Genomic DNA, 1,153,433 nt, shown 5'->3' with positions numbered 1-1,153,433 from the left:
AAATCCCTGACCCCGCCGGGAATCGAGCCCGGGCGCGTGTGGAGGGTAAAAATCGTAGGGGGAGACCAAGAGATGAATACACTAAGTAGATTCAGAAGGATGTAGGGTGCAGTAGGTACTGGGAGATGAAGAAGCTCGCACAAGATAGAGTAGCATCAAACCAGTCTCAGGACTGAAGACCACAGCAACAACGACCAGTGCTTACATATGCCTCTGAAACCTCGATATTAACAACTAAAGGTATTAAAATACTGGATGCATTTGAAAGAAAGGTACTTAGACGGATTATCGGTCCAATCTGTGAAAGAGGAAAATGGAGGCGGAGATACAGCCACGAGTTGTATATCATATACAAAGACCAACCCATCAGAAGGCTAGTGACATCATCCAGACTGAGGTGGGCGGGACATGTGGCTCGCATGAGTGATACAGAAGTACCAAAAGGAATATTACAAGGAAAGCCAGGGGGCAGAGAGCACGTGGTAGAGAGCCAGATGGGAAGGTGGAGTAATCGAAGATCTTAGGAAGATGGGCTATAGAAACTGGAGAGTATTGGCAAACGACCGAAAGAAATGGAAGGAAATTGTAGAAGAGGCCAAGGCTCATCATGAGCTGTAGAGCCAAGAAAGAAGAAGAAGATGGGTAGTACCCAAGTATACTGACACTATCGGACCTAGGTAAGTTGTTGAGCAGTCTGTAACAGCCTTCATCTTCTGCCGTTCTTCACCCTCAATTTGCTGCAGCATGGCCACGAGTCTCTTACGTGTCTTTAGCGTGATCGGAACATTATCAACAAATAAACTTCTTTCAAATAATGACACGTCATGCGTCGGCGGAACAGGGAACTTATCATCATAGTTCCTTTCGTAAGGAAGTAGCTGTGTTTCAATCTCACGATTTTTCTCTATTGCGTCAATAACTTCTCTTCCTAAAGCATACAGTTTATCGATAACTGGGTGGTTACAGAGTGAATCTTCCACTCTTTGAACTGATCTTTTTTGCTCGTAAACAAGATTTTGATCGTACTTTGGAAAAAATCTTCAAATGTGTGTGAAATCTTATGGGACTTAACTGCTAAGGACATCAGTCCCTAAGCTTACACACTTATTGTTGTTGTGGTCTTCAGTCCATAGACTGGTTTGATGCAGCTCTCCATGCTACTCTATCCTGTGCAAGCTTCTTCATTTCCCAGTACCTACTGCAACCTACATCCTTCTGAATCTGCTTAGAGTATTCATCTCTTGGTCTCCCTCTACGATTTTTACCCTCAAAGCTGCCCTCAAATACTAAATTGGTGATCCCTTGATGCCTCAGAACATGTCCTACCAACCGATCGCTTATTCTAGTCAAGTTGTGCCACAAACTTCTCTTCTCCCCAATCCTATTCAATACCTCCTGATTAGTTATGTGATCTACCCATCTAATCTTCAGCATTCTTCTGTAGCACCACATTTCGAAAGCTTCTGTTCTCTTCTTGTCTAAACTATTTATCGTCCATGTTTCACTTCCATACATGGCTACACTCCATACAAATACTTTCAGAAGCGACTTCCTGACACTTAAATCTATACTCGATGTTAACAAATTTCTCTTCTTCAGAAACGCCTTCCTTGCCATTGATAGTCTACATTTTATATCCTCTCTACTTCGACCATCATCAGTTATTTTGCTCCCCAAATAGCAAAACTCCCTTACTACTTTAAGTGTCTCATTTCCTAATCTAATACCCTCAACGTCACCCGACTTAATTCGACTACATCCCATTATCCTCGTTTTGCTTTTGTTGATGTTCATCTTATATCCTCCCTTCAAGATACCATCCATTCCGTTCAACTGCTCTTCCAAGTCCTTTGCTGTCTCTGACAGAATTACAATGTCATCGGCGAACCTCAAAGTTTTTATTTCTTCTCCATGGATTTTAATTCCTACTCCGAATTTTTCTTTTGTTTCCTTTACTGTTTGCTCATGTGTTCCAATATTTCTAGGAAATCCAAACTGATCTTCGCCGGGGTCGGCTTCTACCAGTTTTTCCGTTTGTCTGTAAAGAATTCGCGTTAGTATTTTCCAGCTGTGACTTATTAAACTGATAGTTCGGTAATTTTCACATCTGTCAACGCCTGCTTTCTTTGGGATTGGGATTATTATATTCTTCTTGAAGTCTGAGGGTATTTCGCCTGTCTCATACATCTTGCTCAATAGATGGTTGAGTTTTGTTAGGCCTGGCTCTCCCAAGGCTGTCAGTAGTTCTAATGGAATGTTGTCTTCTCCTGGGGCCTTGTTTCGACTCAGGTCTTTCAGTACTCTGTCAAACTCTTCACGCAGTATCATATCTCCTATTTCATCTTCACCTACATTCTCTTCCATTTCTATAACATTGTCCTCAAGAACATCGCCCTTGTATAGACCCTCTACATACTCCTTCCACCTTTCTGCTTTCCCTTCTTTGCTTAGAACTGGGTTTCCATCTGAGCTCTTGATATTCATGCAAGTGGTTCTCTTTTCTCCAAAGGTCTCTTTAATTTTCCTGTAGGCAGTATCTATCTTACCCCTAGTGATATGCGCCTCTACCTATCCCTGCTTAGCCATTTTGCACTTCTTGTCGATCTCATTTTTGAGACGTTTGTATTCCTTTTTGCCTGCTTCATTTACTGCATTTTTATATTTTCTCCTTTCATCAATTAAATTCAATATTTCTTCTGTTACCCAAGGATTTCTACTAGCCCTCGTCTTTTTACCTACTTGATCCTCTGCTGCCTTCACTACTTCATCCGTCAAAGCAACCCATTCTTCTTCTACTGTATTTCTTTCCCCCATTCTTGTCAATCGTTCCCTAATGCTCTCCCTGAAGCTCTCTACAACCTCTGGTTCTTTCAGTTTATACAGGTCCCATCTCCTCAAATTCCCACCTTTTTGCAGTTTCTTCAATTTTAATCTCCAGCTCATAACCAATAGATTGTGGTCAGGGTCCACACCTGCCCCTGGAAATGTCTTACAATTTAAAACCTGGTTTCTGAATCTCTGTATTACCATTATATAATCTATCTGAGACATTCCAGTATCTCCAGGCTTCTTCCATGTATACAACCTTTTTTTTTGATTCTTGAACCAAGTGTTAGGTGTGATTAAGTTAAACTCTGTGCAAAATTATACCAGTCGACTTCCTCTTTCGTTCCTTAGCCCCATTCCATATTCACCGACTACGTTTCCTTCTCTTCCTTTTCCTAGTGTCGAATTCCAGTCACCCATGACTATTAAATTTTCTTTCAAATGGTTCAAATGGCTCTGAGCACTATGGGACTTAACGTCTGTGGTCATCAGTCCCCTAGAACTTAGAACTACTTAAACCTAGCTAACCTAAGGACATCACACACATCCATGCCCGAGGCAGGATTCGAACCTGCGACCGTAGCAGTCGCGCGGTTCCGGACTGAGCGCCTAGAACCGCGAGATCACCGCGGCCGGCTAAATTTTCGTCCCCCTTCACTATCTGAATAATTTCTTTTATCTCGTCATACACACTACCTAACCTAAATCATCCTAAGGACAAATACACAGACCCATGCCCAAGGGAGGACTCGAACCTCCACCGGGACCAGCCGCACAGTCCAGGACTGCAGCGCTGTAGACCGCTTGGCTAACCCCGCGCGGCCTACTTTGGAAACATCTGTTTATTAACAGGAGAGAAAATTATTTGTTGGGTGCTTACGCTGGTCGTTGACATTTAGACGTTTGACGTTGGTTTGTCCTCCGTTGCCTGTGCTGGGGAGAAGAAAGACATGATAGTCATGTCATTTCCTAAATTGCACCACGCACTGTGTTTATAAATAAGCTGACGCATGGGCAGTGTCAGGAAGTTGATATCGCGCGTTGCCCAAGATCCGGCACAGCTGGCGCTATGACGTGGCTGGCTGGTTGGACGCTGACCATATCACGCGTAACGTTCGACCGGTTGACGGTGAAAAATTGCAACGCGTAAGTGAAAAAAAAAAAAAAGATCTTGTGTACATACAAAATGGCAACGAAACAAAATAATAAAATGAAACTTCCTGGCAGATTAAAACTGTGTGCCTGACCGCGACTCGAACTCGGGACCTTTGCCATTCGCGGGCAAGTGCTCTACCATCTTTTTTTTTTTTTAATGTCATTTTGTTCGTTATAGTTCGTTGCAATTGTTCGTGGCGGACGTTCCCTGACGCCCATTGAAGTTCGTTATTGGTCAATTCACTCAGTTTTTTTTGTTACAGAGGGCAGCTAACCCTCTGACCGAACACGCTGAGCTACCGTTCCGGCAAATATACCAATCTTGTAATTTTGTTGTATTTATAATTTGAATGGTATGGTTTGTTTTGGGGAAGGAGACCAGACAGCGAGGTCATCGGTCTCATCGGAATACGGAAGGATGGGGAAGGAAGTCGGCCGTGCCCTTTCAGAGGAACCATCCCGGCATTTGCCTGGAGTGATTTAGGGAAATCACGGAAAACCTAAATGAGGATGGCCGGACGCGGGATTGAACCGTCGTCCTCCCGAATGCGAGTCCAGTGTGCTAACCACTGCGCCACCTCGCTCGGTTGCCATCTGAGCTACCGCAGCACGACTCACGCTCAGCTTTACTTCTGCCAGTATCTCGTCTCCTACCTTCCAAACAGATTCAGAAGGATGTAGGTTGCAGTGGGTACTGGGAGATGAAGAACTTTGCACAGGATAGAGTAGCATGGAGAGCTGCATCAAACCAGTCTCAGGACCGAAGACAACAACAACAACCTTCCAAACTACAAGCTGTGAGGACCGGGCGTGAGTCGTGCTTCGGTAGCTCAGATGGTAGAGCACTTGCCCGCGAAAGGCAAAGGTCCCGAGTTCGAGTCTCGGTCGGGCACACAGTTTTAATCTGCCAGGAAGTTTCATATCAGCGCACACTCCGCTGCAGAGTGAAAATCTCATTCTGGAAATAATAAAATGGTTGTTACTACTGGACTTAAGAGTGCATGCAAAAGCGCTCAGGGTTAAAGGCCTGTACAAAATGAAGAGAACTGAGCTGGTTGAAGCTATAGAGAAAGCTCAGCCTGCAGCAAAAACTAGCGGGTTCTTCCACTATGGCGTCTTACATGGAAAAGTTGTGCGTGAATTGGACAGCAAGAGAAAATAGGGCAAGAGGGTTCTATTTAGTACACGAAGAAAGGCTTGATGGATCTGATAAATTCATAGAAAGAATTTTAGAGAGAATCAATCACATTCAAGATACACCACAGTTATTAAACGGTGAGCACATAATCAGGAAAGCAGAAAACCAAGTGAAAAGAAAAAGATGTAATGCCACTTCCTCGGACGAAAAATGAAAAAAGAAAAAATACCCCAAAAATTTCCCCAAAATAAGTTGCAAATTCCATGAAAAGTGACAAGTAACCAAAGTTCCATTTAACACTATTATTTGGATAATAACCAGTAACTGAAACAAGAACCTTATACTTAGTCAAATGGTTCAAATGACTCTGAGCACTATGGGACTTAACAGCTGTGGTCATCAGTCCCCTAGAACTTAGAACTACTTAAACCTAACTAACCTAAAGACATCACACACATCCATGCCCGAGGCAGGATTCGAACCTGCGACCGTAGCAGTCGCGCGGTTCCGGACTGCGCGCCTAGAACCGCGAGACCACCGCGGCCGGCTATACTTAGTCATTTATCAACTTACAAAAGAAAGATAGAATCTCAGTAAACTCAAACTCAAAATCACAGTAAATCGCAAAATCAACGATCTCAAGGAATACTTCGTGTGAGTACTCTTTGAGAATCGTGAGTAATGGCTAAGGAAAATTTGATCCATTGCCACTACGTTACGAGAGTGAGCCGAAGCTGGTCAGACTTGTCTGAATACTCGTATATGTAGGCGTGGTTGGATTGTATTTCGAGGATTGATAATTGCGATCTACTATGACGCAGTGAAGCGAAACACTGACTTCAGCTATAACATTATTTAGAATTCAGATAGAGGACTACCTTATATCAGACGGAAGTGAACTTTTTAATTAGATAACTCGAACTCTAGTTAGGCATTGAACAGTGATAGACAATTAACTTCATTCGTAATTGCAAATGGACTCTGGAACTTGGCAATAGTTTTAAAGCAGATAATTTATAAATCCCCACCACCACCACCTGGGAAAGCTTCTTCCTCAGGGCCTTGTTAGGAAGTGATTGTTATTGTGAAATGAACCACCCTTTCGTGCCAATTTACGCATTTGTGATTCCAAATTACAAAATTGTTTTGAGACATAACTGTGATCTTTAGCGTGCTGCAAAAATATTTGACTGAAGGGCTCGCCGCGTATATAGAAACTCTTTGACGTTAGGAAGCAATCGCAGTGTTAAGACTTATTAAGAGATTTGAAATTAAAACCAAACTATGGGGAGATTGGTGTCGGTGGAACGAAATTGAACTTATCATTAATATTTTTATAGCAACTGTTAAACCATCGAATATAAACGAGTTAATTACGACGAGTAGCGTAATATTGGTCACAATTGGTGAAGTAAATATCACGCACACGCCGAGAGTTCAGTTCAGCACCGTTTTTTGTATCGTCGTCTTTACCTAATAACAGTATCATCGCTCTACCAACTTCGCCGAGTTTTAGCGAGGGCCGATCAGCACTAATCGATCAACTATCAACTAGAAAAACCGGTGACGTTACAAAGAGAAGAAAGAAAAAAAGAGAAAAAAAAATTCACGAATGTCGGACCCATCATCCTTCTTTGAAAATCATCTACACAGGGCATCACCTGAATTTGCACTTCCAACAAACTTGGTTGTTTAGTCACCTTTCCATATGATTTCCAACATGAAATTTATTAATTTATGCAGAATTTATTGTTTCAGATTTTAGGAATTTCCAGCTTCAATTACGTCCCTTTACGCAAAGTGTCTGTATTCTGTTGTTACTATTTCTTTTTGTGGATCTTATTTATTATTGGTTAACTTTACCCATTACTTTTCTATCATTGGTGCTCATAAGTTACCCATTGTTATTTTAACAATTAAAATTTACTATTGCATCTACCTCTGCATTTCTTATAAGCCATCAATCAGGTATAGTCATTTTTGGGACTCATTCTTACTTACTAGAGAGATACTACAAACGAATGGCATGTGTACAACATGGAGGCCTATAGGCCTATTCCTTACTGACTATATATAGAACAGAATGAAACTTGAAAGGGAAATAAAATTTAACCCAACTGGGCCCACACAGTACGCCAAACTGTGTATCCACCCAAGAATGGCACACACCCTGAAGAAACTAATTACTGTCAATTTTGAGAGACTTCTACAATGGTTCATAGAGCTAGTTCTATCTTCTATGTTGCATGAGGCTTACCTATTATCCTGAATTGTCGTTGATAAAATTAATTGTTTCAGCTGAAATTTTCTTAGATTTTTCTGTTGTTTTGACTAAAATTAATTCACCAATGTTAAAACTAGTGGAGGACGATTTTGCGTCATGCCGCGTTTTTCTGTCCAAGGCCGTTTTACGTATGATTTGCCTAGCCTGTGCTTTCTTTTCTTCTATAGAGCTCTGATACAGGACTGGACCTACTTTGACAGTTCTACTCGTTATGACGCTATCGCTTGGAATTGTGAAACTGCTGTCACATCGTAATTAACATTTTATTTTCATCACCTTCACTTCATTTATCATATTATTAAAACAGTGATAATCATAAAACAGTCCACTAACCACGTAACATGGAGGTCACATCAGTCTAGACGTACTTGAAAGTGGCGATAAAGCCGAAACAGTCTGCCATAAATAAAGATTACTTATTATAAGCAGCTATTTAGTGTAATCATGTCGTTATCAGACACATATTATACTGTTGGCCGTAAGAAGAAAAATTGACTCTACTTCTTCGACCGAAACTTTAGCCTTCAGGTTGCCACTACTGTCGAAGACGCAAGCCTTTACTTCATCTTCGTCCTCATCTGATTTAAACCAGCTAATTTGTTCTTCCCTATTATCTTTAGCATTTTCTTGTCCCCTTTTTGTAATGTGTCCAGAATGCTGTCAATTAGGTAATAAGAGTGGTTTATCACATTATTGTTACTGTCTGTTCGTATTCCATAATCCCGGTTATCGGTTTGCGTATGCTAACTGGTTGTGGTCTGTGTTTTTGTTACTGGCTGTGTCACTGTTTCTGCCTGGTGCGCGCCAGTTTCCTTATAGACGGGACCTAACTTGTAAGCCTAGTTTACACGACGACACTAGGTTGCAGGCAACTGCATTACCGGCCACTACGCATGCGCGCCGCCGCGCCTTCGCGCAACTCGTCGGTAACTAAACACTAGAGGTGGGCAAACTGAAACACTGTTTCGAAACAAATGAAACAGTACAATGTAATGTTTCGATACGCTGTTTCGAAACAGTGAAACAGTTTGTGTTTTGTGATCTAATAAACCTACACATTTTATCATATTGAATGTCTACTGTATAAATATGTCCATATAAACACAAATGAGGTGCGAGAGTGCTAATCATATCGCAGAAAGTATGAAACTATCACTTGGGCGTCTTGGCAGTTTCGTATTTCCTGCAGCAAATGCGCTGCTTTCGTGTCGCGTGACTTTCATACTTTTCATTTGGCTGAGGACAGCCATAGCTGAAGACAGAAGAACCACCACGAACGGAACTGGAGGTGGGAGCAAACTGCAGAAACTACGGATATGCTACTGAGATTCCCACATTCCGTTAGTATGGCTAATATACCCATCCTGCTACATTCCATGCACACAAAGGGAATCATTGTGGATAATTGGCACATTGACTACAGACTCACAAATAACGCCAAATAATTCGAATAAATAACAAAATATAACAGAAAAAAATTTTATCTTTCAAGGTGTTTCCAACCGTTACTATAAATTCATATACTTCCCAGCCCTTCCCGTTCACCATTACACTATCTGTGATATGTCAAACAGATTGCTTGCAATGATACCTACATCAAATTTATGTATATGTCTAATAACTGTCACTCTACGCCTTTTTTTATTCAAAATGTTCTAGGCCTACTTGCATTTCTTAATATGATTACTGTACATGAACAGAGAAGCGTATGTTATAAAAAAAGTGTAATTTAACTGAATGATTTTCACATATTTATTATTTTGAATGTGAATCGTATGCGTTGTTTTATTGTTTGGTTAGTGTTTATAAAGCAGATGTTACGCCATTTCGAAATAGGACAGTCAGCTAGAAATGAAGCTTTATTTTCGGATATCTTAAGCTTCATGCTATTGCCTGTCAAAAAGATTTCGACACTCTTGAAAGTGTTTCAGGAAGTGGTATGTTGTGTTTTTTCGGCGTGTTCCAACTTGGGCGACACTAGTTGCATGAATTTTGAGGTTATGTGTGTTCGTAGAGTGTAGACAAACTGAAATATGAAGTGGGGAATGGAGAATAATGTTCGCTTTTTGGATATCTATGCACTGCATAGGTGTTTATGGGATTTCAGTGATGCTGATTACAAAAATAATCGACGTATTGCTGCTCCTGAGACCGTCTTGTGTGATCATAACAAAGATGGTTTGACGGTATCTGAGCTGCAGGGCAAAATTTGATTGAGTTAGGAGCATATATACAACAGAATAAAGAAAAATACAAGCAAGTGTAATTCTAGCTGTGGAAATGCTCTGGCTCTGAGCACTATGGGACTTAACTTCTGAGGTCACCAGTCCCCTAGAACTTAGAACTACTTAAACCTAACTAACCTAAGGACATCACACACATCCATGCCCGAGGCAGGATTCGAACCTGCGACCGTAGCGGTCGCGCGGTTCCAGACTGCAGCGCCTAGAACCGCTCGGCCACACCGGCCGGCGGAAATGCTCTAGTCCGCAAGACTGAAATCCCATCGTTCGTGTTGGAATATTGTTGACAGGAGGGAAGGGTACACAAATTCAGGAAGCTGCATTGTTTATTTCATATTCATCTGTTTAAAATGTCGCCGCACTGCTCCCTACTCACATACGACAGATATCGAAATATTGCCACTGTACAGACCTATCTTCAAGAGAGTAGTTTGCAAACCATTCTCTTCTTAAGGCAGCCTGTTTTGAATAATTATTGCTGTTAATGTTAATAATTATTACTGTTAATGTTAATAATTAACGGTGTTAATGAAAAAGCGTCATCACCAACTAAAACCGCGCCGACCATAGTTTAGTTAGGTTTAAGTAGTTCTAAGTTCTAGAAAAATTCGGAGTAGGTATTAAAATCCATGGAGAAGAAATAAAAACTTTGAGGTTCGCCGATGGCATTGTAATTCTGTCAGAGACAGCAAAGGACTTGGAAGAGCAGTTGAACGGAATGGACAGTGTCTTGAAGGGAGGATATAAGATGAACATCAACAAAAGCAAAACGAGTATAATGGAATGTAGTCGAATTAAGTCGGGTGATGTTGAGAATATTAGATTAGGAAATGAGACGCTTGAAATAGTTAATGAGTTTCGCTATTTGGGGAGCAAAATAACAGATGATGGTCGAAGTAGAGAGGATATAAAATGTAGACTGGCAATGGCAAGGAAAGCGTTTCTGAAGAAGAGAAATTTGTTAACTTCGAGTATAGATTTAAGTGTCAGGAAGTCATTTCTGAAAGTATTTGTATGGAGTGTAGCCATATATGGAAGTGAAACATGGACGGTAAATAGTTTGGACAAGAAGAGAATAGAAGCTTTCGAAATGTGGTGCTACAGAAGAATGCTGAAGATTAGATGGGTAGATCACATAACTAATGAGGAGGTATTGAATAGGATTGGGGAGAAGAGAAGTTTGTGGCACAACTTGACCAGTAGAAGGGATCGGTTGGTAGGACATGTTCTGAGGCATCAAGGGATCGCCAATTTAGTATTGGAGGGCAGTGTGGAGGGTAAAAATCGTAGGGGGAGACCAAGAGATGAATACACTAAGCAGATTCAGAAGGATGTAGGTTGCAGTAGGTACTGGGAGATGAAGAAGCTTGCACAGGATAGAGTAGCATGGAGAGCTGCATCAAACCAGTCTCAGGACTGAAGACCACAACAACAACAACAAGTTCTAGGGGACTGATGACCTCAGATGTTAAGTTCCATAGTACTCAGAGCAATTTTTTGTTGTTGTGAACTTTAATTTGAATGTAAACCTATGTCTAAAGTAGCAAAACCATTCGAAAGAGATGAGACATCTCGTAAACTTCTAAGTGCTACGCTCGATGTTGCAGGTTGATTGGTGCTGGGAGTCAGTGTCCGAGACGACTGCTGGGTGGCCAAAAGTACCTCCGCGTTTGTAGCTCTTTCTGATAATGAGGCCTCAGCAATCATTACGTCTTCACTGTCTCCATTCGTCACGTTATGACTGGCGGGTTCGACAGTTGAAGATGCGTCTTTAAATGTACCAGCTTGTGAACATCATTTTTTCCAATATTCCAAGCCCTTAGATTTATTTGTACTCTCAGCTTTTCTGCATCTACATCAATACTCCGCAAGCCACCTGACAGTGTGTGGCTGAGGGTACCTTGAGTACGTCTATCTTCTATTCCATTCTCGTATTGTTCGTGGAAAGAAAGATTGTCGGTATGCCTCCGTGTGGGCTCTAATCTCTCTGATTTTATCCTCATTGTCTCTTTGCGAGATGTACGTAGGAGGGAGCAATATACTGCTTGACTCTTCGGTGAAGGTATGTTCTCGAAACTTCAACAAAAGCCCGTACCGAGCTACTGAGTGTCTCTCTTGCAGAGTCTTCCACTGGAGTTCATCTATCATCTCCGTAACGCTTTCGCGATTACTAAAGGATCCTGTAACGAAGCGAGCTGCTCTCTGTTGGATCTTCTCTATATCTTCTATCAACCCTATCTGGTACGGATCCCACGCTGCTGAGCAGTATTCGAGCAGTGGGCGAACAAGCTATTGTAACCTACTTCCTTTGTTTTCGGATTGCATTTCCTTAGGATTCTTACAATGAATCTCAGCCTGGTATCTGCTTTACCGACGATCAACTTCATATGATCATTCCATTTTAAATCACTCCTAATGCATACTCCCAGATAATTTATGGAATTAACTGTTTCCAGTTGCTGACCTGCTATATTGTAGCTAAATGATAAAGGATATTTCTTTCTGTGTATTTGCAGTACATTACACTTGTCTATATTGAGATTGAATTACCATTCCCTGCACCATGCGTCAATTCGTTGCAGATACTCCTGCGTTTCAGTACAATTTTCCATTGTTACAACCTCTCGATATACCACAGCATCATCCGCAAAAAGCCTCAGTGAAATTCCGATGTCATCCACAAGGTCATTTATGTATATTGTGAATAGCAACGGTCCTACAACACTCCCCTGCAGCACACCTGAAATCACTCTTACTTCGGAAGACTTCTCTCCACTGAGAATCACATGCTGCGTTCTGTTATCTAGGAACTCTTCAATCCAGTCACACAATTGTTCTGATAGTCCATATGCTCTTACTTTGTTCATTAAACGACTGTGGGGAACTGTGTCTATGGCCCTCTGAGTCTCGTGGACGAATAGCGCGAGCTGGGTTTCACACAATCGTCTTTTTCGAAACCCAATGACGGGCAGCAGCAACTAGGACAAGAAAATTAGCGTTCTGCCATCCAAAAATCTGTGGAGTTCTGAAAACTGAATCACTCAAATAAGCCTCAGATATACATAATCCGAGCTTTGCCCGATTTCGGAGTGGAGCTTCAGTCTTGATGAAAAGAAAACCAGCGAAGTTTCAGACATTTCTCTGGTTCTTCTCAAATTCTTTCGAACTTAAGCATTTAATCGAAAACGTCAAGGTTTCCAAATCTGTCGTGTATTAAGTTCTGTATCGACTGGCAAAGAATACTTTACAATTTGATTACATTTTGCTGTGCAGAAAAGCTACATTATAAAACACTAGTTTCTCACCTTTAGATAAACACTCGTTTCGTCGCCATAATACGTGCAATACCTGTGACTGGCCAATTTTACGAAAAAATGTCGAGGAGAAAAGTTGTGGAGCATCTAAATATATTGCCAAAATGTCAAAGGAAGTGTCGAAAAACCTAGCTCGTTAGTAAATATCGCCAGTTACCAATTATATGAGAAACGCTTGTGAGTGACAGTAATTTTTTTCCAGAATGAGATTTTCACTCTGCAGCGGAGTGTGCGCTGATATGAAACTTCCTGGCAGATTAAAACTGTGTGCCCGACCGAGACTCGAACTCGGGACCTTTCTTTCAGGAGTGCTAGTTCTGCAAGGTTCGCAGGAGAGCTTCTGTAAAGTTTGGAAGGTAGGAGACGAGGTACTGGCAGAAGTAAAGCTGTGAGGACCGGGCGTGAGTCGTGCTTCGGTAGCTCAGATGGTAGAGCGCTTGCCCGCGAAAGGCAAAGGTCCCGAGTTCGAGTCTCGGTCGGGCACACAGTTTAGCTGCCAGGAAGTTTCAGTAATTTTTTTACTTTTCTTTCATTGGATTTTTGTAGTATTCATTCTTGTTGTTTCATTTATTTATCAGTACACTCATTCTCTGGATTTTGTTGCTCCGCTGCCGAAAGCGTGTTCTTTCTACCGGATCTTTATACTGCCTTGGGCGCTCTATCCACGCGGAAAGCCACTGGTTCTATTCAACCGATGCCACAATGACAGAAGAATGGAAATAAGACACGATATGAACTCCGACATGTAGTAACAAGATACGCAACACATGGTTTCCACACAAGCCCTGCCAAAACAAGAAATTTTACCAGCCGAATGAATGCAGCGTTTGTGAACTGTGCAATCAACATTGTGAAAGATATCACGCAGAAAACCGCAGGAAAATATGAATGTTAACAATAAAACTAGGATTACAGCAATGAGACTCAGTTTTGTACTTGCACACTGTGAGTATTTTCATGAATAATAAATCTTGCAGTGGAGGAGGCGACAGTTTCAGCTGAGCATTGTCAGAGGGAGTCAGCACGACGTCTGAAAGGTTTATTTGTAGTGAAAGTGTTATGAACGAAGCAAATTTGACACGACGAAAGAAAAAGACATACAAACGTTTTATTGACAGGACTACGACGAGAATGTATAGTAAACATGTTGGTTTTGGTTAACTGTACCGCTGTTGTTTGTGATAAATGCCGGAAATCTTACCAAAAGGATCATTATGCAAAAGCGGGTACAGACAATGGGAAATACGTCCTACATTTATCGATCGTCAGTTTGTTTTGTGCGGAAAACGTATCACAGTATTGGATGAAAAGAAATACAGATTCTGATTAAAAAGAAATGACATTACAAAGACATTTCAAAATCGATAATGGAATTGGTACAAAACGGAATAATGACCGGAGAACTCGAGTAAAATTTGAGGTAGGTAACATTGGAAATGATCTTGTTTTTGCGTAAAAAAGTTTTAACGTCAGAAACGAACAGTTGAACAAACAGTAAGATCGCCGAATCTACATCTACATCTACATCTATACTCCGCGAGCCACCTTACGGTGTGTGGCGGAGGGTACTTATTGTACCACTATCTGATCTCCCCTTCCCTGTTCCATTCACGAATATGAACAAAGAACTTCTGACAAGGGAACCTCCCCATCGCAGCCCCCTTAGTTGGCACAGTGGATAGGCCTTGAAAAACTGAACACAGGTCAATCGAGAAAACAGGAAGAAGTTGTGTGGAACTGTGAAAAAATAAGCAAAATATACAAACTGAGTAGTCCATGCGCAAGATAGGCAACATCGAGGATAGTGTGAGCTCAGGAGCGCCGTGGTCCCGTGGTTAGCGTGAGCAGCTGCGGGACGAGAGGTGCTTGGTTCAAATCTTCCCTCGAGTGAAAAGTTTACTTTCTCCATTTTCGCAAAGTTATTATCTGCCCGTTCGTTCATTGACGTCTCTGTTGACTGTAATAAGTTTAGTGTCTTTGTTTTGCGACCGCACCACAAAATCGTGCGATCAGTAAAGGAAAGGACGTGCCTCTCCAATGGGAACTTGTTATTGAAGTCGTGAGCTATATTTGCTGGATTCATACTGCCCACGGAATACATCTCACGTATTTAATGCTCTCTCGTCCAAAGTAGCGAACAGTCAACTGCCAGCCAGGAGCCTCGTTAGCAGGAATACTCTCTCTTCCGTGCGCTGTAGTCGACTGACGTCGTGTGTTTCGATGTTTGTTTAGGTGTAGCGTCCCCATACTACGGCGCAGTTACCTCGCATCGGACGGACGAACGGACAGATAATAATTTCACTCGAGGGAAGATTTGAACCAAGGACCTCTCGTTCCGCAGATGTTCACGCTAACCACGGGACCACGGCGCTCCTGAGCTCACCCTATCCTCGATGTTGCCTATCTTCCGCATGGACTACTCAGTTTGTATATTTTTTTCATAGTTCCACACAACTTCTTCCTGTTTTCTCGATTGATCTGTGCTCAGTTTTTCAAGACCTATTCACTGTGCCAACTTATAACTAAATCTGAGAGGGGTGCAATGGGGAGGTTCCCTTGTGAGTACAAATAACGGAAGGATATCTGAGAGTGCAACGTATATACATGTTCAGAGGATCATTGTAATAACGATTAGCGAAGTCGGGCCAACTACTGAGGCATAAAAGCAGTCTTTTTTTTTTCGCGTAATGTCCTTGAATGGAACCGACGGGGAGGAGGTGATGGGGTACTTTAGTATCAGTGTTTCCTTACCACGTCGTACCTTGCGGACCACAATTATACAAACGTAAATGTAGACAGAAAACACTAAAAAAGCAGATTATGATATTACACACACTAGTCGTTTCTCTTATACATGTTGATGTTGTTGTGGTCTTCAATGCTGAGACTGGTTTGATGCAGCTCTCCATGCTACTCTATCCTGTGCAAGCTTCTTCATCTCCCAGTACCTACTGCAACCTACATCCTTCTGAATCTGCTTAGTGTATTCATCTCTTGGTCTCCATCTACGATTTTTACCCTCCACGCTGCCCTCCAATACTAAATTGGTGATCCCTTGATGCCTCAGAACATGTCCTGATATAAAGGACAGTGTGTAAAATGATGACAAATCTTCTTGTGGAAAAGGGGAGAACACAGACAGTGAGAGGCTACTGGAGTTAGGTGAGAAAAGGGTTGAGGAAATATTGAAGGCAATTAATGACAATTTATGTGCAGCAACGGGAGAAGTGCAGGCAGATGATGACCATAATGGGGGTCAGTCAGATGATGAGAATTTAGGGGAAAATGAAGATGATAGTGAATATGATGAGTTAGTGAAAAAATTAACTATGGTAAAAAGAGAAGAGGTGCATGTGGAAAAGTCTTTTGAACTGTCAGTCGTGGGCAGATTGACAAATGTTGCGGGGGTGGATAGTGAACGCAATCCTACAGATATGTGTGTAATCTCCAGATACAGAGAAAATTCTGATAGATAGGAAATTGTACAAGATTTACTGGCAGAAGACGAAATCAGTAATATTGGGGAAAAGACATGACAACTTATAATTAGTTTGAGGGCACAAGGCAAAAAGTGCAGAGTTTAGCTAACAGTAGCAGTGATCTTTGTGCTGTTAGTCAGAAATGGTTAGATGCCTTACCTAATGAGGCAGAATTGGTAACGATGCCTGTCATTGGTATCCAAATAATTATAGCCAGTGGAAAAAGTAAATAATCCTGTTAAATATTAAGTAATGACACCCACTAACATAAACAGTATTCAGCTGAATCACAACTTCCCAAAAATTTCTGGTTTGAACATTGACTTGCTAATTAGTGTAGATTCCCTTAATATATACAAAAGGAAGTTGGATTTTGATGAAATATTTTGGAAATAAATGGGAGAAAGTTACTGTACCATCTTATACAAAAAAATGACATCTAAACAAAGGGACAGTATTCCTATGAGACATTATTAAGACAGAGGAAGAATTGGAAGGGTAAAGACCTCAGAGGGTTTTGCTCTCTTTGGAATACCAGGTGACTGACCATCACCAGGTACTCGAATTATTAGCAGTATCATTCCATTTTCCTTTCATATTGTCATTCTTACTCCTCTGTCATTTTGAACTTAGTCTATAATCTTTTGTCTTTTTCACTATCAAGAGGAAAGTAGAGGTATTAGGGGGTGTTGTGCTGCAGTTAATTATTCAAACTGTAAAGAAATCCAGTGCAAAGAAAAGTATTAAGAAATATGATAATGATGATGATGACTGTGATTAGTGCAGAAATTAAGTAATGAAGAAATAAAGTAATCTGTTGTGGAGAAGGGTGTTGTAAAACAGGTAATGGATTTTTAAGTAGTGGTGTGAAGATCACTACAGGTGATATGTGAATGAAAGAATGAGTACAAGTAAATTAATGCTCAAACAATTTGACTTGTGGTAGAAGAGGGTATTATTGTGTTGGAAAACAGACAGGATGTTGTGGAACAATGAAGTAAATGATACCTGACATGGTTTATCAGAAAAATAAAGTAGCTATGGAATAATGTGCACATTGTAGAAGAGAATGTTATGATGGAAAGTGATTAACAGATTTTGGAATAGTGATGAAATACCAGATGTGGCTAATTAAAGTAAACTGAATAGTATGATAGAGGAGAGTTTTAGTGGGAATACTGAATAGTTATCTTAATAAGACTAACCCCAAGAGTGAGAGATAAAGACTGAAAGAAAGTGATATGAAGAATTTTGAAGATAATTCCATGATTTTGGATGTAATCTCTTTCTGTATTTTGTCAAATATTTAATTGCGATGATTTTGAGAGGGATCCTGGCTTAACTAAAGTACCATATTATGATGTAAAACACTGTAAAAGAATGATTTGTGCTAGTTTTAAGATTTTACAAAACCTAATTATGTAAAATTTGCTGAGTTAATTAAGTAAATCTAAAAAATGTTTTCACTAGCAATGTGTTTTACTGAAGCTGTTGGTGTTTCTCACTTTGGAAAGTAATATTTTCAAGTAGTTTCATTGTGGCATTTGTGACCACCAATTAAAAAAAATTCTCTGTTAATTTACTTTAAATGAGAAGACTCAGTTAAACAATTCACAATTATAACTCAAAAATATAAAAAAAGTAAATAATTTTAAGGAAAATATACATTAATATTTATCTTTCAACAAGATACTTTGTAAAAAAGTATTCTTAGATGAAACTATGCTTTCAGATAAATCACCATGTAACTAGAGCCAGGACTAATGGAACTATAATTATACACAGATGGATTACTAAGAGAAATGTGTAGAACTCAGAGGTGAATTGGAAAACAGATTGCAGAGAGTATAAATAAACAAGGATTTTGAAATTACAAGAAAACATAAATCACGTGTTTCACTAAAATGCTGTAAATAATCTGTATGACACAGCTCAAATAGCCACACCATTTCAGCCTAAAAATCAAAAGTGAAATATCACTGGAATTAATAAGACTAATTGTGATTAAAAGGTGCACAACTGTTATCCATGCTTCAAAAAAAGTTTTGCACCACCTCAGCTCTGAGAGTTCTGGAACCTGTACAGGAAATTGGAATAGAGATAAAAATAAACATCATTTCTGCCCTTTATATTGCTCAAGAAAACCACACGTTGCATGTTGTACCACCATATAGCGAGATCTTCAGAAGTAGTGGTCCACATTGCTGTTCACACCGTTACCTCTGATACCCAGTAGCATGTCTTCTTGCATTGATGCATTCCTATATCTGTTGTGGCATACTATCCACAAGCTCATCAAGGCACTGTCGGTCCAGATTGTCCCACTCCTCAACGGCGATTCAGCGTAGATCTATCAGAGGGGTTGGTGAGTCAAGCTGACCATAAACATCTCTTTTCAATCTATCCCAGGCATGTTCAATATGGTTCATGTCTGGAGAACATGCTGACCACTCTAGTCGAGCGATGTCGTTGTCCTGAAGGGAGCCATTCACAAGATGTGCATGATGGCGTGCAAACTGTCATCCATGAAGACGAATGCCTCACCAATATGCTGCCAACATGGTTGCACTATCGGTCGGAGGATGGCATTCACGTATCGTACAGCCGTTACGGCGCCTTCCATGACCACCAGTGGCATACATTGGCTCCACATAATGCCACATCAAAACAGCAGGGAACCTCCACCTTGATGCACTCACTGGACAATGTGTCTAAGGCATTTGGCCTGACCAATTTGCCTCCAAACACGTCCCTGATGATTGTCTGGTTGAAGGCATATGCGACACTCATCAGTGAAGAGAATGTGGTGCCAATCCTGAGTGGTCCATTCGCCATGCTGTTGGGTCCATCTCTAACACACTGTGTTGTGTCGTGGCTGCGTAGATGGACCTCACCGTGGATGACAGGAGTGAAGTTGCACATCACGCAGCCTATTGCGCAAAGTTTGAGTCATAACATGATGTCCTGTGGCTGCAAAAAAAGCATTATTCAACATGGTGTCAAGGTTCCTCTGAGCCATAATCCATAGGTAGGGGTCATCCACTGCAGTAGTAGCTCTTGGGCAGCCTGAGCTAGTCATGTCATCGACAGTTTCTGTCTCTCTGTATCTCCTCAATGTCTGAACAACATCGCTTTGGTTCACTCCGAGATGCCTGGACACTTCCATTGTTGAGAGTCCTTCCTGGCACGAAGTAACAATGTGGACGTGATCAAAATGCGGTATTGATTGTCTAGGCATGGTTGAACTATGGACAACACAAGCTGTGTACTTCCTTCCTGGTGGAATGACTGGAATTGTTCGGCTGTCAGATCCCCTCCGTCTAATGGGCGCTGCTCATGCATGATTGTTTACATCTTTGGGTGAGTTTAGTAACATCTTTGAACAGTCAAAGGGACTGTGTGTGTGATACAATGTCCATAGTCAACATCTATCTTCAGGAGTTCTGGGAACCGGGGTGATGCAAAACTGTTTTTGATGTGTGTAGAAACAATGAAGTAGTATGTAATAGTAAAGAAGGAGGTATATAACATTTTAATCTTGAAATTATGTTTATATTTGAATTAGAAAGGATTCATTGCCCTTGCAAAAAAGTCCTTGGTACCACAAGACAAAACTATAGCCTCCAGTAGCTCGTCAACACCACCTCCACTATTCATTGAACTGGTAGTTATTTTCAGTTCCTTCCTATAATTCATCTGCAGTGTGCTTAATTTCATAACTAATTGAAGCTTTTCTGTTTTACCAATATATCTCCCTCTATTTCAACAACTGATGGTACTTCCCCTTTTCTTCTTATGGTTATTAGATTCGCATGATTTTACACACAGTACAACTTGCAGTTCTAAAATTCAATGTATGTTCCACTGATTTCAAAGCTATTTGCACAATTTGTTTGATACAACACAAAAGCTCATGCAAAATAAATGTTTTGGTACTTGGGACAAAGCTGAAAGCTATAAATAATATTAGTCACAGACTATACAGTCCAACCAGACTGTGCAACAAAAGTCTAGTTTTAATAGATTTTAATTTTAATATATCATTGAGAATATATTGCACAATCTTCATCTTATCCACAGAAGATCAATAACATTGCACAATAGTACTGAAACATACTTAAAACATTAATTCACTGAAAAGTAAACTTGACACATAACATTTCATCGTGTTGTTGGTCAACATTAATCATGAGAATAAAGGCAAACAAATAATTATTTTATGCTACTTGATTGCATTATACAACACTCTTTGGCCTTTGATAAATTATTTTATACAAATCTGACTTCGAGCTACTTTTTTCTTACATCCAAGTTGATTGTCAGTACAGAAAGTTACTCTCGTTTTATTCTTAGGGAAAGTATGAACAGAAGACGATGTGGTAGTTCTGCATTTAAAAACCTATTTCCTGAGGAACACTTCCTCAAGCCAATATCTCTCTTGTAATGTGTTATGGTACAAGAATCATTTTGTAGTTACCTCTACATGGAAAACATAGTGTGAATGAACACTGCAATTTGTATGACATTATGCGAACATTAAATATGTGCTGGAGTTTCAGTGGTGCGGCAGAACATATGCTGATGATATGATTGGCAGTCACTTACTGATACATGTATAATCTTTTTTTTTTTTTTTTTTTTTTTTTTTTTTTTTTTTTTTTTTTTTTTTTTTTTTTTTTTTTTTTTTTTTAGTAACTGCTTTAGCTGTGTCTTCCCTGATTGAGGAAGAAATGCCATACAGTTCTATTTCATAGAAGTTGTAACCTTACCAACTGATAATAGCACTACCATAAGTTAAATACTTCTTTTAGAAAATGAATGTACCTACTAAAAATAAAACAAAAGTGCAAACAGGAAGTAAGGTTTATTAATGACTGTTGGCATGATATTATGTGCTTTCAGCAATTTAAGTTTTAAAATCCAGCTAGGTTGCAACTATGTAGAAGGAAATAAGATACGTGTAATTACGGCAATATGCACAAATAAATAAAATATACCTTCTTAATAAAACAACATAATCTACAGTCCAATTAAAATTACTTGATAGATGACATCTGTCAGTTGCTGCTACAGTGTTGCCATATTGGCTGCTGGTTACCACTTGGTTATAGGTCACCCATGGCAGGTCGCTTGACAAGTGCTGTTAATATGTAAAGCAGGGCAATGTTGGACGTGACCACCATGAGGTATGTTGGAAATGTGAGATGCTCTATCGACAGCAATAATCCAAAGGGGTTAGAAAATGACTGGATTACTGCACTGTTCACCTGTTGTTGCACTCTTGAATTGCCACTTAACCAATTTCTATACTTGATGTAACATTGCATTTCCTTGACACTTAGCTGATGGGTATATAAATTCGTTGTTTGACTTTAGGCAGTCAAATATTCTGACCAGGTTTTAGGTATCGTGGCATTTAGACACATGCACACAGTTCCCAACTCACTAAGGTCATTAGACAGAATATGATGACACTGGATGATGTACTTAAGATCCTGATAGTCATCTTATACATTACTACACCTGGCCTTAATGCAACCTTGAGAATGGTTTGACATTGGTATAGGTGGTACCCCTGGTCATTGGAAAGGTGTACCTTTCATTTTGAGGTCTATGTTTGGACTTATAGGTGGCCTCCTATATTTTTATTTTTCTTCTTTTCCTTTTCATTAATTCGATTCCACTTGGTATTATCCTATGTAATTGTATAGGATTTATATTTAGGGAGGTAGACATTTTTTGATATGCAGAGATCGAGAATCTTCTTTGTGACTATGGCTATATGAGGCAACTACTGTTGTTGCATTAACCCACTCAGCACAGTGTGAGGTGGTCTTACATACGGGTTCTAATGTAGTGCCTATGGGACCAGGTGTTTGATGATTTTTATTGTACGATTGCACTAGTTTAATTTGTGAATGCAACTGGGTTTTACAACAAACTTTTTTATGTGTCTTATCATTAATATTGCAGCAGCTATTTATCGTACCACACATAACACGACCTAGGCTACACGTTCGTAACTTATGTATTCTGACATGGTTATATCTCATTTTATTGTATTTTAATTTATTTTATTATATATTTATATTAGTTAATTAATTTAAAAAAATATAAAAAATATTCTTACGCTGGACATATGATTGTATGCAGTACATTTGACTGTAGCATTTCATGGCCTATTACAACTGTGTGGTACGGATTTATGAATAATAGCATTTACATATGTTAATCTATTATGCTATATTCAAGTAAAACAGTGATAACTATTAACAACAGCATGAAATAGGCAGAAGCATATTTTCCCTAATGTTACATATAGTTTTAATGATATACAATATGTCCTTTTGAGCCACTTACATAGTTAACATGATACCTGTCAATTGTCAACGTATGTTCTATATTTTTATAATAGTACATCTGTTCTATTCATCATACAGGGGCCTGAAGATGGCATCAATATAATGCCGAAACTGGTAGCACATAAGAAGTTCACAAAATAAAGTTCTACAATACATACGACTGTTGGTAAATTTTTTCATCAAGAAATACAGGGTGTTACAAAAAGGTACAGCCAAACTTTCAGGAAACATTCCTCACACACAAAGAAAGGACAGATGTTATGTGGACATGTGTCCTGAAACGCTTAATTTCCATGTTAGAGCTCATTTTAGTTTCGTCAGTATGTTCTTCCACCTACGCTCAATGGAGCACGTTATCATGATTTCATACGGGATACTCGACCTGTGCTGCTAGAACATGTCGGTGACCGATTGATTGGTAGAGGCGGACCAATTCCATGGCCTCCACGCTCTCCTGACCTCATCCCTCTTGACTTTCATTTATGGGGGCATTTGAAAGCTCTTGTCTATGCAACCCTGGTACCAAATGTAGAGACTCTTCGTGCTCGTATTGTGGATGGCTGTGATACAATATGCCATTCTCCAGGACTGCATCAGTGCATCAGGGATTCCATGCGACGGAGGGTGGATGCATGTATGCTCGCTAACGGAGGATATTTTGAACATTTCCTGTAACAAAGTGTTGAGCACTAACATGGAAAGTAAGCATTTCCAGACACATGTCCACATAACATATTTTCTTTCTTTGTGTGTGAGGAATGTTTCCTGAAAGTTTGGCCATACCTTTTTGTAACACCCTGTATATGCCAGCCATTGTCCCATAGTCTATAATGGATCAACAAAGAAAAGAAAAATTAGGTTTGTATATTAATAAGTCTAAGCACGCTGAAAGGTAATAAATTTTGCCTTAGGTCCTACATGTTGATGAGCTACAAGAATTTAATTCTTGCTGCAATTTTCAACATTTATACTGAGTCATCTTTAATGATACAAGACACAGTGCTTATACGAGACACAAAGTTTGGAAGACAACAAATTCAGGAATCAATTTTCTATCTCTTTTTTACATGTTCGGGCTGAATCCTATTATCTGTCCCTATCAAATATCAGTGTTCTGAGAGTAATTTTGACACAGATGGTCTCTGAAAAACTGGGTATGATTTCCTTATTGATATCAGTGTAATCATAAGGAGGAAGTGGAGGCTGCACTATATTTGGTGTAGAAAAGTCATATCCACACAAATCAATTCTTGAAGGTGTTTTATTAATCCAGCCTAATTTCGTGGATTGTCAAAAACGGTATGAAGTGATCTGTGTAGAAAATCATTCTGTCGCAAGGGTTTGGAATCTAGGTATTGCTGGAAGACTTCTGACTGAGTAAAGACATATTTATGTTCCTGTATACAGAGTTAGCGACTCTTTTTCCCAACCCCCTGGTCATGTGCGGGAGCCTTGGCCACTAAATGATAAGGTGGGTGTGGTTATAGGAATTTACAAATTAGCCAGCTATTTTTCTAATGGCCCAGGGACACAATCATTTATGTACCCCTTTCTATTTAATAAACATGAAATCTCTTGCTTTTCAATTAAATAGGATACAAAAATGATAACTTTTCTGTTTTTTGATGTCGACGAGATGATTATGGGGCTGTTTTAACATTTAGCTGGAATATGTAAGAGACCATATACATTGTGAACATTAATAAAACCGACAAAATGCAGGGATGGATTCCTGACTGGAAATTGGGGGGGGGAAAGGTCCGATGAACATGTGACTGGAAATGCACCATTGTCACATTAGGAGGCACTGACAAATGACAGTTGCTCTGACCACATGCCGTGTGCTCCTTGTGTGTTGCAGACTGTGTGACTGACGCAGCATACTGTGAGCAGCAAAATGGTCTGATGTTCATTATGTTGGGAACAAGTCAATATGGTGTTTGTGTATGGTCAAGCAGGTGAAATGGTTGAGAGACAGCACAGCTATACCAAAACAGGTATCTTCACAAACACAAGCCACATCAACCAACATTTCAGGCCCTTTTTGGGTGTTTGTGTGATCATGGGTCATCCCAGACAGACGAATGTGCTGGCAGATAGCAAACTGTGTGTTCACCAGATCTGGAGGTCCAGATTCTGTAGGATATTGAGACGAACCCTAACACAACCTCCAGGCACGGTGCCTGCCAACCTGATGTAAGTCAAAGTATAATTATGTGTATCCTGCATGGCATTGCATCTCGATGATTCATTGTCACTGCATGCATCTCGCCCATTTCCGGACATGTGTTCATAGGACCTTTTTTCCTCATTTAGGTATCTGTCACTGCAGTTTGTCAATTTCATTAATGATCACCTTCTATAAGAGACCATAGCTCGATTTTCTGAAGCAAAATGCAAAAACATGAATATGTTGCCAACAGAGGTAAAGCAATCTACTAGTCGAGGCACAAATACAGAAATTTAAAATTATATGTGTGGCATTTGTAACCCAAGAGTTGAGGGTGATCAAAAATATGTTCACTGCTTACATGTTTTAAAAGGGTACTAAAGCTATATTACAAGAATAAGGAGGACGTTGAAATTCCATAACTTCATTTCTTCAAAGAAGGACGAAACTTTCAGATGAGTAAATGTAATATTATAGTGAGGAAAATGTAAAGCATGATTTCAGTTTCCTAATTACAAAACTTGTTATGCCTTTAAGAAAGGAATTACAACAGTTGAAGCAGTTTTTATTCAACATGCAAAAGTTTGACTGTGGATACGTGTCCAATAAACTGTTATATTCAAGACTGTCAGCCTCAGCAAAAGGGTATTTTATAAATACCAGATTTCAAGAAATCTCTCATAAAGAGATAGCAAATACTAGATTTGATAATAGGTATTTACACATGGTGATGTAATTTAAATTAAAAAACTGGTCATGTCTTTAATAAAGGATTTAGAACAGCTGCAATGGTTTTTATTCAACAAGAAAACGTTTCCTTATACAATGAACCAATTGTACCTAGGCATGTACCGATAGTCTTCTTATTTTGTTCAGGGTGTATATGCAGACAAGGAAAAAAAATTCCCGGATTTTTCCCGGATAGAAATACACTTTCTCCCAGGTGAAAACAAGCTTTTTCCATGTTAAGTGACAGTATGTTTTCCCTTATCAATCCTTTGAATGGTTATCGTTTTATACAGGGGCGCAGAATTTCCTGGCACTTAAGAAAACGAAACTCAGGGAAAAGGACACGTTTTGGAAAAATCTTTGATGTGCAGCAACATGTATGCTGTGAATTTTCGTATTACGAAAGTATAAATTGATATTCCACCAAACACTGCATGTTACTTTCCGAATCATTGAAATCAAGATTGCGATGCGCTTTTGTAAGCCAGTCATAGCTCATGTCACATGATCTCGCCAGCAGATGACAGCTGATATTCAGAGCATTGGACACGTGATGTAGTACAGCAACATCACTGTTAAGTAGCACGAATACACAAACGGAAAGTTAATAGTTTAAATTAATTTACATAGCGTTGCTACAAGAAAAGCAAAGTTTTCACATATAATATTGGTCTCTAAGGTTAATAAGCTGCAAGAGAAGCTAAGCTTTCGCATATAATGATGATCTATTTTGAGCGTGTTGCACACTAAGATAATCACACAAATGTGCCAGTAAAATTTTTAATAATGACATAAATGTCTTATCTCCAGGTTTCGAAATTCTTCTAAATGGCTCTTCATCAAAGAGTTGATTTTTAAACGAGACTGAAACGGTCCGTGATTTAATAAATTCATGGTACATTCTTGCACATAGTTCAACTTTTCATCTTCTAGCACACATCTTTCTGAAAAGTCTAAAACATAAAACGTGTGTTCGAGGAAATGTAAGGCATATTATTTGGTCTTAAGTATGCCAAAGTGCAGTGCCACGCCTCTTCACAAAGCATTCAAACTCGGAATTAATAGCAGATGGGATTGTTTGTAATTGTGAGAACAAGTACTCTTCATAAAATTTGAACTCTTTATTGCCTATTAGCTAATAACATGCTGTTTTGTGTGACATGAAATTAAATGAGGATACATAAAACCAATAAAGACAAGAGATAAGCAAGAAATTACACATTTCTTCGATCCTTAGCTCCTAGCATTTTTTTCTCCCTAATCTTGCTACAGCTCTACATGGCATCCTTTCCTTTCTGCGAAAGAATCTATTACCGCATCAAAGTTCATCAAATGTTTTGCTACATGAAAAATCGGAATGTCGTTATCTAATATTGAAAAAGCTGTTAACACAAACAATACCCAATATTGATGTGGTTTCTCAATCTGATTATGTCTATTTTGTCACTGTCTGCTAGATAAAACAAAATAGGCCTTTCTAATATGGCAGCAATTTTGTAACACACACCAAATAAACAAGGCTGTTTTGGCACAAAGGGCCATTTTTATAACACGATAGAATATGATTCATGAAGTACCAATAGCAAATGCCTATTAGGCCTACTACAAGCAAAAAAAAAAGCTTTATGTTAGGAAATAGTTTCACATTTCATTCATACGCACCAGTTTCTCAAGCATGAGATCGAAAAGCAGTATTATGAAATTTTTATTTAAATTTGTAATCGTCTTATTCTTCCATAATGTGTGTGATGTCCCCATTTCTCTCCTTCCTCATTCTAACAATCAATCTTGTTATCACCAATTCTGTAGCTATTCCTGCCATTGTCAAAATTTGTTCGCCGATTAACTTCACTAACCCTGCCAGAATCACAGGTTTAGTTATCGCGCAATTATTTTCCGGTTAGGTGTTATTACGTATTCGTACAACACGTTTTCCGCGTTACTTCCAGAATAGAACTTAAGCGGCTGCTAGCTGAGGACTGTACTACTGGGCCTTACTAGTGTAGCAATATGGCCAAAAATTTTCTGTCAAAATTTCATTTTCTTGGATACACCGAGATGATAATACGTAATCTTTCTCACCTGTTATTCCTGTCAGTCGTTTATATCCATTCTGGTAGTCTGAACCTTTGGATGTCGCTAGTAATTACAACAACGCTGATCATTCGCAAACCCAAGTAACCACATACACTATGCATGCATTCAAAAATCAACTTATGATTCATTCAGAAATCAACTTAAAATGTGTTCAAAAACCAGCAAGGAAGCGTTTCAAATCATATGAATAATCGATAAACAAACATGCGCTGTATGGTAGGAGCTTTGTGAAACAAGTTTTTTTCCTCAAGAATATGAATTTGGCGTCCCCTTTTCCTGGTAGCATCTAGCTGCTTGCTGCGACTGCTTGCACAGCCATCAGTCACATTCCTGTAGCCACAAGTGGGAGAATCTACTACTCAAATGCGACTCAACTGCACATGCGCATGAGCCCGTTCGTTACCTCCTAAAACGAATCTAATGTTAACAGTTGTGACTTCACGCTCATCGGAGGCAATTTGTTAGTATGAAGCATTGCTTAGTCTTCCCAAAGCGTTTGACACATTTTCCAGTGGGCAGATGCTTGCATGAGCACTGTGTGTCGTTGTTGTATGTGGCGCATTTCCTTTGCAATTTAAGTTATTTTCGTTTTTGTCTCTCGTTTATGTTTTATTGTTGAAGTATTATTCTGCAGTAGTGGGGTACAGTAATATCCTTTGTTAGAGTATCGGTTCTTACCAGTCAAAATTACAAAAATTTAACTGAAAACTAAAACTAAAACAATTAAAAATTCCCGGTATTCTAAAAAAATCCCGGGTTTTTCCCGGTTTTCTCCCAGATGAAAAAAATTCCCGGGTTTTTCCCGGACCTCCCGGTTGTCCCGGGTCGTATACACCCTGTTGTTACTGCAGTGACATTGTTTTCATCCTCAGTGTAGGCAGAGTATTTCCCAACTTTCATTATCATCAAATTGAAATATTAAGTAACAAATACTGATAGGAGACATAATTTTAATCAGGGTATCATTTTCACTTTTAATAACTAACTACATGAAAAAGCAAGTATTCACAATGAATTAAAATTTGCATTAAAATACGGAATACTGTATATCAAAAATAAAATAAAATCGTTTTTGTACTTCTAGTGATTACGAAAACAAAAGCTTTCTTTTGTGTGTACGTAAGATGTTGAATTAATTATGTAAAATTTTAAAGATACTGAAAAGTTTTCATAAAAGAACCTTATCAAACTGCAGTAAAGAACCACTGTCACAAATGAGGAGCCTGTCACCAATTCCCTGTGTACCACACCACCAGCACATCATAAACATGGCTGTGATGCACATGGCTCACATCCATTCCAAAAACACTCAGGGACATCGCCTCCTTGTACTGCACAGTTTATTCACATTAGTTGTTCACCGTTTGTTCATGGACAAATACAACCTAAGATTGCTTGCTGAGACTACATTCAGTTTACTGCAGCAAAATGATTACAGGAGATCCTGAATAAAACAGCATATTATGCTAATGGTGGGCTCATTTATGCTTCACTTGTGGACCCAGTAGCAACAATCAGCAATAGAAAACGCTGTTTTGCCTTATAAAACGGGAAAAAGCGTCTAATGTCTAGGTCAACAAACTCTTCCCGTCGTACAGTGCCATCTTCTCAAACTCTACAGAATGTAATGCAGTGAAAATGCATTTGGGATCTACTCACAATAAAGTGTCAAACTGGGGAGATGAGAAAGACGTTGGTTAATTCCTTGACTGTTCAAATACAGTTATATCAGTGACTTACAGAGTGGATTTGGGTTCTGAATGACCACATAGCTGTAAATTGCATGGGATGCATTTCACACAAACAACCCAAAAATGTAGCGACCAAAATATGTTTGGTTAAACTTCAACTATGTCAGTTAATATTAAAAAAATAGAAGGCATGACAATAATGCAATAACTTTAACGTAAGCAGATGTACAGTTTTGTGATGAAAGTGTTGCAGATCGCACAAAGTTGAACAAATATTTTTTGAAGTTTACTTCCTGTTAAACCAGTTTGAGATGTTTTAACTAATGATTTTTCCCGATTTTTTTGTTGAATTCATCTTGATTTTTCTTAGTCATTCTGCTATTTTTGTTTCAGATTTTTAATTTTCAGCCTCAAGCTAACGCTATGGATGTACAAATAAAAAATCTGTAAATGAATGATAGCCTTTTACTTTTATTGTCTAGTTTTATCTTTGAACTCGTTCTAGGATTTGGTTTTAATCAAATAATGAGGTAATTTAAAATTATAATTCCAAAAGGTAGCATCAATACTCATATTAACAGTGTAAAAAATATTATATATCGTGAATTCTAATAAAATATACTAATGTTTTAAGAAACAAAGGACCCCAGCTACAGAAAATATTGAAAGTATAAACATCATTCTTCCTAGATGCAATAAGCATTGTGTAACTTCTGCAAAATTTAGATATTGTCTTCAAAATCACCTAATCAGTCATATAAAAGATGGTAATCATATCCTTTCTTGGAAAATTTTCTGTACATGCCCATGAAAGCCATAGTTAATTATTCTTGCCTTCTACAAATTATCTGCTTGCCTAGACATGACTGAAGACAAGTATTCATGGTTATTTCATCAGGCCTCTGATACAAATGCAGACAACTTTTGTTCTGTAATAAATGTCACCGTAGTCATGCAGATGTTACTTTGCAGGATGAGTCATGTAACATAACTGAGCAAGCAGATGCATTTTCCAAACTAGCAGTATTCTGTTACTTTCTCTGTCTCCCAACCAGTTGATGGCAGTTCTACGGTATCTAATTATTAGTACAGTTATGATACTCACTACCTACTGCTAATGAATAACTTGGCATATCCCACTTCCTGTAGCATTCTCATGCGTTATATGATCATGATGACTGTATGGATTCATGCATCAGTAGAGGTCTCCCTACATAGCTAAGAGCTAAGTTACAAATTAGTTAATATTTGAGTTTTGATTGTGAATTACATTAGTTTGCGAAACTTTGGTCTTGTGATACTTTAAATACACAGGAAGACAGTGTGATGGAATGTCATTAATTACTTCTTCACTCACACCACACTTGTAAACTGCTATCACTTGATGTTTTGATTATCATACAGAGTGGTTGGTGAAGGTACTTAGTGTTTAGTTTTAGGTATTGACTGTTTGGTCTCATGTATTTAAGTGTTTCAAGTAACTTATTTACTTTTTGGTGTTATACATTTTGTACAATGGTGTGCAAAACTTATGGACAATAGTACATTTTGCACAGAAGGTCACTCCTAAGAAATGATACTTATTCAAAGACAATAGTTACACTGAAGTCACCATAATTTATGATGGTACTCTGGGTATTACAAATGGGACACTGTTCTTAATAGAGAGTGCAACATTATGTCCCCCCTGATTATAACAAATGAACCAGCAAAACAATCATGTTCAATTAAATTCCTAGGTGCATTATGTAGTGATAAGTGGGAACATGTAATGCTCTTGAGTCAGAATTTAAGCTGCACCATAAAGAGTACTATTGTAACTCCATGAATAAAGCATGTTGTGCAATAGTTATTAACACAATAAATCACTGCCACGGGAGACCCATTCTTAGTTGAGTGAGAATTATTGCATTTATTGTTTCAGTAAGTTTACTGAGGAACCAACATATGTACCCATTATTACATAAGTATGTCATCCACAGACAGAATAGCATGAACATAAACTGATTGAACAAATAATTTGCATGCAATAATGTAACCAAATAAACAAATAAAAATTCCAAAATTTAAAATTAATGCATTTTCACTACCAGGCAAACCAACAATTGTACAAGAACATTAAGAAAAATGAGAGAGCATAAATAACATATATGTGAACACTACATAAAAATTTTGAAGCGAATGTAATACTTCAGATGGCATGTTACAAGAGACAACAGGTTAAAATGATGGTCACATACCAGAAGAGCCACATAACTGAAAAATGTCCATCACATGACAATTGCCTTGCGATCTTGCAGGTATGACAACACACATCAAACCAGCACATTCAGTAGAAAATTGAAAATATGTTCATCATAAGGAAAGTTGGAAGAAACTTTGAAAACTGCTTGACCAAAAAAAATCTTAAAATAAAATACAAAAGACAAGTAGGTATTTTTGGAAACCTCATGTTTATTCAAAATACAGTATCAAATCATATTCCAAATATAAGAAAGCAATTAAAATTCTCACTAATCTCTATGAGCCTTGAATCATGAGCAGAGCTTAAAAAAAAAAAAAAAAGCATTTTACATGAAATACAGCTCCCTAAAAGACAGTAGTGTATGGGTATAAACAGCAGCTGACTTCCATCCTTCTCTGAAGATGCATATCATTATCACCCATTTTATAATATATGATAACCACAAACAGTACACACATACATATATTTTACTTACATACACAGCACTACTTCTGTGGTCTTCACCAGTGTTAAGATGACTAGCCAAAGTGAATGATACACAACAAATATTATATTTTTGCATAGTATATACAGCATCAAGATTCTTAAGATGCACGCTTTTGTTGAATTCTAAGTGACAAAACAGCTTATAATTTCCTTGCCTATCAAGCGTACCGAATACTGAGTGGTACCTATGATTCCCAAAGTAGATAAAGGATTTCTTACAAAACAACCATGTTCTGGTCTCAACTTCAGTAGGTACATTGAAGTATTAATTATAGTCATGTTTGTATGACCCCTATGTAGCAGTTAGAACTGCAACTTCTGGAAATGTCAAACTGTATTAAGGGATTTGCAACGCTGTCACAGTTTCTTTGATCTCCCTCTATCACAATTCAACACACGTGTCTTCAAAATGTTAGCACCAATAAATGATTTCCTACATATTACAAATGTGTGATCCTCCTCCAATGTGCATTGTTGTAAGAACCTTGCAGACACCAGTTAACGAAGTTTATTTGCCTCAAGTGGCACATTTGTGTGTATTCCTACATGCCTCCTCAGACTGCTCAAATGGGAAAAAGTTTTGCCACAAATATCACATTTGTGAGGCCTCTCTCCAGTGTGTATTACTACGTGGACCTTGAGATGTCCCAAGTCAGTAAATGATTTTCCACAAATTTGACACTGATGTGGTTTGTGTCCAGTATGTACTGCAAGATGCCTTTTCAGACTGCCCAACAGAGCAAAATCTTTTCCACAAATGTCACAAATGTATGGGTTCTTTCCGGCGTGTTTCAATTCGTGCCTGTTGAGAGAATATAGCTCATCAAAAGATTTGCCACAGATTTCGCATTTATGTGGTTTCTTTCCTGTGTGTATCAATGCGTGGGCCTTGAAAGTATCAAACTCAGCAAAAGATTTGCCACAGATATCACATTTGTGGGGTTCTTTTTGAGTGTGTACCAATGAATGACTCTTTAGGGTACTCAACTGAGTAAAAAATTTGCCACATACATCACATCTGTGGGGAGTCATTCCACTGTGTATTAATGCATGCATTTTGAGATAACCCAACTGAGTAAAAGATTTGCCACAAATTTCGCATTTGTGTATTTTATCATCAGAGTGTACAGCTCGATGTCTTTCGATATCACTAACCTGAGCAAAGGCTAGTCCACAAACATTACATTTGTGTGGTCTTTCATCACTGTGGACTGCTGTATGCCTCTTACAAGCACTAGCCCGTGCAAATGTTTTGCCACAAACACCACAACCGTATCCACTATTTAAAGTGCAGATAAAGGCATCGCCCTTGACATTACCACCTGCAGATAAATTGCTGTCATCATCACTTCTGTCTGCTTTCTCTCCAGCACGTGTCATGGTATTTGCATTACAGATGGCATTAAAGGAGTCCTTCAAAGTATTCTCTATTTTCTGGGAGGACGAATACTGTTTCTCAGTTTGTTCCACAACAGAAACTTCTTGCTTGATTTGTTGCTCATTTTCACAGTCATGTTTCCCATGATTGCCAGCAGCTGAGACTTGATGATTCCTATTCATTCTCAAAGGTTTGTTCAAGATTACATAACTGGGAAATATCTCACCATCCAATTTTCTAACATAGATAGGGGGCTGCACACCATTGATGTAGGTAAATACGCTTTATGAGTTATTTTTCTCTGATGTCAGTCCATGTGTGTAAGTGCACATGGGAACATGTCAATTTTCTGTGTTTATCTCCTTCAGCTCACCATGGACCACTCCTTGAAAAGTTTCTTCAAATGAAATGCTACAGCTCTACCAGTACTTTGAATCAACCTGAAGAATGAGAAGAAAGGCATTAAATACTGATTTATAAAACACACAGAAATAAAAGTTCAGTGTTCACCAAAACTAGAGTTATAAATCAGAAGTCAGGCAAGTATGTATATATATATATATATATATATATATGTGGGTATATAATCAGCCAATGTTAGATATTTCAAATTATCACAATATTCTGTCAGGAAGACAGAATTTTGCTAAGGTTAGGCCATTTTATAAGGAAAATTACCAGAGAAATTTCAATAATGACCAACCTCATTACTGCTGACTCAGTTTGCTGAACTTTTAGTAGATATTTTAATTCAGAAATGTCTTAATTTTTTAAAAATATGCTGTTTCAAGATAGTGGTTCATATCAGTTTATTAAAAAATCAATGCAGAAGATCTCTGTTAAGTTTTCCCAAAATAGTAGACTTAATATGTTTCAGTTTTAGCTAAGACAACAGATATGTACAATATTAGATCCTTACTTCTTTGATGTTCATCTCATATGTGAATATCCTCCAGCTGATTATACCAGAGTTCTTATATATGACTAGTAGTAATCCATAAAGGGAAACCGAAGAGTGGAATAAGTAATGATTTTAAAATAGTAAAATTACACTACGCACATGCCTTTTCCCTTGTTTTTAAGGATACTTTTAGGTTTGGGTACACTGCTACAACAGCCACTTAAGTGTATTTGATTGAACTGGAATCAACAACTAGAGCAAGCAGAAACTTTTTTATTGGCTACCTAGTGAACCAAGGGGATACTGACTGCATATAAGAAGAAACAACATCATTTCAATAAATGAAAAAATTACACAAATTTGGAGAGGGATTAATGAATGCAAAAGACACACTCATAGACTGTTTCGTTGGCACTGCAGCAAATATGAACCCCATGTTAATTGAAATAATATATGAGAGGATGGCAATAATTGTAAACTCACCAGTACATCTTGTCAGATATCCTGAAATATTTTCACAAGTCCCCAATATCTGGTTACCTGGGATTCAAGAAGACCCTTAATTGATTCAGATATAGGTCACATCTCGAGAATGCACACAGTGGAGGCTACCATACTGTATTGAGAGTCAGCAAGGCAGCTGATGATTGGGCTGCCCCTCAAATATCTGGAACTCATCATTCCAGCTACAGATAAAACATTCCCGCAGAATGGAACTAAGACAACTTTCAGGTTCCTGGTGGGTGCAATGTGTGGTATGGGCATTAAAGGTTTGTGTGTGTTCCTTATACTGGCATTTGCAGCTTTGTTCTTGTACAAGTAAGTGACAGACTGCTGTTTTCCTTTATTTTTTTGTATTGCCAAGTTTTCAGAGGTGTAACGTGTGTTCTGCAATTGGTGTAGAAAGCATTCTTTTCATTATGCCCCCAGGAACCATGGAGATGGGGTGGTTTCTCTGGCTTAGTGATAAAGGTAATCATACTATGGTTATAGTAATAATGGAGAAGTTTTTACAGAGTAGCCAGGCTAACCTGTGGTTGCTGACAAGCCTTTTCAGTAATTAGATGGGCAACAGTCTGGAGATTGACTCATCTGACCTTGTAGCATATACTCAAGATGACATGGCAAGAGTACTGCGAACAGCTGAAAGCAAGAGAAAATTAAAGCTGTTATTTTTCCCTAGGGTGTGCAGCTCTAGTGTATGAGTAAATGAAGATGAAAATGGCATCCTATTGGATAAAACATTCTGGAAGTAAATTTGTCCTCCACTCAGATCATATGGTGAGTATTACTCAGACATAAGTCATTACAAGGAAAAACAAATTTGGCACATTCCACAGGTCAATGTGTGGAATTACAGATCCCTTAATTTGTTACTTAGGTTAGAGAATTTAAAGAGACATGGATAGGTTGAAGTTTAAATGTATTGGGAATTACTGAAGTATGGCAGCAGAGAGAACAGACTTCTAGCAGGGGAATACAGGGTTATCAACAAAATCAAATAGGGGTAATTCAGGAGTAATCTAATAATGAATAAGAAAACAATAATGCAGTAAGTTACTATTAACATCATAGCAAATGTATTAGGTAATCAAGATTGACACAAAGCCAACTCCCACCACAACAGCACACATTTATATGGCTCCAGTTCTACATATGAGGAGACTGAAATAATATAGAATGAGATAAGAAAACGATTCCGACTGTAAAGAGAGACAAAAATTTCACTGAGATGGGCATATGGAATTCAATAGCAAGAAAAGGAAGAGAAGGGAAAATAGTTGGAGAAGATGGACTGCAGAAAGGAATGAAAGGGGTAGCTGACTGGTAGTATTTTGCATAGAGCATAGCTTAATCCTTGCATAAAAACAACTAAGAAACATGAAATGGTTGCATACATGGAAGAGACCTGATGACAAAGGGAGTTTTGGAATCAGATTTTAAACTGCAAGTGTTTGTAGCCATAGATGAAACTCTTAATCTACTGCTTATGAACTACACATTAAAACTGTGGAAATATGGAAAAGACAGTAAATTAAGGAGATATGCTCTGTATATATTCAATGAAGCACAGATTGGAGATAGTTTCAGAACAAGTATTAAGCAGTGATTTATTGAAATGGGGAAAAAGGATTCTCATAATAATTTCTAATGTTGAAACTACTTAAACTTATGATCCCATATTTTGCCACAATGAACTGAGGACCCAACAGCAACTAAATACCATAAAAGTATATTAGGTTGGACAGGGGAACAACACATTTGGCTAATTTCAAAACTGTATCACGTATAAATAAATGAAGATGTATAACATTCAAATTCAACTAAAAGACTTTTTTGAAAAGTAATACTTACTCAGCATATGCTGGAGGAAAAAGATCATGTTTTACACATACAACTATAACTGAAACCATGAGCTAAATTAATATAACCAAATACAAATAATTATATTAAATTAGTCATCACTTTGGAAATGTTAATAGATACATAAAACCTAAGACCAATTTTGGAATCAGAACGAAAATTCCTGTAAGGTGAGACAATTTACATACAAATTCTCAGTCGTTTTAAATTTCATGAAAATTTCACTATTTTATTTTGCTATGATGGTAGATAGGTTTGTGGAAACATCAGTTCAGTCCAGTCTAGTTGCTACAGCATTAGATGTGTTATTACTTATTATAAACATGTTTACACTTCATTTTGTGGCACCACAACCCTTAAACTGGTGGTGAAAAGGAGAAACATCATGTGCCACTTCACAGTTGTTTGGGATTAAGAGACTAAACAGCGATCAGTCCTTCACTCAAGAGATGATATGTGATAGTGTCCATAATACTTTGTAGTGTCGATGTGGAGGTGTCTCATTATACAAAATAAAAATTACTTATCAATCTGGTACGCTCAATGTGGAAGGAACATAGGACGGCAGGTTCCTTCCGGGAAAAATGGAAGGACTGGCATGCAGCATTAGCTTCCTTGATAGTGCACAATTTTTCTGAGGGCCAGTAGCCTAACAGATGTTCCATTTCAATATGAGAAAAAGTCTCATTTGTACCCGAAAATCCATACCTGAAATTGTCAAACTGATTGCTGAATGAATAATTTCTTCTCTAGCCAAACAGTCAGCCACTTCATTCCCTGGATCATGCACATGACTTGGGAATCTGAGAAAGATAGCTGAGTAGGCAGTACAACTAAGCTCAGAGAAAACATCACAAAGAGCAGATATTGGAGGGTGATCAGAGTAACACCGACGAATGTCCTGGAAACTGCTCATTGTGTCACTAAAAATTAAAATGTGGTTGAAAGAGGTTTGTTCAGTAAAATGCAATGCTCTGTTAATGGCTATCAGCTCCATCATAAAAACGCTAAACATTCCTGGAAACAAATGTTGAACCTGACTGGTGGAAGATGTAAAAGTACATCCCATCCTATCCATGGTTTTAGACCCATCAGTGTACATTACTGTAGCATCCTGAATCTTCTGAAGAACAAAATGGAATAGTTGCTGAAAGGTCATGGCTGTGACATATGTTAGCTCCTTGAAATAGATCAGCTCTAATTCATGGCCTGGGCACTAACCAAGGGGTAGGTGGGGAGGAGGGGAACACTCAGAGAGCATTTTTCTAGGTGTAGGCACCGGTAGAAGGCCTAGCGAAACACTACAAGCAGTAACTGCTCCCAGCGGAGTTTGCAAGTGATGGTACCATCAGAACTTCGGAGGGAACATTCCTGTTTCAGAAAGGAGACTGTCTATGGAAGTAGTCCAGAAGGCACCTGTCTTCCTCCACAATGATGACAGGGACCAACAATGTTAAAGTGAAGGTGCCCCAGAGCAAAAAAAAACCTGGCAAACACAGTCCAATTAAGAGGAGGCAATGGCTTGGTAAATACAGAAAGAAGCACTAACTACACCCCAAGACGCGTGGTCAAGGAAAAAGAGAGTGTTAGGGTCTCATATGCAGCTAGTCTTCAGCTGACAAACATGGGGCAACTGCGTCAGCTTTTTATTACAGAGGAGTTCCAAAAATTGGGACTATGCAACAATATTCAGACACTGGTTACCCAAGGAGAGTTCTATGCCAGGATAGACTGTAGTACAATCACAGATATCCTGACTTTTGTCTTCACTGGGGATAACTGAAGCCATGGGAAATGGTCTAAGTGAAGGCCCTTTGGATGACACTGTGGTTGGTGCATTGAGATATGGTGCAGGGTTGATCAACAGAGGTCACTATCCCATTGATGCCGATAAGAAAGAGTGAAACACTTAGCACAAAGCCCTGCAGGGCACCGGTCTCCTCGACCCTTATAAAGCTGAGCAATATGCCAGCTCTAACACAAAACAACTAGTGGGATAAAAACTGATTAATAATGAGTAGGCACCATGCAATGTTGTATGTCTTATGTCTGGAAAAAGATTGTAATAAAGTATTGGAGCTTAGAAAGTCTGTCAGACTGCTGTTTCCGACCCAATCAGATGGTTGCCTGTGCATCAACTCTCCCAAAAACCACACTGATGGGGACAAAATGCCTTTTGATTCAAAAACCCAGCTTAATGATTGGGCTACTATGCTTTCAAGCAGTTTTCACAGCACATTCATGTGGCTAATCCGTTGTTTCTGGACACAGGTTTTGCCTGTTTTAAGAATTGGGCTGATGATACTATCTCACCATTGTGAAGGGGAAACATATTTTGGTCAAATTTGGTTGAAGACACTGAATAGCTGGAGTCTTTGAATAACATTCACATGCTGGATCATCTGATTATGAATCGAATTCGAATCAGGGACTGGGCCCATAGCATTTGATGAGTAGTCTGAAGCAATTCCCAGTAAGGGAAAGGAACATTATACAACTCAACATGATGAGGTTAGAGGATAGGGACATATCTTCAACTCATCTTTTAAGCATTCAAAAGGTAGCTGGATTTGAGGAGGCCGCTGACACATCACAATGTGAGTCACAAGGTATTCACAGCAAGAACCAATGCATTGGAAGAAATCCAGCCATGAAGGATGTGAGTTTGGCAGCGCAGTAGATTATGAAGTTTGGCCTACACCAGGGATGAAAATGAACATGTTCTCAATTAGGAGTACCACTTACGAGCATTCTTCTTCCTGCACTTAATGTGATAGTAAACGTTAACATAAAGCCATTTAAAAGTAATGAGGGTGCTCTATGAAGGATGTCATTTCAGACACTGCATTGTCCTTTGATGGACCTGGATAGCTGTTTCAATGTGTTTGGTCTACCATGGTACTGGCTGGAACTGGAGGGGACATGTACAAATAGCAGCTCCAGCAGCACAAGTGACCACACTGGAGATGTTCCCCACAACTTAATTGATGAAATCTGACAAATATAAAGTGAAGGTGACAGCAGAGGTATATAACTGCCAGATGGCTCTCTGAAGTGCCTAATTTAGAAATTGATCTGTTGGATGGTGACAAGGAAGTGACAGGATTACTGGAAAATGATTACTGTCACAAAGATTGTCAAGTAGTGACCTCTGTAGTGAAGAGATTGGGAGAAGAGATCATAAAGTTGACAGCTGGAAAGGTGCCACTGGTGGTACTAAAGGGGGTATGGGTACGTTACCGAGCGAACACAAATCAAGATAGGAGAGAATTGTTCAATCAAAATCTCTACCACACAAAATGGTACTTCCCTACAGGGAGTGGTGCACATTAAAACTGCCAAATAGAATGAAAGGGGGGGGGGGGGGCAGATGGATTACAGTAGTCATAAAAGTAAGCAGCCTGTCTGGAGGTGAATAAATGTTACAAATGGTGGCTGTTGGGTTCATTTGCACTAGCACTGCTACTGCTTCTAATACGGTATGGAGGGAGATCCACTCACTGACGAGGTTTCTATGAACCACTGTACAGATGCATCCAGATGGCATCTTATATGTATTATTCTGACAGAATGCAAAGTAACTTTGAAAATTGTGGAATGGTCATCAGTGAAGCGTGTTTCTTGGAGAACAACACATATCACAGAACAAGATGAAACTGCTAGTTGTAGTTCCAGCAAGTAGCCATAATATCCATGCAGTTCCATTGGATCATCATATTGAGGGTGTCCTGGTTAGCTGTGAAAAGGTCAGGAGAATAAGCCACGCCCCAGGACCACTGCCTGTCACCAGTAGGATGGGTTGGTTGGGTTGTTTGGGGGAAGAGACCGAACTGCAAGGTCATCGGTCTCATCGGATTAGGGAAGGTCGGGGAAGGAAGCTGGCCGTGCCCTTGCAAAGGAACCATCCCAGTATTTTTCTGGAGCGATTTAGGGAAATCATGGAAAACCTAAATCAGGACGGCCGGATGCGGGATTGAACCGTCGTCCTCCCAAATGCAAGTCCAGTGTGCTAACCATTGCGCCCCCTCGCTCGGTACCAGTAGGATGGAACAACAGCAATGAACATTGGTTCACAATCTAATGGCATGGAGGGATCCAGCACCTGCACAGTCACCAGAGGAGCCTTCTTCTGAGAATTCTTCTTCTTCTCTTTCACAACTTTTGGCAGTACAAGGATGGAAGAAGAGCTAGCAGTCCTGCGACCCAGAGGCTGTGGTTCCTTCCATCACTGGCTGGTGTTGTGTGTGATCTGTGGATTTCCAAGGAGAGGGGGTACTGAGAGCAAGCCCTATCATCAGTAGATATAGGAGGAGGAAGGAGGAAGTTGTTTCTTCAGCTGGGGGCAAGGAGTGATTCACAAAGATAGTGGTGCAGGAACCACAGGTGAGGAGAGTGATGGTAGAGTTGATTTTGAAAAAGTTGAAGCGTACTCTGATTAAAATTACTTTGTGATTGACGTTTCAGCAAGTCAATAGTAGGTGCCCACTGCCAACAATATTAGTTCTCTCTCGAGCACCATGTGCTCTCTTTAATGCCTGTTTTGTAGGTATGTGTACATGCCAGCAACACTGCTCCCCCCTCCCCAACCACTACAATGTGACAATCACGAAGTATCTTTAATCGGAGTGTAGGTGCGGAGATATCCATGACTTCTGAATAATTTGTCATCATGTTAGTTGTACGTATAGGTTTATATCTTTGGCTTGCCTCAGTGTATGACAGATAGTCAATTGATTTATATTCTTTTATTTTATTTTCTATTTTCAATACTGGACAAACTGGTTAACTTAGAGGATGGTATTCTCTACAATTTGTACACAAAGGTGGTTGTCTGCAAGGACAACCTTCATGAAGTGATCTTCCACTGTTTCAACATTTTGGATCTGGCATGCAGTGGGGTGTCATGTGTCAAAAGCATAAGCACTGGAAACAACTAGTGGGTGGTGAGACATAAGGTTTCACATCATGTCTACACATCACAACTTTAACTTTTTGTGGAAGAACATTTCCATCAAAAGCGGGGATGAAAATGCTGCATCTATTTCGTTATCTTTAGGATCTTTCAGTACCTGTCAGACAAAATGTACACCTCACGATTCTATATTAGCTTGCAGCTCTTCATCTGTCTGGAGTGTCAGGTCTCTGTGAAAAATAACTTTTCGTCCCATATTCAGAGTTTTATGTGGAATAACAGTCACTGGTATATCATTGAATCTTTCATGTCTGAACTGTTTGAGATTATGCAGCAGAGGCAACTTTAAATAACAGTGATGCATATAACATTTCTCCCAATGAGTCTACCTATGTGTTCCAAAAAAAAATAATGGTTCACATAACAGTAAAAGTATTTCCACCTATTCTAGTGCACTCTGGGTACCAAGTAAATTGTTTCGTTTCCAGTCTTTTGGTTCGTCTCTATTCTCATAAAGCAGCCACAGCAGGGAAAGTATTTGGATTAAAGCTTATGACCATTACATTGGTTCAGTCTGATGTGTTTCACATACAAAATGTCACCCAGTTAAAGGAAAGGTCATGTAGGATGATGCCCACTGCTGCAGTCCTCGTGCCTCATGAAAATGGGCATCTACTCCTCAGCATGAATGGGGAGCTAGCAGCTCAGGCATCCGCAGTATGATCCATCTGTTTTCAAAGGGATCTACTGATAGGATACATAATGACCCCATCATGTTGGGCTGGCTACTGCATTGGCTTCTAAGTGTGTATTTGAATCTACATGGTTATTGTGGACAGAGGCTGAAGTCCGTTGGCGCTTTTTAAGGTGTTCTTCACAAGTCATTCACACTACAGGAAAAAAATTCAGCTGAAAAATTGCTGTATACAGTATATAGATCTAAATGTAAACAAAAGGAAGTTAAACCTAGATAAATAGCCAGGTCAACATCACAAATTTTCACCTTGGGATAGAGATTAAGAGAAATAAGGATAATCAGCAATAAGAGATAGCAGCACAAGAAAGGATGTGAGTGCTGCAATATCTAGGTGCCCCATGTTTGCTACACAGTACTCACGAAAGAGTCATGATCACCCTGAGGGGAAGTAGCACTTGAGATTTGTCATGGGTCACATAGACCTGCAGTACTTTTTTTAATTTCTGCGACTGTCAACCAACTATGTACATAGAAAATAGTGCATAAAAGCCTGATGTATCTGTGAGCATTATTTGTGAGTTATTTATGAAATAAATACTGTGCTTTGATTCATCAATACTTATATTACATATATATATAAAAACAAAGATGAGGTGACTTACCGAGCAAAAGCGCTGGCAGGTCGATAGACACACAAACAAACACAAACATACACACAAAATTCAAGCTTTCGCAACAAACTGTTGCCTCATCAGGAAAGAGGGAAGGAGAGGGGAAGATGAAAGGAAGTGGGTTTTAAGGGAGAGGGTAAGGAGTCATTCCAATCCCGGGAGCGGAAAGACTTACCTTAGGGGGAAAAAAGGACAGGTATACACTCGCACACACGCACATAGTATAGTTTAAAAAAATGACAGTTCAAGTAAACTTCAGGACCAGAGACCTGGAATCTATTGTAGCCATTAAATTCATCACATAATACTGGTGAAGTCAACAAATTGAATTTGTGGTGTGTTACACTGCATGGAGACTCCAACTTTATTTTTATCAACCCCAAGTAAGTGAAGCACCACAAGCAGAAGATCAAATAGGTAAGAAGATAAGGCTCAGTAGAAATCCTTGAATAATGCAAGATACACTGAATTTAACTGACAAAATGAGAAATCTTTAAAATGCAGCAAATGAAGAAGACAGAAGGTTCTACAGACATCTAAAAACTGAAACTGATAAAAGTGCAAAATGACTAAGCAGAAATTATTAGAGGACATACTTTGGAAGGCTTTAAAAGCAAGGGAAAAAAATAGATGCATCCTACAGGGCAATTAAAGAGGCCTTTGGTGGAAAGAGAAGCAGCTTTATGAATATCAAGAGCTCAGGTGACAAGTGTGTGTGAAGGAAAGTAGATAAATCTGAAATATGGAAGGACTATACAAGGAGGACTATACAAAAAAGAACATGAAAGATGAGGTAACTGCAGATGAGATCAGAGATATAATACTGCATGAAGAAGTTTACAGAGCACTGAAAGACCTATGTCAAAACAAAGCCTCTGAATTATATGGCATTCCATCATAAGCTACTGAGATCCTTGGGAGGCCAGCAATGACAAAATTATTTCATCTGGTGTACAAGATGTATAATACAGGCTAAATACCCTCAGACTTCAAGAAGAAATGTAGTACTGGGTTTGATAGAGCAGCAATCAGTCATGGAATTAAGTTGCTTTAATATGACATAGTCACAACGCAGATCAGATTTCGACCTGTGTCAGGTCATTATCAATGCAGTGCGGAATTGTAGCAGTTGTTTGTGCTAAAGTGAATGCTTACACAGTTCAACGATATTGAGTAATGGTTGAACTGTGTAAGCATTCACTTGAGCACGAACAACTGCTACAATTCCGCACTGCATTGATAATGACCTGACACAGGTCGAAATCTGATCTGCGTTGTGACTATGTCATATTAAAGCAACTTAATTCCACGACTGATTGCTGCTCTATCTAACCCAATATAACCACAGTCGTTATGTGCACCCACCCCATGGAGGGCAACCTGATGAAGAAATGTAGTAATTAAAATTCCACACTAGATTCCACACTAGGTAGGTGATGGTAGGCATGAATATTACTGAAATATCAGTATGTCATGACTGCAACATATTTACTTGAATTGTCTATAGAAGAATGGAGAAAGTGGTAGAAACTGATCTCAAAGAAGATCTGTTCAGGTACTCGAGAAATGTAGGACCATACGAGGCAATACGCTTCTTACAACTTATCCTAGAGGTGAGGCTGAAGAAAGGAAAATTGACAATTATAGCATTTGTAGTTTTACAGAAACTTTTGATGATGTTGGCTACAATACTCTCTCTAAAAGTCTGAAGGCAGCAGAGATAAAATACAAGAAACAAGGAATGAATTGTCGTCTAAACTAGTACAGAAAGCAGACAGTAGCTGTGGGAGCTGAATGACATAAAGGAAACTGTAATTAGGTGGGTGCAAATGTTATAGGGGTGTACCCCATCCCAGATGCAATTCAATCTGTACACTGAGCAAGAAGTAAAGGAAATCAAGGAAAAATTTGGAAATGTAATCAAAGGTAAGGGAAAAGAAATAAAAACTGTGGGGTCTGCTGATGTCACTGTATTTCTGTTGGAGATGGCAAAGGACTTGGAAGACCTGTTGAAAGAAATGGATAGTGTCTTGAAAGAAGTTAGAAGATGAATATAAACAAAAATAAAACAATGATAATGGAATGTAGTTTAACTAAATGAGGTGATGTCAACAGAATTTGATTAGGAAATATGACACTAATGTTTGCAATCTGGGCAGAAAAACAACTGACTCTAGCTCATATAGCTAATATGAGGGGATATTCATAAACAAAAGGCTTCCAAAGCACTGGGGACACAGAGAAACTGTTTGTGCAGCTGCTGGGTACACTCTTGTGATTGGCGGTACCTTAACTCCCAAATAAGTTCATTTGTGCTTCACTGAGATGCTGTCTCGGCTTGTAGCCATTGAAAATGGAGCTCCTGTTGAATGCTACCACCACAAGTGAAGTTTGCGCAGTTATTCAATTTTTGAACACAGAAAGTGTTAAATCGGTTGAAATTCATCACCAACTGATGGAAGTGTATGGACAGCCATGCATGGGTGTCTTAAAACATTTGCAAGTGGTGTACAAAGTTTACAGAAGTTGTACTGAGATTCACAATGAAGAAAGGAGTGGTAGGCATTCAGTTTCTGATGAGATAGCCACAACAGTTGAGGAAATCGTGGGGCATCCTGAAGTACCATTCATAGGATTTTAATGCCAAAGTTGCAATATCATGACATTTACCAAGGTGGGTACCATGTATGCTGACAACAGACCACAAACAGCAGTGAGTTGTTTTTTCTGGTGGATTTCTTTGCCACCAAGCAAGATGAAAGGACAAGTTCTTGGACCTGACTGCCACAGGTGATGAAACCTGAGCATTACAGTTTAAACCTCAGGCAAAGCAACTGTTACACAACAAGTAGCCTCCCTCTTTGCCCAAAAGGCAAAAATTCAACCAAAGACACATCACTGGTAGTCATGGTGACTGTGCTTTGCAACCAGAAGAGGATATTGTCAGCACAACAATAAATGCTGACAGGAACATTGAAACACTGAAAAAATTGAGAAGGGCAATTCATAACTGAAGAAGAGGCACATTGAGCAAGGGCATAAGCATTACCCAACACATAGCTACCAACACATTGTTCACCAAGCCATCAATCTACTACAAGACTTTGGTTGAAACGATATCACCCATCCATCATGTGGAGAACCCTGGCAACAAGGTAAAAGATATAGGAGACGCTACATTTGGGATTGCCCTCATAAAATGCATACTAGCAACAGCTAGAAAGCCATTTCTTAAAAAGAGAGATTTATTAACACTGAATATCAATACAAATGTTAGGAAGTGCTTCCTGAAGGTATTAATTTTGAGTGTAGCCTTGTATAAAAGTGAAACGTGAGCAATAAACAGTTCAGACAAGAAGATACTAGAAGCTTTTCAAATGTGGTGTTACGGAAAAATCCTGAAGGTTAGACAGATAGCTCGGATAACTAATGAAGAGAGAGACAGAATCAAACTGGCAAGAGAAGAAATTTACGGCACAACTTAATTAAAAGAAGGGATTGGTTGATAGATCGCATCATGAGGCATCAATGACACAGGGAGTTCAGGAGGGAGGTGAAAACTGTAGCCGAAGATCAGGGCTACACTACAGTAAGCACGTCCCAGTGGATGTAGATTGCAACAGTGATGCACAGCTTGAAAGGCTTGCACAGGATAGACTAGTACAGAGAGCTGGATGTAACCAGTCTTCAGAATGAAGATCACAACATGTTACTCAGCCTATGCTGACTCATGTGCATAAGAATGTAATATCTATCTTTTGTTGTCTCTATCATCATGGGTGATTATGACTCTTGTAGTAAGTATTTTTATGTTATTTTGGTGTGGAAGGCTACTATGTCATCTGGCATTACATATTTTAATGTGGGATTGCTGCCCAAGTTGAAAGTTGAGTTATTATTTACTTTCTGAATGGTGATACATAGCACACTGAACATGGTATAAATGTGTAGTTCCCCCTCTTTCCTTCTTCTTCCTCCTGGCCATCCCTCCCCATATCCTCTTTTGTGTCCTCTTGATGGAATTTTCCCTTTTCCCGGTGTTTTATTTAGGTGTTTTATTTAGGACAGTGAACAAGATACGTATAAATATACTCATGCATCAATTTGGACCTATTTAATCTAATTGTTTGGTCAAATATATTTTTTGTACATTTAATGAAAATGTTGACACTTCATCATCACATTGGACAATAGCATTCATTACTTAGGACAGTTAAATATTCTGTACGAAGATGGTATCTGTTCTTTCGAACATGTCCAAAAGAACAGATACCATCTTCTTCAATGCGGACAACTCAAACTCTTACGGGCATTGGTAGACTGACTGCCGTGAGTAATGAGTATAGTGGGCAGGGGCACATCAAATGTAGTGCATGGACAGTAAGCTGGAAATGTGTGTCTCACAGGGAATGTGCCAGAGGTAAGTCCCTGCCGTCGCACTAACCTCTGTGTCCTTTGCCCTTGATGGCTCAGTCCAATAGAGCATCTACCGTGTAATCAGGAGACTCCGGTTTCGAGTCCTGGTCGGGACACACATTTTCGACTGTCCCTGCTGATATTTATGAACGCCTGTAAGCAGCTAGAGGTCTGGATTTCATTGTAATTTCATAGTTATATATTCTGTCATTGACTGTGTATGCATGGCCTGCCGGAGAACCATGTGTGTTGGCATGCTGCTTCCAGGATACAGCAAGGTGTGCCAGCCCTGGATCAAACCTGTATGATGGATTAATAACGAGGACCACAGTACCAACCAGCCTGGAAGTATTTTTAGGTGGTTTCCCAATTCCAACTAGGTGAATAGAAGGTTGGTATCCATGTCCTGCCTCAGATACACAGTTCACACACACATTCTGAACATGTTCGAACACTTTCACGTGGATAACACTAGACGGAGACAGTTAGGCTACACAAATTCCATTCTGGAGGGAAAAGGGGTGGCGACTGGAGGAATATGCAGCCATCCTCTTAACATTAACACTGCCACGTCTGATCATTAACATGTTTGCCTAATGTAAGTACAAGACAAAGGCAAAGAAAAAGAAAAAGACTATTTACATAACAAACTGATTTTTAAAATATAACAATAAATTGGGCTGTTTGAAACAAAGCAGGCTGAGGATTGTATGGCACATGGTAATGAGTATTGAATGGAACCTCAGGGATATTTGGTGACCTCACTAAGTAGTTAGTCTTGCAGCAGCATGGGGTGCCACTGGTTTCTCCATAATACATCGTCAATTCTTGTGTGACCAAAATGGAGAACAAGTTGATGTACTTTATGATAACCCAAATACTGGGGTTGGAACAGATGGAAGCCATTTCTGCTACTGGATCAGGTGACAGACCAGTTCAAGAAGTGAAAAATGTTACTGGGAAGTTGGGCAAAACCAATATCAAATCCTTGCTGGGACACAGGGGAGGCAACTTTTTGGAAAACAATAAGAAAAGGAAGGGAAAGAATGGCTCCCTAAATATAAATATACAAAACTAAAAAGCCCTAACTCTAAGACCTCCCCTCAGCCCCCCCCCCCCCCCCAAAAAAAAGACTGTCTCAGAGTGAAGGGAGTAAATAGACCCCTTCCACAACCAAGACAGGACACAAGAGAATGAGGGGCAAGTCTATTACTCCGATTTCTCAGCATAATTGGATCCAGGAAATGCTTACTCAAGAAATAGAGAAATGAACCTACAGGGTGTATACGCAGACAAGGAAAACAAAATCCCCGATTTTTCTCACATTTCCCGGTTAAAAATACGCTTTCTCCCGGGTGAAAATACACTTTTTCCGTGTTAAGTGACAGTATATTTTCCCTCAGAACTGCAAAACTTATCAATCCTTTGAATGGTTATGGTTTTATACATGGGCATAGAATTTCCCGCCACTTTAGAAAACAAAACTCTCAGGGAAAAAGACACATTTTGGAAATATCTTTGATCTGCAGCAACATGTGCGTAGCGTATTTTGGTATTACGAAAGTATACATTGGAATTCCACCAAAAACCGTGTGTTACTTTCTGAACCATTGAAGTCGAGATTGCGATGTGTTTTTGTAAGCCAGTCATAGCTCATGTCACATGATCTCACCAGCCGATGACAGCGTATATTCAGAGCATAGGACATGTGATGTAGTCAGCCAACAGCAACATCACTGTTAAGTAGCATGAACACACAAACAAGGAAAGTTAATAGTTTACATCAATATACAAGGTGTTGCTACAAGAAAAGAAAAGCTTTCTCATTTAATGTTGGTCTCTAAGGTTATTAAGCTGCAAGAGAAACTAAGCCTTCGCATGTAATGTCGAACTCTCTCGCGCGTGATACACTTTAAGATATATCACACAAATGTGCTTGTAAAATTTTTAATAATGAGATAAATGTCTGATCTTCAGGGTTCGAAATTCTTCTAAATGGCTTGTCATTAAAGAGTTGATTTTTAAATGAGAGTCAAACACTCTGTGATTTAAGAAATTCATGATACAGTCTTGCACATAGTTCAACTTACATAAAAGCATATTTACTTTGAAAGTAATGCATTCCAAACCAACATTCGCAATATTTTTCTGTGACCTATTAGAAATAGATTTGTTTCGGCAGTTGCCAGAGAGCGGGGATAACAGGCCACACCGCGCTTGTACAGCTACCATGACGTAGGAAGCCCTTATGTATGTACGTGTAAAACATTGAAAGATCATACATTATGCCATAAAAGAAACAAGACATCATCAGAGGATACCCCAAGAAAATCAGAACTTCATAAACTATACTAAAATGTGCACATTTAAAATGCATATTTAAAGTGCACATTTGTATGTCCAGATTTACAATGCAGACCTTGACCAGACATTAAGCTTTTCAGTGTGGTTTTTGGGATGTAAATTTTCTTGGAGCACTAGTACTGTTTATATCATGTTTGGTTCTTTATTATGGCATAATGTCATACGTGCTAGAAGATGAAAACGTGCACTTGAAATGCAGCAAACAGTTGAAACTAGCCAGTACTGTGGAATAAAACATTTCGTTTCAAATACATTGACTGCCTCTGCTGATAAGGTTAATAAAAGTCAAATTTCTTTAGCAAACAGACAAATATAACTTCATTGTTCTGCAAGGCAATTAATGCATGACTGTCACAAAGGTGGAAATAAAATAAAATCTGAAACTAATTGCATATTTTAGCCTTCTGTAATTATGTGAATGTATTTTAATTCACTTGACAGCTCTGGTCACAGATATCCATTTTGTTTTCATTTGAGTGAGAGTAAATGAAGGGGAAACAGCAAAATCACTAAATGTAAACACGGGTCACGTGGAGACTACCCACTGTAACTCAGACTGCTCTGTGCATTAGCCCCGGATCTACGATATTTGCTAAACAGGTCGATACTAAAAAAAATCGAATTTTCATAAATATGTTCATCTTGTAGTGCATATCTTTCTGAAAAGTCTGAAACATTAAACATATGCGTTCAAGGAAATGTAAGGCATGTTATTTGGTCTTAAGTGTGCCAAAGTGCAGAGCCACGCCTCTTCATACAGCGTTCTTCTATCGTACATCACTGTATTTCGCTCTGTGGAGTTGAAATGTGTATTTTGTAATGGATTCCATCAAACTATATTCAGGACAGTGGAAATTGAAATGTCCTGTGGTGCCTCTCCTGCTCCTAATTGGCCGGTTTGACAGCCTGCCTCTCTTTAAAAAAATCTCACAATTAATAGCAGATGGGATTATTTCTAATCGGGAGAAAAAGAACTCTTCAGAAAATTTCCACTCTTTATTGCCTACTAGCTAATAACTTGCTGTTTTGTGTGACAGAATTAAATATAGAATACATAAAACCAATAAAGACAAGAGACAAGCAAGAAAGTACACATTTCTTCAATCCTTGGATCCTAGCATTTTTTTTCTCTCTAATCTTGCTACAACTTTACATGGTGTGCTTTCCTTTCTGTGAAAGAATCTTTTACCTCGTCAAAGTTCGTCAAATGTTTTGCTAAATGAAAAATCGAAATGTCGTTATCTAATACTGAAAAAGCTATTAATACAAATAACACCCAAGACTGGTGTGGTTTCTCGATTTGATTGCGTGTATTTTGTCACTATCTGTTAGAAAAAACAAAATAGGCCTTTCTAATATTGCAGCAATTTTGTAACACACACCAAATAAATGAGACTGTTTTGGCACAAATGGTCATTTTTATAACATGACAGAATATAATTCACGAAGTACCAATATCAAATGTCTATTAGGCCTATTACTATGTTAGGAAACAGTTTCACATCTCATTCATATGCACTAGTTTCTCAGGTATGGGATCGAAAAGTAGTATTACGAAATTTTTATTTAAATTTGGAATTGTCTTATTCTTCCATAATTTTTGTGATGCCGTGTTTCTTCTCCTTCCTCATTCTAACAAGCAGTCACCACCAATTCTGTAGCTGTTCCTACCACTGTCAAAATTTCTTTGCCGATTAACATGTTTTCCATGTAACTTCCGGAATAGAACTTAAGCAGCTGCTAGCTGGAGACTGTTCAACTGGTCCTTCCTAGTGTAGCGATCTGGCCAATAATTTTTTCAAATTTGCTTGGGTACAGCGAGAAGATAATATGTAATCTTTCTCACCTGTTATTCCTGTTAGTCGTTTATTTCCATTCTGGTAGTCTGAATCTATGGATTTCGCTAGTAATTATAAGAATGCTGATTATTCGCAAACGCAATCAAACACATAATCAGACAGCGATTGGCATTCACCCATTTGGTTTTACTCCACTCAGCTTGTATAGCCCCGTCCCCTTCTGTCTGCGGAAAGTTTATTTCTAGATGCGACGACTATTCTCCTGACAGAGACATCACATACACTACGCACGCATTCAAAAATCAACTTACGATTCATTATTCATTCAAAAATCAACTTAAAAAGTGTTCAAAAACCAACAGGGATGCATTCATATGAACAATCAATAGACCAACGTGCGCTGGATGCTAGGAGCTTTGTGAAACAAGTTTTTTTTCCTCAAGAATATGAATTTGGCGCCCCCTTTTCCTGGTGGCATCTAGCTACTTCCTGCGACTGCTTGCACAGCTAACTGCCACATTCCTGTAGCCAGAAGTGGGAGAATCTACTACACAAACGCGACTCAACTGTGTATGCGCATGAGGCCGCTTGTAACTACTAAAATGAATCTAATGTTAACAGATGTGACTTCACGCTCATCGGAGGCAATTTGTTTTTATGAAGCTGAGCCGTAGTAAAAATTTCTGTTTTGAAGAGCGTGCCGCAGCACATTGTGTGAAGCAGTCGCCCTCCGTTTCTGGCGGTGGCGCCGCTGTGGCAATCGCAGCCTTGGTGTCTCCCTCTGGTGGGAAAGGGGAAAGGTTGCCTGTTCACGTGCATTTAAGGGGCGCTATGAGCTCGCCAGTCGGTCAGTCTGGGTCAGTCTGGAATCAGTCTGGGGTCAGTCTCTCATCCCCAGCTTGCTAGTCTGTCTCTCGTCCGAATTTGTGGGTCGGTCAGTGTCAGTCTGTCGTCCGGAGTGTTAGTATGCCTTTTGTTTGGATCCACCTTTAAAGCCGGATAAATGAGAGTCCTTCCACTGCGCCAGTAAGAGAACTCAGTGAGTGGTCACCCGGTCGGGGCTTAGTTCCTGCATCTGAGTCTGAGCGTTAGGCCGCCAGTCTGTTCTAGTTGCTCAGGCAACGGTCACTGGCGGTTGGATCGATCGGTCGGTCGGTCGCGCCCTGAGACACAAGATGACTTGTCCGCCTCGAGCGTTGGCGCATGTGAGGTCGCCACCTGAGGCCAGTGGGCCGCACTGTATAGCGAGGGGTAGTGGCTACGCGGCCGACACGAGAGCAACAGGAGTCAACCCACGACGTCGGTCGGGCCGGCGCGAGCTGTGACGCCGTGAGACGGGAGATCGGCGCGCCTTCCTTCGTCCGTTGAAGCGGCTGGCAGTGGACGGTTTGGGAGAGCAATTTGGGGGTGCTGCGCCAGGTCTTCTCCACAAATCACAGTTTATTAGAAGTTAAGTGACTGGTGATATGTTGTTTCATTTACTTGTTAAATTCTACTTGTTTTCTTGGTGAGGTCACCAGTCGCTTTGTTTTGGGAGTCATCCCACCATTCTTCTCTGTTTGCCCACCCATGGGAAGGTGGTTATTTATGAATTGGGTGGTCCGTTTTTCCCTTGTGGAGTAGGGGAAGGTTAGAGCAACCTGCAGTTCGGGTTGTTCGGTAATCTCCGTATTAATCTGCCATACGTTAGTAGCTGCCTCTGTCATGTTTGTCGGATTCAGTGTGTTAAGGAATTCATTGCTTGGAGTGTAACGGCCTAATTCCTGAAATATGTTTTTATCTTGCCTATCGTCTTGAGAGGTGGTACATGTGTACTGTAGAGCATGTTAACTAGTTTGGCTAACCTTGTGTAGTTTTATATAAGATTGCATTTCGTGGGCTTTTATTTAAATGGTTGCCACCCTTCCACCGTAAGACTTTTCTTAGAACTTAAAATCAAGTTGTACCTTCGGTGGCAAGTTAATCTTTTAATTTTAGTGTTTGGTACCATTTGCATCCCTCCTATGGGGTGCATAGTTTGTGCGCTTGTGTGAATTGTTAAAACTTTTAGTTTAAAGTAATCTGGTGTGTTGCAGATCTGCACCAGTGTAGTCTTTCAGAAGTTGTTGTGAGCAGTTGTGACTACATCCGTGTCAAAAGGGAACAGCAAGGTTCTCAGCCCGAAAGCTCATACACTCAAAAATTTGTTTCTTTCTGCCCCTGAATAAATTGTAACTTGGTATTTAGAGGGTGCTTTCTGCTTATAATTTTAAATCTGTTTCTTAAAAAAAAATAGCTTTTAGGAATAAAATTTCCATTTTTTAAAAGCAATTTGATTATGATTTCATCAGTTACTCCCTGGCAACTACTTCCACGCTCACATAGTGTGATTAAATGTGTTAGTGTTGTTGATGAATCGCTAGTAAATAAAATAAAATTTTAAGAATACTCTTTGAAATTAAATCTATAGTTCAGAAGCATTGCATAGTCTTCCCAAAACCTTTGACACATTTTGCTGTTTGCAGATGCTTGCATGAGCACTGTGTGTCATTGCTGTATATGGCACATTTCCCTTGCAATTTAAGTTATTTTCGTTTTTTCTCTCGTCTATGTTTTACTGTTGAATATTATTCTGCAGGAGCGGGGGTACAGTAATATTGTATGTTAGAGTATCGGTTCTTACCAGTCAAAATTACAAAAATTTCTTAAAAAACTTAAACAATGAAAAATTCCCTGAAGTCTAAAAAATTCCCAGGTTTCTCCCAGATCTCCTGGTTGTCCCAGGTCGTATACACCCTGACCTATAGTACTGAGGTCCCTGTTTTTAGGGTGGTGGTTATCCAACAGAGATGTCCACTGCTCAACATCACCTCACAGCTAGAGGAGCTAGTTCAGATTTCTGTCTCCGAGAAGACTGGAGGGGGGGGGGGGGGGGGGGGAGGTACACAATGGTTGGTTGGTCCCATGTACAGGAGGGTCTATCTGGATAAAGTTGCTCTAATCTTTGCATGAAAGGAGCTAGGAACAGAGGATTGGAGGATTGGCTTAAGGACATGCACAAGGTATATACATAGCGGGAGTCAAAGCTGGGTGTTGAGACTTCTGAAAGATGTTCCTCCAAAGGCTCTCTCTGAGAAATTATGTGTGCATAACAAGAAGGTCTCAACAGAAGATTGGTGGTAACCAACTGTAAAGTTATATCTGATGGCCAAAGCCTAGTGGTGGAAATAGATGAGGAGTCCCTTGGGGCGATGCGAGAATACGACCTGAAAGTGTATTGATCATTCTCGCAGGATATCATCAGGCTAATTAAGAACAAAGAAAGTGACCGTGGCTGTGAGTTCGCAGCTGGAAGTGTTGCAGTAAACCTGGTACACAATTACGGGACAAATGCCACTCTAAGTCACCTTCTGGAAAGACAGGAGATAGATGTGGTCCTGATTCAGAACATTTGGTAAAAAATGTAGCAGGCCTCTGAGGAACTGGATGCAAGTTGATTTTTACTAGAAATGTAAAAATCCCAAAGCATGCCTTTATTTCAAGAACAGAATTTCATTCACGCCGATGGTGGTCTTTTTTCCACAGACGGTGATCATCATGATGAAACAGTGTGACACTGTGAAGAAGGAAGCTCGAGGGAATTTATATTAGCCTTAGCTTAGCTTCCTTACGAACACAGTGCTCCTCCTTCCCAGACAGTGAGGAAACTGGTTGACAGCTGCTTGCAGCTAAATGAGCAACTGCTCGTTGGTTGGGACGCCAATGCCTACAACCTGGTGTGGGGAACCAGCAACACCAACAGCAGAGGCTAGAGGCACCACGGGCGTCTGCGCTTGTCTCTCTCGCACACTGCTACGTGAAGTCACATTTACACGACTGTGGCTCTGAGCTGTGCGTGGGCAATCGAGCTGCACAGAGCTACTGAGAGCCCAATATCACAGTGGCTGCCAAAGTGAACAGCACTGAGCCAAGTTGATTTTTTTTTTCTTAAAACTAAATCTTTATTAATAATGATAGTACAACATAACATCTCCAATTAATCTAAATTTTTTCATGGTACCATGTTCCTTCATCCAGAAGGAAACAGATTCAGGTGGACAGTACTAGTAGCAAACTCAGAAATCTACGATAATGACCGAAGCAGATGAAACGAATTAAAATTTGTGCTGCGGCCAGGACTCAAACCCGGGTCTTCTTGCTTGTTAGGCAGAAATAGTAACCATTACACCACCACAGAACGATGGTCAACATTGCTGCATGAACTACCTAAGCTGAGTGCCCTCCCCAACACAAACTTCAATTCATTTTTCCCTTGCATATTGTCACTACTGCCAGGGCTCTCCAATATTGGCAAGCACCCCAGCATTGGACTTTAAATGCTAGCCATTACACCACCACAGCACAATGGTCAACATTGCTGCATGAACTACCTAAGCTGAGTGCCCTCCCCAACACAAACTTCAATTCATTTTTCCCTTACATATTGTCACCCCAATGCTGGGGTGCTTGCCAATATCGGAGAGCCCTGGCAGTAGTGACAATATGTAAGGGAAAAATGAATTGAAGTTTGTGTTGGGGACGGCACTAAGCTTAGGTAGTTCATGCAGCGATATTTACCATTGTACTGTGGTGGTGTAATGGTTAGCATTTCTGCCTAGCAAGCAAGAAGACCCGGGTTCAAGTACCGGCTGCACCACAAATTTTAATTTATTTCATCTGCTTCAATCATTATCATAGATATTAAAAAAGAGACTTAAATGTCTCAGGGAAACATTTAATTATAAAAAAAATAAAAAATAAAATAAAAAAAAGACCCTCAGAAACGTAGAGACGCAATCAATACCTTCACTGCATGACAACAATGGTGGTGTAACTGATATTAGCACCAGTAAAGCAAAGTTACTATGCACCATTTTCCAAAATTCCATCACAAAAGATGACAAAGTAAATACTCCAGAATTCAAATCAAGAACAACTGCTGACATGAATAACTTAGAAGCAGATATCCCCAGCTTAGTGAAGTAGCTTAAGTCACTTAAGGCAAGGCAAGGCAAGGATTCCAGTCCAGCTATGGAGCTATTGTATACCTTAGCAATCACAGACAACTGCTCACTAGTAGAAAGATTTGTACCCATAGACTGGAAAGTTGCACAAGTCACACCAATACCCATGAAAGGAAACAGGAGTAGAAAATATTGTCCTTGTGAGAAACAACTATCTCTTTATTCTCACAAAGTAATGAGTGCTATCAAAAGGCAATATCACACTGATTCCATACTTTCAGATTTCCAGAAGACTTTTGACACCATTCCACAAAAACACTTTCTAATCAAACTGTGCATCTATGGACTATTGTCTCAGTTGTGTGACTGGATTCACGATTTCACGTCAGAATGATACAGTTCATAGTAACTGACAGAAAGTAATCAAGTAAAACAGAATTAATATATGGCATTCCCCGAGGAAGTGTTATAGGCCCTCTGATGTTCCTGGTCTGCATAAATGATTTAGGAGACAATCTGACCAGCCCTCGTAGACTGTTCCCAGATGATACTATAATTTACTGCCATTTAAAGTTATCAGATGATCAAAATGAATTGCAAAATGATTTAGACAAGATATCTTTATAATGCAAAAAGTGGCAATGAACTCTATATCAAAAGAAGTATGAAGGCACCCATGACTGTTAAAAAGAATCTGCTAAATTTCAGTTACATGATAAATCACAGAAATCTAAAGGCAGTAAATTCAACTACATACTTACAGATTACTATTATGAATACCTTAAATCGGAATGATCACATAAATAATATTGTGGGGAAAGCAAACCAAAGACTGTGATTTATTGGCAGAACACTTAGAAAATGGAGCAGGTCTACTAAAAAGACTGCTTACACTGTGCCTGTCTGCCCTCTTCTGAAGTATTGCTGTACGGTGTGGGATCCGCATCAGATGGAGGACATCAAAGAAGTTCAAAGACGGGCAGCTCGTTTTGTATTATTGTAAAATAGGGGAGAGAGTGCCATGGATGTGATAAGTGGATTGGGGTGCCAGTCATTAAAACAAAGGCATATTTTGATGAGGCAGGACCTTATCATGTAGTTTCAATCACGAACTTTCTCAACAGAGTGGGAAAATATTTTGTTGGCACCCATCTACATAGGAAGAAATGATGATTGTAATAAAATAAGACAAATCAGAGCTCACACAGAAAGACTGAAGCATTCAACTTTCCCGCACGCTGCTCGAAGGTGGAATGGTACAGAAGTAGCTTAAAGGTGGTTCAATGAACCCTCTGCCAGGCACTTTCCAGTCCAGCAATGATGCAGTAATATAGCATCACACAGTAGCAACAGCAAGACAACCATTATCAGTCTAACCACATCTGTATTAAATAGACTAAAAGAAAACTTGCAACCTACAAACACACAAAAACCAGAAAGGATAGGAGTTTGTGCAATTGCTTTCACTGCTTCATTGTTTATTTTCATTGAGAATGAAACTCTACATGAAAACCAACCTGTGCATCAACCACGTAAATCTTGCAGAACAGCACTTCATGAACCTGTTGGGAAGGTGTACAAAGTTCTACACTTCCAGCAAATTGCTCTCTGCATCTTTCTAGACATTAATGGGACTTTAGCAATACAACTTCCACATCCCACATCCCCCCAATTACAGCTGCAGAAGAATGTGGCATTAAGAATGCTATATGCAGCTGGATTAAGACCACACTGAGTAGATGAAAAGTAGAAGCCACAGGATCAATGAGAAAATGCTTATCAATACCACCAGAGGGTGCCCACAAGGGGGGTTTTGTCCCCACTACTGTGAAACCTAGTGGTAAATAATCTCATCAAAGAGTTAAATGCTAAAGGTTACTTTTGCAAATGATACACAGATGATTTAACTGCAGGAGTGCTTGATAAATTCACAAGTACTATTAGAACAATTGCACAATGCAGTCTGAAGATCGTGCAAAACTGGTGTGGGAAAGCAGGATCTAAGAGTCACTTCCATAGCAAAACTGTTGTAGTAGTGTTCATAAGGGAGCATATACAGGATACTTTCTGGAATCTTAAGTTCTTCAATGAAATTCTACCAGTAGAGTGGGCAGTGTAGTATCTATGAGTAACCCTGGATGCAAAACAATCATAGGCTCCTCAAATGAAGGATAAAAGCTCCATGGCAAAGAGTGTCCTCATGTGCACTACACCAGCCTATAGTAAAAACTGGGGTCTAAACCCCAGAAGCACTAGATATACACCTCTGTAATACGACCTATGGTAAGTTATGGGGCTTCAGTATCCATACATATTGCGAAAGTGTATGTATGTGTGTAGGTATGCATGTTCCAAATCTCCTAAACCATTGGATCAGTTTCAACCAAATATCATACAAAATCACTTACTGTCTGGAAAGAACCACTGTGGGGGTAACAACCACCTATCTCTTAAACAGATGGAGTGGAAACAAAGCACAGTTCATGATGCACATATAGCCAGATTATATTCATAAAGTATTTGAGAATGAGAGCACTTAGTGATTTGCAACCAACATTACAAATAGTTTTAAGCCTTTAACAAGAAATTCTCTCACTGGCCTCCCCCCGCCCTACACACGCACGCACGCACGCACGCACACACACACACACACACACACACACACACACACACACACACACACACACACACACAAAATGACGACACACGACACGAAAAAAGTTTATCACTTACTAGATTTTCACTGTTCATGCAGTAAAACTGTTGGATCTGGGATAAACTTTTAATTTATTAGTTCTTTATGACTAACTCTATTTGCAACAAATTTGGCAAAGAGTATTCACATATATCACTGAATGTACACTACTGACCATTAAAATTGCAACACCACGAAGATGACGTGCTACAGACGTGAAATTTAACCGACAGGAATAAGATGCTGTGATATGCAAATGATTAGCTTTTCAGTGCATTCACACAAGGTTGGCGCCGGTGGCAACACCTACAACATGCTGACATGAGGAAAGTTTCCAACCGAATTCTCATACACAAACAGCAATTGACTGGCGTTGCCTGGTGAAACGTTGTTGTGATGCCTCGTGTAAGGAGGAGAAATGCGTACCATCACGTTTCCGACTTTGATAAAGGTCGGATTGTAGCCTATCGCGATTGCGGTTTATCGTATCGCGACATTGCTGCTCGCATTGGTCGAGATCCAATGACTGTTAGCAGAATATGGAATCGGTGGGTTCAGGGGGGTAATATGGAATGCCGTGCTGGATCCCAACGGCCTCGTATCACTACCAGTCGAGATGACGGGCATCTTATCTGCACGGCTGTAACGGATCGTGCAGCCACGTCTCGATCCCTGAGTCAACAGATGGGGACGTTTGCAGGACAACAACCATCTGCACTAACAGTTCGACAACGTTTGCAGCAGCATGGACCATCAGCTTGGAGACCGTGGCTGCGGTTACCCTTGATGCTGCAGGACATACAGGAGTGCCTGCGATGGTGTACTCAACGAGAAACCTGGGTGCACGAATGGCAAAACGTCATTTTTTTGGAAGAATCCAGGTTCTGTTTACAGCATCACGATGGTCACGTCCATGTTTGGCGACATCACAGTGAACGCACATTGGAAGTGTGTATTCGCCGTCGCCATACTGGCGTATCACCCGGCATGATGGTATGGGGTGCCATCGGTTACACGCCTCGGTCACCTCTTGCTCGCATTGACGACACTTTCAACAGTGGACGTTACATTTCAGATGTGTTATGACCCGTGGCTCTACCCTTCATTCGATCCCTGCGAAACCCTACATTCCAGCAGGATAATGCACGACCACATGTTGCAGGTCCTGTACGGGCCTTTCTGGATACAGAAAATGTTCGACTGCTGCCCTGGCCAGCACATTCTCCAGATCTCTCACCAATTGAAAACGTCTGGTCTATGGTGGCCGAGCAACTGGCTCATCACAATATGCGAGTCACTACTCTTGATGAACTGTGGTATCGTGTTGAAGCTGCATGGGCAGCCGTACCTGTACACGCCATCGAAGCTCTGTTTGACTCAATGCCCAGGCGTATGAAGGCCGTTATTACGGCCAGAGGTGGTTGTTCTGGGTACTGATTTCTCAGGATCTATGCACCCAAACTGCATGAAAATGTAATCACATGTCAGTTCTAGTATAATATATTTGTCCAATGAATACCCGTTTATCATCTGCATTACTTCTTGGTGTAGCAATTTTAATGGCCAGTAGTGTACTTGCAAAAATACATAGGTAAGGAGATACGACGTCATAAACATTGAGATGCATGGAAGCAAAACAGTAGGGCAAAATTCACTAGACAGACAGGTGAAATAAGTGTACAAACATTTATGAAATATGTTTGATGTGCATATGTGGGCAAAGCTGTTGGTAATAAGCTCCTCATAACGCTGGACTCATTTCAACCAAACTTGGAGCTCATAAAGCTGGAAGTAAATACCGTGGAAGTAAGAAGCAGGAACCTCCAATTTGGGGTGGTAGTAATAACACAGAGAGAGATGGGAGAGGAGGACTTGGACAGACAGAGGGGGAGGATGGACACAGATTTTGGGGGATGGGGGAGGAGCAGATGGACAGAGAAAGGAAAGAGGGGGACAGACAGAGATGGAGACACGAGGAGATGGACAGAGATGGGGAGAGGAAGAAACGGACAGAGGAAGGAAAGAGGACGAAATGGACAGAGGAAGGAAAGAGAAGCAAATGGACAGAAATTGGAGAGACGAGGAGATGGTCAGATAAAGGGAGGAAGAAGAAGAAATGGACAGAGGAAAGGGAGAGAAGGAAATGGACAGAGAAAGGAGGGAAATGGAGATGGATAGAGATAGAGAGATAGAGAGATAGAGAGAGAGAGAGAGAGAGAGAGAGAGAGAGAGAGAGAGAAGGGAGGAGGAGATGAACTAATATGATTTTTACCCTCCACGCTGCCCTCCAGTACCAAACTGGTGATCCCTTGATCTCTCAGAACATGTCCTACCAAGTTATCCCTCCTTCTAGTCAAGTTGTGCCACAGACTCCTCTTCTCCCCAATTCTATTCAGTACCTCCTCATTAGTTATGTGATCTACCCATCTAATCTTCAGCATTCTTCTGTAGCGCCACATTTCAAAAGCTTCTATTCTCTTCTTGTCTAAATTATTTATCATCCATGTTTCACTCCCATACATGGTTACATTCCATACAAATACTTTCAGAAACGACTTCCTGACAGTTAAATCTATACTCGATGTTAACAAATTTCTCTTCTTCAGAAATGCTTTTCCTTGCCATTGCCAGTCTACATTTTATATCCTCTCTACTTTGACCATCATCAGCTATTTTGCTCCCAAAATAGAAAAACTCCTTTACTACTTTAAGTATCTCATTTCCTAATCTAATTCCCTCAGCATCACACGATTTAATTTGACTACATTCCATTTTCCTCATTTTGCTTTTGTCAATGTTCATCTTATACCCTCCAGTCAAGACACTGTCCATTCCGTTCAACTGCTCTTCCAAGTCCTTTGCTATCTCTGACAGAATTACAATGTCATCAGCAAACCTCAAAGTTTTTATTTCTTCTCCATGGATTTTAATACCTACTCCGAATTTTTCTTTTGTTTCCTTTACTGCTTGCTCAATATACAGATTGAATAGCATTGGAGAGAGGCTACAACCCTGTCTCACTCCCATGCCAACCACTGCTTCCTTTTCATGTCCCTCGACTATTATAACTGCCATCTGGTTTCTGTACAAATTGTAAATAGCCTTTCGCTCTCTGTATTTTACCCCTGCCACCTTCAGAATTTGAAAGAGAGTGTTCCAGTCAACATTGTCAAAAGCTTTCTCTAAGTCTACAAATGCTAGAAACGTAGGTTTGCCTTTCCTTAATCTTTCTTCTAAGATAAGTCATAGGGTCAGTATTGTCTCACGTGTTCCAACATTTCTACGGAATCCTAACAGATATTCCCCGAGGTCAGCTTCTACAAGTTTTTCCATTCGTCTGTAAAGAATTCGTGTTAGTACTTTGCAGCTGTGACTTATTAAACTGATAGTTCGGTAATTTTCACATCTGTCAACACCTGCTTTCTTTGGGATTAGAATTACTATATTCTTCTTGAAGTCTGAGGGAATTTCGCCTGTCTCATACATCTTGCTCACCAGATGGTAGATTTTTGTCAGGACTGGCTCTCCCAAGGCTGTCAGTAGTTCTAATGGAATGTTGTCTACTCCCGGGGCCTTGTTTCGACTTAGGTCTTTCAGTGATCTGTCAAACTCTTCACGCAGTATCATATCTCCCATTTCATATTCATCTACATCCTCTTCCATTTCCATAATACTGTCCTCAAGAACATCGCCCCTGTATAGATCTTCTATATACTCCTTCCACCTTTCTGCTTTCCCTTCTTTGCTTAGAACTGGGTTTCCATCTGAGCTCTTGATATTCATGCAAGTGGTTCTCTTTTCTCCAAAGGTCTCTTTAATTTTCCTGTAGGCAGTATCTATCTTACCCAGCGTGAGATAAGCCTCTACATCCTTACATTTGTCCTCTAGCCATCCCTGCTTAGCCATTTTGCACTTCCTGTCGATCTCATTTTTGAAACGTTTGTATTCCTTTTTGCCTGCTTCACTTACTGCATTTTTGTATCTTCTTTCATCAATTAAATTCAGTATCTCTTCTGTTACCAAAGGATTTCTACTAGCCCTCGTCTTTTTACCTACTTGATCCTCTGCTGCCTTCACTATTTCATTCCTCAAAGCTACTCATTCTTCTTCTACTGTATTTTTTCCCCCATTCCTGTCAATTGTTCCCTTATGCTCTCCCTAAAACTCTGTACAACCTCTGTTTCTTTCAGTTGATCCAGGTCCCATCTCCTTAAATTCCCACCTTTTTGCAATTTCTTCAGTTTTAATCTACAGTTCATAACCAATAGATTGTGGTCAGAGTCCACAGCTGCCCCTGGAAATGTCTTACAATTTAAAATCTGGTTCCTAAATCTCTGTCTTACCATTATATAATCTATCTGAAACCTTTCAGTATCTCCAGGGTTCTTCCATGTATACAACCTTCTTCCATGATTCTTGAACCAAGTGTTAGCTATGATTAAGTTATGCTTTGTACAAAATTCTACCAGGCGGCTTCCTCTTTCATTTCTTCCCCCCAATCCACATTCACCTACTACGTTTCCTTCTCTTCCTTTTCCTACTATCGAGTTCCAGTCACCCATGACTATTAAATTTTGGTCTCCCTTCACTACCTGAATAATTTCTTTTATCTCATCATACATTTCATCAATTTCTTCATCATCTGCAGAGCTACTGGGCATATAAACTTGTACTACTGTAGTATCGTATCTATCTTGGCCACAATAATGCATTCACTATGCAGTCTGTAGTAGCTTACGCACACTCCTATTTTTTTATTCATTATTAAACCTACCCCTGCATCACCCCTATTTGATTTTGTATTTATAACCCTGTATTCACCTGGCCAAAAGTCTTGTTCCTCCTGCCGCCGAACTTCACTAATTCCCACTATATCCAACTTTAACCTATCCATTTCCCTTTTTTAATTTTCTAATCTACCTGCCCGATTAAGGGATCTGACATTCCACGCTCCGATCCATAGAATGCCAGTTTTCTTTCTCCTGATAACGGCGTCCTCTTGAGTAGTCCCCGCCCGGAGATCCGAATGGGGGACTATTTTACCTCCGGAATATTTTACCCAAGAGGACGCCATCATCATTTAATCATACAGTAAAGCTGCATGCCCTCGGGAAAAATTACGGCTGTAGTTTCCCCTTGCTTTCAGCCGTTCGCAGTACCACAACAGCAAGGCCGCTTTGGTTAGTGTTACAAGGCCAGATCAGTCAATCATCCAGACTGTTGCCCCTGCAACTACTGAAAAGGCTGCTGCCCCTCTTCAGGAACCACAAGTTTGTCTAGAGGAAAGAAACAGGGTAAACATGCTGGGAATTCTGGTCACTCGGGAATCAGAAACAATGAACACGCTGATACACTAATGAGGATGAGAGCAATGCTCATTTGTTGGATCGGAACCTGTCCTAACCATCACTAAGGCAATGGCAAAATAAAACTTACGTAGTTTGATCAGTAGGTAGCACAAAGAATACTGAACTAAGATCCAAAAACAGAAACATGGCAAATTAATAATACTAAAGCTACATTTTAAGTGAACTTCTGTAGTCCTGAGCTTGATGGTTAAACTCATGGTAGGACTTATGAGTAATGACTATGCGTGGGAACTTCAAGAAACACCTGTACATGATGGGTACAGAGACAGAAGTCTCTATTGTGTAGACTACGTGGCTAGGGGAACAGTAATAATTTCATGTGGCTCATTGGCCTGGTGCAAGTCTTTCTATTCGACATCATTTCGGTGACTTGCATGTCCATTACCCACCCTAGTGACACAGCTGGGGAAAGAGAGCCTACAGTTTAATGCAGAATCTGAAACACGTGATGTTTCTTGTGACTTCCCACATCACTGAAAGGTGAAGTCCATGTTAAAACAGACTGAAAAATCTGTGGTATGACCAGGATTCGATCCTGCAGACAGCTTTATCGCTAGACCGTAAGGCCCGACGGCAAGGGGGACAGAACCGTACACTTCATCTTGCAATATGAAGCACTGGAGCCCAAAAGACACAGAATATTTGGGCAATTAATTTCTAAAGATTGGTCCATTAGCTGAGAGTTAAGAGACTGAACAGTGAGGTCATCAGTCCCTCAAGGTAGTTCATCTGAAGTTTGTGAAATCTGCCAAGAATGTGTCCTGATGGTATGTAACTAGCAATATCCCATTAGACTTTTGGAAAATCATCATCCACGCAATTCCAAAGATAGCAAGAGCCAAACAATGTGAGAATTATAGCACAATCGGCTTAAGAGCTCATGCTCATGCTGACAAGAACAGTGTACAAAAAAATGGAAATGTAAAGACACCAGAGAGGCAGTTCTGATGTTGCAGTTGATAACTGAAGCAAGATCAAGACACATTAATAGGGGTTATCTACCTGGGAAAAACATTCGACAAAGTAAAATGGTGCAAGATATTAGGGATCCCAGGAAAAATTGGGGTAAGCTATAGGGAAAGATGGGTAATATACGACATGCCCACGAACCAAGAGAGAATAACACAACTGGAAGACAAAGAACATTGAAAAGGTTTTAAGACAGGGATATATCCATAGGAGAAGCAGTGACAGAAACAAAAGAAAGCTTCTTCCCAAGTGGGATCAAAATCCAAGGTGGAAGGATATCAATTACAAGATTTTTTGACTACATTGCTATGCTTAGTGAAAAATAATTACAGAATGTGTTGACAGAAATGAACACTCTAATGAGTACAGAATAGGCAATAAGAGTAAACTGAAGACAGAAGGACTGAGAAGCAACAGAAATGAGAACAGCGAGATACTTAACATCAGAATTGAGGATCATGACCTAGATGAAATTAAGGAATTCTGATATCAGGCAGCAAAATAACCCATGATGGATGGAGCAAGGATGACATAAAAAGCAGAATAGCACAGGCAAAAAGAACATTCCTGGTGTAGACAAGTCTACTAGTATCAATCACAGGTCTTAATTTGAGGAAGAAATTTTTGAAAATGTACATTTGGAATACAGCATTGTAGAGTAGTGAAACATGGACTGTGGGAAAACCAGAACAGAAGAGAAATGAAGTATTTGAGATGTGGCATTGCAGAAGAATGTTGAAAATTAGATGGACTGATAAGATCAGAAATGAGCAGGTTCTCTGCAGAATCAGTGAGGAAAGGAATATGTGGAAAACACTGATAAAAAGAAGGAACAAGATGATACGACACCTGTTAAGTCATCAGAGAATAACCTCCATGCTACTAGAGAGAACTGTAGAGGGTAAAAACTGTAGAGAAAGGCAGATTGGAAATACATCCAGCAAATAGTTGAGGGTATAGGCCGCAACTGCTACTCTGAGATGAAAATGTTAAGACAGGAAAGGAATTCATGGTGGGCTACATCAAACCAGTCAGAAAACAGATGCCTAAAAAAACTGTGGAGGGGTGTCCAGTCAAATTTCAAGTCAACACTGGAGTGAATGTCAGCCTCATAATTTAGATATGTGCAAACTCTTGAGGTGCTCGGAGTCACAACAGCTAGTACATCAGGCTGTGTCATAGCAAACAGTGGATACCTTTCCAGGGGCAATTCTCCATTTCCTTGCATCATAATAACATAGAATAGCAATCTAAATTGTTGGTGGTCAATTCATCATTGGCATAAAATATTTTTGGGCTAACACCTTTTCTGTTTTTGCCTTCCAGATTGGTGAAGAAGTCCATTTACTGTCTCAAACTGTTCCTTTTAATGATTTGGACTCCTTGCTGTGGTCATTTGAGAATACTTTGGGCCGGGCAGAAAATTTTGAGGCACATGTTCGTCTTAAGATGTCGGCAGTAAATTTTGTCACCACCGCACCATGCCCTTCACCATGTGTGGCAAGGTTGGGTTCAAGTTGCACCAGTGGCAGGATCGAGGCCTCATTTCTTCTATTCCATCAAGTCAATGGGCCACCCCTTTGGTGGCGATTCAAAATCCTGACAGCTCTATATGTCTTTGCAAAAATTTTGAACAGACAGTCAATGCACAATGTGTCACAGATTCGTATCAAATTTCACGGACATGGAGTTGTTGGCAAAGCTGCTGAGAGGCCAGTATTTTTCACATATCAATTTGTGTGAAGCCTCCTGCAGTTTACATTTAATGCGGTCTTTCAGACTTCCTTGGTCCACAACATTCCTTTTGGGCTTTATCAGTTTAATTGCTTGCCTTTCAGAATCTCATCTGTGTCAGGAATTTATCAATGGTATTTGGAGCAGTTGATTTAGCGTCAGTTACCTTGGTACATCTGGGCAATGGGCCGTATCAGAGAGGAACACTTCAGAAATCTTCAATCAGTTTTTCAAAGTCTCCTGGAGAATGGCCTTAATTGCAAACTGGAAAAAGAGTAGTTTTTTCTCCCCAAAGCTGCATTTTTTGGGACTTGTGCTTAGCAGAGGTGGCCTCCCCCTGCCAGATAATCACGTTAAAGCCACTGTCAACCTACCAGCACCCAAGAACCTGAAGGAGCCCCAGCCTTTATCTGAATATGATTTCGTATTTCACTCAGTTCATTCCCCAGGCCATGCCCTTCTGCCATCCTCTTAAATGGGTTCACCTGCAGTGGGGTAACCTCTCATTGTCACCTACCCCCATTCTCCGCTGTCCTCCCATCGTCTGCAGTCTAGGGGCCTAGTAACACTCTCACTGATCGGAAGCCCAAGGATTTTGATCCTGTTCTTCCTCCACCTCCTTCCCCACTGACTAAAAGACATGGCCTCACCTCCACTGCTGTCAGTGGATCCCTGATGCCTCAGCCTTTGCGCCCTTCCAACCCTCCAGCAGAGGCACTGGCATTGGCATTGCCTCCTTTGGTGATACATCCATCTGGTGCGGAGTTCTGCAATGGCATCTGCCATTCTGCACTGGAGTTTGCAGCCCTAACCTGACCATTTTCAACCATACATGGCCTTTTCACCGAATGAGGTAGTTAGTATTCCCACCAGCGGACATCACAATGGAGGCATAAATGATGACTAACTGACAACCTCAGCTGCCGACAGGTGTTGTTGATGTACCTCGATGTGGACAGCTGAAAATGTGTGCCCTGACTGGGACTCGAACCCGGGATCTCCTGCTTACATGGCAGATGCTCTAGCCATCTGAGCCACCGAGGACACAGATGGATAGTGCGACTGCAGGGACTTATCCCTTGCACGCTTCCCGTGAGAGTTACATTCCCAACTGTCCACAATTCTACATATGTATTATACCTTATAGACACCTGTTGGCAGCTGAGGTTGTCAGTTAGTCATCATTTATTCCAGGGAAAAGCTGCACGGTCATCAACAGTAACTGTTCTTTCGAGAACAAGTTACTGTCTTCACATATATATAGTTAAAGGCTACCCAGCCATTGACCTTCGTCTGTGCGAATGCGCACAGGTTGCCCAAACTCTTAGGGGAATCGCCAAAGCGTGTGCGAGTAATGAGTGGGTGGGCAAATGTCTATAAGGTACAATACATATGTAGAATTGTGGACAGTTGGGAATGTGAGTCTCACGGGAAGCGTGCAAGGGATAAGTCCCTGCAGTCGCACTATTCATCTGGGTCCTCGGTGGCTCAGATGGCTAGAGCGTCTGCCATGTAAGCAGGAGATCCCGGGTTCGAGTCCCAGTCGGGGCACACATTTTCAGCTGTTCACATCGAGGTACATCAACAACACCTGTCGGCAGCTGAGGTTGTCAGTTAGTCATCATTTATTACAGGGAAAAGCTGCACGGTCATCAACAGTAACTGTTCTTTCGAGAACAAGTTACTGTCTTCACAATGGAGGCAGATGAGCTGGCACGGGTAGCACTGCGGAATAGTGTGGAAACCTGCCGTACAAGAAATGCATTGTATGGGCAGATGTGGTGACAGAGGTGTTCACCCGAGGGCAGCAGTAAGCAAGGTGGGCCAGTGCTTACATGGAGTTCAACTACTGTGCTACCATGAACCTTGCATTGTGCATCGTGCTGATGCTATTACCAAGTGCTCAATTGACAGCCACCAACACTAGTTTCTCACGGAGTTATCTCCGTGCATGTCTCTATGAGGTTTCGGAATTTCTGTTTCCCATATATTGAGTTTCACAAGTTTTAATTTCCTCTCACAGGTTTCTGTTCGCCGGTTATTATCAAGCAACTGTCAGCGCGTGAAGTACCTCAGCCTACAGTGTAGTGTAGTGGTGTTGTCACACCAGTGCTGATACTAAAGTTCCAAGTAAGGATCAATGTGACATTCAGTAATGAATGTGGTATTCAGACACTTTATTAGTCTGAGAAAGACCGATAACATACTGCTCCATTCAATTTTTCACATTATTCTTTACATATACAGGAGAATATATTCTTCCTTAGTTCTGTGGACCTCTTTAACAAATGTTACACAAGATATAAAGAGATGGGATGGGTACCAAATTCCAGTTATATATTGTTTTTATACTGAGTACAGGAGTCAATAATGTCATCTATCATTTATAGTCTCTGGGGAAAGATTTTGGTAAAAATGATCACGTAATGATAATTGGGGGAGAGGAGTGGGGTCAGTTTGGACCATTGCATCAATTACACAAATGCGGGTGACGTAGGGAACATCTCTGAGGATGCTCCTCACATTAATGTGAAAATTGTCAGCTTTTAGTAATACAGGGTGATTCAAAAAGAATACCACAACTTTAGGAATTTAAAACTCTGCAACGACAAAAGGCAGAGCTAAGCACTATCTGTCGGCGAATTAAGGGAGCTATAAAGTTTCACTTAGTTGTACATCTGTTCGCCATTTCAGCCAATAAAGTTTTTGGTCCCTTTTTCTTCGAAGGTGCTACTGTAACTGGACTACAGTATCTGGAGATGTTAGAGAATTGGCTGTTCCCTCAGCTCGAACAAGAAGCACAACAATTCATATTTCAGCAGGATGGAGCGCCACCACATTGGCACTTATCTGTCCGTAACTACCTGAACGACAACTACCCGAGGCGATGGATCGGCCGCCAGGCAGCCCGTGACAGAGCACTTCATCACTGGCCTCCAAGAAGCCCTGATCTTACCCCCTGCGATTTTTTCTTATGGGGGTATGTTAAGGATATGGTGTTTCAGCCACCTCTCCCAGCCACCATTGATGATCTGAAACGAGAAATAACAGCAGCTATCCAAACTGTTACGCCTGATATGCTACAGAGAGTGTGGAACGAGTTGGAGTATTGGGTTGATATTGCTCGAGTGTCTGGAGGGGGGCATATTGAACATCTCTGAACTTGTTTTTGAGTGAAAAAAAACCTTTTTAAATACTCTTTGTAATGACGTATAACAGAAGGTTATGTTATGTTTCTTTCATTAAATACACATTTTTAAAGTTGTGGTATTCTTTTTGAATCACCCTGTACAATGAATCCTGAATGAGGCATTTTGTTGAATGTGTAAGACTTTTTAAGGCTTTTCACAGCATTGGAATGAATGAATGAATTTTCAGAAGCAATCGGCGTAGCTAGAGCATCGTCTATCCAATATTCATGAGTTCCCATATTCTCTCATAGGTGTTGAATAACTGTAGACACACTAGTAGTAGTTAGTGGGGATAACAAAAAACAAACAGCAGCTTCAGCAGAAAAAATAGTAGTGTCCAAATTCATTTAACTTGAATTAAAAACAATCTTGGTTGTGACTTATTCTTTTATTAACAACGTGTTTCATCTTCAAAGGACATCTTCAGATTAACTACAGGGATGACAAATAAGAAAATATTATGGTATGGTTCTAACTTGCAAAATTCTGAATGTGCATCAGGATTTGCTTTGACCTTAAAATTTTATTTTTATAACATATTAAAAACAATAAAATGGCTCTTTGCTAGACTTAAGTATGCATCAAATCAGAAGGACCTGCAGAGAGTTTTTCCAACATCTTAAAAACAATAAAACAGCTCTCTGCTAAACTGTAGCACATGCTGAATCACATGAACCTGCAGAGACCTAGTCAGAAACAACATAATGTCATGTAACTGTGGGACAGAACACTAAATAAATGATAAAAAGGATGAAGACATACCTTAGTGAAGTTGTACCAGCAGGCCAGAATGGTGCAACTGTAGAACTACACTCACACAGAAACATAATACACAGTGCTGCTGCTGTAACTTCATGGCAGGAACGTCAAGCATCAAGTGGGTACATAGGCGAGCAATGGAGTGAGGCATGAATACAATGTCTGCAAAGGAAGTACATAGGCATTCAATCAAGCAGTTACAATTAATCAGAACACAGTCACAAATAAAACAACCAATAAATTTCACTAAGTAGATAAAATAGTAACATCTGCTGTAACTACTAAATAAAACTGTAAGGTAATAATCAAAGATGGGCATCATCCCAGTAACTGGCGATAAAATAAATTCTTGAAACAGCAAGTCCCAACTCGACTTTAAAAGTACAATGTCTAGGAATGAAACATTTGGGTGGTGGTGGTGGTGGTGGTGGTGGTGGTGGTAGGGGAGGGGGGGGGGGGGGGGATTAACATAGCCCAAAACAAAACCCATTAGAAGATCATAACCAAAATTTATGTAAAAATTTTATTAAACACTGACATCATTGAATTATAATAGTTGTGGTTCCTACTAGTGAGCTGATCATTCATCAACTGTCTGCCAACCATACATGTCTGCTTAAGTATTTCCAGCTCTCCCAATAAGTCAAGCTTTTCACCTTTTCAAGCACAAAGTTGAATGGCATTCCCGTTCGAGCTGTAAGAGATTTGCATTAGGTGTGCTTGCTTGTGTTACTATATGTGTGTGTGTGTGTGTGTGTGTGTGTGTGTGTGTGCATTTTTCCTTTTCTGAAGAAGGCTTTGGCTGAAAACAACTGTGCAAGTTCCCTTTAGTTGTGCCTGACTGGACCTGACAGTATTATCTTTACAGTGAGTAGCAGCCTACCTTTTCCTTACATTATCAAGAGAAAGTTTGTGAAAGAACTTTCGCATTTGGTGCATCAGAACTTCAAGAAAATATATGGTAGAAATTCTTATCAATTATTTAACAATAAATTCACAACATTGCAGTCAAAGAGTTTATGATTTAAGAACAAACAACTTCATACACATCAGAGACAACTGCAAAAGTGTAGCACATATTTTGAAGACAGCTAAACTGTGAGGAACCAACAAGTTGGTTGTTCGATCTGTTGATTTTGGGGAGGGGGGGGGGGGGTGAGAGGGGGGTAAGGAACCAAATAAGTCCATCGATCCAAGAGTGGTGCATCCAGAAGTAGAGACGTCCACAAAGAACATTTTCTGATCTTGTCAGGAGATTCATAACAGTAAAAGCCAGAAGACAAAAACCATAATAGACATATTATGAATTGTCAATAATAAAAGTAAGATGAAGGAGATAGGGAAGTTGAAACTCTCCCAACCAATATGACATTGATTCTTGTTAACCAAAACAACAGCCTAACTTTAATTTTGATGTGACTGCAACCTAATAGATAAGTGCTAATCAGATTTCACTAATTTGGATGTCATTTATAATCAGAGTGCAGCTGCTCAACAATGTTCACACAACGATAATAGGTTTTACTAATGCCAAATGTTTTGCACTGTTGGACTTATATATTCTCTTTAGATACATTTCTAATTATGGTTAATCTCATCACAGGTCCATGTTTTTTTATATTAAACCACATGCTATAACAATGGTTAACACACACAATCCCCACATAAATCCAATCAGTGACCAGTGCGATTGACACAAGCATGAATATTCAGCACACTGTAAGCATTTAAAACACTTGTCAAAAATATAATTTTGTCACAAATCAGTAACGTCTCTGTTGAGGGTCAATCCGTGGCACTGTGGACTCACTCAGCTGCTACAACACAACATGTAGCTGACAGCTCCACCCAGACTCAAGAGATTCCCAGCCTCAATTGACACTTCATTCCCTTAGCGCTAGTGGCACTTGACAATCGATTTTGCCTACCGTCGACCTGTGTGAGGCAAAAATGTGTTACTCATTGGTGAATCTCTTTCATCGAGAACATCCACTACTGAAGAAAGTACGACACCCAGAATAGATAACTAAGTGCGGCAGAATGGAGGCAAACCAAATATAAAAGTCATCAAAACAGAGTAAAAGGGGCACGAAGGCACAGCCTGGTCAAGAACATAGTACTGGGAACCACCCATACCTAGCATACAGTGCGAGACACCACATCTCAAAAAACACCATTCCCCAGGTCCGACAGTAGATTAAAACCTTATAACTGAGAATAAAAACCACTTTTGCAGAGAAAACAGAGAACTGGTTCAACAATCTGTGAATTGTTCGGCAAGATCACAATATTAGAGGCAATGAGGTTTGGACAGCCATAGTTTGCACGGAGGGCCAAAAGAAGGGGGCATTCCACCAAGATATGAGTGACTGACTGTAATGCTACAGAACAACAATGTTAGGATGGCTTGTTACACAAAAGAAAATTACAGGTTAACCTGGTATAACTGATGCAGAGATGGCACAGGACTGCGGATTCCTTCTGGGAGAAGCAGAAAGAAGAGCACCATTCTTCAGTAGCCTCCTTGACTGTGCAGTGTTTATCAGATGGGAGCGTAGCCCACCAGATGTCATGCCATTTCTGAGTGAGCAAAGATCTCACATGCACCTGCAAATCCGTACCTGGTGTCAGCAAAGCGAATGGGGAGCAAGTAAGTATTCCTCTAGCCAAACAGTCAGCTTGTTCATTCCCCAGGATAGCTACACGACTTGACACACAGAGAAAGGCAACTGAGCAGGCTGCACGACAGAGGTCGGCAAGAAGGTCACAAATAGCAGAAACAAAAGGGTGGCAAGAATAACTTTGGTCAATAGTCTAGAGACTGATCACTGAGTCAGTACAATTAAACATAGTCAACGGATGCCCACTGAATAAAATGGAGGGCTCTGCTCACGGCTGTCAGCTATGCTGCGAGCACTTCTCTTTCTGCCAACGGCCTTATCGAAGAGAGCGGAGGAGCGGACAGAGGTTCAGAGCACTCTCTTGTCCTCGAGGTGAGAAACTGCCCCTAAAGGCGGAAGAGTCTGTTAAATCTTCAAATTTAACACATATATTTCGGACAACACAACAACACATTTAAGTCACTGAGTAAGTGGACCTGTGAACAAGTAGGCATTCGATTAAACACCGAGTCTCAGTCTAGCGGCCGCTGCTCGGCTGGCCGCTTAGGTGGCGCAGCTGCTGCACGGCTGGCAGACAGCGCCGCATGTAGAGGACGTGCGTAATTGCACGGCGGCACTTTGAATAATCGGCGAGTCACAACGGAATCAGCACTGATCAACAGCATGAGGATGCAGAAGGTAACGGAAACAAATGCATTAAAGACGCATAATGTGTATCCACAGGACATGTGGCCTGTAACTGAAGAAGTGTCATGATCTCTCCAGTGGAAAAAGATTCCGGAATAGTCCCCCATTCGGATCTCTGGGAAGGAAGTGCCAAGGGGGAGGTGACCATGAGAAAAAGACTGGATAATCAATGAAAGGATAATGTTCTGTGAATCGGGGCGTGGAATGTCGGAAGCTTGAATGTCGTAGCGAAGCCAGAAAATCTGAAAAGGGAAATGCAAAGGCTCAATCTAGATATACTAGGGGTCAGTGAAATTAAATGGAAAGAAGACAAGAATTTGTGGTCAGATGAGTATAGGGTAATACCAACAGCAGCAGAAAATGGTGTAACAAGCATAGTATTAACTATGAACAGGAAGGTAGGGCCGAGAGTGTGTTACAGTGAACACTTCAGTGATAGGGTTTTTCTTAGCAGAATCGACAGCAAACCAACACCGACAACAATAGTTTAGGCACACATGCTGACATCACAAGCTGAAGATGAAGAGACAGAGAAGTATAAAAGGATATTGAGATGCTAATACAGTAGGTAAAGGGAGATGAAAATCTACCAGTCATGGGCGACTGGAATGCAGTTGTAGGCGAAGGAGTAGAAGAAAAGGTAACACGAGAATATGGGCTTGGGACAAGGAATGAGAGAGGAGAAAAATTAATTGTGATCTGTTCAAGAATCACAAGAGGAGGAGGTATACTTGGAAAAGACCAGGTGATACTGGAAGATTTCAGTTATATTACATCATGGTCAGACAGAGATTCCGAAATTGGATACTGGACAGTAAGGTATACCCAGGAACAGATAGGGTCTCAGATAACGATGTAATAGTGATGAAAAGTAGGCTGGAGTTCAAGAGATTAGTCAGGACAGACCAATACACAAAGAAGTAACTGTGGGACAGAACACTAAATAAATGATAAAAAGGATGAAGACATACCTTAATGAAGTTGTACCAGTAGGCCAGAATGGTGCAATTGTAGAACTACACTCACACAGAAACATAATACACAGTGCTGCTGCTGTAACTTCATGGCAGGAACGTCAAGCATCAAGTGGGCACATAGGCGAGCAATGGAATGAGGCATGAATACAATGTCTGCAAAGGAAGTAGATAGGCATGCAATCAAGCAGTTACAATTAATCAGAACACAGTCACAATTAAAACAACCAATAAATTTCACTAAGTAGATAAAATAGTAACATCTGCTGTAACTACTAAATAAAACTGTAAGGTAATAATCAAAGATGGGCATCATCCCAGTAACTGGGGATAAAAGAAATTCTTGAAACAGCAAGTCCCAACTCGACATTAAAAGTACAATGTCTAGGAATGAAACATTTGGGTGGTGGTGGTGGGGGGGGGGGGGGGAGGGGGGGTTAACATAACCAAAACAAAACCCATTAGAAGATCATAACCAAAATTTATGTAAAAATTTTAAACACTGACATCATTGAATTATAATACGTGTGGTTCCTACTAGTGAGCTGATCATTCAGCAATTGTCTGCCAACCATACATGTCTGCTTAAGTATTTCCAGCTCTCCCAATAAGTCAAGCTTTTCACCTTTTCAAGCACAAAGTTGAATGGCATTCCCGTTCGAGCTGTAAGAGATGATGGTCATGTTTGCATTAGGTGAGTAGCAGCCTACCTTTTCCTTACATTATCAAGAGAAAGTTTGTGAAAGAACTTCCGCATTTGATGCATCAGAACTTCAAGAAAATATATGGTAGAAATTCTTCTCAATTATTTAACAATAAATTCACAACATTGCAGTCAAAGAGTTTATGATTTAAGAACAAACAACTTCATACACATCAGAGACAACTGCAAAAGTGTAGCACATATTTTGAAGACAGCTAAACTGTGAGGAACCAACAAGTTGGTTGTTCGATCTGTTGATTTTGGGGAGGGGGGGGGGTGAGAGGGGGGTAAGGAACCAAATAAGTCCGTCGATCCAAGAGTGGCGCATCCAGAAGTAGAGACGTCCACAAAGAACATTTTCTGATCTTGTCAGGAGATTCATAACAGTAAAAGCCAGAAGACAAAAACCATAATAGACATATTATGAATTGTCAATAATAAAAGTAAGATGAAGGAGATAGGGAAGTTGAAACTCTCCCAACCAATATGACATTGATTCTTGTTAACCAAAACAACAGCCTAACTTTAATTTTGATGTGACTGCAACCTAATAGATAAGTGCTAATCAGATTTCACTACTTTGGATGTCATTTATAATCAGAGTGCAGCTGCTCAACAATGTTCACACAACGATAATAGGTTTTACTAATGCCAAATGTTTTGCACTGTTGGACTTATATATTCTCTTTAGATACATTTCTAATTATGGTTAATCTCATCACAGGTCCATGTTTTTTATATTAAACCACATGCTATAACAATGGTTAACACACACAATCCCCACTGAAATCCAATCAGTGACCAGTGCGATTGACACAAGCATGAATATTCAGCACACTGTAAGCATTTAAAACACTTGTCAAAAATATAATTTTGTCACAAATCAGTAACGTTTCTGTTGAGGGTCAATCCGTGGCACTGTGGACTCACTCAGCTGCTACAACACAACATGTAGCTGACAGCTCCGCCCAGACTCAAGAGATTCCCAGCCTCAATTGACACTTCATTCCCTTAGCGCTAGTGGCACTTGACAATCGATTTTGCCTACCGTCGACCTGTGTGAGGCAAAAATGTGTTACTCATTGGTGAATCTCTTTCATCGAGAACATCCACTACTGAAGAAAGTACGACACCCAGAATAGATAACTAAGTGCGGCAGAATGGAGGCAAACCAAATATAAAAGTCATCAAAACAGAGTAAAAGGGGCACGAAGGCACAGCCTGGTCAAGAACATAGTACTGGGAACCACCCATACCTAGCATACAGTGCGAGACACCACATCTCAAAAAACACCATTCCCCAGGTCCGACAGTAGATTAAAACCTTATAACTGAGAATAAAAACCACTTTTGCAGAGAAAACAGAGAACTGGTTCAACAATCTGTGAATTGTTCGGCAAGATCACAATATTAGAGGCAATGAGGTTTGGACGGCCATAGTTTGCACGGAGGGCCAAAAGAAGGGGGCATTCCACCAAGATATGAGTGACTGACTGTAATGCTACAGAACAACAATGTTAGGATGGCTTGTTACACAAAAGAAAATTACAGGTTAACCTGGTATAACTGATGCAGAGATGGCACAGGACTGCGGATTCCTTCTGGGAGAAGCAGAAAGAAGAGCACCATTCTTCAGTAGCCTCCTTGACTGTGCAGTGTTTATCAGATGGGAGCGTAGCCCACCAGATGTCATGCCATTTCTGAGTGAGCAAAGATCTCACATGCACCTGCAAATCCGTACCTGGTGTCAGCAAAGCGAATGGGGAGCAAGTAAGTATTCCTCTAGCCAAACAGTCAGCTTGTTCATTCCCCAGGATAGCTACACGACTTGACACACAGAGAAAGGCAACTGAGCAGGCTGCACGACAGAGGTCGGCAAGAAGGTCACAAATAGCAGAAACAAAAGGGTGGCAAGAATAACTTTGGTCAATAGTCTAGAGACTGATCACTGAGTCAGTACAATTAAACATAGTCAACGGATGCCCACTGAATAAAATGGAGGGCTCTGCTCACGGCTGTCAGCTATGCTGCGAGCACTTCTCTTTCTGCCAACGGCCTTATCGAAGAGAGCGGAGGAGCGGACAGAGGTTCAGAGCACTCTCTTGTCCTCGAGGTGAGAAACTGCCCCTAAAGGCGGAAGAGTCTGTTAAATCTTCAAATTTAACACATATATTTCGGACAACACAACAACACATTTAAGTCACTGAGTAAGTGGACCTGTGAACAAGTAGGCATTCGATTAAACACCGAGTCTCAGTCTAGCGGCCGCTGCTCGGCTGGCCGCTTAGGTGGCGCAGCTGCTGCACGGCTGGCAGACAGCGCCGCATGCAGAGGACGTGCGTAATTGCACGGCGGCACTTTGAATAATCGGCGAGTCACAACGGAATCAGCACTGATCAACAGCATGAGGATGCAGAAGGTAACGGAAACAAATGCATTAAAGACGCATAATGTGTATCCACAGGACATGTGGCCTGTAACTGAAGAAGTGTCATGATCTCTCCAGTGGAAAAAGATTCCGGAATAGTCCCCCATTCGGATCTCTGGGAAGGAAGTGCCAAGGGGGAGGTGACCATGAGAAAAAGACTGGATAATCAATGAAAGGATAATGTTCTGTGAATCGGGGCGTGGAATGTCGGAAGCTTGAATGTCGTAGCGAAGCCAGAAAATCTGAAAAGGGAAATGCAAAGGCTCAATCTAGATATACTAGGGGTCAGTGAAATTAAATGGAAAGAAGACAAGAATTTGTGGTCAGATGAGTATAGGGTAATACCAACAGCAGCAGAAAATGGTGTAACAAGCATAGTATTAACTATGAACAGGAAGGTAGGGCCGAGAGTGTGTTACAGTGAACACTTCAGTGATAGGGTTTTTCTTAGCAGAATCGACAGCAAACCAACACCGACAACAATAGTTTAGGCACACATGCTGACATCACAAGCTGAAGATGAAGAGACAGAGAAGTATAAAAGGATATTGAGATGCTAATACAGTAGGTAAAGGGAGATGAAAATCTACCAGTCATGGGCGACTGGAATGCAGTTGTAGGCGAAGGAGTAGAAGAAAAGGTAACACGAGAATATGGGCTTGGGACAAGGAATGAGAGAGGAGAAAAATTAATTGTGATCTGTTCAAGAATCACAAGAGGAGGAGGTATACTTGGAAAAGACCAGGTGATACTGGAAGATTTCAGTTATATTACATCATGGTCAGACAGAGATTCCGAAATTGGATACTGGACAGTAAGGTATACCCAGGAACAGATAGGGTCTCAGATAACGATGTAATAGTGATGAAAAGTAGGCTGGAGTTCAAGAGATTAGTCAGGAATGACCAATACACAAAGAAGTGGGATTCAGAAAAGGGCAATCACAGAAGCTGGAAAGAAAAACATAGGTACCAAAAAGGTAATTACAAACAAAGGATTTGTCAATCTGGAAAAAAAATTAGACACTGTAAAATGGCGCAAGTTGTTCAAAATTCTGAGAAAAATAGGTTGTGGTTGTTTGGGGAAGGAGACCAGACAGCGAGCTCATCGGTAACAGAAAAATACTTCAGACGATCAATGAAAGAAGGAAGTACAAAAACGTTCAGGGAAATTCAGGAATACAGAAATTCAAGTCACTGAGGAAGGAAAGAAATACGAAGTGCAGGGAAGCTAAGATGAAATGGCTGCATCAAACATATGAAGAAATTGAAAAAGAAATAATTGTCGGAACGACTGACTCAGCATACAGGAAAGTCAAAACAACCTTCGGTGACGCAAAAAACACAGGTGAAAACATTAAGAGTGCAATGGGAATTTCACTGTTAAATACAGAGGAGAGAGTAGATGGGTGGAAAGAGTATATTGAAGGCCTCTATGAGGTGAAGATTTGTCAGATGTGATAGAAGACAACACACAAGTCAATTTAGAAGAGACAGGTGATCCATTATTGGAATCAGAATTTATGGGAGCTTTGGTAGACTTAAGATCAAATAACGCAGAAGGGATTAATAACATTCCATCAGAACTTCTAAAATCATTGGAAGAATTTGCAACAAAATGACTATTCATGTTGGTGACATATCACCTTACTTTCGGAAAAATATATTCCCCACAATTTCCAAGACTGCAAGAGCTGACAAGTACAAGAATTATCACACAATCAGCTTAACAGCTCCTGCATCCAAGTTGATAACAAGAATAATATACAGAAGAATGGAAAAGAAAATTGAGGATGTGTTAGATGACAGTCAGTTTGGCTTTAGAAAAGGTAAAGGTACCAGGGAGGCAATTCTGACATTGCGGTTGAAATTGGAAGGAAGACTAAAGAAACATCAAGACACATTCATAGGATTTGTCAACCTGGAAAAAGCATTAGACACTGTAAAACGGTGCAAGATGTTCAAAATTCTGAGAAAAATAAGAGTGAGCTATAGGGAGAGACGGATAATATACAATATGTACAAGAGCCAAGAAGGAATAATAACAGTGGATGATCAACAACGAAGTGCTCAGATTAAAAAGGGTGTAAGACAAGGCTGTAGCCTTTCACCCCTACTCTTCAATCTGTACATCGAGGAAGCAATGACGGAAATAAAAGAAAGGTTCAGGAGTGGAATTAAAATACAAGGTGAAAGGATATCAATGATATGATTCACTGATGACATTGCTATCCTTGTGAAAGTGAAGAAGAATTACATGATATGCTCAATGGAATGAGCAATCTAATGAGAACAGAATATGGATTGAGAGTAAATCAAAGAAAGATGAAAGTACTGAGAAGTAGTGGAAATGAGAACAGTGAGAAACTTAGGATCAGGATTGATGGTCACGAATTACATGAAGTTAAGGAATTCTGCTGCCTGAGCAGCAAAATAACCAATGATGGACAGAGCAAGGAGGACATCAAAAGCATACTAGCCCTCGAAAAAAGGGCATTTCTGGCCAAGGGAAGTATACTAGTATCAAACGTAGGCCTTAATTTGAGGAGGAAATTTCTGATAATGTACATCTGGATAACAGCATTGTATGGTAGTGAAACATGGACTGTTGGGAAACCAGAACAGAAGAGAATCGAAGCATTTGAGATGTGGTGCTACACGCGAATGTTGAAAATTAGGTGGACTGATAAGGTAAGGAATGAGTAGGTTCTACACAGAATCGGAGAGGAAAGGAATATGTGGATAGCAATGACAAGGAGATGGGGCAGGATGGTAGGACATCTGTTACGACATCATGGAGTGACTTCCGTGGTAGTAGAGGGAGGTGTAAAGTGCAAAAACTGTAGAGGAAGACAGAGATTGGAATACGTACAGCAAATAATTGAGGATGTAGGTTGCAAGTGCTACTCTGAGATGAAGAGGTTGACACAAGAGAGGAATTCATGGTGGGCCACATCAAACCAGTCGGAATACTGATGCTCCCCCCCCCCCCCCCCCCCAACCCCCACCCCAAAAAATAAATAAATAAACAGCAGCAGAAGATGTATAAGTGTACCTGTCTGATCTGATTCATAGTTTTAGAGCCATCTGTGTAAAAAATGGTAGCATTCTGAACTTTTGAAGAAATTGACGTAATAGATGCTATGAGGTCATGGGAGTAACCAAGAGCAGTAGAAGAGATCAATCATAATTCATGGTCTAGGCACCATCCAAGGGTGAGTGCATGAGAAAACACAAGGAGCGTAGTCCTGGGAGGGGAGATGGAGATCTTGGGAGAGGAAAGGAACACACATTCCAATTGGCAATCCCACCCAAGGGCAGGAATTAGAATGATAACACCCCTTGTACATAAAGAGGTGGGATATGTGGGATGGTCAAGGAATTGTCAAATGGTGATTGAATGGGAGACCAAGAGCTGGTACCATCAAATCTGAAGAGGGAAGGTCCCACTTCAGTAAGGAGACTGCATAAGGGCTAGTCCGAAAGGGACCAGTGCCAGATGCATGCCACAATGGTGGACTGGGTGCAACATTTTCAAAGCTGAACGAGCCACTGAGCCATAAACCTGGCAACAATGTCCATTTGGGATGAAACCAGCGCCTGGTAAATATGGAAAAGATGGGTAAGAGAAGCACGATCTGCACCCCAAGATGTGTGAGCAAGAAAGCAGAGAGTGTTAAGCTTCCACCTGCAGCTAGTCCTCAGGGCAGGCAAGTCAGATTTTTATCAAAAAGAAGACCCAAGAAATTGGACTGTGCTACAACACTCAGGTGCTAGGTAACTAAGTAGAGTTCCCAGTCAGAACGGATCACGGTACATCAAAAATGTATGACCCATGATTTTGTAGGAGAGTTGGAAACCATGGGAAACAGCCCACGTAGAGGCCTGCCAGACGGCACCTTAGAGCTGGCACTCAGCACAGGCTATTGTGTGGGAGATGCACTAAACGCAAAAATCAACAACATACAATGCAGGATGACTAGCGGCCCAACAAAGGTTGCTAGTCCCATTGATGGCAGTGAGGATGGGAGCGACAATCAACAAAGAGCCATGGGATGCCATTCTCTTGGCTCTGTGAGAAGTTGAGTGAAGTGGCAGCTCTAACTTGGAACAACCGGCGGGATGAAAACTAACATATAAAAATCAGTAGGGGGCCTCGAAAGCCCCAGTCGTGGAGGGTGAGTAAAACGTGGTAACCCTAAGTGGTGTCATATGTCTTATGTAGGTCAAAAAAGACTGCAACAAGGTGTTGGCATTTACAAATGCCTGTCATATTGCTTTTTTCAACCTAAGCAGATGATCGATTGTGGCTCATCCCTCCAGAAAACCACACTGATAGGGGGACAAAAGGTCCTGAATTCGAGAAACCATCATAAACTGCAGGTAATCATCCTTTCAAGCAGCTTACAGAGCACATCAGTCATGCTAACTGGCCTGTAACTGTCGCGAGACATTGGGTTCTGGCCTGACTTGAGGATCGGGCAACTATGCTATCTCGCCATCGTGAGGGGAAGGCACCCTGGAGCCGAAGCCAGCCTTTGTGGAACTTTCAGGTGCTGGAACATCTAACTGTAAATAAAATCGGGGCCTGGATCTGTGTTGTAGGATGAGGAACAAACGTGAAGTTGTTCTCAGTCAGTGAAGGGTTCATTATAGGATTCAGATTGGCAGGGAGTTCAAATTGGTGGGGAGTGAAACGTAAGGGGCGGTCTTGAACTTGTCACCTCTGCTGCAGGGATAGACTGAGGAAGCCAATAATGGTGTTAAGTGGGTCACAAGGTGTTCTGCAAGAATCAATGAACCAGTACAAAGACGATTCTGAAAGACAAAATCCAGAATAGTTGATTGTTGGTGGCCCGTAAGACTACAGAGTTAGCCCACACCCAAAATGAAGAGGCATATGTCCCCAAAGAGGAGACCTAGAATTCCCAGCATTCCTTCTTACTGCATTTGATTAAATAGTGAACCTTAGCACGAAGTTGCTTAAGAGTGATAAGGTCAGTCTATGAAGGATGATGATTCAATCATTGGAGGCTCACTGGTGATTCTGAATACCTACTGCAATGTCTCTGGTCCAACACAGCACCAGCCGACAGGGGGGACGGGACCCACAGAGAGGGGAACAGCAAATGGTTCAAGTGGCTCTGAGCACTATGGGACTTAACAGCTGAGGTCATCAGTCCCCTAGAACTTACAACTACTTAAACCTAACTAACCTAAGGACATCACACACATCCATGCCCGAGGCAGGAATCGAACTTGCGACCGTAGCGGTCGCGCGGTTCCAGACTGAAACGACTAGAACCGCTCAGCCACACTGGCCGGCGGGGAATAGTATTTCCAGCAGTAGGACTGGTCAAATCTGAGACACCTTGCACAACTTCATCAATACAATCTGATAGCGAGGTGGCGAATGTGACAGCAGAGGTGTACAAAGGCCAGCTAGTTCTGTGAGGTGTCCAACATGGTAGTCAGTCTGTCTGGCGGTGGTAAGGAGACGACAGGATCACCGAAAAGTCATCACCGTCACAAATATTATTGTGTAGTGATCAATGTAGAGGAGAGATCATTAGATCGATAGCTGAAAAGCTGTAATGGGTGGCACTGAAATGAGCGGGAGAAAAACCACTGAGGAGGCACAGATTATTGTCTGAGAGAAGCTGGTCAATTAGATGATCCCCACCAGATGAAGTGGTACTCCCACACAGTGGATAGTGGGTGCTGAACAGCAGGAGAAAAAGAGGTGAAAGTTATTGGGTTAATGTGGCCAATTCGACATACGCAAGTGATCCACCTGGAGGTAGGTAAACAATGGAAATGATAATCGTAATAGCTGAGGTCATTTGCAGCTGCACTGCTACTGCCTCCATTAAGGTACAAAGGGGAACCCATTAACTGATGACATCTGTATGAATCAAAGTACAGACCGCTCTAGATGCCCTCTCAGGACCAGCACTGTTCCGATAGAATGTATGATAACCACGGAGCATTGGAGACTGGTCATCGGTGAAGGGCATTTCTTGGAGAGCTATGGATACAGCACAAGAAGGGGAAGTAAGGAACCAAAAGAAAGGTTGGAATTCAGAAAATATAAAGCCATCCAATAAACCAAACACACTAATGAAGAAGAAATAAGCAATATTCTGAATTCCCTGATGGATATTGAAGCACCACAAGAAGATAATATAACAGAATAAATTCAAAAACACAGTAGAAGAGAAACACGACTGGCTCTAGTTACAAACACAATACAAAAAATATATATGTCAACTATTAGAAGGGTATATCCATGCTGCTTGTAGTTAACTACATTTTTTTTGCAGCACTTCTCAGAAGAATTGAAGAATGGGTGGATGCAGGATTAGGAGAATATCAAGCTAAGAGAGGTAGGTCTGTGCAGAGATCAGTTTGTAGTAAAGTTCCTAAATCAGAAAATATGGTAGCATGTTGTAGGAAAGTTCTTGTAGAACATAAGTATTTCTGGATAAAAGGAGACCACTCTCCAAAAAGCACAAGCGTTGCATTGTCAATATGCACACAGAAAAGAAAGACAACTTGCTAGGTTTCAGAGCTATCCTTTGATGAGATAGAGTAGAATACACATACATGCACGTGCACACATACACAAGCCTACGCCCCTACACAGTGTGGCCCGACTAACAGCGCCAATGCCATATTTCTGTACCTAGAGACTGGAAAGTTGCACAGGCCGCATCAATACCTAAGAAAGGAAGTAGGAGTAATCCACTGAATTACAGACCCATATCACTAACGTTGATTTGCAGTAGGATTATGGAGCATACACTGTGTTTGATCATTATGTTATCTGAAAGAAATCAATTTACTGACAAATGCCATACACAGGTTCAGAAAAATCATTTTTGTGAAACAGAACTAGCTCTTTATTTTCACAAAGTAATGTCAAATTAATTGCATATTTTTAGATTCCAGAAAGCCTTTGACACCATTCCTCGCAAGCCGTTTCTAAATAAATTGTGTGCCTGTGAAGGATCATCTCAGTTGTGTGATTGGATTCATGATTTCCTGTCAGAAAAGCCACAGTTCGTAATAACTGACAGAAAGTCATCGAGTAAAACAGAAGTAACATCTGGCCATCTCCAAGGAAGTGTTAAAGGACCTCTGTTGTTCTTGATCCACAAAACAATTTTGGAGACAATCTGAGCAGTCCTCTTAGATTGTTTGCAGATGATGCTGTTATTTACCAGCATGCAATGTCATCAGATGATCAAAATGAATTGCAAAATGATTTAGACATGATATCTGATCTGTATGGCATAAAATGTGGCAACTGACTGTAAATCATGGAAATTGTGAAGTCATCCACATGATCACTAAAAAGAATCTGCTAAATTTCAGTTACACAATAAATCACACAAATCTAAAGGCCGTAAACTCAACCAGATACTTAGGGATTATAATGATGAATAACTTAATTTGGAATGCTCACATAGATAATCCTGTGGGAGAAGCATACCAAAGACTGCAATATACTGGCAGAACACTTAGAAAGTACAAGAGGTCTACTAAAGAGACTCCTAACCTACGCTTGTCTGTCACGAAATAGGGGAGACAGTGCCACCGATACAATACGTGAATTGGGGTGGCAATCATTAAAACAAAGGCATTTTTTTGTTGTGGTATGACCGTCTCATGAAATTTCAATAACCAACTTTCTCCTCAGAGTGTGAAAATATTGACTGGCACCCACCTATATAAGCAGCAATGATCATCATAATAGAATAAGAAATGGCAGAGCTAACACAGAAAGATTTAAGTCTTTGTTTTTTCCTTGCGTTGTTCAAGAGTGGAAAGATAGAGAAATAGCTTAAAAGTAGTTTGATGAACACTCTGCCAGGCATTTAATTGTGAATCATAGAGTAATCGTGTAGATGTCGATGTAGGTGTTTGTTGCACAACAATGCCCCAGCACACAAAAGCAATATCATATGTGATTTCCTGTCTCAAACATGTATTGTGGTACTTGAACACCCTCCTTACTTGCCCGATTTATCTCTGCGTGAATTCCACTAATTTCCAAATGGGATATGGCAACAAAAGGAAAGCATTTTGACATAAGTTCAGATATCTAAGAGACTATGACCACAGTACTGCTGGAAATTTCAAGCACTGATCATCAGAACTATTTTGAACAATTTTTCCAACACCTCCAGCTGTGTATTGACTGACAAGGCTATTTTGAATAAAAAGTCATGTTTGCTAAAAATAAACATGATCTTGCATTTTATTTCATATCAGTCATCTTTCCTGTGGGATAGTTTCTGTGCACATTCCACAAAATTTGACGTTAATAAGGATCACTGCAAACACAATTATACGAGGGTTATTCCAAAAGTAAGGTCCGATTCGCCGTAACTATTGAAATTTGGCGCCAATGACAAAACACGCATGCGTGCCGACTCCCGGCAAGCCTTGCGCGTCAAACGCCGCCATTCGCTTTGTTACTGTTGCTGAGTGTAGTTCACAGTGTCACTTTACAATGTTTAAGACAATTGATCAGCCCGCCGATTGTGAAGTAAGGGCAGTGATACGGTTTTTGTCTGCAAGAAACAATTCAGCGGCGGAAATCCATCGGCAGATTACTGAAGTGTACGGTCCTAACATAATGAGCGACAGTAAAGTGCGCAAGTGGGTGCGAGCTTTTAATGAAGGACGGGATAATGTGCACGATGAACCACGGTGTGGCCGACCATCAGTGATTTCAGACGATTTGGTCAATGCGGTTGACAAAAAAATTCGTGAAGATCGCCGATTCACTATTACAGACGTAGACATGCATTTTCCGAATGTGAGTAGAACAACTTTGTACAGAATTGTGTCTGAACATTTGAAGTTTCACAAATTGTGTGCCCGTTGGGTTCCCAGGCTGCTTACTGAGCCCCAACGAATGAAAAGAATGGCTTTTGCTCTTGATTTTTTGGAGCGATATCATAAGGAAGGTGACAGTCTTTTAGACAATGTTGTCACAGGGGATGAGACATGGGTTTCTCACATCACTCCAGAGTCTAAACGTCAGTCAATGCAATGGCGTCACACGTCATCGCCAGTCAAGGTCAAGGCAAAGCAGACAATCTCAACACGTAAGGTTATGGCGACTGTGTTCTGGGATAGACGTGGAGTATTGTTAGTCGACTTTATGGAGAGGAACAACGATTAATAAAGCCGCCTACTGCGCTACCCTGACTAAACTTCGACGTGCAATCCAGAATAAGCGACGTGGTCTTTTGTCGTTTGGAATCTTGTTGTTGCATGACAATGCCAGACCCCACACTGCAAATGAAACGCAAGCTCTGATCAAGAAATTTGGATGGGAACAGATGGACCATCCTCCTTACAGTCCGGACCTGGCGCCAAGTGATTTCCACCTGTTCCGTTACTTAAAGGAGTTTCTCGGCGGCAAGCGCTTCGACACAGATGATGAAGTGAAAGAAGCAGTTAAGGACTGGTTATCGTCACAGGCGGCCGATTTCTATAACATGGGCATTCAAAAGCTTGTTGAACGATGTGACAAATGTTTAAATAAGTATGGAAGTTATGTAGAAAAATAGATAAAGATGTAAGTAATGTAAATAAAACAATTGTTTTGAAAAAACATTTTAGTTTTGATTTTTTTTTTTATAACCGGACCTTACTTTTGGAATAACCCTCGTACATACTGTACAAGCCGTGTTCAAACTCTACTGACACCAGTCAGAAAATAATAGATGATAATCCAAGCCAAGTGTAATAGTATAAGAATAACAAGAAATTACTAATAACTCTCAGCTGTAGAAAACTCACAATCTATGTTTATTTCAATGCAAATTCTTAACATTCAGCCATCAGCTAATGACTTTTTTTTAATTCCATACTCAATATATCAATGACGAAATAAATCTCGGGTGAACAGCCTGGTGTGAGTGTACAAAGAACACAATATTTCAGCAACTGATCTTGTTTCCATCATCAGGTGTGCTGATGTACTGCCAAGGGATGGCAGGCGTCAGGTATATATCAGATTCCCCCTCCTCCTCCGTCGGGCGCTCCCTCTGCCGTCCGTGATGGGGATTGACACCCGGCTCGTGGCCCCGTATCTCGGTGTTCCCTCGTAGGTCTGCGCCCGAGGATGTTTGCCGGCGGTGTTTCGGAGATTCGTCCCCCTCCCCTCAAAGTCAGTACATTCTGGGATATTTCTATCTTCTCCTTAATCCAGGTAATGGCTGGTTCCCAAGCTTGGTTAAGGGAATAGCCACTGTCACGATTCAGTTCATGTTTTCTTACTCCCATCTCTATAGCTCCTTTGATGACACAGTCCCAATATTTCGAAGTCTGTGTTAGTACCTTGGTCTTGTCATAGTCCGTGCTGTGAAGTTCTGACAGGCAATGCTCAGCAATTGCAGACTTATTAGGCTGTTGCAATCTCGTGTGCCATTGGTGATCACGGCACTGGTATTCAATGATGCGAATTGTCTGACCTATGTATTCCTTACCGCATTGGCAAGGTATTTTGTAAACCCCTGATTTACGTAAACCGAGGTCATCCTTAACACTGCCAAGAAGTGCTCCGATTTTAGTTGGAGGGCAGAAGATGGTTTTTATTTGATATTTTCATAAAACGCATCAAAATTTTCCCGATAAGGCCCCACAAAACGGAATGAATGCCATGGCTGTGTTTTCCTCAGGTTCTTCATTAGTCTCTGCCAGTTGTGTTGTGAGTGTCAGATGTAGAGCATCCTGGATTTGCCTTTTCTTACAACCGTTACTCAGAAAGACAGACTTCAGATGGGCCAATTCTTGTCGGAGATTGTCCTCATCAGACATGGTGTGAGCTCTGTGTACAAGAGTGTTTAGCACACCGTTCTTCTGAGCAGAGTGGTGGCAGCTATCTGCTTGTAGGTATAAGTTGATGTGAGTTTTCTTTCTATACACGCTGTGCCCCAACCTGCTGTCATCTCGACTTTTGACGAGAACATCCAAGAAGGGGAGCATCCCATCTGATTCTACCTCCACGGTGAACTTGATATTCTCATGTCTTGAATTGAGATGTGTGAGAAATTCCATCAGCTTGTCTATTCCATGTGGCCAAATGAAAATCGTGTCGTCCACATATCTGAAGAAACAAGTATGTTTTATATTAAAATGGTATATGTTCTTTCAAACATGTCCGAAAGAACAGACACCATCTTCATATAGTTAAGGCTAACGGGCCATTGACCTCCTTCTGTGCGGATGCACACGCATCGCCCCAACTCTTACGGGACTGGATCAGATTTTCTGCCGTGAGTAACGAGCGTAATGGGCAGGGGCACTATGAATGTAGTGTGTGGACATTAAGTTGGGAATGCGGGTCTCACGGAGAGTGCGAAAGGGATAAGTCCCTGCAGTCACACTATCCTATGTGCCCTCAGTGGCTCAGATTGATAGAGCGTCTGCCATGTAAGTAGGAGATCCTGGCCGGGGACACATTTTCAGCTGTCCCCGTTGATGTATATCGATGCCTGTCGGCAGCTTGGGGTCTTGATTTAATTATTATTTCAAGTAGGTTTTAGCTGCGCTGACTCCAAGGCTTCTCCCTTGGAATGTTCCATGTACACGTTAGCGACGATGGGAGAGAGAAGACTCCCCATAGCAACGCCTTCGGTCTGCTCATAGTAGTCACCGTGAAATAGAAAATATGTTGATGTTAGAAAATGTCTGAGCAGATCGGTGGTTTTCTCATAAAATTTCCAGCCGATGAGTTCCAGGAATTCGGGTAATGGAACCCCAGTAAAGAGGGAAACCATGTCGGAGCTCACAAGTATGTCAGATTCCTTAATTGTGAGGTGGTTGATGCCATCCCAAGAAATCCAAAGCGTTACAGATTTACAGATATGGTGTGGGCATGTCCCCACGTGAGGACTGAGCAGCTCCTCGAGGTACTTGGCGAGAGGATACATCGGGGCACCAATATTACTGACAGTAGGACATAACGGGACATGTTTCTTGTGGACTTTCGGTAAGCCGTACAGCCTCGGAGGAACAGGGGTCCTGGGTCGTAACTTCTTTGTGACCTGTTGGTCTGACAATTTTTCTGACATATCACCAGCTCGAGTGTCTGCCACTGTCGAAGCTTCATCCTACATTGCTGATGGTGGACTGGAATCAAGCTTGTGGCCAGAGATTCTGTGTAACTGGCACACCAATGCCCGAGGGCTACACACAACTGTTGTTCTCTGCAACACTGGAAGCCAGGATAGGTTCACTTTGAGGCTTTCTTCTTTCTTGTTGAAGCTATTGCCATGTGTGTGTATTTCTGTAGCTTCATTGAACAAGTGGGAGTAGTAGCTGTTCTCTACATCAAGAACTTCCCTGTCGGCAAATTTCAGTATGTGGTCGGTCTCACACAGCACACGCCCTGTCACAGCCGGTTTCTTTACCTGCTCCAAAATGCAATGCCGCTTATGTTTGGTAATCCTGGTGCTGACTGGTAATTCAGTCATTCCATCATAAACTTTTCCACATGTATATGGTATATGGTATTTTCTCTTTTCCCATTTGCCAGGGACACAGTGTGTATCAAAAACCGACACACACACACAGACCGATACCTGCGCAAACTATCAAATCGCCACCTGAGCCAGAAAAGAGGAGCAATTAACACACTCGTAATGCAAGCATGAGGAATATGTGAACCAAACACCTCAGATGTGAGATGCAAACCTGAAAAGCATTCTGAGGAGCAGACGGTACTCCACCAGTTATGTAAGAAGCATCACTCAGTGAAGTGACACATTGAAAAAAGAAATGTTGGGTATGGCCCTTCTGCCTAGATTTCCAGAGTGACAGACAGAATCAGCTGCATACTGCGCAATAATGGCACAAAGACTATTTATAAACTAACAAAAAGAATGAAAGAGTGTTTCAGATTGGCAAAGGAGAAAAGGGACCTACTTGAAATGTCGGGAACACACTATATATCATGTATATGTGCAAAAGTCTATGCTGGATGAACGGATGATCAATCACCAGCAGGATCACTGAATATAGGCTGCATTTCAGGTTGAAGCAAGTAGAGAAATTGACCACGGGAGAGGATGTGCTGTGTTAGACTGACCACATAGCGAAATTTGCTTATTTCATGCTGTAGAGAAGAGCTATTACATCTGCTTGTTCAGGGAAACTATAGAAATCCACTCAACAAGAAAGAAGAAAGCCTCAAGGTGAACGGTGCCTGGATTCCCGTGCTGCAGAGAACAACCACTGCAGGTGGTGTGGGGAGAACTGCAGCAAGATGACCGTGGAAAACCGCTGGGTTCCTCGCCACTTAACAAAAGACTCTGAAGAATAATTAAAGACCATCTGTGTGGAATTGCTTGTGTGTTACAAGGCTGACCATGTCAGTTCTTTGTCAAGCATTGTCACACGCGATGAAATGTGTGTTCTTCACTTTGAACTGGAAACAAAATGGCAATCCATCATGTGGTACCACACCACTTCTCCTCTGAAAAAAAGTTCATAAGCCAGACCCCCAGCCAATAAAGCTGGTCTTCTGAGACTCCAAAGGACTTATTCTGTCCAACGTCCTCCCACAAGGTGCAATGATCGACTTGGAAGTATATTGCGCTACCCTAAGGAAATTGAAGAAACAACTTGTAAGGTGTCTCTTATGTGAGGAAGACATTTTTACCAGTTTTAATAAATTATTGTGTCTTATTGACGTATTCACGATAGTTAGGAAGTGCTGTAGTCCGTAGCCGGCCATGAGTCAGAGAGCATTTCCCACGGTGGCTGGCTAGGTGACGAAGCGATCATATGTCGCGCGTAGTGGGGTGGGGTTCAGCACTGGACCGTAGCAACAAGCGCCAGCCTGGGAAATATACGTGACGGGAAGTACCGCCATATTGGCGTCAAAGTCACTGATTTTCTTTATTTATATTTAATAATTAAAGTCATTTATGACAACATGAATACTAGGAGGAGCCTCTGGATGTTTAAAACTATTTATCATAATTTTGCCTCGTTACAATTCACAACCGTTCATTAACAAATGCATATCTTAGTAAGTACAAACTCGATCGGAAATCCACGAACTGTGACGAAACTAGTAAGAGATACTGACTGCATGCCAAAGTCGGCAGTCGGCGTTAAGAGCTCTTCCTGTCTTGTTCGATGGTAGCTGTGCTCTCGGTTACGAGTAGTTTGTGACACGAGTGTTTCATTATTGATCTAATAAGAATAAAAGTGATATTATGGCATTCTGAATGTTAATTTCGAGTAAATAGATACCCCAAAGTAGATCAACAGCAATTTCAGATAATTAGCTTGTACCAACAGAGACATCCAACGCGCCAATGAAGAATCTGCACGGGACGACATTTACGAGAGCTGCACCGCGCACAGGTAGGAGGAAATCCGACGACACGACCCACCAAAGCGGATCAAGGAAGGTCCAACTTACACTCACAAATTCCGGGTGGAAATGCTGACCAGTTATACTGTATGTCACATATACCACCCTCTATGGACGCGCGGCTAAGCTGAGTAATAACAGCATCAGTTTAGAAGTGAGGGATCTTGAAAACTTCAGCATATTGGCTTCTGTCTCGGATTCTTCAGCCGACATTAATCTAATGATTTTACTGATGTTTCGCCAGCACGAGTGGCTGGCACAGTCAACACTCGGCGAAGTAAAGAATCAGAAAAAGAAATGTCGGGTACGGCCTTTCTACCATACATTCCCAGAGTGACAGACAGAATCGGCCGTATATTGCGCAAACATGGTGTAAAGACGATTTTCAAACCGACAAGGAAGATCAAAGAGTATCTTAGATCGGGAAAGGAGAAAAGGGACCCACTTGCAATGTCAGGAATATACCGTATACCATGCACATGCGGAAAAGTTTATGTCGGAATGACTGGACACCAGGATCAAAGAACATAAGCAACACTGCAGGCTGGGGCAGAGCACGCACTGAGTGAGACCGACCACGTAATAAAATTCGCCGACATGGAAGTCCTGGCTGTAGAGAAGCACTATCACACGTGCTTGTTTAGAGAAGGTGTAGAAATACAAAAATAAGCGAACAGCTTCAACAAGAAAGAGGAAAGTCTCAAGGTAAACGGATCGTGGCTTCCCGTACTGCAGTGAACGACCGTCTCAGGTAGCAAGAGGAGAACCGCGCCGGAAATGACCGCGGAGAAGCCCTCGGACGTCGGCGCGCCAGGTACATATAGTCTGCGGCCACAAGCTCGGCTCCAGTTCACCTCTGGCAATGGAGGCTGGAGCTTTGACAATGACAGCCACTCGTGCTGGCGAAGCGTCAGTAAAATCATTAGATGAACGTAGGCCAAAGAACCCGAGACAGAAGCCAATAGGCAGTTTGTCAACAAGTGGCCACGAAAGCCTTAACAATTTTGAACTTCAGCATGTTCGTTGGCACTTTGAAAATGCAAATGAACTTCTCCCTCCCATAATAACGTAAGGCCTCACACAAATCTGCACACCCGAGAGGAGCTCACAAAACTTCGCTCGAATGTTCTTTTTCACCCATCATACAGTCCTACGTTCCGACTTCCACCTGTTTGGCCAAATGAAGGATGCACTCTCCAGGAAGCAGAACCCGGACGATGAGGAGGTTACCGATGCAGCAAGACGTCGGCTCCAACATCGACCAGTAAAGCAGGAGGACCAGATTAGTGTTTAATGTCCCATCGACAACGAGGTCTTTAGAGATGGAGCACGAGCTCTGATTAAGGAAGGATGGAGAAGGATAGCAGCAGCGCCCTTTTGGAAGAACCGTCCGGGCATTTGCCTTATGCGATTTATGGAAATCACAGACAACATAAATCAGGATGGCCTGATGTGAGTTTGAACTGTCGTCCACCCAAATGAGAGTCTAGTGTGTTACCATTGCACTACCCTGCTCGGTGTCAACCAGTAGAATGGTACCGTGCGGGCATACGGGCCCTTCCATTAAGTCGGCATAAGATCTTCACACTGAAGGGAGATTACATCGAAAAACAGGATTCTGTAGACAAAAGAGTGGAGAATAATATGGTGTATCGGAATCTGAAATTAAAAAAAAACTTTTCACACAAAAATAAGTGTTGCATTACTTATTGAGCACCTCTCATATTTTACCCATCATTACTATTCTTTCTTTTTGACACAGAACAATGTCAAAAAACAAGTACATCAAACATTATTCAGTGAAAAAGTTCCAGTCTCCTGTCTTAGCCAGAGGATTGCCATACAGTGCCACTTGAGGGAAACTGTTTATTTGTTACGCTCAAACACCATAACCAATTTTTCTTGATAATTGTTCAAACCATTAAGTTGTTATTGGCAAGGTGGTCATCGAGGCAAAGTGAATGGAGGAATCAATCTGCACAATGATTTATCTTCGAAAATAGATTGGAGAAAGGCAAACCTACATTTGTAGCATTTTTAAATTTACATAAAGCTTTTGACAGTGAAATTTTGAAGGTAGCAGGGATAAATTGCAGAGAGTGAAAAGTTGTTTACAACTTGTACAGACACCATACTGCAGGTGTAACCGTTGAAGAGCACAAAAGGCAAGAATTGTACCTATCTCCCATACTAATCAATCTGTACACTGAGCAAACATTTTCTGTACAATGAACAACATTTTAAAACCCTGTCTTTCACCTTTAAGCTATCGGGTTTCCAAGTCTCATCCGGTGCAGTCTCCAACAATTAGACTTTCCTTCTCATCCCGTCCGGCAAGTCTCCCCTGATCCTGGGTTCTGGCTGACTTTTCTAAACTGTTCCCCTTTCCCTAAACCTCTCCAGTCCTTTTCCTTCAGCCCTCTTCCTTCCCTTCAACTCTTCCACCAGAAGGAGCCACTGGTCCGAAAGCTTGTGAAAGTTAAACTCTTTTGTGTGTATGTGTTCCCTTGCCGCTGCTTGGTGAGTAGATTTATTTGTCTTTTCATTTATATACACTACTGGCCATTAAAATTGCTACATCAAGAAGAAATACAGATGATAAACGGGTATCCATACTAGAACTGACATGTGATTAAAATTTCACGCAATTTGGGTGCATAGATCCTGAGAAATCAGTACCCAGAACAACCACCTCTGGCCGTAATAATGGCCTTGATACGCCTGGGCACTGAGTCAAACAGAGCTCGGATAGCGTGTACAGGTACAGCTGCCCATGCACCTTCAACACGATACCACAGTTCATCAAGGGTAGTCACTGGCATATTGTGACGAGCCAGTTGCTCGGCCACCATTGACCAGACATTTCAATTAGTGAGAGATCTGGAGAATGAGCTGGCCAGGGCATCAGTCAAACATTTTCTGCATCCAGAAAGGCCCGTACAGGACCTGCAACATGTGGTCGTGCATTATCCTGCTGAAATGTAGGGTTTCGCAGGGATCTAATGAAGGGTAGAGCCATGAGTCCTAACACATCTGAAATGTAACGTCCACTGTTCAAAGTGCCGTCAATGCGAACAAGAGGTGACCAAGATGTGTAACCAATGGCACCCCATACCCTCACGCCGGGTGATACGCCAGTACGGCGATGACGAATACACGCTTCCAATGTGCGTTCACTGCAATGTCACCAAACATGGATGCAATCATCGTGATGCTGTAAACAGAACCTGGATTCATCCGAAAAAATGACGTTTTGCCATTCATGCATCCAGGTTCATCATCGAGTACATCATTGCAAGCGCTTCTGTCTGTCATGCAGCATCAAGGGTAGCCACAGCCATCGTCTCCGAGCTGATAGTCCATGCTGCTGCAAACGTCGTCAAACTGTTCGTGCAGATGGTTGTTGTCTCGCAAACGTCCCCACCTGTTGACTTAGGGATTGAGATGTGGGCACACGACCTGTTACAGCCATGCGGATACGATGCCCGTCATCTCGACTGCTAGTGATACGAGGCCATTGGGATCCAGCACGGCGTTCCGTATTACGCTCCTAAACCCACCGATTCCATATTCTGCTAACAGTCATTGGGTCTTGACCAACACAAGCAGCAATGTCGCGATACGATAAACCGCAATTGCGATAGGCTACAATCCGACCTTTATAAAAGCCGTAAACGTGATGGTACGCATTTCTCCTCGTTACACGAGGCATCACAACGACGTTTCACCATGCAATGCCGGTCAACCGCTGTTTGTGTATGAGAAATCGGTTGGAAACTTTCCTGATGTCAGCACGTTGTAGGTGTCGTCACCGGCACCAACCTTGTGTGAATGCTCTGAAAAGCTTTGCATATCACAGCATCTTCTTCCTGTCGTTTAAATTTCACATCTGTAGCACGTCATCTTTGGGGTGTAGCAATTTTAACGATCAGTAGTGTATATGTACATTGAGCAAGCTACATAGTAAATCAAAGAGAATACTGGGGAGGTAATTAAAGTTTAGGTAGAAGAAATAAAATCTTTGTGATTTGCCAATGACATTATAATTCTGTCAGAAACAGCAAAGTGTGCTGGCGCAAGCTGGCGCCAGCACACCGGTCAGCAAAGATTGATAGTGGGTGCAGGATCAAGTATGCCTATCACGAGAGATGCCAAAGACACACCCACAAGCAACATGCAGCCAACGCCTTCTCGAGACCTGCCGCTGACCGGAGGGCCTCAGTGGCTCACTGACTCACTGATTCTAGATAGAAGTCTGTCATTTATTCTCAGTTCGTCACAAGCTACAACAGTGCATAGTGACCAGATTAGTGACACAGCAGGACTAGCAGTGAGGTTAAAGTTTGTAACAACAAGATTACCCATATTGTCTGCAAGAGAACTATTACTGATGAACTTGTATCACACCACATGGACTCTATTCAACATATGTAAATGTTCATATCAATAAAGAACTGTATTAATCCAAGTGAGTATTTGTGTTCTAGAAAGAGGATTGTGACCACCCATAACAACATCTTACGTTACTTCCTACGTTACAAGACTACAGCGGCGACGAGAATAATTCAGTGGCAATCGAAGTTAATCAACTTGGCCAAAGACTTTTCTTATAGGGGTGAGTGTGTTTAAGTGTTTCTAATTGCTAATTTGTTGTTGTGTTCTTGCATGTATTCCAGGAGGGGAGCTGTATAATTAATCAAATTTCTTTTTTCAGAGGCTTTGCTTGCTTTTTGCTTTAACGTATTTGTGCAAACCATGAATTCCCTGTCCCCTCCACCCACTGCCCCTGCACCACAGCTGCAGACGGCCATTGTAATGGACCTTTCGGATTCAGAACTAAAAAATTGCTACCTTACTGACAACGATACAACTACTACTGGCTGCACAAGCTGCGTCAACAGCACAACAGACCAACCGTCCACACCAACAACTGCCACAGACCACTATACAAATGTTCCAGCAAATTTAAGGACACAGAAATGGAATGGATGGCTCGAATACCTCACTCAGTTCCAAGCACATTGTCAAGTACATCGTGCAGTGTCCCCAGTGTTCAGGTTAGTACAACAACTATCCCCAACCACGCCTCCCGACAAACTCAGCTATGACAAAGTATCGCTTCATTAACTCAACCCTATGACCAGCAAGTCCAAGTAGCTGCAGCTAGATATCAGTTCTTTCGCTTGCAGAAAAAGCCAGAACAGACGTACCACCAGTGGTAAACAGAATTAATCGGCTTGACCAGGAAGTGTAAATTTAAGTGTAGTTATGGCAACTTTTACAGTGATTTAATGATCCATGATGCAATAATATTAATGTCTAAGATAGTAGTATATGGGAACAGATCTTAAAGTACTCTGATCCATCACTTCCCCAAATATTGCATATCTTACAGCAATATGATTTGGGTGCTATAGCGGCCCCGATTTGCTGGGTTGAGTCGCCACTTGTTCGTGACTGCCCCAGCAGCCACAACAACGAGCACGTACACAGCCACGTAGACATGTAAACAAGCATATGAATTTAGTGAAGCCTTGCCCAAGATGTTTTGATCACCATAAAACACAGAACTGCCCATCACATAACACAATGTGTTACATGCATAAAAAAGAAGGCCATGTCCAAAAAGTTTGTTTGCAGTGGCACAAAAATGCCAATTTTGCCCACTGTCAGAGAAAACAGGCTCATGCACATGCAGTGAATGCTGTGTTTTTAATACAGGGTGTATACGTGGACATGGAAAAAAATTCCGGGATTTTTCCCGGATAAGAATACACCTTCTCCCAGGTGAAAATACACTTTTTCCATGTTAAGTGACAGTATACACTTCCTCGGCACTGAAAAGCTCATCCATCCTTTGAATATTTATGGTTTTATGTACCGGCGTAGAATTTCCTGGCACTTTAGAAAATGAAACTAAGGGGGGAAGAACACGTTTTGAAAGACCTTTGATGTGCAGCAACATGTACGCTGCATATTTTCGTATTACGAAGATATAAATTTGAATTCCACCAAACACCGCATGTCACATTCCGTAGCATTGAAATCGAGATTGTGATGTGCGTTTGTAAGCCAGTCATAGCTCATGTCACGTGATCTCGCCAGCCGATGACAGCGGATGTTCAGAGCATAGGACACGTGATGTAGTCAGCTAACAGCAACATCACTGTTAAGTAGCACGAACACACAAATAAGAAAAGTTAATGGTTTAAATTAATATACATATCATTCACATATAATATTGGTCTCTAAGATTAATAAGCTGGAAGACAAGCTAAGCTTCCACATATAATGTTGATCTTTTTTGGGGGTGTTACACTTTAAGATACATCACACAAACGTGCCAGTAAAATTTTTAATAAAGACGTAAATTTCTGATCTTCTGTGCTCGAAATTCTTCTAAATGGTCGTCCTCAAAGAGTTGATTTTTAAATGAGAGTCAAACGCTTTGGGATTTAAGAAATTCATCATACATCTCGCACATAGTTCATCTTGCATAAAAGGAAATCTGCTTTGAATGTAATGCTTTTCAAACCACCGTTCGCAATATTTTCCTGTGACCTGTTAGAAATAGGTTCATTTCAGCAGTTGCAAGAGAGCGCTAGATAACAGGTGTCTCAGCGCTTGCACAGCTACGATGATGCAGGAAGCCCATATGTTCGTATGCATAAAACATTAACAGACCTTACATTATGTCATATAGGAAACAAGACAAAAGAGGATACCTCAAGAGCGTCGGAATTCCGTAAACCATACTAAAACGCGTAATTCGGCTTAAATTGCACATTCATATGTAAATTTTCTTGGAGTACCAGTGCTGTATTATCTCATGTTTGGTTCTTTATTATGGCATAATGCCATACGTGCACATGAAATGCAGCGAACATTTGAAACTAGCCAATAGGGTAAAATTAAACACTTTGTTTCAAATAAATTGACTGCCTCATCAGAAAAGATTAATAAAAGCCTAATCTCTTCAGCAAACCGGCAAAAATAACTTCATTGTTCTGTAAGGCGATTAATGCTCAACTGTTAGAAAGGTGGAAATAAAATCTGAAACTAATAACATTAGGTAATTATGCTAACGTATTTTAAGTCATTTGATAGCTCCCAGCAACAAATATCCGTTTTGTTATCATTTAACATAAGAGCAATAGACGAAGAGGAAACACAAAAACCGCTGAAAGTAAACACAGGTCACGTGGAGACGACCCACTTCCCCACCACAACTCAGACTGTTCTGTGGATCAGCTTCAGATTTACTATATTTCCGAACCGGGGCAATATTAAGTAGTTGCGCCCAGCCACACTTCTGTAACCAGAAGCGGGAGAAGGTATTACTCATACACGACTCAACTGCGCATGCACTAGAGCCCGCCCACAACTGCTCAAACAAATCTAATTTAAACAGTTGTCACGTCACGCTCACCAGAGGCAATCTATTGTTATAAAGCATTACATAGTCTTCCTAAAGCCTTTGACACACTTTACTGTTGGCAGACGCTTGTATGAGCACTGTTTTGTTGTTGTATATGGCGCATTTCCTTTGCGACACAGGTTTTATTTTCATTTTCTGTTTTCTCGTTCATGTTTTGTTGATTATTCTACACTAGCAGGATACAGCAGTATCCTTTGTTAGAGTATTGGTTCTTACCAGTCAAAATCACAAAAATTTAACTGAAAACTAAAACAACGAAAAGTTCCTGGAATTCTAAACAGTTCCCGGGTTTTTCCCGGTTTTCTCCCGAACGAAAAATTTCCCGGGTTTTTCCCGTATCTCCTGGTTGTCCCGGGTCATATACACTCTGTAATATCTATGACAGATTCTGATAAAAGTAAGATTAAGGTTATGCCTCCTCCTCCTCACCCTAGTGCTGTGCAACAACATTCTAACAAACTATTTGTCTCATTAAGAATTGCTGGCCATCGTGTGAACTTGCAGCCAGACACAGGTGCCACAGTAACTTTGCTTACTCATGCCATGTATGAACAGTTAGGCTCATGTAGCCTTTCTAAATCTAGCAAGCACCGCACTGCTTACAATGGACAGGCAATTCCAGTGCTTGGACAGTGTAGTTTGCATGCCACTTACAAATCTCGCACTAGGACAGTGAACTTTACGGTATTGAAATCAAGAGCCAGTGAGAATATGTTCGGTTTAGATAGATTTATTTGGACTTAGCATCAAAGACAATGTACTTTCAGTGACTGCTTTTACTCCAAAAGAACTATTTTCAGAAGGAATCGAAAGAGCTAATAACTTTGTAGTGTGTGTTACATTGATGACAATGCACAGCCTAAGCTTTTCCAGTCCAATCCCGTTTCAATTGCTTTAAGAGGCAAAGTAGCCAGTGAATTGAAAGAATTGCAAGATAATGGTGTAATTGCTCCCATTCAAGCAAGTCAGTGGGCAAGTCCTCTCATTTCGTTGCCTAAGCCTTCTGGTCGCATACGCATTTGTGTTGGACTGCAGGTCTACAGTCAACCCACAGACAGTAGCTGACATTTATCTGTTACCTCGCCCTGAGGAACTAATGGACAAGCTTGGTGCAGGATATTACTATTCTAAGAGAGATTTGTGTGATGCCTACTCGCATATTCAATTGGATGATAGATTACATAAAGTGTTTGTTCTAAATACACACTTAGGACTGTTCAAGTATTTGCATTTGCCCTTCGGCAGTGCTTCCGCACCCACCATTTTTCAACGTTATTTGAAACAGCTGACTGCAAAAGTGCCATTTTATTCGAAAAATGGTTCAAATGGCTCGGAGCACTATGGGACTTAACTTCTGAGGTCATCAGTCACCTAGAACTTAGAACTACTTAAACCTCACTAACCTAAGGACATCACACACATCCATTCCCGAGGCAGGATTCGAACCTGCGACCGTAGCGGTCGCGCAGCTCCGGACTGCAGCCCCTAGAACCGCTCGGCCACTCCAGCCAGCCATTTTGTTCAACTACCTAGACAATATTGTCATCTCAGGTTGTAAACTTTGACGTGTGCCCTGGCAGCAGCTTTCCAGAGGACGTTCCTGTTGCCTTGCAAGCCACATGGTGGCGTACGGAAGGGAGTGTGGCATCCTCCACAATCACAGCTCCCAGCTCATTCCTAAGTCCAAAGTCCTGCCTCCCCCTCCCCCCCATTGTCATTCGCATCCTCTTGGTGTGGCATTTCGAAGCAGAGGAAAGTGCTGGTGTAAGCTGTCGTCAACACAGCAGCCGGCAAAGATGAAGCAAAGATGGATAGTAGGCACACGATCAAGCACGCCTATCATGAGAGGGGCCAGAGACACACCCAAAAACAACACGCCGCCAACACCCTCTTGACAGCATGTATTTAGGTTGTGGCTGTTGACTGGAGGACCTCAGTGGCTCACTAACTCACTCATTCTAGATAGGCATCTTTCAGCTATTTTTAGTTCACATCACAGGCTACGACAGTGTACAGTGACCAAATTGGTGATATAGTGGGACTAGCAATGAGGCTAAAGCTTGTAATAACAAGATTACCGATACTGTCTGCAAGAGGACTATTACTGTTGAGCTTGTACCACAACACATGGACTCTGTTCAAGGTAAGTAAATGATCATGTCAATAAAGAACGGTATTACTCCATGTGTGCACTTGTGTTGTAGAAGAGGACTCTAGCCACCTGTAACAACATCCTCTCCCTTGCTTCCTATGGTACAAAGGACTTGGAAGAACAGATGAATGGATTGGATAGTGTCTTGATAAACAAGATATAAGATGAAGATCAAGAAAAGTAAAACAATAGTAATAAAAAAAGGTGACGCTCAGAGAATTAGACTAGGAAATGAAACACTAATTCTATTAGATGAGTTTTGTTTGAAGTGAGGAACACAGAAAATACTAAAATGTAGACTTTCACAGGCGGAAATGTCATGTCCATGCTGTTATGTCGTGGTCGGTTGTTGAATTCTGTGACAATTCCCAACGTTTTGTGCCCGTCTGCGAGAGACATCTTCAAGAGAGTCTGTCTCCCGCAGACAGGGACGAAACGTTGAGAATTGACACAGAATTCAACAACCGACCACGACATAACAGCATGGACATGACATTTCCGCCCGTGAAAGTCTACATTTTAGTATCAGCCGCCTCTACGGGGAGGAGATGTCAAGAGAAGTGCGACGCCTGGAAGGACTCCAGAAGAAGAGAGTGCAGCTTTAATGTTCTCTCATGTTCCTGTCTCGTTGCAGAGCCGTCGGCGTTATATCGAAGTTTCTAAAAATAAAGCGACTGTTCTATTCGGGAAAGGCACAACGCATTTTCAAACGGACTGAGGAGGCCTTACTACGAGAGCGCATTCAGCAGACCCAACGGGACTTGGCAAGCACAAACTGTAAGTTAATGTCTCTCCATATTACGATCAGTAATAAACTGTGCAGCGGTGACTGGGATAAAATTGATAGACTACTGCATGATACCATGGGGAGGCGTATGTTGACAACGTCTAGTAGAAAGAAGAAGTAGTTTGATAATTTGCTACCTAATCAGACTGTTCGGCATTTAGACGTTTCCCGGACCATTTTGCTGTTAGTCCGCGTTTTGCGCCCACGGAAGAAATTATAGCCAGTCTAGAAGCAGGAATTCACAGTGTGGATTGTGTAACAGCTGAAGAAATCCATATAGAAACAATGAGAATACTACCCAATGTAAAACCGCCGAAGAGTAATATAACTGTGGGCGAGAGAAGAGCTTTAAAACTGCTGAATGACGACGATAGTATTTTGATTCTCCCAGCTGACAAGGGAAGCGCAACAGTGGTTATGGATGTGGCCGACTGTCAGAGTAAAATTACTGATCTACTGGATCCGTAAGCATAAAGGAAGCTGAATAAGGACCCCACTAACAACGTTCTTAGAACTGTGTCGCAGTTAATAAAAAAGTCCTCCATTGAAGAGAGTGTACAGAAAGGTCTCTGCAATTCGGTTGCGCTACCACCGAGGCTTTATGGATTGCCCAAAATTGATAAAGAAAATGTACCGTTGAGATCGATACTAAGTACCACTGGTTTGCCCACCTACTCGTTAGCCAAGTTTTTGACTACGCTGTTAAAACCACCTGTGGGCCGTTCGGGCTCTTATATAAAGAATTCGACACATTTCATCAGCAGATTGAATGGCATAGTGGTCCAGCTGGAGGACATATTGGTCAGCTTCGATGTGGTATCGCTGTTTACCATGGTTCCAATTAATGATGTATTGGAACAGCTGGGTCGAATTTTTCCTGTCAATATTTCAGAACTGTTTAAGTGTTCTTTCACAACCACATACTTCAAGTGGAATGAACAGTTTTATGAGCAAATGGATGGCGTGGCTATGGGAAGCCCCCTAAGACCCATAATTGCAAACTTCTTTATGGAGAAATCTGAAGAACAGGCCACGTTTGTGCTGTGGAGACATGGCAGGGAGGAACTAAGCCGGTTCCACGAACATCTGAATGGTATAAACTCGAGAATTCAGTTTACAATGGAGGAGGAGGTATACGGCAAATTACATTTCCTCGATGTGCTTGTTTTTAGAAATGAAAGTGGTAGTTTGGGCCACTCAGTATACCACAAACCCACGCACACGGACCATTATTTGCACCGGGATTCGAACCACCACCCACAACAGAAGCGGGGTGTTATCAAGACGTTAGCGGACAGAGATAGAAATATTTGTGAACCTGAGTTGCTCAATGTTGAGATGGAACATCTCCACAATGCACTAATGAAGAAAGGATATTCGTCTGACGAAATAAAACGTGTGTTGAGGCAGCCACGCAGAAATCATAGTGACATACAGGCTACTGCAAAGTCTAAGGTTTTCCTGCCGTTTGTTAAAAACGTAACGGAAAGAATAGGGCGGACATTGACAAAGCGGAATATTACCATAATTTACAAGCCCACCAGGAAGATACAGGAATACCTTAAGCCTGCCAAGTACACTCACAAACCATTGGAAAAAGCTGAAGTGTATAGGATCCCATGCAGCTGTGGAGATGTTTATGTGGGTACCACTAAAAGAACTGTTTGGAAGAGGACAAGGGCAATTGTAGAAGAGGAGAAACGGAACAATCAGCTGTTGTGGAGCATGCTTTCCAGCCAGGGAACCACCATATTCGTTTCGAGGAGACGCAAGTACTAGCGGCCACAAATGGATATTACGAAAGGCTCTACAGGGAGGCAATCGAAATTGCTAAACATCCTAATAATTTCAATTGAAAGGAGGAGGGCGTGAAATTAAACAGTATATGGATGCCGGCGTTAAAAAAGGTGTACCACCCGTCCACTACTGGGTGATGGCAACGGCGATCGACGGTGAGGGACAGCGGCCAATTGCACTGATGTTTTCAAAACACGTGACATCACACCGCGGCGCGGGAGCGCGCGGACACGGAATTTAGCGGCAGTCAGTAGCAAGCCAGTGGGTGTGTAGGACCTTCCATCGAGCTACAGATCCCCTTGAAGATGTCTCCCGCAGACGGGGACGAAATGTAGGGAACTGTCACAGAATTCATCAACCGACCACGGCATAACAGCCCAGATAATTATAATGGACAGAACACAGAAAATGTAGGAAGGCAAAGCATGAAAAATATATATGTATGTATAGTGTCTTGAGCATGAAAAATATTTCTGAGAAAGGTGAGTTCGTTGACATATAATGTAAAGCGAAGTGTTAGGAAGTTTTTGCTGAAGGTATTTATCTTGAGTGTAGCCTTGTGTGGAAGCAAAATGTGGACAGTAGGCAATTCAGATAAGAAGAAAATAGAGAAGATTTTTAATGTGTTCTTGCACATAATGCTGAAGATCAGATAGGTGTGTCACATAACTAGTGGGGAGGTACTGAATCAAAGTGAGGGTAAAAATAAATTTATGACACAACCGGGCTACAAAGTGTAGAGGGAGACCAAGGCTTGCCTGCTGTATGGAGATTCAGGTGGATGTACACTGCAGTAGTTATGCAGAGATGAAGAGGCTTGCACAGGATAGATCAGTGTGGTGAACTGCAGCAAACCAGTCGTTGGACTGAAGACCAAAACAAGAGTACAATGCCTTAAAATACTGTATTTTGCATGCTTTCCCTCATTTCCCATTTGGTGTCATATTAATTATGCATCCCTTTAGATTCACCATGACTGTGCCATAACGTAACACTTCTTAATTTCTAGAATTACATAACTTTTAGAATTACCTTTTATTTCACACCATCAGAATATTCCATGTCTTTCACACTCGGTGAGTAAAGCTGGACCTGTAGCAACAGAAAACAATCTGTAATGAGGGCATGCTCTCCACATATCACATAAAAGTTTCACATATTAAAGTCAAATAATAATATTATAGAGTGGAGATGCTGAGTCGCAGATACGCACAACAAAAAGACTCTCACAATTAAAGCTTTCGGCCATTAACGTCTTCATCAACAATGGACACACAACACACACACACACACACACACACACACACACACACACACATTGTTATTTTCCATCCTAGATTTTGATTTAAGACAAATAATGGTACGCCTACTTCTTGAGAATAAATTACTAGTTGTAGGCAAGGTTTTTCTTCCTGAGAGAGAAATTCTGGGTGACAGAAGCTCATACAGATGTATTTTAACAATAGTGAACAAAACTGTACATGAATGATTAGCAGCAACATACACGAAAATTTCTTGCATTTCACCCTTCTGCCTACGCTTATATTTTCAATCAACTTTTCTAGTTTGATAATTTTTTTATTCACCATTAATTATTTTACACAAAGTAGGTTTTGTCATGTGTAAATAACAGCAGTGTAATCAAGTCAAAGGGTACAACTACACTGACCTCTTGAGGAGTTTTTTACAAACTTACTTGATATGTGTTTCTCAATTCAGTTTAGCATCAATGAAATCCTGAAGTTTGACACATTTATTACCCATATTCTTACAGAAACCAGACGGAAACTTGAGTTTTGTCTGTCACTATAGAACCATTTTAGAAACAGCTTCTCACAAAATACTGGAACAACCATTGTAACATTACACTACCCTAAGATAATGAAAAAGAGACACATTCACACAACAGGTGCAGCACACAAGATAAAGATGTAAAATAATACTCACTTCTGTTGTTAACGCAAACTAGAATTATAAGTGAAGATAGACACATGAAAGGAATGTATGATGATTCAAAAACTACTTGCCTTTTCCAGCTGCTCACTTTTTGAGATCTACGGCAGATATACAATACCATTCAAAAAATGAATGCCTTGAATATGCAATAGGACAGTTCTCGAACAGAGTTCATAAAAATAGTGACACATGAGATCTGTGATTGAAAGTTGAGGGATACTCATTGCTATCTTGTTTTTCGTGGTTGGGTTACACTGGACGTTAAGCCACACTTGGTCATATGCAGATTCCAGCAGCTAGATAGTTGATATCCCCCCCCCCACCCCCACCCCACCCCACACACACACACACACACACACACACACACACACACACACACACACACACACACCTGGCATTTTCGAAAATTGATGAGCGATATAGGTACGTAATATGCACGGAACTAGTTGCTGAGGATTCGAAAACTCACAAGATTAATGGAAATAGCGCGGGTATTTTGTTGTGACTTGCATAACCTCAAATAATTACATACGAAATTCACATGCTATTACAAACCATAACCAAATATGATGCAATTACGTTCAAGTGCACCCAGTAGTAAACTAATACAACAGTTTCCAGAATAAAACTTTCCCTCTGCAGCGGAGAGTGGGCTGATATGAAACTTCCTGGCAGCCACCGAGGCTCGAACTTGGGACCTTTGCCTTTTGAGAGTAAGTGTTTTACCAACTGAACTACCCAAGCACGACTCACGACCCGTCCTCACAGCCACAATACAATATTTACAAACAGCAACCACACCATCATCAGAAGATAATCGCAAGCTGCTTCCGTCGTTCGAATCACTGTAATAATGGTGAAAATGGGATGTTATGTTCCAAAATAAATTTTCAGCTTTCCTTCGTTCATGTTTACATCTCATCGTTGTCTGTTACCTGGATAACGTGATCTATGATTCTCCGTAAAAACAAACAAGCCAGCGATGCGTTTAATGTACACAATAACAGCACGGAGCAGACAGCAGAGCACTTTGCTCTAAGATTGTCGATATGGAAGAAGTAACAAACCAATGCCGCGGTTCTGTCAGAAGGAAAGACGAAACGTGTATGGCATAGTGAAATAATTCAATAATATTGTCAAACCGGCCGTAAATTGGCCGTCTGGGGGCGTCTATTGGTGTAGTGTCAATTGTAGCAATATTGATGAAAAGCATTGATAGTCCCCAAAATAGTCTCACTGTTGGCAATATATACCACAGTCTAGCGTATGTGGTCGTCTTTCGGATATTAGCACCTGGCAGAACTTCATGAACCAGCCACACGGCACTGCAGTGCCCTGTTTGTATTTTCATTCATTTTAAAGTTGCAGTTTTTTCGTTATTGTTTCTTTGGTATTTCATTGCTGTTGAAATTTTACCTCTTCAAAATGACCAAAGCCGTGGTAATGGAATCCACTGAATGCTACCAGAGAAATGAATCACTATGAAATCAGTTAGCAAAGGAAGATATGAACGGAAGCAAAACGCACCCCGCTTATGAAGAGCTGCTAAAAACATAGCCGATGCGAAGCTGGACGACATGAAGAAAAAAAATCGCTTCGTTGAGAACGTACTTCGGGAATGAGTGCGAAACAGTAAGATAGTAAGTGTTCCGTAACTGACTCAACGTATGTGTGTGTATCAAAATGCTGGATCTTCCAAGGCGCATCAACACGTAAAAAAAAGTGCTTTAAAATTTTGGGATTACAGAAGTGTCCGATTCCACCCGTCTGCTTTGAACATGACGTCACCAATATGGCGGAAACGACCATTCTCAACGTCTCCAATACGGCACCTATTACATAAACACAACACACTCGAAAATACATATAAAACCAACATAAAATCTCCCCACAAAACTATAATCAAAATAACGGGACCAGCACGGGACGTTGGGGGTTTTTGGGTGGGAGCAAACTAAATATAAACAGCTACACACACACACACACACACACACACACACACACACACACACACACACACACACACACACACGCACACGCACCACGATCCCAAGCCACACAAAACGACAGTATAAAAACTCCCAACTTCCGCTACACTCACAATATCGACAGGAATCGGTCACTTCCCTTCACCGACATCACTCAACCGGAATTGTCGATACCACAAAACAAAAACCAACTACTCCAAAAATTATAATCAAGCTGCCACTATCGATTCCACAAAACCAACACGGAAAACAACAAAAATTGGAATCAGACACTTCAAATGACTCTAAGTGCCGTGGGACTTAACATCTGAGGTCATCAGTCCCCTAGATTTAGAACTACTTAACCCTAACTAACCTAAGGACATCATACACATCCATGCCTGATGCAGAATTTGAACCTGCAACTGTAACAGACGCACGGTTCCGGACTGAAACGCCTAGAACTGCTCAGCCACAGCGGCCTGCTCGGACACTTCCCTTGACCTACTCAGGTCAACTGCAGCTCACGATACCAAAACACACAGCTATGACGACACATTGGAATCAGACACTTCCCTTGACAGCAGCTCGCGATACCAAAACAGCTACAACACATTGGAATCGCTCACTTCCCATGACCTATATAGCTCAAATACAGCTGAAGATGGCAAAAAAATTGAAATCGAGTACTTCCCCTAACAAATAAATTAACCACAAATGCCGATACCAAAACATCAACCACCAACACATGCAGTAAATAGCACCGACCCAACACATAAAAACCCCACTGAACATCATAACACACGAATAATAGACCCTAAAAAACGACTACTTAACACAAAAAGTTCCGGTGCCACACACTAGATCAGCCACCCCAATCACACACACACACACACACAAAAAAAAAAACCAAACAAACCCCCAACTAGCATATTCTGCTTGCATATGCCGCATTTCACTATCTCCACCACAAGCCCAAAAAGTTGCAGAATCTTAATGATGGACAACATGTCGTCCCCCATTTCAGGCCGCAGACGCGCACTATTAAACTTAGAAGTCATATCCATCCCTAACAAAAGAAGCCACAAACTGAATTAAAAGACTTACCGCATGACAAACAGCAAACCAATAACATCAAGCGACACTGCAAAAACATGAACTCAACGGAAAATTAATTCTTAACTCACTGAAACTAATTTCCGTTCTTCTATAACAGTCATGACCGATAAATGCACACTTAAAAGAGCGGACACCCAAATGAACCCAGTACACCAAATAACACACGGACCATACACACACACCAACTGCAACAAGACATCTAGAAACACAACACACTCAGAAACTAAACTCCATGCCCTCATGACGTCACACACCACACCGACGGGTGGGATCAGACGCCTCCATTGACTCAAAATTTTTTATTTTGAATTGTTACTTCACAATATTTGAGTAAGACATAGGTTGCTTAATTATTTTATAATAAAACATTATCTTGCCAGTGAACGTCCTCCATTTTAGCCAAATATCTACTAAATTTTTCAGTAATACCCACTGCTGCAATACTCATATCGAGAAACCGCCCCCTCTGCAATTGCAAAAAATCTGTGACCCCTTGATACATACCTTTTATGAAATTGCCATTTTAGTGTCTACCAATCCATGCAGATAGCTTGCCGGAATTAGCTGGATAATTTAGTTCTGCGGAAGACAACAGGACATTCTAATGATATTTCAGGCTCTCAGTTAATGTCTGTGTGGTATATCTACCACAAATATTTGGATACCATTACATGGTATAGCAACATTTATTAATGAATTTTATTTCTTTCTTTCTACAGGGATGCAACTCAGTGAACTTTCAGACCAACAATAAATGAGGAGCGCATTTCCCGTGTCAAAAATATGGAGACACGGAGTGATAGTAGTGCCCCAGGTGATGTGGAGACGAACTAAAGAAACAGTAAACTTCTGGGTTGTGCCTGGTGTAGATTATATAGTATTTTTTTGTGCTTTTAATTTTACTAATGCAGATCTTCCAAACTTTCGAAGCTATGTTTTTGGCTAACATAAGAATAAAACCATTTAAACGTAGCTAATGTACTCTGCGAGACAGCAGTGATTTTAACTCAACTTTACCACAGTACTAAAGTGAGTGGAAGTATATTTCATCATCAGTAGTAGCAGGCTAATTCGAATAATTCATTAAAGTACAAAAAGGAAATCTTGATTTGTTTACTTTATTTTAATATTTTGCTTGCCTTAATGCAACTTCAGTTGACTGGAAGTAAAACACCAATCTCCGTACATTGTACAGATAATACAGTGTTGCATTTTCCTTGAGACATGTAGGTGAATTTATAAACAATTAAGTTTCTGTACTCGACACATTGTCTCTCCCACATGCTTATTTTTAACAGTTTGTGAAACTATCCTGTTGGACATTTGTCACCACGTGTAAAAAATGCCCTCTGCCCTAGCTTTACAACAGTAACTGGTATAAAGAGCTGATTTTTACATGTGACAAACTGGTGCTGCACGATTTTTCCATGTGCTCATCACAGTAGTAATAAGGAAAAAAATCATAATATACTTACAGCAGTATTACCCTTCAAAATAATTTTCATTTCGATGATTAGAAATACTACATTACTGCACGAAAAGGTACTGCTTAGCTACTATGTCTTCAGTAGAAGTGGCTAAAGCATGCAGGCTTACTTGTTATCTAATATTTGTCACAACTGTAGGTCTCTTTCAGGAAACTTGTATCATTAACAACAGACTTACTGTAAAATGTTTCTACATCTTAAATTATGTGTAAATGTTTCAACATGAAAGCAGGCACAATATCAAGGTTGACAGAAAAGTGTCACAGATAGGAAATGGAGATAAAGGCAATTAACCGAAAACAAAAATTAAATACGACATTTTTATTTTTGAAGCATGCAATAAGATTTATCCCTGAACTGTCAAACAGCTTTAAGCTTTTTATTCAATTTCTCCTTAACCACATTTATTTTATAACAAATGGTGTTTTACCAATCTCTGGCATACTTGTAATCCAACATTTTCTTAATATATACTATTCAGGTAAGTGGGCTTTACAAAATGTTGCCTCTTCTGAGAATGTAAAGAGTGAATATAATTTATCTTCCAATTTTTCCAGTTTCCCATATTTATCTAAAAATACTTACAACTGACTGTCAACATTTGTTAAAAGGTCATTAGGCTGTTACCTGAATACAGTAATTGTGTTTAATATATCAAATTCCCTAAAACTTGTAAATATATGATCTTCTATGCATGTAGGTGAAATCAGAGTTTTTTTCAATCATCACAGTTGGTTTCAGGTGTTCCACCCATGTTTTGGAGAATATAACCGGCTATGTATGCCAAGTCTGTCATTCCTTACATCAGCCTCTTAAACACTACTGTCATAACCACAAGCTGCATTGTCAGTACAGACACTGCATAAAACACTTTCATCTGTTATTAGGGCTGCTTCAAACTGAAATCCTGTGTGCAACAACATAATGTTGTTCAGAAAAGTCTCACAGGCCTGAACACATCTGAGTCAAAACTGTGAATGTGAGGACATCACAACTTAATAAATCCAGGCAGTGATAGACAGGTGAGGCCTGATGACAAGTTGCAGTGTGAGTGGAAGGAAGAGGTTGTAATCTCTCACCTCCTTTCTTCTTCCACCCATTGTCCACAGTAAACAACCTCCAGTCCAAGTAATCAATAAGCAAAGTCTTTTATGAAGATTTGAGAGGAGCAAAGATTACAATAAACTTTCAAGTTTACTTAGCTTGCCATGCTGAGGTGGCTCCAGTTCTTCTTGTCTATGGATTTGATTCTTGAAGCTGAAAATCTAACATCAAGTCCTCACGGTTGGTTTGAACTGAATAAATCTGAAGACTGTTGCAGAATTTTGTACATAAATATATTTTCCACTGATTTTCTCACATTTTAGTATATCATACAGTATTTTGATTTTTCACATTAACAAAGCCAAAATTACATAGGGTTTATAATTTATATAAAAAAAAACAGCTACCAGCCACATGTTTGGTTTAAAAAGGCTTATTATCTTCTGAAGATAAATACCCTTTTTAAACCATACATGTGGCTGGTAGCTGTTTTTTTATAGAAATTATAAACCTTAAGTACAACAGCCACATTTCTCAACATGTCGACTTTCGACAAAATAGCGTCAAAATTACATAGTTCACAACTATTATACAAAAATACATCCGATCACATCAGAAGCAAGCTTATGACTTCTGACTCCCACACACTATGGAAATAACAATATTCCAAAGGGTTTACAATTTTTCTTGACAACTGAATTCCTGGTAGTTTTTGTTACCATTATTAATTTTGATTATTATTTCATAAATTACTCCAGAAATAAAAATAGTAAACAGTACAGGAGTGTGTAATTAATAACAAAATTTTTAGTGTGAAAATAGTTTGTAATTGCAAATCTTTCTAAAAAAAATTATTGTAACTGTACCTTCAGAACAAGTACTTACTACTACTTATAACATTGAAACTAAAATATTTTATAATGTAATCCCTTTTCATAAATTTTAGCTTTAAATGTAACGTACTGTGTATAAAATTATATATTAAAGTTTTCCGAAAAGCATCTTCATCTACATCTATGTGATTACTCTGCTATTCACAATAAAGTGCCTGGCAGAGGGTTCGATGAACCACCTTCTTGCTGTCTCTCTACCGTTCCACTCTTGAACAGCACACGGGAAAAATGAGCACCTAAATTTTTCTGTGCGAGCCCTGATTTCTCTTATTTTATCATGATGATCATTTCTCCCCATGTAGGTGGGTGGCAACAGAATGTTTTCGCAATTGGAGGAGATAATACTGACCTGTTCAAAATTCGAAAAATAATACTGTTGAAGAAAAGTGGAAATGGAAATGAGTGTGTCAGTAGCCAGGAGTTCCCAGTCGGGACGTTTGGCCACCAAGTGCAAGTCTTGTTGAAGGCGACGCCACATTGGGCGACTTGCACGTTGACGATGGGGATAAAATGATGACGACGACTGCACAACACTCGGTCCTTGATGGGAGAAAATCTCTCTCTCCAGCCGGGAATTGAACCCAGGCCTCCTGCATGGCATTCCAATGCGCTGACCATTCAGCTAATGGGGCAGACTATATAAAAGGAATGCTAGAGGATGTCTCATTACAATGTACAACAACACTGTAACTGGGAACAAATTGTGAGGCCAGCACATAAGGTGAAGGTTGGTGAATCCCATGACACGTGTCTTGTAGGAGAAAAAAAAAAAAAGTCTGATTCTGTGCAAAGAGCGTAGCGTAATGTAGCACAGGGTGGGATTGTGGGAATATGTGTTAGCAGGAAAGCTACTCTGCAAATTATTTTTTAATCCTTTCCACTCCAATTGGTTTGCCAGTCGTAGTCTCCCTATGTTTGATATTTTAGCTGGAAAATAGGTTAATGTATTACTGGAAATAAGATGGTATTTTAAAATGAAAAAGACCTGAATATGAGCTCTCTTGATGATTTTATTTTCTACCATATTTTACTTGGTATTATGTATGTGTTTTTGTTTATAATTACTTTCTGTATGATACTTTTTTGGAGTGTTCTCCAGGATAGAGTCCTGGCTTCCACATGCACATCTCACAATAAAAAAATGGTTTCATTCCTCCCATTTTTTTCATTTCTTCTGCTGCAGATAGTTGTGTGATTGACCCATATAATCTTAAGAATTCTTCTGTAACACAACATTTCAAAAGGTTCTATACTCTTTTTATCAAAACTGTTTATCATCCACATTTCACATCCATATGTGGCTACACTAAAGACAAATGCCTTCAGAAGAGATTTCCTGACACTTTAATATACATTATATTATATTATATCCAGTGTTAACACATTTCTGTTCAGAAATGCTTGTCTTGCCATTGTCAGTCTACATTTTATCTCCTCTCTATTGCAGAAATAATCAGTTATTTTGCTGCTCATACAGCTACTTTAAGTGTCTTATTTTCTAATCTGTTTCCCTTAGCATCACATGATTTAATTTGACTACATTGAATTATCCTTTTACTGGTTTTGTTGATGTACATTTTATATCCTCCTTTGAAGACATTGTCTATTCCATTCAACTGCTCTATCAAGTTCTTTGCTGTCTCTGACAGAATTACAGTGTCATCAGCAAACCTCAAAGTTTCATTTCTTCTCCCTGAACTTCAATTTCTATTCCAAATTTTTCCTCAGTTTCCTTCACTGCTTGTTCAATGTAAATATTGAACAATATCAGGGATAGGCGACAGCCCTGTCTCACTCCCATTTCAAGCACTGCCTCCCTTTCATGCCCTTTGTCTCTTATAATTGCTGTCTGGTTTTTTTGCAGAAGCTCTAAATAGCTCTTTGCTTCCTATATGTTACCCCTGCTGCCTTCAGAATTCTGAAGAGCATATCCAAGTCAACACTGTCAAAAGCTTTCTTGAGTGTTTATGGGAAAAGTTAAAGGCAATCGTAAAATGCGTTTTAGACAGGTACGTGCCGAGTAAAACTGTGAGGGATGGGAAAAACCCACCGTGGTTCAACAACAAAGTTAGGAAACTACTGCAAAAGCAAAGAGAGCTTCACTGCAAGTTTAAATGCAGCCAAAACCTCTCACACAAACAGAAGCTAAACAATGTCAAAGTTAGCGTAAGGAGGGCTACGCGTGAAGCGTTCAGTGAATTCGAAAGTAAAATTCTATGTACTGACTTGACAGAAAATCCTAGGAAGTTCTGGTCTTACATTAAATCAGTAAGTGGATTGAAACAGCATATCCAGACACTCCGGGATGATGATGGCATTGAAACAGAGGATGACACGCGTAAAGCTGAAATAGTAAACACCTTTTACCAAAGCTGTTTCACAGAGGAAGACCGCACTGCAGTTCCTTCTCTAAATCCTCACACAAACGAAAAAATGGCTGACATCGAAATAAGTGTCCAAGGAATAGAAAAGTAACTGGAATCACTCAACAAAGGAAAGTCCACTGGACCTGATGGGATACCAATTCGATTCTAATTAGAGTATGTGAAAGAACTTGCCCCCCTTCTAACAGCCGTGTTCCGCAAGTCTCTAGAGGAACAGAAGGTTCCAAATGATTGGAAAAGAACACAGGTAGTCCCAGTCTTCAAGAAGGGTCGTTGAGCAGATGCACAAAACTATAGACCTATATATCTGACGTCAACCTGTTTTAGAATTTTAGAACATGTTTTCTGCTCACGTATCATGTCGTTTCTGGAAACCCAGAATCTAATCTGTAGGAATCAACATGGATTCCGGAAACAGTGATCGTGTGAGACCCAACTCGCCTTATTTGTTCATCAGACCCAGAAAATATTAGATATAGGCTACCAGGTAGATGCTATTTTCCTTGACTTCCGGAAGGCGTTCAATACAGTTCCACACTGTTGCCTGATAAACAAAGTAAGAGCCTACGGAATATCAGACCAGCTGTGTGGCTGGATTGAAGAGTTTTTAGCAAACAGAACACAGCATGTTGTTCTCAATGGAGAGACGTCTACAGACGTTAAAGTAACCTCTGGCGTGCCACAGGGGAGTGTTATGGGACCATTGCTTTTCACAATATATACAAATGACCTAGTAGATAGTGTTGGAAGTTCGATGCGGCTTTTAGCAGATGATACTGTAGTATACAGAGAAGTTGCAGCATTAGAAAATTGTAGCGAAATGCAGGAAGATCTGACCCTTGACATAGACAAATGTAATGTATTGCGAATACATAGAAAGAAGGATCCTTTATTGTATGATTATATGATATTGGCACAAACACTGGTAGCAGTTACTTCTGTAAACTATCTGGGAGTATGCGGGCGGAACAATTTGAAGTGGAATGATCATACAAAATTAATTGTTGGTAAGGCGGGTACCAGGTTGAGATTCATTGGGAGAATCCTTAGAAAATGTAGTCCTTCAACAAAGAAGGTGGCTTACAAAACACTCGTTTGACCTATACTTGAGTATTGCTCATCAGTGTGGGATCCATACCAGGTCAGGTTGACTGAGGAGATAGAGAAGATCCAAAGAAGAGTGGCGTGTTTCGTCACAGGGTTATTTGGTAACCGTGATAGCGTTACGGAGATGTTTAGCAAACTCAAGTGGCAGACTCTGCAAGAGAGATGCTCTGCATCGTGGTGTAGCTTGCTGTCCAGGTTTCTAGAGAGTACGTCTCTGGATGAGGTATCGAATATATTGTTTACCCCTACTTATACCTCCCAAGGAGATCACGAATATAAAATTAGAGAGATTCGAGCGCGCACGGAGGCTTTCAGACAGTCGTTCTCCCCGCGAACCATACGCGAATGGAACAGGAAAGGGAGGTAATGACAGTGACACATAAACTGCCCTCTGCCACACACCGTTGGGTGGCTTGTGGAGTATAAATGTAGATGTAGATGTAGATGTGATACCTTCTTTTATGAATTCAAAAGAGAAAGATAACCATTGGAGCTGGACAAGCTAGAACACGATGGTTCTGGTGTAGTAAGCAGCTGAGTACAGTAGCTGAACATTTATTGGTTTACCTAGTTTGTACAAAGGCGTACAAAGGTATACACAAAATTCATACTTTTTCTTAAAACATTAAAAGCAACAAGTTTAAAAATTTAAAATTATCCAAGGTATTCTTTCTAAACAAATAAGCTTAAGTTTAGAAACTTTTTCATGTTAATGCACCATAATGGCCATAGGGACACTGACATTTGAATGACTTAACACTAGTTCAACCAATCCAGTAGTGAGAAAATGAACATTACGGTAGTTACAGAAGAACCAATAACAAAATTTAATTACAATTCACTGAAGCATAACATACACTGAGGAGGCCACACACAAATCAACTTTCCATCAGAATGAAAAATGCCCAAGACTGGCAAAGGTTTGCAGACGTTCAAAATATAGCACGTACTTCAGTGCAAGATGCTTTCAATAATTTCCACAACAAAATTCTGTCCCAAAATCTGGCAGAAAGCCCAAAGAGATTCTGGTCATACATAAAGTACACCAATGGGAAGACACAATCAATACCTTCATTGCATGATAAATATGGTGAAGTCACTGATGACAGTGCCACTAAAGCAGCATTATTAAACACGGTTTTTTGAAACTCCTTCAGCAAAGAAGACGAAGTAAGTATTCCTGAATTCCAATCAAGAACAACTGCCAAGGTGAGAAACATAGAAATAAATATCCCCGGTGTCGCAAAGCAGCTTAAATCATTTAATAAAGGCAAGGCTTCCAGTCCAGATTGTATACCAGAGTATGCTGATACAATAGCTTTATACGCTGTAACAGCCGAGATGTTATTGCTTATCATACATTTCAGATATGTGAAGTGTATAACAGAGATTGTGGTTCATCTTACTATATGTCTACAATGCCGTTCGATCTTAGGACAAGGAATCGTCGTAAAGTAAATGAATCAGAGTCTGTGTCCATATGGATTAAAGGTGCACTGAATTGTGCCAAGATTAAAGTTGATGGTGATGTGACATATTACTATAGAAACTGATACAATAGCTCCATATTTAGCAATTATATACAACCACTCACCCACAGAAAGATCCGTACCTAAAGACTGGAAAATTGCTCAAGTCACACCAATACCCAAAAAGGGAAGTAGGAGTAATCCATTTAATTACAGGCCCATATCACTAATGTTGATCTGCAGTAGAGTTTTGGAACATATACTGTATTTGAACATTATGAAGTACCTTCAAGAAAATGATTTATTGACACATAGTCAGCATGGATTCAGAAAATATCGTTATTGTGAAACATGAGTATCTCTTTATACTCATGAAGTAATGACGGCTATCGACAGGGGATGTCAAATTCATTCCACAGTTTTAGACTTCCAGAAGGCTTTCGACAATGTTCCTCAAAAGTGTTTCCTAACCAAACTGCGTGCCTATGGAATATTGCCTCAGCTGTCTGACTGGATTCATGATTTCCTGTCAGAAAGATTACAGTTCATAGTAATAGATGGAAAGTCACCAAGTAAAACAGAAGTAATATCCAGCATTCCTGAAGGAAGTGTTATAGGCCCTCATTGTACCTCATCCATATTAATGACATAGGAGAAGATCTCAGTAGCTGTCTTAGATTGTTTGCAGATGATGCTGTCATTTACCATCTTGTAAAGTCATCAGATGACCATAATGAATTGCAAAATGATTTAGATAAGATATCTGTATGGTGCAAAAAGTGGCAATTGACCCTGAATAAAAAAAGTGTGAAGTTATTCACATGAGTAGTAAAAGAAATCCGCTAAATTTCGATTATGCAATAAGTCACACAAAAATGAAGGCTATAAATTCAACTAAATAATAGGGATTAAAATTACAAATACCCTAAATTGGAATTATCATGTAAATAATGTAGTGGGTAGAGCAAACCAAAGACTGAGGTTCATTGGCAGAACACTAATAGATGCAACAGGTCTACTAAAGAGATTGCTTACACCTTATTCTGGAGTATTGCTGTGTGATATGGCATCCACATCAGATGGGACTGATGGATGACATCAAAAAAAATACAAAGTCTGAAGTAGCGGAGATAGTTCCACAGACATGATACATGAATTGGAGTGGAAATCACCAAAACAAAGACTTTTTCATTGCGACGGGATCTTCTCATGGAATTTGATTCACCAGTTTTCTCCTCTGATTGCAAAAACATTCTGTTGGCACCCACCTACATAGGGAGAAAAGATCGTCATGATAAAACAAGAGAAATCTGGGTTCCACAGAAAAATTGAAGCGCTCGTTTCTCCTACGCGATGTTTGACAGTGGTACAGAAGATAGACAGCTTGAAGGTGGTTCATTGAACCCTCTGCCACGCTCTTTATTGTGAATAGCTGAGTAATCATGTAGATGCAGATGTAGTATCAGATACATCAGTACATGGCTCTCTTTACTACAGTCCCAGCTGAAGGACAAACTGTGTAAAGAACAAATTATCACTGTCAGTCTTAACCAACTTTACATCCAGTCTGCCTCTTGAATAAGAGGCAATTTGAAACAATATAGTTAAACATTGATGGAATTGATTGACAGGAATTAATAAACTCCCTTATACGCAAATTTTAGCCTCTGGAAGCTGAGATCATGTACCCACAATCACGAAGTGCCCTGAAGCTGACATCACTTCTCTAGAATATCATGCACACAGTTCTACATGATTTACACACCCCAGAAAGTCTGCATCAGAAAGGCATCTGATCAGCCACACAAACATGTAAATTTTCAGAACACTACAGTCAATGATAAGGCCAATGCACTCAGCACAACATCCAATTTGACGTATCCCAGAGGAAATAGGAAAAATTTTCCCGAGGCTTGCCACCTGAAAACAGTTTAATTTACAGGATGAACCTGCATGTGGCTGGAGTGGAACACAGGTAGATGAACTACTGTTCCAGCCAAGCAAATGACCCAGTTCAAATTCCAAACTGAATGCTGATGCCTATCAAAAATCAGTAGGAGTGTGAGGCACTAGTTCTTATGTGCTGTGGTTCCTGCCATCTGCCGGCTAAACAGCAACCTCTGGGCAACTGCCCCATCACTCGTACGATGCCTTAGCAATTCCTGCACTTCCTGTGCACAATAGCATGTGACCAGCTCTCACAACATGGCTTACTCTGCCCTCTATCATCCAGACCACAGTCTCCACAGGTCACCCGGTGCACACTTAAATCCGCTATCCACACCTGGTACCTCTGACCACAGAACAGTTTATTCTTGCATAAAGACGGGCTGAGAGCAGAAATTGATATGGTTCGATGTATGCACCTCTGAAGTATGAACTAAAAAATCTTATGACCGTACCAACCTCCCTGCCTTAAAGCAGAGTGTGGTAGTGTGGGCGATGAAGAAGATGGCCACAGAATGGAATTTACATAAGCTTTTACCCTGCCAATGCCCTTTATGTCACCCTGCCTAATCTGGCTCAAATGCTCCCTGCACCAGTGTTTAAGAAGGGTAGTAGGAGTAATCCATCGAACTACAGACCTATTTCACTGACGTCAGTTTGCAGTAGGGTTTTGGAGCATATACTGTATTCAAACATTATGAATCACCTCGAAGGGAACGATCTATTGATACGTAATCAGCACGGTTTCAGAAAACATCGTTCTTGTGCAACGCAGCTAGCTCTTTATTCGCACGAAGTAATGGCCGCTATCGACAGGGGATCTCGATTCCGTATTTCTAGATTTCCGGAAAGCTTTTGACACCGTTCCTCACAAGCGACTTCTAATCGAGCTGCGGGCCGATGGGGTATCGTCTCAGTTGTGCGACTGGATTGGTGATTTCCTGTCAGGAAGGTCGCAGTTCATAGTAATAGACGACAAATCATTGAGCAAAACTAAAGTGATATCAGGTGTTCCCCAGGGAAGCGTCCTGGGACCTCTGCTGTTCCCGATCTATATAAATGATCTGGGTGACAATCTGAGCAGTTCTCTTAGGTTCTTCGCAGATGATGCTGTAATTTACCATCTAGTAAGGTCATCTGAAGACCAGTATCAGTTGCAAAGCGATTTACAAAAGATTGCTGTATGGTGTGGCAGGTGGCAGTTGACGCTACATAACGAAATGTGTGAGGTGACCCACACGAGTTCCAAAAGAAATCCGTTGGAATTCGATTACTCGATAAATAGTACATTTCTCAAGGCTGTCAATTCAACTAAGTACCTGGGTGTAAAAATTATGAACAACTTCAGTTGGAAAGACCACATAGATAATATTGTGGGGCAGGCAAGCCAAAGGTTGTGCTTCATTGGCAGGACACTTAGAAGACGCAACAAGTCCACTAAAGAGACAGCTTACACTACACTCGTTCGTCCTCTGTTAGAATATTGCTGCACGGTGTGAGATCCTTACCAGGTGGGATTGACGGAGGACATCGAAAGGGTGCAAAAAAGGGCAGATCGTTTTGTATTATTACGTAATAGGGGAGAGAGTGTGGCAGATATGATACACGAGTTGGGATGGAAGTCATTAAAGCAAAGACATTTTTCGTCACGGCGAGATCTATTTACGAAATTTCAGTCACCAACTTTCTCTTCCAAATGCGAAAATATTTTGTTGAGCCCAACCTACATAGGTAGGAATGATCATCAAAATAAAATCAGAGAAATCGGAGCTCGAACAGGAAGGTTTAGGTGTTTGTTTTTCCCGCGCGCTGTTCGGGAGTGGAATGTTAGGGAGATAGTATGATTGTGTGAATTTTAAAATTTTCCCGGCGAATTCACTGTTCAAACAAATTTCGGGCTTGCAGCCGGTCGTCGTTCAATACTTCGCACGATATTTCAACTGGAGACCTGACAGTCATCTTCAGGTGACCCGTCGCGGACTGGCGAAAATGTATCTTTTTTTTTTTTTTTTTTTTTTTTATTTTTTTTTTTTCAAAGGGGGCGGGCTGGCAGCAGCTTAGGACGCCGCTCTGCAGCCTACAGATTTTCTGACAAAGATCAGGAGAATAAATAATAATAAAAAACAGGCGATAAAATCGGGGACTTAGTGAGTAACAAGGTGAAAAGAAAATGGGGAAATTAAAACAAGCAACAGAGGGATGATGAAGCGAATAAAAATACATACGGAGCAGACAGGGAAAACAATAGACAGTTAAAAAAACACGGCGACAGTCTGGATTCTGTTCGCAAAGTATATAAAATTCACACCCAGCGACAGCATGGTTTCTGTTTGCAACACAACACTGAATACGCACTAGAACACAGCACGAAAAAGTCGGCAAAGGTGACACCACAGTCGAGAGCAGGTGGGGGGAAACTGGACAGGAGATGGGAAAACAAAAGGGGGGAAAGGAGAGTAAAAGCGAAGGGGGGGGGGGGGGGGAACCGGGAAAGGAGCTGATGGAGGATGAGGACCCATAAGAGGGGTAGGGGGCAGACGCGACAGGGAGGGGGCTAGGTAGAGGAGGGGAATACAAAAGGACTGGGGGGGAGAAGGGAGGTAGGGAGAGCCGTAGTGGGGAGGAAACAGGACGGAAGGGGGGGGGGGGAAGAGGGAGCCCAGGGAAAGGACAGAGGAAAGGAGGGGGAGGGAGGATCAGAGTTGATAGGAAGGATAAATGGAGGGAGAGAGGGCATCATCCGGGAGGGGGAGCTGACGGAAGCCACCTTGGGAAAGGAGATGGAGGGTGTAGAGATGGAGGGTAGGGGGGACACAACGGTGAAGACGTGGCAGGGGGCAAGGATGGGAGAGGAGAGGAGCAACCAGGGGGTGAGGGGGTTCAAGACGGCGGGAGGTGTAGAGGATGCGGATATGTTCGAGGAAGAGGAGCAGATGGGGGAAAGGAATGAGATCATAGAGGATCCGCGTGGGGGACGGGAGGCGGATACGGAAGGCGAGGCGGAGTGCATGACGCTCAAGGGTCTGGAGGGACTGATAGAATTTGGGGGGGGGGGCAGATATCCAGGCAGGACTGGCATAACAGAGGATGGGACGGATTAAGGATTTGTAGGTGTGGAGGATGGTGGAGGGGTGCAACCCCCATGTCCGGCCAGAGAGGAGTTTGAGGAGGCGGAGGCGGTTGTGGGCTTTGGATTGGATGGATCGGAGATGAGGGATCCAGGTGAGGTGACGGTCAATGGTGAGGCCAAGGTAGGTGAGGGTGGGGGTGAGACGGACAGGACGTGCGCAGACAGTAAGGGAGAAATCCAGGAGCCGGAAGGAGCGAGTGGTACGACCTACGATGATTGCCTGGGTCTTGGAAGGATTTAGTTTCAGGAGCCATTGGTTACACCATGTAGAAAAAAGGTCAAGGTGATTCTGGAGAAGGCGTTGGGACCGTTGGAGGGTAGGAGCGAGGGCGAGGAATGCGGTGTCATCAGCATATTGCAAGAGGTGCACTGGAGGGGGGGGTTGGGGCATATCGGCCGTGTACAGGAGGTAGAGGAGAGGGGAGAGGACAGAGCCCTGGGGCACACCGGCAGAGGGGTAGAAGGTGCGGGAATTGGCACGATGGATGGTAACGTAGGAGGGGCGGCGGGAGAGGAAGGAGGCCACCAGACGGATGTAGTTGATAGGAAGGGCGTAGGTTTGGAGTTTAAACAGGAGACCGGGATGCCAGACACGGTCGTAGGCCTTGTCAAGGTCAAGTGAGACAAAAATGGCGGAGCGACGGGAGTTAAGCTGGAGGGAGAGGAGATGAGTGAGGCGGAGGAGTTGGTCATCAGCAGAGAAGGAAGGTCGAAAGCCACATTGGGTGTCTGGGAGGAGGTGGTTTTGGTGGAGGTGGAGATGGATGCGCCGGGAAAGGATGGATTCCAAGAGCTTGCTGAACACCGACGTGAGACAGATAGGACGATAGGAAGAGGCATCAGATGGAGGCTTATTGGGTTTGGAGAACATCAGGATACGGGAGGTTTTCCACAGGTCGGGATAGAAGCCAGTGGCAAGGATGACATTGTAGAGGGCGGCAAGGAGGGAAAGGAAGGAGGGAGGGCAGTGTTTGAGGTGGCGGTAGGTAACGCAGTCGTGGCCGGGAGCAGTGTTGCGTTTAGTGCGGAGTGTGAGGCTGATGTCCTGTGTAGTGATGGGAGTGTTAAGTGCAGATGGTGGGGTGTGGCCCAAGTACTGGAATAAAGACACTGCTCACTTTCATCGTTGACCTGTTCACTCAGTGGCTTTATTACTGAGAGCAGGCAATCCTTTGACCGAACACGCTGAGCTACTGTGCACGCACCTTTTATTTCAAGGCAACAGCGCATGGCGGCCTGGATGGTCACCCATCCAAGTGCCGACTACGCCCGACAGCGCTTAACTTCGGTGATCTCACGGGAACCGGTTACGCGAAAATGTCCTCCGTTCCGCAATATATAGCGTACTGTAACTATTCTGCGCATGCGTCGGAAACTTCATAGTTGAACCACATTGTCCGCCGGCAGCGCCCTTGCTGGTGGAATAGCGGAACTCAGTCGCCCTCTGTGTTGCTGTTTGCCGCGTCCATCGACGCACACTGTCGTCTTTGATTTGAGCACATCGTGGAGATGGGATTCCATGCACTGTCCAGCTGTTAGCCGCTGTCACGGTTTAACAGATTTTCCGCCAGTCGTATTTCTACGAATTCTTTAATAATGGAGTCCCAGAAAGACGTTGCTGTGGACAAAATCATTGTTTTCTCATACTCCATTGAATGTCCAGTAGAAATACAATGTTCAGCAATAGCGGACTTGCTTGGCTGTAAAAGGCGGGTGTAACGTTGATGTTCAGTGCAGCGTTCTTTCACAGTGCGTGTGGTTTGACCTATGTAAGCCATACCACATTGGCACGGTATCTTGTAAATTCCGGCCTTTCGTAGTAACAGATTGTCCTTAACTGATGTGTAGTGTAGTAAGCCTACAGTGTGTAAACAACATTAAGATCTGTAGTCGACATATTAATGAACAGTTACTGTACACTAATTGCGTGAAAATGTAACTTAAAGTGGCAACTGAAATAAGAAGTCAAAATGAAGTGGAACGAAATGTTATAATATGACATACCAGGTAAGTACTGGACATTTCTGTTTTTACTTACGAGAACAAATGCAGTAAACAGCCTTGAGTTCCATACTTCTGAAAAATGTGAAATTCTGGTAATAGGTAAGTATGCACGGTAAGCTGTTCTCGAGGCAATAACGACGAGCACAATCGTTTACTAGAAGGCAAGAGTAACACTCATCACACCACCTGTTGTTGTTGTTGTTGTTGTGGTCTTCAGTCCTGAGACTGGTTTGATGCAGCTCTCCATGCTACTCTATCCTGTGCAAGCTTTTTCATCTCCCAGTACCTACTGCAACCTACAGCCATGCATTCTCACATTCATATAACCTATATATTCTGTCAATAACCTAGATCTATCATGTATGATCTAGGTATCTAAAAATTAACTTCTAATTTGTTATTGATTCACGAAAATAGCACGTTCCATCCTATATGTAGTTTATACGGTCATTAGAGCAAGTAAGTTTGAAAACAATTATGTTCGCAACTTAAGAAGTACATACATTTTATTAGATAATTTTCTCAACTAAATTTATGATTACAAATGAAAATTATTTCGTATGTTTTCTTCGGCCGTCACAAATATCGAAATGACAATTTGTTCTGCTTCTGCAACCAACAGCGCATAGAGCGCCTGTATGTATACACGTTCTCGAACAGCGCACAGCCTACAGCGCCACGAAGTGGCAGCCGACTCAACTAGCTGTGGTAGCATCGTCACGCCAACAGCTGGTGTGACGTAACGTTTCGTTGTGGAGAACCAGGCAGTCAGGAACTTGCAGGAGGTTTCCAAAACCTCTCGTCTGCCATCTGCTGGTAGCAGTGCGTACTGCTAGCCACCACCGGCTGCTCCTGTTCTCTCGCGTCAATCCTGTGTACTGCGTGGAGCCGGAAGAATGGGAAATCGTCGCCACCCTCTGCAGCTTTCTGACTACCTGGTCCTTCACAACAAAACCCGACGTAACACAGAGCCCGGAGAAGTAGTGCACAAAAAAGATGCAATGGTGCTTCTTTTTCCTCGCCTCTTTTTTTCGGATACGCTTTTTCCCCTGTTATTCACAACCGTCAGCCGTGCGTTTCAAGGCAGAAACCTGCAGAAACGCATGGAACCCTTTTCAAGGCTAACGTTCATTTTCTTGGTGCCGATCCCAATTTGCGTAATAACAACGGAAATTTCATACGAGTAAGTCAGTCCTTTCATTCCGAGTAAATAGCACTTAAAAATACTGGTACTCTTGTTGTGATATTCGAATCGAAGAAGTTCTCTAAGCTGCTCTTGCTTTCTTCATCACCTAATAATAAACTACTGCAACTTATATTCTTCTGAACCTGATTACTGTATTCATCTTGTAACTCTACCACCCTCTCTTTAATGGAAAATATCCAAAAGTCAAACTGATAAGGTCTACGGGGTATTTCTACTGTAACAAACACAGATTTTAACACTCTGAGTGGTATGGAGATGAGTGGAACTCACGCTAAAACGACACATAACCTTTTGTTTTTGTTGCTGCCTCCACTTTGTCGAATTCTTCTTCTGTAATTTCCCTGATTCTGTATTTGCATGCGGAAACTATGTAAATAAAAGATTAGGTGTATATTGAATTTTATCGTCAATTATTTGTTTTCCAGATGATATAGGCAGCATTAACAAAAGACCAACTGTCCAAAGCACATCCAGTCAAAACACTGAGATACAGCGCTGAGACTGCGACAAAAAAACTGGGACAAGGCAGTGTTGCTGCGTTTCTTTACATAGAATTTTAAAAATGAATTTCAAAATAACCCATTATTAATTTGGTACGATTTCGATGCTATAATTAAAATTTACAAATCGTAAAGAAGCTGATAACACAGTCGAATATGGAATAAAATACTAAATCGAATGACATAATTTTTATAGTGTCATCTGTGATTTTAAATATGAAAATCACTCTTAACTTCAATTGCAGTAATGCCTTTCATATTATTTTAATTTAGTAATTAGTTACAGTCTCGATTTTGTTGCTAACATTTATTGACAGTGCAGAACTCATGCTTTATCTGACTACATACGTAAAACTCACAAATATAGCTTCAAACTATAGAAATAGGAAAGTTGGGTGGTGTATGCAATGGGGTGTTAATTAGAAATGTAATTACAAAGAATATTAATTACGAAACAGCACGTAAAAATAAATAACGAATGAAAATACATCGCTCAGTAATAACTTTTTAAGCTGTTTCACAAAAGTCATGATGTCTGTTACCGGTATTGGGTTATTCTATTACCATTTTGTTAATAAGAAGTATTGATTTTTCATGCTAATGTTTCTGCAGTCTCTAATTATATACTGTTGAAGAATGATAACTACAATTTTGCGAAATGACGAGTAATTTGGCATAGGCACAGGTTCTGATTAATGGTGTCAGTCATTAACAATTAGGAATGTACTTGGTGACAAAACTGGAATGTTTACCATTTACTTACGTAGACTTTAGGATATATAGAACTATCCGATACCCACTTAACTATACAGATAGTATATGAGATTGAACTGGTATCGTAATGTTAACTTGAAAGTTTGACTGCACCAATATAATCTCACATTCCCCCTCTACGATTTGTACCCCCACACTTCCCAACTACACTACATTGTTGATCCTGTGATGTTTCAGAATGTGTCGCTACCAACCTATTCCTTCTTTTACTCAAGCTGTGTCACAAATTTCTTTTCTCCCCATTTCTGTTCAGTTCCTGCTCATTATTTATGTGATCTACCCGTCCAATCTTCAGCATTCTCCTATAGCACCACATTGTCCATATTTCAGTTCCATACTAGGCCACACTCCAGACGAATACCTCCAGAAAATACTTCCTAAAATTTATATCCGATTTTAATAAATTTCTCTTGTTCAGAAATGTTTTCTTGCCATTGCCAGTGTACTTTTCATATTCTTTCTGCTTCAGACATCATCAATTATTTTACTGCCCAAATAGCAAACCTTATCTACTACTTTATGTTTCCTTTACTGCTTGGTCGATGTTCTGATTGAATAACACCAGGAATACGCTACAACCCTGCCGCACTTCCCCTGTTATAAATGCCGTCTGGTTTCTGCACAAGTTTTATAGAAGCTTTCCCTCTCTGTATATTACCCTTGCTACCTTCATTATTTCAAAGACTGTGTTCCAGTCAACAAAGTAAAAAGTTTTCTATAAGTCTACAAAAGGTGTAAAATTAGGTTTTTGTAGGATAAGTCATACGGTCAGTATTGCCTCCGATGTCCCTACATTTCTCTGGAACCCAAACCGATCTTCCTCGAGGTCAGCTTCTACCAGTTTTTCCAGTCTCCTGTAAATGATTGTAGCAAGTTACAAGAAAGGAAAGTGTGAAATTTGTCACTCGGTTATAGTTTCCTTGGTAGAGAGATTCCGACATTTCAGGAAATGATGAACTTATGTGCAATTATCAGATGTGTTCCATCAGCCAGATCTTGTGGCCTTGACATCTGTGTTGACTGTAACTCTCCCCAGACCGCCATATGATTCTGATTCTGGCTTGTGACACAATTTTACAGCTGTAAGATGGCTACACCATCGGGGAAGACATACATCAATGACTGATGCAGGTGGTCGAAAATAATGTTAAGTGCTCCATCACTGTACTGGTGCCTTTGATACCCACCACAGATACCATAGGAGCTAACAGGAATTTCCGCCACTGTACAATGCTGTCCCCACTGGCCTGCGTCTATGAAACAGTGCATTTTTACGAGGATGGTTTGGTAAGTCCGGTAAATTTTCATGAAAGAGTGGAACATTTGTCTTGCACATTCCTGGTTGGTAAGCTTGTTTATTCCAAAGATCTTATGAACAATTTCGACAATGTACAGCAGACACTTGGTTGTTGACATCTGTGCGTCACTATAATTGAACGTGGAGAAAACCGACTTTCGCGCTGTTATTAAACATTTTTATTTGAAGGGTTGGACTGCCGCATGAATCAAAACGGAACTGGATGAAATTCTCGTGTGATTCTGCACCTGCAATGAAGACCATTTGCTTTTGAATTAATGAATTTAAACATGGCTGAACATGTATTGAAGACGAAGCATGCTGCAGCCATCCAATTATCACCACAAAGGAAACCAATGACAAAATCGATGATATACGACTGCCAAATAAAAATTCGTGAGATTGCAGGCATCCCAACTGCGCAAGTGCATAATATCCTGCATGGAGAATTGCCTACGAAGAAGGTTTGTACGAGGCGGGTGCTACGATTATTCATCGTGGAACAAAAGAGTATCCCACACAATATTTCGACACAATGTGTGGCGATGTTTGATTGTTATCCGCAAGATTTTTTGCGCCGATTTCTGACTGTTGATGAAACCTGGCTCCACCATTAGACACCAGAATCGAAATGACAGTCCAATCAGTGGACAACAGCCTCTAAAAGTTGCACCGAAGAAGCCAAAGGCCATTTCGTCAGCCAGATGGCTATTGTTTTTTGGGATTCCCAAGGAATAATCTTCATATATTACTTAGAAAAATGCAGAAACGTAACTGGATTGTACGAGGGCCATTCAGAAAGTAACCTCCGGTTGATTTAAAAAAATATACCAAGTTAAATAAAAATATTTTAATATATACATCTTACAACTACATCTTTGCACTATTTTTCTACATAGTCTCCATAGCGATTGAGGCACTTATCGTATCTCTTCACAAGCTTTGAAATTCCTTCTGCATAAAAATCACCCGCTTGTGCCTGGAGCCAGCCTGTGACCGCATCTTTGAGCTCTTCGTCGTCATCAAACCGCTGTGACCCGAGCCATTTCTTCAAATGCATGAAGAGGTGATAATCACTTGGCGCCAGGTCTGGGCTGTAAGGTGGATGGTTGATAACGTCCCACTTGAAGGACTCAAGAAGGGCCGTTGTTCTGCGAGCAGAGTGAGGACGGGCGTTATCGTGCAAAAAAACGATACCGGAAGTCAGCATACCACGGCATTTGTTCTGTATAGCCCGTTGTAACATTTTTATTGTTTCACAGTACACGTCTTGATTAATGGTCATACCACGTTCCATGAATTCAGCCAACAACACCCCTTAGGCATCCCAAAAAACCGTTGCCATCAGTTTTCTGGCAGAAAAATCTTGCGAGGCTTTTCTTGGTTTGGTAGGCGAATTTGAATGTGCCCACATCTTTGATTGTTCTTTTGTCTCAGGGTTCACGTACTTAATCCAGGTTTCGTCACCGGTCATGATTCTGTTTAACAATGGTTCTCCTTTGTCCTCATAACGTGACAGAAAGTCTAATGCAGAGGCCATTCTTTGAGTTTTGTGGTGGTCGGTAAGAATTTTGGGCACCCATCGTGCACAGAACTTACGGTAACCCAATCTTGCTGTCACTTTCTCGTACAAGAGAGTCTTAGAAATCTGTGGAAAACCAGTAGACAACTCCGACATTGAGAAACGTCGATTTTCACGAACTTTTGCATCAACTGTCTGAACGAGTTCGTCAGTCACCAATGATGGTCTACCACTCCTCTCTTCATCATGAACGTTTTCTCGTCCACTTTTAAATAAACGTACCCATTCACGGACAACTCCTTCACTCATAACTCTTGGTCCGTACACGGCACAAAGCTCACGATGAATAGCTGCTGCAGAATATCCTTTGGCTGTAAAAAACCTTATGACAGCACGCACTTCACATTTGGCGGGGTTTTCTATTGCAGCACACATTTCAAACTGCCACAAAAACTAAACTAGCGCAGGTACGACGTTCACTCGACCACGGCTTGATGCCGACTGACCTGTTGAGTGCGTGAACGCACAGATGGCGTCGCTACTCCCCCCACAACCCGCACTGTGACCAACCGGAGGTTACTTTCTGAACCGCCCTCGTATTATGCTTCATTGTTGAATCATCTGAAACTTGCATTGGCTGAAAGAAGACAAAGGTCGGCATCCAAAATGTGCTCAGTCGTCAGGATAACACATATCAGCGATAACAATGGCGAAAGTGCAGGAATTGGGCTTTGAATTGGTTCCTCATCCATCCTACCGGACAGGCCCAAGTGATTTATTCTTGTTTCCTAACTCAAAACGTTATGTTGCAGAGAAGAAACTTTCATCAATTCAGGAAGAGATAGCTACAGTCAATGAGTATCTTGCAGAGTTCGACATGCTCTGTTTTTCAGATGATTTGTGAACGCTAAAGGATTGCTCGACAATTTGTATATCCCTCAGAGGAGACACTGTCGAGAAATAAGGTGAGTTATTTGCGAAACACACATTTTTTCCTCGTTTTTTTTATTAGAGTTATTAAACCACCCTCATAGAGCAACAGTTCATTTAGGAGACGGAGTATCCTGTCGTGACTATCGACATGATCTAACAAGAAATGTGGTTCATCTGACCAGGCAAAACGTTTCCTTCGATTCACGGTCCAATTTCGACAATCCAATGGGCACTGAAATTGTAACTGACAATGTTGTCAGATCAGCATAGGAACATCTACATCTACATTTACACTCCGCAAGCCACCCAACGGTGTGTGGCGGAGGGCACTCTACGTGCCACTGTCATTACCTCCCCTTCCTGTTCCAGTCGCGTATGGTTCGCGGGAAGAACGACCGTCTGAAAGCCTCCGTGCACGCTCTAATCTCTCTAATTTTACATTCGTGATCTCCTCGGGAGGTATAAGTAGGGGGAAGCAATATATTCGATACCTCATCCAGAAACGCACCCTCTCGAAACCTGACGAGCAAGCTACACCGCGATGCAGAGTGCCTCTCTTGCAGAGTCTGCCACTTGAGTTTGCTAAACATCTCCGTAACGCTATCACGGTTACCAAATAACCCTGTGACGAAACGCGCCGCTCTTCTTTGGATCTTCTCTATCTCCTCCGTCAGACCGATCTGGTACGGATCCCACACTGATGAGCAATACTCAAGTATAGGTCGAACGAGTGTTTTGTAAGCCACCTCCTTTGTTGATGGACTACATTTTCTAAGCACTCTCCGAATGAATCTCAACCTGGTACCCGCCTTACCAACAATTAATTTTATATGATCATTCGACTTCAAATCGTTCCGCACGCATACTCCCAGATATTTTACAGAAGTAACTGCTACCAGTGTTTGTTCCGCTATCATATAATCATACAATAAAGGATCCTTCATTCTATGTATTCGCAATACATTACATTTGTCTATGTTAAGGGTCAGTTGCCACTCCCTGCACCAAGTGCCTATCCGCTGCAGATCTTCCTGCATTTCGCTACAATTTTCTAATGCTGCAACTTCTCTGTATACTACAGCATCATCCGCGAAAAGCCGCATGGAACTTCTGACACTATCTACTAGGTCATTTATATATATTGTGAAAAGCAATGGTCCCATAACACTCCCCTGTGGCACGCCAGAGGTTACTTTAACGTCTGTAGACGTCTCTCCATTGATAACAACATGCTGTGTTCTGTTTGCTAAAAACTCTTCAATCCAGCCACACAGCTGGTCTGATATTCCGTAGGCTCTTACTTTGTTTATCAGGCGACAGTGCGGAACTGTATCGAACGCCTTCCAGAAGTCAAGAAAAATAGCATCTACCTGGGAGCCTATATCTAATATTTTCTGGGTCTCATGAACAAATAAAGCGAGTTGGGTCTCACACGATCGCTGTTTCTGGAATCCATGTTGATTCCTACATAGTAGATTCTGGGTTTCCAAAAACGACATGATACTCGAGCAAAAAACATGTTCTAAAATTCTACAACAGATCGACGTCAGAGACATAGGTCTATAGTTTTGCGCATCTGCTTGACGACCCTTTCGACATGTAAGGGTCATCTGCTCCAGATCCGCACAATCGACACTATGCTCTGAATAATGTGCTCCGAAACCACTGGCCTTGCGCTCTTTCATCAGATACGCCACATATCGCCGCCTATCCTTCTGTACATCGAAAGCAAGGAACATGTGGCGGGTGTATACCTAGACCTGGAAAAAGCCTTTGTTTGTGTGAATGTTGACATCCTATTAGACAAGCTATGGAACATGAGCATTAGAGGCGCTGCTTATGACCTAATAAAGTGTGATATGAGCAATAGAAAACAGTTTGTACTGCTTAAAACGAAAAGTGGTGTCTACAAATCAGAGATCGCTTACATAAAATATGGCGTGCCCTAGGGCTCGGTGTTGGGCCCTCTTCTGTTCTTGATCTATGTAAATGATATTAAATACTGTACTACAAATTCCAAAAGTGTTCTGTATGCCGATGACACGTCCATTGTGTGTAAAAAGGAACCATGTAATGAACTAGAGGCCGAGTGTAATAATGTGACAAAAGAAATTGTTCAGTTTTGTAATGAAAGCCACTTAAATGTAAGCACCAGTAAAACATGTTTGATGGGGTTTAACAAAAGTAGTTTGAATAATGAAATTAAATTATACATTTGCAACGAATTGGTAAAGAAAGAGTCTAATGTAAAATTCCTTGGCATAACAATCCAAAGCAACCTGAAATGGGACACACATATTGACTCCCTAGCAACTAAGTTGCCAAAAAATATATTTGCAATCAGTACTATTAGCAAGTTCTGTAAAGACACTGTAGTTCTAAAGACCGCATACCGTGCCCTTTTCTCCTCTCACTTGAACTACAGTATTGACATTTGGGGGGGGGGGGCAACAACCAAATGTTATCTAGATAAGCTACTCACTCTTAAAAAAAAGGGGTGTGAGAATAATCTGTGGAGCAAAATATAGGGAATCTTGTCGCAACTTGTTTCCAAAAACAGGGGTGTTAACTGTTATAAACACATACATTCTAAAAGCCGTATTGCTTGTGAAAAGACTGCACCCAAACACTTATTCAGATTTCCACCAGTACAATACTAGAAATAAAGAAAGATTTTACATTGGCAGCCACAGAACAGCACTTTACGAAAAGGGGCCTCAGTATGTGGGTATAAAATTAGCTAATGCACTGCCTAGTGCAGTCATGGCTCTTCCTACAATTAAACTAAAACATCAGCTTAAGAAATTTTTAGTAAAACACCCTTTCTAGACATTAGAAGACTACCATACTTATATGAAGAACAATAAATGCTCTGTGAAATTATGTCAATAGAAATCAGTAAACATCTTATTTTAATTTTGTTGTAAATTAATGACATCTTCAGAAGAATGTGTCTTGTGTATTGTTAAAATATCTTTAATCATTACTGTTTCTTTGTACATGTGCAGTGTACCATTCGATGTTGAATAAAGCTATTATTATTATTATTATTATTACAGAGCGGACAAGCCTCTGGCCTCCACATTCTGTGATGAGGCACGGACGCCCGACATCTTGTCGCCTACTCATGTCACCTAACCACTTTCCTCGAATGCTCACGAAAACAGCCGACCAGGTTTGCCATTTCTGAGATACTCGCTCCCAGGCTCTGGGTCACAACAACCCGCCTTCTGTTAAAGTCACTTAGGTCAGACCATTTGCAGCCCGTTTGTCGCTAGAATGATTCCCCACACATCTCTGCTCTGTTTATACAGTGTGTTTCGAAGGTGTTCATTGAGATTGGTACAGGAGGTAAAGAACACCAAAAGAAATATATTTTGATAAGGAAAACAACAGTCTCTGAAGTCAACTTGTAATATGAGTGCACTGAAGCATCAAAGAATCTGGTATAGGCATGCGTATTCAAATACAGAGATATGTAAACGTGCAGAATAGGGCGCTGCAGTTGGAAAAGCCTATATAGGACAAGTGTCTGGCGTAGTTGTTAGATTGGTTACTGCTGCTAAAATGGCAGGTTATCAAGATTTATTGAGTTTGAACGTGATATTACAGTCGACACTCGAGCGATGGGACGCAGCATCTCCGAGGTAGTAATGAAGTGGGGATTTTCCCGTATGACCGTTTCACAAGTCTACTGTGAATATCAGGAATACGTAAAACATCAAATCCCAGACACTGCTGCAGCCGGGAAAAGCTCCTGCAAGAATGGGACCAATTACAACTGAAGAGAATCGTTGAATGTGACAGAAGTCCAACTGTTCCGCAGATTGCTGCAGATTTCAATGCGGACGATTCAATGAAACATCATCGATATGGGCTTTCGGAGCCGAAGGCCCTACCATGTATCCTTGATACCTGCACAACACAAAGCTTTGTGCCTTGCCTGGGCTCTTCAACACTGACACTCAACTGTTGATGACTGGGAACATGTAGACTGGTCCGACAAGTCTCATTTCAAATTGTATCAAGCAGATGCATGTGAATGGGTATGGAGAAAACCTCATGAATCCATGGACCCTGCATGTCAGCAGGGGCTGTTCAAACTGTTGGAGACTCTGTAATGGTGTGGGGCGTGTGCAGTTGGATATGGGATGCCTGATATGGCTAGATACAAGTCGGAGAGGTGACACATACATAAGCATCCTGTTTGATCATCTGCATCCATTCGTGTCTATTGTGCATTCCGACAGACTTGTGCAATTCCAGTAGGACAGTGTGACACCTGATACGTTCAGAATTGCTTCAGAGTGGCTCCAGGAACACTCTTCCGAATTTAAACACCTCCGCTGGCAACCATACTCCCCAGGCATATCTGGGATGCATTGCAACACGCTGTTCGGAAGAGGTTTCCACTTCTTCGTACTCTTATGGATTAGGCTCAAAAGTAGCGTTAAAGTGGCAAAAGAAAGCCTAAGGTGCTTAGCAGAACTTAGCCCATATGAATCATGTCGATGTTATTTTAAGGAAATAAATATAATGACAGTGCCTGGTCTGTATATTTAAAACTACCTTGTATTCATTAAAGAGAATTTGAGTAAATTTGACTTAAGGAGAACAGTTCATGACCGTAACATAAGAAGTGGACATACAATTAATATGCCATATCCTAGGCTTGCAAAGACACAAAACAGCTACAAATTTCTTGGTCCTGTCTACTTTAACAAATTACCTGAAAATGCCTACACAGTGCCAGTAAACAAATTTAAAACTAGTCTTTCAAGGTGGATAAAAAGTAAAGTAATTTACTCTGCTCAAGAGTTCCTTGAGTATGTGACAAATGACCCAATTTCCTTATGAGAATGAATTATAAATTAACTGCAGACTATACATATGCCACATTGTGCTACCCTTTTATTACTGTTTCATGTACTTATCGTTAGTTATCTTTTTGATTATTTGTCTGCCATTCACTCAACTATGTAGTTCATTTTTCTTGTAATTGATCTGTTAGGAAACTTCTTGTTGTTACTGACATTTGCACAAATATGTATTGTATCCATCTTGGATTATTATATTGTAGCTAATAACATTTGTCATGTTGAAGTTTATATTATTATTATTGTTATTATTATTGTGTTAACACTGACAATACCAATTGCATGTAAATATCCTCAATGGTGGAATAAAAGATTTGTATTTGTATGGACAGCCGTGCAGGATTCGAGGTTTCAGTTCCCTCCAGCACTACTTCAGACATTAGTCGAGTGTGTGCCACATCACGTTGTAGCACTTCTGAATGCTCTCAGGAGCCCTACATGATATTAAGCAGGTGTACCAGTTTCTTCGGTTCTTCAGTGTATTATGGAGCATTTTGCTACTGGTGACGATGTAAGCCGTTGTGTTGTTGTTGCTTACTGGGAATCTCTACTGACATTCAAAACTGCTCTGTATACAGATGGTGGACTCTGAGGTCTGCTCAGATTCACGTCGATTCATTTGGTAGCAGCACTGCTTCGTGACAACAACGACTATAGGTGACTGGACTGTACAGTCTTCCACTCGGCATAAACAGACAGAATTACCACAGCTTCCTGGAATATGTATCCCCAGAGCTGCTGGAGGATTAACTTTTGAATGTCAGGTACAGGATGGGTCACCAGCCCTTTTCAGAACTGCTTTCAGAGTCGAGGGATCGCCCGAGGTGGCCCCGTGGCCTGGCCATCCAGATCACCTGACCTCATGTGTCTGGACTGTTTTCTCTGGTGACATACGAAGCCACAGGTGTAGGTAGCACCTGTGGAAACAGTAATAGACCTCGAAACTTCCTGGCAGATTAAAACTGTGTGCCGGACTGAGACACGAACTCTGGACCTTTGCCTTTTGCGGGCAAGTGCTCTACCATCTGAGCTACCCAAGCACAACTCACGCCCTGCCCTCACAGCCTTACTTCTGCCAGTATCTTGTCTCCTACCTTTCGAACTTTACAGAAGCCCTCCTGTGAACCTTGCAGAAGTAGCATTCCTGAAAGAAAGGATATTGCGGAGACACGGCTTAGACACATCCAGGGGGTCGTTACCAGAATGAGATTTTCACTCTGCAGCGGAGTGTGCGCTGATATGAAACTTCCTGGCAGATTAAAACTGTGTGCCCGACCGAGACTCGAACTCGGGACCTTTCGCAGGCAAGTGCTCTACCATCTGAGCTACCCAAGCACAACTCACGCCCTGCCCTCACAGCCTTACTTCTGCCAGTATCTTGTCTCCTACCTTTCGAACTTTACAGAAGCCCTCCTGTGAACCTTGCAGAAGTAGTATTCCTGAAAGAAAGGATATTGCGGAGACATGGCTTAGACACATCCAGGGGGTCGTTACCAGAATGAGATTTTCACTCTGCAGCAGAGTGTGCGCTGATATGAAACTTCCTGGCAGATTAAAACTGTCTGCCATACCGAGACTCGAACTCGGGACCTCTGCCTTTCGCAGGCAAGCCGCTGCAGAGCGAAAATCTCATTCTGGAAACATCCCCCAGGCTGTGGCTAAGCCATGTCTCTGCAGTATCCTTTCCTTCAGGAGTGCTAGTTCTGCAAGTTTCGCAGGAGAGCTTCTGTAAAGTTTGGAAAGTAGGAGACGAGGTACTGGCAGAAGTGAAGCTGTGAGGACGGGGCGTGAGTCGTGCTTCGGTAGCTCAGATGGTAGAGCACTTGCCCGCGAAAGTCAAAGGTCCCGAGTTCGAGCCTCAGTCCGGCACGCAGTTTTAATCTGCCACGAAGTTTCATATCAGTGCACACTCCACTGCAGAGTGAAAATCTCATTCAGTAATAGACCTAGTCGCTAGAATTGCCAGAGTTTCTGGTACCACTGCATATGTGCCAGGAATCTTCAAATGAGCATACAGACAATGGTCTGATGATGTACTATGTGCTTACGTGCCTATGGTCCTGCATTCCAGCAGTTTCTGTGAATCCCACTGCCATAGTTATTATGCTAAACTACCTTGTGTTTAAATTGTCCCATCATAAATTGTTAAATATATTTGTTCTGATGTTCTTTGCTTGTCGTATTAATTTGCATGAATAGTTTCAGTATGCCCTGTGTAGTTTCCTTACCACATCACGTGCCCACAAGACCATCGAGTGGTGTGCAGCCTTATCGGTACATATGCGTGATAAATGTTAATAAAACCGACAAATTACTGGGGTGGGTTCCTGACTGGAAATGGAGGAAAAATGTCCTATGAATATTTGTTTGTTTGGAAAGGGAAGGTGTGTGATCCAGAACACAGTGCAAAGATTCATTGCATCCACTTCATACCAGATGTTCAAAGCGGTGTCTGTGGGATTGCAGATGATAGGGATACTAGTAATTGTTCATCTTAATATCCTGTAGAAGTCGGTCCTTCAAATCTGGTGTACTCACAATCCATCACCTCCTTGCACATTTTTCTACCTGAAAGGATCCATGATCTCACAAATTCCCAGAATGGCTTGATATGAGTGACGTGGTCGGCATCTGTGAGGGCACTTATTTTGGTTTAGCCATGCTGCCTCTCAACTGTTTCCAATTGCATGGCCGTATACAAACATCATCTCAGCTTTTTCCTGATATGAATACTGGACCATTCTGCTGCTTACCGTATGATGTGTCAATCACACAGCCTGTAACATGCAAGGAGTATATGACATGGGGTCAAAGAAACTTTCATTCATCAGCGCTCTGTACCGTGGCATAAATTTTGGCCTGACTCATTTTGTAAATTATAAATTCCACCTCTGAAAATATTTTTGTATATATTTGATCACTAAAACACTATTTTTCTGAGAATTATTATTTTTCATACATTTCACAACATTGATTTTGAACCATGAAAATTAGTAATCACAATTGCCAAATCAAATGATCCAGAAAATATTTTACGGTAAATATAATATTATTATGCTTCAGTTTTCATACAAACAAAAATTTTGTTTTGATTCATAATTTTTCTAATTTTAGTGTTGGCAATGAGGGTGATATTTTAAAAAGGTGGGAAGCTGTTAGTTTTCAGATTGTCAAAATTTGCAAACTTTGTTATTAACTTTAGACGTTTCCAGAATGAAACATTCCCCAGGCTGTGGCTAAGCCATGTCTCCGCAATATCCTTTCTTTCAGGGGTGCTAGTTCTGCAAGGTTCGCAGGAGAGCTTCTGTAAAGTTTGGAAGGTAGGAGACAAGGTACTGGCAGAAGTGAAGCTGTGAGGACGGGGCGTGAGTCGTGCTTGGGTAGCTCAGTTGGTAGAGCACTTGCCCGCGAAAGTCAAAGGTCCCGAGTTCGAGTCTCGGTCCAGCACACAGTTTTAATCTGCCGGGAAGTTTCAACTTTAGAAAAATAAATCTTCACGTAAATAATTATTTCAAGAAAACATTACGCAAGTTAAATCTGAAAAGGAAATTCAAATGAAAATCAGAATAGTACTAAATGGAATACATTCTGTTTTAGAAGGTACTAAAAGCTATGTACGTAGTGTATTCATAAAAATTTTGCCACAAACTGCATCAGACAGCTCCAGACAGCCTTAGGTACGTACACATATTTCCCAAGCAACAAAATCTTTCCGAGCAAAGATTCTCACTGTTGAACTCAGCCAGAGGGGCACGGCATTCAATCCCAAAAGACTCTGCGTCAATATCTCTGATCAAAAGTATGCCGATAGGCGTCAGGAAGGCATTCACGATTCTTACACAAATGTCATGACATTTCACTTTCCTGTTGGCCAAAGCATCGTAATCTACATTGTAATCACAGTCTAACACAGACTTTGGATGAGGTCACAATGGCACCAATGTCAGTCAGTGGACTCTGCTAACGAGCAACATTGGCCAAAGAGGCTGATCTTTTCAAATCGGTACGCTGGAATATAGAGATCGCTGGTACGAATGACCCATGTCTTGTGCCTTGATCTCTAAAGACCTTTTAGCCTCTAAGTTTCCTTTGTTTTTATGAGACTAGGTGGAACTAACACCAATATCAGAAGTGAGAATTTTGTTAATTCTGCAGGAAAGAGTATATAATTACACGGCTGTTCCTTGTTATGCATCCGATGTCAGAGATCAAAGGACACCAGGCTAGATAGCATGGCAAGTAAACTGAGAGTAAAATAGTAGTTGAGAGTCAAAACCCAAGAAGCTGCAAGTATGAGGCACCTGTCTCCTCCTATTCCCACCTTATTTGCCACTTGCAGTTCATGCAAAAAGTGTTTTGTAGCTTCTTACAGCAACACACCACAATTCTCACTGAACATAATTACCCCACCAGCCTAGTTCAAAAGCAGGTTTCCCATGTCATCACATTCAGTCCTGGTACTGCTCATCCCCCCAAAAACAACTTGTATTATCCTGACCTTGAGTGTATTGATCAGCTACTTTGACAAGGCTATGCCTTCCTAAAATCATTCCTTGAAATAAGGTCCATTCTGTCTCAGATTTTTCCCACCACACTTGGTACAGCTTTTCGTCACCCTCCCAATCTCCACAATATCCTTATCAGACCCCACACTCCTGCACCCATCTTCTTACCCCAGTGGCGCCTACACCTGTGGCAGTCACTGATGTAAGACTTGCCCTAAGCTCTCTCCTACCACCACATATACCAGCCTGTAACTGGCAAAACACATTTTACCAAAGGGAGAGTTGCCTGTGAAATGACATTTGTCATATACCAGCTGTTACGTAAGCACTGTTCAGCCTTTTACTTTGGTGTGACTACTGTGAAGTTTTCAATTTGAATGAATGAGCATAAGCAGAGGGAGTATACTGGCAACACACAACATACTGCTGCAGAGCAGTTTCTCAGAACTCTCCAGGTGGGAACTAATGCTACATGTCCTTGGCCATCATCACCCACCAGGACTTAATTTATGTTACTTTCTTCAGTCTCAGCATTTATTCACAGTAAATATCCCTTTCTTCACTCCCTTTTAGTTTTCTATATTTTTCATTTTCTGGGCTGTCTATTTTCCACCGCCCTCCCCCACCTCTATCACATACAATGCACTTAGCTTTCCATTCTCATTAACTCCTGCACAATGTTTTGGCAGTAATCTCTGTTCATGTATTATCCAATATTCCACCTTTAAACTCTCAGATTTTCAAATTCTTTACAGTGCAGCCCTCAACAATCAGTCTTTCCTTCTCAATCTGTCCCACAAATCTCCTCGTCTCTCAGTTCTGGGTGACTTTTCCAAATTCTACTCCTTCCTAAACCTCAACAGCCCTTTTTCTTCACACTGTTCCTTCCCCTTCAACCCTTCTGCTGGAAGAAGTACCCACTGGCTCCAAATGTCTCCAAACTTTAATGCCTTTATATGTATTTCATGCATTTGCTGCTACACATTTCATGCCCAAAACACCCAAAAAATAGCTTGACATGAGACAAAGGATACGACAACATTGTCAGCAACCTCTCTGATGTTGATTCAGTGATTTTCCACAACAATTTTCCTTACTACTTCCACACTGTTATAAGTAATTGATGTGCTAGGGCATATTCAACACCTTCTTGACCCTCTTTGAAATGTTTATAGCACTCATAAACCCTTGTCTTACTCATAGTAAATTCACTAAAAGCTGCAGTCAACTTTTTTAATGTGGTGCAGCACTTTATTCCATTTTTCAAGCAAAATTTAATGCAAATTCTTTAATTCATTTTCTTTGGAACTTAAAATTGAAACTTAAAAACGCATGTGACCTCTTCAACTGTCAATAATAAACTAAACATTCACAGAAGATCAATGGTTAGCCACCAAATAAATAAGCTCATTCTCACTAATTTTCTGAAGATAATTTGTGATAAATACAGAAGGAACTTGAATTACACTCTTCCTTTTTAGTGTATGAGTTATCTTGTTCATCAAGATCACAAGTTATGCATAATTTTTGATGGCTGGTGGTGCACAAAACATGGACAGTGGTCCTTTTGGGAGGGAGCACATCCCTCCTCTGATGTTGAAATACATGTTCATGAGTTGCAGGGGGCAGAGGCTTCTGTAAGTTTGAGTATGGAGGTAGACCAAACATCAAGACTGGCATCAAAGCATATGCTGGACTGAAATGAAGACCTGAAGGAGACGAGAGTGGTGACCCCAGCTTATCTTCATCAACAAACAAACAAGGGATTGAACCAGACATTACTCAAACCTGGTATGACTGATACTTATTCCTTGAACAAGCAGACAAGCTCCATTTTCTGATCATAGATGACAGGTCCACTATTGGAGACTGATTCAGTCAGAGTAAAAGTATTGAGAGTAGTGCAAAGCACTCAGAGACATAGTCCAATTCCTCAAAATGTGTCTACTATCTTTGATCAAAATAAAACCAACAGATATCAGGCTGATGCTGTGGGTTGTTTTTATGAGTGAATTGGGAAGTATCATTCCATGGCTTTGGGAAAATTTTCAATCACTTCAGAAGCCATATTTAAAAATACCGTTGTGGATCTCTAGGCTGTTGGGAAGAATATAGTCTGTGCTGATTTTGCTGCATGAGAAGCTGCCAATAAATTTGTAGAAGACAACCCTCTATGACACAATAAAAATTGCATATGCAATTCTACGATCAATCCCTAATAAGCTTGGAGATGTTATTGCATTATTCTTATTTGTATACCAAATCACAGAACTCACTACCACAGAGTTGTAATAAATGTAGACCCTGATTTGTCAGAGCTGGACCTGAAGGAAGCTATTCAGTCTTCAGTCCCTATGACTCACGTATCCAGAATGTTCAAAAGAATAAATCACTCAGATACAGTAAGTAACATCCCTCGACAAACGTGTGTTATCATGTTCTCTTCACAGTTACCAGAATATATTACAATCTGTGGTATGCAATGTTCAGTTAGGCTTTACATTCCTCTAATTAGACAGTGCTTCCATTGTCTAAGATATGGCGATTTAAGTAATCAGTGCCAGTCAGAGATACCGTGTAATAGATGTGCAGGTAACCATGAGGAGTCAACATACTAAAGCCAAACTGCATGCTGTGTACATTGCAAATGCAATCACATGTTAAGAGACAAATATGTGAAATAAAATCATCATAACTTGTGAACGGTTTTTGTTAGGACATTCAAACTGCACGGTTGGCCGATGGGCATGATGTGCAGTATGGTTTGGTTTAGTGATGAAACCCACTTTCATTTGGATGGGTTCAGCAATGAGCAAAACTGGTGCATTTGGGGGACTGAGAATCTGCATTTCACAATCGAGACGTCTCTTCACCCTCAATGGCTGACTGTGTGGTGTACAATGTCCCATCATGGAATAATTGGTGCAATATTCCTTGATGGCACAATGACTACAGAATGGTATGTGAAGGTTTTGGAAGATGATTTCATCCCCATTATCCAACGTGACCCTGACTTCGACAAGCAGTGGTTCTTGCCAGATGCCAGCTCGACCCCATAGAAACAGAAGGGTGTTTGATGTCATGAAGGAGCACTTTGGGGACCGCATTCTGGCTCAGGGGTACCAAGAGGCTACTGGCATGGGCCTGGATTGGCCGCCATATTCTATGGATCTGAACACGTGCAACTCCTTCTTGTAGGACTATATTAAAGACAATGTGTACAGCAATAACCCCAATATCATTGCTGAGCTGAAAACAGGAGGTCATCAACAGAAACGATGTTCCAACACTCCGGCGGGTCATGCAGAATTTTGCAATTCATCCGTACCACGTCATCACCAATGACGTTAGGTGCATCAAATATGTCATAACCTAAATCTGAATATCTGCAGTGATGTTTACATTTGAACAAAGTGTGTGCACACTGTAGTTTATAACTAATTTATGTTTTTTCAAATACACTCCTGGAAATGAAAAAAAGAACACATTGACACCGGTGTGTCAGACCCACCATACTTGCTCCGGACACTGCGAGAGGGCTGTACAAGCAATGATCACACGCACGGCGCAGCGGACACACCAGGAACCGTGGTGTTGGCCGTCGAATGGCTCTAGCTGCGCAGCATTTGTGCACCGCCGCCGTCAGTGTCAGCCAGTTTGCCGTGGCATACGGAGCTCCATCGCAGTCTTTAACACTGGTAGCATGCCGCGACAGCGTGGACGTGAACCGTATGTGCAGTTGACGGACTTTGAGCGAGGGCGTATAGTGGGCATGCGGGAGGCCGGGTGGACGTACTGCCGAATTGCTCAACACGTGGGGCGTGAGGTCTCCACAGTACATCGATGTTGTCGCCAGTGGTCGGCGGAAGGTGCCCGTGCCCGTCGACCTGGGACCGGACCGCAGCGACGCACGGATGCACGCCAAGACCGTAGGATCCTACGCAGTGCCGTAGGGGACCGCACCGCCACTTCCCAGCAAATTAGGGACACTGTTGCTCCTGGGGTATCGGCGAGGACCATTCGCAACCGTCTCCATGAAGCTGGGCTACGGTCCCGCACACCGTTAGGCCGTCTTCCGCTCACGCCCCAACATCGTGCAGCCCGCCTCCAGTGGTGTCGCGACAGGCGTGAATGGAGGGACGAATGGAGACGTGTCGTCTTCAGCGATGAGAGTCGCTTCTGCCTTGGTGCCAATGATGGTCGTATGCGTGTTTGGCGCCGTGCAGGTGAGCGCCACAATCAGGACTGCATACGACCGAGGCACACAGGGCCAACACCCGGCATCATGGTGTGGGGAGCGATCCCCTACACTGGCCGTACACCACTGGTGATCGTCGAGGGGACACTGAATAGTGCACGGTACATCCAAACCGTCATCGAACCCATCGTTCTACCATTCCTAGACCGGCAAGGGAACTTGCTGTTCCAACAGGACAATGCACGTCCGCATGTATCCCGTGCCACCCAACGTGCTCTAGAAGGTGTAAGTCAACTACCCTGGCCAGCAAGATCTCCGGATCTGTCCCCCATTGAGCATGTTTGGGACTGGATGAAGCGTCGTCTCACGCGGTCTGCACGTCCAGCACAAACGCTGGTCCAACTGAGGCGCCAGGTGGAAATGGCATGGCAAGCCGTTCCACAGGACTACATCCAGCATCTCTACGATCATCTCCATGGGAGAATAGCAGCCTGCATTGCTGCGAAAGGTGGATATACACTGTACTAGTGCCGACATTGTGCATGCTCTGTTGCCTGTGTCTATGTGCCTGTGGTTCTGTCAGTGTGATCATGTGATGTATCTGACCTCAGGAATGTGTCAATAAAGTTTCCCCTTCCTGGGACAATGAATTCACGGTGTTCTTATTTCAATTTCCAGGAGTGTAGTTCAATAATTCATTAATTAAAAGTTCCGGGCTGAATTGCCGTGGTCCATATATAAAACTGCTTCTCCTCTCTGACGTTTCGCTGCCTGCTGTGGGCAACATCTTCTGAGTTGGCGACTGGCTGCTAGGCGCTGGAGGTTCCACTTATATAGAGCGCTTAGATGGTACCACCACTCAGCAAGTGCGTTCGACTTTAAAACTATCTCTGGCTAGTGCCATCTCTCTCGATTATAGGTAATCGATAGTCACTTCGTTGGTACAGAGTCGACCGCCATATCTTGTCTAGTTTTAATCCTTCTTCTTTTTTGTTAAAATTATTTTCGTGCTTGTACATCTCTATAGCTTCTCTATATATGCGGGTATAATAATGTGAGGCCCTAGCTATCACGTTTGTCTCACTAAATTTTATTTTTGATCACCGTCTTTAAAAACGTGTTCCACTACAACTGATTTGTCAATTTGTCCCAATCTACAGTTCCTTTTGTGTTCTGTTAGGTGTGTATTAACACTCCTTTTAGTTGTTCCAATATAAACCGTGCCACAGCTACACGGAATTTTATACACACCTGGGGTAGCTAAAGGGTGTCATGTGTCTTTCACTGATCTTAAACTTTCACTAATTTTCTTGGTAAATCGAAAGATTGTCTCCACTTGAAACCTGGCCAAAACTTTCCCAATTCGGTCCATGATGTTATGAATAAAAGGAAGAAAAACTTTTCCAGTCGACGGTTGTTGTTGTCGTGTATTTTTGGACAAGTTTCAAGTTTGGACAAATTGACAAATCAGCTGTAGCAGAACACGTTTTCAAAGACGGTGATCACAAAATAAAATTTAGTGAGACAAACATGATAGCTAGGACCTCACATTATTATACCCGCATGCATAGAGAAGCTATAGAAATCTACAAGCACGAAAATAATTTTAATAAAAAAGAAGAAGGATTAAAACTAGACAAGATATGGCGGTCGACTCTGTACCAACGAAGTGACTATCGATTACCTATAATCGAGAGAGATGGCACTAGCCAGAGATAGTTTTAAAGTCGAACGCACGTGCTGAGTGGTGGCACCATCTAAGCGCTCTATGTAAGCGGGACCTCCAGCGCCTAGCAGCCAGTCGCCGACTCAGAAGATGTTGCCCACAGCAGGCAGCGAAACGTCAGAGAGGAAAAGCAGTTTTATATATGGACCACGGCAATTCAGCCCGGAACTTTTAATTAATGAAGACGCTGGCCGTGAAAGCTTACATGTTATGATTAGTTCAATAATTGTTACCCTGTATCTAAAACAGCAAGATATTGACAAAGCTTCAGCTGTCCTCGACATTTATTTCAAGGAAGCTGAAGAATATATTAACCACAGACCGCATGCCCCAGTGGCAGGAAACCAAGGTAAAGGTACCCTGGATTTGGAGTAGGAATTTCCTTTCCCACAAAATCACAGCACAGATTGATGACAATAATCCAATGTAGCAGACCTAGGCTTACAAAACCTATGCCAGCTCCTGCCCTCCTCTTTGCAAATATAAATTTACCTGCATCCTTCATTATAGAGAATCCTTACACTCCGTGTCATCGTGTTGGTGCTCCCCAGCTGCCAGACACATGAGGACAACTTCTAGGAGGGGAGGACAAGAACTCTGCATTGATTGAGAAGCTAGTATCAGGAATATTAAATTTAATAATGCAGTTAACCTACTCCAATACAGACAACTTAGAGCAAGCAGAAATTTACAACACAGTTTTCTCAATCTTATCCAAGAAATAAAATATGGTTCAGAACCAGGAAGAAGTATCTTCTCATTTCAGGACAGCCCTTGATATATTACAGTGGAATATTAGGTCAGTAGTTTTGAACAGGCTATACAGGAGAAAGAACTAAATAAACAAAATATCTCCACTGTGGCTCTACATGAAATGCGTTTCAAACCACAAATGCTGGTTCATTTCTAGGCATACAATTTAGTAAGATCAGATAGACCAGATGGTAAAGGAGTAGCAACATTATTAATTAAGAGCACCATTAGTTACAATGTGATACATTTCAGCTTTATCAAGTTAACATTTCAAGTATCAACTGCATAAACAGAAGCACTGTATGGTAACTTCTGTATTGTGTCCATATATAAAGCTCCCAGGACTGTAACCAGTAGCAATGTCCAGCAACAATTGGTTATTCAGCTTCATAGAACCTTCCTTAACTGTGGGGATTCTAACTCTCGTCACAGTGTGTCGGGCAATGCTGTCAATGATCAAGAAGCCTGTCGCCTCTTTAGTACAGTTGGCAATCTAGATTTGGTCATTTTGAATCATGGATCCCTGTCAATATTACCTTCTCTTTATAGATGACCATCTGCAGTGGATTGGGGTCTTGTGTCACCAATTTTTCACAAAATTTTTAAGTTGGAGACCTTAAAGTATTCTGTGGGATCAGACCATTACCCCATTAAAATAGTACTGGGCCTTGATATAAATGTGAGAAGGAGATGTTACTCAAATAGCACATGGAAAATAAAGGATGTTTGCTGGAAAATATATCAACAAACTACACAGGAAATAATTGGGAAACTGCATCCAGCACGGACATCACAGGAAGCCGACACAGCTCTTACAGCAGCCATTGACCTAGCGGGTTGCAATACAGTTCCCCAGCTGTAAACAGAATTATTCTCTGGTAAACCATGTGTTTTTTGGTGGGATACTGAATGTTCCAAAGCTGTGGCTAAATGAAGATTAGCACCAACTAAATATTGTAGGGAACAGACACTGCATAGATTCCTGGAGTTCAAAAGAATAGACACAAACATCAGAAGATACTTGAAGAAAAAGAGAAAGGTGGCTTGTATCAGCTACTGTAATGGACTGAATAAAGACTCTTAACATATCACAAGTCTGGAGGACAACTTGCTCCCTAAAACATCTTCATGCAGTTGGATCTCCGGTTTCGGACACTGTATGGTTGGAAGGCTTTGTGTCAAAATTAGCTCCTCCATCTTGTCAGTCTGAAACCTCCATAGCTATTCCACAGGAAACAGATCTCAGTCATCCTCTATTAGGTCCATTCTCCAGACATAAGCTGGAACTGGCATTGAAAAATTCTAGAAATACTGCTCCAGGAATTGACTACATTCATTATGGGATGATATAAAAATCTTCTAATGGAGGCTTTCAATCTTGTTCTTTGGAAATTCAATCAATTATGGGGAAGACGGGAGCTTATGGAAGAATGGACTACACAGATGATTATGCCTATATTTGAAACATGGGAAAGATCCCAAAAATCACACCTCATACAGATCAATTGCCTTGTCTTCTTATGTGGGGAAAACTCTTGAAAGAACCATCTTGAGGCTTGACTGGAAACTGATGAATTATTACCTCAATCCAAATGGCTTCATCAAGGGCAGAGGAACACTGGACAACTTAACAATGTACAGCACAGACATTCTATCTGTGTTTCATAAAAAAAGTTTTTTAATATAATTATTCTTAGATGTGACATCAGCTAATGGCAGTGTTCAGGTCTCCATTCTCTTGGAAAAGTTGATGCTAATTGGTCTTCCTATCAGTTCAATATCTGGCATTAATACTTTCCTTGAGAAGAGATCAGTCTATGTGAAATATCAAACCACTTTTTGAGACCTATGATTCTTTCCAGAGGCTTACCCCAGTGTGCTATCCTTAGCCACTTATTATACATTTGTGGCGTAGAGCGCCATAAAAATCGATATTTGTTCTGTGCGTAAGTGTGCTATCTTTGAGGAGAGGGCTTTGGAGAGCATGTTGGATGCTAACGGCAGTTAGCCTCCGGACTTGTATCTGTGTAGACGCTAAGTGTGGATAAATCTGTATATGACAGAATTCTAGTTGTTTACCTACAACTATACCATATTCCCTCACTGGTGACCCCGTTTTTGTGTAATACACGTCCGAGTTACCGCCTGAAGGTTATTTACGCGCCTACCGCATCGGGTTTCTCCGCGATCGCGAGGGCCTTTGTTCAGCTCCAGACAATGGCCTTTCAGCATTCACCGCCGCCCAGATTCCAGCAACATCTCTCCAGCACTCCTGCCGTCATAGTGGACATGCCGCAAGAATCTTCGGAATCCTTCAGCCAGAACATGCAGTGGAATTCATCGAGTGCCGCCAGTTTCTTCCAACCACCAACGGTCGTGAACTCAGGCTTTGTTAGCCTGGACCTTCCCACGTGTTCTCCACAGAGTGTTGGTCGGAACATTTCTACTCCTGTGTCGAACACACAATTCAATACAGTTCGTGGCGTCGAGCGAGGTTTTGCTACTTTGGAAAATCCAGTAGTAAATTCAAACTCAAATCAGTTCCCACCACGTGTGTATCCTTCCGCGCCGGCTAGTCAACAGGTGTTCAATGCTTGCCAAACAGCAAATATCACACAGAGTGTGCATCCTAGTGGACGTGTGTGGGATCCTTGTGTTGCTTCTAATCAGGTCAACAATTCTGTGCTGGATAGTAATTACTCCGACATCTACAACCAGCCCCACCACTCACGGTCGAGTGAATACTGTGTGCATAACGGACATTCACCGGCGTACTTAAGCACTTGTGGCTTCTCTCCGAGCTACCACGTCAATGAGAATGCACATTTTGACTACGATCCTCACACCGTTCGAGCGTCCGTCGCTTCTCAGCCGCCCCCCCCCCCCGCCCCCCCCCCCCCCCGGCGTCAAGTGAATTTCGCGATTCCCGCATTACGGGACGCCAATAATCCGGACTCGCAATCTTCTGCATGCTCTACTTCCGTCCGAAGTAATAGGCGCACCTCCGCAGTGATTGTAGTGCCGAATCTGCCGAAATTACCAGACTTCAAACCCGCTCACCCGGAGTTCTGGTTTAACCTGGTTGAGCAAACGTTCAATGTCTGTGCTTTGGACAACGACGCACGCTTCGCCTGCCTCATGAACCATCTTCACGACCGCGTCGATTTAATTTATGATCTGGTCAAAGCACCCCCCCTAGCAGGGAAGTATGCTGTGGCGAAACAAACGATACTGGAGCGCGTCTCTAAAACCAGGAGAGAAAATGTGCGACAGCTCATCTACGAAGAGTGTCTTGGCGACAGGTCTCCGTCCCAGCTGTGGCGTTGCATCCGTCTTCTCGTCGATGAGCAAGTTATGTCTGATGACACGCTCGCAGAAATCTGGACTGAAAAGCTGCCTTTGCCTGTCCAGACTGCAATCTCTGCGTATGAAGATAGGCCAGTAAACGAATGTTAATGCGCCGCCGACAGAGCATACTCTGCCAGGCAACGTGAGCTCCGTGCACTGCATTCTGGACGTGACCGCACCAAGACGCTTTCTGACGCCACGCCCTTGTCTGGTGCTGCTGATAATAAGTTTTTTAAACTAGCCGCCCTGCCTGCACCTTCAACTCCTCGCAACGACAGTGCATCGTCCTCTGTGGAAGACTCTGGGGCACATACTCCGTCACCTAGCAACTACCCACAAGGGCACAGGCCCGCCCAAGCTTACTGTTTCTTCCACGCGAGATTCGGGGAGCAAGCTCGCAAATGCCACTCACCGTGTTCTTACCCAAACTCCAACCACAGGTAGGCTACGGTGCCACCTCCTGCGATGTAAACAATGGGCACCATCCCACATTGCACTCCGTTTCGGACAACAACAGTAAGTGTGGTCGAGTCTATGTTCGCGATTTACGATCAGGTGTATGTTTTCTGGTAGATACTGGTGCAGACGTCTCTTTGCTGCCGGTTCGCCTAGCAACCAATAAAGTGCAACCACACAAAACAGTACTTCCTGCAGTGAACTTGTCTACCCTACAGTGTTCGGGTTCCACTTTGTATGCAGTGAAACTTTCGCCCGAGTGCAAGCTGGAGTGGACGTTTCTAGTGTCAACAATTGAAGAACCTATTCTCGGAATTGATTTCCTCAAGCACTATCAGTTGTCACTAGCTTTTGTGCAAAATACCGTGTTTTACCCCTCCCTTAACAAACATATTCCTTTCACTTCGCCGAGTGACAGTTCGGCTAACACCAAACGTGTGTGCTGTGCTAAGAAGTGTGTAAACCTATCCTTGGAGCTGCAATCTTGGACAAACAAGTGGCTAGTGGAGTGCGCCAAGTCTTCTAAGTTGCGGATGGAACGTACGGAAATGCTGCTGCATCTCCGTGACATACACCACGAGTTGGCCTCCACACGACAACGCCTCACGGCACTACAAGCAGACGACTCGCCGGCTACAGACGAGGTCAGTCCGTGCCAATCTGGTGTTCCCGTGCCCGCGCACGTTAACGACAATGTTGTGAACTCTGTAAACTGTGTCAGCACCCCCTTTTGTAATGATAGGGTATGCCCGAGTGCTCATGCTCCTTGCGTTCCGAATGGACAATTAACTTGCCAAGCTCGTGGCAATGAACTACGGCCATCTGCTGTTTGGCCACGCCCACTCGTGCCTACAGCGCTCATAGAGGCACGGCCCGCTACCAAGAACCAGTGTACCAACCTCGCCCACGTTAACACGTGTGCGGCCTTTACACAGCCTACGAGCGGGTGGCACACCTGTACTTCCGTGCCCTCAGCGCCACAGCTTGGCCTGTCCGCCACTGCCTGCTCTGCTTCACGGACATCTGACTATCGTGCCGTGCCACGTATTGCAGTAGTCACTAACGGCACAGTTCATCGGTTACGTCTAACCGATGGGCCACCCATATCGCAACGCCCATGCCGCCTCAAGCCGGAATTTATGAAAATTGCAGAAGAACAATTGGATGATCTGTTACAAAAGGGAATAATTGAACCTTCTTCCGGTTGCTGGGCTGGTCCTATCCTGTTTGACCAAAAGAAAGACGGTACTTGGCGTATGGTCGGAGACTATAGGCATTTAAATGCCCGCACCATCATTGATAAATGTCCGGTCCCACACATTGCAAACTTCAATCATGCGCTCGCAGGTGCAAAGTACTTCTCTGTTTTGGACTGTAAGCACACATTTCATCAGATTCCTATGGCTCCAGAGGATTCTGAAGACTGCCATAACCACTCCCTTCGGGCTGTTCCAATACAAATTTATGCCGTTTGGGTTGAAAAACGCACCCCAAACGTGGCAGCGTTTCATCAATCAAACTTTATCCCATCTAGACTTTTGTTTCGTATACATGGACGACATATTGGTTTTTGCTTCTACTTTAGAACAGAGTGAGGAGCGTGTTCAAGTCGTGACAGATATTTTAGCAGCCGCTGGTATTGAACTGAACAATAAAAAGACTCAATTGCACCAGTCATCCGTCACATTCCTAAGTTATGTTGTGTCATCGGACGGTCTGACACCACCACAGGACAAGATCAAGCCTGTTCTCGAGATGCTACGCCCTCAGACCTACAGGGAATTATGCAGGTTCATCGGAACAGTTAATTATTACCGGAAACATTTGCCAGCCGCTTCTGCGGTGCAGGCTCTCGCTGGCCCACAACAGTTAATTATTACCGGAAACATTTGCCAGCCGCTTCTGCGGTGCAGGCTCTCGCTGGCCCACAAACTTCTGGCACCCGCCAGGTACCGTGGACACCAGACATGGACAAGGCATTTAATGAACTCAAACAGCTGTTGGCCTCCGCTGTCACTATTGCTCACCCACGGGCGGACGCCACAATGTTTATGACTACTGACGCTAGTGACAATGCTATCGGCGCAGTACTGAGTCAGACATACAACGATGTTACGACCCCCCTGCAGTTTTTCTCAAAAAAGCTAAACAACGCGCAGAAGAAATACTCAGCATTCGACAGAGAACTACTTGCAGTTTACGAGGCCATAAGACACTTCAGAACTGATGTTGAGGGACGAGATTTCTATGTGCTCACTGATCACAAGCCGTTGGTTCCTGCCATAAAAAATCCTGCGGCTGATCCTCCCCCACGACGCTTTCGTCACATCGATTACATCTTGCAATTTACAAATGACATTCGCTACATCCGAGGAGCGGACAATGTGGTCGCTGATTTTCTCTCGCGTGTTGGTGCTGTCACAACCTTAATTGACTTAACGGACCTACCTCGGTTGCAATCGGCAGACCCCGATACCATGCAGTTAATTTCAGACCACAGCTCCTCTCTCCAACCGGTACGCTCTACTTTCCCTGGCATATCTGACTTAGTGTGGTGTGATGAATCGACTGGTACGTTGCGGCCATTCATTCCTAAGCCCCTTCAACGCCAGGTCTTTGACAAACTACACACATTAGCACACCCCAGTGTCAAAGCCTCCACCCGTCTGGTAGCTGAACGGTTTGTCTGGAGAAACATGCGCCGTGACTGTCAGTCTTGGGCAAGGGCATGCATGGTGTGTCAACAGAACAAAGTTTCCAGGCACACTTCTCCACCCCTTGGCTGTTTTGCCCAACCGCCAGGCCGGTTTCACCACGTTCATGTCGACCTCGTAGGCCCTTTGCCCCCCTCCGAGGGTTTCCGTTACTTGTTTACAGCTATTGACAGGATGACTCGGTGGGCTGAGGCTGTGCCTATTCCGAACATTACCTCCGAGACAGTAAGTCGAGCATTCTTAGATTCGTGGATCTCTAGATTTGGCTCACCTGTTTACCTCACCACTGACCAGGGGCGACAATTCGAGTCTTCAGTTTTCTCTGACTTATGTAAAATGTGTGGTATTGTCAAAATTCATACTTCTGCATACCATACCTAAAGCAATGGGCTTGTCGAGCGATGGCATCGCACCCTGAAGTCTGCCCTGCGTTGCCATGACTCACTATGGACAGAGGCACTGCCCTTCGTGCTTCTTGGCCTTCGTGCGACTTTCAAGGAAGACCTCAAGGGTTCCGTAGCCGAGTTTGTGTATGGCCAACCTCTGGTTTTGCCTGGAGAATTAGTCACTCCGACCCCACTTCCACGGCCCTCTGAGCTCCCTTCACTTCTCGAGCGGGTGCGCTTGCACTGCAGCAAAATTCAGCCGCCACCTTCGGCTGCTCATACACCTCCGCGCGTGTACGTACCACGCACGCTAGACTCTTGCGAGTACGTGTTTCTCAGAGACGACTCAGTCAAAGCCCCGCTTCAGTCGCCCTACACAGGTTCTTACAAGGTCGTCAAACGCTCTGAGAATAACATGGATCTCCTCATAAAAGACTCTGTAACCACGGTCTCACTCAACCGAGTGAAACCAGCTTTCATTGAGCCTCAGGTGAACCTCCCTGATTCTGCCCCTATTTCTCCCACTCCTGCTTCGAGCGGCCATCCATCTTCCCACACCATGCATTTGGGTATTGATTTTCCACAGCGTGTTTCTCTGGCGAGCACTGCTCCTTCTCCGCGTTCATCTAATTCGAGTGGCCAATCTTTTCGGGGCTTCACTCCTCACAGCCCTCGCAGTCAAACTGCCAACCACTCGGATTCTACCATTGTGTTACCATCTTCGTGTGACAGCTCTTTGTCACGCCGTTCAACCCACGCTGGCTCCTCGTTGCCTTCGGTCACGCTCCCTCATCTGTCAGCTGATCGCCCGAGGGTTGTCTCCTGCACAGTCTAGTGCACCTGCTACCCCCCTCTTAGCAGATGCTTCCCCCTGCCATGGCTTTCCCACACCTCCCTGCCTCCCTACCATTGCTCATACAGGTGCCATCCAAGAATTCACAACACATGTGCACCCTGATGACATACATAAATTATCTGTCGTCGTAGATGGTGATACAGTGTGTGTGGTACTCGTGTGTGACAATATTGAGGGAGGAAGTGCAGAATCTCGTGTGGTGCGCCACTTTAAATTGAGCAGAAGTGCTGCGTGTGGCAATTTGCCAATTTGCGTGCCTTTGTTAGGCCTTCTGGCAAGGTGATTCTCCACCTGCTGGCTGACGAAGTGCTACACCTTCACTCCAGGATGGGATGTCGTCTTCAGCTGCCGGCGTCGCTTGCTGACTTCACCGTCGACGTACCGGGCTTCACCCCCCGGTCTCCTACCAGTCGACCGCTTCCGCCTGACGCAGAAGAACTGTGCGTTACCTTCCTAACTTCTCACCACCCCCCTCCCATTCACAGGGATGTACTCCATACTGCACGGGGGGGGGGGGGGGGGGGGGCTATGTGGCGTAGAGCACCATAAAAATCGATATTTGTTCTGTGCATAAGTGTGCTATCTTTGAGGAGAGAGCTTTGGAGAGCATGTTGGACGCTAACGGCAGTTAGCCTCCGGATTTGTATCTGTGTAGACGCTAAGTGTGAATAAATCTGTATTTGAGAGAATTCTAGTTGTTTACCTACAACTATACCATATTCCCTCACATTATTTACTCTGGGAACCTAGAAAACATTATTCCTCTTAACATTTATATTCTGCAGTATGCAGTTGATATATGTCTATTCGCATCTGGATCCATGGAGGATTCTGCAGTCAGCAATCTGAATGAGGCAGTTTTAGAACTGGATGATTGGTTACACCCTAATGACCTTGAAATCTCTTCTTAAAAGTCCTCAGTTATTATATTTTCAAGACGCCAAGTGTACTATAGTAAAATGTATACAAAGAGCTATACATTTCCTGTTAAACCCTAAGCCAGATCTTTTGGGAATGTGATTTGATTCCAGACTCTGTTGGATTTCTCACATTAAGTCCATTATTGATACTTGCCTTCCAGTCATGAACATCATTAGGTCTCTAACAAGAGTATGGTGGGATGCAAGCCCCAATGTTTTGTTAACATTGTCTCAAGCTTCAATTAGGTTTAGGATTTAGTATGGTTGCCCAGTATATGGGAATGCCAGTATCAAGTATCTCCGTATGTTAGAGACATTTCAGTATGGCTGCATCTGGACTTGTTTAGGAGCAATGAGATCAACTGCTACCAAGACATGCTTAGTAGAAGCACTGGAAATGCATTTACACCTTAGGTGCCAATGGTCTGCTAACAAGTATACAGGGTGGTCCATTGATAGTGACCGGGTCAAATATCTCACAAAATAAGCATCAAACGAAAAAACTACAAAGAACGAAACTCATCTAGCTTGAAGGGGGGAACCAGATGGCACTATCATTGGCCCGCTAGATGGCACTACCATAGGTCAAACGGATATCAACTGCGTTTTTTTAAATAGGAACCTCCATTTTTTATTACATATTCGTGTAGTACGTAAAGAAATATGAATGTTTTAGTTGGATCACTTTTTTCACTTTGTGATAGATGGCATTGTGATAGTCACAAACGTATAAGTATATGGTATCACATAACATTCCGCCAGTGCAGACGGTATTTGCTTCGTGATACATTACCTGTGTTAAAATGGACCACTTACCAATTGCAGAAAAGGTCGATATTGTGTTGATGTATGGCTATTGTGATAAAAATGCCCAACGGGTGTGTCCTATGTATGCTGCTCAGTATCCTTGATGACACCATCCAATTTTCTGGACCGTTCACTGGATAGTTATGTTATTTAAGGAAAGAGGATGTGTTCAGCCACATGTGAAACATCAACCACGACCTGCAACAAATGATGATGCCCGAGTAGGTGTTTTAGCTGCTGTCGCGGCTAATCCGCACATCAGTAGCAGACAAATTGCATGAGAATCGGGAATCTCAAAAACGTCGGTGTTGAGAATGTTACATCAACATTGATTGCACCCGTACCATGTTTCTATGCACCAGGAATTGCATGGCAATGACTTTGAATGTCGTGTACAGTTCTGCCACTGGGCATGAGAGAAATTACGGGACAATGACAGATTTTTTGCACTCGTTCTATTTGGCGGCGAAACGTCATTCACCAACAGCGGTAACACACACCGGCATAATATACACTATTGGGCAACGGAAAACCCCACCATGGCTGCGACAAGTGGAACATCAGCAACCTTGGCCGGTTAATGTATGGTGCGGCATTATGGGAGGAAGGATAATTGGCCCATATTTTATCGATGGCAATCCAAATGGTGGAATGCATGCTGATTTTCTACGTAATGTTCTACCGATGTTACTCAAGATGTTTCACTGCATGACAGAATGGCGATGTACTTCCAACATGATTGATGTCTGACATACAGCATGTGTGCTGTTGAAGCGGTATTGAATAGCATATTTCATGACAGGTGGATTGGTCATCGAAGCACCATACCGTGGCCTGCACGTTCACCGAATCTGACGTCCCCAGATTTCTTTCTGTGGAGAAAGTTGAAGGATATTTGCTACTGTGATCCACCGACAATGCCTGACAACATGCGTCAGTGCATTGTCAATGCATGTGCGAACATTACGGAAAGCGAGCTACTCGTCGTTGAGAGGAATGTTGTTACACGTATTGCCAAATGCATTGAGGTTGACAGACATCATTTTGAGCATTTATTGCATTAATGTGGTATTTACAGGTAATCATGATGTAACAGCATGCATTCTCAGAAGTGATAAGTTCACAAAGGTACATGTATCATATTGGAACAACCGAACGTTCAAACATCCCTATGTTCTGTATTTTAATTTAAAATCCTACCTGTTACCAACTGTTCATCTAAAATTGTGAGCAATACGTTTGTGACTATTACAGCACCATCTATCACAAAGTGAAAAAAGTGGTCCAACTAAAACATTCATAATTCTTTACGTACTACACGAATATGTAATAAAAAATGGGGGTTCCTATTTAAAAAAAACGCAGTTGATATCCATTTGACCTATAGCAGTGCCATGTAGTGGGCTAACCATAGCGCCATCTGGTTTCCCCCTTCTAGCTAGACAAATTTTGTTCTTTGTAGTTTTTTCGTTTGGCACTTATTTTGTGAGATATTTGGCCTGGTCACTATCAATGGACCACCCGGTATAATGGAAAGGTTGCCACTCACATCTCACTCATCAATCAATAAATGTGATAGGCTACATACTATTTTGAATAACTGATTCTATCAGACTGTTTTAGAAGTTGAAAAACCACTCCACAAGAATTACGAAATCAAGAAGACTTCCTAAGTATCAGTGGTCTTTTAGAGTGTGCTCATGCCCTGCTCCATTGCTTTATTTGCAATTTGGTAACTGCTATGGCAGAAACTAAAATGTGATAGCAAGAGTGTCCCTCCACGAAACATGGAGCAGTGCTCTCCAGATTTACAGTTACGGATCACAAATTGCAGTAGAAGGTAAGGTTGGGTGTGCTATCTTATGTCCACAAATGGGTCACTGTGAACATTACAAGCTTCCCTCATCAGCTACTACCTATATGGAAGAAACATTAGCAATCATGAAGGCCATCAAGTTCTGAGTAGCTTAAAATTACAAAATGATCCTAATTATCTTGGACTCAAAAGAGTTCTTAGTGTCATAGAGAAAGGAAATTGGGACAAGCAGAGTAGTAAACTGATCATAGACATAAGCCACAAAATATCAGTATGCTGTCAACTTAAAAAGTATACTTTGCCGCTTTGGATTAGAAGTCATAGTGGTATTTCATGCAATAAATTTGTGAACCAGCTGGAAAAGGAAGCGATCTCTGGAACCTTCTCAAATATTCAGATACATTCTTCAGACATAGAAATGGAAACCAGATCCCAGTGCAAAGAGGAATGATATGGCAAATAGTGTAAATGGATACAACCCAATAAGATTACCTTGGTTTTGAAATATGTCTATACACAGAAGAGTTATCTCCACAATTACAAGAATGAGTTTCAATCAGAGAAGCTTTTCTGCTCATCTTTTTCACCTTCCTCTCAGGACTTAGGACACCTGTGATTGCAATGACCGAGATAAGGGGGATGTTAATCATCTAATCTTTGCTTGCCGAAAGTATGATCGACATAGAGATAAATCCCTCTCTGAACTAGGACATCATGGGATTCCAGTCCCCTTACATATTATTAGCCAACTAATAAGCAAAGATTGTGTGGTGTTTCAAGGTTTCACAAGATTTGTTTTAAGGAGTGATATGAAAAATTGACCAAACATGTACAAAAGTGAGTAATGACCATTTTTCCTATATGGTCAATTACAAATGAAGTGTATTTTCTAAAGTGTCTATGTTGACTAAAATGTTGTCTAGAAGACAGATTTGTATCATAGTTATTGCACCTGTCTGTGGCTAAATAGTGTTATATTGCTGAAGACCAAATAAAATAACTAAAAAACTTGATAATCACAACAGCTGAAAATGCAAACATACATCAGGAATATGTGTACCAACAAGATAAAAAAGTTTTTGATTGCTTTTTGGTCACATCACATATACGAGTACTCCCTAACGGTTTTTGTAATTTGTAATTTGTAACAAAAGTGAATTTAGGATGAACTAAGTTGTTTACAGCTGCAATAGTTTTCATACGACTTCTCTACAGTTCAGAATGGCATTTCGTATCCTAGTGCAATCATCTCAGGAAAGTGGAAATAGTAGCAATGGCTGTACTAGTTACGTTCAAATGAGAAATGAGATCCATCCTTCATGAAATCCTCCCCACTCCACCAAGAGTGTCTTTCCGCCGTCCACCTGACCTTCGTAACCTGTTAGTTCATCCCTATGAAATCCCCAAACCACCTTCCCTACCCTCTGGCTCCTATCCTTGTAACCGTCCGCGGTGTAAAACCTGTCCCATGCACCCTACCACCACCAGCTACTCCAGTCCTGTAACCCGGAAGGTGTACACGATCAAAGGCAGAGCCACATGTGAAAGCACCCATGTGATTTACCAACTGACCTGCCTACACTGTGACGTATTCTATGTGGGAATGACCAGCAACAAACTGTCCATTCGCATGAATGGACACAGGCAGACAGTGTTTGTTGGTAATGAGGATCACCCTGTGGCTAAACATGCCTCGGTGCACAGCCAGCACATCTTGGCACAGTGTTACGCCATCCGGGTTATCTGGATACTTCCCACCAACACCAACCTATCCGAACTCCGGAGATGGCAACTTGCTCTTCAATATATCCTCTCTTCCCGTTACCCACCAGGCCTTAATCTCCGCTAATTTCAAGTTGCCGCCACTCATACCTCACCTGTCATTTAACAACATCTTTGCTTCTGCACTTCCACCTCAACTGACATCTCTGCCCAAACTCTTTGTCTTTAAATATGTCTGCTTGTGTCTGTATATGTGTGGATGGACATGTGTGTGTATGCGAGTGTATACCCATCCTTTTTTCCCCCTAAGGTAAGTCTTTCCGCTCCCGGGATTGGAATGACTCCTTACCCTCTCCCTTAAAACCCACATCCTTTCGTCTTTCCCTCTCCTTCCCTCTTTCCTGATGAGGCAACAGTTTGTTGTGAAAGCTTGAATTTTGTGTGTATGTTTGTGTTTGTTTGTGTGTCTATCGACCTGCCAGCGCTTTCGTTTGGTAAGTCACATCATCTTTGTTTTTAGATATATTTTTCCCATGTGGAATAGAGAGAGAGAGAGAGAGAGAGAGAGAGAGAGAGAGAGAGAGACACTCTTCATTCTCTGAGGATGTTGCTAACAACTCCCTTTGATTTCTTCTGTATAATTTACAATCTTCATCTGAACCTTCATCAAGAATTTGTTCTTCTAATAAGCCATGTTCACTAGAACAATCAAGCTCTGTCTGGATTGGTCCCTTCTCACATTCTTTACTAGTACCTGGCACTGGTTTAGAAGCATTTTGTGATATTTCAAACACATGTTCCATTTCTTATGGATTGCTGGCATTCTTTCTGATTTTCAGTATTGTAATCTGCATACTGGTGAGTTCCTAACATCCATTCACACTCATACCATACTATAACAACATTACTCTCTTAGTAGCACTCATTTTCAGCACAATAAGATGCATACCAAACTTAATTAGATCCAAAACAAAGTAACAGAAATATTTTGAGCCACTTTGTCAGAGGTGCAAAGTTGCCCCAGTTTTCTCAGAAAATAACCATCAGAACTGCTTTTGATCATACAGTGAAAAACAATGTGTCAATTGCAATTTTGTGAAAACATTTTAGAGAATAACTCATTTGTACACATAAACAAATGGCATTTGCCTTCTGTTAAAGCAACTTTCTCGTAGCAAAAACACACTTTTGCTTGAGAAAAACGACCTCAAAAATTTAGCAGTACATATCTATTTAGCAGAAAATATCCAAGGTAGCAAGTAACAGAATAACTCAAACATATGAGCTAGTGTAAGATGTCAATTATTGGGCAGAAGCAAAACTATTCCGAAATGTTTATTAGAATAGGTCCTAGGCAGGACTGAATCTTATTTCAAAGCTGGAGCAAAGTTACCCCCCCCCCCCCCCCCCCCCCCACTGCCGGTGCAAAGTAGTCCCAATTTACAGAAGCTTAATATTTATTTAATTACAACTGCCTTTTTCAAAGAAAATATTTTTCTTTCATCTATAAATATTGAGTCCTCTTCATTAAATTCTGTATCTGAAAAATCAGCAATGTATTTCAAGTAGCTTTAATATGTTACACAGAACTTAAATGTGTAGCACTAGAAGTATTTACAAACACTGCACAAAACACAATTCTGTGTCCAGAAACAACAAAAAGTGTAGAAAATTGCATAAACTGCTCTCGGGAATCTCTAGAGCGCATTTGTTCGTGTGATTCCGATATCAACCACTAGACTGAAGTATCAACCAAAAACACTTTGTGTTCCTAGGTTCATTACTCTCCAGGTGTATCATTCTTCCCCCCCCCCCCCCCCCCCCCCGCAAAAAAAAAAAAAACATTATTATTTGTTATATAGATTTATAACAAGCACTGCTACTTGCCACATAGCTTACATAACTTTTCCACCCCTGGTTCTAGATAAACAATTTGTAGAAAGAATGGCTAATGAGACATGTTTTTCAATTTTCTTTTGAACTGATAGGGATTCCAAACTTCTTGCTTTATGTTAGGCAGGAGCTTGTCGACTATGTTACCGCTACAGTATATAACTCATTCTGAATCCTGATTGAGGAGGCAAAGTCTACATGAAAATTATTTTAATGTCTTGTACTGTGACTGCATACATCACATTTCATTTCCAATTAATTTTAATTATCAGCAACAGAAATCATTAAGGAAAAAATGTGCTGGGAAGTGAGTATAAGAATTTCAAGATCCTTAAAAAGACTTTAACAAGGTGTACAATTATCTACTTTACACGACATTCTTATTGTCACTTCAGCTGAATGAACTCTTTGTTTACTTTAGGTGCACTGACTCAATAATACTGTATTACAACAGCAAATAAAAATAAGCAGAACAAACCAACACCCTTGTCTTTAAATCAACACAATGACAGATGCTTTTAAGGGGATAAAACACTGAACTGAGTTTCTCAATTAGTTTACCTGTGCATTTATTCCATTTTAGCTCATTATGCAAGAATTTCATGTACTGTGTTTCATTTAATGTATGACCATTAATGTTTACTTCTGGTGCTGAAAAGTCATTACTGCTTGTTAGCAACTGCATAATATGAGTCTTTGTGGGGTTAAGACTTAAACCATATACTGTGAACTGCTTGTAGGCCTATTCAGCTGTAATCTTGAACTCTGTTTGTTTCAAACTTTGGATAATTCATTTGCTACAATCCATTCACGATAGTAATAAATGACAGCACGTTGGGCTCTGTGTATTCACTCGGAACAGGAAGAGGGACCCATCCAGGTAGTCGCACGCATTAACGTGCGTCCTCTGGGATTTGGAGAGCCTGGTGGATTAACTAAGGGGACCGGTGTGTGGGCCAGCTCGGATGTAGTCTTTGGGAGGTTTCCCACATCTGACTAATAGTGAGTGAATACTTGGCTGGTACCCACGTCCAGCCTCGGTTACACAATTTGTAAACACTTTTCGAAAAAGTTCAGACACTTTCCACACGGGATTACACTAGCTACAGACAGGTGGGCACACAAATTCCATCCCGGTGCGTACAAGTGATTTTGGAAGGGGAGGGGGGGGGGGGGGGTAGGAAGTGGGGGGAGAGGGACATGTGGTGACAGGATGGGCATCTGGCCAGGCTCTACCACTAACATTGCAAAATCCAGATTAACGAGCTAACCCTGTGCAGCCAGGAAAAAGAAGAGATTGTGACTGTGGAGAAGGAAGATAAATTCTTTTCACTTACAGTGTTCAGTGATCAGCCTACATTAGACTTAAGTTGAAAATTAAACCTGCAAAAAAAATATGGGTAACACAGTAGCTGTGTACCATAGGCAAGCAAGAGACAGGCTCTTGTGGCGAACCAAGCACTGTATCATTTGAGAGATACAGAGGCGAGCGAGTGCGCTGGGATTTACCCCAGTTCACTGCTAGTAGCACCACGTCAACATAACGCATCTGTGCATAGCACGCATGCATTGCACCATAATTAAGAGTGAAATTAAAAGTTAAAGTTGCTTTTTCAGACTTTGTCAACATATGCTTCAGTGTAATAATGTTTAAACTGTCAAGTCTCAGACTGATTAGGTCAATATTTTTACCTAAATACATCGTTTTAAGATACAAAATAAGTGGAACTAAATAATAAAGCCAGGAAGCCAGAAATTGGTCATAATGTGCAGATGTATGTCAAAATTAACTGGTACAAGTCTCAATGTGTTTAAAGCAATATTTTGGTCAGAATCCACAGTTTTAAGAAAAATTGAAGGCGCTAAATATTACAGTTAGAAATGTGAAAATTTGTATGACACTTCAGTTCATCATAAAAATAATAACTATGTGACTCCATTAAGCTACCTCTAATAGTTTTTGAGTAATTTACTGAAAACTAAATTTGGAAAAAAAACGTCCTTATTTGTAGTAGATTAAGTATCTGTTACATTAATGCTAGAAAGATTTGGTTATAGCACATGATGAGACCTATTAAATCATATAGCTATAACAAGTTTTAGGGCTTTGATGTTAATAACCACCAATAAAAGGTCTCTTAAAGTTGTAGTTCAGAGGTCACATTCTACTGTAAGTTCCATTCTAAAAATTCCAGAAGGCAAGCTACAACTTTTTCTGTGATTTTAACCATCTTATCTACATGCATTCAAAAATTATGAAGATTCTAAATTGATTCATAACATTGTTATTAAATATTGTGTGTCTGAGAAAGCACCCATTTAATGACTGCTACCGTGGGCAGAGGGTGGATGACAGCAGGTGTTCCCTTGGCCATCCGCTGCACCACATATATGCATACAGCCCAAGAGGCAATATGAGGCTTCCCTTTACACCCAGCCACCATAAGATCTGCATCAGTCAAATGCCAGAGTGCACGCTGCCTCAGATGATGTCCAAGACAGGCTGCTACAAAACACTTATTTTCAGTAATAATATATAGTGATCTTGTGAGGACTGTACACCATCCTGGATCACTTAGATTTCAGAAAAGTAACTGTTAGTGTGATGCCCATAATGTTAACAAATCCACGTGCCAAGTGGTGACAATTATTTTTCACTTTTTTGGCGACCATGTATTTTGATTGTCAGTAGTCAGGGCGAAAGACAATTTAGTGGGAACTTACCATAGAGGTTGCCTCTGAACTGCTCATAGTGCTGTTTAAGATAGAGAGATTTACTGTCAGTATGGACATAATGAATATTACAATGTTGTGCATGGGAAACTTTACCAAATATATGTATCAATTAGAACTCAAAATCTTCATTTATGATCATAGTCCTGCTCCCGCTGAGCAAATAGAGAATATAAATATTTCTTTGAGTGGTCTGGACAAGAATGTGGACTTGCAGACTGGGAACTGTAGTCAGTAGGTTCTTCATTGCTTTCTGGCTGACCACAGAAATAGTTACTAGTCTCTTGTAAAAGACGGCCAACAATATTTACAAGAATTCCAATTTCCTCCTATGACTAATGATTATTAGTATGATGAACAACTTGCAGCCCCACACTTTCCAAAGCTTCCTATGTTTCACACAGTCTACCAGTAAAAAAATTTAAGGCCTTTTTGCAATAGACGATCACAGGAATAGTGTACCTGGACATGTCAGAAATCTGGTATTTTCCACTATAGCGAAAACATGGTGACACTTCCTTTTACAGAGCACTACCTGCATGTAAGACCATTTATTAACCTCCTCAGGCTTGAGCTTAAATTATGTGAATGAAAAATTTTTATTGGTGGTCAATGAGTTGTTTTGGTACAAGATAAAGGCTAAACTATTAAACTTAAAAACCTTTCGTAATTCACCAGAATGCTAGGGTATGTACATTCACACTACATCAGGACTCAAATATGTTTTTTTATCCTTGTAATAGCATATCTTCAGGAGCTCCTTTGATGGATTTCATTTATAATGTGACAACCAAAATACATAAATATATTTATGTAAGCACCACAACATTTATGTTATTACATCTGAAAATACAATCATAATTTGTTTATAATTTTGCTACTTTATATGTAACTGCAGAAAACAGATCCTTTGTCTCTGAAACAGAGATGTACAAGAGTTGGACAAAAATACGGAAACACTACGAGAATGCATGCTTGAACATAAATGCAGATGCTAGCAGCTTGCAGTGCTGTAACCGACAAAAAAAGACACCTTTGCAATGTCCTCAACATGTTTAAAGTGTCAGTTGTGGGCAAAACAGTGTTCTGTGTAGTCACGAGTGCATTATCTTGGAGTTAAGTGAATTCGAATATGGACACACTGTTGATGGTCGTATAGTTGCTGCTACTGTAACCGAGAGTACCAAAGCATTTGGTGTTTCCGGTGCTCCCATATTATTGATTCATGCCACATACATGGAAAGGAGAAAAGCATTATCCACTAAGCCACAACACTGACAAAAATTTATTTTCTTTGATTGTGAAAGACAGCCATTGAAGATGATTGTGACGAAATAAATGCATCAAAAAAAGTTTTGCATCACCTCAGTCCCGAGAGTTCCAGAACCTGTACAGAAAATTGGAAGAGAGCTTAACATAAACATCATTTCTGCCCTTTTTATTGCTCATGAAAACTACACATTGCACGTTGTAGCACTGCACAACGAGACCTTCAGACGTGGTCCAGATTTCTGTACACACCGATACCTTTAATACCCAGTAGCACATCTTCTCGCTTCGATGCATGTCAGTATTCGTCGTGGCCTACTGTTCACAAGTTCGTCGAGGCACTGTCGGTCTATTCTGGCCCACTCCTCGACAGCGATTCGGCATAGATCCCTCACAGTGGTCGGTGGGTCACGTCATCCATAAACAGCCCTTTTCAATCTATTCCACGTATTTCGATAGCGTTCGTGTCTGGAGAGCGTGCTGGCCACTCTAGTCGAGCGATGTAGTTATCCTGAAGGAAGTCATTTACAAGATGTGCACGGTGGGGGTGCGAATTATCGTCCACGAAGACGAATGCATCGCCAATATGCTGCCAATACAGTTGCACTATCGGTTGCAGGATGGCATTCGTGTATCATTACGGCACCTTCTGTCACCACCAGTGGTGTACGTCAGCCCCACATAATGCCACTCCAAAACAGCAGGGAACCTCCACCTGGCTACACTCGCTGGATAGTGTGTCTAAGGCGTTCAGCCTGACGAGGTTGCCCCAAATGCGTCTCCGACGATTGTCTGATTGAAGGCATATGAGACACTCGTCGGTGAAGAGAATGCAGTGCCAATCCTGAGCGGTCCATTCGGCATTTTGTTGGGCCCACCTGTACCACGCTGCACGGTGTCACGGTTGTGAAGATGGACCTCGCCAAGGTCGTCGACAGTGAAGTTGCGCATCACGCAGCCTATTACGCACAGTTTGAGTCGTAACACGACGTCCTGTGGCTGCACGAAAAGCATTATTCAACATGGTGGCATTTCTGTCTTGTTCTTCCAAGCCATAATCCATAGGTAGTGGTCACTCACTGCAGTAGTAGCCCTTGGGCGGCCTGAGTGTTGCATGTCATGTCATCGACAGTTCCTGTCTCTCTGTATCTCCTTCACGTCCGAACAACATCACTTTGGTTCACTCCGAGATGCCTGGACTCTTCCCTTGTTGAGAGCCCTTCCCGGTGCAAAGTATCAATGCGGACATGATCGAACTGTGGTGTTGACCGTCTAGGCACGGTTGAACTACAGACAACACGAGCCGTGTGCCTCCTTCCTGGTGGAACGACTGGAGCTGATCAGCTGTCGGACCCTCTCCATCTAATAGGCGCTACTCGTACATGTTTGTTTATATGTTTGGGTGGATTTACTGACATACCTGAACAGTCAAAGGGACTGTGCTTGTGATACAATATCCACAGTAAACGTCTGTGTTTGGGAGTTCTGGGAATCAGGCCGATACAAAACTTTTTTTGATGTGTGTATAAGAAGACGACAGCTGGAAAAATCACTGCAGAACTGAACGTCATACTCACAAACTCTGTCAGCACCAAAACAACATGGAGGGTCATTCAGGAGCAGGGAATTACACGATGAGCAGGAATTCTTAAAAACGCTTATCAGGGATACAAATGCCCATAACTAGAAAAAATTTTGCTGAAGCACGAGACCTAGACTGCGGAGCAGTGGAAGAATGTCATTTTGTCAAATGAGTCTTGTCGCACACTATTTCCAACTTCTGGCTGAGTTTACATCCCGACAGTGAAATACTGCAGAGGTTCGGTCATTATTTGGGCACCTGTAACACAGTATTCCGTGGGCCACACAGCTAAGGAGAAGTCACACTAGCTGTCGTGCCACATCATGTCCTGCCCCATCAAAACATTCTGCAATGGATGTCAAATGGTGGAATCCACAATGGCCACCTCATCCCGCCCCATACTGTCACATCGTGGCACAATTAAGGTCTCTCAGGTAGAAAGTTCCGACGGCTGATGACATCTGTCCGTTGTCGGTCACGTGAACCCCGAGCTCATTTGTGCCTCATGCTCGGTGTGGTGTCTATGGAAACTGCCTACTGGGTTCGCCAGACAAACATTCAGACAAACCGTAATAGTGAGTTTTATTATGAATAGAAATTTACAAGAAGTTTTATTACGAAAAGAAACGTACAATGCTTAACTTTTGCAATTACACAGATGTGTCACAAGGAACGGCCGACATATGAAATAATGAATTTTCTTGACACTGCTAAACAAAAAAAGTGCCTAATGTTCAACCTGTTATTCGACTGGCACCGCCAGTCAGTCGCATCACTTATGTCCTCCTCACACAGGGGCCACTGCTGTTACATTGTTGTCCTGTAGGGAGGTTCAGTCAGCGTGCGATTGGCTGGCTTCTCACAGCCGTCTCTCCTCTGTCGTTACTGACTGGTATGCCAGCACTTGACTTTACGCTATAACATTCCTCCCCACCAAAGTGACGGACCGTCTTCAGATAGGGAGCATGACAATGGGAGGGGAGGCAGGAGCATCAGCGCTCAGACAGACCGGAAGCTACGGCTGCAGAGGACGTCAGACTTACGGCCTTCACACTGATGGAAACGTCCCCCAGAAAATGCCCAGAAGGGCACGTGCCCATCTCCAGAGGCCCATACGAAGATGTAGAAGATGGCACCTGCTGCAATGTGGGTGGGTCCAGCTCCATCGGCAGGACCAGAGGAGGCAAAGGCTCCGTCTCCGTGGTGTCGTCGTGCAGTGTCGTGACGACACCCTCTGGCGGCTGCTGCGGTCGCGCTGTCCTCGGGATCTGTGACTCTGGGGGAAGAGGTGCAAAAGGATCACCGTGCACATCACAGTGGCGACTTTGTTTGTGATGTCAGCGCTGCAATCCATTTGGGCCTGAAACGGGATATATGCACGCACCACGTCGATGAAGGATCTCACCTTGCGCTCACCGTCTGCTGCCGCTAAAAACCCTGAAAAACACAATATCGTGCAGCACGGAGTGATAGTTGCAGCCTTCCTTTGGTGCCATATGCTAAGGAGGGTGGAGCAGGTGGAGCAGTGTCCGACAGTGGCAGCCGTGAAGCAGTTCTGCCGGTGACGGTCCATCTCGTGGATGCGAACGATAGGAGGTGAAAAACATTTGCAATGCTTGATCCCTGGTGTGTGTGGTGCAAAGTTTGGCCATCTGCTACTTGAAGGTTTGGACAAAACGTTCCACTTCACCATTTGACTGTGGACGGAACGGTGCACTAGTTAAACGCATTATGCCATTGCATTCACAGAATGTTCCAAATTTGTTTGATGTGAACTGAGGGCCGTTGTCTGACCCTATGGGTTCGTGCAAACCTTTGAGGTAAGAAATAGAGGACAATACTCGAATTGTTCTACATGACATTTCTGAGTTTATTGGCACAGAAAAAAGAAACTTGCTACAAGAGTCGACCACAATCGACAGATAGGTGTTCCGAAAAGGTTCCGCATAGTCTATGTGCACACACTGCCGTGGTGACTGCAACTTAGGCCAAGCAGAGAATTTTTGTGGCACGACGGACTGATTTTCTGCACATGACACTGTGATGTCATCTGTTCAATTTGGGTATCCGTACTCTTCCAAGTACAGTGTCATTGCGATACGTGTTTTGTATGAACAACCCTCCCCAGTGTCCTTGGTGAAGAAATGGCAATGCTTCTTTTTGCAAAGCTTTGGGGATCAACATGCATGCCTGTCCACTATCATTTTGAACAAGAATCACACATTGCTGTATGGCAAGGTTACTCTGGTGTGCAAAATATCAGCAAACTGCAGGTTTCTTTATGCTATGCAGTGAGCGAGAGCAATACGTGTGAATGTATTTTAGCAAAACTTTCAAATCTGAATCAGCTTCTGTGACCCATGCAATTTTCCTATAGTTCAGAGGAAAGGACTGAAGCAATTCTGAATCCTGAGCATCGATGTGACAACAAGATGCAACAAGAAGCATCGAAGTCTGTACCAGATCCAATCGGAAGACATGAAAGTGCATTCGCATTACCACATTGAGCTGTCAGATGGTACACAATCTTGTACTGGCATTGAGACAATAAAAAAGCCCATCTTTGCAATTTTTGGGCAGTTCATACAGGAACTGGCTTCATCGGATGAAACAAGGACTGCAATGACTTGTGATTTGTTATCAAGCAGAATTTTCTGCCATACAAATAGTGGTGGAATTTGGTGACACCATACACAATAGCCAATGCCTCCTTTTCTATTTGTGAATAGTTACACTGAGCTTTGGACAATACTTACGATGTGAAAACAACAGGCCTGTCTTTATCACCAATTCTGTGTGAAAGCACAGCACGATTCTGTAAGAAGAAGTGTCAACTTGCAACACAACAGGTTTGTCAGATTCAAAGTGAACCGAGCATCGATCACTGGGAAATGCATCTTTAAGTTTTTGAAAAGCTTCTTGGCACTCATCTGTCCAAACAAAGGGGACATTCTTGTGACTCGAGTGATGCAATGGATCTGTGATTTGTGCAGCATTCGGTATGAACTGAATATAACAGTTCATTTTCCCTAAGATTGACTGCAATTCTGTGACATTGCAAGGAACTGGCAGGTATCGTATGGCAAACAAATGTGACTGGTGAGGATGTACACCTTGACTGTTCATGACATGACCAAAATGCTGTAACTCAGGTTTTAAAAAATCACACTTGTCCAGTCTACACTTTAGTCCTGCATCAGATAACACATGAAACAAAGCATGCAAATTTGTAACGTGTTCTTCAGGTGTACGGCCTGCTATGACAATATCGTCCAAATAGTTTGATACTTGAGCAGTCAATTGTTCCAAATACCATTGGAAAATGGTGGGTGCAAAAGCACTGCCAAAATGCAAATGCAAATATTTGAACAAGCCCAAATGAGTGTTCAAAACACACATGGTTTGAGATTCTTCATATAGTGGTATTTGAAGATATGTGCCATGCAAATCAGTTTTTGAAAAGTAGCCTAATCTTTTCACGAGATCTTTTGGGCATGGAAATGGATAAGTACCAATCACAGTTTGTAAGTTGACTGTTGATTTAAAGTTAACACAGAGGTGAATGCAACCAGAATGTTTGAGGAGTAAAACCAGTGGACTTGCCCATTGACTAGCTTTTATGGCACAATAGATCTAATATCATGCAGTTCTTTAAGTTTGGCAGTGACTTTGTCGCATAATGCGATGGGAACAATTCTGACCCGGCAAAACTTCAGTTGAGCATTGTCTTTCCCAGTAATATGTGCAACAAAATTATTAGCCTTGTCTAAATCTCCAGAAAAGAGTTCAGGGAATTCTTTCAGCAAGCTAGCTACACTGTCTTTGGTACTGAATGCAGTCACTGACAACACATCATCCTGAATTTTAATGCCAAACAAATCAAACGAATCAAAGCAAAATATGTTCTCACAATTGCATGATTGTAGCACAGCAAACGTCACAGTTCACATATGCGAGCAATACATGGCAGGCAAAGTACATTTTCTGAGAATGGGAATGTTTTGTCCATTATAAGCCATCAGGTGCAGGCTAGTTTTAGACAGGCATGGGAAGCCTAACAGTTCATATGTTTTACGATTCAGCAATGCAATAGAGGCACCCATGTCCAACTGAAATTTCACACATTTTCCACTAAGATGCAAATGAACGAAAAGTTTGTTGGACTGGTGTAGCACTGAATAAACTGTTCACTTGCGAGTTTTGTTAATGCTTGCAACAGGCTTTGAATACACTGCATTGATTACATGGGCCTTGTGACTAGATTTTTGTGAGTGGGCAGAATTTGTATGTTTGTTCCATTGCTAACATATGGATTGTAGGTGACCTGTCTTTCAACAAGCATAACACTGTGCTTGTCTGGACGGGCAATCTCAGCATTTGTGTCGTGAATAGCACCACGGGTGTGACTGAATTATGTTCAACTGTTTGGAGAACTGTTTACATGGTTCGATGCGTGCATGCTGTTTCTGCCTGCTGGGCCAGTTGTAAGCAAGGGACGACTCAATCTGACAAACTGGAGACTGCTCAAATTTATCAGCCACTACGGCACCTGAATCATAATGATCTAGAATTTGCACTACATGCTGGAATGATGGATCAAACTGTTTCAAAATATGTTCTCCAAGTTTGACATCAGTTACACAGTACACGATTGCATCATGCAACATCACATCTGAATATAAAGCACCACAAGCACATCTGAATTTGCATTTCCTCATCATACCCTGCAAATCTGTTACCCACTCACGATAAGTTTGTCCTGACCTTTCCTTCCAATGAAAGAACTGGTACCCAGCTGCCACCAGATTCACTTGTTGGTCGTAATAGTTAGTTAGAGAATCTACAACCTGACCATAAGAAAGTTCACTTGGAGTGGCGTTAGGGAACAATTTCTGAATGAGGCGAAAGACGACACTTCCTACCGTCGACCAAAGGTAATGTAGTTACACAGTACCTGGTACATTGTGAGCAATGATGTGGGCTTCATACTGTGCAACCACTCAAGCCATTCCTCTTCTTTTTCATCAAACTGGTGAAAAGGTGGTATGGCACTCGGAGCTACAGTTGTCTGTGGCAATGCATTTGTGGCTTGAGTGGCGAGTAGCTGCTGAACTGTGTTTAGTAGATTAGCATAATGGTTCACCCTCCTCTAACATTATCTTTTTTTTTATATAGAAATAACCAATACCGTACATACTATCTATTCTTGTACATGTGAACATTATATCAGCTGTCTAACTGAATGAACTTCATATGATTTTGTACACGATGTGTCATGTTTCAAGCTAAAATACGTAAAAAGAAATCAATTTATTAGTACTCTGTACATACAGCTAAAATTACTCTTCTTTTAAAAATATTTGAAATTGCAAAATTTCTGGTATACATACAATTCATATTATTAATTACACAATCCAACACAAATTATTAAATTTATTTCTGGATTCGCCTACAAAATAATGATATATTTTAGTGAAGATTCTTCATTCATAGCAACAGGCAAAGCTTTATCAGTTAATCAGTTATCAGCAACCTGTTAAATCAAAATCTCAGCCACAAGAATTTATCCCTAGACACAGCAAGCACTTGGAGCCAACAACAACAAGATACTGAAGATAAGTAAAAAGTTTTTCTTTTGTATATCTTACACCTCTTGAAGCTTCTGAAAGTTTTATAGACAGAGAAATATAATGGTAATGTGTGAGAGGGTAAGATTACAAATGTGGGCGTTAGCCATGATCTTGATAACGAAGTTTTGTCTGTTGCAGAAGAAGAAAGGACAATTATTTATGTATTTCTACATAAAAATGTAAATAAACTTCAATCACTCAATGAAAGAAGACCCTAGAACTGCCCAACATAGTCATATCAACAGTTGTTGTTGTGGTCTTCAGTCCTGAGACTGGTTTGATGCAGCTCTCCATGCTACTCTATCCTGTGCAAGCTTCTTCATCTCCCAGTACCTACTGCAACCTACATCCTTCTGAATCTGCTTAGTGTATTCATCTCTTGGTCTCCCTCTACGATTTTTACCCTCCACTCTGCCCTCCAATTCTAAATTGGTGATCCCTTGACGCCTCAGAACATGTCCTACCAACCGATCCCTTCTTCTGGTCAAGTTGTGCCACAAACTTCTCTTCTCCCCAATCCTATTCAATACCTCCTCATTAGTTATGTGATCTACCCATCTAATCTTCAGCATTCTTCTGTAGCACCACATTTCGAAAGCTTCTGTTCTCTTCTTGTCCAAACTATTTATTGTCCATGTTTCACTTCCATACATGGCTACACGCCATAACAAATACTTTCAGAAATGAGTTCCTGACACTTAAATCTATACTCGATGTTAACAAATTTCTCTTCTTCAGAAACGCTTTCCTTGCCATTGCCAGTCTACATTTTATATCCTCTCTACTTCGACCATCATCAGTTATTTTGCTCCCCAAATAGCAAAATTCCTGTACTACTTTAAGTGTCTCATTTCCTAATCTAATTCCCTCAGCATCACCCGACTTAATTCGACTACATTCCATTATCCTCGTTTTGCTTTTGTTGATGTTCATCTTATCCTCCTTTCAAGACACTGTCCATTCCATTCAACTGCTCTTCCAAGTCCTTTGCTGTCTCTGACAGAATTACAATGTCATCAGCGAACCTCAAAGTTTTTACTTCTTCTCCATGAATTTTAATACCTACTCCGAATTTTTCTTTTGTTTCCTTTACTGCTTGCTCAATATACAGATTGAATAACATCGGGGAGAGGCTACAACCCTGTCTCACTCCCTTCCCAACCACTGCTTCCCTTTCATGCCCCTCGACTCTTATAACTGCCATCTGGTTTCTGTACAAATTGTAAATAGCCTTTCGCTCCCTGTATTTTACCCCTGCCACCTTCAGAATTTGAAAGAGAGTATTCCAGTTAACATTGTCAAAAGCTTTCTCTAAGTCTACAAATGCTAGAAATGTAGGTTTGCCTTTTCTTAATCTTTCTTCTAAGATAAGTCGTAAGGTCAGTATTGCCTCACGTGTTCCAACATTTCTACGGAATCCAAACTGATCTTCCCCAAGGTCGGCTTCTACCAGTTTTTCCATTCGTCTGTAAAGAATTCGCGTTAGTATTTTGCAGCTGTGACTTATTAAACTGATAGTTCGGTAATTTTCACATCTGTCAACACCTGCTTTCTTTGGGATTGGAATTATTATATTCTTCTTGTAGTCTGAGGGTATTTCGCCTGTCTCATACATCGAGCTCACCAGATGGTAGAGTCTTGTCATGACTGGCTCTCCCGAGGCCATCAGTAGTTCTAATGGAATTTTGTCTACTCCTGGGGCCTTGTTTCGACTCAGGTCTTTCAGTGCTCTGTCAGACTCTTCACGCAGTATCTTATCTCCCATTTCGTCTTCATCTACATCCTCTTCCATTTCCATAATATTGTCCTCAAGTACATCGCCCTTGTATAAACCCTCTATATACTCCTTCCACCTTTCTGCCTTCCCTTCTTTGCTTACAACTGGGTTGCTATCTGAGCTCTTGATATTCATACAAGTGGTTCTCTTCTCTCCAAAGGTCTCTTTAATTTTCCTGTAGGCAGTATCTATCTTTCCCCTAGTGAGACAAGCCTCTACATCCTTACATTTGTCCTCTAGCCATCCCTGCTTAGCCATTTTGCACTTCCTGTCGATGTCATTTTTGAGACGTTTGTATTCCTTTTTGCCTGGTTCATTTACTGCATTTTTATATTTTCTCCTTTCATCAATTAAATTCAATATTTCTTCTGTTACCCAAGGATTTCTATTAGCCCTCTTCTTTTTACCTACTTGATCGTCTGCTGCCTTCACTACTTCATCCCTCAGAGCTACCCATTCTTCTTCTACTGTATTTCTTTCCCCCATTCCTTTCAATAGTTCCCTTATGCTCTCCCTGAAACTCTCTATCAACAGTGACGAGATAATATCAACAATGACAGACTGGATCAACTGAAAGAGGACTTTACAGCTACAACAAAGGACATCAGAAAAGATAAGTACAAACCATTTGTAAAATTATTTTCTTTTTTAGTGGACTCGTGTGACTGCTAGGAAAATGAATAGAGACGAGCATAGTGGTGATGAAGTGAAAGCTGGAGGACGTAGCCTAGACATGTTTGAACCAAGTGAAAGTGTAGTCAGCAAAGAAACAGTGAAAAATGAGATTTTGCAGTTGATTTTAGTAAAATTAGAGGAAATGGAGATGGTCAAAATAGAAAAGTTAGTGCAGTTAATGAGCAGTTAACCAAAAACTTTACTTCACTACAAGGACAATTGTTCTTCAATATAGCTTTAAAAAGAGATGTGAGAATACTCCAACTGGTACCTGCTGGGGTTCTCCAAGAAAGCAAAATTAACGTGCTGGCGTATGTAGATGACATAGTGCTCATTGGAAACAGTGAAATAGAGATTAGGCAATTATTCGTGGAGCTTGCAACAGAAGCATCAAGACTTGACCTGAAAGTAAATGATGAGAAAATGAAAGACATGATAGTTCAAAGATGTGGAGATCAATGGTATAACCAATCACATCTAATAATTGGTGAACACAAATTTGAGCGTGTTGAACAATTCAAATTTCTGGGAGCAGTGATAAATGAACAAAATCAGAAACAGGTAGAAATAAAAGCGAGAGTGTAAAATGCTAACCGAGTCTATTATGCAATACAAAATCTCTTAAGGTCGAAACTGCTGACTAGGAAAACTAAAATAAAGTTCTATAATACAATCATCAGACCAGTTCTAATCTATGGAGTAGAAACATGGAGCCTAACGAAAACAGAACATCACCATTTACAAGTGTTTGAGAATAAAGTTTATAGAAAAATCTTTGGTCCATACTATGACAATGAATCACAATGCTAGAAGAGAAGACACAACATGGAAATCCAAGAGCTATCACAACAACCAAGAATAGTAAACATAATAAATGGCAGAAGACTGCAATGGGCTGGACATCTTATGAGAATGAAAGAAGATCAAATTGTGTTAAGAATATTCAGGGAGGAGCCATATGGCAAAAGACTGAGGGGGAGACCCAGGAGTACTTGGTGAAATGAAATTGATTGCATATGCGAAAGATTGGGAATAAATAACTGGCAAGAGGCAGCACAAGACAGGAACATTTGGAGGAATCGTGTGAGATCAGCACAGGAGCTTTGAGTCCCTTAGAAGCCTATTACTACTACTACTACTACTACTACTACTACAAGGACAATTAAATGACGTAAAAAGTGAAAACAATGATCAAATGGACAGGGTACAATACCAAATAGACCAACTAAGTAATCAGGTTTTGGAGCTAAAACATGGGTTGTCAGATGGATTAAAAAGTGTGTATGAAAAAGTTGATGTAATAGAAAATAAATTTATTGTTTTCGAAAATGAGTTAGATGCACAGTCTGCAAATCAGGAGAAGACTGTTAATGAGGTCAGAGTTTAACAGGAGGCCATAGAGGAAAGAAATGTAACAGAACTTCGGTAGTTTAAATAAAAAGCGTTTAAATGTTGAAAACAGTATGCTAACTAACGTAAATGTTTTACATCAAAAAATTCAGTTTTCAGGAAAATTGCATTCACAACAATCTGTATGCAAATAATAGTATTGCATGGTCCAACAGTCCAATCAACAAAAGTTTTCCATCAGACAATTTACATCCAGCAGCTTTTCTGCACCATTGTAGAGATAGTTTTGTGTCAGGTAGAGTGACAACCAAAAGATCAAATTTTTTAAAAGATGTCTTGAAGGTGAAGCTCTGTCTCGGGTAAATCTAAATTTACGTTAGTGGGAAACATACTTAAGTTTCAAAAAAAGTTTTTAAAATAAAGTTTGGTTGGGAGTTGGACAAGGGAGAATTAAAAGTGAATTTCTGAATTGTACAAATTATGGGAATTGGGATGGTACACTGAAAGAATTTTGTAAGAATCAACTTAAGAGATTAGCGCACCTTGACAGGCCATTTGATGAAACAACATTGATCGATGCACTAAAAAGGAGATTATGAGAGAGGTTGCAGTGGAATTTAGTACACAGACCTAACGAGTGACTTGAGCCATTTTTACGATATTTTGATAGGATGGATAGGTCAGTAGAAATAACCATGTCCCATAACAATCAAAATGATAGAGATCATAATGGTAACAACTACAGAAACAGAGATTGTGGTAATTCCTATCAGGGTCAAAATGGTAACAGAGACAGAAATGTTGAACATCAGCAGAATAGGAACAATAACTATGGGCAGTTTAACAGGAGAAACAATCATAGAGATACCTATTCAGAAAACGGCAGTCTGCCTCAACGGAGGTCCACAGTTTTTGGGCAAGGACACATAACACGTACAGGACCCCCAATTTACACTTACGTTTAGACAATAATAACAGCATTAATAATGTAGCACAGGTATCTGAAGATGGACAGAAGGAAAATCGGAATTCTCATTTATATTTTGATCAAAAGTTTTGGAATACTATGCTTAATTGCATTGATGTTGGCACTAATCACAAACCAGAATGTGAGAGTAATGAGAATTTTAATGTAGTGTGTACTAACGATTTCTTCTCTTGGTCAGAAAACAGTATTATTGATGTACGTAAAACAGGTAATGACTGTATTGGATCTGACTTAGGTGTTATTTTTGATGTAGATGTTAATGAGAGCTGTGAAATGACTGAGGTTGGCAAGTCTGAGACTGGTAGCTTATCACAAATGAATGCAGGTGAGGAGCGTGACTTTGACGGGAATGAAACTTGTATTGATAATGATGTTATTGATGAAGTATTTTTGGAAGAATATGATGTTAATGATGATGATGATGAGTATCAGGTTTTTGTGGAGTTTAAGAATAATGAAGTTTCAGAATTATTTGTGAATACAGATAAGGTAAGTGATGTTTGTCATGATGTAAGTGAGTCACGGAAAACCAGTCCAGTCAAAGCAGTTTTTCATTAATGTCATGCAGAGTAATGATCCCAACAGTAAAGGTGGATTACCTGTATGCCTAGAGAATAAAAGTGAAATTTTTTTGAAATTTGTTTGGGACCAAATTGATGATAACATAGATAAATGTGCATTCTGGAGTAAGTTGGCTGTGGTTAGTCAATATTTTTATCTGAATTGATGGAATGAAGTGAAAGATCTAAATAGGAAATGTAATTTTGACAGTAATATAATTTAGGTTCCTTCTGTAGTACGTGATGTTGGTTATGCTATGGAACCTATTCAGTGTATTCACTCTTTACCTGACAACATGTGTAACAAAAGTAACGCTATGATACCAGTAAGGATGATAAACCCCTGCCAGAACAATGTGGATGTAGCATTTCATGGAGCTGAAAGTGATCTCTAACATGAAGTGCCTAATAGCAGAGATGATGATTCACATTTTCGATGACCTCACATTAAGATTAAGATTGATCGGTGGGAAGGAAACTGTTTGATTGATATAGGTAGCCCGATTTGTGGTATATCTGAACAATTTAGAGTCAAGATCCAGTATAGTAAGAATTTTGTGGAAATGCCCATTGTACCTGTAAAGATAAGAGGAGCTACTGGTAACCAAAGCCAGTATGTAAAACGCCAAGTACTGTTAACATTTAGTATAGAGGACAAGATATATGAACATGCGTGCATAATGATACCTAGTCTAGAACAAAATATTCACTATGTCTGTAGATTTATAATACTATGTAATTGTGTTTTGTTTGCCATGAATGTAGTATGTAAGATCATGTAATTTCTAGAGATCTATCTTATGGCTGAGTTTAAATCTATCTGTATGTGCATAAGACTAGACATCTGTGTTTTGTTTGTCTGGAAGGAATATTATCTGAGCATATCTGTGTGTATTACCTTATTAGTCCATTCCTTTCATTGCATTTAACTCTGTTTATTAATGTTTCATATGTGAACATTTTTTAATTGCACCTGACATAAATCCCATATAATTGGACTGTGATAAATGACTAAGGAGAACATATCTCGTGTGATGTGAAGAAGGTGTTGAACAGCATATTTAGTACACAAAACAATGTTTCAGAATTTGATGTGAATGCTAGACAGGAAGTTACGTATCGGTTGGAGCATGTGATGAGAACTCTAAGGAGGAAGTTGAAAGATGTGGGCAGATCCACTCCCCACACTGCTGTATGGCTGTGCCCTGCTGGACCAGTCAGCTTGTAAGAGATCGTGGGTGCTGCGTAATGTACTCAAGCATATGTCAACTAGATCTGTGTTGTGACTGAATTTGTGAATTATTAGCCAAGACTGCTAAAGACAGTGTTATTCAGCATAAGTGCATGTCGAGGGCTTGACTTTCCAATACATTATTTAACTTTAAATCAGTATGTATTTTTCTTTAATTTATCAATTGCAAATGAATCCTCTAGATCTTTATGTACATAGGTTAGAATGTATGGACTATTAGCAAATAGTGTGGAAGACATTTACTAGTACGAACAATACAACAAGATGTATACATGTCTGCTTTCACACACTGATTTTGGTTCTCAAGCTACTGGATTGTGTCATCATTCAAAGCTATTTATGACAATGTTGACCTGTACTTATTCTGAATATTGCAATATTGTATCTGATTGGATCTTGAGATGTAGAAATACTCATGCTTAGCTCTGTTTTGGGTACCCCTAGTCATCGCTGCGGTGAGAAGAGCCTACATCCATTGACTGAGGCTAGATGCTTCTTACAGTTACTCTTTGCATATAATCGGACTTATTGATATGATTATGAGCGTTATTCATTTTGTTGTGTCAAAACATTTTTTGCTGGTTTGTACCCAGCGTGGCTTGGGTTCGTGGGTCAGCCACACATCGTAAACTCGGGCCCTAATAATTTTCCGTTAGTTTTATCTTTCACGAGTCAACGTATCCGTAAATACTATGGTTTATATGGCTGATAGATTCCTACTCATGATTGTACCGGTCGTTGTGAGTTTTTCGAGTCGGCTCACTCGTCGTACACTTAGGCTCTGAAATTTTCTTTTTTGAAGATTTTGAAGGTTTGATTGTATAGATCTTAACTTAAAGTTTTTAAATTCTGGTAATTTACATTGTCTCTGTAAGTATTTCTATAGTTTAGTACTGTATTGTTGTAGTTTTGGCCTTGTATTATTTGTCTTGTGACATTATTTTCCACAGATCTGAATGCTATATCCTTATATATGTACAGATTATGATTTATATAGAAGATGTTTCTCTTATGCCTACTGTAAAATGTTATGTATTGGATACTTCTATACATCTATCTGCTATCCTGGGCATCATTTTGTACACCGTTTGGCAAACCTTATAGTCTGTCACAAAATATTGTAAACATTCTGTTTCCAAATTTTGTGAGGGGGATGTTGTAATGGGCCACCCTCCCTAACATTATCTTTTGGTATATAACCAATACCATGTATACTACGATACTTGTATAGGTGAACATTACATCATATATAAAAACAAAGATGAGGTGACTTACCGAACAAAAGCGCTGGCAGGTCGATAGACACACAAACAAACACAAACACACACACAAAATTCAAGCTTTCGCAACAAACTGTTGCCTCATCAGGAAAGAGGGAAGGAGAGGGGAAGACGAAAGGAAGTGGGTTTTAAGGAAGAGGGTAAGGAATCATTCCAATCCCGGGAGCGGAAAGACTTACCTTAGGGGGAAAAAAGGACAGGTATACACTCGCACACACGCACATATCCATCCACACATACAGACACAAGCAGACATATTTAAAGACAAAGAGTTTGGGCAGAGATGTCAGTCGAGGCAGAAGTGTAGAGGCAAAGAAGTTGTTGAAAGACAGGTGAGGTATGAGTGGCGGCAACTTGAAATTAGCGGAGATTGAGGCCTGGCGGATGACGAGAAGAGAGGATATACTGAAGGGCAAGTTCCCATCTCCGGAGTTCGGATAGGTTGGTGTTGGTGGGAAGTATCCAGATAACCCGGACGGTGTAACACTGTGCCAAGATGTGCTGGCTGTGCACCAAGGCATGTTTAGCCACAGGGTGATCCTCATTACCAACAAACACTGTCTGCCTGTGTCCATTCATGCGAATGGACAGTTTGTTGCTGGTCATTCCCACATAGAATGCATCACAGTGTAGGCAGGTCAGTTGGTAAATCACGTGGGTGCTTTCACACGTGGATCTGCCTCTGATCGTGTACACCTTCCGGGTTACAGGACTGGAGTAGGTGGTGGTGGGAGGGTGCATGGGACAGGTTTTGCATCGGGGGCGGTTACAAGGATAGGAGCCAGAGGGTAGGGAAGGTGGTTTGGGGATTTCATAGGGATGAACTAACAGGTTACGAAGGTTAGGATAGGAGTTGACGGGTGTGTTCATTGGCTGAGTTGATGTGTAGGTGAAGCCAATGAACACACCCGTCAACTCCTATCCTTAATAAAAGTCCTTAATCTTTCCTCTCCCACATCCACACCGGCTGTTCAGAGCATCCTCCTACAGGCCAACCGTAAATTAGAACAGCATGCCACCCTCCACCTCAAAAAACTATCCAATCTCCTGGTTTCCCACCTCCGGAAAGGCAACTCACTCACCCTTCACAACCTTTCCAGCAAACCTCAACCTCCTCTCATTGCACACAAACCCAGTCTCTCCCATCTACTCAATCTCCCACTTCCAGCTCCACTCCCTCCAAAACCTCAAAATTCCGATCAACATAATCTGGAACCACAACACCCTAATTCAGTAGTTAACCTTTCCTCCAAACCTCTCTCCCAATCCGAAACCTCTGTCCTATCCAAAGGCCTCACCTTCAGCCCCACTCCCAGATTCAACCAAACAGCCCTCGTCAAAGATTTACTGTCCTACACTCGTACTCTCTGCTGGAAGTATCACTTTGCCACGAAGAAAAATGATCCTAATCCTACTCCTAATGATCCGACTCCTCAAGACACCATCCAAATTGAACCCTGCCTGGAACAGTCCCGTCCTCCGTCACAGCGGGACCCACCTCCTCTTCCTCAAAATCACCCTCTCCAAACCTTCCAGGAATTTCTGACTTCCAGCCTTGCATCTCAATCCTTCTTAAAAAACCTTAATCCTACACCCAACATCACCACTGCTGAAGCCCAGGCTATCCGTGATCTGAAGGCTGACCGATCCATCGTCATTCTTCCGGCGGACAAGGGTTCCACGACCGTGGTACTTGATCGTCGGGAGTATGTGGCTGAGGGACTGCATCAGCTTTCAGACAACACCACATACAAAGTTTGCCAAGGTAACCCCATTCCCGATGTCCAGGCGGAGCTTCAAGGAATCCTCAGAACCTTAGGCCCCCTGCAAAACCTTTCACCTGACTCCATCAACCTCCTGACCCCACCGACACCCCGCACCCCTACCTTCTACCTTCTTCCTAAAATCCACAAACCCAATCATCCCGGCCGCCCCATTGTAGCTGGTTACCAAGCCCCCCACAGAACATATCTCTGCCTACGTAGATCAACACCTTCAACCCATTACATGCAGTCTCCCAACCTTCATCAAGGACACCAACCACTTCCTTGAACGCCTGGAATCCTTACCCAATCTGTTACCCCCGGAAACCATCCTTGTAACCATTGATGCCACGTCCTTATACACAAATATTCCGCACGTCCAGGGCCTCGCTGCGATGGAGCATTTCCTTTCACGCCGATCACCTGCCACCCTACCTAAAACCTCTTTCCTCATCACCTTAACCAGCTTCATCCTGACCCACAACTTCTTCACTTTTGAGGGCCAGACATACCAACAATTAAAGGGAACAGCCATGGGCACCAGGATGGCCCCCTCGTACGCCAACCTATTCATGGGTCGCTTAGAGGAAGCCTTCTTGGTTACCCAAGTCTGCCAACCCAAAGTTTGGTACAGATTTATTGATGACATCTTCATGATCTGGACTCACAGTGAAGAAGAACTCCAGAATTTCCTCTCCAACCTCAACTCCTTTGGTTCCATCAGTTTCACCTGGTCCTACTCCAAATCCCATGCCACTTTCCTTGACGTTGACCTCCACCTGTCCAATGGCCAACTTCACACGTCCGTCCACATCAAACCCACCAACAAGCAACAGTACCTCCATTATGACAGCCGCCACCCATTCCACATCAAACGGTCCCTTCCCTACAGCCTAGGTCTTCGTGGCAAACGAATCTGCTCCAGTCCGGAATCCCTGAATCATTACACCAACAACCTGAAAACAGCTTTCGCATCCCGCAACTACCCTCCCGACCTTGTACAGAAGCAAATAACCAGAGCCACTTCCTCATCCCCTCAAACCCAGAATCCCCCACAGAAGAACCACAAAAGTGCTCCACTTGTGACAGGATACTTTCCGGGACTGGACCAGACTCTGAATGTGGCTCTCCAGCAGGGATACGACTTCCTCAAATCCTGCCCTGAAATGAGATCCATCCTTCATGAAATCCTCCCCACTCCACCAAGAGTGTCTTTCCGCCGTCCACCTAACCTTCGTAACCTGTTAGTTCATCCCTATGAAATCCCCAAACCACCTTCCCTACCCTCTGGCTCCTATCCTTGTAACCGCCCCTGATGCAAAACCTGTCCCATGCACCCTCCCACCACCACCTACTCCAGTCCTGTAACCCGGAAGGTGTACACGATCAGAGGCAGAGCCACGTGTGAAAGCACCCACGTGATTTACCAACTGACCTGCCTACACTGTGATGCATTCTATGTGGGAATGACCAGCAACAAACTGTCCATTCGCATGAATGGACACAGGCAGACAGTGTTTGTTGGTAATGAGGATCACCCTGTGGCTAAACATGCCTTGGTGCACAGCCAGCACATCTTGGCACAGTGTTACACCGTCCGGGTTATCTGGATACTTCCCACCAACACCAACCTATCCGAACTCCGGAGATGGGAACTTGCCCTTCAGTATATCCTCTCTTCTCGTCATCCGCCAGGCCTCAATCTCCGCTAATTTCAAGTTGCCGCCACTCATACCTCACCTGCCTTTCAACAACTTCTTTGCCTCTACACTTCTGCCTCGACTGACATCTCTGCCCAAACTCTTTGTCTTCAAATATGTCTGCTTGTGTCTGTATGTGTGGATGGATATGTGCGTGTGTGCGAGTGTATACCTGTCCTTTTTTCCCCCTAAGGTAAGTCTTTCCGCTCCCGGGATTGGAATGATTCCTTACCCTCTCCCTTAAAACCCACTTCCTTTCGTCTTCCCCTCTCCTTCCCTCTTTCCTGATGAGGCAACAGTTTGTTGCGAAAGCTTGAATTTTGTGTGTATGTTTGTGTGTCTATCGACCTGCCAGCGCTTTTGTTCGGTAAGTCACCTCATCTTTGTTTTTATATATAATTTTTCCCACGTGGAATGTTTCCTTCCATTATATTGAACATTACATCAGCTGTCTAACTGAATGAACTTCATATGATTTTGTATACGATGTGTTATGTTTCAAGCTAAAATATGTAAAAAGAAATCAATTTATTAGTATCCTCTACATACAGTTAATATTACTCTTCTTTTAAAAATATTTGAAATTACAGAATTTCTGGTATACTTAAAATTCATATTATTGATTGCACAATTTAACGCAAATTATTAAATTTATTTCTGGATTCATCTACAAAACAATGATGTATTTTAGCGAAGATTTTTCATTAGTCAAGAAAGTTTGTAAACTCTTTTGTTTTGTAAAATCTTTGGAATACTGTGAGTGGCGCAGAATGTAAGTAGTGGTGGTCGTGCCTCTGATGGAATCAGGCATGTTTTTGAGTGTGTCACTAATAATGTAATTTATGGTGTGATAGAAGTGAAAATTGTAAAGTTGGTGTGATTTGGAAGAATGGGATAAAATAAAAAGATATTCATAGCAACAGGCAAATCTTCGTCACTTATTCAGTTATCAGGAAACTGTTAAATCAAAATCTCAGCCACAAGAATGCACCCCTAGACACAAGATTTGGAGCCAACAACAATGAGATAATGAAGATAAGTAAAAAGTTTTTCTTTTGTATATCTTATGCCTCTTGAAGCTTTTGAAAGTTTTATAGACAGAGAAATACAATGGTGATGTGTGGGAGGGTAAGATTACAGTAGCTATCTGCTGCGTCTCAAACTGAAACATCTGTGTTCGCTGTGTTGCATCTATCGCTTGCATCTGTGGCTCCCGAGCAAGGGGTGGGAGAGATAGGTTGCTCATTGTGGAATAGGCAAATGCAATAAACAGACATAGCAAAAACACTATAAGAGACACTATTAGAAACATGTAAACACACCCTGCAAAGAAAACACAAGATGGAATTAAGGCACCAGCAAAATACAAAAGCCGGAGACAAAAGAAAACTGTGGCAACTAGGTTCTGGGTTGTCTCTGTGGTATTTGTCCACCTTCTCGTCACCAAACATGTGGTGTCTAGGAAACCTGCTTACTCGGTTCACTAGACAAACACTCAAACAAATTATATTAATGAGCTTTACTACAAAAAGAAATTTACAATACTTAACTTTTGCAATTACACAGATGTATTGCAAGCAAAGGGCAACCAATGAAATAATGAATCTTTTTCAGTTCAGACAATTCCAAGTCTGTGCTACATAGGGAGAGCAAGCAAAGTGAATTGAGTTGTTGCTGCTATACAAGTGCCTAATCTTCGAGCTGTTATTCAACCAGTGTCACCAGTTGGTCATGGCACTTGTCCTCTTCACGTAGGAACCGCTGCTGTCATCCTGGAGGGCGCTCCGGTCAGCATGCAATTGGCTTACTTCTTCTCACAGCCATCTCTTCTCTATCATTTCCGACTGGCACGCCAGCGCGCGACTTTGCGCCACAACACTCAGTCGTGCATAGATCTCCATATTTCTTTTCATCGTGGTTTTTGTGGTTAGTATCAGTTGTTTTTTGTTTGTTGTTTGTAATAAATTGTTTCGTTTTGTTATTTCTTTTGTTGAAATTCATAATAAATTATGAAAGATTAATGGAAGCAATGAGGTAGCAGTCTGATTTGCGCGACAGGAGCTTACTAAATTGCTTGCCCTCTATTGCACTTACAAAGCGGATTTTCATACATATAAGTACTGTATTTAATATTTTACAGTGAAATGCATTGCAGTATGGCTGCAACTTGATGTGAGAAAAGTACTGTGTGTAGAATGAGAGTGATTAGTAGGTGGACTTTATTTGTATATTGCCATACTTTTGAGGTGAGTGTTTTACAAAGGAATGAACTGAAATCTTAAGACACTAAAAGTGGTTTGTTTAAATGCGTGTTTTGGCAGGCTTATTTATTGTCAAACAGCTCTCTGTATCTGTGTGAAATAATGTGTGAACAGGCATTAGTAGTCAATATTTATGTGATTTCACTAGCTAAACCAGTACAAATAAGGCACTTGAACTATTAAAAGCGAAATACTAGCTGCAAAGAAAACCTATAAATCTTGAAGAAATAGATATTGAGGGAGATATGACTATTGCACAAAAATTTGCACTGGACTGGCAACTAAACTTAATCGCAAACAAAACAATTTTTTACAGGATGTGATGCCAGCTCGTCACACTGTGTTCCATTTAGTAATTCTGGTTGTCCTTTAGCTCCCTGTATAGTGAGTAAATTCCCCTTCTGTATGCTTCATGACAGTTTTTGGATCCACACTTTTGTGTTGTTTTGTAGTTCTGTTTTTTCTCTAACAGACAAGCTATCCCTGCAAGATTCAAACCATTTGAGTCAAGTAAATTACATTTCTGTACAAATGTGGGCTCCAGCATCCACATATATATATATAAACAAAGACAGAAAATGTAAAATAATACAGAAACAAGACTATGTTTAATTTTGCTGTTTTAAGGATATCCTTAGATTGACACAAATAATAGTTCTGTTTTATGGGGTGGAAGTTGTGGCACACACCTAGTTCTAAGAAAGCTCACCAAGATTACTGTGGAAAGGTAAATTGCGTAATTTCAATATTTTGTTTACACGTTCACTGCGACTGACACTTACAGGCACTAAGCTAGTGACTTTTGTCGATGCTTATAAGTGTCAGCAGTAGTGAACATTTAACTAATCCATTGTTCTAGGACAGTTATACATTTTCGGAAACAGAAAAATCACATCTGCAAAATTGTAACATGAATTCTGAAAGGATTTCATTAGTAGGATAATCCCACCATACTGTTAAATCGTCATGTAGTTATTGCTGATTGTGGTGGAACCACCAAATGTACAAAGTTCATGGTCTCTGCCATCAATGTGTTTTCATTCCTCAGCGACATTGGTGGCCTCACGAGACTAGGGATAACCAGAATTCTTTGCAAGAGAGGAGGAAGAAAACCACACATGAATCACCATGTAAGTTGACTGCTGTGTGGTCAACGCCAGCCACAACAAAACTGGCATCTACAGTAGATCCTTGACCCTAATATCATGTGCTGGGGTAGCATGGCAGTGTCTTAATACAGGCACCAAATTGAGGATTTTTCATTGAATTTTGGGTGTGTCCAGATTCTGTAACTAACTTGTTAAGGCATACCATGAATGCAGACACAGATGTAAAAGAACTCCCCATTTCTAGTCAGAGGTATGAACTATTTTTCAGCTTTTTAGTACAAATTATCATTGAAAACTCAACAGACACTGTATTCACAAGTATGGATACAAATTTTATTTGGAATCTTAACTAATAATTGTGTTGTCATTTTTCCATGACATTTTGCTTCAGCGTAATGGCTTGACCCTGTAAAAAATATTTCCATCAACAGTGAGGTACTAGTATGTGTTGCAGGAATATGGTGTGGTAGCTATCTATTATTTGTATAAAAACATCACCTGCAAAAATTTAAAGAGTGAAACCTTGCGGATTTATAAGCTTGGGAAATATTGCAAACATCACGTGAGCTGGTGTACGTGCTAATACATAGGCTACAAGAAACTGTATTGTGAATTCTGTCAGAAATGTTATATAAACCAATTATTGCAGTTGTTCGTGCTTACTTTCATTCACACATCACGTTTTGTAAATCCTGTAGTGAAGGGGAACAAGCCAATGCGCTTCACAGATGGAAAAGCCACTACAGGCTACTTGTCTAATGTACAGTCTGCTTCAAAAAGAGTTACCAAATTTCACAGGACTAAGTCTTCTACACAGATGAATTTATAGCACGTGCACAAGAGACAACAAAGATTTCATTTTGAAAGAGTTGTCTTATTTCACAGGCATATATCTATGAATGCACATACTTTGATAGTTTTTGGAGTTATGTTGTGGATCAAAGTTCTCATTTACCCTCCACCGGAAGCATGACAAACACTGTGACAGACAAACTCGTCCTGTACTTTTGTGAGCACGTGTGGAGTTACTACATTCATTTCTGCTGCTACGCAGTGTTGCTGTTCGTCTGAGGTGGTTGGAAGAGTAGGCTCAGAGAGACTTTCACAAATGCTGAAAACAGCAGTAAAAACCACATACCTGTGAGCCCCATACCACAGATGCGTAGTAGAGGAAGCTTGTCAACTTCATGTGTCCTTGGGTAGCAAATGTGCTGCATCCAACTTCCACTCTTCCTTTTTTTTCCCCTTCTAGCCCAGGCAATTAACTAAACGTGTGGCACCTGATGGTGGCATGTACTTACCACTTGCTACTCTTTCCACATGCTCACAGGATTTTTCTGCACGTGATTGAAGAAAGCTCTTTGTTGTTTGTGCTTACTTCATTCACACATCATGTTTTGTAAATCCTGTAGTGAAGGGGAACAAGCCGATTTGCTTCACAGATGGAAAAGCCACTGCAGGATACTTGTCTAATGTACAGTCTGCTTAAACAAAAAAAAAAAAAGAGTTACCAAATTTCACAAGACTAAGTCTTCTACACAGATGAAGCAAAGCTTCTTGAAATAAAGATAACTACTACTTTTTAGTAATATTGCACTAGAATGAGTTTAGAATGTGCTAATAAAAGTGTGTGAATAATGTCATTGACATTCAAAACAGCTTCCAGTCACCTTGGAATGGTTAAATACATGTGCTGTATCGTTTTCAAAGGAATCTTATACCTTTCTTCCCATAAAATAGTGACAAATTTAGGTAACAGTGATGGACATGGATAGCAGTCACAAACCCTTCTCTCCAAAGTAGACTACAAAGAATCAATAATATTGCGATCTGGTGCCCTCAGTTCCAGGCGCTGCAATCCTGGACGATGTGACCTGTGGCACCTAGGGCCCTGTCATCCTGGAACACAGCATGATGACTGGGAAACTAATGTACCATGAGCTGGACCCTACAACCAAAATGGTCACATAATCCCTGGAATTAATGTGACATTGCAGACTAAAGGCCAGCTCACACTGGCCATCACGTCACAGAACTGTCATGTCGAGGTGTATTCACACAGTCTGTCGTGTCACAGCACATCCAAGTCAATTCAAGTCAACTGATCTCAACTCCCATGGCTCTCCTCAAGTTTCTTCTCATGGGAACTGCAATCTTCACGAGATAATTTTCTATGATTTTTACGAGTGACATAGCTCAACTCCGAAGCGGATCCAGATGCACCGGCACATACACGAGGGATTAGTGCTGCATTCGTATATTTCTGACTGTGTACAGTAAATACGGAAACTTGAACCACGATAAAGTTATTACTAAATTCATCCAAACAGGGTAAACTCAGTTATTCTTTTCTTGGCTACCAAAGGACAAACACCTGTAGACATCCATCATCAAATGAATGCGAATGTGCTTGGGGCAGCACATCTGTCGAAAACCACTGTTGTGGAATAGTGCTCAAAGGGATGTTGGTGTTTCATAACAATGCATATACCCATATCGCAAATGTTGTACTGTGCATTATCTCAAGTCGGAAACACTCGATCACATGTCCTACTGTCCCGATCTCTTCCCGCGCATTTACCACGCATTCGGTCCCTCAAAAAAGGCCTCAACGTGTAGATTCCTGTCGGACGAGGATGTGCAGCAGGCAGTTACGCACTTTTTCACACAGCAGGACACTGTTTTGCCGAATGGGTACCTTCACCCTAGAGCGTTGGTGGGACGATTGCCCCAGTGCTTGTGGCAGTTTAGTCCAGTGAGTATGCCAACTCTGGACTGCACAGTCTTCAAGCAGAAGCTTTTTGATTGCCCTTTATATTTATGTCTGATGGCCAGCAAATACTGTAACAGTTGAACTGTTTGTTTGTTTGTTTATTGCCACATGTTATAACACTTCCATCCACTTGGACAACACAATACCAATTTGTGGCAACACAGTGAACTGCCTTTCGGTGCAACAAATAGTGCGTAACTAATGTCCGGTCTGAGAGAAATTCTTTGGATTGCTCCTTTGAGATTCATAGATTATTAATTAGGAAGACGACAGTTCAAAAAAAGTTTTTTATAGAAAACTTCACTTCTGTACATAAAGTCGAGGAACACTCAATGATTTATTGTACAAGAACCAAACTCTGCACAGATATCATACATGTCATTTTGAAGAGAGACCCTGAAAGTATTTTTTTCATGTATACTGCCACAGTGTAGTTTGGTTAGTTTGGTAATTTGCCAATAGTCAGCGCTAGGTGCAAACATGGCGACTTCAGGTGCGGAGTGAGCACTGTGTGTGTGTTTGAGTTCGACAAAAACAAGTGTGCTACAGCTGTTCAATGGATGTTTGGAACTAAGTACAGTAAGAAGCCACCAACAAAGGACATTTACTTCTGATACAACAAATTCATTACTACGGGTTGCTTGTGCCCAGCAAAGAGAAGCAGGCGTCCCAGTGTGAGTGAAGTGAAGGCGGAGCGTGTACGAAAGACATTAGTATGGAGACCAAAGAGATCGGTGTCTCGTGCTGCTCGTGAACTCTAAATGGCTCCAATGACAGTGTGGAAAGTCCTGTGATAGAAGCTGTCTATGAAACCAGTCAAATTGGAGCTAGTGGGGGAAGCTCAATGACGACGGCAAAGACAAGCATTTCGAGTTTTGTTCACAGTTGCAACGACTGAATGAGGATGGTGATGGCATTTTGATCGCTTAATTATTAGTGACGAAGCCACTTTTCACACTAATGGGAAAGTGAACAGGCATAATTGTCGAATCTGGGGTAAAAAGCATCGACAACAATACATTGAATATGAGAGTGATTCCCCAGAGGCAAATGTTTTTTGTGCCATGCATGTCGAAAACTGTATGGACCATTCTTCTTCACAGAGAGCACTGTCACTGGATATTCCTACCTAGACATGTTGCAGCAATGGCTGATGCCTCAAATGTAATCGGACTCTCCATTGATCTTTCAGCAGGCCACCCCATTTACATCGTGAAGTTTTACCTGAACACGGAGCTGCTGCATCGATGGATCAGCCATGCTACAGAAGTGGACAACTGTTGCACGAAATGGCCTCCCTGATCACCAGATCTCATTCCGTGTGACTTTTTTCTGTGGGGACACATTAAACATCTGGTGTATGTACTGCCTCTACCCTGTGATGTAGCAGAGCTCCGGGAGAGAATACAGGAAGTGACTGCCACAGTCGACGATGCCATGCTGAGACAGGTACGGCAAGAATTCGATTACCGTATTGACGTCTGCCGGGTCACTCACGGCTCTCATATCGAATGTTTGTAAAAAAACTTTCAGTTTCTCTTAAAAATGCAGTATCTATGACATCTGTACAATATTTAGTTCTTGTACAATAAATAATTGAAAGTGTTCCTGAGCTTTATGTACACAATGTATTTGTCACTATAGGTCTTGTGTAAAATCTGCTTTCAGTCGACCAATCAGTAGATAAAACCTCTGAAATTTGTTGTGATCACGATTAACTGCAACGAGCTACAGTTAATGTATCTGCAGCAAGTTCCACAGTTCCGTGGTGTACCCTGTACTGATGATAAAGGAAATAAATATCCTGAATGTGTCTGGCATCATTGTAGATATTTTGTGAATAATGCAGCCTGCAACACTTAATATTTATGGCAGTTTGGCTACTGTCATCATAAGCTCTACAACAGAAATCAAACATAAGAATGAGGTGTTTATCATAAGTTATCAGGCTACAAAATATAAATGCAAATTTTTTTTTTTAAATGTTCAATCATATTTTGGAAATTTTACAACAATGTTGGTTTCAGTATCAATGAAGCGTATGCTCAAGTTGGGTATGAATTGTCAACTCAGCTCAAAAAAATGTTTTGAAGATTAAGCACTTGCCTAGAGATGGCACTAGTGTGAGAGCAATGCCTTTACCTTTAGCCCCTTTGCACATCACAATTCAAAAATGACTGTTTTTAAAACTATAAACATTCAAAGCTAACTAACCATAAACTACAAATCAAATGAATAATTATGCATGTGTGTAAAAAAAAAAAAAAAAAAAGAGAGAAGAAGAAGAACATGCAGCATCAATGTCATGCAGAGTTCATCAGAATTGAAAGATACCAATTAAATTTGTTTTACAGTCATATATATACAACAGCCACCTAAACTCTGGTATTAAATATTTTGCCTCAACATGTAAACAGCTCCATCTCAACTAGCACTTACATATTTTTGAAAAAAATTTTAGGTAATTCGATCATGAATGGCCCACTTGCTCTGCTGAATGAACTTATTAAAACATTTTTTGTCTTTTAATTTCTCACCTCTTCTAGTCTGAGAATGTGTAACAAATACCTCTCACCTTTAGATTCTTTTAATTCCTGAAATAGGTCTTATGGTGACAGTAGCCAAATACATAATACAATAAGTTAAGTGATTTAGGTGACTTTATCCATGAAGTCTTCTGCAATAGCCCCTTCACTAATTTGAAAGAGATGTTAATGATGACAAATGTGGCACTATTTCATGAGGCCTGACAATTTCTGCGATTACGACCGAGTTCCTCAGATGAATCATTTGGAGTGAGTTGTTGATACCCCTCCTTAATAATACTAAAAATGAACTGCCCAAACATTGGGCTGAATCAAGCTGTGCAGCTTGTTTATGGTGACAATGAAAAAAGTTCTGAGCTTACTCTCACCATCACAGAAGCTTATAACACCACCATAATTAATGATGATCATTTCCTGAACTGAAATTTCTAAGACTGGTTCAATTAGCCACTGCTTTTTTCACTGTGTACGATTGACGGCATTTTTCCACTCTTCTGACATGACCGTCGTAACAGCTTTGTTGGATAAGTGCTTTAACTGTGAGGCAAGTAATTTATTACAATTACTATTGAAAAAGTAATCCTCTATTTAGCCCCATATCAATTCAACCAGGTTGAAATGGCAGTGGCAATGAGCCAGTGCGTTTTGCCAGCTATTTCATAACTGGGAAACGGTGGTTTATGGTGAGACATTAATTCCATAAGCTCAAACATTTTAGGATCACCACTTTCTTCTACATTACAGCACACTGTCACAGTTGGCATCTGTCAGTAACAACAGAATGATTGGGAATGGAACAACTGTCAATAGTGTAGGCATGTAACAAGGAAACTCATTTCTCTTTACTGACCTCATACAGCAATCCCTTAGCAGAGAGAGGTCTGTGGAACTTTTCAAGCAAAAATTACATTCAACAAAGTTGCTTTTAACATTATTCAGTATCGGACAACAAACAACCGTAATAACAAATGAATTATTAACTAACAGAAACAACCAAACAAAATCTTAGCATGCAATGAACGATTTCTTAGACGACAAGCTGCCTAAGGCACTGTGCCAGTGACACGTCTGGCAGCCCTGTTGTTGCCACAGCCACATCTTGTGGGATCAGCCAAATGCATCGAATGCTTCACACGTGCCTCACCACACCACGCCCATCATAACTGTTGACCTCAAATTAATTTTGAACAGATTATAACTTTTCTTACCATCCATTTGCCAAATAAGATGTTCTGCTTGCTGGAGAGTAAGAAACAGCTACAGACCATTTAGTGAAACACAATTTGACACGATTTTTTAAAGCTAACAGCGAGCTCAATATTTGGTTTGTCCGTACATATAATTCCATTTAATATTGCCTTCCAGCCTCTGTAAAAATGAATAGAATGCATGTGTTACCACCTACAAATGTTGACAGACAGGCAGCAGCACAATTTCTTCAGTGTCAGGAAAACTGGCAGATGGGAAACGGAAGGAGGTACTGGGAAGAAAGTGGGCAGTTGTTAACAATCAAAACATTTGCAAGTTAACTAGAATAATTTAATATTTCTCTTTATGGTAGAAAAAGGAAAAAATGCAGGCGTGTTCAATGGACCACTTGTTTACAATTTTAATACAATATCTATTCAAACTGATTTTAAGATATTTTACTTTTTTAAAATTCCTTTTACAAACTCTCAATCAAACAATCATTCCAGACAAAAGTGTACAGCACCTTTTGTTATAAAAATGTAGCAGGCAGGCAAGAGACTTCCAACACTGTGAAAATTCACACGGGGCGACAGCCGCGAGTTGCCTGTACGAGAGAGCTTCCAGACGAATATGGATAGTCTACGAAGGCTATGGTACATTTCTTGTTGAACCTGATTGTTTAATTGGATGTTACGACACTTTACACTGAAGTATTATAAGATCGGTAAAGAAACCCAGGAGCACGTCTACACAATTTACTGTCAAACATAAAACGTATGTGTACGGTGACATCCAGGTAAGAAAGCTTGGAGGGAACAACATGATATTTAGATACAGATAAAACATTTCCAGATTTGCATTTGAGCAGCAGTACAGAAACAATGTAGATATATCTCAAGATATGGGCCTCGACAGATCTCCAATTAATTTTCACACAAATTTCGAATACAATTTTCCAGGTCGCTACACTCTTGCTGCCAGTGTACTCGCTACACGAATCTAATTAAAAATAACTGAGGCACATGCGAGTCCTGCCCTACACGTGCGCAGTCAGGTTTCAAACTTTGTTCTTTACTCGTTCAGCTAACAACCACTTTAAGGAAAAGTTGATAAAAATGACATCACAGCCAAGTTCTTACAGCCTCTTACAACATACTTGCAGGGTCTTACAGCCATTACACAAAATTTTACAAAATTCGTACTTAAATCCCACTGTCATTCCTCTCACACACTCAGATCATGACACACCTTTTTACCTACGACAGGTCGAGAGAGCACCCAACCAGTACGCCAAATCAAAATTGTGCAGCAATGGTTTCTCGGTATACAGAATTGAGGAACAAGGTTCCAAGTACGTATAAACAAACTGAACACAGAAAGGATTCTAAGCATTTCCGCACACAATTATTTTCGAATATCGGACCCAAACCCTGAGATAACTGTTTCTTTACAAACTGGCTGTCTGGTAGACCAGACAAACATTCGAGCAATTTATGAGCAGGTAAGCCAGCAAACTGGGGCACGGCAGCAGCTCGCAGACTCCCTGAAGTGTAATGAGGTAGACAGGCAACCTTCCACAAACTGCGGCTCGTGCAAACTAAAGAAAATAAGAGTGCATATGGAGTGCAAAATCTGGAAAATGTGGCACGCAAACTGTGCCCAAATTTCCGTGGAGCATACAGTTCCACACCTTAAATGAACTGTGCCCAAAACCTTTTGTCATCTGCCGTACAATCCGAGCACGTGTCCTCGACAGAACTGTCGTGCCGGACGTCAGGCACAAAGCGGACCTCACGTCGGAGAGAAACTGTACACAAACGCATTAGAATATCAGCTGCCCATAAAGCGCCAGAAGATACACGTTTCAGCTCTCAGACCCCACAGCCAGAAAGCATCTCACAGACCGACGACTATCACAGTCAGCGAGCTCCCACGTCCCGGTCAACCGGGAATGTGTCCGGAGTCAGCTCGCAAGTATCACATTGAATGGGGCTTCCAAAAAGGCACAACTCGCTTTCCGGCGCGGGTCCGCTCGACCCGAAGAGCAATGTCAGATTCCCCCCCCTTCCCAAATGGCCGGTGCGGAATAATCAACGAGAAACAAGAGACCGCAACGGTGGTAAGAGACATGGCGAATTCTGAACTCGCCCTAGTGGCAGCGTCAACACCTCAAAAAATATTTACAGTAAATGCGCCACTCGGGTGAGGCAGAGGGGGCGGGAGGGGAAACTGCAATAGGAAGCCGGGCTTCGAGAAAAATACTGGCACACTTTCGGGCAGCTCCTCGGTTTCGATGACAGACAGTAAACCCACGTTCAGAATTCACGGGATAAGAGTGAATTTTTTTTTTTTTGCTCAGCCAAAATGGTGAGCTCAGTGACACGTGCATTTCATCTTGTACAGTATTGATGAAATGGGTTCAAACTAGTATTTGCACCCTCCAAGACTTTACTTTTTATGATCCTGAATATAGGGGAAAAAAAGGGGGGGAAATGAAGCACACAGTTGCACTGTTAATACGGAGCTTACAATTGTGAGAATTTTTATCACAGGAATCGATAATCGTTACTGTTAGGGTACAAGAATTGTGAGTACTCTGAAGGGAGTGCTCGACACACACAACTGGCAACACCGACTTTTACAATCGAGCCAGCTGCGGGGTGTGAGAGGGCGAACGGGAGCCCCGAGCACTTTAAATGTGTAACCGCACACATCCCCACCTCACAAATACGATCGTAATGATAGGATTATGTAACACATTAACAGCGCGTAACTGCATGTGTGCAATCGCTGCACACAATACTCTACGGAGGCTTCACGTTAATTTGGGAAACTCGACACAGGGAAAAATTTACTGAAGAAATACATTTTAAGGTTATCGGTAAACTGAAATGCCTTAATTCTGAACTGTAATTACCTGCATATCAAATCCCTGATCTACATAGAATACTAACAGAATTGAGAAAAAGAAATGGCTCATTCTATGGATAATAGCAGTAAATACAAGCATACAAACAGTATTCTGAGTATGGTACATTATGAATACAGCTTTTAAACTTTTGTTGTTTGCGTTACCAATGTGAAAGCATTTTTGTTTTTCTCCGAGTCTACAATTACAAATTTGATTCACCAAACACTACACTCCCAAACACACTAATATCGTATAATTTTGGAAAATTTTCTATTGCGCTCATAAAACTTGCTCATTTTGATTTGTAGTTCTGGAAGCAACATTAAACAGACAAGATTTCAGAAACAAAATTACATCGATACATTTAAAAATGCCAACAACATAAGAAAAATTTAGTACAGAGGATCAACATCCTTTATTCGTACCAAATAAATTCCAAAGTTTAAAAAAAAAATTCTAAATGAGGTAATAGAGGAGAGCTTAGTTCTAAAAAGAACCTGATTTACATTCCTGAGTTAGTTTGTACGAACAGCACCTTACAATATTTCTTTTCGTACATCCTTTCCAATTCTTAACATATTTCAGTATGGCACCTCCAAAATTGCTTGAAAAAGAATGAAAAATACACTGGTGGGTGCGAAAAATTCTAAATAACAAAAACTAAAGCAGATGAATTTTTGTTTCCGAAAATTAATTGTTGCCATAATTGCCCTGGCAGTGGAATGACAGACCAGCACAATCACTAACAAGCATAGCAACTACTAGAGTATTACATTTGCATCTGGAGCTATAAATATATTATTTTCCTTCCAACAATGCCCGAGTCAAAAGCCAGTTCGTTATGCCACTGCCAAATTTTCGACCCTAAGTTACATCAGAAAGAGGAGCATATGAAAATTTTCCTTTACAGCAAACAACAAAACACATTTCTCTATTAACTCTTTTATATCTTAAGGAATAAAATCAATCATAAAAAAACGTGCGGGGTACATTGTTTAGTTGAGTGCAAGCAAACAGTTTTGACATTACATTTTCAAAAGGTAAAGAATTCATTTCAACAAAGTCAAAACTGCATGCTTCTTATGTGGACTTTGCTTTACAATTACAATTAACACATATGTAACGTACCAGTTACAGAATATTTGGAAACAAAAACACTAACTGTACCTCGAGAAAGGCTCTTGTCAACCAAAGCATGGTCAAATTCGACAAAGCAGCAACTGAACCAGAATTGCTTTCAGTTACATAATCACTTACATTTCTGTTTGAAAAACTGGATACTGCTTTATTTCACTTTTACTATCAAGTCATCAAATCAATTTGTACCGAATGTACAGCTCGAGGTAGTGTCAATAGTCGCACCCTACACACTAACTAGTAAGGTACACTGTCTCGAAATATTTTCAGAAAAAAGTGGATAACTGAAATAAGTTCACTGAAAACTACACAAAAATACAAAGTGTGCCACAGCAAATTCTGTTCGGGAACATTTTTCATCTATGGTATTCTTTACTCCAGCTATTGATTACAAAATTATTCCAGCAGAATCTGCCTGCTGTGGAGGCAAAAATATTCTTATTTAAATCTGTACTTATTACCTATGCAAATACCCCACTGACAAAACAACAAAAAGTATATATATATATATTTTTAAAGCGCCCCGTTTGTCACCATCAAAAGCGTGGAAGCTTTCTGAGACGTCTCCGTCATTGTCAATGTAAAACAAGTAATACTTTAGCGAAACTGAAAACGTCGCTCGAAGTAAGTCCTACAAATGAAAAGGCTCGCACACAAAGTGGTTTCGCTTCTGCTCGCACCGAGCTGCGGACGGTCAGAAAAGCGTAGCTACTGGCAGGCACCGAGAACATCTCGCATGAGGTACTGAGAGGCATTTTCCAACGGAAAAGCTCACCTGAGTGGTCGTTACACAAGAAAACCGTCAACAAACAAAATATTGTTCTGCTACATATATTCAACAACAGTTATAAGCTAAATATATAATCTTAATATATATATTATGTGTATGTGTGTGTATATAGATATATATTATATTCATCCTCATTATATAAGTATACAGAAAAAATAATCTGTCGATTATTGTACACAAATCTGACCGTCCGATTCTACGTACGAGGTGCTGCCCCCAAAACCACTTTACATCTGCGTCCACGGCAGACAAACGGGATGCTTGTTTCGGAGCATTTAACTATTGTATTATTTTATAACCATTAAAGTGATAACTGCTTAAAAGTTCTTTTGCTTTTCCTTTAACAGCTACGGAATATAAATTGAGGTATAAACCACTGAACCCGTCGCCACTAACAGGTGGCACATGGTCTTTGTTAAACATTTTCCACCAGGGGCAAAACAAAGAGGACAGGAACTGAAATGTCAGATGTCGGGAAAAACCTGTCTCGTGTTAACAAATAAAAGAAAAACAGTTGGTGGAAGTAACCGAAAATCTATCTGAAATGTAGGCAGAAAATGGTTCTCTTTCATACCCTAACAATATTGTTTGGTTCTGTAATGAGCCATGGGTATATAAATGGATAAGGTATAAATGGTTTTTCTTTTAAACTAAGGTACATTCTTCCCCACTGTATTAATATCCTGCAAACAAAGAAAAAGCTTCTATCTCCCTTTTCTCCCCTCCTGTGAAATTCACTTTTAACTATTTATCTATATTAATAATTACTACTATTTTACTTAACCACTGCAGTTTACACATCGGCAATCGATTATAAAGTTCTCATCTCAAAAAAACTTGCAACGGATCAAGAAAAACAAAGAACAACACTATAATTATTTGAGTTAATGGTTTTTATTCTCTTAACTGTGGCAGGGCAAATATGAAAAACTTAATTCCCAGTCTTTTACTGTTTCATATCGCATTGTCGCCTATGAAGTTAGCATTCCCTTTAACTTTTACATTTTTCTTCGGGGGGGCTGGCTATCATTTCATCTTTTTTTGTTTATTTTTTCTTTTTTCCTCAAATATATTTCTGCTTGTGTTTGTGTGTGTGAATGTATTTATGCACAAATGTGTATACATATACTTGTTCCATCTTGTGTTACTATTTTGCAAAGAGTGCAAGGGTACTGTTTTGTTGATGTAGTTTCATTTCAAACATTGTAAATAGTGCCCACCTGCATTAAAACATATGCCCATGCAAAATGCTATTGCAAAATATTTTCAGTAGTCCTAATCTGGGTCAACTTACAGACATGCTGATGCTCAGTGAAAAAGAAAACAAACTCCCCAGCTTCTTACACTGTTCATGAAGCATCATCGGTCAATAACTGCTTTTTCTTTGTTCTAATTGGCTGTCACTTCCAACTGTGGAGGCTCTTAACTTTTGTACAAACTGGAGACTGGCGTAATTTGAAATGCTATATGGGTAGCTGGAGAGGTGCAACTTTTTTGCTACCAGTTACAAATTTTGAGTGCTGCTCCACAAAGGAAACCGAAGTCCATTTATCTCTGCCATCGCGACAATAGTGAAAAGTGGAACTGTCAACTCGCGTTCGTCGCAGACATTTTCCTTCGCGAATTTTGTAATACCGTCACTTTTCTGCAACTGGAGAAGGTTTGTATTTCACTGCGTGAAAGTCCACTGCCATATCTAATCAGGGGAGGGATCGAATTTTCCCAGGAAAGTATTAGTCGGATGCCAGAAGCCAGTTTTGTCTTTCGTGAACTGTTGAGGCAGTAGTGAATACGAGACAAATGAAGTATTAATGACAGAGCACTAATTTGACACTGCTACGCTGCACAAATGATTTAGTAAAGACGAGTCATTTGCTAATAAACAGCTTTTGCTTTTCCATTCACTCTCCATTTTCCCTTCCGCACACAGTCCAAAAAATTCGGACAATGCCGGCAATTTTTTTATTTAATAATTATTATATTAAAAAATCTAACAAAATTTTTATCCAACAATGTATCAAAAATAAAGACTTTGTTTTAAATAACTTTCAGTTTTTTTATAAATGAAAAAGAAATTAAGATCACAATATATTATCACAAATTGTGACCATTATTCTGTCTAAAATGTCATTACTTTTTCATTTTTGTACTAATGAAAGGTGACACAGGTCACATTCCCACCTCCACTTTGAAGTCTGACCTTCCTCGTTTAATTCTCTCTACACCTGTCATTATCCACGTCTCCGTCCGTCGAAAGCATTTCTCCTCCCCAACAACACGCCTCACATTCGGAAGGAGAAACGTGCGTGTCGCCAATAGTGGGTCAAAAGTGTGTGCGCACAGAGCCACCCCTTTTTTTTTAAAGTCCTGTTCGTATAAAAAGTTGAACATGTAAAAAAGAATCTAAGGAAACTAAAAGATTTAAAGTCTCGTCGGGACCGACGGATTACGTTTGCCGCGACCGGAATGACTCTGAGGTATACTTTTCCTCCGCGTCTGACAGTCCTCGGTCCCAGAGGTACAAAATGCCACAGAGCAAAAATGTCCAAGGCTCCAACGTAGTGAGAAAAACTCTCGTTTCCCTCTAATGCCACAATGGAAATATAACACGGTACCATATACAAAGTAAGGCAGACAGTGGAATTTTAAATCTTCCTAATTTATTTTCCAAATATTCAAAAGGAAGATCGACGGACCAAAGGCAACTAAACCCTGGCGAAGCTTCACCTCCAGATGAAGAAATAGGTCTGTACATCAATTCCAGACTGTCACGGGACACAGAAACACACATCCCGAACACAACAGGAGCGGTTGGCAAAGCACGATTGTGTGACTGGGATAAATTGGTAAAGCCGTAGAGGATGGTTCGAGAGGTGGCACGCCACTGTATATTACCTTTGAGCCCCAAGTCCCATCCTTCCCGTTTCCACTCTCCATTTACCTCGAAGAACAACAGGTAACAGGTAAGCAACATTACCTAACTAAGTCTGCACTCCGGGGCAGGTAGCCATCCGAGACCAGTGGCGCCACGAAATACAAATATTTAACAGTGAACGTAGCACGCGTCCGCCGGCACGGAAGGGCAACCGGGCCCGGAGTGCAACCGAGCCGAAACATCACGATTCGGTCTGGCAGGGAGAACCCCGCCACAAAAAGGAGTAAAAGAAAACTGCATCAGACGGCCACACCACCCACTCGACGCGAGGTAAACTGGCAGACGGCAGAGTGGACACCCGGGTCGGACCGGATGGGAAACGGACAGACAGAACGCACTCTCCTGCGGACGGCACCACCCGCACTCCCACTGTAATGTTAACAGGTGCTGACGTCACACTCCTTAAATCACTAATTCAGTTTCAGGAACTCGGGTCGCCGCCACGCCCCCGTGGCGACTCAAAGTCCGTACCCCTCGCACGTCCTCTCCCTCTCCACAGTCGTCGTCTCGTCTTTCTTTGGTATATCACAACACACGTACACAGTCACACGCTGCCTGTCGGCGCGTCCGCGTACATCCCGTCGCTGAGGTATATACGTTGTATCCCCGCCGCCGGCCGACCCCCCCTGGCGACAGCCCGACCCCCCGCCCACGTGGCCCCCGAGGCCGGGGCCGCCACTACTGCTGCTGCTGCTGTTGTTGCTGCTGCTGCGGGGGAGGCTGCTGCTGCTGTTGCTGTGGCGGGGGAGGCGGCCCGTCGCGGCGCTGCCCGCCCGGACCCCCGCCCCTCGGGGGCATGCCGCCGCCTCGGGGCTTGCCGCCGGGTACCAGTGGTTGGGCCTGCATCACCATCGCCCGGATGCGGCGCTGAGCCGACTGAAAGAAAAGTGCACATTAGAGGTGTGGAGGAGGGTAGCACTGCTACACACCTTTTGTTCTTTAATTTTTAATGAATTGTCATCTTGTCAAATGAAAACTGTGACCTTATAAATGTTTATATAAAAATTTACACCAATATCACCGCATTACTACAGTACTCACACCTTCAGGTGTGACGAATAATCCTTAAACAATTCAATCGGGATACGTAAATTCGAGCTATAACATCACAATATGATATAAAATACGAAATATACCTCAAGTCATTAAGCAGTGTGAGAAACCGTTTCTCAATGTTCGATGAACGTATAACTCAATTTCACGTATCATGATGCATCTATTTGTGTATTAATCATGACAACTGAAGATGGGAAACTGCGAGAAACAGTAATGTGAATACCACAGCAATTAAACAACCTCAACGTAATAAATAATTATACACTTTTCCGTACTGGACAGTGGCAATGTCCACTGCCGTGAAGTTCACAGAGCAAAATAAATGACTTATTCCTTTTTATGTATTTACCCACTAAGCTGTACATACTATTTTTAAGTTGAATTTCTATTGATCCCGAGGCCTTCTAGTCTCACACAAGAACCTTCGTGCCTAACAGTGCAGGAATTGACGAGTCTGCAACACACATGGCTGCTTAGAAAGATGGAACCACTTTAATAAATAATTATTCCACGAAATATAGCTTGTACGTGAAAAACCAGCAACAGTTTTATAGTTTATGAACACTGGTTATAAATGCTGAACGTGATCCCTGAACAACAAATAAATATAAGGTAGTCAAACTTGTCCCGTATAATCGATACCACCAGTTGTGCAGTTCTGCAGGTCGGCCAGCGGTGTCTGTGGAAGCGGGCCAACTTCACGAGAAAAAGTCAGATTGTGCGATATTGTAATATCTCGGCAGCTGGGATGTAAGGGCCTAGCTTCTCTTCAAAAATGCACAGTTGTTGAGGTGCTGATTGGGCAAAGCTCTGTGTTGTCAAAAGATGAAATCTTCAGAGTCTTTGGTACGTTGAGCAAATAGGTGCTTTCTTCAGTTCATCTCACACGCTCTTCTGACACACTATTGGCCCCCACGCTTTGTCCTTTGCAGACACCTCGTTCACTCAAATTGCTCGAACCAACGGTCACTTAGGTTAGGGCATCAGGGAACCACAGAAAGAGCGTCTGTCTAAAAGCGGGCAGGTGAAACACAGTAAGTTGGTAGTAGAAACTATCAGTATTGTAGTTGTAAGTTGTCGTAGCTGTGTTGGAAAAGAACCAGAGCTCCAAGCCCTAATAGAAAGCACAGAGGCTCAAATACTTATAGGTACAGAAAGCTGGCTGAAGCCAGAAATAAGTTCAGCAGAAATTTTTTCAAACAATCTGTGTTCAGGAAGGATAGACTAAATACAATTGGTGGTGGAGTATTTATTGCTGTCAGAAGTAGCTTGCCTTGTAGTGAAATTGGAGTAGGTAGTTCCTGCAAAATAGTACAGATGGGAGTAAACTATTAATTGGATTGCTCTACCGACCCCCGACTCTGAAGATATAGTTGCTGAATAGTTCAAAGAAAACGCGAGCCTCATTTCAAATAGGTACCCCACTAACAATTATAGTCGGTGGTGACTATCTACCCTTGATATGCTGGAAAAATTATATGTTTGAAGCTGGCAGCAGACATAAAATGTCGTCTGAACTTGTACTGAATGCTTTCTCAGAAAATTATTTTGAACAATTAGTATATGAGCTCACTCTAAGCATAAATGGTTGCGAACGCATACTTTACCTCTTAGCAACAAATAATCCTGGGAAAATAGTGAGTATCTTGACGAATACAGGGATTAGGGACCACAAGGCAGTAGCTGGTAGACAAAATCCATCAAAAAGGAACGCAAAGTATATCTATTTTAAAAAGCTGATAAAATGCTCTTAACACCATTTTAAGAGACAGTCTGCACTTCTCCTGATATCATGTAAGCGTAAAAAAGTTGTGTAATGATTTCAAAGAGATAGTATCGACAGCACTTGAGAGATGTATACTACGAATTAATGAGCGATGGTACTGATCCCTCATTTTACATAAAAGGGGCAGATCGCTGTTGCAGAAGCAGCAAAAAAAGCATGCCAAATTTAAAAGAACGCAAAATCCTCAAGATTGGCAAAGTTATGCAGAAGTTCGAAATATAGCGCGTACTTCAATGCGAGATGCTTATAATAATTTCCACAACAAAATTCTGTCTCAAAATTTGGCAGAAAACCCAAAGAGACTCTGGTCATACATAGCACACCAGTGGCAAGACGCAATCAATACCTTCACTGCGCGATAATGGTGAAGTCACTGGTGACAGTGCCACTAAAGTAGAGTTATTAAACACGATTTCCCGGAACTCCTTCAGCAAAGACGATGAAGTAAATATTCCTGAATTCCAATCAGGAACAACTGCCAAGATGAGAAATATAGAAATAGATATCATCAATGTTGCAAAGCGGCTTAAATCACTTAATAAAAGCAAGGCCTCCGGTCCATACTGTATACCAGTCACGTACCTCTCCCCGAGTATGCTGATACAATAGCTCCATATTCAACAATTATATACAACTGCTCGCTCACACAAAGATCCGTATCTGAAGACCGGAAAATTGCTCAAGTCACACCAATACTCAAAAAGGGAAGTAGGAGTAATCCGTTGAATTACAGGCCCGTATCACTAACGTCGATTTGTTTGCAGTAGGGTTTTGGAACATGTACCTCTAAGAGAACAATTTATTGACACAGTCAGCATGGATTCAGAAAATATCGTTTCTGTGAAACAGAACTAGCTCTTTATACTCACTAAATAACGAGTGCTATCGACACAGGATGCCAAACTGATTCCATATTTTTAGATTTCCAGAAGGATTTCTACACCGTTCCTCACATTTGTCTTCTAACCAAACTGCATGCCTATGGAATATCACCTCAGTTGTGCGACTAGATTCGTGATATCCCGTCAGAAAAATCACAGTTTGTAGTAATAAATGGAAAGTCATCGAGTAAAACAGAAATACTATCCGGTGTTCCCCAAGGAAGTGTTACAGGCGCTCTGTTGTTCCTGATCTATATTAATGACATAGGATACAATCTCAGCAACCGTCTTAGATTGTTTGGAGATGATGCTGTCACTTACCGTCTTGTAAAGTCATCAGATAACCAAAACAAACTCCAAAATGATTTAGGTATCTATATGGTGCAAAAAGGGACAACTGACCCTGAATAAAGGAACATGTGAAGTTATTCACATCACTACTAAAAGAAATTCGCTAAAATTCCATTACGCAACAAGTCACAAATCTGAAGGGTGTAAATTCAACTAAATACTTAGAGATTAAAATGTAGAAAAAACACATAGATAATGTTGTAGGTAGAGCCAAGCAAAGACTGCAATTTATTGGCAGAACACTTAGAAGGTGCAACAGATCTACTAAAGAGACTGCTTACACCACGCTTGTCTGTCCTATTTTGGAGTATCGCTGTGCGGTGTGAGATCCAAATTGTATGGGACCGACAGGGGACATCGGCGAAGTACAAAGAAAGGCAGCTCGTTTCATTTTATCGTGAAGTAGGAGAAAGAGTGTCACAGACACGATACACAAATTGGAGTGGCAACCATTGAAACAAAAGCGTTTTTCATTGCGACTGGATCTTCACTAAATTACAATCACCAGTTTTCTCCTCCGATTGCAAAAACATTCTTTTGGCACCCACCTACATAGGGAGAAATGCGTATCACGATAAAATAAGAGACATCAGGGCTCGCACAGAAAAACTTAAGTGCTCATTTTTCCCGTGTGCCATTCGAGAGTTGAACAGTAGAGAGACAGCTCGAAAATGGTTCACTGAACACTCTGTCAGGCACTTTATTGTGAATGGCAGAGTAATCACGTAGACGTAGATGTGAGAAACAGAATTATAAAAAGAATGGCCTCCGGATAAAAGTTGGCGTCTCACTACTTCTGAACTCTAGAATGGAATGCGGCAAAACTTTTAGTGCACGGTAGCTCCCTTACTGTCACAAACTGGCTGTATGTTGAGGTGAGCCCTCTAGTGGGGGTTTACACAACTGTCAGTGCTCTAGTGGAGGTAACAAACATTAGCTCTTCTTCTATTCCACTATGTGCAGCTTAGAGTGTGTTCCAGAGCTTTAGCAAAGGTTAGGAAGTACATTAGGCAACACACTACTGTACTTCTTATGAGTTTCATAAAAATAAGTGACCTGTGTGCAGTTCGTAAACTAAATACTATTATTTTCAATCTGTCCAGTAACTTTTACTCAAATTAACACCACACAACTAAATCATTAAGAATTCTAACGTACAGTTCCAGTGTCAACTTTCACGTGCAGCAGAATTACCGCAGACTCGACAATAATAAAGCCTATCGTCCGTGAGTTAACTACCATTAAAACTAAAAGACAACATGACAGATTAATTTGTGAGCGAAAGCACGGACCTTGAAACAAGACTGAATCAGTTTGCTGTCTTATTTTTCACGGATTATATTAATGCCATTCTTTCCATTTCTGTATCTACTTTTGGACTACAGCTGCACAGTAAATACCATAATTACTTCACAACAGTATTAGGCAAAGGACAGACTGATACTCACCGTGAAGACGACACAGTAAGTTTCAGACACACACAACTGAAAGACGTGTCGCACATTGAGCTTTCGGCAAACGGCTTCTTTGGGAAAGAAAGAAAGAACGAGCGTGCATTACACGAACGAACACACCTAAGACGTACACGCTCACCAGTCGGAGCTAGCAGTCGTGTGCACGAGGTGTGCTCGCTTGTGTGAATGCGTGTTTACTGAAGAAGGCTTCGTCTGGAAGCTCAATATCTAACAGTCTTTTCGTTGTGCCTGTCATCACAATGAAAGCAATCTGTCTTTTCATAATACTATCGACATTTGAACCTGGACTTTCCATTGTTAGAATTACTTCACAGAAGGTTTTCCCAACTTTTATCATTCAGATAGAGATTCAGAGGTTCTGCCGATTCCTACGATGTAGTTTGTTTCGTTATGAAATTTTTATTTTACAGAACTTTTTTCCTTCTTCTTCAGAGTACTACACTCACTAAAAACAACCCCACTAAGAAACTTTTGTTGGAACATTTCCCTGTATCAAGTTAAAGATATCTATATCAGTTTTTTCTTAATATGCAATAATTTGGAAGTTATTTTAATTTTAAATTATAACTTCATATACAGGCTGTTAAAGAAAAAATTATTCAAGTGCATCAAAACAAGAAAAAAGAGTCTTATAACCATGGGTCCAACAAAGCACACAGTCTGAAATATGACCACTTGTTCACACGAACTGCTCAACACGATGTCTATTTCTCTCAATGTACGCCTCTTCCCTTTGGCGTAAGGTCTCTCACGCTCTTTGAAATTGCCCTGGTCAGTTCTTAGTGTGCAGAGATGCACAGAAGACACAATTGTGTAGTGTCTGGATACCATTTATTAGAGTGGCACTGACCAAGTGCTTCATGTGTCCTAATGAGAAGTCTAGTGGATTAAGGTCCGGGGAAAAAGCAGGCCGAGGTATGGGACCTCCATAGCCAATCGACCAGTTTTCAAATTTCCCCGTCAGGTGCCAAAGTACAACGCAGAGAAAATGTGCTGGTGTGCCATCACGCATGAACCACATCTGTAGTCTGTCCTGACATGGCACATCCTCCAGCAAGATTGGCAGTGCATTCTTCAGAAGTGCTGATAATGAGCCCTTGTTGATCTCTGTGGTAGCAGAGATGACCCTAGTAATCTATCACCGAGAATGCCGATCCGTACACTGATTGAGAACTGATCCTGATGCCTTGTTTCGTGAACTGTTTGGGGATTGTCATTGGCCCACACATGTTATTACAGAAATTTATAATGCCACCTTGTGTTAATTGTGCCTCATCAGTAAATAAAATCTTGGAGGCAAATTGTGGATCTGCACCACAGTGACACAAGAACCATTAGCAAAACTGCACTCTGGCAGGGCGGTCTTGTGTCCTAAAGGCCTGGACATGCTGAACACAGTACAGATATAATAACTACTCACGAAATACTTCCCCAACCTAGAAGATGACGAAAACCTTCAGCTGCTGCTATTCGTCGCACACTGGTTCCAAGATTGTTGCCCACTGCACCTAGAACACGCTCCTCCATTTCGGGCATGCGAACTGAACAGGGCCTCCCGCTACTTTGTTGGGTGCTATGGAACCTGTTTCCCCAAGATGCTGGAACACTCAGCTAATTAGCTTAACAGACTGTATTTTGCATGCTGGATATCGTTCAGTGTACAGGTTATGGGCTCTCAAACTCCATCTGCTAAACTGCACCACTAAACCGTGTATGCCATTTCCCTAGTGGAATACAAAGCCTCCATTACTAGGTCGTCTCAAGAGTATCTGCAAGAGAGAAAACATGTTGTAACGTTCCACAAAAATCGCAACAACATGCACTTTAAATGTGACCTGTAAGTAGGCTGAACATCACGGTACACAGCCGGAGTTAGTAGAAATCTACGAGAACAAACATATGTAACTATACTTTAGCACAATGGCACAACATAAACGGAACAACTCACTGAAGGCCACAGAGCAAACTAATGTTTACATCAAAACTGCGCAGCAGGATCCCAACACGCTAAACCTCGGTATGACAAGGAGCTCCAATGCACCAAAAGCATTCGGCATCTGCAACCACATGTTCGTGATGCCTTCCTACCTCACAATATTCCATGCCAGGGGTTGTAATTAACATTAATTATCAGGGAGACATCTGCAGTAGGACAAGCAATGCATTGACATGGATGACATCACACGAGCACTTCCTATCGACATGTGTTCATACGGCATATGTCATAGCGCATGCTTTGTAGGGTCCTAAGACATTTCTATCTTGTTTTGATGAGTATTATCATCCCCAGAAATACTGGATGATTTTTTAACACCCTGTATAATGCAATAATGACGACTGATACATTCCACTCCGAAAGAATAGGTCCTAAATAATATTTAACAAGGCATACGAATTATCATGACGTAGAACAACACATCTCAATCACACCGTCGTGTTATACACTATGAGATACTGATTCCAATATGAACAGGCTCCAATTTGAGACACTTTATAGAACTCTAAAACACAGTGAGGTGAGTTTTTATTGTTAGTAGCAGCAAGTAACATTCGGTACTTGGCACTTTCCACAATTTGTTAAGATTAGGTCAAAGCTTTCTGTTAAGAGTTCTGCGTAACAATCTCGTGATACCTCATTAATGTTATTGTTTTCAGCATGTTACGGTTAGGACAAACAAACTATGCATTTGTTACTGAATAAATGATTTTTCTGAACCACACCATTATCACGAACAATGAAATTTATTGACACAATGAAATTCCAACAGTAACTGAAATATTTGGCCAGAACATTAGAAACTGCCACTGGTGAGTTTCGACGGGCATTCCTAACTTGAGTGATTCAAATAGCTAAGTAACAGAATGTTACATAACTGAGGGCAGGGTCATGTGTGGGTGGTCGTTACATCACTGTGTGGACGGTGGACAGTTTTCATGCTTGGCAGCAGAGAATGGTCAACAGTTTTATTGATGCCAACCGGCTGACAGCCCGTGATGTCTTGCAGTGTTGTTTTAGGCCAATTTTAATGCTCCCACTACCTATTCTATGGCACTATTTCCTGATAGAAATACAGCAGTCTCTGTTCACTTCTGGAAGTCTTGTTGGTTCATTTTATGTAACGTAACGTCAATAAAAGAATTATTTTAGATGTTTAATGTGTGGAGTGTCACATTAGATTTTCACAACAATTTTTGTATACTAAATTTTGACTAACAGGGGATTTAATGAATGCAACTAATATGGATTATGTAATTTTTAGGGACAATATATAGTAATTCCACACTGCTACACTATAGAATGAAAAACTGTAATTACAGAGTCTTCACAACTATTTGCAATGAAGTCACTAACTGTGGGGAGCCAAAGTTTACAAAGAATATTCAAATTGTAAAGACAGTTTGTAGAAACTGAAATTATTCCCTTCTGTGTGATTTAAGCATTTTGTGCTGTGAAATGCCATCAGTAATGTTTAATGAATTACATAGTGTTTTATCTACTATTGTTCTGAGTCAATGGGTGCTACAGTACACAACTCATCACTAGCATGAGAATGAATAGGAAAGCCACTTTTTTCCACCGAACAGCTGTCATATAGTGATTGTAGCAGCTGGTCTACAAACATTACTAAACTTATTCATTCAGAGCCAACACACTGGGTCTCTAAGTTTCTAATGATGAATTTTTAGTATGTGCTTTGGTGGCTAATTGGTATAGTGTCTAACAAAACTCTGGTTCAGTCTTCCATCAGTTCACTTTTCGTACTTCACTGTTACACGTTACTACTACCTTGTCACTAGAAAATATAGATGTTTCGTTTTCAAACATCAGCAACAGTGAAATTGTTTTTCTGATTATGTTTTAGCTTTCCTAACTATCAGTGCAGAAATATGTTTCCTTTTTTTTTCTTTTTCTTTTATTTTTTTTTTTATTTATTTTTTGTTTTTTTTTAGCACAATGCGTTATACAAAATACATTGATGTTCAAAATTAAAGCAACAAATGGAAATTTTGTAAGGCTGCATTCATTTTGCCACAAAACAGTGTAAACACATGATAGTAAAGTACAAACAATGTAAAGAATACATAATACAATCAACTGCAACATGAATGGTGGTGATAGCTTTTTCCCCAACAAACGAATTTGCACAAGCATTCTGACAACTGGTTAATGTGCTCAATATAGGATGTGACTGCCTTTGGTACTAATACAGACCTAACAAGAGGACTTGCTGTGAATGATGTCATCAATCTCGTATTGAGGCAATAGCGCGCTTTCTTCCAGCATTATATTCCATCAACACAAAGTCTGGGCCCACAGCACCGGTTACAAACGCGCACGAGGTCCCAAGATTTCTTCGCGGTACACGACAGCAGTGCAAGCTTGCCGATTCACCTGTACAATTTCACGAAGAGGTGTGAGTGATCAGCATAATCCCTGTCCACACCATTGGGAAACTTCCTCAATATCAGTCTTTCCACGATGTTCGGGTCCCAAAATCGTGTTCCACGTGCTCTCCAGATGCAAATAAATCGAGAATCATTTTCCAGATCAAACTGGGACTCTTCTGTGAAAAGAACACTGGCCCAATGTTTGATCATCTGTGTGGCATATCGACAGCTCCGCTCTAGACATTCCCATCTGTGAAGATGCCAGAGGTAGACAGACAGCAGATCCTCAACAATAAAGGCCACTCTGCTGAAGGTACAACATTTGCCTTGAGACAACATGTCCAGGGGATGCTTCAAGGTCAGATGTAAGTTGCAGGAAGGCAGTACCTTCCATGCCCTTAAAGCCAAATAATGATCCACTCTTTCGGGTGTCACATATGGTGGGTCCTGTCCTCGTTTCCTGGATACAGTTTCAGTCTCTATAAACTGTCACCTCAGAAGGATTCACATTAAGCCATCGGGTCAAATCAGTTTGTGACTCCTGCTTCAATTCTTCCTATGGCCCTCCATAGCAGAGAGCCCGGTAGACGTCTTCTCTGTGCCATACTGCATTGTCTGAGACTGTATACACCACGATTGTTGATGACGTACTGCTCTGCAAACACTACCCCCTCGATAGGTAACCTGACATCACTGCTGACACGGTTGTCCATTGATCGGAATGACATCATCTGTGCAGAACACAATCTTAACAAAATCTGACAGTTTGTATGATTATATCATGAATTAGACACAGGATGGAAATAGGAGTTTGCTGCTATAATTTTGGAAACCAGTAAACATTATGTTGTTGTTGTTGTGGTCTTCAGTCCTGAGACTGGTTTGATGCAGCTCTCCATGCTACTCTATCCTGTGCAAGCTTCTTCATCTCCCAGTACCTACTGTAACCCACATCCTTCTGAATCTGCTTAGTGTATTCATCTCTTGGTCTCCCTCTACAATTTTTACCCTCCACGCTGCCCTCCAATACCAAATTGGTGATCCCTTGATGCCTCAGAACATGTCCTACCAACCGATCCCTTCTTCTGGTCAAGTTGTGCCACAAACTTCTCTTCTCCCCAATCCTATTCAATACCTCCTCATTAGTTATGTGATCTACCCATCTAATCTTCAGCATTCTTCTGTAGCACCACATTTCGAAAGCTTCTATTCTCTTCTTGTCCAAACTATTTATCGTCCATGTTTCACTTCCATACATGGCTACACTCCATACAAATACTTTCAGAAATGACTTCTTGACACTTAAATCTATACTCGATGTTAACAAATTTCTCTTCTTCAGAAATGCTTTCGTTGCCATTGCCAGTCTACATTTTATATCCCCTCTACTTCGACCATCATCATCACTTATTTTGCTCCCCAAATAACGAAACTCCTTTACTACTTTAAGTGTCTCATTTCCTAATCTAATTCCCTCAGCATCACCCAACTTAATCCGACTACATTCCATTATCCTCGTTTTGCTTTTGTTGACGTTCATCTTATATCCTCCTTTCAAGACACTGTCCATTCCATTCAACTGCTCTTCCAAGTCCTTTGCTGTGTCTGACAGAATTACAATGTCATTGGCAAACCTCAAAGTTTTTATTTCTTCTCCATGGATTTTAATACCTACTCCGAATTTTTCTTTTGTTTCCTTTACTGCTTGCTCCAATACACAGATTGAATAACATCGGGGACAGGCTACAACCCTGTCTCACTCCCTTCCCAAACACTGCTTCCCTTTCATGTCCCTCGACTCTTGTAGTAACTGCCATCTGGTTTCTGTACAAATTGTAAATAGCCTTTCGCTCCCTGTATTTTACCCCTGCCACCTTTAGAATTTGAAAGAGAGTATTCCAGTCAACATTGTCAAAAGCTTTCTCTAAGTCTACAAATGCTAGAAACATAGGTTTGCCTTTCCTTAATCTTTCTTCTAAGATAAGTCGTAAGGTCAGTATTGCCTTACGTGTTCCATTATTTCTACAGAACCCAAACTGATCTTCCCCGAGGTCAGCTTCTACTAGTTTTTCCATTCGTCTGTAAAGAATTCGTGTTAGTACTTTGCAGCTGTGGCTTATTAAACTGATTGTTCGGTAATTTTCACATCTGTCAACATCTGCTTTCTTTGGGATTGCAATTATTATATTCTTCTTGAAGTCTTAGGGTATTTTGCCTGTTTCATACATCTTGCTCTCCAGATGGTAGAGTTTTGTCAGGACTGGCTCTCCCAAAGCCGTCAGTAGTTCTAATGGAATGTTGTCTACTCCAGGGGCCTTGTTTCGACTCGGGTCTTTCAGTGCTCTATCAAACTCTTCACGCAGTATTGTATCTCCCATTTCATCTTCATCTACATCGTCTTCCATTTCCACAATATTGTCCTCAAGTACATCCCTTTGTATAGACCCTCTATATACTCCTTCCACCTCTGCTTTCCCTTCTTTGCTTAGAACTGGGTTTCCATCTGAGCCCTTGATATTCATACAAGTGGTTTTCTTTTCTCCAAAGGTCTCTTTAATTTTCCTGTAGGCAGTATCTATCTTACCCGTCGTGAGATAAGCCTCTACATCCTTACATTTGTCCTCTAGCCATCCCTGCATAGCCATTTTGCACTTCCTGTCTATCTCATTTTTGAGACATTTGTATTCCTTTTTGCCTGCTTCATTTACTGCATTTTTATATTTTCTCCTTTCATCAATTAAATTCAATATTTCTTCTGTTGCCCAAGGATTTCTACTAGCCCTCATCTTTTTACCTACTTGATCCACTGCTGCCTTCACTACTTCATCCCTCAAAGCTACCCATTCTTCTTCTACTGTATTTCTTTGCCCCCATTCCTGTCAATTGTTCCCTTATGCTCTCCCTGAAACTCTGTACAACCTCTGGTTTAGTCAGTTTATCCAGGTCTCATCTCCTTAAATTCCCACCTTTATGCAGTTTCTTCAGTTTTAATCTACAGTATGTGGAGACAAAAACTATATTCAGAGATTTGATTAAACTAACTTCTAAGATGAATTGCTTAAATAAAACAAATCAAACTGTTAAAAGAAAAGAAAAAATTCCTTGACGTCTATATTTATGTGCTGCTCCATGACTCTGCTGTCAATATCTTTATTCTTGGCTTGTGTGTAACTTCTCTGTATTTTCTTACAGTAAATGTGTTTTTTTTTTCGTATCCAGGGTGTAATTACAAAGCTAATAAAATGTTTTCTTGCCTTTAAACAATATTTTTCATCAGGTTATGGGCCCAGTACAGGTGTAAAGGCAAACAACACAGTTTAATTAAAACAATATTTGAAATGAGCGTATGTCTGTAGAGAAACATGACTGCTAGCAGCGATTATAAGGTCAGCATTGATAAGCTTGAAGGACCTGACGACTGGGCCAAATGGAAATGGCATATTTCTATGGTGTTACGTTCATATGAACTAGAAGATATTATTAACGGTACACATGAACGTGTAGAGTTGCCGCAAGATGCGACAAGTGAACAAAAAGAAGCGTATGTGGAGTGGCTCAAGGACGACGCAAAGGCAGCAAGTCTTATAGCAAGTGCGCTAAGTAAACCTGTTGCAGAACTCGTCTTAACGTGCAAGAATGCTAAAGAAATCTGGGAAAAATTACGCGCCCGATTTGAACGTAGCAGTACTCAGCGTTTGAATATGTTGATTGAAACATTTCTCCGTGTTAAACGTGATGAATCTGAAGATATTAGTGCACATGTGGCCAAACTGCAAAAATTATTTGTGGACCTGAACGATGAATTATCAAAACATGAAGAAAATACGCTATCTGAAAGAATCTTAAATGGTCGAATTTTGTCTACACTGGGAAAAGACTACGACAATTTTAAGGATCTCTGGGATACGATACCGACAGAAAAGCAAAGCTTGAATTTATTGATTGAAAAACTCTGTACTATTGAACTGCGTGAACAAGACGTTAATGGAAGTGCAGCTTTTGTCGTTTCTAAAACAAGAAAACGGCAAACAAGTAATCAGCAAGTAAATATGACGAAGTCACAATTAAAACAGAAGTTTCCGTGTAATAAACAATTAGGTCACGGGGCAGCAGAGTGTCCACAGAACACTCGTGACAGCAGTAAAAGAAAAGAGAAGAAGCGAGACAGTGAACACGCTGCATTTACTTCATACGCTATGGGTGTGTGTACCAGTAATCACAGTGACCTAAATAAATGGTATTGCGACAGTGGCGCTACAAATCATATCACTCCTAACAAACAGTATTTTGTTTCGTATAGTGAATTTGATGTTCCTCAAGTAATTTCATTGGGAAAACAAGATGTGAAAATGTGTGCGTACGGTCAAGGAACAGTTTACATCCAAATCCGACTAAACAATAAATGGTACAATGCTAGAATGGACAATGTTTTATACGTCCCTGATGCAAGTGCTAATCTGTTCTCTGTGAGAGCCATTACCTGCAGAGGCTACAGTACTAATTTTAGTTATAATAATGTCTTTGTTCGAAAACAAGTCAGTGGCAATATTGTTATGACAGGTTATGTGAAAAATAGACTTTATGTGTTGAACATGCGTGTTGTTAGAAATGCAAAAATGAATCGTATGAGCTTGATCACTTCATCCGAAACATTGCAAGTGTACCATGAAAGGTTTGGTCATCAGAATAAACAACATGTGAAGAATATTTTAAAAAGAATGAACATTAATGTGGAAGATGCCAAGAGTGAATTTTGTGACAGCTGTGCGGTTGGAAAGATGCATAGGCTGCCATTCAAAACACGAACAATACGCGCTACCAGTACTGGTGAATTAATCCACGCGGATGTAAATGGACCAATGAGCACGAAATCTTTTGGAGGCAAGCATTATTATGTATGTTTCAAAGACGATTTTAGTAAATTTCGTCGAATTTTCTTTTTGAGACACAAAAGTGAAGTGTGTACCGTGCTTAAGCAGTTTTTAAATGAAGCACGAACTAATGGACATGTTGCCAAACAATTTAGATGTGATGGTGGCAAAGAATTTAACAATAAGAATGTCAGTGAACTGCTTGCAGATAGGGGAATAGAGCTACTGATTCCTCCTCCTTACACTCCTGAACAAAATTGTGCGGCTGAACGGGAAAATAGGACCATTGTTGAAGCTGCCCGGTCAATGCTAAATCCGAGTAAATTACCTAAAGGGTTGTGGGCAGAGGCATGTAACACAGCAGTCTACCTAATAAATCGTACTGGAAAATCTTCAGTTGAAAATAAAACCCCTTATGAACTATGGTTTAATCGACCAGTAGGACGACTTGATCATCTCAGAATTTTTGGTACAGGCTGCTATGTTCACATTAACAAACAATTCCGTTCCAAGTTTGATGATAAGGCAGTTTTTGGACGACTTGTTGGATATGTTAATGACAAAGATGGGTTCAGAGTTTGGATTCCATCTAAAAGAAAAGTGGTGTTGAGTCACGATGTAAAATTTAAGCCAGAAATTGTTTGTGATTTACATAGTGATCATGTTGAATTTGAAGTCCCTCGGGAAGAATTTAATGATCCGAATTCATCTAAAGATGACCAATGTAAATCTCCTAGGCTGTACACTTCTGGAGGAAGCCAAACTCAAGAAAAAATTGGCACTCTCGATTCTAGAGAAAGTCAAGAGTCGAGTGAATCTGAAGAAAATAAAGAATTAACAGAATTTCTAAAAGCAGAAGCTGCTGAATCTTCTAATGAAGAGAAACAGAAGAATAAAAGACAACGAAGAAAACCAACCTGGATGGAAAGTGGTGAATTTTGTATGGCAACAAAAGTTGATGCACTTCGATACAAAGATCCAAACTGTTTTTCAGAAATATTGCAGTCAAACGAGAAGGAAGAATGGATGCAAGCTATTAGTGAAGAACTTCAATCACTTAAGGAAAACAATACCTGGGTGCTGGTTGACCGTCCGAAGAATGCCAAAGTATTGCAAAACCGCTGGGTTCTACGGCGAAAGGTCACAGTCAATGGAGGTACTCGCTTTAAAGCCAGATTGGTTGCAAAAGGCTGTATTCAGAAAGCAGGAATTGATTATGACGACGCCTTTAGCCCTGTGGCACGTTATGACACCATACGAACTCTGTTGGCTGTAGCTGCTTCAAAGAAAATGCTGCTAGAACAATTCGATGTAAAGACAGCTTTTTTGAATGGAATAGTTGAAGATGAAGTATATATGGAACAACCAGAATGTCGAGAAAGCTGTAAGAATTGGTGTACGTCTGACATGTACACTACTTCACATGTCAATCTTCACTATACTTCGCATTAAATGTATAGCCACACAAGAATGGTGTTCGCTTTAGCTACATACCAAATAACACTAAGTACTACTTTGGTGCCGCTTATCAGATCAGTGTCTCGTTATAGCCACTAGGTCACTATTTCAAATTTGTACACCCCACACGCAGCCTGGAAAAATCTCGGTGGCCACCCGATGACTGCCCACCCTCTCTCTATACAGGCTCTGTAACGACGACAAACCACAGGGTAAGTGGATTCATTTGTCAGTGTTACAGCTTGCCGCAAAAGCACAGCAGCATAGACAAACATTTTTTCCTCCCACTTTACTGAGAAATTTGTTACCCTGCGACAAGATGTGAAAATGTGTGCGTACGGTCAAGGAACAGTTTACATCCAAATCCGACTAAACAATAAATGGTACAATGCTAGAATGGACAATGTTTTATACGTCCCTGATGCAAGTGCTAATCTGTTCTCTGTGAGAGCCATTACCTGCAGAGGCTACAGTACTAATTTTAGTTATAATAATGTCTTTGTTCGAAAACAAGTCAGTGGCAATATTGTTATGACAGGTTATGTGAAAAATAGACTTTATGTGTTGAACATGCGTGTTGTTAGAAATGCAAAAATGAATCGTATGAGCTTGATCACTTCATCCGAAACATTGCAAGTGTACCATGAAAGGTTTGGTCATCAGAATAAACAACATGTGAAGAATATTTTAAAAAGAATGAACATTAATGTGGAAGATGCCAAGAGTGAATTTTGTGACAGCTGTGCGGTTGGAAAGATGCATAGGCTGCCATTCAAAACACGAACAATACGCGCTACCAGTACTGGTGAATTAATCCACGCGGATGTAAATGGACCAATGAGCACGAAATCTTTTGGAGGCAAGCATTATTATGTATGTTTCAAAGACGATTTTAGTAAATTTCGTCGAATTTTCTTTTTGAGACACAAAAGTGAAGTGTGTACCGTGCTTAAGCAGTTTTTAAATGAAGCACGAACTAATGGACATGTTGTCAAACAATTTAGATGTGATGGTGGCAAAGAATTTAACAATAAGAATGTCAGTGAACTGCTTGCAGATAGGGGAATAGAGCTACTGATTCCTCCTCCTTACACTCCTGAACAAAATTGTGCGGCTGAAGTCCTCTAGCTGCTGCCGCCAAGTTCGTTTGTTGTCCTTGATCACTAACCTGGTGCTGAGAGTTCTAGATGTACTTGCTACTGCGATGTACCAACACGGAACTACACAATTAGAACAAATGGTGTGTACCTTTGTGTGTTACATTTGCAACACCTGCCTGCCTGTCTGGCAAGATCAGTGCCCTATACGCCTAGTTAGGTGGTTGCAGCCAGACAAGGTAGCCACCACACAGTATGTTTACTTAATCGGCTCCTCAGTGTGCAAGCTCCCAATACCTCACATAAGAGTAACCCCGCAATACTGGGGGAAAGGGTTATTTTATGCCCACGTTTTGAAAATATTGCAATCGAGTCATGCACTTTATATCATAAAATTTTGAAAAATATTTATTTTTAATGAAGTCTTCTACCAAATTCCTTACATGTTTGAAATTTTTCAGTTAAACTTAACCTAAATTTTTTTGTCTTATTAGTAGATGTGACTTTTTACAATGAAATCGTATTCAACAGGTTCTGGTTTAGGACCCTACTTCAGGTCCGGCTCTCTTTGAAATGTATGCTGTGAGTAAAAAAAATAATTAACAATGGCTAATGTAACTACTGTTTTTTAAATTTTTTTCTGCAGTGGTCTCAAAGGCACCCTCGGTACTACATGTTACTGAAAGTGCGTTAGTACTGCTAAGAGAGTGCTAAAAATTATTTTCACATTCTGTATTCTATTTGTACACCAGACGTCAACAGTATGTTGTTAACCCTTTCACTGCTGTGGGTGTACATAAACAACCCTTCAGGTGCAGTGGACACACATACATGCACTGCTTGTATTTTCCTATGTGTTACGGATGTCTGTACACATCCTGGGCTGCCGACTCGTGGTGAACGAAAAGTTTTGAGTGTTTATAATACAATAGGTGTACTCACTGTATGCTACCATTTGCAAAAGAACCTCATTTACGAGCTGCAATTGTTACAACCACACAATACGCGATGTGCAAGGACGTGAACAGGTGCATCGTATACAACCGTCCTTCGGATATAAAACTCTACAACTATAAATGGAATAAGATATCCTTCTGCTCTCAATTCTAAATAAAATTTCGACATCTTACCTACATTTCATTCACTACAATGTGCAAGCTAAAATCGGCCACCCGCTAAGTTCACGCAATGCTTTTTACCTCTGAAACACATTTAAAATTTTGGGCAGCCTTTTATTTAATTTGGTGCAGCGCAGTAACTACAGCATGTAATGGAAAGAAATTCAGTCCTTTATTGAGTGAAAGTATGTGACTGTAAGATCAAAATTTTTCCCCTGATCTTTTCAAAAAATCAGGTAAGTATTTCATATCAGACACAAAGCTGCCTCTCAACAAAGGCATCAGCATCTGGCAACAAGTACAGCCATAACACAGACGACCACCACCAGTACAGACTGCAGTGAAGATGTCCATAGCAGCAAAAGGGTTAATATCAGTTAATAACAATCAACGACTATTCGTTTTACATTTTTTTGGAGTAGGCAGAAAGTAAAAATGCTTTGGTATTGCTAGGGATAAGTACTAGTCGTATCGTCGTAATCTAAACAGGTCTCACTTCACTAGCTATGCCCATTCATTAAAAAAACACACACCTCAGAAATTTCTTTACTGTTGCTGCCCTGCACTCTGCTCAAAGTTCAATGCCTTCGAACTTTCAAGAGGCTGAAGCATTTTCCTCTTACTCTCGCAACGTTTTCTCAGTTTTTACTCCAATTCCCTCCCCCCCCCCCCCTTTCCCTCACCGCCCCTTCCCTCACCTCACAACATGATCTCCCAATTACACTTCATGCCACTTTCTTTTCCCTAATCTTCGTTAAATGTGATTATCTTATCTCCCCCCCACCAAATACCATTGCTCCTCACCTGTCCACTGCTGCTAGCACTCACAATTCGTATTCACTTGCCTGAAATTTGTATTTATTGTTGTATCTGTCACAAATGACTATCTGCATTATTTATGTTACAGTAATTTCCAAAATGCTGGATTTTTATACAAAATTTTAACACGTGATGTAATGAATGTAATATAAAACATAGATTTAAGAGAGTGCCAGACTGATCCAATCTTCTAAGGATAAATAAAATCACAATGTTTTCCTCAACCTCCTCCTCTACACATTCCTCATATATTACCTCCTAAAGACTAATTTCTCATCCATCTCACTTCCAAGAACTTCATTTCTCTTGTTCACACCTATCTGTTTTCACATTTTCTGTATTCCAAATATCTGCAGCATACAAAAAGGAAAGTGTGTACAGTTCATCGGTGAGGTGTAGTGGAAACTACATCACCATATGACAATATGAGATGATGATTATTATTATTATTATTATTATTTACATTGTATGGCCTTCATTGGACCACTCTAGCCAACTTTGTATAAAGTATTTTTGCCAGTCCAGTACTGCTTCATTCTCTTGGCTTAACTACCTTCAAAAGTCAACCACAGAAAGGTCTTTTAGGAAAAAATTTCCACCGTCCTGTCCAAGAACGCAGGAGGAGGATACATCGGATTCGGTGGGTAGCCACCTAGAAGGCGTCAATGAGTCGGAGCATTGGCAATCGCCCATTCTTATGAGAAAGGGCGATTTCCAACGAAGAAAGAAGGACGAGAGCTGAGAGAATATTACAAATGACTGAAGTGATTTCATAAATTCACAGTAGCTACACTGACATGTCACAAAACACTCGTATAGCAAAAAACGCAAAATTTTGTTCTGTTGCAGCCACACTACGTATTTCTGCCACAAGAGCACAGCGGTGAGGAGATGGCGGGACAGCAACAGGCAACGACGAATCTTATACTGTGCTCAAAATGTATTCACATAATTCTGCCATTACAGAGCGATGACATTTCAGAAAGAACATCTGGAGATTGTACGCACAGTTTAAAACTTCGTAATGCCTATGAGGGGAAGTCGACAGGTAAGCTTGCAGTGAGTGAAGAAATGGGTACAGCTTTCTGTACTTGTATCGATAACAGACGTAATCTGGTTCATTAACGGATCGTATTTACACTGCACATACTGGCTATTTAGTCAAATGTGACACGAAAGTTGAGGCACGTGACTATTTCTCGAAAATGACAGTGAAAATTAGCTAATAGCACACACGATAAATATGTTACAGCCCATAATGACATTTTATCCCTCAAAATGTACCGAGGCCAAATTCAGAGCGACCAGTACCTGGACCGAGAAGAAGGGCCCGATGATGTGGACGGAGATCTCGTCGTCCGGGCCGGGTGGCGCGCCGCCGCCGCCCTGCTGCTCGGGCAGCTTCACCACCGAGCCGGTGACGCGCTGCAGCTCGCGCACGTTCTGCCCGCCCTTGCCGATGATGCGCCCCACGTGACCCGCCGGCACCAGCAGCTCCACCGTCAGCCGCACGTCGTCCGTGCCCGCCACGAAGCCCTCCTCGCGCATCTTCTCGAAGATGAGGTACTGCGCCTGAGGGACGGGAGTGGGAAAAGTGGTCAGACGTCCGGACAGACTCGGGACTAATATTCTGTCCGGTAACCCCGAGAGGTAAACCGACAGAGTTAAGTCCGGCAATTTACAGTGTTACAAATGTGCTAACGATGAATGCTACACTCTCGTATCGACTGCAGAACACGATCCACTACATCGATAAGTAAATCGATCCAATAAAACTTAGTACAGTAAGTTATATTATTATATAATATTATTTACACCACATTTACATATCGAATAATAGATAAATGTGTGTGAAAATTGTGTTTGCAAGTCATGTTCATTCACAATTTGCTACGCATATTTTCAGTTTGTGCAACTGATTATATCAGCAAATAATTGTTGTTACCGATTATCGAAATATTCGTAAATGCTAAATTAAAACTGACGCCAGGAACTCAGGGCCCTTCCACTTCTGTCGGTGTAATTTCTGCATTACAACATTTGCGATATAGGGACTTGCGTTATTACGAAGAGAGCAGCACCCTTTGTCACACCAGCTTTTGTTGCCTGCAACAGTGTGTTTAAGGAGGATCAGGTGCTTTACGTGAACAGCCAAAGACGAGGCCGGCCTCCCAGATCGACCGTCGTCTCTTGTCGAATCGCGACCGTCACGGAACTTGACGCACCAAATTACTACATCGGTTTTCAATAGAGGTACTGCCCCGAACACACTACATTCTCCAACGGATGTCTACCGGTGTTTGTCATTTGGCAGCCGAGAAAAGAATACCAGCACACCAGACCCATTTGAAAGCTTTTGGTAATAATGTCAACACAGTTCACATTTACCGCACACGAATGCTATGCCAATTGCCACTCTACATGTCACTACTTACATGCCTGCACACAGTCTCACTACATTGCATATACGCTGCAGCAACAAGCTCAAACAGAAACATTTTCATTGCCCCGTATACTGCCGGATAGATCTGAATCTCGACATTTTAAATAGCCAGGAAGTCTGACGTCGATGAATTAATAAACGCTAAATACAGTGCCGATATCAGTTTCGATAGGAAGACTGTCAACTTAACAGAAGCAGCACTCAGGAAGTGCTGCTTCTGGATGCCCCATCTGATGCTGCTGTCAATTTCTACCTTTCAGGAAGTGTAAAGGAAGCATTTACAGATAGGGCCGGAAGCATGTGTGGCGAAGCAGTACGAGAAAGTCTCAACCCACAGTGGACGACGCTGGCAATGCCTCGGCAGCTGACTGCAATGGCCCGCTCTGTTGGCTGACGCCGTCTCGCAGCCAAATGGCAGCTGGGTGTACAGTGACACTGTGCACGCCACAGATTGCCATAAAATAGGGCACCGTAAATGCACTGGTATTGATAGGTGTCTCAAGTAGCAGTTGTTTCCCTATAGTGCTACTCGGACAAAAGGACACTGTAGAAATGTCACAGACAACAGCACCCATTTACAGTAAGTTCTTGACGGTAGCCCAGCTCTGTACGGCCTGGAATCTGTCTTGCAGGTGCAATCTTCTGATGTCAGACAAAGTCCATTTTCATTTAGGCCATTACAGAAATGACCATAAATGGGCTCGAGTACATCCAGTTAACTGCAACAGTGTCTATTACACAGAACCAAAGTTATTTTAACATTGCAACCACTGTGTCATAGGGTAAAGGGCCCTCAATCTTAAGATTTAACGAGACTTCCCGTGCCGAAATCGTTACGTTGACTGGTCAGACATTTCTAACTCTGTGGCTTGGTCTACTTCTCAACAGGATGGAGCCACCTCACACATGGCCAGACAGCCTACAGAAAAGTAAACTGTTCCCAGAATTAATTTTTTGATTTCCAGCAAAGTGCACACCAATATGAAACTTTCTGGTATATTAAAACTGTGCACTGGGCTGAGATTCAAATTTGAAACCTCTGCTTTTCACCCACAAGTGCTCTGACAGCTATCTGAGCACAACTAAAGACATGTCCTTACAGCTTTACTTAGGCCAGTACCTTGTCTACTAAACCTCAAAACTTGCAGGAAAAATATTCCTCTAAAGCATTTGTCTGCAGACTGCACAATTTTGGGGAAGGCTAATATCTGTCGGCAGTCTTAATCTATAGATCTTTCAACATGTGTCTCCTTTGTATGGGATCATATGAAGAGATATCATTTATCACACAGGGGCTAGAACCCTAGCTCAGTTCGATACACTGGGAAATAGTCAGCATCCCACATGATACGGTGCCACACTACGCAAAACTCAGTGACGAGTTGCTCAAAACATGCGGCAAAATTGACAACATTTAACTTATGACTTTCAACCTTCATTTTTTCCTGATTATTTAAAATTTTCCCAATTCTCTGTACAACATGAGAAATATCTTTTAACCTTATCCAACAGAGCAAATACCACAGAAGTAAAACTAAAATTAGAATTCAGAATGTAAAAAAGATACATTTTGCACCGTCAAATATTTTAAAGACAAGAAAATGATCTAAGAAAACCAAAATATGTATCTATGAAAGTCGCAATCATTTCTAAAATACACATGTGAAACCTTGACTCACAGCATGCCTAGGAAACCCTCAGGATATGTAACAGGAAAATAACTATGTAACTTATTCATAGATTCAGATGTGTCTAAGATGGAAGCTGCAACAATTAAGTGATTTGGTTACATAATGAGATAATTAGAACACAGTTGTGTGAAGACTGCAGTAGAACAGAAGAAGGAAACAAGATTACAGTTACATTCCCATCATCAGTGCAACTGTTACAAACAGAGCACGAGCTCAGATTGTTTTGGGAATGGAGAAGGAAACTGGCCACACCCCTTGAACAGGAAACATCCAGGCATTTTCATTTTCATGGAGCAATTTAGAGAAATCATGTAAAATCTGAAACTTGAAGACCAGACGGGGATATCGACCATCATCCTCCTGAATGCAAGAACAGTGTGCACCACCCCACTTTGTCCCCAAAAGATTACCAGGTTTTTCCAAAAAAGAGATCTCTAGATCGTGTGGGAATGGACCTATAACCTTCCAAAATTTCTTCTTGGAGACAACATGCAATATCAAGCTAGTTTGGCAAAATATTGTCAAATTGGTGGCAAAGAACTTCCGTAGCTTTTAACAACAACTTAACAACAAGCTTTAGCAAAAGCTCTTACACACAAAAAACTGATAGATGGGAAATGCATCCAGAATAACTTTTCCCCCACAAGCAATAAAGCACAATGATAATCTATAAACTTCCACTGCTATAACAAAATGCTTTGCAAGCTTACTAACCTTCCACTGAGACTCCGGCGAACCGATGATCGTTACCCTGCGTTCCGTCAGCTGGTCAACCGGTTTGTCATGTTCGAGTGGGGCAATCTTCACAGAGGCACCAGAAAAGCGGATGATGTTGCGGATGTGTGTACCTTTTGTTCCAATGATGGCACCAACAGCATTATTTGGGATGTAAAGGTAAGTTGTTTCCTGCAGAGCAGTAAAAAACATGTCAACTAACTTCTGCACTAAATAATAAGCACCGTCCTTTGACACACACACACACACACACACACACACACACACACAAACAAAACCAACGAAAGTGTATAATACATTGACATACAGGTTCATTATATCCATTCCACAGAAGGATTGGTTTTCAAATAAAATATTAAATGAAGGCTTTCACAATGGTTGTCTTAATCGGTGGTGAATCATCTGGGTCATACTGTCATGGTCATTATACCTAGCAATAAATTTTAGATGACCAACTTGCAAAGTGGGATAGCTCAACAAATTGTTATTTTTGACAGGGCAGCAGCAGCATCAAAAATGCAGTAGGCATGTTAATGATAAGCTAGTGAAGATATAAATACATACTGTATTTACGCGACTATAAGACCACGGTTTTTCCCAAACTAGTCATTTGAAAAATACGGGGTCGTCTTATATTCATAGATTTAACTATTACTGCCGAGATAAATGTTTTCACAGTGTTTAATACATCAATACAGGGGTCATCTTACATTTACAGATAAAACTGGCTACAGACGTTTCACACAAATTTATTTTGAAGAGTTCCGAAAGGTAGAGATCAGCAAACGATCCTTTCATTTGAACAGGCTTGAAATTTCCCAATACACAGAATCACTCATAGTGTCTATCTTCTATCAGTCATGTGACATTTGAATAACAGCATTAGTGCAATGGGTGGGTATGTGAGAAACTATGAACTAGGCACTACAACAATCTAATGCTCTTCTTAAAACATTAACAATCTGGTGAAACAGAAGAAAACCAACTCTCAAACATTTGATGTCTGAATAGGTTTGCTATTTAAAGTTCTCATACAGGTATGGGTACCATATACATTTATGTTGCTTTGCAAGTAAAGGTAACACTCAAAGTTGAAAATCTTGTCCTTCAAAACCCATTACACCACTCGGAACCCAAGTTAGTATCTGCATCACAGGTGAAAATTTGGTAGCTGTTCACATATTAGTATATTGGGGGTAAACATTACCAGCATTTAATGAGCTTTAGAACCAGGTGGTAACAGTCAAGCGAAATGAGAAAGAAAATTAATCTAGAATTAACTGTCTAACAAATGAAACAAATTCATCAAAGTGACTCCAACTGATATTGCAAGAATAAATAATAGCAGAAAGACATGATGTGAAGATAATACCAACAGACAGCACTAAATCACAGAGTGAGCGAAAGATCGAGAATTGGACTAATTTGTGATTGCGGTCCTTTATTTATATATTTGTTATTGTTGTTACATATGTCCTGCACCCTACAAGATATGGACATCCATGTTTGACTGTTGCTCAAGCACGACACTACAGAAGGCGGGCAGTGACACGAACTTAGCTGAGAACTACGAGTGTGGGGATGCGAATGGTGAGTGGGCAGCAAATTTTGTCTGGCTGTCACCCGTGGGAATCTATGAAAATACACCACGTTTCAACTGCTGTTTGCCGGAATCCATTTGTATTCAGAATTGTATCAACTTTAAAACTGGCCGGATACTCAACAATAGCATACGTTTCTACTCAAGATGTTCAAAGTCTAGACCATGGCCAGTGGCATTTTTTCATGTTTCGTGCAGTAATGTTGTCGGCACTCACTGTGAAGTACGTTGCAAAGGTTTAGTGTGTGCCAGCTGCTGGTTCTACACAGCCAATGAGAGAGGCAAGCAGACGATGATATGTTGTAAGAGAAGACATTTTTAACATTCTCATATCAGTGTAGGAGTGAAATCCACAGTCCCCACCACAACCAAAAATTTAAAAAACAATTAAAACTAAAAAATATCAACATACTCTGAAGAAACAACCAAATTTTTTAACAAAGTTAAGTTTCACAGCTCCCCTGTTGGGATTAGGGTAATGATTAAAAAGTGTACTACAGATGACAGGCTAAACAAAGCTGGCAGTGAAGATAAAAATTAATGTAAACAATTCCTTTTTGTTTATTTTATTTCTCGTTGTATTATCAAAACAGTCAACCAATACATGGTGTAAGTTTAGAATTGGTTTTATGGTAACATTTAGGCAGATCCTTTAGTCAGTAAAAGCATATAATTTTCTTTTGTCAGAATATGTCAGGAAATAAATATTTCTGAAGGAGCTTCTTTAGAAAAAGGGGGTTTGTCTCATACTCAGGGCCATTTTATACTTAGTAAATACAATATTACACTAACTTAAATGAAATTATCATAGGGCATTACCGGTCAGAAGACTCCGTATGGGGTGCTCCGCCACTTATTGCAAGATTTTCTGTTTGATGCCAAATCGGCAATTTGTACACTGATGAAACCGAGAGGAAATAAAATGATTAGGGCAACACTAACACCCACCCAGGAATCAAATCCGACATCCTGCAATCTGGAGGAAGCTGTCAAATGAGAGAGAGAAATAGAATTAAAGTAAGTAAACTGTTTATTGTTTCAAAAGTAACTGCCATAACTGTTAATAAATTTATCCTGGTGAGAGAGAAGACAGTCCACACATAAGCAGAAAAATGTTTGCGGTTGTCTCGGAACCATTAGCGGGCTCACACGTCGCCGAAGTTGTTTCGACTACACTGCAAAAGCTTTGTCAGCGAGCACTCCTGATTCTTGGAGCCCTGAAGAAAGCCATTCATGGACACCGATTTGTTTCGGACGAAGTGGTGCATACTTGGGTAATGTCATCAGTCTGTAGGCAACCGGAAATATTTTTCTGTAAAAGCACTGACAGTTCTGTTCCACAGTGCAATAAATGTTTTACAGTTACAGTGATTGCTTTTGATATAATAAACAGTAACTTCCTGTCTTACATTTGTCTCTCTCATTTGACTACTACTAATAAATTGACATTCCTAATGTAATATGTAAATAACCTGATCAGATATCATGAATATCTCACAACTGGACTCAGAAGTTCCATTCGTGTTTTGTACACAAATAAAAAATAAACACACTTATTACAATGCACTACATTTTAGTTGCCTTGGCAGCATTACTCCCAAATATTAAATCCTTTGGTACAGTTTTTCATACTTCCGAAACAAAATTGTTAAAGTAATATCATACATAGCCACAAAGCTTGACAACTTGTAAGATGGATAAACTGATGCAAGTGGCAACTAGGTGGTGTAAAGGGAATACAGGAATAGTATATCTAATAACAAAGATGATGTGACTTACCAAACAAAAGCGCTGGCAGGTCGATACACACACAAACAAACATACACACAAAATTCAAGCTTTCGCAACCAATGGTTGCTTCATCAGGAAAGAGGGAAGAAGAGGGAAACACGAAAGGATGTGGGTACAAATGTCTGCTTGTGTCAGTGTATGTGCGGTTGGATATGGGCGTGTGTGCAAGTGTATACCTGTCCTTTTTTCCCCCCTAAGGTAAGTCTTTCCGCTCCCAGGATTGGAATGACTCCTTACCCTCCCCCTTAAAACCCTCATCCTTTCATCTTTCCCTCTTTCCTGATGAAGCAACCGTTGGTTGCGAATGCTTGAATTTTGTGTGTATGTTTGTGTGTCTATCGACCTGCCAGTGCTTTCGTTTGGTAAGTCACATCATCTTTGTTTTTAGATATATTTTTCCCCACGTGGAATGTTTCCCTCTATTATATCCATATAATACAGGAATAGTTGGATTCAAATTAATGATATCAATATAATGGAAGGAAACATTCCACGTGGGAAAAATTATATATAAAAACAAAGATGAGGTGACTTACCGAACAAAAGCGCTGGCAGGTCGATAGACACACAAACAAACACAAACATACACACAAAATTCAAGCTTTCGCAACAAACTGTTGCCTCATCAGGAAAGAGGGAAGGAGAGGGGAAGACGAAAGGAAGTGGGTTTTAAGGAAGAGGGTAAGGAATCATTCCAATCCCGGGAGCGGAAAGACTTACCTTAGGGGGAAAAAAGGACAGGTATACACTCGCACACACGCACATATCCATCCACACATACAGACACAAGCAGACATATTACTACTGGCAAAAACAGAAAGGATGTGGGTACTTGTGTCTGTATGTGTGGATGGATATGTGCGTGTGTGCGAGTGTATACCTGTCCTTTTTTCCCCCTAAGGTAAGTCTTTCCGCTCCCGGGATTGGAATGACTCCTTACCCTCTCCCTTAAAACCCACTTCCTTTCGTCTTCCCCTCTCCTTCCCTCTTTCCTGATGAGGCAACAGTTTGTTGCGAAAGCTTGAATTTTGTGTGTATGTTTGTGTTTGTTTGTGTGTCTATCGACCTGCCAGCGCTTTTGTTCGGTAAGTCACCTCATCTTTGTTTTTATATATAATACAGGAATAGCTTTGATAATGAATAAAAAAAATAGGAATGTGGATAAGCTACTACATACAGCATAGTGGATGCATTATTGTAGCCAAGACAGACAAAAAAACCCAAGTCTACCACAGTAGTACAAGTTTACATGCCCACTAGTTCCGCAGATGAAGAGACTGAGGAAATGTATGATGTGATAAAAGAAATTATTCAGACAGTTTAGGGAGCTGAAAATTTAATAGTCATGGGGGACTGGAAATTGATAGTACGAAAAGGAAGAGAAGAAAAGGTATGATAGTACGAAAAGGAAGAGAAGAAAAGGTAGCAAGTGAATATGGACTGAGGTTAACGAACGAAAGAGGAAGCCGCCTGGTAGAATTTTGCACAGAGCACAACTTAGTCATAGCTAACACCTGGTTCAAGAATCATGGAAGAAGGTTGTATACATGGAAGAGGCCTGGAGATACTGGAAGGTTTTAGATAGATTATGTAATGGTAAGACATAGATTTGGGAACCAGGTTTTAAATTTTAAGACATTTCCAGGGGCAGATGTGGATGCTGACCACAATCTATTGGTTATGAACTGTAGACTAAAACTGAAGAAACTGCAGAACAGTGGGTATTTAAGAAGGTGGGATCTGGATAAACCGAAAGAAACATAGGTTGTAGAGTGTTTCGGAGAGAGCATTTGGGTACAATTGACAAGAACAGGGGAAAGAAATACAACAGAAGAAGAATGGGTAGCTTTGGGACATGAAATAGTTAAGGCAGCAGAGGATCAAGTAGGTGAAAAGACAAGGGCTAGTAGGAATCCTTGGGTAATGGAAGTGAGATTGAGTTTAACTGATGAAAGGAGAAAATATATAAATATGGTAATGAAGTAGGCAAAAAGGAATACAAACACCTCAAAAATAATATCAACAATCTGCAAAATTGCTAAGCAGAGATGGCTAGAGGACAAGTGTAAGGCTGTAGAATCATGTATCACTTGAGGTAAGATAGCTACTGCCTACAGGAAAATCAGACACTGACATCAAGAAGAATGTAATAAATGGAAAAACTGATAGAAGCCAACCTCGGGGAAGATCAGTTTGGATTCTGCACGAATGGTGGAACATGCGAGGCAATACCGTGAAGCAAAGGAAAACCTATGTTTCTAGCACTTGTAGACTTAGAGAAAGCTTTAGACAATGTTGACTGGAATACTCCCTTTCAAATTTTGAAGAAGGTAGGTGTAAAATACTGGGAGTAAAAGGCTATTCACAATTTGTACAGAAACCTACTGGCAGTTGTAAAAGTTGAGGAGCACAAACAAGAAGCAGTGATTGTGGAGTGAGAGAAAGGGTTGCAGCCTACTCCTATGTTATTCAATCTGTATATTGAGCAAGCACTAAAGGAAACCAAACAAAAATTTGGAGTAGGAATTAAAATCCATTGAGACAAACTAGAAACTTTAAGGTTTGCCATCAAACATGGTAATTGTATCAGAGACGGTAAAGGATCTGGAAGAGCAGTTGAACGGAATGGACAGTGTCTTGAATGAGGATATAAGATGAACACCTACAAAAGCAGGACGACGATAATGGGATGTAGTCTAATTACATCAGGTAATGCTGAGGGAATTAGATTAGGAAATGAGACAAAGTAGTATATGAGTTTTGCTGTTCGGGGAGCAAAATATCTGATGATGGTCAAAGTAGGGAGGATGTAAAATGTAGACTGGTGATGGTGAGGACAGCATTTCTGAAGAAGAAAAATGTGTTAACAACGAGTGTAGATTTAAGCGTCAGGAAGTCTTTCTTGAAAAGTATGTGTATGGAGTGTAGCCATGTACGGAAGTGAAACATGGACAGTAAATAGTTTAGACAAGAAGAGAATAGAAGCTTTTGAAATGTGCTACAGAAGAATGCTAAAGATTAGATGGATAGATCACATAAATAATGAGGAGGTATTGAATAGAATTGGGGATAAGAGGAGTTTGTGGCACAACTTGAATAGGAGAAGGGACCAGTTGGTAGGACATGTTCTGAGGCATCAAGGGATCACCAGTTTAGCATTGGAGGGCAGTGTGGAGGTTAAAAATCGTAGATGGAGACCAAGAGATGAATACACTAAACAGATTCAGAAGGATGTAGGTTGCAGTAGGTACTGGGAGATGAAGAAGCTTGCACAGAATGGAGTAGCACAGAGAGCTGCATCAAACCAGTCTCTGGACTGAAGATCACAGCAACTAGCAGCAGCTAGGTCGCTTAAGGTTAAGGAGGAGGGACGGATCTCTCATACCCGAGGCTTACTCACCGTGCCGTCACCGGCCGCTCCGGGCTGGCCCCCTGGCTGGGCAGGCACACCTCCCGGGTACATGGAGGGGTACGGCGCCGGGCCCGAGCCGTACAGTCCCCCTGGGAAGCCGGCACCCCGGGCGCCGTACCCGATGCCACTCGTCGCCATCATCGCCATCGGGTGCAGTCCGGGGAACATCACGCTCTGAGGCTGGAAGTAGGAGTGCGAGTTAAATGCTGGCTCTGACTGGATATGTTTAGGACACTTTTGAGATAATACTGTACCATCTGTAAACCTTCAAGCTTTCTATTAATACTGACCACAAAGTCATTCGTTTGACTCATTCCGTAGATCCCTCCAACGAAAACCTTCGGAAATGTGCCACGACTCTAGATATACATTGACGCGAGACGAGGAAATTGTAGAAACTTAATGTGTACACAATAAACCGTCACTGTACCACTTTATGTTAGTCACAATTATACTACCTAAATTTAGTCGAGTAAACCAGTGTTGCCAAATGCCTAAAAGAAAATACTGCAGGAAGCACCACCACCTAGTGGTTCCGACACCACTCTTTGAAAATTCTCTGCCGATATTGTCAAGACATTTTAAATTAACATGCGAGTACTTTCTGCTCATGTATACGTACCTCAAACAAAACCAAGTAAATTAACATGTGAGACGGTATGTCTTCTTACTAATTCTAGTCAAAATTAGTGCCTCTATCGGAAACTCCCATACTCTAGCTGTCTATAAATGAACGAGTGTGACGGATTTCACATACGGGGGAAGTCTGTCAGAAGTTAGGTAAGATCATCTTCTCAAGAATTAAGGTTATCGTTATTTTCTATCAATGCTACTTGAAATCACATTCCATTTTTCTCTCAGATATTCATTTAGGCCTTCGTGTGGCAACGAGAGCAGAAGAGCCACGCCCGACATCACGAGCACAGCAGAAAGACCGCCGGGCCGTAAATTAGGGAATATTGACGACCCAAATGTACGACAGACAATAAATTTAACTAAATAGATATTATTTTTAATTGCATTTGTTTTATCAGTTAAATGTCAGACTGTCAAAATCAGAATTGTCGTATGTTAAGAGAAGACTAAATTGTCCATTCAATTCATTTTCAACTTGTTGGACCGCTCCCTTAGTAGAGTCAAAAATTAACTAATATCAAAGGAGTATCTGTCAGGAGTTGACATCATATTGCAAATACAGAAGCGTGCGAGTCACAAGCTCTCGCACAGTGAGTGACCACTGAATGTCTAATCGCTACTGAGTGAGAAACTTGCTGCTGGGACACTACACTACGGACCCATAGTGAGTCAACGTGCAGAATACCCTGTTATGTAATACAGCTTTTTGTCATGTCAGTCTGCACCTGGACATCATCATCTTATTGTGTCAGGTGTTTTCACACCTTTACCACTTCCAACTGACAATCTTTTATGCCTTCACACATTTCTAAAGTATTGAACTTTCTTTTAGAAAAGAGCTTCAAATGTTAATGTAGAGTTCTCATTCTCTAATACTGGATGCATATAGAGTGAATATTTTGCCCACCACGAGTTATGCTGCCTCGACACACACACACACACACACACACACACACACACACACACACACACACAATTTGAAATTTTCAAATACCGTTAACAATAATACAAAATAGAGAAAATCAAATTTTTATTACCCTAAGAGGCATTAGACAGCCAACGAGCAACTGCACCGGGTTCTGCAGTCACTTAGTAACAGACTAATTTTAAAGAAAGTGCTACACTGTGATAAAGGCTGGTGTCTCCTGTTTTACTTCATAGTTGATTTAAGATTTACTTGATTATACTGGCAGTTTTCATGGAATGTTTGCAGGACATTACTACTTCTCATTCAGCTTTATAACACTACCAGTTTCCAAATAGGTAAAACTGTTCTAGCCCTAAATCTCTGTACTGAGGTAATTCGTACAAAGGCCAGTTAATGGGTAATGGTTTTAATTTTCTCTTAAATTGCTATGGCTACCCAATTACTTCATATTAGAAGCCACTTGCAAAACTTCCTGCCAGAATGCATAATTTTACTACAAAACCTAGACAAGGAGGCAAACTAAATTCAAAAATTTTCTCATGTTTCATACCATGTCTATGTAACTTTCTGATGAATTCCAACAGATTTTTAATGCTGGCAACAAATGTAATGGAAAGTGAGTAAGACTTCCAAGATCCTAAAACAGCTTTCTGCAACTTGTATGGTTATCCGCCAGAGTGGCTATGCGGGGGAGGAGAACGGCAAACCAGATTTCCCAATTAAAAGTTCATTTTTTTCCCACCTGAAAGTACATTTTTACTGTGTTAAATGATAACATACTTTCCCTCATAGTTGAACACTGAAGGTTTCATCCAACAGACAGCACTTCCCAGCACTTTAGCAAATGAGACCCAGCAAAAATATACATTATGTACAGATATTTGATGTGTGACAACATTTGCACTGCATATTTGTGTATTACGAAACTATAAACACAAATTCCACCAAATACTGCACAGCAGCTTCTGAAGCATCGAAATCAATATTGTGACACGCTTTCGTCAGTAAATTACAGCTAATGTCAGGTCATCTCGCCAACCAACGACGGCAGATATTCAGGGCACAGGATATGTGATGTATTCAGCCAGCAGCAACATCACTGTTAAGAAGTGTTTACACACAAATAAGAAAACTTAATGGTTTAAATCAATATGCATACAGTATAGCTCCAAGAAAAGTTAAGGTTTCACATATAATATATTTCTGACAAGCACGAATTCAGATTTCACTGCTGTACACTGAAAATTTCGTGGATTACCTGACTTCAATACATGTTCCATCAAGCACTTACTTTTCCACAGAAAAGCCCATTATATGTGAAACTGATGATGAACTCACTTCACACCTTTTTTTAAAGGATAATTATGCATATTGCTATAATTATTGCACAATTTGTAAACTATGAAAGAATTAAAACAACCATGAAGAACTAATATGAAAGAATTAAAACAAGCATGAAGAACTAACCCCTTTTTTAGCTTGTATTACCCTTTATATCACAAACAAAGATACTACTAAGATTAAGTAATGACAAAATTTTTTAATGAGAGTCTAAAGCTCCATAAGAAATTCATCACACATTCTAACACTTAATATAATTCATCTTGTATAATGGAATTTATTTTTAAAGTAATGCTTCCAAAACCACCATTCACAATATTTTCCCGCAACCTGTTAACAGCCCTGCACACGAGCAATGGATCACAGTGAACTGTCGCACGCAATATCGCTCGCCACAACATCCCACAAATGGGCAATCTGCCAAGCAATTGCAATCGATATCATTAGCATCACTGAGTTGAGAAATTCTAGTATGGAAAATGAACTATGTTTCCAGCAGTTGCAGTTGATTTCTGTACCCCTACGAACACTTGCAAAACAAATTTAAAACAGACTATAAATCTTGGATCTATACGTTACTTTACAGTATATATTACGTTCTCCACAGAACGTTTCAGCTGTAACTAGTCCTCAATTCCTTTTCTTTTTCGTCAGTCTTATTGTTTAATTGTAATCTAAAGACATATACAATTTACTCTATGTTTCTCTAGAGATAATGTCAACAGCAGCACTAGTGATAACTACATCTCTCGTTATAAATTGTATGAAGGAGAACTGGGTTACACAAAATGACACAGGAACTGATTACAACTGTATAATAGACGTACACTAAACATTTAAATTAAAATGTTCTTAACATTACAGTAGATACATATGTCATTTCATTTACAAGTTAAAAGCTTTAATAATGCATGTAATTACTTCATAAATAACACAAACAAGCAGGTTATCATGCCATCTTCTTGGAGTCCCCTTACATACACTATGTGATCAAAAGTATCTGGACCCCCCCCCCCCCCCAAAAAAAAGTTTCATATTAGGTGTATTGTGCTACCACCTACTGCCAGGTACTCCATATCAGCGACCTCAGTAATCATTAGACATCATGAGAGAGCACAATGGGGTGCTCTGCAGAACTCATGGACTTCAAATGCGGTCATGTGATTGGGTGTCACTTGTGTCCTATGACTGTTCGCAAGATTTCCACACTCCATTAACATCCTTATGTCCACTGTTTCCTATGTGATAGTGAAGTGGAATAGTGAAGGGACACGTACACCACAAAAGCGTGCAGGCTGACCTCGTCTGTTGACAGACGGAGACCGCCGACATTTGAAGACGGCCGTAATGCGTAATAGGCAGACATCTATCCAGACTATCACACAGGAGATTCAAATTGCATCGGGATACACTGCAAGTACTATGACAGTTAGGCGGGAGGTGAGAAAACTGATTTCATGGTCGAGCGGCTGCTCATAAGCCACACATCATGCTGGTAAAAGCCAAACGACGGTTCGCTTGGTGTAAGGAGCGTGAACAGTGGAAAAATAATGTGTGGCGTGACGAATCACGGTACAGAATGTGGCGATGCAATGTCAGGGTGTGGGTATGGCGAATGCCCGCAGAACGTCATCCGTCAGTCAATGCAATCCAAATATATGGCCATATATGTAACTACTTTTTTTATACTCTCATGCTAACTCGAAACCTATCCAAGTAGTTTCATACATGACAAGCCTGGTGGTTTACTGGCAAATCGCACAGAGATTGTGGGAACTAATCTCAGCCGGGCCACAGATTTTTCAGTCTTTGTTTTAACTTAGTCTTCACCTCTCAACAATGAGGAATCACCAGAAACAATATGTGATTTGGATTCCTCATTAAACTGTAGGTTTAACAGTTGGAAACTGGGGTAGCTCAGGGAAACGCAAGTCGCCGAAGTGGGGTCCAATGAACACACTCGCACAGGGCCACTGAGCCACACAAAATTATTATTCTTGCCATGTCATGGGCAGTGTCATTTCAGTTGCCTGAGACTGCACAGTCAGTGAGTGAGTGTGTGTGTGTGTGTGTGTGTGTGTGTGTGTGTGTGTGTGTGTGTGTGTGTGTGTGTGCGCGCGCGCGTTATGAAGGCCCTGTTGAGCAGAAGTTCAATTTCTAACAGTCTTTTTGTTTTGCCTATATGCGACGCAGCATCTCCGCTATATGGTGACTACTACTGGTGACTTCCAATTCCCACATCAGTTCTCAGCTACTTATACTTGAGAACATGAAAATTTCGCATTTGCATTGAATGCAAATACAGATGTGAACTCACCACAAAATTCAAAAACATGAAATTATCTAATAAATGCTATTTTTAGTAAAATTTTATGCAGATAAACTATTTTATCAAAACGTAAGCAATTTTCAGGTACCAGTATTGCACGACATCTGATCAAGTGCAGTTTGGAAAAATGTGCATCAGAAGTTGTTGGCAAAAATAAAGAACACACCAGTGCATCAACGCGCAGACACAGTGCACTCTAAGCTCCAGTGCCACATCAGCTGTGGGCGACTGGACCGTGTCTATAATATATAGACCACACACAGCAAGGTAAGACACTACCACGGAACATAGGATTTAGAATAGAGAAATGTGTACTTTTGTCTAGCAGTTACACATCAAAATTTGGTATAATGTGAACACATTAATGTGGCAATCTTAACTGCTGCAGGAATTGGGCCTGAACTATCTCTTTTACAACACTGCCAATGTCGGCACGCTAATACACAGTAGTTGTTAGCGAATACTTTGTATACTCTGCATTGCTTTTCACTCTCTTCTTTCGAAGCTAGAGAAGAGACTACTGCTGGTCCGTAGGAGTCTCATTACAAACTTTGTAACAGCACAATTGATTGCAGTCCCTGTGACCGTACTGCTTTTTCAAGTGCTCAGAACATGAGTGTAGGTTGGCAACGCTGATAAGTATGTGTTGAACAGCTATGAATTTCCACAAAAGATGAAGATCTCACAGAAGCAAACATTCCAGTCCAAAATTCATATTAGATAGAGTAAAATCTACTTATCTCTTCTTGTTATATTCCCAATCATAACTTTTTACTCAATTTGAATAAAAGGAGGGCAATTTCAATAACAGTAGGTGTCACTGTCACTTTCAATAAAAATAAACGTTATTTTGCTTCATGCCCCTAAGTTTAATGTTTTTAATAACTGGAGAGAATCTGATTTGCATTCTACATTGATCTGTGTTGTGAATATTGTCATTGTCAATTTCTAGGTGGTTGATGTCATACCTAACTGCAGTTGGAGACACACACAATGACAGTCGAGTCTGGACTCTTTCGGGCACCAACGTCATGCATTCTCCAACGCCACTGAGCATTCAGTAGTGTTCTGAGAGCTCCGCTGTGAATGTCACACCCAATGCAAACACTAAATGCAACCGTAGCTAGTTATATAGTGGATTTTTATTCCATTTGTTTTGTGTTGTCTCGGGTGATGATGGTGGTAAACGAAAAATTCTACACAAGCAAGTGAGACAATTCGCACTATGCATGATTACGCCAAGCACAAAGCACATATACGCATGCACCACAACTTTTGCAACAATGCAAGCCCTCAATGTTTCTTGACCTGCACAAACCACCATCATTTGTGGATTGGATTACAGCTGTGTCTACTTGGTGTTAAGACGTTAGATGCTCTCCCCCTAGACACGGCTGAAAATCCTTCATGTGAGTTTACAGCTGAAGTACACTAATAATATTTATCAGTTTTAGGAGACTATTAATGACCTGGTTTTCAGTCCAAAGGCTCATTTAATGCATCTCTCCACACTAGCATATCCTCTGCAAGTCTCTTCATCTCTGCTTAACTATTGCTCTCTGTATCAACTCAAACAGGCCTACCATGTTCAAATCATAGTTTTTGTCAGTCCCTCTTCGATGTCTCAAATTAACTGAATGTTTCAGGATGTGTCCTACCAACTGATACCTTCTTTTAGTCAAGTCCTGCAACATGTAATAATATTCCGCTCTCCCTGACCCAATTCAGTAAATCTCTATTAGCTATCCGTTTACCCCCCTACATTTCCATGTCTAACTTTTAATCTCTTCTGTTCCACCACATTTCACAAGCTTCAATTATCCATACAATTTATTGTGCGTAGATTAAATCAGTCATTTATTTGTTAGTCTACTTTACAGAAACACCAAGCAGTGGCCACTTCTGCCTGTTAACATACACTGACTCATTTCATGACTATTTCCACACGCCCGAAGATTTCCTCCACTACGGCATTCAAGCAACACTTGTGTGAGTGAACAAAAGACTCTTAGGTATCTACATTAGGTTCAATTAAATCAGGGCCTTACAGCCATCGCCTGCAGGTCGTTCTCGTAGCTCTGCCGCAGTTTGGCACTGATCATCGCCTCCGCCTTCGACATGTTCTCGATCGTACCCTTCACAGTTATTATCCTCTCCAAGTTGAAGCTGTTTATGTCATTTATGCTGGAAAACAGAAGAAACATGATACATCAGTAAATACAAATTGGAGAAATACTAAAGCAGATCACAGTAAGAAGCCAGCCTAAACATAATATGGAGCTATACTGAACATTTTCATGAAACTGGCCTAGTGGGAATACTAACAGTACAATGTGGAAATGGTGTGACACTAACAGTTACAATTTAGCAAAATAGGCTCTTCCTTCCTGAAAAGTTAGCATCAAAGTGAACATATATTTTTCCTTCTCGCAATTTATTTTTGTACAACAATCCAATAAACCTACACAAATGCCCTGCAAAACACTGACATGCACGACAGATGGACTGTTTCTTGTTCTGTTCACATGCAGAGTGTGAACAGAACTGCTTAAACTCCTCTGTGCATGCTGCAGTTAGTCTAATCTTGTCTTCATAAGCCCTACAGGACTATTACGTAGGAGGTCACAGTACATTCCTCTATTCGCCATTTTAAAGATATTCCTTGAAACTTATAAGTATGTTTTGCTTGATATTCAAGTGTCTGCCAGTCCAGTTCCTTCAGCATCTCTGTGACACACTGCCACTGGTCATACAAACCTGTGACCACTTGTGCTGCTCTTCTCTGCCTATGTTCCATATTCCTATTTCATGTGGATCCTACACAGTTAAGCAGTATTCTAGAATGAGTCACATGAGTGTTTTATGCACAATCCATTTTCTAGACTGGTTGCATTTCTCTAGTATTCTATCAATGAACCAAAGTCTGCAACCTGCTTTACCTACAACTGAGCCTATGTGATAATTCCATTTAATATCCCCACAAACTGTTATACACAAGTATTTGTATGAGCTGACCGATTCCAGCTGTGACTGACTGAAATTGTAGTCATAGGATACTACATTCTTTTTTGTTTTGTGAAGTGCAGAACCTTATATTTCTGAACATACAAAGCAAGTTGCCAGTCTTCCTACCACTCTGAAATCTTATGATGTGACTACATTTGCACAGCTTTTTTTCAGAGTAATGCACTGTAAGTAACCGCGTCATCTGCAGCAAGCTCAGGGTTACGCCCATGAATAGCAAGGGTCTCAGCACACTTTCCTGGGGAATGCCTGACATTAACTTTCATACCTGTCAGCAACACTACAATAATGTGTGTCCATTGTACCAAGAAATTCTCAACCCAGTCACAAATTTCGCTTAATACCCTTACAATTTTACTTCTACATCTACATCTAAACTCCACAAGTCACCATGAGGTGCATGGTAAAGAGTATGTCCCAGTGTTCCAATTTTTTAGGTTGTCTTCCTGTTCCACTGAATGCCTTTGCGCCTGTAGTAACTATTCTAATCTTATCCTCACAATCTCCTTTGTAGACTGATTGTACTTCCCAGTATTTTACCAATAAATTAAAGTCTACTATCTGCTTATCCACGACTGAACCTATGTGATCATTCCATTTCATATCCCTACAAAGTGCTATACACAACTATTTGTACAAGTTGGCCAATCCAACAGTGACTCACTGATAAAAGTCACAGGATACGTTTTTTCATTCAGTGACGTGCAAAATTTTACATTTCTGAACATTTACAGCAAGTTGCCAATCTCTACACCATGTTGAAATCTTACCAAGATCTGACTGAATATCTATGTAGCTTTTCTCAGATAGTACTTCATTATAGATAACTGAATCTGCAAAAAGCCTGATTTTACTATTAAGATCATTAATATAGAATGTCTATACAAGGGTGATGTACTTCAGGGCAATATTATGGAAATGGAAGAAGATGTAGATGAAGATGAAATGGGAGATATGATATTGCGTGAAGAGTTTGACAGAGCACTGAAAAACCAAAGTCGAAACAAGACCCCCGGAGTAGACAACATTCCATCAGAACTACTGACAACCTTGGGACAGCCAGTCCTGACAAAACTCTACCATCTGGTGAGCAAGATGTATGAGACAAGCGAAATACCCTCAGACTTCAAGAAGAATATAATAATCCCAATCCCAAAGAAAGCAGGTGTTGACAGATGTGAAAATTACCGAACTATCAGTTTAATAAGTCACAGCTGCAAAATGCTAACGCGAATTCTTTACAGACGAATGGAAAAACTGATAGAAGCCGACCTGGTGGAAGATCAGTTTGGATTCCGTAGAAATGTTGGATCACGTGAGGCAATACTGACCCTACAACTTATCTTAGAAGAAAGATTAAGGAAAGGCAAACCTACGTTTCTAGCATTTGTAGACTTAGAGAAAGCTTTTGACAACGTTGATTGGAATACTCTCTTTCAAATTCTGAAGGTGGCAGGGGTAAAATACAGGGAGCGAAAGGCTATTTACAATTTGTACAGAGAGCAGATGGCAGTTATAAGAGTAGAGGGGTATGAAAGGGAAGCAGTGGTTGGGAAGGGAGTGAGACAGGGTTGTAGCCTGTCCCCGATGTTATTCAATCTTTATATTGAGCAAGCAATAAAGGAAACAAAAGAAAAGTTCGGAGTAGGTATTAAAATCCACAGAGAAGAAATAAAAACTTTGAGGTTCGCCGATGACATTGTAATTCTGTCAGAGACAGCAAAGGACTTGGAAGAGCAATTGAATGGAATGGACAGCGTCTTGAAAGGAGGGTATAAGATGAACATCATCAAAAGCAAAACGAGGATAATGGAATGTAGTCGGATTAAGTCAGGTGATGCTGAGGGAATTAGATTAGGAAATGAGACACTTAAAGTAGTAAAGGAGTTTTGCTATTTGGGGAGCAAAATAACTGATGATGGTCGAAGCAGAGAGGATATAAAATGTAGAGTGGCAATGGCAAGGAAAGCGTTTCTTAAGAAGAAAAATTTGCTAACATCGAGTATAGATTTAAGCGTCAGGAAGTCGTTTCTCAAAGTATTTGTATGGAGTGTAGCCATGTATGGAAGTGAAACGTGGACGATAAATAGCTTAGACAAGAAGAGAATAGAAGCTTTCGAAATGTGGTGCTACAGAAGAATGCTGAAGATCAGATGGGTTGATCACATAACTAATGAGGAGGTATTGAATAGAATTGAGGAGAGGAGGAGCTTGTGGCACAACTTGACTAGAAGAAGGGATCGGTTGGTAGGACATGTTCTGAGACATCGAGGAATCACCAATTTAGTATTGGAGGGCAGCGTGGAGGGTAAAAATCGTAGAGGGAGACCAAGAGATGAATACACTAAGCAGATTCAGAAGGATGTAGGTTGCAGTAGGTACTGGGAGATGAAGAAGCTTTCTCAGGATAGAGTAGCATGGAGAGCTGCATTAAACCAGTCTCAGGACTGAAGACCACAACAACAAAAACATCATTAATATTCAACATGAACAGCAATGGTCCCAACACAATTTCTCAGGGCACACCCGAAGTTACTTATACATCTGACGACGGTTCTCCATAAAAGATAACATGCTGTATCTTCCCTACCAAAAAGTCCTCAATCCAGTTACAAATTACACTTGATACCCCATATGATCCTGTTCTTGACGATAAGGACAGGTGTGGTACTGAGTCAAAAGCTTTTTGGTGTTTTTAGTCAAAAGGCATAAACATTTTCAGATTAAAAAATTTTGGGAAATCCATCTTTGAGGCACATCTGAAAGGGCATGCCCATTCAATTACACATTAAAGACAACCTTCAGATCGTACACATTGTCAACAAAGGAAAAAATGAATTTGCTTTGATGAACTTTGAATTTACATCCAGAACAACAACTCCCCATATATCATCATCAATGATCAACCAAACCTAGCAAGTAACTCTTCTCACAACCACCAATCATGAAACTTTTGTTATTAAACTTTGGGGAAGGGCCAGAAACTTAAGATTTGATAATTCTTTATTTAAATTTGCTACAGTTCTGTGTAATTTATGCTGAGCCATTCATTTTCATACCAGACCTGTGCTAAAAGTGCTTATCGAAGCAAAATTCCTGCGACGCAACTGCGCAGTGTCCACAATGCTCACACAAAACAGTCTTACTAGGTCTGTTCAAAAAATTCCGGAAGTTTGTCCACAAAGTTCTTCTACGCTTACCTTTTAGTTAATGTGCACGGTCTTCCTCAAAATACTCTCCTTCACAATTGATACATTGCCCCTAACACCATTCCCACTTCTGAAAGGAGTCTTGGTACACCTCTTTCTGGACAGCATGAAGGACCGTCTGCAAATTTTCTTTGGTCTCTTCTATCGTTGAAATCATCATCCTTTCAACGGGGTTTTCAACTTTGGAAACAAGTAGTAGTCTGCAGGGGCCAGGTATGGAGAGGACGGCGGATGAGGCAGCAAACGGATTTCATTCTGTGTGTAATAGTCACGCACCAACAGATATGAATGTGCCGGTGAATTATTGTGATGCAAGAGCCACGAATTGTCTCACCACATTTCAGGCCTCTTTTCTCACAGGCATAGCAACACCTCCCGACAGTAGTATTGATTAACAGTCTGTCCCTGTGGCACAAATTCATGATGAACTAATACTTAAAAGTCAAAGGAAACTATCAGCATGGATTCAACATTTATCCTGACCTGAGTTTTTGTCTTCCTGGCCCACTGTCAACTTTGAACCTTTGTCTCAACATCACAACTATAGACCCAAGTCTCATCATCAATTATGATTCTCGTAAGGAACATGATGCTCTCATTTGTGCATATCGAAAACCTCTTCACAAATTGCAAGGCAAAGGTATTTCTGGTCTCAACTCATGAGCCGTGGGACGAACTAGACAGCAACACTGTGCATTACAACATGCTGTCAGGATTTCATGAGGTGATCAAACTGAAATTTTACATTCTTCTGCAATTTTACATTCTTCTGCAATTTTACATTCTTCTGCAATTTTACATTCTTCTGCAATTTTACATTCTTCTGCAATTTTACATTCTTCTGCAATTTTACATTCTTCTGCAATTTTACATTCTTCTGCAATTTTACATTCTTCTGCAATTTTACATTCTTCTGCAATTTTACATTCTTCTGCAATTTTACATTCTTCTCAGACAGGCAGTCTTCGATTGGCATGCACAATTTCACCAATTCTCCTGACACAATCGACATCGGTGAAGGTCAACGTGTGTCCCGAACGAGGGTCATCTGTAACTTCCGTCCGGCCATCCGTGTGAACCATTCGTAGCATCGAGTACAGATTGATCACTCATCACCATAGACTTCCTCCATCATTCAGTTTGTCCCTGTAAAAGTTTTCTTGATTTTATTGCAAAATTTAATGCAGACGCTTTGCTCTTCTAACTCTCACAATTCATAAACTGTGCACCACTACATTGTACTCAATACAGCACTGAACAATAACAGACATACAACAATGAAACTTCTAGCAGTTAAACACCGAACACAGGTGTGTGCAAGGATGCCAATTGCATTTTGCTCCAACACACCATTGGAGCAAAATTACAAATATTCCAGATACACAGTGATCTTATTACATGTTTGATACATTCAACAGAGGAAACCATAAAATGTATCAAGCATGTAATAAGATTCTTCCATATCTGTGTAGATGTTGAACAAGTGTTCAGACTGGACTTTCCCTTTGACAAGCACTTTTAGGGCATGTCTTGTTTGAAAATGAACAGGTATGTTAGAAACCAGTAGCCCATATAAATTACACACTACAGTGGCGAATTTAAATAAAGAATCCTCTGAAAATTCAATTTCTTAATATACATTACTTTATATTACCAGCCCCATTTATGACCATATTTTGAATTTGCTTATATAGCAGATAATGAACTGAATATTGTTTGCTTTGAAACAAAACAAAAACTGCAACTGCCTTTTCCTAACTACCAATAACAGAATATATAACACAGCAAAATACACTGACAGTGAATATATTTGCTGATTTTTTTCCAAATTGACCTTTATTTTCTTCGTCTGGCTGTATTTAAGTTTTCAATAAATGGCCAGTCTGTTGAAAAGCAGTCTATGAACTGAACACATCTCTGAATTGAGGTCTGCATCTTTTCCCACCGAATTTGATGATCACATAAAATCATCAGAGTATTAATTTCGACCTCTAGTGGCCATTTTCATGACTGCCACCCGCACTCAAGAACACTACAGTTAGAAATAAGCCACTTGGCTACGCTGTGAGTCACGTATAATTTGTTTCTTTTCCTTCACTTTCATCTCCAAAGTGATACTGACTATTATATTATAAATCATAATAAGAACAACACGTGTCCACGAATCTTAAATTGATCGTTTTTAAAATGCCTTACTCTCATTACACGCGAGCCATAATGCGAAAATAACTGAATCTGAAAATTCTTTAATCAGCAATTGACGTTCCTGTCATTTTATTACAAATTATACCAATAATGATTTGTTCTCAATACTTTCGGCATGCTGGTCCTTAGAAACAGCATGTATTCTTAGAGTGTAACATATAACATAAAACCCATTGAATATGAGCTTCTGCTGAACACGACAGATACAATACCTACTCACACTGTTACTTGTTATTGAATTTTTTGGCCAGAAACAATACTGTAAAGATGCTCTCACTTCCAATTTGCACGTACGGCACATGTTTCTGTTCCCAAACGTAAGGAAAATCCTAAATGGCTGTCATTTTACAAGCACATACGAGTTTAAAAAACACATAGCTGTAAGAGCTATCCACAAAACCAAGTTCCTAAAGTGTTTTAATGACTGGAAAAATTGCTGACATATGTGTAGTATCTAATGCGAAGTATTTGACAGAGAATAATATTGGCACAGACAAACTGTAAAAAAACTATATTCTTAGTACTTTTCTAACAACTTTAATAACGTAGAACAACAAAATTTGGAACTGAATACTCTACTACCTCCGTGGGGGAAAGGCAAGTATCATGACTAATGTTCTGAAGCGTCAAAGTGAACTGAGATTATATATATCTTCAATCCAATGAAAATAATTACTATTAGTAGCAGTAATTGTCAAGAAATTGAATTACTGACAAACATCAGAAGGTATAAAGCTCCACAACTCACCTGGAGACGGTAATCTTCGTGTCGGTGTCTTGCATTATTCTCTTAATTGTGTTGCCACCCTTCCCAATGATTCTGCCGATAAGGTTGTTGTGAGCAAGGATTTTCAAAGAAATTTCCCTGCAAATCCAATTCAAACACACAAAAATTAAAACACAACTAGACTTATTAAGACCCAACAGAGTACAGTAAGATCTCAATCTGACATGCTCTGAGATCTGTCCATGCTGGATATCAAGGTCAGTTTTAAAAACAGGGATATAAGCAGAACCTACAGTTTTAACGTAAAAAAAATAACTTATTCATTTAAAACTACAGGAAAGAGTACAGTATAAAAAATTGAAAGTATGTATTACTGCTCTGTAAAGACAAAACTGCATCTAAAATCTAAAACCTAATACTGTACTGCTCTATTAAATCAGTATAACACCCAAAGTTTCAGAAAAGTTCAATATGCATAAATAAGTTTTTGTATGCCAGTTACAAAATGAAGTAAGCAAACCTGATTTGAAAAGATCTAACGCCTTGTGAAAGTACCATATAACCTGTTAATAGCTCTCCCTCGGCTCTCTTAGCACTGATCCACTTACACAAAACTTCGTCTACAGTTTCTAACTTGAGTGTTTTAGCATTTGTCAAACATCCAGATTTTTAACTGAAGCAGATTGTGATATAAACTTCCTGTGGTTTTTGTTTTTTAATATTGTATGTAGCTGAAGATGGAATATTAAATTCCTCATAATATTGATTCAGTTCTCATCTGCTTCAAATCTTATGATGTCCAGTTTTTGACACACTTTCAATGTCATATTTGTGTTATGCCTTCTTAGGCGCATTTTTGCTCCGTTTGGGAAACATACTCCCTACACACACGAACTTTTTAATGTGTGTTAATTTGACAATCTTACAAGTAGCTGAATAATGATACAATAAAATGAATTTATTAAATAACTACTAAATAAAACCACGCAGCACTAATGTAAATGTAATTACTGTAAATTTAGGCCTAGTGAACAAAGAATCATTAATACTATCACAAAGTTAACAATGCAACTGGCTTATCTTGGCAAGAATACAATCACAAAGGCAGATAATATTGTTACTGACGGCATGCCATGCCAAAAAATTCTGATGTTTCTCAAAGGCACCAGACTGTACCGTCAACCACACTGAACAAAAAAGACGGGAAAATTTCTGACGCATGTTGGACTATTGTGCCTGCCAGATTATCCAGTGCTGTACTATCATAGTTTTACTGTACCACACTGCATGGCACACAAAAATTTTGCAAAATATAGCCCAGAAATTTATTTAGAAGTGATTGTAGGTATTTTATTATATGCCTAAAATATTGTAATCATTAATGAAAGTTAGCATGAACTGCAGTGTTTCACATGTGACCTCACTCCGTTCTGTGAAGAAAAGAGACTGTGGCATACTGGGGAAAAGAAGGAAGAGAGAATAGAGGTTAATGACCTGTCGAAAATGGGTCATTACAAGTTCAGATTGATGAAGGACAGGGAAAAGAATCGGCAATGTGCTTTTTGAAGATACTGTAACAGTAGTTACCTTAAGCGATTCAAGGAAATCGACAAACATAAAAATTATTTTGGGTGTGAAGTTAAAAATGGGAGAGACAGGGACACTGAGAAAGAAACGTGTGAACTGTCAAACAATATGTGATATTGTACACCACACTTGAAAAATAAAGTGTAACTGGAAACAAGATTAATTTTAACAAAAACAAAGGAGACAATGACAAGAGTGCAGATCTGTGGAATGAGCTTACTCAAGAATGCGTAAATGGGGACAGCTTCCAGCAATGGAAGTGCAAGCATCTGATGCAAGAATGTGAGAAAGATGCAAACAGGGGGAAATGTGTAAAGAGGGTGGAAGTAGGGAGTTCCCAACAGCAGAGTGTTGATATATCGCTAGATAAAGAAAACGGTGTGGAGATCCACAAAGATGAAGGAAAAGTCAAAACACAACATGCTGCAGGCTAAACCTTTGAATGATGTAGGAAGAAATGTACACCTCTAGGCTCTCACCCATGTCTGATGTATCTTTACAGAAAATGTAGCTGGTGAGAATGTACTGTGGTTGGAGGCAGGAAAAAATCTTTTCATTTTAAGGGAAAAATCAGTGTGTTTGGTCAGATCAGTGTTATTTCTTGCCAGATTCTGTTTTTCTTAGACAAGTTTGGTGTTTGTTTACAATTTTGGTGCTAATTTTTTCAAATTTCAGTGCTACTTTTGAAGTCATCACATTCAGTTACACAGAAAATGAAATAAAATTTAAGAGCAGGCATATACACGAACCTCAACTTTGAGGAAACAAGAAGTCACGAGAATCAATACCATCAGATACAAATATTGGTACACTGTCACCATCAGATATATAACTCGGTTTGTGCAATTTTTTGTGAAAATTTCTTGTCCCTAACTACAACAAAAGACTGCTACAATTCAAATTACAATTCTATTGTTTAATAAAACCAATGTATTAAAAGAAACATTTCTATCTATAGAAAACTACAACTTCGCAACCAACACTTCAATGCGATACCAAAGTATTTACTCATTACTCTGAAGTAAAATGCAGTATAGAGCAATTCAAACAAAATGTCACACAGATACAGCCGATACAATGCAACCGAAACAAATACAAGGGGCATCCAGAAAGTAAGTCTTCCGACCGTTTCCTTTAAACTAGACTTATTTTGCCAGGAAAACTGCGTATCGTAACAGATCTGTGACTGATAAACGGTGTGTCTTATTCGTTCTCCCAACACCTGTTAGGTTCGGTCAGTGAGAAGGTTCCCTAATGTGCAAAACATACCATCCACGAAAATTCATCATCGGCTCTGTCAGGTCTAGAGGCCGAACATCACGAGCAAAGTGTGTTGGCAGTGTAGATATTTTTCTGAAGGTCATTAAATTGTCCACAGTTAAGAGCACAGTGGGCAACCATCCCTCACCAATCAGCACCCGGTTGCGCTGGTGCGGCAGTGCATCCTCTTCACGATTACGCAAGCTCAGTAGCCATTTTCTGGAGATATCGCAATGCTTGTTGCATGAAATCGTCCCTAAGCACCTGCTGTTCAAGAAATTGTGTGCCAGGTGGGTGCCACACTCTAGCACGAAATGAAATGCTTCAGTGCATCACTGACATTTCTGCAGCGGTACTGTTCCGACGGCGAGTACCCAGCGATTTCCATCTTTTCTTGCACCACAAGAAATTCCTATTGTCCAGACAGTGTTTCGACAATGACAAAGAGCAGAAGACAACTGTCACACACTAGTTCCATTCACAGGAATACAAAAGTTGATTCCACAATATGACAAGGGTCTCACTTCCTCTGCTGACTATGATAAAAAAATAGCTCAAACATTGCTGTACCTGTTGCTAATAAAGTCTTCCAAGTAACAATGTTGTCTTTAAATACAGGGATACTTACTTTTTGGATGTATCTCACACTCTCTTGAAGTGTTAAGCAAAGGTAAGTCCAAAACTGATTTTCTTTCTTTCTTTCTACTTCTGACACTGACGAACTTTTGTATTCTCTCCATAATACCGTGTTGGCTTTTCTCATCTCAGTGTTCTTTTATAAGAGCAACACTATTTATAGTCCAGACAATAAATTGGTCTCCAACATTTACTTTTTCTTTGTAGACTTCACGTTTCAATCACCAACTCCGATGAAAATGCCCGGATAGTTCGGTGGCTGAGAAACCTCAACATTTCTGCGAATCCACCCACTGAGGAATGTTAGGGTTTACATGACGTGTCACTATGACTAGAATGTGTGAAGGCCTAATCACGCTAGTACATTCCCGTACTTGCAGCCAAAGAAATCTCTTGTATTTACACTGGAAGAGAGTCTAGACAATACACCCAAAAACTGTCAACACCAGCTATGAGCAAAAAGCAGTCTTCAAAATGCGTCCCCATAAGCCACATGGGTCTGTACCGCCAATGAGAGTTAACAGCACTATTGATACCGTCAAGAGTGAAAATGGCTTCAACAATCAACAGTATTAACATCCATTATTCAGCCATTTGCAAGTAGCCAATGACAAAATTTCAACTGTCTGCCCTCATCTCCTTCTCGAAGATCTCTGACTTCTGTAAACGCTCAGGGTAGAGCCCACGAATACAAAAGGCTCGCGATACTTGTGTGTGTCGAACACAGATAGGTGTCTACTTCCTGTGTGTCCTTATTGAAGAACTGCATTCTACCTCCTGAATGTCTTATACTTCACCTCATCCTGTTCATCTGCACATTCGGATGACATACAACTGGTGGGGACTGCACCAGTTACACAGTTTAACAAAAATGAAAGTAAACAGCTCTGAATCTGGTACTCCAATTACAAATAGTCTATTGTATTCTTTACAAACAGCAGCAATGTGGCCATAACAAAGTTTGTACACAAATACATCATTCTCGAGGCACATTTAAATGATGCAGAACAATTGGAAAACGAACCACACTCACAATTGAAAATTTCAATTATGTCAACTTAAGTACATTTTCACAACTTCAAAACAAAAATGACAAATAAATAAATCTCTAGAACTAGAGGAGCAACATACAAACTAAACTTATCTCTGCAATTCCGTGTATTAATTTAACCAATGGAAACTGAACATATGAAATGTTTCATTCTAATTATTCTATGCTACCATGTCCTAAAATATTTACAATTCCTTTGAAATAAACTGTACATTGTTGAGATCTGCTGCACCTTTCCCACATTTTCTGTTTCTCTTGTGTATAAGAAGAACTAGGAACAGTCTTACGAATCTTTATATTTTTTTGACCTAACATATTTCACTTAATTATTTAGCTATTTTCAGCAGTAATATAGTGAAACATATTTCTCAAAGGCAAAATAAAAATTCAATTGCCAAGGCCAAGTAATATGTAGCTATTCTTTTTAATCAGCATATAGAGTTACTTGAGACACACATCAGTTCATATCAAAGTGCACAGTATAGGCCAAACATGAGCTGTATGCCCAAATATCAATCTGGCAAATAATCACATTTGAAATGCAGAGCACAGTGCATGTCAAGATGTCTGTTACGACTACAGTGAAATGGAGGCTAAAAGCTGATTACATAAGCTGCCAGCTAAGAATTTGTGAAGCATAAATGGCTACTATAGTTATGAGGGGGAGATAGGTCAAATCAGGTTAAGACATGGCAGCTGAAGCAAAACAGAAAATTTCTCTCTCTCTCTCTCTCTCTCTCTCTCACACACACACACACACACACACACACACACACACACACACACACACACACACACCAGTGAGGAGAATAGAGGCATGTGTTAAAAACAGACCCTTTGTTGGTGTTGTTGGCTTCCTGCTGCATTACTTCCAAGATCCTCCTGCAGGCGTTTGTGCAGTTCTCCGGGTTGCCGTAGATAGTTATCGCCTTTTCCAGAGAACCAACATTGTCCTTACGGTGAACATCCACGCTACACAACAAACAATAAAAAACAGTTATAGCAACATATTATGCACCAACAATTACAAAAAGAAAAAAGAACTGTAATTGGAGGGAGAGAGGGAGACCAATCTTCCCACGCAGTAAACAAATCATTATTTCTATTTCTGATAACACTAACATATCCAACTGCATATGCAAAGCAGTGGAACTGCTTTCAAGAAGTAATAGATACTACAAGAGACAGCACCACAACCTGTCACTCAATCCATGAAATTTTAACGTTGCCACAGGATAACATTGGTTTCCAGTAGCCACTGTACAGACTGTGCAACATTATTATTTAATTGGTACCCATTTTACAGGCACTGACACCCAAAAGATTTCAATCAGTAGTGTTGCTCTGTCATCCACTGTCTACACACAGTTGATAATGTATGTCATTAGTTTTGTATTTTGCTAACAGATGCCATGTGACAGAAGCCATTCACACAGGTTTTGTCAGCTCCCTTTTACGAAATATCATCATACACAAAAATTCTTCACAGATTAAAACTCTTTGCTAATCTGGGACTCAAACCCACAACCCTTCATAGAGCAGACAATTGCTCTACCGAGTGAGCCCTCCTGGCACTTTCCACGACCTGCGCACACAGCTTTACCCTGAATCCTCATTTGATTCCAGCTGCACCAAAGGGCAAAAAGTGTTTTTACTACTGCCGAATGGACTGTACTGTACATCATCATTCCCTGATGTTAAGCAATGGCATACCCGCCTCAGTACATGAATGGATACAAAGGCACCTGTCACCAGCTCCACAGTGCATCACACCCGCGGTTTATAAGCACACTTACAAGCAAACTGTCGCCAGCACTTGTTTAATACCCTGTCGCTACTGCTTTGGAGTGCAGTGGAGACTGTGCATGGCACGGATTTGCCAAATTCTCACTAGGTTTCCAGAGGTTTGTGGTACCAGCTGTCTATGCACCATGTGGAAATGGCACCAGACAGCGCGACACATGTGTACTGTGTTTCGTGCCCCACAACATGGACAGATATCCTGCCAAACGATGCTACTGTTCTCTCAGAAGAAATACTAATAGCAGTAACAGTAACAGCGAAGATGGTCAAAACACTACCACAAGGGACAACATTCTGTTATTCAAAGTTGTCAGACAGAACTTCACCAACTACTATTCAAAACAACGTGGGACAGGAAAAAGTGGATAAAGACAAGAAGATGTCCATGTCAGGCCAGTTCACGGAGCTGCCTGCCCCTGAAAACAATACGCCTCTGAATGGTATAGTAGGCACCCTCTGAAGGGGCAAGGGAGGGGGGGGGGGGGGTAGGGGGGTAATCCTTGCCACACAATTAAGTATTGCAAATCTGAATTTGAAACTCCTATCACACGAATATTTACGCTATCATACATTATATTAATTTAATCGTCTAGTGGTCTTGGATTCACACTCGTTTCCAATCTTCGTTTGCTTCAATCTGCAAAAACTTCATTCCTCGAGGTAATGAAGTGAAATCACACTTCAATACCTTATGCAGCTAACTTTATTTCAATCTAGAAGCAAACCATAATTGTAAATGAAAATCATACAATGAAATAGCTGTGCATATTTTTATTACGCGATAATAGTAGTTTGAAGTAGTGTACATAACTAACGGGTGATGCGTGTATATGGAAAGCTTATTATACAGTTGCTTACAGGACAGGAAGATTTTTGAAGGTGGAGTTCCCTATAGGCATGCTCAACAATGGTTCAAACAAAAAAGTTTCAGTAACAGCAAGTAAAGGAGATTATAAAATCAGCCAGCTGCATATTCAGGTAATTTATACAGAATTAAGACTGGTGCATTAAGAAATTCCAACACCGTACTGTAGTTTACAGGGCATTTTATAAATACCCCAATCCACTACTGTTATTCATAACCGCTAGACGACTGTGATAAAAAAAAAAATTGTTCAATAGTGTATACGAAAGGAGCAGATACAGTGCACCCCTGCCTGCGTCCGTGCAGAGTGTGAACTGGAGCAAGGGCAGCAGCCAGTGTTCACTTGTTGTCCGAGACTATACATATGCTTTGGCATTCCTAGTTGGCAGTGTCATCGATGGCTCCGAGTAAGAGGGGCGCCGACAATTTCAATGGGGACCCAAAAATAAATTAATCACTTTTAAGTTAAACAGAACTTTGATGTATGGCCTAAGGATAAGACAGTGTATCAGTAGGTGTTAATGTTTGATGTTTGGTTAAACTACTTTGTGTTTTAATTATTGCGATCTGTCATTGTGAGACTTGAAGACTTTAAATATAGAGAAGTGCAAATAATAGTGAAATTTATTCAGTGGCTCGAAGTAGCAGTCATGATCTGACATTTCAATATAACCCAAAAAGGATCGAAATCCAGACGAAAAGCAAGTTCATACAAGGCAGTGGGATGGAGTAGCTCATGCAACAGAATTTCTGAAGGCAGTCATTCATCAGCAGACTTATAACAGGTAATCCAAAACTGTAAAAATGTAACAAGTGCAGACAGTAACTTAAGTATGTCAGTAAGGAAAAACCTACATTTTCATTGACACACACAATGAAGCAGTGGATCCTTCATTGGGCCAATTCTGAAGGAGTGAGATCCGGGCTGTAGAGTGGATCAGGAAGAACAATGCAATGAAGTTTCACGAGCTCCTCTCGAGTGCACAGACTTCGAGACCGTACACTGTCACGGAGATGTAGAAGTTAGTTTGCATTTTTGTGACAATGAACACGCTGAAGTTCGTTTCCTGAGCATAGCACAATACACTTCAGAGTTGATGCTGCACCACAACAGAGCACACCGAACACGGTTTAGCTGTTTAGTAACAGATATTTTGGGCCAACTCATCATTGTAGTAGAAAGCATATAATTAGGGGAATATGTGGGGTCCACTGCAGCACAGCTCTCAGATTGCTATTTAAATAGTTTTACATACTGACAAAAGCGTCACAGTTCATTTTCACTCTTATGAAATTTGTTGTAAACAGTCACAATTTTGAAATTAGAGTAACATAATACTACAAGGAGAAATGACTTACACTATCTACCACTCACCTTCAGTGCACAACAAAAATGACTGGAGTGTTCAGGCATCTACTCAGTGAAGCTTGTAATTTAATGGATAACAAAATTACAGTATCTCATTTCCACACTCACCGCGCACGTGTCTGCTGCGTGATCTGGCGGATGGTCGATCCCTGGCGGCCGATGATGGCACCCACCATGTCGCTCTGCACCAGCATACGCAACGGGAAGTCCGCCTGGCGACCGCCGCCCCCGGGCCCACCGGGGCCGCCCCTGCCGCCGCCGCCACCCCCCCCTGCCCCCGCGACCGCCGCCACGGCCCCCTCCCCGCTCCATCGCCAGGTCTGCCCTCAGGGTACAGCCCTGGATCTCGTAACCATTCAGTTGCTGCACAGCTCTGGAACGTAACAACAACGGTACAGTCAGTATCCCAGCCGAAAAGTGTCGAGACTGCAATTCTGACACTACAATAAAAATGACCACGTTACTGTAATCTACACACGTTGAGGAGGAGATTGTTTACAATTTTTGAAAATTTTTGAAACTGTGGAAACTCCAGAATTGAATATCAATGGTGTAGGAAATGACAGATTGCTACTTACCATAAAGATCAAATGTTAATTTGCAAACAGGCTTAATTAAAAGACCCTTACACATAAGTTTTGGGGCACAAACTGCCAGAAAAAACGAAGACACACACACAGCTCATTCACACAAGCAAGTACACCTCTAACAAACTCCAAGCTGCCAAGGTTAGTGGTTGTACGCGCATAAGATGGGCTTGCTTGTGTGAATGAGTGGTGTGTTTCTCTCTTCCTGATGAAGACTGTGCCCGAAAGCTTGTGTTTAAGTGTCTTAATTATGCCTGTTTGCAAACAGTAAGCTCCAATCTATCTTTTCTTACAGTTTTAATGATCTTTATAAATCAATAGCTCCACTTCACTTCTGGGACAGCACATATCTGATTTGAAATTTAGACCTCTTAGTGTCAGATGTTTATTATGTCTCATTGCTTGTATGTACCCACACATTAAATGAAGTACAAACACTATCACACTCTTTCAATGCAGGGGTCATTTGTTTTTCAGATTTCAAGCTAGCAGTATTATGAAACTGAGCTGTCTGTAACAAACTTTGATGCTAGAAAGTTAAGCTGACATCACTGTAACGGCTTTAACCGGATATACAACAATGCTGTAACACATTTTTAAACATGCACACACACTTCTCACTTTTTCTGGCAGAATTGTGTTTTTGTTCGTGTGTTTACAAACAGTGGTTTAAATTACAATATGGAGATATAATGGATTCTCGAGATACAAAATAAAGAACATTATATTACATAAAAGAACAAAGCTTTTAATGAAGAACTGTGAAATCAGTACTTACTTTCATGACCAGAGCCTAGGTATTTAACTAAGACTTGAGTTACATATTATTAATCTTATGGCATAAACCTTGGAAGGGTCCTATAGTCCCCTGTCATCATCATTTTATTTGCTTCCCAGAGCACATTGCATCCTACAGACTGAGCTATGATTCAATCCAGCCATAGCCTATTTCTTTCTACAATTTACAAACATCATATGGCTGTTATGTTGGTTCTTTTCAGACTTACAAATGTGTCTATAACCCCATTATAAGTCTTCCATGTTTTTATATGTAACCCAACTCATGACTATGATTCCATAATATGTTTATCCCTTGTTCCCCTATTCCAAAACTCTATGGCATACGTGAGTGAAGGAATGTTCGTGTGTTTCATTTTGCTGTACAGTGGTTTAGTCTGTTGCAGAGAATCAGCAGTAACCTTACAGAATGGCCAACCCTCTCCTTGTGTGAAAGTTACCGGTATTATCTTGGTGGTGGAAGCCTCATCTCTGGGTTTTCCTGGCTGCGGGGTTGTGCGGGAGAAGTTTTAGTGTGAGATGGGCAATCTGCTTCCAGCTCTCCAATGGTCTGCAGCCAAGGTCTCTTCGAAGAAAGGCGAGTCGATTTAACTGCACGGCACTGTCTCTGCGAGAGGGGAGCTTTTAGCTTTTGGCCTCGCATTTTCTCTTATAAAGATTGTTTTGCTGGGTCACGGCAAGGAATGAAAGGCTTTTGCAGACTTTCAGTTTGATTCCTAATGCAGTCTTTGGTCCATAAGAAGAATGTAGCACAACGGTGATGCACATATTGAAGTGATCTCACACAGGAAGTGTGCCCTCGGTTCAGTGTCAATGTTTGTGTGCCTGCTAATGCGTGTGTATACCTTCTAATCTTTTCTGAAATTTGACAATTTTTGCCTCTTTGTGAATTTTCTTTGTTTCATTACTATACGTCCGTTAGAAACCATCAATGTGGGTTAATATTAGAATTTGTTGGCCCTCTGCCATTACCCTTTGTCTATTCAAATGTGTCCTCTGTAAAATGTTAATTGTTCGCAGCTGCATGGTTTAATGTTGCTAAAATTTGGCCACGGTACTTAGAAACTGTGTTCCCACAAACCACGTGGCCATACGAGTTAACTGTGAGCCTAATTTCCTGTGGCCCCCCGTCTCTGTCCTAGAGTTTACTTATTGCTCTGAGTTTGGAATATTAAATATATCCTGTCCGGATTATTCAATTGTATTTGTGGTTTGTGATTTCATGTTACGTGTGTAAGCGCGCGCGCGCGCGGTGTGTGTGTGTGTGTGTGTGTGTGTGTGTGTGTGTGTGTGTCCTCGTTGATACCGTTTCTCCAAACCGAGGTTCAACTTTACATGCAACCACGATATTCAGATTTACCCTTTTATTTAACCATTTCTCGACACAGCGGAACACATCTCCTACCTTTGTTGCATGTTGGTGTTGGGACCGTCCTTGCCGTTCTTTGAGTGAATGTGGGACTGAATGTGAATATTAACCCTTTTAGTGCCAAATACGATCTGATCGTGATCCAGATTTTCGGCGAAAAATGCCAGTAACGATCTGATCGTGATGCCTTTCTCATTCGCTAGGAAATACTAACAACTTTGCCTTCAAGCGCGGAAAAAATGAATGAGAAAGGCATCACGATCAGATCGTTACTGGCATTTTTCGCCGAAAATCTGGATCACGATCAGATCGTGTTTGGCACTAAAAGGGTTAAACCTTTCCCGTCGCCCTCTAATAACAATAGCGATTCTAAATTAAGAGATTCTGTTGTGAATCGTATAGCGTTTCACAAGCAATCGTACGTAGTTACCAGGTAACAGCAATTATATATGGTGTTAAGAAATAAATAATTTTGTTTCAAGTCTTATCCAGTGTACCGATGTTGTGTCTCCTTTACATATGCCATTCACCTTTTAGTTTCCTAGTTAGCCCATCCATAGTGTTTCATGCACACAAGTCCAATAATCAGTGTTCTCTTTTTATGTAAAACAAGTTCTTGCTGCAAGCTGCTCTTATTCACAGTTTTCATACCCTTTTAACTTTATTTTAATATTTGAGTCATGTGAACAATCCCTGAATCATACTGATAACTGCAGCCCATTTTTTGTGAGCAACATTACAACGAATGTTCTTTTAGGAGTTTCTTTCTTATGGCTAAATTAATTAATTTTCCAACTCAGTCGAACCTCTTGTTTGTAGTGTGGCTATAGTTGGTGGCAACCCAATTTTTTACTTTGATTTTAATGTCAGATAGATTTCCACCTGCATCTGGTTCTTTTAGCCATCTGGATATAGCTCAGGGCTCCACTCATTTCATCAACACCACTTAAGTGCACATCACTTACAGCCGAATAAGGTATTTAAGTAATATCAGTTACCTGAAATAGATGACTGCATAGAACTGTGTCAAGCACTCTTTCTTCTGACAAAGATGATAAAAGTAAGTAAAATAAAAGCAGGACATTCCAGCCACTTTAACAATGGTTTGTGGAGTTTCACCATTACACCGAGTGGTTAAAATTTCAATCCAGCTACTTACAGAGGTCCAGTGTGGGCTGTAATTATTGTACAGCAGCAAACTTACAAAATATTCAACCACATTAGTGCAAAACTGATTTACACTGGAGAAAGTAAGTTCAAATCTTGGGACCAAGTGAAAATCTGTAGAGCGCCCACCATATTTTCACCTGGCGGGCAAAATCTGAACTAGCCTAAATCAATTCCGCATTAACGCGCCAGCATTTCTACCAAGTTTTGCTGCCGTATGATAATGACAGCCCATACTGGACTTCCGTGAGTAGTTGCAATTTAATTATAACCATCCAGTATCTTTCATTTAATTATTCCTAGTAAAAAAAGGGAAAAACAGATTAATAGGCTCCCATCCTAAAGTCAATGCATAAATGCCACCAGTAAATATCCCAAGCTTAAAGCTTAACCTACTTTACAACAGTATAAGCTACCATATCTAAGATTTCAGGGTTTCGTTGAGGTTTTAAAAATGGAAAACCTTGTTCCTTGGGACAAAGAATCTCAACTTCAAATTTCATAGGTTGATTGTCCTTTACTAGCAAATAGCACAAGCTTCTTGAACAATTTTTTAAATACTGAACCGGGACAGCAACCTTATTCAATTTTGCTATTACAGTATTCCTTCATTGCATATCATAAGAATTGGGTGCCACAAATTGTTTCTTAGGAAGAAGCTTAAGAGTTGTTCAAGTGTTGTGATTTCATTTTGAAACTGCCTTTGTAAACGTGCTTTGGTTCAGTAGGTGGTCTTCACAGTGCCCCACATCCATAGCCAGCACTTTTACCCTGGGTGGTAAAATCATGCCACTGCACATCAATATTAAAATCAGTCTCGAGACAGCACACATCAAGATTTTTTTCTTTTTTCTGTTAGAATGTGCAGCAGGCACTGCAATCTGGAAATCTTGTTTTTAAATTAAGTAATTTTTCTTTGAAAGTGAGAACAGCTTTTACCAGACAACATTAAACACAATACTGTACTGTTCTAAGCAGTCGAAAATGCTGATGTACCGGGACTGTCTCATCTTGTACTGCAAATGAATAATGTTCAGCAAAAGTTTGGGGAAGTTCTGTGTCTTAAGGTATCTTGTATAACCTGAAAACTATTTCTATACCAAACATGAACAAACAACAAACAGATATCAATCATCTATTTTCAAAAGCAGCTTCAGTGATGAGTGATGTTATCAGAAAGCACGTAAACAACTTCACACATGCTCAGCAGGTTGAGAGTATCTTTCATACATTGTACATGCATTAATATCTGTACATATTACAATGGATTAACTATCATCAAATGGAAGAACAAAACTTACAAGTGTGTCTGAAAGAACAGACACTTGACCATCCACAGTTGTACGAAATACTTTTAAATCAATTTGCTGTCTTAGATATAAAATTGCTACCAAATAGTGAGACAAAAAATATGTGCCAAGCGGGAACTCTAACCCCAATTAGTAGTCTCTGATATAAGGACGTAGACTGAGTGACAAGGAATTCTGTCAGTCTGGAGACTGTGCACAGATAGCAAAGCAGTTAAGGTAACTGCTCACGATATGTGGGATATCCGGGTTCGGGTCCCGGTTCGGAAGAAATTTTCATGTGCAATATTGGATAGCAGATCTACACCTAGTACCACTGACGTCTAGGAATTCGTAGTCAGCAAAAATTATTTCGAGGTAGAATAAAAACAACAAAAATTCCATACTTGTTAATTGCTGATCATTCCCTGCAGCTGAGCTGCTACAAAAACTCAGAATGGTGCAAGTAATATGAGATTTCAAATCAATTTTCCTTTCTTTCAAATTTTACCAAAGACAAACGAATTTCTTTTGAGACTAAATAAAAGGTGTTTATATCAAAACAAAATATTTGGATTTTTCCCCAGATTTATCTTCTAGTAATTTTTTTCAACTGGACACAAAATTAAAGCACAACTGGTAGAGCTACAATATGACATCAGAATCACTTCTGTGGCTTCAATAGTTTCGGATTTGCACCACAATCCACTCCCTCAAATACGTGGAAAATTAGTTTATTATAGACTGACCCTCCTTTATTAAAATTGCAAGTTTCAGTCAAACAACAGACCATGGCAGGAAGTTGATCATTAATTACAGGCCACACATACAAACACAATCTTTTATCCAGGCAGGCAGCACAAGTCCTACTGATGGGGTGGCGAGATAAGCCCACACCGTCAGTGCAAGTATAGAGGTAGCAGAAAACTCCAGCTCTACACCACCGCCTTCGTGGGCTATGTGGTAACGACCGATGGCTGTATAGTCGTCCACCAAATGCACCACTCAGATGCAGCTAGGACAGGGTTACTGTGCTACACTCTCGGCAGTTATCAGCTTCGAAATCCCCGGCTAGTTCTCATTCGATTACCTCCTCAATTGCAAGTGGACACCATTCCAGTCCTCTCACTGAGGCAAAATCCGTGACAATACTGGCAATCTGTCGGTAGCAATCTAACCCAGGTCCTATCTGCAACAATCAGTAGGGACCATAAAAATTCTCACTTTGCACATAATGAAAATATAGAAGCAAATTTTGCCTCAAACTGCAAAATTCCTCAATACACCTTATTTCATAGTGAATTGTTTCAAGATTGACTATATCCAACAAAATAGTTTGAAACCGCTTTAATTTATGCAAATAAATATCAGAAATATACACAATTTTCCATTATTGGTATCATCCATCATTTGGTGAAGTCCAATTTGGAAAGAATGTGCACGAACACTGTGACATATCGGTGCACTTGATGCTGTGGTGCCGTACTAACTACGAATGGTTGAATGGTCTGGATAAGATGATACTACAGGCTAATGTATGAGTGATTGTGAAAGGAGGTACAAATTAGCCATCAAGCGCATAATAAATCATGCTGATCAGTATAAATGATAGTGTACCTTATCTACTGCTTGAGTCACTTAATGTTGCAGTTCTGTGGGAGTTTCACACACATTTGTTTGTTAGCTAAGTTCAAAAACTGGTAAGCTTGGGACACTTCTAATGTGGCAATCTTAGGTGATGGGTGTTTTGAACTGTGTTCATGTCAAATATCACCCGAGGTCAGGCCTGCACTACCCCATGTACAATACTCTACTAACCTCATCAAGCAACTGTGCTGTAGCCAGTACCAAGTGCTGTGTCATTTTGATTCTGACCCTTACAACACCAGAAGGCACCAACCAACTCCTTTGACAATGCATCAGTCCTAATTCACAAAACCCAAGTGCAGGCTGCTGTACAGGGGAGGAAGGCGGGGCTAGTTTTTCCGCACCATTCGTCTCTCCTCTGGCTGTCACAGTTCTAGTTTGTTTGCAATGACAGCCATTTGCCAGTATATAGTATCTGCAGTGTGCACTAAAGCGAATGGGAAACAAATCCTGTCAAGTATTCTGACCACACCAAAATTTTTCCCCCAAGTGCCTCATCAGTTCTATCCGTACTGTCAATTACGGGTTATACAGTTTAAAAAACCACAAAATGTCGAAATTAATATTCTGCAGATTTTGTAATCATCAGATTGGGCGGTAAAAGAAAAATAAAGCCAGGAAACACACTAAATCACAGATGCATTCACTTCACCAGTGGGAAAGTTCTGCTTTCTGTCCACAGAAAAATAACTTTTTGGTAGTTCAAATACAGCCAAAAGCAGAAAAAGGCCATCTCAGTAAAAAATCTTGCAAAAGCAAACATTCCAGCCAAAGTTTCCCATTCAGCACTTTTTAAACAGTCATGTAGCATGGCAAATGTTCAATTTTGTGAATCTAATCATTTCGGGCATGGGGGAAAACGCATATATTGATAAAAATATATGCGAATTTTGCCAAAAACAGATGTTACGTTTTCCAGACCCTAGCAATCAGACACTTACCACTTAGCTACTGGGGCAAACTAACTGGAAAGAAGAGACTAAGAAATGTGGTTCGAAAATTAACTGGGAGAGGTGCTCCTGTTATCCTACCATTCATTTTCCATCTTATGCACGTAAGAGGACCGCTTTCCCTCAGCTCGCAACTATGAATCTGTACAGTCATCACAGTGTCATTTCGTCTAACTAGCATCACAGTAGAGATGTGGAATCCGCTCCTGAACTGATTCATAGAGTTGAATCTTTCAAAGGAGTGAACAATCAGTGATTCAGAAAAAAAGAACGGTAGCTCCAAACGTTTCCCACAGCAGAGAGAGAGAGAGAGAGAGAGAGAGAGAAAGAGAGAGAGAGAGACTTTTTTTTTTTGGGGGGGGGGGGGGGGGGGGGGGTTAAGGGCGCTCAACTACTGAGGTCATTAGCGCCCAGTCACAATTGTTAGAGCACATAGAATCTAGTAAAACTCAAAGAGGGGGGGGGGGGGAGACACCAGAAAGTTCTTACAAAGATGCAGATAAAATAAGTGAAGGAGTTAGATGTCTTTGGACAAGCAAGTCAAAGTAATGAAACGAAGAACACGAGCAGCTGCTCGAGCGTCATCAGCTAAAATATCCTGTTAAGTAGATGGCAGAGACAGGACAACACGAGATTGACTAAAACGGGGACACGACAATAAAACATGGCACACTGTTAATGCAGGACCACAAGGGCACTGCGGGGCTCGGTCACCGGAGAGCAGGTAGCGGTGGCTAAACCGGCAATGTCCAATCCGCAACCTGGTTAGAAGGACCTCTTCTCGCCGAGATGGTCGGGAGAAGGTTGTCCAAGCAGTTGGGAACGGTTTCACTGCCCGGAGCTTGTTTCCTTGAAGTGATGACCAAGTATCCTACCACAAAGACACAAGCCTCTTACAAACAACCCCACTAATGTCAGATGACGGGACACAATGGGAGGCTGGCCGAGGCAGGAGGACTGCAGCCTTGGCTGCAGCATCAGCAGCCTCATTCCCAGACACTCCTGCATGGCCGGGAACCCACAGAAAGCTGACAGGAGAGCCATTAGCAGCAGAAGAATGGAGGGACTGCTGGATCCGTTGCACCAAGGGATGGACCGGATATGGAGCTCCAAGGCTCTGAAGAGCACTGAGCGAATCAGAGCAGAGTACATACGATGAATGGCAGTGGCGGCGGGGATACTGAACGGCCTGATGGAGAGCAAAAAGCTCAGCTGTAAAGCTGGAACACTGGTCGAGGAGCCGGTATTTAAAGGTGCCAGCCCCGACGACAAAGGCACACCCGACACCATCGTCAGTTTTGGAGCCATCAGTGTAAATAAAGGTGCGACTGGCAAGTCGCGCACGAAGTTCGACAAACTGTGAGCAATACACTGCAGCCGGAGTACCCTCCTTCGGGAGCGGGCTGAGGTCGAGATAGATATGAACCGGAGCCTGGAGCCACGGTGGTGTCGAGCTCTCACCCTCTCTGAAGGTGGTAGAGAGGGCAAAATCCAATTGTCGAAGCAGGCGACGAATGCGACGGGCATTGACAACAGCCGGCACGCATACCGACAAAGCAGTACGTCGCGCCGGTAGGTCAATGGTAATTCGGCAGCTTCAGCATAAAGACTCTCGACGGGACTGGTGTAGAATGCTCTGGTCGCAAGACATAACCCCCAACGGTGGATGGAGTTGAAACGGCGTAAGAGGGATGGCCGAGTAGACGAGGCTCCCATAATCCAGCTTTGATCGGACTATGGACCGATACAAGTGAAGCAGGACAGTGTGATCCGCTCCACAAGATGAACCACTAAGAACTCTGAGGACATTAAGGGAACGTGTACAACGGGCAGCGAAATAAGAGACGTGCAGAGACCAACAAAGTTTCCTGTCCAGTGTGAGTCCTAGAAACTTAGTTGTTTCCACGAATGGGAGAACAACGGGACCAAGATGTAAGGATGGCGGAAGGAACGCTTTATTTCGCCAAAAGTTGATGCAAACCGTCTTCTCTTCAGAGGACCGGAAGCCATTTGCCACGCTCCGTGAGTATAGGCTGTCTAGACAACGCTGAAGCCAGCGCTCCAGGAGGCATGTTCTCTGGGCACTGCAGTAGATCGCGAAGTCATCGACAAAAAGAGAGCCTGAGACATTAGGTGGAATGCAATCCATAATTGGATGGATCGCTATGGCAAAAAGGGCTACGCTCAAGACGGAGCCCTGAGGCACTCCGTTCTCCTGGAGGAAGACGTCGGACAATACGGAACCCACACGTACCCTAAACTTGCGATCTGTTAAAAAGGAATCAATAAAAAGGGGCAGGCGACCGCGTAGACCCCACCTGTGCATAGTGCGGAGGATACCTCCTCTACAACAGGTATCATAAGCCTCCTCCAAATCGAAGAACACGGTGACCGTTTGGCACTTTCGCAAAAAGTTGTTCATGATGAATGTCGACAAGGTCACAAGGTGGTCAACAGCGGAGCGGCGTCGACGAAAGCCGCATTGAACATTGGTAAGTAGCCGTCGAGATCCAAGAATCCAAACTAACCGAGCGTTAACCGTGCGCTCCATCACCTTACAGACACAGCTTGTAAGAGAAATGGGGCGGTAACTAGAAGGAAGGTGTCTATCCCTCCCGGATTTGGGTATAGGAACAACGACGGCGTCACGCCAACACATGGGGACGTGACCTTCGGTCCAGACGCGATTGTAGGTACAAAGAAGGAAGCTTTTGCCTGCTGGAGAAAGGTGGGCCAGCATCTGAACGTGAATGGCATCTGGCCCCGGAGCAGAGGACCGGGACAGTGCAAGTGCACGTTCGAGTTCCCGCATAGTAAAGGGGGCATTATAATTTTCCAGATTCTGCGAGTGGAAGGAAGGTCGCCGAACCTCGTCTGCCTCTTTCCTGGTAAGGAAGGCAGGGTGGTAATAGGCAGAGCTTGAAACCTCCGCGAAAAAGCGGCCGAAGGCGTTTGAGACATCCATAGGATCAACAAGGACCTCATTACCTAAAATCAGGCCAGGTACCGAGGAGTGGGCCTTAATGCCCGACAGCCGGCACAGGCCACCCCAGACGACAGAAGAGGGAGTAAAACTGTTAAAGGAGCTAGTGAAAGAGGCCCAACAAGCTTTTTTGCTGTCTTTGATGACTCTACGGCATTGCACTCGGAGTCGTTTGTATCCAATACAATTCGCCAACGTAGGATGGCGGTGAAAGGTGCGTAAAGCACGTCGTCGAGCACGGATAGCGTCTCTACAAGCCTCATTCCACCAGGGGACGGAAACACGACGGGAAGAAGAGGTAGTACGAGGAATGGAACGTTCGGCAGCATTGATGATAACAGCCGTGAGGTATTCGACCTGACTGTCACAACCGAGAAAATCGTGGTCCGGAAAGGTCACCAGGGAGGAGCTTTCGGTATGTTCCAGTTCGAAGGACATGGGGATGGGGTGTGGTGCAGGAGACGAACGACACAGGGGAAGCGGTCACTCGAATAGGTGTCTGAAAGGACATACCACTCGAACCGACGGGCAAGAGTGGTAGTACAGATCGAGAGGTCCAAGTGGGAGTAGGTATAAGTAGAGTCCGAGAGGAAAGTCGGGGCGCCAGTATTGAGGCAGACAAGATTGAGATGGTTGAAGACATCCGCCAAGAGGGAGCCTCTCTGACAGGATGCAGGAGAGCCCCCAAAGGGGATGATGGGCATTGAAGTCGCCAAACAATAAAAACGGCGGAGGAAGCTGAACAATCAGGTGCATCATGTCAGCCCGACTAACTGCGGATGACGATGGAGTGTAGACGGTACAAACGGAAAAAGTAAAGGCAGAAAGAGTAATACGGACAGCTATTGCTTGGAGTGGGGTGGTCAATGGGATGGGATGGTAATAGACATCGTCCCAAACGAGCAACATGACCCCACCATGAGCTGGAATACCGTCCACAGGGGTGAGATCAGATCGCTCTGAGGTATAGTGGGTAAAAGCAATACGGTCAGTTGGGCGCAACTTGGTTTCCTGGAGACCAAGGACGAGCGGACAGTGCAGGCGGAGAAGCAGTTGTAATTCCTCCCGATTAGATCGAATACCTCTGATGTTCCGATGTAACAAAGCCATCGCTAGTCAGAAAAAAGGGGGAACGAAACGGGTGAAGAGCTGGTCGCCTTGACGACCGCGGAGGGCCAGGTTTCGAGGGAACAACGCTACAACCGGCGGGAGGCGGATCCTGTTCCATCAAGTCGTCGCCAGCTGCGACCGCTTTCCCTGGTTGTGTAGGAGGGGCAGCATCATTCGCCGACGAGAGGCCAGCTGAGCGCCTCCCCGGAACGTTTCCCCGATGGACGCCTGAGAAGAGGATCGCTTCGCAGGCGGCGGAGGGGGAGGAGGAGAAAGGGTGCCCCCTGGGGCAGAGGGGGCAGGGACCACGAGGGAGGAGGATTTGGAAGGGAGGGAGGCGGAGGCATAGACCCCGGATGGGGTGAGGAGGTGGAGGAGGGACAGGATAGGGGGGAGGATACTGTGGAAGGAGTGGACACGACTGAGGCAAACAAAGTTGTCAACGTCACGGGATGGAGGTGGTCATACTTCTTCCTGGCCTCAGAGTAAGAGAGGTGATCCAAAGTTTTTAATTCTTGAACCTTCTTCTCCATCTGAAACGCGGGGCAGTCCAAAGATCTAGGCGAGTGGATGACAGGATAATTGACGCACAGAGGTGGTGGGGTGCATGTACATTCCTCACGAAGAGGACGTCCACAATCGCCACAAAGGGGCTCAGCCTCACACCGTGACGACATGTGCCCAAAGCGCAAACACCGAAAACAGCACATAGGAGGCGGGATGTAAGGTCGCACGTCGCACCGGTAGCACATCACCTTTACCTTCTCCGGGAGAACGTCCCCCTCAAGGGCAAGGATGAAGGCCCCGGTGTCGATGCGATGACCTTTGGGGCCGCGCTGGAATCGCCGGACGAAATGCACGCCTCGGCGCTCCAGGTTGGCCCTGAGCTCCTCATCAGATTGCAGCAGGAGGTCCCGATGAAAAATAACCCCCTGAGTCCTATTCAGTGCCAGATGCGGGACAATGGACACTGGGATGTCCCCTAGTCGGTCGCACGCCTGGAGCGCTGCCGACTGAGTGGCGGAGGTGGTCTTTATAAGAACAGCCCCCAAACGCGTTTTACTGAGAGCCTTGATTTCCCCGAAGATGTCCTCGATGTGCTGGACAAATAACATGGGCTTGGAGGTGGCGAACGTCACCCCATCGGTCCGAGAACAGACTAAATAACGGGGGAAGTACTTCGCCCCTAGCTGGTGGGCCTGTCCTTCCTCCCAGGGAATGGCCAAGGGGGAAAGGGCAGGAGAACCAGAACCAGAGACAGTACCTTTCTTTTTAAAGGACTCGGCCGCAGAGCGACCCGATACATGTTGATGTTTCATCTGCGAAACGTCTGCCCCGATACCACCCACTCCGACCAGGGGCTCTCCCCACGGGCACCACCCAGCCTCAGCAAGGGCCACCTGGCAGGATGACCGTTGGCGGGAGTCCTACTCCTTGGCCGACGTGGGGAGGGTGCAGCTCAGGTATCGGCAGTACGATCCCTGTATTGTCAGGGGGCTACAACCTAGAGGGTACATGACGACCCCACCACAACGGGCTGGCTACCGTGCTGGATTTCGGGTGGCATGGAAAGTCCATCATGATCGTAGGTGCAGATGGGGACGCACTATGGGCGTAACTTGTGCAACCCATCAGGCGTTTAGGTCCAATTTGAGGATAGTGGGTGTGGTTACAACGCCGTTACAATGCTGAGTGCCAAGGTCTTAGTGCACTGAGGACCTGTGAGACACCACCTAAGGCGTCCTTCCTCAAAAGGCTCGTACTTCTGTAGAATTTTGAAAAATTGAGGTCAAACCCCAAGGGGGACCATCACATGAAAGGCCGAAACGGTTGAAACTCCTTTTAGTCGCCTCTTACAAAAGGCAGGAATACCTCAGGCCTATTCTTACGCCGGACCAGCAGGGGGGGGGGGAGAGAGAGAGAGAGAGAGAGAGAGAGAGAGAGAGAGAGAGAGAGAGAGAGAGAGAGAGAGAGAGAGAGAGACGGAGCATATCAGCGGGGCCTCTGCTGGTCAGAGCACACTGCACGCCACACAACACAGCCAGCGCCGGCCTCTGCCCTGCTTCTACCTTGGCTGCCTGCATTGAGCAGTGCCCCATTGGATTTTGTGTTTCACACATGCCGTGCCATCTCTGTGCTTCCTCTGCCGCGTGCAGTGTCTGGCGCAGCTTAACTTAGCATCGCACTCCGTCGGTGATCGTTTCAGTCGCACGTCCTGCCCTCTGGGCAGTTGATGCGAGCAACAGTACAGAGAGCCTCCTAGCAGAGAACATAAGAACTACTTGCAACAACCTGCTCGCAAGAGAACGGACGATTTGTCTCTGAGCGAGTGACTGGTGGCCGTTCACCGCTCCCCCCACCCTCGGAACTCGCCTGCTCAACGCTCACCCCTCGGGTTCTCGACTCTAGCCAGAGTGTTGAGCAAAGCAACTCAGGTGTCACTCTGGTCTCTGCGGTCTTAGCTCACGCAGTAATACAGCTCGCGGCTCGACCTGCTTGACTCAGCGCCTCTGCATCAGAGTTCGTCTCTACTGGATATTGTTCTTCGTAGTAATACCGCTGTGTATATTACAATATTGTTTTTATTTTATTTTTATTTGTTTAAACTGATCAGATTAGGTTCCTGATGACTCCTCTTACTATAGGATTTTTATTATGGACACTCGAGTTTACGTTTTAATTACGAGCGAACCGATAAATGTATCGCAAAATGAGATACACCAATATTTTCCTTGTTTTATTCTGCGTAAGGCTATATGCAGCACTTTAGTCTTACAGTCAAATTTATATTTTTTTTCTTATTCTGGTACGGATTTTGCGATTTTAGGCATCTTCGGAAGGAAACGTTCACTTTAAAAATATATGGCTTGCGATGTATTTGTACGAGGTTAATGAATACATTATAGCCAAATATATTGTTAATGTAAATCTCAAGTTACAACATTTTCCAATCACCCAAAAAGCCACGATAGTGCAAAATAAATCAATAATCAAAAACTTTGTAATATCGTGGAAATTTCAATAAACAATACAAAATTCTTACTCATTATCTGTGTTACTTCAAAATAGGATCAAATAAGATCAAAATACAGGTATAGTACTGGAATAAACCAAGTTTAAAGGGCAATGTGCCTTCCATTTATTTTCTATTGTGAATGAGTGGTGAGTCATGAAAAAGAGCTAGTTCATTTCAGGGAGTGAACAGTCTTGATCCAATCGCTGAAAAGAACAGTTTTGCCCATCTCTACATCACAGAGCAACTGCTACCGAACAGATGTCTATTGCCGACATGTTTTATGTGGTAAGAGTGCACTTGGGTCACACAGCTGGGACTTACACATATCACTCACATACAACAAGTGTGTTCTCACCAATAGTTTGGATAGTTTGCTACGCTACTGTATGATCTCTAAAGTCATCAAGAGGCTGTCGTATGACTGAGGGGTTCCGATTTCTGGCAATTTCTGTCCACTGAACCCTGGAGAGATGTTACAGTGGAGAAAGAGAGCAAAGATGGTGGAGAGGGATGTTTTGTTTTGTTTTAGGGGACAAAAACAACTGGGGTCACAAGTGCCCAAGTCAAAACTATAGAACATGAGGACAGCAAGGAGTTAAAAAATGACGACACATCAATCCCAAGTGATTTAAGATAAGACAGCTAAAAACAGGGATTTGGAGAAAGGGCTGAAATACTACATACAGAAACAGAGGTTGAGAACTAAAAATTAAATGACATTCGCCATATTGCTACGGCAGATAAAAAGTAAAATGCGGCCTACATCCCCATGGGTCGTATGTTAAAACTGCCAATAACTCCGACAGCAAACCCAAGCAGGAACGTAAATTATTAAGAAATGGGCATTCTGTCTGGAAATGGCAGGCAGTTAAAACTTGGGAGGGGGAGTGCCACTTAAATGATGATGGTTAAAAAGGCAGTTCCCAATAAGCAACCTACTTAAAATTACCTCCTCCCAGTAAGAGGGCGTAGAAGAGGTCGCCCAAGTTGCTATGAGAGGTTTAATAATCTGGAGCTTATTCCCATGAAAGGAGGACCAATGGCGATACCAAAGTAACACCACCTGCTGACAGACGGCAGAACAGAGATCATCGGAGGGAATAAATGATTTAGTGGGCTGAGGTACAAGGACTGCAGCCTCGGCAGCAGCCTCGTTTCCTGGCAGACCGACCTCACAAGGAACCCACATAAACATCACAGTGGCTCCATAAAGAGTGAGGAAGTGACAGTTTTCCTGGACCCATTGCACTAAGGGATATGCGGTGGACAGCGCACAGGGACTTTGAAGGATGCTGAGAGTGTCGGAGCAGAGGACACGCCTGAAAAGCCTGTGCCCATGCACTACATGGCCTGATACAGGGCAAAGAGCTCGGCTGTAAATACTGAGCAATGTGCCAGAAGCAGATATCTAAAAACGTCGGCACAAATGACGAAGGCACGCCCGACACCACAGACAATTTGAAAGCCGTCAGTGTACAAAAAGGTACTATCGCAAAGTTCCATACGAAGGTCGTGAAATTGAAGGCGATAGAGCGAGGCTAGAGTGATGTCTTTAGGATGTGAATGGAGGCCAAGGAGAACACGGGTCACTGCACGAAGCCAAGTTTGTGAAGGGTTCACACCAACTGTGAAAGTTGCAGGTAGTGTGACATTGAGCCACCAGAACAAGTGCTGAAAGCAGACTCCAGGAGGTAACAGAGAAGAGGGATGCGCCCTATGGAGAGGTATGTGATTTATTTATCCCACAGACAGTACTTTTGCTGTTTCCATTGGCACAACATGCTGTTCAAATAAGTAAGAGTTCAAGAATAAGCCTCCTGCGCCTTATGGGAAAAACAATGCTTCCTTTTTATTAAACCTACATACAAAGTTATTGGATTCCTTAATCTGCATTGAAAAAACTTACATAAAGGCAGTTTTTAGTCGTTCTGGCAAGAGTGCAGTATCACTTCATTGCTTCCATGTGTGTCCTACTGGATTTTTTGACACTGAGCATGCTGTGCATGTCTCCTCTTCAGATAGTCATGCCTGTACACAGTACACTTATGCAAGGCTCTTATCAGGGAGGTCACATGTTGCTTCTTCCCACAACGAATTTTTTTATGGAAATAATTATTGAAATAAAGACTGCTTCATACAAAATACTTTCAAAGTTAACTAAAAAGTATACAGTAATTTCTCCTAGCCACATAGATAGTCCTGCATCTTGTGCTTATGAATTTTTCATAGGTATGACAATACCTGCAAAATTTAAAATAAAAATATGGAGTTCATGCGACACATTTGACGCACACATAGTTCACCTAAGTCACTAAAAATTTTTCTGCATCGCACGTGATATGAACTGTTGAGATCTTTCTCAATGACAGCTTCTCATGACCAGGCGCAGTTCTAACTCTAGGTAACATGGTCTTCTACATGTGAAATTTTTCAGTCAGTTTCAAGCATTTTGATGAGATTACAATAGAGACATGGTAAAAAGAGCTTACAGACAAGAAAGCGACCTAACACAAACACGTCAATATGTGAAGAGACATTCCTTTTGACAACAAAGAAAAAACTTCCACACTGGTTTGCTATGGTGATGGTACTTTTACTATACCACCTCATGGAGAAAAATGGTGTCAAATTCTAAATTTTACGAGTGACATTTATTCCAAAGTTTACTATGGAAAATGAAAAAGGTCAAATCTCGCACATCAGAACTATAAAAAGAAGCAGTAACATCCTACTTACTGTACACAAGAGCAGGTACCTGGGAAAAACAAATCGGCAGTAACAGATTATACACAGGGAGAGAAAATTCGTTTCCCCAATACTATGTTTTTTACCGTGTTTCTATAATTACTGTGAGTGCAGAAAACACATGGAAATTCAAAAGCACAAAAACAACTTAACAGCAATGAAGAATCAAAATTAGAAAAGTCAGTGGTAAGTCAAGCAAAGAGCACCAAATCTTCACCACTACAACAAGCTTGGTAGCAAACGTCAGTGCATTTTGGCCCTAAGTAGTCTGATGACTTTGTGAATTGACTTTTAAACAGATCAGCTTGCTGGTATAAAGTCAAAGCTGTTACCAAAGTCTTTATGGCCCCTGATCATATCTCCAGCTGCTGTTGCTGCATCTGGAGGGCACTCAACATGTGATGATCAGCACCCGTACACTGAAACTGAAGCGAATTGAGCTGCAGCACAAGAAATGAGGATAGTTTGAAACAACATAAGACTACATATGCCCCTTGTATTCCTTTTTACATTAACACACCCAATTCCTCTGAACGGTACAGAAGACAAAACACAAAATTGTGAAACACGTCACATTCAGCTCATTATCACCCAAAATTGAGGCCAGATATGTTTTTTAACCACACTGAACCCTCTTATTATATAAAATGCAGTCAGCTAAAATGTAGTGAGCCATAATCAGCACACCACATGCATCACGAACATGCAGTTCTTCATGACTGAGAAGGAAACTACGGGTCAGGGAGGGTTGTGACATTTGAAGTCGCATTACACAGCATCACCTCTAACTTGTCAGAAAGAGGTACACTGTAGCCTCAGTCCCCTTTACTGAATGTCTCCAGCAGAAAAACATGCTACATCCTAATGCAAAACAAAAACAACGACCACCTTGCGAAAGCCCGCATTGTACGATAATGTGATAACACTCGGGAAAAGACTCCCTTCCAAAGGAATCACCGAACAGAAATCCGTAAATTGTGGACCTGCGAACAACAAAAAAGTAGAAATATACACATATTCTGCAAAGAAATGTTGCAAGCGGTACACATCCTCACCCCTGGGCTTGCTCGTGGGTGTCGTAGGTGACGTGCACGGAGAATGTCGTACCATCCCTCGAAGTGCCCACCTTCTCCAGCTGCTGGACGTTTCCAAAAGGCACGAGCAGAGGCTCCACGTCCTCGAGGCACAGGTGGCCGGGCAGGTTGCTCACCACTACCTTACCAACACTGCAACACACACAAGTAACCAATTAGCAATATCCCGAAAGGTCCTATGAGAAATTTGATGTGTGCTGCAAAATGGATGTAGCTCCCTTTATACAGCTTTTATTAAACAAATACTGCCTTTCTCACTTCCACTGAACTCAACTGATACTAATGGAGCCTCACACAGGGTGACTAACTATATGAAAAACATGTAAATTGGTTACAAACATTTAGATGTCACTACAGATATTAATACTTATGTTACGACACACTCAATATGCCAGTCATCATTGGCAACGATGTGGCACAGACGAATAGTGACATTCTGCATGACCTGCTGAAGTGTCTCAATATTGATGCACTCTACGACCTCAAGAGTGGTTGTTTTCAACTTGCCAATGGTTATTGCTGTACACCTTGTCTTTAACGTAGCCCCACAAAAAGGAGTCTTGTTTACATAGCCGGAGAATATGGTTGCCAATCGAGGCCCTTGCCAGTGGCCTCTGGGTACCCCAGAGTCAGAATGCAGTTTCCAAAGTTCTCCTCCAGGAAATCAAACACTCTCCTGCTTTGATGGGGTTGAGCTCTGTCGTTCATGAACCGCATCTTGTAGAAATTAGGGTCAATTTGGATAATCATCTTCCAAAACCTTCATGTGCCGTTTGGTAGTGTCCGTGTTATCAAGGACTATATCACACCGATTATTCCGCGGCTGGACATTGCACACCACATAGTCACCCGTTTAGGGCGAAGAGACTTCATAATCACGAAATACAGATTCTCAGTCCCCCTAATGCACCAATTTTGCTTACTGACAAACCTGTCCAGGTGAAAGTGGGCTTCAGCATTAAACCAAAAAATACTCATTTCCATCATGCCCCACAGCCAGCAGCGCAGTTTCAACATCCTAACACAAACTGTTCCCAATTTTATTAAAAGAATTTTGTATGCACAGTTTTCCGCAATCCTGCATATAAAGGTTTTTACTTGTGAATACAACCACAAATTTCATTTATCTCCAATTATGCTGTTGTAAATTCTGTCTTAACTATTCATCAATTCCTCATGATTCGTCTACAGCCATGAGGTTTAAAAATTTTCTGCATCCTCTCAACAGGAATGCAGTTGGTGTTTGCACCATTTTTGATACAAAATAATATCTTCCACACTAACAGGAATCCTTGTGTAGCCAGAACCAGAATTAGAGTGTCTTTCTCGATCAATATTCTTTCAACAATTATAGTATTATTTTTCTTAGAACAGAAACAGTAGACATTAAAAACATTCCATCTACATAATATTTTTTGGTACAAGCTACGTTAGTAGTCAGATACGACAAAGAGGTAACTCCGCAAGTTCTTGTGGGATGGAGAAATCATTTTCATAACAATTGTTTTGTTGATTAATGGATACTCCATCCCTCCCCCCTCTCACTGTCTGTTTTTCCTACACTGATAAAGGAGTTTGATAACTTAATAATACGCAAAAGTCAACTTACAGATGTGCCAGTCTGTCATTCAATGCCCCTCTATTTGGTGAACAACAATCTATATTACAAAATGGCTAAAATGATGCAAATTCCCAGTTTCAAGCTTTCTCTCAAACAGTTATCAAGAACAAATAAAATTTTTTCAATACATCATATAATAGCTGATGAAATTTCGTAAAGTACTGTCAATTTACTAATTAAGCGCGCGCGCACACACACACTACTTACCCATAATACATTCATCCAATAACTGACAATAAGGATACTGAGTGGCATCAAACGAACATTTACATATAAATTTCAAACCTTTCTGAAACAATTTCTGACTAACACCCCCACAAATCATGGAAAGAGAAAAGTTTACCAACTACTACATCTTGCTATTGGTGCAGTAAAACTTCAGCATCAAGCATTACATCAGTTAGTACCAATCCTATTTGCAATGCAGTTTACCAGTGCCCACATATATCACTTAATGCATCTGCTATTACTCTATCCTGGAGTTTCCATTGCCTGATATGTTTACAACTAATACTGTGGTTGTTAATTTTAGAGTTCATCTGAGTTAACCCTTCTCACTGACCAAGATGGCGCATACTTAATGGCACAAGATTGTAAGAATACCTATCTACCTTAAGAGGGTTCTCCAAGATGTTCACTCAATTTTTTACAATATTCATAATGCACACTAAAGAATATTCAGATGTACTGCAGGCAAACACAATGAAAACAATCTAGTGACTGCCCATTAATCTGTAAATTACTTTTGCACATTTGGAATTGCATATATTTGGCTTTAAACGATTAAGAGAAATATGAGAATATGCTCGCGGGCCAAACTGACAAGAAAGGGGAGTACATAGATTTTGGGGCAGAAAACTCAAGAATATAGATGGGGCTAAACTGTAATACATTGCTGAAAACAAATTGCATACCAAACCGTCTACCTTCAACTGACTCTCTGAACAAATTAAGTACATAAAATACAACAACTACCCTATCCCAGAATTGGGCTCATTCTTTACCAAGCTGCACAAATGTCCCAAAGAATTCGACACTCTCGACTGATCTGGGCTTTGCTATATCTCAGTTATGTTTTGACCAATGACACCACTGCTGGCACGAATTTTTGAAACGGAGGTTGTGGTGACTGATGTAGCATGTCATCTCAATAAGGCTTGAAGATAAAGAGTTTGGTTTAGAGCCAGAGAAGCCAATAAATGTGTCAATATTTTTTTTTTAATTTTGTGTATTTTGTGATACAAGACCAAAGTGCGCTGCTTTTGTCTCATTTGCCAATATTGGAAATCCATTGATGTCAATTGTTGCCAATTAGATGGTAGTATACATCAGCTAATGAGAACCACAAATCTAAGATACAAATTAATTTCACTTCTTTTCGACACAAGTGGGAAAAGAAACTAAGTGTGCCGACACACTGATCTGTAGCATACCCGAGGACTAGCTTAGGGCGGAATGTGATAATTTTGCCGAGACTTGGTGAAGCCAACTAATCTTAACACGAAAATTCAATTGCCATGATACATTTGTGTCCAGCTTAGCCCAAGATATATGTTCATCATAGCAATAACATACTTATATGTATCATGCCCGTGGCTCACAATTCAGTGATTAGGCTCACTGCCTTGTTCATGGGGTCCTGGGTTAAATTCACAGCTGGCTTGGGGATTTCTTCACTTGTGATTAGGCGTCTGTTTTGATCTAAACATTTCATCTCATCTTCATCAAAGCACGTCTCCCAAATGGCATCAAATAGGAAGACTTGCACTAGGCACATGAACAATCCCAGGCAGGGTCATCCAGCCAACAAACTCATTTTTGGTATGTCTTACCAATTTTGCTGAAAATTAAAACAACATGGTAAAATTTTGAACCAACAGAACTTTATTTACAAAACTGCATTCTGGGTGACTGCCAACACCTGACTCGCAGTTTGTCGTAATCAGTTCCTGTCATTTTATCGTAAGGGTTGTTCACAACATTGGCACGTGATCCAATGGTCACGAGACACCAATTAAATGCACTTTGACTGTTGACACACCTGTTTCTATAATATTGGTATTTCATTTTAAAGTAATTTCAATACATTAGAAGCTGTAAATAACACGAACATCCTCACAAAAAAAACCTTTATTCCTCCGTGAGCCTCGATACTAGATGATTAAAATATGTGTGGCTGGACAATATTATACATACTTTAGTCTTTTAGTGCCACTAATGGATTCGATGGAAGTGTCATCGGACTAACCCGAAGGGCTACAAAGCATTCTCACAATTTCCATTAGGCCTAAATTACAATAACCATTTCGATGTGCATATTTGCGCACAATGGTTCTCCTCTATACTACAGCTTCTTCAAGACAAAGGGTGACGAATTGAGAAGGCTCTTTTTTTTTTTTAATCGAAATTTTCACTAGCAACACAAATACTAATTCTCAGTTTTATAATTAATTCTTTTTAGCATTAAAGACTTACAATTCTTAATACTTGTTTCTATAGTTGTGTCCCTTCATAACAGCTACATGAAGTCCGAACTTTTAAAAATGAGAGTGTTTCTTAAAGTGAATTTCACAGTGACCTAGGAAAATTATTGATTACGTTAAAATTTGATTTCGGTACCACATTAGCTAACCAAACATATCATAATTGACTTTAATTGTTAAAGGTCCTCAAGTGCTTATTTCCTTAGAAATCCACAACAAATGACACACAAAATGAAAGTTATCACACATAAATCTACTGTCCCAAGATGTAAACAATGTCAGTACTGTAAACGTAATAAATCTTTGCCCTAGGGATAAACAGAGTATGGACATCCGAGTTGGTATATCTTAACCTATACAAATTATAAAAGCTACTTCCTTCCTGCACTTGTGAACTTTCATAGTTCTGTTATACCTTCAAGGGCAGATTCCACACAGTGTGAGAGGCAAATGCAAAACTTGGCAAAATATTCGCAAGAACAGAATTGAAAGAACAATGTTTAAAAAATTTATAAAGCACCTTGAAAAAACAAGACAGAGCAAAAATTGTGCCAAGGAATAACTGAGGCTATGTAGCAACCTTAACATGGGTGCAAGCACCACCATTTTTGGGAGCATTACAGGAAACATGTGGGTAAAAGTATATTACAAAAGAATTAAGGGCAGGAGCCAATTTTAATACAGTGGTCAATAATGTTATAATCTATGTAGAAACCAAAATAACTACAAAGACAATGTACAGAGGCTTCACAAAGAGACTGGCTTGTATCTAGTTATTAGCTTACACAAGAAACAGAACCACACGTTGCTGGAAAGTGCCAACCTCACAACACTTTAGTGCACACAATGTTCTGGGTTGATCTTTTGGGCAGAGTGGGTAAACATGAGTAAAGGCATACAGACAATTTTAAAGCTAAGGCAACCACAGCTGAAGTAATTATACATGATCGATCAACCATTCATGCAGAGTAATGCAGGTGTTTACATGCAGGTGATAAAACTTAAATATAAAACTGAATGAGAAGTCCAATATTCCACAATAGGTGTATTTATTTAAGTCAATTAGAGACACTCACACCTGGTTTCGCAACTTTTAACTTACATCTTCTGGTGTATATGTCTGTACAGAAATTTTATAAATTAATACCTTAATAATGGGGAAAGAAAGTTATCCACAATATTTTCAAAGTGCTGATTGAATAGATGTAAATAAGGAAGAAATTATTATGCATCTGTGGATCACATATGCACAACCAAGAACAGACCTATTCATTTATAATAAATAAGGTTCATAATTTCATACCGAAAGATGGTTACTTACAATGCTGTCATAAGGTATAGGGAGCAATCACAGAATGCTACAGAGTAACAACTAGCATGGCTGCAAAGTTCTCAGCCTTCAACTGGTAAAAACCATCATCAATTATATCCAGTCTATAAACACAAAAGAATGGAATTAGGAATCTGAAAGTGACTAAAATAGAAGAGAGATTGGGGCTGTCCCATTTAACATGAAACAAATGACACAAACAGGACTGGTGTGTGTTAATATGTTGATGAACTGTCATCACTTGACTGATTAAAATATGTTCCAATGGGCCCATGTCAATTAACAGACAATGTCCCTGGTAAGTGTTATCCGGGAAAATATTGGGTCCAGGAGTGACTGGAGAATAAAAATAAACTCAGTTAATGATGAAAACTAATAAAATTGATGTGTAAAAACACACTGAATAAAATTATTGTTAATGTTTTGCACCCACCACTTATTGAAAGGAAGAAGATTATGCTGTCGGTTGAACTTGCCAGAAGCTGACATGCTTACATTTGTTACACCAGCCTAATTCAAGAATCTTTTCTTAAGTTACTGCACAGAAATTAACACACACTTAAAAATAATTATGACTTTAGTCGAGCAATGTGTACAACTACTTTCAAAATATTAATTTATAAAAATTTCTGTATACCCACCAGAAGATGCAAGTTAAAAGCTGTGGAACTGGTTGTGAGAGTTTTTAATCCAATAAATACAGCTATTGCAGACAACTGGTCTTTTCCATTCAGTTTTATATATTAATATAATTATAACCTTTGTGTAAACCTCTGCATGTTATAGCGTATGAATGATGTGCCAGTTTGTAAACGGCATACATCAGCTATACCTCAATACCGCAGGCGTGAGGCTATCTAGGCTGTGTGAGAGGTAGAGATCAGAGAAAACATTCACCAAAGACTTGTTTGTTACAAAATTTAGGTTTATGTTTACCCTGGAATTTTAACTTTTGTAACAAAAAATGCATTTAATATGGTGAGAACGCTACGCTACAAATCAATCTGTTACCACGATCTTTACCCCATGTTCACATTTATTGGTTGCTTCAACTCACAACCAAGCAATCGCCTTGCAAATCTATCTGAGACTTCCACCTACGGTGTAAGTCAGATCAGTACATGGTGGGCTGGGGAGTCCAGTATTACACTGTAGCCTACCTGCTGTGCAGAGCTACTCAACATACAAGTCGCACATATTTGGCAATTTGTGGTTGATGGCCTCAAAGTCAGCTCTGAAGTTACTGTACAGAACTCAAAATAATTATGATGTAAGTCAAGTGATAAGCAAAACTGCAACCAACAGACCATACAAGCATATTTTATTGATCATTCTTTATCCCTACAAACAACACTAGATTTTGTAATCTCCAATAAATCACTCCACCTTAGAATCCAATCAAAATGACTTAACAAGGTAGTGCACAGTTAAGCATTCACAGACATAAGAAATCAAAGACTCCATGTTCAAAAGACTTTGCAGTAATTTTTTGATACTGCAGCACTGCAAGATTTTGGCAACAGCTCAATATGAAATGGATAACTTACTGAAACTGGTTGTCTAGCATTGTACACAGCAACAAAAATTGCCCAACAGAATTTTAGTGAAACACTACATACTAACTACAGCAGTACACAGAAGCAAGTATTTTTATGGCACCTACATCTTTTTATTGTCATGCCTCATGTAAACGGAGACTGACTGTCTCCCACAACACAGCGTAAAATTTGCCTTTTTTCCCCAAAAAATACTAGAAGTGTGTCTCATCTCACCACCATAATAGCACATACAAAGCAAGAGAACACTTCCATAAATCAACCTACCACATTTAAAACACACACACACACACACACACACACACACACACACACACACACACCCTGGTTGAATGCTATTAGGAGTGTACTGTGATACAAATTTAGCAGCATTCAAGAAAGTCATTTTCTACCCATCTCTTTCATCAGAAAAATAAGATTTTAATTTCTACCAATGCTAGAGGCTAGTTTGAAGTTTTGCAGATAGTATTAATTTAGAATAATTCGTACCACTCACAAATCATAAGAAATAAAACTATGGAGGTGGACATGAAGTGTCATTGTCATTATTCATCAAAGCAGAAGGAAGTAAAACTTCTTAACCACAGCGAGGTTCTGGGAACATTTTAAAGTACCCATATCAAGAATGCCAGTGATAATTAAGTAACAGATTTATTCGTGATAATGGAGCCACAATTACCCACAGGCAATAAAAGAATTATCAAAATCCATACAACTGAAAAGGCAGTCGACGTATACCTCTTAAATGTATACTACCAGGAAAGGGCTATTTAAAAAGCGAAATAAAGGGCTGGTAAAAAAAAAAGTGCCGCTAACTAAAAATATATGTCATCCCGTTATAATAAGTGAGACTCGCCGCTGTTTTCAAAAACTTAGGGCTGACAATCGCTTCCCTGCAGTCAATGTCTTCTCTTGCTAAATGTTTTCTATAGGAAAACTGTACGCCTGAGATGGAAAACGAGAACATTTCAGACATTACTGAGTGTCACCACACACGGTTGTACGCTGATGTCATTCTTTCAGACTAATGAGAGCCAGCAAAGTTTAATGGAGAGCTGACAGTTTTGGAATTCTCTAGACATAAGTATAAGCATGCACGGTCCATAACTTATTGATGTATTTAACTGATAGTGTAACATCACTTAAATTAATGTGGATGAATTGAATGAACTGGACAGCCCCCCCCCCGGTACAACCCATGCACGATGCCAGTATGAAAAGCAATTAAGGGACACTATGGCAAAGTGAGGACTGATCAACCGGCATACCAACTTCCTGTTGCGTAACGGCGACGAGTTCCTTGACCTCTAGTTGAATTCCACAAGATGCCGAATCCATTCAAAGCCCCGCCCATACCCTGACTACTGGCACATTGTATACCTTGCACCACCCGAGGCATTGCATCTTGCTTCGACTACCATGGTGCATATAAATATATATAAACGACGGTTCATAAACCGTGTCGGCTGTACTTTTACATCGTGTAACTCTATTGCAGGCTGCAAGAGAAAAATCATGAAATGTAATGAGGTCTGCAGATAAGTTACTTCATTGATGAATTCGCAGGGTTACGTTACGTGGCAATGAAAGCGATGCATTATCAACTCATTAATGCTGCAAAATTCGTCAATGACAATTATTAAAAACGACAACGTGCTGCAGGAAATGCATTTTTCGAACGTGACAAAAGACACAGGTCCTTCTGAATCAGCGTTTTATGTTCTAAAGCAACAGCATCAAGGTCACGCCCTTTACGTAACGGAATTCTTTACAGATTCCAGATCTTCAGGCACTGAAGTTTGTGTAAAGTAAAGTGTTTCCATTCAGTTGGCGGAGGCAATGTCCAAGAGATATAATACGGGATCATTTGCAAAACGAGGCAAAGCTTTCAACATTTCCTGAAACACGCCAGTGGTCTGCTGAAAGCTAGGGTGGCCACGTGACAATCTTACACCAACATGCAACTACACAAATGCCTGTAAAAAATCTTGGCAGTTACCACACGATAACATATATAAACAACTTAGTCCTCTTAGTTACCGTGAGAACGAATTCCACATCCCGTTTCGTCATCGCCGTCCAAAGAGGTCCGAAGAGAAAAACATAAAAAAGCAGCAGGCACCACGGCGAGATAAAGAAAGAGCCTGGCACCCATACGCACAGTGACGTACAAAAACTAACACAGCACCCAACGAGTGAACACTTTACTGGAAATGTACATCCCCTAGGAATGCTCGTACAAAAACTAATTGGTGCTGTCGACGTGTAGAAACGGCGAAAAATATAACCTATAGCCGGCAGCAACACAGGACGGAAGGCACTTAGCGAATGGCGTGGCGCCGGCAACGCCGGAAACAAAGAGCATAGAAGGCGCAGGCCGACCGCACAACCGAGAAACTCGCGCTGCGCTGGCTTGTGTGCTTTGGAGTGCCGCGGCACTGGGCCAACGCAGTGCTCTAGTAGGAAAGGTGGCCCAAAACGCACCTGGACCGTTTCGGTGGCGATGACTATTCCTTGGAGCGTCGGCCCTGCGTTCCGTTCTCTCTTCTGAGCACGTTGCACGCATGCACTCACACACAATCACACACGCACACACACTTGCACGCCCAGGGTCCTTGCACAACTCCCGCCGCAAAGTCTGAATAGCAGCGCTGCAGGCGGGACAGCCAGACGAGGGGAAGGGGTGTCGGTGGTGGGGGGTGGGGGCAAGGTGCCAGAGTACAACCCCGCCGCGCAGCACACGTCACAAAAGCAGCGTCAGCCGTCTGTCATTGGTGCACCATCCGACCAATCGAAAACGCGCGCGGGAATACAAGTAGCTTTTTTTTCGCATTAATGGTATTCCGTATATCGCATTAAAAGTTTCATTAGTACTTGCTAAATTAAGAGCGTGTATCCACTAGCAAGTAAACTTCTGCTAATCGCATGCCTAAGCTACTTCTGTACGTTCTTTCATGTGAAGCACTCCCAGTTAAGTAGACCGCTAAGGAAATATAACTGTCGACCGCCGACAAGATTGTGTGAAACATATTTACCGATTACTTTGTACTAACAGAAAGTAAAGTTGAATGACAGTACAGATGTCTTTAAATTCTACCGATATTTTCATATTTGCAGAAACATAAATACATTACATTTATAATAAAACTAACAAATGCTGTTTGCAAAAATCGAAGAGTAATTAAAAGATCGGTGATACAGTTTGCCGCATTTTTGTATCCTATTTTCGAATATTTGGCTGTACAACAGAAAAGAGATGTTCGAAACTTACATATGCCGCTGTCGGAAAGTTTTTAATCCGAGCAAAGTTCTCTGATTTTACTTCGTTCAATAGTGTCTTTTGATAACTTAAATGTGTACGCCTCTAACCACATTGCACCCAAACATTTCTTCTTTTCTTAACTGTGATTTTCGTAACTCACCTATCGCACGAAGCATGTAGTATCCAGTAGCAGTTAACTTTTACGAGTACTTGTTAAGGTGTTTATATTAGAACAAATTCCTACGCAAATTTACTTCTGCAAGTCGCTTGGGAAGCCTGTGTCTTTTTTCACGTTCGAAAAATGCATTTCCTGCAGCACGTTGTCGTTTTTAATAATCGTCATTCACGAATTTTGCAGCATTAATGAGTTGATAATGTATCGCTTTCATTGCCACGTAACGTAACCCTGCGAATTCACCAATGAAGTAACTTATCTGCAGACCTCATTACATTTCATAAAGGAAGTGCTTACAGAAGCGTTCTCACTATAGAGCTCCATCGTGAGATAGACAGGTGGATGTTTCCAATATCGCGCCTAGAAACCAGATTATCTGTCACTGTTGTCGCATTATTATTATTATTATTATTATTATTATCAATGAAACACTATTACGCAAAACCAAATTTGATAGAAATTTTAAAAAACTAATAAATTTAATAATATTTAATTGAAATAAGTGTTTGGATGAAGAAGTGGGTATAGAGGCATACATCTTGAAAGTTTCAAGAAAAGAGAGCTCAGTTCGGGATTTTTTTTTTCCTTTTTTGCGTATTTCGGGATTTGTTGCCTCAGAATCTGGTGCAGCATTTTCCAGCGTGTCTTGCTTGACAGCCCCATTCTTAAAATCGACTCGCTTCGTGTCCCACAACACTGGAAAGCACTCTACTTTCTGAATTAAGAATTGCATTCTTTCACTGGTTCGGTATTGAACGCACAAAACTTCTGCAAGTTCGAGAGAAACTTCAGTAACTGCCGAGTTCGGAAAGTAAACACAGCAAGTTGTAACAAACTGTTTTCATTAACTTGTGGAAGATACTTCTGGAAGTTGCCAAAACTAGGGGAAGTCAAATTGCTAGGGGCGTTTCCATGTCAAAGGGCTTACAGACTTGCAGAAGTAGCTTCTACAAGTGGCTCGTAGCAGCTTACTAGCTAACGGACACACACCTTTACGATTAAACGTGAGCACTTGTAAAGAGCGCTTCTTATCCTATAGCTTGCGCAGACACCAGGCAAAAGTAATAGGAATCGAATAAAATGACAGGGTTCTTGCGTATCGCCACCCCTCCACCTCACATCATTCTAGTTTTACAGTGAGCAAATAGTAATGAGAACTAAGAACAAATATGGAAAGGAAATAAAAGTTCAGGGGGTAGAAACAGAAAAAATTCGGTATAATGATGGCGTAATTCGGCAATAGACTTGCAAGATCAGTTGAACGGAACAAACAGTGTTTTGAAAACAGGTTACGAAACGGTCATCAATAGGTAAAATAAATGTAACGGCGCGTCGTAGAAGTAAATCAGGTGAAGCCGAGGCAATTAGATTGGGAAATGCAGCACTAGAAATAGAGTTTTGCCATTTTAGGAGCAAAATCAATGGCAGTGGGAGATGTAAAGAAGGCATGAAATTTCCGTTGCCAACAACAAAAGCAAAAGAGACATTTGTAAGGTCCAAAAAAATATAGGATTTAGTATGTCTTTTCTGAACGTATTGGTATGTAGTAGACCAATCTATACTGAAGCGTCAAAGAAACTGATACAGGCATGCGTATTCAAATACAGAGATATGCAACGGGGAGAATACGACGCTGCGCTCGGCAACGCCTACGCAAGACAAGTGTTTGGCGTAGTTGTTAGATCGGTTACTGCTGCTACAACGGCAAGTTATCAAGACTTAGGTGAGTTTGAACGTGGTGTTACAGCCGGCGCACGAGCGGTGGGACACAGCATCTCCGAGGTAGCGATGAAGTACGCTCGTTTCACGAGTGTACCGTGAATATCAGGAATCCGGTAAAACATCAAATCTTCGACATCGCTGAGGCTGGAAAAAGATCCTGCAAGAACGGGATCGACGACGACTAAAGACAAACGTTCAACGTGACAGAAGTGCAACCTTTCCGCAAATTGCTGCAGATTTCAATGCTGGGCCATGGCCAGAGTGGCCGTGCGGTTCTAGGCGCTACAGTCTGGAACCGAGCGACCGCTACGGTCGCAGGTTCGAATCCTGCCTCGGGCATGGATGTGTGTGATGTCTTTACGTTAGTTAGGTTTAATTAGTTCTAAGTTCTAGGCGACTGATGACCTCAGAAGTTAGAGCCATTTGAGCCAATGCTGGGCCATCAACAAAAGTCAGCGTGCGAACCATTCAACGAAACATCACGGACACGGGCTTTCGGAGTCGAAGATTCACTCGTGTACCCTTGATGACTGCACGACACAAAGCTTTATACCTCGCCTGGGCCCGTCAACACCCATACTCAAAATGTTCAAACGTGTGTGAAATCTTATGGGACTTAACTGCTAAGGTCATTAGTCCGTAAGCTTACACACTACTTAACCTAAATTATCCTAAGGACAAACACACACACCCATGCCCGAGGGAGGACTCGAACCTCCGCCGGGACCAGCCGCACAGTCCATGACTGCAGCGCCTCAGACCGCTCGGCTTATCCCGCGCGGCCAACACCCATACTGGACTCGTTTCAAATTGTATCGAGCGGATGAACGTGTACGGGTAAGGAGACAACCTCATGACTCCATGGAGCCTGCATGTCAACAGTGGACAGTTCAAGCTGGTGGAGGCTCTGTAATGGTGTGGGGCGTGTGCATTCGGAGTGATATGAGACCCCTGCCCTGATATGTGTAGATACGACTCTGACAGGTGACACGTACGTAAGGATCCTGTCTGATCACCTGCATCCATTCGTGTGCATTGTGCATTCCGACGGAGTTGGGCAATTCCAGAAGGGCAATATGACACCGCACACGTCCACAGTTGCTACAGAATGGCTCCAGGAACACTCTTCTGAGTTTAAACGTTTTCGATGGCCACCAAACTTCGGAGACATGAACATTATTGAGCATATCTGGGATGCCTTGCAACGTACTGTTCAGAAGAGATCTCCACTCCCTCACAATCTTACGTATTTATGGACAGCCGTGCAGGATTTATGATGTCAATTGCCCCAGCTCGACTAACGAGTCCATGCCACGTCGTGTTGCGGCACTTCCGCGTGTCGCGGAGGCCTTACATGATATTAGCCAGGTGTACCAGTTTCTTTAGCTCTTCAGTGTACATTTACAGCCAGTCTTCATTAACCACCACAAGGTGCGTGGAGGCGGGTACCTTGTACCACTACTAGTCGTTTCCTTCCTGTTCCAATCGCAAATGGAGCGAGAGAAAAACAACTATCTATAAGTCTCCGTACCAGACCTAATTTCTCATGTCTACATCTACATCTACATTTATACTCCGTAAGCCACCCAACGGTGTGTGGCGCAGGGCACTTTACGTGCCACTGTCATTACCTCCCTTTCCTTTTCCAGTCGCGTATGGTTCGCGGGAAGAACGACTGTCTGAAAGCCTCCGTGCGCGCTCTAATCTCTCTAATTTTACATTCGTGATCTCCTCGGGAGGTATAAGCAGGGGGAAGCAATATATTCGATACCTCATCCAGAAACGCACCCTCTCGAAACCTGGCGAGCAAGCTACACCGCGATGCAGAGCGCCTCTCTTGCAGAGTCTGCCACTTGAGTTTGCTGAACATCTCCGTAACGCTATCACGGTTACCAAATAACCCTGTGACGAAACGCGCCGCTCTTCTTTGGATCTTCTCTATCTCCTCCGTCAACCCGATCTGGTACGGATCCCACACTGATGAGCAATACTCAAGTATAGGTCGAACGAGTGTTTTGTAATCCACCTCCTTTGTTGATGGACTACATTTTCTAAGGACTCTCCCAATGAAAAACGCGCCTTACCAACAATTAATTTTATATGATCATTCCACTTCAAATCGTTCCGCACGCATACTCCCAGATATTTTACAGAAGTAACTGCTACCATTGTTTGTTCCGCTATCATATAATCATGGTGCTTCCATGGAATGTTCGTTGACGGCAGTGGATTCGTTCTGCAGTCGGCTGCAAATGTCAGTTCACTGTTTCTCAACAGTGTTTCGCGAAACTTAACGTCGTCTTCCTTCCTGGGATTCCTATTCGAGCTCGCGGAACATTTCCGTAATACTCACGTGCTGACCGAACCTAGCGGTAACCAAATTAGCAGCACGCCTCTAAATTGCTTCGTTGTTTTCCTTTAACCCGAGCTGGAGGGGAATCAAAACACTCAAAACACTCGAGCAGTATTCAAGAATCGGTCGCACCCGGGTTTTATACGCGATTTCCTTTATATATGAGCTACACTTTTTCTCCCAATGTACTGAAGCCTACCACTCGCCTTCCCTACTACCGACCTTACGTGTTCGTTCTAGAATTGCTGAGGAAGACCAAAGCACAGAGTCAGCGCCGGAATTAAAGGGGGGGGGGGAGGGAGCGGTAAAATGTACTGCAGGAGATGAACAATGTTGGGTCTAAAATTAACCACAATACTTCACTGTTTGTTGTACTTAAACAGTATCCTAAAAACATTCATTTTGTAAAACTTTTGGATTTTGAAGGTACCTAAAATGTCATCGAAGAAAGCTCTGAATTAGTAGATGCTTGTAGCGCGATGACATTCATGGCACTTATTAGATTCTGGCCACAAACAAAATCAATAAAAATAATCAGAGGCGGTCTGTTATGAAAGAAATGGGTATTGAGAATGAATGAATGAAATAATTCTCCATCTTGTAACCCAGGGCGGTCATACGATAGTTTGTAGGAGGGAGGTGAGAGGGAGGGGGTGGTACGTAGCATCTGTCTCTCTCTCCCTCTCTCTCTCTCTCTGTGTTTGTGTTTATGCGAATATAAATGATGTGAAGTCCAACAAACCGTGAAAACGATGCCATCGCCATCTGGTGGAACTCCATGGAAGTACAGTTCTACACAGTGCGACGTACCCCTGTCTAACTGCGGAATGATTTGTGGAGAAGTCCCCCACGAAAACCCTCGCCCTTTCCGCGAAACACTTAACCAGCGTTTAATGGCTGTGGACCCAGTTATGAAGAAAACTATTATAAAACACTGTTGCAATATAAGAGACTATTTCAGGACAAAATAGTTTCGAAAACGGAAATCAATAAACGACAGTTAGCATATAAACATCATTCCATTATTACACACCGGTTCCAGACGAATGTTTCTAAATTACTTCAAAACAAAAATGTCCAAGAATCTAGGCAAATAAAAGTACGTCTTTTTCTCTTCTTGAATTTGGCGATATTTGTGGTAGATGGCGGCCGCATGACCTCCCAGTAGTCACCCCCCCCCCCCCCCAACCCCCACCCCCGCCGGTGGGGAGGAATTTCTGCGCCACACCTGTCTGTGTCTGCTGCTGTCCATGTAAAAGTGCGAAAACTTTTCCGAAATCTGTTGTGTGAGTACGCCAGCATCGCAAGAAACATATCGAGCCCTTTGCAATCTATCACGAAAACGAAGCGAAGAATACAGTAAAGAGTAAGAGGACACAAAAGCACTATTGTACAATAACATTGCAACTCGGCGACAGTTTGCTATAACTTATGACACTGCCGCAGTAGCTCCAGTAGATTCACTTGCCGTGAGAATCTGCATCTACATCCACGATGTGCAAAATAACTGTGAACTGCATGGCAGAGGGCACTTCTCATTGTAACAGTTATTTGGGCTTCTTCCCCTTCCAGTCGCGTATAAAATGCGGAAAGAATGGCTGTTTGAACGCCTCAGTGCGAGCCGTAATTAATTTAATCTTGTCCTCGTCTACGGGAGTGGTTCGCAGGACGCTGCGCAACTTTCATAGGTACATCACTTAAATATGCATCTTGAAACTTCGTTAACTTAGCTGTCTCGGGATAGTTTCCGTCCGTCGTCGTGGATCTACCACTCCAATTTCTTCGCCATCTACATCCACATCCACATCCATACTCCGCAAGCCACCTTGCGGTGTGTGGCGGAGGGTACTTTGTGTATCACTATCCTGTCCCAGTCACGACTAACGATTACCGGTAAACCTTAGTGTGGGCTCTAATTTTGTCTTCACAGTGTTTTCGCGAGGTGTACGTAGGAGGAAGCAGTATATTGTTCCACTCTTCTAGGAACGCGCGCTCTGGGAATTTTAACAACAAACCGCGCCGCGATGCAGGATGCGTCTCTTGCAGCGTCTTCCACTGGAGTCTGTTGATCATCTATGTGACACTTTCGTGCTTACTGAAAGAAACCTGTAGCGAAACGCGCCGCTCTTCTTTGGATCTTCTCTATTTCCTTTGCAAGTCGAATCTGGTACAGATCCCATACTGACGAGCATTATTCAAGTGTTGTTCGAACGAGTGTTTTGTAAGCTCCTTTCTTTATTGACGGACTACATTTCCTAAGGATTCTTCCAATGAATCTCTGTCTGTTACCTGCGAATAATTTTATGTAATTGTTCCACTAAAAATCGCGCTGTTCTGTAATTGTGTAATCGTACAATGAAGAGTCTTTCTGGCCATGTATTCGTAAAACGTTTCATTTGCTTATGTTGAGGGTCAATTGCCTCTCCATTCGCATGTTTTCAGCATTTCGCTACGACATTCTAGCGTCGCGACTGCTCTGGGTACAAAGCATCACCTGCGAAAAACCTCATGGATTGGTTGTTTTGGGGAAGGAGACCAGACAGCAAGGTCATCGGTCTCATCGGATTAGGGAAAGACGGGGAAGGAAGTCGGCCGTGCCCTTTGAAAGGAACCATCCCGGCATTTGCCTGGAGCGATTTAGGAAAATCACGGAAAACCTAAATCAGGATGGACGGACGCGGGATTGAACCGTCGTCCTCCCGAACGCGAGTCTAGTGACTAACCACTGCGCCACCTCGCTCGGTGAACCTCATGGAACTTCATACGTTATGTACTAGGTCATTTGCATATATTACGATACGAGAAGTAATGGTCGTATAGCCGCCCCCCCCCCCCCCCCGCCCTATGGGCCCGCCCGAAGTTACTTCTACGTCAGAGGACTTTTCCGTTCAGAATGATATGTTGTGTCGTGTTTGCTAGAAACTCTTCAGTAAGATCATACAGTTGGTCTGATATTTGGTACGCTCGTATTTCGTTCATTAGGCGGCAGTATGGAACTGTACCTAACGCCTTTCGGGAGTCAAGGAACACGGCACTAAACCGGGCGCCTCCATCTACTTTTTTTCTGGGTCTCGTGGTCGAACAGAACGAGCTACGTTTCAAACGACCGTTGTGTGTTTCCGTCCCACGGGTCAAAAACTCTTTGTACTACTCGTGCTGCCCTGCTCTGACAACGTTCAATATGACCTGTCAGTCCCGTTTGGAGTGGGTTCCACACTCTTGTTGACCTACACGACATAAAAACCTAAACGTATTGCGTGTTAGTGAAAGTGCTGTGTACAAAAATCTAGAACGTATGTGCAGCAGAACGTTTGAAGTAAAAAACAAAAAAATATCTGACCACTGAAGATGGTTTAAAATGAAGTGAAAGGCGTACGATCGACATAAGTCTTTTATTAGAGACGCAAAAGACGATGTTAACCTGTATAACTTGTATAACGGCGAAGAAGAGGCCGAAAAACAACGAAGGCATGTAAAGTTAGGTACATATATTCTTGCTATGTTGGATGGCGGGACTGTAGCCAATTTGTATGAAATAAATATAAAAAAAAGCAGTCAAGCTGTAAGCTCATCTCCAGTTTATTTTGTAGGCTACCGGTTCGTCGAGCCTTAAACAACAAATTTACAACATTATTAATAACAAGGATACTATCCGTAGCTAAATGAAATCATATTTGCCACCAATAAATAAGATAGTGGTAGGTTTGCAATATAAGCCTACCATGTACGAATGTTCCACAGGCTGTATTTATTATTTAGATACAAAATTAGAAGCCTCCAACAGCGGCCAAACTGTTGTTAAAGTGTATGTTCTAATTACGACTCCAAAAAGTTAGAATGACAATAAAATGAGTAAACCAAAAGCACGTCTGAGGGTTGTTGTATTAATTTGGGTTGTGTGTTGTACGGTTTGGTTATTGCATATTACAGGCTTCTTCACCGCTGTGAAGGTATTTATACAGAAACAAGTGTGACTGCGATAAGAAATCGAATAAATCATAATTTCATTATTATTCCCAAACGAACCGATGGAGGGTATCCCTGAACAGCTACTGAGAGTTTGTCGGTGGACTTCTGCTTCGTCCTATAAAGTGTGTTGAAGGCAGTATAGCGTGATCCCAGGGAAATATTTTTTGTTTGCCGTTGTAAATCTCTACCATGACAGTGATACATCATGCATGAAATAATAATAAGCAACGAGAATGATCAGTTGTTTCGCGCATGTTAACTGTAATCTGCGTATTACATCCATATGCGTACTTGATTACTTTCAAGAAAATTTATTGTCTTTTTCCTTTTAAATAAAAAGAATTACAAATATAGTGATTGTTCATTTCATTCCCGCCTGATCCATGCATCTCGTGTCCCCAATATGACATTCCAGTGCTTTGGCCATTCTCTAAAATAATACTATTTCCTTTCCTTCGATATTTGTGCTGTCGATCTCTCGAATCCCAGAAAACTGACATCTGTATTCTTTCATCAGCAACATTACATTATTTTCAGATCATTCAGTCGCTAACGCAACACATCAACAACAGAAGAAAGCTTTCTATACTGCTAGCACTGAAGCGGAGAGGAAGCGAATTTACTTTGATGGTGCGCTAAGAGACAGTCAAGCAGCGGAACACGCGTCAAAACAAGCAACCGCTCGCCCGCCGAAAGACCGTATCTCAAAACTGAAAAGTTGCACAGGTCACACCAGTATCCAAGAAAGGAAATGAGACTAATCCGATGAATTAGATACCTATGTCAGTAAAGTTGATTTGCAGTAGGATTTTGGAACATCATGAATTACGTGGAATAAAACGATTTATTAAGACAGCCAGCACGGATTCTTGTGAAACACGAGAAAGGTGATACCGACAGGGAATCTCTGACTGATTCCATATTTCTTGGTTTCCAGATGGCTTTTGACACCGTCCTAACAAGAGACCTCATTGCGTAGCTATGGAGTATCAGCAGTGATTCGTGATTTTCTGTCAGAAAAGTCGCAGTTCGTGGTAATGGCCGGAAAGGGATTGAGTAAAACAGAAGTAATATCTGGCGTTCGCCAAATAGGTGTTATAGGCTCTTTGCTGTTCCTAATCAATATAAGCGATTTAGGAGGCAATCTGAGCACCTATCTTATATTGTTTTCAGATGAGCTGTAATTTCCGTAAAGTCACTAGAGGATGAAAATCAACTGCGAAATGATTTAGATACAACATCTGCATGGTGCGAAATATGGCGATTGTCTATAAATATTGAAAAGTGTTAAGTCATCCACGAGAGTACTAAAAGTAATCAGCTAAATTTCGGTTGCACGATAAATCACCTATATCTAAAGGCAATTGGTAAACGGTCCATTTTAACACGGGTAATGTATCACGAAGAAAATACCGTCCGCACTGTCGGAATGTTTTTTTTTTTTTTTTTTTTTTTTTTTTTTTTTTAAATTGTGATTTCATTCCCCATATGGGCAGGGGAGGGCTGTCAGCAGCACAATCCGCCGCTCTTCAGCCGAGTGACATGACAACTAAAACAAGAATAAAATAATACATACATAAGGAGGGAAAAAAGGGGAACATAAAACAGAGTAAGGGGAGAAAATGGAGGTAAAAATACACTGACATGTAGACGTTCATTGGGGACAGTTAAAAAAGTCACCAGAAAGTTAAAAAAACGCAGTTGGCGATTCTTGAAACACAGAGAAGACACTGGATGCGGATGCACAGGTTAAAAGTTGGCCACAGTATTAAAAACACTTCGAAACAACACACTTAAAACCCACTTGTAGCACACACGACGAAGAATAAAACTACCAGGTGGGACCTGTCGAGGGAAAGGGCAGAGAGGATGGAAAAGGAGGGGAGAGCATGGGGCAGCTGGAGAAGCGGCGGGATGAAGAGAGGAGGGGTCGGAATGTTACGTGATACCACGTACTTATACTTTTCTGACTATTACGGCGCCATCTAACACAAAGCGAAAGAAGTGGTCCAACTAAAACTTTCATATTTCTCTACTTACAACACGAATATGTATTAAAAATGGGGGTTCCTATTTGAAGAAAAAAAAAAACGCAGTCGATATCCGTTTGACCTACGGCAGCGCCACTAGCGGACCAACCATAGCGCTATCTGGTTTCCCCCTTCAAGCTAGACAAGTTTAGTTCTTTGTAGTTTTTTCATTTGTTGCTTATTTCGTGAGATATTTGACCCGGTCACGATCAATGTACCATCCTGTATACAGAACCTGGATGGAGATCCCCCTGTTTACTTTGCACTATAACGCTGGAATGTAAATGATGCGCGTACCTGCACATGCAGTGCACGCTTCGTGCCAATTTGACGTTTGTGGAATGTGAATGACCAGCAGTAAAAAAATGAACAGGAAATGAGAAAATGGTGCCGAGTTGGTACGGCCGTGGTGGGCACGGTGGCTTGAGCAGTGTTTACAGCCGCGCGAGGCGTTTCTCGATAAGATAAGCGCCGGGCGGCCAGGTGCTCCTGTCTGTGTGGCTTCTGATGCTCCGATACTGCGCCACTCACCCAGCTGCTTGCAAAGCGCTTTTCTTCTCATTACTGTTGCACAATCATAGAACATACACCGGGGTGACAATAGTCACGTGATGGTCAAACTGAAATGACACTGGTATCGCGTACACGGGGTATAAAATAACCGCTCGCATCTCGCGGTCGTGCGGTAGCGTTCTCGCTTCCCACGCCCGGGTTCCCGGGTTCGATTCCCGGCGGGGTCAGGGATTTTCTCTGCCTCGTGATGGCTAGGTGTTGCGTGCTGTCCTTAGGTTAGTTAGGTTTAAGTAGATTAAAACTGTGTGCCCGACCGAGACTCGAACTCGGGACCAATGCCTTTCGCGGGCAAGTGCTCTACCAACTGAGCTACCGAAGCACGACTCACGCCCGGTACTCACAGCTTTACTTCTGCCAGTACCTCGTCTCCTACCTTCCAAATTTTACAGAAGCTCTCCTGCGGAACTTGCAGAACTAGCACTTGCCCGCGAAAGACATTGGTCCCGAGTTCGAGTCTCGGTCGGGCGCACAGTTTTAATCTGCCAAGAAGTTTCATATCAGCGCACACTTCGCTGCAGAGTGAAAATCTCATTCAGGTTTAAGTAGTTCTAAGTTCTAGGGGACTGATGACCATAGCTGTTAAGTCCCATAGTGCTCAGAGCCATTTTTGTATAAAATAACCGTGCATTGGCGGTGCTGTCATTTGTAATCAGATTACTCCTGTGAAAAGGTTTCCGACGTGATTGTGGCCACACTACGTTAATTAACAGACTTTGATGTTACTTGGAGCTACACCAAATCGGAAATCGTTAGGGAACTCAGTATTCCGAAATACGCAGTGTCAACTCTGCGTTGTCCGTGGTGAGAGGTAATGGCATTCTGGCACAGAGGCTGACATCCTTCACTTAACGACCGAGAGCAGCAGAGTTTGCGTAGAGCTGTCAGCGATAAAAGACTTGAAAGTGCAACAGAGTGTAATGGAAAGATTATAACATGAACACCAACGAAAGTAAAACAAGATTAATGGAATGTAGTCGAACTGAATCAGGGTGTTCTGAGGGAATTAGTTTATGAAATGAGACACTAAAAGCAGAAGGTAAGTTACTCGGTAAATTTTTTTTTTGACACAACTTAACTAAACGAAAGCGCTATAGACAGTTTGCTTCCCTCAGGTAGTACTCGGACGATAGTTATCGTCTGACAGTTACTTGCGAGTACTTTCTGCAGCTGTCTCGGAGAACTGCGAGAAATGACGTCGAAGCACTTTTTGGATAAGTGAGTGGATTAGGTGGCGGGATCATTTTCAAACATGCAAGAATCTCTCTGCAGAGGCTATGATACATTAAGACGACATTAAATACGTTGCTGTAGCTCGACATAACTCTGGCTAAGACTTGTACATCGGACGTTTTTTTTTTATGTTTAGCTGTAATCAACATTTGCGTTGCTGGAAACAGAAAAGTTTGAAAAACTTAAGTTCTCCATTTTTAAAATCTTCATCGGCGGTGGCTAGATACGAAAAAAGTCCGTACTGTGCTAGAAGTTAGCTGTATTTAAATAGTATGCCATCTTCAGTCACAGTTGTGATTTCAACCAAGGTCCAGTGCTTTTCACATTCAGAGCCGCCGGCAGCGCACTGCAGGTGAGTTGCGTTCGCACGTGCAGGTGTTCCAGCTGGTTCACAGGTGTCTCGCAGGTCTATGCGTGCTCGCTCGCACACACACACACACACACACACACACACACACACACACACACACACACACCGTACAACGGAACTGGTATACACCCTGCATTTTGGTATATGTGAACACTTACACAACTACATTTACGCTATCAAAATTGATGGACTATTCATATAGAAACTTAAGCATATTTACTGATGCAAACACATTTTCGGTGCCTATTGAAAATGCTGCCGAATTCACTTTCTTTTCCGTATAGGAACATGCAGCGATTTTCTTTTGTCGCACTCTTTCAGTTCAAAAATGGTTCAAATGGCTCTGAGCACTATGGGATTTAACATCTGAGGTCATCAGTCCCCTAGAACTTAGAACTGCTTAAACCTAACTAACCTAAGGACATCACACACACCCATGCCCGAGGCAGGATTCGAACCTGCGACCGTGCAGTCTCGCGGTTCCGGACTGAAGCGCCTAGAACCGCACGGCCACCGCGGCCGCCTCTTTCAGTTCAGTAGGACCTAAAACCAAACAAAATTATGTCGCAGAGACGAGATTGCTTGTGTAAAATGATCACCTTTAATTCGTCTGAAGATACGTTAAGATTTTCTGAAAAGGAGCCGCATCGATTTTTGTTTTTTTACCATTAAGCTAAATTTCATACAGTCAGCGTTGTAACTGATCACACTATTTCGTAGCAAAATTAAGAATACAGTGCATTAAATTAATAAATTTGTTTGGAAGCAATATTATTAAAAAAAGAAGAAAAGTAATTCTTGGTAATTTTGTACGCTATCAATGTTGCTGACGTTATTTCGCAATCGAAATTGTCATCACTTTCCTTTTTTTTCCCCTACACTTCGCTGATATTTACTGTATCGTGGGCATTCATCGCGAAAGTAATCACAACGTGCAAATATGAAGTGCAGGAGAAGGAAAGGGTGTGGGGAAAATCGTGACAGCTAGCCGCACGAAAGTTGCAAATTTGTATTAGCACGTCCTCATTCCCGCAGCAGTCCGAACGCTATTTGTGCATTCTCGCCGAAGAAAACGTCGGGAAGCCTTACCCTCTTTTTCGGAAATATATACTCACAACCCTCACAACGCCAGTAGACGTTTATCGAGCATTTAGTCGCGGCGTCTATTTTGCGCAATGAATAACGCGCTTGTCTGCACCCCAATTAACGTAGTTACAGTGTCCTATTTGATACATTTTTTTTCTCTTTTATTACTTCTATATAACACGTGAGCGAATCAAAAAGTAAGTTAAACTTCCAAGTTATGGCCATTTATTAAACCACACACGAAGGCAACACGGCTATGACAACATACAATGTAAGGTCACTTTTTCTCATAGTCCCCAAGGGACATTTCTCTTCCGGATGCCGGTCGGGGTGTCCGAGCGGTTCTAGGCGCTATAGTCTGGAACCGCGGGACCGCTACGGTCCCAGGTTCGAATCCTGCCTCGGGCATGGATATGTGTGATGTCCTTATCTTAGTTAGGTTTAAGTAGTTCTAAGTTCTAGGGACTGATGACCTCAGAAGTTGAGTCCCATAGTGCTCAGAGCCATTTGAACCATTTTCTTCGGATGCGTGGAAATCACCTCCTGCGTTATGAAACCACCTGGATACAGCTGCTTTCACCTCCTCCTGGTTTAGGTTCAAATGGTATCTATCTTACCCCTAGTGAGATAAGCCTCTACATCCTTACATTTGTCCTCTAGCCATCCCTGCTTAGCCATTTTGCACTTCCTGTCGATCTCATTTTTGAGACGTTTGTATTCCTTTTTGCCTGCTTCGTTTACTGCATTTTTATATTTTCTCCTTTCATCAATTAAAGAATATTTCTTCTGTTACCCAAGGATTTCTACTAGCCCTCGTCTTTTTACCTACTTGATCCTCTGCTGCCTTCACTACTTCATCCCTTAGAGCTACCCATTCTTCTTCTACTGTATTTCTTTCCCCCATTCCTGTCAATTGTTCCCTTATGCTCTCCCTGAAACTCTCTACAACCTCTGGTTCTTTCAGTTTATCCAAGTCCCATCTCCTTAAATTCCCGCCGTTTTGCAGTTTCTTCAGTTTCAATCTGCAGTTCATAACCAATAGATTGTGGTCAGAATCCACATCTGCCCCTGGAAATGTCTTACAATTTAAAACCTGGTTCCTAAATCTCTGTCTTACCATTATGTAATCTATCTGATACCTTTTAGTATCTCCAGGATTCTTCCAAGTATACAAACTTCTTTCATGATTCTTGAACCAAGTGTTAGCTATGATTAAGTTATGCTCTATGCAAAATTCTACAAGGCGGCTTCCTCTTTCATTTCTTCCCCCCAATCCATATTCACCTACTATGTTTCATTCTCTCCCTTTTCCTACTGACGAATTCCAGTCACCCATGACTATTAAATTTTCGTCTCCCTTCACTACCTGAATAATTTCTTTTATCTCGTCATACATTTCATCAATTTCTTCATCATCTGCAGAGCTAGTTGGCATATAAACTTGTACTACTGTAGTAGGCATGGGCTTTGTGTCTATCTTGGCCACAATAATGCGTTCACTATGCTGTTTGTAGTAGCTCACCCGCACTCCTATTTTTGTATTCATTATTAAACCTACTCCTGCATTACCCATATTTGATTTTGTATTTATAACCCTGTAAGCACCTGACCAAAAGTCTTGTTCCTCCTGCCACCGAACTTCACTAATTCCCACTATATCTAACTTTAACCTATCCATTTCCCTTTTTAAATTTTATAACCTACCTGCCCGATTAAGGGATCTGACATTCCACGCTCCGATCCGTAGAATGCCAGTTTTCTTTCTCCTGATAACGACGTCCTCTTGAGTAGTCCCTGCCCGGAGATCCGAATGGGGGACTATTTTACCTCCGGAATATTTTACCCAAGAGGACGCCATCATCATTTAATCATACAGTAAAGCTGCACGTCCTCGGGAAAAATTACGGCTGTAGTTTCCCTTTGCTTTCAGCCGTTCGCAGTACCAGCACAGGAAGGCCGTTTTGGTTAATGTTACAAGGCCAGATCAGTCAATCATCCAGACTGTTGCCCCTGCAACTACTGAAAAGGCTGCTGCCCCTCTTCAGGAACCACATGTTTGTCTGGCCTCTCAACAGATACCCCTCCGTTGTGGTTGCACCTACGGTACGGCCATCTGTATCGCTGAGGCACGCAAGCCTCCCCACCAACGGCAAGGTCCATGGTTCATGGGGGGAACTTAGTAATAAGATATCCAAAATATATCTAGGACCTACTTCCAAGAGCGCAACAACACCAGTGTACGTGAGTTACGGCTTCTGACCAATCATTGCGTTTGTGTTTCTTTACATCAGGTTTATTCTCATGCTGAATGAATTATAGTGTAACTTTTTGATTCGTCTCCGTATGTCCATGATGATCTCGTATTAATACGTTCTTTGCTGAGTTGCATTGTTTTAGTCAAGAACTTTCGAAACAGGCTAACTGCTCGCCTTGTTCGTGTCAAGGGGCGATTTCTTCTCTCAGAAACATGTCACGACCACGAATTAACCCTCAAAATTAGCAGTTTCGTGAGTGATTTCATTTTATGTATGCATGACTACAGCAAAATATGTTATCAAACTGTGGTAGCATAAAAATTGTGAACCACGGCATAAATTCTGGAGAAATATGATCGTTCAGTACTGACAGACTACTCCCAGCTCTCCCGACAATGCCGGTTTCGAGCGAAGGAGGCTACCGTCTTCACGATAGGCCTACACTCGCAGAGCGTTACTGTAAAGCCCCTATTACGCGTTATGCCTAAACCATACATCTATGCACCAGCGCTCCAAGCGTGCATATCTGTAACTACAGCCTGGTTCACGTCGGCCTATTATACCATCCACGCGGGATACACCTGGCGCACAAGCGCATTAGACGTAACAAAGCGCGAAACGCAAACAGAACTGTCTGATCTCTTGAAAAAAGTCGTTCTTTCGAACGCGCGAAACGCAAGGGCGAACGTGTGATATATTTGAACGTCATTCGCTCACATTAATCCTGTGATTTATAGGTTCCTATTTCATAAGAAATTGTTTTTTATCATTATTTATTAAGTAATTGTTATTCTCACATGTTGGTTATTACTGTTCTGAATTACAGACTAAACAGTTAGTTTTATACTACTACACAAGAATATGTATATCTAAATTTACATTTATACAACATTTTGCACATGGAGTACCCAGTTGTTTTTGGAGCAACTGCTCTGCCAGTGACACGGAACTTCGTGAGTATGGACATGGCCTGCTTCGAGAAGCTGCTGCCTGTCATAGAAGATGGAATTAGCAAGTGTGACGCAGCTATGAGGGAAGCTGTCTCACCTTCTCTAATGTAGGAATTAAATCATATATTTATACGTTTTGTGATCATACCAGCCAAGTCACATAAAATACCGGTAGATGCCCTGTTATATTGCAGGGTTGTTGGTTTTCTGGCGACTGTGGAATCTTTTAAGTCTGGCTTTTAGCCAGAATCGCACAGCCCCCCATTTCAAAAGTTGGTGTGGATGTACGCACTGCAATTTACACCTCTCTTTAAAGGACCAGCACTTCACCCCGAAGGTGCGCCTGGGTTATTTTTCAGTGTTTGGAATATATATGTGGCAGTCAGAGTTTTGCAGTCCTCGTGTGTCGGACTGGGCGAAACTGCACGAACTCTCTTGCCTCCACTGCCAGTTTCTCGTACCTTGCATGACGAAATACAGCAAGAGATGCAAACAAATCAAACACGAACTTTCGTAAGCTAAGGCATTACGATAGAAATAGAAAATCACCCTGTAACGTTATATGCATATTATTCAGACGTGAACGATTGCCGACGGACCTTATTATGATACAGCGTTCGTGTGGCTCATACATACACCTTTCCTCTCTGTATGCCTGAATTAAGACGCTCGACGCCTCTTTGCGCCATTTCTTTTACGAAGCAATCAATACCAACATTTTTTTCGCAAACAACTAGTATAAAAGAAAGTCTACCGGACACAAAAAAAATCCTCAGTTATGTAAAACCTTACTGAAAAAATGCGAAAATCTCCAACCCGATAATCTGAAATAACCAGCCACCTAACAATAATCAAATAAAAAGAAGAACGCTCTGCGGTACCCCCTTCTACGCATGCGCGCATTATCGCCACCTAGTGCACATGCATTAAATAGTCGTACCGAAAGTACCCTCCGCTACACACTATTAGGTGGCTTGCGGGGTATGATGTAGATGTAAAACTGAGTGTAATGATGACTAGGACCCGGATTTTAATGACAAGTCATTTTTTTCTGAAGTATAGGGTGAATTTTAGAACATTCTATACAGAAATCTAGGCATTTTAGTGTCGAAAAATGTATTTTGATTGTGCATGTAAAGTCATATTTCAACAAATTTTAGTAATAGGTCATAGTGCGGCTAACTTTTAATATAATAGGTCATATTTCCGTCAACTTTTGCCAAAAATGCATAACCGTTTTTCTCGCATCTTACGGGACACACGAATAAGAAAATGAATATGTTGCTCACGAGACAATATTTAACGTGCTATTATGAAAGACCGTTTTTCTCGCATCTTACGGGACACACGAATAAGAAAATGAATATGTTGCTCACGAGACAATATTTAATGTGCTATTATGAAAGATAAACAGATAAATTAGTACACAGCTTTATTTCTCAGGACTGTAGCACAAAATAGGTGTACCACAACAGTCGTTTCGCGAACATAAAGCATTGTTGCGCAGAGTCGACAATACGCTCTCAGAGCCAACAAAGGCGGCTTCTGCCGTAATAATCATCGCAGTCGCATAGGTGTTCCCAGTAATCAGTTTGAATGCAGCCTTTGCCTTGTTCAACATGCCCAGAGCAAAGTGCTCCGACAGCGTGAAGTTGCGAGGATATGTTCGAGAATTTGGAGAGAAGTTCTGTAGTACTGTTGGGAAAATATTATTTTGTAAACTGTGTGAAGTTATAGCGCAGAAAAGCGCTTTAATGTGCAACAACACTGTAATACCGCTAAACACAGCAGCTGTGTGAAACGAGGTGATGAAAATAACAGCAGGCAAACGCTATGATGGTGCCTGCAACATCCCATTGGAAAAGCTGAAGAATCCACGCCTCAGACGGTTTTTGGAGAAGTACACAACACATCCAGTTCCAGATGAATCTACACTGAGAAAGAACTATTTATCCGTATACTACAATGATGTGCTCAACAAAATAGAAGTTTTATTTGTAAGTAGTAAACCATGATTTTATCGATAAAGTATGTTCTTTTTTTATGATGGACTTGTCTTTTGACTCAAAAACGCTGCAACGTAATAATCAGAGAAATTTCGGGGTTTGAGCGTATTCAGTAAAATAACTGGCGACTAGATTCGAGGAACTAAAATGAAGAGAGGGGTTAATTGCACGTGGTTGTCCGCTTAGCTTAGCAGGGCTACAGCAGACAGAACGCAACGCGCGCCAACACAGTGCAGCAGGGACGCTTTACTGCGTTCATAAACATATTATTGCTCGACCCGCTACGAAGCGCATCTGGGACAATGCGTCGTTATCACACCTGCCGATATCAGTTTCGCACCACGTGGCGAACTAAGCATTTCTAGATACTGGAGTGTATCGAATGGCCTTGTTCAATTACAACGTGCTTTAGGGACACGCGCAATGGCTCTTGTAACTGCACGATTGTAAGGAAATGCAGAACGACTTACGAGAGTATTTCCACTCGGTGTACCGAATACAAACTGTTCTTGACTGTACATGAAAACGAAATAATGACGGTAAGAAAGACAAAGACCCCGATAGCATCCAAGCATCAGGATCTACTGCCTGAGATATCGTTTAAATTCCCCTGGAGTAATAACTTACGACGGAATACGAAATAGATGGAGCCAACAGGGCCGGCCGAAGTGGCCGTGCGGTTCTGGGCGCTACAGTCTGGAGCCGGGCGACCGTTACGGTCGCAGGTTCGAATCCTGCCTCGGCCATGGATGTGTGTGATGTCTTTAGGTTAGTTAGGTTTAATTAGTTCTAAGTTCTAGGCGACTGATGACCTCAGAAGTTAAATCGCATAGTGCTCAGAGCCATTTGAGCCAACTGGAGAAACAAGCGGTTGATAAGCGGCGGTGGAAGACTTACCGTAAAATACTATTGGAGGATTCTGATTAAGCGCGGTAATCTATAAACGAAACCAATCTATACTATACAAAAATGAAAAATTGTACACTTCACAAAACGATAAGACGTAGAATCTTAGGACTATAATATCAAAGAGTCACTGCTGAAATTGGGCCAGCTCACACAAATACTTGGATCTAGTACTTTGCAGGGTTTAAAATGGAGTGATCACATAGGCTCAGTTGTGGTAAAGCCCGTGGTAGATTTCCGTTCATTAGAGGAATACTGGGGAAGTACAATCAGTCTAGAATGAGGAATGCTTACAAATCACTCGTGCGAGTCATTCTAGAATATTGCCTAAGTGCGTTGGACCAGTACCAAATAGGACTAACGGGGGATATTGAACATGTACAGGGAAGGGCAGCACGAACGGTAACAGGTCTGTTTGATGTTTGGGAAAGTGTCACAGAGATACTGAAGGAACTGAAGTGGCAGACTCCTGAAGACATACACGTAAACTACCGGAGAAAGTCTGCTAATACAGTTTAAAGGACCAGCTTTAATGATGACTTTAGGAATACACTACAATCCTTCACGTATCTCATTCTGTTGAAGACACCCTTAGTAGACGTCGAAAATATGCAACCGGTTGGTTGTCTAATGGTTCAAATGGCTCTGAGCACTATGGGACTCAACTGCTGAGGTCATTAGTCCCCTAGAACTTAGAACTAGTTAAACCTAACTAACCTAAGGACATCACAAACATCCATGCCCGAGGCAGGATTCGAACCTGCGACCGTAGCGGTCTTGCGGTTCCAGACTGCAGCGCCTTTAACCGCACGGCCACTTCGGCCGGCCGGTTGTCTAATCCTATGGTGAAACTAGTATAAGGCTGCCCAATAACAGCCATGTTCAAAGAGAGAAACGTTTTATTACATACACGGAAATATTCGCGGGGACACTGAAAAGCTATATTAGAAACACTCTGCGCAACTTCAAATAAATTCAGCAGACATGGGTCAGTTAACCTTCAATGACTGCAATTCGGCATATGTGAGAAAGACAAACATATATTTTCGAGCAACATGCTCTGAACAAGACATACACTACATTTCCAAATCACCTCAAACAACAAAACTGCATAACAACGCCAATAATCAGTAATAATAACTGATGCCTACCTACCACCCCCAAAAATGATCTTCAAGCATAAGATATGCCACCTTTCTCACTGGAACAAATAATTTCCTCTTCACGACTAAAAGTTCCGATAATCTTCAAGCATAAGATTCGCCACCTTCCTCTTGGGGACAAATTATTTTCTCTTCATGACTAATATTTCCGATAAAGAATTGGCCCACTTGTAGTGTTCAACAAAACTGCGACTTCAGTTCGTAGATTCCGAGCTTATAAATTGTTTTTCGTCCTCGGGATGCCACAGATTCCTTTCTTGGGTTAAACTCGCCAGTTTCTCACAGTCCGTATGTGAGACATCGGCCGATTCGAAGGAAACAAACTGATTTGGATTTCGCCGATTGTACTGGCGTACTGATTTGAAAAGATCTACCCCCTTCGGACGATGTCGGCCGATTCGAAGGAAACAAACTGGTTTGAATTTCGCCGATTGTACTGGCGTACTGATTTGAAAAGATCTACCCCCTTCGGACGATGTCGGTCGTCGGCGGAATCCCCCGACGTCGGCCGCACTCTGACCGCTGCCTAAAACTGTGACAACGCAGGTTGCATATCAAGTAACAACAAAAATTCCTTTTCATTATTTCATCTAATTAACAACTGCATTTAAAAATTTAAAATTCTCTCAAAACCTGTTCATTAAGAGGTAAAATCTTACTTTAATGGTCTGTAATACGACAGGTCAAATATTAAAGTTAGAAGCGATGTACACCAGTATGTCTTGAGGTAGTGAACTCACAGCGCGCAAATTACCCAGACTAGAATCATTCAGTGTTTAAGAATGAGAGCACTTAGCGACTCCTAACGAACCTTACACACCATCTGAAATCTTTTTGAAACTTTAGTCTCGCTGACAACCCTCACAAAATAATGAGAGGAAAATGTTTATCACTGTTCACACAGTAAAACTGCAGCACCATCCATGGCGGTCTTTTATTGCTTCTTTACTACTAATTTTATTCACAACACAGTATCCACATATACCACTAAATATACCCGCAAATATATATTATTGTACGACACGTAGTTCAGAAGCTATGACGTCATGAACACTGAGATGTGTGGAAAACCTTTTACATGCTTAACGTCAAATGTTGTTCAAATGTGTGTGAATTCCTAAGGGACCAAACTGCTGAGGACATCGGTCCCTGGACTTACACACTACTTAAGCTACACTACTGGCCATTAACATTGCTGCACCACGAAGATGACGTGCTACAGACGCGAAATTTAACAGACAGGAAGAAGATGCTGTGATATGCAAATGATTAGCTTTTCAGAGCATTCACGCACGGTTGGCGCCGATGGCGACACCTACAACGTTCTGACACAGGGAAAGTTTCCAACCGATTTCTCATACACAAACAGCAGTTGACCGGCGTTGCCTGGTGAAACGTTGTTGTGATGCCTCGTGTAAGGAGGAGAAATGCGTACCATCACGTTTCCGACTTTGATAAAGGTAGGATTGTAGCCTATCGCAATTGTGGTTTATCGTATCGCGACACTGCTGCTCGCGTCGGTCGAGATCCAATGACTGTTAGCAGAATATGGAATCGGTGGGTTCAGGAGGGTAATACGGAACGCCGTACTGGATCCTAACGGCCTCGTATCACTAGCAGTCGAGATGACAGGCATCTTATCCGCATAGCTGTAACGGATCGTGCAGCCAAGTCTCAATCCCCGAGTCAGCAGATATGGACGTTTCCAAGACGACAACCATCTGCACGAACAGTTCGATGTCGTTTGCAGCAGCACGGACTATCAGCTCGGAGACCGTGGCTGCGGTTACCCTTGAAGCTGCATTGCAGACAGGAGCGCCTGCGATGGTGTACTCGACGACGAACCTGGGTGCGCGAATGGCAAAACGTATTTTTTTCGGATGAATCCAAGTTCCGTTCACAGCATCATGATGGTCCCATCCGTGTTTGGCGATATCGCGGTGAACGCACATTGGAAACGTGTATTCGTCATCGCCGTACTGGTGTATCACCCAGCGTGATGGTATGGGGTGCCATCGGTTACACATCTCGGTCACCTCCTTTCCCATTGACGGCACTTTGAAGAGTGAATGTTACATTTCAGGTGTGTTACGACCCGTGGCTCTACCCTTCATTCGATCCCTGCGAAATCCTACATTTCAGCAGGATAATGCACGACCGCATGTTGCAGGTCCTGTACGGGCCTTTCTGGATACAGAAGAAGTTCGACTGTCGCTCTGGCCAGCACATTCTCCAGATCTCTCACCAATTGAAAACGTCTGGTCCATGGTGGGCGAGCAACTGGCTAGTCACAATACGCCAGTCACTACTCTTGATGAACAGTGGTATCGTGTTGAAGCTGCATGGGCAGCTGTACCTGTACACGCCATCCGAGCTCTGTTTGACTCAATGCCCAGGCGTATCAATGCCGTTATTACGACCAGAGGTGGTTGTTCTGGGTACTGATTTCTCAGGATCTATGCAACTAAATTGCGTGAAAATGTAATCACATGTCAGTTCTAGTATAATATATTTGTCCAATGAATACCCGTTTATCATCTGCATTTCTTCTTGGTGTAGCAATTTTAATGGCCAGTAGTGTAACGTAAACACACCCACCCATGCCCGAGGGAGGACTCGAACCTCCGTCGGGAGAGGTAACGTCAAATATTTAACACATTAAAGTAATGAGACGCAGTAACTCTTTTATACATTAGAGTTCCACTGTTTATCAGGAAATCGAGGTTAGGGATGTTCTTGATACTACAAGAAGTTCGAAAGAGCGGTGCAACAGCTGGTGATGGGGAGGGGAAGGGGTGCCGTAGCGACGGGTCACTATCACACCCCCCCCCCTCCCCCACCAACACCAAGCGTGATCTGGAGTACAGAATTTTTGTTCATCGCATAATGTTTAAGCATCGAAGTATCTACTTATAACAAATGCTGAGTGGATAACCATAGCTTCTCTGGGGTATCATCTTTTTGTGTCACCTACAAAATTTAGCTTTTCTGGCTTGATACGTCTCGAAACTGACCAACAATTTCTTTCAAACATAGCAATTTTAGAGTCTTGCTCACTGCTAACTCGTTGGTTTCCATATTTTCGGAGGAGGCAGTATGGTCTAAAACAAGAAAAAAGTCCGGTGAATGTGGGCTCCAAAATGCATATCTCAAGAACTACAGTCACTTGTTCCGTGGAAGAGATGTTTCACAGCATCGAAGATGGAAGTGCTCACAACTCTTAAAGTAAACATTTTTATATACCCAGTTTACTAGCCATTTTTTCTTGTTGTGTTCCAAACGACCTTCTCCGAAAATATGGAAAGCAAAGAGCTTGAAGTATAAGAGACGTGTTTCAGAGACTGAAGTGCTCGTAGCTGTTAAGGTAAACATTTTACAGCCCTAGTTTAGTAGCCTTTTCTTTCTTGTTCTGGTCCGTACTACCACCACTGAAAGTTGCCTACACAGCAGTCTTAGCAACAACGGTCCAGTCCAGTACGTGTGTTCCACTGTCAGAGGTATCGAACCGATTTGTCACTTATAATTTCCGACTCTGTCGGACCAGGGTCTCTTACCTCATATTCATACGCTTATCATTGCTGAAAGTTTGTAACATCGCCCTATATAAGGTACGAATATTGAGTGGCTTTCTCACTCAGAAATATTTGACTGTTGTTTGTTTGTGGGAAGTACGTGTTATCCCTCGTTCTCTGCGAGAACCGACGGACTTTCAACGGCACATTCGACGCCACACAGAATCTCGAAGGTTCCATACGAGCAGCGCTTGTGAGGACTGAAAATTCTTTGGTCGGCCGTGCAGGATGGTTCAGCCACGTCCCGTACTGTGAATCAGGAAATGCGAGACGAGTATCTTCACGGCCACTGGACTCGTATTCGGGAGAACGACGGTTCAGACCCGTGTCCGGCCATCCAGATTTACACTGAAGGGCTAAAGAAACTGGTATAGGCATGCGTATTCAAATACAGAGATATGTAACCGAGCAAAACACGGCGCTGTGGTCGGCAACGCCTCTATAAGACTACGAGTGTCTGGCACAGTTGTCAGATCGGTTACTGCTCCAGCAATGGCAGATTATCAAGATTTAAGTGAGTTTGAACGTGGTGTTATAGTCGGCGTACGAGCTATGGGGCACAGCATCTCCGAGTAAGGGATGAAGTGGTGATTTTCCCTCGCGTACAGTGAATATCAGGAATCCGGTAAAACATCAAATCTGCGACATCGCTGCTGCCAGGAAAAAGACCCTGTAAGAACGGGACCAAGTCTACCGTATCTTCCTTCGCCGTCGGCGTTGTCGTGGTTACCGTGAGACACCGTTATACCAAGAGGAAAGGCGCGTCGATCTTAGAGCATGAGATATGATGACCTTAAGCCATAGACAACACACAACGGTCACGGTAGCACCTGATTCCAGAATAGCTGCAGTAGTTAAGATCTACGAACTATCCCCTGTTGATCAGGTCCCCAAAACTTAACTCGTAACGAGATCCCTTCAAAGCAAATTGTCATAACGATCGTCTACAAAGGCTTCGTACAACGAGAATAAATGTTACGGTTTATGGAATAATAACAGATACGACCAAACTGTCTTGTCTCTTCTGCTTTATTTAACATAACTTCGTTTACAGTTTCATTTCGCATTCACCACTCATTCACCGAAACCCTTTGATGAACAGTTTTGGTTGCTTAACACCAACAGTCAGTGATAATGATACAGCTTTTCTCCTTTTTATAAATTGAAGCCCGCTCTCCGCGATATAATTTAAAATAAAAAACGGTCTCAATACCACGTCCCTCGTGAGATGCGAATAGACTTATCCCGGAATTGACCGCCCTGTAGGTGTACTCAATTTAACGACCACACTTCACTGTCGGCTATTTCGCGTAACTGAATGTCCATTTGTTAATCTGATTATACACTGTAGCTATTTAAAATTCTCCCCTATATTTTTCACAACGCACAATTAGCACTTCGTTACTTGTTTTCTTTTTTTTTCTTCTTCTAAGAGTAAACGGAAAAAGAAGACGCCGTATCATCGGCTTAGTCGATATAAAGCAAAACACCTTAATATGCCCAATTTTACCTCTTCTTATAGGATCGGCTACCTTACTCATTAATTTATTACATATTATTTCCAATAACGCTAAACAGGTATCGCCGTTATATTTTAATTGTATTCAAAAGCATGTTACTACTATTATGACCGACCAAATGATAACAAATCGCGCGGCGTGCGTTTTTAACGATAACTTTACGCTATTCAAGTTCCGTTACAGCTGTCTTGACTCGTAATGTTACACAAGGACGACTGAAGAGAATCGTTCAACGTGTCAGAAGTGCAACCCTCCCGGAAATTGCTCCAGATTTCAATGCTGGGCCATCACTAAATGTCGGGGCGCGAACCGTTCAGCGAAACGTCATCGACGTGGGCTTTCGGAGCCGAAGGGCCACTCATGTACCCTTGATGACTGCACGACACAAAGCCTTACGCCTCGTCTGGGCCCGTCAACACCGACAGTGGACTGTTAACGGCTGGAAACTCGTTGCCTGGTCGGACGGATCTCGTTTCAAACTGTATCGGGCGGATGGGCGTGTACGGTTATGGAGACAACCTCACGAATGCATGCACCCTGCATGTCAGCAGGGGACTGTTCGAGCTGCTGGAGGCTCTGTAATGGTGTGGGGCGTGTGCAGTTGGAGACGTATGGACCCCTGATACGTCTAGATACGACTCTGACAGGTGACACGTACGTAAGAATCCTGCATCCATTCATGACCATTGTGCATTTCGACAATTCCAGCAGGACAAAGTGGCACATCACATGTCCAGAATTGCTACAGAGAGGCTCCAGGAACACTCTTCTGAGTTTAAACACTTCCTCTGGCCACCGAACTCCGCAGACATGAACATTATTTATCTGAGATGCCTTGCAACGGGCTGTTCAGATGGGATCTCCGCCCCCTCGTACCCTTATGGATTTATGGGCACGCCTGCAGGATTCATGGAGTCAATTCCCTCCAGCACTACTTCAGACATTAGTCGAGTCCATGCCACGTCGTGTTGCGGCACTTATATGTGCTCGCGGGCAGGAGTATACTAGGCAGGAGTACCAGTTTCTTTGGCTCTTCAGTGTAGGTTTTCTGTGCTATCCCTAAATCCCTTTGCCGGGATGGTTCCCTACCAACGGCACGGCCGATTCTTTCAACTTCCTTGACACAATCCGAGGTGGGCTCCGACTGTACTGATATCAGTGTCGATGGAACGTTACATCCAATCTTCATTCCATCCTTCTCCACGGACAGCGCGACCACGTTTGGGACAGCATGGCGACCTCAGTTGCGGCTTGCCAGCGACGACTTGTAGCACCACGTCGCCAGACGTGTCCTGTGTCTGCGTACAGCATCGCAATAGAAGTAACCGTGTGTGGCGACTGAAATGAGGACAGGAATTACCTGAATGTATTCATCATCGCCGTAGGGGCACAGCACTTGGTGTGACGGGAACGGAAACCACTTGAGTACACAATACAATCACCTGTGGCTCGCACAGCCCGTGGTACGAACTGCAGGCGTCACATATCTAAAGCCGTCGGCACACGGGCCGTGCTGTCCAAGTCCACGTTGAGCGTGCTAAGTTCAGCGTGCTGCTGAAAGCTCAGAAATGATGCGACTTGTGCATACGGTACGTGGGCCCCACGTGGTATACGCCATCACAGCGCACTCCAGCGGCAGTTACGGCATGTTCCTAGTTCGCAAATCACACTGTTTACGAAACGGGCGCGCGTAAAATTCCCACTTTAGCTCCATTAAAACGCACATTTCCTCCATCGTCCACGAAAAAGTACCACGTCCAGTCAATAAGGACACAGGCTTATAAAAGTTCCATTACAAACAGTGCGATAAAAATTTACAATACTTCTACACATAAGATAAACATAATTTCATCATTCTCACATTTTAGTAAAACCCCAAGGTCAGCCTTACTTGATCACTGTTCCTACCCAATAACAGAAGCTTTGCAACGTGTGAATTACGAAGCGTAAAAGAAAAAGGAACAAAATATCTTTAAACAAGTACCGCAAGCTGTCCTATAGATTAAGCCAATCGAACAAAGTCACCCCTCAAAAAAAGGTGAACTTATATTTACATTACATCAAATATTATAGTATATACTTACATTAAACTAATAATAAAGTATCAGAACCTAATAAAAATGCAAAAGTTAGGAAAAAATTTGGTTGTATCGAGTCGCGAACCACTGCCTGAACATGCTACATTATACGATTCCATGACGCTACTCACTTTTTTTTTTTTTTTTTTTTTTTTTTTTTTACTATACTTCGCTAAACCAACAACGCGCTATTGACACTCAATCATAGCTTGTTACCACTTGCTGAAAACCTTAATCGTAGATAGGATACTAATTGAAATTTAATTATAACAAACTGTACCAAGAACAATGAGTTTTGGGTGGATCTTCAGTGTGTCGCTGCCTTAAAATAGCCTACTCTCATAATACGCAAGTTACAATAATTCTTTTGCCACGAATAAGATGTTTCTCATTATTTTATTGGAACGAATCCCACAGTTAACAAGTGGTTTTCCTGTGATTCTCAATTTGCTGGTGCCCAGAAACGGCCTATATACGCATAGGCTTGAAATGAATGCCAATATGGCGCCTCACAACTCTGTACTGAAGGGAGATGGCGTGCGTGTGACGTAGGTGGCGTTGTGCCGTCTCATTGGTCAAGGCTCAGACGCACGCTCAGAATATCTGGCTGGCATGCTAGATATTGCTCTGCACGTTCGGAAAGACACCCCCGAACGTGCTATTCCACCCTATGACGTCGGAAACTCGGCACGCTCAACGCTCAACGTTCGGCTGCATGGTCCGTGTGCCGACGGCTTTAGGCTGCGGGCACAGTAGTTCCGATATCGGTCGATTCCGCCGACGACCGACATCGGATGGAGACAGCCGATCTTTTCAAATTAGTAGGCCCTACCGTGCGGTGTCACACAATGTTATCACCCGAACGTACAGTCTTTGGGCGGCGATCGGTGAAATTCAGATCAGTTTGCTTTCTTCGGTCAAATCGACCGACGTCCTCGCACACGAAATACGGAGCGTGAGAAATTGGTAAGATCAGTCCAAGTGACAATGAGTTTGCAGCATCTTGAGGATGAAAATATCATAATCGGGTTATGCTTCGGAACTATGGACAGAAATCGCAGGTTTGTTGGAAACCTAAAATAGGCTAAATCTTTATTGAAAATTTTAGGCACAGATTATAGATGCTGGTAAACCTTTCGGGATGTGAAACCGTGGTCCAAGAAACTCTTCTGTTCCTAAACACTACCTCACATCCCGAAAGGTTTACCAGCAACTTTGTCATCTGGTCGTGAAAGCCTTCATTCTATGAATAGATTATAACCTCAAAAAATAATTTGTGCAAGTGTAAAGGATGGCATATCTTATATGATTATAGCTACTGTACTGGATCTTTTTTTGCGGTAGGCTGTCATTAGTTGACGACAAATTAATATTACTGCTTACTCGCGTTTTATGCCAGTACGGCTTGATTCCATTGTGGTGTACGGTATGTATTCCCACTTTTTAGAGCTTTAGGGTTTTTTGAGTACCTCATTCTACACTTTATGCTTGTCTTTTACTCGTGTGCTAAATGACAGCCACTGAAGGTTAACTGGCGTGCGTCGGCACAACTTTAAATAAACACGGCGAGACAAAGTGTTTGTAACTTTTTTCGAAGTCACCACGTATTATCTGGAGTATGTAACACAACATTTCTCCAGCCTTCTCATTCAATCGTAAAACTTGTCTCGTTATTCCGATAACTGAGGACAGAGTGTAGTACCAGTCACGTTCTTTACGAGAAAGGCCAGCTCACTCATATGCATTCGGCATCCCTTTAATAGCAGAAGCCTCTATGCAACACTCGTATCCAAGCACAGAGGCGTCGTGGTATCCACCCTACCCTAAGATGTTAAAATCTGACCTACTTGATAAATAGAACTGATTTAACCTACCCTAACCCAACCTCCTTGACTCTACTTACCAAAGACTGGCGAAGGAGATTGGACGCGCTAAGACCACGCTGTCGGCCGATGTTATCGGGTGACCTATGGCGACGGTGTCCGACGACCGTTGTCGGTGCCACTGTGGACGCAGCTTTACCTACCTGTGCCACATCTTCGAAGTATTCGTGGTGTTATTTTTCGACAGGATAACGCAAGACCTCGTGTAGCCCGTGTTGTCCTAACCGACATCGATAGAGAGAGAGTTGGACTACTACCCTTGCCGACGTGTTCTCCAGGTCTATCAGCCACTGGAAATGCCTGGTCATGGGTTGCCAAGGGACTGTCATATGCCACCACTCGCCACACACGAGGGTGCTCCAAGCGGTCAAAAGGCAGTCGTCAGTCCCATGCGTCATAAGGAGAATATTTGTTTTTAAATGTATTCTGCTTCATTAACAAATTGGTTGTTATATTTCTGCGTTCCATGCGTTAGTAAACCACCAAGAGACGTGAAACGCAAAAACCACCGTTTCACACTGATTTAATGAGATAAGCCACAACCTAATTTAATGAGATACGCCACAATCTATTCATGAAGAAATATTTTCGAATATGTGTATATTTGTGGCTTATTCCGCTAAAAGCAAGGGAATATAAACACATACGTCATGCATGACGCGCACATATTTCTGTTGTTACTATCATAGACACTTTCTTTGACACTAAAAATTGTTTGTGGAATCTAATGATTGGCCCATTCGTGCACTTCATTCGATTCTGTAATACACGCGAATGTGTTAATTATGTTTGCCGTTTATGGCTCATATTTAATAAAAATTGTGGAACTGGTTTCTTCTGTGTTCGAAAATAGTTTTAGGGCGTTTGACGATTTATTATCACGTTTATGTGGTTTTCCCTTACGATGAATTTGTGGTGGGTTATTCCGTGCGTTAAACAACGTAGGTATTACATTATATGTACACGTATATCTTACGTTCCATTCTGACTTGGCTTAAAGCGCAGCGAACAATACTCTGCTTTCTTGGTTAGATATACGACGTCATTCTGCAAAAGGTCGTATCTTCTAGTGTTTACCAGCAATTTTTTGTTTTAAAGGAGAACAACAATATCCAGTAATTTTCTGTATGTTACAAGAGAATCATAAACAATCTGCTTTGTCATTTACTGTTCCGCATCTCTCAGCGTCCTTAGGGGACTAAATAATGACAAACGTGGTGTCATTTTTTAGTTATTGTCGATTTTTGTGGCATTACTTACACTCCCTATTGTAAAAAGCTATGTTGAAGACCAATATGAAGGTTAATATTCGCAATCATCCGATATCGTATTCAGTAGAGTTGCTTGCTGGCCGCTTGGGGCGCTGCTACCACTGTGGGTAACAAAAACGAGGCAGAGTATCGCGACAGTTAACGTTTTTGACTGTGACTATACTGTCGATGTTCCGATTGTTGCAGTACGTGTTGTATACATAGTTGGACGCTGAAACATCGTAGGTGCACTGGCGGAGTACGCTGAAACAATTAATACTTCTATTTTCTGCCGCCAGGTGAACATACCTCGCTGTAAGCAGTCAGAATGTGGTGCGGGTGCAGGAAAATGGGAGGAACGATGGAACACATCGATGGCTCCGGTACACTGGATATAGTTACAACATGTGTTCAGTATAGTTTCCCGTCTCAGCAAAGTGCTGCATCTGGATACATCGCTGATAGACGCGATCTTTCAGATATCTCCACAACCAAAAGTTAGTTGGATTTAGGCCGGGGATCTTGAAGGCCACACCTCGAAATTGCCCAGAGATGATGCGGTCATTACCGAAGGTTGTTCGAAGCACATCTCTCACCTGGCAAGCGACATGTAGACTCGCCCATCTTGCATGAAAATAGTGGTGTGGACACAGCTGCGTTATTGCAAAGCTGGAATCACGTGGTACACTAGGAGGTGTCACTGCACACCTGTCTAGCGGTTCTAGGCGCTGTCCGGAACCGCGAGACTGCTACGGTCACAGGTTCGAATCCTGCCTCGGGCATGGATGTGTGTGATGTCCTTAGGTTAGTTAGGTTTGAGTAGTTCTAAGTTCTAGGGGACTGATGACCACAGATGTTAAGTCTTATAGTGCTCAGAGCCATTTGAACCATTTTGAACTGCACACCACATGGTGTCACTACCTCGAAGAAAAACGGCTCGAGAATGAAGGAGCTTGTGAAACCACACTACACGGTCACATAAGTGGGTGTTCCTGCACAAAATGTGCTAGGGTAGAACCCCATATGCGACAGTTCTATGCATTTACGGTACCGTACAGAATAAAATGTGCCTCGTCCGTCCAAAGATTATTCCGCAGCCACATGTCATCCATTTCCACGAGTGCCAAGAACGAAGGGCCCGAAGTCACGGCGCTGTAGCTTGTCTTGTCGCTTCATTTGGTGCAATTCCCGTGACGAAGCTCGAGCACTGGCTGTATAACTTGAGACATGTGCAGCGCTATCGGCTATAGCTACAACTACTTCATCATCAACTGCCATGGAAATGGGACTCCTTCCTCTCCCTGCTGCACCACCTAATTCACCTGTTTCTTCGAATTGCTCGATCGTATTTACTGACATGGGGCCTCTTCCCAGCTGTTTCTTCGGCGATATTCCCGCAATGCAGAGCAGCTAGTGCTGCCTTCTCCGAACACGGTCTTTCTTCTCAATCGCCACTGCGTTTCGTACGGAACATTTCAACCTTCTTAACCATGTACACCAACAGCCACTTCACAAAAGAAATCAACATGTGTTGCCAAGCGACAAACAGCATAGTGACGTCCAAACAGGAACATTTTACTGGTATGTATCCACCATCAGTCCACTAGTTAGACTTCATCAGGCATTATTTCAAAAAGAATGCATCCACAAGGTCTGATTTCTCTTCTAACTTTTTCTTGTGTGATATAAAAGCAGTCGCACTCACTTCCAGTAGCTCGCGTTCTCCACTCTGTGGCAATAGTAAACACTTCTGGTTCAAAAGGCTCTGAGCACTATGGGACTTAACATCTGAAGTCATCAGTCCCCTAGACTTAGAACTACTTAAATCTAACTAACCTAAGGACATCACACACATACATCCCCGAGGCAGGATTCGAACCTGCGACCGTAGCAGCCACGTGGTTCCGGAATGAAGCGCCTAGAACCGCTCGGTCACACCGGCCGGCAACCACTTCTGGCCCGGAATGTATTGCCGCCAACGTTGCCGGGCAATAGTGGCCGGTGATGTAGACCATGTGGCTGCAACATTTAGTGGCCGCATGTTGCTGGACAATATTATCGGTATATGTCTCGGTAATACGCGATTTATTTGGCCCATGTAAACGTATATTTAGGATTTTCTGTCAAGTAGCTAAAAAGATTTGTATAAGCTCTCTAGCAGTTTAGTGTCACGCTCCTCGCGAATTATCGAGCTGTAAACCCGAGAATTTGATGCCGTGTATGCGTGCCTGTGTTTGGGGACGACGGCGCCGGCGTGCGTCGAGTGTGCCGACGCGGCCCATTTGACTGGCTGAAACACTTGCTTCCCACGAGGCCGGCCCGCGACCCCTGCGCTCGTGGCGCGGCGTGTTGCGTAACTTCCGGTCGTCTCGGAGCTGACTCACGCGCCGCCTGTAGCCGACATCGGCGCGTCCTGCCAAGGACGACTGGCTCCGTTTTGCAGGAAAGGCGTGGGCGATTCTGTGTACGGGCTGCGGTGACATATTCGCACCCAGCGAGAGTGTGTCTATATGTGAACAAAAATTTGCGAGGCAGTATTAAAACCTCAGAAGCCACAGGACATCGAGGCACCTGCAAGTATCTGTGCCAGGTGTCTGGCATTTTACGGCCGCGTCAGGCCAGATATATACAAGTTCGACATGTCCCTCTTCTGTTAACCTTTGCAGCGATTAGGTAGATATCGCACAACTGCAGGCCCTGTAAACGATCAAACAATTTGTCAAATTTTCCTATGTAAGCTAAATATTTGGCCGTGTACGGTGCTGTTTGAAGTGTTTGTCAAACATAGCGCGTGTTTGCCAGTTGTTACTGTTGATGTATCGTCGCACATGTGGAGTGAAAAGTGGTTTTCTCGCAATTTACCTCAATATATCGGGAGTTTGCCCAACTATGAAAATTGCGATCGATGATAAAAACAAAACAGCACCGTCAGTTACAAAACGGTAAAGACGTCACAGCAATCCTACCCATATATTACGCAGGAAGAGGCGAAGAAGAAAATCAATATTCTGCACACAAAGTACAATCGTGAGCGCAGTAAAATAAAAAAAAAAATCTACGTTCTCCACTTCTTCGCGGACGATGTAGGTTATATATTACCACATTATCTTACTTTAATGAAACGTCATTAGAAGACCAAGTAGAAGAAAATAAATTTTTGTATACATGTGTCTTGTTTTCCAATGTGATGGCGAAGTAACTCTAAACAGGGTACTGTCCATCCGCAGAAAGTAGATGTAATCGTCAGGTTCCGAGTGTAATTCTTTCTTTAACAAGTTTTCGTGTGCATATTTCTCATTTTAAACAATTCCCAGGATGACTGTCTTGTTTTCTTCTTCTTCTTAAAGCACAGCGCCGGAGTCAATGTTAGAAATGCTTTTATCTTCATTTGTAACCATTCCCACTAGTGTCTCAGCAAACACGAACAGCGTCTGTTTCAAAAGTGAGGCTAAATTGACAAGATTTGTTGGTACGTGCAAGGGATTGTTTGACAAATCCATGGCAAAATAAGAGCAAATTCGACAAACAACTCTGATAGTTTGCGAGGGTCTTAAAACCTGCTCCAAGCTAACGACGTAAGTGCATAGAATAAGTTTAAGCAGGAAAGAGAACATATATCATAATGGTTTATAGACATAGCAACCATTGTTATTCTAGGAAAAACTTAAGTAGCAAAATGTCACGAACTTTAAGGAATAAAAAAAAAAAGGAGGAGGAAAAGAAAGACGACACTGTCTTTAAATGCTTTTGGCTAATGAAAACTGGACATTTTATTTCAGGTCACGTAATAATATACGATTTTATTCGAGATTACTAACGTTGGCAGAATGTTACTTTGCAGTTCCTACCCATGATGCCAACATCGCAAGGGTGTGCTCATTCATAACGCCAATGGACAAAGGAACGGAATAAGTTGCAAATCACGCTATCTCAAAAACGATGTTATTGTGATATTTAGAATCACCCTTTCAAGAGTTGCACAAAATACCTTTCAAGAAGAATAACGTTCTTGATGAAGTTGGTGAAAATGAAAAATATTATTAACTACGGATTATTGTACTTTCCCATGCTCTTCCAAGTCCTTTGCCGTTCCTGACAGAATTGAAATGTCGTTGGCAAACCTCAAAGTTTTAGTCCTTTGACTGGACGTCACTAAGTAGAATCATTATAGTACATCAGAAAATACTGCGAAAAAGGCTTTGTTCGTTTAACAAATGTAGTTTTTTAATTAGTAAAAATGTCAAGCTCTTCAAAGGCGTGCAAATGGCGCTTTGCAAGTCCTTTGTTGTCTCTGACAGAATTACAATGTCATCCACAAACCACAAAAGTTTTCTCTCTTCTCTCTCAATTTTAATATCCTTTCTAAATTTCTCCTCGGACTCCTTTACCGCTTGCACAAAGTACAGATTTAGTAATATCGGATAGAGGCTGCACCCCGGTCTCATCCCCTTTCTAAACTGTCCTTTCCTGTCCTTCGACTCGTACAACTGCAGTCTAGGTTTCTGTACGAGTCGTAAATAACTTTTCGCTCCCTGTATTTTAACAGTACTACCTTCAGAATTTCAAAGACAGTATTACAGTCCACACTCTAGAGTGTAGTAGAGAGAATATATGATTACTACTGAGTGGATACAATTAAACAGAGTGCTGCTGTCTGTATACATCACAGGACGCTGAAACATCGTAGGTATGTCCCCTTGGTTATGTCTATTAATTGGTGCGCTCGCGGAGTATGCTACAAAAAATAATAGTTCCACTTTCTGCAACCAGGAGAAAATATGGCGCTGTAAGCACAAAGCACTCATCAATAATATCAGTATAGCATCAATAATATCATATAATGTATTACATAAAACCTGCCTTTTGTACATCCACTGAGCAGTAGTGTGATCTATGCAAATAAGTGTTGTAAACCGATTCTTTTCTCTCTGATGATGCATGGCTACAATAACTTGAGAATTAACATTGCACCTCTCCGTTTTCTGACATGTTTGTTGCGATTTAAATGAAAAATATTTAACATTTTTCTCAATTTGCACACCCGTGGAAACTATTTCATTTGTGATCTGTGGAAGGTACTTTAGCATACATTTTTTCTTTGAAAATATGTATATATGTATTCCTGTTTTCTGCAAAACAGGAAGTGCACTTTGATTCATACAGAAAAGTTGATCTATCTATATACAAAAAAAAGAGAAGTATCGCCATGCGTAATTACGACATACATCCAAATACGACATACATCCAAATACATGCATATCCCGCATGAGACTACAATACGAAGTGTACCAACACTAACCACTTCCTGTGCAACTCCATTAGCAAATAGAGCGATGGTAAATGGTTTTCTTACTTTACATTTTCTAAACATACTCCCTTAAATAGGTTGCATTGGTCAACATGTTGCACTGACATTATATTGTTAAAGGATGCTTTTGGATACCCATGAAAATATTTACTGATTTAAAAAAAAAATTTCAGCAACAGCTATTAAATGAACAAAGTGTTTCCCATAACAAACCATTTTTTAAAGTATGTTTTGATCTGTTATGATGTTATGAAAGGAGGATATAAGATGAACATCAACAAAAGCAAAACGAGGATAATGGAATGTAGTCAAATTAAATCGGGTGAAGCTGAGGGAATTAGATTAGGAAATGAGGCATTTAAAGTACTAAATGAGGTTTGTTATTTGGGGAGCAAAGTAACTGATGATGGTCGAAGTAGAGAGGATATAAAATGTAGACTGGCAATGGCAAGGAAAGCGTTTCTGAAGAAGAGAAATTTGTTAACATCAAGTATTGATTTAAGAGTCAGGAAGTCGTTTCTGAAAGTATTTGTATGGAGTGTAGCCACGCATGGAAGTGAAACATGGACGATAAATAGTTTAGACAAGAGTAGAATAGAAGCTTTCGAAATGTGGTGCTACGGAAGAATGCTGAAGATTAGATGGGTAGATCACATAACTAATGAGGAGGTATAGAATAGAACTGGGGAGAAGAGAAGTTTGTGGCACAACTTGACTAGAAGAAGGGATCGGTTGGTAGGACATGTTCTGAGACATCGAGGGATCACCAATTTAGTACTGGAGGGCAGCGTGGAGGGTAAAAATCGTAGAGGGAGACCAAGAGATGAATACGCTAAACAGATTCAGAAGGATGTAGGTTGCAGCAAGTACTGGGAGATGAAGAAGCTTTCACAGGATAGAGTAGCGTGGAGAGCTGTATCAAACCATGATGTTGTTGCATTATATCACATGTCGGAGACAAAATACAGAGAGGGAAAGGCTATCTTAAACTTACACGTTAAACAGACTCCCATTATGAGAGAAGATGATGATGAAAGGGAAGCAGTAGTAACGAAGGGAATGAGACAGGGCGTTAGTTACTCTCCAAGTATAAGTTTGGAAAGGAAAGGAAAGTTCACAGAGAAAAATAATTGCTTTGATGTTGGTTGATGAAAGCATAATTCTGTTAGTAACGGCAAAGGGCTTGTAAGTGCAGATGAACGGAATGAATGCTCTCCTGAAAACAGGTTATAAGTCGAATGTCAACATCATTAAAACGAACCCCAGAGCTTTACAGAACACCACTCCCATGTACGTCACATAAAACGTCATATCTCTTCCACTCTGTATCGTACAATGACATAATTTTGCAGATACACATTATACTGCGTGCAAAACGTGTTTCGAATAGACCTAACAGTAAAGAAGTAACAAATTAAAACGTAATGCTTGATGCTGGAGTTTTACTGCTTCAACAGAGAACATATACACACATCAAAAAAGGGTTTGCATCAGCTCGGTTCCGAGAGTTCCGGAATCTGTACAGAAAGTTGGAGTGGAGATTAACATAAACATCATTTCCTTTTTGTTTCTCATGAAAACTACATATTGCATGTTGTACCACCATACAGCGAGACCTCCAGAGGTGGTGGTCCAGACTGCTGTGCACACCGGAACCTCTAATACCCAGTAGCACGTCCTCTTGCATCGATACATGCCTGTATTCGTCGTGGCTTACTATCCACAAGTTCATCAAGGCACTGTTGGTACAGATTGTTCCACTCCTCAACAGCAATTCCGAGTAGGTCCCTCAAGAGTGGTTGGTGGGTCACGTCGTGCATAAACAGCCCCTTTCAATCTATCCCAGGCGTGTTCCAAAAAATGGTTCAAATGGCTCTGAGCACTATGGGACTTAAAATCTATGGTCATCAGTCCACGAGAACTTAGAACTACTTAAACCTAACTAACCTAAGGACAGCACACAACACCCAGTCATCACGAGGCAGAGAAAATCCCTGACCCCGCCGGGAATCGAACCCGGGAACCCGGGCGCGGGAAGCGAGAACGCTACCGCACGACCACGAGCTGCGGACGGGCGCGTGTTCGATGGGGTTCATGTCGGGAGAACATGCTGGGCATTCTAGCCGAGCGATGTTATCCTGAAGGGAGTAATTCACAAGATGTGCACGATGGGGGCGCGAATTGTCGTCCATGAAGACGAATGCCTCGCCAATATGCTCCCGATATGGCTGCAGTATCGGTCGGAGGACGGCATTCACGTATCGTACAGCCGTTACGGCTCCTTCCGTGACCACCAGCGGCGTACGTCGGCCCCACATAATGCCACCTCAAAACATTAGGGAACATCCACCTTGCTGCACTCGCTGGGCAGTGTGTCTAAGGCGTTCAGTCTCCGACGATTGTCTGGTTGAAGGCATATGCAACACTCATCGGTGAAGAGAACGTGATGCCAATCCTGAGCGGTCCATTCAGCATGTTGATGGACCCATCTGTACCGCGCTGCATGGTGTCGTGGTTGCGAAGATGGACCTCGCCAAGGGCGTCGGGAGTGAAGTTGCGCATCATGCAACCTATTGTGCACAGTTTGAGTCGTAACACGACGTCCTGCGACTGCACTAAAAGCATTATTCACATCATGGTGGCGTTGCTGGCAGGGTTCCTCCGAGCCATAATCCGTAAGTAGCCGTCATCCACTGCAGTAGTAGCTCTTGGACGGCCTCAGCGAGCCATATCATCGGGAGTTCCTGTCTCTCTATCTCTTCCATGTCCGAAAAACATCGCTTTGGCTCACTCCGAGACGCATGGACGCTTCCCTTGTTGAGAGCCCTTCCTGGCACAAAGTAACAAAGCGGATGCTTTCGAACCGCGGTATCGACCGTCTAGGCACGGTTGAACTACAGACAACACAAGCCGTGTATCTCCTTCCTGGTGGAATGACTGGAACTGATCGGCTGACGGATACCCTGCGTCTAATAGGCGCTGCTCATGCATTGTTTACATCTTTGGGCGGGTTTAGTGATATCGCTGAACAGTCACAGGGACTGTGTCTGTGGTACAATACCCACAGTCAACGTCTAACTGCAGGAGTTCTGGGAACCGGGGTGATCCAAAACTTTTTTTGATGTGTGTAGTAAGCGGCAAACTTTTCTCCATACATCAATTTGTGAGGGGTTGCCTGCGAGAAAAAGATTTGTAAATCTTTGAAACTATGCGGTAAGTTTGTTGGAAGTCGCTAAATGCCCTGATTCGCAATTACTGGATGAATATAGTCTGGGAAATTGGCGCGCTGAGAGTTAACGGTGCCAAATACATACACACTGCTACTAACTTTAATACTTGAATTTTTGTCTGAAGCCTTTTACGCAAGATTATACCTCTTAATGAGTATGTTATGACAGAAATTTAAATTTTTAAATTTGGCCAATGAAATGAAATGTCACGTGGCTAGGGCCTCTTGTCGGGTAGACCGGTCGCCTAGTGAAATCTTTTTAGATGCGTCACTTTGGCGACTTGTGTGTCCGTGAGGATGATACGATGATGAAGACAACACAACATCCCGTCCCCGAGTGGAGGAAATCTCCCGCCCAGTCGGGAATCGCACCAGGGTCCCTCACATGGCATTCTGCCGCGCTGACCACACAGCTATGGACGTGGACTAATTTGGTCAATAATTATATGAAATACTGAAAGTCAAATTTTTGTTGCCTTTGGAAGCCGTTAGATAAGGAAACTGCAAATTGCGACGGAACACCGGGTTTTCCCTTTAATAATGTAGTTATACCCTCCCCAAACTCGCTCAGTATCTGAGGTTACGCTCTTCCTTTCACCTTTAATACACGTTTCTCGCTTTCTGCGCCTGCTCTTGAAACCCACTGCAGTGGCCGTGCATCTTCCTGCAGAATGACGCGCCTCAGGGCAGAGCGCGAGATGAGGATTTTTTTATGCGCCCTTTGGCAACCTCCGAGGTCGTCGACCTTGCGGGTTGCGGAGAGCTGTGACGTCGGCGCGGGGAACCCCCCCACCCCGCAACACTCGCGGCGGTCCAGCGCAGCCTCGCCCGCTATCGATTCTCGCCGCGTCGACACCGCGGCGCCACGAAGAGGGGGTGGCGGGGTAGGGTAAAGGACGCTGGGTAGGGGAAGGGAGGGGAAGGCGCATTGATAACGGCGCGCCCGTCTTGCACGTGGCGGGCTGCCGACTGGCGAGTACGCGGTCCGCGCCGGTGCAATATTTACTGCACCGCCCAACTTCAGCTATAGTCACCCAGTTACATACACCGTCCGATCAAAACTGCTCGAACACCCCTATATAATGCGGAATTGTCAAGAGAACCGGAAATGGGAGCGTGGAGCATTGTGTTGTCCGTAAAGAAGCAGTAACCGCAGAATGGGTTGGTGAGTAGAGCTCAGTGACTCCGAATGTGGACTAGTCATTGGATATCACCTGAGTAGCAGATTCATTATGGACATTTCAACCCTTCTAAATGTGCCCAAATTTACTGTTGATCATGTCACTGCGAAATGAAAACACGAAGCGACGACCATTGCTCAGCCAACACGAGGATGAATTGAGAGACACATAGGGACCACTGAGCACTCAAGAGAATGGTCGTAAAAAATCGCATTAACTCTTGTGAAAGAATCACATGTCTCAAACTGCACACGCCCCACACCATTACACCAGCTTGAAAAGTTCCCTGCTGACATGGAGGGTCCATGGATTCGTGGGATTGTCTCCATCCCCGTACACGTCCATCTGCTCGATACAAATTGAAACGAGACTCTTCCGACGAGGCAATGTATTTCCGGTCATCATCAGTCCAATGTCGGTGTTAACGGGCCCAGACGACGCGTAAAGGTTTGTGTCGTGCAGTCATCAAGGTACACGAGTTGGCTCCGAAAGCCCACATCTTTGATGTTTCGTTGAATGGTTCGCACGGTGACACTTGGTACAAATGGCTCTGAGCTCTATGGGACTGAACTTCCGAGGTAATCAGTCTCCCAGAACTTAGAACTACTTAAACCTAACTAACTTAAAGACATCACACACATCCATGCCCGAGGCAGGATTCGAACCTGTGACCGTAGCGGGCCGCGCGGTTCCAGACTGTAGCGCCTAGAACCGCTCGGGCGCTTAGGCCGGCACGGTGACACTTCTTGATGGCCTAGCATTGAAGTCTACAGCAATTTACGGAAGGGTTGCACTTCCATCACGTTGAATGATTCTATTTAGTCGTCGTTGGTCCAGTTCTTGCAGGACCTTTTTGCGGACGTAGCCATGTCGGAGATTTGATGTTTTACCGAATTCCCCATATTCACGGTACACTCGTGAAATGGTCGCACTAGAAACTACCCACTTCATTGCTAGCTCGGAGATCCTGTGTCCCATCGCTCGTGCGCCGACTAAAACACCACGTTCAGACTCACTTAAATCTTGATAACCTGCCACTGTAGCAGCAGTAACCGATCTAACAACTGCGCCAGACACTTGTTGTCTTATATAGGAGTTGCCGACCGCAGAGCCGTATTCTGCTTGTTTACATATCTCTGTATTTGAATACGCATGGCTATACCAATTTCTTTCGCGCTCCAGTGTATGTACCATCTGAAGATGAGCTGCCAGGCAACTCGAAACCGGTGACGGTTTATCGAAATCCTAACGCCAGTTGTCACATTTTCGCCTAATTTTGCGATTTTCCAGGTAATCGTGTATTTGGCACTGCGGTTTTTGACGTGATTTCACTTTGGCTTGCAGCATTGCAAATTTCCCGACGTAAAACAACAAAACACTGTATAATACATTCTCGGTCTTCCTGCAGCTTCAATTCAGAATAAAAGCTTGAGCTTTCGACGGTTACCTCTATTGCGTCCGTCAGGGGCAGCTGCCTGTCCAAACTGCTGCTGTGGTGGCCTTTTATAGCCCATACACGGCTTCTGACTGGCAAATACAGGGTGTTTCAAAAATGACCGGTATATTTGAAACGGCAATAAAAACTAAACGAGCAGCGATAGAAATACACCGTTTGTTGCAATATGCTTGGGACAACAGTACATTTTCAGGCGGACAAACTTTCGAAATTACAGTAGTTACAATTTTCAACAACAGATGGCGCTGCAAGTGATGTGAAAGATATAGAAGACAACGCAGTCTGTGGGTGCGCCATTCTGTACGTCGTCTTTCTGCTGTAAGCGTGTGCTGTTCACAACGTGCAAGTGTGCTGTGGACAACATGGTTTATTCCTTAGAACAGAGGATTTTTCTGGTGTTGGAATTCCACTGCCTAGAACACAGTGTTGTTGCAACAAGACGCAGTTTTCAACGGAGGTTTAATGTAACCAAAGGACCGAAAAGCGATACAATAAAGGATCTGTTTGAAAAATTTCAACAGACTGGGAACGTGACGGATGAACGTGCTGGAAAGGTAGGGCGACCGCGTATGGCAACCACAGAGGGCAACGCGCAGCTAGTGCAGCAGGTGATCCGACAGCGGCCTCGGGTTTCCGTTCGCCGTGTTGCAGCTGCGGTCCAAATGACGCCAACGTCCACGTATCGTCTCATGCGCCAGAGTTTACACCTCTATCCATACAAAATTCAAACGCGGCAACCCCTCAGCGCCGCTACCATTGCTACACGAGAGACATTCGCTAACAATAAAGTGCACAGGATTGATGACGGCGATATGCATGTGGGCAGCATTTGGTTTACTGACGAAGCTTATTTTTACCTGGACGGCTTCGTCAATAAACAGAACTGGCGCATATGGGGAACCGAAAAGCCCCATGTTGCAGTCCCATCGTCCCTGCATCCTCACAAAGTACTGGTCTGGGCCGCCATTTCTTCCAAAGGAATCATTGGCCCATTTTTCAGATCCGAAACGATTACTGCATCACGCTATCTGGACACTCTTCGTGAATTTGTGGCGGTACAAACTGCCTTAGACGACACTGCGAACACCTCGTGGTTTATGCAAGATGGTGCCCGGCCACATCGCACGGCCGACGTCTTTAATTTCCTGAATGAATATTTCGATGATCGTGTGATTGCTTTGGGCTATCCGAAACATACAGGAGGCGGCGTGGATTGGCCTCCTTATTCGCCAGACATGAACCCCTGTGACTTCTTTCTGTGGGGACACTTGAAAGACCAGGTGTACCGCCAGAATCCAGAAACAATTGAACAGCTGAAGCAGTACATCTCATCTGCTTGTGAAGCCATTCCGCCAGACACGTTGTCAAAGGTTTCGGGTAATTTCATTCAGAGACTACGCCATATTATTGCTACGCGTGGTGGATATGTGGAAAATATCGTACTATAGAGTTTCCCAGACCGCAGCGCCATCTGTTGTTGACAATTGTAACTACTGTAATTTAGAAAGTTTATCTGCCTGAAAATGTACTGTTGTCCCAAGCATATTGCAACAAACGGTGTATTTCCATCGCTGCTCGTTTAGTTTTTATTACCGTTTCAAATATACAGGTCATTTTTGAAACACCCTGTAATTACGTAATACCGTCCCAGATGGTCTCAACGTCTGCGCTGGTGGTGCTACACCTGCCGCCGTAGGGTAAACATTGCGACGAAGAACCCTGTCTCTTCCCTACATCGAGAGCACGCTTTCATGCACCGCTAAGATTATATCCGCTGCCACTGTTGACGAATTGGATTCTGTAATTAAAGAGGCTGTAGAGATAAGAATGTGTGGGAAGGTGTTCAACTGTGAAGGTGGATATAATCTTAGTGGTGCGTGGAAGCGTGATCTCGAGAAGAGCCAGAGATGTTTGTCGCAATTTTTCGCTACGGCGCCACCAGCGCAGACGATGTCTGCGATCGGCTTACGTAATTAGCTACCAATCAGAAGCCGTCCATCTTAGGGCACCACAGTGCAGTTTTGACCGTCAGTTGCTCCTGACAAAGAGGATACAGGTAATCGTCGAAAGCAAGACTTTTACCCCGAATTGACGTGGCAGAAGTCCGAGAATGTTTTATAGCGTCGCCGCGAAACACTTTTTTCATTGCAATACCACTGTTTATTTCCGCAAATATGTAGGTGACTTGGGGGGTACATACGGTGTGAAATTTTATTCTCGCAATCCGAGCTGAAACTCGGCGCTGTGGCTGATGGGAACGACGATAGCTCCCAAAGCCACGGCGCCGAGTGTTATTCTGGTTGTCGCGAATAGTACACCACCTGGCAACGAACAATGGTTCCAACCTGTACGGCGTATAGTCGAACTGCTGCTTCAGTTAATCAATCGTAGTGGCTGGCGAGTGGCACACTCTGGGCATATGATGACGCGACGATTTCATTGTGTGAAGGCTGAGTAAAATAAACAAGAGTGGTGAAGTATTTCGTCGTGTAGTGCCGAAGGTAACGCTAAATTAGGCTAAAAATATCAACTAAATATATAAGAATTATAATTACGAACAACTTAAATTGGAAAAGGACACAGAGAAAATTCGGGAAATTCAGACCAAAGACTGCGTTTCATTGGCAGAACACTTAGAAAATGTAACAGATCTACTAAGCCGGCCGAAGTGGCCGTGCGGTTAAAGGCGCTGCAGTCTGGAACCGCAACACCGCTACGGTCGCAGGTTCGAATCCTGCCTCGGGCATGGATGTTTGTGATGTCCTTAGGTTAGTTAGGTTTAACTAGTTCTAAGTTCTAGGGGACTAATGACCTCAGCAGTTGAGTCCCATAGTGCTCAGAGCCATTTTTTGAGATCTACTAAGGAGATTGTCTACACTACGCTTCTACGTCCTCTTCGGGAGTACTGCTGGGCGGTGTGGGATCCTTACCAAGTAGGATTAACGGATTACATCGAGAAAGTTCAAAGAAGAGCAGCACGTTTTGTATTATCGCGAAATACGGGAGAGACTGTCGCTGACGTTATACAGTATTTGGGGTGAACACCACTAACACGAAGGCGTCTTCCGTTGCCGCGGAATCTTCTCACGAAATTTCAATCAGCAACTATCCTCCGAACGCGAAAATATTTTGTTGACGCCGACCTCCGAGCGCTGTTCGAGATTGGAATAATAGAGAATTATTTTGTAGGTGGTTCGATGAAAATTCTGGAGGCACTTAAGTGTGATTCGCAGAGTACCCGTGCAGATGTGGATGACGTATAGGAATGCCAAACACAGCAATATCTGGGAAAAGTGCACGCTAACGACAACTACACGTGTTAGCGGAAATCAGTCGAAAAAGCGACCACTAATTATGTTTTCAATACAAGTGAATAAAACGAAACGCGTATGGTTAAATAGATACGCACTATTTTTTAGTATTTGCAAGAATTGACTTGAAATAATCCAAGCAATCATCTACATCTATATGCACACAAGCCACCTGGAACTTTCTGGATCACGGGATCCCAGGTTCGATTCTCGGCCGGGTTGGGAATTTTCTCTGCCCGGGGACTGGGTGTTTGTATTGTCCTTATCATTTCATCATCACCATAATTCGTGATAGTGATTAGATTGGACAGTGTGAAAAACTGGACCGTCTAAAAATTGTTACTTTGTACGGGCGCTCATGACCACGCAGTTGGGCGCCCCACAAACTAAACATCATCATCATCATCAACATCTTTCCGTGGCGTTGTCACTTCCCCCTTCTCCCGTTCCACTTGCGAATGGTCCCCGGGGAGAACGATTTTTGGTCAACTTACCTCTGTAACTGTACTTCATGGATTTCTCTCAAGATATACAGCGTGAACTATATGAAATAAAATCGTCATAACTTCTGAACGGTTTGCATTAGGACAGGGTTGTACGAGATCTGTTAAGACATCACGGAATAACTGCCATGGTACTATAGTGAGCTGCAGAGGACTAAAACTGCAGAGGAAAACAAAGATTTGAATTCATCCAGCAAATAACTGAGAACCTAGGCTGCTACTCTTAGATGAAGAGGTTGGCACGAGACAGGAATTCGTGGTGGGCCTCATCACACCAGTCAGAAGACTGATGTGCGTAGTGAATATGGGCTCTAAAGTGCACACCTTAAGAGCTTCAATTACTGTGAAACAGCTCTGCAACTGAACAAGTGCTCATATCTTTTAATGTAAACATTTCAAAGTTCATTATTACTAGACATTTTGTCTTGTTTTGGTCCATACTACCACCTCTGAAAATTTGTCGGTCAAGTGATGTATCTCTTCTGTGAGCTGTCAGGCGCATTTTCTGTGGTGCTTCGCAAATACTTCCAGTTTTGTTTTTGCATGGTGTAGTTGGATAATCTTTAAAGCGGAATTCGATAGAGCGGTGTCCCACATTAGTCGTGTGCGATGTCCCAGCGCCGCTCAAACACAAACCTCCGTTGAGTCAGACGCTCACATCTGTACCAGACGTGGTATGCCGACAGCACATCAATCCAAAACTCCGACTTCATTCGTACCATGTCCTGTCGTCCACCAGAACGGTAGTAAAAGTTAATTACAAGTAACATCAGAACTACGCACCATGAAAGCGTAACTAGAAATCATTAACAGTAATGGATTCCGTGCGTGAGTTCATAGAGCCTGTGATCGTCGTGTCTAGGATACTGGGTTCAACTCCCACTAACGATAGTTGTTTTTAACTGTTTGCACGTGAAATTGTTATATTGGAGAGTGTTTTCCTGACATGTAAAAAGACTTTTCGGATTTCTTAGAAATGCTCTTTTGGCAGTCTATTTTCGCTTCGTCAGTTGAACGTAGCAAACCTATGGAGTACACTTGTAAACAGGGTGGTCCATTGATCGTGACCGGGCCAAATATCTTACGAAATAAGCGTCAAACGAAAAAAGTACAAAGAACGAAACTCGTCTAGCTTGAAGGGGGAAACCAGATGGCCGCTATGGTTGGCCCGCTAGATGGCGCTGCCACAGGTCAAACGGATATCAACTGCGTTTTTTTAAATACGAACCCCCATTTTTATTACATATTCGCGTAGTACGTAAAGAAATATGAATGTTTAGTTGGACCACTTTTTTCGCTTTGTCATAGATGGCGCTGTAATAGTCACAAACATATAAGTACGTGGTATCACGTAACATTCCGCCAGTCCGGACGGTATTTGCTTCGTGATACATTACCCGTGTTAAAATGGACCGTTTACCAATTGTGAAAAAGGTCGATATCGTGTTGATGTATGGCTATTGTGATCAAAATGCCCAACGGGCGTGTGCTATGTATGCTGCTCCGTATCCTGGACGACATCATCCAAGTGTCCGGACCGTTCGCCGGATAGTTACGTTATTTAAGGAAACAGGAAGTGTTCAGCGACATGTGAAATGTCAACCACGACTTGCAACAAATGATGATGCCCAAGTAGGTGTTTTAGCTGCTGTCCAGTGTAGGGAGACTGTGTAAAACACCTGAGCCGTTAAAACTACCATCTAGATGTTTCTCTATTTTTTATTGATCCAGTCTCGAAATGTTACGCACTGTAATCTGTAACATATCCTGTATCGAAAACTGACAGAATAGATCATACCGAAGGTACCAATCCGTATACAATATATGATCAAAAGTATCCGGACACCTGGCTGAAAATGACTTACAAGTTCATGGCGCTTTCCTTCGGCAATGCTGGAATTCAATATGTTGTTGGCCCACCCTTAGCCTTGATGACAACTTCCACTCTTGCAGGCATACGTTCAGTCAGGTGCTGGAAGATTTCTTGGGGAATGCCAGCCCATTCTTCACGGAGTGCTGTGCTGAGGAGAGGTATCGATGTCGCTCGGTGAGGCCTGGCGCGAAGTCGGCGTTCCAAAACATCCCGAAGGTGTTCAATAGGATTCAGGTCAGGGCTCTATGCAGGCCAGTCCATTACAGGGATGTTACTGTCGTGTAACCACTCCGCCACTGGCCGTGCATTATGAACAGGTGCTCGCGTTGAAAGATGCAATCGCCATCCCCTAATTGCTCTTCAACAGTGGGAAGCCAGAAGGTGCTTAAACTTCAGTGTAGGCCTGTGATGTGATAGTGCAACGCAAAACAAGGTGTGCAAGATCCCTCCATGAAAAACACGACCACACCATAACACCACCGCCTCCGAATTTTACTGTTGGCACTACACACGCTGGCAGATGACGTTCACCGGGCATTCGCCATATCCACACCCTCCCATCGGATCGCCACATTGTGTACCGTGATTCGCCACTCCACACAACGTTTTTGCACTGTTCAGTCGTCCAATGTTTACGCTCTTTACGCCAAGCGACGCGTTACCGGCGTGATGTGTGGCTTGTGAGAAGCCGCTCGACCATGAAATCCCAGTTTTTCTCACCTTCCGCCTAACTGTCATAGTACTTGCAGTGGATCCTGATGTAGTTTGTAATTCCCGTGTGATGGTGTCTGCGTCTTACACATTACGACCCTCTTCAACTGTCGGCGGACTCTGTCAATCAACAGACGAGGTCGGCCTGTACGCTTTTGCGCTGTACGTGTCCCTTCACGTTTCCACTTCAGTATCACGTTGGAAACAGTAGATCTAGGGAAGGTTAGTAGTGTGGAAATCTCGCGTACAGACGTATGACGCGAGTGACAACCAATCACCTGACCACGTTCGAAGCGCCCCATTCTGCTCTCTCGCGATGTCTAATGACTATTGAGGTCGCTGATATGGAGTACCTGGCAGTAGGTGGCAGCACAATGCATTTAATTTTAAAAACGCCTGTCTTTGGGGGTGTGCGGCTACTTTTGATCACATAGTATGAAAGATCATTACTTGAGAAAGGTTGGACCGATATGGCTGCTTTTTATGGCCAGTTGTTCGTAACTGTCAGGACACGGTTATATGAAGGAAAATTTTTGAAAAACTACCGGAAAAGTCGGAAACTTGAATGGTATTTTGTATGAAATTCTCAATGAAAGAAATGTGACGATCAGTTTGACAGTTCTGCTGTTGCATGTTTTCATAACAACAAATTCCGCACTGAATACTGATACTTTGCCTTCTGGTATTTCCGTGGTAATTTGGTGTGTTGCAAACATTAATTCGATTTTAGTTCGTGGTTTATTTCTTTGGAAAGAGATGCCACTAGTGAGGCGTCCAACATGGATCGGCGTGCGCGCGGAGCAGGACAACTACTTCACCGCTGAGTCAATGAGACTGACGGAGAGCGTACGCTGAGTTTATAGACAGATCGATTAAGAATTTCTCAAGTCCGATCCATTATGAGTCCGTAACAATGAATTCCGATCTTAAATATCACAGACATGTTATACAATAAAAATTACTTTGTGTTAAATCGATCGGGAGAAAGAACATGCTAAGCTGTGCTGCATAAATGTGCGGTTTTATTTACCTTTCTCAGTAATTTTAACTGGATAGCAGTGTTTATGTCTAATTTTATAATGTCACCTATTTGAAGATTAAAACCATGCGAAATACTGTCATTACAAGCAACTATCCTCACAGATCTAGCGGCTGGAAAGGTCACTCTTATAACGCATGTAATAATTATTCCAACCGATTTACCCTTTCATTTCCCAATGAAGGTTCCGCATGGATGACAGTAATGTCACAGAGAGGAGAGACGCGGTGACGGATAGAGAAATGGATGTAAATAAAAGGAAGGAGTATATGAACAGAGAGATGAGGGAGGAGGAGCTGGATAGCGAGTGCGTGGGATAAGAAATTTACAGGGAGCGGGGGGAATGTGACGGACAGAGATACGGTGGGAGAGTAGGATACGGACAAAAGAAGGAGGGAGGAGGATAGAGAAGGGGGGGGGGGAGAAGGAGATTAGAAAATATATCAATTTCTCATACATATTGTGTGGTGTCACCGCCAGACACAACACTTGCTAGGTGGTAGCCTTTAAATCGGCCGCGGTCCGTTAGTATACGTCGGACCCGCGTGTCGCCACTAATAGTGATTGCAGACCGAGCGCCGCCACACGGCGGGTCTAGAGAGACTTCCTAGCACTCGCCCCAGTTGTACAGCCGACTTTGCTAGCGATGGTTCACTGACAAAATACGCTCTCATTTGCCGAGACGATAGTTAGCATAGCCTTCAGCTACGTCATTTGCTACGACCTGGCAAGGCGCCAGTACCAGTTACTATTGATACTGTAATAATGTACCGTCAAGACCGACGTTCACCATTTATGGATTAAAGTTAAGTATTCCACCAGCTACGTCCGTTTTTTTCTAAATTCTAATTTCCTTGTCCTGTTCCAGACCTCACGCCAGCCCGCGTGAGCTAAAACGCGTGCCTTTCGGCTTCCTCTTGTAACCCGGTGTTGGCTCTCCTGCCAACCCACAACATATTGAACAACTGCGAAACATTGCCGGGATGGCTGGTAAAAAAATGCAAAACTGGTCGCGATGGGTCCATTACGAAAAACTGGACACATCCAATCGCCAGTGTCGTATTTTTGAAGATAACAATTTCTCTTTTCGTAACAGCGTTAGCACGCTGGCCGCAACCCTCGGCGGCTTCTGGCGGGGTGCCCGCCCTTCACCTGTTGCCGGGGGCTGGACGCTCATGGCCACGCCCCTAGGGGTCCGCGATCGAGCCCCGGTCGCAGCACGCGGCTGCTCGCAATGGCCGCCGATGTCCACTGTCTGACATTCCCGTGCGTACTTCGATGGCAAAGCGGAGTTCGCAAGACCTGCCCGCATATCCGAGTGTTCCGGCGAGCAAATATGGACTCACCTTTCTACGCACTCTACGTCTACGTGGAATCTTCAAAAATTACGTTACACGTTATTATGGCAGGCCAAGTAACTTTTGTTGAATACTGGACTCCACTTCAAAGAGAAACAGATACATCACACTACTTTTCAACATGGCCACCAAGTCTCTGCCAACGGTTTTGAGAACAGCTTATGTGAATGTCCTCATCTTTTTAAAATCTCTCCCCCTCGCATGAACCACCTTTGTGACCTTCGTTGACCTTCGAAGACCTTACTGGTACACATCAATGGATACGTCTCGATAGCCGCTATCAGAAAATAAGTACCAAACTATAGCATCCCATATATATATAAAGTAGTAGACTTCCATATCTCTGACGCGGCCCCACCTAGCAACAAAAAGCCAACGTCATATTGTGGCCCCCGTAGTCCCATGTAAAATTTGTCCCACAAACTTTTCAGCTACTATCATACTGTTTTGGAACTACTTATTAGTGCTACATCATCTGCATAAGCAAGTCCTGTAATGTTCACATTCTGTAGCTCGATCCCTTGTGGACTGGTTTTAGAAAATTCTCTGTCGATATTCTTTAGGACAAGATTAAATAAAATAGGCATCCCCTTGCCTCAGTGTACACTGGACTGAAAAAGGGATTTGGATTTGCAAGCCGGCCGGGGTGGCCGGGCGGTTCTAGGAGCTACAGTCTAGAACCGCGCGACCGCTACGGTCGCAGGTTCGAATCCTGCCTCGGGCATGGGTGTGTGTGATGTCCTTAGGTTTAAGTAGTTCTAAGTTCTAGGGGACTAATGACCTCAGAAAAGACCCATTTGAACCATTTTTTGGAATTTCAAGGGACGCGGTCGAGGAAGGAGGAGACGGGGGGGGGGGGGGGGGGGGGGGGAAATTGGTACCAGAAATATCTTCCGCCACACTCCATACGGTGATATACGGAGTACAGAAACGTAGACACTGGCGAAAAAACAAAAAAAAAACATTATGACAACATACTGTTACCATGTCTGTTCCTTCACACATGCGTGCGTGTCTGAGGAACAGATATTGTAATAATAAGTATTACAGCCTGGCCGGAGAAACGACGATAATACTACCGTTGAAACACCTTTGTCTCATTAACGCTGTTGCGAGAATACAGGTAAAGAAAAATTTTGGAAATCTGTGGTAAGTTCCTATGGGACTGCTAAAGTCATCGGTCCCTTGGCTTACACACTACTTAATCTAACTTATGCTAAGGACAACACACACACCCATGCCCGAGGGAGGACTCGAACCTCCGACGTGGAGAGTCGCGCGAACCATGGCAAGGCGCCTCAAACCACGCAGCTATCCCGCGCAGCAATCCAGGTAAGCTGCGAGCGATGGGCCTCAATACACTGTAGCATATGGAAGTGTGGATCGACCCTGGAAGCGTGCACGGGTAGCCCAGATTGTTAACGCAACCGCCCGCGATAAGCGGGAAATCCGGGTTTGAGTCGCGGCCCGGCACAAATTTTCATGTTTCACAAACAGCTATGATTTCCATGCGTAATACAGCTGATGTAAAAAATATTCGTAACTGCGACAAAAATCTTATTCTGTTACTCGCTCCTGTGAACGGGAACGCGTTATGCAGATCTTGGTGTCACTCGCGTCCATCTAGAAAAGTTTTTACCGAGTTTAACGAAGGCGATGTTGGCCTGATATATTCGACGATGCCCTTTGGCTACACTGACTAAAGGATCCTTCTAAGAAATACCAAATTAAGATAACCTGAAGATGCCTAAATAAGGCGAAACGCGTAGTTGAAAACCAAAAAACTAAAATTGCAACCAAGACTGTTTTTAAACAATCTTTTTAACCAATACAAAATTTCTTATTATGATCACTGCTCAAATGGTTCAAATGGCTCTAAGCACAATGGGACTTAACATCCGAGGTCATCAGTTCCCTAGACTTAAAATTACTTAAACCTAACTAACCTAAGGACATGAAACTCATCAATGCCGGAGGCAGGATTCGAATGTGGACCGCAGCAGCAGCGCAGTTCCGGACTGAAGAGCTTAGAACCGCTCGGCCACAGCGGCCGGCGATCACTTTCACCTAGAGATTAATTGCTACCTCGTTGCGTAAAGAAAGCATACAGGGTGTTCGGAAATTCGTGTTACAAGTGAGTGAGTACATGATATTACGAATAGGAACCCGTCATGCAACGGTGTTACAGAGCGTCACAGTTATAGGCCTGTAAAATTGTGTATACTGGGTTATTCCGTGATGATGTTATAAACTTTCAAGGATGATGGAAAAAGTGCTTATAGCTCCTCAGGTATGCACCTTAGAGCCCATGTTTACTACACACGTTTTCCTTGTTTTGTTCCCTACCCTACAATCTTAGCAAAAACAGTACCGGTACATGTAGTCCACTGCCAGAGTTATCAGAATGATTTTCGCTTGTAACTTTCGATTCGTTCGCCCTCCGAACCAGGGACCCTTACCTCAAATTGATACATTTGTTCTTGTCCGTCATCTTTGAAAGTTTGTAACATCACGAAATCACCCTGCCTGCAGGATGAACATTAATAAAACGGACAATCTGCAGGGGCGGATTCCAGACTGGAAATTGAGGAAAAAATATCCTATGAAGACGTGCTCGTAAGTGGACGGTGTGCGTGTAACGACAGAAAATCGTCCTGGAACACAGTACAGAATTGCATCCACGTCACAACAGGTGTTCAAAGTGGCCTCCAAGGGATTCAATGCACGCGTTGTCTGTCTAAATGGACCCAAGATCATACAAAAGCCCAAAAAGGGCTTGAAGGCTGTGTAATGTGGATGGAGTCTGTGAGGATACTCGATTTGGTATAGCCGAGGTGCCTTTGGACCGTTTCCATTAGAGATGGGCACACTCGTTCACCCTTGGGAACTAGTTCACTGGTGATCGCTCTTTTTTGGGAACCGTTCATTTTACTCGTTCGCCGTTAATTTGTGCTTGGTATGCGGTTCTTATGAAAAACCGAAAATTACTATCATAGGTGACTAAAGCTGGAAGGCGCCAAGAGGAGCCACTTGCCTCCGACCTGGATTACAGAGTTTTTATTCATAACAGAATTCTCACAGACTTCTAATTTTCGTGATTCTTCAAAACCTCTCGTGTAGCCAACAGTAGCGTTATGTGGCTGATTGCAGTGAAATAATATAAGGTGGCGCACGAAAAACCGGCCCCGAGTATAGAATGCCCGCCAATCACGCAGAATTTGTTGACTGCTACGAGCAGAGTAGATAAACATGTAATAATTAGGCAATGAAGAAATAACAAATAAGCTAATGCAAACAAGAACTTCGAAACCATAGATGACGATTGGTGGGCGACAATGAGCAGTCTAGTACTCGGGGCCGATTTTTCGTGCGCACCCTGTACCACTGAAATAGTATTATAGAAGTTACCATATTTTTTTTTACAAAATGTGACACCAGAGACTCGATTATGGAACGCGGACTTCATTCGGTTGTAAGTCGGTCTGCCTTCCAAAGGCAAAGGTCCCGAGTTCGAGTCTCGGTCGGGCACACAGTTTTAATCTGCCAGGAAGTTTCATATCAGCGCACACTCCGCTGCAGAGTGAAAATCTCATTCTGGAAACATCCCCCAGGCTGTGGCTAAGCCATGTCTCCGCTATATCCTTTCTTTCAGGAGTGCTAGTTCTGCAAGTTTCGCAGGAGAGCTTCTGTAAAGTTTGGAAGGTAGGAGACGAGATACTGGCAGAAGTGAAGCTGTGAGGACCGGGCGTGAGTCGTGCTTCGGTAGCTCAGATGGTAGAGCACTTGCCTGCGAAAGGCAAAGGTCCCGAGTTCGAGTCTCCGTCGGGCACACAGTTTTAATCTGCCAGGAAGTTTCAATGAACATGCTCTTTTACCTTGGATCAAAAAAAGACGGAAAGTGGCCACTCGTGTGTGCCGTGCCGACTTCCTTTGCATGTATAATAACAAAAAATCTTGCCTTTTTACAAGTATTTCTCCTGCTGCTTATAGAAATAGTGAAGTAAGCTGATACGCGGTTTTGTTACCTGATAAGATGTATGTATTACATACCACGTAATTTTATGTAATTTACGTAATTACCGGTCATGGACGCTGACTAGAATACGAAAAGAACCAGAAGTAAAGAGTTCAAAAAAGTTATGAAACACATCTAGAATGGGTGTGCGCAGCGAATGAAACGAACAATTCTATACTGAACTAGGAGCAGTCGGCAGTGGAAATGCGACGAGTGGCCACGCGAAGGACGCGTCCGGCCGAGCGAGACCGAGACAGACGCGAACGGGACCGAGGCTGGAGCGAGACCGGCCGACGTGCCGTTGCGGGAACGACACCGACCGTGATCATTTTGACTGACCTCAGCAGTTTGGTCCCATAGGAACTTACCACTACCATCACTAGCCACGTTCTAATGAATCATGCTCCCTTTTTTCTATAAAGTTAACCGATACCATGTAAACCATCGATTCTTGCATAGGTTAAAATTATCTCAAGTGTTTCATTAAAAGAATTCATATTATTAATTGCACAATCTAACACTAATCATTAAATTTATTTCCGGACTCAGCTATAAAATAATGTTATATCTTAAAGTTCCGTGGTGAGGTATCCAGACCATTCAAAATCAGAACAGGATTAAGACAAGGAGATGGGTTGTCACCTACCCTATTCAACTGTGTGTTAGAAAAAGTTATTAGAGAGTGGAGGAAGAAAACGACTGAAGAAGGAATACAAAAAATCAGATTAGGAAGAATAAAGGATGGATTAGAAGTAGATTGCCTCGCTTTTGCTGATGACTTAGCGATTCTGGCAGGAAGTTTGGAAGAAGCAGTCGAACAGATCAATATTCTGAATGAAACAGCAGAAAAAGCAGGACTGAAAATCTCCTTTTTCAGACAGAGTACCTAACCAATGTAAAAGAGGCACCGAACAATATGATTACAAAGTATGGCCAGATAAAGAAGGTTTCTAATTTCAAATATTTAGGGGAAATCATCCAGCCCAATGCTTCAGATAAAGAAGGAAATAAAACAAGAACAAGAAAAATGGAAATGGCATTCCAGCTAACAAAGAATGTGTACAACAAGAAGTCAGTATCAATTAACGCAAAAATAAGGCACTACAACACTGTGATTAAGCCAGAGTGTCTGTATGCATCTGAATGTTTAGCAATGAACACTAACAAGGAAATGGAAGCTATAGCAAAAAAGGAGCGAAAAATCATTAGAAGAGTACTTGGGCCGAGGTTTGAGAATGGGACTTGGAAGCTTAGAAGTATTAGAGAAGTGTATGACAAAATTGAGAAAGTGGGAGATACTATGAGGAAGAGAAGAGAAGCTTTTACGCCCATTTGAAAAGAATGAATGATGAAAGACTGACAAAGAAAATATTCATGTTTTTGACAAGAACCCCAGAACCCAAATTACCTGGTTCAAAGAAGTCAAAGCAGACTTAGAGGAGATGGGTATAGGAGAAGATGATATAACCAACAGAGACTTAATGAGAGACAAAATTCAACATTTTGAAGGATTTGAAGTGAAGAAGAGAAGAACTGGAGGAACAGTGTGGAGAGAAGACCGAAGGGAGCAGCACAGAGAGAGGATGAAGACATATTGGCAGAAGAGAAAAGAGGAGGAGCGCAATAGGAGAAATGTACATTGAAAAATAGTTGTTTAACGCGGTCCCTAGACGGCCAAAATCGGAAAAAAAATGTTATAACTTGGTGATGATTCTCCTGCTGTAAAGAAAGTTTGTAAACTCTTTGGAATACGGTTAGTGCCGCGGAATGTAAGAAGTGTTGGGCATGCCTCATATGGAAACGCACGTATTTTGCTAAACTTGTCAATAACAATGTAATTATTGGTTTTTTGAATGTGAAAATTATAAAGTTGATAAAGTTGATGTGATTTAGAAGAATAAGATAAAATAAAAAGATACTTTCAACAACAGGCAAATCTTCAACAGTTCTTTAGTGCAACAAGAACCCGTCAAGTTAAATCAAAATTTTCAGTAGTAAGAATGTATCCCTGGACAAGACTTTAAGACATCGACAACAACAACGAGATAATCAAGATAAGTAAAAAAGTTATTATTTTGTAATCTTACTCCTCTCGAAGCTTTTGAAACTAGTGAGGATACTAAGATAGTGAATTTAATAGTGATGTGTGGGAGGGTAAGATGGTACAATGTTTGTTTCCCATTGATGATGCTGTGTTCACACAGAGCCCCAATTTACATAGTTCGCACCGTCCAGGACTGGTTTTGTGAGCACGCGAATCAATTTTCGCATCTCCCCTGGCCCCTTCGGTCACCGATCTCAATATTATTGAGCCTTTGTGGTCTACTTCGGAGAGAAGGGCGTGCGATTTCTGTCCACCTCCATCATCGTTCCCTGAACTTGCCACTATTTCGCAGGAACAATGGTATAAGATTTCCTCGAATACCATGCAGGACCTGTATTTATCCATTCCCATACGAATGGGAGCTGTTTCCTACACCGTACAGACCATGATAATGTGCTGAGTCTGGTGTTTCCATATTATTGTCCACTCCACGTATATTCCAAAGGTGGGCCGAGACGCTGTTAAGCAGGCGGTCGCAGTCATCTGCGCACGCCGCTGTGGTGGATGCCATTCAGCAGAATTCCCGTTTGGAAGTCTGAGAAGCTTCACAGGCCCAGCGGTACACGGTGCAACTCGGTGGAGCTATCAGGTAGCGGCGTATTATTGTAGCTGGGAGCGCCCGTTACGATTTTGGCAAGAGCCGGTTCCCGAATTTCAGACACCCCTCCGCAAGGCGAGCACAATGGAAGACGTTACGGCCGGGCTGCACACTTCAGCCAAATCAAAATTCCCCCACGAGGGGCAGGTTCGTGTTGAGTCAGGCCAGCGAATATGCAGGGTAGCGAATTAGTGGCTAAATAACACTGCGTTCTACATCTACGGCCATTCTCTGCAGACCACTGAGAAGCCCACGACAGAGGGTATTTCCCATTCTACCAGTTACTACGACTTCCTTCCAGTCCATTCATGAAGGGAGTACGCCGCTTAAACGCCCATATACACTAAAGAGCTAAACAAACTGCCACACCTGCCTAATATCGTGTAGGGCCCCCGCGAGCATGCAGAAGTGCCGCAAAACGACGTGACATGGACTCGACTAACGTCCCAAACAGTGCTGGAGGGAACTGACACCATGAATCATGCTGGACGGCCCATAAACCCGTAGCAGTACGAAGGAGAAGAGATCTAAACAGCACGTCGCAAGGCATCGCAGATTTGCTCAATGATGTTCCTGCCTGGAGAGTTTGGTGGCCAGCAGCAGTGTTTAAACTTAGAAGAGTGTTCCTGGAACCACTACGCAGCAATTCTGGACTGTGGGGTGTCGCGTTGTCCTGCTGGAATTGCACAAGTCCGTCGGAATGCACAATGGACATGAATGGATGGAGGTGATCAGACAGGATACTTACGTACTTGTCACCTGTCACAGTCGTATCTAGACTATCAGGGCCACCCAGTACCTAGAAAATATACATATATGGCATCGAATGCTTTCCGAATTTCTCAAGGGTACTAACGCAACAGCTGTTACCAAGGACATTTGTCATGTTTATCCAAATGCACTAACGTTGGTAAGTGCCAAAGGCGAACAACTTTAGGCAATGACATTTTAAGGGCAGAAACGGAAGCAAATTCATATTAGACAACCGAGGAGCTGTCAAATACTCTTAACCAACTTTGGTCAGCGATCCAAGAAGATTTGTAGCGGACTGGTAAGGAGAAACAAGCTAACTGACCCACCATATGCAACTCATTGGTTCAGCGGTACGATACAGAAACGTATTTTGATCGCTTGTTGACAGGTGAAAAAATACAGCCAAAAATGCAAAAGGCTGTGGCTCTTTCCGAACGAATCGTCACGAGGTACAGTTAAGTCATGTTTAGAACCCAAAAAGGCGTTTGAGTGTTTGGTGGAGTATTTGCGGGGACGTTCATTCCGAAGTCCAGAAACCTGGACATAATGCGAATGCGGGCCTCCACTGAACGACTGGATCAAGTACATAGATCTTCAATTGAAAGTCGCCCAGCGACTGTCGACAGAAAAGGCGTTAATCTGCAACAGGATTACGCAAGACCGCACTGCGTAAGACGAACCCTAGAAAAAAAATTAATGAATTGGAATGAAAGGTATTGCCTCACATAGCATACTCATCCGATATTGCGCCGTCGCATTTCCGTTTATTCCGATTGCTCTAAGTGGGAAAAACTGACAATGTGGAAAATGTCCAAAATGCCATCTCTAGAGATTTTTCTCAAAAATCATTTGATTTCCATCGATCCGGCATTGAATATTTGCAAACTAGACGGCGAAAGGTTGTTGATAACGAGGGTGATTAAATCACTGATTAAAAATAAATATTTGTTAATACTCACCTGTTTGAATGTAATGTAATGTAGAAAAAAGATGTTGCTTTCTGGTTCTGCTAATACACTATTGGCCATTAAAACTGCTACATCAAGAAGAAATGCAGATGATAAACGGGTATACATTGGACAAATATATTATACTAGAACTCACATGTGATTACATTTTCACGCAATTTGGGTGCATAGATCCTGACAAATCAGTACCCAAAACAACCACCTCTGGCCGTAATAATGGCCTCGATATTCCTGAGCATTGAGTCAAACAGAGCTTAGATGGTGTGTACAGGTGCAGCTGCCCATGCAGCTTCAACAAGATGCCACAGTTCATCAAGAGTAGTGACTGGCGTATTGTGACGAGCCAGTCGCTCGGCCAAATTGACCAGACGTTTTCAGCTGGTGAGAGATCTGGAGAATGTGCCGGCCAGGGCAGCAGTCGACATTTTCTGTATCCAGAAAGGCCCGTACAGGACCTGCAACATGCGGTCGTGCATTATTCTGCTGAAATGTAGGGTTTCGCATGGATCGAATGAACGGTAGAGCCACGGGTCGTAACACATCTTAAATGTAACGTCCACTGTTCAAAGTGCCGTCAGTACGAACAAGGGGTGACCGAGACGTGTAACCAGTGGCACCCCATAGCATCACGCCGGGTGATACGCCAGTATGGCGACGACGAATACACGCTTCCAATGTGCGTTCACCACGATGTTGCCAAACACGGATGCGAACATCTTGATGCTGTAAACAGGACCTGCATTCATCCGAAAAAATTCGTGCACCGAGGTTCGCCGTCGAGTACACCATCGCAGGCGCTCTGTGATGCAGCGTCAAGGGTAACCGCAGCCACGGTGTCGGACCTGATAGTCCATGCTGCTGCAAACGTCGTCGAACTGTTCGTGCAGATGGCTGTTGTCTTGCAAACGTCCCCATCTGGTTGACTCAGGGATCGAAACGTGGCTGCACCATCCGTTACAGCCATGCGGATAAGATGCCTGTCATCTCGACTGCTAGTGATACGAGGCCGTTGGGATGCAGCACGGCGTTCCGTATTACCCTCCTGAACCCACCGATTCCATATTCTGCTAACAGTCATTGGATCTCGACGAACGCGAGCAGCAATGTCGCGATACGAAAAACCGCAATCGCGTTAGGCTACAATCCGACCTTTATCAAAGTCGGAAACGTGATGGTACGCATTTCTCCTCCTTACACGAGGCATCACAACAACTTTCGCCAGGCAACGCCGATCAACTGCTGTTTGTGTATATGAAATCGGTTGGAAACTTTCCTCGTGTGAGCACGTTGTAGGTGTCGCCACCGGCGCCAACCTTGTGTGAATGCTCTGAAAAGCTAATCATTTGCATATCACAGCATCTTCTTCCTGTCGGTTAACTTTCGGATCTGTAGCTCGTCATCTTCGTAGTGTAGCAATTTTAATGGCCAGTAGTGTTATTGTGGCACATATACACATTTTGCGCATATTAGGATATTTCCCCACTATGCATATTTTCGGTAATTCGGCTACGTCTGGTACCACCTATTCCGGATAAACGAGGTTCTTGTGTAGTAGCAACTGCGATACGGCAGCAAACATCATGAAGTCACGAGCGCGCCCATATTTTTGTTCCAAACTTAGTAAAGAGTGAGTTTTGAAGGGTGGCCTACGCCATTTAAAAGGAAAACAAGTTAGTGTGTGTGCGCTAAGCCAGGGTGCGGGGCGCGGGGTCTGAGCCGGCCCCACAAAGCGCCCTTTGTGAGCCATTTCGGCAGACCCCCCTCGCCTAACGGAATTCTGGCATCTGCAGCTCCCGAAGCCCGACAATTGTCTGCTCCGCGCATATGGGCCGGCTTCGCTACATCCGCATCCGCTCGCCGAACCCAGCGCGAAGTATTTCAACACGACCGGAGCAATGGAAACTCTAGACGGTTACAACTTACCACAAATGCTCGTTTGCGTTACAAGTCCAACATTCGTCGTTATGACTGTGTCAATGCTTCCACACGTTAAAGTGCTTATTATAAATATTTAAGCACGTTGTTGTTGTTGTGGTCTTCAGTCCTGAGACTGGTTTGATGCAGCTCTCCATGCGACTCAATCCTGTGCAAGCTTCTTCATCTCCCAGTAACTACTGCAACCTACATCCTTTTAAATTTGTTTAGTGTATTCATCTCTTGGACTCCCTCTTCGATTTTTACCCACCGTACTGCCCTCCAATACTTAAATTGCCTCAGGACACGTCCTACCAACTGATCTCTTCTTGTAGTCAAGTTGTGCCACAAATTTCTCTTCTCCTCAATTCTATTCAATACCTTCTCATTAGTTATGTGATCTACCCATCTAATCTTTAGCATTCTTCTGTAGCACCACATTTCGAAAGCTTCTATTCTCTTTTTGTCTAAACTATTTATCGTCCACGTTTCACTTCCATACATGGCTACACTCCATAAAAATACTTTCAGAAAAGACTTCCTGACACTTAAATCTGTACTCGATGTTAACAAATTTCTCTTCTTCAGAAAAGCTTTCCTTGCCATTGCCAGTCTACATTTTATATCCTCTCTACTTCGACCATCATCAATTATTTTGCTCCCCAAATAGCAAAACTCCTTTACTACTTTAAGTGTCTCATTTCCTAATCTAATTCCCGCAGCATCACGCGATTTAATTCGACTACATTCCATTATCCTCGTTTTGCTTTTGTTGATGTTCATCTTATATCCTCCTTTCAACACACTGTCCATTCCGTTCAACTGCGCTTCCAAGTCCTTTGCTGCCTCTGACAGAATTACAATGTCATTGGCGAACCTCAAAGTTTTTATTTCTTCGCCATGGATTTTAATACCTACTACGAATTTTTCTTTTGCTTCCTTTACTGCTCGCTCAATATACAGATTGAATAACATCGGGGACAGGCTACAACCCTGTCTCACTCCCTTCCCAACCACTGCTTCCCTTTCATGCCCCTCGACTCTTATACCTGCCATCTGGTTTCTGTACAAATTGTAAACAGCCTTTCGCTCCCTGTGTTTTACCCCTGCCACCTTCAGAATTTGAAAGAGAGTGTTCCAGTCAACATTGTCAAAAGCTTTCTCTAAGTCTACAAATTCTAGAAACGTAGGTTTGCCTTTCCTTACTCTATTTAAGATAACTCATAGGGTCAGTATTGCCTCACGTGTTCCAACATTACTACAGAATCCAAACTGATCTTTCCCGAGGTCGGCTTCTACCAATTTTTCCATTCGTCTGTAAAGAATTTGTGTTAGTATTTTGCAGCCGTGGCTTATTAAACTGATAGTTCGGTAATATTCACACCTGTCAACACCTGCTTTCTTTGGGATTAGAATTATTATATTCTTCTTGAAGTCTGAGGGTATTTCGCTTGTCTCATAGATCTTGCTCACCAGATGGTACAGTTTTGTCATGGCTGACTCTCCCAAGGCTATCAATAGTTCTAATGGAATGTTGTCTACTCCCGGGGCCTTGTTTCGACTTAGGTCTTTCAGTGCTCTGTCAAACTCTTCACGCAGTATCATATCTCCCATTTCATCTTCATCTACGTCCTCTTCCATTTCCATAATATTGTCCTCAAGAACATCGCCCTTGTATAGACCTTCTATATACTCCTTCCACCTTTCTGCTTTCCCCTTAAGCATACAACCACTACTATTAGGAACACCATCTTCAGCAACGCGTTTCGGGGTTTTCGCTGCCTAAGTTAACCCTACACAGGCCCGCACACAGGACTGTTTCGAGGAGGCAACTCGGAAACCTAATTTTACCTAGCTTGTCTTTCCATATTATAATATAATTTTATATTCGCGTTTCTCGTAATTGTTCCAGTGACTGGAGATGCTATGGTGACCCTGTTTCTATCTACGGCACAGTTACGTAAAGATGCAAATTATTGAATACGGCCGCGCGGGATTAGCCGAGCGGTCTTAGGCGCTGCAGTCACGGACTGTGCGGCTAGTCCCGGAGGAGGTTCGAGTCCTCCCTCGGGCATGGGTGTGTGTGTTTGTCCTTAGGATAATTTAGGTTAAGTAGTGTGTAAGCTTAGGGACTGATGACCTCAGTTGCCGGCACGGTAGCTCGGCGTGTTCGGCCAGAGAGCTGTTTAGCCTATGTAATAAAAAAAAACTGAGTGTAAGGATCAACAAAACTAACTTGAACGGATGTCATGTGACGTCCGCAACGACAAAACACAACGATCAACAACGAACAAAATAAAAAAAAGCTATCTAAGGCGCCGCAGTCGTGGACTGTGCGGCTAGTCCTGGCAGAGGCTCGAGTCCCACAGTGCTCAAAGCCATTTGAACCAAGCTTTTACACATCGCGTCTTTATAAATTTGCGGGTGGAAGAGTGGGTGGGAATCACTGTTGCGGCTCGCTTTCTGAAAATCTTGATAGCACGCCTCATTACCTCAACGTCCTAGAACGAAACACGACTATCATATTTTTTCATGGAATCGTGGAGAGGGCTGTTTACCGCTTTTTGGAAGGAACGCTTTGGTGAATAATTGGCAACACGGAGCAGAGAATCTGGTGTTGACATTTTTAAAGTAAGACGAGTATTTCGTGCCCAGATAATTTTATTTCTTTTAATATTTTGATCCTGTGTGCAATTGAAGTGCATCTCTATCTATAACTTAAGACAGCCAGCTGACAGGAGTCTGACTCTCGAAAAGCATAGCCGAGGATTACGTTCCTAATATTAGTTGTTGAATGCTAAAATATTTATAGCCTCCGGTCCTTAAGATGGAAAATATTAGATGTACAGTTAGGGTGATTGCAGCCACACAAGTTACGCTGTATCTACTTCATCAGCAATGACACATGAGAAATGCACGCTGTCAAGTTTGCTGGAAATTACACGATCACTAAGTCACGGCCTACCTTCACTCCCACAGACTTCTCGTGCTGCCTTTTTCTGCTTTGTTCATCACTTCTATTAGCTCTTCAGAAATATCTACCTTTAAGTTTCTTCTTATGGTGCTACTGTATGTATTGTCTTCCAATAGCGAAGCCGTCAGAAAAGCTCGGGCGTATATTCGAAAGAATGGAGTTAAAATTGGTTCTAGAACAACACATACACTCCTCAGCCAGAAGATTGTGACCATCTACTATCGATATAAACCCGTCCAGGTTATAGCAGCGTCATCCGCCGTGGAATGACTGCTAGTCAGACACACGCAAAGTGCATGTACACTCCTGGAAATGGAAAAAAGAACACATTGACACCGGTGTGTCAGACCCACCATACTTGCTCCTGACACTGCGAGAGGGCTGTACAAGCAATGATCACACGCACGGCACAGCGGACACACCAGGAACCGCGGTGTTGGCCGTCGAATGGCGCTAGCTGCGCAGCATTTGTGCACCGCCGCCGTCAGTGTCAGCCAGTTTGCCGTGGCATACGGAGCTCCATCGCAGTCTTTAACACTGGTAGCATGCCGCGACAGCGTGGACGTGAACCGTATGTGCAGTTGACGGACTTTGAGCGAGGGCGTATAGTGGGCATGCGGGAGGCCGGGTGGACGTACCGCCGAATTGCTCAAAACGTGGGGCGTGAGGTCTCCACAGTACATCGATGTTGTCGCCAGTGGTCGGCGGAAGGTGCACGTGCCCGTCGACCTGGGACCGGACCGCAGCGACGCACGGATGCACGCCAAGACCGTGGGATCCTACGCAGTGCCGTAGGGGACCGCACCGCCACTTCCCAGCAAATTAGGGACACTGTTGCTCCTGGGGTATCGGCGAGGACCATTCGCAACCGTCTCCATGAAGCTGGGCTACGGTCCCGCACACCGTTAGGCCGTCTTCCGCTCACGCCCCAACATCGTGCAGCCCGCCTCCAGTGGTGTCGCGACAGGCGTGAATGGAGGGACCAATGGAGACGTGTCGTCTTCAGCGATGAGAGTCGCTTCTGCCTTGGTGCCAATGATGGTCGTATGCGTGTTTGGCGCCGTGCAGGTGAACCCACAATCAGGACTGCATACGACCGAGGCACACAGGGCCAACACCCGGCATCATGGTGTGGGGAGCGATCTCCTACACTGGCCGTACACCACTGGTGATCGTCGAGGGGACACTGAGTAGTGCACGGTACATCCAAACCGTCATCGAACCCATCGTTCTACCCTTCCTAGACCGGCAAGGGAACTTGCTGCTCCAACAGGACACTGCACGTCCGCATGTATCCCGTGCCACCCAACGTGCTCTATAAGGTGTAAGTCAACTACCCTGGCCAGCAAGATCTCCGGATCTGTCCCCCATTGAGCATGTTTGGGACTGGATGAAGCGTCGTCTCACGCGGTCTGCACGTCCAGCACGAACGCCGGTCCAACTGAGGCGCCAGGTGGAAATGGCATGGCAAGTCGTTCCACAAGACTACATCCAGCATCTCTACGATCGTCTCCATGGGAGAATAGCAGCCTGCATTGCTGCGAAAGATGGATATACACTGTACTAGTGCCGACATTGTGCATGCTCTGTTGCCTGTGTCTATGTGCCTGTGGTTCTGTCAGTGTGATCATTTGATGTATCTGACCCCAGGAATGTGTCAATAAAGTTTCCCCTTCCTGGGACAATGAATTCACGGTGTTCTTATTTCAATTTCCAGGAGTGTATTATCAGTGGGCGCGCTGGCCGTGTGTAGAATAGGGAAGGCGCGCGCTCTATCTAAGTTTGAGCGGGGGCAGTTGTGATGGGCCGGAGGTGTTCGAGGAGTACTGTGGCGAGTGTCTTCAACACGTCCAGACGTTTTGGGGTTGGGCTGCCACCACTCATGTCGGACGTCGTAGGCTGGGCAGACTTGTAAAAGAGGACAGGCGGCGAAGCGTGGCGGAACTAACATCAGACTTTATTCCTGGGCAGAGTACAAGTGTGTCTGAACACACAGTGCACCGAACATTCCTAACGATGGGCCTCCGCAGTCTACGACCCGTACATGTGCGAACGTTAAAACCACGACGTCGGCAACTGGGACTGAAATAGGCACGTGACCATCGTACTGGATGTTGCCGCAGTGGCAGACCCCTGTACCATCTGATGAATACCGATGCCTTATTAATTATACCGATGGAAGGACAAGACAGCTCATTGACACCTGTACTTGTACTACGGGACGGAGAAAAGTTGCAGGCGGCTCCATCGTGCTCTGGGAAACATTCACGTGGGTGTCTGAGAGTCCAGTGGAGCTCGTGCGAAGCACGACGACCCCAAGGAGTATCGTACATTGGTTGCAGACCACGCACAGTCCTTCACGGTGAACATGTTTCCCGACGGCGGTGGCATTTTTCAACTAGGTAATACGCCATGCCACTAGGCCAGCAGTGTCACGGAATCCAGTGGCGAGTCCCAATTGATGCGCTGGCCTTCCAACTTGCCAGTCGTGAACCCGATCGGACACATATGGGTGTCAGAGCTCATCACCCCCTTCCAGGAATTTATGGGCACTGGGTGACTTGGGTGTGCAGAAGTGGTGCCAACTCCCTTCAACGACCTATCAAGGCATCACCATTGTTATTCGCGCCAAAGGTGGACTACCGGCTATTTGGTGGGCGGTCAGAATTTTCTGGCTGATTTTCGTAATTTTTGTAAGTAGGCTGTTTAGGTTTTTATATTGGTAACGCCACGTAGCGATCTATATGAAAATCACTGACTGTGCTGTGTGCAGTCTGTGGCTGGCTTGCATTGTTGGAATTTGCTATTGTAGTGTTGGGCAGTTGGATGTGAACACCGCGTAGCGTTACGCAGTTGGAGGTGAGCCGCCAGCAGTGGTGGATGTGGAGAGTGAGGTGGCGCAGTTTTGAGAGCGGACGATCTGGACGTGTGTCCATCAGAGACAGTAAATTTGTAAGACTGGATGTCATGAACTGATATATATATTATGACTTTTGAACACTATTAAGGTAAATACATTGTTTGTTCTCTATTAAAATCTTTCGTTTGCTAACTATGCCTATCAGTAGTTAGTGCCTTCCGTAGTTTGCATCTTTTATTTAGCTGGCAGTATTGGCGCTCGCTGTATTGCAGTAGTTCGAGTAACGAAGATTTTTGTGAGGTAAGTGATTCATGAAAGTTATAGGTTATTGTTAGTCAGGGACATTCTTTTGTAAGGATTCTTGAAAGTCAGATTGCGTTGCGCTAAAAATATTGTGTGTCAGCTTAGTGTTGATCAGAATAAGTAAAGAGCGAAATGTCTGAGTACGTTCAGTTTTGCTCAGCTGTTTGAAAATCAAATAATGTAAGAGGTTTATCAGCACAGTCACTAAGGGGACGTTTTATTTTAAATAGCGAATCTGTCGCAATTTACAACAAAAGAAGATAAATATCAGGTTCTGGGGATTACAAAATATCCTGTCGTGATTGTGACATGAGCTAAACTGGTCAAACAGGAAGAACCTTCAACCAATGATTTAAGGAAAATGCTTATAGTATCAACAACACTGCATTAGGTTAGCATCCTGTTAAGAAAAAACTTGGCATAGTAGACAGTGAAGAGCGAATAAGAAAGAAGCACAGAAAAGAAAAAGGCAGACGACTCGACGTTTTAGAATGACTGGAGATCTACGTTGCAAAAAGAAAGGAGCGATTCCCCGTATAAAGACATGCGCGCATCCTGAAAAGACAATGATATCAATCTGGTGTAGCAGCGACGGTGTGGCGTACTAATAATTGCTTCCCCTAGGTGTAACCCTCAATGCTGACATTTATTGTCAACAAATGAGACGTCTTCCAGACGCAATCGGAGAATAACGATCAGGGAGACTGCGTGTAGTGATGTATTCAACGATAAAGCCTGCCTGGCATTCTGCTAGACAGTCGGCGCACGAGAGATGGGACACAGCATCTCTGAGATAACGATGAAGTCCGAATTTTGGCGTACGACCTTTTTAGGAGCGTACCGTGAATATCAGGAATATGGCAAGACATCAAATCTCCGACATCGCTGCGGCCGGAATACGATCCTGCAAGAACGGGACCAACGACGATGGAAGAGAATCGTTCAACGTGACAGGACAGAAGTGCAACCGTTCGCAAATTGCTCCCGATTTGAATGCTGGGCCATCAACAAGTGTCAGCGTGCGAATCATTTAACTCAACAACATCGATATGGGCTGTCTGAGTCGAAGGCCCACTCGTGTACCCTTGATGATTGCACGGCACAAAGCTTTACGCCTCGCCTGAGCCGGTCAACACCGACATTGGACTGTTGATGACTGGAAACATGCTGCCTGGTCAGACGAGTCTCGTTTAAAATTGTATCGAGCGGATGGGCGTGTACGGGTATGGAGACAAACTCATGAATCCATGGACTTTACATGTCAGCAGGGGACTGTTCAAGCTGGTCGAGGCTCTGTAATGATATGGGGCTTTTGCACTTTGAGTGGTATGTGTCCCCTGATACGTCTATATACGACTCTGACAGGTCACATGTACGTAAGCATTGTGTTTGATCACGTGCATCCATTCGTGTCCATTGTGCATTCCGACCAACTTGGGCAATTCCAGCATGACAATGTGACACTCTGCAAGTCTAAAATTGCTACAGAATGGGTCCAGGAACACTCTTCTGAGGCTAGACACTTCCGCTGGCCACCAGACTCCCCAGACATTATTGAGCATATCTGGGATGCCTTGCAAGTTCCTGTTCAGAAGAGACCCCCTAGTAATCTTACGGATTTATGGACAGCCCTGCAGGATTCATGGTCTCAGTTCCCTCCAGCACTATATACTGTATACTATACTGTAGGAATTCTTTCTGTGTACGGTACGTGTATTACACTGTAGGAGTTCCTTCTGTGTACGGTACAAGTTCCATCGGGGCACTCGTATTTTACTTGGCAGTTATTTCGTCCGTATGTTTTGTACACCAGTATATGTAGAATCCCGAAGGCATAATGAACCTACGATTGCCAGGTGAAATAAATAAATTCCTAGTATTGAAACGCTACATTGTTAATTACGAGTAACAGGCGCCTGAAACCTATTAACTATTTAAAATGTTTCACGTTAAGTGACTGTATGTTTCTGTCAGAACTATCGTATTTTTCTAAGTGTAGTAGTCTACCTTAGCTGTGAATTATAGCATACGTGTCGTAATATACGTAATGTAAAATACATAGAACGACTGGTTAGATTTAAGAACGGAACTGATACCCCTAATCTTGCCGAATTAACCAAATATATTCTTCGTAGGGACAAGCTAAATTATTAATTACGGGTACCTGTTTAAAAGGTACTATTTAAGTGCGATGTAAGCTGTGAAACATGAAAGCAGATCGCGGAATGTGTGCGAATGTAAACTTATTTTACCCGAAAGCGTCTACTTAGTATTTCATACGTAGACGTCTGAACATAAAGTTAACAAGGTCTCTGGGGTAGACGCCATCCCCTCAGAATTATTGACATTCTTGTTTGAGCCCGTCAAAACAAAAATACTCCTGTGTGCAAGCTATATCAGACGGGCGCGATGCGCCCAGACTTCAGGAGGAAAAGAATAATTCCTGTTCCAAGGAAAGAAGGTGCTGACAGGTATGAATATTACCAAACGATCAGTTTAATGTATCGTGTATGTGAAATAGCGAAACGATGTACTTACAGAATACTGGAAAAATAGGTGGAAGTCAACCTCGAGGAAGATCGGTAGGGGGGTTCCGGAGAAATGTGGGAACGGGAATGCACCCAACGACTTTCATTAGATAATAGATTAAAGAAAGACAAACCTACGTTTATACCATTCGTAGATTTAGAGAAAGCTTTTGATGCTGTTGACTGAGCTACACTCTTTGATTTGATGTTTACTGGGCTACACTCTTTGAAATTATGAACATAGCAGGGTGCAAATGGTTATCTACGAGGTGCATTCAAGTTCTAAGGCCTCCGATTTTTTTCTGCAGACTGGAAAGAGATAGAAACATGCGCATTGTTTTAAAATGAGGCCGCGTTCATTGTCAATACGTCACAGAGATGGCAGCACCGTACGGCAGATGGAATATTACCGCGAGCGACGAGAATGAGAAATGTTTTAAATACTTAAAATGGCGACGTTTTCCTTACTCAAACAGCGTGAAATCATTCGTTTTCTGAATTTGCGTGGTGTGAAACCAATTGAATTTCATCGACAGTTGAAGGAGACATGTGGTGACGGAGTTACAGATGTGTCGAAAGTGCGTTCGTGGGTGCGACAGTTTAATGAAGGCAGAACATCGTGTGACAATAAACCGAAACAACCTCAGGCTCGCACAAGCCGGTCTGATGACACGATCGAGAAAGTGGAGAGAATTGTTTTGGGGGATCGCCGAATGAATGTTGAACAGATCGCCTCCAGAGTTGGCATTTCTGTGGGTTCTGTGCACACAATCCTGCATGAAGACCTGAAAATGTGAAAAGTGTCATCCAGGTGGGTGCCACGAATGCTGACGGACGACCACACGGCTGCCCGTGTGGCACGTTGTCGAGCAATGTTGACGCACAACGACAGCACGAATGGGACTTTCTTTTCGTCGGTTGTGACAATGGATGAGACGTAGATGCCATTTTTCAATCCCGAAACAAAGCGCCAGTCAGCTCAATGGAAGCACACAGATTCACCGCCACCAAAAAAATCTCAGGTAACCGCCAGTGCAGGACAGCGAGGGCGTAATCCTTACCCATTGCGTTCCAAAGGGCACTACGGTAACAGGTGCATCCTACGAAAATTCTTTCCTGGAATGCAACAACAACGTCCGGGAAGGGCTGCGCGTGTGCTGTTTCACGGAGACAACGCACCCGCACATCGAGCTAACGTTACGCAACAGTTTCTTCATGATAACAACTTTGAAGTGATTCCTCATGCTCCCTACTCACCTGACATGGCTCCTAGTGACTTGGCTTTTTCCAACAATGAAAGACAACTCTCCATGGTCGCACATTCACCAGCCGTGCTGCTATTGCCTCAGCGATTTTCCAGTGGTCAAAACAGACTCCTAAAGAAGCCTTCGCCGCTGCCATGGAATCGTGGCGTCAGCGTTGTGAATCGTGGCGTCAGCGTTGTGAAAAATGTGTACGTCTACAGGGCGATTACGTCGAGAAGTAACGCCAGTTTCATCGATTTCGGGTGAGTAGTTAATTAGAAAAAGAATTGGAGGCCTTAGAACTTGAATGCACCTCGTACATCTCGCAGGGAAACCAGACTGCAATTGCAAGAGCCGAAGGACGTCAGAGGGAAGCACTAGTTGGGAAAGCAGTGAGGCAGACTTCAGCCTATCCACGATTGTCAACAATATGGACATGGAAGAAACAGCGTACGAAGTCAAGGAGGTGTTTGCAGGAGAGAGATCGAGGAGGAGAAGTAAAACGTTTGAGGTTTGCGGATGACGTGGTAATTCTGTCAGAGACGACAAAGGACACGGCATCGGTTGAACGGATTGGATAGAGATTACTAGATGAACATCAATAAAAGTAAAATTAGTGTAATGAATGTAGTCGACTTGAGTCGGGCGATGCTAAGGGAATTAGATGAGGAAATGACGCTAAAAGTAGTCGATGTGTTTTGCAATTTGGACAGAAAACCAGCTAACGATAACTGAGGCAGAGAGAATATAAAATGCAGATTGACAAATTAAGAAAAGAATTACTGAAAAAGAGAAATTCGTTAACGTAGAATATAAATTTGAATGTTATGATGTCTTTTCTGAAGGTATTTGCGTGGAATGTAGTCTCGCACACAAGTGAAATGTGGACATTAAGACATTCAGACGCGAACACAATAAAAACTGTCGAAATGTGATGTTGCAGAAGAATGTTATAAACTAGACGCACAAAACGCAGAACTAACGAGGAGGTACTGAATCGAAAAGGGGAAAAAAGATATTTATGTGAATTTTTTATTTATTGACTTTTAGGGTGATCCCATACAGCTATCTACCTACCTACAATTTTTAATTTTTAGTACTTCTTAGCATGTTTTAGCTGGTTTGCATATGTCAGATAGAACACTATAAGACGAGATATAACTAACTGGAAACGAAGGTTCTAAATTACAGTAATGTGGTACTCTGTTAGGTCAGTTAATACAAAACAGGGAGTATAATGTGGGACGACTCGGCTCAACGGAGGAGTCAGTTGATAGGACCCATTCTGAGGCACCATGGAATTGTCAGTTTGGTAATGGAGGGAAGCAAGAAGCGTAAAAATTGTAGAGGGAGACCAACGGATTAATAGTGTAGATGGTTCAAGTGGATGTGTATTACAATAGTTATCAAGAAATTTGCACAGGATCGACTAGCATGCATCGAACCAGTTTTCGGACTGAAGACCACAACAGCAATGGGTTCCCGAAGCCTGCTAATTGTTTTATAGATTCTACGTAGGCCGTGAACTGCCCTGAAAACAGTGAAACACAAAAACAGAACACAAGATGTGTATGACAGCTGCATAGTTGTAGCGCGTCCTTAACTCCAGATAGGGTACATAGACGTCTGAATATGATGAATGTCATGAGCCCGAAGCGGCACTTTCACAGCAAGTTCCTCACATTCGGTTCTGTAGTATGCTGTTTGCTCAGAAAGATAACACTGTGCATCTTGCTGCTTTAGTCGATTATTGAAAAATACCCTGACAACTAACTACGAGGGTCATTCGACAAGTAATGCCCCATATTTTTTTCTCAGAACGTATTTATTGTTAAGAGTCAGAATTTGGTGACAATATACATCAACATGTCCTGTCCATGTCCTGTTTTCCTACGTAGTCTCCATCACGTTCTATGCCCGTACGTCAACATTGTGGAAGAGCATGTATTCCCTGCTGGTAAAAGCTCTTGTCCTGTGTGCGTAGCCATGTTTTCACTGCATGACTGACACTCTCGTTATCTTCAAGCTGTAGCGCCAAATGTTGAGTTGTGATGCGCCGGTCGTTACGTTAATGATATCCGCACAATTCAGCATGTCTGGAGCAGTGGCTGTTACAGGAGGTCCCGAGCGTGGCTGATCATGGAGATCTGTTTCTGCATTTCCTGAGGCTGTAACTTTCTTTACCCATCGTCCAGCTGTACCCCTATCAACTGCAGCATCACCATACACCGCACACAAACGTTTATGGATGTTCACCACGGATTCTTTTTCTGCACACAAGAATTCTATAACAGTCCGCTTGCAACGTGAGTCGTATGTAGGCCCCATTTTGACGCTGTACTACGACCCTGCCATCTGCCAGAACTGTTCGCAACTTCATAGGCGCACAGAACAAACATGAAATGTGAAGCGCCAACAAGGACGTTTGTCTATGTATAGTAATAGTTTTTAAAAAAATGTGGAGCATTACTTATTGAACGACCCTCGTAAATTTCTAAAGGTTTTCAGGAATTGCTGCAAACCAGTAACCTTTCGTAATGGTAGAATTATTATTTTCCCATTACCGGTTTAAAGTCGCCCAGCGACTCATGGTGAGATGGTAGTTCATAGCATGGTATTGATAGTTGTTTAGCTGCGGCAAGCCAGAAAATAGACGGAAACAATTTAAGTACTAAAAAAAAAATGGTTCAAATGGCTCTGAGCACTATGGGACTTAACATCTATGGTCATCAGTCCCCTAGAACTTAGAACTGCTTAAACCTAACTAACCTAAGGACATCACACACATCCATGCCCGAGGCAGGATTCGAACCTGCGACCGTAGCAGTCGCGCAGCTCCGGACTGAGCGCCTAGAACCGCTAGACCACCGCGGCCGGCATTTAAGTACTGAATGTGGTGATATCGTGAAATTATGTTTCCGCCATTTCGTGCCATAACAAAGCAATGTCGAGAAAAAACAGTGTCTCACCCTGTGCGGGCATCACGGAAATATAGTGCGAGCACAAGGGAGAGTAGACACCAGGACAAATGTAGATTTAGGCCTCTCTTGCAAGCGTTCGCGGGTAGCCGAAGTGGTTAAGGAATATTCAGGTTCGAGTGCCAGTCCAGCACAAGTTTTCATTTGTTCTAAAATACACCTGTTGCGTAACCATAATCGAAATTTGCGAGATCATTCATACTTTGTTTCTTTGCATGGCTATACGAGGGGATTTCAGAAAATAAGTTATATATGTTGTCCCTGCTAAGACCACTGCCCGACAAGAGTGGCGCAATGTCAGAAGAGGATACATGTTCATGTTTTTCCTGTAGACAGAGTTCTGCAGTAGTAACAACTGGAAACGTACTCCAAAGTGGAAGTACGTGGGGCAGTACGATTATTGTGGGTAAAACATCTAAACTGTACAAAAAGTCACCGTGACCTTCTGGCGGTGTACTAACCAGATACAACGTCGTGTCCATCCGTAGTGAAATTGTGCCAATAATTTTACTAAGGCCACACAGATGTGGATGGTGCCCATTGGAAAGGAACCCATCGATTTCGACCACAAACGACAAATTTCAGCGAGTAAGAACATCTGGCTGAAAAGGGATTTTCCAAGGATGAGGATCACATAGTAGTTCTCGAATGGCACAATGTTCTGACTGTCGTTAACAGAGACTTGAGACTGTGTTGTGTCGTGTATTTGTATCATTTTCAAGACTTGAAATAATGGTTACTTGTCCAAACAAATAAACGTGTAACTTACTTTTTGAAGTCCCCTTGTATATCAGTTTTATTTCTTTCCATCTTAATCTTAAGCTTAATAATAACTGATACAAAAAACAAATCAGAATTGATGTCTTTATCTGTGGAATAACATAACTGTTAAATTAGGTAATCAAGTCGATCACATACCTCCCCAAATTCAGTGCTCATTTGTTTCTGTCTTCTTTCTGTCTCACCACAGTTGCACAACGAGCTCCACACTGCTATGAAATACTATTAAAAATGCACCATTTCATAACGAGTGCTAGGTGACTTGAAACGGTAATGGGAAAATCAAAATTCTACCATTACGAAAGGCGACTGGTTGCAGTCATATCTGAAAACCCCTTATTTATCAACCACTTATTTATCACAGTGGACGTGTTCCACGATCATAACACTTTTCTACAGGACATTACATCTGGGTATTACAAGAGTACAGGAGTACTCACAAAAAAATCAAACACAATTGGAGCCTCGAACGCGTCACGGTTTCTGTGAGAGAAAGGTGGCTCTGTTTGTGCAGTCGAACGCCTCGACAAGCCCCATTTGACTGCTACCCGAGAAACGAATACGTTACGACTCGACAAGCTCCATTTGACTGCTACCCGAGAAACGAATACGTTACGACTCGACAAGCCCCATTTGACTGCTACCCGAGAAAGGTGCGCGAATAACATCCGGACAGCACGCAGCTACACTAATTAGCCGTGCACCTTGGCGGGAATTACAACTTCAATGAGGATGCACACTACGTCCGAACACTTGCGGGACTCAGGTAAAGCTGCGAGCAATCAGTGTAATGGACACTGGATGCTACAAGTGTAGTGTGCGACAATTTGAGAATTTGGTTGGACGCGAAGCGCGCGCGGATAGCCGAGGCCCTAACGCCGACCGTTCGCGTAAAGCGGGAAACCCGAATTCTAATGCCGGTCCAACACAAATTTTCACTTGCCGGCAAAGAATATAATTTAATGCGCAATTGCGCCTGAGGTCTGTCCTGCCCTTAAATAAAAAAAAAAATTAAAATGAAAAGGCTAAAAGCCAGAGATAAAAGAAAAATTAAATACGTAAATAATACATGTTGAAAGGACAGCGGAGCGTATTAAAAAGGAGCACTGCACATTCGCTAAAAACCTGAAGGACCTGCACTGCGGAAAGTTATCTTGAGAAGAGGAAAACCTGTGGGTTTTTTGTAGGGAGAAGGGGATGGGTGTAAAGATGGAAATCACGGTATGTGTTCTGATGGATAATGTGAACACAGAAAGAGAAAAAGAGTTTAGTGGTGGGCAGGGCCGTAGAGTCGAGAGGGGAAGGGACTGTGGGAGATGGAGAAGGGAGATGGACGGGGGAACCCTGATGTGAAGTGGGATAGGTGGGGAATTGAAGTTGGTAGTACCTTTAATTAAAAAGCAGCAAAAATGTTTGCAGATAGTATCTATACATGTATGAGAACAGCTGTTCAAATACAAGAGCTTGTAAAATAACAGGATTCAATGCCTTTGCCCCTTGCGTTTCACAAAATTGCAAAATTTTAAGCAGATGTATAGCTTCTTGTCAACATCTACATCTTCATGATTACTCTGCAATTCACACTAAATGCCTGCCACAGGATTCTTCGCACCTTCTTCATGTCATTTCTCTACCGTTACACTCTCTAACAGTGCGTTGGAGAAAATAACACTTACATCTTTCTGTACGAGCTCTGATTTCTCTTATTTTATTATAATGATCACTTCACTTCACCCTTTGTAGATTGGCGACAGTAAAATATTTTCACATTCAGAGGAGAGAGCTGGTGACTGAAATTTCGTGAAAAGATTTCGCCGCAACGAAAGCCGCCTTTGTTTTAATGACTGCCACTTCGAGTCGCGTACCATATCCGCGACATTCTCTCCGCTATTTCGCGATAATACAAAACGAGCTGCCATTATTTGAACTTTTTCGATGTCTTCCGTCAATCCTTCATGCTACGTAACAAACGTAGACAGACATGCGTAGTGTAGGCACTATCTTTAGGAGACCTGTTGCCTCTTGTAAGTGTTTTGCCAATAAAACGCAGTCTTCGTTTCGCTTTCCCCACAACATTTTATTTGCGTTGGTTCCAATTTAAGTTGCTCGTAATTGGAGTACCTAGGTATTTAACCTTTACACTTGCATGAGTCATCGTGTAACTGAAATTTAGGATTCCTTTTAGTACGCACGTGGATTACTTTAAACTTTTCATTATTTAAGAGTCAGCGCCTCTTTTCTCAGCACATAAGTGTCTTGTCTAAGTGATTTTGCAATTCGTTTTGATCTTCTGATGACTGAGGGTTGCTCATATTGTCTCCTAAATCGTTTACGTAGATCAGGAGCAGCAGAGGGCCTATAACACTTCCTTTGGGAATGTGAGATATCGCTTCCGTTTCATTCGATGATTTTCTGTAGATTACTACATACCTCTCTGACAGGAACAGTATCCAGCCGCACACATGAAGCGATACACCATAGATACGCAACTTGATTAGAAGTGTCTTGTGAGGAAATCTATAAATATGGAATCAATTTGAGATCCCCTTTCGTTAACAAATATTACTTCGTGCGAATAAGCGAGTCGTAATTCACAAGAACGACATTTTCCGGAACCGTGCTGACCGTGCGTCAACAGATAATTCATGATGTTCCTATACAGTGGTTCCATAGACCCACTGCAGATCGACGTCAGTGATAAGGGTCTGTAACTCATCGGATTGGCGCTACTTTCCCTCAGGAGTATTGGTGTGATCTGTGCAACTTCCAGTCTTTTGGTATGGATCTTTCGTCGAGCGAGCAGCTGTATATAATTGTTAAGTATGGGGCTATTGTATCAGCATACTTTGAAAGCAACCTAATTGGTATATTATCTGGACCGGAAAACTTGCCTTTAAGTGATTTAAGCTGCTTCGCTACACCGACGATATCTATTTCTAAATAATTCATGTTGGTTAGTCGTAGGTTGTGTTCCAAAAATGAACAGCATAGAGACAGAAGTGATGACACTTTCTACAGGACCTGACCATCGTTTTGCAGGACAATGCTCAAGCACGTACAGTGCAAGCTGTTACTGGTTTGTCTGACTGATGGGACTGCTAAGTGCTGTACCACCTACTGCACTCCCCAGACTTAAGCCCTCGTGAGTTCAACTCGATTTCTAAACTGAAGGAAACAATTCACGGCATTCGCTTCAGAACTGCTACAAATTCGTCGCACAACAGACCGCGCCGCTCGAAGTGTCAATACAACTGGCACTGCTAACAATATCTTACGACTTCCACATCGCTAGCAGCGGGTTATACACAATACTGGTGACTACTTAGTAAAACTTTGAAACACGTATCTATTTTGTACGAGCTGTAAATAAATAGTTGCCAACATCGTATATGTGAAAGCGACTCCATTTCGTCAAAATCTCAACACCGTTGCGACAGAAGCATAATGTCATCGAGGGTTTCGTGAAAACTAGTCCGAAAAGTCGTTCATAAAATGCCTTTTTGATGAAATGCGAGAATTTTCAAAGTCTTGAGGGCGGTAGTGAAAAGAGATAAGGAGTGACTTTTGGACGCGCGGGGAGCAACAAGTCTATGAGTCAACACGGATGACGCCTCCAGTTTGCTAAGGCCCAACTGAAAGTGGATAACCAGTGCGGGAGTTCATGTAGACATTGTGGGGAAAACCACACCGTGGGCCCAAAGTGCTCTAGATCGAAGTCCATAGTAGCAACGCCAACTGCGATTAACCCTTTACATTGTGTGTGCTTCGTGGAAAAAGAGTAGGGCCTCTCATTGACGACAAGGGAATGCTACAAAGTGATCAGCTTACGATTAAGAAATTTTTGTATTTACAGATTTGGAAATACGACGTTCCAAATGCGCGTTGCCAACTTTGCATACTGTTTTGCTAGCCGATCATTACGAGTAATCAATAGACTCGTGATCTCGCGGTAGCGTTCTCGCTTCCCGAGCACGGAGTCCCGGGTTCGGTTCCCGGCGGGGTCACGGATTTTCACCTGCCTCGAGATGACTGGGTGTGTTGTGTCGTTTTCATCATCATCATTCATCCTCATTACGATCGGCAGAAGGCAACGGCAAACCACCGCCATAAGGACCTTGCCTCGTACGGCGGTGCGGGTCTCCCGCATCGGTTCCCTACGCTCTGTCAAGAAGCATGGGACTTCATAATCAATCAATAGACGCTATTCCGGTACCGCTCACTCTTGTTACTCTGTCATGCGAGAATCAATAAATATTATATGAGAGGGTGTTTCAGGGGAAATACTTAATATTTTAGGAACCGGTAGATTATCCTACAATACCCTCACAGACCTTTTATTAAACATTTTAACCTCCGCAGACAGTTATAAGCTGGCATATGATATTTCTCCACCAACACAATTTTGTTGAAATAATCGGCTGTACTGCTAGCAGCCACATGTTGCTGTTCTATGCTAACCTCAGCGGACGGAAGTTTACTAATAGTCATAAAATGGTAGGTAATGGAAATCTGGAACTCTTTATGTCTCCAAAAATCTGGTGACTCCAGTAATCAGTACCTCCATTATAAAAGAGAAATTTGAAAGTGCATTGATTTCTCTAATCCGTCAATAATTAGATTCCTGAAACTTCCTGGCAGATTAAAACTGTGTGCCCGACCGAGACTCGAACTCGGGACCTTTGCCTTTCGCGGGCAAGTGCTCTACCATCTGAGCTACCGAAGCACGACTCACGCCCGGTACTCACAGCTTTACTTCTGCCAGTATCTCGTCTCCTACCTTCCAAACTTTACAGAAACTCTCCTGCGAACCTTGCAGAACTATCACTCCTGAAAGAAAGGATATAGCGGAGACATGGCTTAGCCACAGCCCTGATGGAATTAGGTTCCTACCACACAATAGTAACACATGTAGCAAAATTACCTGTATCATTTTATACCATGTGTAGAAGTATGAAACCGGAATTTGTTTGCAATACTTACACGTCCGTTGTTTGAAACTGATAAACAATATTTTATTCAAAATAATCTCCATTGCTACTTTTACATTTCTCCCACCTCTGCGGCAGGTTATGAATGCAACGCAAAAAAATTCTTCTTTAGAAGCGAACCAGTCAGCGACCCATTTTAGTAAATTTTCATACGAACTGAATTGTTGTTCAGCGAGATTGTGTTCCAGTGATGCAAACAGACGATAATCGGACGGAGCCAAGTCTAGAGAATAAGCCGCATGCCCCAGTATTTCCCATCTGAACGCCTCGATTGTTTCCCTGACCCGTTTTGCTGTATGTAATGGGGCGCTATCATGGAGCAACATCGTGTTGCGTTTTTTTCCCCATATTCCGGTCGTTTTTCACGTAATGCTCGATTTCACTAGATCATCTGCTGTTGGTAGCGATCGGTGTTAACGGTTTCACCAGGTTTTAGCAGCTCGACACTCTTCTGATCCCACCAAACATAGAGCATTGTCTTCTTTCCAAAGCGATTTGGTCTTACAGTGTATATTGGTGGTTGGCCTGGATTCACCCACGATTTACGACGCTTAGGATTCTCAAAATATGTCCATTTCTCGTCAGCTGCCACTATTCGATGGAGAAATTTTTTTTGTATCTGGCGAGCAGCATTCCACAAATGGCCTTTCGATTTCCTTGCTGTCTTTCATTCAGTTCATGCGGAACCCATTTTCCCACTTTCTGCACCTTTCCCATAGCTTTCAACCGAAGAGAAACGGCTTTCTACGTCACATTCAATTGTTCCGCAAGTGCCTGTTGAGTTTGAGTATCATCTTCATCCAACAAGACCTGCAATCCGTTGTCTTGGGACTTTTTCGGTGATTTCCATCTTGTCGTTTCTCACGTTAAAATCACCACTTTTGCAATTTTTGAGCCCTCGAAACACTGTGTTTTCCCAAGAGCATGTTTGCCGAAAGCTCCGACAAGCATTCGATGCGATTTTGCAGCAGTTTTCTTCAAATGATAACAGAAAACCAACGCTGTCCGCAAATCGCAGCTCATAGGCACACAGCTCAACAAGTTTACGAGTTTGAAACAGATACCGATGTTAGGAACTTGAGTCACTGTGTGTTGACATTCGTCGCCAGTTGTTATAGGAAGCAGATGGCGCTTCAGACGCTGTCTCACGGGCCCTACACTGACGGCTAGCACCATCTATGGGGAAATTCCGGTTTCATACTTCTACAACTGGTATATTGTATACGAAACCGTTTCTGCTTCTCCTGTAAAATACAACAAAATGAAGTTACGAGGTTTTCATTACCTACCAACGAGATGCTGCTGTCTGTTTGGCAAGCGCACCAGACTTCTCTAAAAAGAGCAGGTGATCACTGTAGGTAAGGCAAACTCTCGACTGCAGGCGGTCGTGGCTGAGAACTGGAGTGTAATAGACTGTCCGTTGTAATCAACGAGGAGGATGGGTCGACGTGACAGAATGGTAGAAAAGAGACAGCGTGTTTCGAAGTACCCATGACCATACCGTGAATGAAATGTCATGGTTCACGGTGTATCAGCGCATCATACCCAATGTATCTACAAAGAATGGAGTAGGGTAACATCTACATCTACATGATACTCTGCTATTCACAATAAAGTGCCTGGCAAAGTGTTCAATGAACCACCTTCAAGCTGTCTTTCTGCCGTTCCACTTTCGAATGGAGCGCGTGAAAAACGAGAACTTAAATTTTTCTGTGCGAGCCCTGATTTCTCTTACTTTATCGTGATGCTCACTTCTCCCTACGTAGGTGGGTGCCAACAGAATGTTTTCGCAATCTGAGGAGAAAACTGGTGACTGAAATTTCGTGAGAAGATCCCGCCACAACTGAAAACGCCTTTGTTTTAATGGTTGCCACTCCAATTCGTGTATTATGTCTGTGGCATTATCTCCCCTGTTTCGCGATAATACAAAACGAGGTACCCTTCTTTGAACTTTTTCGATGTCATCCGTTAGTCCACCTGATATGGATCCCACACAGCACAGCAATACTCCAGAATAGGGCGGACAAACGTGGTGTAGGCAGTCTCTTTAGTAAATCTGTTGCTCCTTTTAAGTGTTCTGCCAATAAATCGCAGTCTTTAGTTTGCTCTGCTCACAACATTATCTATGTGGTCGTTCCAATTTAGTTTATTTATATTTGTAATCCCTAAGTATTTAGTTGAATTTACAGCCGAGTGTAATATGTTTGTAAAATATGGTTCACATATATAGTTACTTCATAAAATTAATCGCAAAATTTTTTGTTATTTTGCTCTAATAAAACGTTTATGTGAAAATACTGACAAATTATCTTACCTTAACCTAACACCCGCAGCCATGTAACACGGCGTAAGAACAATAGTCGTGAAAAGATCTACATCTACATCGATACCCCACAATCCACCTTAAACGAGGGAAAAATGATGACTACGTATGAGCCCTAATTTATCGAATCAACAGAATCGTTCTGCAGTCAGCTTCAAACGCCAGTTCTCTAAATTTTCTCAACAGTCTTCCTCGAAAAGAATGTCGTCTTTTCCCCAGGGATTCCCATTTGAGATCCCGAAGCATCTCCATAACACTTTCATGTTCCCAGAACCTACCTTTTATCCGTCCCGGCATGGATCCCAAGCACTCGAGCAGTAGTCAAGAATAGGTCACACTAGTACTTCACAAGTGAACCACACTTCCGAATTCTCCCGATAAAAAGTCGACCATCCTCCATTCTTAACACAATTCTCACTAGCACGTTCCATTCCCTATCGCTTTGCAACGTTACGCCCAGACTTTTAAACGACGTGACGACATTACTAATGCTGTATCCGAATATTACGGGTTTGTTTTTCCTACTCATTTGCATTAATTTACATTTTTCTACATTTAGGACTAGCTGCCATCCATCACAACAAATAGAAATTTTGTCTAAGTCATCTTGTATCCTCCTACAGTCACTCAACTTCGACACCTTACCGTACACCGAGACTTCATCAGCCAACAACTGCACACTGCTGCTCACCCTGCCCGCCAAATCATTTACGTATATAGAGAACAACAACGGTCCTATAACACGTCCCTGGGGTACTCCTGACTATAACCTTGTCTCTGACGAACACTCGCCGGCGATGAGAACATACTCGGCTCTATTACTTAAGAAGTCTTCGAGCGACTCACATGTCTGTGAACCTATTCCCTATGCTCCTACCTACAAGGACAGCCTGAAATGGGACACCGTGTCAGTCGCTTTCCGGAGATCTAGAAATACGGAATTTGGCTGTTGCCGTTCATCCACAGTTCGCAATATATCATGTGAGAAAAGGGCAAGCTGAGTTTCGCACGAGCGATGCTTTTTAAACCATGCCGATTCGTGGACACAGGCTTCTCGCTCTAATGCAAATTTATAATATTGGAACTGAGAATATGTTCAAAGGTTCTGTACCATACCGATTTGGGGGTATTAGCTTATAATTTTTTGGTTCCGTTCTTTTGCCCTTCTTATTCACAAGTGACCTGCAGTTTTTTCCAATCGCTTGGAACTTTGCGCTGGACGAGAGACAAGTGATAAATGAACGCTAGGTAAGGGGCCAATGCCGTAGGGTTCCAATGGCTCTGAGCACTATGGGACTTAACATCTGAGGTCATCAGTCCCCTACACTTAGAACTACTTAAACCTAACTAACCAAAGGGCATCACACACATCCATGCCCGAGGCAGGATTCGAACCTGCGACCGTAGCGGTCGCGCGGTTCCGTACTGCAGCGCCTAGAACCGCTCGGCCACCACGGCCGGCATGCCGTAGGGTACTCATTGTAAAACCGAACTGAGCTTCCATCCGGACCTGGTGACTTATTTGCTTTCAAATCTTTCAGTTGTTTCTCTACGCCAGGGACGCTTATTACTATGTTGTCCATACGGTAGTCTGTCCGATAGTCAAATGACGGTATGTCTATAACAGTCTCTTGCGTAAACGATTTCTAGAGTGTGAAATTTAAAACTTCGTCTTTATTTCTGCTATCTTCAACTACCATACCAGACTGGCCAATAAGTGACTGGATGGAAGCCTTAAAATGGCGGCATAAGAACAGTGATCGTAAAAAGGTACCTACAGCGATCGGAGTGTCGCGCCTTGTCAATGACCAGCAGTTCCTAAACAGGTACCTATTGCAGCTGTTAGTGAATGCAGGCCCATCTCGACCGTTACACTGCAGAGTTAACTGCACGGAAACCTCGCAAAAGGCCTCTGCTCACAGCGGCGCATAGCTGCGCATCTTCTGTGCCCCAAACAAGACAGCAACTGGACAGTAGCTACGTGCAGGCTATAGCGTCGGCTGGCGAGTCGCCATTTTGACCCTCTTCAAACCACGTGAGGTCCAGTGAGGCGTTTGTCAACGTGGATTACTGCCACGTCGAACCCGTACACTGGTTCGATTCCCAATACTGCCACCGAGTTTTCCTTGGTGAGAGGACTAGTACGGGGCGCACTGAGACTCGTAAGACCACGGAATCGACCGATTGGTAGCGGTTTCACGTCGAGAAACCAGTCAACGCCCAGGAGAGCGGTGCGCTGGCCGCACGACCCTCCCTACAGCATGCGACGATGTCAAGATGATCGGTGGTCTGGTCCCTCTATGACCAGAACGTCGAACTGCCACTCTTCTGTCCAGTGAGGGATTTAACCCGCAGTGTTTGGGGTGTAGGTCAGTGCCGGAGTTGCTTCTGTTGCGTTTTCCTGGATGTTAAGGACGTTTTGGCATGATCCGAGATGTTTGGAAAATTCAACATAAAAGTCGGATACTAACATTATTTGCCGCATCTATGAAATATCTTCAGTCAAGAACGATTCGACAGATTGATTTTTGTCTTGGTTGTTTTCGTAATTGTCAGGACAAGGTTCCCATGAATGAAAAGTTTCGGAAAATCCACCGGAAAAGTCGGAAATTAAAACATGTTATGAAAGATCATCACTCTAGAATAGCTCGACCTTTTGGTTGATTTTTTTGGTTGTGTCCGTAATTATGTATGGGAATGGTATATTAGGTATGAAAAAGAAAATAATTGCGTTCAATCTGACAATTTATACTATATATACACTGAAGAGCGAAAGAAACTGGTAAATCTACCTAATATCGTGTAGGCTCCCGCGAGCAAATAGAAGTGCCGCAACACGACGTGGGATGATCTCGACTAATGTCTGAAGTAGTGCTGGAGGGAGTTGATACCATGAATACTGCAGGGCTGTCCATAAATCCGTAAGAGTACGAGGGGGTGGAGATCTCTTCTCAACAGCGCGTTCCAAGCCACCCAGATATGCTCAAAAATGTTCATATCTGCGGAGCTTGGGGCCAGCGAAAGTGTTTAAACTCAGAAGAGTGGTCCTGGAGCCATTCTGTAGCATTTCTGCACAAGTGGGGTGTCGCGTTGTTGTGCTGGAATTGCCCAAGTCCGTCGGAATGCACAATGTATGCAGATGATCAGACAGGATGCGTACGTACGTGTTACCTATCAGAGTCGTATCTAGGGGTAGGGGTCCAATATCACTCCACCCGCACACGCGCCACACCTTTACAGGCCTCCACCAGCTTGGAACAGTCCCCTGCTGGCGCGCAGCATCCATGGATTCATGAGGTTGTCTCCATACCCGTACACGTCCATCCACTCGATACAATCTGAAACGAGACTCGTCCGACCAGGTAACATGTTTCCAGTCCAATGTCGGTGTTGACGGGTCCAGGCGAGGCGTAAGGCTTTGTGTCGTGCAGTCGTCAAAGGTAAACGAGTGGGCTTTCGGCTCCGAAAGCCCGTATCAACGATATTTCGTTGAATGGTTCGCACACTGACACTTGTTGATGGCCCATTGAAATATGCAGCAATTTGCGGAAGGATTGCTGTCCTGTCACGCTGAACCATTCTCTTCAGTCGTCGTTGGTCCCGTTTTTGCAGGATCTTTTTCTGCCCGCGGCGATGTCGGAGATTTGATGTTTTACCGGATTCCTGATATTCCCGGTACATTCGTGAAATGGACGTAAGAAAAAATCTCCACTTCATCGCTACCTCGGAGATGCCATGTCACATCGCTTGTGAGCTGACTACAACACTACGTCCAGACTCACTTAAATCTTGATAAACTGGAATTGTAGCAGCAATATCCTCCGATCTAACAACTTCGCCAAACACTTGTTGTCTTATATAGGCGTTTTTTTCTGTTTACCATCTCTGTATTTGAATATGCAAGCCTATTCTAATTTCTTCGACGCTTCAGTGTAAATAAATACGTAATATATAAAGGGGAAGCCGGCCGAGGTGGCCGAGCGGTTCTAAGCGCTACAGTCTGGAACCGTGCGACCGCTACGGTCGCAGGTTCGAATCCTGCCTCGGGCATGGATGTGTGTGATGTCCTTAGTTAGGTTTAAGTATTTCTAAGTTCCAGGGGACAGATGAACTCAGAAGTCCCATAATGCTCCAAGCCATTTGAACCCTTTTTATAAAGGGGAAATGTTGTTACCGAAAAATCTCGAAAAGTTTTTGATCGATTTATTTCAATTTTTATACTATAACATACCGACGGACATAGGCCACGTTTTTGTCTTATGTACTACATATGTTACATCGTCCGCTATGGATGACTAATTTCTTGTTCTGTGTCCTACCGGTAAATTAATATGGCCCAACGTATGTTACATGAGTTAATGTACGGTGGTCTAGGGCAGATAGTGTATTTTGAGATGAGATTTAAAGAGAAGCAAGCTGCAATGGACTTTGTACGAGCTACATTTATCAACTCACCGTGGCGCCAAACAGCGTTTAAGACCAGCATTTGGACTCACCTGCAACAAATAAAAGCAGAAAGTTAGTTAAGCTGGAGCACGTCAGAATACGAAATGTTATAACAACTCGCATATATTTAGTGCTAATTCCTAATACCGAGAGCACATTAATTCAGCGCGATGCAAAAATATTGTTCACTTTACGTTTATCTGCAGGTAGAGAACGGGATCGATTGGTGGGCGTCGCAAGCAGTCTCTACCCTACAGTGGTCACACGGAATTAGAAAAATGGCAACTCCAGCCTTATATCATGCTACAAGAGCCATTCAATGGTTACTGGCCACTGCCTCATGCTACTGGGATTCAATGGTCAAGGAAGTACTGGAAACACAATTAGCAGACAACCTTCTCAACCGAGACAAGGGTTTCCAGCGTTCTATTTCTCCACTACCTGTCACTCCAACATATGCCTTCCATAGTAATCAATAATTATCAGGAGAACCAAAATGGATCGGAGCGTGGAATATTAGATCCCGTAATCGGGCAGGTAGATTACAATATTTAAAAAGGGGAATGGAAAGGTTGAAGGTACATTTAATGGGAATTAGTGAAGTTCGGTGGCAAGAGGGACAGAACTGTTGGTCAGGCGAATACAGGGTTAAAAGTACAAAATTAAATAGGGGCAATGAAGAAGTGGGCTTACTAATCAGTAAGAAAATAGGGATGCGGGTAATATACTGTGAATAGCATAGCATTTTCGCAGCCAATATAGACACCCGCTACAGGAGTACAAGTTTATATGCCAACTATTTCTGCAAATGATGAAGAGACTGAAGAATGTATGATAAAATAAAAGAAATTATTCGGAGAGTTAAGAGAGAAAAAAATTTAATTGTGATGGGGTACTGGAATTCGATAGTAGGAAAACGAAGAGGAGAAAAAATAGTAGGTGAATATTGTGCTGGGGAACATTAATGACACAGGAAGCCGCCTGGTAGAATTTTGCACAGAGCATAATTTAATCATCGCAAACACTTGGTTTCAGAATCATGAAAGAAGGTTGTGTACGTAGAAGAGGCTTGGAGACACTAGAAGATTTCAGATTGATTATATAATGGTAAAACAGAGGATTCGGAACCAGATTTTAACTGCAAGACACTTCCAGGAGCAAATGTGGACTCTGACTACAATTTGTTGTTGTTGTTGCGGTCTTCAGTCCTGAGACTGGTTTGATGCAGCTCTCCATGCTACTCTATCCTGTGCAAGCTTCTTCATCTCCTCCCAGTACTTGCTGCAACCTACGTCCTTCTGAATTTGCTTAGTGTATTCATCACTTGGTCGCCCTCTATGATTTTTACCCTCCACATTGCCCTCCAATGCTTAATTTGTGATCCCTTGATGCCTCAGAACATGTCCTACCAACCGGCCCCTTCTTCTTGTCAAGTTGTGCCACAAACTCCTCTTCTCCCCAATTCTATTCAATACCTCCTCATTAGTTATGTGATCTACCCATCTGATCTTCAGCATTCTTCTGTAGCACCACATTTCGAAAGCTTCTATTCTCTTCTTGTCTAAACTATTTATCGTCCATGTTTCACTTCCATACATGGCTACACTCCATAAAAATACTTTCAGAAACGACTTCCTGACACTTAAATCTATACTCGATGTTAACAAATTTCTCTTCTTCAGAAACGTTTTCCTTGCCATTGCCAGTCTACATTTTATATCCTCTCTACTTCGACCATCATCACTTATTTTGCTCCCCAAATAGCAAAACTCCTTTACTACTTTAAGTGTCTCATTTCCTAATCTAATTCCCTCAGCATCACCTGACTTAATCCGACTACATTCCATTATCCTCGTTTTGCTTTTGTTGATGTTCATCTTATATCCTCCTTTCAAGACACTGTCCTTTCCGTTCAACTGCTCTTCCAAGTCCTTTGCTGTCTCTGACAGAATTACAATGTCATCGGCGAACCTCAAAGTTTTTATTTCTTCTCCATGGATTTTAATACCTACTCCGAATTTTTCTTTTGTTTCCTTTACTGCTTGCTCAATATACAGATTGAATAACATCGGGGAGAGGCTACAACCCTGTCTTACTCCCTTCCCAACCACTGCTTCCCTTTCATGTCCCTCGACTCTTATAACTGCCATCTGGTTTCTGTACAAATTGTAAATAGCCTTTCGCTCCCCGTATTTTACCCCTGCCACCTTTAGAATTTGAAAGAGAGTATTCCAGTCAACATTGTCAAAAGCTTTCTCTAAGTCTACAAATGCTAGAAACGTAGGTTTGCCTTTCCTTATTCTTTCTTCTAAGATACGTCGTAAGGTCAGTATTGCCTCACGTGTTCCAATATTTCTACGGAATCCAAACTGATCTTCCCCAAGGTTGGCTTCTACCAGCTTTTCCATTCCTCTGTAAAGAATTCGTGTTATTATTTTGCAGCTGTGACTTTTTAAACTGATTGTTCGGTAATTTTCACATCTGTCAACACCTGCTTTCTTTGGGATTGCAATTATTATATTCTTCTTGAAGTCTGAGGGTATTTCGCCTGTCTCGTACATCTTGCTCACCAGATAGTAGAGTTTTGTCATGACTGGCTCTCCCGTCAGTAGTTCTAATGGAATGTTGTCTACTCCCGGGGCCTTGTTTCGACTCAGGTCTTTCAGTGCTCTGTCAAACTCTTCACGCAGTATTGTATCTCCCATTTTGTCTTCATCTACAGTTTCCTCCATTTCCAGAATATTGTCCTCAAGTACGTCGCCCTTGTATAGACCCTCTATATACTCCTTCCACCTTTCTGCTTTCCCTTCTTTGCTTAGAACTGGGTTTCCATCTGAGCTCTTGATATTCATACAAGTGGTTATCTTTTCTCCAAAGGTCTTTTTAATTTTCCTGTAGGCAGTATCTATCTTACCCCTAATGAGATAAGCCTCTACATCCTTACATTTGTCCTCTAGCCATCCTTGCTTAGCCATTTTGCACTTCCTGTCGATCTCATTTTTGAGACGTTTGTATTCCTTTTTGCCTGCTTCATTTACTGCATTTTTATATTTTCTCCTTTCATCAATTAAATTCAATATTTCTTCTGTTACCCAAGGGTTTCTACTAGCCCTCGTCTTTTTACCTACTTGATCCTCTGCTGCCTTCACTACATCATCCCTTAGAGCTACCCATTCTTCTTCTACTGTATTTCTTTCCCCCATTTGTGACAATTGTTCCCTTATGCTCTCCCTGAAACTCTCTACAACCTCTGGTTCTTTCAGTTTATCCAGGTCCCATCTCCTTAAACTCCCACCTTTTTGCAGTTTCTTCAGTTTTAATTTACAGCTCATAACCAATAGATTGTGGTCAGAGTCCACATCTGCCCCTGGAAATGTCTTACAATTTAATACCTGGTTCCTAAATCTCTGTCTTACCATTATATAATCTATCTAATACCTTCTAGTATTTCCAGGATTCTTCCATGTGTACAACCTTCTTTTATGATTCTTGAACGAAGTGTTAGCTATGATTAAGTTGTGCTCTGTGCAAAATTTTACCAGACGGCTTCCTCTTTCATTTCTTTCCCCCAATCCATATTCACCTACTATGTTTCCTTCTCTCCCTTTTCCTACTCTCGCATTCCAGTCACCCATGACTATTAAATTTTCGTCTCCCTTCACTACCTGAATAATTTCTTTTATCTCATCATACATTTCATCAATTTGTTCATCATCTGCAGAGCTAGTTGCCATATAAACTTGTACTATTGTAGTAGGTGTGGGCTTCGTGTCTATCTTGGCCACAATAATGCGTTCACTATGCTGTTTGTAGTAGCTTACCCGCACTCCTATTTTCCTATTCATTTTTAAAGCTACTCCTGCATTACCCCTATTTGATTTTGTATTTATAACCCTGTATTCACCTGACCAAAAGTCTTGTTCCTCCTGCCACCGAACTTCACTAATTCCCACTATATCTAACTTTAACCTATCCATTTCCCTTTTTAAATTTTCTAACCTACCTGCCCGATTAAGGGATCTGACATTCCCCGCTCCGATCCGTAGAATGCCAGTTTTCTTTCTCCTGATAACGACGTCCTCTTGAGTAGTCCCTGCCCGGAGATCCGAATGGGGAACTATTTTACCTCCGGAATATTTTACCCAAGAGGACGCCATCATCATTTAATCATACAGTAAAGCTGTATGCCCTCGGGAAAAATTACGGCTGTAGTTTCCCCTTGCATTCAGCCGTTCGCAGTACCAAAACAGCAAGGCCGTTTTGGTTAGTGTTACAGGGCCAGATCAGTCAATCATCCAGACTGTTGCCCCTGCAACTACTGAAAAGGCTGCTGCCCCTCTTCAGGAACCACACTTTAGTCTGGCCTCTCAACCGATACCCCTCCGTTGTGGTTGCACCTACGGTACGGCCATCTGTATCGCTGAGGCACGCAAGCCTCCCCACCAACGGCAAGGTCCATGGTTCATGGGGGGGGGACTACTACTATTTATTGGTTATCAACTGCAGATTAAAATCAAAGAAGTTGCAAAAAGGTGTGAAACTAAGACAATGGGACCTGGATAAGTTGCGAGCACTAGAGGTGATTGGAAATTTCAGAGAGAGCATTAGGCAACGGTTGGCTACAAGAGGGGGAAGAAAAACAGTAGAAGACGAATGCGTAGCTTTAAAAGCTGAAATAGTGAAGGCAGCACAGGATCAAATAGGTAAAAAAAAACGAGGCCTTATAGAAATCCTTGGATAACATAGGAGGCACTGGATTTAACTGATGAAAGAAGAAAATAGAAAAATGCAGCAAATGAAGCGGCGAAAGGGAATACAAACGTCTAAAAAATAAAACTGACAGGAAGTGCAAAATGGCTACGCAGAAGTGCGTAGAGTCCAACTGTAGGGATGGAGAAGCATATTTTATTACGGGAAACACAGATACTGCCTACATGAGAGTTAATGAGGCCTATGGAGAAAATAAGAGCTACTCTATGAATATCGAGGGCTCAGATGGGAAAAAACTACTCTATGAATATCGAGGGCTCAAATGGGAAAACCAATCCTTAAGCAAAGAAGGGAAAGCAGAAGGATGGAAGGAGTATATAGAACGCCTGTAAAAGGGAGATATATTTGAGGGCAAGTATTACAGAAATGGAAGATGACCTATATGAAGACAAGATGGGAGATACGATAGTGCGAGAAGAATTTGACGGAGCACTGGCAGACCTAAACAGAGCCCTGTGGGGAGACGACCTTCCGTCAGAACTACTGAGCTTTGGGAGACCCAGCCATGACAAAACTCTTCCATCTGATGTGCAAGATGTATGAGACCAGTTTAATACCCTCAGACTTCACGAAGAATATAATTCCAATTCCAAAGAAAGCAGATGCTGACAGATGTGAATATTACCGACCTATTGGTTTAATAATTCATTGTTGCAAAATACTACACGAATTAATTACAGGAAAATGGAAAAACTGGTCGAAGCTGGCCTCGGGTAAGATCAGTTTGGATTCCAGAAAAATGTAGGAACATACGAGGCAGTGCTGACTGTACGACTTCTCTTAGAAGATCTGTTAAGGAACGGCTAATCTAAGTTTATAGTGTCTGCAGGCTTCCAGAAAGCTTTTGACAATGTAGAGTGAAATACTTTCTTTGAAACTCTGGATGAGACGGGGGTAAAATACAGAGAGCGAAAGGCTACTTACAGCTTGTACAGAAACCAGACGGTAGTTATAAGAGTCTAGGGGTATGAAAGGGAAGCAGTGCTTGGGAAGGGAGTGAGATTGAGTTGTAGCTTGTCCCCGATGTTACGCAATCTGTACGCAGAGCAAGCAGTAAATGAAACCAAAGAAAAATTTGGAGAAGCAAATTTCGCGGAGAAGAAATAAAAGCTTCGAGGTTTGCCAATGATATTGTAATTCTATCAGAGACAGCAAAGGACTTGGAAGAGCAGTTGAACGGAACTGATAGTGTCTTGAAGATAGAAGATGAACATCAACAAAAGAAAAACAAGGATAATGGAATGTAATCGAATTAAATCAGGTGATGCTGAGGGAATCACATTAGGAAGAGACTCTTAAAGTAATAAATGAGTTTTGATATTTGGGCAGTAAGACAACTGAAGATGAGCGAAGCAGAGCGGATATAAAATACAGACCGGTAATGGCAAGAAAAGCGTTTCTGAAGAAGCGGAATTTATTGACATCGACTACAGACTTACGTGTTAGGAAGTCTTTTCTGAAGGTATTTCTCTGGAGTGTAGACATGTATGGAATTGAAACATGGACAATAAACACATTATACAAGAAGAGAAAAGGAGCTTTTGTAACGTGGCACTACATAATGATGTTGAAGACTAGATGAGTAGATAAGTAACTAATGAGGAGGTACTGAACAGAACTTGGAAACAAGAAATTTATGGCGCAACTTCACTAAAAGAAGGAATCTATTGATAAAAGACATCAAAGTGTGGGGAGTCAAAATCGTAGAGGGAGACCAAGAGATGAATGAAGTTCAAATGGTTCAAATGGCTCTGAGCACTTGCCGCGCGAACCGTTGCAAGGTGTCCTGACCGCGTGGCTATCCCGTGCGGTCTTGAGAGTGGCTGAATGTTTGGCAGCCTATATATTGTAAGAAGATTTAAAAATATCCCAGATGCGCAGCCGAAAAGGTATAGAATATCCGAAAGGACGTTTCCCTACATACGTTATAGGCAGGATCCTCGTATAAAGTACCAATATATACTTTTAATAACGAACGATCTTCCTTAAGGGGAATAAGACGTGAAACGGGCCGACTTGGAGTAGGAGAGGCACCACAGGGCATTTTAATTTCCACTGTATATACCTTTACAAATAAATTCTTAAAACTTTGTCAGCATGACAAGGAAGGATTCAGGATTCACACTCATAGCAGTGGAACTTCAAAAACAAAACAAAATAGCGTTTTTAACATGTGAAATTTCATCATTTTTTCACTTACCATTGACTGCATTCGTTGCTAAAGGTACACTTCTCTTCATAAGTAAGAGAGATTCTCGAGTTTTGCACAGCATGCAAACCATACTTACAGGTGTATGAACCTCTACAATTTATTTAATTTATGAAAAAATGAATGAGATGTCCCATTTTAAACTTCATGTTTAGAAAAAACTCAAATTTTATAGTTAATTATCTCATTTTTTACAACAGTTTTTAATAGATTTGGAAAATTCTAGAGTTTTGCCTTAAGGAGTTTGTGTTTAATAAACAGTGCAAAATTCATCGAAGAATCTCTCTTACTAATGAAGAAAAGTGTACCTATAGCAACAAATGCAGCCAATAGAAAGTGAAAAAAATGATGAAATTTCGCATGTTAAAAACTTTATTTTCTTATGTTTTTAAACTTGCACTGCTACGAGTGTGAATCCTGAATTCTTCCTGGTCATGTTGACAAATTTTTAAGAATTTATTTGTAAAAGTATAGACAGTGAAAATTAAAATGTCCTGTGGTGCCTCTCCTGCTCCAAGTCGGCCCATTTGATGTCCTATCCCCCTTATAAGATGTGTAGAACTATACTTCCATTATTTGATTATTTTGGTATCATTGAAGCTTTACAGAGCATCCTTGCGTGTATTGCTATGGGTGAGAACGGGCAGGGGCGGGGGAGCAGCGGCAGCTGATCCCCAATACTCAAAAGCCCCCACCCCCTACACCCACGGACAAGATTTCTTCAACAGACTGTCGGCCGTACCACCCGCGTTGGACATTGTATGTGGGAGGAAGTGACATCATGTCCGACTCTTGCCGGAAAGTACTCTCTCGGGATTTCAACAGTAAACCTCTCCGCGACGAACAACTCGTCTCTATTAGCGTCTGCGGCTGAAGTTATTTGAGCATCTCCGTAACGCTCTCGTGCCGATTAATCGATCCCGCGATGAAATGCATCGCTCTTCTTTCGCCATCATGACGGTCTGAATCTGGGATAGTTTCAATAAGATGTGGAGGACTGACAGGCAATTCTTCCTCAACAGCCGAAACTAGAAGTGTTGGATGCTGCGGTCTGGAGCGATGTTGACGTTCTAAAACATCCCAGTGATGTTCCATTGGGTTTAGTTCGGAACTGTGGGCATTCCAGCCCGTTCCGGGAATATTACTGTCCACAGACCATTGGCCCACAGATGATATTTTTGACAGGATGCCCCGTCACGCTGCCGGCCGCAGTGGCCGTGCGGTTAAAGGCGCTGCAGTCTGGAACCGCAAGACCGCTACGGTCGCAGGTTCGAATCCTGCCTCGGGCATGGATGTTTGTGATGTCCTTAGGTTAGTTAGGTTTAACTAGTTCTAAGTTCTAGGGGACTAATGACCTCAGCAGTTGAGTCCCATAGTGCTCAGAGCCCCCGTCACGCTCACACAGTCATCTCCGAACTGTTCGCCTACTGTGTGCAATACACAATGCTGTCGCAATTTTTCATATCCTTCCACATTTAGCTTTTCCTTAAGGGCAATAAGAGGGTGACATTCTAAGCACGAAAACCACCAACATACCGTAAAAAAGACCACCTCGTTCGTACTACCCGTGATGACAGGTAACATTCTCAAGGCATTCGCCAGTCCCGCACCCAAATCCTTCCGTAGGATTGCCACAGGGTAAGGAGTGATTCATCACTCAAAATTACTCGTTTCCAGTCATCCACTGAGCAATGGTTCAAATGGCTCTGATCACTATGGGGCTTAACTTCTGAGGTCATCAGTCCCCTAGAACTTACAACTACTTAAACCTAACTAACCTAAGAACATCACACACATCCATGCCCGAGGCAGGATTCGAACCTGCGACCGTAGCGGTCGCGGTTCCAGACTGTAGCGCCTAGAACCGCTCGGCCACTCTGGCCGGCCACTGTGCAATGGCGTCCCACTTTACACCACGTACGTAATGGTGTCCGGATACCTTTGATCAAGTAGCGTATTACTGAGGGACAATTTTGGAGGTGATGGCACTGAGGTAGACAAATAAAAATCTTGCAAACAAATGTGTTATTTTTTGACATACTTCCTATACTGTGTGGACGCCACAAGAATATTAATTTTTCCTCCAAAGGAAAAATATCCTTTACTTTTGAGCACACGTCCTGCATTGTGTAGACACTATAAGAATTAAGAGGGGAGATGTTAAGACGCGTGCAGAGGCATATACTATAGCGGCCATTTTTCAAACGCCCGGTACGCGAGCGGGCCCAGACAAAAAACAGTATCAGTCCGCTTCGCAGAGTGCTGCTCCGCGTGGCGGACGCGTGTTGGTAGTTGGAACGGCCCAACGTACGACACGTCGCGTCCCACCGTATTGATTTTTTCGCGAGACAGTCTCCCCCCTCCCTTTCCGCACTCGACCTGGACGCGCGCGAAAAGCGTGCCCCCACCTCGCCACTACCCCCACCACTGCTCCCAGACGTCACGGCGCGCTCGTATTCTCACACACCAACAGCTGGCAAAATTCCCGGGCGAGGAATGCGGCGTGGTGTATTTTACGTCTATCGGCGTACACTGACCAACGCTTCAGCAAATCACGATGCCCTTCTGTGAACCTGGGACGGACACAGACACCCACAAGGTGAATGCGTGCGAGTTCATCTCTTTGCTCGGCGTTCCTGAGGCTGTATGCGCGCACTAGGTCAAGTCCGACAAACACAGGGTGGGCACGAAGTTCCGTCACGGCTCTGAAAGACGGACATAATACGACATAGCAAACATGCAATGCGTTTCCCTTATATTGTTGCAGATTATGTAATATCCGCGAATACACCTCTGAAAAGACGTCTCCTATTCGCGGTAGGATTTCTGGATAAGGTTAGACGCAGGCGGGTCACCATAGCGGAGTTCAATTGAGAGTCTTCAACCAGGCCGTTGACCCATTCAAAATTCATGATTTAAATAATTAAAACTGCATCAGATACTTATTTTCTGCTGCTTAGCACAAAGCATTTCGAGAATTTAAAGCTTATGTTCAAGTGCATTTGTTTACATGAATATGCTTCATGTCTGCATGTATGATTTTCTGCTCGTTTGCGTCTTTTTGAAGTCAGACTGCAATCGGAAAATCGGACAAAATGACTCATTGAGTGTTTTCAAACGGTTATGTTAGAAATGGTATTTTTGTTTGATTACTTACAAATAGTGTGCCTCCTCCATTATACAGAATATCACACACACGCAAATCGTCACATACACTCTTCGTTCACAAAACATGCTATAAAGACATTGTGACACTGTGGCGTCACAAAGAATTTGTACACTTTCAGAGTTGTTACAACGTTACTGGATTACATTAAGTAAGGTTGTAAATTATAAAATATATTTTTACCACTATTGACTACTAAATTACGGATTACTTCTTTTTTCTAATGACGAAATGTACATGATTATGAAAGTTGTTAGTTATCACATGCAGGAGAAACATTTGAATGACACAGTTGCAGTCTTTCCTGAATCATCTAATATGATGAACGAAATTAACAAACCAAATTATTATTTAATAATTGTAATTATTACTATACGAGGGCGTACTGAAAAGTAACGCCTCCGAATTTCTTATGCGAAAACTCTTAATGCTTTTTAAATACAACAAACTTTATTAACATTCTGCATCTTTGTTCTTCATGTCTACATTCTGTATTGATTTCTCAACAAAAGACACCCTGGCGACGAACACATTTCACCCAACGAGAGACCAGTTTCAGATACCGTCACTGTAGAATGTTTCACTTTGTGGACGGAACCACGATCTCGCCGCTGCTTGCACTGCTTAATCATTACCAAAGCGATGTCGTCGAAGCTCGAAGGTACTCTCCACGTTTTGGAAACAGACAAAAATCGGATGGGGCCAAGTCCGGTCTGTAAGGAAGACGATCGATGATAGTCAACGCAAGCTACCGAATTGTTTAGATGCTGCAGCACTCGTGTGCGTTCTGGCATTGTCGTGCTGAAGGACGAACTCGTCTGCGGTTATAAACTCGATTACAAGACACTGTTTCTGACTCACCGACATAGTTCACGCTCCAATTCGGAGCCCTCTAGAGCGGCAGAGGATTCCAACTTGCGTCAGCGATGCAGGAAAGTTGACGGAGTAACATGCACGACATGTAATACGTCAAACGATATTGAGAACAGAATAAAAAATTCGTAGGTATTACTTTACAGCACGCCCTCGTATTTGTCACGTATTGGTCAAATCCGGGCATTCGACTGCATACAGTCTAGTTTCATTACTGTAACACAGTGCCGTAACTTTTATATTCGAGAAGAGATATATGTCTTACTGTACACATCTTAAGTCAATTAGAAGGCCATTTCTATCTTCCTTGCTCTAAGATTATTTGTCTGCCCCTTACGCCCGGTCTTCTGTATTACCTCACCGAAATAGAGACTATTGACTTTTTTTTCATAAACACCATTCATGAAATTGTGAGCATCTTTTATATTTGTCATGCGTTCTCTATCTGCGTGAGATACCTGATGGCCCATGATTTTCATATTTCTTTTCAATACGCTGATTTTTCTCGTTACCATTACTACGTCTCAGGGCAATAATGCACCCACTGAATTCTAAGATTATTGTTTTCATAGCCCAGACGCACACGGTCATTCACTCCATTCTCGGAATTCTTCTTTCCATTCTCGGATTACATTTTGCGGCAACACAACTGAACAAAATGGAGAATAGGTCAATCTCGTTGTCTTAAGACCTCTTAACATCGAAAACTTGACATACTTCTCATAAAAATTTTACTTTACGTGTTGTGTCTATTGCTATTGGCCGAATTGTGGTTCTTGTTTTATCATACGTGCCAAACTCCGTCCACAGGTCATGGCGGGTCATGAATACCGACCGACCGCCGTGTCAGTACATTGTCCTCGACGGCGAGTGTTCACCGGAGACGAGAGTGTGATGGTCTGCTCTTGTTCTCCGTAGATATAAACGATTTGATGGATGGGGTGGGTCGCAGTCTGCAACTGCTTGCTGCTGAGGCTGTAGTGTACGGGAAGAGTCGCCGTTGAGTAACAGAATTTCTGTTTGGTGTGATGAATGGCGGATTGCTCTAAATGTGGAAACTGAAAGTTAACGCAGATAGGAGGAAAAATTGTCCTTTAAGTTTCGAATACAATATTAGTGGACATCTGTGAGACCTCTGGCGGTAATCGAAGACCCAATGGCAGCTGTTAAATTATAGCGGACCACCTGCATCCCTTCCCGCCTTACGCATTATGTGATGGCATTTTCCAGCAGGACAACTCTCCATCTCACAAGGCCAGAATCGTGCTACAGTTGTACGACAGTCAACTCGCGTTGACATCTCGCCTGATCTGCACCAGATGAAACACATCTTCGACACGATCGAGCACCAGTCGTACCACGACAAACCTCTGCCAATTCGGCGGCATTGCGTGACCGATGTGTGGACACCGGTTGTCGCAAACCTTCCAAAAAGCAGTGCACCCTCAGCTGTAAAGAGGGAGATTCATTCTGGAACAGTTAGGGAAGTTGCAGTTCGATTAGGAGTCGGAAACTGGGGCATTAGAGATGTCGCGCAATTGATGAAGCAAAATATGGCGAATGTTATGCGCCGTAGTGTTGGCATGTTTTGGAAGGCTCTCTCCTCTTTCACTTGTTTTAACAGACTGAGCTGGGACGCGCCACAAAGGCGCGCCGGCTGCCAAGGCTTCTGAGAACAGCCGCCTCGCATCCCTGCAAGCTCTGCCGCACGCCAAGCACCTCCCTTCTAGTTATGGAGAACAAAGGCCATTCTCTTACTGCTTTTTCTAGTTGCTAACCGTAAGTGTCGTACAGATAGCACAAGAGAGGACGTTGGCGTTAACAGCATATACACTGTCTGACAAAAAATGCAGAGCATCCAGACGAAACAGGTGGCTGTCAATGTAAGTTCGTACATGTACGCGCCATCGGCGGGTGTGGAAGTGATTAGGTTGAACGGCCACCAGAGAGCGTGTTAGCGGGACTGGTAGCGGCTTGAACAACGTCAGATGTTGAGTGATAACTGTGAAAGACTCGGAAACGCCGCGTACTCGCATGAGACAGCTTTATCAGCGTCATTGAAAAGAGCCTCGTTTGTGTGTATCCATTTGGCCATGTGGTCGAATCGAGCGGTATCCGGATCTGTGGTGCAGTTGACCACGGCTGACGGCCAAAAGGCAGGATCGCCATATTGTGCGCCAAGCACATAACAGCCCCACCACATTTGCACTGCCATCCGAGAACACGCAATGTACACATGGCGACAAGCGAAGGTTAGTAATGATTCGTGCGTCTCTGAAAAGAGACATGTGCAAAGCATGTAACAACTAGCATCGTAATACGTTAGCAAAAAATCTGGCAAAGAACCCGAGAAAAACCTAATCTTATGAAAATTGCTAAGCGGGTCTAAGGGTTCCATCCAGTCCCTTGCTGACCAGTCTGAAGACAGCAAAACGAAAACTCAGGTTTTAAATTTCGCGTTCAAGAAATTGTTCACGCATAAGAATCGTACAAACATGGCGTCATTTCACCATTTCATCGACACCTGTACGGACGACATAGTAATAAGCAACCCTAGCATAGAGAAACGACTGAAAGATTTGAAAACAAATAGGTCTCCACGCCCTTACAGAATCTCAATTCGTTTTACAAAGAGTACTCTACGGTACTGGCCTCTTACCTAGCTTGCATTCATCACGAATCTCTCGCCGAGCGCGAAGTACCAACGGACTGGAAAAAAAGCGCAGGTGATTCGAAGGATAAAGGAACGGACTCGCAAAATTACAGACTAATATTCCTAACTTCGGTTTGCTCCAGAATTCTAGAACATATTCTCACTTCGAATACAATAAATTTACTTGAGACTGAGAAGATTGAGAAGCTTATGTCCACGAATCAGCATGATTTTAGAAAGCATCGCTCGTGCGAAACACAGCTTGCCCATTTCTCACATGATATACAGGGTGTTTCAAAATGAATATACGAGTTTTAAGACTTTGTTGCATTTGTTACATTCAACTTACAATTACAAAAAATGGTTCAAATGGCTCTGAGCACTATGGGACTTAACATCTGAGGTCATCAGTCCCCTAGAACTTAGAACTACTTAAACCTAACTAACCTAAGGACATCACACACATCCGTGTCCGAGGCAGGATTCGAACCTGCGACCGTAGCGGTCGAGCTGTTCCAAACTGAAGCGCCTAGAACCGCTCGGCCACTACGGCCGGCTACAATTACAAATAATACATCAAATTAAAGAGCAACTCAAACAGTTTTCCTACAAGTGTTCAACGTGAGCAACAATCGCCACACGTCGAATCGATGGGCGAGTTCTTCCCAAACTTCGATCAGCGTGTCTGGAGTAATTTTTGCGGCAACGCTGTTTCTAAAGTGGGGTAGTTCAGTTGGTAGCGGAGACACATACACGTGATTCTTTATAAACACCCAAAGGTAAAAGTCGCATGGCGACAGAGAGTGTGTGAACGTGGAGGTCATGAAGCTCTTGACATCCGGCCCCTTGCGCCATCCAGCGGTCGGGTACAACGTCGTTTAACCAATCGCTTACCGAGTTACGTCAGGGAGGCGGTGCACCATCTGGCTGACAAATGGAGTTCTGTGGTTCAGTTTCTTCCAGCTGAGAAAGACCTATAGTTTTAGTGCAGCAAGATAAGAAACACCACTTACAGTTGCTTCACCGAAAAAGAAACGTCGGTAAACTTTCCGCCGGTATATGACACAAAAAAATATACATTTTACGGGTCTCTCTTGCGAATGTACCATCTAGTTGGGATTTACTGACCCCCAGATGTGCACATTATGTGTGTTCACATTTCCAATTAGGTGAAATGTCGATTCATCACTGAAGACGCCGTTACCCAGAAAATCTTCGTCGTCATACAGCAACATTTCGTTTGCAAAATTGGCGTGTAAACCGGAGTCTGTAGGTTTTAGAACTTGTAGCAGCTGTAAACAATAAGGATGTAGTTGTAAGCGTCTCCTTGAAAGTCTCCACAAAGAAGAACTGGAACTGCTAATTCACGACTAGCCTTCCCAACTGATTTCTTGAGGCCACGCGCGAAAGACTCACTCACTCAATATGTTCTTCAGTCACTCTTGGTCGTTCCATAGTCTTCCCTTCGCGCAGAGGTATACAAACAAAACTGTTTGGGTTGCTCTTTCATTTGATGTATTGTTTATAATTGTAAGTTGAATGTAATAAATGCTACAGAGCCTTAAAACATTTTGAAACGCCCTGTACTGCGAACTATGGATGATGGGCAACAAGCAGATTCCATACTTCTAGATTTCCGGAACGCGTTTGATACAGTGCTCCATAAGGAACAGGTTCACAGATATGTCAGTGACTCGAAGACTTCGTAAGTAAAAGAACGGGCATTGTGATGAAACAACGGCACATCACGGCCATCCTTAGACCTACAAGGCAGTACGAAATACGATCTATGACCGAGGGACACGTGATCAGCATGTGGCCAATTCCTCCAGCCGTTACTGTCTGTACATAGCTCAGCCTCTCATTTGGCGTCACGAGCCTAGTTGAACATCTTTCCAGACATCCTTTCCTCAGAAAAATCCGTGGAGGTACGTAGAATAGAACCCTGGTCCTTCCGCACCGAAGGCGATGACGTTGGCAATTGAGCTACAGAGGCGATATACTTGCTGTAACATACGCAAGGCGAAATACTGGGTGTACATAAAGTCCGGGAACACTTTCAATTATTTATTGCACAAGAACTAAACAATGTACGGGGATGTCATACATATTGCATTTTGAAGAGATACTCTGAAAGTTTTTTTTTTTTTACAAACATTCGATATGCGAACCACGAATGACCCAGCAGACGTCAATACGGTAACCGAATTTTTGCCATACCCGTCCCAGCATGGCATCATCGACTGTGGCAGTCGCTTCCGTATTCTCTGCCGGAGCTCTGCCACATCACGTGATAGAGGCGATACAAACACCAGATCTTTAATGTGTCCCCACAGGAAAAAGTCACACGGAGGCAGTTCTGGTGATCGGGGAGGCCATTTCATGAAGCAACTGTCCTCTTCTGTAGCACGGCCGATCCACGCTTCTGCACTAGCTCCAATTTGAATGATTTCACAGACAACTTCTGTCGCACGACTTTCCACACTGTCTTTGGAGCCGTTTCGAGTTCACGGGATGCACGCACGACGCACAGATTTGTTTGGACTCCTTATGTATGTCTCTCGTACGCACTCCACATTCACTTCACTCACAATGGGACGTCCGCTTCTCTTTGCCGGGCACAAGCAACCCGTCGTAACGAATTTGTTGTGCCAGTGATAAATGGCCTTCCTTTTAGGATTCCGCAACAATACGGTCTCCAGGCTCGCATTTTATAACTAGACCACCAATCCCGACATAGACGTTGTAGCGACAAGATTCTACGTATACGCGTTTCGTTAAGTAGAAAATCTTAGATCACTGAGCTGCATGACACAAAACTCGTCATTAAATACGCCGTGCAAATTATTGCAATCGGCAGGAAGTTCAGTACGAAAACAAAATTTTCACAGTGCGTACCGGTGTGAGAATATTCAGCTTCGTCCAGAAAAACGTTTTCCCATCTTAAAAGGAACGAATGCGTGTCTTTTCAAACTTGCGTGATAGAAAAGAGCGCATGTCACCCCCGTTTACAAAACATAAAAGTATCAGACGCACAGAATTCCAGCATATTCTAAGCTCCAACTTTATGACGTACCCGAAAGAAAACAATCTTCTCTCAGTTCTTGACCACGAGTTGTGGAAAAAACCGATCGTGTGCAACATAGCTTGCTGTAGCGGCACACGACATCTTGCAAACAACAGATGCAGGCTGCGCGCACTGCCCCGTTTGACCATGTACACGCACAGTAGGCTGTCACTGCCCCGTTTGACCGTGGAGACGCAGAGTAGTAGCATATCTCAACCTGTTGCAGCAGCGAGTGATGACTGAAACTAATTCAGTTACAGAGGTATCACCTCAAGTAAGCTGTATTGCTAAACGGTACACGACTCCAGCTGCAATTTGCAGGGACAAAAATTTTACTTTCAGCATTTCAAATAATTATTGACTGAATTTAAGTTTTAAAATGGTGGTGGTGGTTGTTGGGATGTTTAAGGGGGACTAAACAGCTAAGGTCATCAGTCCCTTTTAAAATGCTATCGTAGTCTACTCATTAATATTTATAATCTTATGTCAAAAGCTTGACACAATAAAGCAAGTACTACGTTTAGAAAGCGTGCAGTATAACTTACGCCGCGCAAAAATACCCCGACTATATTCATCAAACATTCAGACTCACAGAACTTAGCAACTTGCGACAAACTTTAGACATAATTTCAGACCTTTGACAAACTTTTTCTTGCTGACGCCTCCCCCCCGCCCCCCCCCCCCCCACCACCCACCCCAAGTACACATAAAATGAAACAAAAAGTTCGATGTCCGCGCAGAACAGCGACAACATCAGACATGATGGCGTAGCGTATCTTCTTTACTTCTAACTCAATTTGCAACAAATTTTGCGTAGAGTATCCACAAAGGTCTTCTACATCAAGAACAAAATGTAACTCTGGCCATAATAGTTGTTAAAAAGAAATTTATCTTGTCTTTCGAGTCACAGATACCGTATCTATGATAAATTCAGAATTTTTACTTGATTTCTTAAAAGCAGATATAGACATTTAACTTCATGCTTGAATACTGATTCATTTGAAAAAGGAGACGCCTTTTTTCGCATTTTTAGATAGTACACGCAATGAGACACACAACTTTGGAAAGTTGTGTTGCAAAGCGAAGTATTTTGATAATCGGCGGAAAAAATATAAGTTCAATAATTTACAGCTATGACGTGGTACGTTTGAAGCTGTTTCCGCGATTAGAAATTTCCACCCGTTTCAAAAACAGTAACAGTATCCCAGCGCTAATAAATATTAAGAACTGATTTTTTATGCTTAAAGACTCTATATAGGTCTGTTACATACGTGAATTTCAGTTTTTACAGGATCTTTAAAAGTTTAAAAGTATTTTTCTATCGCCGAGAGAGCATAGTGTTGTGGAAGATGCCTGGAAGACAATACTTCTCGCAACAAGTCGCAACCTTGAAACGCCAGGTGCTAATTAATTTACGCTTACTGTCTAAGGTAAAATAGTTTGGGATTGGTTTGAGTATTTATAGGCATGCAGCACGAAGAATATTACCTCCGATGAACCGTCGTCGACAGACGGAGAAGTAATTTCGCGTGTGCCCCAGGGAAGTTTGTTGGACTGTTGGCTGTTCGTATTGTATGTTAATGACTTTGTGCACAATATTAACAGTAATTTCACTATTTTCTCACATGAGGCACTTATCAATAATGAAGTACAGTGTACACACATATTCAGAGGGATCCTGATAAGTTTTCCAAGTGTGGCAGAGATTGGCAACTTGACTAAAATGTTCAGAAAAGTTAATTTCGCACACAAAACGAAAAAAAAACAAACATTGCATCCTTTGACAACTATATAATTGCCTCACTTTTGATGTGGGTCAACTCATTCATACACCCGTTCTTAGTGCAACTATTTGCAGGGATATTAAACGGAACCCGCACGTTGGCTAGTTGTAGGTAATTTTAAGTAATCGTTCTTCCTGCGCTGCACGCGGGAACTGAACGAGAAAAAGTTGTAATTACGGGAACTGTGGGAAGTACCTTCTGTCGTGCACTAAACTGAGGCCTGCGAAGTACGGATGTAGATATATATCGAAGCAAATACATTGTGACGTTAATCACGTCTTAGTATGCGAAGCAATGTTCAGTAACTTTAAAGATATGGCACAGCTGAGGATGACAAGACACTATTCCTTTTTGCAAAATTACAAAAAAATAATTAAAAGTGACTCACAAAGGGCGCCTGGAGCTGACGTCACGAGGAAGCGCGACAGCCACGGTTCCGCCACTGTGGCGAATAAAACGAGTCGCCGCGGTCAATAACACGGCGGCGGCCGGAGCGCCGCGACCGGGACTCGAAGCCGCTCCTTCGCAGAACGAGAAACGAGTCGGCGCGCTTCCAAGGCGCAGGGCAGTCTCCGCGATTCCCGGTATGCACCCCTCCCCCCATCCCACAAACAAGCCACTTCCGCCACGCACGTCGCACGTGCTGGCACGAAGTAGGACGCCGGCGGCGACGCGCGCGCCATCTGCCCGCAGGCACGCCCACCAGCGGTAGTGCCGTTTCGGAATGCCTGCCGCCAGATGGCAGCATTGTTGCCTGCCACCAGCATGGCCGCCCCTTCAGCGTGTTTGTGCATTTGTACGAACTCGTCTGCGACAGTATTGATTGCCACTTTCTTTTTTTATTATTATTACGATTTTTTATTACATCGCCTCTCCCAGCCTTATGGATTCATCCGGTGATAAACGAAAAAAGCTGTCTACACCTACACGGCATCAAACATATCGCGACATCCGCTCCAAACACACAATCTGACGAATCGAATGCGCCGTCATGTTCGCACAGGGGACACTTCCTCTGGACTACGTATGTTGTCACGGCGCGTGGATATTGACTCCGAGCGCGCATCCCCACCGAAACGCTATACTCGGCGCGTTTCCGGTGTCGATAAGGCAGTGTCAACACTTCCTCATTAGTGACGGCCGAGCTTCTGTGTTACCTGAACAATACAGAGAGATAAGTAAAGCAAAACATTCTGGACAGCCGATACAAAAAAGAAAAGTCGCAGATACTTTATCTTCTGTCTCTTCACTGCTAGATGTGGCGTTGCTCATCGCTAGCACGTGTTTGCGAGTATTCACGTGTCGAACGCGATTCTACCCCTGCCACAACAATAATTCCATAAAGTGTTTGTGTAATACGTGAGTTTAGTTTGTGGATGAATAGATAGTGGACAGTTGTCAGAATGAAGTACAGCTGGGACGCGGACGGATTGTTTATTGTAATCTTCTTTTTACTGATTAATAAAGAATACACAAGCATAGCTAAACATTCTAAATTAAAGATAGGCAATTTAGGATAAAAAAAGTATTCGTCCTCCATACTGAAATGAAACTCTGAACATAGAATGTTATGATTAGTACTTATTAGGCCTTTCTTTTCTCTTCATGATCTCTTGCATTCTCCTTGGCATGAATTTCACCAGAATTAAATTATTTGCACTTAAATGTGATTTGCTGAGTATCCATGTAGGTGTAGAATTTTATGCCATCTCTCTAGTAGAGCGTTCATTAGATTTCTATTGGATATCTGGTGATTCATCATATTTCTGCCTAGTATATACCACAAGATTTCTATTGGATTAATGTTGGTGTCGACATACAGCGGGAAGTGTGATGCCACTGCCGCAGCCGTGCATCTGGAGCTGAATGTTTTGGGTCATTACCTTGTGGGAAAATGTTCTCCCCAGAAAGACCCAACTTGTTCACACTTCCGCATGTATGTGTTTTAGGATGTTTATATAATCGACGTGGTTCATAATTCCATCAATAAAACACATATCCTCCAGACCGTTTGCACATATGCAGCCCCAGAAAGATATTAATATTCTTCCATGTTTAACTGAGGCTGTTATATTTCTCTCTGCGAATTCGCAAGTATTTTTTTCTCCATACTATTACTCGCCCACTTTACTCAAACAGCTCAAATCGATTCTCGTCAGTAAATACAACGTTCTTCCAGAAATCAAACCCATCGGATTCATGTTCTCCTCCAAATCCAACCCTCCTCCTCCTGTTGATTTTACTAATGGATGCTTCGGTACGGGCTGTTTGACTTAAGAACCATCGTCATAAAGATCGTTTCTTGCAGTATGTGCTAAACAGTCGCCCCCTGTGTGCATCTTAACTGCTGTAGCAAGCTTTCGAGAGCTTAGTTTTGGGTTTTTCTTCATTTCGCTGAGTAGCTGGTGTTTTTCCTACTCGGAACGGGGGGTAGACTGCTTCGCAATTGGTCTTCGTACGTTCTGTTCTGATTAAACCTGTGTATTATAGTCTTCACCGTCCTGGTAGGTCTACAAATAGTTTTTCCGATTTTTTGAAAAGATTTTCAATTTCTAAACAACCTGGTGCTGATTCCTCTCTCTCCTCTTTTCCAGTTTCGAGACGTTTTCGATCCATAAACGAAACATAAGTATGAAACATTAGTCAATGGCTTTGAAAACAGAGAGGGCACTATCGACTACAGTGGACGTAACACAAACGCACAACGAGAGAAAGAGGGTTTGATTTCTGGAAGAAGGTTGTATTTATCGAGAGTCGATTTGAGCTGCTTGAGCCAAATGGGTGAGTAATAGTGCGGAGAAAAAAGGCTTCTGAACTTGAAGAGAGAAATATAACATGGAGGAGTATCAGTATCTGTCTGGGGCTGCATGTGTGCAAACGGTCTGGAGGATAAGTGTGTTACTTATGGGATTATGAACCACGTGGTTTACAGACCTGGTATGTTGTTTACCATGCGAGTATTGGGGGATGATTTTAAACGACGTGGATTTGTTTACAAATTAAGCAACATATGAACCCAAGCAGCGTTTTATTTCTAAAAGTAGGTATAAACCCATTTAAGGAATTAGTAATTGTTCTTTTATTAGCTATATTTTACGATTGTGCTTGTTACATTCTACACGCTATTGTCGGACGAGTACTTACCTGAGTCACTGTGTGTGCATCATGAAGTGCACATTAGGACCTACACCTACCGTGGCAAAGTGAACTTCTCATTATACACGGTGCTCCAAAATTCATGTAACACTCTTCCATAGGTTGTAGAGGGAACTTAGTAGATCAATTTTTGCATAGGACCCATCTTCATAAATCTCATCCAACGATGCAACAGAGCGTCAAAGTTATAGGCGCTAATGATGCTCTAAACTTTTAACGATGATGGAGAAGGACAAATACATGAATTGGAGGTAAGAGTTCCTGTACCGGAAACGAACAAGTCTAAAGTATTACGCAAGTTCTGATACCGCTGACGGTGGAATACATGTACTGGTAGTATTGAGCCATCTTCGTTTCTGTGAAACACATCTCTTCTAGTGAAAAAGTGCTCACAGTTCTTAAGGTTCGCATTTTAGAGCCTCGTTGGATTACATTTCCGGACACGTGTTCCTACCTGAGACTTCATCTCTTAAGACCCAGCCGGCCGGTGTGCCCGAGCGGTTCTAGGCGCTTCAGTCTGGAACCGCGCGACCACTACATTCGCAGGTTCGAATCCTGCCTCGGGCATGGATGTGTGCGATGTCCTTAGGTTAGTTAGGTTTAAGTAGTTCGAAGTCTAGGGGACTGATGACCTCAGATGTTAAGTCCCATAGTGCTCAGAGCCATTTGAACCATTCCTTAAGACCCATCTACAACCTCTATAAGTCTGTAATATGAATTGTGAAACACACTGTATCAGTTATTAGGCCTTCTTCTCGTTCACGTATGGAGCACGGAAAAAACGATCGTAAACACCTCAATGGGCGCTGTAAGTTGATTAATCTTTTCTTCGCGATCCCTATGGGACAGATACGTAAGTGGTACTTGTATGTCCCCAGATTCTTCACTTAATACCGGTTCTTCAAACTCTGTTAAATAACACTCAACGGCATTTTTGGCGACTATTTTCAAGGGCGACACACTCTTCCAGGACCAAACAAACGTGCGAACACCTGTTTTACCTTTCTTTGTATCACGTTAAATATCGCTTCTTAGCCTTGTATCGGTACCTCCCCCCCCCCCCCCCCTCCACCTTGCTCCGGCGAAATCAAACACTGGATTAGAAAATTCTGGGTTGTTTGCACTCCGTTTCAAGAAAAAAATGCATTTTTCACGCATCTCAGTGTTTATCACTTGGTATCTCCTGACGTACGTGTCGCCCAGTGACATAATTTTGCAGGTATATTCATTGTTATATGTGGACACCAGCTGCAAAATGTGCTGCGAACAGATTTAAGTAGTAAGGAAGTAATAAATTAAAAGGTCATGCCCGATGGTGAAGATTCATAGAGTGAATAGGAATATTTAGTAAGTGGTAACCTTTTTCTCCTTTCATTATTTTGCGGAGAGGTCGAGGGAAAAAAATTCGAAAAAAGTTGGAAATTATGTAGAAACTTTGTCGGAAGTTGCACAGTGCCGTCACTCTCAAACGCTGAATGAATATACTCTGGGTAATTTGCGCGCCGTGCGTTACGCGCCTCAAGCGTTTCTATCTTCAATACCCGTCTCACTGTGTCAGACCATTAACAAAATAAGGTTACACATCTCAGTGAGTAGATTATGACAGCCTTTAAAATTTTTGAATTCGGTCAGTAATTATGTGAAGTAATGAGAATCGAATTCTTTCCTCTGGAATCTGTTAGATAGGCTACGTGCCGTGTGTATTTAGGTGACCGTTTTAGCCGTTTTGTGATACAGATGGTACAGATCCCACGTGGGGCTTGTAAGCAGTCTTCTTTACAGACTGAGCGTACTTCCTTGCAACTGACGACTGCCATCCAATGTCCTTACGATTCAGCCTACGTGATTTGTCTGAGGCTTAAAAATCGTTACATCCACGTACGCCGGCCGTTGGGGGCCGATCGGTTCTAGGCGCTTCTGTCTGGAACCGCGCGACCCTACAGTCGCAGGTTCGAATCCTGCCGCGGGCATGGATGTGTGTGATGTCCTTACGTTAGTTAAGTTTAAGTAGCTGTAAGTTCTAGGGGACTGATGACCGGAGATGTTAAGTCCCATAGTGCTCAGAGCCATTTGAACATCCACGTATTTGTATCGGCCGGCCAGTGTGGCCGTGCGGTTCTAAGCGCTTCAGTTTGGAACCGCGTGACCGCTACGGTCGCAGGTTCGAATCCTGCCTCGGGCATGGACGTGTGTAATGTCCTTAGGTTAGTTAAGTTTAAGTAGTTCTAAGATCTAGGGGAATGATGACCTGAGTAGTTAAGTCCCATAGTGCTCAGAGCCATTTGTATCAGCTGACCGGTTACAACTTATTGATACTGAAGTCGCAGGATACGCTGTTTTGTTTCAAGAAGCACACAGTTTTACAATCACTCGCAGTGCAGCTTTTTTCGAAGTATTTCATTTTAGATAACGGTATCATCTGCGAAAAGTCGGTTACTGTTAATATGGTCTGCCTGGTCATTGACACACAACGTGAACAGTGAGAGTTCCGACATACTTCCCTGGGGCACTCCTCATCCAAGATAACAAGCTGCATCCTCCCTGCCAAGAAATTTCCAGCCGTGTCACAAATTTTGGCTGGTACCCTATACGATCGTACATTCTGTAATAAGCTTACGTTTTCGAAAATCGATAAACATTACATCTTACGGTATACTGAAAATTTTTACTTTTGGACCGTATATTTACAAGTGAATTAAACACAATATTCGTGCCATAAGCGTTTCGTCTTTATTCTTGGTTAGGCCTCCTCAGTGGCCTGGAATATGTACATTCTCTTGTTTATACTATTTAGTGTTCATTACGGCATAATGATAATTTTTACTTTCTGGACAGTTTGACTACAACTGATAGACGGTCCAAAAAGTAAAAATTACCAATATATAGCGTAATATTACACGTAACTGAGGAAGACAGGATTACAAAAGTTGTTATTTAGTTTTCACTGTAGGACAATGTAATTAGACGTTTCAAAAGTAAAAATTATCAACATACCGTAATATTGCACGCCAACTGAGGACGAAAGGACTACAAAAGTTGAAAATGTTAAATATTACATGTATCTGACTGCCCTGAGCCGACCATTGTGACCGAGCGGTTCTAGGCGCTGCTGCTACGGTCGCAGATTCGAATCCTGCCTCGGGCGTGGACGTATGTGTGATGTCCTTAGGTTACTTAGGTTTAAGTAGTTCTAGGTCTAGGGGGCTGATGACGTCAGATGTTAAGTCCTATAGTGCTTAGGGCCATTTGTACCATTTGACTGCCTTGATCCTCGGTTTTCGAATATCATTTGATGAAAGCGCGAGTTGAGTTTCACGTGATTGATGTTTTTCGGAATCCATGCTAGTTGCGATGTCATTATTGTGCTATAAAAAAGTTTTGTTTTTCGTTGCGTCCTCTGGAACCCGGGGTAGCCCACTGTGGTCGGGAAGGCGAAGGCGGATGTTCGGCTTCGGTTTATTGGATGAATTCTGGGAAACAGTGTTTCATCTCTAAAGGAGACAGCATATAGGACGCTGGTGCAACGTAGTCTTGAGTACTGCTCGAGCGTTTTGCATCCGCGCCAGGTCGGATTAAAGAAAGATATCGAAGAATTTCAAAGGCGGGTTGCTATATTTGTTACCGGTAGGTTCGAACGATCACGATAGTACTACGGAAATGCTTCGGGAGCTCAAATGGGTATCTCTGGACGGAGGCACCGTTCTTTTCCAGGAACAATACTGTGAAAATTTAGAGAAACGATATTTGAAGGTGACTACAGAACGATTCTACTGCCGCCAACTTACAGATCGCGTAAGGACCACGAAGATAAGATACGAGAAATCAAAGCTCATACGGAGGCATACAAACAGTCGTTTTCAAAATGGTTCAAATGGCTCTGAGCACTGTGGGACTTAACAGCTATGGTCATCAGTCCCCTAGAACTTAGAACTACTTAAACCTAACTAACCTAAGGACACCACACAACACCCAGTCATCACGAGGCAGAGAAAATCCCTGACCCCGCCGGGAATTGAACCCGGGAACCCGGGCGCGGGAAGCGAGAACGCTACCGCACGACCACGAGCTGCGAACGAGTAGTTTTCCTTCGCTCTATTTGCGTGTGGAACAGGAAAGGAAATGGCTAGTAAGGGTACCCTCCCGCAAGCACCGCCCGATTTCTTGCGGAGTATGTATGTAGACGTAGATTCAAAGACTGCGCTTTCTTCTTTTACTCCCCTAACATCTTAATTACACCTCTTCTCCCGAGATCTGAAGAACTCTTTCCTGCTTCACTGCTGACTATATTTTTTTCCTGTATCCTTCTCTGTCGTCGCTCTCTGTCATGTATTTGCTTCTCTATTTTCCTTCTCTTCCACCTTGCTCCCCAATTCCGACCAGAATTCAACAACCCACTTCGCTCCTGTCATTCGTCCAGTCCTGTCGTTTCCCGAAACTTTTTCGTCATTCTGTCCGCCCCCGTTAGGTGAGTGGTCAGCGGGGCGGCATGCCACGGCAAGGGGTCCGGGTTCGATTCCCGGCTGGGGCAGGAGATTTTCTCCACTCAGGGACTTGGGTGTTATGTTGTCCTCATCATCATTTCATCCCCATCTTCGACGCGCAAGTCGCCCGATGTGGTGTCGAATGCAATTACTTGTCTTCGGCGGCCGAACTTCCCCGAATGGAGTACTTCCGGTCCACAATGCCGTACGCTCATTTCCATTTTCTTCGTCATTCTGTCCATATTCTTCCTGATGCCTAATTTCCGGAAAGCGATCGACACAGTTCTTGACTGCAGACAACTAACGACGGTCGGAGCATGCGGGATAGGTTCACAGGTAGGTAAGTAGCTCGAAGATTTCTTAAGTAAAAGAACCCAGCACGTTGTCCTGGAGGGCAAGTGTTCATCAGAGAGTGCACCAGGGAAGTGTGACAGGGCCCGCACTGTCCTTTATATCCGGATTGGGTGAGCAACAATCTGAGACTGCTGCTGAAACTTTAGTGTACGCAAAATGTGTAGTCGCTGAGTGACTGTAGGTAGATACAGGAAGAGAATTATTATTTGCCGTGTAGAACTGCCATTCATTGTTTCTTGCTCTAAATGTAGAAAAATGTAAGGTATTGCGCATGAGTAGGAAAAACAAAAAAATGGCTCTGAGCACTATGGGACTCAACTTCTGAGGTCATTAGTCCCCTAGAACTTAGAACTAGTTAAACCTAACTAACCTAAGGACATCACACACATCCATGCCCGAGGCAGGATTCGAACCTGCGACCGTAGTGGTCTCGCGGTTCCAGACTGCAGCGCCTAGCACCGTACGGCCACTTCGGCCGGCAGGAAAAACAATCATGGAATGTTAGAATACAGTATTGGTGGCTTGCTGCTTGACACAGTCACGCCGATTAAATATCTAGGAGTACTCTGGAAAGCGATATGAAATGGAACAAGCATCTAACATCGGTAGGACGGAAGGTGATGGGTCGACTTCGGTTTATTGGGACAATACTAGGAAAACGCAGTTCATCTGCAACTGAGACCGCATATAGAACACTTGTGCGATGCATTCTTGAGTACTGCTCCAGTGTTTGGGATCCGCACCGGATCGGATTAAATGAAGATAACGAAGTAATTCGGATACATGCTGCTAAATTTGTTACCGGTAAGTTGGATCAACAAGCGAGTATTACGGAGATGTGCCGTGACCTGAAATGAGAATCTCTGTTTGGATTTTAGCGAATCACTATTGAGAAAGTTTAGAGTACCGGCATTTGCGATAATTTCAGAATCATCTTACTGCTAACGATGTATATCTCGCAAATGGCAGGCAAGAAATGCGGGCTCGTACGGAAGCATATTCACAGTTGTTTTGCGTTTCGAATGGGAAACGGAATGGCCAGTGGAGGCATTCTTTTATCTAATTGATGAGCAATGAGCCAGTTTACAGGTTCTGTGTACATGATTAGTTTTAACTTTAACACACATTACTTCCTATATCTACTCATCGGGGGTTTAAAGTCACAGTGACGTATCTACAAAATTGGTCATTTTAACACGTCTGCTTCACTACTGTCTTTTATGTTAAAGCTAGGATTTTATGTTAAATCTAGGATTCTAAACACACTCCAAGAACCATGAGGTGCACAATTATGAGCAATATGAGTTTGGTGATAGGACTGGTAGTGTTTCCGCTGATGCAAAATTTCTTTTGCCTTCATCTCAAAACAACCATTTTATACACTCCTGGAAATTGAAATAAGAACACCGTGAATTCATTGTCCCAGGAAGGGGAAACTTTATTGACACATTCCTGGGGTCAGATACATCACATGATCACACTGACAGAACCACAGGCACATAGACACAGGCAACAGAGCATGCACAATGTCGGCACTAGTACAGTGTATATCCACCTTTCGCAGCAATGCAGGCTGCTATTCTCCCATGGAGACGATCGTAGAGATGCTGAATGTAGTCCTGTGGAACGGCTTGCCATGCCATTTCCACCTGGCGCCTCAGTTGGACCAGCGTTCGTGCTGGACGTGCAGACCGCGTGAGACGACGCTTCATCCAGTCCCAAACATGCTCAATGGGGGACAGATCCGGAGATCTTTTGGCCAGGGTAGTTGACTTACACCTTCTACAGCACGTTGGGTGGCACGGGATACATGCGGACGTGCATTGTCCTGTTGGAACAGCAAGTTCCCTTGCCGGTCTAGGAATGGTAGAACGATGGGTTCGATGACGGTTTGGATGTACCGTGCACTATTCAGTGTCCCTCGATGATCACCAGTGGTGTACGGCCAGTGTAGGAGATCGCTCCCCACACCATGATGCCGGGTGTTGGCCCTGTGTGCCTCGGTCGTATGCAGTCCTGATTGTGGCGCTCACCTGCACGGCGCCAAACACGCATACGACCATCATTGGCACCAAGGCAGAAGCGTCTCTCATCGCTGAAGACGACACGTCTCCATTCGTCCCTCCATTCACGCCTGTCGCGACACCACTGGAGGCGGGCTGCACGATGTTGGGGCGTGAGCGGAAGACGGCCTAACGGTGTGCGGGACCGTAGCCCAGCTTCATGGAGACGGTTGCGAATGGTCCTCGCCGATACCCCAGGAACAACAGTGTCCCTAATTTGCTGGGAAGTGGCGGTGCGGTCCCCTACGGCACTGCGTAGGATCCTACGGTCTTGGCGTGCATCCGTGCGTCGCTGCGGTCCGTCCCAGGTCGACGGGCACGTGCACCTTCCGCCGACCACTGGGGACGACATCGATGTACTGTGGAGACCTCACGCCCCACGTGTTGAGCAATTCGGCGGTACGTCCACCCGGCCTCCCGCATGCCCACTATACGCCCTCGCTCAAAGTCCGTCAACTGCACATACGGTTCACGTCCACGCTGTCGCGGCATGCTACCAGTGTTAAAGACTGCGATGGAGCTCCGTATGCCACGGCAAACTGGCTGACACTGACGGCGGCGGTGCACAAATACTGCGCAGCTAGCGCCATTCGACGGCCAACACCGCGGTTCCTGGTGTGTCCGCTGTGCCGTGCGTGTGATCATTGCTTGTACAGCCCTCTCGCAGTGTCCGGAGTATGGTGGGTCTGACACACCGGTGTCAATGTGTTCTTTTTTCCATTTCCAGGAGTGTAGATACGACTCTAAACCCACGGCATGCAAATAAAATTAACTACAATCATTTTTTGTACAGGTTACCGCTTTTCAACTAAAATTTGACCTGTCCATTTTCAGACAACCACCTAATAATTCTCCGAAAAATGTAAGTTTCCTGTTTCCGGTCCTCCTCTGATAGTGCATGCACCGTAATGTGGCTTGTCCAGTACGTACGTCCCGCAAATTTCATCCTTTTCTCCTCATACTTTTCTCATGCTCCGGTACAGGTCTCCCTCTTCCTTTTCTAGTTCTTCATCACCATGTCTTTCAACTGTTACCGTCTGGGCCGCACATGGTACCGCATTACGCTCCACCGCCTTGTCATATCTGGCACTTGCATCTGTAGATATAGGGTGTTTCAAGAAAGATAGTAAATATTTTAGAAGGTGGCCGGTGGCAGCACAGACTAACTCAAATAAATCGTCGCACATAACATTAGTCCAACAACGGTGATAATGCTAATTGCAGCCGGCTGGTGGGCCGAGCGGTTCTAGGCGCTTCAGTCTGGAACCGCGCGACCGCTACGGTCGCAGGTTCGAATCCTGCCTCGGGCATGGATGTGTGTGATGTCCTTAGGTTAGTTAGGTTTAAGTAGTTCTAAGTTCTAGGGGACTGATGACCACAGATGTTAAGTCCCATAGTGCTCAGAGCCATTTGAACCATTTTTTTTTGCTAATTACAGAGATAATTTGTCATTTCACATGCTGCTACCGTAACTGATGTATGTTTATTTATCGATTGTCATTTTTATTATGAAGTTCGAGTTGCGACTTTATTACTGACTTTACGTAACTGAATTTTAGTATGTGGTTGTGATCGTAATTTGTTGATAAATTCTACTGTAACAAATGTTACAGTAGAATTTAAGTGTCGTCTTACAGTATTGCGGTATCTAGACTTATTTGAAAACCAGCTCTCAGCATTACTTGAAGAGGTTTCTTGGTCTACAAGGATTGTAAGTACTTCCAACATGATTCCCCCCTCCCGACACTTGCATATTCTAGTCGTCAGGTGACGATTATCTGAACCTAAAATTCCCCGGAAGGTGGAGTGGCAGAAATGAATACGTTTCTTGGCCAATAAAATTTAAATGTCGTGTGAATAGGGCCTCCCGTCGGGTGGACCGTTCGCCGGATGCAAGTCTTTTGATTTGACGCCACTTCGGCGACTTGCACGTCGATGGGGATGAAATAATGATGATTAGGACAACACAACACCCAGTCACTGAGCGGAGAAAATCTCCGACCCAGCCGGGAATCGAACCCGAGCCCTTAGGATTGAGATCCTGTCGCACTGACCACTTTTTTTTCATTTTGTTCGTTGTGTTTGGTCGTTGCGGACGTCACATGACATCCGTTCAAGTTCGTTTGTTCATCCTTCCACTCATTTTATTTTACTATTCAGATTAAGAACAGTAAAACGTAACCTCCGCCCACAAGCCTTGGCGGGGACCGACCGACCGCCGTGTCGTTCTCACTGCATACGGAGTGGGCACACCGCTCTCTCGGCCGTTGTCAGTTTTCGTGACCTGGAGCAGCTGCCTCTCACTCAAATACTGCCTCAGCTCACATCACTACGCCGAGTGTACGATTCGATAGAGTGCTACCGTGTTAGTCTAGTGCGATATTCGATTCACCGATATGTATTACTAGGAACAGTTTTGTTTTATTTATATATTCTTATGGTTCCATGCAGTCTAAAAATACAGGTATACACCATTACTATACGTATATAACGAGAATATAGAAAGACAAATCTACATATAAAACTAACTAAATGTCAATATCTAAGTTCCTAATCCATATAAGAACTGTATTATCAGCTTTTATTTGGTAGCTCCAACTCCTCTGATGGGGAAGCAAGAGACATCTGGCTGTTCACATTGCCGTAACGGGGTAACTTCAGGTTCTCCTGTAGCTTGCGGTATTCCCTAAACAAGGCGACGAGTTGCGGGAGGATGGATGTTGCTCATCAGAAGACGCCAATAAATGGGTGTTGGTCGGATTGTCCAAGTTATTAACAGCATATTGTGGTTCAATTGGACATCGATCAAGTTGGTGTGGTGGCTGTTTAGCCACACCTGGGCACAATACTCGGCTGCTGAGACGACCAGCGCAATGGACGATGTGCGCAAGGTGTCTGCTCAAGCTCCCTATGACATTCCACGCAATTTTTGAATAATATTGTTACAAGTTATTATCTTAGCATCGATATTTTCAAGATGTGTTTTATAGTGCACCTGGGTAACGCTAAATGAGCTAGAACGAATCGGCAGCCAGAAGAAATATTGGATTTCTTGGCTACAAACATACAGACAAATCAAAATCAAAACCAGGAACAGTGAAACACGAAGAACAATTAGTACTCCAGTACCGAGTGTGGCAGCAGCAGTCAGCTCGGGGTGCTGTCGCCGCTGAAGTACTCGTTATTCCCGGTCTTTTACTGTCCCTGTTAATGCACATCGGTGAAACGATTGTCGTACTAGAGTAACTCGGGTCCACTCTATCAAACGGGCACGTAAAATTCCACTTTAAAAATCGTTTTATTCGTAACGGGAAACAAACCGAAGATTTTCATCGACGCTGGGCGTCGCGTGAAAAGCGCGATGAGCAGCATTAGTCTATGCTGATTCCAGCTACTAGTTGCAAAAACGGAATTGCAAATATCTGCCGAAAAAGCAGATACAATGCACCTGGCGACTCTTACGAGAGACGCTATAAACTCCCAAATAAAGAAATTTGTCCACCTTTTGCACGATGCCTTCTGGTGTTGGCTCTGAGCACGATGGGACTTAACATCTATGGTCATCAGTCCCCTAGAACTTAGAACTACTTAAACCTAACTAACCTAGGGACAGCACACAACACCCAGCCATCACGAGGCAGGGAAAATCCCTGACCCCGCCGGGAATCGAACCCGGGAACCCGGGCGTGGGAAGCGAGAACGCTACCGCACGACCACGAGATGCGGGCTTCTGGTGTTCCCCAAGCTCCAGTGGTAGTGTCTTTTTCGTATTGTAGGCGATCCTGAAGCCCCGTCTTTCTGGATACCTTGCGCAGGTTGTGAATTTGTATCTATGCGTCTCCCTTACTATCGACACGTCGTCCGCAAACGCCAGGCAATACAATTGGGCACTATTGTCGTTTTTGTACCCCGTGTAAGTCTCTGGTGTTCCAATTTTTTCGTTTGTTTCTCTCCACTGTTGCATCATCTCGCCCAGCTCTATGTTCAGCAAAGATGGTGATATAAGGTTGCTAGTTAGTTAGTTAGTTATATGATCAATCTACAATTTGAATGATTTTTTTTTTATCCAAACGACGTGGAATGAGTCAGTTGACAAGATTTGTATACATTATTAGTTGTTAATTTACTTATCACTCTTACTCGTGCAACCACACTTAGAAACTAGTTCCATTGTTTTTGGACAGATTACCTTATTTAAACAAAAATTCTCCCATAGAACGGAAGACATTCATCGGAAGAAATGTCCGCCCCCGGTAGCTGAGTGGTCGCCGGCACGGTAGCTCAGCGTGTTCGGTCAGAGAGCTGCGTGCTCTCTTAATTAAAAAAACATGAATCAAGGAATCAACGATCAACTTGAACGGATGCCTTGTGACGTCCGCCCAGACCAAACGCAACGAACTATATCGAATTAAATGAAAAGAAAAGAAAAAAAAGTGGTCAGCGCGACAGAGTGTCAATCCTAAGGGCCCAGGTTCGATTCCCGACTGGGTCGGAGATTTTCTCCGCTGTGGGACTGGGTGTTGTGTTGTCCTAATCATCAACATTTTATCCCCATCGGCGCTCAAGTCGCCGAAGTGGCGTCAAATTGAAGGACTTGCATTCGAGGAACGGTCTACCCGACAGGAGGCCCTATTCACACGACATCTAAATTTTAGTGGCCAAGAAACGTATTCATTTCTGCCACTCCACCTTCCGGGGAATTTTAGGTTCGCATAATCGTCACCTGACGACTAGAATATGCAAGTGGCCGAGCGGCTCTAGGCGCTTCAGTCTGGAACCGCGTGACCGCTACGGTCGCAGGTTCGAATCCTGCCTCGGGCATGGATGTGTGTGATGTCCTTCGGTTAGTTAGGTTTAAGTAGTTCTAAGTTTTAGGGGACTGCTGACCTCAGAAGTTAGGTCCCATAGTGCTCAGAGCCATTTCAACCGGCGAACGGTCTACCCGACGGGAGACTCTAGTCACATAACATTTACATTTATCGGAAGAAATGATTTTAGATTAAAAACTTGCTTCACTTTATGTTATTGGCCAAATGGTGAAGGAACTCTTTTCTCAGTTACTGACAGCTTTAGTAATGAGCAATGTGCGTAATAGTCAGGTGTTATAGGTCTGGACATTACTCTTTTTCTCAAATTGTGGCACCCTGCAATCACCTCTTACCAACTGAAACGGAGATTGAGCTGTCCAGCCCACAGTTTCCGGTCGTCTAGGGCCCAACCGATGTTGTCACGAGCCCAGGAGAGGCGCTGCAGGCGATGTCGCGCTGTTAGCAAAGGCACTCGCACCTGCCATAGCCCATTAACGCCAAATTTGGCCGCACTGTCCTAGCGGATACGTTCGCCGCACAGCCCACGTTGAAGTCTGCGTTTATTTTCACGCAGTATTGCTAGTCTGTTAGCACTGACAACTTCATGCAAACACCGCTGCTCTCGGTCGTTCAGTGGAGGCCGTCGGCCACTGCGTTGTCCGTGGTGAGATGTATTTCCTGTAATGTGATAATGTTGTTATCTCGGCACACTCTTGACAATGTGGATCTCGTAATATCCAGTTCCCAAATCATTTTCGAAGTGGAATGTCCCATGCATCTAGCTCCAGCTAACAGTTAGTTAATTCCTTTCGTGCGGCCACAATTACGTCAGGAACTTTTCGAATGGATCACCTGAGTACGAATGACAGATCCGCCAATACGAGGTGCATTCAAGTTCTAAGGCCTCCGATTTTTTTTCTCCGGACTGGAAAGAGATAGAAGCATGCCCATTGTTTTATAATGAGGCCGCGTTCATTGTCAATACGTCCCAGGGATGGCAGCACCGTACGGCAGATGGAATTTTACCGCCAGCGGCGAGAATGAGAACTGTTTTAAATACTTAAAATGGTGACGTTTTCCTTACTCGAACAGCGTGCAATCATTCGTTTTCTGAATTTGCGTGGTGTGAAACCAATTGAAATTCATCGACAGTTGAAGGAGACATGTGGTGATGGAGTTATGGATGTGTCGAAAGTGCGTTCCTGGGTGCGACAGTTTAATGAAGGCTGAACATCGTGTGACAACAAACCGAAACAACCTCGGGCTCGCACAAGCCTTCTGACGACATGATCGAGAAAGTGGAGAGAATTGTTTTGGGGGATCGCCGAATGACTGTTGAACAGATCGCCTCCAGAGTTGGCATTTCTGTGGGTTCTGTGCACACAATCCTGCATGACGACCTGAAAATGCGAAAAGTGTCATCCAGGTGGGTGCCACGAATGCTGACGGACGACCACACGGCTGCCCGTGTGGCATGTTGCCGACCAATGTTGACGCGCAACGACAGCAGGAATGGGACTTTCTTTTCGTCGGTTGTGACAATGGATGAGACGTGGATGCCATTTTTCAATCCAGAAACAAAGAGCCAGTCAGCTCAATGGAAGCACACAGATTCACCGCCACCAAAAAAATTTCGGGTAACCGCCAGTGCTGAAAAAATGATGGTTTCCATGTTCTGGGACAGCGAGGGCGTAATCCTTACTCATTGCGTTCCAAAGGGCACTACGGTAACAGGTGCATCCTACGAAAATGTTTTGAAGAATAAATTCCTTCCTGCACTGCAACAAAAACGTCCGGGAAGGGCTGCACGTGTGCTGTTTCACGGAGACAACGCACCCGCACATCGAGCTAACGTTACGCAACAGTTTCTTCGTGATAACAACTTTGAAGTGATTCCTCGTGCTCCCTACTCACCTGACCTGGCTCCTAGTAACTTTTGGCTTATTCCAACAATGAAAGACACTCTCCGTGGCCGCACATTCACCAGCCGTGCTGCTACTGTCTCAGCGATTTTCCAGTGGTCAAAACAGACTCCTAAAGAAGCCTTCGCCGCTGCCATGGAATCATGGCGTCAGCGTTGTGAAAAATGTGTACGTCTGCAGGGCGATTACGTCGAGAAGTAACGCCAGTTTCATCGATTTCGGGTGAGTAGTTAATTAGAAAAAAAATCGGAGGCCTTAGAACTTGAATGCACCTCGTACACTGCCCTCTTATAACTTGCTCACAAGATGCTACTGCCCTCTGTATATCTGCATATCACCATCCCGTGACTTTTGTCACCTTTGTGTAATTTAATTTTCAGTACTGGTCATAATTACTGACCGAATTAAAAATTTAAAATGCTCTCAAAATGTACTCACTATGAGCTACAACCAAATGTTAAGGGTTTAACACAATAAATCAAGTATTAAAACCGGCCGGTGTGGCCGAGCGGATCTAGGCCCTTCAGTCTGGAACCGCGTGACAGCTACGGTCGCAGGTTGGAATCCTGCCTGGGGCATGGATGTGTGTGATATCCTTAGGTTAGGTAGGTTTAAGTAGTTCTATGTTCTAGGGGACTGATGACCTCAGCTGTTAAGTCCCATAGTGCTCAGAGCCAAGTATTAAAGTGAGGCAGCAGAACTCACGGTGCACAAATTACCCAGACTATGTTCATCGGGTATTTGAGAGTGAGATCACTCAGCGATTTCCAACAAACTGTGCACGTAATTTCAAATATTTACGGGATTTTTCTCTGCGACAAACCCCAGGAAATAATGAAAGGAAAGAGTTATGTCGCTTATTACATTTTTGTTGTTCATGCAGTTACACGTCAAATCACATATGCCGTTTAAATTCATTATTTACTTACTACCAACTACAATCGCAACAGATTTTGCAGACTATACTCGCGCTTACCACTGAATGTATCTGCAAAATTATATCATTGTACGATGTGTAGTTTACGAGATACGGCTTCATAAATACTGAGATGGGTGAAAAAACCAGCTTTTTTAAAAAAGGCACAACCTTTTGGATGTAAATTCAGTACCTTAACTGTCACGCTGCTATGGAGGAAGTCATCACTTTGTTACCATTTTTGAGTCTATACAGCACCACGCAAAATTCCATTTTTTTTTGTCGATTACTCGTAAACGAGGGCTTACCAGTGTGGATGGTTGCTGAGTGTGGTTCCTTGGGCCTTACCCTACCGCACCATATAGACTGTTTTAAAAAGCCGGTTCCACGGCTGGGAACCTCTCCTTGTTGGATAGAAATGCCCACCCATCTCTTCAAGAGTCTCTGGCCTAAGTTTAACATTTGGCCATCATACAGCATTACCTTACTTTTTGGTTGTTGCAGTTCTGTTCAGCCCGAAGTATGGTTTGATGCAGATCTCTTCGCTAGCCTACTATCCTGTGCATGCCTCTTCATCTCTGCAGAACTACTGCATATAAACTCATAATATTAGAGTGTTATCTGGAACCGCGCGACCGCTACGGTCGCAGGCTGGAATGCTGCCTCAGGCATTGATGTGTGTGATGCCCTTAGGTTAGTTAGGTTTAAGTAGTTCTAAGTTCTAGGGGACTGATGACCTGAGAAGTTAAGTCCCATAGTGCTCAGAGCTATTTGAACCATTATAGTGTTATTCTGAAACAGAATAAACCTGATAAAGAAATTGATACAAACAAGAACTTTGCTCTGCTGATCGCACCCGGTAAATTCGAAGTTTTAAATGTAATCACGCTGCGTTTATTATATTGCTTGGTGGTATACTGAAGTGCTCGCGCTCGCACTTCTCCCTTTTTTCCCGTGGCCTTTATGTCTCACGACAAAACGCCACCTACGGGCGTATTATGCAGTGACCAGCGGCCACGTTTACGAAGTTCGTACTCATAACATGTTGCAATAGACTCCCAACACTTCCCTATTTGACTAGACGCATCAAGAAGCGAGCCAACCATCTCATTTGACTGCCCCATTTGACTACACGCAGCAGGGGGGCTGCATAGACCACACCCATAGGCGAGATGCGGCCTATCCCAGCAACGGGTTCGATCTGCCACGCCTATGCGGCCGACGCGCTGCGCTGGCTGACGCTCTTAGTGCGACCACAACCGCGGCGCGAAAGAGCGTTTCCTTCCTCGTACTGGGGAACACTTTTTCTCTAATATAGACATCACTTGCGTACTATGATACGAGGTGAGCTTCCTTAGACGTTCGATGCACGAGGGAGACGTATAAACTGAGGAGATACCAAAAGAGATATAATAACAAATTCAGCATACAAATAAACCGTTTCTCCTAGTCGTAAGCCCCTAACGTGAAAAGTAAAAAGTGTGTGCTTTTGTTTCGAGAATGAAGTTATAGTGCGATCTCCAGCATGTGACCAGAAGAGAGGAAACGCATATGCCGACCAAAAACGCGAAGATCTATTCCACTGACGATGTCTTAAAGTAAAAGGCGAAACGCGTCTGGAATACATAAAATACACTGTAGCAAGAAAAAGCGGTTTTTATTTACAAAACGAATATTCCCTTGAAGCGTTGTTTATTTGACTCTGAAGCTTGTTACAATTGCGTATTCACGCACGAATGCTTCTCGTGCCTTTTTTATGATATTGTAAATAGTGTGCTGTGTTTACCTGAGCCTACGGGCTCTTTGTTAGGCATATGACTTCAATGGCACCCTTTTTTTTACCCCCTTCCTTTTCTCCTTTTTAAACTTAGTAGCTATTATTTTAACTATAGTAATGAATATATACTTTTAATATCACACACGCTGCTCATTCCAATTACGTGCATACAGGACGGCCTTGAGCGCTATCTGCCAGAGGCTACCGAAAACTAGTGACTCTAATCTTCAGCCAGTCGGCGCAAGTTACTAGTTCTGTACGTGGCATACAGGATACGATGCGACATTACGTATATACAGGGTGGTCCACTGATAGAGACCGGGCCAAATACCTCACGTAATAAGCATCAAACGAAAACACTACAAAAAAACCAAACTCGTCTAGCTTGAAGGGGGAAACCAGATGGCGCTATGGTTGGCCCGCTAGATGACGCTGCCATACGTCAAACGGATATCAACTGCGTTTTTTTAAAATAGGAACCCCCATTTTTTATTACATATTCGTGTAGTACGTAAAGAAATATGAATGTTTTGGTTGGACCACTTTTTTCGCGTTGTGATAGATGGCGCTGTAATAGTCACAAACGTATAAGTACGTGGTATCACGTAACATTCAGTCAGTGCGGACGGTATTTGCTTCGTGATACATTACCCGTGTTGAAATGGACCGTTTACCAATTGCGGGAAAGGTCGATATCGTGTTGATGTATGGCTATTGTGATCAAAATGCCCAACGGGCGTGTGCTATGTATGCTGCTCGGTATCCTGGACGACATCATCCAAGTGTGCGGACCGTTCGTCGGATAGTTATGTTACTCAAGGAAACAGGATGTGTTCAGCCACATGTGAAACGTCAACCACGACCTGCAACAAATGATGATGCCCAAGTACGTGTTTTAGCTGCTGTCCCGGCTCATCCGCACATCATTAGCAGACAAATTGCGCGAGAATCGGGAATCTCAAAAATGCCGGTGTTGAGAATGCTTCATCAACATCGATTGCACCCGAACCATATTTGTATGCACCAGGAATTGCATGGCGACGACTTTGAACGTCGTGTACAGTTATGCCAACGGGCACAAGAGAAATTACGGGACGATGACAGATTTTTTTGCACGCATTCTATTTAGCGACGAAGCGTCATTCACCAGCAGCGGTAACGTAAACCGGCATAATATGCACTATTGGGCTACGAAAAATCCATGATGGCTGCGACAAGTGGAACATCAGCAACCTTGGCGGGTTAATGTATGGTGCGGCATTATGGGAGGAAGGGTAATTGGCCCCCATTGTATCGATGGCAATCTAAATGGTGCAATGTATGCTGATTTCCTACGTAATGTTCTACCGATGTTACTACAAGATGTTTCACTGCGTGACAGAATGGCGATTTACTTTCAACATTATGGATGTCCGGCACATAGCTCGTGTGCGGTTGAAGCGGTATTGAATAGCATATTTCACGATTGAATAGCGTATTTCATGACAGGTGGATTGGTCGTCGAAGCACCATACCATGGCCCGCACGTTCACCGGATCCGACGTCCCCGGATTTCTTTCTGTGGGGAAAATTGAAGGATATTTGCTATCGTGATCCACCGATAACGCCTGGCAATTGTCAATGGATGCACGAACATTACGGAAGGCCAACTACTCGCTGTTGAGAGGAATGTCGTTACACTTATTGCCAAATGCATTGAGGTTGACGGACGTCATTTTGGCATTTATTGCATTTATGTGGTATTTACAGGTAATCACACCGTAACAGCATGCGTTCTCAGAAATGATACGTTCACAAAGGTACATGTATCACATTGGAACAACCGAAATAAAATGTTCAAACGTACCTACGTTCTGTATTTTAATTTAAAAAACCTACCTGTTACCAACTGTTCTTCTAAAATTGTGAGCCATATGTTTGTGACTGATACAGCGCCATCTATCACAAAGCCAAAGAAAATGGTCCACTGAAACATTCATATTTCTTTACGTACTACACGAGTATGAAATAAAAAATGGGGGTTCCTATTTAAAAAAACGCAGTTGATATCCGTTTGACCTATGGCAGCGCCATGTAGTGTGCCACTGCTGGTTCCCCCTCCAAGCTAGACAAGTTTCGTTCTTTGTAGTTTTTTCGTTTGGCGCTTATTGTGGTGTCACCGCCAGACACCACACTTGCTAGGTGGTAGCCTTTAAATCGGCCGCGGTCCGCTAGTATACGTCGGACCCGCGTGTCGCCACTATCAGTGATTGCAGACCGAGCGCCGCCACACGGCAGGTCTAGTCTAGAGAGACTCCCTAGCACTCGCCCAGTTGTACAGCCGACTTTGCTAGCGATAGTTCACTGACAAATTACGCTCTCATTAGCCGAGACGATAGTTAGCATAGCCTTCAGCTACGTCATTTGCTACGACCTAGCAAGGCGCCATTATCATTTGCTGTTAATCTTGTGATGCCTGTACCGTCAGACCGATGTTCATCAATTATGGATTAAAGTTAAGTATTCCAGCAGCTACGTACTTTTCTTGATATAATTACTGTACCTGTTCCAGACCTCACGCCAGCCTGCGTGAGCTTAAACGCGTGCCTTTCGGCTTCACCTCCTAGTGGCTTGGCTGTCTTGCCAAGTCACAACACTTATTTCGTGAGATATTTGGCCCGGTCACGATCAATGGACCACCTGGTATACAGATATCTCAAGTGGCTGGATCCAATGTGGAATGTGAGATTTTAAAAAGTTACAAGACGAGGCTCTACAGTAGAGAGCTACTACTTTTAAATCATGTGTTTTAGATGGTGAGTGTGGATAACACGCGCATGTACTAGATAGAGTGAACAACTCCCACATTGGACACAGAAAATACGATTCCACATGAGTATGCTTCGCTAAAGTTATTAATAAGCAATTCCTTTAATTTTGTTTATTTTAACCATATCATATCTGTTCTATCTGTTCTCTCACGATGTCATAATATTTGTTAATAAGTACAATACCTTTTGAAGAATACAGTTTTAAAACCGTATAAACCATGGTCAAGGTTCAATAAACCTGTATTTTACAATTGGTTGGCTGTTACTCCAAATCCACTGAAGCTAATCCTCGAATGCTACACGCGGTTCCTTAGTATGTAATTCCACATCGACGACTTGAGCGTTGATAAAGATGAGACGAAATGAGGAGAAAAACATAAAATCTATTCCCCGAGAAAATCTCCGATCGGCCTGGAATCGAATCCAGGATCCCGCGATCTACAGGCAGGGACGCTAGCCACTAGATCATGATCTGCGGACTTCTTGGCTGTGGAAGATAGTAAACTGTGCCCTCAGCAAGACGAGGGAAACTGCCACATCGCGGAACAGACCATGTCACAAGAGACTCGTGTCTCGCAATGGACGCATAAACTCGTTGCCGCAGTCAGCGGACCCTCTGCCTTTTATCTTCTCCTTTGCAGTGTCCAAAGGGCCAACGGCCTTGCCGCAGTGGTAACACTGATTCCTGTCAGATCATCTAAATTAAGCGCTGTCGGGCTGGGCTATTACTTGGATGGGTGACCATCCGCTCTGCTTAGCGCTGTTGCCCTTATGAGGCAAACTGAGGAGCTCCTTCATTGATAAGTAAACTGACATACGGCTGGGAGAATGGTGTGCTGACCACATGTCATTCCATATCCGCATCCATTACGCCTGTGGGCTCAGGATGATACGGCGGCCGGTCGGTGCCGTTGGGCCTTCGTGGCCTGTTCCCACGAAGTTTAGTTTTTAGTGTCCACAGGACTTTTGCTGCCCTTAAACACAACATTAGCCTGATGATCTGCGAATCTGGCATAATGTTATTCAACATGTGCTGCGGATTCGTTACTATCAAACGTGTCTGGTGGGTATAGGCCTAATGGACTCCTGACTATAGGTTGTAAATTGCTCAAATGGTTCACATGATTCTGAGCAATATGGGACTTAACTTCTGAGATCATCAGTCCCCTAGAACTTAGAACTACTTAAACCTAACTAACCTAAGGACATCACACACATCCATGCCCGAGGCAGGATTCGAACCCGCGATCGTAGCGGTCACGCGGCTCCAGACTGGAGCGCCTGGAACCGCTCGGCCACTCCGTCGGGCTGTAAACTGCTACGAGTATTTCAGTTGTAACACCATTATGAAACAAATCCGCCGGTGTATAAATGGATACACTACTTTTGGGACACTGTGTAGACAGAAATAGCAGCAGCTCGCTGACCGTTAGCAGATGACGCTATTTGGAAACCCGCGCTAAGCAAACGACGTCATAACGGTATATGGCAAACTACGCGATGAGTAATGTTCATCAGGCCGGACTCGTCACTGAGATAGTGCGCAACTTCATCATCACTGAATTACGGCTCCAGCCTGGCGTACCATTCTCACAAAGCATTGTACGTATGTCGGTTGCGGCTTTTCGATGGCCTCTCATTCCAATCGCGAAGCAAGTTAAAATCAAGAACATTAATTAGCCACGACCGATACGGCCTGAAGACTCTCTGTTTATAAGGAAATGGGCACACTGTTGTGGCGTAACAAGACGGCTACGCCACACTGAAGTAGCCGAAAGGCACGCGTAATCTCAAGTAGGCTAGATAGAGGTCTGAAACAGGATACTTATTAATGTTATAAAGAAAAGTATGTAGCTGCTGGAATACTTAACTTTTAATTTTTCCTTGTTGTATACATCGTTCTGGATGAGACATTTCATACGATAACTATCAAACTATGTAAGGCTAATGGCGCCTTGCTAGGTCGTAGCCATGGACTTAGCTGAACGCTATTCTAACTGTCTCTCGGCAAATGAGAGAAAGGCTTCGTCAGTATAGTCGCTAGCAAAGTCGTCGTACAACTGGGGTGAGTGCTAGTCCGTATTTCGAGACCTGCCTTATGGTGGCGCTCGGTCTGCGATCACACAGTGGCGACACGCGGGTCCGACATGTACTAAATGGACCGCGGCCGATTTAAGCTACCACCTAGCAAGTGTGGTGTCTGGCGGTGACAGCACACACACATACGTTAGTGACTGAATTCCAGTAGCTGCTATACCTCAACACCTCATGCTGTAATGACACATGCATAACATTTCAAGGATTTTATTAAAGGCCGGCCAGTGTGGCCCAGCGGTTCTAGGCGCTTCAGTCTGGAACCGCACGACCACTACGGTCGCAGGTTCGAGTCCTCCCTCGGGCATGGATGTGTGTGATGTCCTTAGGTTAGTTAGGTTTAAGTAGTTCTAAGTTCTAGGGGACTGATGACCTCAGATATGACGTCCCATAGTGCTCAGGGCTAACCATTTTATTAAAGTACGCATAAGGAAATGTAGTTAATGAAATGCAAAATATACAGAGTAATTCAAAGAGGACTTTACATCTTTGGAATGATATAAAATGCATTTAGATAACTTACAGACTCGATAGATGTGTCATTTTGCAGCAAACAACCTCAAGTTTGATTCACGTAGTGCATTAGTACCCCATTCCGACGCCGGGAGCGTCAGCGTAGTGCACAGTTAAAATGGCTACTTTCACTGGTTCGGAGCGCGCTTGCTGTGAGTTTTGGTGTCGTGGAACGAACTCTGCAACGTCTGTTCGGCGTAAATTTCGCACTGAACATGGTAAAGAACCTAAAGGAAGCCTACAATTTACTCTTGACACAAGAACTTTGCTGAGACGTTGGTCACAGCGACAACGTAAATCATGTTTCTTGTTCACGGAGAAAACTGTCGCTGGTATTGTGTATCTGGCTATGCTTGAAAACTTCTTAATTCCACAGATCTACGAAGATGACGAGATGGGATGGTTTACTACCAGCACCACCTCACGGAAGTTCGAGGTTTCCTCCATAATCGCTTACAGGCTGCGAAGGTCACCTCGCTCCCTAAACACCACCGGATTTCTTTTTCTAGGGTTCCATTAACAGTGTGTTTCTTCCTCCCCTACCAAACAATTTGGCGCCCTGAAAAAGAGAAGCTACGCTGCCGCTGCACAAGTTACGCCCGATTTTTGCAACGAGTGTGGGAAGGAATTGATTGCCGGCCGAAGTGGCCGTGCGGTTAAAGGCGCTGCAGTCTGGAACCGCAAGACCGCTACGGTCGCAGGTTCGAATCCTGCCTCGGGCATGGATGTTTGTGATGTCCTTAGGTTAGTTAGGTTTAACTAGTTCTAAGTTCTAGGGGACTAATGACCTCAGCAGTTGCGTCCCATAGTGCTCAGAGCCATTTGAACCATTTTTGAAGGAATTGATTACAGGTGGGACGTTTGCCGCATCTTTCATGGCAGTCACACGGAACCGAAATGGCGCAAGACACTGTTAAGTGAAAATTGATGTTGTTTGCTGCAAAATGACACATCTATCGATTCTGTATGTCATCTCAATAAATTTCTATACTACTCCAAAGTTGTAAAGTCCTTTTTGACTCACTTTGTAGATTCACCTGTCAAATAGGCTACTTGATAAAATCTGTCATCTGAGGTGTCCCAGGGGTAATGGTCAGTATTCAGGGGTATGACAAGAACGATCATTCGAAGCAGAAAAGTCTAGTAAACATGGGCTCTCAAACGCGTACCTTAACGTCTATGAGTTCTTTTTCACCTTCGACACTGCTAGCTCTTTGCGTTCCATACTTCGAGAAGTGATAATACGGACCAAAACAAGGAAAAAATGTCCAGTAAACATGCGCTCTACCGTGCATACGTCAAGAGCTATGAGCATTTGTCCATCTCCACTACCATGAAGCACGTCTATTCAACTGAACAAGTAGTCATAGTTCTTAAGGAACGGATTCTAGAGTCCATATTTACTAGACACCTTTTTTGGTGCGTACTACTTCTTCCCAAAATATAGAAAACAAAGAACTGTCAGCAGAAAATATTTCTTTCACGATGAAGTGCTCACAGGTAGTATAGTACGGTATGGGCCTTAGAGCCCATGTTTACTACACTTTTTTGCTTCGAATGTTCGTTCTTGTCATATCCTTGAATACTGACCTTTCCTTGTGGGACACACTATGTAGTTTGAGTGAGGGAAAATTATTTTCCTTTCACAGGTTATTTCGTGGTCTAGTGGTTAGCGTCTAGGCCTCGGGACCCCGGGATCCATTCCCGGCCGCGTAGGCGATTTTCTTCGTTCGTAGACGGGGTGTCTGCGTTGTCCTGACCATTCCATCCTGTCTTCATCGACGCGGCACGGTGTCAAATGGAGTGACTCGCACCAGGGGGCCAAACAAACCCGGGCAATAATGCCCTACCATCATTTCATTTCATTACATAAAAAACCTCTAACATGATAGATAAGCCATGTACTTACAGCTACTACGAAAGTAAGCAACGAGAAATAAGGATGTTTAGTGTAATTTTATATTTTAATTGGTGTGATTGAATCAATTCAAATAATAGGTAGATATTCGTACTTGCTTACTTTTCAAGAAATTTATAGTGTTGTTGCTGTTCAATAAAAAATAAATACAAAGCTTGTGCGTACTCAGTCCTTTCCCGCATGACGGAAGCATCTACTTAATTTATCGTCTTTCTCACGCCTCCAGTTGGACCTTTGAACCCTTGGACAGTTTACTAACAAATTTATTTCTTCTTCTTCGCAATTTGATACCTACACTGCGCAAAACTACTAAAACATCACTTTACGAAACACCGTAATTGTTCCCCACTGCGACGTGCAAGTTTGAAATTCGGCTGAAAGGTGCGTATAGCCCGCCTCTGTAGTGATGCAAAAACGATGTGAGCCTCGGGTTCGGCGACGCTCCAGATAAAAATGTGTCGACATAGGCCATAGCTCAGAAGCTCATGTCAAGTGTAAGGTGGGTTAAAGAGGTCACATTGTCACCAAATTTTACCACAATTCCCGCGGACGTGTTGCATGATGGGAAGGTCGTCGCACCCCCTCTTACCCACATTTCACCATTTCTTTTGACGTCTCTGCGAGGAGGTCAGAACCGCAACACCCAGCTCTGAAATCTGTGGGTAACGAAAACATTTCAGACTCGCCACCGCTCAGAATCGACACTAAAAGGCCTCAGGAGATGGCATAGAGGGCGTCAATGAAGCCATCCCTTCTCCTGAGGCCTCGATTCGCACACATTTTGCGGTCGCAAAGGACAATTCCCAGAAAGATACTCCTGACGGTCTTGACACTGCTCACACTCCACGGACGCTTCAACTATTCTCTGAGCGCATCCTCGACCAGTAATCCCACGAATGTTATCCCACCCATTTGGAGTGCAGTGCGACTCAACGCGAGCCGAAGCAGTAAACACTGCTTTTGCTTAAAGTTCCTAGCAGATTAGAACTGTGTGCCGGACCGAGACTCGAACTCGGGACCTTTGCCTTCCGCGGGCAAATGCTCTACCAATTGAACTACCCAAGCACGACTCACGCCCCGTCCTCACAGCTTTACTTCTGCCAGTAACTCGTCTCCTACCTTCCAAACTTTACAGAAGCTCTCCTGCGAACTAGCACTCCTCAAAGAATGGATATTGCGGAAACATGGCTTAGCCACAGCCTGGGGGATGTTTCCACAATGAGATTTTCACTCTACAGCGGAGTGTGCGCTAATATAAAACTGCAGGGTTCGCAGGAGAGCTTCTGTAAAGTTTGGAAGGTAGGAGACAAGGTACTGGCAGAAGTAAAGTTGTGAGGACGGGGCGTGAGTCGTGCTTGGGTAGCTCAGTTGGTAGAGCACTTGCCCGCAAAGGCAAAGGTCCCGAGTTCGAGTCTCGGTCCGGCAACACAGTCTTAATCTGCCAGGAAGTTTCATATCAGCGCACACTCCGCTGCAGAGTGAAAATCTCATTCTAGTGCTTTTGCTTTTTCAGCTCTCCTGTTCACGCCCTCCTAAGGCGTGATCGTGCAGGGGGTGACTTTGATGTGTGAATAAATCGGGAAAGGATCCCTCTAAGACCCGCCAGTTCCTATGGAACCAAACTGCTGAGGTGATCTGTCCCTAGCCTTACAAACTACTTAATTTAACTTTAATTTACGCTAAGGGCAAAACACACACCTATGCCCGAGGGAGGACTCGAATCTCCGATAGGGGTAACCGTGCGAACCGTGGCAACGCGCGTTAGTCCGCGCAAATAGCCAACTTTTCGATAGCTCACAGTGTCAAACAGGAGTTTTAACAGGGTTACGGAAAGTGGCCCGGACAGAGTTTTTCCCGTCCGACGACCGTACGGTATGTGGACGGGGCTCGCCACTACGGAGACTGTGTCTGCATACCTGAGGACGATCCGAACTGGTATTACACTGACGTGCAAAACTTAAGGACGAAAGCTGTTCTTGCGTAAGCCGGCCGGGGTGGCCAAGCGGTTCTAGGCGCTACAGTCTGGAACCGCGCGACCGCTACGGTCGCAGGTTCGAATCCTGCCTCGGGCATGGATGTGTGTGATGTCCTTAGGTTAGTTAGGTTTAAGTAGTTCTAAGTTCTAGGGGACTGATGACCTCAGAAGTTAAGTCCCATAGTGCTCAGAGCCATTTGAACCATTTTTGTTCCTGCGTAACATCAGCGCCGGCACGTCGTCCTGGAACCCCACAGCAGTGATGGCTGTGAGACGACGCCAGCCAATAGCACGCTGACTAGGACGACACGACGACTGGAGCGGCACCTATACGAAGAGAATATAAGCGCCGCTGCAGCTAGCCTCACCCGCACTAGAAGAGCCGCATTAGAAGACGAGCCATGATCCAAACGATTTCGTTGCTGCTTATAGATCACGGGGTCCCGGGTTCGATTCCCGACCGGGTTGGGGATTCTTCTCTGCCCTGGGACTGGGTGTTTATGTTGTCCTCACCATGTCGTCATCATCAATGGCTAGATGGGATTGTGTAAACGTTGGGAATTTGTACGGGCGATGACGACCGCGCAGTTGAGCGCCCCACAAACCAAACACCATCATCATCCAAACGATTTAGCCGTGGCTTGTGATCTACATTAATTGCTTGCATGGAAATTATATATCTAGAAGGAGACTGATTATTTGAATGTCGCAATTTGCTTGCGACCCATATTTGTAGAAACGCAAAGTATTGTCCATTTAATTTATTGTAATAAACTCCAATAATAAGATTTGCTTGAATGTTGTCTGGCTATCCGAGAAAACAGCTTCCTAGACACCCTATAGTAGACGAGTGGGCAGGATCCGGCAAATGTAACTTTCGCATGATGTGTAACATAGCTCGATGGAACTCGCACCTGACGTAGAAAGAACTGGAACAGTGTAGTATAGAAGATAACGGAAACAAGTACGCAATGGAATGAGAAGCCGCGCGGGATTAGCCGAGCGGTCTAGGGCGCTGCAAAAAATGGCTCTGAGCACTATGGGACTTAACTTCTGAGGTCATCAGTCCCCTAGAACTTAGAACTACTTAAACCTAACTAACATAAGGACATCAAACACATCCATGCCCGAGGCAGGATTCGAACCTGCGACCGTAGCGGTCGCGCGGTTCCAGACTGTAGCGCCTAGAACCGCTCGGCCACCCCGGCCGGCAGGGCGCTGCTGTCATGGACTGTGCAGCTGGTCCCGGAGGAGATTCGAGTCCTCCCTCGGGCATGGGTGTGTGTGTTTATCATTAGGATAATTTAGGTTAAGTAGTGTGTAAGCTTAGGGACTGATGACCTTAGCAGTTAAGTCCCATAAGATTTCACACGCATTTGAACATTTTATTTGGAATGAAAAAATGACACTTTTATCTAAAGACTGTCATTTTAATAAAGCTATAGCGATTTACGGTGAGCCCCTGGGTATCACCAAAGGTGGCACAAGGTTGCGAATAGTGTGTGTGATCACCACAGATGCGAACGCATGTTCTGCAACGTGCTCCCATGCTGGCCAAATGGATGGTAAGGTGTTCTTGTGCTAGTGTTCTATTCCTCCAACAGTGCGGTTCCCAGATATGTGAGCGGCTCGTAGGTGTTTTGAATAATAGAAACAAGTACGTTTTCCACGACGGCGAGTGTTCATCAGAGACAAGGATACTGTCAGAAGTGCCCAGGGGAGTGTGATGGTACCGCTGCTGTTCTCTAAACTCGTAAATGGTTTGGTTGATAAGGTGGGCATCAATCTGCGGTTATTTGCTGCTGACGCTGTGGTGCGTTCGTTGAATGATTGTAGGAGGATACAAGATAATTTATATAAAATTTCTAATTGGTGATGGAACACGTGAGGCAATACTGACCCTACGACTTATCTTAGAAGATAGATTAGGAAAAGGCAAACCTACACTTCTAGCATTTGTAGACTTAGAGAAAGCTTTTCACAATGTTGACTGGAATACTGTCTTTCAAATTCGGAAGGTGGAAGGGTCAAATACGGGGAGCGAACGGCTATTTACAATTTGTGCAGAAACCAGATGGCAGTTATAATAGTCGAGGGACATGAAAGGGAAACAGTGGTTGGGAAGCGAGTGAGACAGGGTTGTAGCCTATCCCCGATGTTATTCAATCTGTATATTGAGCGAGCAGTAAACGAAACAAAAGAAAAATTCGGAGTAGGGATTAAAATCCACGGAGAAGAAATAAAAACTTTGAGGTTCGCCGATGACATTGTAATTCTGTTAGAGACAGAAAAAGACCTGGAGGAGCAGTTGAACGGAATGGACAGTGTCTTGAAAGGAGGATATAAGATGAACATCAACAAAAGCAAAACGAGGATAATGGAATGTAGTAGAATTAAACTGGGTGATTCTGTGGGAATTAGATTAGGAAATTAGACGCTTAAAGTAGTAAATGAGTTTCGCTATGTGGGGAGAAAAATAACTGATGATGGTCGAAGTAGAGAGGATATAAAATGTAGACTGGCAATGGCAAGCAAAGCGTTTCTGAAGAAGAGAAATTTGTTAACATCGAGTATAGATTTAATTGTCAGGAAGTCGTTTCTGAAAGTATTTGTATGGAGTGTAGCCATGTGTGGAAGTGAAACATGGACGATAAATAGTTTAGACAAGAAGATAATATAAGCTTTCGAAATGTGGTGCTACAGAAGAATGCTGAAGATTAGATGGGTAGATCACATAACTAATCAGGAGGTATTGAATAGAATTGGGGAGAAGAGGAGCTTGTGGCACAACTTGACTAGAAGAAGGGATCGGTTGGTAGGGCATATTCTGAAGCATCAAGGAATCACCAATTTAGTATTGGAGGGCAGCGTGGAGGGTAAAAATCGTAGCTGGAGACCAAGAGATGAATACACTAAGCAAATTCAGAAGGATGTGATGAATGTCAGAGGGCTCTCAATGTAGAAAAAATGTAAGTTAATGCAGATGAGTAGGAGAAACAAACCCGTAATGTTCGAATAACATTCTGCTTGACCCAGTCACATCTTATAAATATCTAGGCGTACCAGTGCAAAGCGATATGGAATGGAACGAGTATGTACGTGTAGAAGGGAGGCGAATGGTAGGCTTCTGAGAATTTCAGGAAAGTGTGGTTCATATATAAAGGAGACCGCATCTAGGACACTAGTGCGACCTATTCTTGAGTACTGCTCGAGTGTTTGGCATGAGCAACAGGTCGGACTAAAGGAAGACATCGGAGCAATTTAGAAGTGGGCTACTAGATTTATTACCGCTAGGTTCGAACAACACGCAAGCATTATGGAGATGCTTCGGGGATTCAAATAGGAATCCGCGCAGCGATGGCGACTTCGCCGTTCGGAGCGGCCGAGCGGTTCTAGGCGCTACAGTCTGGAACCGTGTGACCGCTACGGTCGCAGGTTCTAATCCTGCCCCGGGCATGGATGTGTGTGATGTCTTTAGGCTAGTTAGGTTTAAGTAGTTCTAGGGGACTGACGACCTCAGCAGTTAAGTCCCATAGTATTCAGAGCCATTTGAACCATTTGTAGGTGACTTCTTTTCCAGCAACAGAAAATTTAGAGACCCGACATTTGAAGCCACTGCCGTCAACATACATTTCACGTAAGGGCCATGAAGACAGGGTAAGGGATACAAGGTTTCCCACGGATATATATAAACAGACGTTTTTCCCTTGCTCTATTTGCGAGTGGGACAGGAAAGGATGTTGTGGCGTAACCACAAGCGCCGGAACGAAGCGGAGGAGCACAAGACCAGGGAAGGCGGTGAGGAGACGCCAGCCAATAGCCCGCTGAAAGGAACGCCCCCTGAAAGGAGGCAGCCTCGCTGCTCAGATCGGCTCCCTATACGGACAGTATAGGAACAGTTGTAGACCGGACTCAGTATCGCAGATCAGTTGTCAGTGACATGTGTCGGCTTGCAGGAACTTTTGTCTATAGCGACGAACATTACTGTTTCCATGTTACCTGCGACACTGATGTAACTCCAAAGTTCAAGCATTGTCAAATCTGTTTTATACAGGGTGGCGCACGAAATGTGTTACCAATTGTTTCTTTCGCAATTTGCGACGCACATTAGATATCCCGCTGGGATCTCTACAGCAGTACCAGCAAAGCTTGGAAAAACAAATGAGTTACGAAATGACGTGTAATTCACGATACTGCCGCTGGGAGACTAGTAAGCAGCAATGGCTGACAATGGAAGACTGACGACACAGCAACGATCGGCAATTGTGTTACTTTTCCGTGAAACGAAAAGCCTTGTTGTGACTCAGTGGCGTTTTCGACAACAGTTTATCACACGATGGGTCCCTTGCAAGAAGACCATCCACAGGTTGTACGATAAATTTTTACAGGAAGGAACAGTATTGGAAGCGAAGCGACCTCAGCTTAAGCCTGTTTGTTCACCGGAGAATATTGAAGCGGTACGAGTTGCTGTACAGAGAAGTCCCGGGAAATCGTGTAGAAAGCCAGCAGTGCAACTGGGAATATCCATACGCTCCGTTCAACGCATTCTTAAAAGTAATCTCCATAAGTACCCATACAAGATGACCTGTGCACAGAAGGTCACTGAAGAACACAAGCAGCGGAGACTACTGTTTGCTCAGTGGGCGGAGGATAGGGAAGAAACTCTCAAGAACGTTTGATTTTCAAACGAGGCGCATTTTCATTTAGACGGTGTGGTTAACGTACGCTTTTCGCCCACTGAAAACCCACAAGTGCTTTATGAACGACAACATTATGCTCCGAGGATTACAGTGTGGGCAGCAATTTCCAGTCACGGACTTACTGGACCGTTTGTCTTTGAAGAAACTGTGAATAGCGAGCGTCATTTGAGCATGGTTCGCAATAGCTTCATTCCACACCTTCTTGCTTCTGCCTTGCCCTTCAACACGCAGTGGTTCATTCAAGATGGAGCAAGGCCACATACTGCAAACACTGTGTTAGAGTTTTTACACGAGCATTTCGACATGCGGATCGTTTCACTCAGGTTTCCAGGTCGTTTTAATGACGGACTAAATTGCCCCCCCCCCCACCCCGCCCCCCAGTAGTCTAGACCTCAATCCATGTGACTTTTTTCTTTGGGGCTATCTAGAGGAAAAAAATTTTCCGAAACGTCCACGTGATTTAATGGAGCTCAGAAGACGTATTCTTCAAGCTTGCAGTGAAATTACGGAAGACATGTGCCGTAGGGTAATCACTAACTTCAGTATTCGTTTGAAGGAAGTTAGGAAACGAAATGGTGGACATATTGAGTATGTCCTGAGTTAGAACAAATCTCCATGGACACCTCTTCATTGTAATATATGTTCCTTTCAGATTGTATTGACAATAAAGTTTATATTCAAAAACAAATTGGTAACACATTTCGTGCGCCACCCTGTACGTAGATGTAGACAACAGCTTGATGGTCGCTGAGCATGAGGACGTCTCCGCAACATGTGTCACATTTGCTCGATGGGATTTAGGTCGAGGGAAGGGCCAGGCCAGTCCATTCGTGTAATATCCTCTCGTTCCTATTGCTCCTCCACAAAAAATGGTTCAAATGGCTCTGAGCACTATGGGACTCAACTGCTGAGGTCATTAGTCCCCTAGAACTTAGAACTAGTTAAACCTAACTAACCTAAGGACATCACAAACATCCATGCCCGAGGCAGGATTCGAACCTGCGACCGTAGCGGTCTTGCGGTTCCAGGCTGCAGCGCCTTTAACCGCACGGCCACTTCGGCCGGCATATTGCTCCTCCACCTGCGCTCTTCGAAGCGGTCGTGCAACACGAAAGCAGGGATGAGGTAGAATCTTACGTTCACAGTTTAACACAATAAGTCAAGAATTAAAGTTAGAAAATGTATAGGGGTGAGTTAAGTGCTGACTACGCTCGGAAGTACTAGCATTCGCCATTTCTGGCAGTTGTAGAAAACCGTCATTAGCGGACGCCTTTCTCTTTCCGTCTAGGCTTTTTATAGTTTTTCCTGAAATTTTCTCCGATGGGGCCCTTCTTGGAGCAATATTTTGAAGAGAAACATTACCTGATAAGAAACAGGTAAGTAATTAATTCGATTCAGAGCGTTTTTCAGTATATTTCAATGTTCGTATGACGAACATAATGTGAATGGTAACTTTCCCACGCCAGGTTTTGCCTATTTATCTCAATCTGACACCCAAACCTCCGAATGTCAGACACTCAAATCGGTACCAAACACTGCGTGTCGAGGGGTATCGTGCCAAATTTTGTCCAACTAGTGCATTAAATCGTCAAAATCCCTAGCTCGTCATAATGCTCTTAGCGTCTCAGCCGGAGAAAGATCCGGCGACCGTTGCTCGTCAGCACGAAGACATGTAGTAGAAAGTCTCGCCGTGTGTAGGCAGACATTATCTTGCTGAAATGTAAGCCCAGGACGGCTTGCCATGAAAAGCAACAAAACGGTGACAACCAAGGGGGACTTCTTATGAAAAGAAATGGCATTCCAGGGCATCACTCCTGGTTGTCGGGCCGTATGGCGGACGACAGTCTTGTTGGTAGCCCAACTCTGTCCCGATGGTCTCCAGGATCTCATTGACTGGAGTAGATTTGTCTCCATTAATGACACCCGCTTCGAACTCAGCCCCGATGTGGCCGGAGATACCAACCTGACTGTTGCCCGTCAACCAAGACTGGACCGGAGTGTCGTTTCTTTTCATAGCAGCGTCTCTTTGGTTGCATTCCGCGGCACCCTTATAGCACAGCGGTAAGACGGCGTTATTCTGCGCTCTGTTTTGTTACCCTTTATAGGAAACCATCCTGGGCTTACATTTCAGCAAGATAATGTCCGCCCGGACACGGCGAGAGATTCAATTGCTTGTCTTCGTGCTTGCCAAACACTACCTCGGCCAGCTATGTCGCCTGATCTCTCCCCAACTGAAAACGTTCGGAGCATTATGGAGAGGAGCCCTAAAATCGGCTCGGGATTTTCACGAAGTAACGTACCAGTTGGACAGAATTCGGCACGACATCCCCAAGGAGGGCATCCAAAAACTCTGTCGATCAGTACCAAGCCGAATAACTGCTGTTTAAGCGCCGGTGGTCCAACGCTTTATTGCCTTGCTGAACCTGTGAAGTTCTTTCTCTCGAACATATCACCCTACTTATCTGTAATCGTACTCAATTTTTTACCTCTGCATGCGATCACATCTACCAATTTCCGATTCGCCGAGCGGTCAAAAGCGCCTTGCCACGGATCGCGAGGCCGCTCCAGTCGGAGATTCGAGTCCTCCCTCGGGCACAAGTGTGGCGCAAGTTGGATTAATTCATCTCTTGGTCTCCCTCTACGATTTTTACACTCCACACTGCCCTCCAATGCTAAATTTGTGATCCCTTGATGCCTCAGAACATATCCTACCAACCGATCCCTTCTTCTAGTCAAGTTGTGCCACAAACTTCCCTTCTCCCCAATCCTATTCAATACCTCCTCATTACTTACGTGATCTACACACCTAATCTTCAACATTCTTCTGTAGCACCACATTTCAAAAGCTTCTATTCTCTTCTTATCCAAACTATTTACTGTCCATGTTTTACTTCCATACATGCCTACACTCCATACAAATAGTTTCAGAAACGACTTCCTAACAAATCTATATTCGATGTTAACAAATTTCTCTTCTTCAGAAACGCTTTCCTTGCCATTGCCAGTCTACATTTTATATCCTCTCTACTTCGACCATCATCAGTTATTTTGCTCCCCAAATAGCAAAACTCCTTTACTACTCTGTCTCACTTCCTAATCTAATTCCCTCAGCATCACCCGACTTAATTCGACTACATTCCATTATCCTCGTTTTGCTTTTGCTGATGTTCATCTTATATCCTCCTTTCAAGATACTGTCATTCCGTTCAACTGCTCTTCCAAGTCCTTTGCTGTCTCTGACAGAATTACAATGTCATCGGCGAACCTCAGAGTTTTTATTTCTTCTCCATGGATTTTAATACCTACTCCAAATTTTTCTTTTGTTTCCTTTACTGCTTGCTCAATATACAGATTGAATAACATCGGGGAGAGGCTACAACCTTGTCTCACTCCCTTCCCAACCACTGCTTCCCTTTCATACCCCTCGACTCTTATAACTGCCATCTGGTTTCTGTACAAATTGTAAATAGCCTTTCGCTCCCTGTATTTTACCCCTGCCACCTTCAGAATTTGAAAGAGAGTATTCGAGTCAACATTGTCAAAAGCTTTCTCTAAGTCTACAAATGCTAGAAACATAGGTTTGCCTTTCCTTAATCTTCCTTCTAAGATAAGTCGTAAGGTCAGTATTGCCTCACGTGTTCCAACATTTCTACGAAATCCAAACTGATCTTCCCCGAGGTCGGCTTCTACCAGTTTTTCCTTTCGTCTGTAAGTAATTCGCGTTAGTATTTTGCAGCTGTGACTTATTAAACAGATAGTTCGGTGATTTTCACATCTGTCAACACCTACTTTCTTTGGGATTGGAATTATTATATTCTTCTTGAAGTCTGAGGGTATTTCGCTTGTCTTGTACATCTTGCTCACCAGATGGTAGAGTTTTGTCAGGACTGGCTCTCCCAAGGCTGTCAGTAGTTCTAGTGGAATGTTGTCTACTCCCGGGGCCTTGTTTCGACTAAATTTTTGCTGCATCACAGTTTTAGTTTCTTATTTGTTGAATGCTGCATCTGCTCGCCACACATTTTGCAAATGTTCAAACTTGTGTGAATTCCTAAGGGACCAAACTGCTGAGGTCATCGGTCCCTAGACTTACACACTACTTTAACTTATGCTAAGAACACACACACACACACCCATACCCAAGGGGGAACTCGAACCTCCGGCGGGAGGGGTCACGCTATCTGTGACATGGCACCTCAAACCACGCGTCCACTCCGCGGGCACACATTTTGCAGGCAGTATCCAAATATACCACTGAATGTATCTGCAAAATTATATCATTTTACGACACGCAGTTGGGGATGTAGGACGTTTTATACACGGAAAACCCATTCGCTAAAGAATCGAGAGCGAGGAGGTTGCTGGCCACTTCTACACCGTCTGCTCTATGGCGCTCTTTTTTCCGGGAAGCTGATGGAGACACATTTCTTCCTGTGGAAAACTCGAGACACAGCAAGGCAAAACTGAGATTTCATAATTACTCGTTGATAGCGAGATGACGCGGCCATCTGCGTGATTCAAACCGGCGTCCCCTTATCTCGCGATAGGCGGACACGCGCGTTGAACGACGCCAGCTGCAACTTGAATACACGGCACACATGCAGCCACACGTTTCTTTGCGGCGCATGGGGTCTCAAATCGTCAATCGGTGCAAGTCAACAACTTCGGATAAACAACCAAACTGGGTGCGGAAGAGACGTCTGCGCCTGCAGTAGCTCTGCAGTGACCCTGAAGGCACAAGGCGGAAGAATGAAGGAAGTTGGTGTGTTTCTTCTTCTTCTTCTTCTGCGACCGCGCCCCATGTGGCCGGAGCGGGTGGGCTGTCAGCGGTGCAAGCAACTCAACCCGCTCATCAGCCATCGGACAAAGAACATTTGACGGAAGAACAAGAAACAGACAGCGGAGATACGAGTATAAAGCGTGGTCCATTGATAGTGATCGGGCCAGATATCTCACGAAATAAGCATCAAACGAAAAAACTACACAGAATGAAACTCGTATAGCTTGAAGGGGGAAACCAAATGGGGCTATGGTTGGCCCGCTATATGGCGCTGCCATAAGCCAAATGGATATCAACTGCATTTTTTCAAATAGGAGCCTCCTTTTTTTTTATTACATATTCGTGTACTACGTCAAGAAATATGAATGTTTTAGTTGGACCACTTTTTTCGCTTTGGGATAGATGGCGCTCTAACAGTCACAAACGTATAAGTACGTGGTATCGCGTAACATTCTGCCAGTGCGGACGGTATTTGTTTCCTGATAAAATAGACCGTTTACCAATTGCGGAAAAAGTCGATATCGTGTTGATGTATTGCTATTGTGATCAAACTGCCCAACGGGCGTGTGCTATGTATGCTGCTCGGTATCCTGGACGACATCATCCAAGTCTCCGGATCGTTCGCCAGATAGTTACATTATTTAACGAAACAGGAAGTGTTCAGCCACACGTGAAACGTCAACCACGACCTGCAACAAATGATGATGCCCAAGTAGGTGTTTTAGTTGCTGTCGCGGCTAATCCGCACATCAGTAGCAGACAAATTGCGCGAGAATCTGGAATCTCAAAAACGTCCGTGTTGAGAATGCTACATCAACATCGATTGCATGTCCGGCACATAACTCGGGTGCGGTTGAAGCGGTATTGAATAGCATATTTCATGACAGGTGGATTGGTCGTCGACGCACGTTCACCGGATCTGACGTCCCCGGACTTCTTTCTCTGGGGAAAGTTGAAGGATATTTGCTATCGTGATCCACCGACAATGCCTGACAACATGCGTCAGCGCATTGTCAATGCATGTGCGAACATTACGGAAGGAGAACTACTCGCTGTTGAGAGGAATGTCGTTACACGTATTGCCAAATGCGTTGAGGTTGACGGACATCATTTTGAGAATTTATTGCATTAATGTGGTATTTACAGGTAATCACGATGTAACAGCATGCGTTCTCAGACATGATAAAGTTCACAAAAGTACATGTATCACATTCAATTTTTTTTTGTTTCTTTATTGAATTTCGATTCCCCCCGAAGGGGGCGGTCTGGCAGCAGCTTAGTATGCCGCTCTTCAGCCTACAGACTTCGTTTAAAAAGGTGAAGATAATATATAATAAAAAAAACAGGCGATAAAGTCGAAGACTTAAAGGGTAACATGGCGAAAAAATCGTGGAACTTAAAACATAGAACAAAGGGATGATGATGCTAATAAAATTACCTACGAAGCAGTCACATTCAAACGTACCTACGTTCTTATTTTAATTTAAAAAACCTACTTGTTACCAACTGTTCCTCTAAAATTGTGAGCCATATGTTTGTGACTACTACAGCGCTACCTACCACAAAGCGAAAAAAGTGGTCCAACTGAAACATTCATATTTCTTTACGTACTACACGAATATGTAATAAAAATGGGGGTACCTATGTAAAAAAAAAAACGCAGTTGATATCCGTTTGACCTATGGCAGCGCCATCTAGCGGGTCAACCATAGCGCCATCTGGTTTCCCCCTTCAACCTGACGAGTTTCGTTCTTTGTAGTTTTTTCGTTTGACGTTTATTTCGTGAGATATTTGGCCTGGTCACGATCAATGGACCACCCTGAATACAATGAATTTAAAACTTTTAAAAGGTAATAAGGGGTCAGTTGCTGAAAAGGCAAAGGCCGCCCGGCGAAGAGGTAGGTATGTGTCGATGTAAGGATGGAGGACTGGTACATTGCAGCGATGTGTAGGAGTACCGTTGAGACAGAAGAGGGGGTGGAATAGAGGGGAAAATTGGTGATACTAATAGCTGTTGGGAGCAAGTGGGTAAAAGGGGGTGGGGAAAGAAAGGCAGATTGGGGTGGGATGGGGGGGGGGGGGGGTACAGAAATGAAGGGTAGGGGGGGGGGGAGAGGGAGCTCTGGTAAGGTGGATCGGATGCGGTGACCTATTCCAGGTAGAATGGGTAAATGTCTAGGCAGAGGTCATGATCTGGGAGGGGGAGGTGGTTGAAGTTTCGTTGGGAGAGCATGTGGATGGTGGGGGGGGGGGTGTCCGATGAAAGTTATCCAAACAAAGTACAGCGTGTATCAAAAAGAGTCATCCGATTTGGCACGTCTATATTTCTGAAACTAATAAACATATACAATGAATTTCGTTTTTTGATAAACGGGAAACTAAAAAGTTTTTTTCATACGTTTTAGTAGGTTTTCAATATGCCCCCCTTCAGATACAAGTCATATGTCAAAGCGATATTCAAATTGTTTCCACATTGCAGAGAACATGTCTTAAGAGTTACAGCTTCCATAGCTATAGTTATGCGATGTCTCAGTTCGTTCACTGTTGTTGTTAACGGAGGCACATAAACAGTCTTTTATAAACCCCCACAAGAAATAATCACATACAGTCAGGTTCGGTGACCTTGGAGGCCAGTAATGTAACGTTCAATCATTTGGTCCAGTGCGACCGATCCATCGTTCAGTAGTCCTTTGATTTAAAAATTCCCACACTTCCAGATGACAGTGTGGCGGTGCCCCATCCTGTTGGTAATTGAAGTCGTTCGAATCAGTCTCCAACTGTGGGAAAGCATATCGAGATATGTGCTTCCTGTAACAAGTGTTCTCGGCAACGAAAAATGGACCATGCACCTTTTCACATGAAATTGCACAAAACAACTTAAATTTTGGAGAGTCTCTCCCACGCTGTACAACTTCAAGTGGTTGTTCCGCACCCCATACTCTCATATTACAACAGTTCACCTTTCCATTTAAATGGAATGTTGTCTCATCACTAAACACTAAGCGTGGAAGAAAACTGTCAACCTCCATCTTGCCAAGAAACGAAATTATTGTTTGTTACCTTCACGAAGAGCTTGGAGTAGGTGGATTTTGTACGGTTTCATGTGCAAACGTCGACGCAACACGCGCCAGACGGACATTGGGGTCATGAGCTGTCGAGCTGCACGGCGAACGGATTTGTTGTCAAACTAGGCTCGGCGATTCTCGGAATTATTCCTGCCACTGTCTAATGCCCATCGGATGATTCTTTTTGATACACCCTGTATTACAGAGCCATTACTGTTCACAAAATACTGAGAGGAGCGAAAACATTATGGTCACCTGCTTAACATTCTGGAGACCAAGCCCGAGCATAACTCAAATTAAAATTTTGTGTTAAAAAGAGCGCGCCCGAGTACAACATGGGCCCATTTTTTTCGGCGCGCAAACCACGTGTCTCTCGAGAACTGGACTCGTTTCGAATAAGAACAATGTACGGACGTCTCACGTCCTACGCGTTGACTGGAGCTGACTTCTATTGTCAATTTCTAGAATTGTTTTCAAAAAAGCATTTGCGAGTGTAGCAGCTGCGGTCGTCAATGGCTGTGCCAATATGGTCGCATTGACGTAATTTCGTGGATGTACTCATTAGGTTTCGCAGTTTGTTGTGATTCTGCTGCAAATCCGTCATGTTTGTTGAATGAGCAAGAAAATTTGGGAGCTCGAGAGGAATAAATCGTGCAACAAAACACCTCGCTCATTTGTCTTGGGAGGATCGATATACTTCGTGTCTTCGTTATTTTAAAATTTGTAATCTATCAAAGAACTAGAGTAAATATGAAAAATGAATCTGTAAACTTGGCCCTCTTTTAGTATTATTCTTCAAGACTGATCAGTTACAATTGTCAAACCACAATGGAATTAATGACAATAGCTGCCAGTGGGCATTGATCTAAATCAATGGGGAAAGTTGAAAATTTGTGCCGGACCAGAATCGAACCAGGGTCTCCTGATTACCAGGCAGATGCCATCCGGACACAGTGATTATTGCAATTGCACGGATTACTCTAGCACGTGAAACTTCCTGGCAGATTAAAACTGTGTGCCGGACCTCGACTCGAACTCGGGACCTTTGCCTTTCGCGGGCAACTGAGCTACCCAAGCACGACTCACGCCCCGTCCTCACAGCTTTACTTCTGCCAGTACTTCGTCTCCTACCTTCCGAGTTCGAGGCTCGGTCCGGCACGTCTCCCGTCAGGCCCAAATTGTCAGCTTAGCCACACACGACTTATGTACTGCCCCTTGCCCATACGTGCCAGCAACGCCTTAAATAACGGCATAAATGGCCGCTTACCTACGCCCAGGATTCTTCTAAGTGACCGGTCTCCAATACGTTAATAGCGTGATGGTTCATATTTGGAACGAAGCTAAGTAGCGATTCTAAGTGGCGTGGACAGGACAGTTTCTTGGTACGGTTTATACCGCCAGATATCTACGCACAGGTCACATATTTCCTGCCTACGTTTTGCGGCAGCGGAGTGGCCCCCATAGCGCCCCACTATGTTCCATCGGGTTCAGATCTGGCGATTTGGTGGTGAAGGCTTCAACGTGAGAAATAAACCCCCCCCCCCCCCCCCCAACGTGAGTTCACTACCATTTTTCTTAAATCCTTGTAGCACGATTCCGACCTTGTAGCACGTACAGTTAACTTACTGGAATATGCTATCGTCATCAGAGATGGCGTCGAGCATGATGGGATGCAGGTGATCCGTAATAATATTCCTGTAGTGCACAGATGTCATACCCGCATCCAGTGACGCATATCCGCTCAGGATGACACGGCGGTCGGTCTGTACCGTTAGGGTCTTCCGAAACCTGTCCGGACGGAGTTTAGTTTTTAGTTTAGTAGTCCACAGATGTGATGATGACGATGACGTTCGGTTTGTTGGGCGCTCAACCGCGTGTTCATCAGCGTCCGTACAAAGCCCCAATTTTTTACATAGTCCAATATAGCCGCTGTCACAAATGATGATGATGATGAGGACAACACAGACGCCCAGTCCCCGGGCAGAGCAAAATCCCCTACCCGACCGGGAATCGAACCCGGGACCCCGTGATCCACAGGCAACAACGCTAGCCTCTAGACCACGAGCTGCGGACGACCACAGATGTCTGGTACCTTCGATTCGGGGAGAATCGTGGAGCGTACGTCAGCTTACAGCACTGGCCACTACTGTGATTTCCTTGCCGCCTCCAGATGAGTATACAGAAACAAGAAGCCAACTTGTGTATCCATGTCCACTGGAGTCGGAATCTTCTTCCTGTCTTCAGTGCTTTGTCTGCTCTGAGTGCTGGATGCTGTTGCTGTAGCGCTACTCCATGGGAAAAGTTTTGAGTCCTGTGCTACCCCTTTTTAAGGTACGGGATTGATTTCCTTGCTATATTTCGGATATCTTTGTTACACTATGTGATCAAAAGTATCCGGACACCTGGCTGAAAATGACTTACAAGTTCGTGGCGCCCTTCATCGGTAGTGCTGGAATCTAATATGGTGTTCGCTCATCCTTTGCCTTGATGACAGATTCCACTCTTGCAGGCATACGTTCAGTCAGGTGCTGGAAGGTTTTCTGGGGAATGGCAGCCCATTCTTCACGGAGTGTGGCACTGAGGAGAGGTATCGATGTCGGTCGGCGTTCCAAAACATCCCAAAACTATTCCGTAGGATTCAGGTCAGGACTCTGTGCAGGCCAGTCCATTACAGCACTGTTATTGTCGTGCAACCACTCCGCCACAGGCCATGCATTATGAACAGGTGCTCGATCGTGTTGAAAGATGCAGTCGCCATCCCCGAATTGCTCTTCAACAGTAGGAAACAAGAAGGTGCTTAAAAAATCAGTGTTGGCCTGTGCTGTGACAGTGCCACGCAAAACAACAAAGGGTGCAAGCCTCCTACATGAAAAACACAACCACACCATAACACCACAGCCTCCGAATTTTACTGTTGGCACTGCACATGCTGGCACATGACGTTCACTGGGGATTGGCCATACCCACACCCTGCCATCCGATCGCCACATTATGTACCGTGATTCGTCACTCCACACAACGTTATTCCACTGTTCAGTCGTCCAATGTTTACGCTCCTTACACCAAGCGAGGTGTCGTTTGGCATTTACCGATGTGATGTGTGGCTTATGAGCATCCAAGTTTTCTCACCTCCCGCCTAAATGTCATAGTACTTGCAATGGATCTTGATGCAGTTTGTAATTCTTTCGTGATGGTCTATATTGATGTTCGCCTATTGCACATTACGATCGTCTTCAACTGTCGGCGGTATCTGTCGGTCAACAGACGAAGTCGGCCTGTACGCTTTTGTGCTGTTTAAGTGTCCCTTCACGTTTCCACTTCACTACCACATCGGGGACAGTGGACCTAGGGATGTTTAGGTGTGTGGAAAACTCGCGTAGAGACATATGACACGTGCCACCCAATCACCTGATCACGTTCGAAGTCCATGAGTTCCACGGAGTGCCCCAATTTGCTACCTCAATGTCTAATGACTACTGACGTCGCTGACATGTAGCACCTGACAGTACGTTGCAGCAAATTGAAAAACGTATGTTCTTGGGGGTGTCCGGATACTTTTGATCACGTAGTGTATGTAAGGAATGACGTAACAAACGTTATGGTAATTTCTATGAAAGATCGGACAGCATGACTAGATCTTACAACATGTACTGGCCAACCGTTTATCTTTCAGTATCGGCCAGCAGTAGTTTCCAATTTGAAGTTAGTTTTCTTCTTCTTACTTATTTTCAGATTGAAATGGCGGAAAATGAGAAAAACGTAAGAGGAAAATTCAATGAACAGTGCATGAAAATGGCTCTGAGCAGATTATGTCCAACAAAACGACCACGAGGGTCTCAGCTGAAGCGTCTTCAACAACTAGAAAAGAAAGACATCGCCATTGAAGAGGAGAGATTAAAAGCTGGGAAAATAAAATCTGAAAAAGAGTCGAAGAAAGCTGAACAGTTGGTAAATAGGGTCACCATGGAAAGCGAATTACAAAGTGGCGAAGAAAACCAGAATTTACTGGAATAATGAGTCAACAGAAGAGACTGAAAAAATGCATTATGTGTCCGGAGTCATTTGAAGAAAACTGGCTGCTGTGTGCCAAGTGCTGAGGCTGGGCACATTTTGGATGTAGGGATCAGGAGAATAATCTATATACAGGGTGATTCAAAAAGAATAGCACAACTTTAAAAATGTGTATTTAATGAAAGAAACATAATATAACCTTCTGTTATACATCATTACAAAGAGTATTTAAAAAGGTTTTTTTTCACTCAAAAACAAGTTCAGAGATGTTCAATATGGCCCCCTCCAGACACTCGAGCAATATCAACCCGATACTCCAACTCGTTCCACACTCTCTGTAGCATATCAGGCGTAACAGTTTGGATAGCTGCTGTTATTTCTCGTTTCAAATCATCAATGGTGGCTGGGAGAGGTGGCCGAAACACCATATCCTTAACATACCCCCATAAGAAACAATCGCAGGGGGTAAGATCAGGGCTTCTTGGAGGCCAGTGATGAAGTGCTCTGTCACGGGCTGCCTGGCGGCCGATCCATCGCCTCGGGTAGTTGACGTTCAGGTAGTTACGGACAGATAAGTGCCAATGTGGTGGCGCTCCATCCTGCTGAAATATGAATTGTTGTGCTTCTTGTTCGAACTGAGGGAACAGCCAATTGTCTAACATCTCCAGATACTGTAGTCCAGTTACAGTAGCACCTTCGAAGAAAAAGGGACCAAAAACTTTATTGGCTGAAATGGCAAACAAATGTACAACTAAATGAAACTTTATAGCTCCCTTAATTCGCCGACAGATAGCGCTTAGCTCTGCCTTTTGTCGTTGCAGAGTGTTAAATTCCTAAAGTTGTGGTATTCTTTTTGAATCACCCTGTATTTTCAGAATGAAATTTTCAGTATGCAGCGGAGTGTGCGCTGATATGAAACTTCCTGGCCGGTTAAAACTGTGGGCCGGGCCGAGACTCGACTCAAACTTGTGACCTTTCTTTATCTTTCGCGGGCAAATGCTCTACCCCACGAGCTACCCAAGCACGACTCACGACCCGTGCTTGGGTAGTTCAGCCGCCGGCACTGTAGGTCAGCATGTTCGGTCAGAGACCTGGATAGTCTTTGTGACAAAAAAAAAAAAAAAGAGTGGAAGGATCGACAACGAACTTCAATGGAAGTCATGTGACATACGCCACAACGTAATACAAAGAACAACAACGAACAAAATGAAAAAAAGAAAACAAAAAAGGCTGGTAAAGCACTAGCCCGCAAAAGGCCAAGGTTCCGAGTTCGAGTCTCGAACCGGCACACTATTTTAATCTGCCACGAGGTTTCACTTTATATATTACTTAAGACAGCTGTAAAATAGTGAACTAAAAGATGATGAATTGAGCTGAAACACTAAAAATAAGTTCCCATGATTACGTGTTCTATTATTATGCAATGAGTGTCAGTGCAGTTATCATTAACAATAGATATTATCACAGAAATGACAAAATCCGACACTGCAAGACACCTTCTACAAGATTTGTAATTGTAGCTCTTATACTTTCGATATAATTACGTACTATAAATAAAAAGTAAGAATCACTACACTGTGCTATTTACAGAACATCCACCGAGCGAGGTGGCGCAGTGGTTAGCACACTGGACTCGCATTCGGGAGGACGACGGTTCAATCCCGTCTACAGCCTTCCTGATTTAGGTTTTCCGTGATTTCCCTAAATCGTTTCAGGCAAATGCCGAGATGGTTCCTTTGAAAGGGCACGGCCGATTTCCTTCCCAATCCTTCCCTGACACGAGCTTGCGCTCCGTCTCTAATGACCTCGTTGTCGACGGGACGTTAAACACTGACCACCACCACAGAACATCCCTGAGGCGAGAGACTAGTATATTAATATTCCGATCAACTACCACAGTTACAGATTTCCGGCCGCTCCTGCACGACTCTTCCTGCTACCAAAGGTCCCATGGGAGCCCATTTCATAACACAACTTTCGCCGGCCCGTAACGGACGTTTAAGCAACCGTTCACTGGGTGACGGCGTATCCAACCAGGCTACACGTTTCCACTGATCCACGGTACAATCTCGATGCTCCCGCGTCCACCGCAATCGTAACAGACCACTTCGTTAGGCCAGCATGAGAACGTGTAACGTCTGTCTGCAGCAGACCCCGCGCTCAACAACGACCTCCGAAACACTTGCCTCTTTATTTCTGCTAGAAATAATCCGCACTGGGTATAGAATACTTTTTATTAAAAGTCACGACCGGTTTCGCGTCGCCAGAAGATTTCGACTGATTTTTACAAATAATACGGAGAAATACTTTAACAAAGAATCATTATCAATGGTGTAGAAAATAAAGGGATACTGAATGGCAGTAGTTGTGTTTAAACAGTTCTCATAAAGATTCTTTTTAGCAAGTTACCGCCGGAGGATAACTTGCCTTATACCCACTCCCCATCGTTCACGTCAAGTCGTAAACAAATAGCGAGCTGAAAGCGGTAGCCAATATTTAAAACGGAGGAGATAGCAGAAGCTATAAAAGTAAAATCTGGATGAAAACTAAACTGGCCAAACCCAAGTTGTAAACTGGTAACGCACCGAAACTATTTCACGGTCAGCACCCAGTAAACAGGAAGAGTCTTACTGCAGCAGGAAGGAGAGTGATTGGCAGCAGGCAAGGCTGTACTGACCGCAATGCAGTGGGGGGAGATATTTACAGGGAATTTGTATTACCACTCACGCTTTATTAATATTTTACATTTTAACCAGACACTTTCAGTATATTTATAAATTGTATTGGTGAAAGAGAGAATTTATATTATCATTGAGGTTTTATAAATATGGTGCTCTTAAACTGTCCATTTTCAGCATTTTTATAAATGGGACTAAAATTTAGCACATGTACAGCCCCCCCCCCTTTTCACACCCTCTCTAGTGATCGTTTTGTTCCTGTAGCCTCTGATGCCATCTGTAAACAGAACACTGAAGAAAATACAAAATTTAGGATAGCAGTTGCAAGAAAATAGTTGCTGATAAAGATAAATATGTTTGCATCGAAAATAGATGTGTTAAGTGTTTGGAAGTCTTTTCTGAAAGTCGTTGTCTGAAGTGTAACCTCATATGGAAAACGAATGCCACAGACAAGAGGAAAAAGCTTTTGAAAAGTGGTGGCACAGAAGAATGGTGAGATTGGATGCATGGATTAGGTTATTAACGAAGAGCAGCTGAATAGAATGTGGGAGAAACGTGATGGGATATCCTGGAACATCAAGGAGTTACTAACATGGTAATGGCAAGAAGAATGAGAGGTAAGCTCAAGGTCTGGCTACAATAAGCATAGGTATTGCAGAAACATGGATAGATGAAGGGACTTGCTAAGGACAGACTAGCAAGAAAAGCTGCTGCAAACGAGGAATTAGCCTGAAGGCTAGAATAACAACAACTGCAATGTGTAAACAAATATCTGGCATCTACTAGAGCAACTGTGGAGAAGAAGCCAGAACTGGAGAAGAAATTAGTCATATTTCGGAAAGTCACTGAAAAGAGTTTCAGCACAACAATATATAGGAAGATATGTTGGAATGTCCAGTCTGTTCATGAGATCTGGTATACCTGATTCCACCTATTCCAAAGCCAAGACAACTTCAGTCTGGCAAATGTTTAAGAGTCCAATCGATAGTTGTTGCAGCTTATCCATTTGTGGCTTGTCATTGGCAGTTATTATTGACGGTTTATAACATTCGCCTCTGCCACAATGTTCTTTATTAAAGGCTCCTGGTTCCATGGAATTAATCCTCCATCGCCGGCCGGAGTGGCCGAGCGGTTCTAGGTGCTGTAGTCTGAAACCGCGCGACCGCTACAGTCCTGCCTCGGGCATGGATGTGTGTGATGTCCTTAGGTTAGTTAGGTTTAAGTAGTTCTAAGTTATAGGGGACTGATGACCTCAGAAGTTAAGTCCCATAGTGCTCAGAGCCATTTGAACCAATCCTCCATCTTCAGGCATGTGCCTGGTTATATGTGTTGATTGACTGTGCCATCAGCTCTTGGTAGAATATTTTAAACATTATGAATGAAACAAACGCAACACTGGTGTAATATTCCCGAATATTTATTATTTGTTGCACAAACCGGTTTCTGTCTGTTACGCTTTCAGCAGGTACAACGATAAGTATGTGCTGGAGTAACAAGGTGAAACATGAAGTATTACATCACATCCATAAAGGAAGGAAAGTGAACTATCTCGAAATAATGGAAATTCATAAATACATGCCCATCAATCCAAGCTTAGTACCCTTACTCGCCACTTCAGACTGCAAATACTACTCATAATCCCATCCACGCCATGTTGTAAATTACCCATATTACTTACACGCCTCATTTTCCTTTATTTTAGTTACTGTACTTTCTTTTATTGTGTTAAAAAAGTACTTTGTTCAGACATAGCTACTTCACTAACCTGCCTAATATCACTGTTATATATTGTCTGTTTATAATTTAGGACTTATTAAAGACAAGATTATGCTGTCCAACCACATCTTTGGAATTTATCATCAGGGTTTACTGTCAAATTATTTTCTTCTATGCACAACTGTTGGAATTTGTCTATAGTTCATTAGTTAATGTGTCACATATTTCATCTTAGTTAAATAATCTTACATCGCATTTATACTGAAATAATCCCGCTTGTTTTATTCCTAATTCTAACATTAATATTTTTCATAGCTGGAAACAAAGATATTCACAAATAATAAATATTGTAGTATTACACCAGTGTTGTGTGTGTTTCATTCATAATGCATATGTTCATAATTGCTCACAGTGAAATATTTGAGGACGAACGATAATCCGAGTTGCAGCGAATACCCCATTTGACCGGCTCACTTAGCCACCCCATTTAACTGGACCGCTAAGGAACTCAGCTGCCCCATTCGCTTGGCTCGCGCAGCGGCGTCTCCTACCTTGGCCCTCGTCCGCCGTCGTATCCGTTCGACTCCCGCGACGAGTCGCGATGCTGCTGCTGCTGCAGATGTTGCTGCTGCTGATGTTGTTGCTGATGGTTCTGATGTTGCTCCATCATGGTGATCCCACTGCACGCACGCTCGCCCGCACACACACTCACAGACGCACGCAACGAAACGTAAAACGGGCAGGGGACAACTCAGAAGGTTTGAAATAAAAATATGTCCAGTCGCGCCCAACACTGCCAACAAAAAGAAAATCCAATAAGTTTCTCTCCTACACGTATAGCTAACCGCGATGGGTCCACGTGTGCGCAGATGTAGGAAAAACTGTAGCGCTCGAGGAAATTAAACTCCTTTCAGTAGCTCACTTTACAAACATCTGCTCTCAAAAAGTGTGGATTGCACTGCGAACAGTGGTAAGAAGCATTCTGGGAACTACTAGGATGACAGGTAAAGTAACAGACTGATCAGGAATAACCTGCTGTAGAAGGTGTATCCATTGCTGTAATGAAAATGAAATGGAAGTAGGTAGAGTGTATTACCGGATGGACGAATGGTATAGGAGCAAGAAGAAATAGAAGAAATGGCCTAGCAGAAGATGACATTACAAAACATATAGGAACAACACAGCTATGTGCAGCCTATTTGGAGGCGAGTGGGAGAACTGTGTCGACACAGTGCACAACTGTCACCATACAATCAGCTTGGCCTCTGGCTGTCCATTACGAAACCACTGCAATATATCGTCGTAGGGAGCCTCCTACACAGTGAATGACTACAGGAGGGCAGCCCAGCCAGCCAATAATAGGACACGCTTGTGCAGTACAGTCTTGACTACCCTGTCGACTGTATAACAAGGAGGATCTGAGCGTCTTATAATGCTCAGGGTGGAGTACACGGTTATTTACGTTACCTAGCAGAAGAATTCGATTTCATAGGTATGTTCTTTCGAACAGACCGGCTTTATTTTGAATATACACTTTTTGTACACAATATTTGAGTGTTTAGAGAAAACAAAAAGATACACGTTATTTATGCGACAAAAATTTTACATGTGCGCTAGCGTTACATGAGGGCTTTGACGCTGGTGACGTTAAGAGATGGTGTTTAGACTGGCGTGTGATGAATACTGTTGTGGAATATGTCTCTCTTTGTGGGAGGAAGGAGTATTTGGTGTACGAGGCACCGATAGACACTCCACAAGAGCTGCTTACTGCTTGGAGATGCCGGCTGTGCATTAATGGAAACGTACATTTTCACCGACAGCTCTTAAACAATATTTATGACCTGGCAGTTTGAACACCGTCTCCCAACACGCACCCAAAGTGACCAAGGTGCGCACTTGTTATACTTTTGTCAGATAATGAATTATATCTTTTTATCTCCTCTAAGCATTCTAAAATTTTGTACATGTAGTTTTTGTTATATCTTATACATATTTCAATGATAGAATTCACTGATACAATTGCTTTCCTCGGTCAAAGTGAGGAATGGAATGAACAATCTAATGAGCATACACTATGGAATGGGAGTAATCCAAAAACAGGACGAAAGTAATGAGGAGTAGCAGAATTGCGATTAGTGAGAAACCGAAATTCAAAATTGGACACCACGAAGTAAACGAAGGAAGCGATTCTGCTGCCTCGGAAGCAAAATTCCACGAAACAAGGACGACACAAAAAGCATACTCGTACTGGGGAAGAGGGTATTCTTGGCCAGAAGAAGTCTACTAATATCAAACATTGTCCTTAATTTGAGGAAGACATACCTGAGACCGTGTGCGACTGGAGCCTAGCGGCGCATGGTAGTGTAACATGGACTCTGGGAACGTTGGAAAAGAAGCGAACTGAAGCGTTTGAGATGTGGTGCTACAGAAGACTGTCGAACATAATGTGGATATTGGAATACATCCAACAAATAATTGAGGACGTAAATGCCAGCACGATCCTCCTTAAAAAGAGAAAAACCATCCTCTTGCTGCGCTCTGTCCAATGGCATTATCCTCATACACGGCGTAGATGTTTCTGGTTGCCGCCAACGCTGTCAACACTCTACTAAACTCCGAATTCTCCACTTGGCACACCATTTTATAACAAATTAGAATTGTTTATTAATACCTTCAGCTGCTGACTGACGTTGATACATATCAACGGGACAGGTAAAAATGTGTGCCCCGACTGGGGCTCGAACCCGGGATCTCCTGCTTACATAGCAGACGCTCTAGCCATCTGAGCCACCGAGGGCAGAGAAGATAGCGTGCCTGCATGTACTATCTCGCGGACGCCTCCCGCGCTACCCACATTCTCACCTTTTGTCCACATTCGTAGTGTCCCCACACAACACACTCATTACTCGTGGAAGACATTCCTACCAAGTCCAGTAAGAGTCCGCACAGAAAAGGAAGGTCATGGCCGGTATTGCCAGAACTATATACTTATATGGATATGGTTCAAATGGCTCTGAGCACTATGGGACTTAACATCTGTGGTCATCAGTCCCCTAGAACTTAGAACTACTTAAACCTAACTAACCTAAGGACATCACACACATCCATGCCCGAGGCAGGATTCGAACCTGCGACCGTAGCGGTCACGCGGTTCCAGACTGAAGCGCCAGAACCGCACGGCCACACCGGCCGGCATGGATATGGTGTCTGTTCTTTCGGACATGTCCGAAAGAACAGACACCATATCCTTATAAGTATTTTTAAACAACGTCGACTCCACTGAGTATATCCAAAAGACAACATGTAAACTCGAACAGCAACAATGAAGTACGAACAAAAAATGGCGATCGATACACAAACCTTTAGCAGCGGGAATACATGCAAAACAAAAACGCTACGAACTTATGCACCAACTTAACTGTTGTAAAGTTGCGGATTTTTGCACCACTTATTTATCCTCTGCAGGTCCTTCTGTAAATCGTTACTGTCGTCTGGCGTTACATACTTACCGACAACCGCATCATCTGCAAACAGTCTTAAAGAGCCCCGATTATTTTACTAGATCATTTATATACATTGTAGACAGTAGCGGTCCTGTCACACATCATTGGGGTACTCCCGAAATTACCTTTACATCTGTCGATTTTGTTCCATTAAGAGGGACACGTTGAGTTCTCTCTGCAACGAAGTCTTGAATCCAGTCGCAAATCAGGTCCGATACTCGGTTATCTCGTACGTTTTTTCGATAAATGACAGCGCGGGACAGTCTCAAATTACTACCCGAGGAAAACGGCATCAGCCTATGCGCCAATGTCTACAGCGCCGTGGATCTCACGCAGGAACAGAGCGAGTTGTACACTCCTGGAAATGGAAAAAAGAACACATTGACACCGGTGTGTCAGACCCACCATACTTGCTCCGGACACTGCGAGAGGGCTGTACAAGCAATGATCACACGCACGGCACAGCGGACACACCAGGAACCGCGGTGTTGGCCGTCGAATGGCGCTAGCTGCGCAGCATTTGTGCACCGCCGCCGTCAGTGTCAGCCAGTTTGCCGTGGCATACGGAGCTCCATCGCAGTCTTTAACACTGGTAGCATGCCGCGACAGCGTGGACGTGAACCGTATGTGCAGTTGACGGACTTTGAGCGAGGGCGTATAGTGGGCACGCGGGAGGCCGGGTGGACGTACCGCCGAATTGCTCAACACGTGGGGCGTGAGGTCTCCACAGTACATCGATGTTGTCGCCAGTGGTCGGCGGAAGGTGCACGTGCCCGTCGACCTGGGACCGGACCGCAGCGACGCACGGATGCACGCCAAGACCGTAGGATCCTACGCAGTGCCGTAGGGGACCGCACCGCCACTTCCCAGCAAATTAGGGACACTGTTGCTCCTGGGGTATCGGCGAGGACCATTCGCAACCGTCTCCATGAAGCTGGGCTACGGTCCCGCACACCGTTAGGCCGTCTTCCGCTCACGCCCCAACATCGTGCAGCCCGCCTCCAGTGGTGTCGCGACAGGCGTGAATGGAGGGACGAATGGAGACGTGTCGTCTTCAGCGATGAGAGTCGCTTCTGCCTTGGTGCCAATGATGGTCGTATGCGTGTTTGGCGCCGTGCAGGTGAGCGCCACAATCAGGACTGCATACGACCGAGGCACACAGGGCCAACACCCGGCATCATGGTGTGGGGAGCGATCTCCTACACTGGCCGTACACCACTGGTGATCGTCGAGGGGACACTGAATAGTGCACGGTACATCCAAACCGTCATCGAACCCATCGTTCTACTATTCCTAGACCGGCAAGGGAACTTGCTGTTCCAACAGGACAATGCACGTCCGCATGCATCCCGTGCCACCCAACGTGCTCTAGAAGGTATAAGTCAACTACCCTGGCCAGCAAGATCTCCGGATCTGTCCCCCATTGAGCATGTTTGGGACTGGATGAAGCGTCGTCTCACGCGGTCTGCACGTCCAGCACGAACGCTGGTCCAACTGAGGCGCCAGGTGGAAATGGCATGGCAAGCCGTTTCACAGGACTACATCCAGCATCTCTACGATCGTCTCCATGGGAGAATAGCAGCCTGCATTGCTGCGAAAGGTGGATATACACTGTACTAGTGCCGACATTGTGCATGCTCTGTTGCCTGTGTCTATGTGCCTGTGGTTCTGTCAGTGTGATCATGTGATGTATCTGACCCCAGGAATGTGTCAATAAAGTTTCCCCTTCCTGGGACAATGAATTCACGGTGTTCTTATTTCAATTTCCAGGAGTGTATTTCACAAGTTCTCTGTCTGGAGAATCCATCTCGTTTTTTATAGAGATTTTACTCACACTGCATTCACCCACCGTTTGAGAATGAGAGGACTTAACGACTTCCGACAAACTTTATAGATGCACTACTGGCCATTAAAATTTCTACACCACGAAGATGACGTGCTACAGACGCGAAATTTAACCGACAGGAAGAAGATGCTGTGATATGCAAATAATTAGCTTTTCAGAGCATTCACACAAGGTTGGCGCCGGTGGCGACACCTACAACGCGCTGACGTGAGGGAAGTTTCCCACCGATTTCTCATACACAAACAGCAATTGACCGGCGTTGCCCGGTGAAACGTTCTTGTGATGCCTCGTGTAAGGAGGAGAAATGCGTACCATCACGTTTCCGACTTTGATAAAGGTCGGATTGTAGCCTGTCGCGATTGCTGTTTATCGAATCGCGACATTGCTGCTCGCGTTGGTCGAGATCCAATGACTGTTAGCAGAATATGGAATCGGTGGGTTCAGGAGGGTAATAGGAACGCCGCGCTGGATCCCAACGGCCTCGTATCACTAGCAGTCGAGATGACAGGAATCTTATCCGCACGGCTGTAACGGATCGTGCAGCCACGTCTCGATCCCTGAGTCGACAAATGGGGACATTTGCAAGACAACCACCATCTGCACGAATAGTTCGACGACGTTTGCAGCAGCACGGACTATCAGTTCGGAGACCGTGGCTGCGGTTACCCTTGACGCTGCATCATAGACAGAAGCGCCTGTGATGGTGTACTCGATGACGAACCTGGGTGCACGAATGGCAAAACGACATTTTTCGGACGAATCCAGGTTCTGTTTGCAGCATCATGATGGCGCATCCGTGTTTGGCGACATCACGGTGATGACTCATTCGAAGCGTGTATTCGTCATCGCCATATTGGCGTATCACCCTTCGTTATGGTATGGGGTGCCATCGGTTACACGTCTCGATCACCTCTTGTTCCCATTGACGGCACTTTGAACAGAGGACGTTACATTTCAGATGTGTTACGGTCCGTGGCTCTACCCTTCATTCGATCCCTGCGAAACCCTACATTTCAGCAGGATAATGCACGACCGCATGTTGCAGGTCCTGTACGGGCCTTTCTGGATACAGAAAATGTTCGACTGCTGCCCTGGCCAGCACATTCTCCAGATCTCACACCAACTGAAAACGTCTGGTCAATGGTGGCCGAGCAACTGGCTCGTCACAATACGCCAGTCACTACTCTTGATGAACTGTGGTATCGTGTTGAAGCTGCACGGGCAGCTGTACCTGTACACTCTATCCGAGCTCTATTTGACTCAATGCCCAGGCGTATCAAGGCCGTTATTACGGCCAGAGGTGGTTGTTCTGGGTACTGATTTCTCAGGATCTATGCACTCAAACTGCGTGAAAATGCAATCACATGTCAGTCCTAGTATAATATTTTTGTCCAATGAAAACCCGTTATCATCCGCATTTCTTCTTGGTGTAGCAATTTTAATGGCCAGGAGTGTAATTTCGAATCTTTTCACGTCGCACAAAATAATGAAAAGCGAACAGTTTATTCCTTACTGAATGTTCGTCATTTATGTGCTAACAGTGCAACATCAATCACGACGTTTTAACATATTATTTAAAGTAGAGCTGTGACGTGGGGTCGTGAGTTATGCTTAGGTAGTTCAGTCGGTAGAGCACTTACCCGCGAAAGGCAAAGGCGCGAGATCGAGTGTCGGTCCAGCACACACTTTTAATCTGCCAAGAAGTTCCATTTCAGCACACATGCCGCTGCAGAGTGAAAATTTCACTGTGGGAACATGTTATTTCTTTACTACTAACTCTATTCGCAACAAATTATGCAGACAGTATTCTCATATACGATAGAATGTACCAGCAAAATTATAGCATTAAACGACCAATAGTTCGGGAGATAAGACGTTTCATACATGGGGATTCGGTTCTTTAAAGAAACAACGGTGGAGAATTTTACTGCAAATATCGAATGAGGACTGAAGGAGGATAACACTAATGTAGACGAATAAATATAATTCTTTTCAGAAAACAATATTTCCGGTCTTTTTTTTTTTGTACACACCTCGTATTTGCGGATGTGGAAAAGGAACTTATTTTGTGGGCAGGTTATCTCACAGTTCTTATTCGCTCAGGCCTCTGAAAATGATGAAGTATCCTCCGCCATATAGCAGAGGTCGCTTGCCGAGCCTGTAGATGTTATTTCCCGAAAGAGTGAGAAAGCCTCAGTATCAGGTAGCGGGGGGCGAGCTTATCTGGCAGCTATCGCGGAGTCTGCCCTGTTTGCTCTCCTTATCCCGGCACAAACGTTTCGATAGCACTCGCCGGCGATCAACGCTCTTCTCGGGAAATCTCCAGAGCGACTGCGGGCTCGGACACAAACTAATAATCTGCGTCCGCTTTCCCGAGTCTAGCTCCGACGACTGAGTGTGGCGAAACCACGGGGCAGCAGACAGCACTGGCCAGGCTGATACAGTGTTCCTAGGTTTCCCGTTAGCCTGCGCAAATAGCGTGCGTATGCAGTATCGTCTCAGTAGCGCGATTGCAGCTGCAACTTCCTGTTAGAAATATCGCAGTAACTGAAGGGAAGTCATCGAGTGAAACAGACGACGTATCTGAGGCTCCCCGAGTAAGTTTGCAGGCCCTCTGCCGTTCCTAATCTAGACTGAGAAGCCAAAGAAACTGGTACACCAGCCTAAAATCGCGTAGCACGCAGAAGTGCCGCGACACGACGTGGCATGGACTCGACTAATGTCTGAAGTAGTGCTGGAGGGAATTGACACCATGAATCCTGCGGGACTGTCCATAACTGCGTAAGAGAATGAAGGGGTAGAGATCTCTTCTGAACAGCACATTGCAAAGCATCCCAGATATGCTCAATAATGGTCGTGTCTGGGGAGTTTGGTGGCCACTCTAGCAATTCTGGGCGTAGGGAAAGTAACATTGTCCTGCTGGAATTGCCAAAGTCCGTTGGAATGCACAATGGACATGACTGGATGCAGGTGATCAGACAGGATGCTAACGTACGTATCACCTGTCAGAGTCGCATCTAGACGTATCAGGGGTCCCATATCACTCCAACTGCACACGCCTCACACCATTACAGAGCCTCCACCAGCTTGAACAGTCCCCAGCTGACATGCAGGGTCCATGGCCGTACATGTCCATCCGCTCGATACAACTTGAAACGAGATTCGTCCGACCAGGCAACATGTTTTCAGTCATCAACAGTCCAATGACGGGGCTGAGGAGCCCAGGCAAGGCGTAAAGCTGTGTGTCGTGCAGTCATCAAGGATACACGAGTGGTCCTTCGGCTCCAAAAGCCCATATCGATGATGTTCCGTTCAATGGTTCGCACACTGACACTTGTTGTTAGCCCAGCATTGAAATCTGCACCAATTTGCGGGAGGGTTGCACTTCTATCACGTTGAACGATTCTCTTCAGTCGTCGTTGGTCCCGTTCTTGCAGGATCTTTTTCCGGCCGCAGCGATGCCGGAGATTTGATGTTTTGCCGGATTCTTGATATTTACGGTACACTCGTGAAATGGTCGTACGGGAAAATCCCTACTTCAACGCTACCTCGGAGATGCTGTGTCCCATCGCTCGTGCGCCGACTATAACACCACGTTCAAAGTCACTTAAATCTTGATAACCTGCCCGTAGCAGCGGTAACCTATCTAACAATTGCGTCGCACACTTGTCTTATATAGGCGTTACTGACGGCAGCGCCGTATTCTGCCTGTTTAAATACACTCCTGAAAATGGAAAAAAGAACACATTGACACCGGTGTGTCAGACCCACCATACTTGCTCCGGACACTGCGAGAGGGCTGTACAAGCAATGATCACACGCACGGCACAGCGGACACACCAGGAACCGCGGTGTTGGCCGTCGAATGGCGCTAGCTGCGCAGCATTTGTGCACCGCCGCCGCCAGTGTCAGCCAGTTTGCAGTGGCATACGGAGCTCCATCGCAGTCTTTAACACTGGTAGCATGCCGCGACAGCGTGGACGTGAACCGTATATGCAGTTGACGGACTTTGAGCGAGGGCGTATAGTGGGCATGCGGGAGGCCGGGTGGACGTACCGCCGAATTGCTCAACACGTGGGACGTGAGGTCTCCACAGTACATCGATGTTGTCGCCAGTGGTCGGCGGAAGGTGAACGTGCCCGTCGACCTGGGACCGGACCGCAGCGACGCACGGATGCACGCCAAGACCGTAGGGTCCTACGCAGTGCCGTAGGGGACCGCACCGCCACTTCCCAGCAAATTAGGGACACTGTTGCTCCTGGGGTATCGGCGAGGACCATTCGCAACCGTCTCCATGAAGCTGGGCTACGGTCCCGCACACCGTTAGGCCGTCTTCCGCTCACGCCCCAACATCGTGCAGCCCGCCTCCAGTGGTGTCGCGACAGGCGTGAATGGAGGGACGAATGGAGACGTGTCGTCTTCAGCGATGAGAGTCGCTTCTGCCTTGGTGCCAATGATGGTCGTATGCGTGTTTGGCGCCGTGCAGGTGAGCGCCACAATCAGGACTGCATACGACCGAGGCACACAGGGCCAACACCCGGCATCATGGTGTGGGGAGCGATCTCCTACACTGGCCGTACACCACTGGTGATCGTCGAGGGGACACTGAATAGTGCACGGTAAATCCAAACCGTCATCGAACCCATCGTTCTACCATTCCTAGACCGGCAAGGGAACTTGCTGTTCCAACAGGACAATGCACGTCCGCATGTATCCCGTGCCACCCAACGTGCTCTAGAAGGTGTAAGTCAACTACCCTGGCCAGCAAGATCTCCGGATCTGTCCCCCATTGAGCATGTTTGGGACTGGATGAAGCGTCGTCTCACGCGGTCTGCACGTCCAGCACGAACGCTGGTCCAACTGAGGCGCCAGGTGGAAATGGCATGGCAAGCCGTTCCACAGGACTACATCCAGCATCCCTACGATCGTCTCCATGGGAGAATAGCAGCCTGCATTGCTGCGAAAGGTGGATATACACTGTACTAGTGCCGACATTGTGCATGCTCTGTTGCCTGTGTCTATGTGCCTGTGGTTCTGTCAGTGTGATCATGTGATGTATCTGACCCCAGGAATGTGTCAATAAAGTTTCCCCTTCCTGGGACAATGAATTCACGGTGTTCTTATTTCAATTTCCAGGAGTGTATCTCTGTATTTGAATACGAATGCCTATACCAGTTTCTTTGGCGCTTCAGAGTATATAAACGATTTAGGAGACAATCTGAGCAGCCCTATTAGATTATTAGCAGATGATTCCGTCCTTTACTTTCTAGTAAAGCCATCAGAAGATTAAAAACAATTTTAAAATGATTTAGGCAAGATAACACCTGCACCGATAGCCGCGCGCTTTAACACGCCGCTTCTGGGAGGACCCGTCGACCACGGACCAAATCTGTGAATCACAATACACAAAGGAAGAGCTCGATCATTTGAGAAGAAACGACTACTCTGACAAACAAGTGAACAGGGCAGCACAATCTCAAAGATCTGGAGCTGCTGATGAAAAAGAGCCAGCTAGAGTAAAAAATTTTCCTTCCATTCGTAAAACCTGTTATCAGTAGAGTACTAAGACAGTACAGTATTGTTACAATTTAAACCAACAAGAAAGGTGCGCGAATATTTGTACACTATAGAAAACCCACCCCCACCGCTTGCTACAGCAGGGGTATAATTAAGTATTTGATGATACAGACTTTCAGGGATAATGGAGAAGGGTAAACATATCAATCTGCGGTAAGAGATCTTGGTCCGAAAACGGCAGAGGCGAAAGGTATAAACTAAAATTGATCTGATGCCTCCGACAGTGAACCTCCTCTGCTGCAAGCTCTTTTGTTTTCGAATTTTTGAGGGTCGGTTGTATAGAACAAGACAAAGCTGGGCAGTTGTGCACAGCTTACAAGCTCTGAGCAGTTATTCATCTGTTTTATTGTTAAACACATCTGAGAACAAGTGCTCATAGCTCTTAAGTTACGCACAACAGCCTATGTTTACTGGACATTTCTACTACGGCCATTCAACCCGTTGTTAAAATTCAGATTCCAACAATGTAACAAGAACGTCTGCAGAGTCGTAATATACAGACATGTTGCGATATTGTGTCATCAATTGCGTCTATCGTGAGGCCACAGGCAGTACTTCCAAAACGACGGACATCGATGTTTCGTTTCGACTGCGTGCTGTCATTGTATTCCTTGTTAAACCGGGAAAGTCTGCTGCAGAAATTCATGACAGCCTTCAACGTGGCTACGGCGATGCCTACTTGGGTGCTAACAGTGTTAGTAGATGAGTGAAGCATTTCAAAGATGGGAAAACGAGTGTCCAACATGAGTCTCGTCCGCGAACTGCCTCCACGAAACGGGGTTGCAGTCTGGCTGGCTTGCTTGAACGTGGTCGAACTGTCAATGCTGCCCGCTACATGCTGACACTTCGGAAGCTCCATTCTGCACGGCGCGATAAGCGGTGTGGAAGGAAGATCATCCAGCAGCAGGATAATGCGTGTCCTCACACTGCCTGGAGAGGATCAGAACATTTGTGTGGGAAGCTCTTCCACATCCTCCCTTGGCTCCCTCCAAGTACCATTTGTGTGTTCTGTAAACGAACACCCGCGAGACCAACACTGCGAGATAGTGGAGGATATTCAGAAAGCAATGCGTCGGTGTCTTCGTGCAGTTGGAACAGAGTTCTATCCTCACGGTATTTTCAAACTTGCAGAACGATGTGAAAAATCAGTCCACACAAATGGAGACTACGTTGAAAACTGAGAAAAAAAAGTCTGTAGTTTACGATGATGCACTTGGTTTCTCTAAAAAATAAATATTTAGATATATAAATCGTTGCTCAATACTTGCAACGTGATCCTCCTATCTTGTTTCGGTTTATACTACCTTCTCCAAAAACATGGAAAGTAAACTGGTTGGTCTACAAGAGAAGCACTCTCAGATGTATATTAGAACGATTTCCGGTTAAAGTTTAGACTCGGTCGTATCCGAACCAGGGTTCCTTACCTGAAACACATACATTTTCCATCATCCATGAAAGCTTGTAAGATAATTACGGAATCACCGTATATAAAATGCCTTGCATTTGCAGCCTGGTGTACATGTAAACTACAATGACGCATTAACACGCGTCTTTAGGAGCATAAGAGCAATTGTTAGGAAAATACGGATAAATCAGCAGCATCAGATCAGCAAATGGCTAGACAACAGATGCAAGGATTTAGAAGCAATTTTCTCTAGATGAAAGCTAGATACCGCCTACCGTACTACTTGGCATTAATTTCAAGGCGATACCTTCACCGTAACTGAGGAAAACGGGTCTCAACAGATAGGCATACGCATAACGATGTTATCCTATAGTGGCAGACATACGGACAGCAAAGTCATCCTATAATGGTCCCATTTTTGTCGACTGAGGTACGAGATCCTAAAAATGATGCGCGATGTTCGAAATTCTGAGAAAAAAGCAGTAAGCTGTAGGAAAAGAAGGGAAACGTACAATGTGTATAAGAACCAGGAGCGTACAGTAAGAACGGAAGATCAAGAACAAAGCGTGTAAGACAGCCTCTGGTATTCTGTCTATACATCGAATAAGCAATGACGCAAATTTGAGAAACTGATTAAAGTTCAGGGTGAAGGGAATCAGAGACAAGTTTGGCTGATGATGTTATCCTCAGTGAAGGGGAAGAATTAGATAACATATTGAATGGAACGAACAGTGACGAGTACAGAACATGGATTGAGAGTAATCAGAAGAAAGTCGAAAGTGTCAGGAGTGGCGGAAATGAAGTTAGCGGTTAACTGGACACCAAATTTGGAGACCACGAGGTTGATGAAATGAAGGATTTCTGCTAACTAGGAAGCAAAATAACACATGATGGACGATGCACGGAGGACATTAACAGCACACTAGCAGAGACAAATATAGCATTCCTGGGCGAGAGAAATCTACTACTACCACACACCGGTCTTATTCCGAGGAAGAAATTTCAGGGAATGTTTGTATGGAGCACAGTATTATGAATTACGGACGTTGGGGAAACCGGTTAAGAAGAGAATCGAAGTGTTTGAACTGTGGTGCTAGAGGAGGCTTTTGAAAATTAGGTTGACTGGGAAGGTAGGAATGAGGCGGTTCTCCGCAGAGTTGCCCAAGAAAGCAACATATGGAAAACTGTTAAGGGGAAGGGACGGGAAGATAACGACGCGTGGTAAGATATTAGGGAATAACTTCCACGATACTTGAGGGCAGGGTGGCCGAGCGGTTCTAGGCGCTTCAGTCTGGAACCGCGCGACCGCTACGGTCGCACGTTCGAATCCTGCCTCGGGCATGGGTGTGTGTGATGTCATTAGGTTAGTTAGGTTTAAGTAGTTCTAAGTTCTAGGGGACTGATGACCTCAGCTGTTAAGTCCCATAGTGCTCAGAGACACTTGAGGGCGCTGTAGAGGATAAAAACCGTAGAGGGAGACAGAGGGTAAAATACAACCAGCCAACAAATAATTGGGGACGTAGGATTCAAGTGCTATTCTGACATAAAGGGTTGGTACAGGTGAGGAAATGAAAAAGATTTTTTTTTTAACTGTACCGGTCTGTAAATAGTCACGTCCGTCTTGAATGTAGGACAACGCTGAAACCATCACAACACCGGCGAAAAGGCACCATTTCCCGTGACCACCCGTACCCATCCCCGCGGACTGTTGTGCACGGGAGTTACGATTGCAGCCAAGAACGCGCCGGTTTCAACATTCTCGTCCACTGCATTAGTTTTCCCTGGTACGAGTCTGTTTTAACTGTATCGATTTCTGCTATATACGATCCGCAGCCTAACATATTTACACAACGTGATGCTGGATAATCGGTGACGTAACCTCACGGAACGTCGACCTTTACATTTCGAGGTACTACACTACCGGCGTAAACATGAATGGAAAATTGGACGCCGTACATTACGTGCTGCGGTTTGCCAACCGTATAACGCGAAGGTCGCACGATGCGCCATTTTCTCGTCCACCCGGCAGACGCTGCGCCCTAGCGGAGAACGTACAAATCTCGGTCAGCACAGCGCCGCATCGCGTCCGTATGCGAAAGCTTTGCAGCACCCTCTAAAAAAAAAAAGAGCAGCTATACAGTGCGTCCTGTCTGGGAGCTATTAAACGAATAAGATGTTGCTGCTAATCTAGTTATTTGCAACCTAGGCGTAAATGTCACGTTGGAGATTTAAGGATCCTTTTTTTTTTTTTTTTTTTTTTTTTTTTTCCATGGGTACGAAGTCTATATTATTAAGCGACTACCCCGGAATTCGATACCAGTTGCAAGCAGGAAAAAAAATTCATTTTATTATTTCTGGTGTCAACAGCCCTTTTTCTTAACACATGCTAATCTGCAGGGATGAATTACGTATCGTTAGAAAGGTTTTCTAACCGGAGTCTGATATTGCATACTAATTTTGCGCAAAAACTCACAATTAGTGGAAAATTTTAACATACAAAAAGATATCATGGATGCCAGTTTCATACCTATATTTCATTAAGTTAACTTATGATCATGAAGTTAACTTATAATCACGAATAAGAGACTCCCTTTTCATATCATTTTATTACAAATGCCATTTCATTTGTTTTAAAGTAATTATTAGTTGGATAATTTGTACACAGCATTGTCATAGATAGTATTCACAACCGCTGCAGTAGTCCATTATCTCTGGCCATCTTACAAGCTGACTTTTCTAAACGGAATATACTTTCCGAAACGACAAACATATTTGTCAGTGTCCTCCTGAATTGTGATTTATCTGTTAGTACAACGGCAAAACGTGCTTACATAAAGTACGAAGTGCAGTTAACATAGCAAAATACAATCAGAGGCTATCGTGGTTTAAGTGATATCAAGTAGCTACGTTACAGGGTATGCATTTCGCATTTATTTTCTTCTTTGTATTTTATATTCGTATTTCTCATTAAACTTTTCTTCAACATCACATAAATGTAAATATTACGGTAGAAAGCGAGATATTACAAGCAATAATCCATGGAAATGTATACACAACGACGTACCATAATTCATGATTATTATTTGACATAGTTCTGTTCATTTTTAAAGGCGTTTTCTGTTCATTAGCACAACTACCCTTATCCCGACAAATACACTTGTTCAAAATACTGTCATTATTTAAAACTATAAAAGTGCGAAGGTTTCGCACGGGTGCCCTGGTATAGAATATTTCACGTGATTATTCACCGAATTTTAAGATTTCGAAATGCTGTCATCAACTATTCATTAAGAGGTACATGGACGGCACGCAAATATTCGGACTTTATTCTTCCGGAATTTGAGAATGATGGAACCTACAGACTTCCCACAAACTTTTTGAATAATTTCAAACCTTTAGCCGGCCGTAGTGGCCGAGCGGTTCTAGGCGCTACAGTCTGGAGCCGCGCGACCGCTACGGTCGCAGGTTCGAATCCTGCCTCGGGCATGGATGTGTGTGATGTCCTTAGGTTAGTTAGGTTTAAGTAGTTCTAAGTTCTAGGGGACTGATGACCACATAGTGCTCAGAGCCATTTGAACTATCAAACCTTTAAGAAACTTTTACTCTTTGACGTTCCCCACAAAAGGATTAAAGGAAAAAAGTTAATAGCTTACTACGATTTCACTGCTCGTACTGGAAAGTTCAGCGCCTGACATGACGTTGTAATTTATTACTTCTTTATTAGCAACTTTATTGGTACCACGGTTTACAGATAGTATCCACGGTATCACTGAAACTGCCTGCAAAATTATATCACTATACGACAAATAGTTCGGTAGATATGACCTCATAAACACTGAGGTGAGTGAAAAAATGAGTCATGGGTCTTGCCGTTGGTGGGGAGGCTTGCGTGCCTCAGCGATACAGATAGCCGTACCGTAGGTACAATCATAACGGAGGGGTATCTGTTGAGAGGCCAGACAAACGTGTGGTTCCTGAAGAGGGGTAGCAGCCTTTCAGTAAGAGCAGGGGTAACAGTCTGGATGATTGGCTGGTCTGGTCTTGTAACATCAACCAAAACAGCTTTGTTATGCTGGTACTGCGAACAACTGAAAGCAAGAGGAAACTACAGCCGTAATTTTTCCCGAGGACATACAGCTCTACTGTGTGGTGATAATGAGGTACTGAATAGACTTGGGAAGAAGAGAAATTTGTGACACAACCTGACTGGAAGAAGGGATAATTGGTACGACACAGTCTGAGGCATCAAGGGATCATCGATTTAGTACTCGAGGGAATGGTGGGAAGGGAGGGGGGGGATTGTAGAAGGAGACCAAGAGATGAATGAAGCAAGCAGATTCAGGAGGACGTATTTTGCGGTAGTTGCTCGGAGATGAAAAGGCTTTCACAGGAAAGAGTTGCATGGAGAGCTGCTGTATGGTGCGAAAATTGGCAATTGATCCTAAATAGCGAAAAGTGTGCCGGCCGCTGTGGCCGAGCGGTTCTAGGCGCTTCAGTCCGGAACCGCGTTGCTGCTACGGGCGCAGGTTCGAATCCTGCCTCAGGCATGGATGTGTGTGATGTCCTTAGGTTAGTGAGGTTTCAGTAGTTCTAAGTCTAGGGGACTGATGACCTCAGATGTTAAGTCCCATAGTCGAACGAAAATTGTGAGGTCATCCACATGTGTGCTAAAAGGAACCCGTTAAACTTCGGTTACACTATAAAGCAGTCAAATCTAAAGGCTGTAAATTCAACTAAATCCCTAGGAATTAGAATTACGAACAACTGAAATTGGAAGGAACACATAGAAAATGTTGTGGGGAAGGCTAACCAAAGGCTGCGTTTTATTGGCAGGACACTTAGAAAATGTAACAGATCTCCCACGGAGACTGCCTATGCTACACTTGTCCTTCCTCTTTTAGAAAACTGCTTCGCGGTGTGTGGGGCTCTTACCAGATAGGATTGACGGAGTACATCGAAACAGTTCAAAGAAGGACAGCCCGTTTCGTATTGTCGCGAAATAGGGGAGAGAGTGTCACTGAAATGATACAGGATTTGGGATGGACATAATTAAAACAAAGCCGTTTTTCGTTGCGGCGGAATCTTCTCACGAAATTCCAATCACCGACTTTCTCCTCCAAATGCGAAAATGTTTTATTGAGGCCGACCTACATAGGGCTAAATGATCACTATGATAAAATAAGGGTAATCAAAGTTCGTACGGGAAGATATAGGTCTTCGTTCTTTCCAAGCGCAATACGAGACTGAAATAATAGAGAATTGTGGAGGTGATTCGAGGCACTTAAATCTGATTTGCAGAGTATCCAGGTAGATGTAGAACCAGTCTTTAGACCGAAGACACCAACAATGACAAGACATTTTTCTTCGCTAACGTTCCCCACCAAAACATAAAAGGAAACAAGTTTATCGCTTACTACGTTTTCGCTGCTCGTACACTAAAATTCAGCATCAGGCACGGTTTTACTTTATTACTTCCTTACTAGCAACTCTATTGGCAGAACAGTTTGCAGACAGCATCTACAATACCTCTCTGAATCTGCCTGCACTAGCACATCATTGTACGACAAATAGTTGGGGAGATATGTCCTCATAAACACTGAGATGAGTGAAAAACTTACGTCTGCTTAAAACAGAGCGCAAATTAGGCACACTATATGCATCTAGTGTTTCGTAATAACAGCACTATGGGCTTCCAACAAACTTTAAGCACAATTTGAAACTGTTTCGGAACTACTTCTCGCTTACATGTTAATATCTAACATAATAACTCATTTGTTAAATAATCAGACGTTTGAAGCTCTTTTATACTCGTACATGGGACTACGATTCTTTAGAGGATCGGGGGTTTACTGCTTTTTTCACTAAACACCACTACATCTCGCCACTGAGATGTGAAAAATTACCATTTTCCAATTCGTTATTTGCTATCGTTAAAACAACTGCTACTCAGAAATTTGCCAAAAATATATTTACAGCGAACGTTAAAAGAAGCAATGTTGAAAACGGTGGATATTTCACTTGAAGCTTTTCCGGCGTTAGTTATTTTCTAATTTCTTAAATATTAGCTCAATAACTCTTCCTCGAATTGTTTACTTCAGCCACTGGTTATCAGTCACATTCAGCAAATACTGTTTCTCACTGGTTTACAGAATTTTGCGGTAGTCGCACTTTCTTCGGCGCTGGATTTCATCAAGGTCGATTAAAATCGATTGTTCTTTCAAATGATATGCGCAGTATGATTGAATAGTTTTCGAAAAAACAACATGATTTCACACACGACTGCTAAATGCCACCTGCATTTGCTAATTGCCAATTTTAGGTTTTATGCCACTGTTAAGAAGCAGTTGTTAGGTGGCGTGGACGCAAACATAGCAACTGCTGCTTGACAATGGCATAAGAGCCGAAATTGGCAGTTATTAAATGCAAACATCTTCTACGGCCGTGGGTGAAATCTTGTACTTTCGAAAAAATTTATACGACTGCGTTACCTCGCAGAAGAAAAGTAAACGGCGGAGGAAGATCTATACTCTCAACTATCTGGTACAGGATTCACAAAACTACTTTCAGACTATTTCTCGACCGTTCCACTCTCGAATGACACGCGGGCAAATTAAAACATAAATCTTCGTGTGGGCTCTTTCTCATTCTGACCAGGCAAGATTCCCCATACCGTAGCGTAAGCAGTATTCTCGCAATAAAAAGTCTTACTTTCACGTTACCTGTAAGTTTTCATTATGGTGGTTCCAATTTAAGGTGTTCGTAACAGTAGTTAGTTCAATCGACAACCTTTAAAATTATGTGATTCATAGTGTAAATAATAATTGAAGGAATCTTTTTAGAACTGATGCGGAGAAACTCACTGTTGTTACTGTTCCGGGTCAACTGCCATCTTTCACACCATGCACATACGTTATCTAATTAATTTTGTAATACGTTTTGATCTTGTGAAGGCTTTACTAGACGGTAAACGACACCATCATCTGCAAAAAAGTTCCTACATCGTTTATAGGGAGAATCGTTTCTATGAACTCCAGACACTACTTTTGTGTCATTCGAAGACCACCTGTCAATCACTACGAACCATGACCTTAGAGACAGGAATTCACGAATCTATATGACTTATCGTGAGATCATTCGTTTATCGTATCAAATATTACAGTACTTCCGTCTCTGAATGAACATTTCGCTGATGACAGAAGATTCGATTGGGAAAAAGTAACCTTCGCAAATAATGTCGTAACAGGAGACAAAACCGAGATATATTAATACGAGCCGGAAACCGTGCAGCAATAAACTGTTTGTATGTTCCAAGAATCAAAAGCAACTAAACTCCTTGGCGAAGCACTTCCGAGAAAGCCATGTCTTCCTCCTTTGATTACGATGGACTTCTGACACTACTTTCGCGGATCGAAAAACAGTTAACGGTGAATTCTTTTGTTACAAGTCAGCGATGAAATCAGGAAAACAAGCGTCGTTCTAACCCGCGGCCAAGCACCAGTTACACGATTGATTATTTGACGGATAAACAAGGAAAGATTTTATCTTAGAGACGCACACACCGTTTGTAAGTTGAGAAACAGTTTTTGACCAAGACAATAGACACTTATTGTGGCAAATTATGAAAAAAGGCTTCCCAACACATCTAATTAAATTCTTTAAAAGCTCTTTTCAAATAGACCAAAACGATGATCGATGACCGATGTAACTCGTGTACACAATATGTGGCCTGTCACCAATTCTGTTCGACACCTAAGGAGGTCACCTAGTCGGGGCTTGGAAACAAATTATCCTCAACGGCATTAAAATCAACAGGAAAAAATAATTTAATACTCTGCTAAACGCAGATGATTAAATAATAATTCAAGAAAATGAAAACAATTTTCAAAGAGCCATTATCAATAATTTGTTGTCTTCTTTATACAACATGAACATCTCCTCTAACAAAACTAAGGCTATGGAATTCATGGGAAAATCGTGTTTAAGATCTAAAACTATAATAAATATGTAATACTAGAATCGACCCGCCCGGATAGCCGAGCGCATTAACGCCGCCCTTCCGGGATTCAGAGAGAAGCTCCGGCTCCAGAGCGAAACCCTCCCAACGGATCAACAGAGAGGACCTGTGCCCATGTGGTTTTTAGGTGGTTTTCCACATCCGACGACGTGAATAGTGGACTGGTACCTACGATTCGCAGAAAGATGGGGTATGCAGTATCTCGACTGTGACTTAGGACGAAATTTTGACAATGAAATAGACAACGAGATCGTAATTTAACTCATTCTGCCAAACAACTAGAAATACGCTTAAAAATTTTAGCGAGAGAGAGAGAGAGAGAGAGAGAGAAACAGATGTAGTTTTACAAAGTCATGGCGATGTCTGCTAGGCTCTGTGAGTCTGAAACCTAGAATCTCACGCAAAAGAGCCATGAGCGGGATCTAGGCTAACGAAATGAGATTTCCCGGCGGTGGTAACGAGTGCATTAGACATTAGAAATGAATTACAAGTTGATTCAGTTTACAACAAAATACATTTAAACAGAATCAGATGATGGGAACATGCAGATGGAATGCACGAAAATAGACTTCCAGAACAAATTCTTGCATACAAAGCTAGAGGGACAAGACAGATGGGCAGAGCACGGGAGCGATTTCTGGATCTTGTTGACCGGAAAAGGAGGAATCACGTAATCCACAAAGGAGAAGAAAAAGAAAAAAAATAGAATTAATGCTGAAATATCCGAATTCACCTAATGTACGAGGGTCAGTCAATCATTATTTAGTTATATTTTTGTTTATTTTGGTAGCACTGTCGTTTAACGTTGATGACGCATGCTTTGTTTATTTGTTGTTATATCTTTGCTATTTTCAAGCTGCTGGGTTATTTTCTTTTTCGCTGCCGTGCTGTTAATGATGGCTGCTCCGCTTTTTGCACCAAAGAAGAGCAACGTTCAGTGATCAATTATTTGTGGTCTGAAGGCGTACCAGGGTCCGAAATTCATCTAAGACTTTCGGTACAGTACGGGAACAGTGTTTTGCCACAACGGAGTGTCTACGAATGGATTGAAAAATTCCGAAATGGTCGCACAAGTGTTACGCACGACGGAGGAGCCAGACAATCGTTTACCGCCAGACAATGAGAAACCATTGAGTGTTCACGCGAAATGATTCTCTTAGACAGACGATTAACTATTGACGAAGTGGCACATCGTCACATACTGCTGCCCACACTGCTGAAACGCTCCAGAAACTCAAATTTGAAGCATTGGATCATCCTCCATATAGTCCCGATCTTCCCCCTTCTGACTATCACGTGTTTGGTCCACTCAAACAGACATTAAGGGGCCGTCGATTTGCCTCAGACGAAGCAGAGAAAGAAGCGGTGAATTCCTGGCTCGCAGCTCAACCGAGAACCTTATTTTATGAGGGCATCAGGAAGTTCGTACAACGATGGACCAAGTGCGTTGAAACGCAAGGGGACTATATCGACAAATGATGTTCTTGTAAGTTTCCTATTTGATTACAATAAAATTTATAACTACTTTGCGGATAATAATTGAAAAAATGGTTCAAATGGCTCTGAGCACTATGCGACTTAACTTCTGAGGTCATCAGTCGCCTATAACTTAGAACTAATTAAACGTAACTAACCTAAGGACATCACACACATCCATGTCCGAGGAAGGATTCGAACCTGCGACCGCAGCGGTCGCTCGGTTCCAGACTGCAGCGCCTAGAACCGCACTGCCACTCCGGCTGGCATTATAATTGACTTACCCTCGTAACTTCTTTTTGTTTCCTTTAATCCGACAAAAAAATGCGTGACCTACTGTTTTTATCACCTAAAAATGCAGTCGAATAATTTCAAAAACGTTTGTTTTCCAGATATTCTAGCAACAGCATAGTGGAGAAAAAGTATCACGTATTGTATTCGAACGCATGCGACTATGCATACGTTTTGAAGGTGAGCATCTTGAGACATAATAAAACGATTGGCATAAAACTGCTGTTTCCTTTGATTGTTTTTGAGAAAAGTATGGTGGTTATCATTGTAAAAAGATGGATGATTCGTTAACGACTCATGTAGAAAAATACTTTTTGGACAGTTCACATAGTATCATCACTTCTCCGAGAGAGCCTTTATTTATTAGATATTTAAACGAGGGTGATGGAATGTAGTCAAATTATGTCACACGATGCTGCGGAAATTAGACACTAAGGGTAGTAGATGAGTTTTGCTACTTGGACAGCAAAATAACTGATAGTAGTCGAAGTAGAGAGGACATTAAATTCAGACTATCAAAAACAAGAAAAGAATTTCTGGAAAGGAAAATGCAAAGGCTCAATCTAGACACAGTAGGGATCACTAAAGTGAAATAGAAAGATGAAAAGGATTTATGGCCAGATGAGTATAGGGTAATATCATCAACAGCAGAAAGTGGTAAACGGGAGTAGGATTCGTTATGAATAGGAAGGTAGGACAGAGAGCGTGTTACTGCGAACAGTTCAGTGATAGGGTTTCATTATTACAATCGACAGCAAACCAACACCGACAACGACAATTCACTTATACATGCGGAAGCCGCAAGCTGAAGATGAAGATAAGAGATAGTATACGAGGATATTGAAAGGGTAATACAGCATGTAAAGGAAGATGAAAATCTAATAGTCATGAAGGACAGGAATGCAGTGCCATAGGAAGCAATATTGGTCATAACTAACAGAATAATCATACAATGTAAGCTTTCACGGCCGATATTGTCTTCACTTAAAACTTCCGGGCTGATAGGCCGTGGTGGAAGTATAAAACTCTCTCCTGACGTTTCGTCTCCGACTGCGGGAGACATCCTCGGAGGTAAAGCGGCGAACTGCGAAGAGAAGTCGAGGAAGCGCTGATTATACAGGCAGAACAGAGGGCGCCACTGTCGATCACGTGGCGTCGGCTATGAGTGTCTCTCTGGTGATGCCAACATTCTCGATTGAAAGTAATCGATCGTCACGCTTGCGGTGCAACGCTAACATCCAAATTTTATCCAGTTTAACAACTTCGTCTTTCCTGTTAAAATTATTACGGTGTTTATCAATCTCGATAGCCTCTCTATACAAGCGTGCATAATAATGCGAGGTTTTTGATATGACGCTCGTCTCGCTGAATTTTATTTCATGATCACCTTCCTGGTAAACATGTTCCGCTACGGCCGATCTATCCGTGTGACCCAGGCGGCAATTCCTCTTATGTTCAACAAGACGGGTGTTCACACTTCTCTTTATGGAGACTTTTGAACAACGGGCGTTGCAGACTGCCAGTAAGAGACTAGCCAGATGGTATCGCTATGTCGATGACACGTTCGTAGTATGGACACACGGAGCAGAGGAGCTGGATGCCTTCCTGACACATTTAAACAGCATTAATCCGAAAATCCAATTCACTATGGAGACGGAAAGGAATGGGGAATTGAATTTCCTGGCTGTGTCTGTGATTAAGCGACGGGACGGAACGTTGGGCCATAAGGTGTATGGAAAGGCCACACATACTGATCGTTATCTACACAAAGATTCAAACAACCACCTTAGACAAAAAAGAGGTGTAATGAAAACTTTGGTAAACAGGGCGTACAAACTTTGTGAACCTGTTTATTTAAAAGACGAGATTGAACATCTACGGTCAACTTTCGTGAAGAATGGCTATTCTAGCAAGAATATAGACCGAGCACTTCACTCTAGGCAGAGAATCAGGAGTAACGACGAACAACAGTCGCCCAAGGGCAAAGCTTTTCTTCCGTTCATTAGTAAGGTCACAGATCGCATTGGGAAAGTTTTAGGCAAGTATGGGGTGGAAACTATTTTCAGACCCACTAGGAAAATAAAAGAATTTTTAAGGTCGGCAAAAGATGCACGACACCCTTTGGCTACACCGGGGGTATATAAAATTCCTTGAGTTGTGGACAGGTTTACATCGGTACCACAAAGAGAAGTGTGAACACCCGTCTTGTCGAACATGAGAGAAATTGCCGCCTGGGTCACACGGATAAATCAGCCGTAGCGGAACATGTTTACCAGGAAGGTGATCACGAAATAAAATTCAGCGAGACGAGAGTCATATCAAAAACCTCGCATTATTATGCACGCTTGTATAGAGAGGCTATCGAGATTGATAAACACCGTAATAATTTTAACAGGAAAGACGAAGTTGTTAAACTGGATAAAATTTAGATGTCAGCGTTGCACCGCAAGCGTGACGATCGATTACTTTCAATCGAGAATGTTGGCATCACCAGAGACAATCTCATAGCCGACGCCACGTGATCGACAGTGGCGCCCTCTGTACTGCCTATATAATCAGCGCTTTCTCGAGTCCTCTTCGCAGTTCGCCTCTTTACCTCCGAGGATGTCTCCCGCAGTCGGAGACGAAACGTCAGGAGACAGTTTTATACTTCGACCACGGCCTATCAGCCCGGAAGTTTTAAGTGAAGAACTAGAAGAATAGTTCCTATAATTTTATGCCCTGATGAGATAAGGGCTGAAGATCTGCAGTTCATGAGCTGCATTTTGTTTACAGATGAGGCAGGATTCACTAGAGATGTCGTAGTAAATTACCGGAGTACACACGTGTGCGCAGCTGCAAATCTCCGAGCAGTCAGGGAGGCGAGACATCACGATCGCTTGCGTGCCAATGTATGTGCAGCAGCTGCTAGTGACACACTCAATGGACCGTACACTTTGCCGGACAGATTAACAGGTGCTGTGTATCAACGATTTCAGCGCGATGAGTTACCGGCGCTGTTGGAGGACGTTACACTTCGAGAAAAACAACGACCGTGGTTTCCGCACGACGGCAGAACCTCGTCGCAAGCCGGCCAGAGTGGCCGAGCGGTTCTAGGCGCTTTAGTCTGGAACCGCGCGACCGCTACGGTCGCAGGTTCGAATCCTGCCTCGGGCATGGATGTGTGTGATGTCCTTAAGTTAGTTAGGTTTAATTAGTTCTAAGTTCTAGGGGACTAATGACCTCAGAAGTTAAGTCCCATAGTGCTCAGAGCCATTTGAACCTCATCGCAACGTTTCATGTTCAATTGGTTCGTCGAGAAGTTCCCGCAGAATGGCCACCCTGTTCACCGTTGGATTTCTGGCTGTGGTTTTAAGGTACTGGAGAATGCACGAACCGTTGACAATGTATAGGCGTAACAGGAACGTATGACCAATGCACGTGACGCAATTCGAACGGCCAGGTGTGTTTGAAACAGTGCGTGATTCATTGCGAATAAGGGCTGAAGGAGGCATCTGTGTGCTCGGTATCCACACGCAGCACTGTCTATAGTGTCTACTTCTATGTAACAGATAGGAGAGATTTACCCATAGCGAAGGATTTTTGTTTCCAGACATATTATTATAGGAACTCTTCGTTTAGTTTTGAGCAATACTACTTCTTGTAGGAGTATGTGACACCGTTTTCCAAAACATCCTGCATAAATCGAAGTGTTAGAAAGTCTTTCCTGAAAGTATTTATCTGGAGCGCAATCCTGCGTGGAACTGGAGAGTGGGTGGTAAGAGGCTGGAAAAGAAAGAGAATAGAAGCCTTTGTACTGTTGTGCTACAGAAGAACGCTGAAGATTAGATGGGAAGATCAAAGAACCAGTGAAGAGTCGAATGGAACAATGCGAAAAAAATCGGGGCACAATTTGTCAGAAAGAAAGGATAGGTTGATAGGACCCATTCTGATGCATCAAAGGATCGCAAGTTAGGTAATGGAGGAAGCTATGGGGACAACGGATGGTGGGGTGCGGGTGGGGAAACTATAGAGGAAGATGTGGGCATGAATATCATACGCAGGTTCAAATTGTTGGTTGCAGAGATGAAGAGGTGCCCCACTGAAGACTTTTAACGAAGCAGCGAGCATATGGTATGCATTCCCAGATATGTGAGAGGCTCGAAGACTTCTTAAGTGATAGAATCTAGTGCGCTGTCCTCGACGGCGAGTGTTCATCAGAGAGAAGAGTATCGTCAGAAGTACCCCAGGGAAGTGTGATAGGACCCCTATTATTTACAATATATATCATGTGGAGCACAGGTGGGCAGCAATCTGCAGCTTGTTGATGATGTGACTGTGTGAGGATGCAAGATGACAGAAAAAATTTCTAGTTGGTGTGAAGCTAGCTCTAAATGAAAACAAAAATGTAAGTTAATCCGGATTAGTAGGAAAAACAAACCCGTGATGTTCGGATACAGCATTAGTAGTGTCCAGCTTGACACAGTCACGTCGTGTAAATACACTATGTGATCAAAAGTATCCGGACACCCCCAAAAACATACGTTTTTCATATTAGGTGACTTGTACAGCCACCTACTGCCGACAGTTGAAGAGGGTTGAAATTTGTAATAGGCAGACATCTATCCAGACCATCACACAGCAATTCCAAACTGCATCAGCATCCACTGCAAGTACTATAAGAGGGAGGCGAGAAAACTTGGATTTCATGGTCGAGCGGCTGCTCATAAGCCACACATGAGGCTGGTAAATGCCAAACGACGCCTCGCTTGGTGTAAGGAGCGTAAACATTGGACGCTTGAACAGTGGAAAAACATTGTGTGGAGTGACGAATCACGGTACACAATGTGGCGATCCGATGGCAGGGTGTGGGTATGGCCAATCCCCGGTGAACGTCATCTGCCAGCGTGTGTAGTGCCAACAGTAAAATTCGGAGGCGGTGGTGTCATGGTGTGGTCGTGTTTTCCATGGAGGGTCCTTGTTGTTTTGCGTGGCACTATCACAGCACAGGTTTTAAGCACCTTCTTGCTTCCCACTATTGAAGAGCAAATTCGGGGATGGCGACTGCATCTTTCAACACGATCGAGCACCTGTTCATAATGCACGGCCTGTGGTGGAGTGGATACGCAGAAACATCCCTGTAATGGATTAGGCTACATAGAGTCCTGACCTAAATCCTATCTTTGGGATGTTTTGGAACGCCGACTTCGTGCCAGGCCTCACCGACCGATATCGATACCTCTCCTCAGTGCATCACTCCGTGGAGAATGGGCTGCCATTCCCCAGGAAACCTTCCAGCACCTGATTGAACGTATTATGCCTGCGAGGGTGGAAGCTGTCATCAAGGCTAAGGGGTGGGGCAACACCATATTGAATTCCAGCATTACCGATGGAGGGCGCCACGACTTGTAAGTCATTTTCAGCCAGGTGTCCGGATACTTTCGATACACATAGTATATCTGGGCGTACTGTTGCGAAGTGACATGAAATGGAACGAGGATTGTGGTAGGGAAGACAAATGGTACACTTCAGTTTATTGGGAGCATTTTGGGAAAGAGTGGATCATATATAAAGGAGACTGCGTATAGTACACTAGTGCAACCCATTCTTGAGTGCTGCTCGAGTGTTTGGGATTTGCACCAGGTCGGACAAATGGAAAACTTCGAAGGAAATCAGAGACGGGCTGCTACATTCCTTACCGACAGGTACGAACAAATCGAAAATATTGCAGAGAAGATTTGATGACTCAAATGGGAATTACTGGCGGGAAGTCGACGTTCTTTTTCTCCGAGGAACACTACTGAGAAAATTTAGATAACTAGCATTTGAAGCTGACTGAAGAACGATTATACTGCTGCCAACAGAGATCTTCACGTAAGGAGTAGGAAGATAAGATACGAGCAATAGGTGCTCATGCGGAGGCATTTAGATAGTTGATTTTTCTCGCTCTGTTTGGGAGCGGAACGGGAGAGGAATAGTGGTATAGGGTACCGTACGCCAAGTACTGCACGGTGGCTTGCGGAGTATATACACTACTGGCCATTAAAATTGCTACACCACGAAGATAACGTGTTAGAGACGCGAAATTTAACCGACAGGAAGAAGGTGCTGTGATTTGCAAATGATTAGCTTTTCAGAGCATTCACACAAGGTTGGCGCCGGTGGCGACACCTACAACGTGCTGACATGAGGAAAGTTTCCAACCGATTTCTCATACACAAACAGCAGTTGACCGGCTTTGCCTGGTTGTGATGCCTCGTGTAAGGAGGAAAAATGCGTATCATCACGTTTCCGACTTTGATAAAGGTCGGATTGTAGCCTATCGCGATTGCGGTTTATCGTATCGCGACATTGCTGCTCACGTCGGTCGAGATCCAATGACTTTTAGCAGAATATGGAATCGGTGGGTTCAGGAGGGTAATACGGAACGCCGTGCTGGATCCCAACGGCCTCGTGTCACTAGAAGTCGAGATGACAGGCATCTTATCCGCATGGCTGTAATGGATCGTGCAGCCACGTCTCGATCCCTGAGTTAACAGACGGGAACGTTTGCAAGACGACAACCATCCGCACGAACAATTCGACGACGTTTGCAGCAGCACGGACTATCAGCTCGGAGACCGTGGCTGCGGTTACCCTTGACGCTGCACCACAGACAGGAGAGCCTGCGATGGTGTACTCGACGACGAACCTGGGTGCACGAATGGCAAAACGTCATTTTTTCGGACGAATCCAGGTTCTGTTTACAGAATCACGATGGTCGCATCCGTGTTTGGCGACATCGCGGTGAACGCACATTGGAAGCGTGTATTCGTTATCGCCATACTGGCGTATCACTCAGCGTGATGGTACGGGGTGCCATCGGTTACACGTCTCGGTCACCTCTTGTTGGCATTGACGGCACTTTGAACAGTGGACGTTACATTTCAGATGTGTTACGATCCGTGGCTCTACCCTCCATTCGATCCCTGCGAAACCCTACATTTCAGCAGGATAATTGACGACCGCATGTTGCAGGTCCTGTACAGGCCTTTGTAGATACAGAAAATGTTGGACTGCTGCCCTGGCCAGCACATTCTCCAGATCTCTCACCAATTGAAAACGTCTGGTCAATGTTGGGGAGCAACTGGCTCGTTACAATACGCCAGTCACTACTCTCGATGAACTGTGGTATCGCGTTGAAGCTGCATCGGCTGCTGTACCTGTACACGCCATCCAAGCTCTGTTTGACTCAATGCCCAGGCGTATCGAGGCCGTTATTACGGCCAGAGGTGGTTGTTCTGGGTACTGATTTCTCAGGATCTATGCACATAAATTGCGTGAAAATGTAATCACATGTCAGTTCTAGTATAATATATTTGTCCAATGAACATCCGTTTATCATCTGCATTTCTTCTTGGTCTAGTAACTTTAATGGCCAGTAATGTATGTAAATGTAGAAGCACCGGATAGAGCAGCATGGAGCGCCGAAACTAACTAGTCTTTGGACTACACATGGCAATGACAACAAGAGAAAAAATTAAATGAGAAGTCTAGGAGTGCACTAGAATTCCCCACGTATCATTCCTGGGACCGGGAAGTCGACGTGAGAGTAATTACGCCGCGCAGTGGCATTTATTCTCGCGTTCTTCCCGCGACTGGAATGTGGAGATACCGCGTGGTACGGTTCTAGGCCCCCCCCTGCCATGCACTAGCCAGCGGTTCGTAGAGTACATATTTGTCAGTGCAGTGAGGCACAAGGTCCACAGAACGCTCGGCGGGGGAGGACGCGGCGCAGATAACGGGTTCACCCTTGTTTGCCGCGGGCCGGGTTCCGTTACTGCAGCAGGGGGAAACTGCTGCTCTACAAGCCTGCCGAGTCCACCGCAGGAACGGAGGAATGTCTCGTGGGACTGTGCCGAGCTACTGAGCGGTACCAGACACGGAGAAGATCCGACGAAGATCGGCGCGTTTCGTCGCGGAATCGTTTACTTGGCGCGAGAGCGTTACGGAGGGTGTGCGGACATCTGGCAAGATTTTACCGGCTCCGAAGGGTTGGGTCCCTTGCCTCACCCTCCTCCTCACACGCCGCCCGACACCGGGAACTGCTTTTAGTAACTCCACTTTAGTGGCACTGTCATCAGTAACATTACCGTCGCTGTCGCGCAGTAAAGGTACTTACTGAACCTTTCCGCTGGTCTACTTAACATAGGACAGGAATCTCTTCGAATATTCCGCCACATTTCTATAGAGAGTTTCGTTGTCGAAACTATTAAATGCATCTCGCATTGAAATCCGCACCAAATTTCGAGCCTCGTCTAAATTATACGTGCCTTTTTCGGTGCTCCTGTAGCAGCTTTCTGTCGTGTTTTGTGTACCATGGGGGTTCAGTTCCGTATTTTATTAATTTATTTGGGATGAATTTGGTATGAATTTTCCCTTTTTAAATCGTCAGTAGAACCTCAACAATACTGATGATTTTAGAAGGGGAAAATGGGCTGAAGGCGTGAATTGAATTTCACAGTATGAAGTGTCTTGGAAAAGGGTAGTCCATGCAGGTGGTTTTGCCGTACTGGTGTGGTGATGTAATAGTTTTCACATCGCCTAATAAGAAGGAGACCTGCGTTCAAGTCCTGGCAGTGGCACAAAATTTAATTTAATTCTTCGGCTTCTATCATTATTGAAGACGAAGTTGGTACTCATATGTCTTAAGGAAAATGTAATTCCATCACATTAGTGGATCAACTACCATTACTGTCTTTGTTTTCTGGATGAAATAAGTAATTATTATTTAGACCAAACAAGGCAACGAATCTCTGCTCCTGACCGCACACGAAGAGAGACAAATGCACTTCGGCTAGTCTCGCGAAACTTTCAGAAATATTCACGCGGGATTCGCCGATTGTCTCCCCATTGTAGAAATGGCTCTGAGCACTATGGGACTTAACTTCTGAGGCCATCAGTCCCCTAGAACTTAGAACTACTTAAACCTAACTAACCTAAGGACATCACACACACCCATGCCCGAGGCAGGATTCGAACCTGCGACCGTACCGGTCGCGCTGTTCCAGGTTGAACCGCCTAAAACCGCTCTGCCACAACGGCCGGCAACTGTTCGTCTCAACTTTCTACCTCAATATGCTACCTCACATTAGCCTACAAAAACTACGTTAGCTGCAGCGCATGCGCATTGAGCGAGTTTTTCAACATTCTCGCGCTCTTTTCGCACAAACCATTAGTTATAGAGAAAAAAAATTAATGCGACCTTTGCTATCCTAGAGGATGTGGTTTTCGAGTTATTCAAGAGAAACGTACAAAAGTGATGTTAAATGAGTTATATCTCGGAAACCATTCAGCATAGGGCATGCGTCGATATGGAGTTTTCTGTTCAGAATGACTAATACTATCACCCCTCAAAGCACGTACCTTTCCTCCTGCCTCACCGTGTATACGACGTCCGAAGTCACGTCTCCCGTGTGCCTGATGTAGTGACAGTTGATGAGATGGAATTCACGTCGATGCAAGATGCGAATGACGCTCGTCTGGCTGATCCCACATTCCCTGGCGGTACGTCTCGCGCCACCATGCCAACTGATAAGCGTCGTGGGCAGAACACGTTCTTCCAGTGCTTTGTCAGTTGCAGTCCTCGTCCTCTGTGTGACATTGAAACTGCCTGTTCGCACTAGTGACCTCATAATTTGTGCAAGTGCCTGGCGGCGATCGGGATAGACATCCATATACCGACGTACGCTTTCGACAGCATTTCCTACACATGCGCCGTATAAAGTAGCAGTTTAATTTCTCCCCATCGGTATACATGTCTACATGCCAAGAATGTATCATTAACGTCGGTTTGCAGTAGGGCTTTGGAGCATATACTGTATTCAAACATTATGAATCACCTCGAAGGGAACGATCTATTGATACGTAATCAGCATGGTTTCAGAAAACATCATTCTTGTGCAACGCACGAAGTAATGTCCGCTATCGACAGGGGATCTCAAGTTGATTCCGTATTTCTAGATTTTCGGAAAGCTTTTGACACCGTTCCTCACAAGCGACTTCTAATGCAGCTGCGGGCCTATGGGGTATCGTCTCAGTTGTGCGACTGGATTCGTGAATTCCTGTCAGGAAGGTCGCAGTTCGTAGTAATAGACGGCAAATCATCGTGTAAAACTGAAGTGATATCAGGTGTTCCACAGCGAAGCGTCCTGGGACCTCTGCTGTTCCTGATCTATATAAACGACCTGGGTGACAATCTGAGCAGTTCTCTTAGGTTGTTCGCAGATGATTCTGTAATTTACAGTCTAGTAAGGTCATCCGAAGACCAGTATCAGTTGCAAAGCGATTTAAAAAAGATTGCTGTATGGTGTGGCAGGTGGCAGTTGACGCTAAATAACGAAAAGTGTGAGGTGATCCACATGAGTTCCAAAAGAAATCCGTTGGAATTCGATTACTCGATAAATAGTACAATTCTCAAGGCTGTCAATTCACCTAAGTACCTGGGTGTTAAAATTACGAACAACTTCAGTTGGAAAGACCACACAGATAATATTGTGGGGAAGGCGAGCCAAAGGTTGCGTTTCATTGGCAGGACACTTAGAAGATGCAACAAGTCCACTAAAGAGACAGCTTACACTACATTCGTTCGTCCTCTGTTAGAATATTGCTGCGCGGTGTGGGATCCTTACCACGTGGGATTGACGGAGGACATCGGAAGGGTGCAGAAAAGGGCAGCTCGTTTTGTATTATCACGTAATAGGGGAGAGAGTGTGGCAGATATGATACGCGAGTTGGGATGGAAGTCATTAAAGCAAAGACGTTTTTCGTCGCGGCGAGATCTATTTACGAAATTTCAGTCACCAACTTTCTCTTCCGAATGCGAAAATATTTTGTTGAGCCCAACCTACATAGGTAGGAATGATCATCAAAATAAAATAAGAGAAATCAGAGCTCGAACAGAAAGGTTTAGGTGTCGGTTTTCCCGCGCGCTGCTAGAGAGTGGAATGGTAGAGAGATAGTATGATTGTGGTTCGATGAACCCTCTGCCAAGCGCTTAAATGTGAATTACAGAGTAATCATGTAGATGTAGATGTTCAGCAGAAGTGACCCATCGACAGGCGACACAATTCGGGCCAGTATTGCGGTGCAAACAAGTAAACGGCCGAAAGACACGGCGCGCACGTTAACTCAACGGCTTGCGGGACAGGGAGAGATGGCGGCGGATTAACGAGGAGGAGTCGGTGTACCGAACAGCCGTGTAGCTTTTAGGCGGCTTCCTACATCCCACTAGGTGTATACCGGGCTGGTTCCAATGTTCCATCTCAGACAGACGCTACGCAAACATTTAGAACACTTTCTCACACTTGCGTACAGGGTTTACTCTATTCGCAGACAGACCCTGCTTCCGTCCTTGGAGGTTGGATGTGTGAATACGAGACTGACTACGTGTTCACTGCTTGGTCTCCTCAAACACTCGACCAAGCAAGAAACCGAACAGTTGAAAGGCTTAATACAACGACGTAGCTAATTCGTCCCGACTTGCTTGACAATTTTCGAAAATTTCTCGGATTCTATCGCGAAGAGTTCACATTCAAAATTATTAAGCGTTGTATCTCTGTACTCGTCTTATCAAACGCTTTCGGATACTTATCTTATCAAGCGCTTTCGAATGCCGTTAAAAAGTATACAATTCTATTTAAAAATCATACTTACTATCACGATCGATACAAGAGTTAATACTCAGAATCGCATAATAAAAAGCACGTGCCCCGTAGCGTAATATCATTTGTCGGAAACTTCCTTTCGATATCTGAAACGGCTACCGAAATAAAAGGAGTGTTATATCTTACGTGACCATCCCATATACTTATGCTTTTGCATTTTTTCTTCTCAATTTTAGTAAGGGAGAGCGGACGGGGCAGTGTGCGAGTGAGAGAACGTGTAATTTTCTGTGTTCCTTAATAAAATTAACAGAAAAAATCCTACACACGTACCAGGCGAAGATAAAAAACTAGAGGAATAGCAGATATTGATACAGTCATAAAAACAAAATAAAGCACGGTCGCACCAAAACGACGTACACTAGGTGAAAAGCCAGCCTACATATCATGAAAACGAAAATACTCTATGTGATCAAAAGTATCCGGACACCCCCAAGAACATACGTTTTTCATGTTAGGTGCATTGTGCTGCCACTACTGCCAGATACTAAAATATCAGCGACCTCAGAAATTATTAGAAATCGTGAGAGAGCAGAATGGGCCGCTCCGCAGAACTCACGGACTTCAAACGTGGTTAGGTGATTGCATGTCACTTGTGTCATACGTCTGTACGCGAGAGTTCCATACTCCTAAACATCCCTAGGTCCACTGCTTCCGATGTGATAGTGAAGTGGGAACATGAAGGGACACGTACAGCACAAACGTCTACCACCGACCTCGTCTGTTGACTGACAGAGACCGCCGACAGTTGAAGAGGGTCGTATTGTGCAATAGGCAGACATCTATCCAAACCAGCGCACAAACTGCGTCAGGATCCACTACAAGTACTACGACAGTTAGGCGGGAGGTGACAAAACTTGGATTTCATGGTCGAGCGGCTGCTCATAAGCCACACATCACACCGGTAAATGCCAAACTACGCCTCGCTTGGTGTAAGGAGCGTAAACACTGGACCACTGAATAGTGCAAAAACGTTCAGTGGAGTGACGAATCACGGTACACGATGTGGCGATCCGGTGCCAGGGTGTGGGTATGGAGAATGCACGGTGAACGTCATCTTCCAGCGTGTGTAGTGCCAACAGTAAAACTCGGAGGCGGTGGTGTTATGGTGTGGTCGTGTTTTTCACGGAGGGGGCTTGCACCCCTTGTTGTTTTGCGTGGCACTATCACAGCACAGGCCAACATTGATGTTTTAAGCAGCTTCTTGCTTCCCACTGTTGAAGAACAATTCAGGGATGGCGAGTGCATCTTTCAACACGATCGAGCACATGTTCATAATGCACAGCCTGTGGCGGAGTGGTTTCACCCCAATAGCATCCCTGTAATGGACTGGCCTGGATAGAGTCCTGACCTGAATCCTACAGAACACCTTTGGGATGTTTAGGAACGCCGACTTCGTGCCAGGCCTCACCGACCGACATCAGTGCTGCACTCCATGAAGAATGGGCTGCCATTCGCCAAGAAACCTTCCAGCACCTGACTGAACGTATGACTGCGAGAGCGGAAGCTGTCATCAAGGCTAAAGATAGACCAACACAACATTAAATTCCAGCATTACGGATGGAGGGCGCCACGAACTTGTAACGCATTTTTAACAAGGTTTCCGGATACTTTTGATAACACAGTATATAGTCTATGTTAGTGAAAAGGAGTGTTCAAAAATGGAGCATTTGTGAGCACCAATAGTAATTCGAAACATGATAACTATTTAGGATCTCGCCTAAAACAAATAGTTATAGTGATCATTGAAGACGCTTTCAAGTAAAGCGAAGCTCGTCGTGTCTAAATAAAACCTTTATTAAAGTCGCGAGAAACAGTATAGTGCTACATTACTTGTAAAACTGCGACTGAAGAAAAACGTGCGAGCTGCACGACATTTAAATGTACCGTACTGCGCCCCTCTACCGAGTGTGAATCGCGGAGCAGTCGTGCAGGTGTGGATGTGGCGTGAAGACGCTGGCGATCCTCTTCCGGCCGCAGAGTAGACGCTACCACGTCTTGAGGCAGGTCATCGCGGCAGGCGCAGCTGGAAGCGCTGTGGGGAGGCGAGACCGGCTGAGCCGAGTGCCGCTCGCTTCATCTCGTATTCCCCTGCACTGACGCTTAGGAAGCGGAAATTGATATCATCGCAGGCAAACGTATCGCCAGGACTGCCCCGGGAAGTGTGATATGACTAGGGTGCCAAGATGTCCGGATAAATCCGGACATGTTCAAAAATGGTTCAAATGGCTCTGAGCACTATGGGACTCATCTTCTGAGGTCATCAGTCCCCTAGAACTTAGAACTACTTAAACCTAAATAACCTAAGGACATCACACACATCCATGCCCGAGGCAGGATTCGAACCTGCGACCGTAGCGGTCGCGCGGTTCCAGACTGTAACAGGACCACAAATTCATAAACAAATTAAAGATCCTCCCCCCAGAACAAGCCGGCTTTAGACAGGAACATTCAACCATGGACCCTATCACCAGACTAGTCAGCACAACAACAGAAGCCCTAAACAGAGGTGCCTGCGTATTGGCACTGTTCCTAGACATCGAGCGAGCTTTCGACAAGGTGTGGCACTGCGGGCTGGCGTATAAAATGGCCAAGCAAAGCTTCCCACCTCACTATGTTCGCCTCATTCTCGACATAATTACCAAGAGAACAGCAACAGTATCGGTCGGTAACCAACTCTCCAAAAAATTCTCTCCTGCTGCTGGAGTAGCGCAAGGCGCTGTCCTCTCACCCACGCTCTACAGCTTATACACCGCCGACATCCCTCGCCCCAACAAGTGGAACGAACACTTCGCCCTCTACGCGGACGACACCGCCTACTGGTGCACGGCGCACTCGGTAGAGGAAGCGAAGAATGTAATAGCTTCCTACACACCACAGCTAGAACAGTGGATGGCCAAATGGCGCATCAAACCCAATCCAACAAAGAGCCAGCTGCTACTTTTCAGACACCGCAACCAAACGCAAAGTGCCAGACTAAAACAAGACGACCTCCACATGACCCTATGGCAAAAGAGAGTCAATCCTGTCCAGAGTGCAAAATATCTAGGGATGACTCTCGACTCTACTCTATCATGGAAGCACCACATCGAAAACATCATCAGCAAATGCAAACAAAGAATGAACCTTGTGAAGCTAATCAGCTCAAAATTCGGGGGCGCCAGCCCAGATGCAGTGCTACACACCTACAGAACATTTGTCCGACCTATCCTAGAGTACGGTGCCTGTCTGTGGACAGACTCCAGGGCGCAGTATGAAAGAGTCGCCGCATTTGACCGCCACAACTTGAGACGAGCGGGAAAGCTGCACTACACAACCGCCAACGACTTAGTCTACGCGGGCACCAACACCTGCCCTATATTAGACAAGATCACTCCTGAGGTAGCCAATTACGGCCGGAACAGAGTGAGAATGGATGGGATAATGAAAGACATAATATGCAACCCAATCCACGAATACAGGATCACCCTATTTCGATACCCCTACTCCCCAGAATAAGTTAGGAATAGAATCCACCAATTAAACTATTAACCAGACACATTCTAAAATAGAGCAGTAGGTTAGACGATATAAATAACTCTAGAACAAAACTCTAAACAGAGATGAAACAATCTACCAATAGATCATTATTTAGTATAAAAACCTAGCATAATAAACACATTTCAACAGACGATAACCCAGTGCCATCCCGACTGGGGTTTTGGTGGTTTCCCCCAGTTGTAAGGCGAATGCCGGGATGTGGAATTCCACCACTTAGACATAAGAAAACTGACTACAAAATGGCATAAGCCAAAACATACAGAAATACCAAGTAGGCAGGTTTCCCCACTGAAACTAATAAACAGAGTCCCAACAGCATCAAACAACCCCAGGCTGAGAAGGACCCGAGTCCTCAGCAGCCGCCATTACCCGAAAGTGTATGGCAATCCTTTAAAAAAAAAAAAAAAAAAAGTTGCGCCTAGTACCGCTAGGCCACTCCGGCCGGCAATCCGGACATGTCCTCCTTTTTATATGTTTGTCTAGGGTGCGGACAGATTTTTACGCTGTTCTCCTTCTTCGCAAAGTCGACCTTAATAAAATTACACAGGGTTATTCTAAATGATGGACCCATTTTCAAAGCGTCTTATTTGTTCAAGTACAAATCGAAAATAAACAAGCTTTATACCAATGAAAAGAGGAAGTTTCAAAGATTTTTTTCATAATGTTTGCTGTCAGTGTAATAAATTTAATAATTTGTAAACAATTAGTTTTTAATAATTATTTAATACTTATAAATGTGATAAATGTTATAAACGTTCAATATGGCCATCGTTGCCTTCGCGGCAAACATTGACGCGGTAGCCAAACTCGACCCACACACGCGAAAGCGTATCTGCTGTTGCTGAGTGCACGGCAGCAGTGATCCGGTTATGCAGATCGTTCAGAGTGGTTAATAGAGGCGGGACGTAAACAGCTTCCTTCACATAACACCGGAAGAAATAGTTGCCGGGTGTGAGTGTGGTGTCACAGCCAGACACCACACTTGCTAGGTGGTAGCATTTAAATCGGCCGCGGTCCGGTAGTATACGTCGGACCCGCGCGTCGCCACTGTCAGTGATCGCAGACCGAGCGCCACCACACGGCAGGTCTAGAGAGACGTACTAGCACTCGCTCCAGTTGTACGGACGACGTTCATAGCAATGGTTGACTGACCGATACGCTCTCATTTGCCGAGAAGATAGTTAGCATAGCCTTCAGCTAAGTCAATTGCTACGACCTAGCAAGGCGCCGTATTCAATTGATATTTATTGTATGAAGCATGTATCATCAAGAGCGATGTTCTACAATTATGGATTAAAGTTAAGTATTCCAGAAGCTACGTACTTTTCTTTATAGCATTCATTACGTATCCTGTTTCGGACCTCACGCCAGCCTGCGTGAGTTTAAGCGCGTGCCTTTCGGCTTCCTCTCATTGCGTCTAGGCTGTCTTGTCTAGCCACAACAGTGACATCAGGAGATCTCGGCAGAGCCACGCGGGATTAGCCAAGCGGTCTCTGGCGCTGATCCCAGCGGACGTTCGAGTCCTCCCTCGGGCATGGGTGTGTGTGTTTGTCCTTAGGATAATTTAGGTTAAGTAGTGTGTAAGCTTAGGGACTGATAACCTTAGCAGTTAAGTCCCATAAGATTTCACACACATTTGAGCAAGGTCCTCGAGTCCCCGGCGACCGATCCACCACTTAGGAAGGGAGTCATTCAAAAAGCCTCTTGCAAACGGTGCCAATTGAGCGGAGCTCCATTCTGTTGGAAAATGAAGTCCTGAGAATCTTCCATAACTTGAGGGAACAGCCATTGTTCCAACATGTTCGGGTATGTGATTCCCGATACAGTTCTTCCCGCAACGAAAAATTGTCCGTAAACCTTTGTACGGGATACGGCGCAGAACACGTTGATCTTCGGTGAGTCTCTTTCGTGTTGCAATGGTGAATGTGGACTTTTTAAACCCCATATGCGAACATTGTGTCTGTTGGCTTTTCCACTCAGGTGGAACGTCGGTTCATCGCTAAAAATTACACGCTCTAAAATGCGTCATCCTCCATCTTTGCCAGCACATAACCACAAAATGCGAGACGCTTCTCTTTGTCATTGGAGCGGAGAGCCTGCACAAGTTGTAATCGGTAGGGCTCGTACAGAATATGCCGTCTCAGAACTTTCCGTACAGTTGGTTGGGATATTCCAAGATCTCGACTGACTCCATTGGTACACTTACTGGGGCAGCGCACGAAACTTCCTCGAATCCGTCGGACATCATCCTTTTGACATACGCGGTCGGCCTGTGCTTTTTCCTTTGCACACACTCCCAGTCTGTTTAAATTGCTTAAAGGAATGGCTAATGCTTTTGGGAGTTGGTGGTTGAATACCGACTTTGGTACGAAATGCCCGCTGCTCTGCAATTTGCTACTCACTTTTCGAGAACTCAAGAACGCAGGAAATCTTGTGCTCCACAGTCGCCACCTCACTCACAGCTGACAGTGAAACGGAATGACGGTCCTATTGCAGCGCGAACTCTACTGACCTCTTCTAAAACCAACACCGGCCGCCCGCTGTCGCCCGCCAAGAACTTTGAACTTCTCTTTTTATTGGTATAAAGGTTATTCATTTTGGATTTGTAGTTGAATACATAAGAATTTTTGAAAATGGGTGCATCATTTAAAATAACCCCATATTTGCAAATATTCCCGCTCTATTGCTCTTTTCTTAAATTTATTACCTACAGATGCCAGTAGCTTCGTCGATTTTATCGATTTTTTACTACTGATAATACACCGATCCACAACCGAGTGCGAATATCGATTATTTAAAATTTTCGTTTCGTATTTTCAGTTTCGGATTCACATTGTCTTGGCTTTGCACTGTAGGTCTCATGTCATGTATTTAGTACTAACGTATGAGTGTGATTTGCTGTTTACTGATAATCTTTCCGTTGACTTAGAGTGTGGTTTGATAAAGAAGTTAAACTTTTTGCTCTTGCTGTATCAATCGTGCCACGAATATTTAAAACGACGGTTCTGTATGTTTACTACTTTTCGTGTTCCAAATGGGTGTCTCTCAAAATGGATAATAACTACACAGGTGTTGAAAACCTTTTGCATTTCCAAGATAAATGTAAAGCTTTTGAAAATTAAGACTTAAAATGTTTTGACAAATTCTGTGATTTTAGGCAATTTCTGAAACAATAGTAACTATCCTGAATGTAGTGGGTTATTTTGCAGTAAAAAAAGGGCCGAGTATTATTGTTAAACCTAGTCTGTTGTCCGCCCCGGTAGCTGAGTGGTCAGCGTGACAGACTGTCAATCCTAAGGGCCCGGGTTCGATTCCCGGCTGGGTCGGATATTTCCTCCGCTCAGGGACTGGGTGTTGTGTTGTCCTAATCATCATCATTTCATCCCCATCGACGCGCAGGTCGCCGAAGTGGCGTCAAATCAAAAGACCTGCACCAGGCGAACGGTCTACCCGACGGGAGGCCCTAGCCACACGACACTTCCATTTAGCTAGTCTGTTGATTTTCATTCAGAATTGTTAAAACTTGCCGAATACTTTTCAGTATATCAGGGCAGAATGCAAATGCAAAGAGTATTTTCGCTCGTTACGACACAGTGGACTGAAGACAGCAACAATCTGAACTTTGAATCTGTTAAAGGCATGTTCATAATCCAGTATACCTTAAAAGAAATTTCCTGTGTATCTTTTTACAAGAATCTGCTACGAAAGCGTACACTTCTACAATAAATTGGATCTTCAGAGAAGTACCAATAAAAGTTAGGGAATGTCTGTTCAAAAAATGGTTCAAAAGGCTCTGAGCACTATGGGACTTAACATCTATGGTCATCAGTCCCCTAGAACTTAGAGAACTACTTAAACCTAACTAATCTAAGGACATCGAACCCGGGAACCCGGGCGTGGGAAGCGAGAACGCTACCGCACTACCACGAGATGCGGGCTTTTGTCTGTTAATTAATTCATTTATTAAATTTGGGTGTATGTTTCCGTGTGTCCTCTTTTTTGTAACCTTGTCCTTCTTTTTGAAGCTATTTGTCCTCTTTTTTTATACGTCTGCATCTGGTCACCCTAGGTATGACCTGCCGCGTGGTTCGAGGCGCCATGTCACGGATTGTGCGGCCCCTCCCACCGGAGGTTCGAGTCCTCCATCGCGCATGTGTGTTAGTGTAAGTCTAGGGGCCGATGACCTCAGCAGTTTGCTTCCTTAGGAATTCACACACATTTGAACATTTTTAGATATGAGCGCTCTTATTGTCTATACAGGGTGTTCGGAAATTCCCGTTACAAACTTCTACGACTTGTAGAGGGGGGTGAGCACATAATATTTTAAGTAGGAATCGCCGTCCGGAGACGAGCCATTTCCGGGCTACAGACGTTTGAAAACACGTTTGGTGGGTAGGTATGTATCAGGGTAGCCACTGTGGGGATGGTTACGTCGGAGCGGCTACCTCATTGACCTGGTTCGAGGCTCATTCGCGTGTCTGCGAGTGCTAGAGCAACAATAGTTGAGTATACGTCCACAGAAGATACGGACACGATTCTTCCGCAAGGCGAAGCTCACGATAATGGAAGAGCTGCTCGTCGCCTTTATCATGATCGATCTCCACAACGTCCGACTCCAACGTATACTCTTTTCGCCACCATTAAGCAACTGCTCCCAGAAAGGGTATCTTCGCCTTCAGTAGGCACAGCCTAACAGGAAGCCGTACCGCATCACGTTGAAGAGAACCCCTCAACGAGTACATGAGCAGTTTCTTTGGCTATTAATGAGTAGAACTGTAAAACAAGTAATGTAGTGGGCCACGCCTAAACAATTACTTGTACAAGTAGCCGCATTACCAACATGTTTTCAAGTGGAGCACGGATACAGCACGTTTGTCCTTGGAACGACAATTTCCGACCACCCTGTCACATAAACGACCTGACGAATAGGATGAGCAGTAACCTACGACTAATCGCTGTAGTATGTACAGGGTGACAATTATTGAGCTATATGAAAAACAAACGCAAATTAGGTCCAAACTACGGCGTGCACATACTTTATTCAACATGTAAACATCACTACGGATTTTGGGATTTAGGTTATGACATGTTCGATATGCCTGGCATCATAGGCGATGATGTGGCGCAGATGAATAGCGAAATCCTTCTTGAACCCGCTGAAGTGTCTGAACATTGATGCTGTCGATGACCTCCTGAATGGCTGTTTTCAGCTCAGCATTGGTATAAGCAACCCTTATACCAATGAAAAGAGGAAGTTTCAAAGTTTTTAGCGTGCGGTGGTGGGCGGGCGGTGTGGTTTCAGAAGCGGCCAGTAGAGTTCACGCGGCATTCAGTTTCACTGTCAGATGGTGATGTTTGTTATGTGGGGCGTTCAACTGTGCGCTGATTAGCGCCCGTAAGTTCCAAGTTTTACACAGACAAATTTTTTTCACAGTCCAATCTAGCGACTGTCAGGAATGATGATAGTGATGATGGTGAAATGATGAGTAGAACACAGTCACGGCCGGGAATCGTACACGGGACGCCATGATCCAGAGGCAGCAACGCTAGCCACTAGACCCCCGAGCTGCGGGTGTTTCACTTCAATTGTGAGTGAGATGGTGACTGTGGAGCACAAGGTTTTCTGAGTTCTTGAGTTCGCGCAAAATGAGTCGCAAATTGCAGAGCAGCGGGCATTTCGTACCATATTCGGTATTCAACCACCAGCTCTCGAAAACATTAGCCGTTGATTTAAGCAAAAGTCTACCAATAGAGCCGGTCGAGAAATTGGAATATCCCAACCAACTGCATGGAAAGTTCTGAGACGTCGTTTGCTGTACACCTTGTCTTTAATATAGTCCCACAAAAGGAGTCGGACATGTTCACATTCGGAGAATATGTCAACAGTTGACATCGCAGCAGCTGAGAAGAGTGCTCCACCTACCATCTTCCAAGGGTGCCATGGGTCTGATGATGGGCATGTGATATGACCGAAACCTGTCACCTATGTTCTTGTAACATACGTGGTGTGATAACGACTGAATTTTAAAAAGAAATATTTCAAAATTGGCTTTCTTTAAATACGCTCTGTAACGGTTGTGAGCATTAGTTATGTTTGAGATCAGACGTACTAAGTTGATGTTAGTCAGTAATGCCTTTAAGAGTTTGAACGAGGTCGTGTAATGGAGCTACGAGAAGTTAGATATGTTCTTTCGGCGATACAAAGACTTGGCAGGAATATAACCACTGTACATGACTACTGGCAGTGGTGATCACAGGAATGTACGGCCGCAAGAAGACTCCCGACAGGAAAGACAGTCGTGTTCGGCGTACGTTTATGGTGCATTGTACTGCGTCTGCAGCAGTAATTCGAGTAGCGGTTAGCACCACAGTTACGCAGCGAACCGTTTCAAATCGCATACTTCGAGGACAGCTCCGAGCCAGACACCCTGCAGCGTGCATTCCGCTGACCCTAAACCACCGCCGTTTGCGACTTCAGCGGTGTCGAGCGAGAGCTGACTGGAGGGCAGAGTGGAGGTCTGTTGCGTTTTCCGATGAAAGCTGGTTCTGCCTCGGTGCCGGTCATGCGCGTGTTTTGGTTAGAAGGGGACCAGGTGAGAGCCTGCAACCAACTTGTCAGAAGCCTAGACACACTGGACCTACAGCTGAAGTTATGGACGGTTTCGATTTCGTATGACAGAATGAGCTCTCCCGTAACTGCAAATTGGTACGTCAGTTTGGTGATTCGACCTGTCGTGCTGACATGCATGAACAGCATTCCAGCGGATGTTTTCCAACAGGATAACGCTCGCCCACATACCGCTGTTCTAACTTAACACGCTCTAAAGAGTGTCAACATGTTTCCTTGGCCTGCTCGGTCACTAGATCTGCGCCAATCGAGAACATATGAGACATTACCGGACGATATGTCCAGCGTCATCCACAACCAGCGTTAACCGTCCCTCTGTGCTGACTGACCATGTGCAGCAGGCTTGGAACTCTATCCCATAAATTGATGTCTGGCGCCTCTGAAACAAAATCCTGGCGTTACATCGTTTATTAAAGCACCAGCACTTCAAATTTGCAGTGGCCTTTCTCGCGCTTACGTTAATTTTTGATCTTACGACGTTAGTGAATGAAATGTGTTACCTAGACAAATATATTCCCGAAATTTCATTACTATACGCTATTATTTCTTGGTGTTGAGATTTTTTCCCGTTAGTGTTTACTCGATGAACGTCAGTCTAAAAAGGTAGTTAGTTCTGCAATGTGAAATGTAATCGTAACTCCGTACGAGTCTGGAGCCATCTTCGCTGTAATAAGTCTTAAAGGGGTAACTGCGAATACAGTGAGACAGGTTTTTTAGTCTCTCTCCGAAGTTAATCAATCTGTACATTGAGCAGGCAGTAAAAGAATGCAATGTTGAATTTCCAAAGAAGAGTTAAAGTTCAGGGGGAAGAAACAAAATTTTCAGTTTTGCCGATGACGTTGTAAGGCTGCCAGAGACGGCAATGGACCTGGAAGAAATTAAGCAGAATGGATAGTATCTTAAAAAGAAGTTACGAATATTAGCGCAAAGTAAAATGAAGGCAGTGGAATATAGCAAAGTTAAACAGGCGATGCTGACTTGAAATTAGGAAATGGGACAGTAAAAGTACTGGATGACTTGTGGCAGGTGGACAGCAAAGTAACTGACGATGGCCGAAGGAGAGAGAATAGCCGGCCGGGGTGGCCGAGCGGTTCTAGGCGCTACAGTCTGGAACCGCGCGACCGCTACGGTCGCAGGTTCGAATCCTGCCTCGGGCATGGATGTATGTGATGTCCTTAGGTTAGTTAGGTTTAAGTAGTTCTAAGTTCTAGGGGACTGGTGACCTCAGAAGGTAAGTCCCATAGTGCTCAGAGCCATTTGAACCATTTTTTTGGTAATGTTGGATCATTACGGGAATCTTTTTCCTACTCATCCGCATTAGGATTCCTCTACATTTAGAGCACACTACCATTCATCACACCAAACACAAATTTTGTCTAAGTCATCTTCTGTCCTCATACGGTCACTGAACGACATCTTCCCTTACACTGCAACGTAATGAATAAACAGCCGCAGACTGCGGCTTTTCCTTTCTGTCAGACCTGTTATGTACAGGGGAGCAAGAGCGATCCTTTCACACCTTCCTGGGGCACTCCTGACGATGGCCTCGTTTCCATGAACACTCGCTTTCTAGGGCAACGTGCTGGGTTCTAGCCACGCACATGTGGGCATGTAGTCTTTATGATCAGATCTTCGTCAAAAATCTGCAGTGGGCACCGTATCAAAGGCTTCCGGAAATCTGGGAATATGGAATGCGCCTGCTGCCCTTGAACCGTGACTCAAAGAGAAAAGAGAAAAGAACAAGCAAAGATGACGAGTGTTGCACAGGGTAGAGAGCTGCACGGAGGCAGTGTCTGGACTGAAGACCACAACAACAACAGCTGTTCTGCAAGTATCGCCAGGTTGTAGGCAGCGGCGCCGTGATGCGGCACTTTCGCTCGGCTATCTGGCGTCTGGCAGCGGACGGCAGCCCCCATCGGCCGGCGAATACCAGGGCGCCGGAATGCAGCCGCGAGGTTTTTTCCGCGAAGCCCGAAACGTGGGCCGCAGAAAAAAATATCGGTCGGGCGGTTCTGGGAAGCTGTGAGAACCGGTTTGGCCGCGGACGCCTCGCTCTAGCTTTGTTCCGCCGCGGCGCCGGCTCGCAGCGGCCGGCGGGCGCCCAGCTCCGCCCACGCACCCGCGAGTCCTCATTCTCCACGCACTTGTGTCACCCAAGTGCGCTAATTCAGCCTATACTATATCACATTAATCTGTATAGCACGTATGGCTGGGAGTCACTCGAGAGGGTTTCAATCTACCTGTTCGAGAAGGCTAACATAAAGACAGACTGAAAAATTCCGCCAGCCGCTGTAGCCGAGCGGTTCTAGGCGCTTCAGTCCGGAACCGCGCCGCTGCTACGGTCGCATGTTCGAATCCTGCCTCGGGCATGGATGTGTGTGATGTCCTTAGGTTAGTTAGGTTTAAGTAGTTCTAAACTCTAGGGGACTGATGACCACAGATGTCGTCCCTTAGTGCTCAGAGCCTTTTGAACCATGTTTGAAAAATTTCCGGTGTCTCATTCGGATTCGATCCAATGACCTTACAGTCTGCAGACACTGACTTTACCACTAGACCACCAAATTCGACTTCAGCTACAGCAAAATTGGGGACCACGAAAGAAACCTAGTCAAGGAATTTAGCTATCTTGCAAGCAAAATAACAAGGGAAGAAGAAAATGATCATTACGATACAACAACAGGAATCAGGGCTCCCACAAGAAAATTGAAGTGCTCGTTTTTCCCGCGCGCCGTTCGAGAACGGTAGAGAGACAGCTCGAAGGTGGTTCACTGAACCCTCTGCCACGCACTTTATTGTGAATAGCAGAGAAATCACGTAGCTGTAGACAGAGCATAAAACACAAATTAGCTCTAGGAAAGGGCGTCATTCCTGGCCATGAGAAGTCTATCAAACATCGGCCTTAATCTGAGGGAGAATTATTTTCAGAAATTACGTTTGAAAGCACATTATTGTACGAAACTGGATCATCGACTGAGAAAAGAAGAAAAGAGAATTGAAACGTTTGAAATGTGGAATGTTCAATATCGCGGAAATTAGGTCGATTTATAAGTACTCTTTCGCCCCTTCTGTTCGACCCATACATGGAAGAAGCAATGACGGAAATAAAAGAAAACTTCAAAATTGGAATTAAAATTCAAGGTGATCAGATTCGCTGATGACATTGATAACCTCTGTGGAAGTCAAGATGAATTACAGGATCTGCTGAACAGAATGAACAGTCTAACGAGTACAGATAATGGACTGAGAGGAAATCGAAGAAAAGCAAAAGTAAAAGAAGCAGAAATGAGAACAGCGAGAAACTTAGCATCGCGATTGTTGATCACGAAGTAGTTGAAGTTAAGGAATTCTGCTATCTAGGCAGTAAAATAACCCATGACGGGCGGAGGAAGGAGGATGTCTGGCCAAGAGGAGTTTACTAGTATCAAACCTAAGCCTTCAAATGAGGAAGAAGTTTCTGGAGAATGTGCGTTTGGGCATGGCATTGTATGATAGTGAAACGTGGACTGCGGGAAAACCAGAACAAAAGAGAGTAGAAGCATTTGAAATGTGGTGCTACAGACGAATGTTGAAAATTAGGTGGAGTGATAAGGTAAGGAATGAGGAGGGACAGGATGGTAGGACATCTATTAAGACATCAGGGAATAACTTCTATGGCATTAGAGGGAGCTGTAGGGGGTAAAACCTACAGATGAAGAGTGAGATTGCAGTACATGCAGCAAATAATGGGGGACGTTGGTTGCAAGCGCTATTATGAGATGAAAAAAAAGGAGTTAGTGAGAATACTGACAACAATAAGAAGGACATGTGTGAACACATCAGGGAATAACTTCCACGGTACTAGAGGGAGATGTGGGGTATAAAAACTGTAGAGGAAGACACGGACTGGAATACATCCACCAAATAACTGAGGATGTTGCTGTGAAATTAACGCAAGAGAGGAATTCGCAGCTAGCTGCATCGAACCAGCCAGAATATCAATGATTACTAGAAGCGGTTTGTCACCAATTCCGTAATCTAATAATAATGGATCTCTTCGCCTAATTATACGCAGTATGCTACGTTTATGTACGTCCACGGTCAGCCTCCAGTTCCTGCACCGTCGAACTCCCGCAGGTCTTCTCGCATTGCAAATTTCCCATCCACAGCACTCTCACTGACCTTCGGAAGTTACCCACAAGATCGCTCACCATATATATAAATTACCATGAGGGTAAGTCGGAAGCTCCACGACTTTGTTCGCAGAGGACCTTCGCTTGGTCCGTGCATTGGCAGTTGAACCTCAAGTTAAAAAATGTAGCGTATTGCCCATACGTTCGTGGAAAGACCCATTATCGTGTGATTGCAAGATTGCAGAACAATTTCTGGAATCAGTAACATCCATTAAATATATGGGAGTATGCGTATGGAACGATTTAAAACGCAACAGTCACATAAAACTTATCGCAGGTGAGGCAGATGCGGGACTGAGATTCACAGGTTGAGCTAAGTTAATGCAATAGGACCGTCTTTGGACCACTTGGTGGAAATGGGAACATGTCTTAGCTCCGCCATCGAAACTTACCATGGAAGGACCTACCGCCGACAACATACTTACACGTAAGAACCGTGCTATGGTCCGCAGCTCGTGGTCATGCGGTAGCGTTCTCGCTTCCCGCGCCCGGGTTCCCGGGTTCGATTCCCGGCGGGGTCAGGGTTTTTCTCTGCCTCGTGATGACTGGGTGTTGTGTGATGTCCTTAGGTTAGTTAGGTTTAAGGAGTTCTAAGTTCTAGGGGACTGATGACCATAGATGTTGAGTCCCATAGTGCTCAGAGCCATTTGAACCATTTTTTTGAACCGTGCTATGAAAAACATGATCACAACGAAATTCGAAATTTGTGGTAAGGACTATGGGACCAAACTGCTGAGGTCATCGGTCCCTAGACTTACACACTACTGAAGCAAACCTAAACTAACTTACGCTAAGGACAACACACACACCCATGCCTGGGGGAGGACTCGAACCTCCGACGGGGGAATCCGCTCGAACCGTGACAAGGCGCCCAAGACCGCACGGCTGTCCCGTGCGGCGATCACAACGGCTATGTTAACGTCACCGTGCATAACAAGCTGTCTTAGTTCTACAGGTACACACAGGAGTCACTGATGATGTTACGCTTTCCGACAGAAATGCTTATGCGATTTGGAATCAGGTCTTTCCATTCAACCACATACCTGCGTTGGATGCTATGGTGATGTCCTTTAATGGTCACAGCCACTAGTGAACCATACTCGTAGCACTTTCTCGAACCAATCTACTACAGGAAAATTTGTATATGGATTTAGATAGTGCCTATGCATCTAGTAACTGCTCCTTAGTCTCTCCCCGCCACTCCTGCAGCTTTGAGCTAGTGTTCGCTTCAATGTACGTCGGAACTGAAGAGTGCTATATCTACTACCTTCTGCAGCCCGTGTAGAAACAGGCTAACCTGAGTTAATGCGACAGGACCTTGTTTAGGCCACTCGATGGAAATGGGAACATGTTGTCGTAGCTCGTACGATCTGTAAGGTCAGTGCCAAAACGAAGCTCGCCTCGAATTTTGCTCGTTTGTCTGGGATACTTATCAGTTAGAATTGATAGAGCAAATACTGAAGATCCAAAGAAGAGCAGCGAGTTTCGATACAGATTCGTTTAGTAACCGCGCAAGCGTCACGGAGATGCTCGGCCAGCTTCAGTGGCAATCGCTTTACGGAATGGTCCGTTGTTGAAAATCCGAGAGCGGGTTTCTAAGAAAGACAGCCAATATACCCCCGTCAGTCCAAAAAGTTTCAAGACTGAATTAGATAAAAGACTGAAAAGAGTGTGTTTTTATTGCTTCAGGTGTTCCACATAGTCCCTCCCCTCCCCACTTCAGTAAAATGCACAGTACGTTCATACACCGATTTGAAACCGTCAGTAAAGTCTTTCTTTGGGATGTTGTTTAACTCGCGTGTCGTATTGGCTTGCATGTCGACTATATTGTCAAAGGCTCACCTTTCATCTGAATTTCTGCACTTTGACATTTTGTGCTAGTTTCGTATTCGTAACATCACATTTCGTCACCCCTGATGACATTTTTCCAGAAAAGAACGGTCAGTGTTTTGCATTTCATTCATCTACACGTCGTAGTTTTCGTTCGGGAGTCAAGGCATGCGGGACGTACTTCAGAGACGCTTTTCTCTTCTTCAGAATATTCTCGAGGATGTCTCGAACACTTGGTTTACAGAGGACGTTCCATTGCGATTTGTGATACAATAATGTCGACATCCTACGGTCGTACGTCCGCTACTAAACACTGCCTGCTCACAACTGGTGGAATGCACATCTGTTGTTTACATTGGTTATTTCAGTAATAACTGGGCTGACGTCGCCAGGAATAAAATCAGTCTGGGAACTTTTTGGACACACTGTGTACTGCTTTCTCTTACGTGTATGTCGGGAATGAATTTTCGCTCTGCATCTGAGTGTGTACTGAGCTGAGACTTCCGAGTTTCGAATCCCGGCCCGGCACACAGTTTCAATCTGCCAGAAAATACTACAATAGTCCGCTGCTGTATTCTCGATTTCCTGTCGTTTGAGTTTCATCTATCAGGACGTGCTGCATCGAGTAACAGAGATGGTTCACCACCCGGTGGAGTCGTCCTGTGTGTGGTAAACGACAGTGCAGAATTGTCTCGTGCTAAAGGAGTGAATCAAAAGTTTGCGCACTAACTGGAGGAGCTGATAGAGGGCACTACTTTGGAGCAGTGGTGTTGGAAATAAGCCTGCGTCGATGAAAGCTTTGAAATGTCCAGAACAACAAGGACAATTAAAGCTTACGTGACGTAAATTCGATAAAGATAATGTACTGTTTACACAACAATGCTGTACGCTACAAGTGTTCAAAATGATGCCCCCATATTTAGTACGGACGTATGATGTTTGTAGAACAATATGTTGCACACAAGCGGTACACCATGCATTGCACGAACGTCATGAGACCCTGCAAGTATCTTCGTCGGGAACTGCTGTCACGTACACCAAGGTTTTTGTTTATCCCCCCCCCCATAAAAGGAAAGAGATATATATATGAAACTTCCTGGCAGATTAAAACTGTGTGCCCGACCGAGACTCGAACTCGGGACCTTTGCCTTTCGCGGGCAAGTGCTCTACCAACTGAGCTACCCAAGCACGACTCACGCCCGGTACCCACAGCTTTACTTCTGCCAGTACCTCCTCTCCCACCTTCCAAACTTTACAGAAGCTCTCCTGCGAACCTTGCAGAACCTTGCAGAACAAGCAAAGGTCCCGAGTTCGAGTCTCGGTCGGGCACACAGTTTTAATCTGCCAGGAAGTTTCATATCAGCGCACACTCCGCTGCAGAGTGAAAATCTCATTCTGGAAACATCCCCCAGGCTGTGGCTAAGCCATGTCTCCGTAATATCCTTTCTTCCAGCAGAGCTAGTTCTGCAAGGTTCGCAGGAGAGCTTCTGTAAAGTTTGGAAGGTAGGAGACGAGGTACTGGCAGAACTAAAGCTGTGGGTGCCGGGCTTGAGTCGTGCTTCGGTAGCTCAGTTGGTAGAGCACTTGCCCGCGAAAGGCAAAGGTCCCGAGTTCGAGTCTCGGTCGGGCACACAGTTTTAATCTGCCAGGAAGTTTCATATCAGCGCACACTCCGCTGCAGAGTGAAAATCTCATTCTGGAGATATATATATGATATCAGGGATACGATGTGGCCATGCAGTTGCTTGTCCCCTTCCCCCTTCTGATCCAACGCCTGGCATGTACAATGAAGCGCCAAAGAAACTGGTAGAGGCATGGGTATTCAAATGCAAAGACATGTAAACAGGGAGAACACGGCGCTGCGGTCGGCAACGCCTATATAAGGTAACAAGTGTCTGGCACAGTTGTTAGATCGGTTACTACTGCTACAATGCCAGGTTTTCAAGATTTAAGTGAGTTTGAACGTAGCGTTATAGCCGGCGCACGAGCGATGGGACGCAGCATCTGTGAGCTAGCGATGAAGTGGGGTTTTTGCCGTACGACCATTTCACGAATGTATCGTAAACATCAGGAATCCGGTAAAAGATCAAATCTCCGACATCGCTGCGGTCGGAAAAAGGTAATGCAAGAACGGACCAACGACGACTGAAGAGAATCGTTCTACTTTACAGAAGTGCAGCCCCTACGCGAATTGCTGCAGATTTCAATGCTGAGCCGTCAACAAATGTCAGCGTGCGAACCATTCAAAGAACCATCGAAATGGGCTTTCAGAACCAAGGGCCCCACTTCTGTATCCTTGATGACTGCACGACACAAAGCTTTACGCTTCTCCTTGGCCCGTCAACACAGATATTGGACTGTTGATGATTGGAAACATGTTGCCTGGGCGGACGAGTCTCGTTTCAAATTGTATCGAGCGGATGAACGTGTACGGCTATGGAGACAACCTTATGAATCCGTATATCCAGCATATCAGCAGGGCCTGTTCAGCTGGTGGAGACTCTGTAGAGCCGGCCGAAGTGGCCGTGCGGTTAAAGGCGCTGCAGTCTGGAACCGCAAGACCGCTACGGTCGCAGGTTCGAATCCTGCCTCGGGCATGGATGTTTGTGATGTCCTTAGGTTAGTTAGGTTTAACTAGTTCTAAGTTCTAGGGGACTAATGACCTCAGCAGTTGAGTCCCATAGTGCTCAGAGCCATTTGAACCATTTTTTTGAGACTCTGTAACGGCGCGTGCAGTTGGAGTGATATGGGACCACTGATACCACTAGATACGACTCTGACAGCTGACGCGTACATAAGCATCCTGTCTGATCACCTGCATCCATTCATGTCCATTGTGCATTCCGACAGACTTGGGCAATTCCAGCAGGACAATGCGACATCCTACATGTCCAGAATTGTTACATAGTGGCTCCAGGAGCACTCTTCTGAGATTAAACACTTCCGCTGGCTACCAAACTCTCCACATATGCACATTATTGAGCGTATCTGGGACGCCTCCCACCGTGCTGTTCAGAAGAGATGTGCACCCCCGCGTACTCTTTCGGATTTATGGATAACCCTGCAGGATTCGGTGACAATTCCCTCTAGCACTACTTCAGGCATTAGTCGAGACCATGTCACGTCATGGTGGGGCACTTCTGCGGGCTCACTGAGGCCCTACATAATATTAGGCAGTTGTACCAGTTTCTGTAGTTCTTCAGTGTACGTCAGTTAGAACGTCACGTATTGGCACAGAATGGACAAAGTTTAAGAGTATTGTGTAGTATGCCTTAAACAGGTACGTCCCGAGCAAAGCAGTAAGAGATGGGAAAGAACGGCTGGTGACGATAGCCCTATTAGACTGACAGCCATATTACAAAACTACAACGAAAACAAAGAAATCTTCAACTGCAAATTGAAGCGTGGCCAAAGCGTCACAGACAAAAGGAAACTGAACAAACCCAAAATTAGTATTAGGCTAGCCTTGCGTGAAGTGTGCAACAAAATCGAAAGTGTAACTCTATCTACCAACTTGTCAGAGAATCTATAAGCCGTTTCTGCAGACACTTTGTGATGAGTATACTTGCGGAGCGATCTGAAGTGGAACGACGACATGAAACTCACCGCTACTAAGGCAGATGCCACACTGAGATTCATTTGATGGGTCCTCAGGAAGCGTAGTCCACCCCAAAGCACGTAGCTTATCAATGCCTGATACGACCTGTACTTGAATATTAATCCGTACTAGACGCGGTTGGTACGAGGCTATAGAGATGGTCCAAAGAAGACGACTCATTTAGAAAACGCGAAACCGTCGTCGTGATATTCAGCCAACTCCATTGGCAGACGCTCCATTAAGCTGTTGTTCATTGTTATAGTTCCGAGGGCATACGATCTTTGAAGAGTCAGCCAGTGCATTGCTTCCAGCTACAGATATCTCGCTGAAACACCAGGCGGAGGCTTACCAAACAATCGTTCTTCCCACAACGAACGGGGGAGGGGGGAGTCAGTGACTGGTGCACAAAGTAATCCCCCGCCACACACTGTTATGTGTCTTTCGTCGTGTATATAAGTAAAGTGTGCAGCAGTTCCGCCTAATTGCATCCAACCGTACACAGAAACAATACATAAGTCTGCTGAACTTTAGGTACGTGTGCATTGTTCCCGATATCCAAAGTTTTCACTTTCTCTTCTCAGCATTAGTAAGTTCCTAGTCCAAAGATGATGTATTTCGATCCCTCTATCAGCTCCAACTTCGATTCAACCTAGATATTATGACCGAGCGCTTAGAATTAATTACTGCACCAATCTCAGTTGAATCTCGCACGGATGTAGAGTCCCACCCAGGTGCGATAGGGCGATCGGATAATCTCTGGAGGGCTGTGGCCTATCTACTACACACAAAAGATAAAACAGAGCTGCTTGCTAAACTCAGCGTGTGGACGTGTACCTGCACTGGAGATAAAGTACTTAACTCTTAACCGATTTAAAATGAAACTCTCTCGTTGTCAGTTCCGAAAATCTGAATCATTTGCGAAAGTATCAACGATCATGCCTCAGGAATGTGCCACTGTTGTGTCGCAAACATCGTATAGGCGTGCCATTATTGGTAGGGTACTTGAGGTTAAAGGATGCACAGAGAAAACACGTACCAATTACAAAAAATGTTTTGTACTGTATTATATTATTTTGTCACGTTCCTACACATACAAATACACAATTCTTTCACATACCTACTAACCTACTGCTTTTCTTTCACATACTTGCTAACCTACAGCTTTCCACGTCCATCCATGTGTGCCACATACGCCACTGTCACCCTATCGTTCATGTAACAGAATATTTCCCTCCATTTGTTTATCTGTAACATTTTGATCTTTACTGCATGTATATTGACAACGTATGGACACTCCTACAGTTTGTTAAGTTCACTCGCATCCACTAGTCACGACTATATATACAGAGTGGTCCATTGATCGTGACCGGGTCAAATATCTCACGAAATAAGCGTCAAACGAAAAAACTACAAAGAACGAAACTTGTCTAGCTTGAAGGGGGAAACCAGATGATGCTATGGTTGTCCCGCTATATGGCGCTGCCATAGGTCAAACGGATATCAACTGCGTTTTTTAAAATACGAACCCCCATTTTTTATTACATATTCGTGTATTACGTAAAGAAATATGAATGTTTCAGTTGGACCACTTTTTTCGCTTTCTGATAGATGGCGCTGTATAGTCACAAACATATGACTCATAATTTTAGACGAACAGTGGGTAACACGTATGTTTTTTAAATTAAAATAAGAACGTAAGTACGTTTGAACATTTTATTTCGGTTGTTCCAATATGATACATGTACCTTTGTGAACCTATCATTTCTGAGAACGCATGCTGTTACAGCGTGATTACCTGTAAATTCCACATTAATGCAATAAATGCTCAAAATGATGTCCGTCAACCTCAATGCATTTGGCAATATGTGTAACGACATTCCTCTCAACAGCGAGTAGTTCGCCTTCCGTAATGTTCGCACGTGCACTGGCAATGCGCTTACGCATGTTGTCAGGCGTTGTCGGGGGATCACGATTGCAAATATCCTTCAACTTTCCCCACAGAAAGAAATCCGGGGACGTCAGATCCGGTGAACGTGCGGGCCATGGTCTGGTGCATCGACGACCAATACACCTGTCGTGAAATATGCTATTCAATACCGCTTCAACCGCACGCGAGCTATGTGCCGGACATCCATCATGTTCGAAGTACACGCAGTGAAACATCTTGCAGTAGGTGCGTTTACACTGCGATTTGTATCGGCACATGTATGAGATACATGTATATGCGACTTTGCGACATGTATCGCGACTTGTATGAGTTGACAAGTATCAACCTCATACACGTATGAGCGTGCGTTTACACTGGTTGATATGTATCACTGTGCGATAGCTTCCGACGACGATTTGGAAGTTTTCACATTTTTATGTGCTGATACACTTGCTCTTTTGGAAGATGATAGGAAGAAAAGGCGGAGGAAGCGTAGATGGTGGCACAGAGAGTTTCTCGCGAATTAACGCTAAAGGATGGCGCATATTTTAGAAATTATGTTAGGATGAGTATGGAGGATTTCCGCGGTTTGTTATCTCTTGTTGCTCCTCTTGTGTCCAAAACCAACACAAACTTTCGGGAAGCGATTCCACCAGAGGATCAGTTGGCAGTAACACTCCGTTTTTTAGCCACTGGGGATTCCTCGTAAAACGAAGATTTCATTACAAAACATTTGCATTGTCGCGCGATTGCTAATGCCAACGTCTCACACATGATTGTCGGCATCCGTTGTCAACATTATCACGCGAGGCCGCCGGAATAACAGCAAAACATTGATATACGTGCCAGATGCATGAAATTATTATATAATGTATTACATACTCTGATATATATAAAACTTTTACCTTCACTTCTTGGGATAAAACTTGCACAATGGCCTCGCAAACACGAAGAATAATGTTGCATATGGCACTTTTTGATATTCTATGCAGATACATTAACGTCGAAACGACAGTCGGCACCTTCAAAACTCAAACAGCCGCCAAAGAGCCTGGTACTACGCATGCGCTAATCGTCGAAATAAGCGGCAGTCGACAAGACGACAGGAAATGATAGTACTGCGCATGCGCGAGTTCTTCAAATGTCGCTCATACATGTCGCGTATATGGCCAAAAAGCGATATACAAAATGTATACGCGACATGTATGAGCTCGAGGGTCCGTGAATTTTTGTATGAGGTGATGTATCGCGACATGTCAAATTGACATGTCGCTCATACATGTCGCGATACATGTATCCCAGTGTAAACGTACTTGAACATCGGTAGAACATTACGTAGGAAATCAGCATACATTGCATCATTTAGATTGCCATCGATAAAATGGGGGCCAATTATCCTTCTTACCATAATGCCGCACCATACATTAACCCGCCAAGGTAGCTGCTGTTCCACTTGTCGCAGCCATCGTGGATTTTCCGTTGCCCAATAGTGCATATTATGCCGGTTTACGTTACCGCTGTTGGTGAATGACGCTTCGTCGCTAAATAGAACCAGTGCAAAAAATCTGTCATCGTCCCGTAATTTCTCTTGTGCCCAGTGGCAGAACTGTACACGATGTTCAAAGTCGCCGGCATGCAGTTCCTGGTGCATAGAAATATGGTACGGGTGCAATCGATGTTGATGCAGCATTTTCAACATCGACGTTTTTGAGATTCCCGATTCCCGCGCAGTTTTTCTGCTACTGATGTGCGGATTAGCCGCGACAGCAGCTAAAGCACCTACCTGGGTATCATCATTTGTTGCAGGTCTTAGTTGACGTTTCACACGTGGCTGAACACTTCCTGTTTCCTTAAATAACGTAACTATCCGGCGAACGGTCCGGACACTTGGATGATGTCGTCCAGGATACCGAGCAGCATACTTAGCACACGCCCGTTGGGCAATTTGATCACAATAGCCATGCATCAACACGATATCGACCTTTTCCGCAATTGGTAAAAGGTCCATTTTAACACGGGTAATGAATCACGGAGCAAATACCGTCCACACTGGCGGAATGTTACGTGATACCACGGACTTATACGTTTGTGACTATTACAGCGCTATATATCACAAAGCGAAAAACTAAAACATTTATATTTCTTTGCGTACTACACGAATATGTAATAAAAAAGGGGGGTTCCTATTTTAAAAAACGCAGTCGATATCCGTTTGACCTGTCAGCGCCATCTAGCGGGCCAACCAAAGCGCCATCTGGTTTCCCCCTTCAAGCTAGACGAGTTTCGTTCTTTGTAGTTTTTTTCGTTTGATGCTTATTTCTTGAGATATTTGGCCCGGTCACTATCAATGGGCCGCCCTGTATTTTATTGCGGAACTTAATGCAGCTCATGTCAAAGATTGTATGTGCCACAGGGTAACATCTAGTATCCTAAACTCTTTGTATCTCTATCTACATACGCACTCCGCACCAACCTTACGCTGCATAGCAGAGGGTGCCTTGTACCACAACTAAGCATTTCCCTTCCAGTTGCACTCACATATATACCCTAAGAGCCGTAATTTCACTAGTCTTCACGATCCTTAAGCGAAACGAACTTTGGCGACAGTAGAATCGTTTGCCAGGCAGACACAAACGCCGGGTTCTCTAAATTTTTTGCACGCTGTTTCGCGAAAAGAAAAACGTCTTCCCATCTGGGATAACCATACGACTTCACGGAGCGTTTCCGTAACACTCGCGTGTTGATCGAACCTACCAGTAACAGATCTAGCAGAACGCCTCTGAATTTGCTTCGATGTCTTCCTTTAAACCGATCTGGAACGAATGCCAGACACTCGAGAAGTACTCAAGAAGGGATCGCACATGAGTTCAACGTGCGGCCACCTTTAAAAGCTAAACAGTTCTCCCAGTAAACCGAAGACGACCATCCGCCTTCCTTACTAGCGTGATTACGTGATCGTTCCATTTCATATCGCTTTGCAACGTTACACGTATTTAACCGCAGAGACTGTATCAAGCAATGGATTACTAATGTTGTATGGATTGGTTTTCCACTCATCTATGTTAACTTACATGTTTCTACGTTTACAGCTAGCTCCCATCCACAGCACTGACTACAAAATTTTGTCTGTCATCTTGTATATTCCTACAGCCACTCACCCAGAAGAGAGAGAGAAGAATAGCGGTTCTGTCACACTTCCCTGGACACTTATGACGACACCCTTATATCTTATCAACACTCGTCGCCCCAGATAACGTACTCGTCCTATTACAAGAAGTTTTATGCCAGTCACATTTATGGGAACCTATTCTGTATGCTCGGACGTCAGCTTATAGTCTGCAGCGGGCGCCGTTTCAAACTCTTTCCGGAAGCTAGGAATATGGAATCTGTGTGCTGCCCTTCATCCATGATTGGCAGGCTGCCATGTGAGAATAGCGCAAGCTTAGTTGCGCACGAGCGTTGGTTTACCTTCAGTGCTTGATTATTGTATAACCAAGTGGACGTAAATATTTGGTGTGTGCGTGTGCATTACCATTATGAATATGTCATGAATACTAAGATGCACCGTAATGAAAGTACACTAAAACATACACACTTTTCGTTATCTTACGCTAAGATTTCAGTTTTGTCAGCACCATATCAATAGCGTCTAGACTCTAGGTGCACACGGTCCAGAGAACAGTACTCCTGTAATACCTCAGTCTGAGGATGAACCTGCAATGTCTCGACTCGAAAATTAGTTAATAGTAGAACATATTGTATTAAATCCAAACAGTAATGAATGGCAGCATGTTCTAAATATGGGAAAATGTAAATTAATGAAGATGTGTTGAAAAAAGAATCACGCAGCGTCAGAATGGTGTGCTGCTCATCACAGTCACGTCGATTGAATCTCTAGGCATATCGTTCCAAGGCGGCATGAGATGAAACGAGCACGTAAGGTCAGCTGTAGGGAAGGTGAAAGGTCAAGCTCGGTTTATTGGGAGAATTCTTGGAGAGTGTAGTTCATCTATAAAGGAGACAGCATACGTAACATTTGTGCGACCAATTCTGGAGTACTGCTCGAGTGTTTGGAATCCCCGGCAGGTCGAATTAAAGGAAGACATGAAAGCAATTCAGAGCAGTTCTGCTAGATCTGTTACAGTTCAGTTCGATCAACAGTGTGAATATTACTTAAATGCTCTGCGAACTCAGTTGGGAATCCCTGGAGGGAAGGTGACAGCACTGAGAAAGTTTACAGAAGCGGGATTTGCGGCTGACTGCAGAACGATCCTGCTGCCGCCAACAAACATCTCGCGTCAGGACTACGAAGACATGGTAAAAGAAATCAGTCACATAGACAATCGTTTTTCTCTCGTTCCGTTTGCGAGTGGAACAGGAAAGGGAATTACTAACAGTGCTGCTAGATACCCTCCACCATGCACCGTATGGTGGCTTACAGATTATGTATGTACATGTAGATGCACTTAACCCACAAATTACGAAATGTGAGAATAGGTGCAGACGAGTATCACACAGTAAGCTTTGAGGAAAGTTTACCATCCAACCCAACAAAATGATCTACGTGCGTCTGACCTAGCTGTGGGTTTCCGCACGAGTAATACAAAGTACCAGTTCGGCATAACTCCGCACACACCGGGCACCTTGGAATTGCTCTCAATGAGACACATTCTTGTGGCCAATGCCCGTTGACAAAATCTACAACCCGTAAGGCACAGCACGGCTGGATGTTACACGAAGATCAGCGGCACAGGTTGTGGCCAAACAAGACACTAAGAGGACATACCGAAAACCTAAGGGAAGAGGCTCCGGGTTGTTTACAACTACCCTGTCATGCATGGAACACTTCGAATACTCGCATTTTTTCTTACAGGACACGTTGAAAGCCATGGATCATGGCAGTCAAGTAGATGCAGTACTTCTCCATTTCCGAAAAGCACTTGACTATGCTTATTTTGCCGGCCGCTGTGGCCGAGCGGTTCTAGGCGCTTCAGTCTGAAACCGCGCGACCACTACGGTCGCAGGTTCGAATCCTGCCTCGGGGCATGGATGTGTCTGATGTCCTTAGGTTAGTTAGGTTTAAGTAGTTCTAAATTCTAGGGGACTGATGACCTCAGATGTTAAGTCACATAGTGCTCAGAGTCATTTGAACCATTTAAGCTTATTTTAAAAAGTGCGATCCTGTGGGCCATTCAGCGAAATGTGTTACCGGATTGAGCATTCTTTGGTTGGGAGGACACAGCATGTGTAGAAGTCACTCCAAGTGTGCTCCAGGGAAGCGTGTTGGGTCCCTTGCCGCTCGTGTTGTATATTGTACCTTGCGGACAATATTAATAGTCACCTGAAGCTTTGCGCGGATGCTGGAGTTTTCAGCAATGAAGTACAGTCCGAAGAATTTCAAAGTGGTGCATAGATTGGCAACTTGCTGTAAAAGTCCATAAATGTAAAGTTGTGTACTTCACAAAACTAACCCTATAATATCAGTAACAATTGGAGTCGGCAAACCCGAACAAATATGTTGGTGTAGCAATTTGTGTGGATATGGAACGATCACATAGACTCAGTTGTGGGTAAAGCTGACGGCATTAGTAGAATAGGCCTACTAGGGAAATGCAATAAGTCTGCATAGGAGACTGCATACAAGCCGCTCTTGTGACTCATCCCAGAATAATGAGTGTATGGCTTCCTTAGCAAACAGGACTAAAGGATGATAATGAACACAGATACTCCGCAAGCCACCCGTATGGTGCGTGGCAGAGGGTACCCTGTACCACTACTAGTTATTTCTTTTACTGTACCACTGGCAAATAGAGCGAGGAGAAACGACTATCTATATGCCTCCGTATGAGACCTATTCTTATCTTTATGATCCTTGCACACAATGTATGCTGGCGGCAGTAGAATCGTTCGCTAATCGGCATCAAACGTCGGTTTTCGCAATTTTCTCAATCATGTTTCTCGAAAAGAACGTCGTCTTCTCTCCAGGGATTCCCATTTGAGTTCCCGAACCATCTCCGTAACACTTACGTGTTGTTCGAACCTAACGGTAACAAATCTAGCAGTCCGCCTCTGAGTTGTTTCGATAACTTCCTTTAATCAGACCTAGTGCGCATCCCAAACACTCGAACAGTATTCAAGAACAGATCGCATCAGCGACCTATATGCGGTCTCCTTTACAATTGAACCACTCTTTCCTAAAATTCTTCCAATGATTTGAAGTCGACCATTCGCCATCCCTACCACATGCTCGTTCTATGCCATACCGCTTTGCAACGATATGTCCAGATACTCAAACGATGTGACTGAGGCAAGCGGGACACTACTAATGCCCCATCCGACCATTGACGGGTCTGTTTCTCCTACTCGCCCGCATTAACACATTTTCCACATTTAGAGCTAGCTGACATTCATCACCTGAACTGTAAATTCTGTATTAGTCGTCTTGTCTCTTCCTACAGTCACTCAACTCTGACACCTTACCGTACACCACGGCATCATCAGCAAACAACCGCAAATTGCTGAGCATCCTGCTAAAAATGTGTGTGAAATCTTATGGGACTTACCTGCTAAGATCATCAGTCCCTAAGCTTACACACTACTTAACCCAAACTAACCTAAGGACAAACACACACACCCATGCCCGAGGGAGGACTCGAACCTCCGCCGGGACCAGCCGTACAGTCCCCGACTGCAGCGCCTGAGACCGCTCGGCTAAACCCGCGCGGCCCCATCCTGCTCGCCAAGTCATTTATGTATACAGGGTGTTACAAAAAGTTACGGCCAAACTTTCAGGAAACATTCCTCACACACAAAGAAAAAAAAAATATGTTATGAGGATATGTGTCCGGAAACGCTTACTTTCCATGTTAGAGCTCATTTTATTACTTCTCTTCAAATCACATTAATCATGGGATAGAAAGTGAAGTGGAAGGAAGACAAGGATTTCTGGTCAGATGAGTATCGGGTAATATCAACAGCAGCAGAAAATGGTATAACAGGTGTAGGATTCGTTATGAATAGGAAGGTAGGGCAGAGGGTGTGTTACTGTGAACAGTTCAGTGACCGGGTTGTTCTAATCACAATCGACAGCAGACCAACACCGACAACGATAGTTCAGGTGTACATGCCGACGTCGCAAGCTCAAGATGAACAGATAGAGAAACTGTATGAGGATATTGAATGGGTAATGCAGTATGTAAAGGGGGACGAAAATCTAATAGTCATGGGCGACTGGAATGCAGTTGTAGGGGAAGGAGTAGAAGAAAAGGTTACAGGAGAATATGGGCTAGGGACAAGGAATGAAAGAGGAGAAAGACTAATTGAGTTCTGTAACAAGTTTCAGCTAGTAATAGCGAATACCCTGTTCAAGAATCACAAGAGGAGGAGGTATACTCGGAAAAGGCCGGGAGATACGGGAAGATTTCAATTAGATTACATCATGGTCAGACAGAGATTCCGAAATCAGATACTGGATTGCAAGGCGTACCCAGGAGCAGATATAGACTCGGATCACAATATAGTAGTGATGAAGAGTAGGCTGAAGTTCAAGACATTAGTCAGGAAGAATCAATACGCAAAGAAGTGGGATACGGAAGTGCTAAGGAATGACGAGATACGTTTGAAGTTCTCTAACGCTATACATACAGCAATAAGGAATAGCGCAGTAGGCAGTACAGTTGAAGAGGAATGGACATCTCTAAAAAGGGCCATCACAGAAGTTGGGAAGGAAAACATAGGTACAAAGAAGGTAGCTGCGAAGAAACCATGGGTAACAGAAGAAATACTTCAGTTGATTGATGAAAGGAGGAAGTACAAACATGTTACGGGAAAATCAGGAATACAGAAATACAAGTCGCTGAGGAATGAAATAAATAGGAAGTGCAGGGAAGCTAAGACGAAATGGTTGCAGGAAAAATGTGAAGACATCGAAAAAGATATGATTGTCGGAAGGACAGACTCAGCATACAGGAAAGTCAAAACAACCTTTGGTGACATTAAAAGCAACGGTGGTAACATTAGGAGTGCAACGGGAATTCCACTGTTAAATGCAGAGGAGAGGGAATGACTTCCTTGGTACTAGAGGGAGCTGTAGAGGGCAAAAACTGTAGAGGAAGACAGAGATTGGAATACGTCAAGCAAATAATTGAAGACGTAGGTTGCAAGAGCTACTCTGAGATGAAGAGGTTAGCACAGGAAAGGAATTCGTGACGGGCCGCATCAAACTAGTCAGTAGACTGATGACAAAAAAAAAAAAAAACAAAAAAAAACAAAAAAAAAAAACAACCAGCAACAGAAAGTACCAGTACCAGCGTGACTTCAAACACTTTGTTACAGGAAATGTTCAAAATGTCCTCCGTTAGCGAGGATACATGCATCCACCCTCCGTCGCATGGAATCCCTGATGCGCTGGTGCAGTCCTGGAGAATGGCGTATTGTATCACAGCCGTCCACAATACGAGCACGAAGAGTCTCTGCATTTGGTACCGGGGTTGAGTAGAAAAGAGCTTTCAAGTGCCCCTATAAATGAAAGTCAAGAGGGTTGAGGTCAGGAGAGCGTGGAGGCCATGGAATTGGTCCGCCTCTACCAATCCATCAATCACCGAATCTGTTGTTGAGAAGCGTACGAACACTTCGACTGAAATGTGCAGGAGCTCCATCATGCATGAACCACATGTGTCGTACTTGTAAAGGCACATGTTCTAGCAGCACAGGTAGAGTATCCCGTATTAAATCATGATAACGTGCTCCATTGAGCGACGGTGGACGAAACTAAAATGAGCTCTAACATGTGTGTGAGGAATGTTTCCTGAAAGCTTGGCCGTACCTTTTTGTAACACCCTGTATAGAGAACAGCAGTCCTATCGCACTTTCCTAGGCAACGTCTGACGATACCCTTGTCGCTGATGAACACTCGCCGTCGAGAACAGCAACTGCGTTCTATTATTTAAGAAGAAGTCTTCGAGTCTCTCACATATCTGTAGACTTATTCCATATCCTCGTACCTTCACTAACAGCCTGCAATGTGGCACCATGTCAAATGCTTCCGGGAAATCTAGACATATGGAATTGGCCTGTTGCCTTTCATCCCAAGTTCGCAGTATATCATGTGAGAAAAGGGCAAGCTGAGTTTCGCACGAGCGATGCTTTCTAAAGCCTTTCTGAAGCTTCTGTGTCAAGAAAGTTCATTATCTTCGAACTGAGAATATGTTCAAGGATTCTGCAACAAACGTATACAGAGAAGGGCAGCACGAATGGTCACAGGTTTCTTTGACCAGTGGGGAGGTGTCACGCAGACGGCGAAGAAATTGAACTGGCACGCTCTTGCCGATAAACTATCCCGACAAAGCATACTTACAAAGATTCAAGTGCCACGGTCACTCAAGGAAGACACTACTGTTCCCTACATATGGCTCTCGTATGGACTGCGAAGACAAGATTAGATTAAATACAGCACGGACAGAAGTATTTGGGCAGTCATCTTGTCGTGTCCCTAATGGTTGGTACGGTGGGATGTGCCCTCTGCCATGCACATCACTGTAGTTTGCAGAATACGGATATAGATGCAAAACAGACTGCAAACTGGAGTGACGCGGTACAAATAGAATCTGAAGCGGCAGGGAGACATTGCTGGAGATGAAACCTGCGAATGTTGACTAATTCAAGACGCTGAATAACTCTTAAAGATGAGAATGCCAGCTTTCTAGGTGAATTTCATTTACGAAATTTTCTCGCGTTATCAGCCGAAACGGGGCGACGTGTTGTCGCAACGCTTCCTCCTTGTCATGTTTAGGAGAACTCGTGTGAAGATGTCGGCAGATAACACGAGGGGATTTCATCAACCTCTCAAAATGTTAGCAGTGACCTGCATGCCATATGACCTAGTTCCAGCAAATAACTGACGAATCCACATGATGTGTACTTATCTTCCTGCGTATCCTGTAAACTTAACGTAGATACATTACGAATTTGTAAATAACTGTTTTGTATCGTCCAGAACGCGAAAATAATAATGATATAAATGATTATGTAACAAGGAGATCTACGAAAATGTAGATAAAATATCGGTAGTAATTGATACCTCAACCGAATGAATAAGAGTAGGCTGACGAAGAAAAAACCGTTGCTGTATTTCTGAAAAGATATGTCAACAATGGCATGAATTGCTGAAATAATAAAAAAACTAGAAAAAACTAACATAAAAAATAGGAAATAACAGGAAGTAAGCATTTTAAGAACAAAATAGTAAATTTATAAGGATTTCAAGACAGAAGAAATCAGAAATAGAAAACAACATACACAGAAGACAGGGTAAGATGGTATGGGGAGAAGACGAAGTCATACTGGAAAAACATGAAGGAATTCAAGCTTTTACGTGTTACGAGATGGTCTTTACGAAGATAAAAGAAACGAAATTAGATTGGACGTAATAGGTATCGGAATACTTTTTGGAGAAGCAACACCTAAGGCAAGATTTCATGAAAGAGAGAGTCCAACAAATGGAAAGGGATGGACACCGCACACTCTAACAAGTTTATTCGAATAAATAAATGTAATGTAATACGCGTAAAAGGATTAAATGGACATATGTCACTTGTCTAAACGACAAGCAATCACGGGATCATTCACAACTGTCAAGTGTCTGACAATTTCTGTCACTATCAATTTAAGGTCGCCCAAGGCAAGCAAGGAACAAGCAGATGCCAGACTCAAGATATATTGAAAGAATCGTAAGGAGTGTTTTCACACGCGACGTAAGTCGGTAATACAAACATCATTTGCCGGTCGCTGTGGCCGAGCGGTTCTAGGCGCTTCAGTCCGGAACCGCGCTGCTGCTGCGGTCGCAGATTCGAATCCTGCCTCGGGCATGGCTGTGTGTGATGTCCTTAAGTTAGTCACGTTTAAGTAGTTCTAAGTCGAGGGGACTGATCGCCTCAGATGTTAAGTCCCATAGTGCTTAGAGTCATTTGAACCAAACATGGTTTCAACGAACAACGAAGTCTTGGGTACCAACCCTCCCCCCCTCCCTATCCTGAAGGAGTCGAACTGATAAGAATAAAACAGATCCAGACATGTGATTATCTTACAAATGAGTTAAAGTGTTGAAATATTTGACGTTAAAGATGTACAACCTTTATTGATGGCGCACTCACCTATACTGTATTGGTTTTATTAATTTCGGATTGTTCACCCATACACTGATGAAAAAGTTTAGAAAGAGTCTGAAATTATGTTTAGGGTTTCCTGCAAGCCGCTATGTGCTTTGATTCTCAAATAATGGATGTATATAGTTTCGGTAATTTCCGCGCAGTGACTTACGCTGCCTCAAAACATATATACACTTTCCAAGTGTTAAACCTTCAACACAAGACTTTACCTTTTAATGATGAGATTGAGACAGCTTTTGAAATTTTTAAATAATTATGTGCAGTACCGAAAACCAAATTTTTGTGACGCCTAAAAACCTTCGTATAGGCAACCTGCAACTGATCAGTGCCTCATACACCGGGTTATCTGTTTAGTGCAGTGGCTTCCAACTTTTCTTGGACTATTACCCCTGAGTGCAATCAGACATTACCTAGTACTCCCCCCCCCCCCTCCCTGCCATATTTTGCCCTCCCCCTCTCCTCCAAATTACGGCCAGCTTGAGCACCTAACTGTCGAATGAAAGACTTTTCTTGGGACACTTTTATTTTCAAAATGATGAAAGATGAATGATATTTAGTTTGTGTGTGTGTGTGTGTGTGACAGAATCGATGACGAAGGAATTCGTAGTGTATCGCAAGTACTACACCCAACTCCTTCTCGGAAAAGAAAGCTAACTATCCACAGTGAGGGTAGACAATTGTTACAAAACATACTTTCCCTGCATTATTCCTCTCCACTGCGGCACTTGCTTGACTTGCAAACTGCAATCCCATTTAAAATCAAACAAGTTCAGATGTGTCCACTATACTTACTGTTCATAAATCACTTCATTATTGCACACCTTAATTCTGAACTGGCACAAACTGGACGACTTCATGCAGTTAACGCTTTGTATCTAACCACTATAATAAAAATAGTGGTAAGGTCTTATGGGACGAAACTGCTGTGATCATCGGTCCCTAAGCTTACGCACTACTTAATCTAACTTAAGCTAACTGACGCTAAGGACAACACACACCCCCATGCCCGAGGGAGGACTCGAACCTCCGACGGGGGGGAGCGGCGCGGACCGTGACAAGATGCCTAAGGTCGCGCGGCTACCCCGCGTACTAAAACTGTGTACAGCCCTTATGTATTTATTGCTGTGTCGTGCCGTCAATTAATTCATTTATCTGTTTCGAAGCGAGTGATGAAACAATTTTTGGACTACTGCGGGTATTATCTACAACTTGGAGGATACATTTTCTTGAGATTTTAGCATTTATAACGTATATGCTTCACTTTTATCATCAGCGATGCACGGGACATATGTATGTAGTGGGAGGAACCTCTAACCTCCACCGCACTAATGCTACTAATTGAGAAAACGTAATTATTGATAACTTATTTAATCAACAGAGCCTTACAAAATTGTGATAATAATAATTATCTTTCGAAAATAATTTCGTTTCGTGACTGAAGCAGAATCAGATCGTTTAGCTTTTATCCCTCAGAAAATTTCATTTTACCCCTTGTGGGGTAATTACCTTCAGGTTGTTTCTATGATGATGTTGCAAACTTTCAGACCTGATGGAGAAAGATACATGTATCAGTTTCAGGTAATGGATCCTAGTCCGGAAACGAACGAGTCGAAAGTTATAAGCGAAAATTGTCTTGATACCTCTGACATTGGTATACACGTACTGTTATTATCAAGACTGTAGGGCAGGAAAGTTCCAGAGGTGGTAGTACGGACCAAAAGAAGAAACTAAGTCCACTAAATACGGCCTCTAAAATGCATACCTTTACAGTTATGGACGCCTGTTCAGTAGAAGAGATGTGTTTCACAATAGCGAAGCTGAACCATAATGCTCATACCTCTTAAGCCATAAATTTTAGAGCTCATGTTTACTAGACATTTCTGTTGTTTTCGTCCATACTGCCACCTTTTACGCCACAATCTTAGCAACAGCAGTACCGGTAATTTGTCTTCCATAGCCAGAAGTGTCAGAACAATTTACAATTATTCCGTACCAGGACCTCTCACAGCAAATCGATGCATTTACCCCACTCCACCAACCCTGAAAGTTTGCAACATCATCACGGGATCAACCTTCATGTGTACCTTGACTGCCGATATCCACCTGTACACGAACAAACAATGAAATGCGTAATTTCATTTTCGCGAAGTAATAATTAAAACTTTATGACTACCCCTCCTGCATCTGGCGTAATGACCGAAAGGCTCAAACAAATGGATGTGCAGTTTGATACAGAGTGCTACTGACAAGACTTTCTTCCCACGTGTCACCCGCCGGCCGCGGTGGCCGTGCGGTTCTAGGCGCTTCAGTCCGGAACCGCGGGACTGCTACGGTCGCAGGTTCGAATCCTGCCTCGGGCATGGATGTGTGTGATGTCTTTAGGTTAGTTAGCTTTAAGTAGTTCTAAGTTCTAGGGGACTGATGACCTAAGATGTTAAGTCCCGTAGTGCTCAGAGCCATCTGAACGTGTCACCCGAAATTAGGATACGAAGTCTAGAAATAGAACCGGTGCACTGTGGACTGCTTGCAGCACTGCTCATAATAGTTTGCAGCGTAGAAATACAGACGTGAAATCCAGTTAGCTCCGTTCGTACACCTATAAAAAGGCAGCTCCGTTCGTACACCTACAAGGCAGTACATACCGGCGCTCAGGTTGATGCTGTGTCCCTCGACTTCGGGGTGTCCTATGTAAAGTTCCGCACAGCTGCCTAATGAACAAATTACGAGCGTATTCAATATCATACCAGCTGTGTAACTGCAATGATACTTAGCTTGTCATTCTCAACGGAGAGGAATCTTGAGTTGCAAAAGGTAATGTTAGAGGGCCGTTACTTTTCACATTATATATAAATGACGTAGTGGGTACTGTCGGGAGTTTCAGAAATCTTTTCGTGGACGACGCCGCTACAAAACTGTAGCGAAAATCCGGGAAGGCCACCGGAGGACTGACGATTGTTTACTGCGCATAGGCACACAAAAAAGCCTTATTCGATCACACAATTGCAGAACAATCACCAAAACCAACCATATCCATAAAATATGTAGAATTCTGCGTACAGAGCGATTGAAAGTGAGACGACCACTAAAACCAATAACCGGGAAGACAGTGCCAGATTGAGACGCATTGGAAGAATACTGTTCATGTGTTTGTAACGAAGAATGAGACAAGGAAGGTAGTCATGCTGGTTAATGCCCCCCTGGTTGCTAAACAAAATTTGATTGATACAATTTTTAATTTCCTTCTGGGCAAAATGGTTTTTTTGTGTGTTCTAGATACATGGGACGTCTTGTATATGACAGACCAAGTGGTCAATCAAACAGCCACAGAGAACACCACAGAAACTATAGAGTAAAAGAAGCCAGCCTCATTATTTTCTGAGTGTTGCTTAGACAAGAAGTACAAAGTACTACGCGCAAAGCGAACAGCTGCAGAGCTGACTATACTAGAAATATTAAAAATGGAAAACGAAGTGTGTCCAATGCCACATTTACTGTAACTTCTACATAGATTAAAACTGATAGCAGGTTTGTAACGATAGTGTCTTCATAAACAAGTGAGTACACGAATACCTATTGTTGTGCACGTAGCTTTATTCCAATAGTCCGTATGTTCAGTAACAGATTGAATATTATCCCCTTGAGTCCCACCCGTTTGTTCTATGCAGATGTAATTACTTCATGCTTAAAATTGTCAACATATATAACTTCCATAGCTTAAATCGAGAAGCGATAGCTTAAGGGGTTGACATAGGTTTATCTTTACTTGGTTGCAGATGTATACTGAAAAATGGGCTTACAACACGAAACCTAGGCCGTATGAGAAGGCGGTTGCAAACAGCTGTTAAGTATTCTAAGTTTTTCATGACACGCAGCTGTCTATATGTTCTTTACTTACGTCTCATGTCCTGTCACCTCTATACGGTAATGCTATTAGTATAGCCTCTTCGCAATATACAACGTTTCATCAAAAACCCACGATTGAATGAGTTAAAATTTTCGTAAAATTTATGGAACACGTGTACGTTTCTTAATTATTGTATGCTATATCTGCTTCACACATAAGAATGTTAATGCCGAAAATTGTTAACTATGCGAAGTGTCAGCGAAAGCGTCATCTTTTTTGTATTAAACTTGTGTTGCCCTCTGACAGCACAGTCGCTGAAAACCGGTAAGGGGAATAGGAACAAAATACTTGCAAAGCATCTGTGGTTCTCTCAACGATACTTAATTCAATAAGAGCCACAACACTCCCTTATTGCGATCTTCGGGACAGTCTTCCATGACCAAAAAATTCGGCTTACAATTTGTATACAAGATACATGACAAAAATAAAATACCCGCAACTTTCAAAAACTACGAAAGAATTAGGAAGTAAGGAGGTGCTGAAAGATGTGAATATCATCGAGCCATCACCTTCATAAATCATGGTTGCCATATACTGACACGAATTATTTCCAAATGGCTCAAATGGCTCTGAGCTCTATTGGACTTAACATCTGAGGTCCTCAGTCCTCTAGAACTTAGAACCACTTAAACTTAACTAACCTAAGGACATGACACACATCCATGCCCGAGGCAGGATTCGAACCTGCGACCGCAGCAGTCGCGCGGTTCCGGACTGAAGTGCCTAGGACCGCTCGGCCACCATGGCCGGCCATTATTTCCAGATGAATGGAAAAACTTGTGGAAGAATCCTACAGAAGATAGATTAAACAAGAGCAGACTTTCGTTTATAGCACGTGTAGATTTAGAGAAAGCTTCGGGCAATGTTAGATGGCCTAAACTCTTTGAAATTCTGAAGGTAGGAGGGGTAAAATTTAGCAAGGGAAAGGCTATTTACAACCTGTGAAGAAAGCAGTCTGCACTTATAAGAGTCGAGGGGCATGAAAGGGAAGCAGTGACTGAGGAGAGAGTGAGACACGGATAATCTCTATATTAAGCAAGCAGGTAAGGAAACCACGGAAGTATTTGGAAGGATTTAGAATTCAAACTGCAGAAGCAAAACCTTTGAAATTTGCCGTGGCACTCTAATCTTATCGGTAATGTCAAAGGACGTGGAAGAGAAGTTGAACGGAATGGTCAAAGTCTTGAAAGAATTTATAACACGAATATTAAAGAAGGGGTAACAAGGACGGCGCAATGCTGCTGAGTTAAATCAGACGATGCTAGGGCAATTAGAGTAGGAAACGAGTTTTGCTATTAGGGCAGCAAAATAACTGATGATTGCCAAAGTAGAGTGGTAATATATTTACTCTGGTTACAGCAAGAACAGCATTTCTGAAACTTTTGAAATGTAATGTCACAGAAGGATGCTGCAGAGTGGAGAGGTACTGAAACGGATTGAGCAGGAAAGATATCTATGGCACAATTTGACTAAAAGAAGGGATTGGTTGATAGGGCTCGTCCTGTGGTATCAAGAAATCATCCATCTGGTAGCGGAAGGGAGTGTGTGGGGGATGAACAAGGCTTCACTACATTAAGCCGCTTCAAGTTGGTGTAGGTTGCAGATAAGTGGGTTGCGCAGCATAGAGGAGCGTGGAGAGCTGCAGCAAACCAGTCTTCGGACTGAAGACAGCAACAGCCGCAGAGTCCCATCACGACAGAATAACTTGCGTAGCACTTATGTGCCTTGCAGTATCACAACTTCTCTGAAATGAGACTGTCATGCCGCCTACGGTTGTACAAGTGAAGCAATCCTCGCCTTCAAAGAGGAGCACATCGATGTGTCAAAACAGCAAGTGCTAATGCTGAACTTGAACGAAAGAATAATTAACACAGCAAACGAACACACAAAACGGAAAACAGCGTTTGAAGAGAAACACGAGCCAGAAAAACGTGAAATAACAAAAATATTCGTCACAGCTACGGAGTAAAAGGAGACATTGTCAAGCAAAAGGAGAAAAATCTTGGTCAAACATAAAGAAAAAAAATCTGAAACATCGCAAAAAGGTGTCCATTTATTGGAAATTGGCAGGATGATAAAAAAAAAAATATCACTGTTGCAGCACGCACATGGAACACAGAAAGGAATGCAATTCAAACACAGCGAAAGGGGAAACTGAAAGGATTCGTTATGAGTTATCACCAAGATTAATAAACAAGTACTATTTTTGCTTGTTTCTCGGCAAAGAAATTACAAATTCAAAAAATATGCGACAGCTACAAAAAGAAAAGACTGTACCACATTTTAGAGGCACGACATAAAACCTACTACAAGAAAATGTGTTGCAAGGAAGACGGATATACAAACTAGAAGGGATGTATGATCAAACTGAAGTGCATTAGACATGACTTTGAACACTTTGCCTAAGTGACGATTAAATCTGGGAAAAGTTCTGAAACACCAATAGGACAGATAAACACTTAGATTTATTCCATCAACGGTGAGCCTACTACATCCACGAACTAGCTCTCTTACCAACTTTTCTCGTCCAATGGATTCCCGAGATTATTCGTCACACTAATACATTTAAGGAGTTACGTTAACAAAAAAGAGAGAGAAAATTCAATGCAGGTCTACCTGTTTCCCTAACCCTGCGTGAAAGCTCAAGAAAATGTAATGTAACCGCTATTGGGAGGAGAAATGGAAAAGACATTGCGAATTTCGTAAAGATTTACCCCAAAATTTTTTTCAGGTAACCTGCTGCTACGTGAATTATTCAAAATACAAAAATCACACGGAAACAAACTTTGGTGTAAAAGTAATCTATTTAAATTCCTTGAAATTCTGAGGTCGTAATTCCCAAGACGAACCGAAAACAAACAGTGGTATAAAAGCAGTATGTTCTAAAATTTTCTTCTATTTACTCTTGAAATGCTGAGATCGCAGTTCCAAGATGTATCAAGAACAAGCATTTCCCTTCGAAAAGCGTCTCAAATCATTTAACTTCATAATCCCCGTTTTTTGACCGATTTCGATTTTAAAGAGAGGTGCTTGTTATCTTCCAAGCTACACAAGTTTCTGAGAACAGCCCTGACCCAAGATCAGAAGTCTAACCATCACGTAGGGTATGATGTTAGCAAAACAGGTGCTACGATTCCAGATCTGGTTCAGATCCAGAGCAATAGCTGTCTGTCCGCGAAAGACAACAAAAGATTATTACCGTCTATTCCGTAACTTACGTGTGTGCCATCTACATAATGAAGATCAGGAATCAGCTTTGTCTCTCTTAAGAGCGTCACAGAAAAATCACATCTGGCAAATTGCGTGAGAGAAAACAAAGCCCACATGATTCTCCAGAATCAATTCCAAGATAGTGACAAGGTAAAACTTACTAATATTCTTCCGATTACTACTGCAGAGACCTTAAAAAAAAAAAAAAAAAAGAACACAGATGCATATAAGCATCTCTTTCTTATCGCATTCTACCCATGAACGCGAAAGGAAAAAACGTTTTTGTATGCTATAATAAGCACCTTCTGCCGCTATCTTTACAATGATTGATGGAGTATAGACTCGGACGTACTGATCCAATAAATTTGTCTACCATTACAAGTACTTCTCAACGAAGCTTATTGGGAGCACTGTAATTTACCTAAAGTTCCGAAAAGTTGGACTTGGGTGCCTGAGCATTGTCAATGACAAATTGGCTAGCACCATTTCCGAATGCGATACAGATGAAATTAAATTATTCTGATAAGTCTACGTACCAGTGCCACACCTCACAAATTATTTCGAAGAGTACAGTTGTACACAAACGCACATGAAACTGAGATTCACTTAGAGGCTCAAGTGAAGCAAGTCCAACACTTCGAACTGTTGATAATTTAAGCGGTCGTTAAGGTTTTAAAATAACTCAAGATGTAAAAACGACCCTCTGCCTCTCACCACGTCACATCTGATGAGGTATAGATCCCATCGCACAGTGGTTAAGGAACTTGTCCGTTTCAAATTATTCTCGAACATACTACAAGCACTGCAATTTCACTTAAATTTCAGACAAAAATTAGCATTTTAGAGGATGCACATAGTTGCTTTGGCTAGCACCATTCCCGAATGGGATAGAATTGGTCTTCAATTACTCTAGCACGCTTTTGTGCCCACCTCCAAACGACAGTTTGCAGAGTACAGCTGCACACAGACCAAATGGAACTTACTTCAAAGGGAAAGTCCGGGAAGCCCAACACCACGAAGCACTGCGATCAGAGTGGTTCATACTTGAGTGAAGACAGGTGTAGAAAGTATGCACTTAATAACAGCTACTTTGCAAACTAGGCAGCCCGATGGTTCGGCACAGAACACAAGTGTAAGAAAAGAAACCTATAGGTAAACAGCGAGAGAAAAATTGAACGGAGAAACAGCAGCAATCCACGTGCGCAGCGCAACGCTACGCACTTCGCGGCAACCAGAGGTCACCACTGACTCACGGTCTAATGCGCCGCGCCCGCCGGAAGACAACTTCCGAAGTGAAATGAGACCGCCGGCAGCGGCCACACGTGCGCACACGCGTTCCCAGGTGGCAGCGAACAAAACAAATTACAACTAGAACAATAATCCAGAAGGCGGAGAGCGTGGAGCACTCGCGCTTTACGCACACCAACTTACGCACCTCGCTTCCTACGCAGCACTGAGCGGGCAGTCTCGCGTGGGAAAGAGGAGCGCGTCGACGCTCCGGCAACGCCGCTGCGCCCCCACCACGGTGCCCGTGACGTCACCGGCGTCGCAGGCGTCATTGGCGCGCCAACGATGCGGGGGTGGGGGACCGCGCGGATGGGGCGTGGCCTGGGTTCGCAGCAGCTCGGAGAGGTTATGGTAGGACAGGGAAGCGGGCAGCCACGTGGCCCTGCCCTTTCCTACTGCAGCGCGCGTACGCTACAGACGTTCTTTCTTCACGCTGCTGAATATTTTCACTGCTATTGGCTACATTTAGGATTCCCAGCAGACGGAACACAACACGTGGTTCTACATCCATTCTCTGTAAACCACTGTGAAGTGCACAGCAGAGAGTACTTCCCATTATACAAGTAATTAGGGCTTCTTCCAGTTCCATTCACGTATGATTCGCGGGAAGGGTGATTGTTTTGCCTCTGCCTGCTGTAATTATCCCTTGCAATACTTTGTAATCTAGTCAGGTATTTTTTATTTTCAAATTTTGAAAATAGTTCACTGTTTTGAGTCTTCTACCAGGTTCCATAAATGTTTTAAGTTTTGCATTTAAACTTAGTCCATAAATTTATGTCTCAGTAGCAGATGTGACCTTTCACAATGAATGTCATATTCAGTATTTTTAGGTTCTGGACCCTATCGACACATCATACTTTAAAAAGTATGCTGTGAGTAAAAATCAACGATAATTTTGGTATTTGTAAGTGTGTGTTAAAATGTGTTATCAAGTTTGGGACACTACTTACACATAGTATCTCTGTATCTCTTTAAAATGTCTCTTGTTCTTGTAACCCAGCAATTGTTAAAAAATGTACAGGGTGGCGCACAAAATGTGTTACCATTTTGTTTTTATATATAAACTTTATTGTCAATTAAATCTGAAAGGAACATATACTACAATGAAGAGCCGTCGATGGAGATTTGTTCTAACTCAGCACATGCTCAATATGTCCACCATTTCGTTTCCTGACTTCCTTCAAACGAATTTCACCGCAAGCTTGAAGAATAAGTCTTCTGAGCCCCATTAAATCGCGTGGACGTTTCGGGAAAAATTATTTCTTTAGGTACCCCTAAAGAAAAAAGCCACATGGATTGAGGTCTGGACTATTGGGGGGGGGGGGGGGGCAATTTTGTCCGTCATTGAAGCGACCTGGAAACCTGAGTGAAATGGTCCGCATGTCGAAATGCTCGTGTAAAAACTCCAACACAGTGTTTGCAGTATGTGGCCTTGCTCCATCTTGCATGAACCACTGCGTGTCGAAGGGCAAGGCAGTAGCAAGAAGCTCTGGAATGAAGCTATTGCGAAGCATGCTCAAATGACGCTCGCTATTCACAGTTTCTTCAAAGACAAACGGTCCAGTAAGTCCGTGACTGGAAATTGCTGCCCACGCTGTAATCCTCGGAGCATAATGTTGACGTTCCTGAAGCACTTGTGGGTTTTCAGTGGCCCAAAAGCGTACATTTTGTTTGTTAACCACACCGTCTAAATGAAAATGCGCCTCGTCTGACAACCAAACGTTGTTGAGAGTTTCTCCCCTATCCTCTGCCCACTGAGCAAACAGTAGTCTCTGCTGCTTGTGTTCTTCAGTGACCTTCTGTGCACAGGTCATCTTGTGTGGGTACTTACGGAGGTCACTTTTAAGAATGCGTTGAACGGAGCGTCTGTATATTCCCAGTTGCACTGCTGCCTTTCTACACGATTTCCCGGGACTTCTCTGTACAGCACAACTCGTATCGCTTCAATATTCTCCGGTGAACAAACAGGCTTAAGCTGAGGTCGCTTCGCTTCCAATACTGTTCCTTCCTGTAAAAATTTATCGTACAACCTGTGGATGGTCTTCTTGCAAGGGACCCATCGTGTGATAAACTGTTGCCAAAAACGCCACTGAGTCACAACAAGGCTTTTCGTTTCACGAAAAAGTAACACAGTTGCCGATCGTTGCTGTGTCGTCAGTCTTCCATTGTCAGCCATTGCTGCTTACTAGTCCCCTAGCGGCAGTATCGTGAATTACACGTCATTTCGCAACTCATTTGTTTTCCCAACCTCTGCTGGTATTGCTGTAGAGATCCCAGCGGGATATCTAATGTGCGTCGCAAATTCTGAAAGAAACAATTGGTAACACATTTCGTGCGCCACCCTGTAGTTTTTTTAAATATTTTTAGGGCGAGCATGAAGTGTTTCCCCTCCCCCACCCCCGAATAGTACATTTTGTTGAAAATACGTTGGTATTGCGAGGGTTAATTTAATTTCGTCCTCACGATTCCTGTGGGAGCGATAAGTAGCACTGAGCGAGGTGGCGCAGTGGTTAGCACACTGGACTCGCATTCGGGAGGACGACGGTTCAATCCCGCGTCCGGCCATCCTGATTTAGGTTTTCCGTGATTTCCCTAGATCACTTCAGGCAAATGCCGGGATGGTTCCTTTGAAAGGGCACGGCCGATTTCCTTCCCCATCCTTCCCTAACCCGAGCTTGCGCTCCGTCTCTAATGACCTCGTTGTCGACGGGACGTTAAACACTAATCTCCTCCTCCTCCTCCGATAAGTAGCGGGTTTTAGCACATTTCTAGATATAACTTAAAAGTTGGTTCAATTAACTACACAAAATTTATTATTATTGGACGACCTATGTTTCGCGTTGTAAGTCCATTATCTAATACATAACTGATCCCAAGCCGCGCGGGATTAGCCGAGTGGTCTGAGGCGCTGCAGTCATGGACTGTGCGGCTGGTCCTGGCGGAGGTTCGAGTCCTCCCTCTGGCATGGGTGTGTGTGTTTGTCCTTAGGATAATTTAGGTTAAGTAGTGTGTAAGCTTAGGGACTGATGACCTTAGCAGTTAAGTCCCATAAGATTTCACGGACATTTGAACAGAACCTAGCAAAGCTTCTTAGTCTATCGATTCTAAACATAAACTTTAAAAATTACCCTTATTGACAATGCTGATAGAATATCTTATGTGGATTTATAGAAGTCATTGTGACAGCAGTTACCATAACTATGATTAAACAAACAACGCAGTAAAGCTATGCACATAAATGGATTTTTTTGTCATTATCTGCTCATGAACAAAGGCACCGAGGTACTTCTCCCATTCCTCAAGGTAGTGTTACAGGGGATCTGCTGTTCGTTATCCAGATAAACGACGTAGTAACAATCTGTCTTAGGTTGTTAGCAAATGATGCTGTCTTTTATCGTTTAGTAAACTCATCAAATAAAATTGCAAAATGATTTAGAAGAGATATGTGTACGGTGTGAAAATTGGCAGTTGGTCCTAAATAATGAAAAGTGTGAGGTCATCCTCATGAGTGCTAAAAGGAATCCGTTAAATTCCGGTTGCATGATAAATCATTCTAATGTAAAGGCCGTAAATTCAGCTAAATACGTAGGCATTACAATTACAAACCATTTAAATTTGAAAGAACGCGTAGGAAATGTTGTGCAGAAGGTAAACCAAAGACTGCGTTTTATTGGCAGAACACTTAAAAAATGTGACAGACCTACTAAAGAGACTGTCTACACTACGCGTGTCCGTCTTCTTTTGCAGTACTGCTGCGCGATCTGGGATCCTTACCAGATACGATTAATGGAGTACATAAAGAAAGGTCAAAGAAGAGCAGCACGTTTTGTATTGAAACTTCCTGGCAGATTAAAACTGTGTGCCAGACCGAGACTCGAACTCGGGACCTTTGCCTTTCGCGGGCAGTTCACTGTTTCTTTTCTTTTTTTCACAGTCCAGTACATCTTCATCCTGTTTTCATGCTTGATATGTGTTCAGTTTTTGACGGGCTGTCCACGGGCTTACTACTAAAAATCTGAGGGGTTTGCGATGGGGAGTTTCCCTTGTGACAGCAGAATATGTTGCTCAGGGGAGGTCAGTGCATTCTACGAAGGTAATCCCAAAAGTAAGGTCTCCTATTTTTTTATAAGTACATAGACCTGTTTATTTCTACAATGTTTTACATGAGTTTACAGCTTGAACATGTAGAACATGTAGGTATTTTTCGACATAATCACCATTTCTGTCGATGCGTTTTTGTAGACGCTGTGGCAGTTTTTGTATGCCCACGTCATACTAGCTCGCCGGCATGCTGTTCAGAAAGTTATGAACCCCCTCTTTCACCTCGTCGTCGGAGCTGAATCGCTTTCCTGCCAAATGTTCTTTTAACTTAGGGAACAGGTGATAGTGACTGGGCGCCAAGACAGGACTATAGGGTGAGTGGGTGATTATGCTCCACTGAAACTGTTGCAGGAGAGCAACGGTTTGCCGAGCGATGTGTGGGCGAGCGTTGACACGGAGAATGTGTACGCCCTTGCTCAATATTCCTCTTCTCCGGTTCTGAATTGCCCGTTAGAGTTTTTTCAGAGTCTCACAGTACCTGTCAGCGTTAATTGTGGTCCCAGTGGGCACGAAGTCGACCAACAATACCCCTTTCCGATCCCAAAAAAGCTTTTCATGACTTTACCGGCAGACTGTGTGTGTTTGAATTTCCGCGGCTTTTTGGCGAAGAAGGATGCCGCCACTGGCATGATTGTTGCTGCGTCTCAGGTGTAAAGTGATATCAGTCCGGAACCGCGCGACTGCTACGGTCGCAGGTTCGAATCCTGCCTCGGGCGTGGATGTGTGTGATGTCCTTAGGTTAGTTAGGTTTAAGTAGTTCTAAGTTCTAGGGGACTGATGACCATAGATGTTAAGTCCCATAGTGCTCAGAGCCATTTGAACATTTTTAAAGATGGCCGCACAAATGTGCACGACGAACAACGGAATGGGCATTCAAATGGTTCAAATGGCTCTGAGCACTATGGGACTTAACATCTGAGGTCATCAGTCCCCTAGAACTTAGAACTACTTAAACCTAACTAACCTAAGTACATCACACACACCCATGCCCGAGGCAGGATTCGAACCTGCGACCGTAGCGGTCGCGCGGTTCCAGATTGTAGCGCCTAAACCGCTCGCCCACCCCGGCCGGCGGAGTGGGCGTCCTTCGGTCGTTAATGAAAGTTTGGTGCAGGAAGTGGACAATAAGGTGAGAGAAAATAGACGCTTTACGATTTCCTCTTTGCGGGATGACTTTCCTAATGTTTCTCGTAGTGTTTTGTATGGCATTGTGACCGAGCACTCGAATTACCGAAAACTGTGCGCACGTTGGGTACCGAAGAAGTTGACAGATGTGCACAAAACCAAACGTTTAGACAGTGCATGACTTTCCTTGAGCGGTACCACAACGACGGTGATGATTTCTTAAGCCTAATTGTTAGGGGCGATGAAACATGGGTGGCCTACGTCACACCAGAATCAAAGCAACAGTCCACTGAAGTTGAGCAAGGGCATCGTTTTCCTGCAAGACATTTACCGTCCGCATGTAGCGAATCGGACCAAAGATCTCATCACATCTTTTCGATGGGAAACTCTAGATCATCCTCCGTACAGCCCCGATCTTGCGCCCAGTGACTACCATCTGCTCCTGCGCTTCAAGAAACACCTGGGCGGTCAGCGTCTTCAAGACGATGACGAAGTCAAAACAGTGGTGATGCAGTGGTTAACAAGGCAGGCGGCAGACTTCTGTCAGGAGGATATTCAAAAACTGCTACAACGTTATGACAAGTGCTTCGATATTGACGGAAATTATGCAGAAAACTAGATTAAGGTACAGGTTTTCATGTAAAAATAAAATTATTGAGATATCTTAGCACATCTTTTTTTAAATTTCAAAACGGTACTTAAAAAAAACGCCTCGTATCATTCATGTCCCTACTGTCATCTGATAGTACGAATATGTGGTTTGTCTGTAGCTCGCACTTCGGGCTTTCTTAACTGCCAGGAGGCATCCTTGAATGTTAAGGACAGTTTAGCCAACCTTTGCGTAGTTTTGAATACGGCTACGTTGTGTCAGAGAGGCATTAGTGGTCAGTGGTCAGCATCCATTGTGAGGGTACGGGTAGAAACCGCTTACGCTCACTGAGCCTTTCGGTTTTCTCTGTAGACCCGGGCGACGAGGCAGGTTAGTTTTACACTTCCCTAGGACGTCGATGAGTGAAGATGCTCTGAAAAGTATCTCTAGTTGCTAAGTTGAAAGCGTAAGAGTAAGCTTTCCTTGAGTTTCCAGTAGTCACTCTGGTGCGTCGCATTGATAATCATGCAGCACCAACAAATTCAGTTAGGGAACGGTATTAATTCAATCAGTATTCAGTTTAATCGACGAGATCTTTGGTGCAACTGCAATTTGGCGTGGATGAGCGGTGATGCTGCGTGATGTACAGTTTTAGTTAGTTTCGTGTATCATGTATGAATGCGTCGTGTGCTTTGTAGAATGCATGGGTAAATTTTTTTAAATTTACCGTTCAATTTGTGCTTCCTTCCCACGGATTTAGTAGCCCATACTCTGCTGCACCACGTGAGTTTCTTTGTAGAGGCTCCAATTCGATGCAAACGCCTCTCGTGTTCGAATTGAATCGTCAGTTTCTTCGCTGAGTAGGTATGCTCGCGTTTGGTAAATTTATTTACAAAATTATTGAGTTGTACGGAATTTCGGAAGTGGGCTTTGTTCTCTGAAATTGACCGATGAAGCCAGTCGCGCTCTGACCCGGTAAGATTCGTGTGGAGTAGGGAAACCTTCTTCCAAATTCTATCTTTCGTTGTGTGCGTGATCAGTGTGAACGTGGCGTGTGTCATCCTGATAAACTGTAACCAGTAATTTAGCAGATTTGCCCCCACACGTCGAGATTCAAGCACCAGCATTCCAAATACCTGTGTTTCGACTGAATATTCGTATGTGTGTTACTTTTGATGAGGAAATAAATATTAATTATTGCTCATTTATTTGCTACTACATCTCACAGCCCCATTTCCCTTCCTAGTCAAGATCAATCAGGTTTGCACCTCCCCGTAACAAAGTATCAATGGAATTTATCATGATTATTGTATATCGAATATACAACAGTGATACATTGCCTTGTCTGGCGTCGCACATTTCACTATGAGGCATGGACGGAAATCGCAAATGGGACACGTTCTAAGTACGCAGCTTACGAAGGAAATTACGTTAGCGTTATATCCAATATATACAGTATGTGATCAAAAGTATCTAGACAACCCCGAAAACATATGTTTTCATATTAGGCGCACTGTGCTGCCACCTACTTCCAGGTACTCCATATCAGCGACCTCAGTAGTCATTAGATACCGTGAGAGAGCAGAATGAGGCGCTCCACGGAACTCACGGACTTCGAACGTGGTCAGGTGATTGGACGTCACTCGTCTAATACGTCTACACGCGAGATTTCCACACTCCCAAACATCCCTAGGTCCACTGTTTCCGATGTGATAGTGAAGTGGAAACGTGAAGGGACACGTACAGCACAAAAGCGTACAGGCCGACCTCGTCTGTTGACTGACAGAGACCGCCGACAGTTGAAGAGGGTCGTAATGTGTAATAGGCAGACATCTATCCAGACCATCACACAGGAATTTCAAACTGCATCAGGATCCACTGCAAGTACTATGATAGTTACGCGGGAAGTGAGAAAACTTGGATTTCATTGTCGAGCGGCTGCTCATAAGCCACACATCACGCCAGTAATGCCAAAGACGCCTCTCTTGGTGTAAGGAGCGTAAACATTGGACGATTGAACAGAAGAAAAACGTTGTGTGGAGAGACTAATCACAATACACAATGTGGCGATCCGATGACAGGATGTGGGTATGGCGAATGCCCGCTGAACGTTATCTGCCAGCGTTTGTGGTGCCAACAGTAAAATTCGGAGGCGGTGGTGTTATGGTGTGGTAGTGTTTTTGTTTTGCGTGGCACTATCACAACATAGGGCTACACTGATGTTTTAAGCACTTTCTTGCTTTCCACTGTTGAAGAGAATTCGAGGATGGCCATTGCATCTTTCAACACGATCGAGCACCTGTTTATATTGTACGGCCTGTGGGGGAGTGGTAACACAACATCCCTGTAATAGACTGACCTGCACAGAGTCCTGACCTGAATCCTATAGAATGGGATGTTTTGGAACACCGACTTCGTGCCAGACCTCACCGACCGACATAACTGGGCTGCCATTTCCCAATAAACCTTCCAGTACCTGATTCAACCTATGCCTGCAAGTATGGAAGCTGTCGTCAATGCTAAGAATGGGCCAACACCATATTGAATTTCAGCATTACCGATGGAGGGCGCCATGAACTTGTAAGTCATTTTCAGCCATGCGTCCGGAAACTTTTGATCATATAGTGTAGATTGGTATTTTATTATATCATCAAATGATTTGTGAGGTGGGGCCCTTTTATCAGTCTAATTAATTAATAAGTAAATAAATTTGACACACTAATCAGAAATTCTGTTTTTGGTACTTGTTTCAGGCAAGCGATCGTAGGCTGTGCGTGCGTAGCCATTGTTGGGATTTAGGAAATCAGAAACGAGATGGTCCTACCAGCACGCTGCAGTAGTAAAAGACGACACGTATCAATCCATTTCTTCTATAGTCAGTGCCAAGCGACGCTGGAGGTGTTCTAAAGAGCGACGGCAACGGACAGTGTCGGACTGGAAACGAATGATTTGGACAGCTAAATAATGCTGTACGATGTGGTCTGATGGAAGGGCTTGAGCTTGGCGAATGCGTGGAGAACGTATCTCCCACCATGTGTAGTGGTTCAAAAATGGCTCTGAGCACTATGGGACTTAACATCTATGGTCATCAGTCCCCTAGAACTTAGAACTACTTAAACCTAACTAACCTAAGGACATCACACAACACCCAGCCATCACGAGGCAGAGAAAATCCCTGACCCCGCCGGGAATCGAACCCGGGAACCTGGGCGTGGGCAGCGAGAACGCTACCGCACGACCACGAGATGCGGGCATGTGTAGTGCCCACAGTGAAGTACTTGGTAGGTGGTGTTACAGTATGGGAGTGTTTTTCGTGATTTGGGCGTGGTCGCTTCACTGCGCTTGAGGAAACGCTAAGCGATGAGGGTTATGAACACATTTACAGCAATGTGTAACGCGTACAGCACGGGAGCAGTTCGGAGGCGATCATTGTTGCATCAGTATAAGAGTGCAGCCTGACACAACGCAGCCTCAGCGACGCAATGTTTGAGGATAACAACATTCCTGAAATGCACTGTCTTGCTCACAGTCGTGGTCTGAATCCAATGGAACACCTTTGGGGCGAGTTAGGACGTCGACTTCTCTCCAGACCCCAGCGTCCGACATAAAAACCTCCTCTGGTCTACACTCTTAAGGAAAAATGAGCTGCCATTCTTCTACAGACAATTATTGAACTATATGAAAAAAAACGTAAATTAGTTACAAACTACGGTACGCACACACTTCATTCAACACGTAAACGTCACTATACATATTTGGATTTAGGTTATGACATGCTGGATATGCCTGCCATCATTGGTGATGATGTGGCGCAGACGAATGGCGAAATTCTGCATGACCCGCGCAAGTGTCCGAACATCGATGCTGTCGATGACCCCCTGAATGGCTGTGTTCAGCTCAGCAATGATTTTGAGGTTGTTGCTGTACACCTTGTCTTTAATACAGCCCCACAAAAAGGATCCGGAGAATACTGCGGCCAATCGAGGCCCATGCCAGTGGCCTCTGGGTACCCCAGAGACAGAATGCGGTCCCCAGACTGCTCCTCCAGAATACGTCTCGTCTGCTTCGATGAGGTCAAGTTCCGTCTTGCATGAATCACATCTTGTAGAATTCAGGGTAACTTTAGATAATGGGGAAGAAATTTTCAAGTACCGTTCAGTAGTCGGCGTGCCATCCAGGAATAACGCAGCGATTACTCCATGACTGGACATTGTACACCAAACACTCACATGTTGAGGGTGAAGAGACTTCTCGATCGCGAAATGCGGATTCTCAGTCCCCCAAATGCGCCAATTTTGCTTACTGACGAACCCATTCAAATGAAAGTCGGCTTCGTCGCTAAACCAAACCACAGTCACACTGTTCGTCAGTTCTGTGGGCAATAATGCTGGCAAAACACAACCGCTGTTCCACGATCCTGGCGCTTAATGGCTGATGGGAAGGGATACAGGTCTTCACCAACAATTTGTAGCAGTGTCTCCCGGTTGATTACCGCCTGTTGTGCAGCTCGCCTGATCGATGTCCTGGGGCTGGTTTGAAACACAGCGCGTGTCTTCTCGAAGTTTCCAGTCGTTTTCACCCTTTTTGTACGATCGACATTGCCAACGCTGTCATCACGAACACTGTCCGTTCTCTCAAACTTTCGAATCAAATTCTTGATTGTTTGCACACTTGGATCGGATGTCTTCAGCTTGAACTCGATCGTAAACTTCCTTTGAGCCGCAGATGAGCTGTTACTGCTCGCACAGTAGGCCTTCACAAGAGCTATACGCCCAGGCACGTGACATTTTGACGTGCAAATGACCGAGAACAAGGCGCGAGCACATGTGCATGCTAATGCCCATCATGCCGCGCGGCCAACCGTGCAGTTTGAACGTCCTAGCGCAAACCATTCAGAAGTTATGACTATTTCATTTCATACAGTTCAAGTTCATGGCAGAGTTCGAACCGTCATATTAACGCCCATTAATGGCTTCCCGGTTAATTTTGATCGGACAGTGTACAGTTAGAAACTACGCAAATAAGACGATAAATTCCGCTTTTTCTGATTCATAAAGCAAATTAATAAAATACGAATTGATGCGGGTCTTTTTCGCGTAGTGTGATAATAAATTTATTCGTCGCCAACGATGGGATTAGGCCGTCTCCAGTCCAACCACAGCGAACATCAAACTCTTGCAATATACAAACGCGTTTCCGAATGTCAGGCATGGAGGATAGTAAAAAGCACATATTCAAATAAAATGTAAGGGATATGCTCTACTCACCACTCATGAAATCTCGAAAGTTGAAACTTACCTGGAAAAAAGAAGAAAGAGTAATTAGTATCAAAACGAATTATTTTTACTATCGTATACACCAATTACAACAAATCCAGTACACATATAAACAGGAAATGCAGCTACTTACACAATACAGATATCAAACGGCCCACATTACTGACGAATGTCGAAAGACTAAATCCATCGGAGCGGCTCGTTGATGTTTCATGCCACCAGGCAAACAGTGATTTACAGTATGGATGATTCTCTGGACGTCGACACAGTCACACGAACTGTCAGTGCCAAAGTCCCACAAGTGCCTGTTATCCGCTATCTGTTAAGCTGCACCCACACCTGGTGAACTAACTATAGTTTCAATTACGCTATCTGTTGCAGAAGGTACTGCAGATATAATTTTAACATCGAGCATCAAAAACGCACGATTATGCCTTCTTATGCATGCGCCACATCTAAACCAATGCATTGACATAACCAATTTGCCGCGCGGGGTCGCCGCCCGGCCTGGAGCGCCTTGCCACGGTTCGCGCGGCTCCCCCCCTTGGAGGTTCGAGTCCTCCCTCGGGCATTAAGTCTACAAATGCTAGAAACGTAGGTTTGCCTTTCCTTAATCTAGCTTCTAAGATAAGTCGTAGGGTCAATATTGCCGCACGTGTTCCTATATTTCTACGGAATCCAAACTGATCTCCCCCGAGGTCGGCTTCTACTAGTTTTTCCATTCGTCTGTAAAGAATTCGCGTTACTATTTTGCAGCCGTGACTTCTTAAACTGATACTTCGGTAATTTTCACATCTGTCAACACCTGCTTTCTTTGGGATTGGAATTATTATATTCTTCTTGAAGTCTGAGGGTACTTCGCCTGTCTCATATATCTTGCTCACCCGATGGTAGAGTTTTGTCAGGACTGGCTCTCCCAAGGCCGTCAGTAGCTCTAATGGAATGTTCTCTACTCCCGGGGCCTTGTTTCGACTCAGGTCTTTCAGTGCTCTGTCAAACTCATAACGCAGTATCATATCTCCCATTTCATCTTCATCTACATCCTCTTCCATTTCCATAATATTGTCCTCAAGTACATCGCCCTTGTATAGACCCTCTATATACTCCTTCCACCTTTCTGCTTTCCCTTCTTTGTTTAGAACTGGGTTTCCATCTGAGCTCTTGATATTCATACAAGTGGTTCTCTTTTTTCCAAAGGTCTCTTTAATTTTCCTTTGGCAGTATCTATCTTACCCCTGGTGAGACAAGCCTCTACATCCTTACATTTGTACTCTAGCCATCCCTGCTTAGCCATTTTGCACTTCCTGTCGATCTCATTTTAGAGACGTTTGTATTCCTTTTTGCCTGCTCCATTTATCGCATTTTTATATTTTCTCCTCTGATCAATTAAGTTCAATATTTCTTCTGTTACCCAAGGATTTCTACTAGCCCTCGTCTTTTTACTTACTTTATCCTCTGCTGCCTTCACTGCTTCATCCCTCAAAGCTATCCATTCTTCTTCTACTGTATTTCTTTCCCCCATTCCTGTCAATTGTTCCCTTATGCTCTCCTTGAAACTCTGTACAACCTCTGGTTCTTTCAGTTTATCCAGGTCCCATCTCATTAAATTCCCACCTTTTTGCAGTTTCTTCAGTTTTAATCTACAGTTCATAACCAATAGATTGTGGTCAGAGTCCACATCTGCCCTATGTGACCATAGTAATCACAAAATACGGAAAAAGCTGTACTAATATTATAAATGCGAAAGTGACTGTGTCTGTTACTCTTTCACAACTAACCTGCTCAACAGATTTTGTTGAAACTCGGTGTGGAGATAGCTTAAACGCTGAGGAAGAACACAGACTGCTTTAGAAGGTGTGTAGTACAAGACGTTTATTGATTTGAAGAATATAACGTGAAATATGGGTCAATAACTACTCTTTTGAAATATCTATTTACTCTTTGACTGTTGAACTTGGATAATCTCGTTTCTCAAGAGTTCCCGCAAAACGTGACATTTCGACGTCACACGCAATATCGACGATCGCCTGATCGGCTATCGACGTTAGCGTTCGATACGGGCCTCTCACAAGGCTTCATGCACTCGTACCGGAGATTTACAAGAAGAAAACGTTATTCTTGGAATAATTTATCATAAATATTGCCATAATCAAATGTTACACAATCATTTATCGACGATTGATGCCTTCAAATACGAGTGCTCTTTATTGTGTGAGTTATTATCGTCAATAATTTACAAATTAAGTATGAAACACACTTGTTGGGTCTAGTTTAGCAGGGGATACAACCCGTCAGTTTTGACCAATGACGTCAGAATTGGCCAGAGACCATGTATTACAAAGATGAAAGAGCTGAGAAGAATGTTCAGAAACAAACGAATGCAAGAGAGAAAAACTGTACTTCACATATATAAGATCCAGAAGTATTTTCACGTTAACGATATCGCGTGTTTGTATCTTAGTATTTCTCCGCAAAATACAACGGAAAGAAATGAATGAAATATATTACTAGCAAAGAATACATCACGTTACATGTATGTCAGTTGCATCTCGAAACTCTTTAGAACTGTATTGCATAAGTGCAGTACGGGATACAAGTTCAGCGTACATCGATTTCTTAGTTTCAACTAGCATTGCTGTCCTGTTGTTCACCTGAACTATGTATCCCCTGCTTCACTAAACCGTAAATGAAACACCGGATACAAGTGAAAAGCTCACTGGAAGTGTGTTGCTTAATTACAGTACTGAATACGAGTTTGTCGTAAGTCGATTTCTTCGTTTTCACTAACATTACTGTCCTGTTCTTCACTTGGACGATGTATCCTCCGCTTCAGTAAACCGTCAGTGGAACACGGAATACAAATTGTAGATGTTTATTTCGTCTCCGCTATTACTAAAAATCTATTCTTACGTACATATCAGTACTACTGATGACAGAAGGACCTAAGAATGTAATATATGTATACCATACTTCCGTTGACCTCTATATATGTGCACTGGTAACGAAAAGGTGGAAATAGACGTACATTACATTTGCAACCTGTACCTCAATTGAACTACACGGAGACAAGAAGACGACACATGTACAACTTGTATCCCGTACTTCAGTTTTCTTGTTGCCTTGGACGCTAATACACTCCTGGAAATGGAAAAAAGAACACATTGACACCGGTGTGTCAGACCCACCATATTTGCTCCGGACACTGCGAGAGGGCTGTACAAGCAATGATCACACGCACGGCACAGCGGACACACCAGGAACCGCGCTGTTGGCCGTCGAATGGCGCTAGCTGCGCAGCATTTGTGCACCGCCGCCGTCAGTGTCAGCCAGTTTGCCGTGGCATACGGAGCTCCATCGCAGTCTTTAACACTGGTAGCATGCCGCGACAGCGTGGACGTGAACCGTATGTGCAGTTGACGGACTTTGAGCGAGGGCGTATAGTGGGCATGCGGGAGGCCGGGTGGACGTACCGCCGAATTGCTCAACACGTGGGGCGTGAGGTCTCCACAGTACATCGATGTTGTCGCCAGTGGTCGGCGGAAGGTGCACGTGCCCGTCGACCTGGGACCGGACCGCAGCGACGCACGGATGCACGCCAAGACCGTAGGATCCTACGCAGTGCCGTAGGGGACCGCACCGCCACTTCCCAGCAAATTAGGGATACTGTTGCTCCTGGGGTATCGGCGAGGACCATTCGCAACCGTCTCCATGAAGCTGGGCTACGGTCCCGCACACCGTTAGGCCGTCTTCCGCTCACGCCCCAACATCGTGCAGCTGGCCTCCACTGGTGTCGCGACAGGCGTGAATGGAGGGACGAATGGAGACGTGTCGTCTTCAGCGATGAGAGTCGCTTCTGCCTTGGTGCCAATGATGGTCGTATGCGTGTTTGGCGCCGTGCAGGTGGGCGCCACAATCAGGACTGCATACGACCGAGGCACACAGGGCCAACACCCGGCATCATGGTGTGGGGAGCGATCTCCTACACTGGCCGTACACCACTGGTGATCGTCGAGGGGACACTGAATAGTGCACGGTACATCCAAACCGTCATCGAACCCATCGTTCTACCATTCCTAGACCGGCAAGGGAACTTGCTGTTCCAACAGGACAATGCACGTCCGCATGTATCCCGTGCCACCCAACGTGCTCTAGAAGATGTAAGACAACTACCCTGGCCAGCAAGGTCTCCGGATCTGTCCCCCATTGAGCATGTTTGGGACTGGATGAAGCGTCGTCTCACGCGGTCTGCACGTCCAGCACGAACGCTGGTCCAACTGAGGCGCCAGGTGGAAATGGCATGGCAAGCCGTTCCACAGGACTACATCCAGCATCTCTACGATCGTCTCCATGGGAGAATAGCAGCCTGCATTGCTGCGAAAGGTGGATATACACTGTACTAGTGCCGACATTGTGCATGCTCTGTTGCCTGTGTCTATGTGCCTGTGGTTCTGTCAGTGTGATCATGTGATGTATCTGACCCCCGGAATGTGTCAATAAAGTTTCCCCTTCCTGGGACAATGAATTCACGGTGTTCTTATTTCAATTTCCAGGAGTGTAGTATCCCATTCGTTACTTGAGCTATATAGCTATACGCAACATTTGTATCTTGCTCGCCAATTGATATATATAGTGTCAGTGTAAAGACGAAGTGAAGGACGGGATACAAATTTTAGTTGTGTCGTTAGTGTAAAGGCGAAGTGAAGGACGGGATACAAATTTTAGTTGGCATTCGAAAATGTCGTACTGATACCAGCGCTGCGAAACGCAAGAAGATCGACAGCTGAGAAATTTCTACTACATACTTCACACCACGAAAATACACATATTGGTGGACTAAGACAGTGAAATGTGTCAAAATAGTGAAATACAGTGAAAGAAGCAAATGGAAAAGTAAACTTACCACACGGAAATATCGAGGAATAACCGAAGCTGGACTAGACAGACAGTAGCGAAAGTTACATACCCACAAACAGACAAATCCATTGCTATAAACGAAAATAAGACAGTATAAATTATGCTACAATAACAAACTAATGCTCCAAATTACCTCAATATCATTGCAAATAATTTTAATGTACAATGATAGCGCTTATCCGGAACACACAACTGTTTTATTACCTATGCCTCGAAGTGAAGACATTACTACCTATGACTAATGTATGACGTCATTGGTCAAAGCGGCGGGTTGTATCCCCTGCTTCACTAGACCCCACTTGTTTTATAATTTGCAGTATGCCGTTTCAGGTAACGGAACATACACGTCACCATTACCTTGTAATGCCACTTGATAACGCATCGACGATATAAGCCTTCAAGGCGGAATATGGTAACCGAAATGGGAGACAAATATCACATGACTAAGTGTCAGCGCAACTTCGTGTCCCTCCACATGCTAATATTTTTTCACGTTGGCGTTGTTAACAAATTCTGGGACTTTCTTATGAATCTAAGACAAATATGTTCTGCAATATTCAATGTTATTGACATTCCATCTGATTTGAGAAAGAAGGACGAAATAAATATTTAGCGATTTACGAGTGTGCGGTTAGGCAAGAACCTAAGACGACAGTTTAAACTGCTGCTACTGAAACAAGCAACAATGAAATTGATATTCTTTCTTGTCACACATATTTCGCTGTTTATTTACGAATGTGTTTCGATTTCCGAATGTATGGCTGGGCGGGAACCTCGGACATTTTAAACTGCTGCGACTGAAACAGGCAACAATAAAATCCACGTTCTTTCTTGTCACAAACATTTCGTTGTTTATTTACGAATATGTGGCGATTTCCGAATGTGTGGTTAGACGGAAACCTAAGAGAACAGCTTTAAATGTTGCGACTAAAACGAGCTGCAATAAAATACATATTCTGCCTTTTCACAAATATTTGACTCTGTATTTCACAATATGTGGCGATTTCCGAGTACGTTGTTCGACAGGAACCTGTGGACAGGTTAAATTGCTGCGAGTGAATCGAGGAGCGATAACATTTCTATTTTTCCTTGGTACAAAGTCGTGAGCCAATCATGCGGTTGTCGACTTTGCATGTGACGTCAAAATAATCTTTATACATTGTCGAGATAAATGGTTTAAGGTCAAGCTAAATGTGGCACGTAAAATACGTTTTTACGTTGTACGAATGGGCGGAAACGGAGTGAAGTGCATCAAAAAATTAAAAAAAATGCATCCTTACGATAAAACTGGAAACTCTCTTTCGAAAATCTAGATTCATTCGGATTTTACGTGCAAAAATACACGTTTTTTGTGAGCTTAAGCACGTCATTTCATTCAAACTCCCGCGGATCGTTTCAAATTTCGTACGAAGGTAGACAAATACAGGCAATAAATGGTCGTTTCCTTGTTTCGTGAAAGCTGCACTCGTTGTCACGACATAGTGGTCTGAAGTTGCTATTTCATAGAAAATTTATTTTGGGGCGAAGAAGCTCAAGTTCGTCAATTTACATAGAGAATTGAAAAGTTGACAGTACTATGTAGTACATATATTGTTTGGCAGTTCTTCTGCTGATTTCAGCCAATCGTAATCATACTTAATTCGGCTTGGTTGTCGCAACATTTCGCGGGAGAGCAAAAGTTGGGAACCAGAATGATAAATGCCCCCATTGTAGCACAAAAAAGGCAAATATGTCGATGGCAAAGTAAGGAATGTAAAAGAAAGGAACTACCTTTCCCACTTACCTGGCGGCTTCAAAGACATTTACATCAAAACACCTTTACATATTCGGCGATTTTTCACGCGTTAGCACTATTTCCCCAACGCAGTATGCTTTCTTAGCTGTAAAGTGTTGGCACACCTGCGTCTTCCAATTTATGAGCTGTGCTCAAAATCCAGAAGGTACGCCAGCCATAGTAAACAATATGACTGAAGAGCATACATATAAAATTTGAAAAAAAAAAAAAAATTCTGGAAAGGGGGGGGGGGGCATAAAATTTCTGGGGGTGGATTTGTTCCTGGGGGGTTACTTGACAAGCTGCATTATATATTACACGACATGGGTACTTATACTACCAAATAAAAATGCGCGAATGTGTCAAGATGTTTTGAGTTAAATGTCTTTGAAGCTGCCAGACAAGTCCAAGAACTAATTCCCCATCTCTGCCCAGGACATATTCGCCATTTTTTGTGCTGTGATAGAAGCATTTTTGTTTCTGGTCCTTTTAATGTTTAAGTAATATATGCGATTCTCAAATGCAACTGATCTACTGAAGAGACTGCCAACACTACGCTTGTCTGTCCTCTGCGAGAGTACTACGACGCGTTTTGGGATCCGTACCAGACAGAACTGACGGAGGACACCGTAAAGTTCAAAGAAAGGTAGCCTTGTTTTGTAATATCGCGAAATAGAGGATAGAGTGTCAGGCGTATATTACGCGAGCTGGGACGATGATGATGATGTTTGGATAGTGGGGAGCTCAACTGCGCGGTCATCAGCGCCCGTACGCAATTTTTACACAATTCAATCTAGCCACTGTCACGAATGATGATGATGATGAAGTGCTGAGTACAATTCAAACACCCAATCCCAGGGCAGAGAAAATCTCCAGCCCCGCAGGGAGCCGAACACGGGACTCGGTCAACTTCGCTAGTTGGGGTGGGAATCATTAATGCAATGGCGTTTTATGTTGCGGCGAGTTGTTTTTACGAAATTTCAATCACCGATTTTCTCCTCCGAATGCAAAATTATTTTGTTGACGCCCATCTACATTTGCAAAAATGATCATCGTAATAAAATAAGAGAAATCAGAGTTCGCGAGGAATGATTTAAGCGTTCGTTTCTCGCGCGGGCTGTTAGACAGTGGAACGGTAGAGAACTAGTCTGAGGGTGGTTCGACGAAGGGTTGGGAGTACCATGGCTAGCTACACGTATCGCGAAATGGCTGAGATGCATTTGATTTACGGCGCGGCCGACTGCAATGGACGAGAAGCCGTGAGATTGTACCGTGCGAAATATCCCGATAGAAACGGGCCGTGTCACAGATTATCCGCCGCCCTGCATCGCCGATTGCCTGAAAATGGCTCATTCCATGTACACAAGCCGGATGCCGGTCACCAAGGAACAACACGGACAGTTGCGGCGGAAAAAAGGGTTCCCGAACGGGGTGCAGTAAACGCCGTCAACAAGCACGCGAGGTGTATCCCACGCCACTGATACCCCCCAACCCTCCGTCTGGAGGATTGTACACGACGAAGGACTGTATCCGTTTCATTTCCAACGCGTCCGGGTATTGAAATCAATGACTACAACAAGCGCATGTGATTTGCGCGGTGGTTTCTGCAGGATTCCGCTGCAGACCGAAGCTTCGCAGCGAGCGTCGTCTTTGCCGATGTGGCTGCATTCTCTGCTCGAGGGTGTGATGGGCGTTCACAACCTGCATACGTGTGCGGATGTGAAATCGCATGCTGCACGTAAGCATGCTTCACAACGCAAATTTATTCTTAAAGTGAGGGTTGGCATCGTAGGAGACTGTTTAAGGGGCTCCGGAACGCACTATACTTGCAATGTTAAAATAAGGCTTATAAATTACATCTTTCCTCACAAAGTATTTGAGGTAGGAAGTTGAACTTTTTACAGATTATTTATTGGAATATGGGCTACAACTTAACACAGGGATTTTACAAAATTTTAGTTCAGTTATTAAAGATGATTTTTTTTCAATTGTAATGAAAATTCACAACATTTTTTTGCAATTTTTTATTTATATATTCAAAGATGTTCAGTTTTTTGGAAAAAGGCTGTGTTGAATTATGCAGAAGGTACTGTGTAACATTTACTGAAAGTTTGAAACAAATATGTTTGGAAGATCCTTAGAAAACATGTAATTAGTATGAGAAAATAAAAGTTTTGGGAATCCAGCGACAAAGATTGGATTAACTTTTTAGTGCATTCCAGGTCCATCGGATGGAGTATCTTCATCCTCTGCAAACTCCTCCTCCAGCTTCCTCTTGTTCCTCCTCCTGTTTACTCTTGCTTGTATTTCTAGACTCTTTACAGCCCTGTCTGCAGCCCGAAGGCGTTCCTTGTCTAAAGCAAGCATCGCTCGTTGTTGTGTTCGTAGATTTTGCTACCATTTTCTTCAGTTGCAGTTACTGCAACACTGTTCCAAAAGGTGGTTATGTATGAACACTTATCACATTTCAGTTGTATTTCACTAGCAAGTCCTACGTGCTTTATTATGGAGAGTTCCAGACCAACTTCACTACAATGAATACATCTTACACAGTTTGAAAAAATTCCTTTGAGAACCGACATATCAAATATTTCATTCACATCCGATTCGCCCATAAAACATTCATAGTTTTCACTCATTGAACCAAGCTTCTTCTGTGAAGTATTTTCTTTCCCACTTTGACTGCTATGGGCAGGTGTACTTGAGAGGTTAGGTTCACTCACTTGGTTATCGTCTTTATTGTTTACAGTAATAACACATACCTTTGACTTTCCAACATTTCTCCTTTTCTTAAAAGCCTTCAGAGGATTTCTAATAACTTTACTTTTACTCATTATTATACTTCAACAAAACAGAGACTCAAGAAACAGAATTAATTACGAATATTTTCGAGATAACGACAGAGTAAATAAACATGAAACAATCGACAATCACACCAGCGATATATATTGAACCATCACAGGTTAGCCACAACACATACTTTATCTCACATCACTAAAATGTACCTGATGAACACGGACGTTAATAATAACACCATTTGACAGCAGTTTAACAGCGCCACAGTGGGTCACGCCCATGTAGAACACATTTCAAAAAAAATTTAAAAATAGTTGTAGTCTTCGGAATTGAATAAATTATATATCTATTAAAAGGTAATAGTCTGCAGATTCAGAAAACGCGAAAAAGTAAAAATTGAACTTTTCATGATTTTGAGCCTTTCCGGAGCTCCTTAATTGGGCGGAACATTCTCCCGACTTAATGGTCGCACATATCTCGTATTCCTGCGTGAAGTTCTGTCGGACAATCTGAAAGATGTTCAGGTCTTCAAGACGACGGAACCTTTCCCGGCCACTGGATTGGTCGCGGTGGGCCTGTCACATGGCCATCAAGGTCACCCGATATGTCAACAAACCGATTTTTTACAGTGTGGGACTCCGAAGGGCCTCGTGTACGAAACAACTGTTACGTCGCCGGAGGACCTAATGGGCAAGATCATTGCGGCAGCCGCATGTCTTCGAGACACAGCAGGGATCTAGCGGTTCTAGGCGCTTCAGTCCGGAACCGCACTGCTGCTACGGTCGCAGGTTCGAATCCTGCCTCGGGCATGGATGTGTGTGATGTCCTTAGGTTAGTTAGGTTTCAGTAGCTCAAAGTCTAGGGGACTGATGACCTCAGATGTTAAGTCCCATAGTGAAATTACAATGAAATGAACATCCTTAGCTGCTTACAGGCGTTGACATACGTCAACGGGGACAGATGAAAATGTGTGCTCCGACCGGGACTCGAACCCCGGATCTCCTGCTTACATGGCAGACGCTCTATCCATCTGTACCACCGAGGACACAGAGGATAGCGGGACTGCAGGGGTTTATCTCTGGCACGCCTCCTGCAAAACCCACATTCTCAACGTATTGTCCCACATTCGGACATGTCCGAAAGAACAGGTACCATCTTAAGTATATATACAGTTAAGGCTCACCGGCCACTTGACCATCGTCTTCTTCTGTGCGATGCACAGACAGTGCCCGAACTCTTACGGGAATCGGCGCGTGAGTAATGAGTATAATGGGCGGGGGCACTATGAATGTAGTGCGGGGCAATACGTTGAGAATGTGGGTTTCGCGGGAGGCGTGCCAGAGATAAATCCCTGCAGTCGCGCTATCTTCTGTGTCCTCGGTGGCTCAGATGGATAGAGCGTCTTCCATGTAAGCAGGAGATCCCGGGTTCGAGTCCCGGTCGGGGCACACATTTTCATCTGTCCCCGTTGACGTATGTCAACACATGTAAGCAGCTAAGGGTGTTCATTTCATTGCAATTTCATTCTAACGAGCTGCATGGTCACCGATGGTATCTATTCTTTCGGACATGTCCGAAAGAACGGATACTGTGCTTGGAGCCATTTCAAACATTTGTCTCGTCGTTGCAGCGTCGACTGCAGACTTGAATCGATGCGTCTGGATAACACTCTAAACATCTCCTGTAGTGGGCATCCATTTGTAGCTCATGTGACTCAATAACTGCAACGCCATTTAGTAGCCTCAGATGGCCTTTGCAACCCCCGGTTCCTTTGTGATTGCTGATTCTTGTTGTATGCCCCATGCGCCATCTCAGTTTGTAAATATTTTTGAATCGCCTGTATAGTAAAGGAGTGGATCGACCACCACATCGAAAGACTTATATTATTCTACCGCGAAAAACCTTGTTTGTGCGAAATGATACATGAATATTACACGAACAACAAAGTGAAAAATAGGGCGTACATAGAGATGACTGCAACGTTTCTAGACGGAGTTGCAACTGTGGACCGAAGTACAGGGTGTCTACACTGAAATTCCCTATTTTGTGAGGCAATTTAAAAATAGACTACTGGCCATTAAAATTGCTACACCAAGAAGAAATGCAGATGATAAACGGGTATTAATTGGACAAATATATTATACTAGAACTGACGTGTGATTACATTTTCACGCATTTTGGGTGCATAGATCCTGAGGAATCAGTACCCAGAACAACCACCTCTGGCCGTAATAACGCCCTTGATACGTCTGGGCATTAAGACAAACAGAGCTCGGATGGCGTGTACAGGTACAGCTGACAATGCAGCTTCAACACGATACCACAGTTCATCAAGAGTAGTGACTGGCGTACTGTGACGAGCCAGTTGCTCGGTCACCATTGAACAGATGTTTTCAGTTGGTGAGAAATCTGGAGAGTATGCTGGCCAGGGCAGCAGTCGAACATTTTCTGTATCCAGAAAAGCCCGTACAGGACCTGCAACATGCGGTCGTGCATTATCCTGCTGAAATGTAGGGTTTCGCAGGCATCGAATGGAGGTTACAGCCACGGGTCGTAACACATCTGAAATGTAACGTCCACTGTTCAAAGTGCCGTCAGTTCGAACAAGAGGTGACTGAGACGTGTAACCAATGGCACCCCATACCATCACGCCGGGTGATACGCCAGTATGGCGATGACGAATACACGCTTCCAATGTGCGTTCACGGCGATGTTGCCAAACACGGATGCGACCATCGTGATGCTGTAAACAGAACCTGGATTCATCCGAAAAAATGACGTTTGCCATTCGTGCACCCAGGTTCGTCGTCGAGTACACCATCGCAGGCGCTCCTGCCTGTGATGCAGCGTCAAGGGTAACCGCAGCCACGGTCTCAGAGCTGACAGTCCGTGCTGCTGTAAACATCGTCGAACTGTTCGTGCAGATGGTTGTTGTCTTGCAAACGTCCCCCTATGTTGACTCAGGGATCGAGACGTGGCTGCACGATCCGTTACAGCCATGCGGATAAGATGCCTGTCATCTCGACTGCTAGTGATACGAGGCAGTTGGGATCCAGCACGGCGTTCCGTATTACCCTCCTGACCCCACCGATTCCATATTCTGCTAACAGTCATTGGATCTCGACCAACGCGAGCAGCAATGTCGCTGTTTGTGTATGAGAAATCGGTTGGAAACTTTCCTCATGTCAGCACGTTGTAGGTGTCGCCACCGGCGCGAACCTTGTGTGAATGCTCTGAAAAGCTAATCATTTGCGTATCACAGCATCTTCTTCCTGTCGGTTAAATGTTGCGTCTGTAGCACGTCATTTTCGTGGTGTAGCAATTTTAATGGCCAGTAGTGTAGTAAATCTTTCTTTGTTTCAGGTCTGACTTGCCCGTCGGGTGCGGAAGGACTTAAAAGTTGCTGCCTAAATTGTTTCAACATCTTGCGCACTTTCATTGTTGAATTGTTGTCCGTAGAAGCGGAAATGGCGTCAGTTCAGGAGAAGACAGAAACTGTGCTTTGGTACACAGAGTTTAAATCCATTGTTATGGTGCAAAGGCAGTTTCGTGGTGTTTACAGGATAGCAGCACCAGACACCAAGAGCATAAAAGCGCGGCACAGTCGGTTTCTGGAAACTGCAAAGTGGCATGGAGGAGGTCGGCGGGTCTCTGAAGAACAAGTTGAGAGTATACGTCAAACATCCCAACGAAGTCCACGAAAATCAGTTCGTCAAGCTTCACGAGAACTTCAGGTGCCACGTGCGACTATTCATAAAGTCCTCAGAAAGTGGTTGCGTCTGTATTCGTACAGTTTGCAGATACTGCTGGCCACAAAGCCTGATGACAAGCAGCGGCGATACGAATTTGCATGTGAAATGATTAACCAAATAGACTGGAATCCTGCGTTCCTGACAAGTGTAATGTTTTCTGACGAGGCACCATTCCATGTCTCTGGAGCTGTGAACAAGCAAACGTCCGAATTTGGGGGTCGCAGAATCCACACAGTGTCACGTGTAAAGGAACATCCTCCAGTAGCATTACTTGGACAGGTCAATATTATCTTACCTCATTTTCTGAAAAAAATGCATATAATTTTATACACAACATGTCATATTTCAAGCTAAAATTTCTGAAAAGGAATTATTTTATTTTTGTTGTTACAATCGATATGTGCTAGCTCTGAATCTACATATGAAATTACGAAATATTTGGTACACTTAAAATTTCTATTATTAGTTACGCAATCTAGTACTGTTTATTATGTTTATTTCTGGATTCATTTATAAAATAATGATCTAAACTAATAGAAATTCATTTGTCAAGAAAAATTGTAAACGCTATGGAATATTGTTATTATCGCGGAGTGAAGTAGTTGTAAGCATGCCTCTGATGTGGTCGGACGAATTTTTGTACTTTAGGCGAAAAATGTAATTTCGGCTTTGTTAACGTGAAAATTCAAAAAACAGTGTGATATAGTAAAATGTGACAGAATAAATTAATGTAAAAAGAAAAATTATGCAACGACACTCTTCAACATTACTCAGATAAATGGAACCATGAGAACCTAAAATGTGAGAATTTCAGTTTCAAGAATCAGGTCCCCAGACGTGAAGAATTGGATCCAACTCTGCTTGAGAAGATAAGTAGAAAGTTTACTGTAAATCTTACTCCTTTCGAATCTTCTGAAAAGACTTAACCATAGTGGACAGTAGCAACATCAAAGAATGAGGGGGTAGATTACACACGGAAAAGGTACGAGATAGCCCGAAAGTGAACGTTTGGAGTGGCCTCATGTGTCACAAGATAACTGGACCTGTCTTCTCTGCTGAAACAAGTGTTATAGAAACGGTGTACCTGGAGTCATGCTGGCGATCTTTGTCTTTCCCCAGGTTGAAGACTTGCAACCAAACCTTTGGTTTCAGCAAGATGGTGCTCAACCTCACTTGTCACTGCATGTTCGGAAATCCCTAAATGCAACATTTTCAGGACGCTGGACTGGCCGAGCTGCACCCATGAAGTGGCCTTCACGTTCTCCTGACGTCACACCGTTGGATTTTTTTTTCTATGGGGCTATGTCAAGGTCTGCGTATTCGCCATTGCAGTGCGGGACGTTCAAAACCTCCGTACTCGTATTGTAGAAGTCATTGAAACCTTTCCTTCGGACACGTTGCAGTGGACCCGGATGGAAATTGAAAACAGACTCGACATTCTTCGCGTCACCGCAGTGGGTCACGTGTAAGTATTTGATCTGTTGTGATTTTTTTTCAAAACTAATCTTTACATACAACATATTTTTGTGAAAAAAATAAAGTTACTTCATTTAGTTTTGTATATGGAACACATTTAAAATAGGGAATTTCGATGTAGACCCCCTGTTTAATAAAATCTAAGCTAGAAGTTTTGAAATAAAATTCTTCGTTTGTGTTGTCATATTGTCCGTAGTTCCTGTATGATTATTGAAGTGGTATTTTAAACCTGTCTTTCCGATTACAAGAAGATGCGTATTTTTGTCCGCAAACGCGTATCATTTATTGAAATGAAACATCAACGGTCTGTAATGAAACGCATTTATTTGGCTTACTTGCTAGATCTAAAATATCGTCATTTTACTTGCAGTATTTTATGTCCACGTGCACACATCAGGAAACGGCATGCACTTACACGTTTTTTAGGTTTTCTCTCAATTCGCTCCGTTATTTTCCGCCTAACCTCACACTGTTTTGCTGAACTGTACATTTACTGATGTGGAAGCAGTAGCGCCAAACGAGGAAATACCTGAAAAACGTGTAAGGAAACGGCATTTCCTGATGTTAAAGAAAATCGGACATAAAATAGTGTACGTAAAACCAACATATTTCGTAACGAACTATTTTTAGATGTAGGAAGCAAACCAAATTGTAAATATGTTTCATTACAGGCTACTGAAGATGCGTCTGGTGAGAAAAATAAACATTTTCTTATAGATGCAAAGACGAATATAAAATACCTTCAGTCATTTCAGAAAGGCGCAGGCTTCATCAAAAAGATGGAAAAGCGGAGGGGGGGGGGGGGGGAGCGGGAGAGGCATAGGGGGAAGTGTTGAACTGAGTAAACCCGTACTATAAAGAGTACCAATGATGATGATGAAGTTGCTTGTACTGTGTTCATTATTGTATTACATATAACTATGTCACGTCCATTATTTTACAGGTATTACTGTACTTAACGAAGGATTAGGAACGTCCTCTTGCTAGCGTGTGGAACATTCACGATTCTCATAAGAATGCCCACGATTCTCAATTATATCCATATCTGACAGTCCATTATTTGAGCAATTTTGTGCGATTTATCTTTCGATAAATATATGTCTACACAGCGTACAAATCACCGGCGACTGTCAGAATATATTCTCGCTAGTATCGTCCGCACTAACTTCCTACCGACAATATAAATGAGATTCAAAATCCAAAAATGTACTACAACACACCCTAAAAACATCCCACTGTACAAAGTACTTCCGGCGAGGCACCGTCGCAGCTACTGAGAAACGTCATCTGTGGCCTCTGGCCTTTCGAGCAAGCAGCGCAATGCTGAGTCGGCGGTACACACGAATAGGCCCGACTCAACGACACATCTCAGAGACTAATCCGACGGGAGTTGCCTCCACGTTAGTGGAAAACGACGAGCCTGATATTGATTGGTCGGATCTGTCAAAAATATTCGCGGAACTGGCCAGCTTTTCTGGCCCATCAGAGAACACTCGTGTGTGGCCAGTTACTGACCCCTCCCCTAGCGCGCCGTTTACGAAGCAACGGGCCAAGGTACACTCTATCACAAAAGAAGGCCGGATCGCGAAGGAATTATCCGAATGGGACGCAAATCTGTAGATGCGATGTGCATGGACAGAGAAACAAATTATTATAATTTCAGAAAAATTGGGTGATTTATTCAAGAGAAGGAGCTTCACAAATTGAGCAAGTCAGTAACGCGTTGGCCCAGCTCTAACTCTTTTGCAAGCAGTTATTCGGCTTGGCACTGATTGACAAAATTATTGGATGTCCTCCTGAGGGATATCGTGCCAAATTCTGACCAGATGGTGCGTTAGATCGTCAAAATCTCGATCTTATTGGAGGGTGCTGCTCTTAATGATCCAAAGGTTCTCAACTGGGAAGAGATCAGGCGACCATATTGGCAAGGTAGGGTTTGGCGAGCACGAAGACAAGCAGCAGAAACTCCCGTGGTGTCTGGGATGGGCGGGAATTATCTTGCTGAAATGTAAGTTCAGGATGGCTTGTCATGAAGGGCAACAGAACGGGGCGCAGAATAATGTCGAGGCGTCTCCACACAAGTATTCGACCTGGAATCTCATTGACTGGAGTAGAATTGTCTTCAGTGATGAGCCTCGCTTGTAATTGAGTCCCACATTCAACAAAACTACATTTAAAAAAAATTATTTTCATGCGTCAAGGTTTCTTATAAAAAAGGTCTTAAGCCACAAATGTAAATAGAAGAGATGCAGAGGTAGGGTAGTTTGCAAGAGGTTTCGACCGAGGCAAATTTAATGTCTATGAGTATTTTTTTTGATCAGTCTCTTAGAAGAAATCTGAATCTTCTTCACCGCCAAATCAGTATATTTCAAACCGTAACTGGTAAATGTCATAGCTACTATAACTATCCCTGATCACTGTATCTCCTTTGAGAATGTTAGATTTGACCATAGGTAAGATTTTCGAGTGAATTAACGAACAATTCATATCAGAACAATATATCAGGATATTCCTTCAGTTCCTAATGTAGAAGAACGAACTATCCCTTTGTTGACTTGTCACTTCGTTTGTCATGTATTCGTCATTTCCTCTACTGACTTCGATGACGCAGAACTACAAATAAACTGAATTGTTATCCAACGAAACACTGTGCATTGCTGTTCTCGATAAGTTGCTTCATCGGCTGTCTGATTGCCGATGTCCAGCATAATTTCTGCTCTGTATGACCGCCACACTTGTGAAAATTCCAGCCAAGTTTTGGTCCACGTCGAATCCCGCTAGAAAAATCGCATGGTTGATTATACCAAAGTCTGATTTATCTAAAAGTCAAGTAGGTAGCATTTAAAAAATACTTTTCTATGGGGCGAGGGAGGTGGATGACTCCTAGCAGTGCAAACGCAAAACGGAAGGCAACGTCAACGCCCATGACACAAATTTTTAAAAATCCGGCATTATACACTGGCGCGACAAAAGTCATGGGATACATCCTAATATGGTGTCGGACCTCCGTTTCCCGAAGTAGTGCAGCAACACGACGTGGCATGGACTCAACAAGTCGTTGGAAGTCCCTTGCAAATGGTTCAAATGGCTCTGAGCACTATGGGACTTAACTTCTGAGGTCATCAGTCCCCTACAACTTAGAACTACTTAAACCTAAGGACATCACACACATCCATGCCCGAGGCAGGATTCGAACCCGCGACCGTAGCGGTCGCGCGGTTCCAGACTGTAGCGCCTAGAACCGCTCGGCCATCCCCGGCCGGCGAAGTCCCTCGCAGAAACACTGGACTACGCTGCCTCTACAGCCGTTCATAACTGCCAAAGTGTTGAAGGTGCCGAATCTTGTGAACAAACTGACCTGTTCATACGTCCCATAAATGTCCGATGAGAATCATGTCGGGTGATCTGGGTGGCCAAATCATTCGCTCGAATTGTCCACAATGTCCTTCAAACCATTCGGGAATGACTGTGGCCTGTTGACATGTCGCAGTGTCATCCATGAAAATTTCGTCGTTGTTAGGAAATATGGCGTCCATGAATGGCTGCAAATGAAGTAGCCGAACACCCAAGTGACCGAGTCCATTCCCTGTAAACATAGCCCACACCACGATGGAGCCACCGCTAGCTCGCACGGTGCCATGTTGACAACTTGGGTCCATGGCTTCGCGTGGTTTGCGCCACACTCGAACCCTACCATCAGCTCTTACTGATATCAGGACTCATGCGACCAGGCCACGGTTTTACAGTCGTCTACGGTCCAACGGATATGGTGACGAGCCCAGGAGAGGCGCTGCAGGCGATGTCGTGTTGTTACGAAGGCACCCGCGTCGGTCGTCTGCTGCCATAGCCCATTAACGGCAAATTTCGCCGCTCTGTCTTAATGCATACGTTCGCCGTACATTCCACAATGATTTCTTCGGTTATTTCACGCGGTGTTGCTTGTCTGTTAGCACTGACAACTCTAGGCAAAAGCCGCTGCTCTCGGTCGTTAAGTGAAGGCCCCGGCCACTGCATTGTCAAAATGGTTCAAATGGCTCTGAGCACTAGGGAACTTGACTTCTGAGGTCATGTCCCCTAGAACTTAGAACTACTTAAACCTAACTAACCTAAAGCCATCACACACATCCATGCCCGAGGCAGGATTCGAACCTGCGACCGTAGCGGTCTCGCGGTTCCAGACTGTAGCGCATACAACCGCTCGGCCACTCCGGCCGGCACTGCGTTGTCTGTGGTGTGATATAATGTGCGACATTTGGTATTCGAGGCGCACTCTCAACGCTGTGGGTCGCGGAATAATGAATTCCTTACGGTTTCCTGTTAATCTGCTTCGTGCGGCCATAATCATGTCGGAAACCTTTTCACATGAGTCACCGCGGTACAAATGATAAAACTCCGCCAATGCACTTACATTTTATACCAGTGTGCGCGATATTACCGCCATCTGCATGTGTGCATATCGCTATCGCACGACTTTAGTCACCTCGGTGCAATTCTGACTGGTCCTCACGCCATGTGGGTTCGTGGCTGTTGACAGGGGCTGTGTATGCTACCAGCACGACCGCTGGAGCATGCGGGTTGCGAACGGCGCTGCGGAAGGCAATCGGCTAAATCCACATGTCCCGAAATAGGAGCGTACGATGCGGTTCACAACCGCTGCAGGTCGCAGCGCAAAGTAGCAGCAGGACAGCTTACGGGCACTAGCCGTGGTCCTGACTATTTATTACGAGTAATACGATCTCAAGGTACAACATAAGGGCCATGACTGGACGGACACTAGAAGCAGGCGGACTAAGGAATCACCGCCCCATGCGTAGAATGGCGATAACACCACAACTTCTGCGCTTTCAGTGGATTGCCGATATTCGAGGGTCATTCAGATAGTAAACAACATTTTGTTTTGACACGTGACCCACCTCCTCCGTCCTGCCACCCTATCAGCCGACGACTGACCGCTGTGCTCGTTGCTTCAGTTTGGCGGCAGCTTCGACACAATACGGTTGCTTAGTGTTAGGATGTGCGACTTTAAAATGTGCAACAAAATTGACGATCCCGCCACGTGTGAGGTGCGCAGTGTTATCAGCTTCTTAAACACGCAACAACTCCGACCCTGCTGTTTCCGGAAATGTGGAGAACAAAGCCCGATTTCGGAAGTGGCGTATCACGTTTAATGGCGGAGAGAAGAATATTCACGACGAGCCGGCGCTCAGTGGTGACTGATGGACTCAAAGGAAGGACTGAAACAAAATCCAACAAGAAGATTACGAACTGCACTCATTCTTTCCTGACAATTCAAGAACTGTGATGTAGGGGATTCTTAGTGCAGATCTGGGTTATAAAAATGTGTATACCAGGGAGGTTCTTCGAATTTTGTCAGACTAACACAAGATCAAACGAACGCCAGCACTGACTTTTCTCAGTCGCTATGAAAAGGTTGGTGATGAAGTTTTGTATCACATTGTCACTGGTGATGACACTTGGATATCTCATTCCACACCAGAATCAGAGCGCCAACCAACGGAATGGCATCATTCGTAATACTCAACAAAACCGAAAAAATTTTTTTTTAATGTCTGAAAGATTATGTCTACAGTGTTTATAGATTGTAAGGGTGTCCCGCTCATCGACTACATGCAGCAGCCTACGGACGACACGTCAACGGTTTCGTTGCGCAACTAAAAACAAGGGGCTCGGAATGCTAAACAGTGGAGTCATTCTCCTTGACGATAATGTACGTCCAAGCAGCGGGAGTAACACGAGACTTGCTTAGGCGTTTTCAGTGGGAAATGTTTCAATATCCGCCATAAAGTCCGGACTTAGCCCCAAGTGACTGTCACTTATTCCCGAAATTGAAGAAATATTTTTGGAGTAGACAACGCTAAGCAAGTGGTGATGAGCTGTTAATCAGTGGTCCAACTAGGTTGCAGCTGGGTACGCAGGAGGCACAGAAAAGCTGGTAAAACGGGACAAGTGCCTAAATTTGAGTGACGACTACGTAGAAACGTAGCTTTGGTATCAAACTGCGTGTAAAACACTCTTTCGTTTAAATCAAATAAAAATTACTGTAGAAAAAAGCGTTCTTTGCTTTGAGAATGACCCTCATATAGTGGCGCATAGTGTTCAAAAAAGACGTCCGTTATGACGACTATGACGGCGACCTAGGTGAGGTACCGGGCCCGCACCTCGTGGTCGTGCGGTAGCGTTCTCGCTTCCCACGCCCGGATTCCCGGGTTCGATTCCCGGCGGGGTCAGGGATTTTCTCTGCCTCGTGATGGCTGGGTGTTGTGTGCTGTCCTTAGGTTAGTTAGGTTTAAGTAGTTCTAAGTTCTAGGGGACTGATGACCATAGATGTTAAGTCCCATAGTGCTCAGAGCCATTTGAACCATTTTTTGAGGTACCGGTGGCGTCATTGCTTGGGGGTCACGTGCATAACATCAAGGCAAGGACGGTAATGATTGAAGGAACTCTAAAAGGGACAACGACACATCACAAACATTCGGCATCCTCATGTGTAACCTCTCACGCGACAGTATTGTGGTGCCATTTCTCAACACGACAATTCTGGGCCACAAACGACACGCGTCTGTGAACCGTCTGCTTAATGCTGACATACTCCCAGTGGCGGCTGCTACGTAAGAGCACAAGAACAGGTGAACACCGTAACTTGCAGATTTATTCGTTATTTTACTTTGAATGCTGTTAAACATATACAACAGCGAAGAACCAGTTGTCCACGTCATAAGGAGCTTTCGCGCACGCGCAACTCGCTTGATGTAACTGCCTTATGGGCCAAATGCATACGGATTTGATAAACAACGTGCACGGTCCATAGCGTGCACAGTTAGCCTTTGCCGCTCAACTAGAGCTTTACGTCAGTACCACTAGGAGGCAGCAAACTGCCGCAGACTTTTATCCCCATTCGCTCGGCATAAATCCCGCTAGCTTACAGAACATTCTTCAGGTATGCTTATTCACTCACTATATATTCGAGCAAAATTAGATCGGACGTCAGTATGTGTTCAAGTTGCATTGACAGTAATCTTATTTTTTGGGTTTCTGAATGAGTTATAGTATATTAAGTTATGATTTTTATCATACAGCAACCAATTTGAGGCGCTTGAGAATCATAAGGGCCTAAAGTACATCGCCGTCGATTGTGTGATTCTACCATTTATTCATGGTTATGAAATTTGTTGGTCTTATGGTGAGTCAAGTTTATCTCTGCCTTAGCCCCACGTTGTATGTATGAATCTTCACGAAAAGCTTTATCACTGCTTTCTCCGATATTCACTTAAATGCCGGATCGACGGCTGTGTGCTTTAGGCCCTTATGGATCTCAGCGTCTCATTTGTATTCTAGTCAAGTAACCATGTTGGTAGATATTATTATTATTTGAGTTTAATCTTTTCCACCAACGGCATTTTGTGTTTGGAATTGGTTGTTTACTGTACGGAAATCTGCATTCGTGTGCAGTTGAAATCTGGTTTCGCGGGACAGAGCGGATCAGGTTATAGTTGTGGAAAGGGGCCAAAATCAGTTACTGTCAGTTGTACAAAAAAAACTTTATTTTCCTAAAACCACAATGCCAGCACGAGTGGCTGGCATTGTCAAAGCTTCACCCTCCATTGCCGGTGGTGAACTGGAGGCGAGCTCGCGGCCGCAGACTGTATGTACCTGCCGCGCCAACGTCCGAGGGCTTCTCCGCGGTCATTTCCGGTGCGGTTCTCCTCTTACTACCTGCGACGGTCGTTCGCTGCAGTACGGGAAGCCAGGATCCGTTTACCTTAAGGCTTTCCTCTTTCTTGTTGAAACTGTTCGCGTGTTTTTTTTGTATTTCTACAGCTTCTCTAAACAAGCGCGTGTGATAGTGCTTCTCTACAGCCAGAACTTCCGTGTCGGCGAATTTTATTACGTGGTCGGTCTCATTCAGTGCGTGCTCTGCCACGGCCGATTTCTGCACCTGTCCCAACCTGCAATGTCGCTTATGCTCTTTGATCCTGGTGTTAATTGATCGTCCAGTCATTCCGACATAAACTTTTCCGCATGTGCATGGTATACGGTATATTCCCGACATTGCAAGTGGGTCTCTTTTCTCCTTCGCCGATCTAAGACACTGTTTGATCTTCCTTGTCGGTTTGAAAATCGTCTTTACGCCATGTTTGCGCAATATACGGCCGATTCTGTCTGTCACTCTGGGAATGTATGGCAGAAAGGCCGTACTCGACATTTCTTCTTCTGGCTCCTTACTTCGCCGAGTGTTTGGCTCTGTTACACTTCTAATATAATTTGTGGAGTACCCATTGCTCCTCAGGACAGTTTCCAGGTGTTAATTTCTCGTTTGAGGTGTTGCGGCTCACATATTCGTCCTGCTCTCGTTACGAGCGTACTAATCATGCCTCTTTTCTGGCTCTGGTGGTGGTTTGACAGTTTGTGCAGGTATCGGTCCGTGTGTGTCTGTTTCCGATACACGCTGTGTCCCAGGTTTTCGCCGTCCCTTGTGACCAGCACATCTAGAAACGGCAGTTTCACGTAGAATGGCGATTTCTACGAACTGCGGCTCATGGCCCATCTAATATAGGCCGGTGTGAGGTGGAGGTTACACCATTAAGTTAAGTAACGGTTTAGACTTTGTACACATGTACTGTTTGTTTTCCCTTTTTCCGTTTATAAATGTATAGCTATAGTGTTCTTTTAATCATTGACAAAGGTCTTCTTAGGCACTTGTGGGTTTTATTGTTCTGAAGAAGGTGTAGTTATCTACGGCGAAACCTAGGTTAACACTAGGTGTTTTCTTGCAAGCGAGGCGAGTTTCTAGTTTTTTAATATATCAACCAACGATTGCTGACGCGCTGCGATGTTGAAGGTTCTTAGTTCCGAGGTGAGTTTTGCAGCTGTAGCCCCCTTTGGTTTTCGTCACAGTCGTCTTCAATGGTCTCCGCAACGATCACTCAACGCATACTTTCCGTTAAGTTGTGAGTTGGCTGATGATGTTTTTCAGCTTTCCAAGTATCCGCTATAAATTTTCGATGTTCCGGCGTAACATCAAGCGCCGGCATGTTGGCCTGGAACGTTACAGCAGAGAGGGCTGTGAGACGACGCCAGCCAATAGCACGCTGACTAGATGAAACCACGACAGGAGCGGCACCTATACGAAGACAATATAAGCGCCGTCCCGCCTAGCCACGGCCGCATTAGAAGACGAGTCGTCATCCAAACGCTTCAGCCGTGACTTATGAACTGTTCTGTTTTGCTTGCATTTAAATTGTATATACCATTGATTATATGCATGTCGCCAATTGCATGCGACACCTCTTCGTGAAAATGCAAAGTTAAGTCTAGATTGTACCTTATATACTTACAATGTTAAATTTGTGAATTTTAGGTACATTTATCTCGTGAACGGTTCATGTTAATGTAATAAAATTTTAATGGCTGGCGGAGGACGAGTCTCTCTCCATTGACCTAGTTTTGCACAGAAGTCGCTTGCATAATTAATTTTTTAGAGAATTTATTGTAATATGTGAAAATTTTTCCACATATTTAAGCTTTATTAATCCATAATTTCTACAATATTTAACTCAACTTCTTTTAAAAATGCATCATTAACGTTCAGCCCAGTTTCTGTAAGCTGTGTAAGTTTCAAATGGTTCAAATGGCTCTGAGCACTATGGGACTTAACATCCATGGTCATCACTCCCCTAGAACTTAGAACTACTTAACCCTAACTAACCTAAGGACAGCACACAACACCCAGGCATCACGAGGCAGAGAAAATCCCTGACCCCGCCGGGAATCGAACCCGGGAACCCGGGCGTGGGAAGCGAGAACGCTACCGCACGACCACGAGATGCGGGCGTGTAAGTTTCGCTGTTCTGTGATGGTAAGTTCCTGAAAATAATGTACCTTATCAAAAAAATGGTTCAAATGGCTCTGAGCACTATGCGACTTAACTGCTGCGGTCACCAGTTCCCTAGAACTTAGAACTACTTAAACCTAACTAACCTAAGGACATCACACACATCCATGCCCGAGGCAGGATTCGAACCTGCGACCGTAGCGGTCACGCGGTTCCAGACTGAAGCTCCTTTAACCGCACGGCCACACCGGCCGGCATGTACCTTATCATTAAAAAAATAAAATCTCAGGAATGCGGCTTTCAAGATGAACATAGTTCGTTAGCGACTTTAGAACATCCCAGCGCAATATCCTGGGTCATCCGCATTTTCTTGATCCTCCCTGGCTCTCTTAGCGTTCCTTGAGTGCATTCTTGCCTTCCTAGCTATCACAGTCGCTTCATAATCTGCGTTCTTCACACGGACAGCATCCAGTTCGGAACACGCCATCACCATATTTTCCCCAGGTTGTATGCCCAACTTTTGAAGCAGCCTAACTCTCCCCACGTTGCCATGATTAAGTGAAAAAACTGCATCATAAACACTCAAATGTATCTTTACCTACAAATACTCTCTCAGGAATTCTAGACCATACGACACTGTTAAGTGATTCATTTGGGTTCTTGAAGGACAAGGAGCAAATGAATGCAGCGCGCGAACAGCGTAGCCAACTATGAGCACGAAATATTTTCACAAATCAGAAAAATTAGAACTTCAAAAAGTTGACAGAAAGCAAAAGATGGATGGATGGATGGAGAGGGTTGTATGGGCGCACGACGGCAAGGTCTTCAGCGCCCGCTCAATAACAGATTGAGATGGGTGTCAAAAAAATACTCATAACAGGAAGATAAAATAGAACGTGAAACAAAGGTAATAAGGTTGTAAAAATATGTGCCTACCCACACCGAAACGTGGGACGAAGTATTCCGTCAGCACTAAAACACGGATAACACAGGAAGAAAGTGGTAGAGGGAGCTAAAACAATATACCAGAGGGAAGTGGCTGGCTGACCGCAAGGAAGAAAGGGAGGAGCCAACCACTCTGCAATACACTAAAACCTCCAGCCTAAAAGTTTAGGCAAGAGTCCAGACACATCACAAAGCTTTAAAACCCTAGATACACGCGTCTCCTCATTAGCTACAACACAGGGCAGATCCCCATCAACTTGTGCTTCTGCCCTTGCATCACGGTATAAAATGCGGTCTGTTAAAATATGGCGGATACGCACACCACAAGCATCACAAAAAGGGGGATCCTCCCGCCGTAATAGAAAGCTATGTGTGAGAGGACAGTGCCCCCTACGAAGGTACAATCTCCCCTCAATTTAATTTACTGTAATAAACTCCATTAATAAGATTTGCATGAATTGTTGTCGAGCTATCCGAGAAAACAGCTTCCCATGCACCCTATATTAGACAAGTGGGCAGGATACGACATTAGATATGGTGCCTTTTCGAAATACCGAACTATTCGGTATTCTTGTTACGGAAGCACTCTCCATAAGAGCACCAACAATTTGCCCACGTTCGCTTCACTTAGCTCCGACACAATGACTCCCAACTACACAGAACACTTTTCTGATCCAGAGTGACACTTGCAACGTACTGAGAACATTGCAGAAGTACCCTTCGTGATCAAATAACATGTGCGGCAGTGGAATCGGCGATTTTGAAACCTCCACCGGCGAAACAAGTTTATTCACAGCTATATAAAAGAAATACAACATGAATTTACAATGCTCACAATTTAAAATGTCCATCACATGAAAATGACATCACGTAGGTGGCCGCCATTTTCCTTCACACACATTTTCAGTGTTGACCGCACGTCAGACATCACATATTGCAGGACTGGCCCTGGAATTCGATTATCTTCCTCCAGAATTCCATCCTTCAGATCGTGGGTGGTATGTGGAGGGTCATACCGTAAGATCTGAGATTTCGAATGACCCGAAAGGGAGAAATAAAAAACTGAAAGGTTAGGGCATCTTGGAGGCCAGGAAATGTCCCCGTTAGGTGAGATGACCAGGAAAAATGTTCTCTTGCGCGTTACTGGAATGCCGCGACGAATGGCATGTGGCTCGTTGTTGTTGGAAGAATGTGGTTGCAATTACTGTGAGATCAGCACGTAGTCGTCCTAGGAAATGCTTCAACGTGTGAACATAAAGTTTTATAACAGCATTTCCGCGATTGTCTTCAAATAAATGGGGCCCTATGATTCAAAATGATGTTACGCCGCACCTCACAACCACTTTCTGACCGTGAAGTGGTGCCTCCTGAAGCATTTCAGGATTTTCACGTGACCAGTATCTGAAGTTTTTGCTTGTTAACAAAGCGTGATACACAAAAATTGGTCTCGTGGTTCACGATCAGACTGTCCCACAGGCCTGCAGTTCACGAGTCCCCGGCAAAAGCGTTCTCTGTTTGGGAGATCGTCCGTATTCAGTTTTTGTACTATCTGAATGTTGTCTGGGTGGTACTGCAGACCTTGTGCAATATTCGGCGTACGCTGCAATCCGATATGTTAAGTTGCAGCGCATGCTTGCGTACAGAATACCTGGAACTTCGGCTGAAGATTTCTTCCACTCTTGCAACACTTTCTGGTGTGAACATTCGTTTCGCACTTGCACCCTTCTTTCGCACCGTATTAGCTGTTTCCTCGAAGTTCTGCATCCACACTTTGACTGCATGTACACGTTGATCGACCGTGTAGCTGTCGTTTTTGCAAAACACCTTCTTTGCAAGAGCAGTCCACGACGCCATATCGACTGAACATCGAAATCAGAGCCAATGGCAAAGGTTTGTAGTCCAGATGGCGCATCTCCCGTTTTCTGATTCCTAACATAACGTGCTATTTCCAGCGTCGTCAAATCGCCCTTTTCACTGTCGCACCAGCGCAATCTGCAGGCTTAGATAGCATGTACATTTATGTTTAAACATAAATTTCTAGCAGTGTTTTCGTATTTTCGTCAAAACCCTGCGTAATGACACATGTGCCGGCCGAAGTGGCCGCGCGGTTAAAGGCGCTGCAGTCTGGAACCGCAAGACCGCTACGGTCGCAGGTTCGAATCCTGCCTCGGGCATGGATGTTTGTGATGTCCTTAGGTTAGTTAGGTTTAACTAGTTCTAAGTTCTAGGCGACTAATGACCTCAGCAGTTGATTCCCATAGTGCTCAGAGCCATTTGAACCATTTGAATGACACATGTCATTCAATTCGTATCATTTAGACACAAATAAATATTATCAAAAAATGTCAAATAAATGCTCTCATATAGAGGACTATTCGCATCTGCTTGGTACTTATAACACTATCTTGATTCAGTCTCGAAATTCACTGACGTAATCTTGAAAGATGTGATCGCAAAATATTTGTATTTTTAAAACGACCTTTCCTGTCGAACGGAATGTGACTTCCTTCCCAACGTCCTTCGGTACGGCCCAATGCTGCAGAACGTTTCACCAGTGTAATAAATAAATCTTTACTAAAAATTCTGTAATTAAGTGTGGCCGAGCGGTTCTAGGCGCTTCAGTCTGGAACCGCGCGACCGCTGCGGTCGCAGGTTCGGATCCTGCCTCGGGCATGGATGTGTGTGATGTCCTTAGGTTAGTTAGGTTTAAGTAGTTCTAGGGGACTGATGACCTCAGATGTTAAGTCCCATAGTGCTCAGAGCAATTTGAATCATCTGTTATTAAGATAGAGATAAACTGAACAGTGCCCCAGAAGTCGCCTACAAATGGTTGCCGCTCCAAGTCAACTGATCCAGACGGTTGTTTTAACATTATGACGTCATGCGTGGCCTATGATGTGTACAGTGTAAACGTGCGTTTACACGGTCAATAGAAACTGCACATTGCCGGCATTATAAGCCGGCAATACTGCCCGGCGTCCTGGCTGACTACTGGAATTACAGCGACATACCGGCAGCATTTCCGGCGTCTATTTCCCGCCAACATTTCCGGTCCAAAAGTGACACGGGCCACAATACTGTCGCGAAATAAAAAGTGAATGCAGTGCTTCTGCTTATGCATATCACAAGGGGAAAAAATAGTAATAAAAATGGAAATTGGGAAGTGACGACACATTATTTTTAAGTATGTGATCTGCTTAGAAAACATGAACTGATGCTGAATACACATGTCATCCAGAATGATGTAGCATAATTTTGAATTTATCGATTGATCTGAGAACTGGCAAGACCAATAGCAATAGGAAAGACTATAACAGCTAACAACCAGAATGGCGATTAGAAATACGTTTTGGATGCTGGCGATTCACAAAGAAGTTTGATGAACCTCTTCAAAGTGTAGGACTACTTCTTGTCGATATGCCTCCTGGTTATAGACGTTCGCGACGCTTTCGTGGAAGGAAACGAAGAATTCTGAAGTTTGAAATAACAGTGAAACGTTTATGTTAATATTTCATTGTGGTTCCGCAGCGCAATGGGTGAGTTATGAATAAAAAAAAAGTAAACAGGAAAATAAAAGAAAACTAAGCCCGTTCGCCCATCGCTGCTCTTCTCGAAAAGTGATAAGTAGTTCAAAAAATGGCGTTGAGCACTATGGGACTTAACTTCCGAGGTCATCAGTCCCCTAGAACTTAGAACTACTTAAACCTAACTAACCTAAGGCCGTCACACACATCCATGCCCGAGGCAGGATTCGAACCTGCGACTGTTGTGGTCGCGCGGTTCCAGACTGTAACGCCTAAAACTGCTCGGCCCTCCGGCCGGCTACAAACAGATGGCGTGTCTCTATGTTCCCGCACAAACTTTCGAACTGAAGCGAAGTAATATTGTTTCACCTCTCGGTTTACGTGACGTGGAGCGCAGAATGAGAAAGAAGAGGCAATACGAGTGAAAGAAAAGTATTTCCAGACAGGAGCAGAGAAAGATGTGGCCCGGCCACACGAAATATTCTCCACGGTTGTTGCACGACGCCGACAACATCTCAGCCGTATCTGAGCAACTACTTGCAATAGCCGGCTCCACTAGCTATATTTCCAGGCCACACTTCAAAATTGCTGTTTGTTGCAGGCATAATGGTGCAATGTTGACGGCCAGAAATTATCGTAAAATATAGCTCATGTGGAGGTACTTTAAGCCTAATACGTGCGGGAAGTTCCCTCCGGCATGCAGTTCACAGAGGCTACCACACTACGGATTTAGAAGTACTGCGGCAAAGCTGGCACCAAAGGTAGTGACAGAAAAGACACGAGTCACAACAATCGGGAACGGGAGTGCGGCGAAGGTTGCCATACCATTTCCTCTGACGCTCCGTCAGATCCGTTTATTCTCGCTACTTCAAAGCCGAGAAGGTGAGCTACGCTTCGGGAAGGGAGCAAAAAAGAAAGAAAAACAGGCTCCGCGCAGCATTCCAGCGCGGCCTTTCCGCCCCGGAAATGCCTGGAAGGCGCGCAAGATGGCGCCAGGCGCCGCGCGCGCCGCCCGCGGCCGCCGGAGGAACTGCGGCCGAGGGGCGTGGCCGAGCAAGCGCCGCAACATGGCGCCGGCTATTTCCAATGCACCTCTCCGCGGCGCCGGCGAGGGAAGCGGCCGAAAATACACACCGCCGGCCGCTCCTTTCATCTCGGTTAGCGCACTAATCGCAGTTGGAGTAGATCGAGTACTTGTGGTGAAGATCTATAGGACCGAATCGATATCACATACGTAGCCCGGCACGCCAGGGGGAGATGGGGACTCTCTATATCATATTTTTCTATTTTTTTATCTGGGAAGATTAGGACCATCAGGTCCTAACATCTAACCAGCATTTCTACGTGTCTTGTCGTACATTCATTATGATAAGCAAGTCATAAGGTACGTGTAATATACACATTGAAACAATTAGTAATTACCTACGTCTGCATACATACTCCGCAAGTCATCATACGCGGCACGGCGGAGGAGACTTTCTACCCAGTCATTCCCATTCCACCCCAAACGAAGGCAGTCATCCCCTTTCCACTCAAAACAAACATTATTGCTGTAAGGAAAGACAGCTTGCTCTAAATGCCGAAAAATGTAAGTTAATACAGATCAGTAGAAATAGCAATCCCGTAATGTTCATATACAGCATTGATAGTGGTGCTTCTTGATACAGTCTCGCCGATTAAGTATCTAAGCGTAACACTGGCAAGTGATGTGAAATGTAACGAGCACGTACGGGTTCTAAGAGGGAAGACTTCGGTTTGTTGCGAGAAATTTAGGAAAGTGTGTTTCATCAAGAGAAGGCGTTTAAAACGCTAGTGTGACTCCTCCTTGAATACCGCTTTTCGGAGCGCCACCGGGTATGGTTAAAGGAAGACATCGGAGGAACTCAAGGCGGGCTGCTAGACTTGTTACCGGTAGGTTAGATCAACACGCAAGAGATGCTTCGGCAACTCAAATGAGAATCCCTGGAGACAAGGCGACGTTGTTTTCCAGGAACACCACAGAGAAATTTTAGACAAGTGACATTTGCGGTTGACGGCAGAACAATTTTACTTCCGACAACGTATATTTCGCGTGAGAACCACGGAGACAAAGATAAGAGAAACCAACAGGCGTACAGACTGGTCTATTTTCCCTCACTCTGTTTGCGAATGGAACATGAAGTGACTAGTAATGGTAAAAGGTACCCTCCGCCCCACACCACATCGTACGATCTCTGATTTCTCTTCATCTACATGACTGAGCTTTAAACCACACTGCCTGTCACATGGTTCGCTGAGTCTATATCTACATCCATATCTACAGGGATACTTTTCAAATCACACTTATGTGCCTGGCGCAGAGTTCATCGAACCTCCTTCAAAATTTTCTATTATTTCCATCTCTAACAGCGCGCAGAAAATACGAACACCTATATCTTTCCGCGCGAGCTCTGATTTCCCTTATTTTACTACGAGAGTTGGAACTTTAATAGTGGCAACTACTTATTTACAGCTCGTGCAAAATAGATACGTGTTTCAAAGTTTTACTGGCCTTCAAAGAAGTCACCAGCATTGTGTATAACCCGCTGCTAGCGATGTGGAAGTCGTAGGATACTCTTAGCAGTGCCAGTTGTGTTGACAGTTCGAGCGGTACAGTTTGTTGCCCGACGAATTTGTAGCAGTTTTGAAGTGTTTCCTTCAGTTTAGAAATCGAGTTGAACTTACGAGGGCTTAAGTCAAGGGAGTGCAGTAGGTGGTACAGCACTTAGCAGCCCCATCAGTCAAACAAATCAGTAACAGCTTGCACTGTACCTGCTTGAACATTGTCCTGCAAAATGATGGTCAGGTCCTGCAGAATGTGTCATCACTTCTGTCACTTTTGGAACACAACCTACGACCAGCTTAGAGAGTTCCGGAACCGATACAGAAAACTGGAACAGAGATCAACATAAACATCATTTCCGTCCTTTTTTATTGCTTATGAAAATCACACATTGCATGTTGTACCACTATACAGCGAGACCTACAAAGGTGGTGGTCCAGACTGCTGTACACTCCGCTACCTCTAATACCCAGTAGCACGTCCTCTTGCATTGCTGCATGCCTGTATTCATCGTGGCATACTATCCACAAGTTCATCAAGGCACTGTTGCTCCAGATTGTCCCACTCCTCAACGGCGATTCGTCTTAGATCCCTCAGAGTGGTTGGTGGGCCGTGTCGTCCATAAACAGGCCTTTTCAGTCTATCCTAGGCACGTTCGATAGGGTTCATGTCTCGACAAAATGCTAGCCATTCTAGTCGAGCGATGTCGCTATCGTGCAGGAAGTCATTCACAAGATGTGCACGATGTTGGCGCGAGTTGTCGTTCATGAAGGCTAATGCGTCACCAATATGCTGCCGATATGGTTGCACTATCGGTCGGAGGATGGCATTCGCGTATCGTACAGCCGTTACGGCGCCTTCCATGACCACCAGCGGCGTACTTCGGCGCCACATAATGCCTCCCCGAAACATTAGAGAATCTCCACCTTGCTGCACTCGCAGGACAGTGTGTCTAAGGTGTCCAACCTGTCCAGGTTGCCTCCAAACACATCTCCGACGATTGTCTGGTTGAAGCCATACGGCCGGCCGAAGTGGCCGTGCGGTTAAAGGCGCTGCAGCCTGGAACCGCAAGACCCGCCACGGTCGCAGGTTCGAATCCTGCCTCGGGCATGGATGTTTGTGATGTCCTTAGGTTAGTTAGGTTTAACTAGTTCTAAGTTCTAGGGGACTAATGACCTCAGCAGTTGAGTCCCATAGTGCTCAGAGCCATTTTTGAAGCCATATGCCACAATCATCGGTGAAGAGAACGTGATGCCAATCTTGAGCGGTCCATTCGGCATGTTGTTGGGCCCATCTGTACTGCGCTGAACGGTGTCGTGGTTGCAAAGATTGACCTCGCCATGGATGTCGGGAGTGATATTGCGCATCATGCAGCCTACTGCGCACAGTTTGAGTCGTAACACGACGTCCTGTGGCAGCACGAAAAGCATTATTCAACATGATGGCTCCGAGCCATAATCCGTAGATAGCCGTCATCCACTGGAGTAGTAGCCCTTGGGCGGCCTGAGCGAGGCATGTCATCGACAGTTCCTGTCTCTCTGCATCTCCTCCATGTCCGAACAACATTGCTTTGGTTCTGTCCGAGACGCCTGGACACTTTTGTTGCCGAGAGCCCTTCCTGGCACAAAGGAACAATACGGATGCGACCTAACCGCGGTATCGACCGTCTAGGCATGGTTGAACTACAGACAACGCGAGCCGTGAACCTCCTTCCTGATGGAATGACTGGAACTGATCGCCTGTCGGACCCCCTCCGTCTAATAGGCGCTGCTCATGCGTGGTTGTTTACAGCTTTGGGCGGGTTTACTGACATCTCAGTCAAAGGGACTGTCTGTGATACAATATCCACAGTCAACATCTACGAGGGCGGTTCAGAAAGTAACCTCCGATTGGTCACAGTGCGGGTTGTGGGGGGAGTAGCGACGCCATCTGTGCGTTCACGCACTCAACAGGTCAGTCGGCATCAAGCCGTGGTCGAGTGAACGTCGTACCTGCGCTAGTTTAGTTTTTGTGGCAGTTTGAAATGTGTGCTGCAATAGAAAACCCCGCCAAATGTGAAGTGCGTGCTGTCATAAGGTTTTTTACAGCCAAAGGATATTCTGCAGCAGCTATTCATCGTGAGCTTTGTGCCGTGTACGGACCAAGAGTTATGAGTGAAGGAGTTGTCCGTGAATGGGTACGTTTATTTAAAAATGGACGAGAAAACGTTCGTGATGAAGAGAGGACTGGTAGACCATCATTGGTGACTGACGAACTCGTTCAGACAGTTGATGCAAAAGTTCGTGAAAATCGACGTTTCTCAATGTCGGAGTTGTCTACTGGTTTTCCACAGATTTCTAAGACTCTCTTGTACGAGATAGTGACAGCAAGATTGGGTTACCGTAAGTTCTGTGCACGATGGGTGCCCAAAATTCTTACCGACCACCACAAAACTCAAAGAATGGCCTCTGCATTAGACTTTCTGTCACGTTATGAGGACGAAGGAGAACCATTGTTAAACAGAATCGTGACCGGTGACGAAACCTGGATTAAGTACGTGAACCCTGAGACAAAAGAACAATCAAAGATGTGGGCACATTCAAATTCGCCTACCAAACCAAGAAAAGCCTCGCAAGATTTTTCTGCCAGAAAACTGATGGCAACGGTGTTTTGGGATGCCAAAGGGGTGTTGTCGGTTGAATTCATGGAACGTGGTACGACCATTAATCAAGACGTGTACTGTGAAACAATAAAAAAGCTACGACGGGCTATACAGAACAAACGCCGTGGTATGCTGACTTCCGGTATCGTTTTTTTGCACGATAACGCCCGTCCTCACTCTGCTCGCAGAACAACGGCCCTTCTTGAGTCCTTCAAGTGGGACGTTATCAACCATCCACCTTACAGCCCAGACCTGGCGCCAAGTGATTATCACCTCTTCATGCATTTGAAGAAATGGCTCGGGTCACAGCGGTTTGATGACGACGAAGAGCTCAAAGATGCGGTCACAGGCTGGCTCCAGGCACAAGCGGGTGATTTTTATGCAGAAGGAATTTCAAAGCTTGTGAAGAGATACGATAAGTGCCTCAATCGCTATGGAGACTATGTAGAAAAATAGTGCAAAGATGTAGTTGTAAGCTGTATATATTAAAATATTTTTATTTAACTTGGTGTATTTTTTTAAATCAACCGGAGGTTACTTTCTGAACGGCCCTCGTATCTTCAGGAAATCTGGGAACCGGCGTGATGCAAAACTTTTTTTGATGTGTGTAGAAGTGGAAATTCTATTGTCCGAGAAAGATACGATCCCGCGACATCTCTGTTTCGCTTTAACGCTAGACCCAACAGAGTGAGGCAACAACATGTTAACATGAAATAGGTGTTCTTTGTTTTCGCAAATCAAACAACGGCGTCCCGATATTCCAGTGACGAACAAAGGAAGTGGATGGGCGTCTTTCAAACATCGTAAAAGAAAAATTAGAGGCATGGACCGGATGGGATGCACCAAAGTGCCTGACAATTGGTAGAACCTACAACAGGTTTGTAACGACGGGGTCCGTTCAAGATGACTGCAAAGGAAACAGCGGTAGGAAGAGATTTGTCCGAACTGAAGCGAATATCATTCTCGTCCAGAAAGCGATAGTAGCCAGCCTAACCAAGTCCTCGCGCAGACTTTTCTTAGAGACTAACATTTCTCAAAGGTCAGTGGTTAGAATTTTGCACCGCGCAGATTATGCTGCAGCTCATAAGCGCGGACTAGCAAGCACGTGTGAGCGCTGCACAAATTATCTTGGAACTACTGCGCATGGAGCCTGACATTCTGAGATTGTTTTCTGACGAAGCAACAGGTCCAAATCAACATGGTTCACCGAAACTGAATAAATACATGAAAAACTTAGGAATTAGAATGGACATAATAGATAGTATAATACTTTTTAGCGACGATACACAAAAGACAGGATTTCAGTAAAGTACATCCTCAAAAGAAAGGAAGTGGGTCCAGAAAGAAAAGACACGATTTCTCGATGGATGAAGGAAGATTAGGAGCAAGTAAAACTGAACAGAAAGAAGCCCAACCAAATTTGATTTATCGTACCCCCAAAACGAATATACAGGGTGAAAAGTATTTAAACCGACAAACTCTGGGAGGTTGTAGGGGACATCATAACAAATATTTTTCCCTAATGTCATTTTTTCCTATGAGGAGTATTTAAACAGGTAGAGGAAGATTTCTCTGGCGGCAAATTAATTAAACCAACAAACAATTTTCCATTTTTTATGATCAAGAGACAACACATTAATACAACCCAATTTCAGTTACAGTAGATTTTGAAAAATGTCGCCATTGACACGTAAACAAAGGTTACACTGTCAGATCATGTTCTGTCTGACACGGGCAAAAACATCAGGAGTGTCTGCTAAATGATCCGGTTTTACGCAGACATTGGTACACTGCAGCAAAGGTCGCATGATGCGGGATACGGCGATTAGGATATTGTTGTTGATAAACCCGCAACTTCCAGAGGTGGTAGTACGGACCAAAACAAGAAAATATGTCCAGTAAACACGGCATCTAAAGTGCATACCTTAGGAGCTGAGAGCACTTATTCTACAGACGAGATGTGTTTCACAGTAGCGAACATCTATATCTACGTCTACGTGATTACTCTGCTAATCAAATGGCTCTGAGCACTATGGGACTCATCTGCTGAGGTCATTAGTCCCCTAGAACTTAGAACTAGTTAAACCTAACTAACCTAAGGACATCACACACATCCATGCCCGAGGCAGGATTCGAACCTGCGACCGTAGCGGTCTCGCGGTTCCAGACTGCAGCGCCAGAACCGCGCGGCCACTTCGGCCGGCTACTCTGCTAATCACAATAAAGTGCCTGGCAGAGGGCTTAATGAACCACCTTCAAGGTGTCTCTCTACCGTTCCACTCTCGAACGCCGTGCGGGAGAAACCAGCACTTATATTTTTTTGTGAGAGCCCTAATTTCTCTTATTTTATCGTGATGGTCATTTCTCCCTATGTAGGTGGGTGCCAACAGAATGTTTTCGCAATCGGAGGAGAAAACTGGTGATTGAAATTTCATGAGAAGATCCCGTCGCAACGAGAAACGCCTTTGTTTTAATGATTGTCGCTCCAATTCGCTTATCATCTCTGTGGCACTCTCTCCCCTATTTCGCGGTAATACAAAACGAGCTGCCCTTCTTTGTACTTTTTCGATGTCATCCGTCAGTCCCACCTGAGGCGCATCCCACACCGCACTCCAGAATAGGGCGGACAAGTGTGGTGTAAGCAGTATCTTTAGTACACCTGTTGCACCTTTTAAGTGTTCTGCCAATGAATCGCAGTCTTTGGTTTGCTCTGCCCACAACACTATCTATGTGATGGTTCCAATTCAGGTTATTTGTTATTGCAATTCCTAAGTATTTAGTTGAATTTACAGCCTTCAGATTTGTGTGACTTACCGCGTAATCGAAATTTGCTGAGTTATTTAAGTACTCATGTGAAAACTTCGCGCTTTTCTTTATTTAGCGCCAAATGCTACCTTTCGCACCATACAGATGTCTTGTCTGAGTCATTTTGCATTTCGTTTTGGTCATCTAATGACTTTACAAGACGGAAATGACAGTATCATCTGCGAACGATGTAAGAGGGCTACTCAGATGTCGTTAATGTAGATGAGGAACAACAGAGGGCTTATAACACTTCTTTGGTGAACGCCGGATATTACTTCTGTTTTACTCGATGACTTTTCATCTATTACTACGAACTGTGACCTGTCTGACAGGAAATCACGAATCCAGTCGCACAACTGAGGCGATATTCTGCAGGCACGCAGTTTGGTTAGAAGACGCGAATATAAACAATTGCTAGTAGCTCCTCAGGTACGCATTTCAGAACCTTTATTTGCTAGATATTTTTTCTTGTTTTGTTCCTTATTACCATCTCTGAAAATTGCCTACCCTACAATCTTAGCTACTACAGTAACGGTACTTGTATTCCACAGTCCGAGAGGTATCAGAACAATTTTTGGTTGTAATTTTCTACTCGTTCGTTTCTGGGCCAGGATCCCTTACTTAAAATCCACTTCTTTATTTTCAACATAATCCTTGACAATTTGTAACATCTTCACGGAATCGCCCCGTAAATACACACATATACAGGCGCCGGTGCCTATAAATTCGACTCTCAGTAGCGTAGTTGGATGACGTTTCCGTGCAAGGGTACCTATCCTCATTTTGTTCCCCAAAACATCTACATCCCCTCGTAGTTTGTCGAAATTAATTCGCTAACTGCGAGTTCCTTACAATCAGCTGTATTAGGTGTTGATCTGCTACCAAGTAGTGACCAATGAAAATTTATACCGGACCAGACCCCGAACCCGGAATTTAGTGGACTACGATATAACGATGTAGACAAAGTGATGTATGGAAGTTTGTTAAGGCGACCACTCGCGATAATCGGAAGATCCGGGTTAGGGTCCCGGTCCGGCACAGATTTTCGTTCACCACTATTGGGTGACAGATCTATACTTAATCCAGTAGAAACAAAGAATTCGCAATAAGCGAATTAATTTTGAAGTATCTCGTATAGCTGTGAAGCGTGAACAATCTCTGTTCTTTCACACACACATCTAAGTAATACAAACCTCCTAACATCCTATCGGACCTTCTTTTTCATGGTGTAGTGTAGTATCTTGACGTGGCATAAACTCGACGAGTCGCTGGAAGTGTTGAGCCATGCTGCCTATGTGACCGTCCATAACTGCAAAAGCGTTCCCGGTGCTGGAATTTGTGCACGAACTGGCATCTCGATTATGTCACAGAAATGTTCGCCGATATTCATGTTGCTAAGTCAATTGTTCGAATTGTCCAGAAAGTTATTCAAATCAATGCGCATTGTCATCTATAAAAATAGTCGTTTGGGACCATGAAATCCATGAATGGCTGCAAATGGTCTCCACGTAGCCGGAGATCCAAATGACCCAGTCCATTTCATGTAAGGACGTGCGGTTCTAGGCGCTACAGTCTGGCGCCGAGCGACCGCTACGGTCGCAGGTTCGAATCCTGCCTCGGGCATGGATGTGTGTGATGTCCTTAGGTTAGTTAGGTTTAATTAGTTCTAAGTTCTAGGCGACTGATGACCTCAGGAGTTAAGTCGCATAGTGCTCAGAGCCATTCGAAGCCATTCCATGTAAACATAGCCCACACCATTATGAAGCATCCACCAGCTTGCACAGTTCCTTGATGACAAGTTGGGTCCATGACTTCGTGGGGTCTGTGCCACGTTCGAACCCTACCATCACATTATACCAACTCATCTGACCAGGCCACGGTCGTCTAGGGTCCAACTGATATGGTTACGAGCCCAGAAAAGGAGCTGCGAGCGATGTGGTGCCGTTAGCGAAGGAACTCCCATCGGTTGTCAGCTCCCGTACCCCACTAACACTAAAATTCGCCACAATGTTGTAACGGATACGTTCCTCGTATGTTCCGCTTTGATTTCTGCGGTTAGTTCAGACAGTCTTGCTTGTCTGTGAGCACTGACAACTACGCCGCTGCTCTCGGTCGTTAAGTGAAAGCCGTCAGCCACTGTGTTGTCCGTGGCGAGAGATAATGCTCGACATTTTTGACACTGCGGATCGCGGAATATTGAATTCCCGACCATTTCGGAAACGGGATGTCCCATGCGTGTAGCTCCACCTACCATCCCGCATTCTAAATATGTCATTCCCGTCGTGCGGGTGATAATCACTTCGGATACCGTTACATATGAATCACCTGAGTAGAAATGACAGCTCTGTTAATGCACTACCCATTTATATCTTGTATACGCGATAGTACCGCCATCTGTTTATAAGCACATCGCTATCCCTTGAGATTCGTCAACTCAGAGTATAGTAACTACTTTTACCTTGTGCTTACATACACTATGTAATAGAAAGTATACGTACACCCCCAAAATACACTCCTGGAAATAGAAATAAGAACACCGTGAATTCATTGTCCCAGGAAGGGGAAACTTTATTGACACATTCCTGGGGTCAGATACATCACATGATCACACTGACAGAACCACAGGCACATAGACACAGGCAACAGAGCATGCACAATGTCGGCACTAGTACAGTGTATATCCACCTTTCGCAGCAATGCAGGCTGCTATTCTCCCATGGAGACGATCGTAGAGATGCTGGATGTAGTCCTGTGGAACGGCTTGCCATGCCATTTCCACCTGGCGCCTCAGTTGGACCAGCGTTCGTGCTGGACGTGCAGACCGCGTGAGACGACGCTTCATCCAGTCCCAAACATGCTCAATGGGGGACACATCCGGAGATCTTGCTGGCCAGGGTAGCTGACTTACACCTTCTAGAGCACGTTGGGTGGCACGGGATACATGCGGACGTGCATTGTCCTGTTGAAACAGCAAGTTCCCTTGCCGGTCTAGGAATGGTAGAACGATGGGTTCGATGACGGTTTCGATGTACCGTGCACTATTCAGTGTCCCCTCGACGATCACCAGTGGTGTACGGCCAGTGTAGGAGATCGCTCCCCACACCATGATGCCGGGTGTTGGCCCTGTGTGCCTCGGTCGTATGCAGTCCTGATTGTGGCGCTCACCTGCACGGCGCCAAACACGCATACGACCATCATTGGCACCAAGGCAGAAGCGACTCTCATCGCTGAAGACGACACGTCTCCATTCGTCCCTCCATTCACGCCTGTCGCGACACCACTGGAGGCGGCCTGCACGATGTTGGGGCGTGAGCGGAAGACGGCCTAACGGTGTGCGGGACCGTAGCCCAGCTTCATGGAGACGGTTGCGAATGGTCCTCGCCGATACCCCAGGAGCAACAGTGTCCCTAATTTGCTGGGAAGTGGCGGTGCGGTCCCCTACGGCACTGCGTAGGATCCTACGGTCTTGGCGTGCATCCGTGCGTCGGTGCGGTCCGGTCCCAGGTCGACGGGCACGTGCACCTTCCGCCGACCACTGGCGACAACATCGATGTACTGCGGAGACCTCACGCCCCACGTGTTGAGCAATTCGGCGGTACGTCCACCCGGCCTCCCGCATGCCCACTATACGACCTCGCTCAAAGTCCGTCAACTGCACATACGGTTCACGTCCACGCTGTCGCGGCATGCTACCAGTGTTAAAGACTGCGATGGAGCTCCGTATGCCACGGCAAACTGGCTGATACTGACGGCGGCGGTGCACAAATGCTGCGCAGCTAGCGCCATTCGACGGCCAACACCGCGGTTCCTGGTGTGTCCGCTGTGCCGTGCGTGTGATCATTGTTTGTACAGCCCTCTCGCAGTGTCCGGAGCAAGTATGGTGGGTCTGACACACCGGTGTCAATGTGTTCTGTTTTCCATTTCCAGGAGTGTATACGATTTTCATATCAGATGTATTGTGCTGCCCGCTACTGCCAGGTACTCCATATCAAAGACCTCAGTAGTCATTAGACATCATGAGAGATCAGAATGGGGCGCTCCGCGGAACTCACGGACGAACGTGGTCAGGTGATTGGGTGTCACTTGTGTCATACGTCTGTGCGCGAAAGTTCGACACTCCTAAACATCCCTAGGTCCACTGTTTCCGATGTGATAGTGAAGTGGAAACGTTAAGGGACACATACAGCACGAAAGCGTACAAGCGTACCGTGCCTTGTCTGTTGACTGACAGAGACCGCCGACAGTTGAAGAGCGTCGTAATATGTAATAGGCAGACATCTATCCTGACCAACACACAGGAATTACAAACTGCGTCAGGATCCACTACAAGTACTACGACAGTTAGGCGGGAGGTGACAAAACTTGGATTTCATTGTCGAGCGGCTGCTCATAAGACACCCATCAAGCCAGTAAATGTCAAACGACGGCTCGCTTTGTGTAAGGAGCGTAAAAATTGGACGATTGAACAGTGGAAAAACGTTGTGTGGAGTGACGAATCACGGTTCACAATGTGGCGATCCGATGGCAGGGTGAGGGTATGGCGAATGCCCGGTGAACGTCATCTGCCAGTGTGTGTAGTGCCAACAGTAAAATTCGGAGGCGGTGGTGTTATGGTGTGGTCGTGTTTTTCACGGAAGGGGCTTGCATCCCTTGTTGTCTGCTGTAACACCATCACAGCACAGGCCTACATTCATGTTTTAAGCACCTTCTTGCTTCTCACTGTTGAAGAGCAATTCGGGGACGGCGATTGCATCTTTCATCACGATCGAGCACCTGTTCATAATGCACGGCCTGTGGCGGAGTGGTTACATAAAAATAACATCCCTGTAATAGACTAACATGCACAGAGCCCTGACCTGATTGCTATAAAACACCTTTGGGACGTTTTGGAATGCTGACTTCGTGCCAGGCCTCACCGACCGACATCGATACCTCTCCTCAGTGAAGCACTCCATGAAGAATGGGCTGCCATTGCCCAAGAAAGCTTCCAGCACTTGACTGAACATATGTCTGCGAGAGTGAAACCTGTCAACAAGGCTAAGGGTGGGCCAACAACATATTGAATTCCAGCATTGCCGATGGAGGGCGCCACAAACTTGTAAGTCATTTTTAGCTAGGTTTCCGTTTACTTTTGATCGCATAGTGTATGTAACCAGAAAATGCTAATACCACAGCAACACCAAAAAAATATAACCTAATACTACAACAAAAAAGAAACAAAACTACTTTCTACAACTAAAAAGGTACCCCCTAACAAATTACCCGATTACCTATAGTACGACTGGTACTACAAACTCTGTTAGCAAAATCCATTTACTTCTGTTTATGCTCATTTGTTAGGGTCATGTAAACTGTAGATAGTTGTTTCTGGTACTGGTCCGCCGTCAAACCACCCCGGTAACAGCCATCGTCTGCTCGATTGCTTGGGGAAACAGCAGCAAGACAGCAGAGTTTCCACCGAAACAATCGGTTCCACGAGTCACTGTGACGTCTTAGATTTCTGTAATCACGCCAAGGCAATGGAAAGGCTTTAAACCGTTTCAACCAGTGATCGCCAACCGCGGTTCTTTTTCTCCAGCTCTAGAAACTTTTGAACCCCTCGTGAACCCCCCTGGATACTGCGCCTGCTGTATCGTATAAGATGCGGCAGGTTCTACTTCCAGAGAGCTGCTTTAGCATGTAACGTATCTACATCTACATCTACATGATTACTCTGCAATTCACATTTAAGTGCTTGGCAGAGGGTTCATCGAACCACAATCATACTATCTCTCTACCATTCCACTCCCGAACAGCGCGCGGGAAAAACGAACACCTAAACCTTTCTGTTCGAGCACTGATTTCTCTTATATTATTTTGATGATCATTCCTTCCTATGTAGGTTGGGCTCAACAAAATATTTTCGCATTCGGAAGAGAAAGTTGGTGACTGAAATTTCGTAAATAGATCTCGCCGCGACGAAAAACGTCTTTGCTTTAATTACTTCCATCCCAACTCGCGTATCATATCTGCCACACTCTCTCCCCTATTACGTGATAATACAAAACGAGCTGCCTTTTTTGTACCCTCTCGATGTTCTGGTAAGGAATCCACACCGCGCAGCAATATGCTAACAGAGGACGAGCGAGTGTAGTGTAAGCTGTCTCTTTAGTGGACTTGTTGCATCTTCTAAGTGTCCTGCCAATGAAACGCAACCTTTGGCTAGCCTTCCCCACAATATTATCTATGTGGTCTTTCCAACTGAAGCTGTTCGTAATTTTAACACCCAGGTACTTAGTTGAATTGACAGCCTTGAGAATTGTACTATTTATCGAGTAATCGAATTCCAACGGATTTCTTTTGGAACTCACGTGGATCACCTCACACTTTTCGTTATTTAGCGTCAGCTGCCACCTGCCACACCATACAGCAATCTTTTCTAAATCGCTTTGCAACTGATACTGGTCTTCGGATGACCTTACTAGACGGTAAACTGCAGCATCATCTGCAAACAACCTAAGAGAACTGCTCAGATTGTCACCCAGGTCATTTATATAGATCAGGAACAGCAGAGGTCCCAGGACGCTTCCCTGGGGAACACCTGATATAACTTCAGTTTTACTCGACGATTTGCCGTCTATTACTACGAACTGCGACCTTCCTGACAGGAAATCACGAATCCAGTCGCACAACTGAGACGATACCCCATAGGCCCGCAGCTTGATTAGAAGTCGCTTGTGAGGAACGGTGTCAAAAGCTTTCCGGAAATCGAGAAATACGGAATCAACTTGAGATCCCCTGTCGATAGCGGCCATTACTTCGTGTGAATAAAGAGCTAGCTGCGTTGCACAAGAACGATGTTTTCTGAAACCATGCTGATTACGTATCAATAGATCGTTCCCTTCGAGGTGATTCATAATGTTTGAATCGGTATACAATCTGAACCTGAAGACTTGCCCGTATCAAGCGATTTGTGTTGCTTCGCAACCCCTAAGGTATCTGTTTCTAAGAAAGTCATGCCAGCAGCTGTCCGTGTTTCAAATACTGGAATATTCCATTCGTCTTCCCTGGTGAAGGAATTTCGGAAAACTGCGTTCAATAACTCCGCTTTAGCGGCACAGTCGCCTGTAACAGTACCATCGGCACTGCGCAGCGAAGATATTGACTGCGTCTTGCCCTTGTGTACTTTACATACGACCAGAATTTCTTCGGATTTTCTACCAAATTTGCTTACTGCGCGTTCGTAGAGCACACACCCCTCAATGTGCCAGCATAAGCACGTTTTCATGTTTTGAATTAGAACAAATACTGTGAAGATGGCTCTGAGCACTATGGGACTTAACGTCTAAGGTCATCAGTCCCCTAGAACTTAGAACCACTTAAACCTAACTAACCTAAGGACATCACACACATCCATACCCGAGGTAGGATTCGAACCTGCGACCGTAGCGGTCGCGCGGTTCCAGACTGTAGCGCCTTTAACCGCTTGGCCACCCCGGCCGGCTACTGTGAAGAAAAAAGTTCGAAATATGAAAACGTACTTATTTTTCGCAAATGAAGTTTTAGTGCGATCTCCAACATGTGACTAGGTCAGAGGAAACGCGGATGCTAAACAAAATCGCAAGGAGCTATAAGTAATCACTTGTTTACATAAAAAACGAGACGTGAACTGTTTTATAATTTACAAATAGCACATATCGAAACAAAACTGTATCATTTTGCATGCCATGGAAGATGTCTTAAAGCAAAAAGGGCGAAACGCGTCTGGCAGAAATAGAATACAGTGTAGCAAGAAAAGACAGTTTTTATTTTGAAATCAGATATTTAAATGTTTGTTAACTATTTCTGTGACTACAATCGATTTTTTTAAAAAGTACTGGTAACTTCGGAAATAAGGACCGATATATCGAAGTATATCTCCACAACACACATCGATACTTTTAAAAAAGTTGTGTCTCCCTAGTTTGCAACACAACTTGTTTTTTACGGCTGGTTAAAGAAGCTGGAACAGAGATGCCATAAACGTTTTGAGCTCAAGCGGGAATATGCTGAGTAAATAAATTTTCAGGCCCGTAACATCTTTTTTTTTTTTATGAAGCCATGACTTCCCAACACCCCCTTGTACATACTGGCCGATGACGCGGACGTTTACAGAGTTACACTGACATGCGACGAAGTCCTGTGTGTGCTTGCCTTTTTTGTTAGGCAGTTTACGCTCTTGTACGGAAGAAACATTTCGTAGCATGGTGGCCGCAGTCTACTCGGCCAGTGGCAGGCGGCTTCACGGAGGAAGTCGGGTTGCTTCCATTACCCGGAGCCGAGGGCGGCAGCGGGAAGAAACGAGACCGGGAGGAGAAATATTGGTCGTTAACGAAAGGACGCATAATAAATCAACCGCGTCATTACTGGCCGGCACGGCAAAAAAAGGGTTCTCTCCCTCCGCCGCCACGATTTCATTCAGCCGCGGCGCCTCTGTGGTACAGTGTAAGGGCCGCAGAAAACGGTGTGTGCTTACCATTCGTATTCGGACATGTCTGAAAGAACACATACCATTTTGACCCACAGCCGTTATGAGTTAGGAAGCAAAGGAATCACAGACATTGGCTGCGAGAGGGTACTGATTTAAATCAATGGGGAATATGAAAGTTTGTGCCAGAGCGGGATTCGAACCCGGATCTCTGACTACTAAGGAATCTTTTTTTTTTTTTTTTTAACTTCATTTATTCACAGCAACGATATTACAGAGCTTGACCACGTTCAATGTCACAACTCATACCATCAAAGTGAAAGTCCTTCCAGAGTGGCCAACAGCAGACTAATTACACTTTTATAAAGACGTACATGACATTTATCCTTCATTCCATTATTTCGTTCTATGGTCATATCGCTGCGGGCTTTTTCTTACGAAGGACAGCCGTCGATCACGTAGGTATTGTATCCGCGTGAAGTGCAGCCGCAGCCGTCTACGCTCGCCTTCGCTGCGTGAGAAATCCCAGCTCAGTGACCGCTTCAAGTTAGTCTTCTCGAAGGGTAGTTTCCTGGTTTTCCGTTTCGTGTCAGGTATGTATCCACACTCCGGTTTCCCAAGTTTGGGTTTCTCTGTTTATCTTCTCTGAACTCTCATCGTCATCCTCTGAAAATCCTTTCTCCCAGTGGTTCAAATGGCTCTGAGCGCTATGGGACTCAACTGCTGTGGTCATAAGTCCCCTAGAACTTAGAACTAGTTAAACCTAACTAACCTAAGGACATCACTCACATCCATGCCCGAGGCAGGATTCGAACCTGCGACCGTAGCGGTTGTACGGTTCCAGACTGTAGCGCCTTTAACCGCTCGACCATTCCGGCCGGCCTTTCTCCCAGTTTAGGTGCATCATAATATGAGAAGGGTATCACATTCATATAGTGGCTTTCTTCTTTTGTTATCCAAGCGAAGGTGGCGCATGAATGCTATTCACAACAAACAAGCGTAAAGAAAACGAAGGAAGTTGCTTCTTCTGCGGTGGTAGGTTCTCATTATTTGGAATTGAAATTTGCTTCGCAGCAATATGCAATAGTCAGTTTAAAATACGGAAAATAATAGCAAAGAAAAGATGTCTCCAACAAATTATATACCATTTCTCCTTTGACTACTGATAGTTTTCTTGACTGGCGTGTGTACATGGCGCTTTGTCGCGCTTGCGCTCCGCAACTACAGTATGCGTAAGTTTCTTTTCCGAACATGAAGTAATAGAATGTGGAATGAATCTCAGTTTTAAGGTAAAGTGCAACTAAGAAAGTTTTGGAACAAAAAACCTACCACTGACGCTACGCGATCGTTCCATTCCATGTCCCTGCAAAAATTTTGCACGTAGGCATTTGTGTGAGTTGAAGTACACAACTGTATATTTTTGACCATTTAAAGCAAGTTGCCTATCATTGCACAAGAACTTATCAAGAGCTAACTGAATAATTGTTCAGCTCCGCTCAGACCGTACCTCATTGTAGATACACTATGTGATCAAAAGTATTCGGACACCTGGCTGAAAATGAGTTACAAGTTCGTGGCGTCCTCCATCGGTAACGCTGGAATTCAATACAGTGTTGTCCCACCCTTAGCCTTGATGATAGCTTCCACTATCGCAGCGACCTCAGTAGCCGTTAGACATCGTGAGAGAGCAAAATGGGGCGCTCCGAGGAACTGACGGACTTCGAACGTGGACGGGTGATTGGGTGTCATACGTCTGTACGCGAAAATTTCCACACCCCTAAACATCCCTAGGTTCACTGTTTCCGACGTGTTAGTGAAGTGGAAACGTGAAGGGACGCGTACAGGTCGACATCGTCTGTTGACTGACAAGAGACCACGTACAGTTGAAGACGTTCGTAATGTGTAATAGGCAGACATCTATCCAGACTATCACACAGGAATTCCACACTGCATCAGGATCTACTGCAAGTTCTATGACAGTTAGGCGGGAGGTGAGAAAACTTTTTGTCCGCAGCTCGTGGTCGTGCGGTAGCGTTCTCGCTTCCCACGCCCGGGTTCCCGGGTTCGATTCCCGGCGGGATCAGGGATTTTCTCTGCCTCGTGATGACTGGGTGTTGTTTGCCGTCCTTAGGTTGGTTAGGTTTAAGTAGTTCTAAGTTCTAGGGGACTGATGACCATAGATGTTGCCCCATAGTACTCAGAGCCATTTGAACCATTTTTGAGAAAACTTGGATTTCATGGTCGAGTGTTTGCTCATAAGCCACACATCACGCCGGTAAATGCCAAACGACGCCTCGCTTGGTGTAAGGAACGTAGACATTGGACGTTTGAACAGTGGAGAAACGTTGTGTGGAGTGAGAATCACGAAACACAATGTGGCGATACGGTGGCAGGGTGTTTGTATGGCGAATGCCTGGTGAACGTCATCTGCCAGTGTGTGTAGTGCCAACAGTAAGATTCGGTGGCGTTGGTGTTATGGTGTGGTCGTGTTTTTCATGGAGGGGCCTTACACCCCTTGTTGTTTTGCGTGGCACTACCACAGCCCAGGCCTACATTGATGTTCTAAACTCCTTCTTGCTTCCCACTGTTGAAGAGCAATTCGGGGATGGCAAATGCATCTTTCAACACAATCGAGCATCTGTTCATAATGCACGGCCTGTGACGGAGTGGTTACAGTAGCTGGCAGCACAATGCACCTAATATGGAAAACGTATGTTTTTGGGGGTGTCCAGATACTTTCGATCATGTAGCGTAGCTGCATCCTGAGCGAGAATTAGTCCGCAAGGTCGTTAATACACAACGGGAATAAAAATAAAGTAAGTGTGGTGAAAATTAGTTGGAATTTGTAGAGAAAAGTGATGTACTATTTTTGGGTGTGTAATACAGGGTGATTCAGAAAGAGTACCACAACTTTAGGAATTTAAAACTCTGCAACGACAAAAGGCAGAGCTAAGCACTATTTGTCGGCGAATTAAGGGAGCTATAAAGTTTCATTTAGTTGTACATTTGTTCGCTTGAGGCGCTGTTGACTAGGCGTCAGCGTCAGTTGATGCTAAGATGGCGACCGCTCAACAGAAAGCTTTTTGTGTTATTGAGTACGGCAGAAGTGAATCGACGACAGTTGTTCAGCGTGCATTTCGAACGAAGTATGGTGTTAAACCTCCTGGTAGGTGGTGTATTAAACGTTGGTATAAACAGTTTACAGAGAATGGGTGTTTGTGCAAAGGGAAAAGTTCTGGACGGCCGAGAACGAGTGATGAAAATGTAGCACGCATCCAGCAAGCATTTGTTCGCAGCCCAGGAAAATCGACTCGCAGAGCTAGCAGAGAGCTGCAAATTCCACAATCAACTGTATGGAGAGTCCACATTGGCACTTATCTGTCCGTAACTACCTGAACGTCAACTACCCGAGGCGATGGATCGGCCGCCAGGCAGCCCGTGACAGAGCACTTCATCACTGGCCTCCAAGAAGCCCTGATCTTGCCCCCTGCGATTTTTTCTTATGGGGGTATGTAAAGGATATGGTGTTTCGGCCACCTCTCCCAGCCACCATTGATGATTTGAAACGAGAAATAACAGCAGCTATCCAAACTGTTACGCCTGATATGCTACAGAGAGTGTGGAACGAGTTGGAGTATCGGGTTGATATTGCTCGAGTGTCTGGAGGAGGCCATATTGAACATCTCTGAACTTGTTTTTGAGTGAAAAAAAAAACCTTTTTAAATACTCTTTGTAATGATGTATAACAGAAGGTTATATTATGTTTCTTTCATTAAATACACATTTTTAAAGTTGTGGTATTCTTTTTGAATCACCCTGTATAGTCTAAGTAGCTTTTTGGTTGATAACAGCCTATTTCTACCTGTTTCAGGTGAGAAGATCTCGGTAGAACCTCGAGCTATTCTCATCTGAAATGGTTTGTGTTTAAGTATGTTTATTGTGTTTGTTTGTATTGATATATTACTTGGTGTTGTGTCTAGACAAGGCAGCCTAGACACAATGAGAGGAAGCCGGAAGGCACGCGCTAATTGACGTGAGGTCTGAAACAGGATACGTAATGAATGCTATAAAGAAAAGTACGTAGCTTCTGGAATACTTAACATTAATCCATCCTTTTGGTACATCTGGAGATTGTGGCGATACAAGTGAGACTCTTTAGATACATGCAATGTTACGAATAGCGCCTTGCTAGGTCGTAGCCATTGACTTAGCTGAAGGCTATTCTAACTATTGGCTCGGCTAATGAGCAATGCTTCGTCCATGTAGTCGCTAACAAAGTCGTCCGTACAACTGGGCGAGTGCTAGTCCGTATCTCGAGACCTGCCTTGTGGTGGCGCTCGGTCTGCGATCACACAGTGGCGACACGCGGGTCCGACATGTACTAATGGACCGCGGCCGATTTAAAGCTACCACCTAGCAAGTGTGGTGTCTGGCGGTGACACCACACTTGGAGTGTTGCACAACGTGAACAGCAAGGGACCAAACATACACGGAGTACAACCAAAGCTACTTCCACATTTGTCGATGCCTTCCCATCCAAGATAACATGCTGCCTTCTCCCAGCCAAGAAATCCTTAATCCCTTCACAGAATTCGCCTGATGTCCCACACGATCGTACTTTCAACAATAATCGTAAGTGTGGTTGTACGTCAGATTCACGGCTTTCAGGGTGTCACATGAGAAAAGCGCTCGTTGACTTTCACATTAACAATGTTTTCGAAAGTCGTGCTGGTTGGCACAGAGGATATAGTTCTGTTCAAGATACCTCATTCTGTTTGAGCTCAAAATATGTTATAGTATTCTACAAGAAATGGACGTCAAGGATATCGGACGGTGGTTTTGTGGATCACTCCTGCTACCCTTCTTGTAGATGGGTGTGACCTGCAATTTCTTCCAGATACTGGCCACGGTTTTTTGTTCCAGGGTTCTTTGATATATCGTTAACAGACTCGCTAACAGCCGCAAAACGGGGTACAGAATGTGACAGGTATTCCAGCGGGCCCTAGACCTTTGGTCAGTTTTAACAATTTCAGCTGTTTCCCAACAACTGACACTAATCTATACGATGTCTTCTTTGTGTTTCATTGCAGCTACAAAAGACCGTATTTAACCCATACAACTACTATCTATTTCAGTCATCTTTTCAGTGGTATGAGGATTAAATTGGGGCAATATTCTTGCGTTCCCCACATTTGAAAACGGAGTTAAGGATTTCTGCTTTCACTTTGCTACTTTCAATTTCAGTTCGTGTCTTGTCCACGAGTGGACACTAATTTTGGTGCCACTGACAGCTTTTATATACGACCTGAATTTCTTTGACTTTTGTGAAAGACCTTTTGACAATATTCCGCAACGATACTCACTGAGAGCTTCACACATTGTTCCCAAATGCATTTCACTCAGCATCTCTCCATCTGTGACCCTACGCTTTCTTCTATACCTATTCCGTAGTAGCCACTGTTTCTTTATAAATTCTTACAAATTCTTTATAAATCCGGCAATGCTTCGCAATTGCTAGATATGTATGGGAATCGCATGTTAAGAGTATCATCTAAAAAGTTGAAGTAAATCATCGCGAACTTTTCGAGAATTTCGGTAAGAACGATTCCGCTTTACATATGTACTGTCAAACTGACTTTTTTTATAAAAACACCGCCGGCCGAAGTGGCCGTGCGGTTAAAGGCGCTGCAGTCTGGAACCGCAAGACTGCTACGGTCGCAGGTTCGAATCCTGCCTCCGGCATGGATGTTTGTGATGTCCTTAGGTTAGTTAGGTTTAACTAGTTCAAAGTTCTAGGAGACTAATGACCTCAGCAGTTGAGTCCCATAGTGCTCAGAGCCATTTGAACCATTTTTATAAAAACACCTGACAGCAGAACCCGCAAACTGAACGCAAAAAAAAATTATTTTCTTTTTCATACCGAATATACCATTACCATCCACTAGTACGAACATACAGAAAAAAAAAATGTCAACCAAATGGGTCGAACCGATCTCAAGTGATGATCTTCCACAACTGATTTTAATTTTCCACTTTTTCGGCGGATTTTACAAACTTTTCTTCCACAGAAACCTTGTCCTAACAATTACGAACACAACAAAAACAAAAATCAACCACATCTGCAAAGCCGTTCTTAACTGATGATATTTCATATACGCGGCTACTGAAGTTAATATCCGACATTTTTTGTTGGATCTTCCAAAAATTTTCTTTCATACAAAAGTTGTCCTGACAATAACGAACACACACACACACACACACACACAAAAGTCTGTCAAGCTGTTCTCAGGCGATGATCTATCATACATGCGGCAATTGGTTTTTACTTATTTACATTTACAGTGACTGTACGCCTATATCATTGACGTCCATCTGTTACACAATCGCGACAAATTTTTGGTGAACGGAAATCTCCTCTATAGAAATCACAACGTATTCCGCAAACCAAAATTTCGTCAAGTCTGCTCGCTCTATTCGTCTGTGAGCTCCAGGTCGCCGTAGATAAAGGCGCTATGCTCCATGCGGTTTTCCTCGATTCCGGAAACAGTCTGGTACAGCTCCCCACTGTTGTTTAGTGAACAAAATACGAGCCTACCATGTCCGTGGCTGGATTCAGGACGTCCTTGCACGTAGAAATCGAATTCTGAACGGAACAAAATTCGCGGTAATGTCACGGAGCACTCCGAGAGGGTGTCCGCCTCTGTAGCTGAGTGACTCAGGTTCGATTCCCGGTACTCGCAGGGATGTTTGCTCGGTGGGAGGGCTGGGACGGGGTGCGCTTAACCTCGTGAAGGCGAGCGCGAATAGAAGCGGCTCTGGGTCTCCAAAACTGAGAAAGGCACAGAGCTTATGGCCTGCGCGGAGGGTAGAATAGCTGGCCATATACTGTTAAACGAAGAGAAGAGACCAGATTGGTGGAAAGGGTACAATGAAGGGCTCTATCGGGGGAACACTTGTCCGACGACGTGATGGAAGAAGAAACAGAAGTCGACGTAGAAGAGATAGGGGATCCAATATTACAATCAGAAATTAGAAGAGCTTTGGAAGACTTCAAATTGAAAAAGGCAGATAACATTATATCGGAGTTTCTAAAATCATTGGGGGAAGTAGCAACACTTTGGTGTGTACGTTTTATGAGTTTGGCGACAAACCATCTGACTTTCGCACAAATATAAGCCACACAATTCCGAAGACTGCAAGAGTCGACAAGTGTTAGACTTATCGCACGATCAGTTTAACAGTTCATGCATCCATGAACAATACACAAAAGAATGGAAAAGAAAGTTGAGGATGCATTAGGTGATGGTCATTTTGGCTTTAGGAAGAGAGGCAATTCTGACGTTCCGGTTGATAGTAGAAGGGAGACTATAGAAAACTCACGACGCGTTCATAGGATATGTAGACCTGGAAAAGGCGTTCGACAATGTAAAATGGTGCAAAATGTTTGAAATTCTGAGAAAAATAGGGGTAAGCTGTGGGGGAGAGACGGGTAATATATACCGATGACCGTTGCAGTCTGGTCCCTTTAATCCCACAAACCACGGGTAATATACAATATGTACAAGAGCCAAGAGGGAATAATAAGAGTGGACGACCAAGAACGAAGCGCTCGGGTTACAAAGGGTGTAAGTCAGGGATGGAGAGTTTCGTCCCTACTGTTCATTCTATACATCGAAGAAGCAATATTGGAAACGAAAGGAAGGTTCAGGAGTCGATTTACAATTCAAGGTGAAAGGATATCAATGATAAAGATTTGCTGATGATATTGCTATCCTTAAAATAAGTGAAAGTGAAGAAGAATTACGTGACCTGCTGTATGGCATGAACAATGTAATGAGCACAGAATATAGATTGAGAGTAAATCGAAGAACGACAGAAGTAATAAGAAGCAGCAGAAATGAGAAGAATGAGAAAATACATTGGTGATGACGAACTATTTGAAGAAATTCTACTACAGCCGGCCGTTGTGGCCGAGCGGTTCTAGGCGCTTCAGTCTGGAACTGCGCGACTGCTACTGTCGCAGGTTCGAATCCTGCCTCGGGCATGGATGTGTGTGACGTCCTTAGGTTAGTTATGTTTATGTAGTTCTAGGGGACTGATGACCTCAGATGTCAAGTCCCATAGTGCTCAGAGCCATTTGAACCAATTCTACTACCTAGGAAGTAAAATAACCAACGATGGATGGCGCAAGGAGGACATCGCAAGCCGACTAGGACTGGCAAAAGGGGCATTCCTGGCTAAAAGAAGTGTACTCATACATAGGCCTTGTGTATTGTATTGTGTATTAATCCGGGGACCTAGAAACGACGGTGAGGCTTCGACCCGCTGTAGCCCTCAGTGGTTCACAACCCCCCAACAGACCATAGCAGTCCACTCACTTCACCGAGGCCCTACGCCGAACTCAGGGTTTTTGTGCGGTTCGGCTCCCAGTGATCCCCCACGGGAAAATCTCATACCACGCGAGTTTACCCCAGATGTTTGGGTGGTAGAGTAATGATGGTGTACGCGTACATGGAGACAGTGTTTCCACGACAATCGCCGAAATAGTGTAACTGAGGCGGAATAAGGGGAACCAGCCTGCATTCACCGAGGCAGATGGAAAACCGCCTTAAAAACCATCCACAGGCTGGCTGGCGCACCGGACCTCGACACTAATCCGTCGGCGCGACTGCTACGGTCGCAGGTTCGAATCCTGCCTCGGGCATGGATGTATGTGACGTCCTTAGGTTAGTTAGGTTTAAGTAGTTCTAAGTTCTAGGAGACTAATGACCATAGATGTTAAGTCCCATAGTGCTCAGAGCCATTTGAACTACTCCACCGGGCGGATTCGTGCCGGCTTCGAGATCGGGAAGCAGCGCGTAGACCGTGCAGCTAGCCGGACGGGATATACATAGGCCTTAATTTGAAGAAGAAATTTCTGAGAATATACGTTTGGAGCACAGTATTGTACGGTAGCGCGACATGGGCTGTGGGGGAACCGGAACAGAAGAGAATCGAAGTATTTGAAATGTGGTGCTACAGAAGAATGTTGAAAATTAGTTGGAATGAGGAGATTCTCCAGAGAATCGGCGAGGAAAAGAATATATGGAAAACATTGACAAACCTGTAGAGGAAGACAGAGATTGGAACACATATTGCAAATAGCTGAGTACGTAGGTTGTAAGTGCTGCCGGCCGTGGTGGCCGAGCGGTTCTAGGCGCTTCAGTTTGGAACAGCTCGACCGCTACGGTCGCAGGTTCGAATCCTGCCTCGGACACGGATGTGTGTGATGTCCTTAGATTAGTTAGGTTTAAGTAGTTCTAAGTTCTAGGGGACTGATGACCTCAGATATGAAGTCCCATGGTGCTCAGAACCATTTGAACCATTTTTTGTAAGTGCAATTTTAAGATAAAGGCTACATCAAGCTAGTCAGATGACTGACAAACAACAACAACCAGAACTATAATAATAATAAGCCAGTTGGCAGATATATCTGGCAGATCTGGCCCGCCGATGTGAGGTCCGTCGCTTACCACTAACGAGCAGTCGGATCTAGCTCTCTGGTCTGCCAGCAGGCCAGATCCGTTTGTGTGGGGGGGCAGATCGGCGGGTTTTCGTGATCTATCCGTGGACACAGGTTCAAAAATGGCTCTGAGCACTATGGGACTCAACTGCTGTGGTCATCAGTCCCCTAGAACTTAGAACTACTTAAACCTAACTAACCTAAGGACATCACACACATCCATGCCCGAGGCAGGATTCGAACCTGCGACCGTAGCGGTCTTGCGGTTCCAGACTGCAGCGCCTTTAACCGCACGGCCACTTCGGCCGGCCGTGGGCACAGGACTACCGTTCATTTAAGACAGACCAGAAACCACGGTCGGCAGATTTCAGATATTGCGACAATGTCTCACCGCAAGTACGTTGTACACTGCCAAGTTTTATTGGTATTTTATTTATTGTAGAACATTCTCGCGCTTTGAAAGTTTATACGTTGCCGGGAAGAAAACTGAGACAGTGGCTTGGTATTTGAGCATTTGTGAAGTATAGTAATTCATAATACCTGTAAAATAAAGGACATAACATACGAGGGTCGTCAAATAAGTAATGCCCAACATGTTTCTCCTCAGAAAAAATTTATTGTTAAGAGCCAGAATTTGGTAGCAATATACGAGGGTTATTCGGAAAGTAAGGAACGATCGGTCGCGAAATGAAAAATACAGTGAAAATCTGATGAAGCTTTGCACAGATGCGTTGGGCACTGTGCCTAGTACGCCTGTCGATCGCATCATGGCGCTCTTTTCAGTTCTGACCTCACAGTGGGAACGTAAAGATGGCTTGGCGTTCCCCGTCAAGTATGAGGGCCTGGCGAAAGATTTCACCTGAAGCTATGCAATTCACGTAGCAAAACTGTCATGCGGTTCGTTCTACACGACAATTCTCGGCCGCACTCTGCAGGGGCAACGAAGATGGTCCTGCAGCGTTTTGGATGGGAAGTGTTTGATCACTCACAATACACTCCGTAATTGGCTACCCATGAGGTTCATCTCTATTCAAATTAACCGCTAGCTATGAAGACAATATTTTGACACATACAACGAGCTGCAGTCCAGAGTAGAAAATTGTCAAAAAAAAATGGTTCAAATGGCTCTGAGCACTATGAGACTTAACATTTATGGTCATCAGTCCCCTAGAACTACTTAAACCTAACTAACCTAAGGACAGCACACAACACCCAGCCATCACGAGGCAGAGAAAATAGCTGACCCCGCCGGGAATCGAACCCGGGAACCCGGGCGTGGGAAGCGAGAACGCTACCGCACGACCACGAGATGCGGGCAGAAAATTGTCGAAAGGCACTGGCGGCTGTCTTCTATAACGAGGGAACTGAAAAGTTGGTACAACGCTACGACGGATGTCTAAGTCTGAGCGGCGGCTGTGTAGAGAAGTAGCTGGAAGGTGTAGCTATTCGTTGCAAATAAAACAGTTTTGATTTTCACTGTGGTTTCCATTTCGCGACCTATCTTCCTTACTTTCCGAATAGCCCTCGCACATGAACATGTCTTGTCCAGGTCCTATTGTTCTATATAGTCTACATCACGTTCTATGGCCGTAGCCCAGCGTTGTGGAAGAGCATTTATTCCCTGTTGGTAAAAGCTCTTGTCCTGTAGGCGCAGCCATGTTTTCACTGCATGACTGACACTCTCGTCATCTTCAAAGTGTGTTCTCTGTAGAGAATCTTTAAGCGGCCCAAAGAGATGGAAGTCCGAAGGTGTTGCTCCGCACGTCTGGAGCAGTGACTGTGATTGGACGTCCCGAGCGTGACTGATCATAGAGCTCTGTTTCTGCATTTCCTGAGGCTGTAACTTTCTCTTACCCATCACCCAACTCTACTCCTATCAGCTGGAGCATCGCCATACACTGGACACATACGTTTACAGATGTTCATTGCAGTTTTTTTTCTGCACACAAGAATTCAATAACAGCCTGCTGCTTGTAACGTAAGTCGTATGATGACGCCATTTTGGCGCTGTACTACGGCTCTGCCATCTGCCAGAACTGTTCGAAACTTCACCGGCGCACAGAACAAACATCGAATGTGAAGCCCCAGCAAGGACGTTTTTTAAAAAAATGTGGGGCATTACTTATTGAACGACCCTCGTAGTTATGTCTTCGTTGATCCATTGTGGATCGTGGGACGACGGCTGGCATGAACTTCTTGATGCAATAATTTACCAACAGCCGTATGTATTGTAGAAATTTATTTTATTTTATGAACTTCTATGTGCTATCAGTTTCGGCATTACATTGATGCCATCTTTACGTCTATGACGAGAGGAGCCTGAGGATATAGCATCAGTGTAATGCCGAAACTGGTAGCACATAGAAGTTCATATAATAAAATAAATTTCTACAATACATACGGCTGTTGGTAAATTATTGCATCAAGAAGCTCGTAGTTATGGGTAACCCTCCCGTAACGACCGTATTACAAGAACAACTCATCCGCCCCCCTTTTTAAGCATATTTCAAGAGACCGCCTTTCTGAGATTATCACAGAAATTATTAAAGGTATTTGAAATCTGTCTTACCGACTACAATAAATTGCGTGCTTTTTCACCAAATGCGTTTCGTTTTATTAAAATAGTGAAACATTTTTACATTATAGTTCGCTTTCTTTATTCAAAAAGAGTTCGTTTCGAAATATATTAACGTTACTTACAGTATATTATGTCCGATTTTCGCTCACATCAGGAAACGGTGTCTGCTTGCGTGTATCTGAGGTATTCCCTCGTTTGGTATTGTGGGTTAGTTTTTATAACACTTTGGTCCATAGTTGGAATACTGTCTAGAAATGTTTCAACTTCTCCTTATAAGCCATATTTTTTACATTCTTGTTTGTGTATCACTGATGTGTCAGTTTTCACAATCAAGGTATTTCGCAGCACAGTTGTACAAGATTTTCAATGTGGCTAGTTTACCAGTTACTTGCAGCAACTAAAACTTGTAACCTGAACACTACACATTCAATAGCGGCGAATTTCGAGTATCACCTACATTTCCCTTCTTGCCGAATTAAAATTTGCCTCTTTTCTCACAACAAAGCCGAGTGTCATCTCGCTATCATTCTGATCAAGTTGCAAATGCGACAGAATCTTGAAACAGTGGTTATTAAACGAGGAGCTAAGGACAGATCAGGTCAAACGCTTACGAGAAAGCACATTCTCAGTATAACAATAAACGTGCAATTTCTTCACTTACCATTTTTTGCAAAGCATCACTAACCTTCATTTCGTCATCTACGGGCGACTCCTAAAAAATTACATCATTCCATTTCAAAAGTTTACAGTTACTCGTATATCGCGGTAGATAGGAAAAGTTACGTTTGTCTGGCAAAATACTCTTCTGTTTGCGTGCTGTCATTTGCCAAAATCCTGTTTCGATATCTCAAACCGTTTCTGAGATATGAGTGGTGTTAGCAACATTTCATTCTATGTTTGTTGCTGGCGCGCGCAATCGCAAATGAGTCTGGTGTGTAATACAAATATTATCGAGATCGGTGATATGTAGAGACCTCTTTCAAAGTCTACAAAAAAATTCAGTTCCCAAAATTTCATATGCAGTAATATATGGTCTAATATGCACCAGACGCAAATTCATGGCGACCCCTATTTTCATTGCAAACTTTTCCAATTTTACGTAGTGTGCTACTTATACGAGGGCTGTTCAAAAAGTAAGGTGACTTCAAATTGCGCAGGCGACGTACATTCGATTATCGATCTTTTTCGTTATGTTGGTACACATGTGCCGAACATATGTTCACAGTTTCAAGTGTACAGCATACGTCGTTTGTTTTTGACACAAAAGGTTAGACATGTTTTAGTGTTTATTATAAAAAATGGAGCAAAGAATTTGCATAAAAAAATGTTGTGTGAAAATGGAATCAAGTGCTCTAAAACACTTGAAATGTTGACAGTGGCATACGGTCTTATATAAGTAAAATACAAATGGTAGAGGCTCTTCCAAGATGACCCTAGCCTGGAGTATTGCTGTGCGGTGTGGGATACGTATCAGGTGGGACTGACGAATGATAATGAAGAAGTTCAAAGAAGGGCGGCTCGTTTTCTATTATCGTTAAATAGGTGAGATGTGCCACAGACATGATACGTGAATTGGAGTGGCAATCATTACAACAAAGGCGTTTACTGCCGAAGAGTTCTCGGGCTTCCAGCCGGGCGGCGATGTCTTCAAACTGCGACGTAAATTTGACAGATAAGGTGCTAGATGCAGCCACAACTTCTGTCCTCTCGAAAGGGTGGAACTTTGCACCTGTACCAAGGACCATACCGAAACGGGACATCATCAGCAGCGTAGAGGAAGCAATCCGGGGCCTACTCAAGGAGGAAGCTGAGCAGATCCGAAGGGAGACCTGCAGGATCATCGACAAGTCACGACTCCCCAAATCTAACATTACTGCGCCGGAGCGAGAGGCTATCCGCGCACTGAGGGATGATGCTGACATCATGGTCCTCCCAGCAGACAAGGGAAATGCGACGGTGCTGATTCGCACAGTCGACTACCAACAGAAAATCTGCTCTCTGCTGCAAGACCCAGCCTACAGGAAACTCAACAAGGACCCTACATCGACGATGACCAGGAAAACCGTGGCGCTACTGAAGGACTCAGATCTACCAGAGGCAGTGCAGAAACGGCTGTATCCCAGAGCGCCAACGACACCGCGCCTGTATGGATTGCCCAAGATTCACAAAGATGGGGTGCCTCTACGGCCGATTCTGGGCACAGTTATGGACTGGCCAAATACCTGGCGACACTATTGAAACCACTGGTGGGACACTGCAGTCATCACGTGAAAAACTCCGCAGATTTCGTTAGAATACTGAAGGACATCCGAATACAGAGTGATGACCTACTCGTGAGCTTCGACGTCACCTCCTTGTTCACGAAAGTACCGCTACAAGACGCCGTGGCGCTCCTTAATCAGTACTTCGAGCCTGAAACAGTGAAGCTCTTTGAATATGCACTTACGACCACCTACTTCAAGTGCAATGGAGAGCATTATGAACAAGTGGATGGAGTGGCCATGGGATCTCCCCTTGCTCCAGGTATCGCGAATCTCTATATGGAACACTTTGAGGAGGTGGCACTACAAACTGCTCACCGTAAACCCAGGCACTTCTTCCGCTATGTGGACGACACTTTCGTGATATGGCAGCATGGCAGGCAGGCACTGGAGGAGTTTATGGACCACCTAAACGGCATACATGAAAATATCACCTTCAAGATGGAAGTAGAAGAGAATGGCTGTATTCCATTCCTGGACATACTGATCAGGAAGAAAGCGGATGGCACGCTGGGCCATTCAGTATATAGAAAAAAGACGCACACAGACCTGTACCTCCATGCAACCAGCTGCCACCATCCGGCGCAACGCCAGTCAGTACTGACCACCTTGGTACATAGGGCGCACGTCATTTGTGACAAAGAAAGCCTCTCAGAAGAATTACACCACCTAAGAGAGGTATTTCGGAAAAACGGGTACAGTGAAACACAGATTGGCAGGGCCTTCAAGAGGAGACAGGCTGACAAATTTCAGGAAGATGAAGAGGAAGTTAACAAGAGACTCGCCTTTCTTCCATATTTGCGGCCCACATCAGCAAAATCGGGAGGCTATTAAGAAAATCGAACATAAATACCGTCTTCCGACCACCGCCGAAGACGAAAGAGCTGCTGGGCTCAGCTAAAGACCCACTCAAACTAAACACACCTGGTATATACAGCATTGCCTGCGAATGTGGTGTGCAGTACATTGGTCAAACGCAGCGCTGCATCTCTAAAAGGTGCGAGGAACACATATGGCATGTTCGACTTGGACAAATAGAGAAATCTGTTATAGCTGAACATAGCATCGAAGAAAACCACACCTTTGATTTCGAAAACACCAGGGTGCTGTGCCGAGCCGGGAGCTATTGGGATAGCGTCATTAAAGAATCAATAGAAATACGGGTCCACGAGAATCTTGTGAACAGGGACGAAGGCTATCAACTGAGCGCGGCCTGGAATCCAGCATTAGCCGCAGTACGCCAGGAACGCAACAAGAACCGTCCAGCTCACGAGACGCAATCAGAATGCTCTGACGGAGACACGAACGGCGCACCCGCTTCCCCCTCCACCCCAATCGCCGGCTCCGCTGGACCCAGCCTCCCGCGGCCAGGTGGTGGGGGGCACGCCGCAGGTATAAAGGGATCGGCATCCGCAAAGTCTCGGCACTTCGCCAGAAGATGATGAGTATGTCACTCGTCGAAACGTCGCAGTTTGAATACATCGCCACCTGGCTGGAAGCCCGAGAACTCTTCGCCAGCTGTATACGCCGGGAAAGCATACATTCACATTTAAAGGCGTTTACGTTGCGACGGGATCTTCTCGTGAAATTTCAATCATCAGTTTTCTCCCCGATTGCGAAAACATTCTGTTGGCACCCACCTACATAGGGAGAAATTATCATCACGATAAAATAAGAGAAATAGGTACTCGCACAGAAAAATTTAAGAGCTCGTTTTTCTCGCGCGCCGTTTGAGAGTGGAACGGTAGACAGACAGCTTGAAGGTGGTTCATTGAACCCTGTGCCAGGCACTTAATTGTGAATAGCAGAGTAATCACGTAGATGTAGATAACGTCGAAGCTGTGGAGAAAACTGTTTTGGAAAATCTTCGAATTACCTTAAGAGCAGTTGCTGAGGGTGTTGGCATACCGGTCGGCTCGTGTCACGCAATTTTTTTCGGACGGTTTGGGCATGAGACGTGTATCAGCGAAGTTTGTTCCAAAGCTTCCCAATTTTGATCAGAAAAACCGTCGCATGATCATCGCTCAGGAGCTCTTCAATGACGTCAATGATGATCGTGATTTGCTGTAAATGGTCATATGTGGTGATAAAACATGAGTTTTCAGTTATGACTCAAAATCAAAGCCCTATCGTCGCAGGAAGCATCCCGGAGAGCAAAGACCGAAAAAAGCACGTCCAGTGCGATCAAATGTCAAAGTTTAGCTCACTGTTTTTTTTTTTCGATTATCGTGGCGTAGTGCTTCATGAATTTTTGCCTCGAGGTCGTACGGTCAATAAGTAGTATTACCTTGACGTTATGCGCAGTTTGCAAGAAGGAATACGCAAAAAACGTCCGGAATTGTGGAAAAACAATTCATAGCTTATGCATTGTTGGTTGTGAGAGATTTTTGGCCAAAAACAACACGACGATCATGCCTCAGCCACCATATTCACCGGATTTGCCACCCTGCGACCATATTCACCGGATTTGCCACCCTGCGACTTTTTCCTGTACCCAATACTGAAGAGACCTATGAGAGAACAAAGATTTTCAAAGACTGAGGAAATAAGAACTGCACCGCTGGAAGTACTTAAGCCTGTACTTCGACATTGGAAGAAGCGTTGGCACATGTGTACTGTATCTGAGGGGGATTACTCTGAAGGGGACAACATGAATATTGATGAATAAACAAATATATTTTCATAAAAATATAAAGTCACCTTACTTTTTGAACATCCCTCGTATGCCAAATATCACAATAACTATTACCATTAGCGAAATGGTAGGCACGTTATCATAAAGGTGACATATGAAGCTATAACTGACGTAAAAGCCATTTCTACCGAATAGTTTCTTTCAAATCGTTTGAGAAAGATACGGGGCAGCCGATGCGAGCAAGTCGGTCTGCCGGAGTCAGCCACTGGCTCGCCGAAAACTGGCGGATTTAGCTGAACGAGGCCTGTCGCAGAAGTCCGCCGGCCCGCGTGTGTGTACCTGCTGAGAAGCCGGATCGGCAGTTTCAAGAACTGCGGGTAACCATATGAAGGTCGTGTCTCCACTTACGCACGGCGAGGGCTGCAGATATTCGTAATTACGAGGGGCTACCCAAAATAACGGAATAACGTTGCTGTGGGCGGAGCTTGTGTAGTACGCATTTCTGCCGCTATGCGTATATAGCGCCACTCATTACCAGTTCAGGCTTCTTCTGATTCATCCGCAGTGATTGTTTTTGCTGTCACTGATTTGTTCTTCTTTCGTGATGATGATGATGTTTGGTTTGTGGGGCGCTCAACTGCGTGGTTATCAGCGCCCATACAAGTATCCAATCTTTGCTCAGTCCAATTTCGCCACTTTCCTGGATGATGATGAAATGATGAGGACAACACAAACACCCAGTCATCTCGAGGCAGGTGAAAATCCCTGACCCCGCCGGGAATCGAACCCGGGACCCCGTGCTCGGGAAGCGAGAACGCTACCGCGAGACCACGAGCGGCGGACTTCTTCTTTCGTTTTTTAGTTTAAGTGAACAACGTGTGGCTCTGAAATTTTGTTTTCTACTCGGTAAAAATGCTTCTGAAACTGTTTTAATGTTGAAAACAGCTTACCAAGATGACGCTATGGGAAAAACTCAAGCGACATGTGGATTGATGACAAACCTCGTTCCGGACATCCATCAACCGGCCGAATCGACGAATGTATTGAAAAAATTCGAGAGCTTGTGCTCAACACTGTCGACAGAGTGATCAACTGTCAGAAATTAGTAACTCGGAGGTCGGTTCAGCGAGTTTTAACCGAAGACTTGGGAATGAAAAGGGTTGCTGCGAAGTTTGTTCCTATGGTTCTGACTGTCAATCGAAAGGAACGTCGAGATGAAACACGTCGTGTTTTGAAACAACAGCTGATGCAGATTTTGTGCCGTAGGTCATGACTGGTGATGCGTCATGGTGCTATGGCTACGACCCAGAAACAAGCAACTGTCAAGCCAATGGAAGACGTCATCGCTACCAGTCCAAAAAAAGTGTCATGTCGGATCAATCATCATAACAACGCTGATTTGCTTCTTTGATGCCAAGGGTGTAGCTCATTCAGAATTTGTCCGCAGCTCGTGGTCACTTTCTCGCTTCCCGAGCACGGGGTCCGGGGATCGATTCCCAGCAGGGTCAGGGATTTTCACCTGCCTCGAGATGACTGGGTGTTTGTGTTGTCCTCATCATTTCATCATCATTCATAAAAGTGGCGAGATTGGACTGAGCAAAGGTTGGGAATTTGTACGGGCACTGATACGCGCAGTTGAGCGCCCCACAAAACAAACATCATCATCATTCAGAATTTGCTTCCCCAGATCAGACCGTCAATCAAACCTTTTATTTGGAATCTTCGTACATCCATATTTAAATTGGATGATGAGGGGGACATCACCTCGTATAATTTTATTAAAAATGAAACTCCTCCAGCTCTACTTAAGATTTCGTATTTATTTGGCTACTAGTTTCGACATTGCGTCAACGCCATCTTCAGGTCCGTACACTTTGATGATATCAACTGTGTGTGGCTGAGTATGTGTCCAGCAGCACCGGTTTCTTCCGGGGATGGCTGACCTTTCGGGAATCACATAAACAACAGTTAAATATTTCACTCGTAGCAATTGAAGCTGTTCTCTTAGGTTTCTGTCTAACCACATCCTCGTAAATTCGCAACATATTCAGCCAAATATTTGTAACAAGCAAATACAAAAATGTCATTGCTGGTCATTTCACTCGCAGCATTCTTCATTTTCTAATAAGACAGAAGTCATAGAATCGTAGTGACTCATTCCTGAGAGTGAGCGTTCTTATGTGTAAAAGACATCAAATATTCCACAACATACTGCTATTACATTCATAAGAAAGTCCCCGAATGTGTTAAAAACGGTAAGATGGAAAAAGGGTCTATTAGTGTAGAGCGTTTAACTGCATAATCTACGACGTTAAGCACTACTCTACACGAAAGACATACAGCTTTCAACTTTATTATTGTTCATCTTACAAGGGAACCTTCCCATCACACCCCTCTCAGATTTAGTTATAAGTTGGCACAGTGGATAGGCCTTGAAAAACTGGACACAGATCAATCGAGAAAACAGGAAGAAGTTGTGTGGAACTATGAAAAAAAATAAGCAAAATATACAAACTGAGTAGTCCATGTGCAAGATAGGCAACATGAAGGATAGTGTGAGCCCCGGAGCGCCGTGGTCAGCGTGAGCAGTTGCGCAACGAGAGGTCCTTGGTTCAAGTCTTCCCTCGAGTGAAAAGTTTACTTTCTTTATTTTCGCAAAGTTATGATCTGTACGTTCGTTCATTGACGTCTTTGCTCACTGTAATAAGTTTAGTGTCTGTGCGACTGTGAAACTGTTGCATTCATTTGTTGCAGTTTATGCGACAAACTCTTATGTTTTCATCACTTTTTTGGGAGTGATTATCACATCCACAAGAAAACCTAAATCGGGCAAGGTAGAAGAATCTTTTTACCCATTCGACAAATGTACAAGTTAGGTGGGTCGACAAATTATTCTTGTTATGTGACGCACATGCCGTCACCAGTGTCGTATAGAATATATCAGACGTGTTTTCGTGTGGAGGAATCGGTTGAGCTATGACCTTGCGATCAAATGTTTTCGGTTCCCATTGGAGAGGCACGTCCTTTCGCCTACTAATCGCACGGTTTTGAGGTGCGGTCGCAAAACACAGACACTAAACTTATTACAGTGAACAGAGACGTCAATGAACTAACGGAATGATCATAACTTGGCGAAAATAAACTTTTCACTCGAGGGAAGACTTGAACCAAGGACCTCTCGTTCCGCAGCTGCTCACGCTAACCACGGGACCACGGCGCTCCTGAGCTCACACTATCCTTGATGTTGCCTATATTGCGCATGGACTACTCAGTTTGTATATTTTGCTTATTTTTTTTTCATAGTTCCACACAACTTCTTCCTGTTTTCTCGATTGATCTGTGTTCAGTTTTCCAAGGCCTATCCCCTGTGCCAACTTATATTTAAATCTGAGGGGGGTGCGATGGGGAGGTTCCCTTGTTAGTATCTCTTTAAGGCTTTAACCGCCAATGTGTCTTGACTTGGCATTTAATTGTAAGTAACCGTACTGACGAGTTTGTAACGAATCTTCAGTACGCTACTGCCTTGAAATGGGATACTGCAAGTTATAATACAAAAAATAGAAATGTCTTTACAATTCTTCCTCCAAGGGGAAATGTGTGTTTCTCGGAGAGGTGTGTAACATATCGCACTGCACTAGCACGAAACATTTATTTCTGGAGTAAATAAAAGCCACATTTTTATTAAGAACTTGAACACGAACCATTAAATGTCATGATCTGGGTTGCAATGTCTGAAACCCTACAATGGGGCACCGTGTCAAATGCTTTCCAGAAATCTAAAAACATCGAATCTCCCTATTAGCTGCTGGTAAACCTTTAGGGATGTCAGGTCGTGGTCCAAGAAACTCTTCTGTTCCTGATGTTTCGTCCAGAACTGCGCTGGACGTCCTCAGAGGCGCTCCACCGCTGAGTCTTTCCGACTGACCGCTCGGACGTCCGAAAGCGGCATAAATACTGTAGGAAAGGTGGCGCGATCAAAGTAACACGTTATAAGCAGAGATATTGCTTGTCATAGACAAAACGTAACTATCGATTCTCGTCTTGTCAAAGATAAAACTGTCTAGCGATCCTGCAGAGCTACTATCCATATGTCGCTAGGTTTCTTTGCCCGCTCTTTCCTTTCAAAATTATCCTGATGCTTATAAATTTCAATGGCTTCTGTACATTGTCGTGGATAATAATTTGACGTTGTGGATAAATCGCACTGCACTAACCTTTACTTCGTGGTTTTCTGGCTGAAGAGCAAGCTGTGCTACAGCCGATTTCTCTGTTTTTCGTAGTCGGTAAAGACTTTTATGCCATTTTAGCCGTGTATTTACGCTCCTCTTGGTAGATCCAATATGAACTTCACCACACGTACGCGGAATTTTGCATCCAGGTGTTCCGATGTGCATATCCGATAGAGCCGAACGGATATGCTCATCCGAACACCTGGACGCTGAAATAAAACATCTGAAGCAGGCATTCGAGAAAGATGGCTACTCAGGGAAAGAGGTAAAGAGAATTTTGCGATCAAGGAACAGAAGACCGAAGGACAAGGTCTAACCACTACGACGGAAAAGTACAGTATCTCTCCTTTTAATTAAAAAAGTAACCCATCAGATCGGTAAGATTTTGCAGAAACATGACATCAGAATGGTCTTTAGACAACGCCTCTGAGGATGTCCGGCGCAGTTCTGAAAGAAACGTCAGAACAGAAGAATTTCTTGGACCACGATCTCACATCCTGAAAGAATTAAATGGTTCAAATGGCTCTGAGCACTATGGGACTTAACTTCTGAGGTCATCAGTCCCCTATAACTTAGAACTACCTAAACCTAACTAACCTAAGGACATCACACACATCCATGCCCGAGGCAGGATTCGAACCTGCGACCGTAGCGGTCGCGCGGTTCCTAACTGTAGCGCCTAGAACCGCTCGGCCACCCGGCCAGCCTGAAAGAATTACCAGCAGCTGTGACAGCCCGTCGTAAATGCCTTCATTCTATAATCTTCCTACTGACCTTCATCCACGGTTCTCAGCATAGCCTGTCATGTGAGAAAAGGGCAAGCTTGAGTCTCGTACAAGCGATGCTTTCTAATATCACGCTGATTCATGGACATAAGGTTCTCGGTCTCAATAAAATTTATTTTATTCGAACTGGGAATATGTTCCAAGGATTCTGCAGCAAACCGTAGTTAGGGATCTACATCTACATCTACATGAATACTCTGCAAATCACATTTAACTGCCTGGCAGTGGGTTTATCGAACCACCTTCACAATTCTCTGTTATTCCAATCTCGTATAGTGCGTGGAAAGAATGAACACCTATATCTTTCCGTACGAGCTCTGATTTCCCTTATTTTATCGTGGTGATCGTTCCTCCCTATGTAGGTCGGTGTCAACAAAATATTTTCGCATTCGGAGGAGAAAGTTGGTGATTGGAATTTCGTGAGAAGATTCCGTCGCAACGAAAAACGCCTTTCTTTTAATGATGTCCAGCCCAAATCCTGTATCGTTTCTGTGACACTCTCTCCAATATTTCGCGATAATACAAAACGTGCTGCCTTTCTCTGAAATTTTTCGATGTACTCCGTCAGTCCTATCTGGTAAGGATCCCACACCGCGCAGCAGTATTCTAAAAGAGGACGGACAAGCGTACTGTAGGCAGTCTCCTTAGTAGATCTGTTACATTTTCTAAGTGTCCTGCCAATAAAATGCAATCTTTGGTTAGCCTTCCCCACATCATTTTCTATGTGTTACTTCCAATTTAAGTTGTTCGTAATTGTAATACCTAGGTATTTAGTTGAATTTACGGCTTTTAGATTAGACTGATTTATAGTGTAACCGAAGTTTAACGAGTTCCTTTTAGCACTCATGTGGATGAACTCACACTTTTCCTTATTTACGGTCAACTGCCACTTTTCGAACCATTCAGATATCTTTTCTAAATCGTTTTGCAGTTTGTTTTGGTCTTCTGATGACTATTAGTCGATAAACGACAGCGTCATCTGCGAACAACCGAAGACGGCTGCTCAGATTGTCTCGAAAATCGTTAATACGGATAAGGGACAGCAAAGGGCCTACAACACTACCTTGGGGAACGCCTGAAATCACTTCTGTTTTACTCGATGACTTTCCGTCAATTACTACGAACTGTGACCTCTATGACAGGAAATCACAAATCCAGTAACATAACTGAGACGATATTCCATAAGCACGCAATTTCACTACGAGCCGCTTGTGTGGAACAGTGTCAAAAGCCCTCCGGAAATCCAGAAATACGGAATCGGTCTGAAATCCCTTGTCAATAGCACTCAACACTTCATGTGAATAAAGAGCTAGTTGTGTTTCACAGGAACGATGTTTTTAAACCCATGTTGACTGTGTGTCAATAGACCGTTTTCGTCGAGTTAATTCATAATGTTCGAACACAATATATGTTCCAGAAGCCTGCTGCATATCGACGTTAACGATATGGGCCTGTGATTTAGTGGATTACTCCTACTACCTTTCTTGAATATTGGTGTGACCTGTGCAACTTTCCAGTCTTTGGGTAAGGATCTTTCGTCGAGCGAACGGTTGCATATGATTGTGAAGCATGGAGATATGCATCAGCATACTAAGAAAGGAACCTAATTGGTATATAGTGCCGGCCGAAGTGGCCATGCGGTTAAAGGCGCTGCAGTCTGGAACCGCAAGACCGCTACGGTCGCAGGTTCGAATCCTGCCTCGGGCATGGATGTTTGTGATGTCCTTAGGTTAGTTAGGTTTAACTAGTTCTAAGTTCTAGGGGACTAATGACCTCAGCAGTTGAGTCCCATAGTGCTCAGAGCCATTTGAACCATTTGGTATATAGTCTGGACCAGAAGACTTACTTTTATTAAGTGATTTAAGTTGCTTCACTACTCCGAGCGCATATTGGTGTGTAATTTTGCAGGTCCGCTCTTTTACACTTCTTATATACACGAGTCACCTGCGCTTTTTTCCAATCGCTTGGGACTTTGTGCTGAGCGAGAGATTCGTGATAAATGCAATCTAGGTTAACGGACAAAGCCGTAAAGTGCTCTCTGTAAAACCGAACTGGGATTCCATGCGGACCTGGTGACTTATTTGCGTTCAAATCTTTCAGTTGTTTCTCTGCGGCCGGGATGCGTATTACTACGTCGTCTATATGGAATGGTTCCAGCAGGATGGAGCACGAGCCCATTATGCTGTTGCCATACGAGAATGACTCAATGAGGTATTTTATGGTAAATGGATTGGACGTGGTTCTCTCCATTTGTCTGCACCTTCGGAGTGGCCACCTCAAAGCCCGGAACTGTCATATTGAGACAATGCATTAGGGGGGGGGGGGTCATTAAACAGAACCAGATACGAGGTGCGGCTAGAAAAAAACCGGACTGATGCTGGAAAACACATTTATTTACAATTATTTACCATTTCATGTTATCTCCTTCAATGTACTCTCCTCCTCGGTCTCTACACCGCTCCATACGAATTTTCCACTGTTCATAGCAATGCTGCAGATCATTTTCGGTTTCACTAACAACGCACTGTGAGCTGGGGCATTGTCTTGGTGAAGGATCCATGACTTTTTTCTCCACAAATCGTTCCGTTTTCTCCGTGCTCGCTCACGTAGGGTACCCAGGACGCTAATGTAGTAATGCTGATTCACTGTTTGTCCCTCTGGTACCCAATCAATGTGCACAATCCCTTTGATGTCAAAAAATACAATCATCATTGCCTTGAATTTCGATTTTGACATTCGTGCTTTTTTTTGTCGTGGAGAACCAGGAGTTTTCCAATGCATCGATTGGCGTTTAGTTTCGGGATCGTAAGTAAAAAAACACGATTCATCGCAAGTAATAACATTTTGTAAGAAGGTGGGATCACTTTCAATGTTTTCCAGGATGTCAGAACAAATCATTCTTCGGCGTTCCTTCTGTTCAATTGTGAGACACTTTGGAACCATTTTTGAACACACTTTGTTCATGTTGAACCTTTCATGAAGAATCTGCCTAACACTTTCCTTGTCAACTCCTGTTAACTCAGACACTGCTCTGATTGTTAAACGGCGATCTTGTCGAACAAGTTTACCGATTTTTTCAATGTTTGCATCAGTTTTTGCTGACAATGGTCAGCCAGTGCGAGTGTCATCACTGGTGTCTTCGCGGCCATCTTTAAATCGTTTAAACCACTCAAACACTTGTGTTCGCAATAAACAATCATCGCCGTACACTTGTTGTAACATTACAAACGTTTCACTTGCAGATTTTCCTAGTTTGAAACAAAATTTGATGTTAACACGCTGTTCTTTCTGCACACTCAACATTTTCCGACGCACAGACAAAACGTCAACTACTTAAAACAGACGCCACGGGCAGACTGAGTGCAGGAGGCAGATGAAACTCGAGCAGTAGGCGGAGCGAGAGTCACATGACAGGCCACGCGACTTTCAGCCTTATTGCATTCGTTTTATTGCTTCACCAGTACTAGTCCGGTTTTTTTCTAGCCACACCTCGTATTATGAGGCAGTTGACGGACTTGACGGTGCTTTTCGACTTGTGTTTACCATCATTAGGCCAACGACGTTCGAGCGGTTAAAGGCGCTACAGTCTGGAACCGCACGACCGCTGCGGTCGCAGGTTCGAATCCTGCCTCGGGCATGGATGTGTGTGATGTCCTTAGGTTAGTTAGGTTTAAGTAGTTCTAAGTGTAGGGGACTGATGACCTCAGAAGTTGAGTCCCATAATGCTCAGAGCCACTTGAACCATTTGAACCAACGACGTTAAGGAGAAATTCACATCACATCGCAAGTGAAGGAGAGTCATACTCGGTTATGAAAGCGATAGTATACACACAGACGTTCTGGAATAAATTGTAAAGAACAGTCACACTACCTCCAAGTCCTCCTCTGTCAAGGTCCTACTGTAATACAGTGTGGTCATCTATGAATATGTGGCCGCGTGGGATTAGCCAAGCGGTCTGAGGCGCTGCAGTTACGGACTGTGCGGCTGGTCCCGGCGGAGGTTCGAGTCCTCCCTCGGGCATGGGTGTGTGTGTGTGTTTGTCCTTAGGATAATTAAGGTTAATTAGTGTGTAAGCTTAGGGACTGATGACCTCTGCAGTTCCACAAGATTTCAAACACATTTGAACATTATGAATATGTGGACACGCGAGCCGGCCGGAGTGGCCGAGTGGTTCTAGGCGCTACAGTCTGGAACTGCGTGACCGCTACGGTCGCAGGTTCGAATCCTGCCTCGGGCATGGATGTGTGTGATGTCCTTAGGTTAGTTAGGTTTAAGTAGTTCTAAGTTCTAGGGGACTGATGGCCTCAGAAGTTAAGTCCCATAGTGCTCAGAGCCATTTGAACCATTTTTGGACAAGCGATAGGGGGTAACTGGAGTTTGTGCCCCTCTGCAGCAGTAGGTGACTGCTTCCCTTGTCCGTAAAGCCTAGTTTACATGACGAAATTGGGTTGCGGCACTCGTTGCGTGGAATGAGTTGCACGCAAGTTGTTTCATATTCTAGCACGGCGACACCAGTATACACTTCAGTTTCGTCGTTTTGTCGGTCTCTGAGTCGTGTCTGAAATGAAAGTTTTGGCAGTTTCACGTCGCACGAGCTGTGATGGAGTTAAAACTTGTTCCGTGGAATCGTTGCATAAGAAAAAAATAAGAAACGTGTTTTGTTTCGTGACTGGATGAAGAAAAGACGTCAGCTCGGACGCTCAGCATCCTTGCTGAATTAATTTGTAATGGAAGACCCAAGAAGTTCTTTTAATTATCTTAGAATGTCACCAGAACTGTTAATGTTTCTTCTAAATAATTATGCGATAAGGAATAAAAGTATTTTAATGCATGAAGTACGGCCGCCAGAACTGATTGATTGGTTGGTTGTTTGGGGAAGGAGAGCAGACAGCGAGGTCATCGGTCTCATCGGATTAAGGAAGGACGGGAAAGGAAGTCGGCGGTGCCCTTTCACAGGAACCATCCCGGCATTTGCCTGGAGCGATTTAGGGAAATCAACCTAAGCCAGAATGGCCGGACGCTGGATTGAACCGTCGTCCTCCCGTATGCGAGTCCAGTGGCCAGAACTGAAACTACATATCATATTGCGTGCATTGCAATCGAGAACACTCGGCATGCTATAAGGTTAGATTTTACTTGGTGATGACGCTATTTCATTAACACCAATAATTATTAACATGAACAGTAATAATTTATTAACAATAATTATTCGAAGTGTGCGACTGGATTCGTGATTTCCTGTCAGGAAGGTCGCAGTTCGTAGTAATAGACGGCAAATCATCGAGTAAAACTGAAGTGATGTCAGGTGTTCCCCAGGGAAGCGTCCTGGGACCTCTGCTGTTCCTGATCTATATAAATGACCTGGGTGACAATCTGAGCAGTTCTCTTAGGTTGTTCGCAGATGATGCTGTAATTTACAGTCTAGTAAGGTCATCCGAAGACCAGTATCAGTTGCAAAGCGATTTAGAAAAGATTGCTGTATGGTGTGGCAGGTGGCAGTTGACGCTAAATAACGAAAAGTGTGAGGTGATCCACATGAGTTCCAAAAGAAATCCGTTGGAATTCGATTACACGATAAATAGTACAATTCTCAAGGCTGTCAATTCAACTAAGTACCTGGGTGTTAAAATTACGATCAACTTCAGTTGGAAAGATCACATAGAAAATATTGTGGGGAAGACGAGCCAAAGGTTGCGTTTCATTGGCAGGACACTTAGAAGATGCAACAAGTCCACTAAAGAGACAGCTTACACTACACTCGTTCGTCCTCTGTTAGAATATTGCTGCGCGGTGTGGGATCCTTACCAGGTGCGATTGACGGAGGACATCGAAAGGGTGCAAAAAAGGGCAGCTCGTTTTGTATTATCACGTAGTAGGGGAGAGAGTGTGGCAGATATGATACGCGAATTGGGATGGAAGTCATTACAGCAAAAACGTTTTTCGTCGCGGCGAGATCTATTTACGAAATTTCAGTCACCAACTTTCTCTTCCGAATGCGAAAATATTTTGTTGAGCCCAACCTACATAGGTAGGAATGATCATCAAAATAAAATAAGAGAAATCAGAGCCCGAACAGAAAGGTTTAGGTGTTCATTTTTCCCGCGCGCTCTTCGGGAGTGGAATGGAAGAGAGATAGTATGATTGTGGTTCGACGAATCCTCTGCCAAGCACTTAAATGTGAATTGCAGAGTAGTCATGTAGATGTAGATGTAGAAGCAGGCCACATTAAGAATAGAACGGTTTACTAACTACTCTCCTGGAGATAGATCTGTACAGCGGCAATCTTTCAAAATTCTAACATATGTGAACGGGGAGCACTGCAGCGACGTTTTAAATAGATGAATATTGAAAAAAGAATGCAGCTTCCTGAATTTGTGTAGCCGTCCCTCATGTCAACAATATTCCTTAACAAAGAGTCAGCCAACTCGAACGATGGGATTTTAGTCTTGTAGACGGGATCATTGTCACAGCTAGAATTACACTTGCTTGTATTTTTCTTAATTCAGTTGCATAAGTGCACCTAACACAATAGATTTTGCCCTGCAGCTCAGGTATTGTCAAACTATCTGTGTTATGATCGCACATGACGGTCTCAGCGCCAGCAATATTTGCTTATTTTTGTAATCAGCATCACTGAAATCCCACAAACAGCTACGCAAAGCATAGATATCCAAAAAGCGAACATCATTCTCAGTTCCGCACTCCATACACTACTGGCCATTAAAATTGCTACACCAAGAAGAAATGAAGATGATAAACGGATGTTCATTGGAGAAATATGTTATACTAGAACTGACATGTGATTACACTGTCACGCAATTTGGGTGCATAGGTCCTGAGAAATCAGTACCCAGAACTACCACCTCTGGCCGTAATAACGGCCTTGATACGTCTCGGATTTGAGTCAAACAGAGCTCGGATGGCGTGTACAGGTACAGCTGACCATGCAGCTTCAACACGATACCACAGTTCATCGACAGCAGTGGCTGGCGTATTGTGACGAGCCAGTTGCTCGGCCACCATTCACCAGACGTTTTCAGTTGGTGAGAGATCTGGAGAATGTGCTGGCAAGGGCAGAAGTCGAATATTTTCTGTATCCAGAAAGGGCCGTACAGGACTGCAACATGCGGTCGTGCATTATCCTGCTGAAATGTAGGATTTCGCAGGGATCGAATGAAGGGTAGAGCCACGGGTTGTAACACATCTGAAATGTAACGTCCACTGTTCAAAGTGCCGTCAATGCGAACAAGAGGTTACCGAGACGTGTAACCAATGGCACCCACTACCACCACGCCGGGTGATACGCCAGTATGGCGATGACGAATACACGCTTCCAATGTGCGTTCACCGCGATGTCGCCAAACGCGGATGCGACCATCGTGATGCTGTAAACAGAACCTGGATTCGTCCGAAAAAATGACGTTTTGCCATTCGTGCACCCAGGTTCGCCGTCGAGTACACCATCGCAGGCGCTCCTGTCTGTGATGCAGCGTCAAGGGTAACCGCAGCCACGGTCTCCGAGCTGATAGTCCGTGCTGCTGCCAACGTCATCGAACTGTTCGAGCAGATGGTTGTTGTCTTGCGAACGTCCCCATGCTCTGAAGAGCTAATGATTTGCATATCACAGCATTTTCTTCCTGTCGGTTAAATTTCGCGTCTGTAGCAAGTCATCTCCGTGGTGTAGCAATTTTAATGGCCAGTAGTGTATTTCAGTTTGTCTACACTCTGCGAACACACACAGCCTCAAAACTCATGCAACTAGTGTCACGAAAGTTGGAACAGTCCGAAAGTGTTTGGTTTCACCAACGAGTTGCGCAAACGCGCGGCGCGCATGCGCAGTGGGCGGCAGTGTCGTCGTATGAACTAGGCTTAAGATACGAACGCTGCGCCAGATCGAGGCGGCGCCGGGTTGGGCCACCGGCCAGTGGCGCAGCCAGCGAGCGAGAAAAAACGCGTGTGAAAGCAGAGCCAGTGCTCCGAGACGCCGGGTAGGGTTTCGGGAGCCACCGAAACAGGACACCGAGCGCGCGGCGGCTGCTGCAACATCTTAACACTGTGGGGTCCGGCGATTACCGGAACTGGCCAAAGAGGCATCAGGTGAGACTGCCCTGTTCACACGCTACTCTCCCATCCCGGTGGAAACGTTTCATAAACAACAGAACTCACGCATCGCCTAGTAGACAACCCTACCACAACAAAGGTCAAAAAATAATTATGATTTGCAGTGTTGCTCACGCTACTAAATATTGCATTTTCGGGCAACAACAAAGTTATATTATGTGGCAGGTGTCATTAGAGCACAGTTAATAAAGTCATTTCATGAAATAGGCGCTCATCTTTTCGTGTTTCCGCCGGCCGCAGTGGCCGTGCGGTTAAAGGCGCTGCAGTCTGGAACCGCAAGACCGCTACGGTCGCAGGTTCGAATCCTGCCTCGTGCATGGATGTTTGTGATGTCCTTAGGTTAGGTTAGGTTTAGCTAGTTCTAAGTTCTAGGGGACTAATGACCGCAGCAGTTGAGTCCCATAGTGCTCAGAGCCATTTTTTTTTTCGTGTTTCCTACGCTCGTCTCGTTGTGAAATCGTGGCTCAATCGTCGAAAATCTAGGTAGTAATGATTCCAAGCTCGGATGCAAAGAGGTCTAGGTGTTATTCTGCGATATTGGTTCAAATGGCTCTGAGCACTATGCGACTCAACTGCTGAGGTCATCAGTCGCCTAGAACTTAGAACTAATTAAACCTAACTAACCTAAGGACAGCACACAACACCCAGCCATCACGAGGCAGAGAAAATCCCTGACCCCGCCGGGAATCGAACCCGGGAACCCGGGCGTGGGAAGCGAGAACGCTACCGCACGACCACGAGATGCGGGCTATTCTGCGATATTCAAAAGTTTTATAGATGTGTTTCACAAACCACTCTTGAAGATTAAACCTTTGAAAGTTAGCACAATGGTGATGTAAAAAAGTAATCAGCACTCCGAATTCAAGCTACACTTCTTTTTTATTACTTTTGTTGCAGTATCACGTAACATACAAAAAATCACATTATAAAACAAACTTGAAAATATCTTCCTCACTGTTACAGTTCACATTTTATAAACTGACTACAATTTGCTTCTTTTCAACATGACGTCCAAGACTTGACTCTCTAAGAACCGCTTACGCGCCCAAAAATCAGAGTGAAAAATACGACAAAGATCAGAGTGACAAAAGAAAGAACACACATAAGAATAATATCATTGCATTATAAACATATCGATGTATCAAAACTCCTCTACATTAATGAAATCAAATCTGAATGTTGTCTCAAAAATATGTTAACTACTTTACGGAATACTGGTGGTATCGAGAGGTTGAGGTGAGATGCCGTAATGGTTACGTAATTCAAGTACCATTACAACACGGAGTACAAAGCAACGAGAACGTCGCCCAAATATTGCACCATCAGTAACCCCCTCCACCCACGTGTCTTTAAAGAATCGAATTCCAGTTCATTATTTTGTGAAATGTAACCGAGAAAAAGACTTTAAAAAGTTTGAAATTATGCGTAAAGTTTGTCACTATGTGTTCTCACTCTCAAACAATGAATAGATATACGAGGGTTACTCCAAAAGAAATGCGCACTATGTTTGTAAAAATAGAGTTTTCATTCTGCATGTGTGAAAGTTTTACAGTGTGGAGATACATCCTTCCCGCTTGTTTTCAAACTTAGTTCAACCTGTTCCCGTGAGTGGCGCCGTCACAGCATGTCTTTAAGATGGCTGCTACACTTGACGTTCGTCAGAGGCAACGTGCTGTCATAGAATTTCCAGTGGGAAACATCCACAAGAGGTTGAAAAAGGCGTACGGAGATGCTGCTGTCGATCGCAGTACAGTTAGTCGGTGGGCGAGCAGGTTACGTGACGAAAGCGGGCACGGCAATATTGAGGATTGTCCTCGCAGCCGCAGTCCTCGTACTGCACACACTCCAGATAATGTGCAGAGAGTTCGTGACTGCTGACAGACACATCACAGTGAACGAACTGTCACGCTACGTTGGGATAGGGGGAGGAAGTGTTTGCAGAATACTGAAAGTGTTGGCGTTAAAAAAGGTTTGTGCCAGGTGGGTTCCCAGGATGTTGACAGTGGCTCACAAAGAAACAAGAAAAATGGTATGCAGCGAACTTTTGGAACAGTACGAGAATGGTGGAGATGAATTTCTTGGAAGAATTGTGACAGGTGATGAAACGTGGCTCCATCATTTTTCACCAGAGACGAAGAGGCAATCAGTGGAGTGGCATCACCCAAATTCACCCAAGAAAAAAAAATTCAAAACCACACCTTGTGCCGGAAAACTTATGGCTACGGTGTTTTTCGATTCCGAAGGACTCTTGATTGTGGGCATCGTGCCAAGTGGAACCACCATAAATTCTGATGCATATGTGACGACACTGAAGAAACTTCGAGCTCGATTGAGTCGTGTTCGACCATATCGGCAAAAGCAGGATGTTCTTCTGTTGCACGACAATGCACGGCCACGTGTCAGTCAAAAAACCGTGGAAGCGATCACAAAACTCGGATGGACAACGCTGAAACACCCGCCTTACAGTCCTGACCTGGCTCCATGTGACTATCATCTCTTCAGGAAACTGAAAGACTCTTCGTGGAACAAGGTTTGAAGATGATGACTCCCTTGTGCACGCTGCCAAACAGTGGCTCCAACAGGTTGGTCCAGAATTTTACCGTGCGGGTATACAGGCGCTGGTTCCAAGATGGCGTAGGGCAGTTGAGAGGGATGGGAATTATGTGGAGAAATTAAAATATTGTTCCTAAAGGATGTATCTACACACTGTAAAACTTTCAAACATGTAGAATAGAATATGTATTTTAAAAAAAATAGTGTGCATTTCGTTCGGAGTGACCCTCGTAGTTTGGGTAATTTGCGCGCCGTGAGTTACTCTGCTTCAAGACATATACGAGTACATAGGTTCCATATATGTTAAACAATGTAAGAGTATACTCCTTGATGCGTATAGAATAACTATATCAAATATTGAAGATCTAATTTTCGTTGCTCTTCCAACTTGTTCATAGGCAACCCGCCACTGCTTCCTGTAGTTGGTAGTAATTACACTGAAGAGCCAAAGAAACTGGTACAACTGCACCCCAGATATGCTCAAGAATGTTCATGTCTGGGGAGTTTGGTAGCCAGCGGAAGTGTTTAAACTCAGAACAGTGTTCCTGGAGCCACTCGGTAGTTATTCTGGATGTGTTGGGCGTCGCATTGTCCTGCTGGAATTGCCCAAGTCCGTCGGAATGCACAATGGACATGAATGGACGAAGGTGATCGGACAGGATGCTTACTTACATGTCACCTGTCAGAGCCGTATCTAGACGTCTGTGGGGTCCGATATCACTCCAACTGCACACGCCCCATACCATTAAAGAGCCTCCACATGCTTGAACACTCCCCCGCTGACAAGCAGGGTCCATGGATTCGTGAGGTTTTCTCCATACCCGTACACGTCCATCCGCTCGATACAATTTTATACGAGACTCGTCCGAGCAGGCAACGTGTTTCCAGCTATCAACAGTCTACTGTCGCTGTTGACATCCCAAAGCGAGGCGTAAAGCTTCGTGTCGTGCAGTCATCAAAGGTACACGAGTGGCTTTCGGATCCTAAAGCCCGTATCGATGATACTTCGTTGAACGGTTCGCACGCTGCCACTTATTGATGGTCCAGCACTGCAATCTCAAGCAATTTTTCGGAAGGGTTGCACTTCTGTCACGTTGAACGACTGTGTTCAGGTATCGTTCGTCCCGTTCGTGCAGGCTCTTTTCCCGGCCGCAGCGATGTCGAAGATCTCGGTACAGTCGTGAAATTGCCGTACGGGAGAATCCCCACTTCATCGTTACCTCGGGGATGCTGTGTCCCATCGCTCGTGCGCCGACTGTAACACCACGTTCAAACTCACTTAAATCTCGATAACGTGTCATTGTAGCAGCAGTGACTGATCTAACAGCTGCGCCAGAAACTTACTGTCTTATATAGACGTCACCGAGCGCAGCGCCGTATTCTGCCAGCTATATCTCTAAATTTGAATATACGAGGGCAGTTCAATTAGTAATGCAACACATTTTTTTTCTCGGCCAATTTTGGTTGAAAAAACCGGAAATTTCTTGTGGAATATTCCCGCTTCGTCTCGTATAGTTTCATTGACTTCCGACAGGTGGCAGCGCTGTACGGAGCTGTTAAAATGGCGTCTGTAACGGATGTGCGTTGCAAACAACGGGCAGTGATCGAGTTTCTTTTGGCGGAAAACCAGGGCATCTCAGATATTCATAGGCGCTTGCAGAATGTCTACGGTGATCTGGCAGTGGACAAAAGCACGGTGAGTCGTTGGGCAAAGCGTGTGTCATCATCGCCGCAAGGTCAAGCAAGACTGTCTGATCTCCCGCGTGCGGGCCGGCCGTGCACAGCTGTGACTCCTGCAATGGCGGAGCGTGCGAACACACTCGTTCGAAATGATCGACGGATCACCATCAAACAACTCAGTGCTCAACTTGACATCTCTGTTGGTAGTGCTGTCACAATTGTTCACCAGTTGGGATATTCAAAGGTTTGTTCCCGCTGGGTCCGTCGTTGTCTAACCGAACACCATAAAGAGCAAAGGAGAACCATCTGTGCGGAATTGATTGCTCGTCATGTGGCTGAGGGTGACAATTTCTTGTCAAAGATTGTTACAGGCGATGAAACATGGGTTCATCACTTCGAACCTGAAACAAAACGGCAATCAATGGAGTGGCGCCACACCCACTCCCCTACCAAGGAAAAGTTTAAAGCCATACCCTCAGCCGGTAAAGTCATGGTTACAGTCTTCTGGGACGCTGAAGGGGTTATTCTGTTCGATGTCCTTCCCCATGGTCAAACGATCAACTCTGAAGTGTATTGTGCTACTCTTCAGAAATTGAAGAAACGACTTCAGCGTGTTCGTAGGCACAAAAATCTGAACGAACTTCTCCTTCTTCATGACAACGCAAGACCTCACACAAGTCTTCGCACCCGAGAGGAGCTCACAAAACTTCAGTGGACTGTTCTTCCTCATGCACCCTACAGCCCCGATCTCGCACCGTCGGATTTCCATATGTTTGACCCAATGAAGGACGCAATCCGTGGGAGGCACTACGCGGATGATGAAGAAGTTATTGATGCAGTACGACGTTGGCTCCGACATCGACCAGTGGAATGGTACCGTGCAGGCATACAGGCCCTCATTTCAAGGTGGCGTAAGGCCGTAGCATTGAATGGAGATTACGTTGAAAAATAGTGTTGTGTAGCTAAAGATTGGGGAATAACCTGGTGTATTTCAAAGCTGAATAAAACAACCCCTGTTTCAGAAAAAAATGTGTTGCATTACTTATTGAACTGCCCTCGTACATGCCTATACCGGTTTCTTTGGCGCTTCAGTGTACGAAGACAAGCAGTTAAAACCTGATCCATCAAAAACAGTAGCACGCGCCTTCCACCTAACAAAACAGACAGGCGAGAAGAAAATTGCAGGCGCCCTGGGAAGACAAGCAATCAGAACATAGGACTACACTAAAACATTTAGGAGTCATCCTTGATCGAACAAATTAACTTACAGAACCCAGTGAACTCCGAAAACTAGCTGGTACGACCTCGTTTTCTGAAAGCAACAGCCTTAGCGCTCTGCCTGCCCTGTCTGTGTGGCTCCAGTCATGCCAGATAGGCCTACGTTGGCGTTGCAGGCTGCCTGAGATCAGCTCCACTTCAAAACGCCACAATCTAACAGGTATCAAACCAGCGAACATCCGCCGTTACTCTACCGCCCGGCTACAAACAAGTGAAGCAAAAAATCTGGAGACCCACTCTTTCAATGGGCAGCAACTGCCCGACCCAAATAAAGACGAAGTTTCCTCTATACTACAGAAACCCTCACTGAACGACCTTCAGCATTCAGACTAAATTCCCGGCGTAACCGAGACCGCAGCTTCACAGACTGGACGGTGCCGTGTGAGAGCTTACGTTCTGGCCGTGAAGAAAGCTGGCCGACATGGAAAACACTCAACAAGGCTACGTTCTGAAGTCGGCAGGCGTAAGACCAACCTGAAGAAGTGAGCAATTTCGTAGTTTCCATGAACGCTAGCAAGTGATATACAGGGTGAGCCAGAAGGAAAGGTAGGTGTTTTGACGGGTGACACCATTACTGATTCTGAACTAAAAACTTGATGTGGACATATGACCCATTCTGAATGGTTTCCGAGATGGAACACTTTTAATGCACATTTATATTTATTTTCTGTATTACTCATTGTCATTCGCTACTTCCTGGACTCGGGTAGATGCGCCGGCATCGGATCGAATCCGCCCGGCGGATTAACGACGAGGGCCGGTGTGCTGGCCAGCCTGGATGTAGTTTTTAGGCGGTTTTCCATCTCCCACTAGGTGAATACCAGGCTGATCCCCACGTGCCGCCTCAGTTACACGGCTAGCAGACATCTGAACACGTTTGCACTATTCCCTGGATTACACTAGACGCAGACAGTTGGGGTACACTAATCCTGTCTCGGGGGGGATACGCGGTGGTGGCAGGAGGGGCATCCGACACCCCTTAATCACTAACCTTGCCAAATCTGTTCCTATCAATGCCGACCCTGCGCCACGCGGGATAAGGCAGCAGTGAAAGAAAGCAATTAGTCATTATCATGGTTTACAATGTACCACAGTAATATAGAGGAAGTTGAGACGAACATTTTAATACAGGCCGCTTGTGGTCTATCAAGTCGGAAAACAACCTCAAACTGGCTTACAAAAAGTACCTAACCTACAGCGCACGCGCGTCGCGCGAGATTTTCAATATTCTCGCTATCTCTCCGCGCAAACTGTTTGTCCTAGTCAAAAAATAAATAGGGGCTTTTTCGTAGCAAAAATAATTTATTTTAATTGTGTACTGAGCCACGTTTTCGTTGGAGTGTGCGGCTTTCGAGTTATTAAAGAAAAACGTACAAAAGTGAAATTAAATGTGTTCTACCTCGGAAACCATTCGCAACAGGGCATATTTCCATAGGAAGTTTTTGGTTCAGAATCACTAATACTATCGCGATTCAAAACATGTACCTTTCCTCCTGACTCGCACTGTATATCGAAAGCGCTACTGTCGCAGACCAGTATACCGATTCTGATTACAGCGATGACACGTAATGCTTCGAGCGACATCATTGATACATATGGCGTAAATTGGACCTAATGTTCCAAATGATTCGATTTTTCCTCTTTCTTGACATACAATATGTGAGATAATATCAAATCCTTACCAAATCTATCCCCATCTGCAGGGGACATTTTCAAGAGGGGTCGTAGCGTCACTGAGTGCCCGATTCGCATCTTGACTCGCTACTGACTGCGGCAGAATCCCGTTTGCGCGTGCTCCAGTGCAGTGGCGTGACGTCACATGCTTCGAATGCCCGAGCGCAATTGACCATTCTCCACTGCCGTCTTCCGCTGTTGCTACCACACCACGGTGGAAGACATCTTCTTCAGTACCGGGAATTTTACAGCAGTCAATAGCGAACCATGGACCTTGCCGTTGGTGGGGAGGCTTGCGTGCCTCAACGATACAGATAGCCCGTACCGTAGGTGCAACCACAACGGAGGGGTATCTGTTGAGAGGCCAGACAAACGTGTGGTTCCTGAAGAGGGGCAGCAGCCTTTTCAGTAGTTGCAGGGGCAACAGTCTGGATGATTGACTGATCTGGCCTTGTAACACTAACCAAAGCGGCCTTGCTGTTGTGATACTGTGAACGGCTGAAAGCAAGGGGAAACTACAGCCGTAATTTTTCCCGAGGGCATGCAGTTTTACTGTATGGTTAAATGATGATGGCGTCCTCTTGGGTAAAATATTCCGGAGGTAAAACAGTCCCCCATTCGGATATCCGGGCGCGGACTACTCAGGAGGACGTTGTTATCAGGAGAAAGAAAACTGGCATTCTACGGATCGGAGCGTGGAAAGTCAGATCCCTTAATCGAGCAGGTAGGTTAGAAAATTTAGAAAGGGAAATGGATGGGTTAAAGTTAGATATAGTGGGAATTAGTGAAGTTCGGTGGCAGGAGGAAGAAGACTTATGGTCAGGTGAATACAGGGTTCTGAATACAAAATCAAATAGGCATAATGCAGGAGTACGTTTAATAATGAATAAAAAAATAGGAGTGCGGGTAAGCTACTACAAACAGCATAGTGAACGCATTATTGTGGCCAAGATAGACACGAAGCCCACACCTACTACAATAGTACAATTTTATATGCCAACTAGCTCTGCAGATGATGAACAAATTGATGAAATGTATGATGAGATAAAAGAAATTATTCAGGTAGTGAAGGGAGACGAAAATTTAATAGTCATGGGTGACTGGAATTCGACAGTAGGAAAAGGGAGAGAAGGAAACATAGTAGGTGAATAGGGATTGGGGCTAAGAATTTTGCACAGAGCATAACTTAATCATAGCTAACACTTGGTTCAAGAATCATAAAAGAAGGTTTTATACATGGAAGAATCCTGGAGATACTAGAAAGTATCAGATAGATTATATAATGGTAAGACAGAGATTTAGGAACCAGGTTTTAAATTGTAGGACATATCCAGGGCAGATGTGGACTCTGACCACAATCTATTGGTTATGAACTGTAGATTAAAACTGAAGAAATTGCAAAAAGGTGGGTGTTTAAGGAGATGGAACCTGGATAAACTGACTAAACCAAAGGTTGTACAGAGTTTCAGGGACAGCATACGGGAACAATTGACAGGAATGGGGGAAAGAAATACAGTAGAAGACGAATGGGCAGCTCTGAGAGATGAAGTAGTGAAGGCAGCAGAGAATCAAGTAGGTAAAAAGACGAGGGCTAGTAGAAATCCTTGGGAAACAGAAGAAATATTGAAATTAATTGATGAAAGGAGAAAATATAAAAATGCAGTAAATGAAGCAGGGAAAAGGGAATAAAAACGTCTCAAAAATGAGATCGGCAGGAAGTGGAAAATGGCTAAGCAGGGATGGCTAGAGGACAAATGTAAGGATGTAGAGGCTTATCTCACTATGGGTAAGATAGATACTGCCTACAGGAAAATTAAAGAGACCTTTAGAGAAAAGAGAGCTACTTGTATGAATATCAAGAGCTCAGATGGAAACCCAGTTCTAAGCAAAGAAGGGAAAGCAGAGAGGTGGAAGGAGTATATAGAGGGTCTATACAAAGGCGATGTGCTTGAGGACAATATTATGGAAATGGAAGAGGATGTAGATGAAGATGAAATGGGAGATACGATACTGCGTGAAGAGTTTGACAGAGCACTGAAAGACCTGAGTCGAAACAAGGCCCCTGGAGTAGACAACATTCCATTAGAACTACTGACGGCCTTGGGAGAGCCAGTCCTGACAAAACTCTACCATCTGGAGAGGAAGATGTACTAGACAGGCGAAATACCCTCAGACTTCAAGAAGAATATAATAATTCCAATCCCAAAGAAAGCAGGTGTTGACAGATGTGAAAATTACCGAACTATCAGTTTAATAAGACACAGCTGCAAAATACTAACGCGAATTATTTACAGACGAATGGAAAAACTAGTAGAAGCGGACCTCGGGGAAGATCAGTTTGGATTCCGTAGAAATGTTGGAACACGTGAGGCAATACTGACTTTACGACTTATCTTAGAAGAAAGATTAAGGAAAGGCAGACCTACGTTTCTAGCATTTGTAGACTTAGAGAAAGCTTTTGACAATGTTGACTGGAATACTCTCTTTCAAATTCTAAAGGTGGCAGGGGTAAAATACAGGGAGCGAAAGGCTATTTACAATTTGTACAGAAACCAGATGGCAGTTATAAGAGTCGAGGGACATGAAAGGGAAGCAGTGGTTGGGAAGGGAGTAAGACAGGGTTGTAGCCTCTCCCCGATGTTAATCAATCTGTATATTGAGCAAGCAATAAAGGAAACAAAAGAAAAGTTCGGAATAGGTATTAAAATCCATGGAGAAGAAATAAAAACTTTGAGGTTTGCCGATGACATTGTAATTCTGTCAGAGGCAGCAAAAGACCTGGAAGAGCAGTTGAACGGAATGGACAGTGTCTTGAAAGGAGGATATGGGATGAACATCAACAAAAGCAAAACGAGGATATTGGAACGTAGTCGAATTAAGTCGGGCGATGCTGAGGGAAATAGATTAGGAATTGAGACACACAAAGTAGTGAAGGGGTTTTGCTATTTGGGGAGCAAAATAACTGATGATGGTTGAAGTAGAGAAGATATAAAATGTAGACTGGCAATGGCAAGGAATTTCTGAAGAAGAGAAATTTGTTAACTTCGAGTATAGATTTAAGTGTCAGGAAGTCGTTTCTGAAAGTATTTGTATGGAGTGTAACCATGTATGGAAGTGAAACATGGACGATAAATAGTTTGGACAAGAAGAGTGTAGAAGCTTTGGAAATGTGGCGCTACAGAAGAATGCTGAATATTAGATGTGTAGATCACATAACTAATGACGAGGTATCGAATAGAACTGGGGAGAACTGGAGTTTGTGGCACAACTTGACTAGACGAAGGGATCGGTTGGTAGGGCATGTTCTGAGGCATCAAGTGATCACCAATTTAGTACTGGAGAGTAGCTTGGGGGGTAAAAATCGTGGAGGGCGACCAAGAGATGAATACACTAAACAGATTCAGAAGGATGTAGGCTGCAGTTGGTACTGGGAGATGAAGAAGCTTGCACGGGATAGAGTAGCATGGAGAGCTGCATCAAACCTGTCTCAGTACTGAAGACCACAACAACAACATTAAATAAATACGTCATAACTTCTGAACGGTTTGCGTCAATACGTTCAAGCACGGATGGCCGCTGGCAGGATGGGAAATAGTATGCACAGTATGGTTTCATTTGGATGGGCTTGTGAATAAGCAAAATTGGCGCATTTTGTGGACAGAATCCGCACTTCTCGATCGAGAAGTCTCTTCACCCTGAACGGGTGTCCGTATGGTGTGCAGTGCCCTGTCACGGAATAAGCGGTGCGATATTCCTCGATGGCACTGTGACTAACGAACGGCACGTGATGGTTTTGGAAGACGATTTTATCACTGTTATCCAAAGTGACCCTGGTTTGGACAAGATGTGGCTCATGCAAGACGGAGCTAGACCCTATCGAAGCAGGAGAGTGTTTGATGTCCTGGAGAAGCACTTTGGGGACCGCATTCTGGCTCTGGGGTACCCAGAGGCCACTGGCGAGGGCCTCGATTGACAGTCATATTCTCCGGATCTGAACACATGCGACTCCTTTTTTTGGGCTATATTACAGACAAGGTGTACAGCAATAATCCCACAACCATTGCTGAGCTGAAAACAGCCACTCAGGAGGACATCGACGCCATCGATGTTCCGACACTTCAGCGAGTCGTGCAGAATTTCGCTATTTGTCTCCGTCATATCATCGCCAATGGTGGCAGGCATATCGAAGATGTCATAACCTAAATCCGAATATCTGTAGTGATGTTTACATGCTGAAAAGTGTGTGCGCGCCGTAGTTTCTAACTATTTTACGTTTTTTCCCCTCATGTAGCTCAATACTTGTCACCCTATAGTGCCGATCAGCTACCGTATGCCGAGCGCTTGTGTTACCTGCCTAAACAGGTGCAGCGGCCGGCGGAGGGGAAAGGGGGGGAGGGAGGGGTGGGGGCAGGCACGCAAGGCACGCCGGGTCGTCGACCCCGCAGGCCCACGTGCTGCCTCTGCGCCTGCGCAAACAGTTGCACGCGCGCTGCACTTCCGCCGGCGACACGGGAGCGAGTCATGACCGCACAGCACCTGTCTCAGCACGCGAGGATGGCCCCATTCTACAGCCGTGGGCTAAGATTAGCTGCCGAGTTACGATTTACACTGCGTACGGGGAGCTTTCGACCTCTGGAAGACTTCTGATCAAATAGGGCAGAAAGGATAGATAACATTTCATCAGAATTTCTAAAATCACTGGCAGAAGTTTAAACAAAGCGGCTATTTACGTTGGCGTATAGAATGTATGAGTCTGGCGACATACCACCTGACTTTCCGATAAATATCATCTACACAATTCCGAAGACTGCAAGAACTGACAAGTGCGAGAAACATCGCACAACCAGCTTAACAGCTCATGCAACTAAGTTGGTGACAAGAAACGGAAGAATGGGGAAAAAAAATTGAGGATGAGTTAGATGGCAATCAGTGTGGCTTTAGGAAATGTAAAAGCGCCAGAGAGGCAATTCTGATGTTGCGGTTGATTATGGAAGCAAGACTATAGAAAAATCAAGACACGTGCACAGGATTAGTCGATCTGGAAAACGCGTTCGACGGTGTAAAATGGTGCAAGATGTTCGAAATCCTGAGAAAAGTAGGTTCAAAATGGCTCCAGGCACTATGGGGCTTAACATATGAGGTCATCGGTCCCCTAAACTTAGAACTACTTAACCAACCTACGTCATCACACACATCCATGTCCGAGACAGGATTCGAACCTGCGACCGTGGCAGCAGTGCGGTTCCGGACTGAAGCGCCTAGAACCGCTCGGTCACAGCGGCCGGCGATAAAAATACGGATAAGCTGTAGGGAGAGACGGGAAATATATAATATTTACAAGAGACAAGAATGAATAATTAGAGTGGGCGACTACGAACGAAGTGCTCGGATTAAAGAGGGTGTAAGACAGGAATGTAGACTTTTGCCTCCACTGTTCAATCCGTACAGTGAAGAAGGCATGATGGAAATAAAAAAAGGTTCAGAAGTGGAATTAAAATTCAAGGCGGAAGGATATCAGTAATAAGATTCGATGATGACATTGCTATCTTGAGTGCAAGTGAAGAAGAATTACGTGATCTGCTGAATGAAATGAAGTCTAATGAATACAGAACATGAATTGAGAGTAAATAGAAGAAAGACGAAGTAATGAGAAGTAGCAGAAATGAGAACAGCGAGAAACTTAAGCCGGCCGCTGTGGCCGAGTGCTTCTAGGCGCTTCAGTCGGGAACCGCGCTGCTGCTACGGTCGCAGGTTCGAATCCTGCCTCGGGCATGGATGTGTTCTAAGTCTAGGGAACTGATGACCGCAATGGTGCTTACAGCCATTTGAACCATTATTTGAGAAACTTAACATCAGGATTGATAGTTACGAAGTTGATGAAGTTAAGCAACTGTACTACCTAGGCAGCAACTAACGAATGACCGACGCAGCAAGGAGGACATCAAAAGCAGACTGGCTCTGGCTAAAAGGACATTCCCGGTCAAGAGAAGTCTGATAATATCTAACATAGGCCTTAATCTGAGGAAGAAATTTCTGAGAATATATGTATTGTATGGTAGTGAAACATGCACTGTGAGAAAACCGGAACAGAAGAGAATCGAAGCATTTGAGACGTGGTGCTACAGACGAATGTTGAAAATTAGGCGCTTCAGTCTGGAATCGCGTGACCGCTACGGTCGCAGGTTCGAATCCTGCCTCGGGCATGGATGTGTGTGATGTCCTTAGGTTAGTTAGGTTTAAGTAGTTCTAAGTTCTAGGGGACTGATGACCGCAGATGTTAAGTCCCATAGTGTTCAGAGCCATTTGAACCATTTTTTGAAAATTAGGTGGACTGATAAGGTTTGGAATGATGAGGTTCCCTGCGTAATTGATGGGGAAAGGAATATATGGAAAACAGTGATACAAGGGACAGGATGATAGGACATCTGTTAAGATATCAGGTAATGATTTCCACGGTAATAGACAGAGTTGTAGAAGGCAAAAACCATAAGGGAAGACAGAGATTGGAATACACCCAGCAAATAATTGAGGACGTAGGTTGCAAGCGCTACTATAAGATGAAGCGATTGGCACAGGAGAGGAATTCGTACCGGGTCGCATCAAACCAGTCAGAAAAGTGATGGAAAAAAAAAAAACCGGAGAGATGCGGACACGGAGACTTCAAACACTGGAGACCTCTCGATACTTCGGCTCTTCCCCTGCGGACGTGGCGCAGGTTGAACGACAAGTCTCGATGATTACTTTGTGTTCTGATGTAACCACAAATACCGGGACAAAATGTGGAACGCAAGAGCAGAGGAGGCGGCGAGGATACGCCGGCCAATGGTACGCGGAATTGGACCGCCTCGGCCGCTCAGATCGGCACAGGATAGCGAACGGTAGTTACCAGTGACGCGTCAACTTCCAGGATCTTTGTTTTTTTGTTTTGTTTTGGTTTTAGGGCGCAAAACTTCTATGGTCATTAGCACCCGGTCCGTGACTTAGGAAACAGTAAAAAGCCAAAATTGAAAACCAGCAGCAATGGGAACGAAAGTCATAAAATTGGAGAAACTAAAAGCAGAAGGAAGGCTTAAAAACCCACTACAGAAAGGGATTGGTTGTCCCCAAAAAAAGCTTCAAATGACTGACATCATTTCACTGGCACTAATAAACTTGAGAACGCGGTCGGCTGAGCGCGTGTCATCTGCTAAAATCGACGATATATCAGGCGAAAGCTGTAGACGGGAGCGTAACGGATTAAAATAGGGGCACTCAATTAAAAGGTGTCTTACCGTCCACAGCTGAGAGCAGTGGGGACAGAGTGGGGGAGGATCGCCGCTTAAAAGATGTCGATGGCTAAAAAGACAGTGCCCTATCCGGAGTCTAGTTAAAATTACCTCCTCCCGACGACGCGTTCGGGAGAAAGAGGTCCAAGCACAAGGAAGAGCTTTCATGTCCCGCAATTTATTATGGGTAAGTGTCGACCAATGCGTGTGCCATAAATGAACAACACGTCGACATAGAACGCTCCGTAGATCGGCGAAGGGAATCGATTGAATAGCTGGCCGAGGAAGAGAGACTGCAGCCTTGGCTGCAATATCGGCCGCCTCATTTCCACAGATACCAACGTGTCCCGGGAGCCAGAGGAACGCCACCGAGATGCCCCCCAGGTGGAGCAAGCGCAGACAGTCCTGAATCCGGTGGACCAGAGGGTGCACAGGATAAAGAGCTTGGAGACTGAGGAGAGAGCTGAGAGAATCTGAGCAGATAACGTACTGTATCCGCTGATGGCGGCGGATGTAGTGGACAGCCTGGAGAACAGCGTAAAGCTCCGCAGTATAAACCGAACACTGGTCGGGAAGCCGAAAGTGATTTGGGGTGTCGCCAACAATATAGGCACTCCCTACACCTAACGATGTTTTCGAGCCGTCGGTGTAAATAAATGTGGCGTCCGTCATTTGCGCACATAGAGCAGCAAATGCCCGACGATAAACAAGTGAAGGGGTACCATTCTTGGGAAATCGACAAAGGTCACGGAGCAGGCAGATCCGGGGACGGAGCCAAGGCAGTGCTGTACCCCAAGTTGTCAAGAAGGTTTTAGGAAAGCGGAAGGAAAGAGAATGGAGCTGTTGACGGAAGCGGACTCCCGGTGGTAGTAGGGAGGAGGGGCGGCCTGCATATCCTACATCAAAGGAGGCGTCGAAAAAAAGGTCATGGGCTGGATTAGCAGGCATGGAAGACAGATGGCTAGCATAACGACTCAGAAGGACTGCTCGCCGATTGGACAGCGGAGGTTCAGCAGTCTCAGCATAAAGGCTTTCCACAGGACTGGTGTAAAATGCTCCAGACACTAAACGTAATCCACGATGGTGGACAGAGTCGAGACGCCGAAGAATAGACGGCCGAGCAGAGGAGTAGACTATGCTTCCATAGTCCAATTTCGAGCGCACTAAGGCGCGATAGAGGCGGAGAAGGACCACTCGGTCCGCTCCCCAGGAGGTACCATTCAGGACACGGAGGGTGTTAAGGGATCGCAGACAGCGAGCCGAAAGATAGGAAACGTGGGAGGACCAGCACAGTTTCCTGTCAAACATAAGACCCAAGAATTTAGCGACGTCTGAAAACGGAAGGTTGACAGGACCTAGATGAAAGGAGGGCGGAAGAAACTCCTTACGTCGCCAAAAATTAACACAAACGGTCTTACTGGGAGAAAAACGGAAGCCGGTTTCGATGCTCCAAGAGTGGAGGCGATCGAGACATCCTTGAAGACGTCGTTCAAGAAGGCTGTTCCGTTGAGAGCTGTAGTAGATCGCAAAATCGTCCACAAAGTGGGAGCCCGAGACATCAGGAAGGAGACAATCCATAATTGGATTGATGGCAATGGCAAACAGTACAACACTCAGCACGGAGCCCTGGGGTACCCCGTTTTCTTGGGAGAAAGTACGGGAGAGAGTAGTGTTCACCCGCACCCTAAATGTGCGCTCGGCTATAAATTCGCGAAGAAAAAGGGGCAGCCGACCTCGAAAGCCCCAAGAGAACAGTGTGCGGAGGATGCCTGTCCTCCAACAGGTATCGTATGCTCTCTCCAGCTCAAAAAATATTGCTACTGTTTGGCGTTTCTGGAGAAAATCGTTCATGATATAAGTGGAGAGAGCAACAAGATGGTCAACTGCAGAACGATGCTTTCGGAATCCGTATTGGGCAGGTGTTAAAAGACTGTGGGATTCCAGCCACCACGCTAAACGGTAATTCACCATACGCTCCAAAACCTTACAGACACTACTCGTGAGAGAAATGGGGCGATAGCTAGAGGGGAGATGTTAGTCCTTTCCAGGTTTCGGAACAGGAACGACGATAGCTTCCCGCCATCGTCTGGGAAAAGTACTGTCGGTCCAAATTCGATTATAAAGGCGAAGGAGGTAACGCAGACTATGGGTTCATAAATGCAGCAACATTTGGACGTGGATACCATCCGGTCCTGGGGCTGAGGAGCGGGAAGAAGAGAGTGCATGTTGGAGTTCCCGCAAGGAGAAAACAGTATTGTAGCTTTCGCGATTTTGAGAGGAGAAAGCAAGAGGTCGCACTTCCGCTGCACGTTTCTTCGGGAGAAACGCTGGCAGGTAATTTGAAGAGCTCGAAATCTCAGCAAAGTGCTGACCCAACGAGTTAGAAATTGCGACGGGGTCCACTAATGTGTCATGCGCGACAGTGAGCCCAGAGACCGGGGAGAAACTAGGCGCGCCTGAGAACCGTCGAAGCCGACTCCAAACTTCCGAGGAGGGAGTGAAGGTGTTAAATGAGCTAATACAGAATTTCCAGCTTGCCTTCTTGCTATCGCGGATGACACGACGGCATCGCGCTCGGAACTGCTTATAGCGGATACAGTTGGCCAAAGTAGGATGGTGGCGGAAAACGCGGAGAGCACGTCGCCGCTCACGTATTGCATCACGGCATGCCTCGTTCCACCAAGGAACTGGGGGGCGCCGGGGCAATTCGGAAGTGCGTGGTATTGAATGTTCCGCAGCTGTAAGAATAACGTCGGTAATATGCGTGACCTCATCGTCGACGCTGGGAAAGTGACGGTCATCGAATGTCGCTAGAGACGAAAAAAGTGTCCAATCGGCTTGGGCAAACTTCCAGCGTCGCAGGCGCATGTAGGGCAGTTGAGGCTGCAGTCTAAGGACACATGGAAAGTGGTCACTCGAGTGTGTATCATCAAGGGCGAACCATTCGAAGTGCCGAGCTAGCGGAACAGTACCGACCGCAAGGTCCAAATGAGATAAATTTGTCGTGGAGGCAGACAAAAATGTAGGGACCCCAGTGTTGAGGCAAACTAGATCTGCTTGGTGGAAGACGTCTAGCAATAGTGAGCCACGTGGACAAGGATGTGGAGATCCCCAAAGCGGGTGGTGGGCATTGAAGTCCCCAACCAGCAAATAGGGGGGTGGAAGCTGATCAAGAAGATGAAGGAGATCAGCTCATGCCATTGGTGTGGACGATGGAATGTATACAGTACAAAGAGAGAACATGTATCCGGAAAGGGAACGACGGACGGCGACAGCTTTGAAGGAAGTGTAAGTGGATTGGGTGATAATGGAGAGTTTCATGAAGAAGAATCATGAGTCCTCCATGTGCTGGAGTGCCTTCAACAGAGGGGAGATCATATCGGACGGACTGAAAATGAGGGAGAACAAAGCGGTCATGGGGATGCAGCTTTGTTTCCTGAAGACAGAAGATGACCGGCGAGTAGGATCGTAAGAGGATCGACAATTCATCCCGATTGGCTCGAATACCGCGGATATTCCAGTGGATAATGGACATAGGATGAACAGAAAATGGAGGAATGTGACCAAGGTCGCTGTCAACTCAACGACTGCTCTGAGCTTGCGACCGACAGCATGGAATGGCATTCAGCCGAAGGCAGAAGATCCTGATTCATAGGTTGGTCAGGAGCAGCTCCTGCCACCAGCGATCGGCCGGTCGATCGGCCGCCAGTAGTGCGCCTCGGCTACACAGAAGACGGCCGAGGGCGATTTCCGCCAGGTGGTGCTGTAGATGGGACACGCCTTGGCGGAGAAGGAGAGGAACTGGGTTTCTTTGTAGCCTTCTTGGAAGTATGATGTTTAGAGGAAGGAGGAACCGATGGTTGGGAAGTTGCCGTACATAAAAACTCTTCACGAGTATGCTCTTTTTTCGAAGTCTTGGTGTCTGACTTGTGGGCTCGAGATTTAGCAGAACTCGACGAAGGGTGAGCCAGAGAGTGGGCAGGCGAAAGTGGTGAGGTTGAACGGGCGATCTTTGCGCTGGCCGATCTGACGACCGAGCCACTAAAGGTGAGGTCGCAAGTCTGCGTGGCCGCCTCCTTTGTTGGCCGAGGAGAAGCAAGGACAGTGCTGTATTTTCCTTTCTGAGGCACGGTGGGCTGTCGACTGGCGAATAATTTTCGAGCAGCAAAGGTCGACACCTTTTCCTTTACTCTAATTTCCTGGATGAGCTTTTCGTCCTTAAAAACGGGACAATCTCGAGAGGAAGCAGCGTAGTCACCCATACAGTTGATGCAGCGAGGGGTTGGAGGTGGACAAGCACCCTCATGGGCATCCTTGCCACACGTAACACATTTGGCCGGATTGGAACAGGACTGGCTGGTGTGATTGAACCGCTGACACCGATAGCAACGCGTAGGGTTTGGGACGTAAGGGCGAACGGAAATTATCTCATAGCCTGCTTTGATTTTCGATGGGAGTTGAACTTTGTCAAATGTCAAGAAGACAGTGCGGGTTCGAATGATGTTCGTGTCAACCCTTTTGATAACTCTATGAACAGCCGTTACGCCCTGGTCAGACAGGTAGTGCTGAATTTCTTCGTCAGACAATCCATCGAGGGAGCGTGTATAAACGACTCCACGCGAGGAATTTAAAGTACGGTGCGGTTCCACCCGGACAGGGAAGGTGTGTAGTAGTGAGGTACGCAGCAATTTTTGTGCCTGGAGGGCACTGACCGCTTCTAACAACAGGGTGCCATTCCGTAATCTGGAACAAGACTTTACAGGACCTGCAATTGCGTCGACACCTTTCTGAATAATGAAAGGGTTGACCGTGAAGAAGTCGTGACCGTTGTCAGACCGAGAAACAACAAGGAACTGTGGCAACGATGGAAGAACTGACTGTGGCTGAGACTCAGTGAACTTACGCTTGTGAACAGACATAGTGGAAGGTGAGGAAACCATTGCAGAAGAATCGCCTATGATTACCGGCGTCTCCAATGGCGCGCTCCTCCCTTGTGGGGGCCCTCTCTGAGGGCACTCCCGCCTTAGGTGATTGTTCACACCTCAGGTCACACCTCCCGACAAACGGACGGAGGGACCAATCGGCACTTTCGGAAGGTATCAGCTCGGGTAATCACCCCTCCCTGGGCCTGGCCGTTACCAGGGGGTACGTACGTGTCCTACCTGTCTACCCGGGGCGGGGAATTACGCGTTACCCCGTCACCGGCTACGCATGGATGTGCGTGGGTCGGCCTTCAGACACGCACAGGGAGGACGAAAGAGAAAGGGAAAGGAAAGAAGAGAGGTCTCAAACGCCGCAGCGGAGAAAAGGGTAAAGAAAAGAGGTAAGGAAAAGAGAAGGACAAAGGAAGGATGAAGACATACAAGCAAGGAAGGCGAAGAATGCGGTACATTTACAAGCGTCCGTACTCCCAGAGGGGGAGAAAGGGAAGGAAAGAGCCAGAGGTGAGGGGGGGGGGCGAAGATGGGGGATGGGGAAGGATGCGGAAAGGGAAGGTATGCAGCCCGGAAAGGAAGGAAGGCCACATTAGCTTGGGGTCCCGTGCTCGCTACGCACGTAGCCACAAAAGAGTTGTGGATCCCCTGGGGGGCAGGATCTTTGTGTATAGCAAGAACTTTACTGTTTTCATGTCGCCTCTCACTAGGAACAGTTGGTGTATCTCCAAAGTTAAGTATTGTCCACTGCTTGCTAGAAACAAAACTACTGATGTTATTGTTTGAAACTGTTGTATAGCATTCCGAGAACGCTGCATCCCGTAGGCACCGTATTAGCGACAAGTGGGCAAGGCCCACACTTTCCTTCCAGACTTCCTAGGGTGATTTTGGGTATACCGGGTGGTCCATTGATAGTGACCGGGCCAAATATCTCACGAAATAAGCGTCAAACGAAAAAAACTACAAAGAACGGAACTTGTCTAGCTTGAAGGGGGAAACCAGATGGCGCTATGGTTGGCCCTCTAGATGGTGCTGCCATAGGTCAAACGGATATCAACTGCGTTTTTTTAAAAAAGATAGGAACTCACATTTTATATTACATATTCGTGTAGTACGTAAAGAAATATGAATGTTTCAGTTTGACCACTTTTTTCGCTTTGTGACAGATGCCGCTGTAATAGTCACCAACATATGGCTCACAATTTTAGACAAACAGTTCGTAACAGGTAGGTTTTTCAAATTATAATACAGAACGTAGGTACATTTGACGTTTTATTTCGGTTGTTCCAATGTGATACATGCACCTTTGTGAACTTATCATTTCTGAGAACGCATGCTGTTACAGCGTGATTATCTGTAAATACCACATTAATGCAATAAATGCTCAAAATGATGTCCGTCAACGTCAGCCCATTTGGCCATACGTGTAACGACATTCCTCTCAAAAGCGAGTAGTTCGCCTTCCGTAATGTTCGCACATGCACTGACAATGCGCTGTAGCATGTTGTCAGGCGTTGTCGGTGAATCACGACAGCAAATGTCCTTCACAGAAAGAAATCCAGGGAAGTCAGATCCGGTGAACGTGCTTCGACGACGAATCCACCTGTCATGAAATATGCCAAGATCAGCAGGATTCTCCAGAAATATGACATCAAGAGCATATTTTGCCCACCCACCACAATTGGGGCTATGCTGGGGAATGTAAAAGATGACCTGGGGCTACGTAAGCCAGGTATTTACAACATACCATGCCGGTGTGGGATGTCAGACATTGGCCAGTCCACCAGAACTGTGGACATCAGGTGTAAGGAACACCAGAGACATGCTAGACTCACGCAGGTAACTAAATCAGCCATAGCAGAGCATTGTCTGGAACTTGGTCATTCAATGGATTTAAATGACACCAAGATTGTGACACAGACCTCAAGATTTTGGGACAGTGTCATTAAAGAAGCCATTGACATTAAGGTCACACACAATCTAATCAACCGTGACTCGGGATACCAAATCAGCACTGCCTGGAATACAGCGCTTGAACTTGTGAAAACTCAACGCAGGACACTCCGGGATTCTACAAGAAATAGAAGTGGAGGCCGAGAGAACAGCCGTGAGACAAGGTGTCTGACATTGGAGACCAGATCTGACACACCCCAGATCATGGACTCGACTTCAGAAGACGGCCAGGCCGGGCGCGGACGGCGGAGGGAACACCAGCGACCAGAGAGGGACTAGCCGTGAGACAAGGTGTCTGACATTGGAGACCAGATCTGACACACCCCAGATCATGGACTCGACTTCAGAAGACGGCCAGGCCGGGCGCGGACGGCGGAGGGAACACCAGCGACCAGAGAGGGACTAGCCGTGAGACAAGGTGTCTGACATTGGAGACCAGATCTGACACACCCCAGATCATGAACTCGACTTCAGAAGACGGCCAGGCCGGGCGCGGACGGCGGAGGGAACACCGGCGACCAGAGAGGGACAATGTAGCCGCGTCTGGCGGGCGCAGACCTCAGACGGAACACTCGACTCGGAGCGGACCGAATAGGGAACGCCCAGCTCCTCCCAGGCATAAATACTGGACTCGATCGACCCAATGACTAGTAGCCTGTGTGGGGAGACGCTGACTAGAGCGGAGCGCTTGCTGCTGCTGTTGTTGCCGTCGCTGTTGCTGCCCAGATGCCGCCCAGAAGAGACGGGAGGCCGGGCCGCCGCAATGTGGCCGCCTTAATGGAGCGTCTCGTCACTGAGGAACTCGGTTTCGGCGGCGGCAAACCACGCCGAGACGTGCAGTGCTTCCGCTGCCAGCAGATTGGCCCCGTGGCTAAATACTGCCGGCGCAACCAAGTGGTGTGCGTGAAGTACGCGGAAGCGCACGACACCCGCGACTGCACAAAGCCGCGCGACGTGGCGCCGAAGTGCGCAAATTGCGGAGGAAAGCACGTCGCGAGCTTTCGTGGCTGCTGTTACATCGTTAACTGGGGTCGCGGGAGCAACATGAGGAAGAAGAAGCGACGACGGAAACGTCCCGGCCGTGGGCCTCCGCCCCCCGCAAGACGCAGCCATGACGCCGCAGTGCCACACAACAAGCTCCGTGCGGCCACAGACGAGGCAATAGCGGACCTCAAAGCCGCATTTGCGGCAGAGAGGATCGCCCTACAGGACGAGCTGGCTGCGGCGCACAGAGAAATCCGGCGGCTGCGGGCTGAAGTGGCTTATGCCACGAAAGCCTTGCGGCCGCCCGCAGCTGCTCCCCGCCCCGAGGCAATGGATACGACAGAATTGGAGGCAGATCACGCCTAGCCGCCACCCAAGAAGAAATTGGCGGTGCGGATCACCAAGCACTTAGAAGGGCTGCTCGAACTGGCCGCCTCCCACAAGGTTGAGGCAGCCACCAAGCCAAAGGCAGCCCAGGAGTCAGCCCCAGTCTCCGAAAAAGAAGCTCAGACGATGAAGATTCAGACGAAGGCTACTCCACAGCAGCCAACAACCGTCCGACTTATACCTCAAGACCTCTTGATGGGGCCAGGGTCATATTCGTTCACCGAGCTTTAACGTCATCGGCGCGTTGGGGCACTGGAAACCAAGACGACGCCGACCTCAGACACCCCTTTCCCTGATCAACCCACACCCTAAATATCCTCAAACGAGTTAATTCCCCCATCCAAAACCCCAAATGTCCGACAAGAGTAAAGGAACGAGTGCGTTCCGGGGCTCTAAACACATGAGGACGTTAGTCCTGTCAGACAATGCTCTACTCTACCAAGGACTAGTATCAGGTAGCACCTGAAGAAGACAGCGAGGCACGCTGTTGAAATATCGTGCGAGAACGACACGAACATCCGGCTGGATTCCCGAATATCCAAGATGTAAACAGATCGCCGGGAAAGCATGAAGAATTACAACATATAAACATGTTTAAGGAATTCGGCCGTTACACTTCAAGCAATAAATTCGTTAACACCGAATCCGACAAACATGACAGAGGCAGCTATTAACCTATGACAGATTGACAGGGGCATTACTGAACAACCCGAACCGCAGGTTGCTCTAACCCGCCCCTACTCCACAAGGGAAAAACGGACCACCCAATTCATAAATAACCTCCTTCCCGCGGGTGGACAAACGGAGAAGAATGGTGGAACGACCCCAAAACAAAGCGGCTGGTGACCTCACCAAGAAAACAAGTAGAATTTGACAAGAGTAAATCAACATCTCACCAATCACTTAACTTCTAATAAACTGCGATTTCTGGCGAAGACCTGGCGCAGCACCCCCAACGCTCTCCCGAACCGTCCGCTGCCAGCCGCTTCAACGGACGCAGGAAGGCGCGCCGATCTCCCGTCTCACGGCGTCGCAGCTCGCGCCGGCCAGACCGGCGTCGTGGGGTTGACTCCTGTTGCTCTCGTGTCTGCCGCGAAGCCACTACCCCTCGCTATACGGCGCGGCCCACTGGACTCACGTGACGACCTCACACGCGCCGACGCTCAAGGCGGACAAGTCATCTCGTGTCTCAGTGCGCGACCGACCAACCGATCGATCCAACCGCCAATGACCGTTGCCCGAGCAACTCGAGCAGACTGGCGGCCTAACACATACTAGCACTCCGGACGACAAACAGACTCTGACTGGCCCACACTGACCCGGCTGACCAACTGACCAGACTGGCGAGCCCACAGCGCCCCTTAAATGCACGTGAGCAGGCAACTTTTCTCCTTTTCCACCAGAGGGAGACACCAAACCTGTGATTGCCACAGCGGCGCCACCGCCAGAAACGGAGGGCGACTGCTTCACACTACGCGCTGCGGCGCGCTCTTCAAAACAGCATATTCATATTTCTTTACGTAGTACACGAATATGTAACAAAAAATGGGGGTTCCTATTTTTAAAAAAACGCAGTTGATATCCGTTTGACCTATGGCAGCGGCATCTAGCGGGCCAATCATAGCGCCATCTGGTTCCGCCCTTCAAGCTAGACGAGTTTCGTTCTTTGTAGTTTTTTCATTTAACGCTTATTTTGTGAGATATTTGACCCGGTCACTGTCAATGGACCACCCTGTAGAAGCAGTTGCAATGACCAAGACAGACCTGTTCGCTACAACGGTTACGCTCACCGTAAATTTAGTAAATCTAAATCACCTTATGTTGGAAGGACGACGGTTCAATCCCGCGTCCGGCCATCCTGATTTAGGTTTTCCGTGATTTCCATAAATCAGTCCAGGCAAATGCCGGGATGGTTCCTCTGAAAGGGCACGGCCGACTTCCTTCCCCATCCTTCCCTAATCCGATGAGACCGATGACCACGCTGTCTGGTCTCCTTCCCCAAACCAACCAACCAACCAATCTTATGTTGCGTATGTGTGCTTACGCGAAAAGTCCCATCACAGCAAGGAGAAGATGCTTTAGAAGAATGGAAAAGTGTGTACATTAAGCCAAAACGCTGCTTTGTGTAGCAGTTGTTATTATTATGACTTTATTTTCATTGGCAATAGGCCTATTTTGGCTCAAAGACCATTTTCAAGCACCTCCCATATTACGTCGTTGACGCTCTTGCTGTCAGATATCATACTTGGTGCGTTTTTAAGCAAAGCACAGGCGAAATTTGAGCCGAAATAGGCTTATAGCCAATGAAAGTAAATTCACAATAATAACAACTGCTACACAAACCAGCATTTTGGCTTAATGTACACGTAATGTCCTTACAAGACATATATAACGCTGCAGGCCCAGAAGAATTTACAATAGTGTCTGATGTTTATCTGCATCTCTGTCGACCCCCTCACCGACGCACCTCTAGAAATGAAGATGGCTAAGAATGCTCAAACGAAACTAACACGTTATCTGATGTATACCTTTATCAGATGTGGAATCTTTATAAACACCGATCCTTCAAAAAATCGATCTGACATATATAAAAGAGCTTCAAAGGTCTGATTACTTTACAATTAGTTAATATGTCAATTTCCGCTCCATTTTAATTATGCTAAAGCTACTGTCTCAACACATCTCAACATCTATATCGCCTTAAGTACGTAACTACGTTTCGTACAATGACATAATTTTGCAACTACATTCAGTGGTATATGTAGATACTGTCAGCAAACTGGGCTATTAATACAGTCAGTAGTACAGAAGTAATAAATTAAAACGCCGTTTCCGATGCTTAGTGGATCACACCCGAAGACACTATACAGTGTCAAAGTTATAGGTGCCGGCGCTTGTAAATGTATGTGCGTTATGCCGTGGTGATGTTACAGAGTTTCAAATATGATGGAGACGGAACAATGTATCAATTTGAGGTAAGGGTCCCCGGTTCGGAAACGAACGAGTCGAAAGGTACAAGCGAAAATCATTCTGATACCTCTGTCAGCGGAATACATGTAACGGTACTGTTGTTGCTAAGAATGTAGGGCAGCCAATTTTCAGAGGTGGCAGTAAGGACCAAGACAAGAAAAAATCGTCCAGTCAACATGGGTTCTAAAATGCATACGTGAGGAGCTATGAGCACTTCTTCATATTCGCTAGTATGAAACACATCTCCTCTATTGAAGAAGGGTTCATAGCTCTTAAAGTATACATTTTAGAGGCCATGTCTACTAGACATTTTTTTATTCTCTTAGTCTATACTACCACCTCTGAAAGTTGCCTACCCTACGTCTTAGCAACAACAATGCCGGTACATGTATTCCACTGTCAAAAATGGTTCAAATGGCTCTGAGCACTATGGGACTTAACATCTATGGTCATCAGTCCCTTAGAACTTAGAACTACTTAAACCTAACTAACCTAAGGACAGCACACAACACCCAGCCATCACGAGGCAGAGAAAATCCCTGACCCCGCCGGGAATCGAACCCGGGAACCCGGGCGTGGGAAGCGAGAACGCTACCGCACGACCACGAGATGCGGGCTATTCCACTGTCAGAAGTACGATTTCCGCTTATAACTTTCGACCGTTTCGTTTCCATTACACGGACCATTACCTCAAATTGATACATTTATCCTTATCCATCGTCCTTGAAAGTTTGTAACAACATCATGAATCACCCTAAACACATACAGGCGCCGGCACCTGTAACTTTGACGCTCTGTAGCGTCGTTGGGTGACGTTCCCTGACACGGGTTCCGACGTAAACCTTGATCTATGAAGTCCCCTCTGGAATCTCTAGAGATGTCTAACATGACTTGTGAAACGCCCTGCATACTATAGCCCAGAGCCGGGCACGCCAGTTCAGCCGATCAGTAACGCTCACTCAATTTTACTCTCTGTTGGGAGACGTGAAAACCTTTATGATTGACAAGGGGCACACTGTCAGATATTTGCAGAATGGACGATGGTTGAATAATCTGGCTTTTTTAACTGACATAACTAAATGTATCGCCGACCTAAATCTAAAACTCCACGGTAAAAGTCAAATATACAAATCTATGGACAAGTTGAAGCATTTATTAAATTAATAAATTGCAACCAACACTACTTTAAACTAAAAAATTTATTTAACAGCTTTTATTATTCGAGAATCTGATAGGTGAAAGGCAGTTACGTCACTGGGAGACCATGTCTACCCGAGGACGAGAGATACTGGCTCTGAGCACTATGGAACTTAACTGATAAGGTCATCAGTCCCCTAGAACTTAGAACTACTTAAACCTAAGCAACCTAAGGACATCACACACATCCATGCCCGAGGCAGGATTCGAACCTGCGACCGTAGCGGTCGCGCGGTTAAAGACTGTAGCGCCTTTAACCGCTTGGCCCACCTCGGCCGGCCGAGAGATACTGATTTTCGACAATAGTATCTCTGTTGCCAAAAATAAAGACTGAGTTTGAGGAAAGATTTAAAGATTTTGAAAATCCGGAGCCCCGTATGAAAGTGTTCCAAAATCCTTATGAGGGAAAGTCTGAAGAGGCCATGTTACACCTGCAGGTGGACTTAACTGCACTTGAAAGTAATTGTAACCTTAATACAGCCTACCATACTTGCCTGCAGAACAGACTAATAGAATTTTATGAACAAGGTGGCAGGGGCAAAATACAGGGAGCGGCAGGCTATTTACAATTTGTACAGAAACCAGATGGCAGTTATAAGAGTCGAGGGACATGAAAGGGAAGCAGTGGTTGGGAAGGGAGTAAGACAGGGTTGTAGTCTCCCCCCGATGTTATTCAATCTGTATATTGAGCAAGCAGTAAAGGAAACAAAAGAAAAGTTCGGAGTAGGTATTAAAATCCATGGAGAAGAAATAAAAATTTTGAGGTTCGCCGATGACATTGTAATTCTGTCAGAGACAGCAAAGGACTTGGAAGAGCAGTTGAATGGAATGGGCAGTGTCTTGAAAGGAGGATATAAGATGAACATCAACAAAAGCAAAACGAGGATAATGGAATGTAGTCTAATTAAGTCGGGTGATGCTGAGGGAATTAGATTAGGAAATGAGACACTTAAAGTAGTAAAGGAGTTTTGCTATTTGGGGAACAAAATAACAGATAAATGGAAATGTCGTGTGGCTAGGGCCTCCCGTCGGGTAGACAGATGATGATCGAAGTAGAGAGGATATAAAATGTAGACTGGCAATGGCAAGGAAAGCGTTTCTGAAGAAGAGAAATTTGTTAACATCGAGTATAGATTTAAGTGTCAGGAAGTCATTTTTGAAAGTATTTGTATGGAGTGTAGCCATGTATGGAAGTGAAACATGGACGATAAATAGTTTGGACAAGATGAGAATAGAAGCTTTCGAAATGTGCTACAGAAGAATGCTGAAGATGAGATGGGTAGATCACGTAGCTAATGAGGAGGTATTGAATAGGATTGGGGAGAAGAGAAGTTTGTGGCACAACTTGACCAGAAGAAGGGATCGGTTGGTAGGACATGTTCTGAGGCATCAAGGGATCACCAATTTAGTATTGGAGGGCAGCGTGGAGGGTAAAAATCGTAGAGGGAGACCAAGAGATGAATACACTAAGCAGATTCAGAAGGATGTAGGTTGCAGTAGGTACTGGGAGATGAAGAAGCTTGCACAGGGTAGAGTAGCATGGAGAGCGGCATCAAACCAGTCTCAGGACTGAAGACCATAACAACAACAACAACATATCAAAGCCGATATCTAGGTGTCGATTGTGAGAACATTGAGGATATCTCCGATTCACAAGATGACAAGCTGGTAACAAGGTTGCATGCACACGTTTTTAGTTTGACGAAGACTCGGGCACCGTATTTCACCTGGGCGCACGGAGTTGCCACGTGGTTTGAGGCGCTATGTCACGGATTGCGTGGCCCCTTCCGCCGGAGGTTCGGATCCTCCCTCGGGCATGGGTGCGTGTGTCGTTCTTAGAAGGGAACCTCCCCATCGCACCCCCCCTCAGATTTAGTTATAAGTTGGCACAGTGATAGGCCTTGAGAAACGGAACACAGATCAATCGAGAAAACAGGAAGACGTTGTGCGGAACTACGAAAAAATAAGCAAAATATACAAACTGAGTAGTCCATGTGCAAGACAGCCAACATAAAGGATAATGTGAGCTCACGAGCGCCGTGGTCCCGTGGTTAGCGTGAGCAGCTGTAGAACGACAGGTCCTTGGTTCAAATCTTCCCTCGCGTGAAAATTTTAATTTTTTATTTTCAGATAATTATCAAAGTTCAGCCACTCACACATAATCAACTTCGCTCTCCAAAATTCCAGGACATGTTCAGATTTGCTTGGACATATACAGAATTTGATGGTCTACGCACAGAAACATTTGAAAACGTAAAAAACATATGTTTTGACAGAGCACAGGGAAAACTGTGCGACTCTGAAACTGTTGCATTCATTTGATGCAGTTTATGTGACAAACTCTTATGTTTTCCTCACTTTTTTTGGAGTGATTATCACATCCACAAGAAAACCTAAATCGGGCAAGGTAGAAGAATCTTTTTACCCATTCGCCAAGTGTAAAAGTTAGGTGGGTCGACAACATATTCCTGTCATGTGACGCACATGCCGACACCAGTGTCGTATAGAATATATCAGACGTGTTTTCCTGTGGAGGAATCGGTTGACCTATGACCTTGCGATCAAATGTTTTCGGTTCCTATTGGAGAGGCACGTCCTTTCGTCTACTAATCGCACGGTTTTGCGGTGCGGTCGCAAAACACAGACACTAAACTTATTACAGTGAACAGAGACGTCAATGAACGAACGGACAGATCGTAACTTTGCGAAAATAAAGAAAGTAAAATTTTCACTCAAGGAAGGACTCGAACCAAGGACCTTTCGTTTCGCCATTGCTCACTCTAACCACGAGACCACGGCGCTCATCTGCTATCGTTCTCCATTATGTTGCCTATGTTACACATGGACTACTCAGTTTGTATATTTTGCTTATTTTTTCATAGTTCCACACAACTTCTTCCTGTTTTCTCGATTGATCTGTGTTCAGTTTTTCAAGGCCTATCCACTGTGTCAATTTATAACTAAATCTGAGGGGGGTGCGATGGGGAGGTTCCCTTGTTAGCATAAGTTAGTTAAGTAGTGTGTAAGTCTAGGGACCGATGACCGCCATGCGCTGTTGCCATTTTTCGAGGTGCATTCGGCCTCGTGAAGCCAATTGAGGAGCTACTCGGCCGAATAGTAGCGGCTCCCGTCAAAGAAAACCATCATAACGCCTGGGAGAGCGGTGTGCTGACCCTACGCCCCTCCTATCCGCATCCTCAGCTGGGGATGACGCGGCGGTCGGACGGACCCGATGGGCCACTTGTGCAATGACGACGGAGTGCTAATCCCACAGAAATTGTCTGTGACTGTTTACAACAGCGGGAATCAACCCTTCCGTAACTTGATAGCTGTACGGAATTAACCATGGGTAATTGACATACCCGAGGAAAGGAATTTCACAAACTGTGTTGCCTCTGTACTTGGTGCACAGCGGACTTCCGTTACTCAGAGTCAGTATACATGGCGCGGCGCCTGGCGACAAACAAACGCGCAGGCTACCGCGACTGCGATAAGATAAGCTCACACGCCACAGCGTTGTGGCTGACAAGAGGAACGCCTCCAGAACAGCCTCCCGAAACGTGACGCACTATTCTGGCGTAGCTCAGCACTTCAAATTTATTTGCGGGGGTTGGATAAAAACATGGTAACACCCCAAGAAATGCATGCTTGAACATACACTACTAGCCATTAAAATGGCTACACCACGAAGATGGCGCTAATGACCATAGAAGTTTTGCGCCCTAAAACCACAAAAAAAAAAAAAAAAAAAAAAAACCACGAAGATGACGTGCTACAGAGGCGAAATTTAACCGACAGGAAGAAGATGCTGTGATATGCTAATTATTAACTTTTCAGAGCATTCACACAAGGTTGGCGCCGGTGGCGACACCTACAACGTGCTGACATGAGGAAAGTTTCCAACCGATTTCTCATACACAAATAGCGACATTGCTGCTCGCGTTGGTCGAGATCCAATTACTGTTAGCAGAATATGGAACCGGTGGGTTCAGGAGGGTAATACGGAACGCCGTGCTGGATCCCAACGGCCTCGTATCACTAGCAGTCGAGATGACAGGCAGTGTCATTTTGGTACATTTTGGAGAGAAGGGTGCGTGATCACTATCCACCTGCATCATCGTTAACTGAACTTGCCAACATTTTGCAGGAAGGATGGTGTAGAATTGCTTTGACACAGGATCCAATCCGAGTCGACTGGAAGTTGTTTTCAGTTATTGTGTCGTGTATCGGTGTTGCCATTTTTCTGTCCGGGTCACGTGGGACGACGCGAGCCGGACCTATTTGGTTACGGTACAATACTGTAGTGCCAGTGTTATTCTGATGACGATGCACTTTAGAGACCACGGCTGTTACGAAACATATCAGATGAATTCGCAATCGCGAATAATGACTACCATCACTTGAGAATGGAATGACGACAATGAAAATTTAGCCGGATCGGGACTCGAACCCGGATTTCCCGCTTATCGCGAGCGGTCACCTTACTATTTGGCTATACATGAACCACTAACGGCCACCGTTGACGACATATGAAAGTTTAGGTCTGGCCTTGCTCTTTAATATAGCCCCACAAAAAGGTGTCGCATGTGTTCATATCGGGACAATATGGCGGCCAATCGAGGCCCATGCGAATGGCCCCCAGAGCCAGAATGCTGTCCCCAAAGTGCTCCTCCAGGACATCAAACACTCTCCTGATTCTAAGGGATCGACCTCCGTCTTGCATGAACCACTTCTTTCAAAATCAGGGTTACTTTGGTAAACGAGAATAAAATCATCTTCCAAAACCTCCACATAGCATTCGGTTGTCGCCGCGCCAACAAGGAATATCGGACCGATTGTTCCGTGACTGGATATTGCACACCACACGTCACCCGTTGAGGGTGAAGAGACTGCTGGATCGCGAACTGCGGATTCTCAGTCCCCCAAATGCGCTGTACCGTACATTTTCAGGTGCAAATGGCCGACAACAACATAGCGCTTACGCACACGCTAATAATTCCAATCCCAAGGAAAGCAGGTGTTGACAGATGTGAAAATTACCGAACTATCAGTTTAATAAGTCACAGCTGCCAAATACTAACACGAATTCTTTACAGACGAATGGAAAAACTAGTAGAAGCCAACCTCGGGGAAGATCAGTTTGGATTCCGTAGAAACACTGGAACACGTGAGGCAATACTGACCTTACGACTTATCTTAGAAGAAAGATTAAGGAAAGGCAAACCTACGTTTCTAGCATTTGTAGACTTAGAGAAAGCTTTTGACAATGTTGACTGGAATACTCTCTATCAAATTCTAAAGGTGGCAGGGGTAAAATACAGGGAGCGAAAGGCTATTTACAATTTGTACAGAAACCAGATGTCAGTTATAAGAGTCGAGGGACATGAAAGGGAAGCAGTAGTTGGGAAGGGAGTAAGACAGGGTTGTAGCCTCTCCCCGATGTTGTTCAATCTGTATATTGAGCAAGCAGTAAAGGAAACAAAAGAAAAATTCGGAGTAAGTATTAAAATTCATGGAAAAGAAATAAAAACTTTGAGGTTCGCTGATGACATTGTAAATCTGTCAGAGACAGCAAAGGACTTGGAAGAGCAGTTGAACGGAATGGACAGTGTCTTGAAAGGAGGATATAAGATGAACATCAACAAAAGCAAAACGAGGATAATGGAATGTAGTCTAATTAAGTCGGGTGATGCTGAGGGAATTAGATTAGGAAATGAGGCACTTAAAGTAATAAAGGAGTTTTGCTATTTGGGGAGCAAAATAACTGATGATGGTCGAAGTAGAGAGGATATAAAACGTAGGCTGGCAATAGCAAGGAAAGCGTTTCTGAAGAAGAGAAATTTGTTAACATCCAGTATTGATTTAAGTGTCAGGAAGTCATTTCTGAAAGTATTTGTATGGAGTGTAGCCATGTATGGAAGTGAAACATGGACGATAAATAGTTTGGACAAGAAGAGAATAGAAGCTTTCGAAATGTGGTGCTACAGAAGAATGCTGAAGATTAGATGGATAGATCACATAACTAATGAGGAAGTATTGAATACGATTGGGGAGAAGAGAAGTTTGTGGCACAACTTGACCAGAAGAAGGGATCGGTTGGTAGGACATGTTCTGAGGCATCAAGGGATCACCAATTTAGTATTGGAGGGCAGCGTGGAGGGTAAAAATCGTAGAGGGAGACCAAGAGATGAATACACTAAGCAGATTCAGAAGGATGTAGGTTGCAATAGGTACTGGGAGATGAAAAAGCTTGCACAGGATAGAGTAGCATGGAGAGCCGCATCAAACCAGTCTCAGGACTGAAGACCACAACAACAACAACGAATTCCCATCATGCCCGGCGGCCAACGGTGCAGTTTGAACGTCCAAACGCAAACGGTTCAGAAGTTATGACGGTTTTATGTTATATAGTTCAGTAACTGTCGCCCTGTATACAAGGATAACTGTCGCCCTGTATACAAGGATGGTAGCGTTAGAATTCTGAGACACCTGAACGAAGCTAGCGAACAGACACTAAAGACGGTATGACCGCCCGTTTCTAGGGTAAGAATATTCTTGTTGGATGCACAGTCGCCCCGAGGTATGTCATGCAGGGTCGCAGAGTGAATGTAGGCAAAGGTCCCGAGTTCGAGTCTCGGTCGGGCACACAGTTTTAATCTGCCAGGAAGTTTCATATCAGCGCACACTCCGCTGCAGAGTGAAAATCTCATTCTGGAAACATCCCCCAGGCTGTGGCTAAGCCATGTCTCCGCTATATCCTTTCTTTCAGGAGTGCTAGTTCTGCAAGGTTCGCAGGAGAGCTTCTGTAAAGTTTGGAAGGTAGGAGACGAGATCCTGGCAGAAGTGAAGCTGTGGGCACCGGGCGTGAGTCGTGCTTCGGTAGCTCAGTTCGTAGAGCACTTGTCCGCGAAAGGCAAAGGTCCCGAGTTCGAGTCTCGGTCGGGCACACAGTTTTAATCTGCCAGGAAGTTTCAAGGTTAACAATGGTCCTTCGTGTTTCAGTGTCAGAGACAGCGAAGATCATTCCTATAATAGAGAAAGGAGCATTCAATACAGGCACAAAATCTTGAACGTGATTTCTCTAAGAAAGTGTTTCATCTAACGAATTTTCGGCCACCTTGGGACACCGAAATTTCCTTTTTACAGGAGTTCCGTCTCATAAACGATATGCGTTCGTTGCAGTTAAGCGTTAATGTGTTAATGAATGCCAAGTGCTACTGTTACGGACTGTCCTATAAGTTACATCACGTATATTATGTTGCGAGTATATCACAATAACGCTTAAAGTGAAAATGTTAATCGCTTAATTGGGTGGGACCGCTTCTGAGATTGACAGACGCAAAGTAAACGTGCAGTATGTGTCGTGCCAGGATAAGTTTGTGTAACTAGCTCGCAAGAACACACCTTTCACATCAATTTTCTAATTAGAATGCTATAATGCAGCATTTAAGGGTTATTATTTAATTTAGAGCGATTTACTATACAATTTATACTACAGTCTGTAAGAAGTGGAACACTAGGAAGCAATGGTCTGCAATACGCAACGACAAGAGGACGCGTACAACACTGGAACTACACACATCGAGAAAAGTTTTGCATCACCCCGGTTCCCAGGATTCCTGAAGACAGACGTTGACTGTGGATATTGTATCCAACACTACTTCACACATTAGTGGAGTCTATGCCACGTCGTGTTGAGGCACTTCTGCGTGCTCGCGGGGGCCGTATACAATATTAAGCATGTATACCAGTTTCTTTGGCATTTGTGTATATGTGAGTTTCTGCTTTAGTGGACTACAACAAAATCGTAAGCAGTTTTTTTCCAAATTTGCCATTAACTCTATATAAACACCGATCATTAGTCATAAAATTGTATGCCTTTGTATATTACAGCAAAGGCAATAAAACAATGTAGCACCTCACACGTCGAAGACAGCACGAATAAATGGTATAATACACGAGAAAACGCACTTGAGAATGGGATTCATTTCCCGAAACATATCGAGAAAAGATCAAAAAAAGAAAATCGTGACATATTTTATAAACAAACACATGTTTCTCGAGGAGGTGTGCTCTGTCTATGGAACTAATTGAAGGTAGTTCGTTTATTGTCATAAGCGTTTCGCTTCTTTTATTTGTGATGCATCTTCAGTGGCCTGTAACACATGTTTCTTTTTATACATATAATAAACGTTTTATGTGGAAGTTACAGTATGTTACTATGTTACACTTTGTCGTGTTTTTCTCTTCTTTTTAGGTTAGAATCAACTTTCGTAGCACAAATTTCGTGATGTGAAATTATCGTTCGGTGTCACTTACGATTTCTAGCGCTTTTAGCCCATATGTGTGACCCTGGAGATGTGTTCATTAGTCTCCATGCTGCAGTTGGCCGATTTCCGGCGTTCCTTCACCCACATTTGATTCCACACGTACATCACTTACACGTTATATCTTTTGTTGTGTTTTCGGTGTGTAGTGTTGTCAACTATCCCTGTGTGTTTATCATTCGTCTTTTGTGTTATGTGTGTTTTTTGATATTTTCATTTGTTGTATGTGAGTGTGTACGTGTGTGTCTGTCTCTCTCTCTCTCTCTCTGTGTGTGTGTGTGTGTGTGTGTGTGTGTGTGTATGTGTGTGTGTGTCAGAGAGAGAGAGAGAGAGAGAGAGAGAGAGAGAGAAGGTTAATTATTTATTTTGGTTATGTTTCGGATCTCTGTTTGTTGTTGTTTATATGGATTTTGTCTTTCAGTACCTTCTTTTAGATTGCACTGGCATTTTGTATATGAACGTTTTCCTGCAATGTCAGGAGTTTTTTGTTAAAAAATGGTTCAAATGGCTCTGAGCACTATGGGACTTAACATCTGAGGTCACCAGTCCTCTAGAACTAAGAACTACTTAAACCTAACTAACCTAAGGACATCACACACATCCATGCCCGAGGCAGGATTCGAACCTGCGCCTGTAGCGGTCGCGCGGTTCCGGACTGAAACGCCTACAACCGCACGGCCAGGAGCTTTCTGTTATGCTTATTCACTATAATAACTGTAGTCATGTCCCATGTTGGATACTTCGTGTCCATGTTTCATGAGATGTTCGGCGAAGGCAGAATGGCTGTTTTCATATTGTCAACTTCTTATATGTTCTTTTGTATTTAGTTTTGAAGTTCCTACCTGTGATCCCCAGATAAACTGATTTACATCCTTGGTACTCTAACGTGTACACACCTGCTCCTTGGTATTTATCTGGTTTGTCTGTTGTTTGTAAATGTGACTGGCGTGTGTTTCTACTACTGTGAGCAAAATGTAATCCCTGTTTCATTCATATATTTGCGATCTTGTGTGTTGCTTTGTGTTTTTATGTTAAAGTGTTTTATTTTTTATGTTAGTCTGTGATGAGTGTTACAGTTTTATGTTTCCATGTGTGCTGTAGTGTCCTTTGGTGTTTGTGAACTCTCTGCTTGTTTTCAGTTTCCTGTAGTTGTGTTTTAATTTTTTGGTTGAGCTTTTGTACGAGGGCTGTCCAGGAAGTAAGTTACGATTGATCGCGAAATGAAAATCACAGTGAAAATCAGAAATGTTTCATTTGTAACAGTTAGCTACACCTTTCAGCTACTTCTCTACGTAGTCGCCGTTCTGACTCAGACATTCGTCGTAGCGTTGTACCTACTTTCCAATACCCTCATCATAGAAGGCAGCCGCCAGTGCTTTCCGCCAATTCTCTACGCTGGCCTAAAGCTCGTTGTCTGTGCCAAAACGTTGTCTTCATAGCCAGCGGTTCGTATGAGCAGAGATGAAACTCGGTGGGAGACAATTACGGGCTGTATTGTGGGTAACCAAACATTTCCAATTGAAACAATGCAGGAACACCTTCACTGCCCCTGCAGAATGAGGCTGAGAATTGTCTTGAAGAAGAAACCGCACGACAGTTATGTAATGTTGGTTGCATAGCTTCAGGGGAAAATTCTCACCAGGCCTTCGTACTTGGCGGGAGACACTATTTTCTATAAAATCTTTACGCGCTCACTGAGAGCTCAGGAATGAAAAGAGCGACATAATTCTACCTAGAGTCATACTAGAGACACTGCCCAACACATCTTTGCAAAGCTTTATCGGATTTTCATAGTCGTTTCCATTTCGCGACCGATCGTAACTTACTTTCTGGACAGCCCTCGTATTACACTGAAGCACCAAAGAAACTGGCACAGGCTTACCTATCCAAATACCAAGAGATCTAAACAGGCAGAACACGGCGCTGCGGTCGGCAATGGCTATTAATACAAGTGTATGGCGCTGTTGTTAGATCGGTTACTGCTGCTACAATAGCAGGTTATCAAGATTCAAGTGAGTTTGAACGCGGTGTTATAGTCGGCCCACGAGCGATGGGACACAGCATCGCCGAGGTAGTGATGAAGTGGGGATTTTCCCGTACGACCATTCCACAAGTCTACCGTGAGTATCAAATCTCCGACATCGTTGGGGCCGGAAAAAGATCCTGCAAGAACGGTACCAAAGACAAATGAAGAGAATCGTTCAACGTGACCGAAGTACAGCCCTTCCGTAAATACCTCCAGATTTCAATGCAGGGGCAACAGCAAGTGTCAGCGTGCAAACCATTCAACGAAACATAATTGGTATGCGGTTTTGGAGTCGAAGGCCCACTCGTGTATTCTTGATGACTCTAGGACAAAGCTTCATGCCTCGCCTGGGTCCGTCAACACCGACATTGGACTGCCGATGACTGGAAATATGTTGCCGGTCGGACGAGTCTCGTTTCAAATTGTATCGAACGGATGGACGTGTACAGGTACGGAGACAACCTCGTGAATCCATGGACTGTGCATGTCGGCAGGAGACTGTTCAAGCTGATGAAAACTGTAATATGTGGGGCGTGTGCAGTTGTAGTGATATGGAACCCCTGATACGACTAGATACGACTCTGACTAGTGACACGTACGTAAGCATCCTGTCTGATCACCTCCATCCATTCACGTCCATTGTGCATTCCGATGGACTTGGGCAATTCCAGCATGACAATGGGACACCCCACACGTCCAGAATTACTACAGAGTGGCACCAGGAAGACTCTTCTGAGTTTAAATACTTCCGCTGGCCACCAGACTCCCCAGACATGAACGTTATTGAGCATATCTGGGATGCCTTGCACCGTGCTGATGAGATCTCCACACCCCTCCCTCCCCCCCCTCACCCTTCCCCGTACTCTTAGGATTTATGTACAGTCTTGCAGGATTCATGGCGTCAATTCCATTCAGCACTACTTCACTCATTAGCCGAGTTCATGCCACGTTGTGTTGGGTACTTCTGCGTGCTCGCAAGGCCCCTAAACGATATTAGGCAGATGTACCAGTTTCTTTGGATTTTCAGTGTATATAGGTGTTGCAACCATTGTTTGTGACTATGAGTTGTATTCCAGTATGAGATTTTCACTCTACAGTGGAGTGTGCGCTGATATCAAACTTCCTGGCAGATTAAAACTGTGTGCCGGGCCGAGACTCGAACTCGGGACCTTTGCCTTTCGCGGGCAAGTGCTCTACCAACTGAGCTACCCAAGCACGACTCACGCCCTGTCCTCACAGCTTTACGTCTGCCAGTGCCTCGTCTCCTACCTTCCAAACTTTACAGAAGCTCTCCTGTGAACCTTGCAGAACTAGCACTCCGCTGCAGAGTGAAAATCTCATTCTGGAAACATCCCCCAGGCTGTGGCTAAGCCATGTCTCAGCAATATCCTTTCTTTCAGGAGTGCTAGTTCTGCAAGGTTCGCAGGAGAGTTTCTATAAAGTTTGGAAGGTAGGAGACGAGGTACTGGCAGAAGTAAAGCTGTGAGGACCGGGCGTGAGTCATGCTTGGGTAGCTCTGTTGGTAGAGCACTTGCCCGCGAAAGGCAAAGGTCCTGAGTTCGAGTCTCGGCCCGCACACAGTTTTAATCTGCCAGGAAGTTTCATATGAGTTGTACTGTTTATGATTCTTTTTCGTAGCTTTCTTTGCTAAGTGGGATGTTATTTACCCTGTGTACCATGTGTCATAGGGCAGCTAATTATTTTTACACTCGTAGGCTTTCGCCAAACATTTCTGACGGATACAAATAAAAAAGAGGGAGGTCTTCTTGCAGAACTCAATGTCAAATTGCTGTTTTGATGATGGTGGTGGTGGTGGTGGCGGCAGTTACAAGGGTAGAGAAGCTCGGCGTCTTACCGGCGAGTCCGTGAGAAAGATGCGGGAATGAGGCTGGCCCTCCGCTGCGTAGCGGAATGTGGGGGCGGAAGCCGAGGAATGTGCAGCCAAGGTCGCGCTACCTGCGCATCCCGGCCACGGCAGGCCTTGAGCTTTCAGTTTCATTCTCGAAACAGTCCCCCAGGCTGTGACTAAAGCCGCCGGCACACGGGCCGTGAACGTCGAGCGCGCCACAATGCGACTTGTACATACGGTACGTGGGCCCCAACGTGGTATACACGATCGCAACGCGCTGCACCTGTATCTGGCTCGTACATCGCACTGTTCGTTTACCAAATGAAGGGGGATAAAATTCCTGTATTAGCTCTGTTAAAACGTACTTTCCTCCCTTATCCGCCGGCCGCGGTGGTCTAGCGGTTCTAGGCGCGCAGTCCGGAACCGCGCGGCTGCTACGGTCGCAGGTTCGAATCCTGCCTCGGGCATGGATGTGTGTGATGTCCTTAGGTTAGTTAGGTTTAAGTAGTTCTAAGTTCTAGGGGACTGATGACCACAGCTGTTAAGCCCCATAGTGCTGAGAGCCATTTGAACCTCCCTTATCCGTATGCTAGTAAGGTGGTTCTGTCTGTAGTATACACAAATATAGAGTTCAATAACCGCGAAAATATTATAAGGCAAAACAGAAAGTACCATGTCCAGTCACTAAGGACATTACAAATACTGCGATACAAACTTTTTAGTAAAACCTTAAGATCATTCTTATTTGATCACTGTCCCTAGTTATTAGCAGAATCTCTACATGCGAATTAGAAAACTTTAAAGACAAAAGGTGAAAAATATCTTACTGCAAGCTGTGCAGGGTGTCCTGCGGATGAAGCCAATCGAACAAGCTCACTTCTCAAACGTTTAAATGGCTCTGAGCACTATGGGACTTTACATCTGAGGTCAGTCCCCTAGAACATAGAACTACTTAAACCTAAATAACCAAACGACATCACACACATCCATGCCCGAGGCAGGATTCGAACCTGCGACCGTGACGGTCGCGCGGTTCCAGACTGAAGCGCCTAGAACCGCTCGGCCACAACGGCCTGCCTCACTTCTCAAAAAGAGCGCACTTATACTCACATAACATCGAATATTATAGCATATACCTATACTAACTTAACAAGAAAGTACCAGAACCTATTAAAAACGAGAAGTTAGAAAAAATATTACATGTAACGGGACACGAACCACTGAGCTCTCAAACATTTCGTCACGAATCTGTGATGCTATTCATTGCGTCTTTTTCTATATTACGGCAACCACTGCGTCATCCTTTTTTTATTATTTTTAGAAAAAATTTCAATCTTATTTTAAGGATTGTATACGTTCATGTGTATATATACTTCATCTATACATATTTTACACTAGAACTGGAGCGATATTGAGTCAAAACACAAAAGCAAAACAAGCAGGTAAAGTAGGAGAGAACAAGGCAAAGCAAATCAGATGGGATACATAATAAAGAAAACAGCTATCATCAGAAAATTGAAATTAACAAACACCTTGCCGACGCAAAACAAGATTGAACCTGTTGGCGAATAGGTCTCGATATCGAGGCATCTGCAAGCATGTCCAATAGGCCAGGGTCATATACTGTATGAGGGCCATGAGATTTTCCCTCTCGCCTTCTACAACATAATGAACGAAGTGTCCCAGGAACCACATAACGGCATGGGTTTTCGACCGTGAAAAGAAGGAAGAATCTGGAGGCAATATGATGTCCGTAGTGTATAAAGTCTCAGAGGATCGAGTAAGGGAGGCCAATTGCGTCCTAATCCAAGACCAATTTGCTACATGACCTCCACATGTAAAGCGATGTCGTATCGTATCAGTAGACGTACAACGACTGCATAATCCATGTCGCTAAGCTCACTACGGAAAAATCGCTCTTTCGTTGGGATCAAGTTATTTACTACCTTGTATCAAGAGGACGCTACACGCACCGGAAAAATCGGAAGACTGATATTGCACCGAACTGCCGTCCAGTTTGTTCGTGGCGGTTCCTTTACAACGAGGTTCGGGCAAGGGCCTGCTTTCCAACGAGTCTGTAGGAATTTCATGGTGAGTACGGGTCTCCATAAAATGTCAGCCCCTAAATAGCTCACCGCAAGACAGAAGTCACGAATATGTTTTAACTTATAATTTATGCGACCAACACCAATAGGGTGCTGAAGACTTGCAGGACAGACACAAAGAAATAAACGAGACGTGAATGTGTGAGTTTCTTGAGTCATCGTCAAAGCAGTACGACCCACATATAGCATCTACCTCTTCCTTCGTATATTAGCCAGGCCCAACCCCCCAAAGAACGAGGCTCCGTGACCACCCCATACCATAAGCAAGAGATATGTCTTTTCCATAAGAAACGACCAGACAATTCCTGTGGTTTATTCGCCATCATCGAGGGAGGCGGATAAACTTGAGCCACGTAATAAGCTTTGCATAAGACATATGTATCCAGCATTCGAACTTTCTGGGGGACAAGGAAGGAGCCTCCCAGAAGATTGTACAAGTACAGTCGGGCGTCCCCTGGGCAACGGTAAATACCGGTACATCCATCCACACACTGAGCTACGTCTAAAACGACATGTATTCAGAATCTAAAACGAAGGAAAGGCCCTTTTCAGAGCCATGTTTGACAGTCATATCTCTCAACATCGAGGGCATATCATCTGAAAAAGAAGAACTTATATCCAACACATGTAAAATTCATTCCTGCGACGTCCTGTGCCTCCAGGAGACACACAGAGGGCCATCACAACGCCGTCCAAATATTCCTGGGATAACCTTGGTGAAGGAGTGCCCTCACGACCAATGTGGAAGTGCTCTGTTTATTCGGCCTGGATTCAAAGTATCCAACATTTAAGTTTACACCATTGTTGTTGTTGTGGTCTTCAGTCCTGAGACTGGTTTGATGCAGCTCTCCATGCTACTCTATCCTGTGCAAGCTTCTTCATCTCCCAGTACCTACTGCAACCTACATCCTTCTGAATCTGCTTACTGTATTCATCTCTTGGTCTCCCTCTACGATTTTTACCCTCCTCGGTGCCCTCCAATGCTAAATTTGTGATCCCTCGATGCCTCAAAACATGTCCTACCAACCGATCCCTTCTTCTAGTCAAGTTGTGCCACAAACTTCTCTTCTCCCCCACCCTATTCAATACCTCCTCATTAGTTACGTGATCTACCCACCTTATCTTCAGCATTCTTCTGTAGCACCACATTTCGAAAGCTTCTATTCTCTTCTTGTCCAAACTAGTTATCGTCCATGTTTCACTTCCATACATGGCTACACTCCATACAAATACTTTCAGAAACGACTTCCTGACACTTAAATCTATACTCGATGTTAACAAATTTCTCTTCTTCAGAAACGCTTTCCTTGCCATTGCCAGTCTACATTTTATATCCTCTCTACTTCGACCATCATCGGTTATTTTACTCCCTAAATAGCAAAACTCCTTTACTACTTTAAGTGTCTCATTTCCTAATCTAATTCCCTCAGCATCACCCTACTTAATTTGACTACATTCCATTATCCTCGTTTTGCTTTTGTTGATGTACATCTTATATCCTCCTTTCAAGACATTGTCCATTCCGTTCAACTGCTCTTCCATGTCCTTTGCTGTCTCTGACAGAATTACAATGTCATCGCCGAACCTCAAAGTTTTTACTTCTTCTCCATGAATTTTAATACCTACTCCGATTTTTTCTTTTGTTTCCTTTACTGCTTGCTCAATATACAGATTGAATAACATCGGGGAAAGGCTACAACCCTGTCTCACTCCTTTCCCAACCACTGCTTCCCTTTCATGCCCCCCGACTCTTATAACTGCCATCTGGTTTCTGTACAAATTGTAAATAGCCTTTCGCTCCCTGTATTTTACCCCTGCCGCCTTCAGAATTTGAAAGAGAGTATTCCAGTCAACATTGTCAAAAGCTTTCTCTAAGTCTACAAATGCTAGAAACCTAGGTTTGCCTTTCCTTAATCTTTCTTCTAAGATAAGTCGTAAGGTCAGTATTGCCTCACGTGTTCCAACATTTCTACGGAATCCAAACTGCTCCTGATAATGACGTTCTCTTGAGTAGTCCCCGCCCGGAGATCCGAATGGGGGACTATTTTACCTCCGGAATATTTTACCCAAGAGGACGCCATCATCATTTAATCATACAGTAAAGCTGCATGTCCTCGGGAAAAATTACGGCTGTAGTTTCCCCTTGCTTTCAGCCATTCGCAGTACCAGCACAGCAAGGCCGTTTTGGTTAATGTTACAAGGCCAGATCAGTCAATCATCCAGACTGTTGCCCCTGCAACTACTGAAAAGGCTGCTGCCCCTCTTCAGGAACCACACTTTAATCTGGCCTCTCAACAGATACCCCTCCGTTGTGGTTGCACCTACGGTACGGCCATCTGTATCGCTGAGGCACGCAAGCCTCCCCACCAACGGCAAGGTCCATGGTTCATGGGGGGGTTTACACCATTAACAACACGGAAATCATTTCTGTTACTATCGGAAGCCTTACGGTGTCATCAATATATAAACCGCCAGGGGAAAGGTTTCCTTTCAGCCAACATGTCTCTCACCCACAGCTAATAATGGGAGACTTTAACTGTCACAATAGAGTGTGGGGCTATCAAGACACAAATGAGGATGGAGAACTACTGGAAAGCTGAGCAGAAGAACAGGAGCTGAATCTCATCCATGATCAGAAGCAGCCTGCGTCATTCAACAGTGCAAGATGGAAGAGAGGGTATAACCCAGACCTCATATTTGTTTCCAAAACCTTGTCCGGGTCATGCAACAAATTCGTTCTCAACCCTATCCCAAAGACCCAACACAGACCAATCATGCTAAAGTTTAGACCAGTAATACTACCGCAAAAAGTACCCTTTAAAAGACGTTTTAACTTCAAAAGGGCCAACTGGAAAAAATTTGCGGACACCTTAGACATGGAAATCGTAAATTTACCATCAAACACTGAAAACTACGGAAAGTTCGTCCAAGCTGTTAAAAGATCAGCAAGACTCAGCATACCTAGAGGCTGCAGAACACTCTACATTCCTGGAGTTTCCAACGACATGAAACATGATGTGTCGACAGAAGTGCCGACACAGTGTGATTTGAGGGGACCGCAATGCACGCTATATGCTCACGCAGGATGGCGTGAGGTCTGAAACAGGATACGTAATGAATGCTATAAAGAAAAGTACGTAGCTTCTGGAATACTTAACTTTAATCCATCATTTGTATACATCGTTCTTGATGAGACATGCTTTATACGATAAGTATCAATTGCTATGTAAGGCTAATGGCGCCTTGCTAGGTCGTAGCCATGGACTTAGCTGATGGCTATTCTAACTATCTGCTCGGCAAAGGAGCGAGGCTTCGTCAGTGTGCATCGCTAGCTACGTCGTCCGTACAACTGGGGCGAGTGCTAGTCCGCATCTCGAGACCTGCCGTGTGGTGGCGCTCGGTCTGCGATCACTGACAGTGGCGACACGCGGGTCCGACATGTACTAATGGACCGCGGCCGATTTAAAGCTACCACCTAGCAAGTGTGGTGTCTGGCGGTGACACCACAAAACAAATATATAACGAATACCTGGAGCAGTACAGCATGGACCCTTTCAGTGAAGAAACCATAAAACTTGGGGATCAGCTAATTGAAACTATAAGCAAAGACAGACAAGAGTCCTGGAAACATACGTTGGGGAGTCTTGACATGAAGCACAGTAGCAGAAGAGCTTGGAACCTCATAAAGCGATTGACCAGCGACCCGGCAGCCCCCAAGGATCAGGTTTCCGTAACAGCTAACCAAATCGCACATCAGCTCCTTTTGAATGGTAAACCAACCAGGAACAGTAAGACTGCCACCTCATATAAGAGGCCACAAGTGACTGAAATACCACCTGAGCCATACTTCACTTCAACAGAACTGGAAGTTCCTCGAAACCCAGGACGGCCGCGGGTCCCGACGACGTCATTAATGACTTTATACAGAACCTAGAGCCCATAGCTAAGGAATGGCTTTTGGAACTCTATAATCTCTGCTGGTCAAACAAGACGATACCTAAGCTATGGTTGAAGGCCAAGGTAGTAGCTATCCCAAAGCCAGGTAAACCAAGAGATGATGCTAAGAACTATCGTCCAATATCGCTGCTGTGCTGCCCTTTCAAGCTATATGAACGTCTTATCTTGAATAAAATAGCACCACAACTAGAAAGGCAAATCATTCCACAACAAGCAGGATTCAGACCAGGTAAATGTTGCACTGGCCAGGTCCTCTGCCTAACACAATACATAGAGGACGGTTTTGAGAAGGGAGAAAAAACTGGCGTGGTGTTTGTCGATTTATCACCAGCTTACAACACGATAAACCACAATATTCTCCTGGGAAATTTTTTAAAAATGACCACCTTAATGAAGTTGTGAGATCACTGATCTCCAACAAAAGATACTATGTGGAATTTCAAGAACAAAGAAGTCGCTGGAGGAACCAGAAGAACGGGCTCCCACAAGGTAGTGTTCTGTCCCCCCTACTTTTTAATCTGTATACAAATGACCAACCAGTTGGACCGACGACAAGAAGCTTTATCTATGCTGACGATGTAGCCATTGCACGCCAATCTAGATTAATCAAACAGATTGAGAGAAACCTAACAGATGCCTTAGAAGAACTAACTGAATATTACAACGGGAACCAGCTTCGACCTAATCCAGCAAAGACGCAGACTTGTTTATTTCATCTAAACAACAAGGAAGCAAACAGGGAATTACAATTGGAATGGAACTCAGTTAAACTTCAACACTGCCCAAACCCAGTTTATATTGGAGTCACGTTAGATCGAACATTGTCTTACAAGAAACACATAGAGAAAACTAGAACGAAAGTCAACACACGGAACGGCATAATCCGTAAACTTACCAACTCAAACTGGGGAGCAAACCCTGAAACTCTACGTGCATCATCCCTGGCATTGTGCTTTGCTCCAGCTGAATATGCATGCCCCGTCTGGAGAAGATCGACACATGCTCAGAAGCTGGACGCAGCACTGAATGACTCACGTCGATTAATCACGGGATGCCTGATGCCTACAAACCGTGATCTGGAATAGCCCCCCCACAGATCAGACGGCAAACGTTGGCGATGGCAGAAAGAAGCAGGCAGTGCGAAGATAGAAGACATCCCCTGTACGCACATCAGTCAGCGGAGGCAAGACTTAAATCTAGGAACGACTTCATAAAAGCTGAAGGTCCACTAACCGAAAGTCAGCCTACAACTAGAGAATCAATGTGGAAACAGAAATTGGATAAAAGCAGTCTGAAAAGTTAGAACATTAAAGAAAAACTTCCTGCTGGATCACAATTGGAACGGAGAGTATTGAAGAGCCTAAATAGACTTACAAGGGGAGGCCGCCAATTGTGAAATTCAGATTCGATTCATACTGCGCATAATAAAAGATCATGGCCAGAGGTGTAATGTGGCAAAGCACCAAGATGCACTTCTCAGCCGTTGTCGAGAAAATCGACAGTTAAAATAAACCGTTGCGGTCAAATGCCCTCTACGGTTAATAGTTTTATACAGCGTCGTGGCGCAGCGGTAAGCGCTCGGGTTTGTAATCGGAAGATCGCCGGATCGAATCTCGTGCCATGCAACATTTTTTATTATTAGGTTTTTGTAATTCAACGGAAAAATGGAGGCGGTACAATTGGAGATCGATCCGCCTTCACCAAAATGCATAAGCAATTCATATATATATATATATATATATATATATATATATATATATATATATATATATATATATATATATATAAAACAGGGTGTACCAAAGCTCTCAGGTCCGCACTGATTTTTGACGATGTTATAAGTTGCGCTAGGGACCGCATCTACCTTCTTTCGAAGTTAACAGGCAACTACGCTGTTACGCGGCGGCTCGTTTCGGCCCATTCAACATCTGTCCTTCAAGTGTAACGAGCGAGTAACGGAGTTTATATTTCATACCAGCCACAGCAAATTTGTGTTCGTGGGGTCTCTATTCTAATTCGAACGTTTGACTTACGCTATACGTATTCGTTTCGGAATATCGTTTCTACGTCTTCCGTTAACTACACGTGGTTAACATTGTGAAGACAATTAATAACATTTGTGAAATACAACTTTGTTTGCGGAAAACATAATGATGTTCGAAGTCGCCAGTTTTTCCACGACAAACGACCTTCAACAACTTATTATATGCATAATTGTTGCAACGGCGCGAGATTCGATCCGGCGACCTTCGGATTACGAACCCGAGCGCTTACCGCTGCGCTACAACGCTGTCGATAAATATTAATCGTTGAGAGTATTGCACCGCAAACGGTTTCTTTTAACTGTCGATTTTCTCGACAACGGCTGAGAAGTGCATCTTGGTGCTTTGCCACATTACACCTCTGGCCATGAGCTTTTATCATGCGCAGTATGAATTGAATCTGAATTTCACAATTAGCGGCCTCCCCTTGTTAGATGTCAAATGGGAAGATCACAGGATAACCTGATCAAGTGGGGATACGCCGAAGAAGAGCCCTGCCAATGTGGAGGAAAACAAACCGTGACACACCTGCTGACATGTCCATCTTTGCTGGCCCCATGCACTTTCCAAGACCTGTGGTTGGCCAACGAGGCTGCAGTGAAGTGTGCCGAACACTGGAGAGAGATATGAGCCTTGCTTTAGACAGTAATGACGACTTACAATATGTGAAGATCATGAATGTATATATGAATGAATAACTATCATTTACTTGTATTTGTAATCTAGCATATATAGCGGATTAATTAATTACAGATGTAGCTCAGACACGATTAAATAAATAAATTCGAACTTTCTGGAGCAGAGTAAGAGAACGTCTTTCATGTTCCAGTATAGGTCCCTGATTTTTTCCTTTACTGACTTCCAGTTGAGCGTCGCCATTTTGAGTGGACAACGAACAGTGATGTTACCGAAAGATGTCGATCCACTGCAGTAGCCCATGGAACAACGGCGCCATCAAAACCTCGCAAACCGATGTTACCGAAAGATGTCGATCCACTGCAGTAGCCCATGGAACAACGGCCCCATCAAAACCTCGCAAACCTTCATTAAGTGGTGCACCTGAACTCCAGCAATAATTATCGGTTACAGCCTTCAGTCGAGGTATCTCCGCAGAATTGCGGAGTAGAACCATCACGTCTCCGCGTATGCACGAACGGCTATAGTCCCTCCGGAAAGCGTCCAACCTTTCAGCTGGGATGCTAGCATCCGAAGTAGGGGCTCCAGAGACAACACAAAGTCATTGACAGCGGGCTTCCTTGAGGTAATCCCCGACGGATATTTATTGGGGCCTCAGTTGGCCTTTAACAACTACCGAAGCTGGAATATCCGTAAACAGATTTGAGAGCACTCGCCGTGTATCAACAGTAAAACCAACTGCCTCCAGAATCCGAAGCAAAAAGTCGTGATTAACACGATCAAATGCTTTATCGAAGTCTAGGAAAGCAAGAGAAGGGGGCTAAAGTGACAACGGTTGTTGGATGACAGTACCTAGCATGTTACTATGATAAACACTTCAGTCACAGCTATATTACCAATTGAAATTTAGATATGACAAACTGTACCAAGAACAGTGCATTTCTAATCGATCCTCAACGGGCCGTTACCTTGAAATGCATACTGTCATAATACACAAGTTACAATATTTCTTTTACGATGAATATGACGTTTCTCGTCATTTCATTACAACGTATCACACATTTAACGATGGGTTTTCGAGAGCTCCAGAGCCTCATAACTGTGCACCGAAGGGAGATGGCGTGCATGTGACGTAGCGGCATTCTGCCATCTCATTGGTCAACGTTCAAACGCACATTCAGAATATCTGACAGGTATTGGTTTGCATGTTCGGAAAGACTCCCCAACGTGCTATTCCACGCTATTACGTTAGAAACTCGACTCGCTCAACGTTCTGATGCACGGTCCGTGTGCTGACGGCTTTAGGCATGTCTACGTCTACGAGTGTTGGAACTTTAATAGTGGCAACTACTTATTTACAAGTTACACAAAATAGATAAACGTTTCAATATTTTGCCGTCCTTCGAGGGAGTCACCTATAGTGTGTGCCAGCGAGGTGGAAAGCTTTGGATTCGCAGAATAGCGGTCTACTACCCTACGAATCACTGTAACAATTCTGAAGCGAACTCATGAAATGCTTCCTTCCTCTTAAGCCGTCGGCACACACAACGTGCTGTCGAACGTCGACATTGAGCGTGCCGAGTTCAAGGTGCTGCTGAACTCTCAGAAACGATGCTGCTTGTGCCTCAACTTGGTATACGCGATCGCAGCGCGCTCAAGCGGCAGTTGGCGGCTGTTCAAATGTTCAAATGTGTGTGAAATCTTATGGGACTTAACTGCTAAGGTGATCAGTCCCTAAGATTACACACTACTTAACCTAAATTATCCTAGGGACAAACACAAACACCCATGCCCGAGGGAGGACTCGAACCTCCGCCGGGACCAGCCGCACAGTCCATGACTGCAGCGACTTAGACCGCTCGGCTAATCCCGCGCCGCAGTTGTCGCCTGTATCTGGCTCGCATATCACACTGTTTAAGAAGCGGCCGGGCGTGGAATTCATACGTTAGCTCTATTACAACGAGCATTTGCTCCTTTGTCCGTATGCTAGTAATGTTGCTGTGTCTTAGTATAAATAAAAACTTGAAATCCGCGGACATGTTAAACTTAAGAGCCAAAGAAACTTGTTCACCTGCCTCTTTATCGTGTGGGCCCCTCGCGAGCAGGCACAATTGTCGTAACACGACGTGGCATGGACTCCACTAATGTCCGAAGTAGTGCTGGAGGGAACTGACCCCATGAATCCTGGAGCGCTGTCCACTAATCCATAAGGGTACGAGGGAGTGGAGATCTTTTCTGAACAGCACGTTGCAAGGTATCCCATATATGCCCCGTAAAGTTCCTGTCTGGGAAGTTTGGTGGCCAGCAGAAGTGTTTAAACTCAGAACAGTGTACCTGGAGCCACTCTGTAGCAATTCTGGACGTGCTGGATGTCGCACTGCCCTGCTGAAATTGGCCAAGTAAGTCGGGACGCACAATGGACACGAATGGATACAGGCGATCAGACAGGATGCTTACGTATGTGTCACCTGTCATAGTCATATCTAGACGTATCAGGGGTGCCCTATCACTCCAACAGCACACGCCCCACACCATTACAGAGCCTCCGCCAGCTTGAACAGCCCCTGCTGACGGGCAGGGTCCATAGAGTCATGAGGTTGTCTCCATACCCGACCATCCGATCGATAAAGTTTGAAACGAGACTCGTCCGACCGCGCATATTTCCAGTCGTCAACAGTCCAACGTCGGTGTTGACGGGCCCAGGCGAGGCGTAAAGCTTTCTGCCGTGCAGTCATCAAGGGTACACGAGTAGGCCTTCGGCTCCGAAAGCCCATATCGGTAATGTTTCGTTGAATGATTCACACGCCGACACTTGTTGATGGCCCAGCACTGCAATCTCAAGCAATTTGGGGAAGGGTTGCACTTCTGTCACGTTGAACGATTCTCTTCAATAGTCGTTGGTCCCGTTCTTGGATGAACTTTCTCCGGCCGCAGCAACGTCGGAGATTTGATATTTACCGGATTCCTGATGTTCACGATACACTCGTGAAATGGTCGAACAGAAAAATCCGCAGTTGACTGCTACATCGGAGTTGCTGTGTCCCATCGCTCGTGCGCGGACTATAACACCACGTTCAAACTCACTTAAATCTTGATATCCTGCCATTGTAGCAGCAGTACCCGATCTAACAACTGCGTCAGGCACTTGTTGTCTTGTATAGGCGTTGCCGACCGCACCGCCGTATTCTGTTCTGTATTTGAATACCCATGCCTACAACAGTTTCTTTGGCGTTTCAGTTCAAATGGTTCAAATGGCTCTGAGCACTATGGGACTTAACATCTATGGCCATCAGTCCCCTAGAACTTAGAACCACTTAAACCTAACTAACCTAAGGACAGCACATAACACCCAGCCATCACGAGGCAGAGAAAATCCCTGACCCCGCCGGGAATCGAACCCGGGAACCCGGGCGTGGGAAGCGAGAACGCTACCGCACGACCACGAGATGCGGGCGGCGTTTCAGTGTATAAGGCAAAAAAGGAAATTGCTAGAACATTGACGTATAAAAGTTCCATTACAAACAGTGCGTTACACATCCTTACTTGACCACTGTTCCTATTCGCCAAGCGGAATATTTACAAAACGTGAAATAAGAAACTTAAAACGATTATGTTCAAAAATCTTAGTGCAAATGGTGCAACCTGGCTTGTAGATTAAACCAATGAACGAACGAACTCATCAGAAACAGCGCGGTTATATTTACATAACATAGAACATTATAGTATTTACTTTTATTAAATTAACAAAAAGTATCAGAACCCATTAGAAAACTTGAAGACTAGCAATAAAAATATTTTTATGTACTGTAGCCCGAACCAGCGGCACATGATCCGCCGCTTATAATGCCATTCTGTGGCGGCATTCATTCCAGTATATCCATTACACGGGTGTAAGTGGTAGATTCTATCCCGAAGACATCGATCATGCAAAATCCAACTCGTACTTATCTCACATGACATACTGAAACCTTTGGATCGAAGCAGTCAGGAAGAAACGCATTTGCAATCAGTCTACTAAGGAGATTGCTTTAAAATCACTAGTGCGACCCATCCTAGAATACTTCTTAAGTGTATGGGGCCGGTACCAAATAGGACTAACAGGGGATATTGAACATATACACAGAGGGGAACATCACGAATCGTCAAAGTTTTGTCTGATCAGTTGGGGAGTACAACTGAGATGCTGAAGAAACTGAACTGGAATACTCTTAAAGATAGACGTACGAGGGGCGTTTGAAAAGTCCGTGCAAAGTCCTAGAGGTGGCACCACCGGCGCGTATCGATGTCATACTTAGTTAGTAGCATCTTTGGAAAGAACGCACACCAAGTTTCAGCCATATTGGCCTATTTCTTTGTGTTTGGAATTCGTGTGAATCAAGGAAGTCGAGTGATTGTCAAAAAATGGACGAAAAAGAATTTCGTGTGGTGATTAAACATTACTTTATCAAAGGCAAAACGTCTCAGGAGACTAAAGAGAAACTTGGTAAACATTACGGTGACTCTGCACCTTCGATTGGAACATTTTATAAGTGGTTTCAAAATTTTCGGAGTGGCCATATTGGCACAAGTGATGCTGAACGTTCTGGACGCCCTGTGGGGGTTACGACTCCAGAAATCATTGATATGGTGATGGATGACAGATGAGTTAAGTTGTGTGAGATTGCTAGTGCTGTGGGCATCTCGAATGAACGGGTACATAATATTTTGCACAAACATTTGGCCATGAGAAAGCTATCCGCAAGATGGGTTCTGCGATTTCTCATGCTTGACCAAAAACAGAATCGTGTGAAGTGTTGCAAGGATGGTTTGCAGCTGTTCAGGGAGAATCCGCGGGACTTTAAGCGTTCTATCGTCACGGTGGATGAAACATGGATACATTACTATACTCCAGAGACCAAACAACAATCTAAACAATGGGTTACCAAGGGGGAATCTGCACCAAAAGAGTCGAAGACCATTCCTTCGACCGGATTTGGGATTCGCAAGGGATAATCCTCATCGACTATCTGGAAAAGGGTAAAACTGTTACAGGTGCATATTATTCATCGTTATTGGACCGTTTAAAAACCGACCTGTAAGAAAAACGCCGGCGATTGGACTGCAAAAAAGTTCTTTTCCATCACGACAGTGCACCAGCACACACCTCAGCTGTTGTGGTCTCAAAATTAATGGAAATAGGATTCCAACTCGTTTCATATTCCTCCTATTCTCCAGACGTGGCTTCCTCGGACTACTATTTTGTCCTCAATTTGAAGAAACGGCTGGTGGGACAAAGATTTTATTCAAACGAGGAGGTGATTGCAGCAACTAATAGCTATTTTGCAGACTTGGACAATTCCAATTATTCGGAAGGGATCAACAAATTAGATCAGCGTTGCACGAAATGTATTAAAAGGAGACTATGTCGAAAAATAAAAAAGGTTTACCCAAACACGTAAGTAGTTTCTATTTTTGCACGAACTTTTTAAACGCCCCTCGTAAACTACCCCGAGAAAGTCTACCAACGAAGTTTCGAGAACTGGATTTAAATAGTGATCCCAGAAATATATTTCAATCACCTACGTATCGCTCACATAGAGATCGTGACGATAGGATTAGAATAACTGCTTCACGCACAGAGGCAGCCAAAAGTCATTCTTCCAGCGCTCCATAAGAGAATGGAACTGGAAGAACCCCTAATAAATGGTACAGTGGGACGTACCCTCTACCATGCACTTCATGGAGGTTCGCAGTGTATAGGTGTAGATGTGGATGTAGGCGGCAGTGTGGAACTGTATGTACCGAGCGAGGTGGGACAGTGGTTATCACTCTGGACTCCCGTTCGGGAGTACAACGGTTCAAAACCGCGTCAGGCCATCCTGATTTAGCTTTTCCGTGCTTTTCCTAAATCGTTCCTGGAAAATGCCGGGATTGTTCCTTTGAAAGACTTCCTTCTCCATCCTTTCCTAATCCGACGGGACCGATGACCTCGCTTTTTGGTCCCCCCCCCCCCTTCCCCCACCACCCAACGCAATCAATCAAAACTGTATGGAACGCCTTCTGCAAGTGAAGGAACATGGAATCAAGCTGGCCGCCGCTATCTGTCCCCCTCTGGGTCCCGTGGTGGAACAGAGCGAGCTGGGTCGCTAGGAGGTGGAGTTCGCGCTCAGCTGCGAGAGCAGGGGACACGTGTGTGGGTGTTTTCGCTCGCTTGGAACTGCCAGGTATGCGCCTGCCTCCCCCACTGCGTTCTGTTTGTGTCGGCACGCACCAGCCGGCTTGTGTTCGACATTCTTGCCCCTGTCCTTATGAGTCACCGACAAGGTCGCCCGCAGGTATACCTCTTTCCAGAATAGAAGAAAAGTCGGCAATTTTAAGAAGAATGTGAAAAAAAACTGAACAAGTGCAAGGAGGACTCACGCTCTGAGGATTCCGTACAAACTTAATTATGTTCATGGATAGTCAGTATCAAAATATGTGACGCAAATGCCCTTGTTTTTTGACTGCATTGACTTAGAAACTTAAATTTTTTACACTGCCAAGGGACTGTAGAACTAAGGGTATGAATAGATGTGAACTTCATGCTTCAACCTGTTCCTGGCAAAAAGAGGTCTTAGCAACAGATGGATAGACAGCCGGAGGACAAAGTACTCTAAAAGAGGACGGAAAAGTATAATACAGGCAGTCTCCTCAGTGTCCACCTCCGTAGCGTAGCGGTAGCGTTGCCGTTTACCACGCAGGGGTCCTGGTTCGATTCCCGGCAAAGGATTGGGCGTTGTGTGTCCTTTATCATCATTTTCATTATCATTGACTCGCAAGTCGCCGAAGTGGCGCCAACTAGAAAGGACTTACAATACGGCGGCCGAATTCCCCCGAATGGGGCCTCCCGGCCAACAATGCCATACGATCATTTCATTTCAGTCTCTCCTGTAGATCTATGTATTTCTCTTTGATTCGGCTTTCCCATAACATTCTCTACGTGCTTCTTTTTGCTCAACAGCGTTTCAAGAATCTCGTCCTCCCCCCCCCCCCCTCCCCCCGTGGATTCCGATTTGAGTTCACGCTACAACTCCGTGTTGGTATAACATATCAGTAACAAATCTAAAGGTGCACTTGTAAATTATTTCTGTTTTCCACTAATGCGATATGGTGAAGATGCCACTCGCACATTACTTGAGAGTGGCTCGCGCTACTATTCTGTATGTTGTCCCTATTACGAATGAGCGGCAGTTACCTAAAATTCTCCCAACAAAGCCAAGAAAGGAAACAGCAATAATCTACTAACTTACAGGCACGTATCATCTATTATTTTGGAACGTATATTGTGTTCGAGCATTATCAATTACCTTGAAGAGAACGGTCTGTCGACAAATAATTGTAATGCCTAGCTATTTAATTGAATTTACTGCCTTTAAATTTGGTTGATTTACGTGCAATCGACGTTTAACCAACACTTTTACCACTCCTATGGGTGAACTCGCGCTTTACGTTATTTAAGGTCAACTGTAAATTTTAGCACCATACTAATATGTTGTCGAAATAAGGCCACTGGAGTAGACAACATTCCATTAGAACTACTGACAGCCTCGGGATAGCCAGCCGTGACGAAACTCTACCATCAGGTGACCAAGATGTATCAGACGGCGAAATACCGTCAGACTTCAAGAACAATATGATAATTCTAGTGCCAAAGGAAGCAGGTGTTGACAGATGTGAAAATTACCGAACTATCAGTTTGATAAGTCACAGCTGACACGAATTATTTGCAGACGAATGGAAAAACTGGTAGATGCCGACATAGGGGAAGATCGCTTTGGATTCCGTACAAATGTGAGGTAATACTGACCCTACGACTTATCTTAGAAGATAGATTAAGGAAATGTGAACCTACGTTTCTAGCATTTGTAGACTTAGAGAAAGCATTTGACAATGTTGACTCGAATACTCTCTTTGAAATTCTAAAGGTGGCAGGGGCTAAATACAGGGAGCGAAGGGCTATTTACAATTTGTTCAGAAACTAGATAGCAGTTACAAGAGTCGAGGCGCGTAAAAGGGAAGCAGTGGTTGATGAGGGAGTGAGGCAGGGTTGTAGCCTATCCCCAAGGTTATTCAATCTATACATTGAGCTAGCAGTAAAGGAAACAAAAGAAAAATTCGGAGTAGGAATTAAAATCCATGGAGAAGAAATAAAAACTTTGAGATTTGCCGATGATATTCTCATTCCGTCAGAGACAGCAAAGGAACTGGAATTGCAGTTGAACAGAATGGACAGTGTCTTGAAAGGAGGCCATAAAATGAACACCAACAAAGGCAAAACGAGGATAATGGAATGTAGTCTAATTAAATCAAGTGATGCTGAGGGTATTAGATTAGGATATGAGAAAATAGTAGATGAGTTTTGTTATTTGGAGAGCAAAATGACTGATGATGGTCGAAGTAGCGAGGATATAAAATGTACAGTAAAATGGCAACGGCAAGAAAAGCGTTTGTGAAGAAGAGAAATTGTTAACATCGAGTATAGATTTGTCAGGAAGTCTTTTCTCAAAGTATTTGTATGGAGTGCACCCATGTATGGATGTGAAACGTGGACGATATATAGTTTAGACAAGAAGAGAGTTGGGGAGAAGAGGAATTTGTGGCACATCTTGTCTAGAAGAACATGTTCTGAAGCATCAAGGGATCACCAATTTAGTACTGGAGGGCAGCGTGGGGGGTAAAAATCGTAGAGGGAGACCAAAGGATGAATACACTAAGCAGATTCATAAGGATGTAGGCCGCAGTAGTTACTCGGCAATGAAGAAGCTTGCACAGGATAGAGCAGCATGGAGAGCTGCATCAAACCAGTCTCTGGAATGAAGACCACAACAACAACACTATTATGTTATATAAATCGTATTGCAATTGGTTTTAATCTTTTGATGTCTTTACTATACAATACACGACAGCACCATCGACAAAACGACGTAAGGCAGCAGCTCAGATTGTCTCCTAAATCGTTTATTATGATAAGGGACAGCAGAGGGCCTATAACACTACCATGAGGAACGCCACAAATTATTTCTGTTTTACTCAGTGACTGCGAACTGTGATCCCTCTAACAGGAAATCACGAATCCACTCGCATAACTCAGACGATATTCCATAAGCACGCAACTTGATTACACGCCACTTGTGAGATACGGTATCAAGTCTTCTGGAAATCCAGAAATACGGAATCAACTTGAAATCCCTTGTCGACAGCACTCAACATTTCGTGTGGGTGAAGAGTTAGTTGTGTTTCACCAGAATGACGTATTCTAAACATGGGTTTAGAAAACGTCGTTCCTGTGAAACACAATAGACCATTCTCTTCAAGGTAACTGACAATGTTCGAACACAATATATGTTCCAAAATAATATATGATATACGCCTGTGAGTTAGTAGCTTACTTCTCCTGCCTTTCTTGGCTTTGTTGGGAGCATTTTAGGAAACTGGAGCTCATCTATAACGGGAGGAATGTACACAATAGTAGCGCGAACCACTCTCGAGTAATGCTCGAGTTTTTGGGATATCCACCATGTAGCATTAAAGGAAAAGAGAAGCAATTTAAAAGTGCGCCACTAGATTTGTTACTAGCATGTCTTACCAACACGGAATTGTAGCGTGAACTCAAATCAGAATTCCCGGAGGAAAGACGAAGTTTATGAAATGCTACTGAGAAAGCTTAGAACATTACTGATACACTGTAAGAACGAATCCACTGCAATGAACGTGCGTCGCCCGTAAGAGCCGCCAAGGCACGGTAAGTGAAATCAGGGCTCCTAAATAAGCTCATAGCGCTTTGTCTGCGAGTTATTGGATTTTGGGTAACTCTGCCCATTCTCAAAGGATAGTTTTGGCTCAGAAACGGGCAGTTCGAGTAACAAGAGGTGTACGTTCGCGAACCTCTTGTCGAACCCGTTCACTAGTCTGGGTATTCTGACATTGGCCTCTCTCTCTCTCTCTCTCTCTCTCTCTCTCTCTGTATATATATATATATATATATATATATATATACTCTTGTTAACAATGGCAACTTATTCCCAAGAAGTAGCAGTTAATACTAGGGAGAAATTCAATCTGCATTTGGATCGCACTTCCTTGACTATACTGCTGCATCCATTTTCAAAAAGACACCAGAAGAATTAAAAACTCTAGCAGTAATCCACGTTCTTTCAAATCTAAACTGAAAAATTTCCTCATGTGTAACTCCTTCTATTCTGTGGAGGAGTTTGAAAAATTAAGCTGTTTCATTTGCTATATTGTTAATTGAGTTTACTTCTGCGGTGCAACTGGGAATCGAGCCCACAACCTCACGGGTTCCCGGCACACGCTTTACCAGTAGCCCGCTAGACCTGACTGGCGATCACGGATTTGGAATTTGAACACTAAACCACACTGTGATGCATAACGAAGTATACAGGGTGTTTCACAACCCACGTGAGACACTTCGAGAGGTTGTGGACGGGACTTAGTAGATCACGTTTCACATAGGAACCCATGCCCGGAAACGTCTTCCAACGACGCCGCTCGGCTCAAAGTTACAGGCACCGGCGCCTGCAAATGTACGTATATACTAGATGAATCTGTGAGGATGTTACAAAGATGATGGAGAAGGATGACTGTATCAATTTGAGGTAAGGATATCTGTACCGGAAACGAACGAATGGAAAGTTAAAAGCGAAAACCGTTTTGATGGTTCAAATGGCTCTGAGCACTATGGGACATAACATCTGTGGTCATCAGTCCCCTAGAACTTACAAGGGGAGGCCGCCAATTGTGAAATTCAGATTCGATTCATGCTGCGCATAATAAAAGCTCATGGCCAGAGGTGTAATGTGGCAAAGCACCAAGATGCACTTCTCAGCCGTTGTCGAGAAAATCGACAGTTAAAGGAAACCGTTGTGGTGAAATACTCTCTACGATTAATTATTTTCTACAGCCTCGTGGCGCAGCGGTAAGCGCTCGGGTTCGTAATCCCAAAGCCAGGTAAACCAAGAGATGATGCTAAGAACTATCGTCCAATATCGCTGCTGTGCTGCCCTTTCAAGCTATATGAACGTCTTATCTTGAATAAAATAGCACCACAACTAGAAAGGCAAATCATTCCACAACAAGCAGGATTCAGACCAGGTAAATGTTGCACTGGCCAGGTCCTCTGCCTAACACAATACATAGAGGACGGTTTTGAGAAGGGAGAAAAAACTGCCGTGGTGTTTGTCGATTTATCACCAGCTTACGACACGATAAACCACAATATCCTCCTGGGAAAATTTTTTAAAAATGACCACCTTAATGAAGTTGTGAGATCACTGATCTCCAACAAAAGATACTATGTGGAATTTCAAGAACAAAGAAGTCGCTGGAGGAACCAGAAGAACGGGCTCCCACAAGGTAGTGTTCTGTCCCCCCTACTTTTTAATCTGTATACAAATGACCAACCAGTTGGACCGACGACAAGAAGCTTTATCTATGCTGACGATGTAGCCATTGCACGCCAATCTAGATTAATCAAACAGATTGAGAGAAACCTAACAGATGCCTTAGAAGAACTAACTGAATATTACAACGGGAACCAGCTTCGACCTAATCCAGCAAAGACGCAGACTTGTTTATTTCATCTAAACAACAAGGAAGCAAACAGGGAATTACAATTGGAATGGAACTCAGTTAAACTTCAACACTGCCCAAACCCAGTTTATATTGGAGTCACGTTAGATCGAACATTGTCTTACAAGAAACACATAGAGAAAACTAGAGCGAAAGTCAACACACGGAACGGCATAATCCGTAAACTTACCAACTCAAACTGGGGAGCAAACCCTGAAACTCTACGTGCATCATCCCTGGCATTGTGCTTTGCTCCAGCTGAATATGCATGCCCCGTCTGGAGAAGATCGACACATGCTCAGAAGCTGGACGCAGCACTGAATGACTCACGTCGATTAATCACGGGATGCCTGATGCCTACAAACCGTGATCTGGAATAGCCCCCCCACAGATCAGACGGCAAACGTTGGCGATGGCCGAACGAAGCAGGCAGTGCGAAGATACAAGACATCCCCTGTACGCACATCAGCCAGCGGAGGCAAGACTTAAATCTAGGAAAGACTTCATAAAAGCTGAACGTCCACTAACCGAAAGTCAGTCTACAACTAGAGAATCAATGTGGAAACAGAAATTGGATAAAGGCAGTCTGAAAAGTTGGAACATTAAAGAAAAACTTCCTGCTGGATCACAATTGGAATGGAGAGTATTGAAGAGCCTAAATAGACTTACAAGGGGAGGCCGCCAATTGTGAAATTCAGATTCGATTCATGCTGCGCATAATAAAAGCTCATGGCCAGAGGTGTAATGTGGCAAAGCACCAAGATGCACTTCTCAGCCGTTGTCGAGAAAATCGACAGTTAAAAGAAACCGTTGTGGTGAAATACTCTCTACGATTAATTATTTTCTACAGCCTCGTGGCGCAGCGGTAAGCGCTCGGGTTCGTAATCCGAAGGTCGCCGGATCGAATCCCGCGCTATGCAGTTTTTTCTATTATTAGTTTTTTTGTAAAATATATATATATATATATATATATATATATATATATATATATATAAATTATTAATGAATTGCTTATGCATGTTGGTGAAGGCGGATCGCTCTCCAATTGTACCGCCTCCATTTTTCCGTTTGTTTAACAGGGTGTACCAAAGCTCTCACGTCCGCACTGATTTTCGACGATGTTATAAGTTGCGCTAGGGACCGCATCTACCTTCTTTCGAAGTTAGCAGGTTACTACGCTGTTATGCGGCAGCTCGTTTCGGCCCATTCAACATCTGTCCTTCAAGTGTAACGAGCGAGTAACGGAGTTTATATTTCATACCTGCCACAACAAATTTGTGTTCTTGGGGTCTCTATTCCAATTCGAACGTTTGGCTTACGCTATACGTATTCGTTTCGGAATATCGTTTCTACGTGTTCCGTTAACTATACGTGGTTAACATTATGAAGATAATTAATAACATTTGCGAAATACAACTTTGTTTGCGGAAAACATAATGATGTTCGAAGTCGCCAGTTTTTCCACGACAAACGACGTTCAAAAACTTATTATATGCATAATCGTTGCAACTGATTGCCGGGAATTATATATATATATATATATATATATATATATATATATATATGTGTGTGTGTGTGTGTGTGTGTGTGTGTGTGTGTGTACACATTTGAATTACAAAAAACAAATACTAAAAGAAAAAAGGTTGCATGGTGTGAGATTCGATTCAGCGACCTTCGGATTACGAACCCGAGCGCTTACCGCTGCGCCACGACGCTGTAGAAAATAATTAATCGTAGAGAGTATTTCACCTCAACGGTTTCTTTTAACTGTCGATTTTCTCGTCAACGGCTGAGAAGTGCATCTTGGTGCTTTGCACATTACACCTCTGGCCATGAGCTTTTATTATGCGCGGTATGAATCGAATCTGAATTTCACAATTGGCGGCCTCCCCTTGTTAGAACTACTTAAACCTAACCTAAGGACATCACACACATCCATGCCCGCGGCAGGATTCGAACCTGCGACCGTACCCGTTTTGATACCTCTGACAGTGGAATAAAAGTATAGGTACTGTTGTTGCTACGACTGAGATCTAAAATGCATACTTTAAAAGCTATGAGCACTTGCTCAGTAGAGGAAACGTGTTTCACACTAGCGAAGGTGAACAAGTCATCAAAGCTCCTCAGGTACGCATATTAGAGCCCATGATTACTAGACATTTCTTCTTGTCTTGGTCCATACTACCGCCTCTGAAAGTTGCTTACTCTACATTCTTAGCAACAACAGTACTAATACATGTATTCCACGGTCAGAGGTATCAGAATGGTTTTCGCTTATAACTTTCGACTCGTTCGTTTTCGGACCAAGGACCGCTACTTCAAATTGATACATTTAATCGTCTCCTTAATCCTCGAAAGTCCGAAACATCATCATATGTATACACATACACTTGCAGGCGCCGGCTTCTATAACTTCGACGCTCTGTAAAGTCGTTGGGTGACGTTTTCCGGACATGGGTTCCTTTGCAAACCTTGACCTACCAAGTACCATCTACAACCTCCAGAAATGTGTAACATGAATTGTGAAACACTCTGTATATTGCTTTTAGTTGGAGTTTACGACACTACTCGCCGTTATCACTCATTCTTGTGTTTTGTATGCTAGCCTTGCTTATACCGTTACGTGCTATAGTGGTTGTGCAGTGGAGTTGCGCTTTGTGTGGATTTCTGTGTTTGAAGTGGTCGTCGCCACATCTTGGTGGTCAACAGAACATCTGTCCCTTTCAGACCAACGTATTCACCGAGGAAAAAATTCTTGATTGTTCCATAATGTTCTCGAGCTTCTAGGATCATTCTCATTAAAAATGTTGTAGAATATTTTCGAATGCACTAGAACGCAACTTGGAAACGGTATGTATATAATTGGTCCACACTCAGACAAAATCATCTAATCCGATGGGTTGCGAAATGAAGTAAAGACAGAGCAACAACTTACTGAAAAAGTGTATCCACTTATGGAAACTACGTATACAAAGAATGGTCTTGGGAGCGAACAGTTTGAGCATTAAAAAGTGACGTAGTTGAATAAACAAGTCAGCGAATATAGAATATGTTACCAGGGCAAGAAAATTCTTAAATTTATTGATAAAATTCTGAACCAAGACGAAGGCGTGTAATCTCACAAGAATTCCTGAATTCGGTATGCCCTCTCAAAAAGGTGTATAACAACAACATACAAGCAGGTGCATTAACCGCAAATGAAAAAGACAAGTTATAACACTCGTTCAAACTAACTTATCGTTCAGCTTTGAAAGGTTTCAGTTTGTAAGTGGTTCATTAGGGGTTAATTACTATTCGCTAGCGCACTTGAGCAGATGTAATTTCGATGGATTGCTCACGCGCTGCCGGCGATACGGAATATCAGTGCTACAATAGAATCGCAGGTCAGAGCAGTGTTGGCAGTAAGTCGAGTTTAGTAGCTCGCAGAGAGCAGTCGTGTTTTGTAACTCGCACAGAACACTTGAGTTATGGAAGTTCGGGCAGGGCAGTGCAGCAGTTGACTTGTGTTGGGCCGGTCGTGCAGAGCGATGGCGGTGCCTGAGCGATGTAGTATATGGGGAAAAAAATTGTTCTTTGATGCCGCGCGCATATGTTAATTACAACAACTGATATAACCACAATTGTAATGTTAAAGTCCCATGTAATTCCTTGCAGGAATGTTTCAATAATAACTTTTGTTCTGAAGAAAACTTTTGCGAGTCATTTATCTGAGTTTAAAGATTTTACGAATTTTTCCTGTGCACACTCATGTTGATTAAGCAAAAGAAAATCAGTTGTTTTCCAGCAAATGAAAATTTAGCGGCCAGCATTGCACTGGGCTATGCCAAAAATTTCTTATAGGGGCAGATCTATAGCGTTATCCGGCGACATCATTGTGAGGTAAGAATCTTTCAGTTTATTCAGGATAATTTCACAGGGCCATGACGCAGCGCTGCTGACGTCAAAACTTATTAATCTCGATATGTTAATGAAAGGTCACATTAATACTTGAAATTTTATTATTGGAAAGAAGTTTTTCTATTGGGAACTTAAGCGAAATTTCTCTGTTGGGAGGTTACACTAAATGTGAATATTATAATTATTTTTTCTGTTAGGAGGTTATAAGTTTCCAGTAAGATTGGCATATAGTATGGCTAACATAAAGCACAATGACTGTCTGCATTTGAAAGGACTGTGCTCCTCGCACAAACATCTATATAACGTGTTTGTGTACTGGATACTTACAAACTTATTCATCTTTGCATCTGAAAGCAAAACACCAAATAAAGTTATAAGAATATACTTTGAGTAAGTTAGATGCTATGCAAATGAAATGATTAACTGCACTTTTCCCGACTGAAAAACAAATGAGAAGAGGGGAACAGAAGCTGGTGTATCTCAGCCAGTGTGAAAACATATTTATTTGCAGCCAATGCTGGGATTAGACGATTTCCAGAAGAACCACAGCGAAGATCAAAATCTTGCAACATTTAACATAAACATGTTGCTGATGGTCAGGCAGCTAAGACACTAAAAAACACATACTCAAATAAAATGCAAAAAATGCTCTACTTACCACAAACGAAATCACATGTGTCGAAACTTACCTGAAAAATAAGAAAAAGCTTATTAGTTTCAAAGCAGTTCACCTCCATTATTAATTTCATATTACTGTGTCACTGAATTTGTTCAGAAAAACTGACTAAATTTACTATGTCGCCTTGGTATGCACATATTACGAAAAAAAGTACAAAAATTACAATAGCAAAGGGAAACACAGAACTATACAGACAATGAAAGTTATAAATCTATAATAATCATCTCAAAGAACTAGCATTTACGAATATTTTCGTAAACAATTGTTTTCGAATGTTGCAGAATATTCTTGAATGTTCTAGAGAAAAACTTGGAAACGACACGCATCGAATTAGACCACACACAGGCAAAATTAACCAATTAGTTGTGAACTGTAGTGAAGACAGAGGAGCAACTCATCGCAGAAGTGTATCTGCTTACAGACAGAAACTATGCAGTCAAAGAATTCTTGAAAGAATGAGCAGGATTGGCAACAGAAGATGATATAGTTCAACAAACAAATCAGTGAATACCGACAAGGGTGCCTTCCCCAGCTGTAAACAGGCAACTGGGACAGTGGAGCGCATTCGCAAGCGTCGAATGCGACACTGGAGTACATTCGTAAGTGTCGAATGGGGCAGTGGAGTGCATTTGCAAGCGTCGAATGGGGCAGCTTTACCGTGGAATGTGCTTTGCCTGTGTACCCGTCGCGATGGCTCAACTGGAGCAGACGACAGAGGGACAGCGGCGAGAAAGCGAGGAGCGCAGAGGCGCCAGTCGGCCAGACAGCAGCGGCGCTGCCCACGTGGCGTCGGCGTCGCGACGCGTCAGGAATAGCCGCTCTGTTGTGTCTGGGTTTGCTTCCAAATCGCGCGCTGCACCCGAAATACACACTGCGGCCACCACGGCGCCAGGTGAGCGCTGCACGCAGGTAGCAGCCAAAGCTCTGTACAGGCTAGAGGAGGCCGCCATTTTGGGCCCACCGCGTTGCTGCTCACACATTTGCAGCCACATGATACTGTGTGTTAAAAGTATACTGTATTTTAGGATGTGGTAGTATGGACCAAAAAAAAAAAAAGAAATAAATGTTCAGTAGATATACATTGATGAGCCAAACATTATGACCACCTGGTTAATAGCTAATATGTCCGTCTTTGGAACCAAATAAACCACTCATCGAGTGTGAAAGGATGCAGGTGGTTCACAGCTGTCAGCGTGTCTTCGATTACTACCACAGGTTCCATGCAAGCACAGGAGAATGTCTCCCATAGCGTAATATTGCTCGCATCACCCATTCATCTCGATGACGGCGTTTTTGGAGACGACTGTAAACCTAGTTTTACTGTGCTTCTACCTCTTTCCATAGATGCTCACGACAGTAGCACGTGAACATTCTACCAGCTTCACCGATTTCGAGATACTAGTTTACAGGATCTACGTAATAATAATCGTCCCTGCTGTTACGAACGACCTACAAAATGCAGTAAACAAATAAGCACAGCTTTTATCTGACATTGTACACGGGTACAGCACATTAAAAGAGCTATCATTCCAACAACGCTAATGGTCGTGCGTGATGGGAGCTCCATCCCAGTATCTCTGAAATGGGCAAGAACACCCCAAACAGGCACTTAAAGGGCTATGGATTGGTCGGTGAGCTCGTTCTCGCGCACTTAATCACTTGGATTTTTGGTTGTGGGGATACTTCAAAAATCTTTGGGTTACAGAAGCCCTATTAATGATGTACTACACTACAGAACTGCATCATCAACGCCCATCAGTACATCCGCGACCACCACGGAGTTTTTCATGGAGTGCATGATTCCTTAAGACGTAGGACAGAACAGAAGCATGCGTTACTCTGAATGGACATCATAATGAGCACTTCCTTTAGCGATTATTCACAAGTGTAGGTCAGGTCTTAAGTGGTAGCAATCATATTACATCAGAAGGTCTCTCCTGTTTCACAGTAACAGAATAATGTTTTCCTATTTGTCTACTGCCGTTACGGAGATTGCAGTAGAATATATGCGTTTCAGAGCTGCGAAGATCATCAAGTGGCCATATTTACTGGAGATTTTTATCCCTTCTTTTCGTCGATACTATCTTCTCCCAAACTATGGAAACTTTTTTTAACATCCTGTATAATGACCTGACGGTGGTCTAAGAATCCGAACGCCGATTTATGACCAAATAAATAAAATTCTGCAGAACATTAAGAAGAGTTTCCTATTCAGTATTATCACATTCTGCCAAGCACCGACGGAAATTTGGAAACTTGTGATTAGTTCCTATGGGAACAAACTGTTGAGGTCATCGGTCCCTTGGCTTACACATTACTTAATCTAACTAACTTACGCTAAGGACAACACACACACCCATGCCCGAGGAAAGAGTCGAACCTCCGACCGTGCGGTTAAAGGCGCTTCAGTCTGGAACCGCGTGACCGCTACGGTCGCAGGTTCGAATCCTGCCTCGGGCATGGATGTGTGTGATGTCCTTAGGTTAGTTAGGTTTAAGTAGTTCTAAGTTCTAGGGGACTGATGACCACAGCAGTTAAGTCCCATAGTGCTCAGAGCCATTTGAACCATTTTTGAACCTCCGACAGGGGGAGCCGCGGCTACCCCGCGCGGCAACCGACGGCAAATTCAGTTTATGTATATATGTTTATGTATGCAGATGCGACTAAAAGCATCTAACAGAAATGTGTGTCAGCAGTACAAAAGGAATTAATGTCGAGAACAGTGTGGGTCGGAGGAAGAGCGAAAACTAACAGTGTGAGATTAGCAGGTGAGATTGTGAAGCAGGGGGGTGAGAGGGGGGGGGGGGGGGGAGAGAGGGGAGATAAATCGAAAGGGATAAGTTTACAATCAGAAACAGGTATCGGCAACATGTTGGCCAGAAGAGAAAGAGCTGGAATGTAACAAGAGGCAAACTATGCCGATGATAAAAGATAGAGCTTTCATCTTATCTTGGGTTTTGAAACTGGAAGTCGCCTTTTTATACACCTTCTTTGAAGGCCAACTTTATCGGTTCCTTAAAATCCAAAGTATTTATTTATTCACTTTTTTTCCTTAAGTGCCAGGAGGTAACTACCAGTATTTACAGTTTTTAACTGCAACTGCTCGAGGACTACTCGTACTAGAATCCAGAAGCAGAAACCCACTATAGACATTCTAATTTACACTAGTTTCATTTTGGTAATGTCACTGTGCACTGTTCCAGCTTATAAGAAAATGTAACGTTCTAAGATAAAGATACATTCTAGCTGCAGTTAAAATCTATGTGTGGGCTACGATTATAGGCCCTTGGTAACAATTCATTTCTGTAAAAACAGCATATCAAAAATACCTTCGGTTTCAGAAGTGTTTGCGGTATAAGTCTTCGATTTTAGTACCTGATACACACGACATATTGATGCACTACGAATAAACCAAGAACCTCTGCTTTGATATTTAGTTCGTTCAACTCATTCTTGAGTATTGCTGACTTCTATGGGGCCCTAGTGTGGTTCGACTGATATAGAAAGTTAAGAAGATTAAAAAAAAAAAAACAAAAAAAAAAAAACAGCGCGTTTCGTCTCGGTTTCGTTTGAAAAGTGTAAAAGCCTCGTATAGATTCTCATCTCATTCCAGTGGAAAACGCGACAAAATAGAGTTATGCATATAAGGATGTGGTTTACCGTTCAAATAATTTCAAAAGTATACGTTCGTGGAAGGGTCAACCTAAATTTTACTTCTGACTACGTATGGGGTGTACCAGGAGGAATGGTCAACATTCAGGACATGACAGGACCCTTCATTCGAACCATGAAAGCCTAATTAACATGGGCTTTACAAACGCATACCTTAAGAGCTATGAGCACTTGTCCATCTTCGATACTCTGACCCTCATCTCTTCTACTGAACAAGATTTGCATTTTAGAATCCATGTCTTCTAGACAATTCTTTCTTGTTTTGGTCCATACCACCCCGTCTCAAAAACAGAAAGCAAATAGAGCCAATTGAAATCTAATGACGAAGGAAGTCGTCGAAAGCTCGCGATGGCAGCTCTAACGCTGCAAGAGATCCATGAAGAATTTATTCAGAGTACAACAATGTGTCCATCACTTCACCTCAACCACTACTTCTCAATGTCCAATGTAACTATTAAGTGCAGTCTGGTTTGTGCACAAGTTATAACGTAACATTTCGCTCCCTGTGTTTTAGCTCCATTACTTTTAGAATATCAAGGAAAGTACTCCAGTCAACATTGTCCAAAGCTTTCTTTAAATCTACAACTGCTATAAATGTAGGTTTGGCTTTCTTCAACCTATCACGTAAGAAGAGTCGCAGGGCCAGTACTGCCTCGCGTGTTCCTACATTTTTCTGGAATCCAAACTGATCTTTCCGAGGTCGGCTTCTACCAGTTTTTCAGTTTTTCTGAAAATAATTAGACTCAGTATTTACAACCATCATTTATTAAATTGAAGTAATATTCACACCTGCTAGCATTACCCTTCTTTGAAATTGGAATTATTACACTTTTTACGAACTCTGAACCCATTTCGCCTGTCTCATATGTTCTGCGCAGAAGATGGAATAGTGTTGTCACGGCTTGCTCTCACGAAGATCTCACAAACTGCGAGGGAATGTCTTCTGCTCCAGGGACCTTGTTACCGAATTTGCTCTTCCAGCGGTCTGTCAAATTCTTCTCGCAGTATCGTATCTCCCGGTTCATCTTCATGTACTTCCTCTTTCCTATCTGTAATATACCTTGAAGTTCATTTCCCTTGTATAGCCCTCTATATATTCCTTTCATCTTTCAGCTTTCCGTTCTTAGCTTGGTACTGCCTTACATCTGAGTTCCTGATTTTCACACAGTTACTTTTCTCCAAAGGCCTCTTTTATTTCCCATTGCCGGCGGCAATCTTTCCCCTCTTACTACATCTTTACAGTTCTCGTCTAGCTGTTCCTGTTTTCCATTCTGTACTTCCCGTCAATTCATTTGTTAAACGTCCGTATACTCCTTTGCCTGCTTCGAAGTTGCTGCAGTTTTATATTTTCTCTTTTCGTGAGCTATTCAAAGATTTGTACTATCTCTCGGCTTTTTATATATGTGACCCTCGGCTGTCTTCACTACTTCATATATCATAGCTATTCATGTTTTATTGTAGCCCTTTCCCCAGTTTCAGTCAAGTGTTGTCTAATCCTCGCTCTGAAGATTTGTTTTTGGACAGGGTCCCGCCTCGACCAAAACACAGTTTATATTTTTATTTTTATACAAATGGTTCAAATGGCTATGAGCACTATGGGACTTAACATCTGCGGTCATCAGTCCCCTAGAACTTAGAACTACTTAAACCTAATTAGCCTAAGGACATCACACACATCCCCGCCCGAGGCAGGATTCGAACCTGCGACCGTAGCAGCCGCGCGGTTCCGTACTGAAGCGCCTAGAACCGCTCGGCCACCGCGCCCGGCTATTTTTATTCCACAGATATGTTTCTCTGAAGTTTCAGCATCATCAATGGTTTTTTTTATTATCTTCATGTTGTCACATGCTGTGGATACGCTGAATTTTATATTATTTAACGCAGTTCTCCTATTTTCACAGTTTGTCATTTTTCTGGTTTCCCCATTATCTTCACTGTGAAGACCTGCAGTAAGTAACTTTCAATGGGGAAAGCAGTAAAAATGACGAACTGTGAAACAAAACAGCTACTTTACATAACATAAAATCCAGGGAAAAAAATGGTTCAAATGGCTCTGAGCACTATGGGACTTAACTTCTAAGGTCATCAGTCCCCTAGAACGTAGAACTACTTAAACCTAACTAACCTAAGGACATCACACAAATCCATGTCCGAGGCAGGATTCAAACCTGCGTCCGTAGCGGTCGCGCGGTTCCTGACTATAGGGTCTAGAACCGCTTGGCCACACCGGCCGGCAAAATCCAGGAAAGCCACAACAGGTGGCAACAAGAAGATAATAAAAGACCAACTGACGATGCTGAAACTTCAGCGACACATGTCGGGGAATTTGAAAAAATAAAATAAAAATTGTGTTTTTCTTAAGGCAGACCATCCGCTAAAACAAATCTATTAGGAAGCAAACACTGACAGAACAGCTTCAAACTCAAGATTATTGCTCCCTCTGAAACTCTCAACAACTTCTCTTTCTTTTTTTCCAATTTATCTACGTCCCTTCTTCTTAATTTGGCAACCTTCTGCACTTCAGCTTTAATCTACAGTTCATAGCTAATTAATTATAATCATATGCTCCCTTATAAAATGGCTTTCACTTCAAAATCTGTTTTCAGAATCTTTGTCTTACCATTATGTAATTTTTTTGAAATCTTTTGGTATCTCCCGATCTCTTTCACCTACATAACTATCTTTCGTGATTTTTAAACCAATTATTAGCCATGTATAAATTATGATCTGTAAAGTATTCTACCAAGCGCCTTCCTCTCTCATTTTTTCCCTCAGGCTTCGTTCGCCTAATATTTTTCCTTCTCTTTCTTTACCTACTATCAAATTACAGTCCCCCATCGCAAGTTAGGTAAACTGTCTGAATAATTTCTTTTATCTCATCAAAAATTCTTTCAATCTTTTCACCATCTGCGGAGCCAGATGGCATATAAACTTATACTACTTGGCTTGTGTCTACGCTGGTTTCGATAGAATGTTTCCTTTGCTGTTCATAGAATCTCACTCACTTTCTTTTTCATTATCAATCGCTTTCTTTTTCATTATCATACCTCCTACCGACTAATCCTATTTGTTTTGGTATTTACAAACCCGTACTGACGTGACCAGAAGTCCTGTTCTTCCTGCCACGTCATTTCAATAACTCCCTAATGTTACCCATATCGAACATTTAGTCTGTTGCCAGCTATCAAAAAAGTTACATATATTCTGGTAGTATCGGAGGTTCTTTATTTTGTTAAAAATAGATCAGGGAATTCTATTACATTTTGTATACCAAGAACGGAATAAAGGTCAGCAAAGCTTTAGAAATATTACATGCTGCTTTTGGTGAGTCTGTCATGAATAAAACAACAAATATTTACGATTGCTATAAGCGTTTCGGAGAAGGCCGTGAAGGCATTGACGGTGACAAGCGACTCGACTTCCCATCACATCATCAACCGATAACACTGTGGAAAAAGAGAGAAGTTATCATGAACGTCCGGCGAATCATAATCAGATACATCACTGATAGTGTTGACATAAATTTAGTTCGTTTCTCCTGTGTTCTGGGCGTGAAAGTGTTACAGCACAACTTGCAGAAATTCTTGGATTTCGAACAAAAATAGTGATGAATGCTGGTCGTTCAGGAGTCGCTAGATGAAGTCAACAACGAACGGCTGAAACGTGTCATAACAAGTGAAGAACGTGAGTTTACAAATATGACGTCGAGAATGAGGCACAATCGTTCCACTGCAAGCATTCTGATCGCCAAGACCTAGAAAAGTTGGACAAGTGCGGTCAAATGAGAAGATTATGTTTGCTGTATTCGATTCTGACGGCGCAATGGACCACGAGATCGAACAATCAGTAATAAGTATTTCTTTCAAGTTCAACACAGTCTGCTTGAACTAGAAAATGGGCAGATTTATGGCAAAAAAAAAAAAAAAATTCATGGTTTCTGCATTACGATAATGTATCTGCCCACACTTCTTTTCTTGCGCGTACATTTTCTTACAGATGAATATCTGCAGCAGTTTATTCGCAGCGGAAGAAAATTATTCACTAAATACGGGCACACAATGTATGGAACACTGCCCACACAGGTTGACAGGGTGAACTGTACGGAAATTTTGTCTTCGCAGTCGTGAACAGCGATAGCGTTAATTGCCTATATATTTACATGTACACATAGAATTTAGAAAACTGGTATCTTCTCATTTCGCGGGAATGTGTTCTACCACCGTTTTTTTTTTTCCCCTTCTTCTTCGTCGTCGTCGTCTTTCTTCTTCGGGGAGACTGGTTCCGTGCGGACATCACATGACAACTCATAGTCTATCGATGAAAACTTTACCCAAGTTATTTTGTAGGGTCCTCTATCTCCGTCGGTAAAAACGGAACCTTATAGTATCACCTTGTCCGTCTATTAAGACCCCTCTTTCTCAGGAACGGATAGGAAAATGGCTCTGAGCACTATGCGACTCAACTGCTGAGGTCATCAGTCGCCTAGAACTTAGAACTAATTAAACCTAACTAACCTAAGGACATCACACACATCCATGCCCGAGGCAGAATTCGAACCTGCGACCGTAGCGATCACGCGGTTACAGACTGAAGCGCCTTTAACCGCACGGCCACACCGGCCGGCTACGGATAGGAGATATCAACTTGAAATTTATGTCAAATACTTAGGTCTACCGTCCCTTTCTCGCAATTCTTCCATCCTCAATCTCTCAATCCCAGCCGAAATGATTATTTATATATAATTTGACCACTGTTGGCAACATAATTATTCCACTTAATATTTGTAACACAACACTTTATTACATAAATCAGTACAGAAGGTAAGCTGTATAAACTTGCAGAAAAGGACTTAGATACCACCTGAAATATTTACTCCAATATATGTATTCATTAATACAATCTCGACAACGCTCTAAAACTCACTCTGAAATAAGAGTCTTGTTTCCTATATGTTCTTTGCACTTTGAAATAATATTTCTGTTCTTGCTACATGATCTTTTCTCCTAATAGTTTCCAGACACTACCTTCGTTTGCAAAATGTAACAGTATGTATGTGATGTACTACGACAGAGAAGAGCCTGCGACCAATGAAAATAATCTATTTTAGTTGTTTTATTTTTACACTTATATTTACGCATAGTTTGTTGTCAAAAACAGATTTGTGTAAAACGTCGATAATGGGTTTAATATTGAGTGTCCCCCTACGCACGCTGGAATGTGTAGAATCACGGTGAAAGACAGAGACGGCAGGAGGCTTTTGAAATGTAGGAATAGTTAGGATGGGGAGAGCATACACAATTATTGAGTGTAATAAAAAGACGGAAACGGAACTCAATAGGACATATATTAAGAAAGAAGGAGGCTACATGGAAAGGAAGGAGGAGGTTTTAGGTAAAGCATGATGTTGAATGGCGTAACCAGCCACAATTACTTTTTAAATGTTTTATTTTAGTGCCATCAGCGGTTTCTGGCTATCAAATCCAAGTTCAGGCGTCTGATATTGTTTCATTGCACAGATGTTTCGACCAACAGTATGTCGTCTGCTTCCACACTGCGCAAGAATATTCAAGTATTTGGTGTCACTTTTTAATATGCTTCAATAATAAAAATACACTAAATGCTTGCATTTATTTACATGGGACGCAAAATAGTTTTGTTTACTTAGACACTGCCGAAGAGAAAGAAATCAATATTATCAAAACAGTAGCTAAAAATAATGGCTGTGCGTCACGAATAATTGACTGCCACTACAATAAAAGTAAAGATAGTAAGTCACCTGCAATAATTCATAACCAGCAGCAGAAAAGGAACTATTTGGATACATTCCCTTCTTAGGCACAACCTCATACCAAATAGCCAACCTTTTCTGAAGGACAGGAGTTCAAATACGTTTGCACACCAGTAACACTGCGCAATGTAACATTATTCACAGCACCAAAACCAAAAGTTCAAGATTAGAAAAATCAGGAATTTACAAGATTATTTGTGATAATTGCCCCATCGTTAATCTTCGACAGACCGACAGAAATTTTAGTATAAGATATCATGAACACACATATGGCTTTAGACTAAAAATTTTAAATAAATCTGCAATAGCCACTCACATGAATCAGAACGGACACTCTATTTCTAACATTCATGACAACTTACAGACATTACGTACCACTAACACAGGCAAGAAAATGGATCTCTTAGAGGAACTAGAAACATATATTCACACCTACCGCTCAAAATATATTTTATATGAGCAGCTGGAGCTAGCCAATAAAGATTTTCTAAATAATTTACTTCGGCTGTCCACAGAAATCATCAGCAAACTGCACTTATAACAGTCACACAACTGTAGTTTAAGATATCAGTATATAATTGCGCAAATATAAACTACCATGGCGAATGAATGTGTTGTATTTCCTATGGCTAACTTATAAACTATAATGATAATCAAATTTCTGTGTATATAAATGCGTGCTTTCGCCGGCCCGATGAGTCACTGGAAACCAACCCTAAAAAGAACTGTCAAACTTAAGCTAGGTATTTTCACTCACTTCTCAACTGCGAGCCTCCGACAGAACAACTAGATTTTGAAAATCCCACATCCAATCCCGATTCAAATCCACCATCACTTAAAGAGAAAATGGAAATAATCAATTCTTTGAAGAACAACAAGTCTCCAGGGTAAGACGGAATCATAGCAGAAGTATGGAAATTAAATGACAACAATCTCACACAAGCAACCCACAGAATTATATGAAATATTTGGGAAACTGAACAAATACCTGCAGCGTAGAAATGTGCATTAATTCACCCTCTCCACAAAAAGATGCAAAAACCGATCCAAATAATTACAGGGCAACTTCACTGCTCCCTGTAATATACAAAATTCTGACACAGGCCCTGATAACAGACTAGAAGGACAAGCGGACCAGTTAATAGGGGAGTATCAAGCAGGGTTTCGCGAAGGTCGATCTTGCATCGAACAGATATGGAACTTCAAAACAATTTTGCAAATGAGAAGATGTAGAAATATTGTGGCAACGTTTGTCGATTTTAAAAAGGCTTACAATTCAATAGATAGGCAAAAATTATTCAAAAGTGACAGGAAAACAAGGTCAGTTATTCAACAGGCATTAACAGATACAACCCCCAAAGTTAAAGTCATAGGAGAAACATCTTAAGCATTTCATATCCATACTGGAGTTGGCCAAGGAGATGGAATGTCCCCCCTTCTATTTAACATGGTTCTGTAAAAAATTGTGAGGACATGGGAAAAGGAAATAAAAGAAATTCAGCCTGCGATTAAAAGAGAGCAGAGAATCAGGGTGAAGTGTCTGGCTTTCGCGGACGATCTTGCAATTCTAATGAACAATAGAGAGGAAGCCAAACTTGCATAGGAAAAACTACACGAAATCTCACAGAAAACTGGGCTACAAATTTCTTACGACAAAACACAGTATATGGAAAACAAACCTGTAGGTAAACTCCCCATTAGTACTCAATACGGGAAAGTGGCACAAGTTGCCCACTTCAGATATCTGGGACTGAACTCAATACCCAATAAAGATGGAATCTCCAGATCACAAAAAACATAAAGTTCACTTGGAATCACTATAATAAGAAATCTATTTCTGTCAATGCGAAACTAAGGCATCACAACACAGTACTCCTACCAGAAGTACTTTATGCTGCAGTAACTACAGTGATTCATGGTCATGCGAAGCTCAGAGAGATTGAAAAGCAGGAAAGAACAATTCTGAGGAAAATATATGAATCAGTGTTTCGGGAAGGAATTTGGATGAAGAGGCCAACTAGAGAGATTTACAAAGACATAGAAACAATGACAGACGCCATTAGAAAGAGAAGGATGAAATTTTATGGAGATACCAGCAGGATGAATAAAAGCAGGCTGACAAGGCAAATCTTTGAGATAGTAAACAAGAGCAAAAACAAGACAAAGTGTATCACTGAAACAGAAGAAGACATTAAAGAACTGGGGATCACACAAGACAACATAAACAATAGAGAACAGTTTAGAAACATCATAAAGAAACACACTCTTAAACAAGAACATCCGGAGAACAGAACGGGGAATAGATGGTCGGTAAAACGCAAGAGAGAACACAGTGAACGTATGAAGAGAATTTGGGAAGAACGAATGGCTCAGAGCCTTATGGGACTTAATATCTGAGGTCATCAATCACCTAGAACTTAGAACTGCTTAAACATAACTAACCTAAGGACATCACACACATCCATGCCCGAGGCATGACTCGAACGTGCGACCGTAGAAGTTGCGCGGTTCCAGGTGGGAAGAACGAAGAAAGAAGAAGAAATCATGACTACTCAAGGTCAATCGCTCTCTTAAAAGGGAATATCGAAAATAATAAAAAAATCGTGTATATATCTATTGTATAACAATTGGCTTTAAAGTATCTCGTCAATAATTTCCAGTGACAATAAAAAACCCTAAAAATATTCTACTGTCTTTTAGCTATAGGTTTATTCTTAAAGTCCAAACATTTTTCTGTCATTAACATATTAAATTTTACACATCTCACACATGATCTTTGCTCTTTCCACATCCTCGGTCAGCATTTAATGAATCATATCTTTGTATCTTTCTCAGTGATAATCTTTGCATTGTAAACAAAAACACCGAGTCCATAGTACACGTGTGATGCTCAACACTGACATTAAGAATACTATACTATGAAGTTTGCCACAGTAATTTATTTGCAATGAATGTGCTGTGTGGAAGTCAACAACATATACATCGAACTGGAAAACCACATGAACCACAACAAAGCAAATAGTCATCTACTGGAACTTATGTAAGTGAACATAATTATCTTGCATCACATTTACATAAATGCAAGCACTTCAGCGTATTTCTATTAATGAAACAACTTATAAAGTGCCGCTACATACTCAAATATTCTTGTGCAGTGTGGAAGCAGACGACATGCTGTTGTCAAAACATACGTGTAACGAAAAAATATTAGCCATCTGGAGACGGGCATGAAGACGTTTATGGTACTAAAATAAAACATTGAAAAAGTATTTGTGGCTGGTTGCGTCATCCACCAACTATGATTAACGGCGGCGGAGTTCACAAGACTCAACATGGACAACAAAACAAAAGAAAATGATGTGCTGATCGGCAGCGGTTACGAGAAAGCGACGAATCGCCAGGAATCAAAACGTACAAAAACGACGAGGGTTATTTTAACAGATGACTCCATCACAATCGACATGTTCTTTCCAAAATGATGATCATGTGTGCATGTTGTACATTAATGACCTGGCAGACTTAAGTTTTCACAGATTATGCAATTGTCTATATCTGAAAAAGCCTGCACTAATATTCAGCCATAAGTGGATAATATTTCAAATTGGTCCAAAATGGGTTGGCAGCTTGCTTTAAAAGTTCAGAAATGTAAAACAGTACACTTCACGAGACGAAAACCAAATGTATTTAGTAATTGCAATATCGATGTGACATAATTGAAGTCGGTCCAGTGACACAAATACGTAGGTGTAGAAGCTTGTAGGGATATGGAACGGAACGATCAGCCGTGGGTACAGCACGTGGCAGATTTCAGTTCATTGGCAGAATACTGGGGAAATGCCATGTCTGCAAAGGAGACTGCTTACAAACTACTCCTTCGCCCCATCCTAGAATACTACTCAGTAATATGGAGCTTGTACCAAACAGCACTAACAGCGGATATTGAATGTATACAGAAAAGGGCAGCACAAATTGCCACAGGTTTCTTCAACCCACGGCAGAGTGTCGCAGAGATGCTGAAGAACCTTACCTGGCTGGCGCTTGAAGGTATACGGAAACTAGCCCCAGAAAGCCTACCTACAAAGCGTCAAGAAACGGCTTTAAATTATGAATCTGGAAATATACTAAAATTCCTTACGTATTACTCACATTGGCATTAGACTCGTTACCGCCGGCTCAGAGGCGTTTAAGCAAGCGTGTATCCATCGAATGGGAGAAGTCCCAATAACTGATACAACGGGAAGTACCGTCTGACATCAACTTCGCAGCAGTTTTTTCTTTTTTTGCGGGTGAGGGGGGGGGGGAGGGAGGGGGACCCCAACAAGACTTTACAAAGGTACAGCCATCTACATTGAATATTACTACGACACTATCCTGAACGCGGCATCAGATACAGCGCAGGGGCAACAAAATTCGATTTTCAATATTTCGCGTAATCACAAGAACTCTGTCATAATCTATTCGCTAAGAAGAATAATCTATTTTTTTGTTCAAGACAACAACAAATTTTAGGAAAAACAACAAATTTTTGGAGAATCCACCGGAAAGACTGGAAATTTTGGGTTGTATTTTTGTACAAAAATTATCAATAAAGGAAATGTGATGGTCCGTTCTGCTGCCACATGTTTCCATAAAGAATGTGACGTTTAATTTGGCAGTTCTACTGCCGCATGTTTTCATAACAACAACAAATTCCGTACTGAATATCGATACTTCGCGAAAAAGTTAACAACTGAAAGCGATACGATCGTACTCATATCTTTCATATGTTGCAAAGGTTGAGTTGCTGGCAGTTCATGCTGATTTCATGTGCTGCAAAAATTTAACTGATTCCAGTTCGTGGTTTATTTTTTTTTTTTGGAAAAAATTCCACCAGTCAGATGTCGAAATAACGGTTGGAGTACGCGCAACGCAAGCCAACTATATGATCGTCGAGTCATTGGGACTGGCGAAGGACGCAGGAGGCAAGTCGAATAAGAATTATACAGTAAATGCTTTCTGTTAACCTGGCTGCGGGAAGGAACACGCTAAGCTGTGCTGAGAAAATGTGTGGTTTTGTTCTCCTTTTTGCAGTCATTTTTAACAGAAAACAGGAAAGATCTTTTTATGGCTAGCTTCATAATCATACCTATTCGTAAATTAAAACCATGCGAAATGCTGTCATTAAAGCTACTATCCCTGCAGATCCAGCAGCTGGAAAGGTCTCTCTCGCATCCCGTGTACTAACGATTTCAACAGATTTACCCATTCATTTTGACTTCTATTGCCAATCAAGGTTACGTTTGCATTAAGGGGGTTTGCATTAACGGGGCGACTTGGAGCAGCAGAGGTACTACATGACATTTTAATTTCCACTGTCAATTTTTTTACACATAAATTCATAAAACTTTGTTAGCATGACCAGGAAGCATTCAAATTTTACACTTATAGTAGTGGAAGTACAAAAAAAAAAATTACCTTTTGTTTACATTTGAAATTTCATCATTTTTTTCACTTACTATTCCCTGCATTTGTTGCAATAGGCACACTTTTCTTTATAAGTAAGAGAGATTCTTCGATGAATTTTGTACAACATACAAACAGGTGTATTAAACTCCAGAATTTATTTAATTTATGAAAAAATGAATGAGATGTTACATTTTAAACTTCATGTTTAGAAAAAAAACTTAAAATTTATAGTGAATTATCTCAATTTTTACCACAGTTTTTTATAAATTTGGAAACTTTTAGAGTTTTGCATTAAGGAGTTTGTGTTTAATAAGCGTGTCAAGTTTGAAAGTTATAGGATATTTATTTTGGATGTTACATGTACCCAAGAACAGAAATTTATGTTATGCAGAAAATGGCCGTTAAAGTTTCTGCTTGTATTTGGCATTCTTTTAGAACTGTCCAGCACCATAAGCAGGTTCATTTTCATTTTCTACATCAGGTTTCTTCCTTTTCATAGTCCTATGATGCACTCTTCTTGATTTTATCACCTCCAAAAATGATTTATCTGCTTTCACTACACGTTCTGTGTCTATCGCATACAAAGCTTTGATGCAGTTCACTCCAGGCTTAATTCCAATATTTCCTGCTTTGCACAGCATCATTAAAATATGAAACTGCATAATGAATACCGATAGCAAGCGCATTTCTTCCCCAAAAAATTGTTTTTGTCAATCTTTCCCATACACACTGGTTACAACTTTCATTTGGGTTTTGGGTACTGCCATAACGAAATTCCTTCAATAAGTTATCATTTGTAAGGTCCCTGAATATAGGTTTGATGGCTTGCATTACAGCAGTTGGTAGAGAATTCCTATGATGATATTCTTCATTTACGTACGTCAGAAGAATTCTGTGCAAAGGGGTGTGGCGCTGCATCTCGGCACACTTAAGACCAAATAATGTTCCTTATAATCTCTCAAATACATGACATCAAACTATTCAGGAAGATGTGCGCTACAAAATAGGCATATTTTTGACAAATCCAATTTTTTTACCTTTTTGACGTCTTTATCTCCCTTTAAGAATAAATAGAGAGAGAGAGAGTAGAGGAGGAGATGTGAAGAGAAGGGGGGAAGGAAATGCATGTAACGGAGGGGAAGGAAGATATGGACAGAGAGATGAGGGAGGATATGGGTAGATACGAGATGCACATGGAGTGGGGGGTAGGTGATGGGCAGAAATATGGGATGGAGGAGGAGGTGGAATGCTGTACCCTTACATATTTAGCAATTGGTAAGCGTTTCCAGGTTCGCTAGTCTTACTTTAAAGGTTTGACACAACAAGACAAGTATTACACGTGTGTTTATCTCGAGGCAGCGTAACCAATAGCTAACAAATACAGTACACCCAATTCATTCCTCCACAATACCAGAATGAGAGCACTTACCGACTTCCAACAAACTTGCCACAGAATTTCAAACCTTTACAAAACATTTTCTCGCCGACACCTCTCACAAAATGATAAAAGGAAAAAAGTTGATTGCGGACTACTTTTTCGCTGTTCAAGCATTAAAACTTCAGTATCAGACATGATGTTTTTATTTATTACTTCTTCACTACCCACTTTATTCGCAATACAGTTCGCAGACAGTATGCACATATAAGTTATTGTAGAACATACATTTCAGGAGATATGACGTCATAAACATTTAGGTGTGTGAAGAACTAGCTTTTGCTTAAAATGGCGCGCAGTAAACTTTAACAGCAGGCATGATGTTTTAATTTATTACTTCTTTACAACTAACTGTATTCGCAACACATTTCGCGTACAGTATCTACATAAAAGGGGCTGTCAAATTAAAACGAGACAGTTGGGAAAAAAGTAAGTAAACTGTTATCGTTTGCAAAGTAATAGCTATAACTGTTAGTACATTCGTCCCACTGTGAGGCAAAATAATCACTGCTTTCATGGAAATCTCTTTGCGGTTGGCTACAGAGCCTTGAATGTCCCCCGGCTTGCACCTCTTTGTTCGAAGCACATCGAAGACCACGTATGTCTTTTTTCAGGGCTCCAAAAACATGGAAATCGCATAAGGAGAGATCGGGACTGTATGGAGGACGTGTAAGGGCTTCCCAGCGAAACAACTTTGGCAACATGTGAGTGGGCATTATCGTGCGTCAGAATCAAGCGGTCCGTCAACATTCCTGGCCGTTTGCACTTGATGGATTCATTCAACTTTCACAATGTGTCCACGTACCGCTGTGCGTTGATTGTGGCTCACTCCTCCAGAAAGTCAATGAACAGCAAGCCCTTCAAGTCAAAGAAAAAAGTCATCGTGGCTTTCCCGGAGCTGGCTATGTTGCTATTTGGCAAATGAGTTAATGTCTTAAATATTTCCTTTTAAGCATGCAAACGAGAAAAGGCTTAGGCAAGGCTTGAAATTATGTATAAAGTTTGCTGGAAGTCGCAGAATGGTCTCATTCTCAAATTCTAGATGAATACAGTCTGGCTATAAGCGCACCATTATTTACACTGCCCGAAGACAAATACACACTTTCTAATTATAATATTATCTTACTGTTAAACTCTTAACATAACATCATACCTTTTAATGAGTATATTATGATAGCATTTTAAATTTTTTAACTCGGTGAATAATTACGTGAAATATTGAAAACTGCAACTAGTGCCGCGTTCCGGAATAGCGTTTTAACAATACAGATTTCCAGTAATAAGTCCCATAAAACTTACTCGAGCGAAATAAGATTGCCAATTGTTTACAATCTCAACATAAGAAGTTTATATGTTCATGTTTTTTGTGGTGAATATATGCAATTCAGAAACAGCGAAACGAAAAATAAAACTTTCATCGATGGTGGATGTGGATTAATGCGACTGAGAGGAATAAAGATTTTCATAAGCAACTGTTACCAGTCGCCCTTTGTGGTGGTTCATGGCTCGATTTTTATTATTCCACGACCGGTTTCAAGTCATCTAGCGACTCGTTAGCAGATGGACACACCTTTAATGGTGGTTTCTAGTACTGTGGGGGTCGTTGTGTAACATTGACAAAACAGAATCAATGAAAAAATACGTAATGAATATGGCAAGGTATGAGGAATCATTTATATCAGAAGGTCGACATTACTTACACCCATGGATGCCAATAACTGTAAGTAATGCCTTGAAGTTGAACTTCCTAATACTTTTTAATTCAATTAACTGTGGGTTCTTGGTGAAACATTGTAAATTAAGTACAGGAAGATTATTTTTTGCCTTGAATCACAAATTTTGTTATGGCTATTGCACAACCTATGTTTAGGGTTATAAGTTCATTTTCAAGCACATTACTGATTCAAAAGATGATAGTGCATAAATAAACACGGTGATACGGCAAAGACAGTCATCTCAACTTCTTAATGATGTATCAATCTTTGGCTTAACGTAAAATTACTACACAGCGACCCTCACAATGCTACAATCAATCATTAAAAGGGTGTATCATCTGGTAACGATTGCTAAGCGACTTGAAACCGGCCTGTTATAAAAAACTGAACCATCAGAAACGGTAACTGGTTGCAGCTGTTTCTGAAGACCTGAAGTAGTGAGATGTGTCGGAAAATCAATGCTAACGAATAAATATGTATCTATAAATATATTAAATAGCAATTGGGACGGAATATGGCAAAATTGAACGAATTCCAGAATTTAAATACTCCAGTGAAACCATTCTGGAACCTGGAATCGAAACAGAAGCAAATGAAATTAGACGCCAAAATATGGAAAATTACCCAAAATATCTACGAGAAATTTATCTCCAAGCACACAAAACTAAGGCATTACAATGTAGCAATCAAACCAGAATGCCTCTATGGATCAGAAAGTAATTCTGAACAGGAAACAGTTTGAAAAGTCGAGAAAAAGAAACACAAATCCACAAGACAAATCCTATGCATACAACCTGTAGACAAACAATACCAACTCAGAGGTAAACAGGAAATTACACAGTGGCATTAGAAAATGTAAGTTAAGATTTTATGGACACCCTAGAAGTGTGAGTCCAGACAGGCTCACAAAACAACTAGTCGAATTCAATGACAGCGGGGGTAAGGCCCAAACGGACATGATTAAACGGATTTTTGAGATTAAAACTGATCTGAGACTGGCAGGAATTGCACCAGGTACTGTCCAAACTGCGAAATATTAAGGTAAAAAATTCACAAGTGGCAAGCACACCAGGAGGAAAAACCCAAGACAACTGGAGCAACGAGGTCGAAAAGAGAAAGGAAACAAGAAGGAAGAGAATTTTAAAAAATGGATCCAGAGGAAGACAAATGCCCACGTCTAAGCAATATGCGTAGTCCTGATAAGTGAATTCGCAAATAATAATAAATGACGAAGCAAACTGGCTAAATGGTTGTCCGGCTAGATGTCAAAATAAATACAAACAAAAAATTCACAATGGTCCGAAGCGTACATAAGTATTTTTATTTTTTAATATTATTTATTAGATAATAAATTCGACTACTTGTTTTGTGAGTCTGTTGGTATGGCCGTTTACATAGATATTAGGATTATAGGTACTCAATTCTTTCAATATTTTGAATGTTTTTGACTCGTTTAAGTAGATTAGATACAACACTTTTACCTAAGTACGGAGTACAGAAGTAAATTTAGGCAGTTAATGCCGATGTAACATGAATCAGTCCATCCCATTATTTTTCGAAAGTGCTCCTATGAAAAGTGTCGCTTACAGGAAGTGGTGGATTAATAACGGTTTTTGTGAGGTCGTGGTTACTATGTTTACTACGAAAATGTAATAGTGGTACGGCGGTGCGAATTAATTAATTTAGTAGCGCAAGGAGAATGGGAGGGAGAAATACAGGGTGATTCAAAAAGAATACCACAACTTTAGGAATTTAAAACTCTGCAACGACAAAAGGCAGAGCTAAGCACTATCTGTCGGCGAATTAAGGGAGCTATAAAGTTTCATTTAGTTGTACATTTGTTCGCCATTTCAGCCAATAAAGTTTTTGGTCCCTTTTTCTTCGAAGGTGCTACTATAACTGGACTACAGTATCTGGAGATGTTAGAGAATTGGCTGTTCCCTCAGCTCGAACAAGAAGCACAACAATTCATATTTCAGCAGGATGGAGCGCCACCACATTGGCACTTATCTGTCCGTAACTACCTGAACGTCAACTACCCGAGGCGATGGATCGGCCGCCAGACAGCCCGTGACAGAGCACTTCATCACTGGCCTCCAAGAAGCCCTGATCTTACCCCCTGCGATTTTTTCTTATGGGGGTATGTTAAGGATATGGTGTTTCGGCCACCTCTCCCAGCCACCATTGATGATTTGAAACGAGAAATAACAGCAGCTATCCAAACTGTTACGCCTGATATGCTACAGAGAGTGTGGAACGAGTTGGAGTATCGGGTTGATATTGCTCGTGTGTCTGGAGGGGGCCATATTGAACATCTCTGAACTTGTTTTTGAGTGAAAAAAAAACCTTTTTAAATACTCTTTGTAATGATGTATAACAGAAGGTTATATTATGTTTCTTTCATTAAATACACATTTTTAAAGTTGTGGTATTCTTTTTGAATCACCCTGTATTTTAGAAGCTTAAGACTGGAAATATTACGCACGTTGAGGTGCGACAGCAACAGCGAATGAGTAGAGAGAGAGAGATGGGAGACAGCGGAAAGGGTGACCATCGTTCTGGGGCGTTCTTTTCTGAAGCAGCTGGTTGTGATGGGCCATCTGGCTGGTTTTAACAACTGGTTGACAAGTCGTTTATTTTTTTGTTGAGTCGATTTTTTTTTCAATCAAATGAACTATTCTCTGCACCCATGGCAGCTATATAGATGTTCCACTCACTCTCCATATCTTAGTTGTGAGACACGTGACTGACAAATATCTGACAGTCAGGGCAGTTGCGTGAATGTTTTACTCGCTTCTGGGTATGAGTTATTTCATGTACATACTTTCTCAGCCTTTTTCGTTATACATGAACCACAACTACGATTTTCAACTTTCTTAGCGACGAAAAACGTACCTTATTTCAAGGGGAGGTGTATAAAAAGTGATTTCGACAAACTGGTTGTTACCTGCGACTGCCCTCACGTATAAGTAGTTTTGTTATGAGTGATTATGATTAAGTGAGATACTGTATATGCAATAACATTAGCTATGTGTCTAGCTATTTGGGTAACCAAAGTTCGTGACATGCACCCTGCTTTCCTCCTTCCCAACACACAGTGCGTGGCACGTGCAGCATCGCTCCGAGCAGTGCATATACAGGATCATGAGTCTGAGCGTGCATCTATGAATTGTGCTACTGAAGTAACTATACGCCATACATTGTGCATATTATGTAAGAAATAGTGTAGCAGTATGGATTAAACACACTTAAGACTGTATAAGCAATGTATTCATTACTTCAAATTGTATCATGTAGCATATATCAACTACTATAAGCATTTTGATAGCTATAATAAAGATCAAAAGTCAAAGAGTAAATAGCTTATTCAAAGAGTAAATATTTTTCAGTGATTCGCATAATATTCTTCAAATCAGCAATTAACTTTTACTACACACTTTCTAAAATATCCTACGTTCTTACTCGAGTTTTCAAGCAGTCTCCATATCAAATTTCATTTAAATCGATTCAGCGGGTTAGTCGTCAAAACGTAACAGACAGAGTTACTTCGGTATTTATAATATTGGTATAGGTAAAACTTTCAGTTACGATTTTTCTTCTGCGATACGATTTAGAAAAAACCTTAAATCAAGATATCTTTCTTTTTTAATTTTCATGATCCGACTTTGATGAAATGAAGCCTGTAAGGTGCCCCAAACTATGGTGAAGTTGCCTGCGAAAACGCAATGAAAATTCGTCTAGTAGTTTTGGAGCAGTGCTCTGAAATAGACATTAATGTTTTACAGATTAATTATTAGTAGACATAAATGAAGTACTTTTCCAAATTTATGTATGTATATACCTAAAATATAGGAATTTTTATACTTCAGGGTTTCTACATTATAAATTTATCTTTAAATAAATGAACGATTCTTTCTCTATAAAAATGTACTGTAAGTCTGTCTGTCTCTCCCCACTGTTTTGCATCCATCACCATTATTCCATTTCAGTACTCTGAGATGACTTAAGAAGAAAGAATACAGATGCAATTTTTTAAATTCTTTGGCGACTTAACCCCTTGTTTTCACTTGCTTTTGGTATGTATATACTGACAATTTTTTTCTGAAAAATATTTGTCATCGTTTGTGAACTTTCTTTGAACAATTAACCAACCTGGCATACAGCTACACTAGTGTGGGGAACAGCCTAAAAACCGCACTGAAGGCTGGCGGTAAAACCGACAGAAAGACTGCACCACGGTTTCACCTGAAAAGGAGGAATGAATAATCTACTCACAGGGCAAAATTACAACGGACTGTATCTATTGGTTTCATTCTGTTGCTCCCACAGGCTGGTACACTCAAAAGGGAGTGTGTGAAGAATAACTCAACTAACACATGAAACAATAACCAAAGGAGTTGTTTTCCAACAACCGACTGATTAATTTTATTCGTTTGTTTCTATCACTAGCACAGATGAAGACATGGTCTGAAATTAGTGAACAGTTTACGGTCAGCGTAAAAAGAGTGCTCGCCCAAAGTGTTTTTCAAAAGTGTATATATGGAAGACTCCTTATTGCGAGTGAATCGACTACAGGTTCGAACAGAGAGTGTGCTCAACAGAAATGTAACAGAGAACGACAGCACGAAGCACTGCGAATTAATTAATTTATGAGGATATTTTAGTTCCGTCGTTACAGCTACAAGAGAATATGTATTTTCCTCGTCAGACACGTTTCGCTTTATTGAAGTAAAGCATGATCAGTGATCTCTAATTAAAAATATTTACAATCTATTTTGTTTTTAAGATCGAGAGGCAGTTCGTTAACAATTTGTTGGTTTTTACTTGCTGTAATTTCTGCTTGGTATCTCGCCTACATCAGGAAGTGCCGTCTGCTAGCATGTCCTAGGTTTCTTTTTTCATCAAACACTGATGATAGTAGTCTAACTGTTTACTGCTTTGCAGAACTTTGCATATTTTACTTTTTATGCAGCACACTTTTCGCACACGACTCTTTACTGTTTATTTCTACACTTCTAAGAGTGTTTTGTTTTTTGTAGTGTTGCCAACGTTGCACTAATTTGTCTTTGACCTACACTTTTTTTTCCTCATGTAGTTTATTAAATGTGTGTTACTCTATTTAATTTTGCTGCTGTGGTATTTATGTACTGTGTAAAAGTAATGAAGTAATAGTGATGGAGTTTTTTGTGGTGAATAGGTGGGGGAGGGAGAACCAGAGATGAGTGGACGTAAGTCCATAGTAGTGAGGTAGAGAGTGAGCTGGGAGAAAAGGTGAGTAGCAAGAAATGAAATGAAACTGGGGCAGCAGACGGCGTTTCCTGATGTAGGCGAGAAACCAAACAGAAATTACAGCGAGTAAAGACCAACAAGTTACTAACGAAATGTTGCTCGGTGTTAAAAACAAATCAAATTGTAAATATTTTTAACTACGGATCACTGACGATGTTTTACTTCAATTCAACGAAACGGGTCTTTTAATTATAACGACGGGACAAAAATACCCTTAGGAATTGTAAAGCAACGACGGACAATACGGCCACGCAAATGAAGAAATTAATTTAGTAGCGCAAGGAGAATGGAAGGAAGTAATTGTAAAGGGCAAAGACTGGAACTGTGGCGCACGTGGACACGCGCTACATCAAACGAGACGAGAGAGATGGAAGACAGCAGAAAGGGGAGCCTTCGATTGGCGGCGTTGGTTCCCGTAGCGGCAGGGGTGGGGAGACGTGGCAACGCAGCAGCGCGGTCGCCCGGCAACGCCGCGGGCCAGGTGCGCCCCTAGCCCTTGGGGCGGCCGCTTGGGGTAGGTTATGCAGGGCGGGGAGGAGCGCATCTAACGGCTCGCCCCATCAGACCGCGGCCCGCCTACCTGCCCGCGACCCAGCCTCACGTACGTGTTTCCCAGAGCTCGGCGCCGCGGCAGGTGCGGCGCGTAGCAGCTGCATGCTCCACCCTCGTCTGCATTTGACTCCCAACTTCACGCATTTTATTGCGCGATTCTGAGGCAGTGGCTACATCCGTCGTCGTTCATTTGATAGGGGCTGCAGGATAAAACCTCTAGAGGCCGCACTGCTTCCCCACAAGCCAGCTCAGGTCCATTTGACATTTGACGGCAGCCGTCTAAACGGCATGCCACCACGGCAGTTTCACATTGGCTTTAGTTTATAGTCATTAAAAAAAAAAGCCAACATTAGTAACTAAGAAATAGATATACTCGAAGTAGTGAATCAACTTAAATCACTTACTAAAAGCAACTCTTCACGCCCAAATTGTATACCAATTAGGTTCCTTTCAGAGTGTGCTGATACAATAACACCATACTTAAGAATGATACACAAACGCTCGCTCGACGAAAGATCTGCAGCCAAAGACAGGTAGGTTGCACAGGTCACACCATTATTCAAGAATGGCAATAGGAGTAACTCAGTAAATTACAAGCCTTTATCATAAACGTCGATATGCAGCAATATTTGTGAACGTATATTGTGTTCGAACATTATGAATTACGTCGAAGAGAACGGTCTATTGACACACAGTCAACACAGATTAAAAAAAAAAAAAAAAAAACGCCCTTCTGAAACACAATTAGCTTACAACACGCACAAAGTGTTGAGCGCTACCGACAAGGGATTTCAAATTGATTCCTTCTTTATAGGTATGAAAATTACCGAACTATCAGTTTAATAAGTCATGGTTGCAAAACTAACACGAATTCTTTACAAACCAGTGGAAAAACTGGTAGAACCCAACCTCGGAGAATATCAGTTTGGATTCCGTACAAATTTTGGAACAAGCAAGGCAATCAATACTGACCCTACGACTTATCTTAGAAGACAGGTTAAGGAAAGCCAAACCTACGTTTCCAGCATTTCTAGACTTAGAAAAAGCTTTTGACAATGTGGACAGCCGGACGCGCTGGTCTAGCGGTTCTAGGCGCTCAGTCCGGAGCCGCGCGACTGCTACGGTCGCAGGTTCAAATCCTGCCTCGGGCATGGATGTGTGTGATGTCCTTAGGTTAGTTAGGTTTAAGTAGTTCTAAGTTCTAGGGGACTGATGACCATAGATGTTAAGTCCCATAGTGCTCAGAGCCATTTGAACCATTTGAACAATGTGGACTGAAATATTCTCTTTCAAATTCTGATGGTGGCAGATGTAAAATACAGGGAGCGAAAGGCTATTTACAATTTGTACAGAAACCAGTTTGCAGTTATAAGAGTCGAAGGACATGAAAGGGAAGCAGTGACTGAGAAGTAAGTGAGACAGGGTTGTAGCCTATCCCCAATGTTATTCAATATGTGTAACAAGCAAGCAGTGAAGAAAACAAAGAAAAATTTGGAGCAGGATTAAAATCCATGGGGAAGAAATAAAATCTTTTGAAGTTTGCCGACTAAATTGCAATTCTGTCAGAGACAGCAAAGGACCTGGAAGAGGATCTGAACGGAATGGACAGTATCTTGAAAGGAGGATATAAGATGAACATCAACAAAAGAAAACGAGGATAATGGAATGTATTTGAATTAAATCACGAATTAGATTAACAAACTGAAACAGTAAAAGTAGTAAACGAGTATTGCTACTTGGGGAGCAAAATAGCTGATGATTGTCGAAGTTGAGACGGTGTAAAATGTAGACTGGCTATGGCAACGAAATCGTTTCTGAAGAGGAGAAATTTGTTAACATCGAGTGTAGATTTAAGTGTCATGAAGTCTTTTCTGAAAAAAATTGTGTGGAGTGAAACATGGACGATAAATAGTGTAAACAGGAAGAGAATAGTAACTTTCGAAATGTGGTGCTACAGAAGAACGCTGAAGATTAGATGCGTAGATCACATAACTAATGAAGAGGTACTGAACAGAATTGGGGGGGGGGGGGGGGGAGGAATTTGTGGCCAGACTAGGAGTGGGGATCGGTTGGTAGGACACGTTCTGAGACATCAAGGGATCACCAATTTTAGTATGGAGGGCAGGGTGGAGTGTAAAAATCGTAAAGGTAGACCAAGAGATGAATACAGTAAGCAGATTCAGAAGGATGTAGATTGTGGCAGTTATTCGGAGATGAAGAGATCTACACAGGATTGAGTAGCACGGAGAGCTGCATCAAACCAGACCACAACAACAACATTTCTATATTTCCAGAAGGCCTTTGCCACCGTGCCTCACAAGCGGTTTGTAAACAAATTGCGTGCTTATGGAATATTGTGTCAGTTATGTGACTGGATTCGTGATTTCCTGTCAGAGAGGTCACAGTTCGAAGTAATAGACGGAAAGTCATCGATCAAAGTAAAGGGATTTCTGGCGTTCCCCAACGTAGTGTTATAGCCGCTATATACACAATTTAGGAGACAATCTGAGCACACATCGTAGATCGTTTGCAGACGATAATGCCGCTTATCGTGTAGCAAAATCATCAGAAGATCAAAACCAACTGGAAAACGGTTTAGATAAGATATCTGTATGGTGCAAAAAGTGGCAATTGACCCGAAATAATGAAAAGTGTGACGCCATCCACATGAGTACTAAAATGAATCCGTTAACCTTCGTTACATGATAAGTGAATCAAATCTAAGGGCCGTAGATTCAACGAAATACCTAGGAATTATAATTACGACCAACATAAATTGGAAAAAAGCCATACAAAATGTTGTGGGGAAAACAAACCAAAGACTTCATTTTACTGGCGGAACACTTAGAAGATGCAACAAACCTACTAAGGAGACAGCCTACATTACGCTTGTACGTCCTCTTTAGGAGTACTGCTGAGCGGTGTGGGATCCTAACCACATAAAATTAACGACGTACATCAAGAAAGTTGAAAGAAGGGCAGCACGTTTTGTACTATCGAGAAATAGGGGGAGAGTGTCACGAACATGATACAGGATTTGGGGTGGACATAAAAAGGCGTTTCTTTTGTGCGGCGGGATCTTCTCACGAAATTTCAATCGCCAACTTTCTCCTCTGAATGCGAAAATATTTTGTCCCACGCCGACCTCCGTAGGGAGAATGAACAACATAATAAAATAAGGGAAATCAGATATCGCACGGAAAGATATAGGTGTTTGTTTTTTCTGCACGGTGTTCGAGCGTGGAATAATAAAGAATTATTATGAAGGTGGTTCGATTAAACCTCCGCCAGCCACTTAAGTGTGATTGACAGAATAGCCGTGTAGATGTAGATGAACACAGTGGATTCATCCAATTCAGGTTCAAAGCAACGAATCCAGTGTGTCTCATGTCCCATTTCCAGAGACCCTTTCGATCGCGAGAAATTCTTCTATTAGAATAAATGCGCACAAGTTGTGCAAAAGTTACAAGCTTTGTTATATCACACCTTGTTTGTCACATTCCGGTGTTCACATTCTTCCAGAACTGTGGAATGAGTATATCAATAATTTCAGCAAATAGTGTCACAAGGAACATGGATTACTTATTAAACTGGCAGTGTTCTAAAAGAAAATGCTTTCAAATATTATATTGCTTCATCCAATGGAAACATTTTCGAAAACGTTCATCATTGTCATCTCCTTCCAAGGATTAGGTGTTGTATTCACCTTTTCCGCTCCCCATTATCCATTCATCTACCTAGTTCTCTCTTTCCAGTCGGGCGATAATCAGTATTTTTTCAGAATGGCTCTGAGCACTATGGGACTTAACATCTGTGGTCATCAGTCCCTTAGAACTTAGAACTACCTAAACCTAACTAACCTAAGGACAACACACACATCCATGCCCGAGGCAGGATTCGAACCTGCGACCGTAGCCAGTATTTTTTTTTTTGCAATCTCTTAACACGGAGACTGAACAATTTACTTCCTGCATTTTTTCCTTGTCGTTCATGTCTAAAAATTCATCATGTACATCGACTCACGCATTTTTTGTGTAAATCCTGTCCTTGTCATGTTACTGAGTTTTGTTCAATAAAACTGGTCGCTCTTCAATAAAGAAATTAATCGCACAGTACCTATTTCCAAAGCTACGTGTGGTCTACGAGAAGATGTAACAAAAAAAAAATTACAAATAACAGTAGAACTAATGAACTGGTGTACACGCAGTTGCCTCGGAGATGCAACTTACCAGTAACTGCAATTTTTAGTTGCGGTTTGTCACAGTTTAAAATCAGCGTTTACGAATTCGCAACATGAATCCCTCCGCAACACTAAAATGTGATTTCTGCGATTTAACGCCGTAGTTCTTACAGCACTTTGATGAGTCAGAAGCAGCACATATCAGGCATTGGCAAGTGTATCTGCTAATCGGTTTTCTGGCTAGATGAACAGTCAATTAAACGGGAGTGATATGTTGTCGCCGGTAAAGTGAGCAAACTAAGTATTTCGACAGTGTGTCACTGAAATCATTAAGCGATTTGAAACAGATGATAAACCCCTTATTATCTCCCAAACAGGCCAATTTTCTGTCATGGAGTTGTTAATAAGGACTTGATTATGTGTTTTAAGGTTGATGATATCAAAATAAAAAGAGTGGCTAGTACGGGTATTCCAGTTAGAAGCTGACGCCGGGGCGATTTGAAGTGCAGTACTCGAAGAGACACACAGGAGTTATCTGAGCATTATATTGTTAAAAAACATATACCTTTTGTGAATCCACGGTCGGTACTGTTAAAAGCTCAGTAAAGGTCAAGTAGTAGATGTGGTGTCACCGCCAGACACCACACTTGCTAGGTGGTAGCCTTTAAATCGGCCGCGGTCCGTTAGTACATGTCGGACCCGCGTGTCGCCACTGTCAGTGACTGCAGACTGAGCGCCATCACACGGCAGGTCTAGAGAGACTTACTAGCACTCGCCCCAGTTGTACAGCCGACTTTGCTAGCGATAGTTCACTGACAAATTACGCTCTCATTTGCCGAGACGATAGCATAGCCTTCAGCTACGTCATTTGCTACGACCTAGCAAGGCGCCATTATCATTTGCTATTTATCTTGTGATGCATGTACCGTCAGACCGATGTTCACCAATTATGGATTAAAGTTAAGTATTACAGAAGCTACGTACTTATTTTACTAGTCTCAACTCCTTTAACTGTTCCAGACCTCACGCCAGCCTGCATGAACTTGAACGCGTGCCTTTCGGCTTCCTCTCATTGTGGGTTGACGCTCTGGCCAATCCACAACAGTAGATCCCACCTCCTTGCATGTTTCCTAGTTTATCTACAATGTACACCGAAGAGCCAAAGAAACTGGTACACCTGCCTAATATCCCGTAGTGCGTCCGCGAGCACGGAGAAGTGCCGTGACAAGACGTGGCATGGACTCGACTAATGTCTGAAGTAGTGCTGGAGGGAATTGACACCATGCATCCTGCAGGGATGTCCATAAATCCGTAAGAGTACGAGGGGGTGGAGATCTCTTCTGAACAGCACATTGCAAGACATCCCAGATATTCTCAATAATGTTCATGTCTGGGGAGTTTGGTGGCCAGCGGAAGTGTTTAAAATCAGAAGTGTGTTCCTGGAGCAATTCTGGATGTATGGGCTGTCGCATTGTCGTGCTGGAATTGCCCAACTCCTTCGGAGCGCTCAATGGACATGAATGGATGCAGACGATCAGACAGACGTGTAACCTGCCTGAGTCGTATCTAGACGTATCAGGGGTCCCATATCACTCCAACTGCACGCGCCCCACACCACAACAGAGCCTGCACTAACTTGAATAGTCAACTGCTGATATGCAGGGTCCATGGATTCGTGAAGTTGTCTCCATACCCGTACACGTCCATCCGCTCGATACAATTTGAAACAAGATTCGTCCGACCAGGCAATATGATTCCTGTCATCAACAGTCAAATGATCGGCGCAGGCGAGACGTAAAGCTTTGTGTCATGCACTCATCAAGCGTACACGAGTGGGCCATCGGCTCCAAAAGCCCATACCGATGATGTTTCGTTGAATGGTTGGCACGCAGACACTTGTTGATGGCCCAGCATTGAAATCTGCAGCAGTTTATGGAAGGGTTGCACTTCCGTCACGCTGAACGATTCTCTTCAGTCATCGTTGATCTCGTTCTTGCAGGATCTTTTTCCGGCCGCAGCGATGTCGGAGGTATGATGTTTTACCGGATTTCTTATATTCACGCTGCAATCGAGAAATGGTCGTACGGGAAAATCCCCACTTCATCGCTACCTCGGAGATGCCGCGTCCCATCGCTCGTGCGCCGTCTACAGCACCACGTTCAAACTCACTTAAACCTTGATAACCTGCCATTGTAGCAGCAGTAAGCGATCTAACAACTGCCCCAGACCCTTTTCTCGTATAGGCATTGCCGGCCCCAGCGCCGTTATCTGCCTGTTTACGTATCTCTGTATTTGAATAGTCATGCCTACACCAGTTTTATCGGCGCTTTAGTATATGTGTATAATATGGATGGCAGTTATAAGAGTCGAGGGGCATGAAAGGGAAGCAGTGGTTGGGAAAGGAGTGAGACAGGGTTGTAGCCTCTCCCCGATGTTATTGAATCTGTATACTGAGCAAGCAGTAAAGGAAACAAAAGAAAAATTCGGAGTAGGTATTAAAATTCATGGAGAAGAAGTAAAAACTTTGAGGTTCGCCGATGACATTGTAATTCTGTCAGAGACAGCAAAGGATTTGGAGGAGCAGTTGAACGGAATGGACAGTGTCTTGAAAGGAGGATATAAGATGAACATCAACAAAAGAAAAACGAGGATAATGGAATGTAGTCTAATTAAATCGGGTGATGCTGAGGGAATTAGATTAGGAAATGAGACACTTAAAGTAGTAAAGGAGTTTTGCTATTTAGGGAGTAAAATAACTGATGATGGTCGAAGTAGAGAGGATATAAAATGTAGACTGGCAATGGCAAGGAAATCGTTTCTGAGGAAGAGAAATTTGTTAACATCGAGTATAGATTTAAGTGTCAGGAAGTCGTTTCTGAAAGTATTTGTATGGAGTGTAGCCATGTATGGAAGTGAAACATGGACGATAACTAGTTTGGACAAGAAGAGAATAGAAGCTTTCGAAATGTGCTGCTACAGAAGAATGCTGAAGATAAGGTGGGTAGATCACGTAACTAATGAGGAGGTATTGAATAGGATTGAGGAGAAGAGAAGTTTGTGGCACAACTTGACTAGAAGAGGGGATCGGTTGGTAGGACATGTTTTGACGCATCAAGGGATCACAAATTTAGTATTGGAGGGCAGCGTGGAGGGTAAAAATCGTAGAGGGAGACCAAGAGATGAATACACTAAGCAGATTCAGAAGGATGTAGGTTGCAGTAGGTACTGGGAGATGAAGAAGCTTGCACAGGATGGAGTAGCATTGAGAGCTGCATCAAACCAGTCTCAGGACTGAAGACGACAACAACAACAACATGGAATTACTCATCGGAGCCTTCTCGATTAGCTATCTACGTTTTCTGAATTTACCTTTCCGTTTTAGTGTTTGTAATGAAAAGTGAATGAGTGCGATTAAACACGGCGGAAACATAAAGGCTAAGCTACGCTATAGATTCATATGTTAACACTGTCTTTATCTGTCATTTATATTTGTTGGCTCTACCAATTCTGAACCACATCATCACCTTTCAGTCTAACTTAGACCTCGGGCTACTTTCGCAGCCAATATTTCAGGGGGAGAAGAGGCGGGTGTAGGGGTCCAATCTCAGACTCTAGACGAACACGCTAATGCCGCTGCCGGGTAAACAAAAATGTGTAAAATTTTTCTGAGAGCATATTAGCCACTTCGTTCATTTCTTCGACCACATGTACGTTACATATCCATAGCGTGAGACAAGAGGTTCGTAAACCAAAGTGCGAGAATAGGCGAAGAGATGGCACACGGTGTTGAGTTCAAAAATGGCTCTGACAAGGGAACCTCCCCATCGCACCCCCCTCAGATTTAGTTATAAGTTGGCACAGTGGATAGGCCTTGAAAAACTGAACACAGATCAATTGAGAAAACAGGAAGAAGTTGTGTGGAACTGTGAAAAAATAAGCAAAATATACAAACAGAGTAGTTCATGGGAAGATAGGCAACATCAAGGACACTGAGATCGCAGGAGCGCTGTGGCCTCGTGGTAACGTGAGCAGCTGCGGAACGAAAGGTCCTTGGTTCAAATCTTCCATCGAGTGAGAACTTTAATTTTTTATTTTCAGTTTATGTGACAAACTCTTATGTTTTCATCACTTTTTTGGGAGTGATTATCACATCCACAAGAAAACCTAAACTGGGCAAGGTAGAAGAATCTTTTTACCCATTCGCAAAGTGTACAAGTTAGGTGGGTCGACAACATATTCCTGTCATGTGACGCACATGCCGTCACCAGTGTCGTATAGAATATATCAGATGTGTTTTCCTGTGGAGGAATCGGTTGACCTATGACCTTGCGATCACATGTTTTCGGTTCCGATTGGAGAGGCACGTCCTTTCGTCTACTAATCGCACGGTTTTACGATGCGGTCGCAAAACACAGACACTAAACTTATTACAGTGAACAGAGACGTCAATGAACGAACGGACAGATAATAACTATGCAAAAATAAAGAAAGTAAAATTTTCACTCGTGGGAAGACTTGAACCAAGAACCTCTCCTTCTGCAGCTGCTCACGCTACCACGGGACCACGGCGCTCCTGAGCTCACGTTCTCCTTGTTATTGCCTATATGGCACATGGACTACTCAGTTTGTATATTTTGCTTATTTTTTCACAGTTCCACAGAACGTCTTCCTGTTTTCTCAATTGATCTGTGTTCAGTTTATCAAGGCCGATCCACTGTGCCAACTTATAACTAAATCTGAGGGGGGTGCGATGGGGAGGTTCCCTTGTGAGCACTATGGGACTTAACAGCAGTCCCCTAGCACTTAGAACTACTTAAACCTAACTAACCTAAGGACATCACACAACACCCAGTCATCACGAAGCAGAGAAAATCTCTGACCGCACCGGGAATCGAACCCGGGAACCCGGGCGCGGAAAGCGAGAACGCTACCGCACGACCACGAGCTGCGGACCGGTTTTGAGTCTTGCGTCCTACTCACAAGGGTAAGGCCTCAGACACGGCCAACCGATTCGGCTCAGATTTGGTAGATCGCTTGTGTACAACCTAAAAGGAAGGAAACTAAGATATTTTGGGTCAATACCCCCGCGTTTTTGAGAAAATCTCCACTAAAGGTTATGACGAGCAATTGACTCAAAATTGGCGGGATCGATAGATAATTGTAAATAGAGCATTTTCATCATCAGGTATGGGGTCTGCAAACGCAAACTTTTCCAGAAATCGAGGAAAAAAACTTTTACAACTGCCGCTTCTGTACCCTCATGGTAAACGCTTTTCGCCGACAGCAGCGATAGTCGCCAGCACGGTACGGGTGTCATGGGACATCCGCACCGAACAAGTGATTCGAACAAAACAACTACAATAAAAAAAATAAAAAATAACGCAACGGCCAAGGTAAGTCTGGGATTCGGAGAACCCGGGTTTGAGTGTCGAAGAAACCTTGTAGATGTTCTTCTTTTCGTTTGTATTTTTCCATATCTCAGTTGATAGGGATAGGAGGGTTAATAAGATAAGTAAATCAATAAGGAATGATAATATTAAGGTAGGCAAATAAATTTCTCAAACGCCGAGAAACAGAACTGCCTGCTTCCCGTAGTGCGTTGATAATGCATCTGTCTTGCAACACTTTTACAAACCAAAACACAGCGTCAGTAACTTCCCGCTTGCCATCGTCTGTGACAGGCTCCCAACTATATATTACAGCGCTGGTCGAAGGGTGTACATCCTCCATTATTCAGATTATGCACCTGAAAGATATGACACAACAAACAATAACTACGGCATAAACATACGAGCTAATTACTACAAACTACATACAGTATTCGTCATGTTACTTACGGAAGAATGCTGTATTCATTCACAAAACGTATTTCATTCGGCGCATTAACGATGGAAAAATCACTACATGCATCCACGAGGTTCGCGGCAGCCTAATGACGGAAAACAATTCTTTCCGATTGACCTCTATTAGGCTCCTGCTGGACGACTTCACTCCTCCAGGTGCACAAGTATGATATGACGAAGAGGCAACCGGGACAACGTAACTCTCCCCGCGTGCATTCTGTCCCGTGCCTCGGTGTAAACAAGCGTCGCGCGGTTGGCTATCTGTGATCCCTCGTGAGGAATTCGCAGTACTCTTACTCGGAGTTGTTTCCATGTGACAAGGCTTAAAACTTTAATACTTTACTAACTCGCGGCGTTTGGTAAATTAATTTGCCTACCTTCTTATTATCATTCCTTACTGATTTACTTACCTTATTAAGCCTCCTATCCCTACCAACTGAGATATGGAAAAATACAAACGAAAAGAAGAACATCCGCTAGGTTTCTTCGAGATTCCAACCCGGATTTTCCGATTCCCGGCCAGTTCCCTTGGCCGCCGCGCTATCGCCACTGTCGGCGAAAAACGTTTACCATGTGGATACAGAAGCGGCAGTTGTAAAAGTTTCTTTCCTCGATTTCTGGAAAGGTTTGCGTTTGCGGGCCCCATACCTGATGATGAAAAATGCTCTATTTACAATTATCTACCGATCCCTTCAATTTTGAGTCGATTGCTCGTCATAACTTTTAGGGGCGACTTTCTCAAAATTGCAGGGGTGTTTATCCAAAATATCTTAGAGTCCTTCGTTTTAGGCTGTACACAAGCGACCTGCCAAATTTGAGCCGAATCGGTTAGGCCGGTATTACACTATCAAATTTCTTTGTCCATTATCTTTGTCAAAGATATTTGATAGTGTAATAGGGACTTTGTCAAATATCGTCCAATATTTGATCAAATCTAGGGCCTCGCTGTATATTTGATCAAAGAAACCGCTTGTCTTCTGTTCACTGCAATGTGACATGTTACCACATGGAGCGCTAGCATCGCTGCAGCGTTCTGTCGTCTGTATTGTTTTTATAACCATTGCCGGTAAATACAATTGGTGTGTGCCGACAACTACAAAATTAATAGAGATGTCTGAAGCTGATGAGGCACTTTACAACGTAAGGCACTCTGAATACAAAAATAGATTAAGAAGATTGGAGACGTAACCTGACCTAACCTAACCTAACCTAACATAACCCTCTCCAGTAGCAAGGAATCGGAGTGTTACAGTGAGCCTGTCTTCTGAAGACGTAGCAGTTCTTAAGTGAATATTGTGCTTTGCGATGTGAGGATACACTTCATTGAGAACATACAGAAATGTATGCTCATCCATTCTTAAGTAATTGATGTACGAATTGACGTCTTCCACTGTAAGCTCACGTAACAAGTTTTGTTGAATGCTTTTATCGTGTCGTCGTAAAACCCACGGCTTCACCCAGATTAGATTAGTTTTTCGTTCCATAGATCCGTGCTGAGGAGATCCTCGTGGATGTGGAACATGTCGATTTTTTTAAAGCTGAAATAACAGTACTAATAGTGTGAATAAATACATCATTTGTTTCTATTAAAAATTTCGCCAATGGAGTAGGAGTTGGCCAGTAGTAAGTCTTTCAGGCTCCTTTTAAACTGATCTTTATTTCTAACTAAATTTTTTATGTTTCCTGGCAAATTATTGAAGATGAGTGTTCCTGAGTAGTGGACCCCTTTTTGAACTAAAGTAAGTGCTTTTAAGTCCTTGTGCAGGTCATTTTTGTTCCTGGTATTGTATGTATGAACTGAGTTGTTTGTTGGAAAAAGAGATATATTATTTACGACAAATTTCATTAAGAAGTAAATATACTGAGAGGCAGTAGTTAGTATATCCAGTTCTTTGAAGAGGTTTCTGCAGGAGGTCCGTGAATTTACTCCACAAATAATACGTATTACACGCTTTTGGACCTTGAAAACTTATGTTTGACTTCAAGATTTACCCCAAAATATTATCCCATATAACATTATGGAATGAAAGTACGCAAGCTTTTTCATTTTTATGTTGCCTATGTCTGCTAACACTCGAATTGCAAATACAGATTTGTTAAGGCCTTTCTGCAGTTCTGTGGTGTGCTCCTCCCAACTGAATTTACTATCAAGTTGTAATCCCAGGACTTTTAAGACTGTCAACCTCGTATGTATGGTTCCATTTTCTCCCCCCACTTCTTTTCCGCATGTGCACACAATGCAATTGGAGTACGTACAACCGCTGCAGTTAATAACAAGTTGTTGTCAGCCATCTTGAACTTTGACGAAAAATTTGATGACAGTGTAATACCCCTTGTAGCGCTACGTCAAAGATCTTTGTCAAATATATTGGATGGAATATTGGATCACATCTTTGATCAAATCTTTGACAAAGAAATTTGATAGTGTAATACCGGCCTTAACCATGTCTGAGGCCTTCCCCTCGTCAGATTGAAATCACAGCCAGATACTGGTGAAGTTGTTATTGCGAAAACTTCGGCTGTGGATTGTAACAGATACGTGGCCTAGAACGGCTGTCGTCTGCCGTTTGGACTTTGGACGGGACCGGACTGTGCCGCATTGATATGATAGCCGCCATATGGCTGTTCACACCAGGGCAGTGTACACGATGCCGGGCGAGTGTGAAATGCGCCTCAAGCTGTGAGGCGAATGATACTTCCGGCACATTCCCTGCTCGATTCACGAATAGTGCGTGAATTGAACGAGTATCGATGAACCATCGTATTAGCTCTAATTGCACTGATTTTTCCCCCCGTGATCACTGAGGGAGACAGAAATATTTTGCAAATAAAACAGTTTCTGCGTCAGTCACTTGTTTTATTTTGCCTCAACGCGTTTCGATGGTTCACACCATCAACTTCAGGTGAAGAATTGTTTATTTACATTACGGAAGTTGGTGAAGAATAGACATCTTCTCACAGTCGCAGACCAAGGCCATTGTAGGTTATTTTGCGCCTTTTGCTAATAATAAAAATTGCTTATTTAGAAAAACCACTTTGGAGGTTAAAAAACATGAATTTCTGACAGTGAATTTCACTTACAGGGGACGGTAGAGTTGTAAAAAGTCTGCATACTGTTTCCTCATGTATGTCCTCACCTCTACGCATTACATTTGCATATTGACATGTGCAAAACTCAGTAATTATATTGTTGTTTGTTGTTGCTGTGGTCTTCAGTCCTGAGACTGGTTTGATGCAGCTCTCCATGCTACTCTATCCTGTGCAAGCTTCTTCATCTCCCAGTACCTACTGCAACCTACATCCTTCTGAATCTGCTTAGTGTATTCATCTCTTGGTCTCCCCCTATGATTTTTACCCTCCACGCTGCCCTCCAATACTAAATTGGTGATCCCTTGATGCCTCAGAACATGTCCTACCAACCGATCCCTTCTTCTGGTCAAGTTGTGCCACAAACTTCTCTTCTCCCCAATCCTATTCAATACTTCCTCATTAGTTATGTGATCTACCCATCTAATCTTCAGCATTTCTTCTGTAGCACCACATTTCAAAAGCTTCTATTCTCTTTTTGTCCAAACTATTTACCGTCCATGTTTCACTTCCATACATGGCTACACTCCATACGAATACTTTCAGAAATAACTTCCTGACACTTAAATCTATACTCGATGTTAACAAATTTCTCTTCTTCAGAAACGCTTTCCTTGCCATTGCCAGTCTACATTTTATATCCTCTCTACTTCGCCCATCATCAGTTATTTTGCTCCCCAAATAGCAAAACTCCTTTACTACTTTAAGTGTCTCATTTCCTAATCTAATACCCTCAGCATCACCCGACTTAACTCGACTACATTCCATTATCCTCGTTTTGCTTTTGTTGATGTTCATCTTATATCCTCCCTTCAAGACACCATCCATTCCGTTCAACTGCTCTTCCAAGTCCTTTGCTGTCTCTGACAGAATTACAATGTCATCGGCGAACCTCAAAGTTTTTATTTCTTCTCCATGGATTTTAATACCTACTCCAAATTTTTCTTTTGTTTCCTTTACTGCTTGCTCAATATAGAGATTGAATAACATCGGGGAGAGGCTACAACCCTGTCTTACTCCCTTCCCAACCACTGCTTCCCTTTCATGTCCCTCAACTCTTATAACTGCCATCTGGTTTCTGTACAAGTTGTAAATAGCCTTTCGCTCCCTGTATTTTACCCTGACACCTTTAGAATTTGAAAGAGAGTATTCCAGTCAACATTGTCAAAAGCTTTCTCTAGGTCTACAAATGCTAGAAACGTAGGTTTGCCTTTCCTTAATCTTTCTTCTAAGATAAGTCGTAAGGTCAGTATTGCCTCACGTGTTCCAGTATTTCTACGGAATCCAAACTGATCTTCTCCGAGGTCGGCTTCTACTAGTTTTTCCATTCGTCTGTAAAGAATTCGTGTTAGTACTTTGCAGCTGTGGCTTATTAAACTGATTGTTCAGTAATTTTTACATCTGTCAACACCTGATTTCTTTGGGATTGGAATTATTATATTCTTCTTGAAGTCTGAGGGTATTTCGTCTGTTTCATACATCTTGCTCACCAGATGGTAGAGTTTTGTCAGGACTGGCTCTCCAAAGGCCGTCAGTAGTTCCAATGGAATGTTGTCTACTCCGGGGGCCTTGTTTCGACTCAGGTCCTTCAGTGCTCTGTCAAACTCTTCACGCAGTATCGTATCTCCCATTTCATCTTCATCTACATCCTCTTCCATTTCCATAATATTGTCCTCAAGTGCATCGCCCTTGTATAGACTCTCTATATACTCCTTCCACCTTTCTGCTTTCCCTTCTTTGCTTAGAACTGGGTTTCCATCTGAGCTCTTGGTGTTCATACATGTGGTTCTCTTATCTCCAAAGGTCTCTTTAATTTTCCTGTAGGCAGTATCTATCTTACCCCTAGTGAGATAAGCCTCTACATCCTTACATTTGTCCTCTAGCCATCCCTGCTTAGCCATTTTGCACTTCCTGTCGATTTCATTTTTGAGACGTTTGTATTCCTTTTTGCCTGCTTCATTTACTGCATTTTTATATTTTCTCCTTTCATCAATTAAATTCAATATTTCTTCTGTTACCCAAGGATTTCTACTAACCCTCTTCTTTTTACCTACTTGATCGTCTGCTGCCTTCACTACTTCATCCCTCAGAGCTACCCATTCTTCTTCTACTGTATTTCTTTCCCCCATTCCTTTCAATTGTTCCCTTATGCTCTCCTGAAACTCTGTGCAACCTCTGGTTCTTTCAGTTTATCCAGGTCCCATCTCCTTAAATTCCCACCTTTTTGCAGTTTCTTCAGTTTTAATCTACAGGTCATAACCAATAGATTGTGGTCAGAGTCCACATCTGCCCCTGGAAATGTCTTACAATTTAAAACCTGGTTCCTAAATCTCTGTCTTACTATTATATAATCTATCTGATACCTTTTAGTATCTCCAGGGTTCTTCCATGTATACAACCTTCTATCATGATTCTTAAACCAAGTGTTAGCTATGATTAAGTTGTGCTCTGTGCAAAATTCTATCAGGCGGCTTCCTCTTTCATTTCTTCGCCCCAATCCATATTCACCTACTACGTTTCCTTCTCTCTCTAATTATATTAGGTAGTTATATATTCATTTTCTTAAAATGTGAATGTAATGCAGCATTGGATACAAAAATAGTAATTAAAGGGCTATGTACATAATTGTGGTTTCATTTTGTTTTAAAAAATTTTCCAAATGTAAATGTAAATGTAAAAACTGTGGTAAAAATTGAGATAATTAACTGTAGAATTTAGTTTTTTTATAAAAATGAAGTTTGAAATGTAGCAGCTCATTCCTTTTCACATAAGTTAAATAAATTCTAGAGTTTCATACACCTGTAAGTACGGTTTGTATGCCGTGCGAAATTCATCGAAGAATCTCTCTTACTTATGAAGACAAGTGTACCTACAGCAAAAAATGCAGCCAATAACAAGTGAAAAAAATGATGAAATTTCAAATGTAAAAAAAATTATTCTGTTACGTTTTTAAACTTCCACTGCTATGAGTGTCAATTCTGAATCCTTCCTGGTCATGCTGACAAAGTTCGATGAATTTATTTGTAAAAGTATAGACAGTGGAAATTAAAAAGTCCTGTGGTGCCTCTCCTGCTCCAAGTCGGCCGTTTGACGTCCTTCTCGCCTTAAAGAAAAATGAAAAAAACTGGGGGAGATCAGTTTGGATTCCAGAGAAATTTAGGAACACGTGAGGGAACATTGACCCTACGACTTATCTTAGAAGACAGGTTAAGGAGAGGCTGATCTACATTTACAGCATTTGTAGGCTTGGACAAAGCTTTTGACAATGTTGACTGGAATACTCTCTTTGAAATTCTGAAGCCAGCAGGCGAAAAATACAAGGAGCGAAAGGTTTTTTATAACTTGTACGGTAACCAGACGGCAGGTATAAGAGCCCAAGGGCATGGAAGGCAAGCAGTGGATAAGAGGGGAGTGAGACAGGGTTCTATCTTGTCACCGATGTTATTCAATCTGTATATTGAGCGAGCAGTAAAGGAAACCAAAGACAAATTTAGAGTATGAAGTAAAGTTCAGGAACAAGAAATAAAAACTTCGAAGTTTACCGATAACGTGTAATCCTGTCAGAGACAGCAAAGGACTTTGAGGAGCAGTTCAATGGAAAGAACGGTGTTTTGAGAGGCTGGTATAAGATGAAAACAAAGAAAAGCAAAACAAGGATAGTGGAATGCAATCGAATTAAATCTGATGATGCTATGGTAATGAGATTGGGAAACGAGACACTCGAAGTACTGGATGAGTTTTGCCATTTGGGCAGCAAAATAGCTGATGATGTCTTAATTAGAGAGGATATAAAACGTAGATTCGCAACGGCCAGAAAAGCTGAAGAAGAGAAGTCAGTTAACATCAAATTAAGAGTAAGTATTAGGAATTCTTTTCTGAAAGAATTTGTCTGGAGTACAGCCATGTATGGAAGTGGAACATTGACAATAAACAGTTTACGCAAAAACAGGATAGAAGCTTTCGAAATGTAGGGCTATAGAAGAATGTTGAAGATAAGATGGGTCAATCATGCAACAAATGATGAGGTATTGAACAGAATTGGGGAGACAAGAAATTTGTGGCAGAACTTGATCAGAAGAATGGCTTTGTTGATAGGACACATTCTGAGACATCAAGGGATCACCAGTTTAGTACCGGAGGGAGATGTGAGCAGGGGATAAATCGTAGAGGGAGACCAAAAGATGAATACAGTAAGCAGATACAGAAGGCTGTAGGTAGTAGTAGTTATAAGGGGATGAAGAGGCTCGCACAGGAAAGAGTGGCATGGAGAGCTGCATCAAACCAGTCTTCGGACAGAAGACCACATCAACAACAACAAGTGAATTCGAACGTTGGCAAATTGTTGGTGCTTCTAAGGTGGGTGCTTCTCTAACGAAGATAGCCGTGTTTCAAGAGCCACCCTAAAGATAATTTATACCGCATACAGGGAACGAGGAAAAACATTATCTGCTAAGTCATAACTCGGGCGCAAGTAAAGGTAGACAATTACTGAACTATATGAAATAAAATCGTCACAACTTCTGAACGGTTTGCGTTAGGACGTTCAAACTGCACGGTTGGCCGCGGGGCACGATAGGAATTAGTACGCACATGCATGGTTCGGTTTAGCGACGAAGCCCATTTTCATTTGGATGGGTTCGTCAATAAGAAAAATTGGCGCATTTGAGGGACTGAGAATCCGCATTTCGCGATCGAGAAGTCTCTTCACCCTCAACGGCTGGCTGTGTGGTGTGCAGTGTCCAGTCACGGAATAATCGGCGCGATATTCCTCAATGGCACGGTCACTACCGAACGGTGCGTGAAGGTTTTCGAAGACCACATGGAGCTTCCTACGTTATTCGCTAGAATACTCCTTTCGGAGTATGCTGATGCATTAGCTCCATACTTAACAATCATATACAACCGTTCGCTAGACGAAAGATCCGTACCCAAGGATTGGAAAGTTGCACGGGTCACACCAATATTCAAGAAAGGTAGTAGGAGTAACCCACTAAATTACAGGCCCATATCATTAACGTCGATATGCAGCGGAACTTTGGAACACATATTGTGTTCGAACATTATGAATTACCTCGAAGAGAACAGTCTATTGACACACAGTCAACATGGGTTTAGAAAACATCGTTCCTGTGAAACACGACTAGCTCTTTATTCACGTGAAGTGTTGAGTGCTACTGAAAAGGGATTTCAGATCCATTCCGTATTTCTGGATTTCCGGAAGGCTTTTGATACGGTACCACACAAGTGGCTCATAGCGAAATTGCGTGCTTATGGAATATCGTCTCAGTTATGTGACTGGATTTGTGATTCCCTGTCAGAGAGGTCACAGTTCGTTGTAATTGACGGAAAGTCATCGAGTAAAACAGAAGTGATTTCTGGCGTTCCTCAAAAATGGTTCAAATGGTTCTGAGCACTATGCGACTTAACTTCTGAGGTCATCTGTCGCCTAGAACTTAGAACTAATTAAACCTAACTAAAGGAACTCGTTAAACTTCGGTTACACGATAAATCAGTCTAATCTAAAAGCCGTAAATTCAACTAAATACCTAGGTATTACAGTTACGAACAACTTAAATTGGAAGGAACACATAGAAAATGGTGTGGGGAAGGCTAACCAAAGACTGCGTTTTATTGGCAGGAGATATAGAAAATGTAACAGACCTACAAAGAAGACTGCCTACACTACGCTTGTCCGTCCTCTTTTACAATACTTCTGTGCGGTGTGGGATCCTTACCTAGGACTGACGGAGTACATCGAAAAAGTTCAAAGAAAGGCAGCACGTTTTGTATCATCGCGAAATACGGGAGAGAGTGTCACACAAATAATACAGGATTTGGGCTGGATATCAGCAAAAGAAAGGCGCTTTTCGTTGCGACGGAATCTTCTCACGAAATTCCAATCACCAACTTTCTCCTCCGAATGCGAAAATATTTTGTGGACACCGACGTAGATAGGGAGGAACTATCACCACGATAAAATAAGGGAAATGAGAGCTCGTACGGAAAGATATAGGTGTTCATCCTTTCCGCGCGCTTTACGAGACTAGAATAATAGAGAATTACGAAGGTGGTTCGGCACTTGAATGAGATTTGCAGAGTATCCATGTAGATGTAGTGGCGTCACAAATCAGCCGTTCCATGGATACGTTTACAACCATTTCGGTTTTCCATCTCCATCTACATAACTACTCTACAATTCACAATTAAGCGCCTGGCAGAAATTTCATCGCACCACATTCAAGGTATGTCTCTACTGTTCCACTCTCCAACAGCGCGGGAAAAAACAAACATTTAAATATTTGCGTGCGAGCTCTAAGTTATCTTATTACGAAGCTCATTTCTCCCTACGTAAGTGGGCGTCAACAAAATATTTTCGCATTCGGAGGAGGTAGTTGAGTGAAATTTCGTGAAGAGATCGTGCCGCAAAGAAAAACGAATTTGTTTTAATTGTTGCCAACTCAACTCGTGTATCATATCCGTGACACACTTTCCCCTATTTTCCGATAGTAAAAAACGAATTGATATTACTTAAACATTTTCGATGTCTTCCGTCAACTCTGTCTCATGCGGAGATTTCGCCGCAGAACTGTAGCAGAGGACGGATACGCATAGTGTAAGCGGTCTCTTTAGTAAACCTGTTGCAACTTCTAGGTGTTCTACCAGGAAACGTAATCTCTGATTGGATTTTCCGACAATGTTATGTATGTGATTGTTCCAACTTAAGTTATAAATCCCTAAGTATTTAGTTAAATTCACAGTCTTCCGATTTTTGCGAATGATCGGGTAACCGAAATCTAGCGGATTCCTTTTAGTCCTCATGTGGATGACTTCACACTTTTCATCATTTAGAGTCAATTCTCACTTTTTTGCACCGTATACAGGGTGTTACAAAAAGATACGGCCAAACTTTCAGGAAACGTTCCTCACACGCAAAGAAAGAAAGTATGTTATGTGGACATGTGTCCGGAAACGCTTACTTTCCGTGTTAAAGCTCATTTTATTACTTCTCTTCCAATCACATTAATCATGGAATGGAAACACACAGCAACAGAACGTACCAGCGTGACTTCAAACACTTTGTTACAGGAAATGTTCAAAATGTCCTCCGTTAGCGAGGATACATGCATCCACCCTCCGTCGCATGGAATCCCTGATGCGCTGATGCAGCCCTGGAAAATGGCGTATTGTATCACAGCCGTCCACAATACGAGCACGAAGAGTCTCTACATTTGGTACTGGGGTTGCGTAGACAAGAGCTTTCAAATGCCCCCATAAATGAAAGTCAAGAGGGTTGAGGTCAGGAGAGCGTGGAGGCCATGGAATTGGTCCGCCTCTACCAATCCATCGGTCACCGAATCTCTTGTTGAGAGGCGTACGAACACTTCGACTGAAATGTGCAGGAGCTCCATCGTGCACGAACCACATGTTGTGTCGTACTTGTAAAGGCACATGTTCTAGCAGCACAGGTAGAGTATCCCGTATTAAATCATGATAACGTGCACCATTGAGCGTAGGTGGACGAAACTAAAATGAGCTCTAACATGGAAATTAAGCGTTTCCGTACACATGTCCACATGACATCTTTTCTTTATTTGTGTGTGAGGAATGTTTCCTGAAAGTTTGGCCGTACCTTTTTGTAACACCCTGTAGATATCTTGACTAAAGGATTGCGCAATTGGTTTTGATCTTCTGATGACTTTACGACACAGTAAATCACAATATCACCTGCAAACAATCTAACAGGGCTTCACAGATTGTCTCCTAAATCTTTTATACAGATTAGGAACATATCAGAACCTGTAATTCTTCCTTGCGAACCCCAGATACGGCTTCTGTTTCAGTCGACAACTTTCTGTCAATTACTGCGAACTGTGGCCCTTCGGACAGGAAATCACGAATCTAGTGGCACGACAGAAACGATTTGATTTGATTTGATCATAAGTCGCTTGTGAGGAATGGTGTGAAAAGCCTTCACGAAACCTAAAAAATTGAATCAATTTGACTTCACCCGCCCATAGTACAGATTACTTAGTGTGAACACAGATATAGTAGTGTTTCACAAGAACCACATTTTTTGATCCGCGTTGGCTATCTGTCAATAAATTGTATCTTCGAGTTAATTCAAAATGTTCCAACGCAGTATATATTCCATATCCTACTTCAAACCGACGTTAGTGACACGGGCCCGTAATTCAGCACATCACTCCTATCTCCTTTGTTGAGTGTTGGTGTGACCTGTGCAACTTTCCAGTCTTTATCTACAGACCTGTTACGCAATCAAATCACGTTCATTCTATAATTATGTTTTTACCCTGCTTGTTTAATTCTGGCATTGTCTCCAGAGTCGTAATACATTGAGGTAACAAAAGTCAGGGATACCTTCTAATATCGTGTCGGACCCCCTTTTGCCCCGCATAGTACAGCAACTCGACGTGGCAATTCGTTGGATGTCCCCTGTAGAAATTCTGGGCCACGCTGCCTCTGTAACCGTCCAAAAATGGAAAAGTGTTGCCGATACAGGATTTTGTGCAGGAACTGACCTCTCCATTATGTCCAATAATGTTCGATGGGAATCATCTCGGGCGATCTAAGTAGCCAAATCTTTTGGTCGAACTATCCAGAATGTTTGTCAAACCAATCGTCAACAGTTATGGCCCGATCAACATGAAACATTGTCAGTCACAAAAATTCCATCGTCGAATGGCTGCAAATGGTCCCCAAGGAGCCGAGCATGACCATTTCCAGCCAATAACAGATTCAGTTGGACCGGAAGACCCAGTCAATTACGTGTTAACACAGCTCACACCATTATGGAGTCACCACCAGCTTGCACAGTACCTTGTTGACAACTTGGACGGTAATTTCCAAGAATGATTGCCTATCGAAGTCGCTGAGTGTCCAAACGATACATATCGAACGTGCGATCGTAAATCGATTATGCGACTCTGGTGGCGGGCGTTGTGATCAATTACTTGTGATCGTCATTTTCATCTGTTTTCCGTCATTCTCTTACTTCCTCTAAATTACATACCTCCGCGAATTATTTGTGAGTTGCTAGGGAAACCCAGGCACTTTATGTCGTTAGCGAGTGGGATGTCTGGTGTTCTTGACGTTTCTTCGACGGATTCTCTCACATGGAAGAATCTAATTCCATGTTTATTCAGCGTAGAAAATTGTTCGACTTTTTGTCGCAAATATGGAGTACTACCGGACAGTGTCTTGAAAGGAGGATATAAGATGAACATCAGCAAAAGCAAAACAAGGATAATGGAATGTAATCTAATTAAGTCGGGTGATGCTGAGGGAATTAGATTAGGAAATGAGACACTTAAAGTAGTAAAGGAGTTTTGCTATTTGGGGAGCAAAATAACTGATGATGGTCGAAGTAGAGAGGATATAAAATGTAGACTGGCAATGGCAAGGAAAGCGTTTCTGAAGAAGAGAAATTTGTTAACATCGAGTATAGATTTAAGTGTCAGGAAGTCATTTCTGAAAGTATTTGTATGGAGTGTAGCCATGTATGGAAGTGAAACATGGACGATAAATAGTTTGGACAAGAAGAGAATAGAAGATTTCGAAATGTGGTGCTACAGAAGAATGCTGAAGATTAGATTGGTAGATCACATAACTAATGAGGAGGTATTGAATAGGATTGGGGAGAAGAGAAGTTTGTGGCACAACTTGACCAGAAGAAGGGATCGGCTGGTAGGACATGTTCTGAGGCATCAAGGGATCACCAATTTAGTATTGGAGGGCAGCGTGGAGGGTAAAAATCGTAGAGGGAGACCAAGAGATGAATACACTAAGCAGATTCAGAAGGATGTAGGTTGCAGTAGGTACTGGGAGATGAAAAAGCTTGCGCAGGATAGAGTAGCATGGAGAGCTGCATCAAACCAGTCTCAGGACTGAAGACCACAACAGCAACAACAACAACCGGACGAGGTAAGAAGGGACTGTGAATGTGATGATGCGACGTATGTGAAACTTCGTAACAACAGTTTCGTTGCTGAAATACCGTTATAAGTTCATTGCGGACAGTGGGGAAAACGAACGAGTATCAGGAAGAATAGATGGTTCACCTTTTCCAAATTATCCATCCAGACCACCGTAATGGACTTCCACATGACGACAACACCGACAACGAGTAAGGTAAGTCATCTGCTTTGCAATTACAAGTATTTTTGTAGCACCCTTCTTCTGTCGTTGCTGTAGTGACCAACGTAAACATACTCACGACGCCCGCCACCAGAGTCGCATGATCGATTTACGATCGCACGTTCGATACGCATCATTTGGACCCAGCGACTCGATAGGCAATCATTCTTGGAAATTGCCACTTGGACAATGGCTTCGCGAAGTCTGTGCCACACTTGAATCCTACCATCAATTCTTACCAAAGTAAATCGGTACTCATCTGACCAGGCCACGGTTTTCCAGTCTTCTTGGGATCAAACGATATGATCAGGAGCCCAGGAAAGGCGCTGCAAGCGATGTTGTGCTGTTAGCTAAGGCACTCGCGTCGATCGTCTGCTGTCATAGTGCACTAACGCCAAATTCCACCGCAGTGCCCTAACGGATACGTTCGTCGTACGTCCCACATTGGTTTCTGTGGTAATTTCACGCACTGTTACTTGTCTGTTAGCACTGACAAATCTATGCAAACGCCGCTGCTCTCGGTCGTTAAGTGAAGGCTGTCAGCCACTACGTTGTCCATGGTGAGAGGTGATGCCTGAAGTTTGGTATTCTCGGCACACTCTTGACACTGCGGATCTCGAAACATTGATTTCCCTAATGATTTCCTCAATGGAATGTCCTATGCGTCTAGCTCCAACTACAGGGTGTTTCAAAAATGACCGGTATATCTGAAACGGCAATAAAAACTAAACGAGCAGCGATAGAAATACACCGTTTGTTGCAATATGCTTGGGACAACAGTACATTTTCAGGCAGACAAACTTTCGAAATTACAGTAGTTACAATTTTCAACAACAGATGGCGCTGCGGTCTGGCAAACTCTATAGTACGATATTTTCCACATATCCACCATGCGTAGCAATAATATGGCGTAGTCTCTGAATGAAATTACCCGAAACCTTTGACAACGTGTCTGGCGGAATGGCTTCACATGCAGATGAGAAGTACTGCTTCAGCTGTTCAATTGTTTCTGGATTCTGGCGGTACACCTGGTCTTTCAAGTGTCCCCACAGAAAGAAGTCACAGGGGTTCATGTCTGGCGAATAGGGAGGCCAATCCATGCCGCCTCCTGTATGTTTCGGAGAGCCCAAAGCAATCACACGATCATCGAAATATTCATTCAGGAAATTAAAGACGTCGGCCGTGCGATGTGGCCTGGCACCATCTTGCATAAACCACGAGGTGTTCGCAGTGTCGTCTAAGGCAGTTTGTACCGCCACAAATTCACGAAGAATGTCCAGATAGCGTGATGCAGTAATCGTTTCGGATCTGAAAAATGGGCCAATGATTCCTTTGGAAGAAATGGCGGCCCAGACCAGTACTTTTTGAGGATGCAGGGACGATGGGACTGCAACATGGGGCTTTTCGGTTCCCCATATGCGCCAGTTCTGTTTATTGACGAAGCCGTCCAGGTAAAAATAAGCTTCGTCAGTAAACCAAATGCTGCCCACATGCATATCGCCGTCATCAATCCTGTGCACTATATCGTTAGCGAATGTCTCTCGTGCAGCAATGGTAGCGGCGCTGAGGGGTTGCCGCGTTTGTATTTTGTACGGATAGAGGTGTAAACTCTGGCGCACGAGACGATACGTGGACGTTGGCGTCATTTGGACCGCAGCTGCAACACGGCGAACGGAAACCAGAGGCCGCTGTCGGATCACCTGCTGCACTAGCTGCGCGTTGCCCTCTGTGGTTGCCGTAAGCGGTCGCCCTACCTTTCCAGCACGTTCTTCTGTCACGTTCCCAGTCCGTTGAAATTTTTCAAACAGATCCTTTATTGTATCGCTTTTCGGTCCTTTGGTTACATTAAACCTGCGTTGAAAACTTCGTCTTGTTGCAACAACACTGTGTTCTAGGCGGTGGAATTCCAACACCAGAAAAATCCTCTGTTCTAAGGAATAAACCATGTTGTCTACAGCACACTTGCACGTTGTGAACAGTACATGCTTACAGCAGAAAGACGACGTACAGAATGGCGCACCCACAGACTGCGTTGTCTTCTATATCTTTCACATCACTTGCAGCGCCATCTGTTGTTGAAAATTGTAACTACTGTAATTTCGAAAGTTTGTCCGCCTGAAAATGTACTGTTGTCCCAAGCATATTGCAACAAACGGTGTATTTCTACCGCTGCTCGGTTAGTTTTTATTGCCGTTTCAAATATACCGGTCATTTTTGAAACACCCTGTATCATTCAGTGGTCAGTGTCTGTTACACAGTAATGCGGCCATAGTCACGTAGGAAAACTTCTCACATGAATCAGTTGAGTACAAATGACAGCTCCACCAGAGCACTGCCGTCTTATTCGTTGTGTACGCAATCCTTTCCTCATCTGTATGTCTGCCTGTTACTACTCCATAGCTTTATTCACCCCAGTGTAGTCTCCTATGATGCGTCCACACTGGAAGACGAAACATTAGACAAATAATTATGCCTTGGACCGCGGCCTAATGCCCATAGCACAAAAATCAGCAAGGACTCAAATATTGATGATGGAAGCCTGCTTTGTATATTCTAAATTGTGTTCTGTTTCTAATGACCGTATCGGCGTCCTTCCTTCCAGCTAGGCCAATAGTTGAGCAGATAAAAGCGCCAATTTTATCCCGTTTTCGCCGGAATTTTTGTCGGCAGTGTGCGATAAACAACGACGATAAGTTACAGTACGAAAGCAGGGACGCCTCTGTGTGCACAGAACTAACCGTGTGCTGTTGCGCGCATAATTGTGAAACAACAACATTAACTGTGCAAATAGTCGCCGCAAATACAACACGACGAAAATGAGGAAACTCGACAGGAAATTGTTCAGCCTGTAACGAATGCGACAGGTAAAACAAACAGGTAACTGCCCCTGCCGCAGATCGTCAACGTGGAGTTTTTTTCCGCAGAGGAAAAGCTAAAAAAGGAAGCAACGTATAAAGTCATGCGTGCCACATGTGGGACTAATTCCCCAAAAATAAATACGGTAAAAGCTGTCGGGTTTGAGAGACAACTGAGCTTTAGACGAGGTAATACTGAACATATACACACGACGTGTCGTATGATGCAGCACACCCTGGTCGTCGTTAAATAGGAACATTGTCGCTAGATTGACAGTGACCGCTATAACCGTACATTGAAATCACAAACTCTTGTAACCAGTCACATTCATTATTTACCAGTAAGACCCCGATTATTTAAACAATTGTACTCACATGCATACAAACAGCTTCAGACATCTGAATACTTTACAAATAACTCCCCAGACATGAACATTATTCAGCATGTCCGGGATGCCTTGCAACGTGCTGTTCTGAAGAGATCTCCATCGTCTAGTCCTCTTACGAATTTATGGACAGCCTTGCAGGATTCATGGTGTCAGATCCCTTCAGCACTACTTCAGACATCAGCCGAGTGCATACCACTCGTCTCGCGGCACCTCTGCGTGCTGGCGGGGGCCCCTTACGATATTAGGCAGGTGTACCAGTTTCTTTGGCTCTTCAGTGTACCTGTTAAGGTATGCATTTTAGAGCCCATGTTTGCTGGACTTTTTTGCTTCGAATGATAGTTCCTGCCATATCCCCGAATATAGATAATTCCTCGTGAGATAACCTGTATATTTATATGCATGCTAAATTTTGCAGCGTAATTATTAGTCTTAACGTTTCTAGGGTGTCGTCTTGATTACTTAAAAGGGTACAAAATATTATGTAATGATTATAATGAATCCGCCTCGACTGCAAATAGAAACCGGATGTTGAGCTAGGTTTCGGCGCGGATAACCACGCCTTCTTCGCAACACACTAAAAGTACAAACAGCCTAAAAGTTCTCAAAATATTATGTTATGTGATAGTGATGGAGAAGAACGTGTGGCCACTGAAGATATTTGGATTCATGTTTCTCTAGCCATGAAACCATAATTCCTCACAATGCCTTAACACTTGCTTGAAAATAGTTTTTCTGAGCTGTGTGTCCCTTGGACTAATTAGATTCTAGACGCCGTTATTTTTCCCTTCATTGTCAACAAAATATGATGTAATACAACAAGAAATGGAGCCTGTGAGCATTGGAGGTACTTTATTTGTACTTTCACATTTATATTTCATATTTCCCGTCAAAGACCTCCAGAAAACTATGCGCCATGTGCTTAAATACTTTTTTTTTTTGGGCTAGACAATGTCACAGGTTAGACCAAAGACGTTAGACAACACATGTATCCCACTGTCAATATAAGGTCACCTGATGATAGATGCGACCTGCGAAGCTCGTTCGTGGGAATAAGTAAAAAATGACTGCTAACAATGAGCATGTTTCTAGAAGGAATTTTTCGCCCAGCGGCAGATCAAAACTGCTTGCCCGACCGGGACTCAAACCCGGGACCTGGTTAGGACGTGTCGTGAGTCATGCTCGGGTTGCTCAGTTGGTATTGCATACGCCCGCCAAAAGGCAAAAGCTTCCAGGTTCGAGTCCTGGTGCGGCACACAGTTTCATGAACTTGTTTTTTCGTTTGTTGTCACGATAAATGGAACACCCCCTTACAGTAATGGATGTCAGACGTGTTCACAACAGCCTGCGACAGGTCTAAAAAAATGGGAAAAGTAGTAATTTATAGAGCCCGCCTCCACGTTGCTTTGTAGGTTGGGCGCGGCTGGGGCGAAATACTAGAGCAGAGGCGTACAGAGCTCGCTATAAATATGAAAGCGTCTGCGTCAGCAACGGCAGAAAGCTCTGCTAACGGACAGCCAACTTTCCCCGCCATTCCTAACGCCCTCACCTACGCGCACACACAATTTCAGGACGATGCGTTGCGGCTTCAGTCCAAAGGCTGGTATGACGCACTTCTCCACGCTATTCTAGCTTGTATAAGCTTCTTCGTCTCTGCAGCCTATATCCATCTGAACCTACTTAGTGCATTCATGGCTAACTTTCCCTCTACAAATTTTACAACACGCCCCCCCCCCTCAACCCCTTCGCACAATTCCCTTCATTATCAAATAGACCAGTGGTTCTCAACCATTTCTGAGACCATTACCCCCGATTGCAATCACATATGTGCTAGAACCCTGCCCCCTCGGCCCATAGATACATAAACATCCTGTTCGCTCTCATCAATAACATTAGCATCGAAGTAAACTTGGTTTAGTTTTTGTAGGTTTTTTTTTTAATTAATGAATGAGTCCATGACACCACTGGTACAGTTTATTTAACACTCTTTTTAATGGTGAAGCAATTGTCAGTGCATCGCGAGTGGTTTCTACAAGTCCTTCTCAGAAAAGATAGCTAACTATCCACATAGATGGTAGACACTTGCTACAAAACATCATTCCCCTGCACCGCTCCTCTCCCTAGCGACACTTTCTTCATACTCGCTGCACCCACGTTTAAAATCAACCAAGTTAAAATGTTTTCACTATGTTTACTATTGGTAAATCAGTTGACTGCTGGAGGCCTTATTTCTGAACTGGCAGAAATTGGAAGACTTCAGGCTGCCAATGCTTTACGTATCACCACTGCAACTAGCAATAATAATAATAATGCGTAAGCACAGCAGTGTAGTAGCCATTACATAGTTATTGTCGTATTGAACTATCAGTTAGGTCATTTATTGTTGCAAAATGATGCAATTTCTAGCCCATTTCGGGACCTAACTACAACTCGGGGAAGCATTTTCATGAAGTATTGAAGAATGTGTTGTATTCGTCTCAATTATAGTATCATAAATGCATGGTATGAAGTACGTAGTAAGTGAGTAGTGGGTGGACTATGTGAGAAAGATGACGTTCACACATTTGTTTCATGAGCTGTAGCCCACACCATAACTGTGTCAGGTTTTAATGTTGGAAAAAAGATGTAATTGCTGACAACTCATGCGAGCAATATTACAGTCTTACGAATTAGTGATAATAGTAATGATCTTTTAAAAATAATTTATTATCGTGACTGAAACACAACTACATCCTTTTGCTTTTATCCCTCAGAAAATTTAATTTTACCCCTGAGTGGGTGATTACCCCCAGGTTTGGAAGCACTGAAATAGATTATTCCTTGATGGTTCAGGATCTTTCTTATGAATAATTCCCTTTTTTACTCAGATTGTGCATATAGATTAGTTTTCTCCTCTGTTCCATTCAGTACTTCTTATTCGTTGCCCAGATGTGTGTCGGCAATCGTTCGAGGTAGAAAATTTTAGTGCCTGAGGAAAAAAAAAATCACAAACCGACTCTCGCAGGTCCACTCCTAATCCTCATATATGTGTATGAACTTCCACTTAACAGTCAACAAGTAAAACTGATTCTTTGAGCTGACGATGCTAGTGTTATAACAAATCTCATTACAGAGAAAGCAACAGATGAGTTCGTAAATGATATTATCCAAAGAATTATTAAGTGGTTTTCTGGAAATGGACTCATCCTAAATTTTGAGAAAACACACTAGGTTCAGTTTTGTACAAGAACCAGTCATAGCAACCACTGATGTACGAAATGACCAGGAGTCAGTAAATAGGGTAGGAATGTTCCAAATTTATGGATGTATATACTGATGAAAACTTGGAATAGAAGAAGAATATTACTGAGCTTCTCAAGCAATTAAGTTTAGCTACTTTTGCTCTTCGTACAACTGCTCATCTTGGAAACAAACGTGCCAACCTTCTCACATATTTACACTCAATAATGTTGTATGGAATAATCTGCTGGGGTAACTCGTCACTTAGAAAGCAAGTATTGACTCCACAAAAGCGAGCAACACGAATAATATGTGGTGTTTACACACGGACGTAATGTAGGTACGTCTTCAAAGACTTAGGCATTTTAACTGTGCCGTCAGAATATACATATTCTCTCATGAAATTCGTCTAAAATAATCCATCACATTTTGAGAAGAACAGTGACTTCCATACCTACAACATTAGTGGGAATTGTGATATTTATTACTGATTGTTAAAGCTGTCAATGGCTCAGAAAGGAGTTCAATATGCAGTAACAAAGTTTTTGATCATTTAATGGTTCTAAGCACTATGGAACTTAACATCTGAGGTCATCAGTCCCCTAGACTTATAACTTCTTAAACCTAACTAACCTAAGGACATCACACACATCCATGCCCGAGGCAGGATTCGAACCTGTGACTGCAGCAGCAGCGCGGTTCCAGACAGAAGCACCTAGAACCGCTCGGTAACAAAAAATGCCTGACAGGTCGCGAAGCGAGTTTTAAATCTAATTTAAAATCAGTTCCCCCAGATAACTCCTTCCGTTGCAATGACGAATTTAGGCCTAAAAGCTGTTAGCAAGTAAAAAAACTAAGTGTAGTTGCGCGAGGAGGAATGAAAAGAATGATCTATTCATTCTTGTTAACTCTAATCACGTATACATATCCAGTAAACTGACTCATTCCATATCATTTTGATATGATTTTGATCCATGGAACATGCAACTAACTAATTTACTTAAAAAATTTCTTCCTAATGATGATTACAAATAACGGTAAAACCAGGGTGACGACATGTAGTCGAATTAAAGCAGGTGCTAAATGACAGTAAGACTCAGTTTTTACAGTTTCTAACACATAACTCAACAAAATCCGACTTTTTAATTTCACAGAATGGGCGTATGATTAGTGAAACTGAACTGTTCAAATTTCTAGGTGTTCAGATGGATAGTAAACTATCGTGGAAAGCCAACGTTCAGGAAATGTTCAAAGACTTAATTAATTTTTAGTATTCGAACGGTATCTGAAGTAAGTGATCGTTCGACACGAAAATTGGTCTACTTTGCTTATTTTCATTCACTTATGTCGTATGGTATTATATTTTGGGGTAACTCTTCCAGTTCTAAAAGGATATTTACGGCTCAGAAACGGGCAGTCCGGGCAATAACAGGTGTAAGTACTTGTCGATCCTTTTCACTAGTCTGGGTATTTTGACAATACTGTCGTCACTCGTTAACAATATCAGCTTATTCCCAAGAATAAGCACCTTCCACTCAGTTAATACTCGGCAGAAATCCAACCTGCATTTGGATCAGACTTCCTGAACTCTTGTGCAAAAAGGCGTGCAGTATACTGCTGCACCCATTTTCAGTAAGCTACCGCAAGAATTCAGAAATCTAAGCAGCAATCCACGCGCTTTCAAATCGAAACTGAAGAGTTTCCACATGGGTCACTCCTTCTATTCTGTTGAGGAGTTCCTTGAAAAATTAAGCTGACTCTTATATTGTTGACTGCGTTTACTGAAACTTATGGGTTGACTTTTTTTATGGATTCATAAATATTTTATTTTTATCTGTCATTACTTTTATGTTGTAATTTCATGTATTGACAGGTTCCATGACCTTAGAGATTTGCTTTTCAATTTGGTCATGCAGAACTTGACGTGTAGGCCGGCCGAAGTGGCCGAGCGCTTCTAGGCGCTACAGTCTGGAACTGCGCGATCGCTACGGTCGCAGGTTCGAATCCTGCCTCGGGTATGGATGTGTGTGATGTCCTTAGGTTAGTTAGGTTTAAGTACTTCTAAGTTCTAGGGGACTGATGACCTCAGAAGTTCCATAGTGCTCAGAGCCATTTTGAACTTTACGTGTAAATAAATAAATAAATGATGAGTTAGGGTAGGAAACAAGACACTAAAACTAGTAGCCGAGTCCTACTATTTCAGGAGTAAATGACTAGGGCGTGTTGAAAGGTTTCGCCTCTGAATGTTTTATTCTGTTCTCAACATCGGTTGAGGTATTACATGTCATGCATATTACTAGGTCCACTTTCCCGCTCCGCTAACTCAAACTGGAACAATCTGCCGCTAGAGGGCTCCGGATTGTAACATTTAACACGGCGGTGTTTAACGTAAACTCTGTCGGTGCATGAGAAACAGCGTGCTGTAATCGAGTTTCTAACCGCAGAAAACTTGCTCCCAATTGAAATCCGTAGAAGAATGTTGTGTACTATAATGATTCTATCGACATCATCACTGGGCGTCAGTGGGTTGTTCGTGCTCGTAATGAAAGGAACGGTGGTGCTGACGTTAACGTGTGTGACGGAGTGGACGGCCGAGTATTGCCACTGAGTCATCGGAATTCGGGTGATGAACTCATCAGAGAAAATTGTCAGATAACTGTTCTCAGGTAAGTGTGCAATATCACGAGAACGTGTACAGGCCATCACTGAAGAACTGCGGTACAGAAAACAGAATAGCCGGCCGCAGTGGCAGTGCGGTTCTAGGCGCTGCAGTTCGGAACCGCGGGACTGCTACGGTCGCAGTTTCGAATCCTACCTCGGGCATGGACGTGTGTGATGTCCTTAGGTTAGTTAGGTTTAAGTAGTTCTAAGTTCTAGGGGACTCATGTTAAGTCCCATAGTGCTCAGAGCCATTTCTTTTTTTTTTTTTTTTTTTTTTTTTAAACAGGGCTGGCCGCGGTGGTCTAGCGGTTCTGGCGCTGCAGTCCGGAACCGCGGGACTGCTACGGTCGCAGGTTCGAATCCTGCCTCGGGCATGGGTGTGTGTGATGTCCTTAGGTTAGTTCGGTTTAAGTAGTTCTAAGTTGTAGGGGACTTATGTCCTAAGATGTTGAGTCCCATAGTGCTCAGAGCCATTTGAACCATTTTTAAAACAGAAAACTGGATGCCTCCTCGAATGCTCATTCCTGACAAGGATAGAGGGGACTTCTGGGTTTTGGCGTGGGGGTGATAGGTTCCTTAAGGGGCTCCGGAAAGGCTCAAAATCATGAAGAGTTCAATTTTTACTTTTTTACGTTTTCTGAATCTGCAGACTATTACCTTTTTATAGATATATAATTTATTCAATTCCGAAGACTACAACTATTTTTAAATTTTTTTTGAAATGTGTTCTACATGGGCGTGACCCACTGTGGCGCTGTTAAACTGCTGTCAAATGGTGTTATTATTAACGTCCGTGTTCATCAGGTACATTTTAGTGATGTGAGATAAAGTATGTGTTGTGGCTAACCTGTGATGGTTCAATATATATCGCTGGTGTGATTGTCGATTGTTTCATGTTTATTTACTCTGCCGTTATCTCGAAAATATTCGTAATTAATTCTGTTTCTTGAGTCTCTGTTTTGTTGAAGTATAATAATGAGTAAAAGTAAAGTTATTATAAATCCTCTGAAGGCTTTTAAGAAAAGGAGAAATGTTGGAAAGCCAAAGGTATGTGTTATTACTGTAAACAATAAAGACGATAACCAAGTGAGTGAACCTAACCTCTCAAGTACACCTGCCCATAGCAGTCAAAGTGGGAAAGAAAATACTTCACAGAAGAAGCTTGGTTCAATGAGTGAAAACTATGAATGTTTTATGGGCGAATCGGATGTGGCTGAAATATTTGATATGTCGGTTCTCAAAGGAATTTTTTCAAACTGTGTAAGATGTATTCATTGTAGTGAAGTTGGTCTGGAACTCTCCATAATAAAGCACGTAGGACTTGCTAGTGAAATACGACTGAAATGTGATAAGTGTTCATACATGACCACCTTTTGGAACAGTGTTGCAGTGACTGCAACTGAAGAAAATGGTAGCAAAATCTACGAACACAACAACGAGCGATGCTTGCTTTAGACAAGGAACGCCTTCGGGCTGCAGACAGGGCTGTAAAGAGTCTAGAAATACAAGCAAGAGTAAACAGGAGGAGGAACAAGAGGAAGCTGGAGGAGGAGTTTGCAGAGGATGAAGATACTCCATCCGATGGACCTGGAATGCACTAAAAAGTTAATCCAATCTTTGTCGCTCGATTCCCAAAACTTTTATTTTCTCATACATATTACACGTTTTCTAAGGATCTTCCAAACATATTTGTTTCAAACTTTCAGTAAATGTTACACAGTACCTTCTGCATAATTTAACACAGCCTTTTTCCAAAAAACTGTATATTTTTGAATATATAAATAAAATATTGCAAAAAAATGTTGTGAATTTTCATTACAATTGAAAAAAAAATCATCTTTAATAACTGAACTAAAATTTTGTAAAATCCCTGTGTTAAGTTGTAGCCCATATTCCAATAAATAATCTGTAAAAAGTTCAACTTCCTACCTCAAATACTTTGTGAGGAAAGATGTAATTTATAAGCGTTATTTTAACATTGCAAGTATAGGGCGTTCCGGAGCCCCTTAACAGCACTGTGACACAATTTTGACCCACAAGATGAGAGAGCATCAATGGAGTTCCGCTAAAAAGGGTCACCGACGCCAAAAAAGTTCAAGCCCATGCCATCAGTCGTGCTCACAATGTTCTGTAGTGTTCTCCTTGTGGTGCACTTGAAACTCATGCCAAAGGGCACCAACATATACTCTGCTGGTACTGTGAGACTCTCAGGAAACTGGAAGCACGCATTCGAAGAGTTGGTTCACACGCTGAGCACCCCTCCTTCAGCATGAGAATGCCTGACCACACACGAGGCCAGCCGCAGTGGCCGAGCAGTTGTAGGCGCTTCAGTCAGGAACCGCGCTGCTGCTACGGTCGCAGGTTCGAATCCTGGATCTGGCATGGATGTGTGTGAGGTCCTTAGGTTATGTTTAAGTAGTTCTAGGGGACTGATAAACTCAGAAGTTTTGTCTCAGAACCATTTCAACCATTTTTGAACCATACACAAGCGGTAGGACATCTGCAACATTCCGGCGCCATGGATCCACTGCCACCGATCATCCTCCAACCAGTCCCGACTTGGCCCCATTCGATTTTCATCATTTTCCAAAACTTCCTTCGAGGACTTCAGCTTGATAGCGATGAAGCGGTGGAAGCACAGGTGAGTGTGTGGCTCCGTCAACAAAGCCAAACATTCTACAGAGGCGGTATCAACAAACTTATCTCTGGTTGGCAGAAATGAGTTGATTGGCCACGGTGACTATGCTGAGAAATAAATATGTAGACACGAAGTATAAAGATGCAGAATGTTGATAAAGTTCGTCTTATTTAAAAAGCTTTAAGAGTTTTCACATAAAAAATTCGGAGGCATTACTTTTCACCATGCCCTCGTAACTGACGACGACAAAAGTTAAGAGGATGTAAAATGCACACGGGCAATAGCAAGGAAAGTTTTTCTGAAAGCTATAGATTTCTTAACAGTAAACGGAAACTGCAATGTTAGGAAGTGTTTTCTCACAGTACTTGTTTGGAATGTAGCCAGATACGGAAGCGAAACATTTACGCATGGAGCTTTACAAATGTGGTATAACCGAGAATGCTGAAGATGAGATAACATATGAACTAAACTAAACTCCGTCCGAACAGGCCTTGGAAGACCTAACGGTACCGACCGGCCGCCGTGTCATCGTCAGCCCACAGGCGTCCCTGGATGCGGATATGGAGGGGCACGTGCTCAGCACACCTCTCTCCCGGCCGCATGTCAGTTTACGAGACCAGAGCCGCTACTTCTCAGTCAAGTAGCTCCTCAGTTTGCCTCACACGGGCTGAGAGTACCCCGCTTGCCAACAGCGCTCGGCAGACCGGATGGTCACCCATCCAAGTGCTAGCCCAGCTCGACAGCGCTTAAATTGGGTGATCTGACGGGAACCATTGTTCCCACTGAGGCAAGGCCGTTGGCCATATAACATATGAAGAGGAGCTGAATCAAATCTGAGGGAAAGAATGAATGACACAAACTGGCTAAAATAAGTGGCCGGTTTAAAGGGACACACCCTGAGGCTTCAAGAAATAGTGAGTTTGGTACTGGAGAGTGGATTGTAGAGAGAGCGAGGGGCACCAAGACGGGAACACAGTAAGCAGGTCCAAGAGGATGTAGGCTCCAGTAGTTACTCAGTGATTAAGAGCTTACACCGCACAGATTTAGCGTGAGGGGATGTACCAAGTCAGTCTTCACATAGATCTCATAGTGTAGCCGTCATTTAACAAGGGATTTTTTTAAATTCCAACCCTAAGCGGGTGAAATACGGGATATAGGTTTTTTTAAAAAAAAAATATCGCTATTAAGGCAATTTTGAAGCTAGACCTATGAATATTGGCATTTGCATTCTTGGTCAGAAATAAAAAAAAAAAAAAAAAAAAAAACATGTTTCAGAATGTTTGGAAATTTAAGCCTATGGGAGTGAAATACCTGGTAAAAGCTTTTTTTAAAAACATGTCATTGTTAAACAACTAGTAAAGTATTTCTGAAGCAACATCTTTGAACACTGGTATTTGACTTCTCGGTTGAAATAAAAAAATATATATATCTATATATTTCCGTGTTTTGTAAACTGAACCACTAAGGGGGTGAAATGGAGGATAAGAGATTTAATGAAAAAATTTTATTATGAAAGCATTTTTATAGTTAAATCTATGAAAATTTGAATTTGGCTGCTCGATTAGAAATAAAAAGAACACGTGTTTCACTCTTTTGGAAATTCAACGCCAGTGGCGGTGAAACGAGGGATAAAAGATTTTATGGAAATATTTCACTGCGCAAGCATTTTTAAATCTAAATCTATTAAAATTTGTATTCAGCTTCTATTTTAGAAAGAAAACATACGCATATCACTGTTCAAAAGTCAACCTCTAAGGGGATCAAATAGTGGTGAAACGTTTTATGAAAATATTTCATTCCGAAAGCATTTTAAATGCTAAATCTTTGAAAGCTGGTGTATGGTTTCTCGGCTACAGATGAAAAAAATAGATGTTTCACTGCTATCGGAAATTCAGCCCGTACGGGGGTGAAATACGGTTAGACTGATTCACTGACTCATCATCGGCCAGCCCAAGCTGTGAAGGACAGAAACTTGAAGTTTGGAGAAGGTGTGGATCTTATACTGTAGGATTGGGTGGTTTTGAAAATCAGCCTTATGCAAACACAATTTGTTCAGTTTTGTATTTGCCAGACATGTTCCGACACCTATGTGTCATCCTCTGTGGGTCAAATTTTTATTTTGTGTAAAGTACAATATCAAGTTTACAATAATTTAACTGTTGTAGGCCTAAGAATTACAATATGTGCAATTTTCTTTGTTTTGTTTAGACGATCACTTAAAATTACATCGCTAAATGAACTGCATTAGTATACACCGGTTTTTTGTGTGCTTTTTTTCGTCGTTTTTTTGACAGTATGACCTCCAGGAAACGCAGATCAGCAAATCGTAACTAATTACTTTTTTTACATAAAAATCGCGACGTGAACTGTTTGATAATCTAAAAATAAAAAAAAAAACTGTATCTTTATAGATCCCACTGATGAAGTCTTAGAACAAAGAAAGGCAGCAGCAAGAAAACGCGGTTTTATTTACAAAACAAGTATTTCTATGCTTGCTGCGGAGGATGGCCACGCAAACAAACTTGACAAATTTATGAAAATTGGTATTTCACTTCTCGGTTAGATATAAAGAAATTTTAGGGGATAAAGTTGGTATAGGAATATCTCCACAACACAAAAGACATGTTTAACAAAAACTTTAGGCTCCAGCTACCAGAATCGCTTTTTGGTCAGAAGCACAATCGTAAACGACAGCTTCGCCAATGCACTGTCCTTTTGTACTACGTGTACGCGATACGACCGCCATCAGTATATGTACTGATCGCTATCCTACAAGTTTCGTCACCTCCGTGTAAGAACAGGGGAGGGAAATGTGCCTTTTAAACAGAACTGAGGTAGGAAATTTACGCCCGTCCATTTCGCACAGGAGCCGTACGATCAGCGACCCAGATACACACAACTGCCGCGGGAGCGCACTGTCATCGCGCATACCCCGTCGAGACACGCGTACCTTGTGCACAAGACGCGTAGCTTCTGCAGTGTCACCAACTTAGCCCCCCCCCCCCAAATTTAGGGGGAAGATAAATGGAAAGGGGTTTATGTAGGGGATTCGTTTTTACGGGGAGAAAAACAAAAAGCGCGCGCAAACGACAGTGTTTGAAATCATGTGGCGGCGCTAAGGCCGGCAACATTAACAGGTATATACAGGGTGGTCCATTGATCGTGACTGCGCCAAATATCTCACGAAATAAGCGTCGAACGACAAAACTACAAATAACGAAACTCGTCAGCTTGAAGGGGCCAACCAGATAGAGCTATGGTTGGCCCGCTAGATGGCGCTGCCATAGGTAAAACGGATATCAATTACGTTTTTTAAAATAGGAACACCAATTTTTCATTACATATTCGTGTAGTACGTAAAGAAATATGAATGTTTTATTTGGACCACTTTTTTCGCTTTGTGATAGATGGTGCTGTAATAGCCACAAATATATGGCTCTCAATTTTAGACGAACAGTTGGTAACAGGTAGGTTTTTAAATTAAAATACAGAACGTAGGTACGTTTGGACATTTTATTTTGGTTCTTCCAATGTGATACATGTACCGTCGTGAACTTATCATTTCTGAGTACCCATGCTGTTACAGCGTGATTATCTGTAAATACCACATTAATGCAATAAATGCTCAAAATGATGTCCGTCAACCTCAATGCATTTCGCAATACGTGTAACGCCATTCCTCTCAACAGCGAGTAGCTCGCCTTTCGTAATGTTCGCACATGCATGACAATGCGCTGACGCATGTTGTCAGGCGTTGTCGGTGGATCACGACAGCAAATATCCTTCAACTTTCCCCACAGAAAGAAATCCGGGGACGTCAGATCCGGTGAACGTGCGGGCCACGGTATGGTGCTTCGACGACCAATTCATCTGTCATGAAATATGCTATTCAATACCGCTTCAACCGCACGCGAGCTATGTGCCGGACATCCATCATGCTGGAAGTACATCGCCATTCTGTCATGCAGTGAAACATCTTGTAGTAACATCGGTAGAACATTACGTAGGTAACCAGCATATATAGCACCATTTAGATTGCCATCGATAAAATGGTGGCCAATTATCCTTCCTCCCATAATGCCGCACCATACATTAACCCGCCAAGGTCGCTGATGTTCCACTTGTCGCAGCCATCGTGGACTTTCCGTTGCCTAACAGTTCATATTATGCCGGTTTACATTACCGTTCTTGGTGAATGACGCTTCGTCGCTAAATAGAACGTGTGCAAAAAATCTGTCATCGTCCCGTAATTTCTCTTTTGCCCAGTGGCAGAACTGTACACGAAGTTCAAAGTCGTCGCCATGCAATTCCTGGTGCATAGAAATATGGTACGGGTGCAATCGATGTTGATGTAGCATTCTCAACACCGACGTTTTTGAGATTCAATTTGTCTGCTACTGATGTGCTGATTAGCCGCGACAGCAGCTAAAACACATACTTGGGCATCATCGTTTGTTGCAGGTCGTGGTTGACGTTTCACATGTGACTGAACAGTTCCTGTTTCCTTAAATAACGTAACTATCCGGTGAACGGTCCGGACACTTGTATTATGTCGTCCAGGATACCGAGCAGCATACATAGCACACGCCCGTTGGGCATTTTGATCACAATAGCCATACATCAACACGATATCGACCTTTTCCGCAGTTGGTAAACGGTCCATTTTGACACGGGTAATGTATCACGAAGCAAATACCGTCCGCACTGTCGGAATGTTACGTGATACCACGTACTTATACGTTTGTCACCATTACAGCGCCATCTATCACAAAGCGAAAAAAGTGGTCCAACTAAAACATTCATATTTCTTTACGTACTACACGAATATGTAACAAAAAGTGGGGGTTCCTATTTAAAAAACGCAATTGATATCCGTTTGACCTATGGCAGCGCCATCTAGCGGGCCAACCATAGGGCCATGTGGTTTCCCCCTTCAAGCTAGCCGAGTTTCGTTGTTTGTGATTTTTTCGTTTGATGCTTATTTCGTGAGATATTTGGCCCGGTCACTATCAATGGACCAGCCTGTATATATGTAGATGGGACTATGATGGGAGTGGTTTACTCTAGTCTCCAAGGCAACGGGAAAGAGCTTCGTACCGTGCTATTAAAGTTCAATGGTATGAGAATGAAAATATGGTCGGGATTGGCGTCGATGGTGCGAGTGTCATGGTTAGAAAACACAATTCAAATGGTTCAAATGGCTCTGAGCACTATGGACTTAACATCTGAGGTCATCGGTCCCCTATAACTACTTAAACCTAACTAACCTAAGGGCATCACACACATCTATGCCCGAGGCAGGATTCGAACCTGCGTCCGTAGCAGTCGCGCGGTTCTGGACTGAAGCGCCTAGAACAGATCGGCCACAGTGGCCGGCAAACACAATTCAGTCACCGCTCTGTTTAAAAATGAAATATTCAACGTCAATATGTATGATCACAAATGCGCAGGCACTAGTAAAACACAACATGTTACTCAAGCCTTGGACGAAATATTCGGCGTTTTGTAAGTCGAAATCGGAGCACATTGTTATCATTCCCGAAATATTTTTCTTTCATGTCGAATTAGCAGAATTGCGTTATTTTTTCCATTATCATTATTGTCTTTCAGAATTACTAATCTTGAACCTAGTTAACAAACAACATTATTCATCATCATCATCATCATCATTTAAGACTGATTATGCCTTTCAGCGTTCAGTTTTTCAAATAAATTAAAAATCCTTACATCATCACTGTTGTGTTGGCAGAGGAGCCAACACCGTTTTCCTAGAGGAGGACGAAATGCACGCGTTTTAGCTCACGCAGGCTGGCGTGAGGAGGGAAGGACTATACTGACGTGAGGTCTGGAACATGACAAGGAATTAGAATTCAGAAAGCGGACGTAATTCGTTTGATACTTAACTTTAATCCATTATTGATGAACGTCGCTCTTGACGGTACATGAGTCACAATATTATCTGTTCAGAAGACATAGTAACTGAATATGGCGCCTTGCTAGGTCGTAGCAAATGACGTAGCTGAAGGCTATGCTAAACTGTCGTCTCTGCAAATGAGAGCGTAATTTGTCAGTGAACCATCGCTAGCAAAGACGGCTGTACAACTGGGGCGAGTGCCAGGGAGTCTCTCTAGACTAGACCTGCCGTGTGGCGGCGCTCGGTCTGCAATCACTGACAGTGGCGACACGCGGGTCCGACGTATACTACCGGACCGCGGCCGATTTAAAGGCTACCACCTAGCAAGTGTGGTGTCTGGCGCTGACACCACAATCACATCGCTTAAGAATTAGTCGAAAAAATTCGCCACTGTCTGTTTATCATAATAAGGTATTTAGATTATAAGTTGCATTATATAAAATACAAGTATGTAAATAAAATCATCATTTCTTCCTACCCGAATGTTTTTTTAATAGTTCGATGTTGTTGTTGTTGTTGTGGTCTTCAGTCCTGAGACTGGTTTGATGCAGCTCTCCATACTACTGTATCCTGTGCAAGCTTCTTCATCTCCCAGTACCTACTGAAACCTACATCCTTCTGCATCTGTTTAGTGTATTCATCTCTCGGTCTCGCTCTACGATTTTTACCCTCCACACTGCCCTCCAATACTAAATTGGTGATCCCTTGATGCCTCAGAACATGTCCTACCAACCGATCCCTTCTTCTAGTCAAGTTGTGCCACAAGCTTCTCTTCTCCCCAATCCTATTCGATACCTCCTCATTAGTTACGTGATCTACCCACCTTATCTTCAGCATTCTTCTGTAGCACCACATTTCGAAAGCTTCTATTCTCTTCTTGTCCAAACTAGTTATCGTCCATGTTTCACTTCCATACATGGCTACACTCCATACAAATACTTTCAGAAACGACTTCCTGACACTTAAATCTACACTCGATGTGAACAAATTTCTCTTCTTCAGAAACGATTTCCTTGCCATTGGCAGTCTACATTTTATATCCTCTCTACTTCGACCATCATCAGTTATTTTGCTCCCCAAGTAGAAAAAGTCCTTGACTACTTTAAGCGTCTCATTTCCTAATCTAACACCCTCAGCATCACCCGACTTAATTCGACTACATTCCATTATCCTTGTTTTGCTTTTGTTGATGTTCATCTTATATCCTCCTTTCAAGACACTGTCCATTCCGTTCAACTGCTCTTCCAAGTCCTTTGCTGTCTCTGACAGAATTACAATGTCATCGGCGAACCTCAAAGATTTTACTTCTTCTCCATGAATTTTAATACCTACTCCGAATTTTTCTTTTGTTTCCTTTACTGCTTGCTCAATATACAGATTGAATAACATCGGGGAGAGGCTACAACCCTGTCTCACTCCTTTCCCAACCACTGCTACCCTTTCATGTCCCTCGACTCTTATAACTGCCATCTGGTTTCTGTACAAATTGTAAATAGCCTTTCGCTCCCTGTATTTTACCCTTGCAACCTTCAGAATTTGAAAGAGAGTATTCCAGTTAACATTGTCAAAAGCTTTCTCTAAGTCTACAAATGCTAGAAACGTAGGTTTGCCTTTTCTTAATCTTTCTTCTATGATAAGTGGTAAGGTTAGTATTGCCTCACGTGTTCCAACATTTCTACGGAATCCAAACTGATCTTCCCCGAGGTCCGCTTCTACCAGTTTTTCCATTCGTCTGTAAAGAATTCGCGTTAGTATTTTGCAGCTGTGACTTATTAAACTGATAGTTCGAATAGTTCGATGTTTCTATCAAACACAGATGCCTATTCGCAGTTTTAGTGGGTTCGAAGGGAAATTTCGAATGGGTCCTAGGAGTTGGCAACACTGCGTTTCTGAAGGTCCATTTGAGCAGCACGTTGGAATCGGCACGCTCAACGTTGACGATGGGATGCGCGGTCCGCGTGCCGGCGGCATTGTACAGCAGGTGATGAGACAGAATACGTGGGAGCAGGTCTGGGCAGAGTAGTGGGAACCGAGGAAGAGAGCAGGTGTGGCCGGAGCCGGTCTGGTGGACTACGCTCGGCGGGTTGGGGCTGGTTAGCGCGCAGGTCGCCGTATTGTGCGGAGGCCGCGCCAATTTTCCGTTAGAGGTTGCGCTAGGTTGTGCAGACACCGACCCGGCCGGTTTCGCCGGCTCTTCCTCATTGCCGGCACAAAGCGCACGCCCCTCTGCCACCACTGCCATTGTGCGCATCCTTACGACCCTGCTCGCCAACTACTCCATTCCTCGAACCGCTCCCCAAAGAATCACGTTGCGCTACTACCACCTAGACAGCCCGGTGGTGTAGCCGCGCGGTCTCAGGCGCCTTGGCACGGTTCGCGCAGCCCTCCCGTCGGAGGTTCGAGTCCTCCCTCGGGCATGTGTGTGTGTGTGTGTGTGTGTGTGTGTGTGTGTGTGTGTGTGTGTTGTCCTTAGTGTAGGTTGGATTAAGTAGTGTGTACGCCTAGGGACTGATGACCTCGGCAGTTTGGTCTCATAGGAACTTACCACCACCACCACCCAAAGACGGCCTAGACTGTGACTTTGCGACATCGGTGGTTTCCGTGGATGCCACTTTTCGGTAACTGCTATTTTTAGCTCGGATGTGTCACCGCTTAAAATCACAGTTTGCGAACCGGCGCGGATTTGGAAAGCATCCCTCGTGGGTGACTCACACAGAGACACCACCTGACAGTCGGCTTTTTGTAATCTTTTATATTAACGGAACGTGAAGTTCAGAACTCAAATATCGATACTGCAAAGTATTCGATGCAACTCTCAAAAACTCTCGAGAAAATGGCCATTGAAGATTTCCGAGGAACTTAAGATTCACTAAAGATAAAACGATCTTCACCAACTGCCGCGCAGCTTACTCGAATGTTCAAATGTGTGTGAAATCTTATGGGACTTAACTGCTAAGGTTATCAGCCCCTAAGCTTACACACTACTTAACCTAAATTATCCTAAGGACACCGAGCGAGGTGGCGCAGTGGTTAGACACTGGACTCGCATTCGGGAGGACGACGGTTCAATCCCGCGTCCGGCCATCCTGATTTAGATTTTCCGTGATTTCCCTAAATCACTCCAGGCAAATGCCGGGATGGTTCCTCTGAAAGGGCACGGCCGACTTCCTCCCCTAATCCGATGAGACCGATGACCACGCTGTCTGGTCTCCTTCCCCAAACAACCAATCAATCCTAAGGACACACACACACACCCATGCCCGAGGGAGGACTCGAACCTCCGCCGGGACCAGCCGCTTACTCGGTAGTGTTGGAGAGTCATAACTGAATAATCAATGCGTCGCGCGTTCGAATCTACCTACGTCTTTTTTTTCTTTCATTTCGTTCGCTTCGAATACATACATCATTCAGAAAAAAAATTCCCTCAAATACACTACTGGCCATTAAAATTGCTGCACCAAGAAGAAATGCAGATGATAAACGGGTATTCATTGGACAAATATATTATACTAGAACTGACATGTGATTACATTTTCGAGCAACTTGGGTGCATAGATCGTGAGAAATCAGTACCCAGAACAACCACCTCGGGTCGTAAAAACGGCCTTGATACGCATGGGCATTGAAATAAACAGAGATTGGATGGCGTGTACAGGTACAGCTGCCCACGCAGCTTCAACACGGTAGCACAGTTCATCAAGAGTAGTGACTGGCGTATTGAGACGAGCCAGTTGCTCGGCCACCATTGACCAGACGTTTTCAATTGGTGAGAGATCTGGAGAATGTGCTGGACAGGCAGCAGTCGAACATTTTCTGTATCCAGAAAGGCCCCTACAGGACTTGCAACATGCGGTCGTGCTGAAATGTAGGGTTTCGCAGGGAACGAATGACGGGTAGAGCCACGGGTCGTAACACATATGAAATGTAACGTCCACTGTTCCAAGTCCCGTCAATGCGAACAAGAGGTGACCGAGACGTGTAACCGATAGCACCCCATACCATCACGCCGGGTGATGCGCCAGTACGGCGATGATGAATACACGCTTCCAATGTGCGTTCACCGCGATGTCGCCAAACACGGATGCGACCACCATGATGCTGTAAACAGAACCTGGATTCATCCGAAAAAATGACGTTTTGCCATTCGTGCACCCAGGTTCGTCGTCGAGTACACCATCGTAGGCGCTCCTGTCTGTGATGCAGCGTCAAGGGTAACCACAGCCACGGTCTCCGAGCTGATAGTCCGTGCTGCTGCAAACGTCGTCGAACTGCTCGTGCAGATGGTTGTTGTCTTGCAAACGTCCCCATCTGTTGACTCAGGGATCGAGACGTGGCTGCACAATCCGTTACAGCCGTGCGGATAAGATGCCTGTCATCTCGACTGCTAGTGATACGAGGCCGTTGGGATCCAGCATAGCGTTCCGTATTACCCTCCTGAACCCACCGATTCCATATTTTGCTAGCAGTCATTGGATCTCGACCAACGCAAGCAGCGGTGTCGCGTTACGACCTTTATCAAAGTCGGAAACGTGATGCTACGCATTTCTCCTCCATACACGAGGCATCGCAACAACGTTTCACCAGGCAACGCCGGTCAACTGCTGTTTGTGTATGAGAAATCGGTTGGAAACTTTCCTCATGTCAGCACGTTGTAGGTGTCGCCACCGGCGCCAATCTTGTGTGAATGCTCTGAAAAGCTAACCATTTGCATATCACAGCATCTTCTTCCTGTCGGTTAAATTTCGCGTCTGTAGCACGTCATCTTCTTGGTGTAGCAATTTTAATGGCCCGTAATATATATATATATATATATATATATATATATATATCATCATTACATTCTGCACACATTGCAAATATAAATTCTTAATTATCGATATTTTATAAAAGATTCGGAACTAAGATTGTTTCTTCTTCTTCTTTCGAATGAGCCAGCTAAGGACCACGATATTCAACTTTTCACCCTGGAGAGGGACTTGATGTTTGCCCAGTAATCACGCATTCTCTGGCTATGGTTCAAATGGCTCTGAGCACTATGGGACTCAACTGCTGAGGTCATTAGTCCCCTAGAACTTAGAACTAGTTAAACCTAACTAACCTAAGGACATCACAAACATCGATGCCCGAGGCAGGATTCGAACCTGCGACCGTAGCGGTCTTGCGGTTTTAGACTGCAGCGCCTTTAACCGCACGGCCACTTCGGCCGGCTCTCTGGCTATGTTTCTTCTTTCTCTCTGTTGTCCAAAGGGCGCCGGTCTTTTTACGGGGTGATCTGTCCTGAAACCTCTTTGCTTTTAGTATCCTTCTGAGAAGTGCTGGGTTTCTAATGTCACTTTCAGTTATGTTCAGTTCCTGGATGTCTTTCTTGACTTCTATCAGCCACGGTATCACGGTCTTGCTGCTCTTCCAGTAGGTGAAAAGTCGGCTGGTCAGTCTTGTTTGGTCCATCCTTGTGATATGTCTGTAGAAAGCGGGACGTCTCTTCCTGGCTACAAAGGTTGTTTAAATTAAAAAGCGTATAACAAAATTATTAAGGGGGTACGTACATGAAAGCAACAAAAATTGTGAAATTTTTTTATTGGATCTTCATTTACTACATGGTATCGAAATTACTGTTCCTGAATATTTCCTTCCAATTCCATTCCTAAGTGTGACAAAAATAATAATTAACAAAAACTTGCACGGGGCCACGCCCCTATGTTCTTCTGTATTTCCTCATATTATTTACTCCTGCTGTGTTTTCTTCCAGTTTTATGCAATCAGAATATGGGGACTATTTGGGTGTTTAGCAGATCGAGAACGTCTACAGTTGTGTGAGAATGGAAAAATTCAAAATTCTAATGAAAGTTACGACTCTCTGATACGAAAATCCCGCCCGGAGACAGCTTTTGTTTCCGCAACTGCTGATAAAGTTGCAGCGTATGATGCTTGTTGAGTTTTAACGTGCTAATCTTGAAAGACTACGAACTCTACAGAGGCTAGGATTTCATCCAGGAGCTTTCACACTGTCGATATCGAAGGAAATCGATAACAGGGCAACAATGCAGCTGACATTATTGTTACTTAATTTGAAAATCAGGTTCACCTAAGAGGACAAGCAGGGAAAAGACAGTTTGAGAATGAAGAGGAGAATGCATATGGTTCCCACTAGTTCACCCACATAAGGTATGGCCTAATACCGACACACTCAGATCTTTGATTCAGGTTTCCTGTAATTCATTTTTAGCAAATGTTATGTATATTTTCCTCACGTACAACTGACATTATAGTACTTAAATTTGGCATGCAACTAGTCAATACTATAGTGAAACATTCTGTGGAAGGAATTTTCATTTACCACAATAGTAAGGTATTGTTGTAAGAGAAAAGCCCTACCATTTGGCATTTTTTCATAGAACTCTGGACAATTGTTCAAATCTAACAAAAAAAAGATATTAATATTCTGTTCCACAAATATTTGTAATAATGGTATGTCACTTTGCGCACAAATACATTCAATTTGTTCCGACAGATTTTTCAAAAAATAACATTTCTCTCACCTTGAAAAAATTTGATTGTTTATAGTTAAAAACGTACAACTTCAATAAGCATGGAAACGTATGTATCCATATAACATTCCTTAACAATTGTGCCAAATTTAGTTACATTTCCTTGAAAACTTCGGACTTTATAAGAGCCGGTTTAAAGTATTGCAACTTCGCATAATTCCCCCCCTTAACAATCTTTAATAAAATAACAATAATTAAGAACTTATATTCCCAATGGAAACTGGAATTTTGCACACGGTATACAACGTTAGACATATGGCTACGTGGTTTTTAATAAAAAATGATGATTAGATAAGTGTTAATTCCGATATATTTGATAAATTTTATATTTAAATTATGTAGGTATTTGAACTGATTAAAAAAATAAAACGAAAAAAGACCATGGCGAGATTCGAGCCATCTGTCCATTTATCACTCACTTACTATTCTCCAGTGCTACCGACACGGCACAGTTTTAGTGAATTAACGTTACTCGCAAAATTTCAGTATAGATTCTCTCGAGAATTTTTGAATGTTGCATTCAAGTGCGTTGGTGGGATTGTTATTTAATTTCCGAAATTCACATCCATAAATATAAAAAACTACAAAAATCGTATTGCCGGGTGGTCTTCTTGTCAGCTTGCCCTTTTCTGTGAACGACAGACGATAGGCTACAGTCAGATTTCATATTCCCAGATTTCTGGGCAGTTGACACGGTGCCCCACTGCACATTGTTCACAGAGGTACCAGCATACGGAATAGGTTCCAGAAATGTAACTGAAAGAGTTCTGAAGTGATACAACTGATTAAGTTGCCGTCGACGGCGAATGTTGTTCAGAGCCAAGGGTATCGTCAGGAGAGCCCCAGGGAAGCGTGATAGGACCGCTGTTATTTTCCATATACACAAATGATCTGACGGACAGGTCGAGCAATAGTCTCCGGCTGTTTGCTGATGAAGCTGTAGTGTAAGCAAAGTATAGCCGTTGGGTGACTGTAGAAGGGTGACTTAGACAGAATTTCTACTTGGTGTGATGAATGGATACTTGCTCTATTCGTAGAAAAACGTTACGTTGTAGCACACGAGTGGGAAAAACAACCCTGTAGTGTTCTAATACAGTATTAGCGGTGTGCTGCAAGACACAGTCGGGCTGATTTAATATCTACGTGTAACCCCGCAAAGCGGTGTCAAATGGAACGAGCACCTAAGGATGGTAGTAGGGAAGGCGAATGGACGACATCGGTGTATTGGGAGAATTTTGGGGAAGTGTGGTTCAAATGGTTCAAATGGCTCTGAGCACTATGGGACTTAACATCTGTGGTCATCAGTCCCCTAGAACTTAGAACTACTTAAACCTAACTAACCTAAGGACATCACACACACCCATGCCCGAGGCAGGATTCGAACCTGCGACCGTAGCAGTCGCGCGGTTCCGGACTGAGCGCCTAGAACCGCTAGACCACCGCGGCCGGCGGGGAAGTGTGGTTCATCCGTAAATGAGACCGCGTATAGGACACTAGCGCGACCCGTTCTTGAGTACTGATGGAGTATCTGGGATTCTACACTACGTCGGATTAAAGAAAGATATCGAAGCCAATCAGAAGCATGCTGCTAAATTTGTTACCGGTAGCTTCCATCAACACGTAGATGTTACAGACATGCTTCGTGAACTCAAAAGGGAGTCCCTGGGCGTTCTTTACGTGAAATACTGTTGAGAAAGTTTGAGGAACAGGCATTTGCAGCCGACTACAAACCGATTCTACTGCCACCAATTTATATTCCCTGTAAGGATCGCGAGGACAAGACAAGAGAAATTAGGGCTCCTTCGGAGGCATTTAGACAGTGGCTTTTCGCTCGTTCCATTTCCTGGTTGATCTGGAAAGGACACTTCCTGAATGATGGAACCATTTTAACCACCGTAGGCTGCCAGATTTATTTCTTTATTCCAGCATGCAAATAAATTACATTACTGGTCAGTCTTGCAATGTTTCCCGCGTTCTGCAACAGTTTCGTTCTGTATCACTGCATAAGATTATACGGTATGTTGTTAAACGAATATGCGACAACTAGTAAGCTAGCTGTCCGCAAGGTTTCCGCCTACATGACGCGTTACGAAAGCTGTGCTTGTAAGCTTATTGGTACGTGCAAGACTAAATTTGTAATATTCGACATACCGGGTGATAAATATTGAACTACCTTGGGGAAGATCAGTTTGGATTCCGTAGAAATATTGGAACACGTGAGGCAATACTGACCCTACGACTTATCTTAGAAGCTAGATTAAGGAAAGACAAACGTACCTTCCTATCATTTGTAGACTTAGGGAAAGCTTTTGACAATGTTGACTGGAATACTCTCTTTCAAATTCTGAAGGTGGCAGGGGTAAAATACAGGGAGCGAAAAGCTATTTACAATTTGTACAGAAACCAGATGGCAGTTATAAGAGTCGAGGGACATCAAAGGGAAGCAGTGGTTGGGAAGGGAGTGAGACAGGGTTGTAGCCTCTCCCCGATGTTGTTCAATCTGTATATTGAGCAAGCAGTAAAGGAAACTAAAGAAAAATTCGGAGTAGGTATTAAAATTCACGGAGAAGAAGTAAAAACTTTGAGGTTCGCCGATGACATTGTAATTCTGTCAGAGACAGCAAAGGACTTGGAAGAGCAGTTGAATGGAATGGATAGTGACTTGAAAGGAGGATATAAGATGAACGTCAACAAAAGCAAAACGAGGATAATGGAATGTAGTCGAATTAAGTCGGGTGATGATGAGGGAATTAGATTAGGAAATGAGACGCTTAAAGTAATCAAGGACTTTTGCTACTTGGGGAGCAAAATAACTGATGATGGTCGAAGTAGAGAGGATATAAAATGTAGACTGGCAATGGCAAGGAAATCGTTTCTGAAGAAGAGAAATTTGTTAACATCGAGTATAGATTTAAGTATCAGGAAGTCGTTTCTGAGAGTATTTGTATGGAAGTGAAACATGGACGATAAAAAGTTTGGACAAGAAGAGAATAGAAGCTTTCGAAATGTGGTGCTATAGAAGAATGCTGAAGATTAGGTGGGTAGATCACATAACTAATGAGGAAGTATTGAATAGGATTGGGGAGAAGAGAAGTTTGTGGCACAACTTGACCAGAAGAAAGGATCGGTTGGTAGGACATGTTCTGAGGCATCAAGGGATCACCAATTTAGTATTGGAGGGCAGCGTGGAGGGTAAAAATCGTAGAGGGAGACCAAGAGATGAATACACTAAACAGATACAGAAGGATGTAGGTTGCAGTCGGTACTGGGAGATGAAGAAGCTTGCACAGGATAGAGTAGCATGGAGAGCTGCATCAAACCAGTCTCAGGACTGAAGACCACAACAACAACAACATGAAATAAATACGTCATAACTCCTGAAACGTTTGCGTTAGTAAGTTCAAACTGCACTGTTGGCCGTGGAGCACGATCGGAATTAGTATGTGCATTATGTTTTGTTTAGCGGCGAAGCCCACCTTCATCTGGATGGGTTCGTCAATAAGCAAAACTGGCGCATTTGGGGGACTGAGAATCCACATTTCTCGATCGAAAAGTTTCTTCACCCTCAGCTGGTGACAGTGTGGTGTGCAATATACAGTCACGGAATAATCGGTGAGATATTCCTTGATGGCAGGGCGACTACCGAACGGTACGCGAAGGTTTTGGAAGATGATTTCATCCCTATTATCCAAATCAAACTTGATTTCGACAAGAAAGCAGGAGGAGCACTATGGGGACCGCATTCTGGCTCTGTGGTACCCAGAGGCCACTGGCGTGGACCTCGATTGGTCGCCACATTCTCCAGATGTGAACACATGCGATGCCATTGTGTGGGGCTATATTAAAGACAAGGTGTACAGCAATAACCGCAAACCACTGCTGAGCTGAAAACAGCCATTCAGGAGGTCAGCGACAGCATCTACATCTACATATACATGGATACTCTGCAAATCACATTCAAGTGCCTGGAAGAGGGTTCGTCGAACCGTCTTCACAATTTTCTATTATTCCAATCTCGTATATCGCGTGGAAAGAACGAGCAGATATCTTTCCGTACGAGCTCTAATTTCCCTTATTTTAGCGTGGCAATGGTTTGGCCCTATGTAGGTTGGTGTCAACAAAATATTTTGGCATTCGGAAGAGAAAGTTGGTGATTGGAATTTCGTGAGAAGATTCCGTCGTAACGAAAAACGCCTTTCTTTTAATGATGTTCAGCCCAAATCCTGTATCATTTCTGTGACACTCTCTCCCATATTTCGCGATAATACAAAGCGTGCTGCCCTTCTTTGAACTTTTTCGATGTACTCCGTCAGTCCAATCTTGTAAGGATCCCACACTGCGCAGCAGTATTCTCAAAGAGGACGGACAAGCGTACTGTAGGCAGTCTCCGTAGTAGATGTTCCGACACTTCAGCAGGTCATGAAGAATTTCGCTATTCGCCTGCGGCACATTATCGCCAATGATGGCAGGCTTGTCCAACATGTCATAACCTAAATCCGAATATCTGTAGTGACCTTTACATGTTGAATAAAATGTATCCACGCAGTAGTTTGTAACATATTTACGTTTTTCATATAGTTGAGTAATTGTCACCTTGTATGAATATGTGGGATCAAGTGCCTTGCGCCGGATAGTATGAAACAAGTGTCATTAAATGTGACACTCACATCATCAATAGGTCTAAAATGTGATTTATATGCATGGAGCATTAAAGTAATAAAATTGACAGCCTATGGTGGTTAAAATGGTTTTATCATTTCGATGATACATTGAGGCTATGGATCCACACATGAAAAAATTAAAGGAAAGGAAATACACTACTGCCCATTAAAATTGATACACCAAGAAGAAATGCAGATGATAAACGGGTATTCATTGGACAAATATATTATACTAGAACTGACATGTGATTACATTTTCACGCAATTTGGGTGCATAGATCCTGAGAAATCAGTACCCAGAACAACCACCTCTGGCTGTAATAACGGCCTCGATACGCCTAGGCATTTAATCACCCAGAGCTTTGATGGCGTGTACAGGTACAGCTGCGCATGCAGCTTCAACACGATACCACAGTTCATCAAGTGTAGTGACTGGCGTAATGTGACGAGCCAGTTGCTCGGCCACCATTGACCAGACGTTTTCAATTGGTGAGAGATCTGGAGAATGTGCTGGCCAGGGCAGCAGTCGAACATTTTCTGTATCCAGAAAGGCCCGTACAGGACCTGCAACATGCGGTCGTGCATTATCTTGCTGAAATGTAGGGTTTCGCAGAGATCGAATGAAGGGTAGAGCCACGGGTCGTAACACATCTGAAATGTAACGTCCACTGTTCAAAGTGCCGTCAATGCGAACAAGAGGTGACCGAGACGTGTAACCGATGGCACCCCATACCATCACGCCGGGTGATACGCCAGTATGGCGATGACGAATACACGCTTCCAACGTGCGTTCACCGCGATGTCGCCAAACACGGATGCGACCATCATGATGCTGTAAACAGAACCTGGATTCATGCGAAACAATGACGTTTTGCCATTCGTGCACCCAGGTCCCCATCTGTTGACTCGGGGATCGAGACGTGGCTGCACGATCCGTTACAGCCTTGTGGATAAGATGCCTGTCATCTCGACTGCTAGTGATACGAGGCCGTTGGGAGCCAGCACGGCGATCCGTATTACCCTCCTGAACCCACCGATTCCATATTCTGGTAACAGTCATTGGATCTCGACCAACGCGAGTAGCAATGTCGCGATACGATAAACCGCAAACGCGATAGGCTACAATCCGACCTTTATCAAAGTCGGAAGGACAGACTCATCATACAGGAAAGTCAAAACAACCTTTGGTGACATTAAAAGCAACGGTGGTAACATTAAGAGTGCAACGGGAATTCCACTGTTAAATGCAGAGGAGAGAGCAGATAGGTGGAAAGTTTACATTGAAAGCCTCTATGAGGGTGAAGATTTGTCTGATGTGATAGAAGAAGAAACAGGAGTCGATTTAGAAGAGAAAGGGGATCCAGTATTAGATTCAAATGGTTCAAATGGCTCTGAGCACTATGGGTCTTAACATCTGAGGTCATCAGTCCCCTAGAACTTAGAACTACTTAAACTTAACTAACCTAAGGACATCACACACATCCATGCCCGAGGCAGGATTCGAACCTGCGACCGTAACGGGCGCGCAGTACCTGACTGAAGCGCCTAGAACCGCTCGGCCACACCGGCCGGCTCCAGTATTAGAATCGGAATTTAAAGGAGCTTTGGAGGACTTACGGTCAAATAAGGTAGAAGGGATAGATAACATTCCATCAGAATTTCTAAAATCATTGAGGGAAGTGGCAACAAAACGACTATTCACGTTGGTGTGTAGAATGTATGAGTCTGGCGATATGCCATCTGACTTTCGGAAAAGCATCATCCACACAATTCCGAAGACGGCAAGAGCTGACAAGGGCGAGAATTATCGCACAATCAGCTTAACAGATCATGCATCGAAGCTGCTTACAAGAATAATATACAGAAGAATGGAAAAGAAAATTGAGAATGCGCTAGGTGACGATCAGTTTGGCTTTAGGAAAAGTAAAGGGACGAGAGAGGCAATTCTGACGTTACGGCTAATAATGGAAGCAAGGCTAAAGAAAAATCAAGACACTTTCATAGGATTTGTCGACCTGGAAAAAGCGTTCGACAATATAAAATGGTGCAAGCTGTTCGAGATTCTGAAAAAAGTAGGGGTAAGCTATAGGGAGAGACAGGTCATATACAATATGTACAACAACCAAGAGGGAATAATAAGAGTGGACGATCAAGAACGAAGTGCTCGTATTAAGAAGGGTGTAAAACAGGGCTGTAACCTTTCGCCCCTACTCTTCAATCTGTACATCGAGGAAGCAATGATGGAAATAAAAGAAAGGTTCAGGAGTGGAATTAAAATACAAGGTGAAAGGATATCAACGATACGATTCGCTGATGACATTGCTATCCTGAGTGAAAGTGAAGAAGAATTAAATGATCTGCTGAACGGAATGAACGGTCTAATGAGTACACAGTATGGTTTGAGAGTAAATCGGAGAAAGACGAAGGTAATGAGAAGTAGTAGAAATGAGAACAGCGAGAAACTTAACATCAGGATTGATGGTCACCAAGTCAATGAAGTTACGGAATTCTGCTACCTAGGCAGTAAAATAACCAATGACGGACGGAGCAAGGAGGACATCAAAAGCAGACTCGCTATGGCAAAAAAGGCATTTCTGGCCAAGAGAAGTCTACTAATATCAAATACCGGCCTTAATTTGAGGAAGAAATTTCTGACGATGTACGTCTGCAGTACAGCATTGTATGTTAGTGAAACATGGACTGTGGGAAAACCGGAACAGAAGACAATCGAATCATTTGAGATGTGATGCTATAGACGAATGTCGAAAATTAGGTGGACTGATAAGGTAAGGAATGAGGAGGTTCTACGCAGAACCGGAGAGGAAAGGAATATGTGGAAAACACTGATAAGGAGAAGGGACAGGATGATAGGACATCTGCTAAGACATGAGGGAATGACTTCCATGGTACTAGAGGGAGCTGTAGAGGGCAAAAACTGTAGAGGAAGACAGAGATTGGAATACGTCAAGCAAATACTTGAGGACGTAGGTTGCAAGTGCTACTCTGAGATGAAGAGGTTAGCACAGGAAAGGAATTTGTGGCGCGCCGCATCAAACCAGTCAGTAGACTGATGACCAAAAAAAAAAAAAAAATCAAAGTCGGAAACGTGATGGTACGCATTTCTCCTCCTTACACGAGGCATCACAACAACGTTTCACCAGGCAACGCCGGTCAACTGCTGTTTGTGTATGAGAAATCGGTTGGTAACTTTCGTCATGTCAGCGTGGTGTAGGTGTCGCCATCGGCGCCAACCTTGTGTGAATGCTCTCAAAAGCTAATCATAAGGCCATCCTTAATCATTTGCATATCACAGCATCTTCTTCCTATCGGTTAAATTTCGCGTCTGTAGCACGTCATCTTCTGTTGTTGTTGTTGTGGTCTTCAGTCCTGAGACTGGTTTGATGCAGCTCTCCATGCTACTCTATCCTGTGCAAACTTCTTCATCTCCCAGTACCTACTGCAACCTACATCCTTCTGAATCTGCTTAGTATATTCATCTCTTGGTCTCCCTCTACGATTTTTACCCTCCACGCTGCCCTCCAATGCTAAATTTGTGATCCCTTGATGCCTCAAAACATGTCCTACCAACCGATCCCTTCTTCTGGTCAAGTTGTGCCACAAACTTCTCTTCTCCCCAATCCTATTCAATACCACCTCATTAGTTACGTGATCTACCCACCTTATCTTCAGCATTCTTCTGTAGCACCACATTTCGAAAGCTTCTATTCTCTTCTTGTCCAAACTGGTTATCGTCCATGTTTCACTTCCATACATGGCTACACTCCATACAAATACTTTCAGAAACGACTTCCTGACACTTAAATCTATACTCGATGTTAACAAATTTCTCTTCTTCAGAAACGATTTCCTTGCCATTGCCAGTCTACATTTTATATCCTCTCTACTTCGACCATCATCAGTTCTTTTACTCCCTATATAGCGAAACTCCTTTACTACTTTAAGTGTCTCATTTCCTAATCTAATCCCCTCAGCATCACCCGATTTAATTTGACTACATTCCATTATCCTCGTTTTGCTTTTGTTGATGTTCATCTTATATCTTCCTTTCAAGACACTATCCATTCCGTTCAACTGCTCTTCCAAGTCCTTTGCTGTCTCTGACAGAATTACAATGTCATCGGCGAACCTCAAAGTTTTTACTTCTTCTCCATGAATTTTAATACCTACTCCGAATTTTTCTTTTGTTTCCTTTACTGCTTGCATCTTCGTGGTGCAGCAATTTTAATGGCCAGTAGTGTATCTAGTATTGGTGCAAGGTACCATAAATCATATGGCGGTTTGCGGATTATGTATGTAGATGTAGATGAACACCAGACGTATCCAGCAGACCGCTCTGTGATTGCCAAATATAAAAAGGCGAAAGCGGAAGGACAGCGGGTTTGAAAGCCTTGGGCGCCGTCCCAGGAATAGCTCAGAGGGGAGCCTGCGAGTCTGCCCGGAATAGCAACTTCCTCAGGAAGCTGGTCTGCAGCCGTCTCCCTGCAGGGCGGATCGTAGTTAGCACCCGAAGGCGAACGACAATAGAAGCAGAAACGTTTCAGTAAACACGGCGCAGCATTCCATCCGTTTGTGACAAAACTGACTAGTTAACCGTGCACGTAATGTAAGGGGCAATCAAATGAAAACGAGACAGATGAAAAAAAGAAATAAACTGATTATAATTTGAAAAGTAATCGTCACGACTGTGCGTACATTTATCCCACTACGTCTACATTTTGGGGGACATGAAAGGTACTTCCACGAAGATTGCAATAAGAGAAGGACAAGAAATGGTTAGCAATCGGATGTACCCTTGGCAATGTCAGAAGACGCGCGAAGCGCGCTGACGGCATATCCTTTCACAACCGGTCTTCATTCACGAGGACACCTGGGTGTCACTCTGGACAGGGCTCTAACCTACAGGCAGCAATGACTAAAAGTAAAACAGAAAGTCATTGCTCGCAGTGGGATACTTAAGAAGCTGATTGGCAGCAGCTGGGGAGCCAACCTGAACCTCCTAAGGACTTCTGCACTTGCGCTTTGTGTATCAGCGGGTAAGTACGCTACTCCTGTGTGGAACGCTTCAGCTCATGCTAAGAAAGTCGATAATGCGGTCAACGATATTGCAAGGATCATCTTGAGGCCAACACCAGCACCGGAATTGTATCCGATTGTTGGAGTAGCCCCACCAAATATCCGGATGAGAAAAAAAGCAGGAGAATGACCGTCGACACCCTCTGTACGGTCATTAGGCGGCAAGATCCCGCCTTAAATCCCGCAAGAGTTTCCTTGCTAGGACTGCGCCACCGGAAGGAGCACCACAGACAGTTCGTCTTGCAAGGTGGAAGAGCTCACTGCCCGTAGGCGTCTCACCAAAAGAAGAACTAGCTCCTGGCGCAAACCTACAATGCCCTGTATGGAGGTCTTCAACCGCCTAAGGCCGGTATTACACTATCAAATTTCTTTGTCCAATATCTTTGTCAAAGATATTTGATAGTGTAATAGGGACTTTGTCAAATGTCGTCCAATATTTGATCAAATCTAGGGCCTCGCTGTAGATTTGATCAAAGAAATCGCTTGTCTTCTGTTCACTGCAATGTGACATGTTACCACATGGAGCGCTAGCATCGCTACAGGATTCTGTCGTCTGTAGTGTTTTTATAAACATTGCCGGTATAAATACAATTGGTGTGTGCCGACAACTACAAAATTAATAGAGATGTATGAAGCTGATGAGGCGCTTTACAACGTGAGGCACTCTGAATAGAAAAATAGATTAAGAAGATTGGAGACCTGACGTGACCTACCCTAACCTAACATAACCCTCTCTTTGTAGCAAGGAATCGGAGTGTTACAGTGAGCCTGTCTTCTGAAGATGTAGCAGTTCTTGAGTGAATATTGTGCTTTGTGATATGAGGATACAGTTCACTGAGCACATACAGAAATGTATGCTCATCCATTCTTAAGTAATTAATGTACGAATTGACGTCTTTCACTGTAAGCTCACGTAACAAGTTTTGTTGAATGCTTTTATCGTGTCGTCGTAAAACCCACGGCTTCACCCAGATTAGATTAGTTTTTCGTTCCATAGATCCGTGCTGAGGAGATCCTCGTGGATGCGTAACACATCAATTTTTTTAAGCTGAAATAACAATACTATGAATAAATACATCATTTGTTTCTATTAAAAATTTCGTCAATGGAGTAGGAGGAGTTGGCCACTAGTAAGTCTTTCAGGCTTCTTTTAAACTGATCTTCATTTGTAATTAAATTTTTTATGTTTGCTGGCAAATTATTGAAGATGAGTGTTCCTGAGTAATTGACCCCTTTTTGAACTAAAGTAAGTGCTTTTAAGTCCTTGTGCAGATCATTTTTGTTCCTGGTATTGTATGTATGAACTCAGTTGTTTGTTGGAAAAAGAGATATATTATTTAGGACAAATTTCATTAAGGAGTAAATATACTGAGAGGCAGTAGTTAGTATACCCAGTTCTTTGAAGAGGTTTCTGCAGGACGTCCGTGAATTTACTCCACAAATAATACGTATTACACGCTTTTGGGCTCTGAAAACTTTTGTTTGACTTGAATATTTACCCCAAAATATTATACCATACGACATTATGGAATAAAAGTAGGCAAAGTACGCAAGCTTGTTCATTTTTATGTTGCCTATGTCTGCTAACACTCGAATTGCAAATACAGATTTGTTAAGGCGCTTCTGCAGTTCTGTGGTGTGCTCCTCCCAACTGAATTTATTATCAAGTTGTAATCCCAGGAATTAAAGACTGACAACCTTGTATGTATGGTTCCTTTTTCCCCCCCCACATCTTTTCCGCATGTGCACACAATGTAATTGCGGTAAGTGCAACTGCTGCGGTTAATAACAAGTTGTTGTCAGCAATCTTGAACTTTGACGAAAAATTTGATGACAGTGTAATATCCCTTCTAGCGCTACGTCAAAGATCTTTGTCAAATATATTTGACGGAATATTTGATCACGTCTTTGATCAAATCTTTGACAAAGAAATTTGATAGTGTAATACCGGCCTAAGAGTGGGCGTCCCCCGATGCGAGACCGACCTGAAGAAATGGGGAATCGTTCCAGCGAGCGCAGACACCTCTTGCGACTGCAAGGCTGAAGAAGACCCAAGCGACCTACTTGTATACCCCATCCCAGACAACTCGAGCACAATACAAGATGTTTACTAAGGAAATGAGAAAGCTATCGCAGCTGCTTTTTTTTTATGCTGACCGGACACAGAAATGAATGATCTACTTCTGCATCTACATCTACATCGATAGTCCGCAATCCACCCTACGGCACGTGGTGAAGGGTACCCCGTACCACACCTAGTCATTTCCTTTCCTGTTCTACTGTAAAATAGAACGAGGGAAAGACGACTGTCTATAAGCCACCGTTTGAGTCCTAATTTCTCGTTTCTTTATTTTCGTGGTCCTTACGCGCAGTTTACGTTCCAGGTAACAGAACCGTTCTGCAGTCAGTTGCAAATGCCAGTTCTCTAAATTTTCTCAATCCCTACAGGGATTCCCATTTGCGTTCCCGAAACATCTACGAGGGCAGTTCAATAAGTAATGCAACACTTTTTTTTTCTCGGCCAATTTTGGTTAAAAAACCGGAAATTTCTTGTGGAATATTTTCAAACATTTCCGCTTCGTCTCGTATAGTTTCATTGACTTCCGACAGGTGGCAGCGCTGTACGGAGCTGTTAAAATGGCGTCTGTAACGGATGTGCGTTGCAAACAACGGGCAGTGATCGAGTTTCTTTTGGCGGAAAACCAGGGCATCTCAGATATTCATAGGCGCTTGCAGAATGTCTACGGTGATCTGGCAGTGGACAAAAGCACGGTGAGTCGTTGGGCAAAGCGTGTGTCATCATCGCCGCAAGGTCAAGCAAGACTGTCTGATCTCCCGCGTGCGGGCCGGCCGTGCACAGCTGTGACTCCTGCAATGGCGGAGCGTGCGAACACACTCGTTCGAGATGATCGACGGATCACCGTCAAACAACTCAGTGCTCAACTTGACATCTCTGTTGGTAGTGCTGTCACAATTGTTCACCAGTTGGGATATTCAAAGGTTTGTTCCCGCTGGGTCCCTCGTTGTCTAACCGAACACCATAAAGAGCAAATGAGAACCATCTGTGCGGAATTGCTTGCTCGTCATGTGGCTGAGGGTGACAATTTCTTGTCAAGGATTGTTACAGGCGATGAAACATGGGTTCATCACTTCGAACCTGAAACAAAACGGCAATCAATGGAGTGGCGCCACACCCACTCCCCTACCAAGAAAAAGTTTAAAGCCATACCCTCAGCCGGTAAAGTCATGGTTACAGTCTTCTCGGACGCTGAAGGGGTTATTCTGTTCGATGTCCTTCCCCCTAATCAAACGATCAACTCTGAAGTGTATTGTGATACTCTTCAGAAATTGAAGAAACGACTTCAGCGTGTTCGTAGGCACAAAAATCTGAACGAACTTCTCCTTCTTCATGACAATGCAAGACCTCACACAAGTCTTCGCACCCGAGAGGAGCTCACAAAACTTCAGTGGACTGTTCTTCCTCATGCACCCTGCAGCCCCGATCTCGCACCGTCGGATTTCCACATGTTTGGCCCAATGAAGGACGCAATCCGTGGGAGGCACTACGCGGATGATGAAGAAGTTATTGATGCAGTACGACGTTGGCTCCGACATCGACCAGTGGAATGGTACCGTGCAGGCATACAGGCCCTCATTTCAAGGTGGCGTAAGGCCGTAGCACTGAATGGAGATTACGTTGAAAAATAGTGTTGTGTAGCTAAAAGATTGGGGAATAACCTGGTGTATTTCAATGCTGAATAAAACAACCCCTGTTTCAGAAAAAAAATGTGTTGCATTACTTATTGAACTGCCCTCGTACATAACACTTGCCGGTTGTTCGAAGCTACCGTTAACAAATCTAGCAGCCCGCCTCTGAATTCCATCGTTGTCTTCTTTTAATCCAACCTGGTACGGATCCCAAACACCCGAACAATACTCAAGAATAGATCGCACTACCGTCCTATATGCGGTCTCCTTTGCAGATGAACCAACCTTTCACAGAACTCTCCCAACTAACCGAAGTCAAACATTCGCCTTCCTACCACGATGGTCACATGCTCGTTCTATTTCATATCGCTTTGCAACATTACGCCCAGATATTTCGACGACGTTACTGCGTCAAGCAGGACGCTACTGCAGCTGTATCCGAACATTACGGGTTTGTTTTTCCTATTCATCCGCATTAACTGACATTTCTTTACATTTAGAGCTAGCTGCCATCCATGACAAAAAAGATGGTTCAAATGGCTCTAAGCACTTGAGGTATTGGATACAAACTCCAGCCTTCGACGCCGACGAACAGCAATCAGCTTGGGTGCATTAGTAAGAGCAACGTTCTCTGGACAGTCGTTGAGAAGACACTTCTGGCAGACCCTTGGTAGATCTGGGCCGTCAGCTGCTCTACGGTTGTACATCTATTCACCCGTACACATCTTCGCAGACGCCGCTCTCCCCTGTCATCTATGGCCTTGGCGCACCACAATCTCCATGTGCGGTATACTTCAACAACGCCAGCACGCGAACAGTTTACAGACTTAGTCGTTCCGGAAATGCTTCCACCTAGGTCCAACAGCCAATGATTTCTCCCTTTGGACGTCAGATAAATTGTTCCCTTTCCACAATGCGACAATGACAGCACTGTTTTCCGCGTCCCCCTAACTCAACAGAGGAAAGTCCACTGGACCTGACGGGATACCAATTCGATTCTACACAGAGTACGCGAAAGAACTTGCCCTCCTTCTGACAGCCGCGTACCGCAAGTCTCTAGAGGAACGGAAGGTTCCAAATGATTGGAAAAGAGCACAGGTAGTCCCAGTCTTCAAGAAGGGTCGTCGAGCAGATGCGCAAAACTATAGACCTATAACTCTGACGTCGATCTGTTGTAGAATCTTAGAACATGTTTTTTGCTCGAGTATCATGTCGTTTTTGGAAACCCAGAATCTACTATGTAGGAATCAACATGGATTCCGGAAACAGCGATCGTGTGAGACCCAACTCGCTTTATTTGTTCATGAGACCCAGAAAATATTAGATACAGGCTCCCAGGTAGATGCTATTTTCCTTGACTTCCGGAAGGCGTTCGATACAGTTCCGCACTGTCGCCTGATAAACAAAGTAAGAGCCTACGGAATATCAGACCAGCTGTGTGGCTGGATTGAAGAGTTTCTAGAAAATAGAACACAGCATGTTGTTCTCAATGGAGAGACGTCTACAGACGTTAAGGTAAACTCTGGCGTGCCACAGGGAGTGTTATGGGACCATTGCTTTTCACAATATATATAAATGACCTAGTAGATAGTGCCGGAAGTCCCATGCGGCTTTTCGCGGATGATGCTGTAGTATACAGAGAAGTTGCAGCATTAGAAAATTGTAGCGAAATGCAGGAAGATCTGCAGCGGATAGGCACTTGGTGCAGGGAGTGGCAACTGACCCTTAACATAGACAAATGTAATGTATACATAGAAAGAAGGATCCTTTATTGTACGGTTATAAGATAGCGGAACAAACACTGGTAGCAGCTACTTCTGTAAAATATCTGGGAGTATGCGTGCGGAACGATTTGAAGTGGAACGATCATATAAAGTTGATTGTTGGTAAGGCGGGTACCAGGTTGAGGTTCATTGGGAGAGTCCTTAGAAAATGTAGTCCATCAACAAAGGAGGTGGCTTACAAAACACTCGTTCGACCTATACTTGAGTATTGCTCATCAGTGTGGGATCCGTACCAGATCGGGTTGACGGAGGAGATAGAGAAGATCCAAAGGAGAGCGGCGCGTTTCGTCACAGGGTTATTTGGAAACCGTGATAGCGTTACGGAGATGTTTAAAAAACTCAAGTGGCAGACTCTGCAAGAGAGGCGCTCTGCATCGCGGTGTAGCTTGCTCGCCTGGTTTCGAGAGGGTGCGTTTCTGGATGAGGTATCGAATATATTGCTTCCCCCTACTTATACTTCCCGAGGAGATCACGAATGTAAAATTAGAGAGATTAGAGCGCGCACGGCGGCTTTCAGACAGTCGTTCTTCCCGCGAACCATACGCGACTGGAACAGGAAAGGGAGGTAATGACAGTGGCACGTAAAGTGCCCTCCGCCACACACCGTTGGGTGGCTTGCGGAGTATAAATGTAGATGTAGATGTAGAACATCCTTTATATACCCCTCCACTGCTAGTGCTCCCACCTGCCGTCTGTGAGTGGTTACTGCACGTTGTCGTCGGACATCGGCGGGGGTCACTGGACAGTAAACGTTTGTGCGGAAGCCTCAAAGCGCGAATCCTACTTACACTTGACCAATTCCTGTTTTTCCTCATTCCACGTAAGAGGGGATATCAAAGTTCAAAAATGTTCAAATGTGTGTTAAATCTTATGGGACTTAACTGCTAAGGTTGTCAGTCCCTAAGCTTACACACTACTTAACCTAAATTATCCTAAGGACAAACACACACCCCTTGCCCGAGGGAGGCCTCGAACCTCCGCCGGGACCAGCCGCAGACTTTGAACGCATCTCGTGGTCGTGCGGTAGCGTTCTCGCTTCCCACGCCCGGGTTCCCGGGTTCAATTCCCGGCGGGGTCGGGGATTTTCTCTGCCTCGTGATGGCTGGGTGTTGTGTGCTGTCCTTAGGTTAGTTAGGTTTAAGTAGTTCTAAGTTCTAGCGGACTGATGACCATAGATGTTAAGTCCCATAGTGCTCAGAGCCATTTGAACCAGCCGCAGAGTCCATAATGCCAAAGTTCACTGAAGGATGGCCTTACGATACTATATGCGAATCTACACTCCTGGAAATTGAAATAAGAACACCGTGAATTCATTGTCCCAGGAAGGGGAAACTTTATTGACACATTCCTGGGGTCACATACATCACATGATCACACTGACAGAACCACAGGCACATAGACACAGGCAACAGAGCATGCACAATGTCGGCACTAGTACAGTGCATACCCACCTTTCGCAGCAATGCAGGCTGCTATTCTCCCATGGAGACGATCGTAGAGATGCTGGATGTAGTCCTGTGGAACGGCTTGCCATGCCATTTCCACCTGGCGCCTCAGTTGGACCAGCGTTCGTGCTGGACGTGCAGACCGCGTGAGACGACGCTTCATCCAGTCCCAAACATACTCAATGGGGGACAGATCCGGAGATCTTGCTGGCCAGGGTAGTTGACTTACACCTTCTAGAGCACGTTGGGTGGCACGGGATACATGCGGACGTGCATTGTCCTGTTGGAACAGCAAGTTCCCTTGCCGGTCTAGGAATGGTAGAACGATGGGTTCGATGACGGTTTGGATGTACCGTGCACTATTCAGTGTCCCCTCGACGATCACCAGTGGTGTACGGCCAGTGTAGGAGATCGCTCCCCACACCATGATGCCGGGTGTTGGCCCTGTGTGCCTCGGTCGTATGCAGTCCTGATTGTGGCGCTCACCTGCACGGCGCCAAACACGCATACGACCATCATTGGCACCAAGGCAGAAGCGACTCTCATCGCTGAAGACGACACGTCTCCATTCGTCCCTCCATTCACGCCTGTCGCGACACCACTGGAGGCGGGCTGCACGATGTTGGGGCGTGAGCGGAAGACGGCCTAACGGTGTGCGGGACCGTAGCCCAGCTTCATGGAGACGGTTGCGAATGGTCCTCGCCGATACCCCAGGAGCAACAGTGTCCCTAATTTGCTGGGATGTGGCGGTGCGGTCACCTACGGCACTGCGTAGGATCCTACGGTCTTGGCGTGCATCCGTGTGTCGCTGCGGTCCGGTCCCAGGTCGACGGGCACGTGCACCTTCCGCCGACCACTGGCGGCAACATCGATGTACTGTGGAGAGCTCACGCCCCACGTGTTGAGCAATTCGGCGGTACGTCCACCCGGCCTCCCGCATGCCCACTATACGCCCTCGCTCAAAGTCCGTCAACTGCACATACGGTTCACGTCCACGCTGTCGCGGCATGCTACCAGTGTTAAAGACTGCGATGGAGCTCCGTATGCCAAGGCAAACTGGCTGACACTGACGGCGGCGGTGGACAAATGCTGCGCAGCTAGCGCCATTCGACGGCCAACACCGCGGTTCCTGGTGTGTCCGCTGTGCCGTGCGTGTGATCATTGCTTGTACAGCCCTCTCGCAGTGTCCGGAGCAAGTATGGTGGGTCTGACACACCGGTGTCAATGTGTTCTTTTTTCCATTTCCAGGAGTGTATTTTCAATCGAATCATTTCTGGCACAGACCCAATAGCGACTGTCTGTGTCTCATACATAATTCCGCGTCCCTCGGTTAGTGCTCCACCGACGCATAATTCGCACGCTGTAGTAGTCGTGTGTGGCAATGACGGTCAACACATGTGTCGTGAACGGTGAGAACTACACTGAAGCGCCAAAGAAACTGGTGTAAGCATGCGTAATCAAATACAGAGACATTTAAACAGAGAGAACACGGCGCTGCGGTCGGCAACGCCTATGTAATACAACAAGTGTCTGACGCAGATGTTAAGGTACGTTTACACTGGGATACATGTATCGCGACATGTATGAGCGACATGTCAATTTGACATGTCGCGATACATCACCTCATACAAAAATTCACGGAACTTGTATGCGGACCCTCGAGCTCATACATGTCGCGTATACATTTTGTATATCGCTTTTTGGCCATATACGCGACATGTATGAGCGACATTTGAAGAACTCGCGCATGCGCAGTACTATCATTTCCTGTCGTCTTGTCGCCTGCCGCTTATTTTTACGATTAGCGCATGCGTAGTACCAGGCTCTTTGGCGGCTGTTTGAGTTTTGGAGGTGCCGACTATCGTTTCGACGTTAATGTATCTGCATAGAACATCAAAAAGTGCCATATGCAACATTATTCTTCGTGTTTGCGAGGCTATTGTGCAAGTTTTATGCCAAGAAGTGAAGGTAAAAGTTTTATATATATCAGAGTATGTAATACATTCTATAATTTTTTCATGCATCTGGCACGTATATCAATTTTTTGCTATTATTCCGGCGGCCTCGCGTGATGTGTTGACAACGGATGCCGACAATCGTGTGTGAGACGTTGGCATTAGCAATCGCGCGACAATGCAAATGTTTTGTAATGAAATCTTCGTTTCATGAGGAATCCCCAGTGGCCAAAAAACGGATCCTCTGGTGGAATCGCTTCCCGAAAGTTTGTGTTGGTTTTGGACGCAAGAGGAGCCACAAGTGATAACAAACCGCGGAAATTCTCCATACTCATCCTAACATAATTTCTAAAATATGCGCCATCCTTTAGTGTTAATTCGCGAGAAACTCTCTCTGCCACCATCTACGCTTCCTCCGCCTTTTCTTCCTATCATCTTCCAAAAGAGCAAGTGTACCAGCACATAAAAATGTGAAATCTTCCAAATCGTCGTCGAAAGCTATCGCACAGTGATACATATCAACCAGTGTAAACGCACGCTCATACACGTATGAGGTTGATATTTGTCAACTCATACAAGTCGCGATACATGTCGCAAAGTCGCATATACATGTATCTCATACATGTGCCGATACAAATGGCAGTGTAAACGCACCTTTAGATCGGTTACTGCTGTTACAATGGCAGGTTATCCAGATTTAAGTGAGTTTCAACGTGGTGTTATATTCGCCGCACGAGGGATGGGACACAGCATCTCAGAGGTAGCGATGATGTGGGTTTTCCCTGTACGACCATTACAGGAGTCTACCGTAAATGTCAGGAGTCCGGTAAAACATCAAATCTCCGCTATCGCTGCCGGAAAAAAGTCCTGGAAGATCGGGACAAACGACGACTGGAGAGAATCATTCAGCGTGAAGTGCAACCCTTTCTCATATTGCTACAGGGCCATCAACAAATGTCTGCCTGTTTACCTATCTCTATTTGAATACTCATGCGTACACCTGTTTCTTTGGCGCTTGAAAGTATATGAGACAGCCAAAATACTCTCAGACTTCAAGAAGAATGTAGAATTCGAGTTCCAAAGAAAGCAGTTGCTGACAGGTGAGAATGTTCAAATGGTTCACATGGCTCTAAGCACTATGGGGCTGAACATTTGAGGTCATCAGTCCTCTAGACTTAGAACTACTTAAACCTATCCAACCTAAGGACATCACGCACATCCATGCCGAGACAGGATTCGAACCTGCGACCGTAGCAGCAGCGCGGTTCCCGACTGAAACGCCTAGAACCGCTCGTTCCCAGCGGTCGGCGGTGTGAATGTTAGCGAACTATCAGTTTTACATGAATTCTTTATACGAGAGTGGCAATACTACTTGAAGCCAACTTCAGAGAAGATCAGTTTGGATTCCGGAGAAATATCGGCACACCCGAGGCAATACTGACTCTACGGCTTAGAAGGCAAGATGCTTCGTTTGTAGCATCTGTTGACTTTGAGAGAGATTTTAACAATTTTAACTGGAATGCTCTCTTTCAAATTCTGAAGGTAGCAAGGATAAAATAAAGGGAGCGAAACTCTATTTACTACTTGTACAGAGACCAGACTGCGGTTATAAGAGTCGAGGAGCATGGCAGGAAAACAGTACCTGGGAGGGGAGAGAGAGAGGGTTGTAGCCTATCCCCGGTGTTAGTCTGTATATGGAGCAAACAGTACAGGAAACAAAGAACAATATGGAGTAGAAATTAAAGTTCAAAGAGAAGTAATAAAAACTTTGAGGTTTGCTGATGACATTGTAATTCTGTCAGAGGCAGCAAAGGACTTCGTATGAGCAGTTGAGTGGAATGGACACTGTGATAAAGCGGTTACTGCATCGATGATTTCAGTCGTAAATTGGAATATTAAAAAAGGTAGGAAGATTTTTCTGTTTAGCAAAAGTGACAAAAAAACAGATTTCAGAGTACTTCACGGCTCAACACGAAATTTTCTCTCAAGTACAGATAGTGTTGAGGATCAGTGGACAAGGTTCAAAACCATCGTACAATATACGTTAGATGAGTATGTGGCAAGCAAGATCGTAAGAGATGGAAAAGAGCCACCGTGGTACAACAACCGAGTTAGAAAACTGCTGCGGAAGCAAATCGAACTTCACAGCAAACATAAACATAGCCAAAGCCTTGCAGGCAAACAAAAATTACGAGAAGCGAAATGTAGTGTGAGGAGGGCTATGCGAGAGGCGTTCAATGAATTCGAAAGTAAAGTTCTATGTAATGACTTGGCAGAAAATGCTAAGAGATTTTGGTCTTATGCCAACGGGGTAGGTGGATCAAAACAAAATGTCCAGACACTCTGTGACCAAAATGGTACTGAAACAGAGGATAACAGACTAAAGGCCGAAATACTAAATGTCTTTTTCCAAAGCTGTTTCACAGAGGAAGACTGCACTGTAGTTCCTTCTCTAGATTGTCGCACAGATGGCAAAATGGTAGATATCGAAATAGACGACAGAGGGATAGAGAAACAATTAAAATCGATCAAAAGAGGAAAGGCCGCTGGACCTGATGGGATACCAGTTCGATTTTACACAGAGTACGCGAAGGAACTTACCCCCCTTCTTGCAGCAGTGGAGTCTGTAGAAGAGCATAGCGTTCCAAAGGATTGGAAAAGGGCACAGGTCATCCCCGTTTTCAAGAAGGGACGTCGAACAGATGTGCAGAACTATAGACCTAGATCTCTAACGTCAATCAGTTGTAGAATTTTGGAACACGTATTATGTTCGAGTATAATGACTTTTCTGGAGACTAGAAATCTACTCTGTAGGAATCAGCATGGGTTTCGAAAAAGACGGTCGTGTGAAACCCAGCTCGCGCTATTCGTCCACGAGACTCAGAGGGCCATAGACACAGGTTCACAGGTAGATTCCGTGTTTCTTGACTTCCGCAAGGCGTTCGATACAGTTCCCCACAGTCGTTTAATGAACAAAGTAAGAGCATATGGACTGTCAGACCAATTGTGTGATTGGATTGAAGAGTTCCAAGATAACAGAACGCAGCATGTCATTCTCAATGGAGAGAAGTCTTCCGATGTAAGAGTGATTTCAGGTGTGCCGCAGGGGAGTGTCGTAGGACCGTTACTATTCACAATATACATAAACGACCTTGTGGATGACATCGGAAGTTCACTGCGGCATTTTGCGGATGATGCTGTGGTATATCGAGAGGTTGTAACAATGGAAAATTGTACTGAAATGCAGGAGGATCTGCAACGAATTGACGCATGGTGCAGGGAATGGCAATTGAATCTCAATGTAGACAAGTGTAATGTGCTGCGAATACATAGAAAGACAGATCCCTTATCATTTAGCTACAAAATAGCAGGTCAGCAACTGGAAGCCGTTAATTCCATAAATTATCTGGGAGTACGCATTAGGAGTGATTTAAAATGGAATGATCATATAAAGTTGATCGTTGGTAAAGCGGATGCCAGACTGAGATTCATTGGAAGAATCCTAAGGAAATGCAATTCGAAAAAATAGGAAGTAGGTTACAGTACGCTTGTTCGCCCACTCCTTGAATAGTGCTCAGCAGTGTGGGACCGTACCAGATAGGGTTGATAGAAGAGATAGAGAAGATCCAACGGAGAGCAGCGTGCTTCGTTACAAGATCATTTAGTAATCGCGAAAGCGTTACGGAGATGATAGATAAACTTCAGTGGAAGACTCTGCAGGAGAGACGCTCAGTAGCTCGGTACGGGCTTTTGTTGAAGTTTCGAGAACATACGTTCACCGAGGAGTCAAGCAGTATATTGCTCCCTCCTACGTAAATCTCGCAAGAGACCATGGCGGTAAAATCAGAGAGATTATAGCCCACACAGAAGCATACCGACAATCCTTTCCACGAACAATACGAGACTGGAATAGAAGGGAGAACCGATAGAGATACTCAAGGTACCCTCCGCCACACACTGTCAGGTGGCTTGCGGAGTATGGATGTAGATGTAGATGTCTTGAAAGGTGCGTATAAAATAAACATCAACAAAAGTTTACAAGGATACAGGAATATCGTCGAATTACATCAGTTGATGTTGACGGAATTAGTTTAGGAAACGAGAGATTTTAAGAAGTCGATGAGTTTTACTATTTAGGCAGCAAAATAACTGATGATGGCCGAAGTAGAGAGTACATAAAATATAGCCTGGTATTGACAAGAAGTGCGTTTTTGAAGAAAAGAGTGTTACGAAGTCTTTCCTGGAAGTATTTGTATGGAGTGTAGCCATGTACGGAAGTGAAACATGGATGCCAAACAGTTTAGACAAAAAAAGAATAGAAGCATTTGAAATGTGGTGCTACAGAAGAATGCTTAAGATTACATGGGTAGATCACATAACGAATGAGGAGATACTGAATAGAATTGGCGGGGGGGCAAGAAATTTGTGGCACAACTTGACCACAAGAAGGGCTTGGTCGGTTGGACACATCGTGAGACATCAAGGGATCACCAGTTTACTATTGGGGGGAGGCGTGTGTGTGTGTGTGTGTGTGTGTGTGTGTGTGTGTGTGTGTGTGTGTGTAGGGGCGGGGGGTAAAAATCGTAGAGGGAGACCAAAAGATGAAGGACGTAGGTTGCAGTTGTTATTGGGAGATGAAGGGGCTTGCACAGGGTAGAGTAGCATGGAGAGCTGCATCAAACCAGCCTTCGGACTGAAGACCACAACAGCAATTCGTGAAGTTCAGAACTAATCACCGAGCGAGGTGGCGCAGTGGTTAGACACTGGACTCGCATTCGGGAGGACGACGGTTCAATCCCGTCTCCGGCCATCCTGATTTAGGTTTTCCGTGATTTCCCTAAATCGCTTCAGGCAAATGCCGGGATGGTTCCTTTGAAAGGGCACGGCCGATTTCCTTCCCCATCCTTCCCTCACCCGAGCTTGCGCTCCGTCTCTAATGACCTCGTTGTTGACGGGACGTAAAACACTAATCTCCTCCTCCTCCTCCTCAGAACTAATCAACTTATCAAAGCAAAAAGGCCGTGTGGCTAGGGCCTCCCGTCGGTGCAAGTCTTTCGAGTTGCAGCCACTTCGGCGACTTACGTGTCGATGGAGATGAAATGATGATGATTAGGACAACACAACACCCAGAGCGGAGATAATCTCCGACCCAGCCGGTAATCGAACCCGGGCCGTTAAGTATGACATTCCGTCGCGCTAACCACTCACCCTCACCTACCAGAGGCGGACAATTTATCAAAGTAGTTCTATGCAACTCTGAAGTTTTTCGAGCGTCTTTAATACCCAAAATCAAGGTCATTTATTCGATGGTCCAGACGGCTGTGTGGTAAAATGTGTCCCTGCCATATGGGCAGTCCAGGTTCACTCTCTGAATGCGGTAAATTTTTAAACATAGGTGTCTTATCTAACTTTTCTGTGAAGTATAAGGTACATAAAGATAAAAAAAATGTAATTTTTTTTCTAATTTAAACTATATTTTATAAAAGATCGATAATTAAGAATTTGTATTTGCAATGGAAACTGCATTTTTGTGTATAACATCTAATTAGACGTGCAGTTTTCATAAATATGCCACGTACGTATGTGTTATTTAGCACACATTTCATGAATGTTGTATTTACATGATGTGTGAATTCGAACTAAATGAATAAAAGAAATTATGAACAAAATCAGACTCGGATTGGCGATACAAGATTCGGACGCTGCTGCTTTTCATGCATCATTTTGCATCTTACGCATCATGAAAATGCTAATAAAATAAATGCTTCTGTTTTAAACCTACATCGGTCAGAAATCGAACCTACGCTCTCATCATGGCCTGCGAGAATTCTATCACAAAGCCAACCGACTTTACTTCAGTGTTTTACACGGAGGTGACTAACAGCCATGGTATAGCGATATGCATAAATACAGCTAGCGGTAGCATCGCCTATGCAAGGTATAAAACGGGAGTGCATTGGCGGACCTGTCATTTGTACTCAGGTGGGAAGGTTGCCCACGTCATTGTAGCCGCACAGCGAAACTCAGTACACTTTGAACGAGGAACGGTACTTACAGCCAGACGAAGGGGACATTCCATATCGGAAATCGTTAGGGAATTCAGTATTCCGAGATTCAAGGTGTCAAGAATGTGCTGAGAGCACCAAATTTCAGGCATTACCTCTCATCACGGATAACGCAGTGGCCGACAGCCTTCACTTAACGACCGAGAGCAGCGGTGTTTGCGTCAGTGCTAACAGACAAGCAACACTGCTTGAAATGACGGTAGAAATGAATGTGGAACTTACGAGGAACGGATCCTTTAGCACAGTGGGAGGTAATTTTGTGCTAATGGGCAGCAGGCGACCGTCGCGAGTGCCTTTGCTAACAGCACGACATAGCCTGCAGTGCCTCTCTTGGGCTCGTATCGGTTGCACCCTACACAACTGAACAATGGTGGCCTGGTCAGATGAATCCCGATTTCAGCTGGATGGGTTCGAGGGTGGCGCAGACCCCACGAAGCCATAGACCCAGGTTGTCAGCACTATGCTAGCTGGTAGTGGTTTCCATAATGGGGTGGGCTGTGTTAACATGTAATGGACAGGGTCCTCTAGTCCACGTGAACCCATCATTGACTGGAAGTGTTCTGTGCGGCTACTTGCAGACCGTTTACAGCTATTCATGGGCTTCATGTTCGTAAACAGCGACGGAATTTTTATGGATGACAATGCCCCATGTCACCGGGCCACGATTGTTCGCGATTGTTTCAAGAACATTCTGGACAATTCGAGCGAATGATTTGGCCACCTAGAACGCCGGACACGTATCCCTTCGAACATTTATGGGATATAATCGAGAGATTAGTCCGTGCACAAAATCCTGCACTGTCAACATTTTCGCAGTTACGAGGAGCTGTATAGGCAGCATGGCTCAATATTTCTGCAGTGGATTTCCAACGTTTTGTTGAGTCCATGCCATATCGAGTTACCGTACTACGCGAGGCAAAAAAGGGCCGACACGGTATTAGGCGATGCTCCATGACTTTCGTCACGTCAGTGTAAACACGGTCGATAAGCTTCAAAGTCGGTTTTCTCGAGCATTTTTGAGAGTTCCATCTAACTGCTTTGGAAACTGATATTTAAGTCCTGAAGTTCGCGTACCATAAATATAAAAATATTACAAAAATCCGAATCAGTCTCCTTTAGAATGACCTCCACACCGTCCAATTTCGTTAACGACAGGTGTGAGGGTTCCTAGAGAGAGAGAAACGAGGCACAGCTTTTCTCACGCAGAGCAATCCTTAACTTATTCCTTGCATGCAATATTGAGAGGTCTTGTTATGACCTCAGCCTTGGGCCTGCTGGATCGTGCCCATGTACACACATCAAACAAAGATTTGCATCACCTCGGTTCCGAGAGTTCCGAAACCTGTACAGAAAATAGACATCATTTCCGCCCTTTCTATTGCTCACGGAAACCACACATTGCATGTCATCCCACCATACAGCGAGACCTTCAAAGGTAGTGGTCCAGACTGCTGTACACACCGGAACCTCTAATACCCACTAGCACCTCCTCTTGTATTGATGCATGCCTGTATTCGTCGTGACATACTATCGACAAGTTCATCAAGGCGCTGTTGGTCCAGATTGTCCCACTCCTCAATGGTGATTCGGCGTAGATCCATCAGAGTGGTTGGTGGATCACGTCATCCATATACACCACTTTTCAATCTATCCCAGGCATGTTCGATAGGGTTCCAATCTAGTCGAGCGATGTCGTTATCCTGAGGGAAGTCATTCACAAGATGGGCACGATGGGGCGCGAATTGTCGTAAACGAAGACGAATGCTTCGCCAATATGCTGCCGATATGGTTGCACTATCGGTCAGAGGATGACGTTCGCGTATCCTACAGCCGTTACGGCGCCTTCCGTGACCACCAGCGGCGTACATCGGCCCCACATAATGCCACCCCAAAACATCAGGGAACCATCACCTTGCAGCACTCGCTGGACAGTGTGTCTAAGGCGTTCAGCCTAGCCGGGTTGCCTCCAAACACGACTCCGACGATCGTCTGGTTGAAGGCATATGCGACACTCATCGGTAGAGAGAACGTGATACCAATCCTGAGCGGTCCATTCGCCGTGTTCGTGGGCCCATTTGTACCACGCTGCACGGTTTCGTAGTTGCAAAGATGGACCTCGCAGTGGACGTCCGGGAGTGAAGTTGCACATCATGCAGCCTATTGCGCACAGTTTGAGTCATAACACGACGTCCTGTGGCTCCACGAAAAGCTTTATTCGACATGGTGGCGTTGCTGTCAGGGATCCTCCCAGCCATAATCCGTAGGTAGCGGTCATCCACTGTAGTAGTAACCCTCGGGCGGCCTGAGCGAGTCATGTCATCGACAGTTCCTGTCGCTCTGTATCTCCTCCATGTCCGAACAACGTTGCCTTGGTTCACTCAAGACGCCTGGACACTTACCTTATTGAGAGCCCTTCCTGGCACAAAGTAACAATGTAGGATTCCAATTCGAAAGAAAGAGGTTGCTAACAGGTGAGAACACGAGCCGTGTACCTCCTTCGTGGTGGAATGACTAGAACTGATCGGCTATCGGACCACCTCCGTCTAATAGGCACTGCTCATGCATGGTTGTTTACATCTTATGGCGGGTTTGGCTCAAATGGCTCTGAGCACTATGGGACTTAACTTCTGAGGTCATCAGTCCCATAGAACTTAGAACTACTTAAACCTAAGGACATCACACACATCCATGCCCGTGGCAGGATTCGAACCTGCGACCGTAGCGGTTGCGCGGTTCCAGACTCACGCGCCTACAACCGCTCGGCCATCCCGGCCGGCTATGGCGGGTTTAGTGGCATTTCTGAACAGAGGGACTGTGTCTGTGCTACAATATCCACAGTCAACGTCTATCTTCAGGAGTTCTGGGAGTCGGGGTGATAGAAAACTTTTCTTTCATGTGTGTAATTTGTGGGTTTCCTGACGAGCACGATTTGTTCTCTTCGCGTTGACTGATCATCAGTTAATACGACGGGAAAGTTTACGCGGTGACAGGGTGGAGAGTAGTCTGCAGGGGCCCAGCAACCGTGAAGCGGTGCAGCGTAACGGAATTGGGCAATGTCCTGTTGCAGAGCGCACGGGAAACAAAGCGCAGACCGCCTGCACAGGGCCCCCGAAAACTGGTCCGCGCCGCAAGCAGCTCAACGAATTACCAAATTGTGGCCCACCTGGCCTCCTAACAAAACCGACTAGTTGGGCCGTTAAGGGAGCAGCTTCACATCCTGTCAGCTCATTGTCCGACAGGGCAACTCCCGGACATAATACGTTGCTGTGCAATACCTAGAAGAATGTAATGATTGCACTTCCAAAGAAGGTTGGGGCTGACAGGTGTGAACTTTACCGCGCTATCGACTTAATAAGTCATGCTTACAAAATACTGACACTAAGTAAATACAGAAGAATGGAAACGCGGGCAGAAACCGAAGTAGGAGAAAATCAGTTCGGATTTCAGAGAATGTGGGAATAAAAGAGAATAGATTACAAAAAAGTAGAACGTAAGTTTATGGCATTTACAGATTTTTTCCACGTTTATTGGATTCAGAAAATATCCTTGACTGGCCACGATTGCAATTTATTAATTTTATTCATTGCTACGATACTTCCCGCTAAAGTTGTCACCCATCTTCAGACCTGTAATTACAATGAAAATTTCAAGTAAGGAAATACACTAAAGCGCCAAAAAAACTGGTATAGGCATGCTTATTCAAAAACAGAGATGCGTAAACAGACAGTATACCGCGCTGCGGTCGGCGACGCCTATATAAGACAACAAGTGTGCGGCAGATTACCAAGATTTAAGTGAAATTGAACGCGGTGTTATAGTTGACGCACGAGCGATGGGGAACGGTATCTCTGAGGTAACGATAAAGTGGGCATTTTCCCGTACGAACATTTCAGGAGTGCACCGTGAATATCAGGAATCGGGTAAAACATAAAATCTCCGACATCGGTGCGCCCGGAAAAGGATCTTGCATGAACGGTACCAACGACCACTGTAGAGAATCGTTCAACGTGACAGAAGTCTAGTCCTTCCGGAAATTGCTGCAGATTTCAATGCTGGGCCATCAACAAGTGTCAGCGTGCGAAGCTTTAACGAAACATCACAGATATGCACTTCGGAGCGAAGTCCCACACGTGTACCCTTCATGACTGCACGACACAAAGCTTTTGCCTCGCCTGGGCCCGTCAATAGCAACACCGGACTGTTAATGACTGGAAAAATGTTGCCTCGTTTCAAATTGTATCGAGCGGATGGCGTACGGGTATGGAGACAACCTCAGGAATCCATGGACCCTGTATGTCAGCTGGGGAGTTTTCAAGCTGGTGGAAGCATTGTAACTGTGAGGGGTGTGTGTAGTTGCAGTGATATGGCACCCCTGATACATCTAGATACGACTCTGACAGGTGACACGTACGTAAGCATTCTGTATGATCACCTGCATCCATCCATGCCCTATGTGCATTACGACGGACTTGGGCATTTCCAGCAGGACAATGCGACACTCCACACGCCCAGCATTGCTACATAGTCGCTCCAGGAAAACTCTTCAGATTTGAAACACTTCCGCTGGCCATCAAACTCCCCAGATGTCAACATAATTGAGCATATGTGGGATGCCTTGCAACCTGCTCAAAAGAGATCTCCACCCCTCGTAGTGTTACGAATTTATGGACAGCCCTGCAGGATTCACGGTGTCAGTTCCCTCCAGCAGTACTTCAAACACAAGTTGAGTCCATGTCCTGCCGTGTTGCGGCACATCCACGTGCTCGCGGGGGCCGTACACGATATTAGGCAGGTGTACCAGTTTCTTTGGCTCTCTAGTGTATGGTATTATACAAAGTCCCAACACACTAGTTCTTCAACGTAAATACGCTGCGCAATGAAATTAAAGGATCACTTTTTAGAAACTCGTTAATTGTCCCCCATAGCGACGTATAAGTTTGAAATTTGGCACAAAGGTTCCTACAACCTTTCTCTTCAAAGGTTTAAGCGTGGCGCCTGCCACGCCATCCTAGGGATCAGAGACGCTGCAAGCAGCAACCTGTCGACCCACGCGAAAAAAGGTCACAGCTGAAAAGTTCATGTAAGCTGGGTTATGATGTCACATTGGCACCGAATGGACGTGTCACACGATCGTCCTCTTACGCACAACTCATTCCCTCTTTTGCCGCCTCTACGATGGAGGTCAGAAAAACGACACCCAGCTTTGAAATTACGCGGGAAATATATCAGACACGCAGCCGCTCACAATCGGCAAGAAAAGGCCTCAGGGGGTGGCACGAAGTGCATCAATGAAACCGCCCTTTCCCTTGGGACGTTGATTCCCACAAAGTTTACTGTAGAAAACGATATTTCCAGTGCATAAGCAACTGGACGACGTTGTTGACAACACTCGACACTGCAGACACCCACTGGACGATTCAGCCTTACTCTAAGGACACAGTCGACCTGCAACCTCAATGTACATAATGTGTCTCCTTTGGAGCGCAGCGCGACCGCAGTTTTTGCTCTGGTATACAAGATGGAGCCACTAGCGACCGTTCAAAACTATTCGACGAAATTTGAACGTGATCTGAAGCATCATAGTGGTTTTATGTTTTTTCAACACTTGTGTTTAGAGCGCTTAGAGCTCTCCTGTGGCGACATAACAGGAGGGGGGTGGGGGTGGGGGTGTTATGTTATGCTAGATATTTATGTGCGTGAATAAATTGGCAAAGGGTCCCTTAAGATCCCCAACTCGGCAATACTCTGGGTGCCACCCTCGCACCTTTGTTGAGCACTTTAAAAGTGTCGCTGTCCGAAACTTCAGCACCAGTTTCGCGACCTTCTCTAGCACATGAAGGTAGGCAAACCCCACCTAGGGGATTTCGAAGGCCTTACTTAAATACACAGGTCTTAGAGCAGCCACGAGACTACACTACGTGATCAAAAGTATCCGGACACCTGGCTGAAAATGACTTACAAGTTCGTGGCCCCCTCCATCGGTAATACTAGCATTCTGTATGGTGTTGGCCCACCTTTAGCCTTGATGACGGCTTCCACTCTCGCAGGCATACGTGTAATCATATGCTAGATGGTTCCTTCGGGAATGGCAGCCCATTCTTAACGGAGTGCTGCAGTGAGAAGAGGTATCGATGTCGGTCGGTAAGGCCTGGCACGAAGTCGGCGTTCCAAAACATCCCAAAGGTGTTCTACAGGACTCTGTGCAGGACAGTCCATTACAGGGATGTTATTGTCCGCCATAGGCCGTGCATTATGAACAGGTGCTCGAGCGTGTTGAAAGATGCAATCGCCAACCCCGAATTACTCTTCAACAGTGGGAAGCAAGAAGATACTTAAAACATCAATTTAGGCCTGTGCTACGATAGTGCCAAGCAAAACAACAAGGGGTGCTAGCCCACTCCATGAAAAAAACCGTAACACCACCGCCTCCGAATTTTACTGTTGGCACTACTCACGCTGGCAGATGACGTTCACGTGTATTCGCCATACCCACACCCTGCCATCGGATCGCCACATTGTGTACCGTCATTCGTCACCCCACATAACGCTTTTACATTGTTCAATCGTTCAATGATTACGCTCCTTACACCAAGCGAGGCGTGGTTTGGCATTTACCGGCGTGATTTGTGACCTATGAGCAGCCGCTCGACCATGAAATCCAAGTTCTCTCACCTTCCCCCTAACTGTCATAGTAGTTGCAGTGAACCCTGATGCAATTTGGAATTCCTGTGCGATAGTCTGGATAGATGTCCGCCTATTACACATTACGACCCTCTTCAACTGTCGGCGGTCTCTGTCAGTCAACAGACGAGGTCGGCCTGTACGCTGTTGTGCTGTACGTGTCCCTTCACGTTTCCACTTCACCATCACATTGGAAACAGTGGACCTAGGGATGTTTAGGCGTGTGGAAATCTCGCGTACTGAAGTATGACACAAGTGACACCCAATCTCCTGACCATCTTGGAAGTTCGTGAGTTCCGCTGAGCGCCCCATTCTGCTCTCTCAAGATGTCTAATGACTACTGACAAGGGAATCTCCCCATCGCACCCCCCTCAGATTTAGTTGTAAGTTGGCACAGTGGATAGGCCTTGAAAAACTGAACACAGATCAATCGATAAAACAAGAAGAAGTTGTGTGGAACTATGAAAAAAAATAAGCAAAATATACAAACTGAGTAGTCCATGCGCAAGATAGGCAAAATCAAGGAGAGCTGGCGCTCAGGAGCGCCGTGGTCCCGTGATTAGCGTGAGCAGCTGCGGAACGAGAGGTCCTTGGTTCAAATCTTCCTTCGAGTGGAAAGTTTAATTTTTTATTTTCGGACAATTATTATCTGTCCGTCCGTCCTTCCGATGCGAGGTAACTGCGCCGTAGTATGGGGACGCTACACCTAAACAAACATCGAAACACACGACGTCAGTCGACTACAGCGCATGGAAGAGAGAGTATTCCCGCTAACGAGGCTGCGTGGCTGGCAGTTGACTGTTCGCTACTTTGGACGAGAGTGCATTAAATACGTTAGATGTATTCCGTGGGCAATATGAGTCCAGCAAATATAGCTCGCGACTGCAATAACAATCGCACGTTTTGCGGTGCGGTCGCAAAACACAGACACTAAACTTGTTACGGACAGATCATAACTTTGCGAAAATCAACTTTTTACTCGAGGGAAGACTTGAACCAAGGACCTCTCGTTCCGCAGCTGCTCACGGCGATCCTGAGTACATACTATCCTTGATGTTGCCTATCTTACGCATGGACTACTCAGTTTGTATATTTTGCTTTTTTTTTTTTTCATAGTTCCACACAACTTCTTCCTGTTTTCTCGATTGACCTGTGTTCAGTTTTTCAAGGCCTATCGACTGTGCCAACTTATAACTACGTCTGAGGGGGGGGGGGGGGGGTGCGATGGGGAGGTTCCCTCGTGAGGTCGCTGATATGGAGCACCTGGCAGTAGGTGGCAGCACAATGCACCTAATATGAAAACGTATGTTTTCGGCGGTGTCCGGATACTTTTGATCGTATAGAGTTAAGTGTCATCGCTACCGACAGGTAAATTTTTTAAATGCCGAACAAACGTGTGTGGTGGCACAGATGGTGCTACTGAACTGTCAGACTTAGATGGACCTTTTGCCACTTTATACACGCACATGGTAACGTTGCAGCCCCCCGTGAACATGCGACAGAGGGGCGCGAAACAGAAGCGCTGGAAAAGTATAAAACCTACTTGCTACTTCGGATCCAAATTTCGTCGAATGCTTTTGAACGGTCCCTACTGGTTGCACCCTGTCTACCAGAGCAGAAATTGATGTCGCACTGCTCTCTACATCTACATCTACATTTATACTCCGCGAGCCACCCAACGGTGTGTGGCGGAGGGCACTTTACGTGCCACTGTCATTACCTCCCTTTCCTGTTCCAGTCGCGTATGGTTCGCGGGAAGAACGACTGTCTGAAAGCCTCCGTGCGCGCTCTAATCTCTCTAATTTTACATTCGTGATCTCCTCGGGAGGTGTAAGTAGGGGGAAGCAATATATTCGATACCTCATCCAGAAACGCACCCTCTCGAAACCTGGCGAGCAATCTACACCGCGATGCAGAGCGCCTCTCTTGCAGAGTCTGCCACTTGAGTTTATTAAACATCTCCGTAACGCTATCACGGTTACCAAATAACCCTGTGACGAAACGCGCCGCTCTTCTTTGGATTTTCTCTATCTCCTCCGTCAAACCGATCTGGTACGGATCCCACACTGATGAGCAATACTCAAGTATAGGTCGAACGAGTGTTTTGTAAGCCACCTCCTTTGTTGATGGACTACATTTTCTAAGCACTCTCCCAATGAATCTCAACCTGGTACCCGCCTTACCAACAATTAATTTTATATGATCATTCCACTTCAAATCGTTCCGCACGCATACTCCCAGATATTTTACAGAAGTAACTGCTACCACTGTTTGTTCCGCTATCATATAATCATATAATAAAGGATACTTCTTTCTATGTATTCGCAATACATTACATTTGTCTATGTTAAGGGACAGTTGCCACTCCCTGCACCAAGTGCCTATTCGCTGCAGATCTTCCTGCATTTCGCTACAATTTTCTAATGCTGCAACTTCTCTGTATATACAGCATCATCCGCGAAAAGCCGCATGGAACTTCCGACACTATCTACTAGGTCATTTATATATATTGTGAAAAGCAATGGTCCCATAACACTCCCCTGTGGCACGCCAGAGGTTACTTTAACGTCTGTAGACGTCTCTCCATTGAGAACAACATGCTGTGTTCTGTTTGCTAAAAACTCTTCAATCCAGCCACACAGCTAGTCTGATATTCCGTAGGCTCTTACTTTGTTTATCAGGCGACAGTGCGGAACTGTATCAAACGCCTTCCGGAAGTCAAGAAAAATAGCATCTACCTGGGAGCCTGTATCTAATATTTTCTGGGTCTCATGAACAAATAAAGCGAGTTGGGTCTCACACGATCGCTGTTTCACGAATCCATGTTGATTCCTACATAGTAGATTCTGGGTTTCCAAAAACGACATGATACTCGAGCAAAAAACATGTTCTCCAAAGTGGTCATATCACGTTCAGTGTGTTAGTAGCCCCACGTTGCCTTGAATGTACGGTTGAATCGGCCACGGGGTGGCAACCGTGTCAGACGTTGCGAAGAACGTCATTCTCTCGCACACCACACCATACCGCACTGCAAACCGCGAAATGTGTATAAGTGCACGCCGAAAGATAAGCCCCACGTTGCCTTGAATGTACGGTTGAATCGGCCACGGGGTGGCAACCGTGTCAGACGTTGCGAAGAACGTCATTCTCTCGCACACCACACCATACCGCACTGCAAACCGCGAAATGTGTATATGTGCACGCCGAAAGATAAGGTGTGCTTTCATTGACGCCCTCAACGCTACCCACCGAAGCCTTTTCATGTCGATTCCGAGCGGCCGTGTGTCTGAAATGTTTCCCTCGGCTACCCACAAGTAAACCGTGTGATTTCACAGAAGTGACAAAAGCAGGAGTGAATTGTGGGTAGGAGGGATGTGATGGTCTGTTCATGGTATGACACGTTCACGGTGTCTTTACGCAGGATTGTGAAATTTGGTGTGAATGTGACATGAACCCACCTTAAAGTTCACAGGAAATTCTGAGCTTCTTTTTTTTTTCCGCGTACGCCGACACCTTTCTGTTCGAAGCATCGTTGAGGCGAAGGGTAAGATCGCAACGCGTCAGCCTGTAGCCTTTAGCAGCACTACAGAGGAAGGTTGCTGCCACCTTTGAGCCAAATATGCGTCGCTATGGGAGACAGTTACGGCGTTATTAAAAAGTGATCCTTTCATTTTGTTGCGCAGTGTACGTACCACACGATAAAAATTTTTTCCGTGTACATTGATTATAAAACAAAGGTATGATACAAAATCCCAGTGCAATAGTTCCACAACATGATTATATAACACAGGATAAAAGAAATTTACTTGTACACTACTGCATTGGCACTTCGTACCATATCATTTTTTCTTGAATAAAAGAAAGCTGACGACTCACCTCCATCCATTTCCGATCTGCTCCACTGGAGACTCTCCGGCACCTGCAGATCCCCTGTAACACACACAACACCCAGTCACTCACACTATTTAGTGACACATGCATCTTTATTATAAGGTTGATAACACTGACCAACCAAAAAAAAATTTTTTTTTGAATGTTTCCTGCTCTTCATGAATCAATTCTTACTAATGTTGGGTCGAGGAAAATGAATATGAGAATGAAAAATTTTCCTTAGCTCTAGTTTCTGTGGTTCACACTAGGTGGAAGTATTTTACATTAACGGATTAAGAGAAAAAGATACATTTTAATTACATATGCTAACAACACTGAATGCGCATTTGAATTTTTTTAGATGGTAATTACACTTTAAGAGTTCTAAATTTCCGAAATTCTTCGCAAGTGTTTGGGTCTGTAGAGAATCATATGGTGGCTACGTGAGATCGTCGTCTTTTAGCTTGCTTCCCGTAACGGAGTTCTGGAGCATTCCTACACATAGACCAACCGTAATTCGCATGCACTGCTTCATTCCAATGGCCCTAATATCTTTGTTCGATAACAGAAATGTCCTGATGGAATCTTTCTCCGTGTTCATCACTGACTGCTCCACAACTAGGAGGGAAAAAGTCTAAATGGGAATGGAGAAAATGGACTTTAGAGAACATGTTGCATCCAAGGTTATGGTATTTTTGTAGGAACACTGTCACCTACTCAGTGTAGTTATCATATCTCTTGTTACCTAAAAATGCACGAACAACTCCCTTGAAGGCTTCCCGAGCTTCTTTTTCTTTCCCTTCCAAAATTTGGTCAAATGATGATCCTTTACAAATTCTCGAATTTGTGGCCCGATAAAAGTACCTTCCTTAACTGTTGTATCACTTAATTTCGGAAATTTCTCTCTTATTTACTTAAAGGTCCGTTCTTCTTGGTTCATACCTTTGAAAACATTTTTCATCAAACCCAGCTTGATATGCAGGGCTGGAGGAAGAACATCTTTTGGGTCCACGAGAGGCTGGGCAACGACATTTTTCTCGCTCTGGTTAAGATTTATTGAGGGCAAGACTGCTTTAATATATTGCGATTTCCTATCCCTACTGCCCCACAAACATAAGAGGCAGAAATGGTTTGTTTATCCCAGTTCCATTCCTAAGAGTATGGTAATGGATTTTGGATAATAACAGACTTTCCTTTTGTGTTCATGATATTTGATTGAGTCCAAGAGGGCTGTCATATATGTATATGTCTCCTTCATGTGAACTGCAAGACCAACAGGAACAGAAGAAATCCGGCCGCGGTGGTCTCGCGGTTCTAGGCGCGCAGTCCGGAACCGTGCGACTGCTACGGTCGCAGGTTCGAATCCTGCCTCGGGCATGGACGTGTGTGATGTCCTTAGGTTAGTTAGGTTTAAGTAGTTCTAAGTTCTAGGGGCCTGATGACCACAGCAGTTGAGTCCCATAGTGCTCAGAGCCATTTGAACCATTTTCGAACAGAAGAAAAATGGTTGCCATTGTGAAGTAACACAGCTTTCAAACTAAGCTTGGAGGATTATTATTTATTTGTAATTTCTGCTACTAGTCACTTTTTCATTTTTTGTTTTATGTTTAATCTAGCGTATACGACGCGTTTAGAACATGTTCTGTTCACCATCAGTAGTTTATACATACAGAGAATTTCTCTGTAAAATAAAAAAGTGACTGGTAGGAGAAATTACAAATAAATAACTATCCCACACAGTCACAGTTCACAAACACACCCATTATGGCCGAAAATAATAAAGCTTGGAGGAGTCTTTGAATAGCATCTAAGGATAATGATTCAGATTCAAAGATTAATGTCGCGGCAAACAACAAGATTGTTTTTCTTCTCCACAAAGGAAAGCAGGTCCATGTGACGTTTTCTGTACTGTGAGGCTGTGACATCACTTTCGAGAACATTCGTTTGTTGAAGTCGAGACCCAAGAATTTCTGCCTTCTCCTTTGACAGGTCAATGTCTCTAATGAGATCACTCAATTCCGCTTGACTCAATCTGTGTAGTTTATCATCTTTCCCCTCAAAATCAGGGTCACGGGATGTGGAAGGCTTGTTTGGTTCTTTTTCTTCTTCTTGTTCCGCACTGTCTTCATTTTCTACTTCAAACACACAATTTTCGGGTAGACTAGGATCTGGTAAACTATCTGAATGCGGAGTGTGTCGATTAGCAGATCGAAAATTCGGATACTGAACTGTTCTTCTTTTCTTCATAGGCAACCCTGTCTTTATAGGTAGTAGAAATAGCAGTCATTTGCATGGTTTGTAGGTTACCACCAAACCACAGGCACAGCAAAAGCCATAGATCGTTTCTTATTTTTCAGCCATTCTCAAAATATAACTAAACATGCGTTGCAACATATATGTGGAGCCAAAGGCTTACCCTGGCCCCTACTTTCATACTGAAATAATGTTGATAGGCATTCTTCAAAAAAGGCGGCAGACTGCGTTTCTGTGAGGAGAATTCTATTTCACCACAAATGTAACAAAAATTACCTTATTTACACATTTTCGTGGCATTTTTATGTATTTTGCACTACAAAAGCACTCTAAAACCAGAAATTCTGCATTAATTACTGCAGAAACTATGTGAAACAACAGCTTAAGAGCATCTGTGTTTTGTTATTGGACAAGTGTGCCAGCTCCGAAAACAAAATTCTCCCCAAACTGAAAATGTTGACTATAAAAATGATATGTCACTTTATCTCCAATGCAAGAGCTAATGTGTCATTTTTACGGTGTTTTTCAACTCAGTTGATGGAGACACATAATAATTAATTATTTTTGATACATTTTCATTGTTGGCTAGTGTAATCTAAAACAGCCGCACGTACGGTTTAAAAAAGTTTATTTGAATCATACCATTAAAGGTTTCGGATTTCCCATAAACGCAGTTTCAGATGGCTCTTACAGATTTACTTGCTTTGCTGCGGGATCCTCGTTTCACAGTCTTCATTAGTTTTGTGCAATAGGATAAACAAAAAAGTTTTTCGTTCGAAGCTTGGTAAACTGACGATATATCTCTTTTTTTTTTACTTCGCCGAAATATACAAGAAATGAACGTTAATAAAACGAGAAATATGACGACAGCTGTAGTGGTGTAAGATGCTGTGAGACGTATTCGTCGTGTACTTGTGTTATACATATTAAAATTTCTAAATTTTGCCACGTGTATTAAGTGAATGCTGTTAAAACCTCGGAAAACTCGTTGAATCGACACCACCCTATGTTTTAAGGCATCATGCATTACTTAACGTGTCCCAGCTTTACTTAAGTAACAAGAGTATTAGAATGAAATTTTCACTCTGCAGCGAAGTGTGCGCTGATTTTGAAACTTCCTGGCAGATTAAAACTGTGTGCCGAGTTCGAGTCTCGGTTCGGCACACAGTTTTAATGTGCCAGGAAGTTTCAAAATCAGCGCACACTCCGGTGCAGAGTGAAAATTTCATTCTAGAACCATCCCCAAGGCTTGCCTCCGCAATATTCTTTCTTCCGGTAGTGCTAGTCCTGCAAATTTCGCAGGAGAACTTCTGTTAAGTTTGGAAGGTAGGAGACGAGGTACTGGCGGAATTAAAGCTGTGAGGACGGGGCGTGAGTCGTGGTTACAGCCGGCACGGTAGCTCAGCGTGTTCGGTCAGAGAGCCGGTTGGCCTCTGTAATAAAAAAACTGAGTGGAAGGATAAACCACCGAACTTGAACAGGATCAGGATGTCTTGCGACGTCCGCAACGACAAAAAAAAAAAAAAAAAAAAAAAAAAAAAAAACAAAAAAAAAAAAAAACAAGGGCATTAGTTTTGAAGACGCTGGTCGTACTAGGCGCTATGCTTCATCGTTACGTATTCGATAAGCGACGTAATTAATTTAAAGGCCGAAAAGAAAAAAATTAAATTGTATACAATAAATACTAACACGACATTCTGCTGAATTGCCAAGAATTAAGCTCCCGTTACAAACTTCTAGGACTGGTACAGGCGAGTGACTAAATAATATTATGAATAGGGATCCATGTCTGCAAATGAACCGCTTCCGTTCTACGACGGTTTCTATCCAGATGTTTAACTCATCCACTTCTGCTATAGGAATTAAATTAGGCGTGACGCAGTACAATCATTAGGTAACAAGCCGAAAGGAAACATAACGAAACATCCATCACTTAAGTACATTTATATTAACACGTACACATTATGTGTTTACATTATTCCAAACAAACCAGCTCCCGGTACCTACAGAACAGTGGTGATGCATTACAACAGCGGCTCGATACGGCGACCACGAACGTTGTTACAGACACTGTGCCTACGAAGGACGTTCTGGTACTTACTGTCCGTCCCACCTAGTGTCTCTTCAGTTTCCACTGCCGCTGTCAGAACTCGTGCCAGCAGATTTGCCTTTGTCTCTACAGGAGTGTCGCAAATTCCATAAGACCACTCACGAAGTAGTTCACGTCATCCTGTATATACAGGGTGGTCCAGTGATCGTGACCGGGCCAAATATCTCTCGAAATAAGCGTCAAACGAAAAAACTACAAAGAACGAAACTCGTCTAGCTTGAAGGGGGAAACCAGATGCGCTATGGTTGGCCCGCTAGGTGGCGCTGCCATAGGTCAAACGGATATCAACTGCGTTTTTTTTAAAATAGGAACCCCCATTTTTCATTACATATTCGTGTAGTACGTAAAGAAATATGAAGTTTCTCGTTGGACATTTTTCGCTTTGTGATAGATGGCGCTGTAATAGTCACAAACATATGGCTCACAATTTTAGACGAACAGTTGGTAACAAGTAGGTTTTTAAAATTAAAATACAGAACGTAGGTACGTTTGAACATTTTATTTCCGTTGTTCCAATGTGATATGTGTACCTTTGTGAACTTATCATTTCTGAGAACGCATGCTGTTACAGCGTGATTACCTGTAAATACCACATTAATGCACTAAATGCTCAAAATGATGTCAGTCAACTTCAATGCATTTGGCAATACGTGTAACGACATTCCTCTCAACAGCGAGTAGTTCGCCTTCCGTAATGTTCGCACATGCACTGACAATGCACTGACGCATGTTGTCAGGCGTTGTCGGTGGATCACGATAGCAAATATCCTTCAACTTTCCCACAGAAAGAAATCCGGGGACGTCAGATGCGGTGAACGTGCGGGCCACAGTATGGTTCTTCGACGACCAATCCACCTGTCATGAAATATGCTATTCAATACCGCTTCTACCGCACGCGAGCTATGTGCCGGACATCCATCAAGTTTGAAGTACATCGCCATTCTGTCATGAAGTGAAACTTCTTGTAGTAACATCGGTAGAACGTTACGTAGGAAATCAGCATACATTGCACCATTTAGAGCCGGCCGCGGTGGTCTCGCGGTTAAGGCGCTCAGTCCGGAACCGCGCGACTGCTACGGTCGCAGGTTCGAGTCCTGCCTCGGGCATGGATGTGTGTGATGTCCTTAGGTTAGTTAGGTTTAGGTAGTTCTAAGTTCTAGGGGACTGATGACCACAGAAGTTGAGTCCCATAGTGCTCAGAGCCATTTTAACCATTTAAAATGCCATCGTTAAAATGGTGGCCAATTATCCTTCCTCCCATAATGCCGCACCGTACATTAACCCGCCAAGGTCACTGATGTTCCACTTGTCGCAGCCATCGTGGATTTTCCGTTGCCCAGTAGTGCATATTATGTCGGTTTACGTTACCGCTGTTGGTGAATGACGCTTCCTCGCTAAATAGAACGCCTGCAAAAGATCTGTTATCGTCCCGTAATTTCTCTTGTGCCCAGTGGCAGAACTGTACACGACGTTAAAAGTCGTCGGCATGCAATTCCTGGTGCATAGAAATATGGTACGGGTGCAATCGATGTTGCTGTAACATTCTCAACACCGACGTTTTTGAGGTTCCCGGTTCTCGCTCAATTTGTATGTTGCTGATGTGCAGATTAGCCGCGACAGCAGCTAAAACACCTGCTTGGGCATCATCATTTGTTGCAGGTCGTGGTTTAAGTTTCACATGTGACTGAACAGTTCCTGTTTCCTTAAATAACGTAACTATCCGGCGAAAGGTCCGCACACTTGAATGATGTCGTCCAGGATACCGAGCAGCATACATAGCACACGCCCGTTGGGCATTTTTTGATCACAATAGCGATACATCAACATGATATCGACCTTTTCCGCAGTTGGTATACGGTCCATTTTAACACGCGCCAGATGGGGATGAAATGATGATGAAGACAACACAACACCCAGTCCCTGAACTGTGAAAATCTCCGAAGCAGCCGAGAATCGAACCCGGGCCCGTAGGACGGCAATCCGTCACGCTGACCACTCAGCTATCGGGGTAGACTGTGACGTACAGACAGACGTTAATGATGCGGATGGTTAGGGAAAGAAGTGAGGCTCAAGTGACTGAAAATTTAGTTGCTGGTTGCAAGGAACGGTCGATTATGTCTTTTTTGTATGATATAGTTTTTGTCAGTTAAAATAAATGACCTCCCGTCGGGTAGACCGTTCGCCGGGTGCAAGTCTTTCGATTTGACGTCACCTCGGCGACTTGCGCATCGATCGGGATGAAGTGGTTATTTTGAGGACAACACAACACTCAGTCCCTGAGCGGTGAAAATCTCCGACCCAGCCGGGAATCGAACCCGGGTCCTTAGGATTGACATTCTGTCGCGCTGACCACTTCTTTTTTTATTTATTTTTTTTCTTGACTGTATGTACCTCAAAAAAAGAAAACCAAAATTACATTACTTACAACGCCCACAGGGGCATTTAAACAGTTTCATACAAGACTGGCACGGGAAAAGACTGATTCATGTTACAATACGAAATACCTTCTTCCATCCACCTTGGAGAATGAAGGAAAAAGGATATGGAAAACGTGCTCGAATTGTTGAAAGATGGGGAAGGAAATCGGCCGTGACGTTTCCAAAGGAACGATCTCGTCATTTGCCTTACGCGATTTAGGAAAATCTCAAGCAACCTAAATCTGGAGGGTCGGAAGGGGATTTGAACCATCGTCCTCCCATATGTACAAAAATGTTCAAATGCGTGTGAAATTTTATGGGACTTAACTGCTAAGGTCATCAGTCCCTAAGCTTACACACTACCTAACCTAAATTATCCTAAGGACAAACACACACACTCATGCCCGAGGGAGGACTCGAACCTCCGCCGGGACCAGCCGTACAGTCCATGACTGCAGCGCCTGAGACCGCTCGGCCTCCTGAATGCGAGTACAGTGTGCTAACCACATTTTTTTACGTTAACCTCTTTTTTTGAGATAATACTTTTATTAGATGAATAAGAAAGGCCCATAATCTTCTAGAAAACGAGTGAAAAAAAACTGAAAGCAACTGGAAGTGAACCTTTTACCTTTATTTTTTTTTGTTTTGATTCGTTTTTTTCTGTTATTATTATTAGGATAAAGGCGTCTTTCAGTTACGACAAGGGAAATATGTATTATCCGGACACAGGAGGAGCCGTAGCTCGATTGTGCGAGGTAGGTAGCAGGTGAGGATCTTCTGCACTAGCAGTCACACCTCTAACGCCGATCCACATGCGAAACGGTGTTCGTCAGTACCCACGAGGTGGCAACGTGGGCAAAGGGGGGAATCCGTCATCCCAATAGCATGCAGCCTTTGTCGTGTTACAACTCTCCCGTTCACAATCTGGTACCACGTAGCTCGTACCCGCGTGGGGATTTAATTAATGTCATATGACTAGCGCCTCCCGTCGGGTAGACCGTTCGCCGACTGCAAGTCTTTCGATTTGACGCCACTTCGGCGACTTGCGCGTCGATGGGGTTGAAATGATGATGAGGAGGACAACACAACACCCTGAGCGGAGAAAATTTCCGACCCAGCCGGTGTCGCGCTGACCACTCAGCTACCGGGGTCTGACTGTTATCAGTTGAAACACGCATTACTTTAACAACTGTTCTTGTTATTTTCTGGCAACTAAATGAAGTATGTTCTCGCATAACAAAGTAAGAACTACAGGCGGAAAGGTCTGTTGTTCCCTATGAAGAGATAGATATTTGTTTTAAATTATAAACTGTGAGAGGAGCCCAATATATGTAAAGTATAAGGTACAAATTACTCTGTGCATCAATTTTCAAATAATTTTATATGTAGACAGTTATTTTCCAAAGTCTGGATCTACAACAGGTACATAAATATTTTAAATTATAGCATCCGATAAACGCGTAGATAAGGATAATGTGCGAAGTGTAAATTAATCTGGTACTGAATCTTAGAAATCAAATATAGAAGGGCAGTCACGGCGCTAAAGTGCGATATTGGAAATCCCTCCCCCTCCACCCTCCCGCCACCACACCACATCTGATATCTTGGTTGTGGTGAGATTCAACTGTAGCAAAGCCTAATGTTTACGCTTGCACCTTATTTAACCGCATTTTAATATATTTAACGCATAAAAGCTAAAACCTCGGAGTAAATTCAGGCCAGCCGGTGTGGCCGAGCGGTTCTAAGCGCTTCAGTCTGGAACCGCGCGACCGCTACGGTCGTAGGTTGGAATCCTGCCTCGGGCATGGATGTGTGTGATGTCCTTGGGTTAGTTAAGTTTAAGTACTTCTAAGTTCAAGGGGACTGATGACCTCAGATGTTAAAACCTATAGTGCTCAGAGCCATTTGAACCATTTGAAGTAAATTCAGAAAACGTATATTGGACAATGGGCAATCATCCAATGGCGTGATGTAATTACATACATATATCATAAATAAACTACGAAAAATGTAAGGGGGTCTACTACGTAATCTGGCACAATTAGGCTCTATATCTAACGGTATGTAAGCATAGTAGTCTCATTCATGTGAAACACTAGGTACTACAGGGTGATCCATTGATCGTGACCGGGCCAAATATCTCACGAAATAAGCGTCAAACGAAAAAACTACAAAGAACTAAACTTGTCTAGCTCGAAGGGGAAAACCAGTTGCCGCTATGGTTGGTCTCCTAGATGGCGCTGCCATAGGTCAAACGGATATCAACTGCGTTATTTTTAAAATTAGGAACCCCCATTTTTTATTACATATTCGTGTAGTACGTAAAGAAATATGAATGTTTTAGTTTGACCACTTTCTTCGCTTTATGATAGATGGCGCTGTAATAGTTACAAGCATATGGCTCACAAGTTTAGACCAACAGTTGGTAACAAGTAGGTTTTTAAAATTAAGATACAGAACGTAGGTACGTTTGAACATTTTATTTCCGTTGTTCCAATGTGATACGTGTACCTTTGTGAACTTATCATTTCTGAGAACGCATTCTGTTACAGCGTGATTCCCTGGAAATACCACATTAATGCAATAAATGCTCAAAATAATGTCCGTCAACCTCAATGCATTTGGCAATACGTGTAACGACATTCCTCTCAACAGCGAGTAGTTCGCCTTCCGTAATGTTCGCACATGCACTGACAATGCACTGACGCATGTTGTCAGGCGTTGTCGGTGGATCACAATTGCAAACATCCTTCAACTTTCCCCACAGAAAGAAATCCGGGGACGTCAGATCCGGTGAACGTGCGGGCCACGGTATGGTGCTTCGACGACCAATCCACCCGTCATGAAATATCCTATTCAATATCGCTTCAACCACACGCGAGTTATGTGCCGGACATCCATGATGTTGGAAGTACATCGCCATTCTGTCATGCAGTGAAACATCTTGTAGTAACATCGGTAGAACATTACGTAGAAAATCATCATACATTGCACCATTTAGATTTCCATCGATAAAATGGGGACTAATTATCCTTCCTCCCATAATGCCGCACCATACTTTAACCCGCCAAGGTCGCTGATGTTCCACTTGTCGCAGCCATCGTGGATTTTCAGTTGCCCAATAGTGCATATTATGTCGGTTTACGTTGCCGCTGTTGCTGAATAACGCTTCCTCGCTAAATAGAACGCGTTAAAAAGATCTGTCATCATCCCGTAATTTCTCTTGTGCCCAGTGGCAGAACTGTACACGACGTTCAAAGTCGTCGCCATGCAATTCCTGGTGCATAGAAATATGGTACGGGTGCAATCGATGTTGCTGTAGCATTCTCGACACCGACGTTTTTGAGGTTCCCGGTTCTCGCTCAATTTGTATGCTACTGATGTGCGGATTAACAGCGACAGCAGCAAAAACACCTGCTTGGGCATCATCATTTGTTGCAGGTCGTGGTTGACGTTTCACATGTGGCTGAACACTTCCAGTTTCCTTAAATAACGTACCTATCCAGCGAACGGTCCGGACACTTGGATGATGTCGTCCAGGATACCGAGCAGCATACATAGCACACGCCCGTTGGGCATTTTGATCACAATAGCCATACATCAACACGATAGCGACCTTTTCCGCAATTGGTAAACGGTCCATTTTAACACGGGTAATGTATCACGAAGCAAATACCGTCCGCACCGGCGGAATGTTACGTGATACCACGTACTTATACTTTTGTGACTATTACAGCGCCATCTATCACAAAGTGAAAAAAGTGGTCCAACTAAAACATTCATATTACTTTACGTAGTGCACGAATATGTAATAAAAAATTGGGATTCCTATTAAAAAAAAACGCAGTTGATATCCGTTTGACCTATGGCAGCGCATCCAGCGGGCCAACCATAGCGCCATCTGGTTTCCCCTTCAAGCTATACGAGTTTCTTTCTTTGTAGTTTTTATCGTTTGATGCTTATTCCGTGAGATATTTGTCCCGAAAACTATCAATTGACCACCCTGTATACAGGCCATTATTTTAATAAACTTACTATCAATCAAAAACTTCATTACACATTCGACTTGGCTTAGATCGTAATATACGAGGGAACTTTAATAGTGGCAACTATTTATTTACAGCTCGTACAAAATAGATACGTGTTTCAAAGTTTTACTCTCCTTCAGAGTAGTCACCAGCATTGTGTATAACGCGTTGCCAGCGATGTGGAAGTCGTAGGATACTCTCAGCAGTGCCAGTTGTGTTGACAGTTCGAGCGGCGCGGTCTATTGGCCGACGAATTTGTAGCAGTTCTGAAGCGAATGCCGTGAATTGATTCCTTCAGTTTAGAAATCGAGTTGAACTCACGAGGGCTTAAGTCTGGGGATTGCAGTAGGTGGAGCCGGCCGAAGTGGCCGTGCGGTTAAAGGCGCTGCAGTCTGGAACCGCGAGACCGCTACGGTCGCAGGTTCGAATCCTGCCTCGGGCATGGATGTTTGTGATGTCCTTAGGTTAGTTAGGTTTAACTAGTTCTAAGTTCTAGGGGACTAATGACCTCAGCAGTTGAGTCCCATAGTGCTCAGAGCCATTTGAACCATTTTTTGCAGTAGGTGGTATAGCACTTAGCAACCCCATCAGTCAAACAAATCAGTAACAGCTTGCACTGTACGTGCCTGAGCATTGTCCTGCAAAATGATGGTCAGCTGGCCGTAGTTCGTGTTCCAAAAATGAACAGCATAGAGACAGAAGTGATGACACTTTTTGCAGGACCTGGCCATCATTTTGCTGGACAATGCTCAAGGCACGTACAGTGCAAGCTGTTACTGATTTGTCTGACTGATGGGGCTGCTAAGCGCTATACCACCTACTGCACTCCCCAAGCCCCCGTGAGTTCAACTCGATTTCTAAACTGAAGGAAACACTTCACGGCATTCGCTTCAGAACTGCTACAAATTCGTCGGGCAATAGACCGCGCCGCTCGAACTGTCAACACAACTGGCACTGCTAAGAGAATCCTACGACTTCCACATCGCGGGCAGCGGCTTATACACAATGCTGGTGACTACTGTGAATGTCAGTAAAACATAAACATGTATCTATTTTGTACGTGCTGTAAATAAACAGTTGCCACTATTAAAGTTCCAATCCTCGTACTTGCTGTGTGGCCGGCCGCGGTGGTCTAGCGGTTCTAGGCGCGCAGTCCGGAACCGCGCGACTGCTACGGTCGCAGGTTCGAATCCTGCCTCGGGCATGGATGTGTGTGATGCCCTTAGGTTGGTTAGGTTTAAGTAGTTCTAAGTTCTAGGGGACTGATGACCACAGATGTTAAGTCCCATAGTGCTCAGAACCATTTGAACTTCCTGTGTGATGTGATGTCTCCTTGTTCAGTGCAACACAGTTTTTGCGTTGAATGAAAGATACATAAGATCGAAATTAACGTAATCTTTCGGTAGAACGTTCTTCTCTGAAATGATTGTTGTTCTTCGAAAGTTTTCTGTAGAAAAGGGTGTGCTAAAACACAGGAAGATCCATCCATTTTTCTTGTAAATGCTCTGCTAGTGACCATCTGTGGTTACAGTATTTAAATGAAAGCTACTGACACTGCGAGTAGACGGCGTATACAAGCTGTTAGTGTGCTATACACTTAGGTAATATTTATTAATAAAAGCTAAAGTTGCAGTTTTGAAGTTTATTTACGCACCGTCAAGTACCACACCTCTTTGTTTTGACTTCAGAAAACATGGTGGACGTCTGATTAGTTTGCCCCTTGGTACACAAAACAGGTCAGAACACAGTTACAGAAACAACGAAAAAAGGTTCCTTTCCGAGTGTGCTGATGCAACAGCTCCATACTTAAAAATCATATACAACCGCTCGCTCGACGAGAGATACGTATCCAAAGACTGGAAACTTGCACAGGTCACACCAATATTCATGAAATGTTGTAGCAGTAAGCCACTAAATTGCAGGTCCATATTATTAAAGTCGAACTGCAGCAGGATTTTAGAACATATGCTGTAAGGATTTAGAAAAAATCGTTCTCGTGAAACACACTTTACTAACACAAAGTGTTGATTGCTATCGACTAGTAATTTCAGATTCCAGAATGAAATTTTCACTCTGCAGCGGAGTGTGCGCTGCTATGTAACTTCCTGGCAGGTTAAAACTGTGTGCTGGGCCGAGACTGGAACTCAGGACCTTTGCCTTTCGCGGGCAAGTGCTCTAGCAACTGAGCTATCCAAGTACGACTTACGACCCCTCCTCACAGTTGTAATTCTGCCAGTACCTCGTCTAATACCTCCCAAACTTCGCAGAAGCTCTCCTGCATACCTTAATTTAAGATTGATTCCATATTTCTAGATTTCCGGAAGGTTCGACGCGGTACCACACAAGCGGCTTTTAATAAAATTGCATGCTTATGGAATATCGTCTGAGTTATGCGACTGGATTTGTGGGGTCACAGTTTGTAGTAATTCACGGAAAGTCATCGAGTAACACAAAAGGGATTTCGGTCATTTCCCAAGGTAACGGTGTACGCCTTCCGCTGTTTTTTATTTATATAAAAGACTTTGGAGGCAATCTGAGCAGCCGTCTTAGGATGTTTGCACATGATGGTGTCGCTTATCGCCTAGTAAAGTCATGGGAATATCAAGACCAATTGCGAAACGATTTAGATAAGGTATCAGTTTGTTGCGAAAATTGGTAACTGACCGTGGACAATGAGAAGTGTGAGGTCATCCACATGAGTGCTAAAAGAAATCCGTTAAACATGGCTTACACGATGAATCAATCAAATGTAAAGGTCATAAATTCAAATAAATACCTAGGAATTACGATTACGAACAACTTAAATTGGAAATAACCAAAGACTGCAATTTATTGGCAGAGCACTTGTAAATTGAACCGGATCTACTAAAGAGACTGCCTACACTACGCTTGCCCGTCCCGTTTTGGATTACTGCCGTGTGGTGTAGGATCTTTACCCCATAGGATTAGCGGAGTACATCGAGAAAGTTCATAGAAGAACAGCTTGTTTCGTACTGTTGAGAAATAGGGGAGGGGGGTTTATGGACATAATACAGGATTCGGGATGGACATCATTAAAACTAAAGCATTTCTCGTTGCGGCGAGATCTTCTCACGAAATTTCTGTCACCAAATTTCCCCTCCGAATGCGAAAAATAATTTGTTGAAGCCGACGTATATACGTAGAAACGATCATCATAATTTTAAAGAAAGGTAAATCAGAGCTCGCACGATGTAGGTGTTCGTTTTTTCCACGCGCTGTTTGAGAGTGGAATAATAGAGAATAACTGTGAAAATGGTACGACGAACCCTCTGCCAGGGACTTAAGTGTGATTTGCAGAGCATCCATTAGCTGCTCCATCTGGTTGCGGTGCTGCCCGTCTATGGTATTCTGTCTCTATTGCTGTTGTCATAGCCGGCCGCACTGACCGAGCGGTTCTAAGTGCTTCAGTCTGGAACCGCGCGATCGCTACTATCGCAGGTTCGAATCCAGCCTCGAGCATCGATGTGTGTGATGTCCTTGGGTTAGTTAGGTTTAAGTAGTTCTAAGTTCCAGGGGGCTGATGACCTCAGATGTAAGGTCCCATAGTGCTCAGAGCAAATTGAACCATTTTTGAGCTGTTGTCATACAACTGTCGTGAGCATCCACGGAAAATGGTTGAAAGTCGTGGAACCATGAATAGCTCGGTTGGTTGGTTGATTTGGTGGGGGAGGGGGCCAAACAGCGAGGTCATCGGTCCCACAGAAGGAAGGGGAGGGAACTCGGTCGTGCCCTTTGAAACGAACCATCCCGGTATTTGTCCGAAGCGATTTAGGGAAATGACGGAAAACATCAATCAGGATGGCCGGACACGAGTTTGAACCGTCGTCCTTCCGAATGCGAGTCCAGTGTGCTAAACACTGCGCAATGTTGGTAGTCAGTGCACCAGACAGAATGCAGAGATCGGAGGCTTGCCCGCTATGTAAGACATGATAGACAGCGATTTGTGGCAGTTCGGGCGCCAGAATACATTCAATGTAAGTACAGGTACAAAATGTTCAAATGTGTGTGAAATCTTGTGGGACTTAACTGCTAAGGTCATCAGTGCCTAAGCTTACAGCCCGCATCTCGTGGTCGTGCGGTAGCGTTCTCGCTTCCCACGCCCGGGTTCCCGGGTTCGATTCCCGGCGGGGTCAGGGATTTTCTCTGCCTCGTGATGGCTGGGTGTTGTGTGCTGTCCTTAGGTTAGTTAGGTTTAAGTAGTTCTAAGTTCTAGGCGACTGATGACCATAGATGTTAAGTCCCATAGTGCTCAGAGTTATTTTTGAACCTAAGGTTACAGAATGCTTAACCTAAATTATCCTAAGGACAAACACACACAGCCATGCCCGAGGGAGGACTCGAACCTCCGCCGGGACCAGCCGCACAATCCATGACTGCAGCGCCCTAGGCCGCTCGGCTAATCCATTCTGAAAAATGGGGCTCAGCAACATGCGACCCCTACGTGAGCCGTGTTGATACAGAGACATCGTCATTCACGATTGCAGTGGACTCAGGTTTGAGAGTGGAGCGTGGATGAATGGAACCGTCAGGCTTCTTGTAACGCCATGTCGACAGTCGTTTTCCGGCCCACTGCTGCTCGGAACGGGCACCGCGCCAAGGACGCAGGCCGGTGGGAGAATATTATGCTGTGGGTACGGACAGCGAACAATGGGTATTTCACTGCCAAATTCGCTGTTGCTTTTGTCCAGTTCGGTGTTATCTTTTACAAAAGTCGGTGTTATGTTTTGCCAGATTCATTGTTATTACTGCCAAATTAGTTGTCACTTCAGCCAAATTCGTTAATATTAGCTAAAATTGATGTTATCATTTCAATACATTCGGTTCTTTTTATGCCGCATTCGACGTTATTTTTTTGCAAGGGCGGGTTTGCCAAATTAGGGTATAACTTTTTGGGGAAATACGGTGTCGTTATTTTGCCAAATTCGATGTCATTCTTTTCCCAAATTCGGTTCAAAAATGGCTCTGAGCACTATGGGACTTTACATCTGAGGTCATCCGTGCCCTAGAACTTAGAACTACTTAAACCTAACCTAAGGACATCACACACATCCATGCGCGTGGCAGGATTCGAACCTGCGACCGTAGCAGCAGCGCGGTTCCGGACTGACGCGCCTAGGACCGCTCGGCCACAGCGGCCGTCTGTGTCAAAATACAGTTTTAACAATTAACACGAGTTATGTGGATCACGTGAAGACTACGGCGGCCGACGTGCATCCCTTCATGCTCGATGCCCTCCCCGACGTCTATGGCAACTTGCAGCAAGAAAACTGTTCGTGCCAAAAAGCCAAAACAGTGGTACTGCAGCTTGAGGAGCATGGTAATCAACTGACGTTAATGCCTCGGCACCAAATTCGCCTGATCGGAACCCGAGGGGGGCATACTGGGACGCTATCTGCGAGCAAAAAACCGAAATATCAATTAGCCTTAGCAGCAATGCTAAAATTTTTCGTTTTTAAGTGAACCTTTGTCAAAAATGGAATAATTTTCATTCGTAACTAGCGAACCCGGCAATTCTCCGCGATTATAAATATATGTAAGAACTGGATATATATACTAATCACCTTCTTCCCCCTCTCTCTATCCCCCTCCTCCTCCCTCCCTATCACACCACATTCCTCCCCACCCTGTATATCTCTTATCTCACTCTCTCATCTCCTCCTTCCTCATCTCTGTCTAGATCCTCTTTCCCCTTCTTTATATCCATTCACCCCCCCCCCCCTCACCTCTTCCCAGTCCGTCTCCTGCTCCGCCCTCATACTGAATTTATTTATTGTTATTACCTACGGAACTTAGATTACGAATAGAAGTCGAAATATATGGGTAAATCGGTTATTATCATTAGTACATAGGGTATAAGAGAGATCGTTCCAACTTCTGGATCTATGAGGATTTTACCTTCAATTTCATCGTTTCGCATGTTTTAATCTACAAACAGGTAGGATTATAAAGTTAGCCATAAAGACAACATTCCTGTCTTCTGTTAAAAATTACTGCGAAAAGGAAAACAAAACCACACATTTTCACAACACAGCTTAGCATGTTCTTTCTGGCAGCCGGTTTAACAGGAAGTGTTTATTGTATATCTCCAGTCGGTTAGGCTGTGCGTTTTCTGTTAGTCACTCAGTTCGTCGATAAGGGATTTGTCCTACCGAATCTTTCCTTGAATTTGTGTGAACTGAAACAAAAAATTTTCAGCTAGGCTGTTGTACGTTGTGTATCCCGCAAGAAACGCTTCGATAGAGGTTCTCGGCCAGGAAGCAGTGATGCCAGTGCCTCATGTGAGGGTGTCAATTGTGGTAATTTGACCTTTCCGCTTGCACAACATAATCTTGGCGGTTCCTCGAAGCACAGCAATGTTGACATGCCTTGTCCATTGTTCCGAAGTCGACGAATACATGCACGGCATAATCGACTGTTGGATCGTGTCTGAATGACAACCGTTCAGATCGGCCGTCTGTTTTGTCGATGTTCCAAATTAATTTGTGCGTAAGCTCCAACTGACCGAGTCGAACTCGGGCTGTATGAATTTTATTTCCAAAGAAATAAACCACGAACTGAAATCAACCGAATGTCTGCAACATGCCAAATTACAACGAACTGACTTAGTTAAGTCTTTGCAACACACCAAAGATATGATCACCACCGGTAACACGCATTTTGCCTGTGTTAAAATCAACAGTCGAGATCGTAATAATATTTATTTGCCGGTTTCTGGTTACCTGTGTACGATCGTGGCATTACGGGAAAACCGAGAAGCCGCAGGCGCTAGCCATAGGGGGAAAAAATTCTGAAGATGGCTTTAACATAAGCCGAAATCGGTAAATAAACAAATATTATTGCGACGTCGACTGTTGATTGTACATTAAATATAGCACCAGGTCGCCGTACTCTGTGAAAAATATTGTCTAAATTTATGACACATTTTGCCGTCCGTTTTGTCGACGTTCCGAATGATTTTGTGCGTAACCTCCACTGAGCAAAACATCTCGACTGTATCCGCCATAATGGACTGCGCTTGAGAAATTCTTAAACGATTTGCCTCCAAGCGCTCTCTACACTTTTCGTCAGTCTGACTGACGCGACAGTCATGTAGTTGGCCTGCGTCGCGCGTACGACCTATATTTCGACTCCTCACTGGTGGCAAAAAAATAAACCACTGACAGCAAATGAATGTTGCTGGCACACCAAAGATATGACCAGCTCCGATAATACACTGAAACATCATTTTCAATTGTATTCTTTTCGAAAAATATCAATATTCCATGCGGAATTTGTTTTCTTATGAAAACACGTGACAGCAGATGGATTTTCCACAAAATATCTTTCATATAGTTTTTGACAATTACGAACACAGCAAAAAACAAATCACCTAAATCTCTAGAGACGTTCGAGTGATAATCTTTCATACACGCTGCAGTTGATTTTTATTTATACAGGGTGGTTCATCGATAGAGACCGGGCCAAATATCTCACGAAATAAGCAACAAACGATAAAAACTACAAAGAACGAAACTCGTCTAGCTTGAAGGGGGAAACCATATGGCGCTATGGTAGGCCCGCCAGATGACGCTGCCATAGGTCAAACGTTTATCGACTGCGTTTTTTAAAATAGGAACCCCCAATTTTTATTACATATTCGTGTAGTACGTAAAGAAATATGAATGTTTTAGTTGGACCACTTTCTTCGCTTTGTGATAGATGGCGCTGTAATAGTCACAAAAGTATAAGTACGTGGTATCACGTAACATTCCGCCGGTGCGGACGGTATTTGCTTCGTGATACATTATCCGTGTTAAAATGGACCGTTTACCAATTGCGGGAATGGTCGCTATCGTGTTGATGTATGGCTATTGTGATCAAAATGCCCAACGGGCGTGTGCTATGTATGCTGCTCGGTATCCTGGACGACATAATCCAAGTGTCCGGACCGTTCACCGGATAGTTACGTTATTTAAGGAAACAGGAACTGTTCAGTCACATGTGAAACGTCAACCACGACCTGCAACAAACGATGATGCCCAAGTATGTGTTTTAGCTGCTGTCGTGGCTAATCCGCACATCAGTAGCAGACAAACTGCGCGTGAATCGGGAATCTCAAAAACGTCGGTGTTGAGAATGTTACATCAACATCGATTGCACCCGTACCATATTTCTATGCACCAGGAATTGCATGGCGACGACTTTGAACGTCGTATACAGTTCTGCCACTGGGCACAAGAGAAATTACGGGACGATGACAGATTTTTTGCACGCGTTCCATTTAGCGACGAAGCGTCATTCACCAACAGCGGTAACGTAAACCGTCATAATATGCACTATTGGGCAACGGAAAATCCACGATGGCTGCGACAAGTGGAACATCAGCGACCTTGGCGGGTTAATGTATGGTACGTCATTATGGGAGGAAGGATAATTGTCCCCCATTTTATCGATGCTCGTCGTGATGGCTGGGTGTTGTGTGCTGTCCTTAGGTTAGTTAGGTTTAAGTAGTTCTAAGTTCTAGGGGACTGATGACTATAAGATGTTAAGTCCCATAGTGCTCAGAGCCAGCTATCGATGCTCGCGTGCGGTTGAAGCGGTATTGAATAGCATATTTCATGACAAGTGGATTGGTCATCGAAGCACCATACCATGGCCCACATGTTCACCAGATCTGACGTCACCGGATTTCTTTCTGTGGGGAAAGTTGACCCCCCCCATGAACCATGGACCTTGCCGTTGGTGGGGAGGCTTGCGTGCCTCAGCGATACAGATAGCCGTACCATAGGTGCAACCACAACGGAGGGGTATCTGTTGAGAGGCCAGACAAACGTGTGGTTCCTGAAGAGGGGCAGCAGCCTTTTCAGTAGTTGCAAGGGCAACAGTCTGGATGATTGACTGATCTGGCCTTGTAACAATAACCAAAACGGCATTGCCGTGCCGGTACTGCGAACGGCTGAAAGCAAAGGGAAACTACAGCCGTAATTTTTCCCGGGGGCATGCAGCTTTACTGTATGATTACATGATGATGGCGTCCTCTTGGGTAAAATATTCCGGAGGTAAAATAGTCCCCCATTCGGATCTCCGGGCGGGGACTACTCAAGAGGATGTCGTTATCAGGAGAAAGAAAACTGGCGTTCTACGGATCGGAGCGTGGAATGTCAGATCCCTTAATCGGGCAGGTAGGTTAGAAAATTTAAAAAGGGAAATGGATAGGTTGAAGTTAGATATAGTGGGAATTAGTGAAGTTCGGTGGCAGGAGGAACAAGACTTCTGGTCAGGTGACTACAGGGTTATAAACACAAAATCAAATAGGGGTAATGCAGGAGTAGGTTTAATAATGAATAGGAAAATAGGAATGCGGGTAAGCTACTACAAACAGCATAGTGAACGCATTATTGTGGTCAAGATAGATACGAAGCCCACACCTACTACAGTAGTACAAGTTTATATGCCAACTAGCTCTGCAGATGACGAAGAAATTGAAGAAATGTATGATGAAATAAAAGAAATTATTCAGATTGTGAAGGGAGACGAAAATTTAATAGTCATGGGTGACTGGAATTCGAGTGTAGGAAAAGGGAGAGAAGGAAACATAGTAGGTGAATATGGATTGGGGGACAGAAATGAAAGAGGAAGCCGCCTGGTAGAATTTTGCACAGAGCACAACATAATCATAACTAACACTTGGTTTAAGAATCATGAAAGAAGGTTGTATACATGGAAGAACCCTGGAGATACTAAAAGGTATCAGATAGATTATATAATGGTAAGACAGAGATTTAGGAACCAGGTTTTAAATTGTAAGACATTTCCAGGGGCAGATGTGGACTCTGACCACAATCTATTGGTTATGACCTGTAGATTAAAACTGAAGAAACTGCAAAAAGGTGGGAATTTAAGGAGATGGGACCTGGATAAACTAAAAGAACCAGAGGTTGTACAGAGATTCAGGGAGAGCATAAGGGAGCAATTGACAGGAATGGGGGAAATAAATACAGTAGAAGAAGAATGGGTAGCTTTGAGGGATGAAGTAGTGAAGGCAGCAGAGGATCAAGTAGGTAAAAAGACGAGGGCTAGTAGAAATCCTTGGGTAACAGAAGAAATATTGAATTTAATTGATGAAAGGAGAAAATATAAAAATGCAGTAAGTGAAACAGGCAAAAAGGAATACAAACGTCTCAAAAATGAGATCGACAGGAAGTGCAAAATGGCTAAGCAGGGATGGCTAGAGGACAAATGTAAGGATGTAGAGGCCTATCTCACTAGGGGTAAGATAGATACCGCCTACAGGAAAATTAAAGAGACCTTTGGAGATAAGAGAACGACTTGTATGAATATCAAGAGCTCAGATGGAAACCCAGTTCTAAACAAAGAAGGGAAAGCAGAAAGGTGGAAGGAGTATATAGAGGGTCTATACAAGGGCGATGTACTTGAGGACAATATTATGGAAATGGAAGAGGATGTAGATGAAGATGAAATGGGAGATATGATACTGCGTGAAGAGTTTGACAGAGCACTGAAAGACCTGAGTCGAAACAAAGCCCCCGGAGTAGACAATATTCCATTGGAACTACTGACGGCCGTGGGAGAGCCAGTCCTGACAAAACTCTACCATCTGGTGAGGAAGATGTATGAGACAGGCGAAATACCCTCAGACTTCAAGAAGAATATAATAATTCCAATCCCAAAGAAAGCAGGTGTTGACAGATGTGAAAATTACCGAACTATCAGCTTAATAAGTCACAGCTGCAAAATACTAACAGGAATTCTTTACAGACGAATGGAAAAACTAGTAGAAGCCAACCTCGGGGAAGATCAGTTTGGATTCCGTAGAAACACTGGAACACGTGAGGCAATACTGACCTTACGACTTCTCTTAGAAGAAAGATTAAGGAAAGGCAAACCTACGTTTCTAGCATTTGTAGACTTAGAGAAAGCTTTTGACAATGTTGACTGGAATACTCTCTTTCAAATTCTAAAGGTGGCAGGGGTAAAATACAGGGAGCGAAAGGCTATTTACAATTTGTACAGAAACCAGATGGCAGTTATAAGAGTCGAGGGACATGAAAGGGAAGCAGTGGTTGGGAAGGGAGTGAGACAGGGTTGTAGCCTCTCCCCGATGTTGTTCAATCTGTATATTGAGCAAGCAGTAAAGGAAACAAAAGAAAAATTCGGAGTAGGTATTAAAATTCATGGAGAAGAAATAAAAACTTTGAGGTTCGCCGATGACATTGTAATTCTGTCAGAGACAGCAAAGGACTTGGAAGAGCAGTTGAATGGAATGGACAGTGTCTTGAAAGGAGGATATAAGATGAACATCAACAAAAGCAAAACAAGGATAATGGAATGTAGTCTAATTAAGTTGGGTGATGCTGAGGGAATTAGATTAGGAAATGAGGCACTTAAAGTAGTAAAGGAGTTTTGCTATTTGGGTAGCAAAATAACTGATGATGGTCGAAGTAGAGAGGATATAAAATGTAGGCTGGCAATGGCAAGGAAAGCGTTTCTGAAGAAGAGAAATTTGTTAACATCCAGTATTGATTTAAGTGTCAGGAAGTCATTTCTGAAAGTATTTGTATGGAGTGTAGCCATGTATGGAAGTGAAACATGGACGATAAATACTTTGGACAAGAAGAGAATAGAAGCTTTCGAAATGTGGTGCTACAGAAGAATGCTGAAGATTAGATGGGTAGATCACATAACTAATGAGGAAGTATTGAATAGGATTGGGGAGAAGAGAAGTTTGTGGCGCAACTTGACCAGAAGAAGGGATCGGTTGGTAGGACATGTTCTGAGGCATCAAGGGATCACCGATTTAGTATTGGAGGGCAGCGTGGAGGGTAAAAATCGTAGAGGGAGACCAAGAGATGAATACACTAAGCAGATTCAGAAGGATGTAGGTTGCAGTAGGTACTGGGAGATGAAAAAGCTTGCACAGGATAGAGTAGCATGGAGAGCTGCATCAAACCAGTCTCAGGACTGAAGACCACAACAACAACAACAACGGGAAAGTTGAAGGACATTTGCTATTGTCATCCACCGACAACGCCTGACAACATGCGTCAGCGCATTGTCAATGCATGTGCGAACATTACGGAAGGCAAACTACTCGCTGTTGAGAGGAATGTCGTAACACGTATTGCCAAATGCATTGAAGTTGACTGACATCATTTTGAGCATTTAGTGCATTAATGTGGTATTTACAGGTACGCTGTAACAACATGCTATCTCAGAAATGAGAAATAATAAGTTCACAAAGGTACACGTATCACATTGGAACAACGGAAATAAAATGTTCAAACGTACCTACGTTCTGTGTTTTAAATTTAAAAACCTACTTGTTACCAACTGTTGGTCTAAAATTGTGAGCCATATGCTTGTAACTATTACAGTGCCATCTATCATAAAGCGAAGAAAGTGGTCGAACTAGAACATTCATATTTCTTTACGTACTACACGAATATGTAATAAAAAATGGGGGTTCGTATTTTAAAAAAACGCAGTTGATATCCGTTTGACCCATGGCAGCATCATCTAGCTGGCCAACCATAGCGCCATCTGGTTTCCCTCTTCAAGCTAGACGAGTTTCGTTCTTTGTAGTTTCTTCGTTTTGACGCTTATTTCGTGAGATATTTGGCCCAGTCACGATCAATGGACCACCCTGTATAGATTTGCATTGGATTGAAATGTTGAGTTGTTACAGACAATGGGAAAAGCGATCGGTGCTTTGTTAAAAACAATGTAGACAGAAACGAGTAACAAACACTCGGCATCAGAAGTGATACAGCACTGCCGAGACAATATGTCCCTGTTGGCCACGTGTCGGGCCTTCACGTGCTCGGGTACGTGCAGCGTGGAAGACCCGCCTCCAGCCGATCTTTGTGCTAATTTTTCACTGTCCTAGCCAGGATCCATTGTATTGCAGCGTGGCACCAACCGCGGTTTCCAAATATTTTTACGAAGTACCATTGTAATGAATCACAATGCTTCATTTCCTTTGAAAGATTAAAAATTTGTCTGCTATTTCCATGAAATAATACAAGAAGGAGGAAGTTATAGTAACAGTAGTAAATTAAAAACTTATCAATTTAGTCACAGTATACAATGAAACCAGAAAATAGCTTATCTGCTGCCTGTGTTTACGTGATATGCCCGCTTGTAACCCTTGAAAACGGACAAATTAATATGAAAAATAGAGAGTTTTAACCTCGGTTTTCACCATTTACCACTATTCATAACGGCCAGTTAGTCGTATGATCCCTGAGTATAACACAGTTTCTAAGAATTAGTATCAACAGGAGAACACTGGTGATTTTTTGTAGCATTCAACTACTTATCAGCCGGTTGTTGTAGCCGAGCGGTTCTAGGCGCTTAAGTCTGGAACCGCGCTACTGCTACGGTCGTAGGTTCGAATCCTGCCTCCGGCATGGATGTGTGTGATGTCCTTGTGCTAGTTAGGTTTAAGTAGTTCTAAGTCTAGGGGACTGATGACCTCAGATGTTAAGTCCCATAGTGCTGAGAGCCATTTTTTGAACTACTTATCACTTTTCGAGAAGAGCAGCGATAGGTGAACGGGCTAAGTTTTCTTTTATTTGCCTATTTACTTTAACATTTTGAGTCTTCGCATCTTGAAAGTGAATGAGTGAAAATTATTCAATCTTTTTTAATTTCTGCGTTTATTACAGGAAATAAATAGTGAGTGAGGGTCACAACTACCAGCCAGTGTCCCATGTCCTTCACTTAGCAAACAAAGGCCATAAACTCAACCTGCTGGAAGCCCTGGAAATTAACAAACATCTAGTTCACATTCCCGGTCTACTCCTAAATGACCAGACATAGCTCAACACTTCCCCTCTACTAAACTTCATATAATCATATCAGTTTTTCATTACTTCCCACACAGTCTGTTCCTACACATTCTCATTTTCCTGTGTTCATTAAGTTCTTTTATTTTATTAAAATTGTCTATGTCATCCGTATAAACTGTAGTTTCAATTGTTAAGGCTTACTCCTAACTGATACCTGTATTACTTTCCATGTTTAATACCTCTTGTAGTTGTCTCATCAAATATTGTTTTTATTTTATTTGGTTCATTTATTTAATACAAACTGTTACACAGTCACAGTTTTGAGTATAATGTTAATGTTTTTCCTGCTTGCTCCTTTTGTATTTGTGTATTGTTCATCCTTTTTTACCTTTTAAAACGCAGTACCACCACTCTCTCAAACATTGCCTTTACAGTATGTTCCGCCTCCATTTTCCTGCATTTATTCATTTCCGTTAATCTTATCGATATTGCTTAAGTTCCTTATATATTCTGTAGTTATATTGATAATTCTTTCTTCTTTTAATTGGTTTGCGTATCACTCTCCATGTTTTATACCTCCTGAAGTAGACCTGTCAGGTGCTAATTTTTATTTTATTTTATTAGTTTTGTTTATTAATAGAGACCGCCCCGATAGCTGAGTGGTGTGTGCTGCAGGGATTGTGATCCAGATGATAACTTCATTTTCACTCCCGCCCGTGACTAGGATTGTCATTTACTTTATTCATGTTACACAAAAAAAAGGGCGGCCTTTACGTTGATTTTCTGGTTTCCAAATTGTTTTTGCTTTGTTTTTGGTGTCTCGATCCTTTTCTTATCCCTAAGATAGTACAATTGTACGAATAAAGATTGTTTGTTTACCCTGCCTTCCTGCTCCCAAAAACAAGGTAAAAAAATCCGCTTGGAATGTAAATTTTATTTATGTATTTGTATAAAAAAAGCGGTTCTAAAAAAAAATAAAAAAAAAGTGGCGTCACATTGAAAGACCGCACTTTATTTATAACCACCCGTTAAGTTTCGACGCAGGTATTTTCTACATTAAACAGAAAATCATTTCCTTTCCAGTCACGCAGATTTAGGTTCTCCGCAAAAAAAAAAAAAAAAAAAGAAAAAAGAAAAAGAAAAAAAAAACCTTGTGCGGCGCATATATTTTTCTTCATTTAAAAAGTGGTCAGCGCAGCTGTCTGTCACGCCAAGGGGCCCGGGTTCGATTCCTGGCTGGGTCGGAGAATTTTTCCGCTCAGGGACTGGGTGTTGTGTTGTCCTTATTATCATTTCATCATCATCAATGGAAGGCAACGGGAAGCCACCACTGGAATCACTTCCCTAGACGCTCTTGCGGTGGACCTCTCTGACGAGGTTTCCCCCATGACAAGACCTGACGTACGGCAGAACACGAAGTTTTTTTTATCATTATTATTAATAGAAACTTTTATGTGGGCTCCCATTTGTCAAAGTTTTTCCTGACTACACTGTTTTTATTTCTATTTTTTAAAATTTATTTACTGTTGCGATTTTTTAATTTTTACATTGCATTACCACCACACTGTCAAAGATGTTACTTACTGTATGGCCGGCCAGGGTGGCCGAGCGCTTCTAGGCGCTACAGTCTGGAACCGCGCGAACTCTACGGTCGCAGGTTCGAATCCTGCCATGGGCATGTACTTGTGTGATGTCCTTAGGTTACTTAGGTTTAAGTAGTTCTAAGTTCTAGGGGACTGATGACCTCAGAAGTTAAGTCCCATAGTGCTCAGAGCCATTTGAACCATTTGAACTTACTGTATGTTTCTGCTTCAATGGAAACGTGTAACTTCTCTTCCAATGTTGTGTACAAACATTGTAACATTTTTGGTGACAACACTCAGTAAATGTCTGAAGATGGCCTTGTAAGCGTTAGCACAATAAAAGTAATACGAGGGTGAGTCAAATGAAAACCTTAAATTTGTAATAACAAATTGAAATTTCGCGCCGTTATCCTGTAAGCTGGTAAGCGTTCTACAAACAGCGTGCAGAATGGCCTGTAGGTGGCAGCATAGTGCAGATGCACACATACCGTCGTAGTATCAGTATAAAGATGGCTGCCCCACTTGCGACTTGTACCAGGGAAGAACAGCGTTCTGTTATTCGGTTTTTGCGTAGTGAAGGTGTGAAACCTATTGAAATTCATCGACGAATGAAGGGTCAGTACGGTGATGCATGTTTGTCACAGCAGCAAGTCTACGAATGGAGTAGGAAGTTCGCAAGTGGTGTGACTTCAGTGGAAGATGCTCCTCGCCCGGGTCAGGCACAACGAGTTGTGACTCCACAGAACATTGCAGGAGTTGAAGCCATAGTGAAGGGAAACCGCCGAGTGACACTGAATGACACTGCAGAATGTTTACAGATTAGTCGTGGGTCAGCACACCACATTGTGCACGATGTGCTCCAGTTTCACAAAGTGTCTGCAAGATGGGTGCCGCGGCAGCTGACTCCTGAAATGAGAGAACGACGTGTTGACGCTTGTGAAGAACGTCTTCGGCGCTTTGAACGAGAAGCTGATGGCTTCCTTGCAAGAATCGTTACTAGGGACGAAACCTGGGCTCACTTCCACTAACCGGAAACGAAGAGAGCGAGCAGGGAATGGCGCCATTCCTCATCTCCAAAACCAAAGAAGTTTCGAACAGAAATCAGCAGAAGGTTATGCTCTGTTGGGACGAGAAAGACGTCATTCTGGAGCATTTCATGCCTAGAGGGACCACTGTCTCCAGTACATCATACACAGATCTCCTAAAAAATCATCGGCGACCTGCAATCAAATCAAAGCGACGTGGATTGCTGTCAGCAGGTGTCCTTTTGCAACATGACAATGCAAGGCCCCACACTGCCCGTACGATCACAGACCTGCATGTTGAGTGTCTTCCTCATCCACCATACTCAGTAGACCTTGGCCCAAGTGATTTCCATATATTTTGACCACACAAAGGCGCAATGGGAGGAAAGAAGTTCCGTTCTGATGAAGAGGTACGCCACGCGGTGCATGAGTGGTTACGCGGACTACCAAACGAACTTATTTCTAAAGTAATTTATGCACTTTGTAAGCGCTGGAGGACTTGCGTTGAGCGTGGGGGAGATTATGTTGGAAAGTGATACAGCTTTGTACCACTTCTGCACAATAAATAATATTTTAAAAAATATTTAAGGTTTTCATTTGACTCACCCTCGTATTGTAGAACAAAAGCAAACTAGTGCTTTTCACTTATTATAATGTTGTTCTACCAAGAACCCAAGGAAGATTCAGTTATCATGAAATAACAGAAATAAAAAACAAACGAAAATCAGTTATTTCAGAAACCTGTTGTTTAGAGCGGTTGTAACAGTCAGGTTGGAAATGGAAATGATCGTGTGGCATTGTTGGCCGGGAGGCCCCATGCCGGAGAGTTCGGCCGCCGTATTGCAAGTCCATGCGGGTCAGTGATGAAGAAGGACAGACAACACCCAGTCCCCTGCCGGGAATCGAACCCGTGCCCCCTGCGCGGTAGGCGGAAACGCTACCGCTACGCTACGGAGGCGGACAAGTCAGGTTAACCAGTTAACAGCCAGGTTAACTGGTATGGAAAGCAAACGATATAACCGAAAACGGTTCTCTCAGCGATAAGCGCTATACCTACGTACGACGTAGGCTTATGTGGGTAGCCACCAGCTTCGCCCGGCATGCGGGCAACCCGCAACGCTATAACCAGCTTCCTGAGTAACTGCCAAGTTGACACTGAAACTTCCTCTGATACAGGACCAGCAGAGAAATGCTCCATCGGAGAACAAAAAATTTGAATATGTTCCTGTTTGTTAAAACCATTTGATTGAAAAGTGAGGTACCAGCTGTCTCATTATACATTCTTCAGCACCTTTAAACACTTTTTCAGTTTTGACATGTGAACATATTCGTGCTTTTTTTTTTAACATGCAACTCACTTACGACTCCCATAGGCTCCTCTGATTGTAACCCACTGACATTCGCTAGTATATCGCTGTGGGTCGCTCATATCCATTCACTCCCCTTTGCCCTTTCTAACTCACTCTTTCAGCCCAACTCATTGTCATTATCTCTTTGTGTCTCTCTGTCACTACCTCCTGTGTCACAGCGGCAATCTTCTTCGTTCTGTCATGCTGCATCTACATCTACGTCTACATTATCACTCTGCAATTTACAACTAAGAGCGTGACAAAGGGTTCGTAGAACATCTTCAAGCTATTTCTCTACAGTTCCACTTTCTAACAGCGCGCGGGAAAAACGAGCTCTGATTTTTTTTTTATCATGATGATCATTTTTTGTTATGTAGGTTGGAGCCAATAGTATATTTTCCCATTAGGAGGACAAAGTTGCTGATTGAAATATCACGACAAGACTGCTGCGACGAAAAATGCCATTGTTTTAATGACTGCCACCCTCATCCAAACATTATGTCCTCTCCCCTATTTCGCTATAATACAAAACGAGCTGCCTTTCTTTCAACTTTTTTCGATGTACTCCGTCAGTCCCACCCGAAATCTCACACGGCACAGCAATTCCAGAAGAGGACGGACAAGCTTGGTGTACGCAGTCTCTGCAGTCTGTTGTATTTTCTATGTGTTTTACCAAAAATGTGGGTAACTTCATACTTTTCATTACGTGGAGTCAACTGCTACTTCTTGTAACATACAGATATCTTGCCTAAATCATTTTGCAGTTGGTTTTGATTACCTGATGACTTTACAAAACGGTAAATGACAGCATCAGCTGTAAAGAGTCTAAGAGGTCTGCTCAGATTGTCTCCTATATCCTTATGTATATCAGGAGCAGCAGAGGCCCTATAACACTTCCTTGGGGAACGCCAGATATTACTTTTATTTTACTCGATCACTTTCCGTCAGTTACTACGAACTGTGACCTAGCTGACTGAAACCCACGAATCCAATCGCACAACTCAGACGATAATCCATAGGCACGCAACATGATTAGAAGTGGTTTTTGAGTAACGGTGTCGAAAGCCTTCTGGAAATTTAAAAATACGTAATCAATTTGACAACCCCTGTCGATAGCACTCATTACGTCGTGAGAATAAAGAGCTACTTGTGTTTCACAAGAACGATTTTTCCTGAATCCGCGCTATTAGTCAATAAACCGTTTTCTTCGAGATAATTCATTATGTTCAATCACAGAATATGTTCCATTACCCTACTGCAAATCGACGTTAGTGATATGGGTATATAATTCAGAGGATTACTCCTGTTTGCGTATCATTCAATGAGCTAGCGATTGTATATCGTTGTTAGATATGAGGCTATTGTATCTGCTTGCTCTGAAAGGAACCTGGCGGGTATGCAATCTGGATCGGAAGCCTTGCCTTTATTAAGTGATTTAAGCTGCTTCACTACACCGAGGATATCTACTTCTAAGTTACTCATGTTGGCAGTTGTTCTAGATTCGAGTTCAGGAATATTTACTTCGTAGTCTTTGGTAAACGAGTTTCGGAAAACCGTGTTTAGTAACTCTGCTTTAGTGACACTGACATCATTGTCATATCCGTTGTTATCGCGCAGTGAAGGTATTGATTCCGTCTTCCCGCTGGTGTACTTTACATACAACCAGAAATCTTTGGTCTTTTTGCCAGATTTCGCGGCAGAATTTCGTTGTGGAAACTATTAAATACATTTCGAATTGAAGTTCCCTCTAAATTACGAGTTTCTGTAAAATTTCGCGTATCTTGTGGATTCTGCGTCGTTTTAAATTTGGCACGCTTTATTCGTTGCTTCTGCAAGTGTGTTCTGACCCGTTTAGTGTACTTGGGGGGGGGGGGGGGAGGGAGGGGAGAGAGCTCAGTGATCAGTACCATCACTTATTAATTTATGTGGTATATTACTCTCAATTGCCATAGACACAATTTATTTAAACTCAAACCACATTTGGTCTACGCTTACGTAGTCGTATCAGGAGTGGAGACTGTCTCTTAGATGGGTTTCTAGTGAATTTTTATCTGCGGTGGTGGAGGTGGTAAGATCCTATGGGACCAAACTGCTGAAGTCATCGGTCCTTAGGCTGACACACTACTTAATCTAACTTACGCTAAGGACAACACACACACACCCACGCCCGAGGGAGGACTCGAACCTCCGGTGGGGGGAGCCGCGTGAACCGTGGCAAGACGCCCTTAGACCTCGCGACTACCCCCGCGCGGCTTTTTATCTGCTTTTTTGAATAGATGGACTTTGCGTTTATTTTTGGTGGGTTCGGATGTTACGGTATTCACTCGCTACAACTGCCTTGTGTTCGCTAATCCCTGTATCCGTCATGCTGCTAATAGGTCAAGTATGTTTTCGCAACCATTTACACGTCGAATGGTCTCCTGCACAAATTGTTCGAAATAATTTTCTGAGAAAAGATTCAGTACAATTTCGTACGACCTTTTATGCCTATCGCCGGTTATAAACATGTGTTTTCCCCAACATGTCGAGGGAAGATTGAAGTCACCACCAACTGAAATTGTATGAGTTGGGTACCTACTTGAAATGAGACTCACGTTTTCTTTGAACTGTTCAGCAACTGCAACATATGAATCAGGGGGTCGGTAAAACGAACCAATTATTGCTTTAACCCGTATTAACTCTCAGGAACTATCTACTTCAATTTCAAGGTAAACTACTTCTGACAGCAATAAACACTGCACCACCGACTGTAATCTGTCGGCCGGCCGAAGTGGCCGAGCGGTTCTAGGCGCTACAGTCTGGAACCGCGCGACCGCTACGGTCGCAGGTTCGAATCCTGCCTCGGGCATGGATGTATGTGATGTCCTTAGGTTAGTTATATTTAAGTAGTTCTAAGTTCTAGGGGCCTGATGACCTCAGAAGTTAAGCCCAATAGTGCTCAGAGCCATTTGAACCATTTGTAATCTGTCTTTTCCGGACACTATTAGGCTCTCTCACTGCCACTGTCTCCCTCTTGCTCTCTCGTACTGCCAGTATCTCATTCCTTCCTTCCTACTGCTGCTGTCTCTTCACATTGTTGCTGTATCTCTTTTCCCCCATTGTCGTGGTCATTCTCATTGTCACATATTCTGTCTGTCACTGTTATTAGTTCTCACCCACTTCAACTTTCTCTTCATTCCTACCCTCCTCCCTTAGCACCGTCTCCTTCACTCTATTCCTAACACTGTTCTGTCACTTTCAACTATAGGGTGCCCCAAAATGAATGACCCGATTTTAAATAGCATTGTTTATTAGGAAGAAGGGCTTAACACCAATAAATTGCATAAAAAGGTGCCTTCTGTCACTGAAGCTACAGCAGCTGATATTCTGGCTAATAGTTCATCAGTGTCACGAGGTAAGGGAGGAACGTAAACACATTGTTTACCATATCCCCACAGGAAGAAATCACATGGAGTTAAGTCAGGGGACCTAGGAGGCTAAGAGTGTGAAGCCTGGTCTCGCGGTCCTGTACGCCCTATGGCTTGAGGGCTAAATACGCCTAACTCACGCCACACTGTCATGCGCGGTAACGCAAGTTCTCGGCTAGCACGACTCGTAGACTTGCGGGAGCTCCGCTCAAATGCTCGTCGGATTTGTTCCCTGTTTGTTCAGGAACACGTGGCCGGCCAGGACTTTCGCCTTTACAGAGACACCCTGTTTCCTCAAACTGTTTATACCACTGTCGAATGTTCTTTGGTGATCGCTGAACTGCGATCACTGTTTGAGTACGACTAAATTGCGCGGATGCCGTATAGCGCGAGACTGGCTACACGCTCCGGGTCAGCGCCCGTAGCGACATCTAGCGGATTTTTTTCTGAAACTCTAGACCCTGCCGATCACATCCAGTGCTGTTTCTGTTACCTAGTGACATTTGCCACAATATTATGACAAGTTAAAACCGGGTCATTCTTTTTGGGACATCTTGTAAGATCCACTGCCACTGTGTCCCTCTCTTTGCCTCCTTCACTCTTTCTGTCCCTCAGCCACTATGTACATCTTCCAGTATTTATTACTTTTCCATCTCTTTGCCACTGTCTTCTTCTCCCTTAGAATAAAAATGCGAGTATGTCTTCACGCGCCAAAATTGTTGGAAAATTTTTTGAAGCTGCTGAGGGCACCGAGCCAAACAAAACCATTACTACCACAGTCTAAACACCTATACATACCTTCTTCTACAGAGCCCGTAAATAAAAGTATGCCGCCGCGTTTTTCTGAATAACGGTAGGCACTTTGGTATGCTTTACACTACAACATACGCTGTTTCTCGACGGATCGGGCGGTGTGTGCTAGCTCGCAGCTTCCATCATTGCCACATGATGTCTTTCTGAAGGCCAATTAAATATGGAATACACAACATACTTGTCTCCTGTTACGCGTTGCATAAGTCAGCTATATGAAAGTGATATTCTTCAGTTTCCTAACGTTGTCCCCTGAACGTTAATAACAACCCTACGCAGTGGCCCATTACACTACGCCGCACAAGTGTGGTGATGAAGGTTTTTTTCTTATATCACTTATCGCAGCAACGACATATCGTAAGTATCTAGCTTGTTAATTGTTAGTATTACGCAATAAATGCAATGTTTATATATACACTGAAGTGACAGAAGTCATGGGAAACATCTTAATATCGTGTTCGATCATCTTTTTTTCCCGGTGAAGTACAGAAACTCGACACGGCATGAACTCGACAAGTCATTAGAAGCCCACAGCAGAAATATTGAGCCACGCTGCCTCCTCAGCCGCCCGTAATAGCGAAAGTTCCCGGTGTAGGATTTTGTGCGTGAACTGATCTGTCAATTATGTTCCACAAATGTTCGATAGGATTCATCTGGGGCGATCCGGGTGGTCAAATAATTACCTCGAATTGTCCAGAATGTAATGATAATTAATCGAAACCCTCAGCTGCCAACAGGTATTGTTGATATACCTCAATGGGGACAGCTGAAAATGTGTGCCCCGCCCGGGACACGAACCCAGGATCGCCTGCTTACATGGCAGACGTTCTATCCATCTAAGCCACCGAGGGCACAGAAGATAGCGCGATTGCAGGTACTTATCCCTTGCACGTTTCTCGTGAGGCCCATATTCCCAACTGTCCACAAACCACATTCGTAATGTTCCTAAAGGATATTTGCCCATTCACTCATTACTAGCGCCAACTAAGGTGACGATTCCCGTAAGAGTTCGGGAAATCTTATTATCTTCATATTGTTAAAGGCTACCAGGCCATTGACCTCCTTCTGTGCGAATACGCACACATTCCCCGAACTCTTACGGGAATCGTCACATTAGGTGGCGCGAGTAATGAGTGAATGGGCAAATATCCTTTAGGAACATTACGGGAGTCGTCACATTAGGTGGCGCGAGTAATGAGTGAATGGGCAAATATCCTTTAGGAACATTACGGGAGTCGTCACATTAGGTGGCGCGAGTAATGAGTGAATGGGCAAATATCCTTTAGGAACATTACGGGAGTCGTCACATTAGGTGGCGCGAGTAATGAGTGAATGGGCAAATATCCTTTAGGAACATTACGGGAGTCGTCACAGTAGGTGGAGCGAGTAATGAGTGAATGGGCAAATATCCTTTAGGAACATTACGGGAGTCGTCACATTAGGTGGCGCGAGTAATGAGTGAATGGGCAAATATCCTTTAGGAACATTACGGGAGTCGTCACATTAGGTGGCGCGAGTAATGAGTGAATGGGCAAATATCCTTTAGGAACATTACGGGAGTCGTCACATTAGGTGGCGTGAGTAATGAGTGAATGGGCAAATATCCTTTAGGAACATTACGGGAGTCGTCACATTAGGTGGCGCGAGTAATGAGTGAGTGGGCAAATATCCTTTAGGAACATTACGGGAGTCGTCACATTAGGTGGCGCGAGTAATGAGTGAGTGGGCAAATATCCTTTAGGAACATTACGGGAGTCGTCACATTAGGTGGCGCGAGTAATGAGTGAGTGGGCAAATATCCTTTAGGAACATTACGGGAGTCGTCACATTAGGTGGCGCGAGTAATGAGTGAGTGGGCAAATATCCTTTAGGAACATTACGGGAGTCGTCACATTAGGTGGCGCGAGTAATGAGTGAATGGGCAAATATCCTTTAGGAACATTACGGGAGTCGTCACATTAGGTGGCGCGAGTAATGAGTGAATGGGCAAATATCCTTTAGGAACATTACGGGAATCGTCACATTAGGTGGCGCGAGTAATGAGTGAATGGGCAAATATCCTTTAGGAACATTACGGGAGTCGTCACATTAGGTGGCGCGAGTAATGAGTGAATGGGCAAATATCCTTTAGGAACATTACGGGAGTCGTCACATTAGGTGGCGCGAGTACTGAGTGAATGGGCAAATATCCTTTAGGAACATTACGGGAGTCATCACATTAGGTGGCGCGAGTAATGAGTGAATGGGCAAATATCCTTTAGGAACATTACGGGAGTCGTCACATTAGGTGGCGCGAGTATTGAGTGAATGGGCAAATATCCTTTAGGAACATTACGGGAGTCGTCACATTAGCTGGCGCGAGTAATGAGTGAATGGGCAAATATCCTTTAGGAACATTACGGGAGTCGTCACATTAGGTGGCGCGAGTAATGAGTGAATGGGCAAATATCCTTTAGGAACATTACGGGAGTCGTCACATTAGGTGGCGCGAGTAATGAGTGAATGGGCAAATATCCTTTAGGAACATTACGGGAGTCGTCACATTAGGTGGCGCGAGTAATGAGTGAATGGGCAAATATCCTTTAGGAACATTACGGGAGTCGTCACATTAGGTGGCGCGAGTAATGAGTGAATGGGCAAATATCCTTTAGGAACATTACGGGAGTCGTCACATTAGGTGGCGCGAGTAATGAGTGAATGGGCAAATATCCTTTAGGAACATTACGGGAGTCGTCACATTAGGTGGCGCGAGTAATGAGTGAATGGGCAAATATCCTTTAGGAACATTACGGGAGTCGTCACATTAGGTGGCGCGAGTAATGAGTGAATGGGCAAATATCTCCCTCTTGCTCTCTCGTACTGCCAGTATCTCATTCCTTCCTTCCTACTGCTGCTGTCTCTTCACATTGTTGCTGTATCTCTTTTCCCCCATTGTCGTGGTCATTCTCATTGCCACATATTCTGTCTGTCACTGTTATTAGTTCTCACCCACTTCAACTTTCTCTTCATTCCTACCCTCCTCCCTTAGCACTGTCTCCTTCACTCTATTCCTAACACCGTTCTGTCACTTTCAACTATAGGGTGTCCCAAAAAGAATGACCCGATTTTAAATAGCATTGTTTATTAGGAAGAAGGGCTTAACACCAATAAATTGCATAAAAAGGTGCCTTCTGTCACTGAAGCTGCAGCAGCTGATATTCTGGTTTGTAGTTCATCAGTGTCACCAGGTAAGCGAGGAAGGTAAACATATCCCTACAGGAAGAAATCACATGGAGTTAAGTCAGGGGACCTAGGAGGCCAAGAGTGTGAAGCCTGGTCTCGCGGTCCTGTACGCCCTATGGCTTGAGGGCTAAATACGCCTAACTCACGCCACACTGTCATGCGCGGTAACGCAAGTTCTCGGCTAGCACGACTCGTAGACTTGCGGGAGCTCCGCTCAAATGCTCGTCGGATTTGTTCCCTGTTTGTTCAGGAACACGTGGCCGGCCAGGACTTTCGCCTTTACAGAGACACCCTGTTTCCTCAAACTGTTTATACCACCGTCGAATGTTCTTTGGTGATCGCTGAACTGCGATCACTGTTTGAGTACGACTAAATTGCGCGGATGCCGTATAGCGCGAGACTGGCTACACGCTCCGGGTCAGCGCCCGTAGCGACATCTAGCGGATTTTTTTCTGAAACTCTAGACCCTGCCGATCACATCCAGTGCTGTTTCTGTTACCTAGTGACATTTGCCACAATATTATGACAAGTTAAAACCGGGTCATTCTTTTTGGGACATCTTGTAAGATCCACTGCCACTGTGTCCCTCTCTTTGCCTCCTTCACTCTTTCTGTCCCTCAGCCACTATGTACATCTTCCAGTATTTATTACTTTTCCATCTCTTTGCCACTGTCTTCTTCTCCCTTAGAATAAAAATGCGAGTATGTCTTCACGCGCCAAAATTGTTGGAAAATTTTTTGAAGCTGCTGAGGGCACCGAGCCAAACAAAACCATTACTACCACAGTCTAAACACCTATACATACCTTCTTCTACAGAGCCCGTAAATAAAAGTATGCCGCCGCGTTTTTCTGAATAACGGTAGGCACTTTGGTATGCTTTACACTACAAGATACGCTGTTTCTCGACGGATCGGGCGGTGTGTGCTAGCTCGCAGCTTCCATCATTGCCACATGATGTCTTTCTGAAGGCCAATTAAATATGGAATACACAACATACTTGTCTCCTGTTACGCGTTGCATAAGTCAGCTATATGAAAGTGATATTCTTCAGTTTCCTAACGTTGTCCCCTGAACGTTAATAACAACCCTACGCAGTGGCCCGTTACACTACGCCGCACAAGTGTGGTGATGAAGGTTTTTTTCTTATATCACTTATAGCAGCAACGACATATCGTAAGTATCTAGCTTGTTAATTGTTAGTATTACGCAATAAATGCAATGTTTATATATACACTGAAGTGACAGAAGTCATGGGAAACATCTTAATATCGTGTTCGATCATCTTTTTTTCCCGGTGAAGTACAGAAACTCGACACGGCATGAACTCGACAAGTCATTAGAAGCCCACAGCAGAAATATTGAGCCACGCTGCCTCCTCAGCCGCCCGTAATAGCGAAAGTTCCCGGTGTAGGATTTTGTGCGTGAACTGATCTGTCAATTATGTTCCACAAATGTTCGATAGGATTCATCTGGGGCGATCCGGGTGGTCAAATAATTACCTCGAATTGTCCAGAATGTAATGATAATTAATAGAAACCCTCAGCTGCCAACAGGTATTGTTGATATACCTCAATGGGGACAGCTGAAAATGTGTGCCCCGCCCGGGACACAAACCCAGGATCGCCTGCTTACATGGCAGACGTTCTATCCATCTAAGCCACCGAGGGCACAGAAGATAGCGCGATTACAGTTACTTATCCCTTGCACGTTTCTCGTGAGGCCCACATTCCCAACTGTCCACAAACCACATTCGTAATGTTCCTAAAGGATATTTGCCCATTCACTCATTACTAGCGCCAACTAAGGTGACGATTCCCGTAAGAGTTCGGGAAATCTTATTATCTTCATATTGTTAAAGGCTACCAGGCCATTGACCTCCTTCTGTGCGAATACGCACACATTCCCCGAACTCTTACGGGAATCGTCACATTAGGTGGCGCGAGTAATGAGTGAATGGGCAAATATCCTTTAGGAACATTACGGGAGTCGTCACATTAGGTGGCGCGAGTAATGAGTGAATGGGCAAATATCCTTTAGGAACATTACGGGAGTCGTCACATTAGGTGGCGCGAGTAATGAGTGAATGGGCAAATATCCTTTAGGAACATTACGGGAGTCGTCACATTAGGTGGCGCGAGTAATGAGTGAATGGGCAAATATCCTTTAGGAACATTACGGGAGTCGTCACATTAGGTGGCGCGAGTAATGAGTGAATGGGCAAATATCCTTTAGGAACATTACGGGAGTCGTCACATTAGGTGGCGCGAGTAATGAGTGAATGGGCAAATATCCTTTAGGAACATTACGGGAGTCGTCACATTAGGTGGCGCGAGTAATGAGTGAATGGGCAAATATCCTTTAAGAACATTACGGGAGTCGTCACATTAGGTGGCACGAGTAATGAGTGAATGGGCAAATATCCTTTAGGAACATTACGGGAGTCGTCACAGTAGGTGGAGCGAGTAATGAGTGAATGGGCAAATATCCTTTAGGAACATTACGGGAGTCGTCACATTAGGTGGCGCGAGTAATGAGTGAATGGGCAAATATCCTTTAGGAACATTACGGGAGTCGTCACATTAGGTGGCGCGAGTAATGAGTGAATGGGCAAATATCCTTTAGGAACATTACGGGAGTCGTCACATTAGGTGGCGTGAGTAATGAGTGAATGGGCAAATATCCTTTAGGAACATTACGGGAGTCGTCACATTAGGTGGCGCGAGTAATGAGTGAGTGGGCAAATATCCTTTAGGAACATTACGGGAGTCGTCACATTAGGTGGCGCGAGTAATGAGTGAGTGGGCAAATATCCTTTAGGAACATTACGGGAGTCGTCACATTAGGTGGCGCGAGTAATGAGTGAGTGGGCAAATATCCTTTAGGAACATTACGGGAGTCGTCACATTAGGTGGCGCGAGTAATGAGTGAGTGGGCAAATATCCTTTAGGAACATTACGGGAGTCGTCACATTAGGTGGCGCGAGTAATGAGTGAGTGGGCAAATATCCTTTAGGAACATTACGGGAGTCGTCACATTAGGTGGCGCGAGTAATGAGTGAATGGGCAAATATCCTTTAGGAACATTACGGGAGTCGTCACATTAGGTGGCGCGAGTAATGAGTGAATGGGCAAATATCCTTTAGGAACATTACGGGAGTCGTCACATTAGGTGGCGCGAGTAATGAGTGAATGGGCAAATATCCTTTAGGAACATTACGGGAGTCGTCACATTAGGTGGCGCGAGTACTGAGTGAATGGGCAAATATCCTTTAGGAACATTACGGGAGTCGTCACATTAGGTGGCGCGAGTACTGAGTGAATGGGCAAATATCCTTTAGGAACATTACGGGAGTCGTCACATTAGGTGGCGCGAGTAATGAGTGAATGGGCAAATATCCTTTAGGAACATTACGGGAGTCGTCACATTAGGTGGCGCGAGTATTGAGTGAATGGGCAAATATCCTTTAGGAACATTACGGGAGTCGTCACATTAGCTGGCGCGAGTAATGAGTGAATGGGCAAATATCCTTTAGGAACATTACGGGAGTCGTCACATTAGGTGGCGCGAGTAATGAGTGAATGGGCAAATATCCTTTAGGAACATTACGGGAGTCGTCACATTAGGTGGCGCGAGTAATGAGTGAATGGGCAAATATCCTTTAGGAACATTACGGGAGTCGTCACATTAGGTGGCGCGAGTAATGAGTGAATGGGCAAATATCCTTTAGGAACATTACGGGAGTCGTCACATTAGGTGGCGCGAGTAATGAGTGAATGGGCAAATATCCTTTAGGAACATTACGGGAGTCGTCACATTAGGTGGCGCGAGTAATGAGTGAATGGGCAAATATCCTTTAGGAACATTACGGGAGTCGTCACATTAGGTGGCGCGAGTAATGAGTGAATGGGCAAATATCTCCCTCTTGCTCTCTCGTACTGCCAGTATCTCATTCCTTCCTTCCTACTGCTGCTGTCTCTTCACATTGTTGCTGTATCTCTTTTCCCCCATTGTCGTGGTCATTCTCATTGCCACATATTCTGTCTGTCACTGTTATTAGTTCTCACCCACTTCAACTTTCTCTTCATTCCTACCCTCCTCCCTTAGCACTGTCTCCTTCACTCTATTCCTAACACCGTTCTGTCACTTTCAACTATAGGGTGTCCCAAAAAGAATGACCCGATTTTAAATAGCATTGTTTATTAGGAAGAAGGGCTTAACACCAATAAATTGCATAAAAAGGTGCCTTCTGTCACTGAAGCTGCAGCAGCTGATATTCTGGTTTGTAGTTCATCAGTGTCACCAGGTAAGCGAGGAAGGTAAACATATCCCTACAGGAAGAAATCACATGGAGTTAAGTCAGGGGACCTAGGAGGCCAAGAGTGTGAAGCCTGGTCTCGCGGTCCTGTACGCCCTATGGCTTGAGGGCTAAATACGCCTAACTCACGCCACACTGTCATGCGCGGTAACGCAAGTTCTCGGCTAGCACGACTCGTAGACTTGCGGGAGCTCCGCTCAAATGCTCGTCGGATTTGTTCCCTGTTTGTTCAGGAACACGTGGCCGGCCAGGACTTTCGCCTTTACAGAGACACCCTGTTTCCTCAAACTGTTTATACCACCGTCGAATGTTCTTTGGTGATCGCTGAACTGCGATCACTGTTTGAGTACGACTAAATTGCGCGGATGCCGTATAGCGCGAGACTGGCTACACGCTCCGGGTCAGCGCCCGTAGCGACATCTAGCGGATTTTTTTCTGAAACTCTAGACCCTGCCGATCACATCCAGTGCTGTTTCTGTTACCTAGTGACATTTGCCACAATATTATGACAAGTTAAAACCGGGTCATTCTTTTTGGGACATCTTGTAAGATCCACTGCCACTGTGTCCCTCTCTTTGCCTCCTTCACTCTTTCTGTCCCTCAGCCACTATGTACATCTTCCAGTATTTATTACTTTTCCATCTCTTTGCCACTGTCTTCTTCTCCCTTAGAATAAAAATGCGAGTATGTCTTCACGCGCCAAAATTGTTGGAAAATTTTTTGAAGCTGCTGAGGGCACCGAGCCAAACAAAACCATTACTACCACAGTCTAAACACCTATACATACCTTCTTCTACAGAGCCCGTAAATAAAAGTATGCCGCCGCGTTTTTCTGAATAACGGTAGGCACTTTGGTATGCTTTACACTACAAGATACGCTGTTTCTCGACGGATCGGGCGGTGTGTGCTAGCTCGCAGCTTCCATCATTGCCACATGATGTCTTTCTGAAGGCCAATTAAATATGGAATACACAACATACTTGTCTCCTGTTACGCGTTGCATAAGTCAGCTATATGAAAGTGATATTCTTCAGTTTCCTAACGTTGTCCCCTGAACGTTAATAACAACCCTACGCAGTGGCCCGTTACACTACGCCGCACAAGTGTGGTGATGAAGGTTTTTTTCTTATATCACTTATAGCAGCAACGACATATCGTAAGTATCTAGCTTGTTAATTGTTAGTATTACGCAATAAATGCAATGTTTATATATACACTGAAGTGACAGAAGTCATGGGAAACATCTTAATATCGTGTTCGATCATCTTTTTTTCCCGGTGAAGTACAGAAACTCGACACGGCATGAACTCGACAAGTCATTAGAAGCCCACAGCAGAAATATTGAGCCACGCTGCCTCCTCAGCCGCCCGTAATAGCGAAAGTTCCCGGTGTAGGATTTTGTGCGTGAACTGATCTGTCAATTATGTTCCACAAATGTTCGATAGGATTCATCTGGGGCGATCCGGGTGGTCAAATAATTACCTCGAATTGTCCAGAATGTAATGATAATTAATAGAAACCCTCAGCTGCCAACAGGTATTGTTGATATACCTCAATGGGGACAGCTGAAAATGTGTGCCCCGCCCGGGACACAAACCCAGGATCGCCTGCTTACATGGCAGACGTTCTATCCATCTAAGCCACCGAGGGCACAGAAGATAGCGCGATTGCAGTTACTTATCCCTTGCACGTTTCTCGTGAGGCCCACATTCCCAACTGTCCACAAACCACATTCGTAATGTTCCTAAAGGATATTTGCCCATTCACTCATTACTAGCGCCAACTAAGGTGACGATTCCCGTAAGAGTTCGGGAAATCTTATTATCTTCATATTGTTAAAGGCTACCAGGCCATTGACCTCCTTCTGTGCGAATACGCACACATTCCCCGAACTCTTACGGGAACCGTCACATTAGGTGGCGCGAGTAATGAGTGAATGGGCAAATATCCTTTAGGAACATTACGGGAGTCGTCACATTAGGTGGCGCGAGTAATGAGTGAATGGGCAAATATCCTTTAGGAACATTACGGGAGTCGTCACATTAGGTGGCGCGAGTAATGAGTGAATGGGCAAATATCCTTTAGGAACATTACGGGAGTCGTCACATTAGGTGGCGCGAGTAATGAGTGAATGGGCAAATATCCTTTAGGAACATTACGGGAGTCGTCACATTAGGTGGCGCGAGTAATGAGTGAATGGGCAAATATCCTTTAGGAACATTACGGGAGTCGTCACATTAGGTGGCGCGAGTAATGAGTGAATGGGCAAATATCCTTTAGGAACATTACGGGAGTCGTCACATTAGGTGGCGCGAGTAATGAGTGAATGGGCAAATATCCTTTAGGAACATTACGGGAGTCGTCACATTAGGTGGCGCGAGTAATGAGTGAATGGGCAAATATCCTTTAGGAACATTACGGGAGTCGTCACATTAGGTGGCGCGAGTAATGAGTGAATGGGCAAATATCCTTTAGGAACATTACGGGAGTCGTCACAGTAGGTGGAGCGAGTAATGAGTGAATGGGCAAATATCCTTTAGGAACATTACGGGAGTCGTCACATTAGGTGGCGCGAGTAATGAGTGAATGGGCAAATATCCTTTACGAACATTACGGGAGTCGTCACATTAGATGGCGCGAGTAATGAGTGAATGGGCAAATATTCTTTAGGAACATTACGGGAGTCGTCACATTAGGTGGCGCGAGTAATGAGTGAATGGGCAAATGTCCTTTAGGAACATTACGGGAGTCGTCACATTAGGTGGCACGAGTAATGAGTGAGTGGGCAAATATCCTTTAGGAACATTACGGGAGTCGTCACATTAGGTGGCGCGAGTAATGAGTGAGTGGGCAAATATCCTTTAGGAACATTACGGGAGTCGTCACATTAGGTGGTGCGAGTAATGAGTGAGTGGGCAAATATCCTTTAGGAACATAACGGGAGTCGTCACATTAGGTGGCGCGAGTAATGAGTGAATGGGCAAATATCCTTTAGGAACATTACGGGAGTCGTCACATTAGGTGGCGCGAGTATTGAGTGAATGGGCAAATATCCTTTAGGAACATTACGGGAGTCGTCACATTAGCTGGCGCGGGTAATGAGTGAATGGGCAAATATCCTTTAGGAACATTACGGGAGTCGTCACATTAGGTGGCGCGAGTAATGAGTGAATGGGCAAATATCCTTTAGGAACATTACGGGAGTCGTCACATTAGGTGGCGCGAGTAATGAGTGAATGGGCAAATATCCTTTAGGAACATTACGGGAGTCGTCACATTAGGTGGCGCGAGTAATGAGTGAATGGGCAAATATCCTTTAGGAACATTACGGGAGTCGTCACATTAGGTGGCGCGAGTAATGAGTGAATGGGCAAATATCCTTTAGGAACATTACGGGAGTCGTCACATTAGGTGGCGCGAGTAATGAGTGAATGGGCAAATATCCTTTAGGAACATTACGGGAGTCGTCACATTAGGTGGCGCGAGTAATGAGTGAATGGGCAAATATCCTTTAGGAACATTACGGGAGTCGTCACATTAGGTGGCGCGAGTAATGAGTGAATGGGCAAATATCTCCCTCTTGCTCTCTCGTACTGCCAGTATCTCATTCCTTCCTTCCTACTGCTGCTGTCTCTTCACATTGTTGCTGTATCTCTTTTCCCCCATTGTCGTGGTCATTCTCATTGCCACATATTCTGTCTGTCACTGTTATTAGTTCTCACCCACTTCAACTTTCTCTTCATTCCTACCCTCCTCCCTTAGCACTGTCTCCTTCACTCTATTCCTAACACCGTTCTGTCACTTTCAACTATAGGGTGTCCCAAAAAGAATGACCCGATTTTAAATAGCATTGTTTATTAGGAAGAAGGGCTTAACACCAATAAATTGCATAAAAAGGTGCCTTCTGTCACTGAAGCTGCAGCAGCTGATATTCTGGTTTGTAGTTCATCAGTGTCACCAGGTAAGCGAGGAAGGTAAACATATCCCTACAGGAAGAAATCACATGGAGTTAAGTCAGGGGACCTAGGAGGCTAAGAGTGTGAAGCCTGGTCTCGCGGTCCTGTACGCCCTATGGCTTGAGGGCTAAATACGCCTAACTCACGCCACACTGTCATGCGCGGTAACGCAAGTTCTCGGCTAGCACGACTCGTAGACTTGCGGGAGCTCCGCTCAAATGCTCGTCGGATTTGTTCCCTGTTTGTTCAGGAACACGTGGCCGGCCAGGACTTTCGCCTTTACAGAGACACCCTGTTTCCTCAAACTGTTTATACCACCGTCGAATGTTCTTTGGTGATCGCTGAACTGCGATCACTGTTTGAGTACGACTAAATTGCGCGGATGCCGTATAGCGCGAGACTGGCTACACGCTCCGGGTCAGCGCCCGTAGCGACATCTAGCGGATTTCTTTCTGAAACTCTAGACCCTGCCGATCACATCCAGTGCTGTTTCTGTTACCTAGTGACATTTGCCACAATATTATGACAAGTTAAAACCGGGTCATTCTTTTTGGGACATCTTGTAAGATCCACTGCCACTGTGTCCCTCTCTTTGCCTCCTTCACTCTTTCTGTCCCTCAGCCACTATGTACATCTTCCAGTATTTATTACTTTTCCATCTCTTTGCCACTGTCTTCTTCTCCCTTAGAATAAAAATGCGAGTATGTCTTCACGCGCCAAAATTGTTGGAAAATTTTTTGAAGCTGCTGAGGGCACCGAGCCAAACAAAACCATTACTACCACAGTCTAAACACCTATACATACCTTCTTCTACAGAGCCCGTAAATAAAAGTATACCGCCGCGTTTTTCTGAATAACGGTAGGCACTTTGGTATGCTTTACACTACAAGATACGCTGTTTCTCGACGGATCGGGCGGTGTGCTAGCTCGCAGCTTCCATCATTGCCACATGATGTCTTTCTGAAGGCCAATTAAATATGGAATACACAACATACTTGTCTCCTGTTACTCGTTGCATAAGTCAGCTATATGAAAGTGATATTCTTCAGTTTCCTAACGTTGTCCCCTGAACGTTAATAACAACTCTACGCAGTGGCCCGTTACAATACGCCGCACAAGTGTGGTGATGAAGGTTTTTTTCTCATATCACTTATCGCAGCAACGACATATCGTAAGTATCTAGCTTGTTAATTGTTAGTATTACGCAATAAATGCAATGTTTATATATACACTGAAGTGACAGAAGTCATGGGAAACATCTTAATATCGTGTTCGATCATCTTTTTTTCCCGGTGAAGTACAGAAACTCGACACGGCATGAACTCGACAAGTCATTAGAAGCCCACAGCAGAAATATTGAGCCACGCTGCCTCCTCAGCCGCCCGTAATAGCGAAAGTTCCCGGTGTAGGATTTTGTGCGTGAACTGATCTGTCAATTATGTTCCACAAATGTTCGATAGGATTCATCTGGGGCGATCCGGGTGGTCAAATAATTACCTCGAATTGTCCAGAATGTAATGATAATTAATCGAAACCCTCAGCTGCCAACAGGTATTGTTGATATACCTCAATGGGGACAGCTGAAAATGTGTGCCCCGCTCGGGACACGAACCCAGGATCGCCTGCTTACATGGCAGACGTTCTATCCATCTAAGCCACCGAGGGCACAGAAGATAGCGCAATTGCAGGTACTTATCCCTTGCACGTTTCTCGTGAGGCCCACATTCCCAACTGTCCACAAACCACATTCGTAATGTTCCTAAAGGATATTTGCCCATTCACTCATTACTAGCGCCAACTAAGGTGACGATTCCCGTAAGAGTTCGGGAAATCTTATTATCTTCATATTGTTAAAGGCTACCAGGCCATTGACCTCCTTCTGTGCGAATACGCACACATTCCCCGAACTCTTACGGGAATCGTCACATTAGGTGGCGCGGGTAATGAGTGAATGGGCAAATATCCTTTAGGAACATTACGGGAGTCGTCACATTAGGTGGCGCGGGTAATGAGTGAATGGGCAAATATCCTTTAGGAACATTACGGGAGTCGTCACATTAGGTGGCGCGGGTAATGAGTGAATGGGCAAATATCCTTTAGGAACATTACGGGAGTCGTCACATTAGGTGGCGTGGGTAATGAGTGAATGGGCAAATATCCTTTAGGAACATTACGGGAGTCGTCACATTAGGTGGCGCGAGTAATGAGTGAATGGGCAAATATCCTTTAGGAACATTACGGGAGTCGTCACATTAGGTGGCGCGAGTAATGAGTGAATGGGCAAATATCCTTTAGGAACATTACGGGAGTCGTCACATTAGGTTGCGCGAGTAATGAGTGAATGGGCAAATATCCTTTAGGAACATTACGGGAGTCGTCACATTAGGTGGCGCGAGTAATGAGTGAATGGGCAAATATCCTTTAGGAACATTACGGGAGTCGTCACATTAGGTGGCGCGAGTAATGAGTGAATGGGCAAATATCCTTTAGGAACATTACGGGAGTCGTCACATTAGGTGGCGCGAGTAATGAGTGAATGGGCAAATATCCTTTAGGAACATTACGGGAGTCGTCACATTAGGTGGCGCGAGTAATGAGTGAATGGGCAAATATCCTTTACGAACATTACGGGAGTCGTCACATTAGGTGGCGCGAGTAATGAGTGAATGGGCAAATATCCTTTAGGAACATTACGGGAGTCGTCACATTAGGTGGCGCGAGTAATGAGTGAATGGGCAAATATCCTTTAGGAACATTACGGGAGTCGTCACATTAGGTGGCGCGAGTAATGAGTGAATGGGCAAATATCCTTTAGGAACATTACGGGAGTCGTCACATTAGGTGGCGCGAGTAATGAGTGAATGGGCAAATATCCTTTAGGAACATTACGGGAGTCGTCACATTAGGTGGCGCGAGTAATGAGTGAATGGGCAAATATCCTTTAGGAACATTACGGGAGTCGTCACATTAGGTGGCGCGAGTAATGAGTGAATGGGCAAATATCCTTTAGGAACATTACGGGAGTCGTCACATTAGGTGGCGCGAGTAATGAGTGAATGGGCAAATATCCTTTAGGAACATTACGGGAGTCGTCACATTAGGTGGCGCGAGTAATGAGTGAATGGGCAAATATCCTTTAGGAACATTACGGGAGTCGTCACATTAGGTGGCGCGAGTAATGAGTGAATGGGCAAATATCCTTTAGGAACATTACGGGAGTCGTCACATTAGGTGGCGCGAGTAATGAGTGAATGGGCAAATATCCTTTAGGAACATTACGGGAGTCGTCACATTAGGTGGCGCGAGTAATGAGTGAATGGGCAAATATCCTTTAGGAACATTACGGGAGTCGTCACATTAGGTGGCGCGAGTAATGAGTGAATGGGCAAATATCCTTTAGGAACATTACGGGAGTCGTCACATTAGGTGGCGCGAGTAATGAGTGAATGGGCAAATATCCTTTAGGAACATTACGGGAGTCGTCACATTAGGTGGCGCGAGTAATGAGTGAATGGGCTAATATCCTTTAGGAACATTACGGGAGTCGTCACATTAGGTGGCGCGAGTAATGAGTGAATGGGCAAATATCCTTTAGGAACATTACGGGAGTCGTCACATTAGGTGGCGCGAGTAATGAGTGAATGGGCAAATATCCTTTAGGAACATTACGGGAGTCGTCACATTAGGTGGCGCGAGTAATGAGTGAATGGGCAAATATCCTTTAGGAACATTACGGGAGTCGTCACATTAGGTGGCGCGAGTAATGAGTGAATGGGCAAATATCCTTTAGGAACATTACGGGAGTCGTCACATTAGGTGGCGCGAGTAATGAGTGAATGGGCAAATATCCTTTAGGAACATTACGGGAGTCGTCACATTAGGTGGCGCGAGTAATGAGTGAATGGGCAAATATCCTTTAGGAACATTACGGGAGTCGTCACATTAGGTGGCGCGAGTAATGAGTGAATGGGCAAATATCCTTTAGGAACATTACGGGAGTCGTCACATTAGGTGGCGCGAGTAATGAGTGAATGGGCAAATATCCTTTAGGAACATTACGGGAGTCGTCACATTAGGTGGCGCGAGTAATGAGTGAATGGGCAAATATCCTTTAGGAACATTACGGGAGTCGTCACATTAGGTGGCGCGAGTAATGAGTGAATGGGCAAATATCCTTTAGGAACATTACGGGAGTCGTCACATTAGGTGGCGCGAGTAATGAGTGAATGGGCAAATATCCTTTAGGAACATTACGGGAGTCGTCACATTAGGTGGCGCGAGTAATGAGTGAATGGGCAAATATCCTTTAGGAACATTACGGGAGTCGTCACATTAGGTGGCGCGAGTAATGAGTGAATGGGCAAATATCCTTTAGGAACATTACGGGAGTCGTCACTTTAGGTGGCGCGAGTAATGAGTGAATGGGCAAATATCCTTTACGAACATTACGGGAGTCGTCACATTAGGTGGCGCGAGTAATGAGTGAATGGGCAAATATCCTTTAGGAACATTACGGGAGTCGTCACATTAGGTGGCGCGAGTAATGAGTGAATGGGCAAATATCCTTTAGGAACATTACGGGAGTCGTCACATTAGGTGGCGCGAGTAATGAGTGAATGGGCAAATATCCTTTAGGAACATTACGGGAGTCGTCACATTAGGTGGCGCGAGTAATGAGTGAATGGGCAAATATCCTTTAGGAACATTACGGGAGTCGTCACATTAGGTGGCGCGAGTAATGAGTGAATGGGCAAATATCCTTTAGGAACATTACGGGAGTCGTCACATTAGGTGGCGCGAGTAATGAGTGAATGGGCAAATATCCTTTAGGAACATTACGGGAGTCGTCACATTAGGTGGCGCGAGTAATGAGTGAATGGGCAAATATCCTTTAGGAACATTACGGGAGTCGTCACATTAGGTGGCGCGAGTAATGAGTGAATGGGCAAATATCCTTTAGGAACATTACGGGAGTCGTCACATTAGGTGGCGCGAGTAATGAGTGAATGGGCAAATATCCTTTAGGAACATTACGGGAGTCGTCACATTAGGTGGCGCGAGTAATGAGTGAATGGGCAAATATCCTTTAGGAACATTACGGGAGTCGTCACATTAGGTGGCGCGAGTAATGAGTGAATGGGCAAATATCCTTTAGGAACATTACGGGAGTCGTCACATTAGGTGGCGCGAGTAATGAGTGAATGGGCAAATATCCTTTAGGAACATTACGGGAGTCGTCACATTAGGTGGCGCGAGTAATGAGTGAATGGGCAAATATCCTTTAGGAACATTACGGGAGTCGTCACATTAGGTGGCGCGAGTAATGAGTGAATGGGCAAATATCCTTTAGGAACATTACGGGAGTCGTCACATTAGGTGGCGCGAGTAATGAGTGAATGGGCAAATATCCTTTAGGAACATTACGGGAGTCGTCACATTAGGTGGCGCGAGTAATGAGTGAATGGGCAAATATCCTTTAGGAACATTACGGTAGTCGTCACATTAGGTGGCGCGAGTAATGAGTGAATGGGCAAATATCCTTTAGGAACATTACGGGAGTCGTCACATTAGGTGGCGCGAGTAATGAGTGAATGGGCAAATATCCTTTAGGAACATTACGGGAGTCGTCACATTAGGTGGCGCGAGTAATGAGTGAATGGGCAAATATCCTTTAGGAACATTACGGGAGTCGTCACATTAGGTGGCGCGAGTAATGAGTGAATGGGCAAATATCCTTTAGGAACATTACGGGAGTCGTCACATTAGGTGGCGCGAGTAATGAGTGAATGGGCAAATATCCTTTAGGAACATTACGGGAGTCGTCACATTAGGTGGCGCGAGTAATGAGTGAATGGGCAAATATCCTTTAGGAACATTACGGGAGTCGTCACATTAGGTGGCGCGAGTAATGAGTGAATGGGCAAATATCCTTTAGGAACATTACGGGAGTCGTCACATTAGGTGGCGCGAGTAATGAGTGAATGGGCAAATATCCTTTAGGAACATTACGGGAGTCGTCACATTAGGTGGCGCGAGTAATGAGTGAATGGGCAAATATCCTTTAGGAACATTACGAATGTAGGTTTTGGACAGTTGGGAATGTTGGTTTCAGGGGAAGCGTGCAAGGGATAAGTCGCTGCAGTCGCGCTATCTTCTGTGCCCTCGGTGGCTCAGATGGATAGAGTGTCTGCCATGTAAGCAGGCGATCCCGGGTTCGAGTTCCGGTCGGGGCACACATTTTCAACTGTCCCCATTGAGGTATATCAACAACACCTGTCGGCAGCTGAGGGTTTCGATTAATTATCATTTCTTTCTAGAGAAGCTGCATGGTCATTACTGGTATCTGTTCTTTCGGAACAGTTACTGTCTTCATATGTCCAGAATGTTCTTCAAATCAATCGCGAACAACTGTGGCCTACTGACATGACGTACTATCATCGATAAAAATTCCATCGTTGGTTGGGAACATGAAGTCCACGAATGTAAATGGTCGCCAAGTAGCCGATCATAACCATTTCCAGTCAATGGTCGGCGCAAGTGGACCAGCGGACTCAGTCAATTCTAAACACAGCCCACACCACTATGGTGCCACGCCAGCTTCCACAGTGCCTTGATGACAACTTGCGTCCATGGCTTCGTCGCCTGCGCTACACTCGAATCTTACCGTGAGCTCTTACCAACTGAAATAGCGACTCATCTGAGCAGGACACAACTTTCCAGTAGTCTGGTGGTCCAACCTACATGGTCACGAGCCCAGCAGAGGCGCAGCAGGCGATATCGTGCTGCTAGCAAAGGTACTCGCGTCGCTCGTCTTCTGCCATAGCCCATTAACCCTAGATTTCGTTACCCTGTCCTAACGGATACATTCGCCTTACGTCACTTTTGATTTCTGTGGTTATTCCACGTAGTGTTGCTTATCTGTTAGGACCGACAACTGTATACAAACGTCGCTGCCCTCGGTCGTTAAGTGAAGGCCGTCGGCCACTGGGTTGTCCGTGGTGAGAAGTAATGACTGACATCTGGTGCTCTCGGCCCACTCTTCACACCTTGTATCTCGTAATACTGAATTCCTTAACAATTTACGAACTGGAACGTTCCGTGCGTCTGGCTCCTATACGATTCCTCGTTCCCGTCGTGCGGCCATAATCACCTCGAAAACCATTTCACATGAATCACCCGAGTACAAATAACAGTTCTGTCAATGCGCTGCCCTTTTCTACCTTGTGTACGCGATTCTACCGCCATATGTACACTACTGGATATTAAAACTGCTACACTACGAAGATCACGTGCTACAGACGCGAAATTTAACCGACAGGAAGAAGATGCTGGGATATGCAAATGATTAGCTTTTCAGAGCATTCACACAAGGTTGGCGCCGGTGGCGACACCTACAACGAGCTGACATCAGGAAAGTTTCCAACCGATTTCTCATACACAAACAGCAGTTGACCGGCGTTGCCTGGTGAAACGTTGTTGTGATGCCTCGTGTAAGGAGGAGAAATGCGTACCATCACGTTTCTGACTTTGATAAAGGGCGGATTGTAGCCTATCGCGATTGCGGTTTATCGTATCGCGACATTGCTGCTCGCATTGGTCGAGATCCAATGACTGTTAGCAGAATATGGAATCGGTGGGTTCAGGAGGGAAATACGGAACGCCGTGCTGCATCCCAACGGCCTCGTATCACTAGCACTAGAGATAACAAGCATCTTATGCGCATGGCTGTAACGGATCGTGCAGCCACGTCTCGATCCCTGAGTCAACAGATGGGGACGTTTTCAACACGACAACCATCTGCACGAACAGTTCGACGTCGTTTGCAGCAGCACGGACTATCAGCTCGGAGACCGTGGCTGCGGTTACCCTTAACGCCGCATCACAGACAGGAGCGCCTGCGATCGTGTACTCAACGACGAACCTGGGTGCACGAATGACATAACGTCATTGTTTCCCATACTGGCGTATCATCCGGCGTGATGGTATGGGGTGCCATTGTTCAAACGTCTCGGTCACCTCTTGTTCGCATTGACGTTACATTTCAGATGTGTTACGACCCGTGGCTCTACCCTTCACTCGATCCCTGCGAAACCCTACACTTCAGCAGGATAATGCTCGACCACATGTTGCAGGTCCTGCACGGGCCTTTCTGGATACAGAAAATGTTCGACTGCTGCCCTGGCCAGCACATTCTCCAGATCTCTCACCAAATGAAAACGTCTGGTGAATGGTGGCCGAGCAACTGGCTCGTCACAATACGCCAGTCACTACTCTTGATGGACTGTGGTATAGTGTTGAAGCTGCATGGGCAGCTGTACCTGTACACGCCATCCGAGCTCTTTTTGACTCAATGCCCAGGCGTGTCAAGGCCAGACGTGGTTGTTCCGGGTACTGATTTCTCAGGATCTATGCACCGAAATTGCGTGAAAATGTAATCACATGTCAGTTGTAGTATAATATATTTGTCCAATGAATACCCGTTTATCATCTCCATTTCTTCTTGGTGTGCATGTCGCTATCCCATGACTTTTGTCATCTCAGTGTACGAAAGTCATGATATTCAGTTGTCCTCTGCGCATTACTAAGAAATCTACGTAAATTTATCACTATGCCACACAAGTGTGACGATAAAAGGCATTTTCCTGCATCTGTTTACGTAGTAACGACATATTGTCAGCAGCCACAAAAGCTTATTATTTGAAAATATTACGAAACAAATGCAATGTTTACCGTACATATAGGTTTTGTAAAACTACAAACGTATGTATTTGTTTGTTTGTTAATCTAATGAGGATCACAGCAGCTAAGTGGCAGCCGAAGAGATCATCAACCCTCTACGAAATGACGTCGCCGGAACCTTCTATTAGATGGTATGCTCTATTTAAGAAGAAAAACAATGTAAAACTGTTTCAAAACGCATATTACGATGATTACGTTCAGTTCTGAGATAGCCACCTTTGCTGACACTTGATTTATTTGGCAGTAATAAGTACATAGCCTCCTAAAATAAAATGGATTGTGTCTTCAGAAAAGAAGTTAACAGTGTTTATGGAATTAATTATGTTAGTAGAGGCTGAATCCAATTTACTTACGAGATATGTGTTTGAAGATTTTCTTCTGAACGAAAATTTTAAGATCTATTACGAAGTCAAAGGAAAATTCTATTTATTCCCTGACTAGGCATATAAACTGCGAATACCGAAATATTATTAAAACATACGACCTGACTGAATATATCAATGAAAAGATATTAATTTTCTTATTCAGGAAGTGACTAAAGTGATCAAAAATTACGGAGAAAATAATTCACTTTTTTTTCTTTGAGAATTAATAACACGCTACGCAGAGATAATTGCACTTGCTGATGTTTGCGTTAAGAGTGATCCTTGGCCGGCATAGTAACAGAAATCATCAGACAGAATCTTTGAATCAAATCAAGTACCGTAAACTGGGACAAATTCGTCACTTTTTGGATAAGATTGTATTTGGCGCCGTACCAAACTTATTAATCATCCAATAGAACACCAGTGCTCTCGTTCCACAGGGAATAATGAACGACAGATTCAGCGACCATTTTAAGTTTATTCTTTTCTTCCTGGTCTGTGTTAGTGCTTTCTTGTGTCTTATATCACCACAAAGGAAACCATTGACAAAATCCGTGATGTCGAGATGCAAGAACGCCGAGACTGTAGGTATCTCAAATGAGTGACAGCATAATATCATGCACGGAACATTACTTAATGAGCTGCGATTGCTCACACCCGATCAAAAGCGCATTCGGCACAATATTTCGACACAATGTCTGGCGATGTTTAATCACAATCCGCAAGACTATTTGCACCAATTTGTGACTGTTGATGAAACCTGGATCGTCATTACACACCAGAGTCAAAACGGCAGTCAAAACAATGGATAGTGCACCGAAAAGGCAGAGACTAGTTTGTCAGCTGGTAAGGTGATGGCCGCTGTTACTTTTCTTTCATTGAATTTCTCATTGCAGAATATTCACAAACGCTTGTGCAAAGTCTACGGAGCATCTGCTGTTGACAGAAGTACAGTTAGTCGCTGGGCACGGAGGGTGAAGTCATCTGAAGGCGGTTCGGCTGAGCTCCACGATTTGCAGCGGTCGGAGAGACCATCCACACCTGACCTAGCCCCCTCGGGCTCGACCTTTAAGGGGAGCCGCAGGTGGTCAAATCCAAAAAATTACGATTTTTTTTTTTGCTACCTAAAATTAATTGGAACATTCCTCTTTAATGTAAACTTTGAATTATTGTTCTACTCGCCGTAGAAGGGGAGTTATCACCATTTTCCCCCACGCCTGCAGAGGAAATGGGCGGCCGCTGAATGCATCTAACACCCTCTCGTGACTTCCTGGCGAACTGCTTGGGATTTTCTCGGCCTGTTGCGCATACAGCGCCTTATGTTACGCATACAGCGAGTGTGCAAGGGTTGGCTACATTGTTTTCTGTGACAAATATTACCCGTATTTCCTTACAGCTTACTCCTATTTTCCTCAGAATTTCTAACATCTTGCTCCATTTAATATTGTCGTACACTTTTGTTCTGGTTACGATGCCACGTTTTAGTAACCGTGTATATAAGAAGAGGAAGAACGTAGGAAAAAGAAAATTAACACTAATACCGAGTTGCGATACTACAATGAATAAGAGCGCGGAACATCGTCTCTTTGCTGTTTACCGTTTCGAATTAGTTCAGTGTTGCGCCTGTTGTTGGTAGTATTATACTTCTTGCGTAAAGCGGGTAATATGCAGTACGTACAAGAATCAGGAGGGAACAATAAAACCAATTTTTCATGACTTAGCACAGCCAGAATTGTTACACAAATGTCTACACGGAAAGACGCAGAATCCTAATGAGAGCGTAAACAATTTGATTTGGAAAGTGATTCCTAAAAGGGTGTTTGTAAGCATAAAAACACTGCACTTTGGCATTTATGATGCAATAGCAACCTACAACCAAGGGAACAGTGTGAAGTGTGAAGTTCTGAAGCCATTAGGATTTACAGCTGGGGTGAACACTGTACGAGCACTAAGAAATATTGACAGAGAAAGGATAAGAGGAGCAGAGAGAAGAGAAAGGCATATGAAGTATGATGGAACAACAGGCCAGAAAAGAAGACAGAAGAGGAAGCTTTTGGAGGATGAAGAAGAAGACCCTGATAATCCATCCTATAGTGCAGGAATGTATTGAGAAACTTTGATAGCCATTTCCCGTAATTTAGAATTTTTCGAATATAAGGAACATTTTCTCAAAATTCACTCAAGCTAGAGAGATGAAATTTTTATACAGCACCCCTAGTGGTCAAACTTACATTGTAACACAGGCATTTGGCAATATGTTCAGTAGTTTCATTTCAGTTTAATTATAAAGCAATTATTTGTAAAAAAAAATTGGGTCATTAATAAAAAAATAATTGGAAGGAAACTAGAAAACATACTCCAAAATCCCTCTGTCATAACTGCAATACTAAACCACTCTACATATTTAAAAAATTCAAATTTTTCTTTTTGTAGTTTGTTCATAAATGTTCCTCAAACTTAGTGATTTTAACATGGGCAGCATCCCCTTAAAGGATGCCATTCGTGGAAGGCATTTTGAGGATTATGAGGAGGTGATTCACAGAGTGAAGCACTGGCTCCTGGTACCGACAGGACATACACGCCCTCGTTTCGCGTTGGAGAAAAGGCCATAGAACGGGATGGAGCATACGTAGAAGAATACGTTACGTAGATAAAACACCATTCTTTCGTGTGTGTAATTCTCATTAAGTTCAATAAAGAACTGTTGGAGAAATAAATGCTGTGCATTACTTTCTCGGCAACCATCGTAAAAGGAAAAGGGATAACTGAAATCTTTTTACGGTTCGTTGCTGACATACATCTAAATTTCTCTCGGAATAATTATATGATAGTTGCTTTCATAGACCTGCTTAAAGCATGCTTGTTAGTTTTACGGAAAAAATTTAAGAAACTCCAGATTTTAAAACCCCTCGTGCATAACGTTGTAAGATTTCTGAGCAACAGGAGGACAATCATTTTACTACACGGAAATACACAGGGGTTCAGTCTTGGCTCCCTTATTATTCGATCTCTGTATTGCAGACGTTAATGACTTCTTTTCCAGTGACATCCAAGTATTACAATACGCAAACGACGCACGCATATATTTTTAAGCCAGTATTCTTCAGTCCTGTCATCTGAAAACGCACACCGCGCTCATACGTCTACATGTGCGGTGGACAGAAAGTGGCTTCGAAATCATTGACAGCAAGTCCACTCTTATAATCTTTACTCGCCAGAGGATTCCACCTCGCCAAACAATGCAGATGGGAGAACATACCTAAAGCTAAATATCTTGAGATATGTATTGATGATAAGCTAAGATGCGCTCCTCACATCCGACATATCATTACCAGATGTGAAAAGGCCTGCAATCACATTACAGCTAGGACTGGAGTCTGATCACAGGATAGCGATGTCTTTACACTGAACCCTACTAAGGACACACTTTGATTACGGGCACTTACGCTACAGATCGGGATGAGACAGTGCGCTCGAGGCTCGATACTATGCAGAGCAAAGCCTTGCGTATAGTTACAGGGGCGCTCATGTCAACTTCAACCAACGCTTAACTGGGTGGAGCGAATGAACCGCCATTAATGGGTGGGGCGAATGAACCACCATTAAAGTTGCGACGAATATTCCTCTGCAAGTAATTCTTCCTGCGACTCTATTTTGACAGATATGAGGCCCTTGACAACACCCCACTGTGTGTGCGGCAGATACTGGATACATAAGCAACTTCCATCCGTAGAATATATGAAGATGCAGACATTAAGGCACCAAAAATGGCAAAGTTGTTTTCTACGCACCCCAACAAGCCATATGAAACTTCTACTTTGAAGCCAGGACCAGTTTAAGGTGTCAAAACCGGTATTCAACTAACGCAACAGCGATTGAATTTCTGTCTGACTATCACGATGCGTACGTGTTGTATACAGATGCAACCAAGTCTAGGGAAGGAGGAGGAGGAGGTTAGTGTTTAACGTCCCGTCGACGACGAGGTCATTAGAGACGGAGCGCAAGCTCTGGTTAGGGAAGGATGGGGAAGGAAATTGGCCGTACCCTTTCAAAGGAACCATCCCAGCATTTGCCTGAAACGATTTAGGGAAATCACGGAAAACCTAAATCAGGATGGCTGGAGACGGGATTGAACCGTCGTCCTCCCGAATACGAGTCCCGTGTGCTAACCACTGCGCCACCTCGCTCGGTGTAAGTCTAGGGAAGGCGTTGGGAGTGCTTATTGGGTACCCGAAACAAACAAGGCCTATACAATCTGGATTCACACTCCACTGTTGTGGCAGCGGCAATGATTGCCATTTTACAAGCCCTACTATTCGTACAGATCACGTAATACTGAATTCAAAATCCGTTTTTATCAGTCAACTATTGTACCAGTAGCATTATATGGATGTGAAGCTATTACATTCAGGAAAAAAGATGAAGAAAAACTGTTGATATTTGAAAGAAAAATACTAAGAAAAATATTTGGACCAATCTTCGATGAAAATGTCATGGAGTGGAGGATAAGGAAAAATGAAGAACTACGGGAGCTGTACAAACATAGTACCATTGTGGAAATGTTAAAGAAGAGAAGACTGAACTGGGCTGGTCATGTAGCAAGGATGCCGGAGAACAGACTACCCAAAATAGCATCCACTAAGAAATTAGAAGGAAAGAGAAGAAGAGGAAGACCTCGAATTAGGTGGATGGAGAATATCCGGGAAGATGCAGCTAGGATGGGCATCAACTCTGATTGGACAACAATTTCCCTGGATAGAAACAATTGGAAGAGGCTCGTAGAGCAGGTGTATGGTCGATAAGGCCTTAGCCACGTGTAAAGTAAAGTAACTATTCGTACAGACGTCCACAGTACGAGGGCGGGGGGGAGGGGGGCTCGAAATGTTTCTAGCCTGACAGATAAAGAATGACAGAAATTTTAATAATGCCAATTTATTTTTCAATATAATACCCCTGTACACTAATACACTTGCAGGCACGTTCAGATAACTTCTGCAGACCATTCAAATAAAAGATTACCGACTTCGAGTCCAACCAAGCGTTCACACCATCAATCACTGCATCATCATTGTCAAATCGTCGTCCTTTGAGGTACTTTTTAGGTTTGAGAAAAGAAAAATGTCTGATGGGGCGAAACCTGGAGAACATGGCAGGTGACGTAACAACTGGAACCCGCAGTCACGCAGAGCTTCCAGTGGCTTTGTGCGCCGGTGCGTTGTCGTGATGCAAAAGAACTCTGTACGGCAATTTTCCGCGCCTTTGCTTTATCTCTTCTCTCAAACGGCGCAGGAGGATGCAGTAGTATGATGCACTGATAGTTAAATCCTTTTGCAAGTATTCCGCCATAATTACCGCTGCTGCATCCTACAAGACTGATGCCATCACCTCACCGGCTTATTTTTGCACCGAGAATTTTTTAGGGGTAGTGGATGAAGGATGTTTCTATTGTTGTGACTGTTGTTTCGTCTCAGGATGAAAGTGGTGAACCCAAGTTTCGTCCGTTGTAGCATACCTTGCAAGAAACCCTTCTTCATCCGCTTCAAATTGGCAGACGATTTCTTCTCAACACCGCATATGCTCCCGTCTCTGACCTGCATTTAGGTCTTTAGCGACCCACCGAGATGAAACTTTCCGCATTCCCAAAACATCCACAAAAATGTCATGAACACGCCCGTGGGAGATTCCAAATGTGGTTTCAATGTGCTGCAACGTTGTTCGACGATCCTGCAAAATCGTATCGTGAATTGCAGCCACTGTTTCATTTGTGGCAACTGTGACAGGCCTTCCGCTCCTTGGCGCATCTTCCACCTTCGTTCTTACACGTTTGAAATCGGACACCCAGTTTTTCACTGTTGAATAAGACAGAGCGCCGTCCTTAAGTGTATTCCGCACGTCCTCCGCAATTTCCTTGAGCGTCATTCCCTTCAAATGAAGATATTCCATGACAGCACGGTTTTTGAGTTTATCGACATTCGCCATTTTGCTTACACTACGGTATACAGCGCACCCTAGAGGCAAAACTAACGAAGCTCGAGCCGTGAAATTTGACTTGCATACCCACAAAGAGCCACCATGAAAGTAGGTGGTGTTGTTTGTGCGAGAAATTATGGTAACTATCTTGGGCTAGAAACTTTTCGACCGCACCTCGTGAACTCTCTGATAGTATGTCAGCCCTACAACTGATTAGAAACCATGATAACAGATGTACCAACCCCATAGTTGCAACAAATGTCGACGTTGTGTTTCGGTTGCAGAGGATCTGTCGTAACATCATGATGGTATGGATGAAAGGCCACTCTGGGATACCTGGAAAAGAACACGTAGACGCCCTAGCAAGGGAAGCACCTCTATACGGGACTATTAAATATGGTAACTTTAAATGCGAACATTTTTAGGTTAGGCTTTACCGTGACTGTTACTGACATTAAATGAAATAACAAGTTTACTGTTACCAGTCTCCGTTTTCACCCAGAGTTTTCGTGCGATCTCCAGTGTTTTCTTCGCAGTTGTTGTGTTTGTTTTGATGTCAATCTTGACATAATTTGGGATGACGTTATTCTTGAGACAATTCCTATTGAAGTGTATGTGTTGTGTCGTCATTGCGACCTTTTCTGCACTGTTCTTGTACTCGAAAATAGCCTTGATTGCCTGACTGGGCAGATTAACTTTAAATGCGAACATTTTTAGGTTAGGCTTTACCGTGACTGTTACTGACATTAAATGAAACAACAAGTTTACTGTTACCAGTCACCTATTTTCGAGTACAAGAACAGTGCAGAAAAGGTCGCAATGACGACACAACACATACACTTCAATAGGAATTGTCTCAAGATTGACATCAAAACAAACACAACAACTGCGAAGAAAACACTGGAGATCGCACGAAAACTCTGGGTGATAAACGGTGACTGGTAACAGTAAACTTGTTGTTTCATTTAAATATGGTAAACTCAATCTCACAGATTTAATACCTATGCTCAGAAAGCGGTTGTCATCGGGTTGGCAAGAGCACTAGTAGCGGACGTCTAAAATTTAAGGCAGTCACTACGCACTAATTCATCCCACGATTCCAAGAGTATCGTGGTATAATAAGGGACGAATATCAACGAGCTTCACGTCAATTAGAGCACGGGTGAAATTTATCATTCGAAGTTCAACAAACATCTCCACCGGCTCAACCTAAGTGCCATACCTCTATGTACACTCCTGGAAATTGAAATAAGAACACCGTGAATTCATTGTCCCAGGAAGGGGAAACTTTATTGACACATTCCTGGGGTCAGATACATCACATGATCACACTGACAGAACCACAGGCACATAGACACAGGCAACAGAGCATGCACAATGTCGGCACTAGTACAGTGTATATCCACCTTTCGCAGCAATGCAGGCTGCTATTCTCCCATGGAGACGATCGTACAGATGCTGGATGTAGTCCTGTGGAACGGCTTGCCATGCCATTTCCACCTGGCGCCTCAGTTGGACCAGCGTTGGTGCTGGACGTGCAGACCGCGTGAGACGACGCTTCATCCAGTCCCAAATATGCTCAATGGGGAACAGATCCGGAGATCTTGCTGGCCAGGGTAGTTGACTTACACCTTCTAGAGCACGTTGGGTGGCACGGGATACATGCGGACGTGCATTGTCCTGTTGGAACAGCAAGTTCCCTTGCCGGTCTAGGAATGGTAGAACGATGGGTTCGATGACGGTTTGGATGTACCGTGCACTATTCAGTGTCCCCTCGACGATCACCAGTGGTGTACGGCCAGTGTAGGAGATCGCTCCCCACACCATGATGCCGGGTGTTGGCCCTGTGTGCCTCGGTCGTATGCAGTCCTGATTGTGGCGCTCACCTGCACGGCGCCAAACACGCATACGACCATCATTGGCACCAAGGCAGAAGCGACTCTCATCGCTGAAGACGACACGTCTCCATTCGTCCCTCCATTCACGCCTGTCGCGACACCACTGGAGGCGGGCTGCACGATGTTGGGGCGTGAGCGGAAGACGGCCTAACGGTGTGCGGGACCGTAGCCCAGCTTCATGGAGACGGTTGCGAATGGTCCTCGCCGATACCCCAGGAGCAACAGTGTCCCTAATTTGCTGGGAAGTGACGGTGCGGTCCCCTACGGCACTGCGTAGGATCCTACGGTCTTGGCGTGCATCCGTGCGTCGCTGCGGTCCGGTCCCAGGTCGACGGGCACGTGCACCTTCCGCCGACCACTGGCGACAACATCGATGTACTGTGGAGACCTCACGCCCCACGTGTTGAGCAATTCGGCGGTACGTCCACCCGGCCTCCCGCATGCCCACTATACGCCCTCGCTCAAAGTCCGTCAACTGCACATACGGTTCACGTCCACGCTGTCGCGGCATGCTACCAGTGTTAAAGACTGCGATGGAGCTCCGTATGCCACGGCAAACTGGCTGACACTGACGGCGGCGGTGCACAAATGCTGCGCAGCTAGCGCCATTCGACGGCCAACACCGCGGTTCCTGGTGTGTCCGCTGTGCCGTGCGTGTGATCATTGCTTGTACAGCCCTCTCGCAGTGTCCGGAGCAAGTATGGTGGTTCTGACACACCGGTGTCAATGTGTTCTTTTTTCCATTTCCAGGAGTGTATTTGTGGAGAGAAAGAAGATCCGAACCGTATATTTCTACAATGTCCTCGGAACGCGCACCATATAAACGTCGCTGCTAGTAATCTTCGGGCTCTTGGTCATCTGTTCCCATGCGGTCACCAAACCTCGTTAGCATCCAACGATGTTGTAACGTATAAGCTACTTCTCGAGTTCGTCAACATTGCCAACATTTAATCTAGTTACAGTTCCCTGCGCTGCTAATCTAATGTTCCTATACATAGAATGCCAGGGGAAGACCAAAGCTTAGTTAACTAACTATATCCCGACGTGCTACTCTGCAGAATATGGAACGCTCAGCTTTTAAATGATGTCACTATGTACCTCCTATGTGTACGAGTCTGAATACAGATGTAACTATACGAGCGACTGTAACACACAACTCTGGTGCTTGTAAACTGTTCTCCTGGTCTCTCTTGATAATAATCATACACTTGCACAAATATGCAGTATCGAGCTAGGTGGTGCAGTGCTTACCATATTGGAATCGCATTCGGGAGGACGACGGTTCAAACCGCATCCGGCCATCCTTATTTAGGTTATCTGTGATTTCCCTAAATTGCTTCAGGCAAATGCCGGGATGGTTCCTATGAAAGGGCACGGCCGACTTCCTTCCCCGTCCTTTCCTAATCCGATGGAACTGATGACATCGCTGTTTGGTCCCTTCCCCCAAATCAACCAACCAAATATTCAGTTCTCTATCCACTACATTTGAAACAAGAACATTTTATCGTTAATTTAGATATATAGTCATTAATGAGGACTGAACTGAGAATATCCCAGATGTGTACCAAATGCTACTTTTTTAATTGTGTTAACAGTACGATTTTTACAGCGCACTATCAATGTGTATCCTGTGCTTCGTATTTGCCTTCTTTACTCGTTATGGTATACTCTGTAAATCTTATTTTATGTCGAATCAGTCCTTTGTTAATCCTACGTTACGCCGTACCGAGGTACGAGCTTAATAATGTCTAGCCCATGAAACGTTAAAACCAATTGTAATGTGGCATTTCCAGTGATTAGCTGGATGTATGAACAAGTCCCTAAAGCCAACAATGAATCTACTCTCAAAAACGCATGTTTTGAGGCATAATTTGTTTGTGTGGCGTGTCAGAAAAGGGGTTCTATTCACATCGATGCGTTACAGAAACCAATTAACGTCACGGAGGTTGTAGTTTTCATTTTATGCGCTAGGAGCTCTGCTGTCGCATCACGACGCGACGAACGAGCTTAGGCAAGGTTGCGAATCAGGCCCGCGGTTCACCAAAAGTTCCCCATGCCTGTGTAGCAGAGGTTTGTTAGTCGAGCACCACACTCGCGACAAAATGACTCCAAAGGAAAGCCCCACTTCTGCAAGTCGGTCTTGCATCTCTTGCTATTCTAGCATAGTCTGCTGAGAGCCTTCCAAGTTGTCCACTTCTCTGAATGACCAGGAAGGAGAACTCCGCTTGGAACCATCCTTTTCTCCAAACGTTAACATTTCCCCCGCCCCTTTGATATCCTTGCTTGCTGAGGTGTTCCTGTAAGAGCTTTAGTGGTTGCCAGTAAGTTATTAAGGGAGGTTGCCAGTAAGTTATCAAGGAAAGACTCGGGCGAAATTTGAACATAATTAGTGAGGAAATTACTCGATGTACCACAATATACACTCCTGGAAATGGAAAAAAGAACACATTGACACCGGTGTGTCAGACCCACCATACTTGCTCCGGACACTGCGAGAGGGCTGTAAAAGCAATGATCACACGCACGGCACAGCGGACACACCAGGAACCGCGGTGTTGGCCGTCGAATGGCGCTAGCTGCGCAGCATTTGTGCACCGCCGCCGTCAGTGTCAGCCAGTTTGCCGTGGCATACGGAGCTGCATCGCAGTCTTTAACACTCGTAGCACGCCGCGACAGCGTGGACGTGAACCGTATGTGCAGTTGACGGACTTTGAGCGAGGGCGTATAGTGGGCATGCGGGAGGCCGGGTGGACGTACCGCCGAATTGCTCAACACGTGGGGCGTGAGGTCTCCACAGTACATCGATGTTGTCGCCAGTGGTCGGCGGAAGGTGCACGTGCCCGTCGACCTGGGACCGGACCGCAGCGACGCACGGATGCACGCCAAGACCGTAGGATCCTACGCAGTGCCGTAGGGGACCGCACCGTCACTTCCCAGCAAATTAGGGACACTGTTGCTCCTGGGGTATCGGCGAGGACCATTCGCAACCGTCTCCATGAAGCTGGGCTACGGTCCCGCACACCGTTAGGCCGTCTTCCGCTCACGCCCCAACATCGTGCAGCCCGCCTCCAGTGGTGTCGCGACAGGCGTGAATGGAGGGGCGAATGGAGACGTGTCGTCTTCAGCGATGAGAGTCGCTTCTGCCTTGGTGCCAATGATGGTCGTATGCGTGTTTGGCGCCGTGCAGGTGAGCGCCACAATCAGGACTGCATACGACCGAGGCACACAGGGCCAACACCCGGCATCATGGTGTGGGGAGCGATCTCCTACACTGGCCGTACACCACTGGTGATCGTCGAGGGGACACTGAATAGTGCACGGTACATCCAAACCGTCATGGAACCCATCGTTCTACCATTCCTAGACCGGCAAGGGAACTTGCTGTTCCAACAGGACAATGCACGTCCGCATGTATCCCGTGCCACCCAACGTGCTCTAGAAGGTGTAAGGCAACTACCCTGGCCAGCAAGATCTCCGGATCTGTCCCCCATTGAGCATGTTTGGGACTGGATGAAGCGTCGTCTCACGCGGTCTGCACGTGCAGGACCAACGCTGGTCCAACTGAGGCGGCAGGTGGAAATGGCATGGCAAGCCGTTCCACAGGACTACATCCAGCATCTCTACGATCGTCTCCATGGGAGAATAGCAGCCTGCATTGCTGCGAAAGGTGGATATACACTGTACTAGTGCCGACATTGTGCATGCTCTGTTGCCTGTGTCTATGTGCCTGTGGTTCTGTCAGTGTGATCATGTGATGTATCTGACCCCAGGAATGTGTCAATAAAGTTTCCCCTTCCTGGGACAATGAATTCACGGTGTTCTTATTTCAATTTCCAGCAGTGTAGAACGTACTGCAGAACTATACCGCCATAGCACGAAAATCATAATGATATAGAGAAAGCGGCCCATGGTATCACAGGCAGTGAAATCGTAGACGTTGCCGCGAAGAGTACCATCCACCATAGGACAAAGACATACGGACATATACCTCACCCAGACCTTCGGCGGCAGATCTGTAGCTTGTTCAACAATAAGTGGTTCCTGTCGTACCAACGCAGGAGAAGACATTATGCAGCTATAGTACCAAGAATCTCTGCACGACACTGGTACTCCCCTCTGTATGTAGTACAAGAAATTCATGGTCACATAGTTCCACCACCGCTTTAAACATTGACGGTTCCAACCGCACCTTATCGGCTACAAGTCATTGACTCACCCCTACGTGACTGTGGAGCGTATGAGGACATCGACCACATCATCTTCGGCTGCCCTCTGCGGAAGCCAAGCGACAACCAGTTTACTATAGTGGTTTGTGCTTCGAGGACAACTTCCAGCCTAGAGATCGGAAAAACCGACCGGTTAAAACTGATACTGGTATTTTAGTTCAAAATAACCGGTATTTTCTGTGTATATTTGGCCTTGGCTATAACAACTGGTTTTTTAAAATTTTTTTCTAATAACCAAGTAAAAAGTATAAATACGAGGTGTGGCTAGAAAAAAACCGGACTAGTACTGGTGAAACAATAAAACGAATGCAATAAGGCTGAAAGTCGCGTGGCCTGTCACGTGACTCTCGCTCCGCCTACTGCTCGAGTTTCATCTGCCTCCTGCACTCAGTCTGCCCGTGGCGTCTGTTTTAAGTAGTTGACGTTCTGTCTGTGCGTCGGAAAATGTTGAGGGTACAGAAAGAACAGCGTCTTAACATCAAATTTTGTTTCAAACTAGGAAAATCTGCAAGTGAAACGTTTGTAATGTTACAACAAGTGTACGGCGATGATTGTTTATCGCGAACACAAGTGTTTGAGTGGTTTAAACGATTTAAAGATGGCCGCGAAGACACCAGTGATGACACTCGCACTGGCAGACCATTGTCAGCAAAAACTGATGCAAACATTGAAAAAATCGGTAAACTTTTTCGACAAGATCGCCGTTTAACAATCAGAGCAGTGTCTGAGTTAACAGGAGTAGACAAGGAAAGTGTTAGGCAGATTCTTCATGAAAGTTTCAACATGAACAAAGTGTGTTCAAAAATGGTTCCAAAGTGTCTCACAATTGAACAGAAGGAACGCCGAAGAATGATTTGTTCTGACATCCTGGAAAACATTGAAAGTGATCCCATCTTCTTACAAAATGTTATTACTTGCGATGAATCGTGGTTTTTTATTTACGATTCCGAAACTAAACTCCAATCGATGCATTGGAAAACTCCTGGTTCTCCACGACAAAAAAAGCACGAATGTCAAAATCGAAATTCAAGGCAATGATGATTGTTTTTTTTTTTTTTTTTTTTTTTTTGACATCAAAGGGATTGTGCACATTGATTGGGTACCAGAGGGACAAACAGTGAATCAGCATTACTACATTAGCGTCCTGGCTACCCTACGTGAGCGAGTACGGAGAAAACGGAACGATTTGTGGAGAAAAAAGTCACGGATCCTTCACCAAGACAATGCCCCAGCTCACAGTGCGTTGTCAGTGAAGACGTTTTTGGCAAAACACAACATTCCCATCTTAGATCATCCACCCTACTCACCTGATTTGGCCCCCTGTGACTTTTTTCTTTTCCCTAAAGTCAAGTCAGCTTTGAAAGGAACTAGATTTGAGACTGTTGAAGCAGTAAAAGAAAAAGCGACGGAAGTAATGTATGGACTTACCGAAAATGATCTGCAGCATTGCTATGAACAGTGGAAAATTCGTATGGAGCGGTGTAGAGACCGAGGAGGAGAGTACATTGTAGGAGATAACATGAAATTGTAAATAATTGTAAATAAATGTTTTTTCCAGCATCAGTCCGGTTTTTTCTAGCCGCACCTCGTATGAACCAGCCCTACCAGCAGTGCTAAAATTTTTCGTGTTTAAATGTAACTTTTTTAAAACGGAATAATTTGCATTGGTTCGAAGTAGAGCGTTATTATAGAAAATGGGAGAAGCGATCGGTGCTCTGTTAATAACAATGCCGACAGAATGAGCAACAAACACGTGGCATAAGAGTTGGTACAGGCAATTTGTGCCTGTTGGCCGTGTGTCGTGGCTTAAGGCGCGCGGGTACACGCAATGTGGAACACTTACCCCCACCTGGTCTGTACGGTAGCATCTCTCTGTCGTCGCCGAGCACTGTATTACAGAGTGACACAAACCGTGGTCTGCAAATGCTTACACGAAGTGACGTCGCAATAAAGTACAATGCTCCGTTTGCATTAAAAGATTAAAGATTTCAAAAATTGGTTCAAATAGCTCTGAGCACTATGGGACTTAACTTCTGAGGTCATCAGTCCCCTAGAACTTAGAACTAATTAAACCTAACTAACCTAAGGACATCACACACATCCATGCCCGAGGCAGGATTCGAACCTGCGACCGTAGCACTCGCGCGGTTCCAGACTGTAGCGCCTAGAACCGCTCGGCCACAACGGCCGGCATTAAAGATTTATCTGACATTTCCGTGAAATAATAAAATAAGAAGAGAATTATGGTAACAGTAATAGTTAAAAAAAACTTAACAATTCATTCACAGTACACACTAAAAATAGAAATAGCTGATCTGCTGCCTGCGTCTTCATTTGTTTCTAGCCCTTAAAAACGGACAAATTAACAGGAAAAATAGAGTTCTTCAACGTCAGTGTTCAGCCTTTATCTCTGACTATTCATAACCCCCCACATAGTGGTATGATCCTCGAAACAACAAGATTTTTAGGCAGAGTTTCAAAAAATTAGAATCAGTAGGAGAACACGCAATTTTTTGAAGTATTCAACGACTTATTACTTTTCGAGAGAAGCAGCGAAAGTTGGATGGCCTAAGACTTCTTTTATTTTCCCATTTAATGTAATATTTTGACTCTATGCATCTTGACAGTGAAAGAGTCAAAATTTTTCAATCTTAGTTCGATTTCTCCATTTATTACAGGAAGTAATAGGAATAAAGGATCCTAAAATCGGTTATTTCAGAAATCGGTTGTTTAGAACGGTTTGAACAGTCAGGTTAACTGGCGTGGAAAAAACCGATATAATAGAAAACAGGTTGTTTTCAGCGATAACCGGCATTCCTATTCCCGCCACAATAAAGGCATTGCTTACAACGAATGAGGAATCAGTATTTTTTTGGTCTAGCTGGCACCTAATTTGATAATAAAGTACGTAACTACATGTACGCAATTATCTCGCCAATGGCTCGTTAACGGACCCAACTGCAATGTTTTTGCTTCTATTATTGCAGAGCTTCGCCCGGGTCAGTTTTGCTATTAATTATAATACACCCTCTGTTGGGTAAACATTAATGAAACCGATAAAATACAGGAACGGATAGCTGACTGGAAATAGAGGAAAAGAGGTCCTATCAACATGTGTCCGTTAACGGACGGTGTGCCTGAAACGTCAGCAAATCGTCCCGGAAGTCGGAACACAGTACAGAGCTGCATCATATCCACGTCACAACAGATGTTCAAAGTGGTCTCAATGGGATGCAGGGCACACGTTCACATGTCACATCCTGGATTGTCGCACTCCCTCGCAATTCCGGCCTCTCTCCGAAGAGCGTCACAGACGTCGTGAACATGCTGTTGAAGGGTCTGCACATCGGGAACTGGTTCAGCATACATTACGCTTTTCCGATGCCCGTAGACGTAAAAATCCAGGAGGTGTAAGTCCAGTGACCTAGCAGACCAAGGTTCAAATGGCTCTGAGCACTATGCGACTTAACTTCTGAGGTCATCAGTCGCCTAGAACTTAGAACCACTTAAACCTAACAAGGGAACCTCCCCATCGCACCCCCCTCAGATTTAGTTATAAGTTGGCACAGTAGATAGGCCTTGAAAAACTGAACACAGATCAATCGAGAAAACAGGAAGAACTTGTGTGGAACTATGAAAGAAAAGCAAAATATACAAACTGAGTAGTCCATGCGCATGATACGTAACATCAAGGACACATTTAGCTCAGGAGTGCTGTGGTCCAGTGGTCAGTGTGAGCAGCTGCGGAACAAGAGGTCCGTGGTTCAGATCTTCCCTCGAGTGAAAATTTTAATTTCTTTATTTTCGCAAAGTTATGATCTGTCCGTTCGTTCATTGACGTCTCTGTTCACTGTAATAAGTTTAGTGTCTGTGTTTTGCGACCGCACCGCAAAACCGTGCGATTAGTAGACGAAAGGACGTGCCTCTCCAATAGGAACCGAAAACATTTGATCGCAAGGTCATAGGTCAACCGATTCCTCAACAGGAAAACACATCTGATGTATTCTATAGGACAATGGTAACGGCATGTGCGTCACATGACAGGAATATGTTGTAGACCCACCTAACATACACACTTGGCGAATGGGTAAAAAGATTCCTCTACCTTGCCCGATTTCGGTTTTCTTGTGGATGTGATAATCACTCCCAAAAAAGTGATGAAAACATGAGTTTGTCACACAAACTGCAACAAATGAATGCAACAGTTTCACAGTCGTACAGTTTTCCCTGTGCTCTGTCAAAACATATGTTTTTAACGTTTTCAAATTTTTCCGTGTGTAGACCGTCAAATCCTGCATATTTCCAAGCAAATCTGAACATGTCCTGGAATTTTGGAGAGCGAAATTGATGTGTGAGTGCCTGAACTTTGATAATTGTCTGAAAACATAAAATTAAACTTTTCACTCGAGGGTAGAGTTGAACCGAGGACCTCTCGGTCCACAGGTGCTCACGCTAACCACGAGACCACGGTGCTCCTCAAGTCACAACATCCTTGTTGTTGCTTATCGTCTGCATGGACTACTCAGTTTCTATATTTTGCTTATTTTTTCACAGTTCCACACAACTTCTTCCTGTTTTCTCGATTGATCTGTGTTCAGTTTTTCAAGGCCTATCCACTGTGCCCACTTATAACTAAATCTGAGGGGGGTGCGATGGGGAGGTTCCCTTGTAAGTAACCTAAGGACATCACACACATCCATGCCCGAGGCAGGATTCGAACCTGCGACCGTAGCGGTCGCTCGGTTCCAGACTGTAGCAGACCATTCTACAGGGCCTCCACGTCCTATCCTACGCCCGGTGACAATGACGTTGAAGTGGCGGCGAAATATGGAAGTGGAGTGGTGCTCCGTTATGTAGAGACCACGTAACCTGCCGTACCGCCAAAGGCACATTCTCAAGCAGCCCAGGTTAAGTATTCCGCAGGAAACCCAGGTACGTTCCTCCGTTGAGGCGTTATGGAATAATAACCGTTCCAAGTATGTAGTCGCCAACAGTCTCTGCCCACACATTGATGCTCAACCGATGTTGATGAAATGCCTCAATAATTACCTGAGGATTGTCTGTAGTCCACAGATGACGTTTATCCAGATTGATGACACCAGTTAGATACGTCGTCGGTAAAGAGGACTGATGAGAGAAACCCCTTAATTGTGATGGTCTGATGCAAAAAAAACGACAAAATCCTTCCCGTAGAGGCAAATCCGCTGCTGATAATCCTTGCACTCGTTGCAGGTGATAGGGATATAGCGCTTGTCATGGAGATTACACATAATCGAACTTTGGCTTACACCATGATGGCGGCCCACTTGCCCGGAGCTTGTACTAGCGTTCGTCTCAGTAACGTATAGAACTTAGTCCTCCAAAATTTGGTGTACGCACAGTCCGTTGCCTCCCTGCACTTTCGTCTGTCTGAAAGGAACAATGATCACACAAACACCCAAGAAAGGGTTGAAATATTATGTGATTTGGTCGGTTGGTTGGTTTGGTATAGCTGTGCTGCCTCTCGACCGTTTCCATCAGCTTGGTCGTACACTAATACAATCTCGGCTTGTTCCCGACATGAATACAGAACCATCTGCTAATTACAGTACGCTGCGTTAATCACGGAGCCTGCAACACACGAGGAACACAAGGCATATGGTCAGAACTTCGTCAGCGCCATCTACCGCGACAACGATGCATTTCCGGCCGCATGCTCATCGGTCCTTTTTTCCTCCATTTCCAATCAGAAGTCCGTCCACGCAGTTTGTCGGTTTTATTGAGATATGAGATCCATAACAGATTCCTCGTCCTGCATGCAAATAAACGTAGATAAAAAATATAAATGTTCCATTTGCATCTAATGTCCGAATTATTCAACCATTGTTTACGTCCCGACATTCACCCTGTATATGGTTGGTCGGTTGGTTTGGGGAAGGAGACCAGACAGCGTGGTCATCGGTCTCATCGGATTAGGGAAGGATGTCGGCCGTGCCCTTTCAGAGGAACCATCCCGGCATTTACCTGGAGTGATTTAGGGAAATCACGTAAAACCTAAATCAGGACGGCCGGACGCGGGATTGAACCGTCGTCCTCCCGAATGCGAGTCCAGTGTCTAACCACTGCGCCACCCTGCTCGGTCCCCTGTATATGCAGACTCAGATGTAAGTGCGGGTGTGACCCGGAAGTAGCTATCAGCGTCCGGACCTACGATCACCGGATGACGCACAGGGGTCACACACACACACACACACACACACACACACACACACTAACGCACTCAAGAGCGAAGAGACGTGTGCTCCGTGATGCAGTAACCAAAATCGCCCAGCGATAGTAAACAGCAGCCAATCATTCTAAATAGTGGCTTATACACGACGCGGACAAATGGTTCAAATGGCTCTGAGCACTATGGGACTTAACTACTGTGGTCATCAGTCCCCTAGAACTTAGAACTACTAAAACCTAACTAACCTAAGGACATTACACACATCCATGCCCGAGGCAGGATTCGAACCTGCGACCGTAGTAGTCGCGCGGTTCCGGACTGCGCGCCTAGAACCGCTAGACCACCGCGGCCGGCGACGCGGACAAACCAGAGCCTTGGATACCATCTGTTGACTTTGACCAATGTCGTCGTCCTCGTCATAACAAGATCCAAAATGCACCAAAGGCTTAGTTTCAAAATGGCGACCAGTGATATTATCTGTTCCCGCGGTGCCAAAATGCTCATATAAATGTCAAATACAGAGCCGTACTAATTCTTTATAATAAATACCGTAACTAACGAGACAACCGCGAAAAATTTGTGAGTTTCGGGTGGCGAGAAAGTAAAATCTAAAAAACAACTGCAAAACGACGATAAGAGCAAACTAAACAGCCTGAGTAACACGATACAGTGGTAGGTTCCAGAGGCCAAAAATATACATTAAGCGCACGACAACTTCAACTGGTGTTGAAAACATCACTTCACCTATACATTTCAACGTAAATCGCCGATACCAACAGAAAAAGCCAAAAATCGACAGCAACACAAAAGGGCCAATAGGCTATACGAATACACACAGGCAAAAATCGTGACAGCTAACGAAACGCAGTGTCCAAAAGATTTGACGCATATAGGGTGTCTGCAATACTGACTTTACGACTTATCTTAGAAGAAAGATTAAGGAAAGGCAAACCTAGCATTTGTAGACTTAGAGAAAGCTTTTGACAATGTTGACTGGAATATTCTCTTTCAAGTTCTAAAGGTGGCAGGGGTAAAATACAGGGAGCGAAAGGCTATTTACAATTTGCACAGAAACCAGATGGCAGTTATAAGAGTCGAGGGACATCAAAGGGAAGCAGTGGTTGGGAAGGGAGTAAGACAGGGTTGTAGCCTCTCCCCGATGTTGTTCAATCTGTATACTGAGCAAGCAGTAAAGGAAACAGAAGAAAAATACGGAGTAGGTATTAAAATCCATGGAGAAGAAATAAAAACTTTGAGGTTCGCCGATGACATTGTAATTCTGTCAGAGACAGCAAAGGACTTGGAAGAGCAGTTGAATGGAATGGACAGTGTCTTGAAAGGAGGATATAAGATGAACATCAACCAAAGCAAAACGAGGATAATGGAATGTAGTCGAATGAAGTCGGGTGATGCTGAGGGAATTAGATTAGGAAATGAGACACTTAAAGTAGTAAAGGAGTTTTGCTATTTGGGGGGCAAAATAACTGATGATGGTCGAAGTAGAGAGGATATAAAATGTAGACTGGCAATGGCAAGGAAAGCGTTTCTGAAGAAGAGAAATTTGTTAACATCGAGTATAGATTTAAGTGTCAGGAAGTCATTTCTGAAAGTATTTGTATGGAGTGTAGCCATGTATGGAAGTGAAGCATGGACGATAAATAGTTTGGACAAGAAGAGAATAGAAGCTTTCGACATGTGGTGTTACAGAAGAATGCTGAAGATTAGATGGGTAGATCATATAACTAATGAGGAAGTATTGAATAGGATTGGAGAGAAGAGAAGTTTGTGGCACAACTTGACCAGAAGACGGGATCGGTTGGTAGGACATGTTCTGAGACATCAAGGGATCACCAATTTAGTATTGGAGGGCAGCGTGGAGGGTAAAAATCGTAGAGGGAGACCAAGAGATGAATACACTAAGCAGATTCAGAAGGATGTAGGTTGCAGTAGGTACTGGGAGATGAAGAAGCTTGCACAGGATAGAGTAGCATGGAGAGCTGCATCAAACCAGTCTCAGGACTGAAGACCACAACAACAACAACAGGAGAAATGGTCAGTATTAAAGGATGCGACAGGGATGTTTATTCGAAGCAAAACAGTGTATCAATTATTCGCTCGAAAGTGCATACCATAACAGCTTTGAGCATTTGTTCATCTTCGCCAATGTCAAACACATATGTTCTACTGAACAAGCTGTTAACGTATCCATTTTAGAGCCCATGTTTACTAAATTAATTTGCCTTGTTTTGGTCCATATTACCTCCTCCAAAAATATGGAAATCAAAGAGCTTGCTGTAGAAGAGATCTGTTTCACAGCATTCGAACATGATGAAATGCTCATAGCTCTTGAAGTATGCATTTTAGAGCCCAAGTTTACTAGACTCTTTTGCTTCGAATGATCGTTCCTGTCGTATCCCTGAATATGACTCAATCCTCCTGGGAAATCTTGTATAGCTCATTTTAATACCGAAAGACAAAACTGACAGAGATTATAGCGTCCCCAGTGAAATAATACGAAAAGACTTAAAAAAAGTATTTATAAAGAAGAGACATTTAAAAATTGAAAAATATATATTTTACATCATGTACCCGTAACATAATAATTTCTCTGTGTAAGTTTCGAGTGCAAAGAAATATAAGAAAATGATCTAAAGAGACGACAAGATACGCTCTTTTGTTAATTTTTTGGTCGTCTTCACTTCTTCTCTTGTCTTGGTTGCGTGTAGACGGACATCTTGCGAGTGCTGGCAAATGTAAGCATATTTAAGCAGATAATATATTGATTTAATATCATTGTTTACTTTTAACTTGTAAGAGGTGATCCCGATTTCATGTCCGCCTTTCTTGAATTAACCTGCATTCAAGTAATTTACAGTTCAACAATCGCAGCGGCCGATGCAGCCAACGACGCCATTACGTGGCGATATTAACTTATGAAAAATTAGCGGAAGCTGAAAACTCGCCCGCTATTAGCATAATATTAATTTTTCTCCACAGCCGCACGAAGTTGCAGAAATACTTAGCTTTAAGATTCTTATTTTCAGTACCATAGCCGAGACCCAGAGCCAGGACTCCGACTACAATGCAATGGTTGAAGGAGGTACGAAAAAATACTCTCGCGCGTGTGTGGGCCGTAATTGTAATTAATAACTAAAGATTTTTTGCTTTAAAGTGAATTGACTAGCCGAGGAAATTAATATGAACAGTTTATTCCATTGTTCAACTTATATGCTCATGTTTTAAGATTTAGCGAGTTTAACATTCACTAACGTAACAAATAATTTAAGATTAATATTGTTAAAAAGGAGAACTTCACGAAAGCATTTGATTGTAAATCAAAATTGAATGAGATATTTTGATTAAGGCCCACCACATAAGTCGGCAACAATCAAAATAATAATATATTAAATTACGACGGCCGATCGACGCAAGAAGATACAGGAAACCTAAAAAGCCACACCCATACAGATAGCCAAAACCCAACGGCCAGTAATGAAACGCGATATCGAGTCATCACTTGAACGCCGATACCAATATAAAAAGCCAAAACCGAGACCAGTACAGAAATCGATACTAATACACGTAGCTACAAAACCGCTGCCATCAACGAAATGCGGTATCAAAATATACCAAAGGATTAGTAAGTCAACATCACTGATATGAGCCAAGATCTCTCAAAGCAAGTAGCACTCCAGGTAAGAATTTTCTACGATATTGCAGTACTTCTGAACACCACAAGTACTACAGTCGGCCTATCGTATTTATCCGCGGACACCAGGTAAGCGACTTTCAGTTGAAATGTCTCATCTATACATATAATCGATGTACGAGTGCAGGCTTCAGACAAATGATTTGACAATATACAGGATTATATTAGAACAAATAAGCCCTCGGTCACAAGTATTAAGTCAAAATTGACCAGGTTTCGACGCTACTATGACCGTCGTCTTCAGAATTAGACTAACTGTTCTAAAACATATTGTTGTTGTTGTTGTTGTGGTCTTCAGTCCTCAGACTGGTTTGATGCATCTCTCCATGCTACTCTATCCTGTGCAAGCATCTTCATCTCCCAGTACCTACTGCAACCTACATCCTTCTGAATCTGCTTAGTGTATTCATCTCTTGGTCTCCCTCTACGATTTTTACCCTCCATGCTGCCCTCCAATGCTGAATTTGTGATCCCTTGATGCCTCAAAACATGTCCTACCAACCGATCCCTTCTTCTAGTCAAGTTGTGCCACAAACTTCTGTTCTCCCCAATCCTATTCAATACCTCCTCATTAGTTACGTGATCTACCCACCTTATCTTCAGCATTCTTCTGTAGCACCACATTTCGAAAGCTTCTATTCTCTTCTTGTCCAAACTATTTATCGTCCATGTTTCACTTCCATACATGGCTACACTCCATACAAATACTTTCAGAAACGACTTCCTGATACTTAAATCTATACTCGATGTTAACAAATTTCTCTTCTTCAGAAACGATTTCCTTGCCATTGCCAGTCTACATTTTATATCCTCTCTACTTCGACCATCATCAGTTATTTTACTACCTAAATAGCAAAATTCCTTTACTACTTTAAGTGTCTCATTTCCTAATCTAATTCCCTCAGCATCACCCGATTTAATTTGACTACATTCCATTATCCTCGTTTTGCTTTTGTTGATGTTCATCTTATATCCTCCTTTCAAGACACTGTCCATTCCGTTCAACTGCTCTTCCAAGTCCTTTGCTGTCTCTGACAGAATTACAATGTCATCGGCGAACCTCAAAGTTTTTACTTCTTCTCCATGAATTTTAATACCTACTCCGAATTTTTCTTTTGTTTCCTTTACTGCTTGCTCAATATACAGATTGAATAACATCGGGGAGAGGCTACAACCCTGTCTCACTGCTTTCCCAACCACTGCTTCCCTTTCATGCCCCTCGACTCTTATAACTGCCATCTGATTTCTGTACAAATTGTAAATAGCCTTTCGCTCCCTGTATTTTATACCTGCCACCTTCAGAATTTGAAAGAGAGTATTCCAGTTAACATTGTCAAAAGCTTTCTCTAAGTCTACAAATGCTAGAAACGTAGGTTTGCCTTTTCTTAATCTTTCTTTTAAGATAAGTCGTAAGGTTAGTATTGCCTCACGTGTTCCAACATTTCTACGGAATCCAAACTGATCTTCCCCGAGGTCGGCTTCTACCTGTTTTTCCATTCGTCTGTAAGGAATTCGCGTTAGTATTTTGCAGCTGTGACTTATTAAACTGATAGTTCGGTAATTTTCACATCTGTCAACACCTGCTTTCTTTGGGATTGGAATTATTATATTCTTCTTGAAGTCTGAGGGTATTTCGCCTGTCTCATACATCTTGCTCACCAGATGGCAGAGTTTTGTCATGACTGGCTCTCCCAAGGCCTTCAGTAGTTCTAATGGAATGTTGTCTACTCCCGGGGCCTTGTTTCACTCAGGTCTTTCAGTGCTCTGTCAAACTCTTCACGCAGTATCTTATCTCCCATTTCGTCTTCATCTACATCCTCTTCCATTTCCATAAGATTGACCTCAAGTACATCGCCCTTGTATAAACCCTCTATATACTCCTTCCACCTTTCTGCCTTCCCTTCTTTGCTTAGAACTGGGTTGCCATCTGAGCTCTTGATATTCATACAAGTCGTTCTCTTATCTCCAAAGGTCTCTTTAATTTTCCTGTAGGCAGTATCTATCTTACCCCTAGTGAGACAAGCCTCTACATCCTTACATTTGTCCTCTAGCCATCCCTGCTTAGTATTTTGCACTTCCTGTCGATCTCATTTTTGAGACGTTTGTATTCCTTTTTGCTTGCTTCATTTACTGCATTTTTATATTTTCTCCTTTCATCAATTAAATTCAATATTTCTTCTGTTACCCAAGGATTTCTATTAGCCCTCGCCTTTTTACCTACTTGATCGTCTGCTGCCTTCACTACTTCATCTCTCAGAGCTACCCATTCTTCTTCTACTGTATTTCTTTCCCCCATTCCTGTCAATTGTTCCCTTATGCTCTCCCTAAAACTCTCTACAACCTCTGGTTCTTTCAGTTTATCCAGGTCCCATCTCCTTAGATTCCCACCTTTTTGCAGTTTCTTCAGTTTCAATCTGCAGTTCATAACCAATAGATTGTGGTCAGAATCCACATCTGCCCCTAGAAATGTCTTACAATTTAAAACCTGGTTCCTAAATCTCTGTCTTACCATTATATAATCTATCTGATACCTTTTAGTATCTCCAGGATTCTTCCAGGTATACAACCTTCTTTTATGATTCTTGAACCAAGTGTTAGCTATGATTAAGTTATGCTCTGTGCAAAATTCTACCAGACGGCTTCCTCTTTCATTTCTTCCCCTCAATCCATATTCACCTACTATGTTTCCTTCTCTCCCTTTTCCTACTGACGAATTCCAGTCACCCATGACTATTAAATTTTCGTCTCCCTTCACTACCTGAATAATTTCTTTTATCTCGTCATACATTTCATCTATTTCTTCGTCATCTGCAGAGCTAGTTGGCATATAAACTTGTACTACTGTAGTAGGCATGGGCTTTGTGTCTATCTTGGCCACAATAATGCGTTCACTATGCTGTTTGTAGTAGCTAACCCGCACTCCTATTTTTTTATTCATTATTAAACCTACTCCTGCATTACCCCTATTTGATTTTGTATTTATAACCCTGTACTCACCTGACCAAAAGTCTTGTTCCTCCTGCCACCGAACTTCACTAATTCCCACTATATCTAACTTTAACCTATCCATTTCCCTTTTTAAATTTTCTAACCTACCTGCCCGATTAAGGGATCTGACATTCCACGCTCCGATCCGTAGAACGCCAGTTTTCTTTCTCCTGATAACGACGTCCTCTTGAGTAGTCCCCGCCCGGAGATCCGAATGGGGGACTATTTTACCTCCGGAATATTTTACCCAAGAGGATGCCATCATCATTTAACCATACAGTAAAGCTGCATGTCCTCGGGAAAAATTACAGCTGCAGTTTCCCCTTGCTTTCAGCCGTTCGCAGTACCAGCACAGCAAGGCCGTTTTGGTTGATGTTACAAGGCCAGATCAGTCAATCATCCAGACTGTTTCCCCTGCAACTACTGAAAAGGCTGCTGCCCCTCTTCAGGAACCACACGTTTGTCTGGCCTCTCAACAGATACCCCTCCGTTGTGGTTGCACCTACGGTACGGCCATCTGTATCGCTGAGGCACGCAAGCCTCCCCACCAACGGCAAGGTCCATGGTTCATGGGTGGGGGGGGGAACATATTAGGTATATAATACACTAATAAAATTAAAGTTTGTACTGACTGGAAAAGATGCGGTATTTACAAGTCACGTATTAAAAAAGATCTAAGCCGGAAAGGAGACGTCATGAACACTTGTGAGATGGCGAGCCGCTAAGGGCTGCTCGTACTGTGGACAAGGGTTGCAACAAGACTGCGGTTATGTAAAAAATGTAAAGCTGTGAGGACGGAGCGTGAGTCGTGCTTGGGTAGCTCAGTGGTAGAGCACTTGCCCGCGAAAGGCAAAAGTCCCGAGTTCATGTCTCGGTCCGGCACACAGTTTTGATCTGCCAGAAAGTTTCATATCAGCGCACACTCCGCTGTAGAGTGAAAATCTCATTCTCATTAAAAATGTTGTCAATACGACCTGAAAGGTGAAAAAGAAGCAGCACCAGTAAGCAAATTAGCACCGATTTCTGAGATCCAGCTTCATTTGCCGTCTGCACAAATACAGTGAAACTGGAATTAAATGGAGTGCGAAAGCATCCTTTTCACAGCACTTCTTTCTCTTGGTTATCCGAAATATGTCAGCAAAAAACCAATTACATTAGCGAGACCAAATGTGTCGTATAACTAGAGAAAATACACATTCAAAAACATAATAAAAGTTCGAAATTGCCTTTCTGACACATTGTTATTTATGTAAGCACTGTAACTTTTTAGTATTTAAAACAAATTGCTGCGTGCGCATGAGAGAAATAACGAACAAGAAGCAATAGTAAACAGTCGTCTGCTAATATTTTGGTCTATTTAAGATGGCGGCAGGCCCCGCTCAGTCTGGCTTCAAAACAACGTACAGTGTGAGTCTATAGCGCCATGTCCCTTCTTTTTTTACTTCCGTGCTGATTAATTGGAATGACGTCACTCTCCACAACAGTAATACGTCACGAGTCAAAACCGAAGAGCGGTATCGAAGGCTCAAGCTGACCCGAACTCAACATGTCTTTTTTAAGTTTAAACCTTCGAACTTTGGCTCTTTAGTTATCGATAACTTTTTCCCTACTCTAAGACTCCATTTCAGATTAATTCAGCTCTCGGAGTAACATTCAGAGTCGCTGAAGCACGAAGACAAGTCAGGGAAGAAACGAAATTTTATTCGTTGCTTGACCAAAATGAGCACAGATGGGGGGGTGTTTTGTTGTTTCTTTCATTTATACTACCTATCTGGTGCAATTAATATTTGTTATTATTATTATTATTAAATTATTGTTATTATTATTAACTCAAAACCATGAGGAAATAAATGTACGATTAATCATTTGATTTGTGCAGTAACTAACTTACAGAAACCAGGCGGCAGATGTAGGAGTCGCGGGGCATGAAAGGGAAGCAGTGGTTGAGAAGGGAGTGAGTGACTAAGGGTAGTAGCCTATACCCGATGTTATTCAATCTGTACATTGAACAAGAAGTACAGGAAACCAAAGGCAAATTTGGAGTAGGAATTAATGTGCAGGGAAAAGAAATTAAAACTTCGACGTTTTCAAATGATATTGTAATTCTGTCAGACACCGCAAAGGACTTGGAAGATGAGTTGAAGGGAGTGGACAGTGTCTTGAAAGGAGGATGCAAGATGAAAATTCACAGAAGCAAAACAGGGATAATGGCATGTAGTCGAATTAAATCAGGCCATGATAAGGGAATTAAGATTAAAAAATTAGACATTTGAAGCAGTAGATGAGTTTTGCTATTTGGGCAGCAAAATAACTGATGACAGCCGAAGTAGAGTGAATATGAAACGCAGGCTGGCGATGGAAAGGAAATAATTTCTGAAGAAGAGAAGTTTGTCAACACAGAATGTCAATTTAAGTGTTAGGAAGTCACTTTGCGAAAATATTTGTCTTGGGTGTAGCCCTGTATGAAAGTGAAACATAGACGATAAACAGTTTAGGCAAAAAGAGAATAGAATCTCATTCTAAATGTGGTGCTACAGATGAACGTTGGAGATTAGGCGGGTAGATCGTGCAACTAATGAGTAGGTACTGAACAGAACAGGGGAGATAAGAAATTTGTGGCACAACTTGACCAAAAGAAGGAATCGGTTGATGGAACACATTCTCAGACGTCGAGGGATCTACAGTGTAATTTTGGAGGGAGGTATGGGGGATAAAAATCGTAGAGGGGGAATACAGTAAGTAGATTCAGAATGATGTAGGTGCAATAGTTATCCGGAGACGCAGAGGCTCGTGCAGGATAGAGTAGCATGGAGAGCTGCATCAAACCAGTCTTCGGACTAAAGACCACAATAACAACTAACTTTTTCAAAGTACGTTCTTGTAGTTACATTTTGTGTTTTGCTATCGGCTGCAAAAACGAATACTTTTTTCGACTGTTCCACACACTAAGACGCTACATTTAGTAGTCTGTATGAGAAAAACAGTTCATTTTAACGCACTCCGCACTTGTGTGCGGGGCAAAGTCAGGACATGCGGGGACCAAGCAGCAATCGGTATTGTAATTGTCAACTGTCGAAGCTGCGTTGGTAAAGTACCGGAACTTCAAGCGCTGATAGAAAGCACCGAAGCTGAAATCGTTATAGGTACAGAAAGCTGGCTTAAGCCAGAGATAAATTCTGCCGAAATTTTTACAAAGGTACAGACGGTGTTTAGAAAGGATAGATTGCATGCAACCGGTGGTGGAGTGTTCGTCGCTGTTAGTAGTAGTTTATCCTGTAGTGAAGTAGAAGTGGAGAGTTCCTGTGAATTATTATGGGTGGAGGTTACACTAAACAACCGAACTAGGTTAATAATTGGCTCCTTTTACCGACCTCCCGACTCAGCAGCATTAGTGGCAGAACAACTGAGAGAAAATTTGGAATACATTTCACATAAATTTTCTCGGCATGTTATAGTCTTAGGTGGAGATTTCAATTTACCAGATATAGACTGGGACACTCAGATGTTTAGGACGGGTGGTAGGGACAGAGCATCGAGTGACATTATACTGAGTGCACTATCCGAAAATTACCTCGAGCAATTAAACAGAGAACCGACTCGTGGAGATAACATCTTGGACCTACTGATAACAAACAGACCCGAACTTTTCGACTCTGTATGTGCAGAACAGGGAATCAGTGATCATAAGGCCGTTGCAGCATCCCCGAATATGGAAGTTAATAGGAATATAAAAAAAAAGGGAGAAAGGTTTATCTGTTTATCAAGAGTAATAGAAGGCAGATTTCAGACTACCTAACATATCAAAACGAAAATTTCTGTTCCGACACTGACAATGTTGAGTGTTTATAGAAAAAGTTCAAGGCAATCGTAAAATGCGTTTTAGACAGGTACGTGCCGAGTAAAACTGTGAGGGACGGGAAAAACCCACTGTGGTACAACAACAAAGTTAGGAAACTACTGCGAAAGCAAAGAGAGCTCCACTCCAAGTTTAAACGCAGCCAAAACCTCTCAGACAAACAGAAGCTAAACGATGTCAAAGTTAGCGTAAGGAGGGCTATGCGTGAAGCGTTCATTGAATTCGAAAGTAAAATTCTATGTACCGACTTGACAGAAAATCCTAGGAAGTTCTGGTCTTACGTTAAATCAGTAAGTGGCTCGAAACAGCATATCCAGACACTACGGGATGATGATGGCATTGAAACAGAGGATGACACGCGTAAAGCTGAAATACTAAACACCTTTTTCCAAAGCTGTTTCACAGAGGAAGACCGCACTGCAGTTCCTTCTCTAAATCCTCGCACAAACGAAAAAATGGCTGACATCGAAATAAGTGTCCAAGGAATAGAAAAGCAACTGGAATCACTCAATAGAGGAAAGTCCACTGGACCTGACGGGATACCAATTCGATTCTACACAGAGTACGCGAAAGAACTTGCCCCCCTTCTAACAGCCGTGTACCGCAAGTCTCTAGAGGAACGGAGGGTTCCAAATGATTGGAAAAAGAGCACAGATAGTCCCAGTCTTCAAGAAGGGTCGTCGAGCAGATGCGCAAAACTATAGACCTATATCTCTTACGTCGATCTCTTGTAGAATTTTAGAACATGTTTTTTGCTCGCGTATCATGTCATTTCTGGAAACCCAGAATCTACTATGTAGGAATCAACATGGATTCCGGAAACAGCGATCGTGTGAGACCCAGCTCGCCTTATTTGTTCATGAGACCCAGAAAATATTAGATACAGGCTCCCAGGTAGATGCTATCTTTCTTGACTTCCGGAAGGCGTTCGATACAGTTCCGCACTGTCGCCTGATAAACAAAGTAAGAGCCTACGGAATATCAGACCAGCTGTGTGGCTGGATTGAAGAGTTTTTAGCAAACAGAACACAGCATGTTGTTATCAATGGAGAGACGTCTACAGACGTTAAAGTAACCTCTGGCGTGCCACAGGGGAGTGTTATGGGACCATTGCTTTTCCACAATATATATAAATGACCTAGTAGATAGTGTCGGAAGTTCCATGCGGCTTTTCGCGGATGGTGCTGTAGTATACAGAGAAATTGCAGCATTGCAAAATTGTAGCGAAATGCAGGAAGATCTGCAGCGGATAGGCACTTGGTGCAGGAAGTGGCAACTGACCCTTAACATAGACAAATGTAATGTATTGCGAATACATAGAAAGAAGGATCCTTTATTGTATGATTATATGATAGCGGAACAAACACTGGTAGCAGTTACTTCTGTAAAATATCTGGTAGTATGCGTGCGGAACGATTTGAAGTGGAATGATCATATAAAATTAATTGTTGGTAAGGCGGGTACCAGATTGAGATTCATTGGGAGAGTCCTTAGAAAATGTAGTCCATCAACAAAGGAGATGGCTTACAAAGCACTCGTTCGGCCTATACTTGAGTATTGCTCATCAGTGTGGGATCCGTACCAGATCGGGTTGACGGAGGAGATAGAGAAGATCCAAAGAAGAGCGGCGCGTTTCGTCACAGGGTTATTTGGTAACCGTGATAGCGTTACGGAGATGTTTAACAAACTCAAGTGGCAGACTCTGCAAGAGAGGCGCTCTGCATCGCGGTGTAGCTTGCTCGCCAGGTTTCGAGAGGGTGCGTTTCTGGATGAGGTATCGAATATATTGCTTCCCCCTACTTATACCTCCCGAGGAGATCACGAATGTAAAATTAGAGAGATTAGAGAGCGCACGGAGGCTTTGAGACAGTCGTTCTTCCCGCGAAATTACGCGACTGGAACAGGAAAGGGAGGTAATGACAGTGGCACGTAACGTGCCCTCCGCCACACACCGTTGGGTGGCTTGCGGAGTATCAATGTAGATGTAGATGTAGATGTAGACGTAAAGTTTGCCCCTTTGCTTTGTTGATAGGCGCAATGCATCGTACCTTACTGAAAAATGGACGTTTTTAAAGCTGAATGTGAAGTTGGTTGAAATGGGTGGAATTCGTGATTTGAATACTGACTTGCCTTCCTCAAACCGCTGCGATGGGTTGCTGATCGGTGATAGCATGAAAATGCCAGGCAATCTGGTGGATCACAGATTCGTGCATGCAGCATGGCTGCCCGGCTGGAAACGTCTGGCAGTATGGCTACCAGCCTGTGACTCGCTTGTCTAGATACTAAACGTGGTTTTGTAGTTTTGTTTCATTTCACCTTGCTCATGTTGAATAAGAACTTTATGTTACAATCTGTAGCGTGAACCATTGTGAAAACTGACGTTGAGGCAGCAGTTGGGACCTATTCTGAGGGAATAGAAATGTAAAAACACTTGCACCCTCAGAGTTTTGAGCGATTAGGATTTTAATGCTTGTGCTGTGGATACAGGAATTCATGGGAAGTTAGTAATAACAGTCAGGATATTCTGGGCTCCCTATAGCAATTTTGACTTTATGAAACGACTACACGCATTTGGCCCTTTAAAAGCCATTTGTATAAAAATTTATTAAAGACAGCGTGCTGCTACAGATAAAATTTTCAAAAGAAACATCGAGATTGCAAAACCATTGTGTAATTAAAGTTAAAGTACAAGTCTAAGACAAAAAGGTGGGGAATAATATGGCCAACCAGAGAAAAATGTGGCACTACTTACTGGACATCGCTCGTAATCATAGGGTTTCATTTGAATCGACCACCTTCAAATATATGTAATTCACTGTGTAACAGAAACTTAACGGAATTTCCTAACTGTTCATGTGGAACGCCGCAAGGTCAATCACCGCTTTCCACATATGCAGATATCTCGTCTAAATCATTTTGCAATTAGTTTTGATGTTGGGATGACTTTGCAAGGAGGTAAATGACAGCATCATCTGCAAAACTATCTGCGAAGGCTACTCAGATTATCTAGTAAATCGTTTATATACGAGGATCACTCAATAATTAAAGAGACAAATTGGTCTGGGCAAAAAACTGTTAGTAGGGCAATTTTGGCACTTTTATGGCTTTAAGTTGGCATCACTGGGATGAGCCCCGATCAGCTAATGCGTCAACATTGTTTTGCTTATAACCTCAAAAATGTATTTCAAAATGGCGAGTCCGCTTGAAACGTCCACATTAGTTGAACAACGTTTTCTGTTATTCGTTTTTTACTTGCTGAAGGCGAGAAACCAGTGAATATACACTGTAGAATGTCTAAAGTTTATAGTGAAGGTTGCACGAATCGTGCAAATTTTTGCAAGTGGGTAGAGCAGTTCAAAAATGGTCGCGACTCAGTGACTGACGAACACCGTTCTGGCCGACCAGTTGCAGTTTCAACTCCCTCACTTGAAGGTCGAATTGATGACATTATTCGTGCCGACCTCCGTGGAAATGATAGTTGATAAGGTTCAAGTTAGTACTGGTGCAGCTGATAACATTATCTGTAGGAGGCTGAAGTACCGCAAAACATGTGCAAGATGGGTCCCAAAGGAGTACACAAGGAAACAAGGTTGAGAGTGAATACAGAGCTAAACGAACGTTATGAAAGAGAAGGTAAGCACTTCCTCAGCAAAATTTTAACTTGTGATGAAACTTGGCTTCACTATTGTGAGCCAGAATCAAAAAGACAAATCATGGAGTGGAAGCATACCAACTTACCTGTCGAAAAAAACTCAAAACCCAAGCGTCAGCAGGAAAAGTCATGTTAACGGTGTTTTGGGATGCTGAAGATCCGGGTTTTTGTGATTATCTCGAAGAGCAGCGTACAATTAACTGCCAGTACAATTCGAATTTGCTTTTAAACAAGGTGAAGCCAGCCACGAGAGAGAGACGTCGTGTATCCCAGAGGAGAGGTGTGATTCTCCAGCAAGACAACGCACGTTCTCATACTGCTCAACTAACCCGTGAAACCATCGACAAAATGGGCTGGGAAGTACTGCCTCATCCTCATTACAGTCCTGATTTAGCACCTAATGATTTCCATTTGTTTGGGCACTGAAGGAGCATTACGTGGGAAGAGCTTCCAGGACAACGAGGACGTGAAAATGTTTGTGGGAAATTGGTTCAAACATCAAGATAAAGAGTTCTTTGTAGCTGGAATAAAACTGCTTGTAGCCCGTTGGAAAAAGTGTATAAATGTTCAAGGGGATTATGCTGAAAAGTAGGAAAAGTATTGTTTTGTAAAAATACACGCCTTTTTCTCCAGGCAATTTGTCTCTTTAATTATTGAATGACCCTCGTACATTAATATTAGGAACAGCAGAGGGTTTATCAGATTTCATTGGAGAACAAGGAACAACTTAAATTGGAAAGAACACATAGAAAAAGTTGTGGGGAAGGCTAACCAAAGGCTGCGTTTTATTGGCAGGACACTTAGAAAATGTAACAGACCTACTAAGGAGACTGCCTACACTAAGCTTGTCCGTCGTCTTTTAGAATACTGCTGCGCGGTGTGGGGTCCTTACCAGGTAATACTGACGGAGTACATCGAAAAAATTCAAAGAGAGGCAGAACGTTTTGTATTATCACGAAATATGGGAGAGAGTGTCACAGAAATGATACAAGATTTGGGCTGGACATCATTAAAAGAAAGGCGTTTTTCGTTGCGACGGAATCTTCTCACGAATTTCCAATCACCAACATTCTCCTCCGAATGAGAAAATATTTTGTTGACACCGACCTACGTAGGTAGGGAGGAACGACCGCCACAATAAAATAAGGGAAATCAGAGCTCGTACGGAAAGATACAGGTGTTCATTCTCTCCGCGCGCTACACGAGATTGGAATAATAGAGAACTGTGAAGGTGGTTCGATGAACCCTCTGCCAGGTACTGAAATGTGATTTGCAGAGTATCCATGTAGATGTAGATGCCAGATATCACTTCTGTTTTGTTCGATTCCTTTTCGTCAATCACTACGAACTGTGTTTGTGACTTTTCTGACAGGAAATCACGAATCTAATCGCATAATCGAGACGATGCCCACAGCAGGCCGTCATGACATACGGCCATCCTAACACTGGTTGAAATCACTGCGATCTGTGGCTCTACAGACTCGTATTCTGTTGCGCAGGCACCGTCGCTGATGTGCATAGAGATCGATTCGCAAAGCTGGTACAAGTGTGGGGCTGTGCGCTGGAACCCAGCTCCGCGGCGAAGGGGACTCGAGGGGCAGTTTCTTATTGACGAGCGGGGGCGTGCGCAAAAAAAAAAGGGCGGCTGCGGAGGGTGTGCGCCCCATTCAAAGCCACGCTGACCTTCCGCAGACCGGGAAGCCCGCCGAGGATGCTGTGCCAAGGGGGGCCCAACGCGCAAAACGGGACGACTACACAGTAATTTAGAAAGCTGGATTGAAAATAACAGCAGCGGAACGGCGGTGAGAAGGGACGGACTAAACTGCGATTTCCCGATATCAGTGATTTCTGCGAATGCTACTTTTCGGTAACTGCGATTCTTAACTGCGACAAATCGCAGTTAAGGATCACAGTTAACGAATACACAACTTGTATCCCTCCGCTTTTGACAATGTTGACTGGAATACTCTCTTTCAAATTCTAAAGGTGACAGGGGTAAAATACAGGGAGCGAAAGGCTATTTACAATTTGTACAGAAACCAGATGGCAGTTATAAGAGCCAAGGGGCATGAAAGGAAAGCAGTGGTTGGGAAGGGAGAGACACGGGGTTGTAGCCTCTCCCCGATGTTATTCAATCTGTATACTGAGCAAGCATTAAGGAAACAAAAGAAAAATTTGGAGTAGGTATTAAAATCCAGGGAGAAGAAATAAAAACTTTGAGGTTCGCCGATGACATTGTAATTCTGTCAGAGACAGCAAAGGACTTGGAAGAGCAGTTGAATGGAATGGACAGTGTCTTGAAAGGAGGATATAAGATGAACATCAACCAAAACAAAAGGAGGATAATGGAATGTAGTCAAATTAAATCGGGTGATGCTGAGGGAATTAGATTAGGAAATGAGACACTTAAGGTAGTAAAGGAGTTTTGCTACTTGGGGAGCAAAATAACTGATGATGGTCGAAGTAGAGAGGATATAAAATGTAGACTGCCGATGGCAAGGAAAGTGTTTCTGAAGAAGAGAAATTTGTTGACATCGAGTATAGATTTAAGTGTCAGGAAGTCGTTTCTGAAAGTATTTGTATGGAGTGTAGCCATGTATGGAACTGAAACGTGGACGATAAATAGTTTAGACAAGAAGAGACTAGAAGCTTTCGAAATGTGGTACTACAGAAGAATGCTGAAGATTAGATGGGTAGATCACATAACTAATGAGGAGGTATTGAAGAGAATTGGCGAGAAGAGGAACATGTGGCACAACTTGACTAGAAGAAGGGATCGGTTGGTAGGACATGTTCTGAGACATCGAGGGATCACCAATTTAGTATTGGAGGGCTGCGTGGAGGGTAAAAATCGTAGAGGGAGACCAAGAGATGAATACACTAAGCAGATTCAGAAGGATGGTTCCAGTAGGTACTGGGAGATGAAAAAGCTTGCACAGGATAGAGTAGCATGGAGAGCTGCATCAAACCAGTCTGAGGACTGAAGACCACAACAACAACATCCCTCCGCTATTTCTCCGACTTCTGCTACTCTTGTGATTTCTGCGGCTTATGCGATTTCTGCCATTTCATTCATTGCAAGTAAGAAGTGAACTGTGTCAGTGCAACCTAGAAATACACTACTGGCCATTAAAATTGCTACACCAAGAAGAAATTTAGATGATAAACGGGTACTCATTGCACAAATATATTATACTAGAACTCACATCTGATTATATTTTCACGCAATTTGGATGCATAGACCCCGAGAAATCAGTACCCAGAACAACCACCTCTGCCCGTAATAACGTCCTTGATACGCCTGGGCATTGAGTCAAACAGAGCTCGGATGGCGGGTAGAGGTACATCTGCCCATGATGCTTCAACACGATACCACAGTTCATCAAGAGTAGTGACTGGCGTATTGCGACGAGCCAGTTGCTCGGCCACCATTGGCCAGACGTTTCCAGTGGTGAGAGATCTGGAGAATGTGCTGGTCAGGGCAGCAGTCGAACATTTTCTGTATCAAGAAAGGCCCGTACAGGACCTGCAACATGCGGTCGTGCATTATGCTGCTGAAATGTAGGGTTTTGCAGGGATCGAATAAAGGGTAGACCCTCGGGTCGTAACACATCTGAAATGTACCGTCCACTGTTCAAAGTGCCGTCAATGCGTACAAGAGGTGACCAAGACGTGTAACCGATTGCACCCCATACCATCACGCCGGGTGATACGCCAGTACGGTGATGACGAATACACGCTTCCAATGTGCGTTCACCGCGATGTCGCCAAACACGGATGCGACCATCGTGATGCTGTAAACAGAACCTAGATTCATCCGAAAAAATGACGTTTTGCCATTCGTGCACCCAGGTTCGTCGTCGAGTACACCATCGCAGGCGCTCCTGTCTGTGATGCAGCGTCAATGGTAACCGCAGCCATGGTTCCGAGCTGATAGTCCATGCTGCCGCAAACGTCGTCGAACTGTTCGTGCAGATGTTTGTTGTCCCAACGTCCCCATCTGTTGACTCAGGGATCGAGACGTGGCTGCACGATCCGTTACACCCGTGCAGATAAAATGCCTGTCATCTCGACTGCTAGTGATACGAGGCCTTTGGGATCCAGCACGGCGTTCCGTATTACCCTCCTGTACCCACCGATTTCATATTCTGCTAACAGTCATTGGATCTCGACCAACGCGAGCAGCAATATCGCGATACGATAAACTGCAGTCGCGATAGGCTACAATCCGACGTTTATCAAAGCCGGAAACGTGATGGTACGCATTTCTCCTCCTTACACGAGGCATCACAACAACGTTTCACCAGGCAACGCCGGTTAACTGCTGTTTGTGTATGAGAAATCGGTTGGAAACTTTCCTGATGTCAACACATTGTAGGAGTCGCCACCGGCGCCAAACTTGTGTGAATGCTCTGAAAAGCTAATCATTTCCATATTACAGCACCTTCTTCCTGTCGGTTAAATTTCGCGTCTGTAGCACGTCATCTTCGTGGTGTAGCAATTTTAATGGCCAGTAGTGTATTTTCTCGCCTGTATAGGCAATTATTTGTGAGGGTCTAATGTAGTGTTTCACTAATTAAACTGACGAAAAGTTACCTGAAATGGTATACGAAAGAAACTCTTGCCCATAGGAAACTCTTGCCCACAGAGAAAATATCATCTCAACAACAAAATCAGTATTAAGTAGTTTTTACCTCTGTTGTTCCTTTGGCTTTAGTTTAAATTAATGGAACAAAAGTGAAAGTATTGATAGTGTCCACTTTGAGAATCGTAACACAAATTACCACACAGTACCACAAAAGTTCATGTTTAGAATACGGATTCTAACCACGTTGTTACGTTCACAATTGTCTGAGCCACATTAGCAGTCACTCGATATAGCGATAATTCAGAATATTAGTGACAGCAGAACTGGAAAAGTTGTCAGAGCCTCTTTACATCGTCTTCATCAGAGGTAAGGTTAGTTTCTAAGTTTTTGAATCGACGTAGGGGCATCGTTTGTGCAAAGTGTGAAACCTCCCCCCACTCAAGTGCTTTCATTACCAGATGTATTAGCAGTTATATAACGTGAATTATGTTGCTAGTAATTAGTAGCAATACAAAAATGTAATAATCCTCGTGATTTTCCAGACGCAGTTCCGATTTTGATTACTGGCCGCTCTATGTACTCCGCATCTGGAAGAGATAATCGTGAAGATTCAATACGACTCTTGAAGAATTCTCAGCGCAAAACAGCCATAATTGATAACATTGGTGTGAAAAATGAGTACTGGTACAGTATGTCATTGTAATCTTTATGTGAAAGGGATGATAAATACACTCCTGGAAATTGAAATAAGAACACCGTGAATTCATTGTCCCAGGAAGGGGAAACTTTATTGACACATTCCTGGGGTCAGATACATCACATGATCACACTGACAGAACCACAGGCACATAGACACAGGCAACAGAGCATGCACAATGTCGGCACTAGTACAGTGTATATCCACCTTTCGCAGCAATGCAGGCTGCTATTCTCCCATGGAGACGATCGTAGAGATGCTGGATGTAGTCCTGTGGAACGGCTTGCCATGCCATTTCCACCTGGCGCCTCAGTTGGACCAGCGTTCGTGCTGGACGTGCAGACCGCGTGAGACGACGCTTCATCCAGTCCCAAACATGCTCAATGGGGGACAGATCCGGAGATCTTGCTGGCCAGGGTAGTTGACTTACACCTTCTAGAGCACGTTGGGTGGCACGGGATACATGCGGACGTGCATTGTCCTGTTGGAACAGCAAGTTCCCTTGCCGGTCTAGGAATGGTAGAACGATTGGTTCGATGACGGTTTGGATGTACCGTGCACTATTCAGTGTCCCCTCGACGATCACCAGTGGTGTACGGCCAGTGTAGGAGATCGCTCCCCACACCACGATGCCGGGTGTTGGCCCTGTGTGCCTCGGTCGTATGCAGTCCTGATTGTGGCGCTCATCTGCACGGCGCCAAACACGCGTACGACCATCATTGGCACCAAGGCAGAAGCGACTCTCATCGCTGAAGACGACACGTCTCCATTCGTCCCTCCATTCACGCCTGTCGCGACACCACTGGAGGCGGGCTGCACGATGTTGGGGCGTGAGCGGAAGACGGCCTAACGGTGTGCGGGACCGTAGCCCAGCTTCATGGAGACGGTTGCGAATGGTCCTCGCCGATACCCCAGGAGCAACAGTGTCCCTAATTTGCTGGGAAGTGGCGGTGCGGTCCCCTACGGCACTGCGTAGGATCCTACGGTCTTGGCGTGCATCCGTGCGTCGCTGCGGTCCGGTCCCAGGTCGACGGGCACGTGCACCTTCCGCCGACCACTGGCGACAACATCGATGTAGTGTGGAGACCTCACGCCCCACGTGTTGAGCAATTCGGCGGTACGTCCACCCGGCCTCCCGCATGCCCACTATACGCCCTCGCTCAAAGTCCGTCAACTGCACATACGGTTCACGTCCACGCTGTCGCGGCATGCTACCAGTGTTAAAGACTGCGATGGAGCTCCGTATGCCACGGCAAACTGGCTGACACTGACGGCGGCGGTGCACAAATGCTGCGCAGCTAGCGCCATTCGACAGCCAACACCGCGGTTCCTGGTGTGTCCGCTGTGCCGTGCGTGTGATCATTGCTTGTACAGCCCTCTCGCAGTGTCCGGAGCAAGTATGGTGGGTCTGACATACCGGTGTCAATGTGTTCTTTTTTCCATTTCCAGGAGTGTAAATACGAACCATATTGTGAGTGAATAATGAAAATTCAATTCTCATCCCATATCCCAAAATTTTCTGCCATGTATTTAATGATAAAGACTTCCTAGAGTGTGATAGTGATGCGCCTATTCCTCCCGCCTTGAATGTTGGTTGCGATGACAGACTGACCTGTAGCGTAGCCTAAGGTCTAGGTTAGGTTGGGATGTTGCGTGTTTTAATGTTGATGATGTGCAAATGAAAACAGTGGAAAGCTCTGATCTTACAGTTATAAGTTGACATTGCGAATAGTACTAATGCAATATTTAAAAATACAGACAAAAGTATAACAGCGTATTGTACTGTCGGAAAAAAATATCCGTCTTGTGAATACAGCTGTTAAACATTTGTTAAAATGTTACATAGTAAACACCACATAGCAGTTTTGGTAGTTTATGTGTGTAATACTCATCGGAGATCCATTATCTGTTTCTGAAATTACCCTGTAGTTTTAGCTTTTATGAGGAAGAGTGTGTTTAAATATGTCACAAAAATTCCAGGTTACTTTACGGTCTGTCTACTGGCAAACCTTTATTCGGCCTTCACATTCCTCGGCTGCACCAATTCTGAACAGAGTTTTTTCTCAGAACACCTTAGCTTCTTGAATCATTTCTTCGACCGTAACCATGTAATACATGCATATCGTGAAACACAAGGTTCTCAAAACGAAATACGGACGTAGAACAACAGATGGCATATGGCATCTAATGTTAACTGCGCGTTCTTGTTGCCGCTCGCTACTTCTAGCTGCTAGTTGTCACGGAAATCACAGTTAGACTCGACAGGATGTCACAAAGGAAAACAGTAATACGAACTTAGGCCGTCAATGGCACACGGCGTTCAATGTTAATTGCAGTTTTTAGTTGCTACTTGCGACTTGTCACTGAAATCGCTGCTCGACAGTACCTTCACAGGAAGAAGTACAAAATTCGGCAAACAGATGGCACACGTTCTTGAACGTTAAGGGCTACTTGCGGCTCCTAGTGATGATTACTGTGATTTGTAACGGATACGCGATTTCTTGCCCACCCCTAGCGGTTAGTGTGGGCCGATGGGGAGTATTGGCCACTTAGTTCTCCTCGGGACCGCAACTAAACAGCGGACTTTCTTACAATCTGAGTAGTTCAGCTGTTGCGTTCATCTACATCTACATTTATACTCCGCAAGCCACGCAATGGTGTGTGGCGGAGGGCACTTTACCTGCCACTGCCATTACCTCCCTTTCCTGTTCCAGTCGCGTACGGTTCGCGGGAAGAACGACTGCCGGAAAGCCTCCGTGCGCGCTCGAATCTAATTTTTCACTCGTGATCTCCTCGGGAGGTATAAGTAGGGGGAATCAATATATTCGATACCTCATCCAGAAACACACCCTCTCGAAACCTGGACAGCAAGCTACACCGCGATGCAGAGCGCCTCTCTTGCACAGTCTGCCACTCGAGTTTGCTAAACATCTCCGTAACGCTATCATGCTTACCAAATAACCCTGTGACGAAACACGCCGCTCTTCTTTGGATCTTCTCTATCTCCTCTGTCAACCGGACCTGGTACGGATCCCACACTGGCGAGCAATACCCGAGTATAGGTCGAACGAGTGTTTTGTAAGCCACCTTCTTTGTTGATGGACTACATTTTCTAAGGACTCTCCCAATGAATCTCAACCTGGTACCCGCCTTATCAACAATTAATTTTATATGATCATTTCACTTCAAATCGTTCCGCACGCATACTCCCAAATATTTTGCAGAAGTAACTGCTACCAAGGGTCTATGCAAGGGCAATATTATGGAAATGGAAGGGGATGTAGATGAAGATGAAATGGGAGATACGATACTGCGTGAAGAATTTGACAGAGCACTGAAAGACCTGAGTCGAAACAAGGCCCCGGGAGTAGACAACATTCCACTGGAACTACTGACGGCCTTGGGAGAGCCAGTCCTGACAAAACTCTACCATCTGGTGAGCAAGATGTATGAGACAGGCGAAATACCCTCAGACTTTAAGAAAAATATAATAATTCCAATCCCAAAGAAAGCAGGTGTTGGCACATGTGAAAATTACTGAACTATCAGTTTAATAAGTCACAGCTGCAAAATATTAACGCGAATTCTTTACAGACGAATGGAAAAACTGGTAGAAGCCGACCTCGGCGAAGATCTGTTTGGATTCCGTAGAAATGTTGGAACACGTGAGGCAATACTGACCTTACGACTTATCTTAGAAAATAGATTAAGGAAAGGCAAACCTACATTTCTAGCATTTGTAGACTTAGAGAAAGCTTTCGACAATATTGACTAGAATTCTTTCTAATTCTAAAGGTGGCAGGGGTGAAATACAGGGAGCGAAAGGCTATTTACAATTTGTACAGAAAACAGATGGCAGTTATAAGAGTCGAGGGGCATGAAAGGGAAGCAGTGGTTGGGAAGGGAGTGAGACAGGGTTGTAGCCTGTCCCCGATTCGGAGTAGGTATTAAAATCCATGCAGAAGAAATAAAAACGTTGAGGTTCGCCTGTGACATTGTAATTCTGTTAGAGACAGGAAAGGACTTGGAAGAGCAGTTGAACGGATGGACAGTGTCTTGAAAGGAGGGTATAAGATGAACATCAACAATAGCACAACGAGGATAATGGAATGTAGTCGAATTAAGTCGGGTGAAGCTGAGGCAATTAGATTAGGAAATGAGACACTTAAAGTAGTAAAGGAGTTTTGCTATTTGGGGAGCAAAATAAATGATGACGGACGAAGTAGAGACGATATAAAACGTAGATTGGCAATGGCAAGGAAAGCGTTTCTGAAGAAGAGAAATTTGTTAACATCGAGTATAGATTGAAGTATCAGGAAGTCGTTTCTGAAAGTATTTGTATCGAGTGTAGCCATGTATGGGAGTGAAACGTGGACGATAAATAGTTTGGACAAGAAGAGAATAGAAGCTTTTGAAATGTGGGGCTACAGAAGAATGCTGAAGATTAGATGGGTAGATCACATAACTAATGAGGAGCTATTGAGTAGAATTGGGGAGAAGAGGAGTCTGTGTCATAACTTGACTAGAAGAAGGGATCGGTTGGTAGGACATGTTCTGAGGCATCGAGGGATCACCAATTTAGTATTGGAGGGCAGCATACTGGGTAAAAAGTCGTAGAGGGAGACCAAGAGATGAATACACCAAGCAGATTCAGAAGGACGTAGGCTGCAGTAGGTACTGGGAGATGAAGAAACTTGCACAGGATAGAGTAGCATGGAGAGCTGCATCAAACCAGTCTCAGTACTGAAGACAACAACAACAACAACAACGACTGCTACCAGTGTTTGTTCCGCTATCTTTTAATCATACAATAAAGGATCCTTCTTTCTATGTATTCGCAATACATTACATCTGTCTATGTTAAGGATCAGTTGCCACTCCCTGCACCAAGTGCCTATCCGCTGCAGATCTGCCCGCATTTCGCTGCAATTTTCTAATGCTGCAACTTCTCTGTATACTACAGCATCATCCGCGAAAAGCCGCATGGAACTTCCGACACTATCTGTCACGTTATGTCACAAGCAGTGATCGTCAAACTGCAGCCCACGGGCCGCGTCAAGAATGAGAAGCACACGGCGTGCGGCACGAAGCAATCCCAGAGCGGTAATCGCTTCCCGTCGTGGCCTCAAAGTTCCCGCTTTGCGGCTTTGTTTTAAGTGTACATAAACAACGTGCATTGTGGTTGGTTTCTACCGTGTGCTTGTGTTGTTCTGTGCTTTAGAAAATTGTGATACGTGAAAAATACCATGGAAAAAAGTTCGTTTGCCTATACTCGGTTGGGTTGGGTTGTTTTGGGGGAAGGAGACCAGACAGCGAGGTCATCGGTCTTATCGGATTAGGGAAGGACGGGGAAGGAAGTCGGCCGTGACCTTTGAGAGGAACCATCCCGGCATTTGCCTGGAGCGATTTAGGGAAATCACGGAAAACCTAAATCAGGATGGTCGGACGCGGGATTGAACCGTCGTCCTCCCGAACGCATAGTTTGTTCATTATAAGAATAAACCTGATGTAAACATACGCCATGTATTCTTCCGCGTTTGCTTGAATCTCATTGGATTTCTTTTCACGTGGAGCGTGAGCAAAGCTGTGACCAGTACAATCATAAGGATGGGTTTCAGCTGTGTTACACGCACATAGACTGAGCGATAATACGGGACAACAGCTCTACCAACGCATTAAACTTGGACAGCACTGGCCAGCCAGCTGTACAACCAACCTGCAATGCTGCGAGCAGTAGCAGTTCAGACGTAAAAAGAGACGGCCAAAGAAATACTATAGCTTTGAATGTCATTTAATTTTTAAAGAGAATGAAATAATATTCGGAGAAACTTCGGCACTACGGCGCGCTTCTTACAACGGAACCTCCCCATCGCACCCCACTCAGATTTAGTTATAAGTTGGCACAGTGGATTGGCCTTGAAAAACTGAACACAGACCAATCGAGAAAACAGGAAGAAGTTGTGTGGAACTATGAAAAAAATAAGCAAAATATGCAAACTGAGTAGTCTATTCGCAAGATAGGTAACATCAAGGCGCGTGAAAGCTCAGGAGCGCCGTGGTCCCGTGGTTCGCGTGGGCAGCTGCGAGAGGTCCTTGGTTCAAGTCTTCGCGCGAGTGAAAAGTTTACCTCCTTTATTTTCGCAAAGTTATGATCTGTCCGTTCGTTCATTGACGTCTCTGTTCACTGTAATAAGTTTAGTTTCTGTGTTTTGCGACCGCACCGCAAAACCGTGCGATTAGTAGACGAAAGGACGTGCCTCTCCAATGGAAACCGAAAACATTTGGTCGCAAGGTCATAGGTCAACCGATTCCTCCACAGGAAAACACGTCTGATATATTCTATACGACACTGGTGACGGCATGTGCGTCACATGACAGGAATATGTTGTCGACCCACCTAACTTGAACACTTGGCGAATGTGTACAAAGATTCTTCTACCTTGCCCGATTTAAGTTTTCTTGTGGATGTGATAATCACTCCCAAAAAAGTGATGAAAACATAAGAGTTTGTCACATAAACTGCAACAAATAAATGCAACAGTTTCACAGTCGCACAATTTTCCTTGTGCTCTGTCAAAAATATGTTTTTAACGTTTTCAAATTTTTTCCGTGTGAAGACCGTCAAATCCTGCATATGTCCAAGCAAATCTGAACATGTCCTGGAATTTTGGAGAGCGAAGTTGATTATATAAAAAATTAAAGTTCTCAATCGAGGGAAAACTTGAACCAAGGACCTCTCGTTCCGCAGCTGCACACGCTAACCACGGGACCACGGTGCTCATGAGCTTACACTCTCCTTGATGTTGCATATCTTGCGCATGGACTGTACAGTTTATATATTTTGCTTATTTTTTTCATAGTTCCACACAACTTCCTGTTTTCTCGATTGATCTGTGTTCAGTTTTTCAAGACCTATCCACTGTGCCAACTTATAACTAAATCTGAGCGGGGTGCGAGGGGGAGGTTCCCTTATTAGGTAACCAGATGGAAAGCATGAAACGTACTCGCTCTCACGTGGCAAAGTATTCTAATTACAAACAAGAGTGATGAAAATTTTTAACTAAAACACGGCGTAATTTTTCTGACCGAGTAATGTGTAATTCAAAAGCATACTGCAGGGATTCCACCGTACTGTTGAATACTGAAGCCACCGAAGATATTAATTAGAGTCAGTCGTCTGGTACTCAATTGGTTTCATTGAGGGTGTCTGGGAAGTAGGGACGAATGTTAACGTGTTATAGGGCATACATAATTTATTGAAAATGTAATGTTTTTTACAAACACATTATGTTGCTTCTCCCATCTATGTACGAAAAATTTTATCCTCCATATGACCCCAGAAGGCCGCGAGCATTGCGTTCACTGAAGTTCTCGAACACCTGGTGGGATGCCGTTAATAACCCTATTAATTTAATCCTTCAGTTGTGATATTGTCTATGGTTTGTTCACGTACACTTCTGACTTGATAAAAAATTCACAAGGCGTAAGTTCGCATGATCCGACTGGCCATTCTTGGTTGCCACGCAGAGAGATAATTTTTTGAAGAAACTTTTCATTTAGCAGAGCAGTCGTTTCACGGGATGCGTGGAAAGTCGCACCATCTTCTAGAAATCAAAAATCGTCATTTTCATCAATAAGAGGAAAAAACGAATTAGAAAGCATGTTTCGGTAACGGTCGGCGTTCATCAACATATTCAAAAAAGTAAGGGACAATCACTCCTCTTTCCAGAACCCACACCACACAGTCGACCATTGTGGACGCATCTCATCTTCCACAATCACTCGCGGATTTTCGTTACCCCAATTTCTGCAGCTCTGCTCATTGAAGTACCCACTGAGGGGGAAGTGCGCCTCGTATCAGAAAATTATTCTTTTTGAGAAGTTCTGGTTCTACGCTTGTCGAGTCAATATCCACTGCGTAAGTCGACGTGACTTCCATGATCTGCAGGCTGCAACTCTTGTGTAAGTTGAATCTTGTACGCGTGCATTTTCAGATCTTTTAAAACGATCTCACGCAGCGAACTTGGTGACAAATTTTTTAGGGTTTACGGTCACATTGTCAAGCACGACAGCAATGTTTTCTTGTGCTCGAAAAGAATGCGGTCGTCCTGTTTTCTTAACGTTTGAAACTCAAACCGTGGTCTCAAACTTCCGGATCAATTTCCGAACTGATGATTCGGTTGGAGCAGCATTGCGTCCGAATGTCACAGGCAATTAACGAACGCAAAAAATTTTGGAAATTTGTGGTAAGGTCTAATCGGACCAAACTGCTGAGGTTATCGGTCCCTAAGCTTTGTCACTATTTAATCTTACTTAAACCAACTTACGCTAAGGACGACACACACGCCCATGCCCGCGGGAGGACTCGAACCTCCGACAGGTGGAGCCGCGTTACGAACGGCTGCCATGGGAGTTTCACTCTTTTTGTAATTACTTTTTATCACTTGGATACGTTTGCTCAGTTGTCATCTGCTCCGTGACGAAAATAAACATCAAACAACAATGCTCACCACACAAAAGCCACCAGGCTTCTGATGGAATAGGTCGAAAACATGAAAAAGCCAAGGCTGCCAAGTGTCATATGATAAAATAGCGCAAAATTTAGATTCGTCCTTACTGTCTGGACACCCGGTATCATCGTTCCATTTTAAATAACTCCGTACGCGTAGTTCAAAAATGTTCAAATGTGTGTGAGATCTTATGGGACTTAACTGCTAAGGTCATCAGTCGCTAAGCATATACACACTACTTAACCTAAATTATCCTAAGGACAAACACACACACAAACACACACACACACACACACACACCCATGCCCGAGGGAGGACTTGAACCTCCGCCGGGACCAGCCGCACAGTCCCTGACTGTAGCGCCTGAGACCGCTCGGCTAATCCCGCGTGGCGTACGCGTAGTCTTAGACATTTTACAGATATGACAACTTCCTGTCATTTTTCCGCAATCGTGTATCAGAAGATAACGAGTCTTTCTACCTGTTTTGCGCAACAGGTTACGTTTGTTTATACCGATTCTGTGCAAGTCATCCTGCATTTCGCTACAGTTTTGTAGTGTTGCGATTTCTCTGTAGACAACCACATAATCTGCAAAAGGATCACAGAACTTCCGTCGTTATTAAAAATGGTTCAAATGGCTTTGAGCACTATGGGACTTAACCTAAGGTCATCAGTCCCCTAGAACGTAAAACTACTTAAACCTAACTAACCTAACGACATCACACACATCCATTCCCGAGGCAGGATTCGAACCTGCGACCGTAGCGGTCGCGCGGTTCCAGACTGTAGTGCCTAGAACCGCTCGGCCACCGTCGTTATCCACCAGGTCATTTATATAAGGGGTACTTCAAAATGTTTTCATAAAATGCCAGAAGCGATAGATCACGCCAAGCGGACAACTTTAGTTAAGAGACAAAATGTTGGCTGGCACTTTCAGCGTACGCTAGGCGGCCTTTAGCATTCCACGCTCCCGGAACAACGATATTGTTGCACCCAAATAGCAGGGTCTACTAACTGGGGTAAATGTACCAAAGAATGCGCACTCCCAAAGAGAGCGCGCAGCTTGTGTTCCTGACATTTGACTAATCTGATCAGCTCGCCAATGACGTAATTGTGTTCAGAGTGGCCCGCATCTCGTGGTCGTGCGGTAGCGTTCTTGCTTCCCACGCCCGGGTTCCCGGGTTCGATTCCCGGCGGGGTCAGGGATTTTCTCTGCCTCGTGATGGCTGGGTGTTGTGTGCTGTCCTTAGGTTAGTTAGGTTTAAGTAGTTCTAATTTCTAGGGGACTTATGACCACAGCAGTTGAGTCCCATAGTGCTCAGAGCCATTTGAACCATTTTGTTCAGAGTGGTATCAGAAACACCTCACAGAAGTTGTGCGAGTGTAAGAATCACTTTTCATCCTTCTTGATGTAGTTTTCAAACTCTGTTGCGTAAGCCATACAGAGAACACACGAGCAACAGCCGGCCGGTGTGGCCGAGCAGTTCTAGGCGCCTCAGCCTGGAACCGCGAGACTGCTACGGCCGCAGGTTCGAATCCTGCCTCGGGCATGGAAGTGTGTGATGTCCTTAGGTTAGTTAGGTTTAAGTAGTTCTAACAAGGGAGCCTCCCCATCGCACCCCCCTCAGATTTAGTTATATGTTGGCACAGTGGATAGGCCTTGAAAAACTGAACACAGACCAATCGAGAAAACAGGAAGAGGTTGTATGGAACTATGAAAAACATAAGCAAAATATACAAACTGAGTAGTCCATGCGCAAGATAGGCAACATCAATGAGAATGTAAGTTCAGGAGGGTCGTGGTCCCGTGGTTAGCGTGAGCAGCTGCGGAACGAGAGGTCCTTGGTTCAAGTCTTCCCTTGAGTGAAAAATTTACTTCATTTATTTTCGCAAAGTTATGATCTGTCCATTCGTTCACTGACGTCTCTGTTCACTGTTATAAGTTTAGTGTCTGTGTTTTGCGACCGCACCGCAAAACCGTGCGATTAGTAGACGAAAGGAAGTGCCTCTCCACTGGGAACCGAAAACATTTGACGCAAGATCATAGGTCAACCGATTCCTCCACAGGAAAACACGTCTGATATATTCTATACGACACTGGTGACGGCATGTGCGTCATATGACAGGAATATGTTGTCGACCCACCTAACCTGTACACTTGGCGAATGGGTAAAAAGATTCTTCTACCTTGCCCGATTTAGTTTCTCTTGTGGATGTGATAATCACTCCCAAAAAAGTGATGAAAACATAAGAGTTTGTCACATAAACTGCAACAAATGAATACAACAGTTTCAAAGTCGCACCGTTTTCCCTGTGACCTGTCAAAACATATGTTTTGTTTCGATGTTTGTTTAGGTGTAGCGTCCCCATACTACGGCGCAGCATCGGACGGACGGACAGATAATAATTGTCTGAAAATAAAAAATTAAAATTTTTACACCAGGGAAGACTTGAACCAAGGACCTCCCGTTCCGCAGCTGCTCACGCTAACCACGGCGCTCCTGAGTTTAGATCATCATTGATGTTGCCTATCTTGCACATGGACTACTCAGTTTGTATATTTTGCTTATTTTTTTCATAGTTGCACACAACTTCTTTCTGTTTTCTCGATTGATCAGTTTTTCAAGGCTTATCTACTGTGTCAACTTATAACTAAATCTGAGCGGGTGCGATGGGGAGATTCCCTTGTACGTTCTAGGGGACTGATGACCTCAGAAGTTAAGTCCCATAGTGCTCAGAGCCGTTTGAACGAGCAATAGTCATTTTGAAAAGCTGGCATGCAATCCACCATACCGCATCCACGTGTTTTGTAAATGTGACGTATGCTGCCATCTGTTGACTTCGTACGAAAGAACGCGCATATAGTGTCCCCAAAGAGAGCGTGCGTTGTCTTTTGCTTCCCGGCGGGGTCAGGGATTTTCTCTGCCTCGTGATGGCTGGGTGTTGTGTGATGTCCTTAGGTTAGTTAGGTTTAAGTAGTTCTAAGTTCTAGGGGACTGATGACCTAAGCTGTTAAGTCCCATAGTGCTCAGAGCCATTTTTTGTCTTTTGCGTTGGTTGATTTGGAGGAGGGGACAACAGCGAGGTCGTCGGTCCAATCGGATTCACAGAACCATCCCGGAAATTGCCTGAAGCGATTTTGGGGAAATCAGGGGGCGCTAAATGAGGATGGCTGGACGCGGATTTGAACCTTCATCCTCCCGAATGCGTCACCCCGCTCGGCTTCTCTATAGGACACAACTGCGAATGTGAACGTCTTGAGTGCGTTATGGTGACCGAAGGACAGGTTTTGTTTCAGGATGATTTCAAATATGAAAGTCGGACAGGAAGCCCAATGAGTCTAGACGACGAATTAAAATGTGGAAAGAAAAAAGAAAAAAGGTTGCCGCTGCTGTTGGTACGAAGGAGTTTGCTTTAAGGAAATGACTGAAAGCTGTGAGTACGGAACGTAGATTCTGGCATTTCCAGAGGCTGGATCCAGAGCATTAAGTGTGGGCGATGGTGGCAGAAAGAGTGCTCTTCCTTTGAGGGTTCAAATGGCTCTGAGCACTATGGGACTTAACATCTATGGTCATCAGTCCCCTAGAACTTAGAACTACTTAAACCGAACTAACCTAAGGACATCACACAACACCCAGCCATCACGAGGCAGAGAAAATCCCTGACTCCGCCGGGAATCGAACCCGGGAACCCCGGGCGTGGGAAGCGAGAACGCTACCGCACGACCATTTGAGGGTGATACTGCGTTCATTTGTGACATTTACTAAATGCATACTCCTTTTGACATGTTTTGCGTACTCTTAAGCGCAGGTGAACGAAACATTGCGCATTTTTGCAAAGTACAATAAAGGTATTACCTCTCTGCTGCTGTAGTCTTTTGGACGTGTAGAATTTGTGTTAATATTAAACTAAAATGATTTTGTTTTCCTGGTGATAATAAAGAAACTAACCTAACCTAAACTGGCCACGAAGGCCCAACGCTTCCAACCGGCCGCCGTGTCATCCTCAACCGACCAGCATCACTGGATGCGCATATGGAGGGGCATGTGGTCAGCACACCGCTCTCCCGACCGCTGCTTCTCAATCAAGAAGCTCCCTCAGTTTGCCTCACAAGGGCTGAGTGTAGCCCACTTGCAAACAGCGCTCGGCACATCGGATGGTCATCCATCCAAGTGCTAGCGCAGTCCGACAGCGCTAACTTCTGTGCTCGGATGAGAAGCGGTGTTACCACGGTGGCAAAGCCGTTGGTTTCCTAATAATAAAAACGTAGATATTTACGGTTATTCCTCACATACGCTCTCTTAGGAATGTTTCCCCTACGTGTGTCACCTACTCCAGTAAATCGATAGTGACTTCCAACAAGCAAAGTCTTAAAAAATGAGTGTCTCTAGGCGGAAAATGGTATTTTAGAAGTGAATCAGGTACTTCAATTTTGCTAGATCAACCCCCTATCATACGACGCAGATGAGTTCATTATGGGCTCCCCAAACGGTCTATACAGGCTGCATAGTGACTAATCCCCGCCCTTTCAGGGTCAAATGGTTCAAATGGCTCTGAGGACTATGGGACTCAACATCTGTGGTCATAAGTCCCCCTAGAACTTAGAACTACTTAAACCGAACTAACCTAAGGACATCACACACATCCATGCCCGAGGCAGGATTCGAACCTGCGACCGTAGCAGTCGCGCGGTTCCTGACTGAGCGCCTAGAACCGCTAGACCACCGCGGCCGGCCTTTCAGGGTCATAACAAATTATATTCGTCGTAATAAAAACAGCTGAGCCCAGATGTGCAAGACGGATTGCGATTATTGTTGGCAGGCAGGTAGGTGGTACGTGTCACTCACAGGTTAACCATAGTTGGTGGAATTGCTTGTGAAGAAGTTGAGTGCAGTCGTGCGTTTGTGCGTCAGTTGTTGTGAGCAGCTCATATTGTTGAGTTGTTATAGAAAGGGGGCAGTTTGCATTAGAACAGCGAGCTCGTATTCTGAAGTGTTGCATAAAGACACGCTCCATCAATAAATGTAGTGAAATGTTTCAACGGAATATGCTGGTAGGAAACTCTTCATGCCGGCCGCTGTGACCGAGCGGTTCTAGGCGCTTCAGTCCGGAACCACGCTGCTGTTACAGGTCGCAGGTTCGAATCCTGCCTCGGGCATGGATGTGTGTGATGCCCTTAGTTTAGTTAGGTTTAAGTACTTCTAAGTTCTAGGAGATTTATGACCTCAGATGTTAACTCCCATAGAGCTCAGAGCCATTTCAACCATTTTGAACCACTGGAATGAAGCAATGCCAAATGGCTCTGAGCACTATGGGAGGTCATCCGTCCCCTAGAACTTAGAACTACTTAAACCGAACTAACCTAAGGACATCACACACATCCATGCCCGAGGCAGGATTCGAACCTGCGACCGTAGCGGTCACGCGCTTTCAGACTAAAGTGCCCAGAACCGCACGGCCACACCGGCCGGCAAGTTCTTATAATTATTAAATAATGGCACCGCAGTGGTCCAAGGAAGCGATTGAAGCACTGATATGTACTTACAGGGAAGAACAGTGTCTGTACGTCGTGAAAAGCACAAACTATTATAATAAACACTTGCGTGCAGAAGCACTCGAAAGAGTTGCAAGTGCCGTGTGTCTTGTTCGACCATATACGACGAACAAGGAGTGCTGTAGCAAAATGCACAATTTAAGTACTCCATTTAAAGTGGAGTACGCCGTAATTGCCTGACGCATCACTGTGTCTTTCTTCTGAATCAGAGGCGCAACCATACAAAGCAGTTCTTCAAATACCAATACATCCATTCGTATAAAATTTACAAAGGATGTACGATCTTCTATCCTATAAAATAAAGTCGTATATAACAGTCATTATTGGTATATTTATAAAGTAATGAAATGGTGATACTTTTCAAACAAAAGTAGGTGTTATGCGAGCTAACCTCAACTCTTTATGAAGCATGGAGAGCACACCTTTTCCAGCGTTTCTCCTCTTAATCTAGTTTTTCGTCCATTCTTTCTTTGTTCTTCTCTGATTAGCATGCATTTCTGCATCGTTTAGCACCAAAACAGCTAATAACGCAAGTTTGCTCTGAACATCTGTACCTGAAGCAGCCATCTTCGTTCGATAGAACATGCAGCCGATCACAACACACACAACTAGCCGCCGATCTTGCACCGTGGGAGAGCTTCGGCATGGAAGATTTTCCCTGCAAGCTGGCAGGCATGCACGCCACCTCGCAAACTAGCTGCGAACCTTGCTCCGTGTGAGACGGGCTTTACGCTGGCAGGCAGAACCTCGTGGCAGTGCTACCACATGATACATTCCAGGTGCCGGAGCCTCCACCGCAACCCAGTGCGGTTGAGGACTATAGTCCGATCCACGAACGATGGCGGTTCGCGCATGTCGAGGCACAGACGGGGATTGCGTTGTTGACGATTCCAAACGACAGTTGCGGTACGCGCGCGAGCGCGTTTTCCGCTTGAAGAAAGCGTATATCCTGCAAATTACGTCTCACGCTTCCTTCTGCAGAATTTATCACTTGAGCCGTCGGCACACGAACCGTCCATCCGAACGTTGAACGTTGAGCGTGCCGAGTTTCTGACGTCATAGCGTGGAATAGCTATGGGAGTCTTTCCGATGCACGCCATCTCCCTCCAGTACAGAGTTGTGAGGCGCCATATTGCCATTCATTTCAAGCCTATACGTATATATGCCGTTTCTGGGCAACAGCAAATTGAGAATCACTCGAAAACCCGTTGTTAACTGTGTGATTCGTTGCAATAAAATTCGTGGCAAAATTATTATCACAACTTGCGTGTTATGAGAGTATACCATTTGAAGGCAACTAAACGCATTGCTCTTGGTACAATTTGTTATAATTAAATTTCAATTAGTAACATAGCTACGTTTAAGGCTTTTAGTAAGTGGCAAAATGGTGGGATTGGCTGAGCGATGTTTGTTGTCAGTTTATGACGTGCCGATGGTTCGCGTCTCGCCACGTCTAATTTTTTTTTCCCTAACATTCGCGTAATAGGCGATGCTTTGTTATTAGTTTAATATAAGTATATACTATCGTATTTGATGTTATGTAAATATAAGTTCACCTTTCTTTGAGAAGTGAGTTTGTTCGATTGGCTTAATGTAAGGGACAATTTGAGCTACTTGTACAACGATATTTTGCTCCTTTTTCTTCAAAGTTTCGTAATTCACATGTTGCAAAAATTATGCTACTGGGTAGGAACAGTTATCAAGTAAGAATGACCTTAGAGTTTTAATAAAACGTGTAAATGGTGAAATAATGCTTATCTTCTGTAGAGAAATATTGCAAATTTGTATTGCACTGTTTGTAATAGAACTGTTATAAGCCTGTGTCCTTACTTATTGGACATGGTACAATCCTTTTCGTCTTAAAACATGTACATGGATATTAATGTGTTTATTTGTGTATATTACATATAGAACAACGCGACTAGCGTTTGGGCAATGGTGGAAATATACGTTTTGATAGAGTTAATGTGGGAATTTTACGCGCGTCCGTTTAATAAACAGCGTGATTTACGAAGTAGAAACATCCCGCAAATGCCGCCGAAGTGCGTTGTGATGGCGTATACCACGTCGGGGCCCACGTACCGCATGCACAAGTCGCATCGTTCCTGAGCGTTCAGCAGCACGTTGAACTCAGCACGGTCAATGTTGATGTTCGACAGCACGGTCCGTGTGCCGACGGCTTTACCGCCACCACCAGCGATGACAAATCGCGACAAATGGAATAGATATTCACTAAACAGCTCGCTACGATCACGTTTAATGCTCGCATCAGCTATGGCATTAACAGCAGATAGCTGACACCGTTACTGAACGCTCAGTGGCACCCCCACCCTCGCCTAACTTGGCCTCACCATTGACCCTCACCTCACCTGGATCCCTCATCTCCGCTCCATCCAATCCAAAGCCCACAACCGCCTCCGACTCCTCAAACTCCTCTCTGGCCGGACATGGGGGTTGCACCCCTCTACCATCCTCCACACCTACAAATCCTTAATCCATCCCATCCTCTGTTATGCCAGTCCCGCCTGGATATCTGCACCCCCTAAATTCTATAAGTTCCTCCAGATCCTCGAGCGTCATGCACTCCGCCTCGCCTTCCGTATACGCCTCCCGTCCTCCACGCGGATCCTCTATGACCTGATTCCTTTCCCCCATCTGCTCCTGTTCCTCGAACATATCCACATACTCTACACCTCCCGCCACCTTGATTCTCCTCACCCCCTGTTTGCTCCCCGCCCCCTGCCACGCCTTCACTGTTGTGTCCCCCACCCTCCATCTCTACACCCTTCATCTTCTTTCCCAAGGTGGCTTCCATCAACTCCCCCTCCCGGATGATGCCCTCTCTCCCTCCATTTATCCCTCCTATCAACTCTGATCCTCACCCCCCTGCTTTTATCCGCCCTTTTCCTGGGCTCCCTCTCCTCCCCTTCCATCCTCTTTTTTCCCCACCTACCCTCTCTGTGCCCCCCTTCTCTCCCCTGAGTCCTTTTGTATTTCCCTCCTCTGCCTTTTCCCATTCCCTCTCGTGTCTGCCCTGCCCCTTCCCCCCTTATGAGTCCTCGCCCTCCTTTGGTTCCCCCCCCCCCTTTCGTTTTTCCTCTCCTCCCTCCTTGTTTTTCCCCCTCATCCGTCCAGGTCCAACCCCCCCCCCCCCCCAACCAATCTGCCCTAGGCTATGGTGTGTCCTCTTTGTGCCGATATTTTAGTGCAGTATTTACAGAGAGTGTTCAGTGTTGTGTGTCTTTTCCGAAGTGCTGCGAACGGACATCATACTGTCGCTGGGTGTGATTTCATATCTCTTGCGAACAGAAACCAGACTGTCGCCATGTTTTTTAATTGTCTGTCTACTATGTTACCTGTCTGCTTCCTGTGTATTTTATTCGCTTTGGCAACCCTTTGCTTTATGTTTTAACTTTCCACAATTTTCCGCCGTTTTACAATTTAAGTCACTGTTTTATCGCCTGCTTTTATTGTTTCTTAACTTCTTCTTACGTTTTAAAGGGTCTGTAGGCTGCAGAGCAGTGTAATAAGCTGCTGCCAGTCCGCCCTCTTCGGGGGGAATCGAAATTCAATAAAGAAAAGAAAGAAAAAAAAAAAAAAAAACGCTCAGTGGCTTTCAGAGAACACGTGACGTTCAAAGGGTTCAAATGGCTCTGAGCACTATGGGACTCAGCTGCTAAGGTCATTAGTCCCCTAGAACTTAGAACTAGTTAAACCTAACTAACCTAAGGACATCACAAACATCCATGCCCGAGGCAGGATTCGAACCTGCGACCGTAGCGGTCTTGCGGTTTCAGACTGCAGTGCCTTTAACCGCACGGCCACTTCGGCCGGTAACGCATGACGTAGGTACGCATGACAAGCCTAAACTCGATCGCCATCGTTCGCAACTTCAACTATAATATGTGAATGACTGTCATTTTTTTTACACACATCACAAAAGTTCTGTATCACCCTGGTTCCCAGAACTCCTGAAGACAGGTATTGACTGTGCATGTTTTATCACAAACACAGTCCCTTTGACTGTTCAGAGATGTCACTAAACCCGCCCAAAGATGTAAACACCCATGCATGAGTGAAGCACGTCGCTTGCCACGGTTCCTGTTTTTCCCTCGGTTTACTCCTGTTTGGAGTTTCCGCGCTTTCCTAGAGGGCGTTGCGTAGCCTCCGCGAGCGCGCTGGGTGGAAGGAGGCGCTGTGTGCCGTGCCCAGGGCAGACGAGGAGTTGAGACGAGTGTTTGGTCCTGGACGACCGTTCTGCTGCGGGACGCTCGGTCCCTCTGTGCTAAGTCTGGATGGGCCCAAAACCCGGGGCGTGAGCACACAAGAGGCCGTAAATCTGTGGACAACGTTCAGTTTCAGTTCATGGGCTGGGGAAGCTATGAAGTCGGTCTGCAGCTGCCAGTAACCTCCAGAAGGCGGTGTCGTCACTGAAAGTAAGATTTTTCATCTAGTTAGTGCAACGGTAGTCGTCTGGCGGGGTCAATCTCCCGGTGTTGTGGGAGCTATTAATAACTGTGTGGCAACGTTTCTCTGTTTTGAGTTTGTGATCGGAAATTGTCTTGCGTGTGTATTTCTGCCCCCTTGCATGATCGTGCATTTGAACGCCGTGCTGACTTACTTAAGGCGCGCGTCGTAAAGAAAAGGAAACATTTTTTTTGTTTTTTTGCCTCTGGACCTTCTGCAATGCAAGCCGTTGTTTACCCATGGACGGCGTAGGTCACTGTTTGGATAAGCACGTTGTAAAACGTTAAAATAACCTTGTACTGTCTGGCGGAGAGAAAGAGTGAACTGTAGCCAGTTAATTTTATGGATGTCTGAAACGCGAGATTATGTTAATATTCGCTAATATCTGCTGTGTTTTAGTACGTAGGCACATTTAACTTTAGTCACTGTCATTGTGTATGTGGTGTCACCGCCAGACACCACACTTGCTAGGTGGTAGCTTAAATCGGCCGCGGTCCATTTAGTACATTTCGGACCCGCGTGTCGCCACTGTGTGATCGCAGACCGAGCGCCACCACAAGGCAGGTCTCGAGTTACGGACTACCACTCGCCCCAGTTGTACGACGACTTTGCTAGCGACTACACTGACGAAGCCTTTCTCTCATTTGCCGAGAGACAGTTAGAATAGCCTTCAGCTAAGTCCATGGCTACGACCTAGCAAGGCGCCATTAGCCTTACATAGTTTGAAAGTTATCGTATGAAATGTCTCATCAAGAATGCTGTAAACAACAAGGATAATTAAAAGTTAAGTATTCGAGGAGCTGCATACTTTTCTTGCTACCATTCACTACTTATCCTGTTCCAGAATTCACGCCCGTCTGCGTTAGATAGCGTGTATTTCGGCCTCCTCTATCTACAAGGTTTTGGCACATTTGCCAACACATCAGTGTACATATTCTTGTGTTAAGGAGTTTGGTCCCAGTGGCATTTAAGTGCTCTATTTAGTTATATTTAAGGTAGTGCCAGAGTTTCTGTTTGGTAACCCTCCTAGCCACGACTGATGTCGGTTGCTCGGTCTGTCTGAAATGTTGGGCCTATTGGGTTGAGACCGTTGTTGACTTGCTCTCTTCAGTCTCGAATTCCCGTATTGATACTACGGGGATACTTCTGCCGTAATCTCATTTGCAGAAGTTATCAATTCTTGTCAGCACAAATGAAGCTGGGCAGCAAGCTTTGGGTAATAATTAAAAAATCGCCAGCTGGTCTTCGTCCAACTTAGTGGCTCGTGTTAGACGAGTTCCCTTTCCAGTTCGGGTAAATGTTTCCTCCTCCTGGCGGAGCCATCCTCTTTTCCGAGCCACGCTGGGGTAACAGTTGCCCGAGCGCCTATTGCCGCTCAATGTTCCAGGAGAATGAAATAAGAGGTTAATTATCTACTCCACCGTAATGCCCAAGAAAGGCGAATTAGAGTAGTTCTGGATAACCTAAGGACTGTACACTATTAAGATAGTTTTAGGTATGGTGAAATTGTTGTTTGTTAAAAAAGAAAAATGGTTCAAATGGCTCTGAGCACTATGGGACTTAACATCTGTGGTCATCAGTACCCTAGAACTTAGAACTACTTAAACCCAACTAACCTAAGGACATCACACACACCCATGCCCGAGGCAGGATTCGAACCTGCGACCGTAGTGGTCACGCGGTTCCAGACTGAAGCGCCTAGAACCGCACGGCCACTGTTTGGTAAAATTTAGCCTTCTGTGTAGGTAGTCCGGCGCATTCGACGATCCAACATTGTTATAGAACTGAAAGACTTGGTTTTGATGTATTTGCTGAGACGTGACTTAATTATTTGTAATTGGTTTTGATGAATTTGCTGAGACTCGACTTAATTATTTGCTATTGATGTTAATTGCTTTAGATGAATTTTCTTCAATCTGTGGTTACAATTCTTAATGATTGATCGTTCTTAACGGTGTAACACTTAAAGTACGTCTGATTGACCCATATGTTACCTACCGACTTCATTCAGAGACTGAAAGGGTGATTCTTGATCTAGTTCTATGAGACTTTATTAACCGTTGATCGTTATCGTTTATGGTCTTAAATATATGTTTGTTTGAAGGAGTAATCATAGATTCCTATTGTTTATTAAGTAATTCTTAAGTTATATACCAAATATTACGAGTGCAAATATTCTCTCATTGTTACACTTGCGTGTTCTGTGGTTTGCACTGAAGGGTGTGTGCAAAATCCACAGTGAAGCGTTGGGGCGAGTTAATCCTTTCCCTTATCATTACCTTTAGCTGATTGTTTGTCGCTTGTTATTGAAATTGGTTGGGAGAATAGTTTATTGACTGACCCTGTAGATAGAGTAAATCAATGAGCAGAACCTATTAGGCGGAGGGGGTCCGAGAGCCGATCAGTCCCAGTCGTTCCAACACGAAGGACGTACACGGATCGTGTTGTCTGTACTTCGACCATGCCTAGACGGTCAATACTGCGGTTCGATCGCGTCCGCATTGTTCCTTTGTGGCAGGAAGGGCTCTCAATAAGGGAAGTGTCCAGGCGTCTCGGAGTGAACCAAAGCGATATTGTTCGGACATGGAGGAGATACAGAGAGACAGGAACTGTCGATGACATGCCTCGCTCAGGCCGCCCGAGGGCTACTACTGCAATGGATGACCGCTACCTGCGGATTATGGCTCGGAGGAAACCTGGCAGCAACGCCACAATGTTGAATAATGCTTTTCGTGCAGCCACAGGACGTCGTGTTACGACTCTAACTGTGCGCAATAGGCTGCACGATGCGCACAACTTCACTCCCGACGTTCATGGCGAGGTCCATCTTTGCAACCACGACACCGTGCAGCGCGGTACAGATGGGCCCAACAACATACCGAATGGATCGCTCAGGATTTGCGTCACGTTCTCTTCACCGATGAGTGTCGCATATGCCTTCAACCAGACAATCGTCGGAGACGTGTTTGGAGGCAACCTGGTCAGGCTGAACACCTTAGACACACGGTCCAGCGAGTGCAGCAAGGTGGAAGTTCCCTACTGTTTTGGGGTGGCATTATGTGGGGCCGACGAACGTCGCTGGTGGTCACGGAAGGCGCCGTAACGGCTGTACGACACGTGAATGCCATCCTCCGACCGAAAGTGAAACCATATCGGCAGCATATTGGCGAGGCATGCGTCTTCATGGACGACAATTCGCGCCCCCATCGTGCGCATCTTGTGAATGACCTCCTTGAGGATAACGACATCGCTCGACTACAGTGGCCAGCATGTTCTCCAGACATGAACCTTATTGAACATGCCTGGGATAGGTTGAAAAGGGCTGTTTATGGACGACGTGGCCCACCAACCTCTCAGAGGGATTTACGCCGAATCGCCGTTGTGGAGTGGCACAATCTGGAGCAACAGTGCCTTGGTGAACTTGTGGATAGTATGACACGACAAATACAGCCATGCATCAATGCAAGAGGACGTGCTACTGGGTATTAGAGGTACCGGTGTGCACAGCAGTCTGGACCACCACCTCTGAAGGTCTCGCTGTATGGTGGTACAACATGCAATGTGTGGTTTTCGTGAGCAATGAAAAGGGCGGAAATGGTGTATATGGTCTCTGTATTCCAATTTTCTGTATAGATTCCTTAACTCTCGGAACCGAGGTGATGCAAAACTTCTTTTGATGTGTGTATCTTAAGAAATTCTCCGTAGTTTTGTGAACACCAAAAAGTTTACTTCGAGGAAAGAGAGCCCTTAATTAGAGGAATTTAAAAGTAGCTGCATATATGACGTCGTCTCCACATGAAGCAGATAGCTCTGTTAAAAAATCAGAATTTTGTTCAAAAATGGTTCAAATGGCTCTGAGCACTATGGGGCTTAACATCTGAGGTCATCAGTCCCCTAGAACTTAGAACTACTTAAACCTAACAAACCTAAGGACATCACACACATCCATGCCCGAGGCAGGATTCGAACCTGCGACCGTAGCGGTCTCGCGGTTCCAAACTGAAGCGCCTAGAACCGCTCAGCCACACCGGCCGGCTAGAATTTTGTTCTCTCACTTGTTTGTCTTTATGACTTTTTAGTCTCTAATGTCTCAGTAACACAAGATTATTATGGGAGAACATGGTAGGAGTCAAAATGCAAATGAGAGTTTTTACAACTGCACACGGGAACGGATTCCAAAACCTGATGTGGTAGGACTAAACACTTTGAAAATAGGTGTGCTGGATTTTCTGCTATGTTTCATCGCTGGTGCAGTGTCAAGGTTTAAGTCTACAGGAATTGATAGGAATGCCTTGTGACTAAATATGCAAAGAACTTTAATTGCCATTGACCGCAGGAGATTCTTCCAAAAAAAGAAATCGGTTTTGGAAGCCACCAAAGAATCAAGAACAAGAAGTAGTATTCTGAAAAAGAAAAGAGAGGGAGAACAACACCATAAACAAGATAAATATGAATCTGGAATGCATTAGTGAATGCAGGGTACGTAGAAAAACAAGGTTTAACTTTAACTGGAACTTCCCAGAAGTTCAATTTTTGCTGTTCTGGTACACTATGATGAAAAACTGTTAGAGACAAGAGGCCTTACATTTTCTGTACTGTCCTAAAACATATTTCACTAAAAAAAAACAGACTATTCTTATGACGTAATTTTGAAAATTAAAGATTTTTAAAGTAAAAACTATGGGTTGATTACCGAAATTTTTGATAATCATTATTTTTAAAAAGTTTGTGCAATAACTAATGGCAGCGATATTTTTTTAAAAAACTTGATTTAAAGAAATATTGTAAAGAACTTCGAGAAAAAACTCGCTACTACATTATTTTTATTTCGAGAGATATGTGCCTATGCTGTAGATAAATAATTAACATGCTTTTTTTCACTTGCAACACAAAACACAATTCCGAAAAAATATGTGAGACCGAAAACTGTGGTTCGTCCACTACATTGCTTCCAAAAGATCTCTAAAAGATATGGGTTTACAACTCTTTGAGCTACGCTTTTAAGAAAACTCGCAAATTTGTCTAAGATTTTCCCTTGTGTTCACGAACCAGTTCCTTAAGCCGCGTGCATACTAAGACAACGAACGACAGCAAACCACGTCTTGCGCCTATATTTGCTTAGTGTGTACGTGCGGCAAATCGCAGCCAGAGAAGCTGTTGGCCTGGGTTGTGGTTCGGCCTGCTGGTGGTAACATCAAAGCGTTGGCGGTGTTGGCCTTGGGGCCCTCGAAGCCGGGACGAATGTTCGTTGCTTCAGTGGTGATTTGCTGGATCTCTAGAACGAGTGTGTGTGTAGGTTTCTCAGCACAGCCACAAGGCACACTTACTATGTCCTATTGACCGGTTTCGCTCTTTAATTTAACAAGAGCATCGTCAGAGCCTCTGGAATGTAAAGTTTAAAGTACAGTAGTTGGCTGTTACAGAGGAAAACTGGTTAATAAAACATACTGACAAAGAGAGGTCCCCAGTGATAGGATCGAATTTTTGCAATCACCGATGGTGATGTAAGTCAGCATCCCAGGTAACACGTCCTGAAGCCATTCAGCCTGGTGGGTCCTCGTTTACGAGCACAGGACGAAAAATAAAACTTAGCCTGCTACTCTAGAGCATTATAATGAACGCCATTTTTCCGCTTCTTGTTGTAGCGTAATGGATAGCATATTAGACTTGTAAACGGCTGGTAGTGGGTTCGAGTCCTGCTACATTTCTTCAAGTTCTTTTTAAATTTTTATCGACATGACACCCATTATTGGTTTTCTTCCGTTATTTGGATCAAATGTGATGTTCTTAAAATTTCTAATCCTTTGTTACGTCATTTTAACCACAGATTAACTTTTTCATTTGTTTTCATTGCTCCATTGGGCTCAAAATCATTGGTGGATTTGCTGTTGCCCAAGACAAATTGGTTCCTTTTTTTTTGTTTCTAGTTTTGCGTTTTCCTCTTGCATTTGTTCTATGTGTGTGTGTGTGTGTGTGTGTGTGTGTGTGTGTGTGTGTGTGTGTGTGTGCGACATTTAAAATGTGCGACAACGCAATTTCATCAGCCAGCAAATGTCACGATGAAACAAAGGTGGTATTTGATGAAGAAATGAGGAGAAATTTCAGGAATGCCTTACTCTAGGGATTATTTATTTACGAGGAGCGATTTCTTCTTTCTGAACCCTGATCTTATAAATGCAATCTCCATAGCGATAGGCGAACGAATTGCAGAGGAAGCGATTATTGTTCAGCACGAGGACCTCATTTTAAACAGAGACACTCATGAAGAGGGACTTTATGATGAGGTAACCCTTTCCATGCTACTATCTGTTAATTTTCGATTTTTTTCATCCGATATCAACATGAAAAAATTTGTTTTTTGCAATGTTTGCTCGACAATGGACACCGACATCCATTCCGTTAAAATACAAAACAAAAAAGGTTGCCTTCGCCGAAGCCTATCCCAATTACTCACTGAAAAGTATCCAACAAAGTGGTTTCTCTAGTTTGCGCAGAAAAGAAGACTTGAGGAAATGGAAACATGATTTCAAAGGAAGAGGAACTAAATTCCGTACGCTGTGTCTAATTGATACCGAAACATTTGAAAAATTGAAGGATACTTGGATGTGACACGAACAAGTGACAATGTGTACACTTCAACAATGGGCGATCGCTATCTCCGTTCCGAGCCTATCGGAAAACTTTTAATTCTTTTCAAGTGGGAAAGGGCAAACAATTTTAAAATAAAACAGGGAATAGGTTAGAGAAAAGTGACTAAATTCGCTAGTGAAAATGACTTCACAACACATGAAGAAACATTAGAATTACAGTCCAGACCTTGTCACTGATACGGATCAAATGGGTTGCAATTACAAATTAACATATCATCGATCACTGGAGTTTCAGGGATCAAAGACGGTATAGGTGCAAAAGAAAACTTTGGCGAAAGCAACACATTCACATGCAGCACAAAATTCTTCGACATTCACTGGTGAATCGCTACCATGCGTGTTCCTATGTAGGCAGGAAGTCGGAAATAAATTCGAACCTAGGGTTTCTAAAGAAATTGAACGTTTGGAGTTAGAATACGGAATGTGGTCGTCACCTGCTCAAAATTAGGAAAATTAACGAAAGAACTGTACAGGCTATATGTGCAATCCGTAATGAAACCACGCGTCAAAGAAAAAAATATATATATTTTTTATTTATTTACTTGTTGATTTATGGAGTAGTTACATTATACGGCGACATCTTTGTGAACAGCGCTTTAAAAGCTGCATGTAGTGTGAAAATTATTGGTCCAAAGTATTCTCTCTGTGTTAGCCACGTGACGTATATTTTTATTGTCAGGTGACATATTTCTTTAAACAAGCTTCAGAGCGCACCGGAATTACTTCAAGATAAACGCGAAATTGCTTAAGGTGAAGACGTAATCAAAATACTTGTAAATTTTCACTGGATCCTCTGTGCACCAGCCTTTCGAAACATGTTGAGGTACGCCTGGTATGGATCCAAGTTGGGTGATTAAAAGACAGTATTTCGTAACGTCAATAATTTTTCGAACTTGATGGAGAAACAATGTTAATGTAGAAAGGTGGCATTTATATTTTGTCCATGGAGCGAAAGCACTTTGTATTGTAGATGTTTGTATGACGGTTACACCAAAAAATGTGCATCTCGGAATGAAACAGAAATTTCTGTGATTGTCGCACAACCAATATGAATACCACGATTTCGTTCTTGATGCCCAGTCGCTTAATCCTTATTTTTAAACTGTTAAATATTACAATTTATAAATAAAAAATACTTAAAACCAGATGGACAACGATTCCAAATGAAAAAAAGAATGACAGGAAGACAATACAACAAATAAGAAGGTTAATACGATTGTTAAAATGACGTGGCAAAGAATCAGAAGGTACAAAAACATTAAATTTGAACCAAATAACAAAAGAATAATAATGGCGGAAAAGACTTACAGCAATGTCAATAATTTGGGCCTACCACCTTCTGCCGGCCGGAGTGGCCGTGCGGTTCTAGGCGCTACAGTCTTGAGCCGAGCGACCGCTACGGTCGCAGGTTCCTATCCTGCCTCGGGCATGGATGTGTGTGATGTCCTTAGGTTAGTTAGAGATGTAAGTAGTTGTAAGTTCTAGGCGACTGATGACTCAGAAGTCAAGTCCCATAGTGCTCAGAGCCATTTGAACCATTTTCATACCACCTTCTGTTTGCGCGGGTAGTATGCTATCCATTACGCTACGACAGCAATCTTAAGAGTGGTGTTCATTACAATGCTCTAGATTAGCAGACTAAATTTTGTTTGGTCGTTTCGTTTAATGGCTCAAGTGAACACTACTACACAGATCGTTACAAAAATTCGAGCCCCACCCAAGGGACCTCTCCTTGTGAGTTCGACTTATGGCTGTCCTGAAATAATTTGCACAGTCGCTGTTGCTCCTGCAGGTAATGCCTGCTCTCGCTACGGGTGTCTACTTTTTGTTTGAAAATATCGACGTATGGAGTGGAATGTGGAAAGGGTATTAAAGCTGATAAGAGTTTTATCGTAAATGGGTATGTTTGTGGGCTCCTACAAACTCCAATTAAAAAACCAATTTGAAAAGATTAGACGCTTGGCGGGAAATGAGTGAGTCGTTAGAAAGAAATGTGCACGATATGGAAAACAAAATGGAGCCTTTACTGACATCTTTTTGCAGTGAAAAAAAAACTGGAAGCTGCCATTAACTCTTTGAAGAGCGGGAATCATTGTAACCCACAACATATGTAAATGCTTTGAAAGGGCGGTGGTCACAGTGGCCAACCACACATTTTTCTGTTTACCGCCCACGGGCGGCAGTACTCTCAACCAACCAATTAATTATTGACTTTGAGTTTCATTAGATGGCACGAGAATCACAGTGAATTACTTACGGCACGAGCTGATATTTCGTGCATGGTTGATGTTGTCCGTGGAAGTTTCATGCATTTCTCTTTGTAGCTTTTCTTCGTACGGCTATTTTTAGTAGCAATTCTTTATACACTGAAGCGCCAAAGAAACTGGTATAGGCATGCGTATTCAAATACAGAGACATGTAAACAGGCAAAATATGGCGCTGCGGTCGGCGACGCATATATTAAGACAAGTGTATGGCGCAGTTGTTAGATCGGTTACTGCTGCTACAATGGCAGGTTATCAAAATTTAAGTGAGTCTGAACGTGGTGTTATAATCGGCGCACGAGCGATGGGACACAGCATCTCCGAGGTAGGGACGAATTGGGGATTTTCCCGCACGATCATTTCACGAGTGCACTGTGAATATAAGGAATCCGGTAAAACATCACATCTCCGACATCGATGCGGCCGGAAAAAACATCCTGCAAGAACGGGACCAATGACGACTGAAGAGAATCGTTCAATGTGACGGAAGTGCAACCCTTCCGCAAATTGCTGCAGATTTCAGTGCTGGGCCATCAACAAGGGTCAGCGTGCGAATCAATCAATGAAACATCATCGATACGGGCTTTGGAAGCCGAAGACCCACTCGTGTACACTTGATGACTGCGCGACAGAAAGCTTTACGCCTCGCCTGGGCCTGTCAACATTGACATTGGATTGTTGATGACTGGAAACACGTTGCCTGGTCGAACGAGCCACGGTTCGAATCGTATCGACCGGATGGACGTGTACCGGTATAGAGAAAACCTCATGAATCTATGGACTCTGCATGTCAGCAGGGGAACGTTCAAGCTGGTGGAGGCTCTGTAAAGTTCTGGGGCTTGTGCAGTTGGAGTGATATGGGGCCCCTGATACGTCTAGATACGACTCTGACAGGTGACACGTACGTAAGCATCCTGCCTGATCACCTCCATCCATTCGTGTCCGTTGTGCATTCCGGCGGACTTGGGCAATTCCAGCAGGACAATTCGACACCCCACACGTCCAGAATTTCTACAGACTGCCTCCAGGAACACTCTTCTGAGTTTAAACACTTCCGCTGGCCACCAAACTCCCCAAACATGAACATTATTGAGCATATCCAGGACGCCTTGAAACGTTCTGTTCAGAAGAGATCTCCACCCCCTCGCACTCTTACGGATTTGTAGGCACCCCTGCAAGATTCATGGTGTCAATCCCTTCCAGCACTGCTTCACTCATTACTCGAGTCCATGCCACGTCAGGTTGCGGCACTTCTGCGTGCTCGCGGGGGCCCTATACGATATTAGGCAGGTGTACCAGTTTCTTTGGCCCTTCAGTGTAGATACGATGTGTAGATGATACGGAGATATTTCTTAATATGCTATGTTCTTTTGTATTATTATAGTATAATTACTTCATGAGTTGTTCACAATGGTGCCATGTATCAAACACATATTCAAATCCTAATTTATTGTAAATAGCAATTAACGAAGTAAAGGTTGCTAACGTTGGGCCGGCTCGATTTCTCAGAGAATACCGTGAACAGACACACACTAGCAGCTACTTCGTGTACCCAATGTTGCCAGAGATTCGCTATCATAGTGGAGAGTTGTTCCAATGCGACACAAAGCAACTATGAAAAGTTAAGATTTGCATTAAGTTCTTGTAATTCACTAGTACTCATGATTGAAACGTCATAGTGACACGGTAATGGCGATTAAATTTCTGGAGCCGTCACTGAAAAGTACAAGCAGTTCACGTCATTTTGTCGTATTCGCAATATAAAGTTATGTGCCTTTGGACGAAGACTAGTATTATTCAGCGATGCAGTTCCTTCGAAAGATCCACCACGAATTTTATGTAATCTCAGGCTAAGTAGGCCACTATGAACAAAATTTAAGTAATGATTTTCATTTTGATAGTCAAACGTGACTCCTGTTTTTATCTTCGAAGGGGACATTTCTACTTTTAGCCTCCTTGGTTATGAACACACATTATTCGGTTTCAGATGCCGACAAAAACACTTTTAGATACAAAAAAAAGGATGAAATGCATTGATAGTTATTTAGATGAGTGTAGCCATCACACTATAGCCCATTCACGGGAACTTCCTGTTCCAATGAAGGAAACCAGGCTACCAGATTGGACCGATGACACATGTTAATACTTTTCAAGTACTTCATTAACAGTGCATATTTATGACTTCCGTTTCCGCTATAGTCAAATGTAAAAGATGATGTTCAAGGTACATTGAACATAAAATATTTATCGCAATATCCTAGGATTTTATGACACATTTTCTGTAGGTGAACCATCGATAACAACCTTTCCCTAAACGTTATGGATGGCCGTGAGGCGATGGCCAAATGCCAATAAAGGAAAAAATCATTTCCCGTGACTTATGGCAGTTCAGTGTAGCAATGGGTGGCGTTATTTCACTGCAAACAAGCATCAAGATTTTAACACTAAGGTGTCTACACACGTAACTGCATGTCTGATAAGCACGCATGATCATGCGTTTTGCACAAGCATGCACAAATCGCTCATGACTCCATACGGTTTAAGGATGCATGTACAAGCATCATTTCTTACGCGAAATATGTCAAGTCGAAGGACGATGTCCTTGCATGATTGGTCATGATAGCGAATGATTTTGCAGAGAGGTCGGATTTTTCGCATTGTGCTAACTACGTTAATAGAAAACATGGGAAGAAAGTTCCTTTGGCTGCGACTGACTCATTTGATTCTAACTGCAAACCTACAGCAACGTTCTACTTGCCACAGCAGACGCCAAATGGCAGAATATCGCGCAGAAGTGTACTTCGGAACGAAGGCTATTTTTTTTATGCTTTTACTTTCAGGACTGATATCCTTACATCATTCTTTTTTTCTTTTCCGTACAGAATTTGAGCCAGCCGTGACAAAACTGTTTTGGTGAGCAAAGATACTCGTATAGGAGACAAGCGAAATACCCTCAGACTTCTAGAAGAATATAATATGTACTTCCAATTCCAATCAAAGCGAGTGCTAATAGGTGTGAATATCACCGAACCACGAGTTTAATAAGTCACGGGTGCAAAATACTAACACGAATTCTTTACAGACGAATGGAAAATCTGGCAGAAGCCGACCACGGGGAAGATCAGTTTGGATACCGTAGAAATGTTGGAACACGCGGGGCAATACTGATACTACGACTTATCTTAGAAGATGGGTTAAGGAAAGGCAAACCTAAATTTCTGGTATTTGTACACTTAGAGAAAGCTTTCGACAATGTTGACTGGAATACTTTCAAATTCTGATGATGGCAGGGACAAAATACAGGGAACGAAAGGCTATTTATAATTTGTGCAGAAACCAGATGACAGTTACAAGAGTCGAGGGGCATGAAAGGGAAGCAGTGGTTGGGAAGGGAGTGAAACAGGGTGTAGCCTATCCCCGATGTTGTCCGGTCTGTGTACTGAGCCAGCAGCAAAAGAAACAAAAGAAAAATTTGTAGTAGGAATTGAAATCCATGGAGAAGAAATAAGAACCTTCAGGTTTGGGTTCAAATGGCTCTGAGCACTATGGGACTCAACATCTTAGGTCATAAGTCCCCTAGAACTTAGAACTACTTAAACCTAACTAACCTAAGGACATCACACACACCCATGCCCGAGGCAGGATTCGAACCTGTGACCGTAGCAGCCTCGCGGTTCCGGACTGCAGCGCCAGAACCGCACGGCCACCGCGGCCGGCACCTTCAGGTTTGCCGACGACATTGCTATTTTGTCAGAGACAGCGACGGACCTGGAAAAGCAGTTGAAAGGAGTGGACAGTATCTTGAAAGGAGGACATAAGATGAACGAAAACGAGGATAATGGAATGTAGTCGAATTAAATTGGGTGACGCGGAGGGAATTAGATTAGGAAATGAGACACTTAAAGTAGTAGACGACTTTTGCTATTTGGGAAGCAAAATAACTGATGATGGTCGAAGTAGAGAGAATATAAATGTATGGCTATGACAAGGAAAGCGTTTCTGAAGAAGATAATTTTTTTTTAACATCACGTATAAGTTTAAGGGTCAGAAAGTCTTTTCTGAAAGTATTTGTACGGAGTGTACCCATGTATGTAAGTGAAACATGAAGGGTAAATAGTTGACAAGAAGAGAACAGAAGCTTTTGAAATGTGGTGCTACAGAAGAATGCTGAAGATTGGGTAGATGACGCAATTGATGAGGAGGTATTTTAATATAATTGGGAAGAAGGGGAATTTTTGGCACAACTTGACTAGAAGAAGGGATCAGTTGGTAGGACACGTTTGGGGCACAAAGCGATTACTAATTTAGTACTGGAAGGAAGCGTGGAGGGTAAAAATCGTAGAGGAAGACCAATAGATAATAGATTCAGAAGGATGTAGGGTGCAGTAGTTACTCGAAGATAAAGAGGCTTGCACAGGATAGAGTGGCACGGAGAGCTGCATGAAATCAGTCTCAGGGGTGAAGACCACAACAGCAGCAAGAACATAGTATTTTGACCTCGGTAAACTGATCTTTTTTTATTACTACATCTTCCTTTGCTGCAGAATACGAGGGTCACTCCAAAAGAAATGCACACTATTTTTGTAAAAAATACAGTTTTTATTCTGCATGTGTGAAAGTTTTACAGTGTGTTTGTTTTCAAACTTAGTTCAACCTGCTCCCGTCAGTGGCGCCGTCACAACACGTCTTCAAGATTGCTGCTACACTTGACATTCGTAGAAGCAACGTCCTGTCATAGAACTCCTGTGCTGTGAAACGAGACAGTGGGAAACATCCACAAGAGGTTGAAGAAGGTGTACGGATATGCTGCTTTCGATCGCAGTACAGTCAATCGGTGGGCAAGGAGGTTACGTGATGAAAGCGGGCACGGCAATATTGAGGATTGTCCTCGCAGCGGCAGACCTCGTACTGCACACACTCCAGACAATGTGCAGAGGGTTAACGAATTGGTGACTGCTGACAGGCGCATCACAGTGAACGAATTGTCACGCTGCGTTGGGATAGGGGAAGGAAGTGTTTGCAGAATATTGAAAGTGTTGGTGTTAAAAAAGGTTTGTGCCAGGTGGGTTCCCAGGATGTTGGCAGTGGCCCCCAAAGAAACAAGAAAAACGGCATGCAGCGAACTTTTGGAACAGTACGAGAATGGTGGAGATGAATTTCTTGGAAGAATTGTGACAGGTGATGAAACGTGGCTCCATCATTTTTCACCAGAGACGAAGAGGCAATCAGTGGAGTGGCATCACCCAAATTCACCCAAGAAAAAAAAAAATTCAAAACCACACCTTGTGCCGGAAAAGTTATGGGTACGGTGTTTTTCGATTCCGAAGGACTCTTGATTGTGGGCATCGTGCCAAGTGGAACCACCATAAATTCTGATGCATATGTGACGACACTGAAGAAACTTCGAGCTCGATTGAGTCGTGTTCGACCACAGCGGCAGAAGCAAGATGTTTTACTGTTGGACGACAATGCACGGCCACATGTCAGTCAAAAAACCGTGGAAGCGATCACAAAACTCGGATGGATAACACTGAAACACCCGCCTTAGAGTCCTGACCTGGCTCCATGTAACTACCATTTCTTTGGGAACTGTCTTCGAGGAACAAGGTTTGAAAATGATGACTCCCTTGTGCACGCTGGCAAACAGTGGCTCCAACAGGTTGGTCCAGAATTTTACCTTGCGGGTAAACAGGCGCTGGTTCCAAGATGGCGTAAGGCAGTTGAGAGGGATGGAAATTATGTGGAGAAATATTGTTCCTAATGGATGTATATACACACTGTAACTTTCAAACATGTAGAATAAAAGAATGAGATTTTCATTCTTTAGCGGAGTGTGCGGTGATATGAAACTTCCTGGCGGATTAAAACTGTGTGCTGGCCCGAGACTCGAACTCGGGACCTTTGCCTTTCGCGGGAAAGTACTCTGTCAACTGAGATACCCACACACGTCTCACACCCCGTCCTCGCGGCTTTACTTCTGCCAGTACCTCGTCTCCTACCTTCCAAACTTTACAGAAGCTCTCCTGCGAACTTTGTAGTGAGGACAGGGCGTGCGTCGTGCTTGGGTAGCTCAGTTGGCACAGCACTTGCCCACGAAAGGCAAAGGTCCCGAGTTCGAGTCTCGGTCCGGCACACAGTTTTAATCTGCCAGGAAGTTTCATGTAGAATAAAAGATGGATTTAAAAAAAAAATAGTGTACATTTCTTTTGGAGTGACCGTCGTAAATTGGTTTATATTTAACAAGAAGACCATACGCATCAGCCCTATTTGTTTTTATCGTGATACAGCTTTGATTTGATGTTCCACAGGAAACGCTGTCTTTCGTAAATCGGAATGAAATCTTGCAGCGATTCGCGGCTGTTATGTTTCAGATCACTACAGATGACTTCCCAGCATTAGTACACACGCTCAATCGTGCGTACCCTGTATGCTCGCGCAAGCTTACATAACTGAAATCCGATCGAGCATCGAGCAGTTTGTACATTACTCGTACTGCACACACTCTAGCACGGTTGAGCAAAACGCCTGACCGTGTGTGCTTGTCAAGCACGCAGTTACGTGTGTAGCCTCCTTTAAACACACAAATAACAAAAAATAAAGAGAAAACGTCCGCAGACAAGCACAACAATGAAGACAAAAGAACGAGCAGTCTTTATTGTCCAGAAGGCATGCAGGAAGGAAGTTTATTAACAGCAAGGAGTGGACAACGTGAACAGAAGGAGATGCGTTCGCCGCCGCTCACCTCTTCTTGGCGCCGCCGGCCACCGAAGGCTCCACCACCAGCGACGACCCCTGGAAGTTGTAGCCTGCAACACACCACACACGTCCGTCACTAAATGGTTCAAATGGCTCTGAGCACTATGGAACTTAACATCTGAGGTCATCGGTCCCCTAGAACTTAGAACTACTTAAACCTAACTAACCTAAGGACATCACACACATACATGCCCGAGACAGGATTCGAACCTGCGACCGTAGCGCTCACGCGGTTCCAGACTGAAGCGCCTAGAACCGCTCGGCCACCGCGGCCGGCCCGTCACTAAAACTACATTAACACTGAAGCGCCAAACAAATTGCTACAGGCATGAGTATTCAAATACAGGGATACGTAAACAGGTACAATACGGCACTGCAGTCGGCAATGCCTATACAGGGTGGTCCATTGATCGTGACCGGGCCAAATATCTCACGAAATAAGCGCCAAACGAAAAAACTACAAAGAACGAAACTCGTCTAGCTTGAAGGGGGAAACCAGATGGTGCTACGGTTGGCCCGCTAGATGGCGCTGCTATAGGCCAAACGGATAGCAACTGCGTTTTTTAAATAGGAACCCCCATTTTTTATTACATAATCGTGTAGTACGTGAAGAAATATCAATGTTTTAGTTGGGCCACTTTTTTCACTTTGTGACAGATGGCGCTTTAATAGTCGCAAACGTATAAGTACGTGGTATCACGTAACATTCCGCCAGTGCGGACGGTATTTGCTTCGTGATACAGCACCCGTGTTAAAATGGACCTGTAGCGACGCTGCCGCGCGCTAATTCAAGCTCGCCGGTGTGTGTGTGTGTGTGTACGTGTGTGTGTGTGTGTGTGTGTGTGTGTGTGTGTGTGTGTGTCAGTGCAGTGCTGTGCGGTGGTAATAACTGTACACGACGTTTGTGTAGTTCCGCGCCCAGCCTCTAGAGGCGCTGTGTTTTCTAGCTTTTATATACGTTCTGTTTATTATTATTATTCCTTGTTTTTTGAGTTAGTAGTTCCGTGCCTCCTGGCTTGTGTGGACAAGTACTGTTTTCCCTACAATAACTACTGAAGTTTTCCCAGGATTAAGGATCCTTCTGTAGTGACCGGAAGCAAACTTTGTAACACCGATCAGTCCATGCATGCCGGGCGTCGTCATATACGCGCTCGCAATAAAGTTATTGTTGCCGAACTGAAGGTCTTTATTCTTCTGAATCACGTTAATCAAAGGTCGGACAGCCATCAGTTTAGCTGGACCCGACAGACCGTTTACCAATTGCGGAAAAGGTCGATATCGTGTTGATGTATGGCTATTGTGATCAAAATGCCCAACGGGCGTGTGCTATGTATGCTGCTCGGTATCCTGGACGACATCATCCAAGTGTCCGGACCGTTCGCCGGATAGTTACGTTATTTAAGGAAACAGGAACTGTTCAGCCACGTGTGAAACGTCAACCGCGACCTGCAACAAATAATGATGCCCGAGTAGGTGCTTTAGCTGCCGTCGCGGCTAATCCGCACATCAGTAGCAGACAAATTGCGCGAAAATCGGGAATCTCAAAAACGTCGGTGTTGAGAATGCTACATCAACATCGATTGCACCCGTACCATATTTCTATGCACCAAGAATTGCATGGCGATGACTTTGAACGCCGTCTACAGTTCTGTCACTGGGCACAAGAGAAATTACGGGACGATGACAGACTTTTTTCCACGCGTTCTATTTAGCGACGAAGCGTCATTCACCAGCAGCGGTAACGTAAACCGGCATAATATACACTATTGGGCAACGGAAAACCCCACCATGGCTGCGACAAGTGTAACATCAGTGACCCTGGCGGGTTAATGTATGGTGCGGCATTATGGGAGCAAGGATAATTGGCCCCCATTTTATCGATGGCAATCTAAATGATGCAATTTATACTGATTTCCTACGTAATGTTCTACCGATGTTACTACAAGATGTTTCACTGCATGACAGAATGGCGATGTACTTGAAACTTGATGGATGTCCGGCACGTAGCTCGCGTGCGGTTGAAGCTGTATTGAATAGCATATTTCATGACAAGAGGATTGGTCATCGAAGCACCATACCATGGCCCACATGTTCACCAGATCTGACGTCCCCGGATTTCTTTCTGTGGGGTGAGTTGAAGGATATTTGCTATCGTGATCCACCGACAACGCCTGACAACATGCGTCAGCGCATTGTCAATGCATGTGCGAACATTACAGAAGGCGAACTACTCGCTGTTGAGAGGAATATCGTTACACCTATTGCACTGAGGTTGACGGACATCATTTTGAGCGTTTATTGCATTAATGTGGTACTTACAGGTAATCACGCTGTAACAGCATGCGTTCTCAGAAATAAGTTCACCACGGTACATGTATCACATTGGAATAACCGAAATAAAATGTTCAGACGTACCTATGTTCTGTATTTTAATTAGAAAACCTCCCTGTTACCAACTGTTCGTCTAAAATTTTGAGCCATATGTTTGTGACTATTACAGCGCCATCTGTCACAAAGCGAAAAAAGTGGTCCAATTAAAACATTCATATTTCTTTACGTACTACACGAATATGTAATAAAAAAGGAGGTTCCTATTTTTAAAAAAACGCGGTTGATATTCGTTTGACCTATGGCAGCGCCATCTAGCGGGCCAAGCATAGCACATCTGGTTTACCCCTTGAAGCTAGACAAGTTTCGTACTTTGTAGTTTTTTCGTTTAACGCTTATTTCCTGAAATATTTGGCCCGGTCACGATCAATGGGCCACCATGTATAAGATAACAAGTGTCTGGCGCAGTTGTTAGATCTGTTACTGCTGCTACAATGGTAGGTAATCAAGATTTAAGTGAGTTTCAAGCACGGTGTTGTGGTCGGCGCACGAGCGATGGGACACAGCACATCCGAGGTAGTGATGAAGTGGGGATTTTCCCGCACGCCCATTTCACGACTGTACCATGAATATCAGGAATCCGATAAAACATCAGATCTCCGACATCGCTGCAGCCGGAAAAAGATCCTGCATGAACGGGCCCAACGACGACTGAAGAGAATCGATGGACAAAACTGCAACCCTTCCGCAAATTGCTGCAGATTTCAATGCTGGGCCATCAACAGGTGTCAGCGTGCGAACCATTCAACGAAACATCATCGATATGAGTTTTCGGAGCCGAAGGCCAACTCGTGTACCCCTGATGACTGCACGGTACAAAAGCTTTACGCCACGCCTGGGCCCGTCTCGTCTCAAATTGTATCGAGCGGATGGACGTGTATGGAGACATCCTCATGAATCCGTGGACCCTGCATGTCAGCAGGACCTCTGATACGTCTAGATACGACTCTACATCTACGTGGTTACTCTGCTATTCACAATAAAGTGCCTGTTAGAGAGCTCTATGAACCATCTTCAAGCTGTCTCTCTACCGTTCCACTCTCGAACGGCGCCCGGGAAAAACAATCACTTAAATTTTTCTGTACGAGCCATGATTTCTGTACTTTATCGTAATGATCATTTCTCCCTATGTACGAGGGCAGTTCAACAAGTAATGCAACACATTTTTTTTCTCGGCCAATTTTGGTTGAAAAAACCGGAAATTTCTTGTGGAATATTTTCAAACATTCCTGCTTCGTCCCGTATAGTTTCATTGACTTCCGACAGGTGGCAGCGCTGTACGGAGCTGTTAAAATGGCGTCTGTAACGGATGTGCGTTGCAAACAACGGGCAGTGCTCGAGTTTCTTTTGGCGGAAAACCAGGGCATCTCAGATATTCATAGGCGCTTGCAGAATGTCTACGGTGATCTGGCAGTGGACAAAAGCACGGTGAGTCGTTGGGCAAAGCGTGTGTCATCATCGCCGCAAGGTCAAGCAAGACTGCCTCATCTCCCGCGTGCGGGCCGGCCGTGCACAGCTGTGACTCCTGCAATGGCGGAGCGTGCGAACACACTCGTTCCAGATGATCGACGGATCACCATCAAACAACTCAGTGCTCAACTTGACATCTCTGTTGGTAGTGCTGTCACAATTGTTCACCAGTTGGGATATTCAAAGGTTTGTTCCCGCTGGATCCCTCGTTGTCTAACCGAACACCATAAAGAGCAAAGGAGAACCATCTGTGCGGAATTGCTTGCTCGTCATGTGGCTGAGGGTGACAATTTCTTGTCAAAGATTGTTACAGGCGATGAAACATGGGTTCATCACTTCGAACTTGAAACAAAACGGCAATCAATGTAATGGCGCCACACCCACTCCCCTACCAAGAAAAAGTTTAAAGCCATACCCTCAGCCGGTAAAGTCATGGTTACAGTTTCTGGGACGCTGAAGGGGTTATTCTGTTCGATGTCCTTCCCCATGGTCAAACGATCAACTCTGAAGTGTATTGTGCTACTCTTCAGAAATTGAAGAGTGTTCGTAGGCACAAAAATCTGAACGAACTTCTCCTTCTTCATAACAACGCAAGACCTCACACAAGTCTTCGCACCCGAGAGGAGCTCACAAAACTTCAGTGGACTGTTCTTCCTCATGCACCCTACAGCCCCGATCTCGCACCGTCGGATTTCCATATGTTTGGCCCAATGAAGGACGCAATCCGTGGGAGGCACTACGCGGATGATGAAGAAGTTATTGATGCAGTACGACGTTGGCTCCGACATCGACCAGTGGAATGGTACCGTGCAGGCATACAGGCCCTCATTTGAAGGTGGCGTAAGGCCGTAGCATTGAATGGAGATTACGTTGAAAAATAGTGTTGTGTAGGTAAAAGATTGGGGAATAACCTGGTGTATTTCAATGCTGAATAAAACAACCCCTGTTTCAGAAAAAAAATGTGTTGCATTACTTATTGAACTGCCCTCGTAGATGGGTGCCAACACAATGTTTTCGCAATCGGAGGAGATAACTGGCGACTGAAATTTAAGGAGAAGATCCTGCCGCAACGAAAAACGCCTTTGTTTTAATGACTGCCATTCCAATTCACGTATCATGTCTGTGGCACTATCTCTCCTGTTTCTCGATAGTACAAAACGAGCTGCCCTTCTTTGTACTTTTTCGATGTCATCCGTCAGTCCCACCTGGTGCGGATCCCACACCGCACAGCAAAACTCCAGAATAGGGCGGACAAGCGAGGTGTAAGCAGTCTCTTAGTAGACCTGTTGCACCTTCTAAGTGTTCTGCCAGTCAATCGCAGTCTTTCATTTGCTTTACCCACAGCATTATCAATGTGATAGTTCCAATTTAGGTTACTTGTAATTATAATCAGTAAGTACACTCCTGGAAATTGAAATAAGAACACCGTGAATTCATTGTCCCAGGAAGGGGAAACTTTATTGACACATTCCTGGGGTCAGATACATCACATGATCACACTGACAGAACCACAGGCACATAGACACAGGCAACAGAGCATGCACAATGTCGGCACTAGTACAGTGTATATCCACCTTTCGCAGCAATGCAGGCTGCTATTCTCCCATGGAGACGATCTTAGAGATGCTGGATGTAGTCCTGTGGAACGGCTTGCCATGCCATTTCCACCTGGCGCCTCAGTTGGACCAGCGTTCGTGCTGGACGTGCAGACCGCGTGAGACGACGCTTCATCCAGTCCCAAACATGCTCAATGGGGGACAGATCCGAAGATCTTGCTGGCCAGGGTAGTTGACTTACACCTTCTAGAGCACGTTGGGTGGCACGGGGTACATGCGGACGTGCATTGTCCGGTTGGAACAGCAAGTTCCCTTGCCGGTCTAGGAATGGTAGAACGATGGGTTCGATGACGGTTTGGATGTACCGTGCACTATTCAGTGTCCCCTTGACGATCACCAGTGGTGTACGGCCAGTGTAGGAGATCGCTCCCCACATCATGATGCCGGGTGTTGGCCCTGTGTGCCTCGGTCGTATGCAGTCCTGATTGTGGCGCTCACCTGCACGGCGCCAAACACGCATACGACCATCATTGGCACCAAGGCAGAAGCGACTCTCATCGCTGAAGACGACACGTCTCCATTCGTCCCTCCATTCACGCCTGTCGCGACACCACTGGAGGCGGGCTGCACGATGTTGGGGCGTGAGCGGAAGACTGCCTAACGGTGTGCGGGACCGTAGCCCAGCTTCATGGAGACGGTTGCGAATGGTCCTCGCCGATACCCCAGGAGCAACAGTGTCCCTAATTTGCTGGGAAGTGGCGGTGCGGTCCCCTACGGCACTGCGTAGGATCCTACGGTCTTGGCGTGCATCCGTGCGTCGCTGCGGTCCGGTCCCAGGTCGACGGGCACGTGCACCTTCCGCCGACCACTGGCGACAACATCGATGTACTGTGGAGACCTCACGCCCCACGTGTTGAGCAATTCGGCGGTACGTCCACCCGGCCTCCCGCATGCCCACTATACGCCCTCGCTCAAAGTCCATCAACTGCACATACGGTTCACGTCCACGCTGTCGCGGCATGCTACCAGTGTTAAAGACTGCGATGGAGCTCCGTATGCCACGACAAACTGGCTGACACTGACGGCGGCGGTGCACAAATGCTGCGCAGCTAGCGCCATTCGACGGCCAACACCGCGGTTCCTGGTGTGTCCGCTGTGCCGTGCGTGTGATCATTGCTTGTACAGCCCTCTCGCAGTGTCCGGAGCAAGTATGGTGGGTCTGACACACCGGTGTCAATGCGTTCTTTTTTCCATTTCCAGGAGTGTATTTAGCTGAATTTGCAGCCTTCAAATTTGTGTGACTTACCGCGTAATCAAAATTTAGCGGATTTCTTTTAGTACTCTTGTGAATAACTTCGCACTTTTCATTATTCAGGGTCAATTTCCACTTTCCGCACCATTTAGGTATCATATCTAAGTCATTTTGCAATTCGTTTTGGTCATCTTATGACTTTCAAAGACGGTAAATGACAGCATTATCTGCAAACAATCTAAGAGGGCTATCCAAATTGTCTCCCATGTCGTTAAAATAGAACAGGAACAATAGACGGCCTGTAACACTTCCCTGGGGAACGCCGGATATTACTTCTGTTTTACTCGATGATTTTCCGTCTATAACTACGAACTGCGACCTTTCCGACAGGAAATCACGAATCCACTCGCACATATGAGGCGATACTCCATAGGCACGTAGTTTGGTTAGAAGACGCTTGTGAGGAACGGTGTCGAAAGCCTCCTGGAAATCTAAAAATGTGTAATCGATTTGACATCCCCTGTCATGAGTATAAAGAGCTAGTTGTGTTTTACAAGAACGATATTTTCTGAATCTGTGCTGACTACGTGTCAATACAGCGTTTTCTTCGAGGTACTTCACAGTATTCGAACAAAGTATATGGTCCAAAAACCTACTGCAAATGCACGTTAGTGATAATGGGTCTGTAATTCAGCGGATTACTCCTCTTTCCTTTTTGGGTATTGGTGTGACTTGAGCAATTTTCCAGTCTTTAGGCACGGATATTTCTGTGAGAGAGCGGTTGTAGATAATTGCTAAATATGGAGCAATTTTATCAGCATACTCTGAGAGGAACCTGACTGGTATACAATCTAGACCCGAGGCCTTGCTTTTATTACGTCATTTAAGCTGCTTTGCTACACCGAGGACATTTACTTCTATGTTTCTCATCTTGGCAGTTGTTCTTCATTGGAATTCAGGGACAATTACTTCGTCTTCTTTGGTGAAGGAGTTTCGGAAAGCCGTGTTTAATAACTCTGCTGTAGTGGCACTGTCAAGGGGTGACTTCAGCGTTGCTATCGCGTAGTGAAGATATTGATTGCGTCTTCCCACTGGTGTGCTGTATGTATGACCAGAATCTCTTTGGGTTTTCTGCCAGGTGACACGTACGTTAGCAACCTGTATGATCACCAGCATCCATTCACGTTCGTTGTGCATTCCGACAGCTTGGGCAATTCCAGCAGGACAATGCGACGCCCTAAATGTCCAGACAGGGTAGCTGCAGGAACACTCTTCTGAGTTTAAACACTGTCGATAGCCACCAAACTCCTCAGACTGAACATTATTAAGCATATCTGGGATGCCATGCAAGAAGAAATCTACACCCCCTCGTATTCTTACGGATTTATGGACAGCCCTGCAACATTCCCTCCAGCACTACTTCAGACATTAGTCGAGTCGATCCCACGTCGTGTTGTGGCACGTGTGCGTGCTCCCGTGGTACTACACGATATAAGGCAGGTGTACCAGTTTCTTTGGCTTTTCGTTGTATCATATACACAATCTATCACAATTCATCTTACACACTTGTAGATGTTGTAGAGAGGACTTAGCAGATCAACTTTTGTAGAGGAATTCATATCCGAAAACGTCATCCAACGACGCGATATAACGTCAAAGTCACAGTTGCCGCCGCCTGTAATGACATGTACAGGGTGGCCCACTTAAAAACGTTTCAGCGCAAGTATCTCTCGAATAAAAATAGATACTGAAAAACGACTTTCGCTGGTATGAAAGTAATACAGAGCCTCATGAAAATAAATACTATGAAACATTCTAGAACGTACGCAAATATTAGTTTCAACACAAAACAACTTGAAACTTCCTGGCAGATTAAAACTGTGTGCCGGACCGAGACTCGAACTCGAAACCTTTGCCTTTCGCGGGCAAGTGCTCTCCAAGCACGACTCACGCCCCGTCCTCACAGCTTCACTTCTGCCAGTACCTCGTCTCCTACCTTCCAAACTTTACAGAAGCTCTCCTGCAAACCTTGCAGAACTAGCACTCCTGAAAGAAAGGACAATGCGGAGACATAGCTTAGCTACAGCCTGGAAACAAAACATCATCCCTTTTTTTAAATGGACATGATGTCATATTTCTTATGCTGTCAATAACATGAAAAATCACTTGGCGTTGGTTGCACCGCAATACGTCAAGTACGTCCCGGGAAATTGCAAAGCAAAGTTGACGCTCGAAATAAATGAAACGCGTCGCTATTGCACGTCTCCGTACGCAAGCACGAAACCCACGTTGCTCGTAATCGCGATGTGATTCACGTACGTAATCTTAATGTCACTGCTGTCACGAGGGCCGAAACTATTGATAGTGTTTCCTGCTGCAAACACTGCTATGTAGGGATCACCCTTGCGTCTCGGGATATGCAATAGCGACGGTTTTCTTATATTTCAAACATCGACTCCGCTTTTCAATTTCTCGCGATGTAATTGACGAATTGCGATGCAACCAACCTTTTTGTGATTTTTCGTGTTATTGATTGTGTAAGAAATAATATGGGGTGTCCGTTAAACAATTTTTTTTTAAAAAAAAACGTAAGTTTGTTTTGAAACCTATATTTGCTTACATTTTAAAATCTCTCATAGTATTTACTTTTATAACCCCTTGCTTACACTCATACTAGTGAAAGACGTTTTCCAATTGTAGTTGTGGTCTTCAGTCCTGAGACTGGTTTGATGCAGCTCTCCATGCTACTCTATCCTGTGCAAGCTTCTGCATCTCCCAGTACTTACTGCAACCTACATCCTTCTGAATCTGCTTAGTGTATTCATCTCTTGGTCTCCCTCTACGATTTTTACCCTCCACGCTGCCCTCCAATACTAAATTTGTGATCCCTTGATGCCGCACAATATGTCCTACCAACCGATCCCTTCTTCTAGTCAAGTTGTGCCACAAATTTCTCTTCTCCCCAGTTCTGTTCAGTACCTCCTCATTAGTTATGTGATCTACCCACCTAATTTTCAGCATTCTTCTGTAGCACCACATTTCGAAAGCTTCTATTCTCTTCTTGTCCAAACTATTTATCGTCCACGTTTCACTTCTATACATGACTACACTCCACACAAATACTTTCAGAAACGACTTCCTGACACTTAAATCTACACTCGATGTTAACAAATTTCTCTTCTTCAGAAACGCTTTCCTTGCCATTGCCAGTCTACATTTTATATCATCTCTACTTCGACCATCATGTTATTTTGCTCCCCAAATAGCAAAACTCATTTATTACTTTAAGTGTCTCATTTCCTAATCTAATTCCCGCAGCACCTCCCGACTTAATTCGACTACATTCCATTATCCTCGTTTTGCTTTGGTTGATGTTCATCTTATATCCTTCTTTCAAGACACTGTCCATTCCATTCAACTGCTCTTCCGAGTCCTTTGCTGTCTCTGACAGAATTACAATGTCATCGGCGAACCTCAAAGTTTTTATTTCTTCTCCATGGATTTTAATTCCTACTCCTAAATTTTCTTTTGTTTCCTTTACTGCTTCCTCAATATACACATTGAATAACATCGGGATAGGCTACAACCCTGTCTCACTCCCTTCCCAACTACTGCTCCCCTTTCGTGCCTTTCGCTCCCTGTATTTTACCCCTGCCTGAAACGTTTAGGTGGGCCACCATGTACACTCCTGGAAATGGAAAAAAGAACACATTGACACCGGTGTGTCAGACCCACCATACTTGCTCCGGACACTGCGAGAGGGCTGTACAAGCAATGATCACACGCACGGCACAGCCGACACACCAGGAACCGCGGTGTTGGCCGTCGAATGGCGCTAGCTGCGCAGCATTTGTGCACCGCCGCCGTCAGTGTCAGCCAGTTTGCCGTGGCATACGGAGCTCCATCGCAGTCTTTAACACTGGTAGCATGCCGCGACAGCGTGGACGTGGACCGTATGTGCAGTTGACGGACTTTGAGCGAGGGCGTATAGTGGGCATGCGGGAGGCCGGGTGGACGTACCGCCGAATTGCTCAAAACGTGGGGCGTGAGGTCTCCACAGTACATCGATGTTGTCGCCAGTGGTCGGCGGAAGGTGCACGTGCCCGTCGACCTGGGACCGGACCGCAGCGACGCACGGATGCACGCCAAGACGGTAGGATCCTACGCAGTGCCGTAGGGGACCGCACCGCCACTTCCCAGCAAATTAGGGACACTGTTGCTCCTGGGGCATCGGCGAGGACCATTCGCAACCGTCTCCATGAAGCTGGGCTACGGTCCCGCACACCGTTAGGCCGTCTTCCGCTCACGCCCCAACATCGTGCAGCACGCCTCCAGTGGTGTCGCGACAGGCGTGAATGGAGGGACGCATGGAGACGTGTCGTCTTCAGCGATGAGAGTCGCTTCTGCCTTGGTGCCAATGATGGTCGTATGCGTGTTTGGCGCCGTGCAGGTGAGCGCCACAATCAGGACTGCATACGACCGAGGCACACAGGGCCAACACCCGGCATCATGGTGTGGGGAGCGATCTCCTACACTGGCCGTACACCACTGGTGATCGTCGAGGGGACACTGAATAGTGCACGGTACATCCAAACCGTCATCGAACCCATCGTTCTACCATTCCTAAACCGGCAAGGGAACTTGCTGTTCCAACAGGACAATGCACGTCCGCATGTATCCCGTGCCACCCAACGTGCTCTAGAAGGTGTAAGTCAACTACCCTGGCCAGCAAGATCTCCGGATCTGTCCCCCATTGAGCATGTTTGGGACTGGATGAAGCGTCGTCTCACGCGGTCTGCACGTCCAGCACGAACGCTGGTCCAACTGAAGCGCCAGGTGGAAATGGCATGGCAAGCCGTTCCACAGGACTACATCCAGCATCTCTACGATCGTCTCCATGGGAGAATAGCAGCCTGCATTGCTGCGAAAGGTGGATATGCACTGTACTAGTGCCGACATTGTGCATGCTCTGTTGCCTGTGTCTATGTGCCTGTGGTTCTGTCAGTGTGATCATGTGATGTATCTGATCCCAGGAATGTGTCAATAAAGTTCCCCCTTCCTGGGACAATGAATTCACGGTGTTCTTATTTCAATTTCCAGGAGTGTATGTACGGGTTGGTTCCGCGGTGATGACACAAACTTTCAAGGATGATGGAGAATTATAGATATATCATTTTGAGGTAAGCGTCCAAGTGCCGGAAACGAACGAGTCGAATATTATAAGCGAAAACAGTTGTGATGCTCTGACAGTGGAATACATGTACCGGTACTGTCGTTTCTAAGATTGTCGCGTAGGCAATTGTCAGAGGTGGTAGTATGAAGCAAATGCTAGTAAACATGGCTCTAAATTGCATACCTTAAGAGATATGAGCGCTTATTCAAGAGAGATGTGTTTCACACTAGCGAAGATGAAACGTCAGTATAGTGTACATCTCTTATCCCACACTCTCCATTCACGACTCCTGCCCCATCTGTCTGTCCATATCCTTTTTCCCCTTCTACACATCCATTTCCTTCTCATTTCTCTATTCATCTCCTCCTCCGACATCTCTCTGATCTCATTTATTGTTTCTGCAAACGAAACCTTGACTGGGAATAGTAGTCAAAATGAAAGGATAAATCGTTCGGAATCATTAATACACGGCGTATGAGAGAAAACGTTCCAGGTGCGGGGCTGTGAGGGCAGTAGCTTTCATGACAGTATTTCGCATGATTTCAAACTACGAAAAAGTAGGAATATAAAGTTCGCCATAAACGCATCTTCCCTGTTTTCTGTAGTTGCGTTCTGTTGCGCGTACGCCGACCGATATTTCGACGCCTCACTGGTGGAATTATTTCTTAATTAATAAACCACGAACTGAAATCATCTGAACGTTTGTAACAGACAGAATTACCACGAACTGACATCAGTTCAGTCTTAGCAACACACCAAAGATATGACAACCACCGATTTTGCGGTCTGTTTTTCCGACCTTCTAAATTATTTTGTGCGAAAGCGCCAACAGAGCCAGTCGAACTCCACTGCATCCGCCGTAATGGTTCGCGCTTAAGAAATTCTTATTTATTTGTCTCCAAACGCTGTCTACGCTCTTTGTCAGTCTCACTGTCGACGATAATGTAAATGGCCTGCGTTACGCATACGCCGCCAGACTAGTCGCATTTTTTCCAAAGAAATAAACCACGAACTGAAATCAGCTGAACGTTTGCAGCACAGTAAGTTACTGCGAACTTACATCAGTTCATTAACTGTATTCGCAATTGCGAATAACAACAACCACAGTTGTAGAATGCAATGATGACAGTGAAAATTCCTACTGGACCTAAACTCGAACCCGGATTTCCCGCTTATTGCGAACGGTCGTCATACCATTTGGCTATACGTGCACGACACACGACCAGACGCATGGCTGACGACATATGGAAGTTTGGTTAGGCCGGTATTACACTATCGAATTTCTTTGTCCAATATCTTTCTCAAAGAAATTTGATGGTGTAATAGGGAACTTCGTCAAATATTTGATCAAATCTAGGGCCTCGCTGTAGATTTGATCAAAGAAGTCGCTAGTCTTCTGTTCACTTCAATGTGACATGTTACCACATGGAGCGCTAGCATCGCTGCAGCGTTCTGTCATCTGTAGTGTTTTTCATCAAAATTTCCAGTAAATACAATTGGAGTGTATCGACAACTACAAAATTAATAGAGATGTATAAAAGTTGATGAGGCGCTTTACAACGTGAGGCACCCTGAATACAAAAATAGATTAAGATGATTGGAGACCTATCCTAACCTAACCCTCTCCTGTGTTACAGTGAGCCATACACTTCACTGAACACATACAGAAATGTATGCTCATCCATTCTTAAGTAATTTATGTACGACGTGACGTCCTCCACTATAAGCTCACGTAACAAGTTTTTGTTGAATGCTTTTATCGTGTCGTCGTAAAACCCACGGCTTCACCCAGGTACGTTTCCTTTTTTTCCCCCCGCTTCTCTTCCGCATGTGCACAAAGTGCAGTTGTGGTACATGCAACTGCTGCGGTTAATAACAAGTTGTGTTGTCAGCCATCTTGAACTTTGACGAAAAATATGATGACAGTGTAAGCGATACGTCAAACATCTTTGTCAAATAAATTTGACGGAATATTTGATCACATCTTTGATCAAATCTTTGACAAAGAAATTTGATAGTATAATACCGGCCTTATGGTTGTGACGCGTGCACGGATAGCCAAATGGTAGTTGCCGGCTCAGCGTGTTAGGTCTGTGTGTTAGCTGCCCTCTGTAATAAAGACACTCAGTAAACGGATCAACGAAGAACCTGCAGGGTTATCACTGGACGTCCGCCCTGAACAAATTCACCGAACAATGTAGAACAAAATGAGATCAAAGATAAAAGTAAGGCGACCGCTCACGATACGCGGGAAATCGGGATTCGAGTCCTGCTCCGGCACAAATTTTCACTGTCGTCATTCCATTCAACAACTGCTGGTTGTCATTATTCGCAACTGTGAATACATTTAATATATTTCATAGCGGCTGTATTCGCGACAGTGCCTGTTTCTTTGGACATGCGTGCATGTATGTCCAAAGGGACTTTGCATCGTAATCAGACTTGCAACACACCAAAGATATGATCACCACTGATAATGTGCTGAAATATTGCTTTCAATTGTATCCTTTTTCGCAAAATATCAACATTTAATGCAAAATTCGTTGTTGTTACGAAAACATGTGATAGGAAAGCTGCAAACCGACCGTTGCATTTCTTTTATTGAGATTTTCATACGAAAATACAATCCACATTTCCGACTTTTCAGGTGAATTTTTCAAAAATTTTCTTTCATACAAACCATGTCCTCACAATTACGAACACAAAAAAAGTTAACCAAGTCGGTCGATCCGTTCTCAAGTGATTATCTTTCATACAAGCGGCAGTTGATTTTTATTTACATAGATTTCCGTGGTGCGGCCCTGTCTGCAGAAGTGGGTGGTCACTTGCGCAGCTGCGGACAGAGTGAACGCGGCTCGGTACTCGTCACAGCCGCCCGCCTGCGCCACAACCAAGGTTTCCGAGGGCTGGTCACGGAGGGGTGTATCTCCCCGGGCGATTCGTCATCCGCCTCCTTCCGTGCGGGGAATTTTTAATCTCCCCTCGCAGCTCGCACCCGACCAGTCCTTTCTCTCTCTCGTTTTATTTAGCGTCGGCTTCTTTTGCGCCGCAAAGCCTGCGAGAGCTTTCTTTTTTTTCGTTTGTTTACAGCGCGCGGGGCAGTGCACGCTTGGCGGGAGTTGCGGTAGAGCATGTCTGCGCGCGCCAGCCAATGGCGGCGCGTGGCGGGGTGGCGCCGCCTCCCCATTGGCTGGCCGCGCCTACCATTGATGAGAGCGAGGGGGGAGAGGGGGGAACGCCGTCGGCGCCCGCCACGAGGGGCGCTAGCGTACGCTACGTGCGACGTTGCCAGTTGTAAAGAAGTGAACAACGGTCCCCGCCGACAAACAAGGTCGCCCGCGATATTTCCAGCAGACTACAACACCCACTATCGCACTACGTTACACGCATTTTGCTCTTCATGACGCACTATATAACGATGCGTAACCTCCTTCTTCATTTTTCTACTATTATTAATACGGAAATGTGATTCTGTTTTAAACAAATACATTTCTTCTTATCTTATACACAAATACATTTCGCAGAAGTTTCTCCCACTTGAGTGGGTTCATTTTATTCTCTGTTAAATAACATATACAGTACTTTTTGCATCATAATATATAATATCTTATTGAGATTGTTGTATCTGATGAATAGTATTAACAGAAAAATCTGTAACTTAGTATCAGATATCGAAGTTTACGAAAAGTATGTACACTCGAGTATCTACATACACCCCCTCCCCCCCCTGCCTGCCCCAACTCACCAATTTACAAAACCCATTCTTCATCGTAATAAATCCAGCACATTTTCGAAAGCTACCACTTTAACCCGTAAAAACGATATGAAAGAATAAAACAGCGAATCTTTATTGAAGGCAGAACGTAGTATAGTGACAGTAGCGCGTTTGTGTGTTCTACAGGAACACATGTTTTTTGGTCGGTACTTCAGTCTGAATTTATAATTACCTAGAGGAATGCGCACTAGAGATCGCCATAAGCAGTTTCCTTTACTACAGCTTTTATTGCTGCTACACATGAGGTTGAGGTATTTATTTCGAATACTACATATTTAAATGCTCGCCGATATAATAGAACCATTTGGAATATATTGTTTATTCTTCAATTACAGAATGTTATGCCAATTAAAATTCTACATATTTTTAAAACTAGTTATAATAATATGCTGGCAGTTGAACCACTCTTTGTCGGAAGTGTACTATCTTGCACCTCGAAACAGAAAGTCTTTTACCGAGACATGGGATATCTGCAAATTAAAACAGTTTTGTTAATGGCTTAACAATTTTACCTGTCTTGAAAATGGAAATTTGTGTTACTTTCCAAAAGCTTCAGTTTGAAGATGTATTTAACTTTTAACTGGTTTTGGTAACTTCTGCTGAATTTGATTTCACTAACTGTTGGTGCGTAGTAGAGCAATAATGTAACATATAGACAACTAAATATAGTATGGACAAGATTTTGTAGATTGCAACGTTTATAAATGTTAACAGAGCACTTGCTTCCAGGTACATACGTGACTATGTACCTTGCTTGCAATATTTTTTCTCATTTGGAAAAAATTTAATTTTCCGGAGTAATTTTTGTAACTTCAGAAAATGACCTTAGCACACAACAAAAAGTTAACGCCATCGTTTAAAAACTCAATAATAAAATGTACTAAACCTCCAGAAGCAAAGGTCTGTAAAGTGGTCCATCGTGCAACACTTTTCTCTTCTATAACATAACATTAGGAAAAAACGAAAGAACGATCATTCCATTTCAACACGTTGGGAAAATTATGTAAAATAAAACAGAATAAACCCTGATTAGTTGCAGACGACGAACTCGAGAAAAACAGTAATTGTACTGCAAACGCCACACAGGTATTTCAACGTCAACATGTAATGCTAACGTATATATTTTTCCTGTTAAATATTTTTCTGTTACAGAAGCACATTTCCATATTATGTATTAGGAAGCAAACGCAGACAAAAAGAGAGCTTATTATTATTGTAAGCACCAGTTATCGTTTGCGTTTATCCCTCTATCTAGCATCAGCCCGGGTTGGGACATTTATGGTACTTTCGATTTCTGCCATTCTTCTTCTAGTATCCATTTCGTTCCAGTCCACATTCAGTCTTCTTACACTGCTCTTAATCGAGTCAACCAATGTTGCCCTCAAATTTCGCCTCCATCATTCGTTTGGGCGTTCTTACATCTTCGATTCTCTTTACACGTCCAAAACATTTCAACCTACTTTTCTCAATTTTGTCTTTCAGTCTTTCTATCCCAATCTCCTACCTAACAGCTTCATTTCTCTCTCTCTCTCTTTTCGTTTTCGCTAACATACTTGGACTTGTAATGGCAAGAAAACCGTTTCTCTAGAAGAGAAATGTGTTTACATCGAATATAAACTGAAGTGCTAGGCAGTCCCTTGCGATGGTGTTTGCGTGGATCGTAGCCTTGTACAGAAGTAAAACATGGACAATAAGCAGTGCTAAAGAAAAATGATGAAGATTAAATGGCTAGATCTCCTAATTATTGAGAAGTAGTGAATGCAATTGGGAAGAAAAGAAATTTGTGGGACAACTTCACTACAAGAAGGGATGGGCTGATAGGACATATTCTGATACATCAAGCGAACTGGACGGAAGTGTGTGGCGTAAAAAGTGTAGAGGGAGACCAAGAGATGAACAGAGCAAAATGCCGGAAGTGGATGTAGACTGCAGTAGTTAATTGGTGATGAAGACATTTGCACAGGATAGAGTAGTACAGAGAGCTGCATCCAGTCAGTCTTCGCACTGAAGACAACAACAACAACAACGTGTGTGTGTGTGTGTGTGTGTGTGTGTGTGTGTGTGTGTGTGTGAGAGAGAGAGAGAGACAAGTGACAACGCGGGGGGGGGGGATTGCTCTCGTATTTCGTATGTCAGATACATCTGAATAGATAGTGCTGAGCGGAAAAAATTTAAAGTTCATACATAATATACACTTAATATTTGCAGCTTTTAGTCCTCACTTACTATTCTAATTACGTTTATTATGTTGATAAGAACAAATAACGTTTTTTGCAACCGATTTTTTTATTAATAAAGAGGCGAATGGTATTTGTTATCATCTAGACGACAAATACCATTTATAAATAATAATTAAGTAAAAATTATTTGGAAAATATTTGTTATAAAATTCGTTGCCAAAAATGGTAACAGTCTAGAGATATACAGAAGGCATTTATAACGAAACTTTGTAAGAAAATAAACTCGAAACTGAGACAATACAGTATGCTCATCACACCAGGATGTCTTTACAGCCGTGAATCAGGCCCACAATGAACTGCGGAAGGAATATCCAGAGAAAGAGCAAACGAGGAAACTCCAAAGTAGAGGGTGTAACAAAAGAATCATTCGATTTAAAAAAATCATAACTATTATGTTATTTGAGATATGTGCGTGAAAAACCTACTGTTGGAAAGAGCAAACTCTCAAGTTTTACATGGATCACGCTAGGTAGCAGCAGTGTGCGCCCACAGAAAGCGTTTTCTGTTCTGCATTTTGCGCAGGGCGGGTCAGTAAAAACTGTTTATCGTGACTTTGGTACTAGGTGTGATGTGGATTCTCCTACAGCACAGAGCATTACATGGTGGCATGAGCAATTCCGAGAAACAGGTTACTTGTGTAAAGGCAAATCGCCTGGCCGTCCCCGAGTGTCTGACACAGACGTCGAACGCGTCTGCAGCTCGGCAGCTCAACATGCCCCCGATGTCCGTCTGGAGTGTGTTGCGTCGACGTTGACACATGGAACCATACAAAATTCAGCTACTGCAAGCTCTTCGTGAAGGTGGCAAGCAACAACCTGTGGAGTTCTGTAATTTCGTTCTCGGCAAGATGGAGGATGACAGTTTTCTTCCACGCTTAGTCTTTAGTGACGGGGCGGCCGCGGTGGCCGAGCGGTTCTAGGCGCTTCAGTCCGGAACCGCGCGACTGCAACGGTCGCAGGTTCGAATCCTGCCTCGGGCATGGATGTGTGTGATGTCCTTAGGTTAGGTAGGTTTAAGTAGTTCTAAGTTCTAGGGGACTGATGACCTCAGATGTTAAGTCCCATAGTGCTCAGAGCCATTTGAAACTTTTTTTTTTTTTTTTTTTTTTTGCAGTTTCACGGAAAAAGGTGTATGGTACATTTTTCTCTGCCGAGAACTCTGTTACAGGAAGCACTTTATTTATCAACAGGACGGGCCACCGCCACACTGGCATCTGGAAGAGCAGGAATTTTTAAATCAAAGGATTACTGAACGATGTATAGGTCGCACTGGACCAAACGATTCAGCCTTACATTACTGGCCTCCAAGATCACCGGACCGAACTGTATGTGATTATTTCTTGTGGGGGTTTATATAAGACTGTGTTCGTGTGCCTCCATTACCAACAGTTGTGGAAGCTGAAACTCACGAAAAATTTGGAAATCTGTGTTAAGTTTCGACGGGACCAAACTGCTGAGGTCATCGATCCCTAGGCTTACACACTACTTAGTGTAACTTACGCTAAGGACAACAGACAAACCCATGCCCAAGGGAGGACTCGAACCTCCGACGGGGGGAGCCGCGGCAGGGCTCCCTAGACCGTGCGGGAACCACGCGCGGCTGTAACTCGAGACATGATGGCTGCAGTGTGGGCACAATTTGAACACCGCGTTGATATATGAAGCGCATCTGAAGCAGGCATAATGAACACCTAGGAAAAGGTATGAAAAAAACTTTTTCGAGTTTCCCGTTCATCAAAAAACAAAATTCATTGTATATGTTTTAATAGTTTCAGAAATATAGACGTGCCAAGTCGGATGATTCTTTTTGATACGCCCTGTGTCACAATATAAATAAATAAAATTGTGCAAGAAAAAATTGATTGTTCCAAGTTCATTCCTTGCTATGGAGTGGCAAAATTATAAAGAGCACACAGGTCTTTACGTACAAGTCACTTGTTGAGAGTATCACCATATATGGCGCTGAAATATGGCAGCTAACCAAAAAGGAAACAAATAAACTGATGTCCCTTATGACGGATTATTGGCGAAAAACCACATGACGTTGTACAACATGAGAGGGGACTCTCCAAAATTTAATGTGTTTTTTGTAGTTTCACGGGGAAAAGTTGTATGGTCCATTTTTCTTTGCCGAGAACTCTGTTACAGGAAGCACGAACGAAAAAAATGGTTCCAATGGCTCTGAGCACTATGGGACTTAACATCTATGGTCATCAGTCCCCTAGAACTTAGAACTACTTAAACCTAACTAACCTAAGACAGCACACAACACCCAGCCATCACGAGGCAGAGAAAATCCCTGACCCCGCCGGGAATCGAACCCGGGAACCCGGGCGTGGGAAGCGAGAACGCTACCGCACGACCACGAGATGCGGGCAGCACGAACGACTTTTTTTACCAATAGCGCATAGAATGTCGCGCATCACCTGATTATAACACATCGTAAATGATAGAATAAGAGAAATTATACGAGAGAAATAGAATATTCTCGATGCCATAGATAGCAAAATACTACTCAGGGATGGCCACCTTCAACGAATGGATAAGAGCCATTGGCAAAAAAGAATCTATGACTGGAGACCAGAGCGGAAAAAAAAGGTATGGTGATTTCATACAATATACAGCTGCTTTTAACAAGAAGAAAAACATATTAACATCTAAGAGCATCAGCCTTGAAATCAGGAAAAGATTTTTGAAATCATATGTGTGGAGTGTGGCATGCTATGGGTGTGAAACATGGACTCTCGGGACAGAGGAAGACCAGAAGCTAAATTCTTTTGAAATGTGGTGCTATAGACGCATGCTCAAAATAAAATGTATCGACAAGGTCACAAACGAAGTGGTTCTGGAAACAGCTGGCGAGAAGAGAAGCTTCTGGAGTTTCATTGTTAAAAGAAGAGTGCAATTTACAGGCCATCTATTAAGACATAAAGGACTCCTGGATGGATCAAATCGTGAAAGATGTGGGATGTAACACCTATAAAGAAATGAAGAGAAAAGCTGAAAGACGCACAGAATGGAGACAAGTTGCCATTGTAGCTGTTGCACACCAATCCTTGGATTGACCACTGCAGAAGAAGAAGAAGACAGTTGATATAAGACAAGTGATTTTATAGAATATACATATGATATAAGACAAGATTAAACCTAAAACTCCGTGTTTTTCAACCAATTAATTAAGCTGGGTGTGAGGGTGAACAAGTCGTCGGGAATTCCAGGGTATGAATGAAGTGGACAGCGTTGGACTAGATGTTCAATTGTCTGCTCTTCTTAATTACATTCACACATTGGTGAACTGATCCAGCCCCATTTGTACCTGCAGCAGCTACAACAACAATATCCAGTCCTTAACCTGTTGAGGCGGCACCAGAGGTTCCTCGGTAGGTCAAAACCTTTGCGATTGTTTGTGGGATCAAGGTGATGGGCTCTTGTTGCCAATGTTTTTGTTGACCATTCATGCTTCCAGCTTTCATTTAGGTCAAAACCATCCGCGGTGAGTTGTCCTGCAGTAATACTTGCTGGTGTTCTTGATCGCGATCGTTGCTGTGGCGGATGACAGAATTCCTGGTGCAGTGGCAGAGAGGGTAATGGAAAGATTTTCTTGGCCTCCCTCAGTAGAGCTTGTATCCGCCTTCAGTGTAACCAGTGGCATGAGGTTGATTTGATGGAACCAGTAATGCGCCGCATTGTGTCCTTAAGTTTTGTGTCTACCTTCTTGACATGTTCACTTTCCAATCAGACAGGTGCACAGTACTCGGCAGCAGAGTACACAAGGCTGATGCCAGTTAAACTCAGTCAGCAGAGGTTCCCCAGGTTGTACCACTGAGCTTGCAGCAACTTAGTGAGAAGGCTTGGTGATGTGCTCTTTGTAGCTCAGGGTTCTATCTAGAGTGATTACGAGATATTTTGGGGAAGGATTGTACCTCAACGTTTGTCCATGGAGCAGAACTCTTGGTTTGTACTTCGCAGCACGATTGACTAGATGGGAACAAGAGACTTCAGTTTTTGATGTGCTTGGGACCAAACTCCAGGTCCTAAAGAAAGTTGATCCTCCGTAAGAATTCGTTCACCATCTTCGAAGTTACTGCTCTGTTCTACCAGTGCGATGTCATCAGCATAGATGAATTTAATTGGTGTTGTGGTTCGTAAATCATTAATCACTTACAAGATGGATGCAAGATGTTGAATATGCGGCGAATTCAGGAAGAAGAAGGGACAGGTAGGGAACTATGGAAGTTGAGCAACGGAAGACGGAGACTACATAAAAAAAGTATGAGTCACCTAAGACGTAACACCCGTTTTATTTCATGGACGGTTCTGCAATTGGTAGTAAACTAAGGGACACGTAATGTTTTGAACCGATCATGTTGTAAACTCTGGTACCAATCGAGATTTTGGAACAAATATGGATTTTTTTTTACGAAACCGTATTCTCTTCATGGCGATGACAATAATACCAGGGACAGCAAAGGACTTGGAGGAGCAGTTGAACAGTTGAACGGATAAAAGATCTTGAAAAGAGGATATAAGATGAAGATCAACAAAAGCAAAACGACGATTATGGAATGTAGTCGAATTAAATCTGGTGGTGCTGAGGGAATTATATTAGGAACCGAGACACTTAAAATAGTAGATGAGTTTCGCTATTTGGGAAGCAAAATAACTGATGATGATCGAAGTAGAGAAGATATATAATGCAGACTCACAATGGCAAGAAAAGCGTTTGTGCAGAAGAAATTTGTTAACATCGAGTATAGATTTAAGTGTCAGGAAGTATTTTCTGAAAGTATTTGTATGGACTGTAGCCATGCATGGAAGTGAAAATGGATAAACAGTTTAGACAAGAAGAGAATAGAAGCTTTTGAAATATGGTGCTGCTGAAGATTAGATGGGTGGATCACGTAACTAATGAGGAGGTACTGAACAGAATTGGGGAGAAGAAAAATTTGCGGCACAACGTGACTAGAAGAAGGGATCGGCTGATAGGACACATTCTGAGACATCAAGGAATCACCGCTGGAGGGAAACGTGGGGGGTAAAAATCATAGAGGGAGACCAAGAGATGTAAATAGCTAGCAGCTTCAGAGGGTTGCAGGTTGCAGCAGTTACTCGGAGATGTAGAGGCTTGCACAGGATAGAGCAGCATCAAACCAGTCTCTGGACTGAAGACCACAACAACTGCAGCAGTTGTTGGTTTTGACGTTGAAACTTTTCCCAAAAGAATCAGAGAAATGCACTAAAATTGGAAAGCAATGGGTGTAAACACCGCCATGCACAGTATCCATATCAGGGTCCGTCGTTATACACTCCTGGAAATTGAAATAAGAACACCGTGAATTCATTGTCCCAGGAAGGGGAAACTTTATTGACACATTCCTGGGGTCAGATACATCACATGATCACACTGACAGAACCACAGGCACATAGACACAGGCAACAGAGCATGCACAATGTCGGCACTAGTACAGTGTATATCCACCTTTCGAAGCAATGCAGGCTGCTATTCTCCCATGGAGACGATCGTAGAGATGCTGCATGTAGTCCTGTGGAACGGCTTGCCATGCCATTTCCACCTGGCGCCTCAGTTGGACCAGCGTTCGTGCTGGACGTGCAGACCGCGTGAGACGACGCTTCATCCAGTCCCAAACATGCTCAATGGGGGACAGATCCGGAGATCTTGCTGGCCAGGGTAGTTGACTTACACCTTCTAGAGCACGTTGGGTGGCACGGGATACATGCGGACGTGCATTGTCCTGTTGGAACAGCAAGTTCCCTTGCCGGTCTAGGAATAGTAGAACGATGGGTTCGATGACGGTTTGATGTACCGTGCACTATTCAGTGTCCCCTCGACGATCACCAGTGGTGTACGGCCAGTGTAGGAGATCGCTTCCCACACCATGATGCCGGGTGTTGGCCCTGTGTGCCTCGGTCGTATGCAGTCCTGATTGTGGCGCTCACCTGCACGGCGCCAAACACGCATACGACCATCATTGGCACCAAGGCAGAAGCGACTCTCATCGCTGAAGACGACACGTCTCCATTCGTCCCTCCATTCACGCCTGTCGCGACACCACTGGAGGCGGGCTGCACGATGTTGGGGCGTGAGCGGAAGACGGCCTAACGGTGTGCGGGACCGTAGCCCAGCTTCATGGAGACGGTTGCGAATGGTCCTCGCCGATACCCCAGGAGCAACAGTGTCCCTAATTTGCTGGGAAGTGGCGGTGCGGTCCCCTACGGCACTGCGTAGGATCCTACGGTCTTGGCGTGCATCCGTGCGTCGCTGCGGTCCGGTCCCAGGTCGACGGGCACGTGCACCTTCCGCCGACCACTGGCGACAACATCGATGTACTGTGGAGACCTCACGCCCCACGTGTTGAGCAATTCGGCGGTACGTCCACCCGGCCTCCCGCATGCCCACTATACGCCCTCGCTCAAAGTCCGTCAACTGCACATACGGTTCACGTCCACGCTGTCGCGGCATGCTACCAGTGTTAAAGACTGCGATGGAGCTCCGTATGCCACGGCAAACTGGCTGACACTGACGGCGGCGGTGCACAAATGCTGCGCAGCTAGCGCCATTCGACGGCCAACACCGCGGTTCCTGGTGTGTCCGCTGTGCCGTGCGTGTGATCATTGCTTGTACAGCCCTCTCGCAGTGTCCGGAGGAAGTATGGTGGATCTGACACACCGGTGTCAATGTGTTCTTTTTTCCATTTCCAGGAGTGTATATACCCAAGACAGGTCTACACTACTAACATAAAATCTCATTTCCTACGAGACCTAGATACAAGGTCAGCTATCAGCTATAATTTTTTTTAAACAGAACTACGAAATTTGCTAGCTTAAGAAAACTGTTTCAAATGCAGGGTATTGTGGAACAAGTACTGTTTCGTCAGGCAGTTTCCTACTACCATTTCGCAGTATAAAGGTAACATGTCTAACGTCTCCTCATTGGTGTACGTGTATACCCGCAAGAAGTGTTGAAGCATAAAACACCTGCCGATAAACACGTAGTTCCTGCTAGTTATGCAGTGCAAACAACGACGGAGCATGGCACGAGAGTGCTTGCAACGCAGCAACTTATTTCCGCCGACAATCTTTGAATATTTCTCGAATTCTTTTGCGAAGAGTTTCAACCTCAAAATTAAAAAGCACTATATCACTGTACTCGTCTTTTCAACCGCTTTCGCGTAACGTTAAAGAAAATCTATCATTCAATTAGGAAAAAAAAAATCATACTTCCTCCAACGTCTCGACCGATACAAGAGTTAAGATTCTTTATTACATACGACAGTACGTGCCCCGGAGCATGCTGTCTTTTGTCGAAAACCTCGCATCGATATCTAAAAACGCTCACGAAATGCTCCACTGAACAATCTGAGGTAGGGAACCTGGCGTCGAAGAAGTCAGCTTTAGGAGATAATAGGAATAAAATCACATTACTGTGTACTTTGCTTACATTGGTTACAGTTAAGTGCAAATATCATCACTGACACAATTAACGTGCCATTTGTACTGTATATCAGAAAAAATGCTGAAACTGACTGCCATCAATCTCAATGCAACATGACATCGGCGAAAAACATTCTGACGCAACCTGACGAATATCCCTGGTGTGTTTCGAAACATTTCGCATTCACCTACAATTCTGGCAGCTAATTCCATCCCTGTGTCGACTGAGGTCTCATACACAAGTGACTTTAGCCATCTCCATAGGAAATAATTCAGGGGATTCAGGTTTCGTGACCTCGCAGCCCACGGAATAGGACCAGGAAATACAGCATTGAGATGGCTGCGCACATTCGCACTGAATAAACCAGTCTCCTGCATTCGTCGACCGAGAGAAATAAACATTCCTCGTGAACGATGATGCCTGTTAGGAAGTCATTCCCTTTCAGCAGTGAAAGCACTGCAACGTACTTCCCCATACACAAGGTGCACGTCAGTGAGTTCTGCGAAACAGCACCGGTACTGCTCCATCGTACTGTTCTGTACGTCTCTGACAAGGGATCCTCCCCATCGCACCCCTCTCAGATTTAGTTATAAGTTGGCACAGTGGCTAGGCCTTGAAAAACTGAACACAGATCAATCGAGAAAACATGAAGAAGTTGTGTGGAACTATGAAAAAAATAAGCAAAATATACAAACTGAGTAGTCCATGCACAAGACAGGCAACATCAAAGATAGCGTGATCCCGTGGTTAGCGTGAGCAGCTGCGGAACGAGAGGTCCTTGGTTCAAGTCCTCCCTCAAGTGAAAAGTTTAGTTTTTTTATTTTCAGTTATTATCCGTCCGTGCGTCCGATGCGAGGTAACTGCGCCGACGTATGGGGACGCTACACCTAAACAAACATCGAAACACACGACGTCAGGCGACTACAGCGCACGGAAGAGAGAGTATTCCTGCCAACGAGGCTCCCTGGCTGGCAGTTGACTGCTCACTACTTTGGACGAGGGTGCATTAAATACGTGAGATGTATTCCGTGGGCAATATGAATCCAGCAAATATAGCTCGCGAGTTCAATAACAATGTCAATGAATATTTTCCGAACTGTAAGGCATCGGAAAGTTCCTTAAGGGATCGAACGATTGTCGAACATTTGTATGATTATTTCCTACATTTGTTGGTAAACAGTACGTGTGGTGACGATTGTCTGAAAATAAAAAATTAAACGACTCAGCCGGCCGCGGTGGTCTAGCGGCTCTAGGCGCTCAGTCCGGAACCGCGCGACTGCTACGGTCGCAGGTTCGAATCCTGCCTCGGGCATGGATGTGTGTGATGTCCTTAGGTTAGTTAGGTTTAAGTAGTTCTAAGTTCTAGGGGACTGATGACCACAGCTGTTAAGTCCCATAGTGCTCAGAGCCATTTGAACCATTTTTTTAAACGACTCACTCGAGGGAAGACTTGAACCAAGGACCTCTCGTTCCGCAGCTGCTCACGCTAACCACGCGACCACGGCGTTCCCGAGTTCACATTATCCTTGATGTTGATTATCTTGCGCATGGACTACTCAATTTGTACATTTTGCTTATTTTTTTCATATTTCCACAACACTTCTTCCTGTTTTCTCGATTGATCTGTGTTCAGTTTCTCAAGGCCTATCCACTGTGCCAACTTATAACTAAATCTGAGGTGGGTGCGATGGGGAGGTTCCCTTGTGAGTAGCACTGAGTAATGAATGGGTCTGTCGTTGATTCATTGCACGCTCTGTCATGTGACAATGTAAACACGATGAACAGAGCTACCTTATGGAGAAATAAAGTTAACAAAACCTGCATCATGATTTCCTAGTAATCAGCGCGTCCTCCTTGTTTCCTCGCAAGAAATAAAGAACGTATACGTAAATAAACAGCCAAATATTTCTAAACTTGTACGCATGTTAGTGTTAAATAAGCTGGAAAATAGTAATGTTAGACAAAGCGGTAGACAAGTTTACTTCCATAGCTCCTTAAGCTGGCTTCAAAGGCCCCAGGTTCCCTGCTTCAAATTGTTCAGTGGAGCATTCTCTATGTTCTGTACATTTTTAAGCGCTCTTACGGAAACACCCTATATAAGGAATGATCAAGATTCAGGAACTAAAATACATGCCTTAAGAGTCGTGAGCATTTATATTCAATACTGTGAAACAAATCACTCCCGCTGCAAGCATTTTGATTTTCATATCTTGAAAAGAGGCAGTATGGGCCAAAACAAGAAAAAATTGTGTACTAGACATGGGCTCATACATACATGCACTTCAGAAACCATAGTATTACTGGACTTTTTGTCTTGTCTGCCTCCTCTCAAAATGTGGAAGCGTAGAACTTGCAGCAGAAGACATTTGTTTGACAGTATCGAAGCCGAATAAGTGGTCATGACTATAAAGGTATGTATTTTAGCTCCCATGATACCAGACCTTTATGATTGTCACATCGCTGAATGTTGAGCATTCCTCCTGGAATACCCTGTACATGTATGTGGCTTTCTACGAAATTCTCTGTAAAGCTAGGATGAGGCAGTAAAATAAATCGCAGCAGTAAAAGAAGATCTGGAAAAAGGAAACACAAGATACAACTATTTGTAGACGTATCTTCACGACTGTACAGTTGGCCAGCCAGGATAACTAGAAAATTGGAATTTGTAGGTCGGAAGAATAGGAAAAGAGCGCATTATGCGCGAATGTAACCAGCAAGGGCACAGAGAGGGCTAAAAGAAAATTCTGAAACCCGCTTCGTTTTAAATCAAGCGACCAGAAAGGGTGGTAACCGACGTATGTGAGAAAAGGGCAAACTTCGTATGAGCAATGGTTTCTAAAACCTTGCTGATTCGTGAACATAAGCTTCTCGGTCACAGTAAAATGTATTGTATTCAAAGAAAATTCTTTTATTCGAAGGATCTCAGGAGGCCCACGCGAGTAGCGCCCGAGAGGAGAGCTTCTGCCACTCGATTTTGTCGGACGTTTCTGCCACTATTTCGCACTTACTAAACGATCTCGTGACGTAACTTGGCGTTCTTTGTTGGATCCTGTCTACATGTTTTCATTAGTCCTGCCTGCAAAGTCCGCCACCACAGATCAGCAGTCAGAGAACCAGCTACTGCCACGGTTAGTGGGATGCACTTCTGAAGCCAACTTAGCAGCTCCTTCAGTCCAAGGTGAAAAAGCCAACGGCTGAGAGAGTGGTGTGCTGGTTTCACGCCCCTCCGAGCCGCATCCAGTGAAGCTACTGGCAGAGGAGGACATGGCGGTCGGGAGGTTGCGATTGCCCCTCAGGGCCTCAACGTGGAGCTCCACCTTTTGCGGCCTACTAACAAGGGAACCTGCCCATCGCACCCCCCTCACATTTAGTTATAAGTTGGCACAGTGGATAGGCCTTGAAAAACTGAACACAGATCAATCGAGAAAACAGGAAGAAGTTGTGTGGAACCATGAAAAGAATAAGCAAAATATACAAACTGAGTAGTCCATAAGCTAGAGAGGCAACATCAAGGATAATGTGAGCTCAGGAGCGCCGTGGTCCCGTGGTCAGCGTGAGCAGCTGCGGAACGAGAGGTCCTAGCTTCAAGTCTTCCCTCGAGTGAAAAGTACATTTTTTTTATTTTCATACCATTATTATCTGTCCGTCCGTCCGTGCGATGCGAGGTACTGCGCCGTAGTATGGGGACGCTACACCTAAACAAACATCGAAACGAAACATATGTTTTGACAGAGCACAGAGAAAATTGTGCGACTGTGAAAATGTTGCATTCATTTGTTGCAGTTTATGTGACAAACCCTTATGTGTTCATCACTTTTTTGGGAGTGATTATCACATCCACAAGGAAACCTAAATCGGGCAAAGTAGAAGAATCTTTTTACCCATTCGCCAAGTGTACAAGTTAGGTGGGTAGACAATATATTCCTGTCATGTGAAGCACATGCCGTCACGTGTCGTATAGAATATATCAGACGTGTTTTCCTGTGGAGGAATCGGTTGACCTATGACCTTGCGATCAAATGTTTTCGGTTCCCACTGGAGAGGCACTTCCTTTCGTCTACTAATCGCACGGTTTTGCGGTGCGGTCGCCAAACACAGACATTAAACTTATTACAGTGAACAGAGATGCCAATGAACGAACGGACAGATCATAACTTTGCGAAAGTAAAGGAAGTAAACTTTTCACTCGAGGGAAGACTTGAACCAAGGACCTCTCGTTTCGCAGCTGCTCACGCCAACCACGGGACCATGGCGCTCGTGAGTTCACACCATCCTTGATGTTGCCTACCTTGCGCATGGACTATTCAGTTTGTATATTTTACTTATTTTTTCATAGTTCCACACAACTTCTTCCTGTTTTCTCGATTGATCTGTGTTCAGTTTTTCAAGGCCTATCCACTGTGCCAACTTATAACTAAATCTTAGGGGGGTGCGATGGTGTGGTTCCCTTGTAAGAATCCCAGACTGATGGTTCAAATGGCTCTGAGCACTATGGGACTTAATATCTGAGGTCATCAGTCCCCTAGGACTTAAAACTTCTTCAACCAAACTAACCGAAGGACATCACACACATCCATGCCCGAGGCAGGATTCGAACCTGCGACCGTAGCAGTCGCGCGATTCCGGATTGAAACGCCTAGAACCGCTCGGCCACCGCGGCCGGCGACTGAAGAACAATAAAGAATTGTTCTTACAAGTGCTTCGTTTCTGATATCAAAACATGGAGCTTTGCATTCTTTATAACTACGCTGATGAGCGAAAACATTATGATCACTGCCACCGCGACGTTGGATTCCGCGTGGTGGCGTTACAGGCACGTGACGTCGTAATAAAAGTACGTAAGCGGAGCAGATACGGAGGGGGATCACCCTAGCAAAGAAATGGACTGCAAAAGGGAAAATCCACTGTGATAAGCGACTTTGACGGATTATTGTTACGCACTGCCTGTGAACGAGTATCTCAAAAACAGCGAAGCTGGTTGAATGTTCACGTGCTACTGTCGTAAACATCTACGGAAAGAGATAGAAGGGCAGTAATAAGCACTATGATTCGACATCCACGGTCCTTCACAGAACATGGGGTTCGGAGGTTTGTCTGCTCTGTGATGTAGGATAAATGGTGAACTGTGGCATCTGTGCCGAAAGAGCACAGTGGTGGTGCACCCACAAATGTTTCGGAGTAAATCGTCCATCGTACACGGAGTTCCGCAGCTGACCACCCCCATGTGTCCACTTGTTGATCCAATGACATCGTCACTTACGATTGCAGTGGGAACGGGACCATCGGCATTCGACCGTCAATAATGGAAACGTGTCTGCTCTTCGGGTAAATCACATTTTTGCTACACTAGGTCGCTGGTGGTCTTCACAACCGCCGTCATCAAGGTGAATGCAGCCGCGCGGGATTAGCCGAGCGGTCTTGGGCGTTGCAGTCATGGACTGTGCGGCTGGTCCCGGCGGAGGTTCGAGTCCTCCCTCAGGCATGGGTGTGTGTGCTTGTCCTTAGGATAATTTAGGTTAAGTAGTGTGTAAGCTTAGGGACTGATGACCTTAGCAGTTAAGTCCCATAAGATTCCACACACATTTTTTTGAGGTGAATGGTGTCTCGAAACGTGCAATGCACCACGGACGCAAACTGATGTGAGCAGTATTATTGCTATGGGGGACATGTTGCTGCGCTTGCATGGGACCTGTAGTAGTAATCGAAGACACGCTGACAGCTGCGAACAATCTGTTTCATGGTTGATGTCTTCCCCGACGGTGATGTCATCTTTAAGCAATATAATTGTAGATGTCTCAGAGTCATAACCATGTTATAGTGTTGTCAGTGCAAACCAAAACATTACATAAAAACAAGTGTTCAGCTACTGGTGCTGTGAAATGTGGAAAACAAAAACCCCAAGCGGCAATTATAAGAAGCGGAACAGCACCAAAAATGGAACAAAATTATAACATGTGGAAAATCGTCCACGCAACCTGCCACTGAAGATGCCTTTCAGAGAATAAAAGCGAAACGCGTATGCCACGTTGTGTTTCATTCAGTTGTAGTTAGTCGGTCCAAAATAAAAATTATCAGTATACCGTACGAGCAGCTCAGTTTCGCACGATCTCTGTTTGGGGAATCCATGTTGACTTTACAAAAGAGATTTTCATTCTCCAAAAACGTTTTAATTCTTGCGCATAAAACATGTTCTATAATTCTAAGCCAGACTGAATTCAACGATATTGGTCTATAATCGTGCGCATGTGTCCTACGGTTCTTCTTAAAAACGGGAATGAGCTACGCTTTCTTCTAGTCGCTAGATACCCTTCGTTGCTCAATCGATCTACGATAAATTACTGGTAAAAGGGAAGCAAGTTCTTTCGCATAATCTTTGTAGAATCCTATAGGTATCTTATCTTGTCCTGACGTCTTTCCACTACTAAGCGATGTAGCTGTTTTTTTATTCCACGATCGGTTATCTCAATGTCCGTCATTTCTACGTTCGTACGACGACTGAAAGGAGGGACCGTCTTACAGTCTTGTGAGGTGAAACAATTTCGAAGACCGAATTCAGTATTTCGGCCTCCTCTCTGTTATCTTGGATTTCGGTGCCAGTATGGCCGCTGAGTGAATGAACAGATGATTTTGACCCACCTACTGATTTTAAACATGACCAAAGCCTCTTAGGGTTTTTACTCAGATCGGTTGACAAAGTTTTACTTTCAAAATCATTGAATGCTTCTCTCATTGCTCTCCTTACGCTCATATTCGCTTCGTTCAGCTCTTGTTTGTCAGCTAGGTTCAAAAAATGGTTCAAATGGCTCTGAGCACTATGGGACTCAACTGCTGAGGTCATTAGTCCCCTAGAACTTAGAACTAATTAAACCTAACTAACCTAAGGACATCACAAACATCCATGCCGGAGGCAGGATTCGAACCTGCGACCGTAGCGGTCTTGCGGTTCCCGACTGCAGCGCCTTTAACCGCACGGCCACTTCGGCCGGCTGTCAGCTAGGTTTTTACTTGTCTTGAATCTGAGATGAAGTTCTCTTTTCTTTAGGAAGCAGCTTTCTAACATGGATATTTAAATATGGTGAATCTTTCCCATCACTTAAGAGGTTACTCCGAACATCCTTGTCTAGGGCATATTGCACGGTCCCTTTGAATTTTTTCCATTCGCTTTCGACACCATCGTCCGAATATTTGATCCTGCGTGCTCAGATACTCTGAAATTTGTATCCTATTACTCTTGCTAAGCAAAAATATCTTCCTAACTTTCTTAAAATTCTTTGTCATACCAGTTGTCATAGATCCTGATACCTTCGTCTACGTTAATGACCCGATAAGTTCAGGTCTGTTGCCAAGAGGTCTAAGACCCTCACGAGCTAGTTCTATAACTATCTGTTCAAAATAATTTTCGGACAAGACATCCAAAACAATGTCACACGAATCCCTGTCTCTTGTCACTCATTTTTCAGCACGACACTCCCAATCTATATCTGGCAAGTCGAAGTAGCCCCGTATTACCACGGCACGATCAAGAAAATTATTAACAATATTATGCAAGTTCTGTCTGAAGCGCTCGAATAGTGTCATAAATGTTGTACTCAGTCCGTTTCAGAGCTTCCTCATTTATTATTCGATCTAGCCATCCAATCATTAGCATTTTTCGACAGCGCCACATTTCGAAAGTTTCTATTTTCCTCTTGTCGGAACTCCGTACTGTCCACGTTTCACGTCGCACAATGCCACACTCTAGACAAATGCCTTCAGAACAGACTTCCCAACAATTAAATTTGTGTTAGATGTCGACACATATCTCTCTTACAGAAATGCTTTTGTTGCAATTGCCAGTCAGCCTTTTTTTTATCCCTTCTACATCGGCCATCGTCAGTTATTTTGTGGAGTTTTAGTATCTCGTTTCCTAATCTAATTCCCTCGCCATCGCCTGATTTAACTGGACTACATTTCATTATCTTCGTTTTGCTACTGTTGATGTTCACCTTACAAATCTCTTTTCAAGACACTATTCATTCTGTTAAACTGTACAACCTTTTTTGTACAACATAAATAATCGCCGAAACTACCAGAACACGTGAAACCTTTTTGATATCTGAAAACAGATTAAATATTCGATATGGATATACCGTGCATATACTTTTCAGGCGTGTTTGCCAACACAACAACGAAAACATCGAGCGAATCAGTGTAATTCAACACGAAAATCTCGTTCCTGTTTGAATGAAACTAGTATCAAATGGTTGAAATGCCTCTGAGCACTGTGGGACTTAACTGCTGAGGTCATCAATCCCCTAGGACTTAGAACTACTTTAACCTAAGGACATCACACACATCCATGCCGGAGACAGGATTCGAACCTGCGATCGTAACAGTAGCGCGGTTCCGGACTGAAGCGCCCAGAACCGCTCGGCCACCGCGGCCGGCACAAAACTAGTATGCTTCATGATACCTGATTCTTCAGTTTGCTTTCACCGAAGGCATTTCTTAGTTCCCCTTTACAGGTCCATTGACTGCACTGCTCTCTACTAATGGTTAAATTATTTACAGACATTCTTCATTCACTTATTGTCTTACACTCGCAAACTTTTAGAATTTTGCATGTGGACTGACGTCCGTTGTTCGGTGGTCGCACCCGCTCAGTTCCCTTCCCTGCAGTCGCCTAATTTGCCCACTAGAAGACAGATTGCTAATTCTCCACGAGAAATTTTCTGCCGTTTCCCAGCGACATAAATAACAACACCCTCGACAGACCTCCAAAGGCGTATTCTCCTCGGCTCGCCGCCCCGCTCGAGTCAAATCTGATTTCTTCGGTAGCGAAGTTCTCCCTCGTTTGCAGGAAGCGTGTCAAGACCGGTTTCATAGCTACTGAACATTAGTGGCGGATTCACGAGTTCGCTGTACGTATCAACCGTTGTAATTGTGATCCTCAAGCTTTTCTTTTACATAACTAATTATCGGCGAGCATTCGGCTTTTGAGGGCAGTTGTTGATTCCATTTTCCTGCAAAATTCTACATGGAAGTATCAAAAAAACTGGTGCACCTGCCATATATCGTGTACGGGCCCAGCGAGCAAGCAGAAGTGCCGCAGCACGACGTGGCGTGGACTCAACTAACATATGAAGTACTGTTGAATCCCGCAGGGCTGTCCATAAATCCGTAAGAGTACGAGAGGATGGAGATCTCTTTCCAACAGCACATTGCAAGGCATCCCAGATATGCTCAATAATGGTCATGTCTGGGAAGTTTAGTGGCCAGCGGAAGTGTTTAAACTCAGAAGAGAGTTCCTCGGGCCACTCTGTAGCAATTCTGGACGTGTGGGGTGACGCATTGTCCTTCTGGAATTGCCCAAGTGTTTTTCTTGAAAAACTCGAAAGTCGTGGCTGTTAGCGAAAATAATTCCCACTACATCATTAAAATACGTAAAATATCCTACAAAAAGTCTTATTCATTGTTTTCTACAGCGCTAATAATTTCCACGTGGCAAGGAATGGAAAAACCGCAGATTATTAAAAATAGTGTTTTAATGGTATAAAAGTTATGTTTATTGTTAAATGGTTCAAAAATGGCTCTGACGACTATGGGACTAAACATCTGAGGTCATCAGTCCCCTAGAACTTAGAACTACTTAACCCTAACTAACCTAAGGACATCACACACATCCATGCCCGAGGCAGGATTCGAACCTGCGACCGTAGCGGTCGTGCGGTTCCAGACTGAAGCGCCTAGAACCGCTCGTATTGCTAAATGAAGAGGTTTAAGCATTAATATTAAATGTATGTGCCACACGTAAGTTCAGCAGGGCCGTATGAAGGGATAAATTGTGTTCTGGGGATATAACATGCCGGAAAGGCGAGAGTGGATTTCAGAAGCGTGAGGGAAGGCAGAACGCCGCATTGTGATCACGCACTTCCCTTCTTCATAGGTCTGCAAACTGAAGAGCGTGGAAGTGATTCCCTACTCTGCCTACCTCACTGCGTCACAAGAAGCAAATGCCTTTCCACGCAAAATGCTACAGCTGTCGTAAGGATGGGTAAGAATCAGTTTCCTCTCTAACAGTGTAAAGAAGTTTACGTAGATTCTTTATATTTGTCTGTAATGTAAGCACTTCTTATTCTAACTAACTTGTATCTGTATTACATGTAGTTTTAAAGCATTTTGTGGAAGATAACCATCTCACGGGCATGTCAGCATACTACATTACTAGTGACAAGGCTCGGATCTAGGGAGGGGCAAACCGGGGTATCTTCCACGGGCGGCAATTTCAGTGGGCGCCAAATTCATATTCTTGAAGAAAAAAAAAACTTTCACAAAAAGCCTACAATCCGGCGCACGTTAATCTATCGGCTGTTCATATGATTTTGAAACGCATCCCTGGTGGTTTTTAAACATTTTTGAACACATTATAGGTTGGCTACGAAGTCTTTCGCGACGTATTTCCTGAGTAAAAATTTCTCGGTGTACATGCCGCGTCAAATCAGGATAAATCTCCAAGCTTTCGACCACTACCTCCATGGTCGTCGTCAGGGCTAAAACTGACTGTCGTGAACTAGCGAGGTTCCCACTTTTATATGCAAAGGACGGCTTCTTAATGGCTGGAATACGTCAGCGATATGGCGCGTAGCGAAGTGGTGCCCTCTACTTCCATAGATGTAGTTGCTATCCCGCGTTGCTTGCAGCGCCATCCCTTAAATCAGGAGGTAAAGTGCGAGAAGGAGGTAGTACCGAAGTTTGCAGTCGTCAAACACCACATCAGAAGCGCTGCAGTAAACAGAATTTTACGAAAGACCAGCCATGCTATTGTGAAGGAGAGGATGCGTCATACCAGGTATGAACTAGACATGAACGCTCGCCTGTTATTTAGTTGCCATTTATTTCTGGCCGAAGTCCTCTCACCATTGGACTGGGAATGGGTGGATATGACTTTGGCGGCACACCAACGAGCCAATTTAAGCAGGACTACGGCGAAACAGGCCGATAAATTTGAGCGGCTTAACCGTGATCAAGGAACTACTGGGTCCAACGGCATTCACCGCACTGTTATCAACTTCTCTGACAAGGAACTTGATGAAGCTACCATCTCGGCTCTCAGTAAAGGATTGAACTTTGCCCCAGCTCCACGTAAGTTACCGGTGGTTGAGATCATTAGTGGAGTGGAACAAGCAGTTCGTCATCTTCCTCAAGAATCAGCGGATGACGTAAGGCTTGCTACTAGCCGGATTTTAGCGACATCCAAGCCGCCTAAGTCAAACATCAACAGAGAGGAGAGACAAGGACTGAAATTGTTGCAGAAGGATGAAGATCTAGTTGTTTTACCTGCTGACAAGGGGAACGCCACGGTAATCCTCAATGCTACAGATTACCATAAGAAAGTTGGATTATTACTGGAGGACAGCACATACCGGGTTCTCAGACGGGATCCCACATCGGCGCTCAGCAGGAAGACAAGGGAGCTACTAAAAAACTCTGGCCTCTCCGACGAACTGGTGAAGAACTTACGGCCGAGAGCACCTAGGCCACCAAGACTGTACGGTTTGCCAAAGGTTCATAAGAAGAATGTCCCGTTGAGACCGATTGTTAGCGCTATTGGCTCTCCTACGTACAAGCTTGCAAAGCACTTAACTAAATTGTTGGCGCCTATAGTTGGTCACTGCCCACATCATATCAAAAATTCAAAAATGTTTGTTGATATCATAAAACAGATGAAGATAGGCCCAAGTGATATCATGGTCAGCCTCGACGTGGTTTCTCTGTTCACCAAAGTACCTGTGGATGACACATTACAATTGTTGTCTGCTCATTTCTCCTCAGAAATTTTGAAGTTGTTCCGGCATACCTTGACGACTACTTATTTTTTATACAGTGGAAATTATTATGAAATGACGGATGGAACAGCCATGGGTTCGCCACTGTCACCAGCAATAGCGAATTTTTTCATGGAGGACTTTGAAGAACGAGCCCTGAGCAGTGCTCACCTCCGCCCATCATGCTTCTACAGATACGTCGACGATACTTTTTTAATCTGGCCACACGGCAGCGACACGCTGCAGCAGTTCGTCGAACATCTGAATGGTGTACATCCAAACATAAAATTTACATTGGAGGTAGAGAAGGAAGGGAAGTTACCTTTTTTAGATGTGTTGGTTGGTAGAGCGAAAGCCGGATGGACGACTGGGCCATTCTGTGTACAGGAAGCCAACCCATACAGACTTATATCTGCATAGCCATAGCTTCCATCATCCGTCTCAGAAGAGAGCTATGCTGAGTACTTTAGTACACAGAGCCAGGACTATCTCCGACAAGGACCACCTCGGTCCCGAGATCAACCATTTGACGACTGTTTTCAAGAGGAATGGTTATTCTACCGGTGAAATTAAATCAGTACTGTCCAAGAAAGTAAGACACGATGCTGGCCACATACAAGAAAAGGACCAACACATAGCGCGGCTTCCTTTTTGCGGTGCTACAACGAGCAAGATAGCCAGAGTCCTGAAGAGGCAAGGAATAAAACCAGTTTTCCGACCACCTAGGAAAATTAAGGAAATGTTGAGACCAGTCAAAGATAGTCTCGGCTTAAGCGTGCCGGGAATTTATACTATTCCTTGCGAATGCGGCAAGAATTACGTGGGCCAGTCTGTAAGAACCGTTGCCGACCGCTGCATCGAGCACCAACGCCACCTGAAATACAGGTATTTGGAAAAATCACCGGTGGCTGAACATAGCCTGCTTAACAAGCATAAGATTTTATTTGAAGAAACCAGAGTAATAGCCCACACATCGAATTACTGGGACTCTGTGATCCGGGAAGCAGTCGAAATTAGACTTAGCGATAATAACTTTAATAGAGACAACGGCTATGCACTTAGCAACACTTGGAAGAGTGCACTGGATAAAGAAAAATCGCAGAGAAAAACTTCTCGCACTTTACCTCCTGATTTAAGGGATGGTGCTGCAAGCAACGCGGGATAGCAACTACATCTATGGAAGTAGAGGGCACCACTTCGCTACGCGCCGTATCGCTGACGTATTCCAGCCATTAAGAAGCCGTCCTTTGCATATAAAAGTGGGAACCTCGCTAGTTCACGACAGTCAGTTTTAGCCCTGACGACGACCATGGAGGTAGTGGTCGAAAGCTTGGAGATTTATCCTGATTTGACGCGGCATGTACACAGAGAAATTTTTACACATTATAGGTTGATTTCTGAACGAATCATAAGTTGATTTTTGAATGCATGCATAGTGCACGTGATGTGTCTGCCAGGGGAATCCCCGTCGCATCTAGAAGTAACAAACTTTCCCGCATTCAAAACGGGACGTGGACGGGGCTATGCAAGCTGAGCCGAATAAACCCGAACGGGTAAATGGCAATCGCTATTTGTTTATGTGGTAGATTGAGTGTGCGAAAGACAAGTATCGTTATAATTACTAGCGAAATCCATAGATTAAGACTACCAGAGTGGGAATAAACAACGAATAGGAGCAACAACTAAGAAAGATCACGTATTATCTTCTCGATGTAAACAAGAATATGAAATTTTGACAGAAATTTTTTGCCATATCGCTACACTACCAAGGGCCAGTTTTAGAGTCCCCGGTTAGCTGCCGGTTAAGTTCTATTCTCGGAATAGAACGGAAAATGCATTGTACGAACGTGTAATTACGCCTAACCTGACAATAAACGCCGGCCGATGTAGCCGAGCGGTTCTAGACGCTTCAGTCTGGAACCGCGCGACCACTACGGTCGCAGATTCGAATCCTGCCTCGGGCATGGATGCGTGTGATGTCCTTAGGTTAGTTAGGTTTGAGTAGTTCTAAGTTCTAGGGGACTGCTGACCTCAGATGTTAAGTCCCATAGTGCTCAGAGTCATTTGAACCATTTTGAGAATAAACGCGGGATAACTAAACCGGTGATTCTGGAAGGGTTAGAGACGTTAACCGGAGAATAAGTTTTGACAATGGCAGGAATAGTTACAGAATGACACGTTTGTTTGTTCGAATAAGGAAGAAGAAGAAACAGAAACATAACACGATTTATAAAGAAGAATTCCAAATTTATATAAAAATTTCCTACTACTACTGCCTTTCGATCTCATACTTGAGAAACTGGACCATATGAATGAAATGTGAAACTATTTCGCAACATAAAACTTTTTGCTTGTAGTAGGCCTAATAGGGATTTCACATTGCTACTTCGTGAACTATATTCTGTCTTGTTATTTATGTTATGCTTATATGGCGTGTCTTACAACTGCTACAATATTAGAAAGGCTTATTTCGTTTTATCTGGCAAAGAGTGACAAAACAGACGTAATTTAATCGAGAAACCAGTCTTGGGTACTATACTTATTAACAACGGCTTTTTCAGTTTTAGAAAACGACATTTTGATTTTCCATGTATCAAAACGCTTGAGGAACTTTGATAAAGTAATAGACTCTTTCGCCGAAAGGAAAGCACGCCATGTAAAGCTGTAGTAATATTAGGGAGAAGAAGTGCTGGGACCTAAGGATTGAAGAAATGTGTGCTGTCTTGCTTCTCTCTTTTCTTTATTGCTTTCATGTTTCCTATATTTAGTTTGTCACACAAATGAAAAGTTATTAGCTAATACGCAATAAAGGAAGCAAATTTTCTGAAGTGCTCTTATGCTCCCGGTCACAAATAACCCAACTGTTGTGAGTTTTATTTAAGGGGATTAGTATGTAAAACTGGCCGACTGGGAGCAGGAGAGGCACCACAGGACATTTTAATTTCCATTGTCCTGAATATAGGTTTGATGGCTTCCATCACAAAACATACACGTTTGAATGCGACAGAGCGAAATACAGTAAGGTGTGACAAAATAATGCTGTGTAAAGAGGCGTGGCACTGCACTTTGGCACACGTTAAGACCAGATAACATGTCTTACATTTCCTTAAACATACACACATCAAAAAAGTTTCACCCCGGTTGCCAGAACTCCTGAAGATGGACGTTGACAGTGGATACTGTATGACAGAGACAGTCTCTTTGACTGTTCAGAGATGTCACTAAATCCGCCCAAACGTGTAAACAACCATGCCGACAGCCGATCAGTTCCAGTCATTCCACCACGAAGGAGGTACACGGCTCGTGTTGCCTGTAGTTCAACCATGCTAACACGGTCAATACCGCGGTTCGATTGCGTCCGCATTGTTACTTTGTGCCAGGAAGGGCTCCAACAAGGGAAGTGTCCAGGCGTCTCGGAGGATACCAAAGCGATGTCGTTCGGACGTGGAGGAGATACAGAGAGACAGGAACTGTCGATGACATGCGTCGCTCAGGCCAGCCAAGGGCTGGTCTCGGAGGATACCAAAGCGATGTCGTTCGGACGTGGAGGAGATACAGAGAGACAGGGACTGTTGATGACATGCGTCGCTCAGGCCAGCCAAGGGCTGCTACTGCAGTGGGGTCCGCTACCTACGGATTATGGCTCGGAGGAACCCTGACAGCAACACCATCATGTTATGTTGAATAATGTTTTTCGTGCAGCCACAGGACGTCGTGTTACGACTCTAACTGTGAGCTATAGGCTGCATGACGTGCAATTTCACTCCCGACGTCCATGGCGAGCTCCATGTTTTCAACCAGGACAACATGCAGCGCGGTACAGATGGGCCCAACGACATGCCGAATGGACCGCTCATGTTCTCTTCACAGAGAATTAGTCGCATATGCCTTTAACCAGACATTCGTTGGGGACATGTTTGGAGGCAACCCGGTCAGGCTCAACGCCTTAGACACTGTCCAGCGAGTACAGGAAGGCGGAGGTTCCCCGCTGTTTTGGGATGGCAGCATGTGGAGCCGACGAACGCCGCTGGTGGTCACGGAAAGCGCCTAACGGCTGTACGATGCGTGAATGTCATTCTCTGACCGATAATGCAACCATATCGGCAGCATATTGGCGAGGCATTCGTCTTCATGGACAATATTTCGCGTCCCCATCGTGCACATCTTATCCTTCAGGATAACGACATCGCTCGACTAGAGTGGCCAGCATGTTCTCCAGGCATGAATGCCATCGAACATGCCTGGGATAGATTGAAAAGGGCTGTTTATGGACGTGACCCACCAACTATGAGGGATCGACGCCGAATCGCCGTTGAGAAGTGGGACAATCTGGATCAACAGTGCCTTGATGAAGCGGATAGTATGCCACGACGAATACAGGCATGCATCAATGCAACAGGACGTGCTGCTGGGTATTAGAGGTACCGATGTGTACAGCCATCTGGGCCACCACCTCTGAAGGTCTCGCTGTATGGTGGTACAACATGCAATGCGTGGTTTTCATGAGCAGTAGAAAGGACGGAAATGATGTTTAAGTTGATCTCTATTCCAATTTTCTGTACAGGTTCGCCGGCCGCGGTGGTCTCGCGGTTCTAGGCGCGCAGTCCGGAACCGCGCGACTGCTACGGTCGCAGGTTCGAATCCTGCCTCGGGCATGGATGTGTGTAATGTCCTTAGGTTAGTTAGGTTTAAGTAGTTCTAAATTCTAGGGGACTGATGACCACAGCTGTTAAGTCCCATAGTGCTCAGAGCCATTTGAACCATTTTGTACAGGTTCCGGAACTCTCGGATCGAGGTGATGCAAAACTTTTTTTGATGTGTGTATATATTTCATGTAGCAAACTCTTCAGAAAGAGGTGCGCTATAAAATGAACATATTTTTTACAAATTGATGGTTTTTAAAAATTTTGGATGCTCTATCTGAAATGTTCGAGGGCAAGGAGGGAGGGCACTACCAAGTTATTGCCCCGGTTCGGAAATATTGTAGATCCAGGGCTGCCAGTGGCTCGCAAGGCATGCAGCAGGGGATCGGTATAAATTCACAAAACACCTTGAAGCTGCTCCTTATGACGTAGTGGGGTAGATAGATCGGGAACCACCAAATCGCTCTTCAGTCTTTTTTTTTTATTGGCTTTCGCGACGTGCCCATACAGCCATCTCAACAGCAGAAAGTCAAACTGCAGTTATGACGATGCGAACGTTGTCGCTCTTCAGGTTGCAGACCTAACAAGGGAACCTCCCCATCGCACCCCCCCTCAGATTTAGTTATAAGTTGGCACAGTGGATAGGCCTTGATAAACTGGACACAGACCAATCGAGAAAACAGGAAGAAGTTGTGTGGAACTATAAAAAAAATAAGCAAAATATACAAACTGATTAGTCCATGTGCAAGATATACTCCATCAAGGAGAGACACGCTTGAGGAACACCGTGGTCCCGTGGTTAGCGTGAGCAGCTACGGAACGTGAGGTCATTGGTTCAAGTCTCCCCTCGAGCGAAATGGGACCCCTGATACGTCTAGGTACAACTCTGACAGGCGATATGTACGTAAGCTTCCTGTCTGATCACCATTCCGACGGACTTGGGCAATTCCAGCAGGACAATGCGACACCCCACACGTCCAGAATTGCTACAGATTGGCTCCAGGAACACTCTCCTCAGCTTTAACACTTGTTCTGGTCACCAGACTCACCAGACATGAACATTATTGAGCACATCTGGGATGCCTTGCAACGTGCTGTTCTGAAGAGACCTCCACCCCGTCGTATTCTTACGGATTTATAGACGGCCCTGCAGGATTCAAGGTGTCAATTCCACCTAGCACTACTTGAGACAGTAGTCGAGTCCATGCGTCATCGTGTTGCGTCACTTCTGCGTGTTCGCGGGCGCATACACGATATTAGGCAGGTATACAGGTTTCTTTGGCTATTCAGTGTATCAACCTCTGAACTGCAAGACAACATGACGGAGAGACCGTACATAATGATAACGAGACGCGCCACGACGCAACATCCATCTGCAACAACCTCCTGGAAGCAGCGAGGGGATGACGCTCGGGGAGCACCGGGAAGGATTTACGCAGCCCCTGTGCGTTCTGACAAGGGAACCTCCCCATCGCACCCCCCTCAGATTTAGTTATAAATTGACACAGTGGATAGGCCTTGAAAAACTGAACACATATCAATCGAGAAAACAGGAAGAAGTTGTGTGGAACTATCAAAAAAATAAGCAAAATATACAAACTGAGTAGCCCATGTGCAAGATAAGCAACATCAAGGATAGTGTGAGCTCAGGAGCGCCGTGGTCGCGTGGTTAACGTGAGCAGCTGCGGAACGGGAGGTCCTTGGTTCAAGCCTTCCCTGGACTGGAAAATTTATTTTCGCAAAGTTATGATCTGTCCGTTCGTTCATTGACGTTTCTGTTCACTGTAATAAGTTTAGTGTCTGTGTTTTGCGACCGCACCGCAAAACCGTGCGATTAGTAGACGAAAGGACGTGCCTCTCCATTGGGAATCGAAAACATTTGATCGCAAGGTCATAGGTCAACCGATTCCTCCACAGGAAAACACGTCTGATATACTCTATACGACACTGGTAACGGCATGTGCGTCACATGGCAGGAATATATTGTCGACTCACCTAACTTGTACACTTGGCGAATGGGTTTTACCTTGCCCGATTTAGGTTTTCTTGTGGATGTGATAATCACTCCCAAAAAAGGGATGAAAACATAAGAGTGTGTCACATAAACTGCAACAAATGAATGCAACAGTTTCACAGTCGCATAGTTTTCCCTGTGCTCTGTCAAAGCATATGTTTTTAACGGTTTCTAACGTTTTCTAATTTTTCCTTGTGTAGACCGTGAAATCCTGCATATGTCCAAGCAAATCTGAACATGTCCTGGAATTTTGGAGACCAAAGTTGATTATGTGTGAGTGCCTGAACTTTGATAATTGTCTGAAAATAAAAAAAAGATTGAACTTGTTGCTCGACGGAAGGCTTGAAGCAAGGACCTCTCACTCCGCAACTCCTGACGCTAACCACGGGACCACGGCGCTCCTGAGCTCACATGTGTCCTTGATGTTGCATATCTTGCACATGGACTACTCAGTTTGTATATTTTGCTTATTTTTTTCATAGCTCCACACAACTTCTTCCTGTTTTCTCGATTGATCTGTGTTCAGTTTTTCAAGGCCTATCAACTGTGCCAACTTACAACTAAATCTGAGGGGAGTGCGATGGGGAGGTTCCCTTGTGAGTCGCACCACTGCACGTCGGGGGCTAACCATCCAGACAAATAACAGACTCAGCTTTGTTCTGGTATCAAGCAGAGTAATATTAGTTGGTTGACTGATTTGGGAGAGGGGATCAAACAGCGAGGTCATCGGTACCGTCGGATTTGGGAAAGATGGGGAAGGAAGTCGGCCGCGCCCTTTCATAGGAACCATGCCAACATTTGTCTGAAGCGATGATTTAGGGAAATGACGGGAAACCTAATCAGGATACCCGGACGTGGGTTTGAACCGTCTTCCCCCCGAATGCGAGTCTACTGTGCTAAACACTGCGCCACCTCGCTTAGTTACAGTATTGTAATGTAGTGTAGCATAGTGGCGTCTAGTGTAGTGTTGTATAGCAGTGTAGTCGAGGACAGTGCATTAGAGCAACAGCGTGTGTATTCTGGATCCCGGATGAACAGACATTTGTGCGCCAAATTGCCAAATGTTAGTAGCCTATACAGACTTGTTTTGTTATTATTTTTCTTTTACGTAGACATTCTATGTAGACTTTTTCTTCTCTTAAACAGCATAATGAATAGTTACTTCTAACACATCTGAAATAATTTTAAAACGTTATGTGCTATACTTATCCGAAATCATGTACAACATCCGGTCCAAATGGCTCTGAGCACTACGGGACTTAACAGGTGGAGTCATCAGTCCCCTAGAACTTAGAACTACTTAAACCTAACTAACGTAAACACATCACACACATCCATGCCCGAGGTAGGATTCGAACCTGCGACCGTAGCAGCAGCGCGGTTCCAGACTGAAGCGCCTAGATCGCTCGGCCACAACATCCGGTCTGTTCTTCAATATACATTGCAACCCAAAGAAAATAGCGAATAAAACAAACAATAAAACAACCAAATTTTCCACCGAATTTAAAAATTTTAAGTGCTTTCATTATCTATTCATTAGCGGATATTATCTTATGTTAGAGGCTCAACATAATAAGCCACGTATTACAGTTGTAAACCGTGCCTATGTTTGGAGGCAGCGTAACTCATGGCGCGCAAATTACCCAGACTATATTCATCCAGTAGTTGAGAATGAGAGCAGTTAGCAACATCCAACAAACTTTAGACACAATTTCAATCCTTTTTGCAACCTTTTCTCACTGACACGCCTACAAAATGGTTAAAGGGAAAACAGTTTATCGCTTACTTCATTTTCGGTGTTCGTGCAGTAAAATTTCAGTACAATACACAAAGTTTTATCTCCTCTTTACTGCTATCTCTACCAGCAGCATATTTTGCAGTCAGTATCCACATATACGACTCAACGCAGCTCTAAGATTGTGTGATTGTGGGACTCATAATTCAGGAGATATGACGTTATGAACATTGAGATGTACGAAAAACTAGTTTTTGCTGGAAACGGGGCGCTAGTGACACAGACTATCCTTATCCAGTGCTTGATTATTAAGAGCACTTACCTACCTAGATGGGTAGATCACGTAACTAATGAGGAAGTATTAAATAGGATTGGGGAGAAGAGAAGTTTGTGGCACAACTTGACCAGAAGAAGGGATCGGTTGGTAGGACATGTTCTGAGGCATCAAGGGATCACCAATTCAGTATTGGAGGGCAGCGTGGAGGGTAAAAATCGTAGAGGGAGACCAAGAGATGAATACACTAAGCAGATTCAGAAGGATGTAGGTTGCAGTAGGTACTGGGAGATGAAAAAGCTTGCACAGGATAGAGTAGCATGGAGAGCTGCATCAAACCAGTCTCAGGACTGAAGACCACAACAACAACAATACCTACACCCAACAGACTTTCAAACAATATATAAAATTTTCATTTTTTTCATTAATATATGTGCGAATAACCATTAACTAATAAAAACATAATAATAAGGCCTTTTTGTTTTCAGCCATTAATGGTTTAAATGCGTAACCCAACACCCTGTGTTCTTCTTATTGTAGGTGTTGATAGTTTATATGCTAAGTTCATTTTGTTTATTCGTGCTCCCATTGCTTCTTTTTAGGTCAGTCCAATGTCTTTTATTATTTAGTTATAAATTAAAATGCGTTTCTTTCGAATGTTTATTGATTATTACTCTTCCGCATGTTTCCAGAAAGCTTCATCGTCTTACGATCACTCCTTTTTCATGGTGGCCCTCTCAAGTAGCGAAAGTTAATTATAGCCGCTCTGTACAGTGTATTCCAAATCTGTGTGGTCTACCGCCTCTTTTTTTCATCGTTGACGGTTAACTGCTAGACAATGCAGGTATTTCGTTACACTTTCCTGGCGTAGCAGCTTTTCCCGTAGAGACCAACATCGTCCACGAACTGCCTGGGGGCATTCTGTTACAGTTTCACGGTAGGCATCCCGCGATTTTTCACATTTGCGACTTGTTTGGTGCTCCAGGCTCCCTCCAGAAAGCTGCACGGACGGCAACAAAGCGCGCTGCTGTGTTGCGAAAGCCACGTTATTCGGGCGAAGCAGGGAAACTTGTTCCCATTGCCTCGCCACGCCGCCAGCACAGACGATATTCCACGCTTCCAGCTGATTGTCTGCCTTATACGCGCAACGCCTATTCGTTCGGCTCTGCCAGACAACCGTACGAAACTGGCGACGAATTTACCGCCTTGTAAGCGGCGTAAACGAGGCACGAATCTTAAAAAGCCCGCCACACCAGTGCGGCGTCACAGTTCTGACCCAGCTGCAACGAGTGTGTAAACACTGATGCGCCAAAACATTATGACCGCCTGCTTAGTAGCTTGTTCGTCTGTCTTTGGAACGAAATACATCACTGATTATACTAACGCGAATTCTTTACAGACGACTGGAACAACTGGTAGAAGCGGACCTCGGGGAAGATCAGTTTGGATTCAGTAGAAATGTTGGAACACGTGACGCAATACTAACCTTACGACTTATCTTTGAAGAAAAATTAAGAAAAGGCAAACCTACTTTTCTAGCATACTTTTCTAGCATTTGTAGACTTAGAGGAAGCTTTTGACAATGTTAACTGGAATACTCTCTTTCAAATTCTGAAGGTGGCAGGGGTAAAATACAGGGAGCGTAAGGCTATTTAGAATTTGTACAGAAAACAGGTGCCAGTTATAAGAGTCGAGGGGCATGAAAGGGAAGCAGTGGTTGGGAAGGGAGTGAGACAGGGTTGTAGCCTCTCCCCGATGTTGTTCAATCTGTATATTGAGCAAGCAGTAAAGGAAACAAAAGAAAAATTTGGAGTAGGTATTAAACTTCATGGAGAAGAAATAAAAACTTTGAGGTTCGCCGATGACATTGTAATTCTGTCAGAGACAGCAAAGGACTTGGAAGAGCAGTTGAATGGAATGGACAGTGTCTTGAAAGAAGGATATAAGATGAACATCAACAAAAGCAAAACGAGGATAATGGAATGTAGTCAAAGTAATTCGGGTGATGCTCAGGGAATTAGATTAGGAAATGAGACACTTAAAGTAGTAAAGGAGTTTTGCTATTTAGGGAGTAAAATAACTAATGATGGTCGAATTAGAGAGGATATAAAATGTAGACTGGCAATGGCAAGGAAGTCATTTCTGAAGAAGAGAAATTTGTTAACATCGAGTATAGATTTAAGTGACAGGAAGTCGTTTATGAAAGTATTTGTATGGAGTGTAGCCATGTATGGAAGTGAAACATGGACGATAAATATTTTGGACAAGAAGAGAATAGAAGCTTTCGAAATGTGGTGCTACAGAAGAATGCTAAAGATTACATGGGTAGATCACATAACTAATGAGGAGGTATTGAATAGAATTGGGGAGGAGTTTGTGGCATAACTTGACAAGAAGAAGGGACCAGTTGGTAGGACATGTTTTGAGGCATCAAGGGATCACAAATTTAGCATTGGAGGGCAGCGTGGAGGTTAAAAATCGTAGAGGGAGACCAAGAGATGAATTCACTAAGCAGATTCAGAAGGATGTAGGTCGCAGTAGGTACTGGGAGATGAAGAAGCTTGCACAGGATAGAGTAGCATGGAGAGCTGCATCAAACCAGTCTCTGGACTGAAGACCACAACATCAACAACGTATCAGGGATCCGAAAGTTTCTTACTAGGTTCGTGGAAGTATGTGGCATTAGATGTCTACACACGGCTATGTAATTCGCGTAAATAACGGGCAGCTGATCTGAGTACGCGGTGATGGCGCCCGATAGCGACCCAGATAAGTTTCATACGATTTGCGTCCGGTGAATCTGGCGGCAGAGACATCAACGTGAGTTGACTATAATGCTCCTCAAACCAATGTAGCACGGTTCTGGCTCCGAGACACAGACAATTGTACTGCTGAAAGATGACACCGCCATTGGGGAAGACATCGAGCATGAAGGGATGCAGGTGGTTCGCAGCCGTCAGCGTGTCTTCGATTACTACCACGGGTCCCACGCAAGCGCAGCAGAATGACACCAATACCATAATACTGCTCCCACCAGCCTGCATCCGTGGCGCACTGTACGTTTCGATCCACCAGTCACCTCGATAATGGCGTTTGTGGAGACGGTTGGTTGTTTTGGGGAAGGAGACCAGACAGCGAGGTCATCGGTCTCATCGGATTAGGGAAGGACGGGGAAGGAAGTCGGCCGTGCCCTTTGAAAGGAACCATCCTGGAATTTGGCTGAAGCGATTTAGGGAAATCACGGAAAACCTAAATCAGGATGGTCGGACGCGGGATTGAACCGTCGTCCTCCCGAATGCGAGTCCAGTGTCTAACCACTGCGCCACCTCGCTCTTTTGTGGAGACGACCAGCACCCTAGCGTAGCATAAATTTGATTCACCAGAAGAGCTGACACGTTTCCATCGATTGACGGTCGTATCTAAATGGTCTCGTGCCCACGACTATCTTAATTGTCGATATCGTTGAGTCAACAGGTGAACACATAGGGGTGGCCTACTGCGGAGCTACAAGTCCGACAACGTACGATGAACGGTGTGCTCCGAAACACTTGTGCGTCTACCAGAATTGAGCTCTTTTGGCAGAGATGCCACAGATCACCATCTATCCTGCATTAAAACGCAGACGAGCCTCTGAACCCCACGTTCTGCGAAGAGTCGTGGACGTCCAACCATTCAGCGCCGGGTGATAGTCTGTTCTTCTACCTCGTTCCACAGATGCTCGCGGCAGTAGCACGTGAACATTCAACCACCGTCGCTGTTTTCGGGATACGCCTCCACAGACTATGCGTAGCAATAATCCGCCCTTTGGAAAAATCGCTGATTTCAGTGGGTTTCCCCACTTGCAGCCCGTATCTTCGCTACGGTGATTCCAGGTCCGTGCATGCTCCACTTACATGCTTTTGTTACCGCGTCGTGTATCCGCAACGCCACCAGTCGAATCCAACGTATCGATGGGCAGTGGTCACATTGTTTTGGCTTATTAGTGGGCATCTACAAGCACATGATCTCTCAGGTTTTCTTGGTGTGTTTGATAATGGCGTTCTTCCGGGTGTTCTGCTCCATCTGCGCACAGTGTTTCGACGATTGACCTACTAGTTTTAAAAAAAAAAATGTTCAAATGTGTGTGAAATCTTATGGGACTTAACTGCTAAGGTCATCAGTCCATAAGCTTACACACTACTTAACCTAAATTATCCTAACGACAAACACACACACCCATGCCCGAGGGAGGACTCGAACCTCCGCCAGGACCAGCCGCACAGTCCATGACTGAAACGCCTGAGACCACACGGCTAATCCCGCGCGGCGACCTACTCGTCTTCTTCATCGAACTCAACTCTACACTGAGGCGACAAAAGTTACGGAATAGCGATATGCATATATATAACGATATGCATATATACAGATGGCGGTAGTATCGCGTACACGAGGTATAAAAGGGCAGTGCTTTGACGGAGCTGTCATTTGTACTCGGGTAATTTATATGAAAGGGTTTCCGACGTTATCACCGCCGCACGAGGTGAAATAATAGACTATGAACGCGGAATGCTGGTGGAGCTAGACACATGGTATGTTCTATCTCGAAAGTGATTAGGGAATTCATTATTCCGAAATCCACAGTATCAAGAGCTTGCCGAGAATAACAAATTTCAGGTATTACCTCTTACTACGGGCAACGCTGTGGCCGACAGCCTTCACTTGACGACCGAAAGCAGCGGCGTTTACGTAGAATTGTCAGTGCTAACAGACAAGCAACGGTGTGTGAAATCACCATAGAAATCAATGCGGGACGTACGACAAACGTATCCGTTAGGAGACTGGCTTTCATGGGCTATGGAAGCAGACTGCCGACGGGAGGGCCATTGCTGACAGCACAACATCGCCTGCAGCCCCTCTCCTAGGCTCGTGACCATATCGGTTGGATTCTAAACGACTGGCAAACTGTAACCTCATCACGTGAGTCCCGATTTTCAGTTGGTAAGAGGCAGACCCCACCAAACCATGGACCCAACTTCTCAACAAGGCACTGGTGGCTCCATAATGGTGTGGGCTATGTTTACTTGGAATGGGCTGTGATCTTCGGTCCAATTGACTCGATTATTGACTGCAAATGGTCATGTTAGGTTACTTAGAGACCATTTCCAGCCACTCATGGTCTTGATATTCCTAAATAACCGTGAAATTTGTATGGATGACAATGTGGCATGGCACCGAGCCACAGTTGTTCGCAATTGGTGTGAAGAACAGTCTGGACAATTCGAGCGACTGACTTGGGCGTTCAGATAATTTATGGGACATAATCGAGAGGTCAGTTCGTGCACAAAATGCTGCACCGCCGACACTTTCGCAGTTATGGACGGCTGTTGAGGCAGCATTGCTCAGTTTTTCGACAGGGGACTTCAAACCACCTTTTGAGTCCACGTCACTTCGAATTGCTGTACTGCGCCGGACAAAATGGCAATATTAGGAGGACATCTCACTGTAAAAAGCGGCTGGAGACCAACAATAGTTCACAGTCTGATTCGAGTCAAGAAAGCCTGTACTCACACACTATCTGCTCAGAAGTATCCGGACACCTCAACATGAAACGGAATTGACGACTGTATGTCACGAGAGTATAAAAGGGAGCGGGGAGTATTATGTTGTCACTAGAACTACAGTAATAGCTGAATCTATGGATCAGGAGAAGAAGAAGAAGAACTATGAAGTGCCAGCAGCAGCAGCAGTCGAACTGCAGTGCAGTCATGCAGAATAGTATTAAATGCAGATGTAAGTAATATACATTATTCTATCTCGCTGGTTAACCTATTTTTCAAAGCCTCGCCAGCCATCTTTATCGAGACCTACAGCAGTGGAATATGCGTCGTGTGACCCAGTAGAGGCCACATGGGATCCTGTAGCCCACACAGCTCACTTGCTGGAGCAGGAAAAGGAGTTGCTGCTCTCTGTCCCGCTCAGAAACTTGAGAGATGAGGACACGCGACCTGCACACGACACATCGAATGCTACTGCTGGCGGTATTAAACAAGAGCAAGATGGAGGTCAGTACTGGGTGCCAACATACGACTCATCCCAGTCGAACATTCCTGTGATAGTGCACCAACAGAATTTAGATACTGTAGAGAAAAAGAATATGTCGCGTACAGCCACGCTTTTCACCACCACAAACAATTTAATCTCCACTTCATCCAAACAAGTGAACATTGCTATAGAGGTGCATCATGTCTGGGGGATCCAAGCCAGAATGGAGATTGAAAAGGTTTACAAATGTGTTAAAGTGCCAATTTCTGAGTTCGACTGGGATGAGATGTGTGGTGCAGAGAGCTACATCATCCAGCAAATGACAACCGAATATTATCCAACTCATTCTCCCCCAGACATTCGTCTTACTGATGCGACAATTTCTATTACTACAGTTTATGATGACTGCTCCTTATGCTTGAAATTAGGTGACTGAATCGTTGGCTGCCTAGCATGGTGGCCGAATACAGTGATGTTGTAAACTCCCTACGTGTGAATAGTATACATATTGACGATCTTAGGCAGCACCTTCGTTCGCACATGACCGCTAAATCTAAAGCAAACATATTAAACGTGTGTGTCAAAAACCAGAGTACTGTGAGTCACCTATTGGTTTGAGTGAGATACGTGCTGAATTTACCGCCAACCAAAATGCATTATTTGGTAGATATTGTACTGGATATCAGCTGAATAACACATCCACGAGGGACATTCCAATCCTTCTAAAGCTGCCCAATTCGACCGTCGGTGATGTGATTGTGAATTGGAAACGTGAAGAAACAAGCATAGCTATATCAAGATCAGGCGCTTTCAAGGCGCCGATTCCATCGATTCTTCAGTAATGCTCATCCATATGGGACTTTTACCACGTAGGACACAGAAGAGTTAGACAAGATCCAACAAAGAGCGGGGCGTTTCGACACAGGATCGTTTAGTGGACGCGAGAGCGTGACAGAGATGTTCAACATGCCCCAGTGGCAGAAGCTGAAAGAGAGGTGTTGTGCATCACGGAGAGGTTTAGTATTGAAACTTCGAGAGAGTACTTCCGGGAAGAGTCGGACATCGTATTACTCCCTCCCATATACGTCTCGAGAAAAGAGCTAATAGGGAGGCTTACCTACAATCATTCTACCCAGCCACGATCCGCGAATGGAACAGGGAAGGATTGATCGGTTAATGGCATCACAAGTATTCTCCGCCACACGCCGTCAGGTGACTTACGAAGTTCTGATGCAGGTGTAGGCCCTGCGCCGATGCGGGACAATGGCAAAAGGAAAAGAAGAAAAATTACACTCGCCAACGAACGCGCACTGTTTTATCGTGAGCACTATTTTGTATTACATTCACCTCTCATTAAACACCTGTGCTTCTCACACTTATTCAAAGGTAATGACACGGCTAAGCATTCGGGACATAGCATGTGGGAGATGCAAACGCGCGGACATGTGACGGCAACGAAATCACGGGTTCTGGCATTTTCTGTAAACGGTCCATTTTAACACGGGTAATGTATCACGAAGCAAATAGTGTCCCCACTAGAGCAATGTTACGTGATACCACGTACTTATACGTTTGCAACTATTACAGCGCGATGCGGCCCGCCACGAATTCCTTTCCTGTGCTAACCTCTTCATCTCAAGTAGTACTTGCAACCTACGTCCTCAATTATTTGCTTGACGTATTCCAACCTCTGTCTTCCTCTACAGTTTTTGCCCTCTACAGCTCCCTCTAGTACCATAGAAGTCATTCCCTCATGTCTTAGCAGATGTCCTATCATCCTGTGCCTTCTCCTTATCAGTGTTTTCCATATATTCCTTTCCTCTCCGATTCTGCGTAGAACCTCCTCATTCCTTACCTTATCAGTCCACCTAATTTCCAACATTCGTCTATAGCACCACATCTCAAATGCTTCGATTCTCTTCTGTTCCGGTTTTCCCACAGTCCATGTTTCACTACCATTACAATGCTGTACTCCAGACGTACATCCTCAGAAATTTCTTCCTCAAATTAAGGCCAGTGTTTGATATTAGTAGACTTCTCTTGGCCAGAAATGCCTTTTTTGCCATAGCGAGTCTGCTTTTGATGTCCTCCTTGCTCCGTCCGTCATTGGTTATTTTACTGCCTAGGCAGCAGAACCCTTAACTTCATTGACTTCGTGACCATCAATCCTGATGTTAAGTTTCTCGCTGTTCTCATTTCTACTACTTCTCATTACCTTCGTCTTTCTCCGATTTACTCTCAAACCATATATGTACTCATTAGACTGTTCATTCCGTTCAGCAGATCATTTAATTCTTCTTCACTTTACCTCAGGATAGCAATGTCATCAGCGAATCGTATCATTGATATCCTTTCACCTTGTATTTTAATTCCACTCCTGAACCTTTCTTTTATTTCCATCATTGCTTCCTCGATGAACAGATTGAAGAGTAGGGGCGAAAGGCTACAGCCTTGTCTTACACCCTTCTTAATACGAGCACTTCGTTCTTGATCGTCCACTCTTATTATTCCCTCTTGGTTGTTGTACATATTGTATATGACCCGTCTCTCCCTATAGCTTACCCCTACTTTTTTCAGAATCTCGAACAGCTTGCACCATTTTATATCGTCGAACGCTTTTTCCAGGTCGACTAATCCTATGAAAGTGTCCTGATTTTTCTTTAGTCTTGCTTCCATTATTAGCCGTAACGTCAGAATTGCCTCTCTCGTCCCTTTACTTTTCCTAAAGCCAAACTGATCGTCATCTAGCGCATTCTCAATTTTCTTTTCCATTCTTCTGTATATTATTCTTGTAAGCAGCTTCGATGCATGTGCTGTTAAGCTGATTGTGCGATAATTCTCGCACTTGTCAGCTCTTGCCGTCTTCGGAATTGTGTGGATGATGCTTTTCCGAAAGTCATATGGTATGTCTCCAGACTCATATATTCTACACACCAACGTGAATAGTCGTATTGTTGCCACTTCCCCCAATGATTTTAGAAATTCTGATGGAATGTTATCTATCCCTTCTGCCTTATTTGACCGTAAGTCCTCCAAAGCTCTTTTAAATTTCGATTCTAATACTGGATCCCCTATCTCTTCTAAATCGACTCCTGTTTCTTCTTCTATCACATCAGACAAATCTTCACCCTCATAGAGGCTTCCAATGTATTCTTTCCACCTATCTGCTCTCTCCTCTGCATTTAACAGTGGAATTCCCGTTGCACTCTTAATGTTACCACCGTTGCTTTTAATGTCACCAAAGGTTGTTTTGACTTTCCTGTATGCTGAGTAATAAAAAATGGGAGTTCCTATTTTTAAAAAACGCAGTTGATATCCGTTTGACCTGTGGCAGCGCCATCTAGCGGGCCAACCATAGCGCCATCTGGTTTCCCCCGTCAAGCTACACAAGCTTCGTTATTTGCAGTTTTTTCGTTTGATGCTTATTTCGTGAGATATTTGGCCCTGTCACGATCAATTAACCTCCCTGTATAAACCAGATGGCAGTTATTAGGAAGCGACGGCATGAAAGGGGAGCAGTGGTTGAGAAATTGAGTGAAACAGGATTGTAGCCTATCCCTGATGTTATTCAATCTGCACATCGACCAAGCAGTAATGAAAAACAAAGAAAACGTTTGATACGGAATTAAATTTCTGGAAGAAGAAATAAAAACTTTGACGTTTGCCGATGATATTGTAATTTTGCGAAAAACAGCAAACGACTTGGAAGAGCAAGTGAATGGAATAGACAGTGTTCTGAAGGGGGATGCAGATAGATAGAGAGAGAGAGCAAAACAAGGCTAATGTTAACGTGAGCACTGATTGAGAGAAGAGTGAGACACGGTTGTAGCCTACCCTCGATGTTATTCAATATGTATACTGAGCAAATAGTAATTGAAACAAAAGTAAAATTTGGAGTAAGAATCAAAGTCGAGGAAGAAGAAATAAAAACTTTGAGCTTTGCTGATGATATTGTAATTCTGGCAGAGACAGCAAAAAGCCGGTCTTTGTGACCGAGCGGCTCTAGGCGCTTCAGTCCGGAACCGCGCTGCTGCTACGGCCGTAGGTTCGAATCCTGCCTCGGGCATGGGTATGTGTGCTGTTCTTAGGTTAGTTAGGTTTAAGTAGTTCTAAGTCTAGGGGACTGATGACCGCAGATGTTAAGTCCCATAGTGCTTGGAGCCATTTGAACAGCAAAGGACTTCGAAGAGCACTTGACCGGAATGGACAGTATCTTGAGGATATAAGATGAACATCAACAGAAGTAAACCGAGGATAAAGGAATGTAGTCGAATTAAATCAGGCAGTGCTATGGGAATTAGATTCGGAAATGAGACATTTAAAGTAGCGAACGAGTTTTGCTTTTCGGGCAATAAAATAACTGTTGAGGGTCGCAATAGACAGGATATACAATATTGGCTGGCAATAGTAAGAAAAGCATTTCTGAGGAACGGAAATTTGTTGACTTCGAATATAGATTTTAAGTGCTAGGTAAAGTTAAAAAAATGGCTCTGAGCACATTCGTTTCTTTTAATCAGTGTAAGGGTGCTGATAACATCGACGTTGAGCGCCCGTAACCTCCAAACACAAACACACACACACACACACACACACACACACACACACAGTACTTCGGGGTGCGTCATAGATTTTAAGTGCTAGGTAAAGTTAAAAAAATGGCTCTGGGCACATTCGTTTCTTTTAATCAGTGTAAGGGTGCTGATAACATCGATGTTGAGCGCCCGTAACCTCCAAACACAAACACACACACACACACACACACACACACACACACACACAGTACTTCGGGGTGCGTCATAGATTTTAAGTGCTAGGTAAAGTTAAAAAAATGGCTCTGGGCACATTCGTTTCTTTTAATCAGTGTAAGGGTGCTGATAACATCGACGTTGAGCGCCCGTAACCTCCAAACACAAACACACACACACACACACACACACACACACACACACACACACAGTACTTCGGGGTGCGTCATTCAGCGGCTGTAGAGGGGCGGGCGAATGACCATTGGTGCGCGCAAAATTTAAAACTTGTGTACTTATAATGTCATAACTGCATACTGCTCAAATTTTTGCTGGGGATGACATCTTGCAAGTGTGCTGTTATCTCCTTAAAATATGAGGTCGAGTTGGTGATGCTTCCTTGTTACGCGCCTGCTTGCTTAGGCATGCCTCTTTCTCGATTCGCTCTCTTGTTATTAAGTGCGGTATTGACGTTTCTGGCTTATGTACGGTTTTGACTGGTCTAGCTCTTCGGAAGTGAGAGCTCTCACTGTTGGCAACTTTGTTTCGGTTCAGTCGCTGTGCGATGTTTTCTCCCAGTTTCCGAATTTATACCTTTAAACCCGTGGCGCAGTGTATGTTTCGAACAAAAATGGTTCAAATGGCTATGGGCACTATTGGATTTAACATCTGAGGTCAGCAGTCCCTTAGAACTACTTAAACCTAAGGACATCACACACGTCCATGCCCGAGGCAAGATTCAAACCAGCGACCGTAGCGGTCGCGCGGTTCCAGACTGAAGCGCCTAGGAAAAGTTTTCAGCAGGTATTCGTAAGGAGTGTACTTATGTAAACGAAACGTGGACGATAAACAGTTCAGGCAATAGAAGCTTTTGAAATGTGGTGCTGCAGAAAAATGCTGAAAATTAGATGGGTAGATCACGTGGTTAATGAGGAGGTGGTAATGAAGAGAGTTGGGGAAAAAATAAGTTTGTGGCACAGCTTGACTAACAGAAGAAATCGGTTGGTAGGACACATTCTGAGACATCAAGAGATCATCAAAACAGTTTTGGAACGAAGTGTGGGGGTAAATACTATTTAGGTAGACCAAGAGATGAATACAGGAAGCAAATTCAGAAGAATGTAGGTTGCAGTAGTTATTCGAAGGTGAAAAGGCTTGCACACGATAGAGTAACATGGGGAACTGCATCAAACCAGTCTTCGGGCTGAAGACCACAATAAAAACATAGCTTGGGTAGTTTATGCGCTGTAAGTTACATTGCCTGAAGACGTATGTGCAGTTTCTAACGTCAACACTTGTCTTATTGAGATAAACCTTTGAGAAAGACTATACTAACGAGTGCAATATGTGACAGCATTTTAATTTTTTAAATTCCGTCTGTAATTGTATGAAATATTGCAAATCAAGTTTTTGTCATCGCTGACAGCCATTAGATAGACAACTTTCAACTTGAACCGTGCCCCGGGCTAGACGTTTAGTAATATACAGTGTGTTCACAATTCATATTACATGCTTATAGAGGTTGTAGAAGGGACATAGTAGATCAAGTTTTACATGGGAACCCATGTCCGGAACGTCACCCAACGATGCCACAGAGCGTCAAAGTAAGAGGCTCCGACGCCTCTAAATGTGTGTATACACAGGGGAAGTCCGTCATGATGTTACAAACTTTCGAGGATAATGGAGAAGGATATTCGTATCAATTGGAGGTAAGTGTTCCTGCACAGGAAACCAACGAGACGATAGCTATACGCAATGATACTTCTGACGTGGAAAACATGGACTGGTACTGCTGTTGCTAAGATTGTAGGGTAGGCAACTTTCAGACGTGGTCGTATGGACCAAGAGAATAAAAAATCTCCAGTAAACACGGGCTCTACAATGCGTAACTTATGTGCGATGAGCTCTTGTTGAATAGAGGAAATGTGTTTCACGCTAGCGAACATAAACAAATGCTCATAGCTCCTCTGGTATGCATTTTAGATCCCATTTATACGACAAATTTTTTATTCTTCTGGTCCATGCAAGCACCTCTGGAAGTTGCATACCCTAAATTGGCAGCAACATCAGTACCGGAACATGTATGCTATTGTCTGAGATACAAGAACGGTTTTCGCTTATAACTTTCGATTCTTTCATTTGAGGTAGACGAACCATTACCTCAAATTGATACATTTATCATTCTCCATCATCGTTGAAAGTTTGTATCATCATCACGGAGCCCGCATCTCGTGGTCGGGTTCGATTCCCGGCGGGGTCAGGGATTTTCTCTGCCTCGTGATGGCTGGGTGTTGTGTGATGTCCTTAGGTTAGTTAGGTTTAAGTAGTTCTAAGTTCTAGGGGACTGATGACCATAGATGTTAAGTCCCATAGTGCTCAGAGCCATTTGAACCATCATCACGGAATCCACCTGTGTATACTTACATTTACAGGCGCCGGCGCCTATAACGCCCTTAGCGTCGTTGGATGACATTTCCGGACATGGTTTCCTATGTAAAACTTGATCTACTAAGTTCCCTCTACACCCTCTAGAACTCTGTAACATGAATTGTGAAACACCCTATATATGTTGCGAAAACTATCAATACCGATCTCAGACGCTCATTATTATTGCGCAATAAATATGAAGCATGAGGTCGCTTCAAAACTGCGATACTTTGATCGGCAGATAGCATTCGATCTCACATTGGTAAAAAGAGCTGCGAATTCAACAGAATTACATTGCACCTTGCTCAAAATGGTGCTGCATGTGCTTAGCGTGTTTGTTTCAAGAAGTTGTATTCTTGCTCGAAGGCCACGTGCAAGGGTAAAAAGTCGGGAGCGGGGCGTTGTTTGCGCCGCGGCACGTGGCGGTTAAGTGGGGCAGCCCACGTGGTAAACACTGGCGCCGCGCAGAAAAAGTCGCTCGTTCTAAGAAAAGCACTGCCACTCCGCTTCATTAGAGCCGGTAATTAAAGCACACTCCGACCCGCGTACCAGCCTCACACCAGCATCTGGCTTCCCTGTCCATGCGCCACACTGAAACAAATAATCGCTCTCTTCTCGCCACGAAACAACGTACATCAGAGGCGAACACGTCGTCAACGGTGAGGGCATTACAGACGAAATACCGAGCGAGGTGGCGCAGTGGTTAGACACTGGACTCGGGAGGACGACGGTTCAATCCCGCGTCCGGCCATACTGATTTAGGTTTTCCGTGATTTCCCTAAATCGCTCCAGGCAAATGCCGGGATGGTTCCTTTCAAAGGGCATGGCCGACATCTTTCCCCGTCCTTCCCTAATCCGATGAGACCGATGACCTCGCTGTCTGGTCTCCTTCCCCAAACCAACCAACCAACCAACCAACAGACGAAATAAGAGATCAGATTCATCAAGGATGCCGAATGAGATCGCCCTAGCTCAGAGGAACAACAGCGGAGAGCTACACTGACGAGCTGAAACATCTTCACCACCTCCAGAATGAGATTTTCACTCTGCAGCGGAGTGTGCGCTGATATGAAACTTCCTGGGAGATTAAAACTGTGCGCCGGACCGAGACCCGATCTCGGGACCTTTGCCTATGGCAGGTATGTGCTCTACTGAGCTACCCAAATACGACTCGCGACTCGTCCTCTGAGCTTCAAGTTCTCCTCTGAGCTTCAAGTTCCGAGTTCGAGTCTCGGTCCGGCACACAGTTTTAATCTGCCAGGAAGTTTCCTCCTCGCCACCTGATAATACCGTGATGCCCCCTATCTGGGACGCAGTATAATAGCGATTCCGCATAGCACACATTCCACAAGTCATTGGTTGATTTCGGGGGTATGTGGTATCAGATGTCTATGCACAGTTCACATAATTCCAGATGTATTCCATTGCGTACATGACGGTCGAATTTGGTGCCCACACATCGCCTTGAGTTTACTTATCATGCTCCTCAAACCACTGTAGCTCGATTCTGACCTTGTCACACAGATTGTTGTCCTGCTGGAAGATGCCATCGCTGTCAGGTAAGATATAGATGAAGAGGTGCAGATCGCAACAACTCGTTTCTGTCAGAGCGCGCGCGCTCCTTGAGTATGGAAAACAGCCTCTAGTTTCCGAAGCGACTCAAGACCCTTGCGTGTTTGATAGCTTAGAAAACTCACATTCTGATATTCTGCCACGCTTACAAGGAAGCATCACACATTAAGATGTAAAAAGCATACTTCCAAGACATCAGTCCAACGATCGACCTCGTGCAGAAATTTAGTCTATAATTCTGAAAACACGCAGCTACGATCATCTGAATGTACAGGTTTTGTACACTGGTTATCCAGGACATTATGACCACCGACTTACTATCGATATAAACCCTTCCAAGCGATAGCAGCATCACCTGCCATGGAATGACTGCTGGTCAGACACACGCACGGTGCATATACTATCAGTGAGCGTGCTGTCCGTATGTAGAATGGGGAAGGCGCGACGTCTATCTGTGTTTGGCCGCGGGCAGATTGTGATGGCCCGGAGGATCTTCACGACCAGAAACTGCACGACTTGTCGGACATTCCAGGAGTGTTGAAGTGGCGAAACCAAGGTGAAACGAAGTCGAGACGTCGTGGGTGTGGGCGGCCTCCCGTCATTACAGATGTTGGACGTCGTAGGCTTGGCACACCGATAAAACTGGACAGGCGGAGAACTGTGGTGGGACTAACATCAGACTTTAATGCCGGGCAGAGCATACAGTGCACCGAACGCTCCTAGCGAAGGGCCTCCGCAGCCGACGACCATGTGAAAATGTTCGTTCATTGCCTGTTCACGTGAATGTATTGTTTCTCTATTCCTATTCGTAAAACGAACCCCATATAATGCAATCAGTCTGTAGAATTTAAGGCTTGTTCTTATTTTGTGTTTCTACTAAAAGGTTTCTTTTCTTTGAAGAACTGCATTGAAACTTAACAATTCTTGCAGTACAAAGAGTGTTTAAAAAGTAAGCAGAAATTTATAATTTTATGTGTTGTATTAGTCCGATTTGCACTACTTTTTTGTCACTGTCTTCGTAAACATACCTCAAAAGTATGTGTTCAATGTTATGCATATTGGGTATTTACTCTGTTGTCAGCTGTCAGAAAGGTTACATGTGTTTTGGTAGCATCAAGGATTATTTGTTTTGTATAAAAATAAATTAGAGAATCTGCATTAAATTTTGTTATAAGAATGGAATAAATTGTATGAAATTTTTAGAAATGGTAAATATTGCTTTTGGTGAGCCTGTTATGGGTAAACCAAGGGCAGACAAGTGGTATAAACATTTCAAAGCAGGCCTTAAAGCACAGCGGTTTTACAAGCACGGATGACATTAAAAATGCACAGTTAAGAGACCTATAAACTATCCCGAAGAAACAGTCCCTAAAGTGTTTCGGGAATTGGAAAAAGCACTGGCATAAGTGTATAGTGTGTAATGGAGAATATTTTGAAGAGGATAACATTGCTGTAGATTAAAAAATAAAGTTCTTACCCAAAAATAAAAATTAATATGTGAACGCACCTCGTATGTCAAGCTTTTTGCTTAGAAGTCCAGAATCGGTGTACATGTTTCGAAGGAAATTTCAGCAGTGTTTAGAATAGCTATTGCGCAGATGTTTTAAGCAATATGTCTTAGAATCAGGTGACTAGTGACCGAGATAGAGATTTAGTGTTCCATAAGCATCAAAGGTTTTACGTGATTTGGAAACTATCTATAACGATGGGTTTCCTCCCAAAATTATTAGTTTTCCTTCGTGGCGATTCCAGTAAACCATGCGGCTCATTTTTCCATTCCTTACTTCTGCGTCCTATTAGGTGAGGCTGACGTTTGCATAAATTGCAGCCCTTTGATTGGGACTGGTAATATTAGCCAACAGTTCTTTTTGGGTCGCCTCTTTAATACACGCTGTAATAACATTAGAGACGACGCTCGTTAATCCGCAAATACCTCCTCTTGCGAGTTTTCTGCACATTTTCTTGCAATGCTAGACAATTATCCATCACTTCCGGATATCGAAGTACATCAGTAAGTATACAAAGTTAACTCACTGACACTGGCAACTAAGATCCCACGAACAGAAAGGACGTATATCACTGCACGCCGATCTACACCGCTAGACAGATAACGGGCAACAGATTTTGGTTGCCCCTGTAGGCCGGTGGCAGCGTTCTTCCGGGAAATGCCACTTCCCCCACGAAAAGCGCTGCTCGCTCTTGAGTTTACAGACAGACTATAGTTGCGGATGTCGTAATGGTAACATTGGCACACGCACAAGTCATCGGCTGCGGAGACCCATCGTTAAGAGTGTTTGGCGCAATGTGTGTTCAGACACACACTGGAAGTCATTGATAACAAGTTGCGTCGAAGGGGTTATGTCGACAGTACATCGGTGGTCACAGTTTTCTGGGTGGTCAGAATATGTGCTTTACGTTGACATCTTAGGTACCCTTTTCGTGAAAACAAAGTGTACTCAAAGAAGATTTAAAAATACGCTCGGCAGAAGTGACACCCTCCTCTCCTCTTGCCATCACCATTCCGTGAATAGGTGGTGGTGGAAGTTCCTGTAGGACCAATCTGCTGAGGTCATCGGTCCCTGTGCTTACACACTACTTAATCTAACTTACGCTAAGGAGAATACACACTACTGACAAGGGAACCTACCCATCGCACCCCCCGCAGATTTAGTTATAAGTTGGCACAGTGGATAGGCCTTGAAAAACTGAACACAGATCAACCAAGAAAACAGGAAGAAGTTGTGTGGAACTATGAAAAAAATGAGCAGTCTATATGCAACATAAGCAACACAAAGACACTATCAGATCAGGAGCGCCGTGGTCCCGTGGTTAGTGTGAGCAGCTGTGGAACGGGAGGTCCTCGGTTCGAGTCTCCCTCGAGTGAAAATTTTAATTTCTTTATTTTCGCAGTTATGATGTGTCCGTTCGTTCATTGACGTCCCTTTTCACTGTAATAAGTTTAGTGTCTGTGTTTTGCAACTGCACCGCAAAACCGTGCGATTAGTAGACGAAAGGACGCGCCTCTCCAATGGGAACCGAAAACATTTGATCGCAAGGTCATAGGTCAACCGATTCCTCCACAGGAAAACACGTCCGATATATTCTATACGACACTGGTGACGGCCTGTGCGTGACATGACAGGAATATGTTGTCGACCCACCTAACCTGTACACTTGGCGAATGGGTAAAAAGATTCATAGGTTTGCTTGTGAATGAGATAATCACTCCCAAAAAAACGATGAAAACATAAGAGTTTGTCACATAAACTGCAACAAATGAGTGCAACGGTTTCACAGTTTTCCCTGTGCTCTGTCAAAACATATGTTTTTAACGTTTTCAAAATTTTCCGTGTGTAGACCGTCAAATCCAGCATACGTCCAAGCAAATCTGAACAAGTCCTGGAATTTTGGAGAGCGAAGTTGATTATGTGTGAGTGCCTGAACTCTGATAACTGTCTGAAAATAAAAATTTAAACTTTTCATTCGAGGGAAGACTTGAACCAAGGACCTCTCGTTCCGCAGCTGCTCACGTTAACCACGGGACCACGGCGCTCTTAAGTTCAGATCATCCTTGATGTGGCCTATGTTGCCCATGGACTACTCAGTTTGTATATTTTGCTTATTTTTTCATAGTTCCACACAACTTCTTCCTGTTTTCTCGATTGATCTGTGTTGAGTTTTTCAAGGCCTATCCACTGTGCCAACTTATAACCAAATCTGAGGGGGGGTGCGATGGGGAGGTTCCCTTGTGAGATCGCTGATATGGAGTACCTGGCAGTAGATGGCAGCACGATACACCGAATATGAAAAACGTATGTTTTTGGTGGCGTGAGCATACTTTTGATCACATAGTGTACAAAAGACAGTGCATTGGTGGTGCTGTCATTTGTACTCAGGCGATTCATTCACGATTCCGACGTGATTACGGCTCTACGACGGGAATTAACAAATTTTGAACGCCAAATGGTAGCTGGGGCTAGACGCATGACACATTCCATTTCGGAAATCGTTCGGGAATTGAATCTTCCGATATTCACAGTGTCAAGAGTTTGCCGAGAATATAAAATTTCAGGAATTACCTCTCATCACGGAGAACGCAGTGGCCGACCGCCTTCACTTAACGACTGAGAGCATCGGCGTTTGCGTTGAGATGTCGGTGCTACCAGACAAGCAACACTGGGCGAAATTACCGCAGAAATCAATGCGGGACGTATGACGACCGTATCCGTTAGGATGGTGCGGCAACATTTGGCTTTAATGGGCTATGGCAGCAGACGACCGACGCGAGTACCTTTGGTAACAGCACAACATCGCCACCAGCATCTCTCCAGGGCTCGTTACCATATCGGTTGGACCCTCGACCACTGTAAAACCGTCGTCTGGTCAGATGAATTCCGATTTCAACCGTTAAGTGCTAATGGTAGGGTAGCCATGGACCTAAGTCGTCAATAACGCACTGCAAGCTGGTGATGGTTCCGTAATGCTATGGGCTGCGTTTACATGGAATGTACTGGGTCCTCTGGTGCAAGTGAACCTATCATTGACTGGAAATGGTTATATTCAGTTACTTGGAGGTCACTGGCAGTCATTCATGGATTTCATGTCCCAAACAAATGGTTCAAATGGCTCTGAGCACTATGGGACAACATCTGAGGTCATCAGTCCCCTAGAACTTAGGACTACTTAAACCTAACTAACCTAAGGACATCACACACATCCATGCCCGAGGCAGGATTCGAACCTGCGACCGTAGCGGTCGCGCGGTTCCAAACTGAAGCGCCTAGAACCGCTCGGCCACACCGGCCGGCTTGTCCTAAACAACGATGGAATGTTTATGGATGTCAATATGCCACGCCACCAAGCCACAATTGTTCACAATTGATTTGAAGAACATTCTGGATAATTCTAACGAATGATTTGGCCACCCACATCGCCCGACATGAATGCTATCGAACATTTGAGACGTAATCGAGAGGTCAGGTGGTGCACAAATTCCTGCACCGGCAATTATGATCGGCTATAGACGCAGCATGGCTCAATACTTCTGCAGGGGACTTCCAACGACTTTTTGAGTCCATGGCACGTCGATTTGGTGCCCTACCACGGACAAATGGAGGCCCGAAACAATATTAGGATGTATCCCATGACTTTGGCACCAAAGTGTATTAATTACGAATAAGGAACTCCAGTTTCATATTATCCTATTATAAATATCATTTTATTTTCGTGTATAAATGGCAAACTGCCAATCAGCTACAAAATGGAAGATTTATTAAGACCCCTTTATCACGGTTTCAACATTTATAAAAATGTTTTCTTCAGAAGGGAATATTTGAAACTGGATGACCGCGAAGACAAGATAAAAGAAAGTAGGGCTCGAACGGAGGCAAATAAGACAGTCATGTTCCCTTGCTTTATTTGCGAGTCGATCAGGAAAGGACATGATTCGTAGTGGTACAAGGTACCCCCTGCCACGCACCATCTGGTGGCTTGCGGAGTACGTATGTAGATACACTGTTGAGGAAAAATGTGTCATACTGGAAAGACAAATATCAGGAGAAGGCCTGACATCTTCGCCAAGTTGATAGCCGTAGCTTTATTTTTTCGAGGTGATAATGAAATCTTTGTGACTACCCCACGTAATTGGACATGTACAGAATTAAAAATAATTTTGTTTGGCGCAACCTTTTTCGAAAAAAAAAAAACATTTCGTTTAAGAAGTCGGTGATTGGTTTATTACTAAAATTTTGTTTATTTCTTTACCAGTCACTTTTTTATGACACAATCACAACCGATTTCGTGCACAATGGCTACCATGAAACGGTACAAAAAATAATAAAACTTATATAAAACCTTAAAAAAGGCAACAATATTTTTACTGGTTCTGCTTGTGAAGTAAGTAAAGTGCTACTGAAACACACGTGGATCTCACGTAAAAGCGGCATTTGGCGAACACATGTTCATGTGTTATAAATAATTTTTGGCTCCACTTAGTTTCTGTGTGATCCTTTCTTTCTTTCTTTACGTATCGAGATGGAACCTTATATGAGTATTTTTAAATGCCACACTAGAAACAGTGTTGAGCGCGTTTCTCGTCAATTTACGAGTGGCGGACAGATACACAGCAGCTCTCCCTTTCTTGCAGCTGCTGTTCGGCAGTTTTTTCATACGATACTCGGAGCGCACACCTGGCTAGAGAACAACAGTCGCCAGCGACGCAATATTCCGAGGAATCGATGAGGCTGCTATTCAAGCTGCAACTTCTCATCTCCACAATCTCTCCCTGCCCTTCCCTTTCAGCCCCTCCATCCGTCCATCAATTTTCCATTGCCTACCGGATTGAATGTGAGAGTTCGAAGTTCGCCTCATTGCTATGAGAAAGCGAGAGGCGCAGGACATTTTGTTGGCAGTGTCTTGATGTCAGGGGGGTGAGGTGAGGGGTAAAGGAGGCAGCGTTCGATGGGGCGTAAAGAAATTTTGAGCATTTGACTCGCTACACCTAAATCTAAATATATACTCCGCAACACGTGCGTGGCGAAGGTTACCTTGTACCACAGCTAGTTCCTGTTCATCTATATCTACATCCATATTCCGCCGCAAGCCACCTGACGGTGTGTGGCGGAGGGTACCTTGAGTACCTCTATCGGTTCTCCCTTCTATTGTTCGTGGAAGGAAAGATTGTCGGTATGCCTCTGTGTGGGCTCTAATCTCTGATTTTATCCTCATTGTCTCTTCGCAAGATACACGTAGGAGGGAGCGATATACTGTTTGACTCCTCGGTGAAGGTACATTCTCGAAACTTCAACAAAAGCCCGTACCGAGCTACTGAGCGTCTCTCCTGCAGAGTCTTCCATCTCCGTAACGCTTTCGGGATTACTAAATGATCCTGTAACGAAGCGCGCTGCTCTCCGTTGGATCTTCTCTATCCCTTCCATCAACCCCATCTGGTACGGATCCCACAATGGTGAGCAGTATTCAAGCAGTGGGCGAACAAGTGTCCTGTAACCTACTTCCTTTGTTTTCGGACTGCATTTCCTTAGGATTCTTCCAATGAATCTCAGTCTGTTCCACTCACCAATGGAGATAGTGAAAAAAGACTATCTATATGCTTGCGTAAGAGGCCTCATTTCTCTTACCCTGTCTTCCCGGTCTCATGCGCAACTGGCAGCGGTACAATCGTTCTCCAGTGTGATGCAAATGCCGGTTCCTAAATTATCTCAGTAGCGTTTTGCGAAAAAAACTCTTCTTCATTCCGAGAATTCCCATTTGAGTTCACGGAACATTTACCTTAACATTCGCTTGTTGATCGGACCTACAGGTAACAAATCTAGCAGTACTCCAATTGCTTCGATGTCTTCCTTGTGGGGATCCCAAACACTCGAGCAGTACTCAAGAATGGGCCGCGCAATCGTTCTGTCCGCGGAATCCTTTACTCAGGATGTCTCACAATTCATGTTGCATATTTCTAGAGTTGGTGGAGAGGACTTAGTAGATCAAGTTTTACATAGGAAGCCATGTCCGCAAACGTCGGCCAATGATGCTGCAAAGCGTCTAAGTTATAGGACGAGTCGAAAGCTACAAGATAAATCATTCTGATACCTCTGACATTGGAATACATGTACCGGTACTGTTGATGCTAAGATTGTAAGGTAGGAAACTTTTAGAGGCGGCAGTATGTCCAAGAGAATAAAAAATGTCTCGTAAACATGGGCTCCGAAATGTATCCTGGAGGAGCTATGAGCACTTGTTTATCTTCGCTAATGTGAAACACATCTACTGTGTTAAACAAGTGCTAACAGCTCTTATGTTATGCATTGTAGAGCCCATGTTTACTCGACATTTTTTATTCTCTTGGTCCATTCTACGACCTCTGAAAGTTGCCTATCCTACAATCATAGATACAAAAGTGCCAGAGTTATCAGAAAGGTTTTCAGTTATAACACTCGACTCGTTCGTTTCCGGTACAGCGACCCTTATATCAAATCGATACATTTACCCTTCTCTGCCATCCTAGAAAGTTCGCAACGTCAACGTCATCGCGGAATCCCCCTGTACATATACATTCATTTACAGGGGCTAGCGCCTATAACGTTGACGCTCTGTAGAGCCCTCGGATGACTTTTCCGGACATATGTTGCTATGAAACGCTTGATCTACTAAGCCCCCTCTACAACCTCTAGAACTGTGTAACAAGAATTATGAATCACCCTGTAGATTACATCTACATCTACATCTACATCCATACTCCGCAAGCCACCTGACGGTGTGTGGCGGAGGGTACCCTGAGTACCTCTATCGGTTCTCCCTTCTTTTCCAGTCTCGTATTGTTCGTGGAAAGCAGGATTGTCTGTATGCTTCTGTGTGGGCTCTAATCTCTTCTATCAACCCTATCTGGTACGGATCCCACACCGCTGAGCAGTATTCAAGCAGTGGGCGAACAAGCGTACTGTAACCTACTTCCTTTGTTTTCGGATTGCATTTCCTTAGGATTCTTCCAATAAATCTCAGTCTGGCATCTGCTTTACCGATGATCAACTTTATATGATCATTCCATTTTAAATCACTCCTAATGCGTACTCCCAGATAATTTATGGAATTAACTGCTTCCAGTTGCTGACCTGCTATATTGTAGCTAAATGATAAGGGATCTATCTTTCTATGTATTCGCAGCACATTACACATGTCTACATTGAGATTCAATTGCAATTCCCTGCACCATGCGTCAATTCGCTGCAAATCGTCCTGCATTTCAGTACAATTTTCCATCGTTACAACCTCTCGATACACCACAGCGTCATCTGCAAAAAGCCTCAGTGAACTTCCGATGTCATCCACGAGGTCATTTATGTATATTGTGAACAGCAACGGTCCCATGACACTCCCCTGTGGCACACCTGAAATCACTCTCACTTCGGAAGACTTCTCATTGAAAATGACATGCTGCGTTCTGTTATCTAGGAACTCCTCAATCCAATCACACAATTGGTCTGATAGTCCACATGCTCTTACTTTGTTCATTAAACGACTGTGGGGAACTGTATCGAACGCCTAAGTGAAGAAACACGGCATCTACCTGGGAACCCGTGTCTATGGCCCTCTGAGTCTCGTGGACGAATAGCGCGAGCTGGGTTTCACACGACCGTCTTTTTCGAAACCCATGCTGATTCCTACAGAGTAGATTTCTAGTCTCCAGAAAAGTCATTATACTCTAACATAATACGTGCTCCAAAATTCTACAACTGATCGACGCTAGAGATATAGGTCTATAGTTCTACACATCTGTTCGACGTCCCTTCTTGAAAACGGGGATGACCTGTGCCCTTTTCCAATCCTTTGGAACGTTACGCTCTTCTAGAGACCTACGGTACACCACTGCAAGAAGGGGGGCAAGTTCCTTCGCGTACTCTGTGTAAAATCGAACTGGTATCCCATTAGGTCCAGCGGCGTTTCCTCTTTTGATCGATTTTAATTATTTCTCTATCCCTCTGCCGTCTATTTCGATATCTACCATTTTGTCATCTGTGCGACAATCTAGAGAAGGAACTACGGTGCAGTCTTCCTCTGTGAAACAGCTTTGGAAAAAAACTTTCTTAGAATTCTCCCAATAAACCGCAGTCGACCATACATCTTCCGTACATTCGACCTTACGGATTCGTTCCGTGTCATATCGCATTGCTACTTACGCCTTGATATTTAATCGACGTGACTGTATCAAGTAGGAAACCACAGATCCTGTATTCGAAGAATACATGGTGTTTTCCCTACACATCTGTGTTAATTTACATTTCTACATATTTAAAGCTAGGTGCCATTTATCACACGAAATAGAAATTCCATCCAAGTCATCCCCTATCGTCCGCCAGTCGCTCAACGACAATTTCTCGTGGATTACAGCGTGATCAGCAAACAGCTTCAGATTACCGCTCATCCTATCTGTTAAATCATTTATCTACATAGACAGGGCGGTTCGAGAACATTATTCCACACAAGCGAATTATCATTTGGCATCCCTCTCCCCTCCCCCTTCTCTCTACATTTTCCTTCAATGACTTACACGTGTGTCAGCTTTCGCTACTGATTGAGAAACACACTGTACACAAACGTAGCATTTCAGCTTGGAGCGCCGAGCGGCCCCTTGCAGAAACCTTATAATTATCTACGAGGGAAACTAAGAAAGTAACGCACAATAATTTTAATATGATGAAGTTTAATAGGGGGAAAAAAAATGAACTTACACCTTTTATCTACTTTTATACATGGTCACCACTGTCCGTAACACATTTCTCCCATCCGACTGTGCCGGCCGTAGTGGCCGTGCGGTTCTAGGCGCTGCAGTCTGGAAACGCAAGACCGCTGTGGTCGCAGGTTCGAATCCTGCCTCGGGTTTGGATGTGTGTGCTGTCCTCAGGTTAGTTAAGTTTAACTAGTTCTAAGTTCTAGGGGACTAATGACCTCAGAAGTTGAGTCCCATAGTGCTCAGAACCATTTGAACCATCCGAGTTTCAATATGCCCAGTTCGAAGAAATCGGTTTGGTTGGAGTATAGCCATCTTCGGACGGTCGCAATACGGTGGCCCGCAAGGAATTTCTTCATGGCGTCAGTGCATGTTCCGGACTGTACGGTGGATGTTGGAGCATCTCCCACCGAAATCTGACGATTTTCTCATGAAAAGCAGCAGTAACATGGGATCTACCATTGCCACAAAGAAGTTTGACAGCGTCAGCATGAATGTTGTGGCGTTTCTCACGACGTGCACGAAGCAACTTAACCGAAGTTTTAACGTAGGTTGCAGCATTCACAGTGGTCCCGTGTTCAGCAAAGTCCATCAGTAACACACCATGTATATCGCAGAATACTGTCTGAAGCACCTTCCTAGCAGCTTGAGTCACTCTATTTTTTTCGTACTGGGGTACCAGAAAGTTTCCATTCCACAGCGGCCTGCTCAGTTTCTGGAGTGTGCCGGCCGGTGTGGCCGAGCGGTTCTAGGCGCTTCAGTCTGGAACCGCGTGACGGCTACGGTCGCAGGTTCGAATCCTGCCTCGGGCATGGATGTGTGTGATGTCCTTAGGTTAGTTAGGTTTAAGTAGTTCTAAGTTCTGGGCGACAGATGACCTCAGAAGTTAAGTCCCATAGTGCTCAGAGCCATTTGAACCATTTTTTCTGGAGTGTAGTGCTGTTTAAATGTTTAGGTTTGAAGGAATTTTGCTATACCAGTCACGTATCGATTCTCTACTCGTCAGCTGTTTTAGCCTACACAAGCGGCGTCTGGAAATCAGCTCTTCCAGTTTCTTATTTAGTCAGCCCAATATCTGCTTCTCTTCAGTTAAATATTTCAGAACGGTTCAAACGGCTCTGAGCACTATGGGACTTAACAGCTATGGTCATCAGTCCCCTAGAACTTACAACTACTTAAACCTAACTAACCTAAGGACATCACACAACACCCAGTCATCACGAGGCAGAGAAACTCCCAGACCCCGCCGGGAATCGAACCCGGGAACCCGGGCGCGGGAAGCGAGAACGCTACCGCACGACCACGAGCTGCGGACTTAAATATTTCAGCAAGACAGCTTCGATCTCAGTCTAATCTTTATTCCTCTGCTTCACTACACCAAAAGTCACTTGGCCCAGATTAGGTGGAAAATTTTAAAAACAAGACGTAACCTGACAATCCAAGGACGTTTTAAAAACAATTATATGTTTACGTGAAAGCAAAAAACGATTGTGGATGAGGAAAGTTAGTAGCTAGAATAGCACTTCCAGAATCGATATTGATTACGTGACTATCGAGAAGCGGTACTGCAAAGTCGGTTTACGAAATCTGGTTTTGCCCTTTGTAAACGCCGTGGTAAAGATGCATAGAAAATTGCTTTATGTGATACGTTGAGATAGATCTGCGAAGAAACCGCGTCGAGTCCTCTGCATTTGTCAGGGATATGCTCTCGTCGACTAAACAACAGTTACAATAAAAGTGGGCAACTTCGTGCGTCAGTATTGCTTTTTGGCAACAGCGCGTTGGAATTTTTATTCTTAATACTGTTAAATCGGATCATCGTTCAACATTTAGTTGAGTTGCAATGTGTTGTTGCATAGTGATGCCATTAGTGGCTGAGCCTACAAGTGCACGCATCACAATGCTGGTCACAAAGCCATTTTGTTTACAGATGGAAAAACGTGTTTGTAGATTTTTGAAAACTTTCTGTTAATGCCGATAAATCAGTAGAATGTAATTTGATATAAAAAAGGTTGTATGTGCAGACCTTTCTGTATAAGAGATAAATATTACAAAAATTTTCTTCAGTCATTGAAAATCGAAAACAGTTGTTTCTGTAGCTTATAGGGGTAATTGGTGACAGAGCACATACCTGCAGCAACAAGTGCGACATTTGAAGTTGTAGAAAACAAATCTTATTAGTCAAATTAAGGTCATTTGTGAATGGTTTAGTAAAAAAGACAAGCTTTTATTTCGCATTATAACTATTTCTAAATATAACATACAGTTGCTAAGAATGTTGTCTTAACTGTCTCATGACTGTTTTTTCTCATAATACTGGACTTGTTAGCATGGGTCTCACTCAGTCTTTTTTTATTAAAGAGAGTACGCAGCCCTGTGAGCAAACACGCTGAGCTACCGTCCCGGCACGCTTGATCTACGATTAACTAACCCAAGCTCTCCAAAAATTTTTACCGATATTACATTTGGTTGGTTGGTTGGTTTGGGGAAGGAGACCAGACAGCGTGGTCATCGGTCTCATCGGATTAGGGATGGATGGGGAAGGAAGTCGGCCGTGCCCTTTCAGAGGAAACATCCCGGCATTTGCCTGGGGTGATTTAGGGAAATCACGGAAAACCTAAATCAGGATGGCCGGACGCGGGATTGAACCGTCGTCCTCCCGAATGCGAGTCCAGTGTCTAACCACTGCGCCACCCCGCTCGGTGATATTATATTTAATTGATGTACGTCACTGGAATATTGCTGGAACCACCTGTGCACAGGTTACCCTAGTCGAATGCCCTTCTTAACAACACTTCAATTCACACGTTCAGCCCACTTTTTTTCTCCTTAAATAGAAGATAAAGCTGAGACTCATATGTCTCCACGGTAAATGTTTTTGCTACAGATCATCACCTGCACCTGAGAAACAGGCAGGATTACTCATTATGTACAAAGCTGTCCAGTGTCAGAGAGCCTTGGCAATAGAGAAAATGGCCTGAAGATATGAAATGAACTTTGTGTTAGGGAGGGCATTGGAGTTGTTGTCCATACAGCTATGGTAGCCAAAATTCTATGGTGATATAGTGGTTATTTCGTCTGCATAATAAGCAGGAAACCTAGATTCAAGTCCTGTCCATGAAACGGAAATTTTTTCTTAGCATTGAACTCAAAATTAAGAAAAAATTTAATTTAAATAAAATATTGTCCTGGGTGTGGTACAAATTTTAATTCATCCTTTTCTTAATGCAGTTTAGCTGTTTTTTTTTATTCTTATTTTGTTTCAATGAGGACAGGCCTTTATTATTTGCATTTTAAGAAAAGTAGAGAAAAAATTCTCAGTAAGTTGGCAAACTTTATGATAAAAGTTTTTCTGTGTATTGGTAATATAAAACTCGTAAAACTGAGCAAATTTATAACGAAAGTTGTAACAATGTGGCGTAAAGAAACATTACGTCACCGCAGCTTTTAAAGGATGGATTCTCACTCTACTTTGCCTGACTTAGACATCATGTCACAATGTTGACCTGAGCCGGAGGTAACTTTGCGGCAATTAGCAATCGATATTCTGAATACCTCATTGCGCACAAAAACATCATTGGCATCAAAATTAAACGATTTCAGTCATAAAGTTCCATATATGTTGAAATTAAATGTCGCAGTTCATATTTGCATAAGGCTTTGGTTATAAATGTGCCTGAAGTGACAGAAAGATGCCCACTTTTACGCTACAATTCCACGGAGAAATGGATTGGTTAAAATGACGAAACAATTATTGGCAGCGGTAACAAGTAGACTGTTCTCTTGCCAACGTCGTAGGAAGATATGTTGTCTTTAACATCGATGTTACCATATTCAAAGACTTCGCTATGATACTGAAACATCGATGTCTGAACTATCGACATCGAAGTTTTGTCAGTGTCGATGATGACTGGACATCGCCAATCAGAAGTAGCCCAGCCACAAACAGTAGCGTAAGAGTGCTGAGTGACGAGTAACGAAAGCGACAACAGCGCCTGTTTACGGCTGGAGGTATTTGTGAAGGGAGCAAGGAACTGGGCGCTATGCGGCTCTTCCGCATTCTGAGCGCGCGCCGGAAGCTGCGGTAGGGACACGTGGCCCGCACGTGGCGCCCGTCAAGGTCACGGCGCCGCACGTGGCCGACCCGCGCCGATCGAAGCCTCTGCAGTGCCCCATACCACTCCCTGCAGAGGCACTGCCCCACCTAACCAAGTCCTCCCCTGCCTATCACTTAAGAACGACGTCGTTTGTTGCCTTACTTCCGCCATCGATCTATGGAAGCCAAACGTGTAACGAAAGTACCATCACTTGGGTTAAGGGGCTCCGGAAAGGCTCAAAATCATGAAAAGTTCAATTTTTACTTTTTTGCGTTTTCTGAATTAATGGATATATAATTCATTCAATTCCGAAGACTACAACTATTTATAAATTTTTTTTGAAATGTGTTCTACATGGGCGTGACCCACTGTGGCGCTGTTAAACTGCTGTCAAATGGTGTTATTATTAACGTCCGTGTTCATCAGGTACATTTTAGTGATGTGAGATAAAGTATGTGTTGATGGTTCAATATATATCACTGGTGTGATTGTCGATTGTTTCATGTTTATTTACTCTGTCGTTATCTCGAAAATATTCGTAATTAATTCTGTTTCTTGAATCTCTGTCTTGTTGAAGTATAATAATGAGTAAAAGTAAAGTTATTAGAAATCCTCTGAAGGCTTTTAAGAAAAGGAGAAATGTTGGAAAGCCAAAGATATGTGTTATTACTGTAAACAATAAAGACGATAATCAAGTGAGTGAACCTAACCTCTCAAGTACACCTGCCCATAGCAGTCAAAGTGGGAAAGAAAATACTTCACAGAAGAAGCTTGGTTCAATGAGTGAAAACTATGAATGTTTTATGGGCGAATCGGGTGTGAATGAAATATTTGATATGTCGGTTCTCAAAGGAATTTTTTCAAACTGTGTAAGATGTATTCATTGTAGTGAAGTTGGTCTGGAACTCTCCATAATAAAGCACATAGGACTTGCTAGTGAAATACAACTGAAATGTGATAAGTGTTCATACATGACCACCTTTTGGAACAGTGTTGCAGTAACTGCAACTGAAGAAAATGGTAGCAAAATCTACGAACACAACATTAGATTTGTTTATTCCTTGCGTTCAGTTGGTAAGGGTGCTACTGCAGGTGCAATTTTCTGTGGCATCATGAATCTTCCAAATCCCCCAAACAAGTTTACGACCTATAATAAATTAATAGGGTCTAAAGTAGAAGATGTCTGTATAGAATCTATGAAGAACGCTGTGGAAGAGGCAGTAATGGAAAATAATGGTAACAGAGATTTGACTGCAGCGTTCGATGGTACCTGGCATAAACGGGGACACACATCTCTTCTTGGTGTAGTATCTGCCACCAGTATGTACACAGGGAAAGTTTTAGATGTAGCGGTAATATCAAAGTATTGTAGATGTCCACAAAAATATAAAGGTACACACGAAAATAATTGTAAAGCTAACTATAGTGGCAGTAGTGGAGGAATGGAAGTGGCTGGTGTTGCCAGTATATTCCAGCGTTCTGAGGCGTCCGATAAAGTGCGATATGTTAATTACCTTGGCGACGGTGATTCTAAAAGTTTCAAACATGTTCAAGGACTGAAGCCCTATGGTGATGATGTTGTAGTGCAGAAATCTGAGTGTATTGGACACGTACAGAAGCGAATGGGAACAAGACTTCGGCGACTGAAAGCTTCGTACAAAAAACAAAAACTCAGTGATGGTAAAGGGTTGGATGGGAAGGGAAGGTTAACTGACAGTGTAATTGACAAAATACAGAACTATTATGGAATGGCTATTAGGCAAAACACACAAAGTGTCGACGAAATGAAGAAGGCTGTTTGGGCTCTTTTTTTTCATACTTCTGCAACCGATGAAAATCCCCAACATAGCTTGTGTCCCAAAGAAGAAGACAGTTGTTGTAAATATAACAAAGGATTGCTAACTGGTGAAGTGTACACTCATAAGCATAGTCTGCCTCATGCAATAATGGAGGTGATAAAACCTATTTTCAGAGACTTAGCAGCACCTGAACTGTTGAAAAAGTGTATTCACGGAAAAACTCAAAACCCCAATGAAAGTGTAAATAGTGTTATATGGTCAAGAATCCCCAAGACTGTATTTGTTGGAATAGAAACACTTCACTTTGGTGTGTATGATGCTGTTGCGACTTTCAATGATGGCAACATTGTAAGGTGCAAGGTATTTAGAAATATGGGAATGAAGATAGGTTCTAACATGGTACGAGCGATGCTTGCTTTAGACAAGGAACGCCTTCGGGCTGCAGACAGGGCTGTAAACAGTCTAGAAATACAAGCAAGAGTAAACAGGAGGAGGAACAAGAGGAAGCTGGAGGAGGAGTTTGCAGAGGATGAAGATAATCCATCCTATGGACCTGGAATGCACTAAAAAGTTAATCCAATCTTTGTCGCTCGATTCCCAAAACTTTTATTTTCTCATACTAATTACATGTTTTCTAAGGATCTTCCAAACATATTTGTTTCAAACTTTCAGTAAATGTTACACAGTACCTTCTGCATAATTTAACACAGCCTTTTTCCAAAAAACTGTATATTTTTGAATATATAAATAAAAAATTGCAAAAAAATGTTGTGAATTTTCATTACAATTGAAAAAAAATCATCTTTAATAACTGAACTAAAATTTTGTAAAATCCCTGTGTTACGTTGTAGTCCATATTCCAATAAATAATCTGTAAAAAGTTCAACTTCCTACCTCAAATACTTTGTGAGGAAAGATGTAATTTATAAGCGTTATTTTAACATTGCAAGAATAGGGCGTTCCGGAGCCCCTTAAAGTAAACTCTGAGCTCGTCTTATATCACTGCTGTTTACATTGCTAATAGGTATATGCAAGAATAATAAACAGCACACTTAAAGCAGTTTCGGAACAGAAGAGATTTAGTAAAGGAAGATCAATAACGATGTATTTATTCTGCAACAGGTAATAGAAACATGACGATACACAATAAACTTAACATAAAATTTATAGATTGGTTAAAATATTTGACAATGTCAACAGAAACAAAATCTGGACTATGAAGGAAAGCATTGGATATTCCAGTAAATTAGCAAGGCTAATACAAACAATAGTCTATACAAACAATAAAAAAATTATAATAAATACTCGTGAAATAAGAACAGAAGAATCTTAATAAATAAAGGAGCACAAGGGTGCCCAATAACATCCGCTCCATTAAATATGTCATAAATGACATTATCCTAAACTGGAGTCAATATATGCAAAAAGGTATTAAAATATAAAAGACAACATTTTAAATGTTTTACTTGATCTCTTGATACATGTACTATACCACATGACTTATCTTTGTAAAAATACGATACTAAGATTTCTAAAATCAAGACTAAAGTCATGTTTTTCTGGATCAAAGACCCAGTCGCACCCATAATCATTCTGAATAGTGTGATTTTAAAACAAGTGTCGTTCTTCACTTATTTGGGATGACAAATTGGCGTAGACAGTAGGAAAGACGTTGATGCAAAGTTGACTAGATTTGGATATATTTATGGCATTACTCTTAATATATTTAAAAACTAGACCACAAGAGAAAAGAGAGTAAACTTTTATAGAATGTAGCTCTTTCAGGACTACTCCATGGGAGTGAATGCTGTGTACCTACTAAAATACGAACTGCAGAAATTAAATTTCCAAGAACAAAAGGCTACTCACGAACAGACTACACAATAAACGAAACAGTGCTGTAAGAACTAAAAGCAGAACCAACTGAAAGCAGAATAACCAAATAACTTAACATCTGGTGTGAACTTCTACAAAGAATGGACAGTAGAGGCTTCCCAAACTAGGGAAGAAGAGATACTGGAACACCTAAGAAGAGACGGACAGACAATTTGTGAAGACGGAGCTCTGCAGAAGAAGACAAACTATATCGCTTAAATCAAATGGTCACTTCTTGCTAAAAATATTTGCTAAGGTTTCTTGAGCGTAGTCCCAAATCATATCTGCCAAAATGAACACGGCAACTCTGAAAGTATGAACACAGCGAATACACCATTAAGAGTTAAAAACGTTGACAACTAAGTTCATACACCAAGTTCTTAACTTGGTGCTCAACTCATGGCAGGCTCCCGTTACAAAAAAGAACCACCAATATATTTCACCAGGTGAAGATGGTTGTAGTGGCATTCGAAACTTGAATTAAAAATCGGCGGACAAATTTATAGCAAAACGTCCACTTTCTGAAGACCTGCGACGGAATCTTCTCACGAAATTCCAAATCATCATATTTCTCCTCCGAATGCGAAAATATTTTGTTGACACCGACCTGCATAGGGACAAACGGTTACTACGTTAAAATAAGGTAAATTACAGCGTGGTTCGAAGAGCTCCAGGATGAATTCACCATACTTCCCTGGCCACCGAACTCGTTGTATTTAAAGCCAATCGAGAATCGACCCAATCAAGAATCTGTGAGATCACCTCGACCGGGCTGTTCGCGCTACGAATCCTCTATTCACGTGAGAAACTCCCCATCGTATCCCCCCCTCCCCACCACACACCAGATTTTGTGATAAGATGACTCAGTCGATAGCCGTCACGGGTCAGGCTTCAAAACAGGAAGAAGAAGTACTGAACTGTGAAAAAAGAAACGCCGGCCGAAGTGGCCGTGCGGTTAAAGGCGCTGCAGTCTGGAACCGCAAGACCGCTACGGTCGCAGGTTCGAATCCTGCCTCGGGCATGGATGTTTGTGATGTCCTTAGGTTAGTTCGGTTTAACTTGTTCTAAGTTCTAGGGGACTAATGACCTCAGCAGTTGAGTCCCATAGTGCTCAGAGCCATTTGAACCATTTTTTTGAAAAAAGAAACAAAATCAAAACAGTGAACGGTCCAAGCGCAAAAATTGCAACATCGAGAGCATTTAAATAGCGGTGGTGTCGTGGTAATGTGGTTACGGCGTTGGACTGCGAAGAGAGAGATAGCTGTTCAAATCTCCATTGTACCCATTTTCTTTTCCTCACATTTATGAACTGTCCGTTTGATCATTGACGTTTCTGTTCGCTGTATTTAAATTTATGTCTCTGTCGTGGTGTAACGTCTGTTTGCAACAGTGAGGTGTAGACAAGGGAACTCCAGACGTACGTACACTATGTGACGAAAAGTATCTGGACACCTGACTGAAAATGACTTACAAGTCGGTAATGCTGGAATTCAATATGGTGTTGGCTCACCCTTAGCCTTGATGACAGCTTCCACTCTCGCAGGCATACGTTCATTCAGGTGCTGGAAGGTTTCTTGAGGAATGGCAGCCCATTCTTCACGGAGTGTTGCACTGAGGAGAGGTATCGATGTCGGTCGGTGAGGCCTGGCACGAAGTCGGCGTTCCAAAACATCCCAAAGGTGTTCTGTAGGATTCAGGTCAGGACTGTACAGGCCAGTGCATTACAGGAATGTTATTGTCGTGTTACCACTCCGCCACAGGCCGTGCAGTATGAACAGGAGCTCGATCGTCTTGAAAGATGCAATCGCCACCCCCGAATTTCTCTTCAACAGATGGAAGCAAGAAAGTGCTTCAAACATCAGTGCAGGCCTGTGCTGTGATAGTGCCACACAAAACAACAAGGGGTGCAAGCCCCTCCATGAAAAACGCGATCACACCGTTACACCACCGCCTCCATATTTTACTTTTGGCACTACACACGCTTCCAGATGACCCTCACCGGGAATTCGCCATACCCACCCCCTGCCATCGGATCGCCACATAGTGTACCGTGATTCGTCACTCCACACGGCGTTTTTCCACTGTTCAATCGCCAAATGTTTACGCTCCTTACACCAAGCGAGGCGTCGCCTAACTGTCATAATACTTGCAGTGGATCCTGTTGCAGTTTGTAATTCCTCTGTGATGGTGTGTCTGCACATTACACATTACGACCCTCTTTAACTGTCGACGGTGTCTGTCAGTCAACAGACGAGGTCGGCCTGCACGCTTTTGTGCTGTATGTGTCCCTTCACGTTTCCACTTCACTACCACATCGGAAACAGTGGGCCTGGGGATGTTTAGGATAGTCGAAATCTCGCGCACAGACGTAAACACAAGTGACACCCAATCACCTGATCACGTTTTAAGTCCGTGAGTTCCGCGGAGCGCCCCATTCTGCTCTCTCGCGATGTCTGATGACTGATGGTTCAAATGGCTCTGAGCACTATGGGACTGCTGAGGTCATCAGTCCCCTAGAACTAATTAAACCTAACTAACCTAAGGACATCACACACATCCATGTACGAGGCAGGATTCGAACCTGCGACCGTAGCGGTCGCGCGGTTCCCGACTGTAGCGCCTAGAACCGCTCGGCCACTCCGGCCGGCGTCTAATGACTACTGAGGGCGTTGATATGGAGTACCTTGCAGTAGGTGGCAGCAAAATGCACATAATATAAAAAATTTATGTTTTAGGGGGTGTCCGGATACTTTTGATCACATAGTGTACCTTGTTCTACTCAAGTACCGTGTGTTATGACTCTTGCATTCCGTTGTGCAAGTTTATATCCTTCAGTTCTTTTGTTGTAACCTAGTTCGCATCCGTTTGTTTTCATTTCTATGAGACGTCTATGCGGCTTCTCGCTTTCTGTCACTGTTCATCACATTTACTTGCGAAGGTAACACATTCTTAGGACATGACTCATTTTCTATAACCAATGTACAGTATTACAGTTGCCAAGACTACAGTAGGAGAACAGACAGGTCTGTGAGCGAACGGAAAGTTCATAATTGTGTAAAAAAAGAAGGGACATGAGGGAGATTTGAACACTGATCATGACGTAGTCATGCCTGCCAGTCTTTCGATCTTGTAGTTCACTGTTTCTATTGAGCTTCTTTTTTCACAATTTAGTACAATTTCTTCCTGTTTTCAGTCTTGATCTGTGTTCAGTTTCTGACGGGCTATCCAGTGGGCTACTTCACCATTAAATCGACGAGGAGTTTCCCACGTCAGAAACCCAGAGCAGCCAGCCACAGCACTGGAATCCGCATGGCTCCTCATCCCTGTCCATACTTTCCAGAACCTCACTAATTCTCTTCTCTCAAGATTTGCGCTGCAGAAGGTGGTTATTCAGGCTTTTGACAGGTGGCTAGACTAACGTGATGGACATTATAAAAAAGGAACAGTATCCTGAGAATCGAACAATATTGTGAAAATCATCTCTTTAGTATGTATGATGGTATACTCACATCTTTTTCATGGTACTCGGGATAGGAAACCACGGAAGCCGAGAAATAAAGCTTAGGTTGTTCGAAACGAGTGCAGTTTGAAAGGCCTAGTTCACGTTATGTTGGAGATCACAATATTCATTTCCATCAAGCCCAAGAAAGTTGAAGAAAACTGCGATAAAATGGTGTAAAGGAAGGTAGGCAAATTACTATGCAAGATCAGTTTGGATTCCAGAGGAATGTAGGAACACGTGAAGCGATACTGACCATGCGACCTATCTCAGAAGGTAGATTAATGACATGCAAACGTAGATTTATAGCACTTGTGGAATTAGAAAAAGCTTTTGACAGTGTTGTCTGGAATATTCTACCTGAAATTCTGAAGGTAGCGGTGGTAAAAAACAGAGAGCGAAATGCTATTTACAACTTTACAGAAAGAACACGGTAGTTATGAGTCGAGGGGTATGAAAGGGAAGCAGTGGTTAAAAAGGGAGTGAGGCAGAACTGTAGCCCATCCCCGATGTCATTTGATATGTACATCGAACAAGCAGTAAGGATAACAAAAGAAAAATATGGAGTAGGGATTAGAGTTCAGGAAGAAGAAATAAAAACTGTAAGGCTTGCCGATGACATTGTAAATCTGTCAGAGACAGCAAAGGACTTGGAAGAGCAGTTGAACGGATTGCACAGTGTCTTGAAAAGAGGGTATAAAATGAACATCAACAAAAGAAAAACGAGGATAATAGAATGTAGCTGAATTAAAGCAGGTGATCCTAAAAGTATTAGATTAGGAAGGGAGACAGTTAAAAGTTGCTATTTGGGCAGCAAAAAATAACCGATGAAGGCTGAGGTAGAGAGGAAATAAAATATGGGCTGACAATGGCACGGAAAGCGTTTCTGAAGAAGAGAAATTTGTTAACACCGAACATAGATATAAGTGTTAGGAAGTCTTTTCTGAAGGCGTTTGTCTATCTAGGGTGCAGCCATATTGTACGATGATGGTGACCATGTTTGGCTTGTAGGGCGCTCAATTGCGCGGTTATCAGCGCCCATACAAATTCCTAATCTTTCTTTACACAGCCCACTCTCGCCACTTTCACGAATGATGATGATTTTGCGGATGACATTGCTGTCCTAGCGGAAAATGAGGAAGAATTACAAGTAGTGTTGGAGGAAATGGAAAACACTCTTGCTACACGGTACAACATGAAAATTAATAAGTCAAAAACAAAAATCTTAGTTGCAAGCAAACAAAATAATCAAGCAATTACGAATATAAGGCTGAATGGAGAGAAGCTGAAAGAAATACAAGACTTTGTCTACTTGGGAAGCAGAATAACATCAGATGGTCGTAGTAGGAAAGATGTAATAAGTAGAAGAAATCAGGCAAAGATTGCATTCTATAAAAGGAAAGGACACCTCACATCAAATATGATTAGGAAGCGGTTAATAAAGACCTTTGTTGGGAGTGTGCTTCTCTACGGCAGCGAAACCTGGACACTTGGAGAGGACGAAAGAAGAAGGATTGAAGGATTCGAAATGTGGTGTGTGCGAAGGATGTTAAAAATTCCATGGACGGCCAGGATGACAAATGAAGAAGTCCTGCAGAGAGCGGAGGAAGTTCCAGTTCTTTGGAAGACGGTCAAGAAGAGGAGAGATATATGGATGGGACACATTCTGAGACATGAAAGTCTTCTCCACACTATAACGGAAGGCCTTGTGGAGGGCAAAAGGGCAAGAGGCAGACCTAGAAGAAAGTACATAAGCCAGATAATGCAGGACCTAGGATGCGGAAGTTTCACGGAATTGAAGAGGCTGGCCGACAATCGCACTGAATGGAGAGCTGCTGCAAATCAATCTTAGGATTGGCAACTTAAGAAGAAGAAGATGAAGTCATGAGGACGACACAAACAACCATTCCCCCGGCAGAAAATCCCCAATCCGGCCGGGACCGAACCCGGGACTCCGTGATCCAGAGGCAGCAACACTAGCCACTGGACCACCAGCTGCGGGTTGTAGCCACGTACGGAAATGAAACATGAACGATAAATAGTTTGGTTCAAATGGCTCTGAGCACTATGGGACTTAACATCTATGGTCATCAGTCCCCTAGAACTTAGAACTACTTAAACCTAACTAACCTAAGGACATCACACGACACCCAGTCATCACGAGGCAGAGAAAATAAATAGTTTGGACAAGAAGAGAATAGAAGCTTTCGAAATGGGGCGCTACAGAATAATGCTGAAGACTGGATGAGTCGATCAGGTAACTAATGACGAGGTACTGAACAGAATTGGGGGGAGAAGTAATTTGTGGGACAACTTGATCAAAAGAAGGAATCAGTTGACACGACACATTCTGAGACGTCAAGGAATAACCAATTTAGTATGGAGGGAAATGTACGTGGTAAAAATCGTAAAGTGAGACCAAGATGAATACATTAAGCAGATTCAGAAAGGTTTGGATTGCAGCAGTTGTTCGGATATGAAGAGGCTCGCACGGGAGAGAGTAGCGTGCAGAGCTGCATCAAATCAGTCTTCGGACTGAAGACTAGAACAACAACAGCAACAACAACAACAACGTAAAAATTAGTTAAAGACAGTGAAAAATAAGTGTCCAAGACAGACGCAGTATGTGTGTCCGGTCAGAAGCATTAAACGAGAACTCAAAGGTGAAAATCTTTGAGAGTGATGAAAGAATCTTACTCTCTGCTGCTTCGTAAGTGTCATGCAGTTGTCTTGAATCGATAATTTGCTGCATTCCTGTTCCTGATTGTCAGTATCGAGCCCTACATTCTTGAACAGAGACATTACTATCTGATCAAAAGTAACCGGACACCTGTTATTGGACATTAATTTGGGCGTGTCCACCCTTCGCATTTGTGACAGATTGAATTCCGCTGTGGACACTAACTGAGATGTGTCCGAGTGTCTGTGGAGGAATGGCAGCCCATTCTTCCTCAAGAGCTGGAGCCAGAGAAGGTACAGATGGACGCTGGAGTCTGGAGCCAAGACGACATTCTAGCTCACCCCACAGGTGTGCTGTTGGTTTCAGGTCGGCACTCTAGGTAGGCCACTCCATTTCAGGAACATTACTGTCCTCGAGACAGTTACCTCATGAACGCTGTTTTACGACGGAGTGCATTGTCATGCTGAAACTATCATCGCCTCCCAACGGTTACTCTTCTGAACATTGCACACAATGCAATTAACTGTGCTGATATCCTCCGCACTTAGCGTTTGCGTAGACACAATAAGAGGATCGCATGCTAGCCCGATAAACAGCCACATACCATACATAACACTGCCTCTGTTCTGGCGTAGCCACAAGCGCCGGAACGAACTTCCCCGAATGGGGCCTCCCGGCCAACAATGCCACACACCCGTTTCATTTGGTGCAAGACTGCTGAGACAATATGTCCCTATTAGCCGTGTGTCATGTCTTAAGCCGTGCGTGTATGTGCTACCTCCTACTTTATGTGGTAGTTTCTCCCCAGGATTCGAACCTGCGACCGTCGCTCGGTTCCAGACTGTAGCGCCTAGAACCGCTCGGCCACCCCGGTCGGCTCATCACCGAACATCTTAAGCCGTGCGTGTATGTGCTACCTCCTACTTTATGTGGTAGTTTCTCCCCAGGATTCGAACCTGCGACCGTCGCTCGGTTCCAGACTGTAGCGCCTAGAACCGCTCGGCCACCCCGGTCGGCTCATCACCGAACATCCGTTGTATTGCACAGTGATGCCAACTGTGGTCTGGAGATATTTTTACGATGTGACATGGCACTGAAGCACAATGCTTCATTTACCTTAAAAGATTAAAGACTTTTCTGCCGCTGCGCCGGTTAGCCGCTAGGTCTGAGGCGCCCTGTCACGGTCCGCGCGGCTCCCCCCTCGGGCATGGGTGTGTGTTGTCCATAGCATAAGTTAGTTCAAGTTAGATTACGCAGTGTGTAGCCTTAGGGACCGATGACCTCGGCAGTTTGTTCCCATAAGACCTTACCACAAATTTCAAGTTTCCAACTTTTCTGCTATTCCTTTGATATAATAAATGTGGAACGAGGTTATAATAAAAGTAATAAATTAATTACTAAACAGTTACTCATTTATAACGCAAAATTTAAAATGGGAAGTCTCTGATCTGCTGCCAGTGTCCACATAACATGCCTTTATCTGCTTATACCCTTGAAAACGGACAAATTAACATAAAAAGCGGATTTCTTCAACATCAGTTTTCACCCTTTAGCACCGACTATTCATAAAGCGCAAATACTGCTATTATCCCTTATTACAACACGAGTTTTGAGCAAAGTTTCAAATAATTGGAATCAATACGAGTAGTACTGTATTCAGCCACTTAACGATTTTTCTTTGTTCGATTTCTACGTTCGTTACAGGAAATAACAGAAACAGAAAACCGATAATCGGTTACTTCAGAAGCCGGTTTTTTTGGAGCTGTTTTAACAGTCAGATAAAACTGGCGTCGAATAAGACCGATATAACCGAAAAGTGGTTGTTTCAGTGATAACCGCCGCCCCAAACTACACTTCCCCTACCGCGCCGCGTCCCAGCACTACGATGCCCCCACCACTACCACTGGGCCCTCCCCTACCGTACCGAATGCGCAGGCGCGGGCTACATTCACTAGAGCGCCCTCTACCTCACGTGGAGACCAAGTACCTGTCATCTTAAAACCGGGTGTATCGTTGGCTCTAGCGCTAACATAATACTACATCCATTATTAGCCGGCCGCTGTGGACGAGCGGTTCTAGGCACTTCAGTCCAGAACCGCGCTGCTGCTACGGCCGCAGGTTCGAGTCCTGCCTCGGGCATGGATGTGTGCGATGTTCTTAGGTTAGTTAGGTCTAAATAGTTCTAAGTCTAGGGGACTGATGACGTCAGATGTTAAGTCCAATAGTACTCACAAGGGAACCTCCCCATCGCACCCACATCAGATTTAGTTATAAGTTGGCGCAGTGGATAGGCCTTGAAAAACTGAACACAGATCAATTGAGAAAACAGGAAGAAGTTGTGTGCAACTGTGAAAAAATAAGCAAAATATACAAACTGAGTAGTTCAAGGGAAGATAGGCAACATTAAGGACGATAGGAACGCAGGAGCGCCGTGGTCTCGTGGTAACGTGAGCAGCTGCGGAACGAAAGGTCCTAGGTTCAAATCTTCTATCGAGTGAAAAGTTTAAATTTTTATTTTCAGTTTATGTGACAAACTCTTATGTGTTCATCACTTTTTTGGGAGTGATTATCACATCCACAAGAAAACCTAAATCGGGCAAGGTGGAAGAATCTTTTTACCCATTCGCCAAGTGTACAAGTTAGGTGGGTCGACAATATATTCCTGTCATGTGACGCACATGCTGTCACCAGTGTCGTATAGAATATATCAGATGTGTTTTCCTGTTGAGGAATCGGTTAACCTATGACCTTGCGACAAATGTTTTCTGTTCCCATTGGAGAGGCAATGTCCTTTCTTCTACTAATCGCACGGTTTTGCGATGCAGTCGCAAAACACAGACACTAAACTTATTACAGTGAACAGAGATGTCAATGAACGAACGGACAGATAATAACTATGCAAAAATAAAGAAAGTAAAATTTTCAGTCGAGGGAAGACTTGAACCTCTCGTTTTCCAGCTGCTCACGCTACCACGGGACCACGGCGCTCCTAATCTCTCATAGTCCATTATGGTGCTTATGTGGCCCACTGACTACTCAGTTTGTATATTTTGCTTATTTTTTCACAGTTCCACACAACTTCTTCCTGTTTTCTCAATTGATATGTGTTCAGTTTATCAAGGCCTATCCACTGTGCCAACTTATAACTAAATGTGAGGGGGGTGCGATGGGGAGGTTCCCTTGTCAGAGGCATTTGAACCATTTGAACGCTATACTGGAGTTAGCTTGGGAAGTCATTCGACAGCCGCCTTATTCACCTGATCTTGCGCGATCAGATTTTAACCTTCTCTGCGCTCTGTCGAACAACCTCCGAGGAACTTCCTTTCCGGATAGAATTATTGACCACTAAAGTCTCTTATTATGTGCATCTGTCGTGTTTCTTATGAAAAAACGCTACTAACTTAGCACCAACCGAGTACACACTCAGCAAAACACTGTGTGAGCGTGGTAGAGAGCACTTCGCACTGTACCAGTTATTTAGGGCTTCTTCCCGTATGGAGCGATAGATACTGGTTAAAGGCCTCTGCGTGCGCTATAATTAGTCAGATGTTCTCTTCGCAGTTCCTGCTGTAGCAGTACGCAGTCGGCGGAGGAATATCTCTAGATTGCCACATGATACTGGTTCTTGAAATTTTGCAAGTAAGCTTTACGCTATTAATTTTTCTGTCAGCTCAGGTTTTTCAGCATCTGCGTGGCCGACTCCCACGCGTCAAAGCCTAATCTCTGTATACGTTCATTATTCCTGTTAATCCTATTTCGTTGGGTCGCACGCACTTAAGGGATATTGCGGGACTAGTGACACAAGTGTTTTGTTAGCAATGTTACCTGTAGAGTGACTATTTTCGAGTATCCTACCAGTGAATCCTAGGAAATGAGACACTTAAAGTAGTAAAGGAGTTTTGCTATTTGGGGAGCAAAATAACTGATGATGGACGAAGTAGAGAGGATATAAAATGTAGACTGGCAATGGCAAGGAAAGCGTTTCTGAAGAAGAGAAATTTGTTAACATCGAGTATAGATTTAAGTGTCAGGAAGTTATTTCTGAAAGTATTTGTATGGAGTGTAGCCATGTATGGAAGTGAAACATGGACGGTAAATAGTCTGGACAAGAAGAGAATAGAAGCTTTCGAAATGTGGTGCTACAGAAGAATGATGCTGAAGATTAGATGGGTAGATCACATAATTAATGAGGAAGTATTGAATAGGATTGGGGAGAAGAGAAGTTTGTGGCACAACTTGACCAGAAGAAGGGATCGGTTGATAGGACATGTTCTGAGGCATCAAGGGATCACAAATTTAGCATTGGAGGGCAGCGTGGAGGGTAAAAATCATAGGGGGAGACCAAGAGATGAATACACTAAGCAGATTCAGAAGGATGTAGGTTGCAGTATGCACTGGGAGGAGATGAAGAAGCTTGCACAGGATAGAGTAGCATGGAGAGCTGCATCAAACCAGTCTCAGGACTGAAGACCACAACAACAACAACAACAACAACAACAACCAGTGAATCAATGTGCAGAGTGATTCACGAAGATATGTAAATATTTTAATATATTATTTCACAAGTAAAAGTAAAAAGTTCATAATAAACATAGGTCCACAAACGTTTAGTTACGGAGTTACGGCTAGTAAAAAATTTTGCCTGAAATTTAGCAACTTCGCTACTATGAAACCATCGCACAACCGTCCGATGTTAAAGTAAAGCAAGATTTCCATTTTGTTGTTATTGGTCTGCTGAATCTAATAAAACATGTCCGAGACGTGTATGTGCAGCAGTTTTCCAGAACACCCAGAGATTCTGGACAATTCGAGCGAATAGTTTTGCCACACATATCGCCCAACGTGAACCCCACTGACCATGTATGGGGCATATTCGAGAGGTCAATTCGCGTGCAAAATCCTGCACCGGAAACACTTTCGCAATTATGGACGAGCCGGTCGGTCTGGCCGAGCGGTTCTAGGTGCTTCAGTCTGAAACCGCGCGACCGCTACGGTCGCAGGTTCGAATCCTGCCTCGGTCATGGACGTGTGTGATGTCCTTAGGTTAGTTAGGTATAAGTAGTTCTAAGTTCTAGGGGACTAATGACCTTCGATGTTAAGTTTCATAGTGCTCAGAGCCATTTGAACCATTTGAACATCCATTATTTATACAGATGGATTCAAGAATAGAGTTGCCATAACTAGTTCGGACCTCGTCGGGACATTCTGAGATAGAGGTGTAGAAATGAAGTAAAAAATTTAATATAATTATTTTTTATTTAGAACGCAATTACATGGAACCTGGTGCGGCAGAAGTGCTTGGTACACAATATTTTTCGGAAGATTTCACATTTTCAGCAAGTCTTTTTCCTCTTTTTCGTATTTATAAACTTCCATGTAAGACATCTTGTAGTTAAACAGGCAGTTAAGATTGATTCCACAGTCCCTGGCATCAGTCGATTTCATTCAACAGACCACTCCGCCGACATCCGCGAAAATAGTCTTTCCACGGTGGTGTGTGCGGGAATAGAAAACAAATACTGCATAATTTTAGCAGTTGGCATTTGCGTTCAGAATTTTCCATTTCCTCAAGAAAGTAAATCCATCTTTCTACCACAGAGTTTTTAGACTTCCATTCTTCTGTGTCACGCTTAGTTTCTAAAATGCTCTTCAGATACACATGTTCCTGAAAACAACTCTTGCCTGAACCCATCACACCATTTTTAATCAGGTGTACAATAGTGTTTTCAGTCATCTTCCAATTCGGCGTTTCAGATAGCGCCATCCAGTCAAATACGTGTTATTTATGAAAAGAAGTAGCCCATGTCTGTAAGTAAAGTGGCCCATCGGGACCATCCGACCGCCGTGTCATCCTCAGTTGAGGATGCGGATAGGAGGGGCGTGTGGTCAGTACACCGCTCTCCCGGTCCTTACGATGGTTTTCTTTGACCGGAGCCGCTACTATTCGGTCGAGTAGCTCCTCAGTTGGAATCACGAGGCTGAGTGCAACCCGAAAAATGGCAACAGCACATGGCGGCCCGGATGGTCACCCATCCAAGTGCCGGCCACGCCCGACAGCGCTTAACTTCGGTGATCTGACGGGAACCGGTGTATCCACTGCGGCAAGGCCATTGCCATGTCTGTAAGTAATCAAGAGCTATTATACAGAAAGCCATTGTTTCTTCCTCAAATTTCGAAATCAAATTAATTATTTCTTGGCCAGGGTTATTATTGTTTAATTTGTTCAAATCCATCTTAGTCTGCACGCCACTAAAGCTGGCAATCTTCCTTACATTCAGACATCTTTGAGCGTCGATTAATATATTTCTTATTTCAGTTATCGTGACTTTATTCTTACTTCAGTACTTGAAAGAAGCACATAACAGTGTACTGCAAAATCGGGACAAAATTAACGAAATTTATATTTTCTTAAATTTTTGTAGTGCTCGTGTAGTACTTCTCCTCTCAGTGTACACATTACGGAAAGTGTGGTAGTACTGCTAAGGTTGCGCTGAAAGATATTTTCAGGTTCTGTAGTATACTTATATGTCAGTACCTATCTAAAAAAACGTTGTTAATAAAAGTTAACAACAAGTAACGAAATCCCTTTTATGTATTTTTTGTGGCGGGCATAAAGAAAAAACACGTAGCATACGCATTATGGAAAATAAATAGTATAGCTAGGATTAAGCTCAGATATATACACCTACAGTAAAGCGTGGCTATGCTCTTCCCGAGTATACTACAATGCCTCTGACGTGTAAAACTTAATTTAGAATCAGGAAGCCATGAAGCCACCATCGGTTTTCTTTTTCGAACGAAAAATGGTAAACTGCTGTTTGTTTCCGTTGTGCTTCAAGGGAAGCGAATTTGAAAAAAAAAAAAAAAATGTAAATTTGTGGTAAGATCTTATGGGAGCAAACTGCTTATGTCATCGGTCCCTAAGCTTACACACTACTTAATCTAACTTAAACTAACTGACGCTATGGACAACACACACACACACACACACACATACCCGACGGAGGATTCGAACCTCTGACGGGGGGAGCGGCGCAGACCGTGTCAAGACGCCCTAGATAGCGCCGCTATCCCGCGCGGCTGCGAATTTGAGATGAATGACTGGCAAGTGTACAATTGGACTCGGAATCAATGACGGAATCCGTATTAGACCGTATTCTTATAGCAGCTAGGCAAGAGTTTAACAAGAAATTGACAGAAAAGTCTGAAGACACTGTTTCGGTAGGGCTCTGTAAAGGTTCGTACCCATCTTGACTGCATATCAACGCCGAAGCCGCAGCCGTACCAATGAATCAGCATAATTTCCCGTGAACAAAGCTGCAATAACCGCTAAGCCTGTAGTATTTCTCGTCGTGTTCGGCAGTGCTAAATTTGCAGCTTAGTGGTGCTGCATACAATGACTGCTGGAAATTCGAGTGAATTTTTTACTGAATAAAATGGTTGCACCAAGATTCTAGGCTGGGAGAAGTGCCCCCTTTTCATGCCCTGCTCCCCTTGCGGACGCCTGTAGTGTGTACTTTCCTTCATGGTTTTAGCTTGCTATTTTGGTTCAAATTACTTAACGCAAAAGCGCAAACTATATTAATTCTGAACATTTGTTGTAACTACTTATACAGGATGTTACAAAAAGGTACGGCCAAACTTTCAGGAAATATTCCTCACACACAAAGGCAGAAAATATGTTATGTGGATATATGTCCGGAAACGCTTACTTTCCATGTTAGAGCTCATTTTATTACTTCTCTTCAAATCACATGAATCATGGAATGGAAACACACAGCAACAGAACGTACCAGCGTGACTTCAAACACTTTGTTACAGGAAATGTTCAAAATGTCCTCCGTTAGCGAGGATACGTGCATCCACCATCCGTCGCACGGAATCCCTGCGCTGATGCAGCCCTGGAGAATGACGTATTGTATCACAGCCGTCCACAATACGAGCACGAAGAGTCTCTACATTTGGTACCGGGGTTGCGTAGACAAGAGCTTTCAAATACCCCCTTAAATGAAAGTCAAGAGGGTTGAGGTCAGGAGAGCGTGGAGACCGTGGAATTGCTCCGCGTCTACCAATCCATCGGTCACCGAATCTGTTGTTGAGAAGCATAAGAACACATCGACTGAAATGTGAAGGAGCTCCATCGTGCATGAACCACATGTTGTGTCGTACTTGTAAAGGCACATGTTCTAGCAGCACAGGTAGAGTATCCCGTATGAAATCATGATAACGTGCTCCTTTGAGCGTAGGTGGAAGTACACACTGACGAAACTAAAATGAGCTCTAACATGGAAATTAAGCGTTTCCGGACACATGTCCACATAACATCTTTTCTTTATTTTTGTGTGAGGAATGTTTGCTGAAAATTTGGCCATACCTTTTTGTAACACCCTGTATATCTCCAGTGAAGAGGATGTTAAGAAATTGTAAAAATTAAGTACTAAAAATTACAAATTGTATGTAAATGGCCAGAGACCTCGAAGCCACTAAATAAATGAAAAGCACCTGTCATCTCATGATATCAGTAATAACGTCTCAGTTATTTACTACCTCAGTTATGCCCATTCATAAAACACCTCTGTTGCCACCGTCCGCTTTCATTTGCGTGGAGACCTCGTTCCATTTTTCATGTCCCACTAACGTATTCAGCCTGATGTCGGTACATTATTCGCGAAGCAGTGTAGCGGTGGCATAGTGCGGAAGACCGCCCCTCGCCTCACACCCCTTGAGTGGTGGCAGCTCGGGACACGTGCGCTTTCCTCTGCAGTGCGTACACGCAGTGCGGTGCTGTCTCCTTGTGCCCCCACCACGCGCAGGGTCACCGCACGTGGCTCTAAGTAGGTCGTCGACGCCGCGGCACACGTGGCCAAGCAACTGCGTGCGGCCCCATCTGACTGCAGCGCCAACTGCGTGCTTGCCCCATCTGACTGCGCCGCGTCTTACGTAACTCCTGCACTCCAGGCAACGTGCACAACACATACCTTCGATTATGCCTGCACCTTTACAGGTACGTTTATATGAGCCATAAAAAATGCATACTGCCGGAAACAAGTCGAGACAGCGTTGTCCTGCAACATTATGGTCATACGAATGGCAGCCACTTGTAGTTCACCATAACTGGCCACTATTGCTGGGCAGTGTTTGCGGCAGTACGTTCCGGGCCAGAAATGTTCAAATGAAATGATCGTATGGTATTGTTGACCGGGAGGCCCCATGCGGGGGAAGTTCGCCCGCCGTATTGCAAGTTCTTTTTTTTAGTTGACGCCACTTCGGCGTCTTGCGTGCGTCAATGATGATGAAATGATGATGAAGAACACACAACACCCAGTCATCACGAGGCAGAGAAAATCCCTGACCCCGCTGGGAATCGAAAGCGGGACCCCGTGCGCGGGAAGGGAGAACGCTACCGCAAGGCCACGAGCTGCGGACGCCAGAAGTGTTTACACGGGACCACACTGTTAGCACAAACTGGATGAACGCCAGCTGGTGGAAGTTAGTGCGGCTCTCTGTTTTTACACCACATAAGGTTCAAATTGCTCTGAGTACTATGGGACTTGACATCTGAGGTCATCAGTCCCCTAGACTTAGAACTAGTTAAATCTAACTAACCTAAGGACATCACACACATCCATGCCCGAGGCAGGGTTCGAACCTGCGACCGTAGCAGCAGCGCGGTTCCGGACTGAAGTGCCTAGAACCGCTCGGCCACACCGGCCGGCACACCACATAAGGTATCAAGTTACAAAGAAGAAGAGAAATCGGGCTTTGGAGGTGTGTTCTTTTTTTAGTATACGGAGTGCTTCAGAATATTTAACTCGTGAATCGATGCTGATTCACAATTTTGCCAAAATGTCGAAACAAGATTTCGAATATCTCGTACAAGCAGTTGATCCAAGAATTGTTAAAACCTATACAAATACGAGTGTGTATAGTAGTTACAACCCGATGATTGAACGCCCTTCGGATTTTAGCTACTGGTGATTCGTATACCTTTAAAATTCACTATGAATCAATAACCCTCAGGGAACGCGAACTATGCAATGCTTTTAAAAGACTGAAAAGATTTCAATAAGGAAAGTGTGAAATAAGAATACAATTTTTATTTTTGCTCATCGGCACACATCAATGGTTATGTATCAAATGGTTCAAATGGCTCTGAGCACTATGGGACTCAACTCAAAAATGGTTCAAATGGCTCTGAGCACTATGGGACTCAACTGCTGAGGTCATTAGTCCCCTAGAACTTAGAACTAGTTAAACCTAACTAACCTAAGGACATCACAAACATCCATGCCCGAGGCAGGGTTCGAACCTGCGACCGTAGCGGTTATGTATCAATTTATGCTTCAGGTACGTCTAGAGGTAGTACGAAACTCGTTGCATTAAACGCAAATCATGTGGATGAAGTACCACCTGCGCTTCCATGCCTCCTATGCAATTTCTTTGCCCCGCTTTTGGCTTATGTTCGAAGATATCGGAATGTTTTGCAAGCTTCATCAAGCGTGATTCCGGGATCATCGGCAACAGCTTGACAACTGTGTTTTTTCAGGCTGCAATTTTCGTATGCATTGCTCTGAAAGATTAATAGTTCTTTCCTTTGCCTGCTTTTCCGTCACTGCATTCAACAAACTCACGACAGCAAACAACTGCAAAACATATGGCTATATGTTCGCGTGTAAACTTTCGAACAAAAGCGAGACGACATTGTTTTGCTCCGACAACTGACTGCAGCACTGTCGGTGGGAGAAGTAGCAAACAAAAGTGAGAGAGAGAGGGAAGCATATACAGACAAGGACAGAGATAAATGTGGCCTCGCAATACGAAACATTCTCCACTCTTGGTAGACAGCATCGGCAACTTTTCAGTAATACGTTGCCAGCTATCTGCATCGACCTGTAACGTCACCGATATTGCCCAGCCACACCGCATAATTACCGCCTATTGCAACCACATTGCAGCAGTGTTGATGGCAACGTTATTGCGGTCAAATATTGCCATAAAATATGGTCCATCTACAAGCACTTTAAGAAATATCGATGTTGGGAGTTTAAGGGAACCAGCAAAAATAACTCGAAATAACGAATTTTTTTGTGTTACGTTATACTCCAGTTATTCGTGAACGACAATATGTACGGTTTTCCTATGCCTGGTGCATATTCATACGGAAGAGACAACATTTTCTAAACAACGACACGCCCTTTGTCTGTCTGTTATCCATTCAGCAATCCGAGTACAGTAGACTTTCCTTGCCTTTATTCATTCTTTGATCACTGCTTTCCAAGTTGATCATCCCGCTGCTAAGCGAGTGTAGGTAACAATCGAACATCAGTTCATCGTTCCATTTACGTTTTACTAGTCCTAGTGATTTGATGGAGACGCTTGATTTCGGAAAATAATCTTATTGTGTTTATAGTTCCCCAAGGAAGTGTTATAGGCCTTCTATTGTTCCTGATCTATATTAACGACACAGGAGACAATCTGAGTAGCCCCCTTAGATAGTTTGCAATTGATGCTTTCATTTAACGTCTTGTACAGTCATCAGATGACGAAAACGAATTGCAAAATGATTTAGATATCTGTGTGATGCGAAAAGCGTCAATTGGCCCTGAATAAAGAAAAGTGTGAAGTTATTCACATGAGAATTAAAGGAAATCCGCTAAATTTCGATTACGCGATAAGTCACACAAATCTGAAGGCTGTAAATTCAACTAAATACCTAGGGATTACAATTACAAATAACCTAAACTGGAACGATCACATAGATAATGTTGTGGGTAGAGCCAACCAAAGACTGCGATTCCGTGGCAGAACACGTAGAAGGTGCAACAGATATACTAAAGAGACTGCTTACACTACACTTGTCCGCCCTATTTTGGAGTATTGCTATGCGGTGTGGGATCCGTATCAGATGAGACTGACGGATGATATTGGAAAACTTCAAAGAAGGGCAGCGAAATGGGGGATATAGTGCCACAGACATGAAACGTGAATTGGAGTGACAATCATTAAAACAATGGCGTTTTTCTTTGCGACGGGATCTTCTAATGAAATTTCAATCACCAGTTTTCTCCTCCTATTGCGAAAACATTCTGTTGGCACCCTCCTACGTAGGGAGAAATGATCTTCTCGATAAAATAATAAGAGAAATCAGGGCTCGCACAGAAAAATTTAACCCCTTACCGCATACTGTGCCAGATATGCCACATACTACTTTTCTCTTTGTCAATCTCATATCTGAGAATATATTTTCAAACTGCATGTTGGGACAGATATGGCATACAGTCAAGAGCAGCTGTGCAAGTAGTGTATGCCATCTGTTGGGAGGGTAAGGAATTATGTGTTATGAATCTTTGCTTTGTGTTGGTTGCTGTTTACATCCAAGTTTGGTTCAAAAATGGTTCAAACGGCTCTGAGCACTATGGGACTTAACATCTGTGGTCATCAGTCCCCTAGAACTTAAAACTACTTAAACCTAACTAACCTAATCACATCACACACATCCATGCCCGAGGCTGGATTCGAACCTGCGACCGTAGCAGTCGCGCGGTTCCGTACTGCGCGCCTAGAACCGCTAGACCACCGCGGCCGGCCCTCTTGCAGACAGGATGACAGCAATGCAACGAGATTCAAAACCTTCAACTAAGGTGGGGAAAACTACCATACATTGGAAACTAGGACATTTGATTAGAAGGGATGATGAGACGAAATTCGCCGGAAATACTGCTCTTCCTCAGGAAGTATTGGAACTTGATACTTCAGTGGAATATTTCCAGTATTTCTTCACTAAAGACATAGTGCAGTACATAGTCGAACAATCCAATCTGTATTCGATACAGTGCCGACCCAATAAATGTGTAAATGTTAGTGTTGGAGAAATTGAACAACTTATTGGTACTGCCTTGTTTATGTCAGTCATTCAACTCCAAGCAACAAGACATTATTGGTGCAAATATCTTGGCCACCCTGCTGTGGGTGACATAATTAGTTGTAATCGATGGGAAGAAATAAAGCGTTTCATACACTTCTGTGATTAACAGTAATCTAGTTCCCGCTGGTGAACCCAACCATGACAAACTTTTCAAAATTCGCCCACTGCTAGACCAACTGCGTGAAAGACTGTTGCGAGTACCAAAAGAGGAATTCTTAGCTGTGGATGAACAGATTATTCCAAAAAAATGCAGATCTTCACTAAAGCAATACAACCCCAGTAAACCACATAAATGGGGCTTCAAAGCTTTTGTCCTCAGTGGAGTGTCAGGCTTCAGCTATGATTATGAAATTTTTGATGGAGCTCAGACTATATCATAATACCTGGTGCTATGGATCTAGGAGCTAGCAGCAATGTTGTTGTGCGTCTTACACAAACAGTCCCACGACATGTGAATCACAAGTTACCCTTGGAAGTGTATTTGCACAAGGGAGGTGTACAATCACTAGGGACAGTCCGGTCCAATCGAGTACGTGGTTGCATTTTACCTAAGGAGGCAGCAATGAAGAAGAATGGTCGAGGCAGCATGGAGGAAAAGATAGCAACAGTAAACGGTGTGCAACTGTCAGTAGTCTCCTGGTTTGATAATAAAGTAGTCAACACTTTGTCAACTTACATTGGATGCAAACCAGAAGGCGAGATCAAGAGGCTTTTCGGGAAGGAAAAAGAATACAAAATGGTACCTTGTCCACGCTCTGCGATGATCTACAATGACTACATGGGGGGTGCGATCTATTAGATTCTATGCTAGGATATTACAGAATTCAAATCAGATCAAAGAAATGGTACTTGAAGATATTCTTTCATCTAGTTGACTTGGCTTGTGTGAACAGCTGGCTGTTATGGAGAAGAAGAAATACGGACTACATGCCCCTTGTTGATTTCAAGGTCGCAGTCGCAGAGGCCCTCTGTAAAACTGGGAAATCCTTATCCAAGAAACATGGTAGCCCAAGCAATGAAATATAAAAACAGCTTGACTGCAAGAAGAAGAGAGGCCCTACAGCAGATCTTCCACAGCGTCAGGTTCGACTGGATGGGATACATCACATGCCTATCTGGCTGGAAAATCGTGGTCGTTGCAAGTATCGAGAATGCAAGGGAAAATCCTATACAGCGTGTATGAAGTGCAGTGCGACACTGTGCTTGAATAAGGAGAGAAATTGCTTCATCAAGTTTCATAATGAACAGAGAAAATGGAAACAGAATTTGTGTTATTTTCTCAAAATATGTGTATTGTAATGAATAGAAAGTGTAATTGTTTTATATAAATGCAGTTCTGCTAGTTCATGTAGGTATCTTATTGTATATTTTCCACATTGTGCATCATCAATCCCAAAACTGTGACTACGTAGGCTTTCCCGGCGTAATAAGTCTTGAAAGTCTCTTCGGGTTTGCTGCCGGATCCTAAAATCAACTTGACTCGATATTTCGGCGATCCAACTGTTCGCCATCTTCAGGAAATGCTGCTTCTGCTGATGAGTCCCGCTGAGAACTGACGCAAGATTGCAATTCGACGTCCTATATAGGCCACCGTTCAGTACACGGCGCATGCGCCGCACATCACGGTTTCTGCCTTCCAAAACAGGGAGGTGGCGCCGCCCTTAGTGAAACACTGCTGGCAACGATATATCGCAATCAAGGCCGCATCGAAGAACGTTCAGTTTTGATGCGAGATAATACAGGATTCCACGTTTTGCTAAGAGAAAACCCATTGTCCCTGTTGATTAAATTATTAGCCAATCTAATTTCAATCGCCTCTTTATACACACTATTCCAAAAACCGGAAATGTTGGCAATTACAACAGTTTCCTCAAATTCCATTTTGTGTCCCTCATTTAGGCAGTGTTCTGCTACGGCCGATTTTTCCGGCTGTTGTAGCCTCGTGTGACGGCGATGTTCCACACAGCTGTCATTCACTGTGCGAATAGAACGGCCAACGTAAGCTTTCCCACATTGACACGGGATTTCGTACACCCCGGGTTTCGTAAGTCCCAAATCATCCTTCACAGAGCCGAGCAGAGCCCTAATCTTAGAGGGTGGACGGAACACACTCTTAATGTTAAAACTCCTTAAAATTCGTCCAGTCTTAAACGATAAGCCTCCAGCATAAGGAAGAAAGGCCACAGATCCATGTTCCTCTTCGAACACCTCCGGAGACGGTCCAAATTCCATAGCCCGACGAATCTGTTTCTCGGTGTATCCATTTTCCTTAAAAACAGTCATCAAATGCTCAAGTTCTTGGGTTAAGCTGTCTGCGTCGGAAATGGCATCTGCTCTCCGTACCAGACGCAGACAGCTTAACCCAAGAACTTGAGCATTTGATGACTGTGATTAATCAGTTATTCAAAAACAGTCTTAATCGCATTTATTGTTATTATACCTCCAACTGGTGTCAACCCGACGTAGCGGTCATCTTCTGGGCGTTTACACCATTGATCGCCGTTATGTAGACAAGAGTGACACCACCAGCAGTCGACCAATGATGTAAACGCCCAGAAGATGACCCCTACGTCGGGTTGACACCGGTTGGGGGTATAATAACAATAAATGCGATTAAGACTGTTTTCGAATAATTGAGAAACATTTGCGCTGTCTATAGGGCTAATGTCATTGGACACAGTGCGATAAGAAAATGTTGTTTTTTTTTCATTTTAAGGAGGATAGTTTTGACATTAGTGAATCTAGAATGAGATTTTCACTCTACAGCGGAGTGTGCGCTGATATGAAACTTTCCTGACAGATTAAAACTGTGTGCCGGACCAAGACTCGAACTCGGGACCTTTACCTTTCGCGGGCAAGTGCTCCACCAACTGGGCTACCCAAGCACGACTCACGCCCCGTCCTCACAGCTTTACTTCTGGAGTACCTCGTCTCCTACCTTCCAAACTTTACAGAAGCTCTCCTGTGAACCTTGCAGAACTAGCACTCCTTTCTTACAGGAGCAAGTGGCAGTCAGAAATGTAAAGTCAAGTTTCTGCAACCTCTCCCATAGAAACTCTCCCTTCGGAAGGAATTATGTACAGTCTTCCTTTTCGCCTCCAAACGAACAGCCATAAGCACAGCACTGAGGACCGAGCGAGGTGGCGCAGTGGTTTGCGCACTGGACTCGCATTCGGGAGGACGACGGTTCAAACCCGCGTCCGACCATCCTGATTTAGGTTCTTCGTGATTTCCCTAAACCGCTTCAGCCACATTCCAGGATGGTTCCTGTGAAATGGCACGGCCGATTTCCTTCCCCATCCTTCCCTAAAACGAGCTTGCGCTCCGTCTCTAATGACTTCGTTGTCGACGGGACGTTAAACACTAATCTCCTGCTCCGCCACAGCACTAAGGCATTATTCTACTTAAAACTCCGGAGATACACAACACTTCCTATGCTTCACTTGAAACGCTTGGGCCGACAACGGCTCCTAATGTCACGTGACGCGGTTTCAGCCAATCCTGAACTGCGGACAGCGGCAAACGCAGGGGAAAAGGATTGGCCATACTTCCCTTTATGCAGAACTTTGTCAGCCTCGTCGTACTGCCAGTGGAACACACGACGGTTTATGGACGCTCCCGCACCAGAACGCCTTTTGACGCGGAATCTTATATCTGCGAGATTCAGATGAGATCAACATCTTGAGACACTCCATCTCACAACTATTCAAAAGCAGAATTGGAAAAAAAAGTCTTGGGAATTACGAGGCTATTAACGAAGCTCGGTTCGAAGAATAAGCCTCTCCGGATAACAATTACGTTCAAACAGCTTACAATAGCGCACTTTCTCGAATCTGGCTGGCTGGATATAGTGGAAATTATCGATCCTCAATTTCCTCACAGCCAGTTCATGATGCTCCGCTACAACCACAAGAGCTCTATACCACAGAAAAGGCACGTTTACTATAGGGGCTATGTAAGTTCTTCTCGAAACCCACTTCCAGTCTGAAATAGCACAGCAAGTGATGCTAATAGGTCAGATACATCAGACACGCTATAATTATTCTAAGAAAAAGGACATACAAACATTTGCAAATTTAATTTCAGTTTATACACTGAAGCGCTAAACAAACTGGTATAGGCATCCGTATTCAAATACAGATACATGTAAACAGGCAGAATACGGCGCTGCGGTCGGCAACGCCTATATAAGACAAGTGTCTGTCGCAGTTGTTAGATCACTGCTGCTACAATGGCAGGTTATCAAGATTTAAGCGAGTTTGAACGTGGTGTTGTATTTGGCGCACGAGCGGTGGGACACAGCATCTCCGAGGTAGCGATGAAGTGGGGATTTTCTCGTACGAGAATCGTTCAGTGTGACACAAGTGCAACCCTTCCGCAAATTGCTGCACATTTCAATGCAGGGCCATCAACAAGTGTCAGCGTGCGAACCATTCAACGAAACATCACCGAGCCCAAGGACTACTCGTGTTTCCTCGAAGACTGAGAGACACAAACCCTTACATCTCGTCTGGGCCCGTCAACACCGACATTTGACTGTTGAACACTGGAGACATGTTGTCTGGTTGGACGAGTCTCGTTTGGAATTGTATCGAGCAGATGGACGTGTACGGGTATGGAGACAACCTCATCAATCCATGGAGCCTGCATGTAAGCAGGGACTGTTCAAGCTGGTGGAGGCCCTTTAATGGTGTGGAGCGTTTTGCAGTTGGAGTGATATGGGACCTCAGACACGCCTAGATACGACTCTGACAGGTGACACGTACGTAAGCATTCTGTCTGATCACCTCCATCCATTCACGTCCATTGTGCATTCCGACGGACCAGGTCAGTTTCAACAGGACAATGCGACACCCACATGTCCAGAATTACTACAGAGTAGCTCCAGGAACACACTTTTGAGTTTAAAAACTTCCGCTCGCCACAAACCTCCCCAGACATGAACAGTTTGGAGAGATCTGGGATGCCTTGCAACGTGCTTTCAGAAGAGATCCCCACACCCTCGTACTTTTACATATTTACTTACATCTCTGCAGGATTCATGGTGTCAGTTCCCTCCAGCACTGCAGACATTAGTCCAGTTCATGCCACGTAGTGTTGCGGCACTTCTGAGTGTTCGCGGGGGCCCAACACGATATTGCCAGTTTCTCTGGCTCTTCAGTGTAATGACGTATTTTTCAAATAAAAACTGACGGGCACTGCCATGTATACTTTACAGTAACAACCAAAACTGTAAATATCACTGCAGACAACAAATAATTAGGTACCGCCGGTCGCAGTGGCCTAGCGGTTCTAGGCGCTCAGTCCGGAACCGCGCGACTGCTACGGTCGCAGGTTCGAATCCTGCCTCGGGCATGGATGTGTGTGATGTCTTTAGGTTAGTTAGGTTTAAGTAGTTCTAAGTTCTAGGGGACTGATGACCACAGATGTTAAGTCCCATAGTGCTCAGAGCCATTAATTAGCTACGAGTACACAGGTGACGAAAATATTTTCCTCTGGTGATTTACTTTCCTCAAAACAGTGAGATTTTTCCTCAGTCAATCTCGGGAGATCTCCGCTACTTCTTCAAATGAACAGAATGACATCCTCAGGTTACTGGAAAATCTAGTAGTTATTTATTAAACTTTTGTAAATTGTGTCTAATAACGACGAAAAGATGTACCCAGAACTCGTTTCCTGCGATCCCTTTCCATTTCTAACTTGCACGCAAAGCTTGTAGCTGTTCTACTGAGCGGAGACGTAAGGCGTTTCTCTCGCATCTGTGCTGGCGTCTCGTACTGCCAAACCTGAGCGCTGCCGGCAGATCCGCCGTGGCGCCACAGTGTAGTAGAGCCGTGAGCCGTAGCCACAGTGAGGTCGCAAGCAGTCCGGGAGCAAGGGTTCGTAGCCCTGTGCACCCCAGTCACGAGCCAATGGCAGAGCGCGAAGCAGCAGCATCCAAGCTGATTGGCTGCTACAAGGGAGGAGTCGCCCCCCCCCCCCCCCTCACCACCACCACCACGTATCCTGCCGCAGTGAGTCTGCGCTATGAGCGGCCTCTCCCTATGTGAGTGCCGACTCGACTACCCCCTTGTCCAACCGGTCGTTCATTCTTATGCCTGCCTGAAACGAAGCGGCTCTGAGTCATAATACAGTTTATTTTTCAGTATCCAGACCTCTGTTGATGACAGCGAAGACTGCTTTTTGAAATAATGTAAAAATGCACAGCACAAAAAAGGACGAGTCACCCTCACAAGAACCTTCGCCGGCCGGGGTGGCCGAGCGGTTCTAGGCGCTACAGTCTGGATCCGCGCGACCGCTACGGTCGCAGGTTCGAATCGTGCCTTGGGTATGGATGTGTGTGATGTCTTAAGGTTAGTTAGGTTTAAGTAGTTCTATGTTCTAGGGGACTGATGACCTCAGAAGTTAAGTTCCATAGTGCTCAGAGCCATTTGAACAAGAACCTTCTCGCTGATACCGTATAACAGTACTTCCAGCCTTGACAGTTCTCTCAATTCTGTGAGAAAGCGTGCCCACATATTTCTGCAGGTATGCCATAGCTCCAGCCCCTCATTGGTTATTAGGTCCCGTAGAGTCATCAACGTTGATTGCTACGTTTCATTTACTATTCCAAATGTACCAATTTCATTAGGCAGATTCCATATTCCTGGATTTTAGGAAAGCGTTCGACGGAGTGTAACACTGCAGACTGTTAACGACCATTCAAGCATACGGAACAGGGTGAGTGGTCTGAGGACTTCTTGAAGCCAGCCCTGGTGGCCGAGCGGTTCTAGGCGCTTTAATCTGGAACCGCGCAACCGCTACGGTCGCAGGTTCAAATCCTGCCTCGGGAATGGATGTGTGTGATGTGCTTAGGTTAGTTAGGTTTAAGTAGTTCTAAGTTCTAGGGGACAGATGACTTCAGATGTTAAGTCCCATAGTGCTCAGAGCCATTTGAACCATTTTGAAGTTCTTGAATAATAGAAGTCCAGTACATTGTCCTCGACGGAGGGTGCTCATAAGAGACAAGGATTCCGACATGAGTGCGACCCCTCTTATTCTCTATACAGGGTATTTTGAGAGGTGGTAGTAATAATCGAAAGAAGAAAAGTTAAGTCCAACAAACATGGGTCCAGCAACGCATACTTTCCGAGACGAGTGTTCATAGGACGGACTGTGCGACCGTTTGTTGCGGATTCGTTGCACTGGCGCTGCTTCAAATGTTTCTGCTGGGTATTGGTTCAAATGGCTCCGAGCACTATGGGACTTATCATCTGAGGTCGTCAGTCCCCTAGAACGTAGAACTACTTAAACCTAACTAACCTGAGGACGCCACACACATCCGTGCCCGAGGCAGGATTCAAACCTGCGAACGTAGCGATCGCGCGGTTCCCGACTGTAGCGCCTAAAACCGCTCGGCCACTCCGGCCGGCTCGGCTGGGTATTACGATGCCTTATTGTACTCTGTCTACCATTAGGCGGTCTGCAGGCAGTTGTGTGGTTGGAGTCGCGTTGTAGGCTACGTCAGTTCTCGTCGTGTTTGTGTGCCTTACTGTACAGTACTGCCAACCTTGGGTATGTATCATGTTGTTTTACCTTCTTCGAAACGCGGATTCACTTTACTGTTATTGCGCTATTGTGCGTACAAATGGTGTACAACATTTGCAATTTTTCTCTTCCACATGTTGTTAGCAACTGTTGTTGCTCGACAAGTGAAATGGCTGATATGATATTCTGCCGTGGTTTGCCAAATGGACGTAGTCTGCGAGCCCGAGCCCTCTACGCTGAAAAATATCCACAGTGCAAAGTGCCCTCTAATAAACTGTTCGGCACACTTTTCCGGCGTCTGAGGAAGACAGGTACTCTTGCACCTCGGAAGACTGACAGTGGAAGACCCCGCACGACTGACATGGAGGAGCGTGCGCTACGTTCAGGGTAAGAACCACTGGACCAGTGTGCGACGATTAGCAGCAGCAGAAGGCGTGTCTCACTCTCTTATCCGGAGGAGGAGGAGGAGATTAGTGTTTAACGTCCCGTCGACAACGAGGTCATTAGAGACGGAGCGCAAGCTCGGGTGAGGGAAGGATGGGGAAGGAAATCGGCCGTGCCCTTTCAAAGGAACCATCCCGGCATTTGCCTGAAGCGATTTAGGGAAATCAAGGAAAACCTAAATCAGGATGGCCGGAGACGGGATTGAACCGTCGTCCTCCCGAATGCGAGTCCAGTGTGCTAACCACTGCGCCACCTCGCTCGGTCTCTCTCTCTTATCCGGGGGTACTTCATGAACAAATTGCTGTACCCATATCATCTACAGCGTGTTCAGGCTCTAAGGCCACATGATCATCATGTCAGACGGCGGTTCTGTCAATGGCTGTTGCAGAAGTGTGCCGCGGACCCATTGCTCAACCCACGATGAGCCAGGGTTCACAAGAGATGGTGTTGTGAATTTCCATAACCAGTATGTATGGGCAGATGTAAATCCCCAAGTAATTTAGGAAAGAGGGCATCAGCACCGATTCTTAATCGATCGTAATGTATGGTCACGCGTACTTGGTGTCAGCTGGCCGGGGTGACCGAGCGGTTCTAGGCGCTACAGTCTGGAACCGCGCGACCGATACGGTCGCAAGTTTGAATCCTACCTCGGGCATGGATGTGTGTGATGTCCTTAGGTTAGTTAGGTTTAAGTAGCTCTAAGTTCTAGGGGACTGATGACCTCAGAAGTTAAGTCCCATAGTGCTCAGACCCATTTGAACTTGGTGATAGATTAATAGGGTCATACGTGCTACCGCAAAGGTTAACTGGGGCGAATTATCAGGAATTTTTCATTAATGTATTGCCTACCTCGCTGGAGTCCGTGCCACTGCAGCAACGAATAAAGATGTGGTTCATGCATTATGGCCCACCAGCACACTTTCGTCACAATGTGCGCGAAATCTGACGCAGACATTGCAGGGCTGCTGGATTGGTAGGGGGGGGGGGGGGGAGGGGGGAGAGACAACACTGAGACAACACCTCGGCCTGCTCGTTCGCCAGATCTCAGTCCCCTAGACTTTTGGTTAAGGGGACACTTGAAGGAATTGGTCTACACCTCGCCGATCAACGATGTGTGGGCACTGCAGGGTCACGTCTTCAATGTTTTCCAGCAGGTATAACAACAACCGGGTGCACTTCAAAGGGCGCGTCATTCCTGACGCCGGAGGGCAGAGGGGTGCATTGTCATGAATGGACGCCACGTCGAACACTTCCAATAAACATGTGTTTATGTCAGAAAGTATGCATTTCCGGACCCATGTTTATTCGCCTTATTTTCCCTGTTTCGGTGAGTATTACCACGTCTCAAAGCACGTGACTAACACTGTCAAAGGCGACTGCCGTGTCGGTACCAGGCAGTTGGCCCGCCAGTACATGGTCAGCCAGACGGCCGTGTGGAACACTCAAGCATTTTAGCGCTGAAAAAGCGCCTGAAATAAGGCGCACTACAGAATTTTATTATGCTGTCCTTCGCGATCTTTACGATAACGCTCGTGATGCCCCCTTGACGGTCGCCGACGTCCACCGTGTGAAGGCGAAGCTTCTACAGCACAAACGTAGGCAAATGGATTATGTCAGATTGCGTTCCCAGCCTCGTTCGCTCGTACAGGATGAGTTGACCTCTATCATTTTCTCAGGCTTCACAAGCGATATCGAAGGACGTGTCTTTCTACCATTCGTTCTCTAGATGGGCGTGAGTGGTCCTCCCAATCTAATATCATGCGTGAACTTTACCAGTACTATTCCGAACTTTATACTGAAGTGGATTGAGACGGTCCACCGTCTGTTAATTTCACCTCCCTCAAAATGGTTCAAATGGCTCTAAGCACTATGGGACTTCACGTCTGAGGTCATCAGTTCCCTAGAACTTAGAACTACTTAAACGTAACTAACCAAAGGACATCACACACATCCATGCCCGAGGCAGGATTCGAACCTGCGACCGTAGAAGCAGCGCGGTTCCGGACTGAAGCGCCTAGAAACGCTCGTCCACAAAGGGCGGTGGACCTCCCTCCTCGATAGTGTTGTTACGCCAGCTCTCCAGGAAGAGTTTTTCTCTGAATTCCATCGCGATGATATATTTCATATTGTGGCTCGTTCTCCCTCCCACAAATCGCCTGACCCCGATGGCCTTCCCAAAGAACTTTATATTCGATTTTGGCCCCTGATAGGAGATATGATAACTTCCATGGTGAATGAAGTATTCCACGAAGGCCTTCTCCTGCCCAGCTTTAAGGTTCTTAAAATTGCCCTGATCCCCAAAAAGCCGGGACGTTTGCGTGTGAATCAGGTCCGCCCGACAACCCTCTTCGACTATGGTTATAAAATAGTGGCGCGAGGGGTGAATAGCTGATTATCGGTATTGTTGGCTACCATTATCGTAAGCCATCAAAGTTGTCTTTCTGGTCGTACTCTCCTGACTCCCGTTGCTGAATTTCGAGATTTAATTTCGATTGCTTCCACCATTCCAGTACCAAGCGCTTTGCTTTTTATTGGTTTTCACCAAGCGTTCGACCGCGTAAATCATGGATTCCTAATGCGAGTATTGACGACTGTTGCTGCACGACGGCTGTTTAGCTCTCTAATCACTGGTATTCGGGCGCCCATTGACGCAAATGGCCGTCTTACTTCCCCCATCGCGGTGGGTCAGGGCGTCCTTCAAAGAAGTCCATTATCTATGTCGCTCTACGTGCTGTTTCTCGAGCCCTTATTGCGAACTATAGCTGCTCGTTTGGGCGGCTGGTCGCTGTTGCGAGAAAGGTTTACCGTTCGTGCATATGCTGATGATGTTATGGTTCTTCTCCGTAACCATGATGATATACCACTGCTGAAGGAAGTTTTGGATGCGTTTTGTCATCTTACAGGTGCGCGGGTTAATGACCAGAAATGGCGTTTATTCAGTTTGCAAGGATTTGACGCTGTTGAAATTCCATGGGCTTTGAAGGTCACCCGATATCGATCGTTGGGTGTTATAAATGACAGTTTTCCGCTACAGATGCCTACGATAAACTGGAAGTCTGTCACGGATAAGATTCAGGGAGCAATCATTGAACACGAGCGTCGCTCCCTCTCACTTCCTCGTAAGGTCCGGGCCATGGAAACGTATGTGTTAAGTAAGGCTTGTTTTATTGCACAAACCTTTCCGCTTCCTGCGACGATGCACCGCACGTTGCAACGTTTAACTGGCAGGTTTATCTGGTGCAACTCTATATTTCGCGTACGTTAAGGGGGCATGGCGCGCCCCAGCCTGCTGGGAGGTTTGGACCTCCCTGACATTCGGGTTAAGGCTTCTGCCTTATTCATCCGTCGCACACCGTTTTAACATGTCAACGCCCCCCCCCCCCCCCCCCCAGTCACTTCAGATTGGTATAAACTACGGCACATTAAGAAATTTTTTCTTGAGATCAGTTACTTAGGAGTAAATATCCTTTCCCAAGAGAATCTCTCCCTAAAAATGCTGTTAAGCCGCTGGTCAATTCCTCATTGTATTCCCTCTGTGGAAGCCCTGTCGTCAGAAACGAATTGGAAGGTTGTTTGGTCTAACACCAGCCTCCCGATTTTCCCGAGGGAAGGGGCGTCCTCGTGGTACCAAGTTGTTCATGATATTGTACCTACCAACGTGCGACTTTTTCGTATTGGCCTCAATGGACGGATCATTGCCATCGTTGCCATGAAACTGATACATTATATAATCGGTTGATCTCCTGCGGTCATGACCATTGAGATAGTTTCGCCGACAACTGGCTTTCCTCCTCAGGACGTCGGAGGCAGCTATCTCGGGGGAGATCCCGTGCGCCCCAATTCAGCCTTCTTTCCCCGATCAAAGAACAATGCCATCATGTGGCTTGTTGGACATTGTGTCCACTACGTGATGATGAGTGGATATGACGAAGATCCGTGTGCCTTTTCCCAATATATGGCTACAGCCGATTGGACGTGGCTCAGGATGCCACGCTATCGAGAGCTTTTTTTCTAATATGCTGCATCTTGTTTTTTATCGACAAGGATCTGGATGAGTTGACATCCCCCCCTTTTCTTGTGGACACTCTTGTTTGGATTTAGATGCTCCACGATGTGGAAGTGACTGAGGAAAGAAGGTGTGGGCACGTTAAAATTAAAGCCCCATTCCTTCACATACGTTTATCTGATTTAACCCTTTTGTTTTCGTCGAAATGACTTCTTTTGTTTTGTTTTAATTGATTACCTTCAATAAGTGCTTTGGAAAAAAAGTGGGTGGAGTTTTTTTTTTTTTTTTGAAGGAATACGCTACCATTTGAGTATATATATCGGTGTGTTTCCTGTGTGGGAACAAAAAAATGCAGTAGATAGAGTTTTGGGTTTACATGCAGGAGGCCGAGGGTTCGATCCTGGGTTGAGGGGCATTTTTTTATTTGCTAATATAAAAAAAAGTGGTTACGGCGGAAGAAAACGCGCAAGTCGACGAAGTGGCGTCAAATTGAAAGACTTACACCCGACGGGAGGCCCTAGTTACACGACATTTACATTTTAACATTCCAATGTCGGTCATAACCGTATGAGTTATCTGTATACGCTGTAACTGTTCCTTGCACTTATTTGAGATGGTTTTCACATCTCCGGACATGCCACTTTCGACTACGTTACGATGATTTGAAAATGGGTCTCGGCCCGAAACTAATCATCGAGTGAATAAAAAAAAGTAAAATTTGCAACTGTGGACTGGTTTTTCATTCTACTTTTATTGTTCCAAGATGACCGGTTTCAATAGTCTTACGCTGCCATCATCTGATCTTACGGAACATGTTATAAAATAACCAAGTTTCATTACATGAAATCAAAGCATAAACGATACTTACTCCCTGCGTGTACGTGCCTTAATAAAAATCCAGTTGGTAACACGCGCACAGATGATAACATGGACACAGATGACAAAACGGACACAGTTGGTAAAATCGTGTCGTTCACGCATGTTGCTGCCGAACATGATGCTCACAAGCTTGCCTCACAATACCACGCTGCCGGCGGAGTGTTAACGACACTCCGCCAGCACCGTAGTTTGTTTACTTTCTTATTTACAGCATTCTCCATTACACACTATTTGTAATACTAACTGTATGTATTTTGTGTGTGTGTGTGTCTGTGTGTGTTTGCGTGAATAGTTTAACGCCTGTGCCGTATGATGATGATGAGACAAGGGAAGGGCTGAAACCCGGTGCTGGCATACAGCCTACTCCTCGCAAATGGCAGCATGGGGACCGCCCCATTTGACAGACGAATCAACATCAACAGAGATGCTCCTACTTGAAGAGACATTGCGAAGAGGTTTGGTATTTAAAACAGGAAGTTGTTGCCAAGTCTGGTGATCAGGAGCTTTACGCCATCACCTCTCCTCCCCTTGCCGGGCAAACGCTGGCAGTGAAAATTTTTGCCACTACCAGGATTCGAACCGGCAGTCGAACACCACCGCAAAACGGGCGTTAGCTGGCAGCGTAGTGCTGTGCGCAAAACCTGTGAGAATCGTGTTCGTCACCAACATGCGTAGGCGATACGAGGATTTTATCAAGTGTGTACATTTTTCGCTCGGATTTTTTGCAAGACGTGTACGTGGGGCGTACCTTTTATGCTTTGACTGCATGTAATGTAACATGGAAAATTTATAACAAGTTCCAGAAAATCAGATGACGGCAGCATAAAACTGCTGAAACGGTCGTCTTGGAACAATAAGAGTGTCCACACTGCGATCGCGGCGTACGAAGTGCCATTTATTTCCAACACGTTTGGCGACACCATCTTTGGAGGGTCGCTTGAATTTGCGTGTGCAACGGCCTGATTGGCTAAATTTAACGCTAATTAGCTCGGAGATGGTGCAAAATATCAATTTTTTTTTAGCAGTTACTTCTCAGCACAAACTATCCTACAACGCCCTTGCGAGCGTTTCAGACTGTTCTTGACCACACTGCTGATAAAAGAAGCAATGGAGGAAATATGACAGTACTGGAGAGTTCTAAGCCGCCCTTGTTCCTCGTGCGTGCGGGATCTGCAGTTGGCAGAGCTTCGTGGTCGCTGCGTGACATCTGCCCCCCCCCCCCCCCCTACCTCACTGCCCCAGCATCCTTAACATAATAGATACATTGTCCCGGGGTGAGGGGGAGCGGATGCTGCACCCCCAAATTCGCAGACCCCAGCATGTCCCGTGTAACACAGGGTCCGAGGGCAGATTTTGGGCAGGGGTGGCGACGCCTTTCAGTGCCTTCCTTTATGCTATGCAAACATTAGTATGGACGGGGAACCGACGCGGGTCGAAGGTCGTGGTGGTGGTAGCGGGCTGGGGCGGGGGGGGGGGGGGGAGGGGGGGGGAGGGTACGGGGGTCGGGGAATCGTCTGCCCCTCCCCCCCCCCCCCAACCACCAGCCCCCTCTCCCACCGCCGGATACTTTAAAGAATCGGACTACTACGTATAAAACAATTCCAATCACCTCGCCTAATTAAAACTCAACATCTACATCTTCATGGTTATACACAATAAGTGCCTGGCAGAGGGTTCATCAAACCATCTTCACAATAATTCTGTATTATTCGATTTTCGAAAAGGGAGCAGATGAAAACGAACACCTATATCTTTCCGTGCGAGCTCTGACTTCCCTTATTTTATTATCATCATCGTTTCTTCCTATGGATGACGGCGCAAACAAAATATTTTCACACTCGCAGGAGCCAGCCGGGGTGGCCGAGCGGTTCTAGGCGCTACAGTCTGGAACCGCGCGACCGCTACGGTCGCAGGTTCGAATCCTGCCTCGGGCATGGATGTGTGTGATGTCCTTAGGTTAGAATAGGTTTAAGTAGTTCTAAGTTCTAGGGGACTGATGACCTCAGAAGTTAAGTCCCAAAGTGCTCAGAGCCATTTGAATTTGAACACTCGCAGGAGAAAGTTGGTGATTAAAATTTCGAGAGAAGATTCCGCCGCAACGAGAAATGCCCTCGTTTTAATGATTTTCATGCTCGTTAAGCTCTCTCCCCTATTTCTCAATAATGCAAAACGTGCTGCCCTTTTCTGAACTTTCTCGATGAACTCCATTAATCCTATCTGGCAGGGATCCTACAATGCACAATAGGAATGATGTTTAGACAGTACAGTGCAGTATTTGCGTTGTTAGTGTCATGACTTGCCGTTAGGTGCCGGTACTGGTACGCCGACGTAGGATTCAAACACAAGCATCGGCATGCATTACAGTTGCAGACAAACAACGTGGGTCTGCACAAGCTGAGCAGAGCTTTACTCCTAAAGCTGTTTTACCAAAACAACAGTAATAGAACTGCTGCTCTTCGCGTGTATCGAGGTATTATAGGAATAGGGAGAGGTCCTCTTTCCGCACCAGGGTTGAAGACGACGATTCGGAAGTTCGAATTAAGTAGCGATTTGGGAATTGTTCTGGGTGCTACAAAAATTGTTGAAGTAGTTACTGTTGCCACGGCTGAGAGTGCCGGACGCAACGTGTGATCTTCAAACAGCGCACGATCTGTGCCACAACAGCTGAACATTCCATGGTCCACCCCTCGAAACGTGCTGCGGACAATTGTCAAATCGTATCAGCACACAGATGGTCCTCACACTGAGCTACGTTTGTAGCCTGGAGCGTAAACACGGTACGCAATTAACAAATGCTGTTATTTCTCTTCCTCGAGTCCTTACAAATGTTTCCACAAAGTTTACGATCTCCCATTAGCTTTGGGGGCCCTCTTAAGTAGCGAAGGTTAATTATACGTTACGGCGTGAAGTCAAGCGCCGGCAAGCCAGTCTGGAACGAGAGAGCAGACAGGGCTCTGAGAAGACGTCAGCCAATGGCACGCTGACCGAACCCTCTCCAGGACGACAACGCGACAGCAGCGGTCTCTATGTAAAGAGAACATAAGCCCCGCGCCCGATTGGTCGCGGCCCAGCCGAATAGAAGCTTCGAGGCTAGCGACCTGAACAGAAGCGTCAACTGTATTACTTCGCTTGTAGTAGGACTGTTTATACTGAAGAACATTGCTTATTTTGCATGTCGCCCTTTGCTTGCGATACGTCTGTGTAACACCAAGTATTGTAATTGATCATTTTGTAATAAAACTCATTAATAAAATTTGTTTGAATATTGTCTAGCGATCCGAGAGAGCAGGTTTCCTAAATGGTTCAAATGGCTCTGAGCACTATGGGACTCAACTTCTAAGGTCATCAGTCCCCTAGAACTTAGAACTACCTAAACCTATCTAACCTAAGGACATCACACACATCCATGCCCGAGGTAGGATTCGAACCGACGACCGTAGCGGTCTCGCGGTTCCAGACTGTAGCGCTTAGAACCGCTCTGCCACTCTGGCCGGCCAGGTTTCCTAGACACCCCACATTCGACGACTAGGCAGGATTTAACATTATATCCACTTTGTATGTTTCTACACAAACAATTTTAACAGTGTGAAGCTCAGTGATACCCGGTGTTTGGCTATGAGGAGCAAGTGCAACAATGATGAGAACATCTGCAAACTGTTGGGACCACCACGCTACGGTGACCGGATACAGAAACATGTTTTGTGACCCTTTGAAGGCAGAGCTGGTTACTAAACGTAACGCGTCGGTCTGCGAGGCACGCCACCGTCTATGCACTTATAAGGGAGGTTCAAGAAAACGTTTACAAAATGACATGGCACATCGGGCGTGCAACAAGGACCAGTAACCGTCTAGCTGAGGCTACTAAATGGCACTGCAGTTATTTAGTCGCGTGCTACAAATGGACGCCCACCGCAGGAAAGGCTCACAGTTTTTTCCAGATGTATCGAGACACGCCTGACATCGACCCTGCAATTAACGGCGCACCCTCTCAAAGATAACTGGTGTATCGCTAAGACATCTTGCTGTCGCAACAATTCTGCTTACTAGGTCCTCCGGCGACGTAACAGGTGTTTCATGCACGAGGCCCTTCAGAGACCCCCCCACAGGAAAAAATCGATTGGGGACAGGTCTGGCGATCGTAATGGCTGTGCGACTGGCCCTTCGCGACTGCTCCAGCACCTGGGAAAGGCTGCCTGCACATGTGTGCTCACTTTTCTGCTGAAATGCGCGGAGGCTCCGTCGTGCTGAAATCAAGTGCGGCGACGAATAGGCATGGGAACATTATTCAGCAAGTCCGCCAGAATACGAGACAGGTGTGACCATCAAGTCGGCACTGGAGAATGCACCGCCCAATTAAACTCTCTCTGACGCTGCCACTCGGCCCAATTAAACTATCTCTGACCTTGCCACCCTACACGTGACCGTAGCGCGCTCTCGTGACGGTTGCGAACCACGATTCCTTATTGCAATGCCGATGTACCATGCCAGTTTGTAAACTTTTTATTTTAACACCCAGTGTAACGATTCATTAGCGTCTTTAAGATTTATAAACAAAACTTCTACGAGTAAGAACTCTAACGAGATGTACAGCATTTGGTCTTAAAAAGGAGGTTGAATCCTAGAACTTGGTTAGCCTTTAAGATTAGTAATGTAATAGGAAGCAGTAGGTATGTTCCGGAGCAACAAGCGCCGGCACGAAGATCAAGGGCGATACAGCAGAGTGGGCTGCGAGACGACGTCAGCCGAGAGCACGCTGACTAGGACGTCACCACGACAGGAGCGGCATTTACACGAACAGAATAAAAGCGACGCGTCGCCAAGCCGCGGCCGCACAAGAAGAGACGTGACTTCTGATCCATTTCAATTACTTGCATGGAAATTGTATATTTCGAAGGACACTGATTATTTGCAAGTCGCCAACTGCTTGCGACAGCACCTTCTACATACACAAGTTAAGTATTGTCAATTCAATTACTGTAATAAACTCCATTAATATAATTTGCTTGCCGCCGCGGTGGCTAAGCGGTTCTAGACGTTTCAGTCCGGAACCGCGCGACTGCTACGGTCGCAGGTTCGAATCCTGCCTCGGACATGGATGTGTGTGATGTCCTTAGGTTAGTTAGGTTTAAGTAGTTCTAAGTTCTAGGGGACTGATGACCACAGATGTTAAGTCCCATAGTGCTAAGAGCCATTTGAACCATTTTTATAATTTGCTTGTATGTTGTCTAGCTATCCGAGAAAACAACTTCCTAGGCACCCTATATTACACGACTGGGCAGGATCCCACAAGGTGTTAGACAAGTAAATCAGTGCGAAGAACCAGGAAAAAATCAATACAATATCAAAGGTCTTGCAATTTGAAAGTAGGACAATGCAGTTCCATACGACCTATTAGTAACAAGCACTGTTAGAAATATCTAACATCTAGGTATCGTTTGACAACTGCTTGACGAAGATTAGCACATATCTCACACATAGGGCAACAAGTGCATTTTTCCCTTTCTTTTGTGGGAGGGAGGGGGGGCGCTACGGCAGAGTCAGTCTTCTGACTGGTTCCATGCGGCCTCTCCTGCGCTAACGTCTTCATCTCAGAATAGCACTTGCAACCTAAGTCCTCAGTATTTCCTGGATGTGACCCAATCGCTGCCTTCCTGTACAGTTTTTACCCTCTACAGATCCCTCTACTGCCACGAAAGTTATTCCCTGCCCACATTCCTTATCAGTCTACGTGATTTTCAACATCCTTCTGTAGAATGAGACTTTCACTCTGCAGCGGAGTGTGCGCTGATATGAAACTTCCTGGCAGATTAAAACCGTGTGCCGCTCCGAGACTCGAACTCGGAACCTTTGCCTTTCGCGGGCAAGTGCTCTACCATCTGAGCTACGCAAGCACGACCCACGAGCCGTTCTCACAGCTTCAATTTTGTCAGTACCTCGTCTCCTGCCTACCAAACTTCACAGAAGCTCTTCTGCGAACCTTGCAGAACTAGCACTCCTGGAAGAAAGGATATTGCGGAGACTTGGCTTAGTCACAGCCTGGGGGATGTTTCCAGAATGAGATTTTCACTCTGCATCGGATTGTGCGCCGATATGAAACTTCCTGGCAGATTAAAACTGTGTGCTGGACCGAGAGTCGAACTCGGGACCTTTGCCTTTCGCGGAAGTCAAAGGTCCCGAGTTCGAGTCTCGGTCCGGCACACAGTTTTAGTGTGACAGGAAGTTTCATCCTTCTGAAGTACCACATCTCAAATTATTCTGTTCCCTTCTTTTCCAGTTTTCCCACAGTCATGTCTCACTCACATAAAATGCTTTGCTCCAAACGTACGTTCTTATAAATTTCTCCCTCAAATTGAGGCCTATGCTTCATTCTAGTAGACTTCTTTAGGCCAGGAATTCCCTCTTTGTCAGTGGTAGTCTGCTTCTTACGTCCTCCTTACTACTTCTGTCTTGTGTTATTTTGCTTCCAAAGTGACAGAATTCCTTCATTTCATTTACTTCGTTGTCACCAGTTTTGATGTTAAGCTATCTCTACTCTCATTTCTGCTGCTCTTCATTACTTCTGTCTTTCTTGGGTTTACTCTAATTCCGTATTCTCGTTATCCCATTCAAAACGTCCTGTAATTCTTCTTTCACTATCACTTAGATTCGCAATGTCATCAACCAATCCTATCATCGATATCGTTTCACCCTGATCTTAATCTCAGCATTTTCAATAACAAAGTAATAGAAACGTAAAGAAGTGAAGAGTAGGGAAAGGTGATCCGGGCACCTATCAGTGGATATATGGGGTGCGCCTACCATGCACCTTTATGACGGCCTGAGCTGTGTTAAGGGCAATTTCGATGAGGGATCTGAATGTCTGTGGAGGAATGGCATTCTGAAGAGCCGAAACCAGAGACAGTTGTGATGCTGGACGCCTGGGTTTGGAGCGAAGCCGATGTTCTGATTCATCCCACAGGCGTCCTTTTGGGTTCAGGTTGGGGCTCGAGGCAGGCCAGCCCATTTCAGAAATGTTATTGACAACAAACCATTGCCTCACAAATGTTGCTGTATGACAGGGTGCATTGTCATACTGATACAAACAACCACTGTCTCTAAACAGTTCCTCTACTGCAAGCAGTACACAATACTGTTCAAATGGTTCAAATGGCTCTAAGCACTATGGGACTTAACATCTGACGTCATCAGTCCCTTAGACTTAGAACTACTTAAACCTAACTAATCTAAGGACGTCACACACATCCAAGCCCGAGGCATGATTCGAACCTGCGACAGTAGTAGCAGCGCGGTTCTGGAGTGAAGCGCTTGGAACCTCTCGGCCACATCGGCCGACACAATACTGTAAAATGTGTTGATGTCTTTCCGCATTTAGAGTTCTCTTCAACGGGGGTAGGTCGTCAAACGGTCCGACTTGGCGCAGGAGAGCCACCACAGAACAATTTAATTTCCACTGCCTATACTTTTACAACGAAGTTCATAAAGCTATCAGCATGACATTTTTTACATGTGAAATTTCATCGTTTTTGACTTACTACTGGCTGCATTTGTTGCTACAGGTACACTTTTCTTCAAGTTAGAGAGATTTTTTATGAATACTTACACGCAGAAGTGTCGCAACACGACGTGGCATGGACTCGACTGTCTGAAGTAGTGCTGGACAGAACTGACAGCATGAATCCTGCACGGCTGTCCATAAATCCGTAAGAGTACGCAGGGAACGTGATGTCTACCGCACAGCACAATGCAAGACATCCCAGATACGATCAATAATGTTCATGTCTGTGAAGTTTGGTTGGAAGCGGAAGTTTTTAAAGTCAGAAGAGTGTTCCTGGAGCCATTCTGTAGCAATTCTGAACGTGTGTGGTGTCGCATTGTCCTGCTGGAATTTCCCAAGTCCTTCGGAATACACAATGGATATGAATAGATGCAGGTGATCAGAGAGGGTGCTTACGCACGTGTCACCTGTCAGAGTCGTATCTAGACGTATCAGGGGTCCCATATCACTCCAACTGCACGTGCCCCAACCCATTACAAAGCCTCCACTGGCTTGAACAGCTCTCTGCTGAAATGTAGGGCTCATGGATTCATGAGTTTGTTTCCATACCCGTACACCTCCATCCGCTCGATACAATTTTAACGAGACTCGTCCGACCAGACAATATGCTTCCGGTCATCACCATTCCAATGTCGGTCTTGACGGGCCCAGAAGAGGCGTAGAGCTTTGTATCGTGAAGTCATCAAAGGTACACGAGTGAGCCTTAGGCTCCAGAAGCTCATATCGATGATGTTTCGTTGAACGGTTCACATGCTGACACTTGTTGATGGCCCAGCACTGAAAACTGCAGCGATTTGCAGTAGGGTTGCACTTTGTCACGTTGAACGATTCTCTTCAGCCGTCGTTGGTCCCGTTCTTGCAGGATCTTTTTCCGGCCACAGCGATGTCGGAGATTTGATGTTTTAACAGATTCATAATATTCGCGGCACATTCGTGAAATGGTCGTACGAGAAAATGCCCACTTCATCGCTACCTCGTGGATGCTGTGTCCCATGGCTCATGAGCTGACTGTAGCACCACGTTCAAACTCGCTTAAATCTCGATAACCTGTCGTTGTAGCAGCAGTAACCGACCTAACAACTGCGGCAGACACTTGTTGTCATCTATAGTCGTTGTCGACCGCGGCACGATATTCTGCCTGTCTGTATTTGAATACGCATGCCTAAACGTTTCTTTGGCGCTTCAGTGTATATACAGGGTGGTCCATTGATCGTGACCGAGTCAAATATCTCACGAAATAAGCGCCAAACGGAAAAACAACAAAGAACGAAACTTGTCTAGCTTGAAGGGGAAACCAGATGCCGCTATGGTTCGCTCGCTAGATGGCGCTGCCATAGGTCAAACGGATATCAACGGCGTTTTTTAAATAGGAACTCCCGTTTTTTATTACATATTCGTGTAGTACGTAAAGAAATATGAATGTTTTAGTTGGACCACTTTTTTCACTTTGTGATAGATGGCGCTGTAATGGTCACAAACGTATAAGTACGAGATATCACGTAACATTCCGCCAGTGCGGACGGTATTTGCTTCGTGATACAGTACCCGTGTTAAAATGGACCTGTAGCGACGCTGCCGCGCGCTAATTCAAGCTCGGCGGTGTGTGACGAACAGTTGGTAACAGGTAGGTCTTTTAACGGATACTGTTACTGTGTGATTACCTATAAATACCACATTAATGCAATAAATGCTGAAAATCGAAAACTGACGATTATGTGAAGTGCATCTTGTGAATAGACGTCTGATGAAGAACATGTCAGTTCGAAACCGGTTACGGCGCTATTATCTTAAATAAATAGCATTATTAATAGTGGCTAGTTGCTGTCTTCTTCTTTGTAAGAATCAGCCTACATTAATTGTACACAGCCACGGTCTCACCATGTCAGTTTTAGACAAAATAGAATGTCAGTGTGTTGTAATTAAACGTATTTTATTCTGCATGAAAGTTTATGCGTGAAACCAAGCTGACAAACAGTCAAATGTGTTCTGAATGGCAATTTGGAATCTTGTTTTGGCCTTAGACTTTGAAAAGTGTCTCACTCTCTCTCTCTCGCTCTCACACACACACACACACACAAACACACACACACACACACACACACACACACACACACGCTAGCGCCCATAGATGCACCTCTGAAAGCCTAATGTCAAACCAAGATTCAAAACATCCGCCAGGAAAACTCGTTCATGTGTTCGCCATCTTGCTTTAATACTTTGCAAACAGAGCCGGCCGGAGTGGCTGTGCGGTTCTAGGCGCCACAGTCTGGAACCGATGCGACCGCTCCGGTCGCAGGTTCGAATCCTGCCTCGGGCATGGATGTGTGTGATGTCCTTAGGTTAGTTAGGTTTAATTAGTTCTAAGTTCTAGGCGACTGATGACCTCAGAAGTTAAGTCGCATAGTGCTCAGAGCCATTTGAACCATTTTGCAAACAGAGACACAGTACAAGCTAAAAGTATAGTTTCACAGATAAGACAGTGAGGAAACCTTTAGAACTAAGTCTAAGCATATTGTATGGACGCACACACTCTCTCTCTCTCTCTCTCTCTCTCTCTCTCTCTCTCTCTCTCTCTCTCACACACACACACACACACACACACACTTTCATGTAAAGTAAAATAAGTTTAACTGCAACACACTAACATTTCCACACAAATTACCGATTAAAAATATCTCTGTATAAAGTTTCTTGTATCTGCAAACAAATGCAAATAAACTGTTAAAGAAAAAAAGCTATAACAAAAAGAAAATATTCATTTATTTATTGCTTTTTAGCCTGACCAAATACACCACAGAAACTGCAGCATGTGTTAACATTTCAAATTCATGAACACTTTACTTAAAAACTGAAGTTCTATTTGTACAGACAGAAACAAGTAATTTTTGCTGTTGTTTAAGAGAAAGAAAAAAAAGCCCACTGACGATGCTATAAATTTCAGCGAAATATTTCCGGGTAGAAAAAGAAGGATAAAGAAACAAATTTTGTCAAAATGCAGATTTTTGCAAGCAAGGTCTTAGCTGAGTCAGCCACTTTGGGAAAATAGTGTCGCACTTAAGTGTTAATATATAGCGAAGTACTGGCACAGTCACCAAGTCTCATACTCGCAGCTTGATTTTTTCGAGGTGATAATCAAAACTTTTTTTTTAGTAAGGTGCTGAACTTTGTTGTATCTGATCACATTCATGGATAATGAGAGGTCGTGTACCAATGGACAAGTAGCTGCCAAGAAGGAAACACCGATAGTCTCAAAACGGATCATTTTGACGCGCATTTTGTTACTTGCTCTTGTCAATTAGGGAGCGCTAGCTACTGAAGCAGTGCAAGCCAATTCCAACGGCTGTCTGCTCCATACCACACCGCGTGAGCTGCAAACGCCGGAGCGTGTGTGTGTGGTGTGCGTTTGTCTGTGTGAGGAGAAATGCAGCAACTGCGCACTTGAGAGCAGTGCAGTGAGTGTACGTGTGTAAAGGAAAGTTGTACCGCGAGACAATGGCGTTCCCGCGTGAGCGCGTCAGAGGTGCGAAAAAAGAAAAAGGAAAAAGCGGCGTGGAGGCGAGGCGAGTAGAGCTTAAAGCGGACGTGCGCGGCGCTGCGCTGTGCCGCCACCGCTTCGATCGATTCACCGGTCGCCGCGACGCCACTCGACGCCGCCGCTGTCGAGCAAAACAAACCGCGCCTTCGTTCTCGGAGCCGTGTCGCACAGACCGCGCCGAAGTGTACATCTATCTGTCCCATTTGACAGGCAACACTAGCGGTGTCCCATCCGACTGGCGTCATTCTAGCGATATGTCGCATTTGACTGAAATCGTTCTAGCGACGTGTCCCATTCGATTCTCGTTGTTCTAGCGACGTGTCACATTTGACTGACATCGTTCTAGCGACGTCACCTACTTGACTGGCGTCATTCAGCAACGAGCCCCATTTAATTGGCATCAACCTAACGATGATAGAGACACGCACGTATAACACGAACACGCTAACGCGCCGGTTCCAGGATTCGGGGATGAGGGCCTACCCTGAATCGAACCCACCTCATGGACTGAACACAAGTGCTGGTGAGCTGTCCTGCCTGGATGAGGTCTTCAGGTAGTTCCCCTCATTTAACTAGGTGAATACCGGGCTGATACCCACTTCCCGCCTCAGACACAAGACGCTCTCATACTGGAACTTGAGAGTAGAGAGACAAGATACACAGACACTGTCCCACTGGGAGCGGAAGGGCATCCAGTGACCAACCGTCACTAACATTGCCGAAACCCATATAATAATGCCGACTCCGTATAGAAACAGTAAAGGCGGTGAGGAAGACGTCGGCAAGGAGGAGACAGAAGAAGAAGCAGAAAAGAAAGAAGATTATAGCGACGACACAGGCCACAAATAGGGAAAATAACAGACACGAAAGACAAAGGATTGTGGGAAAGAGAATCTCGGAAACGAACAACCTACTAGGCTGTTCGCATTCTACTGACTACAGAATCTGTGGAAACTTGATGGGCAATGAACCACGAGTAGGCGACAAGGTGTCGGACGCCGATGCCTCATCACAGAATGCGATAGTCGGAGGCTTTCACACTCTGTAAGGAAAGATAGGCGGCGATCTGGGGCAGATTTAATGGCAGTGTACAATGTTGGTGTAAGCACAAGCGTTTCAAACCACGCCGATTAATGCATGTTATTGAACATGGTGCTCTGCAGCAGACGAGCCCTATCTATGTGATGACCCAAAGACCTCGTCAATTATGATTGCAGTAGGCATGAAATAATTGAGATTGGAACGTCGATCAGTGGAAACATGTTGTCTGGTCTTTGGCTCACTTTTATTGTAACACCAGGTCGGTACTCATGTAGGAAACGTCGTTATCCACCCAAATACCTATTCTAGAGGAACTCAGCTGACAGAGAAAGCAGTATGTTGTGGGGGACATTCACCTGGGCTTCCATGAGTCCTGTGGCACTAATCGAATGCACCACGACAACAGTGGAGTATGTGATCATTACTATGGCTCAAATGGTTCAAATGGCTCTGAGCACTATGCGACTTAACTTCTGAGGTCATCAGTCGCCTGGAACTTAGAACTAATTAAACCTAACTAACCTAAGGGCATCACACACATCCATGCTCGAGGCAGAATTCGAACCTGCGACCGTAGCGTAATTACTATGGACCGCCAGCATGCTTTCATGCTCAATGTCTTCTCCGAGTACAATGCATCGTCCACCAGAATAGATGTCTGTATCACTTCTTTGAGGAAAGTGAAAGCAAACTTATGGTGATGTCTCGGTCACCAAATCTGACTGGTCTGAACACGATGGAGGACATCTGGAACACTTTTTGACACCAGCTATGGATCCACAAACCAATGGCTCGCAATTTCAGGGAACTACATAATGTGAGCGTAGACATCTGGAGCCAAATACCTCCAGAAACTTACAAGACTTGTCCCATCCCTGCCACGCAGAATCACTGCTGCATTTTAGTCTATAGTTGAGCCAAGACGCTGTTAAACAGGTACTCATAACGATCTGGCTCACAGTGTATGAGACACGGAATTTAAAAAAAAAATGCCTTGTCCTGGTGTCTAGTGGGCGAATTGTTCAGCACTGCAGGCTACACACAGACATTGGCCTGCCATAAATACAACATGACATTTTTCAATTGGAGAATATTTCTTTTTCGGCCAAAACGGGAGCCACGACTTCAGGATACTAATGATTGTATTAATAGCTCTCTAGAACATCATTACACTTCAAACTAACCAAGGAAAATACTAGCATCTCCTTAACTCACTGGTCTCTTTGGAGTGCAGACGATCGGTACCAGATGATAACGCAAATCACGACAGTGAAGTGGTGTGTATGGAACAGTCGGTTGTACAGAACTAGTGCAATAAGATGGGTCGACATGGAGCTATGACAGAATTCCAGGAAGGAGCTATCGCCTTTGAACGTGTGCGTGAACAACTATGAATGAAGTTTTTTGGTGTACCTGTGTTGACTATCACACGTGTCTACGTGGAAAGATGGCACCACTCGGGCGTAAGAAAACTAGTCGTAAAAAAATCCGAACTTGTAGGCACCAGAGAAGAATATTACGCATTGTCAATAGCAGTTGGTTCCAGTCCCGACAGAAATTGATGCTGTCAGTGAATGAAGATCTATATTAAACAATTTGAGGGGCGAAACACTACGAAGAGGACTGCATGAAATGGAAATATGGCATGGGGGAAATCGGGCATTGTTCACAGCAGCAAATAAAGATGCTTGTCATCAGTGGCTCACACAGCTCGCGATTTTGCTTGTTTTCATATGACGCAAAGAGTCGACTGCGCCGAAGACCCAGTGATTCGTATTAACCCACAATGTGTGGAGAGAGTACACTCTCTGACCAAAGTATCGGGATACTACTATATAATGCAGAACCAACCTCTAATAACGTGAGAGACGCATACACCAGGATAAAAGGATGTGGGGAAGATTGTGCTATCACTAGGGAAGCAGTAAATGGAAAATTTGTCGGTCAGGAGATCTCAGTGTCTCAAAGGGTAGACATTCGATATCACACGAGCAACAAATCTATCAAGGACAACCCGAGTCGACTGTCCTCCCCAACACAAACTTTAGTTCATATCTTCAGCATTCTTCCTCCCTTACATTGTCACTATTGCCAGGGCTCTCCGGCATTGGAATAGCACCCCAGCGTTGGATGTAATGTGGAAGTCCTGTACGATAGGTGATCTTATAATTAAATTTTCCCCGAGACATTTAAGCCTCATCTTTATCTACGATAGTGATGGAAACAGAGGAAACCAATTACAATTTGTGCCACGTTCGGCACTCGAACCCAGGTCTTCTTGTTTACTAAGCAAAAATGGTAAACCATTACAGCACTGCAACACTACAGTGAACATGACTGCACGAACTACCCAAGCCGAGTGCCCTCCCCAACACATATTTCAGTTCGTATCTTCCCCTTATTTTCCTCCTTACATTGTCACTATCGTACAAGACTTCCCCATTACGTCCAACGCTGGGGTGTTATTCCTTTGCTGGAGAGCCCTAGCAATAGTGACAATGTAAGGGGAAAAGTATGCTGAAGTATGCTGAAGTTTGTGTCGGGGAAGGCACTCGACCTGGGTAGTTCGTGCAGCAATGTTGACAATAGTGCTGCGGTAGTGTACCGGTTAGCATTTCTGCCTAGTAAACAAGGAGACCCGGGTTCGTGTCCCAGCCGTGGTTCTATCAAGGACAGTTCATCCCTTCTGAAGCTGATAAGTTGGCTATTGGTGGTATGGTGGCGAAGTGGAACCACTATATATATATATCGTGTGACGAGGGCCTCGCGTCGGGTAGATCGTTCGCCTGGTGCAAGTCTTTCGATTTGACGCCATTTCGGCGACTTGAGCGGGATGAAATGATGATGATTAGGACAACACAACACCCAGTCCCTGAGCGGAGAAAATCTTTGGATTGACAGTCTGTCGCACCGACCACTCAGCTACCGGGGGCGGACAGTGGAACCACTAATGAACAAAAAATGGTTCAAATGGCTCTGAGCACTATGGGACTTAACTGCTGAAGTCATCAGTCCCCTAGAACTTAGAACTACTTAAACCCAACTAACCTAAGGACATCACACACATCCATGCCCGAGGCAGGATTCGAACCTGCGACCGTGGCGCTCGCGCAGTTCCAGACTGTAGCGCCTAGAACCGCTCGGCCACTCCGGCCGGCAAGGAACAACCACAGCTAAACAGGAACCAGGTAGACCTCTCCTACTAATGGAGAGGGAATGCCGAGCATTGTGCAGGGTGGCTATAAGAAATCGCATGAAATCCGTGGAAGGAATCACTCGTAAGTTCCAAAGTGCTACCAGCAGACCACATAGCACAATGCCTGTACGTAGGAAGTAAAAAGGAATGGGGTACAATGGTCGAGAGCTCCTCATAAGCCACTCATTTCTGTAGCCAATGTTAAGTGATGCTTTAGGAGGTGTAAATACAGGCACCACTGGTCAGTGCGTAACTGGAAGCGATTTGGAATGAATCGCGAATCTCTTGCCCAACGTAAAGTCCCGAACGACTGGAAGAAAGCGCAGGTGACGCCTGTATGTAAGAAGGGTAGAGGGACGGATCCTCAAAACTACAGACCAATATCCTTAACATCGGTTTGTTGCAGGATTCTCGAACATATTCTCAGTTCGAATATAATGAATTTCCTTGAGACGGAGAAGTTGCTGTCCATGCATTAGCACGGCTTTAGAAAGCATCGCTCCTGCGAAACGCAACTCGCCCTCTTTTCACACGATATCTTGCGAACCGTGGATGAAGGGTATCAGACAAATGCCATATTCCTTGACTCGGTGCCCCACTGCAGACCCCTAAGGTACGAACATATGGGATTGGTTCCCAAATATGTGAGTGGCTCGAAGACTTCTTAAGTAATAGAACCCAGTACGTTGTCCTCGATGGTGAGTGTTCATCGGAGGTGAGGGTATCATCTGGAGTGCCCCAGGGAAGTGTGGTAGGTCTGCTGTTGTTTTCTATCTACATAAATGGTCTTTTGGATAGGGTGGCTAGCAATGTGCGGCTGTTTGCTGATGATGCTGTGGTGTACTGGAAGGTGTCGTCGTTGAGTGACTGTAGGAGGATACAAGATGACTTGGACAGGGCTTGTGATTGGTGTAACGAATGGCAGCTAACTCTACATAAAGATGAATGTAAATTAATGCAGATGAATAGGAAAAAGAATCTCGTAATGTTTGAATACTCCATTAGTAGTGTAGCGCTTGACACAGTCACGTCGATTAAATATTTGGGCGTAACATTGCAGAGCGATATGAAGTGGGACAAGCATGTAATGGCAGTTTTGGGGAAGGCGGATAATCGTCTTCGGTTCATTGGTAAAATTTTGGGAAGATGTGGTTCATCTGTAAAGGAGATCGCTTATAAAACACTAATACGACCTATTCTTGAGTACTGCTGGAGCGTTTGGGATCCCTATCAGGTCGGATTGAGGGAGGACATAGAAGCAATTCAGAGTCGGGCAGCTAGATTTGTTACTGGTAGGTTTGATCATCACGCGAGTGTTACAGAAATGCTTCAGGAACTCAGGTGGGAGTCTCTGGAGGAAAGGAGGCGTTCTTTTCGTGAATCGCTACGGAGGAAATTTAGAGAACCAGCATTTAAGGCTGACTGCAGTATAATTTTACTACCGCCAACTTACATTTCGCGGAAAGACCACAAATATAAGATAAGAGAGATTAGAGCTCGTACAGAGGCATATAGGCAGTCATTTTTCCCTCGTTCTGTTTGGGAGTGGAACAGGGAGAGAACATGCTAGTTGTGGTACGAGGTACCCTCCGCTACGCACCGTGTGGTGCATTACAGAGTATGTATGTAGATGTAGGAATCATGCTATATCCTTCGACAATCCGAAGGAAAGATTTGGGTTTAGCGAATGCGTGGAGACTGTCCTACCATCATGTGTAATGCCAACAGTGAAGTAGGCAGAAATTGGTGTTACGACAAGAGCTTGTTTTTCGTCGTTATACCATTTAAGTCCCTTATACCATTTAAGAGAGATTTAAATACGGAAGATATGACAGAATTTTACAGCATTGTGTACTGCGTGCAGGCGAGGAAAATTCAGAGACGGAAATTGTTTGTATCAACGTAACAATGTATCCTGTCGTAAACCAGAATCTGTGGGGCTATAGTTTGTGGACAGTACTATTCCTGAGATGGACCGGACTACCCAGAGTTCAGATCTGGAGCCAATCGAATATATATGGGTTGAGTTAGAAGATGGACTTCGCTCCTGATACCAGTACCAACGTCACTAACTTCCCTAGTTTCGGCTCCCGAAAAAAGAATGTGCTGCCATTCCGCCACAGGAGTTCAGACACCTCGCTCAAAGGAGTCCCCTGCAGAGCCGAGGGCGTTGTAAAAGTGAAGGGTGAACACACCCCATATTAAAATCCACTAATAGGTGTCTGGATACTTTTGATTATGATGTGTACTTCCGGCAGGATGTGGTTCAGTGATGTTTTGGGTGTGTTCTCCTGACTATAGCTTGGGCCCAGCCACTCCAGGTTATCCGGAACATGAACTACGCTAATTCAGCATCCTCTGTTGCCGTTTCTTCTACTTTTTTGGGACGAGTATGCTGCGGATATCCTCGTTTTGCAATATGGCAGAAATGGTGTTCACAGAGCAGCGCATGTACCTCCTTCTGTGAACACTCCGCACCCTATCTGACCTCGTCTGACCCGCTAAATAGACCTCTCCCAATCCTCTAGAAAACGTCTGTGTTATTTGGAGCCGGCCGTTGTGGCCGAGCGGTTCTAGGCGCCTCAGTCTGGAACCGCGCGACCGCTACGGTCGCAGGTTCGAATCCTGCCTCGGGCATGGATGTGTGTGATGTCCTTAGGTTAGCTAGGTTTAAGTAGTTCTAAGTTCTAGGGGACTGATGACCTCAGATGTTAAGTCCCATAGTGCTCAGAGCCATTTTTTTTGTTATTTGGAATATGTGAGGGTACGAGATTTTCCAGATATTTTGTAGCAAAAGTTTGGAAAAAAATAATTTCGTTGAGTGGAAGTGAAATCTCGTACTAATTTTGAATACAAATGAACGAGCTTTATTAGTACAATTATATGCATTTTTGGTATCCGGAATAATCGTTCAGAATGTAAAGTTTTAATTATTATGTAAGAAGATTCATTTGGGGACAAGTCCTGTTTTGCAAATTTTATTACTTGCAAGAGGTATTCTGCCTGGTCTCCGTCCGGTCCAAGAGTGTTGAAGACGTACTTAAGAGTGTTGACGGGGAAAATAATCAACAGTGGCAAAGAGTCTTGTAGGCCGTCAAGGTATATCAATGACAAGAAGTTTATATTAATAATGTATATATGTATGTACTGAAAAAATGTTTGTTACTCGTTACCCAGAAGATCTCCTGTAACCAGATATTTATCATCAAATATGTTTTGTATTTAATGCCGCAATAAAAGCTTTAAAAGACCGGAGTTGCCAAGGCCTGGTTTTTAGTAAAAATTAAATTCTACTGATAAAACAAGTTGGCGGTTCGCAGACTACTCCGAGCTGAAAAGACAAAGAGGTAACTTAAGAAATAAGCGAGCCATCGCGAATGCGGGAAACGTACCAACCAACATCCACGAAGTTTGATAGCTCTGTGGGATCTAATCATTAATGACTAGCTTAAACTGGGTATAGTATATCTGAAGAAACTTGTGGACCCTCTTCTTCCCTGAATTGATACCAATATCAAGACTAGAGCCAATTTTACACGGGTTATCGGTAAGTCTCCAGGGAGTGGCTGCACTATTTTATCAAATGTACCCGAACAACTGTTAGTTGACGTTAACATGGTGTGTGTCAACCCTTCACCTTGAACTATACTGGGAGACTGCAAATGAGGTGTCTGAATATCTGTAGCCGAATGACAGCCCCTCTGCTCAAGAGTCGAAATCAGAAAAAGTAGTGACGTTGGATGCTCGTGTCCGGAGATAAATCAAAGTTCTAACTCATCGCAAAGGTGTTGCATCGGATTCAAATAGGGGCTCTGGACAGGTAAGTTCAGTTTAGGAACGTTATTGTCCACAATCCATTGCACTATAGGAGCTGCTTTATGACAGGCTTCCCTATCACACAACGCCGCGCGGGGTAACCGCGCGGTCTCGGGCGCTTTGTCATGGTTCCCCCCGCCCCGTCGGAGATTCGATTCTTCCCTCGGGCATGAGCATGTGTATTGTCCTTTAGTTAGATTAAGTTTTGTGTAAACTTAGGAATCAATGACCTCAGCAGTTTGGTCCCATAGACTTACTTTACTTTTTCGTGTCCGGAAACTGCAATCATTGGTTTCCGGTGGTGGAAGGTTTGGCCGTTGTCCCATTGGGCAACGTTTCCGGGGAGCGCCGGCATTTTACTTTCTTCTATGTAGCATGTAAGTAAAATGCACACGTGGAGGCACCTTCCTTGCTCCCCGGTCCCATAGAATCTTACCACACATTTCCAAAATTTCCCTGTCACACTGTTACGATCAGTCAACGTCTCTGAACTATTCCTCTAATGTACGCAGTACGTAATGCTGTGAAATGTGTTCATATCTTCCAGCATTTGGTGTTTTCTTAAATCTAATGAGGGGACCACAACTTAACCGCGAAACGCGCACCCATACTGTAACATCACCTCGTCCGTATTTCACTGTTCACACCACACATGATGGCAGATGATGTTTTCCAGGCTTTCACCACACTCGAACCTTCCCATCAGATTGCCACACTGTATAGCAGGATTCATCAGCCCAAATCACTCGTTTCCAGTCATCCATTGACCAGGGGCGTCACTCTTTATGCCACATCAAGCATCACTTAGCACCGCCTACAGAAATATGCGGCTTATGTGGAGCTACTCGACTATAGTATTCCAGTATTTTTAACATAATGCAAGCTGGACCGCTAGCAGCACTTTCGCACACACGAGTTATTCCTTCCGCTGATTTCGAGCTATTTATTTACAAGCTACCTCCTCAATAGCCGACGGTTCCTATCCGTCAGTGTATGAGGTCTACCTAGTCTTGGTTTAGTTGTGGTTGCTCCTTTATGTTTCCACTTCACAATTACATCACCAACAATGAACATGGGCAGATTTAGAGGGGTCGAAATTTCCCTGAGAGCTCCTAACCAATCCATTCTCCTGTTACTTCTCCTCTACTGACAGTATAAAACTCCCTGCCTCCTTTTGTACTCGCAGACCTACCTCTTGTGACATGTAGTGGTCAGTTCCGCATTACAAAGATATGTCCAGATACTTTTGATCAAATGGTATACACTGATACGACGGTAAGCATCACATCCCCCCACCACCCACAATCACGCAGATTTTAGGACAATGTGATCAAAAGTATCCGGACACCTGGTTGAAAATAACTTACAAGTTCGTGGCGCCCTCCATCGGTAACGCAGGAATTCAGTATGGTGTTGGCCCACCCTCAGCCTTGATGAGACCTTCCACCCTCGCAGGCATACGTTCAGTCAGGTGCTGGAAGGTTCCTTGGGGAATGGCAGCCCATTCTTCACGGAGTGCTGCATTGAGGAGAGGTATCGATGTCGGTCGGTGAGGCCTGGCACGAAGTCGGCGTTCCAAAACATCCCGAAGGTGTTCTACAGGATTCAGGTCAGGACTCTGTGCAGGACAGTCCATTACAGGGACCTTATTGTCTGCCACAGGCCGAGCATTACGAAGAGGTGCTCCGTTCTGTTGAAAGATGCAATCGCCATCCCCGAATTGCTCTTCAACTGTGGAAAGCAAAAAGACGCTGAAAACATCAATGTAGGCCTGTGCTGTGATAGCACCATGCAAAACAACAAGGGGTGCAAGCCCCTTCCATGAAACACACGACCACACCAAAACACTACCACCTCCGAATTTTATTGTCGGCACTACACACGCTGGCAGATGACGTTCACCGGGCATTCGCCATACCCTCAACCTGCCATCTGACCGCCACATTGTGTACCGTGATTCGTCACTCCACACAACATTTTTCCACTGATCAACCGTCCAATGTTTACGCTCCTCACACGAAGCGAGGCGTCGTTTGGCATTTACCGACGTGATGTGTGGCTTATGAGCAGCCGCTCGACCACGAAATCCAAGTTTTCTCACTTCTCGCCTAATTGGCACAGTACTTGCAGCGGGTCCTGATGCAGTTTGGAATTCCTGTGTGATGGTCTGTATAGACGTCTGCCTATTACACAATACGACCCTGTACAACTGTCAGCGGTCTCTGTCAGTCAAAAGACGAGGTAGGCCTGTACGCTTTTGTGCTGTACGTGTCCCTTCACATTTCCACTTCACTATCACATCGGAAACAGTGGAGCTAGGGGTGTTTAGGAGTGTGAAAATCTCGCGTACAGACGTATGACACAAGTGACACCCAATCGCCTGACCACGTTCGAAGTCTGTGAGTTACGAGGAGCACCCCATCCTACTCTTTCACGATGTCGGATGACTACTGAGGTCGCTGATATGGAGTACCTGGCAACAGGCGGCAGCACTATGCACCTAATATGAGAAAGTATGTTTTTGGGGTTGTCAATGGTTCAAATGGTTCTGAGCCCTATGGGACATAAGATCTGTGGTCATCAGTCCCTAGAACTTAGAACTACTTAAACCTAACTAACCCAAGGACATCACACACATCCATGCCCGAGGCAGGATTCGAACGTGCGACTGTAGCGGTCGCGCGGCTCCAGACTGAAGCGCCTAGGACCGCTACAAGGGCCGGCTTTTGTGGTTGTACGGATACTTTTGTTCACGTAGTGTATCTAAAGATACATAGGGTAGGATAATAAAGCACAAATATTTGAGACTGGAGAAGTTATTCAATATACACTCCCGGAAATGGAAAAAAGAACACATTGACACCGGTGTGTCAGACCCACCATACTTGCTCCGGACACTGCGAGAGGGCTGTACAAGCAATGATCACACGCACGGCACAGCGGACACTCCAGGAACCGCGGTGTTGGCCGTCGAATGGCGCTAGCTGCGCAGCATTTGTGCACCGCCGCCGTCAGTGTCAGCCAGTTTGCCGTGGCTTACGGAGCTCCATCGCAGTCTTTAACACTGGTAGCATGCCGCGACAGCGTGGACGTGAACCGTATGTGCAGTTGACGGACTTTGAGCGAGGGCGTATAGTGGGCATGCGGGAGGCCGGGTGGACGTACCGCCGAATTGCTCAACACGTGGGGCGTGAGGTCTCCACAGTACATCGATGTTGTCGCCAGTGGTCGGCGGAAGGTGCACGTGCCCGTCGACCTGGGACCGGACCGCAGCGACGCACGGATGCACGCCAAGACCGTAGGATCCTACGCAGTGCCGTAGGGGACCGCACCGCCACTTCCCAGCACATTAGGGACACTGTTGCTCCTGGGGTATCGGCGAGGAGCATTCGCAACCGTCTCCATGAAGCTGGGCTACGGTCCCGCACACCGTTAGGCCGTCTTCCGCTCACGCCCCAACATCGTGCAGCCCGCCTCCAGTGGTGTCGCGACAGGCGTGAATGGAGGGACGAATGGAGACGTGTCGTCTTCAGCGATGAGAGTCGCTTCTGCCTTGGTGCCAATGATGGTCGTATGCGTGTTTGGCGCCGTGCAGGTGAGCGCCACAATCAGGATTGCATACGACCGAGGCACACAGGGCCAACACCCGGCATCATGGTGTGGGGAGCGATCTCCTACACTGGCCGTACACCACTGGTGATCGTCGAGGGGACACTGAATAGTGCACGCTACATCCAAACCGTCATCGAACCCATCGTTCTACCATTCCTAGACCGGCAAGGGAACTTGCTGTTCCAACAGGACAATGCACGTCCGCATGTATCCCGTGCCACCCAACGTGCTCTAGAAGGTGTAAGTCAACTACCCTGGCCAGCAAGATCTCCGGATCTGTCCCCCATTGAGCATGTTTGGGACTGGTGAAGCGTCGTCTCACGCGGTCTGCACGTCCAGCCTGAACGCTGGTCCAACTGAGGCGCCAGGTGGAAATGGCATGGCAAGCCGTTCCACAGGATTACATCCAGCATCTCTACGATCGTCTCCATGGGAGAATAGCAGCCTGCATTGCTGCGAAAGGTGGATATACACTGTACTAGTGCCGACATTGTGCATGCTCTGTTGCCTGTGTCTATGTGCCTGTGGTTCTGTCAGTGTGATCATGTGATGTATCTGACCTCAGGAATGTGTCAATAAAGTTTCCCCTTCCTGGGACAATGAATTCACGGTGTTCTTATTTCAATTTCCAGGAGTGTATTTGGAGTGTATTAAATACAGCCACATCTGTCAAGGCCCAGGACAGGCCGTATCGCCAGCTCGGATGAAGATTTGGTCTGCGTAGCCCAATCAGCGCAATGACGACAATATGTGCAGAGGTCTACTAACGGAGTTCGACCTTATTGTGAGAGTTGATCAACAGTGGCTGTATATTTTTGCAAATCAATGAGCACACCTCACCACAGTGTATATTGGGCCTTTCCACGAACTTCCAGTTTGAGTTCTTCCTTTCACTATCAGAGACAAGCACTCTGCTTGCAGCTCGTTCCGAGAATACACAATCAAATATCTTAATCACAATTGGAGGCAAGTGCAAGAGAACACTCGTTCCCTTTTGTATTCTGAAAAACAGCAAAAATCAACTATCAAGCGTTGTGGCTACATGCAGTCAGATAGTTTATTCACAATGGGAGAGAAGTGCTAGACATCGCTTTCTCCTCTTTCTATTCTGACAAACACAAAACATCAACTGTTACTGCGTTATATGCAATCGATTGCCTTACAACAGAGGAAAAGGGCGGGGCAGCATGTGCTCCTCTTTATATACTGACAAATGAAAATGTCAAACAGTACTTGTGCTACTCGAGATACACGCTACATTGCTTGCTCTCTTCTAACAGACAGAAAACTCAAGGTAATTACAGTTTCTGGAGACAACTTATCGTAAACACAGTTGTCCTCCCTTAAATGTGTACGCCAAGGTCTCAAAGTTTCACTGGAGCATCCAAGTGTGACACTGAGGCTTGGCAGTGCAGCTGCTCCCGAGAACTTCCCGGTAATGACTCCTCCAACTCATGATACTGACTAACTTGGCTCTCTATCCTGATACATTATACAGGAAGATCCGAAAGTCCTGTCACTCACCTATTTTTTGGTCATGATGTGTGTCTTTTGTTTTCAGATGGCTGGCACAAGCACCTAGAGCGTTTAACAACGTGTTCTGGCAAATGTACGGGCTAATGAACGTGCACACACCAAGAAAACAATAACAGAGGCGCAACGAGATTTTGCAGCAGGATTGCATAAAGAAGCTGCACTAGAACAAGCGATACTGCGATGGCAAGAGAAATGGTATGCATTTTGGATGGAAAGAGAGTAGGTCTACCATCAACTCGACAACAAACATGTGCAGCCGTGGCAGACTCTGTGACCATAAAATCACTGCGCAAATATCTGCTCAACTTGGAATTCCATTAGCCGAGCGGTCTAAGGCGCTGCAGTCATGGACTGTACGGCTGGTCCCGGCGGAGGTTCGAGTCCTCTCTCGGGCATGGGTATGTGTGTGTTTGTCCTTAGGATAATTTAGGTTAAGCAGTGTGTAAGCTTAGGGACTGATGACCTTAGCAGTTAAGTCCCATAAGATTTCACACACATCTGAACATTTTGGAATTCCAAAAACGACTGTCCTGACACACATGAAAAAAAATCTGCAGTGAAAATCTTTTAGGCCAACATTCGTAAACGAGTTGAGAGAGGAAGACGTGCGGCGAAGACATGAAGTTCGCACAAGATTACCCTATGTGTTTGTAAGATGGTGCAGTGAATTGATGGTCTTACTTGCAAATGTCGCGTGAATGGTTTCCAGGACTCCAGAGACTAAACATTGTTGGTGACAGTTGACTTCAACAAGATGGAGCTCTTGCCCACTACGCGTTCGGTTTTCGAGAATTCTTGGACAAAGTGTTATCCAGAGGTGGACAGGGAGAGGATCAGCACATCTCCAGCGCTGAGGCCTGTGAATCCAGAATCCAGATCTGACATCATGCGGTTACTCCCCGTGGGGAATAATTAAGCAGCATGTCGCGTAACAACGATACCAGACAATTACCGAATTGAAGCGAGCTGTTAGGGAGGCATTCGCGGAAATCACACTGCCCGTGCCTCGGAAAATTTCACACAGTACGTGACGCCGCATCCATTGAGTGCCGCGACAATGACGGTGCCCTTATTGATGTTCTGGATCACTGAACGAGTTAGAAAGTAAAGTATCAGCGTTTGTCACACATCTGCTGTGACTTGCCTGAAATAAATAAATAAATAAATAAATGACCAAAAAAGAGGGGGTGACAGGACTTTCGGGCCAAGCTGTGTAGAGATTTTCACATCTCTTAGGCGACTTTCTCTCAAAGCTTCTCTTTCCCTTGACTATAGGGTTCTTCTGCAGCATCACATTTGAAAAGCTCTTGTTGTGTGAACAATTATCTTTCACGTTTCACTTCCGTGCAAGACTACACTCCATGTAAACAAATCCAGAAACGACTTCCATACACTCTTTATATTACATGTTAACAATCTCCTCTTATTCGGAAATGGTTTTTTTATTTGCTATTGGCCATCTGCAATTTATATTCTCTCTACCACAGCTATGAATGGTTATTTTATTGCCCAAAGAGTAAAACTCGTTTACTACTTTTAGTCTCCCATCCCCTAATCTAATTCCATCTGCATCGCCTGATTTAATTATTTACACCTCATTACCCTTGTTACACTTTTCTTGATGTTCATTTTATAATTTCTCTTGAATGCACTATCCATTCCATAATGGTGCGGGTGAGCTACTACGAATAGCCCTGGATATAACGAAGAGACTGACAGAATAAATTATTCAGATGATTAAAGGAGACGAACATTTATAAGTTTAATGTCTGTAGTAGAAACAGAAAGCGAAGCAAAAATACGAGGGGCGCCCAATAAGTTATGCATGATTGTTACCATGGTCGATGTCGGAGCCAACGGTTTGCCACATCAATAACATTTACATTGTCTGTTTACCGCTCCCCGCGGAGTGCATCCTTCATTAAGCCAAACAGACGGCAGTCGAAAGTTGCGAGATCCGAGCTGTAGGGTGGATGAGGCAGAACAGTGAGCTCCTCTCGGCTGGGCACACTTACATGAGGTCTTGCGTTGTACGGAGAAGTTCGTTTGCGTTTTTGAGGCGAAGATCACATTCAAGGCGTTTCTTCAGTTTCCTGAGGGTAGCAGAATACACTTCACAGCTGATCGTTCCATCATGAGGGAGGAGCTCCGCAAGACTGTCGCCATGATTTTACCTGTTCAAGGTGTGGCTTTGAACTTTTTCTGCGGAGGAGAGATGGTACGGTGAGACTTAATGGACTGCCGTTTTGTTTCCTGTTCGAAGTGATTAACCCATGTTTCATTGCCTGTGACGGTGTTCGGCAAAAAGTTTTCCCGATCAGCTTCTTAACGCGCAAGTAATTCTGCACGGACGTCCTTCATTGCTCCTGATAATCCTCTGTTAGGTGGCGAGGAACCAGCTTGGAGCCTCACAACTGGTGGACGAGTGCGTCAGCACTACCAACACAGACATCCAGTTGTGCAACGAGGTGGTTGATTGTGTTTCGTCGATCACCTCGAATGAGAGTGTCCGCACGTTCGTACATTGCAGGAGTCAGAAGCCGTGTGCGACCGACCGGCGAGCGGGAGATCGGACAGGATTGCGCGGCCTTGTTGCGATAATGACTGACGCCTTGCCCAACGATTCACTGCGCTTTTGTTCACTGCTAGGTCTACGTAGTCATTCTCCAAGCGCCAATAAATCTCTGCGATGCTCTGGTTTTCCGCCAAAGAAACTCAGTTGCAACTCTCTGCTTGGAACGCAGCTCCGTTACAGACGTCATTTTAAACGCTACATGTAGTGCCGCGAAGTATCGGAACTCATGAAACTACACTCCTGGAAATGGAAAAAAGAACACATTGACACCGGTGTGTCAGACCCACCATACTTGCTCCGGACACTGCGAGAGGGCTGTACAAGCAATGATCACACGCACGGCACAGCGGACACACCAGGAACCGCGGTGTTGGCCGTCGAATGGCGCTAGCTGCGCAGCATTTGTGCACCGCCGCCGTCAGTGTCAGCCAGTTTGCCGTGGCATACGGAGCTCCATCGCAGTCTTTAACACTGGTAGCATGCCGCGACAGCGTGGACGTGAACCGTATGTGCAGTTGACGGACTTTGAGCGAGGGCGTATAGTGGGCATGCGGGACGCCGGGTGGACGTACCGCCGAATTGCTCAACACGTGGGGCGTGAGGTCTCCACAGTACATCGATGTTGTCGCCAGTGGTCGGCGGAAGGTGCACGTGCCCGTCGACCTGGGACCGGACCGCAGCGACGCACGGATGCACGCCAAGACCGTAGGATCCTACGCAGTGCCATAGGGGACCGCACCGCCACTTCCCAGCAAATTAGGGACACTGTTGCTCCTGGGGTATCGGCGAGGACCATTCGCAACCGTCTCCATGAAGCTGGGCTACGGTCCCGCACACCGTTAGGCCGTCTTCCGCTCACGCCCCAACATCGTGCAGCCCGCCTCCAGTGGTGTCGCGACAGGCGTGAATGGAGGGACGAATGGAGACATGTCGTCTTCAGCGATGAGAGTCGCTTCTGCCTTGGTGCCAATGATGGTCGTACGCGTGTTTGGCGCCGTGCAGGTGAGCGCCACAATCAGGACTGCATACGACCGAGGCACACAAGGCCAACACCCGGCATCATGGTGTGGGGAGCGATCTCCTACACTGGCCGTACACCACTGGTGATCGTCGAGGGGACACTGAATAGTGCACGGTACATCCAAACCGTCATCGAACCCATCGTTCTACCATTCCTAGACCGGCAAGGGAACTTGCTGTTCCAACAGGACATTGCACGTCCGCATGTATCCCGTGCCACCCAACGTGCTCTAGAAGGTGTAAGTCAACTACCCTGGCCAGCAAGATCTCCGGATCTGTCCCCCATTGAGCATGTTTGGGACTGGATGAAGCGTCGTCTCACGCGGTCTGCACGTCCAGCACGAACGCTGGTCCAACTGAGGCGCCAGGTGGAAATGGCATGGCAAGCCGTTCCACAGGACTACGTCCAGCATCTCTACGATCGTCTCCATGGGAGAATAGCAGTCTGCATTGCTGTGAAAGGTGGATATACACTGTACTAGTGCCGACATTGTGCATGCTCTGTTGCCTGTGTCTATGTGCCTGTGGTTCTGTCAGTGTGATCATGTGATGTATCTGACTCCAGGAATGTGTCAATAAAGTTTTCCCTTCCTGGGACAATGAATTCACGGTGTTCTTATTTCAATTTCCAGGAGTGTATAAGGGCCGAAGGGGGAATATTCCACGATGTCGCACAAAGAGAGAGGCAGATGTGTAGCAATATTTACCGTATGCCCCCCGTAACAGGAATAAGAGCTGGGGAATGGAATGAAACCGGAAGCTGCCTGGTAACTTTCTAATATTCGGCTTAAAACTCATGAAATGTGGTGGTGTATGTGGAAGAGGGTTGGAGGCCGGATACTTTAAGACAGTTTGTACAACGCTAAGTCCGCCTCTGTAGCAGATTGCTTAATGCCGACTTCCACGTGAGGGACCTGCGTTCGGTTCCTGGTGCTATCAGCGATTTTTCCTTGGTGGGAGGACTCGTTCCAAGGTCAAGAAACCAGGCAACGACCGGGAGAATATATATATGTGGTGTCACCGCCAGACACCACACTTGCTAGGTGGTAGCTTTAAATCGGCCGCGGTCCATTAGTACATGTCGGACCCGCGTGTCGCCACTGTCAGTGATCGCAGACCGAGCGCCACCACACGGTAGGTCTAGAGAGACTTACTAGCACTCGCTCCAGTTGTACGGACGACTTCGCTAGCGATGCACACTGACGAAGCCTCGCTCATTTGCAGAGCAGATAGTTAGAATAGCCTTCAACTAAGTCAATGGCTACGACCTAGCAAGGCGCCATTAGTAACATTGCATGTATCTACAGAGTCTCACTTGTATCGTCAAGAGCGATGTACAACAATGATGGATTAAAGTTAAGTATTCCAGCAGCTACGTACTTTTCTTTATAGCATTCATTACGTATCCTGCTTCAGACCTATCTCTAGCTTGCGTAGTGTTCGTAGTGTTGGCTAACTGCTAACACTACAATATATATATATATATTCCAGGAGTATATATATATATATATATATATATATATATATATATACTCCTGGAAATTGAAATAAGAACACCGTGAATTCATTGTCCCAGGAAGGGGAAACTTTATTGACACATTCCTGGGGTCAGATACATCACATGATCACACTGACAGAACCACAGGCACATAGACACAGGCAACAGAGCATGCACAATGTCGGCACTAGTACAGTGTATATCCACCTTTCGCAGCAATGCAGGCTGCTATTCTCCCATGGAGACGATCGTAGAGATGCTGGATTTAGTCCTATGGAACGGCTTGCCATGCCATTTCCACATGGCGCCTCAGTTGGACCAGCTTTCGTGCTGGACGTGCAGACCGCGTGAGACGACGCTTCATCCAGTCCCAAACATGCTCAATGGGGGACAGATCCGGAGATCTTGCTGGCCAGCGTAATTGACTTACACCTTCTAGAGCACGTTGGGTGGCACGGGATACATGCGGACGTGCATTGTCCTGTTGGAACAGCAAGTTCCCTTGCCGGTCTAGGAATGGTAGAACGATGGGTTCGATGACGGTTTGGATGTACCGTGCACTATTCAGTGTCCCCTCGACGATCACCAGTGGTGTACGGTCAGTGTAGGAGATCGCTCCCCACACCATGATGCCGGGTGTTGGCCCTGTGTGCCTCGGTCGTATGCAGTCCTGATTGTGGCGCTCACCTGCACGGCGCCAAACACGCATACGACCATCATTGGCACCAAGGCAGAAGCGACTCTCATCGCTGAAGACGACACGTCTCCATTCGTCCCTCCATTCACGCCTGTCGCAACACCACTGGAGGCGGGCTGCACGATGTTGGGGCGTGAGCGGAAGACGGCCTAACGGTGTGCGGGACCGTAGCCCAGCTTCATGGAGACGGTTGCGAATGGTCCTCGCCGATACCCCAGGAGCAACAGTGTCCCTAATTTGCTGGGAAGTGGCGGTGCGGTCCCCTACAGCACTGCGTAGGATCCTACGGTCTTGGCGTGCATCCGTGCGTCGCTGCGGTCCGTTCCCAGGTCGACGGGCACGTGCACCTTCCGCCGACCACTGGCGACAACATCGATGTACTGTGGAGACCTCACGCCCCACGTGTTGAGCAATTCGGCGGTACGTCCACCCGGCGTCCCGCATGCCCACTATACGCCCTCGCTCAAAGTCCGTCAACTGCACATACGGTTCACGTCCACGCTGTCGCGGCATGCTACCAGTGTTAAAGACTGCGATGGAGCTCCGTATGCCACGGCAAACTGGCTGACACTGACGGCGGCGGTGCACAAATGCTGCGCAGCTAGCGCCATTCGACGGCCAACACCGCGGTTCCTGGTGTGTCCGCTGTGCCGTGCGTGTGATCATTGCTTGTACAGCCCTCTCGCAGTGTCCGGAGCAAGTATGGTGGGTCTGACACACCGGTGTCAATGTGGTCTTTTTTCCATTTCCAGGAGTGTATATATATATGGTGTCCCACTCCCTGATTTCAAGGACCCAGGAGAGAAAAACCACAGAAGATACGACAATGAAAAATTTAGCACATTGTAGAGCATGTCAAAGAATTTATATTCCCGTGTCAGAAGAGCCAACTATCGTCGCCAGAGTGCTGCATGGTTGCATGAAGTGAAAATGACGACTCCACAGCAGCGCGCGCAAGCAGTAGTATGCTTTGCAGAAAATCGCCGATTTCTGTGCCAAGAAATTATCGTCGTGTGTCTGAATGTGATCAACCCGATGTCAAAACAAGTAAGGAATTGTATAGGAAGTTTCTGGCAACAGGAAGTGCTCTGAAACATTCTGGCGATCCACGTTACGTAGCTTCAGAAGAGACATTGGAGGACATGAGAAAAACGTTTCTCAGAAGACCACGTAAGTCAATTCGTCAAGTGTCTAGGCAACGTGACGTAGCTCGATCATCATTGCATCGTGTAGGTTACCAGCGTCTTTGTACGTGTGCTTACAAAGTGCAGATACTGCAACATCTGACGCCAAACGACAAACCACGCGACAACAGTTTGCTGCGGGTATGCTGCAGCTTATTGATATGGATGTCAGCTTCCTGGAAAGATGTTTATTCTCAGGTGAGGCAGGAAGGGTTAATAGGCATAGTGTTCGGATTTGACGTTCGCAAAATCCGCACGTTGTCATTGAACGTGTTCGTGACAGCCCGAAACTAAACGTCTGGTGCCGGCTAATGCACGACAGTAGTATTGAACCGTTCTTCTTTGCGGAGCGCCGGCCGGTGTGGCCGTGCGGTTCTAGGCGCTTCAGTCTGGAACCGCGTGACCGCTACGGTCGCAGGTTCGAATCCTGCCTCGGGCATGGATGTGTGTGATGTCCTTAGGTTAGTTAGGTTTAAGTAGCTCTTAGTTCTAGGGGACTGATGACCACAGATATTAAGTCCCATAGTGCTCAGAGCCTTTGCGGAACAAACAGTGAATGGGTCGTTGTATCCGGACATGTTGGAGCAGTTTGTGTACCCTCAGATACACGACTTGCAACCCAACATCATTTTTCAACAAGCTGGAGCTCCGCGGCATTGGTCAGCGGCTGTTCGCAAGTTTCTGGACAGGAAATTTTCCAATCGTTAGATCGGACGCGGAGGACCCACTGTCTGGCCACCACGTTCACCCGACATTACGGCGCTTGATTTCTTCATGTGGGGATTCATGAAGGACCGCGTGTATGCGACCAAAGTGGACGATATTCCTACGTTGCGACATCGTATCACTATTGCGATTGCAACAATAACACAGGAAATGTTACAAAGAACTTGGCACGAAACTGAAGATACACTCGATATTTTTCGTGCTACAAATGTTTCACATGTAGAGGTGTATTGATGATAAATAAATGAACTCTTTGAGATGCTCTACAATGTGGTGCATTTTTCATTGTCGTATCTACTGTGTTTTTTTCTGGTCTTTGAAATTAGGAAGGTTTGAGTGGGACACCCTATACACGGAATGACTGAGCAGAGAAAGATCTAAGTCGAATCACAGTCCCTGTAGTGGACGATGCTCTCTTAGAATTATTGTTATCTTTGAGAGAGCGAACCCTGACACGACTGTTCCATCTACCGTGCAAGATATAGGGTTGAACCACAAAAGTTTCCACCGCAAATATTGCGGAACTCAAATAGTTCACATGACTCTAAGCACTATGGGACTTAACATCTGAGGTCATCAGTCCCCTAGAACGTAGAATTATTTAAACCTAACTAACCTGAGGACATCACACACATCCATCCAGGCAGGATTCGAACCTGCGACCGTAGCAGCAGCGCGGTTCCCGACTGAAGCGCGTAGAATTGCTCGGCCACAGCGGCCGGCCCTCAAATGGTTCAAATGGCTCTAAGCATTATGGGACTAAACATCTGAGGTCATTAGTCCCCTAGACTTAGAACTCCTTAAACCTAACTAACCTAAGGACATCACACACATCCATGCCCGAGGCAGGATTCGAACCTGCGACCGTAACAGCAGTGCGGTTCCGGACTGAAGCGCCTACAACCTCTCGACCATAGCGGCTGGCTATTGCGGAACTCCCAAAGTGTTATTGCTGTGCGGTTTTCACAGAATGGATTCGTAGTCAGCGGCTCGTACTGTATTGCAATAATATTTTTAAAAAATGGCACAATGCCTATTGACATTAACAAACTAAAAATAGTGTAAATTAGAATGTGGTTTCGTTTCAGGATTCTAGTCCGAGTCGTTTACGAGATATCGTATTTAGAAAAGTTTCCACACCGAACCTGTTTTGTGCTATTAAACCTGCGTAGTTGCTAGGTTCTATGTTGGCTTACAGTGTGCTTATGTGTTCCTTGAGTGCATTGCGACTTGCTAGTCTGTTAGTGTGTGGCAGTCCAAGCAGTAGCTCGAGTGGGCGATAGAATTGCCAGTGCAGAAAAAGCCGACATGCTCGTGGTTTATGGAGAGCGTAGCAAGAATGCAGAACGGTGTCTGCGCAAGATATCTCAATAGACGTCAACTATCTCGGCAATTATTTACCAACCTCTTCAGCCAGTTACGTGAAAGTGTTAGTGTAACACCTAGACAACGTAACAAAGGGAAAGAAGTGACGACAGAAGAGGGGGAAATTAATGTTCTTGCTGATGTTGATGTTGATCTGCACGTTAGCTCCCGAGCAATCTCACGAGGGAATGGCATGACTCACGCAAGGGTCCTGCGCATTCTCTGTCGACAAAGGTTCCATTCCTATCACATCTCTCTCCATCAAGAGCAGCACAGATACGATTATGAGAATCTGCACACAGGCATTAAGACAGGGTATTCCGAATATACCACGTATCTTGTTTAGTGATCAAGCGACATTTGCCGATCATGGTGTAAGGGGTCCGTAGGCCCTTACTATAAGTTTTGCGACAGCACAGGTCGACAGGACAAACAATCGATAGTGTGCGTCGGGTGGCGAGAGCGAGAGCGAGTGTTGAGACAGTAGAGTGGGACCCAGGCTGCGGGCCGGGCCGTGGGGCGGCCGGTGGCTGTAATGCAAGGCCGTACCGACAAACGGGGTGGCCATCGCCGCGGTTTAACCCCTTTTGTGTTAGAAATATACGGGAAAATGAACAAGTACAATTACTAGTGTGATTCAGTGATATTTCAGTGCCGATATTTGTATTTTCGCGTCTACCGCGCCGGCATTATTTGGATTGCAGTGTTGGATACAGTGATTAAAATTTGCGTGTGACGATACATCTACTACATCTACATCTATACTCCGCGAGCCACCTTACGGTGTGTGGCGGAGGGTACTTATTGTACCACTATCTGATCCCCCCTTCCCTGTTCCATTCACGAATTGTGCGTGGGAAGAACGACTGCTTGTAAGTCTCCGTATTTGCTCTAATTTCTCGGATCTTTTCGTTGTGATCATTACGCGAGATATATGTGGGCGGTAGTAATATGTTGCCCATCTCTTCCCGGAATGTGCTCTCTCGTAATTTCGATAATAAACCTCTCCGTATTGCGTAACGCCTTTCTTGAAGTGTCCGCCACTGGAGCTTGTTCAGCATCTCCGTAACGCTCTCGCGCTGACTAAATGTCCCCATGACGAATCGCGCTGCTTTTCGCTGGATCATGTCTATCTCTTCTATTAATCCAACCTGGTAAGGGTCCCATACTGATGAGCAATACTCAAGAATCGGACGAACAAGCGTTTTGTAAGCTACTTCTTTCGTCGATGAGTCACATTTTCTTAGAATTCTTCCTATGAATCTCAACCTGGCGCCTGCTTTTCCCACTATTTGTTTTATGTGATCATTCCACTTCAGATCGCTCCGGATAGTAACTCCTAAGTATTTTACGGTCGTTACCGCTTCCAATGATTTACCACCTATGGCATAATCGTACTGGAATGGATTTCTGCCCCTATGTATGCGCATTATATTACATTTATCTACCTTTAGGGAAGGCTGTGCTGAGATTAGCCGTTATTAATTTTGTACGACGAAGGCAGTGGCTGTCTCCTTACTTTGTGTTTTTGGTGATAAATATAGGTCATTGATTAATGAAGCTGTGTTGTTGTTCTTCTTGGCACCAGACATATCATTATTACAGCATTTGAGAAGGACAAAATGGAATGTAACAACTCCGTAGCAGTCCAATCCGATTGCCAGCCCCATTAGGTACACGGTCACATTAATTATTATCTATTTGGGCTGCTATCAGATCCCGATCGAGCGGGATAAGTAAGTAGATTAAACCGGAGTGTTACAATGGCCTGGTAAACCGCCGTATCATGCACTTTTGACAACCCCGTCGGCTTCGTCAGGCGGAACGTCAGCGCCCAGGGAGTGTAAACGTGTGATGTGGGATAGTCAACTATCAGCTCATAGGCCCGCATTTCGTAGACGGAACTGTGAACGCGTACAAGTATCGGAGCCTCCAAGTAGAGCATCTTCCACAAGACGTTCCTGTAGTACAAAGTGTAAAACTTCGCTTCCGTGGTTTGCCGTCATGTGGCGACAACGGTAAGTAGCGCTCAAGAGAAACAGATAGCAGACGTCAGGCAGTTAGCTTGGACCTCGATCAACATAATCTCATTCAAACATTATATGGATATATGGAGATGGTAGCCGGCCGAAGTGGCCGAGTGGTTAAAGGCGCTACAGTCTGGAACCGCACGACCGCTACGGTCGCAGGTTCGAATCCTGCCTCGGGCATGGATGTGTGTGATGTCCTTAGGTTAGTTAGGTTTAAGTAGTTCTAAGTTCTAGGGGACTTATGACCACAGCAGTTGAGTCCCATAGTGCTCAGAGCCATTTGAACCATTTTATGGAGATGGTAACTGCTCTTTCGGACATGTTCGAAGGAACAGATACCATCACCATATATACACTACTGGCCATTAAAATAGCTACACCACGAAGATGACGTGCTACAGACGCGAAATTTAACCGACAGGAAGAAGATGCTCTGATCTGCAAATGATTAGCTTCTCAGAGCATTCACACAAGGTTGGCGCCGGTGGCGACACCTACAACGTGCTGACATGAGGAAAGTTTCCAACCGATTTATCATACACAAACGGCAGTTGACCGGCGTTGCCTGGTGAAACGTTGTTGTGATGCCTCGTGTAAGGAGGAGAAATGCGTACTATCACGTTTCCGTCTTTGATAAAGGTCGGATTGTAGCCTATCGCGATTGCGGTTTATCGTATCGCGACATTGCTGCTCGCGTTGGTCGAGATCCAATGACTGTTAGCAGAATATCAAATCGGTGGGTTCAGGAGGGTAATACGGAACGCCGTGCTGGATCCCAACGGCCTCTTATCACTAGCAGTCGAGATGACAGGCATCTTATCCGCATGGCTGTAACCGATCGTGCAGCCACGTCTCGATCCCTAAGTCAACAGACGGGGACGTTTGCAAGACAGCAACCATCTGCACCAACAGTTCGACGACGTTTGCAGCAGCATGGACTATCAGCTCGGAGACCGTGGCTGCGGTTACCCTCGACGCTGCATCACAGACAGGAGCGCCTGCGGCCGGCCGTAGTGGCCAAGCGGTTCTAGGCGCTACAGTCTGGAACTGCGCGACCGCTACGGTCGCAGGTTCGAATCCTGCCTCGGGCATGGATGCTTGTGACGTCCTTAGGTTGGTTAGGTTTAAGTAGTTCTAAGTTCTAGGGGACTAATGACCTCAGATGTTAAGTCCCATAGTGCTCAGAGCCATTTGAACTAAACTCAAGAAGAAGTGGTACGATTAGTGGAAGTGACACAGCAAGCCATTTGAAAACGTTTCAAGGCTATGGGCACGATTCAGAAAGAAGTAACTTGGGTCCCGTGTGAGCTGAAACCAAGAGACGTTGAATGGCGTTTGTGAACAGTTGTTTCAGAGGTAAAAACGGAAGGGATTTCTGCATTGCATTGTGACCGGGACAAAAAAATGGGTTCACTACGATAACCCTAAACACAAAAAATCATGGGGATATCTCGGCCATGCTTCCACACTGACGGCCTAACTGAATATACACAGCTCCAAGATCACGCTCTGCATTTGCTGGGACCAGCTCAGCCTCGTGTACTGTGAGGTGTTAAAACCAAGTGAAACAATCACAGGTGCTCATTATCGAATGCAATTAATGTGTTTGAGCAGAGCATTAAAAGACAAACGGCCGCAATACGGCGAGAGGCACGATAAAGTGATTTTCAGCACGACAATGCTCGACCCCACGTTGCAAAACCAGACATTGCTATCACCTGTTTAGATCAATGCTGCATGGCCTGGCTGACCAACACTTCTGATCTCACGAAGAAGTCACAAATTGGATCGATTCGTGGATCGCTTCAAAAGATGAACCATTTTTTTCGATGCGGGATTCGTACATTGCCCGAAAGATGGGAGAAAGTAGTGGCCAGCGATGCAGAATACTCTGAATGATACATATATAACCAATTTGTTTCATTAAAGCCTCAAATGTTGGGGAAAAAACGGCGGATGCAAAGTTGTACACCTTGTATCAACATGATGGCTGTCCAGCCTATAGTGCACGAAGTACTACAGAGAGCCGGCCGCTGTGGCCGAGCGGTTCTAGGCGCTTCAGTCTGGAACCGCGCGACCGCTACGGTAGCAGGTTCGAATCCTGCCTCGGGTATGGGTGTGTGTGATATCCTTAGGTTAGTTAGGTTTAAGTAGTTCTAAGTTCTCGGGGACTGATGACCTCAGATGTTAAGTCCCGTAGTGCTCAGAGCCATTTGAACCATTTGAACTCTGGAGGACCTGTACCTAGGCCGGCACGTTCCCCTGACATGACGCCCGTATACTATTTTTCTGTGGCGAAAGCTGAAAGACGCTGTCTACAAGAACATACCAGCTACACCCGATGATAAGTAACGAAGTATTACTGCAGCCTACTCGAACATCACCGCTGAAATCTTAGCACGTGCAGCAGTCGTTCCGTACCAGACTCGAAGCGTGTATTGGCGCTGCCGGTAGCACATTTAGAACACAACCCATAATGTTCAACTGTCTCGTTACTGGTAGGAACCCACAGGTGTGGAAACTTTTCAAAACACGATATCTCGTGAACGACTCGCACTGGAATCCTGCAACAAACGCCACTGACATTCTAATTTACCCTACTTTCAGCCTGTTGATGTCAATAGACATTGTTACATTTAAAAAAGTGTATGTTTACACAAAAAATACTTTGCAAGTATTACTAAACTCTGCTGACTGGCTAACAATGCCAGCGCTGGACTACCAATCCATTCTGTGCAAACTGCGCACCAACATCACATTTCGTTTTCGCAATATTTGCGGTGCAAGTTTTAAGTGATTCGTCTTTTGTAAGAGAGAAGAAATATCCGCAGAAGAATATAATAATTTGTCTTCCGCGCACGGCATCTGCTGACAGGCGTGAATACTACCGATCCATCAGTTTAATAGGTCATTGTTCAAAAATACTGACTCGAATTATTTACAGAAAAAAGGAAAAATTGGTAGCAGTCGATCTTGAGGGAGGCCATCTTAGGTTCCGTGAAACGTAGAAACACATTAGGCAATACAGACCCAACGAATTAACATAGAAGACAGGCTAACCTACATTTATAACATTTGTAGACTTAGAATAAGCTTGCGGCAATGTTTACGTGGAACACACTTTTTTGAAATTCTGGATGCAACAAGGATAATATAAAAGGAATGATATTACAGGTATATGTACAACTCGTACAGGAACCAGACTGCTCTGTCCGCAGCTCGTGGTCGTGCGGTAGCGTTCCCGCGCCCGGGTTCCCGGGTTCGATTCCCGGCGGGGTCAGGGATTTTCTCTGCCTTGTGATGAGTGGGTGTTGTGTGCTGTCCTTAGGTTACTTAAGTTTAAGTAGTTCTAAGTTCTAGGGGACTGATGACCATGATGAATTTTTTTTTTTTTTTTTTTTTTTTTTTTTTTTTTTTTTTTTTTGCAGTTATCTGCCAAATGGCGTAAAACGGAAGCAGTGGCTAAGAGAATTTTTGAATCAGCACTTCGAGAAAAGAAACTAAGGAGAAATTTGGAAAGGAAAGTAGTGTTCAAAAACACTAAATAAAACTGTGAATTGTGTTGATGACATTTTAATTCTGCCAGAGACGGCAAAGGATTTGGAAGATCAGCTAAACGGAATGGATAACGTTATAAGATTAATATAAAAAAAGTAAAATAAGGGTAATGGATGCAGCCGAATTAAATTGGACTATACTGAGGGAATTAAGACTAAGGAATGAGGCACTAAAAGTAGTAGATGAGTTTTGGTTTTTCGGCACCGAAATAAACGACGATGGTTGAAGTAGAGAGGATATACATACAAAGAAACCTGGTCGAATCAAGAAAAGCGTTCCAGAAAGAGACACATTTGTTGATATCAAATATAAATTTAAATGTTAGCAACTTTTGTTGGAGGTATTTGTCTCGTGTGTAGCAGTACAGGTGAAAAATGTGAATGATCAGCAACACGAAGAGAAACGTGAAGCTGAAAGAGAATGCTGAATGTTACATGGGTAGGCCGGACAGCTAATGAATCGATAGCCTGTTTTATTATGGGTAAAGGATGTCATCTGACTGTAGGGAGTCCAGCAGGGCTGTTATCATGTAGAGTATGCGGCAGTCCTTGCAAAAGCTGCAAAAATGCAAAACACTTTAGGATAAACAAAAGAAGCGTCCTTCGTGTTCACAGCATCAGTTAGCACTGATGGGGACACTTTGAATGTGGCGTCTGAATGTCTGTCGAGCAGCCCATTCTTCTTGAAAAGAAACCAGAGAAGCTAATGATGTCGGACGCTGTGGTGTGGAGCGAATTCGATGTTGTAACTCAAGCCAAAGGTGTTCCTTTCGGTTCATATTGGGACTCTGGTGAACCCGGTCCGTTTCAGGAATGTTACTGTCCACAAATCGTTGCCTCTCTGATGCTCCTTTATGACAAGGTGCATTGTAATGCTGTTACAACCATCGTCTCCAAAATGCTCTTCTACTGTACGCTGTACAGAGCGCTGAAAACTGTGTTCCTATCTTTCCACACTTCGCACTTTCTAAAACTCAGTAAGGAGACCAGTCTCTAACCACAAACCTTAACACCACTTCCTATGTACCTCACTGTTTGCATTATACATAACGGCAAGTAAGTTTCTCCACGTATTAGCTGAACCCATCGGATTGCCGCAGGGTACTGCGTGATTCATGACTCCAAATTACCGTTTCCAGTCATCCACTGTCCATTACCATCCTTCTGTGTAACACCTGAAGCGTCGTTTTCCACAAACTACAGGAAGTGTAGCGTATGAGGAATTACTCGACTGTTGTACCCTTTTCTTTTTAACTCTCTGTGCACAATAATTGTGCTAGCTAGGCTGCATGTATAACTTTGGATCTCACGAGAGATCACTTCCGCCGATTTCATGCGATTTTTACATCTACCCGCCGCGGGTCCTGCCCTCTACAATATGGGGTGGCCATGAATTATGGACCTTGCCATTGGTGGGGACGCTTGCATGCCTCAGCGATACAGCTGTACCGTAGGAGCAGCCACAACGGATGTGTATCTGTTGAGAGATCAGACAAACATGTGGTTCCTGGAGAGGGGCAGCAGCCTTTTCAGTAGCTGCAGGGGCAACAGCCTGGATCTGGCCTTGTATCATCAACCAAACAGACCTTGCTGTGCTGGTACTGCGAATGGCTGAAAGCAAAGAGAAAGTACAGCCTTAATTTTTCCCGAGGGCATCCAGCCCTACTGTATGTTTAAATGGTCATGCCATCCTCTTGGGCAAAGTATCCCGGAGGTAAAATAGTCACCCATTCGGACCCCTGGGCGGGGACTACTCAGCAGGATGTCGTCGTCAGTACAAACAAAACTGGTGTTCTAGAGGTCGGAACTTGTAATGTCAGATCTCTTAAGCGGGCAGGTAGGCTAGAAACTTTAAAAAGGGGGATGGATAGGTTAAAGTTAGATATAGTGGGAATTAGTGAAGTTCGGTGGGAGGAGGAACAGGACTTCTGATTAGGTGAATACAGGGCTATAAACACAAAATCAAATAGGAGTAACGCAGGAGTAGTTTTAATTATGAATAAAAAAAATAGGGACGCGGATAAGCTACAACGAACAGCATAGTGAACGCGTTGTAGTAGCGAAGGTACCGGCCGCGGTGGCCGTGCGGTTCTAGGCGCTGCAGTCTGGAACCGCGGACGGGACTGCTACGGTCGCAGGTTCGAATCCTGCCTCGGGCATGGATGTGTGTGATGTCCTTAGGTTAGTTAGGGTTAAGTAGTTCTAAGTCTAGGGGACTGATGACCTAAGATGTTAAGTCCCATAGTGCTCAGAGCCATTTGAACCATTTTTCAGTAGCGAAGGTAAACACTAAGCCAACGCCTACCACAGTACCAAAAGTTTATATGCCAACTAGCTCCGCAGATGATGAAGAGATTGAAGAAATATATGATAAGATAAAAGAAATTAGTCACTTAAGGGAGGCGAAAATTTAATAGTCGTGGGGGATTGGAAGTCGATAGTACGAGAAGGAAAAGTGGTAGGTGAATATGGAATGGGGTTAAGGAATGAAAGAGTCAGTACTTACTACGGCTGAGGAATGAAAGAAGAAGCCGCGTGGTAAATTTTGCACAGAGCATAACTTAATCGTAGCTAAAACTTGGTTTAAGAATCATGAAGGAAAGTTGCACACGTGGAAGAGACCTGGAGACGCCGGAAGGATTCAGATTGATTATATGACGGTAAGACACAGATTTCGGAACCAGATTTTAAACTGTAAGACATTTCCAGAGGCAAATGTAGACTCTGACAACAATTTATTGGTTATGAAATATATATTAAAACGGAAGAAACTGCAAAAAGACATGATTTTAAGGAGATGGGACCTGGATAAACTGAAAGAATCAGAGGTTGTACACAGTTTTAGAAGAAGCGTTAGGGAACGATTGACAACAGGGGAAATGAATACCGTAGAAGAAGAATGGGTAGCTTTGAGAGATGAAATGGAGAAGGCAGCACAGGATCATGTCGGTAAAAAGACGAGGGCTAGTAGAAGTCCTTGTGTAACACAACACATATTGAAGCTAACTGATCAAAGGAAAAATTATAAAATTGCAGTAAATGAAGCAGGCAGAATGGAATACAAACGTCTCAAAAATAAGAACGACAGGAAGTGCAAAATGGCTAAGTAGGGATGGCTAGAGGACAAATGTAAGGATGTAGAGGCGTATATCACTAGGGTAAGATAGATACTGCCTACAGGAAAATTAAAGAGACCTTTGTAGAAAAGAGAACCACTTGTATGAATATCAAGAGCTCAGATGGAAATCCAGTTCTAAGCAAAAAAGGGAAAGCAGAAAGGTGGAAAGAATCAACAGAGGGTCTGTACAAGGGAAATTTACTTGTGGACAATATTATGTAAATGCAAGAGGATGTAGAAAGAGAAGAAATGGGAAATACGATACTCGGCGGAGAATTTGACACAGCACTGAAAGACCTACGTCGAAACGAGGCTTACAGAGTAGACGACATTCCGTTAGAACTACTGATAGCCTTGGGAGAGTCAGTTATGACAGACCTCTTCCGTCTGTTGAGTAAGATGCATCAGACAGACGTAATACTATCAGACTTCGAGAATAATATAATAATTCCTATCCCAAAGAAAGCAAGTGCTGACACGTATAAAATTACTGAACTATCAGTTTAATAAGTCATGGTTGCAAAGTACTAATACGAATTCTTTACAGAATAATGGAAAAACTGGTGAAAGCCACCTCAGGGAAGATCAATTTGGTTTACGGAGAAATGTAGGAACATGTCAGGCATTACTGATACTACGACTTGTCATAGAAGATAGGTTAAGGAAAGGCAAACCTTCTTTTGCAGCATTTGTAGACATAGAAAAATGCTTTTGAAGATGTTGACTGGAATACTCTCTTTCAAATTCTAATGGTGGCAGGGGTAAAAATACAGGGAGCGAAAGGCTATTTACAATTTGTACAGAAACCAGATGACAGTTTTAAGAGTGGAGGGGCATGAAAGGGAAGCAGTGGTTGAGAAGGGAGTGAGTCAGGGTTGTATACTGTGCTTGAATCTGTACATTCAGCAAGCGGTAAAGGAAACAAAAGAAAAATTTGGGGTAGCAATTTAAGTCCAGGAAGAAAAAATAAAAAGTTTGAGGTTTGCAGATGATATTGTTAAGTCTGCCGGAGACAGCAAAGGACTTGGAAGAGCAGTTGAACGGAGGATGTAAGATGAACATCAACAAAAGTAAAACGAGGATAATGGAATTTTCAAATGGCTCAAGTGGCTCTGAGCACTATGGGACTCAACTGCTGAGGTCATCAGTCCCCTAGAACTTAGAACTACTTAAACCTAACTAACCTAAGGACATCACACATATCCATGCCCGAGGCAGGATTCGAACCTGTGACCGTAGAGGTTACGCGGTTCCAGAGTGAAGCGCCAAGAACCGCTCGGCCACACAGGCCGGCTAATGGAATGTAGTCGAATTAAATCAAGTGATGCTGAGGGAGTCGAATTAATTCAAGTGATGCTGTGGGAGTTAGATTAGGAAATGAGACACTTTGCTTGGGCAGCATTATAACTGACGATGGTCGAATTAGAAAGGACACAAAATACCGACTGGCAATCGCAAGAGAATCGTTTCTGAGGAAGAGAAATTTGTTAACATCGAGTATAGGTTCAAGTGTCAGGAAATGCTTTCTGAAAGTATTTGTATGGAAGTGAAACATGGACGATAAACAGTTGAGACAAGAAGAGAATAGCTTTTGAAATGTGGTGCTACAGAACAGTGCTGGCGATCAAATGGGTAGGTGACGTGTAAATAATGAGTAGGTACACAACAGAACTGGGGAGAAAAGAAATTTGTGGCACAACCTGACCAGAAGAAGAGAACAGTTGGTAGGTCACATTCTGAGACATCGACGGATCACCAATTTAGTATTGGAGGGAAGCATGGGGTTTAAAAATGGGACAGGGAGAGCAAGAGATGAATGCAGCAAGTAGATCCGGAAGGATGTAGGTTGCAGTACTTACTCAGAGATGAAGAGACTTGCACAGGATAGAGTAGCATGGAGAGCTGCATCAAACCAGTCTTCGGTCTAAGGACTATACCAATAACAAGAGTCTTGGTTTAACTATGGTTGGTTCTTCCCGCTTCCACCTCTCAGTAACATCACCAACAGCTTACCTGAGCAGCATTATAAGGGTGTAAATGCCACCGACGGATTTGTAATGTGCGTGACATCCAGTGACTAGTCCACGTTCGAAGTCACAGAGCCTTCATGACCGACCCCCTCAGCTGTTATACTTCTCTGCTGACAACACAATAATCCCAGCTTCTTTTTATAATGACGGATCCGCCTATCGTGTCATCTCTTGGTGAAATATACATTAAGTACGGTGTCCAAGTATTGTGATCAGAAGGTGAAAAGTTTGAGCAGCAATTTTGGAGTACTGCTTGTGGGTTCAGCAAGGTGGTTATTTTGTGGTGAACGTCGTGCAAATTATTTCCTGTAGGCCTCCAGTAAGTGTTACTCCGCTGCTCTCGGTAACACACAACAGATCCGGTAAGTCTTATCTCGGCGGCCCGCGTTTCCGCTGCGTGCGGCGTAGACGTCCGGATGCTGCGCCACTCAGCCGACAGCAAGACTGACGAAAGAATCCCACTTTTAAACGCGTTTGTACTTCACGATATCTAGTCCGCGCATTCGGCTTGAATATTAAGTTCAAACCATCCTCGTCTGTTACACACAATGTCTAGAATGTAAAAATTATAGCACAATAAGAAAGAAATCCCGGGAGAAGAAATAAAAACCTTAAGGTATGCCGATGACACTGTAGTTCTGTCAGGGGTTGGAAGAACAGTTGAACGGAATGGACAGGGTCTTGAAAGGAGAATATAAGATAAACTTCAACAAAATTAAAACAGCGATAATGGAATGTAGTCGAATTATATGAGGGGATGCTGAGGGAATTAGACTAGGAATTGGGACACTTCAAGTAGTAAAGGAGTTTTGCTATTTGGGGAGCAAAACAACTGATGATGGTCGAAGTAGAGAGGATATAAAATGTAGACTAGCAAAGGCAAAGAAAGGGTTTCTGAAGAAGAGTTTAGATTTAAGAGTTACGTAGTATTTTCTGAAAGTATTTGTATAGAGTGTAGCCATATATGGAAGTGAAACATGGACGATAAACACCTTAGACAAGAAGAGAGTACAAGATTTTGAAATGTGGAGCTACAGAAGAATGCTGAAGATTAGGTGGGGAGATCACTTAACTAATGAGGAGATGCTGAATGGAGTTGGGGAGGAGAGGAATTTGTGGCACAACGTGACTAGAAGAAGGAAACAGTTGGTAGGACATGTTCTGAGGCATCAAGTGATCACCAGTTTAGTATTGGAGGGCAGCGTGGAGGGTAAAAATCGTAGAGGGAGACCAAGAGATGAATTCACTAAGCAGATTCAGAAGTATGTAGGTTGCAGTAGTTACTCGGAGATGAAGAGGCTTGCACAGGATAGAATAGCATGGAGAGCTGCAAGCCAGTTTATGGACTGAAGACCACAACACAACAAGAGAGTATTTCTACTGGGCTCTGCGTAGGTTTTTCCATCGCAGCAGGTACACATAACATAGACTTCAGTCATCAATAATACATTCTACTTCGCTGTTTTAACCCAACCTGCAAATGCCGGCGTAACGTTTCGGTTCCACGACTGTAGAAACATTTTGATTTTAGGGGAAGAACTCGGTGAGTCACGTTCGGGATGCATTTTCATCCGGAAAGAAAGATACGCAAGATCAGATAAATAAGATGGGTGCTGAATGACTTCCCAAACTCCTGTCAGTCAAGCAGAATCACTTCACGCAGTCTACCTGGTCGTTGTTCTCGGCCTGTGTCTAGAAGACGTCTCAGTTGTTGACACAAAGTTGGCAGTGATGGTTACACCTCGGAGTAGCAATTCCTAGTACACCATATGGTCGCTGTTCTACCAGATGAATAGCCCTATCATTTTTGGATGAAAGCGGATTTCTGCTTTCTTTGCGCTCAACTATTCCCTTCTTTTCCCTACGTTGGCATAAAGACACCAATTATCTTCACTACAAGCGGTACATGATAGGAATGATCAGTGTTGTTCACGACCAAACTGATGACGAGGAATCAGAGATGCTGGAATTCAATGTGGTGTTGGCCCATCCTTAGCCACTCTCGCAGGCATACGTTCAATCAGGTACTGGAAGGTTTCTTGGGGAATGCTGCACTGAAGAGAGGTATCGACGTCGGTCGGTGAGGCCTGGCACGAAGTCGGCGTTCCAAAACATCCCAAACGTGTTCTATAGGATTCAGGTAAGGACACTGTGCAGGCCAGTCCGTAACAGGGATGTTATTGTCGTGTAACCACTCCGCCACAGGACGTGTATTGTGAATAGGTGCTCGATCGTGTTGAAAGATGCAATCGCCATCCCCGAATTCTTCCTCAACAGTGGGAACCAAGAAGGGCTTAAAACATCAATGTAGGTCTGTGCTCTGACAGTGCCACGCAAAACAACAAGCGGTGCAAGCCCCCTCCATGAAAAACATGACCACACCATAACACCACCGCTGGCAGATGACGTTCACCGAGCATTCGCCATACCCACACCCTGTCATCGAATAGCCACATTGTGTACCGTGATTCTTTACTCCACACAATGTTTTCCCACTGTTCAAACGTCCTTAGACGAAGCGAGGCGTGATGTGCGGCTTATGAGCAGCCGCTCGACCATGAAATCCAAGTTTTCTCACCTCCCGCCTAACTGTCATAGTACTTGCAGTGGATCCCGATGCAGATTGGAATTCCTGTGTGATGATCTGGATCCTATCACACATTACGACCCTCTTCAACTGTCGGCGATCTCTGTCAGTCAACAGACGAGATCGGCCTGAGCGTTTTTGTGCTGTACATGTCCCTTCAAGTTCCCACTTCACTATCACATCGGAAACAGTGGAGCTAGGGATGTTTAGGAGTGTGTAAATCTTGTGTACAGACAAGTGACACCCAATCACCTGAGCATGTTCGAAATCCGTGAGTTCCGTGGAGCGTCCCATTCTGCTCTCTCAGGATGTCTAATGCCAGCTAAGGTCGCTGATATAGAATACCTGGCAGTAGGTGGTAGCAGAATGCACCTAATATGAAAAACGTATGTTTTTGGGGGTGTCTGGATACTTTTGATCACATAGGGTATACACAGGATGAACATTAACATATGTTGTGAAGTAATGGTCCTACAACACTCCCTTGGGGCATGTCCGAAGTTACTTTTACGTCTGAAGACTTCGTTCAGAGTCATATGCCTGCGTTCTCTTCGTTAGAAACTCTTTACTCCCATCATGCAGTTGGTCCGATATTCGATATGCTGTATTTTGTCCATTAGGCGGCAGTGCGGATCTACACTCCTGGAAATGGAAAAAAGAACACATTGACACCGGTGTGTCAGACCCACCATACTTGCTCCGGACACTGCGAGAGGGCTGTACAAGCAATGATCACACGCACGGCACAGCGGACACACCAGGAACCGCGGTGTTGGCCGTCGAATGGCGCTAGCTGCGCAGCATTTGTGCACCGCCGCCGTCAGTGTCAGCCAGTTTGCCGTGGCATACGGAGCTCCATCGCAGTCTTTAACACTGGTAGCATGCCACGACAGCGTGGACGTGAACCGTATGTGCAGTTGACGGACTTTGAGCGAGGGCGTATAGTGGGCATGCGGGAGGCCGGGTGGACGTACCGCCGAATTGCTCAACACGTGGGGCGTGAGGTCTCCACAGTACATCGATGTTGTCGCCAGTGGTCGGCGGAAGGTGCACGTGCCCGTCGACCTGGGACCGGACCGCAGCGACGCACGGATGCACGCCAAGACCGTAGGATCCTACGCAGTACCGTAGGGGACCGCACATCCACTTCCCAGCAAATTAGGGACACTGTTGCTCCTGGGGTATCGGCGAGGACCATTCGCAACCGTCTCCATGAAGCTGGGCTACGGTCCCGCACACCGTTAGGCCGTCTTCCGCTCACGCCCCAACATCGTGCAGCCCGCCTCCAGTGGTGTCGCGACAGGCGTGAATGGAGGGACGAATGGAGACGTGTCGTCTTCAGCGATGAGAGTCGCTTCTGCCTTGGTGCCAATGATGGTCGTATGCGTATTTGGCGCCGTGCAGGTGAGCGCCACAATCAGGACTGCATACGACCGAGGCACACAGGGCCAACACCCGGCAGCATGGTGTGGGGAGCGATCTCCTGCACTGGCCGTACACCACTGGTGATCGTCAAGGGGACACTGAATAGTGCACGGTACATCCAAACCGTCATCGAACCCATCGTTCTACCATTCCTAGACCGGCAAGGGAACTTGGTGTTCCAACAGGACAATGCACGTCCGCATGTATCCCGTGCCACCCAACGTGCTCTAGAAGGTGTAAGTCAACTACCCTGGCCAGCAAGATCTCCGGATCTGTCCCCCATTGAGCATGTTTGGGACTGGATGAAGCGTCGTCTCACGCGGTCTGCACGTCCAGCACGAACGCTGGTCCAACTGAGGCGCCAGGTGGAAATGGCATGGCAAGCCGTTCCACAGCACTACATCCAGCATCTCTACGATCGTCTCCATGGGAGAATAGCAGCCTGCATTGCTTCGAAAGGTGGATATACACTGTACTAGTGCCGACATTGTGCATGCTCTGTTGCCTGTGTCTATGTGCCTGTGGTTCTGTCAGTGTGATCATGTGATGTATCTGACCCCAGGAATGTGTCAATAAAGTTTCCCCTTCCTGGGACAATGAATTCACGGTGTTCTTATTTCAATTTCCAGGAGTGTATATCGAATGCCCTCCGGAAGTCAAGCTGCACGACATCTACCTGGGAGCTGGGTCTCTGGCAGAAGTTAAACAATGCATGCAGCGAACGAAAGATGTGACAGGAATCTAAAGTCGCTCCACCAGGCCATAGAGTCAACACTACTGAATTTACGCCCCTGCGAATTGAATTCGGTGGTTAATAATTTCAGGTGCCTTACAGGACTTCTTTCCGTTACTCACGATCACTCTCACAGCACTACATAACTTTTAGTGTATGGAGCAAGAGTGTACAATCTTCGTGCGTGCCACGCGACAAAAACCACAGTGGTAGCATTTATAAAAGGAGAAGATTTCGGCGATGTTCACTCGAATAGTCTCTTCAGACTTCTTAGGTTGCCGTAAATACAATAGGGGAGTGAAAAGACATCCACAACTTGTGTGGAAACGAAATTGCAGTTATAGGAATCGAAAATATAGTAGATGAGACCAGAGTGAGACAGGATTGTAGCCTCTGCCCGATGTTATTCAATCTCTACACCGAGTAAGCAGTAAACGAAACCAAGGAGAAATTTGCTATGAGAATTAAATTTCAGCGAAACCAAATAAAGCCGGCCGGGATGGCCGAGCGTTTCTAGGCGCTACAGTCTGGAACCGCGCGACCGCTCCGGTCGCAGGTTCGATCCTGCCTCGGGCATGGATGTATGTGATGTCCTTAGGTTTAAGTAGTTCTAAGTTCTAGGGGACTGATGACCTCAGAAGTTAAGTCCCATAGAGCTCAAAGCCATTTGAACCATCTGAAACCAAATAAAAAACTTTGCTGTTTGCCGATGATATTGTAATTTTGTGAGATACTTCAAAAGACTTGGAATAGGATTTGAATGGAATGGATAATGTCTTGAAAATAAATTGTAATATGAATATCAACAAAAGTAAAAGACGGGCACTGTAATCTAGTCGAATGAAATCAGGCGATGCTGAGGGAAATAGATTATGAAATGAGACACTAATAAAGGTAGTAAATGAGTTCTGCTATTTGGACAGAAAATAATTAATAATGGTTGAAGTATAAAAGATACAAATGACTGGTAATATCAAGAAAATCGTTAATTAAAAAGAGGCACATGTCAACATCGAATATAAATTTAAGTGTTAGGATGTCCTTTCTGAAGGTATTTTGTCTGGAACGTAGCGTTGTACAGAAGTGAAACATGCATCTTTATCATCACAGATAACAAAGCTTTTCATATATGGTGCTACAGGAGAATGTTGACAGTTAAATGGTTACATCAGACAACCAATAAAGGTACTGAATATTTAAGGGACAACTTGACCAAAGGAAGGGGTAAGTTAGTAAGACACTCCTATGGGCATCAAGGAGTCCTCAGGATGGTAATGCAGGTAAGTGTGTGTGTGGGGGTCGGGGGTAAAAATTGTAAAGGGAGACCAAAGCATGAGTACTGTAAGCAGGTCCGAGTTGATCTAGGTTCCAGCAGTTATGAAGAGATGGCTGCACAGGGTAGACTAGCATAGAGAGCTGTCTCAAACCAGTCAGTAGGCTGAAGACAACAACAATAACGAGGTGCACAAATACAGTGGAGGCCTAGAGTGTGCATAAAGTTGATGTCAAGCATGAAAACCAAAAATTTTCAACATTTAGAAAAGAATCGTTAACTTCAATGCAAGATAGGCCCTAAAATTACAACGAAAAGAAAAACCGACATAAACAGTTTATGAACATCTAACAGCAAGAAATTGCGAAGAGCAGTATTGAACATAAGGTTACAGATTTATTTCTAATAGAAGTCTGCAAAAATTGGAAGCTGAACACAAAAAGGTTAATTATCCAAGACTCAGAACCTTTAAATGTTGCTGACAATGTAAGTGTTGTTCAAATATTGGATTACCTCCAACTGTACTCGAGATCTTTAGAAAGTGTTCTTTGTGTAAAACACTTGTCTTACTTTCTTTCTACCTAGGACAAATAAATATAGGAGGGGAAAAAAGATTGATGAAAACTTTATAATGGTGTTCACTGTACACTTCAATAGAGAATAAACTGTACAAAGAAATAATAGTCATATGTATCATCAAACAGAAACGGCCAAAATGTCAAGCATGTAGGCGAGATAATTCAAGAAAATGAGCTAGAATAATCTACTATAAACGAGAGGATTCACAAAATGGAAAGGGCATACGGAATACCAGAAAATATTTACAGTAAAAATGCACCTGAAGAAATACATAAAATAACACTTTACAACACAGTATTGAAACAAGAATGACTCTTCGTAATCAAATGTATGAATTTCAAAGTCGACAAACTAGACATCTTAGAGAGAAAGTTCACTTGAAAAGTTTTAGGTCTAATAACAACAAAAGAAGCCTGGAAATGAAGAAGCAACGATGAGATGAATCAAAACACAAAAAATAACAGGAACTATAACAAAAAGACGACAGATATTTGGGACATTTATAATGGATGGATTCCTATGGCCTGACAAATTAGACCAAGTTAGTTTTGGGAAAACCAGGTGGTTCCAAAACAAATAGAAATACACAACATAAAAACAGAAAAAGTAGCAGGAAGAGATGTTTTCAGAAGGTAACTGTTACGTTTAGAAGGATTCCAAGGCAGAAACAGTGACAAAAGAAATGTGAAGAAGTCTGAGACAGAATAAAGACATGGTGAAAAAAAAGTTGTAATGAGACAATCACTATACTATAGTGGTGAGGTTGGAATGTTTACATGTGTACAAGCAGTTAACACTGAACTTCAGGTTCGATGCAACAGAGATACTAGAAATATCCATCGTTAAAATTAAATACAGAATCCAACAGAACTTGATGACGTTTGGAAGAAGACGAGAAACAATGAAGAAATCCAACAAAATGCACATAAAGTATTGAATATAGTGGCAAAATCGAGGTTTTCTTCTTTGGGAATCTCTACCAATGAAAGAGAACAGGCTATCAGAAAACATCCTGAGGTATCAATGAATTGTCATCTCGGGGTAACGGAAGGCTGTGTGTGTGGGGCGGGGGTGGGGGGTAAAAATTGTAGAGGGAGACAAAGAGATGAATTCAGTAAGCAGATTCAGAAGGATGTAGGTTGCAATAGTTTTTAGGAGAGGAAGAAGCTTTCACAGGATAGAGTAGCATGGAGACCAGCATCAAACCAGTTCTCTGACTGAAGACCACAAAGCAGGAAACAAAACGCAAAAAACGGGAGCAAGATGGACAGAAGAAAGAAAATAAAAACAAGTAAGGTTGTTACATGTTTCTGATTGGTTAATTTTATGACAAAACAAAAGACAAAGAAACTCTGAGCAAACATGTCTAAGAATACCACAGCCATTCAAAATTAAAAATATATAATCAAGTACTACAGACGACAGCTTCATATTTTTTTCTCTTTAACTGTATAAGTTGTAAGTAAATTTAAGTTATGGAATTCAGTATCCGAAAATATAAAGTTAAACTAGCCATTCTGAGACGAAAGTCGAATGGAATCAAATCAAACTGATTATGTTAAAAAGGTCATTTCACATTTCTATCTGAAAATCTTCCAGAACTAATTACTGAAACACAGCTTTTAGAAAGGATAGCAAACAGATCTACGGTAAGAATTTGAGCTGAAAAAAATATGTGTCATAAACCACGACGATAAATTCGCATGGAAATAAGTTAGACAGATTAAGCAATATGGTTTAAATATCTCTGAGGAATCATAGAGGAGTACAGATCATAAACAGATACAACAAAACAAACAACCAGCAGAATGCACAGAACACATGACCTAGCAAAAAACAGCTTTTAATAAGTAATACATCTTCAGAAGTACAAAACTAAAGCACAACACTGCTGTAGTTAGTTCACGATGCCTGTATACTTGTGACTGCTTCAGAAGGGAAAGTAAACCGCATAGACTAAAGTTCCTAGAAAGAGAGGATGGCGTCACAGAATCACCAAAGACTGCTGTGATGTATTTTAATTCACACACAACTAATTCTGTTGAAACGAACATCTTCAGGTCACGTATTAGCGTTACATCGGTTTAAAGAAAGGTTTCCTGAAGTCAAAAAATACTGTTTCCAGTTGCAACATACAATCAATAATTAGAAGGAAAACTGTAAGAAATACATATAAAGGACGAGAAATACAGATAAAAGGTGAGAGAAACAAAGAGGGAATTTACTGAAATATTTATAAAATATCGACATAAAGGAAAGGTGAAAGTAATTATTTTATTTGAAATTCTTACAAACTAAGTGAGAAAAACAGATGAAAATACATTTTTTGGGAAACGGAAAAAGCAAATGCTTACAAATCGTAAAGAGATCTACAATAGTGTAGCTATTGATTATCGTACATGGAACGAAAAATAGGAGAAATTCCTCTTGAAATTCAATCTTATACTATACCTATTTGTTTTATTTTTGCTTCACACACAGCCATTTTAACACATTAGGTGCTATGTTGCAGTGGGTTTGCAACTTATTCGTCTAATCACAGTAACTAGCGTCTTGTGTGAAAAACTAATTGCAAAACCACTGAATATAGCACGTTAATTTTCTAAAACATATATGGGTGAAAGAAAAATAAATGAGAGGCATTGTTTCGGAAGTAAAATAAATGATATTCAGTAATAGGAACTAATAGTCCTAAGAATAAAAAAAAATTACTAATAAAGAATGAGAGATCAACACAATGGGAAAAAGATGGAAGAAAACAAACAACAGATAGGGAATGAAAGGTAAAAAGAGGAGAGAAGGGAGGAGGTCTGTAGTAAGAATGCGATTATCGTTGGTGTATACAGTACATCAAAAAATGCTAATGTAAAATTACTGACAAAAAATGCGCTCCAACTCCCGAAATTACAAAAAAACTGTTTTCTCCGAAGTTATATATGCACATGAAATAATATCTATTACAGTTAAGTTGCAGAAATAGAAAAGTATTAATTGTCAGTAAATTAATCGGTCCCTACACAAAAACAATATTTGGAGCAAAAATGTATCAAAATTTCTGAAGCTTGACCAGCACATTCATTGATATCATGCACAAGGAACGCTTGTAATTGTACGAACAAACAAACAATATGAACAGCAATAGGTTAACAAAGCAGTTTAAGATAATCAGCTCAAACTAGGTTAAGAATAAGCGTCTGAAAAAAAAAACAGAAAAGCTATACAACCTATTAACAACATGAATGATACATAAAGAAGCCGCAGAAACTCTTGGAAACCCAGCAGCCATGTACAGAACTTGTCTGAAATAGGCATAAGAACGCAAGAAATTGCAAGGTACACTCATCACCGTATTTTGGCAGCGTAAGACGGCAAAAAAATGACTAGGTAACAACCATAAATGTGATCTTCGAAAGAAACATATGAAAATATGAGTACAGCTCATATTGTCTCTTGCAAAGAAGCAGTCAAAGCCTGAGATTACAGTTTTCCCGTATGTGCTCTGGAACTAAAGCTTTCTTTCACGCCTAAAAGGACAGACCTGAAATTCAAACAAGAATTACAGTAATTAACGCGTATAGTGCACACTGCTGTGCTAATACGCGACTAACGCGCAAGAGCATAGAGGATTCGTGCTGCCGAAGTAATAACGGAAATGAGCACAGAATGCAGATAGCTAAGGCAACAACTGATAATTGATGTGCTCACTTCTTAGTCACTAGATGACCAATATCGAACATGGTGTAGAGTGGAGGCGGTGTGCGAACTTGAGTTCGACACAAGCGGCAAATTGTGACCACACACACACACACACACACACACACACACACACACACACACTGACATACACAAAACCAGCCGCCATACTTGTATGCGGCGTTCTTTCGGCTACAGTCGCGCGCGATCGAATGGGACAGGCTCAAATGGGGCAGGCGGAACGCTTGCTTCGAAAATGCCCCAGCACAGAAAAATTCGTGTAGGAATTCTCCCCTGACAGTAGTAGATGAACAGGGAGGCATCGCTATTTATTTGAAAATAAGCTATTACTTGCACATGCTAGATGAACAGTAGCAAGAGTAGTTGTTTTACACACCCGTCTCCCTATCGTAATGCAAGCACTGTTGTGAATAGCGCCGCGACACTAAAACGTGCGCCTACTGTAAGGAGAAAAACAGAGTCAAGTTACAGCGTACGACTATTGATGAGGCTACACTGTCCAAATCCTCATATACAATTACCACTGTCTGGCGATGCTAATTCCCAACTATGGAAAGCCACATGAAGCTGCAGCAGTTTACAGAAACAAACAATCTAATCGCCTTGCCAGTGATGGGGAGGAAGAGAGAGAAATGTCAAGTCATAATTACCCAAACAGAGGACAAAAGTAAGGACTTAGAAGCATATTTCACTAAGGTAAACATAGAAACCAACTCCAGGAAAAATAAAGAGGTCTTTGGAAAAAAGAGAAGTAGCTGTGTGAACATGAAGAGCTCAGATGTAAATCCGGTCCTAACCAAACAAGGGAAAGCTAAAATGTGGAAGGAGTATAGAGAGTGTCTATACAAGGAAGATGCACTTGAAAGCTATACTATATAAAGGTAAGAGGACGTAAATGAGGACAGAGCACTGAAAGATCTAAGTAGCAACAAGGCCCCGGAGTAAAAATTGTGGAGGGAGACCAAGAGACGAATATAGTAAGCAGATCCAAAAGGAAGCAGGTTGCAGAAGTTATTTGAGACGAAGAGATTTGCGTAGGATAGAGTAGCATGGAGAGCTGCATCAAACCAGTCTTCGAACTGAAGGCCACAACAACAACATCAATTACTCAAATATAGTAAATAGTTTGGGAGGCGACAGTGTAGCTAATTCGAATAAAACATTCGCGTATAGCAAGTGCCCAATTTTTATTGCTTACATTGATACTGCTGCAAGAATGTAACCCAAACAAATGCTCATAGAACGTATTATGCAAAACAAAATGATTAAGTTCAAATTTGATTTTAATAAATTCCATCCCCGAGTTAATACACTTTTTCAAGAATGCTTCGCTCTAAATGCTTGGTGTCCTATGACTGACGATTAGTTGATTGGGCCTGTTGTGCTACCTCATCATCTTACTGCGTCACAATTTACTCTCTCATGAAAATGAGCTTCCAGCATTATGGGAAGAGGTTACTTTGGCTACAAGAATGGGTATGTTCTCCCAGCTTGAGCAGGCCCCTGAATATTTTAGTCGTCGGGTGACACATCATCTAAAGCTAACATTCCATGGAAAATAGATAGGCAAAAACGGTCATGTTTCTTGTCCACCAAGGTCCCCGCACCGTACCCTTTCAGATTTCTGCTTGTAGGTATGGCTGAAAGGCTTAGTCTACAAAGGAAAAGGTGACACAAAAGGCGAAGTGAGCGTTCGGATTATGAATAGTGTTGTTATCATGAAAGAATGCCAAGGCGACCTCGTAAATGCTACACCTGGTATCGTCAAGAAAATTCGCACCGGCAGTGGAGTCGGAGGAAGGACTTATGAAAACGCAATTTGAACTTAATCATTTGCCTTTCCCTGACAGCTTCTATACTTGTTTAGGTTACATTCTAACATCTGTATGTCTGTAGCCAATAAAAACGATGCAATTCTGTGACTCACACGTGAAAGAGCTCAACCGAACAATAAAACATTTGAACAGAAGTTATGGACTCGCGTTACAAGAAGTAAATAAAGATTGAACACGTTATATTGAATGTTCTATTAATATTAGTCTGTACTACCACCACCCAAAATAATTTCTACCCTGAAACGTCATTTCCGGCAACCCCTACCCTCACTTTTTTTAAATAATCTGTTGCTGCAAGTGGCAAAACTGTTTAATCACATACCACTTAATTGTGACCATGATAAAAGACTAATGGCTTTCCAAGTACAGAAAGCAACTGCTTACTCTGTTTTATACATCATTAATAGTTCCACTCCCGCTATTTAATTTTGGCACACGTTCTGCAAATTTCACAGATTTAATTGAAATGAATATATTCCTCGTTCACTGAATACCAAGCGCAATTGAAAAGCATGCTGTCAATTTCAGAAAAAATAGTAATATCACATTTGAGAGGTATAGTCAAAGTGCTAAATTAATAAAAAAAATAACGTTACAATTATGCAAAAGTGTGTGGGAGGAAGTGATTTCAAAAGAACTTCGGAAGAGAAATACTGTCTGTTCTTACACGAATGTCAAGTTCAACAAAATTCAATAGATAAAACGAAAGATTTTCTTTTAATAAGCTACAGTACCGGTAGATACAAGTCAAGCATCTTTGCATACATGATATCGAAGTTGGCAACGTCCGTCTAAATTATTAGTTTTCCAGATATTTCAAACCAAGTAGGAGTTGTCACATGAACAGATAATAAATGTACATCTACTGATCTCCGCAAACGCCGTACGAAACCTTCACAAACGTACATGGTTTTAACAAGTTTATACTGAACCCCATTCATTTTTTTCTGCAGCCTCCTAAAAATTCCCACACATGCAGTAAAATTAAAACATCTCCGAGGTAGCCAATCAGTAAAAGAAATGACGATTCTCAAAAGTTTTAACAACATTAGTAGAATGCAGTTTAGTTCTTCGATTTATCTCCTAGTATAGTCGTCAAAAGGAAGAGAACAACTTATCAGTGAAATAATAACACTTTCTGTAAGCCTTAGTAGACGCCATTATTTCATTATTTCGAGACTGCACATACTTGTTCATTATTTAGGCACCTGTTTCAAAACTATTCTATTTTGTAATAAATTTCCCAGCCACAAAGCAAAGCAGTTTCCCTCCACCGCATACACTTTCTGCAGAACCATTATAAAATAGGTGACAGATGGTACTTTTCGTCATTGCGCACACTAATAACTTTCTTCCAGTTCCATTTATGTGCAAAGCGTGGGTACAGTGACGTGTTTGCTTCTGTACGAGTGGGTTGTTAATAGAATTTTATGTCTGCGGTGTCTCTTCTTTTGGAAACATGTCTGAAAAGAATAGACACCGTTTTGATTTGGCAGCCACTTTGAATCAAGACACAAAGGAAATACAGACATTAGCTGCCACTGGGCATTGATTTATATCAAGGGGCAAGCTGAAAATTTGTGCCAGACCAGGATTCGAACTCGGACCTTCTACTTGTTAGGCAGACGCGCTGGCCCCTACCCCATCTGGACACAGTGATCAGCACGAATTTGCTGACTCCCCTAGCACGCCTCCCATCAAAATGGTTCAAATGGCTCTGAGCACTACTTAAACCTAACCAACCTAAGGACATCACACACCTCCATGCCCGACGCAGGATTCGAACCGGCGACCGTAGCCGTCACGCGGTTCCAGACTGAAGCGCCTAGAACCGCTCGGCCACCCCAGCCGGCACAATTTTTGTATTACTTTCTTGTTCGGTTTTAGGAAACCAAACGAAGAACACGTTTGGCGACACCGTCTTTGGCGGGCCCCATGAATTCGATGGCGCAACAACCTGACTGGCTAACTTTAAGGTTAATTAATTCGGAAAGGGGCAATGCATAGAACTTTTTTCTTAACAATTATTTCTCAACACAGTCTACGTTGCAACACTATTACAACCTTTTCAGACTGAACTTGACCACCCTGTATATGTAATAGCGTAGTACAGTCAACATCAGATCACTGTAAAAGCAAAAATAAACTAGAGAGTTACAACTTAACGTATCGACTAAGCTAATTATCTTAATCTGAAGTCCTATTTCTGGTAAAGAATCATACTTTGGGCTGCGTAGGGTATTATAAAGGTGGCGACAACGAAGAGATGCTTCATAATATGAAATGCAGGCTACATTATGGATCGAAGTAAAAAAAAAATGGTTCAAATGGCTCTGAGCACTATGGGACTTAACATCTGAGGTCATCAATCCCCTAGACTTAGAACTACGTAAACCTAACTAACCTAAGGACATCACACACATCCATGCCCAAGGCAGGATTCGAACCTGCGACAGTAGCAGCCGCGTGGTTCCGGACTGAAGCGCCTAGAACCGCCTCCCGTCAAACCCAAATTCTCAACTTATACCACACATGTAGTGCCCCTGATCATTAGCCTCATAGTTCATGGCATCTTGCCGACTCCCGTTGAGTTCGAGCTTGGTATGCATCTGGACTGAAGGGATCATTGGCCGTCATCGACTGTGTCTGTCCTTGCTAACATGTCCGAAAGAACAATCGCCACATACATTATTAGGCGATGACGACAGAGTAATGAGGCTAATGAATAGGGGCAGTACATCAGTAGTTTGTGGTATAAGTTGAGAACTTGGGTCTGACAGGAAGCGTGCTAGGGTTGTTCATGCAGCTGTGCTGACCCCTGTGTCCAGATGGCGTAGTGGTCAGTGCATCAACCTAATAACAAGGAGATCCAGGATCGAGCACCAGCCTGGTACAAATTTTCAACTTGCCTCATTGATATAAATAAATTCCCGCTGCCAGTTAATCACTTTAATTCCTCTGTGTCTTAACAGAATGTTACTTACATGTTGTGATGGAGTTACGCTGACACATGTTAAAACGTAGTCGTCGATCATTAAATGAAAACAGGTACATGGAATTATCTGATCTGCTTATCGCATGTGTCTTCCAAGTGTCTACCAGATGATATTGCTTACATGAACCTGTAAAGCGAACAGATCTGTCCAGTTTGTGCTGATATTTGTTTACAAACGAAACTCGCTATGGCCAACGTGTTAAGGGTCCAACACACTTGAGTAGTGTTGTGTTTTGTAAGGAATCTCTTTAAAATCACAATCCACTAACATGCTACCAATTTCCTGAAGTCTCTTCCTGCTCACCTTAGTTGATCATCGCACTTTATGTTTCTACAAATTATTTCTACCAACTACTTTTAAAACTTTTGGCTCCCTGACACTACAGTCAAAGGCTGTAACATATTTACGTTTAGTAAAGTACACGTTTGGACAGTGATAAACATTAATAGCTCATTGCCTAGTCAGATTTTTCTCAAGATGAGCTAAGGCATAAATATTTATTTTACCAACTGGCACTCCCTAATAATTGTGTCGTCTGCAAAATGTCCAGGACTGCAGACTATAAAATCCCTTCGTCTATAATATTCTGAAGGAGTTGTACGACAGAATCGAAAGGTGGGAGGCGTGTTTCTACTTATGAAAGATGATGTCAACTCAAAAATCAAGCCAGTAGCATAAGAGTGGAGGTAGTAGCGCGACTAAGAGGATACAAATCTGGTTTCTTTAAATAGACGTCGTAAAGGTCGAGAGCGTCCTAGATTGGACGTGGTGAGCTGATGTTACTCAAGAATGTCTTTAAGGCGACAAAGATGCCATTATCAACACCTTACTGAGTTTGAACGAGGTCTTGTAACAGGGCTACAAAAAGCTGGATGTTAGTTCTGCGATGCTGTAGAAAGACTTGGCAGGGATGTAGCCACTGTACTTGACTACAGCTGTATGGCTGGATTGAAGAGTTTTTAGCAAACAGAACACAGCATGTTGTTCTCAATGGAGAGACGTCTACAGACGTTAAAGTAACCTCTGGCGTGCCACAGGGGAGTGTTATGGGACCATTGCTTTTCACAATATATATAAATGACCTAGTAGATAGTGTCGGAAGTTCCATGCGGCTTTTCGCGGATGATGCTGTAGTATACAGAGAAGTTGCAGCATTTGAAAATTGTAGCGAAATGCAGGAAGATCTGCAGCGGATAGGCATTTGGTGCAGGGAGTGGCAACTGACCCTTAACATAGACAAATGTAATGTATTGCGAATACATAGAAAGAAGGAGCCTTTATTGTATGATTATATGATAGCGGAACAAACACTGGTAGCAGTTACTTCTGTAAAATATCTGGGAGTATGCGTGCGGAACGATTTGAAGTGGAATGATCATATAAAATTAATTGTCGGAAAGGGGGTTACCAGGTTGAGATTCATTGGGAGAGTTCTTAGAAAATGTAGTCCATCGACAAAGGAGGTGGCTTACAAAACACTCGCTCGACCTATACTCGAGTATTGCTCATCAGTGTGGGATCCGTACCAGGTCGGGTTGACGGAGGAGATAGAGAAGATCCAAAGAAGAGCGGCGCGTTTCGTCACAGGGTTATTTGGTAACCGTGATAGCGTTACGGAGATGTTTAGCAAACTCAAGTGGCAGACTCTGCAAGAGAGGCGCTCTGCATCGCGGTGTAGCTTGCTCGCCAGGTTTCGAGAGGGTGCGTTTCTGGATGAGGTATCGAATATATTGCTTCCCCCTACTTATACCTCCCAAGGAGATCACGAATGTAAAATTAGAGAGATTCGAGCGCGCACGGAGGCTTTCAGACAGTCGTCCTTCCCGCGAGCCATACACGACTGGAACAGGAAAGGGAGGTAATGACAGTGGCACATAAAGTGCCCTGCGCCACACACCGTTGGCTGGCTTGCGGAGTATAAATGTAGATGTAGACTCCTGGCAGCAAAGGCGACGAGAACGTACGGTCGCAAGAAGACAGGGCTCCTGACGATCACGTAGCAATACCGACAGGGAAGACTATAGTGTTCGGCATATGGCACCGGCACATCGTACTGCATCTGCAACAGCAATCTGAGCAGTTGGCACCACAGTGACACAACGAACTGTTACAAAACGGTTACTGCAAGGACATCTCCGAGCCAGAGGCCTGTAGCGCGCTTTCCGCTGGCCCAAAACCACCGCCATTTGAGACTTTAGTGGTGTCATGCGAGAGCTCATTGGAGGACAGGGTGGAGGTCTGCTGTGCTTTCTGATGAAAGCTGGTTCTGCCTCGGTGCCGGTGATGGCCGTGTGTTGGTTAGGAGGGGGCCAGTTGGGAGCCTGCAACAAAACTGTCTGCGTGCTAGGTACACTGGACGCACACCTGGAGTTATTGTCTGGGGTCCGATTTCGTATGACAGCAGGAGCCCTCTCGTGGTAATCCCAAGCATCTTGACTACAGATTTGTACGCCAATATGATGATTCGACCTGTTAGTGCTGCAATTCATCAATAGCATTCCAGGGGGTCTTTCCCAACACAGTAGCTCTCTCCCACATACCACTGTTGTAATCTAGCATACTCCACAGAGTATACGATATTGCACTGCCTGTGTTATTCCGAATTATGATGTAATGTTCCTTCGAACAAGCATACATGTCCAAAGGAACAGGCACTGCGGCGACTACACCCGTTATAAGACACATGAAATATAAATGATGACTAACTGAAAACCTCAGCTGCTGACAGGTGTTGTTGATATACCACGATGTGGACAGCTGAACATGTGTGCCCCGACCGGGACTCGAACCCGGGATCTCCTGCTTACATGGCAGACGCTCTATCCATCTGAGGCACCGAAACACAAATGAATAGCGCGACTGCAGGGACTTATCCCTTGCAAGCTTCCCGTGAGACTCACATTCCCAACTGTCCACAATTCTACATATGTGAAGTACCTTATAGACATTTGCCCAACCACTCATTACTCGCGCACGCTTTGGCGATTCCCGTAAGAGTTTGGGCAACCTGTACGCATTCGCACAGACGAAGGTCAGTGGCTGGATAGCCTTTAACTATATATACGAAGACGGTAACTTGTTCTCGAAAGAACAGTTACTGTTGATGACCGTGCAGCTTTTGCCTGGAATAGATGATGACTAACTGAAAACCTCAGCTGTCCAGATCGAGGTATATCAACAACACCTGTCAGCAGCTGATGTTTTCAGTTAGTCATCGTTTATTCCAGGGAAAAGCTGCACGGTCATCAACAGTAACTGTTCTTTCGAGAACAAGTTACTGTCTTCGTATATACATGAAATATAGTCGCAGTTGCGAATATGGACAGCCATCAGCTGTATAATGGAATGACAACAATGAAAATGTGTGCTGGATTGGGACATGAATCCGGATTTCCCGCTTATAGCGAGTTTTCCCCTTACCCCTTTGTTTTGTTCGTTCTACTTGATCGTAGCGGACGTCACGTGACATCCGTTGAAGTTCGTTGTTTATCTCTTCACTCAGTTTTTATTATTATTATTATTATTATTATTACAGAGAGCACCCAACTCTCTGACCAAGCACGCTGAGCTACCGTGCCGGCTACCATTTGGCTATCCGAGCACAACTCACTAAAACACCTAAACTTCCATATGTCGTCACTATGTGTCTACAACCTGTACTCATACATCCATTATGTATATGCCGATACAGGAGAGACATGCATGCATGTCCGAAGGAATTCGGAATAATACAGGCATTGCAATATTGTGTTTATCCGCCGACGCCGGACAAGCGACTGTCAAGTAAAATATCTCCCCTGTAGGGGAATATACATAATGGATGGGCGAGTACAAGTTGCAGACGCGTGGTTCACAACATATAGAAGTTTAGATCTGGCCTTGAATGGTGCTCGGATAGCCAAATGGTACGGCGACCGCTCGCGATGAGCGGGAAATCCGGCTTCGAGTTCGCCGGCACAAATTTTCATTGTCACCATTCCATCGTGGTTGTCCATACAGCGAATACATTTCATGTGCTCTACAGCACGTCGACATGTAGCCTTCCCCTACTCGAAAGCCAGATCATTCTCCAATCGACCACGTATCAGACGTCATCGGATGGCCGAGCGGTTCTAGGCGCTTCAGTCCCGAACCGCGCTGCTGCTACGGTCGCAGGTTCGAATCCTGCATCGGGCATGGACGTGTATGTTGTCCTTAGGTTAGTTAGGTTTAGGTAGTTCTAAGTCTAGGGGACTGATGACCTCAGATGTTCAGTCCTATTGTGCTTAGAGCCATTTGAACCATTTTGAACTTCATCGCACGACAACTCCAGGTTCATCCACAAACAGCATTAACCATTCCTTGACCAACCCGAATGCAACGGGCATGGATATTCATTCCACAAACTGGTATCGTACACAACAGAATGCATGCACGTTCTGACGGTTACACCGATTAATAATGTGCCAGCATTATACATTTGCAATGGCTTATCTCGCGCTTGTACAACCTGTGATCTTGCAATGTTAAACATGTCCGTGTGTCAACTACACAAATGTATTCCCTAAATTTCATTACCACACATTAATTTTTTTTTGTGTTGCAATTTTCTCGGTCAGAGCATATAAGCAGAAACCGTAAACATCACACCTGCTTGGGCCACATCCGATATTGCTTCTGTACTAGAGGAATACACCGCATGCAAAATACGTGGGGCTTTCGATCTGTCACAGCCATGCTAGTTATCTACTAGGAGCAGTTTTTCTGGTGTAATCAATGGTATGAATACTGAAAGTCGTTATCAACACCTATTCATGGTTATTACAGGTATGTATTACACTGTAAAAGAACTTTATTAGAGATCTTTCGTGAAGGACATTGTATAATTTCTTTAAAAGTGTAGTGGAATACTTCGATATTGTTGTGGCGCTAAAACCGATCGGTGGTATGATCAAATTTTCCACAATACTCTGTCCAGTGCAAGCCCCTTCATCCCTGGTAACTTCTGCACGATACCTTTATTTGAACCTGCTTCCTGTATTCATCTTTTGGTTGCCCCCCACAATTTATACCGTTCACACTTCTCTCCAATATTAAATTCATGATTCTTTTATGTCGCAGAAAGTGCCCTTATAAGTCGATCCCTTTTTCTAATCAAATTGTGCCGCAAAGATCTCTTTTCTCCAGTTCGAGTCAGTATCTCTTAATAGTTATCAGATCCAATCTTCAATATTTTTCTGTAGCCCCACATCTCAAAAGCTTCTCTTCTCTCCTTCTCTTTGTTTGTTTATCATCCACGTTTCACTTGCATAAAAGCCTACACCCCACACGTCCGATTCCAGAAAAGACTTCCTAGCGCTTAAATTTATATTCCACGTTGGAAACTTCATTTCTGAGAAAACTTCCTATTCGTACTGATAGCACCTGTTTACTTCTCCCGTCGTCCGTTATTTGGTTGCCCACATAGCAAAACTCGTCTACAATTCCTGGCAACTCATTCCGTAATTTAATTCGCACAGCATCATCTGATTGAATCCAATTAGATTATACGTTACTCTTGTTTTAGTTTTGATGATATCGAGTTTAGAAGCAAGGGTGTGGTCGTAGCTTTTGTAATATATCTGTCAAGTTATAGGTTCACACATGTTGAATCATATTGTAAAACCGTCGACATGTTGGCCATCTGAAGGCGCTTGTTGTCAGTACTAGAATATTAACGACCAGTTCTGTGACCCCAAAAATAATGTAAGTATTGTTGATGCGTATTGAGCGTGTGAGATCGAGCGCTGACAGTATGACAACATCCTCCGTATAGATGTCTTGACGGAGCTTCATGCGCCAGCCACATGCCATTAGCGTCTCTGTTTATGTTCGCCTTTGTGCTTCTCATACCTTAGATTCAATTTTTCAAGTAGTCTTTTAACACAAGATAGTTTGAATACGGCTATGCATGAGTAGTCATTGCATTTACCACTTTAGGACGGTCATTGGAAGATTCAGTATGCCGTTATTTTCTGAATTAATTTTCAAAAACTGAATTAGCTTGTTAAATTACTCAGCACTGTGGAAAGACGCTTCTACTTAGAAAATTATACATTATACGAGTATATATATAACGACTAGTAAGAGGTCTGCTAAAGTGATGTCAATCTCACCAGACGATCACCAAGCGTAAAAAAATTTATATTAATAACACAGATGTATCCATGCAGGGCAAATATAATTGCTTCACATGCTGCAGCAACGATTATGCTAATTGCATTTGCTGACTTACCGCACTAAAATTCCTGCATACAAATGACCTACCTGTCGCCATAAACCTCAAAGGTACTCCTAAGCGATCATAGATTGCGACTGGTCTCTGATTACCGTATTTTGCTTATTTGTTTTACGTCGTATGACTATTAATAAGAAGTCGTACGAAGAAGGACTCACCCGAAAACAGTTTATGAAATTTTTAGAGTCCGTGGTACTGATTTCAATCAGAAAATTAACATGCGACGGGCCTGTCTCTTTTTTCAGCCATTCTCGGGCCCATTTACTCTTTCTTGTAGTTTTCTATTCTTTGCCAGGAACCGCTAGTATAACTGAGGCACACGACTTCTTCTGGGTGTTCAAAAACTTAAACCTGTGAAATCGCGCTGCCAACTGATAACACTGGTAATTGTATTATTTCTTTATTTTTAAGTCTCAGTTAACACTGACAATTTGGGTGAGTAGGTTCTAGTCTCAACCCTTCCCGTTCATTGTCGAACCGTTACCTGATTCGTTCTGATATGATTAATAATAACATTTGTGCACGTTAAACTACTCATAACCAACGTCATACATTCTGCATCTTAATTTAAGTGCTTACTTGACACTAAGAGGATTGTGGCAGAAGTACTTGAGATGCGCCTTCTGCCACATTAAGCTAACGGTTGACTTACTGTGATGTAGACGCCTACATGTGTGATGTAGGCCCTTACATCAAGGCACAGAATGTTTCATGTTGGTTATGAGTATCTCAAAATGTACGAATGTCATTATTAATCGTGTAGGAACCACTCAGATAAGAATTCGATATTTAACGGAGTTGTTCGAAACACAGCCGGCCGGGGTGGCCGAGCGGTTCTAGGCGCTACAGTCTGGAACCGCGCGACCGCGACGGTCGCAGGTTCGAATCCTGCCTCGGGCATGGATGTCTGTGGTGTCCTTAGGTTAGTTAGGTTTAAGTAGTTCTAAGTTCTAGGGGACTGATGACCTCAGAAGTTAAGTCCCATAGTGCGCAGAGCCATTTTTTTTTTGTTCGAAACTGGTGGCTGTAACCTAAATTGTGAGTGAAACTGAGTGGTGGGACAGAAAAACAAGGAAATAATAGAACTGAATACAACTGTGAATTCTTTTAATAACGCAGTTTTGGAATTCCACAAATATTGGCAATATTATTGATTGTGTGTGTGGGGGAGGGGGGGGAGAGGTGGAGGAGGAGGGGGGGGGCGCTTCACTATATTGAAGCTTCGACAAACTAGTGTTGTCAATAAATACTGTGCATGCGCAGTCTCTTCACAACATCATGTGCGAGGAACGCTTTCGCTGAGCAGTGTAAACATCTCAAGAGCACGCACGGAATCTTAGATCACAGATGACACAGACCTCACATGATGTCATTATATTGAAACCAACATGACAGTCAATTGACTGGTAGTGACATACCTTTACAGACAACTTCAGGGATACTGCTCAATTTACTTTTGTCTTAACTATAGTATTTTTGGTGAAGGTTTCTTTATTACAGCGATGAAGTCTTGTTCAGCGTTTGGATGCAACGAAAGGTTACGTGAAAGGAAGTATACTCCGTTACACAGCTAAGGTTTTTTTAAAAACACAAAAAAATTGGCGGACATATTTTTCGAGAGTAAATCAGCGAATTCAGAGGTTGAAGCCAAGGTTACCTAACAGAGGCGTACGGCTTTCTATTTGAGAGTATTTATTTGTGTCTAAATATTAATAACTGGATGATAATGATCATTATATATGTAGCTCGTAAAAGAAAAAGGATGGTCCTCATCTCTAAAACTCAATAAATGACTACGACTTTCGAGACGACACCATGTTAATATCTAATTGACTATACGAGATTTCTCTGTAACCATCGTTTTCTAATATATTATGCTTTTTATCTTGATACTGTTTCGGTATCTGTACTGGATTTAAAAAAGTCGTAAAACATTAACAATTATTGACAAAAATGGATGCTATTTCTTACAAAAACATAACAAAACATTTCACATGGCCGAGAAATCTAAATGCTTCCTGCTACACCGGTATTTTGTCGTATACTCTTGTGGAATCAGTGAACTATATACACTGAAGAACTGTGATTCTGCAGTTTGCAAAAAGGAAGAACTATCAATACAGTGTTTCGAACTGTTCGTTACTATTGCATCTGGCCAAATGTATAAGCGGTAACCATTGCATTGACACTGAGAATTTAGGAGCAATGAGTGCTACAGTGTGATACTGGATCTCTCTTCTGAATTCTTGGTTTTGGTGACAAGGCTGATATGTAATGCATCCCGATGTAAAGGTTATGTTGAAAGGTGATAATTTGGTATCGAGTTGACGAAGCCAGCGATTGTTAATTCGAAACGAACGTTGCGTAACAAACCTGTAACATAGCCTAATGTTTACATTCAGTCCATATTCAAAGCCCTTTTCATAATAAAAACTGAAACTGCAACGTTAATTCAGAAAACGTATATTAGATCATGGATAATTCTCCAACGAGTATTTTGATGCATATTATGAACATATATCGCACACAAACTACGGAAAATACAAGGGAGGTCTACTACGCAACTTTTACCATAAAACTTTTCACATGTATTGCTGAGAAATGCTTCCTGGCAAACTAATATTCTCTATTTTTCTGTGGAAACAGTGAACAAAATTATTCGAAAGAAAGGGCTGTCAGTACAATATTTCAAACTGTTTGTTACCTTTTCTCCTGGACAAATGGAAAAACATCCCCTTTCTCTGGTTGGATAACTGCGGTAGGTTATGGATATACAGTCATAAAGGTAGCGTCCAATAGAAAGACCTGCACGAGGCTACTGAGCCACACGAAATTATTGTTATTACTGCCGCATTAATAAAAGATTATCGTACTTTTCGAATCTTCTGTATTTGTTTTATACTGCGCAACACTATTTTCCTCCTTTTAGTCCATTTTCTAGCGAGTTTCTGCAATATGAAAACGTGCCACGTGCATTGACATAATATTGTATTTAAATTTACGTGTTCTATTTGTTTCGGTTCGCACATATGTTGTCTTGTTGGTGTCACAGCTCGACATTTTAATAAATTAATAAATTTCGCGCCTTATTAAAATGTCAATCTGCAGAACCAGCAGTACAGCATATGTGTGTACCAAAACAAATACAACGCGGAAATGTAAAGGCAGTCATTTTCAACTGCAGAAAATCGTTTGAAAATACCCTAAACGACAGACATTAGTCGTATACGAATAAAATAAATGCATCTGAAGTACAAAATGCCCCAGTCTTTTGACAAATTTCTTGAGGTGGTGTCCAATATGAGAATATGCATAGCATTAATATTAGGAAATTTTGAAGAATTTAGGTTAATTTTTAGAACTACATGTGTAATATTTAAGCTTCAAGTCGCTCAACCATTAAAATCTGTGCTTAATTTCAGACATAAATGAAAAAAAAAAAAATGTTAACTGTCGGCTCCCCTTCATATACGGCGCAATGACAGGCTGTTGACTGTTTGCCCTCCGTCACGTGACTTTATTTTGGTTTCAAGCGTTTAACATGGCAGAGATAGGAGCGAGACACTTTCTAAAAATCTAGTCAAGATGAGCCCTAAAATGCTTGCTTTAAACGCTACGAGTGCTTCGTCATCTTCAATACTGTGAAACAAATCTCTTCTACTGCAAGTTCCTCGCTTTCGATATTTCGAAACGTGGTAGTATGGATCAAAACAAGACAAAAATTGCAAGTAAACATGGGTTTAAAATTTATATTTTAAAAGCTACGAGCATTTATTCACATCCGCTAGTGTGGAAAATATCTCTTCTGCTGAACAACAGCTCACAGCTCTTAAAGTACGCGTTTTAGAGCCCATGTTTGCCAGATATTTTTTGGTTCGTATGATCGCTCCTGTCATATCTCTGAATGTTTACTATCCTTCTTGGGACACTCTGTATGTATTCATGGTCTTTTCCGATTTTGCAACCACATCATCCTATTAGAAAGCATAAAACGAGCTTCTTCGAAACTAGTGCAGAAAACGGGAATAAAAAAGGGAATACTTCTGCTGTATCGTTTTAAAAGTAGTGAGATTAGGACATTGACCAGCTGATTAGAAAACTGATTCGCCTTTATTCTCTGCTTTGCAATACATAACATGTTCACAACTTTTACCATTAATAACAATTATTATTATTATTATCACTTTATTCTCAGTTGTGTGATATATAACATGTTCACATATATTGTTTTTACTATTACTTATTTTTGTTATTATTATTATTATTATTGCTATGATCAGGTAAAATTCCGTAATCAATCAAGACATGTTACAATATTTTTTAAAAATGTTAAAAACAAGACCTATTTTATAAAGAGTAGGTCTAAAGGAAGCAATAAAATAACCAAATGTGCTTTAGTCGTACATTCCATTATCATGCAAAACAACGTCGTGAGATGCAGTGGAAATGGATAATTTAGGTCCTATGCTAGCCACGTCCTTTAGCACGTGTATTTCTGGAAATCAATAAAATGAAGTTTCAGAACTACCGCAAAAACACGGCTATTGCGACTGTGTCGTTAGAAACATAATATGTTCCGGACACTGACCAGGCAGATTTATTCGCCTTTATTCACAGTTGTGTGACACATAACACGTTCACACTGTATATTATTATTATTATTATTATTATTAATGTAAGCAGTATTATTGTTGCTATTAATATGCTGAGGTGTAGCTCTGTAATCAATCAAAACATGAAACAATTTTTTGTTGATTGCTTTGGGGGATTAGGGAAGGAAGGGAAGAAAGTCGGCCGTACCCTTTCATAGAAACTATCCCGGCATTTGCCTGAAGCGATTTAGGGAAATCACGGAAAACTTAACTCAGGATGGCCGGACGCGGGTTTGAACCGTTGTCTTCCCGAATGCGAAACAGTGTGCGAACCACTGCGCCACCTCGCTCGGTAAAAAAGTGTTAAAAACACGTCATATTATATGAACAGGGACAGTAGCTCTAAAGGATTCAATAAAATAAATAGACGTGGTTTACTTATTCGTTCATCAGAAAAATAACATTATGAGATGCAGTAGAAGTCGATAACTTGAAAGGTATGTTAATCACGCCTTTCTGTACGTGTGCGGTATATATATTCATGGTCAAGCGTAAGCACAAAAAGGGGCGCAGACAGAGGCAAGGAATACTCACCGTTGAGCTTGTCTATGGCGCGGTCCGCCACTGACTGGTCCGGACACTCGACGAAAGCGTAGCCGCCCCGTTTGACCAGGATGGTGGAGCACGTGAGGTTATGGTCCTGGAACAGCTGCCTCAAGGTCGCCTCGGACGCATCGGCAGGCAAGTTGCCCACGTAAAGCTTGCTCATCTTCGCCTACTCTTCCTCTGCGTTTACTCTCTTCTGGCAGGTGTGGCAGCGGCACCAGAAACAAACAGGAGACACCGGAGGAGGTGAAAGAGACCAGCTACGTCACAAGTAAACAAACAAAAAAAAAATTTCGCCGCTCAGCTAGGCACTGTCACAAGAACACACTGCAGTGGAGCACTAATCGTTGTTTCTGTTCCGAAAGATATCCTCTATATTGCGCTACAAAGTCGTTCCGTACAAAAGTACTACAAAAAAACGACGAAACCGCACACTGTAACTGCACATCAGCGGTCGCTACAAAATGACATTCTCACACTAAGATATAAAAGAAAAGTGTCCGTAAAAAAATTTTGTTCCGCGGTAGCAGTAGCGCCGAAGGGGAACACCTCGGCGGAGCTACGACTAAAAAAAATGCCAAGTGGACGCGCAACAACTGCGCAATGTCATCGGGCACTGCGAAAACGTTTGCCGGGCGCGGCGTGTACATCCGCTGTCCTTGCCTCGCTCGCTACTATGGCAGCGGCCCGAGGCAGCGCTCGGCGTTGAAACAGCGGCTCGCGCCTCGCCATTGGTCGGCCTGCGGGTCACGTGACGGCCGGCGATTCCCGCCTACCGGGCCCATTGGGTAGCGGCCGATTAATATTCGGGAGTGCACGCATACGTTTATGCGGGTGCGCGAGGACGCGTACGACAAAAACACGCGCGAGAGGAAGAAGCGGAAGACCGGACCGTCCACAACGGCAAAGCAGTGAGTCGGAACACGGCGTCGCCTACACCGGCATCTGTAATGCGCAAGCTACCTTACATTGTCTGGTGGTGGGCAGTCGTATCTGGCCGTACGCAAGGAAGTGTTATAAGACCTCTGTTGTTCCTAATCTACAGGGTGATTCAGAAAAACTGACATGACGAATCGGGCATACAACAAGGACCAGTGATCTCACACGAACCGGGGGTCGCAAGCGCCACGACAGAGCGCTATAGCCGCGTGTGCGCTGGCACCGTCGGAGACAGTTTAAATGGGCCGACTTGGATGTCGCACGTATCACGTATTCGGCACATCTGCAGGTAACCTTTCCCGGTCGCTGGATCGGTCGAGATGGGCCAGCTGCATGGCCATCACGATCACCTGATGTGTGCAATAGATTTTTTTCTTGTGGGGGTATCTGTAGGGATGAAATACATGTTACATCGGCTGAGGACCTGGTCGGCAGTATTGCTGCGGTAGCAAGATGTCTTTGGGACAGTGTGCGATTTGCAGGGGGGGATGGGGGGATTTCCCCCCCTCTGCATCAGATCATCACCTCCTCTGGTTTTAGCTTATGCATTGTGGCGAAATAAATAAAAAACATTTTACATTTGAAATTCCACGTCATTGTTGATTTAATCAGAGTTCTCACCTTAGACGTAGAATTAGTCCTTCTGCCACAATATTAATTCATTAGTCGCCATCGATGTTCTTCTCTTTGTTGACCGTGTGTACCATCATGAGTCGGCATCGGTTCACTTCACGAAGACGGTGGAAACCAAGGAATACTATGCTACGTCGCCATAAATAATTTTCGTAACACTTCGATACTTTTCACTATTTTTTATTCACAACACAATAAGACTTGCTGTGCTCGTCGCACAAACCATAATTACCAACCATATGGCTGCCTTTCCGCACAGTCCAAAAATCACGTCCATCCTCCACAAGGCAACAATCGAAAGTGTCCCTTAGCTCCTTGGAGTATCAAACAAAAGAGAATCCAATGTGAACTTTACAAAGATTATAATATACATGCCTCTCAATTTATCTTTGGCGCAGCTTTTAAGATATTGTATGTCTCTGCATAGGAATGTGTCATTACAGCATCCCAACCTGGGATGTTTATTTCCCACTCACTGGAGTAAAACTTCACATATAATTTAAATTTGTTGAGCCGAACACTGAAAGTTTTTAATACAGTCTTACTATTAATACTATTAATATGTATGCTTATTAATTTTGAAAAAGTGTTATGTAGTAGGTAAGCAATTCAAAACATTTAGAACTAAACGACAAGACGACGCACGCCACATTTCCGCAGCATGCCACAATGTTGCAAGACGTCGCCACGGCGTAAACGAGGCTTTAGAGCCAGGTCTGTATTGTATGGTGGATGTGATGTGTTGCGTACGAAACTAAAACCTGCAATCAGATACAAACGTCGTGGAAAACTGCGAAGGGGTGTCATCCTGCAGCAAGATAACGCTCGCCCACATCCTGCCAAACGGACAGCCGACGCAATAAAGGAGTTGAGATTCGAGGTGCTGGAACACCCACCATACAGTCCAGACCTGGCTCCAAGCGATTTTCACATGTCTGGACCCTTAACGGAAGAATTACAGGGAAGAAGATTTGAAAGTGATGAAGACGTCATTGCTGCGGTGCAAAATTAGTCACATATGCAACCGATAAACGTATTTTCTGATGAAGTAAAAAAAACTCATAAAACGTCGGGAAAACTGCATTGAAGTCCGTGGAGGTTGTGTAGAAAAATAACGCATGTTTCAGTTTTCTATCATCAGAATAAGTACAGCTTTTCACAAATGTGCCTTTACTTTTTGAATTCCCCTCGTATATCTGTATGTAGATGATTTTGTAAATAAGCTTTACCTATAATGTACTTTTAAAGATATAACAAGGGATGGCTTTTCTGATAGTGCTTACGCGTGAATAGTGAGTTTCGGCACTAACATCTATTTATAAATAACTGTTTAACCATGGGTAACGCCACAGTCCAAGCTAGTAACATATATAATTATACTAACCCCCTAAGACATCCCCCCCCCCCCCTGGTAAAAGCACAAATCGAACACTGCTTTGAGATCCATCAGCTGTCTTTGTGAGGGTGCGCTGTTCAATGCAGCATTGATGCCAGGTGTGTCTCGATGCATCTGGACAGAACTTTCAGCATCTCCTGTAGTGGGCGACCATTTGTCGTATGTGACCAAATAACTACAAAGCCATTTAGTAGTCCCGGATGGCCCACGCGACCCCCGATTCCAATGTGATTACCGATCCTTGTCGTATGCCTGATGTGCCAAGCCGATTTGTAAACTTTTTTTTTTGTTTTTTTGGAATCACCCTGTATCTAAACGATTCAGGAGACAATCTGAGCAGCCCTCTTACATTGTTTGCTGATGATGCTGTCGTTTAGTGTCTCTTAAAGTCATCACAAGCTCAATGTCAATACTGCAAAAATATTCGTACGGTGCGAAAAGTGGCAGTTGACGCTAAACAATGGAAAATGTGAAGTCATCCACATGAATACTAAATCGAATCCGTTAAATTTTTTTTACATGTAGAGATGTAAAATTACTGTGTACTCTCCTAAGTAGGTACGCCCCGATGGCTGAGTGGTCAGCGCGGCGGTCTGTCACGCAAGGGGCCCGGGTTCGATTCCCGGCAGGGTCGGAGATTTTCTCCGCTCAGGGACTGGGTGTTGTGTTGTCCTCATTATTATTTCATCATCATCATCAGTGGAAGGCAAGGGGAAACCTCCACTGGAATCACTTCCCTAGATGCTCATGCGGTGGACCTCTCTGACGAGGTTTACCCCATGACAAGACCTGTCGTAAGGCAAAACACAAAGATCCTAAGTAGGTTTCTCTAGTAGCTTTGGTCAGTAAGATCGTAACCGCGCTACCTCAACGTCAGATGTGTTCAATACCTATCGCGTGTTACCTCATTTCGATCGCTTTGCACGCGATCAGCGTCTTATTAGATTACCCTAGAAAGCGGAAGCGATGAACAGTGTAGAAACTGAGTGTGCATATATAAAGAGCCACATAACCCACAGAACGCTTGTGAGATACATAATTATCCTCTCGTTTGTTACTTCAAAACAAACAGTATTTTTAGCAAAATTGAAATTGTCATTGTTTAGTTCAGATTTTATTTGAAAATTGTTTTTTTGTAACGTGAAATAGAGGGATGTTGCAGTAAAAATTAAAGAAAAAAAGATTTATCATACAGTGCTAGAAAACGCAATTCCCTAAAACAATTAAAATCAGAAAATATGCAAAACAAAAACATATCCTGCTACAATACTTCATCATGGTTATGTAAAATATGTTTCTGTTATTAGAAAACAGCTTTCACAGTTACCAGTTCTCGCATTCGGGAGGACGACGGTTCAATCCCGTCTCCAGCCATCCTGATTTAGGTTTTCCGTGATTTCCCTAAATCGTTTCAGGCAAATGCTGGGATGGTTCCTTTGAAAGGGCACGGCCGATTTCCTTCCCCATCCATCCCTAACCCGAGCTTGCGCTCCGTCTCTAATGACCTCGTTGTCGACGGGACGTTAAAAAACACTAACCTAACCTGCTACCAGTTACAACAGGAAACTCTTGCCTCTCATAATGCTGAAGAACGTTGAGTACAAATTAACAACAATAATTATACAGACTGTCTGTGTTCGTGCATGTAAGCTGTACTTGCATCAAAAGTAATTGTTTTGGTTCATAAAAGCGCAGAAGTTACACGCTTAGCTAATTTTCTTTACTTGTCAAATGCAATCTTAAATATGCGCAAAACAAGCAAACAAAAAGAAAAGAATTGTCTCGGACACACCCGAAAGAACAGATATCAGATCTGCTCCCTCGGACATGTCCGAAAGAACAGATACCATCTTCATATAGATAAGGCTTACCGGCCAATGATCTTCAGTGCGGATACACTCACGTTGCTCAAACTCTTACGGGACTCGGTAGATTGACTACCGCGAGTAATGAGTATAGTTGGCAGGGGCACTACAAATGTAGTGTGCGGACAGTAAGTTGGTAATGTGGGTCTGAGGGAGAGCGTGCCAGAGATAAGTCCCTGCAGTCGCACTATCCTCTGTCCTCGATGGCTCAGTTGGATAGAGCGTCTGCCATGCAAGCTGGAGATCCCGGTCTCGAGTCCTGGTCGGGGCAAACACTTTCCACTGTCCCCCTTGATATTTATCAACGCCTCTAAGCAGCTAATGGTCTGGATATTGTAATTTCATTGTTCGAGAGCTGCAAGATCACCAATGGTATCTATTCTTTCGGACAGATACCCTGAGAGGTGGCATGAGCCACCTCTCATATTTCTATCTTACGATTTTCGTCTCTAATTGCATGCGGTGAAAAGTTGCTATTCCTTCACATGCGGACTTCCCACGCAGCGTCTCTCGTCACCCGGGTGGTCCGGTGACAGGCGGGCTCTCCTGATCTGGAAAGGGTTAAGCCGACGGGTGTGAGGAAGTCGAGTGAATGCTTTCCAGACGCCGACATTGTCAAAAGCCACGCCCCGAGGGGTCTGAAGTAGCGGCTGGGCTAGAGGTTCCGTTACTTCGCAGAATCTTAGCGAAAACACTTTCTGGCGGGCTACCAGCGAGGCGTGGGAATGACTTGTGTACCCAGGCAGTTGTGCAGGGAAAATTCCCGTGCTTTCTGCAAAATAGTAACTGTGATTGGCTGGCTCAGGGCATAGCTCCGTGACGTAGCAAAATCAGCGCAGAAATTGGCGCCAAGAATCTCCATTGGTGGAATGGTAGTGCTCCGGCAATGGAGTGGAATTTTCCGCCAGTTTTCGAGTTGCTGATTGGAACGTTTAACCACGGCCACTGTCGTGGGGGCGGGAATGTTGTGTGTTCGGCCTGTACGGGTGCTCTAGGTAGTCGGCTCTCACCTTTCGGTCGAGGACGTCGAAGCAACCAGCCATCGCCTCCGGTACGCCAGATCGTGTTCTGGCAGTTAAGAAGACAGTTTTGGGCGCTAATGACCATAGAAGTTTTGCGCCCTAAAACCACAAACAAAAAAAAAAAAAAAAAAAAAGAAGACAGTTTGGTAATGTATGTCCACAGCACCGGCAGATAGGGATCTTCACAGGTGATAATCAGAGCTCAGCAGAGTGCGCCTATTCGTCTTTTTCTAACTTTGTTCTGTCTTGAGTAACAGCAATTAATGTTGGGTTAGCTGTGTGCCTCTCTTAAGATTTGAGTGGGAAGGAATTGGCTCCACATACCACTTCGTCATAAACCTCACAATCTAGTTTAGGGACAACTTCACCTTCATAGCGTTTGTTTGTGTATCCAATTTGAGCCAATTTGATGTATTATAAATGTTTCATGTGTTTTTGTTTATTATTTTGTGTTTAGTCTTAATAAATCATATTGCTATTTTGGACAGAACTTTCATTCTGTTAATCGGTAGAGCAACCCATCATTTCTCACTACGTTAGTGAAACCTTCCTTTATTTAACTTATTTATCAAATTAAATTATTGCAGGTGCCAAACTCTTTTCTACTCCACTTGCAGGGTTGATTACAGTCAGTTCGCGTATATTTTTTAATCCTTGTGCAACAGCAAAAGTCGGAGTTAGAATAGGGGGGGCTTAGAGCATCATTTACATGTGTAGGTTCTAGAATTTAGTGTTAAATACACTGCTAGCCCCGGCACCTCGCAACCCTCTTCATATACAGTATAGTACGTGGAAAGCACTGAACATGTAAAGAACAGGAATTGCAAAATGTAAAGTAAGCACGGGCCACTTTGAAGATGACCCACGTGAATGTGGAGAAATACAGACATTTGAACATTTGCTCATGTGCCCAAGGATGGAGGCCGGCCGTTGTGGCCGAGCGGCTCTAGGCGCTTCGGTTTGGAACCGCGCGCCTGCTACGGTCGCAAGTTCGAATCCTTCCTCGGGCATGGATGTGTGTGATGTTCTTAGGTTTAAGTAGTTCTAAGTCTAGGTGACTGATGACCTCATATGTTAAGTCCCATAGTGCTCAGAGCCATTTGAACCCAAGGATGGAGTTGTTTGCACGGGGGAAGATTTTTGTGTAGTAGCAACATTGACTGAAGATCGATTCGAATTGAGGAGAGAATTAGGAACAAGAGAGGCGATTCTGACACTGAGGCTTCTTATCGAGAAGCAAATAAAGTATAATAAACCAACTTATGTTGTCTGTCTAGATCTGTACTGTAATGTTATTTGGCAAGAGATGTTCAGAATGCTGAAGAAAGCAGGTCTAAAATAAAAAGACATGATGGTGATACTCAGCGCCTGTAAGATCTAAGTGGGTGTAGCAAGGACTTTTCATCAAGAACAAAGGGCAAAAATTAGAAAAAGCGTGAGGTAAGGATGTGCGCTTTTTTCTTTTATTTTCAGTGCTTACATCCAGGAAGCTATAGACCAAGTTGGCGAAGCTACTGGGATCAAAATTAATGTGCAGAATATAGACATGGTGCGTTACAGAGATGATATAGCTGTGGTCACGGAGACGAAAGAAGATCTACAGAAGGTACTCACAAGAGAACCTCCCCATCGCACCCCCCTTAGATTTAGTTATAAGTTGGCACAGTGGATAGGCCTTGAAAAACTGAACACAGACCAATCGAGAAAACAGGAAGAAGTTGTGTGGAACTATGGAAAAAATAAGCAAAATATACAAACTTAGTAGTCCATGCGGAAGATACACAACATCAAGGAAAGCGTGAGCTCAGGTCCGCTGTGGTCCCGTGGTTAGCGTGGGCAGCTGCGGAACGATAGGTCCTTGGTTCAAGTCTTCCCTCGAGTGAAAAGTTTAATTTTTTATTTTCAGTCAATAATTATCTGTCCGTCCAAAGTAGCGAACAGTCAACTGCCAGCCAGGGAGCCTCGTTAGCAGGAATGCTCTCTCTTCCGTGCGCTGTAGTCGACTGACGTCGTGTGTTTCGATGTTTGTTTAGGTGTAGCGTCCCCATACTACGGCGCAGTTACCTCGCATCGGACGTACGGACGGACAGATAATAATTGTCTGAAAATAAAAAGTTACACTTTTCACTCGAGGGAAGTCTTGAACCAAGGACCTCTCATTCCGCAGCTGCTCACGCTAACCACGGGACCACAGCGATCCTGAGCTCACGCTCTCCTTGATGTTGTATATCTTCCGCATGGACTACTCAGTTTGTATATTTTGCTTATTTTTTACATAGTTCCACACAACTTCTTCTTGTTTTCTCGACTGATTTGTATTCAGTTTTTCAATGCCTAACCACTGTGCCAACTTATAACTAAATCTGAGGGGGGTGCGATGGGGAGGTTCCCTTGTCAGCACAATAGAAAGCATTCTCTGTAATCAGTGTGGTACGAGAATAAACAATCGAAATACTAAATTTGTAATATGCAGTACTGAAGAAGAATATGAACCTCTAAAACTAGGAATTGTAATAGAGAAGTTACAAGTGATTACGGAATTTACCTATTTCGGAAGCAGGATCACATGGGACGGCAGAAGCAAGACGGAAACTGTGTGTAGAAAACAGCAGGCCAAAACTGCATCTACTTTGAGGAAGATCACTCAGAAGAAAGAACATCAGTCTGGAAATAAGGAAACGGATCAAGAAAACATTTGCTTGCTCAGATGTGTGGCCCTATACGAGTGTGAAGCTTGGAAAACAAGACAGGAAATGGGTGCAAGCCCTTGAAGACTTGTAGCTTCAGAAAGATGACGAAGATCAGTTGAAGAGACAAGCGATGCTGAGAAGAGTACAGGGAACCAGGTATCCATGGATAACCACCTAAACAAGAAGAGTCAAACTCGTACGACACATTTAAGTCCCAAAAATATCATTGGAACAATAGTAGAAAGAGCTGCTGAGGGAAGAAATCGCCATGGACGACCAGTAATATAATACATGCAACGGATTATGATGACGTGGAATCCACTACATACGCGCAAAAGAATGGAAAAGAAGATTGACGATCTGTTAGATGACGATCAGTTTGGCTTTAAGAAAGGTAAAGGCACTGGAGAGATAGTCCTCACCTTAAGCTTAATATCGGAAGCAAGACTAAAAAAAAAAAAGAAAAATCTAGACGCGTTCATAGGATTTGTCGGTCTACAAAAAGCGTACGACAATGAAAATAGTGCAAAATGTTTGAAATTATGGGAAAAATAGGTGTAAGCTACAGGAAAATACCGGTAATATATAAAAGAACCAAGAGAAAACAACAAGAGTGGAAGACCAATAATGAAGTGTTCTAATTAAAAAGGTTGTAAGACAGGCGTGTAGTCTTTCGCCCTTACTGTTCAATTTATGGACTGAAGAATGAACGACGGAAATTAAAGAAAGGTTCAAAAATGGGATTAAAACTCTGGATAAAACGGTATCAACGACACCATTCGCTGATGACATCGCTATGATTAGTGAAAGTGAAGAAAAATGAGAGGATCTGTTGAATGGAATTAACAGTCTAATGAGTACAAAATATGGATCGAGAGTAAATCGAAGAAAGACGAAAGCAATGAGAAGTAGCAGAAAAGCGAACAGCGAGAAACTTAACATCAGGATTAGACATCATGAAATACATGAAGTGAAGAAATTCTGCTATGTCGGCAGCAAAATAACCCATGATGGACGGAGCAACGAGGGCATCAAAAGCAGACTAGCACTGGCAAAAAGGGCATTTCTGGCTAAGAGAAATCTACTAATATAAAACTTAGGTCTTAATTTGAGGAAGAAATTTCTGAGAATGTGCGTTTGGAGCATGGAGTATGGTAGTGAAACATGGACTATGGAAAAACCGGAACAAAAGAAAATCGAAACATCTGAGGTCTGGTGCTACGGAGAACGCTGAAAATTAGGTGAAACGATCAGGAAGAAGTGGGGAGGTTCTCCGCAGAATATATAGAAAACACTGACAGGAACAAGGTTGATAGGACATCTGTTAAGACGTTAGGAAATAACTGCCGTGACACTATAGGGTAGAGGGTAAAAACTGCAGAGGAAGACAGAGGCTGGAATACATCTAGCGAATAACCTGAGTCCTGTAGAAAATGTTCGAAGGGATCGTTGTCAAGACGGGATTTACGGACACCAGTCACTGAATCCTGACCTCTGTTTTGACTGGACCAGAGATTGGATACTGCTTACACGTCGGTCAGAGGCTGAAGATGGCGCAATATAGCGCTGAAACTGGTTGCTTAAACAAAATAACAACTGAAAATTTAGACGCCTGAAGTGGTTTTGATTCGACGTTTTATGTTAAACAGCTGTGGTCGTGCAATCATCTGTATTAAGATGGACTTAGAGATTTCCATAAGAGTTCGAGCTTGGTGTGCAACTGCTCTGTAGGGATCCTTGGCCGCAATCGCCGTAATTATATATGTGGTTTCTGTTCTTTCAGACATGTCCGCCGATGGGCTACGTGCAGTGTTCCTTTCTAGTCAAGCCATAAGTCGTCAAGGATACATCCTGCGGGAGCAGCTGGGACATTGTAGGTGATGTTCCATGTCCCGGACTTGACACAGTCGAATCTGTGCACTGCATAGATTTTGAGGTCCCGTTTGATTACATTTGTTACGGCTGGCGCTACACTCGTTCTGATGCGATTCAGTGTTCTCCAAGTCTTCCAACTTGATGTATTGGTGCATTGTCAATAGGCATTTCTTGCGAGGCAAGATAGTCCTCCGGGAGTTCATTTAGCTTGGTACCAAGGAATCGCTTGTGGGATCTAAGTCTGCCAGGTTCGCAAGGAGCACTGTGTAGAGGATGGTGCTCATCAAAAGTCTGTCTAAATTTTACTGTAAGTTCATGTGCAGTTCTTCGGGATTCAAGATATGAGAGTCTGGGCGTTTTACATCGTTCCCAAGTGGCGTGGGTTTTATGCATTTTCTTATCAACCTGCATGTGTGATTTCGATTTGAGTTGACTTTTCCAGCATACGAGGATCTAGCCCATGTTGTGTTATGTTAACTGGGGGCCTAGAAACGACGGAGAGGGTCCGTCCCCGCCGCAGCCGCAGTGGTCCACAAACCCCAAGCCGGCCGCGGTGGTCTAGTGGTTCTAGGCGCGCAGTCCGGAACCGCGCGACCGCTACGGTCGCAGGTTCGAATCCTGCCTCGGGCATGGATGTGTGTGATGTCCTTACGTTAGTTAGGTTTAAGTAGTTCTAAGTTCTAGGGGACTGATGACCACAGATGTTAAGTCCCATAGTGCTCAGAGCCATTTGAACCATTTGAACCACAAACCCCACGACGACTACCGCAGTCCACTTCACCCCTCCACCGCCCCACACCGAACCCAGGGTTATTGTGCGGTTCAGGCCCCGGTGGACCCCCCAGGGAACGTCTCACACCAGACGAGTGTAGCCCCTATGTTTGCGTGGTAGAGTAACGGTGGTGTACGCGTACGTGGAGAACTAGTTTGCGCAGCAATCCCCGACATAGTGTAGCTGAGGCGGAATAAGGGGAACCAGCCTGCATTCGCCGAGGCAGATGGAAAACCGCCTAAAAACCATCCACAGACTGGCCGGCTCACCGGACCTTAACACAAATCCGCCGGGCGGATTCGTGCCGGGGACCGGCGCTCCTTCTCGCCCGGAAATCTGGCCCATACAGGACGTGTATTTCGCCACCGAAAAGCAAAGTGTTTGGACATTTGTTCTTGACACAGTTTGTCTTCCTCGAAATTTGCTGTTCGCTAGTTATCTTAAGAAGTTTTTACTGGCAGCAACCTTCTGGCGGTTCTTCTCGCATATCATATGTGTGTCAGTGATCTGTCCAGCACAACACCCAGGTATGTTGGTTAGTCCGTATGCTCCAGGATGCTGCAATTCTACGTGACTTTCAGCTTTCTGTTTGGCTATTTTGAGCGAAGGCGGAAAGCGCTGACTTGTATCTTCGAGGGGTTTGGTTTGAAGGAAAATGTTCGAAGTTTGCTGACCTCTCTCTGGAGAAATAAGTATTGATTCTACATAACTCTTTTACCTATTTTTTTCTAGTTTTAATAGCCAGCCAGAGGTTACTTTACGAAATTAACGAACAAACTGAAATTCGTGCTGGGCACAACGAGCAGATGTACCCTACACTCAAACGCAAAGGGGATGCTTATATCCTATAGTCGTGTAGTCTGTACTGACAATTTAACAGGGGGAGCCCGAGGCGTTGAATCACAGATTTACTTCAAACTTTATACACCTTTAGTAGGCCATTAAAACATAATAATGTGCAAGTAGTAGGGGGCACTACTCTGACAATTGCGAGAAAATCGCAAAGAGAACTTTTTCGAGTCTATTATGTAACTGATGTACTGTGCGTAGGGATTGGACGTTAGAGTTCGTGGTGAGCAACTGAGAGTCTGCCCGCTTAGTATACATACAATAAAAAAATTTAAAAAAAGTTGGTAGAAGCATGGACTCATAATAATAATGATAATAATAATAATAATAATAAAATGTTGAGTGGTAACGTGCTTGCTTACCATGCAACGAATCCGGGTTCGATTCCCGGCCGTGTGAGACATTTTCTTCACTCGTAGACTGGGTGTTGTGTTGTCCTTATCATCATTTATGCCAGCACGGTAGCTTAGCGTGTTCGGTCAGAGAGTTAGTTGCCCTAATAATATAAAGAACTGAGTGAACGAGTCAATGGTGAACTTGAATGGGTATCATCCGACGTCCGCACTGAACATACGCAATGAACAACAACGAACAAAATAAGATAAAAAAAGTGGATAGCGTTCAAGGCTCTTAAGATGAATATATATGAGGCGACGGTTCGACTCCTGCTCAAACTTAATTTTTAATCTATATTCTTTACATCTCTGGTCATATTATTTAATTTATGTGACATTTGAGAAGTAATATAATTAAAGAACAACGTATATTTGCATGAAGTTTTAGCGAATTTTATGTTATTTGGCTACTTACTAATTTAATTAAATTTAATTGTTAGAATAAAAACATTTATAACTTGTTTTTGTTGTGGTCTTCAGTCCTGAGACTGGTTTGATGCAGCTCTGATGCTACTCTATGCTGTGCAAGCTGCTTCATCTCCCAGTACCTGCTGCAACCTACATCCGTCTTAATTTGCTTAGTGTATTTATCTCTTGGTCTCCCTATTCGATTTTTACCCTCCACGCAGTCCTCAAATACTAAATTGGTGATCACTTGCTCCCTCAGAACACGTCCTACCAACCAGTCCCTTCTTCTTGTCGTGCCACAAATATCTCTTCTCCCCAATTCTATTCAGTACCTCCTCATTAGTTACGTGATTACTCATCTAATCTTCAGCATTTTTCTGTAGCTCCACATTTCGAAAGCTTCTGTTCTGTTCTTCTCTAAACTAGTTATTGTCCATGTTTCACTTCCATACATACTTTCAGAAAAGACCTCCTGACACTCAAATCTATACTCGATTTTAACAAATTTCTTGCTTTCCTTGCCATTGCCAGTCTACATTTTATATCCTCTCTTCTTCGACCATCGTCAGTTATTTTCTTCCCAAAATAGCAAAACTCATCTATTACTTTAAGTGTCTCATTTCCTAATCTAATTCCCTCAGCATCACCCGACTTAATTCCACTATCCTCGTTTTGCTATTGTTGATGTTCATCTTATATCCTCCTTTCAAGACACTGTCCATTCCGTTCAATTGCTCTTCCAGGTCCTTTGCTGTCTCTACCAGAATTACAATTTTTTTCCTTTGCTTCCTTTACTGCTTGCTCAATTTATAACTATCTACCAGTAAATGAAGAAATGCATAAAGTTTTCCTAAAAATGTGTGCCTGTCATGATTTGCGAAATCCCTGATACATGCCACCTGGTATGGTACACGGAACTACTTTGCACCTCGACGCTTCGAACTCCAGCCACAGCCCCATTTGGCAGTTCACCGTCGTAGCGGTGAGACGTTGCTAATGTAGCAAGAACAAATAGCTCAGGTGCAAATTTTTTGAATATCACAGAATTTGCACTTGTACTACAAAAATAAAGGTCTGAGCGGGAGTCGAACCGATGCCTGATATAAGTGCGTTTTATGAAGCTCGAACGCTACCTACTTGATCACCATGAATTCTAACGTACCTACGCATAGAACGTTAGTTATGAGATAAACATGTAAAACTGGTGCACCATGTGACTTGCACATTGTTGTTGTTGTTTTTGTTGTGGTCTTCAATTCTGAGACTGGTTTGATGCAGCTCTCCATGCTACTCTATCCTGTGCAAGCTTCTTCATCTCCCAGCACCTACTGCAACCTACGTCGTTCTGAATATGTTTAGTGTAGTCATCTCTTGGTCTCCCTCTACGATTTTCACCCTCCACGTTGCCCTCCAACTAAATTTGTGATCCCTTGATGCCTCAGAACATGTCCTACCAACCGGTCTCTTCTTCCTGTCAGGTTGTGCCACAAACTCCTCATTTCCCAAATTCTATTCAATGCCTCCTCATTAGTTATGTGATCTACCCACCTAATCTTCAGCATTCTTCTGCAGCACCACATTTTGAAAGCTTCTATTCTCTTCTTGTCCAAACTATTTATCGTCCATGTTTCACTTCCATACATGGCTACACTCCACACTAATACTTCTAGGAACGACTTCCTGACACTTAAATCAATACTCGATGTTAACAAATTTCTGTTCTTCACAAACGCTTTCCTTGCCATTGCCAGTCTACATTTTATATCCACTCTACTTCGATCATCATCAGTTATTTTGATCCCCAAATAGCAAAACTACTTTGCTATTTTAAGTGCCTCATTTCCTAATTTAATTCCCTCAGTATCATCCGACTTAATTCGACTACATTCCATTATCCTCGTTTTGCTTTTGTTGATGTTAATCTTATACCCTTCTTCCAAGACACTGCCCATTCCGTTCAACTGCTCTTCCAAGTCCTTTGCTGTCTCTGACAGAATTACACTGTCATCGGCGAACCTCAAAGTTTTTACTTCTTCTCCACGGATTTTAATACCTATTTCGAATTTTTCTTTTGTTTCCTTTACTGCTTGCTCAATATACAGATTGAATAACACCGGGGAGAGACTACAACCGTGTCTCACTCTTTTCCCAACCACTGCTTCCCTTTCATGCACCTCGACTCTTATAACTGCCATCTGGTTTCTGTACAAATTGTAAATAGCCTTTCGCTCCCTGTATTTTACCCTGACACCTTTAGAGTTTGAAAGAGAGTATTCCAGTTAACATTGTCAAAAGCTTTCTGTTGTAGACTTATACAAATGCTAGAAAAGTAGTTTTGCCTTTCCTTAATCTTTCTTCTAAGATAAGTCGTAAGGTCAGTATTGCCTCACGTGTTGCAACATTTCTACGGAATCCAAACTGATCTTCCCCGAGGTCGGTTTCTACCAGTTTTTCCATTCGTTTGTAAAGAATTCGCGTTAGTATTTTGCAGCTCTTACTTGTACATTATGTTGTTTTTAATGGCTTACTAAAGATGTACAAAGTTTGGACTAAATCCGTGATCCAAACGTCGTGGCCTCCCCTTGTATGACTCATGTACACCCATGCTCTACATACCAATTTGAAGTGCACTTCCCACTATACCAGCCATTAGCGCTTGTTCTGAATCCGTTCAGTTAGGGAGCGCCGGAAAAACAAACTTTGAAGCTCCTGCGTGCACGCCGTTGTTAGTCTTATCTGGTCCTTCTCAATCCCAGCAGGAGCGATACGTAGGGAGCTGAAGTATTTTCGTAGGTTAATCAAATAAAGCTGGTTGCTGAAGGTTTTCTCGGGATTGCGTCTATGATCTAGTGACGGCCTCTTCAGTTTCTTTAGCATCTCTGTCAGATTCTCGCACAGTCAGACAAACCTGTGACCATTCGTGCTGCCCTTCTCTGTACACAATGGCTATCTTCTTTACACATACTTGAGCAATATTTTCGGATGAGTGGCACAAATGATTTGGAAAAAAAAAAGTTTCAAATGGCTCTGAGCACTACGGGACTTAACTTCTGAGGTCATCAGTCCCCTAGAACTTAGAGCTACTTAAACCTAACTAACCTAAGGACATCACACACATCCATGCCCGAGGCAGGATTCGAACCTGCGACCGTAGTGTTCGCGCGGTTCCAGACTGTAGCGTCTATAACCGCTTGGCCACCCCGGGGCGGCGTTAGTGATATTGACTGGAGACGAAATGGCCATTTCATGATTCAAAGAAGGAACACTGTACTTTTTCGGGAGTAGCGACCAGAGCGAGAATGGTGTTGAGCAATAGTGGTTTCTAGAAATCTGAACAACTTTGTTCTCGGTTATGAACCCATTAATGACAGGATCATCTCTATCAAATTGAATGATTCTCCTTGTAAAATCGTGTCGTCAATCTCTACGCCCCTAGCGCTGCAGCATCGGATGAAGAGATAGAGGAGGTCTATGAGCAACTGGTACGACCACTCAACAAGATCCCTAACAAAGAACGGACAACAATTCAAGGATTCTTCAATACTCAAATTGGAGACACTACCGAAGACACACGCTTAAAATCTGTGGTTGGGTCTGGTGGTCTAAATGACGGAAATGACCGCGGCAGGTACTTATTAGATTTCTGCGTGAGTAACGGCTTCACTGCCTGTAATATTACGTTTCATCATCACCCAAGATGACTGTACACTTGGCTAACTCCTGGTGACAGATTTAGAAACTAGACTCACATCCGCCTATTGTGAAGATGTTGGAAGACTTCGGTCTTGGACTGTGAAACCTTTGCTGGAGCTGACTATGGAAGAGATCACAATCTGTTGTCCATGAAAATGCGCATTAAGCTCAAATCCACCAAGATCAGAAAACAAAGGCAATTAAAACTCGTAAACAAGGAATCTTTTCGGATATTTGGTGAGCTTGTAAGACCAAAGCTCCACAACATCAGTCTTGATGAAGATGCACCGGCATCACAAACATGGGACCAAGTGAAGGTCATTTCCTCGTCCGACATGAGAACGACGACAAAGTGCAAATCATCACTGGATATCACAGTTCACACTACAACTAATGGAGAAGAGAAGCAATCTGAAGAAACTGGTGTCCACACTACCCAGGATAACGGACAGGTCACACTTCATTAACGGTACCTGTGATGGGATACAATAACATTATAATCACAATTAAGTACCTGATCCCTTCAAGAAACTCAAAAGCATCACCGGTGAATTAAATCTCCGTGTGTGGGTGGTAGAGGATGAAATGACACTCTATCGAAGACAAGGAAGAAGCTATTGCGAGGTGCAAACAGTGCAGTGAAAAGTTGTATTCTGAGATTAACAACAGTACGGGAAGTCAAGCAGTTGAGTAACTTGCACTGGAACCTACAATCTTAAGCAGCGAAATAGGGTCTTACAAGGGGATGCCGCCAATTGTGAAATTCAGATTCGATTCATACTGCGCATAATAAAAGCTCATGGCCAGAGGAGTAATGTGGCAAAGCACCAAGATGCACTTCTCAGCCGGTGTCGAGAAAAATCGACAGTTAAAATAAACCGTTGCGGTGAAATACTCTCTACGATTGATAATTCTGTACAGCGTCGTGGCGCAGCGGTAAGCGCTCGGGTCCGTAATCCAAAGGTCACCGGATCGAATCTCCCGCCATGCAATCCTTTTTTTTGTATTTGTTTTTTGTAATTCAAATGTATGTATACATACACACACACACACACACACACACACACACACACATATATATATATATATATATATATATATATATATATATATATAATTCCCGGCAATCAGTTGCAACAATTATGCATATAATAAGTTGTTGAAAGCCGTTTGTCGTGGAAAAACTGGCGACTTAGAACATCATTATGTTTTCCGAAAACAAAGTTGTATTTCACAAATGTTATTAATTGTCTTCATAATGTTAACCACGTATAGTTAACGGAAGACGTAGAAACGATATTCCGAAACGAATACGTATAGCGTTAAGTCGAACGTTCGAATTAGAATAGAAACCCCACGAACACAAATTTGCTGTGGCAGGTATGAAATATAAACTCCGTTACTCGCTCGTTACACTTGAAGGACAGATGTTGAATGGGCCGAAACGAGTAGCCGCATAACAGCGTAGTTGCCTGCTAACTTCGAAAGAAGGTAGATGCGGTCCCTAGCGCAACTTATAACATCGTCGAAAATCAGTGCGGACGTGAGAGCTTTGGTACACCATGTTAAACAAACGGAAAAATGGAGGCGGTACAATTGGAGAGCAATCCGCCTTCACCAAAATCCATAAGCAATTCATTAATAGTTTATATATATATATATATATATATATATATATATATATATATATATATATACAAAAAAACTTATAATTAAAAATTGTGTTGCATGGCGCGAGATTCGATCCGGCTACCTTCGGATTACGAACCCGAGCGCTTACCGCTGCGCCACGACGCTGTAGAGCATTATCAATCGTAGAGAGTATTTCACCGCAACGGTTTATTTTAAGTGTCGATTTTCTCGACAACGGCTGAGAAGTGCATCTTGGTGCTTTGCCACATTACACCTCTGGCCATGAGCTTTTATTATGCGCAGTATGAATCGAATCTGAATTTCACAATTGGCGGCCTCCCCTTGTTAGACATTATATTCACATAACAAAAATGGTTCAAATGGCTCTGAGCACTATGGGACTTAACAGCTGACGTCATCAGTCCCCTAGAACTTAGAACTACTTAAACCTAACTAGCCTAAGGACATTACACACATCCATGCCCGAGGCAGGATTCGAACCTGCGACCGTAGCGGTCGCGCGGTTCCAAAGTGAAGCGCCTAGAACCGCTTGGCCACTCCGGCCGGCTATCCACATAACAAGCAGGTTTTGTCGGAGGAAAAGAAACTCGTGAACAGATTGTCAACATACGACAAATAATCGAGAAATTGCGGGAGTTCTATGTTCCTGTCTTCATCTGCTTCCTTGACTATGGGAACGCCTTTGAGTGTGTTGCCTAGGAAAGCTGTGGCAGGTGCTTGTAGAAATCGGTATCCCACACACTTAACAGCACTCATGAGAAGTCTATACAAAAATTACCTCGCAGCTGTGAAGGCAAGTGCTGGTACGTGTGATTTTTTTCAGTGTATCAAAAGTTGTCACAAGAAGATGTTCTATCCTTCCAACTGAACAACATCTATGCAGAACAAATCATTAGGAATGCTCTTGATGGTTGGACTCAAGACATCCCAATTAATAACCTCCGATTTACTGATGGCACCGTACTTTTAGCCAGCTTCGAAGATGAACTTTCTGAGCTACTAATAAAGTTAAAAGACATGGATTGGACCTCAACCTCAGCTAGTCCAAACTCATGATAACTGATCGAGGAGTACAGGTTCATTTCACAGGTCGATTAAAGAAACTAGAAGTTGTGCATTCTTTCGTCTGTTTTGGATCAAGCATCCGTGAGACTGGAAGGTGTGAAGATAAGAAGACTAATCACGCTATGGCAAGTGGCTACGAAGAAGCTCACCAAGATCTGTCTGAAAAGACCTCTTACGAACACTACAAAAGTCAAGCTTGTGAAACACTCATGTTTTCCGTCTTCTTTGTGGTTGCGAGACATCTACTTATTCATGGCTACTCTGCACATCATACTTAGTGCCTGGTAGACGATTCGTCGAATCGCCTTCACGCTAATTCTCTATTATTCCACTCTCGAACAGCGCGCGGAAAAAAGAACGCTTATATCTATCCGTGAGAGCTCTGATTTCCCTTATTTTATTATGATGACCGTTTCTCCCTTTGTATGTCGGTGCCAAAAGAAGATTTTATCATTCGGAGGAGAAAGTCGATGACTGAGATATCGTGAGAAGATCTCGCCACAAGAAAAAACGTCTTCGTTTTAATGATTCCAACTCCTGTACTATGCCCATGAATCTCTCACCCCTGTTTCTAGATAATACAAAACGTCCTGCCCTTCTTTGAACTTTCTCGATGTACTCTGTTAATCCTATCTGGTAAGGATTCTATAACGCGCAGCAGTACCCCAAAAGAGGGCGGACAAGCATAGTGTATGCAGTCTAGTAGATCTGTTGCATCTAAGTGTTCCGCCAACAAAACGCAATCTTTGGTTCCCCACAACATTTTCTATTTGTTCTTTCCTATTTACATTGTTCGTAATTGTCATTCCTAAGTATTTAGTTGAATTTACGGCATTTGGATTTGACTGATTTATCATGTAACCAGCCGACCGGTGTGGCCGTGCGGTTCTAGGCGCGTCAGTCTGGAACCGCCTGACCGCTACGGTCGCAGGTTCGAATCCTGCCTCGGGCTTGGATGTGTGTGGTGTCCTTAGGTTAGTTAGGTTTAAGTAGTTCTAAGTTCTAGGGGACTGATGACCTCAGCTGTTAAGTCCCATAGTGCTCAGAGTCATTTGAACCATATCATGTAACCAAAGTTTAACGGATTCCTTTTAGCACTCATACGGATGACGTCACATTTTTCATTATTTAGGGTCACTTGCCAACTTTCGCACCGTATAGGTATCTTATCTAAATCGTTTTGCAATTGGATTTGATCTTCTAATGACTTTACTAGGCAATAAGGGACAGCATCATCTGAAAACAACCCACGAGGGCTGTTCAGATTGTCTCATAAATCGTTTATAAAGACAAGGAACATCAGAGACCCTTTAACACTACTTTGGGGAACGCTAGAAATCAATCCTGTTTTACTCGACGACTTTCCGTCAATTTGTCTGTGACATTTCTGAGAGGAAATCACGAACCCAGTCGCATAACTGAGGCAATATTCCATAAGCTCGCAATTTCATAGCAAGCTGCTTGTGAGGTACGGCGTCAAAAGCCTTCTGGAAATCTAGAAATAAGGAATCAATTTGAGATCTCTTGTCGATAGCACTCAACACTTCGTGTGAGTAAACAGCTGGTTATGATTCACAAGAAAGATGCTTTGTAAATCCGTGTTGACTGTGTGTCAATAGACCGCTCTCTTCGATGTAATTCGTAATGTTAGAACACAATATATGCTTCAGAACCCTGCTGCATATCGACGTTAATGATATGGGCCTATAATTTATTGGATTACTCCTGTCGCCTTTTTGGAGTATTGGTGTGACCCGTGCAACCTTCCAGTCTTTGGACATGGATCTTTAAAGCCTTAAAGCCAGAGCAACGATGCTTTGGTGCTGACGCAGGACGCTGCGCATAAAATGGACTGATAGAAGAACAAATGTGACCATTATTGAGCAACTCATTATGTCCACGCATCTTTCGTGTCAACCAGAAAATTCTCCAATTGTTTGAGATGGAGAAATCTTACAGAAAATGATCGTGGAAGAGAAGATCGAGGACAAGAGACCGAGGTGAAGAGCAGCGAACAGATGTATAGACCAAATTAAGAAGATCTCTGGTGTATCTCTTCAGCAGCCTCTAAGAGAAGCTGGTAACTGTGCAGCCTGGTACGGTTCATGGGATCACGACGCCCAGCAGTGAGCATAATGACCTGTGATGATGGTGGTGATGATTTCAGATTTCCAGAAGGCTTCCGTCACCGCTCCTGACTCGCAACTTCTGATTGAATTGCGTGCCTATAGAGTATCGTCCCGTATGTTTCCCTAGATTCGTGATTGTCAGAAAGATCCCAGTTCGTGATAATTAACGAACAGTCATCGAGTAAAGCAGAAGTAATATTTGGTGTTCCTTAAGGAAGCCCTCTGTTGTTCCTGATCTACACAAACTATTCAGCAGATAATCTGAGAAGCCCACTTAGACTGTTTGCAAATAATGCTGTCATTTACTATCGTGTAAAGATATCAGATGATCAAGACGAATTGCAGAATAATTTAGACAATATCTGTTTTGTGCAAAAAGTGGCAGTGGACTCTAAATCATGAAAAGTATGATGTCATCCACACGAGCACTAAAAAGAGTGCGCTAAATTCCAGTTACTCGATAAATCACACAAGTCTAAATCCAGTAAACTCAACTAAATACTTAGGGATTACTATTACGAATTACTTAAATTGGAGTCCGCAGCTCGTGGTCGTGCGGTAGCGTTCTCGCTTCCCGCGTCCGGGTTCCCGGGTTCGATTCCCGCCGGGGTCATAGATTTTCTCTGCCTCGTGATGACTGGGTGTTGTGTGATGTCCTTAGGTTAGTTAGGTTTAAGTAGTTCTAAGTTCTAGGGGACTGATGACCATAGATGTTAAGTCCCGTAGTGCTCAGAGCCAAACCAAACTTAAATTGGAACTAACATATGGATATTGCTGAGGGGAAACCAAACCAAAGAAAGACAGCGATTTATCGGCAGAACACTTACTAAATGCAACACGTCTACTAAAGAGACTGCGCTTATCCGCCCTCTTCTCGATTACTGTTGTCAGATGTGGAATGCGCACCAGAAAGAATTGACAGAAGACATCGAATGGCGGCCGTTTTACAGTATCGCAAAATAAGGGAGATCGTGCCACGGATCTGATACACGAAGCCGCGCGGGGTAGCCGCGCGGTCTCGGGCGCCTTGTCACGGTTCGCGCGGCTCTCCCCCGTCGGAGGTTCGATTCCGCCCTCGGGCATGGGTTTGTGTGTTGTCCTTAGCGTAAGTTAGTGTAAGTTACAGTCATTAGTGTGTAAGCCTAGGGGCCGATGACCTCAAGAGTTTTGTGTCATAGAAACTTACCACAAGTTTCAAAACTTATACACGAATTCGAGTGGCAGTAAATAACATGAAGGCGTTTCTCGCTACGGCAAAACGTCCTGATGAAATTTCAGTCACCAACCTTCTCCTTAGAGTGTGGAAATTGTTGTTGGCATCCACCTACATAGGGCGAATGATCATCATAACGAAATGAGAGAAATCTGAGCTCGCACGGAAAAATTTAAATGTTCGTTTTCCCAGCTCGCTCTTCGAGAGCGGGACGGTAGAGAAACAGTTTAAAGGTGGTTCGATAAAACCTCTGCCAGGCACTTAATTGTGAACTACAGACTAATTATGTAGATGTATATGCCGATACCGAGGTGGCGCTGCGCAATTAAAAATATCTTTCAGCAATTTTTTAGCAACCAATTATATCATTTTGTATTTAGTCTGGATAAAAATGAAACATTATTGGAAAATATTTCTTAACGGAACTATGTTGATAAAACATGTTGCACGCATTAAACTAAATGTATCTTTGGAGGACTTAAGTTACGAATTGTGTAAACTTCGCCGGCCGAAGTGGCCGTGCGGTTAAAGGCGCTGCAGTCTGGAACCGCAACACCGCTACGGTCGCAGGTTCGAATCCTGCCTCGGGCATGGACGTTTGTGATGTCCTTAGGTTAGTTAGGTTTAACTAGTTCTAAGTTCTAGGGGACTAATGACCTCAGCAGTTGAGTCCCATAGTGCTCAGAGCCATTTGAACCATTTTTTGTGTAAACTTCCATAAAAATATTGACCAAATCTGTGTGTTACTGGATATAGCAGCAACACTACACTAGTTTTAGTACAATTTAGAAGGAAGAAGAGAGTTTATTTTCTCCTCCTTAATGATTAATAGTTGTTTCTGACGTACTACACTAATGTAGTGAAGTAGGCACTAGAAGTCCGTTGTTCAGCATGGGCGTGCCGCGTGGGTGGCAGATGTGTGAACCAATCACATTGTTGTAACATAATCAGTGTCAGCAACAGACATCTGTTGGCTAGAACTCTTTTATTTTATTTAACCCCCCGCCCCACAAAAAATCCTGATTCTTTAAAGAATCGAACATCCAGGTATAAAAAGCTTCAGACGTCTCATTACTTTACGTATGAGTTAATGTGAACAATATTTCACGTTAAGCATATAACGGGAAAAAGTTAGAAAAGGACTGAAATTATGTTTAAAGTTTGTTTGATGTCGCTAAACACTCGATGAGTATAAACTTGGTAATTTGCGGTCCTTTCTAAGTAAACGCCCGTTTTCCACACATTTCAAAGTTAATCACCTCGTGTCTCCTGAACTCTGCGGCGGAATACTGTGGACCAGTATCGCAAAACAGTAGCCATGCGAACAGCATCGATGTTGAACTTAACAACACCGTGCGCATTATTTCAGGAACCGTCAGGTCTACACCTAACATATGGCTGCCTGTCCTGAGCCATATATCACCCCCAAAAATGCGACGAGAAGCAGCCTTGGTCAGGGAATACAACAAGATCGAAGCAAACCCAGAATTACGGTACACATCTGTATGGCTCTGAGCACTATGGGACTTAACATCTGTGGTCATCAGTCCCCTAGAACTTAGAACTACTTAAACCTAACTAACCTAAGGACATCACACACATCCATGCCCGAGGCAGGATTCGAACCTGCGACCGTAGCAGACACATCTATATACCTGATCTGAGTATCAAGAGGCTTCGTTCAAGAGATCCTCCTCTTGCTCTCGACAGCCTCAATGAGGCTGACATCAACTCTTGGAGAAGAGAATGGCTCGAAAATGCGCCAACAACTTGCCACCTAATTTCTTGTGTTACTGAGGCAGTACCTGTGAGCCGTGGTAAAAATTGCTGTTTTGAAGGGCGCGCCGCAGCGCGTAGTGTGAAGCAGTCGCCCTCCGTTTCTGGCGGTGGCGCCGCTGTGGCAATCGCAGCTTTGGTGTCTCCCTCTGGTAGGAAAGGGGAAAGGTAGACTGTTCACGTGCATTTAAGGGGCGCTATGAGCTCGCTAAGGGGGAGTCTGGCCAGTTGGTCAGCCGGGTCAGTGTGGGGCAGTCGGTGTCTGTCTGTCGTCCGGGGTGCTAGTATGTGTTAGGCCGCCAGTCTGCTCGAGTTTGCTCAGGCAGTGGCCATTGGCCGTCGGATCGATCGGTTGGTCTGTCGCGCACTGAGACACGAGATGACTTGTCCGTCTTGAGCGTCGGCGCTCGTGAGGTCGCCACGTGAGTCCAGTGGGCCGCGCCGTATAGCGAGGGGTAGTGGCTTCGCGGCCGACACGAGAGCAACAGGAGTCAACCCACGACGTCGGTCTGGCCGGCGCGAGCTGCGACGCCGTGAGACGGGAGATCGGCGCGCCTTCATGCATCCGTTGAAGCGGCTGGCAGTGGACGGTTCGGGAGAGGGTTTTGGGGGTGCTGCGCCGGGTCTTCACCAGAAATCAAAGTTTTTTAGAAGTTAAGTGATTGAAGATATGTTGTTTCATTTACTTGCTAAATTCTAGTTTTCTTGGTCAGTCTCTCGTCCCCAGCTTGCTCGTTTCTCTCTCGTCCGCATTTGTTAGGCAGTTATTGTCTGTCTGTCGGTCTGCCGTACGTTAATAGTTGCCTCTGTCATGTTTGTCGGATTCGGTGTTAACGAATTTACTGCTTAAGGTGTAAAGGCCGAATTCCTGAAATATGTTTTTATCTTGCCTATCATCTTGAGAGGCGGTATATGTGTAATGTAGAGCATGTTTGTACATTTTATGTAAGACTGCTTTTCGTAGGTTTTTATTTAAATGGTCATTTTAGTATATAAAGTTGCCACCCTTCCACCATAAGAGTTTTTTTTTTTAAACAAGTTGCACTTTCGGTGGCAAGTAATTTTTTAATGTGAGTGTTTTGTACCATTTCCATCCCTCCTACGGGGTGCATAGTTTATGTGTTTGTGTGAGTTGTTAAAATTTTTAGTTGAAAGTAATCTGGTGTGTTGCAGATTTGCACCCAGCCTTTCAGAGGTTGTTGTGAGCGGTCGTGACTACGGCTGTGTTAAAAGGGAGTTACAAGGTTCTCAGCCCGAAAGCTTATACTGTCAAAAAAAAAAAAAAAAAAAAAAAAAAAAAAATTAAAAAAAATAAATAAATATAAAAAAATTGTTATTTCTGCCTCTGAATAAATTGTAGATATTTAGAGGGTACTTTCTGACTATAATTTTTAAATCTGCTTTTTTTTTAAAAAAAGAAAGGGTTTTTAGGAATAAAATTTCCATTTGTTGAAAGAAATTTGTTTTCATCAGTAATTTCCTAGCAACTACTTCCACACTCACATAGTGTGATTAAATGTGTTAGGGTCAATCCATTTCAAATCACCCAGGCGATGTTGCTCAACATATTTGATTTTCTTGATTTTTTATCATGGCTTCCCTACAGACAGACATTCACAAAACACTGTTAAAAAAATATTTGTAAGTCATAGTTTTTTCTGGCAGCCGTTTTTACAATGGCGGTGGGGCAAATTTTAGTGGAAATCAACGTTTGCGGAAAGTTTAATTGCCATGTTATTTTAAAAGATATCAGAATAATTCAAAAACCAGTGTGCTCAGCATGAAATGAACTTCACGCAAAATTTTTTATAATTTTTCTATCATGCAAGAGGGTCACTCAAACTCTTTCTGTAAAGACTCTGAAAAAATTTATCAATCTTCACTTTTTAAGGCCTTCAATTTTCATGAAGGAAGAGAGACTCACTAATAATATGTTATCTCTGTGTTTTGTTGCAGTCCTGAGAATGCACTCCTCTTTTTTCTAGAGCTTTTCAAAAATGGCCAAAACCCTTCTAACGTCAGTTTTCGCAGGTCAATATCTAAAAAGGAACTGAATGAAAACAAGTGAACACTTTACAGAATGTTCTTTATTCTCATGTTAATGTCTCACAAAAAAAATATGACTGAGACTCAACTACATTGAGAGCAATAGAGCAGCAAATTTCAGTAAAAACGCTACCCCTCTACATGCTCATGCAGTGCCAAGTCAGCAAACAAGGGCTTGAAATTATTACAGTTGACATTGGTCAGATGATGTTTAAATCATTGCATACAATAAATGATCAAATGTTTCTACTTTTAAATAACAATGGGCAGAGATAACAATTGGTAAGAGTTTAATTCTTAAAATTAACGGTACATTTGTTGTACTACACTTGCCTACAGTATACACATAATAATGTTTCTCCATGTATACAGATTTAAAATTTCAGTTGTAACTACTTGCCAGCTGCAATTTTCATTAGAGAGTTAAACAAACCCGATATTTCATTGCATAGTTTATCAGTTATGTTGTGTGTTCTACCAGACACTTTGTGAATTCCATTGGAGTTACTTTTCATATTACTTTCTTTGTAGGACCCAAGACAATAAACAAGTGAATAAGAGATTTGTAAGTGTAGATCTGAAGTCTCCCATCTTCAACTGTTTTCAAGAATAGTAGATTTTCAAGTATTGAAATAAGTTGTTTTGTGGGTGAACTAATAAGTGAACAGTGCCATAAACAACACTACAAGAAGAAAGTGCATCAAGAATTAATAAGAGTGAGTGACTTGCCAGCTGAAGAACAATGTTTGTTAAAATTAAGAATTTCGAAAGAAATTTCTAATTACCACACAGATAAATATTTAGGCAAATACAACCACATTTTTGGTAAAAAGTGTTGTGACCTATTTGGTACTCACAAAAAGCCAGTTAAAAATGGTTTGCGTAAAATACTAGTTGAACACCTAAACAAAAAAATGTGGATATTAACCTAATTCCTGGACAAGCTCTATGCCCAACTTGCGCATCAAGAATATTTGTAAATAAACCAGCTGAAAAAGTGGCAATTAGTGTTGAGAATGATCCTGAATTTCTTCCTGGGCCTTTTGAATTGGTTGAGGATGATCCTTTGCATCACGCACAATCAATCTGTGAAACTTTGGAATTATCTCCTTTACGTAAAATAACAAAGCTCAACAAAGACCAGCGACTATCAGCTTTACAAAGAAAAACTGATAAAACTACAAGTGCTGTCAAGCGAAAATTGGAAGAATCTTTCCATAATGACTTAGATGCTTAGAATGGAAATAGTACAGAAAATTTACAAAGTGAGTATGATATACTTATTACCAAAATGAAAGAAAAATTCTAAGTTTCCAGTAAAGATGACAAAATTAAGATAATTAGCCTCTTACCAAGATTATGATCAAAGAAAAAAATAATCGAGGAATTTGGTGCATCTGAATACATGGTGAAGTTAACTAGGCAGCTAGTTATGGATCAAGGTATCTTACCACATCTTTCGAAAAGACAAGGTGCCAACAAAATAAGTGAAGTTGTTATTAATAGTGTTAAAGAATTTTACGAGGATGATGACAATAGTCGCACGTGTCCTGGTAAAAAGGAATGTGTTTCAACTGTGATTGACAATTTTAAGGTGCAGAAGCAGAAAAGGTTAATTCTTCTCTCGATGAATGAGCTCTACAGCCTCTATAAACAAAAATACCCAGATAACAAAATTGGCCGCTCTGTGTTTTGTGTTCTACGACCAAAGCAGTGTGTTCTTCCGGGTTCATCAGGAACTCATACTGTATGCGTTTGCAAGCATCATCAAAACACAAAGCTTATGATGGAAGGAGCAAAGCTTAATGCAAATTATAAAGACCTGATAGCTTTCATGGTATGTGATATTGATAATGAAAAATGTATGCTTGTCATATGTGCAGGATGTCCTGGGCCAGATACCCTACTTGATATCTAAAAAAATAAACTTGACGTCTTACCTGATGAAGTAGTTTTCAAACAATGAGTACAAACTGATAGAGTTGAGCTTATTACATAGGTAATGCCCAGTGAGGAATTTTTACAGTCTCTTGTCGATAAGCTGGTGCTTTTAAAATCCCATCACTTTATCTCAAAAGCTCAAGCTCAATATTTTAAGGAAACGAAAGAAAACCTGAAAGAAACTCACTGTTTAGTGATTGGTGATTTTGCAGAAAACTATACATTTACAGCACAGGATGAAATTCAAAGTTATCACTGGACTAATGCACAAGCGACACTGCATCCGTTTGTCATCTACTTTAAAAAAGAAGACAACGTGTGTTGCAAATCTATTTGTGTAATTAGTGACCACCTAGAACGTAATACCACGACTGTGTATGCATTTCAACATCACCTCATTAGAGAAATTAAGAATATCATACGTAATGTTGAAAAGATAATCTACTTTAGTGATGGCGCAAGTAGCCAGTACAAAAAAAAAAAAAAAAAAAAAAAAAAAAAGAGAAACTTCGTTAATATCTGCCAACACAAATGGTTTACCAGCAGAGTGGAATTTCTTTGCCTCATCACACGGAAAGAATTCTCGCGATGGGATAGGCAGAACAACAAAAGGAGAAGTTACACGAGCTTCCCTTCAAATACCTTACACAGAACAGATCCTGACTCCACACGATTTGTTCAAATACTGTCAACAGAATATTACTGGAATTAGATGTATATTTGTTTCTTCAACTGAAATTGAACAAATCAAAACAAAGCTGTCTGAGAGATTTGATTGTTGTTTACCATTGAAAGGAACAAGAAGCTATCACAGATATGTTCCCATAAGTGACAATGAAATAAGATGTTTTGTTACTTCCAAAGGCTCCAACTTTGATGATCATCAAACTTCAATACTTTTTACAAATGTATCATCTTTTACAAATAACGATTTTGTTGTTTGTATGTATGATGAGAAGTGGTGGCTTGGAAAAATTGAGGAGAAAAGTGAAGATAACAATGATGTTTTAGTGCATTTCTTTCACCCTTCTGGTCCAAGAACTGCCTTTCAACTTTCCAAAAATGACACTGCTTGGGTGCCTGCAAATAAAATAGTACGAAAGCTGGCTCCACTGGAACTCACAACAGTGTCTGGTAGAGCACACAACATAACTGATAAACTATGCAATGAAATATCGGGTTTCTTTAACTCCGTAATGAAAATTGCAGCTGGCAAGTAGTTACAACTGAAATTTTAAATCTGTATACATGGAGAAACATTATTATGTGTATACTGTACGCAAGTGTAGTACAACAAATGTACCGTTAATTTTAAGAATTAAACTCTTACCAATTGTTATCACTGCCCATTGTTATTTAAAAGTAGAAATATTTGATCATTTATTGTATGCAATGATTTAAACATCATCTGACCAATGTCAACTGTAATAATTTCAAGCCCTTGTTTGTAACTTGGCACTGCATGAGCATGTAGAGGGGTAGCGTTTTTACTGAAATTTGCTGCTCTATTGCTCTCAATGTAGTTGAGTCTCAGTCATATTTTTTTTGTGAGACATTCCCATGAGAATAAAGAACATTCTGTAAAGTGTTCACTTGTTTTCATTCAGTTCCTTTTTAGATATTGACCTGCGAAAACTGACGTTAGAAGGGTTTTGGCCATTTTTGAAAAGCTCTAGAAAAAAGAGGAGTGCATTCTCAGGACTGCAACTTTTACTGCAGGTAGTTATGTAAGTACAAAACACAGAGATAACATATTATTAGTGAGTCCCTCTTCCTTCATGAAAATTGAAGGCCTTAAAAAGTGAAGATTGATAAATTTTTTCAGAGTCTTTACAGAAAGAGTTTGAATGACTCTCTTGCATGACAGAAAAATTAAAAAAAAATTGAGCGTGAAGTTCATTTCACGCTGAGCACACTGGTTTTTGAATTATTCTGATATCTTTTAAAATAACATGGCAATTAAACTTTCCGCAAACGTCGACTTCCACTAAAATTTGCCCAACAGCCACTGTAAAAATTGCTGCCAGAAAAAAACTATGACTTCTAAAAAATTTTAAAAGTGAATGCCTGCCTATAGGGAACTCATGATAAAAAAATCAAGAAAATCAAAAATGTTGAACAACAAATTTTATTCATATTGGGTGATTTTAAATGGATTGACCCGTTAATGTTCTTGATGAATAGCTAGTAAATAAAGTAAATTCTTTAAGAAAAGATTTTGAAAGTAAATCCACGGTTCACCCTGATTTGAGCAGCCCCGCAAGATCTGGTCAACTCTGAACCGACTAAGATTTGGGCATGGAAGACTTGATGACTCACTCTTCAAATGGGGACTGCTATCTTCGCCAGCCTGTGACTGCGGCGCAACTAAGCAGATCACCCAACACATCAGAGAAGAAAGCAGTGCCAGAGCGTTCAGAAGAATTTCTCACGGCATCCAAAAATCCATTGAATGTATACAAAGACTAGATGTGTGTCTGTGAATGTATGTAATGAGCTATGTAAACTGACAGAATACGGCGCTGCGGTCGGCAACGCTTATATAAGACGCCTCGCCTGGCCCATCAACACCGACATTGGACTGTTGATGACTAGAAACATGTTGCTTGGTCGGACAAGTCTCGTTTCAAATTGTATCGAGCGGATGGACGTGTACGGGTATGCAGACGACCTCATGAATCCGTGGATCCTGCATGTCAGCAGGGGACTGTTCAAGATGGTGAAGGCTCTGTAATGACGTGGGGCGTGTGCAGCCGGAGTGATATGGGGCCTCTGATACGACAGTGACACGTGACACGTACGTAAGCATCCTATATGATCACCTGCATCCATTCGTGTACATTGTGCAATTTCAGCAGGACAATGCGATACCCCAAACGTCCGGAATTGGTACAGAGTAGCTCCAGGAACACTCTTCTGACAAGGGGAGGCCGCCAATTGTGAAATTCAGATTGGATTCATACTGCGCATAATAAAAGCTCATGGCCAGAGGTGTAATGTGGCAAAGCACCAAGATGCACTTCTCAGCCGTTGTCGAGAAAATCGACAGTTAAAAGAAACGGTTGCGGTGAAATACTCTCTACGATTAATAGATTTCTACAGCGTTGTGGCGCAGCGGTAAGCGCTCGGGTTCGTAATCCGAAGGTCGCCGGATCGAATCTCGCGCCATACAATTTTTTTATTATTAGTTTTTTGTAATTCAATATATATATATATATATATATATATATATATATATATATATATATATATATTACTATTAATGAATTGCTTATGCATGCTGGTGTAGGCGGATCGCTCTCCAATTGTACCGCCTCCATTTTTCCGTTTTTTTAACAGGGTGCACCAAAGCTCTCCTGTCCCCACTGATTTTCGACGATGTTATAAGTTGCGCTAGGGACCGCATCTACCTTCTTTCGAAATTAGCAGGCAACTACGCTGTTATGCGGCGGCTCGTTTCGGCCCATTCAAAATCTGTCCTTCAAGTGTAACGAGCGAGTAACGGAGTTTGTATTTCATACCTGCCACAGCGAATTTGTGTTCGTGAGGTCTCTATTCTAATTCGAACGTTTGACTTACGCTATACGTATTCGTTTCGGAATATCGTTTCTACGTCTTCCGTTAACTATACGTGGTTAACATTATGAAGACAATTAATAACATTTGTGAAATATAACTTTGTTTGCGGAAAAAATAATGATGTTCGAAGTCGCCAGTTTTTCCACGACAAACGACTTTCAACAACTTATTATATGCATAATTGTTGCAACTGATTGCCGGGAATTATATATATATATATATATATATATATATATATATATATATATATATATATATATATGTGTGTGTGTGTGTGTGTGTGTGTGTGTGTGTGTGTGTGTGTGTGTGTGTGTGTGTAGACACATTTGAATAACAAAAAACAAATACTAAAAAAAAAAAAGAAATTGCATGGCGCGAGATTCGATCCGGCGACCTTCGGATTACGAACCCGAGCGCTTACCGCTGCGCCACGACGCTGTGGAAAACTGTTAATCGTAGAGAGTATTTCAGCGCAACGGTTTATTTTAAGTGTCGATTTTCTCGACAACGGCTGAGAAGTGCATCTTGGTGCTTTGCCACATTACACCTCTGGCCACGAACTTTTATTATGCGCAGTATGAATCGAATCTGAATTTCACAATTGGCGGCCTCCCCTTGTGAGTGTAAAAATTTCCGCTGCCCAGCAAGCTCGCCAGACATAAACATTATTGAGCATATCTGGGATGCCTTGCAACGTGCAGTGCAGGAGAGATCTCCACCCGCTCGTTCTCTTACCGATTTATGGACAGCCTCGCGGAATTCATGGTGTGAATTCTCTCCAGCCCTACTTCAGACATTAATGGAGTCTCCTTTAATTACCGTCCATGGTCACAACTTTTTCTGTTTAACAGATTACCGGTTTCGGCCTTTAAAGACCATCATCAGATCTGTCTCATAAAATCAAAGTCCTAATGCACTGCAGCCATAGTGGCATAGTCAACCGTTAAATGCGGAATCAGCACCAGCATCGTCAAATACACTCCTGGAAATGGAAAAAAGAACACATTGACACCGGTGTGTCAGACCCACCATACTTGCTCCGGACACTGCGAGAGGGCTGTACAAGCAATGATCACACGCACGGCACAGCGGACACACCAGGAACCGCGGTGTTGGCCGTCGAATGGCGCTAGCTGCGCAGCATTTGTGCACCGCCGCCGTCAGTGTCAGCCAGTTTGCCGTGGCATACGGAGCTCCATCGCAGTCTTTAACACTGGTAGCATGCCGCGACAGCGTGGACGTGAGCCGTATGTGCAGTTGACGGACTTTGAGCGAGGGCGTATAGTGGCCATGCGGGAGGCCGGGTGGACGTACAGCCGAATTGCTCAACACGTGGGGCGTGAGGTCTCCACAGTACATCGATGTTGTCGCCAGTGGTCGGCGGAAGGTGCACGTGCCCGTCGACCTGGGACCGGACCGCGGCGACGCACGGATGCACGCCAAGACCGTAGGATCCTACGCAGTGCCGTAGGGGACCGCACCGCCACTTCCCAGCAAATTAGGGACACTGTTGCTCCTGGGATATCGGCGAGGACCATTCGCAACCGTCTCCATGAAGCTGGGCTACGGTCCCGCACACCGTTAGGCCGTCTTCCGCTCATCGTGCAGCCCGCCTCCAGTGGTGTCGCGACAGGCGTGAATGGAGGGACGAATGGAGACGTGTCGTCTTCAGCGATGAGAGCCGCTTCTGCCTTGGTGCCAATGATGGTCGTATGCGTGTTTGGCGCCGTGCAGGTGAGCGCCACAATCAGGACTGCATACGACCGAGGCACACAGGGCCATCACCCGGCATCATGGTGTGGGGAGCGATCTCCTACACTGGCCGTACACCACTGGTGATCGTCGAGGGGACACTGAATAGTGCACGGTACATCCAAACCGTCATCGAACCCATCGTTCTACCATTCCTAGATCGGCAAGGGAACTTGCTGTTCCAACAGGACAATGCACGTCCGCATGTATCCCGTGCCACCCAACGTGCTCTAGAAGGTGTAAGTCAACTACCCTGGCCAGCAAGATCTCCGGATCTGTCCCCCATTGAGCATGTTTGGGACTGGATGAAGCGTCGTCTCACGCGGTCTGCACGTCCAGCACGAACGCTGGTCCAACTGAGGCGCCAGGTGGAAATGGCATGGCAAGCCGTTCCACAGGACTACATTCAGCATCTCTACGATCGTCTCCATGGGAGAATAGCAGCCTGCATTGCTGCGAAAGGTGGATGTATACTGTACTAGTGCCGACATTGTGCATGCTCTGTTGCCTGTGTCTATGTGCCTGTGGTTCTGTCAGTGTGATCATGTGATGTATCTGACCCCAGGAATGTGTCAATAAAGTTTCCCCTTCCTGGGACAATGAATTCACGGTGTTCTTATTTCAATTTCCAGGAGTGTACATGTAAATCACATCACATGCAAAAGTCATGTTTTCGCGACGATGTCGCAGCTTGTGAAATTAATGGAGTCCACGCCACGTCGTGTTGCGGCACTTGTGCGACCTCGCGGCAGCCCTACACGATAATAGGCAGATGAACCAGTTTCTTTGGCTCTTCAGTGTAATAATCTCTTTATTGAAGATCTATAATTCCACCACTATGTGGCTGTCATGAGTGCTAAAAACATAAAAGAATACATAAAAATAAGATACAAGCATGAATCAAAACATATAGTTATACTGGGCGTTCAGAAATTCCCGTCACAAACTTCCAGGACTTGTACAGGGGCCGGCCGGCGTGGCCGAGCGGTTCTAGGCGCTTCAGTCTGTAACCGCGCGACCGCTACGGTCGCAGGTTAGAATCCTGCCTCGGGCATGGATGTGTGTGGTGTCCTTAGGTTAGTTAGGTTTAAGTAGCTCTGTTCTAGGGGACTGATGACCTCAGATGTTAAGTCCCATAGTCCTCAGAGCCATTTGAACCATTTTTGAACCATGTACATATCAGCGACCTCAGTAGTCATTAGTCAAATACACTATGTGATCAAAAGTATCCGGACACCCCAAAAAACATACGTTTTTTCATATTAAGTGCATTGTGCTGTCACCTACTGCCAGGTATTCAAATATCAGAGACCTCAGTAATGATTAGAGATCGTGAGAGAGCAGAATGGGGCGCTCCGCGGAACTCACGGACTTCGAACGTGGTCAGGTGATTCGATGGCACTTTTGTCATACGTCTGTACGCGAGATTTCCACACTCCTGAACATCCCTAGGTCCACTGTTTCCGATGTGACAGTGAATTGGAGACGTGAAGGTACACGTCCAGCACAAAAGCGTACAGGCCGACCTCGTCTGTTGACTGACAGAGACCGCCGATGTCCGCAGCTCGTGGTCGTGCGTAGCGTTCTCGCTTCCCGCGCCCGGGTTCCCGGGTACGATTCCCGCCGGGGTCAGGGATTTTCTCTGCCTCGTGATGTCCTTAGGTTAGTTAGGTTTAAGTAGTTCTAAGTTCTAGGGGACTCATGACCGTAGATGTTAAGTCCCGCAGTGCTCAGAGCCATTTGAACCATTTTTTAGACCGCCGACAGTTGAAGAGGGCCATAATGTGTAACAGGCAGACATCTATCCAGACCATCACATAGGAATTTCAAACTGCACCAGGATCCACTGGAAGTACTATGAAAGTTACGCGGGTGGTGAGAAAACTTGGATTTCGTGGTCGAGCTGCTGCTCATAAGCTACACATCACGCCGGTAAATGCCAAATGACGCCTCGCTTGGTGCAAGGAGCGTAAACATTGGACGATTGAACAATATAAAAACGCTGTGGAAGTGACGAATCACGGTACACAATGTGGCGATCCGATGGCAGGGTGTGGGTATGGCGAATGCCCTGAACGTCATCTGCCAGCGTGCGTAGAGCCAACAGTAAAATTCGGAGGCGGTGGTATTATGGTGTGGTCGAGTTTAACATGGAGGGAGCTTGCACCCCTAGTTGTTTTGCGTGGCACTATCACAGCACAGCCCTACACTGATGATTTAAGCACCTTATTGCTTCCCACCGTTGAAGAGGATATTCGGCTATGGCGATTGCATATTTCAACACGATTGAACACCTGTTCATAATGCACGGCCTGTGGTGGACTGCTTACACGACAATAACATCTCTGTAATGAACTGGCCTGCACAGAGTCCTGACCTGAATGCTATAGAACACCTTTGGGATGTTTTGGAACGCCGACTTCGTGCCAGGCCTCACCGACCGACATCGATACCTCTCCTGGCATTCCCCAAGAAATCTTCCCACACTTGATTGAACGTATGCATGCGAGTAGCAGCTGTGGAAGCTGTCATCAAGAATAAGGATGGGCCAGCACCACATTCAACTCCAGCATTACCGTTGGAAGGCGTCATTGTGAGCCAGGTGTCCGGATATTTTTGATCACATAGTGTATTAACCGTTACCCCCCATCCCTCATCATCATGAACGCCTAACTAAACATCAGAGTGAAGTATAAGTTTCTTTGTAAAATTTCATTGTGAAGATAATATTTGATCTTTTCTATCTGTTTTATTAAATGACTAATGAAATATTTGATCTTTTCTATCTGTTTTATTAAATAACTAATGAATCTACCAGAGAATCGGTACTGCCTGTTTCTAACAGCCTTTTTTTATACCATGACTAGCGGACGCAGCAATGCTTCGCCATCTCTAGATATGTATGGGATTTGCATACGCATCCTAAAGTCCTTGCCCCCTCTCTCTGGCCCCCTTCTCATTCCTCCCCTCTCTCCGTACAACTCCTCTCGCCCCATCTCTCCCTCCTACTCTTCCCCTCCCCCTTCTGTATCCATCTCCTCCTCACCCCTCCCTACATCTGTTTCCGTCTGAATGTTCAGTAGATCATCGCGTAAAAATGTGAAGTAAGCCCGTCAAGATCTTTTCGAGATTTTTGGTAACAACTTTCCCCTTCATTATTACATATATATTTATCTATACAATATATTACAAAAATAAAACAATGGAAAATCCAGGATGAAATGTAACAATATTATGAAAAGAAAGTTGCTACTCACAATATAGCGGAGATGCTGAGTCGCAGACAGGCACAACAAAAAGTCTGTCACAAATAAAGCTTTCGGCCAGTAAGACCCTCTTCAAAAATAGACGACGGAGAGACATACATACACACACACACACATACACACACACACACACACACACACACACACACACACACACACACACACACACACACACACACACACTCATGAAAACGCAACTCTCACACACGACTGCAGTCTCAGGCAACTGAAACCACACTGCCGGTGTATCGTTTATAAATTTGAAGTAAATTGCTCAAGAACTTTTAGAGATTTGTTGTAACTACGCTTCCTCTTGACATATTACATATACAAGGTGATTCACGAAGATACGCAAATATTTTAATATGTTATTCTACAAGTAAACTACAGAAAAAAGTTCTTATAAACAGAGGTCCACAAATGTTTCGTTACGGAGTTAACGTCTAATAAAAGATTTTTGCCTGAAATTCAACAACTCCGCTAACATGAAGCCATCGCAAAACTGTATGAGGTTAGAGTAAAGCACGATTTCCATTGTTGTTATTCATCTGGTGAATCTAATAATGCATCTCCCGGAACATCCAGAGAGGCAAAGAAGTGATTTCGTAAAATTTTTAATTTATTAATTATTTGGCCCAATTTGTTTTTCAAATTCCAGGCAGCTGCTCAAAGTTTTCAACTGAAGTTGCAGAGAATGTAATTTTGGAATAACGATGGTAATAACGTTAACTAAAACTGTATGAATGTGTCAGATAATCTGCACTAATTTACAAACTACAACAGTTACTATGTGGTTTTCCTTAAATACACTGTTGTTATTATGGTCTTTCACTGAACAACACAGAAAACTAACTCGTTTCAAAGGTTAGGAAACGACTGAAACAACTCACTAACGGTTTCCAACAATGACATAAACGTTTCTACATTCTTAATCGAAAGTAAAATAAAAATGCTTGTATAATAATATTTGGTTCTCTGGATGTTCTGGAAAACTACAGCAGATACATGGCAGGGACATGTTTTATTAGATACACCAGGCCAATAACAACAAAATAAATGGAAATCGTGCTTTACCTTAACCTCATACAGCTTTGCGATGGCTTCGTATTAGCGAAGTTGCTAAATTTCAGACAAAATCTTTTATTAGCCGTAATTCCGCAACTGAACATTTGTGGACCTATGTTTACATGAACTTTTTTCTTTCGTTTTACTTGTAGAATAACAAAATGGTTCAAATGGCTCTGAGCACTATGGGACTCAACTGCTGAGGTCATTAGTCCCCTAGAACTTAGAACTAGTTAAACCTAACTAACCTAAGGACATCACAAACATCCATGCCCGAGGCAGGATTCGAACCTGCGACCGTAGCGGTCTTGCGGTTCCAGACTGCAGCGCCTTTAACCGCACGGCCACTTCGGCCGGCTGTAGAAGAACATATTAAAATATTTGCATATCTTCGTGAATCATGCTGTATATGTATATATTATATACATATGTAGCCTATAACTGTCAGAATGTTCATCAGAGCGTCGTGTGAAAATTTGTAGTAAATCGGACAAGATTTTTTCGAGATTTTCGGTAACAGCGTTTCCCCTTTATATATTACATGTATATTTGTATACAGGGTGATTCAAAAAGAATACCACAACTTTAAAAATGTGTATTTAATGAAAGAAACATAATATAACCTTCTGTTATACATCATTACAAAGAGTATTTAAAAAGGTTTTTTTTCACTCAAAAACAAGTTCAGAGATGTTCAATATGGCCCCCTCCAGACACTCGAGCAATATCAACCCGATACTCCAACTCGTTCCACACTCTCTGTAGCATATCAGGCGTAACAGTTTGGATAGCTGCTGTTATTTCTCGTTTCAAATCATCAATGGTGGCTGGGAGAGGTGGCCGAAACACCATATCCTTAACATACCCCCATAAGAAAAAATCGCAGGGGGTAAGATCAGGGCTTCTTGGAGGCCAGTGATGAAGTGCTCTGTCACGGGCTGCCTGGCGGCCGATCCATCGCCTCGGGTAGTTGACGTTCAGGTAGTTACGGACAGATAAGTGCCAATGTGGTGGCGCTCCATCCTGCTGAAATATGAATTGTTGTGCTTCTTGTTCGAGCTGAGGGAACAGCCAATTCTCTAACATCTCCAGATACTGTAGTCCAGTTACAGTAGCACCTTCGAAGAAAAAGGGACCAAACACTTTATTGGCTGAAATGGCACAGAAAACGTTCACCTAGGCGAGTCACGTTCATACTGGGTTGTTTCCCGCGGATTCTCAGTGCCCCATATACAGACATTGTGACGGTTGACTGCCGGCGGGAGTGGCCGAGCGGTTAAAGGCGCTACAGTCTGGAACCGCACGACCGCTACGGTCGCGGGTTCGAATCCTGCCTCGGGCATGGATGTGTGTGATGTCCTTAGGTTTAAGTAGTTCTAAGTTCTAGGGGACTTATGACCACAGCAGTTGAGTCCCATAGTGCTCAGAGCCATTTTTGAACTCTCCATACAGTTGATTGTGGAATTTGCAGCTCTCTGCTAGCTCTGCGAGTCGATTTTCCTGGGCTGCAAGCAAATGCTTGCTGGATGCGTGCTACATTTTCATCACTCGTTCTCGGCCGTCCATAACTTTTCCCTTTGCACAAACACCCATTCTCTGTAAACTGTTTATACCAACGTTTAATGCACCACCTATCAGGAGGTTTAACACCATACTTCGTTCGAAATGCACGCTGAACAACTATCGTCGATTCACTTCTGCCGTACTCAATAACACAAAAAGCTTTCTGTTGAGCGGTCGCCATCTTAGCATCAACTGACGCTGACGCCTAGTCAACAGCGCCTCAAGCAAACAAATGTACAACTAAATGAAACTTTATAGCTCCCTTAATTCGCCGACAGATAGTGCTTAGCTCTGCCTTTTGTCGTTGCAGAGTTTTAAATCCCTAAAGTTGTGGTATTCTTTTTGAATCACCCTGTATTTAATCCTCAAAGTGATTTTTTTTGTTATGGAAACATGTGACTGCTGAACTGTCAAACTGAACACAGCTTTTTATTTTCCTTTTCATACTAAGAATACCATTACCATCCACAATTTCGAACACACAGGCAAAATCCGCCAAATCGGTCGAGCCATCCTCAAGTTATGATCTTTCACAACTGGTTTCAATTTCCGACCTCTCCGGTGGATTTTCCAAAAAATTTCTTTCGTATAAAGGTTGTCCTGAGAACTGTGAACACAACAAAGACAAAAATCAACCAGATCTGTCCAGCCGTTCATAACTGATGATATACCTGCGGCAACTGATGTTCGTTTCTGACTTTTCTGACGGATTTTCCAAAAATTTTCTATCATACAAACTTTGTCCTAACAATACGGAACACAAAAACAAAAAATGAACCAAATCAGTGAAGCCGTTCTCGGGTGATGATCTTTCATATGTGTGGCAACTGATTTTTATTTAAATGATAATTGATTGAAACCCTCAGCTGCCGACAGGTGTTGTTGATATACCTCGATTTTTATTTGTCTAAATGAAGCAGTTCTCAAGTGCATCACGAGTGCTACCTACAACTCCTCCTCAGAAATGAAAGCTAACTCTCCATTTTGAGGTTAGACATCTGCTACAGAACAAGCTTCCTCCTCACCCATCCTCCCCTAGCGGCACTAGCTTCACCTATACCCTGCACCACCATTTAAAATCAAACAAACTGAATTTTTTACAATTTACGAGGGTGGGTTGAAAAGTTTGCGGAATGACCATGAGAGGTCAGCGCTAGCGCAACGAGTTGCTCACGTGATATTCATTGGACTGTTGCCTGTAAACACGTGGCACGTCTGTGCTCTTGAAAGAGAGCTGTGGTGGTGACGTGGCTCTGTTGTTGCTCCAGTGTAATGATTTGCAAAGATGGAAGAAATCGAGATTCGAGCAGTGATTAAGTACTTCGCAAAGGAAGGTATGAAAGCAAAGGACATTCATGTCGATTTCCGGAATACGCTGGGGGACTCTGCTCCTTCATATTCATCTAGTTGCCAAGTGGACAAATTAATTTAAATGTGGTCGGGAGAGCTTAGATGATGATCCGCGCAGTGCTGGGCCAAGATGGGTCACTATTCCAGAAATCATTGCAAAAATGTACAAAATGGTCATGGAGGATCGCCAACTGAAAATGCATGAAATTGATCACGTTTGCCAGATGTCATCTGAAAGGGTTTATCGCCGGCCGGTGTGGCCGTGCGGTTAAAGGCGCTTCAGTCTGGAACCGCGTGACCGCTGCGGTCGCAGGTTCGAATCCTGCCTTGGGCATGGATGTGTGTGATGTCCTTAGGTTAGTTAGGTTTAATTAGTTCTAAGTTCTAGGCGACTGATGACCTCAGAAGTTAAGTCGCATAGTGCTCAGAGCCATTTGAACCATTTGAAAGGGTTTATCACATTTTAACTGAAGAATTAGAAATGAAAATATTATCTGCAAGCTGGGTGCCACGACTCTCGACGCTGGATTAAAAACATGTGCCGTCGCCATGGCAAAATTACACGAGCTAAGGCATGAATTGTTGCCACACCCGCCTCATTCACCTGATATGGCTCCGTCAGACTTCCATCTCTTCCCAAAACTGAAAATTTTTGATGGTGGATGAAAATTCACTTCAAATGAAGAATTGATAGCCGGAGTTGACAACTATTTTGCAGACGTGAAGGAAACTCATTTTCGAGATGGGACCAAGGTACTGGAACATCATTAGATCAAGTGCATTAATCTACAAGGAGACTACATTAAAAAATAAAAAAGTTGCAGTGATGTAAGTACTTTTTTTCTATTGCGTTTCGAGAACTTTTCAAACCACCCTCGTACTTTGGCCTATTGTTTGTAAATCACTCTATTTCTGGATTCCTTACTTCTAAACTATTAAATAAATATTGGATTATTTCAAGCTGCCACTGCTTTGTGTCTGATTTCTGCTACCAACAACAACAATAATAATAACACTGCGTACAGTTTATTTTGGCGGATAAGACGACCTTCAGATAAGACGAGGTATACGTTTTCGTCAGAGTATGTAGTTTTACCGTACGCCGGTTCTATAAGACCATCCTCAAACTACACTCCTGGAAATGGAAAAAAGAACACATTGACACCGGTGTGTCAGACCCACCATACTTGCTCCGGACACTGCGAGAGGGCTGTACAAGCAATGATCACACGCACGGCACAGCGGACACACCAGGAACCGCGGTGTTGGCCGTCGAATGGCGCTAGCTGCGCAGCATTTGTGCACCGCCGCCGTCAGTGTCAGCCAGTTTGCCGTGGCATACGGAGCTCCATCGCAGTCTTTAACACTGGTAGCATGCCGCGACAGCGTGGACGTGAACCGTATGTGCAGTTGACGGACTTTGAGCGAGGGCGTATAGTGGGCATGCGGGAGGCCGGGTGGACGTACCGCCGAATTGCTCAACACGTGGGGCGTGAGGTCTCCACAGTACATCGATGTTGTCGCCACTGGTCGGCGGAAGGTGCACGTGCCCGTCGACCTGGGACCGGACCGCAGCGACGCACGGATGCACGCCAAGACCGTAGGATCCTACGCAGTGCCGTAGGGGACCGCACCGCCACTTCCCAGCAAATTAGGGACACTGTTGCTCCTGGGGTATCGGCGAGGACCATTCGCAACCGTCTCCATGAAGCTGGGCTACGGTCCCGCACACCGTTAGGCCGTCTTCCGCTCACGCCCCAACATCGTGCAGCCCGCCTCCAGTGGTGTCGCGACAGGCGTGAATGGAGGGACGAATGGAGACGTGTCGTCTTCAGCGATGAGAGTCGCTTCTGCCTTGGTGCCAATGACGGTCGTATGCGTGTTTGGCACCGTGCAGGTGAGCGCCACAATCAGGACTGCATACGACCGAGGCACACAGGGCCAACACCCGGTATCATGGTGTGGGGAGTGATCTCCTACACTGGCCGTACACCACTGGTGATTCGAGGGGACACTGAATAGTGCACGGTACATCCAAACCGTCATCGAACCCATCGTTCTACCATTCCTAGACCGGCAAGGGAACTTGCTGTTCCAACAGGACAATGCACGTCCGCATGTATCCCGTGCCACCCAACGTGCTCTAGAAGGTGTAAGTCAACTACCCTGGCCAGCAAGATCTCCGGATCTGTCCCCCATTGAGCATGTTTGGGACTGGATGAAGCGTCGTCTCACGCGGTCTGCACGTCCAGCACGAACGCTGGTCCAACTGAGGCGCCAGGTGGAAATGGCATGGCAAGCCGTTCCACAGGACTACATCCAGCATCTCTACGATCGTCTCCATGGGAGAATAGCAGCCTGCATTGCTGCGAAAGGTGGATATACACTGTACTAGTACCGACATTGTGCATGCTCTGTTGCCTGTGTCTATGTGCCTGTGGTTCTGTCAGTGTGATCATGTGATGTATCTGGCCCCAGGAATGTGTCAATAAAGTTTCCCCTTCCTGGGACAATGAATTCACGGTGTTCTTATTTCAATTTCCAGGAGTGTATTATGGTCGGTAAATTTTGTTGAGGACAGTGACCATCTGGATAATAATACGATGATTCAGGTAACGACCTTGAGTATTTCAAAAATCGTCGTACTGGTTATTCAGTTTTGCGGACATACCCGGTCTGTACCACTAAATAACACACGAAGCCTACATCATCAGAACTGTTACGGTTTTACCCGTAGAAACACGTGTCGAATACAGAACTCATAAGCACAGCTAACAAGCATTGTTGTAGGTTGTGTTCTGTGTTTAAACAGTTTGCGCCGAAAGTGTAATCGGCGTTAGATTTGTTATGTGTGTGCGCAATTACGGAACAACAAATAGAAGGAAATACGAAACAAGATTCAAGTTAAAGGTCATAAAATAAGCTAAAGAGTCGAATAACAGTGCTTGCGGTGTAACAGAGAAGATTGTAAGAGAGCGGCGAAAGAATGAAGACGCTATTTAAAAAATGCCAATGAAAAAGTGTTCTATGAGGAGAGGAATAGCTTGCTCACCAAATTTAGAAAATAGAATTGCAGAATGGGCGCAAGAACAGAGGCAGAACTGCTATGTTGTTACAAGAAATACAGGGTGTCCGAAAAGACTTTTCCTGATTACATAAATTGATAACTCAGGCTAGAAGTAAGATACAAATAACTTGTGTCGAATTGTTTACGACTATCAAAGTTTTTTTTTCTGTTTTAGGTTCGCAGTACGTAAGTAGTGTATGAGGTGCAGTGCCCAAGAACCCATGTTAACCAATCAGGAGAAGGCACAGTGTGTCCTGTGGTACCATGAGACACGATCACCAACCACAATGCACAGACACTTCCAGACAACATCTGGAAGGAATCCACCTGATGTCAAGAGCATTAAAGCCTGGTTTGAGAAGTTCAAGAACACAGGATCGGTTGCTGACCTTCCGAGGTCTGGTCGACCGAGAACCTCATCAGACAGGGTGGAAGCTGTAAGGCAGTCTTTTCTGCCAAGTCCGAAGAAATCGGTGCGCAGGGCCTCACGTGAATTACAGGTGCCAAAAAGCTCTCTCCGCGACATTTTTCACAAAGGTTTATTCTCTCGTGCATACAAAGTGCAAATCGTTCAGGCCTTTTTGCCCAATGACAGTACATGTCGATACGACTTTGCGGTCGAAATGCTATCACTCAATGAGGACGATGATGGTTATTTCAGACGAATTGCCTTTTCCGACGAAGCGACCTGTTTTGTCAGTGGAGTAGTGAATCCGCGAGCCAATCCAGAGCACAACAAAGAATTTAAAGCAACAGGAGGTTGATTCAGTCGTTTCATGAACAGAAAGAAATGTGGTAATGCGGCAGAAAAAAATTGCGCAGAAATTACCGAAAGATCTTGACTATAAAGTTACGAGCTTTCTCAAGTTTGTTATTCGTATGAGGCAAAAATACAACTTTCCGCATTGCATATTGCAAATATGGATGAAACATCGATGAAACAATAGAACTGTGGAAACAAAAGGCGTAAAAACCGTTCAAGTCAGAAGTATAGGCCATGAAAAGACCCCCTTTACAGTAATATGCACGGCAGTTGGAACGAAGTTTAAACCTATGGTCATTTTCAAGCGGAAAACCATTCCTAAAATAAAACTTACAGCTGGAATTTTCGTGTATTTTCACGAAAAGGGATGGATAGACGAGGATGGTGTGAACGTGTGGTTGGAAAATGTATGGCAGGGGTGACCAGATGCTCTACGAAATCAACCAAGTTCGTTGGTGTGGGTTATGTTTCGCAGTCACATTAACTGAGAATACCGAAAATCACGGTCGAAGCAATACTTAAGATTGCTGTTATACCTGGTGGTTTCGCTTCGATGTTACAACATTTAGAAGTCTCTCTGAATAAACCATTCAAAGACCACATGCGTGAACAATGGAACAACTGCATGATGATTGAGTGCCGGCCGCTGTGGCTGAGCGGTTCTAGGCACTTCAGTCTGGAACCACGCGACCGCTACGGTCGCAGGTTCTTTCCTGCCTCGGGCATGGATGTGTGTAATGTCCATAGGTTAGTTAGATTTAAGTAGTTGTAAGTTCTAGGGGACTGATGAGCTCAGATGTTAAGTCCCACAGTGGTCAGAGCCATTTGAAACATTTTTTGATGATTGAGTAAAAATCTTATACGAAAGGTGGATGTTTTGATGTTTTGTGTGAGATCGTGATCAAATCATTGGAAAAACGGAAAGTGGAAACAGTGATAAAATCCCTCAAGAAGGGTGGGATTTCCAGAGCTATGGACGGCACTGAGGACGATTGTTATGAGCTACTTATAACGAAACGGAAATCGTTCACAAGGTACGCAGTGGGACCCGTATGACGAGCTTCTCAACAACGAAAATGAGGATGTACCTTAGGAGCTGCTTCCTTAGATGATGATTGTGAGGATTCTGCAGCGTTTTAAATGCGTTGGTGAGTGATTATTTTATAATGATTTTGTATTTGTGGGGATCCAAGGCTCCAGATGTTTATAAACTAGGTTCAGAAACTTTAGCAATAAGAACAAATGCTAATTTTGAGGGTACGGAAATTAGCAACCTAATATACTTTGCATATGTCCATTATAATTATCCGGGCTGTTATGCCGTGGTCGGTTGATGAATTGTGCGTCAATTCCTAACGTTTCGTCCCCGTCTGCGGAAGACATCTTGTTTGACGACAACACTTAAACAGTTCTCAAATATGGGCAGGAAGTGTTGTTTGACGACCACATACTTCAAGTGGAATGAACAGTTTTATGAACAAACGGATGGCATGGCTATGGGAAGCCTCGTAAGTCCCGTATTGCAAGCTTCTTTATGGAGAAATTCGAAGAACAGGCCTTACGTACTGCCAGCAAAAAACCAAATGTATGGTTCCGATACGTGGATGACACGTTTGTGCTGTGGAGACATGGTATGGAGGAACTAAGCCGTTTCCACGAGCATCTGAGTAGTATAAATTCGAGAATTCAGTTTACAAAGGAGGAGGAAGAAGACGGCAAATTACATTTCCTCGATGTGCTTGTTTTTAGAAACGAAAATCGTAGTTTGGGCCACTCAGTATACCGTAAACCTACGCAAACGGACCGTCATTTGCACTGGGATTCGAACCACCACCCACAACAGAAGCGGTGTGTTATCAAGACGTTTTCAGAGCTAGAAATATTTGTGAACCTGAGTTGCTCGACGCTGCGATGGAACATCTCCACAATGCACTAATGAAGAACGGATACTCGTCCGCCAAAATAAAACGTGCGTTGAGACAGCCACGCAGAAATCATAGTGACGTACAGGCTACTGCAAAATCTAAGGTTTTCCTGCCGTTTGTTAAAAATGTAACGGAAAGAATAGGGGGGACTTCGACGAAGCGGAATATTAACGTAATTTACAAGCCCACCAGGAAGATACAGGAATACCTTAAGCCGGCCAAGGACGCTCGCAAACCATTGGAAAAAGCTGGGGTGTACAGGATTCCATGCAGCTGTGGAGATGTTTGTGTGGGTACCACTAAAAGAACTGTTTCAAAACGTTTGGAAGAGCAATTGTAGAAGAGGAGAAACGGAACGATCAGCTGTTGCGGAGCATGCTTTCCAGCCAGTGAACCACCATATTCGTTTCGAGGAGACGCAAGTACTAACGGCCACAAGCGGATATTACGAAAGGCTCTACAGGGAGGCAATCGAAATCGCCAAACACCCTAATAATTTCAATCGAAAGGAGGAGGGCGTGAAATTAAACGGTATATGGATGCCGGTGTTGAAGAAGATGTGTACCACCCGTCCACCACTGGGTGATGGCAGCGGACAGCGGCCAATTGCACTGACGTTTTCAAAACACGTGACGTCACGCCGCCGCGCTAGAGCGCGCGGACACGGAATTTGGCGGCAGTCAGTAGGGAGCCAGTGGGTGTGTTGGACCTTCCATTGAGCTACGGACCCCCTTGAAGATGCCCTCCGCAGACGGGGACGAAACGTTGGGAATTGACACAGGATTCATAAACCGACCACTGTATAACAGCCCGGATAATTATAATGGACATGACATTTCCGGCCGTGAAAGTCTACATTTTAGTATCATAATTTGCATACTTTCCCTCTCTGATGTCGTACGAATCCCTCTCTGATGTCGTACGGAATGGTGTTTTGGGGTAACTCGACACTTCGGTAAAAAGTATTCACTGCTCAAAAGAAAGTTGTTAGAATACTGTGTGGGGCTCACAGTCGCGTGTCTTGTAGGCATCGGTTTAAAAGATTAGGATTAGGATTTCTTACAACAGCCTCACATTACATTTACTCAGTAATGAAATTTGTTCTCAACAACATGGACCAGCTTAGAAACAACAGTGACATTCGTGATTATAATACCAGAAGGAAGAAAGACATACAATATCCTGTACTTAACCTATCTTTGGCACAGAAAGGGGTAAAATATACTGCTGTAAAAATTTTCGATAAATTGCCAGATGAAATCATATCTCCTTGACGACTCCTTCTATACCACAGATGAGTTCTCGAACAGAAATAAATAATCTTCGTACAGCCATATTTAAACTGGATGAAGGTGGGACACAGCTGGTATAATTTTTATTAAAAATAAAATTCCTCCAGCTGTACTTGTGACAGCCAGAACGAGAGCACCAGCAGCAGCGAGTACTGTTTGTATAAAGCGTTTATTTTGCATTTTGTTTACGACCTTCCACTAAGGAAGGGATTCTATTTGTGTTTATCTGCTCTGCATAGTAACTAACAGTTCTTGATAAAACTTTACGTAGTTTTCGTGTTAGATTTCTTAGTGTTTTCTTGATCGTTTAGAACAGAAAGCGCCCTAAAACCGTCTTTTGTTTGTTTCGCGGCCGTTAGCCACTAGTCACTTGAATCAGGCAGTTGTCTTGTGACAGCCAGAGCGAGAGCACCAGCAGCAGCGAGTACTGTTTGTATAAAGCGTTTTTGTACTTATTTGCTGCGCTTAGCTTTTAAATAGTTTTTCTGGGAAAACCTAGCGTAGTTTTCGCGTCTCGTATTTCAGTGAGTGTTTCTTGATTATCAGAGTAGCTCATCAGAAGATTATCTTGGGAATTTGTCACCGTATAGAGTAGGGTAAACATAGTCATGTGTAGGGACTGTGGTTGTTGTGAGCGGACGCAAGGAGAATTGGCCACTCTTCGGGGGCAGGTGGAGGCTTTGTCTGTTAGGCTCATCGAGCTCGAGGCGCAGGCGTCGGCTCGTAGTGGCGTTGGGGCAACTGTGGTGAGACCTATGCCTACTTCGGTGGCCTTGGAATCGCTTGGAACCCCTGATGTCGCTGCGTCTTCCGGCAGTGAGCATCTTACCGGTCAGCCATCACTCCAGGGTGAATGGCGGACAGTGGTGGGCTCGCGCGTGCCTGGCCGAAAGGCGAAGGTGGGATCTGGCCGCGTGGCAGCTGCCTTACCCCTTTCCAACAGGTACGGGGTGATTCCTAGTGGTGATGACATCGTTTCCGAGCCACCACAGGATGCCTCGCCTGTTGGGCCAGTGGCCGATTCTCCGGCAAGGTCCCGACAGTCACAGAGGGCGGGCCTATTAGTTATAGGGAGCTCCAACGTTAGGCGGGTTATGGAGCCCCTCAGGAAAATAGCGGGTAGGTCGGGGAAGAATGCCAGTGTGCACTCGGTGTGCTTGCCGGGGGGTCTCGTCCGTAATGTGGAAGAGGCCCTTCCGGCAGCTATTGAACGCACTGGGTGTGACCGGCTGCAGATAGTAGCACATGTCGGAACGAATGACGCCTGCCGCTTGGGTTCTGAGGCCATCCTTGGTTCCTTCCGGCGGCTGGCTGATTTGGTGAAGACAACCAGCATCGCACGCGGAGTGCAAGCTGAGCTTAATATCTGCAGCATAGTGCCCAGAGTCGATCGCGGTCCTCTGGTTTGGAGCCGTGTGGAGGGTCTAAACCAGAGGCTCAGACGACTCTGCGACTATAATGGTTGCAAATTCATCGACCTCCGTTATTGGGTGGAGAACTGTAGGGCCCCCCTAGACAGGTCAGGCGTGCACTACACACCGGAAGCAGCTACTAGGGTAGCAGAGTACGTGTGGCGTGCACACGGGGGTTTTTTTAGGTTAGAGGGACCCCCCCTTGGGCGAAACGATAAAATACCTGACGGCTTACCAGAGAGGACATTATCATCGTTGATAAAGAACGTCCGTCCTCAGAGACCAAAAACAGGAAAAGTTAACGTAATATTGGTAAACTGCAGGAGTATCCAGGGCAAGGTTCCTGAATTAGTATCTCTTATTGAAGGAAATAGTGCGCATATAGTATTAGGAACGGAAAGTTGGTTAAAACCGGAAGTGAACAGTAACGAAATCCTAGACACAGAATGGAATATATACCGCAAGGATAGGATAAACGCCAATGGTGGAGGAGTATTTATAGCAGTAAAGAATTCAATAATATCCAGTGAAGTTATTAGCGAATGCGAATGTGAAATAATCTGGGTTAAGTTAAGTATCAAAGGTGGGTCAGATATGATAGTCGGATGCTTCTATAGACCACCTGCATCAGCAACCGTAGTAGTTGAGCGCCTCAGAGAGAACCTGCAGAACGTCGTGAAGAAGTTTCGTGATCATACTATTGTAATAGGGGGAGACTTCAATCTACCAGGTATAGAATGGGATAGTCACACAATCAGAACTGGAGCCAGGGACAGAGACTCTTGTGACATTATCCTGACTGCCTTGTCCGAGAATTACTTCGAGCAGATAGTTAGAGAACCAACTCGTGAAGCCAACGTTTTAGACCTCATAGCAACAAATAGACCGGAACTTTTCGACTCCGTGAATGTAGAAGAGGGTATCAGTGATCATAAGTCAGTGGTTGCATCAATGACTACAAGTGTAATAAGAAATGCCAAGAAAGGAAGGAAAATATATTTGCTTAACAAGAGTGATAGGGCACAAATCGCAGAATATCTGAGTGACCACCATCAAACGTTCATTTCTGAGGAAGAGGATGTGGAACAAAAATGGAAAAAATTCAGAAACATCGTCCAGTACGCCTTAGATAAGTTCGTACCGACTAAGGTCCAAAGCGAGGGGAAAGATCCACCGTGGTATAACAATCATGTACGAAAGGTACTACGGAAACAAAGAAAGCTTCATCATAGGTTTAAGAGTAGTCGAATCATAGCTGATAAGGAAAAGCTGAACGAAGCGAAAAAGAGCGTAAAGAGAGCAATGAGAGAAGCGTTCAACGAATTCGAACATAAAACGTTGGCAAACAATCTAAACAAGAACCCTAAAAAGTTTTGGTCATATGTAAAATCGGTAAGCGGATCTAAATCCCCTATTCAGTCACTCGTTGACCACGATGGCACCGAAACCGAGGACGACCGAAGAAAGGCAGAAATACTGAATTCAGTGTTCCGAAACTGTTTCACTGCGGAAAATCGTAACACGGTCCCTGACTTCAGCCGTCGCACGGACGCCAAAATGGAAAATATTGAAATAAACGATATCGGAATTGAAAAACAACTGCTATCACTTAGTAGCGGAAAAGCATCCGGACCAGACGAGATACCCTTAAGATTCTACAGTGATTATGCTAAAGAACTTGCCCCCTTTCTATCAGCAATTTATCGTAGATCGCTGGAAGAACGTAAAGTACCTAGCGACTGGAAGAAAGCGCAGGTCGTTCCCATTTTCAAGAAGGGTCATAAATCAGATGCGAATAATTATAGGCCTACTTCGCTTACGTCAATCTGTTGTAGAATAATGGAACATGTTTTGTGTTCTCGTATTATGACGTTCTTAGATAATACAAATCTCCTTCATCATAACCAACATGGATTCCACAAACAGAGATCATGTGAAACTCAGCTCGCCCTATTTGCCCAAGAAATTCACAGTGCCGTAGACACTGGCGAGCAGATTGATGCCGTATTCCTGGACTTCAGGAAGGCATTTGATACGGTTCCGCACTTACGTTTAGTGAAAAAAATACGAGCTTACGGAATATCGGACCAGGTTTGTGATTGGATTCAGGATTTCCTAGAAGAAAGAACACAACATGTCATTCTTAACGGTTCAAAATCTGCAGATGTAGAGGTAATTTCGGGAGTACCGCAGGGAAGCGTGATAGGACCTTTATTGTTTACAATACACATAAATGACTGAGTTGACAACATCGGTAGCTCCGTGAGGCTATTTGCAGATGACACGGTTGTCTACAAGAAAGTAGCAACATCAGAAGACTCGTACGTACTCCAGGAGGACCTGCAGAGGATTAATGCATGGTGCGACAGCTGGCAGCTTTCCCTAAACGTAGATAAATGTAATATAATGCGCATACATAGGGGCAGAAATCCATTCCAGTACGATTATGCCATAGGTGGTAAATCATTGGAAGCGGTAACGACCGTAAAATACTTAGGAGTTACTATCCGGAGCGATCTGAAGTGGAATGATCACATAAAACAAATAGTGGGAAAAGCAGGCGCCAGGTTGAGATTCATAGGAAGAATTCTAAGAAAATGTGACTCATCGACGAAAGAAGTAGCTTACAAAACGCTTGTTCGTCCGATTCTTGAGTATTGCTCATCAGTATGGGACCCTTACCAGGTTGGATTAATAGAAGAGATAGACATGATCCAGCGAAAAGCAGCGCGATTCGTCATGGGGACATTTAGTCAGCGCGAGAGCGTTACGGAGATGCTGAACAAGCTCCAGTGGCGGACACTTCAAGAAAGGCGTTACGCAATACGGAGAGGTTTATTATCGAAATTACGAGAGAGCACATTCCGGGAAGAGATGGGCAACATATTACTACCGCCCACATATATCTCGCGTAATGATCACAACGAAAAGATCCGAGAAATTAGAGCAAATACGGAGACTTACAAGCAGTCGTTCTTCCCACGCACAATTCGTGAATGGAACAGGGAAGGGGGGATCAGATAGTGGTACAATAAGTACCCTCCGCCACACACCGTAAGGTGGCTCGCGGAGTATAGATGTAGATGTAGATGTAGATGTACTTAAGATCTTATATTTACGTCGCTACCAGTTTCGACGTTGCGTCAACGCCATCTTCAGGCCCGTACACTTTGATGAAATCAGTTGTGTGTGGCTCAGTCTAGAAGTCTGCGGTGAGACCAACACGTGTAGCACGTGTTGGCAAATTCCATACAAGAGAAAATGCAGAAGATCCTGCGTATTTAAAAAAAAAAAAAAAAAAAAAAAAAAAAAAAAAAAAAAAAAAAAAAAAAAAAAAAAAAAAAAAAGAAGAGACGGGGCGAAGATATGCAACGAAGGCATTTGCAAGATGTGTACAAGAATCGCGAGAATGAGCCTAAAGAGGTGTAAATAACTCGCGAATACACATATACCTGTTAAGATTCGTCAGGCGTATTGCCTCTGATGTTTCGGTAGATATTAGCAATTCCTTTTTGTAATGTGCAGCTGGAATCAGTCAAAAAAAAATACTGCTCATAACGTCTTTCTGCGACGCCATTTTGTCAACGGAAAGCGTCGTTATGTTTCCTGTTACAAACAAAATGATTTTTAAAGCGGCATTTCACGCGCACACTCGATGGACCTGCCCCAAATTAGTCAAGTGCGATAGTTGGCTGGCTCTGAGCACTATGGGACTTAACTACTGAGGTCATCAGTCCCCTAGAACTTAGAACTACTTAAACCTAACTAACCTAAGGACATCACACACATCCACGCCCGAGGCAGGATTCGAACCTGCGACCGTAACGGTCACGCGGTTCCAAACTAACGCGCTTAGAACCGCACGGCCACACCGGCCGGCCTGCGATAGTTGTTTCATCGATATCTATTGGTAGGGACAATACAACAGGAAAACTGACGAGTGCTCCAGCAGCAGCTGAGCAACACTGTTGGGTAATTTCCGAGAATGTTTGCCTATCGAAACCGCGGGCTCCATAAGGCAGATATGGAACGTGCGATTGTAAATCGATTACGCGACGGTGGTGGCGGGCGTTATGAGCATGTTTATAGTGGTCAGCACAGCAGCGACAAAAGAAGAGAGTTACTGAAGTATTTCTAATTACATAGGAAACGTCTTACCTCACTCGTCGTCGATGTCGCCGTCAAGAGAAAGTCCATTTGCTGTGTATGCTACGGGAAGCATTCCCTTTTAGCCGTAACCTGGCTAGAATCTGCCAATGTCACGCAAAAATATGGCTAGAGTATCACATGCGTCAACTTTTTCTTGCAACCCTATGTTATGGATATACAGATACTGAAACAAGTAGAGTTGGTCTCTTTCTTGGAAGATTTCAGTCATGCCCACGGCCGCTCCATGTTCTGCATGTACACAGTGGGGTCGTCGGAAGACACGAACTCTACAGAATGGTTGACAAACTCGTGGTTGAATCCTTCTTGTTTCAGTGTGTTGTAGGACTGAAAGCTGTCTGTAATCACTTTGCTACCGGGCAGTAAAAAATGCTTTATCAAACCGACTAAAGTCACCTTCTGTAAGACGTCGCAGTCTCCTGACCTTCATTGCTTACATGTTCCGCCCTCACAATCATATTTCGTACATCAAGACGCTTCAGTCGAACCCAAACTCGATAAGACAAAGTCAATGTTGTATGAATTCATGTAAACGATATGCAATTGACAAGTGAGTGCACCGTGGTTGAAATACTCGAGGCTGGCGTGCACACATACATTCCAGACATGACGGTCACAGTTCGGGAGAGGGGCCACACAGCGGGACGCCAGGCCCTTCAGAGGATGACCCAGCCCATGTCGGCCGGTGACCGCCCGTAGCGGACAGCATGGGCCTGAGTGAAAAGGGGGAACAACCCCGTGTTCGGCTTAAAAGCAAATTCCGCTACATTGTATGGGCGCGGCCAGCCTACGCATTCTTTACACATAGCATGCAGTTTCAGAGATTTTCACAGGGAGACAGCAAACGCCAAACGCCAAAGCTACAAGCTTCCGGATTGGTCGCCTTAAACGAAACGTCATTCTCCCGTTTTAGAAGAGCAATGCTGACTGACAGACGATATTTCTGACGCCTTGAGCTGAAGGAATAATGGAAGAGACCAAAAGATATACCCCTTCACGTCTGGCATGGAGACGCGAGGTTACGTTGTTGCTCTCGGAGCGAGAACACGTAACGAGAGCGTGCGCGCTCGTACATGTACTCAAAGAGCGAGGAACAAGTCTCTCCTCAGTACTTCACTGGGAGAGCACCTCTGTCGAGAGCGAATTGGAGTGCGACTCTATATTGAGTCCTTGCGGTTAAGCGTTGTTCACTGTGTTGGCCGACACACTTATTGTGCGGTGTGAATGGACAGAGTTATAGTCAAACACCTGCGAGCGAATTTTGAGTGGCATTGCGGTGGACTGGTTATCTGACCGGTGTACCACGCCAATAGTTAGACTAGGGGCGAATAGGAACCCTTGACTTCATCAAGGCGTAGGGAGAGTTTGATTGGCGAAGGTCAATCCAGATAGAACGAGAGGTATCTTATTTGTCAGCAGCGAGCGGCACAGACAGCAGTCATCGCAGCTTACGGTATTGTGTGCTACAGCTATTGCGAGCCCCATATTTCTTTCACAACAGTACACTTCACTGCATTTCACACATGACAGCCTCGACCATACCTAACAACATTCTGAAGGATAATTATTCAAGTTGAGTAGGCGCGCCTCTCAGTCATCCTGTCAAGGCAACAAGCATCTTAAACTTTGTGTAGAAATTTCATTAGCGAATCCTATCCTTGAGAGGTAACTTCACATTCCGAAAAGAACCAGGATATAACTTGTTCAATTCATAACTAAAAGTGTCATTGTGATTTCTCAGAATTTTTGCAAAATAAATAATAACTTTCGTTAGTTTCATGTTTTTCTTACACTAACTAGCACTACTCCAGTACCCAAGTATCCCACTAGTAACGTAAGAAATTTTGTGAATTTTTGTGTCATTTCCTTACAGCGGACGACTCCAGAAAATATTTATTGCTTAAAGTTTTTCAGGCATTTCTCTTTAGAACGTTAGGAGCGTCTGTCTGATTTCTGTAGTAGTGTGGGGGTGGAAATTGCATCTTGTAGGAGCCACAGGGTAAAGGGTACATCTCAGATTAATCCGTTGCGCAGAATAACAGATCAACCCCACACGCTCAGACTTGTCTCTGGAGAACACTCTTACTGTGGTGTCACCGCCAGACACCACACTTGCTAGGTGGTAGCCTTTTAAATCGGCCGCGGTCCGCTAGTATACGACGGACCCGCATGTCGCCACTATCAGTGATAGCAGACCGAGCGCCGTAACACGGCAGGTCTAGAGAGACGTACTGGCACTCTCTCCAGTTGTACAGCAGACTTTGCTAGCGAAGCCACACTGACAAATACGCTCTCATTTGCCGAGACGATAGTTAGCATAGCCTTCAGCTACAATTGCTACGGCCTAGAAGGCGCCATAATCCTTTGCTATATACACTCCTGGAAATTCAAATAAGAACACCGTGAATTCATTGTCCCAGGAAGGGGAAACTTTATTGACACATTCCTGGGGTCAGATACATCACATGATCACACTGACAGAACCACAGGCACATAGACACAGGCAACAGAGCATGCACAATGTCGGCACTAGTACAGTGTATATCCACCTTTCGCAGCAATGCAAGCTGCTATTCTCCCATGGAGACGATCGTAGAGATGCTGGATGTAGTCCTGTGGAACGGCTTGCCATGCCATTTCCACCTGGCGCCTCAGTTGGACCAGCGTTCGTGCTGGACGTGCAGACCGCGTGAGACGACGCTTCATCCAGTCCCAAACATGCTCAATGGGGGACAGATCCGGAGATCTTGCTGGCCAGGGTAGTTGACTTACACCTTCTAGAGCACGTTGGGTGGCACGGGATACATGCGGACGTGCATTGTCCTGTTGGAACAGCAAGTTCCCTTGCCGGTCTAGGAATGGTAGAACGATGGGTTCGATGACGGTTTGGATGTACCGTGTACTATTCAGTGTCCCCTCGACGATCACCAGTGGTGTACGGCCAGTGTAGGAGATCGCTCCCCACACCATGATGCCGGGTGTTGGCCCTGTGTGCCTCGGTCGTATGCAGTCCTGATTGTGGCGCTCACCTGCACGGCGCCAAACACGCATACGACCATCATTGGCACCAAGGCAGAAGCGACTCTCATCGCTGAAGACGACACGTCTCCATTCGTCCCTCCATTCACGCCTGTCGCGACACCACTGGAGGCGGGCTGCACGATGTTGGGGCGTGAGCGGAAGACGGCCTAACGGTGTGCGGGACCGTAGCCCAGCTTCATGGAGACGGTTGCGAATGGTCCTCGCCGATACCCCAGGAGCAACAGTGTCCCTAATTTGCTGGGAAGTGGCGGTGCGGTCCCCTACGGCACTGCGTAGGATCCTACGGTCTTGGCGTGCATCTGTGCGTCGCTGCGGTCCGGTCCCAGGTCGACGGGCACGTGCACCTTCCGCCGACCACTGGCGACAACATCGATGTACTGTGGAGACCTCACGCCCCACGTGTTGAGCAATTCGGCGGTACGTCCACCCGGCCTCCCGCATGCCCACTATACGCCCTCGCTCAAAGTCCGTCAACTGCACATACGGTTCACTTCCACGCTGTCGCGGCATGCTACCAGTGTTAAAGACTGCGATGGAGCTCCGTATGCCACAGCAAACTGGCTGACACTGACGGCGGCGGTGCGCAAATGGTGCGCAGCTAGCGCCATTCGACGGCCAACACCGCGGTTCCTGGTGTGTCCGCTGTGCCGTGCGTGTGATCATTGCTTGTACAGCCCTCTCGCAGTGTCCGGAGCAAGTATGGTGGGTCTGACACACCGGTGTCAATGTGTTCTTTTTTCCATTTCCAGGAGTGTATATTGTTGTTATAACATGTATCATCACAAGCGATGTTCTACAAATGTGGATTAGTATTCCAGAAGCTACGTACTTTTCTTTATAGCATTCATTACGTATCCTGTTTCAGACCTCACGCCAGCCTGCGTGAGTTTAAACGCGTGCCTTTCGGTTACCCGTCATTGTGGACTGGCTGTCTTGTCAGTCCACAACCCTTACCACAAAGCACTTCCGGGGTTCTCTTTCTAAAGCACCGAATACCCAAATATGTTTGCTTTCATTCTTTAAAGGTCGTCTTCCCTGGTTTTTCCTTGTTGCTATGAGCGATTTGTCCACTTCAGCAACTTTACTTCGTCCACCGATCGGTACACTGTCGTTCGTCGCTATTACATAACACACTTCTCAGCAAAACCCGCGATATTGGTATTGGTAGGTAGTTCCCGATTCTGTCGCTTGCAGGGTCTAGTCCCTAATCCAGCAAGATACAAGAATTATGCTGTTCTGGATCGATAATTTGGAATCGTCACACCATGTATTCTTCCTGATAGTCGTTCATTTACCACAGTTTGCGCAATGAAATTATAAAGGTATTTCACTGTCAGAACTCTTCTTACGAACTTTTATAGACTTCGCCCCACCGCAGTTTACACAGTCCCTCCTTTCGTCATCAGTTAGTCCATATTTCCGACAAAAATTCAAACAATTTTCTACATTGCATAAGCACGGAATTAGATTCTTCCACGTGAAGAAACGTCTACAATACCCGACATCCCACTCACTACCGACATAAATCGTTTGGGTTTTCCTAGCAACTGACAAATAATTTATCATAACGCCACCACAGTCGCGTGATCGATTTAGAATCGCACGTTCGATATATACCGTTTGCAGACGGTGGCTTCGATAGGCAAACATTCTTGGAAATTACCCACAGCTGCATAGGGGAAGCAGTCAGAGCGGGCCAGAGCTGCTCGAGTACACGTTACTCTCCCTGTTTTACTGTCCATGTTAATACACATCGGTAAGACAAATATCGCGCTAGACTAATTTGGGACCGATCCATCGAATGAATATATGAAATGCCGCTTTAAAAATAATTTTGTTTGTAAACGTGATCAGTAGTAATTGTTTGGGCTTATTCGATCTACAAACTGGAAAACGAAATTACAGAAAATGTGTCAGGCGGCTCTTCGGAGAGCCGTCCTATACAGTGTGAAGAAAAATTCGCGCACTCGTACTTCGCAGCGCGATTTGATTTTAACACGGGAGCTAAAACAGCTTAGGTCTAACCCGCCACTGCCCGCACCAAAACTAACAAGGGGAGGCCGCCAATTGTGAAATTCAGATTCGATTCATACTGCGCATAAGAAAAGTTCATGGCCAGGGGTGTAATGTGGCAAAGTGCCAAGATGCACTTCTCAGCCGTTGTCGAGAGAATCGACAGTTAAAAGAAACGGTTGCGGTGAAATACTCTCTACGATTTCTAGTTTTCTACAGCATCGTGGCGCAGCGGTAATCGCTTGGGTTTGTAATCCGAAGGTCACCGGATCGAATCTCGCGCCATGCAATTTTTTTTAATAAACTATTAATGAATTGCTTATGCACGTTGGTGAAAGCGGATCGCTCTCCAATTGTACCGCCTCCATTTTTCCGTTTTTTTAACAGGGTGTACCAAAGCTCTCCCGCCCGCACTGATTTTCGACGATTTTATAAGTTGCGCTAGTGACCGCATCTACCTTCTTTCGAAGTTAGCAGGCAACTACGCTGTTATGCGGCGGCCCGTTTCGGCCCATTCAACATCCGTCCTTCAATTGTAACGAGCGAGTAACGGAGTTTATATTTCATACATGCCGCAGCAAATTTGTGTTCGTGGGGTCTCTATTCTAATTCGAACGTTTGACTTACGCTATACGTATTCGTTTCGGAATACCGTTTCTACGTCTTCCGTTAACTATACGTGGTTAACATTATGAAGAAAATTAATAACATTTGTGACATACAACTTTGTTTGCGGAAAACATAATAATGATGTTCGAAGTCGCCAGTTTTTCCACGACAAACGACTTTCAACAACTTATTACATGCATCATTGTTGAAACTCATTGCCGGGAATTATATATATATATATATATATATATATATATATATATATATATATACATTTGAATTTAAAAAAACAAATACTAAAAAAAAATTGCATGTCGCGAGATTCGATCCGGTGACTTTCGGATTACGAACCCGAGCGCTTACCGCTGCGCCACGATGGTGTAGAAAATTATTAATCGTAGAGAGTATTTCACCGCAACGGTTTCTTTTAACTGTCGATTTTCTCGACAACGGCTGAGAAGTGCATCTTGATGCTTTGCCACATTACACCTCTGGCCATGAGCTTTTATTATGCGCAGTATGAATCGAATCTGAATTTCACAATTGACGGCCTCCCCTTGTAAGTTTTGCGCGCGATTACTCACATACAAACAACACAAAATTATCTCTCACAAAATCAGCATTCGGCGATTCATGAATTAGATCGTTTTTTAGTACATGCGTGCACTAAAATGTAGCCTAATATGATTTTTGCATTTGTAATCGCTCTCTGCACTATTGTAAACATGTTACTACTATATTGGAATCGGTAACCAGAATTGACCTATATAGAAGGTCAGTTCTAGTTACAGATTCCAAGTTTTGTTATAAACCGCAGTAGTTTTTAAGAGCAATTACAAATGTAATAAATGTCGTGTGACTAGGGACTCCCTTGGGGTAGACCGTTCGCCGGGTGCAAGTCTTTCGATTTGACGCCACCGGCGACTTGCGCGTCGATGGGGAGGAAATGATGATGATAAGAACAACACAACACCCAGTCCCTCAGCGGAGATCTCCGGCCCAGCCGGGGATCGAAGCCGGGCCCTTAGGATTGACATTCTGTCGCGCTGACCACTCAGCTACCGGGGGCGGACATTACAAATATAGAAATGGTATGACGTTTCAATGCATACAACCGCAACAGTAATTACATATGCATCATGGAGCGGTTGGAATCTATGAAGCCGGCCGAAGTGGCCGTGCGGTTAAAGGCGCTGCAGTCTGGAACCGCAAGACCGCTACGGTCGCAGGTTCGAATCCTGCCACGGGCATGGATGTTTGTGATGTCCTTAGGTTAGTTAGGTTTAACTAGTTCTAAGTTCTAGGGGACTAATGACCTCAGCAGTTGAGTCCCATAGTGCTCAGAGCCATTTGAGCCACTTGAATCTATGAATTTACATATGTTAATTCTTTATTTTTTGTAGATATTCGTTTGTCATGTACTGGCTTTTCTTTTAGAATTTAGTGTGTCGGTTTCTCCACTTTTTACGCTGCTGTTTCGTATTTGTTGTCAATCATTTAATTTTTCCGTTTTTCTGATACAATTTAGTTTCTCCCCACCCCAGAACCCCACTTTCCTGCGCTTCTCCCGTTAGTTTCAATAATTATTACAAAGTTAACGCCATTTTATAAGAATATGACTTCACCATGTGCTTTACTGCAATTCAATTTAAAGGTTGTCTGTGCTTTTCTAATCGCTTAAATTACGAGAATACTTCTTACCATACACGAAAATTTGTTTTTAATTCAGTTCTTAATTATTTTCGTTATCTTCAGTTCGTTTCGATATAACTCATGGCTAAGTAAATAACAGTGTGAATGTGGTTGTAATTTTATCGTATGCTACGTTCGTTTCTTTACGAATATGATCCGTTACTTTCATAGACAGCCTATACGTAGCGTCTTTAGCTTTGGGATGACGTCATTGCTGAAAGCCGACGAGTGGAATCGGACAGTAGAATTTATCCCATATTTCGGGCAGTAAAAGGCGCTAAAGATTGTAAATCTGGCTACACTGTAATCACGTGAACGCTAGCTAACTGTATCAGGATGTAGCAGAAATGCTGTGCAGTTGATGGATTGAAGAGTGTCTTGGGTTAGCACGCAAGAGGTCGAAGGTTCGGTTCACGGTAGAGGCTTCTTTGTTATTATTTGCTAAAAGCACTCTTCATACAGCAGCTACAGTGGGTCTTCTACAAAGCATTTGCACTTACGTACTAGAAGCACCAAAACGGAAATACAATCGTTTTCATTGGTCAGCGTTTAAAGAAACCTTTTGTTTCACACCGCTGCATCTACTAGATTTCAAACACGTTTTGTGTGCACCCTCCCTCTGTAGTCCCATCGTTTAATACCACCTATTATTACTGCCAAGTTCATGTCCATTACATTTTGTTAGGGCCTCAAGTCTACAGTAGGGCAAGCAACGCGCTTTGCAAGTAATTTCGATGCGGCCATTGGGGGAGGGTACCCAGAAAACAGGCTTGCAATCTAGTAGATGGAGTGGCGCGCAACAATTCGCGTCCACGGCGTGCAAAAGGCTTCTTTAAAAGCTGACCGATGAAAACTACCGTATTTCCATTTCTCTGTTCAAAGTACGTAATTGAAAACGCTTTGTAGAAGAGCCATTGTAATCACCATATGACGATTAAGACGCCAAATACCGTGCCACCCAGACTACTTTTAGCAAATAAAAACAAATAAGGCTCAACCTAGAATCGAACCCTTACCCCCTGCGCCGGCCGGAGTGGCCGTGCGGTTCTGGGCGCTACAGTCTGGAACCGAGCGACCGCAACGGTCGCAGGTTCGAATCCTGCCTCGGGCATGGATGTGTGTGATGTCCTTAGGTTAGTTAGGTTTAATTAGTTCTAAGTTCTAGGCGACTGATGACCTCAGAAGTTAAGTCGCATAGTGCTCAGAGCCAGCCTTATCCCCTGCAAGCTAACCGAAAACGCTCTCCACTGCACCAAGGGCGCACCACAGCTCTGTTTAATGACAGAGATAGTTACTTTAAATGTCATCACAGTATTGAAACTTCCTGGCAGATTAAAACTGTGTGCCACACCGAGACTCGAACTCGGGACCTTTGCCTTTCGCGGGCAAGTGCTCTACCATCTGAGCTACCCAAGCACGACTCACGCCCCGTCCTCACAGCTTTACTTCTGCCAGTACCTCGCCTCCTACCTTCCAAACTTTACAGAAGCTCTCCTGCTTTCTTTCAGGAGTGCTAGTTCTGCAAGGTTCGCAGGAGAGCTTCTGTAAAGTTTGAAAGGTAGGAGATGAAGTACTGGCAGAAATAAAGCTGTGAGGACGGGGCGTGAGTCGTGCTTGGGTAGCTCAGATGGTAGAGCACTTGCCCGCGAAAGGCAAAGGTCCCGAGATCGAGTCTCGGTCTGGCACACAGTTTTAATCTGCCAGGAAGTTTCATATCAGCGCACGCTCCGCTGCAGAGTGAAAATCTCATTCTGATCACAGTGTTGCCAGATTTCCTATCCTTAACGTCTATTTGCTGCCCGAATTACGCGCAGGACGAAATTTTGTGAAACGCACTTTTTTTTTTTGCCCGTACACGAGGGACCGCGCTGCGAAGTCCGAGTGTGCGAAATTTTCTTTACTCTGTATATAAGAAAAGCGCAATCTTACTTTGTCAGCATGTCTACACTTTACAACAAAATTGCTGTCGTCACACTGTCAAGATAAAATAACTATAATCAAAAGGCGAATAACTTTTTCACAGAGCCAATGACAATAAAACACTGCTGCTACGGTTACTTCTACTAAAAACTTACATACAGATTCATATACGGGCTATAGTAACCGGTACCTATTAACAAGACATGATTTACAACTACTTCGTTCCAAACATAAACAGTACGTGCAACATATTATGGTAAGGTATATTACCATCAAAAGCATTGTTTATGAAACGTCGCGGCCCTTGAACACGAGCGTCGAGACACATCGGTGACGTCAAATTGTTTGTGTAAGTGGTGAAAGACTGTTTGTGCTACTGATGAAACCTGGAATCTTTTATAACGCACCTACAATCTATGTTGTTTGTCAAGACGTGTCACCTGGCGATCTAACATATTTCGTGTTGGACTAAGTGAATATAGAAGGCCAGAAAAAGTTACTGCACGGCCTTTTTGAGAATCAACTTGGTACAGAAAACCACACATATCATTTCGGTTGCCTGGTTATTTAAGGCAAAACACACTACCATAATTTGTGATAGGCTATAGCAAATACAATATACACAAAGGCCAGAAATAATAGCAGCTGATGATGTCAGCCAGAAAACGAAATGACTACAAGAGATAATTTCGGTACTGTGAGAATGCGTGTTACCTTTAATATGGTACGGCAAAGCAGGTTTAACGTGTAGCTGTCAAATTGCGAACAAACGAATGCAACGCAAATTGTCAAGAGCGGTTGCTATGTTGTTTCCAAAGAACACAAATAAGACACCCACAGAAAAAACGTTTGTACAGACTAAAGAGACTGAATACCATAGAGAGGCAACACCGCGATCAGGGTGGAGCAAATTGAACAACTCTTCAGCATGATTTTGGAAGTCAAAACAAAGGGGCACGGTACATGATAGTGCAAAAGGAAATGACGAAGCCTAGCCTAAAATAATAAATTCAACTAAAGCTAAGCACATGAAAATTCTTTGTGGTATAGCACAGATGAACAAAACCACCAACAGATAATATCTTCAAACGGTACGCCCAAGAAATGAGACATGTTAGTAGTTCTACTGTTTTTTGACGTGCAGTTACACACTGCACAAACTTTAGGCATGATATTGAAAAGAAATTCGTCAACTACGTATCTTACAAGCTCGTACAGGTACCATCTCGCTTTTAAAACAACCACAGAATGACTAGTGACTAAAATGGCGAAGCCACAACTGCTTTCGACTGCCGTTCGTCTGAAATTGGTCATGTGGCGTCCCACGCTCGTTAATTTTGAGAGGATTTATCTTATTTTGTTCTTTCCGTATTGTAACTTGCGTCTTATGACAGTACGCTGTTTCTGGCACGGCACATTGAAGTTCTGTCACAAATACTTCATTGCAGGCACCATTTGTTATAATTACACTACTGACCATTAAAATTGCTACACCAAGAAGAAATTCATATGATAAACGGGTATTCATTGGTCAAGTATACTAGAACTGACATGTGATTACATTTTCACGCAATTTGGGTGCATAGATCCTGAGAAAACAGTACCCAGAACAACCACCTCTGGCCGTAATAATGGCCTTGATACGCCTGGGCACTGAGTCAAACAGAGCTCGGATTACGTGTACAGGTACAGCTGTCCATGCAGCTTCAACACGATACCAAAGGTCATCAAGAGTAGTGACTGGCGTATTGTGACTAGCCAGTTGCTCGGCCACCATTAACCAGACGTTTTCAGTTGGTGAGAGATCTGGATAATGTGCTGGACAGGGCAGCAGTCGAACATTTTCTGTATCCAGAAAGGCCGATACAGCACCTGCAACATGCGGTCGTGCATTATCCTGCTGAAATGTAGGGTTTCGCAGGGATCGAATGAAGGGTAGAGTCACGGGTCGTAACACATCTGAAATGTAACGTCCACTGTTCAAAGTACCGCCAATGCGAACAAGAGGAGACCGAAACGTGTAACCGATGGCACCCCATACCATCACGCCGGGTGATACGCCACTTTGGCGATGACGAATACACGCTTCCATGTGCGTTCACCGCGATGTCGCCAAACACGGATGCGACCATCGTGATGCTGTAAACAGAACCTGCATTCATCCGAAAAAATGACGTTTTGCCATTCGTGCACCCAGGTTCGTCGTCGAGTACACCATCGCAGTCGCTCCTGTGATGCAGCGTCAAGGGTAACTGCAGCCGTGGTCTCCGTGCTGATAGTCCGTGCTGCTGCAAACGTCGTCGAACTGTTCGTGCAGATGGTTGTTGTCCTGCAAACGTCCCCATCTGTTGACTCAGGGATGAAGACGTGGCTGCACGACCCGTTAAAGCCATGCGGATAAGATGCCTGTCATCTCGACTGCTAGTGATACGAGGCCATTGGGATCCAGCACGCTCATGAACCCACCGATTCCATATTCTGCTAACAGTCATTGGATCTCGACCAACGCGAGCAGCAATGTCGCGATACGACAAACCGCAATCGCGACAGGCTACAATCCGACCTTCATCAAAGTCGGAAACGTGATGGTACGCATTTCTCCTCTTTACACGAGGCATCACAACAACGTTTCACCAGGCAACGCCGGTCAACTGCTGTTTGTGTATGAAAAATCGGTTGGAAACTTTCCTCATGTCAGCACGTTGTAGGTGTCGCCACCGGCGCCAACCTTGTGTGAATGCTCTGACAAACTAATCATTTGCATATCACAGCATCTTCTTCCCGTGGGTTAAATTTCGCGTCTGTCTCACCTCATCTTCGTGGTGTAGCAATTTTAATGGCCAGTAGTGTACATGCCAGTTAAGTACACATCAACTGTTAAAGTCTTTAGGAGATTCTAGAACAAACGGTAACAATTTTCAGAACTATAACCGATCGCTGTGGTAATACTTTTAGAGACGTGCAATAGGGAAATCGCGCCCTAGTCCATGTCTTTCTTCTTCGCCTTCGCGTTTGTAAACACTCTGGAACTCTATTATTCATGTAACAGAATTGTATTCTGCAACGTTCGACGTTATCTGCGTATAAGAGCGTGCTCTATCAGGAGTGACTTCATTCGGATCAAAAACAAAAGATGGCGCTGCTGTGAATGAAACTACCAGGAATGACATCTATATTCTCTTCTGTGACAAATATTTGACCATTTTTAAAGAATATTTCGCGATTTCAAAGGGTGTGGTTGGGCAGGAATCTAATTTCTGCGAGTGAAATGAACAGCAGTGACATTTATATTCTTGCATGTCACAAACACTTGGCTGTTTATTTCAGAATATGTTGAAATTTACGAGAGTGTGAATAGGAAGGAACGTAAGAGCGCAGGTTGACCTGCTGAGAATGAAATGAGAAGCAATTGTCTGTATAGTGTTGTTTGCCACAAATGTTTAACTGCCATCGGATCCTTCACAACGCTTTCTTACATTTGGCGGTCACGGCAAACATCACACCACACAGCAAGCAATTCACGCCATGTGACAGATTTCCGAACGCCAACTGCAAGTGCCAGTACTTCCTCATTCTAGTCACTCGTACACAGTAACTTCCTAAAGCATGGTGGATAATACACTGGCGCCAAAAATTAAAGCAACTGTGGTGTGCGTACTGTAAGACCTTCAGTCAGTGCTGTGAATTTTCTTTACCAAGTCTGTATTTTTCAACAACATATGAAAAAACTCGACACAAGTTTCAGCATAATTTATTCTACTTACTGACATATTGTTCATGTGGGAAAATACCCTTGACTTGTCGCTCTAACGAAGTAGGCGAGTGTCAGCAATATGTCTCGTGGTCTTATCGTAGCGTGTTTATCTACTACTGTTAGGTCAGACCATAGAAATGCCACTAGGACGCTTAGAGTAGCAGCTTGACAGTGACCAGCTTTAAACAAATTTGATTAATTTTCACACACATTTATTATAATAATAACAACCATAAAAATTACTTAACTTGGTTCTGGATGCTATTTGCAATTGAAAATCTGAAGTTCCTTTGGTATTGGTACGTTAATCTTATTCTCACATATATCTCCGATACTTGACAAAAGTGTCTATACATTTATCTTCATGGCTATGTACAGGAATATGGTAATCTTATTAAGCGCAGAGTGAAACTTGACTATAGAGTGGTACAGACAAATGCAGACTGGTACAGACTGGTGCAGACAAATGCAGACTGACTAATCGGAGGTCTGTACACTCGTTGTAATACCTCGCGCGTTCATGTATCACTGCGTGAGTGTGATCCGCGAGGAGAAAAGGTTCTACGTTAGTAGCAATCTCATTGGCTGCGTTACATATTAATACGCGGATCGGCAGAAGCAGAATTTGGTCCGTCTCTATGGCAGCGCCATCTCGTAGTGCGGAGACGGACGAGCGCTGCGCCTGCGCTGTTGTGCTTAGCGGGGCGAGCTCTAGTAAAGTATATCTTGCAAGGTTGCGTTATCTTGCCACAGAACAGTACAAACAGGTGACAGTAAACTAGAAACGATGTAAAGAGTACAGAACGTAAACAATTGCAATATCCATGAAGGTAGACAAAAATGTTCTTCATTTTCTTCCAACTTAACGGATTTGCACTCACTTTTTCCGATAACTGGTTAATTTTCTCAGTGCGGGTGTGACCACCTCTGGCACCAACACAGGCCTGACAACGACAGGGCATGCTGTGAATGAGGTCATCAGTCTGTTGAGGCAAACCAATTCTTCCTGCAGAGGTGCTCGTAAGTCTTGGAGAGTGATTGGCGGATGCTTATGTGAAGCAACCCATCTCCATACCGCATCCCCGATATGCTGTTTGGGATTCAAATCGGAAGAGTGAACAGGCCAACCTCGCCTGCATTGTCTTCCATTTCCAAGAAAACATCAATCAGCCGTGCTACATGAGATTGAGCATTAAAGTCCATCAATGCGAAGTCTGGGCCAACAGCACCTCGCAACAACTGCACATGAGGTACCAAGCTCCCGTCACGACACCCAACAGCAGTTGAACCCTGCCGAGTCACCTGCTCAATTACATGAAGAGGTGTTCGAGTGGTCAACATAATCCCTGCCCATACCATAAAGGATGGTCCTCGATATCCGACTTTTTCCATGGTGCTTGCGTCCCGAAATTGTGTCCCACGTTCCCTACAGATGCGAAAGCGTCGAGAATGACTCCCCAAACAAAATCGGGACTCAGCTATCAAAATAACATTGGCCTACGGTTCGACTGTTTCGAGATGCCATGTTGACGACTCTACTCCCTTCTGTGAAGACGCGTCGCAGGTACACATACAGCTTGTTTCCGACAGTAAAGGCCACTCTGCCGAAACCTGCAGTACACCATTTGCCTCGATACATCTCGTCCAGTGGATGGTACGAGGTCAGACGCCAGTTGCCGTGCAGTACTAGGGCGGTACAGTCGCGCACTTACAGCTGAGGTGACCATCCGTCCCGTTTTTTTCGGGACAGTCCCGATTTTTGTGTGTCTGTTCCGAATTTTTTCAAAGGTAATTCGGGACACCTGTTTGTCCCGAAATTAACAATCATGACCCAATTTGTCCCGAATTAGACATTCATTTCACCTGTATCGGTATATTTTATTATTAGTTTTAGTTATGGTGGGAAATTGTTTGACAAGAGGGTACGACAAAGTGTCGAAACCGTTATCAAACTGTTTCTACTGTGCACTAATGCTGCTACTAAAAGGGTATTTTCCCACATGAACAATATGTCAGTAAGTAGAATAAATTATGCTGAAACTTGTGTCGAGTTTTTTCATATGTTGTTGAAAAATACAGACTTGGTAAAGAAAATTCACAGCACTGATAAATACGGTTGCCCTGATCACACTCATTCATCTTAGAAAGTATTAATAAAATATAAAAGTGCTTTTCTTTGTAACAAATTTAATTGATATTTTGTATTTATTACATTTAATTGAACCTCATATAATAAATAAATAAATATAGCCTATTTTGCAAAATTTTTTATGTGTCCCAGATTGGGGCCAAGGAAATATGTTAATGTCCCGAATTTGAGTCTAGAAAATATGGTCACCTTATTACAGCCAAATAACGGCCCACCCTTCCTGATGCCAAACGTCTTCGGAATACGGTTTCGGTCGCAATAAACTGTCGCCACATCCGAGAAAAAACAGATCGATTCACTTTAAGCCATTGGGCCATATCAGTTTTCGACTGTCTTGCTTTCATTCTTCCTATGGCTCTCCACCACAGAGAGTCTCGGAGGCACCGTCTCTGTACCATACAGCAACCGTCTGTGACTGTGTACACAGCGATTGCGCATGTGGGACTAGCCAGCAAGCACTACCCCGTTTGACAGCTGCCATGACGTCATCGCTGGCGTGGTTTTCCGTTGACTGGAATGCCATCTTCCGTGCAGAACAAGATAATACGGACATCTTTGTTGACAGTTTGTATGCTTATATCGTGACTTACACACAGGAGGGGGAAATGGCGGGTTGTTGCTTTAATTTTTGACACCAGTGTAGTACAGTGTGGAAACGTAGGGATCGCTGAACGACGTGTCACAGGCTCCACCTGTATACTATATCTCGTATGTCTGCGCTCTTCAACGTTGAAACCGACATTAAAGTCAATGCGACGCGTTGGATAAGGCAGATTGCTGCAGGTGACAGATATAGCTGTTCTCATTTACGTCTGAAATCTAGCGCTAATTTCGTCATATGATCGTGATTCAGAGGAACAGTTCACCTCAAGTATTTCCTGCGCCATTCGGATATCGTAATTCTGTCCTCATCCAGATTAAATCCTCACTAGCTGGCGTATCCCGTCTTTTCGCAGCTGCATTACTTACAGAGGTATCGGTGTCAACTTTGCTGTTTCAAATAGATCTATGCTGAATTATTCTCTTAATATCGAAGCTCTGAAAGAGACGAAATCAACGGCGTTTGATTCTTCAAAATCCGATAACTAGTTTTGGAGAAGTTATAAGACTTAGGACTTATCTGTTTTGCTGTCAATAAAATTCTTCTGGGTTTCAGGCCCCATTGTCAACTATAAAATTCCGACGCTTCGGCAACTGTCGCAAGACGCTTTCCTCAGCGTGTATTACTAACTGCATGTTTATATATCTGTTTTACTGTTTCGAACACGAAACAGATTGCTAAGTAAAAAACAAAAAAGGAGGGGGAAGAATGTTACCAGAACTGAAAATTATTACAAGTACTGAAAATTATACAAAAAGATACGATTGGCACCTAATGACAAATTAAATTACAGAGAATTTTGCAAATATTTCAAGAAACTTCTAAATTGCTCCGTGCCCACAGGCGGGTTTCTATCAGACTCATAAGCAGCGAATGAAGAGAACGACGCTGGACAAAACAAAAGGCGGAAGAATAACAAAGCGTATGGTCAAGGCAATACTGTTGCAAAACTAACATCCGCTGACTTAAAAAACTTAAAGGTAATTACACTGCTCACGCAAAATATTTAGCGAAATACGAAAATTCCAGATGTGTGGACAACTACATTGACAAATCCATTATGTAAAAAGGAAGGCAGGACAGAGTTTGCATCTATACAGGGTGGTCCATTGATCATGACCGGGCCAAATATCTCAAGAAATAAGCGTCAATCGACAAAACTACAAAGAACGAAACTCGTCTAGCTTGAAGGGGGAAATCACATGGCGCTATGGTTGGCCCGCAAGATGGCGCTGCCATAGGGCAAACGGATATCAACTGCGTTTTTTTAAAATAGAAACCCCCATTTTTTATTACATTTCGTGTAGTACGTAAGGAAATATGAATGTTTTAGTTGGGCCACTTTCTTCGCTTTGTGTCAGATGGCGCTGTAATTGTCACAAACACATGGCTCACAATTTTAGACGAACAGTTGATAACAGGTAGGTTTTTTAAATTAAAATACAGAACGTAGGTACGTTTGAACATTTTATTTCGGTTGTTCCAATGTGATACATGTACCTTTGTGAACTTATCATTTCTGAGAACGCATGCTGTTACAGCGTGATTACCTGTAAGTACCACATTAATGCAATAATTACTCAAAATGATGTCCGTCAACCTCAATGCATTTGGTAATACGTGTAACGATATTCCTCTCAACAGCGAGTAGTTCGCCTGCCGTAATGTTCGCACACGCATTGACAATGCGCTGACGCATGTTGTCAGGCGTTGTCGGTGGATCACGATAGCAAATATCCTTCAACTTTCCCCACAGAAAGAAATCCGGGGACGTCAGATCCGGTGAACGTGCGGGCCACGGTATGGTGCTTCGACGAACAATCCACCTGTCATCAAATATGCTATTCTATACCGCTTCAACCGCACGCGAGCTACGTGCCGGACATCCATCATGCTGGAAGTACATCGCCATTCTGTCTTGCAGTGAAATATCTTGTAGTAATATCGGTAGAACATTACGTAGGAAATCAGCATACATTGCACCATTTAGATTGGCAACGATAAAATGGCGGGCAATTATCCTTCCTCCCATAATGCCGCACCATACATTAACCCGCCAAGGTCGTTGATGTTCCACTTGTCGCAGCCATCGTGGATTTTCCGTTGCCTAATAGTGCATATTATGCCGGTTTACGTTACCGCTGTTGGTGAATGACGCTTTGAAGCCAAATAGAACGCGTGCAAAAAATCTGTCATCGTCCCGTAATTTCTCTTGCGTCCAGTGGCAGAACTGTACACGATGTTCAAAGTCGCCGGCATGCAGTTCCTGGTGCATAGAAAGATGGTACGGGTGCAATCGATGTTGATGTAGCATTCTCAGCACCGACGTTTTTGAGATTCCCGATTCTCGCGCAGTTTGTCTGCTACTGATGTGCGGATTAGCCACGACAGCAGCTAAAACACCTGCTTGGGCATCATCATTTGTCGCAGGTCGTGGTTGACGTTTCACATATGGCTGAACACTTCCTGTTTCCTTAAATAACGTAACTATCCGGCGAACGGTCCGGATACCGAGCAGCATACATAGCACACGCCCGTTGGGCATTTTGATCACAATAGCCATACATCAACACGATATCGACCTTTTCCGCAATTGGTAAACGGTCCATTTTAACACGGGTAATGTATCACGAAGCAAATACCGTCCGCACTAGCGGAATGTTACGTGATACCACTTACTTATACGTTTGTGACTATTACAGCGCCATGTATCACAAAGCGAAGAAAGTGGTCCAACTAAAACATTAATATTTCTTTACGTGCTACACGAGTATGTAATAAAAATGGGGGTTCCTATTTGTAAAAAACGCAGTGATATCCGTTTGACCTATGGCAGCGGCATCTAGCGGACCAACCATAGAGCCATCTGGTTTCTCCCTTCAAGCTAGGCGAGTTTCGTTCTTTGTAGTTTTTTCGTTTGGCGCTTATTTCGTGAGATATTTAGCCCGGTCACTTTCAATGGACCACCCTGTAGTCATAGGATACTACATTTTTCGTTCGTGAAGTGCACAGGTTTACATTTCTGAACATTTAAAGCAAGTTGCCTGCCTTTGCATCACTTTGAACTCTTAATAAGTTCTGATTGAATATTTATTCAGCTTCCTTCAGACAGTACTTCATCATAGATAACTGCATCATCTGCAAAAATTCCGCTATTACTAAGATAATATTATCCGCAAGGTTATTAACAAATACCGTGAACAGCAAGGGTCCTAACACAATTCCTTGGTCAACACCCGAAGTTACTTTCACATCTGCCGTGGATCACTACTACCCTCATTCTTCATGGATGCGACCTGTGCTTTCTTCCAGCTGCTGGGCACGTTTTTTTTTTTATTTTTTTATTTTTTTTGTATCTACGAGAGATTATACTTAAAAGAGGGACAAATCAGCTCCAAATTCATAACAACTATAGAAGTATTGCCCAGCTTCGTGTCGCGTAGAAAATTCTATCTAAACGTCTTCTGCACCGGGAACAACATGTTTATGCAAAACTGGAGAATATCAAGCAGATTTCAGACAAAATTTTAGTTCTGAGACTAATTCTCACAAACCAAATAATTAAAAATTAGTTTTTACAACTGTAAATATTTTTAAAAATTTATGACTTAGTGCAGCGTAAGTTTCATTTCCAGATTCTGAGAGAACAAGATCTGTACCTCAAAACTACTGCAATTATTAGTGAAACACTAAATGGTACAAATGGAAGGCAAAGTTCAGGGGGAAAATTTC

General features: G+C 43.6%; 2 protein-coding genes, 2 non-coding genes and 1 pseudogene across 10 annotated transcripts; 1 reads left to right on the top strand and 4 right to left on the bottom strand.

Annotated features, from left to right (window-relative positions):
• Positions 1-31,550: 31,550 nt before the first annotated feature.
• Positions 31,551-108,426, bottom strand: LOC124553626 (zinc finger protein 708-like). 7 transcript variants are annotated; one of them, XM_047127482.1, is made up of 6 exons: positions 108,305-108,426; positions 106,446-106,505; positions 75,700-75,858; positions 71,424-71,582; positions 35,530-35,641; positions 31,551-34,037 (listed from the first exon to the last, which is right to left on the bottom strand). In XM_047127482.1, exon 6 carries the CDS (start codon positions 33,777-33,779, stop codon positions 32,718-32,720), a length of 1,062 nt encoding a protein of 353 aa, XP_046983438.1. In that variant the 5' UTR covers positions 33,780-34,037; positions 35,530-35,641; positions 71,424-71,582; positions 75,700-75,858; positions 106,446-106,505; positions 108,305-108,426; the 3' UTR covers positions 31,551-32,717. The 7 variants fall into 7 exon arrangements, with proteins under 7 accessions (XP_046983438.1, XP_046983437.1, XP_046983440.1 ...); XM_047127481.1 differs by lacking the exon at positions 35,530-35,641; XM_047127484.1 differs by lacking the exons at positions 35,530-35,641; positions 108,305-108,426 and adding an exon at positions 107,925-108,292.
• Positions 108,427-195,903: 87,477 nt separating this feature from the next.
• LOC124553767 (insulin-like growth factor 2 mRNA-binding protein 1) lies at positions 195,904-1,081,013 on the bottom strand. The gene is given in 13 exon segments (XM_047127703.1): positions 195,904-204,218; positions 223,955-224,215; positions 227,492-227,683; positions 234,304-234,495; positions 241,598-241,733; positions 248,736-248,852; positions 254,083-254,220; positions 257,394-257,551; positions 257,553-257,658; positions 275,999-276,169; positions 773,794-773,847; positions 899,157-899,220; positions 1,080,349-1,081,013. Coding segments are annotated over 13 exon segments (1,962 nt in total). The 5' UTR covers positions 1,080,524-1,081,013; the 3' UTR covers positions 195,904-204,020.
• Trnac-gca lies at positions 419,812-419,885 on the top strand. The gene has a single exon. It is a non-coding gene; the product is annotated as a tRNA-Cys (tRNA).
• Trnas-cga lies at positions 641,512-641,586 on the bottom strand. The gene has a single exon. It is a non-coding gene; the product is annotated as a tRNA-Ser (tRNA).
• On the bottom strand, positions 989,890-990,007 carry LOC124554250 (annotated as a pseudogene).
• Positions 1,081,014-1,153,433: the final 72,420 nt, after the last annotated feature.

Source organism: Schistocerca americana, chromosome 11 (assembly GCF_021461395.2).
Source record: "Schistocerca americana isolate TAMUIC-IGC-003095 chromosome 11, iqSchAmer2.1, whole genome shotgun sequence".
Lineage (NCBI taxonomy): Eukaryota > Metazoa > Arthropoda > Insecta > Orthoptera > Acrididae > Schistocerca > Schistocerca americana.
Note: the sequence above shows the minus strand (reverse complement) of the source record. Positions and strands in the feature narration are given on the sequence as shown.

Bases quoted from the DNA above. Each gene is read 5' to 3' on its own strand.
- LOC124553626 (XM_047127482.1), bottom strand. From the start codon at position 33,779: ATGAATAGGAATCATCAAGTCTCAGCTGCTGGCAATCATGGGAAACAT.